This window comes from Ambystoma mexicanum, chromosome 1q (genome assembly GCF_040938575.1).
Source record: "Ambystoma mexicanum isolate Mex_15411 chromosome 1q, UKY_AmexF1_1, whole genome shotgun sequence".
NCBI classification, from domain to species: Eukaryota; Metazoa; Chordata; class Amphibia; order Caudata; family Ambystomatidae; genus Ambystoma; species Ambystoma mexicanum.
This window is the reverse complement of record NC_090922.1, coordinates 34,508,349-35,523,451: the sequence shown is the minus strand read 5'-3', so window position 1 is coordinate 35,523,451 and position 1,015,103 is coordinate 34,508,349. Positions and strand designations below refer to the sequence as shown.

The 1,015,103-nt window shown below is 47.1% G+C and overlaps 2 protein-coding genes and 1 long non-coding RNA gene across 5 annotated transcripts; 1 reads left to right on the top strand and 2 right to left on the bottom strand.

Moving 5' to 3' along the window:
* Window positions 1-106,269: 106,269 nt before the first annotated feature.
* ADAT1 (adenosine deaminase tRNA specific 1) lies at window positions 106,270-634,535 on the top strand. 3 transcript variants are annotated; one of them, XM_069635462.1, is made up of 12 exons: window positions 106,276-106,389; window positions 136,700-137,003; window positions 149,699-149,805; window positions 179,127-179,293; window positions 224,170-224,250; window positions 272,206-272,260; window positions 375,155-375,285; window positions 396,358-397,279; window positions 397,847-397,992; window positions 454,793-454,892; window positions 531,860-531,946; window positions 630,315-634,535. In XM_069635462.1, exons 4-12 carry the CDS (start codon window positions 179,131-179,133, stop codon window positions 630,448-630,450), a joined length of 1,821 nt encoding a protein of 606 aa, XP_069491563.1. In that variant the 5' UTR covers window positions 106,276-106,389; window positions 136,700-137,003; window positions 149,699-149,805; window positions 179,127-179,130; the 3' UTR covers window positions 630,451-634,535. The 3 variants fall into 3 exon arrangements, with proteins under 3 accessions (XP_069491561.1, XP_069491563.1, XP_069491562.1); XM_069635460.1 differs by lacking the exon at window positions 136,700-137,003 and having other exon boundaries at window positions 106,270-106,389; XM_069635461.1 differs by lacking the exon at window positions 136,700-137,003 and having other exon boundaries at window positions 106,276-106,431.
* A 279,665-nt stretch (window positions 634,536-914,200) lies between these two features.
* GABARAPL2 (GABA type A receptor associated protein like 2) lies at window positions 914,201-1,014,611 on the bottom strand. Its single transcript, XM_069635459.1, has 4 exons — window positions 1,014,447-1,014,611; window positions 979,589-979,644; window positions 915,902-916,074; window positions 914,201-914,845 (listed from the first exon to the last, which is right to left on the bottom strand). The coding sequence occupies exons 1-4, from the start codon at window positions 1,014,478-1,014,480 to the stop codon at window positions 914,740-914,742; spliced, it is 369 nt and encodes a 122-aa protein (XP_069491560.1). The 5' UTR covers window positions 1,014,481-1,014,611; the 3' UTR covers window positions 914,201-914,739.
* Window positions 984,372-985,722, bottom strand: LOC138523766 (uncharacterized). The gene is made up of 2 exons (XR_011283333.1): window positions 984,947-985,722; window positions 984,372-984,824 (listed from the first exon to the last, which is right to left on the bottom strand). It is a non-coding gene; the product is annotated as an uncharacterized lncRNA (long non-coding RNA).
* Window positions 1,014,612-1,015,103: the final 492 nt, after the last annotated feature.

Sequence of the window (1,015,103 nt, the reverse complement as noted above, 5' to 3'; positions counted from 1 at the left end):
CCAGGAAGCCTACAGGGGATGCGGCAAGTCAGGTGGTGCACGTCGACAAGGAGGCAAGGCGGCCTCCAAACAAGATTGAACCGACCGTGGGGTCGGGCCCCCGCCGAAGCACCCCGGTGGGAGGCCAGCTGGTGAGGTTCGTCAGCGTGTGGGAGTCCATCTCCACCGACCGTTGGGTGTTGGACGCCCTGGCCCATGGGCACGCCCTCGAGTTTCAGAAGAAGTGCCCTCGCGTTCCACCCGTAGCCAGGAAGGAAAATCACGTCCCTCAACTACTGTTGGAAGTAAGGGCGATGCTCAAGAAGGGTGCCATCGAGCTCGTCCCAAAGAGGCTTCGGGGCGCTGGGATTTACTCAAGGTACTTCCTCGTAAAAAAGAAGACAGGAGGATGGAGCCCCATCCTGGACCTACGACGACTGAACAAGTACATCAAGGCACAGAAGTTCTGTATGGTCACCCTCCAGCATGTGATGGGACAGCTGGAGGAGGGCGATTTCCTTTCGTCATTGGACTTGGAGGATGCATACTTCCACATCCCCATTCTAAAAAGGCACCGAAAGTTCCTCAGGTTTGTGGTCCAAGGGCGGCACTACCAGTTCAAGGCCCTCCCGTTCGGATTGAAGTCGCACCCAGGGTGTTCACCAAGTGCCTCGCACCGGTGGCAGCGCGGCTGCGCCTACAGGGGATCCACGTCTACCCCTACCTGGACGACTGGCTCATCCGGGCAAGGACAGGGGAGCTCGCCGTGGAGCACACTGCGAAGACTGTCCAGCTGCTCACGGACCTGGGATTCTCCATCAACTTTCCAAAATCCCACCTGGTTCCGTCGCAAGTCTCCCTGTTTCTGGGAGCCAAGCTCGACACAGTGGCGCGGCTGGCCTCGCCGTCAGAGGAAAGGACCAGGACCATTCTGGGTAAGGTGCAGCGTCTGCTGGCCACGGACATGGCCAGGGTGCGATCTATCAAGTCCCTCCTCGGGATGATGTCCTCCTGCATTTATCTGATGCGCCTTTGCAGGCTTCGATGAGACCCTTAAAGGAGTTCCTCGATGCCCGCTGGATCCAGTCGACGGGCAGCTCCGAGGACAGGATCCCTCTCAACGAGACGGTCCGTCAGGCAATCCGGTGGTGGGGTACCCGCTCCCATCTGTCGGCGGGCACGGACTTTCAGACCCCAGCTCACCAGTTGACGGTGACGACGGACGCCTCCCTGGAAGGTTGGGGAGCACACTCCGGAGATCTTCACGTGAGAGGCCTTTGGCTCCCGGAGGAGAAGTCTCTCCACATCAACATCTTGGAGCTCCGCGCGGTGTTCTGGGCCCTCAGGTTCTTTCTTCCGTCCCTCAAGGGCAAGGTGGTGAGGATCTTCACCGACAACACCACCACGATGTTCTACATAGGGAAGCAGGGCGGAACCAGGTCCCCGGCCCTATCCAAGGAAGCCCAGGATCTGTGGCATTGGGCCGTCGCCCAAGGGATGTTTCTGGTGCCTCTTCATCTGGCAGGAATAAAAAACACGATCGCCGACTCACTCAGCAGGGAGCTGCGCTCGTGCCACGAGTGGGAACTACGCCAGGATCAAGTGGATTGACTCTTCCGATGATGGGGCGAACCCCAAATCGATCTCTTCGTGACGGCCACGAATTCCAAGTGCCGGAGGTTCGCCAGCAGGTGCCCCCAGCTGAGGAGCATGGGCGATGCTTTCTCGTTCCCCTGGGACGGCCTATTTCTTTGAGTTCCCTCCGCTGCCGTTGCTGCTCCAGCTCATCAACCAGCTCAAGAGGTCCCGGTGCAGGATGACCCTCGTCGCACCGGTGTGGCCGAGGCAGATCTGGTTCCCGGACCTTCTGGACTTGTCAACGTCCCCACCAGTCAAGCTGCCGATGGACGCAGACCTTCTCTCCAGAGAAGGAGGCGCCATTCTTCACCACGACCCGGAGTCGCTGAACTTGCAGGCCTGGCTCCTGCAGCACTAGAGTTTGGAGGGTACGACATCTCGGCCGACTGCAGAGAGATTCTTGCAAAGGCCAGGGCGTCCTCATCTCTCGTGCTACGGACATAAATGGAAGAGGTTCTCTGTCTGGTGCCGTGCACAGAAGATTAACCCTCTGCGGATTACGGCCCCTCAAGTCCTTCCGTACCTACTGTTGCTGGCCAATGCTGGACTGGCTCACGCCTCCATCAAAATACATCTGGCTGCAATCTCCCGATATACCAGGACGACGGGACGGGCGTCCTTGTGGTCTCATCGCCTGGTGAAGGAATTCATGAAGGGACTATTCTGATCATTCCCGCCGGTAAAGGCTCCTACCCCGGCGTGGGAGCTTAATGTGGTGCGGACCAAGCTCATGGGGGCCCCATTCGAGCCTATGCATTCGGCGCCTTTGAAGTTCCTGTCATGGAAGACGGCTTTCCTCGTGGCCATCACCTCCGCACGACGAGTGGGAGAGATCCAGGCCCTATCTTGCAAGCCTCCATACTTGACTTTTCATGACACGAGGGTGGTGCTGAGGACACACCCATCCTTTATGCCCAAGGTGCCGTAGGACTTCCACCTCAACGAGCCCTTGGTGTTGCCAGTTTTCTTTCCGTCGCCTTCGTCGCCGGCTGAGAGGACTTTGCACTCGCTGGATGTAGCTAGAGCGCTGAAGTTCTACGTGGACCGCACGAAGAGTTTTTGGAAGACGTCACAACTGTTTGTGAACTTTGGGACTGTGAATCAAGGGAAGGCTCTCTCGAAGACTTCCATTTCCAGATGGCTCTCCAACTGCATCATGCACTATCACCGGTTGGCAAACCGACAGCTGCCCGGCCGTCCGAGAGCCCATTCGACCAGAGCGATCGCTGCTACCACGGCGTTCCTGTCTGGTGTGCCCCTGCTGGACATCTGCAGGGCTGCGACGTGGAGGTAGACGGTGGTCAGTCATAATATAGAATGCAATAATGTAGAAAGTCAAAATGTCGTTTATTGTTTTCTAAAAAAAAAGTCGAAAAACAATGTCGAATTTTTTCTACATTTTTTAGAATTTTTTCGAAAAAATAAATAAATATATCATTAAAATGTGTTGAGTATGTGGTGGGGGGGTGGCCGGGGGGTGTTGGGTGAGGGGGGCTGGGGGGGGACCCCCTAGTAAATGGAGGTAGACGCACACCTTCACAAGATTGTACTGCGTCGATCAGGACTCCAGGGAGGAGTCCAGGGTCGGCCAAGCAGTGCTGCGCAACCTGTTCGCCTAAGGTGAGCCTGGTGTCGAGGTAAGAGTTGCTTAATGTTGAGTTGTTGTATTGCTTAATGTTGAGTTTGTTGCCACCTCCTGTGGTTGTGCATTTGTGTACTGCTATGTATTCTCTTATTCATGAGCATGTGAATCCATGCCAGACCCCATGCTGGAGAAGGAACAAGTTACTTACCTGTAACTGTTGTTCTCCAGCATGGGTCTGGCATGGATTCACATGCGAACCATCCCGCCTACCCCTCTGCGGCTCTTCACTTGGTCATACTGCCACTTTACGTGCTACCAAATCTGAGGATGGCTGCCGGAGGCGGGGCTTAGGGAGAGGGCAGTCATTGGCTGGGGGCAGTATGACCCAGAGACCAGTGATTGGTTACTACTAAGAAAGACAGATCAGAAACGAAACTGATACTGATTTTTTTCTATACCGAGGATTCCCGGCCTGACGACGGGGAATATTCATGAGCATGTGAATCCATGCCAGACCCATGCTGGAGAACAACAGTTACAGGTAAGTAACTTGTTCCTAAACACTCATCTGGGCCCCAGGGTGGGGAAAAAGATAATAAAAAGTCATCTAAGACCCCTCATAGGGAGAAGAGTCCTACTAGGGACAAGTCTTCACAAAAGGGTATACTGTCCAAGCCCATAGAGAAACCTAAAGACTCCAGGCCAAAGGTTATACCTCCCACTAATGAAGATATGGCTATTCCCACTCAACCCATAGTAATCTCAAGTTCGGAGGAATGGTGTTCTCAAGATATCGATAGGGTTATGCGAAGAATAACCTTTATGGCAAATTCTTATGAAAAGAACCCAGATTACTTTCAAAGTTTTCACTCCACTCCTCCCACCTCAGCTCCTTCCGGCTCTCAAGCCTCTGCCTTACCCTCTCAACCACCCACTAAGAGGTTTTGCCCTAATGTACAAAGCAGGGTTATAGATCTATATGACCCCGAAATAGATACAGAAGACCATGATGACCTTTCATTTGTGGAAACATCTGACCCTCAACTTATTGAGGAGGAAGCAGATTAACTTTATTATGGGGATGATGAAGAGCAAGACCGAAGACCAAGAGGCGAACATGTACTCCATAGATTCTCCTACTAATCAAGACCCCATGTGGTAGATTCCCCTGTCGACAATCAACCCCTACTCAACAAAGTCTTAGCCGAAGCGGCGGAACACTTCCGTATTGATACACAGGAGGTACAGGAAGATAGAGACTTTGCTGAACAATTATTGGGGGACAAAAAGACAGTAGGCCAGTTTATCCCACTGCTAAAGGTGGTACAACGCAGAATACAATCTTCCTTAGAGGCTCCCAATCTCACACGGGTCGTTGACCCACGTGTGGAAAAACTGTGTAGGCCTGCACCTTCAGCCCCCTTCTATATAAGAGGCAAGGAGAAGGGCAGGCATGCCTCTTGCTTCCTCCGAGGCACCACTGGATAAGGAAAGCAAGAAAATATAAGCAATTGGTAGAAAGGTCGCCTCTTCAGCAGGCTACCAGACGAGAATAGCCAACAACGCTACCCTTTTGGCAAGTTATAACTGCAATAAGTGGGAGGAGGTTTCTGCGTTACTTTCATCCGCCCCAGAGCCACTTAAATCACAATTAGCTCAAGTGGCTGCAGACGGAAGGGCCGTGTCTACTTGTCTCCACAAGTCAAATTTCGATGCAGCTGACAATCCAGGGAGGTCATTGCAGAGGGGACTATTCTAAAAAGACATGCGTTGCTTAGCCAGTCAGGCTTTAGGCCAGAAACACAAGCCACTCTAATTAATATGCCAGTAGAACCTAGCGTGCTCTTCGGCAAGGCTGTAGAAGACGCACTCAAGACAGCAAAGGATGAGTATGACGCTCTGAAATCTTTAGGTGAGCTCACAAACAAACCTACTGGTCAAAGGGGTAACAGTAATTTTCGCCGTTCTCGTGACCAAAACTCAGAGGATCCAGCTACAGTCAAGGCCAATGTTCCTATGGCAACAATAAAGGACAAGCCTTCCAAGGCTATCCACGAGTGCAATGCAGAGGTTGTGATGGTCGACGCAGAGGCCCAGCTCGAGGTGGCACCCCACCTCAGAGGAAGTGACATTCCACTCCAGATTCCCTCCCATGCAGCTCCAGTAGGACAACACATTTCCAAGTTCACCCACACATGTGAGGGAATCACCTCGGACAGATAGGTACTGTGTACGGTAGCAGTGGGCTACTGCCTAGAACTACTTCAACATCCTCACGACCACCCCCCCACGACAAAAGGTCCACTCGTAGGAACATCAGCGAATCCTTCTAGAAGAAATAACCGCGCTTCTATCAAAGGACACCATAGACGTGGTCCCAATCAACCAGGTAAACATGGGTATTTATTCAACTTATTTCCTTGTGCCGAAAAAAGATCTAACAGTGCGCCCTGTATTAGATTTGCGCCCTGCAAACAAGTATGTCAAGCCACAAAAATTCTGCATGACTACGCTATAAGAGGTAATCCTCCTACTAAAAAAGGGGTTTACATGGCAACACCGGATATGAAAGATGCCTATTTTCATATTCTAATGTTCCCAGCGCACAGAAGATTCTTGCGTTTCAAGATAGCGAACAAGCACTACCAATTCAAGGTGCTACCCTTTGGAATAGCCTCAGCTCCAAGGGTATTTACAAAGGTACTGGCGGTAGTGGCAGCGCACCTGCGCAGGGGAGCAATCCCAGTCTACCCTTACTTGGACGACTGGCTCATAACAGGGGAATCGCCTCTGATTTGCAGACAAAACATTGAAACAATCAACCTCCTTTCAATTGGGGTTCTCAATCAATGAAAAAAAATCAAGCCTATTGCCAAGCACTTCCAAACAGTTCCTTGGAGCTATCGTAAACACAGAGGAAGGATTGGTCTTTCCCTCAGAGGAAAGAGTAATAAATGTGTCACTGCAAATACCACATTATCAGGCCAGCCGTCAGATAAGGGTGCGCAAAGCAATGCGTTTAATTGGCTTGATGGCATCTTGTATATATCCGGTTCCTCACGCACGCCTGCGCATGCGTCCCATACAGGAGTGGTTGGCAAAACAATGGTCTCGGGCAAGTGGTCAGTGGGACGATCTACTGGCCGTTTCGCCAACACTGGTACAAAATCTTTGCTGGTGGACGAGAGAAAATCTGACGAAGGGAAAACCCTTCTACGACGCACAGATACAGGCAGTGGTCACAACGGACACCTCGCTGGAAGGGTGGGGGGCTCACTACCTTCACCACACAGCTCCGGGTTTGTGGTCTCACTGCAACTCAAACACATCAATGTGCTGGAACTTCTGGCAATATTGAAAGCCCTTCAGGCATTCGAACCCCATTTAACAAACCTGTGGGTGCAGATCCTAACGGACAGCACCACAGCGGTGTTTTATATCAACAAACTGGGGGGTACACGCTCTCCAAATCTATCCAAACTTGCTCAGAAAATCTGGAAATGGGCACTTAAACGGAAGATGTTCCTGTCATCACAACATGTTCCATGGGAACTCAACGCTCTAGCAGACTCATTGAGCAGAGATCTCCTACCAGAGGAACACGAGTGGTGTCTATACAAAGAAGTCATAGAACACCTCTTCTCTCTATGGGGTTTCCCAACTATAGACTTATTCGCCACAAATGAAAATCGTCAATGCCCAGACTTCGCGTCCAGGTTCCCCCAGCCAGGCTCCAAGGGTAACGCCCTATGGATGAACTGTTAAGGGAAGTTTGCTTATGCTTTTCCCCTGACTCCTCTCATGAGGAAGGTGGTGAACAAGTAACACAAGGAACCAATGACGCTGATCCTTGTTGCTCCTATGTGGGCAAGACAACCGTGGTATCCACATCTGCGCAGACTGGTGTTGTGCGATCCCATCAAACGCCTGTGCCAGTACAACCTACTCACCCAGCACAGAGGACTAACAGTGCACCCACAGCCACACTCGAACTTGGTAGCATGGCTCCTGACGTCAGAGTTTGGACATCTCAATCTACCACAAAGATGCATGGATATCTTGAAGGAATCAAGAAAACCAAACACTAGGCACTGTTACTATGATAAATGGAAACAATTCGTAATTTGGTGCCAGAATAAGCACATCAACCCCATTGATTGTACTCCATCTAACATTCTAACCTATATGCTCCACTTACTAATGCAGGGTTAGTGTTCAACTCCCTAAAGGTCCACCTGCCGGCTTTGTCAGCCTAGACCACTTCCCATAACAAGGTCTCGTGGTGGAAGGTACCAGTCATCAAAGCATTTATGGAAGGGGTAAAGAGACTCCACCCTCCAATCTCTAACCCACCGCCAGGTTGGGACCTTAACGTGGTACTCGCTGTCCTCATGGGACCCCCTTTCGAGCCTATGCACAAGTCTAGTCTGAAACACCTGATTTATAAAACTGCCTTCTTAGTAGCCATCACTTCCATAAGAAGGGTCAGTGAAATCCAAGCCCTGTCAGTGCAGGGTCCTTTCTTTACTATACATAACAAACTGGTTTTACGCACTCACCCTAGGTTCTCACCTAAATTGATCTCCAAATTCCATGTAAACCAGTCTATTGAGCTACCGGCTTTCTTCCAGGAACCCAAAAGCTCTGCTGAGGTAAAACTCCACACACTAGATGTGAGGAGAGCAGTCCTCTACTACGTAGACAAGACCGCTAAGAAAGACAGATGAACTGTTTGTCTCCATAGCTCCAGGCAGAGAAAGAGATCGCATCTCTAAGAATGCCATCTCTAGGTGGATAGTAAGATGTATCCAACTGTGCTATTCCCTATCTAATAAAACACTGCCTTTTACGCCACGGGCCCATTCCACAAGTGGTATTGGAGCCACTCTGGCTTTAATTGCAAATGTCCCCTTAGACAGTATTTGCAAAGCAGCTACATTGAGCTCAGTACATACTTTCACTCAGCACTACTGCATTGACACTCATTCCAAGACAGATACACAAGTGGGACAAGCGGTTCTAAGACATTTATTTGCTCATGAACCTTCTCACATCCCACCTCCTTCTTCCACTGCTCGCTAATCTATGCACAGCATGTGATCTAAGCAGATTCCACAAGCCTCAGAAGGGATACATTACTTACCGTAATCGTATTCTGATGCTTGCATCTGCTTAGATTCACATGCAACCCACCCTTCCTCCCCTCAGAGAGAAGGCGCGTGGATGCTTATGAGCTTGTCTGATATGTCTGATATGTATCTGCTTGGATACAACTGTACTCGCGCTACACCTCATGCTACCTCATGTCAGAAAAAAACAATCTGAGGGACCTAGACGTTTGAGGGATCATGGGTACAGTGGACGTCACACTAGGGATAGTATTACTGGCACGCCCTGTCAAAATCCCTTTTCGAGTTTCGAAAACAACTGTAATACTCCACAGCTTCCTGTAGATGTTGGCCTATGCACAGCATGTGAATCTAAGCAGATACAAGCATCAGAAATAAGATGACTGTGAGTAATGTATCATATATATATATTTGAGGAAATTATGTTTGCTTGTTTAGTTGCATCAGTGCTCTAAATATTCTAAACATATCGGTCATGGCAACACACAATGGGTTGATCATTACTTTACACACGGATCACTTGCACACACTGCAATTATTAAAGTAGGAAAAAGCTTTTGGAACATAAAATACATGTACCTTATGGTACAAGTTACCTGTTACGCTTGTTCTCCAGCATGGGTCTTGCATGGATTCACATGCTCATGAGAATTTCCCACCGTCAGGCTGGGAATCCTCAGTAAAAAAGAAAGCAGTTTAGCACATGCTCATGAATACGATTGCACAGTAGTACATATATACAACCACGGCAGGTAGCAAGGCTCACAAAAGCAAGACACTTGTCCCTGGAGCAGGCTTGCCTCAAACAAACAGTTTGCGTAGCACCTCTTGGCGGAGCCATGACTCCTCTCTGGAATCCTTGTTGGCATAGTAGACTCTTGTGATGGTGTGGGTAGACCTCCACGTAGCAGCCCTGCAGATGTCGAGCAGGGGAAACACCAGAGAAAAACGCAGTCGTCGCTGCAGTGGCTCTGGTGGAGTGGACTCTCTGCCAGCCTGGAAGCGGTTTGTTGGCCAGATGATGCCAATGCTTGATGGAGCCGCCGGGAGATGGAATCCGTGAACCAGGCCTTCCCCATGTCCTACAGGTCCAAAATTGATGAAAGGCTGAGAAATCTTTCGAAAGTGCTTTGTGCGTGCCGCGTAAAACTTCAGGGTACGTGAAACGTCCAGCAAATGCATTGTCCTTTCAGCAGGCGAATAAGGATTCACGAAAACTGGCGGAACCAAAGGCTTGTTGAGATGAAAGTCAGACGGAACCTTAAGCATGAAGGAAGGATGAGTTCGCAGAACCACTTTAGTGGCATGGAACGATAAATACAGAGGCTTACAGGAGAGGGCCTGTATCTCCCCTACCCGCCTGGCCGAGGTGATAATCACCGGCAAGGCAGTTTTCCATGCCAAGGGGCATGATGCATTGGTTGAAACAGAGGCCCCATCAGTTTAGACAGTACTACGTTCAGTTTCCATGCCAGGGCTGGAGCTTTGACCGGCGGGAGTGTTCTGAATGTCTATTCAAACTCCTTAACAATCTTGTGTGACCACAGGAGAGCTTGCCTGGAGTCTGTGTGTACTGGGATATGGCAGCCAGGTGGACCATTGGCTAGGGAGGAGCTGCAGGGCAGTCACACACAGCCGCAAAGTCTTCTGCACCCGGCACCACAATGTAAAGCACTTCCGTGCCTGTAGCAAGTCAACGTAGAGGGCGCCCTGGCCTTAGCCAGGATCTTCTTGCATTCCAAAGGCAGCAAATGGTGCTCAAATTCTAAGGCTGCAGGAGATAGGCAGCAAGGTTTATCGATGCTGGGGTGTGGTGCAGGATTGAACCACCTTCTCTGAAGAGGAGGGTGGGAAGTGGAGGCAGGTGGATCGCCGGAACCACCGACAGATGGAGAAGGTCTGAGTACCAGATTTGCATTTGCCACGCTGGTGCAATGAGGATCATCCTGCAGTGGCAACGCCTTAGTGTGTTGATTACACGTAGTATTGGCGGAAATGGAGGGAACGCATACAGGAATAGACCCTGCCAGGGTAACAAGAAGGCATCACCCCTGCCCCCCCCCCCCCAAGCTTCTTGGCTGAATATATCTGCTGGAAAACCTCTGACCTTTTGAGTTGCCAGCTGTCGCGAAAAAGTTGATCCAAGGAAGACCCCAATTGTTGAAGTACTGCAACACTTGCGCATGCTGAAGCGCCCATTCGAGCAGGACCGCAGCTCCCTGCTGAGTCTGCAGTGGTGTTCTTGAAACCTGCCAGGTGAAAAGGAACGAAAAACATGTGTTAAAGAATGGCCCAGTGCCATAGAGACTGGGCTTCCAGGGAGAGAGCGGGGGAGCGCATCCTGCCCTATTTCCTGATGTAAAATGTGGTGGTGTTATCCATGAAGACCAGCAACACCTTTTCCTGGAGCTGAGGCTGGAAGGCTTTAAGGTCCCGAAGTTCGCCTGCAGTTCTGGACATTTATGTGCAACTCCTTTTCTTCCAAGAGCCAGAGGCCTCTGGTGTGAGAATGTACTGTGTGGGCTCCCCAACCTTCCAGAGAGGAGTCAGTCGTGACTGTAGCCCGATGCAAAGATGGATCTGAAAGGGCACTCCCCGAGTGAGATGTAGACGAACTGACCACCATTGCAGGGTTTGACGGAATGCCCGATTTGACAGCGATCTTGTCTGTCCATGTGCCTGTGACTTGCTGCCACCTGGCATCCAGAAATTCTTGAAGGGGTATCATCTGAAGACTGCAAAAGGGGACCAGTTGGATGCAGGAAGACATCATACCCAGCAGGGACTTCATCGACCAGACTGTTGCAATAGCTGCTGCCGACAGCCTTTGGACCTTTCCCAGGATGGCTTTCACCCTCTCTTCTGAGGGAGTCGCCAGACACGAGACTGTGATGAATCAGGAGCCCAGAGACAGTGTGTTCTGAGATGGCACTACGCAGGACTTCGGATAGTTTTATTTATTTATTACATTTGTTATATGCCCAGACCCTGAGGTATCACGACGTAGTTGCAGACAGTTCAAGATTTACATTCTTAATAATTGTGGTCATGATGCGGCATCAGTTACAGACAGATCAAAATTACATTCTTGACAAAATTAAAAATGACATTCTAGACAATGTGGGCAAGATGCGACAGGAGGTGGGTGTGAGCCCGAAGGCGATGGCTGTAATGGCCTATGGAGTTTGGGTGTTTTAGAATTGGTTGGATAACCAGTTTTTCAGCGATTTCTTGTTTTATTTATTTAAATGGTGGGATTCTTCTTGTTTGTTGGGAGAGGATTCCAGTGTTTTGGGGCTAGAACTTTGAAGCTGCTGCCCCCTGCTCTTGTGCTTCTGAATCTGGGGATAGCCAGGTGGAAGCTATTGCTGGATCTGAGATGTCTGGAGGGAGCTTTGTATGTAAAATGTTGTTGAGATATTTGGGAGATTTGCTGGCAAGGCATTTGTGCGTAATGCATAAGGTTTTGAAAATAATTCTTGCCTTGATGGGAAGCCAGTGAATGTTTTTTTTGATGGTCGCGATGTGCTCATTCTTATTTTATTCCGAGTGCTGCTCGTAGAGCTTTAGTATGCATGAGTTGGATTTTGGTTAGGTTAGCATTGGAAGTACCTAGTAGGAGTACATTACAATAGCCCAACTTAGAGAGTACAAGGGCTCTTGCTAATGTAATGCAATTTTTTGGTGTGAGGAATTTACGGCTTAATGAGATGAGCTTGGTAGTGTATGATGTGGCTGAGGAGAGGGCATTAACTTGTTTGGTCATGGATAAATTGGGATCTAGGTAAACACTTAGAGTTTTGACCTGTTTGAGAACTGGGATGCCATCCATGGTGAAAGACTCATGAATAGGCTGTATGCATTTTATCTTGGGGGCGGAGCCAATTATGAGCAGCTCAGTTTTATCGTCGTTTAGGCAGGCACCATTGTGGGCCATCCAGTTTTGTATGAGAGCATATATTTGGTTGATAAGTAGGGTGTCCTGTTCATGGTTGCCTGATAAGGGGATAAGGATCTGGGTGTCATCTGCGAAGTTGGTGTAAATGACATCCAGGGCTGCGAAGAGTAACAGAATAAGCATTGTAGAGGGTGAGGGAGAGGCAGGATCCTCGGGGGACGCCTATGAGGACTGGTATGGGGTCAGCAGAAGCTTTGCCGATGGATACTCTTGAGGTCCTCTGTGCTAGCAAGGATTTGACCCAACTAGTGGCGTCCTTGGAAAAATTGAAGTTGTTAGAGAGAGTGGCACAGAGTTTGTCGCGGTCGAACGCAGCGGAGCGGTCTAGAAGTATTAGGAGACAGTTTGCCTGCGTCTTTGTTTGCATCCATTTGTATTTTCAAATCGAGAAGGGCTGTTTCGTTGCTGTGGTTAAGGCGAAAATCTGATTGTCGGTGTATGCTATTTTGTCTATTATTTTCAGTAGGAAGGGGACAGTTGTTATAGGGCGGTAGTTGGTGGGAGTGGAGGGGTCTAGTGTTTGAATTTTTTAGTACAGGGGTTACCCAAGCCTTTTTGATGCTGATGGGGACCGTGTTGGAGTTAAAGGAGGCATTGACAAAGTTAGTGATGAGCGGGGTTAATGTGGGTGCTCAGAGTTTAACTAACTGGGGGGGGGAAGTGATCTTCTTTGCAGTTGGACGCTTTTAGATTGGCTATGGTGTCTAGTACCTCTTTTTGAGTGACAGTGAAGTGGAAGGGAGAGGTGGGCTTCGAGGAAGGAGCGTCATCAAGGGCAGTGGATTTTTCGCCTGCTAGGCATTGTTTTTTTGGCCGCAATTTTGTTTTGTAATAGTATTTTGGTGGCTAGTGAATCTTGGATAGTTGTGCACCAGGTTTTGCTGACGTTGGCGGGGGGTGCGGCTTGTCATGGGTTCTCTAATTCTCTGAGTATGGAGAATAATTCCTTCGAATTGGAGGAGGCATTGGTGATTCTCAGGTTGAGAACATTCGCTTTGTTGGTTATTATGGCTGTTTTGCAGATTTTGTTGGCGTTGTTAAAGGCCTTGGCTGAGTCTGGGGTGTTGGTTTTTTTTGGTGGGCTTGTTCAAGCGCTCTTTTGGTGCGTCTCAAAGAAACTAGTTCCTCGTTGGTCCAGAAGCTGGTATGTTTGTCTGTTCGGCGAGTTTTGGTGATGATGGGAGCTAACGAGTCGATGGTGTTGACAAGGCATTTTTTATAACACTCTGGCAGGATTGTTGCTGTCTGGGTTAATGGCCGCTAGTGACGCTTGTAGGGTGGGGGATAGGTTTTCAGCTGTGAGTTTTTTTTATATTTCTGGTTTCGTAGGTTTTGGGTTTGTTTGTTGCTGAGTGGTCTAGGACACAGTTATTCAGGGATAAACTAACTATGTGGTGATCAGATCAATCTGTGGGTGAGACTGAGATGACAGATAATTGTGAGATGAGAGAGAGAGAGAGAGAGAGAGAGAGAGAGAGGATCCAGTCCAATATTCTGAATTTATCATCGGTAGGGGTGTTAACTAGTTGGGCGAAGCTTATGTCTTGCATGGCTGAGTAGAATGATGAGGCTGTGTGATCAAGAGGATCATTAAAGCCAAGATTTAAATCACCAAGAATAATACATTTGGTGTTTGGCTTGATTAGAGGAGCGAGTAGAAGTGGTATATCTACATCTGGGTGTGTATTTTTGTTTGGGGCTCTGTAAACGACCAGAAGATTGGTACTGGTTTTTGGGTTAGGTGTATTTGGCTAGAAGGAGTTTGTATCCTTGCATAGTTTTAATGGGGCATGCTCTGATTTGAATGTAGATATGGCTATTAGGGCAACTCTGCCTCCTTGGGAGTGAGTTCGTTCTATCGGCTCTGAGGATGTTGAAGCCGGGGGGGGTGGCGAGAGCTAGCAGAGGGCCTGCAGCAGGGTGTAGCCAGGTTTCTGTGACCACTAGGATGTCGAGTTGTTGGTCAATGATGAGGTCATGGATTTCAATGGCATGGGCTCCAAGTGAACGGGCATTGATGAGTGCACAGTTGAGGTACAGGAGGAGAGATGTCTGGGCTGGGTGTAGATAGTGAGGTTTTGGTGTTCTGGGTTTGTTTAGGAGGGGCTCTAATGAGGCAATTGTGTTGGTGGCTGTTAGTTGTGATATTAGTTGAGGTGGGAGGGAGGTTGGGTGGCGATGGTGTAATGAGTTGGTTCGGGATCCGAGTCTGTTTCTTCTGGCAGACCTTAGATGGGTTGGTTTGGTTTTGTAAAACGTCTGTTTAGTGGGTAGTGGAGAGGAGGTGATCTGAGTGTATGCAGGCTCTGGGTTGGTAATGCCTTTGGTGGGTATCGTGAGGCCTTGTTGAAGTTAGTGAGGAAATGCCGGTATGGAGGGTAGAAAGGGGATGGGGCAGGGGAAAGGGTGGTGGCGTTGGCAGGCTGGTCTAACTAGGCCATTAAGTTTGAGGAAGGTACCGCCTGTGCAGGGGATGTTGTTTGGCATAATGCAAAATGGGAACATGATAGTTGGAGGCTTAGCATAGTAGAGGGTTTTAAGGTAAGGCTGCTAAGAGGTTCGGTTAAGCAAAATTAAAAGCAGGTGGTGCTAGTATGTAGCATGAGCTAGCAGGCACAAAAAGCTGATGAGGTGCGACTGGTGCAGATAATCAATAATGCTTACAGGCAGCAAGGACTAGTGGGCACAAAAAGCTGATAAGGTACGACTGGCGCAGGTAATCAATAAATCAATGGTGCTAACAGTCAACATGGACTAGCGGGCACAAAAAGCTGATAACGTCATTACTTAACAGTGGGCACTGGTACCAGTGTTTAATTAGCAGAGGGATGCTGAGGTAGCAGCCTGAACACTAGGGCGCTATGCAAAACAAGGATGGAGTGGTATAAAGGGTAAATGGGAGCTTCTGCTTAGTTGGTACAGCGTTAGAGTGTCAGTAAGCAATGGGGCATATCGCCATGAGACCAGTAGGAGCAAAGTGCAGGCTCTACTTGGCATGAGCCACATACCTTGTGGGGGGTGTCCAAGTGACCGGATGCGCCGATTCTGCGGCTAGTGGTCTAATATGAGGGCAGTGTTTCTGGCCCTAGGCCCGGTCAGTCCGGGACAGGCACGGACAGGCTACTGCCTTAAGTAGGTGTCTTGAGTGAAGGTGCCGGGTTGCGCCGTCCGGTAGTTCTCACAGCCGGAGATAGGCGCAGGGTTCCAGTCGGAGTGCCGCATCTGTTGCTAGGCAATGCGGACGCTGTGAATGCAGGCGGCCATTTTGATGCTCTCCTTGTGGGGGAGTGTGCAGGGATGCCGTGTGGAATGGTGAAAGAGCGGCCTGTTGGACAAAAGGATTGTGAGCTCTTGATGCAGAGAGCGGGGCGGTGAGGATCGCTCACACGGGCCTGCTTACCCTGATGACGGCAGAGTTTGATCTGGGCGCAGCAGCGCTTCTCTGGTTTCCGGCTGCAAATAAAGCGGGCTGGGCTCCTGCCCACCCGAAAGGAGCAACAAAGTGGAGGATGGTGATCCTGGCACGGACAGGCTAGTGCCGGGGCCAAGCATTTGGTGACCACCCGCTGAGCCCTATTCAGGCCGAAGGGAAGGAAGGGCATTGAACTGGTAATGTTGCCCCTGGACGACAAAATGCAGGAACCTCTGGTGCTTGCGATGAATGGTGATGTGTATGTGCACCTCCTTCTAGTCGAGAGTTGCCAGAAAATCTCCCTCCTCCAGTTGGTTGAGCATGTGCTGCAATGTGACCACCCTGGACTTTTGGGATTTGCGATGCCTTAACAGGTTTCTCAAGTCTAGGATTGATCGCCACCCTCCAGAAAGTATTTGGAGTACATTCAGGAGCCCCGGAGGTGCTGAGGGACTGGTCCTATTGCTGCTTTGCAAAGCATGGCTTGGACCTCCTTGATATGTGACGGGAGAAATGCAGGAGAACCTGCCTTACAATTGCAAAGCGTGCCCCTGCTGCAGAATTTCCAGTACCCATTTGTCAGTGGAGATCTTTTGCCGCTGATTGACATTTGATAGTCGTCCTCTCACTGAGGTGCAGACGTGGGGGTGTGGGTCCTGGACCGGTTCAGGCCTGCTTTGGCATCTGCGTACTGGATGGAGGGTGCAGGGGTGACTGCCCGGCACCCCTGCCGTAGGCCTGGGAGTGACCCCTATAAAACTCCTGGTTAGTGGAGCAGGACGGCTGGTGATATGTGGTGGTGAAACCCTTAGGAAGATCTGTAGACTGTCCCCTTTGTGGAATGAAAGGACAGCCTCCTCTGCCGCAGGGTCCCCAAACAGCGCACATCTCTGTCTTGATGGCCTGTGGAGTGTCATTGACTGCTTTTCCAAATAGGTTGTACCCATTGAACGGCATGTTGATGACTGGTGTGCACATCCGTGCAGAAATTCTTAGCTTTTAGCCAAGCTTGGCTTCTGTTAGGGGAGTTTTACTTTACAAAACGATCCCAATGATTTCTAGATCACCAACTATTAGTATCAGTCTGTATTACTCATGGAACTTTGGTAGAGTGGCAGAGCAGTCTGGTTTATCAGAGGACGATGTGAGCTGTAGGTAAGTACACTAAACCTAGTTAGTAATGCACAAAGAAACACATACATTTATATTAAAATATAGATTTTATATTTACACAAGAATCACTTTTAAATACTTAGCACAATAAACCAAAACACTTAGGAATACTTTAGAATACTTTTCAAATGCCAGTTCTTAGTTCATAGTTGCTTGCGGTATCAATTATTACAGATTTTGACAGTAATGACAGTTATATCGCATTATCTGTAACAACGTGCACTCACGAATCTTAGCAGAAATACAGTAAATACATTTACTCTGCAAACCCACATAAGATAGTGAATTTTGGGAAGGAAAATGGTTAGTGCAACATTAGCAAGGCTTAAGGGTCATGGGGCTGTTTCTACGCACAGCAGGTCTTTTTAAGTCCAAGATGCAACCATAGCTAAAGGCAGTTGGAAGAGGTCTCAAAGTCGTTACAAGCAGCAGAACAACGAAAAGTCCTGTGGATATCTTCTAGTCTCTAAGATGAAAGAGGATACAACCAACGTTGGAGACCCTGTTAAAGGACTTACTAAAGGGACACAACCAGCAGCTTGGGTCAGAGGTAAGAGGGGGCTGCCCTGGGCACCTCTAAGTGCACTCCAATGCTCTGGAGCGACTTTTCGGATTGAGGTATGCAATACCTTTTTTCCCCACTGTACAGTTGGTTTGAAGAAATGTTCGTGGCTGGATTCTCCTCAATGTCACAGGACTGGACTCGACCTTCGGATTCCTTGGTCTGATGACAAAAGGGACAATGGACGGGATTTCTCAGCAGCAGTCTTGAGGGAGGACCTCTGGCATGGATTTCAGCAACTTCTCTGGTGTCGCTGCGGTTTCGGCACCATTTCTGCAGCACCAACAAAGGACGTGATTCACCCTATCAATCTTCTTCAGTTCCTGAAGTCCTGCACTCTGCTGAGGAGTCTTGGACGGGTCGGATTGTGTCTGTGGAGGTTCACCTGGAGCTCAGCAAAGACTTGGACGGATTCAGCCATTCAACAATGGTGCACTTCAATTGGGTCGGAGGTCTCCTGGTATTGGGGTTCTGCATCTCTGGAGGGGAACATTGTTAGGCAAGAATTGATGTAGTACCCTGTGGGAGACTACACAACAAGTCCTCTTGGTATTAGGTAACCCACTTTTTGGTACAGGCCTGTACTGCACACGTTTTTAGTGTGATGTGGCAGCCAGGTTTATCTCAAGAGGGGTACATGTTAGCTGTAGAGCTGTAGCAATGAAATTTCCAAATAAAAGTAACCAAGTAACACACTCAAGTTTTAATTATAAATAGTTATTTAACATCAGTTTTTAAATAAGCATTCTTTAAAAAGGGCAATATAAGTAACTGTCAAATATACTTTAAAATACTTTTCCATAATCAACACAAAGCTAGTAGATACTCTTTAGGGAGGCTTTTTACACACTTCTTACACCCTGAGGTGACTTCACTAACTAGGACAGTAATGGCATTTATATATCACTAGTATACTTTGTAGGTTGAGGTTTGTAGAAAGGTTAAGGGAAAGATGTAAAGACTGGAGGGGGGTGTCTGTACTCCTGCTCTCTATATGGTAGAGGAGTGGCACAGAGGACTTCAGCCAAGATTCTCTATTGTTGGTAGCAATGGATGAGCAATCAAGGCCTAGCTTCTCAGGAGGTGATGCAGGCAGGTTCTTAAGTAGTGTGTAGTCCCCAAGCACCCACAAAGGAATGTCCACATACTGTATTAGTTAAAACACAGTCTTTATATAATCAAGGTTCAAGGTTATATACACAATCACAATAACTCACTTTGTGCTCAGTAAATCTACAATGGCAAATATATACAATTCTAAGTGTTACCACAATTATCAGATTTCATTAAAGTGCATAAACTGTTCTCTGGTTAAATGTCACACAAATCACTTAATAAAGGTAACCAACAATAGATATGAGGAAAGCAGTTGGTAAGAACAATTGGCAGAATACTGGCCCCTACTGTTAGACACAGTTCTGTGTGGAGATCCCCCGCACCCCCCAACTGGGCAACCTGTAAAATAACAATACCCTACAAGCCCAGTCCATATATTGTTCAATAAGTCTTATTTAATTCTACAATGTTTCTACCACGCCAATGTACCTGGAATAGCAGAGTTTAACGACAAGTCATCGATTGATCCTTCTTGAGCGGCCCCCTTTAATGCAGGAGCCACGGATCGTCGAGATCCCTCGAAGAAAGTGAACTCGGCGTCGAGGCGGCAGCTTCAGTCCCAGCGGTGCTCGTCGATGATGAAGCGAAGACGTCCTGCAGGGAAGAGATGTGCGGGGAACCTCGATGTCGATAGTTCAAGACCGCAAAGAGTTTTTGAAGAACTGTGGCTCAGCAAGAGCATCAAGTCGTCCGGCGTGTCTACGGTCTTTGGGTGGCGGGAAACCCACCGGCGGATTGTCCTCGGCGTGTCGACAGCTGTGCATGTCCGTGAATCAAAAGTCTTGGGCAAAGGAGCGTTGCGGCTCCGGTCGTCGATGACACGCGTCAAACGGTCCCCTCTTCTGGGTAACACGGCTTCGACGGGCCTCCAGCGGTTATAGCAAACCTGCGAACCCTGGTCGACGACGGTGGATGGAATGTCTGGTGCTTATCTTCGTTCTCATCGGCGGTCCCTGTCTCCGGTCGGCAGCCTGTCAAAGGTCTGACTTCCAGGGACCTTCTGTGAAGGTTAGCGGTGCTCGATGGTCCCTCGGAGCACAGGAAGAGGGCGCCTAACCAGGTCCTCTCTTGGATCAGTATCGACGGCTCAGCGGCTTTCAGATTTCGGCGAAGGGAGACGGCAGTCAACCTTCTGCAGGCTTGGCTTTGAGAGTCAGCTTCAGTTTCAAGGTCAGTTTCAACTCCAGCTTCTGAACGAACTCTAGCAGTGAGAGGCCCCCAGATCTACTAGTTGATCTCTCATTCATTCTGCTGGGACACACTCAGGCAACCAATCACTCAGAAGGGCATTCAGCAGTCAGTGAGGCATACAGTGCATTCAGGCCATTCTCCTCCCTCTCAGACACTCACAACAAGGAATGTGTATTGGGACAAGTACCCAGCCATTCAACACTACACACTGCATTCATATCAATTTCGGGCAGGGCTGTCTCAGTCATTGTGTCAAACACCAGAGACTAGGCATCCACAACAAGAAGTGCATTGGTCACACACTCCATTCACCCAGGTCCCACCCACAGGGTGTACTCACAACATACAGTCACTGGGAACGCTCTAGCCAGTCTTGCCTGGATTTTACAACAACACCATATATGGAACTTCCACCCAACAGCCAGTCAGGGGGAAGGGACAGAGTCAGGGCTTCCCAGGACTTTGGGAAAACAAGGTAACGGGCAATAGAAAGCAAGAGGCCACAGGGGCCATCTTGTTTCCTATCGAGAATCAACTTATTCCAATGGCAGGGCCTGGGTATCCCAAAATTGAGGATACTCGGAGCACCTGTCAAATTCAGCATGGAGGTGACATGCGCAGTAGGCTGGGAAAAAACACTGCCCCAGCCAACGGAGCAACGCAGGAGGTAACGGCGGGGGCGCCCGCCCAATCGATGCAGCGACAAGACAGAGAAAGGCACACTCCAACGGGATTACACCCCCAATCACTCGGGAGAGTCCCTGAGATTCGAGAACCAATGCCGGGAACCCGAAACGGAACCGAGTGTCGGACCGGTGAGCGATCAGCAAAGCAGTAGTGGGCAGCACCCGGACCCCGGAAGGACAGGAGGCGCTGGACCAATCCTCTCGCTGCGTTGCGGGGATGAAACACAAACACGCCTGCAGAAGAGTGCAACGCAGCCAGGATACGCCACAGGCGGCTTAAATTCTGCACCCCCATGCCATCCCCTCCAAGACACAAAGAAATGTCAGGCACGCACAGCAGTTGGGGGGGCACGGATTAACAAGCAGATAATTAACATAAACCAGCGGGCGGGAAGGTGCAGCAACAACTTCGAAGCGGAGTGAAAACTTTGTATGAGCACTGCAACGAAACGTGCTCCGGAGACCGACACCCGACAGAGAGGCTGCTGCCGTCAACAAAAAGGAACCTCCTCGGAGGACTAATACTGTAACGCTCACCTGATTCCCGCAGAGGCACCGGTCTTGACTAGGTGAATGCCGTATCTACAAAGGTGATGTGTAACACACGGTTGGCTCTTTGGGCTGGACCTCTATGCACTGTATGTCTGACTCGAAGAGTAAGATGTCTGCAGATAGAAAATATGGGATTAATGAACTGGGGTTATTGGGTGCCTCTCTCCTCTTCCCTTTCTCTTCTCCTGTAGAACCCCAAAGGGTAACGCCCTCACCTTAGGTAAGTGAACGCCGAGCTCTCCATCTGCCTCGGGGCAGGGTGCCGTAACCAGTTTCTTCACTGGATAAGGGTGCAGGCCTCTTGACCTCAGAGGACTGCTGTCCGTTGTTAACTGCACGAACGGTAAGTTCTGGGCACTTCAAATGTCTTAAAAGTCTTTTGTAATGATATCTCTTGTTTTGCAGGGTTCCGGCGATGGCGGATGGCGGGCTGATGAGAGTTGAGGATCGAACCCACGTGAGGAATAGAAGCGCCTGGAAGCACGTAAGTAAGCGCTTGTAGCCTGCTTCACGATGCGCACTAACTGTCCCTTTTATCTTGCAGGAACAAGTTCGGAGCTTTAGAGAAGCTGAAGGGTGCTGGAATACCCACTGGATTCGGCGTGGGAAGGAGTAATGGCACGTGAGTAATAAAGTTGCCCAATGTCTTTAAACGCACCTTCTTTTGTCTTTCAGATGCGGGATGCAGCGCCGAAGGCCTCCGGAGCGTGCGAAGAGCTGGTAAGCGTTTGTCTTTCAGATGCCGGAATGCAGCGCGAGGCGTTGGTGACAGCCAATGGACCAGGTAAGAGATGCGCTGCCACTGAAGACCGTAGTGCTAACCTGTTCTTTCTTTGTCTTTACAGGTGCTGCTGAAGACTGGATTCCAGGATGGTAAGCCTTTGTTCCCTTAGGCCCAGGATCAGAAGCAGAAGACACGATGAGCGTTCTGCTGCAGAGAATGCAGAATAACGCAAAGCAAGATTCATCCATCGGGTGTGGTTTAAATAGCCTCCTGTAGTGCTTAGGTGTCTCCTTCCACAGCCACGCCTAGGTAAGAAAAGAGTTCCTGCTTTCCAGAAGAGTTCCAGTGTTCTGAACCTAGGGAGTGGCTCCTGCCCCACCCAACAGGAAAAGTAGTCCCAAACAGAAGAGGATCAGGGGTTCAACTGGCAGGTAAGGAAGCAGCATGGTCTGCTGCAGGTAAGTCCACCCAAGCATTATGAGCCCGGCGCTTCCAGCGCTGGGACTGGGCATCTTTATGAGCCTGGTGCCACTGGCGCCAGGACATGGTCCAAAAGGTCCCAATTGGGACTGGCTGGCACTCGGAACCGGGGTTATGGGTCTGCTTCCAAGGGAGTCGGGCAAGTCCTGATCTTTTCGAAGCAGAGATCATGACAGCACCCCCCCTCAAGGCCCCTCCCAAACCGGGCTTCTCCTGGGGTTTGGGCTTGTTAGGAAATGTTCGATGAAATCTTTTGATTAGACGAGGAGCGTGGACATATTCTGCAGGTTCCCAGGATCTTTCTTGGGGACCGTAGCCTTTCCAGTCAATCAGGTAAAATAGTTTAGATTTGGAGATCTTGGAATCCAGGATGCTTTTGACTTCAAACTCGAGTTCTCCATCAACTAGAACAGGTTTTGGAGATGTAGTTAATCGGGTTTGAGGTTGCACGGGTTTTAATAGAGAGACGTGGAAGACCGGATGTATCTTCATGTGAGGGGGCAAGTCCAACTTGACCGCTACTGGATTTACTATGGTAGTGATGGAATAGGGACCAAGGTATCTTGGGTTGAATGTTCGTGGTCCTTTTAGAGGTAGATATTTGGTGGATAACCAGACTTGATCTCCTACTTGATATTGGGGGGCTTCCTTCCGATGTTGGTCTGCTCCTTTCTTGTATTGTTCTTTAGCCCTTTGAAGGTGAGAAACGGCTTCCTTAAAGGCTTGGGTGATTGTAGAATGCAGGTGGTCTACTGCTGGTGTTCCAAGATCTTGGAGTGGATCCAACTCCGAGGTTCGAGGGTGACTACCGTATAAAAGAAAAAACGGGGTCTTCCCAGTTCCCGAGTGGACAGAGTTATTGTAGGCATATTCGGCTATCCAAAGGATATCTTTCCAAGTTTTTTCAGTTTGTTGTAGCATGCAGCGCAAATACTGTTCCAGAGTTTGATTGGTCCTCTCGGTTTGTCCTTCGGTTTGAGGGTGGTGGCTGGTCGAAAGTCTCACATCAATTTGAGCCGACCGACAGCAACTTCGCCAAAAATGAGAAATAAATTGACTACCTTGATCCGAAATTAGAACTGAAGGAAAACCGTGCAGTCGGACGATGTTTTCGAGAAATTCTCGGGCCAGAGTTGCTGCTGTTGGTAAGCCTTTGAGTGTAATGAAATGCGCCATCTTGGAGAATAGGTCCACGATTACTAGGATCGTATTGTATCCGGAGCATGGAGGTAGATCGCTGATGAAGTCCATAGAAAGCGTATGCTAAGGGCGAGGCGGGATGTCAATAGGGCGTAAGAGGCCGGCTGGTTTTTCCTTTTGACTCTTGTTTTGGGCGCATACTCTACAGGACATTATAAAGTCTCTGATATCTTTTTTCCAAGACGGCCACCAGAAGTAGCGCTTGATCTTTCCCGAGGTCTTGGTCATAACGGGATGTCCTTCCATTAAAGAATCGTGATAACAAGAGATTACCTTTTTCTGTTAATCTGTGCTGGGCAGGTATAACCGTTCTTGGAAATATAATAGGTTGTCCTTCACCGTAAAGTCCTTTTCCTGCAGATGCCAATTTTGTATGTCTGCTGGAGTTACCAGTAGCCTGGCTTTATCCTTTAACTTCCTCTATGGATTGTGTGGCGATTACACCTAGAATTCTTTGTTCGGGAATGATAGGTACAGGTTTAGGATTGATCAAATGTTCTTCCACTCCCATCCGAGAAAGGGCATCAGCTTTACCGTTTTTTGTACCAGGTCGATAGGTAATTATGAAGTCAAACTCGGCAAAGAATAGTGCCCAACGGAGTTGCCTAGAGGATTGAGCTTTTGCGGTTTTCAAATATTGCAGGTTTCGGTGATCTGTAATCACAGTAACGGTGTGTTGGGCCCCCAGAAGATAATGCCGCCAAGCCTTAAAGGCGGACTTGATAGCTAGAAGTTCCTTATCAGTAATAGTGTAATTGATTTCAGGAGGCGAGAATTTGCGGGACCAAAATGCCACGGGATGCAACTGATTGGTTACTGGGTCCTTTTGTGATAGAACTGCCCCCATGACAAGGCTCGAAGCATCAGTTTCAACGATGTAGGGGAGTTCTGGGCGAGGATGTTTTAAGATCGATGCAGAGATAAATCTAGTCTTCAAATTCTGGAAAGCTTGTTCCGCCTCGGTAGACCATTCAAAATGTTTGTTTTTCTTTAACAAGGCGCTGATGGGCTGGACTATTCGAGAGAATTCGGGGATAAACCTGCGGTAAAAGTTAGCGAAGCCTAACATGCTTTGAACACCTTTTACGGAGGATGGCGATGGCCATTTGAGAATTGCATCAACCTTCTTTGAATCCATACGCACTCCGCTAGGTGATATGAATCCCAAGAATTCAACTTCAGTCACGTTGAAAACACATTTTTCCAACTTAGCGAAAAGTTTGTGTTGACGCAATCTCTCGAGGACCATATTCACGTGTTTCCGATGTTCAGTTTCCGATGAAGAATAAACGAGGATGTCGTCAATGTAAACAACAACACACACATCTATGAGCTCTCTGAGGACATCGTTCATAAAATATTGAAAGGCGGCCGGGGCATTGCAAAGTCCGAAGGGCATGACCTGATATTCAAATAGCCCACACTTGGTGCGGAAGGCCGTCTTCCATTCATCGCCCTCTTTTACTCGTACCAAGTGGTAGGCTCCTCTAAGATACAGCTTTGTATATATGCATGCTTTTCTGACTTGGTCCAGGAGTTCAGGGATCAAAGGTAACGGATATCTATTCTTAACGGTGATCTGGTTCAGGGCGCGATAATCTATACAAGTTCTAAGGTCCCCTTCTTTTTTTTGGAACGAAGAACAAAGCTGAGGAAGCAGGGGACTTGGAAGGACAAATAAACCCATTCGCTAGGTATTGATCCAGGTATTGTCGGAGGTGAAGATTCTCAGGCTCGGTGAGGGCATAAATTCTACTACAAGGAGGAGTAGATCCAGGTATCAGGTCTATCTGGCAGTCATAAGACCTATGAGGAGGTAGAGAGTTAGCCTGATCCTTCCGGAAAACATCTTGGAATTCTAGGTATTCAGGAGGTAACTGGGGAGCCTCCGAGGAAATTGCTGCCAGTGCAACACCAGGTCGAGGGTGACAAGTAGAGACACATTCTGGAAACTGAACCGTTCTTGCTCGCCAATCGATCTGAGGATTGTGCTTCTCTAACCAAGGAATTCCTAGAATAATCTGGAACTGAGGGGCCTTGATCACATCGAACACGATCTTCTCATGGTGTCCATCTTGACTTACTAGCGTCACTTCTTGGGTGGTATGCGTTACTGGTCCGGAGGCTATCTCCGTACCATCCACCGTAGTAATGACGTCCTTTACAGCCTTTGGACAAAGAGTCAGATTCCTCCTCAAAACCATTTCATGATCCACATAATTGCCGATGGCACCGCTGTCGACGTAAGCTTCAATCGCATGTAATCGATCCGGATGTTCAGGGCTAATGAGGACCATAGGTATCACGAAATGCGAGGTCACGGAACTGGTTTTAACGCTCGGCAAGAGGACCTCTATTCTTGTCAGGCGAGGTCGTTTCCCTGCTCAGAGTTTGTGACCCTGGTAACTGCAGCTCCTACTGCCTTCTTGGCTAGTTTCACCGGATAGTCTCGAAGAAAGTGCCCAGAGTTTCCGCAATAGAGGCATAATTGCAGCTGTTTTCTCCTTTCCCGCTCCTTTTGTGTTAGTGGTCCTTTCAGGCCCCCTATATGCATGGGTTCCCCGGAGTCTACTCCTTTGGTAGGAGTTGGTGGTTTGGAAAATACTCGAGCATCAAACTTGGAACGATCGGCCTTCCTGTTCTGCAGTCTGTGGTCAATTTGAACGACTAAGTCAATATAGTCCGAACAGTCTTGCGGGGGATTCACTACTTGGGCTAACACATCTTTGAGCTCTCCACGTAGACCTCTATAAAACAGCGTAATCCTTTTGTCCTCAGGCCATCGAGTTTCCACTATCAGTCTGTTGAAAGACGCAATATAAGCCAAAAGGTCTTGATTACCCTGTCGCAATGAAAGGAGCTCATTGTCCATGGCCTGCCCCTGTGCATGTCTTGCAAACAGTTTTTCAATACTGAGCTGAAAAGCTTGAAAATCATGGAGAACTGGATCATCTTGATTAACTAGAGGGATCGACCAGTCTGCCGCATTGCCACTAAGGTACGAAAGCACGAAGGCTACCTTAGCTTGATCAGTTGGAAAGGCTGCTGGCTGGCATAAGAAGTGCAACCGGCACTGGTTAATAAATACTGCAAACCTCTTTGGGTCACCAGAAAATCGTTCGGGCGGAGCCAGAGGTACATTCCCAGGTAGGTTGATCTGCACTGGGTTAGTAGAGGATGTTGAAGGAAGATTTGCCCCTGATGCGGGTAACGGAGTTTGTCCGGCTTGTGACTGTAGCAATTGTCTAGCGAGATCGTCTGTTCGCTCCTTGGAAATAATCAGTTCCCTTCTTAGAGCATTCGTTTCCTGACGGGCTGCATGCACTTCTGCTCTTAGTTCCCCAAGTAACTGGGCTAGCTGGTCGGTATCCGAGGTTTCCATAGCGCCTGGGTGGGAGTTTTGCGGTAGGCTTTGCGTTCTGTAACGCTCACCTGATTCCCGCAGAGGCACCGGTCTTGACTGGGTGAATGCCGTATCTTCAAAGGTGATGTGTAACACACGGTTGGCTCTTTGGGCTGGACCTCTGTGCACTGTATGTCTGACTCGAAGAGTAAGATGTCTGCAGATAGAAAATATGGGATTAATGAACTGGGGTTTTTGGGTGCCTCTCTCCTCTTCCCTTTCTCTTCTCCTGTAGAACCCCAAAGGTTAACGCCCTCACCTTAGGTAAGTGAACGCCGACCTCTCCATCTGCCTCGGGGCAGGGTGCCGTAACCAGTTTCTTCACTGGATAAGGGTGCAGGCCTCTTGACCTCAGAGGACTGCTGTCCGTCGTTAACTGCACGAACGGTAAGTTCTGGGCACTTTAAATGTCTTAAAAGTCTTTTGTAATGATATCTCTTGTTTTGCAGGGTTCCGGCGATGGCGGATGGCGGGCTGATGAGAGTTGAGGATCGAACCCGCGTGAGGAATAGAAGCGCCTGGAAGCACGTAAGTAAGCGCTTGTAGCCTGCTTCACGATGCGCACTAACTGTCCCTTTTATCTTGCAGGTACAAGTTCGGAGCTTTAGAGAAGCTGAAGGGTGCTGGAATACCCACTGGATTCGGCGTGGGAAGGAGTAATGGCACGTGAGTAATAAAGTTGCCCAATGTCTTTAAACGCACCTTCTTTTGTCTTTCAGATGCGGGATGCAGCGCCGAAGGCCTCCGGAGCGTGCGAAGAGCTGGTAAGCTTTTGTCTTTCAGATGCCGGAATGCAGTGCGAAGACCTCCGGAGCATGCGAAGAGTAGGTAAGCCTTTGTCTTTCAGATGCCGGAATGCAGCACGAGGCGTTGGTGACAGCCGATGGACCAGGTAAGAGATGCGCTGCCACTGAAGACCGTAGTGCTAACCTGTTCTTTCTTTGTCTTTACAGGTGCTGCTGAAGACTGGATTCCAGGATTGTAAGCCTTTGTTCCCTTAGGCCCAGGATCAGAAGCAGAAGACACGATGAGCGTTCTGCTGCAGAGAATGCAGAATAACGCAAAGCAAGATTCATCCATCGGGTGTGGTTTAAATAGCCTCCTGTAGCGCTTAGGTGTCTCCTTCCACAGCCACGCCTAGGTAAGAAAAGAGTTCCTGCTTTCCAGAAGAGTTCCAGTGTTCTGAACCTAGGGAGTGGCTCCTGCCCCACCCAACAGGAAAAGTAGTCCCAAACAGAAGAGGATCAGGGGTTCAACTGGCAGGTAAGTAAGCAGCATGGTCTGCTGCAGGTAAGTCCACCCAAGCATTATGAGCCCGGCGCTTCCAGCGCTGGGACTGGGCATCTTTATGAGCCTGGTGCCACTGGCGCCAGGACATGGTCCAAAAGGTCCCAATTGGGACTGGCTGGCACTCGGAACCGGGGTTATGGGTCTGCTTCCAAGGGAGTCGGGCAAGTCCTGAACTTTTGAAAGCAGAGATCATGACAAATACTGAGTTCCAACACTTCAAACTGCTAGAATTTCCCACCAGATACCGGCACAAGGAAAAAAAGACAACGGAAGAGTAGTGGTATCAGCAGACCTTGCAAGACACGCGGCAAAAGGCCCCAAGCTGTGACATTCACAGTAAGTACAAATTGCAAGCTGCGCATAGGGGCACCTTCAGAACCAGGCTCTGTAAAGGAGCAGCAGGCAAGCTACGCAGCCACATGAAAATGCATCTCCTTCATAAAAAAGGCTTCAATTTAGGACAGCTGGAGAGGGCAATTTAAAGGACCGTCTCCACTTCCAAGAAGAGGGGAATCCTAAGCCAATGACCGCAGTCCACAGGCGCGAAGTAGAGCCATCTCCACAAGCTCCAACGGAGAACCATAGACACAAGCGGCAAACCTCCACCCAGAGCGGGTGAAATAGCAACTGGGGGGAACCAAGACAAAGGGAAGCAGGAAGATTCTAGCCTCCTCATGACCTGCGGGAAAGCCACTACGGAGAGAAACTCATGAGGGACCTCCCTCCTTAAATAACCTACTAAGCAGACGGGGGCAAGAAGAATCCAACCAACCATACACCACTGCCTACCCTGGTACAAAGACCGGGCAGGGCGGCAGGAACAGTAGCGAAGTGGGGAACTACAAACAGCATGGAGAGAATGAATCGAGAAACACCACAACAGTATTAATGTCAAAATCCAGACTGAAAAGCACCACCCCAGCACAATCACCCCACCAAGGGAAGCACTCAAAAAATCTAAAACCGCTTTAGAACTCAGACGATACAATGTCGACAACAAGACGGGGGGGATCACACTTACGAAACTCCCATGCAAGATCATCAAGAAATGGGGGGGAAACACCATGACCAAGGAAGACATGCAAAATGTCTTTAAAGACTTCCAGAACCAATTCCTACCCTCCTTCCAGGAGCAATTTAAAACATTAAAAGAGGACATGAAACAATCTGTACAGAAGGTAAAATTGGATATTGCAAAACTGGAAGAAAGAACAGACAACCTGGAAAAAGTGGTGCAACAATTAGAAGAACACACTAAAAAAATTAGAGCATATATCGCGGCTCTCCAATAACCTAGAACTACAATGTGAGGATTTACAAAACATGTCACAGAGATCCAACATTAGAATTAAAATCCGTAGAAGACAGATTTAACAGACCCGGTCCTCAAACATTCCTCAGAAATTCATACAGGGAACACGGAAACTGAAGTCCAGGTCGACAGACTGCACTGAGTAGGCCCAAGAAGATCTTCCGAGTCGGGGACAAGTCCTAGGGACGTACTAGCCACACTAACATAATTTACCCAAAAAGAGCAAATCCTGCGCAAAGCAAGAACTGTGGGCCCACCGAGAGTCAATGCACTCGAAGTAAAATTATACCAGGACCTGGCACAGTCGACCCTCCAAAAAATACAAAGAATGAGGCCCATAGTGCAGCATCTAACGACCAATCAATTGAAATACAAATGGACATTCCCGTTTGGCCTATTATTTACATGGGAGGGACAAGCGCACAGGATCACTACGTGCGAAGAGGGAGAACAAATTCTACACATACAACAGGACATCAACTGCAAAATGGAACAGTCTGGGGTACAACCAAAAGGCCCAGGTAAACAGAAAGGCTGGAAAACAGTGACAAAAAAAACATCAATCAAGGAGGCAGGAAAAAATGAAGAACCATTAACGTCCGGACAATCTAAACAAGTGGTACTACAGAACAATCTCACCTTGTTAAGGGGTGGGCCCATTTGTAATCACACAACTCGCTGCCCAGCAGGAGAAGGAGGGAAGGCGATGGAATCCCAAGTGGGTTTTAGGAACCACCACAAGTTAAACCTGAGATTGTTTGGGCTCCAGGCGCGAGGGACACTTTTTCCCGGCACACTTACGAACCTAGCCCCTCCTCAGGGAAGTTTGGGAAGTGAGTGGGGAGGGTGGCGTGCTATGGGATGTGGAACAAGACCAAGGGGTGGAAAACAGGGAGAGAGGGCAATGAGAGAAGGAGCGGGTGGTGGAGAAATTGAGACACAGGAACAAACTAAATGGGATAAGCCTTGCAAAAATGGACCACCACCGAAAGTCCTGACATACAATGTCTGGGGGATGAACACACCAATCAAGAGAAGGAAACTAGAACGACAAGCGGGGAGAGATAATGCTGACATTCTTATGTACCAAGAAACACATATCAAGAAGGCTGACAAGAACCAAGTTTAAAATTAGAGCGGCATCTCAAATCCACCAGGCGAAAGCGTGGGAAAAGAGAACTGGAGTCCTAATAGCCCTGCAAGACAGGATAAACGCACGGGTTCATATTTTTCAATACAAACATAGGAGGCAAACAGTTGGCACGAGCCTTGATCTACGCCCCTAATACGGGCCAAGACGGATTTATGAAGTGGGCTCTGATGACTCTGGAAGGGTTTGCCACATGGGGAAATCGACCTAGGGGGAGACCTCAATATGGCATGGGATCCCAAAATAGATGGAAGCTCCAGGTCACAAATGGAGACAAAAACCCCATCTATGGCCCTGAAAAAGATCTTTGAAACATTGGCGCCCAGGACCTTTTGCGAGTCAAGAGGGGGGCAACACCAGGTTTCACCCACTTCTCGCACGTGCATAACTCCCAATCACGGATAGACTATATCTGGGCCTCCACGGGTCTAGTGGGAAAGGTGGACAGTATTGAACTTGGACTGATCGCCCTATCTGACCATGTGCCAATAACGGCAACAATTGACATCAACAAGCCATGTGTAGGGATCTGGACTTGGACATTGCCCACAGAACTGCTACAAGACAGCATAACAGTAGAAACAATAAAAACCAAGATCGAGCAATACTTTGCTGAAAATAAGACAGGGGCCACCTCTCAGAGCACCATTTGTGACACGTTGAAAGCAGTAGTACGAGGCGACATAATAGCCATAAAAGCACAAAGCAATAAGCAACGCAACAAATGGGAGAAAGAACTGGAGGGGAAGTTAAAGGAACTGCAAAACTAAATGGCGAAAAGTAGGAAAACGAAAATAGCCCTGAGAGACATACAAGGCCAGCTGGGTCTGCTACAAAGCAAAAAAGCAGAAATGGCTCTACTATGCCTAAAACATACATACTACATCAGCACCAACAAGGCGGACAAGCTACTGGTGATACAAGTGTGCGGAAAAAGCCAAAATACAACAATACTACAACTTAAAGACAAGAACAGCCAAATTCAGACATCAAATGAGGAAATGTGGGAAATAACGCAGGACTACTACCAGACTCTATACAACTCAGACGAGCCAAGGGAAGACCAGCAGAATGAATATCTTGGGGCAATTCCTCTCCCCCAGATCTCAAACACAGACAAGATGATTCTAGAAAGGGACATAGAGCTGGAGGAAGTCTGTAACGCAATCCTACAACTTCCCAGAAATAGAGTGCCGGCACAGGACGGATATCCCGACGCCTTCTACAAGAAATGTCAAGTGGTGTTGGCCCCAAAACTAACAAACCTGTACAACAGCTTCAAGAGCTAGGGCAATATAACATGCTCTATAAGTGATACAAAACTAGTGATCTTCCCCAAACCGGGAAAGGACCCATCACTCCCAGGATCATACCGCCCGATCGCCCTGATCAACTTGAACGCAAACTACACGAAAATCCTGGCACAGAGACTCACACAGCTGCTCCCCACTCTAATAGGCTTGGACCAATCAGGATTTATACCCACAAGACAAACGGCAGACAACACCTGCAGAGTGAGCCACCTAATTGAAAAAGCAGAACGCACCCAAATACCAGCCATCCTTGTGTCCTGCTGAGAAAGCATTCGACAGAGTAGAATGGACACAACTCTTTCACACTATGGAAGGCATGTGCTTCGGAGAGAACTATCTACATATGATCAAGGTTAACTATAACACATCCTCGCTACGGATATCCCTGAATGGAACTCTAACAAGATCAGTGCCCCTGACGAGAGGCACTAAACAAGGATGCCCACTCTCACCCCTACTGTACGCCATCTTTCTGGAGGCACTCCTGATACGGATCCGGGAAGCTCAGCAGGTGAGGGGTATTACGATGGGAGGGGTTGAACACAAAACAATGGCCTTTGCAGACGGCATGCTGATCGCATTGGCAACCCCGGAACGCTCCCCCCGAGCTGATAAACTGACTAGACCAATTCAGCTCCAACTCTGGGCTAAAGATAAACAAACAAAAATCTGAAATACTAAACCTAACAGAGAACCCCACACTAGTAGAAAGCCTGGCTAGAACAACCCAATTGAGCAATGCCCAGAATGGGATTAAATACCTGGGGATCATATTAACACCCTCCATTGAACAAATGTATAGCACCAACTACCCGAACCTCTTAACCAAATTGAAAGCAGACTTAACGAAATCGAACCCCCTTTACAGCTCATGGTGGGGCCAACTAACCGCTATAAAAATGTCGATCCTACCGAAACTATTACACTACTTTCAAACTCTGCCGGTGAGGATCACAGGATTGTTTTTTAGGTCACTGAACAAAATAGTAAGTGCCTTTCTATGGAAACACAAACCCCCAAGAATTGCGATGTCGACTTTAACTACACAAACACCAAGGAGGTCTGGCTCTCCCCTACTTCCGTAGGTCCTATGAGGCAGCACAATTGAGAGTGATTAAAGAATGGGTAGCACAACCACCCCAACACATCTGGACCAAGCAAGACAGGGCTGAAGCAGGCCCCCACCTCTCGAACGTACTGTGGTTAAACAAACGCTAAAGACATCCTAACACCAAGATAAGCAAAGTAAAGGGTGCGGGGCTCGAGGTTTGGGACATAGCAGTTGAGCGGTGCCCCGACGACACACCCTCCCCCAAGTGTTCGGGAACCCGGACTTCCAACCAGGGATGGAATGGAATATGTACAATAAATGGACACAGGCTGGTTGTACTAAGATCGGAGACATGTAAAATGGACAATCTATACTGTCCTACCAAGAATGCAAGCAGGCACTGGGGATAACAATAAAGGAGGAATTTCAATATACCCTACTGAAACATTGGATCACCTCCCCCCCCCCCACTATAAAGAAGCAGCCACCAGACAATTAACACTGCTTGAGATATTCACGACAACAGACACAGGCTCGAGAAAATTAGATTCCAATCTCTACAAACTCTTAAACAATCAAGGGGAAGCAATACAATGGAACTAAATGAAACGATGGGAAAGAATGCTGAGCGAACCCATCCCAATACAACAATGGGAACATGTATGGTGCTTAATCCCCAAGCTGATGTGCTCAGTACAAGTGAGGGAAATGTGGCAGAAGGTCATTCTACAGTGGCACTACACCCCGGAAAGACTTCACACAATGTACCTGTCCACCAACGACAGATACTGCTGAGGATGTACCATGAAAGGAGACTGGAAACCTATCTTGTGGAGCTGCCCGAATCTTCAAAAGTTCTGGGGGGGGGGGAGTGAAAGTGAAAGTGAACAAAATGGTACAGAGGCCAGACAAATACAAGACAAAGTCTGGATGGCAAGAATGTGGGAACCTGACCAAAAGATCCACACAAAACAACAACGGAGTGGAACAATGATCCTGGTAATTGCGGCATGACTAACAATAGCCCAGCACTGGAAACAAAAATCCCCACCCACAACATGTGATTGGCTGCAAAAAGGATGGAGATTTGTATCACTCGAATGGATGACCAACAAACTCCAATGACCACCCAAAGCTTTTAGGAAAGGCTGGGGCCACATTCTCACCTACCTACAAAGAGACTATATGGTCCACTGGTTCCCAAATAACATCAGAATTTTGGACATCATGCAACTCTCACCATGCCCGACCTAAGGAACTAATCCAAATCACCATAGGGGGCACGTGGGTGGGATGAGGGAGTTGGGGGGGATTGTAAGTAAATGTTGAAGGCTATATTTAATTGTAAAATCAATAAAACATGTTTACAAAAAAAAATATTAAATTCTTTGTTCATTTTAAGCCACACATGAAAGGCCGATGCAGAAAGAACATGAGATTCTGCTGCGTATAGAATGCTCCAAAACTGGTCAGACTCAAAATGAATAAATTAAGCATAGCCCCTTAGGTATAGGGTGTACAAGGCCCTTCAATTGGTCAACATGTGACGAGCCGTTTCCACTTCGGCGTGGCAAAGTCGATGGAGGTGGGCATCTCTAGTGATCCCCGTCCAAGCCCCTGTATAAGCGAATATCGGCAGGAGATCAAAACATGGGTATAGTATAAATCAGGTAAGTGCCTGGAAGCGGAGCGACACCAAATATTTATGGGGAACATCCTCAAAGACCCTGTTGGGGGTAGGTAACATACTTGTGTGTCTCCGCCAGTCTACTAAAAGAGAGAATCCAATCCATTATATGGGATTTAGCACTAAGTTTGCAAAAAAAATAACAGGATATCACTCTTATTGTGACAATATAGATTGATATCCTGACAATGCAAGCCCACCATGGTCTCCAGTTCCCTAAACCATGAGCTTATTGTCTATAGGCGGAGTGTTCCATAGTGGAGAAGAGTAGAGAAGGTGAGGCCCTCCAGTTATATTTAATCTCTGCCCATAATTTACAGGCCGCAATTTTCCGCTGGGACACAGCTAGGATTTTTCAGTAAGGAGCGAAGAATCTTGGCTTCTAGCTTTGGGATCCATGAGAGAGCCTTACCTGGAAAGACCTGAAGGGCATGCATGATGGTGAATATAACAGACACCCTATATGCAATCACGAGTTCCTCAATAGATGATCCCCCCGCTATCTAAAATGACCGCCTTATAGCCAACCACTTGGTCCCGGATTTTAATACAGTGCCCTCCTCCAAGTGATTCAAAGACTGAGAAGCCTGCAGATCTACGCCTCGATACTTACAGGCGATGACAGGCTCCAGCATAACCTTATTTAATGCCCAGGGGAAGGACTTCCTTGTCTTAATCCTACTGGTACAACTCATGACCTTGGTTTTAGTAATATTAATTTGCAGGCCATTTAGATCTGAATAGGCTTAAAGTGCATTTATCGAGCGTTGTAGTCCCAGTGCTTTCCTGTCCATCACCACAGTATCTTCTGCGTACATAAAACAGACTATCTCTGTCATACTGTATCTGGGGAGGGGGGAGTTACGGGCTTATTTTAAGGCCTGGTGCAGGTCAGCCACATATAGGTTGTAAAGGAGTGGAGTCAATGCACACCCCTGTTTAAGGCCCCTATTTGTGCTAAAGGGCCTAGTCCATGCCTCTCCTGTGACACTTGGACCCTAACACTAGTGTTGCTATGCAAGCGTTTTATACAATATAATAAAGCAGGGTCTGTGCCCCATGCTGCCAATTTCTCCCATAATCTGGAGCGGATCTCACTATCCGAGGCCGCACTGTAGTCCTCAAAACAGATATAATGGCATACCTGGGTAGATATAAGCATCTGATATGAGTGACCGGGGAATCCAAATAGAGTGGGAGTGTTGAAACCCTTTCTGAAACCGGACTTATGAGGCCCGGGTAGGTTTTCTCTCTCCGCCCATTCAGTCAGTCGGCCAGAGGAGTAGTCCTGCAAAGAATTTGGAGCTACAATCTATCATAGCCAGAAGGCGATGACAAGTAGGATCCTCCTGAGGTCCACGTTTGAACACCGGGACCAGGGTTGAATCCCGCCAGGATAATGGAATCTCGCTAACCTGGCATATGCGTAGAAGGAGTCTTTGCAATAAAGTATCCCTATAGGGGGGATGCAACTTTTGAATATCATTACAGAATCCACCCGGGCCAGTGGCCCGCACTGATTTCAATTTTTTTAATCATATGCTCAATATCTACCATCATAATATGGGACCAGACACAGGTGTGTTAACCATTGAAGTTGTTACATCCCTGCCACTATGCTCACCGGGAGATCAATAGTGATCTGTAAGCTAATTGCCCCAGGCGGCCTCCATAACACAACAAACTTCATGTGATGCTCCATTTGCTTGGAAAATTCTCATCCTATGCCAAAACCTTTTCGAGTCCTTAGTTAGCCAGGAGTGAATTAACTGCCATATGGCGAAATGTAACTAGCTTTATGTCCCTTCAGCCATGCCCGGAATTGCTTTTTTTAAAAAAAACTTTTGACTTGTTCAGGTTAAGCTGTGGGTTGGTTTATGCTGAGCAGAGCTGAGCGGGTGAGTGTGATCCCGTGGGCCAGTAACTCTCAGGCCTTTTATCACTTTTGTGGCCGTTTTGTGTGCCCCCAGGCCCTCTGTGCACCTTCTCCGTCCCCTTCCACTTCCTCGTTGCCTTCCCCTCCCGCCTCCCAGCCCTCCCCCATCCCTGATTGGTCTCTGTGCCGTAGCTGCTGGGCCTAACGACCTGCAGTGCACCGTGCTCCCTTCTTTTGAGCAGAGCTGAGCAGGTGAGTGTGATCCCGTGGGCCAGTCCCTCTCAGGCCTTTTATCACTTTTGTGGCCGTTTTGTGTGCCCCCAAGCCCTCTGTGCACCGTCTCCATCCCCTTCCACTTCCTCGTTGCCTTCCCCTCCCTCCCGCCTCCCAGCCCGCCCATCCCGCCTTGATTGGTCCGGCTGAGAGGATTTGCCTCCACTACCAGTTCCCCTAGGGCAGCCCCTGCCCTGTAGCCATCGTCTAAGGACCTGAGGCAAAGGACGGCTCCTACAAAGACGGCTCCAGGTCGTATCTGCAGGTATCCACAGGAGAAGGAAGAAGCCAACAATAAGTAAGTGTGGGAAGAGCAGGGCCAGAAGCAATCACTTCACGCCATACTACCCAACCACGCATCTAACAAAGCATCGCCACTGTAAACTCGTTATATCTGTAACATATTTTGCATTTGGAATCTGTCATATACATGTAAGAGTTACATTTAGAATTGCGCCCAATGGCCTCTTTGTGAAAGTTGCATTTAGAAGTGTGCCCAATAGCCTCTCTGTGAAAGTGGCATTTAGAAAGTGTTCTGTGAAAGTTGCATTTAGAAAGTGTTCTGTGAAAGTTGCTTTTAGAAGTGTCCCCAATAGCCTCTCTGTGAATGTGGCATTTAGGAAAGTGTTCGGTGAAAGGTGCATTTAGAAAGTGTTCTGTGAAAGTTGCTTTTAGAAGCGTCCCAATAGCCTCTCTGTGAAAGTGGCATTTAGAAAAGTGTTCTGTGAAAGTTGCTTTAAAAGTGCTCCCAATAGCCTCTCTGTAAAAGGTGCAATTGGAACTGTTCTCAATAGCCTTTCTGTGAAAGTTGCATTTTAGAAGTGTTCCCAGTAGCCTCTCTGTGAATCTAGAAGTGAATCTAGAAGTGTTTCCATTAGCACCCCTGTGAATTTAGAAGTGTTCCCAATATCGTCTCTGTGAAAGTGGTATTTAGAAGTGTTCCCAATAGCCTCTCTGTGAAAGCTTCATTAAATCTGTTCCCAATAGCCTCTCTGTGAAAGTTGCATTTTAGAAGTGTTCCCAGTAGCCTCTCAGTGAATTTAGAAGTGTGCCCAATAGCCTCCCTATGAAAATTGCAATTAGAAGCGTTCCCTGTCGCCTCGCTATGAATTTAGAATTGCACCCATTAGCCTCTCTGTGAAGTTGCATTTACAAGTGTACCCAATAGCCACTCTGGAAAGTTGAATTTAGAAGTGCGCCAAATAGCCTCTCTGTGAAAATTGCATTTAGAAGTGTTCCCAATAGCCACTCTGTGAAAGTCGCTTTTAGAAGTGTTCCCAATAGCCTCTCTGTGAATTTAGAAGTGCGCCAATAACCTCCCTGTGAAAATTGCATTTAGAAGTCTTCCCAATAGCCACTCTGGAAACCTGAATTTAGAAGTGCGCCCAATAGCCTCTCTGTGAAAGCTGCATTTAGAAGTGTTCCCAATAGCCACTCTGAAAGTCGCATTCAGAAGTGTGCACATCGGATAGGCGTATCGAAAAGATGAATATATGAAGTGGATGTATACTCAGAGTAAATTAAGGTATAGGACAGATGAGTGTAGAGATGAATATATAGAACAAGATATTACTGCTGGATGCGTGGAAATCATGAGTGATTAAAACGGATGAGTGCAGAGAGGATGAGTGCGTGGAACCGTTAAGTGCGTGGAGCGGGTGAGTCCGTAGAGGGGCTGAGTCCGTAGAGGGGGTGAGTCCGTAGAAGGGGTGAGTGCATAGAGGGGGTGAGTGCATAGAGGGGATAAATGCGTAAAACAGGTAAACGCATAGAACGCATGAGGGCATAAAGCGGATGAGTACGATCAAGTGCCCAGAGTGAACTGACGCGTCGCGTAGAGCCAACGAGCACGTACAACGAACGAGCACTGACGCATCCAGTACTGATGAGTGCGTACAATGGATGAGTACGTTGAGCTACTGAATGCGTAGAGCATGAAGCAGTCAGGAGTGCATGCCTGGGGCAGTCAAAGTGCATGTGTGAGGCAGACAAGAGGGCATGCGTGGTGCGGACAAGTGGACAGTCGTGTGGCAGACAAGAGCGCATGCGCGGAGCAGACTAGACCAGGGCGGACCAGAGGGTATTTGGACCTGACTGGAGTGCATAGAGTGGATAGCTGTTCACGGTACGGACTGGAACGCATAAATATTGCCTGACGTATATAGTATGGTTTAGAATGCAAAGAACGTTTGAAAGAGCATATAACTCATATCACACCACCATGCTTACTCTCTCCTTTACATCACCACTCAACTAGAACACAGAGATACTATGACACCATTCGTTATAACTGTTCTCATACCAACATCCGCTGCTCACCCCACATCATTCTAAGTTGACACTGCTGGTCTCACACATTGCCTGATTAAAACAAGCAATATTATGGGTGGTCCAAAGTAGTCTGTTACCCGCCAAGTTGACCTGCGGATTGATCTTAAGATAGTTGGTGAGTTTAATGTTGGTTATATTACAATATATTTTCAGCATAGCATGGTCACTCATATTGACCGCCTGTATATGCAGCTGCGGTGCAAATGTTCGAACATCTCATTTACAAAGTTAAAATCAATTCTACTGTGGCTAGTTCCATTGGACCATGTGAAACCAGATGCGGGGGCGCGCATCAAAGTGGGCATGCAAGTGGCTGTTGGGCTGTTAGGATGAGAGGGTGAGGAGGTGGGCCCAGCATATTGGAATATTGTGAACTTGGGTTAATAATGTCCTGTGGAATATATTGTACTCCTTGCTGAAAAGAGGTAGCATTTGGGTGATTGGAGTGAACTGATCATAAATGGTTTCAAGCCTCCACAGTGGTCGCGCTCTCACTTCACCGGACCCTAAAAAAGCTAGTACGACCAAATTACATCACAGGAAACGGATGTCGCTGTCTAAGCGTGTTGGTAGTGAAACTGTGCCTGTGGACAGTAAGGTATCTTGTTTGCCCACAATGTGGGGCCCAATCACTGATCAAGATTTAGTATGTCATGATGTAGCATTTTCCTATGCACGTGCTCAAGCGGCAGCATCGGTTATAAATGCTTCTCCGCCCAGTGCTTCCATTCCGAGTAATACTAATGGTCCCTTAAAGCACTCGCGCAGAGCTTCCTTAACATGCGTATGGACGACCCACTCTCTACAGATAATCGCTCAAGCGAAGAACTGTGCTCCTCTCCCTCCGATAACTCCATCCTTGCGCCAGTGGTGCTTGTAGCGCTTGAAAAACAGGTACGGCTCTCTGTTGGCCCTTCGACCCCTGTCACGCTTCCAAGTTGCAAGAGAGCTGATGTGCATATTCACTGCAAGGAAGGTGTTGGCTCTGATGAGCTCAATATCCCTGTTCCATAGGAGACTCGTAAAATGAACTCTCGGAATCTTCCCTCTTCTAGTCCATATCCTTCCTCTCCAACCACAAATCCAACTGTCTCTCTAGATCCTGTTCTAGGTCTTGTATTTTCACCCACCAAAAAACAGTCGAACCCTCCTTTGGGTTTTGACTTATTGGAGCCCTCTGAGGACATGCATTCCATGGAAGCCTCTTATCCCGTACTAACAAGGATATTGAATCTACTGGATAGAGGGCATGACTACACGCATTATAAGATCAGAGATTGCAAGTCCTGCCTGACTCAGATTCTTATAAAAATCAACAAATTAGAGGGATTCATATTTGTGGATAGTCTTAGACGTGAACTTGGTGATCAGCCGCCTTTGAAAGTGACTTTGTCTTGCTTTGCTTCTGTGACTACGCAAACAGAGGCTATTTCAACCACTGTGCATGATCCACCAAATCAAGTGGGCCCGCGTATCTCTTATACATTTCCTCAATCATTTGCTCAGACTGTGCTCCATTGGTTGGACCTTCTTGTCATATTCTCACTCACGCACAACTGTGCCAGGAGGTCGCTCTACATTCTGAGAAAATAGAACAGGTCTTATTCTTTTTACAACCGAAATCTAATGAGCAGGAGGTGGAATCACCTTCCGACAATATTGAAGTGTGTTAGAGCCTCCACCCTTATAGTCCTTCAGCCTCAACAGAATTGTTGGAAGCAAATGTACAAACTGACTCTATTACTGTGGGCACTGTTACTGTACCCACGGATGTCCCTTCGACAGGCTCAGGGCAAAATGTTATCTTGAGGAAGGAAAAAGACTTTTCTTTCGAGCTCTAAAAAGAAAAGCTGACAGGAAGACAGCAGCACAAGCACCCGGTCCAGTGAATTCTGCTCAAAACAAATTAATGAAAAAAATCTAAAAAATAATTCTCTATCTAATATGGACCCCAATGGTCCGTCAGATACCAATGAAGAAAAGGGTATTAATTTGGAGGAACTGTCTGTAGAATCCAAAAATGCCTTACAACATCTTAGCCTTGATGAACAAATTGCTCTTAAAGGTGGCCTTGGCCCCCGCTCACTTACTATCAAAAAAACTTCTAAGCCGGTGGAAACTCTGGCCGGTTTTGGTCCCGTTCCTTCCCAGATAGTCCATTTTAACATAGACGGTCAACCACAGCCCTCTTCCCAAACACACTTGTCACATTTTTTTAAACCCCTTGAGAATAAAATTGTGCAAGGGGGGAGGGGTGTGGTTATGACACTACCTAGCAGTAATTTAAATCATGCCAATACCGCACCCCAATTGGCCTCTGTACCTACTGCAGTGGCCCCTCAGATGCAAAATGTGGAAAATTGCCCTGAGTCTTCTAACAACTTCCCTATGGTGCATGGACCCATAGTGGAGGATTCTAAGAAAGGTTCGCAGTCCCAATCTCCACAGCACCAAAGGGGGGGGGGGGTGATCTTATGGAGGAAATGGGCAAGTACTCTACGACTATCATAGGATGGGAAATTGTTTCTGACAAAAATGGAATCAAACGCCTTAATCGTTCAGCCCTGTTACAAGCATTTAGCAGAATCCCAGCATTAAGAACATTGAATACGGCTGATATAGAATGGGTCACTTTGCCAGCAACTCCGAATTTTCGTATGGTGTGTAAAGTGCAATCAGCCATTATCATGAACTTGTTGATGCAATACACAGAAGGACTACAATTTATTGGTCTAATGCCGCATGTCTTTGATTCTATTGATGATGCGATCTGTTTCAACGAAACTCCAAATCCGGATATTACCTCAAACTCTCCTAAAAAAGGTTCTGGCGATTCGCAGGGGGGTATTAACTCTGCTGTGATTGCTCACCTTGCTGGACTATCAAATATCAGCAAAGATTGGTCTTGGTTATCCGCATTAGCCACTACACTAAATCCGGCTATGGACAACATCCCCCAATAACTAGTCTTCTGTGTTAGCTATTTTGTGATGGAACTCGTGTGGTTTTAGGAATTTGTATACATGGAGCACTCATGTGCATCCAGGCTCTAGATGTGACATTCTATTATGCCAGGAAGCCATGTGTGAACAAGAACTACTGTTGCCTGGATACGCGGTCTATCAAATTAAGGCAAAACGAGGTCTTTCTGGGAGGCCATATGGCGGTATAGCCATTTGTGTAAACACCAATTTAAAAATACATATTGTTGCAGAATATAAATCCATGGCAACATTGGCCTTGTTAATTACATTAAATGATGACCAGCGGGATCCCTTGCTTATAATTTCTCTTTATCACAACCCTGTTCTACACAAAATTTCAACTGTCTCCCAGGAGCTTGATGATCATTTTGACGAAGTTATATCATTGTATCCAACCTGTGGAATACTGTTGGGAGGGGATGTTAATGCTTATTGTTCAAAATTTAATATGTATAACTCAATTGCTGATGGTCAATCTCAAGAAAATTATAGAGGCCAATTATGGCAAGACTATTTAGCTTGATTTTCTTCCGTTCGATGCTAGCGATCGATGTCATACATGGAGGAGGGGTATGGCTTCTTCTTGTATTGACTATTTTGCTATTTCAGCAAACTTACAGGGAAAATCCAGTAAAATTGCTATTTATGATCCTGGCTGCAGTGACCATTTCATAATCCAGCTAAACTTAGAGGTCAACGTGGACATGCTTAGCAAAGACATGCAACAGACTTTTTTGGAAGGGGACTACCCTGGCTTATCAATTCGTTGGTCTACGAAACCTTGTGATAAAATGAATGATATGATTATTACACACCTCTCGAACTTTAATGGCTTCCCTCACCACTACTGTTCTGCGCAAGCTGAACTCTGTTGGTTATCGAACATTATAGCAAATGCAACAACTATTTTGCGAAAGAGCTATGAGGGCTTATTGCCCACGTTTCAAGATCTTAATATTAAGAACATTTCTGTAGCTAAAAAAATCAAGAATATGGCTTTTCGTGAACTCAGAAAGGCTTCTCTCCCATTGGAGGAATTTTTGAAGGATTTTTTTTTTATTTGTAATGTATATCGTACCAAATGCAGAAACCACAAACATTTTATGCACAATTTGAATAATCAAAAAATGTTTGTCACACTCTGTCATAATGATAGACGTTCTACATGGGCGATGCTTAGGGCCGGTACAACCGCTCTACGCACTGACCAGGTTTCGACAATGTCTGCAGAGTCTTGGAAAACATTTTTTGAAAAAGAATTCGCCCTCCCTTCAGCCTTTGCTACTCGAGGGTTAAAGAACGTCGGCTTTTTAAGTCCTTCCCTCCCATTATGGTCCATGGTTGATCTTGAAACCACTATACACGCGCTGAACTACTCTAGAGCAGCTGGCCCAGATGGCATTCCTTCCTGTGTCTTCAAACGAAATCCAGCAATGTGGGCTCAGCTTGTTAAAAAACAATTTGATAATATCTTAAAGACTTCAATTATTCCCTCTTCCTGGTTTTGTTCTATCATTGTTCCTATATACAAAAAGGGTCTAAGAACTGACCCATCCAACTTTGGCCCTATTGCCCTAATTGATACCGCCGCAAAGGTTTTTGCCATTTTATTGCTTCGCGAGTTACAAACTACGATCAGACAGCTCAACATTCTGTCACAATTCCAAATTGGGGTTCGGGCCAGGATGGGGACCGCACTCAATGCATCAATAATGGCCCATCTCTTGGCAAAAGCAAAAGTTCAGAACTCTGGTCCCTTGTATATGGCATCCATAGACCTCACAGCCGCCTTTGAATGCGTGATACGTTCACTGCTTTGGGAATAAATGTCTTGCATGGGCATATCTCCTTTTATCATACACCTAATTTCTAAACTCCATGAAAACACTTCCTTTTTTGTGAGAGTCAATAATGCGGGTGCAACCACTAATGCCATTCCCATCGGTATTGGTTTGAAGCAGGAGTGTAATTTAGCAGCCACCCTTTTCAATCTATACCTATGTGGCATAAATGACATTTGGGCAAAGCAGATCTCTTATCCGGCGAGACTTGGTCATCTGAAAATTAATTGGCTAGCTTTCGCAGATGATATCGTGATCTTTGACCGTACCCCCAGGGGTTTTCAAGTCAAACTGTCATTATTTGCCTCCTATTGTAGTAACCACAATCTTCATTGCAATGTAGAAAAATCACACATTGTTGTATTCAGGAATCTAAAGAGGAAATATTCTCCATATAAATGGACCATTGACGACTTTCCAATTGCTATAGTCCTCTCGATCCGGTATCTTGGGTATACAATCTCCGACTCAAATTCTCTTTCAATGTGGAAGGAGACACTGAACAAAAAAGCTGCACCCCTTGCACTTGCAACCCAAATGCGAATGGTCTATGTGAAGTAATGCAAATTTTCACTAATCCCTTTAATCCAATTTTACATTCTTAAAGTGGAATCAGTACTTTTGTTTGCCCTAGATATGTGCCTTCCAGACATCGATACTTTCCTCAATCAACTTCAAGGAGGGTTATGGAAGGGAGCTTTGCGTTTAGCCAAGTATCTGCCCAATATCGTATTGAGGCAGGAACTGGGCCTTATGGCTTTGTCTGCGCGCTATAACTGGCAATTATTGTCAAACTTAGCCAAAATGTTATATCCTCCGATTAACTGCTTATATGAGGATCTAGGCTAGATGCTGATTGCTTCCTCCCCTCCATCTATTACAAAATATTATGATCGCATGGTATCTCTACCTGCTGAAATTGCACTCAAACCCTCCGACCCAGAATTCAGACGAGTACGTGTTAAACTGCGTTTATTTGATCACGATTGATGTAAGACCTTAAATGGGATGACTGAATTTAAATTGTATAAAGAAGCAGCAAAATTCAGCTCTGCAAGAATTCCGAATAAACCCTATTTAATTCAATTTCCTTGTAACAAAGCAAGAGAAATTTATCTTCGATTTAAATTAAATCAATTGTTGACCCTTGAAAGAATTGGATGCTGGCATTCAACTCTGGCAACAGTTAGTGAGCAGGGCTGTAGGTTTTGTAATGATGGGATGCAGACTGAATCTACTAAGCATCTAGTCGTTTACTGCCCATATTTTGAGGAAACTTAGTTACAGATATTTGATCCAGAAAGAGTAGGCATGAACTTACTTAAAAGAGAGTGGTTATGGTTATCTTGCATGTGGGGTAATAGTACAAGATTTATCTTGTTGCTTTGTAGACTTCTAACACTCATTAATCTTAAACTGGAAACCATGTTCCAAAGCTCTGAATGATGAATTATTATTTTTGTGGTACCTAATAGCACATAAACTGTTTGCTTGTACTCAGTGATTTCCAAACATATACTTTTAAGCAGAAGCTCCTGCAATGCTAATTTAATTTCATGTATTCTGATTGGCAATGTAAAATTCTTAAAGCGTGTATAAATGTGCCATGTAGATTATTAGATCATTCTAAAAATCATTATTTCATAAACAAGATTCTAGGTGGAACGGTCAATCCATTGTAATAGATATTATTTTTAACAAGTTATATATATAATTGAAGGGCTGCAATGCTATTTTATAACTTCTATGCTTTATTCATTAATGCGGTAACGAAATGACATGAAAAGTCGCAACCAATTGTAATGAAATGAATGATAAATTGAAAACAACTGTATAATGTATTTGTAAAGATATAAAATGTTGTAAAGGTTTGTTGATCAAACTAAAAAAACAACAACGGTTTGAATAAAAAAAAAAAAATTTAAAAAAAGATGCGGGGGGACCCGCCAACATGGCAGTAAGCTCGAAGACTGACATGAGTTTGCACCCCGCACGTTTCTTTGTACCTATTTTCATCTGCGCCCTGCCTGAGGACATGGACTCAAATATACAATCACCATACAACTTTCCAGTAATTATAATCCCCACCCTTACTTTGCTTCTCCCAGCCAGGCCTGCAAAAGGTCATGGTAAATACAAAAACAAGGGGCACCTGGCTTTTCGCTGACCACTCCAGGTATTCTACAATGTATCTAACACAAGAGGTCAGTCATATCTGGATCCAAACAACGCACTAGTGAACTAAATATATATCCCACTTGTTTTTATCACAATCAAATTGCGTGATTTTCATAAATTGTTTCACAAGACAAAAATATTTATTACCTTCACCATCTAGGTGTAATGAGTCTCACACTTTCCCATAGAAGACATACATATTTAGCACGGTTTATCACATACAAAAATAACGACAATGTAAAAAGACCTTGTGTTGTCAAGGTTTAACCATGAAAGAACATACAGTACACCAATTGTCGATTTTGAACACACTTTCACAATTAACAAGTGCAACTTCACTGAGAAAAAAATACTTTTCACACACAGAAATATCAACTGCCATCTGAAGCAACACACGAATTGCAACAGCAAAATGGTTGTATATATCATACAATGCCCGTGCAAGCTCTTATATGTAGGAAAAACAATAAGATCAGTCAAACATAGAATATCGGAAAACCGGTCATGTATCTGCAATTTAGTGGAAGACAAAACCCCTAGTTGACCACTACAAACAAATGAAACTTACAGAAAAGGATCTGTTTTGGTTTGTCCTGCACGGCATCAATCCCAATCAGAGGGTGGGCACCTAGAAAGCAAGCTTAAAAGCTTAGAACAGAAATGGATTTACAAACTAGACAGTCTACGGCACGGATTGAATATATTGATTGAGTGGAACAGTATAACAAGCAAATAATCTGTGAACAACAGATCTAGATGTATGCTTTAGATGTATGCGATAGATTACAATCCAGGACAAATGGGTTCGCTATCGACATTGAATGTTGTTACCATTGGGGGTTGAATTTTCAAAGATCTTTTTAAAGAATTTTTCCAAAGAATTGTTTTTCAAATACTGTCATGAACTGCTTATGAAATATGTTCACTGAATGTACTACTTGCACTATTTGTACGCCCAACGAAATTGAGGTAATCCCCCTCACAGGTTTAAATCTCAATCAGGGCCATGTATTCCTAATGTTCATAGATTATGTCCTTTAGACAATGCATTGATCTGCTCTATATTGAACATCAGCCAGGGCCATGCATTCCTATTGTTCATGGATTATGTCCTTTTGACAATGCATTGATCTGCTTTATATTTGGAAATGTTTTCATTCTGTGTTCCTTTTGGATGAAAGAGATGTTAAATGTTAAAGGTATTTATATTGCGCACCGTCACCAACGGAGTTGGTACGAAACAATTGCAGGGAGACGGAAAGCACTATGTATCTACAACATAACAATGTGTAACACAATGAGCATTGTAAAAGCGAAATCCGTCTTCACATAATTTGTCAGTGCACACAGTCAAGTAAATCACACCACGTAGCCATTTTCTCTCTCGTTGGGTGTCATCACAACGAGGGCACTAAAATGAGATTGTGTGGAGATTGAGACAAGAAAATTACATTCAATGACTCTCAATAAATTTTGGGTTTTTTTACAGCGTGATATCGCACATAATATTTTATAAAAATATTTTTGCTTATAAATGAATTAAACATTATTTGGAATTGTCAAGATTCACCATTGAAAACTGTAAAGTTTAGAAGTGACCTATGGTTTAATAGATTGAGCTAGACACATCATGATGTGGATCACGCACCACACAGCATTGGAATACAAGTAAGTCCAAGATGGCTGCCGTTGTTTCATGTGTTTGGGCACCTCGATGGGTTGCCTAGGAAACACATAGCTGCAAACTAACCAAAAACGCTGGTTCCCCGTGCTGCCTGTAATGACAGTATCCAGCGGTTAGACCAGACCACGGCGTAAAGCAACAATCGGTAAACGCAAAGTGACTCTTGTCCATGACACTGCGAATGAGTAGCAAGGTCTAGCAATAGTCAAAAAGCTACAATTTTTTCATTTCGTTTTTTCATTTGACAGAAACGACCAACAATGAACGCTTCATGAAGGGCATTCTACATGAAGCAGTATTACAATAATACACAATGGCAGCGCGTGGTGGTAAGCTTCCCCCCCCTCTTTGATTAATAAATGCTTTAAACATGCAGGCATTTTCTACAATATAGTTTTTGTCTTTGAACCTTTAAATACAGATTCATTAATACACAGAGAAGAGAAGACAGACGCACCACCCAAACTTATGCTATTCAGTAGCAAACTAAACCTCGCCATCCAGAATAATTCCATGGACATACAGAGGTTAGCTTTCTAGAGACGCATATAATAGCTATGGTTATGGGCAGATGTGGTCCACCTCAGATGGTGGAGTTCCATTATTCTTCGTTTTATCATTTAGAGAGAAGATGGTTAGAGGGAAGATGTGCTCCAATACCCAGTAATATAATAGCCACTTGAATTTTCTCGTGGATGATTAACATTGACACAGACTGCAGTGTTTTGGATTCTGTCTTCATGCACACATGTGCAGTCCCTGGAGAAGTTTCAGATCACAGTGTCTCAGTCATATGGCATGGTAAGCTTATTTAAGAAACAATTCCACCTCCTCCTGGTGGGAATAATTAGCTATTTAATAGCCTTAAAATGAAGAATTATTTTCTGGATATTGAACAAATATTTGATTAAATGTTTAATTTTGATTGTAGATCTACACCACAGGCAGTGAGACAACACTTGCATCCCTACCCATCCTGATGAAGGCCAGCATAATTGGAGCAACTAAAATTCCATAGGCCGAAACACTGTAGTGTCGACTTATTTATGAAAGTGTGTTCAAAATAGAAAATTGTGCATTGTATCTTCTTTCATGGTTAAACCTTAACACAAGGTCTTTTTACATTGTCCATAAAATGTTATTTTTGTAAGTGATAAACCGTGCTAAATATGTATGTCTTGTAAATGAAGGTGTGAGACTCATTACACCTAGATGGTGAAGGTCATACATATTTTTGTCTTGTGAAACAATTTATAAAAAGACGCAATTTGATTGTGATAAAAACAAGTGTAGATATATATTTATTTCACCAATGGGTTGTTCGAATCCAGATAAGCCCTGACCTATTGTGTTAGATTGCTAAAGGTCATGTACATTATCCACCAAATTAGTTGTATATGACCCCCACAGGGTCATATAACGTGATCACAAAGTACCCCCCTTACCAATCAATAGATCAGGAATAAAAATGGCCAAACAATTCTCCGCCTCCCTAGTGGGCTGAAAAGGAATCGGGGAGCATGCAGATCTAACACCAATACATAGACCCCCTTTAGGGCGGCCCAAAGAAGTAGGATGGGAGATACGGAAAAACAAGTAATAGCTGTCTAGAGAGAACAGAGTTGTAAGCCATGTTTCCTGAAGACAAAAGATATTGGCAGCCAATAATTATTTTGCGCCCAAGGGATTGGCAAGAAAGGAACGATGGCCTTGTGAATTACAGGATATTAAAGTAAATGGAACCACATCACAGACCGATAATCAGGCCGTAGTCACTGGTGCCCATTGTCACGTAATCTGCCCTTGTGATACAAGGACCCTGAAGCACTACCCTTAGCCAGCGATAGACCGGGACCTAAGCCATGGGGACCACTATATAACCCACTATCTGCAGAGACCTGCAGTGCTTTAGGGTAAAAAGAAAAGATGTTGAAGCCCACATCATGGAACAAGTCCGCATTTTTGCGCACACAATCAGCAATCAAGATGGAAGCCAATTTCAAAAGTGCCCAATTAGTCGCACTGTAACAGGAAGGCAGTTCAATGCTCACTATTTCCCCCGAAATGAGTTAGTAGAGATCACGGATAAGGTGGAACACCTGGATTAACAGTGATCGTTTTAGGAACGGGCTAGCGGCAGCACTTTCCCTTTGTATTATCTTAATAAATTTGGAATTATCCCGTTTCCCAACCTTTTCCAGAGAAGCTCCATGTGCTGTGGGGATCAGAGTCCCTGACTCCACCAAAGAATGGCAAAACATCTGGAGGGGGTTGGCTCCACCCACAGTCGACCCCTTAGGGGGGATATTAGGGTACCCAGTGCGGCCCACTGCGGGGGACCACAGAGGCAGGGACTTTAGGAGGACTGTTATTCTCTGGATGAAGATACCGGGCAACCAATGGCGCCGGAGTGGGAGGTCTTTTGTTCGGAGGGCCATGCATTGTCACTTGCCAAGTAACCCCATCCGCATACATGTTTGTTTCCACAAATTTGGCCGAACCAATGGGTACCACCTGCGGATTGCTAGGTTTATGTGTAGGAGGCCCGACCACAGCCCTCACCTGGGATACCCCTAAAAGTGGAGGCGAACTTCCCCTGGACTTTGTACTTCGCCTCTTTTTTTTTTCCTTGGTGCGCCAAGAGGGACTGTTATGCATCAATAGCCTCCAATGCTTGTTTGTGTGAACAAGCTGTAACTCTCAGGGAGGGGCCATGCAGAAACACTGGTTTTACGCTCAGTTTTTTTAGGAGACAGCAAGGCTGGAGGCACACTTGACTGGGCATGCCCAGCTTTGTCCATGCCATTCTAGATCTCCTGAAGTTTATTATAGGATTTGTCGCTGACCAGAGAGGGCATAGTTCTGTTCATCAAGAGTTCTTCATGTCCTACTGCAGCAAGGCGGGCAACCAGATCTTTAATCGATGCATTGTCCATGGCCAGCTTAGAGCAAAGTGAGAATAGGGCATCCTATTTAACTAAAATCAGATCCAGAATGGAAGAACCTGCAGTCCCTGAAGACTCCCCAGGAGGACATATATGACTGGAGTACTGCGCAAATTCAGAATCCCCAACTGGCGTATCGGAGTAGTATGAGAATTATAGTGAGACCAATTGCTCCAAATTGGGGGTGCCAGATAGATTAGAGGACACAAAGAATATTTGACTACAGTCACCTGGAGACAAAGTGTATTTCAAGTTTAGACAATGTTTCAGGAGATATTGATTATTATCAATCAAAAAGTAATGCTGTAATACGTTAACAGGATGAACCTCCTGTTGCTGTTTTATGGAGCTTGAACCTGTTTCAGCTGGAGTTATAACTTTTGAGTAGATTTTTTTTCCAAAAGAATTAAGTCCATTTCTTTTGACCAGAAAACAGTAATTTCTTCCTCCCAGGTTTTGTTTTGGATATAGGCTTCTGTGTTGGTTTTATGGTGTTTAATACCACAAGCCCACGTGCCTGCTTTCAAACCCGCATAGATACCCTGCAAGGGATGGGTTTGCTTTGCCCATTATATCGTCGGGTCAACCCCCAACAGTGCACTATATGTTGACTCGGGGGCCCAACAGGCGTCTTGCCATGGAGATGGAATCTCCTTAGGCCCCCACACAGCAAACAGACCCTTTCCCTCAAGTGGGTCTGCTGAGGACCCCTTAAGGCTCATTCACTCTGGCCACCTCCCAGGGGGACGTGGCTGCAGGCGAGGAGGGGATGCAAAAAGCAGTAGTAGGGTGGCGGGAAATCGCCTCAGCCAAGAGGCGAGCGAAGGCCAGGCAGGGTGCAGTGTGCACTCACCGTTGGGCGCCCGCTATCCCAACCACACTCACCAGAAGGGCCCTCCGCTCAGAATACTTGCTGTGCCAGACATCCACAGCTATACCGCAGGGACAAAATCGCTCACCCTTGCAACATCTTCTTATTCTGCACTCGATGCGCGCTTCGGTCGAGAAGAATAGCGGCCCGTGAGGGAATCTGCAAACACAGGGATGAAGTAGGATCTGAGGAAAGAACCCCAGCATGCAGGAGATGTGAGATCCCATGTCAAACCACACTGCCAACAGGACGAGCACGCCCACATCTGCAGCTGCTTCCGACACAGTGATTAGTGGAGATCCTTCTTTGGTGATGCCACTAAAAAACTTGTGAAATCAACTCTGTCAAGGTAGCTACTGCAAGTCTCAAATGAGAAGAGCAAAGCTAAAGACACTGAGCTAAGTACCAACAGTACCTTTGGTTAGAAGAAGAGTGGTCCAGCTGGCTTCTGCCTGGTTGCAGTGATGCAAATCTTGGGTTCCTGGGCCTCAGTGGTGGGGACAAGCGGGAGGACGTCTGGAGGAATCCTGCGGCAGCAATTCGGAGGTTGGTGGCAGCTATGGGTTTCAGATCAGCAACACTTCGGGGGGTGTCAGCGCTCGGTAAACAGTACCACTGTGGATGTAGGAGACTGGTTGGGCTTCCTTCACTCCTTGAGTCCTTCACTCTGGTGAAGGTATACGAGCTATGGTCGGCCTGCTTCTGGAGGGTCCTTAGGAGACTGGCTGTATTGCAGACATTGCACTCCACTACAGATTTCTCGACCCATGGCACGCGGTTCCTGCAGCAGCAAAGAAGTACTGTCAGTCGGGGAAGATGTCCAAGTGGAGTTTGTCTCAGGGTTAGTTGGTCCCACTAACCCAAGGGAAGTCGTTGTCCCTTCCGATCAGAAAAAGGAGTTTCAGCACAACAGCAGGGCTTCACCGGGCAATTCAAAGGTCCAGGAGGATGCAGCAAGCTTAGTTCACTGTTTCTTTGTTGGGTGTTCTTCCCAGTGGTCGACTCTGCCTCTAGTCCCAAAACCCTCACCTTTTAATCAGCTTTCTGCCATTCATGCACAGCCTAGGTGTCACTCACACAGCAGGGTGGCTGTCCCGAAAGGACAGCCAGCTAGCCAATCAGGACTGGTGCATTCAGGCATTCCTGAAGACAAAAAGACAGGGGAGTTTCAGTACTGAAGCCCGCCAAAGGCAAAACAAACATAGGGCTCAAACATGGCTGGGCGTGCAGTGTAAAACCCAAGAAAAACCTCACAACCTGAAAATGGCAAAAAAAAGATGACCGGGCCATTTTGACAAAATGGTCATCATGGGTGCTATACTGCAGCTGAGGATTCAGCCTGCGGAAGAAAAGCACAATGGTAGGAAAATGACACCACTGCCACCAGCCATTTAAAGTAGTGAGGGAAGCATAAACATTTTCACATGAGTAAGTAGGATAGGGGGCTACTAAGTAACCCCCCAGCACTCCACATAAGCTGGTGTGTGCTGGACCCACAAAGAGAAAAGGTAAGTAAAGTCAATTTCGCTTTACTATTCTTGGGAACAGTCGTTCACACAAAGGTATTTAAACCTAAAGGATTTCTCTGTCACACTGCACTGAACGTACTGTGTGCCCCCATACAAAAAGTAGATGCCTATGGAGTTTGTCAGACTCCAAAAACAAAGAAAACACATAATCCAAATCAGGTCAAAACACATTAGAGAGTGCGAAAAGGGGCTCACTAACTCCAGGGTTAAAATTTAAAGTCCTAAAGTCCAGCAAAAGAGCTGGGGGTCTCTAAGGTTTAAGGAAATTGACACAGAAATGTGAATTCTCCCTAACACACATCACTTCGGGAGATGGATCTCATTAAAATTTGTATTGGGACTGGTTGTTCCCACCAGTCAAAGGGAAGGAGTCGTCCTCTGTCGCACAGGACAGTAGTGGTCACTTCACGTTGTTGCAAAGGGTCTGCATGCGTCTCTGGTCTAAGCTTATTTCAGTTTCCAGGGGTCGACTTGCCTTTCACCTCAGGAACCTCACCTCTTATACAGTTTCAGCACACAGTCCTCTGTAATCTCGCTCAGCAGTTTACAGAAAGGGGTGGGTGGCTGTCCAATCAGGACAGCCAGTCCCCCAGTGGGAGCTGGTTCTATTCAGGCACTCTGGCAGACTGAGAGGGGAGTGACACACTCCTCCCCCACTTCCTGTCTGCCCAGACACACTGGCGCCTAGGCGGGGACACCCAAGGTTTCCCACCAAAGGCAAAACACTCATATAGGCCCCCCCTCCCAGCACTGTAGAAGAAGGGTTCACAAAGAAAAACCACACTAGTAATAGCGAAAAAAGAAAGGAGCCACCAAGTTAGTACTTGGGTGACCCTATTGTGCCTAACCGGGGCTATGAACATAGCCTGTGGTAGAAAATCACACAATAGTTGGTAGAACATGTCCACTGCCACCAGCCATAACTGAGTGTCTATGTAACATAAAAAGTCAGAGGAGCAGAGAGAAGGGGGCTACTAAGTATCCCCTTGGCACTCCACATAAGGTGGTGTGTGCCACTCTCTCAGACTGTAAAGTTTTAGGAGAGATACTAAGTTTCCTTAAAAACTGTAGTTGCTCTAGGCTATAGAAAATCTCAAAGGAGAACCGAAAGGGTCCCCAGCAACGCTGCCCTAAGGAGTGGTGTGCTGTAACAGTAAAATACATATGCCTTAGAAGAGATATGGAGAAAAGTAGGCTCCATAGGACTGGTAAAAACAGAGAACAGAGTTCCAAAAGACAGAGCCCATATGAATAAATGAGTGGAAAAAGGCTCCACAGGATTCAATAAAAAGGTCCAGAAGTCCAGCAACAAGTGCTGAGGGTCTTGCTAGGAGAAGGGATGAAGCATAGAAAGGATCAAACTCCCAACAGCGTTGGAGCCACACCATTCCCCACCTGGTGGATCCCAGTGTCTGCGATGTCGAGAGCGACTGATGCCATGGTCGGAAGCCATTATGGAACGGGGCCAAGGCTTCAGCCTTTTTATCGTTGGGAAGGAACCCAAGGATGGGCCCCAGCTTATATCACAGCTCCCCGTCGCACCTTGACATGATGGCAGGGCTGTTGGTGGTCTTGATGGTGGAAGCTGCTGTGGTGGTGATGTGCTTCCCTGCAACATCAAGCTTCTTGCACTTGTGGTCTGGAAGAACCATAGATGACGAAGAGGGGTTGGAGAACCTCTTTCTAGCGGCGGCCGATATCAAGGAGCCCGGAGAAGGCTGAGACCTGAGGCACTGAGTCTGGAATCCAGTATTTCTTTTCCAACCGGTCCTGCTTGGCCAGAGTGTTATTGGGAGCCTTCATGACTGTTGGATGACATGGGACTATGGCTTGCAAAGGAACCGATGCGATGATGTTCTTGGAGGACTCCCGCCACTCAAATAGGAAACACTCCTTCTCTCTGGCACCAGGTTGAAGAGTTTGGCAGCTTTTAAAATGGAGTGGAAAGAGACAATTTTGTCTGGGGGAGAGGCCCTGGCGGTCTCTTTGACATTCGCCAGTTCCGCATCCGCAGCAACGTAGTCTTGAAACACCTTTATGAGTACCAGTGGTGTTGGTGTCTGTGCCAGTTTGAACTGGCTCGTTCACCACAGTAGGCAGAGCCACTGGCGCAGGCCGAAGGGGGCTTTGGAGGGCTCTAGGCTGGAGCAGGGACAGAAGCAATGGGCAGTCTGTTGAATTTCTGTGAGTGTGCAGGGTGGTTAGGATGTCCAAGGACATGTCTCTTGGCGCAGGTGCAGCCGGTACATCAGGAGCAGAAACTGGGCCTATGTCCCTTGATGGGCCAAATGGCTGGGAAGGCCCACAGGTCGGTGGGCAGTATGGGGGTTGGTTTACCCATGGCCCTCTTCCTCAGAGGAATACAAATCTTATGGCAGGTCGTCTTCAAAACCGATGTAGATGGCTGGGGACTATCTGGGGGATCCCAGAGGAGCCAGAGGTAAAGAGTGGGATGGGACAGCCTTGATGGGTCTTGGCAGGAATTCCACAGCCGGAGGCATGTCTCTCACCAGATCAGCGCCCTTTGTAAAGGAGGCGACAACTGGAGTCTGCGTAGCAGGAATAGGTGCCATTGTTGGCGTGATAATCGTTGGAATTGCTGACGGGGGTCTAGGAGGCAGAGATACCCTGGGCGTGGTTACCATCAGAGGTAAAGTTGACTGCCATTGATGAGTCCTTCGGGTAGCAGCTGTCGAAGGAAGACGTGACTTTGCAGACTGAGTAGTCGACAAGCTCGTTGACGGGGCAACGGTCTGGATGAATGAAGTTGTTGACGAGGGCGTGTACAGTGAAACCGGAGACTTGGATGACTTGCTCGTCTTTGATGACGACCTGTGCTTGGATGACAAGGCCAGCGATTTTGTGGAGGAAACCCACCAGCCGGTAGGCTAACCGTCAACTAAGTTGGTGACAGTGACCGACCCTTCTCAGAACTGGGTCTCGCAGCCGCAGAAACCGTTGACGAGAAAGTTAGAGTGTTAGATTTTGCCACCTTTTGAATCTTCGCCAGGGACAGTAAATGCACTTGGTGTCAATCCTGGTTCAAGATATTCTTCAAGCCACAGCTTTCACAGGACCTGAAGAGGCTTTTCTTCGTGGCATCCGCCATGGTCGAGGTGTATGCCCAAGCCTGGGCATGTTTGTCGCCACGGGCTAAATATCCGACAGTGGATTGAAGATCTTCGCCGATAGCAGGTCCCTGCTGCTGGTAGTCGCCGCGTGACTGTTGACGATGAAGAGATGGAGAATTTCTTCCAAAAACTAGTGCTTTTTCAAGGAGCGAAGCATGTAGCCTCCCAACACTAGAAACGTGCAGTAAAATCTGAAGATGGCCACTGGGGATGGAGCTTAGGAGGATGAGTGTCATTGGCTGGGGGCAGTGTGACCCAAAGGACACTGATTGGATATAGAGGAGACTAGCAGTTTTAGTTTAAAGCTAAAATGCTTTCTTTTTTTACTGAGCATTCCAAGCCTGATGACAGGTGATGTTCATGAGCATTTGAATCCATGCAAGTTTATAAGGCAGCTCAAAACAACTTTTAGCTAGCTTCAGAAGTTCAATCCCTACTGTGGAGTCATCACTGAACCTCAGCCTAAAATTTCCCATGTGACCAGGGGACGGCAGCTGCTACTTGATGCTGACCTTGGGGGTGGTATTATGAGGGACAATCACATGGGAGGCGATGGCTGTCAGGGGATGTGATGACCCCATCAGGAGGGACACAGTATTCTTCCATTCATTTTGAAGATTATCCTATAGTACCCAAATAACTGATGGCATGTTGTCATTATACCAATCCTTCCAGTGGTAAAACCCCAAATCCCCTTCTTTCTAAACTTCCTAGGCATACCATTCAAACTTCATATGTACATAATGCTCACTTAACATCTTCTGGTAGTTTTGATGTGAACAAAAACCTAAAGCAAAATAGCTTTAAAAGGTCAAACTCCTCGGGACACCAACTCCCATAAAATCTTCAGTACTAGGACGAAGAAGAGGAGAAGGGAGTTAATGTGGAGCAGAAGAAACAATGTGCAGGCTTGTTGTTGTAATACCCATCAGCTGTGCAGGATATTTAAAAATGGTGTGTCTTTTCACAAGAACAGTGAAGGAGAAGTGAGATGAGGAGCAGGCGCAGCGGGATACCGAACAAAAGGCAGACAGACGTGACCAAACTTTGGAGGCAAGCAGGCACTTCCCATTGGGAAGGCGAGAGATCGGGAGAAGCAGCAGAGCGGGTGCCACAGAAGAACCGTTGACAAGCCAGTAGCAGTGGAGAGGCTGTCGTGGGTGTGGTCACGGTGAAAGGCAGAAGTTCAACAGACAGAGGAGCCGACAGGAGAACTGCAAGAGGGTCTGCAAAGCAGAGAACACTTCCTTGAGGCATGAACATCGCTGCAGCCATATGCCATTGGTCAGACACACCAGCAAACACTGCTGAGTCTTCCTAGGAGCATTGGGAGCCCCAGGGCGTGCCACCAGGCTTACAAACAATTGGGAACTTACTTTAAACATCAATCAAATGACATACACTGAATTTACAGAAGTCTCCATATATGAGATTGCGATAGAGAGAAAGCTGGAGTAAATGTTATGAGCAAATGAACTATAATGAAGCAATTAAAAGGCAAGATCTGTATAAATCTTCATATATGAAAAGTCAATGTAGGGAAGATTAGAACAAGTATTGCCACACACCGATGAATAATAACAATGAATATAAAAATACTTGAACAAGTCTCCATATAAGGGATGCCAATATGGGGAAGTTTGAACAAGTGTTACCTGAAGCCAAAAGAGTATAAACAGTGAAGGAATACTACTGTGTTGTACTTCAAGAGAAAGAGAACTGATAGATTGTTAGAAGACCTGGTGAAAGAAGTGCATCAGGCAGTGAGCGTTTGGGGGATGATTCCTCGCAGGAGAGTATATTAGGGGATCTACTAAGCCCAGAGGGGGATTCATAGCAGGGTAATACACCAGGAAATATATCTAGAGTGTGAAATGGAAAAACACTGAGGAAGGGATACCTGGCAGGAGAGCGTACCAGGAGGCCATCTGTATAAGTTGTCTGAAAGGAAAAGACATTGTGAAATGGGTCCCTGACAGGAGAGTATACCAGGAAACCTTCTTTAATAAAGTGCTGAGTAAAAGAGACACACTTTGCCATTCTTCTAAAAATCACCACTACTTTGGAGAGATACTCTGTCATTCTTAAGAAGGTGTTATGCAAACGAGACATTTCTTCAAGTCTTGGGGAGCCATTGTTTGGAAAAGACAATATTCTCCTCAACCCTAAGAAAATGTTAAAACATCATTTTTAAGTTTCCAAGTGATACTTTGCCATCCTGAAAACACTATTGTTTGGAAAAATACACTTCCTTAAGATGAAGTGTTATGAGAAAGAGACATTTCTATCGCTCTTTAAAGAACTATTGTTTGAACTCAACACTTTCAATATTCCACCTGAAACAGATCAGGGGAAGGGAATCAACCCCTGGATGCAAGGATTGTTTTGTTGGATTTACATATTTGATTGTTGCACACTTTTTACTGAATTTAAAGCAGAGCCATTTACCTTAGTCCGAGGGCCAGATATATTTTGGACACAAGGACAGTTTGCCTACTTTTGATGATGGGACATAGACTGATCTTTAGTTTTGGTTTCGTTGGTTGGGAAAGTCTCCTTAGGATAGGGACATAAAGGCCTTTATCCAAACCCTTTTTATTTTAATACAATATCTAATGTTGAAAACATTAGAACTTGGTGTCCGTCTCTCATTTCTGACCCCTCACACTATCCAGTGAGTTCTTCAGTGTCCCAAAAGGTTATTTAGAGGCGCAGGTAAGTAGCACTAGGAGAGGCCATAGGGAGTTCAGGACAAAGTAACAAGGTTATAGCCAAAGTAGTACTGCGATTAGGAATTAAGAGGCTAAAGTCGAAAAGTAGATGTGTAGGGAGCACCTACTAACCGTAGGGTCCAAGTGGACTTAGCCTAGGCGTATTGGCCTGGCCGCCACTGACCTGGCTCGGCCCTCGAATTGTGCTAGGGAAAGCAGGGCTTTTTGCCCAATGCAAACCCAATTGAGATATGCGCGGTCAAGAGATAAGTCAGCCCCTGAAGGTCCCACATAGATAGGCACACTTCCAGTCGATCCTGAATTACTGGAGAAGACTTGCCTTACCATTGTGGCAGTCATGAAGGGTAACTGGGGTTGTGGGCTTGAGGGGGTTATCACCAGCAGTTGTCTTCTGGCTACCTCCTAGAGCATTGGAAGCACCATGGATCAGTTCCAAGACTCGGCAGAGAACCTCACGGACGGCTGGGTGGATGCACGTCTTACATTGGTCCCATATCGGGTCAGCAGCCGCTCAGCAGTTGGACTTTGGCTTCCTGGACGGCTCCTTCTGGTGAAGGTCAGCAGAGCAGGGCCACATTGAGGGGAGAGAAGAGTGAGATGCAGTCGGCAAGGTAGTGAGGGCAAGACCATAGGAAGATAGTTACTGATTTCGAAGAGGGTGATTCTTCATGGGGAGCGAGCCAGCATGATGCTGTTGGGGAGCGAACCAGCATGATGCTGTTGGGTAGAAGTGGAGGAGGATCTGGAAAGGTAGGAAAGGGCCCATTGCAAAGTTGAGGACTTGCTTGAAGGGAGCATAAGTGTAGGGAGTTATATCAAGAAATAGGTTTACGCAGTTGTCCATTTTTCAGGTACAATTTAGAAATTAGCATTTTAGTTGAGTGGTGTTTGTAATGGACCCCTTCCTCCCATGGAGTCATCTTTGATATACATCTTCTAACTCAGGTACTCTACAGAAATGTTTCCACTGCCATGGGGCCTTTATGCACCCCGCACCGGTCATGTCGGGCCAGTATATATAGAGGCGATGTGACCTCAGTTCCTTTTTTCCATGCACTGTGCTCGCTATAGGAACACCGCTCTAGGAACTTATTTGTTTTCTCACATTTTTCGCTTTTATATTTTGTACTCGTGATGCTGAAACCACCAAAGTCCTCAGGTTTCAAACCCTGTGTGGGGTCTGGGCGTTTGATGTCCGTTTCGTATCTGCACCGCATTTGCCTTTACTGTCTCGGTGAAGGCCACGAGATGCAGGACTCTGCGTTGTGCCAATCGAGGCACTCAAAAGGCACTTTGAGAATATGAGGTGAAACATTTTGCCTTCCTCCACAAGGAGATGGACAGCGGCACTGTGGAATGGTCCCCTGCCCGAAAGGACGAAAGAAGAAGAAACAAAGGAAGAGGTCCAGGTCCCCTGATGGAACCAGAGGAAGAGGAAGAGACCTGCAGGTACCTTTTCCCACCCAGTTCTCTACTCCGAAGGAATGGGAGGTATTTTAGATTGAAGATGCTTGACCATTTCGACAAGGTGCCAGCGACATCGACAAGCCAACAGATCCTACTGCGCTCAATGAGCTGGCAGGAAATCTGGAAGTAGACGTGACAAGGTCACATCTAAGGGTCACACTGTTCTGTCGTTGAATTTCATTCCTCTGACCTTGGATACCTCTTTCACTGCGCCGATAGTGCCTTACGAGGCCGAAGACTTTCTCCCGCTCCTCAGAAGAGCATACATAGTCTCCTTTGGAGGACATTTATGATGAGTAGGGTGGCCCAGTCCTTTTTGGGCTGGAGCCCCTCCATCCTAGGGAAGTCGAGGAGTTTTATGGGGTACAAGGGGACTTAGTGGACCCTGCAGCCGACTTGCAAGGGACCTGGATACCTCGCCAGAGGTACACATGCTTGCTGCTGCTACCCTGTGAAAGCTTCAGGCCGCTTCCCAGCATCTGATGGCAAAGGTAGTAGACACCTTCGAGCAGTTGTCCCCTTAACAGCCGAAGGTGCAGTAAAAGTTAAATTACATCCTTGATGAGGGTCCTAAAAGAAAGACGCTATTGCCTTTCAATCAAGCAGTAGAAGGGCCATTACTGGAACTATGAGCCAAACTGGCTTCAGTTCTCAGAGTGGACCGCGACCTGGCAAAAAAGCACAGGCTGGCAACCTCAGACACCATGTTCCTTTCTGCCCATGCTTCCGTGGAAAGCTTGGTGGTGGAGGCTGCTATGGCAAATCTTAAAATACTTCTTTCCTGTCTTTGCACCCCCCTCCTCCTCCCCGGATAGGGATAGCAAGAGACTGGACACAAACTAGTTCAAGCTAGATTCTGTCTGACCAAGTACGGGGGGACAAGCTTTGATGTCCTGGTCCCTGTTGTGTGGAACGCCATCCCTCCCGAACTCAAAAATCCAACCCATTATTGAGTTCAAAAAGATGCTGAAAACTTTTCTTTTCAATGCACCCTTAATCTAAACCTCTTGCTTCTCCCTCTGATGCTCACTCCCTGTTGTCCTGTCTTGTTCATTCTATGTGCGCTCTGAGGCCCTCTGGCGAGTTGGCGCATTATTAAAAATTTAAATAAGTAAATGAGTTTGTAAGATTTTCAGCTCTTGGAGCCTTGGTCTCCGGTGTGTCAAGCCTTTTGTGCGCTGGCCAAGTTCTTCTTTTGGCTTCTGCTCTGTCATGGCAGAGGTGTCTGAGCACATGCCTGAAAAAGAGATGCAGGAAGATTTTGAAGCCCTTATCAAAGGAAGCCTCCCATCAAATAGTGCAGTCTGGTCTGAATACTGCATACTTTGTAGCAAGAACGATGGGCACGGTCTTAAGCAGATTTTCTTGGCTGAGGAAATCTGGGTTTGCTACATCCAAGAGATATTTCTGGATATGCCCTTCAATGGCATAAACCTATTCGGCACCAAGGCCGATGAGTCCTTGCAGAAGTTCCAAGCCTCTAAGGCTTCTGCTAAATTACTAGGGCTGATAGTCCAGCAACAGCATCTTGCAAACCCTGCGGGGAGGGGGGAGAAGTTTTCACCCCTTCGCCACTTATTCCCAAAAGAATATAGGCCGAGCACCATTGGGCAAGCAAGGGAGCATTGTCCCTACATGGGTAAGTGCCAAGGTACACCCAGAGGGGGTTCATCCACCTCCACTGAGCCCTGTCCCAAAGCCTCGCTGAAGTGGACATCTGCCATCGAGCCCCTGTGGGAGGCAGAAGTTCCCCGTTTAGAGAGGAATGGAAAGGTATCACCTCTGATGCCTGGGCCTAATGGGTCATACTTCCTCCAGTTTGCCCATCGCCCTCCAGACCATTCCCCAAGCCACCGCCCCCTTGCCTTCGGAACCTATCCTGCTGGAAGAGATCTGTTGGCTTCTGGCAAAAGGGGCCATAAAACTGGAACCCTGCTCGGAAAGAGGCAGAAGTTGGTACTCAACTTATTTTCTGGTGCCAAAGGACAGCGGTCTGAGACCCATCATGGATCTACAGCTTCTGAACGAATACTTGCGAAAGGACAAGTTCAAGATGGTTACTCTAACCAATCGTTCAGGTCCATGGCCTGGAGGATCTGGGCCAATGTCCCTGGACCTCCAGGATGCTTACTTCCATGTGGCCATTCACAGGAAGTACCTGAGGTTCAAAATAGGGAACTGTTCTTTTTTTAATTTGTTTTTTTATTTATTATAAAATTAACATCCAAAAAAGAAACGCAATACTTCAGCTGAAAAAATCATACATGATATTGCTCTTCCCATTGTGTCTCACAGCAGGTCAGGTCATTACCCACATACAACTATTCTACAGCCCTTTTGGCTAACATTTGTAATTTATTTATTTATTGATTAGATATACATATAGCCAATTGGATTTGTATAACACATTAACAAGACAACATAAATACACACAATCTAAAAACATATTACATTTTCACATGTGCTATACAATACAGTTTAAAATTGCCACAATTTTCAAATAAAATACCACCATAAAATATATCAAGTTAATATCATTGCCTCGCATAAAATTCATCCATTGCTCAGAGATCTCAGTCATCACTGTGTCATTGTTATAAGATTTAAAACATGTAGTTCGCAGATCATTTAGCCTTTCACAACACATGATTAGATGATGAAGGGACTCAACTACATTTACTCCACATAGGCGACAATACTTCAACATATGTGTGGAACCAATGTTCGCACAATTTGTTTCTAGTGCATCAGTCACATTAAATTTCATCATTAGGTAGTTGTGAATTATGCCAGCATTGGGATAAGCAAGAATATAAGAGGGAGACAACACTCTACTCATATATTCATCAAGAAACCTGCCACTATGCTTTTTAGATGCTAAGTTTACAATATTTTGTTCATGGCAATAGTCCTGCACTTTGACCTTAAGTCTCATTTTTAAAGATAGTAGAGAAAGGGTACCTGGATCAGACCCATTAGTCCATGTACAGTGTAGTCTTTGAATGATACCAATGGTACCAATCAACACATTACCTTCCAGACTAAGATATGCTTTTATAAATGGCACAAAGATAGTTTCAGTGAGGAGTGTTGCAGCTTTCTCATAGGATAGAACACATTGGCAGATATATGCATACAGATAACTTTTGATGTTGAATTCCAAATACAGATATTCCACACTCACTCTCGGAGGGAAACGTAGTAATTTTCTAAAGAGAATAGACTCAAAGACCACACTACGTTTGACAAACTTATGCCCCCAAATTTCCACAGCATAGAGCAGCATTGATCTTATTTTTACAAGGTAAATGTTGAGAACTGCAATGACCGAATAACAGCAATTGCGACCAATAAAAACACTTAAAGCGTTTGCAGCCACAGTACATCTGCTCTTGATAGATGACCACTGTTCCTCCCAATTCAACTTTTCATCAATAACAACTCCCAGATATTTATATGATTTGACCTGTTCCACTTTTTTGCTTTCCAAGCTACATGAGTATTTCTTCGGTCTGCATTTATTAGAGAAGACCATTATCTTTCTCTTATCGATGTTAATGGTTAAACCATTCTCAGCAGAGTAGATAGCCAAAGAGTCAAGCATATGCTGAAGGCCCGCCGGGGTATAATCTAACAATAGCAGGTCGTCAGCATAGGCAAGCCATCCAATAGTTACTCCATTAACTCTCACGGGGTTAGCTTCTGGGATAGAGAATGCATTCATCATATCTGATAGATACAGATTAAAAAGGATGGCTGCAATCATACAGCCTTGCTTAACACCGCAGTTAGTGGCCATAAATTTCGAAAGTTTACCAGCTGCATTGAGTCTGATGCGTACTAATGTATCCGAGTGTAACAGCATTAACATCTTTAACAGACCTTGGGGAATCCCCCATGTACTTAGTTTTTTCTAGAGTCGGTTTCGAAGTATGGTGTCAAATGCCGCAGAAAAATCAATATATGCGCAATAAACATTTAGATTGCGTTTTTTCCAGGCATGTTCTATCGAAGATATAAACATCATCAAGTTATGTACAGTACTAAATTTGTCACGGAAACCTATTTGGTTGGGAGGTAAGATATTATTTTCACTAACCCAATCATTAAGTTCCTTGAGCAATACTTTGGTAAATATCTTAGAGGACACATCTAACATTGCCAACATTTGAAAGTTAGCCGGGTTATCCCATGGCCCTTTTTTATGAACAGTAAGGATGTGGCTTGTCTTCCACGATAAGGGTATTTCACCTAGCGTCCCTATTTGTTTGAACAAGAGTACGAGAGCAGCACCCCACAGTTCAGGCTGCTTTTTTATGACCAGATTACAGACCCCATCTGGCCCTGTGGCCCGTGAGTTCTTAAGGTTTTCAATGATCTTAATGATATCAAGTTCGGAGGATTTACAGACCCAAGTAACTTCGGGAGAAAGAGTAAGCGTTGTACCTAGTTCAACTTTGCCCAGTGTGCCGTTGATATAATGGGCCCACGTGTCTTCAGGGATACAATTTATTGTTAAATCGCGTTTTTTATGTTTGCTAAGGAGATGCCAAATCCCTTGTTGATTGTTGGACAAGGCAGCCAGAGCAATTTTTTTCCATAGTTTGGTTTCACATTCGCGTTTATGGATTTTTAGCCACACTTTATAATTCTTTTTGAGTTTTTTAATTAGACATGCTACCTCACGTTCTGACGACAGGGAGTCATTGTTTCTGAGAACAATGCGAATTTCATTACGCAAATTCTTTTTAGCCAAATTGATCTTTTTGTCATTCCCAGGCCTTCGTGGGATAGCGATATTAGAACGTTTCCCAGTTGATTTGTATGTACGACGTTCACCCACTTGTTTCTGAATATTTGCATAAGTTCAGTGAAACTATGCAAAATTTGATTACCGGCATTCATACCAGACACCCCCTCCTTAATGAACTCCGGTAATAGGGTGGATACCAGTTGAGAGACATGTTCAATAGTACGACTATGCCAGACAATCCTATTATGTCCTTCATTAATACTGAGCACCCCATTATCATCATAGTCATGATGGACTATACCTTTGTCTGTGACAGCAAATAACAGAGACAGGGGTAGATGATCACTCTCATCTCTCTCAACTGCACCCATATCTATGACAAAATGGAACCCAATTTGATTGGTGAAAATGTAGTCAAGGGTAGCTGCAGATCTACCCTCTACCCTAGTGAAGTTCATAGGCACATCGCTAGGTGAAAACCATTAAGTTTAATAAAACTATGGGTCAGCATAACTTTCATCCACTTTTTGCCTTGTCTATTAGACACAGAGTGGATATTAGATTTGAGCGAGGTACCCAGCTCCACATCAGTCAGACAATAATCGCCAATTTTCGCATTCAGATCACCCAAAAGAAATATAGGGTAGCGATGATTGAACAATTTCAACACATTTTCAACAGTCTCAATATTAGTTGCTGTTTTAGCCAGATTAGGAGGATCGTAGATATTAATCACAATTAGGATGGTCGACATCAATGTTAATTTGGCCAATAATAGATGTTCATTCGATAACGAGAGTTTGTTGATGGACCATGGTGATTGAACAGAAATCAACAGGCCACCTTTCGGGCGACCGAGAGGGCCCTTTGTCGCAATTTGATGGACAGTATATCTATCGTCAATCTGTATTTCCGCTGTTAGCCATGTTTCCTGGAGTGCAATAATATTTAAAAAAACAAAACATACAATCAAACCATCATCCTGAAACAGATGCGAGTGCCCAGGAGTATTCCAAGAATAGAGCAACTGCATCGAGTTTGGTCATTGACGAGTGTCAGCGAAGTGGGACTTAAAACTCAATGGCAACCATTGCCAATAACCTTCAGGAATGGCATTGTTATTATTTGCTACAGTATTAGTGTCATGGTTAGGCAACTGATTCACGGGTGCGGTATTGGATTTGGTGGGCAGATTAGAGCCACTAGTATTAGTGTTACTAAGCCTCTGAGCTTTAGGACTTTGGCGTGATTTTACAGACGGTATTGACACTTTATGAATGGCATAACCAAGACGTAATAGCTCAACTTCATATCCCATAACGTAGTTAAGCGTAGCTTCAGCCTCAAAACACACATTGGTAATATATTTGTTATGAAGCTCAAGCTGGTCAACCAAACAAATATCTCTAGATGTAATTACCCTCAATGGAACAATAGTTTTAAATATGCTCAATACAGCAGCACGATTTAAAGGGAGAGAGCACTTTTCCATGTGGACTTGCTGTATTTGTAACGCTGATAGCATTCCAATGCAGTTCCCACCACTGCTAGTGTTAGCATTAGAGGAGGTGGTATTGGCATTATTATTGAGGAGCCAGGAATCTGGCAGTGTTGATTGAGTAGGTGCCGCTGGCATATTAGAAATGCCTGCTGGCTTTGTAGTATTTGTTGATGACTCAATCACAACAATTGAAGACATTAAGGATTCTACCATCACACAATTGGATTTAGGGCCAGTCAGAATATTATTAGAGATCAACTCATTAGATCGAGAAGGAGTGATCACTAAATCACTAGCCTTAGCGACTACAGCATCAGCGGATACCTCTGACTCAACCACAGGAATGGCATTCACAGAGGCAGCATCCAGTTCTGGGACTGGATTTTTCTGTTTTTTTGTGGTCCGCTTACTATACATAATAGCCTGGTGGGCAATATTCGATTTCTTATTGACCAGAGTTTTCTTCTTCGCAACAGACTCACCCTTACCTTTTAGATTTGTCTTAGGGATGACTACAGGCAGGGGAATAGTGGGAGAAGTATTACGCTTATTTGCGCACACATTACAATGGTAGTCTTTTAGAGACGTATGGATTAATAATGACTGGACATCAATTTTAGTCTCTAGATGTGCACACTTCTCAAGTAACATAGTCAACACATTTTCTAGTGCATTAAACATATCATCAGAATTCATACTAGAGTCTACATCATCGTTAGTACGTGCGCCCTCACCATAATCAGTAATTACGTTTTGAGAGGGACATGCATGCTCCTGGGTTGGTTTAATCATATTGAAACAAAATATAGATGGAATACCAACATCAAAACCACTCTCATTCTTCAAAACAGGTTTACAGTTAGGGACAATAGACGTATCGGGTCCCAATGGCAGTGTCATCTTAGTAGGAGGAGTGAAGAATAATGGGGTGGGAGCAAGCTCAGTCAAAGATATTTCAGGATCAATTCCCATGTACTCAATTTCTAGTTCATCCAATTCAGAAATTGATATGTCAATAGAGCTTTTTCCATGGTTGTTTTTCTCCTTGTGGACCATGGCGTTAGTACTACCATTAACTAATAGTACACTGGTACATGTGGTCACAGACATAGGAGTTGGTAAAGGAACTATGTTTGGGGTGACTGGCACAAAGTCAGCCACTTTAGGATCAAGTTGACTTAGGGAAACACTCGGCATGACATTTTCATGAAACCCCTTGGCCACAGAAGGTTCTATATGATGCATTTTAGGATTGTCACAAAAAACATCAGACAATAGCTTACCACTTAAACAACCAAGATCATTTGTTAAATCTAAGACCAGATCCTCAGATGCAATAAGACAAAGATCCTTATCAATAGGCAAATGGGAAGCCGTTAAAATAGGTATGGAGGTCTTTGAGAAATAATCTGTGATAGGATTACTAGGATTACCGAGCACAGCACCCTTTTTAGGACAAGTGATTATTTTAGGAACGCAAACGCGCCTATTGCGCAAATTTCTATGCATAGCCACTTCCTTGTCAAAGTCGTCCATACCTTTCCGACAGTAATACACACAACACAAGCTAGCAAGCTAGTTAAATCCTAGAATAGGGCACTTGAGCACACACCAATAAGAAAGCGTAACAGAATAGGTGCGGAATGCACCCACAATAAAAAAACAACTACACGATGTGATGCAGTCACAGTGGTTACAGAGTATAGCCCCTCATATGTTGTAGACACAGTGGTTTCAGAGTATAACCCCTCATATGGCTTATCATAGACACGAAGTAGGAGGCACGAAAGCTAGAGAGGATATTGCCATGCACACGACACAATATAAACACAGTTGAGGGAGCAGCAATAGCAAGAGGAACAAACAGTTAAAACATATTTTAAAACTACTTGTATTAAAACTTTCAGCTAAAAATAGAACTGGAAATAATACAATAAAGCAATCAGTATAACATGTAAAAAGCCAGGAATTTTTTTCAAACAAGCTGTAGACTCACCCCAAGACTACTACAGCAAGTGATAAGCAGATCATACATATCTACCGTTTCTTCCAATGCGGTCATGACATTAATAACACTAGTGTCACGAGGAAAGAGTAAAGCAGCAATTGACTAGGCAACATTGCGCTTGCACTTGCAAAGCAGCCAAACAGCCTAACAGCCACTTGCAGAGCCACTTCAGGAGCGCGCGGCGGCTCGTATTTATGACAAAGTGGGCGTGTCCTAGAAAAAATATATAAAATATACGTGATTAGGTCCTATAATTATACAGTAACACGTATAATTATATTAGGAATTATATAAATGTCCACAAGTGATGGTAGTCAGGTAATCAGGGATATCCTTGTAGAATAAGCGTGGAATACCGGCAACAATGTATCCAGCGACGTGACGGAGAGTTTTCCACAGCCTAACAGCCACTTGCAGAGCCACTTCAGAAGCGCGCAGCGGCTCGTATTTATGACGAAGTGGGTGTGTCCGGCAACAATTTATCCAGCGACGTGACAGAGAGTTTTCCACAGCCTAACAGCCACTTGCAGAGCCACTTCAGGAGCGCGCGCGATGTTTGTAATCGGTTTCCCTGCGTGGTCCGCTAACATTTGGCGCACCTCTTGCTGAAGGATTCAACGGTGTGGATGTGACACTGTTACAGGTGGTAATTGTTTCTGTTTGCACTTGAATTCCAACAGATGGCCGTGTTGGATGGTATCTAGCACCCATCTGACCTTTGTTATTGATCATCACCTGTCGTTATAAAGCGCCACATTTCCTCCCACGGATGCATGTTTGGGGCAGTCATTGCTGGGATTTTTTTCTGCCTAGCTCTCTGCTGAGCTGCATTTGCGTTGCGGTTGGCGGTAGTCCCTGGTGCGTTGGGAAGACTGATAGTTCCTTCTTTATCTCGGAGAGTAGTAGCTGGATCTTGCATAGCCTTTGGAGTCTCTTGTTGAAGACAACCCGTTTTAGCGGAGGCTCCCCAAAAGGGACCAAAAGACCTTCTGCCTTGTAAGGCAGTCAATTATTGAGCAGTATTGGAGTCCGCCTTCATGGCCTTAAGAGCCTTGTCGTTTGTGTCGCCAAAAATTTTTCGCCCTCAAATGGCATGTCCACAACCTTATATTGCACCTCCTGCCTAAGGTCTGTGCAGCGTAGCCACTCTTGCCTTCTCAGGACGACCCCATTACCAATCTGCTTGAACCCAGTCTCTGCAGGTTCCACTGCGATATGTATACTATGGTTTGAGGCCTCCTCGCCCTCACGTACAATGGTCATGGCCCCCTTTTGTTGCTGTTCAGACAAATGCTCTAAGATGGGCGCCAGCCGGTGCCACATTTTGCTGTCTTACCGGGCCACTATGGCCAGGGCGTTGACCGCTTTAACTGCAGTTGCCCCAATGGTTAGTACCTTTTTGCGGAAAGCATCTATTTTTCTGCCTTCATTTTCCAGGGGTGTAGCTGACACTCCGGGGAGGATTAGAGGTTAGACATTTTGGGTCGTGTCCGGTGCCTTGAACTTTTTGCCTAGTTTTCCTTTTACTGCAGGTTCAGTGAAAGGGTGTTTCATGGTTCGCAATCTCTCTTGCCACACATGATCACAAATGGGTATTGCAAACACAGCTTTTCTGTGCTTTCCCATATGATCAAAAAGAAAACAGTCTTTCTTTTTCTCAGCTGGCGTCAACCTAGATTCTTGGCATGCCTTTGAGACCATGGCATGGAAAGGAGCAATGTTGTCTGGTGGGGAAGACTGTGCTGGACTACCCTGCGTTTCCTGGTCTGAGTCATCTGTATCCCAGGTATCATCTTGGCGAGGGGAGTTAGATGTGGTGGAAGAGCTTGTGTCCCTTGGATCAGTGTCCTGGTCTGTGTTGACTAGTTCCCCTTCCTCTTGTTCGCCTACTAGCGGACTACCTCTACATGGAGGAGGAGGCCTGGGTGGAGATTGAGACCTAAGTGTTTGGCGTGGTCTCGGGACAAGTGCCCTTGATCTCTTCCTTGAGCCATTTGGGCCAGCTGCCTTGGCACTAGTTGGTCTCCCCTGCATTGAGGGATCACCTAAGGTGGTATAAGCCTGGCATTCAGTTGCCCCAATATACTTTGCAGAGTTGAAAGTACTTGCCGGGATAGAAGAGACTGTGGGTTTATAAGTGGGTACGGTGGCGTCATCCCCCCTCTTCCTGCGGGTGTACAGGGAGAGCCGAGAGGTACACTTTGCTGCCTTACTGGTGATCTTCCCCTCTTGATTGGGGGTGAAGGGCAGGGTCGGACTGGGACAAGAAATAGGCCCGGACACAAAAAAAAGTGGCCCACCCCTTGCCTCAAAAAAGTGGCCCACCCCTCGTCTCACGACCCTTGACCTCTGATGACATCACCAGAAGTGATGTCATTTGACCCCACCCCAAAATGACATCCTGGGAAGTGATGAAACACGACCTTTCATTCCTTGACAAAACAGGAAGTGGCATCAAATAGCATTGTTCCTAAGTACACTATGAAAAATATGGTTAAGATTTCACTAATGTGATATACATTTCATACAAGAATGGATCACCATATGTATCATTAATATATGTGTGTATAGATCCATATTGCACGTTGTAGGCCCCCACTCCCCAGGGACGATTTCGGCCCAGCCACGGCCCGAAAGGCCGAGGGGCCAATCCGACCATGGTGAAGGGTATGTCTGTCCTGTGAGTGAGATTGGATCACAGTGCATTCTTCAGAATCGGAATGAGTGACTCTGGGGCACTCCTCCCTAGGAGGCTCGATGTCTGAAGTTATCTCATGTTGCAGAATTTCATAAGGCATGATGGTGCATTTTATGGGTTTTACACCTAGAGGAAGTTGCCTGGGCTCTGTTAGTTCTTCTGCTGGGGTTCTTATTATCCCTTTAGCACAGGATAGTACTCTTTCCTCCTGCAGCTGTGAGATGGGCTGTTCAGGATGTTCTGTGGTTGGAAACACAGTAAAACCTGTTGGCAGGTGTGTGTGTGGCCTGTTTTAGGGTACTCGCTTGATGTTTTCTCGCTGCCTGGCTATTTTTGCTTCTTTGTCGTTGACGAGTGGACTGCCGAGTGATGCCCTGATTTTGTCGTCGAAGGATGTGCCGTCTTGACTCTCGTTCGTAAGAGGATCTATGCCCCTCTCTGGGAGAACAGGACTCCGACAACGAGTGGTGTTTCTTCTTCACCGACGTATGTGAAGTCTTTGTGAATGATTTGTTCATATGCTTGCCTTTCATCAGTGAGATTGTTCTTGACGACAAATGGGAGGTCGACTTCGTTGACGGGCGTGAGCCCTTGCTTGTATGAGACTTTGATGACAATGGTCTTGTTTTGGTCGTCAGCAGGTTTTTCGATGACTGTTTACTCAGACTGTGAGCCTTTGTGGACTACTGGTTTCATTTGAAAAGGAGACTGGGGTTATTTGGCCGCCTTGTCGTGGCTCGTCGACTATTTCGTCTCACCTTGTGTTGGTTTTTTTCCTAGGTCGTTCATCCGACCTGGATCTGTGGCTTGATGGCGATCGCTTTTCAGAGGGAGTGGTCGCTCTCCCACTCCTTGATGAGCCCGCCTCTGACGCAGGGTACGCCCCCTCGTTTAGCCAGCCAATTAGTCAACGTTTTCTGTCCTTCAGGTTTTTCTTAGAGAATCCATGACCGATTTCACATTCTTCTGAGGAATGATTAGCGTATAGCCAGTATATACAGTCTACATGCCTGTCACCTTCATAAAGGTTTTTTAGGCTACAAGTACCGACGGCCCTGAATAAGGGTTGTTTGGATCCGATGATCTCCATGTTCATTGTCGACGCCGCCAAAGGATTGTAGGTTGTTCCGAATGAACTGTCTTGTCGAAAAATGTATTTTCTGTGGATAAAGAAAATTTCTCTGTGTGTGAATCCCTCCAGCTAAGAAGACAGTTGAAATTTGAGGGGAAGCTGCTCGGGCAGAGCTACACACAATGTCCTGTTGCTAGGGACCAAAAGCACCCACAACGATGTGGATGGGACACTCAATGTGTCAAACGTTTTTCCATAGGAAAAGTACTAAATTAAAGGAACCAGGGATTCCCAGCCTAACGACTGGGAATATTCACAGCATGGGAATCTATGAAAGATCCAATGCTAGAGAATGTATTTGTAGACCTTCTCTTCCCCTCGAATATCGCTAATACTCAATTCAAACTTGCATATGGGACCGTGTCGTCCACCATTTCCCTCACAACCTTAATAACCTGTCTCTAATCTCTAAAAGTTATGTATACCCTTGCTTTGCCACACCAGATGAAGGAAACAGACACCTGATCACAGCATCTGCTGCACTCGGCTGACTTCTCGGGGTAATAGTAATAGAGTTGTAGAGGGATATAGTACATGTTGGGAAGGAGGGACAGTTGTCCCAGACCCCCAAGCACTTTTGGATGAGGCAGAGGCCTGGGAGTGCACGGTAGGGGATCATAGAGGGTACAGGGGACATCAACAACGGCTGTAGTGCGGGAAGGGTAGTGCATGCTTTGGCTTTATAGTACATTGTGAATCAAACGCCAACTTCGGTAATAGCAGCCATATTGAAATCCAGGCCTAACTCTGCTGCAGCCGGGATTACAGGCTTAGGCCCCAAACATGGAAATAAATGTGCATGCGAAAATAGGTTGCATCCTTTGCACTGGTGAGAGAGGCCAGGGCTGTAGAGATTCATAGACCTTTCATTGTCTCATTTTGCCAGCATTTTGTATCCCAGGAATGATGCCGCTCTGCAAGGCCATGAGGGGGTTGAGAGCTCACTGCGAAAAGCGATCCTACGAGAAGGAGGGTATGAGCCTCCGACCTTTCCCTGCCCCAGCTCTAAATAACAGTGCCCAGATGCCCCCGCCCCAAGACCGCAGCATTTCAAGGTACCAGTCCGTCCCAGACCACCGACCATAAAGCTGTTAGACCCATAAATTGATCAGAAAGCCAGGATAAGAAACCTAATACGAGGGTGGAGAGCTTTGGAAGGGCGCTGATGTGTCTTGAATAGAGTTGGGATTTTGTTAATTACATGATCTCGAAGTATCCTCTTAGCCATTGTCTGCAGTACCAGGTTCACATTAGGTTATAGATAAAGAATATATTATTTTTCTTTTTATAATGAGCAAATACATTGTAACTTTTTGTTTGATGACGTGAGAGGAGGAGCCCAAGTGGAAGAATATAGACAGAAGAGGCTGAGACAAATAGCTTGGTATACCGTATGGAGCAGGTAGCCTATCTATAGGGTCTAGCCAACCAGCCACTCGGATTTGTAACATTTGTAGTTTAAGTCACTGATTATGCTGTGTGCCTCCTTAATGTGTTGCTCATACTAATTGTGCTAGAATGTTCCACGGCAGCAGAGTGCTTTGCTGGTGCATCTCTATTTTTGTTGAAATAAACGTTGTTCTCCTTGCAACGGGTGTGCTGGTCCTTTTTCCCTAGTGGGTTGCATTTGTTCTGGTGTCAGCGTTGAGGGGCTTCTCTACACATATCCTTAAAATGGGTGAGCCTGTACCCATCCAGAGCTATTTTCCTTGTGTCACACCCCTGGAGTATCTCACAACTCTGTCCTGACCGCGGAAGCCAAATGCAATTGACCCCTCCCACCTTGGTTGGCACAGGCTCCTGATTAGTATAACAGGTAACATTGAGAAAGCCAATGAGGGGAAGAGGGTTAGGGAGAGGTTGTGGATAGGGAAGGGGGTGTTTAGGGTAACCAGAATGAGGGTAAGGATCTTGCGTAGTGGATGGATATTAAGGAAGTAAGGAAAGGTAAATACAACATGTATTGAAACACACTTGAATTCTCCTGTTGCACCTGACCTCCTAATACAGTGTTCACTCCCTTGATCAGCTTGAGCACACTCCTTGATTATGACTATGCTCACAAGAAGAAGCAAACCTACAGTGAATCATAACCAGAAGAAAAGGGAACTTTTCTGTAATATCACTATAAGACCTCCGCGACCTGTATTTAAGGTACAATTTTAGAGATGTCGCATTGGTGTGTCCAAGGAATGGAGACAAAGAGTTCCTCTACTCCATTTGTAAAAGTAAGAGTGTATTTCATGCACACACCTAATTACTGCGCCATAGTATAAATTAGGTTCCAGAGAACTGTTTCTTGCTATATTGATAGATTTTTATTGGTGGCCCTTTATGATAACATGTGTTTCGGCATTCTGAGTGCCTTTTTCAAATCAGGGCATATATCTGTATCCTTCTCCACGGTTCAAAAGTGCATAATAGCTGAGAGGATTGTGTAGCACCGGGCTAAATCCCTGCAAGTAGTAGTTATCTCGCATCTCGCGTCGTGGTCAGGACGCGAGACACGAGAAAACTACTCAGAATGCCGAAACATGTGTTATCATAAAGGGCCACCAAAAAAAATCTATCAATATAATAAGAAACCGTTCTCTGGAACCTAATTGTTACTACAGTGAATCATGACATAACTGGCAAGCAGCTAAACAAGCAACATAGCACCAGGACGACCTGGAAAAGCTTCTACATAAGGAGTACAAGAGCACACATACAAGAGACAAGAACGTACACTCTTAGCACTAAAGTGCTTGCTGAACACAAAAGAAAAATGGTAGAGCATAGCATTGAGCAAAGAAGTACTGTTCAGTGTTCTTAGCCCCTGTCTTAAACACATCTGCTACTTAGAGCATTCTATTTGACTTGCTGAACAATAAAGAAAGGAACGTTTCGGATGGCAGATGAAACATTCCTGTTTAAATTCCAGAGTCTGCCAGTCTCTCTATTCCGACTATAGTCTTTTACCCACGTGTCCTCCCCCGCCCACACACACACACACACACCATGACACCAACATGGAGCACTTAACTGAGATCTGGGGTCCGACTACCACCTCCCCAAGCTCTGAAGATCAAGCCTTGAGCGGGACGAACTTGCGGTCTGAGCGGTGCAACCTTGCACACCACGAGGACATTCTCCTGGTTCCTCCGCCTCCGGTCCCCGTTTTAATGCTCACCGTCCTCCTGCTGTCATCAGTAGTCCTGCCCACACTCCTCCTGCCCATGCCAGACGCTGCAATCACCAACAAGCAGCATGAGCCGGGGAGAGACTTTATAGGCAATCTTTGCTTGTGCGCATGCGCTCACACCCATCATTCCCATTGCCTCATTGGAAGTGTCGTCTCCCGGTCCCTGTGGACCGCACATGGAGCCTCCGTACCCCCACTCCTCTTTTCCTCACACTTGTGTGCATGCAAACTATCTTCCACTGATGGTCCTGGATCGTCGATTGTCCTGGATCGTCCTATCTAATGTGCCTTCCCACTTACTCCTTGCTTTATCCTCTGTATCTACCCATTGCGTTTTAACCATCCTGTAGATTGACTAAACCATTTTATTGTATCTATGTGGTTCCGTTATATGTTCAGCTAATGGTGATGTAAGTGGTTCCCTCGCGAGACTCGGTAAATTAGACTTCATTGCATGCTTAAATCTATAGTGGAGGAATACAATCACTGTATTCTATGGCCCACGTTCTTTAAGTTGTTCCATTGTGAGCAGCTGTCCCCCACAGAAGATATCCTGTAGTGTATTTATCCTCAATCTCCTGAATTGTCTTAAACATCCCCTCAAATGTAATAGCCAGCCCACGCACCCTGTATATGGAAAACGTTGGGGAGTTAAGATATTCCATGCCTACTATCCAGAAAGTGTCTGGAGACCTGCAATGGTGGTCCGTGAAGGATAACCTCTTGAAAGGTTCCTTGTTTCCTCAACCTTGGTCTCGGGTGACTTTAGTAATGGATGCATGCCTGAAATGCTGGGCTACTCCAAGACCTTTCGGTGAGCAGTGTGATATCCGCATCAGAGTGCTTGGAGCACATCAGTTTGCTAGAGTTTAGGGTGATCAGGCTGGACCTGGTCGCTTCCCCCCACCCCGCTCTGAAAAGCAAGACAGTGTTAATCCTGGCAGGACAACACTGTAGCTATGCATTACCTCAACAAGCATGCTGTTGTGTGCTCCTTGCCTCTGTGCCATAAATCAATGCAATTGTGATTCTGGGCTCTTGAATACAGCGTGTCTGATTGTGGCCCACCTGGGTGGCAACAAGAACGTGCTGGCGGATGCAATGAGCAGACAGTCTTCAACCTCTCACGAGTGTGAGCTCTGACAAGTTCTGGAGATTTTCTCCCATTTGGTTACTTCTCCAGTCGAACTCTTTGCTTCCAGTGTAAACAGGAAGTGCAGATGCTTCTGCTCCAGGGAATTCCCTCATCAGGGAGCTCTGGGGGATGCCCCGACAGTCGAGTGGGACTTCAACCTGCTCTATACATCGACGCCAATCCACGTGTTACTGCTGGTTCTCAGGAGACTGTGCCTGTTTGGGCCATGAAAACCCGGATCGCTCCAGACTGGACCAGGAGAGCATGGTACCCAGAGTTTCTGGACATGGCCATCTGCCCTCCTCTGCATCTGCCACATAAGACAGACCTCCTCTCCCACTCTGTGGTATATTGGTGGTCAGATTTCCATGCCTTGACACACTTGTATATAGGCACGTTATAAATGCCATATATCATATCATATGATATAGTGCCCTTCTGCACCATAACCTCTGGCTCCTAAACCATCATGGCTGCAACTAAAAGGTTAAAGTATAAGGAATGAGATCTGTCAGAGGATGTTCTGGGCATACTCCTCTCTGCTAGAAGACTCGGACCCAAGTGCATCTATGCCTGCAGATGGCCTAGGTTTTCGGCTTGGTGCCAGGAAAGGGATCTGGATCCTTTTACTTGCTCCACATCCTTGGTATTGGTTTTTCTTATGTTTCGAGAGTTAGACCCTCTTTTCTCCCGAAGGTGCTCTTGGACTTACACCTCTCCCAAAATATCCATCTCCAGGTCTACTTTCCTCTGCCTTATCCTTCCAAGGCAGAGTGTTTCCATTGGCTGGATCCGGTGCAGGTCCTCAAGTTCCACGTGTCTCTGACAAGAGAGGCCAGAACGGATCCAGCTTTTCGTTGATTATGCTCGTGCCAGAGCTGGCAGGGCAGTCACAAAACAGACCCAGTCTCGATGGATCATAGTCTGCATCTCGGAATGCTATTATCTGGATGGCAAGGAGGTCCCTGAAGTCTCAGGGCTCTCCATTAAACGGCTGGCCGCCACCTCGGCTCTACGATATGGTGCCCCTGTTCTGGATATTAGCCAAGAGGCAACGTCGGCTTTTCTGCAAATGTTTGCTAAGCATTATTGCTTGGATGCTTTGCCTGTTCAAGATGTTTGTTTTGGCAGAGCTGTGTTCTTCAGAGTTTTCTTTGTTTAGGGTTGTGTCTTTGGTACCTTCCCTCGCTCCAGGTAAATGTGTTGCTTTGACAGTCTGTCAAAGGAATCCGTAGGATTAAGGAAGCCATTAGAAGAATAAATTACTTGCCTCCCGGTTGGGTTGGGAGTTGTCTTGCACCTCTACACATGGATGTCTCATTGAAGATTCCTTCCAGCAATCCACACCCTTTTCATGAGTTGCTGCAGTGCATCACGGTGTGGTCTGCTTAGGATGCCAGTCATGTGCAGCTCCCCAACGTGTGCCCTACTATTGGAGAGCTCTGCCCCATATATAAGTCTGGTGGACTCTTCAAGACGGTCCACTCGACCGCCCAAACTTGTACCTTTATATATACACCCCGTGTCGCAAGCACAGCATTAGCCCCACTTCATATTTTATTTACTACCCTTTTCTGTCATCCTTCAACAGATCCTCTTTCTGTTGCTGCAGGTGTATTCAGGCCCCCCCCTGTGCATTTTTGATAGTTGGTGGTAAAATGGTATGCAGTAAACAAAACAGAAGCTAAAGCTGCATTCAGCACCAAATACTAGTACTCTTATCTATCCAACTTCGAGACTGTATCATACCACCAAAGTTGCTGTCTATGTACCTGAGTATACTTTACAAACTCACTGAATCTAACCTATGGCATTTTCAAAAATGTATTTTTGCACAAATGTGGTTATCCATTTGTGCTGAGCAATAACAAAGTGTAGCAGTAGAATTGGAACAAACCTTTAGCATTCTGATGTAATTATTGTAATCTAATCTATTCAGCAAGTAACATACCAATTGTATCAGCCACCCTGGGTTCTTGCCTAATGTCGCACAAAGATCCTCAATTTTGCAATACACTGTTACCACTACTTGGTGCGTGGCAAGGGGCAAATTAACTGTCTGATAATACACTTGCATTATTGCCAAATTGTCTGTGTGCTGTCACCACTGCAGTGCCTGGAAATTGGGAACACCAGTAGATCAGCTTGGAAACCATTCAGTTTCTTCTTCTGGTGAAAAGAACAGAGTAGCAATAGTGGATTAAAGCAGAGATATGGGAAGGCTGTGGGTAGTGCACAGATATCTCAGCGGTGGTACAGCCTTATCAACTACATGTTTAATTCTATCGCTACTTTCTGGAGGTAGTCCTCGTCAGTCATTCAGTTTGGCAATGCCTCACAAGGACAGGGAACTACTCCAACTGGACATTTGGTTGGCTGTGGGATAAATCCCAACCAGAAATCTAACATTCCCGGGTTGCTCTCAAGTCACATGCTCCCCCTATCCACCTTCCAATGACAAATGTACCTTATTTTATATCAGGCCCATCCTTGTATGTCAGAGTGGTAAATACATTAGTAAGATTATAGGAGTAGGGTACAGCAAAAGGTCAAGCTTCTCATATTAAACAACACCAATGATATTGGATGATGGTATTCCACCCCGGTTTCCTGAAACGCATCTTTGCTAATTTGTTTTTCAGTACCTCATTACTCCCATCTACTACACCTTCAGACTGGAGGTGGTGAGGGCAATGCAAATTAGGCTGCATTTGCAGGGTAGACAAAAGTGCTTTCACAATGTTATTGACAATGTGGGTGCCCTGATCACTATTGATGGTTATGGGCACTCGAAATCTGGGAATGAAAACCTTTATCAAAATTGTAATGGCCGTTATTGCATCTGCTTTCCAGCATTGTTAGGCTTCCACCCACCCAGAGAACACATTCACAATCACAAGGAGATCCTGCCAGTGGCTACATCGTGGTAATTGCAGGAAATCTATTTGAAGACGCACCAAGGGAGGCGGATGAGCTCCCTTTTAATAGGGGACAGTTTTATCTATATTATTCTATAAGCAAATCACACATCTCTGACAGAACTCATGGGCCAATTCAGTAAAGTTGGACGCAAACTAAGAGCGATTCAATAATCCATTCCAGCCCACCCCACAATTGTCTGACCATGATGCAGTCTAAAAAGGTGGGACACTCCTATTTTGGGAGCTACCAAAGGACCCTGGATATCTTTCCACAGCTGGTCGCCATGCAAGTGACATCCATGTTTTGTCCAATTGTCATTTTTACTACAGGGCACACTTTCTTGTATCAAAGCCAATTCTGCCAGTGTCCTTTATGTGTAAGTGTGAGAACAAATTGTAGCAGGAGGTATATAGACATTTGCTGCATCCAATGTGGCAGCCAATTTAGCTGTGTGGTCTGCAAAGTCATTACCACAACTCATTGGTTCCTAAAGGGACTGATGGGCTGCGCACTTAATAAAAGCAATTGTTGTTGGTAACATGATAATATTTAGCAGAGCCTTCACACATTGACCATTCTTAAATAGGGTTTCGGTTGAAGTCCAGCCTTTTGGTTTCCAGAGTTGGCCAAACTTGTGGGCTTACACCAAAGGCATACCGCCAATCCGTGTCAATATTCACAGACTGCTTGGAGGCCAACCGACCAACTCGAGTGAGAGCCATTGACTTGGCTCCCTGAGCTGTGGTTAATTGGGTCAATTTCCCATTCTGTATCGCTTCTCTGGGGGCACAGACTGCACACCGAGCAACCAAATCCGAGTTTTGATCTCATTAACAAGAACCATTCACTAAATATTCCAAATCTGGTTCAGTCAAGGGCACGTCGGCAAGCTCTGTCCATGGCATCTATAGTCAGTAATTGTCACACAATCATAAGGGGCTGCCATCATGTGGCTCTCCTTCCAACTGGATAGGAAGGAGAGGAGAGATGGCAGTTTCAAAACAGAGCATTGAGTCAAAATTATATTTAAGAAATTCAGTATTATCGCATATTTACTCTTAAAACAGACATATGCAGTGTCTTGGCCTTTAACAGCAGAGAGACCATAGAGTGGGGTACAGCTATCTCCAAGGGAGATCCCAACACAATATTCTCACTTTGCTCGACTGTCAGGGCAGCTGCAGCTACAGATCTCAAACAAGGGGGGGGGTATTTCCACTACCACTGGATCCAATTCCTTGCTCTGATAAGCAACAGGTCAAAAATGAATCCCATTCCATTGCGTGAGCACTGTCAACGCAAACCCATTCCTCTCGTGACAATAATACATCGTATTTTTATAATCTAGCAAGTCCAAAGCAGAAGCTTTGGCCAAACTTGACTTTATTTTTGGAAAGTCGTCTTCAAATTCCAGTGTTCACTGTAAAGGTTCTATTGTGGTCAACTGCACGCACATGTGAAGGGGTTTTACTATCTCTGCATAGCTTAGTATCCACTCTCTGCAGTAACGGACTATACGCAAAGATACTCTCCTCTGCGTGATTCTGTGGCTTTGGGATTTTATAAACAGCCTCTTTCCGAGATGAAGTTATCCACTGAAATCCTTCCATAATATCACTTTGTAAGTAAATAACTCTTTCTGTACTCAACTGCACTTTCTGCTTGGATGCTTTGTGTCCTTTCATCGCTAATGCAATTAACAGTACTTATGTAGCTTGCTTGAAAGCTTCATAAGAGGGAGATGCAGTCAACAGGTCGTCCTCACACTGGATAAGCACTGATTTCCCTGGTAACTTTATATCATCCAGATCTTTCTGCAGTTGTTGCGAGAAGAGGTTTGGAGACTTTGTACACCCCTGTGGTAAACCAGTCCATGTTATTGGATTCCATTGTGTTAGAATGAAAATAGGTATCGACTGCCCTGGTAATTTAGCACAGAAAAGAAGGCCAAACATTGTTCTACTACAATAAAATGGGTAGCTTTGAGACAGATGCAAGAAAGTTATTTTACAGCGGGCGGACCTATGACGACAAGTTCAGTCTTGGATGGGTTTAGTTTGAGGTCGACACCCAGGACTAGATGATGGCTAGGTTATAGCAGAGACAAATGATGTCCTGCGCGCTATTTTCTCTCATGTACAACTAAGTGTCGTCTGCGTATTGGTGGATGGCTATTTTGGGATCTTTGAGGAGAGTGTCCAAAGGCTCCATGTAAAGGTTAATAAGGATTGGTGAGAGGTTGGAGCCTTGGGGGACTCTGTAGGAGACCTGGAGTGACTTAGAACCCAAGTTAATTTGAACAGCCTAGTGTCTACATGGGATGTAGGAAGTCAACGAATCAAGGACATTGCCAGAGAATCCCATCCTGCCAGCAAGGAGGGAGAGAGAGGGATGTGGTGGTCAATGGTGTTGAATGCAGCCGAGAGGTCAAGTAGGACGTGGAGGCTTGAGTCGCCCTTATCTATGATTTGGAGGGCATCATCCACCACCTGGGTGGTAGCTGTCTCGATGCTACACTTGGGGTGGAACCTTGATTCATAGTAATTTAGGAGGTGGAGTTGTTCCATTCTGGTGAGTAGTTGTTTAGCAACTACTTTTTCCAACATTTTGCCAATAAACGGTAGGTTCGTAAAGGGCCAGTAGTTGGCTAGGTCGTCTAAATCTACGGTCGGGTTTTTCAAAAGAGGTCATATGAGACCGGTTTTGAGGGTGTCTGGGAATTATCCTTTTGCGAGGGAGGCATTGATGATGCTGAGGGGCGCCGCGCCAGTCAATTGTTTAATGATGGAGGCCGGAATTATATCGTCAGAATAAGAAGTAGGTTTGAGGGAGGCAATCATTTTTAGGAAGATCCGGGGGGAAGACAAGAGAGAATTCAGGCTAGAGGGGCAGTGTGTGGTAGAGGTTGATTCGAATGATCTCTTGGAATTTGTTCATTTTTTTCAATAAAAATGTGTCGATTCCATCACATTTTTACTGAGTTGCTGGTACCTCTGGGTCGGGTGAGGGTTTGGTGCAATGCTTTACTACTTTAAAGAGGGCTTTGCTCCTGTTGGAGGCTGCCGCAATGGTGGTGGAGTAGTAAGCAGCTTTGGCCTCAGTAATCAGAATCCCATGGTTTGTGTGTGGTGATTGGAGGTTGGTGAGGTCTCCCGAGTTATGGTTTTTGCACCACTGTTTCTCTAGGGCTTTGTTACAGCCTTTTTTGTAGGCTAACTCGGGGGTGTACCATGGGGTGGATGGTTTGGTCTTTGGCCGGCTGGATTTTAGGGGGGCATGAGTGTCCACCAGTTTCATAGCATTGTGTATTCATTTTCAATTTACTGCCACTACAACAGAAGCACCATTAACTACTATGATGTGCACTCAAAGGATATAAATTACTGCCCAGGAGACCACTGGTCTTGGGGACACAGGGGCTAGTGGAAAAGTAGCAGACAAGATTGTGATCCAGCCTGCTGACCATCTACTCAGAGAGCTTCAGATCACCATACTTCCTTGTGAGCCGCTGATAAAATTCACAATCTACCAAGTAAGTAGTGGTGGGTGGATTATCTGCTTCTATTCAAGTGTGTTGTCACAGAGGCCTCAAGAAAACACCAACTATCGAAGCTTTCGCTCTGTCTCTCGTCTAATGAAGGCCTTTCCCTCCCTAACCCAGACATTACTCAACCCTACGATATTCACAGTTAACCTGGCTGCTAGCTAAGAAGCTGCATGTCTGGTTGTGATACCTAAAGGCAAACCCTTCCTCTATCTAAAACCTCCCCTGGGAACAATTGATATTTTTTTATATTTTGATATTGATATTTTATTTCTATTGCGTTCGTACACAAGTGTTTCAGAGCGTGACGAGGCAAGGGAGGGGAACAGGGGAGAACAATACAACGATCTTACTAGGCCCAGTGGCATTGAGAACGTGCAAGTTCATGGGTAGTGTATGACCTATGTTCTCCAACGCAGTATAACTTGAGGGTTGTTGGCTTCCAGACACTAGGGCCTCTCTTGGTGTTTCTTTCCGTGCCCTGTATTCCTCTGCCAGTTCCATGTAATAATGTCCCCGCAAAAATGTCTCCTGACAAAAATGTTGCTGTTTTTTGCAGAGACATTATTACATTGAACATGCGGGGGATACCCCCGCAACCCCTGAATTATAATTTTCTTTTTTACAAGGGGAGCAGGGGACATCTCTGCAACCCGTCCCCATACATAATGTCACCATATATAATATCGCCAATGGCTTTTCCCGGCGACATTATTTATGGGGACATAATGTATAGGGACATTATTACCTGACACCCCTCTGCCTAGGTCTTCGTCACTCTTCCTTTCTTCCTCCCCTCCCTACTACTCCCGACCGTCTCGCCTCTCTCTTCCTCACACTTAATTTTCTTTATTATTTTATTCAAGTGGTTTAATGTTAGGCGATCCTCTGCACACCAGTCCGCTACACACCAGAACACTGCTCACATTTCCCCAACATCTCCTCCCACGGTTCGAGGCTCAAGTGATTCGGTGAACCCAAAGGACCGGAAACTCCGTACCAGCTATGGTGTACGGGCTCGATTGCAACCCTTTCTGCATTGGCAATTGCCTTGGAGAACGTATAGCAGAAGGGGCAGTGTTACGTCTCCACATCAATCACGTGATCCAGAGTGGCGTTCCTCACGTGACCTTGGTGGACGTCACATGACCCAGAAACGCACAGTATAAAGGTCTGAGAGACAGAACACTCATTGCTTCTCAGCTGTCTTGATCACGGAACTCTACCTCGGACTCCTTCGGATACCCTTTGTACCTTTGCTTGGAACTGTTTACCTGTTGCCGGACTTTGGACTACATCCTGACTCGTCTTTGGATCATCCCTTGGTACTTCACTGAACTCCTACGCCATTTCCCTTCTGGGGATCCAAGTCACGCCTTCACTCCTACAGGTGGCTGATCCTACATCCACGCTATCTTACGGTCCTACTATTTCAGGGACCCCCGCATCATCTGAGTCTCGAACCTCTACTAGGTTTCCTGGGTTTTCCTAACACCCGATAGGTAAGACCTTTTAGATCCTTTGATTTACTGAATATGTATTGTAGTTGCCTGGTACTTAACCTCGTCCTTTTTGACAGCAGCATCGGTGTTCCAGAGGTTCCGTGGATCTGGGAAGTCATCTCCCACCTGTGGCCTCAAAGGTCGTACAGCGGGTTTCTTTTAGTTCCCCTGTACGTCACTTGGGGACGGAGGTCTCATCGGTCTACACGACACTCAAGTCAGAACAGACTGAGAAGCCGTATAGTCGTGTTAGACAATGCAGGGATCCGCGGAAGAACCCATAGCTGCTTTAGTCCAGGCGATTACAGTATTAAGGGCAGATATGGCCGCCGCAAATACGGTGATCCACCAAAGGTTAGACTCCATACAGAGTGTTCAGCATTCCCTTCCTGCAGACCCTGAGTTCGGAGATGCTAGCTCCTCAACTACACCTCCTCCCTTGGCTAATACTACAGTCCCAACTCCGGTGATCCTCCCAACCCCTACCCCCCTGGCCGCTCCTGAACGTTTTCAAGGTGACCCCAAGAAATTCAGGACCTTCATTAACCAGTGCAAGTTACATTTCTTGTGCAGACCTTTGGCCTTTCCTACTTCCACTGCTAAACCCGCCTTTGCCCTTTCCCATTTATCCGGGACAGCTGCAGCTTGGGCTAACCCTCTGTTGGAGAATAATAACCCAGTCCTTTATGACTTTGATCTGTTGGTTCTAGAAATGTCTCGAGTATTTGATACCCGACACAAGGCACAGTCTAGGGATTTGGAGTTGTTAGAACTAACTCAGGGTAGAAGGACTTTGATAGAATACATCACCCGGTTCAATCAATTAGTTGCTGAAACATCATGGCCAGAAAGCAAGCGGGCAGTTGTCTTTTATAGAGGGTTGAGTAACATAATGAAAGATGCTTTAGCAGTGATCCCTTCTATGCCCACTCAGTATCAGGAACTAGTTGATCTTGCACTACAAGTAGATGCACGGCGATCGGAGCGTAGAGCCGAGTTGGGGGTTTCTTCCCATCCTACACTTGCCAGTACTCCTGCTTCCAGTACGGAAGAACCTATGCAAGTGGGAGGTTTACGTAGCCCTATTACAACATCTGAGAGAGAACGTAGAAGGGTGGATAATGCATGCTTTTATTGTGGCACCACGGGACATTATGTGAAAGAGTGTCCTCGACGTCCCAAGAAGAGCCAGGATTTTCGGACAGCTCGACCTTAGATCCGGAGAGCAGGTCGAGTGTTCAGTCTCCATCTCCGGGTACCCCTCTTGCCTTTGCTCGTGTTCAACCCGTCTCTGTAAACGCTACACTATGTCCCTCTACAGGCCTTCTTCATACAGTCACAATCATCATTGATTCAGGTGCTACTGGAAATTACATAGACATTGCTTTAGCCCATTCCCTCAATCTACCTTTAGTGGTAAAAACCCGACCTGAACCTATTCAAGCCGTAGATGGCTCTGCGTTAGTTTCTGGTCCTGTTAGACACCAAACTGCACCTCTCTTGTTGACCATACAAGATATTCACACAGAGACCTTAAGTTTTGACTTAATCACCACACCTCAATTCGGTATCATATTAGGGATACCATGGTTACGTGAACACAATCCGCTGATTAATTGGCAATCAGGCACTGTGCTCTTCGAATCCGAGATCTGTCAGAATTATTGTCTCCCGACCCATCAAACAACTGATACCCCTTCTCGGGCTTTGGGAGCCTTAGCTCAACTCATGCTGAGTGTTGATGGATCTGAGCTTGTGACTCCTCATACCGTTGGGGGGTTGGTGTCTGGGATTCCGTCTGAGTACAAAGCATTCGAATCAGTTTTTGATCGTGGCTCTTCTGAGGTACTACCTCCACATAGACCATATGACTGCCCAATCAAATGAATCCCTGATTCCAATATTCCTTCGGGCAGGATTTATTCTTTATCTCCTTCGGAGGAACTAGCATTGAAAGAGTATGTACAGAACGCCCTTCGTTTAGGACACATCCGCCCCTCTACTTCACCAGCTGCAAGCCCTATATTTTTTGTACCTAAGAAAGAGGGGGATTTACGTCCTTGTGTGGATTATCGGCGTCTTAATGCCATCACAAAAAAGGATAGGTATCCAATTCCGTTAATCACACCGCTTCTGGACCACTTATCACATGCTTCTGTTTTCACCAAGCTTGATCTGCGCGGCGCATACAATCTAGTACGTGTTCGCGAGGGCGATGAGTGGAAAACTGCTTTCTGTACTTGTTACGGCTTGTATGAATACCTAGTCATGCCCTTCGGTCTGTGTAATGCCCCGGCCACATTCCAACGCTTTATGAATGACATATTCAGGGATATTTTGGATGTATACATGGTTGTGTACTTGGACGCCATCTTGATCTTTTCTCGTAATCTTGATGACCATGTAAAACATGTCCGAGAAGTACTATCCCGTCTCAGAAAACATTCCTTATTTGCCAAACCTGAGAAATATCAGTTTCATAAAACGTCTGTTGAGTTTCTGGGATTTCACATTACTCCGGGAGCGTTATCCATGAACGATTCCAAGGTCAGAGCAGTCTTAGAGTGGCCAGTACCTCAAACACTCAAGTCCTTGCAGTCCTTTTTGGGCTTCGCCAACTTTTATAGGCGTTTCATTTCCTCCTTTTCCACTATCGTTGCCCCGCTCACGGCCCTGACCAGTCCTCGGGTACCCTATCGTTGGCAAAGGGAACATCAGGAGGCTTTTGAGGCTTTGAAAACCGCATTCACTACCGCACCGGTGCTCCAGCACCCCAATCCTGATCTTCCATTCATAGTTGAGGCGGATGCCTCTTCTTTTGCTCTCGGTGCGGCATTGTCCCAATCATGTCCTACAACAGGCAAATTACACCCAGTGGCATACCATTCCCGTAAGTTCTCCAGTACTGAGACTCACTACACCGTTACGGAGAAGGAACTCCTGGCTGTCATGGACGCCTTTCGTATTTGGCGCCATCATCTTCTGGGGGCTAAACATCCAATCACTGTATAATCAGATCATCGAAATTTACAGGACCTGGCTTCATTGAAGTGCATTAATAGCAGACCGGTTCGGTGGCATCTTTTCTTTTCCTCTTTTGATTTTCATATTATGCATCGTCCTGGAACTTCACATGGTAAAGCAGACGTCTTGTCACGTTCCCCGGGTGGGGTCGAGTTGCCAACCTTCCCTGACACTGTTCTCGGAGTCATGTAATTTGTCTCTGTACACCCTCATTGTCATTATTAGACTCGGTCCGAACCTGGACTGGCATTCATTCCGAACAGTTGCGAGAATGGGACCCCGTGTATTCTGATGGTTTGCCTTTCGTGCATGAACGCCTGTTTCTTCCCACACCTGACACTCGTAATCTGACCCTTGAGTGGTCTCATGATGCTCCTTTTAATGCTCATCCAGGTCAGGAGCGCACTTTAGATCTTCTCAAGCGCTGGTGTTGGTGGCCCTCTATGAAGCGCGATGTGGAGTGTTATGTCAATTCTTGCGCAGTGTGCGCTCAGGCTAAACATCGGAGAGGCCGACCGGTTGGGTTACTACTTCCGCTTCCGGTACCTCCCAGACCTTGGCATACACTGTCTATGGACTTCGTTACCGATCTCCCCAAGTCACAAGGTTTTGACTCCATCTGGGTAGTGGTGGACACGTTCACAAAAATGGCTCGTTTTGTTCCTTGTAAGGGTATTCCTTCGGCTCCGGTCTTGGCGGACTTGTTTTTTGAACACGTGTTCATGTTATTTGGACTCCCTTCGGTCATTATATCCGATCGAGGATCACAGTTCACCTCTCGTTTTTGGAGGTCGTTGACTAAATTGTTGGGCATTGATACCAGGTATTCTTCGGCCTATCATCCTGAGACTGATGGGCAGACTGAAAGGACAAATCAATCCATGGAGCAGTATCTTCGCTGCCTTATATTGCAACACCAGACCTCCTGGTTGGCCGTTATACGGCTTGCTGAGTTTGCATACAATAACGCGGCTCATTCAGCTACAGGTTATTCGCCTTTCTACGCCCTCTACGGCCAACATCCCAAGGTCTTGCCGGTCCCTGATGCTTCTATTTCTTCAAATCCTGCGGCCACGACATGTCTTAGGGATCTGTCTGCTATACATGCTAGTACTGTGGTCCATCTCACTGAAGCAAAGGCTTCTATGAAGGCCCGTGTGGATGGCAAACGTCTAGCTGCTCCTCCTTTGGTGGTGGGTTCTAGGGTCTGGTTGTCTTCACGTCATCTTCGCCTAGTGGGTTGCCGGAAATTGCTGCCTCGTTTTGTCGGCCCGTATGTAATCTCTCAGGTTGTGAACCCGGTGGCGTTTCGTCTAGTGCTTCCTAGTTCTTGGCGTATCCATCCTGTATTCCATGTCTCCCTCCTCAAACCCTCTCCCGACTCTGTCCGTCTCCGAGCCCCTGTTGCGCCGGTGTCCCTGGCCTCTCCTGATGTCTTTGAGGTGTCGGCCATTTTGGGGTCCCGATGGTTTAGGGGTAGGCTCCAGTATCTAGTGGATTGGAAGGGTTACGGCCAGGAGGAGCGTTCTTGGGTTTCCGCCTTGGATCTAGACGCCCCTCGGTTGGTGGCCCGCTTCCATAGGGATCATCCGTCCTGCCCACGGGGTCGTGGGCCATTGGGGAGGGGCTATGTTAGGCGATCCTCTGCACACCAGTCCGCTACACACCAGAACACTGCTCACATTTCCCCAACATCTCCTCCCACGGTTCGAGGCTCAAGTGATTCGGTGAACCCAAAGGACCGGAAACTCTGTACCAGCTATGGTGTACAGGCTCGATTGCAACCCTTTCTGCATTGGCAATTGCCTTGGAGAACGTATAGCAGAAGGGGCGGTGTTACGTCTCCATGTCGATCACGTGATCCAGAGTGGCGTTCCTCACGTGACCTTGGTGGACGTCACATGACCCAGACACGTCACTTGACCCAGAAACGCACAGTATAAAGGTCTGAGAAACAGAACACTCATTGCTTCTCAGCTGTCTTCAGACTCTGTTTGGCGTTACGTATTGCTCCACTGTTACCTTGATCACGGAACTCTACCTCGGACTCCTTCGGATACCCTTTGTACCTTTGCTTGGAACTGTTTACCTGTTGCCGGACTTTGGACTACATCCTGACTCGTCTTTGGATCATCCCTTGGTACTTCACTGAACTCCTACGCCATTTCCCTTCTGGGGATCCAAGTCAAGCCTTCACTCCTACAGGTGGCTGATCCTACATCCACGCTATCTTACGGTCCTACTATTTCAGGGACCGCCGCATCATCTGAGTCTCGAACCTCTACTAGGTTTCCTGGGTTTTCCTAACACCCGATAGGTAAGACCTTTTAGATCCTTTGATTTACTGAATATGTATTGTAGTTGCCTGGTACTTAACCTCGTTCCTTTTTGACAGCACCTCTGGAACACCTCTGGTGTTCCAGAGGTTCCGTGGATCTGGGAAGTCATCTCCCACCTGTGGCCTCAAAGGTCGTACAGCGGGTTTCTTTTAGTTCCCCTGTACGTCACTTGGGGACGGAGGTCTCATCGGTCTACACGACACTCAAGTCAGAACATTTAAGTATTCAACTTTTTACACTTCTCAAAACATTAATACAATTTCATTTTAGACTACAACTAAAAACTTTTCATTTCCTATCAAATTTCGCATCAACAGCTGAAAGCATTTCATTTCATATTAAACTTCACGTCAAAACCTTACACAGAAATGTCATTGTTACTAAGTTTAAAATAGTCTCATGACTGGTAAAAATCCTTGACCAAAAAATATCAGTATTTAAAAAAGGTTCATGATACACAAATGTCCCAAGCATTTTCAAGCGTATCATCTGAAGTTCATTACATTCAATGATCAAATGTCTGAGCATTTCCACTGAATACCCAAAATATCTACATAGCCTATGATTTCTAGGTATTTTTCCCACCAAGCTCCTATTACCTCTCTAGTAGGTAAAATATTTTGTTTAAATCTCATAATTTCATTTCTATGTTGTTTTGGGGAATGGTTTTTTAAAATATTCTGGTAAAATATTAAAGACCTAATCTCCCACTTCAGACGATAAAATAAAGAATAGTTCATAGCCCACACCCGATTTGGGATTCAGTCCCATTCATAAATGTTTTTCTTAACCATATCTGGATTCAAAACCAGATACTAGTTTGTTGCTTCCATATAGAAAACACTTTACATGTACCTTCACCAGCTTTCAAATTTATAAACAAGATTATTTGCAGGTGGAATTATACATTTTATCAATAGTTGCAAAATGTTCCAGTTTACTCGCGCATGAAGCGACAGCCCCAATTAATGCCTTTGGATTGTAATCGGAACCACCTGTGGAAGATTTAATGCTTTTCTCCAGACTAGAGCCTCCAACCTATCCCATTCTAAAGACCTATATCCTGTTTCAGCACCATAAAGGATAAGTGGAACTGTTTTTCGATGATAGTAATTTAAAACAAGATAGCAGAGAACCTGCAAATTTTGTATCTACAAAGCACATTTCTGCAGGACTGGTTGTGGCCCTTGTTCTGACATTGTTTAAATCACAAGATTTCGTCCTTATTGCGTGTATATTAATACCCAAATATTGAAAGGTAAAGACTATTTCCAGGCGGGACCGGTGAATGGACCAGAACAAAATAAATATTTTACACTTGGAATGGTTTAGGGCTGCAATTTTTGGCTTCTTTACATTTACCTTAAGATCTAAAACCAAAAACAAGACATTTATCCGCGTGAAGGCCTGCTGTATCCCTATTGGTGTCGAGTTGTAGAGGACGATATCATCGGCATATGCCAGGTATTTTATTTGCGTTTTCCCTAGTTTTGGAAGATATATAATTATCTTTTCATAAATATCTCCAAGGTTCCGTATATAAACATTGAAAAACAAAAACGCAACTTTGGTGTAGTCCCTGTTCTGTAGTTATCCAGTTAGTTGTATTTCCCGCTTGGTCTAATCCTAGCTTTATCTTCATGTTTGAATGCAATGCTCTTAAAATACTAAGGAGCCTTGCCGGCCAACCCAATTTTTTCAATGTTCCCCATAAAATGCTCTGTTCACACAATCAAACGCTTGAGTAATATCTAAGAAGGCACCATATATCTCTTGCTTTTTGCTTTTGCACTGCATTTGTAACAGGTTTAACACCAACTAACTGCAGCTCCCCATCTGAAATCTGATTGCAATGCACCCAAGCAGCCTGTTGATTTGGCCCAAATTGTAATTCATGTAGTACCAGGCTGCCAAGGATTGTACCCCAAGTCCAAAAGAGATACTGGCCGGTAGTTACTAGGAATCATCCTGTCGCCATTCTTTAGATAAGTATAATTAAAGCACCATTCCAGGACATTGGTAAAGTGTTTGATGACAATATATTGTTAAAAAGACCATATAATATTGCAGACCACAGTTGTACATTGGTTTTTCAGTGTTGAATTCACCAACCCATCAGGGTCTGGGGCATTAGAACTCTTACTTTTACTAATACAATATTGTATAGAATTTAAATCAAAGTTAAGACCATCTGACCACTTCTGGACATTATTCATATTAATCAATTTAGTCCCAACCAGAGAGTATGGCCTAAAATAAATGATCCTCCCATACCTCAGCCTGAATTGAGTGAATTTAGAGAAAATCTTGCAAACCTGGTGCCTTAATCATATGCCAAAACTAGCCCATATCCCGATAGGCAACAGTTTTAAGCAGTGCTTCTGCATCTGCTGTATACAAACTGGCATGATATCCCTTTAGCCAATTATTGTACTTTTGAATCAGGGATTTTATTGATCTTTTATAATTAGGATAATTTCTTTTCAAACTTCTTCATTGGTATGGCAATTCTCTCTTTGTATTTTTAACCATATCATCAAAATATATGCTTAAGGAACCATTCTTTAAAGACAACTGACCAAACGTTTTTGAAGTAGTAACATTTTTTAGAAATCCGTGAATTACTGGATCGTAGTACAAGGGACTAATAAGATCTTTTTCTAAAGAGCCACAACTAAAGATTGCACAGATAAAGCGATTAGCAATTGATGGCCTCCAATGTAGGGTATGATTGCTTGGGGAAACTTCTAACATCATAATCAAATGATTTTCCATAAGACATTGTGCATGCATGTCCAAATTTAATCTCAACAAATAGTGATCACTCAAATGACATTCCAAAACCTTGAAATTAAAACAGGAAATGTAGGTCCTTTGATAATATAAAATCCAGGGTTAAATTAGCATGGGCATTTGACCTAATGAATTTTGGTGGTATATCTCCACCCATATTACCATTCATAATCACCAGATCCTATGCCCTCATTTCATCCTTAAGATCCGACACTCTTTTCCTTCCTAGTAATGAGGTATTTGCTCTGTCACTATTGAAATAATAGTCAGGGTCTAGACATTCACTGTTAAAATACCCAAGTACAAAAACACTATAGCAGACGTCAGTCATTTCCCTTAGATCTGAGACACTACCCAGAAATAATTTAAGATCTGCTGACTCTGGGTTAAAATATACATTAAGCACCAGGCAAAAACTATGCAGCGCATTAATCGTGTCAAGCCTTGTTGATTTGACCATCTGTATATCATCATATGATTGTATCTGTGATATTGAATAACCCAACCCATTTCTCAGTATACACAGAAGGCCCCCATATGGGCAGCATCTAACCTCTTGCTTAGCATCTACTAAGCAAAGATTTAATCCATCCAATAACTGTTGGTCCACCAACCCAGTTTCTTCTAAACATAATAATGTAAACTGGTTAATATATTCAAAATTTACTGTTGACTATGCATTATATCATTATATGATCTTCAGAGAAGACACTGCCTCTACGATCGACAGCCAGGCTCTCTTTTGACACACCGCCTGAGCCTGTCCAGTGAGCTTTCTTCCCTTGGGTTTTTGATTACAAGAGCCTGCATTATTCAGAATTGCAATGGATTGATAGCTTCTGGCTTGTTGACACACTGTTGGACCAAAGACTTCCCATTGCTATTAAACTTCAATCTTTTCTCCTCCAAAGTTAGAAATGGCAAACATTATTATCCCCAACTTCAGGGGAAAGCTTTGGGAACAGAAAGGTAGAATATTTAGATAGTTGATAAGCCCCCAAGTCCACATCCTTGTCCCTGTTTGAACCCTGAGATCAAACTTGTACCTCAAGCCCTAAGTTCCTAGTTGGTGTTGCTTACATGCAACAGCAACATGCCCATGATACTGGCCTCAATGACATTTCTAGAGGAAACACTACTAAACCTCATGGGAAAGCCTACAAAATACCAGAGTAGTGTAAAACGGCGATGATATGCAGACCGTAGAGCAGGCCCGGTGTACTACTGTAACTTAACACTGAATGTGGACATTTTATTTTGATTTGGACAAGATGAGAGAATTTGTGTTGCATGAGTTTTTGAAAGGTTTGAAATAAACCAAAGAAAACATTTACAAATGGGGGAGATAAAAGAATGATTACATATTACGACCTTGCAAACCTCACTTTACCACCCCCAGACAGACAGATTGGTAGAGAGATTTAATAAGACCCTTAAGACAGTCTTGAGAAAACTGGTTGATGAAGAGGGAAAAGATTGGGATCGGATGATACCCCGGGCCCTGTTTGCAATGAGGAAACCTCCTCAGGCTTCTACTAGGTTCTCTCCCTTTGAATTGCTATAAGGTAGTGTACCCAGGGATGTCTTGGATATGCTCTGAGAGACCTAGGAAGAAACAGAGGAAGCATCAATATGCTTATCCCAAACACCCACTCGATTGCGAGAACACGAGATTTGTACGAACATTAGTCCAGGCACATATGGAGAAAGCTCAGGCCCAACAAAAACAGGACTATGATTAAAAAAAAAAAAGGTGAACCCCTGCTCCTTCTCTGTGGGCCAGAAAGTGTTAGTTCTCTTACTCAGTTCTGAGAACAAACTCGTAAAGTGGCACAGACTCTATGAGATAATAGAACAAACAGGTACATGCACGCATAGGGGAGCACAACCGAACAAAAGACAGAAAACCCATCTGTATCATATTAACTTCTTGAAAGAGTGAAAGGAAAATCCATCGGCTGCCACATCATCCATATTATCCTGTCTAGTACTTTATCGAAAGAGAAACAGGGAGATTTAAATGATCTTGTCAATGCTTTACCGGATGTATTTTGTGAAAAACCTGGTAGGGTGCAGGGTACGATATATAAAAAAATCCAAAAGGGAAGGTAGTACATGTAAAACCCTGTCAACTTTCTGAGCCACAGAGAAAAATAGTAATTGATGAAGTTGAGAGTATGCTACAAGCCAACATTATAGAACCCTCCTTAAGTCTGTGGTCCTCCCCAATTGTTTTGGTGACAAAACCCGACCAATCTTGGCGGTTTTGTATAGATTTCAAGCAGGTCAACGCCATCTCTGCCTATGACGCCTCTCCCATGCCTCAAAGCAATAATTTGATAGATAAGCTAGGAGGTCAGTATTCTTATCCACCCTGTACCTGACCAAGGGTTATTGCCAGGTCCCAGTACATGGACTGGACAAAGAAAAAACTGCCTTCTCTACCCCAATAGGACTATTTCAGTTCAAAGTCCTCCCTTTCACTCCCCTGAGCAGCTAGTTGACAGCAAAATCTCTGCAGCCGCCTTTCTCTTGCAGGCGTACCCGGGCATCATCTCCTCTACGTCCAACACAGTACACCAGGGCTCGCTACTAGATTGGGCCCTTGTGTGCCTGCTGGAGGTGCTTGCCCGACAGCTCCTGACACCCGAAGCGGTTAGTGCGGCCTTGTGTCCCTGAGGCTCAAGTGGCCAGCCGCGTTGCGTGAGGAGGCGGGTGGGGCTGCTGGGGGCACTGGTGATCCTTTGCCCTTGTTGATGTGGACCCGGGCCTGCAGCAGTCCATATTGCAGTGGGAACTGTTAGGGAGATTTATCATTTTTATGCTTCATCCCCTCTCCATCCGACCAACTCCCCCATTCTCCCTCACCAGAGTGTGGGACTGCTTGAGCAACTACCAACTAAGCAGTGGCCTTTGAAAAGTATCTTAACGTATTCCTATGTGTTTTAATTATATGTAGTAAGTGATTTAAGGTGACTAATATAAATATAATAAATCTATATTTTAATATACATTGATGTGTGTTTCTTTGGAAGTGTATTGCTTAGATTCAAAATAATTACCTACAGCTCACATCTTCCTCTTAAGATAAGCCTGACTGCTCTGCCACATTACCAAGGTTCCAGCAGTAGTACAGACTGATACTAAGAGTTGGGGATCTACAAACCGCTGGTATAGTTGACTGAAGTGTGGCTACCAAGTAGCACATGTAGAAAAACTCCCCTAATAGGCTCCAGGTCCCTGTAAGGGAGATTTTGTTTCTGGGAATTCTGCACTGCTAAAGGCAAGACATCTCCTGTTGTGCATGGGTTGAGGGACGCCTCACTCCTGGATGTTTTTTTGCGGTCTGGAGCATACCTGTAGAGTGCCTCGTTGGCAATCCTAGAATTGGTGCTTGACTGGGCTGGTGGTTGGCTGGTCTGTTCGAGCGTGGTACAGTGCAGTCCATACCCAACTATTTTTTTTGGAATGGCTACTGGTTTGCCTGGTGGTGGGGTATACCCGCTGGAGGCCCAACTCACACTGGCAATGACAAAGAGGGCTGCAAAAAAGCGTGGCCCGATGGATTCTTTTGCCAGCACCCCTGGTAAAGAAGCAAATGCTGTCTCTGCTGCTCCTGGTGTTGACGCCTGCAGGGATGGAAACTTTGATGGCGGCAATGCAGTCTGGTTTCGTCTCAGTTAATACCAAGCTGGTTGATATTATTGCAAATATCAACTCCCTTAAGGCTCGAATGTATAAAGTGGGTGCATTACCGAAACTGAAAAAAGGATTGGGCACCTTGAGGATATATTATAGTTGGGGGGCTGAATTGTTAGTGTGGTTGCCGGGACTGTGGTTGAAGTGTCAGTGGTGTGGTGGGAACGGATGGTGCAGAGGTTATGCCCAGGGAGCCCCGGCAGGGTCCCCATCCCTTCCCAGAGGGAAAAGCTGTAACGCAGCCCAGGCAGAGCTCCAGGGTGGGTTTGTGGGGACAGTCGACCCACATGGGAGACAAGCGCCCAAGGCTTGGGACATCAACCTTGAGCGTCCTGGATCTATGGCTGGGCTGCATTAGAGCTTTACCCTCCGGAGAGGGGTGGAAACCTTGGCGGGGGATCCTGGAACTGCCTCTGTGCTTGGGGATGGTCGGTCAACCCACATGGGAGGCAGCCACCCAAGGCTGGGGACATCACACCTGACCATCCTGGAGCTCGGGCTGGCCTCTCTTTAACAGCTTTTCCCCACCAGGGGGCACCGGCATTGTGCCAATACCTGGAGGGAAAAGCTGTAACGCAGCCCAACCAGAACTCCAGGACCGTTACAGGTGATATTCTTTGGACATCCGTCTCCCATGTGGGTTGACCATCCCCAAGCAAAACGGCAGTCCCTGTCCATTCCTGGAGGAAAAAGCTGTAACGCAGCCCAACCAGAGCTACGGGCTGGCCTTGAGGATGGCCGACCCCCATGAGAGAGGGCCGCCCAAGGCCAGGGACATCACCCCGACCATAAGAAGTTCCTCTTCCTAGGCCCTTTGGTGTACCAGTGATTTAGTCTTTTCCCTTTGCGCCCACGTTAGTGCACCGACACATGTGTGGTACCGTTTCTTTTTGTCGGGATACCTGTGGGAACATGGGAAGGTAGGATATGTTGTTGCCGCCGTGTTTCGGTGGTCTCCTGTTGGCAAAGGTCTGGAAATTGTGGGGGTTTTCTCCACTTTTTGAGGTTTGCACAGCCTTGTGGATGATAAATTCTAGGGCGATTGGTGAAAGTCAGATCTCTTTAGATTCCCCCAGGTTTCTTCTTTTCAGAAATGTATGGGGTTCCCCGTTTTCTTTGGGGGCTGTGGCACCCGAGGTCCAAATCTGTGGCTTGACCAGATGGCAAAATCCAGTCTTCACTAAGGCGTTTGACGTATCAGTCGTTTAGCCTTCTACGATCTTTGCCTTAATGCCAGTAAGACAGAGATCCTTCTCATTGTGACCACTTCGCCCGCTTTCCCTCTCAAACTGTGGCCGCCCTCTTTGGACCTTCTTCCGGCACCTTTGTGTGAGGCAAAAAACGTTGGTGTGATCTTCGACTCCACTCTGTCCTTCTCTCCTCACATCACAGAACTTGCCAAGAAGGCCCATTTCCAACTGCACCTCCTCAGGGTTATTCTTCCTTTTCTCACTTTCCCCCAGAAGCTCACTGTCTCCAGAGCCCTGGTTCTCTGTAGGCTGGATTACTGCAACAGCCTCTTTCTCAATCTGCCTTCCTCGACTCTCTGCAACTAATCCAGAACAGGACTGCAAAGATTTATCCTGGCCTCAAGCCCAGGGACCGTATCTCTCCAGCCCTGAAATCCCTCATCAGTAGGACCAAGATGGATGATTTGGGTACAGAAATTTGAAATGGCATTGGAATGTAAAGATATAACGACACCGAGGAAGATGGCAACCAAGGATACCTGGACCTGCCTAATGTGGCTGGAGTGGAGGTGCGCAAAATGGAAAGAGAAACTGCCCTGACCACCGCCACATGCTCAATCTCAAACAGCTCAACATCAACCACCAAAATCAGACCCAAGAAGAAAAAAACTTGACCATGGATGAATCCGGGGATGAACATGACAGTGTAGCGGCAGCATTTGAAACAGGCCAAACAAAGAAGAAAGGCAACATTCACCTCATTTCAGCCTTAGAACAGGGTGGAAATACATCAAAGAAACAGAGGAGACCAAAGTGCCACATAAAAATACAAGGTCAGGAAACCGTGATGACCATTGATACCGGTACTTCCGTAAATGTGATGCCAGTGGAGATATTTAAGTGGATGTAACCGCAGACGGAACTCAAAAGCACGGACACTTTATTTTTCGCATATGGGTGCAAGACACCGTGACATGTTGTGGGACCATTCCGAACGACGCTGAGCAGAGGAGAGAAAGTGATCAGGTCCAAAGTTTACATCATGAATACAGGCATTGAGGGCGTACTCAGTTGGGAGTCAGCAGAAGAATTGGGGATAATCAAATTAATCTGCGACATTGCAGACTCCACAGACATCAGCAACTTACTCACAAAACATCCCAGGCTTCTAAAGGGCATAGAGTGCCTGAAAGGTAAACTCATCAAGTTACACATTGACCCAACAGTGGAACCCAAAGCGGTGCGGCACAGAAGGACACCTTTTCAAATGCAAGATCTAGTTGCCAAGGAGTTACACGAAGGCAGACATCATAGAACCAGTATCGGGCCCTACACCATGGGGGTCCCCCATGGTCGTCACTAACAAACCAGAACAACCGGCGAAAGTGCAAATCTGCATTGACATGCGTCTCCCTAATGCAGCCATCAGAAGAGAACGACACATTAAACCCACTTTGGATGAAATTGTGACAGACCTCACAGGATCCCAGTTCTTCTCGAAAATAGATCTCAATGCTGGATGTTACCAGTTGAAGCTACACCACGAATCAAGATATATCATGACGTTTTTGACACACCTAGGCCTGAGACGGTACAAAAGATTGAGCTTCGGAATATCCTCAGCAGAGGAAGGGTTCCAGCAAGCAATCCAAGAAGTCACCCAAGGAATACCCGGAGTCCTAAACGTCAGCGATGACATCCTCATCCATGCCAGCAATAAAGAGGAACACCTACGCAGACTGGAAATTGTACTCACCAGACTAGAAATGGCTGGAATTAACATCCACAGAGAAAAGTGTGAATTCCTGAAGGAAGAAATACTTTTTTGGATACGTATTCAACAACAATAGCGTGTCCACTAACCCTCTCAGGGTGGCAGATATCAAATGGGCATCTCCTCCCACCACACCGACTGAGGTACGCAGCTTCCTAGGCATGGCAATGTATTGCAGCAGGTTTATTCCAAACCTGGCAACCATTTTGGAACCATTGAGGGAGCTGACCAAGGCCAACACCAAGTGGGACTCGAACACCCACTGTGATGCCTTCAAATAAATCAAGACCTCACTGTCGGCAGACACTACCATGGCGTACTATGACGCCATGCTACAACCAGAACGAAATGTGGACGGCACCCCTGTGCGACTGGGAGCCATCCTGGTCCAGTCGTCACACACAGGAGAGGACAGGCCAATCGTGTATCGATCACCAGCTCTGACACCAATGGAGCAGTGATACTCACACATAGAGAAGGAGGCCATTGCAGTTGTATGGGGTTGCAAACACTTCCATCTGTACCTGTATGGGCAAATGTTCATGGCGTACACTGATCACAAGCCTCTGCTGCCTATATTCACAGGGTCTTCCCCGCCTGCCAGAATCGGAAAATGGCTGCTGCACATCCAATATCCAATAATATGACTTTGAATTGGTGTACCAAGCGGGGCAGCAAACCCAGCAGACTTCCTGTCCAAGAGCAGCAAAACCAGGTGAGGTAACGATATCCTAATGGCAACGCAAGTTTACCCCTGCTGTCACATCGTAAAGAATGCAGTACTTGCAGGAGAGTGGAAGTAATTCCTCCGGAACGGCCACAATCGCACAGCTGCAGCCAGGGATATTACCAGTGTGTCAAGAACTATCAGTGACAAGTGAGGGGCTGATCCTAAGAGGCACGCACATCCTAATACCCACAGCCTACAAGACCGTATCATCACGCTGGCACACGAAGGTCACCAGGAGATAGTCAGAACACAGGCCAGAATACGACACAGGTGCCCCAAATTGATGAGAAAGTGGAAAGCACCATAGCCTCCTGTCACCCATGCCAAGTGACCGGGGCACCCCGAGACCCGAACCAATATGTTCTGCGAAAAGAGCCACAGCATGGTGGGAAGCAATCAGCATCGATTTCTGCATGGCACAGGAAGGAAGTTTATTATATTTCCAATATCCAGTTTATCTGCTTCAGAAAATAATTTCAGCAGGGTGCGCTGTACATCGATGCCTGTCGACTCGATGTCCCTCTGAGGCCTCCGTCTTGATGTCAACGTCACTGAAGGGATATATAGCGTGCACAGTGCCCGTTGGCTTCAGTTCCGTTATTCCGCAATAACGCTTCGGATACGGTACGCTTCATTCCTTGTGAAATTTTCGAGTAATAGTTGAAAATCTTCGAAAGATGGCTTCCTCATTGGCGTCTTCCATTCCAAAGTCTGGTTTCAAAAGTGCCGTGACTGCGGTTGGAAGATGTCCGTTACGGACCCCCACAGTATATGCTTGTGGTGTCTGGGTTCCGCTCATCCGTCATCGGAGTGTGAGGACTATGACGTCGAAGGCCCTGAGAGAGCGCAGAGGGAAGCTCACGGCAGGTAGGACCCATAAATCCTCTTTGACTCCATCATAAAGTTCTGATGAGTTGAGAACTGTTTCTCCTCGCCATAAGGAAAATAAATGATCCCAATCACATAGTGGTTCCAACCACTCATCGTCTAGTCATTTGAAGAAACAGCGCCATAGGTCGCCATCTTCCACGTCTTCGAGTTACTCTCCGGAATGGGTCGTATGCCCCACTAAATCTGGGAAGAGTTTAGGCTTAAAATGTTGAAGGTGTTCGAGAATGCGGCCTTGACCCCATTGAGTGCACCCAAAAGCCATGCTCCAGTCGAAAGACCTGAAAAGCATAAAAGCTGTGCTCCTTCGGGCCCGGCGGGCAAAACTACTCGAGAGTGTTCGAAAGATCCCTTGAGTCGAGGAAAAGTCCCTTCGAGGACAGAATCGTCAACACCATCGCCGCCGGGAGATTCTACATCAACGCCGTTGGGGTCAAAAGATGCATCCTCGACGCCATTGGCGCAGATAACTCATGAAAAGCCATTAACGCTTCAAGCGTCAAACTCTTCGACGGCACAGGTGTCGAAGCCATAGATGCAACCATCAAAGCCGTCGACGATTTCGGCTCCTTTGTTGACAAACATCATGACTCCATCGAGTTTTATGGAGAAGACATATACCCCTTTGCCCAGGGTTGATTATTTCAAGTCACTCTCCTCTATTTATAAGGATGCAGAGCCATCTTCAGATGAATCTAGGCCTTTTGGCCTCCAATATGGTACGCTATCAGTTCCAGAATTATTAATTTTTGAAGAATCCAGAATAAAGAATCTACAAGAGTGCCTGCATGATGCCAGTGGTTTAGACACCTCACCAGAGCTAGAGTTTGGCAGGTCAGACCCCAGGGATCATGCAGAGGTTACCTACAGACAGTTGATGTCAAGGTTTATTGAATATATGGGTTGGGCTAGACCATGCTGAGTGTTTGAACAAGATGACTTGACTGACATATTGGACAGGGGACCTCAAAAAGATCCTAATGTGCCATTCCACGCAGCTTTGCAAAAGCACGGAGGTACAAATTGGAAGGCATTGGAAGGCACCTGAAATCAATCCAGCTGTCAACAAGAAGTTGACCTCAAAATACAGGGTATCAAGTAGTGACCCTTTTTATTTATCAAAACACCTGACACCAGAAAGTTTGGTGTTACAAGCTGCCACCTCAACCACTCGACAAAATGCATACCCTACAATCCCTCCTGATAGGGATGACAAGCGTTATGACGTCCTAGCCAAAAACAATTTTTTTTCCGGCTGGAAGTATGGGCTTGAAATCGGCTAATGCCACGTGCACGTTGGCAAGCTTCACTCACACCCTTTGGGAGTGGATTTCCATGTTGGCTGACCATATCCCCAAAGGGGAAAGAACAGAACGAGACAAGTTTTTAAACATTGTCAAGGATGGGAAGATGCAATGTGCGAATCCCTCCAGACTGGTCTCGACTCTTCCGACAGTATCAACAGAGCAATGGCGGCTAGTACAGTTATGCGCAGGTTTGCCTGGTTGAGAAAGTCAGGATTTGCTCCAGACGTACAATCCAGACTGCTCAACATGCCCTTTGACGGCACTCATTTATTCAGAAAGAAGGCTGATGAGAGTTTGGAGAAACTGCAAACTTCAAAGGCAGAAGCCAAATCCCTTGGTGCTGCGATCAGACAACCTCCAAATCGCCCCAGAGGTACGCTTTGGAGAGGTAGGTCCTTTTGTCACTACTCCACATTTGGAAGAGGCAGAGGACTGTCCGTACAAAGAGGCCAGAGAAGATTTCCCTGTGGTGGACGGGGAAGAGATACTAAGACCGCAACAGCAGAGGCTACTTTGCCATCAGCCACTGCGTCAGCCGCCCCAAAACCTCTGTGAGGACTTAGCACACAAGACTGCAGTGGGGGGCAGATTGTCACCGCATCTCACACAATGGCAGGCTATTACTTCAGATGCATGGGCATTGGAAACAGTTGCCCAAGGTTACTGCCTTCCCTTTCTAAAAAAGCCTCTGAGTCATCCACCGGGGAACAGCTCTTAAAAAGTTGCAGATCCGCTCCTTATGCAGGAAAGACTAACCCTGCTAGAGAAAGATGCTATAAAACTAGTACCTGTAGCGGAGAGGAACAAGGGTTGGTACTGTCTGTACTTTCAAATACCAAAGAAGGACGGAGGATTGAGACCCATCTTGGACTTAAGTGACTTGAACAAGTTCCTCAGGAAGGACAAGTTCAAGATGGTAACTTTCTCAGATCGTTCAGGCCTTCCAGCTTCAGGATTGGATGGTATCATTGTACCTTCAGGATGCTTACGTTGATGTGCCGATTCTTCACAAGCACAGACAGTACCTGAGGTTCGCCGTTGGCGGTTCTCATTATCAGTTTCGGGTCCTGACATTTGGGCTGACCTCCGCCCCAAGGGTTTTCACCAAGTTGATGGTGGTTGTGGCAGCGGGTCTCAGGAGAGGAGGAATTCACATTTACCCCTAGGCGGACGATTTGCTGATCAGGGCCATATCCCCCAAACAGGCCCCGAAACATCTCAACTTCACCTTGCAAACTGGGCTTCTCCCTCAACTTCAATAAGTCTCACATTATACCATCTCAAAGGTTCCAATTCATTGGAGCAGTCCTGGATGCATCCCTGGAAAAGCCTCCTCACCATAGGTGAGGGCTCAAGATATTCTGCAGATGGTGACCAAATTCCAGAATGCCCAGCATCTAGTGACCTTCGATTTTCTGAGGTTGCTCGGCCTCAGGGAATCCTGCATTTTTCTGGTGCCAGAGGCTCGCCTGAGAATGAGATCTCTGCAGTGGGCTCTCAGGACTCAGTGTTCCCCATTCTCAGACCTCCTACACATTCCGAGCAGAGTCTCACAGGTGCTTCGGTGGTGGGCCTGCCAGGAGAACATTTGGAAAGGAGAACCTTTTTGGCAACCATGGATGAAGATAACAATAGTGATGGACGCCTGACTCACGGGGTGGGGAGACCATGCCAATGATCTGACAATCAGCAGTCGTTGGTCTCCATCGGAGTCCAAACTACACATCAACCTTTTGGAGCTGAGGGCAATCAGACTCGCGCTGAATTTAACCCGATTTAACCATCGGGTTAAATTGGTAAAATTCCTCACAGGCAGCTTTGCTGAGCAGCAAAAAATTACTTTACATGCCGTCAGATTTTGCTAACGCTGCCGTCACATTTTGCTATCTCTACATAAATGATGCAACAAAGGGTTAAAATTGCTGAGGCACAGCTCCAATTGATAGGGAAGGACGGCGCTAAGCTACCATAGGGTTAAATTCGTTAAACTCCTCACAGGCGGCTTTGCAAGGCAGCAAAAAATGACTTTACGTGCTGCATAGATGGCAACATTCTGTGACCAAAAATCTGTAGGAATCTTAAAGTTTCAAAAATAGTAACTAGCATAATGATGATATCCCATGAAATTATGTCACATGAACTTTGGCCTTCAGTCGCCACAGAAAATGACCTAAAGTGACATATGGCCTTGAAGAGATCACAGGAAAAGACTGCCTGGTGTGGCCTATGCAAAAATCCTCTGACCCATCATTAGAAAGGAATGTACCAAATAAGTGAGCTGTGTGCCGTGTGACCAGCTTCTTCCTCATTAAGACATATAGGAGATGAGGCAACCGTCTGTGAAGAGGCTTCCCTCAGTGATTTACTTCTGCTTTCGTCAGAAGGCGACGGCCCACTGTTCATGCATACACAGAGCACCATGTCCAAAATAGAATTATTAAGCGGACTGGGAGGGGCCTTCCCAGGAGGCACCCCTGAGGTACACCAGCCACCACCTCCAAACATGTGGGACCTCCCAGCTTGGAATGTTAACAGGTTTTCTAGTTTCCTCATTCCCCAAGCATTGATATTGTAATAAAGTAGCAGAATTCTGTACTGACTGGGAGCTTTTCACACGGTCTGACTTATGGAAAGCACCATCCATTTCACAACAAGAAATAAGTTCCACTGAGATTTCCCTCAGAATCTCCCTACTTTCAGACAGGAGAAACAAAAAGGAATAATTATGTTGATCTTGAGTTGCTATGCAAGTTGCAGTAGAATTAAACTCACCTCCCTCCTTACCCGGTTCTTTGGAAGTGAGGGAGGAGCTACAAGGATGCTGATCATGCTGTGCCGGGCCTCAAGTAGTCAGGCCAAAAAAAAAAAATGTGTTACTAAAAAAATCGGTATTTGTTGCCACTAAATCGGTAGGCGGTAGGACTGCTTAAAAAGCTGTATCCCACTGCCTAAATCGGTATGGTTGGCAAGTATGCGTGCTGTCAGATTTTGCTATCGCTACATAAATGACACAACATAAGGTTTAAATTGCTGAGGCACAGCTCCAATTGCCGGGAAGGACAGCGCCAACAGAGCAGCAAAAAAATGACTTCACGTGCCATCAGATTTTGCTATCGCTACTTATATGACGCAACATTGGGTTAAAATTTATACCATAGGGTTAATACAAAAATAGGGTAAAAATTGCTAACATAGGGTTGATGCTACACTGCCCCGTACAACATAGGGTTGCCTAGGGAAAGCACAAAGTCAAAAAATGCTTACAGTAGCATTTTCTGACTGGTAGCAAAATCTGAAGTTACATGTGCTGTCAGATTTTGCTAGTGATAGCATGTTCTGATGGGAAGCATATTCTGAGGTTACACCGGCACCCTAAGCTTTCCCGCTCAGTTAAATTCCTCCCCAAAATCAAAACGATGACGTCCAAAGTCACGTGAACAAGAGTAGGCCGGCCGTTGCTATGGTCCTTTCTCGGATGGGATCTAAACACTGCCCTTTCTCCATGATTCTCTTCCTAAGCACGTAAACATCCTACGTGAAAACGTCACGACGACTTAACAGAAATACGTCAAGACCCTATAAAGGCATTTCAGAAAATGTCGGCAAACTTTAAAACAAACACACTATTCTATCGGATCTCATAGCGACTTTAAATATGTGATTGATAATGAAAACAACATAAGCCCTTTACGAAACACTCCTGTTCCGTTTCCGGGGCGGGCAAGCTGCAGCATCAGGGGAGTGCATGTGATCCAGCTCTTGGAGTGAATTGTATATGCATTTCTTTTAGCACCCATTAACTCAGTTCATTCTACCACTTTGTTGTTATATTGGTAAGAGGAGCCCTTTTGCAACCTCTGGAAATGCACGTTGAAGTAAGAGGCTGAAGCTGTAATTCCTTGTATTATATTCATAACATGTTGAAATTAAACATTGTTAGTACGTGACTTTCTAAACGACAAGGCCGCCTGTTGTTGGTATTATAGACACAGTAGCTGCGCCGAAGCATATTTACGGTGCAGTTCAGGCTCTAGGAGGCTAACAGAGGCAGTGACTGCTGCTCCCCGCCCACATTTACGCAAGGCCACGACGCGTATTTTAAAGCACAAAGCTAGCGGTTTATGGTTGCTAAGTCTGCATGATCTTTGCAACCAGAGATAGCGCCGCTGTCCTAGATATACCACAGCTGTTGTAGGTAGTCCTGGATGTGCAAAATATGTGTCACCTCAGTGATAGCTCTGCTGTAAAATACAGCAGAGCTAGTACTCAGGTGACCCATATTTTGCAAAAACCGCAGAGGACACACACAAACATGATACAGTATCGTGTGTGTGTGACCAGGGCGTTTAGTATTTTGGTTTTTGTTACCGCAGCAACCCTAGTGCCCAGCAGCTTCATTTCTGCCTTCTACAGAGCACCGCAAATCCGAGAAACACATTGCACGGGATGTGATGAAGCACTGGCTGCGAGATTGTTGAGGGGTTTGTTTGCTAAAGGGCATTAAAGCGGCAGTCTCCCCATTTGGACTGAAAGGGCTGGGCCAATCAGTCCGCGGCAGGCAGATTTAAAAGTAGAAAAAAATGACACACGATTGCGAGTAGCTAAAGTTCTGTCTTTAGAGCAGTGTTCTCCGCCAACACCTTCATGTAATTGACTAAAAGAAGACCATTAGTGGCCAATCACATGGAGGCGTGGGCAGAGATGCTCGGATCCCGGAAACTCCACGCTCTTGGCAGGAGAGACGGATAAGAGCGTAAAATCCGAGAGTCTCTGGGTTAAACCCGGAGGTTAGGCAGGTATGGCTGCTACACACACCCTGCTCTGGTGTGTGTCTTGTCTGTCTGTCTCTCTCTCTATCCTGCGTTGGCTAATGATTGCAGAGTGTACTGTCTCCAGTTCCAACTCTGAAAGTCGTTATTCCCCAGGACAAATGGTTGCAGATCCGGTATTTTCTGAGTCTAATGACCCTTCTATGGATAATAACTGCAGCCACAGCGTCTGTTCTTGGTCTAATGGCTGCATCCCGGTGAATAGAGCAGACACTACCTTCTCTAGCGCTAATGGTAAACGCCCATCACATCATCTGGCTGGAGCGAATGAGTGCAGACACAATACCTGCTCCGGAGCTAATGGCTTCTGATACAGCACGTCATACCTGCTCATCAGCTACATCTGACAATACTGGCCCTGCGGCAAATAATTGCAGACACAGTACCGCATCTGGGATACGGAATCCAGACATAGTACCGGCTAATCAGTTACATATGACAAAATATCTACCCTGGGGCTTATAACTACGGACACAATACCTGTTCTGCACAGTACGTATTCTGGGGCTAACAATTCCAGTCACAGTATCTGCTCTGGAGCTAATGGTATTTAACATAATACCTGCTCATGAGCAAATCTGGGGTCAATGACTGCAGCAACAGTAAAAACCCCAGGCACCCTTTCCTTCTTGTGTGTCCTTTCCCATTCCTAATTCACCTCTGACACCTCACTCTCTGAAAAGAACATACAGTGTAAAGAAGTGATCAGTAGGTATAAACCATCGTGCCACAATTCTCAAAAAATGTTTGGTGCAACTGATGGGATGCTCATTCACTTCACTTGTGCCAAAAAGGTGGTGAACCGTGCACAAAGGACATTTAAATGTGTACATTATAGTTGTGCAAATTTAGGTGCTCTTTTCCCACCAAATGCACAACTGCGCAAGGCAGAGGGTGGAAAGGGGGTCCTGGGCAATTTCACGCAAGTTCCGATTTTCAAAAGTGGTGCACTTTCCAAAGCACAGGGAAAAGAAAACATTTCCCTCTGCCCATTTGGAACAGGCGCAGGGGAATATCAAATGTATGGGTAGGTCACTTATGATCCGTTCATGCAATGAGTGAGTGAATGTTGAACAAATAATGTGTGTGTGTGTTTGTTCGTGCTCGGCCAGGGAGCTGATTTTGGCTGGTGAGGGCAGCACAGTAACAATGCACTTTAAAAAAAAATGTATTTTACTGGCATTTTCAACAGTAAGAATACATGTGACCCCCTCTCCCCATCCCTTCTCACCCTCCTTCTTCTTCTTCCCTCTGCCTCCCTCAATCCCAACACATGTAACCAACAACACACCCAGTCCTGTTCCCTGCCCCAGAGTCCATAAACTATGTAGACGGCTCCCAGTCCCAAGTTTCTGTGAGTGTCCAGCTCTCTCGCCAGCCGTTGTACAGGCCCTTGCACCGTTTGAGAACGCCCCCCATAGTCCTCGTCTGCCCTAGAAACTTGAGCCATATCTCCTCCCAGCTACCTGTGAAGGTGCCCTCTCCAAGTGGACCGAGTACTGACACCAGCCCCAGCAATCTAATTTTTATCAGGCACCATGTGGTCCGCGGGTCCCGCTTCAAGTGATGCAGGACAATGGGCCTCATTACGAGTTTGGCGGTAACCCTGCCGGTGCTACCGGCGGGTTGCCGCCGGACTTGTAACATTTTACCGGCGCCTGACTTCCTGGTGCCACCTGGACATTAGAAGTCCAGGCGGTGCCAGGAAGTCAGGCACCGGATTTCGTAATTCCCCATTCCCACAGAGTTACATAGGACTCTATGGGAGTGGGGAGGCGGAAGTGACGGCACTATTGCTAACAGTGCCAGCGGTTCCGTGAAGAGTCTGCCTACCATGGCCGCTGCACCAAGCAGGGTCAGACCTGTCGGGCACAGCGGCCCCGGCATGCAAACTTGTACTTTGCCAGTCCGGAAACAAGGGTGCCGGTAAGCTTTCCGGCACCCTTGTTTCCGGACCAGCAAGATCGTAATGAGGCCCAATGTCCCAGTCTGAGAAAAACCTGTGGTGATCCCCTTGAATCAAATGGGTCACCCACTCCAGTGCCACAAAGTTCCAGATTTAACTAACCCATTCGTTTTCTGTGGGGGTAGCTTTTTGTTTCCATTTGTGTGCCACCACAAGCGTTGCTGCTACTATTAGGATGACATATGTCTTTCTTTGAGCTTACGAGGCTAGATTTGCCAGAACCCCGGCCACTCCCAGGATGGCCATCCCTGTGTTGTCCAGCATCTGACTCAAAATACTAATCATTGCTGCACAGGTCATGTCCCCATAAGGCTGTATGACTGGGCATTCCCACCAGGTATGCTTCCACAATCCCAGTTCCCCACATCCCCTCCAGCAGAGCGCTGACACAGTTGGTTAGAATCTATGTCGTTTTTCTGGGTGAGATGCAATTGGACCATTATCTTAACCCACATCTCCTGAATCTGGATAACCTGCGTGAACTTGGATATATGCCATAACTAAGTCCAAGGTTCCCCCTCCAGCGGCTGCCCCACTGTAGTTTCTCACTGCTGCATATAGTGCCATGCCTGGCTCCTTGCTCCTTCTGCTATAGTCCCATATAACGCCCCTACTAAATGCCTGTTCATGTGTCTATTGTTACAAACCGTTCAAAAGGCGTGAGATCCATGGTGGTCGCTGACCTGACCTTTGGGCTCGTAAGCCAGAGAGTAGTGATACCTTTCCCCCTCATCTAGCCCGAAGTCCTGCTTGCACTGTGTAAAGGATGGAGGACCTGATTCACAGAAGCGCTTTATAATGGTGCAATCCAATAGGAAAACATTCTGTGAATCAGGCCCTTAATGTCCTGAACCGAGAACATGCCACGTAGGTCGTGGCACCCTACCACCTCCCACCCATTGAAGGCACCCCTTTCTATTCCTGCTGTGAACTGGGGATTCCTAAACCGCAACGTCAGCGGGGAGGGGAAGGTGGTCAAGTTCACCCTCCGCACCAGCTCATTCCATGAATCCCCCACTAGGGCCTCTATCCTGCTACAGTACATCTTTGCAGGTCTATCCACCTTGGGTCGCCAGAACACCTCGTCCAGTGGCGAGCCCACCACTGTTTTGTCAATTCGAAGATCCCTGAATGAAATCCCAATTAACTCTTGAACAAATGAGTATACTTTGTATCGGAGTGGCTGCGTGCTTGAGAAGGCACATTTTCGAAAATCTACGAGGGCTGGGCACGTTACAAAGGCAACATTCACAAACTTATAACACGAAAGCTAAATGAATGACACCTTTTCTAATTGTAACGATGGTTCTCGAGTGCTGGTCGCATTATAAAAGCAACTTACAGAGACTCATTAGATTGCGATGAAATGAATGCTAATTGCTATTAATATCTCTGAGTGCTGGGCACGATATTCAAAGCATTATAAAGTGAAACATAACAAGGCGTACTTTAAACAGAAGTTTAACAAATGCAAGGGAATTTAATACAAGTGAAACAATTGTACGTTGTGCTCTAGAGTGAATGGAACTTTGGCGATTAATGCTATAATAAATGATTGAACTACAACTTTCTGGTAATTATATTCTTGTACCAAGACCAACCACTGCCATAGGGTGCAAGTGTGGCACGAACCTTTAAGAAATCTTGAAAATATCCTTCTATATTGCAAGCAAATTTTGGGGAAGGGAACTCTGAGGTTAAATTTGCTTTTGTAGTTGGAACTGTGTTATGGAACTTGGGGAAGGGAACCCCGAGTATTGGTTAACTTTATATCTGAACTTAAGGCAATCCTGAGAAATATTTTTAACTGCTTTATACTTGTGGAAGGGAGCTGAAAGAAAGCCGTGAGCTAGACAGAGCTCCAAACTTTGTGTTTAAGACTGTTTTGTTGGTTGCTGACATCTGTAGGGAAGGCATGGTATCAAAATAAGATAGACCCAAGTGACCACAGTTCAAGGGTGTTTATTGAACTCTATCAAGAGTGTGATAAATGCCCATCTAAACCTAAATCTAAGGTGGGAGCAAGCTACGGCCATCAAATAATGATAATGCAGTCCTAGCGGAGTCAAAATAAAGGGGCCTATACTAAAAAAAAACCTATTGCCAATCCTTACTCCTAATTTACAACTAGTGTGGGGAAATGTTCATGAAAAAGAAGGAAGTGTTCACAAAATGATAAGTCAGATGTTCAGGCCGTTGGCCTCCCTTCCCCACGTTTTCAGCACAGGATAAGGCGGTTCACTCGAGCATAGCACACTCTTGGGCTTCTTCGCCACGAGGACACAGTTCTAATACAAGCATCACGGCCTTCTATGCCCAAGTCTCTTAAGTTATCAAAAGTCTCTAGATCCAGAGGGCCTGATGTATCAAACAAACAAAAAGTTCCTTTCCAAGTATTCAAGTAGGGCGATGCACTCTTCACCCTGGATCCCCCCAGCCGGGCTCAGATCCCCTTTTCTACCACAATCCTTTCTCAGGTGACTCACGGTTCATCCCGGAGGCTCCTCAGCCGGGCTCAGACCAATTACAGTTCGTATTAGCTACCGAAGACTTTGGTATGTGTACAGGGTTTGGCTTGACCCATTGCAGGACCACTTCGATTTCACAGTTCACAATTTTACACTCTCATTTGGATACCTAACAGAGACCTTCGAATGTCCACCCACGTGGCGCCAGACCACTCTGTACATGACATCTACCTGGGTTTCAAAAATTTCAGTCACTCCTTGGATATTCAATTATATTTGTGTCGCTCATCACATACGCCTTGCACTCTGTTCTTTGCAGATTTCGTCATACAATGTTGCCGCTTGCAACCTTGGTTCTAACACAGACCGGTCTGCTATCAGTCTCCCCGACTCACCGTCTGTGCTGACTTTACTGGAGTGGCTTTGTTGTAGGAGCCAAGGACAGTACCATGGTGGCAAACTCTCCTGCCTGCCCCAGTTATCGATGCAGGAGAGCCCTGGGTACCTTCGACACACATTGCACATTTCTTCAGCTTTAATTCCCGGTCTTGATTCTTATTCTGGAGTGCTCGTGAAAGTTGTGGTTTCCTTCCTTTGAAAACGTTAAGGCCAATTCCCACCTTTCAACCCTGTCAGTCTTTCTCCTCGTATTAAACTGCCATCTCGGAACTGCTGCTTGCTCGTGTGTTTTGCCTTGCTCAGAGTGTGCTTTCGTGCTCCTCCTTTTATCCGTGTGGGGAAGGGTGATGGAAGTGAGTTGTGTGTGTGTGTAATTATCAGTAATTGCCTGACCCTTGTGTTGGGACATGTCAGGTATACGGCTCTGGTGTTAGTCCGTTGTCACTCACCGTGAACTGTCCGTGAGAAAGTGTTTGTGTCGGAAAAGGGTGGGGTTGAATTCCTAGGTATCCTACCTGGTAGAATGAGGAAAAGGTGTTATTGGGAAGGGGATACGCGTCTCACGCTCCAGTGTCCTACTTCCACTCCCTGAGGACCCCTCACTCAGTGGATCCTCCCGCACTGGTCCACCCCGAGGATCTGGATCCAAAAGTGATGGCCTTGTCCTGGCCACCTGGATGACAGATCCCTGGGGACTAGCGGGTGAGACACCTTCAGGTTTCTCACACATCCTTACACATTGTATAGATTAATTGTGAGGGCAAGTATAGGTTCTGGACACAGACACATTCCTAAATTGAATTCTTGGAGTTTGATTTTCCTTAGTCTTTGTTTGGTAAGGAAATTCCACCACTGGATAGGACAAGATAGGTTCCCATCCTGACTTTTAAATTAATAAACTTGTATTGTTCATTCACAATCTGTTGTCTGTGTCTTATTCCAAGATGCCTCCACAGTACCCATTGATACCCATGAAAAAGAACACATAGTTTTCATATTGGCACACAGGTAACAACGGATAGCTTGGACCTGGACCCATCAATATTACAGGTTTCCATATCTGTCTTTCCCATTATCCAACTAACATCCTTTTTTGCAGAGCTATGCGCAATGAGGCCAATGTATTGTCACTTTTTATGTCACAAAATCCCCCTCTTGATCTTAGATGTTGGCATTTATACTACCTCACCATTTGACTTGGTTTTAGGAATTTTACATGACTGTAAAACATCTATACTAGGGTTCTAGTTCTAACAACCCAGTCTGGGATTTGCCCACTGCCCTGCTAACACTAGTCAATCTCTTCATGTGAGATAAACATGCTCTGTCCAACGTCTTCTTAGATTCATACTTAAGTTACACCCTCCAAAAGGATTGTGGGGCTGACGGATAAAAGCTTTATCTGGGTATTCATGAGATTTGCACAAGAAAATCTCAATAAATTATTCCATTGCAAGTTTCACCTCTACACAAAATTATCTTTGCGTCATGGAGCTGGAGTCCTCCTTTTTAGTTTTGTCTCTCACAGTGTGAGCCGAAAACTAATGATATGAGTTTGAAGAGTGGAGGAATGACATTGAAACCCATTTGGCAGCACTTTGCCCATGTGCCCCTCTTTTTCAAACTCCTAGGGCATAGGCATTGGTGGGCCATTTCATAATGGGACATGGTCAGCACCTGCCATTGACCTATGCTTCTGTCATTCAGATTTCAGCAGGCCACAAACACTTACACTTAAGTGTTGCTGGTCCCCTGCATGCAATTTTAAATACTCCCAAAGCGGAGTGTAAAAGTAGGGTGTAAATTAATGCGAAATCACCTTTACTCTTTACTTTTACTCTCCGCTTTGGGAGAAAAAAACATTGTGGGGATCATTTTCCCTGAAATTCGGCAGTGGGGACTCGTTTGTCATTTGTAGGCAGAGTGTAAAAGATGAGGGCAAAAGGTGGTGTACAAGCATGTACATTGCCTTTTGCCCCTTCCCGTTTGCATTCCACTGTGTAAATTGAGTCAATGCTGCCTGCCTTGTGTGCATGGCAGAGAGCGTTTGCAATGGATCCCTATGGAGCCCAACCTGCTTTTAGCTGGTGCATAAAGCCAGCAGACTCCATAGGGATCCCTGGCTTTTGCACCACCATGAAAATGCATGCCAGTGAGAATACTGGAGGATTTGTATGACGGAGAGGAAGGGAGCGGTAGAAACACAAGTTGCACTACGCCCCTACTGTCTGCCATACAGGTGAATGAAAATGGGGTGTATCATAAATGAAAGACGTGAAAACCTTATACAAGACTATTATGACTTTAATTTATGATACGCCAAGCTCAAAATTAGCTCACGCCTTCAAATATGGTTCGCAGGCAGTGTTTTATAATCGATTCCAATGCACTCTGCCTGTTCATTAGCAGGTGCTGATGAGAAGCTCTTTCCGTTAAAATCTTTGGTTTTACACCTTTGAGAAAATCTCATGCAGGCAAACTATCAAATGCTCTTCCGATATGGAGGAGGTCAGCAAAGTAGAGATGCTATCTCCACTTTGCTGCCCTCCTACATCTTGGGACGGTTACAAAATATACTGGAGTGTAAAAGTAATTCGGCGGCGGGGACTCGTTTGTCATTTGTAGGCAGAGTGCAAAAGATGATGACAAAAGGTGGCGTACAAGCATGTACATTGCCTTTTGTCCCTTCCCTTTTGCATTCCACTGTGTAAATTGAGTAAATGCTGCCTGCCATGTGTGCATGGCAGAGAGCGTTTGCAATGGATCCCTACAGAGCCCGTCTGCTTTTAGTTGGTGCATAAAGCCAGCAGACTCCATAGGGATCCCCGGCTTTTGCACCACCATGAAAATGCATGCCAGTGAGAATACTGGAGGATTTGTATGACAGAGAGGAAGGGAGCGGTGGAAACACAAGTTGCACTACGCCCCTACTGTCTGCCATACAGGTGAATGAAAATGGGGTGTATCGTAAATGAAAGACGTAAAAGCCTTATGCAAGACTTTTATGACTTTCATTTATGATACGCCAAGCTCAAGATTAGCTCATGCCTGCAAATATGATTCGCAGGCAGTGTTTTATAATCGATTCCAATGCACTCTGCCTGTTCATTAGCAGGTGCTGATGAGAAGCTCTTTCCGTTAAAATCTTTGGTTTTACGCCTTTGGGAAAATCTCATGCAGGCAAACAACCAAATGCACTTGCGATATGGAGGAGGACAGCAAAGTGGAGATGCTATCTCCACGTTGCCAAAGTGGAGATGCTATCTCCACTTTGCTGCCCTCCTACATCTTGGGACGGCTGCAAAATGTACTGGAGTGTAAAAGTGAAGTGTAAAAGCATTTTGTTACGCCTGGCACATTGTAAAATGGCATTTATCATTTTACAGGAACTGCCCATACGCGCTAAGTGTATTTTATTTAAATAATATTTATTTGAAAATGGATTTCAAATAGACGAATTCAGTTGGATCCTCAATAGAATTAATCAAAATCATTTAATAAAAAACATTAAGGTTATTTTACAAAAAAAAGCTATTCCTGTTGCTAGACATGTAATATTCTGTCTTGCCACTCCTAGAACTGCCTACTTGTGTTTCACTTATAATACCTTATTTTCTTACTGAGTTCCTTCAGGGCTTATATATAAACATTGCTTTTATATACTTGTCGATTTTTCCTTTACACATTTAACGGTTGATTACAATCAATTGATTATTTTTATTGTTCTATAGTTTTCTTTTTTCTCAGCCCTTTAAATTTTGTTTCCTAATTCCAACTTTCTTTTATTGAGATGAGATTCCTCCAAAATAATTGTTCACACGTATTCAGGTCCTTCGTGGCATGATAACCGCATGGTTCTTGCATTTTCACGCCCTATGCAGCTTCGTAATTGATTTATGTCCATAAACTAAGATGAATTTTTCTTTGAAAGAGTGGCGAAACAACGAAAAGCATAGGCACCTGTCTGATATATACATAAAGCATTGTAAAATGGCCCCTAAGAGGGGGTAGTTACTGTCTTTCCCCCTGTCAACTTGACCCCCCCTTGCTACACTCCCCTTCTTTGCACCTGTATTTTTATTTGGAGTTTTATGCAGGAAAGGGTTTACTCCTTAGAACCCTGCACATTTATACATTTTTTTACAGACACTCACCTGGCCCAATTGGCATTGGAAATAGAATGTATTTAAAAGGGATGTTTGTCAATTTAACAAATGAAAAACATGGTGCTTACAGGCGCGCGCCTCATCAACAACTTGCAGGGGTTGGAAAGAGATTGACTTTTCATTTAAATTTGTCACACACACATAGAAATAAAAAAGCAACATACATGTGTATAATCCCCATTTAATTTTATTTCAATGAATTAGCACCTATGAACTTACTTGACACTTCCTGCATGGAGGGCTGCGGCCAGCATTTACATTTTTTTAAATTGTCTCTCTGGGCCTGATACCCATTGAAAATAAGTATTGGAAAAGCCAACAGTTCTTTGCATTTTGCCTTTATAGGCACCAGGGTGCAAGGGGGAGAGTGTAAACTTTCACAGGAGGATGTGAGTAGGGATGCAGGTGTGCAAGAGAATGAGAAGGGTAATAGAGTAAGGGAAGAAGCCACTTAAAGAGGGTGCCATCGATGATGAGCAAGAGAATATCTGAATGAAAAGTGGTGAGAATGAGAGGGTAATGTGGTAGGTCAGAAGGAGGAGTTGAACAAAGTCGTACCATTCTTACCAAGTTTTATGTAAATAATAGGAAAAAAAGGGTTTGTCCAACCTAACACAAAACTAACTAGGTTTCTCGTCCTAGATGGTGCAGTCCAAATCAACAGCCTGTCCTCCGTCCACATTCCAATCTATGCTAACTCTACCACTATTCAAAACATCAAAAATAAAGAAGTCCATGAGAATGACTCCCTTCTCCTGGACAGGCTTTTCTAGCCTCAATATTCTATCTTCAAATCGTTATTTGTGATTACATGAACCAGTTCCTTTAGTTCCTCTAGGGGACTGTTCAACCTCCAAGGTCGACCCTTTTGTTCCTTAGATACAGTTCTTAGGCTTTTCAAGATAGGTCTTGACCCCTATTCCTTTGGGACTCTTGCAATGTCGCTTTACTACTTTCTACACTTGGTTCGATTATCAACCTCTTCCTGGACTGACTGATTTTAGCTTCAAAATGTCCTTTCTTGTCTTTATGATGTTCACTCTTAAAGTAATCATAACCACTGGAAAAGTATGATGAGCCCCTTGGTATTCTTCAATTTCTTTAAGACATTCACAACCACTGGGATGAGTATGATGAGTCCCGTGGTCTTCTTCTGCCCTTCACCCCTCCCGAGTCTCATGCCACTCCCGTTATCTTCTTACTGCTGGGTCAGTGTTACTGGGTCTTCCTGTGGGGTCAGGCTTCCTCGGGTTTCCTGAACGCTTCTTGAGTTCTTTCTTTCTTCGACTTGCGGCTATGCAGATCCTGTTCTCTCGCAGACTTAGCATTCTTCTGTATTTCTCTTGGGCAGCATAGGATTGGGTTTCTATTCTCTCTGTGCCTCCTTTCCTTCTCAGTTGCCAGCGTCCTCTGGACTAAGCACCTCCGGGGCTCTACTTGTTTCTCTGTCTCAACAGCTTTGAAACGTCTGTGTGCGCCACCAACACAGTATGTTGGTCCTTCTTTTTATTGGAAAGTGCTGGATCCTCCCCAGCGTATACGTCAAGTCCCTCGTCTCTCTTCCTGGAGCAGCCTTTATTACTCGCTCGATTTGCTTTGTCCCAGTAGTCTGTGATGTTTGAGTAACAAACATTGACCTGGGTGGGATGGCTCTCAGGAAGTCCTGATGATATTGTAGACTTTTCATTGAGGAGCTTAGGGAGTTCCTTGACGGAACAGGAGTACTTGTCCCTAAGAGGAAAGTCTCACTGTGAGGTCCTTCTTCCACCACCCCTAGACGGAATGTTGTGTAGCGTAACAGGCACACCTCCCTAGCCTCACAGGGAAGGGCTCCCCTGTAGGGAGAAGTGACAAGATCCTGTGAATCGTCACAGTAAGAAATAAAGCAACAGTGTGAGAGGAAGGTTGAGAAGGGCTAGGGTGGGTGTGTGAGGTGTAGAGAGAAGGGGTACGGTGGGTAGGATAGAGGGAGAGGGAGTAGAAAGGGTGCATGGTGGGCGAGGTAAAGAGAGTGGCGTATGGTGTGTGGGGCTGAAGATGGGTGTATGGTGACTGGTGGTAATAAAGAGAGGGTAGGGTGGGCGGGGGAGGGTAAGGTGGGTCAGGGTGGATGGGGTAGAAGGGGAGAAGGGGTATGGTGCCAGTGGGTGGAGGTAGACAAAGGAGGCTGGGCGAGTGGGTGGGGTTACAGAGTGTTAGGGTGGGTGGATGGGGCCGAGAGTAGGGGGTCGGGCGGGTGGCGTTAGAGAGAGGAAGAAGGGCAGGTGGGTGGAAGTAGAGAGGGGATACAGTGGGTCTGGGTAGAGCGAATGGGCGTAGAGCGGGCAGGTAGGGGTAGAGAGAGTGGTTAAGGTAGGCAGGTGGGTGGGGGTAGATAGAGAGGGGTAAGGTGGGTGGGTGCGGGTAGAGAGAGTGGGGGTCACAGTGGGTGGGAATAGAGACAGTGCAGGTAGCATGGGTGGGTAGCAGGTGCTGATAAGAGGCTCTTTCTATTGGAATCTCTAGTTTTACTCCTGCATGAAAATCTCATGCAGGTGAACAACCAAATGCTCTTCCAAGACGGAGGAGGACAACAAAACGGAGATGCTATCTCCACTTTGCTGCCTTCCTACGTTTCGGAATGCTTGTAAATTGTACTGGATTGTAAAAGTGAAGCATAAAAGCATGTTAAGCTTTTCGTTTACGCTCTGGCACATTGTAAAATGACATTTAGCATTTTACAAGAATTGCCCTTATGCGCTTAATGTGTTTTATTCAAATAATATTTATTGATGAATTTGTTTGATCCTCAGAAGAATTAATCCCAAATCATTTAACAAAATGTATATAACATTATTATTTTCCAAAGAAAGCAGATTAAAACTATTCCTTTTGCCAGACATGTAATATTCTCCCCTGCCACTCCTAGTACAGTCTACACATGTTTCACTCCTAGACCCTTATTTACTTTATATGCCTGTAAGTGAGCTTCTTCAGGGCTTATAATGTTGTGTTTCATATATACACTTTGCTCCTATATACTTGTTGATTTTTCCTTTACAGATTTCACCTGATGGATATGTTCCTGCTGTAGGCGCCGTTGAGCGGCACCATAAATCTCCTAATGCGGCACTTAATATAAGATAAAACTACCTCTGAGTCTTCTTTAACAATCCACGTCCTCGGCGACACAAGCAGATGAGCCATTTGTAAAACGAAACCTGCGTACCTTGAACGAGATACAGTGAGGCAGCTTCATTGATCACAGAAGATGGTGGCTGCCTCTTGGCCGTGGGCGGGACTCGCTGCTGTCCTATCCAGACTGTGCAGTCGGATACTAAAATAGCGGCCTCGTACCGCCATGAGGTCGGGGGCCCGTGGGCTCTCTTAACATCCTGCGGGCAGCGGTTTCCAGGGGGCCAATGCGGGCTGATCAATGTGGCCCCAGAGCTCGCATTAGCACGGACTGGTGAGAGGTGCTGAAGAGGAGAGTGGCCTGCTTAGTGCGTTGCCGGGGTGCGGAAACCTTGTGTGGAGGAGTTCTGCGATTGGCTGCCCGGCTTCCCGCAACAACTGGAAGTAGGTCAGTCCCGTGCCATCCCGTGGTGGGGAGAGGGAGGCGCGGGCTGACCTGCTGTGCTGAGTGATACGATCCATCTGAGTTGAGCGCCTGCAGTGAGAACCGGAGCGTGCCTTCAAATGTGGGCAGCAGAGAGAGCCACTGAATCCCAGATTTACCAAAAATTTCAGGAACTCTGCGGGCTAGTGCACATTGGAGGCAAGGAAGGGCCTTTAATTTCAGAACAGAGGGCATTGATCAGCTGGAGCTTCCCCTAAATTGGAGGACGATGGGCTGTGCATAACCTTACATAGGGTCTACATGCTCCAGTGGCAACCCCGAGCTTCAGCACCTATTGAGGCCATATTAGTAAGCACAAGTCTTGGCTGACAAGACCAAGCTCTAGCAACTGGGCCAACTCTGCAATTGCAAGCCTGGGCTTGTGGAAGCATTGGACATAGGATCGCACCATACCGCCCCCTGAGAAAAGCACGGCATCTAGCCCTAGGAGAGTGCAACAGTGCATCTGTGACCAGGAACTGGTGGATTAGCGGTCTTACATGATCCTGTAGGGTGATATATATTTGGGAGATTATCTGAACCTGCGGCAAAGCCCAAGTCTGGGGCAAAACCCTAATCAGGTGACATTCGTTCCTTTTAGGCATGGAAGACAAAGAAAAACACGCTGAGGGTAATGTGTGCCGTGACACTCTAAAATACCATCACTACAGAGGGTCAAGGAAGAGATCAACTAGGAAGGCACCTCCTTATATGGGCAGGTTAAACCCACATCAATCTCCTCTTGTTAATACAGAGAAATGTCAAAGCCATAACAAACGGGGAAGAAACGACTGGGAATTCGGCCCCCTTCCATTCAGTCTTTTCCCCTTTCACACTCACCAACTGTCCCACATTCATAGTCCTTTAAGACTGGGACGAGGACGAGACAACTGGGAGTTATGCACACTTCCAGTCATGAACACCACTTTAATACTGAGACAAGGAAGAGGACTATGGAGTACCATTACAACGGCTAGGCATGTCCCACCAATGGAATAAATTATGGTCAGGCAAAGGACTTGCACATGCTACCAATTGAGAGACTACAGGTGCATAAAAGGAGAGACAGGCAGGAGCGAGGGAGAAACCCGCCTGGGAAGAAGGATGCAGCAATCCAACGTGAAAAAGGCTGGAGAGGGGCTGGTGAAAAGGACGCCGAACGCTGCAGAGGGGTGAGAGAGACGGTGGGGCCCGAGTGGGCCATAAGAGGGTCGTGAACCCAGCAGTCCCCTGTGCCGTGTGTCCACAGCCAGAGATGTGAGACACATGAAGACTCCAGTTTGCTGCAGACCGCTGCAGCAAGGTTCAAAGGAGGTGAGCGCTGGTCGCCGGAGCTCCCGACCAGCACAAGGGGAGCGAGAGCAAGCTGGAGAAGAGAACGAAGATGCCTCAAGGAGCGTCCGGACACTGGTGAGTAAAAAAAGGGAACACTCATAACGTGGCGCTTCAGGTGCTGGAATTGGGCAGACGGAAATGCTGATCGAGGAGAAAATTATAATGAATGGGTTGGAAGACCGAATGGAAGAATAATGAATACCGAACAAGCTGCAAAGTACCTTTGAAATGCAACAAGTATTATTGAATAACAAAATAGAGAAAAGATATGCAGAGTATATGGAAATACCGCACAAATGAAAAGAAAGTGATGTGCATTTATAAATGCAGTGAAAACAAGTAAAATGCATTAATGAACAATGTGAAAGTATGAACAAAGTGAAAGCCAGTAATGGGCACTTATGAACTAAGTGAAGCAAGTGATAAGTTCTAATGGACAATATGAAAGCAAGGTGGTGAAAAAGGAATAAACACCATGGGGTGAGTTGTATGAAAGTCACGTTGTGGCATGGCCAAGAGACTGCCTGAGAGAAACAGAATTGAATGTGGTCTAATGACACAGGTTCAGAGAGAAAACCTTTGTTGACACGGAAGTCCAAAGGCAAGCCAAGTGCATAACGAAGTGCCAAGGATACAGTTACGTGACCTGTAATGGGTGGACTGTGTGCTCCGACAACTGCGCCTAGACCGAGTAACCCTTACTTGGGAAGAACCAAGGGAAGTCAAGATACAGAAGCTGTTTTGTTTAAAGGGTGTTGAAGTGATTGAAGAAAGGAGCAATCTATGTGAACTATTGGAAAACGTGAAAGGTTACAAAGAGCTGGAATCATTATTGAAAGCTGAGAGATTTGAATTGAATGTGGTTTTGAAGCTGGGAGAGCAACCATTTTTGTACAAAAGTGATTTTGTTGTCTGTGTCTTTCTTCAAGATGCCTTCGCAGCACACATATCTGATTGAATGTCGAAATTCTCCCGTATCTGGGCCACCTTCCTGGAATACACTCAAGTGATGAAACATCTATTACAGAGTTCATTCTGATGTAGAGAGTTTGTGGGATCGATATGCTGAATTGTGTGGCCTTTGCTAGTATTCTTGTGATCTATCTTTTTTCTTTCTTTTTTTTCTCTTTCCTTTCACTTATCCTATTAGTTTGGATGAGGGTGTCAACTAAGAAAATGTAAAAATGGATTTTCGTTCGTTCCTTAATGATGTGTGTACTGGTATTGCATTCTGACTGTTCTATGTTCATCGAGATTTCAATAAAAAGACAACTTGTACATTTATTTTTACATTTCATGGTTGATAATCAATTAATTCTATTTATTTTTCTATTGATTTCCTTTTTTCTGAGTGCCTTACATTTTGTTTCCAAATTCCAACTTTCTTTTATTGAGATGAGATTCCTCCAAAAGAATGTGTCACACCTTATTCAGTACTTACTCAGGTTTTCGTGGCATGATAACCGCGTGGTTCTGGTGTTTTCACGCCCTATGCAGCACAGTTATTGATGTATGTTCATGAACGGAGGTAAATTATTATTCTTTGAAAAAGTGGCGAAACAAGGATCAGCATAGGCACCTGCCTAATATATATACATAAAACATTGGACAATTACCCACTGATAGTGGGTAATTGCTGTCTTTTCTCCTGCCAGCTTGTGCACTTGTCATTTTATTTGGAGTTTTATGCAGGAGAGCGTTTACTCCTTAGAACAGTCCACATTTATTTCATTTTTGACAGGAACTCCCCTTGCCCATTAGACATAGGAAATAGACTATATTTAACGGGGTTGAATGTCTATTAAACAAATGACAAACGTGATCACTCCTGCCATCGCCAACCTGCAGGGTGCTAGAATCACATTGACTTTCATTTTAAATTTGGAACACCCACATAGAACATAGGAAACATCCATGTATATAATCTCCATTTAATTTTTTGAAAATTAATTTGCACCTATAAACTTAATTGACACTTCCTGCAGGAGAGGGGCCCCCTCTGAAGTACTGCCAGCATTTAAATCTTTTTTAAAGCAGCTCTCTGGGCCTGATATCCATTAAAAACAACAAGAATTGGATAAGGCAATAGTTCTTTGGATTTTGCATTTATGGGCGCGATTGTTAAAAGGAGAGCGTAAAGTTTCAAAGGAGGATGCTAGAAGGGATGCATGTGTGCAAGAAAATGAGAAGGAATAGAACAAGGGAAAAATAGAAGGTGCCATTGATGATGAACGGGTGAGAGGGATAGCGTAAGAAATACAGCGAGAGCGTGAGAGGAAGGATCACAGGGGGTAAGGTGGGTGGGTGTGGCAGCGAGAGAAGAGGTACTGTTTGCTGTAATGAGAGTGGGTAGGGTAGGTGTAGAGAGAATGCGAGAAGGGTGGGTGGATTAGCAAGAGAGGGAATAGGGTGGTTGGGGAAATAGAGGGGTTAGGGTGGCTTGGGATAGATGGAAATGGGGTAAGTGGGTGGGGGTAAAGAGAGGGGGTAGGTGGGTGGTGGGTAAAGGGAGAACATAGGGCATAGGGCAGGTTGATTGGAGAGAGGGGGTAGGGTTGGTAGGATATAGAAAGAGGGAGTAGGGTGGGTGCGGACAGTGACAGAGGGGGCATGGTGGATGGAGTAGAGAGAGTAGAGGTAGAGTGGGGTAGAGAGAGGGGTTATGCTCGTTAGAATAGAAAGAGAGGGGTTTCAGTTGTGTGAGGAGCCAGGAATGAGACGCGGACTCAGAGGACTCCTAGTTCTGGCTAAAAACCTTTTTTTAAAACCAAAAGGTTTGGGGGAAATGCCTTACTATCCCTATTTTAGGAGGTATTCCCCTACCTCCACCAAAAATTAAGGGATCTATCCTTTGTCAAGATGTCCAAAGTGAAAATACATCCTGTGTCTGAAATCCTATTCTGGCCCTCACACTCTAAACATTAACTCTAAGGCCCAAAGGATATTCTCAATGAACCTCAAGGTGCACACATTTTCCAAAAACGAAAAGATAAAACTCTGACCAAAAAGTTTCAAGTTTACAATGTTCACAGTTCCAGGAAATGGCTCAAATGGCTCTCTTCCCCACGTTGCTGTTACCAATATGCAAGTTTCTTGTAGCCCAAGAGGATGGCTTCTCTCACACAGAGTTCTCGGGGACATAGTTAACTTCCGCAGGTTCCTTTTTGCAGGTAAATTCAAAACAAAGAATCACGTTTCAAATAGTTCATGAACCCACCAACAACATTAACACACATTAACATTCCTACTCATTCACCCATCATTCACTCACCCATGAACCTTCTATCACATTTACTCACACTCTCACACTGCGTTCTCCACACAGGCATGCACCCACCCACTCAGAACATTTGAACACACACAATCACATTCATACTCATTCACCCACCAGTCAACCAACCTTATACCTTCTCTCACACTCCCTTACACAGCATTCTCCACATAGGCACCTCACCTACCCAGACCATTGAAACACCCACACAATCACATTCACCCACCAGTCACTGACCCATACCACATATACATATACACACATTTATACATCTGACACAGACCTCACACATACAAAATACACATAATACACACAGCTCTCCAGATGAGGTACGTAAAAGGCCTTTCTACGCATAGAAATCTTGACAAACAGCCCTTTGAATTCTTCCTTGCGTACAGCTTACAAAGGCTATTTATAGCAGCACCCAACGTTCCAGAGAAGACATTTAAAAAAAAACCTGCAGGGTAAAAAAGTAAATTGTATGAAAAGGACTGGATTGCCACTCTGGACAAAGTGGCGACATCCAAACTACATCAACTCGACCATGAATTACGAAAGTTGGGTTCTCTCCTGCAATACCTCAAGAAATTCCTTGACAAGAAAGGGAGGACGCCGTTTCTGCGTTTCAAATTAAACATACTCCTAACTAATGAAATTGTAGCGATACGCTTAAGGAACGGACCCAAACAAACTTCAAACCATTGTCGGTTCTGTACAGAAAAAGAGCAAATCGAGACTCTGAAGCACCTGGTGTACGGGTCTTACAGAGCTGAGAACTCTTTCTTTTTGGCGCCATGACCAAATCCATTCCGTCACTGAATCCAGACAACTGGTGGGCAGAAATGACGATCGGAAGTAAGGTGTCCAGCATCAGTGCTGTGGTGAACTATTTAAACAGAGTTCTGGAAGAAGAAGGGGCAGCAGTGACATACTCTGTATCAATCTAGAGCAAAATATTTTTGGACATTCCAGGAAGTAAATACTGAACTTGTTCATGACCGGTTTAGCTGATGCTTTGTAAAAGTTTATTTTAAACTAACACTATAAAAAAATTAAATATAGCAGCACTCCCATAAATCTTTGAGGTCACTGGAGAAAGACTGGCTAGAAGCAGCTTGCAAACCCACTCTTTACTTTAGCAATCAACCCAGCTCCTTTAAAGAAGCAACTGGGATGAGTCCTGGTCTATTTTCTTTAACACTCTCTGTTAATAATTCTAACAAGATAATACTTTCTCAGTAATGTAGACGGGAATTGGTGTTTTGTTCACTTTTTTCACCTGACTACAGTTTGTAGGTTACAGTGGTATTGAATCATTTTGAATCATGATCATGCTTTTCACATTGCTTTAGGACATGTATTAATGTGTAAAATGAAAATGGTCTTAAACTAGTGCTGCATTTTTGCTTAATTTCCCTCTGTTTTGATCAGCTTTAATAGAGGCAGCGCAGTTGCAGCATCATGGGCATTTCATACTTTGTTTTCTTTTCATCACAGAAGCACATCAATTGCGTTTGATGTCTCAAAGTTTTAGAAGAGCTTCCCAGCAAGCAGTTGTTTGGCATTTGTGAGAAGGAAAAGATTTTGGTTTTCTATATGAAGATGTGTTTTATTTAGTCTCAAGATTGTATGTGTCCGTGTGCATGTGCATGCATGAAAGGGCACTGTACATAGTTTGTTGTCTTGGAGAGCAAGAAATAGCTGGACATGTAGTCTGAACTTTACTTTAACTCCTTTTCTGACCACATGCCCACCACAAGCGGGTATAATGGATGCAGGTAGAAGCAGTGCTGTATATATTTTCAGTGGCACAGATTGTACAGGTACCTATGAACAGGACTGCTATATATCCAGGCAAAGTAGCCTAATTTATCAGCAGAGCTGCTATACGCATGTCATGGCACAGTGCCAATTATTCATAGAAGGGCTGATTGCATCATGCCCACATTTCTTAGCAGGACTGCTATGTTTTGGGACAGTACCTGAGTTTCTTAAAAGAGCTGCTATAATGACAAAGCACGAACATGTGTTGGCATTTTCTGCAGCAAGCTAAAGTACTGAACAAGAACAGTGTCTGAGCTCTTCCCACCGGTTTCACTACAAAATTTCCCAAATCCCATTACTGTGATGTAGAAAACCTTGCAATAGATGGGAAGGGGCGTTAGGTAGGGGTATTTAATAAAGTGGGTGGATGTGGAGGGGTGTGCTGCGAGCGGTCTTCCCCTGCTTTAAAAATACAGATGATGCGTTGTTTTACATGCAGGATTTTCGACCTTGCAGTAAAAAACGTGGTATTTTCACATAGATCCCTCCCACTACCCTCCTGAGCTGGTGTGATGCACACTGGCGGACAGTGTGAGAAGATGGCAATGCTGTCATATGCTTCAATCCCTCCTACTCTGCCTTGCGCTTTTCAAAACTTTTATTTCTCCCATGTCACATTACCAAAACTCTACCACATTTCAAAGCCTCATTATAAATCTACTGACTCATGTAGGATAGTCCAAACAGGCTGAGACATTTGAAAAGCCAGTTATGTAAGGCAAGCCTCACATGGAACTGCCAGTGCCCTAACCCTATGTGCCTTTCCAAGTCAACATCCTATTGGGAAAGGTAGCTCAGTTGGTCAATAATCCTGCTGCAGACATCATTGTGTCACCTGTTAGTTCAAATCCGGTTGATAGATGAGCTAATGCGTCTGCATCAGAGTTATGTGTTTAAGATGCAGGTAACATTCAATTGTAACAGAGCTGATTTAGCTTTCAATTTATCAAAAGGACTACTAAATGTTCAGTGATTCAGAACACATCTCATTAGGACCATACAATTACTGTGCCTTTTTTACGGCGACCACTGAAAATGTTGACTTTTTAAATTTTTATTCCATATATATTTGGGGGATGGGTACAGTATATAATGAATGTAGTGGGTAGAAGGGGGATCTGGGGGGTCGCCCCCTGCATATATATGGGGTGAAAGGGGGTTAAATTTATTTTTAAATCTGCATTTTTGGTGGCCGCAGTAAAAATGGCACAGTGATCACACATATCTCCTCTCCTCAGGCCTGCTATACCTGTAATGGCTCAGAACACACTCATCCCATCAGGGCTCTTAGACCTGTAATGGCATACAGTGCTGGTAAAGCATCTGCATTCAAGCAAGTACTGCATCTGGTGAGACACCTCTAACTCTATAATTCCCAGCCTAATGGTCGAAATAGGGTTTGCACACATCTAAAAAAGGAGCATCCAATGGTAAAGCTGCACTGGATTTGTAAATGAAAAGGCATTTTCAGCTTTTTAAATTTGAGGTGTATCGGAATTATAAAATCAAAATTTTCAAGTAGAGCAAGAGATTGGATGGAATGAATGAAAGTGAGAGGCTATAGTATGCTTAATGGGTCTACAGAAAATGCTCCCCCAACTCCAAAATCTACTTGGTCAAGACAGTTCTTGTGCGCAACATTAGACTACGCTTTTATTTCAGAACATGGATATCTCAAGTAAAAGATGTTACTATCATTCCTGCGCCTGCCAGCGATCATGATATGCTGGTAATCTCATGTGATATTTCAATTAATAAAAAAGACAAGGCGTACTCTGTCCCCATTGAATTAACTGGGCGAAATAAAATGAGATGATCGGGATATCATTTGAAGAAACTAAAAGCAATATTGACAAGTGATAGCTAGAGAGATTGCATAAATCCTAATGATACGTACAGATTACAGTTCTTAATGCAAACCCAAAGACGAGGAAGGCGAATACAGACCCTGCGCAAGTTTAAATTTGATCCGTTGATTTTGAATCTAAAAAAAGAAAATAATCGAGCAATAAAGCTGAATAAGCGCTTAAAACCTCAAAATTGGAGATTAATATTAGCCAACACAAGAGCTAGATATAAGGATCAGCTGCGATATCATAGACAACATAATATCCAACTATCAAGTGAATCAATGTTGCGTGCTCTGACTGCTAAATCTAGTGTAGAAATTTGGAGGCTGTTAAAAGCTATACCGGATGATGCTACTGCTTCGACTCTCCTGAATAGCATTAGTGAGAGTGTGTGGAACTCCTACTTTTCAAAATTATTTGCAGCAAATGATGAACCTACTACCTTAATGTCTAAAAAGGAAGCTAAATTAGATACATTCATCTTCTCTCGTGATGAAATTATGATTTTAATTAAGCATTTGAGTTCATCTTGGGCTCCCAGCCTAGATGGACTAACAAACCTTGCTCTAAAGACCAAACCGAACGAATGGGCTGAAATTCTGTATCTGATCTTTCATAAAGTTATACTCACGGGAACTATGCCTGCGTCATGGCAGAGTTCTGTCATCATTCCATTATTCAAGAAGGGCAATAGGACCGATCCTACCAACTATCGACCTATTGCCCCTCTTGATATTCCTGGCAAAATATTTGCACGTTTGATTCTTGTGGAATTGACGAGTTGGTTGAGAACTAGTGAAATGATTGACCCCTGCCAATAATGTTTTATAGCTGGATTGGGAACAACAGTAAATCTGATAATTTTATCAGCCCTTAAATACCAGGCTTTGCACTCTAAACAGAACATTTATTTAGCTTTTGTTGATCTCCATCAAGCTTTTGACTCGATATCGAGACATGTGCTGTGGCGGAAGTTGCGAGATGCAAAATGCCCTCCTCTACTTTTATATTTGATTCAACAACTCTATTCCCAGACGTCAATGAGAGTTAAGCTTAATCAAGCAGGGAAACTGTCAGAAGGGATACAAACCTATGGTGGGCTGAAACAAGGCGGTGCCTTCGCTGCAATACCTTTTAAATTTCTACATTCATGTTATGGGAGAATCTTTAGAAGCCTCACGATCGTTCGCTTCTAAAATAGGTTGTATGAAAATCTCACGATTATTCTTGGCGGATGACATTGTAAATATTGATCAAACCCCTATAGGGATTCAGAGGCAGATAAAAGCCCCTGGTATCTATGTAAAAGAAAATCAACTATCTATTAACTCTGTCAAATCAAATGTACTGGTCTTTCCAAAGCCAAAAAAACATGGACTAGTAAGAAAATTGCTGTGTTGGTAGTGACAAACTAGAAATTGTTATGGATTATAAATATCTTGGAGTAAATATAAATGGGACAATAGGAGAGATGCCTTTTTAGAAAGATGTGTTAAACAAAATAATGAACCTGACGTCTCAAGCAAATATTCTGGCATGTAAGTACTGTAAATTCATATACAAACCTATGTTGATTTTCTATGTACAAAAAGTCATCCCAGTGATTACCTACGGTGCTCACACTAAAAGTTTGAAAGATCAGCCAAATTGGGATTATTTAGAGGGCAAGTTCTGGAAGGCAGTTCTGGGCCTGCCTATAAGTATACCAATACAGGTTATAAGGTATGAACTTGGACTAACCTCCCTACAAACAGTGGTACATTGGCAGACCCTGAGCTTCTATCAGAAATATCTCTTGCAAGATGATCATAAAAATACTTTCATCCCCACGATAACAATGGCAACAACTGATATTAAAAAATGATTTTTTTTAATCATTGGAGGACCCATTCAAGTTCGATATTGTTAAATGCTGGGACTAATACAAAACTGTAATTGGAGAATCCTGATGGAGTTAAGAAAAAACTGTACAGTTTAGATTGGATCAACCTGTGGGACACGTGTCAAAAATATAATCTAATCGTGTGGATTGTTTTAAAATTGGTACGTCCTTTCATTGCCATGCATTTCAAAGCCTGAAATTTAAACGTGTACAAAATAACGTTAAAGTTCATCGAATATTTTTTGGAGGGGGGTGAGAAAGGACAGATAAGTGGTTGGGTAGGTAGGGTAAAGTAAAAAATAGGTGCAGGTGGAGGGCTTGGGGGGGCCCCCCAAAAAAAAAAGAAATTAAATTAACTTTTTCGTTACTTCATACACGTTTAAATCGCAGGCTTTGAAATGCCTGACAATGAAAGGACATCGAACCTTAAAATTATGGCTAGAATGCTTTAAGAATGTGTTTTTTTTAATCTCTGGCCGACTAGATTAGTATAGCAACTCGAGCAAAGTGTCAGACTCAAAACATCAACACATGTTGTTTCTGTAATGAACCTTCAGCCAGTGAAACTCTATCACACTTATTGACAGAATGCTCTGCCCTGTCTCAACAGAGAAGTGTTTAAAAAAAAAAATATTGGAGCTTTTAAATTATTATTGAATACAGATATGTGGCAGAGATTATTTAACTCTGAACAAGTACTCTTGAATTTAGCCGTAATATTGTTTTTAAATCAATTAAAACTGGGAGGTTAAGTTTATAAATTGTGATCTATGTATTTTATTGTATTATTGAAACTTTTAAACATTTGTGAATGTAGTGGTGCTTTTAATTTATTAAAGATATGTAAAGTGATGTTAATTTTGATTTTATTTTTGTATTTATGCTTAATAATGTATTAATGTGATTTTAAGTTTGTATTGAAAAGGTTAAAATGTTTTAATCAAATAAAGTATAATAATAAAACATTTTATTAGCGCTATGTCAAAAGACAAAAAGGAGAGAAAGAGCAATTCTGAACGTAAGCAATACAAGGAGAACAAAGTGAGGGGTGAGGCGAGAGACAGCGAGAACAAATAACGATTAGACAATCCAAAACAGGAATTCGAGCAACAGGAAGAGAGAGACCAATGAGCTACATAAGAGAGCAACAAAGAAAGTGAGAAGGGAAACAGAGGTAAATAATAGGACACACACACAATAGAAGTGAGGGATAGAAGCAGAGCAAAAGAGACATATAGAGACACTAAAATAAGAAACACAGATCAACAGCAGACGGGAAGAACTCGAAATAGAAAATCCAGATTTGAGCCAGATTTGAGAAAGGCAGGCCAATAACATAAGAGAGCAGTGCAAGAAAGATAATCAAAAGGAGTAGCATCCACAACATAGAAAATGGAAAAACAGATATAGCCAGAGTAATGATATGAGAGAGTAAGATGAGTTATATCAACCGATACAAACCAAGGTAGGAGGGTAAAAGCAATAATTGAATGCAGAGATGGCAGAGGAAGAGCGACAGTGTAACAGACCTCAAAAAGTGGCATACCAAGCGTGAGAGGCAGAACAGAAAGTGAGAGACTGGGGAAACAAAGTAGCAAAGGAAAGGAGAGATGGAGCAAAAACATGGAGTGGCTGTCAAGCAGGTATTGCCAGGCAGCAACAGTAGGCCCGGGAGGCAGAGAAGTGATACTGGTAGAGTGAGGGACTTGATTTATGATGCAACTAGCTGGCTCTCTAGTAGTTTTTAACAGAGTTTTGGTGTCCAAGTATAATGAAGTTGAAGCTGGGTAGTACACATCGACAAGTTCTTCGTCACTAATGTGTTCGAACCCAGTTTTAATTTTACGGACAAATTGGATAGTTGTGAGGCACTTTTTTATTGTCTTGCAAAAGAAGAAACTAATTTTTACTCTGTTGAAATTGGATTTACTCTCAATTTCTAAAAATCCTATATGGAGCACTGATTACACATACAAAATACATTTTAAAAAGCCTGCGTACTTGTTTCCTGCAGAAGCTTCAGTCCGCTGTGTCACGCCAGGCCTCTGGCTCATTCGTGCTGATCACAGGCAGGACCAGGAAGCTGAGAGAGATTCCTGTGTCAGAGAACTTCCTTTATGTGATTCAGCGTGAGGAAGGTGGGAGAAAAGTGGCTCGAGCTGAACCTGGCATGTGATACATGCCACAGCATGTCACAATGTCTGCTCTAATCCATGCCATGGAGACATGGCATGCTGTGGCACGTTACATGTGGCTCCGACCCCTACTATTTATTTTATTTACTGTATTAATTTATAAAGCAGGCAGCAGTCCGGGGGTATTGTGGCGCTGTTACAGAGATCATATACATATGTTACAGGTGGATGGCGTATATATACAGTTGGCATTAGGATCATAAGAGCTGGATCTTTTCGAACAGCCACGTTTTGAGGGCTTTGCGGAAGGCCCAGTAGAATGGTTCTGCTCTGAGTGTGGAAAGCAGGGAATTCCATTGCTTTGCTGCAATGAAGGGCAAGCTTGAGCCTAGCGCTTAGCTTGTTTGACTTGGGGAAATAGACGTCGATGGGCACACAGTGTTCTGGTAGGTCTGGACGAGCAGGCTCTGACTACCTTCTGGGAGAGATAAGGAGGCAGTGTTTTGGCGAGGCACTTGTGAGGGATGGCCAATGTTTTGGGCTTCCCTCTTTGCTGCCGTGATGTGTTCTCTTTTTGTGATGCTAAGGGCTGCTCAGTGCACATTATTTTTAATGACTTGTAATTTCTGCAGATTTTTAGACGAGGTGCCAGCGAAGAGGACATTGCAATAGTCCAGCCTTGACCCTATGATGGCTCTGGTGATGGTGAGGCAGCTCTCGGGGGCCGAGTACAGTAGTTTGGTAGAATAGGCTGCAGAAGAAGCAAAGAAACTGACTTGGTGTGCCATTGAGAGGTGGCGTCTAGGTATACCCCTAGTGTCCCTACTGAGGAAGAGACAGGGATCTGTTTATTGTCTACGCCGAAGGCAGTGTATTGGTTGCTATGTTTTGTTGGGTAGGGTAGAGAGGCAGTAGACTGGATGGGTAGGGGTGGAGAAAGGGGTAGGGTGGGTGTGCTAAAGAGGAGGTAGACTGGGTGGGTGGGGGTAGAGAGAGTGGGTGTTAGGTAGGGTAGAGTCAGAAGGGGTACGGTGCGTGGGGTAGAGAGTGTGGGTAGGGTGGGAGGATGGGGTAGGGTGAGGTGGCAGGGGGGTGGGTGGGGGTAGACATGAGTTAGGGTGGGTGGTTATATACAGAGAGGGGTTAGGGCAGGTGGGTAGGGGTAGAGAAGCAGTGTTAGGACGGGTGGGTGGGGGTAGAGAGAGAGGGAGCAGGGTGGGTAGGGAGTGGCAGGGAGGGCAGGTGGGTGAAGGTTGAGAGGGGATGCTTCTAGGTAGAGAGTAGAGGATGTGCGGATGGGTAGGGGTAGAGAGGGAGTGTTAGGCAAGGTGGTTGCGTGTAGAGAGGGGTGTAGGGTGGGTGGGTGCAGGTAGAGAAATGGGTGGGTAGAGAGGGAGTAGGTTGGGTGGATGCAGGTAGAGAGGGGGTAGGATGTGTGGGTATGGGTAAAGGAAACAGGTGTGCGGGGGTAGAGAGAGAGGGTGGGTAGGGAGTGAGTTGTGTGTAGAGAGAATGGTGGTAGGGTGGGTGGGGATTGTGTGCAGCAGCCCGTGTGGGTGGTGGTGGGGTAGGTGTCAGTAGAGATTGGGGTAGAGAGATGGGTTTAGAGAGCGTGGCAGTGGAGTGAGTGGTGTGGGTTCATTGGGGTAGAGAAAGCAGAGTGGGTGGTTGGTTGTAGAGAGTGGGGGTGCGTGGAAGTAGAGAGTGGGGGTGGTGTGTGTGATTGGAGGTGGGGCGGGTCAGGATAGAGCAGGGGTAGGGTGGGTGACAGGAGAGAGTGGGGGTTTGGTGGGAGGGTGGGGTCAAGAAAGTGGGGGTAGGGTGGGTGGGGGTGGCATAGTTATTGGGGTAGAGAGTGAGGTAGGGGTGTCACGATATTAGTTTTATGACGGTACAATAACCTTCTTGCCAAATGACGGTATATCATGGTTATCGCGGTATAGCAGGTGGAGTTAACTAATCTTAACACATATTTTCTAAAAGGTCATAAATTGTCAGATTTATCATCACAAACAAAACCATGCACCCAGGGCAAGAATTGGGCTTTTCAACATACTTTCCACTGAAATGCCACCCCTTGCTTGCACCAAACACAAACGCACGTGTGGAGAGGAGGGGGAGGTGGGGCCCTGCTGCGACTGGCAAAGCAAACTGAATAGCTTTTCTTAAGTGGTCATTTAGGCTTTTAGCTCCCCCACTGGCTACTGGTGAAGATGAACATGTTGCCAAATTGATAATCTGCATGCCACAGATCAATTGAGTCTGATGGTAGTATACGCTTGTGCGCATACACACACACACGCACTCTCTCTTTACGTTACAGCCTTAAGTTTACTTCTGGGCCAAAAGGTGTTCAGTAATCACGGACATGTTACCCTTTGGTATGGCAGCAGGGAATACCCACAGAGATGATTAAATTTTGCAGTGTGACTTATTATATGTAAATTCAATGATAGAACCAGGGAAATCCGCCATTGTCATATGTTTAGAAAACATTATCCATTATAAATATATAAACCCCAAAGACGCCAACCCAAAGTCCCGGGAGGATAGCTCAGCAGCAACGTGCGTGCCTTGGAAGCAAGACGACATGAAGCAACACAGGTTCGATCCCTGGGTCCGCGATTAGAAACCTCTGGGTGTTTAAGCATGTTATAAATACGCAACTAAGACAAAAACAATTACGCAACAAAATAAACAAAACCAATTTCTTTAACAGCGCCTCAATGCCCTGGGGCTGTGTGAGCGCTTTAAAAAAAAATGTAAATAAAAAAAAGTAAACCCCTTTCCTTCTTGGCACTGTATTTATTCTTCCTTTTGCTAACATGTTGATTTTGTGTCAGGCACGTGTGGTTTATGGAATGGCATTAAAAACTGCTCAAACTGAAACTACTTGGCAGACGGCACATCCACCAGTGCAAGACCAAGACTGCGCAGAACTTGCTTACTGCAGCCTTTCCAAATCAGATTGAAAAGCACACTTAACGGTATGAACGGTATACCGGTATAAACAATGTGACTGTTATTATTGTTCAATTAAGTAGTTCACGGTATCTTTAACGGTATACCGTAATACCGTTACATCCCTAGAGTGAGGTAGGGTGGGTGAGTGTTTTGGTGGGAGGGTGAGTGTTGGTGGGTGCGTGAGAGTCTGGGTACAGTGGGTGGAATAGAGAGGGGTAGCGTGGCTCAGTGGGGGGTTGAGGGTAGAAAGAGAGTGGGGGGATAGAGGGAGGGGTCAGGGTGGGTGGAGGTAGAGAGAATGTGGTAGGGTAAGGTGGGGTAGAGCGAGTAGGGCTAAGGTGGGGGTAGAGCGAGTAGGGGTAAGGTGGGGAAAGTTGGATTAGAGTGAGTGGGGGTAGGGTCGGTGGGTAGGTATGGGTAGGCTGGGTGGTAGTGAGATGTGGGTGCGGGTTTGGGGGGTAGAGAGAGTTGGCATGATGTGGGTGGGGATAAAGTGAGGGTAGGGTGGTGGGTGTGGGGTAGAGAGACTCGGTAGGGTGGGCGGTGGTAGAGAGAGTGAGGGTAGGGTGGGTTGGTGGGTGTGGGTAGAGAGTGTGTGTGGATGTGGGGTTAGTGTGGGTATAGAGATTGATGGTATAGGGAGGTTGGGAGGGTAGGAAAGGTGATTGTAAGGTGACAATGGGGGTTGGCAAAGAGAATGGGGTAGGGGATAATATGTAGTAACACTAAAGTAGGGGTATGCAGCCTGCTCTCTTACCTTAAATGATGCTGGCAAGGGCTGATCGGAGTTGTAGTCCAAAACGTTTGGAGAGTCAAAAGCTGCAGGCCCCTCCTTTTTCAATGGGGTGCAGTACATAAACTCTGAATTGTGTCATGGGCACGGGCACGGGGCATCACTACAAAATACAACACTGGCTGCTCCTAAAGAGCTTTCTATGAATAGTGATGTGGCAGGATTGTTATCCTATGGTAAGCAACATTATTCTCTCTCATACATTTAGGCCTCAGATCCTCCATTTTGCCTTTGCCTTTTCCTTCCTTTGTACTCCGCTCCTCTGACATGCCCAAACTCTGCCTGGAGCAGATTAGACCAAGACCTTGTAACACGGCAAAGGGACACGTCAGACCTTCTCTTCCGTTTGCTCTCTACAAGCATAGCATTAGCACCATATATGGTAGATTACAATAGCGAATACTGCTTATGCATATTACAACACAATGTACCCGCACAGCTTTTGACAGCTATTGCCAAATGTCTGCAATGTCATACCAAGTACCACCCACCATTGTTAAAATGCTATAATATACTATTGATTGCTTATGATATGCTATATAACCTGCGCTCTAAGGGAGGTCCCTTCAGAGCTCTGTGTGATAACTGCCGGGACACTTGTCCTTCTGTATTTTGCTGCTTATCAGCTGATAATATTTCTGTTTATTTTCTATCTAATACAAGAAGCTTGGTCTATCCATCAGTCTGGTGTCTAATTTCCTTATTGATGCAAGCTGAGGGGCCCGCCTTGGCTCCCACAGAATGGTGCCCGTGTCTCTGGCCTAATTGCGCCAGAGTTCTCTGCGGACTGCCCTCGACCAGGACCGCAAGGGCGAGTACACAAGGTGCTCACCATATCAGAGGTCGCTTCTATAAGCATGGCACACCTGTTGAATTCCAAGTTGCTGAATCTGCGTTGTGGTTGAAGAGGTGGGCCACGGAGAATCTCCAGCGCACAGCTGTGAACTTATTCCCCTCTGGCTGATCGGTAAACACAACCTTCCTTGCTTTTATTTTCTGTCACTTTGTTTTACTAAGCATTGTACTTTATTTTTCATGTTATCATTCTTCTTCGTGCCAAGCACTTAGATCCACTGCTCTATGACTAAACATTGATTTGCCATTTCATTTATTTGTTGTCTCTGTGTCGAACCCCCTGGTGTATTTTTCATTTGTCTGTATCTAAATAGATAGCTGTACCGCAGATATTTTTAGCTCTGTCTGTCGCATTCATTGTGTCTGGCATGCTTCTCGTGGTTATTGTTATATGCGCTGTTCGCTGGCTTCAGTGTAGAGATATATGCTCAAATCGAGTGCCCACAATTGAATTAGTGCCTCAGGCTTTCCTGTGCGTAGTTATTTTTGGTGCCATCGCTGAGAGACTATTAGGGTTACAAGTCAAGAGAACAGCGATCTTAGCAGACAAATTAAAAACAAACAGATATCCCACAGCATTTTATCACAACTGTACCCTGCAGAGGCGGAAGCACTATCAGGGTGCCTGTCACAGCCCGCGACTCCCTTTTTTCCCTCAATGAACATGTGCACATTTTCAAAAGGGCATTTCTTGCAAACCGCTTCCCTACCGTGTACATGTCATTACTGTCTATTTGTCATGTCCTGTTAAAACTGCTTTGTTCATTTTATCGCAGTTTTGCCGGTGATCTTTTGATTCTTATTTGTCATGTCAGGTTTAACCGTTTATCTTGCTGTTTGTTTTGCTTCTCACACTGTTGGAAGATGATGGTTTGATCCTCATGGCTTTTTCTTGTGATTCAGGCCTAGGACCCCTGTGTGACGTCACTGGGACCACAGTCTATTTCTGGTGTTTGCAAACAAATAGGGACATGCTACTGTTTCCATATTAAGGGCGTTTCAGAGTCACTGCACCCGTAGTTTATGTGTGCCGCCACATAACTACGATTTGTGACCTTGGTGGGTTTACAGATTGAGGGTCCATGTGTGTTTTCGCATGGCACCAAGTATTGGACGCAAGTTACAATGCATTTTCCCCTTGTTGTTTATTAAGTGTTCTTTCTCAGCGTGCCTTCGCTGTAAGATTGTTCTGCATTCCTTGGTGGCCGTTTCTATGGTGACAGCTGATTGTGCCTTGTGTTTGTCCTCCGCTGCTGTGTTATTTTTGCCTTTCTCCGCTCTGTGGGTTGCCACTCAGCGCAGATGGTCACTGTGGTATGCCATTACCACACATATCTATGGCCTACCCCAGACGTCTTTAAATTGCTGCCTGCAGGGCTGTCTTTGTTTTGGGTATTTCCATATTCCCTTGAGGTAACTTGTCATTATCATTTTTGGTTGATGAATTGACTTTGTGTTTTATTTCTTGATTTATTGTGGGCATTGTCAAGATTTGGTGCTACTATTCACCAGCACCCTTTCCATGCCACAGACAAATTAGTGCACAGACATACATACATGCTTTGCTACCATGCACGGGGGCGGCCGTGATTAACAAAAAGAAAACATTTCATTATAACAACATTTTTGTGATTGGCCCCCGTGCCTTGCAGTCTATAGCTGTGTTCTTGTTTCAACTAAAGCGGTGATGCTGATGGCACTCAGCCATTTAGGAGTTAAGTGGCAAATGTTATTGCTGGGCTAAACCTGAAGTGGTTCCTCTAGTACATCTTGTGTATTACTTTATCTTTATATTCAGCAACCTATATCAAACCTTGCTCGCTCCTGTCTCATCTTCTGTGCCACCTCACATGTTTGTCGTTCCGCTGTCACCAACGGTAAATACCAATTATGGTTTGGTTGTTTGCACCAACCCTCTTGACCTGCACTGCCTGCAGGGCTATCTCCCTTTGTGTCTCACTGCTCTTTTAATTCCTAGACTTAACTTTTTTACTTTCATAGATTTATATTGCGCAGACCATGGACTCGTAGGCGTATGGGCGCAACAGGACACAAAAAGAAAAACAAAAAACTCTGCATGCATGGACAGATTACAGAGGAGTAGTAAAGCAGAGGCTGACTTCCTTTAGGTAAACCAAAGAGTCTTCAGTTTTCTTTTGAAGACATAGCAATGGGCTCTGAGCTATCCAAAACACCACTTACGCCTGCAGTACGGACCAATGTCTTCTTCATGTTTTGAACGTATGGGGCGTTCACCTGTAAATATTGGAAAGATTTGAATGTTTTTACTCAGGTTCAAAAGGAGTTTCAGTGGCCAGAGAAAGCCTAAGGTGTCTGATGGTCATTGGTCGGCATACTTCGCCTGGTATAAGGAATCAATTATCCGATTACTTGACAGTCAGACTAGATCACTTAGGAACTCTCAGGCTAGGTTTCTGTGATTGAGGGTTTCTCCTCAAATGGAAATGAGGGGTACTGCGTCTCAGCTAAGGCTGTCACCCAAGGACCCTTCACCCAGGTGACCTTCCCTCGCTTCTCCCCCCGCAGTGTCAAGATCCAAAAGTGATGGCCTTTCCCTCCCACCTGGGAAGAAGACCCAAGGGGGGTAGATGTGAGGATGCCCAAAGGTTTCTCACAGTAGCTGCAACCAACAGAAAAGTTCCCAGTCTCTCTGGCAATCAAAACTGATGAAATAAACAATGTTCACAAATATAACAATCCAAGGCTAGGGTCATGCTCCTTTCCCCTAGACTTTCTCCTACTCTACTTTCCATCCTTTTGGGCTCCCGAGCCCCATACTTTCTTAGGCAAATGTCACTGGGTAATTCACAAGAATATGCTTCTCAGATTCACAGTTCTTTATAGCACCATCTATGCACACTTCTCTACCAAGCGTAGGACTCCCTTTTAAATAGTCTCAGATCCAGCGTTCTTGACTCAGTTATTCTCAAACACGCATTTGGGTGCGTGTCCCAGAGTTGCAATATTCTGAACAGGTTGGTTTACTCTCCTGTCAAGCCACTGTCCTCTCATGGACTGCCTCTCTTTGTCTCACATGGTCCCAGACCCTCTTATTCCTTGTCACTTTAGATTCCTGTCTCTCATATGCGTGTGGGTCCTAGATGCACAAAGTAGCATTGTATCCGCTTGGTTTACTCCTCTGCCAAGGAGATGACTCTTCCTTGTTTGCTTCTTTTACAATCAGGCTCCCAGAACCTCTTATTCTTGGGTTCTCATATGGGTGTGGGTCCCAGACTCACAATTAATTATTGTATCTGTTTGGTTCACTCTCCTGCCAAACATACAATTCCTTTTTCTCTATCTTGATTTTTCTCAGGGTCCCAGACCCTCTTATACTTCGAATTCCATATGGGTGCGGGTTCCAGACTCGCAATCTCTTCTCAGGGTCCCAGACTCTCCTGTTCCTGCTTCTGCTTTCACTCCCTTGCTTCACCAGACCTCTAGCACCTTTCAGGTAACCTGCATATCTGTTTGTCTCACCCATACAGGTACCAGCATTTCCTAAGCAGCTGCGTTTCTTCTCGAGGCTCTGATAGCGTTCGGTAACCAGCACGGTCTGCAGCGGCTGTGCAGACTTCTGACACTTCCCGGCTGCGCATCCTCTCTCTCAGGCACTTTGCCAGGGGCCAGGGTGCCCAGAGGTCCAACTCGGCAGCAGCCCAAGTAGTCCCTCCTTCCTGGACCACGTTCAGGTTCTCTCTCTCCTCTGTTCATGGCTTCCCTTTCCACATACCGTAAGAAGCTAGACCACTCTCTAGAGTGATCCTCGGACTCACGGTCATCATCATCTTCTCAGTACTTGTTTTAAAACAATGTTTAACATACTCTGTTTTCTTTGGTATTTTAGTCTTGTCAAGTACGTTAGGTAGACTGTCTTTACAACAGGACACATTGGCTCTATTTAGAGAGGGGGAAGGAGAATTTGATATTGGAGAAGGGGGCTTGGGTGTATTGAAGCAGGGTTATACTATGTTCTCTGAAAATAGTCAACCTCAATCCCATAGGAGGCCTCCTTCCCCATGTGATCCTCCTTTGGTGCACCACCCCAAGGGGGGACTATTATACTGTGGACGCACCGCTCTGGCCCCATGGTAAAGGTCTCCCCTAAAGGGAGAAGAGACGACATGCTCAGATTCGTCTCACTACCCTTACAACCTTCCGATCAATCTTGAAGATTATTTTAAGATGTACATTCTTAAGGACGAGGAGACAGTAAGATCCACAGTCCATGCTCTCCTTACCTTGTTCCGGATGAAGGACTAGCATCACCTCCTGCATCATATGCTGCAACTCCCACCTCCACTACCTCATTCTAAACTTCTAACACTTTCAGAGCTAACAGTCCATTATGCTGCTAAACAAATCAGACAAGCCATTGTTACCAGGGGATTTGCTTCTGCGCAGGTTCTACATCATGCAGATGAACTCTCCCTCTGTTATGGCTCACCCAGCTGGACTGACTCCTCTTTGATGACGACTATGGATGTACCTCTTCCAACCATTCCTCAACCTACTTCTTGTGCTACCTTCACTTCTTCCATATAAAGTTCCTTATAATTATAGAAAACCTTATTAATTCCCACTTGTGTGCTAATCAGACCACTGTTAGGACCTAACATTCCTGTTATTATTGTGGTTCTGAAGGCAAGTCCCTTTTTACACACACTCCAGAATAAAGACAACCCACTAGGGAAATAGGCCAGAGATAGCGTTGCAAGGATAACAAGGTATAATTGTACAGAATACAAATATCAGCAAAAGACTCTGCTGCTCGAGAGCACTCTAACTCTTACACTTGCACAACAGGGCTTCAAAAACCCCACAATTGTCATACTATACAGTACAAATGGGTGCCACTCATTGGAGGCACCCTACACATGAACCTGCTCCATAGGGGATGCCAGGTGGTAATTGGTTAGTTTTTTCCCGTGCATCTAGATCCACGTGGGTCAACTGGGCTCATCCTTGTGGTGAAGGTCGGGCGCACATTAATACATCCATTAATCCCATCTATTGTGGAGTACCTCAGGGCTCATGCGTCTCTCCGACGCTTTACAACATCTTCACAAAGCTCCTTTTTGACCGTCTTAATAACATGGGTGTCACCTACACAAATTACGCAGATGACACCCAGGTCCTCATTACGCTTACTGGATGCTATGAAAATGACTCCAAATTGATGAATGAAATCTACCTTGAAATTCAGGCGTTGGTGGCTGCCCACAGCCTTTGTCTTAAGGATGATAAGACAGAGCTCCTTATCATTGGATCCCAAGCACGTCTCAACAAACTTGACACACGGTACACGACCTTCAACATTGACGGGACCACCATCAAAGTTGCCAAGGAGGTCAAAACCTTAGGCGTCTACCTTGACTCCACTCTGTCACTTAAGAAACAAGTAATTGCCACTGCTTCAACAACAGTTTATACCAATAAACTGATTAATGCCTGCAAACCATATTTGTCCTCAAACAGCTGAATCACGTTAGCCAGGGCACTAGTCTTATTGAAGCTGGACTGTTGCAATACTCTTTTCGTAGGCTCCACAGAACGGAATCCCAATAGACTTCAGGTCCTTCAGAATAATGCCCTGAGATCAGCATTAAATATCCCCCGGTCTAACCACATCTAAACTATCAGACAGGACACCCACTGGCTCCCTGTGCATGACAGAATCCCACTCCGCACTCTAGTTATTACTGATAAATGTTTGGCAAACACTGCCCCTAAATATCTGGCTGACAAATTCTCTAGAAACCAACCCTCCAGATCTTCTAAATTTTTCTATTTGTTCTGCCTCAATATCCCGAAGTACAAACTAAAAGCAGCTGGAGGATCGAGCTTCCTAGTTCTGGCCGCCAAATGTTGGAACTTTCTCCCTCTTACTATCAGAGCTGAACCCTCCTTATGGTATTTAAGGGCTAAAGTAAAAAACGGGCTCTTTGACAAGAAACTCTAAAAGGCCTCAGGTAATTCACCCTAACACCTGTCACAATGTAATATTGTATTCTTTGGTCCGGTCGACCAATCTGTAACCGCTGGTTACAATTCAATGCTCTTATATGTATTATTATGTAACTCGACTAACCTGTAACCTATTGTCGACAAGCCTTTCTTTACTATGTATTCTATTTGTATGTTTCTGTAACTCCTTCATAAGCTCAAGCGCCCAGTTACCTCAGGGTTAGGTCCGCTCTAGAAATAATAAACTAAACTAAACATGCTAAGCCTGGTTATTAATTCATTGTGGCAGGCACCTGGGCCGGCACAGGAAATGGTGACTGGGGGAAGGGAGGATAAAATACAGCCACGCTGACCCACACATTCTGGGCTTCATTGATACCGCAGTTCTCGCACTCAAGGTCTCCACCCAGGGTTTTGATCTTTAATTTATCTCTCCCTGTACCCTGTGTTACAAGGGATATGTTTTCATATGTTTCCTAGTGTTGTCTCACGCTCTTGGAGAGCGCATTCTTTTGGAAGATACTAAATATTCGCAACACTGGAGGAGTGAGGGGGAAGTGGACTTGGGTGGGAACGGGGTTCTGCAGAGTCAGTCTGTCATATGAAAATTAGGCCTAGTGAGCCAGGAACGTGAACAGCGCGAGCCTGCAACTTATCCCTTTTGGGTCTAATACAAAACAGAGTCATGGGCTATGGGTTTCCTAGTGCAGCGCATCTACTTCTAGGCGCTACTGTGCCTCCACATGTTGCCTGATTGTGCGGATTGGGGTGGGATAGGCTAATTTCCATTCCAACATTCCCCCCTTTCGTGACTTGTACAGTAAAAAATGCCCCCCCCCCCATATTTACGCTCATTTGCGCGCCTTTCTGCTTTGTCCCATGCTGATGTTCTCCTTATGGGCATCCACGCCCTGCACACATGCCGTAAACTCTCCCCTCGCTGCGCATACTGTTCAGGTGCGCAGGTCATGTATATGCACCACCCATCGCCCGCCAAATCCACCCACACTTCTTTATAGTTTTCGGGATCAGGGGGAGGTACAATGGTTGTGTCTTATAAGTTGTCAACTACATCATCAATAGGGATGAGGACCATGTGTTGACCGAGACGGTCATTTTGCTCAGTTTGGATCTCCACTTCTTTTGTATCACGAGGTACTTTATTATTCCCAATAGTCACCATCATCATTGCACTATTAGGCACAGCTTTGGCACAACACGGGAGACCTAATTAGCACGTGGAAAAGATTACCAGGATAAACACGATGATAGGCACCAGCATTTTCACCAATGTTCCAAGCTTCGAGGGGGCCCAGCTGAAGGCCAGGGTAAAGCAGTCCTCGTCTTTGACCCCAGCTTCTTTCTTCATTTTCTCCCCTAGCTCGTGTACAGCAGCGATGACGTCTGACAATGTCCCGTTTTCAGCATCTTCAGAAGGTGTGAATGTGCAACATGAACTCCCTATCTTTTAGCACACACCGCCCTCCATAGCCGTCAGGAGGTCCAACACGTACCTATTTCGCATCGTCATAAGTCTTAGCGCCCTTAGTTCCACCTTCATGACTTTGAACCCTTGTTCAGTATCATTTGCCAGCTGGATTAATTCCCATCAAACTATTTGGAGCCATTTGGCATTGGCCCGTCTCTGGATGCTGGGCACTAAGGATGCAAAAAATGTCTCTGCTGAATTGTAGAGCTTATATTGGTCAGGTATTTGTGTATGCAGCTCAGGCGAGTCGTTGGAAATGTTATTTGATGCTCTTTTTCTTCTGCGTAGTTGGTCATAGGGCTCTTTTTTCAGGGAGCATGGGGAACTTTAGTGGTGTTCTATGCGTCGAGCATCTTCAGTGGGGGGGTACGGTGGGAGCTTCGAACAGGAGTCCCCTCTTTAGGTGCTCCTCTGGCACGATCCGCAGGGTGGAATGCAGCATTGCTAGCGAACAGTAGCCCCTCCAAGAAGGTGGGAGGTGCAAATACGCTTGCTGGCCGCAGATCCATTAATAATCCATCAGTGCAGCTGCGTCTTTCTTGAGGTCGGGCACTATGACAGTTTGATTGCATTGTTCATTTTTGACCAGACAGCCACGGTCCCCTCACTAAAAAAAACAAAGTTTGTACGATTTTTGAGGATGTGCCTTCACTGGTTTCTCAAGGGTCGCAATCCAAGTTAATTTTGTGATATGCTCTGCCCATGTTTGCTTGCATGTCTGCTCTAATAGTATTGCAATTTCCTCAGACAGCCCAAGAAGTCCTTCGGCCCGCATGCATGTGTTGTATTTTGCCTCTCGTTATTGACCTATCTTGCTCCTTCGATCACTAGATGCGATTCTTTGAGACAGTTTGGATTATTGGAACTCATTTTGCATTTTCGAGGATCAGGATCGATGAGCTCTAGATCACAGGTGCACAATTTACAGCCCGCCATGCTGTTTTGTCCTACCCGCCAGCAACAAAGACTTTCTTAATGGAGTGCGGCCCGCAAGCAGCATCGGCCACCCTCCATTAGGAAAAGTGTTTGTTAGTCTTCCGGGCCGGACAAAACACTGGCCCTCATTGGCTCAGTGCACATGCAGCACATAGCTCCTACGAGTCACGTAGTGCGTGTGTGCTGCACCAATGGAGGGCCAGCACTACGACTGGCGTGGTCAATAAGGCTTGATGACGGGTCTGTCCTGCATGTATGTTTGTGTGTGTATGTTGAGATAGGGGTTTGGGGGGGTATCGGGTCTGCCTGACTGTTTGTTTTTGAGTGGAAGTGCAGTGTATGTTGAGATGCGGTGGTGGGGGAGGGGTGTCGGGTCTGCCTGAATGTTTGTTGTTGAATGGAAGTGTGGTGTATGTTGAGATGCAGTGGTGGGGGGTGTCAGGTCTGCCTGAATGTTTGTTTTTGAGTGGAAGTGCAGTGTATGTTGAGATGCGAGGGTCGGGGGCGTCGGGTCTGCCTGAATGTTTGTTTTTGAGTGGAAGTGCAGTGTGTGTTGAGATGTGGGGGTGGGGGAGGTGTTGGGTCTGCCTGAATGTTTGTTTTTGAGTGGAAGTGCAGTGTATGTTAAGATGTGGGGGTGGGGGTGGGGGTTCGGGTCTGCCTGAATGTTTGTTTTTGAGTGGAAGTGCAGTGTATGTTGAGATGCGGGGGTGGGGGAGGTGTTGGGTCTGCCTGAATGTTTGTTTTTGAGTGGAAGTGCAGTGTATGTTGAGATGCGGGGAAGGTGTTGGGTCTGCCTGAATGTTTTGTTTTTGAGTGGAAGTGCAGTGTATGTTGAGATGCAGTGGTGGGGCGTGTCAGGTCTGCCTGAATGTTTGTTTTTGCGTGGAAGTGCAGTGCATGTTGAGATGCGAGGGTCAGGGGGCGTCGGGTCTGCCTGAATGTTTGTTTTTAAGTGGAAGTGCAGTGTATTTTGAGATGTGGGGGTGGGGGGGGGTGTCGGTCTGCCTAAAGGTTTGTTTTTGTGTGGAAGTGCAGTGTATGTTGAGATGCTGGGGTGGGGGAGGTGTTGGGTCTGCCTGAATGTTTGCTTATGAGCGGAAGTGCAGGGTATGTTGAGATGCAGGGGCGGGGGATGGGGGGGTGTCAGGTCTGCCTGAATGTTTGTTTTTGAGTGGAAGTGCATTGTATGTTGAGATGCGGGGGTGGGGGAGGTGTTGGGTCTGCCTGAATGTTTGTTTTTGAGTGGAAGTGCAGTGTATGTTGAGATGCGGGGGTGGGGGGGTGTCGGGTCTGCCTGAATGTTTGTTTTTGAGTGGAAGTGCATTGTATGTTGAGATGCGGGGGTGGGGGAGGTGTAGAGGCTGCCTGAATGTTTGTTTTTGAGTGGAAGTGCAGTGTATGTTGAGATGTGGGGGTGGGGGGGTGTCGGTCTGCCTGAATGTTTGTTTTTGTGTGGAAGTGCAGTGTATGTTGAGATGCGGGGGTGGGGGAGGTGTTGGGTCTGCCTGAATGTTTGTTTTTGAGTGGAAGTGCAGTGTATGTTGAGATGCGGGGGTGGGGGGGTGTCGGGGTCTGCCTGAATGTTTGTTTTTGAGCGGAAGTGCATTGTATGTTGAGATGCGGGGGTGGGGGAGGTGTAGGGTCTGCCTGAATGTTTGTTTTTGAGTGGTAGTGCAGTGTATGTTGAGATGTGGAGGTAGGGGTTCGGGTCTGTATGGGTGCCTGGTATATGCTTGTGAGTTTGTATGCTGAGATGGGGGGTTGGGGGTTTGGGTCTGTATGGGTGCATGGTGTATTGGTGTATGCTTGTGAGTTTGTATGCTGAGTTGGGGGTGCTGGAGGTGGGGGTTTCAGGTCTGTATGGGTGCATGGTGTATTGGTGTATGCTTGTGAGTTTGTATGCTGAGTTGGGGGTTTTGCGGGGTTCGGGTCTGTATAGGTGCATGGTGTATGCTTGTGAGTTTGTATGCTGAGTTGGGAGGGTGGGGGTTCAGGTCTGTATGGGTGCACGGTGTATTGGTGTATGCTTGTGCGTTTGTATGCAGAGTTGGGGGTTCGGGTCTGTATGGGTGCATGGTGTATGCTTGTGAGTTGACCTGGGAAGTGTATTTTCAGTCATGTACAATTCATCTTGTCATGCATAATCAATTTTAGTATGTGTATTAGGTGACACTATTTCTTGGAGGATTTCTGTGACTCATTAGCCAGATAGGGCCAGGAAGACAGTGTTTTGTGCCCGCTTTCCTCCAAATTGCAGAATTGTCTTTGTGTCACCTTTCATTTTATGATTGAATCACTGAAATGGTATTAGATGTATATATACATCCTCCATATCGATATATGTATTTATGTGTTTTTTTTTATTTTGTTAACGTAGGACCAATGGCCTATGCAATAAATTATAACTATTTTGTATAAAATGACAAACACTGTGTATTATATGTTACATTCTGTGTGGTGATTCAAACAGCATACGGAATGGGACCTGGTATGAGCTAAAACTGGGCCATTAAATTAGTTGCTGAATGGTTCATTTGGGGGACCCCCCTATGTGTGTGTATGCTTGTGAGTTTGCATGCTGAGTTGGGGTGGGGGTTCGGGTCTGTATGAGTGCATGGTGTATGCTTGTGAGTTTGTGTGCTGAGTTGGGGGTGGGGGTTCGGGTCTGTATGGGTGCATGGTGTATTGGTGTATGTTTGTGAGTTTGAATGCTGAGTTGGGGGTGGGGGTTTGGGTCTGTATGGGTGCATGGTGTATGCTTGTGAATTTGTATGCTGAGTTGGGGTTGGGGGGTTCGGGTCTGTATGGGTGTATGGTGTATTGGTGTATGCTTGTGATTTTATATGCTGAGTTAGGGGTGTTGGGGGTGTGGGTTCGGGTCTGAATGGGTGCATGGTGTATGCTTGTGAGTTTGTATGCTGAGTTGGGGGTGGGGATGGGTGCATGGTGTATTGGTGTATGTTTGTGAGTTTGAATGCTGAGTTGGGGGTGGGGGTTTGGGTCTGTATGGGTGCATGGTGTATGCTTGTGAATTTGTATGCTGAGTTGGGGTTGGGGGGTTCGGGTCTGTATGGGTGTATGGTGTATTGGTGTATGCTTGTGATTTTATATGCTGAGTTAGGGGTGTTGGGGGTGTGGGTTCGGGTCTGAATGGGTGCATGGTGTATGCTTGTGAGTTTGTGTGCCTAGTTGGGGGGTGTTGGGGGTGGGGTGTTCGAGTCTGTTTTGGGCATGGTGTATGCTTGTGAGTTTGTATGCTGAGTTGGGGGTGGGGGGTTTGGGTCTGTATGGGTGCATGGTGTATTGGTGAATGTTAGTGAGTTTGAATGCTGAGATGGATGTGGGGGTTCGGGTCTGTATGGGTGCATGGTGTATGCTTGTGAGTTTGTATGCTGAGTTGGGTTTGGGGGGTTCGGGTCTGTTTGGGTGAATGGTGTATTGGTTTTGTATGCTGTGTTGGGGGTTCAAAATCCTTTCAATGCAAGTGAAGAGATGTCCTTACTTCAGTCAAAACAAGATGCAGGATACAAAAGACTCTGTTTTTACGGAGATTACTTTAAACGTGTACAAAGCACATAATGCACCAATCTGAGAATGTATAAATCGTTATTGAACATGTTGACAGAAAAAGAGTATGACTAGCTTTATTTCCCCCATCCTTAATGGAAGGACATGTCACATACAATAGTCAATCCCGATTTCACACTCACTGCTGTGTCTCCAGTCAACTACCCGCAATCCTGCTTTAATGTGCTTACAGACACAACAATAAAAAGGATAAACTGGAGCTTGGTTCTTCTCAACTTAGAAGTTAGTCTGCAAGTGATGGGGAACATACAGACCCGAACCCCCAACATCTGTACATTTCTCTGCCTGCTTATGACTTGGGTGAAGTAATCCAAACACTGGTTTTGTCATGTTAATTGGTGGGAGGGCCAGGCAGCTTTTCTGCTTCATTACCTACTAATGTAATTATGAACAAATGCACAGGTTCTTGAGTAAATAAGGTCACCTATCAAGTGCCTGTAAACGAGTTTGTAAACAGGGTACCAAGGGCAGGGAGCAGTGTTTTTGTGCCCTGGGAGGAGGAGGCCGGCCATGTTTTCATGGGGCTGGACTTCCTGCTGGGCTTGGCCTCTTTCCAAGGAGCTCATTTGGTTGAGAAAGCCGACCTGGTCCCCCAGTGGGGTGTGTCCTCCTACCTTCACGCTTTGAAAAGGTGCATTGTGAGAACAGATTACTCATTCTGAGGTGTGGGTGATTGTTAAAAGGTTTTGTGGGGGCAGTCTGAATGAGCTTTTCAAAGTTGCGCAGGTGCGTTTTCGGTTGGTAGCCGTCATTTGGTGTTGGGTGATGTTTTGTAATGTTGCGATCTCATCTCCCAATTCCAGATAGACAAGACAGCAGACAGGGGAATGAACAAGAATGTGCCTGGATTCACCTTCATGCAAACAGCCTAGAAACTGGGAACAAACGTAGACTTCAGACCCCCGACCAGGTAAAAACTGTTTTTTATGACAATACAGTAGCTTGGGTTCTCTGCGTGGCTCTTTGCCTATTTTAGCTTTATGTTGTTCAAAGTTAAGATATGTACTTCCTTCGCCTTTTGTTGAAACGTGACCCAACGAAGGATTATACTCCCAAGAGTATGGTCGACCCAAACAGCTAAGTATAGCAGTCCAAAATACTGTCCCCGCCACAATAAGTGCATGACAAGGCTATGTTCTTTATCTGATCTTGTTCTTTTGTCGCTTCTAGGCTTCTCTAAAAAGTATGTAATTTGTATTGGGAGTTCGTATCTTCCCCGAAGTACCATTGAACCTGCCCTTTACCGTTGGTACTCCATCTCAGTACACAGGCCCCAGGGTGCATTGCATCTCTGTGTGTGCTCCAAAGATGTCACTGCCAATGTCCAGTGCAGTTAAAAAAAGAAAGATTGACCAGGAGCACCGTCAATTTAAGGATGAGTGGACTGAGAAGTTATTTTTCATCGAGTCCAAACCTAATGTGTACTCGTGTCTCATTTGTCTCGAGCGCATAGCAGTCCCCAAGGAATATAATATCCGCCGTCATTTTGAAACAAAACATACACAATATAAGGATTTGCAGGGGGAAGCGAGAATTAAGAAAGCTGGGGAGCTAAAAACACAGCTGACTAAGCAATAGGGTGTTTTTGCCCAGAAAAAAAAGAATCTTAATGTGCCACCTTTGCGAGTTATAAGGTTGCACAGCTTATTGCAAGGTCAGCATGTCCTTTCACAGGTGGGGATTTCCTGATGGAGATTTGCGAAACAGTGGGTAAAGAAAAAAAAGATGCTTTTACAAATGTTCCCCTTTGACGGATGAGCATCCAGCGGCGTATTGTAGACATGGCTGACAATTGTTACAGCCAACTGAAAATGCAATGTAAGGATGTCAAGTTCTTTTCAGCTGCCCTTAATGGGAACACAGATGCAAGTGACACAGCCCAACTCTTAATTTTCATTCGGGGGGTCAATAATGAATGCAAAGTATTTCAGGAACTGGCTTCCCTGGTATCTTTGCGTGGCAGGACTACTGGTGCTGACATTTTTAATGCCCTTCAAAAAGTCATCAATGATTTAAATTTGCCATGGGATACTCTGGTAGGTGTCATGACTGATGGGACGCCAGCCATGGTTGGGGAGCAAAAAGGTTTTATTGACTGCTTGAAAAAACACTTGTGTGAGAAGGCTGGCCATTAAAAAAATGATCACTGCATCATACACCAGGAGGCATTATGTGCAAAACATTTGAAATTCACAGAAGTGATGGACTTCGTTGTGAAAACTGTTAATTTTGTCCATGCACGCTCTTCAAATCACAGATTGTTTCAGGCGTTTTTAGAAGAGGTAAAGGCGGATTATGGTGATGTCCAATATCACACTGATGTTCGATGGCTTAGTCGTGGCAATGTGCTGAAGCGATTCTTTGCTTTATGGCATGAAATAAAAGTATTCCTTGATGAAAATGGAATGGACACTTCTGTCATGCAAGATATTGACTGGGTAGCTGACTTTGCTTTTCTGACTGACCTGGCAGGTCATTTGAATGATTTAAATTTAAAGTTGCAAGGAATCCAAAATCTAATATCAGATCTTTTTGAGGCAGTTTGTGCCTTTGAAATAAAGTTAAGGCTTCTGACACCCCAACTGGAGAAAGTGATGCTGGTACACTATCCCGCATGTGCAGAGGTTTTCCCCCATGACAAGTATGTAGCATCTGTTTGAGGCAGTTTGTGCCTCCTTGAAAAGTTAATTGAAAAAATGTGTCCCATTGTCTGATCGTAGGACATCACACACTCCCCAACCGGGGAAAACCTCTCTAACAGGAAATTTTGCAGCACACTTGGCATCTGGGTGGGCACATGGGCCAGCCTCTACCCATCGGGAAAATGGACATACCATCACAGTTAAATATCGTGGCCCATTGCACCTTTCTCCCATATCTGCATAGTCGATGTGCAGCTCACGGTAGGGACCTACCAGGCCGGGGCAATGTCCCTCTCAGAGTTCTCAGTGTCATTCCTGTGCTAAACACTTGACAAGTTGTAAATTGGACCACCTTCTTTGCCAGGTGCTCCTGTAAGTTTGGAATCAACCAATCTTCCTGATGGTCTGCTGCAATGTGTTGATTAGAGCTGTGGGATGGGAAATGCAACTGTTGAAAGGCTGTGTACAGCAACTCCACGGGCATCACTGCTCTTCCTGTGGCCTGCTGTCTCCACAAGAGATACGTGGGTGATTGCATGCACCCACGTTTGAGCCATATACCCTGTTCTTCTGCGGGTGCCCTGCGCTGTTGCTCAATGATTTGTGATATAGGGAGGACTGTGTATGCATCTGTTTGTTGTTCTGTGTTGGATGTGGTCATGACGTATTCTGCTGATGTTGGTAGTGAGAGGGATGCTGCCTCCTTGGCAGCCGCGTTTCCCAATGAGATTTCGCCTGTATTGTGGGTGTGCACTATGCATTTGACGACAACCACCCCAGAGGGTTCTGCAAGGGCAGAAATCAATGCAGCGTATTGTACTGGTGAGCCATCTGCTCTTATGAACCCCCTCCTTCTGCAGCGCGGCAGACCTGCATGCATGTAGTGGTGACATAGGCAGAGTGGATGGTAGCATAGCATCCCTTAGAGACCCACAGGGCTTCTATGAGTGCTACGAGTTCTGCAACTTGTGCAGAATAATGTCTGGGTAATCTTTTGATGACCAGTGTTTCGTATTCTCGTTCTTCTAGGCACATAACTACTGCCCCAACATGTTTTCCATCTGTGTCCTGGTCAATGGTTGCTGACCCATCAACGAAGAGTACTTCTCCTTCCCCTAATAGGCTGTCTTTAACTTTGGGGATATCGTCCCCTTCACACGACCCACAATCATGCTGTTGTATGTCCTTAGCCGTGCATGGCTCTGAGAGAAACGTGGCATGATTTACTGTTCTGCACCGCACAACATGGATATGTGGACTGGACAGTATTATTTCATATGCTGATGCTCTTTGTGTGGTGAGTATGGACTTGGAGCGGTCTAGTATCGAAAGGATGAGTCCTCGGCATGTAACGTTACTGAGCATCCCATGACAATTGTGGAACTTTTTTCAATGGCAAAGGCTGCGCCAGCACGGGTTGTTTGCAAGAAAATTGTCACTGCATGACAGAATCAAGTGTGCCGCTGTAGTACGATAGTGGTGTGTGGCCCATTGAACCTTTTTGTGTGGGTACTGCTGTCATGAGTGTGCCGTTTAAGTGAGAGGAAATGTAAAATTCCTGTCTGTAATCAGGGGTGGCAAGAACAGGAGCGGTTGAAATAACCTCTTTTAGGTAATTTAAAACCGGTCATCATTTCTGTTGTCCACTGAATTGTGTTGCCCTCTTTCTGGGCCTCTTTGAGGCCTTGTAGGAGCAGTCTGGTATATGCTGCGTAGTCTAAGATCCAAGCTCTACAATCGTTGCATAACCCTAGGAACTTTTCCATGTCTTTCACTGTGAGTGGCTTGGGAGTGGCACGCACTGTAGCTGCTCTGTCTGGAATTATCATCTTGCCATACTTGGAGATGAGTTGCCCTACGTAGAGCACTTCCGGTAAACAGTACTGGAGCTTTTTCCTATCCACTTTGTACCCTTTCCTTGCTAGCAACTGTAGTAGTGCGATGGAATCCCTTCGACAGCTCTGTTCGCTGTCGCTGCTGACCAGTAGGTCATCTACGTATTGAATGACCGTGCTGGGCACCTGAATGTGCCCTAGATCTTCATGCAATATCCTGTTAAATATACTGGGGCTTTCACAGTACAGGTGGGGCAAGCGACGGTGTTCATAGCGCTTTCCTCGCAGGGTGAATGCTGTAAGATATTGCAAGTCTGGATGGAGGGGCACTGAGAAAAATGCATTCTTCAAATCAGCCACCGTGAAATGGGTAGCTTCTTTGGGAATGCTACACAAAATGGATGCCGGGTTAGGAACAAGTGGAAACTCTTTCTGTACAATGTCATTAAGGGGTCTCAAATCCTGAATCATCCTCCAACTGCCCCCGTTGCCTTTTTAATAGGGTATAGCTGTATTACATGGTGAAGTGGAGGACACTATAATCCCTTGCTTTAACAGGGCCTTCAGTGTTTCCTGAATCCCTTCTTATGCCTCTCTGGACAGGGGGTATTGTTTGACCCGCGGGAGTATGGCTCCTGGTTTGAGCGTTATCTTTACAGGTGTTACCTCTTTCAACATGCCTACATTATGCGGGTTTATTGTCCATAAATGTGTAGGGACATATTGCAAATCACTCTCCCTGAATGGGAGTGGTCCACTGACAACCGCTAAGAGGCGGCTCTGCACTTTCCTGTGTTGTAGCATTATGTCGCAGGGTATATACATTTTGAGAATTATTTCTCCATCATTATTACCATCTTCAAAGAGGTCCTTGTCTGTCACCTCTTGTAGGGGTAAATTGGGGTTGATACACAACACAGTGCGCCATTGGCATCCGTGGGGGTCAGTCCCTAGCACTACAATCCTTTTAGCAGACACAAGCAAGCCTTCCAGATCTAATGACAAGATTGTACCAGCAACCACTTCGGGAAGCGCTACAGGTTGGAAAATGAAGTCTGCAGGTACTCTCCATTCTTTTCGGTAATCTGGGGGACAGCTTGGGCAAGTACTCAGATGCCATAAACAAACATGTCTGGATTGACAGGGATGCCCCTCACTACCATCTCACTGGCCACAGCATGTATTACTAGCATCGCTCGGATGGAGCACATGCCAAAGGTGGCTCAGACAATCCCCCTGTCTGTGAAGAATATTGTCATGTCCAATTTGCTAAGCAGATCTCTACCAAGCAGATTGACGGGAACTCTCGGAGTAGAGGAGGGGCGCTCGTACAACCTTCCCTCCCACCTTCATGTCTAAATCCTTTGTGTATGGAACCGTTAAAACAGCCCCAGAGAATTCCTGCGTGTCGAGAGTCTTTCCTGATAGCGGAAATCCTCCTTCAGTAATGCATGACTTCTCCGCTCCCGAGTCCACCATAAAGATGAATTGTTTATTTCCTATCTCTTCCCCCACCAGTAGATCCTCTTCTGGATGTAAGGCCATTGACAGTACTGGACACACAAGTGCTCTCTGTGGGATATCCTAGTCAGGGTAGGTGTCTGTCTCCGGGAACGAGAAGGGGTTCCCCCCTACCACCGTTGCTCCCTGGTATGGGGCTGATGCTCCGTTAGGCGCAGTGACAAATGGGTGTCTGCTTTCCATGGCTTGTTGGTTGGGGCGGGGCTGGTGTGGCTGCACGGTCTGTTGCTGGTGTGGTGGGTGGTAAGGGCTGGGGATTTGGGGAGACAACTGCGTATATGCCTGATGAATTTCATACAGGATTAAGGATTTTCCCTGAACAGGCCCTTGTGGGCTACCTGGGTGAGGGTACCCATAGGGTTGTTGATTGTAATTATAATTCCCTCCCTGTCTGTTGAAGCATTCTCTCAAAAAGTGTCCCCATCTCCCACACCAGCAGCAGTGCCCTGGCCCGCCAGCCCATGGTCCTTGTCCACCGAATCCCCCTCCTCTTTGCCCTCGAGACCCACCTCATCCTCGTTGTAGCCCTCATTGCCACTCGAAAACTGTTGGTTTCCTCCCCAGATCCATTGTCTGCCCATAACGCTGCCATCTTCGCATGTGTTGTGATGGAGGCACACCCCTCCTCTACCATCTGTTCTGGGGTGGCACTGTCCACACTGCTACTACCTTCACTAGTTTATTTTGTACTACTTTAGCTTCCTCTACCTGCCTCCTGTGGATAGTTTCGTTCTTGCACTTTTTGATCCTCCTACAATGCTGCATTATGATACTTTGAATCTCGGGCTATACCTTTGCTTCCACCCTAGCTATCTTATCAAGCGCCTTCTGCACTTCCTTAGGTAGTCCTCTTTTACAATAAAATAAAACAAGGATGTAGATTGATCCCAGGTGCTGCCCGTTTCTGCTCTCCACATCTCTTAAACCCTGAGAATGTACTGTGCAGCATCATTCCCGTCCCCCATTGTGCATTGCATTATTGATTGTAAGTCTGGGGTGTCCGGGAATGTCCGCCACAGTGCATCCCATACTCACGCTCTAATCATATTGAATAATGCCCCATCATGAGCATCGTTGCTCAGTGTTACTCCTGGGTATCCCGCTTTAATCCACACTCTTTGCCTGATCTCCCACTGCCGCTACTAACAAGCTCTTAATGTCCCCTATGGCTAGGGGCACCCCTGCAGTGTTTTTTTCAAATGCATACATCCATTTCCACGCTCCTGCGGTAAGTTGTGGGAGGTCCTTAAGGAGATTGTTTTGTCCATTTGTGCCAAAGGGACATAATGGGGTCGCCCTGTGCCCTTATGTATTAACGGCATTTGTAGTTTCTCCTTTCCTTTCCCGCCCTGAACAACACTTCCCTTCTTCTTTGCCAATGCTATCCTGCCAAACCTCTCCCTGAATCTTCCGTCCCTTAGGCCTTCTACCCTCGGGGTACTAACTGGTAATTTCTCAGCCCCTCCCTCTGTCTCTTCTTGTTTGTCATCGAAATCACTCCAATACTCCTCATCCCCTCGTCGGGACCCCACATTCTCATATCCCAGGCTGTCTGTTTCTCCCTCCCTTTCTACATGAACAGCTCTTATGGGTGCATTGACAATCCTGAAAAGGAGGTCACCCTGCTTCCATTCATCACCGGGCGACTGTGGGGGCATACCTGGGGGCAACATCGGAACCTCTTCCACCCGTGTTGTTTCAAAGGCTGCCCTCAACCTTGCCAATTCTGTACGTGTGGTGGCCAGTGCCACCTCGAGGTCCCTCGCGCTTACCCCTGCATGGGTGGACACCTCGGGCGGTGCAACATATGGTGGGTGTGGGGCCACGTTTGGACCGGCCACCATCGTACCTCCGGACACATAAGTTGGGTTAGTGTATCCTTCTGCTGGCCATGTGGCGAGTAGATAAATCCCCTTCTTTGTCTCCCCACTTTTCCCAGTCTCCTCTGCACTCCTTTTCTTACTATTGTCAGGTGTCGCCCTATTCCCCTCATGGACTTCTGTTTCCTCAAACATCCTCCAGAGGTCCAACATCTCTCTCCTATTCTGCAATGGTCTGCCCTTATTGCAGTTAAGTACGTAGACATATGGTCCAAGGCACACCTGTCAAAAGACCCCCACTCTGGCCAGGAGTGGGGCACTCCTTCTCCTTTAGTCTCAGTCAACAATTTGTTGTGGTACATCTTGATTTTCTCACAGTACAGGGGCAGGGCTTTACAGATATGGTCTAGGGGTGTGTTTGTTCCCATGGCTATGTCCAATCAGTATTGTATGTCATAGATGTGCTTGTACAGTTGTCCCACAACTAACCCAGGAATATGATTGGTCCAATATCACTTAGAACATATGTACTATAATCATGTCTGTACTATCAGTCAATACTGTCAAGATGTTCACAACAAAGAAAACATCAATTTCACTTTTTCCCCCTCAGTTGTTCCCCCACACCCCTGAGCATCTTCATTCACTCCGTACACACTCTCCTGATGCGCTCACACACACATCACACATGCCCCTCCTGGGCCTCCTCCGTACACATAAAAAATAAATAAACGAAAATAACAACCTAAAACAACAACCACTACTCTTCCTGAGCTCTCTAATTATATGTAGCTGCTATATTTTTTCTTGTATTTCTCTCTTGCACTGGTCGGGACAGTGCAATGTGGCGCCACCTTCTCCCCTTACTCGGGGAGGCTCCCGTATTCCTTTTTCCTCATCCTTAATATATCAAAAAATAAAATGAACAAAAACGGCCATAAATATTTCCACAATCAACAAGTCAAACTATACTTTCACTTCCATTCTCTGCATGTTCACCTGTTTCACACTACTCCACATCCCATCCGAACATTGTTATCCCTTACAGGCTATACTCACATGTTTACTTGTTTCCGAAAGCCTCTGTTCACAGGGAATAAACAACCGGCCTGGGCCTCTCCGTGAGGCCGTACCACGAATCAACGAGCAGGCGGGAATTCTGCAAAGACGGCATCCGCAAGGGCCACTGAGCGTTCGTGTTTTGGGGCTGGTCACCGTAGGTGGGCATGGCCCTTCCGGAGAGGCCACCTGAATATCTCCTCTAGTACGGGAGCGATGGAATCACGGCGTAAGGGTCGCCGAATGAAGGCAAGTCCCTTTTTACGCACACTCCAAAATAAAGACAACCAGTTATTGAAATAGGCCAGGAGATAGCGTTGCAAGGATAACAAGATTTAATTGTACAGAAAACAAATATCAGCAAAGGACTCTGCTGCTCGAGAGCGCTCTGAGGCTTAAAGTTGCGAAACAGGGTTTACAAACCCCACAATCGTCATACTATACAGTACAAATGGGTGCCACTAGTTGGAGGCACTCTACACATGAACCTGCTCCATAGGGGATGCCAAGCAATAATTGGTTAGTTCTTTCCCGTTAGTCTGTATCCACGTGGGTCAGCTGGGCTCATCTTTGTGGTGAAGGTCTGGGTGCACATTAATACATTGTTTCTGTCTAAACTAAACATGTTGAGCCTGGTTATTAATTCATGGTGGCAGGCAACTGGGGTGGCACGGGAAACGGTGTCCGGGGGAAGGGAGGATAAAATACAGTCACACTGACCCACATATTCAGGGCTTCATTGATACCGCAGTTCCCGCACTCAAGGTCTCCACCCAGGGTTTTGATCTTCAATTTATCCTTCCCTGTACCTCGTGTTACAAGGGATATGTTTTCATGCTTGAAAGAACTACAGCTGCGCATGCTTAGATCATCTACGAACACTTGATTTGTGTTGGGACAGGGGGGTTTCTTGCTTATCAGGGAATGGAAAGGTGTGGGGGTTGGGTCAGTGGTGTCGGGCTGGCTCTGGACTGGCTGGGTGGGGGTTAGAGGCCTAATGGCAGTTTAGTGGAGGTGAATGGACGCAGCATGGAGCCTAGTGTTGTCTCACGCGATTGCCGGGTGCATTTCTTTGGAAGATACTAAATATCCTCAACACTGGAGGAATGAGGGGGAAGTGGACTTCCGTGAGAACGGTGTTCTGCGGAGTCAGTCTGTCTTATGGAAATTAGGCCTAGTGAGCCAGGAACGTTAACAGTGCAAGCCTGCAACTTATCCCTTTTGGGTCTAATACAAAATGGAGTCATGGGCTATGGGTTTTCTAGTGCAGCGCATCTACTACTAAGCACTACAGTGCCTCTACATGTTGCCTGATAGTGCAGATTACTCCCCCCTTGTACGTTACATCACCTCATATGGTGTTCCCCTTACCTGGAAGCGCCTAGGAGGGACGAATAGGTTCATTTCTATCCCAACAGTTCCCTAATCTTTGTCCACTAGCCAGGCAAGCAATCTGCTGCCTTTTCACCCTCTGCTTGCTGCCTTGCCAGATAGGATGCATAGGTTTTTTTTTTAAATTTCTTTATTGTTTTCTTTTAACAACAACAACACACATAACATACAAACAACCATAACATAAATGGCTTATTGGCACTTTGTACGGATCTTGCCCTTCCGCTGTCATTTCATAGTTTTCTCCAACAACCTTGTTAGTTCAGTCCAGACCTCCCGTTGGGTCGAACACCAGGTCTGGTACGCATAATGTTCTATTTTTGGGCTTCGTTCTTGGTCTTTCTATTTCGTCTATGGACCCTCTCTTTCCGAGGGATCTTCGGAGTTTCCCTCCTCTCCGTGGCCAGAGGTCTTGTATTAGCGTGTTCCATGCAGACTACTTGAGCGCAGTTTCACCTTCCCCTCTTATCACTGCTCTCATCCACACCACCGTCTCTGCCTGCGTCCACTTCTGAAGGTCTGACCACCATGCTTCTATGCGCGGGCCCTCCCTTGACTTCCATGTCATTGCTATCCTTCTCTTGGCCAGTATACTTATTAAATCTTTCATCTTCGCTAGATGCGACTCGTGTTTACCCCCTCTTGAGAAGAAGCCCAGTAGGTACTTTTCGGGGTGTTCCGCCTGGATGTGAAGTCCGCTTCTTACTATCGTAAGTCTGATCTCGTCCCGGAACTCTTGTATCACTGGGCAGGACCAGAACATGTGTACCATGTCCGCCTCTTCCGACGAGCAGCGGGGTCACCCGCTCTGGCCTCCCATCTGGACTTTATTCATCTTTTTTGGGTGTGAGATACGCCCTGTGCATTACATATAGCTGCGCCTGCCTAAATCTTGCATTTCTGGATACTTTTTTTGGGTATCGTAGGGCCCTGGTCCATTCTTGGTCGCTGAGGGGTCACCCCAACTCCTCCTCCCAACGCTGCCCCGTGTGTTGCTCCTGTGGGTTTTTAACTTTCAGTAGCTGTTCATATAACCTGGAGGTTGTGTGCGTTCCCTCCGCAATGTCATACCATACGTCTAATGTTGTCTCTTCATCCTGGTCTTCCCAATCTGGCCATCGTCTCGTAATGTTTCTCATCATGCCGGTATATAGCATGAATTGACCCACATGTATTTCATATTCGTCTACCATTTTGTGGAAGTCCGCCCACCTTCCCTCCCTTCTCAGGTCTCAAATTTGTGCTACACCTTTAGCCTCCCAATGTGCTTGATATTTTGCTAATGTGTTTGTGTTCCCTCCCAGGAGACCTGCTAGAGGGATTTGTGCAGACTGCGGATCTTTTGCCCCTTGGAATTTCCAAGCTCTTTTCCATAAGTCCACTGCAATGTTGAGCATGTTCGGCAGGGTTCTGAGCAGGGGTCTGTTGAGCCATAGTATTTCCCTTGAATAATATTGTTTCAGTGCGGGTTGGAAAATGCGTGCGTCTATTGTTTCGTCTTCCCCCAGCCATTTTACTGCAAATTGCAGCTGCCCTGCTAAGTAGTACCTCTCGAAGTCCGGTAGTCTAATGCCCCCTTCTTCGTAGTCCTTCTGCAAGGTCCTTATTGCGATCCTATTTCTCCCTCCACCCCATAGGAATGAATGCGTTATTGTGTTTAGTTTAGTGAAAAAGGCCGTGGGTATGGTGTATGGGATGTTCGTGAGGAAGTATAATAGGCGGGGCAGTACCACCATTTTCAGGATGGCTGCTCTTCCCATCATTCCCAGTGGGAGTGTCCCCCAGAAGGTCATCGACCGCTGTGTTTTTTCTAAAGCGACGAGCTTGTTGGATGTCTGGGTATCAGCGGTGTCATGATGTATCCCTATACCCAAATATTTGAAGGTGCGGGGCGCCCATGTCAGACAATGTGGGGCGACGTGTTTTAGACCTGCCAAGGGGAAGAGGAGGGACTTCTCTTTATTAATCGCTATGCCCGAGAGCCTGGTGTACGCCCCGATCGCTTCTAGGAGGCAGGGTAGGTTTGTGGTTGGCTTGCTTACAAATAGGAGCATATCATCTGCGTAAAGCGAGATTTGGTGGAGTACCCCATCTATGTCTAGTCCGGTGTCTCTATATTCTGCTCTAAGGAATACCGCAAATGGCTCTAAGGCCGCGATATATAACATTGGCGATAGCGGGCACCCCTGCTTGGTTCCTCTATGTATCTTCCACTCCTTGGAAATGAATCGCCCAGTTTTCACCCTTGCTCTGGGTTCCTTATATAGTAATCTTATCCATTGAGGTACCCCTCCCCAATACCAAAATGGGCGAGTACACTCACCAGCCATTCCCAGCGCACAGAGTCGAAAGCTTTGACAGCGTCCAGAGACACTATTACGCTCTCGTCTTGTAGTCGATTTGTCTCATCTATCACGTGGTTAAGTCTGCGGAGGTTCCAGGACGTGTTCCTTCCCGGAACGTAGCCCGTTTGGTCTGGGTGAATCAGCGTGGGTTTTACCTATTTTAAGCGGTTGGCTAGGACTGCCGTTAGTATTTTAGCATCCTGATTGATAAGGGATATCGGCCGATAGGAGGCACATTTCCTGGGGGACTTCCCTGGTTTAAGGATCGGGACGATTATTGATTCTGACAGGATTGTCGGGAGATGCATGCTCTCATATGCGTCTTGGAATGTCTCTAGTAGTTTAGGGGCAATGGCGCTCTTGTACGTCTTGTAGAACTCTCCCGGGAGCCCATCTGGGCCCGGGGTTTTGCCGGTGGGAAGTTCTGTTATCACAGTCTCTATTTCTTCCTCTGTGAGGGGTGCGTCCAATAGCTGGACCTGTTCTTCCGCTAGCCTCTGCAACCCTATTTCTACCTCTGCATCTGCTATGTCCTCCGGGTCTATTTCCGGATTCGGGGCGTACAGTTGCTCGTAGAAACATGCAAACAGAGCGTTAATGTGCTCTTGGTCCCTGATCTCTGTCCCAGTGTGGTCTTCTAGCACCGTTATGGGATCTTTTTTACTCTCCTGTCTGGTGAGCCAGGCCAGGAGCCTACTAGGTTTATCCCCTTCCGCGTGTAACCACTGTAGGTACCTCCCATAGTTTAGTCTCCCTAGTTTTTCCCAGAGCAACATACATTTAGTCCGCAGCTCTATCAGCTCTCCCGGTTCCTCCCCCTCTATCCCCACTCGGTGTTCTCTCAATTCGATCTACCTCTCGAGTTCATTCAACTCCCTCATGGCCGCTCCTGTCAATCCTCCCGTTTTGCCTATTGCCTCTTCCCTTATTACTACCTTAAATGCGTCCCATAATACGCCGCCACTCTAAACACTGCCCTTGTTCTGCTCGAAATAATGATCCATCATCTCCTGGAGGTGTTCCTCAAACTCACCCTCTCTCAGGGCCTCTGTCGAAGTCGCCATGTTGGAATAGGGGCTTTCCTATTGGTGTGTGCCCATGTCGCCACTATTGGGGCATGCATGATCAGAAAGTGTGCGTGCTTTGATGGTGATTCCCGTGATATCTTGTAGTGATTCCCTGCCCGCGAATATATAGTCTATACGTGTGAATGTTCCATGTGGTGCGCTGTAGTGTGTATAAACCCTCCCCTCTCCATGTACCTGCCTCCATACGTCCGCTAGCTGTAGCTGCTCCAGAGTCCTATGCAGTTGTTTGGCTGGGGGTGCCGGCTTCTTGTGTTTATTATCAGACCTGTCAAGAAGGGGTGCAGTTGAAGCCGCCGGCCCAAATGAACATTGCCTCCCTATATTGCGCTATCTTGGGCGCTAGATTTTTGAAGAAGTCTGTTGCATCATAATTCGGTGCGTAGGTGTTGACCTGGCACACTTCTTTGTTTTGAAGCATGCCATGCACTAATACCAGCCGTCCCTCTGTGTCGGTCTCCTGCTTGAGTAGCTGGAACGGGACCCCCGGGGCAATCCATATTAGTACTCCTCGTGCGTAATTTGAGTATGTGGTGCTGTCTATCTGTCCTCCCCATTTTTTATCCACCTTGGCCTGTCTGTCTCTTGTGAGGTGTGTCTCCTGTAACATCGCTATCTTGATTTTCATCCGGTTTAGCCAGGCATAAACCCTAAGTCTCTTAACATACACATTAAGTCCCCTCACATTCCAGGTAGCTATCGTCAATTCGTCTGGTCCCATGATCTTCTCTGTTTCCCTGGCTTCATTATCCCACTGCCGTGTCCTTGCACCCTGCCCTTTGATCTCCTCGTACCTATCTCCCTCGATGTTCTGGTCCTGGATCCTTGCCTCTTGATGCAGCCACTGCTGCTGTCGCAGAATTCCTGCCCCATGTTACTCTGGTCGCTTATTGTCTGTATTATTTTAATGTCCTTTGCGGTAGTCCTTACGTAGTTTGTGCCATGTGCCGCCGATTCACTCCATTCAACGTCCTTAACCTTAACAAAAACTGGAAAACTAATGCCCAGCCACCCACCCTCCCCCTGCTCGGGCTCCGCTGCTTCTCTCGTCATGCTCCTTTTAGAGGGGCAGACTCGGCGCAGCGTGATGCCTTAGAACTGACATCCAAACTAGTAGTTCATTCTTCCCGGGGGCGCCGCTTCTCTCAGCCAACACAGCTAAAGTGGGGCTGGTTGCTCCTCTATTCTTTCTTCTAGCTTCTTTTTACTTATGTAATGCTTATTTTCTTTGTTCCAGGTTGCCTTTGTTACTCCTCATCGGGGTCTATTTCCGACATTGCTAGCCTCTGCCTCAGCTGAGGGATGCCTTGTGAGTCCATCCAAGTGTGGGCCTCTTCGGTGGAGTCGAAAAAACATGTTTTACCTTGATGTATCACCTTGAGTTTAGCGGGGAACAGGAGCATGTATTTCACCCCTGCGACCCTGAGGCGTTCTTTTGTTGGGCCGAACTGTGCCCGTTGCCTCTGAACCATAGCCGTATAGACCGGATACATTGTGATCTTGGAAGAGTTTCTGATGATTTCCCCCCCCCCCCCTTCCTTGAGAACGCTAGTATTTTCTCCCTGTCCTTGTAGTTCATGATCCTAGCAATCATCGCCCTCGGGGGGGGGCACCCAGCTGGGGTCTTCTGGTCAGGGCTCTGTGTGCCCTTTCTACCACAAAGCTCTTGGATAGTATACCTGCTCCGACCTCCTGGAGGAGCATGTTTTCCACGTACTCGGTGGGGTCTTTGCCTTCCTCACCTTCCAGAATTCCAATTATGCAGATGTTGTTCCTCTGCGCTCTCCCCTCTGCATCTTCCGCTCTCCTTTCCAGAACCTTGATTCTCTGTAATACCTCTGACATCTGTGTCTGCGTTACAGGAACCCCTGCCGTATTTTGCTGCACCTGCAGTTCCGTCGCCGTCACTCTCTCTGTTAAGTTCCTTGCGTCCTGGCGGAGGAGGCCCACATTTACCATTACTGTATCCAGTTTATTTTCTAGAGATGCTTTCAGAGCCCCTATTGCTGTGTCCATCTTGTTTTCGAGGGATGCTTTCATGGAGGCAATTGCCTCCAGTATCGGGCCTTCGTTAGCGGCTTCCACTGGATGTGAGGTGTCATCTGCGGCTGCTGCCTTGTCCGCTGACCGTGACTGTTCGTGTCCGGATGCCTTAGTAAAGGTTTCCATGCTTACTTGCTTGGTTTTCCCTTCTGTTTTCTTGTTTGGCATCGCGGGGGTACCGTCCTCGGCCCGTGTTGCCAATACCAGTCTTGGCTGTGCCCCACGTGCCGTGGCCCCTGTTTCTTCCTCCGCCCTGCTCTCCCTACTCCTCGGTGTTTGCGGGTCTCTCCGGCGTATGTTTCTCAGGCACCTTCCACCTTGTGATAGGGTTGGTACACTTTTCCGGCAGGTATATATGTTAGGCCTTCAAATCCTTGACGCCCTCATTGCCCCTTGCGCTTTTTGCTGTCGGATGTCACCTCGGGCTTGGGCCTTTCCCGTGACTGCTGCGTGTGTCCTTCCAGGTATGTGGCTGGAAACAAGGATCTCTGTGTTGCCTGCGTTGCGTATGAGCGCTCCGGGAGTCACCTCACCGTATCAGGGGGTAGGTTCGCCCCTATGTCGGTGTTCGCCGGCTGCGCGTGCACTGGGTTCAGCTTCAGTATTTATATACAGGGGTTCTCGCTCCTCCAGCCTCACCTCCAGTGCCCGCCTTCTCTGTGGTGCGGCTCTGTGTGCCTCTGACCCCCTAGCTGGGTTTCGCGGGCGGGGTTGGCCGTCGGAGAATGTACGCTTCGATCCCCGTCTGTGTCCTCGGGTCTCCTCTGTTTTGCCGTCCTTCTTCCTCCGGTGGCGCTGGTCTTCGTAGGTTGTGTACTGTGGTCCCCGTCTACGCCTTCGGGCCTCCCCCGCTTCGGGGCGTCCCACTTCCACCAGTCGCGCTGGTCTCCACGTCGTGGGGTTTACTCAGGCTCTCTGAAGGCTGTGTGCTGCAGTCCTCGGGTCTTCCCTGCACTGGTTTCTACGTTATGCGCGGCCGGTGTCCTCGCCGATCGTGTAGATTCTCCGGCTCACTCTATATTACGTTGCCGGGGTCCTCCCATAGCTCACGCATCCGCCATTTTGATTTTGCGGGACGATTCCTCTCCGGCGGTCTATCTTCCTTTCCACTGCCCGATGTTCTCCAGGGGCTTCGCCGTGTGGGCAGCAGGTGTTCCGGTCTCTGTGGAGAGACTTTGGCAGTCTTCTGGAACCAATTTATGCTAGGTTTGTCGGATCTTGTCAGGATCGCTCCGGTGCTCCTCAGCGGCACGTCTCACTACATCGGCTGCTTAGCCACGCCCCCAGATAGGATGCATAGTTAAGGTTACTCATCATGTTGTGTGTTACCAGGAGTTGTGGCACTTCTTCTACACTGCAGCTACTCTAAACGGCTCAGGTTTTTGTAACACTGTCATGTGTTCTTCCAGCTTGTGCAGCACAGCACCCAGAGCCCTAACAACTCCTGAGGAGATGCTAGACCCTCTTCTTTGATATAGAAAGCTTCCCTGCGTTGTGAAGAGTTAATGAATATTGTGGTGCTACCCTCAACATTAGATTATGAAATCTCCATGTAGGGATCTGCAAATACCCCCCCCCCACCTTTCCAACCTCTACGACAAAACTCAGGGCTGGACTGTCAGACAGTGTCTTCCCCATATAGTCGGAGAATATTCCTTTATCCGCATCATTCAGTCCTGTAAAGGCATAGGCAAGCCTGTAATGGGGCTTATGCACCACAGAATATATTTACAACCCCTGTTCTTTCGTCTGATGCCTCTTCTAAACTACAATGAAACATAATTCTGCTGTTATTTGCAGCAAGGTCTTAGTCATCCCAATATTTTTGCTTGTGCTGTCCATATTTTGGTTAAATAAATAGCAATAATTACCCAACCATATTTCCCAGGTATCCCAATACTCTCTGATAATTTGTCCTATGTGTTCAAAATAACTTGGGTTATCAATTTTGGGAGCATAAGAGCTTAACACTAATACCCTCCTCCCATACAGCATACCCACAATTCCATTGTATCTACTGTACGTTGTAGGTTACAGAACACTGCAAAGCAAACAACTAGCGTAGACAAAACAAGAGGGTTCAGGTCATTTATGAGGCAGCAACGCCAGAAGACGGACGGCGAAACAATTTCCTGGGACCAGCATAGACTCAGACATTGGCTCCAGAGAACCAAAGGCATAAGCACCCTCATTTGGCTGCAGGGACATTTCTCTGGAGAAGACCACCCTTAGTATAATTATTATTTCTTGTAGGGAAATCAGGGTTTTCATTTGTAAGCCAGCCCCTACTTATACTTATCCCCCAAAATAAAACTTGTAAACTGACAATAAATGGTTGAAGTGTCCTTCTTGATCCAACTCATCCTATGTGGTAGACTGTACAAAGATTCCAGCAATATATGTGGGTATCTCTCTTCACCTAAAAATATTATCATAAACCCCTTGTGGATTTGCTTTCCAATCCAGGCTGTGAGAAGGTATCTCCAAGACACGTATCTCCAAGACACTTGAAACTTACAAGCAGATAGTAAGAGAGTTCCTTCTCTATCGAGCATTTTCCACGGAAGGAACATTTTCTGGTGGATTGTTTCTCACAACTCCCAGGATGCGAAGGAACAGAGGGTGCGGGTTCCTCTGTTTTCATTTGAAGATCCCCAAAGACCTGAGTTTGCATTGATTCCGTTTTCAGAAGAGGCATGGTATTGTGTGTCTATAGTAAACCAACTCTACCCAAAGTCTCTGAATTCATAGCAGCAGGATTACCGTCTGCCAAGTTAGTGGATGCTGAATTGCATCCTTACCAGCAGGTACAGAAGGAGCTTTCCATAGAAGGGTTTTGGTGTTTGAAACTCAAAAAGATAATCCCACCAAATGACATGCCCACTTAGAGCACAAGGGCTTTTTTCAGCAACCAAACCGAGTACTGATGGCACAGCATGAACCAACTCATGCAGAATTTAGTACGGGTGTGTTGGATTGCTGCTGGTAGAGAAAAGACACATAAAGTGCAGCCGACACCCATGGTGCCTATAGAATTGCCCACTGGGGCCTGGAACAAAGTGTGTATTGATTTTCTTGGTCTAGTGAGATGTTTCCCTGCTAGTAAGATTGTCTATTACAGCAAGTGGCCTGAAGTCGGTTTTGTTGATGTCACTAATGCCATGAAAATTAAAATCTTGCTGTATTCTATTTTTAGGACCAGAGGTGCCCAGAGAGCATGATTTCAGATAATGGGGTTAAATTTGCCTGAAGGAGATGGAAGATTTTCTGGGAGGCTGTGGGATACAACACGTTCAGACCTCAGTATATCGCCCAAATAGCAATGGGCAGGTTGAACGTTTTAATTGGGTATTGAAAGAGATACTGGAGTTGTGAGAAATGGCCACACTGAGTTACTGCACTATGCCCCATTCAGTCTTGGGGCTAGTTTATGTTGTCATGAGGATAGGAGGTTGGCACGAAAACTGGGTCACAAGAGATGAGCCCTGACTGTGGATGCTGAAGCTGTGCAGAGGAATGTGTAACAGTGGGCTGCTAACAAGAGTCAGTGTAATAGTAGAAATACAGTGCTAGAGATGACCATTAGGGTAGGGGAGTGGGTCGAGGTCATGCCCTTGAGGCCTCGAAGATTGAGGAAGATCTCGGACCCCTTGCAAGTCGGGGTAATCTCTGTCCTGGTTAGCAGTGCTTGAGTGTGAAACATGGAAAGAGTGGTGGTATTGAGTGCCCCCAGAGAAGGGTTTTCTTTTATGAATCTCTGTGACTTGTGTGATGAATCTGAGGATGTCATCCCTACATCCCTAGGGCGGAGACCTTTCCCATAGGGCCACAGCAGTGCGACCATTGTACAATAGTCCCCTTGGGAGTGGTGCAGAGGGAGGATCACATGGAGATGGAATCCCCCATTGGGATTGGGTACGATTAATCAAATGCTTTACCTCACCCTAGCCCTCTTACAAGACTAAGTCCTACTATCCCATTCCTCGATACAGCTGACATGTATAACTATCAAGTAATACAACTAACCTACATGATAATGTAGAAGACCTAGACAGCATAGAATATTATGCATATAGCCAAACTGACCTGCATAATAATATTAGAAATGCATATACTGCAACCCACATTCATAACATCAATGCATATAGCCAAATTAACATGCATAACAACATTGATAATAGGAAATATTCTGCATGTAGTTTGACAGATGGTACTGTGACGAGGAAGATGGCTAGGAGTACAAAGATAACTTTCAAGCAACTGAACGAGCGGTCTAGTGTTCAGATGCCGGCAATTGGCTTCAAGGTGGATATGAATTAATCGCGGGAGTTGCAGAGCGATAAAAGCTGCAGTTCAAGTTCAAACGAAAGCATCAGAGGGATGCAAGAACGGGCGAGCCATCCCCCAAAGAGGACAAGCGGGATGCCGAATCCGATGAGAGACGAAGTGTGGAAGAAACAGAGCATGTGATAGGGTAGAAGCCTTGGTCTGCAGTGATCGCTGCCGGATCCTCCAAAAAGGAGACAGCTGCCCGGGGACCGCAGAGACTGCCACGAAGGAGGCAAGAAGGTATGCGGGCACCCAGGAGCTGTAGAAGGTCTGGGGAAGCGCAGGGGTGAGCAAAGGAGCTGGAGAAGCAGGGTCTGGGGCCCTATAACGAACACAAAACCATTGTATGCTTGGCAGGAAAGTAAAACCAAACAAATAAAACATACCTGTGGGAGTCTTGGACCCGCACCCAAAACCACAAGGGTCTGGGACCCTAATAATTGATGAACACTGTAAGGAAAGCATGGTATCAAAGTAAGACAGACACAAGTGATCAGAGTTCAAGGATGTTTATTGAACTTTATCAAGGGTGTTATAAAGACCTATCTAAACCTAAATCTAAGATGGGAGCAAGATACGACCATCAAATAATAATGAAAGAGAAAGAAGTGTTCACAAAATGATAAGTCAGGCTGTTCAGGCCGTTAGCCTCCCTTCCCCACGTTTTCAGCATGGGACAAGGCGGTTCACTCGAACATAGCGCGCTCTTGGGCTTCTTCGGCACGAGCACACAATTCCATTACACGTATTAGGGGCTTCTATGCCCAAGTCTCTTAGGTTATCAAAGGTCTCTTGATTCAGATGGCCTAATATATTCAACAAACAAAAAGTTCCTTTCCAAGTATTGAAGTAGGGCGATTCACTCTTCACCCTAGATCCCCTTCAGCCGGGCTCAGATTGCCTTTTCTACCACAATCGTTTCTAGGATGACTCACGGTTCACTCCGGATCCCCCCTCAGTCGGGGTCAGATCCCTTTTACAGAATTAGTCTCCCTCAGCCAGGCTCGGACCAATTACAGTTCGTATATCTTTTCTCGGGTGACTCACGGTTCACACCGGATCCCCCTCAGCCGAGCTCAGATGACTTTTCACAATTAGTCTCCCTCAGCTAGGCTCGGACCTATTGCAGTTCGTAATAGCTATCAAAGACTTTCCAATTTGCACAGGGTTTGGCTTGACCCGTTGATGGCACGCTTCGATTTCACAGTTCCCAATTTTACACTGTCAGTTGGATACCTTACAGAGACCTTCAAATGAGCACCAACATGTCACTGGATCACTCTGCATATGGCATCTACCTTGGTTTCAAAAGTTCAGTCACTCCTTGGATATTCAATTATATTCGCGTCGCTCATCACATACGTCTTACACTCTGTTCTTTGCAGATTTCTTCATACAATGTTGCCGCTTGCAACCTTGGTTCTAACCCAGACCGGTCTGCTATCCGTCTCCCCGACTCACCGGCTGTGCTGACCTTTAGGAGCCAAGGACAGTACCATGGTGGCAATCGCTCCTCCCCGCCCCAGTTATCGATGTGGGACAGTCCAGGCTACCTTCGACACACAATGCACCTTTCTTCAACTTTAATTCACGGTCATATGTTTCTTATTCTCGAGGGCTTGTGAAACTAGCGTTTTCCTTCTTCTGAAAAGGCCAAGGGCAACTCCCTCCTTGCAACCCTTTCTGATCTTGATGACTTTCTCCTATTAAACTGCCATCTCAAAACTGCTGCTTCCTTCTGTGTTTTGTCTTGCTTAGAGAGTGCTTTCGTGCTCCTCCTTTTATTCGTGTGGGAAAGTGTGCTGGAAGTCAGGTGTGTGTAATTACCAGTAATTGCCTGACTCTGTCTGATCCTTGTGTTGGGACATGTCAGGTATACAGGTCTGGTGTTAGTCAGTTGTCGCTCGCTGTCTGTGAAAAAGTGTTTGTGTCAGAAAGGGGGGAGGGAGGGTTGAATTCCTAGGTATCCTACCTGGTAGGATGGGGAAAAAGTGTTATTGGGAAGGGGATACTTCGTCTAACCCTCTGGTGTCCCACTTCCACTCTCCGAGGACCCCTCGTTCAGGTGATCCTCCCGCACTGGTTCACCCCCAGAAACTGGGAACTGTATCCAAATGCGCTGGCTGTGTTCTGGCCTCCTGGATGACAGATCCCGGGGACTAGCGAGTGAGACACATTCAGGTTTCTCACAAAATCTATTGAAAAACCATTTGTTTGGCGGGAAAGTTAACCAAAATTATACAACACACTTGTGCGAGTCCCGCACCCAAAACCACAAGGGTCTGGCATCCTAATAACTGATGAGAGGGTCTGGAACTTTGAAACAATCAAGTGACATTTATTACTTCGATGAGAGGGGCTGGCGTCCTGTAACAAACCAGTGACATTTATCTACTTTGACAAGAGGATCTGGGACCCTGAAACCAAAAAGAGACAATTACATATTTGAGAATTTGGGATCCTGAAGCAAGTGAAAAGACTAAGCTAGGGGAAAGAAGTAGAACCCTAAGTTTGGAACGTTACCTTTTTTGGTTGAACATTATTTTTGCAACACTTTTTATGGCCAGCAAGACTGGGAACCTTTCAGTTGTTCGTAAACAGAAAGAACACTTTTTCTTTTGACAAGAGATCAACACTGCACACTTATATTAGTTTGCTAGTGTTAGGCACAGAAGTAGAGTTTGTGGTCACAACCATGACAGACCTTTTAGTTCCAGACACCCTGACAATATCATTAGTTTCCTTTGATGTAGGAAAACCCCTCTTAGCCTTAGGGATAGAGAGGTATTTTCCAACCCACTTATCATTTTTGTAAACTTTATTAGGTGTCATATTCATAAAAGCATACAGCAAGGCAGAAATACAACAACCCCCTCCCAACATCCCCCAACCCAATCCCAAACCCCATGAAAACACAGTACATCCAAAAGGAGAGCCCTTTTAAACAGAATCGTAATGTCCAGCATATAATAAATTGATCCCCCCTGCAACATTCAAAACATAAGCAGGCTGGATCTTCACCTAGAACACAAAAATACAGAAGAAAGAAATACATTCCTCCCTTCCCCTCACATCTGCCCCCAACCAATCCACAAAGCTTCCCCTTCCTGCCCCCCATCTGTTCAAGCTGTCTAATACAGCCAGTTACCCCCCCCCCCAGAAAGACTCCAGTTATTCACCTTCAGCGTCCAAGTTTGCAGTGTCTCTGCAAATATATGAGCGCAGGTGAGCCCAATAGTCCAATGGCCTGCTTCTGCTAGGTAACATGGAGGCATAGGCATTTTCGTGCCTTTCACAAGAATTTAGACAAGATGGCCATTATTTTTTAGGTGGATAGTTGGAGCCCTCGGCCTCTTTCAGGCCTTTGCTACCAGTGATCGCGCCACTGTAGAGGCCATTCCCAGCAGCTTCCTATCGGACTTAAAAGACACATCGAACCAGGTCACGAGCCAGGCTTCAGGGGAACTATGGGGACAATCAGTGATCATCGTAACCATAATCTTGAAGATTCCCTGCCAGAAGGACTGTATATGTATACAATCCCATACCATATGCATAAAATCTGCTGGGTCCACCTGAACATGTTGCGTGCCTCTCTGGGTAATACCTATTAAATTTGGCGGGGTATAGTATATCTGATGTAAAAACTTGAAGTGTATTAATCGATATCTATTATTTAGGGAAGCTCTCTGAGATAACGTACATATCTGCCACCATTATAAATCAGAGAGTGCCCCCCTAATGATATCTCCCATTTTTCTCTAAACGAAGTACGCCCCCTGTGAGAAATCTGAGGGCGTTCTCACATTTATCCCTCTAAGGCCCCACCCCCCTCAGACAAGGAAGAGAAAGGCAAGGCCACAAAGTACTGTGAAGAAGAAGTAGCAGCAACTAGGAGTAGTGCAGATCTCCTGTTGTAAAAACCACTATAGTACTGGGACAAAGATGAGGGACCAGGAGGAGTACAGGACTGAAGGTCAGGCATGTCCCACTGATTGGCTTAATTATGGTCAGGTAAATCAGGCAGTGCAAATTCAGAACTCGCACCTGCAGCCTCTTAGCCAAACACAGGTGCATAAAAGGTGATGCTGCCGACATCATAGAATTCGTCAGGAGGAGAAATGACAGATCTGTTCATGGAAAACAGCAGTAGAGGCCCTCAGGAAGCAGAGGAGTAACAGCAGCTGTGGCAGACCATGGACTGCTGAAGAAGCCACAGAGACTCGATGTTGAGGGTGGCACTAGATGGCGAGCTCCGTATCGCACAAGCTGCATAGTGGGACATGGCCTGGCGGGATGCAGGTCCCTGAAGTCCTGTGAAAGCTGTTGTGGAAGCTGCTCGCTAAATCCGGAGGCGAGAAGGGCTCTGGAGAATCCTAGCGGCAGAGTGAAAACCCCTGTGAACGGCACCAACCCGGTGTGCATATAAACTGCAAAGATACATAGTAACGCTGTGATCATGTGCAGTCAGCACGATCCTGACAGTGTTCTAATTGGAAGATTGAATGTGAGAAGAGAAAGCCTTGTTAAAAGCCTCTTATGGAAGGAACATTGTATCTGGTTTTAGTCTCCCGAAGTCGCTGAATAAAAAGCTTCAGAGGGGAGCAAGTGAAGTGGGAGCAACATTGCGAAAGTATTGAAAACCAACTAAATTAAAACCAGAGGAAGGCAGGAAAGGAGTATTGGGAAGAGAGGATCCCTTCTGACTGCCTAATACTGAATTATGGATCACAAGCATGCTCATTTGCAATAGTGAATATTGATTAAGGTGAATTGAACAAAACTGGCAAAGTTGTCTTTATTGAATATCGTATTGAATAAAACAAGCTAAATTACATTTATTTGAATACTGAATTGAAAGAAAGAAGCAAAAGCACACTTAGCTAAGGAAAGCAGTATTTATGGAAAACTGAACTGATTAAATGAATGAAACAAAGTAAGATAAGCTGCAATTATTGAACATTGAATTGAAAACAACATGAAAAGCTTAGTGGAGTGAAAGACTCTGAATAAAGTAGAATCAAGAATGAGAAACCACTCCTGTGACCCAAACGAAGGGAAATTGAACATTGTCGTGAACATATTGATATTGGGGAAAAGAAGCTGAAGAGTAAGCCAGAGCTGGAAGTAGGTCAGAACTTTGTTTGGAACACTGATTTTTGATTGCAAGCATTCCCCACTAGTGTTGTTGTAGTGTGAGAACAGCATAGGTTTATGACACAGACAGACTTTTGCTTTTCAACCTCCTGACATTTATGTTCCTTAGGTTTCTTTAGGCAGGGAAGTCCCGCTATAGTATAGGGTTAGTTAGGCATTACACCATCCTGATTATAAATAAAGGTGTTGAAATATAGTTTTGTTGTCTGTATCATCTAGCTTGATAGCATGACTTTCTAACACCCCCTACCGCTGCGCCTTTATAGGTTTGTACAAGGACGATACCACCCCGGTTTATCCAGGTGGGTTGACCACGAATTGAACCAGAGGGGAGTGCTCTGGCGCCTCAGGGAAGCACAGCCACAATTCACGGAGGGTCTCTCTCTCAGCCGGAAGTACAACAGCATCGTTGGTGCATTCCGGACACTTCTTTCCTTCAGTGAAGGACCAGGGTATAAATCTACTATCCTGCACCATATCCTTAGGTGTATGGATGCTTAGATTTTCAAAATGAGTCCTGAAGGCCTTCTAATGCGTGATCTCAATCCCATGCGCAGCGCATATTGAAAATTCAGGGATAAACTCCCCCCCCCCCCCTCTCCCGAAATTGCTTGCTCCCGGGCCCAACACGCGATGTCTTCTGGCTGCACCTCCCCCTTTGTCACTGTTCTCCTGCTCCCCCATAACATCCCTTTCAAATCATCCGGCCAAGCCGTCACCTTTTCCAGTCTGATATGTGGGAGTTTGGGTGATGGGTGACACCACCAGATGGCATACTGCATCTGTGCAGCCAGATAGTATACAAACAGATCAGGATATTCCAGTCCCCCTTCTTCAAACCGGACGGTCAGGGTATCAAAAGAAAACCCTAACATGTTTCCTCGCCCATACCAGCCTTACCAACAGACTTTATATGCATTTCCAAAAACGAGATGGAGGTATCACAGGCACGTTATTGAAAACGTATAACGTCTTTGGAACCACTACCATTTTGGCCGAGGAGATCCTCGCAGCCTACAACAGAGGAAGGCGGATGTAGGCTTCCACCTTGTGTTCTAGTGGCTCTGTTGCTGTCACTTCTGAAGCCCTATCCGATATCCCCTGCGCACACCGCAGGTGTTAGGGGCAGTAGCTCCGATTTCAGACAATTTATTTTTAGTCCTGAGTACTACCCAAATCGTGAGATTTCTTGTACGAGCGGTCGCAGGTTGTGTATGGGGTTTTTAACATACAACAACATGTCATCAACGTACAGAGAAATGGTAGAGACATGTGAATACATTTTTACTCCTCTATGGGTATGATACTCCCTTATGCTACAGGCCAAAGGTTTGATAGGTAGTGCAAATAAGATAGGGGGCAAGGGACATCCCTGTTTGGTGCCCCTAGTAGAGTTGATGCAGTCAGACACTATCTGACTAGTTAGCACACTGGCTCGAGGGATAGTATACAAAAGCCAAATCCATTGGAGGTACGTTAACCCCAACCCACAATGACGAAGGATTTCAAATAGGAATGGCCATTCGACGGAATTGAAAGCCTTCTCAGCATCCAATGCTGCAACTACAATGAGAACCTCCTCATCTACATTGTGTATGAGCGTAAATACGAGTCTTATATCATTCTGGGTGGATCTCCCAGGGATAAACCCTGCCTGGTCTGGGAGTACTAGGGTCGGCATATGTTCGAGAAGTCCATCGGTATGTAATTTAGCAATACTCTTGTTGCCCGTAAGTGCCCTGTAAGAGGCACAATGACGTGGGTCTTTATCGGTTTTTAAAAGCGCTGCCACCAACGCTGTTCTTTTATATTCCGGCAAAGCACCAGAGGAAATGGAGTTCTCATACATACGTTGTAGATGGGGGTCCAGGAGCTGGGCATATTCTTTCTACATTTCTGCAGTTATGCCATCCATCCTGGGAGCTTTCTCATTCGGGAGGGACATAATCACCCGACATATCTCTTCATCAGCCTGGGGTCCGTTGAATAGACCTGATTGCGCCAGGTCAAGCCAACCCAGTGCTCCGCCATCCAAAAACTGCCTGATCTCCTCCAGTGTCACCTGTGCCTGAGAGGTATATAACCGATCATAATAATCACGGAACACCAGGTTAATCTTTCTAGAGTCTCTAACTAGGCATACCGTGCAATCCTCAATCACAAAGATAGCGCTCTGGCCTCTCTCCTGCCTTATCGCCAGGCTAGAGTGTGGCTAAGACTACCCCTTTCGCCTTAAGAGGTCGCCACAGTCAGGTATCCCAGATATTTCTCCTTCCTGGTCACTACCTGTGCATATTCCCTTCTCTTCTCCCCTAGAGTCTCAGCCACTCCAGGCACCTTGACCCGTGCTTGCAGTGGCTCCAATTCCTTAATCTCCCCCTCTAGCTTGGTTAAAGTTCTCTGCAACGATTTCAACACCCCCTTTCTTAGAGATACAACATCCTCTTATATAAGCCTTGATCACTTTCCAGGAATCTGCGGTCGGAGACAGACCCCTAATTCGCTAGGAAGACGTTTTGTATGTCCTGCACAGTCCCATCCCTAAACACTGCTTCCTCAAGGGCACAGGCTCGAAAAACCACTGGAGCGGGCCAGGCGTCTGGTCAGGGCTGGACACCGCCACCACCACTGGAGAGTGATCAGATAGTGTCCGCGGCAACATCTTGGCGTTCTGTACCGATCTAGCAAGGTTCACTGTAATAAGAACATTATTGATTCTAGACGTGCTGTCATGGGACCCTGAGAAAAACGAGTACTCCCTCACCACAGGGTTAAGATGTCCACACGCGTCCCCTAGGCCATGGTAGTCTGCTATGTCCCCCATGCTACTGCAGCCCTTGGAGGCACCACTTGAGTCGTGACTGAGCGATCCAGCGACAGGGACAGAGTGACATTAAAATCTCCCGCCCACACAACTTCGTAAAAAGGGGATTTGTGAATGTGTGCCGCGTACCCGTGAAAGAATTCTGGGGAATCAACATTTGGCGCATATATGTTGACAATGAAAACCTATGTACCCAGACTTTTCCCCGCCAGGAGAAGAAATGGTCCTTCCTCATAGGCAAACTGTTTGCACAGCCGAAATGTAGGGATCTATGGATATATGTTGCGACTCCTCTAAAGTGAGAGGAATAGGCAGCCCCAAGGAGTGTACCCCCCCCTTAGCTAAATAGGTTTCTTGGGCATAGCACATTTACCTGATGCTGCTTCGCTTGCTTCATGACCAAGCACAATTTCTTCCCATTTGTTAACCCCTGAATATTCCAAGTTGTTAATGTTATTCGTTCCCTCTGGGAGAAACCAGAGGGCGTCTCACACGCTAGTCCCCAGGGATCTCTCAAGTGGCCAGGGCACAGCCATCACCTTTGGATTCAGGCCCTGGAGTTGGACCAGTGCGGGAGGATCACCTGGGTGAGGAGTCTTGGGGAGTGGGGGTGAGGCAGCCGATAGTGAGACGCGGTATTCCCCACTATTTTGTTTTTCTGACCCATCGTATTTTTTAGGGTTCTCCAAGGTCCCAACTCCCCCCTTTTGCACAAACACTGGTCAGCGGAAGAGGGTGACTGAGAGTAACAACATTAACTTTCACACATCGTACTGCAAATCGGATCAGGCAAAGCCTGGCACTTGACTCTAAGTGCATACGCATGACATCATTTCGCTCTCGTCACACGAATAAAAGGCAGAACCTAGAGACACTCTATGAGCTTGGCGGAACACAAGTACAAGCAGATTTTCCGGGACGAAGGCAAACCTACTGGAGCAGAGCTATGGAACAGGGGACGAGAGCAGCGGGTCGAAAACCCCAATAGTTCCCTACTGGAGGTTGTTCGCTATGACAGGCCGCGAAAGACACGTGGCTACCGCTCTCCCCTGCCGCACGAAAGCCTCACAGCCGCGGCAACCATCATCAGAATCTGGCTCACCGGGCCCCAACGTGACAATGAGTCACCGGCATGAGGAGCAGCGTCGCACCTCAGTGCGGTTCCCCTCCTCTGCTTCAAAGGTTCTGCCCTTGGGCACTCACCTCCAGCCCCCTCCCAGGACAGGGAACGGCGTGTTGCCACACGGGAGCGGGAAAGCTCATTCACTGCCTGCCCCGCACCCTTCATGCTCTTAGTGGGCGGGTCAGTCGCTCTCTGCAGTTTCCAGCCTGTTGGTGTTTTTCATGCACGAAGGATGCTGCTCAGCACTCTCGGATCGGCTCGGCAGGTGCCCCTTGCTTGTGGCACTCAGGTCCACAGTGTTGTGCTGGTTGCAAGCGCAGGGAAACAGGATGATTATTAAATATATCGTGGTTGATGGTCGGAGCCCTTTCAGGCAGCAGCCATCTTGTATCCGTGCTGCAGCGCCCCCCCCCCCCTTCCAACCCACTTATAAATAAAAGTCTATAACCAAGATCGTGCCACTATTGTGTCTTAAGTCTTACTTCTGCACCCTTACACCTGGTGGGTTCATTAGTCGGAAGGCGGGTGAAGGGGAACAGGAGACCAGTGTCGAAACCAGCAGGATTCTGCTGATCTGGATGTTTACCTCTGTTTAGGGAAGAAGGGACGTGTTGTATCGCTCTTCTCTGATGAGCAGAAGTGTACCATTGTATGGTTCAAATGTTCGGTGTTCTAGATGGATCGCTCTCAGTGTTCCCAAAGTGGCATTTGCACTCGGGAATTCAGCTGAGAGAAAGCTAAGTTGAATAAACTTGTCTTCTCTTCTTACTTTGCTATTTGCGATCCTTAATGGAGGGGAGCACACACAATTTTATTTGTTCAGTTGTTACAATGTTTCAACATTTGGTGTCTCTTCAAGGAAACGTATTCATCAGCATTGAACTTTGAATGGGATCCTTGTAAGAAAATGTGTGCCATTCTTAACTTAAAAGCAATAGGATGTAGCTGTAGTTGCAGCTTTCGTCATTGTGTTGTGGCTTTGCCCTAGGGAAGATTATGTTCAACATCAATCAGATTTAATTCTGTTATTGATCTCTCTCTATTTTTGGTTTTTAGGAGAATGTGGTCAGCTGATGTCATTGCAGAGCTTTGTTACAAACACTATAGCACCAGGCTTCCTAAAAAGGGCATGCCTGATCCCAAACGAGAATGGACTCTTCTGGCAGCGGTAGTGCAAGTTGAATCCAGGCCAGAATGCGACCACAGCCGAGAAAACCAGGCGGGTGAGTACCTTATGTGCATGTATTTGTGATAGAGTTGTTGACATAATTATATGGCCTCTTCCAAGTTACATTCCTCAGCATTAAGCTATTCCCAGACAAGGCCTTGGCAGATATTGCAAACGGATCCAGCAGTCTGGATGCTGGAATAGTGGACCACTGTGGAACATGTCTTGGCTCCTGTGAGTGGTTTTGTAGGCTAGACTGGGCACAGACTGAAATTGTGCTGTGAGTTTCAACACATAAGGGCTCTGTACTTTGTGTTGTGGAGCAGTTTACCCTTTCAAAGGAAGTTAAAAGTGACAAAACACAAAGATCTTTACATTTTGTGGGAGATTGATTCTTGTGTGACAAAATAGGTGTGTGCCTTCGATCAGATACAGACGCACAATATCTATCGCTCCTCCCCTTCACTCCCAACTCCACCACTGTCTTGTAAATTGGTTCCTTTACACAAAAGTCTGTTAGTAACAGAACATAATGGTCGGCATATGGGTTTGTACTTTGGCTCGATTAACCTCCACACACTATGTTGTGTGTGAAAAGATAGGACAATTCAACTCTCTGCATTGTAAATTGCTTTGTTCTGTGGCTCAAATGTACATGAGTGAACACAAACGGCCCCATCAATTTGTACGGTGGGTTAGATAATTTTACATGGTTGTACTGGGGCAGTCATTTGTTTCGGGCACCAATGAAATAGTGGCCTACACTTGCAAATGTCAATTCATTTTTTTGTGGCAGACTGTCTGAATAGTACCCAAGAGGGAGAGTTTGGGAAAAATGTATTACAAATTATACATTTGAAAGAATATTCGTTCAGTAACGCCTCGCCCTAGTGCCCTAGAGGCCAGTCTGAGCGTCTTCCCCTATACACGCGACTGTGAGTGTGGCTGCAAAGCGTAGTTTTGAAGCTTGTTACATGTTTATGCACTAAAAAAGTTATCTCTTCTTAGCTCTTGTCATCTAAAACACACATTTTTGATTCAGCATATTTTCTAATAGATATATAATGAACAGATTGTAACAGTTAGGTGTAGATACCTAAAAATCATGCTTTAATAGTGAGATATTTCATGAAGAAAACATGTTTTGAGCCCTGCTGAAGTGGAGACGATCTTGGGTTTGTTTCTGATCCATACTCGAAAGAAGTAGAGGCCAGGGAGATGTGTGTCCTGGCTAAACTAATATGTAAGCCACAATGTACACCCTGCTACATTGTCGACTTCACTTGCAACCAGTGCCAACCTCGCTTGCGACCAGCAGTGGACAATATTGCATTCCTGCTAACCCTTGGAGTGGGTTTTACAGTATTAACACTTTACACTAAGAATTTCATGTAATATATTGTCAACCATCATCATCTCTGTGTTTTAGAGTGACTGACGAAGTTCCCTGTTTGACTCTTGGGTTAAAGATGGGGTAACCATGGCAGCCGGTTGCTGCCACCTGTCAAGCGATGCTGGGGCCAGGGAGGTGCAGGTAGATTCCCCTGGCTTATCCCACCAGACTCAGGATGTGTGGCAGTGGATTGTCACAAGGCGAGAATTCCCAATCCTGTCCCTTTGAAGCAAACCCATTAATTGCAAGCATTCTTTGAACACGCAGCCCTCCCTTGGTATAGTCATCTGCAAGTTAGGCGGTGACTTGAATTTGTGAAATTCAGTCACTATGAAATGTCCTTGGAGTCCTTGTGGGTTGCTTAGTAGGGGATTACTCATAGCGCCAGGGAGAATAGAACTAGCTGTTGTTGCTATCAGAGAGAGAATCGCTCGGTAGGTGCATGGATCAGAGTAGAGAGCGGGAAGAAAAAGTGAGTGTATTGCTAAACACGCTGGGGAATCTTTTCACTTACTGAGCACAGTCCATGCAGGGGGGACTCACATAGACGGTAGTAACACTACCCCACCCTTTCCCGCTCATGTGAGACTTGAGATTATAAGAGCAAGGCATAGTCTGCGGGTCAGCTTAAGGTTGGGGTGGTGTCATCATATCAGAATTGAAAACTGTGACCAAACCCATTTCACAACACTCAATTCTGCACACCTTATGACGGCCCATTCATAAGGTACAAGTGGTTTTGGGAGGGTGTGGGGATGGAGACTGTGGTGGTGCGGTGCAGTGTAGGAGCGTATTGGAGGAAGAAGCACAAGGAGAAAGCCTTCATGGAGAGGGGAGTAGGAGGCTGGAGAGATGAGGCCAATGAGGCAGTGAGGAGGGGTGAGCAGAGAGGAGGTGACATCTAAGGAAGGAGAATGTGGCTAAGAAAGTGATGAACAAGAAGAGGAAGGAAAAAAGTAAAGAGTAGATCAGTGTGGAGGTGACAACCGAGAAAGGGGAGGCAAGTAATAAGGGGAGCGAAACCAAGGGTAAGGATGAGGTCAAGAAGGAGTGGGGGATGCGAGGGGGGGTAGGGAGTAAAGTGACAACCAAGAATGATGGAACTAGGAAGAAGGTGGAAGGCCAGGAGTTGGAATTAATAGACCAACTTTCAAACTCCCTCATTGTGGGCCCCTTTAGCCAACTCCCTTTTATATCTGAGCTTAAGCTAAGATAGGGGCAATGAGGGTTTTACCGGGGGCACCTGGGCCCTGTTGGTGCTGAATGTACTGGTTAGGATGATGCCATCAGGCCCTTCCATGGCCACGTATGCCCTCCCCGTGCCCAAATATGCATAATAGTGTTTAGATTGCTTGTCATGGCTGCATGGGTCAAGCCAATAAATAAGGCAGTGGACAGCTTGTAATCAGACAGCCCTGCAGCCACTTGATTCAGCCATGATTTCTCTGGATCCTTGTCAGTGTCGTTTGGCTTTCCCAGAGCACTAGCTCTGAATTCCCCATCTGCACACGGCTCACCAGCAAGACCATGCTCCGGGGACTGCACTGTGAGATTTGGGCTCATTTGTCACATTTTCTTCAAGTGTCCTGACTCCCAGTCCACACGTGTCACTTATTATTTTCAGAGGGCCTCATCATGGGTTGGGTGGTAGCCCTTAAATGCAGTGGTAAAGGTACTAACGCCGCATTTAAGGGCTGGCCCTATCACAAGTCTGGTTTATTTACCCCCAGCTTGGGTACATTTGCCCAAAAAATGCCAATTTTTGGTGCAATTACCGCCGGCGGTATTACAACACGGTAATTACGCAGAAAATTCCCCAATGGACCCAATGGGTAATGGGGATTAACGGTTAGCGCCCAACGCATGATCGAGCGGTAATACCGCCGAACCCGTGGGCATTAACGCTAATATAGTTGGCCGGTATCCCAGCCGGGATACGGCCCACCTTGTGATCAGGCCCAGAGTCTCCTATTTTAAAAAATGTTGGGGTAGATGGAGGGGAATTGGTGATAAGGTTGTGGATGGCTGAGGGGTGCAGAGGTCAAAGTGGGTGTGAATTGTCAGGAGTGGAGTTCCACTACTCTTATTTATTTTTACTTTCTACTTTTTACAGTCATGTTCACCATTCTGAAGCTGTTATTTTTGAAGATGAAGCATAGTCTTGCATTTTACCACCCTATAGCAGAGACAGCTTAACTGAAATCTGTTTGACATACATTCATAAAGCCTGGATGTAAGTTCTGCTAACGCTGAGGGGCTCATGTTCAATGGGGACGTAACGCTAATGGAAAGCGTAAAAGCCTTGCGTAAGGCTTTTACTCTTTTCACTAACTTTAACCCCCATTTTCAATCATTTGTTTGGCAGAGAGGCAGGGCGGAATGTAACTTGCGTTTCCGCCACCTCATTACTTTCGGCCATACAAATGCTCCAGAATTCGTGCTGCCATGGATATTAATGCTGGCGCAAATGCTTTAGATCCCTATCGAGTTTGCCAGCTTTATACCGCAGCTTAAAGCAGGCGGACCCCACTGGACCCATTGTAAACATCACCTTCCTGCTTGCATGTTGGACAGCGTTTATTTTTAATTGTGAAGACTGCTTACCATGCATGCTTACCTGCTGGTAGGAATGTTTCAATTTATATTCTTGACTGCTCAGAAGGGTGATCCACTACTAGACGTTGAGAATATCTAATTCTGACAAAGACCCTAATCAAGGAAGGGAAATACTTACTGCACGAGTACTTTGTCCGTAGGACTGAGATTGCAAAGAAGCGAGCACTGCACCATATCCCAGGGACTGACATTGTTAAGAGAACTACTGGATTTATAGTTTTCCACTAGTTAGGTATTGGAGACACCTAGTGTTGCTCCTTCTATACCTTGAACCCAGCAGCCGTTGTTCTTTCGAGTTGATCACCATAAAGTCCATAGGCGTTTTTCACACCCATTGTAACAAATTTAATAATGGTGTTGAACCTTCATATCTGACTTGTATGTTTTATATGTGGATGTGTTCACAATCACTAGGATTCGAGGGACCCTTTCCTCCTCGAATCAAATCTCCTGTAAAGAGAAATAGATTGCACCATTCTTTTTTGTAATGTTTGGTCATGTTTCTGACCATAATATGCAAGCCACAAAATACGCACATGTTTCTGAAGCATCCAGGATGCCTCACCTGAAGGAAAACTGAGCAAACATTGACTGTATTTGCATCCACTCCTAGACCCATGCTGGCAGCGAACCTCTGCCAATGTATGTGGTAGGATCTGATTCGATGCCTTGTTCCCGGGACAACCACTGCATCATTACCACCATTACCAGCAAGACCATTCAGGTTCAAGCTTTATTTCCCTTTAGAAATAGCAGTTGCAACTGAGGGGCAATATACCCTGAGACATGTCAAGAGCGAACAGACTGTAATTTTGAACATTCTGGCTCAGTTGGGATGAACCTATGGGGTTGCATGCTAGCAAGCCTGCAAATACCAGAGGCTGCCCCATGACTTCAACAGAGACTAGTACATTGCATACATTCCAGCTAATTGCTAATGTATGCCTGACGTCCCACATCCCTCTAGCAAAGTGCCTTGGCTGCTCGAGCATGGCTGACCTAGGTGTGCTAAGTAAACTTGGAAAGAGTGTAAGCTTGCTTAAGTCAGGCTGGCGGTTAAGGGGCTTCAACAAAAGCTTCATGAGATTACTACTGACATTACTGTTTGTATTTCAGATGCACCAAAAGAGCAATAAACCTAAGGGATGCTCCTGACGCAGAGCCTTCAGACACGCTGGGACACTGGGACAAAGGAAGCAAAACACCCAAAAGCGCAGTACTCAGATTAATGTGCACTGGACGGGCAATAGCGAAATGATAATCACTGCAATATACAAAGACATACAAACCCGCACTTTAAATCCCACCATGGGAACCCCCATGGCGAACAAGAACCACAGCATGCAGGGAGTGCTAGCACTTTATTATCTCGTGGAAGTGAGTCCGGCAGCAACACCACACCTAGACGCCTGCATCCAATTGCAACCACAAATAGTTTACTACCATGTGGCGCCAGGGCAAGTAGCATACCACAAACACGTTAGGACAGTCCGACAACTACAGATATACTGCGCCCTCCTCAGATTCTGACTCTGGGAGCATGAGCAACCTAGATCCTACAAAGCCAAACCCCCCGGCTAATGCAGGCCGAACAAATTGGCCGCAAAAATGGACACGGGTGCATTCTGCTGGAAATGAAGTTGATTAATCATCACACGCAGGAAACAAATGCTGCAGTGCATGATATGATGAAAACAGCGAAGGAGCTTAATAATAGCATCAAACCTTGGACTGAGTGCACCACAGAAAAGGAGCAATGGATAAGCGCAATCAAAGACAATTACAATGCTCTCTTTTTGAGCTGGACTCAGCGGTCAAAGAAATCCAAAGGACCAATACTAGAATTGAGGACCATGAAAACCTCTCCTGCAAGAATAATATCTGCCTGGTCGGAGTGCTTGAAAATACACAAGTCGCAGACCTGGAAGGTTTCCTCTATGAATTCCAGCAAGAATAACTTAATCTTCGGAGTGCATGGGAATATATGATAGAATGGGCATATAGGACACCTATTCCAAAATCAGTAAAGTTGTGTCAACAAGAATAATCCCACTGCGCTTCTTGAATTTATAACATAAGCTGGTTGTTCTAAAAGCTTTCTGTACAAAGGGCATAATTCAGAAGGAGGGGGCGAACATTTGAATGTTCAGTGATTTCTCAGTTCTATGATTTCTCAGTCAAAGTATCTAGAAGATGCAAGGAATTCTACCCTATTTTTGAGATACTTAAGCCTACAGACCACTGCTACTACCTGAAATTTCTGGCAATATTGTGCTTCCAATTTCAAAAAGAATGGCACACGTTGGATACCCTAGAAGAGGTGTGGGCTTCCTGAGACAACATGACAGTAGCAGTAGATAACATCCCAGACATGATGGATCACACGGCTCCCAAGGACAAAGCCCACAATCACGAAAAGCAGAGTAAAGTCAGTGGAAGATTGTTGGATTCAAACCCAAAGGCCCCAGCACCCTCACAGAAAAAAAGATTAAGAAGAGAGATGATGGAGTGACTCTCATGGCATTGAAGTACTCAAGACCAAGACGACCCTTTCAATAGGGGATTCCTATACCTGCCTGCCACAATGCAAGATGAATCTCCCAGGTGCGAGCCATCGAGGGGGCTCCTCTGCCTACGTGGAACCATTTTACCCCTACACACATTCTCTTCAAAGCCTGTAGAACACCATTCAAGTAACTGAAATAATTTCAGGAGGTAGCCGGATGCTCCGTTGAGCACGGCCATCTTTACCTGCATCGGTTGTAAACCACTCTTATTGCAACTCTCCTATAGGGTCCAAATGTTCAGCCTACCTGTTATTGTTTCATTCCACATGCTAGGGTTATTGTACTCTGGGCGAGCAGGGAATACAGGGAGCGGAGTTGAGACATCCAATAGACACAATAGAACAAGTATGCTATTTAGATTACAGCAAGTATACATTCTTTGGCTTGAACTGGGAATAGACTTCCAAAGTTACATAGAACAAATGAGGAGTGTGAGGAACCAGGAATGAGGCACAGACACAGACGACTCATGTTAATTATTAAAGACTTTTATTAAATAATAAAAGGGTTGAAAATGCTGCACTGTCCCTAATCTAGGAGATATTTCACTACCTCAACCAAAACTAGGGGCCTTTCCTGTGTCAAGATGTCCAAATAAAAAATGTCCAGTGTCCAGAACCCTATCCTAGCCCTTGCATTCTAAAACAAACTCTAGGGTGTGACGGGTATTGTCTCTGGCTTGAAAAGTGCACAAATGCTCAAGTTTAACAAAAAGATATAATCCAACACAAGTTCCTAATGGATAATGCCCACAGTTCCTGGGAATGGCTTCTTTTCCTAGGTTTTTCTCCACCAAGACAAAAGTTCCAAAGAATAATCACGTTCTTTAAGGCCCAAGAGGATGCCTTTCTCCTCTTGGTGTTAGAATCAGCTCCAGGGCAAATAACTTGTTTCCCCAAGTCTTTTCCATAAACACTGTAATTAAAAGCCACAAGGGCTTAACCCTTCCTTGGCATTCTCTTTTCAAAGTAACACAATTTGGGTGCGTGTCCTGGAGAGAACTCATGGTGACAACAGTAAAGACAGACACAAGTGATCACAGTTCAAGGGTGTTTATTAAACTGTAAATGGAGGGTGGAAAAACACCTAATCTAACCTAAATCTAAGATGGGAGCAAGCATCGACCATCAAATGAAAAATAAACCACTTCTTGTGGTGTCTTGTCAAAGTAAAAAGCCTATACTAAAAAAACGATTGCCAATTTCTTACAAATAATTACAGAAAGAGTGCGGGATAGGATATTCAAAATAAAGAAGAAAAGTGTTCACAAATAATAAGTCAAGATGTGATTGCCTCAAGGTCTCCCTTCTCCACATTTTTAGCACAGGACAAGGTGGGACTTTGGAGCACAGCACACGCTTGAGCCTTCCCAGTACGAGCTAACAGTTGTGCATCAGCCATCAGGTTGTCCGATGGTTAAGTCTCTTTGTAATGAAAAGTCTCTTGCCTTCGAGGCCTGATGCTCTCAACAAACAAACACAAAGTTCTGTTCTACGAACACTTTGGGTTATGGCTTCACCCCTGGGTTCCCCTCCATGGGCGCAGACCCCTCAGAAGTCATATTCAACAAGTTAACAAGACAGTTCCTTTTTCAGTGAACCTTGGTTGATAACTTTTCACCCCTGGATCTCCCTCGGCCGGGCTGGGGCCCCAGATGTCAAGGGGGACACTTTCCTTCCCCTTGTCTTGCAATGCTTCTTGCTTTCACAAATCTTAATGTCTTTTAAAACAGGTTTTTAGCCTTTGCCCCTGGTTGTCAGCTTCCCTCTGCCAGGTTCACTCTTGCCGATTTTTGGTTGTCGGCTTCCCTCTGCCAGGTTGACTCTTGTCGACATTTGTAACACACTATTAATGTACACACCCCTTGATCGGGTTCGCTTCATTCCACACACTATTCTGGATTGTCGGCTTCGCTCTGCCGGGCTCACTCTTGCCAGCCTTTTCCAACATTTCTTCATGGGACTTTTAGACTCCGCCCCTTTCATTAGTATCACTTGGCCGGGTTCACTCTTGCTAATCTTCATGAAACATAGTTCTGTGCTAATTTTCACCATGTGGGATTCACTTCCCTTAGCTTTCACAGTTCTCTGTCGGTCAAAGACTTTCGACGGTACAGGGGATTTTACAAGACCCCTGTATGACCACTTTGACTGTTCTTTGCCTCTTCCCAAGGGCTTCTGGTTACGGTAGTTTTTACCGTTGTGTAATCCCCCAGAGTTTCCTATGTGAGCACCCACGTGGTGCCGGACTCCTCGGTATTTGGTTTACCCCTCCTCCGTTATTAATATCCTTTTGCCTTTCAAAGTTCAACTTAGCCTTCTGCTCATTTTCAGTCAACACAGTTTGGGTTATTATCGACACTCTCCTCGACTCACCGGCTATGATGAACTGCATGGCTTTCTTTCACCTCAGAGTCAAGGTTGCTACCATAGAGACAAGTGTCTCTCCCCGGCTTGGCAATCAGCAGAGGAGGGTCTCGTGTACTGTTGACATCTGGTGCAAAACCCGCTGGCTATTGTTCCCTGACTTATCATTTCCTCTGCTGAGGTTTCACAGGCCTTGGTTGGAAAGGGCAAGGTCGACTCTCTTCTTGTCACCCTCTCGGGCTGTGCCGTCTTTCTCCTCCTCTTGAACTGTCGTGCTGAGTTAGCTCTTATGTCATGCTGTCTGCCTTACTCCTCCTGTGCTCTTGTGCTCCACCTTTTATCTCTGTTGGGAAGGGAAAGGGCTGTCCGGTGTGTGTGATTCTGCCAATTGCCTGACTTTGCCTGACCTTGGTATTGGGACACGTCAGGTAAATGGCTCTGGTGTTAGTCCGTTGTCTTTCGTGTTGTGCGAAAGTGTTTGTGTGAAAAGGGGGGGGGGACAGTGTTTTAGACTATCCTATGTGGTAGGATGGGGAAAAGGTGTCAAAAGAAGGGGGATATACTGCAACTCTCCCATCAGTGTCCCACTCCCCAAGGACCCCCCCCATCCAGGCAATCCTCCCCCGCTGGTCCAGCCCCAGGAACTGGATCCAATAGCGATGGCCGTGTCCTGGCCACCTGGATGACAGATCTGCGGGGACTAGCGGGTGAGACACCTTCAGGTTTTTCACAGTGTGTGGGCAACCTTGTCCAGAATTGTTTGCAAAAATGTCACTTTAGTTATCAGACAATAGCTGCCTACAGAGGTAGGATCAAGTGTAGCCTTTTTTTATAATAGGTGAGATACAGACATTTTTCAAAGAGGCAGGAACAGTAGAGGTGACAAATGAGGTATTAATCATTCTAGTGACATAGGCAACCAAACAACTAAAACATTCTTTAATTATTGAAGTCGGACAGATGTCATCAGGACAAGAAGATGGCTTAAGGTGTGAAAAAAGATCAACTTCAATTATCTCCTTAAAGTTAAAGACAGGAGTGGTAGAACCAGAAGACTGAGTGCCAGAGACAACATCAGTTTTACTATTGGTCGAAGTACCCAGTTTAGAGCGGAGAGTAGAAATCTTGTTGCGGTGAGAATTAAGTTTAGCAATAAAAACCTGTTGGATATCTAGACGCCATCGATCGGTCTTGGCAAAAGCATGCTATGAATTATCATTCCCTTCAAATTCTTTAAGAATAGTAAAGAGTTCTCTTTGGGAGGACTTGGCATTATTAATTCGATTTTCATAATAATCTTGTTTAGCAGCCAGAATGGCAGTCTTATAATCAGAAGCTGCTGTGCGATAAGAGACAAGGTTGTGTATGGTAGCATTTTTCCACCAAGCCTGCTCTTTTTTGTCTTTTCAGTGTACTGAACCCTAATATTTCACCAGAGAACCAAGATTTACCCATAGTTTTGGTTTTAACAAGTTTGACGGAAGGAGGGGCAAGTGTATTAAGAATGGAAGAAATGGTCTAATTGTATTGGTCTATAAGAGTAGCTGTGCTATCTGAGTGCGACAGGTTCGCTATCATAGGTTGAGTAAATTCACAGAAATAAGCTGATGTGATCTTCTGAGTATTCCTTAAAGTCATTTCAACACGCGGATTAACATTCTCTTTTTCAGGAAGGTCAAACCAGAAGTAAATTAGGCAATGATCCGACCAAGGACATGCTGAGACTTTGAGATTATTCAGAAATAGACAGTGAGATAACACTGAGTCTAGAATATGTCCTTCTTGGTGGATAGGGATCTTTATAAATTGTTGAAAGCCATGGGCCTCAAACGACTGTTTAAGATTGCAAGCTTCGTGATCATCTGGGTGATATGCCCAATAATTGAAGTTGCCCAAATAATAGCATAGGAAGAGGTCTTGATAAAATCACCAAGTAACATAAGAAGCTGTTCTTCGAATAAAGGCATGGCCGTAGGTGAATGAGAGATAGTGAGAATATAAATAGTGGTCTTAGGGTCAATAGCAATTTTAATGAGTTTGTATTAACATTTGCCTAAAGGCGAAGAGATGCTTCTGTGTGAGATCATAGTTTCTCTAATGATAACTGCAGTACCACCACCCTGATTCATGATCAGTTCTAAAAATCTGATAACCGTTAGGTACAGAAGTGGCAGCAGCATGATTTGTGACATCAGAGAGCCACGTCTCGGTAAGACAAAGTACATAAATTTGCTGGGTCAGTATGAGATGAGAGACCTCCTCAGCATGTTTCACTAATGAACAGGTGTTCAAAAGCCCAACATGTAGACAAGGGGATGTATAGCTATTATTCCCAACACTATAACCACAAGAATAATTGGTAACACAAGAGTTACTGATTTCAAGTCTAACCAGAGATAAAATAGTATTGGTGACAGCAGGATTTATAACATCAATAGTTTCAACAGTCTTAATAGAAACAGCCAGTTTAGAGCAGGTAGTAGGGGTGACAGGGGCAGGGAACGTAGCTTGTACAGACAGTGTAGATATACTATCCTGGGCAATATTATTGGGTACAGTTTGCATGACATCTGAGGCAATTGCAGGGGAAGTGCAATTGGCAAGACTGGTCGTATATTTCTGTAATATGTCGTAAACACGAGAGCTAGTAAAAGGTACCGAGCAAGAAGGATGCCTCTTACCTATATTATTTCTGGCAAGGCCCATGCAGCAAGCTCCTGCATAATGATAAGAGAACCTAATGAAGTTCAGGCGAGCGGAAGTTGCGAAACAATACAGACCAGCCTAATTCACACGCCGGCGCTCACGCGCCTGGTTGCGAGATAAGTAGTACTAAGAACTACAGAACTACTGGGACGACACGAATTCGGTAAAATTAATTCTAAAATAGGACTAAAACAAGAATTCTTAAAACACACAGTAGCAGCAATGTGGCAACGCTCTAAAAAACAAGGGGGAGAAATGAGGCGGAGGCTATATATACTGGCACAGACCGGCTTAACTCACGCGCCAACACTCACGCACCTGGTTGCGTGATAAGTAGTACTAAGAACTACAGAACTAGTGGGAAATGTAGTTTGGAAGTAGCCAATCACGAGCAAAACGAATTCGGTAAAATTAATTCTAAAATAGGACTAAAACAAGAATTCTTAAAACGCACAGTAGCAGCAATGTGACAATGCTCTAACAAACAAGGGGAGAAATGAGGCAGAGGCTATATATGCCTGCACAAACCGGCCTACCTCACGTTTCGGCGCTCCGGCGCCTGGTTGCGAGATAAGAAGTACTAAGAACTACATAACTAGTGGGAAATGTAGTTTGGAAAAAGCCTGTCAAGCAACACAAGTTAGGTCAAATCACTTCTAAAATAGGACTAAAAGAAGAATTCTTAAAACACACAGTAGCAGCAATGTGGCAACGCTCTAACAGACAAAGTCCTCAAGATGGCCACCAATTAAGAACCTCAAATCTTCAATATCTGTTATTTATGGACCAATTCTAATTTCTAATGTCTCATTTGAAAGGTTTATTCAGCTAAAAAATCATCCTAACAACATTTACTTTGATGTCAATAGTGTTTGAAGAATGTCCATATTTATAATGTATACTATAGATGTGCGATTTGAGCACTTGTGTTATACTTTCAGTTCTTCAAATGTTTCAATTATTAATGAGTATTGTCTGTTTAAGGTACAACAGTTTGAATGTAGTTATGGAGGTGTAATGCAGAAAGTAAATTGTGTTTATTTTGTCAACGCCAATAAAAGGAGGCTTTAGCTATTCATAATGAGCGCAGCATTGCATTTATTAGAGAGGAAATTGCAGTCCAACATATTTTCTTATGGACATGAGTATAGCTGATCGAAAGTTTACCCTAATTCAAGGTATTATTGTAAATTTGATACAGGCTTGGCTACTTGTGAGGCCACCAGAGATTTGAGGGAACACACGCATGAAGGAATATCGCATTCTTGCACCAGTGTTGGGGATAGCAAGTTATTTTGTTTGTTAAAAAACAAATCACTCTAGCCTATTAACTTTTACTGTAGGCTAGTCATAATTTCATGCCTTTTTCCACTATTTTTGGTAGATGGTATGGATGGGAGGAACATGGAATGGCACGTGTGTGCAAATATGGTGAATTAGAAACCTCTAGTTATTATTTTGTGCTCTACATGCAGTACCAAGGAAACGTTACCTTATTCCGTTATTAATAAAGGGGGCTTTTATTGCAGACCTACATTTTTATTCTTGTTGCTTTTCACTCATGTATATGAAGGTTCTTGTGTTGCTAATTAAATTACTGCCGTTTTAGAAATTAGATCCAAGCTAATACAATATTTTTATTCTTTTATATCAATGATTTTAGTTGTATTTAGGTTTTGTACTATAGCTTATGTTGATGAATTGTCTGGTATGTTTGTAATATATATAACGTGAATGGGGAATTAAGTCCTGAAATAATTTATAATTTATTGATTGAGGCTTCAGTTCAAAACTCAACTTTTACTGAAAAAATACTTCATGCTGTAGGAATCTGAAATGAGTGTGACTGTGACGATGGTGAATATAAACACCTTGCAGGACACTTTGAAAATACAACTCCAGAATAACTAAACCAATGTAATGCAAAGTGGCATGGGTACTTCCACAAGAAATGCATTAAAAAAACTTTCTTTTTTTTTTTTTCTTGGTTTGTTACAAACCATTAAAAAGAACAATTAGATAAACAGATAGAATTCATTGTGCTTTCATCACTAATTAAAAATATTTCTTTTTTAAAACATTCATATCAGTTGATTATAGTAGCAAAAATGAAGACAAAACTCAAGACCAAAAATAAACTCATTTTGCCAGTGCACTTCACGAATTGTTCCTTAATTTTTCTACCACTTTTTCTAAAAAGAAGGTTAATTCGATTGTTAGTTTCCGATCTGAGTCGTTGAATAATTTGCACCACCAGTCTTCAATGTCTAGTGATGGTCTTGCAACAAAGTGGTCAAGATTAAGTGCTTCAAGGTTTCCCACAAGTTTCCACACAAACGACATGATGTAACTACAGACTCATCCATTGTCCAAAAATGTTACGTTTCTCTTGTCGGTAGTTGGTTTAGCCGGAATTTTAGGAATATAAGTCTGCAAGCTTTTCCTGGAAACTTTTCAAGATAATGCTCAGCCATATTGTATCTTTTCGATTCCGGGGGAGCTGAGTTCATGGCTCTATGTTTGCTCCGAATGTCATTAGTATCAATCCAATTTTGAGTCCACAACATGGTTTTAACTTTATTTGGATTGTTTGCCAGAGTGCAGATGTCAGAGCTTATGTCAGCCAAGATTTTTTCACAACGTTTTGCCCACATAGTAAGAACACTCTCATGATTTCCAGTGTCCAGATCTTTCAATATTGCATATTGGGCTGCCACCTGCTTGGCAATCATTTTACGATATTCATTGAGCGTATTCCAAGATATTCCGATTTAAAACCAAAAGCAGCCTCTGCACCATGTATCAGGGCTGGACAGCCTTTTGTTTATAAAAGTTCAACACTGGTATTATGGAAAATTTCCCAAACCTTTTATTTAGTAAGCATGCTTGCGCAGTAAGTTGTTTGCATTTGTCCTTTGTACCCATGGGGCATCATTAATACTGGTGCTGATGCACATGCCTAAATATATAGTTTGTGTTACCAATTTGATAGGATCAGTTCCAATTTTCCAAGTGAACTTTTTGGACGCAGAAGTATTTTTGGTCTTTTGTAGATTTTGAAAGACCAAAATCTCTGATTTGCTGGTATTAACACACAGTCCATTTTGCTGAATGTAATGTTGCAAGATGTTTAACTTTTGCTGCAGACCAATCGGTGTCAGGTCCAAGAGGACGAGATCATTCGCATACAGAAGCCAATTTATTTCTTTACTGTTGATCTTTGGCGGAAAGACTTTGGCTCCTACATAGGCTTCACCAATGTCAGAGATAAATAGATTGAAAATGATTGATGCCAACGGGCACCCTTGTTTAAGGTGCCCTTTTGGTCCAATCTTACTCTTATTTGTGTGTCCGTATGTAGATCTTTTATTTCCATGATTAGACTTTCTGGACATCTCCATGCAATTAATTTTGTCAAAAGCAGCTCTCTGTCGATGCTGTCAAATGCCTGCGATAGGTCAATAAACGCAAGATATATGTTTTTTTCAGATCTAATAGCCTCCATTTTTAGGACATTAAGGGTAAGCATGTTTAGACCACATCCTACTCCCTTCACAAAGCCTGTCTGGCGGGAGTCCTGATGTCCACTTGTTTTTATCCAGTTGAATAGTTGTATTTGAAGCAGGGTCGCATAAAGCTTGCCTAGAACATCAAGGAGCGCGATCAGTCTGTAATCCATTAGGTCGGCCCGATTACCTTTTTTAAAAATTGGGACAACAATCGCACTCTTCCAGGTGGAAGGTGTTGTTTTTATGCGGGCTATGTTTGTGAAGAGGATAAAACACAAGGACGCCCACTCTTTTGGATTCTGTTTTAGTATGTGATTTGTCAGTCCGTCAGGGCCAGGAGCCCGAGACGAGCTGCACCGCTGAATACTTTGCAAGATGTCCTCTACATCAAAATGAACGTTCCAGTTTACTAGTTCCGGAAATTTAGGTTCAGGAACAGTTCCTTTTTTTTCATACACTTTTGTAAAGCGCAAAACCCACTGGACTTCTGTGACCATACTAGTTTGTATGGCTTGCTGTTGACAACTGTTGTGATTTATTAATTTCCAGAACTCTTGCAAGCCAGGCTAAGCATCATTGCCTCTGCGTCTCTTTGCTGGAGAATTATCTTATAAGAGATCAAGCAATTTTTGTAATTTTGTTTACTTTTTTCCAGGCAAGTTGTTGTTCACTGCTTGCTAAGGCTGCATGTTGTCTCAGTTCTTTGCGCAGTTGTTGTCTCCTTTTCACAAGTTCTTTATTGTACAGGTGCTTCGGTTAAAAGGAGCCTCTTTTCAAGCCATGGTTTTGATATGTATACTGCTGCAATAAGTGAGCATACTCCACTTCGGTTGTGAAAGGACTACTTGAGTATTTGGCGTATGCATCTAAGAGAGCTTTTTCCTCAGTAGGATTTATTTTCAAGCAGGTCCGATTAGATTCAACTGAGACAATCTGGTTCCAACTCTCAGATTTGGTTCTCTCACTATATACAAGAGAAAGTTTAAGTTGGCTATGATCACTTGACGGCGATGTCATTATTTGAAGCAAAACTATTTGCTGAGTCAGGTTGTCAGACACGTAGAAATAGTCTATAGTTGATGACAGCTTCTTGTTGCTGCAAGTTGGATGGGAAGGGATGTCACCCTTGATGTTGCCATTTGACACCATTAGATTTCTCTCATCCATTGCAGTACACCATTTAGCTGCCAATTTTAGGGAGCCAATTTTTGTGCTGTTCCAGCAGTTGATCAATTTTGTACATTCCAGATTGAGATTGCCACAGAGAATGATGTTCGGTACTTCTTGGTCGCTGTTAATGTCATCAATTATTTCACATACCATCCTTATGAATTTGATTGTGCCTGCCAATTCATGATGCCAAGATCAAGGCGATTTTTTTCTTTAGTTATACAGCATTTAGATTCCACAACAGTGTGCTGTATAAATGCAGAATGATTAGTAGAGGACATAATTTTCCAACCTGAGTTTTTCCTGATTAATGTCATCAGGCCAGCGGATGGACGTCCTTTTTTTCTCGTTATCGCAGGATTCATTGTCAACTCAAAGTCCTCTGAAGTCGGGCATCTGACCATCCACGTTTCTTGTAGACATATGATGGTAATGTCTTCTGTCCATTTTAAAGAATCCCTTAATAAATGATTAAATCCTCTGGTATTCCAGGATAGGATGTTAAGTTCACTGCCTTCCGGCCTTTTTTGGCATTAACTTTTCTGCCCTCCCAAGACGCCAGCTAACCAATTCCACTGCGTCGATGGATCCACTGGATTTACTGAGTTCAGTTCATTCTCATTTTGATCCTTGGAATTATGTTTGCACATGAAGGTTATCTTAATTTGTTCGCCCGGGATTAGTTCCCTTGGGCTATCGTCAACTTTCGGAACATGCAGAAGCTAGTGAGAGCTTAGTGAGCAGGAAGGAGCTTCCATGTGGTAGATCCGAAAGTACCAAAGTACCATTGTGGAAGATCCCAAAGTACCATTACAAAAAAAGTCTGCTTCTTTTTCAACTTGCCTGAAGCTGGAATGCATCCTTTGCATACCTTCTGCACGAAAGTTGCAGGTCAGAAGATATACAATGTGTTTCAGTTGAGTCAATATAGCCACTGAAAACTCCATCAATCTAAAATATGCTCGTGCATATGACTTATTATGAAAATGTACATGTCTTGGAAGTGCAGAAAAAACACCTCATATACCTCTGAATGTGACACAATGTGGACGTCAGGTACAGCTCATTGACTAATTTTTAGAAGGTAAGATTGTCACAATGGCAGATGCTTTGTTACTTAAAAGATATTTAAGAGGAAGACATGTTAGTATTCAGCAAACCTCTCTCCACTGTTAACGAAAAGCAAGTTCCAAAATGTATTAAAATATGAAGGCTCTATTCCAGGCTGCTAAATTATTAATAAAAAGCATCCTAAAAGAGAAGTGGAATTTCACAGAGTGCATCATGCAGGACAAAGTTGCAAAAGGAATACAACAAGAAGTACTATTCATTTGTAGTGATGTGTACAGTGGGGCAGGGGGATTTTTGATAGCTTTCAGATTACACATCGGAACCAGAAGGCTGCTGCCTTTTCACAAACTCTTAAGTCTGAGTGCCTAGCAGAACTCAAGGCCTCAAGGTGCCTTAACTTCAGTAATGTTAAGACATATATGTAAACTTGCACCTCAAGTTGATGTTGGACTAATGATACATAGCAAAAAATTATTAGTGCAGCTTATGATGACTTGGGTTAATTGATCTAGTACAGTAAACTTCACTGGCTAAAGACAGTTTTAGGTAATGAAATTCTATGCCGCATGGAAGACAGTGAAGGGGTATATGTACCATAGGGCCTTATGAAAGGAAGTCGTATGTACTGTGCTGCAGATAATTTGGACTACCTTGAGAACACACCTGCTGGAAAGGCAATACTTTCTGTAAGTATGATGACTTTATCAAGAATGTAATGACATATATGAATCACAGTCCATAACATTGTATGATACAAGCACGCCAACTTGTTCACTTCAGAAACCATCATGCTACATGACAGATTTCATCTCGTACATTGGCCCAAAGCTCCTATAGCCAGACTCAGTAATCTGATGTTACCAGAAGTCCTAAATATTTGAATTTATTTTGAAATGTAGACTTGCAGGATTTCAATCCTAAACTGAAAGTATGGCTTATTCTACTACTTTGAATGTTGAGAAAATAATGTATTTTTATTTTATTGTTTTTTTTCATAACGCGCCTAATGCCATACCTGCATTTGGTTTCTGAGCGCGGATCCGGGATTACAACCTCTGTTGCTTTGCGTGGTCTTGCTTACAAGGCCAGCGCGTTGCCCCTGTGCAATCTGCAAGCTTAACAAATAATGATGCAATGGTTACAGATGCCAAAATGAATCTTTGGACAACAAGTTCGTATCCTGAGTGTGTTCCAACCTTGACTGGTTTCAATGCAACATTGCAAGAAGTGCCAAAGCAAATAACTTGCAAATGTGTTCTGCCAATAATACCAGCTGCCCCAAGAGATGATTTAATTAATTTATCCTTCTTTTGTGACTTAGCTCAAATTGCTTATTCTACTTTTATATAAATTGAAAATTAACCAAACATATTTACGGAACAGATTCAAAATGTGTTGTGACATTAGATTTGGTTCTCTGCCGTTCTGTGCAGCAACTAATAACGTATCTTTATTGTCTTTGTAATAGATTTGTCTTACAGCCCGGTGAACTGCACATATGTATAGCATCCTTTCATGCTGTTGGCTCTTTTATTGAGGATTTCAGTATTTCTGGAATGAGAGCTGTATGGGTTTAGAGCACTGTAGAACAGATCTTCATAGGCAAACATATTCAATATGTTGAAAAAGCACACAAACATACACTTGTTGTTGCACAGTACGCCTGCTACCTGGAAGCCTTCTTCAAGAAGCACCCATATGCGCAAATTCTTAATAAGGCAGAATAATTACAATCTAACTGTATCAAGAGCAATGATGTTCACAAAGTACTAGCACATATGGAGAAATGTAATATGTCTGCAAATGGAGTTTAACAATGTTCAAGGACACCCTTACGGAACATTTCTTATTTTAAAAATGTATTATTAGGGTATTATATAGTTAACAAAATATCAACTTTGATCCAAGAGACAGCGTTGACTATTTTAAACCCAGCATTCATCTAGACACATTATGCCAAAATCTCCATGATGTTGGCAATTCTTTTCCATAAAATGGTAACAAATATAACAAATATAATACATACTTCATGACACTCATCCATGAAGAAATTCCAAAGCGCCTCAGCCGTAAGATTCAAGTATCGTCCGGCTGAACTCAAAGCCTTCAATTATAGTGTTAGTAATGAAGAGCACTCTGTCAATAGGTGTTTAGCTGATTCCAGTTGCATCTTGCCACAGCAATATCTGACATTTCTATTTGTAACCAGGCTCCTGTTATCTCGAGGGACTTCACAGTGTTACATTTCAGTCGAAGATAATCCCAAACCAAAGAATTAAGCAAAAAGTGGGAGATTTATGTCAGAGCTGATTCCCAATCCGGAATATATTCAATAAACACGGCAGCATTGGATTTGGTTGCCATATTAACAGTTAGTTTTTCCATGCTCTGCTGAAATAAAAGGGACTTCATTACTTTCCTAAGTAATGAAATTGGCTGAGTGGCAATGCAAGGGCATTCTCTCCAGCTAATCTAAGCCACCTGTCAGCAATCGACCTGATTTTCACAAGGGAACTGGTAGACATAAGGCTTGCTCTGGACTTTAGCACCCCAAACATCAGCCCATTCAATGTTTTTTCTAGGGCGTTAACAAGCTTCCAGTACATAGTCAAACAGCACAAGGGAAATTTCACATAAATCGGTACAATATTCAATTCTAAAAAGATAATTTCTGTTGCAGTATGTGTTGGCAGTCTCAGCAGTCTCTTTAAAATTACTGTCTCAGTTTTGGTCAGCTCCGTCATGTTCCCAAAAGCCCAAATCGCTTCCCCATACATGAGTATTGGCAGGATTGTGGCTTGATATAGCTTAATCAGAGCACCAAGAGAATAGCCCCCACCCTTGTGGGCATCAGTGAAGTCTTAATTGTGACTCGTTCTAGATACATAGCTCCTCGAAATGTAGAGCCCAGATTAGCTCCCAGATACTTATAGTCAGAGACTACTTCAATTGCCTCCCCACCCATGTGCCAGTTCAAGATTTTCACCATTTTATGGGAAGAACTCAAAATCATAATTTTTGTTTTAGTAGTAATCACTTTGAAGGTGTTGAATGCAGAGTATGTTTTCAAAGAACTCAACAGTGACTGTAGTCCACCATGGGTTAAATCAATTAATACCAAATCATCTGTGTAGCCCATCCATTGCAATTGAACATTACCCAGTTTAGGGGGGGTAGAGGAAGGGGTAGAGATGGCCTCTCCTAAGTCGGACAAGTAAAGATTAAACAGCATGGGGGCAAGAATACACCCTTGCTTTAGCTCTTTCTGGGTAGGTATCCAGTCAGTCAACCCGCCATGTTTGATGTTTGGCAAGAAGGCAGACCCTTACCCTAGTTTGCTCATGAAGAGAAACTATTATTGTCTTCACACCTAAGGGAATGTTCCTACTGCCCAGCTTCCTCCACAGCCCCCCCTATCCACTGTATCGAAAGCTGCTCTAAAATCAATAAAAGCCAAAAAAACAAGAATTTTGGTTATCAGTCAGGCCTGCTGAATGATGGTAATCAAGGCTAAACAATTAAATGTGGTGTTAAATCCCTTGCTGAACCCAGTTTGATTAAGCGGGATGACATTATTTAACTCTGCCCAGGGACCCAGCTCTGCCAAGATAACTTTAGAAATAATCTTAGCTGGGGCGTTCAGCACCACCACTAATCAGTAGTTACCTGGGTCAGTGTGGCTTCATTTTTGTAGAGCTGGAACAATTATACTGTGCCGCCAGGAAGATGGTATTATCTGTGTCACTCTGATCCAGTGGAACAACCAATGTAAGCGTTGGCCCAAAGCTCCATGTCAGTCTTAATCAACGGATTACAAATACTGTCAAGGCCAAGAGCCTGTGATGTTTTGCTGGTCCTAATCATATTGTGGATGTCCCTAGTGCTTTTCAGGTAGAGCCAGTTAGTTGTGATAGTGGCAGCCATAAAGTTCTCCTTTCCACCCCCTGCAAAGGTTTGTTCCATATCAGAGACCCAGGCCTGCTCTGAAACCCCATTAATGTCTCTAACCAGAGGTTTAGTTCCATTAATGATCTTCCAGAACATAGTAGTATTATTAGTTAAAGACGAATAGACCAAAGCCCGCCATTGAGAACACTCTGCCTGGTGTTTATACCATTTAAGCCATGTACAATAGCTATTCTTTATGTTCTTCACCCTAGTAGCATGTTTAACCGGGTGGAGCTCCAGGTATGCCAATCCACTGAGCTTTTTGTGTACAGTCTGTTTCTTATCTCTGATGTGTATATCAAAAGCTTGTTGAAGTTTTTTTTACATTTTATTTTTTAATGTACTATAGTCAAGATTATGACTTTTAACACATTACATTTAACAAAACACTTAAAAAATACATAATTATCTTAATCATACAAAATAAATAACATCATATAATCAGCAAATATAAAAAAGGAAACATGGAGTGCAGTGAGGTATGAGATTTCTCTATGTATATAAGAATCCAAAATTCTATGACAATTACAATTCCACTTAAAATCTAAATAACCATCACAGGTTAAAATCAGAAGATGTAGGAAAGAAACAAAAAGAAGGAAAGAAAGGGTTACGGGTGAGTAAACTCAACCCTTATAGAACAAACCGACCCTATCAAAGGAAAATAAACATAATCAGGAAGACGGGGAGCCATTCATCCTCCTTTCACCGAGGTCTAAATTCCTTCAAAAGAGCGACTACTTCCGCTGTTAAGAAAGTTTCATTACCTGATGATAATCTTTCCTAGAACATAAGAGTTCAAGAATCTCACATCATGTACAAACCTTTGGAATCTTTGCACTCTCTGATCCCATGTCACAGAACATTTTGACAAGAGATGTTGGGTTGACTGTCTTTCCAGTTCATCACATTTATCACAGATATCTGTTTGGTATTTTTCCTTGTCTCTAATGTGCAGAATTTCTAGAGTAGACAGTAGACAGTAACCTGAACCTCAAAAATGCCATTCTCACAACTGGATCAGATGATTTCTTTAGATAAAGTGGTAGAAAAAACCTAGGTTTATCTGTTGGTGTGAGAGATTACATTTTTACTAGTCTCATTTTTTCAATGGTCCTGATCCAATCCATTCTTTTCATAGATTCTTTTATTTTTGCTGGATTAAGGATCAGGGTTTCAATTGTGCAATCTGATTAAGTTAGAGTTTTGTTACACATAGATCTTAATTTATTCAAAAAGACATTGTCTGTTTTATACATCAACAATGACACCTCCTCATATAAGGATGCCTTGGGAGGATCAAGAATTAACCTGTACATGGACATCCATTTCCATTCCAGCCATCCGAGCATAGAGGTTAGATCCAATTCATATCTGATACAGACTACAGGACACAGTTAGGAAGAGTGAGAGTTTTCTTCCAGATTTTTGTCTCCACCTTGTCCCAGTCTATATTAAAATATTGAGGATTAGAGTCTAAACCAAATAAAATAGTCAGGAGAACCTTACCAATGTAGAATCTAATTACAGGCAGAATGGAGAATTTACAAAATTGTGAGCAGATCTTCTTTATTTGGGAACCCATATTTATTGTCTTTAAATGAAGCGTTGAGAGTAAGTGGTTTTTGGTCGGGGAAGATCTGATCTGTGAGCCCAGATAAATAGGTAACTTATCCATTTGCCAGGTGAAAGATTTTATTGCCCTCTTAGGGTGTTTCAATACGATTATTTTAGATTTGTTTGGATTGATTTTCAAATCATTTTGTGCAGCATATTCAGATAGGGCAGTCAATAGGCATTGAAGCCCGACTTGGGTATGATCTAAAACCACAATAACTTTGGCATACGCCAACCAGTTTATTTTGATGTTACCTATTTTTGGGATAATCAAACCGATCTCTTTCATCCACTGATACAGATCTGATAAAAATAGGATGAAGAGGAGTGGAACCATCAAGCATCCTTGACGCACTCCCTTTTCAATATTAATTGAATCAGACAGATTCCCTGACCTTGACATTGTTACTTTCATAGATTAATTTTGGTGGAGTTCTATTAGAATAGATAATAGATTCTCCGGCACCCCCCAACTTTTCAATTTGTTGCATAATAGATTTCTATTGATAGTGTCGAATTTCTGGGATAAATCAACCCAGGCTCCGAACAGGGGGGTAGCACCCTTGATAAACGATTCAGCACTAATGCAGCATAAGACTAAACCATTCAGAGAGGTGGATAAACCCCTCCTGAATTCAGTGTGCTGTTTTGGGATTACTCCCTTTAGTTTAGCCCAATTCTCCAACTCTCCTAGAACAAGACCTGCAAAGATTTTTCCGTCTGCATCTAATAATGATATTGGACGGTAATTAAATGCTGCCAAACAATCTCCTCTTTTATAGATCGGGATTACTATTGAGGTCCTCCACGACTCTGGAATTTATTTAGTTCTGATTATATTGTCAAACTGAATTTTTAATACCCTAGCCCAGAGGCTGTGGTTCATTTTTAAGATTGTGTTACTGAGTCCGTTTGGGCCCATATACCTTGATGATGATGATTTTTTTTATCAGGCTTTGGATGTCTTCCCTAGTATAAGTTAGAGACCAGTCCAGATCTACTAGGATTTTTGCTACAAAAATATCTGAGGGGCCATACACTTTAGAAAAGTGATGTATCCAGGACTGCTCCTGGATAGTTACATTCTGGGGGTGGTTGTCAGGAGTGTTCATTGACCCAATAATACTCCTGAAATGTCTGGAGTTTCTTAGGCATATGGCTTTTAACATTTCCTCCCCATCTCTTTGTGAAATACTAGACCTTTGAGACCTCAATGAAGTTCTATAGTTGTTATTAATTAGTCTGAGCGCTTCTTCTAATTCTTTTACACTTCTAGTTGTTCTCCTCAGTAGGGCCTTTTGATGTCTTTTAAGCCTTTTCTTCTCTAGAATTAGGGCGTTAAAAAGGTGTTTGTGTAACGTCTGATGTTCGGGAATATGATCATTCGGGGTATTCATATCCTTGAGAAAGTTGACAAAACTGCTGGGTTTGCAGAGATATTAAAGCTGTTAGACTTTAATATTATTATCTAATTTATCAATGAGGGAACGCCCTCCTCTGTCAAACCTCATTATTCAATTTCTGTCATTATTTGTCAACACTTCTAAGGTGTAGATGGAAACCCGATGGTTATAGTTGAGACTCAAGGTAGCTTCCAGCATGACGTGTGACATGGTCGTCTACATTTCCTTCAGAGATATTACATTTTACGCAACTCTCAAATACATTTTTTGATACAAAGAAGTAGTCGATCGTCGAAAAGGACGCTCCTGTCCTCCAGGTGGGGGCACTTGGGATATCACCCTTGATATTTCCATTTATTTTCCCACCCCCCGCATAAACTCATTCCAAATATGCCAATTTCTGGTTTTACATTTACGTTTATCCAGAGTTGTCAATCTAGTTGTAATGCATTGTAAATTTAGATCACCCATTATAATATTCTCATCTGAAGGAAACTGAGACAAAAAAATATTCTAAACAATCCGAGAGATTTTGCAGAAACTCCATATATGGGAGTGCCAGAGGATTCCAGTAAACGTTAACTACTATCCAGTCAGGCCCAGTCTCGGTCCCCCTTCTTTGCACTCTACCCCCCAAGATACCCAGGTTCACATTTGAAAGCATCTTTCATCATTCGAGCAGCCGACGCGAGGGACTGTAGAGCAGCACAATTATCCACCATTGGGATCTGTCCCTATTATTGTCTTTCAGACAACAGTCGTAGGGATTTAATAATTCTGTTATTGGCCCTGATTTGATAAAGGCCTGTGGGAGCCGAAACGCGTTATCGAGTAGAGGGTGTTTTTCTGTCCTATGCACACAACTATGTGCAACAGATTGTGTCATTAAACAATCCATTTTTACACTGGCGCTGAGTCCTGGAGTTTCCTGTATTTTTTCTGTTACCTTGTGGACGGTATGGGCTTAGTATCCGTCCAAATCCAGTGACCCGCGACTTTTGATGACAATATAGTGCAAGCACTATTTTCCATCATTTGACTTCTATAAGGGATTGTGAGGAGTCGCCTGCTGGAGCAACTTCAAACTAAATAAGCCCCATTTTCTCACATTTGAAAGCAACCTTGAATCAACAAATATCTCATTCCTACATGCATTCAGGAGACCCCCGCTCGGACGATCAACACCAGACCCTACTTCTGATTGACAAGAAGTGGAGAAGCCATCTATGCCCACAGTCGTAGTAAACCAAGTTTCCTGGAATGATATTAAATCGAAATTTTGGAAGATATAGCGCCTTCAGGATTCTTCACTTAAGCAGCTACCCCTTGTGTTCCAGGATAAAGATCTAATCACGTGGTTGACTAGAGCGTCTGTTGGGGCATGCCCATTTTAAGAAATATTTGAGATATCATTTCTGGCACAATCTCCCACATATCTGAGGATGAAGTCTGGGGCACCCACCACCATGCTGCATTTGACTTGGTTCCTGACATGATAGAATCGGGGTGGGCGATTCCTCTATTAACAGGCATTTTTTAGAAACCACAAAGCCCCTCCTCTCCCAATCTTCTTTCGCCCCCAGAATTGTCTCAAGTCCCAATCTCGACTTCAAAGCCAGTTCCGCAGTGTTTGTATTCGGACATTGAGGAAAGCTCACACAGTCAGTATCAGAGGATGAGAAGTACTTTCGGGCAGGAATGAACTTCATTTCTGACAGGATCCTTGTGCGATTAAGGGGTTGTTGTCTATTCTTATCAAAACTCTTTCTTGCTAGAAATACTTTCAACCCAGTGATCTGTTCTTGTTGTTTCGCATTTTTCATCACACCATTGTCCTTACTGGTTGACATTGAGTTAAAGGACTCTCCATTTGTTCGATTACTATTATCAACGACCACATTCTGTTGGTTAGATGGGAACAGTTGCCATTAGCTAATTGGTTTTGCTGATCCGCTTTCACTTAATTTTTCACAACCACTTTCTTGCTTTCTTCTTTTTCCCTACCCTCAAGGTCGTTATCATCAGAGCTACTTAACTCAGCTTTTTGATCAATTTTCAGGAAGATTGTGCTGATAAAGACGCTTTGTTTATCTTGCTATTATGTTACACTTTGCGCTTACGAGGGGCTGTTAGCAAAGAAAATGAGAGGAAACAACCGCGCGCTTGAAGTCCTTTACCTTCGTATAGCTGTATGTAGGATTTCACTTCTTCACAGTTAGCCGCCCGTGTTCCCCATACTCACACAGACTGCCTGACTGCAGCACACTCTGCTGCCACACTCCGCGGCCTGCTGTGCGGCCTCAATGGGTTCTTAAAGGAAGTGCTGGGCTTCTGCTCTGTCAGCTCCTCCCTAGATGCTGAAAACTGTGAAAAGACTCCACACTGCACGTTTACACTGACTGCAGCACACTCTGCTGCCCCACTGCGCGGCCCGCTCCGCGGCCGACATGGGTTCTTAAAGGAAGTGCTGGGCTTATGCTCTGTCAGCTCCTCCCTAGATGCTGGAAACTGTGAAAAGACTCCACACTGCACGTTTACACTGACTGCAGCACACTCTGCTGCCCCACTGCGCGGCCCGCTCCGCGGCCGACATGGGTTCTTAAAGGAAGTGCTGGGCTTATGCTCTGTCAGCTCCTCCCTAGATGCTGGAAACTGTGAAAAGACTCCACACTGCACGTTTACACTGACTGCAGCATACTCTGCTGCCACACTCCGCCTTTAGGTTTCTTTTTTTAGGACCAGTATCTACTCTAGAACGAGTGGCTAATTTAAAAAAAGTGCATGACTTGATGCTTTCTAAACATGTTTCATATTTAGTGATCGCAAGATGAGCAACCTCCAACGAGGGGTAGTAATCAAAAGACATACAGTCCAATGTATATCCACTTAAGGTAGCCTGGGCTAAAGGCGATGCTGTCCCAATTGTACTGTCACTCCAAGAAATAAGATTTAAAGCTAAATTAACCTGAAGTTACCCGGATGCAACAGTGCTCCGATGATAACTCAGCAAATTAAGACTAACGACGATGGGAGACTGGTTGCATTCCTGACGTTGAAACACGCACATGTCATTAATTAAATAAGGTGCGTCAGCGACAAATATATAATCTATAATGCTGCTGCTTAGGCCCAGTTCAAGTTAATTGACTTAGAGAGTCCAAAGGAAAAGCGCCATTAAGCATGCTGAACCCGGCCAATTATAGCAAGTTTTCCCAGTTAGTCCCTCCATGGCATACCCTATTTAATCTGCCACCCAAGGCAGGAGAAGACGATAGGTCCTTCTCCAGCCCCCTCAGGTTGTCACCTTTCGGGATCCTAGAATTAAAATCGCCATAGATGAGGGTCGGAGTCGAACAAGCCAGAGAGACAATTCTTCAACTTCCTTAATTACTACGGCATGACCACCCGAGTAAGGGCGGGGTCATAAATATTAATGATAAGTAGTTCTCTTAAGCCCTCACTGTGGGGGTCTTGAGGATATGAGACTCTACCAGCTGGTACGTTCTGAGATGTAGTAAAAATGTGAACCAAACCTAATGGTTTCTTGACTCCCAGAGCCTAACTTCCTTTAGGGCGTCCCCTGGGACCCTGAAGCCCCAGTGTAGAGAGCATATTCCATCCATCAATCGTTAAAGGTTCCGTTAACCAGGTCTCTTGAAGTGCTATCACAATATAATTATAAATATAGTCCAAAAGACCATCCTCTCCAAAGAGGTGCGAATGTCTGCGAGTGTTCCCGCTGAGGAGTAGAAAAGGAGGACTAGGAATTAAGCTGTCTGTTCTTTTCAACCATAGTGGCCAGCCATTCCCAGTGGCAGTCCTCCTCTTTGTTCCAATACCCGCTGACCGGCACTGCTAAATTGCAGAATTCACCAACACATCGACGAGTATCAGGGGTCGGGGGTGGTCAACTGTGAGAGGTGAACACGTGTACACACTCTCCCACTTCTGTTAGACATAGGCTGATTGCCCCTGTTCTGTGCTAATCTATGGAATTCTGCTTTGCATCCCTCACCCAGTAAGTTAACCTGTGCAACAGCATGTCGATTTATGTTTTGAAATGTACCACATGTTCCCGCTCCATGTTGAGCATCAATGTCCAAAACAGAAAATTCATTACAAAGCCTATTTAAAGAAGAACTACAGTGCATAATATAAGCAAGAGTACGTTCCGCTTGAAAGTGTATATAACAGAAGTGACTTGTCCAACATTTCACAGGTCCACACTTCTAATGTCATTGCTTCTAATGAAGCATAGAGGAATAACTGAGTAAACGGCTTCAGTAGCCGTGAACAGTTTAAGAAGAAGCTTTTTCCATTGCAAAAAATGCTTCTAATTTGTAAAACCTTTACTTCATCAATTATTGTAGAAGCCAATGATGTAGGTGGCACATCTGCTTGAGATTCTCCTGATTCTGTTTGAATCATAACACTATTAACAGAGGACCCCACCTCCACAGCCACATCAGGGATAGCGACAACCGGACTCAAAAACAATCTTTCTAGTTTGTAGACCGGCACCTCTGCCACGTTTTGTTGTTTTGTCTCTGCCGAAGAGAAGTCTATTTCCTTTGCTTACGGTTACCTTGGCCTAGCAATGGAGCTCTGCCTTAAACAATAGGGGCAGTTGGCCCATTAACAGCTCTGACTCCTGCAGCAGTGGGTGGTATGATCACATCTTTATGCACAAACTAATTTTCTTCTTCCACAGCAAATGATATATCAACCACACATTTTGTCAAATTGGACCCCTCCATGGGATGACCTTTACAATCAGTGGCAGTGGTGGTATTACATTTATGTGAAGCATGAGAAGGCTTGGCAGCCCGGAGATGCCTAGTAGGGACTGGCATGATATTCAAAGACATGTTCCTATTCCTTTTAGCCGAAAGGCCATCGTACATAATCGCTTGTTTAATATCTTTTCCTTTTTTACATTAAATACCATGCCACTTTGTTAATGTCCGCTCTGGCAGGACTCAGACTCAATAATAACTTGGTTTCCTTCAATTGTGCAGAGACAGAATGCATTAGGGTCACTGTTTTGGCATGGATTGTATCCGGGCTAGTTGCATGAACATTATTGATGTTAGTAGTGTGTTCAGTATACACACGTCTTCAAAAGAATGACCTTGTCTGTCTAACTTATTCTCGATGTCGTCACATCACGCTGTTAACTAACTAAGAAAGTACGTTTTCCAAAATGTTGCACATTGCCGCTGAAGAGCCGCTGACATTGGAATTCTGCATTGTGAAAAACCAGAGGGTGTTTCACTGCCTAGACCCCGGGGATCCTTTGCTCAGGTGGCTAGGGCACGGCCATCGCCTTTGGATCCAGACCCTGTGGGTGGACAGGTGCGGGTAGAACACCCGGGTGAGGGGTTCTCGGGGAGTGGGGGAGGAACGCCCGATGGCGAGACATGGAGGGTATCCCCCCTTCCAAAATACCTCTGTCCCATCCTATTTTAGTCTATTCCAACTTCCCAGTCCTCCCCCTTTTCTTCACAAACACTGCGACGAGGAAGAGGAGATCTGAGGCTGAAAGGAGTGCTACCCATTCAATACATTGTACATGTCCCCCTACTAAGGTGAGGCACTTCATCTTAATTACAAACACATGGCTAAAAGGTGGAACACTGAGACACACTCTGAGCAAGGCACGAGAAGGAGCAGTTCTTCCATAGCGAAGCTGGGGACCAGGCAGAGCACTTTCTCTGAAGCCACTAAAGCGGGGCCGTGACACGATGTCCCTCGAAGGTCTCCGTCCCCTCTCGAGGTTGACGTCAACAGTATAAATAGCACGCCCTGCACCCATTATTTATGTTCTGTTTTTCCGCTAAAGGTATTGTTTCGGATACAGCGTGGTTGTTTCTGTCGAAACTACATTATACAGCGTGGTTGTTTCTGTCTAAACTACATTTGTCGAAAATGTCTTCTTCCTCTACCCCGAACACTGAGTTTAAAAAATGCATCGACTGTGGGTCAAAAATTACTGAACCTCACCTCATTTGTTTGTGGTGCTTTGGCAGCGACCACAGGGCGGCTGACTGCAGAGCCTGTCAGTCCATGACAGGGAATTTTGCTGAAGGAACGAAAAGGGAAGCTCGCTACAGGTAGGCCCCCTCAGAAATCCCCTTCCAGGGCACCTTCCAAGAGATGTTCGTTGGAAGAATCGAGGGGTGAGTCGCTGCCGAGAAAACGTTCCAAAAAACATTCATGTCCTCGAAGCGGTTCTCGCCATTCCTCATTGTCATCCAGAAAGTCGAAGAAACAATGTCATAGGTCTCCGTCCTCATCCTCTGACTCCTCGCCTGAACGCAGAGTAGCCTGCCCAGGTAAATCAGCATCCAAAATCTGCATGGGAGGTCTTTAGGCTTCAAATGTTGAAAATATTCGAGAAGGTGGCCCCTTGAAGGAAAAGATGAAGAGCCACGGCCCTGTCGCGCATACCAAGGCCGATAAGGAGGCAAAAAAGGCTAAAGCTTGCACGCTCTCGAGCCCGGGGTGAAACGCTGCTGACCCTTGAGGAGAGACTCAGCCCTCATCCCATGAAGACTCCTTTGAGTTGTGGGTTGAGCCCGTCGAGACCAGTGCTATCATGCCCTCGAAGGAACATGAGAGGTCTTTCAAACCCTTACTGAAAAAGGAGTTTTTCAAGTTCCTTTCCACTATATTCGAGGAACATGAACCCTCAGACCAGGACACTCCACATTTTTGCCTGGAATACGGAACACCCAATGTTCCTGAAGCTTTAGTATCTGAGTAGTTGAAAATCATCAGAATGCAAGTGTTCTGGACACATCCCCTGAAATTGAGTTTGGTAAATCTGACCCATCGGAGCACACAGAGGTGTCTTACATACAACTCATGAATAGGGTAGCTGAATACCTGGGTTGGGGAGACCAGCTGCACCCTTTAAACAGGATGACCTGACAGACATTCTAGAAAAGGGTCCACAAAAAGACCTTGTTTTAACATTTCATTCAGCTCTACAAAAAAGGGCCAATGCTAACTGGGAGTCCCCTGATACAAGCCTAGAATATCATTTAAGGCACCCTACCCTGGAAAGCCTTGTGATACAGGCCGCTAAATCTACATCAAGAAAGGTAGCTTGCCCAACCATACCTCCAGACAGAGACGACAAGCGTTTTGACGCACTTGCTAAAACTGTTTTTTCAGCCAGTAGTATGGCTTGAAAGTCTATCAATGCCACTTGCACTCTAGTAAAATGTACCCACACCTTGTGGGATTTCATTTTTATGGCAGCTGAGCATATCCATGAAGGAGATGAGAGAGAAAGATGGAAAAGACGCTATGTGTGAATCTCTCCTGTCAAGTTTGGACTCTGCCGATAGTGTTACAGAGCCATGGCAGCGAGCACAGTGATGCGCAGGTTTGCGTGGTTGAGGAAGTCTGGCTTTGCACCAAATGTGCAGTCGAGACTACTCAACATGCCCTTTGATGGCAGTAAATTGTTTGGCAGCAAGGCTGCGAGCCTTGAGAAATTACAGACCTCAAAAGCTGCGGCCAAATCACTCAGTCTTGCTATTAAACAGCCTCAACCTTTCCACACCTCTGCACAGGTTTGGAGCGGTAGGTCCTTTCACCATGATTCGTCACTTGGATGTGCGAGAGGGCTGGCCAGTGAGAGATGTCAGAGAAAATTCCCTCGTGGTCGACGAGGTAGAGGTGCTAAACCTGCCCAACCATCGGCTGCTTTACCCTCAGCCACTGCTTCAGTTACCTCAAAACCCCTCTTAGGCATTAATCCACAGGAGACACCCATTGTGTGAGGCCCACGACCTTATGGTGGGGAGCAGGCTCACTAGTCATCTGGAAGAATGGCAGGGCAGGGCATTACTTTCGATGCTTGGGCCTTAAATACAGTATCCCAGTGTTACTGCCTGAGGAGGCCTCCTGATCATACACTGGAGAGCCACTCTCGCAAAATTCCAGATCCGTTCATCTTGCAGGAAATTTCTAGTCTGCTAGAGAAAGATGCTATAGAACCAGTACCTGGGACAGAGAGGAACAGGGGGTGGAATGCTCCTTACTTTTTGAACCCCAAAAAAGGACAGAGGATTGAGACCCATTTTGGACCCGAGATACTTGAACACGTTCCTCAGGAAGGACAAGTTAAAAATGGTTTCTTTTTCTCAGATCCTACAGGCCCTACAGTTTCAGAATTGAATGGTGTCATTGGGCCGTCAGGTTGCTTACTTCCCTGTGCCTATTCATCACAAGCATAGGAAGTACCTGAGGTTCGCCATTTGCGGTTCTCACTATCAGTATTGAGTTCTGCCATTCGGGCTGCCCTCCGCCCCAAGGGTTTTCACCAAGTTGATGGCTATGGTGGCAGCGAGTCTCAGGCGGGGGGGATTCACATCTACCCCTACCTGGACGATTGGCTGATCAGGGCCCGTTCTCCTGAACAGGTCCTTGAACATCTCAGCATAACCTGACACTCTCTACACAGACTAGACTTCTCCCTCAGTTTTAAGAAGTCCCACATGGTACCTTCCCAAAAGCTGCAGTTCATCAGAGCAGTCCTGGATGCTTCCTCAGGAAAAGCCTCGCGACCCAAGGTGAGGGCTCAACACATTCTGCAGATGGTCACCAAATTTCAGAACGCCCAGCGTCACCCGGCCTTCAATTCCCTAAGGTTGCTTGGCCTCATGGCATCCTGCATTATTCTGGTGCCAGAGGCTTGTCTGAGAATGAGATGCCTCCAGTGGACCCTCAGGTCCCAGTATTCTCAGTTTTCGGCAAGATGTCAGATCTGTTTTAGGTTCCAAGCAGGGTCGCGCAGGATCTCCTGTGGTGGGCCTGCGAGGACAACATTCTGATAGGAGGAACCTTTTTAGCAGCCATGGCCCGAGATAACAGTAGTTGCTGATGCCTCACTCACAGGTTGGGGAGCCCATGCCAACATCTGATGGTCATCGGTAGTCGGTCTTCATCACAGTCCAAACTACACATCAACCTTTTGAAGCTAAGTGCAGTCATGCCATACCAAGGCTGAAAGCATTTCTACCCTCTTTACAGGTAAAGTATGTCCTGAGAATGACGGACAACACAGTGGCCATTTACTACCTCAACAAGAGAGGAGGTGTAGGGTCACTACCACTGGGCATAGAGGCAATGCAGCTCTGGTTATGGGCACTTCAAGAAGGAATCTCCTCATCAGCAGTTCATCTAGTCGGAGAAGAGAACACAACCGCAGACGCTCTGAGCAGGCAGAGCATGTTTTCCCACGAGTGGGAACTGGCTCAGGAAGTCCTTCAAGAGATCTTCACCCTTTGGGGAACCCCTCAAGTAGATCTGTTGGCATTGTTAGGAACTCATAGTGGCAAAAGTAAAGACAGACACAAATGATCACAGTTCAAGGGTGTTTATTGAACTTCATGATGGGTGAGATAAACGCCTAATCTAAACCTAAATCTAAGATGGGAGCAAACTACGACCATCAAAAAATAATAAGGTAGTCCTAGTGGCGTCTTGTCAAATAAAAAGGGTTTACGCTAAAAACTAACTATTGCCAATCCTAACTACTAAGTTACAAGAAGAATATGGGATAATTTGATAATGTTCACCAGAAAAGAAAGAAGTGTTCACAAAATGATAAGTCTGGATGGTATGGCTGGGTCTCCCTTCCCCATGTTTAAGCATGGGACAAGGCGGGACTTCTGAGCACAGCACACTCCTGGGCCTCGTCAGCACGAGGTTCACAGTTCTGGTCCAACAATATCAAAAACCTTCAGTGGCGAAGTACCTTTCCTTGCCCTAGAAAGCCTGCTGATTCACAACGACAAACAAACAAAGATCCTTTTGGTAGACTTGCACCTTGGATGATTGCTCTTCACCCCTAGGATCTCCCTCTGCCGGGCTTGGGTGCTCCTTGCAACTTGGACCTCCCTCTGTCGGGTTCACTGCGACCTTCCAAATGTAGTTTGTAATTTTCTAGAGTCTTAATGTCCTTTTTGAACACCTTCTCACTGTGGACAACCCTTGTTGGGGTTCACTCTTTGTCGACACAATGTTCAAGGGTGCATCACTCTTCACCCCAACTCCCAGGCATCCCTCCGTCGGGTTCACTACAACCTTTCTATAACACAGTTCATATATTTCTAACACTGTTCATGTATTTTTAACACAGTTCATGTATTGCTCATTTTCCTCAGAATGCAGGGTTTTTCCTTCTCCTAGCTTTCTCTCAACATCCTTCTGTCGGGTTCACACTTGCCTTTCTCCATAGTTCACAGCCATGTTGAAAAGCGGGGTTCCCTTCTACTAGCTTTCTCCTTGCAAGGGGTCAGATGCTTTCGACTGTACAAAGGAGTTTACATGAATCTTGCCTCTCTGACGCTTCACTCTGCCCTTTCGTAAGGCCTTCTGATCTTTGCAGTTTCAACACAAAACTAAAGGGGGCCATTGAGAGTCCTTCGAATGAGCACTCCTACAGCGCCTGACCACTCAGCAGCTGGCCCTTGTCTGGGCTTTCTCAAAAGTTCAAACACACTTTCTTTCTTCTTGCGTTCAAAAATGTTGCTACTTGCAACCTTGGACTCAACACAGTTCGGTTTGCTATCTGCTTCCTCCGACTCATCGGCTGCGCTGAACCCATTGGCTTCTCTGATCTCTAGAGTCAAGGATAGTGCCACGGTAGCCACCTTGCCTCCCTGTCTGCGGTATGAATGTGGGAGGCCCCTGTGCACCGTTGACATCTGCAGCTCTGCGCGCCAGCTGTAACTCCCGGTCTTATGATTTCCCTTTCGGAGGCTTTGCCGGGTTGAGTTGAAAAGTGCAAGGGCAGTGCCCCATTTGTCATCCCTCCAGGTCTCGCCGCCTTTCTCCTTTGCTTGAACTGCTAGTTTGGTATAGCTGTCTCCTCGTGCGTCCGGCCTTGCTCGAAGTGTGCTTTTGTGCTCTGCCTTTTATCCCTGTGGGGAAGGTAAAGGCCGTCAGGTGTGCACAGTTATTGTCAATTGCCTGAGTGTGCCTGACCCGTATGTTGGGACATGTCAGATAAACAGCTCTGGTGTTAATCCGTTGTCTATATCCACGTAAGAAAGTGTTCTTGTTGGAAAGGGAGGGAGGAGGTAGAGCTTTTAAATATCCTATAGCATAGGAAAGGGGAAAGGTGTTTCAAGGAAGGGGATACCACGTCTCAACCTTTGGTGTCCCACTTGCACACCCCGAAGACCCCTCGCCTAGGGGATCCTCCCCCACTGGTTCACCCCCAGGAACTGGATCCAGTAGCGATGGCCCGTATACTCGCCACCTGGATGACAGATCTCCAGGGATTAGCGTCTGCGACACCTTTGGGTTTATCACACCGTCCAGTGTCAACAAGAAGTGCGAGCTGTTCCGCTTCAGGGAATTTTCTTCGAGAGGACTACTAGGGGACATGTTTGTAGTGGATTTGGAGTTTCCACTCTTGTACGTGTTTCCTCCAGTCCCCATCATTCCTCAAGTGATCAGGAGGTTGAGAAAGTTTGGGAAATCCATGATCCTGATTGCTCCGTATTAGGCCAGGAGGACGTGGTACCCGGACCTTCTGGACATGTCCTTCTGCACTTCAATTCGTCTTCCACAATGAGAAGACCTTCTCTCGCAAGACAAGGGTCAGATTTTCTATCTAGAGGCAGAGGGGTAGACAGGGTAGAGCCTGAGCGGGCAAGGCCCAACCAAAGTCTTTAAATGCCCACTCAGCAGCGCTGTGTGGGAATTTACAGATGTTAATGTCACTGCAGTGGGCCCAACTATATTAGCTTCAGGCCCCACTTGTTAGTTAATCCTGGCTACTCCTCTGTCTAGAGGTCAAGACTCTCAACCTTCACGCATTGTTTCGGAGAAGTTGAGATATAAGGATGGGGGCCCCTGGAAACGTGATGGAGACTTCGCTTTTGGCTGAAAGGCCAGCAACAAAATCTTTGTATCGCTGCCGTTGGAAGAAGTTCTGCAGCTGGTGCAGAGAGAAGAATGTGGATACTTTTCTATGTGACATGCCTAGTTAGCATTCCTATTACATCTGGCTAATCTGGGGCTCCAGGTTGGCACTATCAAGGGATACCTGGTAGCGCTTTCTATTTTTAAGCGCCTTTCTGAGCAAACATCTTACTTTAAATGCCACTTGTAATTCAATTGTTAAAAGGGCTCACAAATGTGTTCCCTCCAACCGCTTTTGTGGTTCCCATTTGGGATTGGAATCTAGTGTTAAAATTCCTCATGTGCGCTCCGTTTGAGCCACTTCACTCTCTCCCAATGAGATTACTGACATTAAAAACGATCTTTTTAACGGCTAAAACATCTGCACGCAGGGTCAAGCCTTGTCATGTAAGCCATCGTTTGCAACTTTCTACAAAGAAAAGGTTGTATTGAGAGCCCAACCTATGTTTCCGCCGTATGTAATTTCGGAAATTCTCTACCCTCCACCTCACCCTAGTAAAGAAGAAGAAAGACTTCACAGACTTCACCCCAAAAGAGCTTTAAGCTTTTATATTCTCATTTGGCTAAAATGAGACAAGATGATCAGTTATTTATTGGATACACCGGGTATAAAATGGGTCTGGCAGTTTCAAAACAAACTTTATCCTTTGGATAATTGTATGCATTAATTAGTGCAATAAATAATGCCCCTGTCAGTTTAAGGGCTCATTCGGGAAAGGATGTGGCCACTTCATCTGCCTTACAAATGGGGATGCCGATTCAGGACACCTATGCAGTAGGGGTGTCACGGTATTAGTTTTATGACGGTACAATAACCTTCTTGCCAAATGACGGTATATCATGGTTATCGCGGTATAGCAGGTGGAGTTAACTAATCTTAACAAATATTTTCTAAAAGGTCATAAATTGTCAGATTTATCATCACAAACAAAACCATGCACCCAGGGCCAGAATTGGGCTTTTCAACATACTTTCCACTGAAATGCCACCCCTTGCTTGCACCAAACACAAATGCACGTGTGGAGAGGAGGGGGAGGTGGGGCCCTGCTGCGACTGGCAAAGCAAACTGAATAGCTTTTCTTAAGTGGTCATTTAGGCTTTTAGCTCCCCCACTGGCTACTGGTGAAGATGAACATGTTGCCAAATTGATAATCTGCATGCCACAGATCAATGGAGTCTAATGGTAGTATACGCTTGTGCGCATACACACACACACACACGCACTCTCTCTTTACGTTACAGCCTTTAGTTTACTTCTGGGCCAAAAGGTGTTCAGTAATCACGGACATGTTACCCTTTGGTATGGCAGCAGGGAATACCCACAGAGATGATTAAATTTCGCAGTGTGACTTATTATATGTAAATTCAATGATAGAACCAGGGAAATCCGCCATTGTCATATGTTTAGAAAACATTATCCATTATAAATATATAAACCCCAAAGCTGCCAACCCAAAGTCCCGGGAGGATAGCTCAGCGGCAACGTGCGTGCCTTGGAAGCAAGACGACACGAAGCAACACAGGTTCGATCCCTGGGTCCGCAATTAGAAACCTCTGGGTGTTTAAGCATGTTATAAATACGCAACTAAGACAAAAACAATTACGCAACAAAATAAACAAAACCAATTTCTTTAACAGCGCCTCGATGCCCTGGGGCTGTGTGAGCGCTTTTAAAAAAAATGTAAATAAAAAAAGTAAACCCCTTTCCTTCTTGGCACTGTATTTATTCTTCCTATTGCTAACATGTTGATTTTGTGTCAGGCACGTGTGTTTTATGGAATGGCATTAAAAACTGCTCAAACTGAAACTACTTGGCAAACGGAACATCCAACAGTGCAAGACCAAGACTGCGCAGAACTTGCTTACTGCAGCCTTTCCAAATCAGATTGAAAAGCACACTTAACGGTATGAACGGTATACCGGTATAAACAATGTGACGGTTATTATTGTTCAATTAAGTGGTTCACGGTATCTTTAACGGTATACCGTAATACCGTTACATCCCTACTTTGCAGCAGCCACTTGGTCATCGGTACACACCTTTACAAAATACTATTGTGTAGACTCTGCTTCAAGGCAGGAGGCTGGATTTGGAAAAGATGTGCTTCACAGCGTTCATGACAGACCTTGAAAATTCATACTCCCTCCTCCAATACCATACTGCTTTGGGAGGCTATCATAAGATGAGAAATACGTGGAACGACCCAATCCATTTGTAGAACAAGTTACTTACCCCTGGTAACGTTCGTTCGACTGGATGTTCCTCGCACGCATTCCTCATCTTATGATATCTCCTTCCAGCGTTAGCTGCTTCAGAAAAAGTTTTGCGGTAGAGGGTGCTGTGCATCGTCGCAGACTAGGATGTGATTTAGGACGTCCGTGGTGACATGGTACGCCCTGCGTCACAGTAGAGGATAACAAGTTTGCACACCCTGCACGGGGTGCGGGTGCAGTGAATCAACTTACTGGCTCCTAGTGAATAATTGTGGGTCTCCAAACTTGTTGGAGATCCCATAAACTCTGGTGACGAGGTGGGCATGGCCCTATAGCTCCCCATGCTCTGCACCTGCTGGTGCTTCTGCGTGCTCCTCGTGCATCCTCTGCTCACCGGGTTACTGAAACCCACTGACCCCCAATAATGCGTTTGGCTCCCTGCAGTTGGTGTTGGAGCCCTTGCTTTGACTCCTGTCACTCGCCGGCCCCTTTTGGTACCGTGTATGTGGCGGGTGAAGCTTATGGCTTTGTTTCAAGCTCCTTGTGGTCGGCGTGTGGAGCCTGCTGTCACCACACACTCACTGGGCCTGCTGTTGCTTTTTGGGGGTTCAGGCCACACACCATGACGCTCCGTCAAACAACACCACGCCTCTCCGTGATTGGCCGGTGGAGCCCTCTTGCTCTGGGGTTAGTGACCTCCCCACACATCCCTGAGCTTGACGTTGGAGCTCTCCGAGCCCACAGGCTCCTCCCATGAGTGCCCCTCCGTCCCTGGACTCAAGCTTCTATTTTGCGAACTCTGATCTGCAGTAGGTCCATTTCCACACCTCTGTTTCTGTAGTGGTTGTCAGTTTGTGTCCCTAAAGTGGGTGCTCCCATGTGTACTGGTGGTGCCGCCATGGATATGACTGAGGAGAAAAATGTGGTTTCATCCTCGTCCAGGACTCTGCTCTCTGGTGGCCCCCTCCAGCATAACTGCCTTCAGGACCCTTCTCGCAAAAGGAACCCTCATGTCTTTGTAGGGATCCCAGTGGCAGAGTTTGATGTGGCTGGTGCCCCGGTGATGCTGGGACTTCTCTGGGACCTTTGGTTCGAGCGTCTCGAGATGTTCTTCATCGTGGCAAGGGAAACTGATGACAAAGCAAAGAAATTCATGCTGTTGTTCTATGCAGATGGGGAAGTCCACCAGCTGCTCAACAAACTACAACTGAGAGACGACTCCTACGAAGTGGTCAAAGAGGCCCTACACATGTATTTCCAACCCATGGTCAATAGAGTCTATGAGCATTTACGCCTGCGACGGGCGCACCAGACCCCCAAAAGAGTCCCTAAACACCTGCCATAACCATCTCTGCCAACTTGCATTGCCCTGTCGGCTATGGGATGAGACTGATGAGATCCGGGCGCAGATTATACAACATTGTGCACTTCACAGCTATGACGGCAGATAGTGAAGTAACCTGACATCCCTTTACAATGGATGATTGAACTAGGTAGGACCCATGAACTGGTGGCTGTGAGGGTGTCCCACATGAAGGCGGCGTCAAAGCCAAGCTGCTCTGAAGAAGCTCATGCCATTGCAGCGAAGGGCCCGCCAAGGCCATGCAACAGGGTCACACAGAGGATGAGGCAGACGCTGCATGTGGAGGTGTACTCACAAATCCCTAAGTATGTCCAGCAATTGACCAAATCTGTGGCTGGTGCGGTAGGTCAACCATTTAACCAGGCTGAGTTGTGCACTGTGCCTGGTGTCGCAGCCCAACCAACAATTGCCCAATCAGCCTCGCCCCTGCCAGCAGCAGGCTCAGTGTTGTGAAGGCGGCGAGGGTGCAGACGATGTGGAGGCGGTTTTCTTCACACTCTTCTCAGTTGGTCCACAGTGGAAGACTTGGGGCATGTGCATTTTGCATACCAGGTATACCTGAGTGATTTCGACCGGTTGCTGGACGTGTGCAAATCTCTTTTTGAGGGAGTAGGTTGCCTGAAAGGTCAGGAGGTACACTTGCATGTGGGTCCATCTGTTCAGCCCATAGCAATAGGCCAATGCAGAATTCCCTTCCACTTGAAGAAAGTTGAAGAGGAGCTCCGCAAGTTGAAACATGCTGTCATAGAAAGGGTGGTGGGCCTCACACAATGGGTGTCTCCAACAAGCCTAAGTGTCTGTAGGAGGTAAAGATCTATATTGACATAAGGGTCCCCAACAGGGCCATTCCGCAGGAATGGCATCCCACCCATACCCATGATGATATCCTGGTGGACTTACAAGGGGCTAAGGTCTTCCGGACCATTGATCTGAATCATGGGTACCACCACCTTCCGCTTTCCATAACGACATTATGCGCAGACGTCTGCCTATTCCACTGTAAGTGACTTAGCTTTGAGTGTCCTCTGCTGCAGAGTTATTTCAACATATGATCAAGGGTCTGTTGGCGGGACTCCCCGGAGTTGTCAATGTAAGTGATGATGTCCTCTTCTCTGACTCTTTGAAGGAACACAAGAGAGGCTGACAGCAGTCTTCCAGCGGTGCCAGCAGCATCGGTTTACGCTCAACCAAAGAAATGTTTTTTTTCTCCGAGCATGAGCGGACATCTACGGCTTCATCTTCAATGAACGGGGCCTGTCCCCAGACCCTCACAAGGTCATGAGGCAGAGGGCGCCAGGCCCCCATCAGATGTGTACATCTTCCTGGGGATGGCGAACCTTTGCAGCCGGTTCATCCCCAAACTGGCACACTGACGTAGCCACTCTGAGTTCTCACTAAGAAAGACCAAGAAAGACCAGGACTGAAATGGGGTCAAGCGGAACAGGATGCTTTCAGCAGCACTAAAGATGCCCTCATTACAGAGACCATACGTTGATGCTTCCAGAGAGACAGAGTTAGTGGTAAACGCCAGTCCAATCAGACCAGTTGCGGTACTTGTGCAGGTCGATTTACAAGGCGACCAACATCCTGTCGGGTAGGCAACCAAAGCCCTTTTCCCCACAGAGCGGAGGTACTCGCAAATTCTACATATTTGGTCAACCGTTGACCGAATTCACGAATCACAAGCCACGGGTCCCCATTATGCAAGTGTCAGCTCCACAATCTCCTATCCGGCTCGAACACTGGGTGCTGCAGGAATATGGGGTGACTCCTGTTCAAGGCTGGTGCAAACAATCCCTCATATCTGTTATGACACTCTCTGCGACCACCTGATCATACAAGCGAAGTAGACCAGATCGTGGAGGTTTCACCGTAATGGTCATGAGGTCTGGAGTACCAAAATCTATGTCCAGGACCGATATTGCCAACGACACATGCCGTGACAAAGGGATGCATGATCTATCTCCTTACGCAGATATGTACCGGACAGGGGAGGACATTTCTGATCGTCACACAGCATAGAACACAAGAAGCTCAGTCATTTCTACAGGGCCTGTCAAAGGTGAGTGGAGAACTCTTTGTCATGCGATGTCTCTCAACTGGTCATTTCTCTGGAGCTGCATGGGCAGGGAATGGACCTGGCATATGTCGGGCACCAAGAGGCCAGAAAGACAAAGGGCCTCTTCACGAGTTGGGCGGTAACGCCGGTTCACGGGTTTGGCGGAAGGGTTATTGCCCATTCCCCATCGGGCCCATTCGGGAATTCCTCATACCCCATTGGGCCCAATGGGGAAAATGCGCGCTATTACCGCCGGTGGATTTCCAGCTGGTGCTAATAATGCCGAAAATCGGCAATTTTGCCGCAGATTTCACCCCAGCTCAAAGCTGGGGGGAAATCCGCCAGGGCCATGATCTGGCGGACCCTTAAATGCAGCGGTAATAGCGCTACTGCCGCATTTAAGGGTTACTGCCAGACTCGTGATGAGGCCCAAGGCTCCACTCTGTGAGAAGGTGTGGTTCCCGGAGCTAGAGACCAAAGCTGATGATTCCCTCAGCCACAACCCAGTGGAAGGCTCTCGGTATTGATTTTGGTACCGTGCAGCAGTCTCAGTACTTTCTCACCATGCTCAACGAGTTCTCCCGATATCCACTGGTGCATTTTGTGACATCCACAGCTGCAGATGCTGTTATCCCCACCTTGGAAGAAATGTTTGCTGCTCACGGGATCCTCAATTCCGTTCGATGCGACAAGGGACCGCCATTCACGGGTGAGGACTTTGCACAATTCCAGCTATTCTATTGTATAGAACGCATAAACCCCTTCTCGCCCAGGGTCATCTGGGATGTGGAGCACTTCATGAGGATGATCAATAAGGTGTTCAACATTGCCCTTGATAAGGGCTTGCATTTGAGTAATGTTTTGAATTTGTTTCTTATGGTATAAAGAACGACCGCACATACAACCACTGAGGTGGCTCCAGGGGAGACATTTCTGAGAGAGTCTGTGAGTTGATTACATGGAAAAGCAGCTGATTCCGTAGGTTCCAGGGAGAGATCTGGGATGGTTCACCTGAGTCTGAGTTGGACAATGTGCAAGTACCTGAACTGGGTTCACCGCCTCAGGTGGACTCGAATGTTGACAGGAGAGGTGGAGTCTCGGTATCCACACAGGTGAGATAAAGCCTTCTGGATAATTCCAGGATTATGTGATAGACTAATACCCAGCCATCAGTGCCCGAGAGCATCGGGACTATTAATATGGTTATGGCTTATTGTTCACTGTTTTGATGGTTTGTTAAAAGGTTGATAGGTATGTGGTGAGGTAGGGCATCTCTGGTGACAGGATACACCCTACGTCATGGAAGAGAATAAAAGGGGAAAACGCTCTGGCACAGGATGCAATCCCAGTCTATCAATTTACTGGCTTCATGTACATTATTGCGAGCTCCGAAGTTGTCAGAGACCACATAAAAAGGCCCACATATCATTACAGACGCATGAATGCAATATGTGTTAATGTGTACCTGTTCCCGGCAGATGAAACTTATCATTGGACAACGTGTTTGCCACAGTGCCACCGCTTTGTCACCGCTGTCCTCGGTTCTGCCGTTATACCAGCAATCATATCAAGTGGTTGATAACCTGGGGACCTGTCCAATGCTGGTCGGATACATTTTCCTGCCTCTAATGGGGTTCCTTTTATGTAATGCCCCTGTGGGACGTTGTTCTACAATTTACTTTGGTGCTGAAACCTCCCCCCACGGGGTGGTAGGCCAATCCCAAACCATCTCCATGAACTGCAACCTGTTGATTGACTGAAACATGCACTTTCCGCCATATTAGTCTAAAATATAAGAGGCATGTGAGGCACATACCTTTGTACAATTGGTAAACAAGTGGCGCTCGAAACCTTTGTCCTGTGGCTGCTGCATTGCAATACAAACCTTTAGTCATGTCCAACAAGCAAGTGCGCAGAGCATTTCTTGGCAGGTCTCACCTGCGTACACCCAACCGTCAGCCCATAGTCCACAGCTGGCTGCTACTTTCTCCCATCACCCTTATAGCCTAACTTTGGCTCTCCATAGTGTTCTGTCCATTGTTTGTGTTTGAGTGCCAGTAGAGCTTGATGCTCAACTCTACTTATATCTGTTAGGAGATGTCACATGGCGGATCAGCCCATATTTGGCTGCTCTAAGAAGGCAGCTTCCTGTGCCCTTTTACTTACACTTGCTTGCAGTAAACATTAAACAAATGTCATCGCTGCATGTGGGTCCGTAAAGTTCGCATGTCGAAATTGTAATGCCTATTGGCTTCATAAGTGGGAAGAGAAGGAACTCTGTGAAAAGGGGTTTACATGTGGAAAAGGGGTTTTAAGTGGCAGTTGTCCCAGAAGTGTTGGGATGGCTTGTAACCCTTGGCGGAATGTATTTAATGTCAGTCAACAGTGGGTTGAGTAAACATATTGGAAACCAGGCACCATCTGGGTCTAAGAGGAACTGGAAATTATGTGCAAAGTGAGCAGTGTGTAAACTAGCAATGATGTTATAAATGCGAATAATGCAAACTGGCGATAATCTAGTAATCGGGCATAAAGTAATTTCATGACTAGGGATAATGAAAACGAGCAACACTTTAGAAACCAGCAATCATTTTCTAACTCGACATAATGTAAACTGACGACGATGTGCTAGCTGTTTCGTATTTACAGACAGACATATGTATTCTTCATAACTGATTCTTTTTTGATAGGTATGCTTTATGAATTTTACTTCCAAAATGAAGGTCATTGATCAATAGATTGACTATTTGTTTGGTTTCATCTTTTGACAACAAACTGCCCGTCATTTAGCCTTTGTGTTTCACACTCAACGACATTGACTAATGTATATCTCATGTCTTCAAATATCAAACAAGCCCACGAAAATCGGAGTTTTTAAAATTGCAGTATTTTAACTTGGCTTCCAGCGACCCTGTGATTCATTGGTTCTTAATTTGGTGTCTGATGTTTTCAACAATTTTTTTTTAATCTCTTTGTACAGGTTATAATGAAGTTCTTACAGAAGTTGTAGCAATGGGAACTGGAACAAAATGCATTGGCCAGTCGAAAATGAGCAAAGATGGTAAGTTCCAAGCCCCAGGATCGTTCTTCCATAGTGTCTTAAAAAAAGAAGCCATATGGTGACACCATTTCAAAGGTAGCTTTATTTAGTGCTTAGTAATTTCACAAATATTCAATTAGAGGAGAAATATAGACATTACATTGTGATACCTTTTATAGTTGAGAGAATACAAACAAATAGCAATAAAATGACATGTGCAGGCACAAGCTACAGAAGATCCGACATCAGCACCCAGTAGATTCAACCGTGATTGTTATGCTCCATGCCCTCCTGTTGGTCTGTTTATTTTGTGATGTTATGCCTAACCCAGCTGCCCTTTCCATATCATAATTTATCTACATGTATCCTGGTTCTGTTCAGTTATACTCTCCTGAATCTCAATGGAGTATTTTGAAACAACTGTTACATTTGTGATAGATTACTTATAGTAACAGTCTTTCGTGTGCTGATTGTCAGTCAGCCATATGCATTGTTACACCTGCACCATGTCACGTTGTTGCGCTAATCCATAACAAGACTGCCACTTTAGTTTAGGAATGAATGTCCTTAGTGTCAGACCTGTGCTATGATACTTGTCTTGACTGACTTGTGTGCTGTGATACTTTCTGGGAATGTCAAATTCAGTGCTGTGATTATTATACTGCTCAGCTCACTGCTACAATCCGTCTCCTAAATGCTAATGCAGTTGGTCTTCTGATTGCCATTGTGACACGGGAATGTTTTTTCTGATTCTTAATCCAATACATTCATGTGTTTTAACTGTCAGCCTATGCTATGAATCGTGTCCCGACAGCCAGCTTTGTTCTCTAGTAGCACTTCTGGCTGTTAATGCAGTGCTATCATTTTTCTCCCGGCTGTCAGTTTAATGCCTTAAAACCTTTTCTAGCTGACATTGAATTTTGTCCCCCAAAGGGCAGCCTCTTTTCAGAGTAGTACTCTGCAATGCAACCTCTATTTGGGACTGCCAGGCGATGTCAAGTAGTTTTGATCGATCTATGTATTGCTGAGAAACGACATCCAATGCACTCTTTCAACTTGCCCTGAGATGAGAACATAGCTCTGAACCATTTAGCAGTGGATCCATTAATCACTGTAAAACCTAGCAAAAAAAGGGATTGCTAGCATGGTTCAGGATAAATGAAAATGTCATGAGTTAGGAGAAGCTTTATTATAATCCTACTTGGAGATTGCAGTCCCAAATAAAAGAAAGGTAGAGTGCACTGAAAAGTGTTTGGTCATGTGGGAACATCTAAACAATGAACATCCAATGATACCAGCGATGTATATTTTTTCAAAAGTGCGCAAGTCAATTACTCATAGAACTGTAAACCCAATGGTAGCATATATGGGTTTTATTTCAGAACTGCTTTCCAAATATGGCATTTTCTTTTCAAAGCTTGTTGTTGATGAGACAAATAACACATTCAAGACTGTCAAGAGGTCGAGGGGGGATGAACACCAGACAGGCCAAGGGATGAGTGGTAAAAAAAAAGGTTTATAGTGGGATATTTCTTTTGTCAACTTTATTACACACTTCATGACCCAAATCCCTTATCCCAGAAACGGTCCCTCAGTGATCGTTTCTGGGCTTGACTGCAGGTTGTATCCTATACACAAACCATACTAAAGTTTAGGAAGTCTTCTTCGTGAAAGCAAATCTCTGGCTGGGCTTCTGCACCCCTCCCTTATTTACCCAAGGTGGGTAAAGTAAAAAAAACGGAACTCGGCACCAGTGGTGGGGTCAAACAATAAAAGTCACTGGGAAAACAAAAAAAGATGTTTCAAGACTTAAGATTCATTAAAGTCTTTGGTTTGCGTAGTCCACAATCCAGGGGTCCCTTCCCGGGTGGATAGTCTTTCCAGTTTATAGTTCTCAATCTTGGGGTTTGAGTGTCCTCATACTTTTTCGTGACTCGTGTTTTGATGACCCAGGACCTCTGCTACTCATCATTGACTCTTGAGGAGACACATTGCCTGCATCTTGTGTCCTATGTGAGTTTGCACGCTGGGTGGGATGATGGTTGCAGCTGCCGCTGGATGCCACAAGGATTTGCCCCAAAACCTCCACCAGGGAGCTGGTCCTCTGCGCATCTCAGTTGGTTGGACCATGGCGGGCAGTATGGAGACAGGCCATACAACTTGCACCTGGAGGCTGGCCTGTCCAACTCTGCAGATAAAGTCACATTGGCCCTTATTCCAGTTTTTTCGGTATCCCGTCGGTAATTCTGGTGGAATATTAGTAAAACTTCGTTACCATTTCTTCCGCCCGGTATTACCTGGATGTTACAGGGGGTGGATACAGTAAGTTCCCATTCCATTGAGACCCATTGGGACGCAATGCCACCCCTAGAGGCTCCCCGGCCTCCAGTCAGAAATGACTCAGATCTGGGTCCCCTCCCGTGCCTCCCCAGTCAGGGGACGTATAACATCATTCGTACACGCATGGGAGGGGATTACCACAGACCAGTGAGTGCTCAAGACCATCACCCACGGTTATTGCATCGAGTTCAGCCGACCAACTCGATTCAGACCACCGAAGTCCAGACGTCTAACACCGGAACACCTCAGAATCCTGCTGCAAGAGGTCAAGATCCTGCAGGAAGGGGGGGTGCTGTTGAGCAGCCAGCAAGATGGCCTCTTATCTTTTAAGCGCCGTGGCCCGCGAGCTACACATCCGCCACAATCAGCGGTTCTGCGGATATATTGGAGTTGGGACCCCAGGCATTCTGCTGCCCATCGCCTCTGCTACATACTGCCCTGTTTCTGGGCGAAAACTGACATTCTGAGCCACTTTTGCCACCTGTTGAGGCCTCTGGGCCGCGTGACTCTGGTTGCAGCCCATCCTCCCCCATCGCCCCGTGAGGGTTCGCTCCCCTGCGGCTTGGAGTGTGGCCGCCTGCGGCCCGGGCCTTGCCCCCTCTCCGCCCTCCCTCGCTGGACAGTGCAGACGGCTGCTCCCGAGTGCTGCTGACACCCACGCCCCGGTCCCCCTGCAGGGGTGCACCAGAGCCCGTGGCCTGCCGGCGCGGCTCTCCCGCCGACCGCTCCTGCCTTTTCGGCGGCATTGACGGCGCCGGCCCCCAGCGGGCGAAGATACTGTGGGGGCTGCCGGAGCGGCCCCCGCGCTGACACCACCCCAGCAGTCCTGATTCGCGGCTCTGCCGCCTGCACCACTGGTTCCCTGTGACGGCAGGGGCGAAGACACCCCGGGACACGGCGCGGGCTGCTGGAGCGGCCCCCGCACAGACGCCATCTGTCCACTTCTGCTTTGCGGCTCTGCCGCCTGCTTCGCTGGTCCCCTGTGGCGGCGGGGGCGTGGGGCTGTGCCGTGGCCTCTCTGTCGGGGGCCCCAGCAGAGGTTTGGGGTCCTGATTCCGCCTGGACCCACTGCTGCGGGTCTTGGGCCTGCTACGGCCTGGATGGACACCCACTCTTCGACCTGCAGGGTCCCAAGGTGAGGAGGGTGAGGGAACTGGTCGCTGTGCATCGTGCCCTCCTGCTCTGCCTCATTCCTGGGCTGCGCCTGTTCCATTTTGAGAGGGAAGTGACCCCCAGACTCATCGGGCTCCCCTGCAACCACTTTCTTGTTGCTGGTGCCACCCTGGGCGTCCAATACTCTTCTCTCCCTAGTCTGTGCACCTTCTCGCCACGCCCCGGGGGCACCCTGCGCCTCTGACTACGCTGCCTTCCACTACCGGCCGCCTCTGCCTGGGCCCTCCTGGCTCAGAGGCGGGTGCCGCAGGACACTGTCCCCCCCCTCCCGGTCCATCCTGCCACTCGGACACCCTGCTTGCCCCTTGAGTGGACTTGTTGCCCCGGAACACGTCAGTCGGGGGTGCTCCCTCCCTCTGCCTCCCAGGCAACGGCCTACCCTTCGCTGATTACGGGCCAAGCCCCTCTCTAAATCCCTTGGGCCCCATTGCTGTCTTCCTACAAAAACATTCTCTTTCTTATCAAGGTGCCCCCTGAGGATGTCCGGCAAAGCACGAGGGGCCAACAAGGCTGGGGCAATGGACAAGTTTGCCCTAGCCAAGCAAGACCAAGCTGGGGCTGCCCTTCTTCAAGACGACTCGGATGTTTCCTCTTGCTCTCCTCAGCCAGACCTTACGTCACTCATGGAGACTATGGCCAAAAACTTTGCGTCATTTCACGAAAAATTAGACGACATAAATGCCAATGTAGCCTCCCTGCGCATCAAATTGGATCAGCATGGCACTAGGCTGGGTGAGGCCGAGACCAGGATTGGTGCCACTGAAGACGAGGTACACGTGCTCCAGAATACGGTCTCGGACTTGGTGCGGGATATGAAGCAGGTCAAGGCGAAGTGCGATGATTTGGAATCCAGGTCCCGCAGGAATAATATCCGCATCGTAGGGATTCCTGAGACAGCCCTCAAGGGCAAAATGGAACTCGCAGTCGAAGCCCTTCTGAGAGACCTCCTGGGGGATCCTCAACTTTCCCCCTTCTTTACTATCGAGCGCGCCCACCGCTCATTGGCCCCTCGCCCCAAGCCGGGCGACTTCCCCAGACCAATTATAGCCAATGTGCTCAGCTACAGAGATAGAGACCACATCCTACGGCTGGCCCGTAAAAGAGGGGAACTGAGACTTGAATCCCAGATCATTCGCATTTTCCCGGACTTCTCTGTCAGTGCTCAAATGGAGCGCAGGCAATTTAATGGTGTGAAAAAAATGCTCAGAGAGAGGAAGGTGGAATATGCCATGTTATTCCCTGCTAGGCTGAAGCTCACCCACCCTAATAAACTGTACCTTTTCACTGTCCCTGAGGAGGCGGTGAAATTTATTGAGTCCCATATTCCTGTCCCGGGCCCTGGGGGTGACCCCGTTGATGAGGATTGAGCCGGCCTGCCATGCACCTGTTACTTGCATCATTGTGGTACTAATACCACGCCTGTTATTTGCGATTTACTTGTAACTTCATGTATCTTTCCTGTTGTGAATTCTCCTATTGTTGTAACCCATTGTGAAATTTCGTGACATGCAACGTGGGTCACAGATGTAAGGTCCACGGTATATAGCACCTATACTTGGACTCACTATCCCTACAGCCCCTACTCACTGTGCCCTACTATGCGGTCTCCTCTTACAACTTAACTTAACCACCGCTGTACACTATTTGGTGTACTCTACCGTTGAACTATTTTGACTGGGCTGAGGGCAGCAGCTACCCCCGCTGCAGTTGCAATGCCGAGTTTGGCTTGTTTAGTTCATGGGCTGTTCCCCTGTTTGGTTTGGGGGTTGGTCCAGCCACGTTGGGCTTGCCACAAAAGCCATGAGAATTTGGGTGGGTTCTTGGGCACTGCTAGGTTGGGGGTGGCAGTGAGGGAGGGGGGAGGTGTTATTTGGGGATGTTATAATAACAAAAATGGTGAGACAGTGGCAGCTTTTGATATGACACATCAGGCCACCGCACAAGTGGCCGGCTCTTGTTTGGCAATGTATGACACACATTACTCGGATCCCCCCTAAATTGCTATGGAATGGCCATTAGGCTAATGTCCTGGAATATCAGAGGGCTCAGCAATTACACAAAGGCACGCAGGGTCACAGCCTATGTCCAGAGGCACGGGGTCAAGATACTTTTCTTACAGGAAACTCATGCCCTCGCACAATTATCGTCCTCTCTCGCCCCGTCATGGGGCCCCAACAAATATTACACTGTGTTCTCCTCACAATCCAAAGGGGTCCTCACCTTGATTCACAAGTCCTTGGAGTTCTCCCTTCGCACCAGCCATATTGATGTCCAGGGTAGATATGTGATCCTACACTGTTTCCTAGCCAATGCGGAGTGCCTTCTGGTCAACACATATGCCCCATGCCTGGATGCACCCAATTTTTTCGACCATATCCTTGACATCCTACTTGGCTATGTTGGGGTTCCCATCATATGGGGGGGATATGAATCTCATCCTGGACTCCGACCTGGACAGATCCGGTGTTGCACCCAGAACATTGTCCAGGGCCGCTCGCCGCCTCCATGCACACATGCTCACTGCCGGTCTGGTGGATGCCTGGAGGGTACTCCACCCGATGTCGAAAGAGTTTACATTTTACTCCTCCGTCCACGACAGTCACTCCAGGATTGATCTTTTCCTTTTCTCTGCGGGGCTCATGGGCAAAACACTCACCTCACAGATTCTCCCTCGCACACTCTCCGATCACTCCCCGATCACGCTGGATATCGCCCTGCGCCCGGCCCTCCCTCTGCATTCTAACTGGAGATTTAAGTCTGACGCACTACACGATATAGTCTTCAAGGCTGACATTCTTGCAGATATCACCTTGTTTTTTGATAGCAACAAACGCCATGACACAACGGACGAGGTGAGATGGGAGGCCTTTAAGGTTTTCATCAGGGGCATGTGCATCTCCAGGGAGGCTGGGGTCCTGAAAGATATTAGAAACTCTCTGCGCCGTTCTGAGTCCAGGCTTGGGGAGCTAGAGCGCGAATATACGGCCACCCCGACTCCGCCCATTCTAGCAAATTAGAACTGAACTAGACACGTTCGAGTCCCTTGCCCACAGCGAGATAAGATACCTCGCCCACCACATCGCGGCCCGAAAGTATGGTGAGGGAGAGAGACCAGGCCGTACTCTTGCCCGTCTCGCCCGGGCCGAGGGAGGTAGGGCACGAATTGATAGTATCATTGACAACGACGGAGTGCGACACTGGTCCGACCGGCCCATTCTTGAGACCTTTGCAGATTTCTATGCAACCCTTTATGCCCAGCAACCGGAGCACAGCCCGCAGGAGCTGGACGACCTCCTAGACCGCATCCCAATGTCCCTTATATCCCTGGCTGCCAAAGAACAACTAGATGCTCCCTTCACCCTTGACGAGATCACTGCTGTCGTTTCTGCCCTCCCTAAGGGGAAAGCCCCGGGTCCGGATGGCCTGACCGCCGAGTTCTATCAGGAGCATGTTGCTCTCCTCGCTCCGCGCCTTCACGAGGTTTGGGAGGAGTCGCTGCACCTTGCCACCCCCCCCGGTCCTTGCGAGAGGCTGTCATCACCGTGCTTCCTAAGCCGGGCAAGCCCCCGGATAAGTGCGGCTCTTATAGACCTCTATCCCTCATCAATACCGATACAAGATCTTCGCCAAAATCATAGCAAACAGGTTCCTCCCCATCATGAAATATCTGATTCACCCAGACCAGAGCGGATTTGTTCCTGCCCGTTCCACTGCCTTAAACATTCGGCAGCTGTTTAACGTCATCTCTAGAATTGATCCCCAAGCCAACGCGGTGGCCGTGACATTAGACGCCCAAAAAGCATTCGACAAAGCATTCGACATGGTCTCTTGGCAATATCTGTGGGCGGTGCTGGAAAAGATGGGGATTGCCCCATACATGATGTCCTGCATTAAACTGCTATACACTAATCCGGTGGCCAGAGTCTTGGTCAACTCTCGCCTATCGACTCCCTTCTCCCTCCACAGGGGGACACGACAGGGGTGCCCTTTCTCTCCTTTGTTATTTGCTATGGCCATCGAGCCCATGGCTGATAGCGTACGAAACGACCACGTGTGCAAAGGGATTCGCCTGCGGGATACTCCCGAAATTATATCACTATACATGATGACGTGCTTTTATATATCAGAGACCCCTCAGTCCACCTCGACCCGATCATGCGAGAAATTATCAAAATTGGCACATTCTCGGGCTTCACCATAAATTACTCTAAATCAGAAATCTTTCCCCTTACTCCTGCAACCCCCCAGCCTGCATGCAAATTCCCTCTCAAATGGGCTCCCGAGGGCATCAAATACTTAGGGGTCCAGGTGTCCCTCTCAAAATCCTCTTTGTCTGATAACTATGGGGCCGCCGCACAATACGCTCGTACCAGAATGGAAAGATGGCGTAACCTCCCCCTCTCACTATCAGGGAGACTGTCCCTAATTAAAATGATCATCGTTCCTAAACTCCTGTATGTATTCGCTAATGTTCCTCTTTGGCCCGGTAAACAATACTTTGCGGACCTACACTCTGAGTGTGCCCGTTTTCTTTGGCACTCGGGGCCGTGCGCAGGAAGTGGCTGCACATGATCCTACCTTACGAGAGGGGGGGCTTCGGTGCTCCTGACCTCACCCAGTACTGGACAGCTGCCCAGGCCCAGCATGCTACATATTGGTACCACCACCAGGAACCCCCCCCCCGCATGTTAAACTCGAAATCCTAGCGACCGAGGAGGTGAATGTCATGTCCCTGATCCTATTTCACTCATATCGAACGCAGGCCCTTGCCGACCCAGTGGCCTCCACTATTAAGGCGTGGCGGCAGATTCTGACGCCTGGTTCGGGCTCCCCCCCCCGTACTACAAATGGCTTCCCCTTTGGTCTTTCCCTGGCCTCACCCCCACACAGGATAAGCTCCTAATACGCCACTGGTCGGACCTGGGATACAGATCATTCTCTGACCTGTTCCCTGACGGGAAATTCATCACCCCAGATACGTGGAGGCTGGGGCACTCCAGATCCCCACTGGAACTGCTGCAATATTTCCGAATTAGGGCGGCGGTTCAGGGCATGTGGCCTTCGTACCCGAACGAACCCCCTGAATCCCCCGAGGTCTGCTATATAGCCATTCTGCTGGTGGTAGGGGTATCGTATCCTCCTTGTACAAAATGTTGATGGCGCGTGCTGTTGAACCTCCCCACACTGTTCGGGATGCCTGGAGCCGGGACCTGGGATTAGACATCACAGATGATATGTGGTCCAAAATGTGCATGCATACTCGCAAGGTTTCTCTCAATTCTAGAGTTAGATGTATCCAATACAAGCTGCTCAATCGCCTGTGCTACACCCCTTATGTGATTGGAAAATTTGCCCGAGATCAATCGCACCCATGTCAAAGATGTAGATCTAACGAAGCGGACCATGCACACTTGTTCTGGTCCTGTGGGACATTGGCCCCGTTCTGGAATGCGGTGCTTGAAACCCTCTCTGAAATAGTAGGGTTCTGCGTAGATCCTGAACCCCTGTCTCTCTTGTTTGGGCTCTGGGAGGGGACTGAAGCGAAACGGGTAGCCAAGTTTTTGAATGTGGCGGCGAGTGTGGCCAAGAAATGCATTCTGCAATGCTGGAAGCGCAGGTCCCCCCCTTCCCTGGAGATGTGGCTGAAGGCCCTCACCTGGACACAATCCTGTGAAGAAGACTATGTTAACATGCTGCCTAGTAATGCTCGCCCTAAATACATATGGACAGAGTTTGGTAGTTACTTGAACAGTAAGGTGGACTTGGAGCTCTTATCATCCCCTCCTTCTCCTGAGCGGGGGGCTGATCTCGCTACATGATCCACGCCTCTATTGCAATTAACCGCTGTTGGGACTGTATATGACCTTCTGTAATACTTATACTTCATAATTCATGCTTCAATATGAAATGTGTGTCACTGTTTGTAATTTGCACTGTACCGGCTGCTACTTCTTGCCAATAAAGAAAAGTTTAAAAAAAAAAAGATCCTGCAGGAAAAGGGCGCAATCGAAGTCGTCCCCGTTCCGCATGTAAACAAGGGTATTTTATTGAGGGCACTTCCTTGTACCCAAAAAGGATCTCACCATGCACCCTGTGCTAGACTTACGCCCAGCGAACACATTTGTCAAACCACGCTGCAAGAGGTAATCCCTCTGTTAACGCAAGGGGATTACATGGCAACATTGGACATGAAAGATGCATTCTACCATATTTTAATGTTGCCGGCACACAGGAAATACCTAAGATGATAGAGAACAAACACTATCAGTTCAAGGTCCTCCCCTTCGGCATTGCCTCAGCCTCAAGAGTATTTACAAAAGTACTGGCAGCTGCAGCAGCTCACCTGCGCAGGCAATCCATCCCAGTATATCTTTACACCCAAAAGACAATAGACCTACTCTTCAGCCTGGGATTCTCCATAAACGAGAAGAAATCCAGCCTAGACCCCAGCCAAGTCAAGCAATTTCTGGGGGCCCTAATTCTGACAGAAGACGGCCTCGTCTTCCCCTCCAACGAGAGGGTTCAAAACATGCCGTTTCAGATCCCTCAGTATGTAGTCAGTCAAGCGGTGACGGTACGCAAGGCCATGCAACTGTTAGGGATGATGGCATCCTACATATACCTGGTCCTTCACGCACGTTTGCGCATGCGCCCCATTCAAGAGTGGCTCAACAGCCAGTGTTGTCAGTCCAGTGGACAATGGGACGATCTAGTGGTTGTCTCGGCAGCCCTTGTTCTCTCTCTACAGTGGTGGTCAAGGGAAAACCTCTTGAAGGGGAAACCCTTCACCACCCCCGCAGTAGAAGCCACTCTCACGACAAACGCATCTCTCATGGGGTGGGGGCTCACCTCCAACAGCAGACGGTACACAGCGTTTGGTCCCCAACAGTAGCATCCAACCACATAAACCTGTTGGAGCTGTTAGCAGTGTTCAAAGCCCTCAAGGCTTTTCAGACACGGTGGCAGGGAAAGACAGTACTGGTCCTCACGGACAGCACCACGGCCATGTACTACCTGAACAAGAAGGAGGCACTCACTCACCAGGGCTATCCAAACTGTCCCAGAACATTTGGAAGTGGGCTCTCAAACACAAGATGTTCCTACTGTCTCAACATGTTCCAGGGGAACTCAATCTTCTGGCCCACGTGCTCAGCAGAAACTTCCCACTACCCTTAGAGTACGAATGATGACTACACGTAGACATCGTCTCCAATGTTTTCGCAGAATGGAGCTTCCCATAGATCGACTTGTTTCCAACCCTGGAGAACTCACAATGCCCAGATTATGCCTCCAGGTACCCTCAGAACCGATCCAAGGGGAACGGTCTCTGGATAACATGGTTGGGGAAATTTGTTTACGCTTTTCCCCTGACTCCCCTACTCAACAAGATTGTGCACAAGATGCACAAGGAACCAGTCACCATGATATTGGTGGCCCCAATGTGGGCCTGCCAACCCTGGTTCTCCCATCTGATGGAGATGTCACTCTCTCCTCTGATGAAGCTACCTTGCCCATACAACATGCTATCTCAGGACAAAGGAGAAACACTTCATCCATGCCCGCAGAATCTCAATTTAGTGGCCTGGCTCCTGAAGTCATAGAGTTCGGGCATCTCCAACTTCCTCAGAGATGCATGGATATACTTCGAGAAGCAAGAAAGCCTAACACCAGACATTGCTACTCCAATAAATAGAAACGCTTCGTCATCTAGTGCAATTCCAAGAGCAGCAATCCCATTGACTGCTCTTCTACTCATATTGTACTATACTTGACTCACCTACTAGACTCAGGTCTAGTTTTCAATTCCTTGAAGGTCCACTTAACTGCACTTTCAGCCTATACCATGTCCCAGCAAAAGGTGTTGTGGTGGAAGATCCTAGTAATTAAAGCTTTCATGGAAGGGGTTAAAATAATTCATCCCCCTATTTCTAACCTGGCTCCTGGATGGGACCTAAATGTGGTATTAACCAGACTTATGGGGTCTCCCTTTGAACCTATGCACAATGAAAGCCTCAAAGCACTCATTTACAAGACCGCCTTCCTAGTGGCAGTCACTTCTATAAGGAGAGTCAGTAAACTACATGCCCTTTCAAATCTAGACCCCTTTGTCACAATTCACAGAGATAAGGTGTTTTTGCGCACTCAACCACAGTTTGCGCCCAAATTCATTTCTAAGTTTCATGTGAACCAGTCAATAAAACTACCCACTTTCATCCAGAACCCCACTACTTTGGCAGAAAGAAGCCTACACACACTGGATGTGCGCAGAGCAGTCATGTACTATCTGAAAAGAACTAAACCACTAAGGAAAACAAACCAGTTTTTCGTTTCAGTGGCGGCTGGTAGAGAAAGTGGCCCTGCCTCTAAATCAGCCATCTCAAGGTGGATTGTCAATTGCATCACACTCTGTTACACTCTTGCCAAAAGAGATCTGCCCTTCAAGCATAGAGCACACACTACTCGGGGCACTGGGGCTTCCATAGCATTCATTGCCAATGTTTCTCTCGAGTCCATTTGCAAGGCGGCAACCTGGAGTTCTGTACATACCTTTACAAAACACTATTGCCTAGACACTCACTCTAGGTGTGATTCTCAGGTGGGACAAGCAGTACTAAAACATCTTTTCACTACTGTTCCTGCTCACATCCCACCTCCAACTCCGGGTACTGCTTGCTAGTCTATGCACAGCATGTGATTGTAAACAGATTCACAAGCATCAGAAGACATGCATTACTTACCGTAATAGCATTTATGATGATTGTATCTGCTTAGATTCACATGCACCCACCCTTCCTCCCCGCTCGATGGAAGGAACATAGACATCTTACTACTACTTCTCTCTTTTTGTACTCACTCACGATAGTCATTAGGCTCCCTCACGGCAGAAAAAATACAATCGGAAAGGTCCATGTCGACGTCCCCTTTCCATCCTCGAAAGACAAGATTCAATACTCTGCGGTTACCACTAGATGTCGGACTATATGCACAGCATGTGAATCTAAGCAGATACAATCATCAGAAATGCTATTACAGTAAGTAATCCATGTCACATTTATGTGTGTTTCAATGGCTAACTTATAGATCTTCAAAGTGCAATGGAAAGGTTATCGTCACATGTCTTTGAGCGCAATGGACAGGCTAACCTTACAAAGTGCCACACAAGTGCCCACTCCCAAGTCCATCTAAGTGCAGCACACTGCCCACCCTCAAATCTGTCTAACCTTCACAGATCTTCACAGGCACCTTTCATACTCCCCAAATCAATCTGAGTGCGACAAATTTCCTACCGCCAAAAATACAGCTAAGTGCAATGCATTTCCTTCTCCAAAAAACATGCTTAATTACCAGGAGTTTCTGAAAGCCTTAAAAGAAGTATTTGAAAGACCGGACTTAACTTGCACTGCTCAAGAGTCACTGTTGGGTATATGTCAAGGATCATTTGACTTAGTAACATATGGTGCTTAATTTAAATCAACAGCTGCTGAAGCAGGCTGACCTGAGACTGCACAAAATACCCTCTTTCGACAGCAACTTCATGAGGAATTAAAAGATGAACTGGCCAGAGTGCCCTGATCATTATGGTCTTACAGTTGGACTATAGGCTACAAGAAAGACGACCCAAGAGAAAAGAGAACCGCCAGCTCCCGAACAGAGGACCATCTAGTTTTCCTACCCCCGAAAGGGCCAGTACAGCCGAAGTGGAGCCGATGCAAATAGGCGCAGCTAGGGGTCCATTATCCGACGAAGCACATAGAAGGAGGTGTATGCATGGATTGTGTAGGTACTGTGCGTCTAATGATCACGTAGTGCGAAAATGTCCTATGGATTCGCCCCTGATGCTCAGTAAGCGATGTCTCCCGCTCTTAGAGTGGACTTCGGATCAGGAGAAACAACAATGTCCCTTGATCATACATACTGAATGCCTTTCAGCAACTGAATGTAATCACTTGGTCGTAAGGTACACTTGTGGAGTGGCCCTATCTTCGTTTACACTGCTGCCTTGGCAGATTCTGGAGCACTGCATGATCCGTGCCATAAACAAAACAAAACTCCCAGGCAGTGGAAGGTATAGACAGCCAACCTTTAAGCTCTGGTCCAATAACTGCTAACACAGGTTTGCTAACTCTCGGAATACAACATCATCAAGAAATAGTGTCATTTGATTTGATCAAGTCTGCACACTTTAAAATTGTATTAGGAATGCTGTGTCTTCGTTGAAACAATCCACACATTGACTGGGTTACTAATACCTTGTTACTAACATCCACATTTCTTGACGATCATTGTTTGACTACTGAATCCTGCGACCAAACACCTACTCAATGAGAAAGAGAAAAAATTGAGATGACTCAGACAATAACCAACCTAAACCTAGTACCCCTAAAGTATCAGGATTACCAGGACATATTTAGGACATGCATGATAAGGTTTCACCTCCACACCATCATGAAGAATGTATTTGGCGAATCCCGAAATGTCGTTATTTCTTCCTGAGGGAAAGCCCCTTCCCATGAGGCCAGTAAGGTGAGGCCGCTACCCGATAGTCCCCCTGGGGGTGGTACAGAGCGGGAGGATCACTTGGGGAGAGACTTCCACTCCGGGGACCAGGGAGACCATCTCGGGAGAAAGACATAGCATACCAACCCTCCACCCACACCTGCACACCTTCCTTTCCCATAAAACCCAACTCCATATCCCATACTTCCATGTATGTCTGTAAGTCCGAAAATGTAATAAATACTGAGACGAGGAAGAGCAGGGACTACCTTTGGGAGACCTACTTAACAAGTACTGGGATGAGGAGGAGGTGCTGAACAAGGAAGAGTAATGGTGAGAACTTTAATGAACAGTCTAGTTTCCTATGTCCGTTTAATATAGAAAACGAAAGAAGGATTTAGCATATTGTCAAGCCCTCCCTGGTGGAACCGCGAAGGTAGGAGTCATCCAGCATGGAGAATAGAAGAGGCTGCTGACCGAGACGCTAGTGGGCAGGCAAAAGCAGACCGACCCAGCCCGCCGTGGACAGGCCAAGCGGAAAGAGAGAGAAGCAGAGGTCCAGTCGTGCGACGTAGTGGGACCGCACGGTCGAGTGAAGATGCACACTCTGCGAGGGACCAAACGCTGCGGAGCCACTGCAGCACAACGAAGAATGGGAGAAGCCACGAGAAACCCGAAACAGAGCGCAGAAGAGCGCCAGGGATCGACCCTAAAGGTACAGGCGTTGCCGCAATGGTTGGTGGGGGCCCAGCACAGTCATGGGAGTCTTAAACCACAGAGAAGGGCTGAGGAGCAAGCCCCTGTGTGAAAAGAAAGTATTGAGAATGCCAAAAACAGAACAAGAAGAAGTCTGGGACCCCGAACCCACAAAAGAAGATCCCTACAAGTCTTCTTTGTTGCACTACCTGGCAGGAGAGTGAACCAGGTCTGCAAAACCAAAGCAATAGAGAAACTCGGGTCTGGGACCCCCACCCACAAAAGAAGATCCCTACAAGTCATCTTCTACATGGCAGCACATGGCAGGAAAGAGAACCAGGTTTGCCAAAGCAAAGCAGTAGAGAAATACGGGTCTGGGACCTGCACCCACAAGAGAGGAGTACAAACCATCTTTCTCCTGACAGCACTTGGCAGGAGAGTGAACCATGTCTGCCCCAGTCAGGAGATGGGGAAGCCTGGGTCTGGGAACCTCAAAAGGAAAGACAGAAAGTGTTAAACTGTGAAACCAAGGTGGAAGGGAGTCATTCCCCCTGGTTGTATCACACTTTAAAGCCAAGATGTCAAGAGAAGGGAGTCATTCTCCTGGTAAACAAGGCTAGGGGAAGGAAGTCATTACCTCCTAGTTGTGTTGAACTGTAAAACCAAGATACCAGGAGAAGGGAACCATTCTCCTGGTAACCAAATCTGCAATTACATTCTGATGCAGTGTTAAATGATAAGCTGTGTGACTGCCAAAGAAAAGTGCTGGAACTGTGTCTTTTGTGTTGAAGGACAATTTGGACCCAGAGGAGGGAGTCATTCCCCTAAGAAGAATTCAAAGCCTGAAAGTGACCTTTTATCCCAAGTCCAGAAGAAGGGAGTCATTCTTCTGAACCAAGAAGGTCTACTTTATCTTTAGTTTAGTTTTAAGTGTAAAGGCCAGAAGTAGGGTATTGACACAGGACAGTGGACGATTGATTTAAACGGACATTCTGACAGAACCCTTGTGTTTTAGCTGAGGTAGGGAAACCCCTCTTAGAGATAGGAAAAGTTATGGTTTTGCTTTAGTTTCTTGACTAATAAAAGCCTATAGTAATCACCATGCCACCTGTGTGTCTGTCTCTTCCTTCTGCTACCCTTCCATATAGCATCACTCTTCCTCTGGGATTTACTGTTGCTTTTAAACTTAAGTACGTTCTCTCACTCCCAAAGAAAGGGGCGTTAAAAGAATACCTATGAAAAACATCAAGAATGGCCCCATAGCCGAGTCGAAATCACCTCGGGGGCATCTCTTTTCTTTGCCCCTAAAAAAGAAACAACTGAAGTAAGGCCTTGTTTGGATTTCCGAGGTTTTAATCGTATTACGGTAAAAGACAAATATCAATTGCCACTGATCAGGACATCTTAGAGGCCGTTACAGGAGCACACATCTACAAATTAAATTAAAATTAAATAATTAAATTACACCAAATTGGACCTTGGTGGAACATAACACCTCATTAGAATCAAATCTGGTGACTAATCAAACTGGACAACTTTCTGGCATTTTAAAATGCAGGGTTATGCTCTTTGGGCTGGCTAATGTCCCTTTCATATTCCAGTGCTTCATGGACCATTTATTTTCGGATATCCTGTATCATCATGTTATAGTCTTGATGATATGTTGGTATATTCCAGCTCTATCCAGGAACATACGCCTAATGTTATCCAAGTGTTACAATGTGTACGAGACCACCATCTATTGGGAAAACCGAAGAAATGTTCCTTTTGATGTTTTTTTTTAACTTCATATGAGTTATAGCCTATCCAAAGACTGAGTCGAAATGGGTCCCCGAAAGATCATAGCAGTTATCAATTTGCCCTATCCTAAAAACATCAAAGAAATTCTGTGATTTTCATATCTGGTAAAGTTCTACAGGAAGTTCATTCCGGACTTCACATGCCTATCACTACCTATCACCCATCTATTAAAGAAGGATGTGCATTTCATTTGGACCTCAGGAACTGAAGAAGCCTTCAAACAACTCAAAAGATGTTTTTGTACTGCTTCATTTCTAAGACAACCAGGCCCAGATGGGCCATTTATTGTGGAAACCAATGCATCGGATAGGGCCCTGACAGCTGTGCTCAAACAAGCGACAGGATGATGACTGCAAGCATCCTTTTGCTTATTTATCCAGGACTCTTTCTGCCAGTGAACGAAATTACACCGTTCTTGAAAAAGAATTGTTGGCCATACGTGCTGTTTGTAAGGAATGGATACATCTCCTATTAAGGGCTCTGTCTCGGGTAGGATAGCTCAGGGGTAACATGCTCGCCTTGGAAGCAAGATGTCGCGGAGCAACACAGGTTCGAGTCGCGGGCCCGTGCTTCGAAACCTCTGGGTTTAGTTTAATTTATTGTTTGCTTGTTAGACGCTTGTACAACAAATACATTCCGTTTCAAAGCACCCACAGGGCAACAGAGAGGGAACATGGGATAGCAGTACAATTAAACAATACAAAAAAGAAATACAGCGGGGGAGGGACGGCCGCACCTACTATGCCTTGTAAGTATTCAGAACGTTCAAGTGCAGCAAGGAAAGGGCAGTGGGGTAAGTGCTGAGGTGTCCGTGCTCGAGGGTGAGCCAAGATGAAGTGCAGGGTACGGTAACTGCTATGCGGCCAGGAGCAGCATTCAGTGGGAGAGCGCGAGTCTCCAGTGTGGAATGTGTGCCGAGGCAAGTGCTGAGGGAGACAGAAGCTAGGAGATTGGGTGTGAGAGGTAAGGGGCCCAGAGGATGCATCAGGGTCCAAGACACCAATCACAGCAACTGTGAGATTAGCAGAGGAGGGAAGAAGGGAAGGAGGAGGAAAAGAGGAAAGCCTTGAGGTGCTTACGGAACTTAAGAAGGTCCTGCTCAAGACGCAGAGGGAGGTAGAGGCTGTTCCATAGGAGGGATCCTGCTGAGGAAAGCGAACAACCTCCCGCTCTATGTTTAGTGAACCACTTTACACAAAGGGAGTTGGTGCCAGAGGAACCTAGAGGTCTAGAAGGAGAGTATTATGTAAGAGAGAGTTGCAAATAGTGTGGTCCCTGACCCCAGACAGCTTTGTGGATGATGCAGAGGGATTTCAATTTGATCCGCAGCAACCGGGAGCCAGTGGAGACTTTTTAGGGCAGGAGAGATGCGGTGCCTGGGTTTAAGGCCAAGGATACGTCTCGCTGCTCTTTTCTGGATTAGCTGGAGGGGATGCAGAGTGGAAGAAGGAAGATTGAGGAGGAGGCTGTTGCAATAGCCTAGAGAGAACCGGGGCTCAGGAAACATTGAGCTTCTGGGGGGAAGGGAGAATTCCTTTGAGAAGGAAGAGTTGAAAGTTAGACTTCTCGGCAATGTCCTGAGTGTGAGGGAGGAAGGAGAGAGAAGAGTCAGATGACTCCCAGGTTTCTGGCTTCAGTAGAAGCAGCAGGGGGAGAGCCCGAGGAGGGAGGCCAGAGAGAAGGGAAGGAAGAGGGGGCAGGAGTCCCAATAGGAAGGATCTCAGTTTTGCTGTCATTGAGGCAGAGATCATTGGAAGTGCACTAGGCCTAGATGGCAGATAGGCAGTCAGGGATGAAGGAAGGTGTGGGAGAGTCAGTTGGAAGTCTGAAAAAGAGTCCAGTGTCCTCTGCATAACACTGAAAAGGAGGAGATGAGGAGTTCCAGCTGAGCAAGGAAGATATTAAAGAGCCAGGGGGAAAGGATAGATCCCTGGGGTACATCACAGATGGAGAAGGAGGTAGGAGAGGAGAAGGTGCCCAAGATGACTTGGGAAGAGTAGTCAGTTAGGAAAGAGATCAGCCATTCCAGTGCCTGTTCCGATGTACCACGGGTATCCTGGAGTCTTTGTATGAGGATAGAATGGTTGACAGTGTCAAAGGCAGAGGAGAGGTCAAGTAGGATGGGGACAGCTGGGGCGCTGGAGTCCAGGGATGCAAGCAGTTCTTCACAGGTGTTCAGTAGAGCAGTTTCCGTGCCTCTGGATGCTCGGAATCCAAATTGATGATGCTGGAGGCCACCGACAAGTTCAGTGTGCGAGTTGAGTTGGGGCAACACCAGCTTCTCCAGCAGTTTCCCCAGGAAGGGGGTGATTGAAATAGGGCGGTAGTTGGATGGACAGGTAGGGTCTGCTGAAGGTTTTTTCAGGAGTGGCGCACAACGGAGTGCTTGAGGGAGGAGGGGAAAGTACCAGTGGCAAAAGAATGGTTACATAATTCTGCGAGTGCGGGGGCAAGAGAGCCAATGTTGTCCTTGATGGTTCTGGACGAGCAGGGGGAACCTGTTTGGAAGAAGCCTTCCTAGAGCAGACAACTCTGGTAACTTCTTCAGGTGTGACAGGGGTGAAGGAGGAGAACGCGGAAGGAGGACGTTGAGTAGCCAAGGGAGGCAAGGGAGTGTGCGATGGGTTTGGCGGGTGAGTAACAAGGGTGTTCAGGATGTCCTGAGTCTTGGTGGCAAAGTGTGAGGCCAGTTTGTTGCAGAGAGCCTTTGGAAGAGGGGAGGAGGAGATTGTGGAAGGGTTGGCTGGCTCCCTGCAGATTTTGTAGAGTTCTGCCATGTTATTGGATGCACCAGATACTTGTGCCTGAACGTGGGCCATTTTCTTGACACAGATGAACAGTCTGTAGTGCCTTTGGAGCAGACAGCAGGCCATTTTGTCAGAGGGTGCACCTGAGGTTTGCCACTTCAGTTCCGCTGCTCTGCACTTGCGTTTCAGGGCTGCAGGTTCAGAGTCATACCAGGTGTTAACGCTTAGAGGCAGGTTTCAGGCGAATGCTCATGGCTGGGGCTAGGATATCAAGAGTATTGGTGATGGCTGAATGAAGGTTGCTGAGAGCAGAGTCAGTGGTAGAGTCTGTTGTAGGGGGCAAAGGGGATGAAGGTAGACGCAAAGCAGAAGCTGACACTCGTTTCATCTGGTGCATGTTTGAGAATGAGGGTGGCAAGTCTTTTGAGGGTGCGGTACGAGGGCCAAACGGACCCAGGTGGGAGGAAAGGAGAGAATGGTCTGACCAAGAGAGAGGGATAACCAGAGGAGGAGGGATAGAGAGGTTTGAGTGGATGATGGCATGCAGTGTGTGTCCAGCCGAGTGGTTTGGACTGGAGGGGAGAATGAAGAGGGAAAGGGAGGTGCAGAGGTCAGTGAAAAGAGTGGATGCTGAGGCAGGGGAATTCAGTTGGATGTTGAAGTCACCCAAGAGGAGGAGGTTGGAGGTAGTTGAAAGGAAGGAGGAGCAGAAATCAGCCCATTCAGAGAGGAAGAGGGTGGAACACCTGGAGGCCGGTAAATGGTAGCAGTGGTCAGGGTAGAGGAGGGAGAGATGACCAATTTGCAAACCAGTCTTTCAAAGGAAGGATAGAGTTGGGTGGGTACGATGGAAGCAGGAACCCACTCAGGAAAGATTAAGGCAACCCCATGGCCAGTACGGTGTTGTTGAGGCTTGGAAATGATCTTGAAGCCCTCAGTTAGGAGGGAGTCAAAAGCAGTGACTGAGCTGGCATTCAACCAAGTCTCAGTCAGAGCGAGAATATCGATGTTAGTGTTTTCAAGAAGGGGTCGGATGTCAGTGGAGTGTTTGTTGGCTGAGTGGGCGTTATCAATAGCCAGGTTGGAGGAGAGCTCTACCTTTGAAGATTTTCTGAGGCGGAGTACAGGGGCGTGGTACAGTGAGAGTGGTGGAGGGAGAGGCAGCAGAAGAAAGGAAGGAAGTTAATGAGGGAAGGCAGGATCCGGTCAAAGAGAAGGAGGTTGAGTTGAGGACCCTGAACCCAGATAGTGCCCGTGTGGTAGACATTAACAATGCAATGTGACGATGAGAAGCAAGCCAAGAGTACTTCCCACTTGGTACCACCATTAATGGGAGAGGAAGTAAAAGTGGAGAGAGTAGAGATGAGATGAGGAGTCCATAGATCTGGGCAGGGGACAGAGAAAAAAGGATATCTGTGAAGATCTCTCTGGAGGTTGCGCTGACCTAGGTGTCTGCCATGGGACGGCCAGGGTTTACACGCAGGATGTCTTTTTTATGATTTTTCAATCCAGACTTGGTGAGAGAGGTGGGGTAGGAGATAGAGTAGCAGTTAGAGATGATAGGAGAGATGGTGAGTTCCATTGGTGTGGCAGAAACAGGTTGAGGGAGAAGAGTGAAATGGCGACTGCACTGCACAGTTCTGACCTGATCTCACTGGTGGCCTAGTAGTGATAAAGCTAGAACACAAAAGTAATGCAAATTTGAGTGCAGAATGGAGAAGGCACAAATGCAGTGAAATTAGGGTGCAGGATGTAAATATACACAGCTAAATTCGGCTTTCAAGAAAGAGGCACAAATGCAGTGAAATTAGGGTGCAGGATGTAAAAATACGCACAGCAAAAAATTTGGTTTTGTGCATAAGCAGTAAGAAGGAGAGGTGAAGGTGCTGAGGATAAGAACAGGTGACATAGGCACAGATATAGACCAGTGTGCTAGTGAAGTAGGCAAAATTAAAGGGTTCAGCCATCACTCAATGGAGCTTCAGTTCGTAGGGGTGTTGAGGCAAAGTTCATAGTTGAGCAGGATGTACACAGGAGGCTGGAGCATAGTTTGTCGAGTGGGGGTGAAAGGATGGGGCCCCTCGACCCTCCCAGTCCTCCTAGACCCAGACAGGCTCAGACAGGGGCCTTAGGAGTGGGGCCTTCGGAAGGGAGCCAGCTTTGCCTGCCGGCGACCCTGATTGGCCCTGATATCCTGGGCTTGGCCTATCACAGGCCAAGGCATTTAGCTCAGCAAAAGCACTCTGATGAGAAAAATAAGCAGCCATCTTGGCTGCAGTCGCAGGAACGTGAATAAAGGTGCACAGTGCCCAAAAGGTGGATGCAGGCACTAACTAAAATGTGGACCCAAAATGGCAATCAATACAATGCAGTAGTAGCGATTTAGCATACAAAATAAAGATCCTTTGTTGCAATTCGACACAGAGGTCTGCCCAAGTGGGCTTACCTGCCGCTGCCCGTGTTGCCGTTCAGGAGATGGATGCCTTGTGGTGGGGGGAGTGGGCTGTGCCCTCTGGCGAGTTGCTTCTCCCGAAACAGCCTGTTGTTAGGATAAACTCCCAGGTAGGCAGGAGGGCTACTAGGCGTTCACAGACCCCGAACTCATGGAAGGCCTAACTCCTTCCCTTCCCAAAACGAAAGCAGATCCAGACAGACAGCAAGTTTAAACTGTGGTTTATTACAGCCAAAACCAACATGGATCAGAATGTTATGTTATGTTATCTGGCATTTATATAGTGCTCTATATATCATTGGTATGACCTCAAAGTGCTGGTAGGTTGAACGCCCTTGAGGTGTCATAGGGTGCTTGTGTGCACCAGTTATGTGTGCAGCTGATGTAATTGTCTGATGGTAGCTGCATCTTAGCATTAGGTGTGGTGGTATTGATATCGGTTGAATTTGTGCAGGCTTGCAAGTGGAATCCAAGACTGGGTTCTGTCTGCGTTAGGCCTGTCAGACGCTTAAGTGTGCAGCTAGGCCGGTTTTTCGTGGGGTATAGCTGTGTTTTATTAGAGTGATGAGGTAGCTAGGCTGAATTGATCGAGGGGTGTAGGTGCACTCTAATTTTGTGATGTGTAGAGTAGAGAGTACGCATAGTGATATGATATGATATTTTGTTTAAACAGCGGCCACATACAATGCGCTTCAAAGCGCCCCACCACAAGGGAGGGAACAGGGAAACACAAAAAACAATCTTGCAGGCCATAAGCAACAAAATGTGAAGACTAACCATCGCACTCGTCCTAGCGACACCCCAGACAGTGCAAGTGCCAAGACAGGAGGGAAACGGGAACAGACAAGCAATTACTGCACTAGGCCTGATGACATCTCTGGAAAATCATGTGAGGTGGGGGAGAGGGAAGGAGAAAGAAGGGGGAAGAACGGAACAGGCCACCATTGCACTAGGCCATACGACACCTCAGGCAGTGCCAGAGGCGGGGGGCTGGGGAGTAATAACAGATTAGGGTGGTGGGAGGAGACCAACAGTTTTAACAATCATACTGGGTCCAGGGACATTTCCGATAGAGCAAGTGCAGGGAAAAGTAGGGGAGGGAGGAGGAGAGAGAGAGAAGGGGAGGGAGGGGGAGGAGAGGAGAACAGATAATAAAACAGTGGAAAGAGCAGAGAAGCAGAGGGGAGAGCGAATATAGTTGCTGGGGCCAGTAAAACACATAATGTTCCAAGGGGACAGAAAATGTAGGTGAGGGTTGAACGGTGACGATGGGCACAGCATGATTCAGGGCCAACCTGGGTGCGGGTTCCAGGGGAGGTCCAGCACAAGAGTAGAGGGGGTGAAGCACCACGGGTCAGTGTGTCCAAAGTTAAATCCAAGTGTTGGCAAAAGGTTATTGATGGTGAACCCTTCGTGAAACAAGACAACTCCTGTAGTGAAGGGAACAGGGGAATGGAAGAAAGGGATAAGGGAGGGCAGAGGGGAGAAGAGAATAGGGGAGGCAGGGGCAGATGGACATAAGGGGGCCAGAAGGGAGGGCACATAGCAACATTACGGGGTACTAGAAGGGGCTGGGGCACACACGATATCATGGGGGATCAAAGGGAAATGGGGTACACAGCGATATTGTGGTGAACCAGAGGGGGCTGGGGCACACAGCGACATCATCAGGGACCAGGGTACACTGCAACATCACGGGACCAGGGGTGTGGGGTACATAGCGAGATCACAGGGAACCAGAGGGGGCTGGGGGCACACAGCTACATCACAGGTCCCCAGAGAGGGTGCGGGGCACACAGGAATATCACAGGGGATCAGATGGCCACACAGCGACATCACCGGGGGACCAGAGGGGCTGGGGGCATACAGCAATATTACAGGTTATCAGGGCGGTGGGGGCCTACAGCAACATCATGGGGGGATCAGAGACGGGCTGGGGCACACAGAAACATCACGGGGGAAGAGAAGGGGGAGGTGGCACACAGTGACAACACGGGGACTAGAGGGGTTGGGGGGTACACAGCGACTTCACGGGGGACCAAAGAGGGCTGGGGCACACAGCGATGTCACAGGGGACCAGAGGGGCTGGGGCACACATCAACATCATGGGGGACCAGAGGGGCTGGGGCACATAGCAACAACACGGGGAACCAGATGGGGCAGGAGCACACAGCAACATCAAAGGGGAGCAGGGGGCTGGGGGGCACACAGCGACATCAAGGGGGACATGGTGTCTGGGGGGCACACAACGACATCAAGGGGGACCAGAAGCGGCTGGGGGGTATACAGCGACATCACGGTGGACAAGGGGGACTGGCGGCACACATCAATACCACAGGGGACCATGGGGCTGGGGCATACAGCCATAACACAGGGCCACAGGGTATGGGGGCCATACAGCGAGATCATGGGTACCAGCACCGGTGAGGGGGAGCGCATCGACAAGACCGGGGATCGGGGGGGATGGGGGCACACAGTGACAATACGGGGTACCAGAGGGGCTGAGGGCACATAGCAACAACACGGGGGAACATGTAGTTGGGGCACACAGTGGTAACATGGGGGACAAGAGGGTCTGGGGCACACACCGACAACACGGGGAACCAGAGGGGCTGGGGGTACATAGCAACATCATGGAGCACCAGAGTGCACTGGGGGGGGGGGGGGCACAGCAGCATTACGGGGGACCAGAGGGGCTGGGGGGCACGCAGCGGCATCACAGGGGAACAGAGGGGCTGGGGGGAACACAGCGACATCACGGGGGACCAGGCGGGGCTGGGGCCAGACAGCGACAACACAGGGGACCAGAGGGGCTAAGGGGCACACAGCGACATCATGGCGGACCAGAGGGGGCTGGAGGCACACAGACAACACAGGGGAGCAGAGGTGCTGGGGGTACATAGCGACATCACGGGGGCTGGAAGCGTACCTGAAGCGGACAGGGAACAGACAGAGGTCTTTGTTGAGGGCCTTGTTTGGTGAAAGGCAACAAGCATACTGGCAAGGATATGTGAATGCCAGTAAGGAGAGTGTTTGCGTGGAGTTATGATCTAAGGGGATCGATATTCAGCATTTCAGGTATGTGGTTGCTTAACAGCGAATTAATGAGCGTTTTCAGTGATGACCCTATTGGGAATCTCATTGAGCATTAGTCATCGGGTTGCTGGGGTTCAGTCGCTTCAGAAGGTCATGGTTGGTATTACGAAAAGAGACACGTTTTTAGAGCTTTGTGGAACACCATATAGTCTTGGGTGTGTCGAATATGAGGGAGGAGCCAAGGTTGAGGAGGCGGATCCTCCAATCCTGACAGAGTTAGATGTTGGAATCACTAGAAGGAGGGCAGTGCTTGAACTTAGGGTGTGGGAAGGGAGGTATGGTTTTATATTTTCTTGCAGGTATAATGGGCCGGTCTAGTGCACTGCACGGTGAGTGATGCACAGGGTCTTGAAGGTGGCCCTTCGTCCGATTGGAAGCCAGTGGCGAGTTCGGAGAGCTGGAGCGATGTGGTCTCTTTGACCCAGGGCAAGGAGCAGGTTTGCAGCAGCGCTTTTAGGCTCTTTGGAGTTTAAGTTGGTATGCCGGGGCTCCTAGGTGTAGGGAGTTGGCATGGTCCAGTCTCAACATCACAATAGACATAACTGCAGCAAGTCTCGGGAAGGGGAGCTAGGGAAAGATGCGTCTGAGAAAGTTGAGGTGGTAGTGATCGCATTTTGACACGTTGTTGATCTGACGGGAGAGGGCTAGGCCTGAGTCCATAGTGCAGCCTAGGTTTTTTACTGTGTCGGAGGGGGGGGCCGAGGGATGGGGCCATAGAAGTAAATGAGGGCGAAGGGCAGTGTTGTTGCACACCATGATTTCAGTTTTAGTGGAGCTTAAGAGGAGGTGGTTTATTGTCATCCATTGATCAATATCTCGAGGACAGGCTTCGAGGTCGGGGTGGGTGTTGGTGCCTGATTTAGGGATTCTTAGGATGATTTGGGTATCATCATGGTAGTTGTAGCACAAGATGTTTTGCATGCGGATGATTCCAGGAAGGGTGGTCATATAGAGGTTGAACACGAGAGCAGATAGGCAGGCTCCTTGCGGTACTCCAGTGAACACCGAGCGAGCAGCTGAGACAAAAGGGGAGAGGAGGATTATTTGTTTCCTGTTGCTGAGGAAGGAGGCGATCCACTTGAAAGCAGTGCTATGGATTCCAAGGGAGTGGAGGCGGTCAAGGTGGATTGAGGTTGACCGTGTCAAAGGCTGCAGAGAGATCGGGAAGAATTGGTGCAGCGCATCCTTCTGAGTCTGCAGTGACCTTGAGATCATCCCAGATCGAGGTCATAGTTGTTTCAGTTCCATGTCACTATCTGAAGCCTGATTGTGCGGGGTCGAACATACCGTTGGATTCTACAAAGGCGTTGAACTGGGAGTATGCTGTTCGGTCGATGAGGTTTGCAAGGAATCTGGTGTTGGAGATTGGTCTGTAGTTTTTGGGGTCAAGGGGGTCGAGGGATGCCTTTTTAAGAAGAGGCCTGACATTTGCTATTTTGAAGGCATCAGGGAAGATGCCAGAGATGAGGGAGTCATTTAATATGGCTCCTGCATGTTCTCCTGCGCAGGTATACAAGAATATTTATTTCAGGACATTGGGCGAGGGGCGACCTGGATGGTTTGCTGGCAGATAGTAGGTCAATGAACCTTTCTCTGTAGATGGGTTTGAAGGAGTCGAAGGTAGGGGAATTGGGCATCAGGGCATTGGGATGAGGGGGGCTTGGCGCGGAGAGGAAGGACAGTTTGGTGTTAGGGGAAGTCGTCCTGTCAAGAGCGGTGGTGTATATGTGTAGGGAGAGGGAATCGCAGAGTGTTTGAGATCGGGGGGATTGGGTAGAAGTGCAAGTGGGTTTGACGAATTCTGAGATGATCATGTGGAGTTCTTTGCTGCGGTTGCCACAATTGAGAATTTGTTTATTGTAATAGGCTTTTTTGGCCTTTCGGATTTCAGCTTTGTAGTTAAGGTGGTGCAAGGCGAACATGGATATGCTGAGATCGGTTTTAGATGTTTGCCATCTGTGTTCTAGAGAGTTATTTTGTTTTTGGCGTTCCTCAGGAGAGGCGTGAACCATTTGGGGGATGGTTCATTGCGTGAGGAAGCGGGGCGCGAGGGGGTGAGAGGAATTAGTGAGTCACTGAGCCTAGAGTCGGTGGTTAAGGCTCTGTCAGGGGTGGGGGGGCGCTGTAGGGGAACGAAGAAGTAGGGCTTCGGCAAGGTCGGGAAGGATCTTCACTTTGTTACCGCATTTGAGATCCTGGTGTGGGCCATAGGAGTTCTAGGAGGGAGAGCAGGGGTGTGGATAGAGAAGGGGATGACATAGTGGTCAGTCCAGGTGAGTGGTTTGGAGCGGGATATATAAACCAGGTCATGGGAGCTGAAAATTGCATCCATGCTGTGCCCCCTAGAGTGGGTTGGACCAGTCGTATGATGGGAGAGGTTGAGCGCATCAAGACTGTCAACCATCAGATGAGTCATGGGGTTTTTGGGAATGTCGAAGCAGATATTGAAGTCTCCTAGGAGTGTGAGAGATGGGTAATTAACTTGAATAATAGCTATATAATCACAGAGGTTGTTGGTGAAGTGTCTGTTGTAACCAGGGGGTCTGTAGATGAGTAGGAAGCTGTGGGAGAAAGTCGGTGGTAGCAAGATTTTAACTAGAAGGGATTCACAGGAGGGAACGTATGTCTGAGATTCGACGAGTGAGACAGAGAAGTCAGAATTGAATTGGACTGCCACTCCGCCTCCTCTGGAGGGTTATTGGGGGGTATGAGCGAGTAGCCGGGTGGCGGGGGAGGGCTTCATGTACAACTGGGGCAAAGTCGTCGGAGAACCAGGTTTCGGTGATAAAGACAAGGTCGGGCTTGTCTGAGGACAGGAGGTCAAAGATGCTATGTCTGTTTCTTGCTATGGAGCGGGCATTAAAAAGGATGCAGGTGACTTTGTGAGGAGATTAGGTCATCTGAGTGGGAGCATGAGGAGCGTGGGTGTGTGGTAGGGAGGTGGGTCAGGGTGGATCATTCAGGGTGGCTGAGACAGGTTGAGGTGGGTTATGGGAGGGGCAGGGTGCCTGTGGATTTTGAGTGACGGGCGAGGGGGTTACTTTGATGGGGGCTGGGAAGAGAAGGCGGGCAGAGGTGGATATGTGAGAGGCATGGGGAGGGGCGAAGGGGTGGGAGAGTGGTGAGAGGATCAGTAGGTGTGAGGGGGTTTAGGCGGGTAGGTTTTAGAGTGAGTCTGGTAGGTGATGGCGTTCTGGTGTACTGGGTGAGAAGTCAAGAGAGAGGGGGTGGAAGCTGGGCAAGGGAAGGGGGAGTGCGAGCTGGTACGGGTGGGAGAGACTGGGAGGGCGGGTTGAGGCAGAAGTGGTGAGAAGTACAGGGTCGAGGGAGAGGACCAGTCACGTTTTCTGTATTTTGTGGGTTTTGGTGGATATGGGTGTGAGAGAGAGTGAGGGGGTCAGAGGATGAGGGAGATGACTAGCGAGGGTGAGACGCGCTGCTTTCAGAGAGGGGAAGGGATATGAAGGGGTGGATTGTTGGCAGGGGTCGAGAAGGGGATAGGGGAGAGGGTGGCAAGGGAGTGTGGGCGAGAGGGTGGTGTGTTCTCCGGTGGGCTAAGGTGGTGGGATTGAGCAGCAAGGTGGATCGGAGGGGAAGGAAGGGTGTTCCTTGGAGAGTGCAAGGAAGGAGTGGAAGAAGAGGTGGGTTTGCGCTGTTTGGAGCGACAGAGGGCTCCCCTTGCTTGTGAGTTTCATTGGTTGTGTGGTGTTTGGGCGGGGGGGGGTATCAGGGTGCTCTCAAGGAACAAGCTCCTGGAACGTCTCAGCAACCTCTGGCTCGCAGGCCAGTTTTTAGGCAAATCCACGTCACAATGACGTCATAACCTGGGCCTCTCTCCAGCAAACCTATCGAGCAAGTGGATTGGGCGCTAACTGATAGTCCACCTACGGCAGACCCTATAGCTTTTCGTTTATTGCTCTCCCATGTCAGATGGCTTGCCTGGTTCAAACCCCCGAAAAATGCTACTTCTACAATGTTGCAGTGTGAAGGTCTGATCATTGGTTCTTGCCCCTCACTACCCACCCCTAGGGTCCTGTACTGTGATTGACCAGAACTGTCGCCCCCAGCCCTGGGACCCAAATCGGTTCTCAGCTCGAGCTGAACCCTTTCAAGGTAAGAACAACAATGTGTCTGCATTATATCGTGTGTGCACCACCAAAGACTAAGAGTGCTTGTTCTTGTCATGCAACATTCGGCTTCTTCTGTAACAACTTTGTTGCAAGCCATTGTCTGGCTGCATGAGACTGCTCTTCTTTCCCAGCTGCTAGTTTCGGTTCATCATCAGCTTGGCAGGGTCACGTGTCCAGAGACCGTCTTTCTGAGCTCTGCAGCTCTGAATTAGCCTGCATTTATGAAGAATTATTTGTATTTTCTGCAGCCAGCGTTACTGTAGTTCAGGGAATGGAATGTCAGTCGTACCTTGGTGGCCTTGGCAGCATGCCCTGCCTCACACTCTCGCTCTTCTGGGAAGCCTTAATTTGCTCCATTCAGCTCCAGCTGAACGTTTGTGGCCTGTTGTAATTTCCGTAAGCCATAACATGGTGTCTACATTGTGCTATTCTATAGTATCCGCAGGTTAGTTGTTTATGGCTCTGTCAGGTCCCTCAGGTGCTCCTGCAGTTCCATGGGGTTATTTGCATATAAGCATCTGCAAGCTTTTGCACAGGATCTCTTGCTTCTTGCGGTTTCTGTACTGCTGCGGTCAAGCTAATGGCAAAACAATAAACGAGAAGACAATATGTGCGTGACTGTATGCATGTGTTCTTCCTGTACTTTGGGTGCATGATCGTGTCCGATGTGCGGATGGCATGTGTGCTTCATGTCTAACGCTACTATGTCATGGTGTCTCTAATGACGTTATGCATGGCTTCTTGGTGCTTTAGTCAAGACTGTCAATGGAGGTGTCTTTGGTCACGCCTCGAGGCTTCTCATACACCTTGGGAAATGTTTGCACTGCTCCCGGGTTATAGGGTTGACTGAGTGGGTACCTCTCAACGTACTTGTTTATTATGGGAGCACTGGGAACCGGTCCGAAACGGTACGATTGATCATGGTTCCTTTTGTTCTTCTTCCGGTTCGTGTGTCTGGTGGGAGGGTAAGCAGGTTTAGACTTTGACTTACCCTCTTCAGTCCCCCCTTCTGGTCGACTTGTCGACCACATCACGAAAGAACCACTCATCTTCTTTGAACCGCCATATCTTATATCATATATCCTCCGAGGTGTCGATGTTGGTTTGTATGATCATCAAAGGACCAGTACATGTAACAGCACATTCCTTCGAGATTGCACCAAACCCACTTCCCTTCATACTTCCTTGGGTCACAGGGATTGTCCACCTTGGTCCCTGCCGGAAATAGGTCACACATAGTTATTCTCTCCCTTAGTCTGTCTCTTTCTCTTATAATGTCATCCATTGATCCTCCTATGTTCACATCTATCAGAATCTCCATTCACATTGCCTCTTCTCCTGTTTTCTTGCACCTTCTAATGCATACCTTCACTCTGCATATTGAAGCCGCTCCTAGCACTAGTGCTCCAGCTATCACCTTCAGTCCATCAGACAACCATGATGGCATCCATGGCCATAGGTATGCTAGCCAGCTCTTGTCCTTTCCCGTTCCACCTGCTTCGTTGTCCATTTTTGCATGTATTCATGCCAATTGTGAAACTAGATCTGAGAGAGTTCTGTTGTCTTCATCGCTAGCAGGTGTGAATGTGCAACATGAACTCTCTATTTGTGTGCAAACTCCTCCTTCCCATTGCTGTGAGGGGATCCAGAACGTACCTGTTCTGGAGCGCCACCAACCTTATTGCTCTGAGCTCTTCCTTTATGGCATTGAATCCATTTAGTGTCGAATGTATTGTTAAGATCAACTCCCAACGAGTGATTTGTAACCACTTGGCATTTGCGTAAGTCTGTACTCCTGGAATCAGTGATGTAAAGAAACTTTGTGTTCTGCTGAACAGTCTGTGTACTGCTGGTACTTCGTCCAATGATGATTCTGATTTGCCTGAGAAGTAAATCTCCCCTCTCTTCACTCTGCTCAGTTCTCTTTGCTCATCAGTCTGTTCTATTTGGACAGGTGGTGTTCCCTCTAGTGACCTCTTCTTCCTTTTATTGTTCTCCATCTTCGGAAATCTATCAATCTTCACATCTTTCTTGGGTACCACTGATGAAGGCAAGTTGATGTGCACTAGGGAGCAAACCCCTCCCCACGTCGGTGGTAGTTTCTCATAGGCTTTAGATCTGCATTCTAATGTTCTAGAAGCACTCATGGCGTAGGGGATTTAGGAGCAGACATAACAGCTCTCCCCAGCGGTTTCCATACGAACTTTGGATATGTGTTTGTAGCACATGTTGTTGGTTACTCGTGCTGTGTCTGTGAGATATATGTCAACTCCCTTCATGTCTGCATCAACAGTGCGCTTACCTCTCCTTTATCAGCAGTATCTTCTCTCCCACCTGACATGGTAGTTCCTCCTGCTTGGATTGTTAGTAGTAGTGGATACAGTGGTAGCACTCATGCGAAGTAGAGCTGCCAGACTATAATATCCAGTACTCCAATGGGGATCAGTAAACACACCAAGGTTAAACCACATTTTATTGTTTCAGACATGACCACTTACGCTGCTTGATCCTTGCAGCTAATGAGATGATAAAGGTGTCTGCTTGAAAATTGCAAGAAATGCGTTATTATGTTAATACTTGTCAGTACCCTCAAGCTCTGCAAACTAGGTGGTTGCTAATAGCAAATGCAAAGATCTCCTCCCAGACTTTCCTTATTAAGGGATCTCTGAGTGTGGGCAGAATGGGGTAAGCACTTTGTTCAAGTTGTGTGTATACTTGGGCCAGATACTCTATGAATACGAGGAAATATACTTCAGGGGATCGGGCTCTGAATCGTCTGGGTCTACTTATATAGTGTACAAATTCGTTGGAAAATGCTTCTGGGTGGTCAGTGGGAGGTAGCATCAGGAGAATTCCCTATACAGTCCTAACAACATTTGCCTCAACCTGCATGTGCGGAAGAAGGGAGAAAACATCACAGTGGGCCTCATTATGAACCTGCCGGTCCGGAAACAACAGTGGTGGTAAATCCGCCGCCCCTGTTGTTTCCGGACCGGCAGATTCCGAGTTCTGCAGGCGGGAGGTGTCACTTCTGCCAGGTCTGACCTGGCAGGAGTAACACCACCTGCCTGCAGGTGGAAATGGAAACACTGGTTCCGTCATAGACGGAACCAGTGTTTCCATTGTCCCCATCCCCATGGAGTCCTATGGGACTATATAAGTAGTCCTATGGGACTCCATGGGAATGGGGATTTATGGAATTCCGCCTCCGGAATTACCGGGTCACTGGGGTTGTAATGCCCCGGTGATTCCGGCAATCATGGAGGCGAATGGTATTTCAGGTCCGGCGGCAGCCTGCCGGTTTTTTCGGCACCGCTATCGCCAGACTCGTAATGAAGTCCAGTGTTTCAGCTGTCAATGTGAACAAGTGTTCCAGAAGCTACTTCAGCTGCTTGGGATCGTCGTACCATAGGATGGCCAGGCCTCCCTAAATCTGTAAGATCTGCACGTGCTTGTAGTTCATCAAGATCCTCAATGTTGGCCCTGTTGATCACTGTTACTTATTTATTTCTTTCTTTCAATTTTTATAAAGCGCCACATGCCCGTAGGCCTCAGAGCGCAACATGAAAAGCAAGGAACAAAACACACAAAGAGACAGTAAACAACAGAGTTAAAGAAGGTGGAGAACAGATCAATCAGGGTTCTGATTGAAGAGAAGAGTTTTTATTTCTTTTTATTTTAAAAGACTAGGCTTTCAATCGTACATATATGGCCTGGAAGATGATTCGACAGCAGGGGGGCTTGGACGTTAAAGGTGGTGCCTCCAAAGTGTGTCAATTTGTACCTGGGTTGGGGGTGAGTTGGAAAGGCGGAGGAGTGAAGTTCCCTACCTCAAACCTTGGATTTTATTGTGTCAGTGAAATATCTGGGGCGCACATTATATTTGCATTTAAAGGATAAGGTAAGGATCTTATGACTGATCCTGTGCCTGACCGGTAGCCAGTGAAGGGACTGTCTGGCCTCCGAAACATGGGCCCATTTAGCCAATTCCTGGATGGCACGGACCGCATTGTTTTGTGAGACCTGAAGGGCTTGAATATTATCTTGCTACTTGCCAGCTAGGAGACTGTTACAATAATCTAACCTCGAGTTGACAAGTGCAGTGGCAAGCAAGGTACAGATGTTCATTGAAAGAAAGGGACAAATATAATTAATTTGTTTAGTGATCAAGCTGCAAGAAGAGCGGATGAAGGATACGTGCGAGCGCATGGACTGTTCGTCAACTAAGATGACTCCCATGGTCTTCACCTTCTTCGAAACAGGGATAATATTAGAGGCAATTAAAAAGTTAGCGTAGGCGGGATCTGGCCTGCCCAGTAGGATCTTAGATGCTACAATCAGAAGCTCTTGCATGCGCCGTCCTGTCACCACCTCGTGGGGCGTTTAATGGTGGTCAGACCCTTGTTTGTTGCACAATTCAAATAGTGCCAACGGCAAACAATGAAGCCAGTTTTTCTTGGTGCTCTGCTGAGTTTTGGCAATGCACTCCTTCAATAGTCCATTGAGGCGTTGACACACCCCATTTACTTGCGGGTGGTACGCACAGCCAAATTTGTGTTTGATCCCTAGCAGGGTTGTGATATGCTGAAACATTTCATTGGCGAAGTGAGGGCCATTGTCAGACTGCAGGACCTCACAGACGTCCCATCTTGGGAATACTTCCCGGACCAGGAATTTTGCTGCCCTAAGGGCATCAGCACATGAACAGGGCACAGACTCTATCAACCTTGAGTTTGGGCAGACAACCACGATTATGTAACGGTATCCTTGGCACACTTGGATCATGTCTACGTAATCTACATGGAGATGCAGAAATGGGCCTTCGGGTCTTGGTATGGCTCCTCTCACATCTCTCTTGGTGTGTCCAGTTGTGAGCTGCTGGCAAGTCAAACAGTTCAGTTACTAATGAAAAACCACGATTCTCCAATGCATGCAGCAATTACCTCTTTTCCTGTGAGTGTTAGATAATGCGTTTGTGCCAGTGCTGTTTTCAACAAAGCAAGTGGCATGACCACTTTCCCTGTATTGTTTTGTCGCCATTGGGCGTCTGTTGGTGACATGGAACATCCTCGTTTTACCTATAGTTCTCTCTCCTCCTGTGGTGCCGCTCCCTGCATTTCCATAATCTGTTTCTCGGGTATGTTGTTGTCACCTTCCCTCATCACCATGTTCCTTACTCCCCCTGGGGCGTTGGGTCTGTCTTTCAGTTCCCCAAAGTATGCTGCACACTTTGCCTCATAGTCTGCTGCCTCATTTCCACTTGAAATCGCGTGCTCCCTTTCTGTGTGTGCCTGGCATTTCACTAGTGCTAGTTCCCTTGAATATGCAATCACGTCTATCAGTTTGCCTAACAAGAGCGCATGTTGTACTGGGGTCCCATCTGCCCTTCTGAACCCCCACCTCAGCCATGCGCCAAACCTGAATGTACTGTTGATGTGACGTAAGCACTGTCAGAACAGATTGTTACACTTTTCTCTATGCTTTGCTCTAGTGCCAATATGAGAGCCACTAGTTCTGCTGCCTATGCTGAATAATGGGAAGGTAACCACACACTTGCAACCACCTCACCTGTCCAGTCCTCCTTCAGCATGACTACAGCAGTTCCAGTACTTCTGAAACCCATCAGTTTGATCAATAGTCGATGAACCATCAATGTACAGCACGTCTCCCCCTCAAGCGCATCTTCCTCCATCCTGTGTGTCTCACTGCATTGCTCTATGTTCCTTGTGCAGTCATGGGCCCAGTCCCCTGGTTGAAGGACATCTGCCAGAAATGTGTCTGGGTTTACTTTCTTCAATCCCACATTTGACAGTATGACCTCATACCGTGATGCTCTCTGGGTTGTCAGTGTGCTCTTTGGCTTATGCAGTATTGCAAACAGGGCGTGCTCCACATAAAGAGTGGTGGTGCACCCCATTGTCACTGCTGATGCTCTTTCCACTGCAAAGGATGCAGCTGTCAGGGATTGTTTGCATGGGTAATATCCTCTCATCACTGGGTCAAGCTGTACACTGTACTAAGCAATTGGCTTATGGCCTATGCGTGTTTTCTGTGTTAGTACTGCCTTCATCACTGCACTGTCAGCGTGGGAGAACAGGAAGAATTCCTTTTTGTAGTCAGGGGTCCCTAATACTGGTGCGATACATTTGGCCAGCTTCAACTCCTCAAAGGTGTCAGTCATCTCTACAGTCCATTGTAGTATCTTTGTTCCCCTTTGGGCCTCTTTCAGTGCAGTCAGGAGTGGTCTGGTGTATGTGCTGTAATCAAGTCAAAGACACATGCTCTGCAGTATTTGCACAACCCTATGAATCATTGCATTTCCCTCACTGTTTTGGGCTGTGGTGTGGCAAATATTGTTCCTGCTCTTTTTGGGGCAATGTGTCTGTAATCCTTAGAGATCAACTGTCCAATGTACAGAACGTCCTTCTGGCAGTACTGTAGCTTTGCCTTGTCTACCTTGTACCCCTTATCAGCTAAACTGTCAACATGTGCACTGAATCCCTTCTGCACTCGTCTTCTGTCTCACCACAAATTAAAATGTCATCAACATACTGCAGAACCGTGCTTTCGGTCGCTATGTTGCCTAGATCCATCTGGATCACTCTGTTGAAGATAGAAGGTGACTCGCAGTACCCTGTGGCAAACGAGTGTGTTTCAACTTCTGGTTGCGGTACATAAATAACTGTCAAGAAGGTGGCTTCCAATGGAATGCCACACAAAATGGTTGCTGGATTCGCTGCTACTGGATACTCTGCTTCTACAATATAGTTAAGGGGTCTTAAGTCTTGTATGAAATGCCACGACCCCCTGTTAGCCTTGCGTACAGGGTACACTGCTGTGTTGCATGGAGATTCTGATGGTACCAAGATGCCTCTCTCAATGAGGGCGCTGATAGTTTCATAAATGCCCTCATCTGCTTCCTTGGTGAGGGGATACTGTTTTACTCTTGGCAAGATTGCCCCTGGTTTCAATTTGATCTTCAATTCCCCTATGCTCTTGATGCACCCCAGACTCATGGTCTTTCAGCTATCTGGTACTTTGGACATATCCTCTTCCCAGAATGAGGGTGGCGCCACCTGCGCAATCGCCATTCTCTGTGGCACCTCTCAGTAATGGATCTGTAACCAGTATGTTACACTCCTTTCGAGCAAAATGTCAATTTCCAGCCTCTCTTCCCCAACGAGCTCCTCATCTGTCACTGTGGTCAGCCTACGTCCTTCTTCAACAGCAATTATTGCTCTCCATGCCCTCCCAGTGTCATCTGTTGCATGCACTGCAATCCAACCCTCCCTTGCCAACACTGCCTCAATCTCAATTGACACTATTGTTCCCTTTGACTCATCCAATGGTGTCTCTGGCCTGAACATGTACTCGTTTGGTACTCGCCACACCTTCCCCAATGATGCATGGCATCCATGCAATGGTGAAGTGTGTCCCATATTGAATTATCTTGGGGGTCCACTGGCACTCCCCCTGTACGGTGCGCCCACAATAGGCCTGAACAATTTGCCTTACCTTCATCATGCTTATTCCTGGTGTTGAGCATATGATGCCTTTGTCTGTGAATTAGATTGTCATGTTTAGTCTCTCATGATGTCGCGTCCCAATATGTTCACAGGTGTCCATCTAGAATAAAGTAACAGTAGTGATAAGTCATGATCTCCTATAGATAGTGAGATGTTATGAGTAAAAGGAACCACTTCCAATGCCCCAGAGAATCCTTGAGTGTTCATGGCATCGCCAGGAAAAACGCAAATGTCCCTTCCTGGATGCATGACCTAGTTGCCCCAGTGTCAATAAGAAAGGAAAAGATTTTGTCACCTATCGCCACCCCTATGCGAGGTTCCTCCGCAGGATTGGGTGTGACTGACAGGATGGTACACATCAAGTTTGTCTGTGGGCTGTCCTATTGGGGGTACATAGATAACCTGTTCCCTGTAAAGGGGTTGTTCCCTACCATAGTAACCCCTCCCAGTCACCTAACCGGTACTGTTACCATTGTGTCCATTTGTTCTGGTGTGCTGTTTTCCTGTAGTTGTACTAGCTGTTGTTGCCTTCCTTTGATCTGTGGCACCTGAAAATACTGCGGTAGTGGTGCTGCCATTTGTGGTGGTGCTGGTGCTTGCAGAATAATAATCCTCTTGTCCCCCGTGATAGTTCTGCTGCCGCTGGTCTCCCCAATTTTGCTGTGCCCCTCTAAATCGGCACGCTCTCGAAATGTGTCATAGCTGCCTGCATGTCCAGCACTGAGGTGGGTCTCTCCCCATGCCTGGGAAACCCCCATGGAAATCCCCGAGTCCCTGCTGAATTTACTGACCATATCCCCGAAACCCCCCTTGATTCTGATGCGTTTGTGGTCCAAACCCATGCCCCCTTTGGAATTCTCCCCTCCCTCAAAACCCTGGTTGGAACCCGCCCTGTCCCATGTACCCTCCTCCCATGGGCGGTGCGTACTGTTGTAGTGGTTGACATTGCTGTTGTGGTGCTGGTGTTTGTGGGGTGGGGCTGGTTAGAACCGCCCCCTCCATCGTGTATTTTGATAGCTTCTTTTGTACTAGTTTGGCCACATCTGCCTTCCTTTCATATGCTTTTTGCTTGACTTTTTCCTGCCATAATCTGCAGTAATGTACTATTGTAAGCTGTATTTCTGGCCATTCTTTGGCCTCCATTCCCACTCATTTTTTCAAACTCTTCTGTACTGGTTCTGGCAGGCCTTGTACTAAAATGTGATAGAATATAGCTATAGTTTTGTCCCAAGGCTCTCGAGTTTCAAGACACCAAAGCTCTTGAATCTCCTGAATATATTGAACAGGGTCTTCATCCTCACGCATCCAATGTCTGACATGTCTGGATACTGCATCCGTAACGCTTGCCACACTGCTGCTCTGCAGTTTGTAAATGGTGACCCATCATGTGCCGTGTTCCGTAGCTTCACTCCTGGGAACCACGCCCTCTTCCATATGTCATCAGCTGTGTCACCCAGTATCGAAACCAACAACCCCTTTACGTCACCCACTGCCAGCCAGTGACCCGCTGCCAGTTTCTCCATCTCATAAATCCACACCCCAGCTCTGGCACTTAATGAGAGTAACCTGCATTTGACATTCTCCTTGTCTGTGTGTTTCCAGGGTACATACTGAGGCCTCATCCCTCCCCTTTCCAATAATGGCATCTGGGAATACGTTGCCCTCTCCTCTGGTGTCCTTCGATACTGTCTGATCTGAATAGGCCCCCTCTCGTCCTCAATATCTGTGCATATGTCATCTGGCTCTAGTGTGAGTACTCGCTTGCTTACGTCATGAGCTCTAGACAATCGTCCTCCTGAATGTGCCAGTGCGATCTCCTCTCTCTTGGGTCCTGGGAGATCCCTGAGTCTATTAACATATGTGTTATGTGTAGTGCACCTGTCGGTTGCTTGCTGTGCTCATTCTTCTAGATCGGCCCCTCCTTCTCTCTGTCCATGGGATCTGCAGTACTAAGATGTTCCAATCCCATGTCCACGTGGAGTGGAGCCTGCTCTGCTCCAACCTATCGTCACCGTTGACTCTGTGACCGTTGTCAGACTCTAAATTCATGTTGCTGCAGAAATCATCGGAAAAATTAAATCTCCTTGATGTCGAGTCGATGTTGGATTCTGACCTAAGATCAATATCCACCAGGTTATATTTGCTGCCTCCTGCCCATATCCGTTGGCGTGCGGCGCTGCTTCCTACCGCGCTACTTCCCTGCGTATTTATGCTGACCAGTTCTACTGGCCTCTCCGCCTCCCGTCTATTTCTTTCCCATTCCAGGGCAACTTGTTTGCTAACCTCCCTTATTGCTTGCTCATCCTCCTCCTTTCGTGCTTGTTCCCTCACCAGCCTGTCCAACTGCAACTTCCTCTGTTCCCTCTCTGCTAACTTGCGTTTTTCTTACTCTGCTATCTCCCTTCATCTCTCTGCCTTTTATATTTCTCTCTCCCTCTTCTGTCTCATCTCCCTCTCTTCCCTTTTCCTCTCCTTCAGATCTTTCTATTCTTTCTTCACGCTCCCTTTCAACTGTTCCTTTTTCTCTTTCCTACTTCGTGCTCTGTCTTCAGGCTCCAGTTTCTCCTCTCTCCTCCTTTCTCTGTCCTCGAGCTCCAACCTCATCTCCCTCTCTTTTTCCCTTCTTTCTTCCTCCTACATTTGTTCTGCCCAGTCAAGTCTTTTGCAATCCTTTTCCAAACTCTCGATTGCTTAAGTTGCTCCCTCTGCTTCCCCTGTCATCTTTCCCTTAATCTTCAAGAGTATCTGTGCTGCTATTCACTCTCTGTACCTATACCCTTAAACTCTGCCTTTGCGTGTTGCAGTCCCTCCTCACTCTCCTCTGCACTTGTAACAGGCTGTGCTGCACTTTTCGGTTAGTTCTCTCTAGTGTATAGTAGTGGCTTGTATGTCAGATTTGAATATCCCTCTGCTGCTCTCAGTTCTCTAATTGGGTACATTCCCTGTGCTTTGTCTGTGTCATCAGATACTACACCTGGAGGGGCAGGAGGAGGTGCAGAGGGATGGTTCCCTTGCTCCTTTGCCTCATGCTCATTCAGCGTCCATGGACATCTCGTCGCTTCTCCCTCTCCCTCCTGGAACATGCGCCAAACTCGAACACCCCCATGCGTTTGATCAATTTCTTTCCCTTATAAGTAGCCTGTATGTATGTCAATAGTGATTGCTGCACGACTTTGGAGAAATTGCCACACGGCGGCCATGATTTGGTGAATTTGTCCTCAGTACCTTTGGTCCATTCTATACTATACTATATCTCTTTATAAGGTGGCAATGTCTTACACTAATATTGAAGGGGGTGACTCCCCCGCTTCTTCCCTGATATATTTTTGTATCCCTTTTTACCTGACCTCAAGCTGAGGTTTTCGATAATACGCTATTCAAGGAATAAAAGTCACAGTACAATGGTATTGCTCTCCATATTTTACGAGCATCTTTGGCTCTACACATTACCAGGTATGCTCCACGCACAGCCCCTCCTTCACAATCGCTGCCTCTCTCCGCCACTGAATCAACTTGTCTGCAAATCCCAAGTTCACAATATTAGCTCCTCACCATCCAAAATGTCCCCGTCCTATGTGCAAACCTAAGAGTGACGTCACCAAGCTAAAATCGCAATACAGGTGAATAAACAATTGTGCACACACAACAATCACTCGTTGCTCCAACCCCACCTCTGTCTTCCTGCCTCTCCAGGGAAGAGTATACCTTTATTCTCTTGTGATTGAACTGCACCTGTTGCATCACCTAACATGTGAAATGCCTCTCTCCATGAGACTTAACCAGCCAATTCACCTTCTGCAATCTAGGATAGCGCTAGCTAGCCCTCACGGGAATACCATCATCTATGACCCGAGCTAAAACGCCCAACCCACAGGAAAACTTTTATTCTTAACTTTTTGTCATCGAAGCCTTTGAAACCTGAATGTGGCCTAAACACAAAATAAAAAGATACTTCTACCTCCGCTCCAGTCCCTACTCACAACACGATACTAGACAATGCTATAACACACTGGTAGACAATACTTCACTAGTACTTAACAATACCTGCTTTTACCCCACAATACTCCGTACCCTCCCTTGCACCCACAATTGATGTTAGCCTGGACCAATACTTAATGTTCCGTGCTGCACTGGTGCTGCTCGGCTGCCCGGCTCTCCGGCTCCCCGTCAAGGGGCTCGCCTCCCTGTCCTGGTCTGCCTGGACAACTCGCTGATTCCGGGCGGATGATTTTCAAACGGCTCCCGACGGCCTTTTCAACGGGTACGCGTTTTCTGTTCTTCTCGAAAACCACGCAAGGGTGCCACAGCCTCTCGGGTTCGGCAGCGAAGGGGACTGCTTAGTGCCGGGCTGGTGCAGCCTATCATCTCTCTGCTACCAACTTGTTAGGATAAACACCCAAGTAGGCAGGAGGGCCACTAGGAGTTTGTGGACCCCAAACTCATGCATGGAATGCCTAACTGCTTCCCTTCATGTCTGGCTGCGTGAGACTGCTCCGCTTTCCCAGCTGCTAGTTTTGGTTCATCATCGGCTTGGCAGGGTCACGTGTCCAGAGACTGTCTTTCTGAGCTCTGCAGCTCTGAATTAGCCTGCATTTATGAACAATTATTCGTATTTGCTGCAGCCAGTGTTACTGTAGTTCAGGGAATGGAATGTCACTCATATCTTGGTGGCCTTGGCAGGAAGCCCTGTCTCTCTGTGTAGCCTTAATTTGCTCCGTTCAGCTCCAGCCGAGGGTCTGTGGCCTGTTGTAATTTCCCTAAGCCATAGCATGGCATCTACATTGTGCTATTCTATAGTATCCATAGGTTAGTTGTTTATGGCTCTGTCAGGTCCCTCGGGTGCTCCTGCATTTCCATGGGATTATTTGCATATAAGCATCTGCAGCTTCTTGCAGTTTCTATATTGCTGCGGTCAAGTTAATGGAAAAATAATAAACGTGAAGACAGCATATACGTTTGTTTGTCCTCTACCTTACAGAACTGTACGCATGTGTTATTCGTGTACTTCGGGTGCATGATCGTGTCCCGATGTGCGGATGGCACGTGTGCTTCATGTCTAACGCTGCTGTGTCATGGTGTCTCTAACAACGTTATTCATGGCTTCTTGGTGCTTTAGTCGAGACTGTCAATGGAGGTGTCTTTGGCCGTGCCTCGAGGCTCCTCATCCACCTTGGGCAATGTTAGCACTGCTCCCGGGCTAAAGGGTTACTGAGTGGGTACCTCTCAACGTACTTGTTTATCATGGGAGCACTTGGAACTGGTCCGAAACGGTACGATCGATCATGGTTCCTTTTGTTCTTCTTCCGTTTTGTGTGTCTGGTGGGAGGGGAAGCAGGTGTTGACTTCGACCTACCCTCTTCACTGTGATGATTATGCGGTGGCTGGAGTCAGAGGGAGTGAGGGAGGATCTCGGGTGCCAGGGCCTTCAGGGGGGCCTTTGGAAGGGGGCCGGCCTTGCCTGCCAACAACCCTCACTGGCCCTGATATCTGGGGCTTGGCCTAGCACAGGCCCCAGGCATTCCGCTCAGCACAAGGACTCAGGTGCAAAGAAAAGGCCGGCCATCTTGGAGCGGTCGCAGGACTGTGAATAAAGGTGCACAGTACCCAAAAGGTGGATGCAGGCACTAACTAAGATGTGGACCCAAAGTGCAAATCATTACAATGCACTAGTAGTGATTTAGCATCAAAAATAAAGATCCTTTGTTGCAATTCGACACAGAGGTCTGCCCAAGTGGGCTTACTTGCTGCTGCCTTTGTTGCTGTCCATGAGATGGATGCCTCGTGGTGGGGGCCGAACCCTCTGGCGAATTGCTTCCCCCGAAGCAGGTGATGATTGGTATTAAGCGCCTTATAAATAACCAATTACAATTACATAGCATCATGATACGTACTGAACACATCAATCGTCGAACCTTGCAACAATTTGAATGCTTCAGCAAGGCCGTTGGGCATACTTCTTTTCTTCTTATGATTTTTTTGTTACATTCATTGCTGGAACCCAAAATCGGTTGGCAAATGCGATGTCCATGCAAAGTCTATATTTCCAGCCTCCATCTCGCCCCACTGCGGTCCTTCAGAATAAAATGTTTATCATGACCGTTACTACTTTCCTCCAGAGAATTACACTGGCAATTCAAAGAACATTTGGTATTGATGATTCTTGTCGACCGTCCATACCACCTGGTAGATGGATTGATTTGCCTTCAGAGCCATTTTTACATACCCACTTCCAGGATTCAAGTGGAGGTGCTTGCTCTAGGTCACAACACCATGTTCGCTGGACACTGAGTTGTTAGGAACAGTTGAGACCTCTTAGAAGCGTCATTTTTGGTGGCCAGCCATGAATCGGCACGCAACACATTCACCATGACGAAGAATCCATCATCTAAGCCTGTAGGGAAGTTAACCCCATTGCCTCCACAAGACAGACCATGGAAAACTATATATCCACAGGCTTTATTGTAGAATTGCCACATTCAAATGTATTCACGGCCATCATGGTTACTGTGAATTCCTTTACCAAACTACCACATTTCACTCCCTTGCAAAAGTTTCCGTCTGCCCCTGAAATGGCTAAGACATTTTTGCAAGAAATGTTCCGTTTGTAAAGTAGACCCTCTTGTATCATATCGGGTCACAGACCGCAATACACCTCAAAGTTTCTTGGGGGGCGTTCTGTAAAAATCTGGGCATTAAACTGAATATGTCCTCTGGATTTCATCTGCATTGGAATGGCCAAACTGGACTTGAACCAGACCCTTGAACATTTCTTACGTTGTTATACAACTGCTTTGCCTGCTGACTGGGCAAAACTACTGCCATTAGACAAATTCACCTTCAATAATTCCTTGCATAGCTCTATTTCAGTCAGTCCTTTCCTCTGCACCTAATCCTACCACCCTACCTTGCCTCCTGAACTACCTTCTTCAGATGCAACCTTTCCTTCAGTAGTAACTCGTGTATCGGCTATCCAAGAAGGTAATCGGTCTGCCTTACGGAACCTTCAGAACGCTCAAAGATCGGCAGAGAAATAAGTGAACTGACGTTGTTCAGATAACCCAACGCACCAACTAGGTTCTGAGGTCTGGTTATTTACACGTCTACTCCAGAGACGCCTAGTGCCAAGCAAATTGTCTGCACACTACCTGGCCTATTCTGAATCATACAGCATATCAATCCTGTTGCCTTTAGGCTGCAGCTGCCTTCCTCCTCGGGGAGGATTCATCCTGTGTTCCTTGCAACACTCCTGAAAGCTGTTTTGCCTAATCTTTTTTCTTCTGACTGCTTTGTCGTCCTCCTCCAGTGAACATCGGTGGGAACCCTGAATATAAGATCTCTGTCATCCATGATTCCTGTATTGTACGTGGATCCCTAAAATATCTTGTTGACTGGAATGGATTGGACCTCATGAACAGACCTGGGTGAAGGTGGATTGTGAATTCCATCGGTCTGACCCAGGCAAACGTGGCCCGTGCCCTACTGGAGGGGCGGGGGCACGCTGTCAGGAACTGGCATTTCGTTCTATGCCATAGTTGGTCTCTTTGGAGACGCTTACACATTCACGGCATGCACCGTTGACGGAGTAGTTGTTAGCGTCTTCACTCTTTGATGTAGACATGTCGCCTCCTCCTTCGTCTGGATAATACCACGACTGGCAGGGAAGCCGTGACGCAACTTCTCTGTGTTTTATTGGCACTCTGTAAGTACCCTGTTCCTCCCTCCTTCTTGTCTGTTTCTTCCTGGAGTTCTTACTAGTTTTGTCTCATGTTCTCCTGCCTTCTGTTTCCCTGCCCTGGCTCCCCCAGCTTCAGTTCCGAAGTAGAGTCCTGTTATCCCTTGCTCCTGGAGAAATTTCGCTCTGCTTCCATCGAGGACGTTTCCACTCTCCAGTGTTCCATTGCTTACTCTGGCTGTTAAGGGGCCTGGTGACCGCGGGCCCTGGTGGTGGAAGGCCTTGACATGCAGGCCCACTGGCTATTGCGCAGCGCTGGTGCCGTGCTAAATGATACATTGCAGGCAGGCGAGACAGGATGACACGGCTCCCACTTGTCATATAACACGTGACTTCTGCAAGAGCCCAGGAGGGGCGTTGGTCACAACATCCCATGTCAGGTGTAAAATTTTGAATAATTACAACGGCAACATGCAATACATTGTGGGTTCACGTGCGTGGAAAATGGTGCATGTGTCATGATCAACTTGGGGACCAGGTGGCCCACATGTACAACTTTATTAGGTCATGAGGAGCGGTGGTGCAGGAAAAGCTGTGCCCGGATGTGCTGGAGCCACATCTGCCACACGATGTCCAGTTGGGGCAATGGGGCAGATACATATTCAGGCAAACTTTATGAGCCCAAACTGAGCCTGCCGGCAGCCCACAGGATCACAGCCTCACGGGGTCCAGGCAGGCACACAGCTTCCCCCAAAAGCACATGATGGGGCCCAGCACACTGGGGTGCTCACGTACTACATCTCAGTTGGGGAATGGCGCATCTCTGCATGCCGGCAAAGACGCACTAGGGTGCCTGGGAAGACATGCAGGCAGCGGCCTAGCCCATCAAGACTCGGGGTGGTGTTGGTGTCGTGGTGGTTTAGCATTGATGATTTCCCACCAGAACAGAGTAGGCACAAACGGCGGCTTGGGCCTCAACCTTATCCTGGCCGCACAGGCACCCTCTGGGATGAGGGCCGCGGCCAGGGAGATGTTGGCGGCTCCCCTCCTCTCTCCGATGGGATCAGGTCTTTCTTTCACTGTGGCCATGCGCCATTTCCGTTCCCCTTGCCGGGGGTGCCTTTCTCAGGAGAGCAGCCAGGTCGTTCCGCCTGGCCACACAGGTATCATCTGGGACGAGGTCCGAGGCCAGGCCGATGGTGCCAGGCTGCTGCAGCATGTTCCAGCGCAGCTGCGGTACAATCCTGATGTCGCTCCTCCTTGTCTCCGCATGTGGGCACCTTTATTTGTGGCTTGGAGTGCAGCATCCTGCCACTTTTCTCTCCTTCCCGGGCCACGCCGCAAGCAGCCCTCCTAGTTCTTGTGGATGGCAGCAACCAACGCTGCAATGACAGAACAGGGGGATTGCCGTCCCTAACATATTTCTGATGGCGGCACCTCCAGGCGGGAGTTACCATTTTGGTATGCAGAGGAGGCCAGCATCACACCCGTTGGGGAGGCCAACAGTGGGGCCTCACTAGCCCCTTTTGTGCCTTGCTCCGAAGAGCTCCACCAGGGCTGGGGTGTGGGGTGGCTTCCTGGCGCCACTCTAAATGATACACTGCAGGCAGGAGTCATGGTGGAAACTGACTGCCAAGCTCGTGTCTTTATTGACGGGATGGCAGGGCAATTGCTACGCAAGTACGAAGCTGGTCTCTCTCCTTCCTGTAGCGGCGTAAACAAAAACCTCCCAGTATCAACAAAATTATCTGGCCGCGACCCTGAGCATATGGAATTTGATATCATGTATGCCAGCTGTGTTTGGAGACGTATCTGATCATCCTAATAAAACCAGGGAACAATAACAAAACGCATGAAAGCTATTGCTCGAAGACAAGTACCCTTCCAACTACTTTGGGAGCAACTATACCACGAGCCGGCAGAAGAAATCAGTTTTTTTGGATGCATTGTATCCAATAAATAAGGACATCCAATCCAGTGTTTTCGCCCTACAGGCAAAATTATTATGCCATTGAGACGCTGTTAAGCTTTGTACCCAGGATATTAAAACTCTTGTTTGGACTCCTATGATTGCCACAAGGAGGATTTTTCCAACTCGCCTTTCCTAATTTTTCAAAGTGGGTCTGAAACATCCAGAACAAAATATTTATGAAAGAAAAGGGTATTGTTTATACAACCTCACCAATCATCATCTTTTGTCCTGAAGACGGCTACACCTGCAAAGACTGACTTTAGTGATAGTGTCTGATCTACTGCAATATGCCGATACGTATGTCGACTATCACCCTGGCTCTAAATATCTAAAAGCCGCATTGACAGAGTTTCGATAAATGTTATATCTCTGCTACTACCCTACTTTTTGATCGTGCAATTAGTTGTGCACATACAAAAAGACACGTACTAACCCCACTTTTTTGCTGAATAGCATCGAATTTGTTCAGTTTATCTGTTGTACATTGTTTGTTTCTCCCAGATACCCCTCTCGGGTCTTTTTAATTCTAGTCTTCAATGATTTTGAAATAAATTAAAATATATTTTTGTATGTTTTTGGTTTTTGGGTAAGTTATTCAATTTCTGAGTTGTCCCATCTAATTTATTTTGGGATACTGTGTAAGTCCTTTGCCGGTGCACTATCCTGTAAGAATTTGAGTTTGAGAAAGAGGGTACTTACCTTCTGTTCCCCTCTTACACACGGCTCCCACGTGTCATATAACACGTGACTCCTGGAAGAGCCCAGCAGGGGCGCTAGTTACAACATGGACCCAAGGTTTTCTTTCCAAACAAGGTTTTCCCCTGTTGTTGTTTGTAACATCTGCGTGGCCTGTGGGTATCAGCTGTTCCATATCAGTTCACTCCATTGTGGCCTCCTGGTGTGACTGACCCTACCTCTTCTCCAGATAAGGGTCAAAAGGGAAGTTGCTGATTCAGACAGAAAGCACTCTATAAAAAACACATTTGCGTTAGTATGGGTAATGCATGCATTACAGGCTCAACTTCAACATGGGGCAAACTTCCAGTTCTGAGTCCTGGCAGGGCTGACACCCCTTCATCCTAGGTCAAACAAATGAAGGACCATTGCATTAGGTATTAATGAAGCTAGTATTATACAATGCTTGAATGCAGAAGGAGTCTGGCTTGAAGCACAACATTAAAACCTGTTATTATTATTAGTGTTATTCAACTAGCTGGCACAGTAGCAGATTTGGTTCTTTCCCGACTTTGATTCCAAGTCACTTGGGAGGAGGACACCCCCAATGATCTTCCCATTTTAGTTCTACACATCATTTATAAGTCTCACCACACCCCTATTAGTAATGAGTATTTTATGTATGAGTTATGCCTTAACTAAACGTATAGGTTTGAGAAAGCAGTGCATATATTCTGTTGCACCTTTGGTTATACTTCTTTATCAGAGCAGTCATTAAATTCAAATGTTGTCAGTAAAAGTTACCGACCAAGCCATCCGTTCCTTTAACAATCTGAAATGGGATTTCCGGTCCCCAAATAAATAGTTGGAATATGTATTAAATGCCTTTATCATATAATCAAAGCCAAAATATAGATTTGCCCGATCACTTCTCTGTTAAACTATGAAAATTGTGAACTATCATGTGCAAAAACGCTTTGATGCAAGCTTGAGTACATGTCATGATGTCAAAAGTGCAGAAACGGACAAAGATTCGCAAAAGTGTCTTCACTACATAGCATCTGTCATTTAATCATGTTTATACATTTTCAAGTCCTTTTTCACAGGTCTCCACTAACAGAGTTTATAATATGAACCCAACCAAAAAATTGAGAATACCTGAATTGTGCAAGTAATGCCTTTCTATTTTTTTCTTAATAGGGGATGCGCTCCATGACAGCCATGCTGAAGTAATAGCAAAAAGAGGTTTCCAGAGGTGAGTGTGCCAGTAACGGCTGAGAATTTCCATATTTGTGAAATAGACCCTGTATTCTGACTAGGATTTGTAGGGGTTTGCTAATACATGTTATGTCACCCGCACCATGGAATGTGAGATCAAAAGCCCTTCAGTGTTGCTCTTGTTTTTGCGTGACTAGAAAGGACAGGGTGTTGCCAGTCAGTACTGCTGCATTTTGTTATAAAAATATAATAAAAGTAAGAAACATCATACAAATATTAACAATAGTAATCATCCTTAGTTTTAAATGATAATTAAACAATACATAATTATTATAATTATAATTGTTCTTCTATAACGCATGCTTAATACCAGCGAGTGGTTTCTAAGTGCAGGATCGGGATTTGAACCTGTGTTGCGCTGCATTTTCTTGTTTCCAAGACAAAAGCGTTGCCCCTGAGCTATCCTTCCTCCCCAATGTGAGAATTCATAGAATAGCAATAGCACATCTCATTGGTCCAAGAATCATGAAGGTACAAGCAGTTCATAGAGTTGTAAGGGACTCAGAACGGCACAGCAGCAAGTACAAATGTACTTGCAAATGTACTTTACAAAAGTACTTCCCCTTCTTCCCTCCCTGCTCCACCACCTGTGACTGAAGTACCACGCCCCTGTCTGGACTCCACCTCAGAAAACCTTCAAAGGCAGAGATCGCTTCCACCTGGCGACACTCTGCGCCCACTCAGCCAACAACCACTCTGCTGATATCTGCCTCCTTCTTGAAGACACTGACCTTGCCATTCTCGCACTTACTGAGACTTGGTTCAATGCCAGCTCAGTCACTGCTTTTTACTCTCTCTTACCTGACGGCTTTAAGATCATTTCCAAGCCTCGATCCCACCGTGTTGGCGGGTGGAGTTGCCTTAATCTTCCCTGAGTGGGTTCCTTCTTCCATCTTACCCACTAAGCTGTATTCGTCATTTGGGGCCTGGTTTGCAAATTGGTTATCTCTCCCTCCTCCACCATTGCTACCATTTACCGGGCTCCTGGTGTCACCTCCCTGTTCCTCTCTGAATGGGCTGATTTCTGTTCTTCTTTACTCTCAACCACTTCCAACCTGCTACTCCTGGGTGACTTTAACATCCAATTGGACTCCGCCGGCACAGCATCCACTCTCTTCATCGACCTCTGCACCTCTCTATCCCTCTCCATTCTCCCTTCTGGTCCAACTCACTCTGCCGGACACACTCATCCACTCTGACCTCCCCCTCTCACCTCCTCTGGTCACAGCTCTCTCTTGGTCTGACCACTCTCTTCTCTCCTCCCACCTGGGTCCCTATGGCCTTGTGACAACCCCTCCAAAAGCCTTGCCAACCTCATTCTAGAACATCCGTCCAATGAAACGAGTGTCAGCTGCTGCCGTCACTTCCACCTTTATCCCTCCTTGCCCGCCCAACTCAGACTCTACCATTGACTCTGTGTTATGTTCCATCTACTGAGCCTTCCATCCTTGGATCCTGGAAGGCTCAGGAGATCCTTGAGGAGACGGTTAATGGGCGACTGGAGGCTCTGTATATGTCTCGACAGGCCCTTGAAAAAAGAACCAAAAAAGACACTGTGTGATGGTTGCACGGGCCTGTGGGAGACCCCATCTGCACGTGAGGAAAACGGAGACCCGTGCTGAGGGACAAAGCTGGGGCTGCATATGTGGCGTGGCCAGGAAGTGTCGCTATCTGAGCGAGCAGAGGCTTCTTCTCCCACCCAATAGCCGGTACAAGTTTACGGTCGAAGGGCAGGATCGCAGCGGAACTCAATATGTAGCAGAAAGTACCGTGCAACGCTTGCAGGTTAGAGAAAAGGACCCGCGAGCATTGACACTACACACAGGAAGAAAGGCTTCCATAACAGCTGGCCCATAAACAAAGCACCCTGGAAACAAGCAGTGCAAACGAGCCTACAACAAAGCGCCAGGCAGTGCAAACGGGCTTACAACACAGAACCAGCATTTTGAAGAATTGTTTGTAAATTAAAGGATATTGTGGCAGTTTATTTATAAAAAAAAGGGGAGAGATACATGTGAGATTACCTGTCACATGCGGAGTGTGATCAGAATTCAAAGAAACCAAATAGGGACAACATACAAAAAAAAGAAAACAAGAGAAGGTTATACAGTCAGCTAAGGCCACAATTACAGGAGATAGTCAAGGCATCTACAAACATGGCAGCTGCAAGCATGGCACCACCTTTTTTGGCTCAAGCTGGTACACCTGCAATCAGGTGGGATAGATGGAAAAAACTTGTTTACACTTACCTTTTGGCAATAGGTGGAGACAAATTTGCACCTACCAGAAAACAAGCTGTTCTACTGCATAACCTAGGAGCAGAGGGGCAAAGTGAATATGAAGGCCTCCCATAACCAGAAGAGTCTGGCCAAGGTCATATAGATGATTACATATTAGCAGAAAAGAACTTGCAAAATCACTTTGAGCCAAAAATAATATCACTTTCGAGCGCCACAAATTCTTTGAAAGATCACAGGAACTGCAAGAACCGATAGAGTGTTTTGTGGCAGCTCTAAGAACCTTGAGTCACACGTGTGATTTCGGAACACTAACGAACTTCCTGATTAGAGATCAATTAGTATGGTGCACTAACAACACCAGAGTGCAAGAAAACATTTGTTGAAAGATTTACCGTTAGAACAGGCAGTTGAAGTTGCTAGAGGAATGGAACAAACTTGCCGCTACACGAGAAGCATGAGGAATGAGAAAAAAGGACAAGAAATTGTTGCAATAAAGCAAAATAGAAGAACTAATGAAGGGAAAGAAATTAAGTGCTACAGGTGTGGCAGCAATAGGCATCTATCTTCTAATATATTTTGCCCGGCAAGGAATGTGAATTGCATTAAATGCAAAAGAAGAGGACACTTTGCGCGAGTTTGTCGTGAATCATCATCAATAGAACCCATTGAAACAGAATGGAGACGTCCGGAGCAAGAAGAAGTCTCAGTGAACCAATCGAGGACTCAAGTTAAGCACGTTCTGGAAGTAAGTGCCCTGTCCGAAAAAAGGAAAGGGCCAACCAAGGTTTTCATATTAAATGTTAAAGTGGTAACTATGAAGGTAGACAGCTGCTGTCCATGGACTAAAAGGTCACAAGAGAAGTACAAAGAGCGTAGATGGGAGAGTTGAAGACCTACTAAAACATGAACCTTATGCCAATGGGAATGTCAAGATTGAGCTGCTTGGAAAGTTTTCTGCTGACATTAAATACAAAGGCAGGAGCTGTGTGGCAGATGTGTATGTAACTAAAGAAGGGTCGTCATTGTTAGGTTGGGATGAACAGTTCAGTTTAGGAATTCACATCCAAGCGAGTGTGCCTATACCGACCACCATAGTAGCTGATGTAGGGGAGAGATGAGAATTCCCGGAGGTTTTCTCAGAAAACCTAGGAAAATTAAAGGTTTTCGAACATTGCATTAGACTCAAGAAGAAGGCAATACCAAAGGTGCATAAAGTAAGAACAGTTCCACAACAGTTAAGGGAAAAACTGAAAGAGGAACTGGAAATGTTACTTCAGAATGGGATAATTGAAAGGATTTAAAGTTCTGAGTGGTTATCTCCAGTTGAGATTGTGGCAAGGTCAACTGGAAGTATCAGACTCTGTGTAGACTTAATAGACTTAAATAAAAGTATTTGGGTGGATTGCCACTTATTACCTATCATTTCAGAAGCCTTGTCAATATTGAGCAACTCCAGTTTATTTTCAGTTATAGATTTGTCCTCAGCGTATCGTCAGGTTACCCTTGCAAGTGAATGTCAATATCTTACGTCTTTTGTAACAACAGAAAGGACATTCAATAACTGCCGAATGCCATTTGGATTGGCTCCGGGCAGCAGCAGTATTCCAGAGAGTGATGGAAAAGGTGTTGGAAGGGGTACCAAACATAATTGTGTTTCCAGTAGACCTACTAATTCACGCAGAATCACCAGAGAGGCATGATGAACTGTTAAGATTGATTTTGAGTAAACTGAAGGTGGCAGGTTTGACAGTGCAAAGAAAGAAGTGCAAAATAGCTGTGGAGAGTGTCGAATATTTGGGACACAGTGTGTCGGGAAACGGCATCAGCCCAAAACTGAGTCTGGTAGAGGCCATTGATAAAGCTCCAAATCCTAATGGCAGGGACCAACTGATATCATTTTCGGGTTTGGCAGAATACTACCACACATTTGTAAGGAAATTTGCAGTCATATCCACGCCCCTAATGTCTTTACTCAAGAAAGGTATCAAATTTGAGTGGTCCAAGGAATGTGAGGAGGAAATTCAAAGAATAAAGGAAGACATTGTGAGGGCACCTTTAATAGGGAAATTTTCACCAAAAGATAGATGTGTTTTAACAGTGGATGCAAGTGTTTTAGGTCTGGGAGCAACTCTCACTCAGTATGATAGTAACAGGGAAGAATGTGTGATAGCGTTTGCGTCAAGGACATTGAAGGGAGCTGAGAGAAATTATTCTGTCATCGAAAGAGAAGCTTTGGCGGTGTTTTGGGTGATAGTTCATTTCAAGTTTTTTTTGTGGGGCAGGGAATTCATTGTCGGATCATATCACAAGCTGTTAGCTCAAATGTTTGAGTGTGGAAACTGGGCCGCAGGCTCACAAAGAATTACGAGATGGTACTTAGGATTGCAAGGTTATCATTTCAGAGTTTATTTGCCAGGGTAACGCAATGTAGTTGCATATTACCTGTCAAGCGTGCCAGTAGCATTGGATGAGAAAGTGAGCGGGGAGTGGAAGGAGGAGATTATTATTGCTGAAGTCGAAATAGGATGTGTAAAACAAATGGAGTGGGAGAGCTGTGAGAACCTTAATGAAGACATGAAAATGATTAGGGAGTGGATAGTGTAAGGTTGGCCCAACAAAGAGACCTTAGAGAAGAGGTTTGAGGTTTGGTGAGAAGTTAAGAATGAATTGAGTGTCATTGATGGGAGGCTCAGAAGAGGGTTGTGTATTATACCTCCAGAGAAGCTTAGAGCTCAGTTAGTGGAAATAGCTCATCAGGGGGTGTATGTGGTACCAAGAGAAAGCTAAGACATTGTTTTTGGTGGCAAGGGATGGACAGTTTAGCAGAAAATTATGTCAGAAATTGTACACCATGTTGTTTAAGTGACAAGACCAAGGTTGTACAGGAAACACCACTAATTCCAAACTTTGTTCCTGATCAGCCTTGGAAGAAAGTGGCGCTTAACATAATGGGCCCTGTTTTGGGGTTAGGTGAGGGGTTGATATTTGTTTTCGTTTTTAGTGGATTTCCACACTAAATGGGTGGAGTGGAGTGCTGTCAGGGAGGTGACAGCAAGGGAACTAGTGGCATTTTTACAGAAGATTTTCTTGAGGGAAGGCTTCCCCACAGAAATTGTCACTGACAACGGTTTCAATTCTGTTCGGAATTTATGAAGATGTTTCTCAACAGTTATGCCATTAAGCATACACACACAGCTTTATATCACCCAAGGGCGAATGGGATGGTAGAGAGAACCAATAGATTTATTAAGGGGGGTATCCAGTTAGCATTAAAGTCAGGTTTGCCAAGGAAGGAGGTTTTAGACCACATGATGTGGAGTTATCTCACCACACCCCATTCGGTGACAAAGATATCGCTGTTTGTGTCATTAAAAGGGAGAGAGCCAGGTACTAAATTGTAGTTCAGACTGGCAATTCCGGTGGTTGTGGACAGGAAAGGCATACTGGATCTCATAAAACAGAGTCAAAGAAATGCCAAGGAAATGTTTGATGGGAAAAAGGGGGTGAAGGAACAAGAATGGAAATTAGCAGAGTGGGGTTTGATACAGAATCCAAGGTTCAACTCATAAATGCATGGAGACTAAATGTGTTGGTCCTAAGAGAATCTCAGCTGTAAGGAATGGTGTGGTGATAGTGGAAAGAGGGGAGGTGTGGTCTATCGGCAAATTGGCTAAATATGAGAATGGCTTCAGCAGGGTGTCAAGGGACACTGATTCTGTTGATGTGGAGTTATCTTCTAAGAGATTGAGACGAGAACCCAAATGGCTGCAGGATTTTGTGCGCAAATGATCTGGTCATGTGTGAAATGTCACCTCTATCAATACTCATATTCAGTCTTGTAGGATATTTAATTTCTATATGTACTTATGTTTGGCAACACGCTTGTTGTTTTGATGTGTTCAGATATTACGTTTTTCCCAAGTTTAAAAATCTTTTAATTTTAAAATGTGTTAAAGCATTGCATTTGTTATTGTAAGGGGGGTATATGTGTTATGTTCCATCTCCTGAGCCTTCCATCCTTGGAACCTGGAAGGCTCGGAAGATCCTTGAGGAGACGGTTGATGGGCGAGTGGAGGCTCTGTATATGTCTCCATAGGCCTGTGAATAAAGAACCAAAAAAAGACACTCACTGTGTGAGACCGTCATTTAAAACTCTGCTCTCAGCAACCTACCTGTCCATCACCAACACCCTTGACATTCTTGCCCCAGTCATGGGGATCCACCGAAACCTGGCTCTAAGCGTAACTCTTGGTACGACTCTGAACTTGCAGACCTGAAACGTAAGTGCAGAGCTGCAGAACGGAAATGGCAAACCTCAGGTTCACCCTCTGAAAAACTGACCTGCCTCCTGCTCCAAAGGCCAAGAAAAGGGCCCGCACTCAGGCACGGGTATCTGGCACTTCTTACAACACGACTGAACTTTTCAAAATCTGCAGTGAACTTGCCAACCCTTCCGCTGTATCCTCCTCCCCTATTCCTTCTGAGGCCCTCTGCAACGCACTTGCCACCCACATCACCACCAAAACTCAAGACATCCTGAACAGCCTTGTCACGCTGTTCTCATCCTTCTTGATCTCTCCTCTGCATTTGACACGGTCAACCACTCCATTCTCAAAAAAAGGCTCCAATACACACTTGGCATCTCGGAGCGGGCACTGGACTGGCTGACCTCCTTCCTAACTGACCGCTCATCCCAAGTCATCCTGGGCACCTTTTCCTTGCCTACTTCCTTCTCCACCTCGGGCGTCCCCCAGAGCTCTATTCTCTCACCTTGGCTCTTTAACATCTACCTTACTCTGGTGGCACGCCTCATCTCCTCCTTCTTCCCCAACTTCCAGTGCTATGCTGACGACACACAACTCTTCTTAAAACTTCCTGCGGACGCCCTTGCACCTTCCATCATCCCTGACTGCCTCTCTGCCATCCAGGCCTGGTGTACTTCCAATGATCTTTGCCTCTGCCTCCCTTCACTCTGGCCTTCTTCCATGAGCTCCCCCCTGCTTCCTTTTCTGAAGCCAGAAACCTCAGAGTCATCTTCGACTCCTCTCTCTCCGTCCTCCCTCACACTCAGGACATTGCCAAGAAGTCCCACTTTTAGCTCTTCCTTCTCAAAATAATTCTACCTTTTCTCACTTTCTCACCTTCCACCAGAGGCTCAATGTTACACGGGCTCTGGTTTTCTCTAGACTTGAGTATTGCAATAGCCGCCTCCTGAATCTACCTGTGTCCACTCTGCGTCCCCTACAGCTAATCCAGAATAGGGCAGCAAGACTTATACTTGGCCTCAAGCCTAGAGACCGCATCTCTCCGACCCTACAAAGTCTACACTGGCTCCCGGCTGCTGCACAGATTAAATACAAATCCCTCTGTATCATCCACAAGACTCTCTGGGGCCGGGAACACACTATCTGCAACTCTTACTTACTAAATATTCCCCCTGTAGACCTCTGTGCTCCTCTGGCACCTTTTCCTTGTGTGTAAAGCGGTTCGCAAAACAGAGGGCAGGTGGTCGATCGATTTCCTCAGGTGGCTCCCTTTGGAACAGCCTCCTACTCCCTCTTCGTCTTGAGCAGAACCTTCTTAAATTCCGGAAGAGCCTCCAGACCTTCCTCGTTACCTCTTCCTTCCCTCCCTCTCGCCCCTGCTAATCACACAGTAGCTTGATTGGTGTGCAAGGCACTTATGCATCCTCGGGGCCCTGACGTCTCACATTGTATCATCCCAGCTGCTTTCTGTCCTAAGCACTTGCCTCGGCTCACCCTCCATCCTTGGAGGCTTGCACTTACCTTTCATTGCACTTCACCTGCTGCTCACCCATGAGCACCACAGCACCTATCCCATTCCCTCTCCCTTCTGCACTTGCACGTTCTGAACACTCACAAGGCATAGTAGGCTTGTCTTTTCCTCCCCATAGTTTTTTCTTATATTTATTATTTTTATGTATTGTAATTTTAATTGTCTATCATCCCGTACCCTCCCTGTTGCCCTGTGGGTGCTTTGAAACAGTATTTGCTTCCTGTATAAGTGCCTAACAAGCGAACAATACATAAATAAAAAGAAAGAAATAAAACACCTATGGATGTCATATGGATTTGTTACAAATCATCAAGAGCTGGGGGTTCCTAACTATATCAAAATGCCATAAAAGCAACAGCATCATGCACACATTAGCAATAGTGATCATCCTGGGTTTAAAATCGTAACTAAGCAATACATAATATAATATTCCATAAAGTAACAACAGCACATATCATTGATCCAAGACATTATGAAGGTGCAACCAGAGTTGTAAGAGAATCAATGCGGCCCAGCAGCTAGTACATGTATATAAAGTGCCTACAAGTGTTATATGGCTTTATCACAGATCGTCAAAGATCCAAAGACACATCCACCTGTTAGAGATCTGCGACAATACATACAAGGATTCTCTAGGGTAACAATTTCCTCTTATTCAGCCTTATGCACCATACGCAAACCAAATACTTGGCTGCTGCAAAGACTACCCGCCTGTCTCTAGCATTACTACAGAGCTTTAGAGCGCCCATCATTGTTTGAATGTCTCTTTCCCTAAATAATGGCCTCACATATCTCCTTCTTGGTTTTAAATACTGAGGTCAAAATAATACAATATGAGCAGGGTTCTCAATTTAATACGGGCAGAAGGGGCATTCTGCTGACTCGTCGGTGTTACACCTATTGCAGACGCTTGCAAGCGGTAATGTGCCCATTCTGAGTTTTAAATACAGAGCTCTTTCTTGTTTAGGCTTAACATAGTCAAGATACGGCTCATAGCCCAATAATTGGTTTGAATACCAGTATGTTGACAACAAGGTGTATTGACTTACCTTGTTCATAATATCCTGCTCTGCCTTTGCCTCATAGGTGCCCTTGATGACCATTTTGCTTTAACTGGTCATATTATCTGGGCAAGTCCATAGCTCACTTAGCCCTAGCAAATTAAGTTTGCTCCTTATGTGGACAAGCCAAAGGAGTGACATTCCAACTTCCTGTGAGACAAGGTACTTAAGGGCTCCCTTATACTTGCCCAATTGCTCCACGGTCCAAAGCCTTACCCAATAGAAGACTTGGCTGAGCTTTGCAGAATGTCTCTATGCGTTGCATGCCAGTCTCCAGGAACACTGGCAAGTTTGGAGTACTGTAGGGCAGGACAAGAATGCTTTTCAAATATTTGTTTTCTATAATCGAGAGATTCATGCACCTGGTATTCCTCTACAGGGTGTTGCATGTGTAGGGCCTGTGTATAGTGTAATAGAACTGGTCAGTGTAAAAAGTCAGTGGGCCTCATTACACGGTAGGCGGTGAGCCATGGCGCTATTAGCGCCATGGCTTATGCCGGTAAAATACCGGCACCGCCTTGGCGGAAAGGGGATTTACCGCCCCATTCCAAGGTTGGAGGGGCGGTAAATCCCCTTTCCGCCATTGCCCTTCCCCATTCCCATTTCTGCCCCATAGGGCTCTATGGAAATGGGGAAGGCGCTAATTACGGCACCGCAATTTTGCGGTGCCGTAATTAGCTCCGAGGTCCCTTAGCGGGTTGGATTTTAACGCCTGCAAGAAGCAGGCGTTAAATCCTCAAACCCGCAAAGGGACCTCGTAGTACGGCGGTAAGGGTTAACGGTCACCGTTGCCATTAACGGTGACCGTTACCCCTTACCACCGTCCGTGTAATGAGGCCCAGTGTCAGCGTTTGCCATATGTTGGTATGACTAGAATGAGTGGAAATGCAGTCAATAGCTCAGGATTAATGCAACCTATCGATTGATGAGACTAGAAGAGGACAACAGATCAACAGGGTATTGTCAGTGTGAATTGTTCCTTGGTAGGACCACAGGATCTTTTTCATCATTCACTGTGTGTCTCAAATATGGGAGCAGAAGAGATAGAGAGGCCAGTGTCAGTATCAACCATGCACTGGTATATCTTGGATGTCTTGGACAGGAGAAGTTCGAGTAGAGTACCAAGCTCTCCAGCATTGGATATTTTTAAAGGTTCACATAGATGCAACTTTTCTAACCCATAATTTGGGTATCCTCAATGCAATCATGTTACAAAGATAACTGCACTCATTTTAGTATGCCATCTTCCTCATTTTAGGTCTTTTGCTCTATAGCCAATGAATTCTACAGACTCAGTTTCACCCAGGAGGCCGTTTTCAGATTCTTCAGCATACGTTGGGCCTCATTATGAGTTTTGTGGTATCTTGGAAGTAAATCTGCAGAAATACCACCAAACGGATTTACCGTTACAGCAACGTGGTGCTTTAGAATTAACACCGGATAATAAGTGACGGCATGTTAGTGTCAGTTGCCTTTTATGGAGTCCATAAAACTCTTTCGTTTTTTTGGTGGTAAGGTGGCGGTATTAACTCCAGCATTTTGCTGGAGGTTTTTCCTACACCTTACCTCCATACCTATAGTTTGGTGGTGCAGTAATGCAGCGGTAACTCTGTTACCACTGCATTACCACAGTTTTTGGCCACACTGCCAAACTCATAATGAGGCTCATTGTGTGGTGAAGCTCCCTCGACAAAATCAAGGAGACCATGGAACCATGAGTCTTTCTTCACTGGACATGTTGAAATGTAGTGGCTAGTGGAACTGCAAGTCCGAAAATTGATAGTGAAAGGAGAGAGGCTGAGTTCTGCTGGCACTGCAGTGCATATGTATCTAAATAGGCTGTGGAGAGTCCAAGAAGGCAAGCAAAACACAAGAGAGTCTGTCAATTTGAGACACAGGGCCTGTAAGCAGCAGCGAGGGAGACACAAGCATTGCACTGGGACAGAGGCTGTGTCCTGACCCCATTCTAGTGCATACTTCACCCTTCTCATAAGCATAACTTGCGCATCAGAAAGGTACAAAGGTAAGAGATCTGGGAGACTATTCACTTCAATGGATTGGAGTAAACTTCTCTGTGACTGGTGATTATGATACAAGACATCTCTAGATCCTGTTGGGACATCCACCGACCAAATTAGAATTTGAGAGAACACCATCCCTGCCACTGCCATATCCAGCTGGGTCACAGTTCAATGTTTTCCATGGAGCCATTGCTCCTGTTCCCTGGGCACTAGGGGTCAGCCAGAGCCACAGTCATACATAAAGTGAAACCCATAACAGATATTTGAGTGGATTGTGTCCTCCCACATATTCCTCATCTTATTATAATTATCCTTCCAGCTTTAACTGCTTAGGAAATTTTTTTTTTGATTTTTTGACAGGGGGCACTGTGCGCTGTCTCGTCAAGTCGATGGCCTATGTTCGACTGTCAACGTCATCATCAGTATAAATAGCGCACGCAGCGCTCTTTGGCCTTAGTTCCGTTTTTTTTGAGCTAATGCTTCAAAGAATTACGGCATGCTTCGGTTCATCACTGAACTTCGTCACTATTATCGGAAACGAAAATGTCTTTTCCATCGGCTCCATCAGCGAAGTGCCAAGACTGTGGATCGAAAGTTGCCGATCACCAACCCTCACCGCATATGTCTGTGGTGTCTTGGTGTCTTGGTCACCGTACCACCGACTGTAGCTCCTGCCGATAACCGAAAACGCTCTAACAGAGCGTAAAGGTAAATCGGCGGTGGGGAGGTTGCCTACGAAGTCTCCTTCACAGAGTTCCAAAGATCTCGATCAAGAAGTTGATTGCGCTATTCTTTGCCATCTAAGAAGGATAAGAAACAGTGTCACAGGTCACCTTCGACCTCTAGTGACTGCCCAACTAAATGGGATGCATTTTGTTGGTCCCCAGGCGCAAATGCTTAAAATCTTCGAGAATGCGGCCCTACCCCCTCGAAAGACAACCAGAAAGCCCATGCCCCTGTCGATCTGCATCAAGACTGCAAAGGGAAGTCGAAGATGAAACCATTAAAATCTTCGAATCCGAGCCATACGCCGGATCTACATGTAAAAAATCTCGATCCGATGAAAAATCGTTGAGGCTTCAATGAGCCAGGAATCCTATCCATCAAGGATTCCTTCCAAAAACATAAAAAGTCGGTAACTCCGATGGCCTCGCTAACGCCATCAGCGTGGTTGATGCCAGTGTCGAAGTCGATTCAGATAAAATCGACTCCACCTTCGAAGTCATTGTCGACGATTTCTACAAAGTTTTCGGAGCCAATAGTAACTCAGGAAAAGGTTTCTAAACCCTTGCCAAATAAAGACTTTTTTAAGTCTCTAACCTCAATCTAGGAAGACAATGAGCCTTCAGACAATAATACACCACTATTCGGTTTACAATATGGCACCCCAAATGTGCCAGAGGAGTTGATTTCTGGAGTCTAGGTTAAAAGACTTGTTTGATCACCTACAATCAGCCAGTGGTATAAATACCATCATAAAAGTTTATTCAGAAACACATTATCCATAAACCGTTAACAGAATAAAAATGCATACATTACAAAAATCAAATAGACATATTAAAAAACATCTAGAGTATAAATTTACAAACAATACATACAGATTTAAAATGTGCATGTGTGTAAATCAGATAATATCCACAAAGTGCAGCCAAAGAATTCATTAAGATTAAAATTTCAGAGCTCAATCAGATTCTGTGCTATGGTTTTAGATCTCTGATACCAGGCCTGTCTCAAATAATCCACCATACCCCAGGCCACTGGAATCGTAGCCGCCGACAGCAAATAACATAAGGCAGGCTTAGCCTGAAACATGCCGGCCGACCTGAGTAGTGGCAAAAGTGTTCTCTGTCTTAAGTCTATATAATGTGGGCAAAACAGTACACAATGTAGGAGATCCTCCACCGGCCACTGACAAAAGGGGCAAGCTGTAGGTTGCACACTATCTGTCCAGCTTTTAGTTCGTGCCCCTAACCAAAAGCAGTCAAACCGTGCTCGAGTCAAAGCCCAGCGGTCTACAGGATTATCACTATGGAGTAGATACGGCTGAATAGCATCTGTTGTTACATACACAATATGCCTTCTGTTTGCAACAATGTGTAAGGCAGCGGACTATTTGCCACCAAAATGGTTTTGAACAATTTCTTTTGTGCCCTGACCATACATGGGGTCAAAATGTTTGGTGGGCAAACTAGGTTGGCACCGTTTAACTGTCGGATGCATTTCTGAATATACCTGAGCCATGGGATTTTCTTTACTGCTGAACTGGTTAGCAGGGCTCTTATAAACTTATGTGAGAGAATTGCTTTCTGATTTGCCCATGCCAACCAATGCGAAACCAGGGCCAGTAACCACTCATCAGCAATATGGGGGCATCCTAGTTCCACAGCCTAGTTCCAGATGTGTCCCATAGTTTGAAGCAGACTGCGGCAAATCCAAGAAGTTTTTTAAGGAATGCATTCTCCACATTTTCAATTTTTTGGATCCTTTCCATGCCCCACAATGCAGCCCCGTAGTTAGTAGCAGTTTTTGTTTGAGCCCTGTATACTTCTAAGATGAGTTTAATTAACAAACCCCCAAGCGCCTGCCTCATCCTCAGACACTGCTTATCAACATGGCCCAACCCTCAGCAATTCTCCGTAAAACAAATTCCCAGGTAGTCAAAACTAATGACCCTCGGGATAGGTTTACCTCCACTCCATATCTTGTGCATCGAGCTCTTACATGCCATGACTGCTGATTTTTTTGAATTAACAGAAAGCCCATGTGAAACCATAAATTGGGTGTAAACATCCACCAGACTTTCTAGGGCTCTAGGGGTGCGAGTGATTAGAACCATGTCGTCAACATAGCCTAGGACTGGGAGGGGTACACTACCCACCGTGATATAGTCAGTGAAGGAATTGACCAAGGCCTGGTAGACACCATTTACATAGAGAGCAAACATTACCGGGGCCACAACACAGCCCTGACGAACACCCAAAAAGGTTTTAAAAAAAGCTGTGCACCGTCCCTGTTCCCCAAATCTGACACAGGCTGATGTCTGTTCGTGAATTAGCTGGAGGACCTTGACCAAATCCTCCAACTAGGGCAAGGGAATAATCACGGGTCACCGCTGATCCCCCGCGGCCCGATCAGGGGGTGGCGAAGTGGCCGGACCCCTCGCGGTCCTCAGGACCCGCTGTACGTGGGCACCAGCGTAGCCCTACAAGACAACCCGAGCAGCCCCAGACACCCAACAACACAAGCAAGGAGAGGGAGCAGGCTAAACTACCATCTGCATACCACTGCTCCCTCCACCCCCCCCGCACTAAGACCCAGCACCTCACGGCGCAGAGACCCCAAGAGCAGGACATATGTAGCAGGGGAAACGGCATAATCAAAGGATCCAGCAGGCCTGCACAAGCTACCTCTACCCTCCGGACAAAGGGGTCTTAGCAATTTCCAACCCCAACGCACCAGGGCCTACACTGCGGTGGGGAACCCCAACGGCACGGGAGAACCGACGCACCTAGACCCAGGGTAGGGGAAAGGCCCATAACACACAGCAACATCAGAGGCTGCCGTAGCAATCTGACAGGCCGCCCCGCTGCGCCTCCTCCAGCAATCCAGACCACCGGCCCATGGGGTTTCGGGGGGACCAGCGTGGGCTGTTTGGTATCAGCATTGGACTCCATCAGAAGTGCGCAGGTCCGCGCCCCCACCCGTAACCGCATGAGAAGAAGAAGCATGTAGCACATGGAAAGTGTAGAGGGGCCCCCAGTTAAGCATTGGTTAACACAGCAACCCTGGAATATAACGGACACGGGGGGGCACCCCTGGAAGTGGGAAGCCAGGGATTGGAAAGGACAAGCAATCAAACACACTCCTAACCAGTGTGATCACCTTTTGGCTTACCCGGCCCGCTATACCCAGCGCCCCACTGGGCAATCAGAAAATTGCAGCACTCGAGAGGGAGTGAGGAGGACCCTCCACCCACACGGCTCAAGCAGCTACCGCTGTGGGGAAAAGAGAAACACCAAAGGCCCACAGAAGAAGCTCCCAGCATCAAAGTGCAAACAGGAACTAACTAAACGCCACCCGGCAAGTTCACAGAACAAGCCCAAGGATGCCAAGGAGGGGCCTCCGGGAGACAGGCCCTCGAAGAAACAGGAAGGAGCCCTTCAAAAGCTATGAAGAAAAGAGGGGAAACCCTGGCAGAAGAAGACTGAGCGCTTACAGCGCGGCATGGATGGAGGAACCCCCGGTGTTACCACAGGGACAAGAGGTCCCAAGCAAGGTGCTCCAACAATGCTTTAAGGCATTCAGCGACCAAATGACGATCACCTTGCAAATTCAATTAAGCCTAATATGCATAGAGCTAGCACAATCCCTGCAGGAAATGAAAGGCGACATTGTGGAGCTAGGAGATAGGGCGCACACCAATGAAAATGCCATTCAAGAACTCACTGAAGACACCCGTAAGATAGATGCACTAGCGGAACAACTGGTGGTCACGGCACATAACCTGGAGCTCCAAGCAGAGGACTTGGAGAACCGGTCGAGAAGATCGAACATCAGGGTAAAGGGGCTACCCGAAAGTGTGAATGACAGCGACCTCAGGGAAACAATGCAGCAAGTGTTCAAAGACTTACGGGACATAGAGACAGAGGGAGACATCCATATAGACAGAATCCATCGAGTGGGCCCGCAACGAGAGCAGCCCGGAGCCAGGCCAAGAAAAGCTGTGATGGCTCTACAACGATATGACCAAAAAGAAATTATCCTACAAGCTGCGAGGAAAGCAACCCCGATAAAGGTTAATGACAAGGTAATAGAACTCTTTCAAGACCTGGCCAAGTCCACACTAGCATAGAGGAGGCAAATGGGCCCGGTGACGAAGGCAAATGGGCCCGGAGACGAAGGCCCTCTCCAAAGCCCAGATACGATACAGGTGGACATTCCCCCTCGAAATTGTTTCCAAGTGGGAAGGATGCCAACACTGCATCACTATGCTGGATGAAGGGCTGAATACAGAGGCGTTGCTAGGGGGTGCTGAGGGGGCTATAGCCCCGGGTCTTTTGGTTGTAGCCACGGATAGAAGCTCAGGGACTACAACCAAAAGTCTATAGCTAGCCCCAAATCCCGCCAGTCCCAACATTACCTTAGCCCCTGATCTTTTCTAGACCTAGCAACACCCTTGGCTCAAGATCCTGAACATCGAAGAAGGGGACGCAAGCGGAGGACAAAACAGGAGGCCAGGACACAAAGCTCTTTAAGAGAAGCCATGGGAGTGGAGAAGAGTAGGGGAGTCAAAGACAAGACGTAAACATCTGCGGGGCACAGGGGGACAGCGACTAAAGTCCCCAGGCTAAAAAGACCTTCCATCCAGCAACCACCACAGGGTCCACGACGTTCTGGGTCGAGACCCAGCTGGGTTCCAGGGGGAACTTCAGTCCAGGGGTCCACTCGGGGAGGCGGGAGGGATGGTTGTGGATCTTGGAATCGGGGCAGGGCAGAAGGATAGCTCTACCTGCACAGTTAATCTCCAGGAAGGAAATGGCACCCGGCTCCCAGGGCCGAGTTATGGCCAGGGGAAGTTGAGCCGAGTCTAGCCGGAGGGGGTAAGGGAAGAGGAGGGGTCGGAGGGAGCGAGTGGGAGGGGGATCACTGCAATACTGCAATACTCAAGGTAAAACGGGGTATGGGTAGCAATAAAGGGATCCGAATACTCACACTGAATGTTATAGGGCTAAACACACCAGCCAAAAGACGGAAACTAGAGAACCTCCTCCAAGATGCTAAACCCGAAATAGTGACACTACAGGAAACCCACATCCGTATACAAGTTAAACACAGATTGAAGTTGAGAGGGTACCCCCAGGTCCTACAGGCTAATGATAAGAGCAAGGTGTGAGGGATTCTCATAGCGTTTAGACACCAACCCGACGTGCAAATAGTAGGCACAAAAGCTGACAAAGAGGCTAGATTCCTTTTCATCCAGCTCCAATGGGGAGGAAAACCTCTCACAATCGCCACGGTTCAAGCCCCCAGCTCAGGGCAGGATGGGTACTTGCGGGGGGTAATGGAGAAGCTAGACCAATACACTAGGGGCGAGCTTATATTAACAGGGAATTTTAATATGGCGTGGCACCCAACCACGGACAGAAGCGCAGGCAAGACAACCACTTCTGAAGCCCCATCTCAAAGCCTGCAGGCTAGTATAGATAGACTGACTTTGGAGGATACTTGGCATGAATTGAAAGGGGATGCCAAAGGATACACATACTACTCCCACATGCACAGGATATTCTCAAGGATCGACCATATATGGGTCTTGGTGACATTGCTCGGCCAAGTACAGAGCATAGAAATGGGACCCATAGTCCTGTCAGACCATGCTCCCTTGCAGTTAGAACTCGAATGGGAAAAAGGGGGGTCGGGACTCTGGAGGTAGCGGTTTTGTCGCCATCTGCTGAGAGACACAGTAATATGTGATGAGTTACGAGAGTCCATCCGAGAATTCTTTGGGGGAAAATAAGACCCTGGGTGTTCAGGAACAGGTAGTTTGGGACGCCTTTAAGGCACCCATGCGGGGGGTGCTCATAGCAAAGCAGGCAACACGGGCCATCAGGAGAGGGCCCTGCAGACGGACCTAGAAAGGCGCTTAAAAGGGGTGATGGCTAGAATGGAAACCAATAAGGGGGTGACTATTAGGAAGGAATACAGGCATCTCAAAGGGCAAATTAAAACCCTCCTGACCAAACAGGCAGAGAAGTCGCTCCTGTTCGTGAGACAGAGGTACTATGTCCAAGCAAACAAAGGTGGCCAACTCCTGGCCAGACAGGTTAAGAAAAAAGAGGCGGCAGGCACAATAGGCTGCATTCAGACGGTGGGGTGAAAGGAAACCACGTTAACAGAGGAGATCCTACAAGCGTTCACCGACTTCTATTCGACCCTGTACTCCTCTGAAAAGGCCTGCCAACAATCTCCAAAAGGCCTTCTTAAGATCTTCCCTGCTACAAAAGCCAGACCAAAGTCAACAAGACTCCCTTGAAGGGGCAATTATCGAAGACAAGGTCCGGGCGGCGATCCGATCGCTGCCATCGAATAAAGCGCCAGGCCCAGGTGGGTACCCCGCTATGTTTTACAAGGCGTTCCAGACCACATTAGTCCCGTTAATGACATCCCCGTTTAACTCCTTCTGAGTCCATATCTCCCAGTCCATGGAACAAGCTAAGGTGATTCTCTTCCCTAAACCAAACAAGAATATAACCCTCTGTAGCTCATACCGCCCTATTGCCCTAAAAAACCTTGATGCCAAAATCTTCACAAAAATGTTAACCCCTAGAATGGATAAAGTAATCCCAGACCTGAGCCATCTGGACCAGGCAGGCTTCGTCAAGGGAAGACAAACGTTTGACAACTTTAGGCAATTCTATCACCTATATAGAAATCCAACAGGGTGGGCTTAAGGGTGGGGGTCTTAGCTCTAGATGCAGAGAAGGCCTTCGACCAGGTCGAATGGTCATTCCTGTTCACCACCATGAAGACAATGGGGTTCGGCCCGGGCTTTCTCCTCCTAGTCAAAGCTAACTACAGAGCAGCACTTATCAGGCTAGCAATCAATGGGCACGTCTCCCAGGCAATAAAAGTAACCCGGGGTACAAAACAGGGCTGTCCTATGCCATCAGTCTTGTATGCGATATTTCTCGAACCCTTCCTAGCTAGAATCAGACAGGAGAGGGGCATAAAAGGGGTTAACTTTGGAGGTGAAGACCATAAAGCGATGGCCTTTGCCGATGACGACCTGGTCATACTTACCGAAATGAACACTTCCCTCCCGTAACTAACAGCACTTCTAGGGGAATTTAGCAGAGTGGCGGGCCTGAAGGTCAACAACCAAAAATCTGAGCTAATGATTTTACAAGGAGGCACACCCACAGACTCACCAGATACAGGGCAATTTGTGCAAGCAGAGGGTCCCTCTGATACCTAGGGGTGACGATAACCATCACGCTGGCAAAAATGTATCAAGCAAACTACCCCCACCTGCTGTATACAATTAAGACTTGGCTGGGCGAGCAGAGGCTGCTCAACATATCATGGATGGGCCGTATCAATGTCATTCAAATTATAATCTTTCCCAGAGCGCTATACTACTTTCAGGCTCTCGCCCTGGCGGTCCCCAAAAATTCTATGAGATCCTTAATACTCAATAAGCTGGTAACTAACTATATCTGGCAAGAGAAAAGGTTGAGGGTGGCTTGGAAAGTCATGACTACCCCCACGGGAGCGGGGGAAATGACTTTAAGATGTTATACCGGGCAGCCCAACTGAGGATAATACTAGAATGGATCAATGGGAATCCTGACAGCATTTGGCATGGACGGGGCAGTGGTGGGTACGCCCCTAGAAGAGGTTTTGTGGTGACCCAGGGAGGACCGACCCCCCAACATGTACAGAAGCCAAATAACGGCCCTGTTGGGGGAGACATGGGACACTATGGTTAAAAAAACAGGGGTTACATCCTATCCGTCACTGCTCACTCCCCTATTCTGGAATCTGTAATTCACCCCGGGGTTGGAGAAAGGGGCATTTTCCAGGTGGGAAGAGGCTGGATGTAACCGCGCAAGGGACATGATGGGGGAGTGGGGCAGGAGGCTAAGTCATTCCAGCTTTGCAAAGAAACCATGGGGTTGAGGAAAAAGATTGGTATTGTATGCTCAACTGAGGCACTGGCTCTCGTCACCGGTCATGAAACAATTCACCACCAGAGAATTCACCCAGCTAGAAAAGTACTCATTAACAAGCTCGGGCGATAGACAAATGATTAGCAAAATGTAATTGTTCACTGCACCTGTGACCCAGGCCCAATGGCCCTATATGAAACAATAGGCGGACATGTTGCCCCTCCCGATCGCCGAAGAACAGTGGTGGGAGGTGTGGAAGCGAATCCCCATATTAATGAGAGGGATGCAAATCAGGGAAATGTGGACCAGGATTCTGGTGCAGTGGCACTTAACCCCAGAGAAGCTGCATAAAATATACCCCACAACATCCCACATGTGTTGACGGGAGTGCAAAGAAGTGGGCACATGGCTCCACATCAGGTGGTCCTGCCCTAAACTAAAACGGTTCTGGGAAGTAGTTAACAAAGAAATTAAAGCCATCTTTGGCCCCCAAATACAGAGAGAATGTGGAGAGGCTATGCTGGGCCTGAGCGACGTTCTGGACACTCTCCTGACCAAGCAGCAGAAGAAAGCATACATGGTCCTAAGCATGGTGGCATTCTCCTTAATAGCACAAAGGTGGACTAAGCGACGATCCCCAACGAACAGGAATGGGTTGCAAAAATATGGGACTAGACCCCACTGGAATGGGTAACATATACTATACAAGGGGACTACACCAAATTCAAGAACGAGTGGGACTTGGTTCTGGATTTCCTGCACAAAGTTTACAGAGAATAATGGTGCCCCCAACGACTAAGAATAATGGATATTCTATAGACTGCGACTCGTTATGCCCTGAACTTTTACCTTGGAAAGTTATGCATCCCAGTGATCATGGGGATGGGCACGGGTTGGGGCAGGAGGCCCGTGGGGAAGGGGATTGTTAATGTTAATGTTCAAACCTTAAAAATGCCAATAAAAATATCTTTTAAAAAAAATGTAATAATTGCAATTCTGATTGTTAATCGAGTGGAACAAAACATAAGATGCCACACAATTTCTCAATCTTAAAACTTTGAGATGTATAAAATGTTTTTTCAGATAAACATTTTGTATATCAATGAATTTGGGGCACTCGGTTAGCAAGTGTTTTAAGGATTCAGATTGTCCTGTCACCTTGCAGAATCGACATATATTGTCAGACTGTGGTGTGCAATGATTTTTAGTTTAGCTAACACTTCATTTTATACCCGAACAGTAAGTATGCATGCCTTTAAAATGGTGCAGGAAACTTCACTAGACAGGGCTCTGGAATTCGAAACCTCTTGTGTGTAAAGGGATTGTTCTTAAAGTCTTTGTAGATAAAGCATGCCTGTCGAATGCTGATCCAATCTTGCTGCCAGATCTTTTCTTTCACTCAAACTGGATTAGATAATAAAAGTTCAGTAGATATGCCTGCTGCATCCAACATGGTCATAATTTCATTCTTCCAGATAATTAGAAATGTATGACTTGAAGTCTGTACATACTGCGATAAAGTGTGCAACAGAGAGTCTACTTTGGTAGACAATAAGCATTTCCTTTATAGTGAACACAATTTCCATACATAGAATCCATAGAGAGACAGCAACCCTAGTTTGTATTGAGTTATGGCCATCATAAGACCCATAACAAACTGCAACTTCATCCTCAAAATCATGGATAAGATCGCCACCATGCAGCTCCAGGCACACGTAGAGGAATCTAATTCCCTCCACCCACAGCAGTCTGGTTTTCGCCCCGCACACAGTACCGAGACGGCCATGTTAGATCTGCAGACCAAAATGCTCGGTATTATTGACAAGGGTAAGACAGGCCTCCTCGTTCTACTCGACCTCAGCGCCGCATTTGATCTCCTCGACCATAACCTACTCCAGAATGCGCTAAAAAAGACCACCAACTGCCCTGATGAAGCCATCAGATGGATAATGTCCTTTCTAAAAAACAGAATATCCAGAGTGCACTGTGGGGACAAGTTCTCCCTTGAAAAAGAAATCCTCTGTGGAGTTCCCCAAAGGGCCAGTATGTCACCCCTACTGTTCAATCTTTACTTAAAATACCTATGCCTTGTTCTAGACCACATAAACACCTATTTCACTAACTATGCTGACGACACACAGCTTGTATTCGAACTAAGTGGCAATTATCAGAAAGATAGCGAGCAACTTACCACGATATACAACCACGTGGAGCAATGGATGGACTCCAATTGGATGTGCCTAAACGGAAAAAAAAAACGGAACTCATGATTTTCGGCTCATCCTCTGCTCGTGCTAAGCTACCCTCATCCTACACATCCTTCCACATTAAAGATACCCCCATTCCGGTCCTAAGCAAGGTTAAAACCCTAGGTATGCTGCTAGAAGCATCGTTGGGTGCGGACGCCCAAGTACAGTTCATCAAAAAAAACTGTGCCTACCATCTCCGTCTAATAAAAGCCATCAGACCTTTCATATCCGAGGAAAATTGTGCGACCATAGCAAGAGCCACCATCTTATCGCGCCTTGACTATGGCAACGCTCTAGTCCTGGGTGCCTCCAAGCAATGCCTACAAAGACACCAAATTGTACAGAACAACGCGGTAAGAATTGTCAAGCTCAAAACTAAAACAGAACATATCAGCAAATCCAGAAGAGAGCTTCATTGGCTGAAAATCGAAGATAGGGTGCATTTCAAAACCTTAACCATCGTTCACAGATGCATCTACGGAAAGGCACCAACCTACTTAAAAACTAGGATCAAACCATACGTTCCTAATAGAACACTGAGATCATCCCAACTTGTTAAAATTGCTACGTCACCTCACAATCTCGAAAAACTCAAAAGTGGCTTAGGTAGAGCCTTTCCAACCCTTGCAGCCAACCTTTGGAACAACCTACCAGACCACCTTAGACTGGAAACCAACTACTCGCGTTTTCGCAAACAGGTAAAAACCCATATCTTCAAATAAACGGCCATCACGGCATATGCCTCAGTTAGCTTAATTCTATGTGACTGTCCCGTCTGCTCTGTCTAATCACTATCTGTTCCGTCCGTTCTCGTGTCCTTGTTTCTGCGCCCCGAGGCTCGCGAGCTACCGGCGCAATATAAATATTAAATAAATATTAAATAAATCAGTTGACTTGATGGTAGTGAAAGCACCGGCTTCCAAAATCGACCTTCTATCTTGAGCCAGAAGGACTCGGCTCTCCAGAACTTAGTCTCTGCGCCATAAAGTATTATGGGTACTACCTTTTGTCTATAGAAAGTAAGCATCGGAATGCTAGAAAATGTGCCATATTTGGTATTTATTATGCAAGTTTGGGATATGGTTGTTGTCATCTTAGATTTAACTTTGTTAATATACAGAAGCTCTAAATTGTGATCATTAATATTAACGTCCAGGTAGCGCGGTACTCATGAATCACTTCAAATTATTTTCTATTCAGTGACCAGTGATTAGAACTTCGCCCATTCTTTGATTTTCCACACCATAGGACCTTAGACTTATCAAGATTGATTGTTAATTGATTTTCTTCTACATATTCATTTAGTGCATTTAATAGGTTCTGTAGGCCTTTGGGTGTCTGGGTCAAGAGAACCAGGCCATCCGCATATAGGAGCCAGGGAACGGCCTGAGTCCCATTTTAAGAGAATCTGATTTAATGTTGACAAATGTATGTTTTAAGTCGAAACATAAAATTTAAACAGGGCTGAAGCTACGAGACAGACTTGTTTGAGCCCTCTAAATGTGGGTATCGATTAAGACATATCGCTGTCTAATGTTAGACGGATTTGTATGGACGTGTTAGTGTGCAGTAGCTCTATCAGGGTGCTAATCAATTCTGGGCATTTTGCCTTGTGTAGATTTTTCATTAACAGATCTCATTAAACAGAATCAAACGCTGATCTGAAGTCAATGAAGGCCATAGACACCTGTTGGTGCATGAGGTAACAATGCGCCTTAATGGCACTGATTGACAACAGATTGACAGATGTACCCATTCCAGGTATGAAGACAGTTTGAAAGGGATCACAGCAATTATGGTCAATTGCCCATTTGTTAAAATCGTGCCAAATCAGACGGCAACTATTTTACCCGGGGCATCAAGTAGGGCGGACGGCCTATAGTGGACTGGAGATTGCTGATCGCCCTTCTTAAAAATGGGGCCAATTATTGACTGCAGCCAAGAAGATGGTAAATCTTTCAGAGCGAGCACCTGATTGAAGATGGTAACAAGGATTTTGGCCCACAACCCCGGCCCAGGGGCTCTAGAGGAGCTAGATCTATGAATATAATACATAATGTCCACTGCAGTAAAGTTAATTTGTAAAGCTCTCGGCATCAAGTTGGGGATCAGAGGGAAGATGGAAATGGGCAGAGCATACAAGGCAGTAAAATGTTCTATTCAATGTTGTTCTGTCACTGCACTCATTTGTAAGGGAACCTGAGCGATACAATTAACATGGTTAAGAAGCTGCTATATGTAAGCTGAATTCTTGGTAGCAATCAGAGTTAGCATTCGTTCTCCATCTTTTTGGATTAATAAGGCTTCGCGAGCTTTGAGCCAATTTTTGTATTGGCTCTTCAATTGTTTAAGCGCAATAGATCTTGCACTCTGAGATAAATACCAAGTCAAATGCTGGCATGTAATTCCGAGTCATAAACATACTTGTGCTTATGAATCCATTTGTTAATCACAGAGTTATGTTCTTTAAAAATGTGCAGAGCTGCCACGTAGCTATTGCCAAAGGGAGCCATAGCAGGATCAATGTCACTTGCTGTGTCCTTGATATAGTCATTTAGTTGTCCCAATGTTTTGGCTGACCACCGACATCCAATTTGACCTTTTCACATTGCCCTACAAAAAAGGGTCTCAACAAAATTGGGCAACACCAGAGACTGCGGCTGCAGTAAATACAAATTTTGCAAAAGAAATAGGCCATCCAGCAGTAACTGGAAGTACTTGGCAAAGCTTCCAACACCAGAAAGTTTGGTGGTTCAAGCTGCTACAACTACCAAGCAATTAGCGTACCCCTCTATCCCTCTCAATATGGATGATAAGAGAGTGGATGCCTGGGCGTGAAAAATATCTACTGTTGGTAGTATGGCTTTAAAATCAACTAAAACAACCTGTGCCTGATCAAGGTTTGTATTTACCCTGTGGGATTACGTAACTGTGGCGGCTGACCACATCCCAGAAGGAGAAGGAGTTCCCATCTCTGATGTGAGCCTGATCTCCTTAAGTTCAGGAAACTCCTTAAGACATTCCTCTTCTCCACTTCCTTCTCTCTCCCTCTGTCATGCATGCTGGACATATTACCTCTGGACCTGGAAAACCATCTTCATGCAGAACGGGTTATGCTCATAGAACTGCTAGACCGTTCTATTCTAAATTGAGGTTGTTTGATGTACTGCCGGGAAAACGACATTTACATTATTCACGTCGTTGAATTCACGTGATTCAGGGTAGTCACGTGTGTTACTGCAGTGCGTTCATAAGCAGCGTGAAGACGTTGCTCGCTGCTTCTGATTGAACCAATATGGCGTTTGGTAGTTGAACCCTTGATCTGCGTCCTCGCATCTTGTGAGTTACTTCCTTGGGTTTCTTCGGCGGGTTTCTTCCACACGCAAACTCCTGGAGCTGGCTTTCCTTCACACGCGAGTTTTGGCAGCACTGTCTGCGTGCACTTCAGTCACATGTATCCTCACACGCGGGTTCCTGATATCTTCGCATGCTGCTTTCCTGACTGCGTGTAAATTGCAGTGTGTTAATTCCCATGCAGACGCTGGAACTCTCCAAGCGCGGCTGTCGTGGCTGCGTGTACTTTGTTCGCGGGTAAAAACCCACGCGGACTCTGGAACTCTCCAAGCGCGGCTCTCCTGGCTGCGTGTACTTTGTTCACGGGCAAAACCCCACGCAGACTCTGGAACTCTTCAGGTACGGCTGTCTGGCTGTGTGCACGTCTGTTTGTGTGTAAAATCACACGCGGTCTACTCTACTCTTTACACGCTGTGGTCCTGGTTGCGGGTACTTTTGTTGCGTGTAAATCAGCACGCTTTTCTACTATACTTGCGAGCGCAGCTGTTCAGGCTGCGTGAACTTTTGACGTGTGTAAATCTGCACGCGGTTATTTGAACTCTTTGAAACGTGTAACTTCACACGCATCCCTGGCACCTGTGAGGAGATAACAGGTGGACTCAATTCATTTCTGTTCTACGTGGGAAAGGAAGTATTATCAACAAATGTTTATTTGAAGGTGATTGTGCACAGAACTTTGGACGCTATCCTGTGGTGCACCAACCCGGTATCTAGCGTGAGCCTCGTGCCGTTCAGGATAAGTCTCCCTTACTAACCTCCAATCATTTGTCGTTGTTTCAATTCCTGGATTTCTTCTGAGACTTGTTGATGGAGATTCCAGTTCTAAGCCTACAGGTTAGTGTTGTAATTAGTACTATTGCTGTGCTATCAGTGAGAGTTTAGTTTGGGCAACTTCTCATGATGCTTTATTTATCCTAGGCTGACTTCCTATAATGCTCCCATGCCCTTTCCAGTGATCCCTCTCTCTGCCTGTTTTACTAGTCAGAGAGTTGTATCATTTGGAAGGTCTAATTTGACTTCACTACTATCAAGCCGTGTGAATTCAAGGATCCGGAAGAGCCCTACCAATTGTATCCTTTTTGGTTACCGTATCCTTTTCATAAGATACCTTGGTGATTTATGACACCCTCTACCTTGCTAATCTTTCTCTCAACTCTATCCCTCTCTCCCACCTTTTCTGTGCAGCCTGCTGACTGGCCGCCTGATGTACCTCAGAGTCTCACAGGTCCCTGGCACACACGCCAGTCCTCTCGCACTTGCCTCCGGGCCTTGCACTTGCCTCATTGTTACTGCACTTGCTCAATGACTCATGAGAGTGGCATCGCTCACCACTTACCCCAGCTTCTGTCTGACTGGGTGCGCTTGGTCCCCTCCACCCCCTCCACCCCCTGCACCTGCCCCTCCCTCTTCTGTACCTGTCTGCGCACTTGCACGATCTGAATGCACCATGCCTTGAAGATCGTCTAACTGTTTTTCCCTTGTCTCCCCTCCTTGCATGGTGGAGCCGCAATGCAATTGGAAGACTGCAGAATCGTCGTCAGACCTATTTGCTGTTATCTACACCGTTAATTGTATTGTATGCACTTGTTCCATGCTCCCACTCTGCACGTGCAGACTTGTATAGTTCAGAAATTCAAGGGCTCTGAATGACTGTTGTTTTTTCCCCTTGTTCCCTCCCTCCTTGAGCGCTTTGAAATACTTGCTTTGTGTATAGGTGCTTTACAGATAAATAATACCATCCCATAGCAAGAAAGAGACGGCTTCCTGACTATCATCAGGGATGGTAAGGAGGCAATGTGTGAATGCCTCTAATCAGGCCTGGATACTGCAGATGGCATCATTAGATCCATGGCAACTAGCACCTTGTTGCACAGGTTTGCGTGGTTGAGGAATATCGGATTTGCACCAGATGTGCAGTCTAGAATCCTCAATATGCACCTTGACGGCTCGAGGCTGTTTGACAACAAGGCTGATGATGGAAAAGCTGCAGACCTCCAAAGCGGCGGCTAAGTCTCTTAGTGCCGCCATTAGACAGCCTCAACACTCTTACCCCGGTTCATTATCTTGGAGGGGTAAATCCTTTCGATTCCACTCGTCAGTTGGAAGAGGAAGAGGACAAGCTAGTCATAGAGGTCAGGGAGGATTCCCTCATGGCGGACGAGGGAGAGGTGCTAAATCAGCCCAAGCAGCAGCAGTTTCACCATCAGCCGCCGCTTCAGCTGCCTCAGAACCACTCTGAGGCCTTGACTCACAAGACCCCGGTTGGAGGCAGACTTTCTCAGCATCTGAAAGAATGGCGGGGCATTACTTCAGATGCTTGGGCCCTGGAAACCGTAGCCCAACCTAAGGATCATCCACCGGGGAGCAACTCTTTCAAAGTTACGGATCCTCTCCTTGTGCATGAAATGTTGACCCTGCTAGAGAAAGGTGCTATAGAACCAGTACCTGTGGCAGACAGGAACAAGGGTTGGTACGCCCCGTATTTTCTAATTCCCAAAGAGGACGGGGGATTGAGACCCATCTTGGACTTAAGAAACTTGAACAAGTTCCTCAGGAAGGACAAGTTCAAGATGGTTACCCTTTCTCAGATCCTTCAAGCTCTCCAACTCCAAGACTGGATGGTGTCATTGGACCTTCAGGATGCTTACTTTCATGTGCCTATACTTCACAAGCACAGAAAGTACCTGAGGTTCACGGTTGGCAGTTCTCATTATCAGTTTCGAGTTTTGCTATTAGGGCTGACCTCCACCAAAAGGGTTTTCACCAAGTTAATGGCGGTGGTGGCAGCGAGTCTCAGGGGAGGGTGGATTCATGTCTACCCCTACCTGGACGATTGGCTGATCAGGGCACGTTCATCTAAACAAGCCCAGGAACATCTCAGTGTAACCTGCCACTCTCTCCACAGACTGGGCTTCTCCCTGTAAAGCATCGGAGGGGGGTGTCTGCGCTCCTGCTCTCTATATGGCAGAGTGGAAGCACAGGGCACCCCAGCCAAGATTCTCTATTCGGTAACTATGGCCGAGCAATCAAGGCTTAAGCTCCCAGGAGGTGATGCAGGCTGGTTCGTAAGTACAGTGTAGTCCACAAGCACCCACAAAGAAATGCCCACACGTTATGTTAGTGAAAACAGAGTTTTATATAAATAAGGCTTTGATTATGTACACATACAATTACACAGTTTGTGCGCTGACAATTCTAAAATGGTAAATATACACAGTCTCAATGTGGTACTACAATTACTAAAATGCATCAACTGTACCCAGTTCAAATGTCATACAAATCAGTTAATAAAGGGAACCACCAATAGATATAGGAGGAACGCAGGTTGGTTAAAACAATAGGCAGAATACTGGCCCCTACCACTAGGCACAGTTCTGTATGAGGATCCCCCACCTGGGCAACCTGTAAATAAAGATATACTACAAGCCCAGTCTATACATTGTTTATATGAGTCTTATTTCCATCTAAAAAGGTTCTACCACCCAAATGTACTGGAAATAGCAGAGTTTGACGTCAGGTCGTTGACGGAACCTTCTTGAGCGGTTCCCTTTAAGGCAGGAGTTACCGTTTGTCGAGATCCCACGAGGAAATGGTGAACAAAGGCGTCGAGGCAGCAGCTTTGGTCCTGGTGGTGCTCGTGGACGATCAGTCGTGGACCTCCTGCAAAGAGGAGGCGTGCTGGACACCTCGACGACGATAGTCTGTTGCTGCAGAGAGTTACTGAAGAACTTTGGCCCAGCAAATCAGGAAGGGGCTCACTCTCATTCTCTTCTTGCTCTGGAGCCAGCAAGAGACATGAGACTTCTGCTCGCCTATGGAAAGTCTTGAGCCTGTTGACCTGGAATACCTGAGGGGGCTACCCCAGCGACTCCCATGCCCACCAGATAATTGACTTCGCCCATCTTGGAGATTATCCTGAAGGGTCCAGTCCACTTATCTGCCAAAGCTCGAGGCTTGGTAGGCTCCATCACAAGGATCTCCTGTCCTGGAGTCCAGTCGACTTGTGATTCTTTAAGATCATGCCAGTATTTGTTAAATTCCTGGCTGGCCTTAAGATTTGCTGTCGCCTGACCCATCATCTGTGTACTCCTCCGTCTGAGGCCTAACACATAGTCCCACACTTTCTTAGCAGGACCTGGAGGGCTGGCTTCCAAACCTTCTCGGATCAATGCAAGGGGCCCCCTCACGGGATGTCGAAAGAGTAACTCAAAGGGGCTGAAACCAACACCCTCTTGAGGTACCTCTCTGTAAGTAAACAGCAGGCATGGCAGGCGGCGATCCCATTTCCTCCATAGGGGCCCTTCAAAGCACCTAGCATGCACTTGAGAGTTTTATTAAATCTCTCGACCAGGCCATTGGTCTGGGGATGGTAAGAGCTGGAGAACTTATAGGTTACCCTGCACTCTTTCCACATGGTTTCCATGTAACTCGACCGTCAGCGTCTTTGTGGTCTCCGGGTGGCGGGAAACCACCGGCTGATTCTCCTTGGTCGTCGACGACCTTGACTTTCTCCGGCAGGACGAAAGCGGTCAACGTGATGAGCAAGGGAGTCTTTGTTTCAAAGTGTTCTTAGGCAAAGGAGCACTGCGGCTCCAGTCGGCTATGGCGGTCGTTGACGGTGATGCACTTGAATGTCCGGGCATTTTGCTTTGTGATTCCGCAGCGGTCCCCGTCTCCGGTTGGCAGCCTTTCAAGGGTCTGATGTTCAGGGAGCTTTGGCAAAGATCAGCTGGTGCATGATGGTCCCTCGTAGCTCGGGAAGAGGTCTCTAGCCAGGTCCTCTCTTGGATCTGTTCCTTGAAGGCACAGCAGCTTTCAGATTAGCGAAGGACAGCAGCAGCAGCAATTCTTCTTCTTCCAGTGGGCTTTAAGGTTAAGCATCAAGTATCAACTTCAGCTTCTGAACGATTTCCATCAGTGAGAGGCCCCCAGATATACTGTTGATCTCCGATTCACTCTGCTGGGTCATACTCAGGCAACCAATCATTCAGAAAGGGCATTCAGGCAGTCAGGCTGCCAATCTGGCTCAAAGTGCATTCAGGCAATTCTTCTCCATCCAGACACCCACAACACGGTATGTGGATTCGGACAAGCACCCTGCCATTCAGTACTCCACACTGCATTCATCCCAGTTTCGGGCAGAGCTGTCTCAGTCATTGTGTCAACCACCAGATACTAGACACCCATAACATGAAATCTGTATTTGTCACACACTCCATTCACCCAGGTTCCACCCCACGGGCGTACCCACAACATTCAGTCATTGGGAAGGCACCAGCCAGTCTGGCCTGGACTTCCCCACACTACCATATATGGAACTTCCACCCACAGCCAGTCCATGGGAAGGGACAGAGTGAGGGCTTCCCAGGACTTCGAGAATACAAGGTAACAGGCAATAGAAAGCAAGAGGCCACAGGGACCATCTTGTCTCCTATCAGGAATCAACTAATTCCAATGGCAGGGCCTGGGTATCCCAAAATCGAGGATACTCAGAGCACCTGTCAAATTCAGCATGGAGCTGCCACCAGCCCATACCCTGCTCTATGGGCCACACACAGGTGCCCAAAAACATACACTAGGGGCACAGGGTTGTACCCCACCCATGGGTGGCATAAGGGTATCCCAAGGGTCTGTTCACCAAACCAAAAAGAGCAAGAGCCGCACCGCCAGGAGTCCCACAGGTACACCTGCACGGAAAACAATACAGAACATACATGATAAAGCAATAAAGGACAAGGATATGGAGGCGCTGTCCTCAAATGCATTTCCAGCATCACACACTCTCAATTACAAGAGGTCCGACATGATACCATCTCAAACACTCCAATTTATTGGAGCAGTCCTGGATGCTTCCCCTGGGAAAGCCTCGCCACCTGAGATGAGGGCTCAACACATTCTGCAGATGGTCACCAAATTCCAGAGTGCCCAGCATTTTACGGCCTTCAATTTTTTCAGGTTGCTCGGCCTCATGGTATCCTGCATTTTCGTTGACGGTGATGCACTTGAATGTCCGGGCATTTTGCTTTGTGATTCCGCAGCGGTCCCCGTCTCCGGTTGGCAGCCTTTCAAGGGTCTGATGTTCAGGGAGCTTTGCCAGAGGCTCGCTTGAGCTCTCAGGACTCAGTGGTCCCAATTCTCAGGCAGAAAGTCAGATCACCTTCAAGTTCCGAGCAGAGGTGCACATGACCTTCTGTGTTGGGCTTGCAAGGACAACATTATGAAGGGAGAATCTTTTTGGCAGCCATGGCCTGAGATAACGGTAGCCTCACTCACGGGGTGGGGAGCCCACACCAACGATCTGACAATCAGCGGTCGTTGGTCTCCATCGGAGTCCAAACTACACATCACCTTTTTGGAGCTGAGGGCAATCAGACTAGCGCTGAAGGCCTTTCTGACATCTGTCCTGGGAAAGAATGTCCTGATAATGATTAACAACACAGTGGCCATGTACTACCTCAACAAGAGAGGAGGTTTAGGGTCACTACCACTGTGCAGAGAAGCAATGCAGCTCTGGTTCTGGGCAATTCAAGAAGGAATCTCTCTATCAGCAGTTCACCTAGCCGGAGAGGAGAACACGGCGGCAGACGCTCTGAGCAGGCAGAGCACAGTCTCCCACGAGTGGGATCTAGCTCAGGAAGTCCTTCAAGAGATTTTCACCCTTTCGGGAACCCCTCAAGTGGATCTGTTTGCGACCACTGTCAGCCAGAAGTGCAAACTGTTTTGCTCCAGGGAATTTCCTCCAAGAGGAGCACTACAGGATGCGTTCGTAGGGGACTGGGAGTTTCCACTCCTGTACACGTTTCCTCCAGTCCCCGCCATTCCTCACGTGATCAGGAGGTTGAGAAAGTTCAGGAAATCGATGATCCTAATTGCCCTGGATTGGGCCAGGAGGACGTGGTACCCGGACCTTCTGGACATGCCCATCTGTCCCCCAATACGTCTCCCACACGAGAGGATCTTCTCTCGCGAGAGGAGGGTCGGGTTCTCCACCAGAGGTCAGGACTCTCAACCTTCATGCATGGTTTCTAAGAGGTTGAGATACAGGGACTGGGACTTCCCGGATGACGTAATGGAGGTCTTTCTTTCAGCCAGAAGACCAGCAATGAAATCTTTGTACCGCTGCCATTCGAACAAGTTCAGCAGTTGGTACAGGGATAAGAATGTGGACCCTTTTCTCTGTGACACACCTATGCTGCTTGCTTTTTTTATTACATCTGCGAAATCTGGGGCTCCAGATTGGAACAATTAAAGGTTACCTGGCGGTGCTGTCTATTTTCAAGCGCTCTTCAGAAGAGGATTACTATATTAAAATGCCTCAGATTGTTCAATTCCTAAAGGGTCTTACTAACATATACCCACCAGTTCCTTTCCAAGCCCCTATATGGGATCTTAATCTTATGTGAACATTTCTAATATGCTTCCCTTTTGAGGCAATACATTCATACCCATTAAGACTGTTAACCTTTAAAACTGTTTTGCTAATGGCAATAACGTCAGCCCGCAGGGTGAGCTAGTTTCCTGTAAACTTCCATATACTGTTTTCTATAAATACAAGGTTGTTCTCAGGGTAAAACCTTCTTGTCTATCTAAGGAAGTCTCAGACTTCCACTTGTCGCAAAAGATCATTTTGCCTACTTTCTACCCACCTCCTCATCCTGGAAAGGAGGAGGAAAGATTGCATAGTCTGGACCCAAAAAGGGCTCTCAGCTTTTATTTATCAAGAATGGCTAAAATTTGTCAAAATGACCAATTATTAATTGGCTATGCAGCCCCTAAATTATCAGGTTTAGCTGTGACAAAACAGACCCTATGCGATCATCCTGGCTATTGGGGAATGTTACAGGTTTGCAGGCAAGACCCGCCGGAAGGCTCGAGAGCACATTCCACAAGGGGCATGGCAACCTCTACTGCTCTTCAGAGAGGTGTTTTCCAGTCAAAGACATTGCTGCCGCGGCCACTTGGTCATCTGTTCACACGTTTGTGAAACATTACTGCCTGGATTCATTTTCCAGTCAACAACGACGATTTGGAAAAGCGGTCCTTCATTCAGTCCATGATAACAGTTAAGACAAAATATAATTCCTACTCCCACCATCAAATCATTACTGCTTTGGGAGTCTATAATAAGATGAGAAATACGTGGAAGGACACAATCCATTCGAAAAACAAGTTACTTACCCCTCGTAACATTCTTTCGATTGGATGTTCTTCCCACTCATTCTTAATCGCCCCTCCCAGCCTTCCCCGCCGTAGAATTTACACGTCTTTACACTTTACGCTTCCGTGGAGCCTACGGTCTATGGTACGCCTGGTAATTCCTCTACAAGAGGGGGAAAACAGAACTGAAGCCGACGAGCGATGTGTGCGCTATTTATATTGATGATGACATTGACAGTTGAACGGAGGCCCTTCAGGGACATCGACTCGACGAGATGTTTATGCCGTGGCCACAAAATAGGTCTTTGTCTAAAGCCGTCTTACAGCATATGACGACTTACTTGCATGCCACATATACAGGCAAGAAGCTAGAGAAACGCCTTGCTGTTCTAGAACTCTGGAAAATATTCGAACAGTCAAAGGAGGAAGAGCCACCTGCAGACTGGATATTAAATGTATGCACAGAGGGGGGTGAGACGGCTACCGCGCCACCTGCCCCGCCTGAAACAGAGACCGAGGGAAGTAAGCCTGAGGGACTCTGCCCGTTAAGGGAGCTTAAAGCAGCCACAGGGTACAGCAACCCCGCATATGAGTCACCTATATACTGTAGTGACGAAAATCAAGGGAAGGATAAGGTCAAGAATCTCACCTCCGCAGTCCCGAAGGACAAGGAGAGACGCGATGATAACATAAAGGATCAGGCACAGACAAGTGCATCTCTCGATAAGGAGAGAAGGAAAGCAATGAAAAGGAAGTGAAGACAGAACGGATGAGATAGCATTCGCAAAAGACGAATGGATGGGAGGACAAATCTTATTGAAATTCAATGGGAAAGGAAGTGATGATGTGAGACCTAAGGAGAGACTAGACGAGGCACAGAAATAGGAGAAAGAGAAGGAGTTAAGGGACGAAAGGATAAGAAGGAAAGATAGGCTGAGGCGAGAACAGCTATATCGCGAAGAGAAAGAAAAACAGCTTGTTCGCAAACAGAGAGCCGCCTATGATCAGGACAGACCGAAGCAGCAAAGGTTGGAAGAAGAGCAAAGGGTACGTGAAAAAAGTATAAGGAGACGAAGAGATGAGGAGATACGAAAGGCAGATGAACGTAGAAATGAAAAGAGAAGGGAAGAAGATAGAGTCAGAGAAGAGGCGAGGAAGCGCAAAGAATTCGATGATGATATTGAACGTAAGCGTAGACAGCGGGCACGCGATCTCGAATATTTGGAGAGGGAGGTTAAAAAACCCGATCCAGTAGTAAACTGGGAAGACATTGAAGAATTCTTTCCTGCGTACGACTTAGTACCAGAGCAAATATTGAAGATGACTTCGACACCAGAAGCATCGGGGAAACGATCGATAAAATATATGATGAAATGGGACTAGAACAAATATCCCAAGGGGAGGGGGGAGACGACCGCTTGGAAAGCACTCAGCTGTACGACACTGAGGATGTCACCCGAAGTAGTGGGAGTAGGAAACTGTCCCTTGACAGATTAGAAATCAGTAGAAACAATGATGACACAAGGAGTTGTGTGAATTGGGAACAACCTATGTCCGACTCCGAAGAGGAGGAGCGTGAGGCAAATGAAGAAGGGAGATAGCGCGAAAGACGGCTCCCAAGGGACAAAGGGGTACGATGGTCAGACGCTAGCGAGTCCGCACTGAGGACATCCGAGTCAGCCACACAGTCTGACCGGCATGAAGGGACCCCCCATGGTCAGAGGGGGGTGTCGTCACCAGTCTATGTAGACAGATTGAGGACATTGCCAGGCAGACGGCGATGCAGGAATATTACCCCTGCGATAGACAGGAGAGCCATGAGAGAAGAGAATGAAGGCTGCAATTTCCGCTACTAGAAAAGGGGGGAGCAAGACCACAATATATTCCATGGCCACAAATGGATCGAGAAAACCTGAAGAATTAGCTTCCAATGCTGACATCGGGAGCCGGAAAATGTATATATGAGTTAGAAAAAATGACAGGGGGAAACGCGCTAGCTATAGGGGACATTAAAGGTCTTCTGATCGCCATACTTGGTGAGAAAGCAGACGATGTGTGGACACGGGCAGGCTACCCCGGTGTAACCAAAATTAACACTGTGCACGATGGAGCGCCATTTAACAATTGCAGAGCAGCAGTATGGAAAGCACTACGAGTGCTTTACCCAGACACTTCCGATATGGGAGGTATTATGACTTGAAAAATGAAGGAGTTGGAAGATCCGTTACTTTATATCCAGAATTTTCAAGACGCGTGGGTGCTCGAAACGCATGAATCTTGGACAAAATCAATACCTGTGTTTTACTATATATTGTGCCAAGGGTTGCCAGAACCAGTGCAGAAACAGCTCAAGAAATTGGTAGGATTTGAGACTAAACCTTGGGCTGAAATACAGTTAGCTCTCGCACATTACTGTATTGTTACAAGAAAAGAATCGAAATAAGGAGGTGACTCGAAAGGGCGAGGAAGCAAAGCTGCTGCAAAAGAAATGATCAAAGTATGCCCTCGAGGGAGCCATGCTAACTCACCCAGCTGAGCAAAACATGCAACAGGTGGCTGACCCACAACAGGACAACCGGGGTAATGTAGGATTTTACCCGAGGGGAAGAGGATTTAGAGGAAGAGGATGGCACAGCAACCAGGGAGGTTTTCAAGGTAATCAAGGAGGCTTTCAAAACATGCAAAATGGTAATTCAGATATGTCAGATGGATAAATAATCTGACCACCGCCAGTATGTTGGCTGTGTGGAATGACAGGGCATTTGGCACGAACGTGCAGAAGTCAAGGCACGTGGCAGAATAGCCAAGGAATGGGAGCAGGCACGGCGAATTCACCTGCATTCCCACAACAGGGCGTTGCACAGAGTCACACGGTGCAGCAGCTAGCGCAAGGAGCGCAGCAAGGGGTGCAACCACAGAATATAGGGAATTTTCCACAAGGACAAACACAACAGGCACCACCACAACTGCCACAGACCCAGAGCCCTGGAAGGGGAAGCAACACTGGGAATGGGGGAAATCCGCAAGGGCACAGTGGGCCAAACTTATATATACTAGGACAGCTCACTGGGAACCCTGATGCGCTCTACCCTCAGTGACACCAGACCCTCATAGGGAACCTAGGGTGAATGTCGTTATAGGGGGTAAAGAATATTCCTTCCTAGTTGACACGGGTGCAACACGCTCGTGCCTACGAGAAGGCAAGTTTTCCTTGTCCGGCGAGGCCATAGATACTCAGAGTTTTACAGGAGCTCACAGTCGAGTTCCCTTTACAGATGCACTCCCAGTCTCTGTAGGAGAGTGCAAAATGAATGTACCCTTGTTGTATTCACGTCAGACCCCAGTAAATATTTTGGGTCGAGACTTAATGGCAAAATTGAACATGACGATTTCGTTCACGGAGGAGGGCATAGTATGCTCCACTCCAGGAATGCATTATTAAAATATATGCAAAATGATTAGAGCATACTCAGGACACATAGCCATGCGAGCTATACCGCTGGAACCCGAAGATTTCGCATATGGCATGCGGGTGCTTATGGCAGGATCACCAGGCCTCGCAGATAGAGCTATGAGAAGCCCTGATGAGTTTTTATTCAGACCAAGAATACCTATGCATGAAGAGGAGGGACAAGTATTTCCCTTGATGACACACACAGCTGCAGTGCAAGGGAAAGTAGCATTGGTCAACGGATACAATGATGAAGGCAGACAATGGTGCGCGATCGCCGCCATTGAAGAAGGGTATCGAGTGACTGACGTCACCGATGACGATCTGTTTGGAGAACAACCAGACTCGGAAGACACAAGGGTGGAAGTGAGTCTAATTTTTTGGGTAAAAATTATCAGAAGAGAGGTGCCACAGAGTCTTATGTTGGCGCTGAAGCGTCCGGAATATTTCAATGAGGATATAGCTAAAGTACCTGTTTCAGTATGGACTACAGTACCAAATGATGTAGGCCTCTTGAAAGGGGTGGGAGAAGTGAAAATTAAACTAAAGCCAGGAGCAATTTTGCAGAGAGTCCGACAATATCCCATGTCCAGAGAGGTAGACGAAGGGATTTTTAAGACAATCTCTGCCATGATGGACCAGGGCATCCTAGTGACGTCAGAGTCACCATGTAATACGGCGGTTTATCCTGTCAAAAAATCAAAGGGAGGGTCTTGGCGTTTAATCCAGGATTTACGAGCATTAAACTATATTGTTGAAGCCGAGTTCCCTTTAGTCTCTAATCCATCTACAATTCTATGTAATATACCCGTCAAGGCAAAATATTTCACGGTGATCGACTTGAAAAATGCTTTTTTCTCAATCCCATTGCACCGTGACTCACAAGATCTGACGTCATTCACGTTCAGACAAATGCGTCTGAAAAGCACAGGGCTGCCACATGGGTACTGTGAGTCCCCATCCATTTTCAATAGAGTCCTACAGATGGACCTAAGCAATGTTGCATTAGAAAGTGTCGTCTTGCAGTATGTGGATGACATTCTAATCTGCAGCACCACAGAAGAACAGTGCAGACACGACTCTATTCAGTTATTGACTATACTGGCTGAGAAAGGATATAAGGTTGACAAGGAAAAGCTACAATATTGTCAACAGGAAGTGCTGTACATAGGCCAACTGATCTCTCATGAAGGGAAGAAGGTGACCCCAGAAAGGGCTGAAGCAATAGTGAACACAGCTAAACCACACACGATAAAGCAAATGCAGAGCTTTCTAGGCCTGTGCAACTACGTTAGGGCATGGGTTTCCGATTACAGCTCGTATACCAAGCCTTTACTCCAGGCCCTAAAGAAGGCCCAGGTGACAAAGGAAAAGATTGAATGGTCTGAGGCGATGGAAAAAGGGTTTACTGAACTCAAGAGAGCGATTTGTACGGCTTCAGTTCTCGAAATTCCTAACTATGCAGAGGAATTCTACCTGTTTTCGCACACAAATGGCAGCATCATGACGGCAGTGCTCGCTCAAAGAACCTCGTTGGGGTACAAGCCCCTGGCATATTACAGTGGGGACCTGGACCCGGTAATGAAAGGTAAATTCCCATGCGAACAAAGTTTAGCTGCCGCAGCGTTCGCCATAGAGAAGGCGACAACCATTGTAAGAGCTTCTGCCTATGAAGTGATCATCTCAAATTCATCGATCAAAATAATCTGATTTAAAATAGTGAACCCAGCTACATTCATAGCAGAGCCAATCACCGAAGGAGAGCCGATACATGACTGTGCGAATTATGAAGAATTCTATGATAAAATCCCCAGGGTAAAAGAATATGCCTTGGCGGGAGGAGAGATCGTCTTTATTGATGGGTCTTCGAGAATCAAACAAAGTGATGGACAAAGATATACAGGCGTCGCTGTGATGAAACACATAGCGAATGGAGAATTTTGAGTACTCATCAGTGCACGAATACCATCTCATTACTCAGCGCAGGCTGCAGAATTGTTGGCGTTGCTACTCGCCATTGAGAATCACACAGACCAGGAAGTAACGGTGTACAGCGACTCTGCCTATGTGACGTCCACAGTGCATGCAGGCCTAGCGCGCTGGAAAAGGAGGGGCTACCTCTGAGTGGACGGCACGCCAGTGCAGCACGCAGCCTTATTGGACAGGCTGATCAAGGCACTACAGCTCCCAGTGGGCATAGCGGTCGTGAAATGCGCCACCCACACGAAAGGGACAGATTTTGTGTCACGCGGAAATCACGCAGCAGACACGGAAGCCAAGCGTATGGCATCCAGAAGTGAGACGGTTATGGAAGTGAAAGTGGCGTGCACCCATGAGAGAATGATGGTTGCATGAACCACACCAGAAGCCTATAGTGATCTTGGGCAAACACAACTAATGGAGCTCCAGGGCGAGGCACCGCAGGAGGAGAAAAACCTGTGGAAACGTTGAGGGTGTTCTTTAAACCCCTCTGACAGCTTGTGGTGGCAAGACAGCACTGGTAAACCAGTGATGCCTGTAGCCCTACTAAAGATAGCACTGGAGCAATTGCATTACCCGATGCACCTGACAAAAGAGAATCTAGCAGCAACGCTCGCGTAAGACTGGTTTATACCGAATTTAGCGGAGCATGCTGCATTCTTTATTGTGAACTGCATAATCTGCCAGCAATTCATCGCTGGGCACACGTTAAAAATAATGAGAGGAGTCATCCCCCGGCCAAATGGTCCTTTTCAGCATCTGCATGTCGATTACGTCGACATGATTCAAGTGTGCAACGGGTACAGATACTTAATTGTCGTGGTGTGTCCATTCTCTAGGTGGATAGAAGCTGGTCCATTTACACACCCAAACTCTAGCTGTGAGGCCAAATTCCTACTGAGGGAAGTGTTCCCTAGGTGGGGGGGTATGTGAAGTAATGAGATCAGATAATGGGGCTTATTTTGTAAAGCAGTCTGAGTAGATTAGCTTGTTGCTTGGTATAAAGCACAAGTTCTCGTCGGCGCATCATCCGGAAGGTAATGGGATTTGTGAGAGGCTCAACAGCTTGTTAAAGGAAAGGATAGCCAAGTTTAAGCTTACTCTAAAGAGGGGATGGTTGCACTGCCTTCCAATGGCATTGTATGCTCTTCGGAACCAGCCAGGCTCCGACCATCATCTTACGCCACACGAGATAGTCACAGGAACGAGAATGAGGACCCCCCCTAACACCTCGAGACAGAGCTAGATGTGATGCCCAGTCAACCCGAGAGGTCCTAGGATCCGAAATGCAAACGTACTTGAACTGCATGACATCCAGCCTTACTGTACTTTCAGACCAGCTGCCACGACGACGAAAAGGGTGCAGCACAGCACAGAACACCAAAGGGGGCACTGCAACAGACTCAGTTCTAGGTCTACGTGTTCCACTCGTGTTGCCAGGAGAAAGTGTGCTGGTGAAGAACCACATGAGGAAAAGGTGGGGCGAGCAAAGATTCAAGGGTCCTTTCATTGTGGAAGACTGCACTCCGTCAGCTGTGAAGCTAAAGGGCAGGAGAGCATGGATTTTTCTAAATAACATTAAGCCCTATATCGGAGAGAGCCCCCTGCCTGCACCCCACCGCGAAGAGACTACAGACAACGGGGAAGAACCACAGCACGTGCAGACGAGATCCATGACAAAGAAGGACACATGAGCAGTAAAGCAAGACAAAGAACCCTTTTTGCAAATTGTGGCTTAAATTGGACATTTCCCCTAAGAAAAAAGGGGATGAGGACATAAGAAACGGACACTCTGTGCATCCTAGTTGCAGGGTGAAGAAGGAAATTGCGCATGTAAGCCACAGCATGTTTTGTTGACACGAACTTTTGAACCAAGTCACACTTAAGCTTTGTCGAGGAAAAGATTATAACAAACTTTTATCAAGGAGTTTTACATTGAAAGCAGATACAGTATCCTGATACATCCAGTACCAAGACTTTGTTTGGCAGCACTTATGGTATCCCCCAGCTGAGACATCACAAAGGACGTGCTTACTTACTTCCACTTAGTATTAGTATCATATCCGTCACTAGTAGGGAGGGTCACCAGTGTCACAGACTTTCTACAAGATCCTGAGAACGAAAAAGTAATCAGACACCTGCTTACTGTCATTACGGAAGCCTTCATCGTACTCCCAGAGTACAGTGATAAGGACACAAATGCTTCCACTAGAGGTGATACTAGATGAACTCATCAATACACTTTTCTTTCGCATAATCGAAGAGTGCCCATCTATTGTCGGAAGAACCACAAACGCGTTGACTTTTATTTGAGATCCAGCAAACACCGAACATTTGAGCAACTTGTTAAACAAAATCAGCATATTTGTCGCACTCCATGCGTCCGGACAGTGCAAACAGTGTTCACATCAAGGAAAGAACTTATAATCCTGAACCCAGCAAGACAGGACGAATGTCCCTATCACCGGAAGACAGTAGAATTGCATACCAGGTCTTTTTTCACCTCATTGAGAACTTTCCGGGGCTAGTGGGAAGACCAACCAATGTTGACGTACTTACATTCCTTGGAGATCCAGTGAAGAACACACAGCTCAACATGCTCTTGCATGCCATTGCAGCGCAAATTTGAAATAACAATGTCCATTGACTTCTTAGGAGAGTCTGAAGAAACTTTCCGCTGAGGGACAGATCGAGGGAACAGAGTCAAGAACCTTACTTGTTGTATTCGTTGTCATTTTTCTCATATTTTCTCATACTGACCAACGTCCAACATGTCCTCAGGACTGAAGCAGATTAGAGGAGTGGACTGGGAACTCACGTACTTTGAAGATGCACAGTAAAAGTGACTCATCGAAGTATTATATTCATATATTTTTCCTATAGTTTACCAAAGGAACTGCATCCCGCATCAAGAGACAATCACCTTCCGCAAGAGGAGAAACACTTATGAAGCACTTGACACTTTATGACACAAACTGTTCAAGGAACACTATTGAGGGGGGGAAACAATAACATTGACATTTGGTGAATGATTGAGATGGGGGCCCAGAACAGTAACCTGGTCCTCCCACAAGCAAAGGGGCACCCCCGCTTCTCTGGAAGAAAATGCTGCCGTCTTACTTTCCAAACTATAATGTACTTATGCATTGTGTTTATCATTATTTTACTGTCATTAACGATCAGAACTGCATTTTTTATTGGTGCCCGAAGAGTTCCAATTTCAGTTCACCCACCTGATGATGTACGCATGAAACCCACAAAAGCACCCAGACACTATATAGTCATTCCAGTACAGAGAAGGTCTGATGGTAAAATAAATTAAATGAAAATGAATGTAATTAGCAGTGACACATACACACTTGAGGTAACGAATGAGCAGGAAAGCCGGAGACCGGGTTGGCACGAAAGGCATGAAAACAAACCACTGACACCCACACGCACACACACACTGAATGCACATGAATCAGGCCTAGTGTCGATGACCACAGCACCTCAAACGAAAGCTACAGAAAAGACGAGACTGCCTATCCAGAAGGCCTTCTCAGGAGATGGTGAGAAAAAACAAGATGAAGCAAGAGGAGAGTCAACAGAAGCAGTGCTGACAGACGCCCTGCGGAAAACAGAAGCGGCCGCAGCAGGACTCTCCGCAAGGATGCAAAAGTTTGTAGATCTTCTACTAACAAACATAGCCAGAGTAAGAAAACTACAAAAGGAACTGAAGAACAAAACAACAGAGGCTGTACTATCCAGCATGCATATTCCAACACAAGGGACAAGTACCAGGCCTACCATACAGCCATACACCGGACCAGTGTTAGGCTGGTTAGCATGGGCACTTGCACGCAGCAGAGAAAAGATGCATGAGGACCAGGAAAGAGCAGCCAGACTCTTGTCCACTCAAATGGTGCAGATGAAGAAGCCTGCACCGTGGACCAGGATGCCTGAGAATCCTCCAGCAAGGAAAAGCCACACAGATGCATTTAGGGATGTAGTTATAGCAAACTACAGGAAGACACTAAGAATCAAGAGAAGTCTACATGAAGAGACCAATGAACTGAACGACTACCTGGACAGCACAGCACATCTAGGGAACATTTGGTACCAGCACATGAAAGAAGTTGGGAGGCGAACTTCAGAAGGAGAATGCTTCGTTTGTGCACTTCTACCGTACAGCATGGGGAAATCCAAGATCTTCGTGGCTGTCAAAATAGATGTTCCAACAGCACATTGTCTGTCACATATAGCAATGTCCAACACCAGAGGCCAGTTCATGGGGAGGGATACCTCATTGATATGGGCAACTGAAACAGATTACCCAGATGAAGATGATTATGTTCAGGACATTAAGACGAGAAATAGAGCTCATACTAGGAATCACGTGATCAGGTATGAAAAGCCTGAAGTTAAGGGAACAGGAACAAGGTGGGAAATAAACCTGAGACTGAACGTCCAAGGCAAAACTCCAGAAGAGGCTCAAATTTGGAAGAACAGAGGCCAAATGCAGATTTGGGCAAAAGTGCTTTCACCCAACGGATGGGAAAAAGGAGTGGTGATCTGCCGAGCATGGATGGTCCTTGGAGCCTGCAAGGAAGCAATAGAAAACTCAGAGGTTGTGCAAACCTCTATGGCCGAGACTCACAAAATTACTGACATGGGTCAAAGACAGAGGAGGACCCCTGCATATAGTGCCACTGGAAAACCCAAAATTGTGCTTCAGGAACAATGGCACAAGGAAGATGGGAGAGAATCAGAACTGTGGATGAAGTTTTGAAGCTCCAGGAATGACGCATGGGACTGCAGTAATTATGGATCATTATTGGATGTGTGGATCCAAAGCATACATCAGACTGCCAAAGAACTGGGGAGGCATATGCACAATAGTAAATGTCCACGTCCAGCATTAGTGATCACGAAAAGTGACCTGAATATTGATAGTTTTCCGAAAGCAGATGCTCACCTGAGGAAAAAGAGATCTGTGGAGCTGGTATCCCGAATGAAGAGAGAGAATTACTTTTCTGCCAAATCAGAAGAAGCATTTCATGCAATCCCATATGAACACAAGCTGTTCAGCCTAACCTCATCAGTATTCACAACGATTTTCATGCCAAGGATCCAAGTTGGAGCAAATACTAAATGGTTGCAAATAACCAGATGGGAGTTATTGCAGACCATCAACACGACCATAAAAGGATTCAATGCGATTAAAGAAGAGTTAAGATCAATCCGGCTGATGACTCTCCAGAACAGATATGTACTTGACATGATCACAGCGATGGATGGAGGTGTTTGTGCAAAAATCGGAGAATCATGTTGCACATTTATACCTTCTCACGATGAGGAAAATGGAACTTTAACAGAAGCCATAGGTATGCTGACAAACCTACAGAACCAGATGATCAATGAAACTGACAAAGTTGATGATGACAGCTGGTTTGGATCACTATTCTCATGGGTCCCACAATGTATGGCAGACATATTCAAGTTCCTGGGAGCCCTGCTATTGATGATACTATTAGGAGTTTGTGTTATCAAGATAATAATCTCGCAATGCCAGAAAACTGCAAAGAGAGCCATAGAGGGATGAAGATCATTATCGATGTCGAGCTAGGATGGAAGCCCAGAGACCTAACTGATGAAGAAATAAAAGACTTTGTGAAGGCCAGTGAACATGCGCCAGAAGGAACAAAGTTCCTGTATCCCAGGAATCGAAGAAATTATGAAGGAAAATGGACAATGTCAGCTAATGACCTGGAATATCGACAAACATGCGAAAACAGCAGGAAACTTGAAAGGAGTGATAAAAATATGGACTCCAAAGAGACACTCCTTCACACCATCATGTACAAACCCGAAGACGAAGAAATGGATACGGAAGAGCCAAGTAAGACGAATCCAAAGCAGGAAGCAGAAGTGGTTGATGAACCGACCAGAGGGGGGAGTGTAAAGGAGATCCTAAATGTGTCCTGCACTCCAGTCGCCCATTTTAAAGTACCAGGAACATTCACACCGAGATATGTGTCGTACGATGAGCAAATAAACCAGCAGAGAGCTGCACTAGGGCTCTTCCAGTGCCGATCAGAAGAGCAACACCTACTGAAGCACCAATAACCAGACAACCATGGGCAGTGAGATATCCATTGAGACAACCATACCAGCAAATGACACGAAATGAAGACTGTTTAAACACTATCCCAGAAGAAACTCAAAAGGCCTTAATTGAAGACGAATGGTGACGACACAAGGGCCCGGACAGACGTCAGATGAACGAAACGACAACCAAAAGACGACACACAAATACGAAATGATATGAATAAGGATGCAATGAACTTAGAAGAAGAGACGATGCTGAAATATAAAGAAACATAACTGTAAAACAGGATGAAAGTATTCAACCAGCTAAACGCCTGTACATTTGGCTTGTAACGCAAGACGCTAAGAATACAGTGCCCCTTGCTACGCTTAGTAGTAGAATATAGCAGCAAGCGCCTACTATACATCTACCTCAACAAAGCACATTATATAAGTGCAAATACACTTTATACAAAAGCAGAATTAACCCAGGTTACTAAGGGTCGAACAGGCCAGGATTCGTATGCCAGCGCAAGCCAGGAGAGACGGCGGAATCGAAACTCAGCAAGGAGCAGGCCGTGCCTTGGAAATCGAGGTCAACCCAAGAGAGGGAGACGGACAGTAACTACGGAGAATCGAAACTTAAGAGCAGAGCAGCCTGCCCCATGAAGGTCGATATAAGGGGGGCCTGGGCAGGTGGCGGCCGAAAAGGAGAATTAAATGCACATATAGAAGGAAAACTAAGCCGATTCACGGTGTGCTAACACGTGACCAGCCGAGCGCGAAGAAGTACCACCATCTGATGTCACCTAAAGAAGGAGATACCATAACTTTTCCTGACAAGAGGCTACAGTTTCGAGGCCAACCTCAGCCAAACTAATTGACACATAGCTCTAAAGTACTGATTGATGGAAGGGAGGCAGGGTGAATCTTGGGGCATACTGCATCTAGGTGACCATTCTGCATGCTGCTAATTAAAGTGTAAATTTATGCTTAGGGTTGTAGCCAGCCCAATCACAGAGGGCCAAATAATCTAAGGTCCTATAGATAGTAGAACAAATGAGACATCGTACTTTTAGTGACGTTTTGCATGAGTAATGTAGATGGAAGGGCGTAGACGCCCACCCGATAAGAGTTATCCAATCCCCTCTCCCCGTTACCATATACAGATATAGCACCTATACTTAAGTTACCTTCTCCAACCAATAGAACTGCATGACAAACTTTGGAGTATTACACGTCAATGATGACAAATTTTTACTATAACTATTGCTGTTTGAATGAAGATTGTTGGGAGTTGAAGCGAGACGGACCATCGCATCATTGTTGATCTCCATGTTTCCCCCCTTTTTTTGTACTTGTCATTAAACGGACTCCCCTTTGCCAAACCATTGAGTTGTGCTTATTGATTGGTGTTGGAGTAAGAGAATCCTGCACCCCATCCACCTCAAGGTGCAGCTATCTCGTCTTAAAGTACTCAAGGGTGAGCTCTGTTTCTATGGGCCAGTCAGAGGTCACTCCCCCTCCCGTACACCGTCCGTTCCATCCACTCTGTCAGTTCCATCCACTTCGTTCGTCCCATCCACTCTTTCCGTTCCCATCCACTCTTTCCGTTCCCATCCACTCTTTCCGTTCCCATCCACTCTGTCCGACTCCATCCACTCTGTCCGACTCCATCCACTCTGTCCGTTCCATCCACTTCATCCGTTCCATCCACTTCATCCGTTCCATCCACTTCATCGTTCCATCCACTTCATCCATTCCATCCACTTCACGCGTTCTACTTCATCCGTTCCTACACTGCTTGCACTCCATTCACAGTATCCACTCCATTCACCTCATCCGCTCCACCCACTCTAACCACTCTGTCTGTTCTATGAACACCGACCGTTCCATCTGCTCCGTCTGTTCTATCCACTCTATCGGTTCCATCCATTCTGTCTGTTTCATCCACTCTGTCCGTTTCATCCACTCTGTCCGTTCCATCCACTTTGTCTGTTTTATTCACTCTATGCGTTTCATCCACTCTACGCGTTTTATCCACTCTATCCCCCTCAACCACTCTATCCCCTTCAACCACTCTATCCCCTTCATCCACTCTATGCGCTTCATCCACTCTATGCGCTTCATCCACTCTATCCGTTTCATCCACTCTATCCGTTTCATCCATTCTATCCGTTTCATCCACTCTTATCCCTTTCACCCACTCTTATCCCTTTCACCCACTCTTATCCCTTTCATCCACTCTTATCCGTTTCATACACTCTATCCGTTTGATCCACTCTATCCGTACCTGCACGTTATACATGCCATATCATATATCATTCTGGCAGGAGTATAGTGCAACTTATTTAGGATTTTAAACTGTATTAGGCGTAATCCAGCATTTAGGGATACAGTTTTTGTCAATTGACAGTATTTCCTCCATTGTACATCCCCTATTGTGGTTCCCACATTTGTTTCCCAAGTGTCTTTAATCACATTTTTAGAAGGAACATATGGTTGTATCAGCCCATATAGTATGGATACTCCCATCCTCGATCCGTCATTGGCCCGATGGCTTGTATACACTCATGTGTATCTGGTTCCTTCAGGAAGGTCGGCCATTTTTTACTAAATGCAGCCCTCATGCGATGCAGCAGTTTCAACTGTCCCACTCCAATGGTATCTACAAAAGCAGCTTGGATAATGTATTCCCCTTCACGGTCAATGTCTCCTATTCTTAGTTGCTTCTCAGGGTCCCATGTTCTCTGCAGTGTCTCATCAGATCTGGGAGAAATACCGGGAAAGCACCATAATGGGGCCTCTTGATCATAAGGCATCTCTAAATGGATTTTCTCAAAAATATTTTTTTTAAAAATATAGTTTTTATTGGCATTTTTTAAGGTTATTACAACAAACATATCATTTCAATTTGGTTCCATTCCAGGAAAAAACGTTCAGTCAATAACCCATCCCCCCACCCCCTGATCAAGTGAACAGGTGTCGATTTCAAACTTATCTTGCAGGGACGCATTGTGCATTTTTTAAGTTCGGACTGTCAAATAGACTAGTGCACACATAGTCTGGGGCTCAACCTAGCAGCACCCCGTAAGGGGGCGCGTGCCTCGTACAACAGATACCTATGAGGTCCCCAAGCTCCTCCTGGCCCAGAACTCGAACAGGCCAACAGATCAAGGGCTCACCCCTCAGGTCGGGCGCTCCTACTTTTCAAAGAAGGGGAGCCAGAGTTCCTCAATGTTAGATCTGGATTCATCCAGGACATGGGTTTGAAATTCCATATCGTATATCGCCCGAACCTTCGCAACCCATTCCTTCTCCTCAGGCATGTGCGGGTACCTCCATTTCTGGGCCAAGCAGCTCCTAGCCGCCACGAGCATGACCTGTAACATGTGGTTGTGGTTGTCCTCCTGGTCATCTCCCACCTCAATGCCAAATAGAAGCAGCCAGGGTCAGAGGGGCCCAGTAATTCTGTCAACCCTCCCTGATCCAGGATAGGACCTCTCCCCAATATGACTGCACCCTCGGGCAAGACCACCACATGTGCATGTAGTCCCCTTTTTCCTTTTGCCATTTCCAACAGTGAGGGTCGTAACCCGGGCTCATTCTGGTTATCAACTGTGGGGGGTAGTGCCACCTGTGTAAAACCTTTAGAGCTTGGTGTCTGTACTGGGGGGAGGTTGTTGAGCGGTGGGCCCGGATGCACATTTTAGTCCACCTTTTGTCATCTATTGCCGTACCCAAATCTTTTTCCCATTGTGTCCGTGCTGGTGGGGGATCCCTAGGTATCGAGAGCAAGAGGAGCTTGTACAAACGGGATATGACCCCCCCTGGAGCCTCGTGTGGAGATGATCGTTTTCTCGAAGTCCGTGAGGTCCCTCCTGAGGGTTCGGAGAGGGCTCCCTTCAATTGAAGGTAGCAGAAAGGTGATAGCTTGCCCAGCCCCAGGGCTTCCTCCAGATCCAGAAGGGGCATGAAGGAGCCGCCCACCCACAAGTGGCATGCCCTAACAAGGCCAGCCTCGTACCACCTCTGATATGCGGCAGGCTCCGCTACTTTGGCCAGGAATGGTGGCGCCCAAATACAACTCAACGGAGAGGGCCAGGTTGTGAGCCATCTGTAGTAGCTCCCCTCCTTCCAGACGGACCACAGAACCCCTAGTACCGGGTGGTCCAGAACCCGCCTGGGGATGTGTGCTCTAGGGACCCACAATCACTCGTCGAGTGTGACCGGGGCGAGTAGCCTATTATCCTGTGCCACCCATTGCTTTTCTGACCCAGGGTTGAAATGGTCGACCAGAATCCTCAGCCGGGAGGTCCTGTAGTATGCGTCAAAATCTGGGAATCCCACCCCTCCGTCTTCCTTGGGCCACGTTAGGACGTCGTAGGAAATCCTGTGTTTCTTTCCCGCCCAGAGAAACCTGAGCAGGGTGCGTCTCATTGACTGTAGGAACGCGTTGGGGACCTGAGTGGGGAGCATCTGGAAGAGGAATAGAAATTTGGGAAGTACCACCATTTTGATCAGGTTGAGTCGTGCCATCCATGAGAACCCCGTGACCGCCCACCTCTCTACATCTCTCTTCCACAAAGGGGTGAAATTGCTCAGGAAGAGGTCTTTTGGGTCAGGTGTGATTTGAATTTCCAAGTGTCGGAACCCCTCTCTCTGCAATTGGAAGGGGAGACCCCCCATAAAAGCCACAGATTTGTCCAGGTTAACCTTGTACCCCGAGAGGTTCCCATAACGCTCCAGTGCCCGCAACACATGAGGGATTGTCTGTGACGGTTTAATGACATAGAGGAGAGCGTCATCGGCGAACAAGCTGATCTTACAGTGAGAGCCGCCCATCTGAACTCCAGTGATAGCCTCATTGTTACGCACCGAGATCGCCCAGGGTTCCATGACAAGGGCGTATATCAGGGGGGGTAGTGGACAACCCTGTCTCATTCCTCGCCCTAGGGGGAAAGCCTCTGATTCCATCCCATTGGCGGCCACCCTGGCCGTGGGGGCGAAATATAATGCCGCCATCCATCCCAACCACCTCTGGCCCATCCCCATTGCCGAGAGGACCTCCCCCCATGAAGAGCCAACCCACCCGGTCGAAGGCCTTTTCTGCGTTCAGGGACAGCAGGAGGACCTCCTCGTCCCGGGTTTCCCTTGAATGCAACACATGGAGGGTTTTTGCGCATGTTGTCCGAGGCTTGTCTATTTAATATGAAGCCCGTCTGATCTGGGTGAACCAGGCGGGGCAAGCATTTCTCCAGGCGAGTGGCCAGGATCCTGGCGAAGATTTTAGCATCGATGTTCAAGAGGGAGACGGGTCTATAGGAGCCACGCTCTGTCGTGTCTTTTCCTGGCTTGGGGATTACCGAGATAAGGGCCTGTAGGAATGTGGGGGGGATCGTCTCTTTGTTACAGATTTGGTTAAGCAATTTGGCCAAGGGTTCCATCAGTATTGGCTGGAATTGTTTATAGAAATCAGCCGAATACCCATCTCCCCCTGGGGCCTTCCCTGCTTTAAGTCTCTGATGGCTGCCTCCATCTCCTCCACCGCTATATCCCCCTCCAGGCCCTGCAATTCGGCCTCCGTTAAGCGGGGCAGCCGGTGTTCCTCCAGATAAGCCTGGATCTCCGCCAATGATTCCCCCTCTTGTTTTGTGTACAGGTTCTTATAAAAGTTTGCAAAACAACCCACTATCTCTGCCTTTTTATTGAGGACCATGCCCTCCCCATCTTTAATAGGCCCGACCCTCCTCTCCAGTCTGCAACCCCTGGCTCTACGTGCCAGTAAGGTCCCCACCCTATCCCCCTTTTCGTAGTACCTTTGTTGTGTGTATCTCAGTTTCTTGACCACCTCCCTTATGAGGACCGTGTGTACGGCCTGGCGCTTCTCACGTATTTCCGATAGGAGGGACTCCCTGTCAGCCCCCTCCTGGGTAAGCCTACCCCGCAGGCTCTTGAGTTCCGCCCGTAACTTGGCCTCAATGAGCCCTCTTTCCCGCTTACGCCAGGAACCCTCGGCTATGAGGAGACAACGAAAGGTAGCCTTTGCCGCCTCCCACATTGTCACCATATCCTTCTCCCCATTGTCGTTCGTCTTGAAATACGCCTCCATTTCGCCTCTCAGGAAGTCCCTGAAGTCAGGATCCCTCAGGAGCGTATCATTGCACCGCCACCGGGCTGACCTGGGGGACAGGGGGAGCGACCAGTCTGCCACAAGAAGCTCATGGTCGGACCACGTTATTGCCTCAACCCTTGGGGCTGTAGCTACCCCACTCCCCTCTTTAGAAGTTAAGAGGAAATCAATTCTGGTGTAGGTGTGGTTTGGGGGGGAGAAGAATGTGTATCCCCCGGGCTCCGGGTGTGCCACTCGCCAGACGTCCTCCCAGTAATGTTCCCTCAGAAGGGTCTGGAACGTTAGGTTATCTTTAGTTATCCCTTTCGGTTCTGTTGCCCTTGCCGTCCGCCAGTCCAGTCCGGGGTCTATTATAAGATTGAAGTCGCCCCCTAGTATCATGGCCCCTTCAGCCCATTCATCCATTACCCCTAGGATCTGGGTCAGGAAACCTATCTGGCCTGAGTTGGGAGCGTAGAGGGTGGCCAGGGTTATGCGTTCCCCTTCGTAAGTACCCTTAATCCCCAGGAACCTCCCCCCAAAGCCTCTCTTGGTTTCTGTATTAGTAAGGTGGAATGTTTTGCTCAAGAGAATCCCCACCCCTTCCTTCTTCGAGCTTCTGTGGGAGGCCCAGAAGTTGGCTCCAAATTCCCTCCCCCTGATGGGTGATTCCCTCCCCTGTCTGTAATGGGTTTCTTGGAGGAACAGCACCATTAGCTGTTGTTTGCGGAACATATTACTGGTCAGTGACCTCTTGTTTTGAGAGTTGAGGCCCTTGACATTGAGCGTGCCTATCTTGCCCTCTACCATTGTCGTCTAGGTAGTCCATCTCTAACCTTCACCGTAGTGTAATGCTTGCTTGCGGCGTGCTGTAGAATAGAAGATTCTTGTTCGAACTGGCTAGTCCCCCCACACCTCCCATAAACCCCCTCTAGGTGTTACCGTTTTGACCTTGATGATGGTCGTATTCCCCCCTGTTCATTTCCCCCTCCCCCCCGTCTTGAGGCGTTCGTCCATGTCTCCGGATCTCCTTCGGGGACGGTCAACGAACCACCAAGGACTCTACCCCAGCCCTGGGTAGTGTGAACATGTGGATAAACCATTCTCTTCAAATCAGAGTGTACGTGAGTGAACCTTTAAGCAAACATGTGGGGTGTGACCTTGCTCCCGAGGTCCTCCTCCACAGGCGCGGACCCGACGCTCAGGTCCATCGAACAAGTCAATAAACATTCTGGAAAGAAAAACAGTGAACAGACCCAAATCACCCCCCTCCTCCTCCCCCGCGGGCCCTGGTCGGCGCCAACGTGGCGCTCCTCCATGTGGCCCCCAGTCACCGGCCCTAGAGAGCCAGCGGCGTAACCCCCAGCGACCGTGGTCACTGGGGAATCTCATGCTCAAGCGATGAAGTGATGTTGCTGTCATTTCAGGTGGTCCTCAGAGGCCGATAATGGGTGCCTGGTTTTTTGGAACTTGCGCGCCCCCTTGACCCTGGTCTTGCCACTGGGTTGCCCCAGTCTGTCGGGGCCCCGCAGTGGGTTCCTGCCCTCACCCCCTGATCCGCCGGACGGACCGGCATGGTCTCCCACCAGGTCACCAGTGGCCCGAAGAATGTCCTCCTCCGTCACCAGGTGGTGTCTTTCCCCCGACCACTCGAATGCCAAGTAGAAGGGGTGGCCCCAGCGATACCTGACCCCCTTACCCTATAACCATCTGGTGAGGGCTCCGCATTTCTTTCTCATTGCGAGGGTGAGGGCTGAGAGGTCCTGGTAGATTGCCTCCTTAGAGTCTCCATATTGGATATCACCGAAGTTCCTCGCTTTCTCCAGAATCCTGGCTTTGTCTTTGTAGTAATGCAGTCGGGCCAGCACCGACCTCGGGCCCCTACCTCCTCCGCCGGCTCGATGCACCCTGTCGAGTTTAATCTCGGTGTCGGCCTCCGCCTCCATGACGACTCTTATAATATCGTGAACCTTGCCTTCCAGTGCCTGCGCGCTCTCCCCTTCGGACTCCACAAGGCCAAAAATACGCAAGTTGTTCCTCCTTTCCCTGTCGTCCACCTTGAACCGTAATTCCTCCTCCCTACGATGTACCTCTTGGAACCTGACCTCCATTTGCGTCTCCAAGATCGCCGTGGAGAGCTGGTTGTTCTCAACTCCCTCCAGGGTGGTGACTTTAGTGGTAAGGTCGGCCAACTTAGCACTTGTGTCGGTCCGAATCCCACGTATCGCCTCCAAGATCATCTGAATGTTATTTTGGATGGCTCCCAGGTCAGGAGGCGCCACTGATGGAGACCCGGTGGCCATTTTGTCGCCTTCGGCCGCAAACTGGTACTTGGAAAGGGCCTCCTTCCAACTCATGGGGTGCAGGTTGCGGCAGAGTATGGCAACTGTCGGCCGCGGGGCCAACGGCCGCGATAGGCCTCGTGTAGGGGAAGAGACCGGCAGAATCTGGACATATCTATGGTGGGGAGGTGCCCTCGGAGTGACTGTCTATGGATGTGCCAACCGAGTAACTCAAGGATTTCAGCGCCAGTGGGAGAGCGGGTTTATCCCCCCCGTGGTTAGGGAAACCACTAGATGACTGGTCGTGGTCGGTGGGGTCCCCTGCGGTGGGGCATGGGGGGGGTACCCTGTAGTCAAGCGGTGCTAGTGGGGGCCAATTCATGAAGTCCTGGCCCAAGTGCCTCTCACCTGGAACGTGCCATCTCCAGTGTCCCCCAGTCCGATGTAGTGTGGGCGCGCTCCCGCGACGCCCCGGGCTGGGGAGCTCTGGTGTGCGGATAGGCGGGCCCGTCCAACTCCGCCTGTGGATGGGTAGAGCGCCGGGGCGATGTGGGTCTGAGTTCAGCTCCTCAGGCGTCTTCGTTCAGTGTCGAGCGTGTCCTCACGTCTGCCCCACACCGCCTCCCCACGTCCGGAAGCGGGGCACCAGAGGCCTCGGGGCGCGGCGGAACCTCTAGGGTCCCCTGCCCCCGACTTCTCCTCGTTCCAAGTGGGTACGCCCCCCGCAGGCGGCCACGTTGTTTCCCCGCTCCTGTACTCTGCTGCGGCCTTGGTGTGCCTTGGCGCGCACCGCCTGCGTGTTGCTCGGAACCACGGGGGGAGGGCCTGCAATGTTAGGTAATAGAGCTCAAAGTCGGGTGCAGCGAGACCTCTGCTTGTGTACGGCTCTGTCAATTTATGCTATTTCATCCTTGCAACCCTGGGTCCCCACACGAACGCTGTGACCAAGGATTGGAGTCTCGTCAAAAAGGGTCTACTTGGCCAGAGGGTATATTACAAAAAAAGTATAGTAGTTTCGGAAGGACTACCATTTTCAGAATTGCTATTAAGTCCATAGAGGGAGATTGGTAGTTTTGCTGACATCTGTAATTTCGCTATTAGGAGTTGCATATAGTGTTCATAGTTGTCTGTATATAATGTTTGGCATTCTCTTGACACTATAATGCCCAGATAACGAACTCAAACAGGTGCCTATTTGAACCCGCTGATATTTGATGGGCGTACGGTAGCGGGCGTGATGGGGAATAATTCAGATTTGGAGTCATTTATAGCCAGAGTACAGAGAGAATTTATGGATATTCTGCATAATGGGTACAACATTTTTCTCCGGGTCTCGGACATACAGAAGAGTGTCATCAGCATAGAGTGATATTATCAATGGAGACCCTCGTATCCTAATCCCTCTATGTCCATGCATCAGTCGGACAAAGGCAGCCATGGGTTCTATATTAAGGGCAAAGAGTATCGGGGGAAAAGGGCCAGCCTTGCCTGGTACCTCTGCTGAGGGGAAATACTGCTGATAATGTTCTGTTTGTGAGGACCCTCACTCCTGGGGTATCATACAGGATTCGGACACAGCTAAGGAAGTATGGGCCTATCCCAAAGCAACGTGGGGATAGGCCTGTTGCTTTGGGATACTAGAATACTTCCAGGATACCGAGTCAAATGCCTTTTTTCGCGTCTAAGGCTGCTACCACCACTTTCGCCTCCGGGTTTACCTGAGCCATCGCTCCAAACAAACGGCAGAGGTTCAGAGCCGTGGATCACATGGGGATAAATCCAGACTGGTCCGGGTGCACTAAGTGAGGAATGTTAGGGAGAAGTCTAGTTGCAAGGATATTTCCAAATCTGTATTGATGAGGGATAGGGGTCTATATGAGACCATATCATGTCAAGGCAGTGTGGTTTTAATAAAATTGTGATAATAGCTTGTTGCATCGTTTCCGGAAGGGTGCCCAGCTCAATAGCTTCCTCCCATACCCCCAATAGGACTGGGGCCAATTCCTGATGAAATTCCTTATATAGTTCAATGCCCAGGCCATCGGATCCCAGCGCCTTCCCAGATGCCAATGCTTTAATGGTGCTAACAATTTCTTCCTGAGAAATGGGTTGGTCTAGAGCGAGTTTGACCTCAGGAGATATCACAGGGAGACCTAGTTAATTCATATATTCTGATAGTTCAACCGTTGTGGCCTCATTCCTGTAGAGTATAATGCAGAATAAAATTGTGTAAATGCTTCATTTATGTCTTTTTCTTGGGTCACCATGGCACCATTTATAGCATGTATCCCAGCGATGGGATTGCGATCGTTTTTGGCTTTTAACATGTTGGCTAATGACCTGCCCGCTTTGTCCCCTTCACGGTGTCTACGTGCCCTTAGTGGGGTATTCGTGTATAGCACTTCCATGTCTGCTAATTTGTGGAATTCGCCTATTAGTTCGTTGATGTGTGCTAGGGTCTCTCACTTATAGTACTATAATAGTTTTCTTGGTCTCTGAGCTGCGATTTGGTTTGTCTACGTTCATTTCTAACATTCTTGAGTAGTCCTGTGGTTTTGGTCATAAGGATGCCTCTGATCTAGACTTTAAAGGTCTCCCAAAGTACCGATTGGGTACCCACAGACCCACCATTGATGGCAAAGAACTCTGCGATTTCTATGTGTAGTGCTTCGGTCACATTGGGGTCTCTAAGGATCGCTGAGGGCATCCTCCATCTCTATGCGGGCACAGGGGAGTCTTGCAATTCAAGGCATAAGACAATCAGGGGAGTGATCAGACAACGTGCGTGGGAGGATAGTACAACTCTGTGTAATCATCCAATAATCTATACAGGATTCCGAATTGTGTACTGTAGAGTAGGAAACAAAACAGGGATTGGGTCCTGAGGTTACAGCGCTCAACCCTATTGTAGTTAAAGCACCAATTCAAAAAATGTTTTCTGATGAATTAAAGTCAAATTCCATTGCATTTAAGTGCAGTATTCCATTGAATGTAGAACGCAAAATGCAAAGCTTTTCAAAGAAGCTTTAATGAGTCTATGTAGTGTGATCAGTAACAGCCGACGCGTGTTTCGACCCACACTAGGCCGTCCTCAAGGCTGTTCATCAGATATACATCAAAACATCAGCAGCGAAATCAGTATGTAACATATTCAATATAATGTGATAAACCGTTGCACAAAACATAAAGTGCAAGAGAAAGTTTTTCAAGTAAGTAATAGATGACAAGTAAAACATGTCAGAAAACAAATTACATACCCCAGATTAATTGTCACACGAGAGAGGCATTTGATGAAGCGGGAAAAAGCAAAACAAAATTCACACAAAATTATTGTTAGACAATATTTATATTATCTGCGACATGTGACATGTTACACTCTATGTAAGCTAGTATTGTTGAAAGCTACATGAGAGAAGGTGATGGGGACACGCCTCTCCCTGCCAGATACACCCAGAAATACCACAAAAAGGAAGGCCCATTATATTAAGTGTTGCTGAATAGCAAAAGGTGCAACTCCAATAAAAAGATAGGGAGGATTGCCTAGGCCCGTGCTACAAACACTGCACCCTATTTGTGTATCCAAAGAGAAAAAAAGGTCTACTCCAAACATATCAACAAAAAGCTCACCAAGTCGAACTGTAATTTTGATCCCTAAATGATAAATCAAAGTATTGAGAGTCCAATAGTTAAATCGCATAGTAAAAATTGAGTTCAAAATACTCCAAAATTGCACAAAAAAGATAATGTACCAAGTTTGGTTACTCTTTAAAGATTCTAGAAACTCGGTGTCACACAAAAGTCTTTTCCAAAGTCAAAACGGATTATTAGCTCCCATTGCGGAAATCCCATGAAAATCTGTGTTGAAAAAACAGATCAAGTAATTGTATGCAACCGGGTCCTATCCCTCATACAAACGTCATTAACAACATGATTAAGATGGCAAAAGATCTCATTTGCAAGTTAAATTTAGTGCATCAATATTGCTCATATTATAAACCGAAGAAAGCAGAAAAATGCCAATGCAGTTCTTACTAAGTAGAGAGAGCCTTGCTATATACATAGGGCCTCATTACACGGTAGGCGTTAAGGGAATGCCGTTACCGGTAACGGAATACCGGTAACGGAATTTTCCCAAGCCGATCACGACCCGGACCCACCGCTATTAGCGGACCCGTAAAGTACGCCGCCACCAATAGCGGCGTGGCCGCTTGCGCACGACCCCCACACCGTAAATAGCGCCATGGCGCTAATAGCACGCAATCACAACCCATGCGTACACGGCAATACCGGCATCCCAAAGACCCAAAAAGCATGTACCGGCATGGCGCTAATAACAGCATCGAAAACCACACGTTAAGAGTCCTGAGCAGTGTTCCCATCTGCCCCAGGTGGACACAACCAGCTCAGGTGGAGTCAATGGAGACAGCCAGCACTAAAGAGCACACCACACCCCTTCCCACACCCCTTCCCACAGCAAGATGGTCCCAACACCAGCAGCATGACATGGGCCTGCGTACATGACTGCAGTGCAGCACCAACAACAACAGGCAGCACCGAAGAGACGTAGGAGTAGGAGGAGGAGGAGGAGGCCGAGACTTGCGCAGCAAGCACCACCGGGGCACCCAGAAACACCACAAGGGCAGCCAACAAACCCCCGGAATGAAGGCGAAGATGACCATGGTATGTGTAAGGCACAACCAAATGTGCATCTGATAGAATGTGCCCATGGCACCATGCAAACACCAGATGAGCATGATGTGGATGTGGATGAGTATTGTCGAAATGGCCAGCCCGGACATGCAAGAGGCGATGGCATGGCGGGACAGGATCCGCGTCAGCATCGGAATCAGGAATAGCATCAGGAACAAAGGTGGAATATCATGCATGGAGAGATGTGCATTGTTGCCCTTGTGGCCGTCTGGAGGCCCACAAAGGGCCCTCTCCCAAAGAAATTCACACATACACAATGATGGAGACCATGTCTGTTTTTCAACTGCAGAAGAGTGTATTTTCAACATAACGTGTACAGAAAGTGCATAACCCCAACTGTGCAAACACCCTCCCTCCCCTCCCCCCACAACACCCCCGAACACACCCTCCCCCCTCCCCCACAACACCCCTGAACACACCCTCCCCCCCCTTCCCCCACAACACTCCCACGTGAGTCCCAAGGCGTGAACATGTCCTTCCCCAAATGTGGCCGATAATCCTTGTTGGCCCTATTTGTCCGCTCCTTCTTCGGGTGTTTGAGATGTTGTGCGCCTGAGGTTGCGCATAGAGCGGCGTAGGGGGCTTGTCTGCCGTGAACTCCCAGAGGAGGCTGGGCCTGTTTCCTCCTGGGTAGGGAGTGGACATCTGTGCTCAATCGCATCCGCAATGCGGATCATGGCCTGCCTGAGTTGCCCCATCTCATTGCATATGCGATTGGTGCATGCCTCCATGGCCTCCCTCGTCTGGCGTGCGAATGCACCAATGTCCTCCCTCAGGTGCCCTGTCTAAACCACATGTTGACCTACCAGACCAGCCATTTCGGTCTGCTTCTGGTAGATGGCTGATAGGTCAAGTTCCACGGTGTCTGCCGGTGGAATGGCTGATGCGCCTGGATGAATAGCGCTGGCATCAGGCGTAGGTTCCAGGGGGCTTCATGACACATCATGTGTGTGGGCGGGCGATCCGCCTTGGCTGAACGGACCTGGCGAAAACATTGGGGATGAGAGTAAGTGGCGTGTGGGGATGGGGCTCTGACTCAGATCCTCATTCACCGGTGCTTCCTCCGCATCGGAAAGTGGCCCAGTGGCTGCTGCCTCACCCGTAGAGCTGGTGGCAGCAGAGTGCACTCCCTCCATGCTGCCTTCAATTGATGGGAGACACACTCCCGTGGTTACCACAACAGCGGCAGGCATTGCCTCTGGCTGCGTGGCACTGCTGCTCCTGCTGCCTTTGTCCCGGCCACTACTCTTGGGTCCCCTAGAGGTTGATGCGTGGTCCCCGGTGGCATCCCTCCTGGCTTTCTTCATGGGTGTGGGAGTGGGTGCTGACGTGCGTGGCTCCTCATTTTCCATGTGTGATCCTGCAGGGGTGATAAGAAGGGTAAATCATCATCTATGGGTCTACCTGCATCATGGCAGATGTATACGTCATGCAGTTTGATGCATTTTGTGGTCATCATTATGGAGGCATGGAATGGGGATGTTGGCTGGCTCATGCATGATTGGCCCTGTGTTGGTGGGTATGTGATGATGCATGCATGTCTGTTTGTGGCTGGATCCACGGCATTCATACACATGATTGTGGGACCCCTCACCCTTCACTGCGCATTTTTGGGTGCATACACTCACCTCCATCCGATGAAACGGCCACGCCATGCTCCATATCGCCGACCCCCTCTATCGACTCGACTCCTATTGTGGAGGCACATATCTCCTCCCACTCCTTCATCTTCAAGGGGGACTCTGCACCACCTCCTGTGGCCATTGCCATGTTTCGGTTCACAGATAGAATGTTGCGCACACGCACCCGGAGGTCGTCCCACCTTTTGCAGCATTCCCTGACACTCCGGGTGGTGGTGCCCACCGCACTGACTTTTAGCGCAACTTCGGCCCAGATGGCCTTCTTCTTCAGGAGGGCCTCCCGCCGCATATTGTTCGCAAATACCACTCCTGCATTTGCAGCAAGTGTGGTGGTCAGCATCATTAGTTCCTCATTGGTGAACTTTTCTTTGCGCTGGCGATCAGCAGTTTTTTTAAGCGCCTTCGGCATCCTCGAGCTACCCGGTGTGCTTCCTGGTCGGTGTTGCCTGGATATATGTCCTGGATGCAGTGGATGGCAATGGATTGTGTTTTTGAAGATGGCCGCTGTGCTCTTTCCCGTTCCTGTGCGACGACGTAATTTCCGGTTCCGCTTTTTAACGGTGTGCGGTAATGGCGGTGTCCGCTATTTACGGGTAGCGGGAGGGCGGAGGCGCAATCGCCGGTTTTGCGGACGCCGGTAAGGGGCTTTTTGGGGTATTTAGCGGCAGGGCGGAACGGTCATTTACGGCATGGCGCTATGCTCGTGTCCGCGTACTCGTGATGGGACGCTATTAGCGGCCTCTTGCGAGGGCGGACACGCTAATGGCACCATGCCGTAAAATTCCGATTTTTACCGCCTACCGTGTAATGAGGCCCATAGTGTTTAAAGCGTACAAATGCAGAGAAATCACATTATCGGGATAAATCCCTGAAAAACAATAAAAGCAGGTGATCCCATGTAAGGCAGATCAAATATAAAATAAAAATACTTAAAAGGTCCTCGAATCCATTGTTAAAACAAGAGAAAATAAATCAATGACCTTGCACAAAAGCCAAGCTGTTGTGCGTTCCGACAGCGTATTGCGAATGCGGAAGTGAAAATGCACACTATATGGATGTAAACCTGTGTCATAGAACGTATGACGTCATGCGCTCACCCCTATCGGAACGTGCAGCGTCTTCAGTCAAACCTGTGACATCATCTATTTACATTATATCCGCGCATATGCGCATGTATTTACATTAAGCGAAAAACAGTCAAATGCAATGCCACAAAGCAAAAGCTTCAACACACAATTAAGGGCAGAGCTCCTGAAAACAAAGCCCGACAAACATCAGATGAGTATGGAAATCTTTTATAAAATTCGAAAAACAATTTCTTTTGTTTTGGAGAGGGCGGGGGGCTCTCCGAATAGACATAGGTGTCGTGCTATAATAGTAAAAAAGAGGTCCATGGAGGCTTATTGCCGTTAGTATTGCTGTGAGAGCATATATATTGTATCGACTAAACATTAAAGCTATGTAGGTAAACACCTCTAATGGTAAACAGGCAGCCATCACCTTGCTCAGGTTTATGATTGAACGGCAGTTAACAGTGTGAAAGTAAAAGATGCAAAGCCAAGAAACAAACAAACAGTAAATTCACCAAACCTAACAATTATATCAGGGAAAAGTCCCAATCAGAGAAGAACGTAATTGCAGTTATTGGTAAATACCAATTAGTTAGGTTCAAACATAAACACCCTTACAAAAATAACAACAAACACAGTGAGAAATCATTCTCTTTTAACAGAGAAAAATGCTCATTTCATGGTCTGTATTAAGACCCCTCTCTATACATCGGAAGAAACAAATGCATTTGCTCTCCATTTGCCTGAGTCTTAATTGGATATCACCACCTCTCTTTCCTATTTTGGCTTCCATTAACCCTACAAATTTGATATCCATCTTGTTGGCAAATTTATGGAATTTCTGCCAATGGTCTGCCAATGGTACCATTTGGTCCTGGCTACTCAAACTGGAGAGATGTTTCCTAATCCTAATTCTGAGCTGCCGAATGGTACTGCCCACATAAATTAAACCACAGACACGAATTAACGCATATACCACATGCGTGGTTCTATAGTTGATGAATTCTTTGATTGTGATATTGATGCCAAAAGAATCTGTGAAACTTGTGCAATCTGGTTGTGCAAACTTGCACATTGTGCAAGTTCCACATTTGTGGAAACCTGCTTTTGGTTTCAGCCGATTAGTATATACTGCTGTCTTGTGTCTGATTGTATCCAAAGGTGAAGGACAAAGATGATTTTTGATCATTTTAGCCGGTGTGTACACAAATTCGGGTTTCTCAGATAAGTAAGGACATAGATCTTTATCAAGACATAAAATATGCCAGTGTTTTGCAACCAGTTTGTATAAAAGTCTTGAATCCAATGAGTATTTGGTTATGATGCTCAATTTTGTTAAAAAACCTGGTCTTCAGTAATACACACTCATGATCAAAATCCTCTAAAATGCTGCATTTTCTCCTAGCTCGGTAGAACTCGCCACATGGTATATTTTCAATTGTGGACCTTAAATGGCAACTCTTAGTTTGCAAAATGGAGTTAACCTCTGTGGGTTTTCGAAAAGTATTGGTCTCCATTTTGTTATTCTGAATGATTATGTGTAAATCAAGAAAATTAATGCTGTAAGAGTCAGACTGGCCTGTAAATTGTATTCCAAAAGTATTGTTATTAATATACAGTACAAATTCCTCAAAAGCTGCAGGAGTACCTCGCCAGACAACCAAAATGTCTTCAATACATCTCTTCCACAAAACCACATTATTAGAGAAATGGTCATTATTCAACACATGAGTTTCCTCAAAAAAGGCCATGAAAAGGTTGGTTAGTGATGTGCAAATTTCGCTCCCATGGCTACGTCCCTGGTCTTCATGTTGTATGTGTCATTGAAGGTACATGGGTTATTGGTCAGAGTGAATTGAAGGAACATTTTAATAATTTCAATATGCCTAATATATGAAGCAGACTAATTTCTGAAGGTATAGTCTACTGCCCGTAGGGCTAAGGCATAATCTATATTAGTGTAAAGGGCAACAACATCTAGAGTTGCAAGTAAGTAGTCCTTTTGCCACACAATATTAGACAGATGTTTCATTATATGAGTGCTATCCCGAATATATGAGCTCATTTTAAGCACATGTGGTTTGAGAACATTGTCCAAATATTTGGATATCCCTTCCGTCGCCCATCCAATTCCACTGTGTATGGGTCTCACCTCAGGTAGGTCAGTTTAAGCTTTATACACTTTAGGCAGGAAATACAGTTTTGGCATAATAGGGTTTTTCACACTTAAAAATATTTTTTCATCGTCTGTGAGGTACCCAAGAGCATATCATTCATTGATCATTATTTGTAGGTCTGTTCTTATACTTTTGGTAGGATTAGTAGAGAGTTTAACATAGCTGCCTGGTATTGCTAAGTGTTTTGTCCCATAGTGATATAGTCTTTGGTATTTAAGATAACAACATTTCCCTCCTGGTCTGCTTTTTTAATGCAATCAGGGGGTCCCGTTCAAGGTTCTTCAGGGTTGCAAGTTCAGCCTTAGTCAAATTAGTATAATGTTTGCGATTTCTCAAAAGACCTGTTGCTCGATGATCTAGGTGTTTGTGTATGTCCTTAGTAAGCGCTTGTTGGAAAGTATCAATCACATTATCATTTGCCAAATTAGGTGTAAACCTGGATCTAGGTTTTAATTCCTCCAATTCCAAATGTCTAGCCTGAATCCCTAAATTAGAGGATCTGTTTGGGTGTCATCATTTAAAGATAAAAGGAGATTTATTTCCTCCAAATCTTCAATAGTTTGCATACTTAAGGGGTTCAGCACCGGTTTAGGTACATAGGTCAAAACCTGAGTGGCAAAGAATGGATTCAATTTGAGTTTGCACGTAAACTTGAATATATCAACTTTAAAGTCAGTGAAATCTGTCTGGGTTGTTGGTGCAAAAGATAAACCTTTATTCAAAAACTCATGCTCAGATGGTGATAAAACCCAATCAGAAAGGTTAAAAACACGATCAGTCTCTGTTATTTTAGTAGTCTCTTTTTGGCATTCCAGCGGGTTAGGGTTCCTACTAACCCTTGATCGTCGTCTGATCGGGAGCTTCCGCTTGATCCCCCTCCCCCTCCTTCCTCTGCTGTGATGTGAGGTGTTGCTGTATTGGTGACGAGGGGTTTTTGAAAACGCACTTGTTTGAGATTTAGTGCAGTGCCTTTTCGACATCGTTCGATCTGGTCTAAAAAAAACCTGCTGGGCTTTGTAGTGGGTGCAAAAGCAGATATTACTCCAACCACTACTGAGGGAGAAACATGTATATTCCCTGTCATGTGGATGGAGGGTCCTTCTTACATCTGTTAGAGGCAATTGTGACAGTATCTGGTGGAATGTGATCGCTGCTTTGGTGGGTATCCATTGGGGTATCAGAGGATCTATCCATAACCGTGTCCAGTATAGTATTAAAGTCCCCTCCCCAGATCACCCGACCTCATCAAGTGGAAGAAGAATGTCTAAGATTGATTGATAGAACTCTGGGTCATCGATAGTGGGCCCGTATGTGTTCACCAACACCACTTGGTGTCCCGCTATGTCACCCCATACCAGTACATATCATCCCAGGGGGTCGATCTTACTTTTCGTGTAGCGGAAGCCTAATGAGGGATGAACAAGTGTAAGTACCTGCATAGAATATTCAGTGTAGTAGCGTAGTGGACCCCAGCCAGCTAGTAAGTCAGTATTAACTTTCTATAGAGCATGCGTTTCCTGTGGCATGAGTACCTGTGGCCCATGACGCGACACATATGCCCCCACCTTTTTGACTTAGCTCAGGTTAAGTCAAGTCCCTGGACGTTCTAGGTTAATAATTTGACCTTTAGCCCTTTGCCCATTGAACTATTTGTTGCCATTTACATTTACTATGTCTGCTAATTATAACGAGTGTACTTATGTTGTCCTTACTATGCACTTTAACATGACCATTATTTTCAAAACTTTTAACTTCCCTTACCCCCCTCCTCCCTCCTCTTCCCTTGTATTTATCAAACATTTACTTCTTAACCCTTATGTCCCACCCCCCTCCCGCACCATCAACCCCAACTACATGATGTTTCCGCCATAACTTCCGGAACTTTTTCCGAGGTGCGAATGCTGCAGCATCTATGCCTACCACAACCGATCGCAAGCGCACAGGTTTAAACTGGTACTTTCTGCATCTGTGCCACCTCATCCACCTCTTACAGCAAGTACAAAGGATATAGCAGCATAAGTCATTCAGTCTGCAGGATCTCTCCTGTCGTCGTTGTTACGTGGACTCCTGTTCTGGTCTTCCCCACGGTCGCGAAGTGGTAATGGTATAGAGGATTCGACATAGCTGCTGAGGGATTTTCAAAAAATGTGCTCTGCCTTCATGCTGCATTCGCAATTTAGCCAGGAAAATCAGTGCATATGGGATACGGTGCAGGCAAATCTGTCTTTTTACCTGTTTGTAAGATCTCCTCTGGGCCTGGACCCCGCAGCAAAGTCTGGATATATGTGCATGTTGCTCTCCTCGTAGTTCAAAGTCCCCATCTCTCTGGACAATTTTGGGATCAAGTCTCTGTCCCTGTAATTCAGGAGCCTGGCTATGATGGTGTGGGAGGGTGCCCTTGATTTGGGTGCCAGGGGCCAGGGTGTGATGGTCTCTTTCCACCAGAAAATGATCCGAAAAGGAAATTGTACCAAAGATGGATTTAAGAAGTGTTTTGACAAAGGTTTCCGTTTCACCTTTGCATGCGGATTCAGGAACTCCAACTATACGTATGTAGTTCCTTCTGGATCTGGATTCTAGATCCTCACACTTGCCCCGCTTCTTGGAGAGTTCTTCCTTTAGGTAGGTTATGTCTCGGCCGTGCTCGCCTACCGTATCTTCGGTCCCACTTATTCTGGCCTCAGTTTCTGTGATCCGGGCGCTTTCCTTGTCTAATGTAGCCTTGAGGGACCCAATGGTGGACTCTATATCGTACAGTTTGACGTTCACGGATAAAAATCCTGTCTGCATGGTAGCTGAATGGTCTTCTCTAGGATTCCCTGTAGACGGTGATGGGCTTCACCAGCCTGGGATGTTGCTGTATTTGCAGTTGCGGCCTGGGAATTTGTAAACAAATCCATAGGGCCCTTCTTCTTGCCACCTGCGCCCTTTGTCATTGTTGTTGAGATGATCAGGGATCCGCTTCTTATGAGGGATATGAGGTGGGCAGCGGAATTTCAAGGGGTCTAGTGTGGTTTGAGAGACCCAGGTATCCACCAGGTAGTAGATTGCTACTCCGGATCTGGTCGTGCCGCCAACCGCAGAAGTGTGTACGTTTGTTATGCTTGAGCTAAAACATGGTGCTGGTGCGCAGTGCATTCCGGGAGCGCTCAGAGCCATGATGGATATTTACTTCATGCCGCAGTGAAAGGCTGTACTCATTTTGCTGAGAGCTAGATTCACGATGCTGAAGAAAACATGCTTTCCAAACCTGGTATGCAGTCAAGGACATTTCTGCTGGGAAAGCTAACTTTGTTATGTCTTGTTATGAGCTATGGGACTGTTTTCCGTGGTGCTTGTTTTTAGAGGAGGGAGGCACTTTGCTTTTTGAGGTTACTGTCAGTTGACCCAGCTGGCAACCAACGGCTGCTCATCAATGCGCAAGTGCGTTGCCAGAAGGTTCGAGAAACTGCCACCCCTTTTTGAAGTGTGCATATATGCGGAACCTCTGAGCGGTCAGGTGAGACTTCAGCCGGAGGGGGGACGCTTCCGTCCGGCATACCTGTGGGCTGTTGTGCTCTCGGCCTGGCTGTTATCAGTGTCTTCCAGCCGCTTCTGGTGAGATGAGGAATCCAGTTACGCTCACAGTGATGTATTTTCTTTTGAATTCTCTGTTTCTTCTGTGATTTATTTCTATGTTATCACTGGTTGCTTCTAAGCTTTGAATAAATAGCTGTATAAGTGCTCATTATTTTCTAAGAGTGTGTGGTTGCAAGTTATTGCATCTTCCTGCGTTCAAAGTATTGGCTCCGTAATTGCACTGGTGATTTATGACTGTCCGTGCACTCTGGGAGAGCAATACAACGTTGCACTCTAATCCCCCTCCTGACGTCACGCGGGCAGGCTTGTATCCAGGCTTGCTCAGCTCCACTCAACGTGAATAAATCTGGTCACAATTGGGAATGCTTTCGGCTCTATAAATTAGCCTCCTTTAGGATCCACTGGGATCAGTATTTATCGTGGCCCGGGAGCCTGCTGTAAGTTTTTAGATCGAGTCTTACCCTGGCCCCTAAGCACCAGTGTTTGCTTTCGGATACGAAATTGTTGTGTAAATCTGCTCTGGCTGAGATTTACAACGTTAGTGTCTCGGGGGGTATATTCACCAACACCTCGCCACACAAAGCAGGTGTGTAGAACACCAACCAATTGGACTGGTTGTATACGGAAGTGAAGAGTCAGCCTTGTGTGGCTTTAGTAGTGACAATAATGCTGTTATTTGTTTAGGGTGTGCATAATATTCTCATCGTGCCGGCCTGCCAGACTGTTGCATCATGTTCACTGTGCCCGTTAGAGTGCGTTGTGCCCTCCCACGTGAAGAAGGAACTGTTTTGAATGCGTTAATTTCAATGTTCGCCTTCACATACCCTAGTCCCTTCCGTTGGGCTATTTACGGTTATGGCGCATTAAATGCTTGGATGCTGCTCTGGCGGGCTCATGGGCCTATCCCAGCGTGTTACCACATGTGCCAGGGCCACCCAGGTATGTGCAGTCACTAAACGTCTTCCTTGTCGGTTTGTGTCTTATCCGCTACTTCCCCAAGCCGCCAGGATATTTGTTCTGGTCACACTCTAACAGGACTATCAGTGTCTCAGACTCAAAGCACTGCGATCGTGCAGGTCATTAGGCCCGCTCGACTGGTTCGTGAGTGAAGGAGGGTTCTGTTCTGTGTAGCTTTGGCAGTGTCTATATTGTTGCTTCACAGTAGGCCGTACATGGTAATCCCGCTGGGCCTGTTCACCAGTGCGTTGCGTAGCATGCGCTGCTTGTGCTAGGATGGAACGTGTACTCCCAAGCAAGAAGGGAGCTGCCTCCATGTGCAGGTCCCCTATGTATCTTTTACACTACTCAGTTCTGTGTATCTGCTTGTACACAGTTTTCAAGACCTTGTATGCAAGGATACAGCACAGGCGGGTGCGCAGGACCCAGTTCGCCCGTCCCTCGTGACATGCACCTCCGCGTTCGGGCAGTGGGGGATACTGGTGCGACTGCGGGCGAGGATCCCTTCACCACCGCGCTTAGGACTCAGATGTCCAGGTGTCTCACTACCACGTTGGTGCTACACACAACCGTGTCTTGGCATATATCTGCCCTGCAAGTGAGAGTGCAAAGAGAGGGAAAGTCTCGGAGTTGGCGAGTCGCCGCAGGTAGCTCCTCCCACTTCGTGGTCTCTTCCAGGTAGTGTGCCTAGTCACATGGATGCTGTGGGCAGACCGTCAGCCCTTCAGTTGTAGCTCATCTCACATTGCAAATTTCTCCGGAGTGCCGTGCCGGTTTTCCCTTGAAGTAAGGCAGATTGGGCCCCATGTCTTCCTGCATGCGTAGGTCTGCTTGCTGTAGTCGAGAGTGGCCCTGATGCGGATAAATTATTGTTCAGGAATTCGGCTCGGACGGAGCTAGTCAATCAGGCAGCCATTTCACAGCTGCGAAACAGCACCACCCCTCTCCAAGAGCTTTTCGAAGTTTTTGTGCTTTCTTAGATAAAAAGTTCCTATTTTTGCCAAATAGAGCCTGTGTGCTCTTTCGCTCCTTTGCCCGGCAAGCGGGGATCCGTTTGTCAGCATCTTTCAATGTCCCTCAAGGGCAAGAATCGTCGAGAGATTAATCGAAGATTCCAGAAGGCCATCGGGCCTACACCGCACGCCGGAACATGTTGGAGGAGAAGGAGGACGGAGGTTCCCTCTTCAAGGTCTGCTCCAGCTGCGGATTGAGGAACGTGTTTGTGGAAGACAAACACTCCCAGTGCCTCTACTGTCTCCATCCGGACTACAAGGAAGTGGATTGTGAAATCTGCCTTGGCTTCTCCAAGCGCACTGTCAAGGATCTTCACAGTAGGTTGGCGGCGTGGCTCAATGCCAAGGCCTCTACCCTGTGTGGCAAGCACGGTCATGCCTCACCCAGGACCGGCCGATCTGAGGAGCAGACTTCTAAGTCCTTTGAGGGCCCTCCATCCGTGGGTGTCCAAGACAAGGCCAAGCACCGCAAGCCCGTCTCCGTCGGGGTCACCGTGCAAGCTGGTCCCGCAGCAAGCAGGGTGCACTCAGCTGCACTGTCTGCCTCCATCTCCAGTCATCGCTCTAGCTCCTCCTCGGAAGAGGAAATCGGCTAACCCATGGAAGCTGCGGGAAAAGCCGGAGAAGACCAAGGCGAAGGGTAAGGTGTCCGACCTGCCCCTGAAGGCCCAGGTGGTCCAGTCAAAGTCATCCTCGACAATCGCGCTTGTGGCTGCTGCCCTCTCGAAAGGTGAAAGGGGCTGACCCGGTCCAGGGGACCCCAATGGCTAAGCCAGTGAAGAAAATGCCAGAGAAGAAGATGCCATCCCTGAGCCTGAGACCGACCCCTCAGGATGCAAAAAAAGGGGCGGGGAGTGGAGGCCTCTACCATGCTCCAGGGTACAGATATTTCTTCTTCAGACAAAGAGGACCTGGTGTCCATTCCCACAGTCCTGGAGGACGTTGGAAACGACAACGACAGCGTAAACACTGAGTAGGACGTTGACGGCGGGAACAGTGAGGTGGTCGACGACGACGGGAATGCCGATGATGACAATGATTTGGGCGCTGGACCCAGCAAGCCTTCCCCCCTGCCACCCTGACACATCCAAGGGACGTATCACTGGACATCCTTTCAACCCTCCACACGCTGGTGTCGGAGATGCAGAATAGGATGCCGTAGGCGCACCCTGGCACCGTCCCCGGTGGCTCCGGGCCCTCCACCAGTGAAGAAGAGGAAACGGCACCATACGCCGTCTCATCAACCGCTGCACCTGCCTCCCCCCGTAGAGTTACGGGGACGGACAAGGGGAACACGGACGACGACAGCAGTGTATCCACGCCGCTGAGAGCTTCTCCCCGGACGAAGTGGGGTTGTTCCACACCATGGTTGTCCGCACGTCTGAGCTCTTCCATCTGACGCCAGAAGAGACCAAGAAGGAACGTTTCCTTTACCAATGCTGTGAGGCCAAGAGGAAGACTATTCTGGCGCTGCCTCTCCTGGAAGATGTTTTGGATGAGGGCCTTGTGCCGATGAGAAATACCGCCTCAGCCCTGGCGAAAAGAGACAGGCTGGAAAAGAAGTACCGGATGCCGGAGTCAGCACCCAAATGCTCTTGCGATCCTGGCCGATACGACAGGGAGCTGTGGTATAAGATGGCTCAGCTGCTGGAATTTCTCTCCGACGACAAACGAGTCGAGGCGCTGGAGATCCTCCAAGAGTGCATGGTGGCATTGGACCATGCCATCACTGTGGACCTGGACATCGCGGACACAGGGAACAGTGTCTGCCTCAGTCGTCATGGCTGGTTGAAAGCCACCAACTTTCGGCAGGAAGCTCAGACGAGGGTCGGAGACACCCAAATGGTCTAAGTCATCGAAGAGGGGCTTTGTGAAAATATTGTAAAGTGTTGAGGAAACCAATGATCCCTGAGGGACTCCACATATGACTGGAGCTGTTACTGCCGATGCAGTGGGCACGAACACTCTTGAGGTTCTATTGTCGAGGAACAACTGGATCCATGAGGTTGCTTTGTCAGAAAAGTGGGCTGCGGTTGAGAGGTGGTTGCATAACACTTTGTGGTCCACTAGATCAAAGGCAGCTTATAGATATAATAACAGAAGGCGTGCTAAATTGCCTTTGTCTTTTATGTTGTCCATTTGTGTTACTAGATCTATCAGAGCTGTTTCCATGCCATGTCTGGGTCGGAAGCCTGATTGACGGAGCCCTAGTAGGTTGTTACTTTCCAGATGATGCTGATTCTGTAAGTAAGCTGCCGTGTCCAAAGTTTTCAGAAGGAATGGAACTGTGTTAGTCGGGTCTATAATTTTTGGGGTGTTAGGGTCAAGGGATGGTTTCTTTAGTAATGACAAGACCCATGCGTCTTTCAAATTAGTAGGTACTGTGCAAGTTGCAAATGAAGCTTTCATTAACGAGGTGATAAATGGTGCGAACTCCTTTGCTGTCTCTTTGATAATTGTGTCTGGCCATAAATCGCCCTGATATCTGGATGGTTTCAAGTTTGTAACTATGGGCCTCATTACGACCCAGGCGGTAAGTTACCGCCTGGGCCGTGACTTTACCACCATGGCGTAAACTACGTTTACGCCATGGTGGTAGGCGGACTTACCGCCCCATTCCAACCTTGGCGGGGCGGTAAATCCCCATTTTCCCATTTTCCCTTCCCCATTCCCATTTTGCCCCATAGGCCATAATGGGAGTGGGGAAGGCGTTAATTACGCCACCGTAAATTACGGTGGCGTAATTAACTCCATGGTCCCTTAGCGCCATGGATTTTAACACCTGCTAAAAGCAGGTGTTAAGTCCGCCATGGCGCTAAGGGACCTCGTACTCAGGCGGTAAGGGTCGGCGCTGTTTACGCCGCCGTAAAACCCTTACCGCCTGAGTCGTAATGAGGCCCTATGTCCTCGTCATCTTTGGCGGAAAGGGGGCAGAACTTGAACAGGCTGTGTCGGTCTGATAAGGGTACTTGTGTCAAGAGTTGGGATGTGTTAGGGGCAAGACTAATGGTGTCTATTTTGGCTTGGAGGAGCTCGATTCTGTCTGAAAGAGTTTTCTCAATATTAGTACACCAGGCAAAGTCTTTAGTACAAGTTACAAGTGGAGATGTAGGGGATTCTAGCTCTCTGAGGATGCTGAATAATTCTTTCCGGTTGTTGTAAGAGTCACTTTTAGCCTGGAGGATTGCAGTTTTGTAGGTGGATGAGGCTATTAGGAAGTTATCTTTGTTGGATGTTGATGGAAGGCTTTTCCATAGGGCTTCAGCGGCTCTTTTGTTTTTGCGCAGGGTTCCAAGGTGCGGGTGAACCAAGTGTTTAGGTGCGAACAAGGTTTTGCTTTCCGCATTTTCAATGGTGCAATCTTGTTGATGGCATTAAGTGTGGTGACATTGTAAAGGTCAACTAGAAAGGTTGGGTCATCATTGGGGTAGTAGGGTTGATGATGGGTTGAAGTAGCGGGAGTCGTTTTTGTGCTGTTATGTTATGCATATTTCTAGAGAGTCGGTCTAGGGGTACCAAAAGCATGTCGAGATTAGTGTGAGTCCAGCAGTCTTGTATGGTGAATAGAATAGTGTGGTGGTCAGACCAGGCACATAGATAGTTGGAGAGAATGTTAGTGTCACAATTAATGTCTGTGATCCAGTCTAATAAACTCCCTTTGTTGTGGGTTGGTTGGGAGATGCGTTTTGTGAAGCCAAGTTATGATATGGTATTGGCAATGGCTAATGCATTAATGTCTTTGGGGTAGTGAAGTCCTAAGTTGAGGTCTCCTAGAAGCATGACTTGTGACTCTGGTTTGGTGTTAGCTGTGAGAAGTAAGGTTGTGTCTTCCTCGAAGAGGGATAGTGGTCCTGGTGGTCTGTACATAAGGTGGATGGTTATGGTCTGCGTACGCGATGTAGGTATCTTGACAGATAAGAGTTCTCCAGAGGGGAATGTTTTGTTACGGATGGGCCTAAGGCCTAATGAAGTTTTTGCAATAAAGGCGACACTGCCACCTTTGGAAGAAACTCTATCCTGCCTGATTATGGTGTATTCATCTGGGATAGCAAGAGAGAGTAGTGGACCTGATGTGGTATGGAGCCAGGTCTCCGTTATGGCTAGTGGTTGTTTTTAGTTATGACGTCATTAATGTATAAAGTGTGCGCTGTTAAGGATCTAGCATTATTGAGCCCCCCTTGATGGATGAAGTTTTGCCCTTGGAGTCTGTTTTGGTAACAAGGGTATTTTTATTTTTATTTTATTTATTTTACATTTATAAATCGCTCACACAGCCCGCAGGCATCGAGGCGCTGTCACAGGAATTGTTTGTTTTTCTTAGTTGCGTAATTGTGTTTTTTTTTTTGTTCCGTCTAAGTTACGTATTTATAACGCGCTTAAACACCCAGAGGTTTCTAAGCGCGGACCCGGGGATCGAACCTGTTGTTGCTTCGTGTCGTCTTGCTTCCAAGACGCGCACGCTGCAGCTGAGCTATCCTCCAGGGATTTTTGCATAGGACAGGCGCCTTGTTGGCGTTCTTGTTAGTTACGTCAGCTTCTTTCAGATGTGTAGGTATGGCTTTGGTACTTGCTTTATTAATGCTCTTAGTTAGTGATGGATTGACTATGGTGAATGTGAAACCTGGTCTAGAATTCCTGATTACAGTGGGGCAAGGTTGATTAGGTGTGGGTCTGGTGGCATAGAGCTTGGGCATTGTTAGTCATTGTTGTGGTCGGGTTGTTCAGTTTAGTTGCTTTTAGGTATAGAGGAGGCAGAAATGTGGTAGGCTTTATACTTTCTGATAAAGGCAGTCTTAAGGCCACAGATAAGGTGCAGTTATGTGTCCTAAATTCAATTTGGGGTTCTGGCTGGGAGTAATTACAGTTACTTATAGTAGTGGTGCCTAAGGCAAAGGCTGCCATTGTGCGTGGTGTAAGTAAGGTAAGGCTGTATAGTATGCTCGTAATACTGAGCTGGAACATGACTAAGATTCTGGCTAGTGGACCAAGTTATGATCCATGATGTTTATCTAGAGTATTGGTGGGAGATTCTAGAGCTGGAGAGGCTGAGATGGAACACTACGTTGGACTATGCTATCGGGCAGTTGAGAAGTAAAGTAAGCATATAATGGTAAGCAGTAATAGTATACATGGAGGCAGTGTGATTGTAAATTACGCTCAATTGTCAATAAAGAAATCAAGAATCATGCACACATAGGTCAAACAATGACAGTAAAACAGGCTCTAGCAAATAGTAATAGGCTATGATAGGAACGTATTATTCGAGTACAAGATGGGCTGAGGTGGAGCACACGTCAAGAACGACTGTCAGGCAGTTAAGAAGTATGGAATAAAATGGTGAGTTGCCATTAGCTACAAGAAAGCAATATGAATGACGCCCCAGTATCAACAATTATGGCAATCGTAGATGAGATATATAGCAGTCAATGACAAACAAACATAATTGGAATTGCTACTGTAAGTCATACATTTGTGCACGTTGGAATATTACCTAACAGCGAATAGTGTTGAAATGGTATGGTAACAGGTACGCGACTTTACCGCGTATAGATGGATTAGGATAGAACAAGCCTTACGTAACAGGCTATGTAAAGACAGTGGGCCTCATTACACGGACGGCGGTAACCATGGCGCTATTAGCGCCATGGTTGCCGCCGGTATTTTACCGAGTCCGCCATGGTGAATGGCGGAATTACCACCCTATTCCAAGGTGTGTGGGGGCGGTAATGTCCCATAGGGCTCAATGGGAATGGGGAAGGCAGTAATTATGCATTTTCAATGGTGCAATCTTGTTGATGGCATTAAGTGTGGTGACATTGTAAAGGTCAACTAGAAAGGTTGGGTCATCATTGGGGTAGTAGGGTTGATGATGGGTTGAAGTAGCGGGAGTAGTTTTTGTGCTGTTATGTTATGCATATTTCTAGAGAGTCAGTCTAGGGGTACCAAAAGCATGTCGAGATTAGTGTGAGTCCAGCGTCTTGTATGGTGAATAGAATAGTGTGGTGGTCAGACCAGGCACATAGATAGTTGGAGAGAATGTTAGTGTCACAATTGATGTCTGTGATCCAGTCTAATAAACTCCCTTTGTTGTGGGTAGGTTGGGAGATGCGTTTTGTGAAGCCGAGTTATGATATGCTATTGGCAATGGCTAATGCATTAATGTCTTTGGGGTAGTGAAGTCCTAAGTTGAGGTCTCCTAGAAGCATGACTTGTGACTCTGGTTTGGTGTTAGCTGTGAGAAGTAAGGTTGTGTCTTCCTCGAAGAAGGATAGTGTTCCTGGTGGTCTGTACATAAGGTGGATGGTTATGGTCTGCGTACGCGATGTAGGTATCTTGATGGATAAGAGTTCTCCAGAGGGGAATGTTTGGTTACGGATGGGCCTAAGGCCTAATGAAGTTTTTAGGAAAAGGATTAGGATAGAAAGAGCCTTACGTAACAGGCTATGTAAAGACAGTGGGCCTCATTACACGGACGGCGGTAACCATGGCGCTCTTAGCGCCATGGTTGCCGCCGGTATTTTACCGAGTCCGCCATGGTGAATGGCGGAATTACCGCCCTATTCCAAGGTGTGTGGGGGCGGTAATGTCCAATAGGGCTCAATGGGAATGGGGAAGGCGGTAATTACGGTACCGCAAATTGCGGTACCGTAATTACTTCCAAGGTCCCTTTGCGGGTCCCATCCTTAACGGCTGGTAAAACCAGCCGTTAAGGTAGGGTCCCACAAAGGGACCTCGTAGTAAGGCGGTAAGGGTTTACCGGCACTAGTACCCTTACCGGTACCGGTAAACCCATACCGCCATCCGTGTAATGAGGCCCAGTGTAATAGCTGGGTCTCAAGGTAGTAGCGGTTTGCACTAATGGGGTGATCTAGTAACTTTGACTAGCATGCAATGCCACAGTGTACGCGCTTACAGCAGGAATGACAGTATGTTTTAGTAACTCACTTCAAGTTCCACAGGTGAAATAGTCAATCTTAGGTGTTTTCTGAGCGGTAGAACGCCATAGGATTTCACAGCTTTGGACTGGAGTCATGAACGGGCAGCGGTCCTGATGCACAGCGTCCGTTGTCTAAGACAGGCTCAGACAGGTACCTTTTTTTGTGGTGCCTTCGTTGGAGGGGCGGCTTTTGCCTGCCGGTCCTCCTGATTGGCCTAAAGCAAGCAGGTGGCCAATCAAATCGAGGGGCATGGTCTGGAGGGATGGCTGGTCACAGCAAAACAGATCAGGCGGCCATCTTAGATAAGTTGTTAACACGTGTTGCTGGGTTACCAGAAACACGGAAATGATGATTAAACGCTCCGCTTCAACTCAAATGCTGCTCAAGGTGCATCCAGCACAATGCTGCGAATATTTGAGTCGGAAAGAGACTTGTTGAAGAATATAGCGACAACGGTGCTTGTCAGCATGTAAATTAGCCCAGGAGGGATTACCTCAATGGGTGCGGTCGGGTGTTGAAGTGAGGGGCTGCTGCTGCAGCGCTCCTCGTGATGCAGCCTTCCTAGCCTGGTGGGGCAGGATCAATGGAGAGGGCTCAGACAGATGCCTTTTTGTGGTGCCTTCGTTGGGGGGCTGGCTTTCACCTGCCGGCCCCCCAACGAAAGCAGAGATAATACACCAACTGACACATTGATGATGTGATAATCTGTATGCCAACAAAAGAACACCATTCAAAACACCACATTCTTTCCTGTTTTAACCTCTGAGATGCTGTTCCCGGTGCCAATGTAGCTAAGCGTACCCCGACTATGCCATCGACAAAATATACTTGGAATGCCATGTTTGCATTGTGTAAGGGTGTCGAAGAAGGAAGCTGGCACAACGTTGGCATGGTTTTGGTTATAGATTTTTATTTGTATAAGAGAAATCCCATACTATCCCTGTTTCTAAGAGGGGGTTCCCTGCCTCAAAACTAATACTAAAGGGTCCATCTGTGAAATAAAATACCACCGTCCGGTGTCAAAACCTACTTCTAATCCCTCACACTCCAACTAAAAGATAATCTTGCAAAAGGTTCCTGTCCACGAGAATGGCTCCCTTCTCCTGTGTAGATTGATACATTTACAATAAAACCAAGGGGAATGACTCCCTTCCCCTGGTGTCTCTACAATTCTCAGTTTGGTGCCAGGTGAATTGCTCCCTTCTCCTGGTGTAGGTCAATACAGTTTCCAATAAAACCAGGGGGAATGACTCCATTCCCCTGGTGTCTTTAGAGTGTGTTCTAAGAGCTTTGGCCCCTTTCCCAGGAGAAAGACTCCCTTCTCCTGGTGTCGCCAAAGTTTTTCCTCACAACTCTCATCTTTATTTACACTTTGCCACTATATCTTGTTGTTAGCAAAGTCCCTGTCCTTCTTTGCTGATCACTGGGCTCAGCACCGCCACTGCAATGAGGAATTTCTCCTTGCTTGCTCCGTTCTCTTTTGTTTGGGTCCCAGATCCTTCTCTGGTAGCCAGTGGGCTTATTACTGCCACTGCAACGAGGAAGCTGTCTAAAATGCTTGGTTTATGCTGTTTAGTGCCTCCAACACTCCTCTGTTGATCAGTGGGTTTATGGTCACTACTGCGACGAGGCTCTGCGCCCCAGTCTGCTGCTCGGCTCTTCGCTCCTGCTTCACGTTCGGGCCTGCATCAGCTGTGCCCCTTGAGATCTGCTTCCATGCCTTGTTGGTGTTCTCCGCTCTTCTCCTGCCAGTGTCCTTGACTCTTCTCAGACTCTGGTCTGCCCAGAGCATTCGAAACTCCTGCTGGTTTCTGTGCCCGTTGCCTCTCCCGGCAGGGTTTAATAGTTTGGCTAGTCCGTCGACCATACTTATGGCAAAAGAGAAACCAGAAATAGACCGGAAGGCATTGAGTGATCCTAAGTGGTACCAATATTGTAATTGTAATTGGTTATTTATAACACACTTAATATCAAAGAGGTTTCTAAGCGCGGACCCGGGATTCGAACATGTGTTGCGCTTAGAAATCTCTTCGATATTAAGCGTGTTATAAATAACCAATTACAATTACAATATTGGTACCACTTAGGGTCACTCAATGCCTTCTGGTCACTTTTCTGGCTTCTGTTTTGTTTCATTGCATATAGGACCGCAAGATCCAGGTTGCAAAGCAGTGGCAGGAAACACGGCAAGCAGATAGAGATGATGAACACGACACAGACCACAAGACTCCAGTGTGTATCATCCTTCAGCGAACTGGCATGAATGTTACTTTCCATAGCAAAAGAAAAAGGAGGTGTCAGCCGAACACCGACTTGGCCAAACTTCAAAAGCTGCACGAAAATCTTTGCACAGGAAGAGGATGGGGCTAATAGGGACATTTGAAGCCATGCAGCATGATGACCCAGTCCAGGTTAAATGAACAAGGTTAGATTGGCCCAAAGAGTCAGGTGAGGCACAGTACCAATGAGAAGGGGAGGAAGAAAAGAGTTACAGGTATAAAAAGCCAGTGGATACGAGGCAGAGTGAAAGGTGTTCAGATTAGGTCAGCTTGTTAGAGACCAGGCGGAAGGAGGACGGTAGAGTGGAGTCTTGAGAAATCTGGCGGTGGAAGATATGAGTGCAGGTAAGGTATTGAAAGTGAGATGGATTGGCACCAAATGTGAAAGGTTGAAACTGTGGGCGTGAGAGTGTGTGGTAAAAAGGAGGGTTGAGTGAGATAGGAGAGGTTGAGAGTGAAGTGTAGAGACAGAGATTGGATGCTGTGACTGAGACGGTAAGAGAGAGAGTGGAGGTGTGAGGGATAGGGTGCGCAGAGAAGTGCAGAGGGGAGGTTAGAGACAGGAGGGAGTAAAAGGAGAAGGGAACTTGAGAGAGGGAAAAGGAGGAGCGTGAGAAGATCAGAAGGACAGGAGAGGACAAAGTATAGAGGCAGGGGAGAGCAGTAGGAGAAGGCAGAGTGGAGAGAGAAGTAGAAGGTGGAGTGGAGACAGAGAGAGAGAGAGAGAGAGAGAGAAATGGTAGAGTGGGGGAGAGAGCGAGAGGAGCTAGAGAAACCTGAGGTGAGGAGAGACAGGAGGGAGAGGCGAGGAGAAGGATAGGGAGTAGAAGAACAACACAGAGAAAGTGAGACAAGATCAGGGAAAAGAGTGAAAGAAGGGGTGAGAGAAAGAGTGGCTGAAGGGAGAGGCATTATCTTGCATATAGTTCCACGACACCTTGGAGTGCTCATCCCTAAGTTCAATCAGGCACCTTGTACTTGATCTTAATCTCTCAAAGTTTAAGATTAGTTACTGATCAACTTTATACTGCTTTGGTTTTCTTACCAGTTCATCACGTTGCTTTTCCTTGGTTTGCTTCAGCAACCTCCTTGGCTTTTCACATTTGGGGCTCCCTGGTCTAGGTGCAGATGTCTGACTGCAGGGTCCACCTACTACAGGTTGCGCAACCAGGAGCCTTAGACTCTCCTGCCCACACAGGTTCTTCTGTGTTCTTCTGTGTTTATGTCTGTATCAGGATTGACACTTAACAACCTTCTTATCAGTTGGGGCACCCTGGTCTAGATGCTGTTGTCAGACCGCACAGTACAACCACCACAGGTCGCCCACCCAGGAACCCTAGGTTCTCCTTGTTAGCCTCTTGCCTTTGACACAATGTGTTGCATCTCCTTTACCAGTCTTTGGCCTCGTCACACTGTATTCTTGTGTTTATTTCATTTCATGGCAATTTTGTTTCTTTACCACTTTGTTCTTATGTTCACTTTTGATTTCCTATCCTTCCTTTCTTTTGTAGTTCTTACTGTTTTATATTGGGCTTTCTAATGGCCTGTATCTGTAGTCCAAGTAACATTCATCAACTGGAAGACTATTAAAGTGTCTGTTGCTAGAAAGATGTAGAAGTAGTTATGTCAGGAGGTACACTGAACTAGAGGGAAGTGGCTGACTTGTCTTGAAGTTTTTTGAAGTGTCTTGAACAATAGAAATTCAGATATGAATAGAATGAAATGACGTGGAATAAGAAATGTGTCTGCCCCTGCATTGATGATAATGAGAGCATGCCCCGAGGAAGGTCCACGGACCAAAATGCATCTGCGGCTAAGGTCTCTGTAAGACTAATATGGAGAAAGAACCAAAATAAAATTGAAAGACTGTATTTCATACAAATCAGACATCATCACTGGTCTCTATGAGTGAATAACTATGAAATTATTGAACATAAATCTGAAATATACAGTAGTATTCACTACATTAATTGGCGACCTCAGGTCTGGTGAAGGTTTCACCAGACAATTGTTTTGGTCAGTTCATTTTTCACCGATGTAGTGTAGTGGTCGCCATTACGTTATTCAGTACCATTATATACATCAATAACTATTCTATATACAAGTAGTGCCCACCCTACATCCTTCTTGTTTTTTCCCAGTATCTGTAGTTTGTTTGTTGTTTGTTTATTTGTTTATTCATTTGTACTGCGTGCCAGACTCAGGGCGCAGAAAGCAACAAGAATATTTATAGCTTGGTTACAGTGGGGTACAATGGTTTACATGTATATGCAGGGGACATAATACATTTACAAAATATATTTACATGTATATACAGAGGACATAATATAAGGTACAAGTACAGGTAAATGCGAGTAGCAGCAATTTACGAAACAAGGTCGCATGGAGGGAGGGCCAGATAAGTAGGCAGAGGTGGGGTTAGCGATAATTTTCCTTTATCCAATGAATGTAGTTGCGTCTGAAATGTGGGTAGGTTTGGTCTGCCCTTAAGGAAGTTGGGAGGGAGGTCCAATGTTGGGCGGCTTTCACCTGGGAGCTGTTACCTCCAGTTTTGGAGCGTTTGAATCTGGGCACTGTGAGGAGGTTGGATTTAGCGGTTCTGGTGGGTCTGTTGGGGGAGTATCTGTTGATTCTACGCGGTAGTGAGTCAGTGAAGCTACTTTCAGTAGGATTTTGTCTGTTGTGGTGAGCCAGTTGTTGGCTCTCCTAGTGTCAGATATGTGTTCTTTTTTGGACATGCTCAGTGCTGCTCTGAGAGCATTGTTTTGCAGGATCTAGATTTTGTTTGTAATATATTTCTTAGCTCCAAGGTAGAGGGCATTATAATAGTCCAGTTTTGATAGGATTAGAGCTCTGGCCAGGGTGGTGCAGCTATCGGTAGAGAGGAAAGGTTTAGCAGCTCTAATTAATTTACAAGTATAGGCTGTGCTGGAGGCCATGGAACTGACCTGTTTACTGAATGAGAGGGTGGCATCTATGTAGAAGCCTGGCGTTTTGACTTCTTTGGCTACATTAATAGAGTTTCCATCTATGATGAAGCTCGAGTAGTTGTGACCACATTTGTTTAGGTTGAGGGTGGTACCAAGGATAATGAGCTCTGTCTTGTCATCATTCAGGCATAGACCGTGAGATGCCATCTATGCCTGGATGTTGAAGTACACCTTGTTCACCAAGGCCAAATGCTTGTCGTAATCTCGCGTCAGCGGTATGAGGATCTGAGTATCATCAGCATAGTTAGTGTAGTTCAGTCACATAATTCATAAGCAAATAACTTTTCCCAAAAGCTTTCCTTCCTAGTTCGGTATTCAGTCTGCACAATCTTTCACCCCGCCGCATGCAGCTTAAATTCAGCTTCCATTTCGGCTTTCCCTTACAGCCCCAAGAGTGCCCCGGCTCGAGTGGCTTACCTCTGCACTCATCGGTCCTCAGCGACTCCACTGGGCAGCTGTGCTTCTTGCTTCTGCTTTCACCTGCACGTCTTGTTTCGTTCGCAAGCCCTGCTCGCACTTCGGTTTTGCTCTGGACACGACCGGCAGCTCTGCTTCCCTTCTGTGGACTCTGTCAGTCTCTTCCTTTGTTCATGAGCCCCACCTGCACTACGGATTCTTTCTGCACACGGCCGTAAGCTCTGCTTCTCTTCTGCGGATACTGTCAGTCATGCGCCCTCCTATCAGGCCCTTCTGCCCGGCTAACTATTGCCCACTACCCCCTTCCTGGGTAAACACTTGGAGAAGCTGGTTCTCCCCCCAACTGAGCTTGTTGGTTGTCTCCATGACCATCAATATGGATTCAGGGCATCAAGAGGCATGCAAACTGCTCTCCTAAACATCTCTGAAGTCATGCTCCCAAATCTGGACTCTAACTCTCCCGCTCTTCTCATTCTCCTCCACCCCTCCTCTGCCGCCTTTGACAACCATTCTATCCTCAGAAAACGACTCTGTGATACCCTCGGCATCACTGACCGGGCGCTGGATTGGCTGAGCTCTTTCCTCAATAATCACCCTTCCCAGTTGCAACTGCGCCCTTTCACCTCCAACACCACACTTTCTACATGTGGCGTCCCCCAGAGCTCTATCCTATCGCCATGGCTCTTCAATATCTATCTCGCCACTCTGGCTCACCTGATCTCCTCCTCTCCTCATTTCCAGTGCTATGCCGATGACAGACAGCTTTCCTTCAAACTTCCCTCTACTAACTTCTCTTCCTCCTTCAGGCATGGTGTGCAGCTAATGATCTCTGTTTTAATCCCAGTAAGACGGAGATCCTTCTCATTGGTACACCTATGCCCTCCTTTTCTTTTACCTTCTGGCCACTCTCTCTGGGCCATCTACCCCATCCATTCTGTGAGTCCAAAAACGTTGGGGTCACCTTCGACTCCACCCTCTCCTTCACTCCTCACATCATGGACTTTACCAAGAAGGCCCACTTCCAGCTCCACCTCCTCAGAGACTTTCTCCCTTTCCTCACCTTCCCCAGAAGCTCGATGTCTCCAGAGCTCTGGTCCTCGCAAGGCTGCACTACTGCAATCTCCCTCTTTCCTCCCTACGTCCCCTCGAGCTAATCCGGAATGGGGATGCAACACTTATCCTTGGCCTCAAGCCCAGGGACTGTATCTTTCCAGCCCTAAAATCTCTCCACTGGCTCCCGGTGGCTGCAAGGATCAAATTCAAGACCCTCTACATCATCCACAAGGCTTTCTGGGGCCTGGGACCATGCTATCTCCAACTTTCCCTCCCTAAATATTCCCCTGCTAGAGCCCTCCGCTTCTCTAACTCCAACTCTTTGACTGTCAAACGCTTCTCCAAGCAGAGTGTGTTGGGCAGGTCTCTCTCCTCAGCTGGTGCCTCCCTTTGGAACAGCCTCCCTGCCCCTCTCAGACTTGAGCGGACCTCTGGAAACTGCTCAAAACCCTGCTTTTCTCTACCTCTTTCCCTTCCCTGCTAATTACCCCACTACTGCTGAGACCAGTGACCTGGTCCTCATGAATCTCACAGGATACCAGGCCCTTACACCCAGTCGATACCAGCACCTCCCCCCACTGCACTGCCCCTGTGGGCCCCTACTTGCTAGCTCTACATCCCACCCTTGGGAGTCGCCCACACTTGCACTTAGTCTGAGGCCTCCTCCTTGGCACTTGTCTCCCAGGCCCGCCACCAGCACTTGTCCATTCCTTTGCCCCGCCCCCCCCATCCCTATCCTGCACTTCTCCTCACTGCACTTGCACGTCCGAATACCACAAGACCTAATAGGACCACAACTGTATATTTTCTGTTTGCCAATGTTTTTTCTCTCCCCTGTTCCCTTCCCATTTAGCCTCGTGGTGCTTTGAAACACAATTCTGTTGTATAGGTGACGAACAAATGCTCAATAAAATAAATAAATAAAAATAAAATCCCTCTGCTCGCCACTCAGGCGGCGCGCCTTGGACCATTGAGGCTTCCCCAGTTGTGGTTCTCTCGCAGCCAGTCGGCTCCTGGGCTCCACAGTCCGTTGGGGTCTCCTGCCGGCATTGTGTCTCTCCTGCAAGTCCCACCTCGTCGGCCTCCTCGCAAATAGATTTCCCTGCTGGTTGGTCTCTCATACTGCTGGTTTCCTCCCTTCTTGACAGGTTGCAGTTGTGAATTCCAAATTGTAATTGCCTGGTTGTAATTAGAGGAGATCTTGGGACGTGTCTGACCCTTACAACACTCTACAGGCTTCTTCCTCATCTCAGTACTAGAGTGGTGAAATGGGTTACTAGTGTTCACTATTCCTAGTTGCCTCTTCCTCGCCCCAGTACTAGAATGGTTTGAATGAGGGGAAATGTGGGGAGATGTGTTGCAATAACCTATAAAGGCCGGTGAAGGGTTAGATTGGTCTTCATAAGGAAAGAGGGATACCATGTCTCGCCTATGGGAATCCCACTCCCAAACTCCAAGGACCTCCACCCAGGTGACCCCCCACTCACTTCTCCACCCCCAAGGACAGGATCCAAAAGTGATGGCTGGTCCCTGGCCTCCTGAGAAGAGGATCCAGGGGAAGTAGGACTGAGGATACCCTAAGGTTTCTCACCCCCCTCAGGTGCAGGCCAGGAGAGGCAGTGGAAGAAGTAGCAGCAGTTGTTGTGGTCGTGGTTGCAGTAGTAGTTGCAGAAGGAGCAACGGGTGGAGTACTGTTCGTGACTCCACATTGTAGCAGCAACCGAGATTAAGGTGCAGCAGAGACGCCGGATCCGCTGTGTGCTGGAGAGCAGAGGCCAGTTTCGTGAGGGTCTCTGCCCTTAAGCACTGTGTCTGTAGAGATTGTGCTGCTGGAAGCCATGTCACAGAAAGCCTTCCCCCTGAAGATCTCTTGTTCAGAGGCTGCGCAGTGGGAAGCAGGAATCTTAAACGCTAAAGTGAAGCATGCTCCGGTGGCAGGGAAGCTCCTGAGCACTCCTAGAGCAAGGAACGCTTTTCCCCAGACCGGCATGCACTGCAGAGAGCAGGAGAAAGGGACCTACCTGCGAGCAGGAAGCAGAGACAGCCAAAGACATGAAGGCAGTGGAGTGTTCGGACGTGTTTGCAGCACCCAGTGAGTTCACTAGTTGAATAAGACACTGGAACGCTCCCTGATTTCCCCCTGACCTGTACTTCTAATTTTGAATACCAAACTAGTGTTAAGAGGCAAAAGGGGATAATTGGGCCTAACCTTGCATACCAAAATAAGGCATAACGGCTAAGGTGGCAGAATAGGAACATTGAGGGCAATTGTAATTCCAGAGATGATAAAAAGACTATAGCCAAAGCCAAAAGAAGGCAATAAGAAAAGTTCTTTACAACAACCAGTATTGCCCAAACCCAGATAGGGCAGTACTGTGTTATAAATTGGAACTTCCCTATTTTAAACTGTGGATACAAAATTCCTGCTTTGAATCTGGGGAAGGTAACATTACCCAGGTCACAAGGAGAAACAGTTGTTAAGTATATGTCTGATATAACTGTGGCTGTGTTATATTTTTTGAATTGGCAGATAATCCTTTCATGTGTTTATTGTATGTATCATTGTGACGGACAGATTCCTTTTGTAAGAGTGTTTCCTTCAGTTATTTTGAGAGGCAGGCACATTCTCTTTAGGGTAGGGGCAGTGAGGCATTTGTCAAACCCTTTTTAAGTTGATAAAAGGGCATTTTATGAAAAACCTTCACAAAGTTGTCCGCCTCTCATTTCTGACCCCTCACATTTGCTGTCAGAAGTGGGATCGGAATCAGTTGATCCAAACTGGGGATCTTACTTGCGTGTGGTAGATACTAATGCCACAGACATTGAATCTGAAGAAGATTGGTATGGACATACTCCCCCTCTTCTTAGATCATATGCCCCTTCCTTAAACCATTTCTCTACCACCCTTTCTCTACCACCTCTACCACTGGGGAGGACGGGGATTTTGATCCCATTTCCATGAGAGGAACCAGGAGAATAACCCTAATAATCTAGGGCCTATGCCATCTATTTTCTTTCTTTCCACAGAACTATATAATTCCTGGGAGGGATAAACTATTGGTTTCCTTGTTACTAGAAGTGGAATTTCCTGTGTATAAATCTGCCTATATTATATTATGATCAGGGACCTAGATTTAAAGTGTATCCTTTGATCTCTAGTGGTAAAGAACTGAAATGCATGCTCCTGAATCTATCAACAAATCCCCAGGAGATACATAGAGGAGATAGACCAGGAAGGTTGATATATGATGTTGCTTGGGAATCCTGTAAACAGGTGAAATCTACAAATAGACACCCTCACCAGGCCTCAGGGAACATCTTTCCTGCTTGTTTGAAAGATGAAACTAGTAAAATTACTGATGAAGAAAAAGAAAATGTACTGAATATGATGTATTGTTTTCAAGATGAACTAATCGAGGTTGAAGAAGTAGTTTGTCCCCATCTCAAACCCCTTGACAATGATCCCAAAACAACTAATGTCAGTAACCATTCACGGTACACTGAGAAGATCAATAGTAAAGAGTATCCTCTATCCAATAGGAATCATCTTTCCTCACACAGAATCTTACAAGGAACTATCTCCAGATATAAATACATCTCATTAATCTATAGCAGAAACTCCTAACAGTATTACGCCTCTAACTTTAAGGATTTAGGATTTCTGAGTATAATAATTTCCCTGAGTTGAGATGTTTCAGATGTGGGAGTTTTAAACATCCAGTATATTGTTGTGAATCACAATTTCTACCTCTCTTGAAAGATGAGTGGGGATGAAGAAAAACATAGAGTACCATCTTGTACCTTTCTACAAACACAAGACCTAGAGGAAGACCTTATATAATGCTGTGTACCAGAGAAATGAATAGTTATCGAGTCCTTGTAGTATTTCAGGTGGAAACAATCTGGGCTCAATTAGATACAGGGAGTGAGGGTTCAGCTATACTACCTGACATCCTTCCCATAAATTGGGAAATCATAGGACAATAAAACATAGGCTGTGTTCATGGACAAGCAGAGGGACATCCCTTAACTGAAATTAATATTACCATCCTGGGGAAACCCATATCAGTATTGGTGGCAGTGATACCTAACCTCCGAACCTCTATAATTCTGGGTAGTGAGTTTCCCGATTTTGATGAATGGATATTCAGAGTAGCACAAATAAACATGAAATATGTCGGAACTCTTGATAAAAAGATAAAGAAAATGCCTCTTTCATATTCTCCCCAAGATTAATGGACACAAGAAAAAACATTCTCAGAAGGTCCAGTATAGGAGTGGAACACATATCAACCTTCTATGAATGCGGGGAATGCTGATGGTCTAGAAGGGGGAAAAGGACCTGGACCGGGAGGTCAGGTCTTTAGGGGAAAGGTATCAGATGCATCCTGCAGAGTCCTCACAAAGACCCTACCCAAAGTCTCCTGCCAGGTGGCAAGGGGAAGGCAGCTGGTACTGTATCCTAACCCTGGGGTGGTGTTAGCCGGGAGGATCACCTGGGAGGGTAAGGACCCCAAGGGAGTGGGGATACTCCGCTGGGTGAGACGTGGTATCTGTCTCCCTTGAAGGAAGAAATGTCATTGATGCCAGAATCTGTTATGGCGTGTTGTCAAAGTAAGATTACTTTTTATAAAAGTATTCTCTAGGGGAGTGGTATAGCTTGCTCTTATCAGTCATTTATTAGACAAAAAACTCCCCCTCATAAAGTTGTTCATATTTATAATGATAGGAAATCCTGCGGTCCACAAGAAGAAATTAAATGTGAACGTCAAAGTGTATACCTCAGATTTTAATAGAACTAGTATTCCTTTGATTTCAAAAGCATAATTGAGTCAATTTAAAGATCCTCCTAAGCCATGATTAATAATAGAAGTGAAGTTAATTCATTTAAAAATGATGTGGGAGGAAAAGTAGTGAATTGTGATATTGGGAACTTCAAGTCGCACAGTGCCCAAAGTACTGGGATGAGGAAGAGGGATCTGAAGGCATTGGATTGCAAGGCGCAGTCGAATGATTTCAATGGACCCACACCTGAAAAGGACTAAGCAGTATAAAGAGCCCCCTCATGTGCAGGCCAGTAGGAACAGTGGAAGCTCTATCAGCAGTTGTGGTCGTTATTGCAGTAGTAGTAGCAGAAGGTGTAATGGTGGAATACTGTTTGTGACTCCACGTTGCAGCAGTAGCTGAGATTTAGGGACTGCAGAGAAGCCGAAGCCACCGAGTACAGGAGAGCGGATGCCGTTGTGTGAGGGTCTCTGCCCTTAAGCATTTTGTCTGCAGAGATTGCTCGGCGGGAAGTGTTGTCATAGAAAGCTTTTCCCCAAAGCTTCTAAGGAAAAGTGAGAAGATGGTAAATTCCTTTCAGGAGGAAGAGTTGATAGTGGGACTTCTTGGCAATGTCCTGAATGCGAGGGAGGAAGGAGAGCGAGGAGTCGAAGATGACTGCAAGGTTTCTGGCTTCAGATGAAGGAGAAGGGGAGAGCCCATAGAGAATGACCAGAGTGAGGGGAAGAAAGAGGAAGCAGGGGTCCCAATAGGAAGAATCTCAGTCTTGCTGGCATTGAGGCAGAGATAATTGGAAGTGCACCAGGACTGGATGGCAGATAAGCAGTCCGGGATGATGGAAGAAGTAAGAGGGTCATCAGGAAGTTTGAAGAAGAGTTGTATGTCATCTGTGTAGCACTGGAAGTTAGGGGAGAAGGTAGAAATGAGGAGTGCCAGTGGAGCAAGGTAAGTATCAAAGAGCCAGGGGGACAGGTTGGAGCCCTGGGGGACACCACAGGTGGAGAAAGAGGTAGGGGAGGAGAAGGTGCCCAGAATAACCTAGGACGGACAGTCACTTAGAAAGGAGGTCAGCCAGTCCAGTGCCTGCTCCAAGATACTCAGGCTATCATGGAGCCAAGCTGCAATAACGACCACAACTGCTGATAGAGCTTCCAATGGTTCACCGTGTCAAAGGCAGAGGAGAGATCAAGTAGAATGTAGACAGCTGGAGAGTTAGAATCCAGATTGATGATCGTGGAGACTGCCAACAAGTTCAGTGTGTGAAATAGTTGGGGTAAAGCCAGCTTCTCCAGGAGTTTCCCAAGGAAGGGGGTGATAGAGATAGGGCGGTAGTTGGCTGGATAAGTGGGGTCTGCTGAAGGTTTTTCAGGAGGGGGTGCAAAAGGGAGCGCTTGAGGGAGGAGGGGAAAGATCCAGTGGAAAAAGAGTGGTTGCAAATCTAATAAACATAAAGCTCTCCTAGCCCTTACAACCTGCTCTCTGAATAAACAAAACAAATAAAACCATACAGAACGCACCCAACCCCATTCCCATGTCTCGCTTCCCCACAAGCAACCCCAAAATACCTGTCGTGTCAGCCTCTGTTTTTCAAACTGGAGCCTTTAGGATCATTACCCCCCTTTGAGAGTCTGGAACTAGTGTGCATAGAATCCAGAAAGTCAGCAGCATCTTCTGGAGATTGAAAAAACATTGCCCTTGCTTTATATTCAACCCAGAGTTTAGCAGGCAACAGCATGGCATATTTGTTCCTTTTCACGCAACCTTCGTTTGACATTGAAAATCGACTTTCTGGGATGCTTGGACCCTGTTGGAAAAGTCAGAGAAGAGTCGAACCGGATTACTTTGGTGCAAATCTTCTCCAAAGTCTCGCTGTCTCAATAATTAAGCAACTGAGCAATGATAAGTCTGGCAGGGGCTCCTGGGACAGGTTTCCTCCCCCCACGGATGTGATGAGCCCTTTCCACTATAAATGACGTTGAAAAGCAATTTTGGCCCAGAGTCTCACGAAGGATATATTCAACAAGGAATTCCAATGATTCGAAGATTGTTCCTGCGGGATCTCGATTCTAGGTGTTCCTGTTGCTCAGAGATTTCAACTAGCGCTTAGATTGCCTGGCGATTTCCCTAGAGGATTCTAAGGCTGCATCCTCCACCATGGACAAACGATTCTCAGCCTCATCAAGCCTGTCGCTGTGCTTAAAAAGCCTGACCTGCCTATGATTAACTTTGGAGATCAGTGTGTCTAATTTGGCATCTAATGACTGGATTTCGATCTCCATTTGGGCAATCATATCCTTAATGTCCTGCATGGCTTCAGGTAGGCTATCAGGGATCGGCTCCAATCCGTCAGCAGCCTCAGCGTTCAGTGCCAGAACTTTCTTACTCTTTGTGGAGGCAGAAACCTGCAATTTAGCTTGGCGCCTTTCCGATTTTGGCCATCTCAAAGAGGCACCCAATGGGTAAGGCACACGCCAGCAACTTCATGACATTGTGCAGGAGGCACCAATCAGGGGTGTGGAGGAGTAGCGAGCGGATCTGTAGTTGGATAATGCTGTAACAATTCAGCTGCCCCACTCGATGCAACCCAGAGATACCGTGATGATTGACCGCAGGTTAGCTGTGAAGAAACCACCAGGGACCAGTACCACTGGTGTATAATTTGTCAAAGCACTCAAGACGGAATCGGGATCTTTATTTGTTGGGGGGGCATGGCTACAGAGCCATGTAATAGGACGTGATTTTGGGTGGTCCTGCCGATCCGCAACCACCCTGATGGATAACTATGATTAATTTAAGACAACAACTTGTCATATTGAACAAGAAGGCGTACTAACTAACAAGGAACAAGTTGATCACGTTTCTAAAATGATCCAACACACAGCCGGGGCATAGTGAGCCGGAGAAGTGTTGCAACGTCTTGCCGGCAAAGAAGCACGATGGCGACTGGACTAGAACAAAGGGCCGAGCCAAAGAGCTACAACAAGAGCAAAGAGTAGCCATGGAACGGAGGTGGCCGGATTGACTTCGGCTGACTTGCAAGCTTGGATCGGATGGTGACGCAAAACAGGCCGGCAGATCGGCACAGTGACGGTGGGTACGACAACCCCTGAGGAGGCTGGTACACAGATAACGGAGGACGGTGACAAACACCAAAGGTCCGAAAGGGCATACATTTCTACCTAAGCTCCCGACACCGGCGTTCTCTGTGAGGAGTGGCATTAAGGAGTAACACTGGGGGCCCTGCAACATCATCGTGCCACCAGTGCTAAGAGGACACGTTCGAAATGAAAGGTATGGCCGCTGGCACATCCTGCAGACATTAATAACATTGTAACGAGAGACAGGAAGGGGGGTACGCAATCGCAGTAAGGTTGAAGCCAGAGATTGCAGAAGATGTGGTGAGGCCCGACAGAGTACGATGGACTAGCAGGGCTGGATACTTTGTAACAAGGTACTGAAGCAGGCTGGAGCGAGGCGCGGACCGGGCTTCCCGAATAAAAGTAACTGATCAAACAAACAAACGCAGCGGATATTCATTGTCACCGGAGGCACAGCAAATGCACAACACCGAGGGAGATGGTCGTATAAAGGAGAGGTTTGCATGAAGCAAAGAAGCATTATCTGTAAATTAGGTGGAACAGCTGCTTGACTGTTGGACTCTGTATGTGTGTGGTAGGGGCAACTGAAACGAGGGATGGCTACCAGCACGATGCAGCACCGACCAACCCGAAATAAAGCGATGTAACCGACAACCACTGCAGCTGTAAAATTGAGAGGGCAGTATGGCCTGGCCCAAAATCAAGATCGGGCCTCCGAATTGTAAATAACAGTGCAGAGCTACGCTCTGGCGCCGGCTAGCACAGCCTGGCAGGAATGAAAACAAAACGGTGAGCAGGCAGAAGATAGCTAAAAGGGAGGAGGATTAAATGACTGAGGATGGTTCGGCTGGCACGAGGAAGAGACTGAAAGCCCAGAGCAGCTACGACACTGCAGCACGATAAATCACAGCCATGAGCACTATGCACCTTGCTGCGACAGCATATTACCCCTTAATTGTGCAGCAACTTGGATCAAGTTAATACCCAGAGGGCTTCGCGAATACGAAGAAGACCAGCAGCATCTGGACAACAAGGTGAGTTGGAAAGGAGGTGGAAGGTGGAACTAGTCGGCACAGGGGCCACTGGGAGGAGAAGCAGGCCCGGAGGTAGGCGGAAAAGACCAACATAGCTGGTGAAAGACAAGCTCCCCCTGGAGCAAGATAGCCCCAACCCGAAAGAGATATACAATTAAGCCCTTTTGTGCAAATACACTGGGTGCTAACGGAAGGAAGCACACAATACGACAGGGTGGCATTTGCTGAGACATGTGGCCATTGGCAGCAGGTACTGGGTCAGGATGGACAGAGGACTCAAGGGCAGTGTGGGAAACAGCGCTTATTGGTGGACATATAAGAAGAAAACACTGCCACCGGACACCAGGGGTACCCACCGTAGCGCTTACACATAGGGTGGCGACACCAAGGTTGTCGATGACAAAAAGCAACAGAGGGGGTCCCAGTCACGGTTTGAACTTGAGGAAGAAGCCAGAGAAAATAGTGGGCTTAGTAACTGTCATGACCAGTACTTGATAACCACAAACCCGTGCACTTCAAACCATCACTGGGTGCTTTGAGACATGCGAGGTACCCTAGCCGGGTAAAGACCTGGGGCGAACAAGGAAGGGCCACCTGGACCCTGTCCTGGCGCCGCTTGCACCAGGCTCATAATAATGGACTCAGTAATGGACTAAGAAGCTTGCTGAAGAAAACCAATACAGGCTGCCAATAGCCTCAAATATCAATAACTGCTGTATCAGGAATAGGTGTGGCAGGCATAGGTGTGGCAGGCAGAACGTGCTACAAGACTCTGGGCGTGGCAGGGCCTGGCTATATAAACCCCACCCAGGCTTTGCAATGCGCTTCACGTTAATCTGCCTATGGCAGCAGAATGCTCTCCACTGAACTCGGGTCCACGGAAAGGAATCGTGCAACCAGCGCATGCTTGTATTCAACAGCTTACCTGAATACTTACCCTGTGATCCTCGGCGTATGCAGTGGACCCCGCGTTACTCACCATTGTGTGTTACAGCTGATTCAGCCCTCCGGTATCGTCTGCAACATCCACGTCTTCGGCCATCTGCACAGCAGTGCCCGCGCCTGCGAAGACAGAGAAAAGAAAACAAAGGTCAGTCAAGATGAACCAGCTCAGAACTTCGAAGGCAGCATTTCATACTCGCAACCTCGCTGCACCCACATATTCCGACGCATGCAATAAGCTAAAACCTGAGACCAGCGCAGAACGTCACAGGCATCATTTCTCACCTGCGCTCTCGCTGCACACACTTCTTCCGACACATACAATAAAAGGAGCTTGTCGGAAAACTGACATTATACACCAGGGAACAAGGAACAAGGAAACGAACATTAACCCTACAGAGGACACGGAAGGAATGACATTTAATCACACCTAGGGATTTGCCCATTCTACAGAGCTACACAGAACGGACAACTCTGTTGAGCAAAAGGGGGAAAGAAAGGACAATAGAAACATTGCAAAATTACCAGTGGCACATAAGCAACACGAAGCGCTGCCACAGTAGGACTGGACAGCTGATCAATTTGTGCCGGATCAGTGAAGCAACTCGATCCAAAGAACATTGCGCCCCTGCCAAGGCGAGCAGGAAGGAGAGCACACCATCAAAACACCTAAGCCAGTCTCAGAGGCATAACCACGCAGGAGGATCAGACCAGCCGGCGAAACCCGCGCTCGACGCCCCTGCGGAGACAAGGTGAGCGTAACAGTAGCGTGCACAGGCCCCCGAGGGACACATGTGAATAGAGTACCACAAAAAACAGCAGACAGAGCAACACCCAACAGAGTACCACAACATACAGAATCAGTACCACATCGGTCCTGGCAGGAGACAGTGACACGGAGCAGGAGGGCGTGGCAATGGCATCCAAGACAAAAAAGGGCAAAAGAAAACAGTCATCGATTGACACGTTTGTCACACCTGCGCAAACGGCGGCAGTGTGAAGACAACAGCATGAGAGATGCAGAGTGTGGAGGCTCCAGGAAGAAGTGATCAACAGATACTAGAGGCCCTAGCTGATCTGAAGTCGGCACTGGAATTCAAAATCGATGCAATAAGTATTGATGTGAATCTTTTGAAACAGGATGTAAGAGCATTAACAGTACGCACACGAGTGCTAGAGAAGGAGATGGAAGCTAACACGAGCAGTTGCAATAAGAACTCCCAGGAAGTCTCCATACTGCGTCAGCAAGTGCAAAATCTCAAAAACAGAGCAGAAGAAGTGGAAGGTCGGGCACAGATGAATAATGTACAGATCGTCGGGCTTCCGGAAGGCGAAGAAGGTTCTAACCCGACAGACTTCATCGAAAACATGCTGATGCCGGAAATAGGAGTTGGGACACTCGCCCAAGGGTTCACAGTGGAAAGGGCACACAGGGCCCCTAACAAGAAAACCGCTGCCTGGAGCCTCACCCCGGCCGATAATAGCCAAGATACTAAATTGCAAGGACAGAGAGAAAATTCTAGAACACTTTCGAAAAGGAGGAACAATCTGCTGTGCATCGGCGATCATCACTGCATATCCTGATTACACTTTCCTGGTCCAAAAACAGGATGAACTATGTGGCAGTCAAGAGGAGGCTACAAACAGCTAATCTCAAATACATGTTGCTGGATTCCGACAAAAATGAAGGTCCTACATAAAGACTAAGCTTTTTTTTTCGAGATCCCGGAAGATGCGAACAAGTGGATGGACTCAATGAACATGCCGACAGAGAAGGACGACCAGGCGGGAGCAATAAGTGAACCTGTGTTGTTTAAATAATGCACACTTGAACTGTACAGTAGCCATTGTGGAATGTGAGATATCATCATACAGGTCGGAAAGGTATATGCTGATCTCATAAATAACTAAATGCAGGACCGTCTGTGCCACGCTGGCAAGAGCGGTGCCAAGGAATCACACTATAACCCACATTAGTTTAGTTAGGTCAGGATACTAGTAGTTCAGTATCCTCCTGCTGCACTCCGAATACCGGCATCAGTGCCGGGATAGGAGCAGATGCAAGGATGCCTGAGCTTCAGATTTAAAGCTGGGCAATTGTTTAAGGGAGTTGGGATAGTTAGAGGGAAGTTGGCCTACAGTTACGCACAGGGAAGGGATAGCGATTGGGACAAGGGAGGAACGGGAGTGGGAACCAGTGGAGAAGATGGGTGAACTTAAAATAGCAACCTGGAATCTTAGAGGCCGGAACAGCTATATTAAGAGGAATCGGGTTGTGACATACTTGAGACGGCAGAAAATAGATATAGCCCTCCTGCAGGAAACTCATCTGACTAAAGATAGACAGGATACCTTGGCACATAAATGGGGGTGGGGTGTGACCATGGGCTCAGCATACTCAGAATATGCTAGAGGGGTACTAATATGGGTGGCACAGACAGTCCCAATCAAGGTCCTCCAGACCTTCCAAGACACATACAGTAGGATGTTAGCACTACGAGGAATGGTGGAAAATAAGGAAATGTGTTATTAATACATATGCCCCAAATAATGACACAGTAGCCTATTTCAGATCTCTTTCTCCGAAGATAGGCCCGTAGATAGACTGTGCGTTGGTATGGGGGGGAGATTTTAATTGCACTTTGGACCCGGCCAGGGATAGATCGGATAGTAAATTTGCTCATCCTGCCCCCTCAACCAAAGCTCTAAACACGTTGTTGCGTGCATTCAAGTTGGCTGATGTATGGAGAACAATGTACCCGCAGACAGAGTATACTCTTACTACACCACTCCCACACATTTATATACAAGGCTAGACTACGTGTTTGTGGGGGAAGACACGCTGGGAGAGTTCATATGGGCGGAATATAAAGCATGGGTCCTTTTGCGTCACGCCCCTTTGTTGGTTACGTGTCAGGTCTTTCCCCCCCCGAACCAGGATCCCGACGTGGAGACTAAGGGTCGAGGCACTTAGAAATATAGGGTTCTGGAAACATCTGAGAAAAGAAGTGAAAGAATATTTTGAGTACAACACAGGCAGTGTGGATTCTGCTGCTACACTATGGGAAACCTTTAAAATAGTGTTGGGGTGAGCGGCTATAGCAAAGTCCAAAGGGATGCAAGATGTTATTGTACGGGATTTGCAATAAGCAGAAGGTAGACTGGAAGTCATAATTCAAGCAGGAAATAGGTCCCTAGAAGAAGCACAAGAGGTGGCCCACCTTCAACAAGAATGTTGGGAACACTGGAACAGGTTAAGTAAATTAAGCTACAGGAAATATATTGAGAGACAACATGCAGAGGGAGACAAACCAGGGCGTTCGCTAGCCTGGCTTTATAAGAGCGAGATTAAACAGGAAACAATTAGAGCAGTGATGGGAACTGATGGCAGGTTGTGCGAGACCCAGGAAGAGGTGAACAAGTGTTTTTATGACTATTAGAAACAATTGTATGAGGAAACCTCAGAGATCGATATGTCAGAGATACAAGAAGCATTATCCAAGATCAACCTCCCCAAGTTACACACGGAGGAGAGAGACAGGCTAGAGTTGCCCATCACGATAGAAGAACTGGAGTATGTGATAAAAGAATTACCGACTGGCAAAGTCCTGGGAGCGGGTGGGCTACCCAGTGAATTTTATAAAGAATACAAGACAGAAATCCTCGCTCCAATGCTAGCAATGCTGAACAAGGCACTGGACATGGGCAGATTGCCCGGGTCCTTGAGAGAATCGATAATTGTCCCCCTTCTTAAACCAAATAAACAAGATACCGACTGTGGCTCATATAGGCCCCTTTCGTTATTGAACCAAGATGGGAAGATCCTCACGGACGTAATGGCACATAGACTTAAACCGGTCATAGCTAAGATTATACATCCGGATCAGACATGATATGTCCCACATAAAAATATTACCAATAACCTGAGAAGATTACATCATATAATAGATTGCACCCAAGGAGAAACACAAGAAGTCGCAGTGGCATCACTCGATGCAGTCAAGACGTTTGACTCGTTCAGATGGCCTTGGCTCTTAGCGGTGCTGGAAAGATTCAGTATTGGGCCCACATACATCAAATGGGTGCGATTGTTGTATAATGAACTGATATCAAGGGTCAAAACGGGCACAATTATTTCAGTACAGTGGCAGTTGAGAAGGGGCACAAGGCAGGGATGTCAGTGGTCCCTGATGCTTTTCATCTTGGCGTTCGAGCCATTAGCGGTTTATTTATTTGAGGAAAATGGGGAAGTGGGCATATGCACTCCGGGAGGGAGGCATCTCATCTCATTATATGCGGATGACACGCTCCTGTACTTACAGCACCCTGATATAACTTTGCAATACATTCTAGAAGTGATGGAGCGATATGCTGCACTGTCAGGCATAACAGTCAACCCACAGAAGTCGAGTTTGTTCCCATTGCGGGGATACGCTGGGAGATCCAGGCGAACGATGCCGGTGTTATCAATTAAGTGGGAAATAGATACATTTCAGTATCTAGGAGTGGATATTTATCACAACCCTAAAACAGAAGGCATACAGAACACGGTGAGGGCAGTGACCAAAATTTAAAACTCCATGTCCTTTTGGGCCAGATCGCTGTTGTCCATGGTGGGTCGAGCGGCATTGCTGAACATGGTGGTGTTTCCAAGACTCCATTATTTTACAAATGTTCCGTTTGCAATACTGAAAATGTTCTTCAGGAAATTGCATAATATATGTAGGAGCTTCATATGGCATAATTCAAGGTGCAGAGTGGCATTGTGGAAACTCCAGAAATCGTATGAACAAGGGGGAATAAAATTGCCCAATTTCGAAGTATATTTTGTGGCTAGCCACTTGCAATTTGTGGCCGAATGGCTGTCGGATGAACAGACGCCTGATTCACGGTTATTACGAGCAGAAAGTGCTCTGTTCTTTATGAACAAAGTGATATGGATAACCGATCGACGTGCAATTCGTTCGCCTTTGCTGTTGCGACTGGGTTGTGTAATGTGGCGCAGTGCCTGTCAATTGCTGGAGGAAACAACACCGTATTCCCCACAGATCCCGCTGGTTACATTGGATGGGGTGGATGAACAAGTGAGGTTGAATGTGAGTAAGTACTGGGAACCTAGGGGGGGGGTGGCAACGGTGGGAGATGTGTTAGAGGAGGGGCGGGCCAAGGATTTTGGCGAACTGATTAGAGACACCGGGGTACACCAGGGACAACACCTCACATATCTTAGACGCAGATGGCCGGAGGCCGAGGTGCCCTTACAATTGAATGAAACGATAGAGACATTTTATGATGTGTCAGACGGAAGACAAAGTCTCACAGATATATGCGCTAATGATGTCCAAGATAGGAAGGGAGTCATTGCAGACGAGGCAGAATTGGGAAGCGGTCTTAAAGAGCCTATGTCAGACACAATGTAGAGCAGAGTTATGGTGTATCACAAAAGGGGTCGAGAAATGCACGACTACAACAGATCCAATTGTATGTGACCCATAGAGCGTACATGACCCCGAACAGAATGGCTAAATTCAGCCCGGCAGGAACACAATCATGCCCAAAGTGTGGAGAGATAAACGCAGATCTGGTTCATAGGTTTGGGGCCCGCATGGAGATTAGTAGATTTTGGGGAGAGGTAGCCCAAACATTAGCAAAGGCAAATATCACCCTGTATATTGGATCCCCCAAAGCCTGTCTGCTAGGGGGTTTCACAAGGCCCAAAAGGGCTAGACATGTGAATAAGCTGAAGGATTTGGCATATATATTAGCGAAACGCAGAATAGCGATGGGATGGAAAGCACACATAACACCAGTAGTGCAAGTGTGGTGGAAGGACCTGTTAAAATGGGCAAATGCAGAGACTGTGGTGTGGCAGGAGGCAGCAAGTCGGGAGGGAGGGGTAGATGCTTGGAGACAATTGATAGTGGAATTGGCCACCTCGGAACAGGGTGCCGTAGACTTGGAGGAGATTGCCGTACATGAGGATATTAATGCCAGGGTGGTCGACGAGGAATAAGGGAGTGAGAAGCTGCGATATCGGGTGCGATGTAGGCCGGGACAGGGAGAGGTGGAGTTGCGGGGTATGTTGGGAGTAGACAGACAAGATCTGATGTACAATGCTTTGTATATGATTATGCCAGTCTCTAAAATATCATTGTTATGGAAAATAATAATAAAAAATGTTTTTTTTAAAAAAGGATCTTTTTTTGTTAGAAGAGTACTTAATGTGGGAGGCACCATTCGACAAACACTTTATCCGCTGAGCCAATTGATGGTAATATTCTGGGCTCCTTATTCAGGAGGGTGAAACCACTGGAAAGAGTTTGGGTAATGTAGAGCCCAAGGGACCATGGGCGGGTTGCAGTATACAAGCATCCCAGATTCAAATTCGCTGCCGCCAACCCGTGCCCCGGGTGTCTCCTTCATATATGTCACACTGCAACCTCTGCGAACTGTTCCTCATAGAGGCAGCATGTGGCCTGAGCCTTAAGGCAAGCCACGGTGTGCTTCTAGCACTGCAGCGTGGCAGCAGCTGCGTCTCCGCGCCGCACACCAATCTGAGGGTCTGATTGCAGGCATCTGCATGATATCCCTGTGGGGCTGTGTCAATACCGATACTGAGTCTCCACATCAGCCGGGTCCCGAAAGGAAGTACGTCCCCTTATCCTGGGTGACACTGTCTCGGGAGCCCGGGAGCCAGGCACAGCAAAGTGATCAGGAGGGGACCGGCAGGGCTTCTCTCGGTGTACGTCGCACGGTGTAGTGGGCGCTTATTGATCCCCCAAAAAGCTACCAGCTGTGCTCCCATGTCAGCAGGCTGCCCGCTGCACCAGCACTGTGTAGGATATGACCAGATAGATGAGGGCAGAGCGGGAGTTTACTCGGAGGCGGCAATCATGGCTGGGCTCTCGAGCGCCCTCTCCTTCTTCTGGAATTTTTTATGGATTCTCCTATACTCCTTTCCCGCTTGCAGGGGAGCTCATCATTTAATATGGGGGGTCACCAATGCTTACAGCCCAGAGGATTTCAGGGCACGCTAGGAAGTGCCAGGACATTCAACGAAGGTTATCAAATAAAGATGGGCCCCATCTATATCCTAATGCTATGCAGCCTGAATTTCTTGGCCTCCTTAGCTGCGGGAAGGCAAACGTTACAGGTCAATAAATGCTTAACGTTCTGCCGTTTTGGTGGAGCACAACCTTGTGGAAGGCACCCCATCAGGAGAGCATCCCTTGGTTAGTCACATGCTTAAAGGCATTAGATTAGGGACCTCACACTGCCGTCGCGATAGGTAGTCCTTTTGAACGTGAACATGGTCCTAAAACTGTTCCAAGCATGACCAGAGAACAAGGATATTTATCTCATAGCCTTGTTGGGCAAACTAACAACATTGCTATGTTTACTGTCATGTAAAAGGGTTTCAGACATGGGAGCCCTAGTCCTTAGGGGTAGGTTGTAATATCCCGATGCAGTGCATTTCCATATTTTAAACCCATACAAAGAAAATTCATAGAAAGATAAAGCACCTGTACTTAATAGATCATCCTAAACTGTGTGTGGTGCAATGGTGTAGGCCTCTGAGGAGGCCATGTTATCTCTGAGGGCAGATCCAATTGGGCAATGGCTGATGGCAGTCAGAAAGAAAGGGGAACCCCAACTTTAAACCCCGTAAAAGGCTAAATATCACCGAATCAAACAATGATACCCATGGGAAAAATAACCAACCGAAAAATATATAAATAACACTGCCTCATCTGAGGTCGATATATATTCAACAGTTGCCTCAGACATAAACTGCTTAATGCAATTAATTTTGAATAAACCACTGGAATAATTATAATGTACAAAATTGTTGAAAGCATTCATATTTCCTCACAAGCGGCCTTCCTCAAATAGTATCAAAAAGTACATCTTCCATCACCATTGCAAATTGGAGCTACCACCAATTACAGTGCTTGTAAAGTGCCTCAACGCATTCCATTTTACATCTATTGAAAACTATGCAACACATTCAGATTCATACACGCTGTCGTACAAGAAGCTTTTCGGCAATTGTGCCAACAAGAAACCAACTAGTTTCAGCTGTGCCTGTGAGATGTGGCTGACCTTCGTCAGGGTAATTATAATGGTGCCTGTATAAACAAAAAATGTAGGTTCTCAATATAGTGCATGCATATTCAGATAATACAGTTTTTAACATACGTCTGAATTATAATATTGCCAATAACAATGACAATAACGCCCTGTGACGAATCCAGAGGTAACGCCACTGCTTTTAATGAGACCAGGGAGATGAGACCGCTACCCAATAGTCCCCCTGGGGGTAGTTCTCAGCTGGTGGATCTCATGGGGAGGGAGGACCCCATTGAGAGTAGTGACTATCCCGGGAGCATGCAGTATCATCCCTTTCACCTTCGCACCTTGCCTCAAAACCCCTCTAATACCAAACTACCCAATGTCACCATGCCTTATTGTAGTATATCTCAGGCAAGGACTACTGGGACGAGGAAGAGACAGTGAGTAATGAAAATCACTGCCAGTTACGAATGTGTACACTCTAGCCTTTTGAGTGATCCTATTGATCTGCTGTCATTCAAAGGAAGCGAGGGAAGAGAAGTATGGCATCTTCGTTATGGGCTCAGCAGGAGCCGAGAGTGTGCCCATGTAGGTGCAGGACTGCAGAGCAGAGAGGCAGACAGTGCCCAGGAGGGAAGCACACTCGCATGGGGCCCGCAACATGGAAAGATACCGGAGGACAGGTAAAACACCCCCCGGTGACTGAAGCTGCTGGAGTGCCTCCTAACTGCCAGCAGGCTGCAGGCGAGACGTGCAGAAAACCGGTGAAGGTCCGGGTGAGCCAGGAAAGCCACAGAAGGGCCTCGAAGACCTATGAACAACCGGGGGGAGAAGGCCAAGACCCTACAGGTACAAGGGTGACTAGTCCCAGGGTTGTGGAGACCCAGAGATTGCTTGAAGACCACAGTGAAGGAATACCTATGGGGGGCAGAGTGACCTAATAAAAGGGGTCTGGAACCCACAACAGGAAGATATACCCCAACCAATAATAAAGGGGAGTACGAACTTTGCAGATATTAGTGGCATGCACAGACCTTGGCAGGAGAGTAAACCAAGGCTGTGGAATACCACCACACTTGTAATGAGGCCCAATATACTGTAAATTGATTTTGTGAAGGATTTAGAAGTACTATGTTACTGAAGGTCTAATATGAGTTGAATATCTCTTAGAATGGAGCAGAGGGAGGAACATTGTGATTTCAGCGTAAGGCCAAAGATGCTTAAATGCAATGTGTTATATCATTTACTCCCACCCTGGCATATGGTTAACATACTTAGTTTGTTGTGCGACAGGTTCAGGGTGTGCACCATGTCAAAGTGGGACAGGGACCCCTATCAGCCTGGGGCAGGCGGACGATCATCGTTTTCACCAGACCCAGTCCTGACACAGAGCAGGGGTATGGGAGCTAGGAGGACCCCAGTCTCTGTGCCCCCCACGGTTTGTGTCATGGTACCATTACCAGTTACCACTATCACCCAATGCCTACTATATCTGTCCAGAGTTCTGATTCTATTGTTACAGGGCTTCCTGTCCAAGAAGGTTTTGCCAAAGAGGGTACTCGCCATACTCTATGCAACAAATCCACAGACATCACCAAATAAAAAGAAACATCTATGCTGGTCCGGCAGATCAGCTTACCTTCAACCCCTAATTCACTGCATCTCCACATCAGCAGCATAACCTTGAGGAGCCACAATGAAGAGACTGAATTACACACTACGAGCGAGAAGGGGACTGGAATACTGAGTATTTTAAAAATCTCCTGTGGCTATGGCACAAACCCTTTGGAAACGAGATGGGTAGATTGGCCGAAGTCAGCAAGTGATCTAGGGAGCCAATGGGGAAGAGAGTGTCAGAAGGAGGACCAGAAAGACCATAGATGGCGGGGGTATAAAAACCGAGTGGAAAGAAGACAAGATGATGGGTACTTTGGGTGAGGTCAGATGGAGCGGAGGTAAACCTAGAGACCAGGCGGAGGAAGGAAGGTGGAGAAGAATGATTTGAAGATTGTGGTGGAGACGAGGGAGGAACTGCCTTTTTAGCATGTTAAAGTTCAACCTGCTACCAACAAACCATCATATTGATTGTAATACTAAAACTAAAAATCCTTGAATCTGTTTCTACCGTGTGTGCATTTTTAATGCCATCTGTGACAGTATAGAGACAGAAGGGAAACCAGCAGATGATCATGAAATGTTGAAAGGCCAAGTTTGTGTCGGTTCAGTTGAAGTATCGAACCGCTATCAAGATATTAAAGAGTTATTGGGCTCCCATACCGAGGAAAGAGGACCTGAAAAGAAAGTGGTGCGTCTTCTAGTTGGAAGGAGAAGGTGATTGGACAGCTTGTTCAACATGTTGATCGAATGGGCTACTAAGTTTCTGAATTTGTTTTTATTGTTTAATTGTTTCGATATTTGCACCTCGATTTAAAATAAAGAGAAATAGAAGCATAGTGATAGCCTCTATGTCTTTAATAGAATCAAGACTTTCCAGCACGTTATATTGGAAAATCTTCATTGGGCATACTATTGTGCCTTCCCTTCCCTGCATCCCTTCTCTGATGTGACCAGAATGGTGTATCTAGAGCCAATATCACCCATGTTCCCAGTCATTCAGCAAATAGGCATGGAAAGAGAACTAGCCATGTATTCATGTTGCGATTTTGTTCATGCAGATACCTACTACACCAGCTGTCGCTTGCTGTCTGCCATAAAAAGGACAGTGTTTTCCTTCCAAGTGCAGAAACGGGAAAGTTCAAGCTGAAACCAGAAATTTCCTTCATATTCTTCACCAGTCACACGCCATGTGAGTACAAAAACAAAGGATGTTTGTATGACCATTTTTCTGGTTCTCGTTGTGCTATTTTATTCCCTGCCCTATATGGATTACAGGGCTGTACCTTAAGTTGTATTTCACCTCTAGATATTTTCCCAGTATGAAGGTGGCTGCAATTGAACATGGGTCGTGTGGTTGAAAGGGCTAGCCCTTCATCACTAGACCACAGGAGTCAATTTCCAAGAACAAGGCAAACACGCCCTGTTAAATAAACATCCTAATAAACGAAATAAATATTTTGCAGATTTTTCTGAAAAATGTATGTTTGAAGTATTAAGATTGGCATTCATAGGACTGCCTGTCCTGTGAACGTGTGTTTTAAATCTCTGCTTTCTGGCAGTAGGGGGCTCCTGCTTGATTAGTGCCGCGAAAGCAGAGAATTAAAGAAGCAAATGATACTGTTTCTGCATACAAAATGCCTCAACGTCGACTTGGACGCACATTTCCAGCTTATTTTCATAGGAACTTTGTTTAAAAAATATTCAATATATATTTATATTATGGCTAATATTTATAGACATTACAATTTTTGAGTAAACTACCCTTTTAATCTTTAAAAAATGTGTTTGTATTATTAGTAAGGTAAGACCAAATTTGAGTATATCAACAGTTTAAAACTCAAATTGGCACCTCAGGCATACACATTTTCCATTTCAGATTATAATACAGTTCCATAGTTCTGTTTTATAGATTTCATGTGTAAATGCCAGGTTTTTTCGAGGAAATTCATTATTTCAATCATCCCATATTCATCAGTTATTATTTTAATTAGCCACACTGTGGGCCTCCTTACAGATTTGGTGATATTTCAGCAGTAAATCCACCAAAATACCACCAAACGGATTTACTGCTACCTTCGCTTGGTCTGGTGGAATAACCACCGGATTACAAGTGGCGGCATGGCAATGTTAGTCCCCATTTATGGAGTCCATACGACTCCATGGGGATTTTGACTGAATTACTGCTGGCGGTAATTCCACCGAAATCGCAGTTTTTTTGTCAGTAAGGTGGCAGAATTACCTTCACCATAGTTGTGTGGTGCAGTAATGCGGCGGTAACTCCATTACTGCTACATTACTGCCGATTTTAGCTGCACCACGCAATCCACCCATATTTCTTTGACATATGAGAACCATGGGAGTTCTACCTGGCTGATTTAGAACGTCTTCCGGTCCCTCTTGATATACATTGAGTTCTGGGGCGTTCTACCAAGCAATGGCTTTAATTTCACCATATATCAGATGCCATGACATCCTATTTTCTTCTTTCACTAGGCAGCTGATATCTACATGGCCCCACAGTTCTGCACCAAATGTGGCAGAATAGCCTGGATCGGGTACGCCTCCATTGCATGTTCTAGTCCGTCCAGCATAGTGATTAGCAGTATTTGTAACTGCCATGCCTAGCCAATGTGGTCAAACATTTTTTAATTTGATTATGCCATTTTATTGTATTTGGATTTGTATGCCCAAATAATCATAGCCCACGTCCTTCTCTAGAACTGTCTGACCTATGGAGGATCTATATTCCAGCACTTGGTAATTTTATTTGAGATAAAGGTCATGATTTTAGTTTTCAAGATATTCATTGTTAATTATTTTTCTTGGCACCTAGTAGCAAAGGAATTCAATTGGCATTGGAGTCCCTTAGAGACCTTGCACACCAATACTGCATAAGCAACCAAGAGCATCCCCCTCGTTTCCCTAATAATAAGGGGGCATCAACTTCTATACTACTTTAAAGAACAGAAAGATCATTGCTCAGTATTAATCAAATTTGTGAATAGCAGAGGGGCCATCACACAACCTTGATTGACCCCTCTTGCGATGTTAAAGTGTATGGTACAGGCTGCATCAGATCCCCAGCGCACCACACCAGAATTTTCAGAGTACAATTGACTAATTGCTTGTGTTCACCAGACAGTGACATCCAGATCAGCCAATAGCGCTACTATGCCTCTGGGCCTCTCTTTTTAGCGCTTTACAAATAATAATAAATAAAACAAATAATGCCCACAGTTGTCATGACCCATAGAACTTGCCCTTTCTGGACTTCCTGGTCCTTATCCCGACGGGGCTTGTATTCTTTGTTACTCCCAACATGGCTGCGCCAAGCGACTTGCCTCGCACCAGCCTTCACGTCGCACACGGCACGTTCTATAAATTGGCCACGCCCCCATGGACCCACGCGTCTCAATGCTATCAATAGGTAGTGTCTTGACGTGTGTGTGCTGTTCGGCGAATCCACTATTCCTTGTTCCTGGTTCGTTCTTCCTTCCCTTCACCCCTTTCCTCTAATTTGCTCCCGGAATCCTGATTCCTAGCGACCGCTACCTTTTTCCTGGACATCCTGGAACAGCGGCCTTCCCGGAACTCTGAACGCACTCTGCAGCCGGACGATACTCGAGCGAGCCTATACAAGACCCGATCCGTCCACAAGAGGAATCCTCCTGCGGAACAGAGCAAGAAGCGATCCCAGGTGAGACGGGGGGAGATTTACAACAGTTTGAGACTCCAAACGACCGACACTGATACTGCTATGGAGAAAGCAGTACAGGATCTTATGCGTGGTATGCAAGAGCTCACAACTGAAGTACAGAACTTAAAAGCTGAGAATGCTGCGTTAAGGCAGCTTGTTTTGTCTCGCGACCCCGCTAACAGGGACAGTGTGTTACTGGGTGGAGTGGTAGACAAATATGATGGCTCTGCAAAACCTTTACGTGGATTCCTGGATTCCTGCTTGGTGCATTTTACTTTTAAGCCCTATTATTTTTCAACTTCTAGGGCGAAGGTGGGCTTCATAATCTTGCACCTTACAGGGAACGCATTGACATGGGCCACTCCCTTAGTCAACTCAGGGGTGCCCTCCTGGATGATTATGACGGATTCATTCAGGCACTCAAGACTATGTTCGACCGCCCAGAACAGGTTTTTAGTGCTCAGGAACGGTTACTTGATTTCCGACAGGGTACTCAGGATATGCTAACGTACGTTACTAGATTTAAACAACTGGCCAAGGAAGCGGATTGGTCCTCAGAAGCAAGTTTCACTCTATTTCGCAGGGGTCTAAACGAGGACATTAAGGATGAATTAGCCAGGGTGGCTCGTCCTAGTTCATTCCAGGCTCTTATGGATCTAGCCATGCAAATAGACTTCCGAATCCAGGAAAGAAAGGCTGAAAGAAGAAAGACCAAGACACCCTTTCAAAAGAATTCCCTTGAGACCTCTGTTAAATCCGATTCTGCCCCAACCCCTGACATAGATCCGGAACCCATGCAAATAGGAGCCTTCCGTGGGCCTATTTCCCCTCAAGAAAGGATGAGAAGGATCCACACAGGCCTCTGCATGTATTGTGCCTCGGATAAACACCTTGTTAGAGAATGCCCTCTAGCCCCTCCACGGCGTTCGGGAAACGCCAGCTCTCGATCCTAGATGGAGCGAGGTGTCGGGAGAGAAATGTTTGCTCCACATCAATTCCATCCTTGAACTCTCCTGGACAAAACAATTTGGTGATACTACAGGCCTTCCTGTCGCCCTCCAAAGACGAGACCTATCCCATTCTGGCCTTGGTGGACTGCGGAGCTATGGGAATTTTCATTGATCAAGACTGGGTTGTTAGTCATCATATTCCGTACGAGACACGAAACACCATGCAGCCGGTGGAGGCAATTGACGGAAGACCCCTCTCTTCAGGACCCATAAGCCTGCAGACTAAAGTGATCCAACTTCCCATAAACCATCATCAAGAGCGGATTACATTCAACATCATTAAGTCAGCCCATTACCCCATGGTTTTGGATATGCCCTGGTTACAAAAGCACAATCCGTATATCAATTGGACAGCAGGATCATTATTCCTGGGCTCAGAGTTCTGTATGTCCCACTGTCTATCCCTAGATCCCTCCTCGATAACTCCTAAAGAACCACCAAGAGACCAAGAAACACCACTCATGGTTTCCAATATCATACAAGTTCCAGAGTCCTATCAGAGATATGCTGATGTATTTTCTACTGCCATAGTCCAAGCCTTACCCCCTCACAGGCCCGAAGACTGTGCCATAAATACAGATCCCTCAGCTGTAATTCCATTTGGCAGAATGTTCATTCTTTCCGAACATGAGAAAAAGGCCCCTCGGGAATACCTAGACACCAATCTTGAAAACGGCACCATAAAACCTTTGAAATCTCCAGCAGGTGCTTCGTTGTTTTTCGTTCCCAAGAAGGATACCAAGGAACTCAGACCTTGCCTAGATTAACAAGGCTTAAATCAATGCACCCTCAAAGATCGGTACCCACTACCCCTGATCTCGGATATCCTGGAAGCTGTGAGAGGCGCCGTAATATTCACGAAGTTGGATCTCTGGGGTGCCTACCACTTAATCCGTATCCGGGAAGGAGACGAACGGAAGACAGCCTTTAGAACACGCTTTGGTCACTATGAATACCTAGTCATGCCCTTTGGACTTGCCAATGCTCCCGCAGTCTTTCAGCGTTTTATGGATAGGGTGTTCTCTGATATGTTGTTCCTCTTCGTCATTGTCTAATCTGGATGACATATTGATTTTTTTCCAAGGATCCTCAAAAACATGAAGAACATGTAAAGGCAGTACTACAACGACTTTGTGAACACAAACTGTTAGCCAAACCCGAAAAATGCTTGTTTCATGTTACTTCGGTTCACTACCTAGGATTCATCCTTAGCCCGGAAGGAATTGGTATGGACCCATTCAAAGGTAAAGGCCATACTGGCCTGGCCCACTCCCACATCTGTGAAACAAGTTCAATCCTTCCTGGGGCTCGCCAACTTCTACCAGAAGTTTATTTATTCCTTTTCTGAGATTGTTCAGCCGATTGTTGCTCTATTGAAGAAAGACACCCCCTTTATCTGGTCTACGCCGCAAGATAAAGCATTCCAACGATTGAAGACAGAGTTCACGCAAGCCCCTATCCTGACCCAGCCCGACATAAATCGCCCATTCCTAGTGGAAACGGATGCCTCTAACTACGCCATAGGGGCGGTTTTGAAACAGGAACTCGAGGATGGACTGGAGCACCACATTGCTTACCTCTCACAAACCTTGACTCCCAGCGAGACACACTATTCCGTCCTGGGGAAGGAACTGCTGGCCATTCGCCAAGCCTTCACTGAGTGGTGACACCTACTTCTGGGTGCTAGATATCCAGTTCAGGTCCGCACAGACCATCGGAATCTCCAAATTCTACAGTCGTTGGAGTGCAGGAACAGTCGTTGAGCCTACTTCTTTGCCCAGTACCAATTCCAAATCACTCATGTTCCCGGATCACAAAACATGATTGCTGACGCCCTATCTCGACGTCCTGACTACGTAGCCACTGAGGACAAGGCCTATCCTAAGATGTTTCCCCACGCCATCTTTGTAGCTCAAGCAATCAACCTCCTGGAAGAAATCCGAGTGCAAACCCAGTCCGCTGACCTCTGGAAGGATATTTCAAGGAAGAATCCATGGAATCTAACAGTTAAGGAAGAATATCTATTCAAGGACAATGCACTGGTCATTCCTACGCAGAAATTACAACACAGGATAATAAACCTCTGCCATGATACCCTTCACTCCGGTCATCGTGGTATAACTAACACCCTCTGTCTTATACAAAGACAGTTTTGGTGGCCTCGAATGAAAACCGACGTACAACAGTACGTCAAGGCTTGTGCTATCTGCAGTCAAAACAAACAAGATAACAAGAGACCGGCGGGTCTTCTACTGCAACCATCGCTGCCAAAAAGACCATGGGAGTTTATTGCTATAGACTTCATTGTGGAATTACCACCTTCCCGAGGATACACGACCATCATGGTAACCATAGACTTGTTCACTCATATGGCTCATTTTACACCTTTGTATAAACTACCATCCTCCTCAGAACTTGCTGGAATCTTCCTGGAACATATTTTCCGTCTTCATGGACTTCCTTCCAAGAACATATCGGACCGAGGACCTCAATACGTCTCACAATTCTGGAAACATCTGTGTCATATTCTAGGGATCCAGCGCGCTCTCTCATCAGGTTATCACCCACAAACCAACGGAGCCTTGGAAGGTGTAAATCAAACTCTGGAGCAATATCTTCGTTGTTTTACAACCAAGGTTCAGGGTGACTGGTCTCTCCTCATACCCCTGGCCGAGTTTGCCTACAACATTTCCGATCACTCAGCACTCAAGGTCAGCCCTTTCTATTGCAGTCAAGGTTTTCACCTGTCCGTTTTACCTTCTGTTCTTCCACATCCCACTCCAGTACCTACTCTCGACTCATGGATACAGACTCTCATCAACATACACAAGGAAGCCAAGGAACAATTGAAAGAGGCTCAAACACGCACTAAGCTTTATGCAGATTCCAAAAGAAGACCAGCGCCTTCTTATTCTGTTGGTGATCAAGTCTGGTTGTCCTCGAAACTATTACCGCGACATCTACGGCCAAACAAATTGGTCCCTCAGTACTATGGACCATTTTCCATAAAGGAAATCATCAATCCTGTCTCATTCCGACTCAAGCTACCCGATTCCTGGAAGAAAATACACCCAGTCTTTCACACTTCCCTATTGAAACCTTACATCCAATCCACCCGAAAATCCTGCAGACCCAGTCCTGTTGTTGTGAAAGATCAGCTGGAATATGAAGTGTCCAGAATATGCAATTCCAGGTATAAACGGGGTTGACTTCAATACCTGGTTGAATGGAAAGGATATCCTCCTAGCGAGAGAACCTGGGAACCAGTTTCTAACTTAAATACCCCTCGACTGCTTAGAAGATTCCATCTCATACACCCGGGCAAACCTGGTGGAACAGGTCTTCGGAGGAGGCATGCTGTCATGACCCATAGAACTTGCCCTTTCTGGACTTCCTGGTCCTTATCGCGACAGGGCTTGTATTCGTTGTTACTCCCAACATGACCGCGCCAAGCGACTTGCCTCGCGCCAGCCTTCACATCGCACAAGGCACGTTCTATTAATTGGCCGCGGCCCTGCGCGTCTCAACGCTATCAATAGGTAGTGACTTGACGTGTGTGTGCTGTTCGGCGAATTCACTATTCCTTGTTCCTGGTTCCTTCTTCCTTCCCTTCACCCCTTTCCTCTAATTTGCTCCCAGAATCTTGATTCCTAGCGACCGCTACCTTTTTCCTGGACATCCTGGAACAGCGGCCTTCCCGGAACTCTGAACGCGCTCTGCAGCCGGACGAAACTCGAGCGAGCCTATACAAGACCCGATCCGTCCACAAGAAGAATCCTCCCGCAGAACAGAGCAAGAAGCGATCCCAGGTGAGATGGGGGAGATTTACGACAACAGATGGTAGCTAGGGAAAGAATCAAAAGCTGTCTGTAGGTCTATATATCAGCAACATTGATGGGAAGTCGCCTCAAAGTACCATGTTTATATATAAAAAATATCAGTCTAAAGTGCTGATCTAACGTTGATATAAATTTCCTAAACCCGGACTGTGCAGAGGATAAAACATTTCTCCTTGCACCTTTTCGCAAGTATAGTTGCTGTGATTCTGGCATAGAGCTTCAAAAGGGAATCCAGAAGTGATATTTTCTCTAAAATGTACTGGTTTGTTATCACCCTTTTTGTAGAATGGAATGATAGTTTCGCCCTGCCAGCTTTAAGCGATTACTTTAGCTATATTCAAATCATTGAACAACTTTGTCAGAAATGGACTCCATATGTCTGGATTATTCCTTAAAAGGTATATTGGAAGGCAGACAGGACCAGGGGCTGTTGAGTTTTTGTTGGCTTAGGCAACTTGTACCTCTTTCATTGTAAATACCATGATTTCAGAGGAATGATGTCATATAATACCAACTGATTGATTGAAATCCCCAACAACAGTGGCTTTTACATCAATATCCCCATTGGCCTTATGCGCAATAGCTCTCTGATCACTTGAATATAAAGTTCTGAAATGAGCAAACCATTGAAAATCTGTGATCAGCATGTGCAGAGTATTTAGTTGCATCCCATGGGCAGCTGCACGCCAAAGATATCTCTGACTCTTGGACTTTGCCACAATGTTTAGCACATCCCATTGTGTCATAGTAAACACTTCTTTCTTTCTGTTCATTCATATGATTCTTCAGTGCTGATAAGAGCGCTGTCTCAGCTAGGCTACATTCTTTATCAGACCACCCATGATATTTAATTTGATGTGCACCATTAGTCCTGTTCACATCACCTAGTAGTAATGGCCAGTTAATCACAACTGATTAGTGGATTGCTCACACTATCATATAGTCAGTAAGGATCTGTAATTTGTAAAGATCTGACAAGAGGGTATCTTTATAAAGCATCTGCCATTTCACAGTTCTTTCATTAGATATTTGTGACTGTTTAGTTGGGTTAGCGACTGCGGTTGAGATGGCTATGGTATTCATCATAGGAGCAAATGTAAGCACTAATGGGTCATTGTTATTCTCAAGTCTGTCAGTTACTTCTAAAAAGATGGCAGAATACCCCGATTCGAGGGCAACTTAAGAAATAGCCGATATAGGTGTGTGATACATCAGCCCTGTGGGTAGGATGTGCCAGGCATTTATGTATCAACAATATTAGCTATCTTTTTACCATATTAATAGTGGCATAGAGGTTCCTTGTAATAGAGCTCAGGAATTTCCCAATATGGTTGTTCAATTGCCATGTCAGAAGAAAACAAGAAATTGAGTTTGAATTGGCAGTTGAAATCACCTACAACTATTACACAATCATGGTTTTAAGATCCCCATTCTTCATAACCGTACCCAGAGCGGTGTCTAATATTTCTACTGCCTTCCATTCTGGTCTGAGATATACAATCAGTACCTTTTGGTTTGATGGTAATAAGTAACATATCTGCTAATAATAATGTAGTCTATCGATCGTTGATATCGAGGCTAGAATGAGCCCATGTTGGCAACCTCTCTGCCCCTTTTGGGGGACCTCTAGAGCCTTGGGAGGCTGATTTGAGGAAGGTTTGATATTCCTTCCATGTCTCCTAGAGAGAGGTATCGACTATGGACACAAGAAATACATCTGTGCCAAACTAGGTCTTTTTTCCTTGCTCCCAAGAATCTGAATGTTCCATGAAAGAATTCTTACTGGTTTTGTCATTAATGACATAGATAATGTATAATAACTATCTTCTACAGATCTTTTAGTTAAGGGATTGCAAGTGGGGGAGTCAGTTTATATTGTGTTAAGTGCATTTGTGTTTGTGCAGTGATAAAGTTCTATTAGGGCAAACGCAAAGGAAAAGACATTGGGTGGCCGGAGACCAAAGGCCAGAACAAAGGCCCCGACTATCATTGCAATAACTCAAGTGTTTTTTCTTTAGTACCAGATAGAATCATTGAGTTTATAATAGAGCTGAGAAGAAAAGTAGACAAATATATGTTGGTAGAGTAGGAAAATCGGAATTTGTACACATATACAATTCAAGAGCCAGTCCCAATGGATAAGAAATGTTCCTTAAATTGGTGGCAGAAAAACAAACATAAGGAATGTAGCAGAAGAAAGAGTATTGCTGGAAAAATATAACAGTGAACAAAGATAAAACAGTAGTGCTGTATGAGTTGCATTCTAAAATATTGAGGTGACATGGGGGATGACTACACATCTTAGTTATTTTTTTATTTTATTTATTTTCGCAGATTTAATGCGCTACTTCTACTCTTTAATCGGAAGAAAATAAAAAAAAATGGAAAGAACTGGACAGACAGTACAAAGACAAACTCACTGAGGCCAAGAAAAACTTCTAAAACGAGCAAATCTCTAGGCTGCCAGCTCCACGGGAAAGCTCTGTCAAATTCTAAAACCTCCAAACCTCTCCCCTCCCTTTCAATCCTCATAGGATGATTGTGAGATGGTTCAACTCGCCTTCCACGTAAAAATCCAGAAAGCTTGCAAGGCCATTGGCCTCAGTCAGGTGTCTTCCCATGCACAATCCACCTTAAATGACCTAGACATCATTACTTTCACAGGAGGATAAATTCAAGTTCAACCCCCTTACCATAGAGAAGCTCCTCTCCACCCTTAGGCAGACAACATGCTCAGAAAAAATGTGCCCCCAAAAATCATTCTAGAAAACAGATATTTTTGCTCCACTCTTTTGCAGGATGACTAATGCCTCCTTTAGAGATAAAGAAGTACCAGCAGCTATCAAAGTAGGGACAGTTACTCCGCTGGTCAAAAAACCAGCGCTTGACCAACTGGACCCAACACATCTCCGCCCAATAATTAATTGTAACCTATATTGAGAATCCTTGACAAAGTAGCGAGCAAACAGTTGCAAACCTACGTGGACGAACGCAACCTGCTCAACGCACAACAATCCGGGTTCAGAGGCTCGCACAGCAGTGAAACTGCGCTGCTTGACCTTCAGACTAGAATGCTGGATATCCTGGACAAGGGAAATACTGGCGTGCTGATACTCTTGGATTTACCAGCAGCTTTTGATCTGCTAGATCACCATAAACTCCACGAAGCACTGGCAACATCGGGAAACTGCTCTCAGGAGGCTATAGACTGGATTTCATACATTGGGGTGGCACATTTTCTAAACCTATAAGCATAAACTGCGGCAGTGCCCCAGGGGGCTAGCTTGCCCCTCTTCTTTTTAATCTACATGTCTCTGCACCCTATATAACAATCTAGGGGTGCTATTTACTAATTTCGCGGACGACACCCTGTTGATAATAGAATTAAGCGGGTGCTACAGCAAGGACAGGTCCACCGGCGCCAACATCTACAATGTAATTGAGGCCTGGGTGAAAACAAACTGGCTCTGTCTAAATAGCAGGAAAACAGAGCTTATGAGCTTTGGATCTGTTCAGGCCAGGGCCAAATTTAGCCCGGATTATGCTCAGTTTAACATAAAAAACTAAAATATCCCAGTCTCTGACAAAGTAAAAACTCTAGGTGTATATCTGGAACCTACACTTGGAGCTAACGCTCACGTAGCTTACCTAAAGAAGAACTGCAGGCATTACCAAAGGCTACTCTGGCATATAAAACCTGTCCTAAACAAAGAAAACTGCACCACCCTCGCCAGAGCTATTATTCTCTCAAGACTGGACTATAGAAATTCCTTGTTACTGGTAGCTAACAAAAGTTGCATAGACTAATGTCTAGTCATCCAGAGTGACACTGTGAGTGTCATCAAAAGCAAATCTAGGAGGGACCACGTCACACAAGATTGAAAATCTATACGCTGGCTAGCTGTAGATGACTGCATCACCTTTAAGACAGTCTTGATAGTTCACCATTGCCTTTATGGTGCTGCTCCAGCATATTTAAAAGAGCTAATATCAATATATGAACCGGAACGACCTTTGAGATCAACCCTATTTAACAATCTAGGGGTGCTATTTACTAATTTCGCGGACGACACCCAGATGATAGTCAAGGCCTAGTTAAGACCACTCGTGTCAAGAAAGCAAATGGACTGGGGCGATTTTTCCCAGTCAAAGCTTCCCTTAAATGGAATAATCTGCTGGCCACACTCGGGCTAGAATTCAACTTTTCTTTTTTTTTTAAAACTCTTTTTATTAATTTTGCAACAAAACATAAGTCCCCCCTCACACCCTCCGAACCAACCCCCTTCCTCCCTCGGTGCCGCCTTGGGTTTCCCACCACTTTCCGCTCACCATTAATCTCATGATGACTCTTCAGGGGCGTTGCAGTCACTGCAGGTCTAAAAGTTTTAGGCGTTGCGGGCGCCAACCAATCCTAAAATCATCCCTGAGGAAGTCTAGCACCTCCCCCCAGTCACTCGCAAATTTCTGCAATGCGTTGTTCATAGCGTAAGTAGCCCATTCCAATGCCACAATCTCCCACACTTTACGCAGCCAGTCCTGGAACATCGGTATAGCTGAGCTTTTCCACCTTTGGGCAATAATTGTCATTCCAGCTATGGTTAGCGTCACACATGCTCTTTCTCCACCTCTCGGATCCCCTGGCCTTCCTTCAGGGCGGAGGCTGAGTAAAGTCCATTCCGGAGGTACGTTACCCCCGGGTCCGAACACCTGTTCTTGTGCTTGACTGACCTCCTTCCAGAACAGAACTATCTTTGGGCACCTCCACCAAATATGCTCAGCTGTGCCCTCCTGTTGACATCCCCTCCAGCAGATCCCTGATGACTTGGGGTATATCCTCCGCAAGCGAGCTGGGGTATAATGCCACCCAAAGAGTATTTTATACCAGTCCTCCTGGTTTTGAGAAGCTCTAGCTAGTTTGGGGATTCTCTTCCAAAGTTTCTCCCAGTCCCTCCTCTCAATGACTCTGCCCAGAATCTGCTCCCATCTCCCCATGTACGCCCACTGCGGTCTCAACACCGCCTTATCCAGGATCTTGTATAGCTGTTCGATTAGGCCTTTCAAACCATCGTTAGTCATAAGAAATTTCTCGAAGGGGGTCGGTGGCCTCGTGGCCGCTTTCTTATTTGACGGCTGTAGGAGCCAGTGGTGCAGTTGGAAGTATCTCATTCTCTTACCCTCCCCCAGAGCAAAGTCCCTCTTGCAGTCCAAAAAGGAGCTGATCCCCCCGCTATAAACATGTCTCTCATTCTCCGACACCCTCCCTCCCTCCAGACCTTAAATGCCCCCTCTCCAACCTGGGGGAGACCTCCTTGTTATTAAAAAGGGGAGAGAAGGGAGACGGGAATGATGTGATTTCCCTATGTTTGACCAGCCTATCCCAGTTATCAGCAACAAGCTTGGTAATGGAGCTCTTGTACATGTGGTCCGGTCGATGCTGCTTGAGCAGCCACAGGACCTCCCCCAAGTCATGTTTTGCAACCGCCCTGTCCCTTTTGACCCAGTGCTTGCCCTCCCCTTCCTTAAGCCATTCCCTAATGACCCTCAACTGAGTAGCCTCGTAGTATTGACGGAAGTTAGGTAGGGACAGTCCCCCTTCTTTCCTTGGGGCTATGAGTTGCTGCCTGCTAACCCTTGCTCTTTTCCCCTCCTAAATGAATTTGTTTGTTACTGCTTGAATATCCCTGAAGAAACTTGCCGTTACTGCTTGGGGAATAGCTTGAAATAGATAGAACAACCTCGGCAGCGTGACCATTTTTATAGCTGCCAGTCTCGCAAACCACGAAATCCGAAGACTCTGCCACGCATGGAGGTCCTTTTTGATCTTTTTCAATAAGGGGGGGGTAATTTGCAGTTTACCATCCTGTGAGACTAGGAGTGATCCTAACCCCCAAATAGGTGATTCCCCCTGGCCGCCATGCAAATGGAGTCCCTCGTTTCAGCTCCTCTCTCTCCTCCTTCCCCAACGTCAGGTTCATCAATTCGGATTTATGCATGTTAATGCGTAGTCGCGACGCCTCCCTGAATTCCTCAAGTAGGAATCTACTCTGCCTGCTTGATTGTTCAGGATTAGTTAGAGTGAGTAGCATGTCGTCAGCGAAGGCTACAACTTTATGCTGTCTTCCCCCAAAGGGAATTCCCTGTATCACCTCCGACTCCCTGATAGCCGGTAGGAGGGGCTCCTGGTAAATAGCATAGAGCAGAGGCGAAAGGGGACACCCCTGCTTCGTGCCTCTGTGGAGTTGGAACGGCTGCAATGTTGTTCCATTGACAACCACCCTAGCGCGAGGCCCCTCATAGTTTGCCTTGACCATTTGCAAATATGCACTTCCTAGCCCCATTCGTTCCATCACCTTAAAGAGGAAGGACCACTCCACCCGGTCAAACGCTTTTTCAGCGTCCAATGATAGTAAAGCTGCCGGAGTGCATGTCTTTTCCACCTTTTCTACCAAGTGTGCCACCCTTCTTATGTTATCCGCCGTCTGCCTGCCTTTTAAAAATCCCGCCTGATCTTGATGAATCAAGTCCGGGAGAAGCCCCTCTAAACGATTGGCCAAGATTTTTGTATGAATCTTGGCATCTAAATTAATGAACGCTATCGGCCTATAGGAAGATCTTTCTTGGGGATCCTTGCCCGCTTTAAGAATCAGTGAAATCTTCGCTTCCTTCATAGATGGGGCTATTTGCCCCCTATCCCTGAAAGAATTGAAGAGGTGGGTCATTTGTGGCACCAGAATCCCGGCATAAGACTTATAGAACGATGTTGGATACCCATCTGGGCCCGGAGCTTTGCCCCCCGGTAGGTCTCTGATAACCCCCCTCACCTCGTCTTCCGCTATTGCCTGATGTAGGGCAATCTGGGCATCCCTATCTATTGTTTGCAAAGTTATCTTATCCAGGAATTCCTCCTGGGCCTGAGAACGGGAGCTTTGAGACGTGTACAACTTCTCATAGAATTCGGCCATAGCTTCTTGAATGTCTTCTGTTCGAGTGACCCTTGCCCCTACCCCCGTCTTTAAGGCCGTAATTGCATTTCTTGACGCCACGCCTCAGAGAAGGCGCGCTAGCAGGCCACCTGCCTTATTCCCTCTAGCATAACATTTCTGCCTTACCTGGAGCATGGCACCCTCTGCCTTTTTAGTTCTTAGGATCTCCAATTGACCCACCGCCCTCCTGTAGTCCCTCTGATTGTGTCTATTGGGGGTCTCAGCTACCTTGTTCCGAGCTACCTCCACCTCCGTCTCCAGCCTGGTCTCCAGGGCCAGCAACTCCTTATTTCTTTGCGCCTTAGCTGCTATGAATTCCCCCCTCATAGTGGCTTTAAACGCATCCCACCTAGTGTCTTCTCCCGTGTCTCCCCTCTTGTTATTTTCAAAGAACTCTCTCATCTTGCCCTCCATCTCCTCCCTTATTATAGGGTCCCTGGTATTCTGGGTATTTCCACCCCCATACGCCTCCTCCCCTTCTTCCCAGCTTTAACTGCATAGACAGTATTTTATGGTCCGCTATTCCCATGGGGCCCATCTCCACCCCCTCAACCCTTCCTACTAAATTCGCTGAGACCCAAATATAGTCTATTCTGGACTGTGTCCCATGGACTTCGGAGAGAAAGGTGTAGCCCTCCGCATTCCCTTTAAGTTCCCTCCAAACATCTCTCAGCCCTGCACCCGCCATTGCATCTCTTAGGCCCGTCGAGGCCACCGCTCCTCCACCTGTCTCTGGCCCTATCCCAGGCTATGTTGAAGTCGCCCATTAGAATTATCTGACCCCTTGCCCACTCTGCTAACTTCCCTAAGAAGCCCCGCAGAAAGGAGTCCTGCCCCGAATTTGGCACGTAAACTACCCCTACCTTATAGGTTGCCTCTGCAATGTTCCCTCTCACTATTATAAATCTGCCCACCTTGTTCCCGAGAGTCTCCTCCACCCTAAAGTCGACTGAGTTCCTGATGGCCAGCGCCACACCTCACGATTTAGTGGGCCCCGATGCATGAAACACTTGATCAAACCCCCTTAACTTGAGTCGATACTGATCTTTACGAAGCAAATGCGTTTCTTGTAACCCTAGGAAGTCAGGTCTACCCCTTCTTGTAAATTGATCAAGTTTCTTTCTTTTCAGCAGGGAGTTGAGACCCCTGACGTTATGAGTTACCCAATTGAACGGTGCAGTGACTCCCGCTCCTGCTGATTATATCTCCCCCACCAGTCCCTGCCAATTGTTCCCTCTGCTTCGAATACCCAGGTGCGTTTGAAATGACCACGTCGACCCTTGGGCGGCACCTGCTGGGCCCCTTTCCCACCCCCAACACCTCCCCCATCCCTCTCCTGAAGGCCATACCCCTAGGCCTTCCCGCATCTCTCCACCTCACCTCCGACATCCTTGCCCCCACCGATCCCAGGATGTTTGTTCGTTTCTCCACCTCCTCTCCTAGCAAAAAAAAAAATCCTTTCTGCCCACCACCCTTTACCATGATCAACCCTCCCGATCAAACCCCTTCCGCCCCCGACCACCCCTCCGCCTCTGACTCAACTCCTTTCTCCTTTCCAGTGGGCCCCCGGGACCCGGGTTTACGCCTTTTCCCCACTCCTACCTGCGTCTACTCCCACAGCCTAGGTCTCGCCCCTGCTCCTACTTCCGAGGATTTGCCAGATCTGATCCCCCCAGGTGCCCGATCCGCCTCCTGGTCCAGATCAATTTGGAGGATGTCCTCTCCTTCTTGCATTGTGGTGATCTGCGTTTGTGAGCCACCCCACTCGAACAAAAGCCCAAATGGGAAGGTCCACTTCTACTTGATCCCTTGTTCCTTAAGTTTAGAGGTGATCAGGTGCCATTGCCGCTGCTTGAGAAGGGTACTACTGGCGAGATCCTGAAAAAGTTTGATGCGTTGATTGTCATAGAATATCGGCTCCTTCTGTCTGGCCGTACTTAGAACTGCTTCTTTTTGGGCGTACCTTGTGAACGCGGTCAAGACGTCTCTCGGTCTGGCCTTTAGGCCCCTGTTGAGGTAGCCTACTCTGTGAACCCTGTCCAGCTCTATCTTGTCGGGAGAGGACTCCCCCACCGTCTCCTTTAGATCCCTGTCTTGTACCGTCTCCGGCAACAGTTTCAGTCTGATGTTGATCCTTCGGGACCTATTTTCCATGTCTTCCATTCGAATTTCTAGGTTGCGCGTCGCTGTGTCCAGCCTCTCGATCGCCTCGCTATTTTCCATCGCTTCTCTATCCACCTCTTGCAAGCCTTTTTCTACGAGGTCCATTCTCTCACCCAGCTGGTCCATTTCCTGCTTAATTTCAGCCATTGCCTGGTTAACATCTGATCTCATTAGTTGGAATTGCTCCTGGAATGTTTTCCCCAGGGATGCTTGTAGAGAGAGCAACTCCCCCCGCAAGTCCTGGCGTGAAAGTTGCGCTGCCGGGTCGTGAGTGGCGGGACGCCCCTCCGCCATAGTTTCCTCCTGTGTGCCCCTGCGGTCGTCTCTGGCGTCCTTATTAGTCCACATGGAAACCAGGGGTTTAAGGTATCAACTTGCAAGAGTGCGCTTTTAGTTGTTCTGCTCTTGTTCCTGGCAGCCATAGTGGTAGGGCGCCAACCAGTGCGGGAGGAACGGCGACTCCTCTTTAAAGATCCGGCCCCAGCTGGGGGAGCCCGCAATCACCCTTCAGGACATGGCTCCCGAGAAGAGCTCTTGGTGCCCCTCACTCCAGACCCTTGTGAGCCTTTATGCCAAGATGGTGGACTTGCTGTCACCCTAGCTTGGGCTGTATGCTTGTGTCCTGAATGTCAACAGCCGTGGGTTATGCCCCGTCAATTCCAAGTAGGGGGTGGGCCGGAAGATGTTGGGCGGACCCCCCCACCCTTTTTGTCGTGCCTTATTGATGCAGGTGGAGGCCGCTGATAAGCCAAGGTGAACTGTGCGGTGGGAGCTCCCCGCCAGCCGCCTCCTCTATGGGACTATTCCAATGTGAGATCCATGTCGTGGCTGCCGAGTCCAGGCGGGGGGCCACCAGGCACATAGAAGGGGCCAGCCACTCCAGGCAACCCTCGGGGCTGGCGCAGCCCGAGCTTGCGCCCCGCTCTCGCAGGCGCCCCCCAATCGCATTCTTCAAAAAGGCATATGCCCCCTCACCTGGGCTGCTCGTGGGACAATGCCCCCGCAGGGCCGTTTGACCAGCCCCCGCTCCGACCAGAAAACTTCCGCTGCCCGAGGGAGCCTCCAATCCGTCCGCTGCCAATGACAAGGTTCCTGAGCGTCACCGCAGGCGCCGCCGCATAAGCTGCGGGGCCGGCACAGTCAATAGTCTGCACCCCAGCTGACCAGGCTCCCGCCGGCTTCCGCCCGGTCTCCAAGGCTCTCCCCCTCAACCGGCGCCACACTCTCCTTCAGCCGGGGACGGGCACCGTGTCTGCACCACAGCGTGGGGGGGGCGGGTCCGGCAGATGCAGGGGCCCGCCTGCCCTCCCGTGGGTGCCCCCCCGCAGTCCGCTGTCTCAGGTGGCAAGGACGGGGCTGCAGCTCCTCCGCCGCAACTGGTGACAATTGCCCGAAGCGCCTCCCGCCGTACGAGGGCCTCCGATGCCTGCAAGGTCACTCCACCCGTATGGACGCTTTCGCGCCCCCGATGACACGGCCCCCGTTCCAGATGAGTGCGGGGGTCGCGGAGCAATTCAATCCGCCACGCGTATGCCTGCTGGGGGTGGTGGGACCGCTAGATTAGGTTAGAGGGCTACGGAGCGCCGTCGACACCCGTCTATCTGGTGTCGGCGGCCATCTTGGAATCCAGAATTCAACTTTTCAATGTTCAAAAAGAAACTGAAAACACTCCTTTTTAAGTAATTAATACAGAAATCAGATCTAGGAACGATTGCTCTTCTCGTCCCGTCTTGTATGTTCGTCCCCTCTCTCTATATTTCACGCCCTGATGCCCACGGGCTCTGGCGAGCTTCAAACAAACAAATCAATAAATAATCAATTTCTTGCTGGGGAGAGCTCACATAGATCCTAGGAGGATGTGTTTTGGGGTGGACAGGGGGAGATATGGCCATAGGTATTACCATGGCCTGGGGTAGTCAGTGGGTAGGTAAATAACCAAACAATACCTACAAGCTGTGTGTCCCTCCTCACAAGCCCTCTCGCTCTACCTGTAACACTAATGCAGTAGTTTCGGCATATTGGTAGTGAGATGAGAATAATCTAAAAACTGTAAAAAGAGAAATACATGAATGATTTTGCTTAAACTCGATCCCCCGATATCTAGAACATTTCCCGATAATAGGTATGCTGCCGTTATAATGAGACTCCGGCTAAATATATGGCCGACCAAACTCCAGAATGCGAACAAAGGAAAGATATGTTTTTTAGATATTTTAGTCTGTATAGAATTTTAACGGAGGACATTTTATGTACAAAAATGTTTAATGCAGATTCGGTTTCCTTGAACATTGCAATAGTAAAGTTCATTCTTACCTTGAAAATCCATGACGATGCTGTTTTGCTGAGATGATCATACTTTTTATTCGGCTATATTATTTTTACTGATTAATTCATGCTCTTATAAGGAATCTTATGTAATATTGTTGTGCCCCATAATTTCTTTTATTTTACGTTTATCATCTAATTTTATGTCTCGCTTTCTTATCACATGGTGTTGGTTTTATTAATGTCAGTTTTAGAAATTGTGCAAAACTCATTTTTGTTTGTGTCTAAATGTATAAAAGTATAAATATTTGAAAATGTAATTAACTGAAACAAACTAAATAAAATAATGTAATGTAAAAAAGAAAAAAAGAAAATGGTAAATAAAAGTGTAATTGAAACTAAAAGAATAAAAAGCAAGAAAGGAATGTATTAATTATTCACAGAAACGTAATGAACCACCACCCGATCAATATGTCCTCATGAATACCTCATCCAATGGAGGTGAATGCCAGCCTGAAAAGCTGAACACATCAAATGGGAGAGTCTAGTAAACAGTAGGAGTGCTTGGGGGAGAGGTCAGCTGGAAAGTAACCCACAACTAAATCTGGGGATTCTCGAGCCTAAAGGTGTTAACACTGGGTCTGCATTGAACTACTATTGACCATGATCTTGGAGGCGATGCAGGCTGGCCCTTAAGCTACTGATTGGCCTAGATTTTGGCAGTTGCGTTAGCAGCTTGCTTTCATCAGGCGGATGTCAATTCTGAATCCAGCAAATTTGTTTAGGGAGAGGGACGTAACAGTGGGTTGTCGGATAAATCAGTTGCAGTATCCAGCATAGTGATTGTTCTTACCAATTTGTTGCCTTTCCATTCTGGAGTTCCACCGCACTAGCACCTTGCAGTAAAAGAAAGTTATATACATTTTCCATGCAGAGACCAATAAACCTGTCCCATTATATTCCGCAGCTAATCATCCCCTCCCTCTGTTGCTTTATCAGGATCTTACACATGTTAAAGCGGAAAAGTGGGGCTGATGGTATTAACATGTTCCCTAATGAAGCAGTCTTTACAAATTAAAAGATGTGCAACTTTAAATGTGGTCTTGCTGGCTAAAGATGGCCTTCTACAAAAGGTGTTAACTTGACACAGACAGGCAAGGGGGCTCCTAAACATCCTTTTGAAATTGGCCTCTACCAGCCCCCCGAGTACAAGATGTGGTGAAAGGTGGTGGAAGTTACAAAATGAGAGGGATGTAGGTACCATTGATTCGTTAACAAGTGCAGTATATATATGAGGAATGCTTGTGTGCAAAGGAAGCGTTATTATCAGCAGTACATATTTATTTGTTTTAAGTTTATGCAGTTGCGGTTCAACAGCCACAGGCCAGTGGATTTGCAAGATAGCTCAGGAGCATGCATTTGTCCTTAAACACCATAAAATAGGCTTGCCGTTACTTTCTGGCTTTAAGGGAGCGAGAACTGTGGAAGCTCAAAATGTGCAGCACAGATTTAATCAAACTCTAGGAGTTTCTTGACTGCAATGAATGGGAGACCTTCAAATATTATTAATATTTCTGTCTGTGTCTTGTAAATTACAATAGGATCTGATAATGCTGTAGAAGACTCCTCGACTGCACAGCACGCCTCTCGATCTGGAAGGCTCAAAATCAGCCTCAAATATCATATGTAGCTGTGGAACCTTGTAACCGGCAACTTGAATATTAACTGGCTCTCGAGCCTTGTAACCAACAGCATAGATCAGATCCAATTTTGGTAGCCTTAGAACTGGCAATACAGATCTGATCCAGCTCGCAGGGACTTTTGTAGTCTAGCAGTGATCATGCACTGCTCTGTGAAGGGTATGAATTGCAAAATATCTAACTCTGTGAAGCAAAACCCTGAAGCAGTGATGAAACCCGGCTGCGCATGACGTTTACCTGCATTACAGATTGTATCCAGCTATGAAAGTCCTGCAGTATTGATAAGTTTTGCCTGTGGTAGGCATGTAACCTATAGGGCTGATCTGATCCACATGTGTGGGGGCTCATATCCTGCAGTATTAATGGGATTTGGCTCTAGAAAGCATATACTCTGCAGGCTAAATCAGATATGGGCTTTCAAACTGCTACTGAGTATCACATTGCCGCTAGATGCTTGACTATGTGTATCAATATGGGAGGTCTTAAAGCCAGAAAAGTGATTTGACCCTACTATGGTAATCCATAAACCTGCTGTTTGAATCCTTAAATTGTGTAGCTTTTGAGGACCATGAATATCTGACTTTTGCCTTTCTCATTTCTGAAGGTGGCGATGCATCCATTATTCCAATGATAGAGCAGGAGGAACAGCCATGCCAAGCAGTTGAATCTGAAAAACCAGCAAAAGACAATCACCAAAACTCGTATTGTCTGCCCACCACTTGCAACGAAATGCAACTGCAGGAGGTGGCAGACTCACATCCACGGAAAAGAATGAAGCAAAGTGAAGTTGATCCTACCAATACGATAGAAGGAAATAAGACTGAGCTCAATGTGAAACAGAGAGACTTCCTTTGGCCAATGCCTTTGGAAAGAGCTACCCCTGTGCTTCAGGTCACTGGGCATGGCACAGGCTTCAAATCTTTGAGCACCTATGAAGAGCTTTACCCAACTCGACTTGTTGGTGGTGAAGGCGCAGACTCTCAGCCCCACCTCTCTAATAAAGGAGCAGCAACAGACTATTTTCATCTACTCCCTGGTGAACAACCAGCTTGTGTTTCCATACTGCTTAGTGAAGGAGCAGAGCGTGTGGATCCACTTGCTATCAAAGAAGCTTGTTCTGGGCCTCGACTTCTTAGAGAAGGATCCACCTCTCTTCATTTGCATCCTGGAGACAGAAAGACATTGGCTCGAGATGTGCATATCACAGATTTAACCACTGGTCCCACATGTGGGGTGAAGGTGGTAGATATTTATAGAACTGGTGCAAAGTGTGTGCCTGGGGATTTCCACGACAGCCTCAGCTCGGGTATTGACTATCATCGTGTAGGGTTACTTCGAGTGAAGCCAGGCCGTGGTGACAGGACGTGCTCAATGTCTTGCAGTGACAAAATGGCTCGCTGGAATGTTCTAGGTTGCCAAGGAGCCCTCCTCATGCACTTCTTACAACAACCTGTGTATTTTTCAGCATTTGTAGTGGGAAAGTGTCCCTACAGTCACGAAGCCATGGAAAGGGCTCTTGTCACAAGGTAAAGCAGATACTGGCATTTATGTAGCGCTACTAAGTATCTCACGTAGACATGGTTTTATAGTCAGCTTGTCGTGCATTTGTAGCCATCATTAAAAATGGTTCAATATTGATGGCTCCCGCTTTTTTTATAACTCACATGTGCTAATTGAAATATCATAGAAATCTCATTAATTATGTCCCAACCCCATTTTCTGGTCACCAAATCACGTATAGTCTATTCTTACTAACACGGTTGCTTAATCCTGCTCACACAATTTTGAATCTTCCATTCCTATTGCTTGATATTCCTAAAATCCTATTGCCTTCATTCACCTCCCCATCAACAGCTTCCAATCCTGCTTTCTGATGATCCCTCACACTACTTACTGTAAAATGTGATTGGTGGAATTAATTGTAACCACTGGGTGCTCTTGGCAACCTTCCACAAAAGAGTTATTTTAGTCTGTCTGTGCCATACGAAGCCTGACATTCCAATGCTTGCAGTTTAGTTAAGAAATTAATTCTGGGAATAATATTTGAGTTTTGACAAAAGTTGTAATGGAACTTTTCTTTCATTTCTGCCTAGGTGCAAACATGTTCAGGGCCTGCCTGATAGCTTCAAACTTCAGGAGGTGACTTTACTGCAGTCAGGCATACAGTTTCAACACAGTCGTCTTGCGGCCATAAGAAGCCATGATGCAACTAAAGGGAAACTTGTTCCTAGTGGTGCAGGTGAGTTACCCTATAACAGACACTCCTTCTGTAAAACACTATGTGCCTTCTGTGCACAGTGACATGCGAACAATAACTCATGCACAGGGTTCTGCATTCTGAAATATACTTCTGACAGCCGTTCCATAGGCTTTCTGTGTCGAGAGATCTGCAATTGGCCTTTCATTTTTCCCCCTCCTGAATCTTGAGACATGATAATCCTCTCCCTTATTTAACCTCCTTTAGGGACACAACGAGCACTATGAGGACTGACACTGCAAATATGGCGATCCTGGGGATTCACCATTGAAAGACCAAGCAGGGTGTAATATCTATGAGACTGTCAAGAGTTGAGTTGGGCACTATATCTAGAAGTGTGGGCAAGCTATCCATGGGAGTTTACATATACAGCTGGGTGCTATAATCCTGACCCTGTTAACCAATGACTTGGGCAGTACCTTTATGTGACTGTCAAGGAAGGAGCTAGGCACTCTATCCCCTTTGTTTTACAAGAAGCATGCTGAGCACTAGTTCCCTGAAACTTTGTTCCAAGCACCAACAGGTGAGCTGGGCGCTATTATTCCTAGACTGTCAGGAAGAGTGCCGGGTGATTAGACAGTGAACGAAAGGGAGATCAGTATCCCTGCCAGACAGACAGCCCTAATCCACAATCTTATCCATTTGCAACTTGACCGGAAACTAAGTCTGTTCGATACACAGTACCACTTGGAATGGCTATTGCTACCGGGAAACGATAGGAGCATTTAAAACTACCTTGAGACGGTGGGCGCAACCGTGAGTTCAAAGCCCCTACGAACAGCCCCATAGATAAACAATTACGATATTTCCTATACCAAGTGCGTCACGGCAACAGTACAAGAACAAAGCTGTTCCGGATTAAAAGTCAAAGGTATGGTGAATGATCACATCATCTGAATTGAATACCCAGAGAGCAGCCAGATGGTGCCAAGTTTTTCTAAACGTCTTGAAGCAATCTGAGTAAATACAGTGTCTTACAAAAAATTGTGAATCTGGGAAGTATATACTACATGCAAATCAATTTTTTTTTGAAGATGACCCTAATTAACAAGACCAACAGCACAGTGAGGGTGAACTGTTGGAGTTGTTATGGCGAAACATATGTCGACTAGATATGAGGAAACTGTTACCATCCTGTGTTTTCTCTCTCTCTTAACCTACTTCAAGCATCATAAGGGTGTTCCTTTTTGGGTTGGTAACATCGGGCACACCCTTAAACAACGTGCTACAGTGGTACAGAGAGGCTGTATACAAATATCAAAGAAGAAACAGCTGTCTCTGTAGATGATAATTGTTGTATTTAATTTTGTAGGAATAATCATCGCTATTGAGGCAAGGTTCTTCCTGAATTGGTGAATCAGCAATATAGACTAACAGTAGTTTAGACTGTTCTCCCTTTTTTCGATACTTTTTTATATTTGGTTTCATTTTCTCTTTGTGGCACTTAGTGTCGATAGTATGGTCCACTGATACATCTAAGAATGTAAGTGCTGTTGCACAGGTTTAGAAATATTTGTTATTAGATTAATATGTATAGGACTTGTCTGAAGGCCTTTTTTAATTTTGTATAACATGTACCAAAATAAACGAAGATGTCTAATTTCAATATTAGAAGTGGTGGTTTAAACAATCTCTGAATTATTTAGATTGTAATTGATCTGATCTGTTGAGACTCAGGGACTATAAGAAGGGGTAGTCGACCTATCTATTTTTTCTGATATATAAGTCTCCCATTCGATAGTGTCGTCCCCCCGATATCAAAAAATCAGGGAGTACCCAATTTGAAGCAACCCTTATCCATTTCCCACACCTTTTGTTTAGTTTGTTCAGAGGGAACACTCGTTTTCTTTGTAGAGAAACACCTAAGACTTCCAGGCATTTAGCTCATTACCCATTGTCAGGATTCCCTCAGGGATCAACAGGCAAGACTGGCTCAAATATAAAGTGTACAAAGGTATTTATTTGGGATGGCATACTGGTTGGGGCCACTATAACACATGGAGTATATAAAAGGAAACTCGTATATCTTCCAGGTTCTTGAGCCGACCCCCACCTGGAGTCAGTGTTCACTTTGGTACATATTGCGGTGCGGGTTGCTTGCGGGAGGTTCTGAATCCCCAGTAAAGTCTGTTCCTATGGTGTCTGCAAATGGTAGGAAATCTACCCAGTTTCAGGATAGTCCATGGACATTAGTGTTCCAAATGGCTGTCCTTGCTTCAGGTCTGTTGATCTAGATGAAGCTGGGTAGTATAGTGTGGCTGGTTGACTGACAGGCCCACTCTTGGTCCCCCTCTATTTACTAAGTACCATAGAACCTTAGCCAGTCCTTCCCTCCTAGTCACCATGCCGCAAGTGTGTGCGTCCTTCCATTGTGGGCTCCCCCTTCAGATCAAGGACTCAACAATAACCCAGTTCCTATGGGTTTTCTCCTTGTGATGCTTTCAGCCTCTGCCTAGAGTTCTTTGCCTCCCCTGTGCTTCCTTCACAACTCGCCACCCCCTTCAAAAAATCTCCTTTCCTCAAATCCTTTCCACCTCAATGATGTCACACACCTCCTTTCTACTGTTAAACAACTACCTCTGTCAAACTTCCTCCAACCTCTTTCGTTTTCTCAACCTCCTCCAACAAAATCCCGCATGTCTCCTTTACTCTGCCAATCCCCTCTGATAATACTGCCACCTCCTCTGATAAATTTGCCAACCTCCTGATAGCACGCTACCATTTCCTTCAACAGCTACCCACCTCCTTAAGTTACACAATCTCCGCTGATAACTTTCTCACCTCCCCTTAACTCTCCCAGCTCATCAGTTATCCTTATCGCTCCCATGCAACAATTATCTTGATAATCTTTCCTCCACTCCTTCTAGTTCCTTGACCTCATTCAACCCCATTGATGTTAATCCTTTCCCCTTCAATTATTTCTTCCCAACCTCCTTCCTTCTACTCACCAACTTCATCTCCAGTTCCTTCTCACTTTCTAAGATGTTACCCGTTATCCACCACACTCTGCTCCCCCAGACTCTTGCTCCTCTCTACTCCACACTACTTATTCTGCTTCTTCTCTAACACTGTCCGGACGCTGTCCACAGTCCTCTCCACAACCCACAAACCGACTGAGTTTGGAGCTGCTTTTATAGTGGCCTTCACCCTCCCCTTGGCTGGTCTTCAAGACATCAGAATGCAACTGTAACTGTATGGGAGGGCTCCACTGTGGTTCTAGGTCAAAGTTTCGAATGCATAGGATCGAATGACCAAAGGGTCGAATCAAAAGGATCGAAAACCAAAGGGTCGAATTTTTTTTTTTAAATTTGTTTTTTTTGGGGTGGTCCTCCCCATAACCCCTTTTTTGTGGTAAAAACCACTTTTCTTTACAAAACGGAACCCCCCCCAAAAAAATATTAAAAAAAAAAAATTTGACCCTTTTGTTTTAGGTCAAATTGAGTCGACCCTTTGGCATTCGATCCTTTTGTATTCGGTACTTTAACTGGACACCCTCCACTGTCATTGGCTGCAGCCACTTTCTTCCTGCAACTCATGTATGGGTGGGCTCAATGTGACAGAGGCTATAAGAGGTAAGGCAGCCATCTTATTTTAATTAATTTGCCCTTCCCCTCCCTGCTTGGTGCATGTAGCTCCCCATCCCTGTCTGTTGCTGCTGGAAGGTTCTCACCCCTAAAGCTGCTTTTGGTCTTCTGTTGTATGCAGGTCAGCCCTAACCTTATGAGCTCCTTTGGAGAGAGAGAGAGAGAGAGAGAGAGAGAAATGGAAATTGTAGTAACGGCTCCCCTTCTAGTTTTAAGAAACGGTGGGGCTGCACTTTCTCATGACATTTTGGCAAGAGGCATGAGTTCTCCAGGGCCGTTTGCCCTGGGGTTTGATGAGCCCTTCTATGGGTTGGTCTGCTCCCTCTCTGTTCTCCTGCCCCTGTAACAATGAAGAGGGTTTCTGGTCCGGGTCTAGGCAGGGTTTTCCTTCAGTAGAGCTTGGGGATTCTGAGAGATGTAGTCCTACCCTTCCAGCTCTCTGGGAAAACCCTAGGTGGCCTGTCTAATTAAGGGTGTGGTCCTTTTGTGTGGAGCGCATGCTATCATGTGAGCAATGTAACTGCCCCTTACTATGAGTAGGGGTGCTGTGGAGGTGATCCGGTGGGTTTTAGAATCACTCTGCTAGACACCCACAAATCCCAGCAAACTGACCTTGTCACACCATGCTGACTAGAATAAAACCTTTTAAAAAAGTCACATCATGTGTTCTGTTGATCGACCACAGTGGCCTTAATTGGAACCAGACTCCTGATACCTGGTTCCCAGCAAACGGATTCTCTCACTCCATGCCCCTGACATGCTCTCTGTAGCTTCTGCACAGACTGGCTGCCAACTGCATCCTGATTGATCCAGCGAAACCCATGTCATACTCGCACCACGCCCAACTCCTGGCTACCTTGCCGCAGGTTTCCAGCAAGCCTCCCATAGATGGATGGTGGGTTACTCACCCTCTGTAGCTTTTCATTTTGAGTGAGGAAAATAGTTGTCTCTTTTAATCCTGATAGGAGTGTTATGCCCCCAACAATATCCCAGGGCCATTGGAGAGTCTTAGCTGTCTCCTCATCGAAACACTAATCATGCAACCAGAGGGAACATATATGGTCCGGTTTCTCCCAATGGGAAAACGCCTTTTTTCATCCAGGACCTGTACTCAAACAATGGTCAACCAGGAATGGAAATTGGAGAAATCAGGGCGTCTGACTACATAGCCTCCACAGCGATAATTTGATCTTCCACTTCGAGAGCTAGAGTGGCCTTATGGTAATCATCCCTCTCCCTATCCCCATTGATGCAAGTGATTTGTACTTCCTCTACTGGGAGCATTTGATTTATTTTTGATGTATTTATTGTACATTTATTACCACAGTATGCAGTGTTCTTTGTAGGGCCTCATTTGGTGTGGCAAAACCAAATCTGCCTTCCACTTCTCCTGAGATTGACTACGGCTGTTTGGTCCTTGATTCTCACTGGATTGTGTAGCCTCACCGCTGAGCACCTGGCTTATATCTCAGCTAAGGTTTCCTTGTGAGACGCTTTCTCTTCCCAGGCATATCCCTGACAATAACCACATTCCTTCTCTGCCTCTTAGCTAGGATACATATAGCTTGATCTATTGGTTGTGAAGTTCAGATAAAATCCAAGTTTTGATAGCCTATATTAGACTAACTGAAAATAATATGATGCAATTATAAATTCATACGTTTTCAAAGTCCCAGAGACGACTTCTTAAAATGATGGTGACACAATAAAATGAGCAAAGTAGAAAAACAAAGAGCTGGACATATATTTAACATGCACAAAAAAGAAACAGGAATATTTCATTTTTAACTCCATTGGTTGAAGCAAAAGGTATATGGCAGAAGAAAGAGGATCGAGAGGGGCAGCAGTCAAATTACCTCTTAGGAGATTGAGTGAAGCCTCTGAAAGAAGCATAAAGCAGGAGAAACAAGGACAAAGAGAGGAAGGGTCTTTAACATATGAAGGAGCGGCAGACTAAGAGGAGCATAAGTTATCAATTTTAGAAGTAAATTATGGGGCAAAGCCAGAGGTTGAGAATAAAGAATTCAGAAAGGGATCAGGAGCATGAGGTACCAACAGAGTGTTAATAAGATAAAATAAATAACAAGGGTGAGAGTTTTGAGAGATTGAGAATACTGTTTTTCAGTGTCAAATAAGTGGAGAGCATAGGAACAATGAAGAGAAGAAAGGACTGCAAGATAAGTTGAAGAACCAGATTTCTGCCAAACTTCTCAAGTTTACAAGGGGAATTATGAGAGGCCTGCAGAAAAGGAGTTAACCAAGGTTGGGAGGCTCCTACTGAAAACACCATTAAAGGCATGGCTCCTTTTCCTTAATGGGCTCCAAAAAATGAGAGGTCCATAGTTGTTTGGGACATCATCCAATGAACCCCTTGTGCTAGTGTAGTTTCTGACACTGTTCTGTGGGGATTGTTCATCACAATGCTAGCACTCCGGCCCCTCTGTTAGCTTCTTTGGCCCTTTGGTACTCTTTCATACATCTCATCAGCAAAATTTCGTATTCTCCAGAAAAGACAGTAAAGATGTGGATTTGTAATTAAATTTCTCCTTCCTAGCAATTGCGATGGTCACCTCCTCTCGGGCAAAAACTCTTTGATCGAAATCCTAAGCAGTTACTTCTGAAACTCTCCTGCAGGATACCAAACATAAAGGCATTATTAGTTTTCAAGATGGAGCTTTAAGGGGAAAAGTCACTGTTCTCTGTCCACTCTCGTAATAGCTTAAGTACAACATTGACATCCCACAATATCTTATTCCCTGGAACTGGCAGTCTGAAAAACCTGAAATTGCTGACCTGTATACTTATATAATCTAAGTGATGTAAAATTTCACATTTGCGCTATAGGGTCAAAAACTGGATAAAACACCCCTTCCATGCAACACTGGCTCCTTATCTGCCAAGCAGCTTTTTAACTTTCAGCTGCAGCTGGCACCCAGGATTCTTGCATAAGCCTTGTTGCTTACTCTGAAACTTCTAGCAATGTCCATTGTTCCCTGAAATCATGCAGGCTATCAGAGTCAGGGACCCTGCCTATACAAATGGATGCCCATCCATTAGCAGATCCAACCTGTTGGGCAGCAGAATTTGTGGAAAATGTATGGAAAGTTCCAGAAGAACTGAAAACCACGCTTGCAACGTCCACCAGGGGACTAGGATTACCACAGAGAGACAGTCCGTTCTCGCTCTCATAATGACTAGGGAAAAGCCTACAGAGTACCCTGGCCCCACTCCTAGAGACATGCCTCTGTCATGCTTCTGTCCCATGAGCCCCTGGATTTAGCCTCCATCTGAAATACTGAAGAAATTGTCTTTTCAACCTGAATGCGAAAAATATGTTTCTGAAAGTTTTGACACAGATCTTGCACCTTGAGAGACGCTTCCCTCTCCAGAATCCAGTACCTGCAGTTCTGAAGATAACAGGACTTCCAGTCCACCACCACATTGACTGCTCCTTGAAGAGATTCTGCTGTGAGCGATTAAATCCTGTCTTGGCATTATTGCCAAAAGCCTTTCACCAGCTCCGCCTGCATCTTCAATCTTTTGTCGCTCAGATGATTGATGTATCTCACCTCTGATAGGTTGTCCATCCTCAGCAGGATACAGCAATTCACCATATCCTTTAGTAATGACTTAATGAGGAAGAACCCACCTAGAAACCCGAGACCATGTATGTGCATGTCTAGTTTCTCTGGGGAACATTTCCCTGTGCTAAAAAGGGTGCAGCAACTGGCTCTGCCATCCGTCCTGTTGGCATATGACTGCATGATGATACCCGGACCGTCGCGGTTTCAACCCTCCATATCATGCAACCACCAATCCAGCTCTGTCAGCCAGTCTCATTCCAAATATATTGCCTGTTGATATTGCAGCTCTCTTTGAAGATGCTGAATCTTTAACCTATTTAGGGCCCTGTAATTTGAAGGACCTGGAAATATACCTTAAATGATGTACACTAGTAAACCTGCAATCATTGCTAAATCTTTAAGGGCTATCCGTTTGTGCAGATGCATCATTCTAAACTACACAATACATAGTGATAAAAGTGATTAAGTAAGTAACGCTAAACAGTGTGCCTGCCTGAGGCTTTGCAACACGTGGGGAAATGAGTTGTTAGTTATTCTCACTATGCCAAATAGATTATATTTTGTAATTGGAATTTTAAAAAAAAGTTTTCCTTGGGGGATGCTTTGGAGAAAAAGCTATGACCAACATCCCTGTATCATACCATGAAACAAAACTAAAAAAGAGCTTTTTTCTTTAGCGCCCCGGGCAAATTATCATCAGAACATATATGTTCAATACCGCAAACAACTGAAGATAACTTGATCAAAGGATTATTTAGTTATTCGGGAATGTAAGTATCAATTATTAAATACATCTTTTAGAACAAATAAGGAGATACACGTGGGGCAATGGATAAGATGCAACTAAACGTGTAATGTTTTCAGAACTTATTACAACAGATACCTCAACCAAAAATCATGGTATCAAGGTTGTAGAGGAAGTGGAAATAGAAGACAGGGAGGAGGTAGAACAAATAAGAAGACTATGGACAAGAGTAGATCACACAAATGTCCAGAAGACCCATCCGTAGGGGCTTGTCCGAGCTATTACGATTCACAGGATCATGTCACTTCTCCCCCGTGGGGTGGGGGGTAGTCCTTCAGTTTGAGGCTAGGGAGATGAGGCCGCTACCCAATAGTCTCCCTACGGGTGGTGGTAAACTGGACCTAACATGGAGAGACTCGCCTCATTGTGGATAAGGACTCCCGTTCCGTGCAGGAACTCCCTAACCCCTTTTCCCTTGGGACCAAGTCCTTGTCAGAAATACCTTATAACACTACTTACTGTCTGTTATGGTAATGTCTTTTCCGTCTTTGATCCATGAAGTAATATGACCCAGATGAAGAAAAGCCAAACAAACTTGCAGAGTAATAACATTTTGCATAACCATAGTACTGAGAAGAGTTGGCCCCAAGGAGGCATACATATTATCTCAACAACAGCAAAGACGGACTTTAACCTTATGCTGTGGAGAATCCAGCTACAGAAAAAAAGATTGAGAAAGGACTGGGAAAGAGAAAGCATCTGGCATGAAGACCGCCCAGCCTGGGAAGCTCGAACTTGGGAATGCAAAACTATAAGAACACTTATCACCAGCAGCCGGGACATTCAGGGACTGTTTGCGGAGCACTGCAGTGGAAGTCAAGCTTCTGACCATTGGAAGAGTGGGAAAGAAGCCTGCGGAGGCGTGACCTCAAAGAGGTAGACCGTGTGATCCTGCAACTGCACAGGAGCCGTGTGGCCCATGTCTCAGCTGAGTTGCAAGGACGAAGCGGGGAGCGGAGTGAAGGAAGCAGGAAGTGCTGAAGCAACGCAAGTCAGCCCATCACCCCAGCAATGCAGTCCGAACACGCTACTGGTAACGGGAGCAGCGGGAGACCCGGTAGGGGTTTAGTGCAGCTCTAGAGTCAAGAGAACACAGTAGTGATGTGGTCAAGAGTGCTTCGGGAGGAATATCCCTCATAACAGTGATAATCCAAGTAGGATTAAAGAGGATACTAGACAAAAGGTTGTCTCCAGGTAATCTTTAGAACGTCATAAAACAGGGAAGAATTGCTGGAACTGAAAAGCAAGCTTTCAGGAGCCCTTGGGAAGAAAAGAAGAGACTTTTGCGGTCTTATTCCAAAGGCTATCCCAAGACAGCTCTTAAGACTGTGCAAGGTGGGTGAGGAGAAGGGAGTCATTCTCCTGACCAAGCTCTCCTTGTTGAATCAGAAGCTAGTGCAAAAGATTGTTGGAAAAGAGATAAAGACTGAGACTGTACAGCAGGAGAAGGGAGTCATTCTTCTGGTACTATTTTCATTTGGATGCTGAACCCTTTTTTAGATTGGTGGTAGGGTTAGAGTAGGTTTTTGGACTGGGGACGGACACTTTTTATTTATTTGGACAAACATCCTGACGACGAGTACCCAAATTGATATTTGTTTATGTAGGGATAAGCCTTTAGAGAAAGGGAAAGTGTTAAGGAGAATTATCATTTTTATGCTTCACCCCCTCTCCTAGTGAGACCCCCAGCACTTGTTGCTTGACTTCTGGACCTTTTTCTGAAATTCTGAATGAGTGGAGCCTTTGTCCACTCATCATTCTTATGGGCTCTGTCTTTTGGAGCTCTATTCTTCGTATTGTACCTATCCTATGGAGTATATTTTCCTCCATAACTCTAAAGAGCATCTGCATTTTACTATTGTAGCACACAACTCCTTAGGGGAAGTGTTGCTGGGACCGTAAGGTACCACCTTTGAGATTCTTTTTCTTTATCCTAGAGTAACTATAGTTCTTAATGATAGAGAGATACTTAGTATCTCTCCAAAAACGTTATATTCTGAGATATTGGCACACACCACCTTATTTGGAGTGCCAATGTGTTATAGACGTCACATAGACAATCTCCTAGTTATGGCTGGTGGCAGTGGACGCATTCTACCAAGTATTGTGTGATTTTTCTACCACAGGCTATGTCCATAGCCTCGGTAGTGCACAATAGTGGCACCCAAGTACCAACTTGGGGCCTCCCTTCTTTTTCACCAGTAAAAGTGTTTGTTCTTTGTCAGCCCTTCTTCTACCATTCTAAGAGGGGGAGGCCTATGTGTGTGTTTCACCTTTGGTGGGAACCCTTGGGTGTCCCCGCCTGGGCTCCAGAGTGTCTGGGCAGGCAGGAAGTCGAAGAGGATTGTATCCACACCCCCCCCCCCGCCCTTTGTCTGCCAGAGTGCCTGAATGGGGCCAGCTCCCACTAGGGGCCTGCTGTCCCGATTAGACAGCCAAACACCCATTTCTGTAAACTGCTGAGGATGACTGCAGAGGAGTGAGTGCTGGAACTGTATAAAAGGTGAGGCTCCTGGAGTGAAAAGCATGTCGATCACTGGAAGCTGAAGTAACTGAAGAAGACGACAACCAGAGACGCATGCAGACCCTTTGCAACACCGTGAAGCGACCACTGCTGTCCTGATGCCCTTTTCTGTGCGACACAGAAACTCCGAAGAGGACAACTCCTTCCATTTGAATGATGGGAACAACCAAGACAAACTCTGATTTGAGCAATCTCCCAAGGTCCTGTGAGTTTCCGGAGCTGCGGAACCCCAATACCAGGAGACCTGCTGCCCATTTCAAGTGCATCATCATGGAAAGGCTGAATCTGCCCAAGTCTTTGTTGATCCTTCAAGGACACTCCAGAGACACAATCCAACTAGTCCAGACCCCCTCATCAGAGTGTGGAACTGGAGAAACCGAAGAATATTGACCGGGAAAATTGCATCCTTTGTTAGTGCTGCAGAAAAGGCGCCAAAACTGCAGAGTGACCAAAGAAGTTGATGAAAGTCATGCCAGAGGTCCTCCCTCGAGGCTGCTGCTGAAAGATCCCGTCCATTGTCCTGCCTTTCATCATCAGACCAAGTAATCTGGAGGTCGGCACCAGCGCTGCAACATCGCAAAGCATCCACCACAAATGTTTTCTTCAAACCTAAGGTACTGTGGGGAAAAAGGTTTTGCTTACCTTATTACAAAAAGTCGCTGCGGAGCGTTGGAGTGCACATAGATGTGTCCAGGGCAACCCCCTCTTATGTCTGTCTCAATCCGCTGCTTGTGTCCCTCTAGCAAGTCCTTTAACGGGGTGTCCAATGTTGGTTAAGTCTTCTTGTATCCTCGTTCCTATAGAGTAGAATGTATCCACAGGAACTTTTGACTTCTGCTGCTTTTTCAAGACTTTAAGCTTCTCCGAACTGCCTTTTAGCTAGGGTTGCGTTTTGGACTTTAAAAGGCTTGCTCTGCAGGGAAACTGCCTCTAGAACCTGAAGCTATGCTAGGATAACACTAACCAACTCTTTTCCTTCCCAAAGATCACTATCTTATATGTCTATGCTGACTAAATGCAGTTACTGTGTTACTTCCTGGGTGTGCGTTATTACCGATAGTTCGGTACGTTTGCATTTATCATACCAAATGCGATCTATTCGAAATGCTATGTTTTCGAATATTCACGCTGGCCAAGATGTGAAGAACAGCTGTTTGATCAGTTTGCAATGTATGCTAGAACGGTTTTGCATATTAGCAAAAAAGAGTTAATTAATTATATCCCACGCATATGAGAAGCCTTACACTTGGAACAGATGAATGTTAAAATAGCCTGTTCTATGGGCTGCATCCCACTCAGGAGATTTCCAATGCCGTTTTAGCTCTCTGTGCTATGCCAGAAGAGAAAAATGATTTGCCCATCAGTCTGATGCCACCCATATGGTCTGCCCACCAGGAAATACAAGGCACGTCTCACCTGAGCAAAGACACCAACAACAGCAACGCCAGATATGTGCTTCTGCCTCCTTGGACGTCATCATTGAGGTGCAGTGTCTCTCTCTTGGCACAGGTAGCAAGTAATCTAAGCCTGTTTTCTTCTTATCAATAGATTGTTATGTGGGTTTGTTATGTGGGTGTTCACAGCCATTTGGGAGGATAGCAACGCAGGTAAGATTTCTGGGGCTTATGACAGCCGAATATCCATTGGTAATAGGATTGGCACCCTTTCCAGAAGGAAGCCCTTTGTTTTTGCTGAAGATCACATGGTTGCACTACAGTGCGATTCCTTCACTCCGGACTGTTGATTGCATTCCTCCCTAAAGGCTACAGGTAATTTACTGCAGCCTCAGATACATTCTCTGTGGAGATGTATACAGCAACAAAGCAGAGCCTTGTGGTTTTGCTGGGATGAGCAGCATTTATTAAGCTCAAAATATGGCCTTTTCATGTCCTCTTAGTGCTGATGACTGTCTCAGTAGGTTATACGTTGCTCTGCCCAGCGTGGGTTACCCTTTGGAATGTTCTCAAGCGGAAATCAGCAACACTGAGTCCACAACACCCCACAGCAGGTACTTAGTATATGGCGCGTTGGCACAAAATGCTCAGGCTTTGATTTTTTTCTACATTACGGCCAATTTTGAAAACATCACTTTTTTGGATCACTTATTCATAGTGATTTTCGGACACTTATTTTTTTGTAAAATCACCTACATCCAGTATGGTAGACCTATCAAACTCCTATAACAATTGCGCGCGTTCAGCATCTACCAACTAAGAAGTGGCCTTAAAGTACACTTATGTGCATTGGTTTATTGTGGTAAGTATTTAACCGTGACTCTTGTGTAAATATAAGCTATATTTTAATATATATTTGTGTGTTTCTTTGATGGGCATTACTAACTGGGTGCTGCGTACTTACCTACAGCTCATATCTTCCTCTTAAGATAAGCATCGCTGCTGTGCCACTCTACCAAGGTCTCTGAGTAATCCAGACTGATACTAAGAGTTGGGGATATAAAAACCACTGTGATAGCTTACTAAAGTCTTACCTCCATGTGGGACTTTAGGAAAACTCCCCTAACAGAGATGTAGGTTCTTTATTTCTTAATAAAACGTTATTGAAATACGCCACCCCTTTGTCCAACTCCTTAATCCACCATGCCACAGAGCTGAGTACTTAATTTGCCAAATAGGACTCTCAATGATATGGAAATCTGAGTCCCCAACAAAGGGCTTTCCTTTGCAGCTTTCAGACTGATAGACTATATAGAGACACAAATTGATCTCTTCAAGTTTGTAAGGAAACTCCCATTGAACACATATTTTCACTATAAGCCACCCAAAATAAGTACACCCAGTTGTATAGTGCTCCTAGCTCAGTTACGATTAAAGACATAGAGGATATCAAACTACTATTATCTTTGGAGGAATAATCGGTAGCACAAGCCTCACGAATAGTACAGGAACTCAACATCTGTTCAGACACTTAAAACTAAATCTAAGTTTACACCAGCACTTGCACAAGAAAGTATGATTGATACTTTCTACGAAGCAGTCACAAAAGACATACATAGGATTATGGACAAGGGGAAGAAAAGGAACAACTCTCTTTACAGGAACCTTATACCACAGGAATGTATAGCATTGACATGTCTATCGAACAATAAACATATTATAATGAAGCTAGCTTACAAGGTCAGGAACATTGTTATTTTGGATAGATCTGATTACATACACATGGAGAGTTACATCGAAACCCCCCGGTGTTGTAACAAACTCAAAGCCAACCCTACTAAAACAGTTTTGAATGGTTATAAGAAACGTATCTATAAATGACACATGAAGGGTCTCCTCTCTGACGATCACAGAGCTTTTTTTTTATCTAACTACTATCCCACAGTACCTAGCACCTATTTCCTACCCAAAATACATAAAAACTATGACAAACTCCCAGGGGTTAGACCAATAGTAAGCAGCGTAGGGTGGCTGACGGAAAAGATTTTGAAACCTATTGACCAATTTCTTCAACCTATTGTTCTAAAATTGGATTCTTATGTATGAGATTCTACACATATTTTGCTACAAGAATTTGACTGGCCATAGCCATACGTTTTAGCTACCTAGGATGTCAAATTCTTTACACATCAATAGACCATGAATTGGCTATAACAGCAGTCGCCTTTTTACTTCAAGGTGTAGCTCTGCTACTTTTTACCTACATTTTGAGATGCTTAAAAAGCTTCTGACTTTTACAAGGAAAAATAACATCTTCATTTTCAACGACGACTATTACCCACAGACAAAGGGAAATAGCCATGGATGCGCGCTACACACCGTCCATAGCAAACCTATTAATGGGGCACTATGATTAAACGCATGCTGTATCACCCAGTAGATTTAGTGAACATGTGCACATATGGTGTCAGTATATCGATGGCATTTCTTTGATTTGGGAGGGCCTGAATCTGAAATTAATGAGTTTACTATGTTTCATAATAACAGTAACTTTGGATTGCAGTCATGTGGCAATATTAGTGCAATTTCAATATCATTTCTAGACCTTACAATTTATGTTAAAAACAGCAAGTTACATACAATGACATTTCGGAAACTGTAGAAATAAATCCTATCTACATAAGACTAGTCACCGTACATGCATAATTAACAATATCCCTGTGAGTGAAATAATCAGAGCAAGGATGAATTGCAGTGGAGAGGACATAGTCAGAACAGGAAATAACTTAGAAACAGGTTAACATAGGAGAATACACTGATAACATTGTTGATCAAGCAAGCATGAGAGCAATGATTGCAACAAGAAGGGATTTAATCTCTAATAAATCTCAAAAGCACGCTAAACAACAGACACAGGATAATGTGAAATTCATAACTAGTACAGTAGTGACAGGTACCATTTACAGAAAATTCTAGAATAAATTGGCATTTACTAACAATGGATGAATTACTAAATGCCTACATTGGTGGGAAACCTGATATGGTCTACCGGAAGACTCTGACCTTGCGTAACAAATTGTGTCTAAGTTATATGCCACCCGTCAACACAAACGGGAAATTGGTTAAAACAAGGTCAACTAATCAAAGGTTTTTTAAACGTGGTAATTGCAATATGTGCCGTATGCACTTGACAACACACAAGTATTAGAAACCAGTAGCAATTATAAGATTGAGTTTAGACAATTAGTGAACTATTGTAGTTAATTTGTGGTATATGCAATTGTTTATGCCTGCAGTAAGATCTATATAGGTAGATGTGAGGGTTCAGAAATGTGAGGCAGACAACTTTGTGAAGGTTTTTCAAAATATGCCATTTTATTTAACTCAAAAGGTTTGATAAATGCCTCACTATCCCTAACCTAACAAGAATTTCCCTAACTAAAGGAAACACTCTAACAAAAGGATTCTGTCCCTCACACTTGTACATACAGCAAACTCAACAGCATAATAGATGGCAATTCAGATATAATAAAATAAACAGTTATGTTTAAAGCCTGGCAACTGTTCCTCCTTGTAACCTGGGTGAGCTCCCCTTCCCCCAGATCCAATCAAGATTTCAAAGAGTTCAAAGGAATAAGGAAATCCTGTCTTGCAACAAAGTCTTAATAACGTTCCTCTTACTCCAGTAAGCCTCTTACTTGTACTTGGACCAACAGTTCAGAATGTTCAGTAAGTCTTGTATCTCTCCACTGGTGGTAGAGGTTTCCACAAAACTGCTTTTCAGAAAATAAATGTACTTCCACAGTTCATAAGTATCAAATACTTCTGTCTGGAATACTCTGCAACAGTTCACAAAATACTTGCATCTAGAATATTACTTTGCCAGGATGATTTTGCAACAATTCACCATGAGCTTTTGTGGGCTTACCGCTTCTTCTTTAACACTTTTAACCATGCCACAGTACTTCAAAGACTTCTGCCTGGTCCACTCACCTGCCAGGCCTACATTACACAGTCCTTTTGTCCTGGTGTACTCCACTGCCAGGACTAATAACACTTTCAACACTACTACAAGTACTTCTGTGGCACAGTTATTCTTCACACAACTTATAAAGTCTTTTGACTCTTCACAATATTAGCTTTGAATACTTCTTCGGGGAAACCATGAGACACATTGGTGCTGTTTGTTCCACACTATTGATTGCCACATACAAAGCAAGTTATGCTCCTCTCCTCCTGAAAACCTTCTGACAGAAGGGCAGCCTTCCTGCCACTCTTGTTTTCCCCTTCTTGCATTAACCAAGTGCTGACAATGGTTTAGGCAATGCTTATTTAGGTCAGTTCCCCCTATTGCTTCGTTCTTCCTCTGTCAATGGGGTCTATAAACAACTTGCTTTTTAATTGCCCCCTCTTGGCTTTGGCAATGTTGGTTCTTTTTAACAGGATGTGCAGTTGCAATCTTTTGGCTTTTGCAATGATTATTTATATTTGTTTCTAGCATTATTGCACCCTCTTGTTGTTGACAACTGTTCTGACCTTTAAGACCCCATTGACATTCTGCTTGCCATGTTCCTCTCTTGCCACTTTCTCCACTTTGTATTCACTTGGTAGGCAAAATAATTATCTTTTTGCTTCACATCAGTTCGACATACATAATACTTATGTTTCTGCCACTTTGCTCTTTCTTCATTACTTCGATATTCAAAATCCCTGGATCAGGCCGGCGGACGGTTACGCAGCACTCCGGGTTCACAATACACAAGTGAACTGACCGGGTTTGATGTGTGCATACGCTCACCTTGCTGCCTTCGGCTTGTCTGCGTCTTCTGCTCCGGGCAGCGCAGAAAACTGCTTTGCTTGTTTTTTCTTTGCCCCTGCTGATCAAAACAGGAGCGTTCCGTGCTCCAAAGGCTCTCTTGTGCTTGCCTGCCGCCAGAGCTTCCCCTATTAGGGGAAAACTTCTCAAATTCACGCTTCCTGCCACGCTACCTCTGCAACCACGATCTTCAGGGGGAAAACATTAACACATCGCTTCCCACTGCGCGACCTCTGCACCCACGATTATCAGGGGGGACATTTGAAAATTAGGTCTCTGAAGGAAGATACCCTCTCATAACTGGCATCCGTACTGCAAACAATGGCAGTTCCGGCATCTCTACTCTCCTTCAGCTGCAACTGCAATGTGGAGCTACTGCAACCACTCCACCTCCCACTGATTCTCATCTCTATGGCCTGCACCTGAGGGGGCCTTTTATGCCTCCCAGTCTCCCTCAGGTGTGGGTCACACACCCTATTAACCTGCAATTTGCAATCTAGGCCTCTGCATCCCTCTTCTTAATCCCAGTCCCCAATGTTCAACTTGCTCCTTTTTAGAGGATCATTATTACCAAATGTTTTTCTATCCTTAATCACACTTTTAAAAGGAGCATCACAAGATTTTACTGAATCATTTTGTTCTGTAGGAAAATTAGGATTTCTAATAGGTTAATATTTAAAGATTAATTTTTAACATTGCCCTGTTGAGCATGGGAGCTTTCACCTCTACAATTGTGCTTAACTTTGGGAGGAAGTTTCTTATTCCCAATACAGGATTTGTAAGAACAGGTTTTACCACCATCATGATAAATAGCTTTGGGGAAGAACCGCTCCCTCCGGCAGCAAGCCATTATATATTCCGGCATTACTGACTCTTCCTTGAGAAAAACGAAAGTTTGATATGTTCTCAAACTAAGAACATCATCTTTGGCCCTCAATACAGATAATGAACTCAATGTTTTTCTTTAAAGAAGAATGCTTATCAACCTACATGTAAATGAATACCAATTTATCGTAGAACAAATTTATTTTTCATTTATGTTGTAGAAAGTATAAGTTATGATCACGGATCATGGCATATATAGTTACATTCAATGTGTAACTATAACATTGTTTGTATGTCCAGTCATTGTTAACATAACTTCATACATACGAGACAAAAGTCAATTGACTGTCATCAGTGACATTTTGATCTTATAAGAGAAGAGAATTACTGTCATGTACAATTTATATAAACATTTGGATTATCCATGATAAAACTATGCTTATATTGCTTTAGAATTGATACAACATATAGATATTGATACAATTATTGAGCTCTAATTTGATATTCTAATATCGAGGCAACTATCTAAGATATGTCTATTATTCAACAAATGAACAAAACATGAAATTATGTGGGAAATGTAGCCTATCAACCTAGCATTTCCAAATGGAAGCAGTTTGCACGTCTTGTCAATAGTGTATAATTAGTTGTTAATAAATGACGTCCTACACTTAACGTGATGATGTCACAGGCAGCATGTAAAAATTACAAAATGGCGCTGCACTAAGCACCTGCAACGCCACAGATCGTGGCAGGATGAATGTCATCCTATTTAACTAAGTAAGTAATAATCACTTGCTTCTCTAGAATCTGATCTGTAGCAATACAACTAATAGCGACATCTGATCTAACTGGTGTATGTTTATTTATTATTTAGGCAATACTAAAACAGTTACCAATGATTTCAAAGTCAAAATCTTCACTAACTACGCAATCTTACCTACTTAGGAAAGCTTCAAGTTTTGTATATTTTCATATACCTTGTATGACTATGCTTCTTTTTAAGAATATAGATTACAAACACAAAGGCTCAATATTTAATTCTGCAGATGGAACCATGGACTATATGAAACACGAGAATCCAATTATTGCAAATATTAATGCACCAAATAAACTATTTGTGTTCCTTAATCCATGCACTATGGATGCTGTGATGAATCCTTGATTGCCATCCCTTCTCCCCTAAGGAAAGTGCCTTCCCATGAGTCCAGGGAGGTGAGGCTGCTACCCGACAGTCCCCTTGGGGGTGGTATTTAGCAGATGGATCTCATGGGGATGGAAGCTTCCTGTTGGATTAGTGACAACCTGGAGAGAAAGTGGTATCCCCATGGACCACCTTACCTTAACCCACCTTCCTCACCAACCCCATACATAGTATCCCTAGTATTTCTATATGTTGCCTTACAACCAGAAGAGTGTGGGCTCCTCAGAGGACCTATATCCCTTATGCACTGCAAGTCTTCAAGATCAGTACTGGGGTGAGGTAGAAGTGAGGAAGCATAAAGAGCACCTCTATAAACCATGCTGAGCTACCTAGTCTTTACAGACTTACTATTGGCTAAGGTACAACTAAAATAGAAGAGGGAAATTCAAACACAGAGAGATCCTCCGTGAAGGAACTAGGAGTTGCGAGGTCTGTGGTCAAAAGCCAAATGAAGCTCCAGAGGACAGGACGCTTGCCCATCAGCAAAGACATCCCCGAGAGGTCCTCTGGGGTTGGGCCATGCCTGGAAGCAGGAGGCGGAATCGTCACCTGGTCGAGAGAGCTGGAGTGGAGGAAGGCATTGCGGAGCCGTCGCAGAGCTTGGAGGGAGGAGGAGGTACCCGGACAGGGGCGAGAGACCCAGAAGCAACCGAGAGTGATCGGTGAGCAACTAGAGGACGGTTGGGAGACCAGGAGGCTTGCTGGGCACCATGACGGACCATACCATAGTGAGACATGGGTCTGGGACCCGCAACCAATAAGAAGTGGCATCAAGAGTCATCTGCATTTTTGCAAGTCCTTAGCGGACTAAGAGACCAGGGCTTCCTAGACCACAGGAGAGAGAAAGAAACCAATACCAAAGGGGCCTGGGACACGACAAAAATAATGTCTGCCAGGATAGTAAATGGGGGTATAATCATTGCGAAGCGAGAAGAGCTATGGAGGGTCTGGGACCAACATCCAATAAAGAACTGCCTCCAAAATAATTGTTGTAGTGACAGTACCTGGCAGGGTAGTGAACTTGGGACTGTGAAGAGCTTGAGAGTGGCTAGGGGAAGGGAGACATACCCCCTGATGTGGATGAACATTGTGAAAGATGCCAGGGGAAAGAGGTCATTCTCTTGGCGCTGTGAAGAGCTTGAGAGTGGCCATAGGAAGGGAGACATACCCCCTGATGTGGATGAACATTGTGAAATAGGCCAGGAGAAGGACGTCATTCTGTTGAGAGCAGCCAGGGGAAGGGAGACATAACTTTTAGGGTGATTCAAGTGCATACCAAGTGTATCTGCAGTTTACCAGTGCCTGATTGCTTTTTGGTGATCTTCGTGGAGATCTGTGCATCCAGAGGCAATTACTACACCTGGAAGCTCTGCATTCATTTGGCTAAGCCTGGGAGCCTTGGCTCGGTATTTGGAGCCCATTTTCCTGTTAAACTTTAAAAACCGGCCAGTGTGCGAAGCGCGCACGATTCAAGAGTTTACCAACTGCTGCAAGTGTATCTGCAGTTAGGCAGTTCGGGGTGTGGACGGAGGGGACAGTCAACTATGCCCTAAAAAGATATACTGGTATTGTTGCAGATTAACCCCCCCCCGACCAGGAACAGTGAGTTGTGCTTTAATTTCCTTATCCCATGGCTGGCCATAGGACTTACATGCTTCGCAGTCAAACCACCACTCTGGTTAACATGGTTAATGGAGGGGGTGAGGGAGAGGATTCCCCTACGCAGTGCGAAGAGGTCCCAACCAGAATGAATGGATGTGTTTCGGAGGAAACACTGGTCTCTTAACTACTGCAGAACTTGAGGGATCCGACATCCCCAGCGGGTGGCGGCAACCGACCACCGGCTGGTTTCTTGCCAGGTGACTGCCAAAAAAAGACTACATTCCTTAATCCGTGAGAAAGCAACCGCTTCTTCAGTGGGATTAATAACTTTGATTGCAGATTGAAAAACAACTGACTTCTTTCCTAGATCAGAGACAAGTATTCAAATCAGGCCCATTAGCTCTATTTGTGCAATTGCTCTTACTGAGAACTCCAATGTTATTGGCAACGGGGAATTTTTCGGACAGGCAGGCCTCACTGGTAAATTAATTCTCCAGACTGGGTTCACCGACTGAGCTGACCAACTTAATTGTAAATAATGATACAGATTTTAGGGGGCGGAAGATGAATTGTGTGATGCTCGGTTTATACATCATACTCTCCCTGATGTAGACGACCGGATTTGCTTAACTTCACCAACTATTTCTGCCTAAATATGGTTTTAAGTTTTTTCGTCAATCTATACGACAATATCTGCGATGAAGTAAAAGCTCACACCATACTCTTGAGCGAAATTAATTTGAAACTGGAGTTGTCGGTGTAGGTTACCTGCAGCCTACCACCAACTCCTGAACTAAATCTGTGATTCTTTTTTTTCAAATCAGCAAAGTGTCACGGCTAAAGATATGTGTCCAACTGTGGTGCCTGGTGTATGCCCTCTAGAGGTAATGCTGGGGAGACTCTGAATGATCCGTGAAGTGTGCCAATTGTAAATGAAAGAACGCATGATAACTCTGTTTCTATAAACATGGATGTAGAGATTACAGGGGTGATGGCTCCTTCTTAGAAGGATCCAAGGGAAGGAATGTCAAATGGAATTCAAAAGGGGCAAATAAATTGGGTGGTTGGAGGCAAAATAAAAGAATAACACATTTAAAGAATGGTAGACCTAAAGGTACCTCCTTCCATAAATATTTAGTGGAACCAGACGATTACTGAAACCTTCAACCTAAGGCCATCAAGTGTTACAGAAAAAAGGGTCTAATTATACCACATCTATTGCTTTTAGTGAGGGGGAGGTGGATGGAAGTGTCTGTGTTGTGGAAAATGGCATTGCTTCTGTAGTTCATGGACTGCATACTAGCCCAGTTGAGTGTGCCACTGGGAGTATGGCCACTCAGATGGAAGTACTACCAGTATTAGAGGGGAGGCAAGATAACATAGTAGATCTAGAGGGGGTTATACCCAATGCATCTCGGTCCTTATGGAGGGGGCACCTATACTTTCTCTGGTGGTAAAGAGTACTGTGATAATGAGATTGTGTGGCTAAAAGAGAGATTTGGTGAGGGAAGAGCTGAGAAGATTCCTTTTACTATGCTCAAGGGAGCTCACAGCTCCGGTAATGTATTGCTATTTAGTAAGAAATGGGAAGAGAGATCTTTTTGAAGGCCGTCTATAATTCCCCCTAATGCTCAGGTGTTTTTAAACCCCTCAAAAAATCAAGTAAGGGTATCGAGTCTTTATGGGGAAGAAGCACCTATTTGTTTAAATAGAGCCAGCATGATGGCAATCTTCTCCGAAATGTTGAGTCTTAGTGCCCTGTCCTCAATTAAAAACAAGGAAAGGGCCCTGGGTTTTTGCCGTGTTTTTTGAAAATTGTACAACGCACATTACATTTCATTAAATGCAGCATTTCAATCATACAAACTATACACTAAGCATTGTATATAGCCTCAAACCTTACCATTATTGAGAATACAAAAAATTTTTAGGCGATTATTTTGCAGCTTTTCAACACACGTACCACCGCAGATATTAATGCAACGTTAGAGCCTGACGTTAATCTGTCGTGTTACCTGAACTCTGCAGGGTGTTTTGTCGAGTTAGTGGGTTGCTGCAGCCCCCCTCAACCCCCCAGCACCGCTGTAGTTTCGACATTTAAGCAAAGCAGTCATATGACCAACCCATTTCCCTGCAAGTAGAGAGGAAAAAACCTGCAGCAGAAGCTGTGCCAATCCAGTGCACTGGGCGCTCCGCACCCCACATCCAATTCAAGTGGCAACTGCCGGTGCCCTGTGCAATAATGTGTCAGTGACAGAGAACTTTGCTTGATGATTTCCTGGTTGCTTTACAACCAGCGAGCCAGAGAGCAGAAGAAAAGTGAGAAATACTTGCAAGCCACACCTGCATGGTAAAAGGGAGCACCTCACCACTCCTGAAGTCGTGAATAGTAGGGAAGGAAATACATAACCGTCGCACTCAGTGGCCCCTCCTGTGTGTCAGGCAAAGTGCTGCATTGGGCCCATGCTGTTACATCAATCTCAGAGAAGTAAAACATCCGTATCTGATTGGCCCTCCTGCCGCAGGCAGCTCACATGTGCCGCACATCGGTATCTAGTCCTCGCCTGTTTTTGGTGCCCCGCCTCAGAGCTGTAAAAAGAAAACAAAGACAATGGCTCAGCCTTGCTACCACTGATGAGGGGTTTGTATTCACATAAATAGCCAAAGTCCTCCAACCCGCCAGCATTTCACAAGCCTCAAGAACAACCAGAAAGGAACATTTTAGTCGTCTACGTTACACAGTAGGTGAGAATCAATCTGTGTTGTTTTTTAGCCATCACAATTCTGAAATCCCCAACATTTGTAAGCGAGCAATATGCAGCTTCATTAAATGGAACTGATTACGGATTACGATATCATTTTGGAATGAAATCACTATGCAGGCTTTTCATTCTTTATTAATGAAAAGTGCTGTGCGATCGTCCACCTCTGGGTGGCAGCGTTTAGTTAAACATGTGGGTGGAATATGTGGATGGAACGGTGAAATACGTGGGTGGAACGGGTGAAATACGTGGATGGAACAGATAAAATATGTGGATGGAACGGGTGAAGTATGTGGATGGAACGGGTGAAGTAGGTGGATGAACGGATGAAGTTTGTGGATAGAACGGGTGAAATATGTGGATGGAATGGGTGAAGTACTTGGATGGAACGGGTGAAGTGCATGGATGGAACGGCTGAAGTATGTGGATAGAACGGTTGAAGTGGGTGGAACAGATGAAGTAGGAGGATGAACGGTCAAAGTATGTGGATGGAACGGGTGAATTGGATGGAACGGGTGAAGTAGATGGAACGGGTGAAGTGGGTGTAACGGGTGGAACGGAAGAAGTGTGTGGATAAAATCGGGTGAAGTGGGCGGAACGAATGAAGTAGTGTGGATGAACAGATGACGTATGTGGATGGAACGGGTGAAACAGGATGTATGGAACGGGTCAAGTATGTGGATGGATGACACATGGAGAACGGATAACGTGGGTAGAACGAATGAAATGGGCAGAGGGAATGCATGGTACACATAGGGGGCGCGGAATGGACACTGTACAAAAATGATTAGAGTGCATGGAACGATTTGAAGTGCATGTAACGGTTGGAGTGCATAAAACGATCAAAGTGCATAGAATGGTTGGAGTGCATAGAATGTTGGAGTGCATAAACCGGAGTGATTGGAACGCTGTAGAGTGAATGGAACGGTTTGGAGTGCATGGAACTGTTTGGAGTGCTTGAAACGGTTGGAATGCATGGAACGGACAGAGTGCAGGGAATGGTTGGAGTGCATAGTGTGCTCGACCTCAAGGTAAACCACCATATCACATCTCCACGCTTACTCTCTTCTTTACACCACCACTCAACTAGAACACAGCGATACTATGACACCATTCGGAATAGCTGTTCTCATACCATCACTGGCCTCATTCTCCCATCATCCTAACTAAAGCACAGCTGGTTACACACCATCCAGCCTAAGCATTCTCCTCAGGCCTAACACAGCCAGAATCGGTCTGGATAACAACCTGCCAGACCTAACACATACTCTTGATCTCCCAACCACCACACCTACCGCTAAGAAGCAGCTATCACCAGGGGCGTTGCTAGGTTTGTAAAAGATCCGGGGCTAGAGCCCATGGCAAGTTTAGACATCACAAAACTATATCATATGAACGCACACACTGTGTCGCACATTCAAGTGTTAATTTTGCATACTATACTGCTCACACTCATTTGGAAGTACTGCTAACATGGAGCTAGACTGCCACTCCAAAGTGTGAACACTCATGCAATAGTGCTAGGTAATATTTTATGAGGCTATATAAGACAAAGTAAAACGGTTGGACAACACAGGCAAAGACTTGCTGTGGATTGAGAAAATGTATTTAAGCAGCAGCTGGAGAACTACCTGTTTGCCACATTAGCCATACAGTCGCTTACTGCGGGTTGTTGGGCTGAGAAATGAACTGGGGGTAGCTAGTGGGCCTAAAAAGGAGTGGGACATAATTTAATTATGCAATGTAGTGAGTGCAGCGAGAGACCCTGAACTTGACCATGGGGTATAGAGAACATTGTTGAAAAATCCGTATCTAAATCACACATATTTCAGCAGGATTTTTCTAAAATAACCAGAAAACTGCATATGTTTATTAGTGATCTAAAGGGCTACCGAGTACTGTACAGCTAATAAGTTGTGGCAAGCACCACGCAGGTGGGATCCAAACACCCATATAACATAACACAACTAACAAATGAAAAGCATTTCCAGTTCCAACATAGATTTTTAAACAATCGCAGCAGATCAAGGAACAATCTCTAAGTGTACAAAACAAACAACGGGAGATGTCAAATGATCACTTCAGAGCACTATCTAGGACCGGGTTTGAATGCAGGAACAGGCATCTCGTACTACAAAAACATGGACTTTCATACTGCACACTTTAAACACCACAGCTGTAACACTGTGCCTTTACTTTGTGGTAAAAACACTGATAGTTCAGAAATCGTATACAGATTTTGGGGAAACGTCATGATTTCTTCCCATTCTGGCATCAAACCGTTTGACTCCATCCCAAGGCCAGGCTTCAGCAAACTCTGGGGCGGAGTGTGGACCATGAGCCCAGCGATACTGGTACTCCGCCATCTTCCATGTTTCTAGTTATATGCTCTAATCCCACAGAGCAGGGAAAAAGGGGGTCCACTGTCACTTCAGTACAATTTTAAAAAACATTCACTGACTTATCTCTCATAAGACTACAAAAAAGGTTAGCTTAGGCCCCATGGCGGGCAACTGTACCAGAGACTGCTTAAACTACCAAACTTCTTCATTCACAGAAAGACCACCACAGTACCCCCTCACCTTTCCTTGAAACCAGAGGCCTAGGCCACATGCTCCTACCCCAGAAATGCATTGACCTGGGCGGCCAGTCATTCCAGCTTTGCTGATACTGTCTGGTGCTGCTGCTACTCAGCCTGGATCCCCGGGCTCTGCACCTCATTACCTTCCCTGATAGGGCATGGCTCGCAGTCGAAGACCAGTGTTCAGAGCACCGCCAGGAGGCAGGGGGAGTGCTGGCGACAGTGCTGTGAGGGAGACGAGAAGAGTCCTGCAGCAGTCATGTGTATCTGCGGCCAACACTGGCTGATGGCTTTGAACTGTAGAAATAGGAAGAGGACTCTGAGCTTGAGATGTTCGCAGTCTTCTCGTGATCGCCATTATGGAAGACGAGCATGTTGTATACAAAGGCAATACTTTCCAGAAAAAAACTTAAATGTGACATGAATGAACAATATTTGATTTCAATGTATGTATTTAAAATTAAATTGGATTCCAGAATAAGATTAAAACCAGCACATATGTAATTAATTCTTTGTTAGAATATTAAAATTAAGATTTCTTACACTTTTGTGAAATGAACCTTTCCTGTCCCTCTCAGAAAATAATGAAATGTTGTTAAATCCAGTAATGACATACATCAAACAACATGACCGACACATTTACGAAAAGCTTGGGGCCACTTTCACTCTCTATATTTGAAACACCCTGCCTCCTCCATTCTGTCCTGTCAGGCACTCCGTGATTTTAGTGTTTCAACAGAGTAGTGCATCCTGGGATCCCGCAGACACGTGGAGCTAGCCACAGGTAGGTAAGGGTCAGAGATTTCATAATTAGAGCCGGCAGAACAGCCCCTAGCAACGATGGCACTGAGCATCTCACGGACAGGGTTAGACTGGGACAACAAACAAGCCCGGGCAAAAAAAGAAATGTGGCCTGCACTAGGGAATCCCAGTTTGTCATGACTGGGTGCAATGCACAAACTGGGAAGATGGTGGAGAGTCAACACAGCACACATTTAAAAAAAACTGGTAACATTGAATTGGGTCCTTTTTAAAAAAGTAAATTGCAACCCAACACTTGCTACCCTCTAGTCCCAGACCTAAGGCAAGTGTTGTTATGCAAACCACACAAACTTGTGTCCAACAACCCCCACAACCAAATGATTAGCCCCAGTGTCGGTTGGCAAATCCTCAACATGGAGGGATGTAAATACTTAGGCTTACTGGCCTGAGCATATTGAAGTGCAATGGTGCTACCCATTGTACGAACCTCTAATGAACTGATTAAAAAGTCTCCATTTACAAACGGTATTGCAGAGGAACATATGAAAACCCACCACACAGGCCAGAATGGCCAGGCAAAACCCATCCTCTTGTTGGATTGTCCCCAAAAATAAAATTGGGAGGTATGTATCAACAATATACATGGCAATATAGCTCTATAAAACAGCTTGCTGCTGAAAGTGCCAAAAAGAATACACCGGAGCCTTCCGTCGGAGGCATGCACATGCACGCACACACACTGCAGGCAAACGCACACACATACAAACACTGCAGGCTCACACATGCACATTCACACACTGCAGGCACACACATGCACATACACAAACTGCAGGCCCACCTTGGGCACTCAGCTATTTTAGAGTTGGGAACTGTACATACCATTCTTTTTAGACTAACATCAGCTTGGTTTTACCTTCCTACCATCACATACTATTAATAAAGAAACTAAAGAAAAATAACTTACAAATACAAATAAGATTTACCTGAAATCTGTCAACTCCAATCAAACTCCCAATTGATTTAGGCATGTGTCATGCTGCCTTTGAACATTTATTGCGGAGTAAATACAAATGTAAGCAGAGCCTGCCGCCGCCTCTCCTTCCCTGCAGCAGTAGCCATTTCATTTCATAAAGATACTTTGCAGGGACACTGTATTGATGCCCTGATTAAGACAATATACTTATGTGTCTCTCCTTACATCCCATAGCACACCAACTGTTAGGCAGAATCACCTGCAGTACCCTTGGGGAACACTAAAGACAATTAAGACTACAAGTGTCAGTACAATTTCACCTTCGGTACAAGCCTGTACTACACAGTTATGTGGAAGCAGTGGCTGAGCAGCCAGTCTTATCTCAAGAGTTGAGTGAGCAGTAGAACAAGTTACACAAAGGACCAAATAATACAGTGATTCAAATAGACACTTACTGAAGGTTTCTTGGTAAAGGAATATACATTTATTTAGTCAGTCAGTTAGAAAACATTACACTAGCATCAGCAGCTCAATACCACACACTAATAAACCTCAAAATTCCAACCGGTAAGAAAATGAACAAGTTTATCTCCAAAATGAAGTGGGAGCAAAATGGCACTTCAGATACTTAATAAAGGAGGGAAAAGACAAGGTTATAAGAATAGACAGCCCAAATACATTCATAGGCAGGGCAAAGGGTTTCAGTTAAATACAACCAGCAATTCTTCTCAATAGGCCTGGGCCAAAGTCAATGGTTCATAGTCTTTTGTATAGGATAGCACAGTTCCGGTATATCGCGGATATGTTTTTGCCACAGATTTTCAAAGGATTTGGCTAGGCGAAAGGTTTGACGAATGTTTAGGAAAGGACAACTCTTTGTAATTGAGGAAAGTTTCTTGCACTTTCTCGATGGCCGAAAAGATTTCTGGGCCGCGTTTGCACAGTACCTTGTCAATGAAGAAAGCTGTAGCTGAGGCAGTAGTTCCTGGTAGTTCGAGCAGATCTCGCTGTTCCTGAGCTTCAGTCATGGGGACAAGGAGGAGGATGTCGGGAGGTTCCTGCACTGCCCAGGGAAGAGGCCAAAAGCTGTAGCAAGACATCGGTTTACGGTGTGAGTGCCTTAAAATCCACAAGCTGGTTTCCTTCCCTCTGGCTATCCGGTTTTAAACAGCACTCTGATGAAAATTCGACCAGATGGGGTTCCAGGTGGCTTGCGAGTTGGTTGTTCCCACCAAACGCAAGGGAAGAAGTTGACCTTGAAGGGCTTCTCTCCGTCGTCGGAGTTTCAGGCAATTCGGACCTGCAGCAGGGCTTCATCGGTCGTCGAGGAGTTGCAGCAGTCCACTTCCGTCCTCTCCTCTTCGGTTCTTTCGTTCCAGTGGTCGACTCTGCTTTCCTAGTTCCAGAGACCTGCTTTTAAACAGTTTTCCCCCATTCATTCCAGCCTGGCTGTCACTCACACAGTAGGGTGGCTGTCCGTGCCGGACAGCCAGCCGGCCAATCACGCCAGAGTGCATTCAGGTCTCCTAGAGACTAAGCACAGGGAGTTTTGGGCACCTCCCTCGCATCCTGTCCACCCCAGACACTCGGGCGCCAGAGGAGGGTTTCAGCACTGAAGCCTGCCAAAGGCCAACGAACAAAGGGACCAAACCTGGTTTGGCGCGCAGAGACAAACACAAGAAGGACCCTTCCTAAAAGAAATGGCGAAAAAGGATGACCGGAGTCTGTTTTTACAGATAGGTCTTGGGCCCCATATTGAAAAACATGGCTGACCTGAAAGGGTAACATTTTACTGTTACATGAGTGTTTTTACCCAGGGGAAGCTAGGCAACCCCTCCAGCACTCTATAGGAAGATAGTGTGTGCTGGGTCAGAAAATTTAAAGATACTAGTAAAGTCAATTTAACTTTACATGCCCTGGGGGACAGTAATCAGTCCCAGAGAAGGTACTTAAACCTTGGGGAGTCTGAAAGGCACCCCTGTGCCACTGCACTCAAGGTGCTGTGTGACACACAGAAAAAGATGATGCCATGGAGATTGTTTAAAACAACATAACCATAGAACACAAAAGTAAAACACACATCAAAGTACATGAAAGAGTGGGAAAAAAGCTCACACTCTTTCCAGGTAAAAAAATCAAATCCTAGAAATCCAGCAAAGTTGCTGGGGGTCTCAAAAGGTAAGGGAAATTAGCACATATTGAGAATTCTCCCTAGCACCAACCTGCAGTCCAATGCAATAGCCAAAAACTAAAAATTAACCAGCTGAAAAAGCTATAACACATATATACCCAAATGGCTGTAATCAAACGAAAATCACAATGCCCACCTTAACAAAACATGTCAGCATTTCCACACAGAACACGCTCACTGCTAAAGGTGGCCAACAACTAATATAGGTCACCCTTGCCTCAGGTACACGTATGGCAAGCACACTTTATACACAGTAAAAGTGATTCTGAGCATTGCCGTAATGCAGGGACAGACCCACAAAGGATTCCTCCATCCAAAAGGCTACACATCCCAGTTCCTCTCCCAACCAGCCATCCAGCCCCTGCTGCTCTGAATTGCAATGCACCAGTCATTACGTTTGGGCCAAATAGAAAATAGAGGCACAAAACATACACTGCAGAGAATACATCTGAAAAACATTTTCTATGCTCAGTCCCACCCCACCAATGCAGTAGTAAATATGAGGTTCCCCCTTTTACTGAGGAACAGGGCACTATGCAAGACGCAAACAGAGGGACAAATAAATACCAGTGGGTACAAATAGGTCCAGGCCCGACGATTCCCAAAGATAAGGAGTCTGCACGAAAGAGAGGGTGTGGGAGAGAGGTGAGATGTGTTATGTGGGAAGAACGAATGTGAGAGCGAGGGAGAGACAGAGGGGGAGCGGCAAAGAGAAAGCCGAAATGGGCAGAGGCCCACATGCAGTGAGCTAATGGCTAATCTGCGCTGGAAGTGACATCCTTACAGTAATGGCTCCTACTTGAAGCAAAATCTACCTGGCCTGTAAACTGGAAAGGGGAAGAGGTTGCTCCTACAGTGTGCTGCCTGGAGCCACATGCACTTTGTGCATTTCAGCCTCGTGGCTGCACTTCCGTGACAACTGATTAGTTCGGTTCTGCAAGGATTTAATTCAGAGTTGATTGTACTGCCAATGTCTATCAAGGGCTTAACAAAAGCAGAAATACAAGACAAAATATCTTTTGCCCCTGCCACAACCTAAAAGTTCCTCTTTTTAACTTGTATTCGTTGGCCTGTATGAAAGCACACATGCCCTATTTTCATATACTTAGCCTTTCTCGAAAGGACTTTGCACAGAAAGCATATACAAATAGAGGCCATCCTCTGGCTGGTGAGTGCTATATTACCAGGGCACCGGCAATCATGGCCTCTGCCTGAACGGTGAACGCTGGCGCGCTCTGCAAATAGACAGGGCAGGCAGGAGTCTGTTGGCATTTCACCGGTGCACGGGGGTCGTGCGCACCTTTTATTCACATGATGGCACATGTCACATTTGAGTAACTGTCTTAGAGTGTGTAGCACTCTCAGTCCTTTTATTACATGCTGTAGAGACTTGCTCCCACTTCACGTGTGCAGCCATCTCAGGCATGATCTTGCTGTCCTTACATAGAAAAATAAAGTTTTGTCAATGAAAGGCATAAAAAGCCTGCAAAGCTTTAAAGGAGAGTTCCGGGACTTTTTTTTTATTGTCCCTACGGTTCGGCCATGTGTTTTTAAGCATAACTCGGTAGATCGTAGAAAACTTTCCTATGGACCTTACCTGACTTTTCGTCCATTAACGCACTCGAAATCAGCCGCCATTTTATGATAATCCTATCACTTGCCGCATCGCCCTGGCTCACCTGCTTTTGCGGCACTAAATCAAATCCCCCGCCCCCGAGGCTGACATCAGCAGACGCGTACCGCCCATTTCCCAACGCCAAAGCACGTTTCGTGTCAACAATCGCTGCGCCTCAGCTAATGAAGTGTCGCCATGGAAACGGCAGGACGCCTCTTTCCTCAATAAGTATAAACACACCGTTTCACAACACACAGCAGCAGATTTTCGATTCCATTACTCTCGCTGTGTTACTTTGAGTATTCTGTGACTCGTTTCTGTGCTCTGGTCAGCTACCTTCGTTGATTGTAGCCCGTGTGAACAGATACCAGTACCACCGCTATAAATTATTTTACTTTCTTTACCACACAATGGCTACAATAATGCCGTATATGTACGAGCCCGAGTACACCGAGGAAGAACTACTGGAAAGGCAAGCACGCGAAAACGATGGTGATTCGGACGGCAGTTGGGAGGACCAGTCAACGGATGAAGAGCCTGGACCATGTCGCATGGACGGCGTCTCCACCTGGTGCACGTGCAATCGGTGCGAGCTAATGCCAACTGAGGAGGAGAACTGCTGCTGCCGTGAAAATTCCGGGTGCTTGGCCTACATTTCGGAAGGCGAGCCAAGTCCGCAATGCATCACCGAGCTGCCAGAGTTCAGGGAAGCCTGCCTCTCACGGACAGTGTTGAGGATGATGATGGTGCTGCACTGTTCGTCCGCGTAATCCGAGTAACGAGTAAGTATACTCTGGTTGTGATGTCAGTGATGCCACTACTATTTCATGGTCGTCTCCCACATATAAAACTACATCTACATATCATTCGAATGCATGTAAATTGGTTCCATGTTGTGCATTTTCTAGATAGAATTTTTTTCAAAGCAGAATGACATTTTTGTACCTGAATCGACAGTGATAAGAAAGTTGTCATTTTAATACAGTTTGCATCTTTCATTTTCACAGGTGGTACAGGCTGGTGGCCTATCGTTGCTTCACTTGGTGGCTTCACGGGAGGCTCGGACACCGCGTTCGGAGAGTAATACCTGCCTGTGCGGTACTTGCCATTAGACAACATTTCCCCAGCGACAGTGGACAATACCGCGGCTTTTCCCGGGATGTGCTGCAACCGCAACTTTACAATGTGTAATGTTTATTATTTATGTTCAATTGAAATTAAGATCTAAAATAAAACCCAACATATATTTTAACAATGGTTGTTTTGATTTTTTAAATGAATCTAGTGTGTCTCCATTGAATAGTCTTCCTGTGCCTTGTCTTGTCACACCACATGTCTCCGGCCAGCATCCTCCCTCACGCTGGCCGCCCACCTTCAATCCACATAACCGTTGAACCCATATGCAGCAGACATACATATGTTATTTTGCGGGTTGGCATCAAGCCTCCCGGCCTTGCCTCCTCCCCCAAAAATACTTACCACACCACTTTGTTCAGGGTCTCCAGGGTGAACTGCACCCATATATTCTCCTGGGAGGCTGAGGTATTTATAAACTCACCCCCCTGCCTTCCATGTACTAGATCCTGCAGCCTGCCTCTTACATGCAGTTAGATGGCCTCTCCTTGGTGAGGCCCTACGGCAAACGAGTCTTGTCTGCACGACCACCGCCCCAATCCACCCCCCGCCCTATCAAAGGCAGTTCGCACCGGGGTACTTGCACTGGCAAGTGGAGCTGTCAGGGAGCGATAAAGGCCAAGAGGTGCCAAAGACCATGTACACTTCAAAGTGGTCTATAGAGCATGGGTTGTTGTTCCCATGTCTACCGCCAGACCCCGTGTCTCCTGCCAAGCATCTCCCCTCACGCTGGACGGCCCCCTGCAATCCACATAAGTGTGTCTCCATTCACGAGTCTTCCTGTGTCTTGTCTGCACGACCACCGCCCCAATCCACCCCCCGCCCTATCAAAGGCAGTTCGCACCGGGGTACTTGCACTGGCAAGTGGAGCTGTCAGGGAGCGATAAAGGCCAAGAGGTGCCAAAGACCATGTACACTTCAAAGTGGTCTACAGAGCATGGGTTGTTGTTCCCATGTCTACCGCCAGACCCCGTGTCTCCTGCCAAGCATCTCCCCTCACGCTGGACGGCCCCCTGCAATCCACATAAGTGTGTCTCCATTCACGAGTCTTCCTGTGTCTTGTCTGCACGACCACCGCCCCAATCCACCCCCCGCCCTATCAAAGGCAGTTCGCACCGGGGTACTTGCACTGGCAAGTGGAGCTGTCAGGGAGCGATAAAGGCCAAGAGGTGCCAAAGACCATGTACACTTCAAAGTGGTCTACAGAGCATGGGTTGTTGTTCCCATGTCTACCGCCAGACCCCGTGTCTCCTGCCAAGCATCTCCCCTCACGCTGGACGGCCCCCTGCAAACCGCATAATGCCACGACATATACACGTCATTCATTCACAAACACACCCCTGTTTCGAATTCTTTATAACCCACTTCATATTTCTAATGAGAACTTCTTTGCACTTTGCTAGTCAACCTGTGAAGGTGCTGGTTATCTGCTCTTCGTCTCTGTGAACTTCCGTGACCACTTCGAGGAAACTCGTCAGTTTGCAACCTGTGAACTGCTCCCTGTTCTACGACAAGAAACTACTCTGATCCCTGCAGCTAACTGTTTGCTCGTCAAGGTAAGGCCATGTACCATACTCATTTTGCGTCCAATTTCTTTTCGTTCAAGACAGTACATGCAAGGAACTAGTCACATGTTCTGAGTTTAGTCAAATTATTTTTCTATTTTTTTAAAGTTATTCAAATACTTATCCGCATGTGAATAACGTGTATAGTTCCAAGAACCAAAACATACCTTGCATTGAACCTTTTATGTGTCATTTAATTTTTTAACACATTGGTATTCATAGAGAATTGTTGATCTTTACTTTTCAGAACTTTCCACAATGCCTGCCTGTTCCATTGGCGGTTGTCCTTCGAAGACCCATAATAAATCTGAAGGTACTATAATGCATGTTTTCCCTAAGACAATAGATCAGATAAGAGAATGGGTCCGATATTGCGGATATCCACCCTCTGAGCTTGAAAGTAGAGTCCTAGAAGTCTTTGCGGACAAGAGGGGTGATCGATACCGCATCTGCAGCAGACACTTTACCTCTGACATGTACTCCACATCATTGCTAATAAAGAAGAACACACCGCGAGCGAGGCGAAAATTGCTCTCAACCGCTATTCCCACTCTATTCGTCCACATCCCTCCACTGGTGAGTCAAGTTTACGTATTTATCTCTCGGCCTTGCGGTAGTGTGTAGCATTAGCTAACAATAATTTCCCCATTTATGTATCCACTCAATATGAAGGCGGAAGATTCTCCATCCGTGTCGTTATTGCAGTCATCAGCCACTTCAAGCGCCTATCAGGTAATCTTACTTGGCTATTCTGCCACTGTCTTGTTTTAGGCATGTAAATCAATAGTTTTAATTTATCGTGTAATTATTTTACCTAATGGTACACCCTTGTACTCGTCCTCTAGTCTTTATTTTCAGTTATAATTATTGTTATCCAAAATAATTCAAGTACTGTCTTTCAGGGAGATGCTGAGGAGTCCAACGTATTGACGACTACCGTTGATGTCACTCAGATGCTCGAGGTACGTTTCAGGACAGTTCCATCGATGGAGATCATCAGATCTTGCATTCTTGTAGCGTGATTGTTACACACAATGTTTCTTTCGTTTTTAGCCATTGATATGTCCTTCTGTCGTCGCCCTCCTATGTGTCTTCTTTTTTCAATATTGTGTTCATTACTAATGAAAGTCCTATGTTTCAGGGAGTCGATGGAGCATTAGTCCAAGAAGAAGGGGGAGCGTGCAGTTACGGGTCGGCGCAACAGCTTGCAGAAGTGTGCACCGCAGTTACATCGTCCCTTGATGTTCTTATGCATTTCGAGGTATGGATACTGACAGTTCGATGAAGCGAAATCATATGACGTGATTACATCCGCTATACTTCCTTCTTTATTAACGCAAGTACTATGTTTCAGGGAGATGACGGAGCTTCTTCTACAAGAACATCACCCCTAGTAGTTGATGCAGATTTCTGGGTGGTGACACTTCCAACGATCGAGCAAATCGAATCATATTTAGATATCCATTATTTATTTTAGACAACTGATCATTTGTGCAGGTCTATTTAGATGAGCCGTTCACGCCTGCACAAACTTTCTGTTCTTTTTATCAAAATAGAAAACCATACTAATGCAATTACTGTGTTTCAGGGAGTCACTGAAGCATCATCTTCAATAATATCATCAATGGAAGTCTATGAGGAGCCCGAGGTATGGATCTTGACAGTTCCATCTAACTAGATCAACAATGCGTGAATAATTGTCGTTTGAATGTTCTACACAAAGCGTTCATTCGTGTTTTGCTATTGAGAAGTACGTGGGTATTGGTCCCCAAGTACATTTTGTGTTTTCGATATTATTATACATACTAATGAAAGTTCTATGTTTCAGGGAGTCCATGGAGCGTCAGTGCGTGATGGATGTGCTTATCAGGAAAACATAGTCGTTGCAGCGCAAGAGGAAGTGGAGACATGCACACACGAGTCGGAGCAACAGCGTCCTGATGTTGAAGTTCGAGGCAAGAAAGTTTCAAAGAAAAGAAAGCAAAAGAAGGTTAGTGTCCTGGTCACTATATTATGTTGTTTTTCACTGTTAATAGTTCAATACTGTAAGTTGTGTTTAAACTGAACAACCCTTTTCCAATCTGTCCTCTAGTTGCGAGTGGGTGTACGAACTAGATCTACACAGACAGTGAAGCGAACGAGAGATGTTGCTTGTCAAACCTTTTGGCAGGGACTTGAGACTGGAGAAGCATCGTGCCAATGGGAAGAATATGAAGTGATTGACAACGGAGCTATACCACCACCAGCCATTGATAGTGAATGTCCTCCTGGTAGTTCGGATGCAGTCGGAGATCAATTCACAGAATCCACACCCACAAAAACTAAGACGGCGAGAAAGTTGAAGAAATTGTTTTATTCACCCATCGCCGGAGAAGGAACAGATGTTGCAATGGAAGAGAATGAAGTAGACGACAATGAAACACCATCAATATCACTGAACATAGCGGAAGACGATATCAGAGATTCTACCTTTCATGTGAGTGACATGTCCTCAACGTTACAGGCCGAACCAGCTGGGATGCAGAGTGACAGTATAAGGAAAGAGGCCAAATTCATTGTATTCGATAGTTGTTTGATTGATATTATTATTCGGATTAAATGTGGGCATTTGGTAGGTGGGGAAGTATGTGGGGAGCCATTGATTAATGTGACTCGTGCAATTCGAGGCACTAACCTTAAAATACATGCCACCTGTACAAAATATCATCCTTTCACATGGTCTGCACAACCTATGCTGGGACAACTGCCAGCAGGCAATCTACTTTGTGCAGCGGCTGCACTTTTTAGTGGTTCAAGTTTTAAAAAATGAGAGTCTTTCTTTCAGTTTGTGGGAATACATTTCATTGCGAAAACTCAGTTCTACAAATACCAAACCGATTATCTATTTCCAGCCATTAGCGAAGCTTGGAGAATGGAAAAAATGTCTATTGATAGTACATTCGCGGGCAAACGGTTCAGGCTAGCCGGTGATGGACAGTGCGACAGCCCAGGATTTTCAGCCAAGTACTGCACCTACCACTTTCAGGACATGGAAAGTAAGAAAATTGTGAGTTTGGTGGTCGTGCAGGTGTCACAAAGTACATCCTCAGTGGCCATGGAGAAAGTTGGCTTTGTAGCATCATTGCAAGAACTACAATCGCGGGGAATGGTGATCGACCTAATAGCCACGGACAGACACGTTTCAATTGCCAAGACAATGAGAGAACAGTACAAAAATATAAATCACCAATTTGACGTTTGGCATCTTGCAAAATCAATCAATAAAAAATTGTCGGCTGCAGGTAAAAAAAAAGAATTGCAAGGTATTTCACAGTGGTCCAAGTCAATCAGCAACCATCTTTGGTGGAGCTCAAAAACATGTGGAGGGTCGTTGGAAATTCTACTGGAAAAATGGCGGTCAGTAATGCCACACTGTACGAACGTTCACCGATGGAACACGAACCAACATTTCCACAATTGTGAACATGGCCATTTGTCCACAGAGGAGGCACGGAAGAAGAAGTGGTTGATTCCTTCATCACCCACTCACAAAGCCATTGAAAAGATTGTATTTGATAAAACTATAACAAAAGCTTTGAGGGGACTCACGGAATTCTGCCACACAGGAGATTTGGAGGTGTTCCACAATATGTGCCTAAAGTACAGGCCAAAACGATTGCATTTTGGCATGGAGGGCATGATAAATCGGACTCTTTTAGCGGTCTTGGCACATAACCATAATGTTGGCCGTCAACAAAGTAGGACGACCGGAACTTTAGGGACGCTTCGCTACAATAAGGCCTTCACTAAAAGAAGTAAACAATGGGTGATCAAACCAGTGTTTGAGGATATGCAATATGAGTTTATTGAGAAACTTATTGTTGACGTCCTAGATAGGCACATAAATGGAGTTGTGAACGAACCTGTGCAGGGGACAACTGCATTGCGACCCAACATTGCATCTGTTCCATGTCCACCTAAAGAAGAACTCATTGAGAAATACACATCACGGTTTAAATGATTGTAATTTGATTGTCTGTTCTCTCAAGTCTCCTCATGTCGCAGGCCCATTGAATATGTGTATCTAGCCAACCTTGTTCATTTGCGCATTAAATTAAACCAAACAGTAATATAAATCATTTTTCAATAAATATAGAATCTCTCCGTATTTATGGTTCTGTGTGGCTGCAGAGCACGCAGACAAAATGCAAAGATGGAGTGTAAATTTCAAGTCCTGTGAGAATGCCTTACACTGAATGTAGCTAACTTGGAATGTGTGCTCGTTCGAAGTGAAGGTCAGCTGCTTTGATTTTTTCTCGGGTGCCAGAATGGCCCACGACTCAGAATAAGGTTCTATTGTATTTTGACCTTGACAGGCCTGGACCACGTAAGAAACGATAATGAATATAATTTCAGAAACGAAAGCCATTTCATGTTCGTTCATTAGAAGAAATAACGTCGGCATAGAAGGAGTGGTATTTCGGGGCTGCCCTACGCACAGACGCAATGGAAAATGCAAATATAATGTAAGTAACTCTAAAGATGAGTTTATACCGCAATTTAATTACTATACAGTTGCTTTAAAGACGGGTTAAGTTGTACTTGTTCGTTCTATGTGGCATGTTGTTTTGTACCGCGCACTATCTTGGGGAGAACCGTCTACTTGGCCCCCTTCCCGCCCCTACCTGCAAGGCTAAAAACCTCGGGGTCATCTTCGACTCCACACTCTCCTTCTCTCCTCATATATCTGACGTCTCTAAGAAGTCACACTACCAGCTGCACCTCCTCAGAGGTATTCTTCCCTTCCTCTCCTTCCCCCAGAAGCTCACTGTCTCCCGAGCCCTGGTTCTCTCTAGGCTGGACTACTGTAACAGCCTCTATCTTAATCTGCCTGCCTCCACTCTCCGCCCTCTGCAACTTATCCAGAACAGAACTGCGAGACTTGTCCTTGGCCTCAAGCGGGCCCTTTTTATTTATTATTTATTATTTATTATTTTATTACGCTACTTACCTTGTACTGCACTTCCCCCCCACCTCCTCTCCTTGCACTTTCTCCTTTTCCCCTTACCTCTGCACTTGCGCGATCTGAATGACACCTGGCCTAGTAGGATCGTTTGTCTGTCTTCCCCTTGTTCCCCTCCCTCCCTGCCTCGTCGCGCCTTGAAACACTTGTGTATAGGCGCGTTACAAATACCATATCATATCATATCATACTTTTACGGAAGCACCTCAAAACCTTTGCTTCTGCTTTCTCTCTCCCTCTCCCCTGCTACAACTGGTCCACTGTCTGCGATCTCGGTCCTGGGCCCTTCCACTCTCCACCTGCACTCCCTGTCAACCCCTGCACTGGGGGACTGTCTCAGTATCCTACAGCCCCCCTTGACGTATAAAACCCAGTTGCACTGTCCTAGTTATGAAATAATTTCCAGACCTAATATATAAAATGAATAATTTTAATAAAGATCTGATGGTGAGACTAATTTCCTTTTTTTATGTTTTTCAAATAGATACATCGTCCATTATTGTCTGTGTCACGAGTACCAGACACCGGCGGATGGCTTCTATAATCGCCAGTTGCTTCTCCGCGTGAACAACGTTAGCACCCTGACCATTTTGTGGGACGATCGCCAAGTACAAGTATGCCCTTACGCGGTACTAACGGCTAGATGCAACATACAGACCGTTGTGGTGCCCTAGTGCCTCGTTGTTGGAATAGCCATGCGATTATCAGTGCGACCGAAGAGCTTATTTTATCGTAAACCAACACCATGTCTACTGCACACGAACATCGCTTGCCTCAAGACGAAATATTTTGGATCGAGAGCAAATAAAAATTCATTTATCTAAGACCCTGTGTACAGCAAAGGAACATCGTGTGCCTCGAAACGAACTTTTCGGAACGTGAACAAATAAAAATGCAAATCGCTGAATATTCTCAAAACATTTGATGTCAAATAAATGTACTTTGCCAAATGTACAATCTTGCCGTTTGCTTTTAAACCACTGTTTCATATTCCGAATTGTGGCGCTGTATTGTGAGATGATCTAAGACCCTGTGTACAGCAAAGGAACATCGTGTGCCTCGAAACGAACTTTTTGGAACATGTGCAAATAAAAATGCTAATCGCTGAATATTCTCAAAACATTTGATGTCAAATAAATGTACTTTACCAAATTTACAATCTTGCGGTTTAATTTAAAAGTACAGTTTCATATTCCCAATTGTGGCGCGCTGTGTTGTTTGAGCTCATCTGTGTTGATTTCCTGGTTCTGTGTGGAGTCGCGTAGAAGACGCCTGGGCGCGTTTGCCTACGCAGCTCAGTCACGTCACGGATAGAGGCGGGGAATATGAATGTTTTGATCAAGTCTGTTTCAGGGGCGGGGGATTTGATTTAGTGCCGCAAAAGCAGATGAGCCAGGGCGATGCGGCAAGTGAGAGGATTATCATAAAATGGCGGATGTTTTCGAGTGCGTTAATGGACGAAAAGTCGGGTAAGGTCCATAGGAAAGTTTTCTACGATCTACCGAGTTATGCTTAAAAACACATGGCCGAACCATAGGGAAAATAAAAAAAAAGTCCCGGAACTCTCCTTTAATCGTTGCTTACCTTAGTTTGCCTTTCTGATCTCCGAGGCTCCCTTGGTGTGTCTGTCACATTTGGGGAGGGCCCGGGGTTTCATTGAAGTTTAGTTGCCAGGGAACCGAGGCTTGGTCAGCATGGGCCCTCACCTCTAATCGACCTATCAAGCTGACACACGCAAGTGCACTTTCAGCTCAGCAAGAAATGCATGCTGTGTGCTCTCAATGTGCTGGAGAAAAAGACTTAATGCATGATCAAAGAGGCCCACACATTAGGCTGTAAAAATCCGCCCATAAAAGTGCAACTTGATTTGGGAAATAGCAGATTTCCCAAACGGCCTTTCCGACCCTGCTCATGGAGCATAACTATAAAAATGAACTACATTTCAGCGGGGCTAGCCTTTGTTCGTAGGCCCTGAGCTTTTATCTGGGGCTACAAACAAATGACCTAGGGCTATAGCTCCCTCCGCCCCCCCTAGCAACGCCTCTGGCTATCACACGAATACCACACCTGCTGCACACATTTCCGGTGCTCACATGCACCTTACGACGCTCTCTCTACTGACTTGAACTTGGGTTCCAGAGGGCGTTCAACCTACCAGCGCCTTGAGATCATACCAATGGTACATAAGGCACTATATAAATGCAAAGTAACATAACATAACATGTTTTGCAATGTATCATCTACACATACAAAGTTATTTTTGTGCGCTGTGCATCTACGGGTTTTAGCATGTATTTTCTTTTCTTTTAAATATAGTCTTCTAAGAAAGGAACGAAAAGACAAGGCGAGTCTCCAGGAAGAAGGGGACAGCCTGGCTTCCCGAATAACTCGTAATCTGCACATTTTCACCTATTACTGTCCAGTGTGCATTGTCTAAAGAGGGACACAATTAAAGACTTCTGCCTTTCATCTGCCCTCCTCACTTCCTGCTGCTTTTCCAGCGATAATGCCACTACTCGCACACCAGTGAAGCACAGTTCCCCCAACATCTTCCACTGTGGCTCGGCAGGAAATCTCAAAGACTCTACGCTCTGCGTAAAAACCTTGCCACTAGGCAGGTATGTCGCCAGAGGAGATTGATTCCCTTGCGAGGATCGAGGTGAGGGGGGCACCAACTAAACGGCTAATCAGGTGCTCCTTACATTAAAAACACTTGACCAATCCCCCACAAGTCACTAGATGTACATTTTCAGAGCCATTTTAAACCAAATTGTAACTATTACACTACCTTGTTTATGTTTAATAAAAAATACATAGAAATGTGTAACAGAACTTGAAAGCTGCAGTAAATATATTTTAAAGCATCAATCAAGTCAAATAACGTTTAAATAACATTAAAAGATGTCAGTTTACAGGGTAGTAGTATCAGGCCAGTGGGATGGACGGATCACGACATGGTGACCATGACCCTAGATGTAGAGGGGCTGCATAGACCAGAGGGCACCTGGCGCTGTGATGAATCCCTCTGGGGGGATGTACTCTTCGTAGAAGAGCTAGCCAAGGCAATAGCGGAATACTTTGAATTAAACAAAACCGGGGAAGTATGGATGGGAGTGGTGTGGGATGCGTGGAAAGCAACCTGGAGGGGCCTTTTGATCAGGGAAGGAGCCAGGAGGAAAAGGGAGAGGGGACTGAGGGAAGAGAGATTACGAGGAGAGATAAAGGAAGGGGAGGAGAGGATGCATGCTATGGAAGGGGATGTAGATGAGATGAGAGAAGAGCTATTAGCAAAGAGAGCTAAGCTGAGAGCACTGGGAATGGGGGAAACCCTATGGAAACTGAGAAACCTCAAGCAGAAATATTAGGAAAAGGCAGACACGCTATTGGCTGCTAGGCTCCGGGCTCAAAGGGCGGAGAGATGTGTATCCAAGCTCGAAGGCCCCGAAGGGAGCAATCAAACCACACCGTTGCAGAGGGGTTTGCCAGCTACTATGAGAGGCTATATACGTCCGAAGCCCCGGAAGGGGGAAACAAAGTGGGAAATATTTGCGGGAGTGAAAATGGCTAAATTCACACGCCCGAGATTGAGGATCTGGAAAACCTGATAACTGTAGGAGAAGTTCAGCATACGATATCGCGACTCCCTAATGGTAAGGCCCCGGGTGAGGACGGGTACACTATAGGATTCTATAAAAAGTATGTGGGTGTCCTCTCACAACACATGGTGAAAGTATACAATCATATCCTAGACACAGGGGAAGCACCGGCAACATTCAGTAAAGCCCTAATATCTGTTATCCCGAAGGAGGGAGGGACTCAGCACACTGCTCGTCATATCGCCCCATCTCACTCTAAAATGTAGACAAGAAAATATTTACGAGAATCCTAGGAACATGATTGGAGAGAAAACTACCACGTATGGTGAACCCGGACCAGATGGGTTTTATAGCGGGCAGGCAGTGGCCAGATGCGATTCGCAGTACACTAGACCTCATGGAACATTTTAAGGGACACCCAGAGGGCCAGGCATTGTTAAGTATGGATGCGGAGAAGGCCTTCGATAGGGTCCAGTGGGGCTTCCTCTTTTCCATACTATTTAAAATAGGGATGGGGGACAGAATGTGTCATGCGATCGGGGCAATTTACTCGGGACCAACGGCCAAGGTGGTTGTAAACGGAGTGAGGTCGAGGGAGTTTGAACTAGGCAGAGGTACCAGGCAGGGTGGCCCGCTATTGCCCTTATTATTTGCGCTCACAATGGAACCATTGGGGGGAAAAATACGGGAAGATGAACAGATAAGGGGGATCAGGGTGGGGGCAGATAACCATAAAGTGAGCATGTATGCTGATTATGTACTTCTATAACTCTCTGAGGTAACGGGATCGGTCCAGAGGGTTCTTCAGATGCTGGAAGAATACTGGAAGGTCTCAGGTTTCAAGGTAAATGTTGGTAAATGAACACTTCTCCTCATGCATGAACAAACAGAGGAGCAACATAGAGAATGGGCGGGGCTAGGGATACCTTTGGAGAGGGATAAGATAAAATACCTGGGGGTAAGGATTCCAAGAGATCTGGAGAGCCTGTATGAATGTACCTTCCCCCCGCTATTGCATAGACTCTTTAGTGAGCTTGACACCTGGTCTAAACTGACTATCTCCTGGCTGGGGAGACTTAACACCGTAAACATGGTGCTTCTTCCCAGGGTGTTGTATCTATACCAAGCACTGCCAATAGAACTGCCAGATTCACGCTTTCTGGAATTGAGAAGGAGGATAGTACGGTTCATATGGCAAGGGAAGAAACAGAGGGTTGGCTACAGATTATTGGTGCAACCCAAGGAGAAAGGGGGACTGGGGTTACCCGAGTTGCGCACTTACTGTGTATCAGAAGACTGATGAGTGATGACTTCCAACATGGGGGCAGTTGCTGGGGGTCGATTCCCCTTTTATTTGAAAGGCCTGCCATCCTTGCCAGCTGCACACCAAAGGTGGTTCAGAGTTGCACATCCTGCTGTACTCTTGCTGCTGTTGTTGTGCGCTGCTATGGTTTCTAGCCCACCGGTTGCTTCTCGGAGCCCTCCTGTGGCCACAGAACACCTCACGGGGCTCCAAGGTGTCACCTGGAGTCTGTGCGATCTTCTTGTTCACTCTGTCTTTTTTTCACTCAACGAATACCGGACCAGGCGGAGAGATGGGCGTTGTGCTTATGAAGACAGCACTGTGAAAATAAATGGCGTGCGTCTCTGGAATACTGTGGCTGGCTACATTGGTTTACGACTCTCCTCTCTCATTTGCTCTTAGCGTTTCTCAGGTCTCGTCCAGTTAGACAGTGGTCCTTTCCTTGTAATCCTCAGCGCTTGCCAGTTCGAACTCAGACCTCTAGCAAGCACTCTTGGTTTGGCCCTGCACTTCAGAGCTTCCTGTTTATTCTGGCAGCAGGACAACACCCTGCTCCTTTCGCCAAGAATGCACCTAGTTCACAAGATGCTGCCACTGCTCTATGCACATCTTCTCTACCAAAGAAGGATGCCGAACTTGCATTTTTCTCTCTCCTGGGTTTTTCAACCTTCCGCATTGCGACCAGCTGAATCACCTGACCACAGTCTGGAACAACACACGTTGAAGAGAGAATTTCTCCGATGTTTTTGTATACTGAAAGGTAGAGGTAGATCTGTAAAGGGTTCTTAGAAAATACGTTTTGCATATATTTCAGTTTTTTCCAAAATGTCAATGTCTTCGGGGAAAAAGAATGGAAACCCCTTTTTTTCCATGCTTCAGAATTTTTGACATTTCACATCCAGAGGGCTACTGCTTGCCATTTGTGTCATATGCAACTTACTCTGCATAGCTGACTGGGGACTTCACTGGTTTGCTGCTGCCTTTTACACATTTCTGGGGAGAGCCTAACAGCTGTTCCCTTTTGAAATCTAGTGGAGAGTCTTGCTATCAGGCATTGCTCCTATGAAGACAAAGTATAATATGAACATGGTCATTGGTGGGTATGGCTCTGCCAGCCCTGTAGTTTCAAGGCTCGGGTAAAGTAAATTTGAATGGAATGGATGTTGGGATTGAAGGTTGAACCCACATCTGAAGAGTTTTCTAGGAAGAACTGTGCAAAGGTCCAGGGTGGCTGCCAAAATATTTGAATGAATGTAAACCTGTTATTGACCCTTTCCCTCACTCCCAGTTTCATTTTACTGTGGGTGATTCTCTTTCATTATTTGACAAACTAGGAACAAGGGCAGATTATGAACTGGAAACTGAAAGCAAGAAAGCCCTACTGGGGCCTGCAATTGTGCAAGACCATCCTGGTGGGTAACCTCTGTTAACAACCTTTGGGTATTGGGCCTCCAGCTACCAAGGAAAGATAAAGAAGGTGCTCACTAATTTTGTCTTGGCAGGACCAGTTTCAATGCATACACTTGATTCTTGTATTTTCCAGAAGCCTTGCTGGACCTAATTAATACTGAAACCATGCCCACGAAGAGGTGAGAGCACCAGCAACTAGGCCCATCAGTGACAAAGCCAGAGGAACTGCAACTTGAACCACAAATCAAACTACACACCTGTGGCACTGTGTTGTCAAGGAGTCCCTCTTTACCTGTTTCGCTGTTACTGGCTTGAGTAAACCACCACTGCGTTATCCAGCTGCTCTCCTCTTTAGAAGAAACCACTACCAGCTAACCTGTACATGGGAACCCTGAGATCCCCAGTGCATGCCTGCAGCCCCTATCCAAAGTTTTGCATCTGGCCCCTAGTGTTGTAAATACCCAAAGAGCTGTAAACAATAATACCAATAATACCAATAATAATAATAATAACACTGTGTGTATTCTATAAAAATATAGAACTTCAAGACAGATTCCTGAATCTTCTAAGTACTGTAATGGGCAGCAGGGTGGTCATGGGGATGGGGTGCCACCCTAAACTAGTGGATGCTTGGCTCGGTGCAGGCAAACAGGAGATCCCCAGACCACCCTTGATGCATTCCCTCAGTAAGCTAGGAACTTGTCACATGAGTTTACATAGGAACCTCACTGATATCTATGGGGATGGCCTGCCCCGTGAAAACCCTGTGCAAACCTGGCAGGTACGTCTGTCACCTATTATCAAAAAGCAGGCCTGCCTCTTTAAGATTTCCAAACTGCAGGTCTCAGAAAAGAAGACACATTGTAATGATTCAAGGTTACCAATAGGCCTTATGCCAAGTCGAAATGGGAATTCTGATGGTAATTCAGTCACATTGTTTTCTCTGGAAACGCTGCTAGAGAAATCTGAAATCACAAATATGTGTTTCATTTGTTCGGTGGCGGCACAGGAGAAGAAACGCTAACACAACATTTATACCATCGCAGTGTGCGAGGTCCACGCCGATACTATAAAAACACATAAAATGAAGGAAGGCTCTTCCAGCGTGGATGCAGATATATTCATTCAATCCCCATTGCCGGACTACTACAGTGAATGCTGCGGTATACAAAAAGTCTATTTTCTTCCACAACGAAAACTCTCCAGAGCAGAAAGCCTTTCCTGCTTACCTACTGTATCACATTGTACACGCTGACAAACTAGAAGCTGCTGAAAAGAAACACACAAATTCAACAAAGCTTCCGGGGGAGAGGAGGGTAGATCTCACACAATCAGCCACAGTTTGAAATCCAAAATAGTGGCTGGCCTTAAGTAACCTTATGCCCAGATCCTCATAGACCACCTGACTCTAAGCACATGAGCCCATCCAAAACGAAGCAAGCCCATTGAGGCGCAGCAGGTTTCCTGAGACTCCACCTTAGGCAAGAGGAAATCGGGATATAAAGACAGTCCTGGGCAGCCTCCAGGTGCAGTGCGTTTAAATAGGAGTTGGACAGGAGTATTTTGAGGACATTAGTTAACTAAAGGCACATTGAGAAGGGCAGGTGGTTGGAGGAAGAAGGTGGAGTTTGGGATGCAGAGGTTGTGCAGGACGACATGTACCATATTAGAGGAAGTTGTTTGGTGGGTAGGGGTTATCAGTATACCATCTGTGAAGGGAGTTGATACAGGAAAATTTGACAGTGCTGGCCAAAGTCAACCGCTAGGAGGCAGATGGATAAGTAAAGTACCATTTAGAGGGGGAGCTACTTACATCCGAGCTGCAGATAAGTGTGGAGATCAGGTGACCCTCTTATACTTAGTAAGTAGTCAGATTCCAAAGGGCCAGACTGGTCCAGTGCAGATAGTAGTGGCAAGGAGACAAACAAGTCATTAGGGCACGGAGCATATGTTTGAAACTTCCCAACTAAACTCCCTTTCTCTTTTCCACACCTGAATACCTCTCACGTACAACACATGCCCAAAAAGGCCCAGCAAAACTACACACCAAAAACCCACAAACCGACCGCCAACCACGCCACAAACCCAAATAGTTACAAACAACTCAGACACTGGACGCTACACCTCCGGACGGAGCTAACCCAGTGCACACAACAAAGTACACACAGAAAGCTCACACGCACAGACGCCAGTTTCTCCTGGTTCTGCAAGCATCAACAGAAGAGCACAACCTCTATTCTATCCCTCTTCGCCCACTAACCAACCCCACCCACTTTTCCTACAGAGCCACGTGGGCGCCTGCAACCATGCAAATGGCAGTGGTGTGTGATATAAATCATTATAACATAACAGATGAGGGTAATGCCTTGGATAAATCCCAGAGAGCAGGGTGGAGAACAGAGGTCTGATCAATGCCCCCCTTAGGATCAGAAGCCCTGGGAGCAGATGTGGCTGCTCAGGAAATGTGGCCACTGCCTTCACAATGTGGACCATACTTTGAGACTTTGTCAGACTGTGTAACATCAATCCTAGGAGGGCCCCCAAAACACAGGCCCAGCGAAGCAGGTTCGGAAACCCCTGGAAACCTGCAAACCTAAGTTAAAGATCAGGCTATTTTTGCAGATGTTGGACCAGGCTCCCTCGGAAGCCTAACAAAGATACTTGTAAGTCACTTAAGCTTATTGATCTCTGGACTGGACTTTTTTGTTTCTGTAGAACTACCTCCCCACAAGAATATTATCCCCAAAGCAGGTGAAGAAACCATTACCCCAAAACCACCATAGCTTTTGGCAAGTTACTTTTAGTTATAACCTAACATGGTCTTGTTTGTTCAGAAACCCTTACTGGCAATTTCATAACTTTAGCCGTTCAAGTGGCACAGCGAGTAGAGTGCTCGCTTTGACACCCGCGCAGAGCCTGCTAATGCAGGTTCGAATCTCGGCAGGGCCAAACTCAGCCTTTCAACCTTCCGAGGTCGATAAATGAGAACCGCACACGTGGGTAATAATAAGCAGCGCTCAGATACCTGAGGGTTCATAGCGCTATATAAATTCCAAACTATTATTATTATTTATAACACCTTGTTTTCTTCTTGAAAAAAAAAACTTTGATTCCTGAAAGCCTGATTCATCTTGTGTGTGTCCATTGGCACATTTGTGACCAAAGGACTGGAACTTCCAGATTGCTTTCATGCCACAGACGAGCTCTTTACTCTTGAGCTATCCAGCTATGAAAGACCAGAGCTTCTGAAAGCTTTTTCTGAAGTGTCAGAGAAGTCACAACTGCAAGGTCGCACTCCATCATGTAAAGGAATTTTCATCAGTAATACCTTGTGCCAGTCACCTTCACCCCTATGTACCTCTGTTGAGTGGAGATTGGGGCAGCATCTTCCCCCTCATCACCTAACACTGACTAAAACTAACTCTGGTGGGACATACTGTGGCCCTTGTGCTGATGATTAGACCTGCCCTAACCTAATGGTAGGGATAACACAAACACCTCCAGCTTAAGACTTAATACAATGCCTCTGCCCGCACGGCCTATCTCCTTCTCCGTCATTCGACTGTTGAAGCGTGTGTCAGTCGCTGCATTTGCCGCTACATTCATCCCTCCTCCCGCTCCTGTTTTTGACTCTCCTATTGACTCTGCTCTGTCTAACTTCCATCTCTCTATCTCAAACACCTTGGACATCATCCTTGCTCCTGTCATAAGGATCTGCATGAAGCCTGCCTTCAGATGCAACTCTTACTATGACTCCAACTTGACAACTTGGAAACGCAAGTGCAAAGCTGCTGAGTGGAAGTGGCAGACCTCAGGTACATCCTCTTACAAACTGGCCTGCTGCCTGCTCCAAAGGCAATATCGTCTCACCATCGGCTCCAAGAAGAGGGCTCATGTTCAAACCTGCATCTCTGGGGCCACCAATAACATGGCTGAACTTTTCAAAATCTCCAAGGAACTTGCCAATCCTACTGCAGTCTCCTCCTTACCTCCTCTCCCCCAGGCCCTCTGTTCTACAGTGGCCTCCCACTTCTCCTCCAAAACTCAGGACATCCGGTCCTCATCGTCTTCTTCTACTCCCCTCCCCTACCCCCCTCCGCCCTTGCCCACCTGGCTTCTCCCTTCCCCCCATTCTCTCCTCCTTATTTCCCATCGCACCAGATGATGTCTCTAGAGTAGTCTGCTCTATGAAAGTCTCCTCCAAACAGGTGTTCCCTTGTTTTTCGAGAACTATCACAGACAATATCTCTTCTCTCGCCCCATCCTTGGCTGACCTCTGTAACCATTCCTCCGCCACTGGCTCCTTCCCACAACCTCTCAAGCATTCTCTTGTGCACCCTCTCCTAAAAAAGCTGTCTCCTGAGACTTCTTGCCTGGCTAACTATCGCCCTACCTCTATCACCCCTTTCTTGGGCTGCCTCCACGACGACCACTCTGGCTTCAGAGCATCCAGAGGCATGGAAACTGTTCTCCTGAACACCTGTGAAGACCTGCTCTCGAAACCGGGATTCGAAATCTCCCACTGTTCTGATCCTCCTCAATCTTTCTTCTGCCTTTGACACGGTCAAACATTCCATCCTCTTAAATCGTCTCCATGATACCCTGGGCATCACAGACCGGGCAGAGGCTTGGTTGACCTCCTTCCTTTCAAACCATCCCTCGCAAGTGCAATTGGGTCCTTTCCTCTTCTCCACCTCACTCTCTACCTGTGGTGTCCCCCAGGGCTCTATCCTATCACCATGGCTCTTCTTTTTTTTATTGTTGTTTTAATCAAGAAAAACACTTGATTGTTCAACATTACAACATACAAAATTAAAAATATTATACATATACAATATTTGAAAAAAGCAATCATCTAAAAAAACGAAAAGAAAAGATACATATTATTCATTATAAAGTACACACATTATTTACAACTAAAATATAAGGTTTCATCCAGATAGAATCTAATACACTGTTCGAGAGGAGTTTGTGCTATATTGGATTATGCATATAGCCCCCAGAATTACAATTTACTTTGTACAGGCTTTTCTTCTTTTTTCCTAATCAGTTTTAGGCCATACAAAACATTCAAAATGGCATATCTGACTGATTTCCTCGTTGTGTGAAATAATAAGTTCCATAATTCAGTGTTAGTTACGATACATGATCCTTGGAATAAGGGCTTAAAAATTAGGACCCTCTGTGGAAGTAATTTCACACAATCTGTGCACAAATGATGATTTTTAAGCATGCCATTATGTAGTCCATCAGGCCCACTAGCTCGCGATCGACTTAGAGTCTTAATGCAACCCAAAATGTCATCAATATCTATTTGAAAGGAGCAAGACATAGTGATGGATTCTAGGGACCAATTCATGACAGGAAACTGAGACTGATAGAGATCTTTAAAATATGCTTCCCAAACCTCGTTTGGTATTGGGTTTATCAGTACTGCTGCCTGGGTTCTCATGCTGACTCCATTTATACATGCCCAGATGCCACTCGTTGATTTCTTGACTAAATGATCTAACATTTGTTCGCTGTTTTCTCGTTGCAAATCTATTTTCCGCTCTTTCAACCATTGCGCATGGCCCCTTTTCAATTGCTTTTTCATATTATGCCTCATATTAATGGGATAATGTATTAGATTACCCAGGGCCCGTCTAAGATCGGCTTTAGCTTGTTGGATGTTAGAATCAAATGGGTGTGGATGTTTGATTTTTGTGGTCAGATCGGGCATAATAATTTGCTTAAATACCTGCATTTTTTCAACATAACAGTCCTGGGTGTTAGTAGGAATAGAAGTATACTTTTTGATAAGACTGTTCCCAAATTGGATAAGCTTTTGAGAGTTCCATTTCAGGCGATTGCCGTGATTATTTACGCTAACATATGACAAATTTGCATTCTCCTGCTGGGTCAGCCATCCCGCGGGAGATTTAAAATGCATAACAAACTTGTTATGGTCACTCACACCGGATGGGATAATTTCCATAGATTCTACCTGTGGAAGAAATTCATTATTTATGTAAATGTAATCCAATACCGCACGTGAAGAACCTCTTTGCCAGGTGATACCAGCAGGGGCATTCCCATTGCACGCATTGTTTAACATAATGTAACCCCTATCTTTCATGATTCTGATCCAAGTACTCTCGTCATTTGTCTGAGATAAATTGGTGTCAGAGAGTAAATGTAGGTTTAAGTCACCTACTATTACTACATTTACAGCAGTATTAATCAGAGCTATATTATCCAAATGCCATAATAAATGAGTAAAAAATAGATCTGAAGTCAAGTATAACTCACTCCGATATATATTTACAATAATAATGTAAATTTTGGCTCTGGAAAGTCTCACAACTTGAAAGTATGGGGAGGGGGAATAGTATTCCTCTCCTATAAATCCACATGTTTTTTTGACTGCTAGCAGGAGTCCACCCGATGGTTGGCCGTTTCGTTTTTTTATAGCCATGGTGTTAAAAAGAATGTGACTGTCCCATATGGGAGATTCTGTAAGCCACGTCTCTTGAAGTGCTACAAGGTCATATTCTTCAAGATCACTCTTTCTAGAGTTTATAAAATTACTATGACCTCTAGTGTTCCAAGAATCTAGGCTGGTAGAAGCCTGGATGAGTATTTGTTACAAACTCAGCCCATAGTTGTGCATGGCTGGGATCAGGTCTTGCTTTGATTTAGCACCTCTGGGTTGATATATTTTTACTTGGGATTTTTCATCTTGGCCACTAATAGGAGGATTAACCTGTGACAATATAAAGCCCAAACCAAATAAATTCATTCTGGCCTGCCATAATAGATGATAAATTAAGCCAGATATCACATATATATTAGCCTCAGAGGAGTCTTCTTGATTTGCAAATTCAACCAAATCAAGGTCAGTTGAAGTTAATTCCTTCAAAATTGGAATTTCTGTGCATATATTGAGAAGGCTTGTTCGATTGGGCACATAACTTTGGAAGGGCAATGCTCTACACGTCATTTTAAGACAAAGAGAGGCCAATTGTTAAGCTGAGGTAGATTGTTTATATTTGATAGTGCCTGCAGCGACTGCTGTACCTGGGTTGGAGCATAAGAGTGAATGTCCGATTGTTGGACCTGTTGCCTGACTGTTGCACCAGGTCCTTGAATTAAAGGTCCAAAATTCGGAAATGTGGTAGTATATTGCAATATTGAATTTGAATTTTGATTTCGAGTATCTACTATATAGGCGTCAATCGATGACTTCATTAATTCTCTCAGATCTTTATTGCACATGATAGCTGGAGTAAATGATTCCATATTCCTCGCTTGAGTATTTGGAACTTTGTATAATGTTTCTGCTTGATCTTGTAGGATTTTTGTACAATTCTGTTCCATTGGTGCCAGAAAACCTTCACTCTGTTTGGACTCCATCGGTCCAGCTGTCCTTAAGGGAGCTAGCTCGGTCATATTTATAGATACGATTGGCTTGGTTGCTTCAACCAGGTTTACAGCTTTAAAGCACGGCTTCAAGGAAGAATAACTTGATGGGACACTTGCTAGCTTTTATGACTGGTATGCCTTGATGGACTCTCTGATTTCTTCTCGAAGGCTTTCAATGGTTATTTGAACTGGTGATGCCCTGGCATTAGATGGACCAGTTAGGTCAACAGAATTCATATGGTTATTATCGATGATCTTAGTCGTGTTCATCACCGGAGCTATAATTTCATTCGCAACTTGATTAGACGGTACAACATCCTGATGGATAATTTGTCTGGAAAGTGCCACTAAGTCATCTAAAGGTTTGTACGATGGAGCTGTTCGAGACACTGGGATTGATGTATTAGGCAGCAATATTTTATTTGCAAGTCTCGATTGAGCTTTTATATATTTACGACCTTTTGCTTTCACCTTTTTGGGGTCATTTTTAATGGTTGGTTTTGTTGGCCTCTTTCTGCCGTCTTTAGGTAGCAGGCAATGGTTAGTTCCAGTTGTTTGAGTTATTTGGGTCAAGCACCGGTGTACAAATATATTCTTTGACTTTAACAGGACATTATCGTCAGTTGATACCGGCAATATTAGAACAGATTGAGTTTTGTTGAGTGGTTGTTGGTTTTCAGACAACTGTCTGTCTGTCTTGGTAACGTCTGGGACTATGATAGATGACAGATGTTCTTTTAATCCCTCGGTATAAATTTCTGATTCCTTTATGGATTTCGAATTATCTTCAGTTAGCATTTGCTCATTTTATTTAGTGATCTCAGTTAAGGTATCATGTTCTTTTTGTTCGGCTTCCCTTATCACGGAAGTATTAGTTTCAACATACTGAAGAGCGGATCTCTCCAAGTTTTGTCAGTAGCTTTGTTTGGTGATTTATCTTGTTGTCTAGATCTTCATACAATTTGGCTATTAACAATAATGCAGTGTTCATTGCACTCAGTGTGTTATTGAGTGCCGGGGCCCCAGGAAACAAAAAACGCTTAGATTGTGCTTTTTGGATAAAGAAATCAGAGTAACAGGTTATTTCTTGGAAGCTTGTACGCCGTGGGGTTGGTGCTATGAATGATAGCGACTCTTCTACTACTTGTGCATATGATTGCTCTAGGGCATTTGGCTGGTGCAGCTCAGTCTCATGTTGTGAGGGGAGACTTGAAGGACTGTATCGGGTTGGCTTGTTTTCTCTAAGTGACTTCTTCATGCAGCTGTATTAAATCCCCTAAATTGGAGCAGATATATAGAATAACTGCTTCGGGGATTTCTGAGCTGCTTGTCATGTCCATGAAGTCAAGTGCTTCCTTATCAATATCACCTGCTAGGGTTAGAGATTCATAGGCTCTCCGAAGCTTCATTTGTGCTTCTACTGAGCATCTGATGGGTTCCATGATTCGGGGAATCGTTCCAGCAAGCACCGGAATCTCATAAGTGCCTGTAATCATCTTTTTTATTTGAAAGCTCTTTTTCGGAGTTGCACTTGAGCACCGATGCCTGTTGTATTTCCACAGGAAGCAATTCACCTGTGATAAAAGCTGACTCTAATGTCGTATCAGTAACTTCACTCAACATTATGAGACCGCTAATTTCTGGCATGAGAGATTTTGGAACTGTACCAAGCACAGTCGCTTGCTTTCCAAACGAGGGTAGCAGGAGCACTACACAAAATTGTAGTTTGTTTTTCAGAACTTTCTTTGTCAATAACCGATGTTTCAGTTACAATTGGGCTCGGCTGAGGTATTTTTTGAACAACCGCTTCTGTTAACGTGTTCAAAGGAGTTAAACTTGGCTGTCCTACCGGCGAGCATAATCGTGGTTGCATCACACGGCTCGCCTCGGCCAGAGTACTCACTGCTATTTGCGTATCAGTATCATAATAGGAACGAATATCGGCTGATAAAGATAAGGCACGCCGCGGCTTAGTACTCAATGGACCTATTAGCTGAAATACTGATTTGTTCGCTACGCGCTTCGGGCAATTGATTGCGCATTAGCTGGTAAAGATGGTAGTCCAACTAGCTGAGGCATGTCTGACTTCAGGGTAAACTTTCTGGCCACCATTATCTGTCGTACATTAGTGTAAAACAATTGAAACAATCCTTCAGTATCAAAGAACAACTGGAGATCAACAGTGAAATAGGGCTATGTAAAGACAAGAGACACTTGAAACTGACTGTTACTATTCATAATTCTGTCTGCGCTGCAAGCTAGTATGCTAGAGAGCCAGACAGCACCACCACACTTGACCACCGCACTTGCTCCACTGCGCGCGCGCTAATTTCTCGGGTGCGTGGGATATATAGGAGGCAATTCTGCAGAAAACAGGAAAGGGAAAGGGAGTCTGTTACCAGTCTATCAGTATTTCACTTTAGTTAGCTTTAGTTCCTTTGTTAAAAGACGCTGCCAGTTGGTTAGTTCGATCCTACCCAGCGCCAGCAGCCAATCAGGAGCGTGGAAAACAGCACGTCACACGGCAGGCACGGCAGGGACTGCCAAACAGTTCCACGCAGCAGCAAACGATCGGGGGACAGCCACACAGCACCACCACACTTGACCACCGCACTTGCTCCACTGCGCGCATGCCAATGCGCGGGTGCATGGAATATATAGGAGGCGGATTCACAATTCTGATGCTGCCTGGAAACTGGACATGAGCGTTTCATAAAGGGTAGTGTCTCTTCCATGGCTCTTCAACATCCACCTAGCCCCTCTGGCCCACTTGATCTCCTCCTTCTCTACATATTTCCAGTATTATGCTGATGACACACAGCTCTCCTTTAAGCTTCCATCCACTACCTCCTCTGCTTCCTCTCTCATACCTGACTGCTATTCAGGCGTGGTGGTCTACCAATGACCTCTGCTTTAATGCCAGTAAAACAGAGATTCTTCTCATTGGGACCCCTGCTCCCTCTTCAACTCCCCCCTCCCACTCTCTGGCCACCCTCCTTGGGTCCCCTCGCCACACCCTCTTGTGAGGCAAAAACCCTTCGGGTCATTTTTGACTCCCCGCTCTCTTTCTCTCAACACATCACAGACCTTGTGAAGAAGTCCAACTTTCAGCTCCACCTCCTCAGAGGTATCCTCCCTTTCCTCACCTTCCCCCAGAAGCTCAATGTCTCCAGAGCTCTGGTTCTCTCTAGGCTTGACTACTTCAACATTTTCCTCCTCAACCTCCTTTTGTCCCCCTTTGCCCTCTACAACTAATCCAGAATAGGGCTGCAAGACTTATCCTTGGCGTCAAGCCAAGGACCACCTCTCCAGCCCTAAAATCTCTCCACTGACTCCCAGTGACCACAAGGATCCAATTCAAGACCCTCTGCATCATCCACAAGGCTGTCTGGGGCCTGTGGCCTCTTTACATCCAGCTTTCTCTCTCTAAGTACCTCCCTGCTAGAGTTCTTTGGTCCTCTTGCTCCAACTCAAATGTTTCTCCAAGCAGAGAATGGGAGGTAGATCCCTTTCGTCTGTAGGATCCTCCCACTGGAACGGTCTCCCAACACTCAGACTTGAGCCGGATCAGCTTAAGTTCCAGAAACTTCTCAAGACTTTCCTTTTCGCCTCCTCCTTCCCTCTCCCCCTCCCTTGCTAATGTCCCTCCACCACTTTGAGTGGTGCCTGGTCCCTTCTGAATCATACAGGAGCCAGACCATCCCTGACGAGTCCCCCCAGCATCCCTTACCAGCACTTGACCTCGGGCACCCTTCCCCGGACTAGCCTGTATCTGGTCCATCCTGTCCATTGCACTTGTCTACCCTCCCCCCTCTTTTTTCCCGGGCACTTGCCCTTGTGGCTCCCCTTAGCACTTGTTCTCCCCCTTGCTCCCCACTCCTGCACTTCACCTACTCCCATCCCTGCCCCTAAATCCCCCTGTGCACTTATTACCTTTGTCTCTGCAATTGTGCGGTAGGATTGTCTCAAGGCCAGTATAACCGTAATGTTTTTTCCCCTATGTCCCCCAGACCCTTTTTTTGTCTTGGGGCGTCTCGAAACACATTTCTCTAAAACAGCCAGACCTATTGGATTTACCAATGCGTGTTTATAGAAATTGAAGACCTGGCAATCTAATATGACAATGGAGTGCTCTTTTCTTTTTAGCAATCAGCTGGTGCAAAGTCCCAGAAAATCCACTTGATGTCACTGCCAATGGCTATAAGCAAGGAGCTACCAAGAAAGCTATTGGAACACCTCAAGCCAGGTAAGACACATTCAGTGTAAAACCTATGGTGTCTGGCCTGATTTTAAACAGCAGAACTTGAGCAAAGAAAAAAATAAAAGTTTCCTCAGGCTCCGGGAGATGGGAAATGATGGTTTGTGAAGAAATGCCTGAAAGTACCATGGGCTACATATATACATAACCTATACCTGCAGTTTTGGGTAGGAGAACTCTGTGTCCTTTAGCCTTGTATTATTTCCTTTAAAACAGAGTTGCTGGCTATGTTTGCTCTTTTACTGTAGAGACTGTTTCCCACTTTGCAGAATTGCAGCTTTTCTAGTGCATTACTAATCGATTAAAGGAGATCTTGGATCCTCAGGAAGCTGGTCTTGATCATACCAAACTTTCCAGTGTTAACAGCAAGCAAATCCCTTCTCTTTTAAATAATAATCTTTGTGTTCTTTTTTTTTTGCTTAAACAGAATGTTTTCATGGGCCTAGATAGATAACAGGCCAAACGGGTATATGGGTATCCAACATAATGGTTTTTACGCAATCGAGCTAAATCCAGTGCTCTGATTAACCAACATCTAAATAAGCAAGGAACCTATATGTGAAATCCTGCAAGGTAAGGCCACTACAGAATGGTGTTAACAACAACTATGACACACACATATAGACCACAATATACAAACACACAAGACATCACACAGTTAGATGAGACACAAGACATTAGGACACATGTCACAAAGTAGTCCAGTCAAGCTTTTCAAGTGTAATATCTTCAAACCCACCCCCAGATATCATCATACTGATTCTCATCCACTGACCTTTCATGATTCTCGTCCCCTGAACTTTCAAGCATTGTGTCTTCAGATTTTGCCTAGCTTAGCAAACCTTCTGTACCCTTAAAGTCTCTTTATTGGCCAAAAGCAATGCTCTAGGTTGCTACTGCGGAGTATCCACACCTTTCCTGCCCAGTGTCAGGATTCATGTCAAAGTGGAACTTCAGGTGCTAATCCACACCGATCCTTACCCTGTCCCAGAATTTTATTCCCTTGGCTCCAGGTGTCCGTGTCCTTTTTTTAAGGCGGCGTGCGGATGACAAGGTTGGGATCGAACCCATGACTTTCTAACGTCGACATAACGACTACTTACCAATCAAGACATAGCGATTGGAGCAGCCCTGATTTGAAAAAGGCGTTGTCTTTCCGCCGAAACACGTGTCATCACAAAGGGCAATTGTACTAAATATAAAAACACCACTCAAGATTTATTGAAGTGGTCTTCACATGATCCATTGTGTGGACCTTGATTTCTTCATGGTGCATGAATTAAATAAGAAGTAACACTACAATTAGAACTACCCAGAATGTAGCCTTGGGGGGCGTAACCCCAGTGAATCCTACAGGTTACCAAGATCATCAGGTGAGTAAAAACACCATCAGCCGAGAGGGTGGTAACCCAGTCATTCTACCCAGGATTCTTCAAAATGGGGTGTATAGGTACTAAGAAAATGTAGGTCAGGGGCAGAAATGAAACAGAAACCATAACAGCTTCCTATCACAGGGATTATTTTGGAATTTCCGAAAGACAACTGAGAAACGACAGGTGGAGAATAACCAAAGGGCCATCAGAGCTGAGAAACCGATGGGTGCTAGAGAAAGTTAGGCAACATGAGCATAAGCTGGCAAAAAGATCCGGTAGGAGCAGAAATAAACCTCTGTGCTGAACAGGCTGAAAGTGAGTGGCCATGCACTAAGCATACACGGGAGACATGCTGGTCATCCAAATACAGGGTGCAACAAGGAAAGGATTGGAGGAAGGTGGGGCATAGGGCTGAGTGGGAGCAGGAACAGGAAAGAGGACGGAGCGTAGAGGGGGAGTGACCAGAAGAGGGTCAGATAAGGTATATTAGAGGGAATGGGGATTAAATGAGGGAGAATGTCGGAAGGACGGAAGGAAACCAAACTCGGGCAGCAGGATCGCACCATAAACGGGACACATTGAAATTGCAGAGCAACATATTCGGCTTCAACGTGAGTGAAGAAACACACTATGGCTACTGACCCGAAAGTACATTGCTGTTTTTTGTAACTTTTCTGCCCAAGAAGCCTGTCATCTAGGAATGGAATCTTGTTTGTCTCATACTCCATCTAGAATATATCCTCCACTCCTTGCATCACTTGCCATTCTAGCTGCCAATCCTGATACCCCGGCTTTGAATAGCTGAAGTATAATTACTTTTGGTGGGCTTAGCCCTCCCCCCGAAAGACTGAATCCATTCTATGCATTGTCTCTTGCCAAAAGTTCCTCATTAATGCCACAGCATTCATTGACAACACTCAGATCGTCTTCTCCTTGCACTCCTTATCCAACGAGCTGTTGTCAAAAATGTAAAACTGTCTTCCCGACCATCAGATATTGCGAGGCGTCTCAATCCCTCATGTTCATCTCCACTAAAACTGAAGATCCCCACTTCTCAGCCAAATATGCCATCTCTTCCTTTCCTCCTTTTCTTCTCTTCTGACTAGCTACCATACTATGCTTCCTCTTGTAGCCTTGGTGCCATCTTCGACCCATCACACTTCTCGCTCTTTATCTCAAAATCTCCCACAGCAGCCAGACTCAACTGCCTCAATATCAGAAAATTCTGTCATCTTCTTCCTTTCAATACTGCTAAACAGCTAATCTCTTCCTTAGTCCTGTCTAGATCTGATTACTGTGCCAGTCTCCTCTTTGGTCTTCCCAACTATGTTTTGTCACCTCAGCTTTGCGGCCTGCACACTTTTCAATCTTTCTGGCTTTACCTCTAACTTCTCTGCCCGTTGCCATATTGGCTGGCTATCTATGAAACAAAGGGCTAAGTATAAACTTCTTATCATCTTCAAAACTATCAATGAACTCGTCCCACCCTACCTATCTGTTCATCTTACTTCCTACTCTCCTTCTCGCTTGTTGAGGTAATCCTCAGATCACCTTGTTGCCACTACTCGAGCCCCCTATGCTCCATCTTGTTTCTGCTCTCTCGCTCTTTCCTTGCTCCCCTACTCTTAAATGCTCTTCCTCTGCCTCTTCATACTACTCCAACTCGTGAGAAACCAAAGGGTATCTCACCTGCTAGTCCTCTGGGTCTTGTCATCCAGGTGGCCAGGACACTGCCATTGCTTTTGGATCCAGTTCCTGGGGGTGGACCAGTGCAGGAGGATCACCTGGGTGATGGTCTTCAGGGAGTGTGGGTGAGAAACCCATTGGTTAGATGTGATATTCGCCCTTTTTTGTTTATCGACCCATCCTATTTTTTAGGATTTTCCAAAGTCCCAACCCCCCCCCCTTTTTACACAAACACTGGGCGGAAGAAGAGGGTGACTGAGAGTAACCAGACTCACTCGCTCACATTGTACTGCACATGTCCCATTAATCTGGTCAGGCAAAGCCAGGCACTTCACCCTAAGTGCATACACCTGATACAATCTAGCTCTCCTTGCACGAATAAAAGGCAACACCTAAAGATACACACTGAGCAAGGCGGAACACAAGAATGAGCAAGGCGGAACACGAGAATGAGCAGAACTTCTGAGATGAAATCACACCTACTGGAGCAGAGCAACAGACCCGGGGAACAGAGTAGCGGGCCAAAAACTCCAAGGCTTCCCAACTGGAGGTTGTTGCCTCTGACAGGCCGTGAAAGACACGTAGAGAAGGCCAGATCCCACAAGTGAAGATTGCATTGTGTTTCAAGGACGCCAGCGACCCTCGCGGGTGAACGACAGAGTTGGGCAGGCGAGGTGAAGCCTTTGGTACTAACCTTCACTCGAAAATCAGAAAGCGCCAAACAAGAAAGAAGCGCACACATCCAGTGACTTGGCAAGCGACCTGAGAGATTGGTGTGTGTTAAAGTGAATGAAGTAGCAACATCACACGCTGCATGCGTGTAGATGAAACGCAAAGAAAGGCAGACCTGTGAATGAACTTTAAAGTGAAATACAGCTGCAAGATAAGCGATACTAAGTAACGGAGTGGTCCGGTGAAAGGAAGTAACCCATTCGAAAGTCTTCGTGAAAGGTGCATTGTTTGAAGCAAAAGGGAGAAATAACAGCAAGAGTGAAAGTAAATAGTGTCTATAAAGAAAGCCATGTACATTTGAAAGACTCCGACATCTGAAAGTGGTCCGAGTGCGATTGAGGGAAACCCAATATATATTAAGCTTGGGGACGGGAGCCCCCTTGCAACTTTGTGTGAACTATATCGTGAGAGGTGTGAGCACAGAAGAGGGGGACCTACGAGAACTCTGAGCCCGGCAGACGGGGACCTTTGTGAACGTTTTGGCCAAAACATTACTTTGAAAGCCAGAGAAAGGAACTTTAAACGTGGAAGGCTCGGCGGGCCTCGATCAATGGTTGTGAATTGTGTACTGTGTTGGAAGCCGAGCCAGGGTGTGTCATCCTGCCTACAAGGATTGGCTTACCTCGTGAGGCCTTATATGGGGAGGAGAGCTGCTTCAGCCACATTATTATTTGAACACTGTCTTTTCCTTTTGCATACATTGGGGCTCATTCCGAGCCTGCCGGTCTGGAAACAGCAGTGCCGGTAAGCTTACCAGCACTATTGTTTACGGACCGCCATATTACAGGTCTGCATGCCGGATCGGCTGTGCCCGACAGGTCGGACCCTGCTGGTCACTGCCGCAACGTTATGCAGAACGTCACGCAAGCACCGGCACCGTAAACAATGGTGCCAGTGCTTCTGTGTTCTCCATTCCCATAGAATCCGGTGGGAATCTATGGGAATGGGTGTGATGCTGAAAATGCATCAGAGGGACAGGGCCTCCGAATCCATATCCTTTACTGCTTTTTTATCATGTGTTCTGTCGTGCTTTCTGCGCAGGAGTCCATGTGGGACTCCTGGCGGTGCAGCTCTCTCTTTTGGTTTGGTGTACAGACCCATGGAATACCCTTATGGCACCCATGGGTGGGGGTACAACCCTGTGCCCCCTAGTGTATGTTTTTGGGCACCTGAGGGTGGCACACAGAGCAGGGTACGTACTGAATTGACTGGTGCCCAGAGCATCCTCCCTTTTAGGATGCCCAGGCCCTGTCATTGGGATCGGTAGATACCTGATGGGGACAAGATGGCCCCCGTGGACTCTTGCCTTCCATGGCCTATTACCTTGATCTTCCCGAAGTCCTGGGAAGCCCTGACTCTGTCCCTTCCCCCTGACTGGCTGTTGGGTGGAAGTTCCATATATGGTAGTGTGGGGAAGTGCTGACCAGACTGGCTGGAGCCTTCCCAACGACCGTATGTTGTGGGTACGCCTGTGGATGGGACCTGGGTGAATGGAGTGTGTGACGAATATACACTTCTTGTTGTGGATGTCTGGTATCTGGTGTTTGACACAATGACTGAGACAGCCCTGCCCGAAACTGGTATGAATGTAGTGTGTAATGTTGAATGGGGTGGTACTTGTCCGAATCTACATGCTGTGTTGAGTGTCTGGATGGAGAAGAATGGCCTGAATGCACTGTGCACCTGATTGGCTGACTGACTGCTCAATGCCCTTCTGAGCAATTGGTTGCCTAAGTGTGACCCAGCAGAATGAATGGGAGATCAACTAGTTTATCTGAGGGCCTCTCACTGCTAGAAATCGTTCAGAATCTGAAGAGAAACTGGAGTTGAAACTGAAGCTTGACCTTGAAGCCCTGCTGGAAGAGAAGAATCGCTGTTGCTCTACTTCGCCGATTTGAAAGTGGTTGTGGCTCCAAGAACTGATCCAAGAGAGGACGTGGTAAGGAGACCTCTCCCCGTTAACAAGGGACCATCGTGCACCAGCTGATCTTTGCCAGAGCTCCCTGGTAGACAGACCTACGAAAGACTGCCGACCGGAGACAGGTACTGCCGCAGAATCCAAAGGAGAAGCACCCGGACTGTTGTCCGTCACTGTTGATGACCACTGGCGACGACTGGAGCCACAGTGCTCCGGGTGCCTAAGAACATTTGATCCAAGGACGCTCTCGTCTGCACTGTTGACCACTTTGTCCCGCCGGAGAAAGTCGAGGCCGCCGACGCGCCGCAGAACATCCACCGGTGGGTTTCCCGCCACCTAAAGACCACAGAGACGCCGACAACTCGACGCCCTTGCTGCGCCACAGTTCTTCAAACTCTTTGCGGTCCTGAACTATCGGCATCGAGGTGTCCCGCACGCCTCTTCCTTGCAGGACATCTACGCTCCATCGTCTACGAGCACCGCTAGGAACGAAGTTGCCACTTCACTGCCGTAGTTCACCCTGTTCATTGCCGGACGTTCGATGACCCGTGGCTCCTGCCTTAAAGGGAGTGCACTCAAGAAGGGCCGTCGATTTCCCAACGAGGAACTCTACAACACCAGGTACTTTGGGGTTGCTGAACTATTGGAAAGACTCTTGTGAACAATATATGGGCTGGGCTTGTGATATATCTTTATTCTCCAGGTTGCCCAGGTGGGGGGGATCTCCACACAGAACTGTGTCTAGGTAGCAGGGCCAATATTCTGCCTATTGTTCTAACCAACTGCTTTCCTCCTATATCTATTGTTGGTTTCCTTTACAAACTGATTTGTGTGACATTTACCCGTACAGTTGATGTACTTGAAAGAGATCAAATAGTGATTGTGGTACCACATAGAACGGTAAATATTTGCCATTGTAGATTAACCGAGTACAAAGTGAGTTATCGTGATAGTGTATATAATCGTGAACCTTAATTATATAAAGACTGTGTTTTAACTAATACAGTGTGTGGACATTCCTTTGTGGGTGCTTGGGGACTACACTGTACTTAAGAACCAGCCCGCATCACCTCCTGAGAAGCTAGGCCTTGATTGCTCGCCCACGTTTACCAAATAGAGAATCTTGGCTGGGGTTCTCTGTGCCTCTCTTCTACAATATAGAGATCAGGAGTACAGACACTCCCTTCCAGTCTTTACACTGGCAGCAGAAGTGGGATACTTATGGTTTTAAGAATCAGTGTATAACCGTGCCACTTACAAAATATCTGCACTTTGTTAAATTGAGGTTTAGGTGTGTATAAGATAACTGCATTACAAGCAATGGAATCTATTTGCGAATGGTTGAGCTTAGAGGCTCTCCAGAGTGCTTGTGAAGCCAGGGAGTTAGACTTTTTCGATAAGTCTAGGGCGGAGCTGATAGCTGCCCTGGAGGACTAACAGACTGATTGCGAAGCTCTTGAAGGGGAGAATGTAACCATTGAGTACTCTGCCCCTGGGGGTGATGGTGAATCTGACTCTGGGAATGCCACCATTCCTGCTGCCTCTGTTCCGGCCCCCAGCACTGCTCTTAAGGCGGACGCCCTGAAGATTGAACTTTTAAAATTGGAGCTACAATGGGAACAGTTAGCCTTTCAATACAAAAAGTTGCCAACCGAAGCTGAGTTAAAGAAAGAGGAGTTGGCGCAGCAAGTGATACTCAAATATAGGGACACTGAGCACCAGAAGATTCAGAGTGGAGACATCAGCGAAACCAGTTGAGATTGTCAGGTCCCCAGACCAAGTTTATGAAAGATTTAGTAGGTGTGTATGTGGGGGGTTCTGATATCCTCCAGTGGATTGAAGCGTTTGAAATGGCTTGTGCAATTCATGATGTTGATAAAAGAGATTGGGCCAAGTGTTTGTTAAGCAGAGTGCCTCAGACTGGATATGACTGTATTCTGAAACTGAGTGTGGAAGAAAGGGGTCACTATGAGTGCATGAAGTCTGCTTTGATTGCCAATTTTGGCAAGACACCTACCCAATACCTTAAAAGGTTCAGGGATTTTAAGAAAAGAGAGAATGTGTCTTGGGTTGACTGGGTGAGTGCTGCGCACATGAACATGATGGGATGGATTGATGGATACAAGGTGAAAACTTTTGTTGAATTGTCCCACCTTTTGTTTTTTGAGCATTTTTCTGAAGCCTGTTCACCAGAGCTGCGTCAGTATTATGCTGACCAGAACAATTTGGATCCCTTTAAGCTGGCTAGGTTGGCTGGCAAGTGGGTCTCCCACCGTGTGTCCCCTAAGGACTCCAGTGGGAAGGACAAAGAAAAGGGGATCTCTCTGAAAGCTGAGGAGTCCCAAAAGAAATCACAGTCGGGTAAACCAAAACAATCCTCTCCTAAGACCCAAACACCTAGTGGGGATAAGTCTGTTGTGGGTGGGAGTAAGAGTAGTGGTCCGCCTGCTGCAAAGCATGGTCCCAGTGGTTCCAGTACCGTACCCCGCACTCCCAGCACTTATGGGGATTGTGGTGCTCTGGATCACTGAAGGGGGGACCCCAAGTGTAAGGGTAAGGCACTTGGAGTCCAGGCTGTCAGCCTGACCTACCCCTACTCCGTACCTGAGGTGGAGGCCACTGTCCTCCCCTCCTCTACCGGGATCACATTCAGTGCTCCCGTAGAGATTTCCCTAGTGTCCCTTGGGGCTGGGACCAGTACGCAAAAGTACTGGCAACTATCCCACAGTGTCATGGTCATGGGGCCAAGAAAGCAAACATTAGAGGGCCATAATCACAGGGGGCCCGGATGGACACAGTCATGGCGCCTTTGGCGCCAGGCTCATGAATAACAGTAAGCAAGAACATTTATTTGGGACAAGAATGCTTTTATTATGGACATAGCACCTCATTTTGGGTGCAAAATGCATTTAACATGGGAACTTCCATTCACTAAAGCAGCCCCACGTGTACTCTTGGGTGTGGCTGCTGCTATTGGGTTGGCAGGAGTGGCAGGCAAGCCAGGCCTAGTGGGCGTTGCCCACAATCTCAGCTATATAAGCTGCTCCGATCCCCGAGGCAGACACTTTGCGTTATTCTGCACTTCCATGCAGCGTAACGCTCACCGCCGCCTGGGATCAGACTCAACTTTGGAAATCCTGCTTCCTGCTATCATACTTGGGGAAACCTGCTCTCCCCTGTGCGCGTCTTCGTTGATCCTGGCATTCATCTTCAAGTCTCCCGGAACGCTGACATCTTCATCTTGGCACTGCAGTTCATCTTCAAGTCTTCCGTAGCGCTGACATCTTTATCTTGGCACCGCAGCTCATCTTCAAATCTTACGGAACGCTGAAATCTTCATCTTGGCACCGCAGCATGACGCGCTCCATCCGCGACAGCAGTACCTGCAAGTAAAAATGAAAGGCAAGGTTAGACACTTAAAAGACATTCAGTTTAAGTTTGCGCTACCACCGAATCTTGCTCTTTTCCTTAAACCATCACTTACCTGCTGTCGGACATTGCAGTTTCATCCCTCTTCCACCCGGCCGCGTTCTGCGCCCCCACAGCTGCTTTTGGGTCTCATTTCCACCTATTGGGAAGAAAACAGAAAAGGAAGATTATTCAGGAATTAACAACAATATTGAGAGCAATAATACAAAGACATAAAACGAGAAGAGGCAAAGAGAAAACAGAAAGGGAAAGAGACAAGAGACATTGAGAGACACTTACTACCAACCAGGAGAAGCATAGTGGCAGGTGGACTGGACTATTACTTACCGGGGATCAGTGAAGGAACTAGGTCCCATCGACAAGCGCCCCTGACAGAAGTAGCAGGACAGAGAGTTTATCATCAATAATTAACAGGTGAGCCTTATGGGCCGGTACATACCCACAGAAATCACACCTTGGGAGAAGGGTTTGAGAGGTACACTAGTCACAGCTCAGCGCACTCACATTCTCTCATATCCACGCAGGAGCAGTGTCACCAATTGCCGCCGCTCACTGCTTATGCGCAGAGGGAGAACCTGACAAGGGTGATCTAACTCCTGAGAGGGCTGCAACCGTGCCCCAACGCCTCCGCAGAAACCAGGTGAGCGTAACACACAGAACACCTGTAGGTTTTTGAGAAGTGTCCTCTTGAATGGCCAGCCTTCTACTGGTTTCAGAGACACTTGGGCAAGCATGACAGTGGTGGACAGGACCCTGCTGAAGCCAGAGGACTATGTAGGTGCTTCTCTGAGAACTACCGGGTTAGCTGGTGGGCCTCCCAAATTATCGCATGTAGCCTTAGTCCACATCACGATTGGAGACAAGACAGCAAAGCTTCCAGTCCTGGTTCAGGACAACGTGCCTGCAAACATTTTGTTAGGCAATGGTTTGGTCGAGTTGGGGATGATCACGGATGGTCAACCCATGGCTGCGGTGGCGGTCACCCGATCGCAGGTCACACAAGGTCCGGCTGCGAGCCCAGTACCCTCGCTGACGAGGAAACCCAAGGCGCGAAGGAAACGGAAGGGTAAGATGGCCACCACCGTGGAGGGGAATCCTTCTCTTCCTGCTGCTGCAGCATCCACTGGGACTCATGCTCCGGACGGGCTGAGTCCAGTGGTGAACCCAGTCTCAACTCCTGTGGGAAAAGAGCCAGAAGACTTTCCTGTGGGAGAGGTACTCAACCCGGAGGACCACCTCGACCTTCAATGCTAGTTAGCTAAAGGGGGACCCTCCCGGGTGGACTTCTGTAAGGGTCAGAGAGAGTGTCTCTCTCTCTCTCTCTCTCTCTCTCTCTCTCTCTCTCTCTCTCTCTCTCTCTCTCTCTCTCTCTCTCTCTCTCTCCCCCCCTCCCTCTCCCCCTCTCCCTCCCCTCCCCCCTCCGAAACAGGCCCTGTCCCAGGCACAAGGAGAAGTGCCTAGGACATTCCGGATCTATTGGGAGGGTGAGCTCCTTGTTAGTGAGCCCACTAAGCCTGAACTTGGTGTCCTCAAGAGGTTTGTGGTACCCCAGGTTTACAGGCCCTTCTTGCTGCAGTTGGCGCATGAGGTGCCCTTAGCTGGTTATCTTGGTACCAAGGAGACTAAGCAGAGGCTCTCTGCCCATTTCTACTGGCCACGATTGGGAGTAGAAGTGGAGTCCCACTGCATTACCTGCTCAACTTGTCTGGCAAGACTGGAGGCAGTGCCATTGCCCCACTGCAACCATTGCTAGTGGTTGGCACACTGTTTGAGAGGGTGGGCATCGACATTGTTGGTCCCCTTGACCATCCCACTTCAGATGGGCATCGGTTCATCCTGGTCTTGGTTGATCATGCCACCAGGTACCCCTAAGAGGCTATACCCCTTCGGACTGTTACTGCCATGGTGGGTGCCAGGTCTCTCCTGAGCATTTTTACCCGTGTTGGATTCCCTAAGGAGGTTGTCTCTGACAGAGGAACCAACTTCATGTCTAGTTACATGAAAACCATGTGGAAAGAGTGCGGGGTTACCTACAAGTTCTCCACCTCTTACCGTCCCCAGACCCATGGTCTGGTTGAGAGATTTAATAAAACTCTCACTGGCCCCTAACGAAGAAGTGGGATCTTCTCCTGCCATGCCTGCTGTTTGCTTACAGAGAGGTACCTCAAGAGGGTGTTGGTTTCAGCCCCTTTGAGTTACTCTTTGGACATCCCGTGAGGGGGCCCCTTGCCTTGATCCGAGAAGGTTTGGAAGCCACCCCTCCACCAGGTCCCGCCAAGCAAGTGGGGGACTATGTGTTAGGCCTCAGACGGAGGATGACACAGATGATGGGTCAGGCGACAGCAAATCTCAAGGCCAGCCAGGAATTGAACAAGTACTGGCATGACCTTAAAGCATTGCAAGTGGATTGGACTCCGGGACAGGAGGTCCTTGTGATGAAGCCTACCAAGCCTCGAGCTTTGGCAGATGAATGGACTGGACCCTTCAGGATAATCTCCAAGATGGGTGAAGTCAATTATCTGGTTGAGATGGGAGTCTCTTGGGTAGCCCCTCAAGTATTCCACATCAACAGGCTCAAGCCTTTCCATAGGCGAGCGGAGGTCTCGTGTCTCTTGCTAGCTTCAGAGCAAGAAGAGGATGAGAGTGAGCCCCTTCCTGATTTGCTGCATAGCAACCCTCAGGATGGCTCAGTGGAGGGAGTACATCTCTCTCCCGATCTGACGACACAGCAGCAGAGGGCTCGCAGGGCTTTGCTCCGGCAGTATGCCTCTCTGTTCTCACTGACACCAAGCCTTACACTGTCTTGTAGGCACGAAATTGACACTGCTGACAGTGTGCCTGTCAAAAGCAGGTGCTACCGTGTGTCAGATACAGTTAAGAACCACATCCAGGCTGAGGTCGCCAAGATGTTGCATCTGAGTGTTATTGAACCCTCAACCAGTCCCTGGTCCAGTCCTGTGGTCCTTGTCCCCAAGGCAAGTTCCGAGGCAGGTATCAAGGATTGGAGGTTCTGTGTGGACTACCGAGGAGTCAATGCCGTCACCAAAACTGACGCGCACCCATTGCAGAGGGCTGATGAGCTTGTGGACACCATAGGTGCTGCCAAGTTTGTGAGCACCTTTGACCTTACCTCAGGCTATTTGCAAATAGCTTTGATGGACCATGCCAAGGAAAAGACGGTGTTCTCAACACAGGGGTATTCTACCAGTTCAGGGTCATGCATTTTGGGTTGAAGAATGCCCCTGCCACCTTCCAGAGATTGGTCAATCATGGGCTCAGTGGGCTGGAGGCTTTTTGTGTGGCCTACTTAGACAACGTTGCCATCTACAGTTCCACTTGGGAAGAGCATTTGACAGATCTGGATAAGGTGTTGCAGGCCTTGAAAAGGGCTAACCTCACTATCAAGGCCACCAAGTGCCAGATAGCTCAGGGGAAAGTCACTTATCTTGGTCATGAGGTAGGAGGGAGTCCAATCAAACCTCTCCCCAGTAAAGTACAGGATGTGCATGACTGGGAGACTCCCACTTCTCAAACCCAGGTGAGAGGTTTTTGGGGCCTCACTGAGTATTATCGCAATTTCATGGCAGACTATGGAACCATAGCTGCACCTCTGACAGCTCTGATTTCTCCGAAACAACCTAGAAAGGTTAATTGGACTGAAGACTGTCAGAGGGCCTTTGATGGCTTGAAAGAAAGTCTCTGTAGGGCACCTGTGCCGTGTGCACCTGATTACAGCAAGCCCTTTATCGTTCTAACTGACGCCTGCAACACCGGAATTGGAGCTGTCTTGTCCCAGTTAGATGACAAAGGAAGGGAACATCCAATCATATTCATCAGTAGACAACTCAAGGATAGGGAACTTAGGTGGGCTACTGTTGAAAAGGAATGTTTTGGTATAGTTTGGAGCCTTAGGCATTTTAGACCCTACCTTACCGGGTCTACCTTCAAGGTCCAAACAGATCATAAGCCCTTGAAGTGGCTTATGCAGATGAAGGGTGAAAACACAAAACTGCTCAGGTGGTCCATTAGCCTGCAAGGGCTAGACTTCACCATAGAGCATAGACCAGGGAAGAGTCACGATAATGCAGATGGCCTTTCCAGAAGGTATGTTGACCGTCTGTATGAGGGTGTCTATCCCGTGAGAGATTAGGCACCCTAACCTCAGTCGGGGGGGGGGCGACTGTGATGCTGGAAATGCATCGGAGGGACAGGGCCTCCGTATCCTTGTCCTTTACTGCTTTTTATTGTGTGGGACTCCTGGCGGTGCAGCTCTCTCTTTTGGTTTGGTGTACAGACCCATGGGATACCCTTATGGTACCCATGGGTGGGGGTACAACCCTGTTGCCCTAGTGTATGTTTTTGGGCACCTGTGGGTGGCCCACAGAGCAGGGCACGGGCTGGTAGCAGCTCCGTGCTGAATTGACTGGTGCCCAGAGCATCCTCCATTTTGGGATGCCCAGGCCCTGTCATTGGGATCGGTAGATACCTGAAGGGGACAAGATGGCCCCTCTGGCCTCTTGCCTTCCATAGCCTGTTACCTTGATCTTCCTGAAGTCCTGGGAAGCCCTGACTCTGTCCCTTCCCACTGACTGGCTGTTGGGTGGAAGTTCCATGTATGGGAGTGTGGGGAAACGCTGACCAGACTGGCTGGAGCCTTCCCAACGACCTTATGTTGTAGGTACGCCTGTGGGTGGGACCTGGGTGAATGGAGTATGTGACGAATATACACTTCTTTTTGTGGATGTCTGGTATCTGGTGTTTGACACAATGACTGAGACAGCCCTGCCCGAAACTGGTATGAATGCAGTGTGTAGTGTTGAATGGCATGGGACTTGTCCGAATCCACATTCTGTGTTGTGAGTGTCTGGATGGAGTAGAATGGCCGGAATGCACCGTGCGCCTGATTGGCTGACTGACTGCTGAATGCCCTTGTGAGCGATTGGTTGCCTGAGTGTGACCCAGCAGAATGATTGGGAGATCAACTAGAATATCTGGGGGCCTCTCACTGTTAGAAATCGTTCAGAAGCTAAAGAGAAACTGGAGTTGAAACTGAAGCTTGACCTTGAAGCCCTGCTGGAAGAGAAGAATTGCTGTTGCTCTACTTCGCCGATATGAAAGCGGTTGTGTCTCCAAGAACTGATCCAAGCGAGGACCTGGTAAGGAGACCTCTGCTCGAGCTACGAGGGACCATCGTGCACCAGCTGATCCTTGCCAAAGCTCCCTGGTAGACGGACCTATGAAAGGCTGCCAACCGGAGACGGGGACTGCCGCAGAATCCCAAGGAGAAGCGCCCGGACTGTTGTCTGTCACCCTCGACGACCGCCGTTGCCGACTGGATCTGCAGTGCTCCCGTTGCCTAAGAATATTTGATCCACGGACGCTCTCATCTGCACCGTCAACCACTTTGTCCCACCGGAGAAAGTGGAGGCCGCCGACACGCCAGAGGAGCATCCATCGGTGAGTTTCCAGCCTCCTAAAGACACAGAGACGCTGACGACTCGATGCCCGTGCTGGGCCACAGTTCTTCAAACTCTTTGCGATCCTGAACTATCGACATCGAGGTGCCCCGCACGCCTCTTCCTTGCAGGACGTCTACGCTCATTCGTCTACAAGCACCGCTAGGAACGAAGCTGCCACTTCACCGCCGTAGTTCACCCTGTTCATCGCCAGACGTTTGACGACCCGTGGCTCCTGCCTTAAAGAATGTGCACTCAACAAGGGCCGTCGATTTCCCGACGAGGAACTCTACAACACCAGGTACTTAGGGGTTGCTGAACTATTGGAAAGACTCTTGTGAGCAGTATATGGACTGGGCTTGTGATATATCTTTATTCTACAGGTTGCCCAGGTGTGGGGATCTCCACACAGAACTGTGTCTAGGTAGCAGGGCCAGTATTCTGCCTATTGTTCTAACCAACTGCTTTCCTCCTATATCTATTGTTGGTTTCCTTTACGAACTGATTTGTGTGACATTTACCCGTACAGTTGATGCACTTGAAAGAGATCAAATAGTGATTGTGGTACCACATAGAACGGTAAATATTTGCCATTGTAGATTAACCGAGTACAAAGTGAGTTATCGTGATAGTGTATATAATCGTGAACCTTAATTATATAAAGACTGTTTTAACTAATACAGTGCGTGGACATTTCTTTGTCGGTGCTTGGGGACTACACTGTACTTAAGAACCAGCACGCATCACCTCCTGAGAAGCTAGGCCTTGATTGCTTGCCCACGTTTACCAAATAGAGAATCTTGGCTGGGGTCCTCTCTGCCTCTCCTCTACCATATAGAGAGCAGGAGTACAGACACCCCAGTGGTACCAGATGCCAATAAATATTTAAGGGTCCGGCGGCAACCCGCTGGTAGTACTGGCACGGTTACCAGTGGACCCGTAATGAGGCCCATTGTCTCCTTTTTTTTTTCTTTGATTTTTTTATAACAAGTCTGACATTATACATGTTACATTCACAGTAAAGGTCATTATCAACAAAAACACCTTTGTTTTTCATTTTGTTTACTTTTCAAAACACATAAAGAAGGTTAATGCGGTCGACCAAGATCCTGTTGCTTGTTTGTTACCCCGCTCCCCATGCTTTACACCGCCCTCCGTCTTCCTTCTCCCACACTCTTCCAGTTTGCTGTCGAACTATGATAATCGTGTTGTGAACAAACAGAATTTTACAAAACCTCTAATGTGAAGTATAGTTTAACGTACGTTGCGTGTTTTCCAACTTAGTTGTGGAAGCGTCCACGACTTCAGGCTCGCCTAATAGTGTAATGCACCTGGCTCACTGCTGGCTTTGCCTGGTTTGACCCAAGGGACCCCAGTACGCCGCATAATATTCTTTGAAGGGTAACCAAATCAAGTCTATGTTCTTGCGAGATTCCATGACTGCTGCTGTCAAGCTTTCCATTTCATAGATTGTGTGCATTTTGGTGAGCCACTCTCTCTTGGTGGGGAGTGTCGCCGATTTCCATTTAATGGTTAGGCTTACCCTGGCTGCTAATAATAGGTTACGTGGCATGTGTGTAAGGGTAACATGTGAATCTTCCTCGTCGGATTCCACCCCAAACAGAATTAGGACTGGTGTGAGTGCTCTAGGGATTCCGTCTACCTCTTGGATCCACCCCAGGACCTCTTTCCAGTATGTTTTTCACTTTGCTGCATCCCCACCATTGGTGCCAGTAATCGCCGATTTCTCCACAGCCTCTCCAGCAGTGTGGGGGGGGGGGGGGTGCCTGGGAACATTTTAGACAATCTTTTAGGAGTGTAATGCCACCTGACCAGTATACGCGCATTGTGCAGCTTGTATTGTATGGATATAGATGATGCCCATACTGCTCTTCTTATGGCTTTCCAGACACCTGGCTGATCATTCATACCTAGTTCTGCCTCCCATTTCAGCCCAGATGATGGGCGGTTCAGGTGGCCTCTGGTGATCAGGGCCTAATTTGGGGGACACTAAGGATTCGTTTGAACGGGGTTAGGGGTCGTTGAAGGGAGTCTCCCCACCAGGGATCCTTGAGGGCCCTTTGCATTTGGAGGTATTGCATGGGAGAAATATTATCCCCCTGCAGGGTCTCTCGAAGTTCCTCCACGGAAATGTACTTCCCCTCCTTCCACATTTGGCCTGCTCTTACCAACCCGGCTTCGTACCATTGCTGAAAGCGGTGTACATCACATATGACATTTTGTATGGGAGGGGAACCAAACACAGCTTAACGGGGAGGGCCAAGAAGTAACCCCTCTCATGGCTCGGGAGGGGCGCCATAGTAACCATAGCACTTTCAGAATCGGGTGTTGACGAATTCTTCTCGTAATAGATGGTAGGGGAACCCACAGCCATTTTACCCAGAGTGACTGGTGCCAAGAGAATGTTCTCCATGGCAACCCGTTGTTTCTCAGGGTTTCCCCACAGGTGGTCAGCTTTGTAGTATTCCTGTAAATCGGGAAATGCCATGCCCCCAGATTCCTTGGTTTGGATGAGAGTTGTGTAAGGGATTCTGGGGTTCTTGTCTGCCCACAAATATGATAGAAGTATAGGTTTAATTTCTGCCAGGAAAGATTCCGGAACCAGTATTGGGAGGGATTGAAAGAGGAATAAGAACCGCGGCAGGATGTTCATTTTAATGGAGGTGAATCTAGCAGCCCACGACAGGGACAATTTGGACGATCTATCAATGTCATCTCTGACAGCCTTCGATAGGGGGACGCAATTTGCTTCAAAGAGGTTTGGTAGGGAAACAGTGATGGTTACCCCTAGGTATGTCACCGATTGGTTTAATATCCGAAAGCCCCAGCTCGTATCTAGTGATCGAGGGAAATTACCGTCTGTTTTCAGTGGGACTACTATGGTTTTCTGTGGGTTTGCACTGAAACCAGACAATGCTCCGTATTTGTGCAGTTCTTGGAAAAGGACTGGGATGGATTCTTCTGGCCTAGTGAGGTACATTAGGATGTCATCGGCAAACATAGCCAGTTTGTATTCTTTGCTTCCCTGTGTTATGCCGTGAATAAGGGGATTTGATCTCAGTACTTGAGCAAAGGGTTCAATAACCAGGGCGTAAATCAGTGGAGAGAGCGGCCAGCCTTGTCTGGTGCCTCGTGTGATGGCAAAAGGGGCTGAGGAGGTGCCATTGATGGAGACCTTGGCTTGTGCCTTATGATATAGTGCCCCGGCTCCTTGTGTCCATGCAGTGCCTAGTCCCACCCATTTCAAAACCGCTCTTAGGAAAGGCCATTCTACACGGTCGAATGCCTTTTCATCGTCTAGTGATAACAGTAAGGGGTTGCTGTCTGCTTCCTGGAGTCCGGCCATTATGTCTAGGGTTTTCCTAATATTGTCTGCTCCCTGTCTGCCCCTGACGTAACCCACTTGGTCTGTGTGTATCTGCTGGGGAGGATCTGGGCGAGGCGGGAAGCCAAGATGCTGGAGTAAATTTTCGCATCTATATTAATGAGGGAAATCGGGCGGTACAATCTAGGGGATTTTTCCCTTCCTTGGGAATTACTATTATTATCGATTCAGTGAATGATTTGGGTGCCTGGCCAGTCATAAGTATTGAATTAAACAACTTGGCAAGGAAGGGGGAGAGGGTCCCACTGTTCATTTTGTAGAAGGCCGGGGTGTAGCCATCTTGTCCGGGTGCCGAACCTGCCCTCAGATGAGAGATTGCTCCCTGAACCTCTATGGTGGTAATTGGAGCATTCAACATTTCTAGGTGTTCTAGTACTATGGGGGGCTGAGGTAAGGCAGCTATCGAGGGTGCAGTGTCTTCTTCTGCAGTGAGTAGAACCTCGAGAAGCGGGTGACTATCTCATGGGGGTCTGTAAGCGCAGTCCCTTTTTCATCGTGTATTTTTATACTGCCCTGTCGGCTCTCTGTTTTCTTAGTCGGTTCGCTAGCATTGTATGGGCTTTATCTCCTTTCTCGAAGAATTTTTGTTTAAGATATTTAACCTGTGTGAGTGCCTTTCCGTTCCAAATATGTTTTAGTTCATTTCTGAGCCCCGCTATCTGAGATAGCCTGTCTTCCGCTTGGGTGGGGTGTTGGCGCAAATAGTGTTCTCGGCTTGAAATGGTAGTCTTGAGTTCTACCTTCCTGAGTAGCTTGAGTCTTTTTTTGGCCGCCCCTTCAGATATTAGGATTCCCCTTATCGTGGCCTTTGCTGCCTCCCAAACAGTATTCAGAGACATCCCACCCATGTCGTTTATCTCAAAGTAACTTGTGATTGCTTCCTCCTTAAATACCGGGTCTCTGCACAAGAAGTTATTGCAGATCCACCGTCTGTCTGTTTTAAGAGGGGGTCCCAGGTCTAGATTGAGTGTGCATAGTTTATGATCTGTCCATGCCACTACCTCTATGGATGTCTCCAAAATCTAATTTTCACATTCCGCCCCTAGTAGTAGATAATCAAGTCTAGAGTAGACTTGATGTGGGGGGGGGAAAGAAGGTGGAGCACCTGTCTCTGGGATGGGATGTGCGCCATGTGTCAATCAGGTGGTGTTCCTTAAACTGTCTAAGGAACCGTGTTCCTTGCAGGCTGCTTGGCAGCAGTGCATCTTGCCGTGCCGGGTTCCAATCCAGGTCCCGTTCTGCCACCACGTTAAAATCCCTGCCACAAATCAATGTACCCACTTTCCAGTCCCCCAGGAAGTTGAACAAGGGCTCGAAGAAACTTGATTGATTCTAATTTGGAGCATAGGCTGTATATAAGGTGATCCTCTGAGACCTCAGTACCCATTTGAGTGCTACATATCTTCCCTGGGTGTCTTTATGTATGTGTTTGAATTGAAGTGCTAAGGATTTCCTGAATAAGATGCCCACCCCGCCTCTTTTTTGGGGGCCCGAGGCCCAGACTGTGTCCCCATTGTCCCTACCCACAATCTTACGTTCCTCCCCTTGGGTGTATTTTGTTAACCTGCACGAATAGTATGTCGAGTTTAGATTGTTTAAACTGGGGAGCCAGCATGGATCTTTTATGAGGGGAATTTAGACGCTTTACATTCAGGGATCCAAAGGCTATCCCGTTAGGCTTTGCCATGGTAGTGTGTTAGTGTATCGCTTGGTGCCATTGTGCTTTGCATTTTGAGAGGTGTGTGACGCTTTGCCTCTGCTGTGTTATGGAGTTTGCATGTTGCTGTGGCCGAGTTCCAGCGGGGATTTACATAGATATTCTGGTGTTCCCAGTTTTCCGGTTGAGTGTTTCCCCCCCGCACCCCTATCCCTTCCCCTAGAAAAGCTAAACTTAGCATTCTCTGGCACTGGCGGAGACGCCCTAAACCAAGAAGGGCCACTCTGATGAGGCCCCTCTTCAGGCTCTATATCAAAGTGTTAACATACAACTATGCACATGTGCTGGGTCCATTATTTAGTAACTTGGATGAATCTGTGCCATCCCCTTATTTTTTTAACTGAGGCGGGCACTCCTCAATCGAGGCCCGTTGCTCTTGTAGATTCAGCAGCGTGCTGCAACCTCAGAATGAGAAAAGGTCTACTAGTTCAAAGTTGGGCGAATTGTTGGACTTCATGGTGTGTTGAGGCGCTTGTATTTCCACTTCGTTTGCGCACAACCTCTCCTGGGGGATTTGGCGCCAGGTCAGTCGCCAGTCCTGTGGGTCTCCTTTGGGGGTCTGCTTCCCTGTCCTCTGCTGTGCCTCAGAGGTGTCTTAGGGCACCCTCAGCTTCTTCTATCGATGTGATTCTAAAGTCCTCTCCTCCTAGCTCAAATGACAGTGAGAAGGGGTGGCCCCACCTGTAACCTCCTTTTCCTGCAACCAGGTTGTGAGGGGGCGACATCCCCTTCTCTTGGCTAGGATCATGGCCGAGAGGTCCTGGTAGAGTTTCACATTTGCACCTCTTAAGTCTGTCGTGCCCTTTTCTGTTGCCCTTAGTAGAATGTCTTGTCTCTGAACATAGTAGTGATATTTCACGAGGACTGATCGGGGAGCTCACGAGGGGCCTCCCGCCCTATGCACTCTGTCAAATTCTATCTTTGGGGCGTCTGCTTCATCATATAGAGTTTGGATAAGGGCTTTGACTTTCTTTTCTAAGCTTACTGGGGTTTCCCTCTGTTCCTCCGTTAGACCTAGTATGCAAATGTTTGATCTTCACCCCCTGTTTTCTAGGTCGTCGAGTTTCGCCTCTACATCTTTCACTTTTTGTTCTAAGTCCTGGAGGCGGGCCTCGTTCTGCATTGTGGCTATGTCTCCTGATTGCTGGTTGCTCTCCACTGCTTCTAGTCTGTCCTCCACTTTTGCGATCTTGGTTTGCAGATCCAAAACTTTTTCCATTAAGCTGGACTTAATGGACCTAATTTCTCCTAGCAGTAGTAGAATGTCCGATTTGGTGGCGCTATTCATGTCGTTGCCTGGGATCTCTGAGGAGCTTTGTACTTCATTTGACTCCATAGCTGTGTCTGATAGGCGGAAAGATTGAAGGAGTGCTAAGGTGCTTGAGTCCAGTCTTCTTTCCCTTAGCACTAAAGTGTAATATTGCTTGGCGGGCGCACCCGGTGCCCTGGGCCTTCACACGGTTTCTTTGCTGTCTATCTGTGGTGTTCGGGATATGTCTGCCCACTTTTTCCAACTCCTCCAGTGCAGCTTTCTGGCAGGATGTTTAAAGCAGCTTGGGGTGTTCTGTTATAGGGTGCACAGCTGTCAAGTAGAGATTTTATAATTGCCTGCCCTAGTGGGTTCCTGTGGCCGCACTCCAGAGCACAAGACTACAGGCTTGCTGCATTGCCTGCTGCTCCTTAGGTTCTCTAATTTCGTGGCCAGTGTCACTGAGGTTGTTGGGCTGTTGCCCGCTGTCGTGCTGGCTGATTTTGTGAGGCTTGATTCTGCCTGCGGTCTGGGTGGAGAGGTGATGAAGTGGCCCCCTGTGAAGAGAGAGGGGGGCCAACAGGCTGACTCGCCCGCGCTGCCTCTGCTTGGTATGCAGACCTCCCTCGGCTGCTGCACAGCTCCCCCCCCTGCACCCCTCCGTGTGTTTTGATCGTTGCACACAGTATCCTGCAGGGGGCTAAGGTTAGTCGGTGTGGGTTCCCTCACGGAGCACGCGTGTCCTATGGACCCCTGATGGGCTCTTGGCTGCTAACAGTGTTGGGATGGCGGAGGGGTAGCATACCATGCACTGTTGGGCTTGTAAGCCAATCCTACGGTCCTGGCACCCCTCTCTTGCAGCCGTCGGTCACTCTCCTGTGCTGCGCTCCGGGTCTCCTCGCTGCCGCGGGTGGTCCCCTCTTGGTGGATTATACCGGGTCCTTTCTCGCACTGAGTCCGTCACTTGGCCGCCATGTTTGAGTCGGAGGTGCAGGGCCCGGAACTCGCAGATGACGCTCGGTTTCCTTTGGTCTGCCTTTTGCGGTTTTGCCCGAAATTTCATCCGCGGCTGCCTTGGTTGCTTCTGCAGCTAAACGTTGAGTTTCAAGGATGGAAGTTACATATTTGTATAGTTGTTCCCAGCTTGTTATCGCCTGAAGAGGGAGACGATGGATTAGGCTTCCATCATGTCTGCGCCCCCTGGTGGTCTCCCCATTGTCTCCTTTTTAAAAGTTTTGTACAAGAGATAGGGCAGGCATTAGGTTTTTGTTAGTATAGGCCATTTTGATTTGACAGACTCCACTAGGACTGTTTCGTTTATCGTTTGATGGTCGAGACTACTCTCATCTTAGTTATGGACCAGAATAGGAGTTTCTCCAGCCCCAACATTATCAATAAAGGTTTTACAAATTGTATCCATTGTGTCAGTACTTGTGACACCATGCCTTCCTTACAAACTCTACCAGTATGTAAATCCAACCTCAAAGCTCTCGTTCTTTCAGAAGAACTTGTTTCCTACCACTACACACCACTGCATCACCCTGTTTTCCTCTCTTCCTACCCATCATGGACAACCCTACAGCACTTTTCCGTCACCCCTACATCCTTAATTCTGCACTTTCGCCACCAACTGGTTCTTATATCATTCTGTCCTGTCCTCGTCCCTGGTTTATATTTCCACCTTCCCCTGCAACATCTGGTCTTCAAGTCACATTCTCTCACCCAATTGCAAAGTACCCATGTACTCTGTTCTATTATCGGTGTTAAATTCTTTAAGCATTTTTGTGCCAAAAATGCATAATGTTCCCTGTGAGTTTTGTAAATAAATATAAAAATAAATTAAATCTGCCACAGAGAGGTTTCATTACCATTACAGCCCAGTCATCTATCTGAAGCCAACAGCCTAATGGTTTGCATCCAAATTGGAGTCCAATACAACCAGTGGACTGTCTGCTGAGGACTGTCTGCTCCTCCACCCACCAATCCTTTCCACAGCACCAGCTTGGTCCCTTCTTGGGTGCTTAATAGTGAGATGGCACAATACGCTTGGGCACCAGCAGTCAGGGGTGTGGCTTGAGGCCATGTAAGGAGGACGTGCTCTTTGTGATCCTGCAGATCCTCATTTGATATGCTACAAACAATTGCCTGCAACGATCTAACAAACTCCAAAAACAGTGTACAGCTGTGTGAAGGGACAGTAAACCTCCATGTGTAATGGTGTTGCTCTAGCAGATGGACATCAGGGATAACTACTGTGGAGAAACTGGGCTGTAGCACGAAACAGAAAATGGCGCCTGAAGCTTAGAGGACAGTGCTGGTGCGGGAGAAGACGTGGAGCGCCCAAAGCTGGAGGAATAGCTGGGCTAGCCTGGAGGGGACCGTAGCACTCTGCAAATCGGGACTACTTCAGATTTGTCTGTGGCAGAAGCAACATCTGAACACATTTGCCAGGTGAGCGGAGGACTGTACTGATTGCGAGACACTCTGGACAAAAGGAGTCTGGAGCACATGGACGCGTGATGCTGAGGCCACCAGCTACTGAGAACTGTGTGGCCACTGCCTGGGGTTGCCTCAGCAGGTGCGGGTTCTGAACTACGGCATGTGAGTGGGAGGACCCGGAAGGCATCGGTTCTCGGCTAGTGCGAGACGGCCCTGCGGAGCCTAAGTGGGACTCAAGGCAAAGAAACGCTTGCGGATCACCCGCCTCGGAGCATCTGCCCAGAGGTAGAAGGTGCGTCGCAGGAACGAGGACGGCCAAGGACCCGGCAGAGCATGGTGACAGCAGTAAGGAGTTGGGGGGAGGTCCTGAAGGACACAGAGTTATTTAATTGCTCGTAGAGCCCTGACGGGAGACTATGATAGTTGCAATGCAACGCAGTCACTGAAGTGCCAACGGCTGAATCGGTCCTCCCTTTTGGAGGACATGCTAATCCTACGTACAATCACCCCCCACTGGGGGCACCAAGGGGACATCAGTTCACAGCAATAAGCATGTGAGCGGAGGGCTAATACCCCTGTGGCGCACTGACAATATTACTAAGCCCTGAGGGTACCGGGGACCGACGCGGTGCACCTTACACGCCACCCAATTGGAGATTGCCCAGCTGAGGGCTGCACGGCCCACCCACACGCACTGGTGTGGCCTGGTCAAGAGACCTGAGGAGACTCGGGTCTTCTTGTGGTCAAGAGACCACAAGGAGACCTGAGAACGTAGGGCTACGGAGGTTCTTGAGGGACCACTGACTTGTTGGTGGTTGTTGCGGGGTGCAAGTACACAAACACAACACGTCGGAGAGTTGAACCACATGATATGGAAACCGTCACATAAACATACTTGTATAGGAGGAGACTGCGGGTAACACAGAGCAGTTGCCGCAGACGGACCAATAGTACAGCATCCCAACTGCACCGCCGGAGCCCTTGTAATACCCACACCTGGCCAGGGACCAGATGTATCTGCTTCTGCTGGAACATATCCTAAAAACATCACAGTGCAGCAGGAGTTGCCAGAGATAGCTGTACTGCAAGACACCCAGTCACCGATCCCTGGCCTCCACAACAGTCGCGATACAGCACCTCCGCCTAGTCGAAAGTGGTTACACACTAGTCTGTGCATGTGAGCACTCGCTTCACCGCAACACAGACATCCCCACAAGCATCCCATGGCTAGATATTGGTAGTGAGAGTACCCCCATTGTCTGAATACGTCACCTCTGCAGGCAGGCGAGAAGCGAGGTCCATATAAAAGTGCTGCTCCCGCCTGCCGGGGCACTGGTAGATCACGCATCACAGACCACGAAAGCAGCAAATTATTCCTGGAAGCTACTGCCACTCGGCGGCCCATGCTACTAACAAGCAAGATGTCTTCCAAAGGTGGCAAGGCCAAAAACAAGTAGACCACGTTGGAGTCCTTTGCGTCAGGCCAGGCACATGGACCGGACAGTCAATGGAGACAAAGGGAGACAAAGGGAAGGACCAGGCGTCGTCTCCTGGGAACATGGCATAACCGGGGAATCAGCAGATACTGGAGGCCATTGTGGCACTTCAGGCAATGCTGGAGAACTGTAGATGCCGTAGCTATCGACCTGGCACTATGTAAGAAAGGGTGACACACTGGGTAAGTGAAGTTCCTTTATTGGTAACCAGCCTGAGTGAGTGAGTACGTGTACACACAGACACACACACACACAGGCACACACAGACACCCCCCTTTTTTACAGGGAGAAGACAACACAGGCCAACTGAGCTAAGAATATTGCTAAAAATAAAACACATAACTTTGTGCAAGAGCAGTGCTATTGAATTATGGCTCCCAACACATAATCCTTATACTTGGAGGGACACTTTCTCACCCTGGCAGAATGAGCATTACACTCGACAGAGTCTTCGGTAGGAGTGGCAGACAAACCCCCTTCGCCCTCAGTCACTGCACTACCAGTGGCATCAAGAACAGGAACAGAAAAATTAATGGGACGCACCTCATCATCCTGGAGATCCAGAGACACGCTGCTGCCCGTGGGCGAGTCAATGGGACGCACCACATGATCCTGGTCACCCAGAGACTCTCCACTGCCCGTGGGCGAGCCAACGCAATAACCACCGGGTTCCACAGCAGAGGAACAATCTAACAGACCTTCAATTCCACCACATTTGGGCTCCACTGACTCACCCCCACCAAGTGAAAACAACTTGTCCTTAACCACTACTACAACACGCCTGAGACTCCACCTAGACCCATCGTCAAGCTTAACATAACCACGACCACACTTGATGACCACTCGTGGTTGCATATACTTGCTGTGCCCTTTGGCTACAAACCTAGGATTCTTAATCTGAACCAGATCACCAATCTTCACTGGTAAGGGCTTTCTATGTGCAAGTTGCTCTTGCAAGAAACGTTCTCCAGCATGGGGTCTGGCATGGATTCACATGCTCATGAATATTCCCCGACGTCAGGCTGGGAATCTTCGGTAAAGAAAAAATCAGTATCAGTTTCGTTTCTGATCTGTCTTTCTCAGTAGTAACCAATCACTGATCTCTGGGTCATACTGCCCCCAGCCAATGACTGCCCTCTCCCTAAGCCCCGTCTCTGGCAGCCATCCTCAGATTTTTACCACACGCTCAAGTGTTGGGAGCCTTCGTGCTTAAGCTATTGAGTTTTAAGCTGCGTTATCACGCTTTTTCAGGAGATTTTCTCATTTTTCCGGTTTAATCGAGCCTCAAGCTCCACCGTTTCTACTTCCGACAACGGGGACCCGTTTCGGAATTCTTCTACGCCCCTCAAGGGTGAAGTTTTCGTCGAGTTTACACTTCTTGGAGGGTTCCGGAAGATCTGCGGCCTACCTTAACGGACATGTCCCAGGACAAAGGAAGCTCGACGCCCGGATCCACGTTGTTCAGGTGCTGCCCTGGATGCGATTGCAAAACGTTTTCAAGGAGGACGAGCATTCGCAATGTCTCTACTGCCTTCATGAGGACAAGACGCACGTGGAGAAGGACTGTGCGTTCTGCAAGAACCTTTCGGAACGGACCAAACAAGATCGTCGTTCCCGCCTCGCCGCCCGGCTGGAGAAGGGCATATCAGGTGAGAAGGCGAAGAAAAAGTCTGAGCTGGCTTCTAAGTCCTGTGAGGGCGCCCCAGTGACGGGGCCCAACAGAAGGCCAAGCACCGCAAGTCCGCGGGCACCCCGAGCGCCAAAAGGTCGGGCTCTTCGGCTGCCAGGCAGGGCGCTACTTCCCTGGCACATTTGACCACGTGCCAGCACTCTGGCTTGGGGAAGAGGAAGTCCGAGAACCCGGGTAAGCCGCTGGAGCGGACCCGATCGATCTCGAAGGCGGAGCGAGGCGCTGACCCTCCCCCCAAGGCGAAGCCCCAGGATGCACCTAAGGTGGTGAGGGCTTTGATCCAGCCTTAATCTGCACCAGATCACCAATCTTCACTGGTAAGGGCTTTCTACGTGCAAGTTGCTCTTGCAAGAAACGTTGTGCCACCGCGGAGGGAATCCACTTTCCAGCCCACCGTGAAGTCCCCGGCAGAAAAAGAGGGGGGGGGCGGTGGCCATTACAGACTCAGAATCAGCCTCTGAGGAGGAGCTGGTGGAAACTGAGAAGGGCCTCAACGAGAGGTCCACAGGCCTCAACGAGAGGTTCATAGGCCTCAACGAGAAGTTCGAGAAGGTTCGATCCCAGGGGGCGGTCCCTGCTGATGTGATCGAAGATAGCGACGATGACGACGAAGAGGGCCCAGTGGAGCGGCCATCCCGTCCGTCGCAGCCATTACCCGAGCCCCAGGATAGGTCAGCGGCCATTTTGATTTTGTTGGCAATCCAATCCTTATGTGCCAAGATAAGGATGAGATTACCACGGACCCCAACGGAGGATCTACAACCAGGCCCGTCGGGAAGCCCTCCGAACAAGCGGAGGAGAGTCCACCAGCTCCGCCCTTTGTGCCTGCGAGGCCTGTGGACCCTGCATCCCCCTCGCCGGACCCTAGAGAGGATACAGCGACAGATACAGTGACGGTGACAGACAATGACAGCGGCGATGACACAGCAGACATCCCGTCATCACCCCCCCCCCCCGCGGGCTTCTCCAGCCGACAAAATTGTCTCTTTCCACGCCATGATAACCAGGGCATCCGAGCACTTCCAGCTCTGCACTGAAGAACAAAAAAAAGGAAAGGTTTCTGTACCAACGACAAGAGGCCAAGAGGAAGACGCTCCTCGCGGTGCCTTTGCTCGACAACATCTGGGACGAAGGGCTTGCTGTCCTCAAGAACGCTTCCACGACACCCTCCAAGAGGGACAGGTACGAGAAGAAGTACCGAGTCCCTGATGCCGCCCCCTTGTGCGTCAGGGCCCAGCCCACGCCGGACTCTGTCGTCTCGGCAGCGGCTAAGAAGGCAGCAGCAGGTGCGGCGGCTTCAACTTCCACTTCCCCGCCGGACAGCGAGGGCAAGAAGTTGGACTCCATGGGACGATGAGTCATCTCGTCGGCGGCGACGACGATTAAGGCGGTCAATGCCTTAACGATCGTGGCCCGCTACGACAGGGAGCTCTGGTTCAAGATAGCTCCCCTGCTAGACTTCCTGCCTGACGACATGAGGGGGGAGGTCCTAGAAATTCTGCAGGAAGGCGAGGTGACGTCGGATCACGCCATAACAGTAGCAACGGACATTGCCGATACCGGATTTCGCCAACTGGGCAATGGAGTTAGCCTCTGACGACGAGGATGGCTCAAGGCGACTGCCTTTCGCCAGGACATCCAGACCAGAGTGTTGGACATGCCGTTCGACGGCAGCAGCCTTTTTGGTAAGGCGGTGGACGAGTCTCTACAGGCCATCAAGACCGACTCGGAGACGACCCGGGCCCTAGGGGTGCTTCAACAGCGACGGCCCTTTCGGAGCTCCGGAGGCAGACAGGGTGCCTCCAAAGGATCCAGCGGTGGCTCCTCCACTTACCGCCAGGCGGCCCGCTCCTCTTGCCAGGAGGCCTAAAGAGGTTGCGGCAAGCAAGGGGGATCCCGCCGTCGTCGCCAGGGAGGCCAAGGCAGCAAGGCCGCTTCCAAGCAAGACTGACCCGGCTGCGTTGTCGGGCCCCCACCGAAGCACCCCTGTGGGAGGCCGGCTGACGAAGTTCGTCAGCGTGTGGGAGTCCATCTCCACCGACCGTTGGGTGTTGGACACCCTGTCCAACGGGCACTCGCTGGAATTCCAAAAGAAGGCCCTTGCATACCTCCCGTGGCCAGGAAGGAGAATCACGTCCCTCAACTGCTGTTGGAGGTAAGGGCGATGCTCAAGAAAGGTTCCAACGAGCTCGTCCCCAGGAGGCTCCGGGGCTCCGGAGTGTACTCAAGGTACTTCCTCGTCAGAAAGAAGACAGGCGGTTGGTGCCCCATCCTGGACCTGCGTCGGTTAAACAAATACATCAAGGTGCAGAAATTCAGGATGGTCAACCTCCAGCACGTGCTGGGACAGCTGGAGGAAGGCGACTTCCTATCGTCGTTGGACCTGGAGGATGCTTACTTCCACATCCCCATTCTAAAAAGGCACAGGAAGTTCCTCAGGTTCGTGGTTCAGGGACGCCACTACCAATTCAGAGCCCTACCGTTCGGATTAAAGTCGGCACCCAGGGTTTTCACCAAGTGCCTGGCACCGGTGGCGGCACGGCTGCGCCTGCATGGGATCCACGTCTACCCCTACCTGGACGACTGGCTAATCCGGGCAAGGACAAGGGAACTCGCCGTCGAACACACAGCGAGGACCGTCCGGTTTCTCTCGGAGCTGGGGTTCGCCATCAACTACCCCAAATCCCACCTGGTTCCATCGCAAGTAGCACTGTTTCTGGGAGCGAAGCTCGATATGGTGGGGCAATTGACCTCCCCTTCAGAGGAGAGGACCAAGACCATCCTGGGCAAGGTGCGGCGCCTGTTAGCCACGGACGTGGCCTGGGTGAGGTCCATCAAGTCCCTTCTCGGGATGATGTCCTCATGCATCTATCTTGTACCCCTTTGCAGACTTCGGATGCGTCTGCTACAGGAGTTCCTCAATGTCCGCTGGTTTCAGGCGACGGGCTGCTTCGAGGACAGGATCCCTCTCGACGAGGAGTTCCGTCGGGCGATCCTATGGTGGGGCACCCGTGCTCACCTCACTATGGGCACGGACTTTCAAACCCCGGCGTTTCAGGAGACGGTGACGACGGACGCCTCCCTGGAGGGTTGGGGAGCCCACACCGGAGATCTCCACGCAAGAGGCCTTTGGCTCCCGGAGGAGAGGTCTCTCCACATCAACATTCTGGAGCTCCGAGCAGTGTTCTGAACTCTCAAGTCGTTCCTTCTGTCCCTCAAGGACAAGGTGGTGAGGATCTTCACCGACAACACCACCACGATGTTCTACATACAGAAGCAAGGGGGCACCAGATCCCCAGCCCTATCCAAGGAGGCCCAGGATCTGTGGCATTGGGCCGTCGCCCAGGGGATGTTTCTGGTTCCCTTCCACTTGGCAGGAATGAAAAACACCATCGCCGACTCACTCAGCAGGGAGCTGCGCTCGTGCCACGAGTAGGAACTGCGCCAGGATCAAGTGGATCGGCTCTTCCAACGATGGGGCAAACCCCAGATCGACCTGTGCCAGAGTGCCAGAGGTTCGCCAGCAGGTTCCCACAGCCGAGGAGCATGGGCGATGCTTTCTGGTTCCCCTGGGTCAGCCTGTTTCTATACGCGTTCCCTCCATTGCCGTTGCTGCTCCGCCTCATCAACCAGCTCAAGAAGTCCAGGTGCAGGATGATCCTCGTCGCACCGGCGTGGCCGAGGCAGATCTGGTTCCTGGACCTTCTGGACTTGTCAACGTCCCCACCAGTCAAGCTGCCGGCGGAGGCGGATCTTCTCCCCAGAGACGGAGGCGCCATTCTCCATCACGACCCAAAGTCGCTGAACTTGCAGGCCTGGCTCCTGCAGCACTAGAGTTTGGAGGGTACGATATACCGGCTGATTGCAGAGAGGTTCTTGCAAAGGCCAGGGCGTCCTCAACTCTCAAGTGTTATGGCCATAAATGGAAGAGGTTCTCTATCTGGTGCCGTGCACAGAAGATTAACCCTCTGCGGATTACGGCCCCTCAAGTACTGCCGTACCTACTGTCGCTGGCCAAAGCTGGACTGGCTCACGCCTCCATCAAAATACATCTGGCTGCCATCTCCCGATATACCAGGACTACGGGACGGGCGTCCTTGTGGTCTCATCCCTGGTAAAGGAATTTATGAAGGGACTATTCCTATCATCCCGCCGGTGAAGGCTCCTGCCCCGGCGTGGGAGCATAATGTGATGCTGACCAGGCTCATGGGGGCCACATTCGAGCCTATGCATTCGGCGCCTTTGAAGTTCCTGTCATGGAAGACAGCGTTCCTTGTGGCCATCACCTCCGCACAACGAGTGAGAGAGATCCAGGCCCTATCTTGCAAGCCTCCATACTTGACTTTTCATGACACGAGTGTGGTGCTGAGGACGCACCCCTCCTTCATGCCCAAGGTGCCGTCGGACTTCAACCTCAACGAGCCCTTGGTGTTACCAGTTTTCTTCCCGTCGCCTTCGACGCCGGCCGAGAGGACTTTGCACTCGCTGGATGTAGCTAGAGCGCTGAAGTTCTACGTGGACCGCACGAAGAGTTTTCGGAAGACGTCACAACTGTTTTTGAACTTTGGGTCTGTGAATCAAGGGAAGGCTCTCTCAAAGACTTCCTTTTCCAGATGGCTCTCCGGCTGCATCATGCACTGTCACCGGTTGGCAAACCGACCGCTGCCCGGCCGTCCGAGAGCCCATTCGACCAGAGCGATCGCTGCTACCACGGCGTTCCTGTCTGGTGTGCCCCTGCTGGACATCTGCAGGGCTGCTAAGTGGAGGTCGACGCACACCTTCACAAGATTCTACTGCGTCGATCGGGACTCCAGGGAGGAGTCCAGGGTCGGCCAAGCAGTGCTGCGCAACCTGTTCGCCTAAGGTGAGCCTGGTGAGGAGGTAAGAATTGCTTAATATTGAGTTTTGGATGTAATGCTTAATGTTGAGCCTTTGCCACCTCCCGTGGTTGTGCATGTGTATACTGCTATGTATTCTTTTATTCATGAGCATGTGAATCCATGCCAGACCCCATGCTGGAGAAGGAACAAGTTACTTACCTGTAACTGTTGTTCTCCAGCATGAGTCTGGCATGGATTCACATGCGAACCCTCCCACCTACTCCTCTGTGGTTCTTCACTTTGTCATACTGTGTCATGATGCCCGCTCCCGGGGAGCCGGTTCAAGCCCTGCGTCCCCGAAAGCGGACATCCAGTCCCCAAGGAAGGACCCAGCAACCCCATATAGGGGCCCTTTGGACAGTGTCCTGGCGCCTATGGCGCCAGGCTCATAAAAGACATCAGTCCTGGCGCCATAGGCGCCAGGCTCATTATGGGAGTGCTTGGGTGCACTTACCCGATGCAGACCATGCTGCAGGATCCCGGCCTCCTTGAGGCCTGAAAGGAACTACTTTACCTGTGGGACTAATTTACCATCCGGGCGTGGTCGGGGAAGGATACATACCTGATTGAAGGAAGGATACATACCTGGAACTTCTTCCAAGGCTATTTAAACCCCACCCGAACAGCCACACGTGCTTCGCGTTGTTCTGCATCTAGCAGCTGGACGCTCACCGTGTCTGCTCCTGCATCCTGACTTCTGCCACGCCTGCCAGCATCCTGGATCACCTGCAAAGGAAGAGAAGAAGAGAACAGAAGAAGGAAAAGTCCTTACCTGCTAAATCCGCATCCCGGAGACATCTCGCCGACAATCCTGAAAAGGAAGACTTTAATTTAAAAGCTCATCGCGTCGATTGCTGCATCGCCGCATTCCAATTACCTTTACAGGGCGCCTCCATGTTCAGCAGCGATCATCCGGATTCGCAGTCACGCCCCAGCGCCTAGGGAGAAAAAGACCAGAACAAAAGGTGAGAGAGAGAAGGGAATAAGGAAAGCTAAATCTCCATGTTAAGACTTACCTGTTGATTCATTCCCTCTTCATTTCGGGTCCGCGCCGCATCCTGGCATTTCCTGACCCCGGCCCCTAAGGGGAAAAAAGACATCAGCGTTAATGAGCGAATGAAAAGACATTACCAAAAAACGCTCATTAAAGACTTACCTGATTTCTACGAGGATTTCACCTCTCATCTCGGGTCGGTGCCTGTTCCCCGGCATTCCGTACCCCGGCCCCTATGGGGAAAAAAGACACTAGCATTAGTACATTAATGCATGGACACAAGGGGAACCTCTTATCAAAAAACTTACCTGGAAGCCAAGCAAGTTTGTTTCTCACCAATCCGAAAATCCAGTGAAGTAACTGGATACCAACGCGCCCCGGCATCAGAAGCAGGATGGAGAGCTCGTCCTTCCAGACCCTAAGGTGAGACGCTACGAGAAATCACAGAAGGGTTTCGAGGAGGGTGAGAAGGGAAAGTGGGAGGCCGATTGCATTACCGCGCAGACAGTTAATCCCCTATTTTCGCCCACAGAAGGATACTTCTGCGAGCCAGACAAGCCAGATTTGGGGGGCCGGTCCAGTCCGTCTTCCGAACCCTGCGCATCACCTTAGAAGAGGTCACAGCAGCGCGAACCAGGCCAGCGCCTCTGTGGGAGTCAGGTGAGCGTAACAGACTGCCACTTTGCGTGCTGCCAAATCTGAGGATGGCTGCCAGAGGCGGGGCTTAGGGAGAGGGCAGTCATTGGCTGGGGGCAGTATGACCCAGAGATCAGTGATTGGTTACTACTAAGAAAGACAGATCAGAAACTAAACTGATACTGATTTTTCCTTTACCGAGGATTCCCAGCCCGACGACGGGGAATATTCATGAGCATGTGAATCCATGCCAGACCCATGCTGGAGAACAACAGTTACAGGTAAGTAACTTGTTCCTTCTTACCTGCCACGCACTCGATCCAACACTCCCTGCATATCAACCTGTGATTGGATACCACCACCCAGCGCTGGGACTCTCAATTTGGAACCAGGATTCCTCCCCCGCATCAACTCGAAAGGAGAATGACCTGTGACAATAGGAGGAGTCAGCCTGTAAGCTTTGAGCGACTCAGACACTACGCTTGCCCACGGAAGACCATTGGCAAGGGCCAACTGAATGGCCCCCTTCACAAATCGATTCATGCGCTCTACAAGACGTTGGCTTGCGGATTATACAACGCGACTTTATGATGGCGTATACCAAGATCATCCAAAAATTTCTGCATGTAGTCCGACACAAATTGAGAACCATTATCAGTCACTATGCCAGCCGGCACACCTTCTCTATCAAACACTGTAGACAGGAACTCCACAATCTTTTCGGCTGTAACAGTAGACAACGCAGTGGCCTCAACCCATCTAGACGTATAATCCACCATCACGACTATGAATCTCAAACCTCCCCCCAATGAGTCTGTGGGGCCCATGATGTCAAGAGCCACCTTAGACCATACCTCACGAGGCACTTCAACCGGGTAAATGGGCTGGGGAGTGGGAACATTGCTCTTGTCACTGGCCGAACACGCTGCGCAATTCTTCACCACTTCCTCCACGTCAGCATTCATTCTGGGCCACCAATAGTCCTCCCTAAGTCTCCTCTTAGTCATGGACCTGCCCAAATGCCCCTCATGGGCCAATTCGACAAGTTTCCCCTTAAGGGAATCAGGGGGAACTAACCTCAAACCCCTTGCCACGCCCCACGCACCCTCAGACAATTCCTCCCAAACATGACCATAGAGCTTAGACAATTCTGCACTCACAACCCCATTCTTGAGCGTTGTCTTGATTTCAACTAAGACAGGATCCCGCGCACATTATGCGCTCAATAGTGGTTCAGACACAGCGGGTACCACACTAGCAACCAACGTAAAATCATCCCCTAGCACCTACTGAACTTCTTCAGCACAATTAGCACTCGGAAAGCGCGACAAGCAATCTGCAACTGCATTCTTCACGCTCGGTACGTACTCAACCCTGAAATTAAACTCTGTCATGTCGGCCATCCATCTCATGATCCTTGAAGATGCATGAGATAGGCCTCTCGTTGTCAATACATGTACCAACGGCTTATGGTCAGTACGAAGGGTATACTCAATTCCCCACAGAAAGGTCCTGAAATATTTTGAAGCCCACACAGCAGCGAGGGCCTCCCTCTCAATGACTGCGTACTTCGTCTCAGCATCTCTGAGCACCCTAGAAGCAAAAGCAATGGGTCGAAGTTCACCATCGATTCTCTGCTTCAACACAGCACCTATGCCATATTCGCTCGCGTCAACAGTAAGAAAAGTCTTGCTACATGGAGAAAAGGAACTCAAGGATGGAGCTTGTTCAATCTCCCCCTTCAACCTGAGAAATTCTGTTTGGCATTGATCAGACCATGCAAAATGCACACCTTTCCTAAGTAAGGACTTCATGCAAACGGTTTTATCAGCATAGGAAGCCACAAACCTACTGTAGTACTCTGCAAGACCCATGAACGACCTCAATTGGTCCTTGTTTGCCGGGGCCGGTGCATCAATCAACGTCTTCACCAACTCTCTTAGGATGAATACCCTTAGCATCCAGAGTATGGCCCAGATATGTCACGCTGGGGACGCCCACCTTACATTTGCTGAGTTTGACAGTAAGACCGCTCGCCTTCAAAACATCCATCACCTGGAGAACTCTACAATCATGCTCGACCCAAGACTTCCCACACACCAGAATGTCATCTTGAAAACACTCCACCCCTCGTATACCAGCAAAAGGTTTCTGCATTACCCTCTGAAATACAGCTGACGCGGATGCTAAGCCGAAGGGCATCCTACAAAAACGAAATGCACTGGGGTAACAAATGATGTGAGGGGGCGGGACTCCACATGTACATCTATCTGATGATAGGCTGAAGAAAGGTCAAAGGTCGAGAAACAGGAAGCATCACCTACTAAGGAGAGCATCTGATTGATATTAGGAAGGGGATGTCAGTCAACCCATATGCTCGAATTGAGATCCCTGAGATCTACGCACATCCTCATGCTCCCATCCCCCTTACGCGCCAAAACCACCGGGGCTAACTACTCCGAACTCTCCACCTGCTCTATGACCCCCGACTCTTTGAGTTTGGCAATCTCGTCCTTCAAGGCATCACGAGCCATAATGGGAACCCTTCTGACTTTATGGACAGTAGGCACAGAACCCCTCTTAAGTACTATCTTGTGTGCAAAGCCCTTCAACTTGCCCAACTTGGAAGTGAGGACTGAGGGAAATCTACTTTCAAGGACTTCCGCCGTAAGTTCTGTGGGAAAACCGACAACAGCACTCACTTCACTCACGCTCATTACAGGAACTGCCTTCCCTGGTCTAATTTCTAATTCCAGGGCAGCCTGTTCGTCCCAGCCCACCACGGGGTCACCTTTGTGAGCCACGTATAACTTTCCTCTGGAAGTCCGGCCTTCAAACTCTATATTAGCCCACTCAAACCCCAGGACTTTGATGGGGACACGCCCATAAGCACATGGGTTTATATCAGAGGGAGACAAATCAGACACTTTCCTCTTAAATTTGGACACATACAGTTCGGGGGATATCATTGTGTATGGAGACCCCGTGTCTACCATCATCTCAAGAGGGATACCATTGACCATGAGCGTTGCCCAAGCTCTCTTCTTGCAGCACCCCACACTCAACAACGATCCCTCAGACGCATCACCTTTTCCCTTCTCCGAACAACCCATGTAGCCCACCACTGTCACCTCCTCTTCATCATCATTGGCGTCCACCATTCTCACTGTTTCTCTGCTGGATGCAAAACCTATGCACATGCGCGCAAAATGTCCCTTGGTTTTACACCTTCTACATTCCACATTGGCAGCAGGGCACTCTTTTGCACCTGCCACGTGTCCACGCCACCCACATCTTCTGCATAGTTCCCTTGATGTGGGCATTCCCTTGCTGTCCTTGTTTCTTCCCTTGGCATCGACAGTTCTGCATGGAATCACCGCATGCACCACTTCCCCTTCATCCGCCATTTCTCTCACACTCTTCCTGGACTCCTCAATGGCGCGAGAAATCTCAATGACTTTCTCTAGAGGCAGATCCTTTTCTATCCACAGTCTCTCCCTGACACGTGCATCAGATGTCCGCATCATAACTTGATCTCGGATATACTCATCAATGGTACCAGTGAACTTGCATGTTGCTATCAGGGTGCGTAGAGCCATCACATAGGCATCACTACCTTCACAAGACCCTTGGGCCCTCGAAAAGAAATGGTACCTCTCAAGTACAACATTGGCTCTCTAGCCGAATCGCCCCTCCAACTTGCCCAAAGACGTTTCATAAGCAAGCACCACTTCATGCACCGCATCACCACCCTCAGTACCCTCTGCGTTGGCAGCATGCACATTGGGACCAGGAAGATGTCTGAAAACCCTAAGTCCTTCGATCCCCAGACAATTCAGTAAAGCCGCTTCCTTCTCATCATCCGTAAATTTTGCGCTGACTGCCGGCCTGAGGTACACTTTGAACGTGTCGACCCAAAAGTCCCATGCAATTGGTGGTTCACCCGGAGTGGGTAGAAATGCAGGAGGTGAACGTGCATTGTTGTGCTGCATGACGATGTCAGGGTATTCCTCAGGGTTAAAAGGATGATTAACAAGCAACTTATCACTCAGGTGTCTGTAGTTAGCAGGAAACAATTACCAATGCTGGTCCGAATTCAACCAACTATGGTGCAACACTATACTGTGCTCCTGTGTGCTATAGCCCTATACAGTCACAAATGTCAGTTGGGCACACGAAGGGTTAACTTTCCAAATGTTCACGAGTGGGAACGCCCCTTTTTCTTGGCCGTGTGGAGATTGGATACGGGCAGAGCAAAAGTTTCCGGCTCGGAGGATCTCTGCACTTGGAAACAGGGACAACAGTCAGAGGCCCTGCTCGCAGCCTCCCTGGACATCCCCCACATCCCCCTGCACCCCCCCCCGTTGAAACGGCAAGCAGCGGGGAGCAGGGAGCCCTTCCCTCCTCGTATCCTGGGCACTCAGGCCCTGATGCGGCGGCACCGCGCTCGACCCCTGGGGGAGCGCAGGCTTACGGGCACCTCAGCTGGCACTGCCGACGTGACGGATGAAAGTTCAGCTTCAGGGAGACGAAAACCGGAGAAATCCTCAGCGCGTGGATTGTGGCTGCGTGGCTTGCAGCTTACGGGCTGTGTCGGCTGGAAAATGCCCCTCCTTCCAAGCGGTCCCGAAAATCTGCGCACAACGCGGACGGCGTTGGCAGAGGAGTACCCCTCCTCACGGGCGCTCTGCTCCAGGTGGCTAGGCCCCCAACCCTTCACCAGGAAGACAACAGACTGTTTCCAGGCCTGGAGTGGTCCGTTGACAGAGGAAAGCAGGCAACTGCTGGACAGCTGATAGGCAGCGTGGGTCGGCAGGCTGGTTACCCTCATCGCCAGTGTAAGAAAGGGTGACACACACTGGGTAAGTGAAGTTCCTTTATTGGTAACCAGCCTGAGTCCAGCAGTACTCAGCCAACACTTCACCTCTCCACCATAAGCGATCATCTGCCCCACATGGAATGTGGAACACAACAGAAGTAAACCCATAGTAAGAGCAAGTGTGGAATTCTAATTCCACACTAGGCAGAACACATATTACAACACACTACTACGTCAAGATGTCCCAGCCATAGCGGAAAAGTAAGGACAAACTGAAATAACAAGTCCAAGAAAACAACAAGGTTAGAATGCAGACAACAAAGGAGGTGGATATCATCATACAGAAAGTGAAGTTATTGAAAGACCGAGCTGAAGAAGCAGAAGGTCGGGCGCGCCGGAATAACATATGAATTGTAGGCCTACCAGAGGGAATCAAGGCAGCCGACCCCACCAATTATGTGGAGAACCTGCTGATACAGGAAATTGGGGCACAAGACCTCATGCAGGGGTTCACGATTGAAAGCGCCCATCGTTCCCTTGTCAGGAGGCTCCGCCAGGGGCTCCACCCAGACCAATGATAGCCAAGGTATTGAAGTACAAAGACCGAGAAAAAATCCTGGCCTTCTCCAGATCCAGAGGATTGATACAGAGGGACTCGGCGAAGATCGCTGTCTACCCTCACTATACTTTCCAAGTCTTGAATAGGAGGGCACAATTTATCTCCACAAAGGCCAGACTAAAGAAAGCTGGGCTAAAGTATATGCTGATTTACCCGGCAAAACTGAAGGTGATTTACAATAGCAAAACCCTTTTTTTCAAGTCGGCAACGGAAGCTCAACAATTGATGGACACTGCACAGATACCGGACTCAGAGGAGCTGAGTCAGAGGACCTGATGGAAGCCGAGACCACTAAATGGACTGCAACTAAAAACCTGCACTGTAAATATGTCATTGCGATGTAGTGATATAATTGGGTTGCATAACGAGAATGTTTTACTAATAGCATTGTAGTGACCTGATCCGATAGAGAACAACAGGAGCAATAGAGGGAAGTCAAAGATTCCTGGTAGTGGGATGCTATAGCAGTCATACCACCTCACCCTCCCCCTGCACTCCAGAGAAGTGGTGGTTTTGGGCACTATATTTCGCCCGCCAGTAGGGCACCAGAAGACTAGCCAGCGGACAGGGTCGAGTGGAGCGGAAACAGGGAAGTCCTAGCAGGGGTTGCTCTACTGGACAAGTTATGTGTGTGTTTGGTTTGTAGTTGGATAGAGGAGGGGGGCTGTTTGTTAAATGGGGAGGCAGGAGGGAGAAGGGAGGGCGCCCGGATACACCCTGGGTCACACTATGCACAAGGACTTTTAAGGACCTTGCCAGTATGATAATTTGGGTTTCCAGACACGATGGCTGAAACGGTTAAAATTATGACATGGAATGTCAGAGGGTTAAATAGTTATGTTAAACGCCAGAGAATAAGTATGTACATTAAGTGGAAATAAAGTGGAAATAGCACTACTGAAAGAAAGGCACCTAGATGCGCAGAAACAACAGAACCTAGCAAAAGCGTGGGGAGGCGTACTTGTGGGCTCCACATATTCCACCTATGCAAGAAGGGTCTTGATTTGGATAGACCCGGCCGTCCCCTTTCAAGTTCTTACCATCAAAACTGATGATGAGGGTAGGATGGCCCTAATACATGGTATGGGGATGGGCTATTGTTATGGGGCGGGGACTTTAACTGCACTATAGACCCCACTAAGTATCGATCTGACCAAACACAAAAGACCGTCCCCACTCACCAAAGTGCTATTTTCACTGCTGCAGCATTTCCAGCTGAAGGACTTGTGGAGGGGACAACATGCGGAAAGGCTCCACACAAAGTTAATACGAGAATAGATTATATGTTTGCAGAAGGGGAACACAAGCTGATGTTCTCTGACGCGAGTTACTTAGCAAGGGTCCTGTCAGACCATTCCGCACTCATTGTTACTTGGACGGTATCTGCCCCGAGACCACCCACACCCACATGCAGACTACGATGCGAAGCACTGCTGGATGTTGCATTTCGCGAAAGAAAAGTACATACGATTTTCTAACAACAAACAAGGGTAGAGTTGAAAAGGTTGGTACGGTGTGGGAAGCGTATAAGGTAGTTGCAAGGGGGGAAATTATGGCGGCCTATGGAGAAGCTCAAAAGTCTTTAGTGAATACTCTCATGAGTATTGAGGAAAAACTGCAAGTACTGGAAACAAAGGCGAGGGCGGCCCAGCACAAATAAAAGAGGAGATTGAGCTATGACAGGCATGCTTAGCACAATTGGATAGGCTGGGGAAGCTCAACTATGCGCGACACTTGGAGAGGAGTCATGCGCATGGCGATAAACCTGGTAGGATGCTCGCCTGGCTATGCAAACGGGAAGTTCCCAGGACCACAATATGTTCTATACTCTCCTCAGACCAAACTGTGGTAAACACACAGATGGGCATAAATGCAGTCTTCTCCGAGTTCTATCAGGCACTATACGCGTACTCCCCGTTGGCGGCTGAAAGCGACATTCAGGATATCTTGGATGCAATAGTGCTACCTAGACTCGAGGCACACTAGTCTGCTATACTAGAGGAGGCCATCACTCCAGAGGAAGTCCTGTCTACTATTATAACGCTGCCCTCTGGTAAAGGCCTGGGCTCCGACGGACTAAGGGGTGAGTTCTACAAGACATACGAAGACGCCCTGGGGCCGTTCCTTACCAAGGTGTTTAATGAGGCTTATGAGGAGGGGATCCTTCCAGACACCGTGAGGGAAGCAGTGATAATCCCACTCTTGAAACCCAATAATGTGGGCACGGACTGTGGATCGTATAGACCACTGTCCATGGTAAACCAGGATAGCAAGATCCTAACTGCGCTGCTGGCTAACAGACTCAGGAAAGTGATTCCCCTGATGATTCATCATGATCAGACGGGATATGTGCCTGGCAGAAATATCTCTGGAAACTTGCGCAGACTGCACCATGTCATCTACAGCACTAAGGAAAGTGAGGCGAAGTGCACTGTAGCATCATTTGATGCAGCTAGGGCTTTCAATTCTGTCCGCTGGAACTATCTCTACGCCACCATGGTACAAATGGGATAGGGCCTACCTATATGAAGTTGGTCAAGCTAATATATACAGTGCCGATGGCCAGGGTCCGAACCGGGAATATGTACTCGGATAGGTGGCAATTGTATAGGGGTACGAGGCAGAGCTGCCCCATGTCTCCAATGCTATACATTATTGCTGCGGAACCTATAGCTGCATGCTTGAGACAGGAATACAGTGATGCAGGAATTGAAATAAATGGCGTAAAACACATTGTATCCATGTACGCCGACGACATTCTATTGTATCTGAAGGACCCAGAGACCATCATGCCATATGTGCTGGAGGTGCTTGACCGGTTCAGTGCATTAACAGGGATCCGAATAAATAAGAATAAGTCATGCCTCTTCCCTCTGGCCTCGATGGCGGCTGTTGAGAAGAAAAACTTGCCAGCCATGCCCTTGCCGTGGTGTACCGATTCCTTCAGATACCTGGGGGTGAATATACACAACAACCCCAAGATAGAACACACTCTAAACACGGTACGAGCTATGAAGGGGTTGGAGAAATCGATGGAGTTTTGGGGCAGGCTACCGTTGTCCGTGACAGGGAGAGCTGCACTCCTAAAAATGGTAGCACTACCTAGGCTTATGCATTGTTTCAGCAACATCCCATTCAATATCCCGAGGCAATTCTTCCTAGACCTCGAAAAACTATGTAGATGGTTCCTATGGCAGCAGCGTAGACACAGGGTGGCGCTTAATGTGCTACATAGGCCCTACAAACGAGGGGGACTGAAAATACTGAATTTTACTACTTGGCATGTCAATTGCGACATGTGGTACAATGGATGGCTGATGAGATCACGATAGAAACAACACTCCTTCAACCAGCCGTCAAAAACATGTAGGTCAGGGACCTGCTCTGGACACCCGGGAAAGAGTTGGAGAGTCACCCATGTCTGGTGAGGTTAGGTATCCAAGTTTGGAATAGAACCTGTAAGATCATGAGATTAGAAGATCCGATCTCGCCACAGATCCCCATAGCAGCAACCATGGTGGGCAGGACAGGGGGTAGTGCAATGGTGCGCTCCATTTTGGAACCTTGCAGTATTGCTACACTGGGGGACCTACGCAATGAGAAAGGGCTACTGACGTTTGCTGAATTGCAGGAGATTTCTGATATACTCACAGGGCAATTTCTGTTGCACGGAGCAGTGCTGGGAGTAGTTAAAAGGAGGTGTCCTTATATCACTGATGAGGAGATAGGCAGTAAGGACATAGAGAACCTGCTCAGTACCACAGAGGGCGGACATGAAATCTCAAGAATTTACGAAGTATTAATAGGCAGGATCTCGAGAGATGAGCTAAAGTGTAAAGGGAGATGGGAAACTGAATTGGGCAAAGGATTGATGATACAGAATGGAGCGCCATAGCTCTATACCATAAAAAGGTCTCCAGAAACGCCAGATTGCAATTGATACAACTCTATATCACTCATAGAGCATACCTCATGCCGGCGGTAATTTCAAAATTCAAGGGTGCAAGGACACAAGAATGCACTAAATGCAGGGAAGCGGTGGCAGAGATGACACACATGTTCTGGTTATTTTCGACGTGTTCCAGTATTTGTTCGTAGACGTAGGTCTTTATTCGTTTTGCCGGGTAAGGAATGTTTGAAATAGGTCTGTAGTTTGAGAGGTCTTCCAGATCTCCCGATGTATCTTTGAGGAGCGGTTTGATGTAGGTTGATTTGAAAACTCATTGTACTCTTTCCTGTTGAAAGTGACAGATTGAAGAGGTTTAGGTAGTATATCTATAGTTTATATAGATGTCTGGTGGAGAGGGGTCAATTGGAGTGCCTGTCTTGTTGCTTTAGTTCACCAAATTGATGAATTTTGCTCTTGACATTTGGGGAAAGATGTTCAGCCTGTTCTCTGGGCCAGGGGTTGGTTGAATGTGGTGAATGGTTGGGTTGTATGGTCTACTTTGTATGATCCGATGTAATTTGGTGATTTTACTCTTAAAGTGATCTCAGAGATTGTCGCATAGTTTTTGTGAAAGGTGTGTTATTGCATCTGGGAGGATTTCTCATCCTGTTTACGATGTTTAACAGTTCTTTTTTAGTGTTGTTGGCTCCTGTGATCTAGTCGCGCTTTATGCGATCGGATCTGTTTTTGATATGTTATTCTTTTGTCTCGGTCATCGTTCTTCTTCCATTCTTATTCTAGTTTCCAGTTTGTTATTTTCATTGCTTTGGGGTGGGGCGTGAAACATCTGGCCACCACTTTCTTTCATGATGCAGTGAGGGATTTTTCCAGAGAGATGCCATATATTGTTTTTGCAATTTATTTCAGTATTAGGTCTGTTTTTTCGTCCAGGGTTGCAATTGATGGCTTTGAGGATTCTAGTTTGTCTTCGAGGTTACTGCTATTGACGGTTCTCCAGTTAGTTTTCCAAATATTTAGATTAGTGATGGCAAAGATTGCATCTGTGCTGTGTGTGTGGCTCTTTTCACCATTTGTCATAGTTTCATTCTGTCTAGCTGTTTAGTTAGAGTTTTCTGTGAGTTGGCGTTCTCCTCTTCGAACCATATGTTGAGGTTGCCGAGAATGATCAGGTGACCATGTTTAATGGGCAGGTTCGTGACCACTTCTACGAAGGTGTCTATGAACGTTGCGTCATAGGTCGGGGGACTATAGACAAGTATAAATGTGAGGTTTGTTTGCGGGTCTGAGGTCAGGTGTAGACTGAGGGATTTGCAGTTCGGGATGTTCAGCGGATCGGCTGCCCTTATTTTTAGATGTTCTTTATAAGCCACAATGAGTGTTCCCCCTCTTTTTCTGTTTGCCTCTATGCATTGGAAATTGTCTGGCAGACAGCTGTGCAGTATGAGTTCGTAGTTTTCAGTTAGCAATGTTTTTTTGATGAACAAGATGTCTATTCCCCCTTGCAAAATAGATCATAGATCTCTGTTGTGTGTTTGGACATAGATCTGGCATTGATCAGGTTGCAGACAATTTTTTTCTTTATAGTGGCCTGTTTTGTTCCTGCTTGTCGCTTCTGGTGTTCTTGTTGGCGACGCTCGTTATTGTCCTTGGGGTGTAGGTTGTGTTCTCTTGGGTCTGTTTCGTTATTAAGTAGTTTGGCTAGGTTTCGTATTGGGTTCACGTCCTCTTCTGGTACCTCTTCTGTTTCAGGTTGATGTTGCTGGTGGTACCTTTGTTTTTTTGTAAAGTATGGAGTGGAGGTATTGTTTCCCATCATTCGCCTGTGTGTTTCTGGCGTTTCCTTTTGGAGTTCCGGTATACTGCTGATGTGTCTAATTTTTATGGTTGTAGGTTGCTGCTCTATCGAATGGTTTACTGAGAGGTAAGGCGTTAGGTAGATTGATTTTTGTCTGGTTTTTGAGGTGGGTTTTATTACAGTCGGGCTATTGGGCGTTCGTTATGATTCCAGTTTGCGTGTCCTTTTTCTGTGGTTTCTCACATGTCATCTCCTCTGGGGTGGCATATTCTGTGCTTCTCTGGCTTCTAGGGTATTTCTTTTGAATACGTGGATGGTTGGAGTATCTGACAGTTGAGAATGTCTTCTTGTGAGTCTGAGGTTTAATATTTTATAGTAGTGTTCTTTGGTTTTGTGCCCAAGGTGGTCCTTCCTGATTTGAGGTTTGTTTTTGTGTCGCTCCTTGGGTTTTCCTTTCGTGGATGTGTTGTTGTAGTTCACAGTTGTGATTTCCTTGCTGGGAGTCTGAGGTTTTGTCTTTATTTGCAGGGTCTTGTGGGTTTGTACCAAGTGCAGTACTTGTCGATGTCAGGCTCCTACTACGGTTTAGTCTGTTTTCCTGCTTTCCTTTTCTTTCTTTCAGTTGTTTGGTTCGGTTTTTGGTGCATATGTTGTTGGGTCGCAGAGGTGTTCGCCTTCCTGTGACGTCCGTTGGAATTTTATCACCTTGTTGGTTCCTCAGTGGTTGTTTGGTTTGCGGGTCCCTTTGTTAAAGGAGTTTCTTTGTAACGTCTGTAATTAACTGCTGGCGAGTTGTGAGTGGGACTCGGTTAGGGGCAGGTAGCTTGCAGCGGCAAGCACTGTGGCTATAACAGGCATTAAGGAGAGCGTTACTGTCTGTAATGTGTAAGGGGGGTAAGAGGTCATAGTGGGGCAGGGCAGGTCGGAGGACCATGAATTGCAGAGTGGCTACCCCTGAGCACGGTTGGGAAGGGGATACCACACAGTCGCTATCCCAGTAAGTATGATATCAGGTGGGTTATTGTGAAGGACCGGAGGGGTGGGGTCTGTACTTCTGCTCTCTATATGGTAGAGGAGAGGCACAGAGTACCCCTGCCAAGATTCTCTATTATTGGTGCGTGGTCGAGCAATCAAGGCCTAGCTTCTCAGGAGGTGGTGCGGGCTGGTTCTTAAGTACAGTGTAGTCCCCAAGCACTCGCAAAGGTATGTCCGCACACTGTATTAGTTAAAACACAGTCTTTATATAATTAATATTCAAGGTTATGTACAATATCAGGATAACTCACTTTGTACTTGGTTATCTATAGTGGCAAATATTCAGGTCTACGTGGTACCACAATTACTATTAGATCTCTTTAAAGTGCATCAACTTTACGGTTAAATGGCACACAAATCAGTTCGTAACAGAAACCAACAATAGAGATAAGAGGAAAGCAGTTGGTTAGAACAATTGGCAGAATGCTGGCCCCGATACCTTGACACAGTTCTGTGTGGAGATCCGCCCACCTGGGCAACCTGTAGAATAACGATATATCACAAGCCCAGTCCATATATTGTTCACAAGAGACTTTCCAATAGTTCTGCAACCCCAAAGTACCTGGCGTTGTAGAGTTCCTCATCGGGAAATCAACGGCCCTTCTTGAGTGCCCTCCCTTTAAGGCAGGAGTCACAGGTCATCAAACGTCCGACGGAGAACAGGTTGAACTATGGCGGTGAAGCGTAAACGTCCTGCAAGGAAGAGGCGTGCTGGGCACCTCGATGACGATAGTTCTGGACCACAAAGAGTTTGAAGAACTGTGGCCCAGCAAGGGCGTCGAGTCGTCGGCTTCTCTGTGGTCTTTGGGTGGCGGGAAACCCACCGGCGGATGCGCCTCAGCACGCCGATGGCCTGGCTTTCTCCAGCGGGATCAGACGGGCGATGATGCAGACGAGAGCGTCCTTGAATCAACATTTCTTAGGCAACGGGAGCACGGCGGCTCCGGTCAGTGACGGCGGTCATCGACAGTGGCGGACAACAGTCCGGGGCGCTTCTCTTTGGGATTCCCCGGCAGTCCCCGTCTCCGGTCGGCAGCCTGTCGTAGGCTCGTCTACCAGGGAGCTTTGGCAAAGATCAGCTGGTGCACGATGGTCCCTCATAGCTCGGGAAGAGGGCGCCTTACCAAGTCCTCTCTGGGTCAGTCCTTGGAGACACAGCAGCTTTCAGATTGATGAAGGAGAGCAACAGCAATTCTTCTCTTCCAGCAGGGCTTCAAGGTCAAGCCTCAGTTTCACTCCACTTACTCTTCATATTTTATACTTCAGCTATGAACACTTCTGAACATGATTCCTTGCAGTGAGAGGTCCCCAGATATACTGTTGATCTCCTATTCATTCTGCTGGGTCACACTCGAGCATCCAATCACTACGAAGGGCATTTAGCAGTCTGTCAGCCAATCAGGAGCACGGTGCATTCAGGCCATTCTTCTCCATCCAGATATTCACAACACAGAATGTGGATTTGGACAAGTACCACGCCATTCAACACTACACACTGCATTCATACCAGTTTCAGGCAGGGCTGTCTGTCATTGTGTCAAACACTAGAAACTAGACATCCACAACAAGAAGTGCATATTCGTCACACACTCCATTCACCCAGGTCCCACCCACAGGTGTACCCACAACATACGGTTGTTGGGAAGGCTCCAGCCAGTCTGGTCGGCACTTCCCCACACTACCATATATGGAACATCCACCTAACAGCCAGTCAGCGGGAAGGGACAGAGTCAGGGCTTCCCAGGACTTCGGGAAGATCAAGGTAACAGGCGATGGAAGGCAAGAGGCCACAGGGGCCATCTTGTCTCTATCAGGAATCTACCGATTCCAATGACAGGGCCTGGGCTTCGCAAAATGGAGGATACTCAGGGCACCAGTCAATTCAGCATGGAGCTGCCACCAGCCCGTACCCTGCTCTGTGGGCCACACACAGGTGACCAAAAACATACACTAGGGGCACAGGGTTGTACCCCCACCCATGGGTGCCATAAGGGTATCCCATGGGTCCTTTCACCAAAACCAAAGGAGAGAGCTGCACCACCAGGAGTCCCACATGAACTCCTGCGCTGAAAACATGACAGAACACACAATAAAAAGCAGTAAAGGACAAGGATACGGAGGCCCTGTCCCTCCGATGCATTTCCAGCATCACAGTCATCCCCCATTTGTGTATGGCATACTACCTATCTAGGGCCTAGTTGGTGGGAGAGGCCAGCAGCCTGTAATTATGGCACAATGCTTATCATTGAGAGCAGCAGCAAGCAGAACCCCAGCAAACGTAGAGCCTCAGAAGCCTATCCAAAAGCACGGCTCGGGCACAGAAGACCTATACTATTTGGGCCAAGTGAGAAGCAGGCAAGACCCACTCTGCAGGGCCAGTTACAAGATATGGATACCTTACCAAATTAGGCTAGATGCAAACGTGGGCCACCTTAGACAACTTGGCCAAATGCAACCTCTGGCTACCTAACCCACTCAGACCCAATGCAAACTTTGGCCACTTTAGACAATTGGCTAGATGCAAACCTTGGCCACCTTAGACAAATTGGCCAGGTGCAGACTATAGCCACCTTATATATCTAGGCAAAATTCAAACTCTGGCCCCCCTAGACAAATAGGCCATATGTCGCGCCTAGAAACACTTGTGTACAGGTGCGTTATAACTGCCACATCTATATCCTATCATATCAATGCAGACTTTGGCTACCTTACACACTTGGCTAGATGCAAACTTTGGCTATGTTACACCTTAGGTTAAATGCAAAACGTTGGCTATCTTAGACAGTTGGCTAAATGTACGTTTTGGTTACCCAATAATGCTGCGCCCTGCTGCCTAATGGAAAGATACGATAGAAAAACCTTGACTAGACCCACTAGAACAGCTAATACTGATTGTCTCTCTGTCCCAAGATTTAAGCTATCCAAGGTCAGGGGCAGCAGCTTCCCTGTCAAAGCTGCTCAACATTGGAACTCCCTGCCTCCTTCCTTGCGTGGGGACCAATCATACAGACATTTCAGACAAAACTGCAATTGGCTTAAAGCCAATGACCTGTAATGCACTGGTCACCCTCTGTTTCACTGTAAATAGATTCCATATTTTCTCCTCGTTGTATTCTACCTGTATTTTATGTGATATTATGTAACTGTATCTCCCTGATTACTTGACTTGTATATATGTGCAACCTCCTTATATCTGTATTTTATGTGATATTATGTTACTGTATTTCTTCGATTTCCTGACTTGTATATATATTATGTGTAACCTAAACTGAGAACTTTCTTGTAACCCCTGCGCCCTGATACCTTTGGGTCTGGCGCGCAATATAAATAAATAAACAAACACACCTTGCATGCTTAGACTAAATCCAAACTTTGGTTGCCTTACACACCTATGCGAAATGCAGACTTTGGCTATATTAGACAATTGACTAGATGCAAACGTTGGCTACCTTACACACGTCTGCTAAATGCAAACTTTGGTTGCTTTACCCACTTATGTTAAATCCAAAACCTAGGCTAACTTAGAAAACTGGATGGATGTAAACATTGGTTACCTTACAGACTTATGCTAAATGCAAACTGTGGTTGCTTTACACAATTAGGCTAAATGCGAAAAATATGACTACCTCATACAATTAGGCTAAATGCAAAAATATGACTGCCTGACACAATTATACTAAATGCGAAATATGACTACCTCACACAATTAGGCTAAATGCAAAATATGGCTACCTCACACAATTAGGATACATGCAAAAATATGACTGCCTGACACAATCACGCTAAATGCGAAATATGACTACCTGACACAATTAGACTAAATGCAAAAATATGACTACCTGACACATGGCCTCATCACGACTTGGGCGGTAACCCTTAAAATTGGCGGTAACGCTCTTAGCGCCTATTTTAAGGGTCCGTCGGATCACGACTCCAAATACCGCCGGCTCAATAACAGCCGGCGCAAGGACAGCCGGCTGTACAAGCGCCGGCCATAACAGCGCCAGGAACCATTCGGGCTAAAACATCATCAATCACGAGTCCGGCGTAAGCGCTATTAGCGCCAGAAAAGCGGCGGATAATCCGCCGAAAATACCTCCAGCAAAAAGCTGGAGGTAACAGAACACAGGCCACAGCAATAAGGGCCCAGGTGGAAGCAATGCAAATCAGAGGCCTACAAAGGACCCACCCATGCACAACACACCCTCCCCAACCCCATTACACCAGCAGGAGCAGGGAGGAGACAGCAATGAGGGCCCAGGTGGAAGCAATGCAAATCAGAGGCCTACAAAGGACCCACCCATGCACAACACACCCTCCCCAACACCATGCTGCCATTTGGAGCCGGGAGCCTTGATGTCGACTTCTACCAGCTGCGTCTGGAGCTACAGAGGCCAGTCAACCAGGCCAGGTCCCTGGGAGTGCAGGGGGCAGTGGGGATGAGGAGAAGGAGGAGGAGAGCAGCACCAGCAAGGCGGCCAGCCATCCCCAGGGTCAGGCCAACACCCTGGGCCCTAACTGATGATCAGTTGGTGACAGAATATCGGCTGGACAGGGCAACCATCACCCAGTTGCTGGACACAATCCAGGGTGACATATGCCGCCACATAGCCACCAGCACAGCAGTACCTCCCCTAGTGAAGCTTGTGTCTGTACTTCAATTACTTGGGACTGGCAGCTACCAGCATACCGTTGCCATGATGCATGGAATGGCCCAGTACACATTCAGTGCCATGCTGGGACAGGTGCCTGATGCACTGTTGAATCATGTGAACGAACACATTGCTTTGCCAGCCACAAAGGCACAGGTGCACCAGTTTAAGGGTCAATTCTATGCCATTGCCCAAGTCCCGAATGTAATAGCAGCCCTGGACTGCACACATGTGGCACTTGTACCACCCCAGGCACATGAGGCTGCCTACAGAAACCGTAACCAGTACCATTCCCTCAACGTGAAGATGACATGTGGCCCTGACCTCACCTTCAGCCACTGCTGTGCCCGCTACCCAGGATCCACCCATGACTCCATGGTCCTACGCAACAGTACCCTGCCAGCGTACATGGAAAGGCACCGAGGCCAAAACACATGGCCACTGGGTGAGTACAAAAGTATCCCACAAAGCATGTCAATCCACAACTAATGGTGCCTGTCACAGAATCCATCATTCCCAATAGTCAGCAACATCACAGCAACATACACATTCAAGCACCTTGCACGATGAACCTTGGACATGTCCTACACAGCAGAACACACCCATGCAGGATGTAAGACATGTGGCGGCACAGTGACATATGCAATCCCCACCACAACAAAGCCTCCTGTGTGAGTAGCACCATGGCTCACAACACTGACACAGTCCAGATATCCCACCCTGGCCATCCGATAGTAATGTAATTCCAAACCATGAGCTGGCACATCCACGAATGCCCCACACATAAGTAGGCCGAGTAATGACAATGCACATCCCACAGACACTGTCCCCAAAATGGCCATGGAAATGCATGGAGAACAGTAGAGAATAGTGAAGAGCAGCAAATGCAACTGCAGTCAAATGGATTTGCATTGACACATGAGGCAGCCACTTCTGTCAAGCAGAAGTAGATGGAAGGGCCCCCTCATCCTGCGACAAGTGAATGAGTACTGTTACATACAGAAACATAGGCGTACCAAGTGGAGAGTACCCCATTGATTCAATCGTGGCTCATGACCCCTGTGCGTCACCCACACACGGCGGCGGAGTGGGCATACAACCTTGGCCATGCCCGTGCACGGATCCGCGTGGAGAAGGCATTTGGACTGCTGAAAGCACGCGTCCGGTGCCTCGACCGCACGGGAGGGGCAATGATGTATGCACCCGAAAAAGCTTGAAAAATTGTACTGACATGTGCCATGCTGCACAACATCTGTTGTCGCAGAAATGTGCCACTGCCCCCTGAGGCACATGTGCAGCCCCCTGATGATGGTAGTGAGGGCGATGAAGTGCCAGAAGGTGTTGCACATGCACAAAGGGTTGGGCAGAGGGAAGGGAGGTCGGCCAGACAGGGATTGATTGATGGATTCCATTAGAAATGGGTAATAGGTAAATTGTGAACATGTCACTTCAACATCAAATTGCATTTGTTACAGTCACTACTGTCCATGCATTGTGTTTTTTGTAACGTGATTTATTTTCCCTCCAACAATCCCCCCTCCCCCAGTGAACACCCAACAATCCCCCCTCCCCCAGTGAACACCCAACAATTTCCCCTCCCCCCAGTGAACACCCAACAATCCCCCCACCCCCCAGTGAACACCCAACAATCCCCCTCCCCCCAGTGAACACCCTACTAGCCCCCCTCCCCCAGTGTACAACCCCCAACTGTGCAGTTGCCTCATCAGTCCAACAACAATGTTTCCATGCACCACTAGGATGGGCGCGGGTGCTTCCCTCTCCCAGAACCCTCCGGTGTCCTTGCCCTCAGGTGGCGCATGGACCAGCGCTTCGGAGATGGGTCCAGTAAACCCTCTGTGGGTGTTGTGGAAGTGTGGAAGTGGAGGGTATGGAAGCGCTGGCCATCATGTGCTGGCGCATGAGGTTATTGGCCTTGCGTTGCTGTGCTGCCAGTGCTGACACTTCCTCCGTGAATTCGCTGACTCGTTGCCCAAAGCCTATCAGGGCAGCGGTGCATTGTTGCACAACTTGCCGTGTGCGCGCATTGTCCAGCGCAATGTACCTGCACCCATGCCGGATGGATTTACTCACGGCCTTTATGTGCCGGCTCTGGACCCTTGCCATTCCTTCCACCCGGGCCTGTTTTGCCTCAATGATATCCAGTCGGCCCATGACTGCTGCCCCCATTGACAAAGGGCTCTCCTGGTGCGTCAGGTGGTGGACCGCGAATTGGGCGCTGTGGGGGGGGGGCTGCATGGCGACATGCCACTGGACTGGGCTGCCTGGCTCAAATTGCTGGCCCTCTGGACTCCCATAGGAAGGAGTGCCCACATCGTGCTGCGGTGTGCTCCAGCTACGCACAGGCACATGGCACATGGCACATGGCGACTCCCTGCCTGGTGTCTGCCTGGTCTTGGGCTTTGGATATTGACAGTTGACACCCCTTCTTCATCACTACTGCTTTGCGAGTGTTGTGCGGCGGCATGATGCCCACGTGGAGGTGTTGCTCCCACGTCGGGCTCCACTTCAGGCCTCTCTCCCTTGGCATCGGGGCTGTGGATGCTGGCTTCTGGTGAGCTGTCGGTCGCCTCCCTGCGGCCATCTGGCTGCCGCTGCTGTCTGGCGGGGCTGCGTTGGGGTGAGGTGGGTGTTCCCCTGTGTTGTCTCCCATGGGTGCGGCGTCTTTGGGGGGTGCTGGTGGAGGCACGGTGTTGTGGGCGCATTCTCGGATGTTGGCCTCATCACCATCATCACCAGGCTGTTGGGATCGACGTGTGCCTGTGGGGTACATAGGGGGTGGTTTGAGTACAATGCTACATACATTTGTGTGATGCAGGTCATGCAAACAAGTGTGAATGAAGACAGTGACAATGACGCAGTCAACTTGCATTCCCTTCAGTCACCATGTGGTGCTTGTTGTGGATGTGCATGGAGGTACACTGCATGGGAACGCGTGCTTGGAGTGGACTGCGCTCAGGCTTTTGTGGTTGTGTTGATGCACAGTACCACTCTACGTAGCTGTCCTATGGGTATGGGAGTCTATCCCCTGCCCCTGTCATTCATGCACTGCACGTACAGGGTCGTCTAGGCAGCACTACCGTTCTAGGGATGTGGCCCTTACTTACGGGTGTATGCAGAGCCTCAGACACATGTCTTCACTCTCATTCAGATGCATGTATTTGGGGATGGGACTCACCTGCCGTTGGATTTATGCCAGTCCCTGCCTCCTCTCCACCAATGCCCTCAATGGTTCCGATGTCGATGAGGCCCGTCAATTTCTCCTCCCATGGTGTGAGGTCGGGTGGCTGGGGGGGGTGGCCCTCCTCCTGTGCCCCTGCTTGCACTCCTGTGCTGGGACAGGATGCCTCGCACACGCAGGTCATTCAGCCGCTTGCAGCAGTCCTCCCCATCCCGGGGCACACGCCTCACTGCACTGACCCTTTGTGCGATGGATCTCCATATTTGGCCTCTGCGCTGGGCGCCGGTTTTACGCTGCTGCAGCTCATTGTGGTACGTCAGTGCCTCCTCCACAAGTACCTCAAGCTCCTGGTCACTGAACTTGGGTTTTCTGACCCTTTCCAGTGCAGACTTGCCCCTAGTGCGCTCTTGACTCATTTTCAGGGTTCAGATCGCATGGATGGCTTCCAGTGGCTGTGATATCCGACGGATTGTGATTTCCAAGATGGCCGCCGCTTTATTTCCCGTTCCGGCGGTGACGCGTTTCCCGCGCGCTAAAAGCGCGTGCTTATAGCGCACGCTATGAGCGCGAGGTGGCGGTAGCGCACGGTGCGCCGGATTTAAGGGTTCGCGCTAATCGCGCTAACGCCTTGGACCGGGGCGCGTGCACGATGACTCGTGATATGGCGGATTGTCCGCCGGGTGCCTTGGGGTTAGCGCTATTTAGGTCCGGCGGATAATCCGCCACATTTACCGCCCAAGTCGTGATCAGGCCCACAATTAGGCTAAATGCAAAATATGACTACCTGACACAATTAGGCTAAATGCAAAAATATGACTACCTGACACAATTAGGCTAATTGCAAAATATGGATACCTCACACAATTAGGATACATGCAAGAATATGACTATCCTGACACAATTAGGCTAAATGTGAAATATGACTACCTTGTGCAATTATGTTAGATGTCTATAAGTATATGACAATAGGTAGTCAGTGTGGTGGGGTTTTACTGTTGTACAGTAATGCTGTACTCCCTGCCCAGACCACACTTCCCCTATCAGTCGATGTAAGCTGTCTGCGTTAGGCGTCCCTGTCGAGCACAGGCAAACACAGAATGGAGCTGCCTAGCCAGGGCTGCCCTTTACCTTGCGTCCCTTAGCTGGTGACTGCCCGGGCTGCCTTTAGAGCTTCTTTAAGAAGGGTCCCAGGCCCAATCAGAGGACAGTGGGTGGGATCTGAGGAGGGAGGGAAGGACAATCAGGAAGCAGGCGGGGAAGGGAATGGGGAGAGCATACGAGGCGCAGAGAGTGCAAAATTAACAATAATAGGTCTCAAATGGCCAAAAAATGGGGCACAGCACCCAGAGACAATGGGCTTGCCCACAATGAAACAGTGCAGCAAAGTTGTGGAGTTCAGGCGAGAACCAGCATTTCCTGAAACTAAAAAGGGTGAAGGAATGTCACTATTTGGTGATTCTAAAACAAAGTCAACAGCCTTTCCGATTTGCATGTAGGCAGATAGTGTGTTATGAACAAGGAGTTCCTCACTGTAATGGGAGTCCTTGTCCCCAAGAGGGGAGTCACTCCCAGTGAGTTCCCACTTGCCCAGACCCCTAAAGAGGGCATAGCTGAGAGGCCTCACCTCCCTAGTCTCAAAGGGGGTGGTTCCCATCTGGGGAGAAGGGAGGAATATTCCAGATTTGTCACAGCTGTTTATTTACCCAGATTTCACATCAGCAATTTAAGCAGCCGGACAAAATGTCACTACTGTCAAGAAGCTACAGTGTAACCTACATTTTACATACACAATAATGTTTCTGGCTATGCTTCGTGTTGTGCGTGATTACAAAACTTTGTTTTTTAGTTCCCGGAAGAAGGCCACAGTTTTTGGCATAGTCTGCCTCAGGTTAAGTGCAAGCATGAGTGAAGAGCTAAATATTGGAGGACTGCATCTGTCCCAACTTGAAAGCCTTTGGAATGTGGCCCTAATATCTCATATGGTTACAGCTCTGCTCATGTCATGTGGTATCCATTATGAATATATGTTATGTTGATGTACTGTTATACAAGATTTAATTATGGGACGCTAGTGAGCCAGCTTCAATATGGACTCTTCTGGTCATAGTGCCTTCCAATCTCTGGTGCAACCTTATGGATCAGAATAGAGTGGTGGCGTTCCTGTGAAGATTCATAAGCTTTCTAACAAACTGGCATGAATTCTGCACTAAAGCCGCCCCACAGGGAGTGGCGGCCCACAGCACTTCACTGTCTAGCACATTGGTGGAAGTGTAAAAAAGAACTAATGGTACTCTGGCTGCATCTAAAAAAAGACTATATGGGGTGGTGGGAACGGTAAGGCAGGGACAGGCGTGGATGGGGCTTGTCCTTTGGTTTGCAATCTTCATTGGCTATTGTTGCATTGGGGCTTGACTAAACGATGTCTGTAATAATAAAATGGCACAAATGGCACTAGATATATCCCGACAGACATATCCAAATAGTACATTAATAAATAGAAATCTTTGATCCAACTGGGCGCGCACATTAAACAAGATGCTATTTGACACACATATCTCTTTAGAACGTGTTTGTTAGTGTTATCTTTGAGTCATTTACACTAAAACACACATTGTTCACATATTGTGATTAACATTCAAATAGAACTGAATAGGGCTCTAAACAGTGTCAGTGGGCGAAAATGTAAAATCTCCCTACATTTATTTTACAGAAAGTCAGTCAGCTATGATAGGTGACTCTTTAATGTTAATTATATATTTTTTCTATATGATTTTTTTCTTAATAAATATATTTGTTTAAGTAACAGTAATTGAGCTAAACATAAATTAAATACTTTGGGAAAGTCCATACCTGTACCTTAAACCCAAAACACTTTGTAGTTGCCAGTAATCATCTGGCTTAATTCAGTTCAAATTAATAAAACGGATTGAAGTAAAGCTAAAGTAAAAGCAAAGCCCATCATGGAATAGGGTGTCCCTCATGGCATGGAGTTATCTAGTAATGCTACTCCCTTGTGAGATTCCCCTCTGGGGCGTTGGTCCTTGGCACCCTGGTGAGTCACTCTGCTCTGGTCTATCGCCTCTCTGGTTCTTAGCTGCTCAAATCAGTCAACCCTTTAGGCCTTGGTTGCTTTGATCAGTCAGCCCGCTGGTCCTTAGCTGCTCTGGTGAGTCACTCTCCACTGGTCCTTTGCGCCCTTGTGAGTTGCATCTCTTGTCCATCCCTCCTATGGTCCTTGACTCTCTGCTGAGTCGCCAGCAAAAACAAACTGAAGCCCAGCACTTCCTTTTTCTTTGTGCTATTGCTACATAAAGTTTACTTTGAAAACCCCAAATTCCCATACAGATATAACAATCATCACTTCAAAATCATTCTACCTCCCAGCCCAGTCGACAACACATCTCAACATACAACTCCTTTACTGCAAGTCACACAACGGCGAATACACCACTCGAAAGCACATGTATGCACTAAATTTCAATAAACACCACTAACTCACACATATATACCAACACTCCAGCTCTCCACACTCCTTGAACACCACTCTGACAGGCTTCACAGATAGCGACACAAACTATTACCATTAGCAATCTGGAGCGCGCATTCACCACTTCCACCCCCCAGATAGCTCGCAAAATATCTAAGATTTGCACCCCACAGCGAGCCCTATCTTTTGAGACCTTCATATGTCAACACTGTAAAAAAAATCAACGTTGCAGTACTATCCCTGCTACTATTTTATGCCTGTGCCTCTTGCAGAGCCTGAAGCGCCAACAAAACATGCACTTAGCAGAAGGCGTGCCATACGAGACTCCATGACATAGCATAACATGGCATAGCAAAGGGTTTCACTCATTTTCTTCTGGGGCAGAATTCTGGATGGTCCAAGCAACTGCAGTGACTGGCAGCAGCAGGGGAGGATATTAATGTTGGTTCTGTGGCAGTCAGTCTTTAATACTTACATTTCTGGTGCACCGATTGGCTGGTGAAACTATTTATCTTCCTGTCAAAGGGACTTTGGACTGAGGGGAGGGCCAGTGAAATAATTATGGAATTCTAGGTCGAGGACTTGGGAGCCACTATCAACAGCATGTGGATACTACATTTTCTACCTTGAATCATTAAACCCTTCTAATTGTAAGGGAATGGTGTTTAATAGTGTGAACCTAATCACTTATAAGGACTCCAATTGTTGCAGTTAGGTCACATTGAGATTAAGTTATTTTCCCAGAATCTCAAGCTTTGGTTAAGCAGTGAAGTGGGGATTTTAACCACCCTGCAGTTTAGGCATTTGAACCCGTCCCTTCCAAGTTTTAAGTTGTGCAACCATTTAAGTCCTAATACTGCCTTACTTGCAAAATTGAACAGGTAAACAATCTGACCAAGTGTTAATCCTTGTAGTTGCATGTTGGGTCAAAAAAATATATAATTGCAGCTATATTTTCCACATCCAGAAAGAACAACTAGAAGTGCCAGAATGCAAAATAATGCAAGCTAGAAAAATCTCCTGTTTAACACCATTACAGTATTAGCACTTTAAAACGCACATCAAAAGAAGTTGTGTAATAATGTCACTTGGGCATGCAGATAATTTGTCACACATTTCTAGCTCATTGTTATGCATAATGCTAAGAACATTAGGACAGCATAAAGGCTGTCAACAAAACAGCAAACATGTTTTGCCACGTTAAGCTAGTAGACATAATGGATATAAATACTCTATAAAAGGGCGCTTTATTGTGTTAATCATGTCAACTGGTTTGGGAGCAGACACAGGATTGCTAGGTAGATGTAGCTGCGTGTGGTCTTAGAGTTGGAAATGTCCCGTCCCGCTAAAGAAAGGCTCTAATGATGAAAAAAGAAACGTTTCCTGGGTCCTTAAGGTGCAGATTGCACATTCATGCCTGGCGCCTGTTTGTGTCCGTCTCTCTTGTTTAACGGTCGGTCTCTCTCAGGCTTGCTGTGTAATCGGCAGCCGATTCAAAATTTAGCTTGTGGAAAAGAAAAGTCATCCAGGGTTCTTTTCTGGAGCGTTTGAATTAAAGGAATGCATTTTTTATTGAAATAATGGTATGGCGTAAGCAGCGTAACAGGTCTTTATATTACACCTCCTCTGATCTGCTGCCGGAGATGTTTATGTGTGACCTGCTGTTATGACGAGATGACGGCGACGCGCCTTCATATTCATGCCTAAACCATAGGTGATCCCTGAATCTGAATCCCTGAACGTGGCCGCGTGGGTCGGACTCCAGGTGTCCCCTGGGCCCGCATGCATTGCGGCGAGACTGCCGTTATTCTGTCGACGTTTAGCGGTTCCTGGGGGTTCATTGGGCTGCTGCTTCTTCTGCCAGTGAGAGGGGGCTCCTGAAAGGGGCACAGGCAGGGGCGGATGAACATAGATATGATCGAGGATTCGCCCGCTGGGCCGGCCCCACCAAAGACACCTTAGCTGCTCTGGTGTTGGTTTAGGGGTTCCTTCCAGTGTGTGGCCACAGTCCTTGCCGTTCCCTTTCAAGCCACAGGGCGGCCTGGTCAGCGGCACAGAGACGATCCAATTAAAAAGGATTCATTGGTGCAACTAAGAGCTCACGCGACGTTCATTAGGGTAAGCAGCGCCTCCTCATCTGCACTGAAAACATTGGAAGCTTCTTTTTAAAAAAATATATATTTGGGGCGGCGTGGCTTGGAGCCGACGCGATGCAGTCGCTCCTCTAAAGCCGCCTGTGGACGGCCCGCTGCTTCAGCTAAAATCGCGCAGTTCCTGTGGCCTATACGACCCACCGACGACAGCTATGTGGATCGGAACCGATGGGGCTCTAGCGGCTCAAAGATGAAAGCTGGGAGAGGGAGCACTATGTCTGTACTCATCGCCTGAATCCCGGTTCCCCCCTCTGCGGCTCGGAGAATCCAAGATGGCGGGCGCACGTATGATGGCGGCCACAGTCAGGAGTCGGAGGCGATCCTCCCCGTAACACTCAAGCCGGAGGGCACAGACGGACATCCGGATATCTAGACAAACGGAGACTATTTCCATCGGCCGGCAAAGGCCCCCCCCTGGAATCGGCAAGGAGCCCCGTATACATTGGCCCCGTTTTGCATACCCTCTCCCTTTTCCTTCTGGGGCGCCCCGGCCCACGCCACCCTACAAACTTCCAGCGGACGGAGATCTACGCGGCTGCGTTAATGGCCCACCTGGATGCTCGGTGGGGCCTATCTTCCTACCTTCCGGCTCATGGACACAGATAGAGGCGACTCAATTCCTGAAGCGAAGATGAGAGACCCTCCCCCCAACGGTTGGCGACGGGAGCCTTCAGCGGGAGCCCCTTGAGTGATTTAAGGTAGGCCTAGCTTGCATGCGCTTCTCCCTGAGCGCTTCCTGGGGCGCCCCGGGCCCACAGTCTTCACCACTACATCGCTCCCGGCGGCCATTGTCCTGCCTCTAACAACCAGCGCGATGTCCAAGCAGCAAAAGACCACCAAGTCTTTGCTTCCGACAAAGCTAAAAAACAAGATTCCTGCTCCTCTATCCCACGGGAATCCCTAGATAACAAGGGACCTTTGGCGACCAAAGAAGATATCCGTGAATTCATGGCGGATATCAAATCAGAATTCTGCTCCTGTATGGCAGAACTCACAACTAAACTGGAAAGCACAAACAAAAAGGTCTCGGAGGTTGAACAAAGAGTAGGAGTTGTTGAGGATCATATCCAAGACCATGCCTCCGCGCTAACAGAGGTCCAACGCTCAATCGGACTACTGCAGGATAGGTGCGACATCTTGGAATACAAGAAAGAAGACCTCGAAAATAGGGCCCGGCGCAACAACCTCCGCATTCGGGGGTTCCCACCTCGATCCCAGACAAGGGGTTAGCTGAATATGTGGGCCTCTTTTTCCAATCTCTTCTCCCCAACCTCGAAGATTCGCTGCTTCTCCTGGATCGCACCCACAGGCTGAACCCCCGATGCGGAGTGGAATCGGATGGCCCCCCCGACGTCATTACTAGAGTGCACTTCTTTACTATGAAGGAAGCCATCTCGGCAATAACCCGCTCCATAGACGAGATTACATTTCAAGGGACTTCTCTCCAGATCTTCCAGGACCTTTCTCCGCTTACTCTTCAAAAGAGGTGAGCCCTTCGCCCTTTAACCGCCCTTCTTCAGGCTCAGAAAATCTGCTACAGGTGGCTCTTTCCCACAGCTTTGCAATTTTCCTACATGGGCTCGCTCAGGAAAATTAGCCACCTGGAAGACGCTAGCGACATCCTACGTCCAGATGCTTCCAATCCCTCGTCTCTCCCGCCCTCCGAAGCAGCGGCTGATTCAAACCTGGTGGCCTCCCCTAATCCCACACAAAACTCTTGGTCGAGGGTTCCCAGATTCCGGAAGAGGAAATAGGCAGAGGCGACCCCATGATGGAGCTTTCACCTCGATCCCGGCTCACAGTCCGGCACCATGATCCGATCTACACCCTCAGGAACACAGATAAGCTTTATTCTTTAAGCAGAGGGCATTATTCCACGGGCCCATGCCCGGTTCCAAGGCACAATCCATCTACGAGTCCTTGGTACAAACCACTAAGATTGCTCATAAGGTTAGCCATGTTGGCTACACACTGTTCGATGGCCCCGTTGGCCAAGGGAGGCATTAGACCCGCAAAAGGTCAGCCACCGTCAGTTAAAACTCGGTCCTCCCGTTGGCGGCCCGAGAAAAAAAACCCACAGGTAGGTTGGGGAATGGCTACACACTTCGCGACGTGATGGCTGATTCCTCTACATCTCCCCCTCTCCCCCAAGACTCGCCAACCTCCTCGGACTTGGCCCCGGAACATCGAACTTTAAGGTTCATCTCCCTGAATGTCAAGGGACTAAATTCACCCACCAAACGCAGCTCTATCCTACAGAAGCTTCAGAACGACGGTGCAGCTGTAGCTATGCTACAAGAAACCCATCTGCTGCCGGCAGACCACAGCCGCCTGCGCTCCCGAGACTTTCCGAAGCAACTTTTCGCGTCTGGGAACTCCAAGAGGGGTGGCACAGCTATCCTATTCGGGGGGGGGCCTGAACCCTCAGATTCTGGACTCTATAAGCTGCCCAGAGGGGCGATACATGGCGGTGAAATGCCTATTGCTAGGACAACTCTATTCTATAATCTCTGCATACGCACCCAACTCAGGCCAGGTGCTGTTGTATGAATCCCTGTGTACAACCCTCTCCCCGTTTTTGGAAGGTCAGATAGTGATTGGAGGAGACTTCAATGGGGTCCCAGACCCCTCGAAAGACAAGTCACACCCACCCAGCACTGGAGACCTCACCATAGCCCTGGCTCTCCTACAACTATTTAGAACCTTGGGGGTGGTGGATTCATGGAGGGTTCTCCACCCATCCGAAAGAGACTTTTCCATTTATTCCTATGTCCACCGGACCTTCTCCAGGATAGATCTTCTCCTAGTGTCCCCACAAATCTTTACGTTTACGAACGATGTGACAATTGGCTCCAGAATCTTGTCCGATCATGCTCCAGTGACCCTGGAAATCCGAGTGCAGGAACCAGCTAACCCCCAACAGCGCAGATGGACCCTATATGATCCGATTCTCAACGAGATGCCACTCAGGGACGCAATCGCAACCACGATCACCAACTTCTTTAAGGAGAACCCCAGTGAGGACACCTCTACCGCCAACACTTGGGACACAATGAAAGCAGTAGTGCGGGGTGAACTGATTGCGCAAGGAGCGACCTATCATAGACACAAGCGTCAAACTCGCCAGGGCCTTGAGGAAGATCTTAAGAAAGCAGAAAGGACCCATAAGGAGAAGGGCTGGACCCCTAAAACCCAGCGAGCCATCCGGATAGCACAGACAAAGATTGAGGCCCACTATACTGAACACACTGCCCACCAAATAGCAAAAGCAAAACAGTTTTATTATGCTAAAAACAACAAAGCAAATAAGCTACTAGTGGCCAAACTTGCCAATGCGAAGAGGAACAATACAATTGTGGGCCTGCGGGACCAACAATGCAAGGTCCATTACGCTGACCAGGACAAACTGTGACTCGCTGCGGCCCACCTAACTCAGGTGATGACCGCTCCAGTGCGGGACATGGAGGAACAGAAGGAATACTTACGGGGTGCGGCTCTTCCCCGGCTAAAAAGAACAGCCCGTGACTCTCTGGAGGCGCCGATCACCGACGAAGAAGTGGATGAGGCAATAAAAGCTCTCAAATCCCGAGCCCCTGGCCCTGATGTCTATACAACCAGGTTCTATAAGATTTTCAAACCCCAGCTATTAGCACCTTTGGTACAGTTGTTTAACTCGTTCAGGACCACGGGCACTGTAACCCCGTCCATGCAGGAGTCAATTACGGTCTTACTACCTAAACTTGGGGGCAATCCGAAGAACCCTGCATCATATAGACCCATTGCCTTGCTCAACATAGATGCCAATATTTACTCTAAAATCCTGGCGTCTCCTCTGTCTCGATGCTTGCCGGAGATAATCAGTGCGGATCAGAGTGGCTTCCTCAGACTCCGCTCCACGGCCGACAATATCCGAAGAGCCTTGGATCTGGTGGAACTCGCTTCCCGAGATTCCCAGGAGTTGGTGCTCTTGGCCCTGGACGCGACCAAGGTGTTTGACAAAGTGGATTGGACTTTCATGAGGCTCACCCTGGAGGCTTTTGGATTTGGCCCGGAATTCTGCACCATGACTCTGGCAAATTACAAATCCCCCAAAACCCTTCTTGGAGTTAACGGCACCCTCTCCTCCCCCATCAACCTAAGTTGCGGAAACCGACAGGGATGCCCGCTGTCGCCACTTCTCTTCGCTTTAATCATGGAACTGTTTGCCCAGCGGATCAGGTTGAATCCTGCAGTCGAAGGCTTTCAATCAGGCCCGGCGCACCACAAACTGGCCCTATATGCAGATGATGTCCTCCTGACTATCACGAAACCCCGCTCCTCCCTCCCTCAAGCCCTGGATGAGATAACGAGCTATGGCAGGGTCACAGGCTTCACAGTTAACTACCGGAAATCAGTCACCATGGGAGTGGGCTTGACCCGAGAAGCCCTGGTTCCGCTGTGCCCAATACATTGGTCGACCAAAGAACTTAGCTACCTTGGAGTTCAGATCCCGGCCAGTCCAAGCGAGACTTATCGGGCTAATTTTCCCCCATTATTTACAAACTTGGAGGCAGATTTGAGACGCTGGGCGACACAGGATATATCGCTGATGGGCCGTATCACAGCCTGTAAGATGAACTTACTACCGAGATTTATGTATGCATGCTCCACACTCCCGGTGCCGGTCCCGGCGCCAGCCCTTCAACGTTTACAAAAGAAAATGCTGCAGTTTATTTGGAGGGGGAAAAAGCCCAGGATCCCTAAATCCATGATGCTGGGCAACGCGAAATTGGGTGGGCACGGGGTCCCTGACTTGCAGAAATACCAAATGGCGGCTCACCTGTCTTGTATCCAATCATGGCAAGTTCTTACCAACCGCCTTAGATGGGTAGACCTCGAACAAGCGCAGCTGCCCCTCCCACTACGCTTTCTCCCGCATGTCCCCCCTCCGGAACGGCGACAGTGGCGGAATCTCCTGGCATCCACCAAACACACCATTTTGGTGTGGGACAAGGCGTTGAAACAGAAGAGGATCCCAAAGTGGCTCAGCCCCCTCTCCCCAGTGTTCATGAACCCAACCTTCTCTCCTGGTCTGTCTCCCCGGAATTTTAAGGCCTGGATTGCAGGAGGCCTAGAGACCCTGGGTCAACTTTTTGAAGGGGGCCAACCCTGCACCTTTGAGCGATGCAAAGAACTCTTTGGGATCCAGCAACGAAATAGGTTCACATATTCCCAGCTACGCCACTGGTGCACCCATCCTCAGACTCGCCAGGCGGCTACTCGTCCCCACAGCCATCGAATTGACCCTTAAGGAGCTTCTGCCTCGTGGAAGAATCTCCACTCTGTACAGGTGCCTCCAAACGGACTTCCTAACCTCCAAGACCCAGTATATAGCCCTATGGGAGGCGGACCTGGGCCATCCGATTGAAGAACAACAGTGGGTTGACATCTGGTCCCGGGCTCACACCTCCTCATCCTGCATCACGAATAGAGAGTGCGCCTACAAGATCCTCCTCCGGTGGTACTACCCTCCCCTAAGACTCCACCACATGAACTCCACGATCAACCCTCAATGCTGGAGGCAGTGCGGCCAAATAGGCTCCTTCTTCCATATGTGGTGGTCCTGCCCCAAGGCACAAGCCTTTTGGAAACAATGCCTGGCGACGATAGCGGACATCACTCAGGTGCGACTGCCCTTGGCCCCCGAGCCCATCCTCCTTGGAGCGCCGATCCCCGGGATCTACCCCAGGTCTGGCCCCAAGGCCAAACTATTGTCACAATGCCTACTTGCGGGTAGGAACGTGATAGCCCGCACCTGGAAAACGACGGAAGGCCCTCTCATGCCTTTCTGGTGGATGAAAGTCTGGGCCATCCTGATCGCCGAGAAGGTGACGGCTGCCGGAGCAGGCACCTTGCATCGCTTTCGCAACATCTGGGGTCCGGTATTGGAGTTTGACCAAAGGTTCCCAGCCCTGACTTTCAAGCCCCAACTGGCTAGGAGAACTATTCGGGATGGAGACCCCCTACAGGGAAGTGAAGAAGGAACTTGAGCCCGAGGGGTGGGGTGGGAGGAGCGTCAAATTGTAGTATGCTACATGTCGCAAGTGATTAAGCTTTGTATCGCCATAACCTGCCTGTTTTAAATAAACATGTTTAAAAAAAATAATAATAATATTTGCATTTGGTTTAATCAAACCTTTACGAAATTCACATTTAATACACATTAAAAAGACAAAAAAGAAGAAATATCAAGAAAAACAGCGTATTAGAATATTTCTCTTACTATGTACATTATTAAAAAACGAATATAAAAATACAAAAGGGAAACTGAGGAGAAAAAAAGACCGTTCTTACAACAAAATCCCATTGATTCATTACACTCCTACCATTACAGGCAGTAAATTACATATACCAATTGTTAATCATAAAAGATAATACACACAAGGGACCAAATATAGTTCATTCAACAACCAGTTGATTACGTAGTAAGAGTTCCAATATTACACTCTATACCATCTTAATTCCCTTAAGAAATCCTGAAAGGGCTAAAAATTCCCATACACTTTGTATATTAAGACAATGCTGCCACAGTATATCCATAGGGCAGCACAGATGGATTGGAAGCTTCTGCAGTATATCCATAGGGCAGCACAGATGGATTGGAAGCTTCTGCAGTATATCCATAGGGCAGCACAGATGGATTGGAAGCTTCTGCAGTATATCCATAGAGCAGCACAGATGGATTGGAATCTTCTGCAGTATATCCATAGAGCAGCACAGATGGATTGGAAGCTTCTGCAGTATATCCATAGGGCAGCACAGATGGATTGGAAGCTTCTGCAGTATATCCATAGGGCAGCACAGATGGGCAGCACAGATGGATTGGAAGCTTCTGCAGTATATGCAGTATATCCATAGAGCAGCACAGATGTATTGGAAGCTTCTGTCAAAAAGCTTTTGAACAAAACTGAGGATATTGAGGGTCGCTGCCACAAGACTAGCATTTCCTTGAGCACAGATAGCGCACTCTACTTGGTGCATGTTGCTCAGATTCAGACTTACCCGGCAGAGAACATGTTTGAATACTGGCAGAGCCATATAATTTTATTTCTGTTGTTGAGAAAATGTGTCCCATTGAAGTGTCTAATATTAAGAAAAATGGAACAAGTGTAACATACATTCAGTGGCGTTGCTAGGGGGAGCATGAGCGGGCTATAGCCCTGGGTCTTTTGGTTGTAGCCCTGGATAGAAGCTCAGATGCTACAATCAAAATGCTACCTAGCCCCAAGTCCCGCCAGTCCTGATATTAGCTTATCCCCTGATCTTTTTCAGACCTTGCAACACCCCTGCATACATTGCTGTAATGCTGACACTGCCATGCTAACAGTGGGCTTTGTCATCTTCTTATTTCGTGACAGTGCTTATGAGCACAGAAGCATTCACAATAATCCCTTACTGCCTAGGCTGTGGTTGACCTCCCAGTCTACCCCTGGGGACAGGTGGCCACATAGCTGTGAGAGGAAGTTTGCAGCTAGCACTGGACTCCCAAACACTGAAAAGCAACCTCATACTTTGTCGTAGATTCGTGATACAAACCTAGAATGGTATTTTCCCTTTACACTAGTACTCAATGCCCTAATTCTATGGCATATTGATCTTTAGGTGAAAGATCACTGTGAACGCAGCCATCTTCGGATCTTTTTTTAAAGGTGGGGCGCTCCCATGTAGTACGGACATGTGTAGTTTTGTGATGTAGGGAAATATAAAAAGTTGCAGGCTAAACTGTCTTTTGACAAAACGGGCAACCCCCAAATCCCACTTTAGTAGTTCTCAAAGCCAACTCCCAATGACCCGCATGTTGCGTTTGGGGACTTGGATATTAAGGAGATGTTTATGCAACTGAGAGCTGGTATTGAGGGTCGGTCTTGGCAGTAAACTTGATTTGCTTTCAACCACGGTCTACATATTACAGGCTTGTCTGACACAAATATGGTTCCAGATCTATCGAGGTTTAAGAGAGAGTGTCCGCACTAGAAGACTATTGACGACGCCTCCTTTGCACTGAACAGTGCAAGCTTCCATCAAAACTCTTTTAAGCAAAACTGAGGATACAGAGGTGCGCAGCCATAGGGCTAATGGGTGCAATGTCGCAGTGCAGGAATCCCCCAGGTCCATGAAAGATGATTTTAGAGCTATTTGGAAAGGACCAGCTGTCATCCTTTATCATGGTGGAATGCACTCACCACTGGTTCCAGCTGGCACACCAAGACCAAGTGTAGCCAAAATCCTTAATTGTAGGTCAATTTAAGGACATAGACACAGTCCTGAAGCTTGCGAGAGAAAAGGGCCCTTTACAGTATCGAGATTTATACTGGATTAATTTTCTCTAATTTTACAGGAGCGGTTCGGGCCTTGCGTAAATCCTTTGTGGGAATCAAAAGGAATCTTCCTGACATGCAGATTCAATATTCTGTGTTGCATCTTGTCCATCTCCGGATTCAATTTAAGGGGAAGATGCACTTTTTTCATATCCAGAGGAAGTAGGCGAATTTCTGGACACTCATCCCTAAAAGAAATCACAGAGAGCATTTTGATCAGTGTCGGCTGAAATGCAGAAGAGGGTTGAAATATTGTAAATTGAGTTATGCTCATTTTATCAACGCAGCAAAGCCCTATTGATACGGCCATCTTCCGCATTATGTTATAGGTTGTATTTATATCCTCATTTTCTAAAATCTGTTTTCTTCTCCCTAGTTTTGTAGTGGAGGCAAGTTCCTAGCTGGTCCACAGCCATGTGCCCTTTCTTAATGCATTGTTTTATTGTTCCAGTGGGGTGGGAATTTGGTCAGGAGTCAAGTTCTCGGTCTGTAGGGCGGTGGTTTGGAACAATTGGTTGGGGTTGTCATACTTCAGAGCTTCATACACAAAAGCAATATCTCTGGAACGTTTTGACTTTTTGTCTTTTGAGGATGGTGCAACAGCGAGTGGACTCAGTGTTCTACTTTCGTGAGTATGATGAGCAATTCTGGCTTACTTTCTATCAACCTTGCCATGTGAAATGTAAGGGGTCTTAACCATCCCATTACTGCCAGAAACGATTTGGCCTACCTTTCTCACCATCAAATTAAAATCGCATTTCTGCAAGAAACCTATCTTGCAGACTCCAGAGGTGATACATTTGTTAGTAACTGGGACATCTTCCTTTTCTAGCAACTCATGAGTTGTAGCAATTTTTATATATTAGTCAATCAACTTTAAACATATTTCTGACCCCATTGGCAGATGCAATGGTGGCTGGTCCAAATGGCTCCACCAAAATCCTATTTATGAATGTGTACAATCCTAATTTGTATTGCCCTGAATCCTTTTAAAACATTTTTCGAAAGCTTTTGGAATTTTTGGACTACCATGTTACTGCGGTTGACTTTTATCTTAAAATTGACCAAACCCCTGATTGCCTTCTTCGCAGGATGGTATGCCATTCCATGCAGCTGTAACGGGGAAAAAAAGATTTGAAGTACCGTTAATGCAAATACTTGGGAATTGTCATAAAAAGGACAACGCCCAAAGGAGCTGGACCCCATTTTGAATAGATGTATTTTATAGAGAAGAGAAAAATTAAAGTTTGTATGTTTTTATATTTTGCCGCATTTGTATGATTAGAATGTATACTGCTCAAAGACATGAATTTAGGAAGGATGCATGACTGAAAATGGCTTCCCACTTTTCAAGTTGCAAGGACCGGCTATTCAGCCATTGATTTTCTCCCCTTGCCTACTGTCACGCGTCCACGCCAGGCAACAGCTGCTGCTCCCCATAACCACCCTCCAGAGCCACGCACAGTGCCCCTACTTCTGCCGACGTCTTCCTTCATGGCGCTTGTATCCCCGTTGGCGCCCTGGGCATGGGGTGGCCCATCTCAGTCTTGGTGGTCGTGTTCCGATGTGCACCGCAATGTTCTTGGTTCCACGGATGCGCTGTGGCCTGGCTCCGGGGTTCGGTGCATGCGCATTGCAGCAAAGATGGCACTAGGTGGCAAATCTTGCCAACCTGGCACAAAGAAGCCTCTCTTTCCTGTCTCAGGGAGTATTTAAACCCCCGGTCACAGTTGTCAGGCGTGTCTTATTGCGCTCCAGCAGGCAACTAGGTTGCTGCTGTTTCCTTGTCTGCCTTCTCTGCTCCTGCTGCCTGTTGCCCTGCCTTAGCTTTCTTCCTGATTCTTCTGCCCTCCAGTCCTTCCTTGCCTCTCTTTGGCTGCCTGCCTGTCATTCCTACCTTCCCTGCTATCGTTGCCTGCTTGCCCACTTGCCTGGTTGTCTTTCAACACATTACCTGGCCACAGTTTTTCCGCCTTGGCTGCTGTGGACATCACCTTGAGGTTTCCTGCCATTGGATTCTGCTTCTCTTGCTGTGCCTCCCTTGTCAGTGTTCGCACTATCCTTGCACTATGAAAATACAGGGGAGGTCTCCACGTGGTGTGGGGAGTTGGGTTGACAACACTAGGTCATATATTCCTATGGCTTTGTCAAGTTGATTTCCCGTATCACAAAGGAAACTCATCTGACAACACAAAGTCGCAACGGATCACAGCGCCAGATAAGGTACGCAACTCTTGCGAGAGGCCGCCCTTGATACCGTCTTATGTAGCTGCTAATTGATATTGGACATTAGGTACTTCGATCTGAATGGAGCTGATGAGTTTCGTTTTGAAGGGATCATAGGAACTTTCACTGTCTATGTAGTAAAAGCCCATGTCATATGAAAGCTATACATGCTTAGTGAATCCTGAAAGGGCCAGGGAACTTACTCTTTACTTTTACAGGAGTTCCTTCGTCTGTTTTGTGTTTGTCACCTGGAGCGCTGCAGAAATAATGATTTCTTCTTAAACTGACCTGGCCAAAACCGATCTCTCCATCTGATTTACACGTCACTGCTAAGTATATGGTTTGAATATAGCAGTCTTTGGGATAGTTTGATTTGTGGAGGAAACACCATCCAATTAGGAAGGAGTTTACGTTTTACTTTTCTTTTAATGATTTGACCTGTAGAATAGACTTGCTTTTTGCCTCTTAGAGTGTATTTTGCTGGGTTCAGCACTGCAAGATTAAACCCGATTCTTTATGATCTTTAACAAACCATTCCATAGTTATGGTAATCCCTTTTGTTCCAAACATCATCAAACTCAGATAGAGTTGGAGGCCTACTGATGTTAGCATGCAAGATCTTGCATTTCTTGACCCATTCAAATCTGAGATTAGGTCCTTTTCTGAGAAAAACTCGGATTCAGTTGACGCCTGACAAACGGTATGGAAAACCTTGAAAGCTTATTTATGGGGAGTATATATCTCTGGGGACGTTGGAGTTTAATATTCCCTTTGTTTAACTCTGACTAGGTTAGAGTCTAAAATTAAACACTTTGAGAGTGACTTTGACTCCTCTAGAGACTGGAGGGTGCTCCGGGAGGTACATGCTATGTTTGAGGAGTTTGTTCCGAGTGTGAGAGGGATGTTAATTTCCTGGTTAGAAGGGTTGCAGCAGGAAGTTGCAGCAAAAACCTCACCCCTCTAAGGAAGAGGATACGCTACTTCAGTTGGATCCCAAGAGAGCACTGAGCTTTATCTATCACCAGATCAAAGGAGTTTAGGAAGGCTGACCAAGCTGTTCATAGACTATGCTGGCCCAAGACTCGGTACAGCAGTTTCAAAACAGATATTATCTAGGTGGATGATCCTCTGTATCTCAGAATAATACAAGATAGCTCAAAAAGAGTTTCCCCAGGATTGAGAGCGCATTCCGCTAGTGGAGTAGCAGCCATGTCAGCTCTTCAAAGAGGTGTCCCTATTTAGGACTTTTGCCAAGTTGTGATGTGGTCCTCTGTATACACTTTCTCCAAACATTGTCTGGATTCGATGGACTTACTATGGGTGGTGCTCCTGCTTTCTCTCCACCTGCGGTGAATTTATACTGCTGTGGGAGTCTATCTGAAGATGAGGAATCTGTGGGAGAATGCTATCCACTAGAAGAACACATGGCATTCCTGGGTTAGTGTTTTTTATGATGAATTGCTCCTCCCTCAGATTCCTCATCTTCCTTCCATCCATCCCCTTGGTAAGGAAGTGATAGGAGCTACTAGCTTGCAGGGACAGACACCTTGAAATACAGATTATTTTGTATCCCTATAGTTCCCTAAAATACTGAGAGCACGGGGAAATGGGGTGAGACTGAGGTCACAGGGTGTGGTGTGCCCCATTTATACTGTGGTCACTGTCACGTCTGGAGTTGAAGAATGGCCCACTGGACCTTCTCAGTGCCAAGACTCACAACGCCCCCCTTTGAGGTAGTTTGCCAGCTGCGCCAGTGCTGGTATATCTGAAGATGTGGAATCTGTGAGAAAAGCTATCCATCAGAAATAACATTAACCCAGGTAAATAATGTGTTCTTCTGTGACAGACTGTGTCCGGCTGAAGTTCTCTGCTTCCATTGTCAGTGAATGGTGAAATACAGAGACCAACATTGGTGCATCAGAATATGCCCTGGATATTTCAGAAAACAAATGCCATTTTACAGGCCACAGAGGCATTTGTTTGCTGATTGCGAGGACTTCCACTGGTGGGCAAAGTTGAAAGAGTTGTTTGAGCACATGGGATGTGGGGTGTGTTTGGGTCAACGTGAGGAATACCAGTGCAGTACTTTTATTCTGTTAATCTGTGTTCTGAATTGACTGAACTGCTTGATACAGTAGGCCCTGTGATGAAGTCCTCTACTTCACTCTGAGTGCTTTTAGTGTTGTGTCCATGGAGCCAGGTGCCTCCATGTGCTAGTTGATGGTGATCCCGGGGGTGGTATGTGGAGGAACCCTTTATCACCATCACTACATCTTCGTCATTGGGCAGGGGGCATTCACACACAACCCTCCTAATTCACAACTGGGGTTATTAGGGTAGAATTTACTTTTTCCCAGACCATACCCCCAACGTGGAACCAACCAGATTTTGAGAAGTCTGTACCTTTCCCAGTTGCAGGTTAGAGGATTGTACCCGGTTCTCTGATAGAAGAATTCATCACCACCGGTCCTTTAGAAATTCAAACATAGGAAACCTTGTAGGAAAGGAAACTGATCCATTTGCCATGGAAAGCTGATACATGCTCCTTGGTCTGGAGTACATCAACATTTGTTCACAATATCTGCTCAGCAAGCCTGTCACGGCAGCCGGGTGATATTTCATTTTTCGTTGATACTCATGCAGCAAGCCCGCTCCATAAACAAAGATTTTTCTCCCCACTGCAGAACTCACTTGATGAACAGGTTACTTTTATCTGATGCTCACTCATTGAGCCACCTACCAACATCAGAAATACACTTTAGTAGTCAGCGGAGCCTGCTGTCCGGAACCCCATTGTTGCTTACACAGCATCCGTTTCCAGAGGTGGGAAAACAGCACCAGAGTGAATATCATGGTTAAACCACTCACCTACACATCAAAGACCCAGTGAGAAGTAAAACCTGGTCCATTCTACCCAGGCATTTCCAAACCATGGTCCAGCCCCAAGCTCAAGCTCACACAGGTGCAGAGGTCTGGGCCCACCAATCACAACCCTTAACCCAAGGTAGGGCGCAGGTGCATACCCTTCCAGGGAGCTGAACCCCAAGAGAGGTTCTAGAGTGCCATATAAGCCTAAAGCCTCATACAGTCAGTGTGAGTGTTTGGAGAAGGAGCTTGAGAGAGCAGGCTGTTGTAGTTAGATGGAGAACATGATGATGTCAGAAGCAGAAATAAAGGGTGAATGATATGCTGAATGAAATCGGTAAAATATTCTCCAATTGGGTAACTGGCTGCAACAAGTATTTGACCTAGCGGCTCTATTAGCAAGCCCTCCTTCATGTCTCAATCTTTTCCTATCCCACAAGCCCAAAGCTTCCACTGTAGAGCTGTGTGTATTTCTTATATTGGAATAAGAAGGAATGCTTCAGAACTTCCATTAGCACCCTGAAGGTACAGAGCAGCCTATCAGGTCGCTCCAAATACAGGCTTTAACTGGTGTTAAACACCTGCATTATGAGTCCTCGGCAGCTCACTTTATGTCCAGGCAACATCTTTTCCTCTCCTTGCTAGTGTTGCATCACTTCTTCGTATCAACTCTACCCACTGCCTTCTCTACCCTATCTTAACCAATGCATACACTTCTCCAAAGTTATACTAGACTATCCTTCTTAATGGCATTAGACAATCCTTCTTAGAAGAAACATTTTAATATTCATAAAGTTGCATAATCTCACCTGCTGATACCCAGATGCTACCCCAATCATCTTCAAGGAACCACCCGTCCGGATATTTCATCATGCCTCTCGGATAGTGACCACTGGATGACGACCAACCACCTCAACCGTGAAAAACAGAAATCCTACTTTGCGGTAAAAATACTTTACTTCCCTAACCTATCCCCTGGCCCCACTCTCTATGCCTCCTCCGGCAACCTCTACTCCAGCGAAAAACCTTGGATGCATGCTGGACTTTAATCTTTCCCTCTCCCAACACATAAACTCCATATCCAGAACCTACCTTTTGCACCTACGCATCCTCAGGCGGATCTTCCCATACCTCACCCACCCACACTGAATATCTGCCACCGTCACCATCATCCTCTCCCGCTTAGACAATGCAAGCTGCCTTTATCTAGGCGCACCGGCATTTCAAATTCGGAAACTCCAAAGAATCCAAAAGGCTGCAGCCCGCCTGCTTATTGGCCTCCCACCTAGAGAACACATCAGCCCCGCACTGAGAGTCCTACACTGGCTCCCTGTTGGTCGACGGACTACATTTAAAGCCCTGTGCATTACTCACTGTGCCACCAGCCCTGAATTCCTTAAAGATAAATTCACACGATACCGACCCTCAGACCCGACGTAGCACTTCTCCTAGTTATCCCCCAAAATAACTGCACCAGACTGGGTGGATCGTCCTTCTCCATCCAAGCTCCCACCATATGGAAACTCGTCCTCGCCACATCCGCTGCATTGACAATCACCTTGGATTCAGAAAGGCCCTCAAAACCTGGCTTTTTCTTTCCTCCTCTTGAATCCTTCTTCCACACTATCTTTTGATTGGGCCTCACACACAAGTACTGGCCCAGACCCAACAAAACACTAACAATTTCACACTCCACTCCCACAGACGATCATAAATCCATTGCCACCCCTCAACCCTACAGGTCCTCCAACTCTCTAACTGGTGCAGTCTGGTTACTGAACAACAGCTGAAAATCGGATTGCACCTTGAATGTTGCCACTTAAAAGTGTGTGGACAGAATGCTCGATTAGACGGGCCACTAGAGGTAGCAACTGTAACCTACCTAGTTCGATCTGGTGGCAGGACATGTTACATACTCAGTTGCACTGACCTACTCAATCATCAAGGGGCTTACCCAGCACTCAGAACGTTCAACTCATAGGTTTTCACTGGAGGTAGAGGAGAAGTGTGCCAGTTCAACTCTGAATATAGGACACAGTACGCACTTAGAGGGCTTTTGGGGGTGATAATGGTGATGCACAAAGATGCTCCTGGGGGGCATACAACACGATGCACTTAGACAATTGTCTCTTCTGGGGACCATTAGTCCTAGGCCGTAGGTGGCAATGTCTATTTAATGTATTTGCCTTTTGCACTCAAAGAATGCCACTAGCTAGGTGGTTCCCAATGGTAGTATGCTAACCCCAGCAGAAGATGCACTTGAACGGTATACAGTCTTTATATCGAAAATGATATACCGAATCACTTATATATCTAAACATATACCTTGAAAAACCTTATATTGAATATATTTATGGTGGGGTAAAGGGTTAATTTTTTGGGTGAAACGGTCGAGATGGGTTTTTAGGGGTCGAAAATGGGGGTTTAGAGGTTGGACCCCACCTAAAAATAAAAAATAAATTAAAACAAAAATAAATATTCAGGTTTTCAAGGTATATGTTTCGATATATAAGTGATTCGGTATATAATACCTCGGTATAAAGACATGTAGCCCACTCGAACAAGTGTATCACCTTGGGAGACATAGGGCTCAGAAAAACCTGACAAAACGACATCGAAGATAAACTCTGAGTTTAAGCTATGTATAAATGCACCATGACTGTGGACACATGTCGCAGGTACGGCTCCCCATCGATGCACTCTAGAATGCATCTACATCTATGTCAAATTCAGTTTAGCTTCTCACATAGCCTTCCGCACTGAAACCCCTGACGTGCCTCAACACTCTGCCATTAGTATATAGCAACAACCTACGACAAATTCGGTCCAGCTGCGCACCCATTGAGCCTTGTGCACTAGCACTCTGTCTTGACCACTGACAGCCCCTGCCCACATACCTGACCTCTTGTGTTGCTTTCTGGAGCCTAGCCAGCCCCCTTAAGTCCTAATCCCGGCACAATTCCCAGAAATCTTAAAGTCCACTTTTAGAAGGTTTCCCATACCTGGACTCCAACCACAGCGTGCATTGAGGCCATACACATGGGGAAATGGTGCTATATAAATTACTACAATGCAATACAATGAACTTGATCAAAAATAATGTGTTAAACATAGTTATAAATGCATAAATCTCCACATGAATATATCATTGAATAAATGAGGCTTTCAATATTCACCACAATATCCTACGACATAAAACATGACTAAGAAGTACAAATAAAATAACTTTTATTATGATAATCCCATTAAATCAGGGTGAGTGCATCACTAGAGAAATTCAATCTTTACATAGAATTTTTTTTGTAATTGAATGGCATTGCATTAGCTACCAATTGTACCAAAGAAACACTAATGAAATTCTCAAATGTGATTTCTTCCCCGCCATCTTAACTTTCGGTCGTTTAAGCCAATTAATTCTGTGGCTCAGCCTTCCTGAGGGCAAAACAATGCTTCTGGAATATATGTTCTGTTTCAAGGGTAGATCTAAGAAAAAGTAAGACATAATATTGTTTTAGAACACATCTAAATTATACTCATGAATATCGTAACCCATTAGAAGATTTTAATCATGAGCTATCATCATGTGTAGAGCTCCTAATGGAAGGCCAAACTAGACATAACTATATTCCTTAGTTTGCTCTTCTTTTTACTATGAGATTGCACCATCTATGGACTGAACTGTTCGACTAGAATCTCCCTTCTCTTTCTCTCTAGCAAGTGTGCCTGTTCCCCTCCAGCTCCTCAGATATGGTAGTGCTATCTCCGCATCTAACTCTTTTCTAGTTGCCACCGAAATTAAAGGCTTTCACCTCCTTCCACCCACAGGACTCTTCCTCTTGATGCTTCTTCCCTCCTTCCATTTTTCCTTTTTTTTCTTCTTTCTCCTTTATTCCTCACATATTGTGTTGTTGAATTTGAGCACTTAGATATACATGGATAGTAGCACCTATCCACCATGACAATAACAAACCTCCCATACTCTCTGTCTAGATGGTTTGAGTCTCCTCCAATGTCCTCACAACTCGCTCTCATCCTCATCCACTCTCAGATCACTGACACCCTTCTGGTGATACCTATGTCTTCTTCCAACCTCCTCCAGACTCTCCCTCAACCTCTAGCTCTATCCTCCTGTTCTCCTCGCAGTACTCCTCTCTCTCGACACTCTCTGCCAAACTCATTATTCAGACTCTAACTCCCCACATTGCCAGACTGAACTGGCTGCGGGTTCTTGCTTAAGTTGAGTCACAATGTCAAATGGTTACTCTGTGCCGAATGAAAGAATGTATTTCCTCGCCCATCGGGGCATTAAACATTTTGCAACATTTGTCAATGCTATGGACACTGGTAAGGGTGCAGTTGGGGGTGGGGGTGTCAGAGCCCCTGTGAATACCCTCTTTGTGGCCCTGCATATTAGCATACGCAGTGGGTGGTATGCTTTCTGCTGGGTCTCTTGCCTTGGTGGTGTTGCATATGGGTGGGGGTGGAAGGGGAGGGAGCATTCCTCCAACTGCCGCCTGCCTTTGGGAGGGAGACCCATTGAAGGTTGTCTGGGGATTCCCTCTGTGGCCTCTCTGGTCCAGGATCCACTAGCTCGGGTGGCACTCGTTTCCGTTGACCACCCCATGGTGGGCTCCAAAGGTAAGGCATGTCACTGTGTCGCAGTAATTTCACACATGTATAAAGACAGTGTTGTGACTGTTATAATGGTTAATAGGCGCCATGCTTTGTATTTCACAGGTCCCTTATCTGCAAAGTGGAACTTTTTCTCACTTTCCAAAATTTGGTGGCTGCGACAGGTCAGAATAACCTGCCAGAAACCCTGCGGTAAGAAACAAGATACATGTAAGAATTTGGGTAATCTTTGAGTGAACATGGTTGTCCCAAAATAAGCGTATGAAAACTATGAGCAAATATTAGACCCCATGCAAGAGATGTTGTTAAACAGGAAGTACCTGTGCAGGGAAAATGTTTGAAATTGAAGTTCCTTACAATTGTTATATTTTCAGTTGAAGGTGTGAGGTTTGTTTGGCTCACCAACACAGGAAGAAAAAGACACTAGTGAGCATGGAATTTACTGGCGTAACCACAAAGCTAATCTTGTCCCAGTGCCACTATTAAGGTCTGTTACTACTGAGGGATCAACATACAACTCCTATCTCGGGTTATAAGATTGAAAGATCTTTATTACTCACCACAAAGGGGCTGAGGGATTAGGTAGAACTGAAAACAAGTTAGTGGGGGGCTCACTGTATGAAGGGCAAATGAAGCTTTCTAGAGGACCAACGTCCATCAGTCATTCCCTCTTACCCTTAGGCATTGCACACTTGCAGTCAAAAAGTCACTCACAGCCTTTGAGGCTAATGTGCCCTAGAATGGATTTATTTTGCCCTTGTCATAAGAGCAGTCAACAGTGGGCTTATGGTGCGCCTGTCCCCCTGAACATATAAAAAGTGTCCTTCGCGCCTCCCCATTTTTGTACCCTTCCTTTTATCTTCACTGCTGATCTTTCAAGAGTCTTAACACTGGCACCAAGAGATCACAGCAATTACCTTTTAAACATGTATTTTTTAGACCCCTTTCCCCTCCTTCTGTTTAGCCTGGTGTCGGCTGAAGGGGATCCTGCGGACTGCAAGTTGTGTTTCGGTATGAGCCGTTAAGGATGTTCTCCATCAAAGCTTTCTGTAGTGCCCTCAGTTAGCGTTTTCGCAGTTTGTTTTACGCAATGGTCAAATTAATGTGTACACCTTTCGTGCCAGTCAAGGGCTGCTGAGCAGGCAGGAGCAATTCATTGGAAATGAGTCACAATGCCAAGGTCATCTTCAGTGACATTTTCGTATGAAACATTTCAAATCTTCGTGAACTCCGTTCATGTTGTTAAGATTCTGATGTGCCATCTAAAGTATTCAAGAAACACCACAACTGCAGCCTGGAGTTGAGTGATTAATTTGTGAAAGAAAAGCTAAATGAATATATGTAATAATGTGTAAAACAGTTGGATTGCTTGATTCACAAGCAAAATAAAGGTGTCGTTTTTGCTTTGCAGCACTGCACATTTTATTCACGTAACGCATAACACGTTGCATATCTGTTTTAAACAACGATAAAATCAGGAGACTGTTTCTTGATAACACAACGCAGAGGGGAGACTCAAGGGTACCTAGTTCACTTGTGAGCAGTGGTGGAAATGGAAAAAATGTAAAGGGGATCCGTGGTGGGGTGGGGGTGGAGTTTGGGGCACGGAAGGAGTTCCGAGTTATCGGAGTTCAGAGGGGGAAGAGTTGGCAGTTGAACTCCCCTCAAAGGAAATGTTAAAAATAATAGTTTAAAAATTGTGTAATTTCTTTCCTGCTGCTTCTTTCCAGACTCCACACTGTACATCAATTCCACTTTAAATTACTCCCATGGCATTCGTGCACCCACCATGAGTTATCTTTGCCACTTTAAAATCAGTTTGGCATCCCATCACCAGAGAAATAACCTGCGGGATGAGATTTTCCAATAACTACGCTGGCAAAGTATAAAAGGTCCTCACCTTTTAAACCCAGCAATCTATACTGCAATATTATCTGGAAAACAAAATCCAAATAAGAGACATTTTTGATGACAAATTTATGTGGTCTTGTGGGTAAGCGTCAACACTGGCAACGTAACTACCTGGATGGATTCCTGGCAGTCAAACACTCGGGCAAGCTTGCTGGCTTCAAAAACACCCAAGTGATGTTGCCCCTGCCCTCTGAAAAAAGCAACACCCACATGTATCCTTTTCTTGTGCCATGAAAAGCAGCTCATGGCCATAATCAGGGAAAAATAACTGCTTCAGTCTCCACGATTGCAAACTCGCTTGCCATATCCTGAGCAAACATTCACAAGTCACTTGCACACTCATCGTCGTCGTTCCCCGCCCCCCCTGCACCTCCTTATAATACTCTGCTTTATAATGATGGCTTGACAAGTACACAAACCATAGTAAGGTACTCACGCAACCATATGTTATGTAGATATGTTAAGCAAAATGTGTACAATTGTGACATTATGAGCGACCCCAATCCGCCCTCTTGAATGATTGCCATGGGACGGAGACTATAAATACCAGAATCCAATTCTGGAAAACGCAAATGATCTAATCTGCTGTGCCTACTAGAGCGCACAGAGCAGATTAGATCACTGGGCCACCATCTTTGTCAGGGACGCCTTGTCCCTGGCAAAGCTGGGGACTCTGCAGTATAATCTGCTCTACGTGCTAGCAAATGATATCCCTGAGTCCCCAGCTTTGTCAGGCTGAGAGCTCCAAATGTAATCTGCTCTGCGTGCCGAGGAACAGCCTCTGTGATGCAGAGGCAGAAGTGGGGACCCCAAAGTGTGCGCAGTTCGGTTTCAGCATCGTTTTTGGGCATTCACTCGTCATATGCTTAAAGTCTGCACTAGCAGCTGAACATTTCGGGCACTGATCTCTGTTGTCCAAGCTATCTTTAGTTCTTTTGAGTCTTGAGAGGTGTGCAATATAATCTGTGTGTAAATATATATAATGTAGCACTGATCACTATTTTCGTAGTTAAGTTACAATCACCATACCATTGACCTTCTGTCAGTGCTTGCTGTAACTCTTGGTTCCATGTGTGTCTGTTGGTTGGTTTCATTGCATATATCTCGTCGTAGATAGTCTCCTACAATGTCGTCTGTTGTAATGCATTCATTCTGAGCTTTCGGGAAGTTAGGCCTTTTTCCTCAATGGCAGATCTGACCCTATAGTAGGAGAGCATATTTCAATCTTTTATTCTCTTCCATTCTGATGAATTCTTCAGGCATAAAGTACTCATCGTTTGGCGCCATATCCATCCATGTTATTCCTAGGAGTCTCTGTTATTTTTCTATATATGTGCTGTTCATAGGAGATATGCCTGTAGTGCGCACGCAATGCTCGTCGGCATCAATATGTTTTGCTCTATGCTATCTTGCACCATGCTCAACGTGTGATGTCAAAAGTATTTATGCCCGTGGGGTTGTTTCAGTGGTCTGTACGAGTGTCACATTTATGGGGATCCTTACAATTCGTTTTTGTTCAAGCCTGATGTGCAGAAAAAAAGTACGGGAACATTTTAGGCACAAAATAGTAGCACAGCCAGTCTTCTCTCCTCTGGGACTGGTAAATATTTCATATTTACCCGTTCCCTTTGCTCCATACTTATGGGGGAGGGGCTGGAACAAATGCACAGTAAGAAATGTCCTCGAAATTTGAATCTTAGGTAAAGCCCTGGGAGTGTGGCAGATGTGCACTTGCTGTTCTAAGGTTTTTTTAATTTAATTAATGTCAGTGATCGGAGCTCACCAGTGCTTAGACGATTGTCTGCTTCACGCCCCCTAAACCGAGGAAGCCTGAGTGTTTCTACAGTATGCTGCACTTAAATCTGGGATTTTTAGTCAACCAAAAGAATCTTGGCTATTTCCCAATCAATCAGTTTACTTCATAGGCTTCCAGTGTCACTCCACCGGGGCTCTTGTTTTCCCAATAACAAACAGACCTGCGGTTATCAGAGAGACAGTAAAGCTGTTTTTGAGTTTGAAGTGCCTCTCTGCATGGTGGTTTCAGAAGCTCCTGAGGTTGATGGCTGACGCACACTTAGTTTAATTTAGCAGTGTCCTTGTACCCTGCACATTTCCCTTACCGAAATTTGGCCCCCGGATGTCCTCTGGTGCGGTGAGTAGGAGAATCTGGTGGAAGGCATGCCCTTCTCGGATCCGCCTCACACGGTAGTCATAACGATAGACTCATCCCTTATGGGGTTGGGTGCTACTCTGCAAGGCTTCCTGAATCATGATATTTGGCCTTGTGCAGATCAAAAGGATCATATTAATGTGCTGTAACTCAGAGCCATTATTTTGTCAGTGAAAGCATTTCTTCGTGGGCAAAGTCATATTGAGCCAAACAGACAACACAAGTTGCATGCATTACATCAACAATCAGGGAGGCACCAGGTGCCTGTACTATGCAGCCTAAAGCTGGACACCTGGCAGTGGGCCCTCAATCATCACATCTTTCTTAGGGACGCCCATCTCTTGGGGAGAGAGAATGTGGAGGCGAGTAGGCCGAGCAGACTTGCTTAGATCCACCACAAGTGCAATTTCATCCTTCTAGTCTAGTCTAGCAGATGTTTCAAAAATGGGGCTATGCGTATGTAGACATATAGGGCCTCATCACAAGTTAGGCAGTATTTGGGCTGTAATACCGCCCAACTATATTATCGTTAGCGCCCAAGTTCCTGGAGGACTAACAACGTTGAAAAAGAAAACCCTTCTTCTTCTCGTCACGGATGAGGTTAAACAGCTTTGCAGCTCGGGAGATCATGGCTTGAAAGGATACAATCTCATCGAGAGGAGAGTCTCTGGCTGGCAAGTCTGCATCTAGAAGATCAGAATCCAAAGGGATGTAGTCATCATACTCATCTGTCCCTTGAATGCCATCCGTGTCCGGGTTGGTGTCAGTATTTGCATCTGTGCCTGTAAGATCAGGCTCCACTAGGACAGGAGGGCGTGGAACAGCAGGGGCTGGGTGGGGTGGTGTCTGGCGAGGCTGTGAAAGGCTTGGCGAACTTAAATCTGGCGCTGGACAGGGAACCACTGGAGGAAGATGTTGAATCTCTGAGACCAAAGTATGGAGAATGGTCAAAATGTCTATTGACACACCCCTGGGAGCTGTAAGCACCAGTAAGGGGACATGAAGCCAAGGGCTTGTAGGGCAACGTGGTTGGTATCCTGCAAAGCAGGTTGCTGATCAGGGTCACCATGACCACCTTCTGGGTCGGAAAAGACACCCTCTGGGAAATCCTCATCCAACAGGAAAACTGGTGACACCCTGGGAGGCTTCACCGGAGACACAGTGAGGGGCTGAGTAGGACTGGAATCCCTGTGGAGCGTCAGTGGCGCAGCCCCACCTGCAGCTGGCAGAGGCCTTGGAGGCAGAGCCACCCTAGAAGCAGTCGTAGTCACTGTTGAGATGGGAACCGTTGCCGGCGATGGGATGAAAACCAGGTACTGCCGGCTTGGTGGACGTTGTTATCGACGGGGTCTTCGTGGACGAAGTTGACGACGGTCTGGCCATAGAAGAGGACTTGTTAGACGAAGTGTTATGTTTCATCGACGGAGTCTTGCCGGTTGACAGTGTCTGACCCGTCGACGGTGAAGATGTCGACGATTGCCAGCCCTCATATGAAGGGATCATTGTTGTGGTCATAGATGACCCAGTTGACGGAAAAGCTGCAGGCGCGGCACTCGTCGACAGAGAAGTCAGAGCGGGCAACGACTTTGCCTTTTTTAGTATCTTCCCCTTGATGTGTCCTCAAAGGACCGCGACCTCTTGTCAGAGGGAGTATGCTCTTTGGGCCTGCTGGCCCTGGCAGAGGCATGACTGCGCACAGATGCCAAGTCAGAGGCATCTGTGGAGGGATGTAGTCATCATACTCATCGCTGGTTCAGGAGGCAAAGAAGTAAGATGCTGCTGGGAAACGCATCACTACAATTGCAGCTTCCACTATCAAGCCCGCTAACGCCTTAGCCATTCTTTCTCGTTACGATAGAGAGCTTTGGTACTACTTGGGCCCTTTACTTGGAATTCCTCCCAGATGACTAGAAGGCAGAGGCTCTAGCCATCTTCCACAAGGGTGAGGTGGCCTCTGACCATGCTATCACCATCGCCCTAGACGTTGCAGACTCTAGATTTTGGCAAATGGGAAAAGGATTAGCGTTATGCCACCAAGGCTGATTCAGTGCCACTCGCTTCCGCCCATATGTGCAGGCTAGGGTGGTGGACATACCGTTTGATGGGGAGAACCTCTTCGGCAAGGCATTGGATGAGTCGCTCCTGGCTATCAAGATGGACACTGAGATGGCACGTTTATTGGGCATGCTGCAGATGAGGAAACAGTCCTTTTGCTCCACTAAGAAAAAGGTCTTCCAGAACCTCTAAGGTTCTCAGTCCACCCTACCATCAGCCCACTCGATCCACCACACAGGAGGCGCATAGAGGTCGATTGCAAGCCTATAGGGAAGGTGCCCAAAGTCACACCCCAGCAGCCAGGACATCATCAGCCAAATAAGCCCGACCTGGCTCAGGTCCAGTGCACCCACTTTTGCACCCCGGTGGGAGGCCGTCTGCCTCAAATTGTACGCAATTGGTGCAACATCTCCACAGACAAATGGGTGTTCAATATCGTCCAATGTGGTCACACCTTGGAGTTTTAAAGCAGATGTCCTCAGATCCCTCCCGTCTCAAGGCAGGAGAAGCAAGGGGTCCAACTGTTAAAAGAAGTCCAAGCCATGTTGCGGAAAGGGGCAATATAGCATGTCCCTCTACGACTCCAGGGCTCCAGAGTATATTTCAGATACTTTCTGGTTCAGAAAAAGTCCAGACAGTGGAGACCCATCCTGGATTTAAGAAGGCTCAACAAGTTCCTGAAATCCCAGAAGTTCAGGGTGATCATGTTGCAGCACATGCTCGAGCAGCTTGAAAGAGGGGATTTCCTGCCGTCACTGGATTTGGAGGATGCGTATTTTCACATCACCATTTATCCAAAATACCGAAGTTTCATGGGGTGTTATCCAAGGAAGATGCTACCAATTCAAGGCACTGCCTTTCAGCCTGAAATCGGCCCCAAGGGTATTCATCAAGTTCTTGGCTCCAGGGGCAGCTTTTCTTCACTTCCAGGATGTCTAAGTCTACCCATACCTGGACGACTGGCTAATATGGTCCCACTCTCATGACCTGGCAGTACAGCATACAGCAGACACTATCTAGACCCTAGCCCCTTTGGAACTCTCCATAAATTATCCCAAATCCTGCATAGTGCCGCTGCAGAACCCACTATTCTTTGCTTCACGCCTCTACACTGTCACGTGTCTGGAAACACTGTCGGAAAAGGCTGTCGGCAGCCAACATTGCAACTGTCCAATCCATTAAGTCCCTTTGGGGATGTTATCCTCTTGTTTTCATCTGATTCCTCACTGCAGGCTGCAGATGAGACCACTCTGGGAGTTCCTGGATGCCAGGTGGAAACAGGTCACAGGCTCAATCGGGCATTCCGTCAGGCCCTGCACTGGTGGTCCATTTGCCCTCATCTTTCGCAGGGTGCTCCCTTTCGGATCCCTGCATATCAGGAGACAATCATGACTGATGCCGCTCTGGAAGGTTTGGGTGCCCACACAGGCCAACCCTATGCCAGAGGCCTCTGGCTCCCAGAGGAAAAGGAGTTGCACATCAACGTTCTGGAACCACAGGCAGTCTTCTGGGCTCTCGGGTCTTTTCAGCCTCAGCTCCAGGAGAAAGTTGTACAAGTCTTCATAGACAACACTGCCACCATGTTTGACATCAGGAAGCAGGGCGGGACACGCAAGTACTCAGACCTTCTCCATCTGTCAGTGGTTAAAGCTATCAAACTGCCTCCTCTTCCAGACCTGCTCTCCAGGGAAGGAGGGTCCATCCTCGAGAATCCCCTGGGAAGCCAAACCCCTCCATACCCCCCCTGGTCATGCGGGAGCGTAAGATTAGTGATTTTCACTCTAGGTCCTTGTCCCTGCAATGTATTCTTCCTACTGTAACCTATGAATGCCTGTAACAGCGCTGATGTCTACAGGTTTGGTGCGCTATACAAATAAATAAATAAATAGGTCTCTTATTTTGCCACACAAATCTAGCAAGGACACCCTTCAGATCGCTAAAATACTTTTCGGGAGTCTTGACGGAAGGGCGGAGAACAAAGATAAAGCAATCGTGGAAGGACTTTCATTTTAATAGATGTCATACAGCCCTACCAGGAAAGGGTTAGGGGCTCCCATCTTCTGAAATCCTCCCTGATCTTATCTACCATGGGGTAGAAGTTTCCCTTGGCTAATTCGGTAAGATCCCTCGTTAGGAAAACCCCCTAGTACTTCAATCATTGCTTTTTGACCCTCATGCCCATATATCTAGAGCAAGAATCCCGACTGGAATAACCCGCACTGAAGTAGCCCCCGTACCTACGAGGCAAGGCTTTGCTAGAATGTGCACTCATACTTATTTTGTCATTCATGTTTTCTTACATACCTGAAATAGCCTCATGTACCATAAGGCAAGGCTTGGCCAGAATGTGCACTCACACTTACTTTGTCATCCGTTTGCTTACATACCTGAAGTAGGCCCCTATACTATGAGGCGAGGATTTGCTAGAATGTGCACTCATACTTATTTTGTCATTAATGTCTGCTTACATACCTGAAGTAGCCCCCGTACTATGCGGCTAGGCTTTGCCAGAATGTGCACTCATACCTATTTTGTCATTTATGTTTGCTTGCATACCTGAAGTAGCCCCCATACCATGAGGCGAGGCTTTGCCAGAATGTGCACTCACGCTCACTTTGTCATTCATATTTGCATACATACCTGAAGTAGCTCTTCGTACCATGAGGCAGAATGTGCACTCATACTTATTTTGTCATTCATGTTTTCCTACATACCTGAAATAGCCCTCCATACCATGAGGCGAGGCTTTGCCAGAATGTGCACTCATACTTATTTTGTCATTCATGTTTGCTTACGTACCTGAAATAGCCCCCCATACCATGAGGCGAGGCTTTACCAGAATGTGAACTCATAGTTATTTTGTCATTCATGTTTGCTTACAATAATCAAAAAGCTCAAACCCTCCAATTGTCAAGGTGCCCAGCAGCTATCATTAAAGATGCAGCCCACAAACTTGCCCCCTTTATCACTACTTTCATAAACGCTTCGTTTAAATCTGGGATTGTACCTGACAATCTCAAGGATGCATGGGTTATCCCCTTAATTAAAAAAACCACCCTTGATCCCAGTAACCTGGCCAATTACAGGCCTTTCACCACTGTACCCTTCCTCCTAAAAATCTTGAACAGGGCAGCCTACTTACAAATTCAGGCTTACCTTGAATCAAACAAACTTATTGGCCTCCAGCAATTGGGCTTCCGTCCTAGACATGGAACAGAAACCGCCCTTATTAACTTAAAAACACAAATTGAGGATTTAAAAGACAAAGGCAAATTGGCCTTACTTCTACTGCTCAACTTGTCGGCAGCTTTTGATTTGATCAACCACCAAATTCTGTGCCAACATCTTAAAACTGCTGCCCACTTCTCAGACAAAGCCACATCCTGGATCAGATCATTCTTAGCAAATAGAACTATGCCTTTCTTTACACCGACCGCGTCTGCCGAACCATCTCCAGTCCCATGTAGAGTCCCACAAGGCTCTTGTGTCTCTCCAACACTTTACGATGTATTTACGAAGCCCCTTTTTGATATTCTTGACTATCTGGGTGTCACCTACACCAACTATGCGGATGACACCCAGATACTCATCCCCATCACGGGCAACCATGCTACTGACTCCAAAGCACTTAATGATGTTTACTCGATCATCCAGGCTTGGATGGCACATCATGGATTGTGTTTAAATGATGAGAAAACCAAGTTACTTATCCTTGGTTCACACACCAGACTCAGTAAACTTGATCCCACCTTCAAATCCTTTATCATTGACGGCAATACTATTAACGTCTCCAAGGATACGAAAACACTAGGTATTTATCTTGACTCCACTCTGTCACTCACAAGACAAACAAATGCTGTTGTATCTGCATCAGTTTACACCTGCAAGCTTATAACAGCATGCAGACCTTTTCTATCTGCCCCTAACTGCGTCATCCTCGCTAGAACCTTTGTTATGGCAAAAATTGATTACTGCAATGCCTTATATCTAGGTACCAGCCAAAGACACATCAACAAGTTCCAAGTCACCCAGAATAATGCTATTAAAGCAGCCCTCAACATCTCCAGGAAATCACACATTTCTAGTACACAACGCAGTCTACACTGGCTACCTATCGCCTTCAGAATATCACTCAAAACTTTTGCACTCACCCACAAATACAAAACCAACCAGGCACCCATCTATGTTGCCAACCACTTCACGACCCACATTCCTAACAGACCATTAAGATCTGCACAAAACCACTTACTGGTAATACCTAGATTCAAGCTCCAGAAAGCAGGGGGTTCCAGCTTCCCAGTCCTCGCCGCTAAACTCTGGAACACACTACCCTCTACATTGAGAGCCGAACCCTCATTTTTGGAATTTAAGAATAAAGTGAAATCCTGGCTCATTAGGCAGGACCATACTACATCCCTTACATAGCCTGCTGTCCCTTCATTTTCTTCGCCTGTCCACTGCATGTTGTACACCACTATATGTTACTAGCTGTGCCTTCTTTTGTATTATTATGTCTCTCTAAATATGATATATTGCTTCTGTAAATAATTGTAAATTTGTTGCTCACTATTGTATATCAATATTATTGTAAAGTCACTGCCTTTCTATGTACCTCCCCAGTTACCCCACCCCAGGAAATGCGCCCAGATGCCCGTGGTGCACAATACAAATAAATTAAATACAAATACATACCTGTATTAGCCCCCCATACCACGAGGCAAGGCCTTACTGAGTGTGTTTTTTAAATATACTTTGTTTGTAACCCTTTGCCTGGTCCTGCACCTTGTGGACTATGCCACTGCACTTATTGTAACTAGTGCCTAGATGCCCCAGGGCTTTGTGCACTGCTATAAATGTAAAATGAAAATGAAAACATTTCATTTAAAATAAAGGCACACCGGGCTGCTATATTCCGGTACAACTGTACACCTGTGCTCCGGGCAAGCGCCCCGTGTGGTCGCACAGGCTTGTTAAGGGATTCGTCAAGGGCCTCTTCAGGATGTTGCCTCTGGGTTAGGATCCTTTCCTGGTGTGGGAACCAAATATGGTGCTGCCTAAACCACACGTTTGAACCTATGCATCGGGCCTCCCTGAAGTTTCTTTCTTGGAAGATCGCCTTCCTGGTGGCTAGCACCTCTGTCAGGCAGTTTGTGGAAACAGGCTCTCTCACGTAAGCCTCCGTATTTGCCGTTCCACTCAGCTAAAGTGGTTCTGAGAAATTATCCTTCCTTTATGCCAAAGGTCCCATCAGACTTTCATTTAAACAAGCCTTTGGTTTTGCCAGTTTTCTTTGCAAACCTTTCTTCATCTGCTGAAAGATCTTTGCATTCACTGGATTATGCATGTGCTTTGAAGTTCTATGTTGCACTCACAAATGGCTTTCAAAAGACTTCTTGACCTTTCATAAATTTTGGATCTTTGGGGCATGGGAAGGCCTTGTCCAAGGCTTCCGCCTCCAGGTGGCTCTCCATTTGTATCATGCATTGCTATCAGCTGGCCAAACAGACCGTTGCCAGGCCAGCCGAGAGTCCACTCCACCAGAGCCAGCGCATCAGCGACAGTGTTACTCTCTGGTGTGCCCCTGCTGGATATCTGCAGGGCGACTATGTGCAGGTCTACCCACACACATCTGGATTTGTCCATCTTTTCCGAAGGGGGGTTCCTCCATACGGAATTACACAGAAAGGCAACAGAAAGAAATACTACTCTAAAATATGAGAGCCAACACCCGGCTAGTCTCTTGCGGAACTTACCGTATGGTATGTTTTTGCGGCTTCGTCGTAACTGTACAGACATCAATAACTTTACTAAACATGCTTTGATCTTAGAGAAAAGACTTTTGGAGCGGGGTTATCCAAGAAGGCTTATAAAGCAATCTAGAAAAAGAGCTCGTTTTACAAATCGAGAGGCATTATTGCAACCCAAAACCCAAGTCAAGAAAAAAGAGGAACTAGTTTGTGTATCAACTTTTTGCCAACACAGTGAAACCATTAAAGACATTATATTAAAAAACTGGCGCATCCTAAATGTATCTGGCACTACACTGCAAAAACCTCTTTTTGCATTCAAAAAGAGTAAGAATCTAAAACAACAAATTACTCGGGCCAGCAGAAGTCATTTGAAACCATCTAATGTTCGGGATTTCAATCAAAATCCAGTTATCGGCCATTTTCCATGCACCACTTGTGTAGCGTGCAAATTTTCTAAAAAGACTACTTATTTTTTCATGCTAAATAAAAATTGGGATCTTCGTACTTTTACTACATGTAAAAGTAAAAATGTAATTTATGCAATTATTTGTCCTTGTAAAAAAATGTACATAGGGAAAACCGCTCGGGAAGTAAGCACCCGTATCAATGAGCATCGCTCAAAGATAAAAACACGGAACTTAAATGCTCCGATGGTCATCCACTATGTGGAAATGGGCCACAAAGCAGACCAGATGGAATGGTTTCGTGTAGAAAAGGTATTTGGCCAAAATTCGACACAGCTTGCTACAAATCTAGCTTATAAAGAGCAATTATGGATTTTCAATTTAAAAACATTGACAGAGGGCTTAATACTATAGAACCCTGGCATCCAGGTAGCTAACATGCCCATATTCTGGGTCCCCATCATGTAGATTGGTGGTATACCATCATCATACATGATTGTTTAAGCATTTAAGATCTGTGTTTAAAAAGACGTCTGGCTAAAACTTCCTGCATCTTTGTTAATGTTTTTTTGCCTACAGCTAGTACATCTAGCTCTATTTGTAAGCTGAGGTTCATTACTAATTCTCCCCAGCTCTCTTTTCCAAATAGTATAGCGGCTCCGTTCAGACATGTTCTACAATGTTTACACCTTGAATTTTCCCTGAAGTATAAGGATCCAATTAGATTCCGTTCCAAATTTCCCTTTTGCGTCCCCCCTCTTTGCCGCGCTCTCCCGCCAATGTTGATATTGCAGTGTAGCTCGCGCTACACAATGGCTTTCAAAAGACTTCTTGACCTTTCATAAATTTTGGATCTTTGGGGCACGGGAAGGCCTTGTCCAAGGCTTCCGCCTCCAGGTGGCTCTCCATTTGTATAATGCTTTGCCATCAGCTGGCCAAACAGACCGTTGCCAGGCCAGCCGAGAGTCCACTCCACCAGAGCCAGCGCATCAGCGACAGTGTTACTCTCTGGTGTGCCCCTGCTGGATATCTGCAGGGCGACTATGTGCAGGTCTACCCACACCTTCATGAGATTCTACTGTGTCCACAGGGATGCCAGGGAGGAGTCTTGTGTCGGACAAGCAGTGCTTCGCAACCTGTTTGCATGAGATGAATCTGTTCCAGGGGTAAGTGTATTTCTTTTTTTGAGTCTGTCATCTCCTGTTGTGTAAGTGTATTGCTGTGTAATCATATTCATGAGCATGTGAATCCATTTAAGAACCCATGCCGAAGAAGGAATAAGTGATTTGTAACTCTTGTTCTCCAGCATGGGTCTTACATGGATTCACATGTGGACCCTCCCTCCTTTCCCTCCTGGCTCTTCTTGGTTCCTACTGCCACTTTACGTGCGCAACCAAATCTGAAGATGGCCACCAAGGGTGGAGTTTAGGAGGGCGGAGGTCATTGGCTGGGGCAGTATGACCCAAAGTGACAGCAATAGGGATGCCTGGTCCTCCACCATCAGTGTTTTTCTGGCATGATTGCATGAACATTCTAGAGCAGATGCCACCTTTAGCCAAGTTGTCATTCAGAACCTCTTTGCTTAGATGGTTCTCCCCTCCCAGGGAGAGTAGTACTTATTGTGAGAAACCAGAGGGCGTCTCGACCGCTAGTCCCGGGGGATCTCTCTCTCAGGTGGCCAGGGCACGGGCAACGCCTTTGGATCCAGATGCTGGAGGTGGACCAGTGCGGGAGGATCACCTGGCTGAAGGGTCTTCGGGGAGTAGGGGTGAGGCAGCCGATGGTGAGACGCGCTATTCCCCCTATTTTGTTTATCCAATCCATCCTATTTTTTAGGATTCACTGAGACCCCAACTCCCCCATCCCCTTTTTACACAAACACTGGGCCGAGGAAGAGGGTGACTGAGAGTTACAACATTAACGTTCACACATTGTAATGGACATGTCCCACTAATCAGGTCAGGCAAAGTCAGGCATTTGACTCTAACTGCATACACCTGATACCAATCAGCTCTCCTCACACGAATAAAAGGCAGAACTGAAAGACACACATTGAGCAAGGCGGAGTACGAGCAGAACTTCTGGGCCAAAGGCAAACCTAATGGAACAGAGCGACGGATGAAGGGGCAAGAGCAGCGGGTCAAAAACTGCAAGAGTTCCCTATCAGAGGTCTTTGCCTCGAACAGGCCATGGAAAAGGCCAGATCCCACAAGTGAAGACTGCATTATGTTTCAAGGACGCCAGCGACCCTCCTGGGTGAATGGCAGAGTTGGGGAGGCGAGGCCAAACCTGTGGTACTAACTTTGACTCTTGAATTGAATATTGCAAAACCAAGAAAGAGACGCGCACAGAAGATGAGTTGGCAAGCGACCTGAGAGACCAGTGTGTGTTAAACTTTGAAATAGCAACATTATATTCCAAGTGAAGGCTGCAGGCGTGTGGATGAGACGTGAGGAAAGGCAGACCTGTGAATGAACTTGGAAGTAAAAGACAGTGGCAGAATCAGTCATCCTAAGTAACGGGGTGGTCCGGCAAAAGGAAGTAGTCCACTGGAAAAGTCTCAGTGAAAGGTACATTTTTTGAAGGGATAAAGCGAATGAACAGCAAAAGTGAAATAAAGGAGTCATCTCCTAGAGAAGGGGAAAGTGAAAGTTAAACTATGAACTTTGAGTCAAAGTGGTCCTGCAGTGGTCTATAAAGAAAGCCACGCGCCTTCCAAAGTCTGCTACATCCAAAAGGGGTCTGAGTCTGACAGAGGGAGACCAAAGTATAATAAGCTTGGAGAAGAGAGGCCCCTTGCAAGTTTGTGTTGAACTTTGTCGCAAGAGGTCTGAGCTTGACAGAGGGGATCTACGTGAACTGTATGGTGAAAGGTCTGAGACCGATAGGGGGAGACCTTTGTGAAGTTTTTGGTTGAAACATTATTATGCAAAACAGGAAAAGAGAATATAACGTGGAAGGGCGGGCGGGCGGGCGAGCCTCGATCCACAATTTTGAATGGTTTATTGTGTTGGAAACAGAGACAGTGTGTGTCATCCTGCCTAGAGGGACCGCCTTACTCCGTGAGGTCTTAACGTGGGGAGGAGAGCTGGTTCAGCCACATTTATTCATTTGAATACTGATTTTTCCTTTTGCATACATTTTTCCTTTTTTTACACTTTTTGTACAAGAGAGAGGGCAGGCATTACGTTTTGTTAGCATATGCCATTTTGATTTGACAGACTCCACTATGACTGTGTTATTTATTATTTGATGGTCAAGACTTCTCCCTTCTTAGTTATAGGGCAAAATAGGAGTTTCTCCAACCCCAACAATTTCAATAAAGGTTTTACAAATTGTACCCATTGTGTCAGTGTCATACTTGTGATACCATGCCTCCCCTACATTATTCTCTCATAAGCATGGAAGAAAGGGGGCATGACCTAGGAGTAAGAAAATGTGACTCACCGTAGAGACTAGTGTACTCCTAGTTCCTCCCTATAGCCCCCTAAAATGAGTAGTTAGCCCATCTAACACAGATGTAAACAGGGACTGACTGGTGTCACCTGTGGGCAGAGCCAACTTGTGCCAAGACCACATACCATTTGTGTGTGAGCTTAGCCCCCAAATTCAACTTTGTTAGAATTGTTGTTCCGTGCAAATGTGCCGTTCTGGTCCCAATGGGATGGACACCCATAAGTATGGAGAAAATGAGACTATGGACTAAGAATACAGTAGTCACTGTGGTTTTCAACATTTTCTTTGTGTACCGCTGAAAGCCATTGCGTGAAATCTTCATGGTGCTATTCTGCAGGACGAAAATGGAGCAGGAACAGATGGATGGAGGGTTTAGTGAATAGGGGACATTAGGAACCATATGCTGGATGGAACAAGTGGGTCTTCATGTTGTGCTGTTTATGAATGGCACCATCATTCGCTCTCTGCGTCGTGGCTCCACTATACCCTATTATCCACTCATGCTTCATCGTTAGTCTTTGTACATTTACTTATTTCACAATCACTGGCCTTATCTCCATGTTCTGTTCCTTGTCAGTGGTCATATGCTTCTCTTCCTGTCATTTACAAGTAATTTCGCCATTGTTTTTATTTCCGCCCTGCCCTTGCTGACTGTAGGCATTCCAGCTGTTGACTGACGCAACATTAGAACAGCTTGCATCTGTGGGCAGCCTGCATTTGTTATTTCAATAATAGAAGTAAGTTGTGTGCTGTGATACGTTTGTAAGTAGCGCATACACGTTTGTACAAGACATATTTGCTCTGGAGTGGCACCCTATTTAAAGTTCCACATGCATATGCGTGTCTTTTATTAGAGTTCATAAGTACAGCTGGGGGTGTTTTATTTCAACTTCATCTAACTCATATTCTGACTTATTAACAGTCTCATTTTTTTTTCACTGAGTACCCCATTGTGCTCTTCAACTTCCCCCCAATTACTAACAAACCCTTCATAGGAGCGATACTTGAAAAACTTACTGTCATTGGAATGCTGAAATAAATTAAAAGTGAGAACCTGCTTCATGGCGATTATCAGTGTTGCGCCCACCTCACGTCTTCCCTGACCACTGCAGATGAAAACAGTCCAGCAATCCTTTTCTTTTCAAACTGTCTGTGAGTTTGACTCAGTCAACCATCACATTTCGTTACAAATGCTGCAACATCTTCTGGATATTCACGTAGTGGTCTTGAAATGGATCTCTTCTTTACTGCTGTAAAGAGTTTCTCTGGTAAAATCGGGCTCTTTCCACTTAGAGGTTTTTCTTATTTTTGAAAGAGTGTTTCGGGCTTCTTGCTGTGCCCTTTTCATTTCTACATGACCCCCACCAACAAAAGCAAAGCAAAAAATACAAAAACAAAAAGGTGATGGCTTGAAGGTTTTGAATTAATCATAACCACGGGCACAGCTCTGGGCAACCCCCCATACCATCATTTATCAGCCTGCCAAGACATTACAGAAGGGGAAAAACCATATGCAAATCAGGCTTGGTCCTGCTAGGTCACATCCCTTCTGCACAAGACCACAAGCATCCCCAGACATGTTTAAGCCTTGTTGGGCGTCATCAGTGAGGAGTAGCTTGGGTCTCTAGGCCTGGCAGACTCGGGAGCCACTTCTGGGCATACCCATCCCACTCGAGGTGACTTTAGCAAAACAAAAAGGGGATGGCTGGAAGGTTTTGAATTAATCATAACCACGGACACAGCTCTGGGAAACCCTCCAGACCATCATTTTTCAGCCTGCCAAGCAATTACAGAGGGGAAAAACCATATGCAAATCAGGCCGAACTGCTAGGTCACATCCCTTCTGCACGAGACCACAAGCATGTTTCAGCCTTGTTGGGCGTCATCAGTGAGGAGTAGCTTGTGTCTCTAGGCCCGGTAGACATTGTACAGCCATTCACTTCCAAATGCAACTTGTGTACATTGTATGCAAATAGCCTTTAAACTGCAGAAGCTGGTGACATCATTGCGCAGCACCATGTTTCGGCACAAGCTTAGATGATTGTCAACCACTTGTGTTTCAATCATCCACATAGGTATGAGCATTCCCTCCAATGTCCCTTTTGCTTGGCCTACCACAATGGCTCAAATCCCACCCCGTTGATGAAGCCTAAAACCTACGTAGCTTTTTTGGATATTAGTACCCAGACAGTCAGATTGATAGACGCAATCTGATTGGCTCTCGCCCGGTCCATACCCCACGCAGAATCCCTTGAATCTTCATCCCCGGCAGGGGGCGTGGAAGCCCCTCAGCCAATGAGGAGGCTCAAAACAAGGCAATCCCATCTCTGATCCTCCACAGGGCTGGAGGCTGCCATCCTCCCCCACCAGGGATTCAGGTAGTGTTTTCTTTCTCCCCCCCTGCAAACAATCCCCGCCCCGCCCTCCCAACCCCACTTACCTTCTTTTTTCTCCTTTTTCGTGAGAGAACGTGTTGGGAACACTTCTGTCCCCAGCGCATCTGCTCCCGATGGCCGCCACGGTAAGGGAAAACAAACTCCATTTTCCCTTTCCCGACGGCCATTTAGTTTGACTTTTTTTTTTCCTGCTCTGAAACGCTGGGGGTCCGTTCGAGGGTAGCGACTTCTTTCACTCTACTACCAACGAGGAATTAGATAAAATAGTAGAACAGCTCGCAAACTGCCAAGTCTTTATCCTGACGAAGGCCACACCCGGGGCGTACACCCAGTCACAGCAACGCTCCGACGGGGCGGTCGTTCGGCGGGTTCCGGGGCTTCCAGGAACTGAGGTCGACACAACCGGGCTGCTCACCCACTCAGCACCGGCGTAAGCAACAAAAAGCGGGGGGGAGAGAAAGGGCTTCTTCCAGTCCACCTCCTCAGCAGCAGCCTCAGTGGGAAAGAAAGCATGACACGTCCCTTCGGATCCACATGTGGGGCAGGCTTGCCTTCCACATGCAATTTTGGCGCCAGAACTTTGTGGACCCCTGGATCCCATCTGTAGTATCCTCAGGGTACTGCCTACCGGTCCCTTCGCCTCCTCTTTCCTCTGCTCCACTCCCACAGATTTGGACGGCGGCTCTGTTGGCGGAGATCTGGTCACTTGTCGAGAGCCAGGCCGTGGAAGGAATCCCAGCCTCCCAGAGAGGATTGGGCTTTTATTCCAGGATTTTCGCCATACAAAAGAAGAACCAGGCTGGCCTGAGAGTTGTGTTGGACCAAGATCCCTCAACCTCTCCCTCCCTCTTCAGAAATGTAAGATGGTTATGCCAGCACTCATTGCGGAGACAATAGACAAGGGGGATTGAATGTGCTCTCTGGATCTGAAGGACACAAATCTACACGTCCGGATTTGGAAACCACATTGCTCTTTCCTTCGCTTCAGGATCACGGGCTGACATTTCAAGTACAAGGTGCTACCCTTTGGCCTCCACTCAGCCCCCAGGGTATTTACCAGACTCATGAATGTGGTGGCAGGCTTCCTCAGGGCCCAGGGCCATCGCGTTTACCCGTACCTGGACGACTGACTCACCAGGGCGAGATCTCCGGAGGCAGTTATCCACCCTTCCTCCTCACTTATGAACACACTCCACGAACTGGGGTTAACATCGCCCTCAAGAAGTCTCAGCTGCAGCCCACGCAGAGCCTCACCTTCCTGGGCCTCATCTGGGATACAAGCTCTGAAAATGTCTTTCCCACGGAGGACAAGATTGTGGCCATCAAGAGGGCCACTACGCACTTCCTTACCAGAGCAGTGACCTCGGTCTGGTGGTACCAACACTTACTGGCTGTCATGGCGGCTTTCCTTCTGGCCATGCCAAACACGAGACTCAGGATGAGGAGGATACAGCTGCACTTCGCAGCCTCTTGGAATCAGGAGAGGGGCTCCCAAGAGGAGTTTATCAGCATACCTCCTCTCCACTCGGACCTCATGTGGTGGTCCAAGGACTGCAACCTGCGGACGGGCAGGCCCTTCCAGCAGCCGTCTCTGCAGGTCACCATCACTACAGACTTCTCCCTGGAAGGCTGGGGAGCCACTCTGGACAGCCACAGCATCCATGGAGTCTGGGCCCGGCAGGAGCACTAGTCGCACATCAACTGGCTGGAACTCAGGGCCCTCTGGCTAGCTCTGAGCTTTCTTTCCGCTCATTGGGGGCAAGTCCATCCTTATCCGGACAGACAACTCCACCAGAATGTACTATGTCAACAAGCAGGGGGGCACCAGGTCCCCTCCACTGTGCACCCTAGCGGGAATGGGCCCTGGAGAACAACATCTACCTCTCGGCCGTCCACCTCACGGGGAAGCCAACTTGGAAGTGGACAGGTTCAGCAGACTGGGTGTGGTCAATTACGAAATGGCAATTGAACGACCAGGTGCTCATAGAGGTCTTCAGCAGATGGGGGTTCCCTCAGGTGTATCTGGTTGCCTCCTGGAAGCATAGGAAATGGCATCTGTTTGCATCTTGGCAGGGGCTGGGCCCCGGCTCCCTGGGAGACGCATTGCAGATTTGGTGGGAAGGCATGACAGCCTATGCCTTTTCTCCCACACCCCTGATCCACAGGGTAATCTGCAAGATAAAGGAAGCTTGTCACCTCAGGATCATTCTGATAGCTCTGTGGTGGCCGGTGAGACCATGGTTCTCAGAGCTGCTCAGCCTCACGGACAGACCACCCATTCACCTTCCACCGGGTCCAGCCCATCTCTTGTCCCAGTAGGGGGACATGGTCATCCACCCTGCTCCACAGAATTTAGCCCTCGCAGCGTGGTTCCTGAGCAGGTCACCCTCAGGCACCTGAGCCTCTCCCAGGCTAACTTAGAGATCATTCTTGGCACCAGGAGCAAGGCTATGAGGAACCAGTACAAGAGTAAATAGACTAGGTTCTGTCATTGGGCAGACTCTAAGGAGATCAACCCCATTACATGCACATTGGATGACGTACTCTCCTTCTCGGCACACCTTGCATACTCAGGCGTACAGGTGGACACATGTCCCTCCTACCTGGCAGCCATAGGGGCCTAAAGAAATTCGGAGGAGGAAGTCTTCTCGTCTTCCAACCCGATAGTCAAGAAGCATCTGGCGGTCTTGTCCAGGCTCTACCCGCCCATCAAGAGGCCACACCCAGTGTGGGACCTCAATGTGTTGTTGGGTGCCTTGGCGCACAAACCCTTCGAACTAGTGGCGTCCGTGGATATCAGGCTGGTCACCATTAAGACAGCTTTCTTAGTGGGACTCACCTCTGCTCGTAGAATCAGCGAGATCCAGGCTCTGGTGGCCTCAGAACCCTATACCACTTTCCACAGGGATAAGGTTGTCCTGCAGACTCACCCTGCGTTCCTACCTAAGGTACCATCAGCTTTCCATCTAACGAGGAAATAGTCTTACCTACGTTCTTCACTGACCCCAAGTACGAGGCTCAGAGAGTCTTGCACTGTCTGGATGTCAGACGCGCTCTGAATTTCTATCTGGACAGGACCAAGGGCTTCTACAAGTTGGACACACTTTTTGTCACCTTTGGGGGCTCCAGACCTGGCTATCAATCATCCAAGGCTTCTATTGCATGGTGGATGGTTGCGGCCATCAAAGAGGCCTATGAGGGGCAGCACAAGCCGCTGCCAGCTAACATGCACGATCACGCTGTCAGAGCCCAGGCCACGGCCATCCCATTCCAGCGACAGGTTCTGTGGTAAGTCGTAAGCAGAAGGCCACCTGGGCCACGCCTTCGGCTTTCTGTAAGCATTACTGTCTGGATGCCGGCTCCAAGTCAGATGCGGCCTTCGGACAGGCGGTTCTAAGGAACTTATTTGCTTAAGGAGGCTCTTCTCTCCACCGTGGGGCTACATTCAGTTTTAATTGCCCATGCAGTATGGAAGTAAGGGGACGGGACGTAAGAGTAATTATATGTTACTCACTGAAGTGAATAATGTACGCTTAGTGCTTAGTCCCCTTTCCTCCATACTTCCCGCCATCCTCCCCCTAATAATACTGGTGTCATTAGGCAATGTTAAATATTGTCGACGCGTCAATGGGGACTGAGGTGTGGCGCATGTGGGCGGAGTCAGGGTAGCGCATGCTCCCAGAGCCACACCCCTGCATGCCTCTAAATTTAAAGCAGAAGAAGATTTTTTCTGGTGAAAAAGGTTCTGTCTCCCGTCCCTAGGAAGGGACGCCCATGCAGTATGGAGGAAAGGGGACTAAGTAGTCACTACGGTGAGTAAAATATAATTTATCTCTTGGTTTCTTTATTTACAATTGCTTGCATTCGGCGTGGCCGCCGATAAGGCCCGGTGTCCCTGCTGTCTCTGGGTGGACTCACTGGTTCTTTTTGGCATTCCTTCTTTCTCCCGCGGTCAGCCGGTGACAGTCTTTTGGTTGGTTCATTCTCAAAACCGCTTTCTCTTGGCTTTCCCATCTCTCACGGCTTCCGCTGGGCTCATCTGCTTAATTCCAGGCTCTGGGGAATTAGGCGCTGCTTTTTAACACCTGCGACTGCCCAGGAGTCTATTGTCGGCTCCTGGTGTTCCCGCAGCGTGTCCTCTTCACGTGCCAGCTTCTTTCTTCTTGGCTCTCGAGCCGCCTGGCTCCACCATACTGGTTTCAGCCCTTCAGTCTCTCGATCCGCACGTAGAGGCACAACTCTCTCCAGCCAGCAGCAGACTTCAGCTCTTTAAATTTCCCAGTCACAGGTGTTTGTGTAACAACTAGAGTGCTCCTTGGGCTTGTGGCCGCTTTTGCTCTGCATTTCTCGGTTCCTCCTCCTAGTTCCAGTATTTTGGTAATTCTGGTAAGGGAAGTCCATCTTTGACCATTTGCACGATAAACTTGGTAAATATTCTCAATGGTTTTCCAAAGCAAGTCAGTCCTGGATGATTGGTAGGTGGAACTGGAGAAGGCATTTTCACAAGGCAGATCAGAGTTGTAGGGTTGGTTTATGGGTCTTGGGAAAATGTTTTTACTACCCTCATGGGAGGATGAGGAGATGTATGACAATAGGCCATGAGGGTACTAGGTATGGAAGGGTTTCCTCAAGGGAAATGGGGGATGCCATGTTTCATCCAATGAAGCCATAACATCTCCCTGGAGATTGGTCCCCCCCATGTGATTCTCCCTCATATAGCCAGCCGCCCGCAAGGTTAGGATCAGGTAGCAGCTTCCTGGCCACATGGGAGGAGGTCACAGCCGGGAAAACAGTGATGACTTCATCAGATTAATCACAGTCGGTTCGAAGGGAGTAGTTAGGCATTGATGGGAATAAACAGTACAATAGATTCAAACATATTTTCCTTAAAAGATTGTAATAAAGAAGAATGAGTGGACACCAGTAATGAATGGAGACATATGATAAATCCTTGAGAAACTTTATTATTTAAGAGATTGAAACATATTTTCCTTAGAAATTTGTAATGAAGGAGTGAACACCAGTACTGAATGGAGACATACATTCCTTGAGAAATTCTACGATTTAAAAGAGGTAAGATAGAGTCTATTCTTAATAAACTACATATATAATCACTGGCAGAAACTTAGTTCAAATTAAACTTCGTCCTAGGATAAAACACATATATTATTTATAGACTTATCCAAATTGGGAAACAATTGAAGTCGGTAAGAGTGTTTGGCATACCATTATCTACTTATAAATGAAGACTATGGGCCTCATTACACGCTATTAGCACCATGGTTCATGCCGGTAATTTACCGGTACCGCCTTGGAGGAAAGGGGAATTACTGCTCTATTCCAAGGTTGGGAAGGCGGTAATTCCGCCTTCCTCCATTGCCCTTCCCCATTCCCATTTTTGCCCTATAGGGCTCTATGGGAATGGGGAAGGCGCTAATTACGGTACCGCAAATTGCGGTACTGTAATTAGCACCCTGGTCCCTTTGCGGGTTGGTTTTTAACGCCTGCTAAAAAGCAGGTGTTAAAGTACCAACCCGCAAAGGGACCTCGTAGAAAGGCGGTAAGGGTTTACCGGTACCGGTGCCCTTACCGGTACCGGTAAACCCTTACCGCACTACGTGTAATGAGGCCCTATGACATTCTAAAGTGGATTGGATGAAGACCAGTACACATTTTCAAATGTTCTTCTCTCATTTTTCTCCTCTTACCGCCTCCCTCCTAACTGAACAATTAACTACTTCTTTTTAATACTATTTCATGTAAATTAGCACCATCTGAATTGAGTTAGTAGTTTACCAATGACTATGTATTGTACTAGTGAAATCATGTAATCTGGGAATCAAAAGTGAAGATTTGAAACTATGCAATGTATATGAAGAAAATATAAATGTATATTGCGAAGATACCATTTGTGAAATTGGGCAGCTGGTCAAATGCAAAAGATACATAGGACAATTGTAAACAAGAGTGGCATTAGACAAAAGATGTCTACAGCTCAATATAAAACATAATACAATTTGTTAAAAGTACAAAGACAAGCACATATAGCATCATACTTTAAAAAAACAGCATTCCAGAACATATAAAGTGCATGTGCATTACATGCCCCCTTCTTTCTTCCTACGTGCAAGCCTGGGGCTGTGGCTGCACTGAATCTCCATTGCCTGGCCTTTTCTAGAACATTGTGATGTCACCGAGCACACAGCACCAGGTAAGCCCAGTTGGGCTGTTGTTGCATGTCAGCATTTCTTCAACATTAAGATGGCCGTCGCCTTTGTCAGCAGTGGACTGCCTCCCTTGTGTGCCCCGCAGCCTGCCTTGTAATCCACCTAATTGGTCTGCATTTAGACCAAAAGAGGGAATCGACAAGCAAAGCCAGCTTCTTCCTCAAGGCCCACACTTAAGGCCCTTATCTCGCTGCTGTCTGGCTTGGGCTGCCAGGCGGCGCCACTTTTTTCTTAGCACTATTCTTCTCCATTTCACCCCTGCCTACCTACTCGTACCTCCTGATGAGCTACATCCTTGGCTCTTCTGCGCTTCTGGTTTTGGCTAGCAGGTACACTCTGCCGATGGGCGCCCAAGATTCTTCCTCATGCAGCTCCCTTATTCCATTCACTGAGGCCGCAGGTCCTGGTCTCCCCGCCTGCCTTTGAGTCTAATTTTACTTGCTCTCTGCTTATCTATCGCCCCCCTCTACCGCAGTGTGCATTGCCCCAACTTCATTGAATTTTAGCTCATAGCAGCCTGTTTCTGACTTCTCCCTGCACCATCTGCAATGCGTGACTATTGTACCTGCCAACTACCTGTTCTGAATCACTAACTTTACCAGAAACCTTGATGCTGATCTTTCCACCCTAAATGTTTCCCCGGTCCGACCTGCCTTCACTCTGTTTTCTACACTGGCCTACACTCCTTTAACGTCCACCAGCTCCTATGCTACCTATGTTTTTCATCCCATGTATCACTACTGCTGTAATGCCATACTCTGCATAGTCTATTCCCTACCTGACCTCAGCCTGTAACTTATTACTGTGGCATCCAAAATTCAATCCATGTACTGCTCGACAAATTGCTTGTTTTGTTTAATTTGCATGGCCCTTGTTGTTTTTTACTCGAAAGTCAGTTTGAATCTACCAGCTGTATCCAACTGTAAGGCCTTTTACCTGTACATTCATTTCTAAATATCAAATCCTGATGTTTTCAAATTTTTAAAGTATTTCGATAGTCAAATCATGATGTTTCAATTTTGAAAATATCTTGAAAGTCAAATCTAGGTGTTTTAAAATTTGAAAGTATCCTCAAAATCATATCTAGGTGTTTTACATTTTTAAAGAGTTCTGAAAGTCAAACCTAAATGTTTTGAATTCTACTGGCTGTGTTCAAATGTTAGGCTTTTTATCTTTATTTTGAAAGTCACATCTAAATACTTTCTGTAAACACTACTGCTTTTTTAAATTGTGAGGCCTTTCTATTGGTACTTTGAATGCCTATCCCCCTGACGCCTGACCTACTGTTCATCTGATTGTCTTCCCTGGAATGGCTGCTAGGCTGCCTGTTGAGATCCTCAGGCATTGTTCATTTCACTCCTGGTCTCCAATCCTGGCCTGACCATTGCTGACACCTACGTCAATGCTTCCTCCAGGCAGACTATCACTGACATCCTCTTTGTTACCCAGTCCCCAGACCTGTGGACTCCTCATATGGTCTCTATCCTCTCCATTTTCTCTTCCACACCCATTAACGGTGGAACCAGATGGGAGGTTTGTTGTAATGTGCTTACTAGCTGAGTGGATGACATCACTGCTGAATGGAATGTAGTGATGTCAGTGTGAGTGGAGTGTTGGTGTGTGAAGGTTCTAAGCTTGGCAGTTGGAGTTATGCTGACTAGGAAGGACATGCCAATGTTTTGTTCCTGGGATTGAACTACAATAAATCTACTTAATAACTTACCTGCTGGCTCGGGTGTTCATCAGCTTCCAAGTTATTACACTGGCGACGAGGATGGGATTCCTGTCGTGGAGGGGGCAGACCAGATCCAGGAAACATTGCCCTCCATATAATTCATGTCCTTGAGGAAGTCAGCAAGTAGGGGCCCCCAGTTGTTGGACTAGGCTGATTCCTTCTTCAGCAGGCCTGCGGTGCTGAATTGAGGTCCTAGTCGGCACACAGTCCGTGTGCAGTGTTAACAGCAACAGCTGTTCCAGTGTGGGCCGCCTGTCCCAGTTACCGGGTGGTTCTGGGAACGGTAATTTATCGGCACACAGTTCGGTGTGCAGTGATCTGAGGAGTGTCTGTCGTCAAGACCAAGCTGCCGGGTGGAGTTTGTGGTAGGCAGATCCTCAACTGGTGTTAGCCTGGCCAGTGCCTGGAGTCGTACGGCACACAGGTCAGTGTGCGGAGCCGTGAGGAGTTGTTGTTCTGGCTCCAGACGTCCTGTTCAGAGCCCTCGCACCTACAAAACCTGAGGTGAGCTGCTCGAACGTGGCTGGTGCCAGCACGGGAGCCTCGGAGAGGGAGGCGGCTTCTGCTTTCCAGCATGGTGAGGAGCGAGCGGTTCCCGAGCGGCATCTGAGCGCCGCGATTAACTCCTGGGATCCCAGCGCCCAGTGACAGAGTTGCCAGGAGAGCTTTTGGGCAGAGACGCATAGTGCGCGGGTCCGGATCCAGCTTTCGGCTGTCGCGAGTGGTCCGCGGCGGTGGTCCAAGGAGAGAGAGTCCGGAGGAGGCGTGCTGGGCAGTGGATTTCCATGGAATCGTGGCCATTCGTGCGAGGCAGTGTTGTTGCTTCGCCGGCAGCTCGGGTGAAGTGATGACGTGGCCTTTTTGTGGGCGTGCGTTCCAGCAAAGGAAGATGGAACGCGTGCGTTTGGTTGGATGGAGCGTCATACGTTCCTCAACGGTGACGTTGCCTGGGTCTCTGCGTGCGTTCCAGCGTGGTCAGCTGGAGCGCAGGGAAGCATTTTGTTTCGTCGACTGTGCGCGGTGTGGAGACATGGCAGTAACACATCATGGAGGATGCGGTTCATCAGTGAGGCGCACTTACCTGCATGGGCGAACGTTGCTTGAAGCTGCAGGTTTGACTTTAGTGCGGCATTTACGTTATATTCATGCAGGATTGTCAGGGCAGGTATAGGGAATTGCCTGTGCCCTGTGACTCGAGATGGTGCTGCGCAGGCTGTAAACAGTCTAGATATCTTAGTGAATTGTTGTATCATTGTGCTGGCTATGTTGGTTCGTAGTGTGTGAGCGTGTGCATGGGCCCGTGTGAGTGAGTGAATGCGCGCGCTAAGAGTTGTGTATGGCTGGGTGTGAGGATGAATAAAGAAATTGCAAAATGTGTGCTAATTAGTAGTTGAGTGTGTTCCTGCAGTATATTGCATTAAATTGCATATGTTGTCACTCATCCAATGATTCTTTGCAGGTGGAACTGTTCATTACTTAAAATGTTTTCTTGCAGGTTGTATTTCCATTATTGGGGGTACGGACTAGTGGGTGGGGGCACTTGCGGGTTGAATTGCTTTGTGAACAGCATTGTTTATCCTGTGCTGTGTGTATTTATATGCACCTACAGCTATCCTTTACCAATAATTACGTGATATAATGCATTTTTACACATCATTTTGTATTTAAAATGTGTGCAATGTTTTGCGTGTATGCCAACCATCCGGTTTAGGGGTTTGCATTGGTGCGTGAGGTGAACGTTGCGTTGTGTGGGAGTGGTTGGTTATTGAGGTGTTCTGCTGGGGTGCAGCAGGTGAGGCTGGACCTGGGGTCCATGATGAGTGGTGAGGGCTGCGTGTTGCAGTTTGGCTGGACCAGGGGTCCACGGTGTGAAGTGTGCTGCGTTTTGCGTTGGGAGTAGGCTGGACCAGGGGTCCACGGTATGTGGTAGGTGTGCTGCGGGTGGCAGTAGGCTGGACCTGGGGTCCAAGGTATGTAATAGGTGTGCTGCGGGAGGCAGTAGGCTGGACTTGGGGTCCACGGTATGTGGTAGGTGTGCTGCGGGTGGCAGTAGGCTGGACCATGGGTCCGTGGTGGTTACTGTGTGTTTGGTGCGTGACTGGTTCAGGTGGTTGGTCGTGGTGTTGTGCTATCCTTAGGGGTGCTGTGGTGAACTGTTCCGTTGTTGTGCTTGTTGTTGCTCTGTTGAGCTGTGTGGAGTGTGCCCGGGGGTGGCAGCCCTGGTGTCCTAGGGGGCAGACTAGGACGGGAGGATGTTTGTGCACTGAGGGTTGAGGAGTGTTAGGTAGTTATCTATTGGGGACGCTGGTCGTGGCAGGACCTAGGTTCTAAGGGGCAGCTTGGAACAGGTGGAGGTGCGTAGTTTTTATTTTGTTTCTAGAAGGTTGTCCAGTTCTGTTTTTGGAAGGAGTGAGCCCTTTGTAGAATGCGTTGGGTTCCTCTCTGTTTGTTATAAAGGGAGGAGTGGAAGTGGTGTAGAGTTGGGCGTAGGACTTGGTATAAGGGTTTGGTAGACACTTACGTGTCAAGTTGCCCAACATGTTGGCACAGTGTTAGTATCTTGGGGGTGCCATGTAGGTTTTATTGGGTTCTTACTCCTTTGGTGGAGCACTTTCCTGTTCCTTGGTGTGTCGGGGTTTTGGTGTTCTCTGGGGGCAGTTTCTTGTTGCCAGTGGTGTAACTAGTTGGAGCATTACGTGCTGGCCACACGTATATGCAGGGGTTTTTGTCTGGTGATGGTTTAGGTGTGATCATTATCTGTTTCCAACAAAGTAAAGGAGGGAGAAGTGTTGTAATGTGCTTACTAGCTGAGTGGATGACATCACTGCTGAATGGAATGTAGTGATGTCAGTGTGAGTGGAGTGTTGGTGTGTGAAGGTTCTAAGCTTGGCAGTTGGAGTTATGCTGACTAGGAAGGACATGCCAATGTTTTGTTCCAGGGATTGAACTACAATAAATCTACTTAATAACTTACCTGCTGGCTTGGGTGTTCATCAGCTTCCAAGTTATTACAAGGTTCTCTTGGCACACTTCCCTTCCTCTTGGTGCATCATCAATGTCTATCAAAATGGCACTGTCATTGACCAGAGCTCTCAGCCCAACCATCTCCTTCGTAATAGGCATATTCCGTCTCTCATCAATTTCCTTCCTTCTCCTGCCATTCCTCCCTCTGCCTCCCCCCTAGCCCTTTCTCTACCTCCGACGGGTGTACCACATCCCTGTACCCCTCCTTGGAAAATCTTCTAAGGGGGAATTCAGCTTCCCTTAGCTACTCTCAATGCTCACTCCGCCAGTAAACACTCCTCCGACATCTGTAGCCTTCTTGAAGACTTTGACCTCAAAGTTCTCGCCCTTAGCCCTGTCACTGCTCTTGACACACTTCTACCTGAGGGCAACAAGATTATCTCCAATCCCCGATGCTACCGGTCTGGTGGCAGAGTGGCCTTGGTTTTCCCTGAACGGTTCCATGCTAGCATCATACCCATTCAATCCTATTACTCCTTCGAAACCCTTGTCTGCAGGCTTGCTATCTCTCCTACCTTCTTGCTTAGTCCCTTGTCTGCAGGCTTGCTATCTCTCCTACCTTCTTGCTTAGTCTCGCCACCATCTACAGGCCTCCTGGCCCACTCTTCCTCTTTCAATGGGGTGACCTCACCTCCTCTCTGAAAACCTCTACCTTCAAGCTCCTCTTCCTCAGTGACTTCAACATTCATCTTGATTCCTCTGAAGCGGCCACTGTACTCTTCCGCAACTTCTGTGAATCTCTTTCCCTCAGGTATCTTCCCTCTGGTTCGACCCACTCAGCCAGACACACCTTGGATGCACTCATCTCAACTGACATCCCTATCTCTAACCCTCTCACCACACCTCTCTCCTGGTCTGACCATTCCCTCCTCTCATCTGGTGCTCCTGGGCTCCCTGGCCAACCCTCTGCCCGTGCTGCCAGTCTCCTTCTCTGTCATCCGACTGATGAAGCGAGTGTCAGTTGCAACCAAAATCCACGGAATCCTGTCCGCACTCTCCTCTACCCCCCCCCACTCCCTCACCTACCCTCAGGCATACCTTGGCCCCCCTTTCTCCCTCCCCTACACTCTCCTCCTTCTCGATCATAACAGCGGACAAGGTCTCTAAAGCTGTCTGTTCTATGAAAGTCTCCTCCAAACGGGTGCTCCCCAGCTCCTCCTGAACTATCAAGGACAACATCTCCACTCTCGCTCCTGCCTTGGCCCATTTCTCTAACCATTCCTTTGCTACTGGCTCTTTCCCACTCCCCCTCAAGTACTCCCTTATGCATCCTCTCCTTAAAAAAGCTATTTTTCGACCCCTCCTGCTTAGTCTCACTACCACCCTATCTCCACTACTCCCTTCCTGGGGAAACTCTTGTAGAAGTTAGTTATCTCCCAACTGACCCACCACACTGAATCTGTTGGCTGTCTCTATGGCCACCAGTCTGGCTTCAGAGCATCCAGAGGCACAGAAACTGCTTTCCTGAACACCTGTGAAGACCTGCTTTCAAACTTTGATTCCAACTCTCTGTTTTCATCCTCCTTGATCTCTCCTCTGCCTTTGAAACGGACAATCATTCCATACTCTTAAAACCTCTGCACAACACCCTGGTATTTCAGACCTTGCACTTGATTGGCCGATCTCCTTCCTTTCTAATCGACCTTCCCAGGTGCAACTTGGCCCCTTCCTTTCCTCCACCTCAATCTCTACCTGCGGTGTCCCTCAGGGCTCTATCCAATCGCTCTGGCTCTTCAACATTTACCATGCTCCACGGTCCACTTGATTTCCTCCTTATATCCTCATTTCCAGTGTTATGCTGATGACACTCAGCTATTCTTTAAGCTTCACTCCTCTACCTCCTCCTCTCTCATTCCTGACTGTCTGACTGCCATTCAGGCATGGTGCACGCCTAATGATCTCTATCTTATTGTCAGTAAGACTGAGATCCTTCTCATCGGCTCAGGGACCCTTGCTCCCTCCCACTGCCTGGCCGGCCTCCTTGAGTCCCCTCTAGTGAGGCAAAAAACCTTGGTATCATCTGTGACTCCTCTCTCTCTTTCTCCCCTCACATCACGGACCTTGCCAAGAAGGCCCACTTTCAGTGACCCCACCTCAGAGGCATTCGCACCTTCCTTACCTTCCCCAGAAACTCAATGTCTCCAGAGCCTTTGGGTCTCTCTAGGCTGGACTACTGCAACATCCTCTGCCTCAATCTACCTCTTTCCACTGTTCATCCCCTTCAACTAATTCAGAACACGACTGCAAGACTTATCATTGGCTTCAAGCCAAGGACTGCATTGCTTCAGCTCTTAAATCTCTCCATTGGCTGGTGGTGTTTGCAAGGATCAAAATCAAGGCCCTCTGCACCATCCACAAGGCCGTCTGGGGCCTGGGACCCCGCTACATCCAAATTTCTCGCTCTAAATACCTCCATGCTAGAGCCCTTCGATCCTCTAGCTCCAACTCTCTGCAGATCAGACATTTCTCCAAGTAGAGAGTGGAGGGTAGATCTCTCTCTTTGCCAGGTGCCTCCCTCTGGACTTGCCTCCCTGCCCCTCTCAGACTTGAGCCGGAACCCCTGAAGCTCCAAAAGCTTCTCAAAACCCTTCTCTTCTCTACCTCCTTCCCGCTCCCATTCCTAATTGCCTCCCTTGCCCCTTGACTGGCAGCCTGGGTCACTCCGGAGTCATACAGAGCACACGCCTCTCCCTGAGAAATCTTAAACCAGCACCCCCCTACCAGCACTTCCCTCCCGTGTCCCGTCCCTGACCTTCCTGGTTGGACGTGTGCCCCCCTGTTGTCTTGTGGCGCCTAGAAACACTTTTTGCTGTACAGGGCGCCTTATAAATACTCAATAAATAAAATAGATACATAACATTTCAACCATAGAGTTTTGCTATGCACCACATAAAAAAGACAGTAAATCTCATTGCAATCTCTTCAATTCAGTTCAATCAAGAAATCTCCCAGGGCAGGAGCTACACGAATGCAGTTCTTTCCTGCCAAGATCTTTATACATATTTTGCTTAAGTGAACACATTAGGAGCATCGTCTGTCCTTTTACAAAGTGTCATTGCTTCCTTTATCGAGTTGAAAATCGGATAAATCTTGGTCTCTGATACATCTTTCTATATTGAAGGTATAAGGGACAGGCTAAAAGAAAGTGCTCAAATGATTCAATCCTGTCCCGACCGCGCAGGCATTTGTTTGATTCGGGCGCATTCGATTTATTCGGTAATTCTGCCACTGGCAAAATGCTAAGCCTCAGTTTAACCTACAGCGAGCGCAGTAACGTAGGTTTCATTACATCCAAAAATAATGTGTACCCCCTACTGCCCTTATTCTTCCAATATGTTAGCAGGGCCGTAGAGGTGGTTGCAGTTCTCTTTAGGTCCTGCTCTCGTATCTTCTAATAATGCTCTTTGACAGTTTAATACTTCCCGTAATGTGGTCCGTGAGGGTCCAGATGTCATTATGTCCTATGTCAAACAATAGTCTTTTCAATGCTCAAGCCACCTCAAGGTCAGCGCTTCAGGCTGCCCCAATACATCTTTAACAGCCTTTCTGAATTTATATAGCACGGCCCTACTCCTAATCCTATCCAATATGAAAAAAAAACAATGTTCAATTCGAGTGGCCTCAAAGCTCGGCACCATATAGTGTAGCCTGCCTAGTTTGCCACTTGTATACCTCGCAATGCCTCTAGACTCCCTCAGCACTTAAGGGTATGCATCTGTAACCCTACAGTCCCTTTTGTTTGCACTTAAGAGCCACCCTCTGGCAGCACTTATTGAGTCACCTGCACTTCTCACCCTCACACACCTTTGGCACTTCTCCCCTCCCCCCTTCCCCGCATTTACGCGATCTGAATGACATAAGGCCTAGTAAGATGGTTGTTTCCCCTCCTTGTCTTGTAGCGCCTAGAAACACTTGTGTACAGGCGGGTTATAAATGACATCATATCATAGGGGCCATCGCCATAGTCTTAGGAGAACTTGGTGATAGCCCCACACTCTCTAGATATAGTCTATATCTAGATAGTGTCCCTTCAGCTTTGGCCACTTGTTTGTCCCATCTGCAGGAGGCAGTAAACCGTACTCCCAAATAATCCTAACAATTAACTTGTTCTATTTGTTCACCGTCCACTAACACACTGCATGCAGCTTTTTTCATTTTTTTTATAAATATCATGGATTTTGTCTTGCTAATATTTGACAGCCTACTTTTTGCAATCGTTTTTTTTTTTTAACTCGGATGGAGTTTGCAAAATTAGGACTGACTTGTCTATGAACAGTAAAACAGCCAAAAATGGATCATCACTTGGGGGCATTCAGCAGTTTACTTATCAAACCATGAATGTATAACAAAAAGAGGGTGGGGACCAACACACACCGCTGACGGACACCCTCCTGTACCTCGATGGGTTTTGTGGTTTCGCCCCCATACCCCATCTAACAGCTTCATTACCCTTATACAGCAATAAAATGGCTGACAGCCAAAATCACGGTATGTCATAAGCTCTTAACATTTCCCACAGCTGAGCATGGGGTATTGTATCAAACGCACTGTGTAGATCGACAAAGTAAAGATATTAATATTCTTCAGTTCAATCTATTTATCTAATGTTAGCATTAGCCTATAACATTGAACCATCGTGCTGATACCTTTCCTAAATCCCGCTTGGCGATGCTCCATAATGTCCAGGGTAGAAACCCATTTCTTTTAATGACCCAAAACTACCTATGCAAATATTTTCCCAGTTGAGTAAAAAAATTGGTCGATAATTATAAGTTAGCGCACGTCCACCCTTTTTATATACTGGAACAATTTCGCACTTTTACAGAACTTGGGTACCATATTTTCCCCCGTTAATGCATTAAATAATATAAATATAGGGGCCATATCTGCACTTCCGATTTAAATAAGTCTTCTGGTATTTTATCGGCACCAGGGGCCTTGTTTGATTTGTGTCAGGATTGCTTAATTCCTTCAGTAATTTCCTCAAGAGTTTAGGTTAGTGGTGTATGCATCTGTGAATTTGGCGCTACAGAGTGTGGATAGTACTTGTGGCTCTTTATAAAGATTACTAAAATGCTCTTCCCAGCATCTGGCACTAATACTACCATGAATGTCATTTTCTGGGGCCTCACGACATGCTGTGATGAGCCTCCAAAACCTCGCAGAATCTTTGCTCAGTGATGCCATAATTATTTCCTCCCATTGTTTGTCTTCATATTCTTCTTCAGCAGGCCTATGACATTCTTATATGCAAGTCTAGCGTTGCTAAGCTCCCCCTCCCCTACAGGGTTCACATTTTTAGCACATTCAATCAGGATTTTTGTTCTTCTTTGCAAACCCTATCGGACCAAATGGTATGTTTAATAGCTGTTTCCCTAATAGATTTCTTAGGAACAGCCACATGGGCCCTTATTAAAAGTTTGCCATTATCCTGGCTGTTATTCTGGTGGGATACCACCAAACTGCTGTACCGTTACCAGTGCCTGATATCCTGGTATTACCGGGATATTCTAGGTGCCGGCAACGGTGGTAAATTCCCATTTCATGGAGTCCTATGGAGGGGATTGATAGAATTACGGGCACTGGTAATACCAGTGCCAGTAATTATGGCATGTATTTGCCGGTAGGGGCCTGATTTATCTCCAGCTCTTGAAAGTAGGCAAATAAGTTCCCCCACGGCAAACCTGAATTTGGCCGGTCCGGTACATTTGCTGGTGCCGGAATTACTAGCAATGTTACCAGCAATTTTTCTGGACCTGCAAAATTGTAATGACCCCCCTCTTATGATAGCACCTATCTGATTAAATGACTCAAGAACTTCAGAGTTTGCTCTATTATGATTACCTAGCACACGTTCGAGAGGTTGCCACGAACCATCAAATAGGCGGGGCAAAACATTATCCAATTTGAAATGTAACCATTTCACAGACTTCCTTGCCTGTCCCGCTATTTCAATATGCCCATTACTTTCTGGAAGTTCCTTTTGGGAAGGGGAAACGCAACCACTTGTTAGCAGCAACCCCTTCGGATTACTTCACACTTAGCACCTGGGCCCCAGCCTGAATGTTAATCATCACATAATCGATATAAGTCGCTCGGTCCTTGACCACAAAAGTGGGTTTGTCCGGAACATCACCCAAACTCCTCTCATTAAAGGCCCTGATATTTAAGTTAAACCATATACAGGCAATCTCTAGGGCATACTTATTCTACCATTTTGGGTAATCCCGGGCCGGTATGTCCCATATTTAGTTCTCAATTTCTGACAAGCCATCCATTATACTTAATTCGTCAAAGTGCACATTCTGCTCATTCACTACAATAACAGTTAGTTTAATTAGATTGTTTGCTTCCCAGGTTCTCATTTGGGCATCTCCCCCAACAAAATACTTTAGTACCATTCCATCATTCCTTGTCCCCAGTCTGTTATATAAATCAAATAATAACAGACTACCCCCATCATATAGTTTGGTTTAAAGCTGTTTCAGGTCTCCACCACCACATTCTATCTCAGAAATGGGTTCAGCAATTGTGGGGGCAATCCAAATTAGAAGTCCTCCACTTGGCCTCTGTCGAGACCCCTTTATGGCTACCCATTCATAGGCTACATACCCCTGTGTTGTACAATTCTGTATTGCTCAGGTCTCCTGCAAGCAAATAATCTGGTGTTGTCTAATAAAATTACATCAGAGGGTATCATGTAGGTTCTTTCTCAGGCGATCAACATTCTATGAGAGGATGCAAATTCCACTTTGCAATGAAGCTGCTCCGATCTCTAAATGGGAATTTCTTCGTTCCTAGTGAATCATTGGACATCCTCCATACGTGTAGTCACTTCCAAGGCTTCCCATAAGCCTATGTCCATCAATTGGTGAGCATGAGGGTCTCGCTAATATGTTTACACCTTTGGGTGGTAATGTTCTTAATTGAAGGCCAAAAAATCCTTCTGCTAGCATCCCGTTAGCAAAGGTAACACTGATATTATCCTTGTCAGCATTGGCACTGGAAGGGATACAAGCACTATCAACAATGTCCTCTCTTATTATTGAGCAGCAACCTCTTTGTGACCTTATCCAATGGGTTACCTTATATTGTAGGCTTTCTTTGGGTTCTCTTATATCCTTATGGTATGTGATAGCAATTTTGGCGGCCCCCATATTGATACACCTCTTTTGGGCCTCCCACTATGTACAGTTGTAAAAGCACTTGGTCTAGCAGGCCCAGTATTAGTTGGACCAAACCCCCTACACAGATCACTCTGGTTTACTTCCTGTCTGCTCTTTTCTCTTGATGATACTCAAGAACATGACTGGCCCTGCTAAATAATGCCTTATTTGATGTGGTATTATTTAGAGTAGTACTTTTTCCTTGCATTTGATTTCCAGGGTCTATTATTTTAGCTTGAGCTGTTGCAATAACTGGGCAATCCACTTTCTGAGCAATCGGTTCTAAGCCGGGATCTGTCTGAGTGCTCACCAACCTACATTTGGGACTACTTATTACACCTAGTCTACTACAAATCGAATAAAGTATTTTTTTCATGGACACTACCTCAGAATAAACCTTATTCAAACGACCATCAACTCCCTTACAACCAAATTCATCTCTCTGTTGTAACCAGTAAATAGGGCTTCAGTACAACCCCTCAACCCACTTTTTTCTTTGAGAAAATCTTTATAAAATGTCTGTAAGGCCACCTGTGCCAAGTCTCTAGTTTTTGTAGATCTCAATTGCTCTAATAGAGCTTTTTTTGTCATGCCACCCAGACCTTAGACATGGAACATTAGAAAACACAGATAAGGATTTGGTAAAAAAAAAAGGGATTTGCAATTTCAACCATTTCATCATAAAAATAAAAATGATACTTATGATCATTTGCTTCTACACAATGAACCAGGGTAGATACTAACATAGTGTATCATTTAGGTAAATATTAAACACCAACACTCCTATGATGATCCTATTATCTGAAATACTTAGTTCTGGATCGTGGCAAGCAGGACGAATGTCCTTCCCCAGTGTCCTAACTATTGTAAAGTCAACCTTTGTGTCATGTTCACTCTCCACTCTCTTAATTACTGTAAAGAAATTGGCCAACCTACGTGCCTCCAGGTTGATCAGCAAATAATCAATCAGGCTACTACTGTTTAAAGATCTATAGCTAGGACAGGATGGTCTATCAGCCTTAAAACAACCATTACAACGCATTAAACCCAATGACGATATGCTACAGCGGAGGCCGTGTGATAACTACGAGATTGAGTAATGAACTGCGGAGCAGGGATATTCCAAATGCAATCCTCCAAACTCGAATCTTATGTATTGGAGGCTTCGGTCTCAAACTGACAATTTAGATATCCCATGATCACTACACATCCATCATCCATTTTAAGAAATCGATTGTAGAAACAATCTAGAGCAATTTCGAAATAATGTGCTGCCTATAATTGTGTTTCAAATATGTATTCACTAAAATCATTATTGGCACCCACTTGAACTGTATGGAAGGGCCATATAAATCAGGAAAATTTATTTCAAGGGTCTTGCAGGATATTTCAGATTCAATGGAATTCCGTGTAAGGAGCCCTCCTTTCTGGGAGACCTTTAGGAGCTTTAACAGCAGGGTGAAATTAAGTAAGGTAGTACGGATTATAAATTGGATCACTTAACCAGGTCTCTTGTAGGCAAATCACTTGGTTTTCTTTAATAACATCATGTCAATCCACATTAGGGAGTTTACTCCCAAGACCACAAATGTTCCAAGAAAGTATAGCCAATTGTGAGCCAATTAAGTGTTTTTTTTATCATGGGACACCAGAAGTTCAAAAGTGGGGGGTGTCTCAGGCTACTGTTTTGAGAAGGAGGGACACTTACAGTTGGAGAAACACTTTCTGTAAAATCTACTATATCGACATCCACATCTCTTCCATGCATGGTCATTTGACATAATACAGCAGTGAAATTAAGTGGCAATTAAACCATCAAATCATGTGTCATTAATCATTGTTAAATGGATTACATCCAAAAGTGCATTGTTCAGGTCAGGATAACATTTTTGGATGGATGATGGTCAAACAATCTCCATCATACCAGATCCAAGGAGTACACTTATTAATTAATGTCTCTGTATTTTGTACATGTTCTGAAAGCAATTTGGAAACACCTGTGATAAAGACTGACCTTTTCTGGGTATACTGTAGGGCATATCCAAACAATATTTATGGGTCATGTTCGAATTCAAACGAGGAAGACCCCTACAGCTTTGTGAATCTGCATCGTATACATTCCAAGTTACAATTTTAGAATTGTATGAATGGGTTTTTGGCTATTCTTTTTTTCAAATTATTAACATTGACTAAGACTAAATTGATTGGGAGGAAATGCTTGTTACTGATGTAATTGATATAGAAGGCAATTGCTTTGGTGCAGCTAAATTCTGTTGTTCCTTATAGGGCAATACACTGGTATTAGATACAACATTAGAGGAGTCATTCTGTGTAGTACTATGGCTTACTGTTCCCTTATTTACTTCAACATTTTCTGTTAACAGAGCTATACCATTGTTTAATTTCTCTTTAATAATATCAACATCCTTCATAAACTTATACACTTATACAACAGCTCTTTATGAAAAAGAGTTTGACTGTTATACTCCTCATCCGTAATTCCACCTGTGGACCTAACCATACCAGGAACTTCTGTTCTTCCTTTTTCTATCAATGAGGTTCGAAAATGATTCAAAATGGTCTTCTCCCAGATTGGCATGCACTTGCCCCAAATACCCCTAGATCCAATACAGATGTAGGTGCAGGAACATATGATTTGCTGTTGCCATCTCAAATTTCCATCTGTGACTCACCTCTTGTTCCGGACCACGAGAACATTCTTTCAACCTGGGAGCCAGAATTTCTTTGGTAATACCACTGACTTAGATTTTGATAAGTCTGGATTATCCATAGAAATATAAATGAAATCAGACTCTTCCACATTATTATATACTGCGAATTTCACTTTTTATTTTCCATTTTCGAAACGTCCATCATTTGAGGGTTAGGAGCTTAAGGTGGGACCCAATTTCATTGATTAAAGCATTTGCTTCTGTAATGGGTTTTGTAACCGTTGCTGCCCTCCTTTTCGATGTATGGTGGTGGAGATATGTCAGATGGTTCCTTTCGTTTAGACATGTTTGATTACCACCAACAAAAGAATAAACCTGAGTATCACACTTTTAGAGCTTCCAACCAACCGATGATTCACTTGTGATGATACAGATCATCAAAACTCCAGGAATGTCTTTAAAATCAGGTACGGGATGGATACAGGGTAACAATTAAAATAGTCCTTGCTAGCAGGGTAATACCCAGGATTGCGAGGTCCATTATCAGAGGCAATGTAATAATGTACATAATAGGGTTAATACCTTTTTTTTTTTTAAAACGTTATTTATTGAGTGCTTGACATTACAGCAAAAGAAAGAGGTGGCAGCATTTGCAAAAGTGGGAGCAAAAGTGGGAGTATTACATTTTAAACAATCACATTTTCACTGCAGTGTTCAAGGCCTGGCAAGCAGTAAAAACAACATGGGCATAGTTTTAACATCTTAGTGGAGACCAGGGGGTAGAGCATCCTTAATCGGCTGGTTAACTCAAGCCGTTTTGAGCACACATTTGCATTGATAAGAGGCAGTTGCGGAAGGGGCGTCCATATGTCTGTTGGTTTACAGTTTGTAGGTTGCAATGAGCACCATCGTTCTTCCAGATCGGATGCCCACATAACTACATGCAAACAGTGCGCCACAGTTGAGCAACTAGGGTGCAGCCATTCCAACAACACACATAGAACATGCAGAGACTTGCCAGTCTATGGGAGCCACGTTGCAATTGTTCAAACTTATGGAACAAACAGTTTAACGTGGTATGCACAATAATACAATCAAAAATAGTAGACATGACATCACATACCCCATTCCAGTATTCTCGCAGTTTTGGACAATTCAAAAGCATATGGAGGTATTTTGCTCCGTCAGTGTGACATCTGGGGCATTGGGCGGAGTGAGTGTATGAGAAAAGGTGCAGTCTGGCTGGGGTGTAATGGAATCTATGTAATACATGAAACTGTAATAATCAGAATCTGGAGTTGAGAGATACAGCCCGGGTTTGTTGACACATGGACTCCCAGATTTCATCAGTGATGGCAATGTTGAGATCTCTAGCCCAGGCATCACAAAGTCTGCACAGGGTTTTATTATCAAAGTTTTGCAGCAGGTTATACAGCCTGGTCACTCCGCCCCCGGATGGAAGTTCCCCTCATGACAACGTCTAAAAGTGGTTCATCGGGTGGTATCGCTGGGAATTCCGCCTAAGCTTTTTTAGCAGCATGGCAGAGCCCAGCATATTGTATCCAAAGCGAGGATTATTTCAGCAAGGGCCGCGGCAAGTCCTGAAACGTAATAAAGGATCCCATTTTGTCTTCATCGAACCAATAGGCTGCACAGTATGCCTGAGTAGCGATCCAGTATTTTTCAAAGTTTGGGACTGCCAGGCCTCTATGTGTGTAGGGTTTGGTCAAAGTGTACCATTTTAGCCGAACCGCTCCTGCGTGCCACATGAAGTTATTAATCGCCACCCTCAGTGCATCGAAGAACGCAGTACCAATCCACAGAGGTATGTTTGGAAAACAGTATAGTAGTTTAGGGAGAGTGATCATTTTTAGGAGCGTCTGCTTTTGTAAGTGGAAGTTTCGTCCAAGCACGTAGCCTGGTTGTGAGTTGAGGCAGATATGCACCATAGTTGCGGGTGCAGAGCGATGACGAGCGTCGCGTCAATACAACCCCCAGGTATTAGACTTCAAGGGGGGACCAGGTGAATCCCATGAGATCCGGTGGCGCGATAGTAGCATCTGCAAGTTAGAATAGTTCCGATTTGGGGCAGTTGACTTGAAGACCGGACAAAGTCCCAAATGAGAGGACTTTGTGCATAAGTGGGGCTAGATGTTGTGTCGGGTCATGCTCAAACGAGAGTGCATCATCGGTGTATAGTGAGATAATTTCTGGTTCGCCTGTGAGTCTAATCTCTGTGTGTGTGCGCCTGCAGCGGATTGCATCCGCTAATGGTTCCATCACGATGGCCAACAGGAGGGGCCACAGCGGGCAGCCCCGATGGGTCCCACTGTAAATGTCAATGGGAGCTGAGAGCAAACCATTCACGTTAACTCTGGCATAGGGTAACTTATATAGCAATCACACCCATGATATGCACCTAGGGCCAAAGTTACATTTACCTAGTACTGCCCACATAAATTGGCAGGACAATGAATCGAAGGCCTTCTGGACATCTCGGGCTGCGGCAACTGCCTGCGTGTCCGGATCTATCTGTGTCAGGATGTTGAAGAGGTGCCTCAGATTAAGTGCTGTGGATCGGCCGGGAATGAAGCCTGACTGGTCTGGGTGGACGATGTGGCTCATGTAAGGGGCTAATCTGAGAGCTAGCACCTTAGCACTATTTTAACATCAGAATTTATGAGGGAAAGGGGGCGTTAAGAGCCGCACTGCTCATCTGGCTTGTCAGGTTTAAGTAAGACTCTAATTATGGCTTTGCAGAGCGTGGGCGGGAGTATTCTCGAAGTGCAGGATTCTTCCCACAGGGCAGCCAGTCTGGGGACAAGGGGGATTTGAAGTGCTTAAAGGACTCCATTGTGAGAGAGTCTGGGCCCCGGGCTTTCCCAGGTGGCAGGGCCTCAATGGCGCCGGATTTCTCCTTTGAGGACATGGTGCGGTCACATTTTTCTTTGACCTCGTCAGATAATATAGATAACGGTAGTTTATCTAAAAATGTATCTATGTCGGGGGTGTTGTCACATCTGTGTTGGCATACAGCTTAGAATAAAAGGAGTGAAACACCTGGTTTACCTCTGGTATAGTATGGACCAGCTTTCCAGCCATGTCTTGCACAAATGGGATATGGTGTTCTCCTGTCTCAACATCCTGGCTAGTAACTTGCCTGGGCGTTCACCATCCCTGTATTTTCTAGTCAGGCCCGGGTTATCGAGGAATTTTAATTCAATGTCTGCATGTGCCAGGAACCTGTCGAGTTCGGTTTTGATGTCTCCTAGAGTGGCATTGTTGGGTACAGAAACATATTGTTGTTGTAGCCGGAGCAAATTGGCTTCACTAGTATGAATATCTCGCCAGAACACCTTGAGCAGCCCTGATTCGGTTGCTATGGCCATGCCACGTACATAAACCTTAAAGGGTTCCCAGAGAGTTGTGTGCTTGTCGACAGAGTCAGTGTTTATCTCAAAGTATTCAATAATATGCCTCTCTATTTCTGTCATGAACGCAGGGTCTAATAACGATTGTGGTTTAAATCTCCACACCTTTCCTGTTCCCAGTGTATGTTTCAGTGTCGATGACAATGTAGTCAGGGAGTGGTCAGAAAAGGTTCTGGCCAGTAAATCTGTATCGTTGAGGTGACTTACAAAAGCGTTTGATAACCACCACAAATCTATTCGGGAAAGGGAATTGTGTACCGTGGAGTAGTAGGTGTATTTACATGACGTTGCGTTGAGTATTCTCTAGGCGTCCACCATCTCCTAGTCAGCTAGGCCTCCCTGTAGCATCTGGGCGGCTTTGGTCAATTGTCGGAGTTTACAACCTGTCCTATCTAAGTCCGTGTCCATTATAGTATTGAAGTCGCCCCCCCACAAGACAGGTATTTATTTTTATTTTTTATTTATTTGGATTTGTATAGCGCACATCTGCCCATGGGCATCGTGGCGCTGAAAGCAAACTTACTTGTTACAGGCGTACATGGAGTAAATACAGATACAGTGCAGAGCATTCATGCATATATACTTACAGTTGTGCTTAATTAAGTACAGGAGGATAGGATGGAGTTAGTTAAACAGCATGGGTTTAAGTACTTTACGGAAGGCTTGGTATGAGTTTTCGTTCCTTAGCGCGGTAGGGAGTGCGTTCCAATTTTTAGGTGCTAGGTGTTGAAAGCTAGACCCACCGGCTTTGCTTCTTTTGAATGTGGGTACATATATCTGGTTCGTCAAATGTGACCTGGTGGCTCTGATGGATGAGTTAAGAGTGATTCTTTCAGAAAGATAGGGGGGAGCCTTGGCGGAGAGGCATCTATGGGTGATGGCCATGGATTTAAATAGTATCCTTTCTTTTATGGGCAGCCAGTGAGCTTCTTTCCTGGCTTGAGAGATGTGCTCCCTTTTAGGGATGCTTAGGGCTGCTCTTAGGGCATTGTTTTGTGTTACTTGCATTTTTTTTAGGTTTTGTGCAGACGTACCTAGGAAGAGAGCGTTGCAGTAATCCAATTTGGTGCCTACTGTGGCTCTGGCTATGGCCAGGCAGTTTTTAGTGGATAGGAAGGGTTTGACAGCGTTGATTACTTGGGTACAGCAAGGGGTGGGTGCAGCAGAGGAGGCTATGGCATTGACTTGTCGTGTCATGGAAAGAGTGGAGCCAAGGTATACTCATAACGTTTTAACTGCAGTGGAGACTATGATGGTGGAGTTGTCTATGTTGAAGGATTTGTACCGCGGTTTAGAGTTTCTTTGGTGCCAACTAGTAGGATCTCTGTTTTGTCCCCGTTTAGGCAGAGGCCGTTGGCTGCCATCCAGGTTTGGATGGCTGTATAGATCTTGGTTAATGCTGCTGCGTCATGTTCATAGATCCCTGTGAGAGGGAGCAGGACTTGCGTGTCGTCAGCATAATTTGTGTAAGCTATGTGACGACGGTCCAGGTCATTGAACAGTGGGAGGGTGAAGATGTTGTATAAGGTAGGGGCGGTGCAGGACCCTTGTGGGACGCCACAATGGATAGTGGTAGGGTTAGCGCTGGCCGAGTCGGAAAAGACCTTCATGAGTCGACCCTCGAGGAATGATTTGACCCATGAGATGGCTTCTGGTGAGAAGTGGGCTTCATTTTTGAGTTGCGTGCCTAGAATATCGTGATTGACCAAGTCAAAGGCGGCAGATAGGTCTAGCAGGAGCAGGAGTGCTGGTTTGCCTTTGTCCATGATGTCATTTAGTTGGATTTTGAGATCTAGTAGGGCCGATTCGGTCCCATGTCCCGGGCGGAAACCCGATTTCCTTTTTCCTAATATGCGATTTTCTTCCAGGTATTGCTGTATTTGTGTGTACGCAATTTTGTCGAGGATCTTAAGCAGGAAGGGAACGGTTGTGATGGGTCTATAGTTGTTGGCGTTTTCAGGATCTAGAGTGGGTTTTTTGAGAAGAGGGCGCACCCAGGCTTCTTTTAGGCTGGTCGGGACTGAGTTTGTATTGAAGGATGCATTGATGAAGGTTTTGAGAAATGGGGCTAATGTTTCTACGCAGTCTTTAATTAGTTTAGCGGGGACGGCGTCGCCTTTGCAATGAGAGGGTTTGATTCTGTTAACAATATCGACTACCTCTTTTTCTGAGACTTCTCTAAATTTGAATGGAGTAAAGGGATTTGTCTTTTTATTCTCAGTCATAGTTTCCGTATGGGAAGCTAATAAGATATGCTGAGTGAGATTTGTGTGATGGTCTAGGATTTTTGCGTGGAGTTCAGTTTTGTTTATGAGGGCGCACTGTATGGTGTTACACCAGGCTTGGTCCTTAACAATCTCTTGAGACTTGGTGGCTGGAGTGGATAGTTCCTTGAAGATGGCGAAAAGCTCTTTAGATTCTGAAGTGGCGTTAGCGATTCTTTCATTGTAGGATGTGGATTTGGCTGCTATAATACTTTTTTTGTATTGGGTGGCCAGTGATTTGTAGGCGGATAGTGATGCTGCGTTAGGCGCACTTTGCCATAAGTTTAGGGCTTTGCGTTTTTTGGTTCGTAATTCTTTTAGTTCTGCTGAGAACCAAGTATTAGAGTGTTTGGTACTTTTTGATTTTTTCTTTTGTAGAGGGGCAATGATGTCTAAGGCAGTGCTAATGGTGGATTTGTACTTATCCGCCAGAGCAGCAGGGTCTCGTGTGGCATGGAGGTTGGTAGTGAGGGCCTCTAAGTAAGGGGCAATGTTTTCTTTGGTGAGGTTCTTGGCGCTTCTGGCTAAGGCTGGTGGTGCAGGCTTGAGTTTTTTTATCGAGTTGGGTGTGGGGATGAGGAAATGAATGAGAAAGTGGTCGGACCAGGGGGTGGGTGTGACGGAGCTGATGTCGATGCCACAGTTATGGTCGGCTATCCAGTCAAGAGTACGTTCTTTGTTGTGGGTAGGATGGAGTACTTTTTGTTTAAAGCCCATTTCTTGGAGAGCTTGTGCTAATGTAATGGATGGTCTATCTTTCAGGTCGTGGAGTCCCAAATTAAGGTCTCCTAAGAGAATAGTCTTTGTAGTAGTTTTAAGGTTTTCCCCCAGCAGATGTGAGAGGTTATCCTGGAAGTCCAGTATAGGGCCTGGCGGGCGATATACTAGATTAAAGGTGATGGTGGTATTGGGAGAGAGTGCGATATTGGCCGATAGAGCGTCTACGTTCTCCCCTAGTTTGGGGGAGAGTTGTCTTATTTCTAGGTGATCTTTGACTATGAGGGCTACCCCCCCACCTATGGACAGTGTTCTGTCCTGTCTAAGGATGGAATATCCTGATGGGAGCGCTAGGGAGATAGCTGGCCCTGCGGCATTGTGTAGCCAAGTTTCGGTGATGGCGAGAATGTCAAGGTCGAGGTTGGTAAGAAGGTCATGAATTTCTGTGGCATGGGCAGGGAGGGATCTGGCATTAATTAGCGCACATTGTAGGTCTGGGCGTGGCGGTGGGGTGGTAGTCCGCTCTTTGGCTGCCTTCTTGGGGGTACAACGCTAGCAGGTCTATTATTTCCATGTAGAATTCAGGATCGTCAATGTTGGGCCCATATACGTTTAACAATATTATGTCTTGACCCAATAACTCACCCCATAGTAAAACATAGCGTCGCAGTGGGTCTAAGTGTGCCTTTTTGTTGACATATTTTATAGTCTTGTGGATAAGGGTCATGACCCCTCTGCATTTGAGTATGTAGTATAGTATCATTGCGTGCCCCCGTTTTTGGCAAGTTTCTCACAGCCGACAGCTAGTGTATGTGTCGCCTGTAGGAACAGAATGTGTACCTTGTGGCATCCAACATATAATTGGAGTCACCGCATTTTTATCAGAACCAAGTTGATTTTACAGACACACTGCGCGCACACAGAAAATAAATTACAGTTGGTATGTGTTTATTTCCCAAAAAGGTAGCCTGACACGTGTTTCGAGCACTTGCTCTTCTACTGAGGCTACAGGTTAATGTACATGCAAAATAGGCCAGTACATAGAATTACAGAGTAATGTATTATACATGAAAACGACCCAAACAACAAAGCAAAAAGAGAGTGGCAAGTCACCATACAATTGCACATCAGGCATATGAGATCAAAAGCAATCATATTAAACAAAAAGAAGCAATCAAAAACATGAAAAGTTAATTCAATTGCCAAATAAAATGTGCCAGTGCATATGGAGCCAAAAAGAACAAAAAACTATTAAAGAGATGGCAAATAGATTAGCACACGGAAGAAGAATGGGGGTAGAGAGAAACAAAAATAACAAAAAATATACGTTAGCATGTTTCATCTGGGTTGGCCATCCAGTTAGTTAATATATTTCCGAAAGGTTGAAGCAATTTACCTGAGCAGTGGGAAGTCTTTATTAATAACACTAAACAAGACACGAAAATGGAAGGGAAAAAGAGCGTGTGAAAAATAATAGCTCAGTTGAGGATATGGTAATTGGAGAAAACAAGAAAAGTTTAACTTAACAATGTGTGTGGTAAGCAACAAAAAATAGAAGGATCGTGGGCTCCACTGTAAAAATAGCATAACATACACCATGTTAATGGTGAATTGTATAATTACACAGATTTGATAGAAGTGAAAAGGCACAAGCCTGCATACCTTGAGATGCAGTTGCAAGGTTAATTGAAAGCGTAATCTCGTGAAACAGCAGATGCGGCGGTGAGTGGAGATACACACGGAACAGCGAGCCAGGTCGTGGACAGGAAGGGAGAGAAGCAGACAGGACAACATAATTAGTGATTGAGCTGCGGTGCACATCTGGCCACAGATTGGATGTACGCGTAGCCCCTCTGTCAGGTTAGGTGTCTACGCGAAGTAGCTGGTCTTACCAGCGTCTCGCTGTAACAGTGAACAGGAGCCAGGCGTGCGCGGCTCCTGCGAGTAATTAAATACGTAGCCCGACTGCCGATTGACGGCGTGGGTGGCGAAAAAAGGACGCCATCATGAGTGAGGACTGGTTACTGAGCGGTAATGCTTGGTGATGCAAGGGTCAGATGCCCAAATGTAAGGATCAACTAAAACACACTGGATGTGGTGAACTCTAATAAATCAGTATGCTGGATTAGTGATAATTACAATTAGTGTGAATGAATTACGAAAGGAGAAGGGAATTAAGGGAGGAGACCAACTAGAAAAGAAAAGAGAGGGAGGGAGTGAAAAGGAAGGACTGACCTGGAGTGGAGAAACCAGCTTTCTACACATGTCATCAGAGAATGGGGAAGATTGTGGGAATAGAAATTAGTATTAAGGATAGCCAATGTTAGGGGTTAAATTAAAAAATCACCTATGGCGGTGGGTGGGGGTGAGTTAAGCCCCATACATCTGCCTCAGGGGTTCCCGTCTCGGTTAGGCTGGTAACGAGAATGGATAAGTATATATGGAATAAGTACTAAATGGATGGCCACCAATGAGTCAAGGTTGTCCGTCTAACTACAAGGTTACAATATGAGAGCAATTGCTCATAAAAATACAGATGATTCATGGTCTGTATTGAGACCTTGTGTGACAGTGCGGTATTGACAAATGAGGCGAGCGTCTAATTGTCTCAATTTAAGGACAAGGTTACCCCCACGTTGTGGCAGGGTCACTTTCGCCATCCCAGTGAATTTAATTTGTGCCTTATTGTCCATTTGATGGGCTTGTTGCCAATGTACCGACAATGGGTACTTTGAGTCAACCCGGGAGATGGATGCGAGATGTTCCCTTATCCTAATTTTTAATGGTCGAATGGTACTGCCAATATAGCACCGTCCACAAACACAAACAATACAATATACACAAAATTTAGTGTTACAATTAAAGAAAGATTGGATTCTATGAGTGCCCAGTTGGCCAAATTCAATTGTGCTGGTTTTGTATGCATAAGCACACATAGAGCATCCCCCACACTTGCGAAAACCTTTGTTATCTGGTTGGTGTAACCAAGTAGTTGTATGTTGTGGGTTTGACATAAAGGAAGGTGAGAGGATACCCTTGAGATTATTGGCCCTAGTGTAGATGAAGTTGGGCGAGTCATCTACCCAGGAGCCGATGTCTCTGTGAAGCTGAAGGATATGCCAATGTTTATTGACGATTTTATACTGACTAGAACTATCTGCATTATATCTTGTAATGAATTTCAGTTTGTTACTATGGGTACTTTGAGAGCGTACTTTAGGAGTAAGCAAATCCTCTCTCTTCATGGATTTAACCTCACGTTGTGCTTCGTCTAGAAGGCTGCTGCTGTAGCCTCTAGCCAGGAACCGGTTGCACATTTTTATCAAGTTGCCTAGCCCGCGCACGTTCCAGCTCATGAACTGCAGAGGTTCAATCCCCATTTGGCCAGTGAGTGTTATAGGTCCTGAGCCCCCAAGGGGCAAGCATTTGGTATTGCAGTGAAATCACTGCCTCGCAGCATTGTTAAAACAACAAATGTCAGGCACATTTTGCATAACTATCCCATGAGGCTCAACCCCCACCCCCATCCCTCTCCCAATCAGAGGAGTGAACATCCCAACCCAACATCCCTACATCCCAACAGCATTTGCAGCTTTTCATTGGGGGTTGGTTAAAGATAACAATGGTCGCTGTGGGGCAAAGGCAGTGTTAGTACACAGGTACTTGTCACCCATTACTAGTGTTTCAATTAGGATCAATTGACAGGAGTTCTTTGGGGCCGTGACCACACCATCAAGGTCATCCAGGAAAGTGCTTGTCCAATAATCTCATGGCTTCCTCTGGTATAGTGAGAAAGTCCACCTTATTGCTGTGTTCTAGTTTCAATTTTGCCAGGTATAACATGGCGTATTTCACATTAAGATTGCAGAGTAGCCGTTTCTTCGTAGCCATGAAGGTTTTGCGTTCTTGTTGCACCGTGATTGAAAAATCTGGATATAAGAGGATTCTATTGGGGCCCAGTAGTAGCTTGCCTTTGGCTCTTGCAGCAAGGAGCAGCGTGTCCCTATCTTGATAGTGAAGTATTCATGCTACTATCAGGCACGGAGGTGCACCAGGCTTAGGTTTAGGGGCAAGTGCTCGATGGGCGTGTTTAATCGCAAATTGAGGCGACAGCCTGGGGGTGTCTAGTAGAGACATTAGGGTACGCTCCACACACTCCTCCATTGATCCTGCAATATTATCTTCTGACACACCTATAATTCGCAGGTTATTGCGTTGTGACCTGGATTCCAGGTTGTTGTTCTTCCTGCTGATAGATACCACTTGCTTTGAGAGCGAGGTGACATCTGCTCTGACGGCCATGAACTCATCTTCCGTCGTACCAACTCTAGTCTCCACTTCCGAGATGCGGGCATCGGTTTTCTCCATCCGGGATTTTTTTGAACTAATTGTGCCACTCATGTCATCCAGTTTAGTATGTATGGCAGTGAACCCCTCCCGCATGTACTCCATCATGCGGTGCAGTTCACTGGGTTTGCTCTGTTCTAGTGTATCACCCGGAGCGTCATCTGCACCACCTGTCACCTCGACAGTCTTGGATGCAGCCTTAGCAAACATGTTAATTGAGCTTTGCTTTTTCCCAGCTCCCTTAGTCATTGTGGACTTGCAAGGTGGTTATAGCAATGACGAGTAGTTAAGAGGAGTGGTAGGCCACTGCAATGTCTGGTTGAACACCAAGTGTGTCCTGCAGGGGTCCCGCCGCGCTAGTGGCCGGTGCGGCAGCACTAGGGTTGGCTGCGGTCTCAGGGACAGGTGATCAAGTTTTGTAAGTCATGTAGAGAGCAGGGATATAAGCATTAATAGAGAGAGGCAGTGCATCACAGTGCAGGCTTGTGGTGGCAGCATGGGTGGTCAATCTTTGCTTTCAGGTTTTCCGTGTTGTAGGATTGCAAGTGGGTGCCGGCAGCGCAGCTCCACACATTCCCAGGGCAACGGGTTTCTCCTGCTTCTCGCAGCTGCAGTGTATTTCCAGCTAAAAGGTCAGTTCAAGATGGTGACACACAACTCGTTATAGCAATGGGACAGACAGCCAGGCCAGCAGCCTGACAATGTGAGTTTTGGCCACCTGAGGATGATCCCAGTAGGACTGCGGTCGGCCTCAAGACGGTGGTGGAGAGGCTTGGGATTTGTGACAGGACAGTGTTTGGTGTGTGATCGCCGGGGCAATCGTTTCTTGGCAGTGGTAGGCCCCAGGAGAGTGGGACAGCCTGGCCTCACCAGAGCGCCCCGAGTGTGGAGGAGGCCAAGGGAGCAGCGCCAGGGGCCCAACACAGGGCAGCTGTAGAGCACTGGCTCTCCATGTTTTGTGGGCTATCTGCTGCTACACCTTACCTCCGACTCCCCGCAAGGAAGTTTTGTATCCGATCTAGGACAGTGGATGTCCGTGTGTGCCGCCGCCAATAGAGGCTGGAAGTTAGTGCAGCCACAGTTTCAGCAGTTCTCCGGTCTGGTCAAAATGGACACACTGTTGTCCAGGTACTTCATTGTTTTGTGTGGGCTGGTGGCCGTAGCCCAGTGCCTCTAACACACACCCAAAGGGGAGATACAGGCGATGAGGGATTGTATCTGGCGCGGGGCAGCCGATGGTCGCACGCACCGCTACTGACACGGGTTCTAGTGCAGCATGGCCACTGTACCAGCAGCCATCCAGTGCACTCGCAGCGATCACTCGGCTTATTGCCCGGGTCCAAGGCAGCGGCGGACCAATCCAATCATCATGCAAGGGTACCTGAGGGGTAGTGCCTCACTGTGCTTCCAATTGGTGAGTGTGCGACGTGGAACGGCCAGGTGGGTATGTGCCGTTGGGGATAGGCATGAAGTGCAGTCCAGCGCCTCCTTGTCAGAGCGAATCAGGAGCGACCATAGCCCCAGGGTGTCACAGTGGGTCTAGCAAGCGCTAGGTTTGGTGGATCCGCGGTACAGGAGCTCCTTAGTACGTTCAGCACTTTTATGTTGTTTTTTACACCCTGTACGCTGCGATTTCAGCCTGTCGGGAGGCTGAGCTGCGGAGCTCGTCTCTCAGATGGCCATCTTTGTCGCGTGCAACAGTGCCCCCCGATAATACCTATTTTAAAGATCCTTCACTGCTGCAGTCCATGCAGTTATCCAAGCCGAGTCCCAAGCCCTTCCAGCTGGTACTGATTCCGACCTGGTAGACCTATTAATCTTCCGGCTCATGGCCACTGCTAGACACCCACTCTGCAATCACTGATCATAGAAAAGATTGTGCCAAGTGCTTTATTGATACATGCGAGTCAACAAAACGGCATAAAGCAAAATCAAGAACCAATTCTGTTACACTGGGTGTGATATTGTTTCACCTTACAGTGGTGTTGCGATTTTCCAGGGGTTCCCTAACACCTTCTTCTGACCCAGTTTCTAAAAGGTGAAAAGTCTATCTGTTGTACTGTCCGTTGAATCAAATGGTGATACAGCTGCAGTATCTCAATCGGGTTGAGTGTGGCCTAGGTATTGTCAGCAGCCACCACTGGTACTTTATTTTTCCTCAACCCAAGGCTCCATCTCTTCTCTTCTCCTGGGCCCCTCCGGCCTGACTAGTCCACATCTGTTCTCACTGTTCGGGGGTCTTATTCCTCCTCCCATCTCCTTAGACTGAGTTGCCCCTCTTACCCTCCTGTTCTTCTTAGCTGTAGTGTTGTCATCCTCTTTCCTGTAAGCGTTGCATACTTCCACTCTTTCTACTTTCACCTCCTCCACTGATGTTTCTATAACCTCCCCTGCGGATATTTTTACCACTTCCACACTGATGTTTATGCTATCTCTTCCACTGATGATTCCTCAATTGATGTTTCTACCACCTCCTCCACTCTCTTCTCCCACTCTCGTTTGCAGCACCCCCTAATCACTCTTCATATTATCTTCCAACTCTATCTCACTCCTCACCACAATCTGCACCAACAACCCACATTGTCAGACTGGACCTGGATGCTTAAATAGGGGGATCCCTCCTCCCCCGCGATGTGTCTCCTGTTAAGGGGTAACTAGGCAAGGGATCTCATTGGCTGTTCTTTGTGTGGACCCCTGTGAATGCTTTTGTCTGAGGATGGGGCTACCTCTTTATTTGGCCGGTCCTCCATTTTGAAGCTTACCTTTTTTCTCCTGACCCTCTTGGGGTGATGTCTCTGCTGCACTGAACTCTTCAGTATTCCCAGCAGGTGTTTTGTTGGCCAGAAATTCCCTCTGTAAGTTTGGGGAAAGCTTTGTGGCATTGGGTGTGCAGGGAATTAGAAATAGTGTTTGCCTGGTGCTAGTGGAGGAAGGATAGCTCAGGGGCAACACGTTTGTCTTAGAAGCAAGACATTGCAGCGCAACAGAGGTTAGAATCTCAATCCCACGCTTAGAAACCACTCGCTGGCATTAAAAGCATTATAAAAGAACAATTAATATAATTATAACGTTCCTTGCTGGGGAATTATGCTGCTGAATCTGTTCTTCCCATGTGGAATAGTCCACATTCCGCAGTTGGAGACCTGAAACAATATATCTATAGTTCCATAGAGCTCAGTGTCATCTCGCAAACTTTCAAGGGAGGGACTTTTGATGTACCATGGAGAATTACAACAATATCTGAACAGTTGTTGTTAAAGACATGTGTGAGGAAATGTTCTCCCTTGAGGGGAAAGCTTTGTTTATCAGTATTGCACATTTGGGTCTCCTCAGTAAGAGATTTGGGAAGTGGGGAAGGGGGTGCACTAAGTTTGATCTGCACGGTCTTCCATGGGACCTGGGTAGGAGCAAGGCTGTCTGGACTAGGTTGTCCTACTGAACTAGACTTTGGGGACGCTCCAGCCTCTCAGAACTAGTGTGAGCTGCGGCCATGTGATTTTTCCATGCCATGCCCCTTGACTGAGAGGAAGGTAAGGTGAACAGTGGGCCCTGATATTGTGCTGGGACACAACAACCACATGTTCGGAGTGGCAAACTTCCATCCAAATCCCTCCCTTGCTTGTCCCCAGAGCTAAGCAGCAACTTCATCACGGCACCTGCACATTTGTTCTTATGGTGTATTTATTTACATAGAGCAAATGATATTAGTCTGTAATCTGATATGCTACATTTTAATGTTTGTTTTTTAAAAGGAAAGAGCCACTATCAGTTGTACATTTGTATCTTTTTTTACTGTTTTTTTCTGTGCTCTTCATTGCTTATTCTAAATAAAGAAATTGTTATGATGCTGCTCTTGCATATATGTTGTGTTTATACTGCTGTGAGACTGCTTCAGAGCCCTTTCCCTGGGGTAGAGGTAACAGAGGGGAGAGGGCTAAACAGAATCATGAGGATGTTGCCAAGTGGCAAATGTGTGCGCTGCTCTGGTGAGTATGTTATGAGAGTGAGTGCCATCTCGCCCCATATCGCCTAGCACAAGGCCTAAAAGAGTAATTCTTGCTCACTGAGCCATGTAAAGGAATTCAGTACCCACTTAAACCAGACTTCAGAGGACGCACCATGAAATCTTGCATCCACTGACACCCGAAAAGGGACAACCTTGATATCCCGCATGGACTGACTCTAACAGCAAGTAAACACATTTGGAGCATTAACCAGCACCACAGCATGACCCCACCTTCTCTGAAACTAGGCCTGAGCAGTAGCCCAGTTACTTCTGACATCTGCTGGTACCAGGCTTGATAGGGTGTATTAGGAGGATCTAGCACCTTATAATGCTACAGAAACTTGCTCCAGAACAGCAAAGGGAGCACACTGGAATCCAGCCAGGATTGACTTAGGTATGTTCAGCAGAATGCGTAACACATGAAGTGTGAGATGTAGGTCAGTTTCAGTTAAGTGTAACAAGCTTTTATTTTTCAGGTTCCTTCATCCTTGACCAGGGTGACTATAAACTAATATTAGTGTAGGATTTCATCTTTTGTAATCACAACGAAACAACAAAAGGTGGTTGGTTGCCTTCATCGCTAAGGCTAGCCTAGCGCTTGGAGTAACCACCACACCCATGGTCAACTCCTGTGAACTCCTCACAGTTAAATTAGCCACCTCCAAAGCTAGTACCTTAACCATCCATCTAATATACAGACCTCCTGGCCCCATTGGGTCTTTCGATGAGGGCATGATCAATATACTTTCAGACAATACTAAACCCACCTCACAAATTCTACTGTTAGGTGATTTTAACTTAGGATTCCTAGACGCTAACGACCATTCAGCTAAATTACTCGCTGACTCACTAACAGAATTAGACTTCACGCAAATAATTACCCAACCTACCCATGAAAAAGGAAGAACTCTAGATTGGGTTGCTGACCACAACTGTGAAACGTCCATCACAGCAATCGACATGCACTGGCCACTTTTTAATAACCTTTAGCACTTGTGCCAGTCGGCCAGCTAACAAAGCTAAAACAATCGCGCCTCCCCTCCTTACCAGAAACAAACGAAATATCACTACTGACAAGGTGATGCCTATCCTGATCCCTACCATGAACTCAGCTAAATCGCAAGACCCAGCAGAACTTATTGACTTATTTAACAACACCATGACCCAAGCCTTGGATGCTATTGCCCCACTTAAACTTCGAAACAGTTAACACCTCAACGCCTGGTTCACTCCTCAGCTGAAAGCCCTTAGGCTAGAAAAAAAGGAAAATGGAGGCCAAATGGAAATATATACCCTCAAAAGAAAACAAAGACAAAGTGAACGAAATATCCTCTAACTATAATGCTGAAATTATTAGGACTAAACAAGAGACCTATAACTAAAGGATCCAGAATGCCAGCTCCAGGACGAAATAACTATTTGTAATCCTAGGGGAACTAGAATCACCTATAGCCCCTGACGATTCTTGCCCTAAAAACAAAGAATGGTGTCCGGACATCCAAAATGCACTCTGTAACACAATTGTCACCCTCCAGAACAAAATAGCACCCAAAATGCTTAACCTCTCTAAATCAGAGATTGCCCAGAGACCTCCAAAAAAACCTGCCCTCATTAACCTTAAAGAATTCAAATTTGCCCAAGTTACTACCGTAGAGGTCGAAAAGATCATTGCTACCTTGAAACCATTGAAATGTCATGGTGATATTTGCCTGGCACAAATAATTAAAGAAGCAGCCAGAGACCTTGGCCCATTTATCACTACATTAATAAACGCCTCGTTTAGGACCTGCCTGGTACCTACAAAACTTAAAGACGCATGAGTTCTACCCCTACTAAAGAAAGCCACACTTGACCCAACCATCCCAACTAATTATAGGCCTATAACCACTGTTCCCTTTTTACTTAAAATAATTGGTAAAGCCGCATACATCCAAATCCACCATTACCTAGAGACTAATAATCTCCTTGGGCTCAGACAATCAGGCTTTAGGCCTCTCCACGGAACTGAAACTGACTTGATCGATCTCAAAATGCAAATAGATCAATTGAAAGACAATAGACATGTGTACTACTCCTACTACTAGACATCTCAGCTGCTTTTGACTTAGCGGACCATAAAAAACTTTGTGGAACACCTATCATCAGCAGTAAACCTCTCACAAGAAGCAGCAAAATGGATTAAATCCTTCCTAAGCAACATATCAATGAGAGTCTTCTCTCCTTCTGCCGCTGCTGACCCAGCCCCCATTACATGCGGAGTGCCGCAAGGTTCTTACATCTCCCTTACCATGTATAATGTATTTACAAAGCCACTATTTGACAAATTGGATCATTTGGGTATCACCTACACAAACTACGCAGATGACACCCAGATACTCATACCTCTCGGGGAACTATGATATGGACCTTGCCCTACTAAACAAAATCTATCTCATCATCCAGGCATGGATGGCAGCCCATAGCCTCTGCCTGAATGATGAGAAGACTGAAATTCTGATCTTAGGTGCCCCTACCAACCTCAACAAACTTGATTCCCAGTATTCGTCTTTTAACATAGATGGCAACATCATTAAAGTTGCGAAGGAAACTAAAACTATTGGTTTCTATCTAGACTCCACTTTTAACCTTAGCAAACAAGTCAATGCGATGGCCTTGGCTACGGCATACACTTGTAAGATTATACATGCCTGCAAGCCATACCTCTCGACAAATAGCTGCATTATACTAGCGAGAGCATTAATCTTGTCAAAACTTGATTACTGCAGCACACTTTATGCAGGAGCTAACAAACAAATCTTAAACACACTCCAAATACTACAAAATAACGCTCTTAGAACGGCCTTTAGCATCCCAATGCGAGATCATATCTCTCAAATCAGAAGGAATTATAAATGGCTCTCCATCAAGGATAGTAATAATACTGTACTTAAGAGAGAAAGTTATCAAAAATACTTAATCTTACCGACTAGGTCCATCAACTCCTTTTGCATCTCAGTTCCACGGTTCAACCTGAAAAGAGCTGGTGGCAACAGCTTCCCTGTTCAAGTGGCACTAGCCTGGAATGACCTCCCTTGTTTTTTTATTTTTTTTATTACATTTTCAAGATAACAAATTGATCCAACCATGGTATAAGCATAACAATCCATTATCAGTTCATCAAATCAATTTTAGCTGCATCATGAACCAATTCATTTATCAAAAATCAACTGGAGAACAATGCAAGAGTAAGCAGAGAAGAAGAAGAGAGAAAAAAAAGACAAATTGGAGCCTGTGCAATTCTTAGCAAGATCATTTCTGTGCAAAGTAAGCAGCTTCAAGTCTGTCAGGAATTCATAAAGTGTCTCAGTAAGTTTGGCCGGAAGAACAGCTGCTCTCTGTCCGACACATAGTCCAGGAAAGGGTTCCAGATCCGCCTGAACTTCGAGAGCTTCCCCTCCAGCATGGCAATGAGCTTTTCAAGACCCATCAATTCCCACACCTTCACCCACCAATACGCCACTTGCGGCCCCTCCACCGATTTCCAAAATCGAGCCCTTGTGATTCGTGCCGCAGTAAGTAACTGTGCGATTAGGGATGCTCTGGAGCCCGTCATCGGGAAGGACCCATCCTCAGGCACGTCCCCTAGGATTAATATACGCGGATCCATAGGAAGTAGCGTGCCGGTAACCTCCTTGATCTTGGAACGGACCTCCAACCAGTAGTCTTGTATGACCGAACAATGCCACCACATGTGCCCCAGATCACCCCTTTCACCACACCCATGCCAGCATGTGTCCGGATAATCTAGATTCATGGCATGCAATCTAGACGGGGGGAGGTACCAACGAAAGCAGATCTTAACAGCGTTCTCTTTTACCAATATACACCTAGAGCTCTTGTGGGCTCTATACCATATTCACTGCCAGGATTCTTCTGGAATATCAACTCCCAGCTCCCTTTCCCATGATAACATATAGGGGAGCTTCTCGCCCTCTGCAGCATTTTCCAGAGGACTATAACAAGCCGCCAGCCTATGAGAGCTCTGCCCCTCAAGAATTCTAAGTTCTATACCGAATGGCGCTCTGTTGACAGCTTGGCGGGTTTCCCTGTTAGTCAACCAGTGTCGTAGCTGTATGTACCCGAACTGTTCCACCTCTGACAGCCCAAACTTCTCCTTACACTCCTGAAATGTTAGCGGTTCCTGGTCCGCATAGAAGTCCCTAAGCGTTAATGGTCCGTTTGATTCCCAACCTTGGAATGAGCTAAGATTTAGTCCCAGCGTAAACGCTGGGTTTTGAGCCACAGGGGACAATGTACCTAGTCCCAGAGCAATCCCCCTTTGCACCCTTGCCTTGTCCCAACTTTGAAGCGTAGCCAATGTCGTGGGCAAGAGTCCTCCCTGATAGCCTCGCGCTCTTTGGGCAGGGAGGGGAAACACTCTTAACGGGAATGGGGAGGCTTTTTGCTCTATTTCTTGCCACTTAGGAGTTTCAGTGGAGCTTCCCCAGGCCAACATAGGAGCCACCTGTGCCGCACTATAGTAGCGCTGAACCGAGGGCAGACCTATACTCCCATGTACCGCCTTTCTCGTCAGGAGTTTATAAGGGATCCTAGGCTTCTTGTGTCTTCACACAAAGCGTCCTATCTCCTTCTGAATGTCTATAAGATCCCTCTCAGGAATCTGTATTGGCAAAGAGTAGAAGGCATACAGCTGCTTCGGAACAAGGGACATCTTCACCGCGCTCACCCTGCCCAGCCAGGATATTTCCTGTGAATCCCAAAGACAAAGCCACTCTTTGGCCTCTCTCAATAGTGCTGGTATATTTGCTTTAAATAAGCCTGCGTAGGTCGGGGTCAGTTTAATCCCCAAATAGGGAATGTTCGTGGAGGACCAGGGAATGGGACAGGCCGCCTGTATCTCCGCCAGACTCTCCGGAGACTCAGTTAACGCCATACCTATCGATTTATTCGCATTCACCCCAAAGCCAGACATTTTTTCAAAACTGGAGAATAAGTTCATCAAGGGCAGGATGGACTTGGGTGCATCATTTAGGAAACAAAGCAAGTCATCGGCATATAACGCTATCTTATGGCATTGTCCTGCAAATACAAAGCCCATGATTTCCCTACTCAATCTGACATGTTCTGCCAAGGGTTCTAGCGCTAATGCAAAAACCAGAGGGGACAGGGGGTAACCCTTCCTAGTGCCCCTATATAAACGGATTGTTGGGGTCAAGTTTGCATTCACTTTGACTCTAGTGGAGGGAAACTGGTAACTGGATAGAATCAGCCTCAAAAATCTCAGGCCAAACCCAAACCTCTCCAGCACCAACTGTAAGTAACACCAAGACATACTGTCAAAAGCCTGGTGGGCATCTAACGATAACAGTGACAATTTACCTGGTAGTCTAGGGGCCATAGCTATCAGATCTATCATCCGACGAATATTGTCATGCGTCGAACGGTTCCGAATAAACCGAGTTTGATCTTTCTCCACCAGCATCGGAAGAACCTCCTCCAGGCGCCCTGCTATCACCCTGCTTAATAGCTTTGCATCCGTATTTAGTAAAGTAATTGGTCGATAGGATGCACATTCAAGCGGATCTCTTCCAGGTTTCAGAACCAATGTCGTAGTAGACTCTGCCATAGTCGCCGACACCGACCCCTTTGCCCAAATTTCATTATAGAGTTTCGCTAAGTAAGGGGAGAGCTCAGCCCTGAAGGTCTTGTAGAACTTATTCGTGAACGCATCAGGCCCCGGGGCTTTACCTAGAGGAAGAGACCGAATCACCATTTCAATCTCCTCCCTTGTAATTGGCTCCTCTAAAAGCTCACTAGTTACCTGAGGCAGCTGTGGCAGATGCGCATCTCGTATAAACCCATCCGCCATGCGTAAATCTGTTTGGTGGGGGGCAGAGTGGACCCTGAAATACTCCTCCACTACATGAAGTTTATCCCTCTCTGAAATGACCCTCCTCCCTTCCCCATCCAACAGAGCTTCAATCCTATTACGGCTCGCACGCTTCTTCAACTTGGCCACCAATAGCCGATTGGCTTTGTTACCTTTAGAATAATAGTATTGTTTAGCTTTCATCATGCTATATGCTGCACGGCTCATGTGATGAGCCTCAAGGGCCCTCTGGGCTATCCTAACCTCTCGTTTCAATCTCTGAGTGGGCCTACATCTATGTGCCTCGTCCCTTTTCCGGAGCTCCAGCTCCAACTGGGATTGTATGTGTTTCCTGGCCCTCCCTTTTTCCGCAGAATAAGCAATCACCTGCCCCCGAAACACAGCCTTCGCCGCATCCCATACCGTAGTATATGGCAGTTCATCCGTCTCATTCTCATTAAAATCATGGTTAATAGCCTCTGAAATACATGAACGGAACTGGGGATCCTCCAGGAGGAATTTGTTCATTTGCCAGGTACGTGGTGGGCCTAGTGAGTCCTGAAAAGAAGACAACGTGAGTAGTACCGGGGCGTGATCTGACAAGGCTTTTGGCAATATATCCACATCCATTGTTTGGGCTATAAGCTTATCAGACACTAAGAACATGTCCAGCCTGGAGAATCCCCTGTGCACCGCAGAGTAATATGTATACTCTCGTTCATCTGGATGACAAAATCTCCACACCTCTATAAGAGAGTGCTCCCACAGCAGCGAGGTAAGTACCAGATAATTATTTTTGTCAGCACTAGTTGGGGGGAGGGACTTATCCATTAGAGGGTTAATTACAGCATTGAAATCCCCCTCCAATTATTATTTCACCCTCCGCATGTTCAAACAGGAGTTTGGAGACAGATTCAAAGAACACATCCTGCTGTGCATTAGGTGCATATAAAGAGACCAGTGTCACCTTCCTCCCCTGTAATCTGGCAACAAACAAGACATACCTGCCTCCCACATCTTTCAGCGTCTTGCAAACTACAAACGAGATTCCTTTGCGAACCAGAATGGCCACCCCCCCTCTCTTACTCCCCGTAGAAGCGCAACATTTTGTGGGATATAATTTGTTATTAAGCCTAAATTCATCAGATGGAAGCAAGTGAGTCTCCTGAAGAAACAGGATCGAGGAGTCTAAGGTGGCCAGGCGGTGCATCAATGCTCTTCTTTTAATCGGGGAATTCAACCCCTGCACATTCAGGGAGAGGCAGCAATAATTAGGGGTAATCCTATCCTCATCTTCTCCGAGCAACCGTCCCTCATCATCCCCCATTCAAAATGGCTAAAAGTAGATGTCCCTTCTTCATCCCCCTCCACAGACTCCCATCCCCATTGGGCCCAGGCGAACTTAGCATATGAAGAAACGGATTCCTCCCAATCACCCGCTCCAACACGTGCATTGCACCCTGCTGTCTATCAGGCATACTTCAAAAGGTCACATGACACCTCAAGCCCAGTAGACAAGTGCGAACCCAGCCACCACCTTCGGAAACCAGGCTCCTTAAAAGACAACATAAAAATGCAAAAGAGAAAAAGACCAAAAAATAAATAAGAGAAATGACTAAAATATAAATCACTAAATGCTTGCCAAACTCGTAATGTAACTGCTTTAAACAGTAACCCTTCCAGGGCAACAATGACGGGCATAATCCGTGTGACGGGCACCCAACTTCAAGCTCCCAGAAACATCCCCGCATATCCCCATTTGTGATGATCGCACACCCAATGAGCGCACATACAAATCCCCTCAGGCCTTGTTGCAACTGTACATGCTCTGCAGCGCCCGGGGCAGGATCCAAGGCAGGCAGACAACCTACCAGTTTCCTTGCGCTGCTATCCTATTTAATCATTTCAAGGATAACTCCCTGCCCCATTTCTTCAGACACCATATAGCCCTCTCCAGAGCAGGGCGAGTATAAGTCAATTTTATCTCAATTCATTAGGGTGACTGCCCAGCGTGGGGAGCCTACCGACCGCATCCATTCGCTTCTTATCAGATACCTTGCTGGCATCCTTCACATATTAGGGAAGGTACTTGCAAGAGCCCCAGTCTGTCATCACTAAACCTACTGTACTACCACTGTCCATCCAAGCTCTCTGCCACGGTGCGTGAGTTCTTCATGTTAATTTGCACCACCTTTTCCGGGGGGAGTGTGTCCCACCTGTTCCGCGTCCTCCAGTATCTTGCGTGCTTTAATTAGAGCCACCCCTCTAGGTCTTCGCCTCTTGTCCTTCGGCGTGGGGCTAACATCCAGCTCCCTCTCCATTTCAGCACCTGTGCCGCCGGACTCCCCTGCAACGCCTCGCAGCCATTCATCCGCCTCCCCCTTGGAACTTATGACGCAGGGGCGGTTTTGGTATTCAAATAGTAGCCTGCACTGGTAACCCCACCTGCAGCGGATCTTTCTCGCCTGCAGCCAGGTGGTGGCTTTCTGGAGGCGCCTGCGATTTGCCAACGTACTTGGTGAGAGGTCCTGGAATAATGTTATGGCAGAGCAACGAAATTCCACCTTTTCCACCTTTCTAGCTGCCGCCATTATCTCCTCTTTTTGCCGAAAGAAGTGGACCCTGGACAGAACATCCGGGAGAAGATTACGCTTTTGCTGGATAGAGGAATACACCCGATGAGTCCTGTCCAGGATCAGTTCGTCGGAGTCTCGTGTTTTTAACAATGTCTTAAAGAGTTCACGCACATACTCAGCAAGTTCCTGGTCCTGAACCTGTCTTGGCACACCGCAAATCCTGATATTATTCCTCCTTGAGCGGTTTTCCAAGTCCGCCTGTTTTGCCGCCATTTCCTCCAGTCTGTCTTCCACATTCTGCATTCTTTTGGCGAGGTCCTTGTTGTCCCGCTCATGCTCACATACTAGGTTCTCTAATTCATCAACCCTGGTCTCAAGGTCGGTCAGACTGGAACTTATTTCCACGATAGATCGTGCTAAAGAATCTTTTGAAGACTGAATCTCCGATGTTAGCGCCGTCGTGATGTCTTTTTTAAGCACCCTCAGCATTTCCTCTAATTCAAGTCTGGATATGGCCAGATCAAGGACTAAATCAGACCCCTGTGAGGCATGTACCTCTGCCACAACCGACTCCATCTTCTGCAGGGTAGGCCTTGCTGCAGTCAGGAAAGTTGTAATTTTGCCCCCTCTGTTCTTGTTTCCTATTTTGGGCATTGCCAGAGAGAGGTTGCTCAAATCAGTAGGGTGCCGCACGGAGTCTCCGTGAAAGCCGTGTCCACAGGCCTTAGTGCATAGGAGGCTTGTACCCCTATGGCATTAGCTTCTCATCCTGCACCTGCTTCTACCATAGTCGCATTAGTCTTTTCGGCTGGCCTGCCAATTCTGTCCCCTCAAGGTCCCGACTCCCGGACTAGGCGGCAGTATCTTGCTGTTCAATCCACAGTACACCCCAACTCACAGTTTCAAATATGGGCGCTCTCCAACTCCGTGAGGGACGCGGCCCCAGCTGCCCGATACAAGCCACCTACAGCCGCCTCACTCAAGTCGGCAGCCCGCAGGGGGAAGGGGAGGCATGCTCCAGCCCGCGCCTCACCACTCCATCCCTGCGCTTCCCCGGGCTGCCCGCTCCTGCGACCGTTCTCCGCCGCTCTCCTACTGGTCAGCCCGCAAGCCTCCTCTGTCCCGCCGTCTCATTCTCCACTCACCCTCTCACGGGCTTCTCCGTTGTGCCTGCCCGCCTTTCAAGGGACTTCGGCTCCTCATACACTCGGCTCGCAGAGCGCTGCGGGGCTCATCGTCTCCGCCTCGCCTCCGATAGCCGAGTAGTACGCTCCCGCTCTCCGCAGCACCCGCAGCTCCTCCACTGTCTTCGCCTACGATGACGCGGTCAGACTGTCGGACACAGCTCCCTCACCGGTAGTTGCTTTTTGCTTCGGAACACCTCAGCTCGCGTCAGTGCACCTCTCCCGCAGTCCTGTACGGCCTCCAGGTCCTGCGTTCATTTCCAGGCTCCACATTCAAGCTCTGGTTCAGCAGCTCTCGCGCGCCCCCCATCTTGTGCGCCGTCGGCTTCCCTGCACACAACTCCGAGCTTCGGAACAAAACAGCTCCCAGGCACCTAAAAAACTCCACAGCAGGTCGCCACCGCACTACAAGGCACTCCCAGCACCTTCCATGTAAAAATTTAGGGGATTAAGGGCATCTCTTAGCCTTTAAAGTGGGGCCCGTCTCGGAGCTTACAGCAGGCACGTCCACATGGCGCCCCGCCTGGCCACGCCCCCCATGACCTCCCTCTTTACCTGCGTACAGATCAGACCTTCCAAAGCTTTAGGTCTAACACCAAAAAATGACTTTCTACGAATGACACTCCTCACCTGAGTGTTTAGAGCACACAGAGTTACCTACCTCTCGTTCTTTTGATAATGCACTTGTCCTTTGACCCCTGTAAATTCACTGCTGTATATGCTCTATTGCGACCTCGCCCCACCTGCCTTTGTTTATAGCCCTCATTACTTTTTATGTATATATTGTATATACTCATTCTTGCTCTGTTATGCCCATTCTGTATGTAACATTTTTGCATCTAAACTGTCCTGTAATGCGCTCAGTTACCCTAAGGTGTGGTGCGCTTTATAAATCAATAAAACAAACAAACAAAAAACAAACAACAGCTGAAAGAGCTCTTGGTATCTCGCATCCTAGACTGTCATGCTTTTGGGAGACTGACCTAGGAACATTTAAGCAAAAACTGAAAGGAGTGTAGGCTGGATAGTGTCTTATTTCAGAAAACATGAACTGTTGGAGTGGTTAGTCCAGTTTTCGGGTCCTCGAGATATTTCACGGCAATCCACGGCCGAGGAGCAGAGTTCCTAAAGAAGAAAATAACCATCTACCATCCAACAAAACCACTCAGATCAAGCTACGACATTCGCCTAGAACCAAAACCATACAATAAAAGGTCATTTGGAGGATCATCTTTCTCACACCTGGCTCCAAAATCATGGAATTGCCTACCAAAAATCATACGCAATACAAGGGATCATCTGAAATTCAGAAAATAACAAAACGACTAAAAACTTGGCTCTCACCCCGGAATCAGAAGGGAACTAGTAGGAATCATAAATTCTGGTATAAACAGGAAGCACAGGGAGGAACTCATAATCCATTGCTTAATCATCCCCAACTGGTGGGCATAGGGAGGACGTTGCGACCACTAATGCACACACACCGCCAAGTCTACAGAGGAATGCCACAGTAAGCAGGGACACCCCACTAGAAGTCAAGGGAGGGACCCATAATCTCCCTAACCTAACCATATCTAACTCAAGGGCGGGGAGGAACACACCTCCACCACCCATGTCCACATACCGCTAGATTTCTGCAGGACAATTACCACACCGCAACGTGCTTGCCAACTAGGATGCCAAACAGTATCAAAGTACACAGGATGGTCATAGATGTCGACCACAGAAAAGTAAAGAGGTAAGAAAAAAAAATCTGCTAACCCAATACTAAAACTACATTTTTCTCCAAACACTTCTACAGAAACTCAGACGACCACATCTCTGCACAGCAATCTGCACGTACTTCACCACACTGCAACAACATACAAACAACACATAACCCTGCACAACAGCATCTGGGAATCGCTCAGATACGAAAATCGCACCTAAGCTCAGAGAACGGTGCCTACCGAACTGAAGTTGCCAGCAGAACATCATATCTCTCTTTCCTATTCCCACTGCACCCTAGTGACCACTCCCAGAGCCTCCCTGTTTCACACCGTCCTTTTCAGATCCGCCAGAGTGCCAGGGAACCACTCCGGTGGTGATAGTGTGTGGTACAAAAAACATTAACATTTCTTGCAAACTACTTTTGTTTTGACCTAGGGCTGTCTGGCTTGGTGTGAACGATTGCCATGCCAAGAGCTTTTGTCTCATGCCCTATCTGCCTCCACCTTCTTCCACCAAGGAGAATGTTGTAAGAATGTCACCTTCATATTCAATCCTCCAGCACATTTGTAAGTGTCATATAGTATCTGGGGGCACACAAAATGCTTTGGGTGATTGCCAGGGGCATACTGCATTTAGGGACCCCTTGAGAAGGGTTCCTTTTCATTTGATCTTTTTTTCTCTTTCGTGCCAACAAATAGATGGCCAGAGTTTGTAAGTTGATGTAAAAGTCACAGCATTGACTAATTTATTATAATACTTTTAAGCCATCATCTTAAAACCGACCATGTACTTGACCGTAGACCCTGTGCTGTGACCTGGATTAGGTAGCACCTCGAGGCATTCCTTCCGGGGCGTGGGGGTGGCCTTTGCCTGTGTTGTGTCCCGCTGGTCACGGAACGCAGTGTTATTGACATTCTCGCTATTGGCTAAACGTGGCAGTACAGTCTTAATGGATTTTACATCGTTTGTTTGGGAGCGTCCTGGTAACACTTATTTACAATGAAGTGTTGGATTACTCAGCTCTGCAAATTATTAAAAGGAAAACTTGATAAGGTTTCCCAAGGTTATAGTTCAATCCGGCTTTGTGTATTCTCTACTCTTCACTTTCTGAGGTTATCTGCAGGGCCGGGATACAGCATTGCTATTATCTCATCGTCTGACATGATGAGCACTGTTATTTCCATGCAGCCCTTGCAACCTATTCCCCAGCCTCACCTCACAGCTGTTGAGTTCCTGTGCATCAAATCCCCCCCTCCCGTGAAGGAAAGAACATATCCAATAACTTGTATCCGTTGTAGGCGCTCCCGGGATGTTGCCTTTACTCCGCGATTTTACCATATACGTAATTATGTGGAGCAGCTACATTTTTAGGATTTGGAATAAGCGTTCATAAAAACTGCCATGTATTGATTATTCGATATGTTTACATGAACTCCGAAACATGTAATAGAATAGTTTAAAATCTTACGATGTTGGCTAGAGAGAGAGTATCGTGGCCTCTAGGCATCTCAAGCAGAATAAGATTCCTAACATAGTGCCACAAACGCACGTGAAAGGGGAGTTCTACTGCACGGCATCAGGGCAGCCTGTTGTGTGCACATTGCAATGGTGGTTTTGTTGGGGAAAGAATGAAAGCAGTAGTCAAAGATAACACCGCCATAAGGTAAAGAAGAAACTTATGGCTGCGTGAGGAAGAGCGATATGCAGTACACGTGTGACCCAGAAGAGGGCATAGACACTCTTAAGTGCTAAGGGTGTGTATGTTCGTCCTGAATTATCATAAGGAATCGTTGTAGGCTCCGCCCACTGCCGCAGTTAAGTCTAATGATTGGGAGCTAGGTGTAAAACCCAGATGGTACAGGCGCCAGGACCCAGATGGAGTTGCTACTGTCACGGCTGGACTGGCCAATAGGGAACTCTGGAGATGTCCAGGTAGGCCTCTGCACCCATGGCCTCTTTTCTGTGGCAACTTATTTTATTTCCAAAAGTTCTCATGGGAAAAGGGTGGGGCTTGCTGAACATGTATAATATGGGCCCATTTTGAACATTATTTCCGGGGCCTGTTTTGGGTCCTAGTCCATCATTGGCAACTTCTCCTCTAATTTGTGCTGAACAGGCCTGAAGAATAGACCCTTCGCAAGACACCCCCTGCATGCTAAGCCTGGGCAAAGGACAAGCCCTTTCGGGCACCGCAGAGGTTTACAGTGCAGCATTGAGCAGTTACTCCGTGCACTGACCTGAAAATAGAAGGAAGTTTTACAATTTATATAGCCAGGCTGTCAACTCAAGAAGACACTATTACCTATGGACTCCATTAAAACGTACATGCAATGAGGGTAATAACTGAAACATTCACGGAGGCAGGGTTCCCCTAGTAAGCACGCCATATTGCTGTTCAATCGGAATAAACTATTTGTGCACCAGACTGAACCAACTACTTTAAATACACATGGGGCCTCTAATGGGTAATTTAGCCACCTGTGCAGATGCCAACATTTACTTGCATTGTCTAGGACTTTAACTTCTATTAGGTATGTTTTGGAATATCCTGGCCATCAATCATAGTCCTTAATTATCACACATTTATTTTTTTGCATCTTTACTTATATTAAATAAGTCAGTGCATAATATAATACATAATGTGAGCTAACATTCAGCGTGATGCACATTTATCAGGAATGCTCGCACACGTCACAGCAATACTACTTGTTTTATGGGGAGACCTTAAATACATGGGAAGCAAGTGCTATGTGCAGATAAATAAGAGGGAGGGGTGTTGCAGGGGAGGCAGACGAGGTGCGGTTCAGTACTAACTCCAGAAGACCAAGACCAAACCATGGTGTCTCCTGTGCATAGGGGGGCAGCCACTTTCAGTGAACTAGTTAACCCTTAGCTGCCAGGGGTAATTTGCTGGAATTTAGACCAAATCACCTGATGCCTCTGGGTCACACTGCTGCTTGCAAACAACACTTGCTCATGTCTGGACAAGAGCTTCATTACTTTCATTTAATCATCCAAAAGTGGCTTGACGTCGCTATTCTACGCCCAGATTATTATCATCTTCTTGCCCACCGTTATCGTCCTTGCTCCGAAGTCCCTCATTTCCCAGTCGCACTCCAACAAACTTGCATCTGATGATAATAGTAAAAACACAGATGACAGCGCAATTTCTGGTCCGAAGATGTGTTCCAGACTACTCAAACCTCCGTCCAAAACTGCTGAACTCCTGCACACTGCCAAAACATGAGAGTCGATGTTGCACTATTAAGTTAACACATCCAGAACTTATAATTCTTCCCGTCCTTGTCTGCGCAACCTCACTGACAACCAGCCTGGTCCATACTGGAAGCACATTATTTCAATAATTCACCCTGCTCTAATTCCAGCATCTCAGCATTCAGTTCATTCTCATCTGATAAATGGTTTCATCACCTCATCTCCTAGAGAGGCAGTTCTTCCCAATTCATACCAGGTGCTAAGTCGAGTATTGCCTTCCTCCAGAGTTGAGAGCAGAGTGCAGTGTGTTCCTAACATTTCAACACCTCTTGGGACAGTTTTCAATAGCTCCATTCGGTATAACATCTTTCCTCCTGGGATTAATCTGGCAATGTCCTCACTTCTTTTACTGGGTGGGCCTTCCCCCATGTGGCCAGGGGACATCAGCCGCTACCTTACCCTGACGCTGAGGGTGGGTATATGAGCATGGACCACATGGGGGAGGCGACCCTGAGGGGGATAGCATGGCATTGTCTGGTGAAGGCACATACCTCTCTTTTAGGGATGTTCCCTCTGTGTCCCAAGCTTCTATGGCTTATTGTAAAGGTTCCCTTCCATTACCCACAAAACCTGCTAAAGACCGCTTCCAGTATCATGTAGAAAGAAAACCTAGGCAAGTGCAACATTTCCATACGTATAAAACTACTGAGACGAGGATGCTGAAGGGAGTAAGGCAGATCCACAATGCTGAGAACTGCAGAATGCGCTCTAGTAGTTATGAGCGCTTGACAGTTGCCGGGAGATTTAAAAGGCAAATCTGAATGAGCAGGAGCGAAGCTACTTGGGCGACCCGTGTTCGCTCAAGTATGAGCGAGGTGCTACGTCAGCAATACTGAAGAACGCTAATTGACAATTGAATGAAAGCAAATCATTTTTGAAAAGCAAAGCCTGAGAGAGGTCAAGGGGGGAGTAAACCCCTCACCTCGTGAACCTTTGAAGGAGCTGGAGTCTGGGACCTGTGACCAAAGGCAGCAAAGCCTGAGAGAGGTTAAGGGGAGAGAAAGAAAAACCCTCACATAGGGGGCGATGTTGAGCAGCCAAGCAAGATGGCCTCCTAAACGAGGAGCTCCAGCCCCATAATATCCATATTTTAAATTAATCCTTTTCTGCCCCGACTGTGACAGAAACTGATACCGGCTCCGACTTGGTGAACGATCCGAGCACAGGTGGGCTCAATGTGGTGAAGATCCGAGCGTATTGAGGGAGTGGCGCTCTACTGAATTTGAGATGCGGCAAGCCTCAGAACCTTGCTGGTGACTCAGTGGCTCCCACACGCATTGGCATGGGAGCCGACCAGCGACCCGCTATCGGAGAGACGTCTGGCGCCTCACTCTCGGACTGAGGCTTGGGATCCTGGTCCCTGCGGCGATCGACTGTTGCCAGCGGGCCTGACCGCGTGCTCCCTGATGGGGCAGGGGGAGCCTGCGACTTGCTGTGGCGACCCATGACCTAGTCTTGTGAGATGCGGGTGAGGCAGTGGCCTGCAGTGCCCATAACACCTGGGCCGCTTTGTTCCCTCCTCCCCCTGCGACGAGGAACCAGAGGCGAACCAGAGACATCCGTGACCAGGAGCTGTGCTGCTGTCCTGTTGGAAGGAGTAGAAGGCTGTGGTGACATGACGGCACGTGCACTGCCGAAGACTCAGGGTGCGAAGGCGACACACCTGCAGCCGCAGCCCAGGGCCATCCCACGGTCGGCAGCAGCGACCCATAATGATACTACCCACACAGTGCCTGGTTCGCGAGGCGGCAGACATTCTGGGAGCTGCCCAGTCGGCTCCAGCCCTGGGCTCGAGTGGTGCTGCATGGACGCTGTGGCGGCCAGTGCCTGGCTTACATGTAGCTCTTCTACAAGCACAGATAACCCCACACAAAGCAGGTCCATGCTGGTTGCCTGATATCATGCGGTGGGCTGGCCCTGGGATAGAAACGCCTAAGGGAGCACGACCAGAGTGTACTACGGCAGTGTGTGACGCTGTGTGCCCGCTGCGCCGCGCATTTCACCAAGGCTGCTAGGGGGACTCTGTTCTCCACTCTGGGGAATGAGATGGCGCACTAAAGCCGCAGGGAGCTGGGATGACACTAAATAAATGCTGAGCTTGGTGTGTGCCCGGAGGCATCCTGTGCTGTCCTCTATTCCCAGGGAGCGGCTGCCCTGGGTTATTAGCCATGTACTGGGAGACACAGCCGCAAGAGAAGACTGATGGATAAAGATACATCCCAACTCCTACGAAGCCCGCTGGAGTGTGCTAGGCGGACACACACAAGTGCGCCCCGATACAAGAGGGCGGTCGACTGCAACCACATTAACCCGTAGGGGCTACAGTGAGGAACTATTTTCAGGGCACAGCTACCCCTGTACTTTTCTATCCACTGGAGGTCGATTGGGCCGGCATGGCGGAGGCGTAGAACCTTGGAATCACGCTTACGACACACATGCTGCTGAGAACTAGCACAAGTACGATAAGGTTGACCCGTCACTGATGGTAAGCTGTTTGCTCTATGGCAAGAAGAACAAACCAAACAAGACTGCAACAGCTGGGATAACCCTGCAACGGAGTAAACAGGCTGGCTGCCCATTCCTGTGTATAAAGCACCCAACAAATAATTGGCAGCTGTCGACATGACGAAGGGAGCTGGAGCCAAAAAAGAAAGGGCCAATGGACACCTACACTATTACCTCCGCTAAAACCTCGGGCTCCGGCACCAACAACCATCTCCTGGTTGCGATGCAAAACTGTTTCCTTGCCGTGAACATGAAGCTGGATGATATTGTCTCTACTATTGGGTCCCTGAAGTCTAAGCTCGAAAAAGAGGGGCCCCACATCACAGAGGTTGAAACAAGAGATAGCAAAACTGAAGATACAGTTACCAAACATGGCCGTGACATCGCACACCAGCAGCAGGAATTCAGCAAAGTCTGCAATAAGTGCGACGATTTAAAATCCCATTCTCACCGCAATAACATTCGGATAATTGGGATTGCAGAGGTGGCCTGTAAAAGCCCAATGGAACAATTTGACAAGCGCCTGTTACAAAACATATTCGACTCATCCAGATTTTCACAATACTTCCTGGCGGAGAGAGCGCACCGGGTCCTGGTTCCTGTCCCCAAACCGGGGGCTCCTCCCTGCACTACCCTGGCAAAACTCCTCAACTGTCATGACAGGGACTGAATTCTACGCATGGCAAGGGAAAAAGGGGCTCTACAGTACGAATCTTTGGACATACACGTATACCCTGACTTCTCCGCAAATGTGCTGGCAAAACGTGATATGATGCAGTTAAAAAACTCCTACGCATCAGGCAAGCCCAATATGCGTTACTGTATCCAGCTAAGATGAGGATACAACATGGAGGAAGGGCACACCTCTTTGAGGACCCGACTGTGGCAACTGCATACATTGAGTCCACAATCTCTATACCGCTCCCGAGGAGGGACCAGGGTTGGGGGGAGGGAGTTCCCCTGCAGGCAACAACGAGCAGGACAACTTGGACAACGATTGACCGTCTTGGGCGATTGATGCCTTAGTTTCACATTCGATCATGGGCACAGGTAACTCATGTTTTGGGGCTGGCGGCTAGAGGGCGGCCATCTGAGTAACACTGCTGACTGCACGCAGTGCACCCCAAGGGATATCTAGATGTGCTCCACTATGTTAGGGGTTCCATCGTCAAGTCGAGTTGAGGGTGATGATGTGGGAGGGGGGTAGGGATAATATTAATGCATGCTATAGATGCTTATTTTTCACAGGTTTTGTTCTAAAGGTTATGTTTAATATAGAAAAACAGTGCAGATTGCTTCTCGACTACATGACACAAGCATATTTCAGATCTCGCTCAGCAACGACCAGGCTTCAGCCGACCACAACCCAGCCATGTTAGGGACCAATATCACATTTATGTCATGCAATATCCGTGGACTTAACCACCCTATTAAGGCGCAGAAGGTTGTCGCATACATGAACCGCCAGGCTCCAAAAGTGGCGATGCTGCAGGAGACGGACGCCATTAGGACCATCAATGATATATTTGCTGCGACGTGGGGCTCTCAGTGTGGTTACACTAATTACTCATCGCAATCCCATGGGGTAATGACGCTAATACTCCAATCCAGTTCCGGGAGACTAAACACAGTATAGACCCACAATGCAGGTACGTCATCCTGTGGGGCGAATTAGCAGGCACCACTACAACCCTAATAAACACCTATGGCCCAAATATTGATGACCCAGAGTTCTCTGGTCAGATATTGGACATACTATCTGAGGGTTCTCAATCAAACATCATCTGGAGAGGGGACTTTAATTTGATACTAGACTGTGTCATGGATAGGTCCAGATCCACTCAACGGGAGCTGTCCAACGCAAGCCGGACATTATTACACATTAAGGAACATCTTGATTTGGTAGACGTGTGGCGAGGGCAAAGCCCAGACACATGGGAATACACATTCTACTCAACGGCCCACGACGCCCACTCGAGCATATACTACTGGCTGATCCCCATCCCCCTAATGGCGCAAGTTGAGGACTGTAGGATTCTCCCCCATACTATTTCGGACCACTCCCCTATCATTATGACATTGAGATGGGGTGGACTACCCGCCCCACGCCCCCTTTGACGTACAGTCCCTGAATGTCTGATGAACCCAATTCTCCTTGAGTCTCTGCACAATGGCGCAACAGAATTTCTCCAAAGAAATGAAGGGTTGGTACAACAACATGGCACGGTTTGGGAGGCTTTTAAGGTGTGGGTCAGGGTGGAGGTCATCTCCATGGCTTCAGGTGTGCTGAGGGAAACCAGGTGGGAGCTGGAGGGGGGGAAGTCTGACCTTAAGAAGCTGGAGGTCGAATATGGTAACACGCAGAACCGTGCCCTACTTGGTTGTATTAAGGGAACTTTTTGAAGTTCAGGTAGCTGGCAGATAGGGAGATCCAACTGCTCTAGTCTCCTACACGCACCTGAAGATATGGGGAGGCCGATAGACCGGGACGCACTCTGGCAAATGCGGTCAGAGGGGAGAAAGGAGTGCAGCAGATTGCCGGTATAACGAGCTCCACCGAGCCACGCTGAATACCCCTGAATCTATCAATAACGAATTTCATGGGTTCTATGAATCTCTATACTCGAAATCAGACGGCTGTTCAGCCACAAAACTGGAAACCTACTTAGACGAAATACCTCTATTGGTGCTTCCAGCGGAAGCCCGACAGGTCATTAACCAACCGCTGATCACTGATGAGATAGCTGACGCCATTATGTCGCTCTGGCAAGGTGCCTGGCCCTAACAGACTGAACATCGAATTCTATAAGGAGCTACGTTCCACACTTGCTCCCAACTTGCTTAGGGTGTGGGAGGAGTCGCTCCAATCTAGCCAGCTTCCCCACTCCCTCTCGGAAGCGGTGATCACGGTGCTGCTGAAGCCAAATAGACCAGCTGCTCCCATGAGTTCGTACAGCCACTATCTTTTAACATTTTTGCCAAATTTTTAGCCACTCGCCTCCACCCATACATGTCAGAACAGGTCCACCCAGATCTATAGGGGTTTATCCCCGGTAGATCAACTGCATTCAATTTACGTAGACTGTTATCCTCTCACAACTCAACCCGAGTGCACAAGCAGTGGCGGCTTCATTAGACGCAGAGAAAAACGTTAGACTCGGTCTCATGGCAGTTCCTGTTCGTGCTGCTGCGACTAATGGGACTGGGAGAATTCTTCATACAATGCGTCTGCTTGCTATATGTCTCCCCGGCTGCCAGGGTCTGCACTGGGACCACGCTCTCTCTGATGTTCCTGCTGGGTTGCGGCACGAGGCAGGGATGCCTGTTGTCTCTGTTGTTGTTTGCGATCACTATAGAGCCCCTTGCATGTATTATGCGCCTCAAGCACATACATCGAGGCTTACATATAGCTGGAACACCACAAATTATTTCACTGTATGCTGATGACTCATTATATATAAGAAACCCAGCTACCAATTTGAACCCAATATTGGACGAAGTTCTCAAATTTGCTATCTACTCAGGATACCATATCAATGAGACTAAATCAGAGCTATTTCCACTGAACCAAGCTACCATTACTCTGCCTGACCTAGCATGTTTTAGAATGGTCCGAGATAAACTCAAGTATCTAGGCATAATGGTCATGCGCCAGCACTGCTCATTAATAACCTAAAACCATGAAACGTATCTACAAACACTTGAAGACAAAATAAACCTATGGGCTAGACTTCCCATCTCACTATATAGCAGGTTGTCCCTTTTAAACATTATTGTGGTCCCTAAACTTCTATACTACTTCACCAATGTCCCAGCCTGGCCAGGCCGTGCGTTCCTCGATAAGCTGCGTCGTTAGCAATAGGATTTGCCTGGGGCACTGGAACTCCACGGATGAAATGGGAGACCATGTCAATACCATATGAGCAGGCAGGTTACAGGCTCCGGACTTGGAGTTGTACTATGAGGTGCCACAGGCACAGTTTGCCGGATATTGATATTCCCAACAAGACCGGCCAGTGCATATGAACCTAGAGAAATGCAGCACATCCCGTCCAGCCTACGCACTATAGTTCTGGCTGGTCATCACGCGGACAGCTGTACGTTTGATCCGGTCCGCACGACGGTGAACACATGGCCAGAATATTCAAGAGACTGAACGCCACCACACCCTACATTGGGGCGATCACGCTCTGGTGCTTCCCGGGACTCCCCCGACATACGATGAGGACATCCGGAGTGGGTGGGACCCAGATGGTACTCTAAAGGTTTATAGTGATAATCTCGAAAGCAAAAATGTCGAGTCATTTTTGCGAAAAAATAATGTCGAAAACTAAAAAATCGAATTTCTTTTTAACTACGTTTTTTATTCGAAATGGGGGCGTTCTCCCCAACCCCCCCTTTTTTTTTTGTTTTTATCTTTTTTTTTACTCACGAACCCCCCCAAAAAATATATAAATAAAAAAATCGATTTTTTATTATTCAACATTATTGTCATTCGACCTTTTGTTTTCGAAATTATGACTGACCACCTACTCTTAACACTGCATGATCTCTATCCGGGGGCTTTTTGTTAGACACACAGACTTCGCTGAAAAATTGGGTGATTCGCCCATAAAAAATTTACAATATATAGAATTAGAGCAGTGGTCAGGCAGCGCTGGACGTCATTCCTGGCTGAACCTGAAGAATGTGGGGTACTGGATATGGTAGTCAAGGGTGGGAATCCCAGAGGGCTGGTGTCCAGACTATATAAGAAATGTCAAGATGCTCAGAACCAACCCCAGAGTGCTAGGGGAAAATGGGAGACAGACCTGGGCGTGTCATTGGATGATGCTCTGTGGCTCCGCTGTTGTCGTTTGACCAAGGAGGTATCCCTCAACGCCAGGCACAGACTTATGCATTTCAAGATACTCAACAGGTTACATTACACCCCTGCAAAAATTGTCAGATACGCTCCCACAGTGTATAGCGGCTGCATTAAGTGCAACGCTGCAGTAGCTGATGCACGCCACATGTACTGGCGTTGCCCGCAGGTAGCCCAGTTTTGGCAGGTGATTGCAAACTGTTTGCATGAACTCACAAATTTACCCCCTTCATTGTCATTCCCGAAATACTTGTTTGGAAACATAGGGAAAACATCTGTCAAGTTGCGTCGCCTCTTTAACATTGGTTGTTTGATGGGCAAAAAATATATTTTACTGCAATGGAAATCGAAAGTGGCCCTGATATTAGAATGTGGACTAAAAAAATGACTTATGCCAATGAGTGTGAGGAGATTTATGTTTCCCTGGTTACTCCAGCCTGTAGGCCTATAGACATTTGGGAACCTTTTTGAGAATACTTAAGGAGGCAGACGATGACTCAGTAAAACTTTGCAGGAGCAAATGTACAAAGTGTCACCGCCCATTATACGCCTACATGTATGTTTAAAATACTGCTTGACTGTTGTAAATTCCATAAAGATGTTACACTCTGTATGTCCTGCACTGCACTAAATACAGTTTAAAAAAAAAAGAAAAACCCTCAACTTGTGAACTTTTGCGAATACATAAGTCTGCAAGTGTGTGTAAAGTGCAGCACGTTTAAATCCCTGGCAGGAGAGTATACCAGGCAAGCACACGTCTGCAAGTACACGTTAAAAGCCCTGGAAGGAGATTACACCAGCAAGTATAAGTTTGAAAGTGTGTATGAAGTGAAACAGGTTAAAAGCCCTGGGAGGAGGATAGTTGTGCTTTGGACATCATGACATTGGACAGACCCTTAGTATTGTTTGAGGTAGGGAACTACCTCTTAAAAGTAGGGACAGTGAGGAATTTTCCAAACCCTTACTATTTAATAAAAGTCTATAACCACAAATATTACTTCTCTGCTGCTGTGTCTCATTTCTATCTCCTCACACTCCCTATGTTTAATTATATTCTTAAAGTTTAAGAATTAAAAACTTTGCGTGAATCCAGTGAGGGCTACCTGTTCCACATTTTGGGTAACCTTACTTGTCAAAGAAGGCACCTTTAGTCTTGTGCTCCTAGATGTGACAGCTATATTAAGCCAACATGTTTCTTTGTCCTAATGTTCAAATGCTATTCCCCTATTCAGTAGGCTTTTGCGTCACAGCTGGATTCAGGTCCTGCTGGTTTTATTGACTCAAGCCTCTGGTCATCAGTCATAAGGTCTTCCTTCATGGTGCTAAGGGTACCATCCCCTATCAACGCCCATGTATTGTTTTCCCATCAGCCCACCCAATTATATAGTTGGCTCAGGATGTACAGTACATTGTACATTTCCAGGTCTGAGAATATGAAGCTGCCCCCACATTTGTTTCTCTTAAAGATTTTCTATGAGAACTGTGCCCTCCCAACAACGGAATGACCCCATCGTCTGGTTGGATCTCTTGAACATTTTCTTGCCCAGGCAATGCGGAATAGACCTAAACAAGGAACAAAATAAGCAGTGTTGCATAGCAATTTGCTATGTAATTCTGTAGGTTTTCTAATCAAATTGACACTTGTGTAGCAAAGCTAGCTATTTAAGTTGCCATGTTCAATTAAAGCATAGCTAGCCCTGCATTCCTCTCTTGCCCTTGGTGCTCTCTTCCCTCTCCTTTCTCTGTTCACTTCAAATGCTAATGGAAAGAAATGATCTCTTCCACTCTTAAGTGACAAAGGCCTGTGTGGGAGAGCTAGGCAAGAATTGCATTTTTCTTTTTCAAATAATTGCAAACCAGAAGTTAATCGGGATGATACCTTTAGTGATACTTTTATTAACTGTATCCTGTCTGGCAAAGATCAGTATGTGTTAACTTAATATTTTTTTTAAAAGGCAGTCATGCAATACCATTCCTAAAAATGTAAGTTATTATATAATTACAAGATTGACAATGCATAATCTCCATGCTTTACAGTAAGGTTTAGGTCAGTGTATCTAAATCTCATAGTGTCAACTATATTTAATTTTTGTTGATGAAGATGCATCATAATGACGAGTGAACACTTTTGAAAATGTACATGATCACATGATCAAATGCTTTTGATGGCAGACCTAGTTCTGTATCTTGCTGGTTGCATGCATCTTTGCAATTGGTGCTGATCCCAGGTGCTGATCCCATACTCCTTGACATTCTATTTTATCACCCTGTTGCGTTATACCGGCTCCCCTGAAAGCAAGATGTTCACAAACTACAATATTCCACCTAGTTTGCCCAGTTCTCTGCTTGCTACGCCATCCACTCTGTGTAGTCTCTTACTTTCTTTCATTTTACATAATGAATACACAAAGCTAACTAGATGTTTACGTAAAGTCGTGATAAATAGTTCCATCCATTTGGTACATCTACAGATCTACTGCACTACCATACACTGTAGTTAGCCTCCAGAGCTCGCTTTGCTTAATAATTATGATTGCATTATATATGAGTACCTGCAGGAGACAGCTGGCCAAACTGTTTTCAGAGCCTTTTTATCTTATCTATTTATTTGTGGCCATTCATACAGCTAAGCTTTCACATTTTACAGACACTCATCCACAGCTAGCACATTCTTTTCACCCACTCACATAGTATAGTAGATTTTATGAAGGGTGAGTACCATTTGCAAGGGATGTTTGAAACCTATTTAACATTTACTTTGTGTGCAGTAAATGTCAAATGTTTCATTGTACATGGCTGGCCTATGGGTGGCAGCTGTTAGGGTAAACAAGTCTCTAGTGTGCTTGGACAAAATAATATTAGTGTAGCATTAGATGTGGAAAGCTACAGTCACAGTTGTCCAGACCCATACCCTAGGGTGTAGTCAAAATACTTGTTTAAAATGAATCACTATGACACTGCGCTAACCATTTCGGTCTTAATTAGTGACACAGACTCAAGACTTCAACATTAGTTAAGTGTAATGCATATTGTTCATCAATTAATCAGAGAACAACACTACATAAAGTTCAAAAATAGAATGTATCACATGGGATTTGACAAATTCCCATCAAAGATTGGTAGAACATTACATATACCCTGTCGTCTAGTGGCCAAACTCTTCTTTACTCAGATATCCCATATGATAGAGGTGTACAATACATAGTTAAATTCCTCATATATTAGAGTTTTACTATAGATGTAGCACCTAACAGCCGAGACGTGTTTCGACCAAAGGTCATTCTCAAGGCTTAGATATATCCCTAATCTGATCACATTCAATAATGAACTAATCCTTGTTCACATAATCAATTGTACATCATTGTGACTAGTACATCATATGCTTCTCGCTTTTCCTAATGTCAGGTCAACATTATGTAGGCTCATGGTTTTGTACATATCCACAGTAATCAAATTATTCGTATACAGTTTTACTCATATACCTGCATATTGTTTGGCCCAATTTCCTTGGTGATATATTCTTAACCCTGTTGCATTAGTTAATTGCAAAGTCTATAACTGGTTAGATCCAGTGTTACCAGCGTCTCACGTGTATTTACTTGTTTATATAGGAATACTTTGATTACTGGGGATATATACAAAACCATGAACCAACACACATTTTTTCTCCAGGACCTCTGGTGCTCCGACGAGCACCAGTGCATCTGCTTATGGATTGCTTGCTTCTCGTACAAGGATAGTCTCTGCGCCTGTGGGGAGAGGGAAGGGGAGGGAGGACACCAAATAGTTTGTTTACTACTGGTATCTCAATCACCTTTCCTCTGTAAGTTATTACGTGTCTGCCCCAAGAGTAAATGTCCTTACCCAAGTGTGTGCCAAAGGTAAGGCCCAATCCAAATGCAGGGTGGCCTCTCACTTCCTGTTATCACGACTCCCTAGACACAATCAAACAGATGGTAATGTGTCAGGGTTTGTGATGGAGGGTTAAGAACATGATTACTTTTCTTATTGGAATTATTCAGTGTCTCTTACTAAATGCAGAGCAAAGGCCAGAGCTGAGCCAGATGCACTGGTGCTCGTTGAAGCACCAGTGGTCCTGAAGAAAGGGATCACACTTACATGTGCCACTTAAACCGGTCAGCCACACCATTGAGGGATTTCCCTATAGTAACGGGACACCCTATAATTTTAATGGCACGGATTTAGTGCACATATTTATGAGTTCATGTTTTCAAAGAGTTTGTAGTTCAAGAAAGCATGACAATTAAAGTAATCAAGGCTCCTGCTGGAACTCGGTACATCAGACACAAGACAAAGTGTCTCTTTGTTCCTTTTAAATCACTTTATTTTGCAATAGGGTCAGCCTCTGTCTGTCCCCTCACCTTAGATAGGTGGCTCACCACCGGCACCTAGGGTTTTGCACCACTCTGAGGGCACAGTTAGTATGGTTGAAGGGTTATTTAGTTTATTTTGAATGCAAAGGTACGCTAAATAATAACCAGTCAACATACCCTGGACGGTGATTGTGTGAAAACGTTCAGGATTGTGTACATTGTATGATACCCGTCCCCAGTCCCCCTGTGCGTTTATTGACATTAATATTAGTACTACATTGCTAATCAAATGGGTCTGTTTGCTATTAAACTCTTCTAATCAATTTTTGAAAACGAATGTATGCCTTGCTAAACAAATACAGAAATTGGTGGAGGACATTCTTTTTTAATGTTCGTTTTGCTCCACTGCGGGAAATTAAGAGGTGTCTGTTTTGATATACTCTAAAACTCTACCTACATTTTGTGCCATTATACTTTGTGTCCCACTATACTTTCACCCACCCACTCACACACCAAACGAACGCCATGCTCCTTAGATGCACTTTAAACCATGTGCTGAAACCAAGGCATTGCTTCCAATTTATCCACTTTATGTTTGTATTCCAAAGCAATGCTATTGTCCATCTCTCGTTCATTGTCTGTGGCAGAGCTTATCATAGGTCTTAGATCAGCAAAGTATAAGAAACAGTATGTCAATCGTATGGACCAACTGTTTATAAGCACCCTGTTTTGGCTGATCCGAGCTATATTGGGATCATTCCTAGTTAAGTAAAGCAAGGGTTCCAATGCAAATTGTATACCTGTGGGGTGAGTGGACAGCCTTGCCTAGTGCCACGGTCTAAAAGGAATTCTTGTGATGGTCTCCTTTTCACTAATGTCTGGGCGTTAGTGTTTCTATATACAGTTTCTATAAAGTCAATAAAAAAAATAGGAAAACCATCGCCTCGCAAATACGTACTGCAATCAAATGCTTTCTCTCTGTCCAAGCTAACTGTGATCTTCCCCAAATTTCTAGGTTTGTCCACTAGGTCCAAGATTGGTCTGATGTTAGCATGGCCACCCCTATTTTTTAGGCAACTTGGCTGTGAGTGGTCTTTGCTTTGATGCCAACACCTGCTTTGCCATGATTCGTGTCTTTGCTTTCAGGTCCGTATTTAACATTGTTCCCTGGTTTAAGGGTTAACACAATAACCACAGGTTCCAAGGTTTGGGCTATCTTCTGCTCTCCCAAGCCCTATTGAAGGCTTTTAGTAAGATCGGTATCAGGACCATGCTCAAACACACATTAAAACTCCCCTGAAAATCCATGCGCTCTTGGTGCCTCTCTCGGCTATAGCCCCTTAATTGTCTCTTTGATTTCTTGTGCTATTATGGGGGCATACAGGCTCTACACAAAAATGGGACAGGCGGGCGCCACCATAATTGTAAGGAAACTGAGAGTATTTTCCTTGAATATATTCAGAACTTTTTGGAGCACTGCAGACAAATCTACATATAGAATCTCTGAAAAACCCTTGCATCTTTTACAATTTGTTCTAAAAATATGCATGTTTAAAAAAGTCCATCTCGATATCTTCATCAGTAGTCGGATTTCTTTGTAATCCATCATTTTCACTCCAGAGAAAACAGAAACTAATTGTGTGTCACTACCATCCATTTTAGACATTCATCCATCGTCAGGGCAAATGTACTACACAGTGTCCATATTATTTACACCCAAATCTAAACCACTGTCACCCAGGCTATCAAGATCACTGTCCTCCAGTTTGTGTAAGTTCGCACTCTCTTCATATTCCCTCATCATTTCCCCTGAAGCATTATCAGGTCTGGTATACAGTTCCTCGTTAAAATTCCTAAATTATTTTGACTTATCATTATGATACTGCCCTGATCACCTTTAAAGCTCACAATAAGATGTGACTCCTCCACCATGCTGGGTATAACAGTTTGCTTGGCATCTTCCTGTATTCCCAAAAGTATTGTGTATTCATTTCAGAATTAATTCTGCCCTCTTTGCTGGGAGCTTATTCTGGCAGCCCGTGCATGCAGTGAGTTATTGCAAGTCCCTTTCTAGCAATATACCCCGGTATTTCTTCTGATTTCACTAGAGGTTCCCAGATAACTCTTTTCTTCTTGCATCCTCTTCTTTTTCAGGGCCACAACTGCAATAATAAGCTGTCTTCAGTATCCATATCCATGCCATTTACTAAATATTTCCCTTTTATCAGAGAATATTTCAGTCTCTAATTCATCCATTGGGGCCCATCATTTCCTTTCAGGTTAACATCTATATCTGTGCATTGTAAGAAATACATATCCTGCCCATTTGCACATTATCAATGTCTTCCAACATATTTCCTGAACCTAAGAAAAAGTACTTTAGTGTTAAAAGCATATTCTCTGTCCATCGGGTGGAAAGTTCTAGTTGTGCCAAGAGCTTATTTAGAACAATATTGTACCTACTGTTAGCCTGACCGCTCCTTGGGGATCTGTCCAGAGATGGTTCAATCATTACATTGGAATTTCCCCTACATTCAGATTCTGTGTCTCAACCTTGGTAACCTCTTGCCTCAAAGTCTTAAAAACTTGATTATTTAAAGAGAACATACTTTCGAATGGATTGTGTCCTCTCACATATTCCTCATCTTTGATATACTCGGATATCCTGCTTGCAGCCCTGAAATGTTTCTGGGCAGAGGGCAGAGTGCGTCGTCGACCTTGTGTCCTTCGAGGGCCTCCGTCCTTCTTGAGTATGACGTTGATGCAGGTATAAAAGGCACGCACCGCGGCCGTTGCCTCAGTTCCTTTTATCCGCACTGCTGCTCGAAGCAGTTCTTTGCATCAGCATGTTCGATAACTCTGTAGTTACTCAAAATGTCGACTTATACCCCGAAAATGGCCTTCAAAAGATGTGCCCAGTGTTTGGCTAAGATGTCTATAACAGATCCTCCTCTGGTATATCTCTAGTGCCTGGGGTCGGGCCACATCGTGAACGATTGTGGCTCATGCCAGTCTACGACTGGAAACATTTTAAAGGAGAGGAAAGGGAAACTTACTTTGGACAAACCATCCCCAAAGTCATCTTCAGTAAACCTCACAAAAAAATAATCCGAAGAGAAGTGCCCAAGATAGAGATCTCCACCCCGGCCAAGAGGCGCAGTCAGTGTACCAAGCTTTTGAGATCCTGTCATTCCTCTTCATCGTCTTCGAGGAGATCAAAGAAAAGGCGTCATCTCTCCAGATCGTCCTCTACGGATTCTGTCCCGAAGGGAACCAGGTAAGCTTTCTGAAGAAGGGGGCTAGTAAAGCAGAGCTGGAAAAATTCCACCTGCAGATCTTGGAAGTCTTTGAGAAAGCAGCGATGTCAGCCCCTTCGAAGAAGTCATTAGAGACTCCCGACCCCACCGCTTGGAAGGCTGACAGGGTCTCGATGGAAACCGCTGACCGTGCACCCAAGAGCCTGGATAGCAGGTTGTTGGAGGCTTGGAAGGATTCGAAGAGCTCGAAGTCATCTTGTGCGCCTCTCATGGCTTCGATGCCTCAAAGGGATACACCTCCTCTGACCCACTCGACACTGTCGAAGGCATCGAAGTCGAGCACATCGACGTCAGATTCGAGGCCCTCAACGTCCTTTTCGGAACCGTTGAAGGTTTACAAACCATAAGACAAAAGAGACTTTTATAAGTCTATGGGTTGGAGGTAGAGAAGGAGCAAAGCCCTATTTATGGTTTTGGGCAGCAGTACGGCACTCCTGGTGTTCCAGAGGAACTGATATCCCAGGAATCAAGAATGAGGGAACTTGTGGATACCCTGAAGTATGCCAGTGGGCTGGATACTTCCCCAGAAGTTGATTTTGGCACCCCTGAAGACTTAGAAGATACTGATGCTTCTTATAGAGCAGTAATGGCAAAGTTTATAGAATACCTGGGCTGGGGTATATCATCTGTTGAGTATGAACAAGATGACTTGACTGATATCTTGGATAAGGGGCCACCTAAGGACCAAGTCCTTCCCTTTCATACTACAGTCAAAAATAGTGCCTTGGGGAACTGGAAAAGTCCAGACCCATTCCTGCAATCCAAAAGGACTTCACTAAGAAATATAGACCCTCATCAGTGGATCCAGAGTTTCTTTCAAAACATCAAAGTCCTTAAAGCCTTGTGGTTCAAGCAGCCACTGCTGCTTCTAAGGAAGCAGCCTATCCCACGATTTCTCAGGACAGGGATGATAAAAGGCTCAATTCTGTTGGAAAGAAAGTTTTCTCTTCGGGGAGTATGGCACTGAAGGCAGCCAATGCAACTTGTGCACTAGCAAAGTTAACCTACACTTTGTGGGAGGTAATTGCCATGGCATCGGAGCACATCCCACAGGCTGAACAAAGGGATGGTTTTATTAGCCTTATTCAGGATGGATGCTATGTGTCAGTCCTTGCAGTCAGGTCTGGACACTGCCGTCTGTAATAGCCATTCTATGGCTGGTGGTACAGTGCTTAGACATTTTGCCTGGCTAAGAAAATCAGGGTTTGCCTCTAACGTGCATTCCAGACTGTTGGATATGCCGTTTGAAGGGTCTTATCTGTTTGGAAAAAAAGCAGAGGAAAGCCTTGAGAAATTGCAGTCGTCTAAGGCAACAGCAAAATCTCTGTGTCTGGCCATTAGACAGCCTCAACAGAGTCGACCAACTCCGTCTTTTAATGTGGGATAGATACATTGTTCATTTCGATACTACTCCTCTGTTGGGAGAGCAAGAGGTCAGTTTACACAAAGGGGACCGAGAAGACAACCACAGGGCGGCCGGGTTCGGTCTGGCAGAGGAGCTACTACAGATACTGCCTCCTTGCCTTCCACACCAACCAGTACCCCAAAACTGCTTTGAAAACTTAAAGCATCTACAGTGGGAGGCAGGTTAGCCCAGCATATGAAAGAATGGTGAAGCATTACAACAGATGCTTGGGCTCTGAAAAGTGTCGCACATGGCTACTGCCTCCCCTTTCTGAAGAGACCACCGAACTGTCCCCCCAAGAGGCCAGTCCTTGAAAGTACCAGATTCGCAGCTCCTCCAGGAAGTTCAGACCCTGTTGGAGAAGGGTGCACTTGAACAGGTACCTGTAGCGGAAAGAAATCAAGGCTAGTACTCTCCTTATTTTCTGATCCCGAAAAAGGATGCAGGGTTGCGACCCATCTTGGACTTGAGATGCTTGAACAAGTTCCTCTGGAAGGACAAGTTGAAGATGGTCACTCTTTCGGATATCCTACAGGAACACCAGCTACAGGATTGGATGGTGTCATTGGATCTTTAGGATGCTTATTTCCATGTGCCGATTCATCTGAAGCACTGAAAATACCTGAGAGTCGCCGTTGGCAGTTCTCACTATCAGTTTTGAGTACTGACAGTCGGGCTGACCTCTGCCCGAGGGTATTCATCAAGCTGTTGGAGGTGGTGGCAGCGAATCTATGGAGGGTGGATTCACATCTACCCCTATCTGGATGATTGACTGATCAGGCTCTATTCACTCCTGCAGGCTCTGGAACATCTGAACAGCACCTGTCGCTCTCTCTACAGACTGGGCTTCTCCCTCAACTTCAAGGAGTCCCACATGACACCTTCCCAAAAGCTGCAATTAATTGGATCACTCCTGGACTCTTCCTTGGGGAAAGCTTCACCACCCGAGGTAAGGGCTATGTACATATCACAGATGGTACACACATTTCAGAGTGCCCGAAATCTTCCGGCCTTCGATTTTCTGAGTTTGCTCGGTCTCATGGCATCCTGAATTTTTCTGGTGCCAGAGGCCCGCCTGAGAATGAGGTCCCTTCAGTGGGCTGTCGGGACTCAGTGATCACAGTTCTCCGGCAGGATGACAGATCTGATACGGATCCCTAGCAGGGTCGCGCTGGATCTCCTGTGGTTGGCCAACAAGGAGAATGTGTTAAAGGAGGAACCCTTTTGGCAGCCATGACCCAAGAATACAGTGGTTACAGACGCCTCCCTCTCATGTTGGGGGGGTTAAACCAACGGTTTGACGATAAGCAGATGCTGGTCCCTGTCAGATTCCAAACTGCATATCAACCTTTTAGAGCTGAGGGCAATCAGACTAGCACTGATGGATTTTCTGCCCTCTGTACGGGGAAAGAATGTTGTAGGGACACTAACACTGTGCAGAGATGCGATGCAGCTCTGGTTTTGGGCACTGCAAGAAGGAATCTCTCTGTCGGCAGTTCATCTAGCTGGAGAGGAAAACACGGCAGCGGATGCTCTGAGCAGGCAGAGCACTGTCTCCCACGAGTGGCAGCTAGCTCAGGAAGTCCTTCTTTAAGGATGAACCGACGATATGGGGTCCAATGTTATGATTCCTCTTTAACGCATGCCTGAGATTGAATTGGGTACCCACCTCATGGTGCATGGCCATCATAATCCCTATATATAAGAAGGGGAGTAGGAGTGACCCATTCAACTTTAGGCCTATATCATTGTTAGATTGAGTGGGAACAATTTTCGCTGAATCAATTTGTGTCCACTTGCAGGAATGGGCACCCCAAAATGACATAATTGATCAACTCCAGGTGGGATTCCAACCGAGAGTCAGTACATTAGATCAGGCATTAAGGCTCCACCTTGTCACTCAGAAGTATGCGATATTAAAGAGAATGAATGTGTATTCCGTCTTCGTGGACTTGAGAACCGCATTCGACTCTGTGTCAAGGAAAGCTCTTTGGAAAAGCTTGACTAAAAGAGGAGTTCCCCCGGGGTTGCTTAAAATAATTGTACAGCTTTACACAGAAAATAAGGCAGCTGTAAGGTGGAGCTTGGAGGGTGAACTAACAGAGCTGTTCGATGTCCAAAGAGGAGTCAGAGAGGGTTGTATGTTGGCCCCCATACTTTTCCTGATATACATGGATGAGGTGGTGGCCCGAGTAAGAAGGGAATGCTTAGACCCCTCCCCCCCAACCATGGGAGTGAAGAAATGTCCCCTACTTGTTTTTGCCGATGACACCCTTGTGTTGTCCATTTCCCCATAAGGAATTAAGACCACATTGGAAGCATTTCAGGAGAAATGCACTGAGGTGTCTTTGGAAATGAATATGTCCAAGAGCAAGATCCTGATATACCATCCGAAGTTTTGTAAGTATACTAAAATGCTGGTTCAGGTCAAGAATATCGTCCTAGAACAAGTACAGGAATATGATGCCACAGGGCTCAGCCGCGCTTTACAAATAAATAAATACAAATGCAAATGTTTGGGCATAAGTTTTAATGACCAAGGGAACTGGCCCCTACAAGTGAAGAAAGCCACCCTGCAAATGCAGAAATATGGGGGTGGTATAACAAGATTTTTCTATAGGCATGGGCAAGGTGCGGTCTCATCAGCAATTAAAATGTTATCTATCCAGGCCAAGGCAGTGTGCAATTATGGAGCTGAATTATGGGGTCATGCTGATAGTCATATTTTGGGCTCAGCAGAACGAACAGTCCTAAACAAATTACTGGGCCTACCCAAATCAGTTCCAGCTACCCAAATGTATTTAGAAGTGGGACTTAGCCCAATACAACGAGAGGTTTATTTTAGACCTGCTCTCTTTTGGCTTAGGATCTGGTCAGTCCCTAAGCTTAATACCTACCAAAAAGCAATAACCCATGTACTTGCCTCAGAGGGTGGTAAAGACTCATTGGATTTATTGGGGTTGATAAACCTATGGCACAGCCCACATTGCATAACAGAGGGACATAGAGCCACTGCTAAAAATAGAGTAAGACAATTTATTGAAACAATTAGTTACCAATTGTAGTAGTTCTACAGGGGGAATCTTATATCTGGAAAGCAAGACGGGTTGGGGTCTTGAAACATACCTTGATATGGTAAGGCCACCTAGCGCTCGTAAACTGTATGTTAAGTTCAGAGTCTCCAACTTACCTCTTGTGAATGTCACTAAAAAAATGTCTAATTGTGCCTGTCCCTTTTGCTCATTAGCAGAAAAAACCCTGATACATTTTTGATTTTTTTTGTAAAGCCTATACTTTTACTTTGACTTTACTTTATTACATTTGTAATGCGCATAATAGACCCATAGTCGTGATGGCGCGGACAAAAACAAACAAACATAAATACATAGACGATACATATTATGGGTAAAAAAAGTACCAAAAGGAGAGCAGATAGTGATGTGACAGTAGCAACCGTCTCTCCATCACACGACCTATCTGACATTCATCATTAATACCAAAGTTATATTGAGGAAATGCACAAATAAAATATCTTACGAAGGACTATACGATTTAGAGAATCAAACTGCAGTTCGAAGCCCCTTTAGGCAAATATTTACAGCATTTAAGAAAAAGGAATAGGGTGCTAGCCCCACAGCCCACTAGAATACAATCACTGTTGGTTTGCGAACACCAGTCATTCAGATCTATCCTGCGAATGATGATTAGGTCCACGCGTCTAACCACCCCTGGACCTGTTCTCTGACGCATCCATGCTAGAACCTTGTTGCGCAGGGCTTCTTTTGACTCTTTTCCTTCACTTTTTCGAATATTGGTTATAATAAAATTTCTTTGATCCATTACAAAGTCATATGTGTTCTCATCCTTTATTGTTGGCATTTGTGACTTGTTTTGTTGTAAGTTCCGGGAAAGTGCTCTCTTCAGTTTAGTGTTCAGAGATGTAGGCTTATTGCCCTCATTGTGTACGGGGTTCAAATCATCTCGCACTACCAAAGGTGAGGTTTCATGTGGGCCGACAGTGTTGTGGGAAATATTCTTATCCTTTTTAATTTCCTTAGAATCAAAAACTGTCCCACTAGGTGCCAGTGTGACATTACTACTACAATCAGTTTGAGTCCCATGGTCTGTTATTTCCCTTTGTATGTGTGCTTGACATGCAACATTCAATCTAGGAATCTGTGGCAAAGCACTTGACCAGATAAATCCTGGCGTTTGGAAGGCAGTATTCACCTTAGTCGATCCAAAACCTGATGCCCAATTATTCAAGGCCTCCGCCAATAGGCCAATGTCAAAAGGATCTTTACATGCAAGTAATTCTTTCGCAATGTTAGCCATAGACTCTGACCACTGGGAAGTGTCAATGGGGGGACCCAAAGGCTCAAACTGAGCTAAAATAGGTGTAACCCTCCCTTGCCGGGTGAAAGATTGTGTAATAATGGGAATCTCAGTCCCCACCAAGAGAGGGACCCCTTTATTCAATAGCGGTAACGTGTGATGCAAGGGGCCAGTATTTTGTAAGCTGATCAAAGGTGCTTGTGCTATGAGACCACACCCAACAGTGTCATTGTTTCGATCCTGTGCTGAACTTGATACTCTAGGCAGAGAATCAGCTTCTTCAAGTAATTGCATTTTTGTGACGTGGTGATTGCTCTGCTTGCCAAGCACTCTTAATCTCCTGCGCTCACTAAGAGCTGCAACCTCCAATACACAATCCCTATTCATAGCTGGAGATGAGGCCATGGGGTCTGCTCATACCCCCAAGGGCAATTTGGAGTTGGGGTTTCCCCAAACTTTTTATGAGCTGCCATCGTATTATTCGCTAGGTTAACGCCATAGCAGACAAGAATAATGAAATTAGACAATGAGCAGCCCGGAGACCCAAGCTACCCACTCAAGGCGAAGCTGTCACTTAGCAGACATCAAATAGAAGGGCTCTTACCCAGAATCAGTGACACACCATGCCAAAACAGCCCCCAGCCGGTCCCGGGCAACACTCTTCCACGTCCCTGTGAGCCTCTGAGCTGCTGAAAAGCGCAGCTTCCCGGGGTGCCTGGGATGTAAAGGGAAGGTGGGGGGATTGCTCCAGAAAGTCACAGACTTCGTGGCAGCAAGGCGGGCAGCCGCTGCCTGTGGCCCACAGCAAAACAGCTGACAGGAGGAGTTTAAACATGGGGAACCACACCACGACGGCACAGTGTCCCCAAGCTACGCCGTGGAACGATGAGCAGCCGCAGCTGCAACACGCCGCACACAGCCGACGTGGGAAAGGGATTCGAGGAAAGGACCTAGCAGTCCACTGGAGTCAAGCCGCATGGAAGCCTACAGTTACCGCTCCCTCTGACTCATCGTATGTCATCAGTCAATCTCACTGTATATGATTAGCTATCTGACTGTATATGATTGTCGATGTCATCATGACAGGGACACAGAATGCACTTCAGGCACGCTTAGGCACAGATGTTTAGTCCCATTGTTAATTGCAAGTGGTATGACAACAACTGTAGATGCACTAAGGTACCTCAAAAAATGTGATGTGATCAAAGTGGTGTATTGTGTATCTACTTTTCTCACGCGCACTTGGTGGATGAGAGATAAGCATCAAAGAATGCGCACTCTTGGTTTGATTTTTATCTGTGTACATATGAACTTTTTAACAGCATTGTGTTTATTGGATATAAGTATTTTTAATTGGAACCTCGCCTGTGCTATATTTTATGATGTGTTGATCCTTTCTTACGTCTGTTTTTTGTAAAATGTGTAAGACAAGATGACATATGTCGAATAAAAGCCTACAAAACTGAACTGGAAGTCCTTGAAGATATATTCGCCCTTTGGGGAACCCCTCAATTAGATCTGCTCGCGTCCAGTGTCAACAGGAAGTGTGACCTGTTCTGCTCAAGGGAATTTCCTCAAAGAAGAGTTCCAGGGGACGCGTTCGTAGTGGACTGGGAATTTCCACTTCTATACAGGTTTCCGCCAGTCTCCGTCATGCCTCATTTCTCAGGAGGCTGAGGACGTTTCAGAAATCCATGATCCTGATTGCCCTGGACTGGGTCAGAAGGACGTGGTAGCCTGAACTTCTGGAAATGTCCATCTGCCCTCCAATTCGTCTTCCACAAATGGAGGATCTCCTCTCGCAAGAGGGAGGTTGCATTCTTCATCCTGAGATCAGGATCGTCCACCTCCACGCATCATTTCTGAGATATTTAGGTACAAAGATTGGGACCTTCCGGATGACTTTGTGGTGGTGTTGCTTTCGGCCTGGTTAGCAACTAAATCTGTATACCTCTGTCATTGGAACAAGTTCTGCAGCTTGTGTAGAGATAAAGGAATTGACCCATTTTCTTGTGACACACCATCGGTTTTGTCTTTTCTCCTACATCTAACCCATCAAGGGCTACAGGTTGCTATGGTCAAGGGCTATCTTTCTGCACTGTCTAGTTTCAAGTGCTCTCCTGAACAGGGTTCCTACTTCAAGATTTCTATTGTCATCCAGTTTTTAAAAGGATTGTCCAACATCTTTCTGCTGGTTCCATTCTTTGTTCCGGTTTGGGAACTTAACCTGGTTTAGAGCTTCCTGACGGGTTACCGATATCGGGAGAAATGAAACTCATCGGCCAACAAACACAGGAGACCAATGCCACAATACAGGACATCACGAAGGAAATACAAGACGTAACCGCACATATGAAAGCCCAAGAAGACAGAATCACAGACAATAAACAGCATATTAGCACGCTTGAGGAAAATTATGATACAGCTAATGCGGACCTTGACGGGCTAATCAGAGAGGTGCAATGGCTGGGGGCTAAGTTGGAGGACCAAGAAAATAGGTCTAGGTGTAGCAATCTCTTTCTAGTACGGCTCCCAGAGAACGCTGAGGGAAGCGACCTTGAGGGCTATGTGTATGACCATCTGCAAGGCAAACTGCATCTTGACAACCCTTGCTCCTATACCATCGAAAGGGTCCACAGAGTGCCCATCCCCAACCACCTCCTGCAGAACATCCACGCACCATCATGATTCGGCTGCTGAACTTCCAGCACAAGCTGGCTATACTTAAAGCATACCAGGTAGCGGGGGCTATCTGACATGAAAATAGTATGGTCTGCATATTCAACGACCTTTCCATGGAGGCTGTATAAGCGTGGGCAGGTTTCAATCCGCTTTTCGAGGCACTGAAGAGGTCTGAGCACAAACAGCTTACATTTCTGGCTGTGTGGTCTATTCAACTAAATCGCCAATGGCACTCTTTTGAAGACCCTGAGGAGGCATGGCACGTCTTAAAACTTCAGGATATAGTCACTTTGGAGCTCACCCCAGTGGAGGAAAGGCCTGGACAAGGGGAAGGGGCGACCTCACAGCATCGAGCGCAGCAGCAGACAAGCTATCGAGATGGTTGGAAGAAGGCGGGCAGAAAACCGCAAGCTTGAAACGACAACAAGATGGTCCCACAGATTGAAAGGCCCAGGTTTGATTGCATGCCAATAGGCCCTATAATACTGCTGGCTGCCGTCTCCTTCACTGGCCCACTATAGACCCAAGGAACATCCGAATATGAGGTCACGGCTGCGAAACGGAGCCTGGACGACACATAAGACTTAAGCCTGGTTTGTGTGGAAACCTGCTGCCGACAATCAGTTAGGGATTAAGATAGAATGAAGAAACTCTGTATGGAGCTCGTCGCTTAGGGGCCATTTGTGTTCCCTCCTTAGCTTTATATTTCGCTTATGCATATATCACTATGCACAACAAGCATCTTTATGTGGGGTGGTTGGAGATGCAGGGCTTGGAGCGATGGTGATTTGACCTTTGCTTGCCCACTTCCTCGCATTAGTTTGATTTTTCATTTTTCTTCGAAGTTGTATTGGAGTCTGGTTATGGGGCTCCAATCTTATTCTGTTTGGTTGGTTGGAGGGGTGGAGGTCAGTTTGGTTTTCAGGATAATGATACCTGTCAAAATAGTCCTTGCACAAACAGAGCCACGCATGCACTGCTTGGGGGTACATATGTAATGTGCCCACTCACAAAATGCCTGAGATCTGCTACTGCCCAATCACCTGACAAAGACAGATGACCACTTTCACATGTATATCCCTTAACATCCAGGAGCGAGGACACCTCATTAAGCGACAACGCCTACTAAAAACCCACCTGGATGCTAATGAGTTGGTAAAATTATGCAGGGGGGGGTGGGGATGGTTGCACATTCCGCCACTTATGGCAAGAAAAGGGTTCTATTCTTATCCTCCAGCCAGCGAATCCCTATTACAATACACACCACGAAGACCCACAAAGAGGGATCGCTGAGTACCCGTATAAGGGCAATTGCACAATCAACACATTACTCTCATAAACATCTATGGGCCCACGACTGACACTCTGGGATTTTTCACGCATCTGTTTGCCACCTGTGCGCTGTTTATGGGTCGCTTGATTTTGATGAGGGGGCCTCTCAACGTAGCATTACAACCCCAAATTGACCGGTACAATTCCGCGCATTTGCAGGCTGGCCCCGTCCTCAGAAAGGTTTGCACACTTCTGTCTCTTCTGACAGACCTCAGATTAGTAGGTGTGTGGAGGCTTTTGCATGAACATACAAGGGATTATACATTCTACTCTAACCACCATCAGTGCCATTCCCGGACAGATTATTGGCTGCTCCTAGGCACTATGATGTAAATGGAGGTTTTTCTAAAAAAAAAAGAGGTTTCTCTCAAAACAAGAGATGAGGTTTTTCTAAAAAAAGAGGTTTCTCTGAAAACGAGATTTTAAAAAAAAATGTCCTTTTCCTAATTATGACAACGCAAGTCCTTATTTCACAAAGGACCAACAGCAAAGTAATTTGTATAATACAAGTTTACAATAAAAAGTGATGAATCTTTGAATTGAAGAACAATTAAATAAAACATTATGTTTTGAACAAACCGGCTACTTCGCAAGCAATTTCTGTTGGTGCAAATTGGATAATCCGACCCAAAATACATACACTATGATGTACATGGTTGACTCCCCATGCCATTATCCCCATGCCCCGGTACTTATGCGCTTCACCCTCCCGGGTGTGCCACCCAAAGTGCCCTCATGGAGGATGAGACTCATTGCACTACAATACCCTGATATGGTAGAGCTGCTGACACAGGATGTGAGCAGGTTCTGGCAAGATAATCTAACTGATGGCTTTAACACCTTATGCTGTTGGGACCCTTTTAAGGTGCACTTCAGGGGACAATTTATATCTAGGTGGGCACACAAGAAGAAAGAATAGGCGGAAAGAGAGTCCTGATTGACGACGGACCGGATCGCTGCCGAACGCATACATAAAGCGGAGCGGGACCCCCCGGTTTACTCCCAAATACTCAAGTTGCGGTCCCAAACAATGCATGTCACCACACTTATAGCCCAGAAGGCCTTTTCTAAGTGGGTTCTCGATTTATATGCATCCGGGGATAGGCCCCTTCGTATGATGGCTCTCGCCCTGAAGGGGAAACAGCGGAGCCAATTAATTACAACTATCCAAAAGTCGAGGGGGATCTGCTTACAGGGGACTTACCCGTAAATGGGAGGTTTGCTGAATTCTATCAGGATCTCTATGCTTCTCTGCCTCTTAGGAACAGAAATCACATATAGTATACTTCAGCGACATTCCACTGCCAACCCTTATGCTGAGCTCCATCTATTAAAAGCGCTGTTATAGGTGCTCCGAGCAATTCGGGACTGAACTCTGGAAATGCTGCAGGACCTGACGGTCTCCCTATAGATGCAGGAAGAACTTGCAATGCGCATGGGTCAGATGTTCCAGAGAAGCTTTAGAGGCTGACCACCTACCGATGTCTCTACTTAAGGCCAACATAGTGGTCTTCCATAACAAGGGATGCAATCCCACACTTTGTGGCTTCTACCGGCCAATTTCTCTTATAAATGCGCTGACGCTAAGGTCCTGCCGGAATGCCTAGCAGGTAGACTAGAGCGACTGCTACCCAGACTCATCTATTAAGGCCATACAGGATTTATGTTGAATAGGCATTCCTCTGATAACCTCTGGTGCTTCTTGCATATCCTGGAAGGGCGGCCCAACCTGAAGATGTAGTCCTATGACTCGATGCCGAAAAGGAATTTGACAAGGTGCGCTGGTACTACATTTTCAAGGTTTTGAGCAAATTAGGCATCTCGGGGCACTTCCTACAAATGGTGGGGCTTCTTTACAAGGCACCATGGTGGTCGAGAATGGCCTAACATCTGACCCCTTTCCCCTTCACACCGGGATTCGGCAGGGCTGTCCGGTCTCACCCTTGCTGTACGCCTTCACAATTGAACCACTAGCCGCCAAGCTGAGGAACGACGGCGGGTGGGTGGGCATAATTAATTGCCCAGAAGAGAAATGAATATCACTATATGTTGATGATATCTTATTGTATACTAGTCGGTGTACCAGGTCCCTTCCCCACATCTTATTTGCACGCGTATGGGTATGTGGTCGGCTAGAGAATCAATTGGGATAAGTCTGAGGTTATGCCGCTACATCTGGACATACCCTGGGTAGGTGGCCCCATTTAAGCTTCAACTGCAGTCCATAAAATACATAGGCGTATGGACCAGCCAATGCTGCACACACTTTGCAAGCAGAATTACACAGCTGTACTGGACAAGATCCGCCAAGATATAGCTTTGTGGGAACACCTCCCACTATCCCTCACTGATAGAATGAATGCTGTTAAAATTAACTCTATGCCCAAGCTAGTCTACCTGGTGTTCATGCTCCATATGCCCCCCTCTAGAGTGCAATTCGCCAAATTCGACTGCCTGATGATGAATGTTATCTGGCGAGGGAAAAGAGTGAGGTTAAATAAACACATTCCACAGGCCGCCAAACCAGATGGACGACTGGCGCTCCCGTCTTGGCAGGTATATTATATGGCAGCCCAGATAGGGTGGGCCAAACGATGGCTCAACGCAGAGAACAATGTTAGCTGGTGAGCCATTGCGGTACAGACTCTCTTTCCCCTTACATCCCAGGAAGTCCTGGCGATCTCCCCACAGCCTCTGACGAAAACCCTCACATGCCACCCGATACTGTGCCCTACCTTAGCACAATGGCATAGAATGTGTAGACTCACTGGTACGAACACACATATCAACCCGCAGTGAATCTCACTCTGTGCCCTACTCTCATACTGAATGGCTGAACAGCTCACAGCACTGCGGCAGGCTTGCTGGGGAGACATTAGGCTCTTGGATCTATTTGAGGATGATAGGACCATCCCCTTCCCCGACGTCAGGACCAGACTAGGGCTGGCAAACGCAGATTGTCTACAATACCGTGCCCTTCGCTCTAGCGTAGCTGCTAACACTGCCAGGGACTCCAGACTGACAGAAACCTCTTTGTGTGAAAAGGAGGTAATGAGGGACCCCACTGAGTACCCGAGGCATTAAGCTATATACGCGCTCACTATGCACAATAACGATAAACGAAATCTGACACTGGCGGATATGTGGAGTGAAGACCTGGGGGTGGAAATAACGGTGGGTAATATATATGACTCCTTCTCCACGATTGCCCAAGTATCTTGTAATCTTGACAAAGGGCGATCCAATTCAAACTCCTACAGAGAGCATACTACACCCCAGCTAGACTCTATAGCATGGGCATTGCGAGGGTTGGCGAGGTTGTGGCAGAGTGGGGACTATCTGACATATGTTTTGGCACTGCCCCATACTCAAATTGCTATGGTCTAAGGTTGCTCATAAGCTATTAGGGTATTCAAGGTGTGTCGGTCAAGTCAACCCTGATGGCGATGTTGTTTGGATAGGACCTCGAAAACTGGCATAGTGATGCACTGACCCGGAGGCTGATCCATATTGTACTATTTGCCACCCGCAAAGCTATTCAGCTTGACTGAAATTAAATGAAATGAAATTATATTTTATTTATATCGCGCTCGTACATAAGTGTTTCAGAGCGCGACCAGGCAAAAAGGGAGAGGAACAAGGGAGAACAAAAACTAAAACAGCAATCTTACTAGGCCCAGTGACATCTAAGAAAGCGCAAGTGCATGGAAAAGGGAAAAGGGGGGAGTGGAAAGTGCAGAGCAGAGGAGAAAAAACAGAATACATAGGAAATTAAATAAATAAATAAGGGTGATAAAACCATGGTAGTGCAGCCAGCAAGTGGCAGGTGAAAGTTGGTCAGATGAGGTATATCTGATAAGTGCAGAAGAAAAGTGGGAGGGGGACTGTATGGGTACTACAGAGGGTGGCCTAGAGGTAGTGCAGGAGGGTGGCAGGGTGAGCAGGTACCTGGGCCCGAATGACAGAGGGTGGCCAGGTGCACAATGCCAAGAGAAGAAACAGGTCAACAGGGGAGAAGGGTGGCAAAGGCAGAGGCAAAGAGGAGGGTCTTGAGGTGCTTCCGGAACCAGAGATGGTTTTCGTCAAGTTTCAGAGTGGCAGGGAGGCTGTTCCAAAGGGAGGGACCAGCCGAAGACAGAGATCTACCCCCAGCTCGTTTCTTTGCAAAACGACTGGCCCTGGGGTAGTTAGAAGTAGAGGAGCGAAGGGCTCGGGAGGGGAGGTATTTACGGACGGATAGTTGAAGGTATTTTGGCCCCAGGCCCCAGAAAGCCTTGTGGACAATGCCGAGGGTTTTAAATTTAATCCTTGCATCCACTGGGAGCCAATGAAGTGATTTTGTGGCTGGAGAGATACGATCCCAGGGCTTGGGGCCAAGGATAAGTCTTGCAGTCCTGTTCTGGATTTGTTGTAAAGGGCGGAGATTGGAGGCAGTTAGATTTAGAAAGAGGCTGTTACAGTAATCCAGTCTGCAGAGAACCAGAACTTGGGAGACAATGAGCTTTTGAGGGAAGCAGAGAAAAGGCAGAGTACCTCTAAGGAGGTGCAATAAAAAGTTTGACTTTTTGGAGACGTCAGAGATGTGTGCGGAGAAGGATAGTGTAGAGTCAAAGATAACCGTGAGGTTCTTAGCCGTGCAGGTGGGGGTAGGAGGAGGGCCAAGCGAGGCTGGCCAGAGAGTGAGAGGAAAGGATGGAGATGGTGTACCAATAAGGAAGATCTCGGTCTAGTTGGCATTTAGACATAGATCGTTGGCGGCACACCAATTTTGAATGACGATTAGACAATCAAAGATGAGGGAAGGAGAGGAGGAGGCTGAAGGAAGCCTGGAAAGAGCCAAACGGGCCGACATATCAGCAATGGCGAAAATGTTTGTCTAAAATCTGCTCCGCTGAGCAGAATTGCTCCTGAAGGTCTGCAGGCCCGGTGAGGGCAGACAAGTTCTGGGACCTAGCTGACTTGTTTATTTAATCCCCAAAATAATTATTGTGAATGGACAAAGATGTGGAAGGCTGGTTGCCTTTGGCTCAGTGAGTCAGGTACATTTTAATGTAATTTATTTGATCTTATTTATTTTTTTTGTCCTTTCTCTTCCTTTGCCCCCTTCTGGAGTCTTCCTGCTCCCTGTTGTTGCTGCTTAAATGATTCTTAATATTTCACACTATGTTGCTTGTTTGGATGTGGAACTCAAGTGGGGGGGGGGGAGGGAGGAAAGTTGGTGTTTTTCACCAGAGTTTGACTCCATGTGAATGTTTTGCAGTTCATGTTTTCTTTGATATATTGCAATAAAAAGATTAAATTTAAAAAAAGAGTATAGCACTGAAAGAAACATAAATAAATAAGTCTACAATTATACTGAAATTTGAAACTGGGTATTAAACTGGGTATTATCAATTTTGTAGGAAAAGTAACATTATTTTTATTCTCTTTTCCCTGGCAGGTTTGAGAACTTGAAAACATTTTGGGATTACAAGCAAGCAGCCACTACATATCAAAAGGCATGGAAGAAATTAATATGCCAAGCTTTCCCAACCTGGATAAAAACCCCAAAAGAGTATCTTCAGTTCAAAGGATAATGTGTGCCTTTTTGCTAGGGTCTGGTGCTGTATTCAGGCAGCTAGCCCCTTGCCGTATCCAAGCCACTGACCACAGCCTCACAATATCCAGAATGCGTATGGCCATTACCTCTTATGTTATATTTGAGCGTCCCGGGAGAGCCCAAAACATCAGTCGTTATATGTGAACATATGAGAGACACCGAAACCATTATCTAATAAAGTTATGGCAGCTGTTAATTTATAGTGCTACAAAGAAAGGTGGAATGAGGATATATTTGCCACACAACAATTCGTTATTCAATTAGTCATGTTTTCATATTTATAAAGCTGCCATCGCTGGCTAATAATTTTGCTGGACATACATGTTACAAAAAGACACACATACAAAAATGTCATTATTTAAAATTCATCACACTATCCAATGTCATTAAGTGCAATGTCTAAAGTGCTAATGTGCAATGTACCCCATCACAATCTGACCCTGCAGATGTGTCATTTAGTACACTTTGTGCAACACGAATACACGTACATTTACAACATTAGTGAATCTTGAGAACAACAACCCTAATTATAGGCGTCCTCATCAATGCAAAAACATCATCAAAATATAGAAACAACCAATAGTCTACTAGGTCAGACAGCTACATCACTAATTGAATAAAGAATTGTTGTGTGACAAATAAATCCTCATTCCGCCTTTTTTGTAGTACTATGTGATTTAGCCCTTGGAATGAGGAATTGGGGGCTATGCTACCCTTTTTTGATCCACCTGTTTATTGCCTGGGAACATGCTACAGCAATGTTGGCACCCAGGGACACTTTGAGTCCTGGCTTAGAATGCTATTTGTGGGTAGGAGAAGCAGACCCTTAAGAATATTGTCTGTAGACACCTAGGAGACACCTCTAACTTGTAGTGTTGTCTGTGAGTATTCAGCAGATAACTGCCACCTAAGCTTAATTGTGAACTTCCTGCAGACAACTGCAGCGTTCATTTATTTGTCAGCATCCAGGAGACACCTACACCTATTGACTTTGAGCCTCCACAAAATACCATCAACCTCAGCCTCTACTATTAAAATTCATGAAACTCCCAAAGCCTATATTGGTGTCTGGTAACATTTGTTAAGCATAATTTCACCCAGTCCTACTTGGTTAATTTCTTGTTAGAATCCATAAAATTGCCTCTTGTCTAGTCATCAAGGTGAACATTTAGCATACACGGCCAGTTTAAGACATTGGGCCTCATTACGGGTCCAGCGGTACCCCTGCAGATGCTACCGGCGGGTTGCCACCAGACCCGTAATAAATTACTGGCGCCTGACCTCCCGGTGCCACCAGGGTATTACAAGTCTGGCTGCCGGGAAGTCAGGAGCCAGTTATTTAGTTAATCCCCATTCCCAAAGAGTCCGAAAGGACTCTATGGGAGTGGGGAAACGGAAGCACTGGCACCATTTTTAACAGTGCCAGTGCTTCTGTGGCGGCTTTGCCTACCGTGACCGCTGTGCCCGGCAGGGTCAGACCTGTCGGGACCAGTGGCTCTGGCAGGCAAGCCCGTAGTTTGCCTGTCCGGAAACAAGGGTGCCGGTGAGCTTATCGGCACCCTTAGTTCCAGACTGGCAAACTCTGCATGAGGCCCATTGTGAGCATTCAGGAGATACTGTTGTGTCCTTAGTTATGATTTTTTAGGCAAGTCTTTCAGCTTTGGAAAGAACATGTGAGCATCCAGGAGACACCTGCACTCCCTGGAGGGATGTTATCAAACACCTTTTTCCTTGAGTGTCACATCTGAGCATCCAACAGACACATTTGTGGGGAAACTACATGCCTGATTAAAAACCCTTATTGACTAATGTGCCCAATAATGAGAGGGAGACTTTTGGAAATGGGGCCTATCTTCGCCACAGTGAAATGTGCAAACCTGGATCTTGCCTTGTCGCTTCTGAGAGGGAAGGTTTCCAACAGTTGTTAGGGATTTAGAGGAAACAGGAGACGAGGATTGTGAGCTACAGACTTCAATGCCATGTACAATTGAGGGCAGGTTTCACCAAATGTGTGTGAAGTGCATGGAAAGGGGATGTAGATTGTGCAGGATGTTTAAACACTTTACGAATTCTTGAAACATCGGATGTATTTGTTTCCATTCGTTCAAAAACCTCCTTATTTTAAACGTGCACTTGGAGTAAATTCGAAATCATGTGTATTTGAAATTTGAAATATAAATCAGGATCTGCTTATTTTTTACAAAATTATGTCTCACAATTTGGGAACTTGATATCCTCAAAAATGTACTTTTAATTACAAATAAGCCATTATGAAAATCTACATTAGTTGAGAAAGTTGATGTTCTTGTACAGGAACTAATTTTGGGTATTAGTGGAAGGTATTGTTTTTAGGGTTCCTATGGTATTGTTTGTGCTGCAATATGTACACTTGGCAAAATAGGTAAATTTTTCAATACTAGGGCCATTTACAAACCAATTTGTGTACATGGAAAAGTGAGTTGTGAATGTATAGATTTTGAAGATGTTTGACCAAATGTAGCCTGGTGACATCTAACTGCAATTTAATGTACTTGCACTTTAGTCTGAAAAAAAAAACATTCTAGACACCCACTCTTATTTTCAAAATTAAAAGCTAGTTTTGGTAGCACCAGTTCTCTCGGTGCCTGGTTGTATACAAGTTAAAAACGAACGCTGTCTGTTGCAGGCAGCATTTGATTTCTCCTTAAAGAGGGTGTCGCTGATTAAAAGATGTGAGATTCTCCAAAAATGTTTTTTGGCATTAACAATTTAACAAACTGAGATATAAGTTGCTTCAACTTCCATTATGGCTAGATAGTTATAAAACCGTGTTTATGGTTTACTAATCCGTTCATGGCACTTCATTTGCTGCTGAGAGACTGCCAACAGTGTAATTCCATTCCCAGGGATTCACTCTTAGTATTGCGTCACACCACCTGCACATCTGTAGGTCGGATAATCATGATGATTCTGCTTCCAGCAGGGTACAGTCTACCCAGGGTGACCTTGCACCTCCCTGTAATTGTCAAAACAATCGAGAGGGAGACCTTTGAAGGGATTCAGCACGCCTTCGGATAATGACTGATCCTGTATCAGACCCAAAAGGCCAGTAGTTAGCTTGCATTTACTCAGTGAAGATTGTGCTCGATAATCACAACTTACATATTTACAATGTATTCAGCATTCACACATAACTGAGGTACTAACATTTCGAATGTCAAAAGAAAACGGTATTTTCTTTTCACGTGTCCCTTTCTGCACTGGGGAACCTCTAACATGGATGTGATGCTGCAGTGCGGGACTACTGTGCATACACGGCCGCAGTCTCGTTTGCCACATGTTTGCAGAGGTGCAACACTAGAGACGGCATATGTCAGCAATGATAAGCTTTCCAGCACCTTCCGTTTGCATGCATGTGTTGGAAGTTAGCAGTTGTCATAAAATCCCTTAGCTGGGAAAAAACACCTTGAACCCTTAACATTCCTCTGTGAATGGGGATGGTAAACAGAGAATCAGTTTCACTGGCCAAGTATGTTATCTGCATTGCCTATCTGTTAACCCTTGTGTTCCAGTCCCAAATATCAAGCTAAATAGACCAAATGTCTGCATGCCCATTACAAATCCGCTTCCATGAGGTGCGGCTCAGCAAGAGAATCGTCAGCTCCCTATGGAATCCTTACAGTAGATTCTCCTTTATCAGGAAAATAATCCTGATAGTGTTATCGAAGGGTTCTCCAAAGTAGCATGGAGACAGGAAGAGGGAATACAATGTTAAATAGCATTAGCAGTGCTTTTATTTTGGGCCACTCTCTGGGGGAAGCTTACAACAGTGCATTACTGTTGTAAATGCATGTACTCCTTTCGCAAATCCCTCAAAACTACACTATTCAACTAACATCCTCCTTCCTTCACCTACACTTCCTCTCATACGTCTGCTACGAAATGTGTCCTGTAATGAAAATTGCTTTGTAACCGTCTTCCTTCCATTGTAACCAGACTTTGTCTTCATGTAACAGTGCCACGATGCCCCCGGGCTGACGTGCGCTTTAAATAAATTTGAATAAATAAATAAATTACTGTGCAGCATTAACTGTACTTGGAGCATAACAGGTTGATAAGTATTATGCTATCTGCCAAAGCTGAACTGAGATGCCACCAGCAGCAGACTGGCTGCATGGCCAGTGTAAAATGGAACTTACAGGTAAAGTTACGGTTTCCAGTGTCCTTGGCAAGAGCATGTTAAAGATGGTGGTGTGAGCAGGAAGGGAAACTGCTGAAGCTGAGACACAATTAACACAAGGGTCAGTACATTAAATCAGTGTGTAGCCGGGTACACAGAGCAGGGGCTGCCCTTACGTTTGGAGGCTCCTCACCTATCAATGTATGATGGTGTCTGTCTCTCCCATCTCACATGTTCCCTACTCCCAACAGATACCTATCGAATCCCTGAAAAAGAGAGCAGCCGCCCACTCCAAGCACCCCCCACACTTGTTCTTACCAAGGATGTACATCTCTCCCCACCCATTGCCTTATTTGTCATTGTAACTTCTTGTGCCTGCATTTTCAAATTTATGGTGGGAGAGCACTCTAACATTTTGCCTTGAGTTACCTGTTCTTCTTTTCTGGCTTCAACGTGTTCAACTCTGACACCTAGTATAGCGGAGAGTGGAGTACTCCATTGCTCTCCTGCAGTCCTTGTAAAACCGAGGACGCGGTATCCGTCCCCCTGTAAAACCTTTATCCCATCCTACCAGGTTGGATACATGGGAACTTTACCCTTGCCCCCCTTTCCCTTCACAAACACTTCCACATGGACAGCCCGTCTGGGAGATAACAGACTCACACCCGAACAGTGTGCCTGACATGTTGTACCTGACCGCTACTATTGTCAGGCGAAGTCAGGCAATTGCTGACAATCACTCACACCTGACTTCCATTAAACTTCCCCACACGGATAAAAGGCGGAGCTGAGAGCACACTCTGAGCGAGGCAAAGCACATGAAGGAGCAGCAGTTTCTAGAAGGCAGCTGAACGAGGGGAGAAAGTTGGCAAATCAAGAAGGGTTTGCAAGAAGGGGATTACCCTTGACCCTTCTGACTGGAAACCGTAACGTTCAAAAACATTGTAGATCAGAAAACGTAGGGCCAAGAATCCCTCATTGTGTGTCGGAGATACCAAAGGCTGCCCTGCGTAGCTAACCGAGTGAGGGAAGAGCAGCAACCGCTGTGGTATCGTCCTTGTCCCCAAGAACAAAGTAACGCCAGAGAGATCAACACAGCCAGTGAGTTGGGGATGCCGATGCAAGACCTGTCTATGTTGAAGTCAAGGTTGCAAGCAGCAACATTGTACAACAAGCGCAAGAACGAACATTGTTAAACGCGTGTGATGAAAGACGTGATTAAAGCTAAACTGCTGATGAATGTTTGAACTTTGAGAAGGAAAGATATGATACCAGTGACAGAGTGGTCCGGTGCCGCTTAGGTGCTCAATCGAAGGTCTCTGTAAAGGTATCCAGCAAAAAGGTGGCAGAAACGAAAGTAAGAACATTGTGTGAAGTGAATCGAAGTGATCCTGCAATGGTTAAGCAAAACCCATTGCACATCCGAAAGTCTTCATTTTTGATATCAAGAGGAAAACATAGAAAGTGAGATTGCATGGTCCGAGCCCAATCGAGTGAGACCAAAGGTGAATATTGTGCTGAAAGGGTCCGAACCCGAGTGAGGGAGATGCGTGGTCCGAGCCTGAACGAGGGAGACCAGTTGTGAACATTGTGGTAAAAAGGGTCCCAAATCTGAGGAAAAAGACCCATGATGAACATTGAGAATGAAAACTTGTATACGTGAAAGCCCTGATAGGAAAAGAACTTTGGTGCTTTATTGTTGCGACAGGCCCTCTGCAGTAAAAGACTGTTATTGGAAAAGAAGCTTTGGCAAAAGTCCCTGATACCTTTGCTTTGAACTGTATCCTTGTGGCAGAGGGACCAGAGTGTGTGCCACCTTTCCCCTTGTTGAAAATGTGGGGAAGGGAAGCCAACTGCTCAACCAGGCTTACATATTGGGCCTCATTCAGACCCTGCCGGACCGGAAACAATGGTGCTGGTAAGCATACCAGCACCATTGTTTACGGACCGGCAAAGTACAATAACGGCACCCGCCCGCATTGTTTTCACAGTGGTTCCATTGTCCCCACTCCCATAGAGTCCCACAGGAATCTATGGAAATGGGGACTTACAATTTACCGGCACCTGACTTTCCAGCCTGCCGGGGTTATAATCTCCCGGTGGCACTGGGAAGTCAGGAGCCGGTAAATCATTAAGGGTCTGGCAGCAACCTGCCGATAGCACCGGCACGGTTACCACTGGACCTGTAATGAGGCCCATTGTCTTTTTGCATACACAATTGTATTTATTTTGACAGACTTGACAAGGACTGCGTTATTATTATTTGATGGTTGTAGCTTGCTCCCATCTTTAGATTTAGGTTTAGATAGGCGTTCAACTAAGCCTTTGAAGTTTCAATAAACACCCTTGAACTGTGATCACTTGTGTCTGTCTTCACTGTTTGATACCATGCCTTCCTTACAGTGGACTCTTCCCTGTTTGTCTGCACCTGTGTGAGGGAATCGAGTAAGGGCTATTGTTGGCTGTTGCTGTTTATGACACCTGGGTCACATTGAGACTTAGGTGGCTGGGCCAGAATGAATTGAGGCCCAGCTGCCATTTTGGAATCCCTTTTCCTCCCTCCAATGTTCTTATAAATGCTCTGGCTGAGCTGGGGGCCCGTGGAACGACCACTAGCTGAATTGTGGGCCTGAAGTGCAACCAGTAATAGTTGGACTTCCTGTTCTTCTATGCCAGGGTTATGATGATTTCCATCGTAGCATGCACGCAGAGGTTAACCTCCCCCCAAAGATGGTCATTGCCCCCCCCATCCGCCCTGAGGCAATGGTACGTTTTGCAGCAGAGAATAATGCTGAACCCGAAGCAAAGCACTGGAGAAAGTTGGGTCTCTGTGCTATGTGGAAGAGAAACTACATTTGAACAGCAATATTGTTGTGGGTCTACCTCTAGAGTATCTGTGTACCAATGATTATATTGTTGTGTATATGATCACCATTAGCTGGTATCACTATTTTCCCTGCACAGTTGTATCACTAAACTAACAAGTATTTGTATTATATTGCCATTTCTACTCAGTAATAGAAACACGTTAAGAGGTGGTTCTCACTCTGTTGTTTAGCATTTATATATGTATTCTCCTGTAGAGATAATATGTGAGCATTAAAAATAGTATAGTCGCACAATATACAGGTTCTAATGTTAGCAGTACATTAGTCTGGTAGACATCCAGCATCCCACTTTTCCATTCACTTACAAAATGTTAACACTACATGCAAACAAACAACAAAATGTGTTGTAGCTCTTGTGGCACAGCAAACCTAAAATTATACTCACAATTTTGATGCTGTTGATTGAGGAGCCAGGGAACAGGTGCAGTTATACAAACCAACCCCTGAACACACCTTTAGACGGAAATGTTTGAAAACAATGTCAAACTTCCATGACTTCTGTGGACAGTTAACGAAGAAAAACCTTAAAATCATTGCACAACCACGGATAAAAAGATTACAGGTAAAGCATTCTAAGCCCCTACTGCCATTCCCCTGCTTTGATGGATCCAGTTATCTTGGCAAAGGAAGATCGAGGGGCAGCACAGGCTATGTTTGGACACTGTGCCGAAATTCAGTACCATGATCATTTCAGTGTTTCACCAGCAGAAGAAAAGTAGAAAGGATTACCTAACAAAAATACACTATGGTATCTCTTAATGGTGTAACAATGGAAAAGAGAAATATATGTTGCAGAAAATGGGTAAAATGACCTATTTCAACCCCACTCAAAAAAGAGAATGTGGAAAAATTGACAACTTGCAAAGTTTTTGCCCCATATGCAGTTTACTGCTTCAGGTTGGAGGCATCGGGAAGCTGTTTGTTTCTTGTTTCCACAGCAGTTTACCTCTATAACTGCACCCAAAGTATTGAAGCAGGCATTAAAAATCAGAATTGGAATAATTAGCCAAGTGCCAATTTCTAGGTCCATAGACTAGAACCTATAGCCATGACATAGTCATTAAATGTGCTCCTACCCAGGTAGTAAAGTCTTGTGGGATCAGCTGTTGTCCTCCAGGAAAGCTCTGCCCCATCAGGATCTAAATGATGTAGCCTTTGACCTCTTCTGAGAAGTGGTTCCTGGCTGTCTGTAACAGCTGGTTTTTAAAGGATTAGGGGTTCCTGTTCAGTCCTTTTTGTTCCATCCCTGTTTTTCTGTTAGCCAATCGAATCCTTGCAGGTGGGTGTCAATTGTGTAATCAGTTGCACTGAACATGTTCATTTTTGTTGAAATTAAGCCAATTTTACTTTTTGCATTGCGACTTATTCACAGCGGAGGTATTTTCACCTCTATTCCCCCCCCCCCTACATTTTTGTTGTAAACATTTTGACTGGATACATTTTTACCATCCATATTACATCCATATTGAACTTCTTGATCAGCTGGCATCAAAGCATGCATGATGGGCATCAAAGCATGCATGATGTCACATCCCCTTGGCACACCTAAACATTATGTTGTTGCTTGACTTGCAGTTGACGATTCTCGCGTTCACGCTTGGAAACAGAGGGACAGGGGACACAGATGCCCCCACAACCTGCTGCTGTTGAATGGGTTGCACATATCAAAGGTGGCCAACTTTACAAAATGGTTTCGCAGAACACGACACAGAGGCGCAAAGGCAGTTTGTGGTGTGTGCAAGTCCATACAGCATCGTTTGCACCCCTCTTTACCCTCCTCTTTACGCCGTATCCACTTTTATGGTAACATTATTGCAAAGGCATTTTTAACAGATATACAGAACAATAGAATCAAGCCTGTAGAACTGTTATGCATACAGGGCACTGATCTGTTACGTTTTTTCTCCAGAGCCTCTCCTGACATTTCCGAGGCCCTGTGCATCAAAAGCCATGCAGACCCCCTAATTTTCTTATCGGTTGCATCATCAGAAATGACATAACAGAAAATAAATTCAATGAGTGTCATCATTCTTTGATAATCTGGTGCATTATTGGTGGTGAAAGTGTTTAATGTGTAAGCGAACAGCGAAATAATCATGTGGTGTGTAATATATGAATGGCCACTATTATTGTCAATGTAACAACTCTATAGTTTATAAAGCCATGAAAAAGGTTTTTATTTTTTACAAAAAAAGTTGCAATCTAGGGGACTCCCCGTTGTGTCAGATAAAGCACAGTGAGATTAAGCAGCACACACTTTGTTTGAGTGCTGAAACTGAGGTTTTGGGTCCAGTGTGTCATGTAAGCAGATATCCCCATCTTCAGGTATGATATGATAGTTTATTTATATAGCGCCTGTACACAATAGGCCTAATTCACAGAAGCATTTTATAATGGGAAAACCCCATTGGAAAACGTTCTGTGAATTAGGCCCAATGTGTTTCAAAGCGCTTGCTTTCGGGTTTCGGGTTTGAAAGCCTATATAATTATGGCCATTCCTTGAAAAGTACGGAAACGCCATAAGAAACTAAACATGATGAGAAAAGCGAATATGAATATCACCATTTTCCTCATACTGAATGGAAGATTACAGTAGAAGCCTACAAAACCATACGAACCTAAACAAATCTCATTTGGATTATAAACCGGTATTCACTGGGCAATACAATGCAACGCAATCTGAGGTCATCTGCTTGAATCATTATTTCCGCTTAACATGCAGCGTTATGCATCGCTCCCGTTTCTTACCAACATGCACGCGCACCTCTGAGGGGACAATGGTCGTTCCACATGCCCTGGGTTCCGGCCAGCAATTTGTAATCTCTTTTACCGTAATGCCATGCTGACACAAGAAGATACAGCAGGGGGAGCCTACGTGCTTTCCTGCGCTAAGAACCGTCTCTGGAAAAAGTGCGAAGGCCGAGCTAAGCAAACCTTGGCCACGCTTTCGCAGTGCAGAGGAGCAACGGCAGTACTTGAACCTGTATTAGACAGGCTAGCTGTGGTGACCCGGGTAAGCCCAGTGATGGCGCGCGGGCCCCCAGGGTCTAAGCACCAGCGCGCCCGAGCGGGCGCGCAAGAACGCACGGTGGAGACGTCTGGTTGTTCCGGTGCTCCGGCGCGAACTGCCGGGCACCGCCTTTATCATTATAACGCGCATTCACCGGCCTGCTGGGCCACACATGCGCACCTCGTGTACTAGGTACACAACATCCCTCCTTTTCCCCCCAAACAACAAACACAGTGAACAGTGGAGCCAGAGTGGCTCAAATCAAACTGTACTTAACAGGGCTTGTTACTCATGCCGCTGAGTCCATGATGAAATCCTGAAATCTTTGCGGCGGACGACGTCCTTCCCTGCGCGGGTACCTGGGTGAACCTCTCTCGGGGTTCTCTGGTCCCCCGGGGTCCTCTGGCGGCTCACCGCCTCCTTGCGGCGCCTCCGCTGTTTGTCCTTGGTTAGGATTGGTTTCTTCTTCCACTGCCACAGGTCCTATGCGCTTGAAGAAGGATACGTTTCTGGTTACTGTACCCCGCGCATTCGCAGCTGTGACCATTGACCCTTTCACATGAGTGACTCCCATTGGTTGGGTTTCGTAAGTCATCGAGAGTTTTCCTTCCGGTTTCCTGTTCCGGACTAGGACAGTGTCTCCTACCGCTATCTCTCTTTCTGGCAACCTCCGCCTTGTTGTTTCGTTCTCGTTCCTTTCTGCTCTTTCTGCTGTCACCCGTGCGCTATCGATCACTCCCGGGTGTCTGTCTCCCGCTTCGGGTATCAGCCCTCTGGGTATTCGCCTGAACAGCGCCTCGGCGGGTGCGATTCCGGTGGATCGATGTGGGGTGGACCGGTATTCATGAAGGAAGTCAATTAGATTGTGTCGTAGGTCCTCCCCTCCATTGACAGAAATTCGAAAAATCTTGTTCAGTGTCCGCATGAACCGCTCAACCTCCCCATTGGCCCTTGGCCATAGCGGGGTTACCTTCCGGTGCTTTATTCTTCGTTCTTCGCAATACCTAGCAAACTGCTGTCCTTGGAATGGTGCACCGTTGTCTGAGCAGATCTCAAAGGGGAACCCATGGGTGGCAAAGATTTTGTCCATTGCCAGGATGGTGTGATCACCGGCGGTGGATTCTAGGAGCTCCACCTTCGGATACCTCGACCACTGGTCTGTGACCACCAGGAAATATAGGCCCCTTCCGGTCGAGCCGAAGTCCGCGTGCACCGTTGCCCATGGTATGTCACTCCGCTCCATGGCCTGAATGGGTGGGCCCCTTTCCACAGGACTCGTAGCTTGGCAGGGAATGCAGGTCCTCACAAACTCGGCCACCCTGTGCTCCAGATCGGGAAACCAGACCTTCAGCCTGAGGCGTGCCTTCATCTTGGCCATGCCCTGGTGTCCTGTGTGGGCCAAATGGAGGACCCTCATGACCAGTGACCTGGGGATCACGATCTGGTGCCCTCGCAGTAACAGACCGTCCGTGGACACCGAGAGCACGTGTCGAGGTTTCCACAGCAACTGCAGGTCCCTTTGCACATCCGGGTTCCTCCTGGCGTTGTTCAAAAGGATGTCCCGCCACTCTCCTGTGGCCACTGCCCTTTTCACCCTTAGGAACGCCTCGTCTGAGTTCGTGTCGTCCGCAATGTCCTGTCTCGATAAGGCCACGGGCAGGGCCGATTCAATGACGAGGTGTACGGCGTCCCCAGTGTCGGTCATCTCCACGGGACTCTGGGTGTCCCTCGTGCCTGGATGGCGAGAAAGATAATCGGCGGGGTTATGTGTCCCTGGGCGGTATACTAGCTTGACGCCGTATTCCATGAGTGGTAGCATCCATCTCTCGATGCGGGGTGGTGGCTTGGATGATGTCCCCGACAAAATAGGAATCAGGGGTTTATGGTCTGTTACCACGACAACAGGTTTGCCGAGGATGTATATTCTGAAGTGATTGCACCCCCACAGGATGGCAAGGGCTTCCCTTTCTATCTGGGAATATCTCCTCTCCGTGTCGGTGAGGGCTTTGCTGGCATATGCTACGGGCCTCATGACCCCTAGTTCGTCTGCCTGCATGAGGACTGCCCCCAGTCCCAACGGGCTGGCATCGACCACAATCTCCGATTCCCGGCTGGGATTGAAATAGGCCATTGTTTCCTGCTCTTTGATGGTCCTGAAGGATCGTTGTTCATTCTCAGTCCACTGCCAGGCCACGTCGTTCCTGGTGAGTGCCCTCAGTGGTTCCGACAGAGAGGCCAAGTCCTTGATAAAACGGCCGCAGTAGTTGACCATCCCTAAGAAGCTCTGTACTTCGGCCGGTGATGTGGGTGGAGGTGCCTCTCCAATGTCCTTGACTTTTCCAGGATCCGGGGATATGCCCCCAGCATGAAAGGTGAACCCAAAGAATTCCAGTCGGTCTTTTAGGAATTCGCACTTCTCTTTGTGCAGGGTTAAACCCACCGCCTGTAGTCTCTCAAAAGTTTTCTCCAGCCGTCTAAGATGTTCCACTTCCGACCTGGCAAAGACTAAGATGTCGTCGGACATGTTTATGACTCCTTTTAGTCCGGACAGGGCTCCTCTGATGGCGTTTTGGAAAACCTCCGCTGCGGACGAGATTCCAAAGTTTAATCTTTTGTACTGATACAACCCCTCATGAGTTGTGAATGTTGTAATGTACCTCGACTCGGGGTGTAACTCTAACTGGTGATACCCAGACCTTAGGTCCAGTTTGGAAAAGACTTTGGCACCTTGGAGTTCTCCGACGATGTCATCTAGAGTGGGTGTGAGATGACGCTCCCTTTTGATGGCGGCATTTGGGAGCCTCATGTCCACGCAAATGCGTACTGCCCCCGGTTGCTTCGGCTTTGGGGCCACCACGATAGGCGAAACCCAAGGGGTGGGGCCTTCCACTCTTTCAATAATATCCCGGTCGACCAGCTGCTGCAATTCCTCCTCCACTTGGGCTCTTAAGTGAAAAGGAATACGGCGATGTTTGAGGGCCGTCGGCCTCACGGACTTGTCGATATGTAAGCGTATGGGCTCTGCTTTCAGCTTTCCAATGCCCTTGAAGAGTGTTTCAAATCTGTGTAGCATGCCTTCCAGATCGGCGTGGTATACTCCAAACGAGAAGTGGACAATGTCGAGTGCTTCTGATGCCGCACAGCTCAATAAGGAATGTGGGCTGACGCTGGTGACAAAGAAACTTGCTTTAATAGTGTTCTGTCCATGAGATACCGGGGCTACAAACACACCTTGGATGGGTAGAGGTGTTTCCCCTCCGAAAGCATATTTTTGCGCCATGGACGCTGACAGCTCCGGTGGGCCTGGCAGGGCCTCGTAATGTTTGGTGGCCAGCACACAGACTGACGCCCCAGTGTCTATGAGAATGGGAGTGGGGACGTCATCGATGTTAACAGTGCATGTGGGTTGACGTCTCGTGCCAGGACCTTTCACAATGCTGGAAATTAAGAAAATCTCTTCCTCCTCCTCTTCTGCGATGTCCAGGTCCTGCAGACCCTGATCAATCGGTGAGATGCCTCTCACTCTGCGAGCGCCTCCACGTCCAACTCTCTCCGGTCCTCTTCCTGCCGCTACAGGGGCGGCAGCCCGGCACATCCTTGCATAGTGCCCCGGTGTGCCACACCGGCCGCACGTTCTCGACTTAGCTGGGCATTCTCCTCCGTGGGGGAGATCATATCCACAGTAGGAGCAAGATGAGGCGTTGCCTGGTGTGGGCGGGGCATCAGGCCTTCTCGGCGCCCATTTCGACCTTCCCATTGCCGAACGTCCCACAGCAAATGCGTCTTCAACATTCTTAGGTCGCGTGGCAGCGTCCATTTTCGCACCTCTGGCTTCTGCCAGCTCATGTGCCCTTCCCAGGTCCAACATTTGCTGGAGGGTCAGACCAGGTTCCCTCAGTACTTGCCTTCTAAGTTTGCTGGAGCTGCACCCCTGCAATAGCTGGTTACGGACCATTTCTTCCTCATCGACCCATCTGCAGGAGATCACCAGGTGCCTCAAACGGGCACAGAATTTGTCTACAGGCTCGTCGTCTAATTGTCTATTGGCGTCCATGACAAATCTGTCAAAATCAACATTTGCCATGGGGAGAAAACGGTATTTGAGTGCCTTCTTGACTGCGTCATACGTGACCACAGGGATGACGAGGGAATCGTAGATCTTGTGGACTTCTGCGCCTGCCGAGTAGATCATAGTCGCAACTTTGGTGTCATCATCGTTCACCCCAGATGCCCTGAAGAACATATCCAGCCTCTTGACCCACAGCAGCCACTTTGGGCCCAGTTTGGAAGGGGGGCCAGTTGTATCGAATTCAGGCATGGGGGCCAGGGAGCTGCGAGATCTGCACGGAATTGGGGCTATCGCACCCTCATCATCAGTCTCTTCGCCCATTTCTGCGTCACATACTCACAATTGTCTTTTCCTAGAATGATGGGCAGCTTGTCCTGGACTTGTAGTAGTGCTGGGGTGTAGAAACCCACTTCTTTCTTCTTCGATGCCACAGCCCTGCGCCTCCCTCAATAAATTGAGTTATTTCCCCAAAACACAGCTGGCAGGTGGTGCATGAGCACCCTCTCGGGCCGCAACCACTGCAACTGTGTGTGAGGAGAGGAGCGAGTGAAAAACAAAATGACCGCCGGCACTCCGCGGGTCCGTAATACGGAAGAGCTTTCCGTCTCTCCGAGGCTGTCAGAGCAGGGAAAGTAATCCGTACCTCCTCCTCGCCAGTGTGGTGACCTGGGTAAGCCCTGTGATGGCGCGCGGGCCCCAAGGGTCTAAGCACCAGCGCGCGCGGGCGGGCGCGCAAGAACGCACGGTGGAGACGTCTGGTTGTTCCGGTGCTCCGGCGCGAACTGCCGGGCACCGCCTTTATTGTTATAACGCGCGTGCGCCGGCCTGCTGGGCCGCTCATGCGCACCTCGTGTACTACGTACACAACACTAGCAACCCTACAGGTCCCCTGTAAAGAAAAGCGGGCTAATAGTCTTCAGTTACTCGATTTAGAATAGCACCAGTCTTAGATATGGCTGCATTTCAAACCGAATGCGATGTGGTAAATTGTGAAGGACCTTTCTAAAATGCATATGAACTACGCAGAATCCTGCTTCCACTTGTACCGAGTTTTTACACTTGGTATGTTAGATCGGTTTCATAGCCATCTTGAGTGCAGAAAGGTCTGTCTCCTGGACGTCCGGTTAAGCCGCTGGGGCCTACTGGCTTGTAACCATGAATCCAATCATGCCCCTCAAATAACACACATGAAGGCAGAAAGGAACAGAAACTTCTTTATTCTTCCAACATCACACTGAAACAGAAACATCCCATCTCCCCACGCCATGCCCAGCTCCTCCCCTGGAACGGGCTTACAGCAGTCCATGGCTCTGCCTTCTTAAAGTGGTAGTGCCACATTGTCAGGTTATAACACCTTCCCCTCCCTTTACAGTCACTCCTCATACCTAGTCACTCCTCATACCTCCTCAATCAGTCGCCTCCGACGGCGAATCACTCGAGCTCCCCTTCCTCGTGCTCCATTTTCACAATCACCACCGACCAGCGGCTCCCTCTCGACTTCTCCATTACTGGCTTCAAGACTGTCATCCAAGGACTCCCACTCATCTATTCCTGGACACCAAAAGTGCCTGAAATGGGATGCATTCCTCGTTATGCCCAGTTCTCAGTTGGTTGCAGTTATCATCAGCACTTTTACAGCTACAACACGTTCAGGAGTAGGTCCACTTTTCTTGTCTGGTGCTGCTGGACAAGGACTTCATCACCAATTTCAAACTCTCTCTCTACGGCACCATGCTTGGCGTCTACATATTCCTTAAAGGCCATTTATTTTCTCAGGTCTCTCTCTGTCACCTCCTGATTATCGTCTGTGATTTCTTTGGCACCCCCGGGCAGTCTGCCCCCTCACGTGTCGTTGTTTCATAAACTCAACTGGCAGCTTCCCTGTGGATTCATGTCGTGTAAGTCGATACTGTGTCATTACTCGTCATACTGCTTGTTTAACTGATATGCGATCAACTTGTGCTTTTTGCATCATCATTTTCAGAGTTGCCATCAACCGTTCCACCATTCCATTGGCCTGGAACCACAGAGGTGTGATCTTCCGGTGTCTGACCCCTAAATGTTGTGCCAGCCATTTGAAATCCATGCTATGGAATGGTGGTCCATTGTCTGTTTTGACCATCCTGGGAATGCCCCACTCACTAAATATTTCGTCAAGCACTGGAGGTGTGCATTCAAAGCTGGTGGCGTCCACCATTCACGTGACTCGTGAGTGGAAATCTAGATATTCATTGACAACCACCACCAAGTACGCCCCTTTCGGAAGAGGCCCAAAGAAATCAACGCCCACTGAGTGGCATACCTCAGTTGCGAGCTCAAGCACCATCATTGAGCCGGGAGCGATGCCTTCGCCGCCAGCTGACAAGCCACACACCTTTTTTTAAAATGTCTTTATTGTTTTCTTTTAACAACAACAAAACACAACTTGGCACTTTGTACGGATCTTGCCCTTACGCTGTAGTTTCATAGTTTTCCCCAATGACCTTGTTAGTTCAGTCCGGACCTCCCGTTGGGTCGAACACCAGGTCTGGTACGCATAATGTTCTATTCTTGGGCTTCATGCTTGGCCTTTCTATTTCGTCTATGGACCCTCTGTTTCCGAGGGATCTTCGGAGTTTCCCTCCTCCGGGTGGCCAAAGAGGACTTGTATTAGTGTGTTCCATACAGTCAACTTGTGCGCAGTTTCACCTTCCCCTCTTATCACTGCTCTCGTCCACACCACTGTCTCTGCCTGCATCCACTTCTGAAGGTCTGACCACCATGCTACTATGTGCGGGCCCTTCCTTGACTTCCATGTCATTGCTATCCTTCTCTTGGCCAGTATACTTATTAAATCTTTCATCTTCGCCAGATGCGATTCACGTTTACCCCCTCTCGAGAAGAGGCCCAGTAGGTACTTTTCGGGGTATTCTGCCTGGATTTCAAGTCTGCTTCTTGCTATTTTAAGTCTGATCCTGTCCCAGAACTCTTGTATCACTGGGCAGGACCAGAACATGTGTACCATGTCCGCTTCTTCCGACGAGCAGCGGGGGCACCCGCTCTGGCCTCCCATCTGGACTTTATTCATCTTTTTGGGTGTGAGATACGCTCTGTGCGTTACATATAGCTGCGCCTGCCTAAATCTTGCATTTCTGGATACCTTTTTTGGGTATCGTAGGGCCCTGGTCCATTCTTGGTCGCTGAGGGGTCTCCCCAACTCCTCCTCCCAACGCTGCCTCATGTGTTGCTCCTGTGGGTTTTTAACTTTCAGTAGCTGTTCATATAACCTGGAGGTTGTGTGCGTTCCCTCCGCAATGTCATACCATACGTCTAATGCTGTCTCTTCATACTGGTCTTCCCAATCTGGCCATCTTCTCGTAATGTTTCTCAGCATGCCGGTATATAGGATGAATTGACCCACATGTATTTCACATTTGTCTACAATTTCGTGGAAGTCCGCCCACCTTCCCTCCCTTCTCAGGTCTCCAATTTGTGCTATACCTTTAGCCTCCCAATGTGCTCGATATGTTGCTAATGTATTTGTGTTCCCTCCCAGGAGGCCCGCTAGAGGGATTTGTGCCGACTGCGGATATTTTGCCTCTTGGAGTTTCCACACTCTTTTCATAAGTCCACTGCAATGTTGAGCATGTTCGGCAGGGTTCTGAGTCGGGGTCTGTCGAGCCATAGTATTCCCCTTAGATAATATTGTTTCAGTGCTGGCTGGAAGATGCGTGTGTCTATTGTTTCGTCGTCCCCCAGCCATTTTACTGCAAATTGCAGCTGCCCTGCTAAGTAGTACTTCTCGAAGTCCGGTAGTCTGATAACCCCTTCTTCGTAGTCCTTCTGCAAGGTCCTTATTGTGATCCTATTTCTCCCACCCCCCATAGGAATGAACGCATTATTGTGTTTAGTTTAGTGAAAAAGGCCCTGGGTATGCTGTATGGGATGTTCGTGAGGAAGTATAATAGGCGGGGCAGCACCACCATTTTCAGGAGGGCTGCTCTTCCCACCATTCCCAGTGGGAGTGTCCTCCAGAAGGTCATAGACTGCCATGTTCTTTCTAGAGCGACGAGCGTGTTGGATGTATGGGTATCAGCGGTGTCATGATGTATCCCTATACCCAAATATTTGAAGGTGCGGGGCGCCCATGTCAGGCCCAGGTCCAGCAGACAATGTGGGGGGACGTGTTTTAGACCTGCCAAGGGGAAGAGGAGGGACTTCTCTTTATTAATCGCTATGCCCGAAAGCCTGGTGTACGCCCCGATCGCTTCTAGGAGGCAGGGTAGGTTTGTGGTTGGCTTGCTTACGAATAGGAGCATATCATCCGCGTATAGAGAGATTTGGTGGAGTACCCCATCTATGTCTAGTCCGGTGTCTCTATATTATGCTCTAAGGAATACCGCAAATGGCTCTAGGGCCAGGATATATAACATTGGCGATAGCGGGCACCCCTGCTTGGTACCTCTATGTATCTTCCACTCCTTGGAAATGAATTGGAAATGAATCGCCTAGTTTTCACCCTTGCTCTGGGTGCCTTATATAATAACCTGATCCATCGGAGGTACCCCTCCCGGATACCAAAATGGGTGAGTACACTCACCAGCCATTCCCAACGCACAGAGTCGAAAGCTTTGACAGCGTCCAAAGACACTATTACGCTCTCGTCTTGTAGTCGATTTGTCTCATCTATCACGTGGTGAAGTCTGCGGAGGTTCCAGGACGTGTTCCTTCCCAGAACGTAGCCTGTTTGGTCCGGGTGAATCAACATGGGTATTACCTGTTTTAAGCGGTTGGCTAGGACTGCCGTTAGTATTTTAGCGTCCTGATTAATAAGGGATATCGGCCTATAGGAGGTGCATTTCCTGGGGGGCTTCCCTGGTTTAAGGATCGGAACGATTATTGATTCCGACAGGCTTGACGGGAGACGCATGGTCTCATATGCGTCTTGTAATGTCTCTAGTAGTTTCTGGGCAATGGCGCTCTTGTACGTCTTGTAGAACTCTCCCGGAAGCCCATCCGGGCCCGGGGCTTTGCCAGTGGGAAGTTCTGTGATCACAGTCTCTATTTCTTACACCGTGAGGGGTGCGTCCAATAGCCGGACCGGTTCTTCCTCCAGCCTCGGCAACCCTATTTCTACCAGTGCATCTGCTATGTCCTCCAGGTCTATTTCTGGATTCGGGGCGTACAGTTGCTCGTAGAAACGCCCAAACAGAGCGTTGATATGCTCTTGGTCCCTGATCTCTGTCCCGGTGTGGTCTTCTAGCACCGTTATGGGATCTTTTTTACTCTCCTGTCTGGTGAGCCAGGCCAGGAGCCTACTAGGTTTATCCCATTCCGCGTGTAACCGCTGTAGGTACCTCCCATAGTTTAGCCTCCCTAGTTTTTCCCAGAGCAACATACATTTAGTCCGCAGCTCTATCAGCTCTCCCAGTTCCTCCCCCTCTATCCCTGCTCGTTGTTCTCTCAATTCCATCACCCTCTCGAGTTCATTCAACTCCCTCATGGCCGCTCCCGTCAATCCTCCTGTTTTGCCTATTGCCTCTCCCCTTATTACTACCTTAAATGCGTCCCATAATACGGCGCCACTCTCAACACTGCCCTCGTTCTGCTCGAAATAATCATCGATCACCTCCTGGAGGTGATCCTCAAACTCAGCCTCTCTCAGTTGGAGATAGGGGCTTTCCTATTGGTGTCTGCCCTTGTTGCCACTATTGGGGCATGATCAGAAAGTGTGCATGCTTTGATGGTGTTTCCCGTTATATCTTGTAGTGATTCCCTGTCCGCAAAATATAGTCTATACGTGTGAATGTTCCATGTGGTGCGCTGTAGTGTGTATAATCCCTCCCCTTTCCATGTACCTGCCTCCATACGTCTGCTAGCTGTAGCTGCTCCAGGATCCTATGCAGTTCTTTGGCTGGGGGCGCCGGCTTCTTGTGTTTATTATCAGACCTGTGGAGGAGGGGATTCAAGGTGCAGTTGAAGTCGCCGGCCCAGATGAACGTTGCCTCCCTATGTTGCGCTAACTTGGGCGCTAGCTTTTTGAAGAAGTCTGTTGCGTCATTATTCGGTGCGTAGGTGTTGACCAGGCACCCCTCTTTGTTTTCTAGCATGCCATGCACTAATACCAGCCGTCCCTCTGTGTCGGTCTCCTGTTTGAGTAGCTGGAACGGGACCCCCGGGGCAATCCATGTTAGTACTCCTTGTGCGTAATTTGAATATGTGGCGCTGTATATCTGTCCTTCCCATTTCTTATCCACCTTGGCCTGTCTGTCTCTTGTGAGGTGTGTCTCCTGTAACATCGCTATCTTGATTTTCATCCGGTTTAGCCAGGCATACACCCTAAGTCTCTTGACATGCGCATTGAGTCCTCTCACATTCCAGGTAGCTATTGTCAATTCGTCTGGTCCCATGATCTTCTCTGTTTGCCTGGCTTCATTATCCCTCTGCCGTGTCCTTGCACCCTGCCTTTTGGTCTCCTCATACCTATCTCCCTCGGTGTCCTGGTCCTGGATCCTAGCTTCTTGATGCAGCCACTGTTGCTATCGCAGGATTCCTGCCCCATGTTCCTCTAGTCGCTTATTGTCTGTATTATTTTAATGTCCTTTGCGGTAGGCCTTCCGTAGTTTGCGCCGTGTGCCGCCCATTCACTCCATTCAATGTCCTTAACCTCAACAGAAACTGGAAAACTTAATGCCCAGCCACCCCCCCCCCGCTCGGGCTCCGCCACTTCTCTTGTCATGCTCCTGTGAGGGGGGCAGACTCTCCGCGGCATGATGCCTTAAAACTGACATCCAAACTGGTAGTTCATTCTTCCTGGGGGCGCTGCTTCTCTCAGCCAACCCAGCTAAAGTGGGGCTGATTGCTCCTCTATGCTTTCTTCTAGCTTCTTTTTACTTATGTAATGCTTATTTTCTTTGTTCCAGGTTGCCTTTGTTACTCCTCATCAGGGTCTATTTCCGGCATTGCTAGCGTTTCTCTGCATCAGCTGAGGGATGCCTTGTGAGTCCATCCAACTGTGGGCCTCTTCGGTGGAGTCGAAAAAACATGTTTTGCCTTGGTGTATCACCTTGAGTTTAGCGGGGAACAGGAGCATGTATTTCACCCCCGCGATCCTGAGGCGTTCTTTTGTTGGGCCGAACTGTGCCCGTTGCCTCTGAACCATAGCCGTATAGTCTGGATACATTGTGATCTTGGAAGAGTTTCTGATGATTTCCCCCCTCCTCGAGAACACTAGTATTTTCTCCCTGTCTTTGTAGTTCATGATCCTAGCAATCATCGCTCTCGGGGGGCACCCGGCTGGGGTCTTCCGGTCAGGGCTCTGTGTGCCCTTTCTACCACAAAGCCCTGGGATAGTACACCTGCTCCGACCTCCTGGAGGAGCATGTTTTCCACATGCTCGGTGGGGTCTTTGCCTTCCTCACCTTCCGGAATTCCAATTATGCGGATGTTGTTCCTCCGCGCTCTCCCCTCTGCATCTTCGGCTCTCCTTTCCAGAACCTTGATTCTCTGTAATACCTCCGACATCTGTGTCTGCGTTACAGCAACCCCTGCCGTATTTTGCTGCACCTGCTGTTCCGTCGCCGTCACTCTGTTAAGTTCCTTGCGTCCTGGCGGAGGAGGCCCTCATCTACCATTACTGTATCCAGTTTATTTTCTAGAGATGCTTTCAGAGCCCATATTGCTGTGTCCATCTTGTTTTTGAGGGATGCTTTTATGGAGGCGATTGCCTCCAGTATCGTGCCTTCGTTATCGGCTTTCGCTGGGTGTGAGGTGTCATCTGCGGCTGCTGCCTTGTCCAATGACGGCGACTGTTTGTGTCCGGATGCCTTAGTAAAGGTTTCCATGCTTACCTGCTTGGTTTTCCCTTCTGTTTTCTTGTTTGGCATCGCGGGGGGTACCGTCCTCTGCCTGTGTTGCCAGTACCAGTCTTGGCTGTGCCCCACGTGCCGTGGCCCCTGTTTCTTCCTCCTCCCTGCTCTTCCTGATCCTCAGTGTTTGCGGGTCTCTCCGGCGTATGTTTCTCGGGCACCTTCCACCTTGTGATTGGGTTGATACACTTTTCCGGCTGGTATATACGTTGGGCCTTCGTATCCTTGACGCCCTCGTTGCCCCTGGCGCTTTTTTGCTGTTGCATGTCGCCTGTCAGACATCGCCTTGGGCCTTTCCCGTGCCTGCTGCGTGTGTCCTTCCAGGTATGTGACTGGAAACAAGGACCCCTGTGTTGCCTGCGTTGCGTATGAGCGCTGCGGGAGTCACCTCACCGTATCGGGGGGTAGGTTCGCCCCTATGTCAGTGTTTTCCGGCACTGGGGTTCGGTTTCAGTATTGCCTCACCGCCTTCTCTGTGGTGCGGCTCCGTGTGCCTCTGACCCCCTGACTGGGTTTTGCGGGCGGGGTTGGCCGTTCGGAGAATGTACGCTTTGATCCCCGTCTGCGTCCTCGGGTCTCCTCTGTTTTGCCGTCCTTCTTCCTCCGGCGGCGCTGGTCTCCGTAGGTTGTGTACTACACTCCCCGTCTACGCCTTCGGGCCTCTCCCGCTTCTGCGTCCCACTTCCACCGGTCGCGCTGGTCTCCACGTCGTGGGGTTGACTCAGGCTCGGGTCTTCCCTGCACTGGTTTCTGCATTATGCGCGGCTGGTGTCCTTCTCGCCGATCGTGTAGATTCTCCGGCTCACTCTGTATTACGCGGCCGGGGTCCTCCCACAGCTCGTGCGTCCGCCATTTTGATTTCGCGGGACGATTCCTCCCCGCCGGTCTATCTTCCTTTCCACTGGCCGATTTTCTCCGGGGGCTTCGCTGGGTGGGCAGCAGCTGTTCCGGTCTCTGTGGAGAGACTTTGGCGATCTTCTGGAACCAATTTATGCTAGTTTTGTTGGATCTTGTCAGGATCACTCTGGAGCTCCTCAGTGGCATGTCTCACTACATCGTCTGCTTAGCCACGCCCCCAACAAGCCACACACCTTTGCGTCTTGTCCAGTAATAATTAATCTATGTGCAGGAACCACGCCGACTGTCTCAGAATGCTTTTGGTATTTACTACGCTTCTGTGACCCTTATGAGCAATGTTAATGAATGATTCTCTTAATTTCTTCGGAACAATAATTCTTGTTCCTCTCATCAGGAGTCCCTCTGTTGTGGCTGCTAACTCCTCTTTTACCTACGCAAATGGTTCCAACTCCTGGCCATCCACCATATGTGCGCCCGCAGCATAACTCCAATATTTCCACTGCCCTTTTTTGGTTATGTCAATATCGATATGTAATGTCGAGTCTTCAACTGTGGCCTCCAGAACTTGAATACTGCTAACCGTTGCCGGCAAAGCCTGCTGAGCCATATACTGGGAATATTCTTCACCAGCTTGTGTGAGATGTCCAAAATCCTTCAACACTGGGTTTCGTGAAATGTAGTCGGCTGGGCTGATAAATGATTGAAAAGTCAAACTCCTGAAGCCGCATGCCCCACCGTTCGGCTGCATGCATGACTGGGGATTTCTGAATTTTGATAATAGTGCCTGCTGATCAGTGACAATCGTAAAAAATGCTTCTCGGCCAACAAATTGTGGAAATGTTCACACGCCCGCATGACAGCCAGACTCTCCTTTTCCGCCTGTGAATATGCCTTTTCAATTGGCGACAGGGCTCTGCTCCCATAGGCAACCACACTAATTGGATGATTTTTCTGTTTGTCTCTTTGGCCTAGAATTGCGAAGAACCCCACCGTACTGGCATCAAACACCAGTTCTGTTTCCTTGTTTGGGTCAAAGTATGCTAAATGGTGTGCGTTTGATGTCCTGGAATGCCTCATGGCACTCAGGGGACCCTGCAAATGGAACATCCTGCTTCAATAGGTGACGAGTGGTGCAGTGACGGGGGCATAATGTGGGATATAACTTGAGCAGTATCCTGCCATCCACAGAAATGCTCTCAACTCCGTAAACATTCCATGGACCATATATCTGGTGAATTGTGCTTACTTTCTCCGGGTAAGGCTTCATTCTTTGAGGCGAAAAAATAGGTCCAAAGAACTTCCGTTCACTTTGATCCACCAAAAAGTGTCCATATTGAGCATAAGCCCTGCTTCATCCAATGCTTTGCAGACTTGTGAAAGGGCCTGATCATGTTCTTGTTGGGTACATCCAAAAAACAGAATTTTGTCACTATAGTTGAAATATTGTCTAATATGGAGCAAAAGCCTTCTGATCATTTCCTGAAAAACCTCTGCTGCCGATGACCCTCCAAAACTCAGCTGTTTGTATCTGAACAGTCCTTTGTGGGTGGCAAACATCGTGATGTGTCTTGACTGAGGATGAAGTGGCAGCTGGTGGTATTCCTGGTTGAGGTTTAATTTTGTAAAGCGAACAGCCTTGTGGAGTCTTGTTATCATCTCTTCCATACTTGGTCCAGGATGTCGTTCCTTCTCAATTGCTGTATTGGGTATTCCCATGTCTACACATATTCTTATCTTATCACCCGCCTTTGGAGCTATGACGATGGGGGATACCCAGGGAGTTGGCCCTGTCGCCTGCTCAATTATATCATTTTCCAACAGCCGTTGTAATTCTTCTTCTACCCTCCTCTGCAAATGAAAACCCACCCTTCTGGTGTGTTGCGGGACAGGCCACACTTTGTCATTTATGTGCAGCTTGACAGGCATCGCTCTGAACTTCCCAACACCCTTGATGGTGCTGGGGAAAACACATTGGTTGTCTTCCTTTGACTGGACTGGAGACACTTGGGCTTGGGCAGTGACACTATATGTGAAACGGATAAGGCCCAACTTTGTAGCTGACGTGGAACTGACTCACTTTTGGTGTTTCCAACAAATAACTTGTTGCCCGCAAAGTATTATTTCCATGTGATACTGAAACCATCACAAACATGGTAATGGTTGATCCACGCCCCATTGAAATATGAGGAGGCTGCAGTGACAGGAGGGGTGTCAGCTTTTGAAACTGTTGGGTGTCCATAATTTCAACCGTGGCCCCTATGTCAATTATGAATTTGACCATTTGTTGACAGATTTTCAGTGTGATCTTTGGTGCAGATGATTCTTCTTACTACTCTGCCATAATACAAACATATCTATTCCTGTAACTGCTGAAACTTGCCTCCTCAGCCACGTGTGCTTCAGGCACCAGTGACTCTTCTCCACTTTCCATTGCCTTCACCATCCGGTGTGGGCCCTCTCTTCCCTCACTCCAATTGGCCAATGATGTTCGGGTACTTCGGCACACAGCCTGGAAGTGGCCTGGTCGTTTGCACTTGTTGCATGTTTGATTGATAGCTGGGCATTGATCTTGATGAGGGAATGAAAGTCCACAACCGTAACAAGAGCGTCCTTCTTTCTCCCCATTACCTTTGCGATCTGCTTCTTGTCTGTTTTGGGAATTCAGCTTTTCTCTACTGCCATCCCTCTGTTGCCGTCCCTGCAGGACTGTGGTAGCTGCTGCAATTCCGCTGTTTGATTTAGGGGCCTCAATGACTGCCATGCGTGAATCAACTCTTTCATAAATTCTGGCAAGATCTAATAGTTCAGACAAAGGCATTGGTTTCTTCAGTAGATGCTTGCAGAGACTTGAGGATGTACATCCCTCTATGACTCTTAAGCGAATGTCCTCCTCCTCGGAAAACTAATCAAAAAGGAAATATCTAGCCTGTTTCTGCAGTCGCAGGACATATTCATTCACTGTATCATTTGTCAATTGGTTGCATTGATTAAAAGTGAATGTTTTCGAAATCTCTATTGTGTTGTGCAACAAACCTGTTATTTAGTGCCCCAACCAACACATCATAGGAGGTCTTTTCAGCTGGACTCAAGGGAGGTCATTACGACCCAGGCGGTTAGTACACCAACTTTACCACCATGGTGTAAACTATGTTTACACCATGGTGGATGGCGGATTTACCGCCCCATTCCAAGGTGAGTGGGGCGGTAAATCCCCATTTCCCATTTACCCTTCCCCATTCCCATTTTTGCCCCATAGGGCATAGTGGGAGTGGGGAAGGCGCTAATTACGGCACCGTAAATTACGGTGCCGTAATTAGCACCAAGGCGGTTTAGCGCCATGGATTTTAACGCCTGCTAAAAGCAGCCGTTAAAATTGGAAACAGGCGTTAAGGGTTAACGACGGCGTTAACCCTTACCGCCTGGGTTGTAATGACCTCCAAGGTCTTTATCACATCTTTCACCTCCCTGACGACTGGGTTCATGAAGATGTGAATCTTTCCTTCTGCTTTCTGGTCGCCCACTGCCTGAATCTGAATGAACTCATGGAATTCTTCCAGCCATTCCGTCCATCTGGAACCCCTGTCTATGCTTGGTGCTAACTCAAAAGGTTGCGGTTTTCGCAGAAATATGGCCCTGTGACTGTGTGTGCTGTTTTGAGGCTCTTCCTGTGGTGGATCCTGCATGGCTACAGCGTGTTCTGTGGACTTGAGATGTGATGTGTTCACCAGGTGCGCTTGATTGTGAGTACTGTGTCCTTTCCTGTTTCACTTTTTCTTGTTTGGTGCTCTAAAAAGGGCAAATGCTGCTGTCAGCGTCAAACACTCCCCAGGGTCTTGGCTGTGATAAATGTTCTGCTTGTCACTCACCCAGGAATGGCAATGGGCCTCATTAGGACCCAGGCGGATTTCGCGGTGCTAAATGCACCGCGAAGCATGGCGGAAAGCCGCCGATAGCACCATGGGGGTTGGCGGATTTACCGCCCCATTCCGACCTTGGCGGGGCGGTAAATCCCCAATCCCCATTCTGCCCTTCCCCATTCCCATTTTTGCCCCATAGGGTATAATGGGAGTGGGGAAGGAGTTAATTACGCCACCGTAAAATACGGTGGCGTAATTAACAACAAGGTCCCGTAGCGCCATGGTTTTCTCCGCCTGGTAAAACCAGGCGGAAAAGGCCGCCATGGCGCTACGGGAACTCGTAGTATGGCGGAGAGGTACGCTATGCACTACGCTGGCGTAAAACCCTCTCCGCCAGGGTCCTAATGAGGCCCAATGACTCCAGTGTGCACTATCAACTTTTTGCACAAATGCACTGATCCACACTGGGCACCTTCTCGACACTGTGCCTTAATGCACTCCCATTCTAATTTTTATTTTGCCCGGGAGTGGAGCTGAGCATCAATGGCAGACTTCATTGTGTCTCTCAGCAACTTGGCACCATCATTCAGAACGTTCCATAGGCCGCCGCTCCGTGCGCACGTGCTCTCTCTCTTTGCAGGCTCACTTTCAGTTGCAGCAAAATCTGCCCTCCCCAGGAGTGAGTGCCTCCCGGCTTGTCTTGAGGTGGGTTGCAACTCGTTAATCAGCAAGACTGCACACTCATATTGGCTTCCCACAGGAAGCAGCCAATGAGTAACGGGTCCGGCACCAACGCGCTTTCGTTTGCACTCTTTTTTTTAGAGTGTTGCCATCATGTGCACTGGATATGCTCCACTCTTCGCCACTTTGTTAAGCCCCTGGGGCCTACTGGCTCGGAACCATGCATCCAGGCATGCCCCTCCAATCACACACACAGAGGCAGAAAGGAACTTCTTTATTCTTCCAACATCACACCGAAACTGAAACTTCCTATCTCACCATGCCCCGGCCAGCTCCTCCCCTGGCAGGGGTTTACAGCAGTCTGTGGCTTTGCCTTCTTAAAGCAGCAGTGCCACATTGTGCTGACACAATACGTCCTATACTGAAACTTCAGGGAAAGGAGTTCACACTGGACATTTTAGGAAAGGCCGGCGGGGGGGTTGGGGGGGTGGCTGTCAGTGGGTGGGGATTTAGATAGCTAAAGGCATAGCAGTGGGTGGGAATTTAGATAGCTAAAGGCATAGCAGTAGGTGTGTAGTGGGTGTCTAGATATCAGAAAGACACTCCTGTGCTGCGTGTCCTTTGTGTGCCACCTCCCACCTATTTATGCTGCTCTGTCAGTAGTTTCGGCTCATAGATGGCACTAAAGAACCACTTGTGAGCTAAGCTAAAGAGAGGGTTCCTGGAGGTTTTCTTGCACGGAGTTCCGTCGGAATCCTTACCATTAGAAATTGATTTAAAAAAAAAAAAAAAAAAATCTTGGCTTATTCAAACCTTTAACAAAGCGAATAACATACAAAACATGATTGATTCATTATAGCAGATGTCTTGCTATACAATAAGGAGGCTGCTTAGACTTGCTAAGGATTGGAGTCCAGCAGACAAGCACGTGCATGGTTTGAGTTGAAAAGGAACTTGCTGCCTCCAGCAGATTTTTACCCAATAATGCAAGGGAAAGGAGTATTGATCTTTACAGACAACATGATAGGAGTGCAATACATTAATCAGAAAGGGGTGAACTTGCTCCCTACAGTCTCCATGCCAAGGTTCTGTCTGCCAACAGCATGCCAGCCTGGACACACACACAGTAAGAATCTTAGGGGTGGGTTGGAAAACTCCTATGGGACATAGGGGTTTTCTTGCACAACAAAGGGAGGTTTTCCAGAAACAAAACGGGTGTTAGGATAAGCTAAACAATGCAGAGGTTCTCATGCTCTTGAAGGGCTAATGGTCCTGAGTCCACACTCTCAGGCCCTTTTCTGGAAAGCAGGATTTCTGAGGAGTATTAGGACAGTGTCAAACAAACTCACAGTCTCAGGAAATTATAGTTGGGTCCGGTCTGCCAAACCTAGTCATGGTTCCGAGTCTGTGTCTTGTCCTCGTTTTCCCCCGGGATGGTGAGCTTGCAGGCAACAGTTGTTGGGGCACCTCTTTTCCTTGGGAGTCTTCAGTGGCCACCTGGGCATCCTGCCTGGGACAATTCCTGAAGGCATTCAGTGCTACATTTGGACTTTTGGAAGTCTTGGGGTCGTGCTGATGGCCTTCTCACTGCACCCTAACCTTAACTCCAACCTGTCTCTCTGGTATTGCTATTCTGATTCTGTGGGTATAGGGCCCTGCTCACTCTGGCAACTTCAACTTCCTTGGGGGGATATAATGCACCTTACCACCTTCTAGGGTATATTGCATCCCTAACTCACTTCAGCAACTTCAGATACAGCATGGAAGTGGAATCATCAATGTGATCAACATCTCCCTTAACATCCTTGATGATGGACGTCCTTGCTTCCTGGTTCTTCTCAACATCTCTGCAGGGTTCGACACAGTAGATAGATCACCAAGACACTCACTAACATTCCACATGACCACATGGGAATCAGTGAGACCATGATCAGCTCATTGAAATCCTTCCTTGCTAAATGACACCAATTCTTCCAATGGGATTTCTCCAGATCACCAACACTACCCATCATCTTTGGATCCATCTTCTCCCTCATGATCTTCAATATTTACATGGAACTACTTGGAACCCTCCTGGCCCCACACAGCAGCCACATCCACCAATACACAGATGACAAACAGCTCTACCTCACTATAGCCTCCATTGAAGACATCCACAGGCTCAAGGACTGCCTCACATTGATCCAATGATGGATTTCAAGCACTTACCTAAAGCTCAACAACGCAATGACAGAATTGGTGCTGCTGACCAACAACACTGAACACCCTGACATCCAGATCTTGCTCTCTGTAAGAGCATTGAGGGCCTTACATCCCAACTGACCAACTGGACACCTCTCCCTCAAGGAGCACATAACAAGGAAGGTTCAAACAGCTTGATTCCAACTTTCCCTCCTGTGGAAAATCAAACCTGTCCTCCTAGCAAACAACTTCATATCTGCCCTCCAAGCTTTGGTCCTGTCCCATCTGGATGGTGGCAATGCCCTTCTGGAATGCCTTCCAGGGACCGTCGTAGCACCCCTAAGAGGTGTCCTACATGCTGCAGCACAACTCATCAAAAGGCGTTACAAATTCGACCAAATAACCTGACCCTTATTGAACTGCACTAGCTACTGATGCAAGCACATATCACCTTCAAATCCTACAGCATCATTTACAAGACCGTCTCACTCAATTCCCCAAGCTACCTCGCCAAGCTCAGCATCTCTATAGGCCTACAATCCACCAGAGGTAAGGACATATGCAGACTTGAACTGTGTCACTGCGGGAAGTAAGGATCCAAAAGACAGGACATCTATGTCTACGCCCCAGACTCTGGAACGTCTTCCCTGTCAATGCAAGTCTCTCCCCTTCGCTTCTACATTTCAGGAAGGAGTTCAAGACCCCCCTCTTCCCTAACACTCAGGTCCACACACACACACACTTCACCTAACCTGAGACTGGGTGATCTACTCCACCCTGGTTCCTGCCCTGGTTGCTTGTAGATCCCTTGCTGCCAGATTGCCTGTGCTCTCCTCCACCAATGTTAGCTCCCCACTGCCTTGTATCTATGCTTCATTCACTGTATACTTCCCCCTTTGACTTGTAAAGCACTCTGTTAATTCCCGAAGCTAGGTCTGTGCTCAGTAAATACCCTAATAATAATAATAATAATAAAATGAATAACCTCTAGGGGTTATAGCACCCCTTTCGAATGGATTGTGTCCTCTCACGTATTCCTCATCTTATGATAACTCGTTGTCTTCAGCTTCTCTGCTTCGGGAAAAATGTCAAGAGCTGGGAAGTTTGTATGAGGAGGGTCACCTGAAGCAGAGCAAGTGACCAGGAGATAGCCAAATCCAGGGAACCCCAGTGATCCAGGCTAAGGCAGAAGGCCTTTTAAGATATGGGGCAGAGATGCAGGCAGGCTCCAGACAAAGTAGTATAACGGTTGTTGAGGTGAGAAGAACAAGTTACTTACCAACTGTAACGTTCTTTCGACTGGATGTTCCTCCCACGTATTCCTCATTTTATGATAACTCGTTGTCTTCAGCTTCATTGCTTCAGAAAAAAAAATTCTCTCAGCTGAGGGCGCTGTGCTCGAGGTCGTGGCGTCCATTGTTCCCCGACAGACTCCGTACTCTGTCGACATCACCGATGGTATAAATAGCTCGAGCCGCGCCCGTTGCTTCAGTTCCGTTTTTCCGATCGCTTCGCTATTGAGAACGGCGCGCTTCAGATTTTCTGTGAAGAAAATGTCATCATCTTCGGCTCCTTCAACACCCAAGACTGGGTTCAAGAAGTGTGTAGATTGTGGATCAAAAATGTCGATCACGGATCCCCACCGGGTTTGTCTCTGGTGTCTCGGTTCCAGTCACCGAACCGACGACTGCGGTTCCTGCCAATCCATGACCAAGAAAGCTCTTCGTGAGAGGAGAGGTAAACTGTCGGTGAGGAGGGAAGCCTCTAAGAAGGCTACGTCTAAAAACATAAGAAAGCAACTGATTCGAAGGAATCGGATCGCCATAGGCACTCCAAGAGATCTCGATCTAGGAGTGGATCGAGACACTCTTCGTCATCGTCTAAAAAAATGAAGAGGAGACATAGATCTCCCTCATCATCTTCTTTTTCAGAGTCGACCGAAGAAATTTGATGTCCGACAAAATCGGATTGTCCCAGTAAATGGGAAGAATTCTGTAAAAAGATGATGGAGGTTTTCGAGAACGCGGCCCCGACCACCTCGAAAGAACCTCGAAAAAGCCATACCCCTAAGGTCACTCCATTGGACGACAAAGGGAAGTCCAAGACTACCATGGTAAAAACCAGTAGTGTCGAGGATTCTAAAAAACTCGAGTCGACGCCAAGCCGTCGAAGACTCTTCGAGAGTTGAGCACTTCTCCGGTGCCATACAAAAAACACAAGTCGTCGAAGGCTTCGACGACTTCATCGACGCCATCGGCGTCGACCGTTTCGGCACCAAAACCAAAAACATCCTCGACGCCCGTGTCGAAGTCATCTTCGAAGACTCCGACAACTTCGAAGGATTTATCAATCCCTTCCACGCGTATGGTAGAAGAAGAAAGGGGGTTCACTCCTTTGCCCAGGTCAGACTTTTTTAAGTCCATGTCCTCAATTTATGAGGAATCTGGCTCAGAAGAAGACAAAGTTACTCCTTTTGGAGTTTCTTATGGCACAAAGCAAGTTCCTGAGGAACTTATTGACCAAGAATCTAGAATGAGAGACCTGAGTGATACTCTACATTCTGCCAGTGGAATTGACACCTCCCCAGAATTAGAGTTTGCCAGACCTGATCCTGCAGAGCATGCAGATGCTGGGTACAGGGGTTTTATGACCACAGTAATAGAATATATGGGTTGGGGTAACACTTCACCCGTTTTTGAACAGGATGACATGACGGAGGGCCTCAAAAAGATCCAGTTCTCCCCTTTCACAGGGATCTTCAGAGGACGGTGGAGAAAAACTGGGATAGACCTGAGAGTATTGCTGCTGCAGATAGCACTTTTCCCAAAAAATATAGACCAGCTGGAACGGATCCTGAATACTTAAATAAGCATCCGACTCCAGAAAGTCTAGTCATTCAGGCAGCATCTACATCAAAACAAACTGCATATCCCACTATTCCTCTAGATAGAGAGGATAATAAAGTTGACGCATGGGCACGTAAAGTTTTCACGTCAGGCAGTATGGCCCTTAAATCGACAAATGTCACCTGTACCCTGGCCAGGTTTACCCAGACCCTGTGGGACTGTATTTCGGCGGCGGCTGATCAGATTCCGGAAGGCGAGGAAAGGGAAGGCTTCCTGAATATAGTCAAAGACGGGAAGGAGGCAATGGGGGAATGTCTCCAGCCTGGACTGGATACTGCTGATAGTATCAGCAGGTCCATGGCTGCAAGCGTTGTGCTACGCAGATTTGCGTGGTTGAGGAAGTCGGGGTTTGCACCAGATGTGCAAGCCAGACTCCTTAACATGCCCTTTGATGGCTCAAGGCTGTTTGGCAGCAAGGCTGATGAAAGGCTAGAAAAACTTCAAACCTCGAAAGCGGCAGCTAAATCGCTTAGCGCCTCTATGCGCCAGCCTCTAAAACCCTATTCCGGCTCATCTTCCTGGAGGGGTCGTTCTTTTCGATACTACTCCTCTTTTGGTAGAGGAAGAGGACAGGCTTCTCAAAGGGGCAAAAGAAACTTCCCTTGTCGAGCACAAGGAAGAGGTCAGAAATCAGCCGCAGGAGCGGCATCTGTACCCTCGGCCACTCCTGCAGCCGCCTCCAAATCCCTCTGAGACCTTGTTGCACAAAACACCAGTGGGAGGCAGGAACTCTCAGCATCTCAAGGAATGGCGGGGCATTACCTCAAATGCTTGGGCACTGGAAACAGTAGCCCAAGGTTACTGTCTCCCCTTTGTAAAAAGGCCTCAGAATCATCCACCGGGAGCCAACTCCGTCAAAATTCCAGAACCGCTCTTGTTGCAGGAAATTTTAACCCTGCTAGAGAAAGGTGCCATAGAACTGGTAACTGTAGCGGAGAGGAACAGGGGTTGGTACTCCCCATATTTTCTCATTCCAATAAAGAACAGAGGACTGTGACCCATCTTGGACTTGAGAAACTTGAACAAGTTCCTCAGGAAGGACAAGTTCAAGATGGTGACTCTTTCTCAGATCCTTCAGGCTCTCCAACTCCAAGATTGGTTGGTATCATTGGACCTTCAGGATGCTTACTTTCATGTGCCAATCCATCCAAAGCACAGAAAGTACCTGAGGTTCGTGATTGGCAATTCTCATTATCAGTTTCGAGTTCTGCCATTCGGGTTGACCTCCGCCCCGAGGGTTTTCACCAAACTGTTGGCGGTTGTGGCAGCAAGTCTCAGGAGAGGAGGTATTCACATATATCCCTACCTGGACGACCAGTTGATCAGAGCAAGTTCTCCAGAACAAGCTCAAGAATATCTTTCGATCACCTGCCACTTCCTCCACAAATTGGGCTTCTCCCTCAATTTCATTTCAAGAAGTCCCACATGATACCATCCCAATCGAAGGCTCCCACTAAGGCTCCTGACCTGAGCCGACCAGTGCATCATCCGTTGGTGGAGCAGGAGCAGCCATGCCATCCCCCTATCGCCTGTAGCTAACGAGGTAAGCCATCTGGCTGTATCTACCACTGCACCTCCCCCGCTGGCTAATGCGACGCTGACCGCTGCAATTACTATTATAATTGCTACAACCAAGGATCATGAGGCTGCATCCTTTTGCCATAGCAGCTGCGTCTATATTGATATAACTTTCACTATCTGCGGCACGGAAAACTGCATGGTCTTCACACTTCAAAGATGGCCGCCGCCGCCGAACTGAGTTCATCTCGACTTTGAATCAGGAGCACTTCCTGATTTGCCCGCGAATCTGCCCCCTGATTGGGTAGACACCCTCCCTTAGCCTATCGCGGAGCACCGGCAGGCGTGAGCCGGCCCCATCGAAGGCTCCTGACCTGAGCCTGACCAGTGACTGCCAGAGCCCAGGCCCCAAAACTCTGCTCGTGAGTACCGTCAACCCAGACACTCGCTGCCATCTCGACCACCTTTGGTGTCCCCTGTGCCCATGCAACCTGCAACATCACGATATTTGAGTACAATGGAATAAATCGACACTCGAAACACCCGTGATGCTACGTTATCCTTACTTGATGGGACAACTTGAAACCCTCTGTAGTCTCTACCGGCACACTTGTGACGGAATGTTATCCATCTTTAACACAGACATTGATCCTTGTTTGATACTATCTTGTATGCTGATATTTGTTAGCCCTAGACCTACCACGCTTTCCGCTGTTTGTACTGCTGCTCACTGCCTTCCAGGTACCTTTAGTATCACTTGCATTTAGGTGGAGTTTTGCATTGCCATTATCCTTCGCATGCAGCACTGATAACGCACTGCTTCCTTGGCACGCTCGCATCCCTCGTATCTAGGTCTTGTTTTTCCTTTATTACCATTTTTGAATGCATTATTGACCTTGCATTGTTTTCCAGGCATGCTAGCATCTCTCGCATTTAGATGAGGTCTTGCCGGACTACCATTGTTGAATGCATTATTGACTACCCACTGTTCTCTAGGCACGTTAATATCATTCGCATCTAGGTGCAACTTTGCCCTGTTACTGCTCTCAAATGTATTATTGTTGTTTTCTCACAACCTCTACAATACCTAGTATCATATATCACTCTCTCCCTTTGCGCTAGTTAGCACCCACTACCATTTTGCATGTGTAGAAATTAATAAGCGCAACTACAGTCAGTCCTCGCTAGACATTAACATACTTATTGGCACACTAGGCTGTCACTCACCAATCATCGCTCACCTCCCCCCCAGTGTAATCAAGGAAATCCGTAGCCTTAAACAGGATTAGCAAGTTGAACCCTAGATTGCCTACCCCCTCCAGTATGCAGGTGCTGCAAACCTTAATGATGTTCCCTTTCTGCATAATTCCTAATGCCACTCCCTGCACCAAACGGCACTACATTAAGATTAATGATGGGCTAGGGTGACTGAGTTGTCCACGCCACTACCCCATCCCATGCCCTACACCTTTCCTCCCATCACTACCACCTTTTTCCCTTACTAACAACACCTAAACTATGTCCAAGCTCAACTACGCTCACCATACAGAATAAATTGACCTCCCTCCCTATAGTCTCATCTGCCTCCCCACCAGACATAACTAAGCGCCACAAGAGACTTGCCAGTAGACTGCCAGGCAACAAGCTCTCTGCAGTAGAACACACTGTTAAGTACACTCACCTAGATCGCTCTAGTTCCACCCATAATAACTTTAGGCGAAAACATTCATCGCATACAGATGCACTAAACATCACAGATACCATCACCCCCAGTCTACCATTGAAGGGCTCACTGACACAACCTATCAAAGGAGCACTATTGAATGTCAGGTCCCTTGTTGCACACGCATCAGAGATTGCCGATATTATCGTAAACAACAACCTCGACTTCCTAGTTATGACAGAAACTTGGCTTCACGAGGCAGCAGGCCCCTCCACTTGCCTAGCCATCCCGGATAATTACACCATTCTCCGTGCAGACAGACCCACGGCTCGCGGAGGAGGAGTAGCCATTATCTTCAAAGTCACTCTTAACATTAGACTTGCCACCCCCACGGTGCTATCATCATGTGAACTCCTCTCAGTCAAGTTCCAAACCTCTCCCAACAATACTATCACACTACACAGCATTTACAGGCCCCCATGACCCCCTGGATCCTTCGAAGAAGACATCATAGCCCTAGCAGCTGACAACACCAAGCCTATGGCGCAAAACATAATCCTAGAAGACTTTAACCTTGGGTATAATGACACTAGTGACCCACACGCAACCTCCCTAGCCTCTGCACTAGCAGATTATGGCTACACCCAAATCAGCTCCAAACCCACCCACGAAAAGGGCAGGATAATTGATTGGGTAGCTGATCTTAATTGTAGCACTTCCCTATTAGATACCACCCCTCTAGTATGGTCAGACCACCACCTTATTACCTTTGAGGTGAACATCAACAACCTAGAAAAAATAAAGCCTTCCATTGCTCCCCCATGCCTCACAAGAAATAAACGTAACATTACAGTAGAATCCTTAGTTCCCTTGGTAGTCCCTATACTCAATGCCCTACCAGACACCAACAATCCCAATAACCTAACCACCGCCTATAATGAGACTATGTCCAAAGCTATTGATGCTATTGCCCCGCTAAAAATGCGCAAAAGCAAACCGACAGCCCATCTTAACTCGTGGTTCACTCCAGAGTTAAAAATACTCCGTACAGAAAAAAGAAAATTGGAATCACGTTGAAAATCCTCACCCACACCGGAAAATAAAACTAACCTTGCCATCATCTCGGCCACCTACAAAAATAAGATAATTCAGACTAAAAAAGAAACATACAATGACAGAATAGCCCAAGCTAGTTCCAATACTAAAGAACTCTTCATTATCCTAAGAGAACTTGAGAACCCCAATCCTACGCCAGATACTTGCACCAAGGATAAAGCCTGGTGTACCAGTATACAAAATGCCCTTTTTAACAAAGTTAAAGGACTTCAGACCAAAATAGCTGTCAAAAGATCCCAACTAACAGCTAACACTCCAGCACCTACTGTTACCGCACATACTAATTCAGGCTTCATGTTTAAAAAAGTTACCATACCCTTAGTCCAAAAAACCATTGCGTCTCTAAAACCATCTAACTGTAAGGGCGACAGCTGCCCTGCCCAGATCATAAAGGATGCAGCTAGAGACCTAGCACCATTTATTACTAAGCTCATAAATTCCTCCTTCGCCAGCAACTCTGTCCCAAGTAATCTGAAGCAGTCTTGGGTATTACCGCTACTAAAGAAACAGACTCTTGACCCGGCTATTCCCACCAACTATAGACCAATTACCACAGTCCCATTTTTACTAAAAATCTTGGATAGAATTGCCTATCTGCAAATACAAGACTATCTTGAAAGTCATAAAGTACTCGGAACCCGTCAATCTGGCTTCAGACCTCAGTATGGCACAGAAACCGCCCTTGTTGACCTCAAGAGCCAGATTGATGAATTGAAAGATAATGGAAAGATGGCCATCCTACTCCTTCTGGACCTCTCAGCGGCTTTTGATTTGGTGGATCATGCCATTCTCTGCGACCACTTATCATCAGCAGCTCACTTCTCCAGTTCTACAGTCTCCTGGATCCAATCTTTCCTGGAAAATAGAACAATGCGCGTGTTCTCACCCTCGGCAGCTGCTGATCCCATTCCCATCACCTGCGGAGTCCCCCAAGGATCATGTGTCTCGCCCACTTTGTACAACATTTTTACAAAGCCACTATTCGACAAATTGGACTGTCTGGGTGTCTCCTACACAAACTATGCAGATGACATTCAGATACTACTACCCCTATCAGGAACTTACGACATAGATGTCGCACGGATTAACAAAGTCTACACCATCATTCAGGCATGGATGGCCACACATGGCCTCTGCCTGAATGATGATAAGACAGAGTTACTCCTAGTCGGCTCACCTAACAACCTGCTCAAACTTAGTTCTCACTATACAAGCATCCTCATTGATGGGAACAATATACCCGTAGCCAAACATGTAAAAACTCTAGGTTTTTACCTCGATGCACAATCTAACCTAACAAAACAAATAAATATGACCTCATCTGCCATTGCCTACACTGGCAAACTGATTAGAGCATGCAGACCTTTTCTCTCCACCACTAGCACCTTGACTCTGGCGAGAGCTCTCATACAATCCAAACTGGATTATTGTAACAGTCTCTACCTTGGTGCCAACAAAGTCATCCTAAATAAACTACAGATTATGCACAATAATGCCCTCAGAGTAGCGTTAAATATTCCTAAAAGAGAGCACATATCAGAAACTAGAAAGCAACACAAGTGGCTCTCTATACAGGATAAAATTGACTTAAAAACTATCTGCCTCACTCACAAAGCACTTAACCACCAAGCCCTCCCTTATCTCACAGACAGGTTCACATGGAAAGTTCCTAACAGAACCACTAGATCATCCAACAGACCTTGCCTGGTGGTGCCCAGATTTAATTTAAAAAGAGCCGGGGGCATCAGCTTCCCGGTATTAGCCGCCCAGTTATGGAACTCCCTCCCCCAGAAAATTCAAATGATTCAAGCTTTTAACATATTTAGAAGCCAGGTTATCAATTGGCTACATAACAAAACATAATCGACATAGCTGTAACACTAGTGACCTTTTATTCACTACACATCTTGCACATACGTTGCCCTGTACTTTCGTTATGACCCCGAACGTCTGACTGTATAAATTGTATTATTTGTATAATATGTATATACTTTACTGTCGTAAATCTTACCTTGACTGCCCTTTGTAACCATTTATTGTCCTTACAGCGCCCAATTACCTCTGGGTCAGGTGCGCTTTATAAATAAAATAAACAAACAAACAAACAAGCTCCAGTTTATCGGAGCAGTCTTGGACACTTCCTCGGGAAAAGCCTCGCCTCCCGAAGTGAGAGCTCTCCACATTCAGCAGATGGTAACAAAATTCCAGAATGCGCAACGTCTACCGGCCTTTGATTTTCTCAGGTTGCTCGGCCTCATGGCATCCTGCATTTTCCTAGTACCAGAGGCCAGGTTGAGAATGAGATCCCTTCAATGGGCACTCAGAACTCAGTGGTCCCAGTTCTCAGGGAATATGTCAGATCTTCTGCAAGTCCCGAGTGCAGTTGCTCAGGATCTTCTATGGTGGGCTTGCAACAACAACATTCTCAAGGGAGAGTCTTTTTGGCAAGCATGGCCGGAGATAACAGTAGTGACGAACGCCGCACTCACAGGGTGGGGAGCACACACCAACGATCTGACAATCAGTGGTCGTTGGTCTCCATCGGAGTCCAAACTACACATCAACCTTTTGGAGCTGAGGGCAATCAGACTAGCGCTGAAGGCCTTTCTGTCCTCTGTACAGGGAAAGAATGTCCTGATAATGACGGACAACACGGTGGCCATGTACTATCTCAACAAAAGAGTCGGGTCACTACCAATCTGCAGAGAGGCAATGCAGCTATGGTTCTGGGCAATACGAGACGGAATTTCTCTACCCGCAATTCACCTAGCCGGAGAGAAGAACACAGCGGCAGATCGCTCTGAGCAGGCAGAGCACGGTCTCTCACGAGTGGGAGCAGGCTCAGGAAGTCCTTCTGGAGATCTTCGCCCTTTGGGGAACCCCTCAAATGTATCTGTTCGCCACCGCGATCAACCGGAAGTGCGATCTGTACTGCTCAAGGGAATTTCTTCAAAGAGGAGCTCTGGGAGACGCATTCGTAGTGGAGTGGAAGTTTCCACTGCTGTATGCGTTTCCCACAGTCCCCTTGATTCCTCAAGTAATCAGGAGGTTGAGAAAGTTCAGGAAAACCATGATCCTAATTGCCCCAGATTGGGCCAGGAGGACGTGGTACCCGGACCTTCTAGACATGTCCACCTGCCCTCCAATACGTCTTCCGCAAAGAGAGGATCTTCTCTTGCAAGAGGAAGGTCGGGTTCTCCATCCAGAGGTCAAGACACTCAACCTTCACGCATGGTTTCTGAGAGGTTGAGATACAAGTATTGGGATCTTCCGGATGATGTAATGGAAGTCTTGCTTTCGGCCAGAAGGCCAGCAACAAAATCTTTGTATCGATGTCGCTGGAACAGGTTTAGTAACTGGTGCAAAGATAAGGATGTGGAGCCTTTTCAATGTGGCACTCCAGTAGTGCTCTCTTTTCTATTACATCTAGCCAATCTGGGGCTCCAGATAGGAACAATCAAAGGATACCTCGCTGCGCTGTCCATTTTCAAGCGCACCTCGGAAGAGGTTTCATATTTCAAAATACCACTAATAATTCAATTCTTTAAAGGACTTACTAACGTATACCCTCCAATACCTTTTCATGTCCCAACTTGGGACTTAAATTTAGTATTAAAATTCTTGACTTGCATACCTTTTGAGCCTCTGCACTCATGTCCATTGAGGCTTTTAACACTAAAAACTGTCCTTCTTGTGGCCCTATCATCAGCCTGCAGGGTTAGTGACCTTCAGGCTCCCTCATGCAGACCACCATATACTATTTTTTATAAGGATAAGGTAGTCCTTAAAGTTAAACCTTCATTCTTACCAAAGGTAGTTTCGGACTTCCATTTGTCACAAAAAATAGTACTACCAACTTTTTATCCTCCTCCTCATTTGGGCAAGGAAGAGGATAAACTGCACAGACTAGATCCGAAGAGGGCTCTTAGTTTTTACATCTCAAGGATGTCTAAATTGAGACAAGATGACCAACTATTTGAGGGTTGTACTGGTCATAAACTAGGCTTATCTGTAACAAAACAGACCATATCCCACTGGATCATCTTAGCCATAATTGAATGCTACAGATTAGCGGGAAAAGACCCACCAGAAGGGCTTCATGCCCATTCTACAAGGGGAATGGCTACTTCTGCGGCTCTAAAGAGGGGAGTCAGCAGATATTTGTGCAGCTACAACTTGGAAAACAATGCATACATTTTTCAAGCATGACTGCTTGAATACTGCCTCCTCCAATGAGGAATTATTTGCCAAGGCAGTTCTGCATTCTATTCACGAAAACTAAAACTAGTTCTCCCGCCTCCACAATTGTCACTGCTATGGGAGTCTATCATAAAATGAGAAATACGTGGGAGGATACAATCCATTCGAAGAACAAGTTACTTACCAACTGTAACGTTCTTTCGACTGGATGTTCCTCCCACGTATTCCTCATCAACCCTCCCATCCTACCACACAGTACAGTTTACGTTTTCTTACACTTTCCTCTCACGATGAGTGCATCAGTTATGGGGCACTCCTGGGTGTTCCTCCTATATGTTTCATCGAAAAAACAGAACTGAAGCCACGGGCGCGGCTCGAGCTATTTATACCATCGGTGACGTCGACAGAGTACGGAGTTTGTCGAGGGACAATCGACGCCACGACCTCGAGCACAGCGCCCTCTGCCGAGATATTTTTTTTTTCTGAAGCAGCGAAGCTGTAGACAACGAGTTATCATAAGATGAGGAATACGTGGTAGGAACATCCAGTCGAAGGAATGTTACAGTTGGTAAGTAACTTGTTCTTCTCACCTCAACAACCGTTATACTACTTTGTCTGGAGCCTGCCTGCATCTCTGTCCCATATCTTAAAAGGCCTTCTGCCTTAGCCTGGATCCGTGGGTTTCCCTGGATTTGGCTATCTCCTGGTCACTTGCTCTGCTTCAGGTGACCCTCCTCATACAAACTCCCCAGCTCTTGACATCCTCCTGCTCTTACTCCTTCTCTTCCTCCTCCTCCTCCTCCTCCCCCAAAGCTCTCTTTCTCCTTTTCACCACTTTTTTTTTTACTCTTCTACCTCTGATTCCTCCTGTTCCTGCTCTAATTCCAGCTCATACACCTCCTTATGCTCTCCCCCTGTGCCTCTCATCATCTCTCCACCCTGGACATCTGTTCTCCCAACACCACACTAAAGGGGCCCTGCTGCTTTTTATAGTTTGGATATTAAGGAGATTTGTGAGATAAAGGTTCTGATTGGTAGCTGTGTCGATTCCAGGGTTTCCAGACTTCTGATTGGACTGAGGCATTTCAACCACTCCCTTTCCTTGTGTATAGACCACTTTGTCCCTTCAAACAGTGTTTATCTAGCCTCTTATGAAAAACATCACAGCTGATCCCAATGAACTGGCAAGCTAATGACCCAAGACCCAGTATCCAAAACCCTTTTCACTGCAAAAATCCCCACTTTGTCTATCCGACAACCACCCCAGGAACACTTAAAAAACCAACAACCTCCTTCATGAATCAAATGCAGACTGATGAGGGGAAAGTAATCTTCACTTCCCTCTACCTGAGATCTGCTGAAAAATAACTTCCAAAGCTCCATTTCTAAATCTCCAAGTGCACTCAGCTTACTGTACATCTCAGCCGCATTTGACTCTATCAACCACAAAATGATCATAAGAACAGAAGTCATCTGATTATAAGGACCGTGGGCCACATTTTTCTGCACTGATAGAACAGAAACCATACATGGGCCTGTTCAGATCCCACCCTCACCTCCTAAGCTGTGAAGTACTCCAAGGATCCAACCTTCCCCCCTTCTTTTCAATATCTACATGCCCCACTCCTGGAACTCTATTAATAACTCAGACCTCATATGGGTCAACTAACATTACATGACATGTCACTAAGTGAAATCGTCTACACGCTTACTAACTTTACATCAAATAAATCTGATACTGGCACATTCCTCACACAGGTCGATGACAACAAATAGAATGGAACTTATTCAAATCAAAACCGAAGTGATGATTTTTGGCACCACAACTTCAAACCCCACACCAATACCGTGGCCTTTAGAAATGGCAAGCCTCCTTTGAAAATGTAAAACACTTCAGACGTTTCATGAGTAGTGCCCTTTCAGCCAAATCAGAGGTAAAAAGTATTATTAGAAGCAGTTTTGTTCACCTCCTAATGGTTTGGTGCACCATGCCTTACCTGATCCTCCCCAGCCATGTTGGTCATTTCAGTTGTTTTCTCCAGACTAGACTATGTCAAAAGCCTCTCCCGGGGCTCTTAAACTACTTTCCGACCAGACTGCAAAAAAAAAGAAAACACATTAGTCAGACTCTTCCTGAAACCCAAAGATAGAAACACATCACCCGAGCCCTCTGAATACTCCACTGGCGACTGCTCAAATAGAGCATGCAATTCAAACCCTTTTCATCGGCCACCTCATCTTCCACAGAAGGGGCCCTGAATACACCACAAAGAAAGACATCCATTATAAGCAAACCAGACTTCAGCAATGCTGTCTTAACAACAGTTCTAAATTTCTATTGGTAAATGCTCCAGAGGATCATCATTCTCTTTTCTCTCAACCAAACTGTGGAACTCCATCTCCAGAGGTCAGTGCACAAAGGAAAGCCAACCTAGCATATACAAAATCCCTGGAAACCTGGTGTGGAAATGGCAGTCTCTACGCATGAACCACGGGCAGCCTTCACTTTCTGTTTCACATATATGTCACGTAAGTTTGCTGTGGGTTTTCATATTGTCACCAATGAATTGCTTGGCTTTTTGCTTTTCCTAAATGTATTTTTCATCTTGCACTGTATGTGACTGTACATTTCCTTTTTCCTGCCTATGAATCTACATGGACTCCCCCTTATTACAGTTTCTTTGCTTGTGTTTATTTTACCAGTACATGCATGTTTCCCTGTATTTTATTTCTGCTTATGACAAACCCTGACTGCATTTCCTGTGCTTGTAGTTTAGTTCTTCCAAGTGCTTGCGCATTCTCCTGTCACTGTAGCCTCAACATCCTTGCCTTTTCATTATATCATGCTGGAATTTGTATTTGGAGACTGCATTGACACTTTACTGTACTTGATTACAACATTGCCTGCTCACTGTGTTTTGTACTTTTACTGTATGATCTATGTAACTGCTTGGCTCCTGACATACTGGAAATCGTTCGCCTTTTACCCCATGTTCCTGCACTGTGTGGATAGAAGACATTGGGCCTCATTATAAATTTCCCCGTCCGGTAACAACGGTACCGGTAAACTACCGGTACCGTTGTTACCGGACCGGCAAACTATGAGTTCTGCTCATGGGTGACTTCCCGCCAGCCAGGTCTGACCTGGCGGGCGTACCCGCACCCGCGAGCAGAGCATATCGGATGCACCAGCACCATTCACGAATGGTGCCGATGCATCCGGCCTCCCCATTCCCATTGAGCCCTGTCGGGCTCAATGGGAATGGGGAAGAATATTTTCTGGTGCCCAGGAATAGGCAATTACGGGGTCTGCCGTGGTTGTAATACCCCGGTAATTGCCCATTCCTGGGTGCCGGAAAGATTTGCAAGTTCGGCGGCAGCCTGCCGGATTTAGCGGCAAGACTACCGCCAAACTTGTAATGAGGCCCATTGTGTCTTTAGTGTCTGTGTTCCTGTGACCCTACCTTGCTATGTGTACCTATGTTGAGTTCCTGTTATTATGTTTAGTCTTATGTTCTTCCACTCTTTGTCCCTTGCACTGTGTGTATCCATGTATCTAAGTATGGGTATGTGTGGGGAGTTGTGAAACTCCAGCCATACTCCTGCACAGACAAAGGGACTACATCCCCTCCCGAACCTGGCCAACCCTCCTGAACAACTAAGCCTGTTCCCAACCCAGGCAACAGCTATCAGCTATACAGCCAGAGTAATCTACAGCCGAAGGCTGGCCCTTTCATCTCTTCTCATTAACAGCATCTATTGTCCCTGCCTGCCCATAAACCAGTCCCCCATGTTGTGTTTGCCCACCTGTCCTACACCCTGTGATTTCCCTTTTTCTTCCTGTCACCAGGCCTCCTTGGGCACTGGGTATGGCCGAGAAACCAGCTCCCCCTGTTGTGTTCATCAAGGGGGTGGGTATGGATGAGCTCTGGAGGGGGGAGTGACAGCCACATAAGCGTGGGGAGAGAGGGATTGGAGGCTCCTTGTTGGTTGCTGGCAGTGGTGTGCTGAACGTGTGGTTGGGGGCAGAGAAGCTGTGGAGGTCCTTTTGCCGGTCCCCTTCTCCGTGTCTACCCTTCTCCTTCTCCCCCTTTCACTCCCTTGTTCTGCTTTCTCCCCCAACTGCTCTACATATCCACCAGTCAGCCTCCCGGCCACCTCTGCCTCTGCCCTTCCCTCTCTCTTTCTCTTTTTCTCTCCTCCTCTTTCTCTCTCGTTCGCTATCGCTCTCACTCCCTCTCTCTCTCTCCTTCTCACTCTGTCTTTCTCATTCTCTCACTCTTTCCATCTCTCTTGCTCTGTCTCTTTCCCCCTCACTCTTTCTCTCTATTTCCCGCTCTCTCTTTCTCTCTGTCTCTATCTTTCTCTCTCTATCCCTCTTTCTCTCTTCTCTCTCCTCTCTCTTTCTCTCTCTCTTTTCCCCTCTTTCTCTCTCTCCTTCTCTTTCTCTCCCTCTCGATTTTCTCTCTTTCTCTCACTCCTTCTCGCTCTCTTTCTTCCTCTCTTCATTGTTTCCTTTCAATTGCTTTTGTTTATTTCAGCCCTCACCCTCTCTACCAGCCCCTTCTGCCCCCTCTCCCATTATATCCCCACAAGCTATTGTTATTGCTCCCCACTCCTTCTCACATCGCTCCCGAGCTGCCCATTCTTTCTTCTCTCTCTCCCCATCTCTCTCACCCTTTCTTCTCCTTCCAATCAGTCTCACCTCTTAGCGTGTCCCTTTCCAACTATTCCCTTCTACTCTTGGTGCACCCCCCCTGCATCACTTCATAGTCCCCGGCTTCCATGAAGGTAGGTGTGCTTAGCCTGTGATACTTGCCGTTGATGTTACGCCTGATGCACGCAATCCTGTGAAGATAATCATCCCTGTCAAATGTGCCTAACATACTCTTTCAGCAATAAGTCTAGTTCTCTGCCAGTAATAAAGCTGTTCCTGATATGCAACTTGAACAAAGACACTGGTGCGTTCATTGGTGTTCCCCCTCTCCGGTGTAGCCTGCCTGTTATTGCCAGAGGGGAGGACCCAGTCCGCTTGCATACATAACACACCCTTGTCAAGTCTGTTAATCCCTGGCCCAAAGCTGTGGCTCTGCCTGGGGTCTCCAACACAGCCTTCCCTATTTTGGCCTGCCTCCCAGGTCCACATTTTTCTGGTGTCGTGACTTGGATCTAGAACCTGGTGTAGGTCCCTGAAGAGTACTTCAACGCCTGCACCTTCTCTGACTCCACTCACCCCTGTTATGCAGCCTGTTCTCCTCTCCTCTGTCCATTTTCTGCCTTCAGCAACAGCATATTTTCTCCACGTGGATTCTAACTTTCCCCTTTTTCAGAATCTACGGATCAGAGCCTACCTGAGTCTACTAGTCCCAGTGAAGAGGTGTATCTGCCATCCAAGCCGCCTGCTGTACCTGTGCCTGGCTGCCTCTCTAGTCAATCACACTGACATTGCCAGCTTGTAGCTTGTGGTAACATTGAGGGTAGGTCAGTGTACCCATCCAGTCAAACCAGGTCCCACTCCCACAGTGGTGATGCGCTACCACACCACTGCCAGAGGAGGACCTGCACACCCACACAACTTCTTCACACAATTCTACTGTAAAATTGTAGGGTGTACCTTTCCAGATAATCTACCCAACTAGTTATAGCATCTGGATTTCAACCCCTAATTTTATTCGGTGTTTGGTTTGGACCCTGAGTGTTTCTCGGGGCAGGGGAGTCACCTAGCCTGTAACAAACTCTCCTTCTAGGCCCATACTGGATGGTGAACAAGGGTAGCTGTGGCTCATTGCTCAATTTAGCAACCGATCTGCCTGGAGCCTCATTTTAGAGCATGCTATCGATCACTTCATTCAGTTTACAAGTGCAAGGCCCACCTAGTCCATACCAAACACATCTCCTAGACATTCAATAGGAGTGAACAAGGCTGACAGAGGCCCAACCTCACCAACGTACTCATTTTGATTGTGTCCATGTACTCGTCGTGAGAGCTGTGTATTTCTTTAGAACCGCAAGAGTGGGCCTCTTGAGATCGTCTTTGCCTGGAACTCTCTTGTGCTCGAGTGCCTGACCTCACTGCCTGCCTGAATCTGAGTAGATTCCCAGGGACACTTGGGAATTGTACCTGTACAATTGTACTCGTCAAGAAACTTTAGTTTGTGTGCAAACCTGTTTCGCCTGTCACAATGGGAAATTCTGCAAGCCAGGGAGTGAGCCTTTCCCCTGGTTCCCCTGTGGTCCTCATGGCCACTATGTATGGCCCGGATCTTGTCAGATGGATGCCATTATAGCATAAAAAGACCAAGTACCAGAGTCTACTGGTCTGGCCCATAGAAAGCTCCTTTGATGAGTCTTAGCTAGCTGTGGTACATGAGGTTCTTAAAAGGGAGGAAGGGAGGTCAGCAGTAAGGCAGTGGAGGCCTACAGTTTGTGGTCCCAGCAAAGTGTGTCTGTGGCCAGGAAGAAGTGGCTGAGACAACAAGTGACCCTAGAGAAAAATCTACAACAGCATAATCTACAGAAGAAGATGAGAAATTACCCCATTTATAGGTGTTAACGCCGCCTGTTTCCAGTTTAACCCCCCAGTCACCCCTTCTGCCCCAGAGGATGTCTTAGATTTTTCAACGCTTGCTCCCCCATCCAGGTATTCTGCTCCCTTCCTGGTCCCTGCCCCTTGTGCGTATGCCCCTGCTTCATCAGCTCATGTGCTGTCCAACCCCGTTGCATCTGTGTGCCCTATAGGATCCTGCGCTCCTGAGGCACTGGCGCTGGCCAGCCAAGCCATGGCTACCATTAACCCTAGTGCCTACCTCTAAAAAGGTACAATCCCTTCAGCGGTTAGAGGCACATATGTCAAATCCCTTCACCCTTCCATGGAGACTAGGAGGACCAGAGCAACCGTCAAAAATTATGGTGTGGAATACCCTGCCATTGAACAGTACTTCAAGAGGACAGGGGATCTAAGGTTAGCCAAGGATTTTCAGGCCCAAGCCCTGTCTTTCCCCAAAGTAAGGGAGCCTGTGGAATTTGTGGAGTTTCTGAGGGATGTGATAGCCACCTAATTCCCTTCTCTGGCTGACATGAGCCAGTTGCTGAGGACACTCCTGTCCTCAAACCAGTTAGCCACCAGTATGACCAGGGCTAACAGGACCATAGAAATGTACCTTCAAAATCTGCCTGAGAAGACAGAAGATGACAGTGTGCCTCCAGGAAATCCTGCCCTGTTCCGGAAGTTGGAGGAAATTGCAAGCCATAGCGGAACTGTACCCTGCACACACCGATTTTAAAAGGATCAAATCACGTAAGCAGCATAAAAATGAGGATGTGGCAGAGTATCTTGAGAGGGTAAAGCAGGTCTTGCAGCAATACTTTTCGATGCAGGACCCTGTTAAGACAGCTAGGCCCCTGGTTGTCACCCAGTTTGTCTGGGGTCTACTACCAAAGGCCAGGGCAGACATCAAAGCAGATGTGCGTGGGGTGGGACAGCATCTCCTATTCCAGCATCTTGGCCCAAGCCAGGCACTACTTCAGCCAGCATAGGAAGGAGCAGCAGAACACTAAAGAGAAAACCATGCAGCTAAAGTTTTCCACTCTTCAGATGCAGGCTGATGTGGCCACTGGTACTGCCATCCCCAGACCTGGATGAGACTGCCCTCCAGATGGTGCCTGCAGTATAGGGCATCCAGAGGCCAGCATGGATTTAGCAAGGGAGGGAGAGCAAGAGGAAGAGGATGAATCATTTACCACATCCAGATACCCCTTCTTAACCCTCAGCACTGGGGTTATCAGAACCCTCAGCGCATGCTGTGACCCCAGGCCAGTATCTTCCTCCAGCCCGGTACCCATCCTAATTAGGTCCCCTAGTGCATCAGGACCAGTGTGCCTATTGTAAGGAATGGGGCCACTGGAAGTACGCCTGCTGATTCAGCATGAGCAGAACCAGGCCACACAGCTACCTGCACCAGACCCGCCTGGCCCCTTTCAGCTCCCCGATCCGTCTAGACCCCAGATCAGAATGCTATCTTTGGCCCAGCACTCAGCCGGAAAACAGACCAATGCCTCTCATCCCCCAGCCAGTAGCCAGAACAGCCAAGGTGCCTCTTCTGGTACTGCCTTGCAACCCTGTCCCCATCAGTTAGGGCAGAATCCCTTCCAGTTCCCTCAAGCTTGATAGACCCGAAGTACCACTGACACCCCAACTCCTCGTCCTAACCATCCCCTTCCCATCCAGTGGGTCCTACGTGTCAGCCCAGGTAGGTAACAAGCGTGCCAGGATGCTGGTGTACACAGGAGCCACCTTCATCACACTGAGGGTGGGAGAGTTCCTGGATACCGCAGTGTCTGGCCGAGTTGCCACAGCTGTAGGAGTAGAGGGCAACCCCCCTAAGTTGCCTGTTACCTTGCCCACTAGGGTTCATCTGTGTCCCCTGACTGGCACAAAAGCCTTCATGTTGAGTGCAAACTCGCCCGAAAATCTGCTGGGGATGGATTTCCTGGGAGAGGTGGGTGCAGTGATCTTTTGCAAAAAGAGTTGAGGCGCTCTCCACATCCCAGACAATCCTGATGAGTTCTTCATGGAGGTCTGCAAAACCAGAGCCTGAACTGAGGAATTCAGAAATATCTGCCGTACCTTCCCGGTAATGGTTCTGATGGAGGCAGATGAGCAGAAGCTGGCAGCAGTGCGAGACACCCTTTCGGCCACCCAGAGCATGGAATCAGTACTGATCAAATCTGCTCAGCCGCTCCATGTCAGGGGATCCCAGGGTCCTCCCTGCCTCAGATTAGCCAGTACCTTATGAAGCCAGACGCTGAAAAGGGGCATTAGCACACCACTTGAAAGCATTTTGGACAATGTTGCAATGCTGATAATGTGCTTTTTCTTGACACACTCCATCCTCTGGCCTACTACAGCACTCCACTTGACCATGTCGCTGCTGCCCTTTCCTCTTGACTGCGTGCTGTTGCGAGTTCTGTATTCCTAGTTCTGAAGGGTAAGAATATTGTCCTCAACAGTAAGCTTCTTGTTAGGGTGCCCCATTCAGTGCATGCTCTCTTGACACATAGCGTGATCCAACATCTTTCTCCAACCTGTAAACTGAGATATGAAGAGGCACCTTTCAATAGTAACAACATCACTGTAGCGAGGGTTCATGATTTCAATATCGCCTCCCTAGTGCCAGCATGTGATGAGTACCTCGAAAAACCTTAATGTCTCCAGGTAGTCCATCAGCGGGTTACAATCTGCCGTGACCTGACGGACACTCCAATCCTTGTGGGCCATGCACTATTTGTGGACGTATCCGCTGGGAGAAACCTGAAGGTGTCCTCATATCTACTCCCCTTGAGTTCTCTTCTCAGGTGGCCAAGGAAAGGCCATCACCCTTGGATCCGGCCCTGAGGGTGGAGAATCAAGAGAGGATTACCTGGGTGGAGGGCCCTTGGGGTTTTAGATTGAGATGTCCTCAGGCGAGACGCAGTATGCCGCATTTCCCTTTCAGGGAGAACCCTCTTTCCCAGAGGCAGTTATGGGGGTATTGCTATGCCTGTCCCACTGACCTGAAAAATGCCCAGAGGTAGTACCACTCTAGAAGCACCAAAAAGAGGGTGAAGAAGAGAGGGATCAAGAGATTTAATTAACCTCTTATCTGTTAATATGTTTTAGACCCCGTCCTGATGAAGGACAGAGAGTCCGAAATGCATCGGCCTGGGCCCCTGCTGATGAATATTGAATAAAAACAAATCTGATCACTTGAAAACCTGAAAACTTTTCGACCACAACAGGTTGATTGAAAAGTCTATACCAAAAAAAACGATTGGACATTAATGATTTAACTTCTGAAGTAGTATTCACTACGCAATCAGGTGTCTCCAAACTCATTGAGAGTCTCGCTGAGCAACCCTTGTCTGAGTGACAGCCAACAGACACATGGTTGGCAACTGAAGACCTCTTCTTCAAGGCCTGCAAGCAGCTGTCTGAACTCGTTGTGCCCATGTTTTGCTCTCCCAAATGTCAGTGCACGGATGTCTGTATATCTTATTATTTTCCGCCACACACTGAATAGGAAGGCAATGTACTCTTCCAACGCAAGGATTCACTCACTCTCAGCGATTATAAAACTGGCACTTGTATGGCTGTTTATTAATACAAATAAGCATTACAAAATAAAATGCTGAGTTAGAAAAAAGGTTACATCACTGTTGGCATAGTTGTGCCCACTTCATCCCTGCCAAGAATTTCACTGGAGAACTTCCCATACCAGGTTGGTATAGAGAAAGACCCTCACAATAGGACCGGACCGGATAAGATACGTCTACCTTCTCCAGCCCAGCAGAAGTTTTGTGTGTCTCTCCCTGCCAGCCTAACCCAGTGCCCGCCCCCAATTTGACAGTACTTTTCCAGAAGGTTCATTTGTTGACAGCACTCCACTAGCATCCGGCTGGTATGCATGCAGAATACAGTACCAAGTAAACACATTCTGTTTCACATGGGAGCTTTCTGCTCAGAAACTGAAAACAATCCGTGGACACAGCTTGTATTTCTAGTGAATATAAACAGTATTCAGAACTCATGTTAAAATTAAGCCTTCACTGAGGCTTGGAGAAAACATCCAATGCTGCACCCAAAATGCATTTCAAACAGACTCCATATTTGAGTCACAGATATTACATTCTTTAAATGCATTAGAGCCTGCCATCAGGGTCATGTGAGAAACCTGAAGGTGTCTCCCTAGCTAGTTCCCAGGGATCTGTCACTCGGGTGGCCAGGACACGGCCATCGCTATTGGATCCAGTTCCTGGGGGTGGACGAATGAGGGAAGATCACCTGAATGGGGGTTCCTCGGGGAGTGGGAGCGGGACAATGACAGGTGAGGTGTGGTATCCCCCTTCTTTCAGCACCTTTTCCCCATCCTACCACATAGCCACTGCCCCTAACCCTTTTCCGACACAAACCTTTTCACACGACACATCAGAGAACGGACTAACACCAGAGCTGTTTACCTGACATGTCCCAATACAAGAGTCAGGCAAAGTCAGGCAATTGATCAGAATCACAGACACCGGATGGCCCTTTCCCTTCCCCCCGTGGGATAAAAGGTGGAGAAAGAGAGCACAGTACGAGCAAGACAGACCGAACGACGAGTCAGCTATCCAGGCCCAGCAGTTCAAGAGGAGGAGAAAGGCAGCAAATATCGAGAGGCTGACAGGGAGAGACACAACCTTGCTCTTTTTGATGCAGAGCCATGAAACCTCTGCAGAAGGAATCTTAAGACCGAGGACAATAGCCCAAGTGTGTTGCAGAAGATGTGAATGGTACTCGCATTGCATCAACACTGATAAACAGGAGCGAGGAAACTCCTGCTACCATGTTACCGGCCTTGACTTCAGTTACGAGCAAAGGCAGATGGTTCATCATAGCCGGTGAGTCAAAGGGAGAGCTGGTTAGAACTGGGCTGTGGTGAAGGAAAGTCACAAAGTGAGAGAAGTTAAAAGAACTGTACCATTGTAAAGGGGAGACCAGCTGCCGAAAGGGACCAGCACCACCTGGGTGCTGCTCCGAGAAACTCTGGTCAAGCCCCATATGAGTGAAACTACAGATACCAGAAGGCCCTAGGAGAGCCGCCAAGATAGGTCAAAGTGGCTGCACAGAAGGTCAAGCAAAATCCAAGTATAGTCCAAAAGCCTCTGACCTAAGAACTATAAATAAAGCAAGGGAAGTGAATCCCACCACATGAGAAAGCAAGGGAAGTGAATCTCGTAAACATGAATGTGAAGTTGGCACGAGTGAATCCGGAAGGGAGATACTGACGAGAAGGGGTCAGAGTCTAACGTCCCAAGAAAAAGTGTGTTGACAAAGGTGAACCCGGCAGAGGGATATCCACTGCAACTGTTTAAAAAGACATTAAGATTTGTGAGTGAAGGAAGAGCCATAGTGAACCCGGTGGAGGGAGGCTGAAAGTAAAGGGGGGTCAGCGCCCGGAAGAGGGGGACCCAGGGGTGAAGAATCCTCACCCAAAGAAAAACCAGGAAAAGAACTTTCATTTTGTTGAAGGAACTTTTGTTTTGTTATTGAAGACGTCAGGCCCTCAAAGGCAAGAGACTTTCAAGAGAAACGAGATTTGGCCATCGACGGTCCTGATAGCTGCAAGTGGAACTGTCGACTCGTGCTGGGATAACTTGAGTGTGTGCTGTGCTCCAATATCCCATCTTACACTGTTATCAAAACGTGGGGAAGGGAGAGGAGATCCAAGCTACCGCATCCTGACATATTATTTGTGAACACTTCTTTCTGTTCTTGAAAACCATCCCACACCCTTTCTGTATTAGTTGTAAGGTTTGGCAATAGGTTTCTTAGTATAGGCCCTTTTTATTTTGACACAACGCCACTAGGACTGCCTTATTTTCATTTGATGGTCGACGTTTGCTCCCATCTTCGATTTAGGTTTAGATAAGGCGTTTTTCCAACCTGTATACAGTTTAATAAGCACCCTTGAACTGTGATCACTTGTGTCTGTTTTTACTGTTGCCACCATGAGTTCCTTACAGTCACCAAAGAAAGACCTCCTGGCAAGATCCAAAATGCCTGTGATCTACAACAAGCCTGTGACATGGTGAAAACCTACACTCCTCTGATGGACACACATCTGTATGGTACTTCATTAATACCCAAGATGGGAGTCATGAGAGTAGGGTGGGCTGTGCATCAGTTGTAGGAAATTCTGGAAGTGGTGGCAAATGAGACTGCTGTCTCACTGGAAACATTGGCTGTTAAGCAGAGGGAGTTGAGAAAAATGGCTCTCCAAAACCATATGGCCCTCAACATAATATTGGCTTCCCATGGCAGAGTTTGTGCACTTATTTGATCAGAGTGTTGCGTATTTGTATCAGACTCCTCTGATGAAATCTATGACCATGCCACTCTCATCACCTCCCCTGGGGCCACCCCCAACGATACATCTAAGGATTTTCTTGATGAAATAAAAGACTGTTTCAGCTCCTCCTTGGGTAAACTGCTTTCATATGTCCTGTATGCTGTTGGGGGCTTGCTTGCCCTAATTGTCATCTGCAAACTACTCTGGTGCCTCAACTCATTGCCAGACGCCTGGGCCCTACTTTACTATGGCTCATATCTCCCCCACTTCCTAGAATCCGGACTCCCACAACCAAGAACTCTACAGACTGTCCCAGATTGAGGTGGGACACTGGTCGCTAGCCAAGGTGATGTGGCCCTTTTCAGTACCAGAGGGGGGCTGTGGAAATGACAGTCTCCATGTATGGACCCTGACAGCCTTCAATTGTGTTTCAACTTTCAAATATATGTCACTTGAGTTTACTCTGGATTTTCTGTATTTTTCATTCTTGTACCAATGTATGGCGTGATGTTTTGCTTTCCCCAGATGTTTTCTTCATCTTGCACTGTATGTGACTGTATATTTCCTTTTTCCTGCCTACTTATCCACACGGCCTCGCCCCTGACTACAGTTTTTGTGTTTCTGTTTATTTTACCAGTACATTAATGTTTCCCTGTAGATTATTTCTGTTTATGACAAGCCCTGACTGCATCCCCTGGGCTTGTAGTTTACTTCTGCCAAGAGCCTGCACATTCTTCTATGTTTGTAATTCACCCATGACCAAAGCCTGGTCACTAGCACCTGAACCTCCTTGCCACGTTATGCCGGAAACTGTATTTGGTTACTGCATTGACACTTTACTGTACTTGGGTACAACATTGCCTGCTCACTGCATTTTGTACTTTTACTTTATGATCTCTGTAGTTGCTTGGCTCCTGCCACATTGCACATTGCCCACCTTTTACCCTGTGTTCCTGCAGTGTATGGCTAGCAGACATTGGGCCTCATTAAGAATTGGGAAGTATATGGTAAAAGTGGCAGTAACGGAATTGCTGCCACATTTAAAGTACTGCCGAATCACTAGTCAATGGTATTATCGGCGGCAGTAATACAGTCGGCTGAAAATCCATCCACAGTATTACCATCAACGGTAATACTGTTGAGATTCTAAAACGTATTACTGTCGTTTTACGAGTTGGGATACAGCAGTAATACTGTCGAAAACCAGTGGTAATACCGACCAAAACACAGCAGAGTTACCTCCACCTGAAAGGTGCAGGTAGATGCAGACAGGTGCCTGAAATGAAGCCACATGTGCCCCAAACCACCCAAGAAGACTACATAAGGCACACACCTTCCCCAAACACACTTCCAAACACCATGCTGCCACTCGCTATTGGGAAATGGGACATGCAGCTGTTCAGGCTGCACATCCATGTACAGAGGCGGGGAGACTAGCTCAGGGCACAGGGAACAGAGAGGGGGAGGAGGAGATGCCATGCCAGGTGAGCACTCATACCCAGGGTCAGGACCACACCCTGGACCTACATAGACACCCAGCTGCTAACCTTCATAGGTGAGCTGCTCAACCTAATCCAGGCATACGTAGAGAGCAGAAAAAAGAGAGAGGGCACTCTAGTTCCCAGCTTTGTATACCTGCTGCAGTTCAGTTGCTCTTCTCCTCCAAGCGCTTCCATGTCTCTAACAATCTTCAGGGAGGCAGTCTTTTCAGGTGTTGTTGATTAGTCTCAATTTTGGTCTCAGGGAATTCTGGTAACTGTAGTCAATTCTGGTAACCAGGAACCGACTCCCCTCCAATAGCACAATTTTTCCCATGGTGGGGGAGGGGGAAAACCATCAATGTGGCTCTCTTAGGTAGGGCATGGTGACCCCGGTGCCGCTGCCTCTGGAGCCTGGGACTTTTGAACCAATATGTAGAAAAAAGAGAGGGTGAGGCACGCACTCTAGTTCCCAGCAGGTGAGCACTCATACCCAGGGTCAAGGCCACACCCTGGTCCTACATAGACACCCAGCTGTTAACCTTCATAGGTGAGCTGCTCACCCTAATCCAGGCATACGTAGAGAGCAGAATTAACATCGGAACAGCTGTCCCCCCACTGCTCAAGTTAGTGTCTGTCCTGCAATTCCTGAGTACTGGCAACATTCAGCACTCTGTGGCCATGCTGCATGGCATTGCACAGCCCACATTCTCCATCGTGCTTGGACAGGTGCTGGATGCCCTCCTGCGCCATGTGTGCCAGTACATCTCCCTGCCCAACGACCCAAGCATAAGTGCATGCCATGAAGGCACGGTTCTATGCTGTGGTGCACATGCCAAATTTAATTGGTATGGTAGACTGTACCCATGTAGCATTGGTGTCCCCAGGGGCACATGAGGAGATGTACCGAAACAAAAAGCATTTCCACTCTCTCAACATCCAGGCCAGCTGCAATCTCAACCTCCATTGGCAGGCGGTGTGCGGGGAAAGATCCAATATTGACGAATGGTCTGTCAGGAACTAATGAACAATGTTTTCTGAGACGTGTACTTAACCACATTTTATGCACCAATGTAAATACTGACACATGAATATAAAATCACCTGAACTTAAAAATAAATGTCCTTGCATTGCTTTGCGTGAACTCATGTTTAATGTGTAAATGTGCAGACACCCCCACGACCCACTGCTCACAACACCATTCCCAACAAACCCTCCCCCACCCCACCATCCCCAACACACCCACCCCACAACTCCATCCTCAACACACCCAACCCCACCCCACAACACCATCCCCAACACACCCAGCACCCACAATCACAACACCATTCCCAGCACACCCATGTGCCCATCTCCAAATGTCAAGTCACTTGCATGGCCTCTACCCTTTACTGGCATCCCTCAGCACATTTGGGGCTAGAATGCACCCCCACCCCCAACCAAAATGGCACCTCGGGGTGCTGGGCAACAAGCCATTTGTGGGGGTGACAGAACTGGATTGCTCAGACCCAGGCCCCCGTATGAGTTGCATGGTCAACTCCATGTTTGTTTGCATGGCCTCAGCAAAGGCTGAGATACCGTCAGTTAATTCCCGAACCCTCTGCCCATAGAAAGTCAAAGCGGCAGGTGTTGCAGCCGCCTGTCGTTAGTCATGGTCCATGGCCCGCAAAATCCTGCGTGTCAGCCTGGATACAGTCCTGGATGGCCTGGAGGTGGTTGACCGGTGTGTCAGCAAGTGCCTCCCGATGCACCTGTCATTGTTCCATTGCCTCAAGCCTTCTGAACAGTGCGTCATCCTGTGTGGCATGGGGAATGGGGGAGGGCTGTGGGGAGGACTGGGGGAGAAACACAGTGACCCATAGGACCTGATGTCTGAGTCACCCTCTGATACCTGGCCCTGCTGCTGCCCATGATGCTGGCTTTCCTGATCAGGAGAAGTGAGGGCTTCATGAGCCTGCGCAGCAAAAGTTTAAATGATGTAAGTTTGAGGGAGAAGTGCGGTCAGTGTGTGAGCTCGACCCTGCTGGGTGGGTAGCTCTCCTCTAGGGAAAGGGGTCGTCCACTCGAGCAAAGAGTAGCTACCCGTGGCCTATCCCACAAAAGCACTTCACGGCCTGGGACGGGTTTATCTAGATGAGTCCTATTAGTTTTGTGCTCTGTAGAAGCCTTAAAAACGGACATGCCATTTTAATCCATCATTTTCAAAAACACGAATGCCCGCCATGTACCGGTTGTTAACGAGCATTTAAGCAGGAGCTAGGAGGCTTTGTGTGAGCTGTGGGAAGTGGAATTGGAATGCCGTAAAACCTATTGGATTCCTTAAATATGTGTGAGGAACACTGGGAGTAAACGATACCGTGGCCAAACCAAGCAAACCCCCCCCCCGACCCCCCCCTCACAGATGGTGAATATAAATGATCTTTGGTTGAACGAGAGCAACTGAAACATGTGAATGTGAAGTGATCTTGGCCTACTCCGGATCCGGAATATTTCCTTTTGCTGCTGATTAAATTGGGAAAGTATCTGGCGAGATGTTACATCAAATATATTAAGCGTGTGCCTGACAATTTGCAGCCGCTTCCACTATCTGCTCCTAGGCTTAGATGGGGAAGAAAAAAGTGCGTCACTCATCATGGATGGCACAGGGGGGCACAATCACATACATCATGGTGTTGCTTCATTGACGTCAGTCCTGATGCTGCTCTCCCAACATAGTGAGGGTTGTGGCCTACACAGAAAGCTCAAGATACTTCAAAGCTGGTTCATGAGGAAGCATGAGCTGTTTCCGAGTTAATGTGGCCACTGCACCTTCCTTTGGAGGTATCCGAGAGCAGCAGTGGTTCTCTCTGGAATGTTATACAAACACTTCCGAGAAATCCATTACCTGGAAATCCAAGCAGGACAGTAGCACACTGATGCTATGTCAATTCAGAGGGCATATTGTCACATGTGGATAGAGGGATGGATTTGCAAATCCTGGGCTTACAATAACCTGGGCATTTGTCAATTTGCTATGCCATATGCATCACCAATTTCTCATTCTTGTAAGCCCCTTTTTCTTCCCCTCGAGTAAGGTTCTGAATGAGACATTTTCCTTTTGTTTGGTATAACAAGGACGCAGATTTATTTTCACATATATACAACCACAGCAAACATATTGAAAATAGCTCCAAAGGTGTGGCGACTGCTCCCCATCCTGCTTCCCCCTTTTCCCATGTCCATCGTAGGCCCAACTCCCCCAAGACCTTCGAGTCTGAGAACCGGCTACCCTTGCGGGTATTTGCGGACTGGGGGAGCGCCGTTTGCTGGGGGGAAGCTGAGCCCTCATTGCTACCGCCAGACACCCGCGCCGTTTTAGGCTCCCAGGAGGCGCTGTCCAGAACGAGCGTAGCCTCTTCCGGTTTAGCCATGGCTCATTCGGAGTCTGTCTCTTATCATTGGTCGCTACAAGAGATGCACCACCAGCACATCGGGCCTCCACTGCTTACCCAGCAGTTTGTGCATGTGTCCCCGCAGCTGTAACCATTTCTTACCTGGCACCCCATTCCATTGTACCCAGTATTCCCCGGCGGTCAACTCCTCCTGCTTGGACGTCCAGCTTGCCCCGGCCCTTGACACAAATGAATGGCCCACCACCCAGACGGACGTCGCCTTCCTTTTGTCATTGCTACTAAAGGGGGGGATTAGGAAGAAAAGCTGTTAGTGCTACATTTTTTCCGGCATGATATATCTTTTAAAACAACCAGATTTCCAACCTCCTATCTGCGTGATTGCCTCTGCGCCTAAGCCCATCCCTGCTGCTGATGTGGCTGCCTCTATCCTAAAGGAATGGGTCCCGTACATCCCCATAGAAAACCCTGCCTTCGCCAGCGCCATGTCCATCACTCTCCTGCACTGAAACCGGCTCAAAGCTGAATCGTCACTATGCATTAGGAATGGCTCCCCGCTTCCTGTGTGGAGCCTCCCCTTCAAATAAGTGGTTACACACCCAACTGGGCAAACTGGGCTGGCCTGGGTGCCCCCCAGTGTTATGGTTCTGCCCTTCCCGTCTGGTCAGTCTTGGATTTTCTAATAAAAATTTACACCTGGTCACCCTTTATACATACATCGCCCATCCCCAGAAAACCCATTCCCTTACCGTCCTTATTGACAGGCACCAATTCACTTACCCTTTGAGCCCCGAAGAATGCCAGTGAAAAGGCCGCTGAAAACAATGCTTTCTCGTACTCGTCCCTACACACCCCAGCCAGATTCTGATCATCTCATGCAATTTCCCCACATTGATAGGCCGCCTTTCATCCGGTTTGGTTTTCACCTGTTTGGCCCAGCCCTTCATTGCCATGACAAAATAATGTTCCTTCATGGGATCGGCCCTGCCCCCTAATTTGTAGAAGTGCACAATGGCTACCAAATGATAAACAACCCGAGATCTGGACCTTCCTTGGTGCCAACACCATCCCTCAAAAAGGCCCGCACAGGCAATGCCTTCTGAGCCTCCGGCAAGGTGCTGTTCTGAAAGGCTAAGAAACGCTCCCAGCACCCTCTGTATCTTCGCACAGGGTCTGGTGCCAGTGCGGAGTTGATCAATGCGCTCAGATCTCCCCAATCAAGCCCCACCATTGCGTTTGGAAGGGTGTCATCCTCGTGTTCGCCTCTGGATGGTTTCCCCAAAACCTTGCCAACTGCAAACGAGAAAGAGAATCAGCTGCCACATTTTTAACCCCCTGGATGTGCCGTGCCCTGACCTCTGTATTCAGCTGCAGCAAGCTCCTTGTGATCTCCCTGAGTAGCTTAAGCGCTCTGCCCTTTCTGCTTGTCCCTTGATTAATAATCTAAACCACTGCCAAATTATCAGACCAGACTATCACCTTCTTGTCCTGCAGCTGCTTGGGCCACAACTTAAATGCCGCCACTATCGGAAACAATTCTAACAATGTAATATCCCTGGTGATCCCCTCCTTCTGCCACTGTGCCGTCCATGGTTTCCCGCACCCTCTCCTTCCTAAGATGGTGCCGAACCCGAGTGCCCCCAAAGAGTCGGTGAATAGTTTTAGGCCCTTGCTGTGCCCCAAATCCTCTCGCCACGGCAACACACCATTAAAGTTGTCCAAGAATTCATCCCACATTTTGAGGTCCTCTTTGACCTCAGCCCCCAGTCGTACGTGCTGCCCTGCATGCTGTAGGCCCACCGTTTTCAGTTCCACACTTCTTGAAAACACTTTTCCGGCTGGGATCACCTTGCCTGCAAAATTCAGATTGCCCGCCAAAGACTGTAGCTCCTTCAGTGTGGCTTTTTATCTGCCCAACATCCCTGCAATTACCTGGTTCAGTTTGACGACTTTGTCTTTAGGCAGCCTACATTCCCCAGCCATCGTGTCAATTTCAATACCCAAAAAGGTCAATGTCGTGACTGGACCGACTGTCTTCCCCTTAGCCAGGGGAACCCCAAATTCTGCCGTCAATCCCTGGAATACTCCCATGAGGACCTCACAGTCCTGCGTTCCTTCCCTCCCAATAAAAAGGAAGTCATCGACGTAGTGGAGTATCCCCCCGACCTTGGACCTTTGCCGCACTGAGAATTCCAAAAAGCGGCTGAATTTTTCAAAATACGAGCATGAAATTGCACAACCCATTTGTCATAAAAGTATTCTTGGAGAACCTTGAAACCTAGCAGGTGATAGCTGTCCTTATGTATAGTTAATAGGTGGAATGCAAGACTCCATGTCCGCCTTCCCCATGAGGGCTCCCCCTCCCGTTGCTTTCACCAATTCCACCGCCTCATCAAATGATGAATAGTGAACCCTGCTTTGTTCTTCAGCAATGCCATCATTAACAGACTCGCCCTCCGGAAAAGATAAGTGTTGGATCAATCTGTACTGGCCAACCTCCCTCTTGGGCACCAGACCCAGAGTTGACACCACCAAGTTCTCAAGGGGAAGAGAGGTGAACGGGCCCGCCATCCTCCCCAACTGTAACTCTTTCCCCACTTTCTGTGCCAATACCTCAGGCATAGCCAATGCCGACTTCAAATTGCAAGCCTCCTTTGGCCCGATGTTCCCACTGAAAGGAATCTTAAAACCTCACCTGAATCCTTCCCACAAGAATTTTGCATCGCCCCTATCGTGATATGCATTCAAAAACGGAATCATGGCCTGCAAACGTATTGGTGTTGGTGGGTCTTTTTAATCATGCTTGCTTTTTTCTTTGGATTTGGCACTGCCCTTTGCCTTCCCTTCTCTGCTTGAGGAGCTGCGCCCCCCCGAGCTTGTGCCCTTTGCATGCTTGAACCTACATGCATTCCCATAGGTGCACTTCCCTTCTGCGAACAACCAGCATTCTGCCTGCTCCCCCTGGTAGCTGAAAAGGTTATTCCAGGAGGGGTTCCCTCAAAAGGACCCCCTCCCTCTATGTGAGTAGGCTCCCCCTGCCTCTACCGTATGGCGGCCTTTCTCCCGGGACCTTCTCACCCAATGTACCTGCCCACGCCCACTTCATATCGGGTCATTTCCGGCCATACCTGCATCTTGAGTCTAAAACCCCTGTCATAATTAATCCAGGCATCGCCCCCATGCTTCAGATACTGTTCATGGATGTATTACTCGTATGCAATCATAGCCACACAGTCCTGTGGAAACTTCTCTAGCATGATGGTGGCATACATCCGGAAAGCCCTTAACCAATTATGAATAGTGAGCTCCACCTTAGGTCTCTCTCCCTCCTTCTTTTCCTTTTCCCTTTTCCCTTTCTGTAGGTTCACTGAAACCCTGCCCCACAGGTTCCATCCCCACCAGATCTAGGATTTTCAGAAACTCTTTCCTCCATACCCGCTCTTTGTATGCTAATGGGATGTGCCATGCTAGAGCTTTCACTGCCACCCTGGCCGGTGCAAATCCTGGCATAGGCCTTCCATACACTGTGGCATTGCTTACAATCTCCTGCCCTTGACCCGTGGTTGGTGACCCCACTGCCACACCTCCCTGGCCCTCCATCATTGCCGGCTTCCTGACATTATTAACCCCCGTCCCGCTAGCTCCTTGACCCCACCAAAGCGTCCCCCCGGGCTGAGCTGTAAATGAGGAAGTTGTCCCTTGTGACCCCTGCCCGGCTCCCCCAATCTGCCCTGGTACAGTTCCAGTGACAGGCCGACCCTCAGACACTACCCCTTGATCTAAGACCATGTTTCCCCCTTGCTGATGGATCGCTTCAGCACCCCTGCCCACCTGGTTAAAAGCATTATTGTTATTACAAAGCATCTGTCCATTCTCCCATGCTCTCATGCAATCCATGAACATACCTTTAACCATCTCCAAGGTGGTAGGACCCTCAGCTGCTACCGCCGGTGTGGCTACAGGTGTGCTGCAAGGACCTCCCATCGTCCTTCGAGCCTCAGCAGGTAAAGGCGCCGGTGGGGCTGCAACCTCCTGCGCCCTCCCCATTCCCTTGGGTTTGACTTTCCGCTTTTGAGCAGCATCGGCCTGCTGCTGGCTGTCCTTGGCTTTTTTGGTCATCACCCTCTTTCTTTTGCTGACTGGCTCTTCTTCACCAGTGAGCTCCTCAATGTCCTGACCCTCTCCCTCCTGGGAGTGTACCTCCACCCATGCCTCCTCCACTGGCGTTGGTGGGAACAACAGAGTTTACTCGGACCTCTGGCTGCGTCCTGCAACTTCTGCCCCCATTTGAGATGCCATCTGCTGCATCCAATTCATGCCGTATTTGTCCCCTGCCATCCGTGCCATTGCGAGGAAGGCATCGAGGTCATGCTTCTGCTGCTCCTCCAGCCCCCTCGTCTTCCCTTGCGCATCCATTCCCTTCTCTGACTTGCGCTTTGTGCTGCTTGCCGCTTCCTCGCCGTTATCTGCCCTCTTGCGTGCTGCTGGCAGTTCCAAAAGGAGCCCGCTTAGTGCAAGTCCTGTTCCCCCAGCAATGTACCTGCAGCGCTTCTATTACTCTCCCTCTGCTGTGTTGCTTGAAGTTTCAAAGCGAGCCCGCTTAGCGCAGCTCTTGTTCACCCCAGCAATGTACTTGCAGCGCTTCTGTTACTCACCCTCTGCCGTGTTGCTTTTAGCTTCAAAACGAGCCCGCTTAGTGCAGCTCTTGTTCCCCCTGCAATGTACTTGCAGCGCTTCTGTTACTTGCCCTCTGCCGTGTTGCTTTTAGCTTAAAAAACGAGCCCGCTTAGCGCAGCTCTTGTTCTCCCTGCAACGTACTTACAGCGCTTGCCTGCGTTGCTTTTGTGACTGCCCTGCGCTCCACTTCCTGGATCAGCTGACCGGCGTGTCTGTCCTCCTTCCGGTGAGCGCCACTCGCTCCGCGATGTTGTCCTGTGGCCTCCGCTGCTCCTCCCCCTCCGGCTCCTGACGAGTGGTCACAGCATCCACGATGTTTGTGGTGTGCTTTTTCTCCTTTCCACTGCCTGCTCCGGCTCCGCTTGGCGTCCGCTCCTCAAGCTGGGAATCCCTCCACGACCAGCAGCCCCCCAGAAGGAGACCGGTACGTGGGGTCCACGAGATCCTCTGCAGGCGAAAAACGACACGAACTCGAAATGCAATGAAGTCCTCAAAACGAAATCCTCTCCTGGTCGGCGGGGGCCTGGCTGTTGGAAGACCTGCAAGTGCTCATGTGCCGGGCACCCGCTGCTTATGAAGCCCTTGCTCCGCCCCTTTCCATTTTTGGCCGTTCGCGGGCTTTTGGTGTGCTTGGTGCTTCTTTTGAAATCTTCCCGCCCTCTCCCCTGCCCCCAAGGAGGGGGGAGGGAAGAGAGAGCGGAAGGAGGAAGGCCCCTGCCCCGGTTATCGCGGTGCCGCCTCCATTTACCCTTTGTGTTTCCGTCGTCACCTTCATTCTTGCCTTGAGCGGGAGTGCACTGTTCCATCCTAAAACTTAATAACAGACCCTGACAGTACCTTCTTTTGCTTATCTTGGCCCCTATCACACTGTATGACAAATTCTCGAGTTATTTTTCCTTGCCTAAGAAGGAGCGTATTTACGTGCCTCAAGCTTTTTGGCTTACTGCACAAAAACCCAGACTCATTTAAAAGTGGAAAAGGTCGCTTTAATGTGACAGGCCAAAGCTTACAATCAAAACGCTTAACTGGCTCCATGGCCTAACAAACTAATGAAATATTTTAACAACCAATTAAATAAATTAAACATTTTCATTTTCATTTTCCCCCAACAATTAAATAATTAAATAACCCATTTCCTCCCTAATTATCCCTTGGACCCTACCGTCTCCTTGCCCCTTTTCCAGGCATCCCGCTTTCTCCCAGGGGCCATGCCCCTCCAGGCTCAATACCTGTTCCCCCGGGGTGACCTGCTTGTGCAAACAGCGCCACCCCATCCTTTCCCGTGTCATTCCCCCATTGTGCTTCCCTCCCCCCACATCAAAAGGGGCCATGCCCCCGGCGCCCCGACCCACTTCAACACCCTTCAAACTCCCCTCTGCACCAAACTCCCCCTTCCTATGACCTGCAGCCAGCCTGACCTGCCACATCAGCAACATATATTATACACAAACTTTCACAATGCTCTGACCTGTCACACAAAACTACCAACCCCTACCATCCTAACAGACCCCAAAACTCATAAAAAACTTGCCATGTCATCTAAAACTCCCCGCATAATCCCATGAACAATGGACCCCCCCCCCATATTCCATAACCAGACACCAGCCTAAAACCAAAATGAAGGGGTGGGAGGGCGGTACAATCACCAAGTCCTAACCGTCGCCTGCCTCCCGAACCTTCCCATAGCCCTTAAATACCCCCGGGAGGCGCTCTGCCCCCCACGGCCACTCGCTGGCCATGTGCAGCGCCAAAAACTCCCCGGGGGGAAACGCTTCGCGTTCCCCCCGGGGTCCCCCTTTTGGCTTACTGCACAAAAACCCAGACTCATTTAAAAGTGGAAAAGGTCACTTTAATGTGACAGGCCAAAGCTTACAATCAAAACGCTTAACTGGCTCCATGGCCTAACAAACTAAAGAAATATTTTAACAACCAATTAAATAAATTAAACATTTTCATTTTCATTTTCCCCCAACAATTAAATAATGAAATAACCCATTTCCTCCCTAATTATCCCTTGGACCCTACCCTCTCCTTGCCCCTTTTCCAGGCGTCCCGCTTTCTCCCAGGGGCCATGCCCCTCCAGGCTCAATACCTGTTCCCCCGGGGTGACCTGCTTGTGCAAACAGCGCCACCCCATCCTTTCCCGTGTCATTCCCCCATTGTGCTTCCCTCTCCCCACATCAAAAGGGGCCATGCCCCCGGCACCAGAAAAACCCTCCCCGAGGAGTTCTTTCTGCCCCACGCCCCCCCCCCCAATTCTTTTTTTTTTTTTTTTTTTTCTACCTCCAACTTTTTACCCAGTCTCCCAGCCAAGAACCCAAGTCCGCCAGGTAGTGATTATTCACATACACGGACAAGTGTACCCCATCCTCTCTAAAGATAAGGAGACCCTCATATGTTATTTCCTTATGGTCCATGACCTGCCCCGCCACCGAGGCACAACATTTTACCATTTCTCTGTTTATTCCCTTCCTGGCCTGCTCTATTGCTCCCTCACTTTTCGCTCCCCTCCAAACTCTTCTCGGCAACAACTTAGTTCACACCACCACTGCTTGAGGCCACATTTCCCGCACCCACACTAAGTCCCTCTTCATTTTCTTTAGCAGCGCCACCCCCGTATCTCTCACCAGGTCATTCTCCCCTGCATGCATAATCACCACCTCTGGAACCCCATAGCGTTCCCTCATCCCTGCCAATATAGGAAGCAGCTGATCCCACCGCAGGCCCCCCAACCCGTGCCATCTCACCACCACTTCCTTGTAACTGCACCCCAGTTGCCTTCCAAGCCCCCTTTTCTCCGCCTCTTTCCCAGCCCACTTAACAATTGAATGGCCAACAATCCAAACTTGCGCCAACTCCCCCTTCTTTCGCACAGCATCTGAAAAAGAAATTACAAAATCACTGACAAGTCAAAAATATTTCAACAACAACAGTTGGCCCACAAAGTCCTACTCCACCTTTCTTCAACATTCCCCTTTATCAAACTCCCTGACGTACCCCTTGTATTTCCCAGACCTCCAACGCCCCAATCTTTTCCCTTGTCTTCTGAAAAACCCAGCCTGGTACCCTCAGATGCTGCGCCCATCCTAAAGGAATGAGTCCCAAAATCCTCTGCCTTTTCTCCCACTGCCACCAGCACCTTCCGCAATACCCCTAGCACCTGGGCCGCTGAAACCGGCGATCCATCCGCATGCTGAAAAACCAAGCCTGTCTTACCCCCACAGCGCTCCTTCCACACCTTGGCCTGCCTGAACTGGGCATAAAACCTTGCTCCCTCAACCCAGCAGAACCCAAGAGCCCCTTCCCTTCTGATCCGTCTTAGACCTTTTAATCTTGATGTCTAAACCTTCTTCTGTAATTTGAACATCTTCCCATTGCAGTCCCCCTACCCCCCCTTTTCCCCCGACCAACTCAGAAACCCTGAAAGCCCCAAAGAATAACCACGTAAAACAAGTCGCAAACAGTTCCCCTACAAGCAATAAACCATTTGTTCAACTTGTTGTGCCCAGTTTATTGCTTTACAGTCCTGCGTTGCCCCCCCTGCACCGGGGGCCCATGTGCACCCCCGTCCATGCAGGCCCTTTAGTTTAGTTTATTACTCCTCTCGCCACTGCACCAGGGGCCAAACCTGCAACCCCGTCCATGCAGTCCCTTCCATATAACTAATCTTCAAACTCCTTGCATCCATTACCACCTGTTTCCCACCTGCACCAGGGGCCCTAGTGCACCCCCGTCCATGCAGGCCCCTTTTCTGCCTTACTCCTCTCCACCGCTGCACCAGGGGCCAAACCTGCGCCCCCGTTCATGCAGTCCATTCCACATAAATTCCTCTTCCAGCACCTTGCTTCGTTGCTCCACTTTTTTCCCCCAGCTGCACCAGGGGCCCTAGTGCACCCCCCGTCGATGCAGACCCATCTCATCACTTCCCCTTGCTGCACCAGAGGCGCTCCCGTACCTCCGTCCATGCAGCCTGAAGCCTACTCACCTTGTCGTGCGGCAAGCGTGAGGGCTTCACCACCGTCGTCCATGCCCTCCAAACGACAGCTACCACCCCTTAACAATTTCCACCGTTACATCCCCCCTGCGGCCCTCCCCTACCTACGCGTCTTCCTCCTCACCCTTCTCCTACCCCCTTTAAGTTGCCCCCAAAAACCTTTCATCAAACCTTGCGCCCCCCCTCCTTTTACGATAAACTGAGCCCGACCTGCCAGCACACCCCAATTTACCTGGCATGCAGTCCTTCCCCCCCACCTACTTGCCCCGTTCCTCGCCCTGACCCACTGTCCCCTGCCTGAAAACAATCTGTAACCGGATGCCGACCCGCACACCTGCTGCACTCGTGTTTAAAATTTGCACATCCACCTCGTGCAGCCTTCTTTATTGAACGCCCAACATGCTGTCGAGGGCTGTCCTCTGCCTCCTCCCCCTGCCCCCTCATGGGCGGGGTGACCAAGAAAGGGCCGGAAAGGCACGGGCAGCCCACTTGCTGTGTGCAATGTCAGGGCAGGCCTCGTTGGGGCCATCCATTCCAGCCAGAGATCCATGTCTATCTCCCCCCAGACCGCCTGACTGTCCTCTGCCATTCTCGCTCTGAATTCCTCATCATACCTTACCCAGGCAAAGCCCCCAAAACTCGTGAAAGCCTTCCTTATTACATCCATATATTTAAGCAGGGCCACGCAACGCTCTGGGAATTTTTCACAATACACACTGGCATAAATGATAAACGCCGAGGTCCAATTCTCAATAGTCACCGGGACCCTTGGGCGTGAAGCCAGTTCCCTCTCTTCCTCCTTAGACCCCTCCTTTGCTCTCACTTCCCTATGGAGCAATTTAAAGACATCCACAAATTCCCCCTTCCTGAATCTTCTCCCTGGTCGCTGCCATCAAGTGCGCCCCCAATGGTTTTGTTATCCCCATGTATGGCAATTTTTTCTCTTTTCCTTTCACTTCAACCTCCTTATCTTTTCCAGCTTGCACTTCGAGCACCAATGGCTCCACCACCTTGTCCTTTTGGACCTCCACTGAGCAAATGCTCTTCTCAGCCCCTGCGGCTCCAATGGCCTGCACACCAACTTCTTTCCTTACACCTTGCAGTCAGACCCTTCATCCCCTGTCCCCCTTCTTGTGACCCCTCTCTGCCATGCAGATGACCATTCCCTTTCCCGCTCACCTCTTTCCACACCTGCCGCCTGTGGTCTGGCGTCCACACCGATGCTCCTCCTCTCCTTTCTTAGAGGGCTCCTACATTGCGGATGCGAGCTCATGCCCGAGTTGAGTTGATGATCTTCTTGCGAGCCCGGGGCGTCCGCCCCGCCACTCCTTTGACGTCTTCTTGGCGGGGTTGTGGAAACCCCTGCCTGGTCCTCTTCTCTCGGGCGAGGCGTTCCGTCCTCCACCCTGAAATCCTCATTGCTAGGGGCTGTGCTGCGCCCTCTAGGCTCTCCTTGCGCTGACCGAGGAGGGGCCGTACTGAAACCCTCTACCTCCACCTGACCAGCGGGGGCTGCGCCGCGCCCTCCGCCCTCACTCCTCCTCCCCGGGGGGGCCGTTCCGCGCCCCACTCTAACCTCCTCAAATGACGGTGACCTCTCCCTCCTTCTCCCACCTGCACTCTTCTGCAGGTATTTACCCCCTCTTCCCATTTGCCTTGTCACCCCCCTCTGCACCCCTTCACTGGCTCCACTCTGATTCCTTTGAGCCACCTCCATCTGAGAATTCCTATCTTCCCTAGAACTATTACTCGCTCCTTCCCTCCATGGCTGCCCACCCGAAATCATTTCTCCCCCTGATGCCCTCCTGTCTATCTCTTTCCTCAACTTCCTGCCCCTAGTTTCCCAAACCTCCCCTCTCCCCGCCGATGGGGTGCAAGCCACCACTGCCGCGAGAGCCCCATCTGCCGCTGCTCTACGCTGCGGCCTACCACCACTTATCTCCCCCTCCCCCGTGACCTCTCCGCTGGTGACCTCCCCCACTGCCCCCTCCAACTGGGCCCTAGATGCCATACTAATTATTTCCAAAGCCTCCCTCAGAGCCTTAGCATCAACCAGACCCTTCTTGCTGGCTCCCTGGCCCACCATCGTGCACTACTAATCTGGTTGTGCACTACAATATATATGCCCCCTGAAAATGAACCTAGCAAACCTAAGCCCCCGAGCCAAAACTACCCGTGGACCTATCCCCCAATTGACAACTACTAACTTTGAAACTATTTTTTTTTTTTAAACCTACTTATTTAATAAAATTACTTTTAAAAAAAAATGTTTTAACCCCCCCACTTAGCCAACCACCCCCTGCACCCGGATAGCCCTCCCTTTTCCCCACTCTCTTAACGAGCTACTTCACTCGGAACACCCCCGCAGGGCCCCCCCCACCCTCCACCACTGACTGCTAATGGCCCCTCCTCAAAAAACCCCTTCCTTTCCTTATACCCCCTTTTCCTACTTTCCCTATTTCTTTTTATTATATATATTTTTTTGTTTTTAATTTTTTTAGGCCCCACTCCGTCAAACCAGCTCCACCGCCCGCCCCCTAGTGGCTCAACCGCCGCACCGCAGTGCCTTCCTATTCCAAATGGAAACAGGAACAGGGGGAGCGGTCCCTTTAAGAGGGCCGCTCTGCCCCCTCCCTGCTGCACGCCGGCACCGCACGCGAGGGAACAGAAGCCCAGCACACGCGGGCTCACCACCAACGGCTCCCTCACCCGACACACTGCGTCCCCACACGAACGCCCAACGGGACCGGGAACAGAAATGCAGAACCCTCCGGGCCCACACTACGGCCGGCGAGGGATGCCCACCCAGCTCCCTAACAAGAAAAAGAAACCGCGGCCGCAAATGGCCCCGAACCGCCTGCCCTGATGTACCCAACCTGCGGACGGCGGCTCCGGTAAGAGGGGGGGTACCTTATGTACGGTACCCCTGACTATGCGGGGCCCGCGACACCACCCTCTTTCTATTTATTTTTTATTTTTATTTATTTATTTATTTTTTTATTTAATCTCAGGCGCCGCCGCCGACACCCTCCCTCTGCCCTTATAACCTGGCCCCTACCTCCACAACCCTGCTAGTCCCTACCTCCAACACACGCCCTAGGCCCAGCTACACGGAAGGCTCGGGAGCAGGCGACAGGACTTCACAATCACCAAGTCTTAACCGTCGCCTGCCTCCGGAACCTTCCCTGAGCCCTTAAATACCCCCGGGAGGCGCTCTGCCCCCCACGGCCACTCGCTGGCCATGTGCAGCGCCAAAAACTCCCCGGGGGGAAACGCTTCGCGTTCCCCCCAGGACCCCCCTTATGGCAGTGCCTGGGAGTATTTTTTCTTTGCCTAGGAAGGGGTGCGCATTATCGTGCTCACACTTTATAGCAGATCATGGGGGTATTTTCTTTGTCTGTGAATGGGTGCACTTTGCATGCCTCGCACTTTAGAGCACGTCCTGTGGGCATTTTCTTTGTCCAAGTGCTTTGTTTGCCACTGATTTCGGAGGAGATATGCCATGGAAATCTGTATTCTCCTGGCAAGTGCAAAGCACGATGGGCCTGGAAGTACCGCAATGTGGTCTCTCTGGAAAACAGTGTTTTTCATCTCAAGCGCCGATTTACCTTTCCTCTAGGACTCTGAGCTTTTATTTCACCCTCATGCCGTACGCTGAGAGCTCCCCAGCCCTGTGTATGGTGTTGCCATGTGTGGCACACAATGCCTGCAGTGCCCATTCTCGTTTATTATCCTTGGCGGTGCAGAGATAATTCTGTGGGTTAATGTACGTGCCGCATTAATGTTTGCGTAATGCGACTCACCAGGAAAAGCGTTCGGTCAGCTTTTCCTTCCCCTGGAGAAATGCGTGTAAATCGCTGAGTTTGATAACTGTTATCTATCACCACAGAGCTCTGCGAACCCACGTGCTCGCTCGTCTGTACATTTCCCCTCCGAGTAAGAAAAATAATTCCCCCTCATGTTTTGGCAGAGCCTATTTTATGTGTTTGTTAAATTGCCAGCGAGGCGCGGTGCCGGGGAATTAAATACGAAATGCCCTCTTTAGGTTTTAATGAAACACTGGCCTCTCTCAGAGGCGCCCTGTGCTGCACCCTTCTGGACTTGCATGTCCGACTTTCAAAACAGCACCACATAGTCATAAACAGCCCAATTTGCTCATCTGGATTCTGGCTCTTTCCACCCCGTGCAGTCTTCGGGCTAATCTTTCACTTGGATCAAATTCTCCTGTAGTTCCTGTACTATTTTAACTGGAAAGTTGTGGAGTTGTTGTTTGCTGAAGTGACTGCTTACTGCATGGTCGGACCGCCAACCCATTGGCCCCTTAATCTCAGCTGTTCAAGCACAATGATAGAATGTGTTGCCATGGCTCTGGTGTACCGGGGGCATAGTTTGTCAAAGTTCTGGTAAATGATGGGACATTCCGGTATAGTTCAGGCACAGTGCTGGGATATTCTGGCCCCTTGACAGGATGTTCTGCCATGGATCTGGCACAGCACAGATATATTAAGTCACAATGACACACCTGGCAATGGTCTGCAAAGTGCCACCTAGGATTTGCTTGTGCCAGCAGTTAAGTGCATTTTAATGAATTCGGACAGCAGAAAATCAAGTGAACTACAAATTAGATGTGGGTATCATTTGAAGGCCCCCAAATTGGGGGATTTCGTGTAGCACTTAATGTTCTTGATATCAAAGTGATGAAACAAAGCGACAGTGGCAGTGTAAGCCTGACAAGTCAAGTCACACACCCATTGGAGATCCAAACACTTGTGAAATGAGACACTTGTGTATAGGCACGTTATAAATGCCATATCATATCTTCGAGGGGATTGGGTCCTCCGACGTATTCCATATCTATGACAGGTAATGTCCACAGCTGTGCTGCTCCGGAAAATCTTGGCGTCTGCGTCCTGCGTCGATGACGTCGATGCGCCGTCCTCGAGGACCTCCTCCGACGGCCGACGTCACCCGATGTGATAAGTAGGACGCACGACGCCCATAGCCTCAGTTCCGTTTTTTCTGCGAACGTGTTCGCTTCGTGAATCTCGGTACGCCTCGACTCGTTGGAGTTTGCTGTTTTCGAATTACCGGTTCGTTGAACCTGTTCGGTTTTTTTGTGAAGACCTGTTCGAGGCGATGTCTACTTCGTCTTCAACCCCGCGTCCGGGCTTCAAGAAATGCGGGGTCTGTGGGTCCAAGATGTCGGTCACGGACTCGCACGACGCCTGCCTCTGGTGCCTCGGGGAGGCCCACGATACGGACGACTGTGTCGACTGCCAGTCGCTCACGGCAAAGGCCTTGCGGGAACGCAAGAAGAAGCTGTCGGTAGGCCGGGTGTCTAAGCCCCGGAAGTCGAGGTCTGCGGGGCTTTCGACGGATGACTCGAGGGGCGACTCTCCGCGTCATCGTCGGAAGTCCGGTGGGTCTCCTTCCAGGAGTTGGTCTCGCCACTCCTCCGCCTCTTCGAGGCATTCCCGGAAGTGCCGGCATAGGTCGCCTTCCCCGTCCTCTTCCGAGGACTCCGCCCATCGGCAGGTCGCTTATCCCTCCATGCAAGCGACACCGGAGGAATGGGCTTCCTTCGGGAAGCAGATGCTAGCGATTCTTGAATCGCAGGGCACCGGTCCGTCCGCGCCTCCGAGTGGGGTCGGTCGGCACCCGTCGGGAGACACCGCTCGTATGCCTTCGGGCTCGAGTGGTCGGCACGGCTCACGGGAGAGGTCCCGCTCGGACAAGGGTAGCCGTTCTCGCCATGCCCGTTCCAGGTCCCAGTCCTCGACGCGCTCGAGACCGCGTGATCCTGTGCCGTCTTCAAAAAAGACGTCGACGCCTATGGCGCCGTGGTCGTCGACGGTTTCTCTCGAGGCTCTGCCTCCGAGGGGGTCGTCGACGCCGTCGGCACCTAGGTAGGTCATCGAGAGACACGCTCGGAGCTCCGGCTTCGAGGCTTGTGTCGACGCCGCCGATGCTGGCGGCGCTGCAGCTGACGTCGACGCCGATTCGCTCGACGTCGACGCCTTTTCTGTCGACGCCGGTGCCGACTCGTTCGGCGCCCTCGACGCCTTTCAAGGCGGTGGTGTCGGAGGGGCCCCGTGGCACGGGGTTTGCCCCTAGAAAGGCTCTGGCTAAGGTCAGGCTCTGCTTTGGTCCCCAGAGGTCTTCCTCTCCACGCCTGGAGTACATTTCAGAGGGTGATGAAGGCTCTGATGTGGGCTTGTTTCCGGTTACGGTTCCAGATGAGCTTATCTCGGGCCATAGCCAGTTTGATGACCTGAGGCAGTCACTGCATGATGCCAGTGGATTGGACACCTCTCCGGAGATGGAGTTTTGTAGGCCGGAGCCTGGCACTCATGCCGATTCTTTATATCGGCGCCTTATGTCTCGGGTCACCGAGTATTTGGGGTGGTCAGCTCCCCCAGGGGAGTTCGTTCAGGATGATCTCACGGTCATCCTTGATCTCGGTCCCCCCACTGACCCGGTTTTGCCATTTCATATGGCTGTGCAGAGAAGGGTGGCGGCGGCTTGGACTGCTCCGGAGAGTCTGCCGACAGTGGGCAAGTCTTTGTCGCGAAAATACCGTCCAGCCAGTAGCGACCCCTGCTACTTGTCCAGGCACCCCACTCCGGAGAGTTTGGTGGTGCAGGCGGCTACGGCCCCGGCAAAGCAGGCGTCGTATCCTACCATCCCTCCCGATAGGGACGACAAACGTTTTGACGGCTGGGCGAAGAAAGTGTTTTCTTCGGGGGGTATGACGCTTCAGACGGCCAACTCCATATGTGCTTTGTCTCGTTTCACACACACTCTGTGGAACTGTGTTGCATTAGCGGCTGAACATATTCCCGAAGGGGACGAACGGGATGGTTTCCTTGCTATGGTTCAGGATGCCATGTGTGAGGCCATTCAGTCGGGTTTGGACTTGGCAGATTGTGTCAGCCGGTCCATGGCGGCGAGCAACGTAATGCGCAGGTTTGCGTGGTTGCGGAAGTCTGGGATTCGCTCCTGATGTGCAGTCCTGGCTCCTCAACATGCCCTTTGACGGTGAACACCTTTTTGGCAGCAAGGCTGACGAGAGCCTTGAGAGGTTGCAGACCTCCAAAGCTGCAGCGAAGTCGTTGGGCGCTGCAGTTCGCCAACCTCCGCCTTTTTGTCCTAGGGGACAGCAATGGAGGGGAGGTTCCTTTCGCTATTACTCGTCCTTCAGTAAAGCGAGGGGAGCTAGCAGTCAAAGAGGCCATCGTAAGAGTGCCAGAGGTGGAAACAAAGGTACTAGAGGTGCCAAGGCCGCTCGGGCAGTTGCCTTTTTGCCCTCAGGCAACGCCGCAGCCGCTACCACTCAGTCATGAGGCCAGGTCCCATGGTTCGCCGGTTGGGGGAAGGCTGGCGCAGCATCTTGTAGAGTGGCAAGCCATTACTTCGGATGTGTGGTTTCTGGAGATCATAACCCACGGCTACTGTCTTCCTTTTCGGCAGAGGCCTCACGACAATCCACCAGGGAACCTCTCTTTGAAGTGTCCGGATCCGCTCCTTGCGCAGGAAATTCAAGCCCTGCTGGAGAAAGGCGCCATAGAACTGGTGCCTGTAGCGGAGAGGAACAAGGGATGGTATTTCCCTTATTTTTTGATTTAGAAGAAAGACGGGGGATTGAGACCCATCATGGACTTGCGCGGTTTGAACAAACTCCTCAGGAAGGACAAGTTCAAGATGGTGACTCTTTCTCAAGTCCTCCAGGTCCTTCAACTTCAGGACTGGTTGGTGTCTCTCGACCTCAAGGATGCTTACTTCCATGTGCCGATCCATCCCAAGCACAAGAAGTACCTGAGGTTCGTAGTTGGCGACTCGCACTTTCAGTTTCGGGTCCTGCGTTCGGATTGACCTCCGCCCCGAGGGTTTTCACCAAGCTCATGGTGGTGGTGGCAGCGCATCTCAGGAAAGGGGGGATTCACGTCTACCCCTACCTGGATGATTGGTTGATCAGGGGGAGCTCTCCCGAGCAAGCCCTGGATCATCTGTCCGTCACCTGCCAGTCCCTTCACAGGCTGGGCTTCTCCCTCAATTTAAAGAAGTCCCATTTGAGACCAACGCAGCGGCTCCAGTACATCGGAGCAGTGCTCGACACGTCCCTGGGGCAGTGTTTTCCTCCTCAGGTGAGGGCTCTTCACATTCAGCAGATGGTGAACAAGTTTCAATTTGCCCAGGATCTCCCAGCGTCCGAGTTCTTGAGACTTCTCGGCCTTATGGCATCCTCCATTCTTCTGGTGCCAGAGGCTCGTCTGCGGATGAGATCTTTGCAGTGGGCACTCAAGCTCCAGTGGTCTCAGTCCTCCGGCAGGCTGTCGGACCCTGTTCAGTTGCGCCCTCGGTAGCCCGGGACCTTCTGTGGTGGGCCGTCGAGGGCAATCTGATGAAGGGGGCCCCATTTTGGCTGCCCTGGCCGGAGGTGACGATCGTGATGGACGCATCCCTCACGGGATGGGGAGCTCATGCCAACGAGTTGACAGTCAGCAGTCGTTGGTCTCCGTCGGAGTCCATACTCCATGTCAATCTGTTGGAGCTGAGGGCCGTCAGGCTAGCCCTGAAGGCTTTTCTGCCGACTGTGCATGGAAAGAGTGTCCTGATTTTAACGGACAACACAGTGGCCATGCACTACCTCAACAAAAAGGGGGGGGGCAGGGTCACTTCCGCTGTGCAGGGAGGTGATGCAGCTCGAGTTCTGGGCCATCCAGCAGGAAGTTTCGATCTCGGCTGTTCATCTGGCCAGAGATGACAACGAGACTGCGGACGCTCTGAGCAGGCAGAGCACGATCTCTCACGAGTGGGAGCTGGTTCAGGAGATTCTCCTGGAGATCTCCGCCCTTTGGGGGACCCCTCAAGTGGATCTCTTCGCCTCCAGTGTCAACCGGAAGTGCGAAAAGTTTTACTTACGGGAATTTCCTCCAAAAGGATCCTTAGGAGACGCGTTCGTGGTGGAGTGGTCATTCCCACTGCTGTACCCGTTTCCTCCAGTCCCCGTCATCCCGCAAGTGCTGCGGAGGTTACGGAGGTTCGGTTCCCGGATGATCCTCATTGCTCCAGCGTGGGCCCGGAGGACGTGGTACCCGGACCTTCTCGACTTGTCCATCTGCCCTCCACGCCGTCTTCCCTACCGAGACGATCTGCTCTCACGGGAGTGGGGTCAGGTTCTCCATCCAGAGGTCAGATCCCTCAACCTTCACGCTTGGCTTCTGAAAGGTTGAGGTATAAGGATTGGGACCTCCCTGAAGACGTGATGGAGGTGTTGCTCTCGGCCAGGCGGCCGGCAACAAAGTCTCTGTACCGTTGCCGTTGGAGAAAGTTCTGCGACTGGTGCAGAGTTAAGAATGTGGATCCTTTTGAATGTGACATTCCCAAGGTTCTGTCTTTTTTGCTTTCCTTGGCCCACAGGGGCTTGCAAGTGGGGACCATTAAAGGTTACCTGGCGGCGCTGTCCATATTTAAGCGCTCGTCTGAAGAGTGTTCCTATTTTAAAATTCCTTTAATTTCGCAGTTTTTGAAAGGGCTCGCTAATGTGTTCCCTCCGTCACCTTTTCTGGTGCCCGGTTGGGATTTGAACCTTGTTCTTAAGTTTCTTATGGGTGCTCCGTTTGAGCCTTTACATTCTTGCCCTATGAGGCTGTTAACTCTGAAAACTGTGTTTTTGGTTGCGGTTACTTCCGCTCGCAGAGTGAGTGAGTTACAGGCACTTTCAGTTAAGCCACCGTTCACTGTGTTTCATAAGGACAGAGTTGTCCTTAGAGTTCGTCCTTCTTTTCTTCCGAAGGTGGTTTCAGAATTTCATTTGAGCCAGAAGGTGGTTCTTCCGGAGTTCTATCCCCCTCCACATCCTGGTAAGGAAGAGGAGCGGCTCCATAGGCTTGATCCTAGGAGGCCGTTGAACTTTTATATTTCGCGCATGTCCCGGGTCAGAGTGGACGATCAACTTTTAATTGGTTACGCTGGAAAGCGTTTGGGACAAGCTGTGACGAAACAGACTTTGTCTCGTTGGATTATTTTAGCTATCTCTGAGTGTTACCGCTTGGCGGGTAAGGATCCTCCGGCTGGCTTGCGGGCCCATTCTACCAGGGGTGTGGCTGCGTCTACCGCCCTGCAGAGGGGTGTTCCTATTCGTCACATCTGTGATGCAGCCACCTGGGCTTCAGTACATACTTTTGTACGTCACTACTCCCTCGATTCCATCAGAGGGCAACATCTGGCCTTTGGCAAGGCAGTTCTCTATTCCGCAATTTGATTGTGCATGCTAAATTTGTATTCTAAATTCTTTCCCACCTCCTTGTTTGGTACTGCTTTGGGAGTCTGTCATAGATATGGAATACGTCGGAGGACCCAATCCCCTCGAAGAACAAGTTACTTTCTTACCTGGTAACGTTCTTTCGATGGGATGGTCCGATGACGTATTCCATATCGCTCCCTCCCAGTCTTCCCCGCTGCAGAATTTCTTTTGCGATTGCAGCTTGCGTTCCGCAAGGCCTTGTGTGTCTGACTGGCAGAAAACTGGTGGCACACGTTCTGGGAAAAATCTATAACTGAAGCTATGGGCATCGTGCGTCCTACTTATCACATCGGGTGACGTCGGCCGTCGGAGGAGGTCCTCGGGGACGGCGCATCGACGTCATCGACGCAGGACGCAGACGCCAAGATTTTCCGGAGCAGCACAGCTGTGGACATTACCTGTCATAGATATGGAATACGTTGTCGGACCATCCCATCGAAAGAACGTTACCAGGTAAGAAAGTAACTTGTTCAATGTTGTTTCAGATGTGCCATACCAGATATGTAACAAGCATGTGCAATGCCAACAGTTTGGGCTTTTGTATAGGCTTGGGAAAGGTACTTGCCAGGCACAGCCGTAGTGGGATTAACCGGCCATTGGTGGCAGCAGGTGCAAAATGGTAAGAATACTTGGGCATCTAATAACAGTGCCTGGCAAATACCTAATGCTTATACACAGGCCAAAACAGTTGCCTTTGCCAGTTCTCATTTTTAACATGACTTTGGTGAAGGACAGGCGTAGGGCTTATAAATTCAGTGGCTGAAGGCGGACCTGGTTAAGACATTTCTATTACACCAGAAGTGGGTTTACAGCTCTATTAACGTCATTAACTCTCAGAAGACTGCTTTGAAAGAACACTGGCAGGAACTTCAGTGCAATGTTTGATGGTAAGGCTTCATTAAATCGTGCTCAAAGAGTTCCCAGGAGGAGGTGTTTTGGGCAGGGAGGGGTAGGAGCTGGGCGGTAATGTTCATAGGGATTAGAATGGCTATGGGCAGTTAAAGGGTCGCAACCAACACCTACAAGCTGTGTGTCCCTCCTCGTGTCTGATTTCTCTCCATCTGTACTCTAATGTAATCGTTTCGGCTTCTAGGTGTTGCACGCGACACCCAATAGCCCAAACTAAAAAGGGAAAAGGGCATCAGGCGTGTTACTAAAGACTTGCATCAAACCCCTTCACCCACCCACACTTTGTTATTCTTGTATGAAACGTATACCTTATTACAGTGATATTGTAACCATATTTTTTAGTGTACTGAAGGACAATGCTATGTGATGACAAGGGGCGAAAGGCTGTGTCCCAATACTTCCTGTGATGCCCTTTTAGGGCAGAGTCAAATGACATTACACCACTTCCTGTGATGTCACTTGGGGCAGGGTCAAATTACATCACTTCCTGTGCCATCAGTGAGGTCAAGGATTGTGTGATGTCACTTCCGCTACCCCATATAGTTTGGAGAAATGAAGTTCCTGGTGTAGCCTGCCTGTTATGGCCAGAGGGGGGGGACCCAGTCCGCCTGCCTACACAACGCACCCTCACCTGTTCTGTCAATCCCTGACCCAAAGCTGTAACTCTGCCTGGGGTGCCCCACAACCGCCCGTCCCCATTTAGGCCTGCCTCCCAAGTCCACACTGGCGATTCAAATGATGCATTGGCATGGCACATGTAAAGGCCTGACCAAACCTTAACACGGCGGCCAAACCAATGGGCATCAGAATATCTGATGGAGCAATCAGCCGTAAGCAATGAGAGCTACGGATGGGAGCCTCTGAGGCCAGGCACCTCAAACCTTCTTTCACATCATGAATAAATACTGTGCACGGGGACCAAAGATGCCAAGAATCACTGGAAGAGCAAACTCACACACCAGGACCATTCTCACCAGCATGCCCCAACCAGGAGCACAAGACAACATTGAAGGAATCTGCATGAATGGACTCATTTTGGTTGCTCACCCTCTGCCCCCATTATAGGAGCTGGGACGGTAGGAAGTCTTTGTCCTGATGGCAGCAGTGCAACAAAATTGACAAGGGTCAACCCAGCCTTGAAACACTGGCCCGCGTCTACTTCTCCCCCCACCTTAACCAATTACACTACTCACACATTCAACCTTAGCATCCGATTGCGACCTGTCTACACAATCCCACACATGCGCAGCAATGCAATTGCTCACATCTCTAACTACTTGCAATGCGTAGACACTTGATAAAAGTAGCACTTAGAAATTGGGTAAACGCATACTTTGGAGGCACTTTGAAAATAGGCTTAGACGTTTATCAAAGCCTGCATGTATTCAGGAATGGAAGAGAGACTTACAGGTCCCTGCTATGGATGGATCCATGGTGGCTGAGGGGTCGTATCTATTTTTCATCTCCTCATTTGAATACAATATCTGGGCACCATAATGCCCCAGTGTTAGCATGTGTGCACGGCTCCTTCTGGTCAATCCAGCTTGTCTGTCAATTGGCAGCTGGGGTCCTGTGTCAGCCCTTCCCGCCCCGGGCCATGTCTCTAGTGACCGCCATCTTGATATCTGCGTCTGTATGGAGTGCATCCTCGGCATCTATGGGGGTCCACGGTGACTTTGTGCTGCTCTACATAGTTGTGCCAGGTGAAAGGATCCTGCGTAATGCAGATAGGTGCTCTCCTATACCTCCCTTGAATGTGCAACCTACTTTACATAGCAGGAGAGGCCAGGAAGTATGAAACAGTTCATTTTCTTCTGCCCAATACATACGGGGCAAAGTGCCACACGTTTGAGGCTTTGTTCTGTTTTGCCTTCTCCGTCGTGAGGAAAGGTTGTTGACTTGTCATAAAGAGGAGCTGGCGTATAATGGCTACCATGTTTTTGCTTCCCAGAACACGTTTTAATGCATTTCCATGGAGTGCGTTCTCTTGAGGAAGGGCTCCCCCCAACGCAATTTCTGGTGGCAGCGTGATTGGAAGCCAGGGTGCCCAGTGACCTCGAGCCATCGATTATTGGTTGTTCTGACAGTGCAATCGCCTGAGCTTACTACTGTTAGTGCTGCCCAGAGAAGAGGGCTCGGTTCCCAGGCCCAGTGCTGTGGCAGCGAAGGGCAATCCTTTGCCAGATTGTCTTATGTCTCGCCTCGTTTCCTGCTGCGTATGTGCTTTGTCATGAAGTGCATCTGGGATGAATATGCCCGGAAACGTCAGTTCTCAAGTAACATTTTTACAGGAGTTTAAGCAGTGTTATTTTAGGGAGAAGGAAATTCAAGAACATATCTTCACGACAGGATAAAGGAGCCAGCTGCTATATACCGCCCTCCCCCCACTCGGTTGATGTTCCCTGGCACCAAGCTCGACTCCAAGTACCCATTTGCCAATATGGCGTCTTATGTCAGGAATAGAAGTGTGTCCCATTTGGCAGATGTTACTGTGGCTAGAAATTAAACCAGAACATAAGCTATAAAGGGTAATTCATGAAGGGGCAAAACAAGTAAAATGTCTTTCAGGACATCCCCTGCAAAGGTCAAATGCAAACAATCTTGGTCCAGTCTCTATATGAAGTGCACGGTGGTTCAAAGCCATTCACAGTTTTAGGTCTCAGCCTTTGGCAAAAATCTGGAGCTCCTGGGTGACGCTCATGCCTGTTGGGTGGGAAGTGGGTGACCTGCTCCTCTCACTCCAGGTGCCTCTTGCAGACACAGGTTCAGCACCACCTCACAGATATTAATCAGCAGGGCCCAGTGTTTTCAGTAGATCAGCCTCCATTTGGTTTTCCACTGACTGGGATTTGAGTCCCTGAACACCTACATGGCATTATTCCTCACTTACCCTCCAATCTCTCCCCTTCGCGGTGCTTCACTCCATGCTCGTTTTGGAGATGCTTTGGACTGTACCCTCCCCACTTTCCTTGCTCCTGCTCTTCTTCTGTGCCTATTTGACAGTTTGCCATGTGCTTATTCCTCCACCCCTAACAGGTGTACCGCTTCTTAACGTGGGGTGCACCAACCCCTCCTCTTTGACTTGAACCCCCAAATCCTCTTCGGGTCAGTTTCCCCCCTCGTCCTCCTTACTCTTGATGTCCCATTTTCCTCTGTTACTGCTTCTTCACCTCCTGCTCTTTTACAATTTCCTCCACCTACTCCTCAATACGTGTCCACTCCTCTCTTGTTCCCATGCCCTCTGTTGTGCCCCTGATGTTCCTCACTCCCTAACCCTTTCCGTTCTCTACTGCCTCAGCCTTTCCACCTCTGCTTCACTTCTCCCTCTAGTCTTCACTTCTTTTTCTGCCCATCTCCTTTCTCCAACCACTTTCTTTCCTCTGCCCCTCCTCTTAGCAATCAACTCCTTCCCCTCCTTGCCTTTGCTGTCTCACAATTACTCCCTTTCCTCCACTTATCTTCTCTCTTTCTAACCAACTACTCTTGTTTTGATACTCTTCTTCCTCCAACTTCCTTCTTTTTCCACAGTGCGCTGTGTTCCATCTGGCCTCAAGCTCTCTCCCCCGCCAACCCACCCTCTTTGGCAGCACAGTGTTCAAGGGCTGGAATCTCTGTGTCATTGTTGTTATGCTTTGGGGATTGATCCCCTGTAACTAGTTCTCTCTTCCAGGTGTGCTTGACTGTGTGTTATGATCAGTGCTGGAGATGCAGACAGAGCATCCAAACAGCTGATCAGCCACAATACACCTGCAAAGCCTGCACATGCATTGTATAGAGCACCTGCTGGGTCCCAGAAGGGCAGCTGGCAGGTTCGCGGACACTGCGTTCGTTCATTCGCTCTGGTCCAAGGCGGTAGTGGGGAACCGCATCTCTTCATGTTTGGCAACAGTAAGGCATGTTACGCATGTTTGTCTTGCCTGAGACTGCTGGTGCACTTCTAAAGGACTGGCTGAGTCCAGCTTTTAAACAGCCAATGTTCACTGAGTCAGCACTGTGGCGATCCCGTGACCCTGGCATGTAGTGTGATAAGGATAGTTAGAGGGGCCAGTGCCGGTGCAGGCACTGGACAAACTAGTTACTGCCTAGGGTGGTGGCTAGCAGGGGGTGTCAAACAGCTGGAGCAATAGTGGCTGTTTGATGCCCTCCTGAAACTAGGGGCCCCCCTGCTGCAAACCACAGTGCTCACATGAGTGGGACTCAATAAACTGGTAGTGGACGCAGTGCTATTGACTACTGAAACCAGTTTTCAGGCTGAACAGCACATGGTCTGGCTCATGGAAAAACACAGAGGCCTGAAAGGAAAGCCTATTGCTAAATCAACACGACAGGACCAGGTCCCTCACCCCAGACAGGTCCGAGTCACAATAGATCCCTCCTGGAACATCTGGAGGCAGAACATGGGACAGCCAAGGTAGACTCATCACAAGGAGGAGCCGGAGGGAGATAGGGTGGCCAAAGGGCCTCATACAAGATCAGCAACAAGGAGTTGAAGGGTTATTTCCACATAATCTCAGAATAGAACAAAGTGGCTGTGCTTGGAGAACATGTTTTCTTAACCATTTTCATTTGCATTAGCATCTAATACTTAAACATTTTTAAGCAGCCTACCTGCAGGTGCAACACTTCATCGAAGAAAACAAGCTCCCAGGGCTACGTCAATCTGGTTTTCGCCCAAGGCACGGGACTGAAACTTCCTACTGGACCTAAAAAACCAGATGCATGATGCCAGAGACTTAGACAAACCAGCCCTACTCTTACTCCTTGACCTCTCCGTGGCATTTGACCTCGTAGACCACAACGTCCTATGCCACCCCCTCTCCTCCACGGCCAAATTCTCCCCGACGCCACGGCCTGCATCACTTCCTTCTTGCAAGACGGGACCATGCAAGAATTCTCTGACCTGGCCTGCGCCTCACCCACCATCATGGTATGTGGAGAACCTCAAGGACCCTGCCTCTCTCCCACTCTCTACAACATCTTTACTCGCCCACATTTCCTCATCCTTGACGCAATGGGTATTTCCTACACCAACTACGCAGACGATACCCAGATCCTCCTCACCCTCACCGGCAATTATGACACAGATGCCACCACTCTCAACAACATCTACAACACTATCCGGGCATGGATGGCAGCCAACTGACAATGCCTTAACTCTGACAAGACAGAACTCCTTCTGGTAGGATCCTCTGACACACTTAAAAACCTCGACACACTACACTGCATATCACTTCACCATTGACTCTATTAAAATCCCAGTTTCAGACTCAGTCAAAACCCTCAGAGTCTATCTGGATTCTAACCTATCCATGAATAGACAAGTCAATGCAATCGCCTCCTCAGCAGCGTACCTTTGCTAAACTCATTAATGCAGCTAGGCCTTTTCTCTCCAAAGAGAACTGCACCAACAGAGCCAGAGCCATTACTGGCTCCAGGATAGACTGTAGTAATGAACTCTTCTTAGGGACATTCACAAAAAACCTGGAAAGACTACAAGTCATCCAGAACAACGCGCAGCTCAAGGCATCTCCAAAAGAGAACACATTACACTGCCAGACAATCAGCCCATTGGCTCCCAATAAAAGAAAGGATCATATTCAAAGCATTGACACTGACCCATAAGGGCATCCACCTCTCCGCACCAGACTACCTATCTCAATGGATCCACCCCTCCACCTCCACAAGGCCAACTAGAACACCTTACGCCAACATGCTTTGGGTGCCCATGGTAAAGAGAACTAGAGCAGGTGGCGCTAGCTTCCCCTACCTCACACCCACACACTGGAATGCCCTACCTCCTACCCTTCGAGGCGAGGTATCTCTCATAACATTCTGTAAAGCCATGAAAACTGCGCTCTTCACCTGAGGTACCCCACGATCATCTGCATAGCCTGATAAACCTCAAAATGGACTTATATATCGACTATGTACCCTAATGTATCAATGTACTACATGTAAATGCATTTCCCATCTGTGCCCACCCTGTAACTAAGTTCCCCGCAAGTAACAGTGCCTTGATGCCCAAGAGCTGTTTGTGCGCTATACAAATGTAATAAATAAATAAATAAATAAGATGTGCTGAAAGGGCTGCCTCTGGGTACTTGACCCCACATTTGGTTTGTTGCATCACGTGGAAGTATATTTATTTATGCAATTTTAAAAGGGAGTAAATAGACTTTATTTTCTGCACACACGCTACTTGCAAGTTGCAGTTGTTTGAACCTGGGTGAATTCATAGCTGCACACATTTCGTTTTGCAATTTTCTGTGGAAACTTTCAGAGCAATGCTTAACCATGCTGATCATAGTTTGCTTCTGTCGGTTAATGGGAAAGCTGATGCCTTGTCCCGGATTGGCAATGAAGACGAGACCTTTGTTCCCCAAGTTCCAAACAACATCATTGCTGGAGAAAGGGTTAAAGGATTACTAAACACTTCAGACCCTTTTTATGAAGAACTACTGAAGGAAGTCAAGAGGAATGTGGTTCCTGAAGAGTTGCTTACCTGGACTAATCGAGGCGATCAATTCACCCTGCAGGAGGATATACTGCATTATCAAAATCGCTTGAACCTACCAACTGAAGAACTGAGAAGACAAGTAATTGCTAACTACCATAGCTCCTTGATTGAGGGTCATCCAGGGGTCCCAAAGTCTTTGGAAAAAATCAAGAGACACTACTGGTGGCCTATGTGGCGCAAGGATGTCATTCAATTTATTCAAACCTGTGGAACCTGTGCACAAAATAAGAATACTAAGAAAAGACCGGCCGGTCTTCTTCAACCTTTGGATGTACCACTGAGTCCTTGGCATACCGTGTCAATGGATTTTATTACCGATCTTCCTCCATGTAGGGGTTTTGACACCATTCTAGTGGTGTTTGACTTATTCTCCAAGATGGCACATTTTATCGCAGTCCAAGGACTTCCGACTGCTTCTGGATTGGCCAAGATATTTCTGGAGAACATTGTTAAGGCGCATGGTTTTCCCTCCATTGTAATCTCAGACCGAGGTAGTCAATTCGTTTCTAAATTTTGGAGGCAATGTTGTGCTCTGGCCAAGATTGATGTTCGACTATCCACCAGCCATCATCCCCAAACCGATGGTCAGACGGAGCGCACCAACCAGACTTTAGAACAGTATTTACGATGCATGTTTCACCAAACAGAAGTCTCTTGGTTGGATATATTGTGGATGGCAGAATATGCTTACAACAATTCAACTCATTCCTCTACTGGGCTTACTCCATTCTATACATTACATGGCAGACATCCTCGAACTTCTGCCTTTGACCCTCCAGAACCTTTAGAGATGCCTGCTGTGAAAACTCTCCATGAATTTATCTCAACGGCCCACACTAGGGCTCAAGCTAGCTTATCTGCAGCCAAGGAAAGTCAGAAGAAGTTTGCTGACCGCCATCGAAGTGTAGCTCCTAAGTTTCAAGTCGGAGACTCTGTGTGGCTATCCTCCAGAAATTTGATGTTGAAAGGTTCAAAGAAATTTCTTCCCCGATTTTTGGGTCTGTTCTCCATAGAAGCTATCATCAACCCAGTGGCAATGAAATTGACCCTTCCTCGGAAGATGCGAATTCATCCAGTTTTTCATGTGTCTTTACTGAAACCAGTAACGCCAGCTACTCGTTTAGAACCAGCTCCCGCTCCCGTTGAGCTTGAAGACAATCAATCTGAATATGAAGTGAAGGATATTTTAGACTCCAAGATTGTCAGGCACAAGGTTTTTTATCTGGTTGACTGGAAAGGTTACGGTCCCTTAGATAGATCTTGGGAACCTAAAGAAAACATACATGCCACTAGATTGTTAAAGAGGTTTCATCAGAATCACCCCAATAAACCGGGAGGAGAGTCCTTGAGGAGGGGTACTGTCATGACCACAGGTTAGTTTTCCCATACTAGTCCTAAGAGATGCAGGTTCATAAGGAACTCATTTGCCCTAGCTGGTTATTGATTCTAATTCCCCATGTTAATGGTTGGTTGGAGTTTTGTTAATGGCCGCTAGGTGGCGCCTCTGGGTCAGTTAGCTAGCGGGTCTATGTGCCGGCTATCTAAGCCCCGCCCATCAGGAGGCTCGCGCTTCGCGTCGTTGTCTGAGTTCAGATGGAACGCTCGCCGCGTACCTCCGCTTCCTGTCACAGCTCAATATTCCTTGTCCACAGATAATTACTGTTCATTCCATGAGTAACATTTACTAGATATTAGTTCCCTTCCTGTATTTTCCAGTTTGCAGTCGTTCCGGCTCCGTCACAGTCCATAGTCTGGAGTTCTGTCATAGCGGTCTCCTCACCTCACAGTCCGTGGCAGTTTTCTCTCACGCAAGTACTCCCAGTGATGTGTGAATGCATTTGCTTCGTTTTTGTTGCCTTATCAGATACATTGAATTGTGTATAAATGTTATTAGAATCCCTCACGCTTTTCAGGGTATTACGTTGTTATTAGCGGGTTCGTGCCCTTTCTGTGGAGTTTGCCTTGGAAGCTTGTTTCTAGTCAGATATTTTTGGTCACACTCATGTTCATATTACGCAAAGTCATAAGGTGCTTCCATGTTTCCGACCGAGTAGTTCCTTGACCCTTCTACTTGTTTTTAGGGGTTTACTATTCCGTCACGCATTGTAGTTAGGAAGTTCTTCACAGCTTTTTTTTCTGTAATTTTACACACGCATCTCACAACAGCATATTGCCCCTTTTAGGATCTAATTAGGATAGGGTTTCTGTCATTTCCTTCTTTCCCAGTGATAATTGCTCTCCATAAGTGCCCATTTAGCCCCTTATAAAAGAAACCATTCTCCTGTGTCCCCTCTTCAGGATTTGCGCCCCTGTATAGAACAGGATGGAGAACTCAACAAATTAAATACCAAGGTGAGATATTGCTGGTCCCATAGTTACCAGTCTGTTCCTCCTATCTAAAAAGAAAAAACTAAGGAAGGGAAAATTGTTATTTTCTTCACAGAAATTCCGTGTCTAGTTCCCTGGAAGGTAGAAGTCAGTTGGAGTTCCAGAAGGTTCCCGCAGAGTTCAGGTGAGCGTTACACACACGCGATTGGCCTGGGTACGTGTATATCAGGGGTGCGCGGGTAGTTTCACATGCGAATGGGCTGGGTACGTGTATTTCAGGGGTGCGCGGGAAGTTTCACATGCGAATGGGCTGGGTACGTGGATTTCAGGGGTGCGCGGGAAGTTTCACATGCGAATGGGCTGGGTACGTGTATTTCAGGGGTGCGAAGGTAGTTCGACATGCGATTTCAGCAGGGTACGTGTATTACTGGGGTGCGCGGGAAGTGCCACACGCGATTTCAGCAGGGTACGTGTATTACTGGGGTGCGTGGGAAGTTCCACACTCGATTTCAGCAGGGTACGTGTATTTCTGGGGTGCGGGTAAGTTTAACACGCGATTTCAGCAGGGTACGTGTATTACTCGGGTGCGTGGGAAGTTCCACACGTGAATGGGCTGGGTACGTGTATTTCAGGGGTGCACGGGTAGTTCCACACGCGAATGGGCTGGGTATGTGTATTTCAGGGGTGCGCGGGAAGTTTCACACACGATTGGCCTATGTACGTGTATTCCAGGGGTGCGCGGGAAGTTTCACACGCAAATGGGCTGGGTACGTGTATTTCAGGGGTGCGCGGGTAGTTCCACACCCGATTTCATCAGGGTACGTGTATCACTGGGGTGCGCGGGAAGTGCCACACGCAATTTCAACAGGGTACGTGTATTACTGGGGTGCGCGGACAAGTTTAACACGCGATTTCAGCAGGGTACGTGTATTACTGGGGTGCGCGGGAAGTTTCACACGCGATAGGCCCTGTGCGAGTGGGGTACGTGTATTTCGGGGGTGCAGGGGAGTCCTACATGTGAATTGGCAGTGTGGGTCCTCCCAGGTGTTCCCTCTACACCCTCCACGGCCCCTGCAGGCAGACCACACCACAGGGGACTACCCTGCACCCCTGGTCATGTCCCGCAGGCAGCCCATCCATGGGCATGCCCCCCCAGCCAAGCCACATGTCACCTTGCACTGGTGATCACCAACGCATTACCCCCTTGCACTCCCACACCCCAGCAGTGCAGGGCACCTGCCAGTAGGCCCCCACTCATGTCCCACAGCACCCCCACCCCCCAAACAGTGCAGGGCACCTGCCAGCAGGCCCCCACTCATGTCCCCCAGCACCCCCACCCCCCAGCAGTGCAGGGCACCTGCCTGCAGGCCCCCACTCATGTCCCCTTGCACCCCCACCCCCCAGCACTGAGGGGCACCTGCCAGCAGGCCCCCACTCATGTCCCCTTGCACCCCCACACCCCAGCAGTGTGGGGCACCTGCCAGCAGGCCCCCACACATGTCCCCTGCACCCCCACCCCCAGCAGTCAGGGGCACCTGCCAGCAGGCCCCCACTCATGCCCCACTCATGTCCCCCAGCACCCCCACCCACCAGCAGTGCGGGGCACCTGCCAGCAGGCCCCCACACATGTCCCCTGCACCCTCACCCCCCAAACAGTGCAGGGCACTTGCCAGCAGGCCCCCACTCATGTCCCCCAGCACCCCCACCCCCCAGCAGTGCAGGGCACCTGCCAGCAGGCCCCCACACATGTCCCCTGCACCCCCACCCCCCAGCAGTGCGGAGCACCTGCCAGCAGGCCCCCACACATGTCCCCTGCCCACCCACCCCCCAGCAGTCAGGGGCACCTGCCAGCAGGCCCCCACTCATGTCCCCCAGCACCCCCACCCCCCAGCAGTGCAGCGCACCTGCCAGCAGGCCCCCACACATGTCCCCTTGCGCCCCCAACCCCCAGCAGTGCGGGGCACCTGCCAGCAGGGCCCCACACATGTCCCCTGCACCCCCACCCCCCAGCAGTCAGGGGCACCTGCCAGCAGGCCCCCACTCATGTCCCACAGCACCCCCACCCCCCAGCAGTGCGGGGCACCTGCCTGCAGGCCCCCACTCATGTCCCCTTGCACCCCCACCCCCCAGCACTGAGGGGCACCTGCCAGCAGGCCCCCACTCATGTCCCCTTGCACCCCTACCCCCCAGCAGTGCAGGGCACCTGCCAGCAGGCCCCCACTCATGTCCCCCAGCACCCCCACCCCCCAGCAGTGCAGGGCACCTGCCAGCAGGCCCCCACGCATGTCCCCTGCACCCCCACCCCCCAGCAGTGCGGGGCACCTGCCAGCAGGCCCCCACGCATGTCCCCTGCACACCCACCCCCCAGCAGTCAGGGGCACCTGCCAGCAGGCCCCCACTCATGTCCCCCAGCACCCCCACCCCCCAGCAGTGCAGCGCACCTGCCAGCAGGCCCCCACACATGTCCCCCAGCACCCCCACCCCCCAGCAGTGCGGGGCACCTGCCAGCAGGCCCCCACACATGTCCCCTGCACCCCCACCCCCCAGCAGTGCAGGGCACCTGCCAGCAGGCCCCCACTCATGTCCCCCAGCACCCCCACCCCCCAGCAGTGCAGCGCACCTGACAGCAGGCCCCCACGCATGTCCCCTGCACCCCCACCCCCCAGCAGTGCGGGGCACCTGCCAGCAGGCCCCCACGCATGTCCCCTGCACACCCACCCCCCAGCAGTGCGGGGCACCTGCCAGCAGGCCCCCACACATGTCCCCTGCACCCCCACCCCCCAGCAGTGCGGGGCACCTGCCAGCAGGCCCCCACACATGTCCCCTGCACACCCACCCCCCAGCAGTCAGGGGCACCTGCCAGCAGGCCCCCACTCATGTCCCCCAGCACCCCCACCCCCCAGCAGTGCAGCGCACCTGCCAGCAGGCCCCCACACATGTCCCCTTGCACCCCCAACCCCAGCAGTGCGGGGCACCTGCCAGCAGGTCCCCACACATGTCCCCTGCACCCCCACCCCCCAGCAGTCAGGGGCACCTGCCAGCAGGCCCCCACTCATGTCCCACAGCACCCCCACCCCCCAGCACTGAGGGGCACCTGCCAGCAGGCCCCCACTCATGTCCCCTTGCACCCCTAACCCCCAGCAGTGCGGGGCACCTGCCAGCAGGCCCCACACATGTCCCCCAGCACCCCCACCCCCCAGCAGTGCGGGGCACCTGCCAGCAGGCCCCCACACATGTCCCCTGCACCCTCAACCCCCAAAAAGTGCAGGGCACCTGCCAGCAGGCCCCCACTCATGTCCCCCAGCACCCCCACCCCCCAGCAGTGCAGGGCACCTGCCAGCAGGCCCCCACTCATGTCCCCTTGCACCCCCACCCCCCAGCAGTGCGGGGCACCTGCCAGCAGGCCTCCACACATGTCCCCTGCACCCCCACCCCCCAGCAGTCAGGGGCACCTGCCAGCAGGCCCCCACTCATGTCCCACTCATGTCCCCCCCAACATGTCAACATGACCCACAATCATGGCCCTCATGTCCACCAAAAGCCCATGGTACGCCACCCCTGCCCAAATAACCAAACAAGCATAACATACACCCCACATTGAAATGGCCATTACATGAAACAACCCAAATGGCATGTATGTACATCAGCACATGTCCGGTACACACACACAATGGGTGCCAGTGAATGTGAACACCCACATCGTGACATGCATGAAACCAATGAGAGAATACCACACATTGAAGTACGGAACAAATGTATTGAACAAAAAATGTAGTGAAAGAAAATCAAATAACAAACAATGGACATAAGGAAAACAATGCAGAATGTCACATAATGATGAAAAAAGGAAATCAGAATCCAAAATATATTAAATCAAAAATGTCTCCTTCCAACAAAGCAAATCCAAACAGAAATGAAAAAGTAAAATCCATTGCTCCATGGAAAAATCAAAAAAGAAAAAGCCGACAAATGCACACTCCAACTATTTACAAGGATGAAATCCTGGGTCCATGAGCCCAACTGTCCAAAGGAAACCTACAAAAACGCCTACAGAATAAACAACTATATACAAAAATGTGGGGCATAGTCCATGCGCTCCAAAGGAAAGAAAAAAAGAAAGTAAACTTAACACTAATGAACTATATACAATGGCGGTGGGCAAGTCCAACGGCTCACTGGTTGATGTCATGGGCCAGGGCATCATCGAACTCCTGTTCAATGGCTTGGAGGCGGGCATGTTCACTGGCCCCGAGGTCTTGCAGGGATAATGCGGTGTCCAGCTCCAACTCCCTGCGAATACCCTCGAGGCACTCAGCCCGCCTCAGCGCCCTGCGCATGGAGTTCTCCGCCCTGACCATTGTGAGCCGTTCCTCCTCTGCCCGCCGCCGCTCTGCACCTATCTGCACCTATCTGCTGGCCCAACCGGTGCCACACGGAAGACACTCCCATTCCAGGGTTCTCCTGCCCTCCGGCTGATGCCTGCCCCTCTGATGTAGATGGCCCCGAGCCATGATGCCTCCCACGTCGAGCCTGCCGCTGCCTCCGACGCAACTGCCCCTGCCAGCACGACGGCATCCAGGCGGATGGAATCCACCGACGCCGTCGTGCACGTGCCCTGCCCGATGATGCCGGCACATCCTCCATCTGCTGGGGTCCAGTTATTGGTGTGTCCACCCCTGCTGGACCTCCGACTCCCGACTGTGGCAGGGATGGGAGCCCCACTGAGCTGGCTGCGTTGGTCGGGGCAGGTCCACAGGGGGCCCTGGTGGCATCTGGGCCGGAAGACGGCATGGAGAACGACTGGCGCATAGCCTCCACAGAGGAGGAGAGGGTCGCCAGAGTGGCCGACACATGTACGAAACCCCCGACCATGGTCGCTCCCAACTGGGCCATGTTGGCACGCTGCTCTTCGTGATGACGTGCGTGCTCCCCCCGGAAAGCACGCACGTCATCACGAATGTCAAACGTGCGCAACGCGACACCAATCAGGACCTTCTCCATACGGCCAGGGGTCCCCTCGTCCGCAGGTAGAGGAGTGTCAGATGACATGGACATCCTCCCCTACCTGCGGACAGGCCTGGGATGGGGCATCCCTGCTGGTGCATGGTGGTGCAGTCACAGTGTCAAGTTCAGTGACATGCACAGGCCCCTCCACGGTGACCTGTGCTGCCTCATGCTCCTGCCCCTGGACTGCACCACTTGCACCAGTGGTACCACCCCCACCAGGCCCCATGTGCAGCTCAGTAGCGGCCTCCTCCTCCTCTGTGGAAACCACCAACCTGGATGGCTCCACACCGTCTCCCGCCGTTGCAAGCCCCTGTGGGGGCTCACCCACCCCTTCCGCTGCAGCCGTGGGGGCATCCCCGCTGCTTTGCTCCACAGCGCCGTCTCCGCCCTCTTCTTCACTTGCCGCTGTGTAGCGGGAGACATAGAACACAAGCATCAGGGTACTGTACAATGGTCCCCTAGACAGGAAGCAATATCAGATGAGTAGCACTGTCAAACATCACTTCCATCATGTCCCTCCACAACACATGGGTCAGTGCAGGCAAAACACATGCAGTAACAGGCATGGCACATGCTATGGACATTAGCATACAGGTCCAAGGGACTCTTGAAACATACAATGTTGGTTTGAGACTCACATGCATCATGGGTCATGCCTATCACATGCACACACTTCACTGTAGTTTCATCCATCTGGCCTCGTACACCCCAGACACATTGGATACAAGGATGACTAGGCTGCATCAATGAATCTGAAAATTGTCATAGACATGTGTCATTCATCCATGGCATTCACAAGTCACAGACACGCAGGTCAGACACACAGACATGGACACCATACATGTACATGGCATCAGCACCCATCCCTCACCCCCACCCATGTCCAGGAACAGAGACTGGCATGCTCTCATGTGTCCATTCCGCATAGAGCTCCCCATGTTGCATTTAAACACATGCACCAACCATGTGGTTCACACATTACTGGTCTCACATGCATGACCATGATGTCCCTGCACACACCCATACGTACATGGCCTATGTCACACATACAGGCAAGTATCAGACAACCAGCACACTGCAACATGACCTGTCTCACACAGCAATGCTTGGCCACTTACCGCTCAACTCCAGACGGGTCTGCCTCTCAAGGATCTGGGCGTGGAGCGATGGGCGTACGCGTTCCAGGACCCTCAGCTGGATGGTACTCATGCGGCCCCGGCCCCCCTCCACAAGGCGCCGGGCTTTTAAGAGGGTCCTGGACCTCAAGTCCTCCCAGCGCTTCTTGACTTGCTTGATGTTGCGGGTTGCCACCCCCTCCGCGTTGATGGCAACCACAAAGTCGTTCCAGATCCTGTCCCATCCTTCCTTGTTGGCGCGTGATGATCCGAAGAGGGCATCATAATGCCCCAGTACAAGCTCCACCAGGACACCAACTTCCTTCTGACTGAAGATGGTGGCCCTCTGCCCCTCTGGCTGGGGGTCGCCAGTGGTCTCAGATGGTGTTTGCCCCGACATGGCGACCCCCGAGGCAGGCGTGGGTGGGCAACTGGCTCCTAGGGCTGGGCTGTGGAGCGATGGTATACCAGTCAGGAGTCTTCTGTTCCAGCAGGGGTGGACACAACAACTGGACACCTGCAGATGGCAGATGTGCAGGCACAAAATGGCAGGGCACGATGGCAGCAGGCAGGCAGGCAGCAGCAGATGGCTCGTGGGAGGCTGCTCGGGGCTCTGGGGGGCAGTAATTCGGCCTTTTGGGCAGGAGTGTGGTCTTCCGTGTGTTTTCGCGTGGCCAGCTTGATACGGAGTGATTTGGCACGTGAAATACTTGCACTTCAGCGTGTAATTCGAGGAAAGGCCATTAGCGCGTAAGCGCGCATATGCGATTTCATTGGACCAAAGGCCCTCAGCGCGTAAGCGCGTCTGTGACATATCGCGCACGGGCCTGTACATGCTTTTCGTGGGGTGCGGTGCGTGTGTTTTCCAGGCGTTGGGGTTCACACGCTATTACTTCACAGCGGGTGGGTGTTGGTTACGTGTTCTTCTACACGCAAACTTCACGCGCACCCCTGAAATACACGTACCCAGACCAATCGCATGTGAAACTTCACGCGCACTCCTGAAATACACGTACCCAGACCAATCGCGTGTGAAACTTCACGCGCACCCCTGAAATACACGTACCCAGACCAATCGCATGTGAAACTTCACGCGCACTCCTGAAATACACGTACCCAGACCAATCGCGTGTGAAACTTAACATGCACCCCTGAAATATACGTACCCAGGCCAATCGTGTGTGAAACTTCACGCGAACCCCTGTAATACACGTGCCCCGCTCCCCCAGGGCAAATAGCGTGTAGAACTTCCCGCGCACCCCCGAAATACACGCACACGCTATTTTTCAGACAGCGGGTGTCCGAGTTTGTCGCGTACCCCTTTGCACGTCTTTTGTCCAAGAGGCCCACAGTATGGGACATTCTACATAGCTGTATATACCTGCTTTTTGTGGGCGCACATTTTGGCGCACATTATTTTCATGCGCAGGGACGCCACCGCCTGCCTTCGTGTGGCGGACGTGTTTAGGCCCCTCGTCTTTGCCCGTGCGCTGTTTTGCCCTTTCGATTCCATGAATAAGTGTTGTAAGCGAGCGTGTGGGCGTTCCGCGCACTTGCCTCATGTGCTTCCCCCGTGACGCCCACATTTTCACGAGTTGCTCCCCATTCCGCGTGTCACGCCCCGTGTTCTGCCTACTTTTGTTATGTGCGCCGCGCTATGTGCGCTTTCGCTGTGGCCTTAGCGCACGCCGTTAGATGACCTGTGCGCCGGCATGCGCCGTGCACTTTTTCAGCGCACATCCCAGATTTTACTCGCGCACTGACTTCCATGAATAGATGTGCGCTGGTTTCCCTGCGATATTCGCACTTGCACGCCGATTTTCGCACTTTCACTGCGAATCGCACGTTTTCGCACGCTTGCGCTGATATTTTCAGCGCACATTAATTCCATGAATCGGCCTGTTGGACTGTCTGTATCGTTGTGTGTTTGTGGGTGTGTGTGTGTTAAACACACAGATGTGCTAGTATACTCAACTTCGCCACGTGACCATTCCACTCTGATACGCGAAGTAAGACCAGCAGCAAGATTCTGACAAGACAGAATGCAGAAAGCAGGCAGGTTTGCACAGTGTACCCCCTCTACGGAGCCCATTCCCCAGACTGCGCATGGCTACTGGTAAGAGCAGCTGATTCCGGGAGAGGGGTATGGGAAAGTAGATCTCCTGTGTACAATTGAAGCTGGCATGCTGCTCAGAGCCAGCGCTCATGCTGTCTGTTCTTTGCAAATGAAGTTTGCGGTGGCACTGTCCATGGTGTGATACTTATGTCTGTGGGTGGGTGTGCTTGTTCTGTCTCTCACACGACTGTATCTGCACCAATTCAGGAGGAAACCCTGCTCTCGACGTGCACATGCTGTACCTGTACCAGCGTGAGGGGAAGTGTGCAGCCGTCCTGTTTGTGCTATACACGCACCCATTTATGAGAGATGTTTGCACAGGCCCTTACAAACAATTACTTTGCCAATGTTGTACTTGTGCACGTTTGTAATGGAAACTTACACTGGTCCTCAGATGCTATACCAGTACCTGTTTACTTGGGACTTGAACTGGCCCTGCCCATGTGGCATCTGTTTTTGAGGGAGGTTCGGCTAGGACCTACCCTTGCTCTCCATGTACCCGTTTGCTAGGGACATTTGTAATAGTTTTGCCCATGATGTACTTACACCCACTTGTGAGGGGAACAGGCACTGACCCTGTCCATTCTATAGTTGCACCCGCTTGTGAGGGGGAACAGGCACTGACCCTGTCCATTCTATAGTTGCACCCACTTGTGAGGGGGAACAGGCACTGACCCTGTCCATTCTATAGTTGCACCCGCTTGTGAGGGGAACAGGCACTGACCCTGTCCATTCTACGGGGAACAGGCACTGACCCTGTCCATTCTATAGTTGCACCTGCTTGTGAGGGGAACCGGCACTGACCCTGTCCATTCTATAGTTGCACCCGCTTGTGAGGGGGAACAGGCACTGACCCTGTCCAATCTATAGTTGCACCCGCTTGTGAGGGGAACAGGCACTGACCCTGTCCATTCTATAGTTGCACCCGCTTGTGAGGGGAACAGGCACTGACCCTGTCCATTCTACGGGGAACAGGCGCTGACCCTGTCCATTCTACAGTTGCACCTGCTTGTGAGGGAAGCTTGCTTTGATATTTTCTCTGAAGAAACGTCCACTTTCCAATACTGAACTGTTGGTGAGAGAATCCTCCGATTGTCCTAATGATTCTGTATCTCTTTGAGAGAGAATTATGCACTAGACCTGACCATGCTCTCTATGCACCTGGTTGCTAGGGAAGCTTACGGTGACCCATGTACATACTGTTATGTGAAATGAATGTATACAGCACTGCGTACACCCAAAGCCATCATGGCACTAATAAGAAACCGAACAGGGAAAACGGCAGTTCTGAGGAAGGGCTAAAACAGCAAGGTCTTTAAGTGATGTCGAAAGAGCAGATGGTTGTCGATAGCTCGAGAACTGAAAGGAAGCTTATTCCAGAGCAAGGCAGCTGCCACAGAGAATAGCAAAACAAAAGAGTTGATGGCTGGAAGGTTTAGAATAAATCTTGACCTCTGGCATTGCTCTGGGCAACCCTCCAGACCATCGTTCTTCGCCTGCCAAGCCATTACAAAAGGGGAAAAACCATATGCAAATCAGGCTTGGTCCCACGCCCAAAGGGGTAGTCCAGCCCGAACTGCTAGGTCACATCCCTTTTGCACGAGACCACAAGCATCCCCAGACATGTTTCAGCCTTGTTGGGCGTCATCAGTGAGGAGTAGCTTGGGTCTCTAGGCCCAGCAGGCAAGGGGCCCACGTCTGGGCATACCCTTCCCACTCGGGGTGACAATAGCAAAACAAAAGAGTTGATGGCTGGAAGGTTTAGAATAAATCTTGACCTCTGGCATTGCTCTGGGCAACCCTCCAGACCATCGTTCTTCGCCTGCCAAGCCATTACAAAAGGGGAAAAACCATATGCAAATCAGGCTTGGTCCCACCCCCAAAGGGGTAGTCCAGCCCGAACTGCTAGGTCACATCCCTTTTGCACGAGACCACAAGCATCCCCAGACATGTTTCAGCCTTGTTGGGCGTCATCAGTGAGGAGTAGCTTGGGTCTCTAGGCCCAGCAGGCAAGGGGCCCACGTCTGGGCATACCCTTCCCACTCGGGGTGACAATAGCAAAACAAAAGAGTTGATGGCTGGAAGGTTTAGAATAAATCTTGACCTCTGGCATTGCTCTGGGCAACCCTCCAGACCATCGTTCTTCGCCTGCCAAGCCATTACAAAAGGGGAAAAACCATATGCAAATCAGGCTTGGTCCCACGCCCAAAGGGGTAGTCCAGCCCGAACTGCTAGGTCACATCCCTTTTGCACGAGACCACAAGCATCCCCAGACATGTTTCAGCCTTGTTGGGCGTCATCAGTGAGGAGTAGCTTGGGTCTCTAGGCCCAGCAGGCAAGGGGCCCACGTCTGGGCATACCCTTCCCACTCGGGTGACAATAGCAAAACAAAAGAGTTGATGGCTGGAAGGTTTAGAATAAATCTTGACCTCTGGCATTGCTCTGGGCAACCCTCCAGACCATCGTTCTTCGCCTGCCAAGCCATTACAAAAGGGGAAAAACCATATGCAAATCAGGCTTGGTCCCACCCCCAAAGGGGTAGTCCAGCCCGAACTGCTAGGTCACATCCCTTTTGCATGAGACCACAAGCATCCCCAGACATGTTTCAGCCTTGTTGGGCGTCATCAGTGAGGAGTAGCTTGGGTCTCTAGGCCCAGCAGGCAAGGGGCCCACGTCTGGGCATACCCTTCCCACTCGGGGTGACAATAGCAAAACAAAAGAGTTGATGGCTGGAAGGTTTAGAATAAATCTTGACCTCTGGCATTGCTCTGGGCAACCCTCCAGACCATCGTTCTTCGCCTGCCAAGCCATTACAAAAGGGGAAAAACCATATGCAAATCAGGCTTGGTCCCACCCCCAAAGGGGTAGTCCAGCCCGAACTGCTAGGTCACATCCCTTTTGCACGAGACCACAAGCATCCCCAGACATGTTTCAGCCTTGTTGGGCGTCATCAGTGAGGAGTAGCTTGGGTCTCTAGGCCCAGCAGGCAAGGGGCCCACGTCTGGGCATACCCTTCCCACTCGGGGTGACAATAGCAAAACAAAAGAGTTGATGGCTGGAAGGTTTAGAATAAATCTTGACCTCTGGCATTGCTCTGGGCAACCCTCCAGACCATCGTTCTTCGCCTGCCAAGCCATTACAAAAGGGGAAAAACCATATGCAAATCAGGCTTGGTCCCACCCCCAAAGGGGTAGTCCAGCCCGAACTGCTAGGTCACATCCCTTTTGCACGAGACCACAAGCATCCCCAGACATGTTTCAGCCTTGTTGGGCGTCATCAGTGAGGAGTAGCTTGGGTCTCTAGGCCCAGCAGGCAAGGGGCCCACGTCTGGGCATACCCTTCCCACTCGGGGTGACAATAGCAAAACAAAAGAGTTGATGGCTGGAAGGTTTAGAATAAATCTTGACCTCTGGCATTGCTCTGGGCAACCCTCCAGACCATCGTTCTTCGCCTGCCAAGCCATTACAAAAGGGGAAAAACCATATGCAAATCAGGCTTGGTCCCACCCCCAAAGGGGGGTAGTCCAGCCCGAACTGCTGGGTCACATCCCTGTTGCACGAGACCACAAGCATCCCCAGACATGTTTCAGCCTTGTTGGGCGTCATCAGTGAGGAGTAGCTTGGGTCTCTAGGCCCAGCAGGCAAGGGGCCCACGTCTGGGCATACCCTTCCCACTCGGGGTGACAATAGCAAAACAAAAGAGTTGATGGCTGGAAGGTTTAGAATAAATCTTGACCTCTGGCATTGCTCTGGGCAACCCTCCAGACCATCGTTCTTCGCCTGCCAAGCCATTACAAAAGGGGAAAAACCATATGCAAATCAGGCTTGGTCCCACCGCCAAAGGGGTAGTCCAGCCCGAACTGCTAGGTCACATCCCTTTTGCACGAGACCACAAGCATCCCCAGACATGTTTCAGCCTTGTTGGGCGTCATCAGTGAGGAGTAGCTTGGGTCTCTAGGCCCAGCACAGAGCTGACAGACCAGACTCGCGCGGTGGAGGAATTGCAATTATCGCCAAATCTAATCTCTCTATGAGAATCACACCCACACCCTCCCTCAAATCCTGCGAGCTTCTCTCTATCAAATTACCGACTGCAAACTCCCAAACACTAAATATCTACCTTATCTATAGACCCCCTGGCCCCGTCAGCACCTTCACTGAAGACATCACCACTGTTATCTCTGAGAAGCTAAAAGAATCCTCCCAAACACTAGTACTAGGAGATTTCAATCTAGGGCTCAACGATATCAACGACCATCATGCTACTGCCACAGGCAATACTCTGTCAGTGCTAGGCTTCACGCAGCTTGTGAATACTTCCACACATATCAAGGGAAGAACACTAGACTGGATTGCCAGTCACAACTGCTACCCCTCTATAACAGCCATCACCCCCCAAATATGGTCTGACCATTACCTTATCTCTTTCACCCTCAACACCAAAAGACCCACAGTCTTAACACCCACGCCAGCTACACCCACCTTAACGAGAAACAAGAAAAACATCACAGCCGACAATATTCTGCCCCACATCCTACCCAAACTAAATTCCCTACCTGACCACTCCGACCCAGGCATCCTAGTGGATGCATTCAACGCAGCCATGTGCTCTGCTCTTGACAGTATTGCTCCATTTAAACTTCGGATCAGTAAACCCAAAAAGCATTTGAACTCATGGTTTACACCCCACCTAAAAAACCTAAGACTACAGAAGAGAAAATGCGAAACAGCTTGGAACCGACATCCGACCGCTGAAAATAAAACTAACCTAATTAACATCTCCTCGCAATACAAAAGAGACATCATCCTGGCCAAACAAGAAACCTATAATAATAGGATCTCCCAATCCAACTCCAGCATGAAGGAGCTATTCTCCATCCTAAAGGAATTGGAAACTCCTATCACAGTACAGGATGACTCCATCAAAGACAAAACTTGGTGCACAGACATACAACTGGCACTAACCAACAAAGTATCCAACCTCCAAACAAAAATTGCCCTAAAGAAAGCCTCTCTGCCAACTCAACCTCTGATAGTCAAAATTCCCTCATCCAACAACCCAGAATCCACCCAATTCCGTTTCTCCAAGGTCTCAGTAATTGAGGTAGAGAAGACCATTTTGACTCTCAAACCTTCTAATTGCAAAGGCGACCAATGCCCCGCACAACTGATCAAGGATGCGGCTAGGGATTTAGCCCCCTTTATCACAAAACTTATCAATGCCTCCTTTACTACGGGCACCATCCCCCGCAATCTAAAGGAATCTTGGGTACTCCCCCTCCTAAAAAAGCAAACATTGGACCCCAACATTCCTACTAACTACAGGCCCATCACCACGGTTCCCTTCCTACTAAAAATATTAGACAAGGTAGCATACACCCAAATCCAGAACTTCCTTGAGATGAACCATCTCCTCGGCACCCGCCAATCCGGTTTCCGTCCGCAACACGGCACAGAGACTGCCCTTATCGACCTAAAAGCCCAAATAGATTCACTCAGAGACGAGGGAAAACTAGCTCTCCTCCTCCTTCTAGACCTCTCAGCTGCCTTTGATCTGGTGGACCATAAAGTCCTATGTAATCACTTGGACTCGGCTGCCCACTTCTCAGAGGAGGCTATAGTCTGGATTCAATCATTTCTTAGTGACAGGACCATGAGGGTGTTCTCCCCCGCAGCGGCAGCAGACCCTATCCCAATCACCTGCGGAGTGCCCCAGGGATCCTGCGTCTCGCCGACACTCTATAACATCTTCACCAAGCCACTCTTTGACGATCTTGATAATCTGGGTATCACCTACACCAACTATGCAGATGATACTCAGATTCTCTTACCACTTACTGGGGATTACGTCGAAGATCTGGCTCTGGTGAATAGAGTCTACAGCATCGTTCAGGCATGGATGGCCAACCATGGCCCACAAATGCCTAAACAACAAAGCTCCCCGATACCTCTCAGAACGCTTCAACAGGAAAAATCCAACGAGACTCACAAGGACAGCCAGCCCCAACTGCCTCCTAGTGCCCAGATTCAAACTAGCCACCATTGGAGGTTCCAGCTTCCCAGTTAAGGCAGCACAGTTATGGAACTCCCTACCCCTTGCACTCAGATCTGACCAAACCTTCAATAACTTCAGAAAGAACACCATAAAATGGCTTATTGAGAATGCGACATAGCGTATGTCACTTTATACGTAACGTCTTCTTATAATGTTTGTACTAACCTGCTTTTACTGTTTGATCGCCATAGATTTGACTGTTTAGCTACGCCTTATCTGCACTTGCACTTGCCCTACCCTGCAGATTCGAAATGTCCACTATGCCTGTAACCTGTAACGTTAACTAATCTGTAACCTGTAAACGTTAACTAAGCTGTAAACCTCCTTGTTCTCTTGCGCCCTGCTACCCTAGGGTCTGGTGCGCACAATAAATAAATAAACAAACAAACAAACAAACAAACCCTTCCCACTCGGGGTGACAATAGCAAAACAAAAGAGTTGATGGCTGGAAGGTTTAGAATAAATCTTGACCTCTGGCATTGCTCTGGGCAACCCTCCAGACCATCGTTCTTCGCCTGCCAAGCCATTACAAAAGGGGAAAAACCATATGCAAATCAGGCTTGGTCCCACCCCCAAAGGGGTAGTCCAGCCCGAACTGCTAGGTCACATCCCTTTTGCACGAGACCACAAGCATCCCCAGACATGTTTCAGCCTTGTTGGGCGTCATCAGTGAGGAGTAGCTTGGGTCTCTAGGCCCAGCAGGCAAGGGGCCCACGTCTGGGCATACCCTTCCCACTCGGGGTGACAATAGCAAAACAAAAGAGTTGATGGCTGGAAGGTTTAGAATAAATCTTGACCTCTGGCATTGCTCTGGGCAACCCTCCAGACCATCGTTCTTCGCCTGCCAAGCCATTACAAAAGGGGAAAAACCATATGCAAATCAGGCTTGGTCCCACCCCCAAAGGGGTAGTCCAGCCCGAACTGCTGGGTCACATCCCTGTTGCACGAGACCACAAGCATCCCCAGACATGTTTCAGCCTTGTTGGGCGTCATCAGTGAGGAGTAGCTTGGGTCTCTAGGCCCAGCAGGCAAGGGGCCCACGTCTGGGCATACCCTTCCCACTCGGGGTGACAATAGCAAAACAAAAGAGTTGATGGCTGGAAGGTTTAGAATAAATCTTGACCTCTGGCATTGCTCTGGGCAACCCTCCAGACCATCGTTCTTCGCCTGCCAAGCCATTACAAAAGGTGAAAAACCATATGCAAATCAGGCTTGGTCCCACCCCCAAAGGGGTAGTCCAGCCCGAACTGCTAGGTCACATCCCTTTTGCACGAGACCACAAGCATCCCCAGACATGTTTCAGCCTTGTTGGGCGTCATCAGTGAGGAGTAGCTTGGGTCTCTAGGCCCAGCAGGCAAGGGGCCCACGTCTGGGCATACCCTTCCCACTCGGGGTGACAATAGCAAAACAAAAGAGTTGATGGCTGGAAGGTTTAGAATAAATCTTGACCTCTGGCATTGCTCTGGGCAACCCTCCAGACCATCGTTCTTCGCCTGCCAAGCCATTACAAAAGGGGAAAAACCATATGCAAATCAGGCTTGGTCCCACCCCTAAAGGGGTAGTCCAGCCCGAACTGCTGGGTCACATCCCTTTTGCACGAGACCACAAGCATCCCCAGACATGTTTCAGCCTTGTTGGGCGTCATCAGTGAGGAGTAGCTTGGGTCTCTAGGCCCAGCAGGCAAGGGGCCCACGTCTGGGCATAGCCTTCCCACTCGGGGTGACAATAGCAAAACAAAAGAGTTGATGGCTGGAAGGTTTGAAGGCTGCCCAGAGCAATTGCCAGTGGTTTAGATTCATTCGAAACCTTCCACCCATCCCTTTTGTGGTCAGTTTGTTTCTCCTTGTGAGAGAGGGTATGCCCAGACGTGGGTCCCTTGCTCGCTGCGCCACAGGGAACCAGGCTGCACCTCACTGAGGAGGTCCAACAAGGCCGAAACATGTCTGGGGTTGCTTGGTTTTCTGTGTAGAGGGGACCTGGCCTAGCAGTTCGGGCTGGGCTGCTACCTTCGGTGGCAGCAGCTGCTGACTGATTTGCACTTGGCTGGTCCCCTTTTGCAATGGCGCAGACGGGCTAAAAAATGGTGGTGTGGAAGGTTGCCCAGAGCAATTGCCAGTGGTTTAGATTCATTCGAAACCTTCCACCCATCTCTTTTGTGGTCAGCTGCCACAGAGAAGGCACGACCACCAATTCTAGAGCGAAGGAATCTAGCGACTTGAATCAATAGGGGTCTAGTAGGGATATAACGACGGAACTTACTCTGTAAGTACTGAGCCACGAGACCATACAGTTGCCATGCACAATGCACAGTGACTTAAACCTGACCCGTTGGTCAACTGGCAGCCAATGGAGACCGCAAAGAATAGGCAAGATATGTTAAAACGAAGAAAGTCCAGAGACTGCACCAGCTGCAGAGTTCTGTTGTACTTGTAAATGATTACGAAGATAAGCAGGCTGACCAAAAAAAGAGCATTACAATAGTCCAGCGTGGCAAATACAGAAGAGGCTACCACTGGAACTCGCAGATGCGACTACAGGAACGGGAGAGTCTTCCACAGAACCGTGTCCTGTTTGACAGACCAAACTAATTTGGTCTCCCATAGATGAAGATGCTGAGATTTTAATGCCTAGATCTTTAATTACAGGTGCAGGCAGCCTATCAACCAGGATGGCATCCTCGATGGTATGAAACGCAGCTGAAAAGTCAAGAAGAATCACTGCACCATTGCCACCCAGGTCTAAAACTGCCTCGTGCCACGGCCAGAGCTCCTCAAGATAAGAACTTAGAAGAAGCGTAACAAGGGTTTCTAACAGCTTCATAAAAAACGGAAGAAGAGAGCTATGGCTATATTTTTCAGGAAGAAACGGGCCAAGAGATGGCTTTTTCTATAGAGGAATAACAAGGTCATGTTTCAGCTCAGGGGCAAGAATGCTAGTAGTAGATGAATGATTAACAGCAGCAGTCACCAAAGGGGCAATTTCAGGTATAATGGATTTAATAATCGGTAAAGAAATGGAATCTAAAGGTGAGGCTGATTTCAGGTTATTAGTTGCCTGAATAATGTTGTTGGAATAAAACACAGGAACAGAAGACCAAGAGTGAGATGAGACTGGGATAGAAACAGAGACAGGCCTAAAAACAGCCGTAGAATCTATTAGAAAAGAATACATGTTTTGCTGTATGAAATCAATCTTATTTATAAAGAAAACCAATATGAATCACATAGTGCCGGGCAAGGCGGAACTGAGTCAAAAGAAGCCATGCGCGAGGACAGAGATTGGACACTTTTGAAAAGCTCTTTAGGTTGATTAAGAGCAGCTTCAATCTTATGGGTAAAATGAAGGCGTTTGGTCTAAAACATGGCCCGTTGATACACACAGGGTGGCATACTGCATATGTTTGTGAGGAAAGCTTCCTTTTTTTAGGGAAGCTGGCACTGACCAGTCCAGGTTTCACCTCTTTGAAGAAAGCCTGCTCTGGCCCTACCTATGCAGTTCCAGTATCTGTTCTATTTCTGTGGGAAGCCTGTGCTGGTCATGCTAGTGGATTATCTGCACATGCTGTGTTCGTGAGGCAAGTTCATCTGTTTGGAAAATGTGCAGCATTGGTGCCTACCTGGGCTATGACCGTTGTGAGTGCCTATAAGGGAAGTTGGCACTGCTGCTTGCCACGCTGTACCTGTTTGGTGTGATAGCTTGCTATGTTGCTGCCTATTTGATATTTCATTTGAACATTTATACAGCACTGGCACTACCCACAGGGTCTCAGAGGGCCTTACAAAGTTCGAAAGAGAGGAGGTGATAAGAAAGTAACAATGTCTTCAGGGCGGGAAGATTAGGCTAGGCTAAGGGGAGGTGGTCTGGCTGGTTAGATGCAGGGAAAGAGTTACATTGTGATACTTTTGCAGAAGATGGCGGGAGAGGCACGGATTTGGGGTGGGAGAGCATTCCAATCTCTGGGTGCTCATTGGGTGAGGCTTGTTTTTGTGTGCAGGTTAGCTTGCAGAGTGGAATGTGAAGGATGTGGTGGTTGGCATGTCTTGTGTTTCCATGGGGGATGGGTTTCAGTTTGAAGGTAGGATGGGGGTTTGAGATGGATGGCCTTATATATGATGCAGAGGCATTTGAAAGCAATTCTCTGGGTTATTCATAGCCAGTCGTTTGTTGGAAGAAAGCTGAGGCAATGCAGAAGGGTTTAGGCCGGTGTAGTATGAGCTATGGAGCTGCTTTCCATGTGGTTACCAGGGAGGCAAGAGTATTGTTGGGGAGTCCAGGGAGGATAGCATTTCCGTAGACCAGCTTGGACAGAACTAGTGCCTGGACTGTGGTCTGAACGTTGTCGGAGGGGGATATTTCTTATCTTGTATAGGACGTCTAGCTGTAGGTTGCATGTTTTAGTGGCAGCTGCTATGTGCTGTGTGAAGGTGAGGTGAGGGTCGGTGGTGAAGCCTTGAGACCTGGCTGTAGTGGAGGGGGTATGTGTTGGTTGTCTTTTTGCAAAATATATAGATACAAGGGGTGAGGTCAGGTGTGCACCTGGGGTGTGGGGGAAGGCAGATGAGGAGGTATTCTGTTTTGGATGGGCTGAATTTGAGGACGTGGTTGGCCATCCATGTGGTGATGATGGAAGGGTGACAGTTATTGAGGGCATGGCGGTGTGAGGGAGAGGAGATTTGGAGGTATATTGCGTGTCTTTGTATTGGTGCGAGTTGATGCTATGGTTGCTAAGCGTCTGTCTGCGGGATACAGCACAATGTGTGAAGAGGAGGGGAAATAGACAGGATCTTTGGAGTACCCCATATTTGCATGTATCTATGAGGTACCTGGTCAGTGCATGATGGAAGCCGTCAGTGCTTCACACTGGCATATGCCTATTTATTGTGTGGTGGGCACTTGCTCTGCACTTACCTATATTGTATCCTCCCTGTATGTCTGAAAAAGGTGACTTCCTCTGCCTGTGTTGTCATTTCTGTGTGTGAACAAACTGTGTACTGCTTCTGACAGGGCCCGTTACTGATTAAGGAAACGGTGTGGTTCACATTCACTAAATACAACTAATGACTTTACACAACAAAATGAGTAGCACCAGTGGGGACTTTTTTTAGCAGTTTGTGGGCAATGGTACATTTCAAAGAACATTAGGGCAATCAAATTGGGTAAAACGCCCAGCTGCAGAGTGCACTAAAGCACGTGCTTAGGAGGTTTGATGGAAGCAGAGCTTTTGCCACGTCTCCACTCCACTTCCTGGTGGCCAGGATGGGAGGCATAGCACAGCCCTATTTTTGTATCGGAGCTAACAGAGGACTATTCCAGAAGCAGTTCCATTCCTATTCTCCCAGATCTCTGAGAGGCCAAAGGAATTCCCTCCCCTCGGCCATAAGAGCACAGCCGAGGAAAGAGTACTTCTCTGTCATCTCTGAAGCCTGGAAGGGGGAGCTGCACAGTGGCTACCACCATCATGAGCTAGAGAGGGGCAGCAGCCGTCCACACCATCTCACATTCCATGAATCGAGCTGATGTTTCTGCCACATGCTTTAGTGAAGGTGGCGTGGATGTGGTTGGAGGACGGCTGAGGCAGAGCTACGTCATGCAAAGCCAGCAGTAGCTCCATCTCCAAATCAAGGGATGCACCTGGAGAGCCAACTGGGATGGTGGAAGGAAGTGATGGCCTCCCTCTGACAACCTTTAAATAGACTATACTATATGTCACTAAAGTGAACCAAAGTGGCCCAGAACCCTGGCTCACACAGGTGTGTGTGTGTGTGTATGTCGGTATAATCTGCCTGATACGTCTATTCTCAATATTGCCTGATTTGGTCATTGTTTCTAATTCTACCTGTATGTTATAGATTTTGTGGTAAAAGATGTTGGGCCTCATTATAAGTTTGCCGGTCTGGAAACTACAAGTCTGCATGCCGGAGCCGCTGTGCACAACAGGTCTGACCCTGCCGGGCACAGCGGCCACGGTAGGCAGACTTGTCACTGGAGCAAGGCACCGTTGTTAACAGTGCCGGTGCTCCCGTGTCCTCATTCTGTGTTGGAATGGGGAGTAACGAAATTGCTGGTGCCTGACTTCCCGGCTGCCAGACTTGGAATAGCCCAGTGGCACCGAGAAGTCAGGTGCCGGTAATTCATTCCGGCTCCGGCGGCAACCTGCCGGTAGCACCGGCAGGGCTACCGCTGGACTCCGAATGAGGCCCATTGATTACATTTCACTTTTTTGATAAAAAGAGAATCTAAAACATGATGGCAACATGGCAGCTTGTGAATGTGGTGGGCTGGACCTGCATGTAAAGAAGTGAGGACACATCTGGCGTATGGGGATGATATAGTGAAGACATATGGGATTGGTATTGGGGGTGGCAAAATGTATCTCTGCCTATGTGGCAAAAATCCTTGCACCGACCCTGTGAAGGGCCTCCACAAACCATCCCGCGGGCCCAGCATCACACGGCAGGGGGCAACACCTGGGCCACTTTGATATCCTATCACACCATCATAAGGTCGAGGCTGGTGACTTCGTCACAGTTTCCATTGGCTCAGAGGTGAATGTCTACCTCTTCACCCCCTTAGCCTTCGCCCTGGCCCTTCCTGTAAGTACCAGATAAGAATGGAATATAAAATAAAAAAATATGCAAAATATTAAGGAAAATACCTAAAGAAATAACAAAGATCACTTAATATTAAATGCAATATATGTTCAAATATATTTGGACCTATTGTTGGTCGCAAAAATAAAGGTTTTCCAATTTTTGAGGCAAAGCTTGAGAACCAGAGCAAAAAATATATATTTTCGTGCTATACCATCAAATAAAATCGAGTCACTAGTAGAATGCAAGGTTCTGTAAAATGTTAGGGCAGGATGCTTTGGCGGGTTTGAACCATTACTAATTTGTTCTACTTATTAAAGTTGTATTTCCAGTGTTAAGTAGCTTGGTTTTTCTGAGTCAATTCCGTAGGGGTGCCAGACATGATCTCAGAGCCTCAGGGAGGCTGGGCGCTTTATGGGAGGAGTCTAAATCCGAGGCCCTGGCAGAAGGGGCCGGGGAATGACATCGTAGAGTGACGGGAAGGTTGCTATAGTTGGGAGGAAACATTCAAACTCCTTAATGGTACTGCACATTTGAATTTCTTTTTACTGAATGCAACACATATTAATTTAAGTGAAAATAATATTTCATTAATGAAATGATCAGAAAAAGCACACGAAGAAGTGAGGACGTTTTCACAAATAGCCCTGTGCAGTAAAATATTTGTTTTGTTTTGAAAGAAATGGGGAACCTGCAGGGTCGGACTCGGGGAAAAAAATAGGCCTGGCACAAAATAAAGAAACATCCCACAATCGCAACTAACTTCGCATTACTATTTGGAAAAAGCTTTATGAGTAGGGCCTTGGGCCATCGTTTCATAAAATGTGCGGCAAATAGGGCATTTTAAGGCACATTGGGTCAGTATTCTCGATAAATACTACCGAAAATGGCATCCGCCAAACTATGATATTCAGCTTTTAAGGCGAAATAAAATGTATTGATATTTCTAGACATGCATAATAGGCAGTGCCTTAAGTGGCACTGCTAAATGAGCCGGGGCTTCTCAAGGGGCGTGGCCTAACGGCGCGGGTCGCCTGCTCAATGTGCTACTGGCAGCCTTTTGTAGAAATCAGCACCCTCTCCCCAATGGGGAGAGGGTGCTGGTCTCTGCATTCATTTTCTATAAGCTTGCCTGGCAAGGGACAGCACCTCGTCTATTCAGCCTTAATGGTGGTGCTGCCCCTCATCACTTGGGGAGGGCCAGTGTCACCATTTAGGCGGAAAGGGTGAGGCTCCGGGATGCTGAGGCCTTTTTCCTAAAGACTGAAACTCCCACAAATGCACGGGAGCTTCAGGATTTAGAAAACAAGGCCTCTGCTTCCAGTGCCTGTCTCTATAATGGTGGCCCCGGCCTGCGGGCATCTCTTGCTTGAGGGGATGCCTCGCAGGTGTGGCGCCCCAATTATGGATGAAAGGCATTTTTTTCTGAAGCCTAATGCTCTCGCACAAGCGAGAGCTTCAGGCTTTAGAAAAAAATCCTTGTCATGTAGTGGCCGCGGCTGCCAGGGGAGACTAGTGAGCCCCAGCAGGGCCCTGCCTCAAAACGAGATTTTGGAGCCTGTTGGGACTCAGCCCCGGCTGGCCCCGGCTCACTTAAAGCCCTTATAATAGGCACATAGTGACAAAGAAAGGCCAAACAAAATGAAGTTTTTACTACCCAACACACAAACATTTTCTGACAAACAGCCAACAGTGAAACAGGATAGGAGTTTATAACCACCAAGTCCAGGGGTGTTGCTAGGTCTGGAAAAGATCTGGGGCCGCGCTAATGTCAGGACTCTGGGCTAGCTAGCCTTTTGGTTGTAGCCCCTGAGCTTCTATCCGGAGCTACAACCAAAAGACCCGGGGCTATAGCCCCTCTCGCATCCCCCGTAGCAATACCTATGCGACCAACCCAAAAACATCTACGAACAGGGCACCAAACATGGAAATAGTACACAGCAAGGTGGCCGGGATAGAAGCCATTCAGAGCTAAACTGTACAGCTTATAGAATCATCCATACCACCCAAGAATTGACACGTCCAACAGCAGCGCTCCACACGCACACAGAGTAGCCATCTATTCCATAGACCCAGAGTTATCTACGGACATGATAGGAGAGCACACTTTGAATGACAGCTACACAAAGAGTTGTTTAAAGACCTTCTTTACTGAAAGGAGATAATCGAGCAGAATATAGAGTTTATGGAATCTATGCTCAGGGGAATACATGTCACTAGCTGCCCATTAGGAGCCATAGGAAGCCATCCACGCCGAGTGCATCTCAAGCCAAATGAACACACAGATAGCGTTGGATGACCACTTCTGACAACTGAGCGCAGAAGAAGCAACTCATAAGGAAAAGCACACCCTGTGATCACAGACCTAGATCCAAACTCTTAGGTGTCGTGTGAACCCTGTTCTTTTTAATGGTGTTCTTTATTGTACTTGAATTCCTTTATTCATCTTGAAGATGTCAAAACAAAAGAACCAAAGCTGACCTTTGTAAAGACCAATTCGGAAAGACAGCTGCTGAGGGCTCCACTACTTTATAAAGTGACAATCCGGTCGCCTCTTGCTCCCTCCTCCCCTACCTTGACTTACCCCCACACCTCCACCCCCGCCTGAACTTCGTGTTACTGCACTTGCACGATCCGAATGACACAAGGCCTAGTAGGACCGTTGGTGTTATTTTTCTCCCCTGCCCCCTCCCCGCTTTTGTCTTGTGGTGCCTTGAAACCCCAATTGCTGTCTGTTTCCACAGTAGCGAGTTAATGCTGCCCCCCCCCCCCCCCCCCCCCGATATGGAGATGTCACCCTCTTGCAGAGTCCTAGATGCTGTCTTTGGTCTCTTGCCAGGTGTTCTCACCTTTTCGCATGGGTGATGTCTGTCTGCTGGGCTGAGACATATCAAAATGCCCTTATGGAGGTACCAAGGCTTGATCCTAACAAGTAACTTGATGAAGCAATTCCAACTGCAAAATTGTATGCAACTTTTTTGTTTTGTTTTACCCCTTCTCTTACCTTTCTACCCCATTTATAGAAGTGTGTTCTGGGGAGGACTTCCCAGGTATTCATTGTGCAACTTGTCAGCTGCTTCTTCACCTGCCACACCCAGTGCTCGAAGTGTATGAAAAGAAGTAGTGGAACTATGTTCCTTGCTGGTCTGCCCGCTCCCCACAAGCCCCATCCCTGCGCCCCTCGCACACACAATCCAAACCCCCAAACAAAAACACCTGGTATTTATGGGAATGTGCAGTGCACCGAAGTGCAAGCTTCAACTTCTTCCTACACTTTTATTTTAAAACTAAACCATTCCAGAACGGTTTCTTTTAGAAATAAAAGCATAGGAACTGTGAAACTTAAAAATAAAAGGTATGGGAACACCGCTCCCGATGGGTCCCGCCCACTTCGACCTCTGGCCACACCTTATACCTGCATACATCTGCCGTTTCTCCTCTGCGTGAATGAATGACCCCAGTGATGCCTGGAGATGTGCAGCAAATTTAGGAAGCTTTATAGCGCTGGGTATCCCATTACCCAAATCCAGCCAGGGCCCTTCAAGCTCGGATTTCCCTCATGTGGTCTGGCATTTATTACCACACCAGTGGAAAAGCACATCCAAAGAACAGGTGAATTAAGCCTCATAACAAGTAAGTGTTGTACAGCTTGATTGTAGCGGAAATGAGATAGAGGTTGTAGCTAGCCCTCATAGAACTTTCTACGCATGGCCAACATGGATCCAAGGTGCCCCAGATGTGCTTGATGAAAGTGTGATAACATTAGGCTTCATTGCTGTACGATGACGTACCCTTGATCTGTGCTTTTCCTCATGCATGTGTTCAAGAACCTAGATCAGCTGCTGCCACAAGACACTGAGAGGACAGGTGGGCGGCTAAGGGAAATCCTTGTGCATGATCACTGGATGGGTGTCAGCATAGGTGTAGTCTACTGTACACGCGGAGTCTGTGTGGGACGTGCTGGACTGCAAATCAGTGGCTGTACTCTACTGCATCCCACCCCACTCAGCCAGTCACACACACTACCTCACTCAGCTTACTCCACTGCACCTCACCTGGCGCAGCCACTCTGCCTCACACCTTTCACACACACTACATCACACCCCTCACCTCACTCTACCTCGCCGCACTCACCCATTCCACCTCACCACGCTCCCATCCCACTCTACACCAGTGTTTTGTATTAGAACCAGGCATTGTTCATGCCCACAGGCTCTATGCGCTGATCTGTGATGTCAATAATTAAAAAGGGGTGCCCCTCCTAAAGCTCTGGATGGAGACGATGGGATACTTTGCAGATGTACTGCTCACGGAAGAGACTACCATCACCCTCGAAAGATTCATCAAGATGCCCTTCAGGAGGAAAGGGCAGTTAGCCCATCCGAAGCTTCTAATCAATGTACATGTCTGGGCTGCTATCTCCAAGAAAGGCTCAAGACCCCTGAGTTATTTGGGGGCATATTGGAAACAGCCTTATTTAAAGAAATCCTGACTATGCATGAGATACTGCTGGATGTAAGGAAGCGTTGGCGGAAGGACATTCGCAAATGACACATTGTGCAGGATAATGACCCCAAGCACTCCTCTGCAGCAGCCTTTGTGGCAAGACAGGAACTGACTTAACTTTGAACTCCGCCAGAATCGCCTTACCTAAATCCTATTGGAGTCCTCGGAGCAGAAGGAGGGTTGACGCTACCACTAGTATCAGGGGCCAAGAGAGGGAGAGAAGGCTGGGGCACAAGGGGAAGCTTGATGGTTACCACTGGTGTCAGAGGTCAAGAGGGGGAGTGGTGGGTGGGGCATAAGGGAGAAGGTTGCCAGCTGCCTCTGGTGTCAGGGCCCAAGGGGGGATAGGTGGGTCTGGTGCAGGGGATGGTTGATGGTTGCCAGTGATGCCGGGGGCTAAGAGCAGACAAGGTAGGTGGAGTTTAGGGAGGATGGTCGACTGCTACCACTGGTCTGTTGGAGTAAAGGGGGAGTGGTGGGGTGAAAGACAGAGGACACATGGAGGACACATGTTCTAAACCCACAATAATTCATTAATTTTATTCTCATAAAGCTAGGAACCATGCACAAAGGCAAGTATGTTGTTCTCATCTCAGAAAAATAGAAAGGGCCACTTTATTTTCCCATCCATCATAGTTTACTCTCTTGCAAGACTCCTCAGCTTGCTCAAAAGCAGGGGAGTTGCTAGGTCTGGAAAAGACCCGGGGTTAAGCTGATGTCGGAACTGTTGGGACTGGGGGCTAGCTAATCTTTTGGCTGTAGCTCCTGAGATTGTATCCGGGGCTACAACCAAAAGATCAGGGGCTATAGCCTCCTTAGCCCCCCCTATCAACGCCCCTGCTCAAAAGTGACCAACTGAACAGTATATGTGCCATATCACTGTGCAGTGCTTAAATGTATTAATAAACATTCCCTTGCTCTCTGCTCAAATGTTTTCAGGTCACAATTGTGCAATGTGGGACCCACACTCTTCTTCCTTTGAGCCTTGTGGTGGGCATAACACTGGAAACAGTGTAAGAAGTCAGTGGTACCAAAGGAGTCGGTGAGACCTACATGGATGTGTGTTAGAATCCGGTGTGATATCCACCTCACTTCCCACATGCATGGTGATGTGCAGCCGCAAAAAAGTACCCGACCGCCGGAAGCCCGGCTGTTCGGGAGTTAGCAAGTATCACGTGTGACGTGCATTATTAGAGCTGCGCAGCGCGACCCGAGGCCCAGGGCTCAAGTCGAGGATACACGCGGGGGGGGGGGAGACGGAGTCCACCCACTTTATTCAGAGGGTGGACTCAGTCCCCCCCCCCACCTAAAAAGATGACCTCGGGGATCAAACCCCAGTCGCCAGGGGTGGAGACTTCACCACTGCACTATATAACCTGATGAAAATAACAACCAACTAAAGATGAAATGTTGTATTTCAGTACTGCAAGTTCCAGGGAAAACATTTGTATTGCTTCTTGGAGTTTAAAACATGCACACCTTTTAATGTTTTCAAAAACACTATTAGAGGAAAATATACTCTGTGTGTGTTGATTTTATAAAAGGCAAATTCTATTCGTCCTGTGGCATTTGGGTGGTTATGCAAAGCCAATTTAATGAGATGTGTATATTTCACCTTGATATGCTAATTTCTGGCGATGTCACATCCAATTGCGTTTGTTGAGGAGTCCCCCCACTTTAATTTTTAGGACTTGATCCCTGCCAAGGCCTACCATGCACAGTATGCCTCCACCCCGTGTAATGCTGGCAGACTGGTGATGAGGATGTGATACTAACCCACGTACACTACAAATAATGCATTTTTATCTGCTGAGAGAACAAATGCAGACATTTTTGGCTGCACAAGGTATCGTGCAATGATACAAGTGACAAGGACGGGGGGCGTAGCCTGGAGCACCACCGATGTGGCTGCTCTTTGAAGCCATCCGTGGGAAGCCCGCTGCCTAAGTGAAAATATGCAGTTCACGCAACTAATTTGGGTCGCTGACACCATCTAAGGCGACCGGAACCGCTTGAGCATTGCTGGCTCAAAGATGAGCATCTTACCCTCATCCATTATGCCCGATTTCGGAACGTGTGCACTGGCACCTGAAGGCATCAGAAAATCCAAGATGGCGGGCGCGTACTACAACTAGGAGCGGAGGCGTACCTCAGTGAGGATCTTGGCAGCAAGCACATATCGGCACCCTGAGGCTTTGGCGGGCAGCTCGGACCTCGCGACCGAGGACCTGGTGCTGCCGTGGAGCCATCGGAGCCGAGTCCGATGGGAGCAGCAGCACGAGCAGCGAGTTCCCCCTGCTTTCGTGGGACACCGAAGGCAGACCCCGGCTCCCGAGCGTGACAAGCAGCAGGGGCCCGCAGCGCCCCCCAAGGTTAGGGGGGCACCATAGCTAAACCATGGGGTAGCACGAAAGCCCCATGAGGCGCTACACCTCCCAGTAAAGGTGCCCGTGATGCATGCCGCAGGGGCAGAAACATAGTGGCAGTGTGGAAAGGGCGCACACCGGCAGTGCTAGCAATAAGGAGAAAGGCGGGGTTGGGCTACACTAGATCTGGGCCCCAATGGAGGAGGTCGGGGACCTCATGCTGAGGGGAGAGGAGCCCGCCTCGTAGGACAGAAAAAATAAGGTTCCCAGGGAGTAGAACATCCTCCCCACCCTCCCTGCCCCCCCTGTAGCCTCTGGAGAGAGTACCATCTAAAAATCTGCTGTGGCACTACCACACAACAAGCTGAACTGGGGACAGCAAACCCAGCCTCCCCACCACAGAGTAAGCCTTGAGCACTCTGGAGAGCCATAACGATCCTCAGGCGCAGTTGACGCAGGACTGAAGCCCGCAGCAACACCACTGGAAGCTCACGTTGACACTTCAGGCAGCAAGGAACCTTAATCAGCGGTCCTCTCACCTCAGGGATTTCAATCAAGCTACCACAAGGTACCTATATTAAAAAGGTAACCCTCAATGCTTTCAGAATTTTATCACCGCCTGAAACAATTTGGGCCCTCATCCTCTTCCCCAAGGAGGCTACACTGAACTGGTGTGCTCCCGTGGAAGCTCTGATATCTCTCCTTCCCCCCACTCACTTCCTGGGGCACCCCGGCCCACATCTTCATCCCCCTTCTCTACCCCATCCCAAGGAGCGTGGAATGACATCACAACCCCACTCCTTACCGGAGGAACCATAGTCTCCCTTCCTTCCTCAACCGGTATTGGGAGGCCGCAACCTACGCGAACACCTATATTAATAGGATAATAGGACTCGAGCCAAGGCACCGGATTTCCCACTCCAACGAATTACAGAATCACAACGCTCTGGCCTCCGTCAATAGCCTCCAGAACCTTACGCCAACGGGAAACCTCAGCATTATTCACCTCCCCTCCAAACTGTCACTATGGCTAAACAATCAAAAGCTTGCAAGAACTCGGATATCGCCACTATGTTCACGTCGACGGATAGGGGAAACAAACTCGACCCCTCCAAGCTCACCCCACAGAAACCCCAAGAAGGAAAAGCCCTTGCTACTAAAGGGGATATACTGGCTTTCATGGCTGATATCAAGTCTGAATTTAGAACCTCCATGACGGAACTCACCACTAAGCTAGAACATACTGATCAAAGGGTGACCGAAATGGAACAAAGACTGGGGGAGATCGACGACCACTCTCAGGACCATGCAACCACATTGTGGGAAATCCAACTCTCAATTAGAACCTTACAAGACAAATGTGAAATCCTCAAATTTAAACAAGAAGATCTTGAAAATAGGGCCCGGTGCAATAACCCCTGGGTCCGAGGGATTCCATCTTCCGGTCCGGACAAAAATCTAGTGGAATATGTAGGGGACTTTTCCCAATCCCTGCTCCCACAACTGGACAAAACCCAACTTCTGTTAGATCGCACCCAACAGGCTGCGACCACGTCGAGGAGTGGATTTGAACCTCCCCCCAGATGTCATAACCAGAGTGCATTTCTTCACCACAAAGGAGGCCATCTCAGCAATCAGCCGCTCACAAGATGAACTCTCCTTTCAGGGCTCACTTCTCCAGATCTATCAAGACCTCTCGCTCCTTACTCTCCAAAAGAGGAAATCTCTGCGGCCTCTAACTCTCTTCCTCCAGGAGCACCATGTTCGATATAGATGGCTATTTCCAACTGCCCTACGGTTCTCATACAATGGCACACTACGGAGAATCAGCCACCTCGAAGATGCTAACAAAATCATGCACCCATCCTCACCCAAAGAGGCCGCTTCGCAGAGCCCAGAGGTCACCAATGACAAGGGAGCTGCTCCCTCCCCGAAGCCCAGGCGATCCTCCTGGTCGAAGGTGCCGGGGAGCAATAGGAGGAGATAATCAGTAGTAGGACCACATCCTGCGGAACACTGCTTCATGCTTCCACCAACTATCCAGCTCTGTCCTAAAGAAAATCACTGATCCTGACCAAGCTTAAGAACAACTACAATGATTGCAGCGGGCTCCACCCACGGCCCATGCACTTTTCCAAGGTACATTCCACCTATGAGTCCTTGGAATCCCATATTACCTTTACCTACTCGATTGGCCCGGTTGGCCATGTGATTGGCAGAACCTACAATGTCGGCCCCCCCGCCAGTTAAAGTTACGGCCTCCCATTGGGGGCTCATGTTAAAACCCCAAGAGCAGGATGACACACCTTTCGCTTTCACTCGAGATGGCGGTTAACCTTCTCCCTTCCGACCTCTTCCCCTGGACGCCGCAACGGGGAGGGACCTAGCCCAGGAGCATCAAAACCTAAAATGTCTCTCCCTCAACGTCAATGGGCTGAACTCCCCCGCCAAACGGAAGTCGATCCTACAAAAACTTCAGGATGAAGATGCAGCGGTGGACCCGCTTCAAGAGACACACCTACTACCTGCGGACTTTGGGCGCCTCTGCTCCCGACCATACCCACTCCAGTTCTTCGCCTCAGGAGGCTCTAAGAAGGGAGGTACTGCGATCCTCTTCACGAGGGGCCTAAACTCCCAGGACCTGGAATCAAAAACATTCCTGGAAGGCCGATTTATAGGAATCAAATGTCTACTGCTGGGAGACCTATACACCTTTATTTCAGTATATGCCCCCAACTCTGGGCAAACAGCTTTTTACGACTCACTGGGCTCCTCCCTCTCTCGCTTCATAGAAGGCCAAGTCATAATCGGGGGGGACTCCAATGGAATACCAGACCCTACGAAAGATAAATCACACCCCCCGATCCCTGGAGATTTTACTCAGGCGCTCAGCCTCCTACATCTATTTAGATCCCTGGAGCTAGTGGACTCATGCCGGGTGCTTCACCCCTCCCGAAAAAGACTACTCCTTCTATTCCTACGTTCAACGAACCTTCTAAAGGATTGACCTCCTCATGACATCTCCCCAGACGCTTGCATATGCCAATGAAGTATCTAGCAGCCCGAGGACCCTATCTGATCACGCCCCAGTAATCATGGAGATCTGGGCACACAAACCCAAGCCCAACTCGCCACGTAGATGGACTCTCTACGATCCAATTCTCAATGATATGTCGCTAAGAGACAGGACCGCAACAGCTTATAGGCCAATAGCCCTGCTGAATATAGACGCTAACCTATACTCCAAAATCCTTGCTAATCACCTATCACACATACTACCTGATATTATTCACCCCGATCAGGCAGGCTTCATTTTGAACAGAGCAGCAGGAGACAACGTCCGCAGAGCCCTGAACCTGGTAGACCTCGCCTCTCGAAGCTCCCAGGTGCTGGTACTGATTGACCTAGATGCCATCAAGGCATTTGACAAGGTGGACTGGTCGTTTATGAGCCTTACCCTGGGGGCCTTTGAGTTTGGCCTGGCGTTCCGGGCCATGGTACTGGCCAACTATAAATCGCCAAAGACCTTCCTGAGGATCAACGGCTCACTCTCCGCCCGATCCCCCGACTTGCGGAACCAGACAGGGCTGCCTGCTATCACCACTGCTTTTTGCACTTATTATGGAACCCTTCGCTCAGAAGATCAGGCTGAATAGCCATATCAAGGGCCCCCAGATCGGTCCATCTCAGCATAAAATAGCCTTATACGCAGATGACGTTTTGCTCACGATCTCGGAGGCCCGATCCTCACTAAAGCATGATTGAAATAACCAGCTATGGGGAGGTTACCGGCTTCTCTGTTAATTTCACCAAATCGGTGGCCTTGGGCGTCGGCCTCTCCCCGGAAGAGTGGGAAGCCTGATGTGTCCAATTGCGTGGCAGAGAAGGGCCATCCCTTATCTGGGAGTCCACATTCCAGTGAATCTGAAAGACACGTACCAGGCCAACTTTCCTCGGCTCTTTAAGGAATTAGAAGGGGATCTGAAGCGCTGGACGACCCAAGAAATCTCACTGATGAGACGCACAACAGCCTGCAAATGAACTTACTCCTGAGATTCCTTTATGCCTGCACTTCCCTTCCAGTGGCAATCCCAGCACCAGCCCTTCGCGACTTGCAGAGGAAAATGCTCAGGTTTATCTGGAGGGGCAAAAAAGCCAGATGCCCCCAAAGAACAATGCTAGGCAGCGCAAGACTGGGCGGGCTGTGGGTCCCCGACCTACAATCCTACAGAGTAGCAACGCAATTGGCACACATTCGTGCATGGCAGATAATCCTGGACTGCCCCAGATGGGTGGAATTGGAGCAATCACGGCTCCCGCTCCGCCCCCCCTGCGGTTTCTCCCACATATCCCGCCTCCCCTCAGAAAACGATGGAAGAGACTCCTGCTGGCGACTAAGCATACCCTGAACTCCTGGGACCCGGCACTAAAACAAAAGGGAATCCCGAGAGGACTTAGTTCCCTATCACCAATCTTCCATAACCCAACCTTCTCACCTGGGGCTAACTACTGTAACTTCCAAAATTGGATAGAGGGAGGCCTCGAAACCTTGGAACAGCTGTACGCAGGAGACCTACCTCACACATTTGAACTATGTAAGGAAACGTTCCGACTCCAGGAAAGAGACAGATTTACATACATTCAGCTACGTCACTGGTGCTCCCATCCCCAAACCCTCCGGGCGGCTACGCACCTTCTCACCCCCCTCGAATTAACTCTCAAGGACCTCCCAGTCCGAGGCAGGATTTCTACCCTATATAGATGATTCCTAGGGGACTTCCTGGCTTCAAAAACCCGGTGTATGGCCCAGTGGGAGGCTGACCTGGGACACCCGGTTGAGGACCAGGCTTGGGTGGATATCTGGACCCGAGCACACACCTCATCCACCTGTATCACTAACAGGGAATGCGCATACAAGATCCTGCTTCGCTGGTACTAACCCCCCCTCAGGCTCCACCATATGAACCCCCTGGTTGACTATGCTTGTTGGAGAGGGTGGGGTGCGGCCAACCGGGTTCCTTTTTCCACATGTGGTGGACATGCCCAAAGATCCAACAATTCTAGAAACAATGCCTAGCTACCATTGAACAGATTACCCAGACAGCTCTCCCGCTGGAGCCTGAGTCCATCCTGCTAGGGGTCCTGGTTCCCGGGATCTATCCGCGATACGGAAACAGAGCTAAACTGCTGACTCAATGCCTCCTAGCGGGGAAAATAGTGCTTGCCCGCTTCTGGAAAGCCCCAGACGGCCCTTTCATATCCCAATGGTGGGGGAAACTATGGGATATATTGATCAAGGAGAAGGTAACAGCAGCGAGGGCCGGAGTCCTCCACCGCTTTGTGCTGGAGTACGACCAGAAATTTCCTGTAATGACCTACAAGCCCATCAATAGCCGGTGGGCCCTGAGGGACCGGGAAGTTACCTAAAAGGGAAACATGGCTGAAGGAGCCACAGAACGGGCAACCCTATGGGAAGTGTCCCCGGACTAAAGACAAGAGTGGGGGGCGGCGGACGAGGATTTGGAGGGGACTGGTGAAAGTGCTTTACATGTTTTGTTTATGCTGTATCGTTGTCACCCTGCCTTGGTTTAAAATAAACATATTAAAAAAATTACAAGTGACAAGGACTGCCAGTCACCAAACCTACACCCCTCTCAGGACATAGAGGGACCACAGGCACAACAGGAAGCACATCTCATCACTGGTGCACAGCACTACACCACAGTGAGACACCATGTGAGAAGGAATAGCCCCAACCACCCAGAAATCATACGCACTGGTAACCACCAGAAAAACAACATGGCCCCAAGGCTATCGACTCCAAGGCCCAGTACACCAGTGAGACTAGCAGCATCACTGCCACCGCCTGCCCCAATACATCAAAACCATCGGAGTTCCACAGTAACACTGGGTCCTTTTGACCCATACACAGGCCCATCATCAGTGGGGCCCAGATGGTTGATCTGGATACAAAAGTTTGAAATGGCAATGGACTACAAAGACGTGACGACACAAAGGAAAATTAGATCACACCTTCTGCTCAATGTCGGCGATGACGTGCTACACATTTTCAACTCTTTGGCAGTGGAAGATGACGCAGATGTATATCAGTTGGCAAAAGACGCATTGGCGGCACATTTCATGCCACAATTGAACCCTGACCATGAGACATTCAACTTCTGTACCATGGTACAAACGGAAGATGAAACACTCAACGTTTACCACACAAGACTGCGGTGGTTAGCATTGTCCTGTGAATTCGATGACATCGAAAAGGAGATAAGGTGCTAAATCATTAATGGGATGAGCTCGGAAAAACTGTGGAAGATAGTGCTAAGCGAAAAAGCAATCACCCTGGCGAGAATACTAGAGTACGGACGCCAGAGGGAGCTATCGCACGCAAGAGCAGCGCAAATGGGCACCACACTGCAAAAAGTACAACTGGCCCCAACAACGATAACAGTAGCAAAGGTCACAAACCGCTAAGCACCCAGGGACAAGAACAATGAAACGCACACCACATCAAGGTGGCAAACAAGAATCCTGGGGCCAACTGAATGCAGATGGTGTGGAGGAGCGCGATACGGAAAAAAAATGCCTTGCAAATGGGACCACGTGCAGAGGATGCAGCAGACGGGATCATTACGCATGAGTGTGTCGGTCATCATGTCCCCCTCAATGCTCACAACTACAACCGCTGAAACCACTTCCCAAGAAAAAGAAGCAAGCAGACACACGCTTGGTGGTGACCGGAGACAATCCCTAATCAGTTGATTTCGGAGACGAGCATGAAGAAGCAGCAACATCAGTGGAATCTGGACAGACAAGGAGAAAAGGCAAGATTCACCTTATCTCAGCACTGGAAGAAGGTGGGAACACATTGAAAAGGAAATAGAGGAGACCCAAGTGTCTCGTTAACATGCAAGCCCAGGAAACGATGATGATGATTGACACTGGAGCATCAGTGAACGTGATGCCGGCCGAAATGTTTCAACGATTACAGCCTCAGCCAGAGATCAATGCACAGACACCCTACTATTCACATATGGCAGCAAAACGCTATTGCCGGTTGTGGGACGATTCCGGACGGTTCTAAGCAGAGGCGAAAAGGAGATCCAATCGAAAATGTATGTGTTAAATGCAGCCATTGAATGCCTACTCAGCTGGGAGTAAGCAGAGGAATTAGGACTTATAAAATTCATCTGCGACAGCACTATCTCTACGGACATCAACAACCTACTCCCAAAACATCCCAGCCTTCTCAGAGCATAGGATGTTTAAAAGAAAACTTGATTAAACTACACATTGACCACACAGTTCAGCCCAGAGCTGTACTGCACCGGAGAACTCTGTTCCACATGCAAGACTCAGTGGCGAAAGAACTACAGGAACTAGAGAAGGCCAATATCATTGAACCAGTGCCCGGCCCAACAACATGGGTGTCCCCAATGGTTGTCACGAAGAAGCCTAAACAACTGGGAAAAGTCTGAATCTGCATAGACATGTGCCAACCCAATGCAGCCATAAAAAGAGAATGGCACATTACCCCAACCTTGGACAAAATCATAACAGACCTCACAGGGTCTAGAGTTTTCTCAAAGCTGAACCTCAATGCTGGTTACTACCAGTTGACCTTGCACCATGACTCAAGATACATCATGACTTTTTAGACTCATTTGGGCCTGAAACGGTATAAGAGACTGAGCTTTGGAATGTTGTCTGCTGTGGAGGTGTTCCAACAAGCCATCCAAGAGGTCATCCAAGGAATACCTAGAGTACTGAACATCAGTGACATCCTTGTCCATGCCAGTGACAGAGAGGAATACATACACAGGCTAGAAATCGTGCTCAACAAACTGGAGACAGCCAGACTCACATTTCACTGCAAAGTGTGAATTCCTAAAGGCGGAAATAATGTTTTTTGAATACGTTTTCAATGGCAATAGCGTGTCCGCTGACCCCCTCAAGGTGGCAGACATAAAAGGGGCCTTTCCACCCACCACACCAACAGAACGGCGCAGTTTTCTAGGCATGGCCATGTACTGCGGCAGGTTTATCCCCAACCTTGCAACCATGTCGCAATCACTGAGAGAACTGACCAAAACAGGCGTCAAATGGACTGGAGTCCCAACTGTCAGGAGGCATTCGAACAAATCAAAGCATTCCTGTCGTCGGACACAACCATGGCATACTATGATTCAACACTGCCAACTGAACCGTACTTGGATGCAAGTCCCATCGGACTGGGAGTGATTTAGGTTCAACAGTCACGTACAGGCGAGACCAAACCCATTGCATATGCCTCCCGAGCTCTGACACCCATCGAACAACGGTACTCGCATATAGAGAAGGAGGCCATTGCGATCTTGTGGGGCTGTAGACACTTTCACATCTACCTATATGGACGAAAGTTCAAGGCCTACACTGTGCATAAGCCTTTGATCCCCAGAGGTTCCTCGTCACACCCACCAGCCAGAATTGGGAAATGGTTGCTACACCTCCAACAGTACAAGTTTGAACTAGCATACCAAGTAGGAAGCGACAATCCAGCAGATTTCCTATCCAAGCACCCAAGCGCTGTGACACCTCACGAGGTCGATGAGTCGAAAGAGACAGAAGAACACATTGGCCAGATCTTCAATACAATGAAGCCCAAGGCAGTCAGTATCACCGACATCCTGGAGGCCACGTAAGCTGACCCGTGCTGTGACATTGTAAAGAACACAATAATAGCAGGAGAATGGAAGTCATTCCTCAATCACGTGCACAATCGCACACCAGCGTCCAAAGATGTAGAACGATTCATGAGAACACGTAACAAAGTTCTCTGAATATCCAAGGCCCAGAACAGCCAGTGGCAAATCAACCTATACCGATTCCTACGAAACTACAGCGTAACCTCTCACAGCTCAGCGAACATACCCTGGTGGACCTAATTTATGGAGCAGTAATCAACTCATCAATACCACATCACCACAGTAGGAAGGCGGATGATCTTGACAGAGAATGCATGCAAGCCAAGCGAATAGCAGCAAATAAACACATGAGCCATAGACGGGAAGTACGAGAATCCAGTCACAAGTTGGGCGACCAAGTGCTGTTGTTAAGGAGCCCCACCAGGTCAAAGCTAGACACCCGTTATGACCACACACCCTGAAGGGTTATCAGGAGAGAATGAACGATGTTAACAGCGGGCCGGGCCAAGAGACCATTGCAAGAAATGCTTCATGGTTCAAGAGGGTCTACAAAGAGATGTGGACTGAAGGACAGAGCCAGCAGCAGGAGGAAGGTGACCACATGCCATACACACCCAGACGAAGGCCCGAAGAGGACGATGTGCAAGGCTGTGACCATGGGAACTGTCGGAAAGTGAAAAAGTGCCTCCCAATCCTGAAGGTGAGCCGGAAGGGGAAGAGAGACAGAGACAATGCCTCGGCAGCGGCCCAGTGGGTACAACCTAAGGGCGGCACGCGGGTCCCGGGGAGGCTGAGAGACTCTGTGTGGTGAGGGTCCCTGTGACCCCATCTTGTTCTCGTTTTGTTGTATATACCTGTGCAGGACTAGATAGCACAGGTTGCTGTATGTGTGGTAAATGTTTGTTTATTGGAAAAAAGAAGGAATGTTATATCTGCCTCACGTTCCGCATGCGTGGTGATGTGGAGGCACAATAAAGTACCCAACCGTCGGAAGCCCAGCAGGTCAGGTGTTAGCAGGCATCGCATGTGACGTGCATTATTAGAGCTGCGCAGTGCAAGCTGAGGCCTACCATGCACGGCATGCCTCCACCCCGAATCACGCTTGCAGCATTGGCAGACAATATCACATCTGGTCATGGAAGGGTGGGTTTGGGTGAGAAGGCAGGTGGTGCAAGGGTGGAAGTGAGTGAGGAGAAGGCAGGGAGAGTAAGGGTGGCAGATGGTAAGTAGAAGGCAAGTAGAAGGCAAGCAGAGTGTGTAGTCTGTGGTGCTGCTTCCTTTCAGTGGAGTTGGTGGAGCTGGGTGCTCTATTGCACAGGGGACCCTGTTTGCTGCAACACGAGGATCCTTATAACATCACTCCGGGCACAGAGTATCTTGCGGAGTGTCTAGCAGAGTGTGTAGTCTGCAGTGTTGCTTCCTTTCTGTGGAGTTGGTGGAACTGACAGCTGGCTACTCTGTTGTACAGGGGGACCCTGTTTGCTGCAACACTAGGATCTTTATAACATCACTCAGGGCGCAGAGTGCCTCGCGGAGTGTCCAGCACAGTGTGTAGTATGCAGACCCAATCCCAGATAAGAATCACTTCTAACTCTGGGACATTCCTAGAATGTGAAATAAGGATCCACTTCCTTCTCTTATCCCAAACCAGGGCCTCTTTTTGAATCAGTAACAACGCCTGGATTCAAAGATAGCCTTTCCTCTAATTAATAAACGAACGGACTGAGCATGTAGTTTTCACATGCGATCCCCCATGTCTGTCCTGTCCCACATACCGGTTCATTTCAACCGGTTTCTTTTGATTCACTGTGTTTTACATAATTGCTTTGATATTTATGTTTTCCTGAGTTAATGGATCTTGCATTGATTCTCGATTTGTGTTAACTATATGTACCTTTTGTTCATGTTCAAGAATATGTATTTGTTGAAGTAAACATTATTTCAATGTGTCCCCATGAGCTAGGTCTCACTGTTGTTTTGCTTTATTCCTGTTTGTGATTGTTACATTGAAGATTTTTACATGATTTTGTTTTCAATAATAATATGTTGATTTTTTACACACTTGGGGCTTACGAGGTGTCTTTTGTTCTTTATAATTGAATATAGCAATGAAATTTTGTTGACAAACAGGGTTGGACTAGGTAACTGTGTTCAAATAATTCAACCAAAAGAGCCAATCCTTGACGTAACAGCACCTTTTTGTTTTTATACAAAATATTTGTGCCCCAGACTGTTACGTCTCCCGAGGGGCAGACTGTTGCCACTATAGAGTGGCTTCTCCTTTGCAGATATAGTCTGCCATTGTCTTTAGCAAGACTGGCAGGATTCCAGACATGTGACTACTTTGTAAGCACTTTACAGTCACTATTAAATGATTTTGTTGCTTTACTGAACTACTTTGACACTTGTAGTGAATTGTGGTAGCACTCATTTTCTATTGGAAGTACTTGCCTGCACTAAACCCTTGCTACTAATGACTATTACTGACTGCACTATGCTAAAGCGGAAAAACGCTAAACCCGCTTGCTCCGATCATATGCTCTCCGCAGCAGAACTAAGAGTCATGTTGGTTGTGGCTATTCGGCAGACAAAAGCGTGTGTGCCGCTGCTGCCGCTATCGAAACACAATTGCAAGGATAAGCTTGATCTAGGGCGGAGTGGAGTTCAGGCTTCTTCATTAACTGCCGATGTGGAAACAATCATACGGAAGCCTTTTAATAAATCCATTCCTGAATGTGTTAAATTGAATACATTTTTCCAACCGGCATCAGTTCCATCGGCTCACGAGCAAATTGTTACCCCAACCAGGTTACTAGCAACTTCAAGTTCTCCTATTTCGACCAGTAATATTGACAATAATAACGCTCTTTTGAAGATGTGCTTGAATTTACGGAGAGAGTCATTAGGGGGCACCACTTTGAGCATAGACCTGTTGTAGAGATATCGCGAGAGCCCACACTCTCGCGAGATCTCGCCGCGAGCCTTAGCTCCGCCCCCACGCGCTTCGCGCGCATTACGGGAAGAGCCGAGGACGCAACAGGGCGCGTCCTGCCGGCTCCTTCGAGAAAGAGGCCGAGGGACCCTTCCATGGACACGGACCTCGTGGCATTATCCTCAAGGCCACGTTTAGGCCTTTGTTACAGCTGTTATTTGGACACGCACCTGATGAGCAGTGTGCACTAATCTTATGAGAGAATAAAATCTCAGTTACAAGCCTCCTGACTCCTGTCTTCATTGGGGTATTTCACAACATCGAAGAAACGGCGGGAAGACGAAAGGAGCTTACTGGGGCCCAGAGTTCCGCGGATATACAAGCAGTGGGCTTTCATACAAAAAAAGAAAGGCCTGCAACCGACACGCGAGAAGGTAAAGGGAACAGGAAAGAACCCCTCAAGTGTCACAGGTGCACCAGCACGAAACACTTAGCGTTCGACAGGGAGTGCCCAGCCAGAGACAAAGAATGCTCCATATGCAACGCATCGGACATTTCTCAATCGTGTGTCGGTGGAGAAACAAGAAAGTCTCCAGTCTCAATGCTGACCGAAATACGGAGAAAGAATCTTCCTCAGAAGATGAAGGAAGACCCACAGTCATTATGGTAAACAGCACAAGAGCAAGGAGAGAGAAGCCTCACTGCACGATAAAAATTGATGCCATGGAAACAAGGGTCATGGCGGATTCTGGTTCGGACCTAACGATCATACCTCTTCGAACTTACAAAGACATGGTGGGAAAAGAAAAGGTGCAAGTGTTAACGACGAGGCATCAACCCACTGTATTTGGAGGGGCGTCGGTCGAACTCTTAGGATACATCAAGGGCAAAGTAGAATTCAAAGGAAGGGAGCCTTAGCTCCGCCCCCGCGCGCTTCGCGCGCATTACGGGAAGAGCCGAGGACGCAACAGGGCGCGTCCTGCCGGCTCCTTCGAGAAAGAGGCCGAGGGACCCTTCCATGGACACGGACCCCGTGGCATTATCCTCAAGGCCACGTTTAGGCCTTTGTTACAGCTGTTATTTGGACACCCACCTGATGAGCAGTGTGCACTAATCTTATGAGAGAATAAACCCTCAGTTACAAGCCTCCTGACTCCTGTCTTCATTGGGGTATTTCACAACACCTGTCTTCCACATTGCCTGATAAAAATGTTTCGCCAAGTCCAGATCTTTAAGTTATCACAGCGATGGTGGCAGCTGACTCAGATTCATTTAGTATGGATTCATTTAGTATGGATTCATTTAGTGTGGATTCATTTAGTGTGGATCCTAGCGGGGAGGCGACTCATGATAATATGGCTCCCCATGAAGCCTCCTCTACACTAGCCTTAATAGAGCAAGGGTCACACGCACACGATCTTCGGACTGTGCTCTTCTCTGGCAAAAGAGCAGACATCTATTAAACGAATAGTAGTCAGGGCAGTGGATGTCATACTGGCTAAGAGCACTGGTTCAGTGCCCGATGGGAGTGTAACGCTTATGGATGAAAGCAATTATATTACAGATTCTAATTTACCAAAGGAGTCCAGCATGCTGAATTCTCCCCCTTCCACTATAGTACGGACACGCAACCAGGTGGAGCTCGAGGTTGAACAACATGAGCTCAATTCCCTAGATAAAGGGCAAGAAAATGATTGCATTGACAATTCGTCTGCTTTGCCTACACCACCCAAACAGTGGGAAATTAAACATTGAGGACGCAGAAGGTTCAAACAAGGAGAGAAGGTGGTGATGGCCGCCGGTAAAACACCTACACGGCCTCCTAAACCCCCAGTAGAGGTTGTTGTTTCTTTGGCTGAGATACAGCCCATAAAAAGTGTGGCCCCTTCGAAGGGCCATGCCAGGCCTAACCCAATTAAGGTGACTGCTAATTTACAACAGTGTGAAAAGATGGCAGGCTCTCAAGCAGGTACTTTGGATAAATGGTTGCAATTTCCAGAGCCCCAGATTAGGATTTGCTCTGAGGAACATGAGATGGTTCTGGAGTATAAGTGCCATGAAGCTCTGATCGGTCTGCAGCCCTTACCTATGAAGCATAGTATTGGTGTACAGTGTTTCCCGTCCACTACCTCACTCTTACCAACTCAGAGCTTCCCTGAAATGGGTCTTGCGAGTGGAACGGACACACAGAGGGCTTCCAGAGCAGCCCCACTACCTATTCAGTCTATTGAATATGTCCTGCATTTTACTGAAATGCTTAGCACCCAAATACCTGCCGTTCATTCATCCCGGGACATGCATAACCAAATGACACAACGATTTGGCATCAGCGGCCAGAGTGTACGCATTGAGGACATTTCACCAACTAATAACCGTCTTTTCCTTAATCATGGGAACCTGATGCAGCTTTTTCATCAAATTCAGGACCTTAGGATTATTTCACCAAACGCCATTGGGGGTCATTATGAGTCCGTGGTAGCGGTGCCTGTAAATACCGGCATGGCTGCCACTGGAGTCATTTTTTTTCCGGTGCCTGCCAATGGGGACTTACCTGGGCATTACAACCCCGGCGGTCCGGGTAATTTCTCATTGTCGGGTGCCGGAAAATATTACTCCCCCTTCCCATTTGAGTGCCATTGGACTCAATGGGAATGGGGAGGATGGATGCACCGGCACCATTCATGAATGGTGCCGGTGCATCCGTCAAGGTCTGCGAGCGGGTGCAGTTCCGCCCGCCAGGTCAGACCTGGTGAACAAAAAAGGCACCCGGTCGCAGAACTCGTAGTTTGCCGGTGCGGAAACAATGGTACCGGCAAGCTTACCAGTACCGTTGTTTCCGGACCGGCAACCTTACAATGAGGCCCATCGTGTTGAATTACCGGACCGAATATAGTTAAAGCAACTGGGCAGTAGTTACACTTGTGTCATTGGTGATTGTGGCCAGGCTGGTCTATTCTGCAAAAGAGCTTCGAAACTTGGAGTTTGCTATACCGATACAAACAGGAGGGATGAACGTTTTGCTCCTCCTTTGTATACTATGGAGGGGGAAAGTGATTATAATAACCAGAGCCTCCCCTACCTTCCATAGACAGTAAGCCAGTAATATGACCACATCTACCTGGCCAAAAGCATCTATTGTTACAAATTGGTTCCCAGTGCAGGATGGTTTCCAAAACTGACCTCCCGGGTCCTTCTCACAGTGGAAAGTCCTTTCATGGAATACTTGTGGCTAATTATCTTTTACTACACAGGTGGAAGGACTTGAGGCCATAAGTGCTGTAGACTTGTTTCTCATCCAAGAGGCGTGGCTTCTCACACATTTACTAGTGGATGGATATAAACTATTCATCAGGCCTGCAGTGAAATCTGCTATGGGGCGTGTATTGGAATCCTAATGCCACTTTGATGCTGCAATCTATGACATGGGGTTAGACTGCTCATATTGCTTGGCTATTATCATCAGAAATGTTCCAATGGTTATACTTTGGTTCGGAATCTGTACAATCCTCCGGATTGCTTAAATACTATGGATACTATGGCATTGCGTATGGAGATAAAGGGGGCTCTTCAGTCATGGCAGTCAAAATTACCAGGGGGGGGGGGCTATATTGATGGCTGGAGATTTGAATGCCCACTGCCTAGGGGTGGCGGATGAGTGGTTGCTTGAGTCAGGGATGATGGCTCCAGAGAAACACATAGCTGCGGGGACCAAACATGGTCTTTACCTGATCAACAAGGGTCGCAGATGGACTGAAAGATTGTTGAATTACAATCTAGAACCACTCACGCCAAGTGACAGTGATACTCTTCTTGATGTCGTTACGCAGCAGAGTGGGAATAGTTACTCTTGCCTTGATAGCATAGTTGTGATTTGTAAATTACTCAAATTGCTTATGGGGTATTATATCAAGAGGTCCTCTCTAAGTGATCATGCTATGCTGTGTGCCATCTTTAGTTCAGACACCTGGTCAAGGAATAATGGTACTTTGGTGGGGGCAACCACCATTATGCAGGCAAACAGAATGATCTGGTTAGAATGAAATGTAGATAAGATCAGTGCATGGGTGCTGACCAGTTCCTATTCCCCTGCAGAGTTGTTGGATATTTGTAATGATGAATTGTTGGGTTTATAGGATTACCTGTGGCCAAGGAGTAAGCGTCTGAAAAACGTCATGATTCAGGATAAAGGTACACAGCCCCTATTTGATATTGCCATCTATAGAAAAAAGGTTGCTCTCCGTAAAGCAATTACTTCCATCAAAAGAAATAACTCCTTTTTGCCTATAACACAGAAATCACAGATTGGTGCATTGTGATTGAACTACAAAAGTTGGTTGCATCTACATAAACTCAGCACCTCTTCCTTGATGCTCTAAAATGTTGGTATCTGTACCGAAAGCACCTTTCTGCCCAAGTCCCCTGGGAGATCTGTGGGATAACGGAGCAGGTCTGGGCAGTCTATGTAAAGGAGCTCTACTGAGATCCACACCTTGATTGTGTGGAAACCGTTATTGAGAAGGCTCTGCATTGTAGTCCTGAGGTGGAGGCAAGTGAGTCTGACATATTAGCCATCATTATTAAGTCAAAGACCTCCAGGGCTCCTGGCCCTGACAGATTGCCTAACATCCTTTATAGGAGCAATCCAACATATTGGGCAAAACTGTTATACTTCATGTTTACTGGTATTATTCGCAGTGGCATTATATAGACAAGTTGGTGTTCAAGATTATTTCCAGTCCACAAGTGCAATGCGTTTAGAGGTACACATAATACAGGAGGGATGCAGTATTGTTACAACATATGACAGGAATATTGCTGACGGCCGTTACAAAATGCACGAGCTAAACATGAGGAAGGAGAGAGGGGGGGGTAAGACACACAAACAAAAATAAGTGCATGAAGGAGATGAAAGGGGGTGGGGATAAGCACACTCTACACAACCAGGCAAAGAAAAAGGGCTGCAGATGTAAAACTCCTAAATTCACTTTTCAGGCAGAGCACACTACAACACATGGTACAACAGTGGCTGGGGTGTACAAAATTCTAAATTCGATTTTCAGGCAGAGAACACTAAAACACATGGTACAACAGTGGCTGGGGTGTACAAATGCCTATGTTCAATTTTCAGGCAGAGCACACTGACTTTGATATCTGCAGTGGTTTAAAGTGATGCTATTGAAGATGTGTTGGCTACTCACAGGGAGGAGTGCAGGTGTGCAATGCATTCAGGCCAGGTGTGGGAGGACTCATCAACCCAGTATCCGGATAATTTAGCAGGGATGTGCTCGGGAGGAGATCGAGGGCAATAAAGGGGGCCCAACCAGACGAGCCAGGCCCGGACAGGCACATACAGGGGCCTTAGAATGGGGACCTTGTAGGGGGACGGCATTCGCCTACTGGCTCGCCTAATTGGTCATAAAGACTGATGAAGGGGCCAATCCCTGGTGAGCAGGCGCAGGGACAGGCACACCATCTGTGCAGGAAACTGCGTCGGCCATGATGTAGGAGGCCTGGTATGTGAAGGAAGGTGGTGTTCTGAACACCATTCTTGCAATACAGCAGTGCACAGCAGAATAGTAAACACGGGCTGAAATATTCTTTAATTTCAAGCGAAACGCAGTGATGTTGATATCAGGTTTGTCAGTAATGCTATGAAGCTGGTCGGTAATATCTTCTTCTTCACTCAGAAATCGGAGTTCACCTTCTCCCCCTTCCTCCTCACCTGAGGTAGTAGAAGAATAATCCAATTTCTTCCTTCGAGGTCGCTGAGCTTCTGCCTTCTTTTTTTGTGCAGATAAGGTCTGCCTCGGAAGGAAGCCACCGTGATTCCAACCCAGGTAATCTCCAGAGACCTCTCTCTGCAACAGCCGGAGTGTTGTAGGGGAAAAAGCCTCAGGCATAAAAAAAACCCAGGTCTTCTCGAGTACAATGGCACAAATAAGCCGGTAAAGGTAATGAATGTCTCGGATGGACAGCAAGCTGTGTAAACAGCGTGGACAAAAAATAAGGGTAATCACAACAGAGGATCGAGAGGGATACTAAAAAGAAAATATAAGTAAGAATGGATATATAGATGGAACAGAACCGGAATCCCCAAAGAAAATACACAGAAGGGGATCAGCAAGAACTCTGACGAAATACAGACAGAACAGGGGAAACAGAAAAACAGATGAAATAAGGATGGGAAAGTACGAGAGTAATGCAGATAAAACTGCAGGGAGCAATGCTAGCAAAAGAAGCAGAGAGAGAGGATACAAACTGTTAGCAGGGAAATCACGGGGAGCGCTGTCAACAAGGAGAAATCCAGGAGTTGCAACACGCCAATCCGCCGAGTCCAGGAGGGGAAATAGAACTCGGCGGTGGCCATGTTGGAAAAAGACTAGACTGCAGCGGCACGCTAAGAAACAGCGTAACGGCACAGTCTAATGGCAGCCGTGTTTCCATTTGTTCCATACACTACAGTTTCCCAAGTTCGTGATAGTTGAGAACAAAAAGATTTCAGCCAGGCGCCCAGTGCGCATCACGATCGCCCCCGAATTTGCCCATAGGGCTTACCTTCAGAGCAGTGGTCGAGAGGGGGGATCCATAGGCCTCCAGGCCACGAGGTGGGAGAGGAGCCCATCCTGCATCAGAGAAACGGAAAGTGAGGGGGGAGGCAGACACAGAAGGGCCTACATTGGGGGCCTTGGAGGCGGGCCAGCGGGAAAGTTCTATGCAGTACTTTGAAGTGGGCCCCATACATTTTATATGTACTGTAAAATCAAAGAACACTACACACATTTGTAGGCACGTATTTCTGGTTATTTCCTGCATCCCAAAAAATTAGATGATGTGTAACACATAAAGCAAAAGCAGGGGGTAAATCAAAAATTAAAATCATAAATAAATACTCAATAAATGTGACATGTAAAATGTACTAATTAATAAACGGATTAAAAGTAGCAAAGTTGGGGCTGAAGGCATCCTGGGACCCAGTTGATAGGGGTCGTCCAATTGAGTAGGCGTTCGCTAAATTGATGCGGCTCACTAAAGGTCTGATATCGGGTCCCCGTTCTATCATGGGTATACTAGGTGGGCTTTCAACCCTGCAGCCACCTAAGCGTCAGAAAAAAATGGGACGTCTGATCGCCCATGTGCTTGACATAACGCTTATGTCATGCTCCCTCCCACTTACAGTTTGCCTGTGGCAAGGGCCAGCATATGAAAGTGCAGGTTTTCGCATGGCAAGGACCCACCTAGTGGGCAAATGATGAACAGCAACTCGAAAGGCTGTGTAGAATATCGAAGATAGTTTGGGCACAAAGATCTGTGGCCGATATTTTCAATTCAGCTGGTAAAAAAAAAGCGATATGTATGAAACAGTACATGTCAATGTTTTTGAAGATAGGTCATGGAAAATTACTAGAAATCCTCAGCACAAGTTCATTTACATGGGCAGCAACCCGGTAAAATTTGGATGAAAGGAGAGATGAAACATGGTTGCTCCCGCTTTCCGCTCTTGTTTAGCCTCACCATTGAAGCCCTTGTCCTAAGCAATAAAGAGAGCACAGGGGTTATTTTGGCAGACAAGAACATACGATCATTATGTTACTAGACACTGGGCCTCATCACAAGTGTGGCGGTCCGGAAACAAGGTTGCAGGCAAGTTCACCGGCACCCTTGTTTCCGGACCGCCGCACTATAAGTTTGCCTACCGGGGCCGCTGCGCCCGACAGGTCTGACCCTGCCTGGCGCAGCGGCCTGGTAGGCAGATTTGCCATGGTGCCGGTGCTTCCAAGTCCCCACCCCCATGGCGACTTATGGGACTCCATGGGAATGGGGGACTTACACAATCTGGCGCCTGACTTCCCGCTCCGCTGGGACTTCGAATGCCCCGGTGGCCCCGAGAAGTCAGGCGCCGAATTCAGTGTTAGTCGTAATGAGGCCCACTGTGTTTTAATATGTTGGTAGCTTGGTTGAATCAATGCCTGATTTCTTGGAGGAACAGCGCTCACTGGATCAATACAAGAAAGTGATTTCAAGGGAACTGGAGAACATCTGAAATGTTTTAACTGATGGTGGCACCTGTGCTCTTAATAAAGATTAAAATTAGAAGGATGTGATGCGTCATCTGCTCCTTTCACACGAGCCACCAAATCAATGAAATATTTAGACATAGACATAAATGCCATTCTTGTGTGGGAGCCAATCCTCCCAAACCTATGAGAACAATAAAAGGTGATTTAAACAGGTGGCACGTGGGTGAAACAGGTGGTACCATGGGTGGGAAGGATTGTTGCAAACTAAATGAATGTGCCGCCCAGATTCGGATTTTCTCTTCTAGGCACCACTGATGCCCGTACCGCCTCAGTGCTGGAGGATACTGTGCACCGAGGACCACCATAGAATGTCTTTGGGGTGGAATATTATGCCGGAGAGCTCAGGCTATGGCTCGCTGTATCCACACACCTCCTTCTGGATTATCAGGATGCTAACCTGCAGACGCTGGGAACCTGCTCATAGCCACTGGTGCTTCTCCATCTCATTTTGAAGCAGCTGCTCCCGTTCAACAACCCAAGTAGACCAAAGCGCACTCCCGAGATTCACTCTTGACGTACTTCTGTGGCCAAAGAGACTCCAAAAGCGAGTCTTCAATAGATTGCCTACCAGCACGTATTGCAGACAATGCTAGGTGCCTAAAGTCCGTGCAAAGGATCCGTGTGTGGTAGATACCTCGCATGCCCATTCAGCTTTCCACCTATTGGGTCATGAGAATGTCATCTATGCTGGGAGTGATATCTCTCTCTCGGTTGGGGCGCATATACGTGTCGACACATATGCACACTTGGCCCCAGGGGTTTTGCTTTCCTAGTAGCCTTTACCGGCGCACCCCTGGGGTTGTACACTGCTGTTTCTTGATTGATCTTGCTTTTTCCTACATAATGGGTGCTTCTGTAACTTGTTCTCTTTTGAGAAATGTCACTGTTTGTGCCTGGTAGCTTTTAAGCATTAGACGACATGGAGGAGGCCCCCTACTCTTCTGTGAGGAGTCCACCTTCGATGTGTGCACATTTAGTTAATTTAATTGGTATTGTATACTTGAGTTTGGTTTCTAAGTGCAGATCCAGGATTCAGAACCTCTGTTGCTCTGCGTGGTCTTGCTTCCAAGACCAGTGCGTTGCCCCTGTGCTATCCTCTGGTCACGCAACAATGGGTAAGATTAGACATTGGCTCTGCATGGATTGGCAGCTTGGTAGAATTCCTCTTCCTGCTTGCACGCTGCACGTCCCGGTCCGTTCAGCAAATGGGATCCTCTGGTACATTGCATTTGCTTTTCTCGGATGCATTTGAGGTTTTCTACACGTCAGTTACGTTTATCTCCAGTGGGTCCTTTATTTTTTATTTGTAATGTACTGATGCTTAATGTGGCACATTATCGCAACGCTTGCTTCGAAGCTGGTCAGAGGAGGGATTTGGATCAGAGAGTGGAGGAGAAAGGAAGTGCAGAAAGTGTTCATTCTAGAACTAGAAGTCATGTGATTATTTAGACACAAGTAATTACTTAATAATATAGGTATTACATAGAGTTATAGCAAATCTGATATAAGAGTTGGGGGGGTGCAGTTCTAATTTAGACATACATTTTAAGTAGCCAAAAAGCAGCCACAGCGGAACAAAAAAAAATCCCGCAAACAAAGGGACTGGGCGGCAATACTCACGAGTACACAAATTCTGAGAAGAGGTTTAGTCGCCTCATTTAATGAAACAAAAACGAAGATGTACATTGATGCAACAATAACGAGAAAGAAAATAAAATAGCAGCAGACGAATTTGATAGAAATGGATTAAAAATATACAACACAATGATCTGAGACTTGGTTGTTGTTATTATTAAGCTTACAGGAGTGTCTAGATCTTAACGTGTCAAGATAGTATACATATGTAACTTCGGGAATAACCACCTTTAGCCTCCCTCACAAAGGTCAATGTTTCATGATAGATCATCTTCTCTGACGCTTCAAGTGGTTCTAGCCACAGCTCCCCTCAAGCACAGGAAGTCGAATTAGGCTCAGTGGGTGCAGTGCAGGCAGACTCCATAGGCCCAACTGGCAAAGTAGGGCCGAATCCCAATTCCATAGAGCCATTGAGTACAGCCGTGGGAAATTCTACTAGTCCACATGACCACAGTATTCGCAGTTTTCATTATGCCCAATTAGCAAATACCAGTATTACCTGTTCAGAAAGATAGAACAGATTCCAGTGTGCCCAGGTGAGGTGGCTTTGCCACCTAATTCCAATCAACCGAGTTAGCTCAGTGATGGCACATTCAAATATGTCCAATTGCTATATGTAGGTCATGGGAGTTGGCTGTGGAAGAGAAGCGTCACTGCGTCTGCACGTGTACTCGTATATATATATCTATATATATATATACACACACATAATGAATTACAAATCGGAACCAAGGAATTGCGTAAAGTGCAATTTACAGCGTTACAACGAGCAGCCTTGAGGGACCGCTATGCTGGGAGTGACGTACATTCCTTCATGTTGGTAGATCTAGATACCTGTCTACCGCAAACCGCTCCTGTGAATTCAAAAACATACTTTCAAACGAATTACAACCAAAGGCTGACAATGCTTTTCACATTGGGAAAGAGAGTGGCATAGAGGAAAACCAACCACACCTGAATGCATTGTGATGCATATATTATAAACAGCTGTGGAAAGGACATGCATTGTGAAATCTTTCATTGGCTGCATTTCAGAACTATCCAGAGCCGTCGCTGTCTGTGCACATTTGCTTGGAATTTCATTGTTTTCAAACAGGCGGTTTCTTTTATACATTAGCAAAGAACTTCATTTGCTAAACCAGCAATTTGCATTTTCTTGAACAAGCCAATAGAACGTGCTCAGATTCCGCATCTCCTACTCTTACGTCACGCCGGGGTGGGGGCTGGCCGTGCTTTGTGCTGGCTGTTGCTATTATTGGGTGTTCGCCTTCTCGCTCTTTATCAGAACTGCGTGCAGCTGCTCCCTTTCTGTGGTTGCTTGTAACCGTTTAGACTGGGTGTACATGCAGGGAATCTCGCCTCGCGCTGAAGCTTTCTGATGTCATATATATGTAGAGGTGTTTGCCAGGGCTGAGCAGCAGCTTACGTCCGAGGAGCGGGACTTGCTGTGTCAAACTAGGTTCAAGGATCATGCGTACATTTTTTTAACTGCCCATAAGCCTCAGTTACACAACAAGCAGCAACAGTGTGAGCCATGCGGGAAGCACACATGCAGACACGAGCCTGGTACCTGTAATGTCCTACCTTCATTGTTAGCATGTGTTCAGAGGAACAGTCCTCTGTTTATTGCAGTTGACAGTGGGCTGCGCCCCACGTGATGCAAGAGGCGGGGTTACCGCCTGAGACAGTCAGTCTTCGTTTGATTAAAGACCCGTTGACACAGCTGTGCCTCTGCTCCTGATTTATTACCTGCGTTCATTGCATGCTCATTATATTGAAGTGCTTTGCTCAGCGAGGGTTTGTACTAAGCATTTAACAATGGTGACGAGGTTTTCCTGAAACTGTGCCGGAGCCAGAAGGTCCTGCCAGCCATCAGTCACTGACTCCAGGACTCCAGCCGCCTGATTTGCAGCACCGGAGCCGTTCACGACGCACGCGGCGCAAGCATCCGCCCAAGTAAGAAGCCCCGGTTCATAAGCAGCATTCGCTCGAGCAGGCATAAATTGACAACCCACGTGTTACGCGTGCCGCGTAATACACGAGGAGACTAGCTGCAGCATTACGCGTATCCGACGCGCAATTGACACGGCAACACGAACAGGCCCAACCACGTGCGCGTGTTTCAGATAAAAGCACGGTGCCTTACCAAGACGCTCTCCTGCTCACACCTACTCTCATTTCCAATAGACTTGATTACAAAGCTGCGTGCCAACAGCAGACAGACAAGGCACCACCGACAGCAAACAGAAAGCAAAAATGTCTGAAGATAACCCGGACAGTGGAATCCTGAGCCCCTCCTCCAGTTCCACACCTCGCCAAGCCACTCACAAAGACGACTGTGGCTCAGAATCCCTACAACTACTAGCTGTGCCACCATTTGACGTGTCAGACACAAGCAGCCTCGCCCCCAGATGGGCCAGATGGCTCAAAGAGCTGCATGTCTACATAGACGCATCAGGGGTAAGGGAGGAGCGCCGATTTAGAGGAATCCTACTCCACTCTCTAGGACCAGTAGTACGGGACATCGTTTTTGAAATGCCTGAATCTAACACAGACACTTTTCAAGGTATCATTGATGCACTAAATGCCTATTTCGCACCTTTGCGAAATGTCGACTATGAACGACACATCTTCCACACTTCCACACAGGACAGCAGCGAAAATATGGACAGCTTTGTAATGCGTCTAAGAAAAAGAGCGAAATATTGTGATTTTGACAGATATTCAACGGAAGAAGCACTAAAGTCCCAAACCATTGCCGACTGCGCATCACAGGAATTCAGAAAGAAACTATTGCAAAAAAGCAGGACATTAGAAGAGATACTACAACTCGCACGAGCTGACTCTGCCCTCATGCAACAGACAGAATCACTTGATAACATCAAAATCACACAGTCCGCCTCCACTGCATCGATATGCCCCATCAGAACATCAAGAGAATCACATCCCACTGAACAAAAAAAATGCTACAGATGCGGTTTCAAATTTCCACATGTCGGTCCATGTCCTGCCATCGGACACAACTGTGACAAGTGCGGAGGTGAAAACCACTTTCAATCTGTATGCAGAAACATAAATTTCTTCCAGCCGACTGAAATGCACAGGGACACGAGGAGGCTAGACCGACCTTCAACAAGAGAAAGTCCGAGATCTCGCAGGAGACAGTCACCCGCAGTATCCAGACACCAACCTCAAAGCTCATCCCGCGACATGCCACGAGAGGAGAGAAGGCGGGAAGAAAGAAGAGAACACGCGAGCCACATCAGCACAAGACATGACTCGCAAAGGAGACATTCCAGACAGAAGATCAGGTATCTAGAAAATTTGCCTCACAGAAGACGGAACTTGCACTCCTCCTCGTCCAGCGGGGACAGAAAAAGGGGATATGTGCATGCCATCAGAAACAGCGTAGCCGCGGAATACAGTCCCACTCTGCTACTACAAATAAATGGGCAAAACAAAGAATTCCTGATTGACACGGGGGCAACAGTTAATGTCATAAATGATGAGGCCTATAAACGACTCAACTACAAGAAGTCACTGAAGGAAGCAGACACACTAATATATCCATATGGCTCCAATAAGCCTCTCAACTGCCAAGGGATGTTCATGGCACACTGTCAGTATAAAGACAAGAATCAAAAGATCAAAATATACGTCATAAAAGGGGACGTGCCAGGTGGCAGCATCCTGAGTTTCAAGTCTGCGATTCAAATGGGACTCATTCAAATCATGTATCAAATAATGTCAGCATACACGACCAACCCCAAGGACATGATAAAAAAAATGTTTCCCTCCCTGTTCAAGGGGTTGGGAAAATTAAAGGACAAACAAGTAAAGTTACACATCAATCCTCAGATACCTCCGACAGCGCAGCACTACAGAGGTATACCCCTCAACATACAAAGACACGTGGAGGATGAGATTCAGTCATTATCGCAGCAGGACATCATAGAGCCAGCATCGGGACCAACTCCCTGGATGTCTCTCATTGTACCCGTACCGAAAAAGGACAACAAGGACAGCATTCGCATCTGCGTGGACATGAGGGCCCCGAATGTAGCCATAGAGCGGGAACGACACTTGGCCCCAAGAATGACTGATATGATGTACCTACTGCATGGATCCAAGGTGTTCTCCAAGTTAAATAAGGGATACCACCAGTTAGAATTGCACCCTACTTCAAGATATATCACCACCTTCTCAACGCACCTAGGTTTGTTCAGATATAAAAGGCTCAGTTTTGGGGTATCTTCGGCTGCCGAAATCTTCCAAAATGAAATACATCAAGTAATAAAACACATCCCCAACTGTCTAAACTACTTGGACGACATTTTAATTTTCGGTACCACGCAAGATAGCCATGATGACACACTGAGGAGAGTTTGCCTGGCACTAGAAAATGCCCACCTCACACTCAACCCGGATAAATGCGAAATCAGCAAATCCACTCTCAAATTCTTTGGACATATCTTCTCAAAAGATGGCCTGAAACCAGATCCGGGAAAGGTTCAAGCGCTAGTTGAGACTCCCACACCCACATCAGCTTCAGCAGTACGCTCATTCCTGGGAATGGCGAGCTATTGCACCCGATATATACAAGATTTCGCCTCAGTGAGCACGCCCCTTCGACTGCTAACCGGGAAGCATCAAGAATTCCAGTGGTCGGATACATGTGAAGAAGCATTTCAAGAAATCAAGAAAAGAATCACAACGGCCTCATGCATGGCATATTACGAACCTGACTTTGACACGGAACTCACAGTAGACACTAGCCCAGTTGGACTAGGAGCAATCCTAGCACAATCCAGGCGTGGAGCATCACCTGGCTCGCCAAAGAGAATTGTAGCCTACGCCAGCCGTAGCCTCTCCAAGACAGAATGCGCATACTCCCAACCTGAAAAGGAGAGCTTAGCGGTAGTGTGGGCGTGCGAGCATTATCATCTATTTCTGTATGGACGACCATTCACCATAGTCACTGACCACCAACCTCTCACCACCATCTATGGAAAACCGACAGCAAGAATGCCACCACGAATTGCCAGATGGGGTCTGAGGCTACAAGAGTACTCATTCAAGATAATACATCAACCGGGCAAAGACAACAATCCCGCAGACTTTCTATCACGTTACCCACTTCCAGCTCAAGATGAGCACCAATCACACAAAGCAAACCAATATCTAAGGTACCTGATCAGCAGTGCGCTACCCAAATACATCACTACAGCACAACTGCTGGAAGCAACCCAAAAGGACGTACTACTCCAGACAGTACAATCCTGCCTAAAATCGAATCAATGGCAGAACAGACCAAAAGGGGCATTTTCCCTGTCCACGGAAGAGGAACAACACTTTCGCACATTCAAACTTGTCCGCCATACTCTGTCCACATCACCTGAAGGCCTACTATTAAAAGAAAACAGAATAGTCATTCCAGAAACCCTGCAAGATCAGGTACTAGATATAGCCCATGCAGGACACAGAGGAATAGTGTCGACCAAGAGACAACTGAGAACAAAGGTATGGTTCCCGTCCATAGACGAACGGGTAGAACAACTACTAAGGAAATGCCTAGCATGTCAGGCGGTGGCACCGCGCACGTTCCCTGAGCCACTCAAAGCATCGGAGATGCCGCTGCAAGTGTGAGATGAGGTAGCAGTGGATATGTTTGGGCCGCTGGCAAACGGTAAATACGTGCTGGTGATCATTGATGAAATGTCGCGATTCCCAGAAGTACATCTGATTCACTCAACCAGTGCACAATCCGTCATACCTGCGCTGGACAAGACGTTTGCTGACTATGGCATCCCATCCAGAGTCAAATCCGACAATGGGCCCCCCTTCACGAGCCACGACTTTGCCATGTTCGCAGAACATCTAGGTTTCCAACACCACAAAGTCACACCACTGTGGCCACAGGCAAATGGAATGGTGGAACGTTTCATGGGAAACCTCAAACGCACCCTCCAGATCTGCTCCATCACAAATGGGTCATTCATTCAAGCCATCTGTACCTTACTACGAGAGTATCGGAACACACCGCATAGCTCAACCGGTGAATGCCCATCAATGCTAATGTTCGGGCGTGTCATCAAAACAAGACTTCCCCACCACGTGCGAGCCAAGGATGAGTCCACGCACATAAAGAAGGCCAGAAGCAAAGATCAAGAAAGCAAGGACAGGATGAAGAAATACACAGATGCCAGAAGACGTGCCAGACCTAGCACTCTCTGCATTGGCGACCAAGTACTAGTACGGCAAAAGCAGGTCACGAAGGACATGCCTGCTTTCAAGCCAGACCCCATGACAGTGACTCACATCCAAGGGTCGATGGTAACTGCCGTTAGCCCAAGTGGCACAATCACCAGGAATTCATCCTTTTTCAAGGCTTTCAACAGCACAGACACCACTGTCAACACCTCAACAACAGCGATAGACGACTCTTCAGATAAGGACTCTGATTATCATGAAGAGGAAATAGACGCTGATGACAGTGGCAGTGAAAGTGACAGCACACCGGTAAAACTAGCCCCTCCGGTGTGCAGGCACGCACATGTGTACAGTGGTAGACGTGTACCAAAACACGTACTGGAACTGTTGAGTAGGCAGGAACGGAGCCACGTGCAACAGATGTTTCAGTGGTTGTAGCCATGCTTGTTGAAAGCCAATTCAGTTAAAACAGAATTCAGTTTAGCTTTAACTGCTATCGGGTGGTAAAGTGGAGAAGGGTGCTTAAAGAACAGTACCGGAATGGGGAAAATGGTTGCAAAAAGTAGAGGCACTGTTAACAAAAAATAGTGGAACAGTCCCGACCGTTTCCACTCACTTTGACCACTGCATGTTTATGTGGCAGTTTGAGTACAACAGTGGATTTACTGGTACTCTGGGGGTGGGGGGAGGGGGGGGTGGGGGGCAACCAGAGGACAAATGCTGGGCATTGTTAAGCTGGCCACTTCTTTTCCTCTAGTATACAGTCAGCACTGGGTGCACCAATTGCGCAGGTGTGTGCCTCGCCATTTACTCACTGAGTTTTAAACTCATTCTGGCACATGACTATAGTGCTACACAGTCGCCAGTGCTACTAGTGAGGCATAAGGGCACCCAGCACAGGGAGGACAACAGCCGGATAGTCATCATCCCACAGCACTTCCAAAAGGGCAAGGGAAAGTAGAAGCCACTACCAAGCATCAGTGCCTCTGCTGAGTGCCGAACTATAGAAGATCTTGCTAAGTTGTTTGATAGGCAAGTTAATCAGTTCAGTGTTGGGGAGCAGGGACAATGGTCCCAGGCCCCCAAGAGGTTTCGGATGAGGCAGAGGCATAAGAGTGTGTTGTAGGTGCTTGGGGGAAGTGGTAGGGGGTGTCTATAGAAGCTCCATTATGGGTAGCTCATTATATGTTTAGGTATAGATTGCACTGGGTGAAACGCCATCTTAGAAAACAGCAGCCATTTTGAAATCGAGGGCTAGGGTCACGTTGCACCCAGGGCAGTAGGCCTGGGCCCAGAACATATAAATAAGTGTGTGCATGCAGGTTCGGGTTGCGGCGTAGGCAGCAGTGAGAAAGCCTGAGGGCCTCACCATAAGTTGGGTGGTAGCCCTTAAATGCACATTTATCGTTCTGCCCAATCTCATTTCCGGCGTGTTTACCCCCAGCTCAGAGCTGGAGGTAAACACGCTGGAAACAAAATCCCATTTTCGACGCAATTACTGTCGGTGGTATTATCGCACAGTAATTGTGCCGAAAATTCCCCATTGGGTCCAATGAAATGTTGAGACTAACTGGCAGATAAACTTATGGAATCATCTTCCTTTATATCAATTTGTGTATTTTATATGGAGGATTGTAAATTAGTGATGCATTTTTGTAACTGATCATTGATCTTGTGTGGCAATCTTTGATCATATATACTTTATAATTTTGCTTATTATAATTTTGTTTCATTTTTATATAATTTTGTCGCCCTTCCTCAAATTCTCAAATTCTCCTTACAAAATATGAATCAACTGATCTGGACAATGTTAATGTTGATCAATTATTGTATATGGACAATTGAATCGAATTTAGTTTGTGCATAGTATATTCACTATTTACTTATGATTTTCTTGTACTACTTTGTCTATTGGCCCACTGTATGTAGCCACACCTTGAAAACGACCTAGGGTCGAAACACGTGTCGCCAAAGGCGAACAAGAACATTCAATCAGAATATTCTGACATATTTATTCTGGACAAGAGCACATGGGAGGAAGTGCTTCTCTTACTCTTCTAATGTGTATAGATTCAGGGCCTAATCTCAGCTTCCACAGATATGTGCAGCTGTTTTGCAGACTAGATCCTAATGCACATTATACCTAAGCGCATCCAATCCAGCATTCCCCATCCTTTCACAGAGTCCATAACAATAGACCTAGCTCAATACAATCTTCAAAGTGTGGCTTACAGTGGGGGCTCAGGACCCACAAAGACTCGGTTATGCAGGAGCGACGTAGAGGAGATACTGTATCCCTGCGCCCCCTGCTGGCCAATGGCAAAGCATTGCATGAAAATGCTTTTTTTAACACCCTGGGTTAGGTTTTGGTAACCCAGGGTTCTAATGGCATTCTTAACCCATTGCATACTGGGGGTAATGTCCCAGTGCCCGTGGAACGGGTTAAGAACACCATTCAATAACCCTCCGACAGAAGGCCGGTGTCACATGTCAATAGGACATCCGGCTCTCACTTCTTTCCTTGCATATTGCCACTTCTCACTGGCAGCTCTGCTTTTATAATTGAAAAGCAAAACTGCGAACCAGAATGCAGATAAACACACAGCAGAGGATGCACCACTCACACCCGACATTAGAGATAGTTTGATATCCACAATAGATCTGTAGACTCTCCAGAACTATGTGCGTATGGAACCTCACAAACCTGATCACCCGCAGGGATGTCATTTGGCGGTTACCAGGGGTCACAACTGCAACCCCCGGGGTCCCCCTTGCTACCCCTGTGGTCTCCTTTGCCACCCCTAGAAGAAAACTTAAAAAAACAAATTTTTGTTTTTTAAATTGTAGCTCCTGGGCTGTGGTCAGTGCCATGTGGATCTTTGTTTCTGGAGTGGCTGGCTTTCTTGTTCAGGTCTCTTAAAAAAACAGGGGATTCCACAAGTGTAATACTTTGATCAGGGACTCTAAATAGAATAGGAATAACAAATCATTTGTCTTTCTGGAATTCTATACAATAATTGCTGGACTCAAAGCTTTATTTCAGGCACACCTCAGGGGGTGAGTCACTGCTTTAGTCTGTTCCTAAACTCCTCAAATTCACAATGCAGACAAAAACTTCCAAAAAGGATTTTGAGTAGAATAAGGATCCATTTCAGATTGTGTATTTTGCTTTTCGCAAGTTGCAGTTATAGCATGTTTTTTTCTGCCGTTGTCTCTGTTCCGATCATCACAAGACATTCCATCTCTCTGTCCTTGGTCGCTTGACAAAATCCTTGTGCCTAAAAGCTTGTGTACAGTGTAGAAATGTTTGACCAGAACACATGAAGTTTCCCTTGATTTCATTGTAAAGAACAAGGGGGTGTGTCACGCGGGAGTCCACAAATGTTATAATATAGTAATGTAGAACAGATTTACAATGAATTGCTGAGAAGAGAGCAGAATCAGAACATAACAAAAACCATATGAATAATTATGCAATACATTTTATTAACATCAAAGCGATTAAAAACATATTGATCTGCGAATTCTAGCCATATTGTATATCAGGCTTTCACATTGTTGAAAAAATACAAAAGTAGAAAAATAGATGGAATGCCATGTCTTCATGATATAAATCTAGTGTACAGTCAATAACAAGAAGGCAAGTGCCCAAGAGACAGAACTCTCTCCAAGTGAAAGAGATCACGTGGGGAGAGGCTGTAATACACTGGATGGAGGCAACCTACACGTAATTGAAATTTCAGTCAAAATTAAAATACAATAAAAATAACAGGAATGTTTTACTTGAATACACACTAAATAGTCTTTGGAAGGATTGAAAACACTTCATAAGAGACCTGAAACTAACAAGTCTAGCAACAATGAGACACAAAAAAAATCCCAAAAACTAAAGATCATGTCAAATTAAATATATTAAACAAAAATCACTAAAGTGCAACAATTCATGCAACAATGAAATAACTTTGAATCAAAAATAATTAAAGTATGAGGTGCATAGAGTCAACTACAACTTCAGTGAACACCAAGGCAATTAAACCAAAGTGTTCTCCTGATAGAACTTTAGATTGGTAGTTTCGACGGTTAGATTGATCTAGTCAGTTATGACTGATACACGTCTTCTTCAGTACAATGCACTCCAAGAAAGAAAATCTTATTAAAATTTTGTTAAAGAAACAAATACTGCAAAGTGTCACCATAAACTCAATGAGGCTGATACTGGTCATCCCAGTGCCAGTATTATAATTGTTCTTGTTCTTCAATTCGCGGGTTCAAGTTGAGATGATGAACACATATTCTATAAAGAAATAAAAATAGGCAAACCTCTCAGCATATTCATAACCAAATTCAGTAAAACATGTAGTGGGGGGGGGGGAGAACAACATGTACTATATTCTCTACCCAAATTTGGGAGCACTGCATGTAATTTATTTTAATGTCAGGCTCAAACCTACAATAAATAGACACACATAAATGAATCTATGGCGACAAATTAAATTAAACACAGGCTGGAATGAAGCGAGTCCCTAGTTGCAAAAAGTGAGGATAATTGGCTGGTGCGCCAAGCAGCACGTGGCTGGTACTGCATAAATGGAAAGAAGAAAAAAGGAGGAAGCTGACACTCACCCGTCTAAGAAGAACGGGACGTTTCAGTATTGCAAAAATCAATTAGTAGAATACTTAATCATAGACATGCAGAGGAAAAAAGATAAAGTTCCACTTCGGAGTCCGCATTCATCAGACAGACTGTTTTTCATTGAGAACAAGCTGCAGGAAAACATATGAACAAAGTGTCAGAATAAACTACATAACTGATCAAACCTGAAATAAGAAAGGCGCCTCGAAACGAATGTCACGAAGGCTGCATGTTTCCATCAAGCCTTCAGATCGTTTGAGTTCTGCAAACAAGGTTGTTAAAGATTACGCTGCTAAAAGAGAGCAGCAGCAGGCTTTCCTATCAAGCAGTTTACAGGAAAATTGTAGGGGAGGACTGGTCCAGGAGACCCCTCTCGCCTGCGTTTTCCTCCCCAGGTGAGGGCTATGGCTCATTGGGCGTTCCCTCGTGCCACCCGGGCCCAGGTGGTGGAGGGCTCACCCGCTGGAGACATTGCCCATACGTATTGATTGCCCATACAAATTTAGCTAGGCCCAGAAACCATTTTTTGTCTGGTAAAGATGGTGTGAGCTCAGCGCACTGTAGCGCGGCCCCCACCCTTGGAGAGTCTCATCCCTGTTGCCGCAGCACCCTGGCAGATCCGCTGCGAGCACGTTCCCACGAACAAGACGGTAATATCAAGACCACTTGCAAAGTATGCTTCTTCCACAAAATCTCTTCTATTACAAACGTCTGTAGAATGTATTAAAATGAGAGAGCATGCTCCCATGATATAAGCAATGGCGAGCTCACACCATTACAGGTGGACGCTAATAATAAAGGAACGCTCCAGGGATCTGTTTGTTGCGTGTATCACTGGGCAGCCTACCTCCCATGGTTTTGCGCCATAACTAAGCTAATGCTGCTAGAGTACACGAGAAAGCGAATGCAACTATACTATGAACTCATGTAAAGGATGCGCGAGAATGCACTTATCATGTGTGTATGTCTAAGCCCCTTATGTGCCACCACCGTCACGTACAGTGGCGGGTCGTTTTCTATGTACTCCACCGACCCAACTACTACCTCATTTACTGCGAATGTATATGCATGTAACTAAAATACTGTAGCTGCTAGAATATAATGTACAAATATGGTGCTCGGACTGGGTATAATCGAGACACATCCAGCAAAGTTTAAATGCATGTTTTGAAGCGATGTTGAATAAGTATTATAGAAAGTGTTCAAATGTTTGTGATGTCTTTACCTACATTCAGCAACACACGAGGGAGATACCTTTGTGAATGCGTACAAGGCCATTTCCCCCTCCCACCCTGCGAAGGCTGCCAAGACATGAGAACAGAGGCCTGCTCTGCGCTATCCCACCTCCCCCGACCGGACTGGAGCCGCTTCAAAGATTTGTAGCCCCACTGCAGCACCCAAGGCCGCGACCAGCCACCTGCATTATTTACAGCACAGCAGTAAACCTTTGTCTAAACTCACGCGCCCCCTCGTAAACCCCCACAACCCACCGGACCGTCTTAGACTTATGGCCCTGTGCAATCAGGACACCCAACACTTTGACAACACACAGCGGAACATCCATAACAACTTCTAACAAGACAGAAAGACCTGTACCACCCGTCCCAGGCCCCAAAGCTTAGCCCCTCGACCTATGGCCCCGTTCAGTAGGACACGGGTAACCAGGCCTCGATGTATTACCTCCAGACCCCTCACAAGGTGCATTCCTCCTGTGTTGCATTAACCTATAAAATAACCTATTGGAAGATTTACTAAAGAGAATAACACTGTAAATGACTGAATGACTGCGGTGTGCATGGCCGAGGGCAAGTAAGTCAGGAAAGGCATTCATCTCTGCCACAGGCCGCCTTGGCACACCAACACCGCCCGGATGAACTCAAGCCGACCTGCCAGGCCCAGCCCAACCCACGAGGGTGACCAGTGACGTCCTCCAGCCAAGACCAACCACGCCGCAGCAGCACCTATAGTTAGTCGTCGCCACCCAATCCCAATGAACTTGTGCCCCCTATAGTATGTAGGTTTTGATGACGTTTTTTGTAAATATATACGCCTGTCTTTGCTATTGTCAGATAGAGCGCTCTCGGAGTTTGCAGAGTTCTTTGCATGCCCTATTCTGATTGATAAACTCCCATTTACGCTCACCCGCACTCTGTCTTGGCCTTATTCCCATTTTGGGAGAGTCTTTCATTGTCTCTCATTGCGGGGAGGATCGTGCTGTTTGGGGACGCTTGCTTTCAGTGGTGACCCCGATAGCGTGATTTTTATTCCTTCCTAACTCCTTATAACCGTCCCCTTTTGGCACGAGAATCTCCGGTCGAAAAGGGATACGCACGGTGAGCCAGCTCCGGGAGGCTGCCCGCCAACGGCGACCGGTACACTAAGAAGTGCGCACTCAATAGAGAGGGAGTACGGGATCCCGGTTGAAAAATCCCCTTTGAGTACCGCTCGCCGGAGCCGGGGCTGACTGTACAGCTGACGGCGACACTGCCTGGACGGACCCAGTTTCGGAGAATATCGGTTCAAGACGGGCACGTGAGTACTGAGTGCGAGCGATTCTAAAGGGAGCGGGGAAAGAAGTGTAAGACAGATAACGAGAAGGGGGGGGTACGCAGATCTTCTAAGGATCATCTTAAATTTTCCTTGCTTTTTCTTTGCATATGGCCATTAGGATCAAGAGGTGAATAAGAGATAAAAGTGACGGGAACCTAGCTCCGAAAGGGGGTGGAAGGCGGCGCCGCATAGTGCTATCTTGACTAGTACTGGGAATATATGAAGAAGTGGAGTATAAAATAAAAGTGTTCAGCAAAAGGGGACACTGAGAGTACATTAGTGACCGCTATTACTTTTTTCCTTTCTTTTCTTTAAGGGTAGGGGGAGAATAAAGAACTGTGATTAGCACAAACTTAGGGAGACAGTAAGAGAAGAAGAATCCTACTAGAAAGGGGGGAAAACAGGTTAATATCTATATATATATATGCGCATCCAGATATTCAAATAAGACGAACAGGGACAGCCGGCTAGGGAGGAAAGGGAGGGCAGCTTGAATGGTGAATTGAGTGGTGCCAAGGGGTGTGTGCACCTCGTATGTGCTAGAAGACATTTTTGATGTTGTGAATGTGTAAAGCGGTTGTACATGCATAATAATTAAATGGTCATGGTAAGTGTGGTTGGATAAAACTTTTTTCCCTTTTAAGACAACGTCAATATAGTGAAGTGAGTGAGTACCTTTTCGATTTCCAGGCTGACATTGTCAAAATAAAGGACGGGTTGCTCTTGTATGTGCCCCCCCAAAGAGAACAGAATAGACATTGTGTACGGCCAGTTTTGTATTGTGCAGTCAGGAAGGAGGGGAGTCCAAAGGGGCCCAACAAAGGATGTGAAGTAAAATATAAAGAATAATATTGATACTCCATTTACATTGTAGTTGCAAACACACGGAGACACACCAGCACTAGGAGGGCACAGAGATGGGGGCTGAAACACCCTTATCACATATTTGTAAGAATCTCCCGGGATACGTGGAGCGGATTAAAAAATATCACGACCAATGGGTGACCGAGCTAAAGGGGGAGGGGTTACCGCAGATTTGGCCCGAGGGAGGGTCATTTGATAAAAGTGTTCTGGATACGGTGGCCACATGCATTTTTCTAAAATACAAAGGAAAGCAGCTGCAAAATAGGAGGGAAATATTAGATCTTTGGAGGTTATTTGAAGAGATACCACCGCCTAAAACACCAGCATTAAATCCTGATCTCCCGTCCACCACAGACAATCCACTACTAATACAAAGAGATGTCAAAGAAGAGTCAAGTGTAGCGCCACCAGTAGAGGTAATGAGTTTGTATCCGATATTAAAGAAGCCTGTGCCCGCAGAGGGGTACAGTGACCCCACTTACATACCTCCCCCGAAAGATACTACACCCCACCGGCCCACGGCACCTCCGCCATATGAAAGCACGAGGGAGCGAGCCCAGGCAGGCACACAAAGGGTAGATATAGAGAAGCTCACAGATGATTTAGAATCAAGACTGTCGATAGCAAAGGATGAGCTCTCGAGGATAAAAGACATATGCGAACGAACAGCACTAGATGCAACTAGATCAGGGCGTACGTCCAGAGCACCAGGTGAAAGTAGAAAGCCCGAAGAGGGGTGGAAAAAGGGCGAGATTCTGTTCAGAATTGAGGAAGAACCAACGCGAATAATAGAAATAGGGCCCCAAGAAGGAGATGTTGTAAACGAAGAAAGGCTTGGGGGAATTAGAGAGGAATTGCTGTGTGATATAAGGGACGAGGTAGAAGAAAGCGACAGGTTGAGTATGGCGATGGGAGGGGGAAGCGAGGGGGAGGAAGGTACGTGTTCACTGAGAACCTTGGATGATGAGTGGATGGGGCGACTAAGGAACAGAGTGGGAAAAATGGCATCACTGGGAACATCAGCAGCCAAAACGGGTCCGGACGCAACGACGAAAGGAAGGTTACAGCTCCCGTTGATACACAGGGGAGGAGGGAGGCCTAATTATATCCCATGGGCACAGATGGACAAAGCCAATTTATTAAAGCTATTGCCCCCGTTGTCAGGAGGGGCAAGTAAGTGGATATATGCCTTTGAGAAACATACTGCTGGGGTACCCCTAGCCATAGGAGATGTAAAAAGTCTACTCGTATCAGCAGTGGGCGATCAGGCTGAAAGGGTATGGGTTAAGGCCGGTTTCCCGGGAGTAACGCTAGACTGTGACCGCCATGATGGGGCCTCCTTTAACACAGTGCGTGCTAGGGTGTGGGATGCCTTACGCGACACATTCCCAGATACACCGGACTTACAGTCAGTGATGCAGTGTACAATGAATGACGGGGAAGAGGCTATGGATTACATTTTTCGGGTCCAAGAGATGTGGAGAGCAGAAACAGGCACGCCCTGGTATCAATCGACATCTTTATTTTATTTTATTATAAAGAGAGGGTTCCCAAAGGAAGTGCAGAAGGCGCTTGACAAGATAGCAGGTATTGAAGCAAAGGGATGGCCAGAAATTCAGAGCATAATAGTACACCATTGTAAAAGAATCAAGGAGAGGGAGAAGGAGGTGGCGCAGAAAAGATTGGCAGACGAGGCGAAGTTAGTACAGTCAAAGTTAGTGAAGGTTGCAGCAGCAGTAGCCGCGCTCCCACACAGTAGGGAGGGAGATGATGAGGAGGAGGGGCTGATAGCACTCCAAGGAAGGGTGGCAACTAATTGGGCGGGAACAGCACAGCGGCAGTGGACTGAGCAGGAGCAAGGTGGAAGTCCGCAGTGGCAAGAGTGGACCCCTCGAGGGGGACGAGGTGGGTACAGGGGCCGGAGAGGAGGCGGACAGGGGTATGGGGGGATGGGAGGAAATGGATGGCAGGGTCTCAGGGGCCCCCAAGGGAGTTGCTGGAACTGTGGACGATGGGGGCATTACTCCAGGGAGTGCAGAAGTAGACAAAACAATGGGTTCCAGGAGGAGGAGAATTATGGTCATCCACACCCAGGGAGCCCATATGGTCTCCCAATGGGACAGCAGCAACTAAGAAACCCCGGCCAGGGTACCACGGGCCAGCAACAGGGACACCAGTATAGGACACAGAACCACCCCCAAAACAATGACAGTATGCAATACACGCCAGGTAACCCTTTCGCGACAACAGCAAACGGGGCCCCCGCGCCAGCACCTTACAGCGGCATGTCAGTGGTTTCAGGGAATGTCTTTAGTGAGGGAGGGGCGACGAGATACCCCGCATAGGACAGCCCACAGAGAACACTTGCGTGTCCAGTTCTATCCACCACCTACAATGCAGCAGAGGGACCATTGGTAGGGGCGCAGATAGGAAACAAGCAGTTTATATTCATGGTTGATTCGGGAGCGGAGAAATCATGTATCAGAGAGGGCCGATTCCCGTTATCTAACAGGAAGTTAGAGACGCAGGGGTTCTCTGGGGCTGTAATTGAAGTTCCTTACACAGAAGCTTTGGATGTAACAGTGGGGGGTAAGACTGTGAAGGCACCCTTATTGTATTACGAACATTCCCCAATAAACTTGCTAGGGAGGGATCTCCTGAGTAAACTCAACATGACCATATCATTTACCGAGAGAGGGATAGTGTGTTCTACACTCGGGATATGCCCCTTGCGTGCGATGTTGGTAGTGCAAGCCTACACAACCACGCAGGAAATACGAGGGCTGCCACAAAATGAGGAAATGTTTATCAAAGGGCTGAAGACTCTGGCCCTCATAATTCCCGAGCTAAGAAGCATGGACTGGAGGATTCCGGCGGAGTTCCTCTTCCGCCCCATAGTGTGTCCCAACACAGCACCAGGATCCGTGGTATCATTAGACTTGCACGCTGTACAAGTGTCAGCAAAAAGGATCGCTGTGATTGGAGTGGACGAGGAAGGGTGCGAGTGGCGCACAGTGCTGTGCACAAACGCCAACATCGCCCTACGAGAGGTAACAGATGAGGATCTCTTTTCAGACACAGAAGGGGATGGTGAGATAGTGATGGAAATAGCGATGCCCTGTGATATTTTAATACAAGCAAGGGAGACCCCAGTCCGATTGATGACAGTGGTAGGAGCACCACCGTCATTTTTTGATGACGACATGAGGCTCGTACCAAACAACTTATGGACAACAGGCCCCCATGATGTGGGACTGTTGCACGGAGTACAACCTGTGGTAATAAAACTAAAGCCAGGAGCAATTTTACCGCGAGTTAAACAGTATCCTTTGTCTCGTGAAGCTGAAGAAGGGATAAAAGAGACAATAAATGCCCTACTAGCACAAGGGATAATAGTGCCTTCAAACTCCCCATGTAACACCTGTATTTATCCAATCAAAAAAGCAAAAGGGGGGTCTTGGAGGATGATACAGGACTTACGCCCCCTCAATGATGTAATTCAGAAGGAGTTCCCTCTAGTCCCGAACCCTGCATCAATACTATGCAGCATCCCGAAAGAGGCATCACATTTCACAGTAGTAGACTTGAAGAACGCATTTTTCTCTATACCCCTGGCTGAAGAGAGTAGATACCTTACCGCCTTCACACTGGGGGGTAAAAGATATGAACATTGCAGATTACCACAGGGATACTGCGAGAGCCCGAGCATCTTCAACCGCGTATTACATGAAGACCTAGGAAACCTATCAGTTGAGAGCACCATTATTCAGTACGTAGACGATTTACTAGTATGCGCACAAAATGAAGAGAAATGCAGAACAAATTCCATAACATTACTGACTTTGCTGGCCAACAAGGGGTACAAAGTGGACAAGGGAAAGCTACAGTACTGTCTGACAGAGGTCCTGTACCTGGGACAGTTGATTTCAAAAGATGGGAAAAGAATAATACCAGACAGAGTAGAAGCCATAAGATCAGTAGGTGAACCCACAACAGTAAAAGACATGCAGAAATTCCTGGGAATGTGCAATTACTGCCGAGCATGGATATTAGATTATGCGGCATACACCAGGCCCCTATTACAAGCATTAAAGGTGGCCCAACAGGAGAACAGGAAGATGGAATGGACGGAAGAGATGAGCGCCTCTTTCCAAACATTAAAAGATTTGATTTCAAGCGCCCCAGTACTCGCAAACCCTGATTATGGACGCGAATTTTACCTATTCTCACACTGCAAAGAAACACTCATGACAGCAGTGCTGACACAAAAAACGTCCTTAGGACACAAGCCATTGGCTTACTATAGTGGTACTTTAGATGCCGTAATGCAGGGCCATTTCGCGTGTGAGCAATCACTCGCGGCAGCCGCGTTCGCGATTGAGAAAAGTGCCACCATAGTAATGGGTTGCCCGGTGACATTGTTCGTGGAACATTCATTATTTGCAATACTAGAGAGATCAAAAAGCACACTGACCACACAGCGGGCGACAGCCTACGAGATCATATTGTCCAGCGCCAACATCCATATAGTGAGATGCAAGACGGTGAACCCCGCCACATTCATTACAGAAGCGTGTACACTAGAGGACATGCAGAACCACGATTGTGCAACCTACACAGGAGAAAGAGGGGAGGGCACAGTGGTGTGTGAGAACGCTCTAAGCGAGGGGGAAGTGTACTTTGTGGATGGGTCTGCATCAATTGACGTGGACACGGGAGAAAAACACGTTGGCATGGCAGTAGTGAGGTTAGAAGACGGTGAGTATGAAACACTGGTACAGTACCGCCTCCCATCACATTACTCCGCACAGGCAGCAGAACTGATTGCGCTCATAGAAGCACTACATGCAGCAAAGGGTTGTGCAGTGACAATATACACAGACTCAGCTTACATGACAACGACAGTACATGGAGGCCTAGCAAGATGGGGGCGTAGGGGCTTTAGGCGGGCAGACGGAACACCAGTACAGCATGCAGAACTGTTGAAAGAGTTAATTGAGGCCCTGCAAAACCCTACAGCAGTAGCAATAGTAAAGTGCCAAGCACATACATCCAACACAGATGTTGTGTCTTTAGGGAACGCGGCAGCGGACGCTGCCGCCAAGGAGGCTTCCTATTTTCAGAAAAATGACACAGGTGAGTACATGCTTAAGAACAAGAGAAACGAAGAGCCCCCAGAAGGATATAATATGATGCCCATACCACAAATAATAGAATTACAGGAAGGAGCCAGTGCAGAGGAAAAATTAATGTGGACAAAACGAGGGTGCAGCAAGTCAGGAACAGACCTGCTGTGGCGGCAAAATAACTCGGGGAAAGTGGTAATGCCAATACAGCTATTAGAGGTTGCATTTCAACAGCTACACTTCCCTGCACATAACACCAAACAGCATATTGCAGCAGAAATACAGGAAGAATGGTTCATGCCCTGCCTCCAGGAGCATGTGTCTCGATTGGCAATGGAATGTACAACATGCCAAATATACAATTCAGGAATGACATTACCACTCTCCGGGGAACAATACCTAAACCCATTGGCCCATTCAAAGAACTGCATATAGATTATGCAGATATGGGGGAAAGATGTAATGGCGCACGGTACATGATCGTGGTTGTGTGCCCATTTTCGAGGTGGGTGGAAGCAGGACCCTGCGCACGACCCGATGCCAAGAGCGCCGCCAAGTTCCTAGTAAGGGAAGTGTTCCCGCGCTGGGGAATTTGTGACGTGATTCGCTCAGACAACGGCACTCATTTTGTGAATGAGCTTTTTAAGGAAGTCACTACATTATTGGGAATAAAACATAAATTATGTTCAATTTATCATCCTCAAAGTAATGGCGTAGTGGAAAAGATGAACGGACTGTTGAAGGGCAGGTTATCAAAACTATGCTTCTCATTAAAAAAGAATTGGATTTACTGCCTACCCCTTGCGCTATTCGAATTAAGGAATCAGCCAAGCAAAGACCACCATTTGTCCCCGCACGAAATTGTGACTGGGAGACGGATGAACACAGCACACTCGCCACTGCGCGAACACTCAGACGCTCACAGAAGCGCCGCCATATTGGGAGATGAGTTCACAGATTATTTAAAGAAATTGACAAGGGCAGCGCGCGTGATATCAAAGCAACTCTCCCCACCCTTCACTAGAGAAGAGGGAAATGTAACAGGCGCTGTCACGGAGCCAGGGCAACAGCTACAGCTAATGCCAGGCGACTGGATTTATGTCAGAAGCTTTGTGTGTCGGTGGAATGCACCACGATTCCATGGCCCATACGAAGTAATATTTTGCACGCCCACGGCAGTAAAGGTCAAAGGGTTGAGGTACTGGGTGCACTTGACCGATGTACGGAAGGCATATAGCAACGTACAAGAGGAGGTAGATGAGGAGGCACAGACAACAGCAAACGCTGCAACTGAGCAGAATGACTGAATATGAACTTGTGTGTATGTGTTGGTACCAAACTTGAATAAATGCACAATGGATAAAGATACAAAAAAAAAAAAAAAAAAAAGGAAAGTTTTTAACTTTTATCTTGTTGAGTGTGTACATATATATATATAATGGAATGCAAAATTATAAGCTTGTATAAACCCTTGTCTGTGAATACCCCTCCCCGTATCCCCACCCGCTTCCATTCCCCGTCACATGTATATTGGCACTGATGGTGCTAGCAAAATGTTTACATGTATGCACTCAATGCACTTTTATATCTTAAACAGGAGCTTCCATGGCATCTAACGGGCAGCCTGCAACGGATAGATTTACTAGAATTAGAGAGTGGTTAACTAAGAAATGCATATATTCGTATGAATGTGGACTATCTGCGTGCATTGTATTGTTTTTTACATTGATGTTTGGTCTGGTTACATACTGGTTCATAGCGTTCATCTCTATCGAGATGAACGAGGGGGGAGGGAACAACACAACTACTGGGACCAATACAACTGCAAGTGTCAATGCCACTACAAGGGAAGGTGATTTTTTGGTATGGGACGGAACTAAACTTGTGTGGGGCTACTATACTACGCCATCCAATGTTGTCATCTCACAAGATGGAGAGCCAAAGGGTAAAAGGCAAAATAACACACTGTCCCCACCTGAGATGTCTAATTACAATGCTCACAGCTTAAACGACCGAAACCCCTCTGCCATATCCTGGTTGTATAACACCCCCACCAGCCAACCTGCCCCCATGGCCATAGACAATCAAAGAATGAAAGCAACACATGAAATATTATATGATGACTGGGTGAAGGGGGGCGGGAACGAGAAAGGGGGGTCTGTTTTGCCCTTCGTTCAGGAGGTTGGGAAGCGCCAAAGGAACAAGAATAACAGACGGAAGAGGGAAGCAGGGAGGAGGAAGTATGATGAGTACTATGGGCTAGGTCTAGATAAAATGGAAGACCCACGACACCCCCACCAAACAAATAAGTGGTATGCAGATATGAGTGCCACAGCTAAACAAACAACAAACGAGAGCTGTTATGTCTGCTCCCTTATTCCCCACGCATCAGGTACACCCAAAGTATTGTTACCCAAAGAGTTGCCAATCGTAGATGCCCAGTGTCTCCTTCATCTTACGTTATGCAGGATCAAGAACACCTTCCAGGCACATGAAGTGACTTTCAAATGCTACAGAACGAGAAAACGTGCTACCCAAAACCGGCAGGGGTGGTATGTGTGAAGGAACCATTTTTTGTAATTGAAGGGACACTTTTTTCTGACAACAAGTGGAAGGACGAAGAAGTAATGTGTAAAGCTGAAGCACTGAGGGGTGTGGCACCGGTGAAGTTGCAATGGATAGAAGAAACGTGCACACCCGTATGGAAGGAACACATTTCAAAACTAACCTGGGTTACGCCCATCGAAAAGCCTTTCAAGTTGCAGAGTGAAATAGACTATGAACTATGTTTCGAAGGAGAGGGGAGAACGTCCATGGGGACGAACAAGAAGTGCAACAAAACCCTCACCATCCCAGATCTAAGAAAAGGGACTGCGGCCCTCATGGACACGTACTGGGTATGTGGCAACCAGGCATACCTACACCTCCCCCCGTCGTGGAGTGGCAGCTGCTCAATGGCCACTCTGCACTCAGCTCTAATGGTGATACCAGAAAGCCACATCGATGGAAGCAAAAGGACACAGGAACGCACGCAACAGAGTGTGGCCCAACCAACTGCAGAATCACAAATGTATGTCCTGTCTTCCGGAAGCAAAGGAGAGGTGCTAACCCGTCACAGACGAGCATCAAATTACATCTCACAAGCATCATCAGAACTATTGGCTCAGATCCCAGACAAATATCGATTATTCAGCTCAGCAGAAACGTTTTTTGCCTCACTCGTATCAAGTGTCCAAGCAAGGGCAAACGCAAAATGGCTCCAGATAACCCGTTGGGAATTGATTCAGCTGGCAAACGACACTGAAGAAGGATTTAACATAATAAAGGTCGAACTAAGAGCTTTGCGACTGATGACCATGCAAAACAGGTATGTCCTGGACCTGTTGACGGCGATGGACGGCGGTGTTTGCCGATAAATAGGAAGTGCCTGCTGCACTTTCGTACCTTCTGAAGACGCAGAGAACGGCTCCCTGTCCCATGTGATCGAAGCAGTCCACAACCTAGGAGAAAAAATGAAGATGGAAGGAGGAGCAGAAGATAGTACATGGTTCGATAACATCTTCTCCTGGGTCCCCTCATGGCTTGGAACAACTGTGAAATTTTTGATGCCAGCTGTGGTGTTCCTCCTTTTGATTTTCTGCCTGTGCCAGGTGGGTCTTCGAGTCTGTGCTAGCGCAGTACCAAATGGTGCAATGATGATGGTGACAATGGGCAACTCACACGGTACAATAAAAACAATGCAAGAAGCACAAATACAAACAGGGATAGATAACACACCCAGGTACCAATTGGTGCCCATGTACCACGACAAGGATATTGTAGATAAGCTGTGGCACACCACCATCAAGGAGCCCCGCATACTAGAATAGTACGAGGAAGTTTGGGTAGATTTGGAGGGAGATGGTGGGTGTATATATCTCACGTGTACTCCAGATGAATACGCCAGGAGAGGTGAGAGCTTAAGGGGGGTGTGCAGAGCATGGATGCCTATCAAAGGAACTCCTGCATGGGATGAGGCGGTTATGGACGAAGCAGAATGTAGGAGGATAGAAGAGCTAAAGAATTTGTTACTTAAGTAACGAAAGGGGGGAAATGTAGGGGAGGACTGGTCCAGGAGACCCCTCTCGCCTGCGTTTTCCTCCCCAGGTGAGGGCTATGGCTCATTGGGCGTTCCCTCGTGCCACCCGGGCCCAGGTGGTGGAGGGCTCACCCGCTGGAGACATTGCCCATACGTATTGATTGCCCATACAAATTTAGCTAGGCCCAGAAACCATTTTTTGTCTGGTAAATATGGTGTGAGCTCAGCGCACTGTAGCGCGGCCCCCACCCTTGGAGAGTCTCATCCCTGTTGCCGCAGCACCCTGGCAGATCCGCTGCGAGCACGTTCCCACGAACAAGACGGACATGAGCTAGCGCAATACGCTAACATTGTAACAGTTCACCTCCCGCAGTGTACTATCACTATCAGCATGACCCGGCCAGCAGGCCTGAACAATGAGAAGAACGGTAAAATGGTCATCTGATGGCAGACAGTCTTAATACATATGTATATAGTAATATCAAGACCACTTGCAAAGTATGCTTCTTCCACAAAATCTCTTATATTACAAACGCCTGTAGAATGTATTAAAATGAGAGAGCATGCTCCCATGATATAAGCAATGGCGAGCTCACACCATTACAGGTGGACGCTAATAATAAAGGAACGCTCCAGGGATCTGTTTGTTGCGTGTATCACTGGGCAGCCTACCTCCCATGGTTTTGCGCCATAACTAAGCTAATGCTGCTAGAGTACACGAGAAAGCGAATGCAACTATACTATGAACTCATGTAAAGGATGCGCGAGAATGCACTTATCATGTGTGTATGTCTAAGCCCCTTATGTGCCACCACCGTCACGTACAGTGGCGGGTCGTTTTCTATGTACTCCACCGACCCAACTACTACCTCATTTACTGCGAATGTATATGCATGTAACTAAAATACTGTAGCTGCTAGAATATAATGTACAAATATGGTGCTCGGACTGGGTATAATCGAGACACATCCAGCAAAGTTTAAATGCATGTTTTGAAGCGATGTTGAATAAGTATTATAGAAAGTGTTCAAATGTTTGTGATGTCTTTACCTACATTCAGCAACACACGAGGGAGATACCTTTGTGAATGCGTACAAGGCCATTTCCCCCTCCCACCCTGCGAAGGCTGCCAAGACATGAGAACAGAGGCCCGCTCTGCGCTATCCCACCTCCCCCGACCGGACTGGAGCCGCTTCAAAGATTTGTAGCCCCACTGCAGCACCCAAGGCCGCGACCAGCCACCTGCATTATTTACAGCACAGCAGTAAACCTTTGTCTAAACTCACGCGCCCCCTCGTAAACCGCCACAACCCACCGGACCGTCTTAGACTTATGGCCCTGTGCAATCAGGACACCCAACACTTTGACAACACACAGCGGAACATCCATAACAACTTCTAACAAGACAGAAAGACCTGTACCACCCGTCCCAGGCCCCAAAGCTTAGCCCCTCGACCTATGGCCCCGGTCAGTAGGACACGGGTAACCAGGCCTCGATGTATTACCTCCAGACCCCTCACAAGGTGCATTCCTCCTGTGTTGCATTAACCTATAAAATAACCTATTGGAAGATTTACTAAAGAGAATAACACTGTAAATGACTGAATGACTGCGGTGTGCATGGCCGAGGGCAAGTAAGTCAGGAAAGGCATTCATCTCTGCCACAGGCCGCCTTGGCACACCAACACCGCCCGGATGAACTCAAGCCGACCTGCCAGGCCCAGCCCAACCCACGAGGGTGACCAGTGACGTCCTCCAGCCAAGACCAACCACGCCGCAGCAGCACCTATAGTTAGTCGTCGCCACCCAATCCCAATGAACTTGTGCCCCCTATAGTATGTAGGTTTTGATGACGTTTTTTGTAAATATATACGCCTGTCTTTGCTATTGTCAGACAGAGCGCTCTCGGAGTTTGCAGAGTTCTTTGCATGCCCTATTCTGATTGATAAACTCCCATTTACGCTCACCCGCACTCTGTCTTGGCCTTATTCCCATTTTGGGAGAGTCTTTCATTGTCTCTCATTGCGGGGAGGATCGTGCTGTTTGGGGACGCTTGCTTTCAAAATCAACTCATCGAAGTTTGGGCTGCAGGACACGGAAGAAATACCTACGGCCGTGTAAAGCCACCGTCTAGTTCACGGTTGGAAAATCCAACCGTGGTGGAAAAAAAACCAAACTGATAGTGCGGACCCGAATATATGTCGAGCCGTATGACGTAAATATGAACCATCATTAAGATCACAAGCTGTCTCATATTAGAACGTAAAAAATAATAACTTCGAGCATCACTTACTGGAGTTTGATCTTGAGCCAGCGTGCAAACGTCTGTCGGTACACAGACTGAATGAAATCAGATGTGACCGGTTGGCGTTCAAATACCCAGCAGAGGCAGGCGTGCTGACGTAAACTTCATGCGCGTAGTCTGCCGCTGGATTGGACACCACCAGGCAAAGTGTCCGTAAGGTGTTCATTAAATCGAAAATGGGGCGTGTTGCACTATACCTTTAAAAAGGGCAGGAACACTGTCACGACATTTGACGCTGATGTATGCGCCATAAGAACGGTGAAGCTAAATGTCCATCAAACGTATGGTCACATGATCAAATGATGAAGCATAAACAAGGAAAGGAAGAAATAACGTTGAAATACATGCTGCCGTGTCAGGAAACGACAGGGACGTATAATAAACAAAGTAAAAAAAACAAAAACCATGAGCAGAAAATTTTGCAAATGATATACTACAACACAATTACATCATACAGAAACCGAACAGAAAAAACACAAATGTAAATAAACATCAAAGGTAAGTAGTCCTTTCATGAATGGAGAACTAGACGGTAGAGAATACTAATGAGGCAAATATATAATGTTGTCACAATAAAAAGCCATCTGAAGCTTTTTAGTTGGAATAAACTGAATAAATAAATAACACTGAGGGTAACTACAACCCCCAGCAAAAATAGATATAAATCGCCACCTGAATATTTGCCCGGTTCTAAAAGGCTGATCCTTTAATATGCTCAAATGTGCCGTTAATCACAAGCCAACCACTCTTCTTGTTGGTTAAGCCCAGTGTGTTAACTACCTGTGTTATACATCCACCATTGCTCACATTGGGTTAATCTACTGGCAGTTGAATGGGAATCAACGCCCTTCACTAGTTCAAGAGCCCACCATCTGAGATTGTCACAACTGTGATTTATTTCAATAAAGTGTGGGACTAAAGGAGATGACATACTTCTAGTCCTAATCTAAGACTTGTGCTCTGTTATCCTCGTTTTGATTGATCGGGAGGTTTTACCTATTATGACTTGGAGCAAGGCCAGATGATGACATAAATAACGTTCTTAGAGTTACAGGTCGTGTGATATTTGAGTGTCCATGGTTTTTTGTTTATGGTTAAGGAACTACATGCTGAGGTAAAATTGCATTGACAACAATATCCGCAAGGAAAATGGCAACAGACCGGTTTACAACCCCAAAGGCCCAGAATAGTCTTCAGGCCTTTGTTTACTCTTGCTCTATCTTCTCTAGATAGCGAACTCTTGAGATTTGTGCCTTCTTTAAAGGCATGAATGGGATATTCAAGAGTGGAGTTAATTAATTGCAGTAAAGGTCAATGTTTACAAATTGCTTTCTTGATTGCATGATGGTGCGTGCTGAAAGTCACAGCACACACGATCCGTGAATTTGACAAATTCTCTTTAGTATTTTTGGCTAATAATACTTCTCAGTGTTGGTTCCTGACCCTCTTGCAGGATTGTCTAAGTACATGTGGCGGTTAACCTCTGTGGATTAATCTGCTCTGAATTATGTCAGCTTTGGTGGGGAAGTTTCCTTGTTAGTGTAATTCCGTCTGGCTCTCATAAATTCCCCATACGGAATGCTAACACGTAGGGACTGGAGGTGGAAACTATCGAAATGGAGAATCGTGTTCCTGTCAGTTACTTTGCGGTACAGGTCCACCACAGTGATAACGTCCTTAGTCTTAACTAAAAGGTCCAAGAATGGTATGGACTGGTTGTTAACAGACATGGTTAAGCACAAGCTGATGTTCAAAGCGTTAATCCATGCCGCAAATGCTGCACGGTTACCTTTGTTGAAATCCCAAATAATAATGATGTCATCAATATACCTTTTGTAGAATATGATGGAATCCTTAAAAGGATTTGAATCATCCAAAATGAAGGTTAAAAAAAAAACACATATAGTGTGGCATAGTTAGGGGCAAACACTGCCCCCATAGCCGTTCCCTTGATCTGTAAAAAGAAAGATTCCGTAAAACGGAAATAGTTCTCGGTAAGGGCTAGCTCCAAGAGTTCAATAAGGATTTCACTTGGAATTAGCTGAGGATGAATCCTAGTATCAAGAAAATCCTTCATAATGGGAAGCGATTCTAACTGAGGAATATTGGAATATAAGGATTCCACATCCAAAGTAATAAACAAATTGGAAGCGTGATTGAAAGGTAAACCTTCTATATGGATTATGGCATCTGTGGTGTCTGCTAAGTAGGTGGGGGTACTAGCTGCTAGAGGTTTAAGGAAAACATCCCAAAACTGACCCATGGGTTCCAAAATGGAGCCACACAAGGATACAATAGGCCTCCCAGGGGGATTGAGGCTATCCTTGTAGACCTTGGGAAAGAATATATATGAGTGGAGTCCTAGTTTCTTTGATGGTAAGAAACTGAAACTCTTTGTTTTTTTACTTTGTTTATTATACGTCCCCGTTAGATTGTTAGTTTGTCATTTCCTGACATGGCAGCATGTATTTCAACGTTATTTCGTCTTTTTCTCATTTATGCTACATCATTCGATCACATGACCATCCGTTTGATGGACACTTAGCTTCACCGTTCTTAAGGCGCATACATCAGCGTCAAATTTTGTGACACTGTTCCTGCCTTTTTTAAAGGTATAGTGCAACACGCATCATTGCGGTTAAATGAACATCTTATGGACACTTTCCCTGGTGGCGTCCAATCCAGCGGCAGGTCTACACGCATGAGGCTTACGTCAGCACACCTGCCTCTGCTGGGTATTTGAATGCCAACCACATTCAACATCCCCATTGGCTTGCGGCCAGGAATGGGTGATTCACCTGTGGAAAGTTGAGCTGTTCTAGGAATAGTCTGAACCCACTTCCTTGAAATGGGCACCCATTGTCGGATTTTATGGCTATAAGCAGCCCTTGGGTTGCATACATCTTCTCAAGTTTAGGTATCACAGCCCTTGCTACATCTTCTCAAGTTTAGGTATCACAGCCCTTGTTTATGATCTCCACTTCTGGGTAAATGGTGAATTTATCGATGATCATCCCAGTTCAATGAGAGTCAGCATGGAGGTTTCAGAGATCAACATCCTGCAGCGGTGTTGGTGGTGCCAGCCCAATTTGCGACTCATGGTGGAAATCAAGAAGACGTCATGCTCATTGTCAGAATCTTCTGATCTTCTTCGGGTTCCGTCCTCCACCTGCCGCAACTTTGGTTTTAGGGGCCCACCATCTCTGGAAGAGATAAGGTTATTCCTTGAGTGACAAACATTTGCAAAGTGACTGAGTCAGCCAAATGTCAAACCCTCAGCTCCTCTGGTAGGATACCAGCCTTTGTCGCAGTATACCATGGTATGACTTCTCCTGGCCACTACCCTGTTTCATCCTCAGTGGTTTCCTCTCCACAGGATGTACTTTGGGAACCGATACATGCTGGAAAAATGCGTCCATTCATTTAGCACTAACTTCTGTCAGTTCTTGAGAGTGGCCCAGCTGTAGGATGCGTTGAAGCGGGAGGCCTTACTCGCAGTGTTTGCCTCCTCAGTGTGTTCAAGTAACAACCTTGCATGAGCTGCACACATACCTTATCAATGTCATCAATCAGGGTACTTCTGGACACACGTTGTCGTAGCCAAGCAGGGAAAGAGTGAGTGGGCTCAGGGGCCGCTTGTCGTGCTTGGCAAAGCTGAAATCCCTCAAAGACTGCATTGGCCTGCGGATTGAAAATATTCCACCAAGAAATGTTTAGTGGCATTGTAGGAAATATCCGCCGCCCTGAAGGTCTTGCAGCTTTTATGCACATCGAAAGGTGCTTAGAATAATTGTGATAATCATTTGGTTTCATAGTCATTTTCTTTAGTAGTGGCAATATAGTTCCAGGCTGTCCATCCACAGTGGCCATTTGGGGCCTAGTGTTTTTGAGGGGGGTCAGAATACCTCAAACCCATGTAATCAGGCTGTCGTTGCTGGTGGTTTTGCTGCATGGCGTGGAGCTCCTGCTGGGGAGGAATTATTTTGTTTTCCTCTGCAAACCCATCCCACCTTCGTCGCCAGCTGTTATGGCGTTAGTACTGTGGAAGAGCGCAGACCCCCGGTTCACTAGAAAAGTAAAATAAATAAATAAAGCAATACACTCAACACAGGAATGGAAGGGAATATGATATGGTAGGCCGTGGATCCGAGAGGGACTTCCTTGACAAAAGAAAACCAGGAAAGAAATATAGTGATTTATCATCATGTCACCATTATGCCCCTAGTATTTATCATTTTCCTTTAAATCTTAGCAGACTTTGGCTAAGGTGCCCCCTTTCTCTGTGTGCACCAGGCATTGCTGAAAACTCTGACTCTGGACATTTGACCAGCCCTGGGTGACTGAGGGCAAGGGAACAGCATGATGCCAATGGATCCTGCTGGTCTCAACCAGATCAGACAAAGTACTGTTCATCTGTAGCGGGTATCATCTTGGGGGCAGAGACCTACACGCCCTCACCCGAGGAGGAAACATGCAAGCACCAACATGTTTCACCCATAAGTGATACTTCAGGTGATACACTATGGACATGGACATACAGGGTGGACTAACCCCTTGGGACAAGTAAATCCATTGTTCTAGAAAAGGCAGGAACATTGTGCAGAAGGCCCGGTATCAGGCATTGAACTAACCAAAGCTGAAACAACGGTCTTGGCAAAAGGTCACTCCTATGTACCCTCGAACACTATGAACTGATTTCAATTGGACCAAGAACTATCTAACTTCTTTAGAACAATACGCTGTAAAGTGTACTTTAAAGAAAGAGAACCACCAGAACAAAAAGATGATTCAGGCCTACGGGTACCATCCAACTTTAACAAAAGAGAAAATGAGGTACCAACCTCCATGGTATACTTTGAAAAATGCATCAGGAAAGAAATAACAAAGCTACAAGAAATACCCCAAAAACCAAGGCTTATTTTGTCCTCAGAGGAACCCAAAGCCCTTAAAAACCTTTCAACAAACAAATAAATAGTTATTAAAATGGCCGACAAAGGCGGGGGGATTGTGGTACAAAATCTAAACAAATACATGGGCATGGGTAAGTGCCTTTTAGATGAGCCAACTAATTACAGAAAGTTGAAAAAGGACCCCACAGCTGAGATAAAAAGCCAAAATTCAGGAGATAACCAAGTTTGCCTTTGACCGCGACTGGATCAGTGAAAATGAAGAGATCTTACTAACAACCTCGGAAGGCAGAACGCCAGCATTTCATACACTTGCAAAAGTACATAAGAACAAACTCCACCCACCTGGGAGACCCATAGTATCTGGTTGTGGATTGATATTGGAGCCCATCTGAAAATGTGTGGACCACTTCCTAAAACCTTTAAGCCAACAGACACCGACCTACTTGAGGGACACCATGGCTTCCATCGCCATATTCGAAAATCAACCATTCTCTCCATCCAAAGAACTACTGGTCACAACTGGATATTGCAAGCCTGTACACAAGTATTTCTCAAGATTTTGCAATAGAATGTATCTGCCACCATCTCACCCATCATATGATGCAGAAAAGAGTCCCTATTAACTTCATAGTTGAGCTCCTTGAATTGGCTTTGACAAATAACTTCTTTTCCTTTGATGAAGTGTTCTATCTGCAAATCAGCGGAACCGCCATGGGGGCGGTCTTCGCCCCCAGCATGGCTGTCATCTTTCTTTATGTCTCAGTACGAGCAGCAATACATCGTCAATACCAACAATCCTTTTAGAGACAAGATCTCTTGTTGGTTTTGATATGTAGATGACATAGGGCCTCATCACGAGTTGGGCGGTAATGCCGGCGCTATTACCGCCGGTGCTATTAGCCCTACTGCAAAACCCCCAGCGCTATTAGCGCCAGTTCATGGGTTTGGTGGAACGGTTAGTGCCCATTCCCCATTGGGCCCGTTCGGGAATTCCTCATCCTCCATTGGGCCCAATGGGGAAAATTTGCGCTATTACCACTGGCGGATTTCCCACCGGCGGTAATAGCTCTGAAAATCAGCCAATTTGCTGCGGATTTCCCACCAGCTGAGTGCTGGGCAGAAATCCACCAAAGCCATGATCTGGCAGACCCTTAAATGCGGCAGTAAGAGCGCTGCTGCCGCATTTAAGGGTTACCACCAGACTCGTGATGAGGCCCATAATCTTCATCTGGCAAGACAATGATGCCACTTTGGCCAATTTTCTAGAATGGGTTAATGAACAAACTCTTGAAATCAAATTTACTCTGAGTAAAAGCAATCAAAAAATGAATTTCCTAGACCTTGAAATTGGCGTAAGGGAGAACAAACTAACATGCTCATTGTATAAGAAAGAAACGGACATGAACATGCTCCTACAATATAGGAGCAACCATCCAAAAAACCTATCCTTTCCTTTGGACAGTTCCTGTGGCTTAGAAGGAACGGTACAGAATTAGATCAATTCAAAAAGCATGCCAATGAACTCCAAATCAAACTACAAACCAGAGGCTACCCAAGGAAATTGGTCAAAAATACCAAAAAGAGAGCTCAGTACACTCCACGGGAGTCCTTACTTACACCCAGAATACAGAATAAAGAAAAAGAACAACTAATGACCTGTGTCACCACTTTCGGACCCACTAGTACAAAACTGAAGTCACTGATTAAAAAATTCTGGCCCCTTGTTCAGCTTAGTCTACCGGAGGAACCAATACCAAGAATGGCGCTTAAACGGAGCAAAAACCTAAAAGATATGTTAACTCATGCCAGACTCAATAAAAAATCACAAAGGACCGAACTGTGGAGCATGAGAGAGCTAGTGGGCCACCACCCGTGTGGGACCTGCAATTTATGCAGATTGGACATGAAAACAACCTCCTTCATGATTGAAGATAAAGAATGGAAAATCAAACACTTCTCAAACTGCAAAACCACAAATGTAGTCTAAGTAATTGAATGCCCAGGCGGGCTTAGATATGTAGGCCAAACTAAAAGACAAGTTAATAAACGGCTTGGGGAGCACAGATCGAGGATCCGATGCAGAGTACATTCAGCCCCCCTGGTCTCACATTATCTTGAACATCAGCATAATGCAGATGATATGCATTGGTGTGGCAGACACAGTTCTGAACACCACAAACGCCACCAATGCATTAAATCATAAAGAATCCTGGTGGATTTTTAAATTAAGATCAACCACCACAGGTCTCAATGAAGCTATACCAACACTCTATTCATGAGTTGACATATGTAACCCTATTTCAGAGACGGAGGACCCCCCCTTTTCTTACACCATCTAAGCCCCTCTCCTCATTCCCTTTCCCTACACTGTTCTACTTAACACTAGTCTGGTCATGAGGGCACGGCAATCAGATTAATATGAGCCTCAAGATACAGTGGAAACAGGTTTTGGAATGTATGTTGGTAAATCTCTGTACATTGTATTTAAATGGAATCTAGCATCTGGTGTGTGCTTTTCCAGACAACAACACAGCACCATTATGCCTCCTGGACTTTCCCCCAGTGCCTTTGGCTATGAACTACCCCTTGTCTAGTATGCTCTATAAACACTTTGACTACTAATGCACCAACTTGCCCACTCCAAGGCATTCAGCCATCTTAATTGCTTTACTTGGCACACGACACGTGCAGCAACGTTATCTCAACCATAGAGCCCTTTGTTTTGCTTGGCTGCCCTCTGTTAGTACATGGGCTTTTTTAATTTTATAATTTGGAATTTGTGTGGGGGGTCGGCACCAACGTGCACGCCTACCTTGGGCGGCTATAAACATCATATCAGGCATTAGCTCCTATTCAAGAAGTCCGCTCAGCAACAAGGGGACACTCCCATGGTTGCCGCTGACAACAATAAACACCCTTGTATGTGCATGCGCTCCGCGACAGGACCCTTTTCCCGCGCGCTTGCGCATTTCATTGCCCCTACACAGCTCACAAGATGCACGGAGCCTAGAGAGCTGTTCTTTCCCCGTGTAGAAGACTTGCTACAACGCAGTGCGGACCACTCCACACAGGGTCCGGACACCTGGTAAGCACCCAGCTCCTTTTACCAGCTCTGACAACAAGGCGGGTCCCTACCCACTAGCTTTAAACCTAGACTCCGTGTAGCTCCCTAAGCCGGCTCCCAGCCACCGGAGCCCATCTCTCTTCTTTCCTTTTACGTTTCCAACATTCCGCAGGGATCGGCGCACCCAGAGAGATACCTCACTCCGAACCTCCAGGACCGTGTGCAATACCCATACCTCACCAACCACTGTGGTTGACAATAAGTCTACCTGACTAAGATACCCTCCTTTAAAAGGTTGTAAAACATTCTATACAGCAGTATTTCCTGAAGTGTCTCCCATTTTTGGGGCTTTTAGTTCCTTTAACTTTCCATACCCTTCTCCCTACATAGGCTACAGCTATCAGGCTCCAGCCCTGCAGACCTCACCTGTACCTGCTACATGGCCCCCACTACTTTTTTCACAGAGGCTACACAGGTACTTACTCTCTTTAATCCATTCCTTTAAGAGTATGTTATATTCACAACCTAGGCACGTGATTCTGTCCTCTGCCTATTTGTTATCTGTTCCAGAGTACCACATGATATGTGTGAAAATAGGAGCCTTCCTAATAATACGGATACAAGCTCCCACGCTTCCTCATCCTAGGAAGACGTACCACAGTACAACTCATTCCAGGTCAGTAGCTGGTTTCCAAGCTTCTGCAGGATGGGAAATGTCCTGTTTCCACATCTTCCAGAATAAGGTTTTTAATCTATATTTGTTCATGCGTGAATTTGAGCCTTTAGGCCCCAGCAAAGAAGAGCTCGACACTAATTAAGTTCCCTTTGATTTTTGTTCCCCCCCTTAGGGAGACCCGGTCTAGGCCCATGATGAAGGCCGTTTGACCATCCTGCTGAAACATCACGGGACGGAACACCATGAGTGTTGAAAAAACCCAGTCACATCCTCCTTTAGTTGATCTACATCTAGACGTAGACCGATGACTAGGTCACCCCTCCACTTGTCGAAAACATTTTGACCATCCAGTGCCCTTTAAAAACATAAAGGACATATTAACGACAACCTTTGAATATGATTGTTTCTGTACTTAGCACTGTTTTGCCTTTTACTGTACTGATTGTAAAAAAACTTTTTTGTAAAAAGGGCTCACTGAAACAGTTTACACTGTCCAGCAATTCATTTGCATGTTTGTATATTTGTTCTACCTGTTTGTTCACTTGGTTCTGTACTGAATATGTTTCTTTATATAATTTATGAAGTATGAACACAACAAAAATGCAGAACTTTTTGACTTCCCCCAAAAAACTTTCTTAATCTAAAAAAACAAAGTGATGGGATATATCTGCAGTTTAAACACTAGCTAAATAATAAAAAGCTATGTGCACTCAATATATTCTCTTTGCTCTTCTGCTTTGATTGAAAGCTAGTTAAAAACAGATTTTTCTACAGCAATACAAAGCATGAAAAATAGAAAGCCTTTACAGAGAATGTTAATATAAAGAGATAAATGTACGTGGCAGGACGCCACCTTTTGTTTCCGAAGGCCTGGTAAGCACCTTTTGCAGGGTCCTTTAAGGCGTAAATCTGGAGGGCGCGATGGGTTAGTGGGTTGGGACGGACTAACTGTAACAAACCCTTTTGATCACCTCATTACCAGAAATTGAGACCATTTAAAAAATGTGTTTACAATACTGGGACTAACATCTTGATCTGTTCGTAGCAATAGCATAAGGTGCACAGCGCTGCAATAATTATATATGTACACTCAGCGATGACTTTGTGACAAGCAAGCCTTTATAGCAGTGACGGTTCATGACATCACTGCGTGGATGGGTTTGTGCCTGCTTTTCAGTGCAAATGTCTTGATGTCCGACTCTGAAAAACATTGCGCTACACTAGGTTTACCTTGTAACACTTTGCTTATTGTGTTCCCCATTTCCATTATACAAAAACTACTGACCCGACCTCGAGGCCAATTAGAGGATGACTAAGATATAAAAGTTGTGCACTTTTTCAAGGCGTTATGTTTACAAATTTGCTAAATTTGTCCACTCCTCCAATAAGGAAGGCTGCTAAAAACACACACACATACACAAACACGTGTTGTTCCTTGCCATTGTTTACCTCCTGGCATACACTCCGGTTGCCAGTCAGCTCTGTACTGCGACTTCAAATCATGTGACTAAAAGTGGTCGACGTGAGCGGGAACGTTCGGGAGCGGTGTGCAACCACTTGTATTTTTTTACTGTTAACAGCTCCACTACTTTTTGCAACCATTTTCTCCATTCCGGGAACTGTTCTCTATAAAGTTAAAGCACACTTCTCCACTTTATCACCGGCTATCAGTCACACCTAAACTGAAATCTATTTCAACTCCATTGGCTGTCCACCTGCATGACTGCAACCCTTGAAAAATATGTTGCACGTTGCTCCCTTTCTTCCTACTCTGTCCCCCGTAAGAGCACAGTTCCACTCCTTTTTGGTACACTTCTCCACTTCTTTTTTGGTGTACTTCTCTGATTACTAAATCAAAAAACAAGGAATGACGGAATTTCTTGCATAAACGTGGCCTGTTCTCTTAATTTACAAAATGCCTGCTGGAGCGGGTGGTAAAGAAAGCGTACAAGGGCGTTACTTCCTTAGGAGCGTTAATTAGGAAAAAATTAGGTACTATGGTGAGCTAAAAACTGGTCTGCGCTGACCCTGGCTCCAGCTTTCATGCAAGTAATGAATAGGCTTGGCTGCATCACAATGTGTACTCCTTCCGGCTGCACGCGCCTTTGGCTTTGCTGCTTTCCCCAGTAGAAAGAGCAGCAACATTAAATCATGAACAGCACCGTGTAAGCTAATAACAGGGCTCGTCGCGTGCGCTGCTTTCGGGGCTGCTACTGAAACGTCTTTAATAACAGGCCTGTATCAACATTTCATCTCTCTTCCTTGCAGGCACAAAGAGCCATTGTGGAGGTCTTTTGAGAAGAAGAAGCAAAGTAAATGTAGTCTTCGAAGTCAAAACCTTTCCAACGGAGCTCAGGTTACTTGCAATCTGAACCGCTGTCAAAGAACACTGGCGCCTTTTTTGCACCAAAAATGTGGAACTAGAGAAAGCTCATGGCACGGCCTGTCTTTCTGCTCCAGCTCAATGTTTACCTCTTGGTGTAGTTGACCAAAATCATAGGGGCGGTGGTGCTACCTAGATGCAAATATGCACTATTTAACCTCTGTCCCGGTAAATAGCAGACACTGCACTGTATATCATTAGTCCTGGTAAATAGTAGACACCCTGCACTATTTACCCTTTTACTCAGGTAAAACGTCATACATTGGCCCTCATTACAATACCGGCGGTAACCAATGGCGCTATTAGCACCATGGTTGCTGCCAGTATTGTAACGAGTACGCCAATGGTAAATGGGGAAATACCGCCCCATTCCAAGGTTGGGGGGCGGTAATTCCCCATTTACGATTGGCCCTTCCCCAATCCCATTTTTGCCCCATAGGACTCAATGGGACTGGAGAAGGCGGTAATTACGGTACCGCAAATTGCGGTACCGTAATTACCTCGAAAGTCTCTTTGCGTGTCCCTACTTTAACAGCTTGTCCAAACCAGCCGTTAAGGTCAGGAGCCGCAAAGGGACCTCGTAATCAGGCGTTAAGGGTTTAACAGCGCCAGCACCTTTTACGGCGCTGTTAACCCCTTAATGCCAGGGTCCTAATGAGGGCCATTATATCTTTGCAAAACGATGCTACCAGATCTAAATGCTACGAAGATAGTGGTTTTGTTTGAACCCAGTGGAACCGATTCATCTTCTGAAATAGTTCCCAACTATGCACATTTCGCTTCTCCTCAAACGCAGGAGAAACAGAAATTGAGGTGGATTTCTCTTTTGCCTCAGACTCAAGGGAAGGACCATTCCCAGCCCTGCTTCCCGGGGAAACATCAGTACACCCTCAATGTATTTGTTATAAGTGTGATTTCTACATATCATCGTTTGCATTTTGATGCACTTACCACTGCGACCCCTCCTCATTCACCAGGGTCATCTTGTGGTAATGCAAAGTCAGATGTGGGTGAGTTAAGTTTAAATGCTCTGGTCGCACAAACCGGGTCGTACGCCTGTGCTGGTGTCATCGATGGCCATCTGTGGCCAGCAGAGACGAATATAGTATCAATGCCATGAGCAATTACGCGTGGCCATTGAGATGACTAGGACGTCACTATGATCATTCTCGATCATCCTCTGCTTCAGTCAGAGTAAGTGTTTGACATTATGGAGCTCATTTTGTAAGAACTCGTCATTTGGCGGCGGGTAGCTGTTACTTTAACACAAATTTAAAAGGCTCCCCGCCACCACATTTTGGTCATTTGCACGGCAGACTGCAAATGTGCAGGGCAAAAGGTGGCATACAAGCATGTACACCACCTCTTATCATCCCCTTTTGCACTCTGCTTTGCAAATGAAGCAAACGCTGGCTGCCATGTACGCCTGTCAGGCAGTGTTTACAATGGATCCCTATGGGAACAGCCTGCTTCTTGCTGGCGCATAAATCAGGCGGACCCCAAAGGAATCCTAGTGAAAATGCATGCAGGCACAAATGCTGGAGGATTTGTATGGCATAGAAAAAGGGAACGGGGAAACGGGCCCGATATATGTATTACTCGGGCAGCATGTAGGAATGCATGTATGGATCAATAGATTTTTATTTCAAATGTTGTCTATGAATGGATCTGCTGCTGTCATGGCTGCTTTTTACTAAGCATTCTATGATAATGTGATTTCTTACATTTGAGTAAGACCAGAATTTCTTGTATGTATCACTCTTGATTTCTTAATTTCATGAACTGTGTGATTACCATTGTTCCATTGTTTATTATAACTTTCGTAAATACTTGTTTTATCCATACATTTTCTTATAGGTCGGTCGTCAATGCTATACATTTTTTTAGACACAGCCTCTTTAAAATGTATAATGGATGGAAGAGGTGCTGTTGTGAGGCAATTGAGATAGCGGCTCGTGTCTAGAGCTCCTGCACTGGGCACCTTCTTCGGCTATAAAAAGCCTCCTGCACTACAGGCACAGCAACCACAACTGCCCATCGAAACTGGGCATCCTTGTCCACGCTCTGGTCCCACCGCTTCCCCAAGCGGCGGCAAACAGACCGAGAAGCGGGAAGCTGCATCCCCCGCAGTGAAGAGAGCTGCAAACGAGCTGTGTATGGCCCCGCCTACATTACTATGCCACCTCACGGCTTTGGTCCCACAGCGGGCTGGAGTGCGCCACGTAGAGAGGACACGTCGGTGAGGGGAAAGAGGTACACTCCCCCCACATCCCCCCGTCAGGCGCACTGGACCACAAACAGAGCAGATCGTGCTGCGGGCCAGTATCCACTAAGACTGTATTGGAGGTAAATCCTCCCCATACACAGGGCGCAGGGGTGCTCTGGGCAAACTTAACCCCTGGCTAGACAGCACAAGTGGCAAGGGGCGGCAGCTGGCCCGCCTGGATGCCGTGTACCCACCCTGCACCTCACAACTGGACCATGATCAGTGGAAACCTGGTGGGGCCCGGCACCGGACATCTGATCTGCCTTTATTCGGACAGGCTGGTCCAGGCTTAAACCATCACTGCGCTCCTCCCTACACCACGCTAGTATCTGCTATCCACAATCCTGCCTGGGGGAGCCCTTACAGCAACCCAAGGGACAGCGCTGACGCCAACAGTAGACGTGGAGGAACTGGAACGCCTATTACCAGATAGTCCAAGAGTGCCCTGGGAGGGTACCCCAGGCTGCAAACCGCAAGCAGAGTGGATTGTGCTGCGGGCCAGGGTCCACAGAGAGGAGACTGCATAGGAGGTAAACCCAGTGCCACCCCATACACACGGCGTGGGGGTGGCACTGGGCAAACATAACCCCTGGCAAGACAACACAAGCGGCAAGGAGTGGCGGGTCGGCTCGCCTGAATGCTGTGTACCCGCCCCACACCTCACAACTGGGCCATCATCTGCAGAAACATGGTTGGGCCTGTCCCCACATGGCCGATCTACCCCTGTTTGGACAGGCTGGTCCAGGATCAAACCATTGCTGCGCTCCTCCCTACACCACGCCAGCATCTGCCACCCACAATCCTGCCTGGTGGAGCCCTCACAGCAATCCAAGGAATAGCGTTCACACCAACTGTAGATGTAGAGGAACTGCGATGCCTTTTACCGTGCAGACCTCGAGTGCCCTGGAAGGTTACCCAAGCCGGCAACTGCAACAAGCAGGCACATTCCCATATGACTGTCTGTTCGTGTGCATACGCTTCAACTCCTCTCCTCCTGGTGATACGTCAGAAACCCTAAAACATTCACAAATCATGCAACACGCTGTGGGAAAGCTCACCCACCAGTAGGGGCCCGCGGTTCACCTCGGGAGGATGACAAAAGGAAGCACAACATCCCAATGCCCCATGAATCTTTATACTAACCCTACACCTAAGAAACCAGCAAGTGCAGAGGCAGCATTCACCATGGAGCAAGAATCCTCTCCTGTCGAATCCACTGAGGCACAACGCATGATGGCATGCATGCAGGAAGTGTTTACTAAAGTACATAGTAAATGCGACAACATGACCAGCACCATCAATTTCATTAAGTCGCACATAGACAAGATGGATAAACGCCAGGATGAAGCTGAAACAAGGGTGGGCACAGCGGAGGACGATGTGTCCAATCTCCGAGCTGAACTAACTACACTCTCCAAGTGGGTACTACAGGTAGAGAAGAAAAACAACGAGCTAGAGTTAAGATCCCGCCAAAATAATATCCGCATTATGGGGATACCAGAGAGTAACTCTGAACCCTCCTTGGAGCAATGGATCACCGACACCCTTCTGCCACTCTTGGGCAATCCAGCACTGTCACCACAATTCGCTATCGAACACGCCCACAGATCTCGGGCGCCCAAGCCTACACCTGGTGTACCCCCACGTCCCATCTTTGCTCGTATTCGCAACTCTCGGGACCATGATGCCATCCTACAGGCGGCCCGTGAACAAGGGGTCCTCATGTTGGGATCAAACAGGATCCACATATATCCCGGCTTTTCGGTGGCTGTACAGCAGGAAAGAAAATCCTTGCTGGCAGTTAAAAAATGACTTTGTGAGGGACACTTGAAATACACCATGCAATACCCTGCTAAACTCTGTGTGGAAAGGAATGACAAGACCTACTTTTTCACGCTACTAGGAGAGGCTATGAAGTTCCTGGACTGGATTCTACTGACACCCTATGTGTGATGGTCAGAAAATGTACTTGTGCTGTGCCCTAATACTGTGGACACCTACATACCTTGTGGGAACTCCCCACGTTGATCACCCAGAGACCCATGGTTACTGTATCTGTACCATCCGACTTTCTGGAGGCAGAAGCTTCTCTCTACCACATCAATACGACCCACGGCAGAATGACACCAGTATGGGTGAATGTTGACTTGAAAGAAGGTTGTGAACATATATCCTTTTCCTCTATGTGTTTAAGTCCGGGAAGCACCAAGGTTGCTTACTGCCCCATCCACCAATGCAAGGTTGCACTCAAACATTGGTATTTTGGTATGTTTTTCCTTTTGTTGGGTTTGTTATTGGAAGGGTTTCATTTTCCATGTTCGGTGGGAAATGTGGGCAGTGGGCGGGACCGGGAAGTTAAAGGGGTAAAATCACACATGGCAAGCATTGGGCCAACGGCTGGCGTTGTGGTGAGCTCTCTGGGAGGGTTGGGGATGGGGACATGGGCAGGAGGAGATGCGGGTGGAGACGAGTCATTGTTGTCGGCACTGGGATGGGGGACGTGATGTGTCTTAGCTAGACATGGGCCTTGGGAATCCAATCAAGAGGCGAAAGATGCATCTATCTGAAGACAGACTAAAGGCCAACATTTTATATCTACAAGAAACACATGCGCTTTCCACGACCTGTGAGGGATTTGCTAGACAGTGGGGGGTAACCGATTCTACACGTCATATTCAACTGAGGCAAGAGGAGTTATGATCCTAATACATAAGTCCCTCCCATTCCAGCACAGCCATGTGGACATTGATCCTTTGGGCATATGGAGCTCTGGCGAGATGAGAGATTGTAACTCACCACCTGTAGGACTGGCCGGGGCGTTGAGAAGACGGAGCACCAAATGGACCGGAATCTTCTGTCACTGCTGAGTATTGTCCAAAAGGACTCCTCAGACTGGACTGCCTCACTTGAGGCAGCTCTTTATGATAATGGACCCCCTTGACTGTGATAATAGAACAGGCAGGTTGGTGTATTACCCAAAAGAGCGGGGAAAACCACGCCGCCACACCAAGCTGCAAGAAACAAAGGCACAGGTTAGAGGCAGGAATATCAAAGAACTGATAGAGATCTAGGATGAGGGTGAGTACCTGAAAAGGATTGGCAGCTAGTGGTAAAGGAGAATTCTGAAGAAGAAAAAGAAAGAAAAAAGAAAAAAAAAACTCAATATTAGAAGTTCTATCCAGATGGGCAATACTAATAGGAGACTTATAGAAAAAGTCTTACCCCCTCTATTGATGAGAGCGGTCCCAAAAGAACACAACAGAGGTGTAAAATAATAAACAGGTAACGTTAGTAGAGGGTAGCTTTCCGGACGGCACGAGGGTCACAACTAGGTTCGGGATGGTGCAAGAAATCAGCAGGGCGTCCAGCTTGCACAAGTGAGGTTTCCAGAAAGAAAGGTAGTCTCTCACAATGTTCCTTTGCAGAAGACAGTAGATGGTAAACAAAACAAAGTCACAGTGGTTGACACTTCTTACCGTGGGTAGTATGGAATTAGGAACACTAATAGCAGCCAACAGGAAACGGATGAGGAAGGAGTTGTCCAGCTGAGACGTAGGAGAAATGTCAAAAAAGGAACTGATGCCAGGAGTGCAACGGAATACACAGCCAAGCGAGGTTCAGTTAGTCTTGTGAAGAGGAATGATACGGCCGATAAGGAGAGGGCAAAGGCAGGTCAGGATGCGATCCGAGGTCGATTAAACAGCAGGTCAATCCAATGGCAGGCAAAGGGACGCGCAAAACCAAGGTTGAATAACAAAGTCCGGAGTCCAGAAACACGAGAAAATCCAAATCAGCACACACGAACTATGGCGAGAGTAACACTAATTAGAAGCGCCATGCTTTGTGTCACGTGTGCTTTTATGCAGCAGAAGGTGTGTCTGAGTCAGCTGATCAGGATACCGCCGCTCACTCCTGCAACGTGGTTTCCCAGACAACTGCCAGCACCGCCAGAACGGGTAAGCAAGGAATGACACCCGCTCTCTTTGAAGTTGGAAACGCTGTGAGCCGAGGAGAGCGGATCGGCGCCCATGTGTGACAGAGATATTGCTATTGAATATTTATGGTCCTTACATTGATGACCCTCAATATTTATATGTAAGTCATTGATAAATTGGCTCAGTACCCGCTAGTCCCCATAATGTGGGGAGGAGACTTCAATACGATCCTCGATCTCCTGCTAGATAGGTCGACATCCTCTCAGAGGACCCTAACGCGAGCAGCCATCACGATAGATGGGGGCATGCGCTCCCTCAGCCTGGTCGACGCTTGGAGGGCAACTCATGGCAATGATTGGGCCTACTCCTTTTACTCATCGGTCCATGACTCATAATCCCGCATCGATATGTAGCTAATCTCCGATGTGCTGATGGGAGGAGTCAGGAGACCCACATGCTTCCCAGAACCTACTCCGATCATTCCCCTATCTGCCTCTACATGACACTATACGTGCTCCCTAGACCCTGAAACAACTGGTGCTTTAAACCACAGGCGCTCCTGGATGTGCCGTTTGCATCTACTATAGATAACCATGTCAAACTGTTCTTTGAGACCAATGTGGGCATGGTGGCACATGTCAGCACACTGTGGGAAACCTTCAAAGTTTTCATATGTGGGATCGCAATGATTACCGAATTCAGTGTCCTCAAAATGTTACAGTGAGACATGGGGAAACGCGAGAACAGACTAAAAGAACTCGAGAGAGGCCTGACAACTGCCCCCCCTCTGCCACACTCACCCAAATTAAAGAGATACTAGATACCTTCAGACGCAAGCGGAACGAGAAGTGAAGTTCTTTGATATTCCTATGGCAGCACATAGGTACGGCGGGGGAGATAGGCCAGGTAAGCTGCTTGCTCATATGTATCACCAGGATAGGGGCAGCGGGTGTATCCCGGTGATTACAGACACTTCAGGTAACCTTGTACACACTCCGGCAGCCATCAAAGACGTGTTCGCAGAGTTATACAAGGAGCTTTATGCTAATGCGAATAAACGCACGTCAGATGACATTGACAGGTTCTTAGACGCATTACCACTTAGTCAACCCTCCCATGACGCTAGAACCCTTCTAGATCAACCAATCACTCTGACTGATATCATCCAAGCTATTGAACACTTACAATCTGGGAAAGCCCCTGGCACTGATGGCCTCACGGCTGAATACTATGAACGATACAAGTCCCACCTAGCCCCACATTTACTGCTACTATGGCAGGAATCCCTTAAGTCACAGATGCTACCTACCACTATGCGCAAAGCTGTCATCACAATCCTACTTAAACCCAATGAGCTGGCTGAACAGTGCGGCTCCTATAGGCCCCTTTTTTTCTAATTAACACTGATGTTAAATTATTTGCTAAGATTATGGCCATACCACTGATGCCGTTCATGTCACACATCATTCACTCGGACCAGTCGGGGTTCATCCCTGGGAGATCCACAGAACTGAATTTACGGTGCCACTTTAATATATCAGCCCAATTAAACCCAAAAACCCAAGCGGTAGCGGGCGCTTTAGACGTCCAAAAGGAGTTTGATTCTGTATCCTGGAGGTTCATGTATGCCGTATTGCCAAATGTGGGTTTAGTCCGGAGTTCCTTGCTTCTCTACGTCTTCTGTACAGGTCTCTGGTCACCAGGGTCAACACTAATGGGACACTGTCTGTGTGCTTTACGATATGATTGCCAGGGGTCTTCCTACCCCACGTTTTCAGCATGGGACCTTGGAGCACAGCACACACTCAAGCTTTCTCAGCATGAGCCGACAGTTCCGTTCCAACTATCAGGTTCATCAATGGTAAAGTCTCTTTTCACTAAAAAGTCTCTTGCCTTCAAGGCCTGATCTATCCAACAAACAAACACAAACACAAAGGTTTTTCCCAAGTTCACAGTAGATGATGGTTTCACCTCTGGGTCCCCCTATTCTGAGCGCCGACCCCTCACGTATCGTATTCAACCAATCAATTGAACAGTTCCTTTTTCAATGAACTTTGGGTGATGATTTTTCACCCCTGTATCTCCCTCGACCGAGCTCGTACCCACTTGACAAGGGGGACAATTCACTTCCTCTGGTCTTCCAATACCTCTTACTTTCACAAGTCTTAATCTCTTTCTAAACAGTTCTTCAGGCTTCATCTCTGATTGTCGGCTTCCCTCTTCCGTGTTCACTTTTGCCAACTTCTACAAAGAGTTCATTGTACTTTGGGACTTTTTGTTAGCATCCCTCCGCCAGGTTCACTCTTGCCAACCTTTTACCAAACAGTTCACTATGGGACTTTAGACTTTATCCAGTCTCATTAGCCTCCCTCCATCGGGTTCATTCTTGCCAACTTCTACCATTGGTAATCGCCCAGAGTTTCCTGCCTTAGCATGTGGTGCCAGCCTCCTCTTTTGCTGGTTTCTGTTGCTGGTTTCCCCCCTCGTTCCTCAATCGAATCTTTAAGCCTTTCAAATTTCAATTTAGCCGCTGGCTATTTATCGTTCAACACAGTTCGGTTTCTTATCGGCTAGTCCCTCGACTCACTGGCTGTGATGAAACTGCTTGGTTTTCCTCTCCTTCGAGTCAAGGTTGGTACCACAGAGACCTGCATCTCTCCCCGGCCTAGTTATCAGGGGAGGAGTGTCTCATTTACCGCAGACATCTGCTGCAACACATTTTGGCTTTTGTTTGCTGACTTATATTTCCCTCTGCTGTGGTTTCACTGGCCTTGGTTGGAAAGGGCAAGGTTGCTTCTCTCCTTGTCACCCTCTCGGTCTGTGCCATCTTTCTCCTCCTCTTGAACTGCCATGCTGATTTAGCTCACACATCGTGAGGTTTGCCTTGCTCCTCCTGTGCTCTTGTGCTCCACCTTTTATCCCTGTGAGGAAGGGAAAAGGTTGTTAGGTGTGTGTGATTCTGGTCAATTGCCTGGCTTTGCCTGTCCCTTGTGTCGGGACATGTCAGGTAAACAGCTCTATGGTTAGTCTCAAAAGGGGGTTGGTAAATTCAAAAGGGTGAGATTGGTGGGGTTTGTAAAGCAAACGGGAATGATCGGGATTAGTATCATGAAATAAAGGGGTTTGGGGAACGGTAATGTTTTACCAGAACAGGTTGGGAGTGCAGCAAATAATAATAAGAGGTACTGGAAAAAAAATAATCAGAAGTATTCAGATATGTAACAGAAAGACAGGGATTCTGGGAGATGTAGTTTCTCATGGCACTGGAGTTTGAGTTCTTAAAGAGTTTACTATAGACGGATGGTTTGTTGGTTTTGGCTAAGGGAGATTCATTGAAAGGAAAGGGGTAGATCTGGAGCAGCCTACAAAAGCTTCCGGGACGACACCTCCTCAATCTCCTAGTGAAATACTGCTTCGCCCCTTGGTTATTTCCCAATCACAACCCCAGGTTCCCCAACCCAGGTGATCCTCCCTCGCTCGTCCACCCCCAGGGTTGGGATCTGAGAGTGCCAGCCCTTCCCTGGCCACCTGAATAAGGGTCCCCCGAGGTCTACTTGGAAGAATACCCTGAGGTTTCTCACACCATGGAGAAATGTCCTACCATGGGGGCAGTGAGTATGTTGTTACTCATACAACTCTTGGGCTCTCCTATGCGTACTTTGATTTTACATTCTGTTTTACTATGTATATCTTTCTACAATGACGCCACACTACATAGATCACCCACATTGTGTTGCAATTGGTAAAACCTTGGTGTTGCCATGCAATGGAGTATTGAACCCAATATCCACTTGTATTGTTCTTTCTGTCTGTGCACAGCACCTGCAATTCCCGCATGCTCTATGTCCTACCGGTCTACTCATGCCACATTGTTCAGTGATCGTTGTTTGTTTCGTTTTCTGATTAGAGATGTCATTTCTTTAAGGTTTTTTCCTCTTTTATATGCACACCTTGGTAATTGGATAGGATTTGTTCCTTTAGACAGAATGTGCCAATTTCTAGTTCTTTTTTTTTTTGGTTTGTCATCGAATTGTAAGTACTGATAAACATTTTCTCGTCATCTTTATCTTTTTTATTGTGGTATTCCAATAGTGCTTTTCGATGATTACTAGAAGCACGTTTAAGCACTCTGTTGATGATGTTTTTTGGGTATCCTCTTTCTTTTAAATTGGTGCTTAATACTTGTGCTTCTTTCTCAAACTCTGTCATGTTCATACGGTTACATTGTAAATGTAAAAACTTGTGTATGTTTAGGGTGGAAGCTGTTGTAGAAGAGTATTGCATTTTTGACAGTCTGTTTATGAAAAGGTTTTACTTTGAGAACAATCTCTTGAGTATCTACATAAATCATAATGTCTAAGAAATCAATCTTCTCCTTCCTGTTATTGTTGGTGAATTTGGGAAATGGATTTTGTTTGTTCAGCCAATCAAAAAATGCTTTGAGGGCGTGATCTCCGTGAACGTGCGAGAAGAAAGAATCTTGTTTTGCAGGTTAGGTGACTCGCCATGCGCCAACTACATTTATCATGCAGAAGAGGTGCAAGAGAGAAAGGGCATTCCAATAATCAGGATCAGAGGGGGGCAGAGATTTTTCTGCCTTAGGGTTTGGCATGGCATTGAAATCACCTCCTATCACAATAAAGCCCTCCGCAAAGGCAAGTAGGAATCTCTCTTATTGTTCAAAGAAGGCGACCTGGGCTTCATATGGGGCGGAAACAGATGCAAACGTGAACATGTGCACCCCAGGTTCCGTTTTAAAAATAGAAAATGACCCTATGGATCCCAATGAAGGGCCAATTTGGAAAAGGTAAGTCTTTAGCAATAAAGATCACCACCCCTTCTTCTTGGAGCTGTCATATGGGAAATATTGATGGGGGAAGTTAGGGTGTCTGAGACAGTGTGTGTCTGCCCTCTGTAAGTGGGTTTTGTGAGAAACCTGAAGGTGCCCCGCTAGTTCCCATGGATATGTCATCCAGGTGGCCAGGAGACATGGGTGCTCATTTGAAAGACTCTAGCTGGTACCCCTCTCCTGAATCAAAGAGAAAGTATTAAACTAAGAACTGTTTTGGGGTAACAAACTACAAAGAGAAATGTGAAGTGGTCATAGAGGGGTCAAGCAAAACCCATTGTACAGTCGAAAATCTTTGACACGTTGTGAAAGTTTGCATGAAATGAAATGTACTGTGAAAGGCGTTTGCGCCCGGAAGAGGGGAACGCCATGAGATTTTGTTAAACCAGCATCTCACATTATGAAAACTAGGTGAACTGTGATAAAGTAGCAAACGTGTACCCAACTGAGGGATGCCTGCGAATTGATGGTCTGAGCCCGATCGAAGAAGACTATCGTAAAGGAAAGGATCGGAGCCCAGCTGTGGGGGATCCAAGGATGAAGAGTAATTGCCCAACATAAAGAGTAAATGAAGGAACGTTTGTTGTGTTGTTGTTTTGACGTATGAAGCCCTCTGAAGCAAGAGACTTTGCATGAGAAGAGACTTAAGCACAGAAGTCCCTGATAATGGAAGAGGAACTGTAACCACGTGCTGGAGAAGCCCAGGAGTGTGCTGTGCTCGAGAGTCCTGCCTTGTCCCGTGCTAAAACGTGGGGAAGGGAGACCCCGGCCATAACATCCTGACTTATCATATTATGAAACACTTCTTTCTTTTCTTGTGAACATTATCCCACACTATTTTGTAAACATACCAGTAAGGATTGGCAATATTCTTTTTTTAGTATAGGTTTTTCTTTTTTACTAGACGCCACTAGGACGGTATTATTATTATTTGATGGTCGTAGCTTGCTCCCATTCTGGAGTCAGGTTTAGCTTAGGCGTTTATCTCATCCCTTCTTACAGTTTCATACACACCCTTCAACTGTGATCACTTGTGTCCCTCTTACTTTGATTCCATGCCTTCCTTACAGTTTCCTGAAATAAAGCAAGGCCCAGCGCAATTTGGCCCAGTAGGTGTAATAAGCTCCTCCTTTTGTTCACAATTCAGCCGCTGCACATTACTGGTGGTGATGGGAATTGACGCAGTGAATCCTAAGTCAGCCACGAAGGACACCTAAGAGCCAAGTGTGTCTGCGTGTCCAACTGTATCAGTGTGAAAATATGCTACAAAGATTGTTGGCCTTAGGCAAAGGGAAACAAGGGGAAGCAGGGAAAAGGGAAATGGTAGAAGAAGAGGAACTGAAAAAGCCTGTGAAGAAGCTAAATCTATGACTGGTCTCAAAGAACAAACCTCAACCATGATGTACATGAGGGGGCATTCACTGGGGCGCACCACAATAGTAACAAATTGTGTAAACTGGATGGGAAACATTAAGTGGGTATATTGTTGCCAGGCACTAATATTTATTTATTTTATTTGTATATGGTTTTAAAACCATCTCCCATCACATTCCGTAAATATATGTCTGAGACCCCTTCCCTCTCCAGCACAGACTTCAAGTTAGTGTTCAGATCTCCCATCAAAAGGATTTGGAGCCCTGAATATTTGTGTAAACAGTTCTCCATATTCTCTTCCATTTTTCTAGTCACCTCCATTAAGTCAGAGCCCGGGGTCCAGTAAATATTCCAGATTAGTACATGAAAAGAGCTGTACACCTTTATCAGCGCACCCAAAATGTGGGGAGGAATTAAGAAATTATCCTTGATGCTAATACCCTCACCCAACTTCACCGCCAATAACAGACCCCCCTTGGGCCTACCCAGGCGGCCCTTGGAGGGAAAAAGATGATGACATTCAAATCCATCCAGCTGCGCTTGAGAAGTCATCCAGGTTTCCTGGATGCATATAATATTTTTAGTTCTCAATAAAGAGCATAGTGCTGACGAATAAAAGTGGTGGGAGTTCCCTCTTGAATTCCACGAGAGTATGGAGAAAACACTATCCGACTCTAAATTTGTTGTTTTAATGTTTGGAGCTGAGCAATAGAGTCTCGGAGACTCAGGGCCAGCCATCTCCAGCTGGATGTTCTCTGGCTCTTTTTTTTGTTTCTGTCCCCCTAAATAACCCGAGCTAAGGGGCTCATGCTCGCTATGAACTTCTTGCTGTAGAGTACCTTCACCAAATATCAGTATGTCAATTCCCCTATTGTTAAACTGATCCATTTCCCCAAGAACACTCTGGAATACCAGCTTCGAGTGAAAGACAATTCTCACATGATCAAAACACTGGGGATGAATAAAGTCCACCCTTTTAATATCCGCCGAGGTCAGATTTGCCAAGGCCGGGATGTCATTGAAAAGAGCCAATGACCTGAATCTATTCATTGCCGGTTGCATGCCACAAACAAATAAAGGGTAGAGTAGAATACTTGGGAGATTTAGAAGGCACGGTTTCCTCCATTGGATATATTTAGATTCTGTGTCCAAATAAGTTTTGGGAGACCTTGTCACTGCCTCCCGCCTCGAAGCTCTCGGAAAGGGCACTGTGGGATTAATGAATGGCGGCGAGGGGGCTATATCCGGAGGTTCTGCATTAGGAGGGCTAATAGGGTTCGGGATATCCGGAGCCACTGCTGCTCCCGCCATCTCTTGTTGACCTTGTGAGCGTGCTGCAATGGGGTCACTGGGGGGCGGGCATGGTGTTTTGTCCCCCAGTGGTGGCCCGACCCTCAGTGCCTCCTCACTGCTGTGCGAATCATCATAGCCACATCCGTATTACTCAATGCAGTTTTATTCTTCAGCCCATTCGATGACTCACTGGACGTGTCTATGTCCGCCAAAGTGTCCACTATCTTTTGAGCACCCCCCACCTGCTGCTCAATAGGAGTTGATTTTCCAGACCTCAATAAATTGGGATTTAGATGAGGCTCTCTAGCCACAGAGCTCAATGTACCAGGCACTTTTCCTTGATCAGACAAGCTTGGCCTCGAAAAGAGGCCATAATTTACCTTCTGTCACGCTGTCTGAGCAGATTTGTCCCTTATTAGCGGTTTGTCATTAATCATTTTGGCGGGGGATATTTTTGTGAGTCATTTCTTCCGAAAGGGAGTTAGTTGAAAGACTATAAGCATTCCCCTTACAATCATTCCCCCAATCCGCAGGCTATATTATTTCCACATCTGCATCGGAGCCTTGCGCCTTTTTCTCTCTAATGAAATTCCTCCAGGTATTTTTAGCGTGTTTATTCCTTTGATTCAGTAAGACTGAATTACCGGTTTTCCCATTTTTCTTGTTTTTTTGATTTTTATTGTTTTTTTGATCATTAGGCCCCTTTGACCTATCACTGTTTTATTCAATGTTGGGGCCTCAAGAGTATTTTTTTTTGTGCGGGGATGATCGAGGGAGGCGGAAGACTTACTTCTGATTCTGATTTTTCCCCCATATCTCTCAATATTGGCATACCCACGGCCCACAATCTAGAGACAATTTTTGTAGGCAGGAGTTCCAATGCTTCTATAATAGTTTTGGAAAAGGAATTGTGCCTTTCCATCAAAATTCTAGCTTCTATGAACCCATTATAGTGTATTTTTAGTTCTTGTAAGATTGAGGAAAGCAACCCACCACTATCTGAAGTCTCACCATATTGCTGGAATGTTTCAAAAAAGGTAGCAGGCGCTCGTCTCCAGGAAGAACTTGGCATGATAACCTGTTCTGAGATGAGAGTTTGCAGCACACGCTTTTTGCTCACTGTACCTTTCACAGATGGGAAATATCCATTTGCATATCAGTCTTTGTCCCGCCCACATGGGCAGTCCAGCACCGAAATGCTATGGCAATTCCTCTCTGAACAAGAGTACCGACAGCAACCCCATACACGTGTTTCAGCCTTGTTGGGCCTCATCAGTGAGGTGGAGCTGTGCCTCTCTGAGCTGGGATGGTTGGAAGGCAGGGGTATCATGTATATGTTGTGACAAATCCCTCAAATCCGCCTCTGCAGAAAGAAAATCCAGAGGAGTGTCCAAAAAGGACATCTCCGGCACCGCAGGCTTGTCCTGCTTGGATAATGAGCCAAACATACATGAGCTAGAGGCTTCCTCCTGTAATGTCTGCACAATTCCCCCCGTTAATATCATAGAGGAATGTGCCGTTGTCTCTGATTCTAATAATAACGAATCACTGGGTTCCGGTGGAGAAAGTGGCAAAGGCATATTCATTGCCATTTTTAAGGTGTTTTTGCCGGTGTAAAGATCAAAGGGGCTGACAGTATATCATTGTACAACCTTAATCCCTGAGTAGTAACACTCCTTGTCGCAGGACCGGCGAAATTTGCCCGATTATATACATACTCAATACTGTTTCGACGTCTAGACATAACAGACACTGAATAGGTTTCGACAAGCACACTTCCTACACCACCCACTAAACTTAGTTACCTGTTCCACTCTGATAGAATCCGGATCAATACATTCAAGCAGTTCTAAGCACTGGAAGCATAAATGGTAAATGCACCCTACCAAGAATACATACGACAACCCCCAAGTTCAGTACTTGCTGATATTTCACAAACTAAATGGGGCAAACATTCCACAGCACTACACCGCACCCAATTGAACCTTCAGGTGTCAAAATCAAAACTAACCCGGGTTCCTCTAACCCGCCTGCCAAGCTCACTACGATTCACTAGACAGCGTGCCTTACACCCCTGCTGAAACTGAGCATGCCCAGGGCAGAAATGTCTGCCCCACCCAAAGCAGGCTTTATTTCTCAACAACAACCCTATTCAGAGTGCAGTAAATAACAGGCAAGAGAAGAGAGAGAGAGAGAGAGAAAAAAAAAACGATTGTGCTATCTCATTCCATTCGAAATATGCACCCGTGTCTGCCTATTCACAACTTCCTCCTCACCAGCCTCCTCTATGACAGGTGCAAGAAAGCCAGTGGTTTGCTTCCATCCACCTCAGCTACTAACTCATCCTGGGCCCTGTGCAGCCACCGCACCCCCGAACAGCCAAACAGCTGGGGCACTTCCAAAGCACTTCACGTGCGCGCACACGTGCGCGGGCCCTAGGCTGATAAAGAGGCTGCTGGGTGCGGGTGGGCGTGGATGGGCGGGGGCGCAGTTGTCACTTGCAGAGAATTTTGTTTTAATGTCCACGTTTCGCCAGTGATGAGGGGAGAGACCTTCTTCTTGCCCATACAGCACATACGGCAAAATTCACTGCAGGCTCACGATGAGGAATCAAGCAAAGAGCAGCATACGCAGCCAAACAGCCAGGGCACTTCCAACGCACTTCACGTGCGCGCGCGCTAATAGCTTCGGTGAGGCCAGCAACAGAGCCTAGAGTGCTTCAATGTCTCACAGGGCACCAAACCTTCAAGTCAGAGGGAGATTAACTGATGGGGGCGAAGTCCCTCAGCCGGGACACGGACAAGTCTTCTTAGGAGTTTTTCAATGGCCCGACACTCCTCTCTGCCTGCGCCCCCGGACTGCCGGACCCAGACTCACCTTACGCGATACATCGGCTGTTGGGAGATCAGGAGACAGCAAGGGAGATACGTCTTTGGGTCCTTTAGATGCTTTATTCTGCCACGTAAATTGCAGGGACAGCCCCATCTATACTTGATGTTCTTCTCCCCAAGTCAGGCAGTGACCTCTTGAAATGAACGGCACTAGGCCATGATGGCTGAGGCTAGATTCTGGAATAATTGAAGTGTATCGTCCTTAAAACGCAGCTCTCGTCCGGCCCTCAACAGGCGCAGGATCTCCTCCTTCACCTTGAAGTAGTGGACTCTCGTAAGGACATCAGGTGTCAGGATTTTAGATTTCTGGAATGCCGAGTAGACTCTGTGAGCTAATTTCATTCTTGATATTGGTTTTTATTTCTTGCAGCCCTGGTGACATGATGAGTCATTTATAACATGCCTGTACACTAGTGTTTCTAGGCGCGAAAGACTGGAATGAGAAGTTCCATTTGATTCCCTGATAGATTTGCCGATCTCAGCCCTCCTAACATGTAAGGGTTGTGTGTGGACCGTCCATTCTTTTAAACGAGGGTCCTGACCAGAGGAGAGGAAGCAGCAGACTGTTCCTGTATGATGTGCGTCTGGGCAGCTGTCCGGGAAGAGCTGCCCCACAAGCCATCCATGATGCCTGTGACAGCAACGAGTGTCCCAGCAGAGAAGCCCACATCTAATGGGTCACTACCACCAAGGCTGCCACATGTGCCTCCCAGCCTTTCCCAGATGGAGAACTGCATTCTGCAGTCAAGGAGGCCCAGGCGCTATTGCTGTGATTGCGGCAAAGCACGCTAACCCCTGGTGGCAGGACCAAGGCAGCACCCCAACTCGGACTCCTCCTCACCTTCACTCTCGGGCAGGACCCCAACCCCAACTCCCATCTGCCTCTGGGTTTACATGCAGAGTAGGGCCAGTGACCAGGCCCCATGGCCCCTCCAGGCAAGGGCGTGCCTCTGGGCCTTGCAATCCACTGTCCAGTGCAGACTCTGACTTCTGCCGCTCTCCCCAGGCAAGTCGCGCCTCCTGACACAGGCCTCGGTCCGGCAGTGGCTCCCCGTTCACCAGTCATGGATTAGGCTACGACCTCTCACTGGCTCCATCGCTTCTTGCTCTCTCGCTGTCTCCGAGACGGCATGTTGGCACCGTTGCAGCTGTTAGGAACCGGACTCCATGCTATTAAAGTGGCAAGCCCCACAGAGCTATCTAGAGTGCAGCCGCCATGTTTGCTTCCTGACCACACCCCCTCTTTGCTATAAATCTGATGTTCAGTTAGATGGAGAAAGGAAAATGATAACAACCAGTCAGTCAGTCAGTCAGCAAGCCTTTATTCGACATAAAAATCGTTAGGCAAAACATTTTATCAACAAATTCAAAATAAGCAATGCCAAAAAACAAAATAATCGCCACAATAAGACATCTACTAAATAGACATGAATCTAAAACCCATAATTACAAATATCTTAAAATAGGTACAAAATCCACATAACTCCAAATACAAACATTACACAATTTCAGCAATCTTTATCACACAAATTCGCTGTGGAGAGTGTATAAAAATGCATTAAAACTGGGCCTCAATACCTAACATCCACTTATCAGCAATCGAGTACTTCTGAGCCATGCGCGATGTAAATGAACAACATTAAGATCATCTGAGGATTTGCAAAGACTCGTAGCTTGTCCGAGACTTCGCACATTATGGAGGTTTAAACCCGGTTTTAAATATCTAACTCTCAAGTCTTTAAAACCGACACATTAAAAACATGAAAGGATCAATCATTTCCTCCCCCAAGCCACATATTTGAGAAAGACTCGATCCATTAGTTCTCCAATTAACCATACATGTGTCCAGAGCCAAATTACCCTTCCTAAATTTTAAATAAAGTGCATATGCAAAAAGGAGGTTAACTACGACCAAGAATATTTCATAGCCACAATCTTACTTAGAACCAAGGTATTGCAGCCCTGTCGCTAGCTGAGAGCATGCTTCACTCATCCTAGTACACGCTAGGACAATGGATGCTTTTTTCACAATGGCTTTTGCCCCAGTGCAAATACTACAAGGATTATCCCAATAGGACCTCAGTCTCAGGGTAATCAAACATCCTTTAATAGGTGCGAACCATGGAAGCAACCTCGATCCCTTCATGGGCATAACATGTAACAATCCCTCCCTATAATAAGCATTGGAGACCCCCAAATCGGAACCGAAAACAGGACAGGACTGAGCATAAGATCTTCCACGATGGGTTTGATATCCATTTTCAGGTGAAGTAGAGTACTAGGAGTCCTTAAAGCAAGCCTTAAAAGCTTCTTTAGGAAGATGATCTCAGTCTTAACAAGGGTTTGAATGTTAGAGTAACCCCATAATTCAGTCGCAGACTTTGCTGCAGGCAGGGCTTGGGCTTTATAAATGTGCAGTGCCGGTAGCACTGAAGAGCAACCTTACCTCTGGGCAAATCTTCTGACTGCCCCACTGTCCTTGGTGGGGATATTACTAGCTTTTGCTAATAGAGTTCCAGCAGCAATTCTCGGTATATCTCAAACCCGGGTAATCGTATGATGAAACTAACTCCAATCCGCTGCTGTCGACCCTCAGATCGAATGAGCGGGCCGTACAACATTTTGGTCTAAAGATCATTGCCTTTGTTTTACTGGCGTTTAGCTCTAAGCCTAAGGCTTTACATTTAGCATAGAAACTACCCAAGGTCTTCCTAATCCCCATTGGTGAAGTAGACAGTGACACTGTCATCCGCACAGAAAAGAGCAGGTATCCTATCCACACCTAGCCTAGGCTGTTCCGAGAGATCCCTTATGACCTCATTGATATAAACACAGAGGAGCAAGGGGGTCAGGACTCAGCCCTATCTGACCCTATCTCAAACGGGAAGGAATCAGTCAAGGCACGCCAAGTTCCCAGCGCACAGCCACGTGGTTGTTTGTATATAAAACCTGGATCAGAGTAAGGCGATGACCCGGGAAATGCCCGTTTCTGAGCAGATGCGACAACCGTACGCGTGGAACCCCATCAAAGAAAGTGTTCAAATCAACAAAGACTTTGGTAGATGTTAACTTTCTTCAAAGAGACATATTTCCGCAAAATCATAAAAAGCCAGAATGACTGGTAACTGTACTCTTCCCAGCCTCAAAACCAGCCTGTAAGTGGCTGATTATGCCTGGGCAATTTGCCCACTCCTGTAGATGTGGAACTTTAGCAGAAATCTTCCTTGTGGAGTCTAATAAAGAAATCGTGCAATAATTTGCGTGGGGATCTCGACCCCCTGTTTGATAAATCGGCACGATTTCTGCACTCCTCCAGGAGTGCAGGACAACTTTTTACCATATAAGTGTGTTAAAATAGCGGCATAATATAGGCTCCCAGACAACGAACTCATCTTGCCTGGAGCCTTTCCACCCTTCTGAAACGCTACTGCATCCCGAACCTTCCCCAGAGTAAAGGCCAAACTAACTTCCCCTGGCTGCAACCCCTCTCCCAGGTCGGGTAAGGGTTCTACTGAGAGTGTAAACATATCTCTAAAGTTCACTAAAATGCCCATACGACACATCTGGCCGAAGACAACCTTGGATGGCGACATCTTCCCTCTCATTACACTCAGAGGCCATTTCCCAGAAGGACTTGGAATCAGCACCCTTGCTGCAAGTAACAAAGTGCCCCATCATTCAACCTGATCAGTCGTCTTCTTGTAGATAAGACTACTCCTGTAGCTTGCCCTCAAGCAGCGCAAGTAGCCCATGTCTACCGGGGGAGGACCTTTTACACAGGTTACCACCGCTTTGTTTGCCTCCCTACATTCACTATCACACCAGGGTGTGGTCTTTAAGGCATGCCTCTTCACCACAACCCCAGAATGAGTGACTAATGACTGAATATTCCCAACAAGGGATTGCAATTCCAGAATCAACGGCTCATCTGTGTAGCTTTACTCACTAAACCTTTCAATGTGGCTTAAAACAGCCTGATAGAAATGAGGGATGCCATTTCTGTCTTCTAAGCACGAGCATTTGATTGAAATACGAGAATGACCGAAAAGAGTGACTGCTACAGAATCACCCTCACCCGGTGAACATCATACTTGGGTACCAATATTCCTAAGAGTCATTACAAGAGGTTTATGGTCACTACTGCGTCTGTCCATCACCTCATAACTTTCCACAAAGCCCCAGTCCCTAGCGGATATGAGTATATAATCAATCATACTCCCTCCACTGTAACCTATACAGGTATTTTTAGCTGGTTGTTCCAGGGCCAAGTGCCCATTACAAGCCCTCTGTCGTATAATATGCAAGCAGCACCTATGGCCAACTTATAACATTGGAGTGAAAGCGCTACAGTACTAATTGAGCAGTGAAAGTGAAAGCTATTGGGCTTTAATACACACTACAGTATGAGTAGTGATATGTCTTTCAGTATTTCGAGGTTAGGTTTGTTTGTTTTGCTTATTTATTTATAATGCGCGCCTCACCGGTAGGTATCTGGGCGCAGTGAACTATGTGAACTGATATTATAGGCGATTAGGAATGATTTGGTTGTACAAGCCAATCTCATGGTTTATAACATTACCTTGTTGCCTCGACTCATGGCCCATGGTTAACTCCTGCGCCATCTTTATCAGAATGACCTGCTGTATTGGGCTGCGATGTGACTGTCAAAGGGGGTTGTGCATTGTGAGCTATTCCACCCTTGGTGGATTCAGATCTAGTGTGCGGTGCCTCATAGGATTCACATCAAACTTCAGAAAACCTGCTGCACCAGAAGGTGTTGCAACCAGATATACAGACACACCTTGTATTAATTAACTACTGTCGTCAGGCACATTCTTGATTAGGGTGCATTTTCAGGCATGCTTTCTCTGCCATACGATGTCCTTCTGGACAGATCCTGTCACTTAGTCAGTCTCTGAGTAAGCCATTTCTAAACGTCACTCACTCAGCTCCTGTTTCTGGTGCCGGTGTATGGCAGGGCTGAAGCGAGGGCACACTTGGTGTCACCCATAGTGCAGGACTGAGGTACACCACAGGTAGCCCACACTTAAGCGCATGTGGGTGCAATCATGTGAATTTGATGAGAGGGGACAATAAGATGCCATTCTGGTGTGTGGGTAATGATTGTAAAATAGGATGCTGAGATTTACTGATGTGTTGCCGAGAGTCCAGATCCCACCTGTACAGTACACAGAAAACTCTGGCATCAAAGGGTAGAGGTAGTCTACTCCATTTATATATGAGGGTCTGGGATATCCTAGTTTTACGTCCAGCGTGGCTCTGCTTCGGTAACACCCTGCTGCTGTAACAGTGCACCACACATTTCATGATGGAGCCACCTTGAAGTGGGGTTTGGATTGGGGCAGCAAAGAGTTTGGGCAGTAAGGAGAAAGGTCAAATGTGTAGATGAGCTGGATATTTATAGTGATATTGTTTTCTATCGCGCTCATACACAAGTGTTTCAGAGCGCGACAAGGCAAGGGAGGGAAACGGGAGAACAAAACAACAATCTTACTAGGCCCAGTGAGATTGAGAACGCGCAAGTGCATGGGAGAGGGGGGATGGGAAAAGTGCATGGAAGGGGGGAGAAGTGGAAAGTGCGGAGCAAAGGAGAAACAGATCAATAATAATAAATAAATAATAAAGGCAACAAACAGTGGTAGTGCAGCCAGCAATTGGCAAGTGCTGGGTTTAAGGCAGCAGACAAGGTAGGTCTGATGAGTGCAGGAAGAAAAAAGGGGGGACTTTATGGGTACAGATACAGACCCCAGTGCAAGGGGTGGCCGAAGGCAGTGCGGGAGGGTGGCAGTGTGAGCAGGTACCTGGTCCCAGAGGACAGAGGATCACCAGGTGCACGGTGCCAAGAGAGAACAGATCAGCAGGGGAAAGGGGGAGCAAAGGCAGAAGCAAAGAGGAAGGTCTTGAGGTGCTTCCGGAACCGGAGGTGGTTCTCCTCAAGTTTTAGAGTGGCAGAGAGGCTGTAACAGAAGGAGGCCCCAGCTGAAGACAGAGATCTATTCCCAGCTCGTTTCTTTGAAAAACAACTGACCCTGAGGGAGTTAGAGGTAGAGGAGTGAAAAGCTCGAGAGGGGAGGTATTTGCAGAGGTATAGCTGCAGGTATTTTGGACCCAGGCCCCAGAAAGCCTTGTGGACAATGCAGAGGGTTTTGAATTTAACCCTTGGGAGCCAATGGAGAGATTTCACAGCTGGAGAGATACAATCCCAGGGCTTGAGGCCAAGGACAAGTCTCGCAGTCCTGTTCTGGATCAGTTGCAGAGGGCGGAAGTAGAGACAGGTAGATTTAGAAAGAGGCTGTTAAAATAGTCCAACCTAGAGAGAACCAGAGCTTGGGAGACCATGAGCTTCTGGGGGAAGGAGAGGCAGAGTACCTCTGAGGAGGTGCAGTAGGAAGTTTGACTTTTTAGAGACATCAGAGATGTGGGCGGAGAAGGAAAGTGTGGAGTCAAACATGACCCCGAGGTTCTTAGCCTCGCAGGTGGGGGTAGGAGGAGGGCCAAGGGAGGCCGGCCAGAGAGTGAGGGGAAAGGTTGGTGAAGGTGTGCCGATGAGGAGGATCTGCGTCTTGCTGGCATTCAGACAAAGATCATTGGCGGCACACCAATCTTGAATGGCAGTTAGGCTTTCAGAGGTGAGGGAGGGAGAGGAGGTGGTCAAGGGCAGCCTGAAAATTAGTTGAGTGTCGTCAGCATAGCACTGGAAATTTGATCAGAAAATGGCAATGCAGTGGGCGAGAGCTACCAGGTATTGGTTGAAAAGCCAGGGCTAGTGGTTAGACCCCTGGGGAACACCACAGGTAGAGAAGAAGATAGATGATAGGAAGGACCCAAGTTGGACCTGGGAGGGTCAATCAGAGAGGAAGGGGGTCAGCCAGGCCAGAGCCTGATCAGTGATAACCAGGTAATCACAGAGACGGTTGAGTGAGATGGTATGGTTGACCGTGTCGAAGGCAGAAGAGAGATCGAGGAGGTTGAGGACAGAGGGAATGTTAGAGTCAAGGTTGGAGAGCATTCACGGATGTTCAGGAGAGCAGTTTATGTGCTTCTAGCATCTCTGAAGCCAGACTGGTGGTCATGGAGACAGGCAACAGAATTGGAATGAAGATTTAGCTGAGAGATGGACAACTTTTCCAGGAGTTTGCCCAGAAAGGGAGTAATGGAAACTGGGCGATAGTTAGCCGGACAAGAAGGATAAGCTGTGGGTTTCTTGAGAAGAGGATGCACAAGGGAGTACTTCAGGGGGAAGGAGAAGGATCCTGGGGCAAAGCAGTGGTTGCAAAAATCAGCACAGGCTGGAGCATGAAAAGGCTACCTACCTCACAGTACCTCAGCACTACCTGTAGAAATCATCAACCACCATACTCTTGCCTAAGAGCAGGGATATAGAATTGGGAGATTTAAAGATCTGATCAGCATTCCCCACAAGCACAAAATGGCTGCTCTTCCATGCAGCTGCTCTGCTTCTCCAGGTGGATAACCGTGAGAACCACAGCTCGTCGAAAAAGGCTTTCACCAGCACTGATGTCACAGAAGTGCCTCTACCACTCAGTCCATCATTATTCAGTATTCATGGCAAGAGTGAAAGGGAGAGGGATAGCAGGGCAGGGGGCAGTGGAATCACTTTGCTGAAAATATTGGGGGACATGACCTCTGACAGAAAGGGTCTGGGTAGAGGAAGGGTGGAGTGTGGCTGTGAGGGAAAGTACAACCACTAGACCACATGAGTCCCTTGCCAACGCTCTGTTATAACTTTCCTAAAACTGGTGTAAAAGACATCCCCCAGGTTTATGAAAGTTTTAGCAATGCCATACCTTTAGAGGTCAATTCTAAAGACGCTGAAAACACACCGTGTTCAGCTGAATTTCTACTTACATTCAACTAAACAGGACATGTTTGCAGATAGCTGAAGGTGGGAGGTGTGCTCAGTTGCTTAGTCTCTGAATGTGACTCAAAGCTCATGTCACAAGCATAGGTTATGTAAGAAAAGCAGTGTAAAATGCATTTTCTAAAAAAATGAACCAACATGCGGAATAAAAGCTGCTGCACAGTTCATGTGAAATGCGGATAATGGGAAACCCCACTATCTGGAGAACAAATCATTGTTTCTGGAGACCAGTGCAGCACAAGAAAACATGAAATAGCTACTCTTTAAACTCCTATTTACAAAGAGGAAGCCAAACTAGAAGAACCATGAAGTGTGCAGCCAGTCAGTGCACTCCTTGATAATGATCTGAACAGGATTAATTATCATCCACATTACATTGCTTACTGTAGTGATTATAATTGCGAGGAGAACATTTTGACAATTCACGAGCGAGCTGCCGTGCTGAGGTCTTTGAAGACATAGGCCCTCATTAAGAGTGACCCGCTCCAGAAGTAAATGCTGGTAACAACGGTAATCGGCACCTTTCCAGACTGGGTCACTCAGAATCTGCAGGTAGAGGCTGAGAACTACCAGCAGGTTTGACCTACTGGTAGTTCAGGTCCCTACCAGCAGATTTTTCACTGCAGTACTGGCACTGTTAAGAACAGTGCCGGTGCTTCAGTGTTCCCTTTCCTGTGGAGTCCTACCGGAATCCACGGGAATGGGAACATACCGTTCCTCCACTGCCTGTAATATCCCAGTATTACCGGTTTATCAGGCGGCGGAAACGGTAAACTGAGGTATAGTGCCTAATGATGTCCCTCCAACCCAACACATTAAGGCAGAGAACTGCACTCTCTTGCCCCGAAAAGTAGCTGACTGACGATTCCAAGTACAAAATGTAATGACAGACAGTGACACAGTAAGAGGTGGCTAGACTGGCTGCACAAAAATGCCAGTCTTGCCAAATAATAGCATGTATCATGCTTGCTTCATCATAGATGCTGTGAAGGATCTGAAAAAGGACACGGACGTGGTAAAGGCATGTTCTTACTGTGAAGTTTATTTAAAGTAATGTAAGGCCGATCCCTCCCTATAACTATAAGTTGTTCTCTGCCTATCTTTCTAAGGTGTTCGATATTCAGGGTGAATGTCCAAAAACAAATCCATCCTATGCCCAAAGCTAAGCTATCTAAGCCTACCATCATCATAACTAACTAAGGTCAGGAGACTGACTCCCTTCTCCCAATGCTTGTGTTTTGTCACAAGTTTCTCACTTCTCTTACTCCTTTCAATAGACCATATGCAACTAGTCTCTTGCCATCCACTATATCAAGTATTGCAGTTCTTTTTAGGGGATTGGTAATTCCCTTCTCCTTATTCTTCCTGGTCTGATCGTCTCTTGTCATCCACTATATCAAGTTCTGAAGTTCTTTTAAGGGGTTAGAAATTCTGTTCTCCTTATTATTCCTGGTCTCACTTCTCTTGCTCTATTCAACAGACCATATGCAAATAGTACCTTATCATTCACTGTATCAAGTTTTGCAGTTCCTTTAGGGTACAGGTATTTCCCATGTCCTTATTATTCCTGGTTATTTTATGTCTATTTAGATTCCTTTCTCCCCAATTGCCAGGTTCTTATTCTCTCTTTTAGAGTAGCTCAAGTTCCAATTACAATTTCCCCATTCCCAGGGTGCAGTTCCATATATGGGTTTGGGCTTCCTGACTTCACAGATTTGTCCTCCCCAAATGTCTCCCTTTTCTGTGCTCTTTCTTACCTTTGAGATATGGGTGGGCCTTCCCTTTGCCCCGGAGTGATAAGCCTCGAAGTGTATTCCTTCCCCACTCTATGGTTTTCATATTTCTTCTTATCTCATTCAAAAAGTTCTGTTTCACTGGATTATTGCTAATAGTTTTCCCATTAGTACTGGGACGAGTTTCGTGTAACTTATAATGAGTCCTGCTTGGCTTGCTGGTATTCCCATTTCCTGTTTTACCTTTGAGTTCTAGGGCAACGTTAGCGATACCTGCAGGCCCTTGCATTCTCTTTCCTTCTCGTTGCTGCTGCGCGGCTTGCTTTCCACAGAGTCTCTTTCCTTGATGTGCTGTTTGTGTCTTTGGGACGTCACAGGGATCGTGACTCGCACTGGGAGCTGCTTACTTTCCTGGATGGTCCCAGTGCTGTTGTATGGGCAGACTGCCCACTACTCCGACTCTGTGGTGACGCCACCACCGCTCTTTCTCCTCCGTCTTGCTTGGCTTTCTTCCATTCTCGCACGCCGGTTCCTCCGCGTTTCTGGTTCCATGCTAGAGTGGCTCTGTTGCACTTTGGCATTGCATTCTCCCAGAGCCCCACCTGCCTCTGCCCCTTTACACACATGGAGCTTTCACTGTGTCTCTCAGGTTTTCGCTCTCTCACGGCCTTCTCTCTGCTCCCTTTACAGTCTCCTCGTCGCAGTCCAATCAAGGCTTGAACTTAAAGGACTATCTTCAGTTTCTTGTCATTCATAATATAACTTCACATTATCTTCATGAGTTTGATAACAGTTTGGTATATTGTATAAGTCCAGGTAAGCCATCACTTGGAGGCCATCAGGGAGTTCCCCATAGGAACAGGAGTCCTTGTCCCCAAAGGGGGAGTCTCTCCTGGCGAGGTCCCACTTGCCTCAACCCCTAAGGAAGGTGTTGCAGAGCTGGCTCACCTCCCTATGCTCAGAGGGGAGGTGCCCCCTTGGGCAGAGGGAAGAATTTCCTCAATTTGTCACAATGCCCACCATAACATTTTGTTCCACAATAAGAATTACTAGACTGGCTGCACCAAAATGCCAGTCTAGCTGTGTAATAGCTATTATCATGCTTGTTTTATCATAGATGCCTATAAAAATGTCATACCTGCGGCCTGCCCCACAAGCACCCAGTACCTTTTGCAGGCACACACATAAGCACCATTCATACCCATTCCCCCAGTCACACCTGAATATGACCACCTCTGACTCTCAGAGTGTACCCAGAAGCCACAACATAACAGTCACACACTTCATTCTCCATGCACTGACTGTACACCAGAACATACAAACACTTTGCATTCTCATTTATTCACACAGCCACAACACACATATGCACCGCACGCTCAAACCCATACACACCATTCACATGCAATGTGCACACAACACATGCATATTTATATACATACACAAACATATTACACACCCACATTTTCATAAATTTAAATTACAAAAAAAATACCTGCGTTTCCAGTGGCGGCGCCGCAATGCTCAGTCTTTCTTGGCCTGCTCTCCCTAGTTCCACCCAGCACACGCTCCTTGCAGACAGAAACCAGGAATATCTGTAGGCGAGCGTCCTGGTTTCGGTCGCACAAGCACTACTGCGTCACAAGAGAGCAACATGCTTCATGACTGCCAGGAATCCGCCAGTGGAAGATGACAGCACGGAGCCTGGGCACTGGGCTGGGTGGCGGGCCACTGTCCCCTCCATATAAAATGAGGGGGATAAATTGGTGTACCACCAAAGTTGGGGAACAAACTCCCTTGCACCACATAAAATTTCAACAATGCATGGGGGCCACAGACAGACCTCAGGGACACTCAGCCATTTTCACTGAAGGGAAACCATGCTGCCAATCAACTTTCTAAATTGAAAACCCATTTCTGTGGATGATTATTGGAGTGAGATGGATGCTGGGCACCAAACGGAAGCCACATACTCTGCAATGCCAACCCGGCCGGAGGTGCAAGGAGGATATCCCACGAACCCCCATTTCAAGCCTCCATATTCAGGCCACTTCCATGTCCACAGACAGCAGGAATAATACGTCTTCAGGCAATGAATCATAATTTGCAAGCCGTGATTGCGATTGCGAGACAAAAAGTACATGCAGACAGACAATAATCTGCAAACTGCATTGCAAGAGTGAGCCTACCAGATAATTGCGACTTCAAGTCAGTCAACTAGGACCCTGGATACCCTGAAACAGCAGTCAGGCGTAGACAGCAGGCTACGTCGTAGCAACAGAAGAAAACCATTTAGGAATCAGGTGGCTGCCATGACTGGGTCCAAGTTGGTGACCACCATTTTTATAAACTCTGCCCGCAGGGTCGTGGGCTGAGCATGAACCAATCAGTCATTGACATTTACAACTGGGGAGGAGAAGAAGCCGGGGGCCTCCACCCAATCCTGACTAAAAGCCGATAAACCCAGACGTGAGATTGCACTGAAACCCTCATTGTCACCATTAGATGAAGAGACCGGATATAAATAGAAGGATGGGAATAGTTCAAGATGAGGGAGTTTGTGACAGGGTGGTAGTGCGGAGGTGTGGAGAGAGGGAGAGAGATAAGGAAGGGGGAAGGAGAAGGAAAAGGGAGGCGCGGGAGTAAGGAAAGACCAAAAGAGAGAAGGAGGAAGGAAGGAAGGAAGAATGAAAGGAAGGCATTGGCAGAGGGAAACAGCAAGTGACAGAAGGAAGGAGGAAGGAGAAGGGAGACAGTGTCAGTGGAAGAGGGACAGAAGCGTACAAGGAGGAGGTTGGAGGAAAACAGGAGGAGGCAGAAGGTCATCAGAGGCAGATGGGGGTGGAAGATAAAATAAGATGATAGCAGTGGGCAGCCAGGTTCACAATAAAAACCCAGCATTGGTCACGCTAAGAGAGCAAAACATGGAAGGGCTCGGAGGCAGAACGTGAGAACTGTTGGACAGGGGGCTCAATGGGAATGGGGAATGGTTCCTGCAAGGAGGACTTACCGGGTCCTCCTATGTCGGAATGACCCGGTAAGTCTCCATTGCAGGAACCCGGTAATGGAGCCCGGTTTGGAGCCAAACTCGTAATGAGGCCCATACTATATTTTGAAACTTAGTTGAGTCTCGGAGAATGTGGGTATCAGGCCACTATAATACTTATTCGCTTGTCAACATGACATAAATATAGACATTTTTCAGAATGTTGGCATTCACTCAGAATACCTCTGTAGACTGAGTTGGACCTACTAGAATAAATCTACGCAAGCAACCCAACGTCACAACTGTGGGGGTACTCACGGCAGTGATACATGTCACTATTAAAGTGTGGTTCAACAGATCTTTATTTAGGGTCAGGTTACTTAGGATTTGCTGCACAGCCCCCTAAAAGGGAAACTCCAAAATTAAAGAGGGATTTCTAAATGAAACAGTGTCAGCATGGGCTAAACGAAAACCAAAAAGCAAACCCTATACCTAAAAGTCTTTGTCCCCTTAGGGGCACCCCAGTCTACAAATAATATTTTAAAGTAAGTGGTAAACAGAAGCATTCCAAATCCAGTCTTAACTAGTCTTTTAGCCTGCGTGCTACCTTATGCTATTAACATAAGTTTTTCAAACTTTGGCCAAATAAGAGTTAAAATAATCTCTCAAATGTTCATGCCTAAACTAATCAAACGAACCAAAAACAAAAAAACTGTTCCTGGAAGGCTTCTTCAGAAGTTACCCACAGTCTGGCGTTTCCTTCTGCCTCCCTGGATTCACCACGGATCTTCAGGACCTTTTCCAGTTATGCGTGTACACAGCTTCCTCTTCGTATGATGCTCCGGGGCATTGCACCATTCGCTTGCAGGCATCTCCCCGAGCCATCTAGTTTTCAGGATTCTTGGAAGTCTGGTCTCTCCTACATGTAAAGTATATCAAAAATCTCAACAGGTATCTCCTGGACCTTGGCTTCCTCAGGATTCGCAACAGGTTCGTCCCCGGTCCGCGCTTAGAAACCTCTGGGTATTAAACTCATTATAAATAACCCATCATATCATATCATAACCTTGTGCCCCACATTTCCGCCAGCATAGTGGCTGTAGAGTTGCCTGAAATTGGGTGTAGCTGAGCCAGGGAATAATACCAACGAAACATAAGTTTCAGGGCGTATTCATTGTTAGTGACACATCTAGAGGAATAATAATTTCTAGGCCAAATATCAGCCAGGCTTGGTCCTCTAATGGTCGACCCAGGTCGTTTTCCAAACGGTGCATATACGAGGAGCGGTCCACTGACATATCCCCCCTAAGGAGTTTGTATATCTTCAAAACACTTTTAGCTTGCATACCTTCCAGGACCGTGAGTACAATAGCCCGCGGATTTGTTGTGGCTACCTGTCTGACCGCTGTGTGTTATCCAGATGCGCAACTACCCATAAGAGAATCTGTCTGCTTCAGTAAGCTGGAAGGCTGCTTTACATTTTTTTAAAGTGTATGGTTGGCCACCCTCAAAGAGCTGGGATAGTGTTTGTAGGCCCCCCTGTCTCCACCTCTTAAAGACCCCCGGTTGCATCCCTGGGGAGAAGGCTGGATTGTAGAAGATAGGGGTGTAAGGGCCTATCCCTTTAGGAATCTTCTTGTGTCATAGCGCCCACCCCCAGGACTTCAGTGTCACTCTGGACGAAGTCAGCAAGTCGCCTCCTTGTTCTCCTTGTTCTCCATGTTTGTTTGCTGGGTGGGGGGCAAATGGGAAGAAGCTTAGTGGCAGTGGGAGTCTAGTCCGCTCAATGATTGCCCACTTTGGAAGGGGATCATGGGACGCCCAGGTCAGAAGATGTGATGACTGTGCAGCGGTGTAGTATTTGTAGATGTCCGGAACCCCTAATCCCCCTACTGAGGATGCCCCTAACATTACCCGCCTGGGGATTATAGCCTTCCTGCCTCACCAGATAAACCATACGTTTTTACGATGGAGGCGGTCTATAAATTTCTGTGGTATGTCAACTGGTAGGTAAGTGCAAAAGTAAAGTAACTGGGGGAGCAGATTCATTTTGACAGCACAATACGTCCCAGTAGTGAGGTTTCCTGTGTAGCCCATCCCCCCAGGTCCACCTTCAAATATTCTATTGCTCTGCCTTCCCATTTGATAGGGCTAGAGGATTGCAGGGAGCTAATTTCCCTGGTTGACAGCCCCACCACAGCTTACCATCCGACATGTTCTGACGTCCTTACGCCACGTTCTTAATTCATGATGGCATTACGTTACTTACGTTATTACATAATACATAAAACTCTGCCATTTTCCTAACACTAAAAATGGCATTCTAACTACTGCGTGATTACTCTACTACAGTTATTGTAAGTTACATTTTTGCTGTATCTTCTTTAATTTTTGTGGATTTGTTAGGCGTCTACACAACAAAATGGTGTTTCGAAGTACTACAAGACAAGTGGGGAGTGAACAGAGGAGCAAATAACATTGGCAAAAAACAGTAAATGTCCTACTAGGCCTTGTGGCATTCAGACGTGCAAGTGCAGTGAAGAGAAGTGTGGGAGATAGGGAGGGGTGGTTGTATGAGAGGACAGGGTAAAGGACAAGTGCTGGTGGTATCCCGGGAGGGCAGTGCCAGAGGGAGCCAGAGGAGGAGGCCACTGGCTAAGTGCTAGAGTAGAGAAATCTCATGGAAGGGAGGAACAGCCGCCAAGCAGGGGCACGATGGCAGTGCAGAAAGCGGTAGGGGCGCGAGGGGGCTGATGGTGTCGACTGTATAGAGGGCCTGGTAACCTTGGATACTTTTCTAGCCCTGTTAATCCTTTTAACTGACCTCGAACCTTCCAAAGATTTTACCTTACATTGTAGACTATGGGCCTCATTATGACCCTGCTGGTCCGGAAACAACAGTGGCGGTAAATCCGCCGCCACCATTGTTTCGGACCGGCTGATTCCGAGTTCTGCAGGCAGGAGGTGTCACTCCCGCCAGGTCTAACCTGGCGGGAGTAACGCCACCCGCCTGCAGGAAGAAATGGAAACACTGGCTCCGTCATAGACGGAACCAGTGTTTCCATTGTCCCCATCTGCATGGAGTCCTAAGGTGTTCCATGCGAATGGGGATTTATAGAATTCCGCCTCCGGAATTACCGGGTGCCGGGGTTGTAATGCCCCGGTGATTGCGGCAATCACGGAGGCAGAATGGTATTTCGGGTCTGGCAGAAGAATGCCGGTTTTTCCGGCATGGCTCCCGCCGGACTCGTAAAGAGGCCCCATGTCTTCGATATTCAAGACATCTTTGTACACACATCTCCTCTAGGACGTCTACCATTCTCACAAGGTACTATTCCTCCTGACCTTATTGGACTATTCGGTCTAGTACATATAAAGTAATGCCTTTCCTTATATTTTGTACCCACATGGAGTAAGAACCATATATCTAGTAAATTTAAGATTGAAAGGTATTCATTTCAAAGGTGAATTAATTTAATATTGCACACAAGCCTTCTTACATGGTTATATAACTGTCTATAGGTTATATACTGTATATAATACTGTCTATAGGTATATTTACAGTAATCATATTGTTGAGGTATACTTACACCTTGTTTGCAGTTGATATTTAGCGGATTTTGAGAAAAATGCCCCTGATGAAGGGATTTTCCTGCCCCACGCTGCGTTGAGCTATGGATTTATCGGATGTAGGTGAATACTCTGAAAAATAAATCCTGAATGCCAAAATGTTGATTTTTTGTTGTTGCACCTTTCAGCACAATTATATGCGGGGGTAGAGTACCCTGAAGCCCCCCTCATTCCTCCCTCAAAATATATATTACCCAAAGCCACCCCCACATATAATTGCCAAGAAACTGCTTTCAGCTTAATGGTGTGCGGGGAACGGGAGGATCCTGAACCATAGGATACTTATCATTTGCAATTGTTCTACAACCTTTGTACCAGGGTTGTATTACCCTCCCCAGCACCCTACAAACACCCCCAAACCAGGTGTGCTCGGATGTATTTATTGTTTTGTGCTCCTAAGCAGTTCTTGTTGGAGATTAAACTGTCCCTCCTCAGTTTTTTAGTGAACGATTAGTGACCCAGAATTCTGTATGGGAGATCAGTTCTGCCAGTTGAAATGTATGGACTGGGCTTTACTGACAGAGGGATACTACCTTGCAGCGTAATTAAGGTGTGACATTCCCAAGATGGGTAAACAATGGGTTCATTTAAAGAATTACTGTGTGAGGAGAGTTACTTTTGATGAATGGTTGTGGGTTTCAAGCTCTGCCACCCAGAAAGAAGTACTAGAACATCCATTCCTAGAGTTATTATAGGTGCTATGTGGGAAAAAGGAAGGATGGCTAAACTCACTACCCTCCCTTCCCCGATGAGCTATCTTTGCCCCCCACCTCCATTTATGAAAGAGCTGGCCAATCCACATGAATTTCAGATTTGTTCGAAGCAGGTACAGGGAACGACAGTTATGGAAGGAGGGTAAGTTTAAACATATGCTTCCCCTAGAACAAGGGCTAGGAATAGATACATTGTCGGTCTTCCGCTACTTGCAACTTAAAGGCCTCCTCTCCCAAAGAAAATGGTAATTGCCGGTATGCAGACTTTCAGAAAATTCTTGAGGCCTACCCCAATAATAAAGGCTTTATATTAGCAATTTACAAGTCCATTTTGGATTTGGCGTGTGTAGATTCAGGAATTCTTAAGTGGAAGGGGGATCTGGATACCTTTGTCTCACATACATCTTGGAGAATATCTGCCTAAATGTGTTTAAAATATCCCAATCAATGCATTTTGGTGTTAAGTTATTGCATAGATGGCAACTACCTCATAAGATTTCCATGATGTATTCAGGCACTAGGCAGGACTGACGGAGGGGTTGTGGGAAAAAAACACCTTTTTATCATATGTGGTGGTCAAATGTACTGGACTTAGATGCTCCCATGACTTAAGAAAGTCGATGGAATTGACAGACCTAGAGATTCCATGGTGTTGTTATTTGTTATTGCTGTAGAGGGAGAAGGTATTGGTACCTGACACACATGGTGCGACATCTGATTGTAGCAGAGAGGGATTGCCTATCGCAGCATTAGAAAAGACTGACCCTCCCATCAAAGAAAGAATGGTTAAGTAAAGTTAAGGAGAATGAAAGAATGTCGCTATGGCATTGTTTCCTTTCTGGTCCCTGCATGATGAATTATAATAAAAAGGTTAGGTAGGAGAAATCCAAATAAGCTTTGTGTAAGTTACCCCACATTGTATTGTCTTAGGTAACGCCAGGTGAATCTAGCCATACCCCCCCCCCCAGAAAAAACAGAATTGTAGATATGATCAGTACCTGTTTAGATTGCAACACCAGGTCCGAGGGAGGGTGGGTGGGTGGCGGTGTGTAACAATGGGAATACCCCAAACAAAAGTGATCTATACATTGATTTACGAGATGTTTGATGGATCTATTTATTGATTACACAGTAAGGATGGGCAAATGTATGAGAGCAGGTATTAAGAAGTAATTCCCTGGAGTAAAAGGTTTTATGTATCTATCACCGTGTGTGATGCATCCTAATAGCCATTCTGCCCTGTTGATGGAAAATGGGTTACTACGTTTGTTCTGTATTACTTTACTCTTGTTGAAAAATTCAATAAAGACTGGATTTAAAAAAGAAAGAGAACATGATGAGAATATGCTCATGGTCGGTCTTGCATTTGCAAAACATTAAATGGCAGAGAGTCTTAGGTTATGAGAAGAGGTGTTCACAAGGGAAGCAGGAGAGGGCAGAATAGATGGAGAGGATAATGTATGCACAGAACTCCCCATGAGCTTGGTTTGGGAGACCAACTGCCTATAACTATTGTAAGCAGCAGGATAATTGAAAGGACAAAAGCCCTAGTCAGTCCCAAAATACTTTTGATCCCCCACAGCCTGATTCAACCACATTTCCCATTTCAGGTGCACCTGCTTTTATGTCAAACAATGCAGCACCTAGTGCTCCAATTGAAGAGCAGCATCCGGACACCGTTAGATAAATGATTTTCATAAATCCCTTGATACCTATTGATTATTGCTTTTCTTCTCTGCCTTCACTCTCCCCCTCACCTGCTGACACCTTCTTATGTCTCATTGACTGGCTGTCTGGTTCCCTCTGAGTACTACAGGGCTCCAGCCCGGCCCCCCAGTCATTCCCCCGTCCCTGCACTTACCTGCATTCCCTGGCACTTGCCCACCAGCGTCCCCTTAGCACTTACACCTCACCTCTTCACCCTTTTCCCGTCCCAACTTAGCACTTGTTTTTTTCTGTGCAGACCGACACTCACCTCACCCCCAGCCCCCTCATACTTCTTTTCTGCACTTACATGTTCTGAATGTCACAGGGCCTAGTCGGATCGTTATTGTATTTTCTCCCATGTCCCTCCCCCTTTTTTCTTGTGGCGTCTTGATGTGTTGCATAGGCGCCTTACTCATCTCCAATAAATAAAACAATAAATAAATGAAGGTTTTTATGTCTATTCAACACAGGGTCCAGTAAGTCATACATATGATCTGACAGCTTTTCAACTATTCCTCTTTCTTCTATGCCAGTTAATGGTGTAGGCATGTAGGCATGTTTCTCCTTCCCCTTGCGCCTCATCCCGTTTCCGCTCCTTCCATATCCTAGCCCCCCTACACTGGAACTCCTTACCTCTCTCGCTCTGCTCTATTTCCACCTTTTCCTCATTCCGAACTTCCCTCAAATTTCTCCTCCTCCATTCCGCGCCTTGAATCCCCTCCCCCTTCCTAGTGCCCTCTCTCCTTGCCGTATCTCCTTGTTCTTCTCCCTACCCTCCGCCCTCCTCCTAAACCCAATCTCTCCCCTCTCCCCTTCCTTTCCCTTACCCCTCTTCCCCTCTCCCTCTCATTTCTACTGCACTCCTCTTCTTCTCTCCTCCAGCTAATTGCTCTACTTATTGTTTTGTTGGCCTGATTCTCAATTTGTTAATTGCTTCTACTGTTACTGTTATAATGTTATTTCTCATGTATCCTGTTGTTATAATGTGCAGTGCTTTGGTGTAAAGCACTATATAAACAAAAATAAATACAAAAACAAATCTAACGTATCAAATCCGGTCACCAAACCTGCATCTATTACACTGGGTCCTATCACCAATAAGCATGCATTTCTGTTGAGTCCCTCTTTCCAGGTTAATTTGTTAGGTTATACACACCAGAAGCTGTGTTAGCAACACTCCAGAGGGTTCCATATCCACCTCCAGGTCCTAAAGCTTTCCACCTGTCCCCATTACTCACTGACTTATTATCCCGGATCCCTGCCCTTGTGTGATGCTCAATTGATAAGAACGGTACATTCATGATGCAGAACCTGTCCAAATAGGAGTGGATCCCTCCAAGCGGTTACCTAGCGTTCCCCAGTGCCTGTTACAACCCTAGGCAGAGCAAGGGACTGTCCTTGTTGTCAATCACTGTTAAAGCAAGGAATAACAGTCCCGACCAGTAGTTCTTGCAATACTCTGATTCAACATGTTAAGAAGCCTAGAAAATATATTTATTGACTTAAACAGTACATACTTGCAGATAATGTCATTGTATCACCTAGTGGCCCCAATCCCTGCCACAATATTATGATGCATTCCAGCATAAATTACCTGATTTATTGTTATTGATCTTTGCTCTGCCATCTTCTCAATCCCAGATAGAGTATAGTACTTGAGGCACAACATTAAGTTTGGCCTTAAAGTGGAGGGTGTTCCTCCAGCATCATGTTGGAGGTAAATACACCACTTTAAGGTAGAGCAATCATCAGAATTACTGTGGTGGAGTTACCACTTGTGATAATTCCATGGAAGTCCCCCATAGCAGTCGTATGCATTCAAAAATGGAGTTCAACACCACTCGACCACCACTTGTAATCCCATGGTAAACCAACAGGACCAAGTGACAGTGACAGTAAATGAGTCTGGTGGTAATTCTGCGTATTTACTGCCAATTTACCACCACACTCATAATGAGGCCCTGTTAGACACTATCATATTGCCCAAACACATAGCGAAAGTGAAGTATGTTTCTCACCATCCTGGCATTTTCGAAAGGCAATGCTTTAGGGGACCCTGCAACTAAACAGGTGGCCGTTTCTGGCTCCCAGGCTGAATTTCTATTAAGACTAGCGCGTCAGGCACAATCTCCACTGTTGTCATTACAAGAACTGACTGTTATACATGATGCAGCCTCAGACCACAAAAGGAGTCTTTGTCTAAAATGGGATGTCGCCTGCACTGATAACTGGATCGCCTTCTTGCACCAAACCTACTATTGTCCTAATTGGCCCGTATTTACCACAAACTCGTTCGTGTAGAAAATTGGGTACGATAGCCACCTGCTATCAAGACTGGTATGCACCAGACTTTTTCTCAATAGCAGAAGTGCATTGCAGGCAGTGCATCATTTGTCAGCTGACCAATGTAGGGAAGACTGTGAAAGTAACCCAAGGAGTACACCCTGGCCCCTGTGGATCCTTTGTTAATGTACAGGTGAATTATATTAAACTCAGGAAATGCAATGGATCCCAGTATGTCCTTGTGGTATAGTGAAGGAAAACCTCTCAGGCTGGACTGAGGCATACCCATGCCCAAGGTTGACACTGGGACAGTGGCCAAACTGCTAATTATGGATTTCGGAAGGTAGTTTGGAGTTCAAGTGAGTATGAAAAGATCTAGAGGCACACATTTCATGGAAGCTTATCAAAGAGTTATGCAGTGTTAAACAATACAACAAACGCATCACTGCCTATACCACCCCCAGTCATCAGGGACAGTGGAAAGGCAGAATTCTAGCAATGACTAAGCTTGTCAAGATGTGTGATGAAACAGGTCTTAAAATGCCAGATGCTTTACCATTCATACTTTTCAGTATTTGTAGTTCAATCAACAGAAGGACTCGGCTAAGTCTCCACAAAGTTCTGATGGGCTGCCCTATGCATATTCCTAAGCATAAAGAATGCTTGTTCCAAAATCCATCTCACTGACAGCATGGCGTTAGATCATTGCAAGAGGCTAATGTCCTGTATAAAGTCCCTCCGGATGCAGGCGGGAATGGCTTACTGAAAGAATCAGAAGAGGTGTGTCACTCTCTGAAGCGAGAGGACTACACCTACATCAAAGTACATCAGAGGAGGGGCGCTGTTGCACATCGTTCGAATGTAGAAGCATGCCCCGGAGCTCCATCCCGGGCCCCAATATCCTGCCGAAATGAATCCTGTTTAAGTTTTCAATAAGGGATCACAAGAGAGATTGACCATCTGAAGCCTCCTGCAGTATCTTGAACTATTTGGTGGAAAAATCGGTGCAGCGGATCCGAAAATCTGCATCGGACAAGACAGCAGGTCTTCCTGAGCCAGTGCCATTTTGAGGCAGCTCCGTGGGATCGGTCCACAGAGAGAACAGATACCCAAGTCTGCATTTTGGGCCTGGGGGACACCGGCACTGACTCCGAACAGACTGCACATAGGAGCATCGACTGCCAGATGGGGTTGAGCTAAGAAGGAGGGGCAGTGGTGGTGAACCCTCAGGGCACATGAGGGCAGGATGCTCTCACTCCAAGAGTGGGTGCACTCCTCCCTGGCCCTCCTGAATTCCTCCCGGCCCCAGAGCACCCTGAACAGAAATCATTTCCGAAGGAAAGAGCTCTCAGAACAGAAGACAATGAGCGTGCTGTGGGAAGAGAGCTGGGCACAACTACGAGTATGACTCTCAGCTGACACTGAAATTTCGAATCGCCTGGATGCTTCAACGGCCTGGGCAGCCTCACCAAGAAACCCTCACCCAGTATTGATAGACCAGACAGATCTGGAGATCACATAGAATCCAACTCATTATCATCCTGTGGTCTCCTGGCTTCATCAATTGGTGGAAGCTAGTCTACGGTGTGAATCTATTTTAAAGTGCTGCACACTATCAAGATTGTGCACTTTATCCAACAAAGACAGGCATACCGTGGGCCTCTCAACACTGCCCACTATCACCCTAGAAGTAACATGGCCAAGGAGAAAAGCAAGCAACCTGGGAACAAAATAAAATGGATCAATACACGGTGTGCACCCCCAATGTTCCTAAACACACGCCGCTGACCAAAACTTTGCTAGACAAAGATCTCTTGCCCAGTGAGCTTTCCCTGGCAGACGTGATGGGCGCCATTGCAGAGTCCAGGAATTCAATGTTGGGCTCAGCTCCGATGTCTCCCTGCTGGACCACAATTTGCATAAATTAGCTTCCAGAATGGGGGAGGCAGGGAAACTTATATCAGATTCAGAAGATATCTTACGGATTACAGAGCATCACCTTTCGGATGCGGTGCAGTGACTGAAAATACTTGAGGGACGAGTTGAGGAGGGCCCAGGACGCTCCCGGAGATGTAACATTTGCATCTTGAGGCTCCCTGAAAAAAAGCAAGGGCCCCACCATGGGACTCTTCCTGGAAAAGTGGTTGGCACGGCTCATGAAACCACAAAATCTCACCAAATTGTTCTCCATTGAATGAACACATCAAGTGTTGAACGAACCCCTATAACGGGGCCGTACCACAGACGATAGTCGCAAAACTCCTTAACTACCATGACCAAGATACCCTGCTGCAAATGGAACACGCAAGAGGGCAGCTCACGTTCAATGGGAACAAAACTTCCCTTTTTCCAGACAATCAGAAAGCCTGACAATCGTTTGATGGAGTCACGAAGAAGCTCCAGACGCAGGGTATCAAATATGCTCTGTTTTCCGAGCCCAAATGAAGATTTATTTTAATGGAAAAATACAAGTCTTCACTGACCCCCGTGAGCCTGGGCATGGATGGAGATACACTCGGGAAAGAGACCTGAATTGAGAGGTGATAAGAGCTCTCCCTCATGGGACCAAGACAGGGCGCGCCCCCAAACCGCATTGCAGTCCGTGGACATCAACGTGACCACAACTGAAGACTAGAGACAGACAACGTGGAATGGCGGCTGAAGATCACTGAAGAGAGATGGGAGGTCCAGAAAAGACCTTCAACACTGGCAGACACAACCAGATTTCCTTTTTTTACATGATGGCCAGATGCGAGGCACCAAATGCAGCTGACAATGTTGCTAGCTCCCCCACTAGATATTTTTCTTTTTTCCCCCACTGTTTAGTAAATAGTCCTGCTGCAATTGGTTATTAAGGTTCTTTTACCTTCAGGTATCATGTTTGGGCGACAGATGCTTCTGGTTGGGGAGAAGTATGGGGAGTTGTGAAGGTTGGGTTTCTCATGAGTACAGATATGCACAAAGTGATAGGCAGAGTACACGTCAGTCATGGATTTGCCCTTCTGTGGTCACTTAGACACACTTATCACTAGCTACCTCTCTTACTTTATACCTAGATGGGGACTGAGACGGCAAATAGGAACTTAAGCCTCATGGCATGGAATGTTAACAGTCTTTGTTCTCGTATTACAAAAGGGCTGGTACTACAGTTTCTAAATAGATAATCCCACGATATAGCCCTCCTAACTGAACCGCACCTCGCTATTTGGGAAAGTCATTTCTTTTAAAAGGACCAATAATAGGTCTGCCATACATGCTAGATACTCCAGGGGTTCTCATACATAAGCAGCTGCCATTTAAGATCCTTACAGTTAACTGTGATCCAAGGGGCAGATTCTTCTTGATAAGGGGTGAGTCTGGGGGGAAAACCCTTGGTATCGTGGCTATATACGCACCTCCACCACTTTCTATGGGACTCCTGGACCATATTCAGAATCGATTATTGTTCCATCAGGCAGAGAGATGGGTTATTGGTGGTGACTTCAAAGTTGTTATGGACCCCCTTGTAGATCGGACAAACCTCTTTGGTAGGGACCCCAACGCGCCCACTAAATTATACACTTTTGCATCTGCACTTGGTCTTTGTGATGTATTTGTATTTGTATTTAATAAATGTATAGAGCGCTTTACTCCAAAGCGCATTACATGACAACAACATGATACAAAAAAATTAGAAGTTTAAATGCAAAACATGAAACAAACCATCAAAACAATATGTAGAACAATTTTCCTAGGTCGGTGGAGAGAAACAGAACAGTGGAGGAGGAAGAGAGAAGAGATGGGGTTAACAGGACGGGGGGGGTGAAGAAGGTGGAATTTCAAGGAAGACCAGAAGGAAGGGTATGAGGAAATAGAGTGGATAGAGAGAGGGAGAGAGTTCCAGTGTAGGGGGGCAAGGAGCTGAAAGGAACGGAAACGGGAAGGGGCACAAGGAGGCAGGGGGACAGTGAGTAGGAAGAGGTGGGCAGATCAGAGGTGGAGGGAGGGAGAGTAGAATGAGAGGAGGAAGTAGAGGTAGGGGGGCGAGATCATGCAGAGATTTTAAGACGAGACAAAGGAAGTTAAACTTAAGTAAAGAATGGAAGGGAAGCCAGTCAAGATAAGAGAGCAAAGAAGAGATGGAGTCGTTAGGAGAAAGAAGGCAGAGGGTACGAATAGCAGAGTGATAGAGGGATTTGAGGGTAGCAAGATAAGAGGTCGGGAGGCCAAAGAAGAGCATAGAGCAATAGAAGAGACGAGAGAAGAAGAGGGAAGTGATTAAGCGTTTAGTGGCTTGGAAGGTGAGGGAGGAACAGATTTTGCGAATATTGAAGAGGTGGTAGCGACAGGCGCGGGAGGTAAGAGAAATGTGGTGGGTGAAGGAGAGGAAGAGGAAGGGGCCGAGGTGGAGGCCAAGATTGCGATCATGGTCAGAGATGGGGAGATTAGAAGGGCGAAAGAGAATGTAAGGAGGGGGAGAACGAGGGAGAGGCGAGGTGGACGGAAAGAATAAGACTTCGGTCTTATCGGTATTGAGGGCGAGAAAGAGGGAAGGGCCATACACGATGTGTGGCGGGCCATACACTCCCAAGAAACAGGCTTCTCATTCAACTCTGGGGCTCATGCGTAGATGTCCAGGATAGATAATTTCTTCGTCCTCCAGCAAGATGTACAGTGGGTGGTGTCCATTTTATTCCTAGCCTGGGAATATCTGATGATGTGCCGATTTTCCTAGAACTGAAGGGGAAAAGACCCAAATCAAGTCCAGGCTGGTGCCTTAATAATTATTATCCTGGATTCCCCGAAGTGGAATAGGGTATTGTCACCAAAACGAAAGAGTATTTCACACTTAATAATGGAACAGGTCATAGCCCTGTGTCACTCTGGGCGAGTTGTAGAGCAGTCCTAAGGGGGGAACTGATATCCCTGGTCGGGGCCACATGCACAAAAATGTGGAAGCAGAGGTAGAGGCTGAAAGGCAGACTTTCTAAATTCAAGATCCCGGTAGCACAAAGATTGCTGCTCTCGGCAAAGGCGGCGCTACGTAACATTGACTAGACAACACAAACAGGCCCATTGGGAGAAAAGAGGTCACATTTACATGATGGGTGATAAAGCGGGGAAGATGCTTGCGTGGTTGGAAAAAAGGGACGAAGACAGTAGGCATGTCAGGGCGCTTACAGATGGACAGGGAGGGCAAATCTTGAGCGATAGAGAAATTGCAGAAGCCTTCGCCGATTACTATGAAACTCTGCATCAAAACACCACAAAAGCTGACCAGGTCACCCGACTGGATACCCTGCAATACAGCACCCCCACCCCACAGCTTACTTCTAAACCAAAACAGGAAGTAGATAGAGGTTGAAATTACAGAGGAAGAACAGACGGTCGCGATCTTGCAACTTCGCTCAGGTAAACCTCTGGCCCCATTGGGTTCCTAGTAGAAACTTGCGGAAAAATGGGCAACACAGAAGTTCTGCACCTGCTCAAACTGTTGCTCTGCAGTAAAAAAGATGAGATCTTGCCCCCACAATTGCAGAAAGATTGTATCAGGGTCATTCCCAAAAAGGGCAAACCCCCTGAACGGTGCGCCTTTTACAGACACATCTCCCTTATTGGCGGTTGGCGAAAGTTCTTGCCAACCGCTTCATTAAAAGTCATTTCATCAATAATCCACCCCGACCAATGTGGTTTCTTACCTGAAAAATCTTCTCATCTGAACATCCAAAGATTGCCGTAGGTGATCGATCAAGAGGCAACCATGCAGTAACCGCTAGCACTGCTCTCGATTGACTTCGAGAACGTTTTTGATTCTGTGCTTTGGGAGGCCTGTGGGAAATAATGGGAAAAAATGGGATTATGTGGAAACTTTCTGCAGAGAGGTTAGGCTACTTTACGGGGCACCGGTAGCAGACGAGGGTGAATGGGGTGGCCTCAGAACCTTTTCCCAGAGAAGATCTGCTGTGGTACGGCTTTCGTTGAGTGACTGGATGTGAAGACAGGGTTTCTCTATACGCAGATGACCATGTAATACATTCGTGGAATCTGCGACACTCTTGTTCAACTGTGACCAGAACACTACAAGAAAATGGGGAGTTCAGTGGCCTTAGTGTTAAATGGCACAGATTAGTGTTCTTTGCTGGTCAGGAAAATGAGCCTGCGCTTCCTCCCAACTGTCCCTATTAATTCTCAAGGAACAGGTTCAAATACTTGGGTATACAAATAGGGGCGGATCACTCACAATTTATTTGTCGTAACTTACATCCTATTACAGACTGATTTATTCAGGATGCCCAACACTGGAAAGCCCTCCCGGGAACCCTCAGGGGCAGAGCGGCTTTGTTCAAAATGCTAACGCTACCTCGGTACACATATGTTATGCAGAATGCTACGCACAAGATCCCCAAGGGGAAATTTGTTAAACTTAATGCCTCCCTTCGGAAGCAGGGGGGAACGCAGCCACGAATGGCCCTGACCATGCTGCAATGCTCGGTATGAGAAGGGGGCATTGGACTCCCTAAAATCTATATTTTTACAGGGCAAGTGAATTGGTGGCTGTTAATGATTGATTGCATGGCGATAGCATGGCGATAGCCATCTTCCCCATCAAGACTGAAAAGGCGTGGATGAACGGGATAGAGCCTGGTCGACATGTAAAGGGGAGAACCTGATTTCATTTACGGATCTGAAAAATAAATTCGGGGTGCCTGACTCGGAACAATATCATTACATTCAAACCCCTCATGCCTTACGTGTGCAATTTCGAGACTTCAAAGAATTCCCAAAGTCTTCACCCCTGGAAGCTAACCTACTGACAGAAAGGATCACCACCTAGGTCACCTCCACTCTATATCAGGCTTTCGCATCTTTTGGTCTAAATCCCTTAACAAATTAGCATTGCCATTGGGGGTAGTTATACCATGTGAACCTAAATTACTGTTGTTGGGCATCTGGGGCGACACATCCTTTGGTCGTTTCAAGAGAATATTATTGTCCACAGCGATTATCCTCATAAAGCGCAACATGGCAATGTTATGGAGAATAGGTATAATAGATGGGTTTCGGATATGTGATTGGAAAAAAAGAGTATATAATGCTATAGGATCCCTAAACAAGTTTCTGAAAATATGGGGCAAATGGGTGGCGGCGGGCTGAGCTCTACTGCACTGGAGCGGAACAGGGTGTGGGGGTGTTCATAAAGGGTTTTCTGATTTGCTTATTTAATGTATGTCCTGCTTTGTGTCTCTTTTCTGCACTCATTTTATCATAAGATTGAAACCAATAAAAAGCGTTATTAAAAAAAATAAAGTACATCAGAGGAAGACGTTTCTGGCCCCAAAGTGGAGGGGGATGTTCCAAGTCCTACTAATAAGAAACATTGCAATACAGGTGAGAGAGAGTTCCATGTGGGAGCATGCCACCCATTGCAAAAGCGTGATGCTTCAAAGGATCTGGAACGTGAATATACAAAAATGTCACCCTCATTTGTGCGCCCCCGCAGTCACTGCGACTTTGGGGGCACACAAAATACCGACTCCCATTACTGCGCTCAAGCAGAGCGAGGGTTGCGGGGGTGTCCCCCGCTCTCCTTGGGGGCAGTAACGGGAGTCGGAGGTTGCAGGGGTATCCAAGCTTACCATTGTGGTAAGCAGGGGACAAGCAGGTTAAAAAATAAAAAGCACCCTAAGGCGTCAGCTCCGACCCACGCAAGTGGGAGGAACTGACGCCGCAGGGATAGAGGGAAGTCGGCGGTGGTAAGTGGGGGGTCGGGTACAGGTATGCGGGGTGGGGGATGTGTTCCCAGTGTTCCCAGCGCGTTCACTCCCAAGAAAAGAAGAAAAAAGAAAGTAAGTGGGGTTGGGAGGGCGGGGAGGGGGTAGTTTGCAGGGGAGGGGAGTGGAGGAAAAATAAACCTACCTGAGTTCCCGGCGGGGGAGGAAGGCAGCCTCCAGCCATGGGGAGGCTCAGAGCGGGGATTGCCCCGTTTTGAGCCTCCTCATTGGCTAAGGGGCCACCACGCCCCCGCCAGGAGCAAATGAAGGCACGTACGTGCGTCCACAGGATTACACTGCGGTATGGCTCAGAAACTAGCCGATCCACGTTCAGTGTATCCCGTGAAAGCCGCATGCCGGGTATACTAATGTTAGTTTAAAAAAAAAAAGGTGTTGCTGGGTTAGAGTACCCAGGTTTTTTTCTCATACGCAACCAATGCAGAGCTGGTTTATCAGGCAATAGGTCATTAATGTGTGAGCAACCAAGTGCCATGAGTACCAGGGTTTGATTCATTACCTGCCTTTTGTGTTGTGCATCCCATGTGCACTTCCTGGCAGAGGCAATACACAAACCTTTTACACAGAACCATTCATGCTGTGCCATTTGTTAGGTGGGTCCCAAAAGGAAGGAAGACAAAATAGATCCAGACGTTTCCACACTGGATACCGAGAGAGAGAGACAGAGGCGTTTGCCATTTCCACTTATCCAGACAGTGCATAGCTGTATGTGTGTTGCTGATCCTCCTGCAGAGGGGGTCCACTAGAAGACTTTCCAGTTATGCCACTCTGAGAGTGACTGAGTCTGGAAGAACAAAAGAGGGAAGAGAACCCTCCACAATGAAAAGTAGAAGTCTATTGTCACGAACTGAGGGATCAACAGATGAACAAACAGGTTCCCTCAATTCCATTGGTGGGAATGGAGTAAGGATATAACTGAAGATTGAGAAAGTGTGCAGGTAAAGGCGGAACAATACAGCGGACAGGGATGTACATCAGAACCAACACTAATCTATGGTTGGTCTGGGATCCTATGTCCTATGACTACAGACGCCTTTGTGAGTGTGTAACTTCCCTGATGATTGTATGCAAAATCACTCACGGTTCTGTGGGTGTATGGGTCCTGAACCCCTCTGTCCCTGCTGCGGGCACTTGTTGGCCCTTCGATTGTTGCTTGGCTTTCAGCTGATAGCTTTTTTTACTTTCAGGTTGCTTGTCAAGCTGCTGTCACTGTATAGCACCTGTTTATGGATGATGTCAGTTGGTGTGACGCCTGGTAGGGGTCCTTCTCAAAGCATTGCCGCTTCAGATGCCCTTCTAGTCCATTGCGGGCTCCTCTCTTGTTGGAGGCGTGTAGTGAGTCCTCTGAAGGTAGATTGCCAGTGGACATGCTGGGTTGATTCCCAGGTCTCCCCTGTTCTGGCTTAAGGTTCACCACCAGTCATTTGGGGCTTAGCTGTCTCGCGGTGAACCAGTCAGGTTGGGATTCAGTGCAGACATTTGGTCTCTTGTTTACCATGAGACTTCTCCAGAGCTCCTGTTTGCAACAAAGCAATTCATAGTTAGCTCCTTCGATGGCACTGTGCTTTTCCCCACCTGACTCTAGAGAAGGGCTCCCGCCTAGCCTATAACTATCTTTAACTTTCTTTTTCATGTTGTCACAATAAGTCTAATTAATTATCCTTTTGGACTTGTCAGTCTCTCCAGAATACGTACCATGCCTCCCAGTTTGCCTGTCTGGCTCTGGTTTCTTCTTTTTCTACTTGCTTGGGTCTTAAGGTGTTGGCCCTACCAGTCTTTGACTCCAGGTCTAAAGAAAAGGCATTCAAGTCTACTACCCCTGATGGCCTAGCTGCACCACAGCTCTGGCCCCACCAACTTTGCCGTTCACTTCTATGCGCCCTGTGCAGACTTTGGCCCTCTCGACTTGTCCAATGCTAGTTTCTCTGTCTGCATCTTGCTGTGTACTCCCACCACCTTTTCCTTCCTTCTCAATGACCTCCTCCTTCCTTTTTCTGTCACTGTCCTCCAATCTCCTCCTCAAGCTCCCCTGTCCATCCTCCAAAACCTTACTTTCTTTTTACCTTCCTCTTGTCCTTTCTCTGTTAATCTCTCTTTCTCACCTCCAAACTTCTTTTCCTTATTCTCTGGCCCTCATCCAACACCTTTCATTACCTCCCTTTAATCTTCCTTTAATCTTCCTTTAATCTTCTCTAGCTTGCTTTCCTTAAACCTCTTCAGCGCCAACCCCTCTCCAAACTCCATCGTTCTGCCCTACTCCCAGTCCCCTTTTACACTGGGGGCCTCTTTCAATGATTGAAATAGTCACAGTTTCAGTGGGATGCTTGTGCATGTTCTTTTAACTTGGTAAATTGTCTGAAACCCCTCCTGCGACCTATATGTAGCTCTTATAGGCTACACTACTTGGGGGCAGTACACAGGTCGAATACATATGTAAGCTGCTCCTGCCATATTGGAATCTGGCAGCCCTTTATGGCAGCTGCTTGATTTCACCATGCTCCCCTACAGCCGCCATATGCGTCGTCTGCTCTCCTCAAATTGCTTCATGCTTTTGATCATGATCCCTGCTGCCTGATGGAAGGAGGTCAGTACCTGGGAAGCTCATATTTGCCATCATGACCCCATACAACTGTAGACATGTGCATGTTTTTCTGCCCATTCTTCTGCCTGTGCAAACCATGCTCCTGCAGTGAGCCTTTCACTATTTTAATATCCTATTCAAATGTTCCCTGGGGGTGTGAGGGTGATCTAACTACAAAGGTATTGGTATTGAGCCTGAGGCGTCTGTTTTCAGTGCCTTTCCTTGTGAGAGCGGTGGAGCCTGTTTCTGGACCTTTGGAGCTGAACTCCTTAAAACCTGCCAGTACGCGTGCAGCACCGAATGTGTGAAGCGGTGTAAAAGCGGTCTGCAGTGGGATACGTGGTTTGGTATTGAGCATGAGGATTCTGTTTTTGGTGCCTTTGCTTGTGAGAGAAACAGAGCCTGTTTCTGGACCTGTGGAGCTGAACTCCTTAAAACCTGCCAGTACGCGCGCAGCACCACATGTGTAAAGCAGTGTAAAAGTGGTCTGCAGCGGGATACACTGTTTAGTATTGAGGCTGAGGAGTCTTTTTTCAGTGCCTTTGCTTGTGAGAGAGGCAGAGCCTGTTTCTGGACTTGTGGAACTGAACTCCTTAAAACCTACCAGTATGCACATCAGGCCACGCGTGTGAAGCGGTGTAAAAGCAGCCTGCAGCGGTCCACAACGAGAGTGGGAGAAGTGGGACAAAGGAAAGTCTCTGAATCTACAAGATGCCGGGAAAAGTGCCCTGCAAAAGTAAACACTGCAACTTGCGTATAACTAAACCATATGGCTAAACTAATGGTTACAGGAGGGCGGAGAAAGATGAAATTAATCATGGAAATAGAGGGAGTCCAATATCATGTCAAGAACCCCCCCCCCTCTCTGTATCAAAAAAATCCCCCATGATCACTCATCCACTGGCCATATCACAGCCTACTTTAAACCAGGAAGTAAACTAAAAGAAGTTAAAGATCTCACGATTGAAAAACGAACTGAAGCTGAAATACAACCAAGAAATAACAATATCAGCTTACTATCTGCTGCTTCTCTTGAAGAGATTGATGATAACTCTCTTCTCAACCTGTGTTACCACCTCTGTGGTTCATCAATAATTAACCAAGAGAAATGCATGGAGAAAGAACCAGTGTCAGTACTATCCGCTCCACAAGCAAATGAAACTGATACTGCATACGGATATCAAAGACTATCCACCATTCCGATTCTCTTCCCTCTGACTCTGAACTACCCACCCAGAGTCAAGAATGCCATTAGTGACACAACAGATATTGAACAAAGAGAAAGTGGTGCGGAAGAGATCCCATGCAGCATTCATCAATTAAGAGAAGAAAACTCTACAACAACGGGTCACAATTGCCAAATGGCTTACTCAACTTTGCCGTCAAAATCCTGCTGAAGCTCTGTGACCACATGTATATGGGGACCCAGAAACATGGGGAGCTACTTGAGAGTCTCTGTTGCCAACTAAAATGCTTCATCAACAGTAGCGAAATTCAGGAGAAGCCTGATGGTGCCCCATACAGCAATTCCGATGCCCATCATTATAAATACTCAAGATAAAGCTAAACAACCGATACAGGCTCCCCTCTCATGTACCTGAACCACAAACAAAGACGTAGATACGAGAAACTACGTAAAATACAAGAAAAATGCAAAGAGGAGGAAAAACAAAAAGATTAAGGAATAGAGAGAATACGAAAAAGAAACACAAACAACAGAATATGGGAACATTAACTAGCTGGTTACTGCAGGAGAGCAATAACAGCAATAATGACCATCAAGGATCGTCTCCCCAACAAGTAAATCAGTCTATATCATCCCTTAATGAAATAAGCTCCAACCCCCATAATTCAGAGAAATCCTGTTCTCAGAGCAACAACATCCCTAGGGTCACACTTGATGGTGGGCATGACAAAAAAGAACTGGAACACTTTCTAGATGTTCACGTAGTAGTAATTTAGTGAAAAAGTCGATGCCAGATCCAAAAAATACATAAATAGAACTGCTTTAGTAAATCTATTTCCGAAAATACCATTGCTATGCATGTTCAAATCTTGTGACTTCGAAAAGAGGGTTTGGAGCTGTTTCCTGCATCCATTGTGTATTACCATCCACTGCTAGCCTGATTAGGAGTCAAGGTGAATCATTGGACTTCATGGGCTAGGACTTAGATAAATAAATAATACATACTGCACCAATCTCTTTCTGTGAACACTGTTGTGTAACAAAGACGAAAGAGGCAATCAGTAATACTAAATCGAAGACAGATGGTCTTGATAATCAAATGGGATGGCAGTGGTTGAAGAACCTAGTGCAGAAAATGGAAACCACACAAAAATGAGAATATATAGTGGCTTCATGGAACACAAGAGACCATTGGCATTTTTTTTAAAAAGGCCCACCGCTGGTGAAATACCCAGTGTTCATGTTGCAAGAGATTTGGCTGATTAATTACTTTTATATAGATAGTCACGTCATACATCAAGTTAACACAAAAAAAGGCTTGAAAGGCCGTCCTTATGGCGGGCTGATAATTGGTGTGAGCCATGAACTTGAATCTAAAAGAATACATTTGACGCATATTAACGACAATGTACTAGCAGTGGAGATAAAAACAAAACATTCCTTAGATGCCGCAAACACCTTAGTCTTAGATATAGATGACCCTCCCAACAGAAAATGTACTAGCGAGATATTTGATTACATAGATGCGATAGTTACTAAATGGGCTATGTCCTCTAATGATAATATGATTTTATTGGGAGGTGATCTCAATGCTAGATGTGGTGCTCAGTGATAGAAGAAGGACCCTATTTAAACATTGCTTCCACTAATATCTTCACAAATCCCAAAATTAATAATAAGGCAATTGAATCGAGAAAATTCATTGCTGAATGGGACCTATGGTCATTAAATGGTGGGACAATTAGTGATATGCCTGGTAAACCCACATGGTCCAACTGTATGAAGTTTGTGACGTTGGACTACATATGCGAAATGTGTCTTTATTACAACATGTAACTGATTTTAAAGTTCTTTCTACCCCATATAGTGATCCTTCTTTGGTTTGTATTCACCTGAATCTACCAATGTGCCAGGTGAATGATAGGGGCCTGATTAATGTGACTCCTAATAGCAGTGTGACCCGTATTAAATGGTCAACTACCAACATTAAAAAAATCTGCAGTGAAATACATTGACTAGCAGACGACTCCTATAATGTATTTCGAATGCTAAAAAAGCAACGAAATAAAAAAATTGATCTGAAAACTATCTATTTACACAGTTGAGTCAAAATCGGCCCCCTTGACCATCACAGGCAAAAAGAAAAATGTTTGTGATATCGAAATTCTTTATGTTAAGAGACTACTTTGTAAAGGAATTGTGAGATGTGAAACATTATGTTAGTTCCCTGATGAGTGCATAAAAGAGCGTAAAAAATTAACCAATCAATATAGAAATTGGTCTAAAAGAAGGTAGAGTCAGAAATGAAACACTCAATGGCAAGACATGATGGGAGACCTAAAGGAAAATAATACAAGCTCCGTTTGGAAACTGTTAAATAAAGCTCATGGAAATTCTTCACACCAAATAATAAATCTTATTGGTGAGAAGTGTGTAAACCATATCGAATCTACGATGTACGAAGGTACACTCGAACCAAAATTGAGGCTTAAACAAAGAGAAAAGGTCCTTAAAGTTTTGTGTGAATAGTATCAAGAGTATTATAACTAAAGCTAAAAATTCTCGCGCTCCCGGCCCAAAATGCCTTGCAACCATTTTGGTAAAACAAGATCCAAATACTTGGGCGGTTTATGAAGGTGTGTAAGGAAAGACACATACCACTGTCATGGCAAACCTCAGTCCTGGTACTGGTGTAAAAAGCTGGTGATAGGCTCCTCCCAGGAAACTACTGTCTCCTGTGATTGCTGGATACCACAGGAAAACTATTTTCAGCTATAATACTTGACCACCTTCAAAGCTGGACAAAACAAAACAACTTACACCACCCCTTTCAAACAGGATTCAAATCGGGATCTTGCACCATCCATAACATTAGGATGTTAGACGCTATAATAACGAAAGCAAAAACAAGAAATAGTCCTACTATATATGTTGCTTACGTAGATTTCCGTGCTGCTTTTGACAGTGTTGATTAACAAATCCTGTGGAGTAAGTTAGGAAAGATGGGATGCCTGTGCTGGCTATTGGAGATGGTTATCGCCCTCCAAACTGTTACACACTACGTTGTGACTGCCCAAGATGAGTAGTGCAATACGAAGAAGCAGTAACCAGTCTCCAGAATCCTAGATCCCCTGATATCTAAGGATCAGGCTTCCTCTTAGTGAGGGGCTCTTCTTTACGATGTACTGCTCTGCTATTTAGGTAAAAACAGAAAGAGCCATCTATCGCATAAAAGAGCGGGGAATGCACGCACCGCCAAACCAATGCTGCAAGGAAATACAAAAATGATTAGGTCAATGAAATCAGGTGTAATGGCAATTCTAATTGGAACAATATGCACGTGACTTTGGTGTAGGTGAATCGGGACTGGAAGGGTGATTAGGGACTGAAAGGTGATCCTGTACCTATACAATAGAAATACCCCAGGTGAAGAACCCTGTTGACAATTCAGAACTGTCTATGGAGGAAGTATTTGGGTAAACTAACCTGAAGTGGAACTGTTGTAGGAGAATTTATCCGGAATAAGAAGAACACAACGGCAAGACAAAATAACAAACTAGGAAGTTAGTATAGGAAGACAAACCCGGGGTGGTGCATGTACTGGAAAGAGTTCAGATGCACTTTAGCAGAAACAAAAGAAAACAAGTTCCGGGATAAGATCACAGTCAAAGTTCCGGATTGCAGGAGAGGAATCCAGGAATCCCAAAGTATGCTGTAGAGTTCTGCTAAATGTGTATGAACCTTAAAGAGTACTGAAGAAATGCCCTAGGACAGTTTTACCACAAACAACAAATGATAAACTTACGCTTGTTGTTTTACTTGCCAGTCCATGAGAGGAGTATTGCCGCGGGGTAGGAAGCACTGATCAGCTTGTGCAGAACAGGACCGGGGGGTAAAAACTCCCACGCGGTTGGAGGTTCTGATCGGCTGTGCTGAGGAATAGCCATAGGGCTGGAAGTGCTGAGCAGTTTAAGCAGAACAGGACCGGAGGCTCGGCCCCGCTTGTGAGGGTGAAAACTGCAGCGGGGCTGGAGGCTCGGGTCAGCCGTGCGGAGAAATTCCGCACCCAAGAAAGAAAACCATAGCAAACAGAGTCCAAGAAGGGATGTCCAGGTAAACAATCCAATAGACGGAAACAGTTCTGTTAACCGGGAATTCAAGAAGTAAGCTGCAGAGAGTGATCCGGGGAAGAACAATGTTTGCAGCAGGCCACGAACTGTAACAAATCAATTAGCAGCAATGCGAATCCCGTAACCGCGGGATTTAAACCACAAGGGGGCGTGGCTTCCTTGTACGAGGAGCACGGCTGAACCTTGTCAGCTAACAAGAATGTGTACGTGGCTTCCCCAGTCTCCATGGCAACCTGTAATGTTGCCATAGCGAATTCCACGATCTTGTAGTGCCTCATAATGAATTGGCAGGAAACGGAGTACAGAGAGTCCCCTGCTGCCGTGGTGTAACACAAACTAACAATATCTCCCAGATTCGCCTGGAAAATGAAGGACCTCTGTCTAGACTAATTACCATAAATAAATGAGTGAAACTGGGATGCTTATTAGCAGCACTTCTATTTAACCTGTATTAAGCAGACCTCCTTACTAGGTTAGACATTAAAGCCAATTATCCACCCAAATTTGAGGCTACACGTGTAACTGCAATGTTATATGGTGATGATTTGTTCATCATTGATCATACATTTAGCAGGATGAAAGAGATACTAGAGGAACTGGGTGAGTTTGTAAATGAACACAGTCTGAAGATAAACTTTAACAAGACCCAAATTATGTTAATTTCCTCCAAGAAAATCTCCAAGCATAAAATGGTGACAAGTTGGGGTACGATTGATTAATCTGGATATAGTGATGCATTGTAACCTGAATTATAGACAGTTAATTGAGCCTAAGATTTCGTCGTGCTAAACAAATCACAATGTTAGTACAACGATTTGTATTAGACTTTGCAGGATACACATTGGGAGGGATAGTGATGCTTTATAGACAATGGTTCATTCCAGTGATATCATATGGGCTTGAAGCATTAGCTATTAGAGATCCAAGATGGCTAGTGTGATGCTGGAAATGCATTGGAGGGACAGGGCCTCCCTGTCCTTGTCCTGTAGTCCTTTATCATGTGTGTTCTGTATTGTTTTCTGCCCAGGAGTCAATGTGGGACTCCTGGCAGTGCAGTTCTTCCTCTTTTTGGTTTGGTGTACAGATCCTTAGATACCCTTATGGTACCCAAAGGTGGGGGTACAACCCTGTCCCCCTAGCGTATGTTTTTGGGCACCTGTGTGTGGCTCACAGAGTAGGGTATGGGCTTGTAGCAGCTCCATGCTGAATTTGACAAGTGCTCTGAGTATCCTCCATGTTGGGATACCCAGGCCCTGCCATTGGAATCAGTTGATTCCTGATAGGAGACAAGATGGCCCCTGTGACCTCTTGCTTTCTATTGCCTGTTACCTTGTTTTCCCAAAGTCCTGGGGAGCCCTGACTCTGTCCCTTCTCCTGACTGGCTGTTGGGTGAAAGTCCCATATATGGTATTGTGGGGCAGTCCAAGCCAGAGTGGCTGGAGCCTTCCCAGTGACTGTATGTTGTGGGTACGCCATTAGGGTGGGACCTGGGTGAATGGAATGTGTGACCAATATGCACTTCTTGTTATGGGTGTCTGGTTTCTGGTATGTGACACAAAGACTGAGACAGCCCTGCCTGAAACTGGTATGAATGCAGTGTGGAGTGCTGAATGGCTGGGTACTTGTCCCAATACACATCACGTGTTGTGAGTGTCTGGAGGGAGGAGATTGGCCTGAATGCACTGTGAGCCTGATTGGCTGCCTGTCTGCATGAATGCCCTTCTGGATGATTGGTTGCCTGAGTGTGACCCAGCAGAGTGAATGAGAGACCAAACAGTTTATCTGGAGACATCTCACTGATGGAAATCATTCAGAAGCTGAAGTTGATACTTGATGCTTATCCTTGAAGCCCAGCTGGAAGAAGAAGACTTACTGCTGCATTGGCTTCGACCCGATCCGAAAGCTGTCAAGTTTGTCGAGGACTGATCTGAGAGAGGACCTGGCTAGGAGACCTCTCCCCGAGCAATGAGGGAACATCATGCAGACCGCTAACCTGTGCCAAAGCTCCCTGGAAGCCAGCCTTCCAAAGAGTGTCGACCGGAGATAGGGACCGCCAATGGCAATTGTAGTCCATTGCCATCGACCAGAGTTCGAAGGATTTGCCGTAGCCGCTGGAAGCCTGTCAAAGCCGGGTTGCCCAGAAGTGGGGACCGCTTGACGCCGTGCTGCCGATGACCGGAGCCGCAACGCTCCACTATTGCCTAAGAACACTTTTGAATCCAAGGACTCTCTCGCCAGCACCGCCGACTGCTTTGTCCCACTGGAGAGAGTCGAGGCCGCTGACGTGCCGAGGAGAATCAGCCGGTGGGTTTTCTGCCATCTGAAGACCACAAAGACGCCGTCGGCCCGACAGCCCGACGCCCTAGCTGGGCCAAAGTTCTTCATTGACTCTTTGTGGCAACAAACTACGTTGTTGAGGGGCACTGCATGCCTCGTCTCCGCAGGATGTCGATGACCGTTCGTCGACGAGCACCGCCAGGACCGAAGCTGCTGCCTCGATGCCATCACACCTTTTCATCAACGACTCCCGACGCCAAGGTTCACCTTCTTCGAGGACTATTGATGATCCATGGATCCTGCCTTAAAGGGGGTCACTCAAGAAGGATCTGTTGATGACCCATCGAAGAAATCTACTATACCAGGTACATTGGGCGGTAGAACTTTTATAAAAAGGAGATAATACTCTGATAAACAATATCTGGACTGGGCTTGTATTATATCTTTATTTACAGGTTGCCCAGGTGGGGCGATCCTCACACAGAACTGTGTATAGTGGTAGGGGCCAGTATTTTGCCTGTTGGTTAACCAACCTGCGTTCCTCCTATGTCTATTGTTGGTTCACTTTATTAACTGATTTGTATGACATTTGAACTGATTACAGTTAAAGCATTTTAATGGAATCAAAGAGAAAGTGTGGTACCACATAGAAACCTATAGTTACCATACTATTTTAGATTAACTTGAGCACAAAGTGTGTTATTGTGATTGTGTACATAACTTGAGCCCAATTATATAAAGAACTGTGTTTTCACTAAATAGTGTGTGGACTTTCCTTTGTGGGTTCTTGGGGACTTCACTGTACTTAAGAACCAGCCTACATCACCTCTGAGAGCTTAAGCCTTGATTGCTCATCCACGTTTACCAAACAGAGAATCTTGGCTGGTGTGCTCTGTGCTTCTGCTCTGCCATATAGAGGGCAGGAGTACAGATAACCCTCTCCAGTCTTTACAGTTAGATAGAATTGTAGGTTTTTTCTGGCGTACTATATTGCAGCTACCTTATACTTGTTCGATCCAATACGTTAGAGTGGAACTGGGGTTAAAACTACAATAATAATGCAGAGAAGTCGCCTATCCTTGAAAGCGGTAACTCATCCTGAATGTCCGGTCCTGAAAGTACTGGGAAATAATGTTGCATCCCTGAAAAATAGCATCCATACAGACCCATATAAAGATCTAGTAAACAAAATACATTGGTCGATAGACATTGCTTGCTGTGGCAACTATAACACTTTGAAAGATGCATTTAAAAGAAGACTCAGAGGCCACCAGGGGGCGCACAGGCAATGGAAGCCTGAGTCCCAAGCTCTCGCCTTGATGGGCCGATTAGGGACATGAGCCTCCCTCATCGACCCCCCACAAAATAAGAACATGGGAGAGAACGGCTGAACCCCCCTGGAACTGCTGGGCTCCCTGCAAGGCCATGCTTCGGAGTGCAGGAGTTGGAACGCAACGTCGAGGAAGACTTGCTTCGCTGGCCAGCCCGAGCCGGGTACCCACCAGGCAACGTGGGGCACAGAGGGCGGCGGCAGTGGTCGTGCAAAAACACAGGGCCGTCTAGATCTGCCACGCAGGGACACCGACCCCTACCCTCCCACCAGAAAGGAAAAGTGAAGCGTGAAGCCGCCGTGCAGGATTGCGGCTTGGAGTGGAGGGAGAGGAGCCCTGCGGCTGTAGAGCCCGACACCAGCAGGGCTCACCCACAGCCCCCTGGAGGGAAATCAGCAAGGGACTGAGGAGAGGCCCGCGGTGGGGGAGCGGACACACAGGAGACTGGAGCACCTCCCTGCACAGGCGGACACAGGCCTGCCGGGGGAAGCGGAGCAAACGCCTCCCACACCCTGAGGGAGTAGCGCGAGGAGAGGAGGCCCCGGGCACGGGACAGAGAGCTGCAACAGAGAGCACACGGCCCCTCCACCCAACCTGCTACAAACAGGGTGCCAGTTGGGTGTCTGGGAGAGGAGGAGGACACAGCGGAGGCGGGAGTCTAAGACTGGGGGGGTAGCTGTGGTGACCACAACACCCAGAAGGTTGTCGGGGGCAGAAGGAGAATAGGGGCTGGCCCCCGCCCCCCCGGAGCAGCCTTCAACCATCCCCCTCCTTCCCTCTGAGACTGGAAGGGACCCCCATTGACCATTGAGCAACCCCAGGGGGCATGGGAAATAGCACATAAGCCCCCCGGTGGAACAAACTATCTACCGCGGACCACGGGGACCATGTGGAGAGGCGGAGAGGAACGTCCTAGTGAGAGGTGCAACGAGACACAAGGGGGCTGGCACTAACAAGGGAACTAGAACTACGGGTCAAGGAATCAAGGTGTGAGGCCCCCAACCAACACTAGTGGGGTGTGTGCCCACCTTGCACAGCATGGGGCAATGACCCCCCCGCTTATGTGGGGGAGGAGGAGGGGGGTCACTCCGAGTGGCCAGACCCACTGACTAGAAACAGGGACTGGGAGTGCACTTGAACAGAGAAGCTGCCAGGAATAAAGAGGCCCCCTCGAGAAGCAGTTCAGGACAACGCGGGATCTAGCCAACCCGTCGAGGGCCGGGACCACAGCACCCGCATCCCAGACTGGTGGAGGCCGCTGGGGTGGTAAACCGGGGCGTGTGCCCGCCAAGGGTAGACGAGCCGAATAGCAGGATCACTGAAAAGCGGGGCTCCCCCCCGAGGGAAAAACGGACTGGAAACATCCAACACCGGCCCCCATAAATTAGACTGGAACAACAACGTCAGGGGTGAGTGCCCATCCTGGGAGACAGCAATAGGAAGACCACTTGAACTGGGAAACAGACGGGGTAAAGGCCCCCAGAGACCGTCTCTGGGGCGTGTGCCCGCCCTGAAGGAACCCCCAATAGGGATCACCCTCAAGAGACAATAACAGAGGGGTGAGAATCCATCTCTAGACCCATTCCCCTCAAGGCCACGCAGTGAAACCTTCCTGCGGATCTCAGCACGGAGTTCAAGAGGGGCACGCTGGGACCACCTGGACCGGGGCTCTTGCACACACGGGACATTCAGTGAACCCACATGAGCTGGAAGGAAGCCCTCCAAGGGGACCGTTTCCATGTGGCAGGGAGCAGCCAATACAGCTGGGACCAGGAGGGAGAGATGGCCCAGACCGAGGCCGCGCCAAAGGGGGCCTTCGCAATGGAAAAGGGATTTGCCTCGGTCCTGCAAGAAATAAGAGATATGAGATCCAACATAGACCAAAAATTGGAAAAAAATGACCAGAGGGTGGACAAAGTTGAAGATAGGTTGCTACATCTAGAGACGTATCAATCATCATCCGCAACCCAGGAAGCACAAACAGAGATGAGACTGGCGGCACTGGAAAAGAGACGAGGAACGGTCCAGGCAGATGGACGATTTTGAGAATCGAGAAAGGAGAAACAACCTCTGTTTTTTGGGGTGCTGGAGGCGGAAGGGGAAATGGAAAAAGACATCCACAGTCTGGAAGGCCAGGGACATTATCAGAGGCGTTGCTAGGGGGTGGTTTAGGGGGCTATAGCCCTGGGTCCTTTGGTTGTAGCCCCGGATAGAATCTCAGGGTTTACAACCAAAAGACTAGCTAGCACTGAGCCCCGACAATCCCAGCATTAGTGAAGCCCCAGATCTTTTCCAGGCCTAGCAACACTCCTGGACATTACGTACAACAATGCAACGGTTTCAATCTTTCAGGACATATCTGCATATATATTGGCCAAATGGAGATTATATCGCCCCCTTACGCAGTGCCTGAAGGAGGAGGGGGTATGCTAATGGTGGGGATACCCGTTCTCCCTGACATTCCAATACATGGGGCAGAGAATGACCCTGGTAACAGAAGAAGACATCAGAGGAGCTATCCGGGACTACGTGAAGGACCCAGAATCCCAGAGAGGGCCCTCAGGGATGGCGATGATGGGAACGAGTGGAATGGAGAAACCGAGGAACAGGTGGAAGATCACAGGATCCAGAAAATTAAAAAAGCTGAACACGCTGTCCCCAACCAAGGGCAGAGGGCGGGCAGTCCAGAGGGATTAGGGGAAGTATACACCGGCCAATGGTGGGGTTCAGGACAAAGAGACAACCCAGGACTATGAGCCCAAGAAACAGCAAGTATGATGGGTACTTTTAAGGGGCGACCTGTCATGGGGGGGCTCAGCGGGATAAGTGAAGTCAAAAGCTGCCCGGTGATGGCAGGCAAGTTAGTGGTCCGGCGAAGCACCAGACATGGTTGAACTATCTGGCCGGGTGCTTGGGAAGGGGGTAGGGGTGAAGGAGGGAGTTAAGGTTCATAGAGGTAGGGGCAAGAAGGGGGACAGTTGGGGTCATGTTTAAGCCCTACCGAGGGGGGGAAAAGAGAGGGAGGAGGGATGGGGAAGGGGGTTTCAAGCATTTGCAGACAGTAATGGCCAAACAGAAATGTATCAGGGGAGCACAATGGCAAGGAGTTAATGAACAGTGGGGTGCTCTGAGGTCACCTCGTATTGGAAAGTTAGACCTCAAAAATGGGTGATTGTCTGCCAGTGCTGGATGTGGGATTCCTGTATGCAAGGGGGCTTGAACACTCCCACTAAAAGGTCCCTATTGAGAAGGGAATTTTGCTGCGCAAAACTGGATGTGCTCTTCATACAGGAGACGCACTGGGCGAGGAGACAAGAACCCAACTTGAGAGGGGGAGACATTGGAGAGATCCTAAGTACATCACACAGAGCTAAAAAGAGGGGTGTGGCAATCCTGTTGGCGAGGGGAATAGGTTTTGAAACTGAGGCAATGTTGAAGGACCCGGATGGTCGATTCTTGCTGGTTAGGGGTTCACTCCAAGGTTCCCCATTAACCCTGGTGATGGTATACGGGCCTAATGAGGGTCAGGCCCACTTTTGGGAGGGAATGAGGAACAGGCTCCAACTGTTTGTGCAAGGTACCCTGATTGTGGGGGGAGACTTTAACATGGTCCTGAACCCCGAGGCCAGCAGGAAAAGACTAACACATCAGGCCACTCGGGCGGCGGACGTCCTCATGTCGCAAAGTTTCCACAGAGTCAACCATGACCTCAGTGTGGAGGACTCACTTCCAAGCTCGAAATGGAGTGACCCCCACCCCTCCGTAAACGTTCTAATCTAGGATACGCGAGTCCTTCTCCAGGATTGAATACATTCTCATAGATGAGTCCTTACTACCATATGCAACCGGCCACAGGGTGGAGCCAGTACCATGGTCCGATCATGATCTGGTTAGGATCATCTTTATGGGAGGGTGGGGCCGTACCCGGAAGGGGCGTTGGAAGTGCAATGATGTACTTCTAAAGGATGAGGTGATAGCAAGATCGTTGCTGGGTAGCATAGTGGAATACTTTGAGTTGAACGATAATGGGGAGGTTAGCCCTCATACTCTGTGGGACACATTTAAGGCAACCATACGGGGGTCTTAATTTAAATAGGAGCCCAAAGAAAAAGAGAGAGGGGATAATCCCAGGAGAAAACACTCCGTGAAAAAATAGCAAAGCTCCAACCGGGGGGATCCCTGGATAGGCCCGTTACTTTGGTTGGGTAGCAGCCCTAGAGGAACAGAGGCTCCAGCTAAGGGAACTTCTCCTAACTAAAATGGAAAGAAGCCTTCAATTGCTTAAACAAAAATACTACAAAAAAGGGGATAGAGTGGATAGAATATTAGCATGGAAACTGCGGGAGGCCCAGAAGAGTAGGATGGTGAAAGCGATGAAAACTGAGACAGGAGCATTGGGACACAACACCGAGAGCATAGGGGGGGCCTTTCGCCGGTACTATGAAAATCTATATAGTTCAAAGTATGGGGGGGGGATGATGCCCAAATAGACGAATTTCTAAAATCCATACCGGTACCGGCCCTAGCAAAGGATGTGGCTGATGAAATGGAAGCCTCGATATCCGAAGAAGAGATAGTGAAAGTCATCAAGGGGATAAAGGCAGGAACGTCACCAGGGGAGGATGGGTGTACGGTGAGATTTTACAAAACGTACCGGTCCACGCTGGCCCCCCACCTGGCAAAAGTGTTCAATGCGGTTCTCGAGGGGGATATCTTGCCCGAAACAATGATGGGCGTGATCATAGTTGTTTTACCCAATGAAGGAAAAGACCCGACAGAATGCTCCTCCTACAGACCGATTTCATTGCTTAACATGGATGTCAAGATCCTGGCAAAGGTGATTGGCAAGTGGATGTAGGGGATCGTGCCGGTGCTGGGCCACAGAGACCAGGTGGGCTTCATAGCCGGACGCCAGGGCTCGGATAACATCCAGAAAATAATAGACCTGATCCACCATGCGCAAGAATTGGACCTTGAAACTAGTCTACTTTCGATAGACTCAGAAAAGGCTTTCGATAGGGTCGAGTGGAGGTACATGACATGACTCCTCCAAACAATGGGGTTTGGGGAACGACTTAGAAAATGGGTAACCGCGCTATATAGGCCCCCAACAGCAAGGGTCCAGGTGAATGGAGAGCTCTCGGCCCTGTTCTCTCTATTGCGGGGTACGAGACAGGGGTACTCTCTCTCCCCCTAAATATGCCCTCACAATGGAATCCCTCGCCATAGCGGTGAGGGCCCACCCAGATATTAAGGGAATTAAACAGGGTGAAGTAGAGTTCAAGCTTTCACTATTTGCAGATGACATTTTGGCATATGTAGTGGAACCTTGCCGCTCGCTCCCCCCACTACTGTCCTTAATAGGCTCCTTTGGGCGATTCTCTGGGCTGAAAATAAATAAATCAAAATCCATGTTACTCCCTATCCAGGCGCAGGACCAACTGTTAGACCCTTCAGATAGATACATGGGGATTAGTGTTGCGAAAGACTCCATAAAATACTTGGGAATCCGCCTCACCAGGGACCTATCTCGACTGGCCCCAGCCAATTACGACCCTATAATGTCTGAAATCAAGGCTGACATGAGACGATGGGGGAATATGATCCTGTCATTGTACGGACGTATGACAACGGTGAAAATCAATGTCTTAACAAAGCTACTCTATCTCTTCATTGCCCTCCCCACGAGCGTCCCCGGCCAGACTTTTAAAGATCTCCAGAAATTGACTCAATCATTTATCTCGCAGGTTAAGACCCTGAGGGTCAGGAGGACGATACTTACGCTTCCGAGGGAGGAGGGAGGTTTTGGCCTGCGGGACTTTCGCCTTTATTTTTGGCCAGCCCAGCTGAGGGTACTTTTACAGCACATGAAAGAAGGCATGGGCACTTATTGGACTTACATGGAGGACATAGATGCACACCCACTTAAGGTCTGCGACCTCCTCTAGGCCCCGCGAAAGTCAATCCCGAACAGGTTAAAAAAATCACCCAACATTAGGGGTTCTCTGGTCGATCTGGAAGGAGGGGGCACAAACTAGCCCCCGACAACATGACCCTCACCCTTAATATCATTGTGAGACCCCATATTCAGACTGGGGATCCAAGGATTTAGGAAAGCGCAAACTTGGTCAGACAATGGTATGGAAAGGGCGGGCCAACTGTTTAGAGAGGGAGGCTTCCTGTCATATGAAGACATGAAAGAGGAGTTAGAGCAGGGGATGATCTCCATATTTGAATATCTCAGGCTAAAGGGCATCCTAAGCGAACAGGCCTGCGGGCGAAAGCTTGGGAGACCTCGGGGCTACTGGAACGGCTTGGCAAGAAATTACTTGTCCTAGATGCTCAAAGTGATGTTAGTAATTAGTGGGTGATTTGGTTGACAATTACTAACATCACTTCCAGCCTCTAGGACAAGTAATTTCTTTGAATGGCAAAATAATACTTTTTTGTATATTTTTTTCTCTCTATTGTGACTGTGCTATCAGTTATTGTTAAGTTTTTACCTAAATGGGCTTTATCTTCTTTGTCCATTTTTTTATCATGTGTTAAATAATAAAATTGTATTTATATTTTTTCAAACCCGACCTGATTGTCTGTATATTTGTTTGATGACGATATCTTTGCCTTGTTCACCTGAGGTGTCATGTGAATCTTTTCAGCCCAATATGACACTAGCAGGTAGTTTGTTGTGGACCTTGGTTGTTTTGATATGTTACTAAGTCCTCTCCCAACAAGCCCCTAAAAAAAGAGGACACCCCAGTGCTTGTTTTATGATTGTACTGCGGATGTAATGGGTCAAGTAGGTGGATGGAAAGGGTGAAGTGGGTGGATGGAACGGGTGAAGTGGATCAATGGAACAGGTGAAGTATGTAGAAGGACGGGTGAGATATGTGGATGGAACAAGGAAATGGATGGATGAAACGGGCAAAGTGGGTGGAAGGAGCGGATGAAGTGGGTGGACGGAACAGATGAAGTGGGTGGAAGGAGCGGGTGAAGTGGGTGGAAGGAACAGGTGAAGTATGTGGAAGGAACGGGTCAAGTATGTGGACGGAACGGATGTAGAGTGTGTAGCGGGTGTAGAGTGTGGACCGAACGGGTGATGTATGTGGATGGAATGGGTGAAGTGGGTGGAAGGAACGGGTGAGGTATGTGGATGGATTGGGTGAAGTATTCGGACGGAACGGGTCAAACATGTTGAATGGATCGGATGAAGTATGTGGATGGAACAGATGAAGTGGATGGATCAAGTGAAGTATGTGGTTGGAACGGAGGAAGTATGGGGTTGGAACGGGTGAAGTATGTGAGTGGATCGCATGAATTGGGTGGAACGTATGAACGGGGTGGAGCGGGTGAGGTAGGTTGAAAAATTAATGAAGTGGGTGGTACGGATGAAGTATGTCGATGGAAGGAGTGGTTGGAGTGGAGTGCATAGAACGGTTGGAGGGCATAAAATGATTGGAGTACATAAAATGGTTGGTATGCATGAAATGGTTGGAGTGCATAAAACAGAGGGCATGGAACGGTTTGAGTTCATGGAACGGTTTGGAATGCATGGAACGGTTTAGAGTGCATGGAACGGTTTGGAGCGCAAGGAACGGTTTGGAGCGCATGTAACGGCTTGGAGTGCTTGAAACGGTCGGAATGCATGGAACGGTCAGAATGCATGAAAATGTTGGAGTGCATGGAACTACTCGAGTGCTCGATCTCAAGCACCTACCGTTAACCACCATATCACATCTCCACGCTTACTCTCTTCTTTACACCACCACTCAACTAGAACACAGCGATACTATGACACCATTTGGTATAACTGTTCTCATGCCATCACTTGCCTCATACTCCCCATCATCCTAACTAAACACAGCTGGTTACACACCCTCCAGCCTAGGCGTTCTCCTCAGGCCTAACGCAGCCAGAATCCGTCTGGATAACAACTTCCCAGAACGAACACATACTCTTGATCTCCCAACCACCACACCTATCGCTAAGAAGCAGCAATCACACGAATGCCACACCTGCTGCACACATTCCCCGGTGCTCACACGCACCTTATGACTCTCTCTCCTCTCTCTACTGACTTGAACTTCGGTTCCTGAGGGCGTTCAACCTACCAGCGCCTTGAGATCATACCAATGGTACATAAGGCGCTATATAAATGCAAAGTAACATAACATAACAAGTGGAATTGGTCTGGTCATCTGAGCAACCTTCATAACTATACACAAATAGAAGGAATTGTACCTACTTATTTTCGCGCTTAAACTTACCTATTTAAGTGCCCTCATCCGGCAGTCCTCGATTTCGATTACTTTTCCGTACTAACCAACTTCCAGTAAGAGCACAATGGGGGGCGAAATGGAAATTATCAAAAGAACAAATATTCTGTCGTACGTGCAAAAGTAGCACTAACTTAGAAACAGCAAAACACGTCCTAACAGAGTGTCCAACTTTGGGTTCAATTTAAATGACGTTATATGGTCGATTTGTTCCTCACTATGACATGATAAAAACTGCTGAATTTTGGCAATATTGTCTGAATACTGACACAGGAGTGTTGCACATTGCACTTTTTTGCCTCTAGGACAAGTAATTTCTTTGAATGGCAAAATAATACTTTTTTGTATATTTTTTTCTCTCTATTGTGACTGTGCTATCAGATTTTGTTAAGTTTTTACCTAAATGGGCTTTATCTTCTTTGTCAATTTTTTTATCATGTGTTAAATAATAAAATTGTATTTATATTTTTTCAAACCCGACCTGATTGTCTGTATATTTGTTTGATGACGATATCTTTGCCTTGTTCACCTGAGGTGTCATGTGAATCTTTTCAGCCCAATATGACACTAGCAGGTAGTTTGTTGTGGACCTTGGTTGTTTTGATATGTTACTAAGTCCTCTCCCAACAAGCCCCTAAAAAAAGAGGACACCCCAGTGCTTGTTTTATGATTGTACTGCGGATGTAATGGGTCAAGTAGGTGGATGGAAAGGGTGAAGTGGGTGGATGGAACGGGTGAAGTGGATCAATGGAACAGCTGAAGTATGTAGAAGGACGGGTGAGATATGTGGATGGAACAAGGAAATGGATGGATGAAACGGGCAAAGTGGGTGGAAGGAGCGGATGAAGTGGGTGGACGGAACAGATGAAGTGGGTGGAAGGAGCGGGTGAAGTGGGTGGAAGGAACAGGTGAAGTATGTGGAATGAACGGGTCAAGTATGTGGACGGAACGGATGTAGAGTGTGTAGCGGGTGTAGAGTGTGGACCGAACGGGTGATGTATGTGGATGGAATGGGTGAAGTGGGTGGAAGGAACGGGTGAAGTATGTGGATGGATTGGGTGAAGTATTCGGACGGAACGGGTCATGCATGTTGAATGGATCGGATGAAGTAAGTGGATGGAATAGATGAAGTGGATGGATCAAGTGAAGTATGTGGTTGGAACGGAGGAAGTATGGGGTTGGAACGGGTGAAGTATGTGAGTGGATCGCATGAATTGGGTGGAACGTATGAACTGGGTGGAGCGGGTGAAGTAGGTTGAAAAATGAATGAAGTGGGTGGTACGGATGAAGTATGTGGATGGAAGGAGTGGTTGGAGTGGAGTGCATAGAACGGTTGGAGGGCATAAAATGATTGGAGTACATAAAATGGTTGGTATGCATGAAATGGTTGGAGTGCATAAAACAGAGGGCATGGAACGGTTTGAGTTCATGGAACGGTTTGGAATGCATGGAACGGTTTAGAGTGCATGGAACGGTTTGGAGCGCAAGGAACGGTTTGGAGCGCATGTAACGGCTTGGAGTGCTTGAAACGGTCGGAATGCATGGAACGGTCAGAATGCATGAAAATGTTGGAGTGCATGGAACTACTCGAGTGCTCGATCTCAAGCACCTACCGTTAACCACCATATCACATCTCCACGCTTACTCTCTTCTTTACACCACCACTCAACTAGAACACAGCAATACTATGACACCATTTGGTATAACTGTTCTCATACCATCACTTGCCTCATACTCCCCATCATCCTAACTAAACACAGCTGGTTACACACCCTCCAGCCTAGGCGTTCTCCTCAGGCCTAACACAGCCAGAATCGGTCTGGATAACAACTTCCCAGAACGAACACATACTCTTGATCTCCCAACCACCACACCTATCGCTAAGAAGCAGCAATCACACGAATGCCACACCTGCTGCACACATTCCCCGGTGCTCACACGCACCTTATGACTCTCTCTCCTCTCTCTACTGACTTGAACTTCGGTTCCTGAGGGCGTTCAACCTACCAGCGCCTTGAGATCATACCAATGGTACATAAGGCGCTATATAAATGCAAAGTAACATAACATAACAAATGGAATTGGTCTGGTCATCTGAGCAACCTTCATAACTATACACAAATAGAAGGAATTGTACCTACTTATTTTCGCGCTTAAACTTACCTATTTAAGTGCCCTGATCCGGCAGTCCTCCGATTTCGATTACTTTTCCGTACTAACCAACTTCCAGTAAGAGCACAATGGGGGGCGAAATGGAAATTATCAAAAGAACAAATATTCTGTTGTACGTGCAAAAGTAGCACTAACTTAGAAACAGCAAAACACGTCCTAACAGAGTGTCCAACTTTGGGTTCAATTTATATGACGTTATATGGTCGATTTGTTCCTCACTATGACATGATAAAAACTGCAGAATGTTGGCAATATTGTCTGAATACTGACACAGGAGTGTTGCACATTGCACTTTTTTGTGTTTGGCAAAATGTCATAATGCTTTTTAAAAATGTATGTTAAAGAGTCAAATGTAATTAACTAATGAAAAAGAAAGAATGAAAAGATTATGATTTTTAATATTTTCCATCTTAGGTTGCAGTAGATAGACTCGTGATCAAATGTATTTGTGTGGATATTTTAGTAGAGATATGAATTTTGTAATGTAAGCTGTAAAAAAAAAATCATTTGAACTAAATACAACTATAATCAAATAACTACACAGGTGCGGGTTGGGGGAGAGGTCGTAGCATTTCCCCTATATAACTGGCATCATGGTGTGTCTGACTTTCCCCAGATCCAAGGGTCCTCCGTCTCAACCCATTTCCCAGTAGCAACAATGGGACTTTGTCACACTATCGGGCTTGAGTTCCTGCTTTTATTACACACAGAGATGAGCCCAAATCAAATAGGTTCCAGCCAAGAGGACATGCCGCAGAGTACCTGAGCAGAATTCCACCCGGAGCCTCCAAATATGAAAGAGAACTATTAAACACAGAAGTCAGATTCAGGCAAGGCACTCCTGGTTGTGCCTTGGGGTTTTATAAGGAATTGTTTGTCTGCACACCACAACATTGTGGTTGTGCTTTGTCAACGTTGTACATATTTTTGAGGTGGTGCTTCGGTTCAAATCGCAAAGGTACCCTCTTGGCTGGAGTCTATTTGCTCTGGGCCATATTTGTGTGTAACGCAGCAGACTGACAGAAGAGCCCATGCGGGATTAGTATGAATCAGGTCTGCGAGAGGGTAGGATCTCTGGACCAGACCTAAAAAGGTTCTCCTTTGACATCAAACGTGTCAATGCAATTCACTTGATTTAGGAGCGTTGCAGCATCAAATGATACCTTGGCGATTTGATCCGAAGACCACCTCAACAATATGCACAGTGCTCCTTTGCTCCCTAGCTATGTGTGTGCTGTTTAAAAGCCCAAATGCAAACACAATGCCAATCATTTAGCAGATCATTTTGCCCACATTTCCCAGGGATAAATACACACTGTGCAGTTATCACAATGTGATCTACCCAATTGTCAATTAATACAGTTTGACACATGTTTACATAGTTGCAATAATGAATCTACTGTCTGAATAAACAGAACTATGAATACATCAAAATAACACATTATGTAGAGGCAGGATGAAGACTAAACTCCACCTGTGTGGCTTTACTTTTGGGTCTGAAATCCTGAAGAACATGTATACTGAGGTCCTTAGCCCCAGTCAGGGCTGGTGTGTCTTCTCAGCCTTTGAGGTGTTCAACATGGCGGCCTCCCTTTTTCTGGGTTTCCTGGCCTGCCAGCCTATCAGACGGCCATGCTTTGAGCATGTAATGTTTCCAAAGCATTTAACGTTGCAGCCAGACAACTGGAAGGCCTCCTTTGGCACGCCACCTTCTGCCTACTCTGCTTCTAAGTTCCAATGTCTTAGGGCCCACCGTCACCTGCAACATTTCTACCAGGGCACCTTACAGCATGGCTTTCTCACAAATTGCACGACTGGGCTATCTCTCCTATATCAATCTGCCAACAGTTTGGGCTTTTGTGTAGGCATGGGAACGACAATTGCCAGGCACAGCTGTAGTGGTATTAATTGGCCACTGATGTGGCAAAATGGTGTAAGTACCTGAGCATCTAATAGCAGTGCATGGCAAAGGCCCAATACTTATACACGAGCCAGAACTGTTGGCTTTGCCAGTGCTTGCTTTTAACAGGACTTCTGGGAAGGACATTTGACTGCTTATAAATTGAGTGGCTGAAGACAGACCTGGTACAACATTTTTATTACACCAGTAGTGGGTTTCAGCTCCAATTAAGTCATTAGCCCTCAGAAGACTGTTTTGAAAAAACACTGGCAGGCACTTCGGGTGAAGTTTGATTGTATGGCTTGTTTAAAGCGAGCTCAAAGAGTTCCCATGAGAAGGTGCTTTTGGCCGGAAAGGGCAGGAACTGGGTGGGAATGGCCATAGGAATTAGCATGGCCATGGCCCGTCAATGGGCTGGCAAATAACCAAACAACACCTACAGTTTGTGTGTCCCTCCTCATATGCTATTCCATCCTAGATGTACTCTAACACAATAGTTTCGGCTTATCGTGTCGCAAGTGACACCCAATAGCCAAAGCTAAAAAGGAGACTTTTTTGCTACTCGTGTTAACAAACAACAGACATTAGTTTAAAGTATGAAATCAGTGATATAATTCATTGAAGTAGTGCTGTCAACCGTTCCCCACCCACCCTCTGCAATGCCATGCATGGTCACCCCCTTTCCATCTCTAGTCCCACCACAGCAGCATGGTTGGCAGGCCTCTGCTGCTCCAGCTCCTGCTGGGAGTGGGCCACTTCCTTGTCCACCCTCACCGCATTTTACAGGCTCAAAGATAGCATCTGCTGGCACCAATGGTACCAGGTAGTGCTGTTCTGGCTGCCCACGTCGAGTTTCAGAATATCAGCCCCTCAGAGGGGCTGGCCTGGGCTGGACGGTTCCCCTGAATCCCAATTACATGACTTCCGCAGCCCTGTGCAACAAAAAGGAAAGCAGATTCGGAGCACATTGCGATGCCTGCCCAGTGGCGTACGGAAGCTAGAAACGTGCCTGGAAAGTACCAGCCACTTGGCCATTTCATAAACTGACGTAATTAGATTGGCATCTTACAAAGAGCTACCTGCAAGCCTTAAATGCAATCCTTGATCAAAAGCAACCATCAACAACTATCTCGTCAACTTACAATCGTTTACACAAAATGGCTGCTACTAAAACACAGCTTTCCCTTAATGCACGTGTCCTGCGTCAAGGAACAGCCGATAGACACCAAGGTCCATCTAATGTACATATATCTTCAAGAGTTATATATTCCTTCCAAAGAGGGGAATGTTAGCCAATTCTGATATCTGCAGAAAAAAAATGGGGAAAAAAGCCGAAAGGGAGAAAATGACTTGATGGACATTATGGGAATTCGGTGGTTGTGGGGGTGTCTGCCACTTCCACAAAAAATAAAGATGGGGGCGAACAGAGATACAAAAATGAAGTGACAAAAAAGGCAGCCCGTGGCGGATCTTCCTCCCCACAAAGGGGAGGCGCAACTCACATCACAGGGGAAGAGCTGCGGACACGAAATCAGGTAAGTGCCCCGTCGGAGGTAAGTCGTGGCGGTTGCGGGCGGGGTGCTGTTAGTGATTATTCCCGAAATTCCCGACTTCGGAATTATCACGGACATCCGCAATGTCTAGTTACTTATTAAACTTAAGTTTGAATGTAACTGTTGTTGTTTGGTATTTAAGTGTGTTTGCACTTTGGCACCTGGTTATGTGTGTTCTTTGGCCTCTTTCTATCACCCGTAAAGGGCTCTTCATTCACGATCTCGATCAGTTCCTTGTACTCATCCCCATTTCCCTCTTTCTAACTCCGGGATTCCCTTCCTTTGGATATTCGCTTCTGTTCTAATTTAGTGCTATTTAAGAAACGGCCTAAACTCGATTTGCTACGGTCCACTTTGCCTCATGGATGACCCTTGACTTGTTGGCTGTGTCGCTCGCGCTTTTCATTGCTTTGGTTCATGCTCTTGTACTTCTCTGTTCTCTGCCACTGTCCTCTTTGAATTGTGTACAGCGCTTTGGATGAAGGTGCTATAGAAATGCTGTAATAAATAAGTATATATGCAGCGCCTTAAGTGGCACTACAAAATGGGCCCGGGGTCATCAAGGGGGCGTGGCCTAATGGCGGGGGTCACCTGCTGGCCCACGAGGCCACGCCCCTTGACAAGCCCCGGCTCAATGGGTTACTGGCCCCCCTGCCAGGCAGCCTTTCGTAGAGATCAGCACCCTCTAGGGTGCTGATCTCTGCATATATATATTCTATAGCAGGCTTGTCCAACCTTTCTGAATGTGGGGCCGAAGCATTCACTTTTTGTCACCCAGTGGGCCGGTGAGCCAAAAGTCAACAACCTCACCCAAAGCAGTATATTAAAAAGCGATATTGTGTGACCTTTGACACAATAGCATCACAGGCAGTGATAGCCATGCAGTCCCAAAGATAGCTTTTGGTGTCAAGGGCAATGATCAAAGGTTAGTTGCTTGTGATTTCTTTCAGTGTCTATGTGTTAATATTTTTCTGAAATAGTGGGGGCGACCGAGCGTAGCGAGGGAGCTATAAGGTTCTAGGGAGGGTTTGGGGGGGGGATTTTTTTTCAAATATGAGGTTGAAATGGTGCATTTTACAGCAGAAAAGGTGACCAAAAAGCCATAAGTTTATAATTAGTTCTAAAGGGGAACATGAAAATTCCATGTCACCAACAGCAGAAAAGAACATTTTACACACAACACATTTTAATGATCAATGTGTCCACAGTGTAAGACAGCACTGTCACTGATGTAACACATCATCATGCTGGTTGTACCCAAAATATGCCTCTGTAGCAACATGTCTATGCTGGCTGTTCCCAATTTAGGCCAGCATTGTCCTGTACAAAGCATGATTGATGCTGCCTGAGCATGTGCAGTGTGCCCAATAAATATGGTAGCTTATCTCTGTAATACACATTACTTCTGTGGTGATGAAAGAAGCATAATTTAATTCAACAGATAAAATGTGGAAAAGCGATCAACCAAAGGTGAACCTAATTGAAGAAACGCAATGTGAGCACAATCTTAAAGTATGCAACCTAGCAGGCCTAGTGCACACTTTTCTTTCACCAATAAATCAGGGGGAGAGCGCGAACGCAGTCCCCCACTACCAGAAATAATGCAGTTGTGTATCCCGCATTTGGGAACATAGCAGGGGTCAGCAAATCCGATGTGCAATGAGTTGCATGCAAGAGGGCAGGAGTTGGGTCAGTTCTGGGAAGCCCCGCTAAGAAAGGGTGAGCAGGCAGGCCCTGACCCAGCCCCAACCCCCCACACCCTGGAAGCTTCGAGCATCTGCAGAGCTGCCTGTCCCGCATGTAGGGGGAAGCTCCAGCAGGCAGAGCCCAGCAGAAGAGCAGATTGTAGCGCAGTTCCTTTCTCCCATCAGGCCCTGCTCGGCCCGAGATTTGTATAAATAGCAGGATGGCTCGAGCAGGCCTGTTGCAGTCTGCCCACTGGCCTGTCGGCCCCACAGGGGCCCATGGCCCTCTGGAGCGGAGCTGCTCAGAGCTGGCCCCATTGACACCATATTAATCATCCTGGACCTCAACGCTCCACCAACCCTTAATCTCAGAGTTCTGCTCAATGACAATGCTGAAGCTTTGACATCTTTGCCGTAACCATATGCCATGTTGTGTCAGCCGAGCCTGCACAGCGCCAAAGGCAAGTATTCCCTTGTCCGGGCCCAGAGGTCACTGAGTCTTCCAGTGCCATCCACTTGGCACGGCCTACTGCTCCCAGCGTTTTCTACCCCCAAATCAGCACCACTGCCAAACAGAACTGCATAATTGGGGCCCATCGCTGCTGCTCTCTGACTTGACCCCAGTCCAGCGCTAGGCACCCATGCTTCTGGTCTGATGCTGAAAAAGCCTGGCTCTGCTGAGATCCGAAAGACAAGAACTAAGGTATTTTGGGAACATAGTACTATTGTTTTTTGTGTTGCAACTGTATCAGCTCACACCTCTCCTGAAGGGTATAGGCTGCCCTCAGGCTGTGCTACCAAAAGAGTGAAAATAAGTTATACCTGTTGGGCTTGCCTGTTTCACTTTTATGATGGGGATCACTGCTGCATGGTTATTAAGTGCGTTATAAATAACCTATCATATCAGATCATATCACAGATAACAGATCAAGATCATAGCAACTCCCAGAAACCTTGGCAGGTGGTCCACTGAGGCCCATTTGCAGGTTGCAGTGTGTTATTGGGGCACTACTAGGGTAACATATTGTGCTGTACATGTGGTATTCGCCATGCTTTGATACTCCACTGGCCACATCTATAATGTCCAATGTACTTGGTATAATGCATGGACATTTTCATCAATCCGCACTGTGCTTAGAGGTAAACGTAACTGAGCTCCCGCTGTTCTTCTTTGTCTCGAGACGAGGAAAAAAAGCACTGCAAAGGTTAAATTTCTCAGCTGATAAAGGTAAATCTTCGGTGACATTCGCAATTCAAAGGAACGATGTTTGGGGCACACAGGCTGTGTCGCCGCAACCCCTGCTAAACATATGTCCAGAGATGACAAACCTTGAAAGTAACTCCGCACAATGGCCCTCTGAGCAGCGGCCCATGGCTAATCAGGGGTTCAGGAATCCGCTGTGCTGCCCACGCCGAGAGGAACTCCTGCACAGCACCTGTCCACATAATCCTTCGCCTGGGCCAGCACTCTCTTCTCCTCACTTCGCCACCTCCTCCCTTCATCTCGGCTCGCCTTTTGCCCCTTGGAGCACCATGCAAGAGAAGAACGGGCATGTCTGGGCCGGAGCCCGTTCCCCTCTTGCATGGTGTGTCCTACTTGCCCGAAATGGGATATTGAAATGCAAAGTAATTGCTACTATATTAATCCCATTGTTCATAGTTTGTGGGAGTACTGGGCAATTGTATGGACCTGCGCTCACTAAAAATGAATGGTATTCCCGAGGTAACCCTCACTATGCCGTGATACAAATTAGTCTCTCCTTCCTCCATCATCAAGTCCCAAGATCTTCTTGACGACTTTATTTATTTATGCAATGTTTGTCGGATATCTGACAAAAATTGCATAAATAAATAAATTAAAGGTTCGTGGCTGAGGACTGTAACTACCTCTGTTGACCCCATGGGGTCACCAGAGGAAGTTACAGTTTGGCGCACATGCACATTTAAAAAAAAAAAAAATTTTTTTTTTTTACTCAAGAGTTATCCAACATACGGCCTCGCGGGCCACATAAAATGGCTTGGCGGGCCGCATTGTGGCCCGCGGGCCATTTGTTGGACAACCTTGTTCTATAGGCTTGCCTGGCAGAGGACAGTGCCTCGCCTATTCAGCCTTAATAGTGGAGCTGCCCCGTGCCAGCTGGGGAGGGGCAGCATCACCATTAAGGCTGAAAGGGCGAGGCACGCTGGAAGCTGAGGCTGTTTTCTTGAAGACTGAAACTAGTCCTTCGAATGTGCAGGAGCTTCAGGATTTAGAAAACAAGGCCTCTGCATCCAGCGGCCTCATGTTTCCTCCGTAATGGTGGCGCCGGCCCACGGGCATCTCTTGCTTAAAAGGATGCTTCGCAGGTGTGGTGCCACCATTATGGCTGAAAGGCATTTTTTTCTGAAGCCTGAAGTTCTCACACACGAGCGAGAACTTCAGGCTTTAGAAAAAAAAGCCTGTTCGCATTGTGGCAGGGGCTGCTAGGGCAGATTAGTGGGCCCCGGCAGGGCACCGCCTCAAAATGAGATTTCGGAGTCTGCCGAGGCCCAGCCCCGGCAGGCACCAGCCCACTTAAAGCCCTATATGTGAGTGACTGCATCTGATCCCTACATGGGCATTGCCCCTATAAGGTTTTGGTATTATGCTGTGGAGGGATGTGATGTCCAGTCTACAGTACTGTTGGGCCGACGTCCTGTTGATATAGTGGCCCAATAGCACGCCTACACACGCACACCTATAAGTGGGGCCATCACTGCACTAACACAGCATTATGTTTCGACGCTCCAGCAGAAATGGCTGCCGACAACTGTGGCTGGTACTTTTTGTAGAGGTTGCCGATTCAGGCCACTCAAAGCATATGCCACTAACAGCAGCCCTCTTTATATGCGCCAGAGACGACATAACATTTACTATGTGAGATCCCTTGTCTGCGGGCCATCCAAGGACTGCTTTGAACGAGCATTGGCAAAGCCAATAGTTTTGGTGTTTACTGCTGTTTGCATTTTGCATTCAGAGGCACCAGGTTTCAAGAAGGAGAGGGAAAAGTTTCAAAGGAGAACGCGAGTTGGGATGCAGGTCTGGAAGCGAATGAGAAAGGGAATAGAGCCAAGAAAGAAGCCATTGATGATGAGAAAGAGGAAATATGAGGGAGAACGGGTGAGAGTGAGAGGGTAAGAAATAAAGCCAGAATGTGAGAGGAAGGATGAATGGGGGTAGGGTTTGTGGTTGGGGTTCTGAGGGAAGAAGTAGGGTGGGTGGGGTAGAGAGACAAGGGGTGGGGTGTGTGCAGTAGAGAGAAAGGGGATAGCATGCATGGAGTAGAGAGAAAGGGGAAAGAGAGAGAAAGTAGGTAGGGCAGGTGGGTGGCTAGAGAGAGGGGAAGTGGGTAGGGCAGTAGGTGGGTGGGCTTAGAGAGAGAAGGCATAGGGTGCGAGTAGGGAGATGGATGTAGGGTGGGCAGTAGGTGGTAGAGAAAGTGGACTTTTGTTCGAGAGAGGGGGTAGGGTCGTTGGATGGGGTAGAGAGAGTTTTGGTTGGGTGGGTAGGTTGAGAGTAGAGAGAGTGGGCGGGATGGGTAGGTGAGGGTTGAGAGAGTTGGGATAGGGTGGTACTGGGGGTAGAGAGAGTGGAGGAGAGTTCATTGGGGTGGGTAGAGGGTAGAGAGAGTGGGGCAGGGTGGATGGGGTAGAGAGTGAGGGGTGGTGGTAGAAAGCGTTGGGATAGGGTGGGGGCAGAAAGAGTGGGGGTGGGGGTAGTGAGAATGGGGTAGAGATAAGTGAGGTGGGTGGGTTGTGGGTAGAGACAGTGGGGTGGGTGAGTTGAGGGTAGAGAGAGTGGGGCGAGCTGGGTGGGGGTACAGAGTGAGGGGTGTGGTAGAGAGAGTTGGGATAGTGTGGAGTGGAGTAGAGAGAGTGGGAGTAGGGGGTAGAGAGCATGGTCGTAGGTCATGGTAGAGAGTGGTGGTGGGATGGGTGGTTGTGGGTAGAGGGAGTGGGGTTGGGGTGGGGTTAGAGAGACCATTGTTTAAGAAGAGAGAGGGAAGGGGTTTCTGAACAAAGAATATCTGGTTGGCACGCCCCCTCTTCATTATAATCCCCAGCACCTAACTGCAGGGCCTGAAGCCCGCAGGGTTCAAGGGTGCGGGTGTTGCGGGCCGATTTTCGGCGTTTTAGCACAGGAGGGCCACCGTACCTGCAAAGGGGAGGCCACGCCCCTCTTCATTATAACCGCCAGCACCTACCAGCAGGGCCTGAAGCCGGCTGGGTTAAAGGGTGTGGGTGTTGCGGCCTGATTTTCAGCATCTGAGTCCAGGAGGGCCACCGTACCTGCGGAGGGGAGGCCACGCCGCCTCTTCATTATAATACCCATCACCTACCGGCAGGGCCTGAAGCCCACCAGGTTCAAGGGCGCGGGTGTTGCGCGCCCATAGGGTGTTCCGTGCCTGGAGGGAAAGGCGCATAGTCCAGCCCAAATGGAGTGAGGACCCTGTGCATCACAGGTGTTCGGCGCAAGCTGGTGGAAAGAAAAGAAGTGGGGATCCTGATACACTAAAGGCTAAGGCTTCAAGCAAGGTAGGGCCAGACTGGATTCCTCCTTGTAGTGCCACCTTTGGAGCCCCAGACGAAGGAGACATCTCTTGCCCTTTCTCCTCCCACCACCTTTTGCAATCCTCCCTCCTGTCAAACATTCAAGGTCCCCCTGTCCCTTTGGCACACTGCAAACCAATTCAAGGAAGAAGATTGAGGGGCTTAATGTGCTTGGCTTCGGGGGTCATGCAGGGAAATGGAGCATGTCTACGGACCCCCTGTGGGGATGGGGCACCATCAGTCACTGCCTGCGATAAAGTGAAAGACAATGTGGGAGTCTCTGTGGGGTGTTGGGGGCCAAGGGTGAAGGAGACATGGGAAGAGAGGAATGGGTCCACAGGGATCGGGGGGATTGAATCCAGGCAGTGTTAAAGGAACACACCCCTCGTACCCTGGTCTGCCCACTGCCCCAGTGGTTCGGCCTACCCCCTTTTTGAGGAGTCGACCGGAGGTGGTTCACCTGCCAGTGTCACCTGTTCGGAGGGAGACTACCAGGACCTTGCTCTTGGGGGATGAGCCCTTGCCATTGCGGAACCCCGTTGGGAGAGCCCGGGGCAACATGCGGCCAGTGGGGAGGGAGGGTGGGGCCTCAAATCCTGGTCTGTGCAGGCCTATGTCTGGGCATCATCTACCAGAATACAGTAGCAGCCCCAGGGTATTTCTACATGGTGTTCCTAAACTATCAGTCGACTCAAGAGAACCAAGATATGCCCTTCGGAACAAATGTCTTGATTGGTTGCGGGAGGTGGGGGTTTGTGGGTTTGTGTCCAGGGGCTCTTTGTTGGCATGTATCAGACTGTCTAAGCCCTTAGTTAAAACGGACATTGTTGAATTGCTCTTTGGGGACACCCTCGTGGCAAGGGTCATCCTGGAAAAGTGCAATTGCCATGGGCGATCAAGGAACAGTGGCATCACTGCCAGTGCATTCCCTACTCACACCCTTGTGCGTCACTCTGGGGACCCGCCTAGCAACAGTCCCCTTTCAGGGGCAAATCTGACAGCTTTGGGCCCGAGGGGCTACGGGAATTGGCTGAGGCCAGGAGCTGATGGGACCTGACTATTGGCTTAAAGCCATGTTCAGGGACTCCCACGGAGAGGGCAGGGGTGGGGGGATTGTACTGTTCTGCTGTTCTCCCTTTTGTTGTGTCCTTTGTAATCATGCACCAGAATTGTATCTTTATTTTCAGAATTGTTTTTGTAGGATGTACTTTGATGGCCTTTTCTTTGGCTGAATAAAGTTGTTTGACTGGGAGGGAGTGGGTAGGGCAGTAGGTGGGTGGGCTTAGAGAGAGAGGGGATAGGGTGGGAGGAGAGAGAGGGATAGTAGGATGGGTGGTAGGTGGTAGAGAAAGTGGATTTAGGGTCGGTGGGTGGGTGATGTTCGAGAGAGGGGGTAGGGTCGTTGGATGGGGTAGAGAGAGTGGTGGTTGGGTGGGTAGGTTGAGAGTAGAGAGAGCGGGCGGAATGGGTAGGTGAGGGTTGAGAGTTGGGATAGGGTGGAGGAGGGGGTAGAGTGGAGTAGAGATCAGTGGGGTGGGTTGAGGGTAGAGAGAGTAGGGCAGGGTGGGTGGGATAGATAGTGAGGGGTGGTGGTAGAGAGAGTTGGGATAGGATGGGGCAGAAAGAGTGGGGGTGGGGGTAGTGAGAATGCGGCAGAGATCAGTGAGGTGGGTGGGTTGCGGGTAGAGGCGGTGGGGTGGGTGAGTTGAGGGTAGAGAGAGTGGGGCGAGGTGTGTGGGGGTAGAGAAAGTTGGGATAGTGTGGAGTGGAGTAGAGAGAGTGGGGGTAGGGGGTAGAGAGCGTGGTCGTGGGTCATGGTAGAGAGAGTGGTGGCAGGATGGGCGGTTGTGGGTAGAGGGAGTGGGGTTGGGGTGGTGTTAGAGAGACTATTGCTCAAGAAGGGAGAAGGGGGTTCTGAACAGAGAATATCTGGTTGGCATAGCAACCGGCAATGCCATAGCATGAAATCATCAAATTACTAAAGTTTCTTTTTCCAAACTCCTCTGCCTTCTTCCCAATGAGGCATTCCCTAACAAGATGTGCACTTGTCAGAGCTATGAGAGAAGCAAGTCGGTTGCCAGGCTTTCCATTTTGCAGCCACACAGTGATTTGCAGGCTTGCCATATAGGGCTATTTCCCATACAATTAGGCTACTAAAACCCTATAATTACGGGTGTGAGCGGGTTGTGTGGGGTTTGAGCCATTTTGGGCTACCATCAATGGCAGATCTGTATTTCTAGTCTTCCCGAGCCTGCTTTTATGCTTCATGTCTTCTCTACCCACGCCCAAACCCACTCTCTCAACTCCCAACTAGCCACCTCCACTCTTTCTAACCAACCAAACCACTCCACCCACCCCAACCGCACTCTCCTCCACCCCCATTACGAGGGCCATGAAGCCTTGATTTATGTACCCACACCCACCCATCCGACCTCACTCTCTCATCGCTCACCCCCACCATATTTATCCCTGCCCACCCTCCCCCACTCTAAGCCCACCCTCAGGAACCCACCCAACCCACACTCGCTCTGTACCACAACAATTTACCAAAGCCAAAAATGCGTTGATGCCACGAAGGCAGGTCCATCCACAATAGGAAAAGAAATGTGTGCGTACAGCGAGATTGACGCTACCGTTTATTTTCATCTCTTCTAAACTACTCAGGATATCGACCGTTTTATTAGTTTTTACACAAAACCAGCTAACTCTTCGGGCGAGGAGTTGGATTCGGCGGGCTTTCTAGTCAAACCGTTCCTTCTGTTATGGTGTTAATTGAGCTCAGGGCGGCAGCACAGTTGCATGCTGGGAGAAATGGTACGGCCAAACATTCTAAGAGCCGTGGTGACATGCAAAAACGGTATTTCTCTGTAGGAGGAGTTGGTGACAATCCTGAGCCCATTCCATCCCTTAAATGTGTACTGCTTCAAAGCTATCCATAAAAATACACAACTGTATTTTGCTTCGCTCCAGTGCAATTCACCTTTTAGAATGTGATTTCCAGCAAAATGCATTTTATTTTTCAAAGAAAGCTACGGTTGGTCTCTGGAGTCATGCAAGATGATCTTTGAGCTATTAGCATTTGCTAGATTCCATAAAAGGTACCGTCAAAAGATAATGGAACCATTAATGCAGATTACAGTATTGATTCGGTCTTTTAAGGGAAAGCACTCCGCTGTGTGTCTACTTACTGTTTTTTTCACATTGCTTTTAGATGGAAAATTGATGACACCGTGAATTGAGAGAATGAATGAAAAGCAGAGTTTATTCACGTTTTGAACTTCAAGCATGGCACCACAATAGAAAGAAGCTTTTTGCACCTAATGATCCGTTGTGGTTAGGACAGGTGCGCCGTGTGATTTTGTAGTGTACATAGGTCTAGATGATGGCATTTACAAGGTCTGAGCTGTTTATGCTATGGTGTGCATGGACAAACCCTTGCAAGTGCTGATGGATGAAGGTCCACATTGTGCAATGCTATACACATATACTCTTACTGTATGGCATGAGGGGTAGGTACACTCTCACTCGGGCACTGCATAGGGAAAGCAGCTGCCCCAGCCCACTTTAGGGGGGTGCTTGAGGGGCTGCCCATCTGGCCCCTTTGACCTATTCTGCCTACACTCCTCGTGAGGGGAGGCCGGAAAAGGACGGGACGGCCCCCTTCCCGGACCATCTAGAAACAGCTTCCGGCCTTGGGGGTAGGGGCTTTAAATTGCCAGGCCGTGCCAGAGAAGGCCTCATCTTTGGGCGCCAGGAGGCAACTACATTGGTGGAAGAGAAGGCTAAGGAAATAGGTGGCGAAAAGAATGACCAAGGTAGCCGTGAATTGATGCGTAAAGGGAAGGAGAAGTTATTACCATAGCCCCCTTCTATCCGACTAGTCCACGCTGGGATGGCATTTGCCCAAACAGGTGAAGAAACTCATTTGGGCGAGGGCATTTTTTGATATATTTTTCCTATTGTCCCTGGACATGGCTGGGCCAGATATCACCATTAGAAAGAGGAGAAGAAAAGGAAGAAGAGGTACAACCCAGTGGAAACAATCGAAAATTGGGCTAAGGCTTTTTCTTTATTGTCAGCTGGGATGATGGGAGAGTTCCCTGAATGGGGCAGTGCTATGGAAATATAGGAACACCATAGTGAAAGATCAGAGGAGGTATGGGATGAAAGATAGGCTGGATTATGATAAGGGCTTTCGGTCTACAATAGCCCAAGTGACTGAGATGAGGTGGGATGAGAAGGAACTGGAGGGCTACGTAGCATACAAGGGTGGAAAAGAAAGGGCTAGCCAGTAGTATGGTGAAAAGGGAAGGGTACAGGGGTCTGCGTGGTTTAGAAACAAGAACAACATCAATAAGGAAGGGTGGCAGCCCTTTCACCAGGGTAAGCTTGTAGGAAAGGTCAGGGGCTGGCCTCACAAAGGGGACAGAGGTGGCTTACACATCGGTGGCTGGAGGATACCAGGCAGCGTTGGTCAAGGTTATAACTTCTGCCGTTTGTTTAACGATGGGTCGTGACACTGGGGAGACAGGTGTAAGTTTACCCAAGAATGCGCGAAACGTGGGGCTAACTATCCCACGACAGTGGGCCACAGAACACAAGGGAAGGCAAGGGGCAGGGCTCATTACCGGGGAGCAAGGTGATAGGATGTGGGAGAAAGGGCCATCATTGGTTAACAGACTTCAGCTACATGCATTATTGACTGCCTAAGGGATCACAAGAGAGACTTGTTGGACAAGGGGTTCAGGGGAGGGTTCCACATCCCGTATGAAGGGGCATTGACTGCAAGAATGTCCAAGAACTTACCTTCAGTGGACAAACTGCCAGAAATAGTAAGTGAATAGCTTTTGAAATAAAAGAAGCTGAGCAGAATAGTGGGCCCCTTCGCTACACCTCCAATGGATAATTTCCTAATATCCCCCCGGGTGTGGTACCCACGAAGGAGGAGGGTAAAAACCGGCTCATTCAGCACCTTTCTTACCCTCGGGTGATTTGGTCAATGAGTGGCTTGATCCTGAGCACTGCTCGATCACCTATGCCACATTCGATTAGGCGGTTGATATGGTTTCTAGAATGGGCAAGGGAGCTCTCCTAGCGAAGGTGGACATAGAGTCAGCTTTCCGGCTGCTGCCTGTGCACCCTGACAGTTTTCACTTGTTGGGGTTTCAATAGAAGGGACAGTTGTATTTTGACAGGTGCATGCCCAAGCCCATGGGCTGCTCGATAGCCTGTTCCCTATTTTAGGCCTTTAGTTCATTCAAAGAATGAGCAGCCCGCGAGAAGGAGCAGAGAGCTGGTTTAGTACACTATTTAGATGACTTCCTTTTGTGGGCAAGAAGGGTTCTCAAGATTGCACGATTGGCACTGGCCTCGTTCTAGGAATTGATGGGTCATCTGAAAGTGCCCCTGGCACCTGAGAAGCTTCAAGGGCTAGTTGAAGTGTTGAAGTTCCTGGAGATTGAAATTCACACTAACAAGGGCAGCCGCAGATTACCAGGGGATAAGGTGGAAGGACGTGTGTCTGAAATTAACGATAACTTTTTAAAAGGTGGGACTACTGTGGGAAAAGTTCAGCAGCTACTAGGAAAATTGAATTTTGCCTCGAGGGTGATCCCCACAGGGAGGGTTTTCACCAGAAGGTTGACAAGGGCGTGTTGAGATGCAAAGATACTCGCACAAGTTGTGACGGCAGTAATACTGTTGCTTATCGAGACAAGATTAAGCCACATACACCACGGCCCCCAGCCGGGGCCTAACATCAACTGCCTCAATTAGAATCAGAATCTCCTTCCACACCAGGCTCCACCTGAGCTTGAAGCCTGGTAACTATGTACATACACACACACACAGCCTAGCAACTGGGCCCAAAGGCTGATAGGCCAACTATGATAATTATATACTAGTGTACAGCTGTGTTTGCACCCTGTGCAGACACTCATACAAACACATATGCAGGCACTCCTAACAGGGCAACAGTGGGAGTGACTCAAAAATACCATTACATCCAACTCAGCGCGGCCCTCAGAGGATCTTCACGTGTGGAGTACTTTTCCAAAGGGGCTTAATAAGGTCAGGTTATGGAGCCCCCATAGGTTACCAGTGATAAGTTGCAGCTTTAAACCAATGCCTCAGGCCAGAAAGGGTGTGGGGTGATCCTGGGGGATGAGTGGTGTACCCAGGAAATAGGGCTGTGGTCCAGGCCATTAACGTGAAGTCTGCCTTTTGTCCTGCGGTGTTGGATTTATTGAGGAAGTGGGGAGGTATATGCCTGTACCAGAACAATGAATTTAGGGCGCGCTATGTGCAAGAAATTGCTAATACTGTAGATGACACTCTTTCTCACCTTCAGTGGGACAGGTTCCACAAAGCTCAGGACAGGGAGACCCTTCAGGACAGAGTGGTGTAAACTGTTGTCATGGACCGGATGCTCTGGGAACGGCGGGAGAATCCGCTCACAGCAGGAGCAAGGTCCAGGTACCAGCTGTGCTACAGTATGTTCAGGAGGGTGGCTGCGGAAAGAAGGTGGGGGAAGGCATCATTAGATGTGCAGGTACAGGAATGTGTCCCATGGGCGAACACCACTGGAAAATCTAAAATTTGGGCAGTGGGGCACCTGGCGGCTGTGGCATTTTACAGTTCTGCCGTAGAGAGAACACCACTTAGAGATTTTTAGTACAGGCGGAAGGGCCTAATAGGGGCGGTCACTTGCATATAGATTTTGCAAAACTGACTAAGCTCTTGTGAGTAATGCTGGGTGTGGGTTACAATGCCTTCGAGGTGGCATTGTTCGGGGCAGCATTTTCTATTGCCTTTTTTGGGGCACTACAGCAAGTTAGTTCTGTGGAATAAGAAGGAGATGACAGGAAGAGCGCTGCTGCTGGGGGATGTCCCCTTTCATACTTGAGGAATGGCGATCAAGGTTAGGATGTCTCAGACAGATCAGAAAGGAAGGGGGAAGATAATAAAATTGGATAGCTCAACAGATGCAAGTAGTTGCCCCACAATGCTGCTTTCGCAGTACGTAGTTGGAAGACCGGTTAGGGGGGGCATACCAGCTAATGCACGTGGATGGTTCCCCAGTAACTTCTTTCCAGTTTAGGAAGGTGTTAGCATTGATGCTGCAGATTCAGGGCAGTCGTTGGTCTTCACATCCTCGGGAGGATAGCTCAGGGGCAACGTGCTCGCCTTGGAAGCAAGACGACACGGATCAACACAGGTTCGATCCCCAGGTACGTGCTTGGAAACTGCTGGGTATTAAGCGCGTTATAAATAACCTGTCATATCACATTTTTTCTTTAGGATTGGGGCAACCAAAACGGCCTTTCAACAAGAGAAGTCCAGGCTGGAAATACAAAGGTTGGGCAGATGGGAGTCAGACCGGTATAAGCTGTATATCCACCGGGGGTGCAAGATGCCCAAGGTCCCACGTGAAGTTGAGTACATGGCAGAGGGCAACATCTGTAGAAGATTACTCTGACAGCTAGGTCGGGATTACGATGTCACAGGGACTGTTTATAAAATTCTAAAAGAACTAGAAAATCCCAATCCACCTACAGACACATGTCTGAAAGACAAACCTTGGTGCACTAGCATCCAAAACGCCCTCAACAATAAAATCATAGGACTCCAAACGAAAATAGAGGACAAACGCCAACAACTGTCCAAAAAAAAGTTTACCAACCCTGGCTCACCAACGCCCATTGACACCAAATCAAGCTTCACCTTCAAGAAAGTAACTACGGCAGAAAATCAAAAAATAATCACCTCCTTAAAACCCTCAAACTGCAAAGGGGGCAGCAGCCCCGTCCAGATCATAAAAGACACAGCCAGAGATCTGTCCCCCTTCATCACCAAACTTATTAACCTATCATTCAACAACAATTCAGTCCCCAGCAACCTAAAACATCCTGGGTTCTCCCACTCTTGAAAAAACAATCATTAGACCCAACCATATCCACCAACTACAGACCCATCCCCACAGTCCCATTCCTATTAAAAATACTGGACAGAGTCGACTACCTCCAAATTCAAGAATACCTGGAATCCAACCAACTGCTATGATTATGTCAATCTGGCTTTAGACCTCAACATGATACAGAGACTGCCCTTGTTGATCTTAAAAGTCAGATTGATGAAATCAAAGACAAAGGCAAGACTGCGCTCCTACTCCTCTTAGACCTCTCAGCAGCCTTCGACCTGGTCGACCATAAAATCCTGTGCAACCACCTAGCCACCGCAGCTCATTCCTCCTCACCTGCCATCGCATGGATACAATCATTTCTGGTTAACAGAACCATGTGAGTCTTCTCTACAACAGCTGCAGCAGACCCCATTCCTATCTCATGCGGGATCCCACAAGGCTCCTGTTTCTCCCCCACTTTGTATAACATATTTCCAAAGCCACTCTTTGACCAATTGGACCATCTGGGTGTCACCTACACGAATTACGCAGATGACACCCAGATACTCCTCACCATCACAGGCAATTAGCAAACAGACGTCACCCAGATTAACAAAATATACTCCATCATTCAGGCATGGATGGCCTCTCATGGCCTCTGCCTGAATGATGAGAAGACGGAGCTCCTCCTTGTCGGCTCTCCCAGTAACCTGTTTAAACTTAATCCCAACTATAACAACATCACTATCGATGGTCATACCATACCTATTGCCAAAAGTGTGAAAACCCTCGGCTTTTATCTCGATGCCAACTCTAACCTCTACAAACAAACCAACATGATCGCCTCTGCCACCGCCTACACCGGCAAGCTTATTAGGGCCAGGAGACCCTTCCTATCCACCAACAGTTGCCTCACGCTTGCCAGAGCCCTAATACAGTCTAAACTGGACTATTACAATAGTCTGTACCTAGGTGCTAACCAAACCATAATTAACAAATTACAGGTACTTCAAAACAACGCTCTTCGCACAGCACTCAACATTCCCAGGCGAGAGCACATCTCCAATGCTAGGAAATCGTGCAAATGGCTCTCCATTCAACAAAAAATGGACTTGAAAACCATCTGCCTCACGTACAAGGCTTTAAACCACCTAGTCCCTCCCTATCTCACCAACAAGTTTACCATGAAACCTACCACAAGAACCACCAGATCCTCCAACACTCTATGCTTAACAGTACCTAGATTCTCATTAAAAAGAGCGGGAGGAACCAGCTTCACAGTACTTGCTTCCCAACTCTGGAACACCTTACCCCTCAATATCAAAACTACTGAGTCCTTCCAGATCTTTAGGAAACATGTTATCGGTTGGTTCCTGAACAAAGAGCAACACCCTAGATAGGAGGTCACACCTCCCTTTACTTAGCCTTGTCCGTGAAATTTGCTAACTGCTGTATCTTGAATCTCTGTAAAATGTTTACTTTGCAATTGTATATATCACAATATGTAACCATCTTCTTTAAGCGCCCTTCTACCCTTGGGTCTGGAGCGCTATACAAATAAATAAAACAAACAAACAAACAAACAAGGTGATGCGTTTTTGCACATGCAGAAACCCACAACCCTGTGTTTAGAAAAATAGGGTATGTGCCTAATAATATCAGATGTTTGCCATTTAAGTCTATTTACAAGATACATTATCTCCCTTAAAAATTCTTCTTTAAATTGAAAGTTCCTAGGGTGGCAGGTCTTTAACGGAAACAATCCCCAATATGGTGGCTTGTCTTTGTTGCCTCTCATTAAGGTTTTTAAACACTCTATGGCAAGATAAAGGGTTGTTGTTCCTAGAATGGCTAGTCTGGCTGCGATAATTGGGTCTGGGCAAGGTGTTTCCAACCACCCTATTAGAACTAAATTTGGTTTGATTTCTCTTGCTGCTATGCTAAACCTTCACACTTTACACAAAGATATGTCTTTGCAAGGTTCTATAAACCATTACTGCATCACTTTCACTGACTTTTTTAACCAATGTTTGCACTTTCTTTGCAGCAAAATGTGAGGGGGAAACCCCTGAGCCCTTACCTACAACTCCATATATACCCTAACCCCACTTACCATATGCATTTTGCCGCAAAACAAATTGCAAAATAAATCAGCAAAAATGCATTTGGCGAAAGTGTAGATCGGCAAAAGCGAGCTGGGTGCTTTGCTGTGACCATACATTAAGGTCTGTCCTTCGAGATGCTCTGGATTAGAACTAAAATGAGATGTCCAGCTTTGTGAATTTAATTGAAAACGTTTTAATATTGATTGATTTCACAGTGGATTGGTCTCAGCCCTAATTAGTGATCATGAAAGATGTCTGTAAGAAAGCATTTTTGGTTGACTGGCAGGAAAATCACAGGTTTCTTTAAACCAAGATTTCTTCAAACGAGAATACACAGGTAGTTTGGCATCAACATTCTAATTCTCTCTCACTTAATGTAATATTTTACTATCTGAGCAGTATTCTCTTATAATGGCAGCTGCGTTGTGGGGTGTTTTTGTTCAGACGCCTCTACTAAACGATATGCAGCGTGGTACTGCAGGACATGCTGCAGACATGAAACCATTTCTGCCACTTTGGTCACTCCAATTTCATATTGAGAGTTGCAGATTTCATATGTGACCATTTGTATTCCTCTCTGGCAGTGATATGGCATCCATTAACAGAAGTAGGAAATAAATAAGCATACAGTAATATTTGTTCTGTTTTTGTTGTAGATCTACTGAGATAAGGGCCTGGTGGCACCTCGCTTCTCCTTTATGTGTTATTTATTACCATGAAGCCTCTTCCTCCACTCTTAATTGTGCTCTCATTGAGTCACCTAGAGAGTAAATGTAAGTTATTTAAGCGCTCTATCTCAGTTTCATTTAAATTTCGACAGACGATAACTTATTCTGTCAAGTTTTTTCTGGAGCCGTAACTTACCCTGCTCTTTGCCTTCACTGGTATCATCCTGGCCGATTGTTCATGCAGTAAATCAACTAGAAGCATTTTATGTCATGCAGCAGGACATCAAAACAACATTTCAGGAGCTTAGAAGATTTAAATACTCAGCAGGTGAAAGATGAAGGTAAGAATTTAAGTGGGGACATGAAGGCTTTCTCAAGCAGAATGGAGTATGCGAAGCAAATCATTTCTACTACTGGGGATAGTCTTGAAGGTTTGAAACAAATGGATATGAGGCAAAGAACTGGAGTGGGCTCCTGCTGATAATTTTTATTTCAGAATCCCAGAATATTTGGCGGGCTCTGAACCAGTATTTGAAGAAATGGCTGCTGAACCTCTTACATATCAGTCCTTCAGTCCTACTTTGGAAATCCAGAGGGCTCACAACATTAGGCCATGGGTTTGCACCTACAAGAAAGCTCCACCTCCACTAATAGCATGTCCCCTATGGCATTAGCAAGGTACGAGAATATTCATGAAGCTAACAAAAAGTCGCAACTCCTTTTTGAGGGCCAGAATATCTTTATTTCATCTGTTTTCTCATCAGTCACAATGAATATGTGTAAAAGCTTTCTAGGGAGGAGGCCTACACTTAGGAAATTGAATTTGAGGTTTGGTCGTATGGATCCAGTAACAACGTTAATTACTCCGCCTAATGAAACAACTAAGGAATTTTCTGAACCCGATGATTTTATGTACCATCTAGAAGCGTTAAGTCCCAACCATGAAGACATATCTGCACCACTTAATTCCACCACTTCAATGTGTTTTTCCACACTGATACAATGTTCATCACCATTCAAGAATAAATTCTTGAGTGTCAGGTATTCAAAACGTAATTCAATCTCAATTTCTGACCATGCTCCTAAGAACTTTCGATCTGTAGCCCAGTAGAAAGAACACTTTTTTTAGTGATTTATAATTCTTTATTAAAAGATATAGGGCCTCATTACACGTAGTGCGGTAAGGGTTTACCGGTACCGGTAAGGGCACCGGTACTGGTAAACCCTTACCGCCTTACTACAAGGTCCCTTTGCGGGTTGGTACTTTAACGCCTGCTGTTTAGCAGGTGTTAAAAACCAACCCGCAAAGGGACCAGGGTGCTAATTACGGTACCGCAATTTGCGGCACCGTAATTAGCGCCTTCCCCGTTCCCATAGAGCACTATGGGGCAAAAATGGGAATGGGAAGGGCAATGGGGGAAGGGGGAATTACCCCCCGCCAACCTTGGAATAGGGCGCTAATTCCCCTTTCCTCCAAGGCGGTGCCGGTATTTTACCGGCATGGACCAAGGTGCTAATAAGGAAAAGATCACAAAAATAGAAGGAAGAGACAGAAGTAGTGAAATCACCGGGACAGAGAAAACCCAAACCAACACTGAAGAACTAGACTGGGAAGTGGACAGAGGAAAAATAAAAAGTGGAGAAAACTAGGAAGGGAGGTGGCTACAGAGAAGGAAGAGGACATATAGAGGGGAGGTAAAGAAGCATGAAGGAACTTTGCAGAATCATGAGGAGGGCGGGTCAATTGTCAGGGAGAGAAAGGAAGAAAATAAAAAGACACTAAGCAGGGAAAAGAGAAACAGACGTCAAGAGGTGTCAGAGAAGGCAGAAAGGAGATTAAAAAAGGAAAAGAATGAAAGGATACAAAGGCGAATGCAACCAGGGCAGCGAGACAGTCTTAAAAGAGAAAAGAGAATAAGAGTCTGAACGAAGCTGGTAGAAAAAACATAAAAGTGGAAGGAAAGGAAAACAAGGGAAAATAAAAACTAAAAAGAATGGAGGGAAAGAACCTTGAATGGGAGAAAATGGTAACCCAGAACGAGAAGAACAAACCTGAAGGGGTGTGCACGGCCATAAAAGATAAAACTTGAGAAAATGACAGAAAAGGAGTAAGGCGGAGGAGGAACTCAGACAGGGTAGTGAAAGGGATCCAAAAAAGGGATCAGGGACAAACAAAAGCCATGCCACAGAGAAGGCCCCGGGTGGAGGACAAGAAAAGGAAGATCACAGAGAAAATGAGCAAAACACTGATTCAGAGGGAAGAAAAGATCTATAACAACACCAAAACAAGTGCAATGGAGTAGACACAAGGGAAAAAAACAAGGAGATGGAAAAAACACAAATAATTGGAGGAGGCAGAGGAGAAAGGAAGGTTGCAAGAGAGTTTAGGGTTGCCCAAATTTTAAGGAAATAATTTTCTCTGAGCCCAGTATGTCAAAGTCCACAGGTGCCTTGGTACAGGAGGTTGCTCATAGTAGCTATTGAAATATCAGCCCAGCTGAGGGAGGAATGGAAACCCTTGCCCATGGAAGAGACAACAGTGATGCAGTAGCAAGCAAAGGGTTGGCCAAGACCCAGCAGACCACTGAGCGAGGGCTCTGAAAATGTGAGCCGGACGAGACCATTGTCCTTCATCTGCTTATGTATCATAAAAGCTTGAGTGCTAGTACACTTTGTGTTCTAATACAATGGAAGTGAACATTTGATTGGACAGTGTCTTTTAACTAGTTAAACATAAAATATCCAGAGGTATAGACAGGGTAGGGCCTGGGCAGGCAAGGCCCATCCAAAATCTGTAAATGCCCACTCAGAAGCGCTGTGTGAGCATTTACAGATTTTAATTTCACCGCAGAGGGTCCTTTTGGATATATTTTGAGGTTATATCTATTACTTTGTGGTATTTCCTTTTTATGGTGGCATTTTATAATTCTTGATAATATATTGTGGTAACTTGTTGGGGTATTTCTATAGTGGTGAAACACATTTTTGAATATTGCCTAATAATTGTTTTTACCAGGGTCGCTAACAACAAGCAAAATACTGGACTTGATAAACTCTGGATGAATGGTTCATGCCCCCTTGTGGTACCTTATGTACAATACCACACTACGCCCTTTTGGCTGAGTTTCATCAATTGTAAAGCATGCAATTGAAATACTACACATTCATTAACGGGATGATTCATGGAATCATTGTGTGCCGAAATGTGTGGCGGAAGCGTGTAAAACGCAGTGCAAACGTGCGAAAAGCACGCGTGCACCCATTTCCCGATTTATGGAAGGCACTGCGTCTGGCTTCCCCTGGGACCTGCGCCGAATCCGCGCATGGCGCACACATCACTGCGACATCCCGAAAGCTGTGCGCGAGTTGTCCAGTGAAGGCGCACAACATCCAGCGCACACACCTAAAAAGGGGCGGAATACACAGAATGGGGAACAACATACAAAAATGTGGGCGTAACGGGGGAAGTTCAGCAGCGAAATCCTGCACAACGTTGCAACCCGGCGGGGCATACCGGTGGACATGGTGGTGCCCCCACATCCCCAACCACATGCATGGCCGCTGCACATGGGAGGGGAAAGGGCACGTGTCGAGGCAGCCCGTACACAGCTGGTGGCTATATTTGTCACTTAAACTCCCCCCCTTCCGGAGTGCACACAGGCCTGGCACATTCCAGGTGACAATCGATGACAAAGGGACAGTCAACTGTCACAACCTTAACACCCTGAGAATGTGTCCTTGGAATTGCAGCATTGTGTGCATCCCTAGCCACTTAAACACAATCCCGTGTGACCAAAAGGCACACATGCAAGCTACAGATTCCATCCCCCCATGCAAAATAGCACATCAAAATGCTAGTATGTCACCTAAACCTCCCTCACCCCATATCACCCACCCAACACACCATGCCATGGCATGCAATGTGAAAACTTCAATAGAAATATCAACACACATGACACAACTGTCAAAAAGTGCACCTTCACAAACTGAAACAGGCCACAGACAATCCCCTCAGACATGGACTCTGAAGAAAAGAGTGAGCAAAAATATCCAAACTATACTAAAAGTACATAAATGCATGCCACCAAAGGTGTGAACACCAAAACCTCAAACCTTTGGTGGCATGCATTTCAGGGAATTCCAAAAAAGAAAAGAAAATGCGGGTGCTGCGAGGGTATCCTCCGCAACACCCGGCTCACTACAAAACACAGTACAGTGAGTGGTGTTTGCGGCCTGGAAACCCCTGCAGCTGTATAAAAAAAAGGAAAAAAATGACCCTGCTGTGCCAGTTCATGATCGAGAAAGTCAAAGTGAACTTGTGCAGCAGAGACACAGAATGTCTCAGAAGGCAATTAGTGTGTGCATGGGGGGATGATGGAGTGGTGTCGGGGTGGGGGTGTGTCATGTGTGTTGTGGGGGGTTGTTTGCAGGGCTATTCAATGCACATTACCATGGGAAATGCATGAACCATCAGTGTTGCGTACATTTTCCATGTAAAGTACTCCATCATGGACACGTCTGCAACGGAAACATATTGCCGATCCCGGGACACATCATGGTCAAAAACCAACACAGGACTATCAATTTACCAGCATAACATATCATGAACACAGGACCCGACAGTGACAATGTCAGACAGTGACGAATCACCATAGCACAAGTGCCACAATGTGACATTGCCACTGTCAAGTCTAACAAGGGATGAAGGGTTTCAACCCCCTCTCCCGAACCACAGAAGCTGAATAGATCGACCCTCCCACCTTGGTTGGCACGGGCGTCTGAATTGAAATACACAGATAACCACGTGGCAGCCAATGGGGGGAAGACAGAGTTAGGGAAAGGGGGTGGAATGACAAAGGGAAGATAGGGAACAAACAACATGCATTGCAATACAATTACTTAATCCTAACCAAGAAATAACCTAAACTTTCCTACTTGATAATCCTTGTCTTACTTGTCTCCTGAGCGGAGTTTGTTTTAGGGTTCTTAATTACCCTATACCATACCTATACTTATGACCGTGTTAGTGTAACATGTAGCAAACACATAGCAGACGAGAGCGATACAAACTGCATGACACGTACAAGGGAAGCCCCCTTCATGAAGTCAACATACACATGGCCCCATGGGCTGACATAGAACATGAGCAAACAAAGCAACATAACCCAAGATATCCTTTTAGGAGCGAAATGAACAGTCTTGCATTTATCTCTTTAGTAGAAGGGTCTCTGCGATAAGTATTGCCTCACATTTCCCAGAGAGATTAAACTAACCCCAACCTGGGGACTGGCTAGTAACTCATTTAAGTCTTTAACGTATCAACTAAAACATAATTCTTGTCAACATTAATGAAACATGTATCCATGTACTTATCTTCGAGTCCGGGTGCCTCACAAGTACACCCGGACATTCTGGTATGTCGCCGTGAGACGCCGCCGCCCTGTGGAGCAGCTGCCACTTTTGGAAGTGAAGGCAGCGGTCTGGAAAGGAGAAGTATTCACCGCTGCGGCCCGGGAGTTATGAGTAGGTTTTACGCAAAGTTTGCACTGCCTCCCGAGATGAACATCAAGGCTACACCTGCTCGGCCAGATACTCTCCCTCACTGCCGTGGTTTACAGAAGCCTCCGTCCGCCTTCATCGAAACAATTCACTCGCTCGCCATCCTGCGTTCCTCCCACACGCCGTCGTGGCCGCCCGTGCTGCACAACATTAATTATCAGCACCTGTGTACGGGCGGTCAACAGCTAAATACTCCATTAACGAACTCCAGCTGTCTCCTGGTGCGAATAAGTGAACTACCATTGCACCTCTAAGCATGCTGGGAATCGGAGTTTTTGTCTTATTTCTTACAATATTGTCGCCTATGCTTGCCCCAGACCCTATTCCTGACAGCCACCACACGTCCCCCTTTCATCATGAAAGTGGCTTCTACAGCCAAAGGGCGCATGGGACTGCATACAGCATGAAGTGCATCAACAATGTATACAGTCAAGGCAATACATGAATAAGCAACATGATATCATGCACAGTCAACAATATAGTCACCAAAATGCAGTCCAACCATGCACTGGAGAAACCATCATAAATCGCCACTAGGGGTGTATACACATGTTGGACTTCAGACTGGCCACAGATATGATGGAAGCCCAATACCTCTGTGTAAGTTAATGTCACACAGTTCCATCCTTGTGAGCCCATGGAAAGGGGAAGCAGGAGTGGCATATGTGTTCGAACCCCAAGCCACAAACACAAACACGAGACAAGCCTGTATGGGCCCAGCCGGAACACACAGTGGATGCCTTTGGATGCCACAAAACACCACACTGTGACATGAATGCAAAAAATGAAAAATGGCCATAGTCGACCCGGGAGGTGGGAGAGGGGCACCCAGGAGGGGGGAGGTGTAGGGTGCACCTCAACACCCACATGCGTTGATGTTGAGGCAAAAAACAAAAATCATCCATGGGCTCATGGTCTGGACGGCCCGACCAGAGTGAGAGATACATCGTCATTGTCACCCTCTGGTTGTACATCAGGAGGTGCGCATGGTACAGTGCCTGACCACGCATAGCCCAGCAAGCCCCTCGACAGCAGCAACCACGCGGGCTTGGTAAACCTGGTTCTGCAGGAATGTGGCATGGAGGTCCCCATGCAGCACCTCACGTGAAAGACCGAGTTCCTCCTGCAAGGACTCACGTGTAGCACAGAGTTCTGCCTGCGAGGCCTCACGTGACAGACGGACCTCCTCCCGGCTTGCATGGAGTTCAGCCAAGATGGTGCGGTCCAGCTGCTCCATCCTCTTTCCTGCTCATGTCCCCAGGCTCATAATGAGTGCAGCCAGAGTAGTTCTGAGGGAGGTGTTATCTCTTCTCAGGGCTTCCCTGTGGGCCTGTGCCTCAGCAGCAATAGCTGTGCGCAGAGCCACCAGTTCAGCCCGGCGGGCCCTGTTGGAGGCCGCTGTGCCCAGCCTGAGTGAGCGGAACGTAGACTGCATTGCCTGCTGCTGGAGCTCCAACCGCCTATCAGGTGGGTGAATGGAATCGGCCACATGTTCCATGCCTCGAGCCAACATCTCAATTGCCCCCCCACTGTTGCTGTGCAATGGCATACATGGCATTATCCCACCCAGTGTTGCCCGGTGGCGCACGGCCACCGCATTGCTGGACACCACACCTGTTGGGCCCAAGGAGACATGGTCCTTGATGTACTGGCACTGCCTGTGGCTGCAGCACTGCATTCCTCCGTCGATCTGCTGCCCCAGGAACAGGAGCAACTGGTGTGGAGCATGACCCTTCACCCGTAACCACCACAGGTGGATATTCCAACACTGACTGGCCCCTTGATGGGTTACCCCCACTGCAGGTGTGGCAGAGAGAACAGCGTCCACTGCAGAATCACTCACCGTCAACGGCATGGATTGATGAGCATCCGATTCAACATCACAGTGAAAGAGATCCTCAAAGTTGTACCCAGAGGCAGGCCTGGACAGGATGGCCTGGAGCACAGATGGATGTTCGCGGCCTACCACACCACGACCACCACGTGGGCATGGTTGGTGACATGAACCCTCCACCCTGTCTGCCATCTCTTCCTCCTCTGCTTCCGGTGCCTCATCACCTGTAACAAAATAAAAAAACACACGAGAACACGTGTCAGCAGCACATACCACACACATAGACATTACAATATTGACATCCAATACATGAAGCAACCATGTCACACAGGACACAAACTCTGGGGTGCATGCAGTGGCAATGAAATAGAAGGGGACCCTGAAAGCCGACATGGATGCGTGTCATATGTGAAGCCCACACATGTACTGCATGTTGCATATCACCTGCAACACACACAACCTTCTGGCAGGCATAGATCTTAGCCGTAAATGACAGGTGGCAACAAAGATATGGCACGTAGCATAGCCATGGCAGAATTCCCAAATAGCCACAGCAGTAAGTTAAATAGAACTGTCCACGAGACATGTAAAATGCATGTCACCATGCACTACAAGAAAATAAATATCAAAAAAAGTACACGTGTCACAGGATGCAAGAACGCAAGTGCATTGAAATACAGTGAACGGAGGCACATGGATACATACATGCCAGGTCACTTTGACATCACACAAGTGAATAGGCATGGAGAAGGGTGAAACATGGCTCAGAAGTGCATGGGTGCAGTGCAGTACATGTGTACAGCCTCAACTATCAACATAAACAAAAACGTAGTGATGTCAATCTTGTGACATGACGGCAGTGTAAGGGCATGTGCAGTATTCATGTGCAAAGTGTTGGCACTTGGTTGTAGGGATACAGTGAACCCCCTCCCCACCCCCGGGGAATGGCAGGGAGGCAGTGCATGGCTCTGAATGGCTGACCAGAGTACTGTGTAGTTGCAGACAGTGTTTGCAGGTGTCAATTGCATCATCTCAGTCAACTGAGACTACAGCAGATTAGAGGGGAACAGAAAGCAGGAGACAAGAGGAACCATCAGAAGTACACCCATACACCCAGAAGCCACAACACCAGTTGTCTAAAGCCAGGGTGACTGTAAAAAAGGGGAGCCTGTGCACGACACAGACAAGAACACCCTAAACATGTGCGTGATGAGGAAGTGACCTTGACTGAGCATGAAATGGATGACCAAATACCATGAGACAGATAAAATACTGGAGATGTAGTACAATGAGTAGCGTGCCACAGACCCATAGGGGCTTACAGGGAATGCACATGGTCCATGAATGAATACTCATGTCCACTCTGAGCCTGTGCCATCTGCACAGTCCAAGTGAGACACCCTGCATCAAGGACAAAGGATGTACCCCACAGCACAGGATTGGCAGGGTTGAAGAGGGAAGTGTGCATGTACACAGGAATGGGGAACAGGCCATTGCAGTGTTCCAACACGGAAATCACCAGTACCATGAAGACAGTGAGCTGCAGGGTGGTGGAGAGGCAAGGAAGCATGCCCGTGAGGAGGAGCAGCTTGCAGGGTGACCTCACATAGCCGTCAGTCATGTGACGACATAGGCCGAGTGTTGAGTGGAACAACACCACAGGCTATATGCAAACATGTCAGAGAGCTTGAACATGGACAGGAGAGGTCGCCGAGTGACTTGCATGTGAGTAGGGTGCATGTGTGGTGATGAGGTCTGCCCCCGTGTGCAGCACATGGCCTGCATGCAGACTGCATCACTACAAGCACGCATCAGTCAAGCATTGCATCTGTCACACATGGCACTCATGAATACATAGCCTGAACTGCCAGTCAATCACAACACATCACACAAGCAACACACAAATGGGCTGGACACACAAGCATCAACACTCACTGGACGTTGCATCATAATTTGGAATCTCTCCCACTCCCTGGATAAGTCCCTGATCGATTAACTCTGCAACCATTTCCTTGTGCGGAGTGAGTTCATCATCCTCTGGTGGTGGCCCACTGCCAGTCACCAGAATCAAGGCGTAATCAAAGGCCCGCTTTTGTATTGCACAGCGTCGGAGGCCAGTCTAACACTTGTAGCAATCCTGAGCTGTGCGCCTCTCATATCCCATGGCACTGACACTTTCCGCAATGCACTGCCAGTGGACCTGATGTTGGGCAGGGGTAATATGTCACCCTGGGCCCACCAGCATATCGCGGTCATGTGCCAACACGCAGCCCACAAGGAAATCCAGTTCCACTTTATTGAAAGACTTCTTCCTTGCCGTGCCAGAGACCGGAGCCGTGTCTAGGGTCCCAGCCTCTTGCGCAGAAACACACTTTCTCCTCTTGGCCGATTGTGCGGACCCTGAGTGGCTAATGCCGCTCTGGTCAGTAGGGGCAGTGGCGATGGTGGACTGGCCAATGGGAGTAGTCAATGGCATGTGGACAGAAGGCTTGGATTGAGTCATTGGCTGCTGGGTGTTGTTGCCAGGACCCAGCGGCACAACTGCTTCAGTGCCAAGGGCTGTGACCAACACAGTCCTGGCTGGCAGACTCACTGCCAGGGTGGTGTTGGCTGCATCTGTCCCTGCAGCTCCCACCACCTGGCTGCTCGGGGCAGCAGATGTCACGACTGCCCCAGATACCTGTGCCATGGTCACAACTACCTTAGACACACGTGGCTTGGCCTTCCTGACCTGAAAGGCTGCCTTGGCTGACCAGGAGCATGGGTCGTGCTTGCCGCAGCTGCACCTGCAGCTTCCACTACCTAGTGGCCTGTGGCAGCAGATGACACCGGCTGTGGGGTCAGATGTGCGCCGGGGATGTCTGCAGCAGCAGCATCTCCCTGAGCCGCTGGGGGTGGTGGCATGGCTGTCCCAGCATGTGGCTGGACATCCTGCCCCTGTGGAACAGCCTGGCAACATCCCCCTCCGTGTCCACCTTGGCCTCCCTGGACTCCCTGGCCACCCTGGCCACGTGCCCCACCACGCCCAGCCCTGGGAGGTCACCCAGCTTTGTCGCCCTTACCTTTTGGTGGCCTCCCAACGATGGCACAGATGGACCTTTGCCAATGGGAGGTGCACACAACAATTGTCCTGGGCAATTGAGGTGAAGGGGGCAGAGTATGTGATGCTAGACGCACCCCTGTGCTCCTACGAGGCTGTCTGTGACCCCATGTGAAAAAAGACGGGTCACGCAACGCTCAGGCAGCCCAGAAAAAAAAAACAGACGTGCACGCAACCCCCGGTAGCCCACATGCGTGGAATAAACCTCCCACAGTATGCCGTGGCACCCAGGGACACATAAAATGCATACGCGTGGAACACACAGGCTACACTGACCTTGAAAATGGGGTACGCAACACACAGGGGAACCACTGTGGGAAAAATAAGCGTGCACGACTCACCGTCTGCCTTGCATGGAAAAGAAAAACACAGGCGTAGGTAACTCCCCCGTCAAAACAAGAAGTACAAACTAAGCATTGTGAATATATCGCGTGTGAACCCACAAGAAGAAGAAACACAGGCGCCGGTCTCAACGAAAAGCACGTAGAGCGAACTGCTGTCCCACATGGACCTTTAACCAGTGCCAAAGGCAACGCGCACGCGCTTACTCGCTAAGGGCCTTTCCTCGAATTTCACGCTAACGCGCTGTTTTTTCACATGCAGAGTCACTCTGCATCAAGCTGGTCACGCGACTACACACGGAAGACCACGCTCCTGCCCAGAAGGCCATTTACCTGCCCCCCAAAGCCCTGAGCAGCCTCCTACGAGCCATCTGCTGCTGCCAGCCAGCCTGCTGCCAACGTGCCCTGCAATTTGGTGCCTGCACATAAGACATTGCCAGAGGTCCTGTTGCTGCGACCACCTCTGCTGAAACAGAAGACTCCCGACTGCTGTACCATCGCTCCACAGCCCAGCCCCAGGACTTAGTTGCCCACCCACACCTGCCTCGGGGGTTGCCATGCCGGTCCAAACACCATCTGGGGCTAATGGCAACCCCCAGTCAGAGAGGCAGAGGGCTGCCAGCTCCACTGCCAATGAAATTGGCATCTTGATGGAGCAAGTCCTGGGGCATTATGATGCCCTCTTCTTGACATCGCACCTCGACAAGGAAGGATGGAGGGGGATCTGATCAGACATCGTGGATGCCATCAACGCAGTGGTGGTGGCATCCCCCGACTACCAACATGTCCGGAAGTGCTGGGAGGACTTCAGGTCCAGGACCCGCAGCAAGGCCCAGCACCTCGTTGAGGCTTGTGGAGAAGTGGGGTGCTGGGACCGGTTGAGCAACATCTAGATGCAGATCCTGGAGCGCACACACCCAGCGCTTCACCACCAGGTCCTCCAGTTGCAGACCCATCTGGAGTTGAGTGGTAAGTGTCCATGTGTTCTTGTCCAGCACACTGCATGTTGAGATGTGGCAGGAGTGGGCACCTCCGCCGTATGTCTGGCATGCCCCATGTATCGATGTCTGTGTGCAGGGATGTGACAGTGCTGCATGTGAGTTCAGTCAAGCATGTTCCACATCAATGGTGTCTGTGTTGCAATGCACCAGCATGTGATGACGCACACATGTTTGCATGCCTGTGTCTGTACTCAGCCATGTTTGTGGTGTGGTACATGGATGCTTATATCACCTTCATAGACGTGCACGGTGTACATGTGCGTGTGTCTGAGTGGTGAGTGTGAGACTGGGAATCGCCATGGATGCATGACACATGTCCATCTCGATGCATGATTGACTGATGCGGCACAGTTGCCAATGAGTTCTCTGTGACAGGAGGTAGACATGGCCAGATGCATTACTGTCCGGTGGTGTGTGTGCATGTGATGTGCATGTCCCATGATGCATGTAAGGTTCAGCCCCTTCTGATGTTCCCACAGTGCCTTGGACGTGTATGCAAATGTCTGTTGCATGTGCCATGCTTGTTTGTGCACGTGTGTTGCTTGCACTGACCCGTGTGTTGTGGAGGGTGACGATGGTAGTGACTTTTGACAGGGCCACTCATGTGCAATTGCTTTGTGTCTAGCTGACTATTGTTCAGTACCCTGATGCTTGTGTTCAATCTCTCCCTATCTACAGTGGCGATTGAGGAGGAGGGTGGAGACAGCACTGTGGAGCAAAGCGTCGGGGATGCCTCCACCAGGCGGAGACGCAAGGCCCAGTCACCCTCCCAGGTTATCTCATCTTCTGGGAGCGAGGGGACTGGTGTCGCGTCCGCAGCTGCCGAGGGGAGGCCCACGGAGGCAGGACAGTGCGGAAGACAGTGCAGAGGCATCCAGGTCAGTGGTGGTTGAGGAGGAGGCCGCATCAGACCCGCACATGGGGCATGGAGGGGGTGATTCCACTGGTGCAAGTGGTGCAGTCCAGGGGCAGGAGGCAGCGCAGATCACCGCGGATGGGCCTGTGCCTGATCCTGTCCCTGAAACTGAGACTGCATCACTGCGCACCGGCACGGATACCTCAGTCCAGGCCCGTCCGCAGGTAGGGGAGGTGAGTACGGCAACTGAGATTCCTCTACCGGCAGACGAGGCAATCCGTGACAGGGTTGAGCCTGTCCTAGTCAGTGTTGCGATGTGCACTCGCGTCATTCTTGATGATGTGCGTGCTTCCTGGCAGGACCACGCATGTCATCACAAACAGGTGTGTGTCATCCTGAACTGGCTAGGATGGCTCATTGTCGGGGGTTTCCTCCATTTGCTGGGCGCTTTTGCGACCCCCTCCTCCTCTTCACCCACTATGCGCCAGTCGTCCGCCATGCCGTTGTCCGGGCCAGATGCCACCAGGGCCCCCTGTGGGCCTGCCCCAGCCACCGCGGCCATGCTGGTGGAGGTCCCATCCCTGCCACAGTCGGGAGTCGGAGGTTCAGCAGAGGTGGTCACCCCAGCAAAAGGTCTCCTGTCAATGGAGGTAGTGCAGGCTCCTTCGAGCAGGGCACGTGCACGACGGCCCCGGAGATTGTCATCTTCCCGGAGGCAGTCATGGTGGCACAGGCAGATGGCATCAAGGCAGCAGCAGGTTCGACGTAGGAGGCTTCAGGACTCAGTGCCAACTACATCACGGGGGCAGGCATCGGCCAAAGGGCAAGAGGACCCTGGACAAAGTGTGTCTTCCGTGTGGCGCGGATGCGCCGGCAAATAGGTGAAGAGCGGCGGCGGGCAGAGAGGGCACGGCTCACCATGGTCAGGGCGGAGAACTCCATGCATCTGGCATTGAGGCAGGCAGAGTTCCTCGAGGAGACTCGCAGGGAGTTGGTGGAGGGCATGGCGGCTTCCCTGCGAGCCCTCGAGGATAGTGCACAGTCCTGCCTCCGGGCTATAGACACAGAGTTCGATGATGCCCTGGAAAAAACTCTTGGTAACAATGGTGAGCCATAGGACTAGCCGGCTGCCAATGTAAATAGTTTGTTAGTGTTAAGTTTCCTTTCTTTTTCTTTTTCCTTTGGAGTCCATGGACATTACTACACTTTTTGTATATAGTTTGTTTTTATAGGGCTTTTTGGGGGGATTCATCTTGTTTTGGGATCATAGACCCTTCAAACTTTTCTTGTGAATAGTTGGACTATTTTGTATATTTTTACATTTTTTTTACACATGGAGTAAGGGTGTTTTTTGGTTTACGTTTGGAAGTACTAATATGACTTGGGATAAGGACAAGGACCAGTTTCAGGATTTCATGTTCCTTTGGAATTTGCATTTCATTTCGATTTACATCCATTTTCATTGTCATGTTTGTTTTTAATTTGGTCCATTTTATTTTTTTTAATACATTTCCATGAAGTCCTATTTTAGCTCTCATTTGTTTGGTGCCTGTGTCAGTTGTCATTGGCTCAGTCATGTGTCACCGCTGTGTGGCCATGTTGGGCATGTCTTTGGGTGCATGCTTGTGAGCTTTTGTCAATGACATACCATGGGGCGCCTGTACTGGGAAGTGGGGACAATGGATGGGTGTGGAGTTGCACTGTGGGGGGGGGGGCAGCGTGGTGTGGCATTTGGGTGGACATTTGCTACATGATTGTATGTGACAATGTGTTTGTTGGGGGGACATAAGTCGAGGCCTGCTTGCAGGTTGCCGTCACTGGTGGGGGCACATGAGTTGGGCCTGCTTGCAAGTTGCCGTCACTGGTGGGGGGACACAAGTCGGGGCCTGCATGCAGTGTCCTTGTGGTGTGGGCTGCCTGCGGCCATGGTCACGGGTGATGGGGGGGCCCTTGTGGTGTGGGCTGCCTGCAGGGTGTGTTTGCGGGTGCTGCCAGCATGCGAGGCATTGTTCACGTGATTCGGCAAGCACGAGCGGGGTACGCAAGTTCAGGGGGGTACGTGAGGCGCTTTTCACGTGATTTTGTTTGCACAAGCGGGGTATGCATATTCAAGGGGGTGCACGAGGAATTTTCTCGCAATTTGGCTGGCGTGAGCGGGGTACACATATTCAAAAGGGTTACGGTAGGCCCTTTTCACACGATTTGGCTTGCGCGAATGGGTTACGTGTATTCAAGGGGGTGCGCATGGAGTTTTCAAGCGATTTGGCTGCCGTGAGTGGGGTACGCATATTCAAGGGGGTGCGCGAGGAGTTTTCACGCATTTTCGCAGGTACATGGTACATGTATTGAAGGCATTACGGTAGGCCTTTTTCACGCGATTTGGATGGTGCAAGTGGGGTATGCGTATTCAAGGGGTTGCACGGGTAGATTTTCACGCGATTTGGCTGGCGCGAGCAGGGTACTCGTATTCGCGGGGTTACAGTAGGCCCTTTTCACGCGGTTTGGCTGACGCAAGCGGGGTACGCGTATTTCAGGGGGTGCGCAAGCAGATTTTTACATGATTTTGCTGCCGCAAGCCTGAAACGAAATTTTGCGGGTTTTCGCAAGTCCCTTTTCACATGATTTGGATGCCGCAAGTGGGGTATGTGCTGTTTTTCACGCGAATACGGTGTAGGGGGGGCTGTATGCTGGTCCAGGGTTAGCGCAGCTCTTTGCGCCATTTTGGGGATTTCTATGGCTTTTTCTGGCACAAGGGATGTTCTTGGGGCGGTACTGGCGCTGATGGATTTTCGCGGCACCATCGCTGCAAATGGCTTGGGAAATCCATGAATACACGGTGCGCCAAAATGTTGTTTTGCGCTGCGCCTGGCGCACAGGTGGTGCACGCTCCCTCTCTACGCCAGGCATGTGCACTACCTCTGCGCTGAATTCTATGAATTGACCGCTAAATCTCTCCAGCTAAACAGCTCATGGCAGCTGCTTTATTTTGAGATATTTCTTACCACACTTGTGTCTTTTTTGCATGTCAAATAAAAGGGACTAAATGTAGAATAAATGTAGTAAGACTAAAGGTTACTTTGAACCGTTTTTTTATCATAAAATAGAAATATGCAAGTTACACAGAATAACAGTTATGCCCACATTGTAATTCACAGTGCAAATACATTTAAATAGCTTTCAGTGATTTATCTGTGCCAAGTCTTGCCAACTGTCCTTCACAACATGGAACTTGGCAAGAGAAATACACTTAAAAAAAACACAGCAAGACTTTTCAAAACAGAAACACAGGATTACATGCATGTTAGACAGCACCTAATATGAAGTGACCTACTTAATCTCGACTACCTGACCTCATTCAAAAAAGCAGCCCCTCACTTAACCTAATATTTACCTGGATATGTTGGAAATATTTCTGATTCAGTTTGGCATGGAGATCTTCCCCAATCTTTCTGCCTGCCTCACCCAGGGTCACTCAGATAAGGACTGCTTCAGCATCACACAGACTGCCAGCACTGAATTCCATCTCTAGCCAGCCCTCTGTTACTTTGTCTCCCAGTGCCCGAAGATGAATACAAAATACTCCCTCTCCAAACCCTTTTTATCGAATCCCCTTGTCACTCAAGGGAAACACCTCCCCTCGATTAGATCATTCCACTGAAAATGGCACGTTATTTCATTGCTGGAGAGCAAAAGATACATCTCTCCTTGAGCTTCCTGCGCCAATACAATGCCCTGTTTTCACTAGAACAGATCTTTCCATTTTTTTTTGTGCAAATATATTTTATTGAAACTTTGATGAACAGAGCCAAATGTAATGTTGTCAAGACTTCTACTATAGTGTCAATGGAATCTCATTTGACAATTTCATTAACCCCCCTAATCCACCCGGCAAATTATACAACATTCAATTTACAATCCCCCCAGCAAATTAGACAACAACATTCAATTTAAGTAAATGAATGGTAAACATAAACAGTACAAATGATAATACACTGTACGGTTCAATCAGTGGCTTGAGCAAGTTTTCCATGTTCTCAACAACACTAGTCCCCCCCCTTTTCCGTTGCCACAGGTGCTCTCTCTCCACAACAGATGTTCATCACTGCAGTAAGTGTCTCAAAAGTTTGTGGGCGGAAGAACCTCTGTTGCCTGTGTTGTAAAAAGTCAAAGAATGGGGCCTAAGTGTGGGAAAACCATGTCATATTTCCTGTTACATTTGCTGACAGTCCCATCTTCCCATTTTTTTTGTTCATCACCCAGCGCAAACAGACAGCACGTTTAATTTCCCATTTCCAGAGCATCATGCATTTTCCCATTCTGCATTCAGCTTATTTCATCATGGACTCATTTGCACTAAAAGTTATTAACGGTTTCAGTTACATGTTAACTGGGATTGGGTTAGATTAGTATGTTAATTTATATTAGCATTATGTTTAATGCAGCTCAGTCCATTGAAGTCTCATCCTGAAGAAACGTGCAATTTCAATCACATGCTTTGTGCATTGGCATCTATTTAATTCTGCCTGAGACTCACACTCTTGAGTCCAGAAATGAGTTTTACTCCCTGGGCCCCTATTGCAGTTCAAACCCACGCTAACATGTGCATGCTAAAATGACTAAATTCAGAGCCCCTACTCCTACAGTCCAACTACTTTAGCTTCAGGCCCCACTTGTTAGACAATTGGCTACGCTTCTGTAAATACCCTATGATCTTTCAAATCTTGGCCTGTGGGAGCAAGCCCCTTTAAAATAAATGCATCTTGTTTTTTTGCAGGGGCAACTGTCCGAGCCCCATATGCAAAATGTGCAGGTCTGGCCTGGCAAGAAATCTTGGCTACACCACTGAACCCGCCTTACCTCCATTTGAATGTGAGGAAAAACTGATCTTGAACAACCAACTGAATACATTGGGCCTCATTACGACCCTGGCGCTAAGGGGTTAACGGCGCCGTAAAAGGCTGCGGCGCCATTAACACCTTAGCGCCTAATTATGAGGTCCCTTTGCGGCTCCCGACATTAACGGCTGGTCTGGACCAGCCGTTAAAGTAGGGACCAGCAAAGGGACCTTGAAGGTAATTACGGTAACGCAATTTGAGGTACCGTAATTACCGCCTTCCCCATTCCCATTGAGCCCCATTCCCTTTGAGCCCTATGGGGAAAAAATGGGAATGGGGAATGGCCAATGGTGATATGATATGATATGGCATTTGTAACGTGCCTATACACATGTGTTTCAATGGTGCATGGAGAATTACCGCACCGCCAATCTTGGAATGGGGTGGTAATTCCCCATTGCACCATGGTGGACTCGTTACAATACCGGCAGCAACCATGGTGCTAATAGCGCCATTGGTTACTGCCGGTGTTGTAATGAAGGCCATTGTCTTAATGCCCCTGTAGTGACAAATTCATGTGATTTACTTTACCACCACAATTCCAAAACCTTGATTGCTATCACTGCTTATTTAATAGCCTGAAAAGACCCGGGAGAGCCCATCATCATTCGGAATAATTACCCTTCCTCAACTTTTTGGGACCCACTCCTTATCCTGCGATAATTATCCATCCATAGGGCTATAATGTATTTAATTTCTTTTTATGAGAGGGGAGAACCATGGTTCACAAGTGATTTTGCCATGAGTGAACTAAAGAAAAATCCAACTTGCAGTTTGCTATATATGTTAACGTTAAAGGATATTTATACTGCGCACTATCATGACCAGAGTGGTCCACTGGCGCTCTGGCGGATCTGAAAGAAAAGGGGGTCGGTTGGGTTACGTTAGTAGGAAAAGGTTTGGAGAAAGAGAGAGGGAGCTGTGATGTGCTTTGGGCAGCTTCACTTCAGTTAACACCGTTGGCTGAGATCTTTAGTGTGGTATCCGGTCGGTATCCGTTGTGTGCTGTTGTGTAAGGCTATGTGTGGTTTGTTGTTGCAGTGTAGTGAAGTGCGTGCGTTTTGCAATGGTTTTAGAGGTATGGTTGTGTTTCGTTAAGAGTTTGAGAGGTGTATGCAGAGGGATGAGGTTTTAGTAGGGTTGGTTATTAGAATTGTTGTCTGAAGAGACGCACACTCATTTTGTATGGTCCTTTCTCGGTTTGACTCAAGGTAGTATTCACAATCCTCTCTGGATGTGATGCAGGCTAATATTCACAGTTCTATCAAAGTAGCACAGGCTAATGATCACAGTACTCTCTAGATGTGACTCAGGGTAATATTCACCGTCCTCTTTGGATGCTGCGCACGCTAATATTCACAGTTCTATCTAAAAGTAGCACAGGCTTATAATCACAGTCCTCTCGCAATGTGACTTAGGGTAATATTCACAGTCCACTCTGGATGCAGCGCACGCTAATATTCACAGTGCTATTTCAATGTGGCATAGGCTAATAATCACAGTCCTCTCTAGGTGTGATTCGAGATAACATTCACAAACCTCTCTGGGTGCGACGCAGGCCAGTACTCGCAGCTCTATCCCAATGTGGTACAGGCCAATAATCACAGTCCTCTTCAGGTGTCACTCAAGGTAATATACACAAACTTCTCTCTATGTTTAAAGTTCAATTAGCCATTTGCTACTTTTTGTTCAGCACAGTTCTGTTTCTTATCAGCTCTCCCCTCGACTCACCGGCTGCGATGAACCGTTCGGCTTTTCTTCTCTCTGGAGTCAAGGTTGGTACTTCGAAACAAGCGTCTCTCCCCGGTTGGTTATCAGCGGAGGAGGGTTTTGCGTACCGTTGACATCTGCTACAACACATGCTTGCTATTGCTCGAGGTCTTATGATTCCTTCTGCAGAGGTTTCACAGGAATGGCTTGGAAAGGGCAAGGTCGCTTGGTCACCCTCTCGCTTCGCGCCGTCTTTCTGCTCTTCTGGAACTGCTTGCTGAGTCAACCTTCTCGTCGTGTGGTCTACCTTGCTCGAATTGTGCTGTCGTGCTCCACCTGTTATCCCAGTGAGGAAGGGAAAGGGACGTCAAGTGTGCGTAATTCCGGTCAATTGCCTGACCTTGCCTGACCCTTGTGTTGGGACAAGTCAGGTAGACGGCTCTGGTGTTTGTCCGTCGTCTTTCGTGGTGCACGGTTCATGTTAGAAAAAGGAGGGCGGGGAGTAGAGGTTGACTGCCATATATAGTAGGATGGGAAAGAGGGGTTGAGGAATATCGCGTCTTACCAGTCGGTGTTCCCGTTCTACTCCTCAAAGGCCCCCCATCCAGGTGATCCTCCCGCACTGGTCCACCCTCAGGAACTGGATCCAATAGCAATGGCTGTGTCCTGGCCACCTGGATGACAGATCCCCAGGGACTAAATTGGGCGACACCTTCAGGTTTCTCACAAGGGGTAGAGATACTCTCTGATGGAGAGTATTGTTTATGCTGCATGGCCCCTGAAAGGGTGTCATTAAAGAGAGAGATTTCTTTAGCCTTTAAAATATGGGATTTAGGAGAGCAGGGGCGTTGAAGATTTTGAATTTTCAATGCCTTTGGAGAGTGTCTGGGACATGTTTTTTAATAAAGCTACCTCATTTTCGAGCTATTGGAAAGGGCTGTCGAAGCGTCTCTTTTGACGCACGTTCGCGGGTACCCGAGGGGTTGTCTGGTTTATTCGCAGTGTCGGGAACAGACTTCGACGTCTGTTTTGGGGGCCTGTCTTTGGACCTTTCCTTCGACACTGCGTATGGCTTAGCGGTTGATGAAGTGGTCAACTGTCAGCGATGTGGGGTGCTTTGTGTGGCGTGCAGTGTGAGTGTCTGAGCCGCAGGGTGTCTTCTCTGTAGCAGAACCGTTGGCCTGCCTGACAGAGTCGGGGGCTCGCACGCGGGAATCCGTCTGGTCCCGATCGCCCTCAGCGTCACTTAGGACGCTGATGCTGCCATCGCTGGAGGCTCCCTCCACGTCAATGGTGGCTTCGGCCTGCATGGCGTGGTGGGCCCAGCACTTAATTTTACGGTCCTTTAGTGTCTAAGGATAGTATTACAGACGCACGCGGTCAATGACCTTTTTTCGAGTTTCGAAAACAAATAATTAAATACTGTGCGACTACCACTAGATGTCGGCCTATAAATACCTGCAAAATGATGAGAAGGCATGCTGTGATTTAACATCTACTTCCAGGGCGACACACAGACACACACAGACACACACACCCCTACCTAGAAATCCCAAATTACCCACTGTAATGGATACAACCCACAATGTACACTTCTCTTTGGCATCGGGAGGGTGAGGCCTGGCCACTCACCTCCTACTAGAGGCAAAAAGAGAGATTATGTCAAACCATCAACCACTGGCATGTCAAAGTATGGCATATAAAATTAATGGAGAAACTGACCTCTAGTTTACTGGGATATGATAAGAAAGTTCTGGGAGTCTCTCTACCAGCACGAACACAGCACACTGACCTGTTCTTGGTTGGATGGCCCCTGGGAGAGTCTCAACCAAGTCTTTAGCTCACTGTCCCTTTCACAAAGAAGAAATATCCCTGCAAATCAGTATTTGTCCTGCCCTGGGGCAGTCCAGCACCGAAATGCTAGGCAATTCTCCTCTGAACAAGAGTACCAACAGCAACCCCATACACGTACTTTAGCCTTGCTGGGCATCCTCAGTGAGGTCGAGCTGTACCTCTGAGAACAGTGAGCAAGGGGTCCACGTCTGGATTCCTCTGGTAACTTAGGGTGGGATCCAAAGTTACTTAATATGCAAAACAAAGGGGGTTCTGGGAGTCTCTCTACTAGCACAAAGACAGCCCATTGACCTGTTCTTGGGTGGATTGCGCTCGGGAGAGTCTCAACCAAGTCTTTAGCTCACTGTCCCTTTCACAGAGAAGAAATATCCCTGCAATTATACTTAAAGATTTACACCTGCTCTGATGCAGGCGAGAACTCTTGCAATATGACTTCCATCTGATAATGCTTCTTTTGCTAAGAAATCAGGAACCTAAAATACGCTTATATATGCCAAAAAGGAAACCCATCAGAAGCGATGGAAATGAAAGCGAGCACTCCTGCACCCTAGGGGAAGAGCTTCATTGTAAAAACATGCACAGTGAAGTCTAAAGTCTTGCCCAAGGAAGAACAGTTGTTTAAACATGGCAGTTTAACATTATCTGTTCAATATTATAATGCAAGGAAAATACATAACATTTTCAATTCCCAATCTTTCCCCCACACAACAATGCCACGAGACGATCAGAAGAAGGCAGAATACAGCAAAGTGCCATATTCTGCAATGGGTGAAAGGAGCAGAGGAAAACTGCAAATGAGGTAAAGAAAATGTCAAACAGCAGTGGATGAAAATTATTAGAGGTGGGATGTCAGCTGGGTATATGCATGGGCATTAAGCAGCTTATGTATGTCCATCTCCGAGTGCGCCTTTTTATGGTTTCCCTTGTACATGGAATTTTTCCGGTCCATACCCTGGTACCTCAAGACATCCCAAGGACCTGCAAGAAGGGGATCTGGACTCCTAAGTACACGTGCGCTTGCTCTGACTTCGGTAAGTGGTATAGGCATGCCACCAGGACTGCATTGGTCCAAGAAGATGAACACACAGATCATGTAACTAGTTAGTCTATACATTTCGGACTTTATAAAGTGGTCAGAATATGAATGACAACCATACATACTTACAGGGTTTGAAATTGAGATTCAGTGTGCAGGAGCTAAAACCAGCTCCTCTGTGTCGGGCGTCCCCCAGTAGGCAGCAGCTACTGCAGGAGAACCAGGAGCTACCAGAGGTGCTCCTTTAACTTTGTCCATTTTGTATGAACCCTTGTATTTAAATGTGTATTAGATGTGTTCTAATTAGTGTTTATTAACATTCTCAAATACTCAAAGTTAATGTCACATTTACATGTTTGGAAGGCACCAGTTGGCTATAGGAGCCAAATGTAGCTCCTGGTAGCTGTTGGTTTCAAGCTAACCAGGCTCTACTATGCTAGAAGCAGGAGCTAAATAGCTCCCAGCTCCCCTCAATTTCGAACCCTTTACTTACTTGCCAAGTGGGGCCCTAGAAGAAGAAAGAACAAATGGGTTAAAGTCAAGTTCTGGCCAAAACAAAAATTTCCAATTTCATTGTGGTAGGGTTTTTATTGAAATCTTTTTTTTTACATATTAGAACTGAGAAAGATCAATAAATTAAAAGAGTGGAAGAGAAGATATCCATCTTAAAGCAGAGTAATACATTAAGAGTGGAAGAGGGCAGTGTGGAACATATTTTAGCATATCCAGAATCATCATAAGCAGTTCTTGGGAGATATACTCCAGCAACCCATTACACTAATACCTAAAAGTGTTATCCTGAAGTAGGGTGTTATATGAAATTTGCTTAGTTGTCAAACAACTCACTTCAATTATAGATACCTTCATTAAATACACATCTCATAATAGCCAAGTATCCAAAACATACAGGATGAAAACAACAAGGAAAACTAAAACTCTGCAAGGTGATTTACCAGTCCAATAAAACAAGACTTTCCAATAAACGATTATATAAATAGTTACAAATGAATGAATACTTTAAGAGACAATGTTGTGTCAGGACGGAAAAGGACAATCTATTTACAAGCCACAAAAGCTATCTTTAAGTTCACTGATCAATGATCAAGTTCAAGGCCTTAGTCCGGTGAGGCCGAAGGTGTTCTCTCCACTGTAAGCCACATACAAAAATCCATCTTCATCTCGTTCCTTCTCGTACAACTGTCCCATGGTTAGGCTTGGTAAATAGAAAAAGAAGAAATTACAAATGTTGTTCAATTGATAGAGTCGAAAATGCAATTTGAAATCTATGATGAAGGCATTCGGACGAGCCAACAGAGACATTCAAATAATCAGTCATCAGAATAAGCAGGGTCATCCTGTTTATATACATTAAGGTATATGCAATGCACTTAGTACATGCTGAGTGTAAGCAAAGTGGCCATGGTATTGTCAAGTGTAAACTAAGGGCCAGGGACACTGACCAATGGCCAATTAATTGACCAGAATATTGGCAAAATGTAAAGTAGGTGACAAGGGAAATGTCGGAATACAAACAGTGTTGACTGCATGTAAGTGCGCTGCCTACATGCAAAATCAGTTTGAATTTCATGACTTGTATGTGAATAAAACGTTGGGTGAATAGGAACAAAGGGGCCAAACAATGGGGGAATGTAAACAAAGCATGGGATACTGTGAACTAATAGACCAGGTTTTGTGGGAGCAAAAAGGTACCAGTAAACTAGAGGATTTTAAATAGTGGTAATTGCAAACCAACACCAGAGGACCTTTGAATTTAAGAAGAGTCAACGGCATCTGGCAAAAGGAAACAAAGTGCTGTGACTATTGGGGCAAAGATGAAAAGTCATACTACCGAGTGTGCGTGCAAAAGAGACTAGGCAAGATAAACTAAATTGACTTGGACTTCAACAAATAAACTAAGGGAAGGGTATAGTGGAAGGGTCAACAAAATAGCCAGCAGACTGACAAACATATATATTGATTAGTGTGAAGCGGGGAATCACATATGGGGAAACTAATCCATGTTCACCATGGTTAATGACTACACAAAAAAATGACCAGCACATTAGTGTAAATTAAGTGAACAGTCACTGTACGTGTCATCAAAGGACAGGAGGATATGGCCTAGGAGAACATTTAATTTTGTAAAAAATGTGCCATTATGGCAAAGGAGCATTGGAGTGTTACTAAATAATTAAGTGCCAAAGTCAACAATATCATGTAACCGTATGCAGATATTTCCAGCAACGAAACTGAAATCTAACAGCCTCACCTAGACTGTGGGACAGTCTTGTCCACGAACAAGAAGATTGCTTTCTCTGATGGCAGCTGGATTCGTTTCCTGATAATCCACATGAACTGAGCCACAGTAATGTCAGAAGGAACCAGGTACTTTCTTTTATCGATGTCTACAATCTGTGAGCCAGAGACCTTCTCTACAATGACCTGAAATGCAAAACAAACACAATGTCCATCTCTGCTACTAAATATAGTTCTCTCATAAGCAAGTAGAGCCTACCAGCTCTAAATAAGGCTTTCATTCGTAAAACTGGTGAACAATATTTAAAGTGAACAGTAAATAACTCTAACACTTGCACAGAGGAAGGAAAGCTTCCTAACAAACCATTGATGAGGGACACAGAAAAGATAACTGTGCTCATATGGGAAATATAAAATGTATGTGTGTGAGTGAGAAGCTCATTCCGAACAGGGCAGCACTGCAGCCATGATTACTAATATGACGCAACAGTGCCACGAAAAGCCACGATTATTTGGCACAAGTTGTACAAGTTGAGAAGGTAGAGCGGCTGTGGCACATGTCCCTTTTGTAGCACAGCGTTGTCCATTGACGCAGATAAGTGACACGTTATCTGATGGCAAGATTTACCTGAGAACCAGAGGGAATGCCATGTGGGACACGAGTTATCAGGCAGTGACTGCTAACGTATGGTTGATTTACAAAGGTGGGGAGAGCATGACATGGTAGGGGAAAATGGAATAGTACAAACAAAAGGCCTGGTGCTGTAGACAAAGGGATACTCTGCGGGTTTACTTGTCACTTTCTCTACAGCTGTAAACCAATCAATCTTTGACTCTTAGCTGCTGCCGCCTTGTACAAAGTTTGTGATTAATGTGCAATTCTGACATAGGCAAGTTTAACAAAGTCACATTAGGTAATTAATGTTCTGTGAAAGTCCAAGGGGGCACCAAGGAATACTGACCCATTGTGTGAAGTATTACATTGAGGCAGTATGTAGGGGATTCACTAGATGCCTGCCATAGGTCCAAGGCCATTAATGTAATGCAAACAGTGGATGCACCTGTGTAGCCATTACACTGCAATATGGAGACAAGGGAGATTAGTGAGTCTGCCCCACTTTGCCACACTTGCATTTCCATCTATGAGACAACTCTTCACACACCCATCTCCCCGAATAAAAGGTAGCATGAACCCGAATTTGTGACCCACCTGTGAATGACCTTATTTCGAAGACAGAGAAGAGACAGAAGCGCGGCCATGTAACGCACAGAGTCCGCGAGTGCAAATGTGATTCGTCTACTCATGCAGATGCAGCACTGCAAGAGAAACCTACTTATGATCCACAAGAGCATTCCGTAGTTATCCCCCCGCACACACCGGTGAGACACAACCTCTTGCCATGGAGCCATGTACCTGCGCCATTGCTGCCATCTAACTTCACAATATAAGCATTTGATTGCTGACCCACAGTCCCTCATTACGTACAACTGCAAACAGCGTATTAGAAGTCAGTCACACGTGGAAGCACTTAGTCGGTTCGGGAAAACACTGGCCCAAGAAATATTGGACAGACGAATAGCCAATTCAGGGGATAGTGTCCTGTTTACAAAGGTCCTCCAACTCCTGTTCCTCCCCCCTCTCCCCCCTCTCCTCATCTGATTCCAAGTCTTCCAGGTGTCGAAGACTGCGCGACAGGTAATCCTTCTTCTTGTGTGCAGTGTATCTATCTCGGGGGGAAGCCACAGTGAATGCTGGTAAACAGCGGTCCTGTGGCTCCCTTCCCGCGATTAGACAAGTAGTGAAGGGAAAAAGCCTTAACAGGCAGAAAAAACCCTTCGAGAAGAACAGCAGATTGAACGTTCCACCGATCCCCGCTGGATACAGAGTCCTTGGAGGTAAGTAACAGAAGTGTGCAGGGAGTAGCGGGATCAGTACCAGATGGAGCTCCAAAGCAAATGCAATACGCTGGAGGACGTGACCAGCGAAACTCACCTGCGGAGAATGGAGCTGGGCCGGAAGCAGCCGAGCGAGGAACCAAAGACTGAAGGAAGGAGGAGGAGGCGGATGCGGGAGAAATCCGCTAGCAGCTCAGGAGAGAAGACACAGAGAGAAAGGGTAAGCAAGGAAAAGGAGAGAGGAGAACGGACGAGACAAAGAGAAACAGTCCGTGAGGGGGGCGGACAAGAGAAAGCAAGAGGGGCGGCCCGCGAGGTCGAAAGAGAAAATACTAGCGTCTGACCCAAATAAGCGAGGAAGCGCAGCTAAGGGGTTGCAACGCAGCAACCGCTGGGGGAGGGGATGTTAAGTACCTCCCAGCGGTCGCCATGTTGGAAAACCTCTAGAGCGGCCAATACGCTGGGGGAAAGAAACGTAATGGAACTATCCGCTCGGCTTCCCGACTCGGAGCCGGCAACGCGGATAGAGCCGCCAAGATGGGCGGCGGATGACAGTATGCCTCCCTCCAGGGCGCAAAACCCCGGGTTTATGAGGGAAGAGAGCATGAAAACGAGCCAGTAACCTGGGAGCGTGGATGTTCGAAGCAGGTTCCCAGGAGTCCTCCGCCCTTGGATGCCCCTTCCAAGACACTAAGTATTCCAATATCCCACGATAATATCGGGAATCCCGCAAAGCAGAGACCTCATGTTCATCTGAGAGATTCCCCTGGGGGACGGGTCTCTGGTGGACATCAGGGAAAAAAGGTTTGAGAAGAGAGGCATTGAAAACAGGATTAATGCGGCTCAGGTAAGAGGGCAATTCAAGCCAAAAGGAGACAGGATTGACCTTGGAAAGAATAGAAAAGGGACCCAGAAAACAAGGAGAGAGCTTAGAAGGGTGAACCCATCGTGGCAAGAATCTGGTGGATAACCATACTTTGTCCCCTTCCTTCCAATCAGGGCAAGGTCTACAATGCTTATCTGCTTGAGTCTTATTGTACCGGCGACTCTCCTCCAAGCACCGTCTGGCGGTGACGTTCGCATCAGATATAGCCTGCAGGACTTCTTCAGCCGTCGTCGGGGAGTTTGTAGGCAATGGTATGAGAGGAAGGGAGGAATGAGGGTGCACTCCGTAAGTGCAGAAGAAAGGGGACAAACCAATGGCAGCATGTGAAGAGTGGTTATAAGTGAACTCAGCCGTGTGGAGCAGGGAGACCCAATTGTTCTGGAGCCGATTGCTGTAACACCTAAGGTATTGCTCCAAAGTGGCGTTCAGACGCTCAGTCTGACCATTAGTTTGTGGGTGAAAGTCAGAGGATAAGGCACGTTCCATACCCAGGCGGGAGCAATGAGCCTTCCAAAACTTGGAGACGAACTGGCTGCCTCAATCAGATATGATTTTGTCTGGAAGTCCATGGAGTCGAAAAATATCTCGGGCAAATACCTCAGCCATCTCGATAGCGGTAGGCAGACCAGGTAAAGGGGAGAAATGAGCCAATTTAGTCATGGTGTCCACGGTCACCATAATACATGTACAGGAATTGGATACCGGAAGGTCAACGATGAAATCCGTAGATACCAAACCCCAAAGACGTGTAGGAGCTTCCGGTTGGGTGAGAAGACCCAAGGGCTTGCCAGAGAGGGGTTTAGCCATGGCACAAACCGGGCAACTGCGTATATAGTCCTCCACATCTCTCTTAAGTTCTGGCCAAAAAAAAGATTGAGCAACCAATTCGGAGGTGTTGTGCTTACCACGATGGCCTGCAGTGAGTGTGTCATGGCACCAACTAATGACCTTTGGACGTAAGGAACCAGAGGGAATATACAGCCTATGGTTGAGATATAATAAACCTTCCTTTTCATTATAGGGTGTCTTCCCGTTAGATTGAGGACCTAGACCTTCCGCAGATACCCCAGCCCATACGTCCTGAAGAAAAGTATTGACTAGGCCCAGAATCTTATTTCTGCGGAACATAGGCACAAGGGCTTGTGTCTTCTCCTCATACTTGGAATCCTTTCGAGAAAGGGCATCTGCTAACGTATTGTTGGTACCGGGCAGGTAAGTGATCTGCAGATCGTATTGGGCAAAGAAGTACGCCCATCGGGCTTGTCTGGAGTTGATGCATTCCATGTTTTGCAGGACTTTAAGATTCTTATGATCCGTTCTGATGATAACCGTATGTTTAGCTCCCATCAGTAGATGTCGCCAGTTCTCACATGCTTGTTTTATAGCCAATAACTCCTTCTCCAGTACCGAGTAGTTAAGATGGCTGGGAGACACCGTTTTGGATAGATAGCCTATGGGATGCTCCCGACCTTCAAACTGTTGCAGAGGAACTGCTCCAATAGCCATGGCAGAAGTGTCTGTCTCCACAATAAATTGCTTGGTCTGGTAAGGGTGGCGAAGAATGGGAGCAGAACAGAAGAGGTTCTTTAGACGATGAAAACTTAGTTCTGCTTCTTCGGTCCAACGAAAGGGATTGTTCCCTTTCTTGACCAGACGAGTTATAGGAAGAACGGTATCAGAAAAGTTAGGGATGAAAGTGCAGTAAAAATTGAGAGACCGAGAAACCTTTGAACTTCTTTGACCGAAGACGGAGCAGGCCAGTCCAAGATAGCTGCCACCTTACCGGGATACATGGAGATGCCTTCTTCAGAAAGCCGATATCCCAAATAGGGAACTGAAGATGCGGCGAACACACACTTCTCTGGTTTGACGAGGAGCTGATTGTATTTAAGCCTTTCCAGTACTTGTTGGACGTGTGTTTTATGTACTTCTAGATCTCCAGAAAAAATAAGGATGTCGTCCAGGTAGATGATTACCGAGACTGACAACAGATCTGAGAACATCAGGTCCATGAACCATTGGAACGCTGCAGGGGCATTCACCAAGCCAAAGGGCATGACCCTGTACTCATATAAACCAAACGGAGTGCGGAAAGCAGTCTTCCATTCGTCCCCTTCAGCTATTCGTAATAAATGATAAGCATTCCTGGGATCTAATTTGGTGAACCAACATGCTCCTTGCACTGCCTCGATGATCTCGTGAATCAATGGCATGGGGTACCGATCTCGAATTGTAACTTTGTTGAGTCCTCAGTAGTCAATACAGGGACGTAATTCAGTAGAGTCTTTTTTTTTAAAATGAAGAACAAACAAGCACCAGCAGGGGACTTAGAAGGTTGGATGAGCCCGTTCTGCATATTGACGTCCAAATGGTCTCTCAGAACTCCTCTTTCCGCTTGTGTTAAGGAAAACATTCTGCAGAAAGGAACCAAAGCGTTGGGTTCTACGTCTATGGTGCAGTCCTCCGGCCTATGGGGAGGTAGAGACGCTGGTTTTCTTTCGATGAACACCTCATGGTAGGGAGAGCAGTATAAGGGTAGGGTGTGTAACCCGGTCAACTGTTTGGTCAACACAGTCATGTTCCGAGGATCCCCACAATTAGGGAAGCAATGGAGTTTGCAGTATGAGGAACACAAGTTCAATTGGTTCTCCGCCCAGTTTATGTGTGGGTTAGGTCTTCTGAGCCATGTGATGCCGAGAATAACCGGAAAGTGAGCAGCTCGAAATATGTTCAACTTAATAACCTCAGAGTGTTGAAAAATGGTAACTGAAAGTTCTTCGGTAGTATGAGTAATTGGCCCTGAAGAAATCGGAGAACCGTCAACTCCCTCCACCTTCTGATCTTCATTGCGAGGCAATCTGCGAAGACCCATCTGTTTGATCCATACAGTGTCTACAAAGTTCCCTGCGGCACCGCAACCTAAGAGTGCTAAGCACTCGACTGCCTTAACGTAGACATCAATGAGTACCGGAAGGACCTACAAGGGGCTGAAATCGAGAGAGAAACGTAGGGACTGAATGATGGACCAGGAGCCCCTCGGAACCAAGTGCCTACTGGTGCTGAGGGAGTCTGTTTCCCTGTCGTTTCTGTGGAAGTTTGGTACATTCTTTGAGGAGGTGTTGGTCTGAGCCACAATAGGCACATAGGCCCTTCTCTTTCCTTCTTCTTTCAGCCGCCGATAAGGGTCCTCTTGTGGATCCGATTTGCATGGGCTCGTCCTGAGTGTGAGAAGAGGAGGAGAGGGCTGTAGAGGAAATCACAAGTCGGCTAGATGGACTGTAGTTCTCTGTTTACGTCGTTCCAAACGCCGTTCTTGTATACGATACTCAATTTGTAGAGCGGCAGAAAGCAAGTCAGAGAAAGAAGGTGGTCTGGTCGCTCTGGCGAGTTCATCCTTAATTTCCTCTCTGAGGCCTCGCCGGAATATGGCATATTGTGCCTGTTCTGACCACCCAGCACCCGATGCCAACGACTTGAATTCTGAAATATATGACAGGACATCAGATGACCCTTGTCGAATATCTAACAGATCTTCACAGGCGGTATAAGTCAACTCTGGTCTTTCAAAGGTCTGTTTCAACAAGGTCTGAAACCCTGCAAAATCATGCAAGATAGGGTTGGAACCGGTCACCAGCGGAGTAACCCATGCCAGGGCATTGCCGGTCATATTGGAAATCATAAACCCGATCTTAGTTTGATCGGTGGAAAACAAGCAGGGCCTGAAAGTGAAGTATACTATACAAGCCTCCAAAAATTGTTTGACTTTTTTAGGGGTTCCATCGAACTTTCCTGCAGAGAGAGCCATTACCGGAAGTTCTGGAGATGGAGGTTCCCGAGTTGAGATCATCTGTTCGGGACATTTTCTGCCTTGACTGTTTGCAGCTCTTGAGACATTCCTTGGATAGCTTTCCATAGTTCTTGAATTTGCTCTTCCGCTGACATTTTTTCAGGTTGGCGTTGCAATCTGTCCTGTTTACAATGGTCCTCCAACTCCTGTTCCTCCCCACTCTTCTCACCTGATTCCAAGTCTTCCAGGTGTCGAAGTTTGTGCGACGGGTAATCCTTCTCCTCCTTGTGTGCAGTGTATCTATCTCTGGGTGAAGCCACAGTGAATGCTGGTAAACAGCGGTCCTGTTGCTCCCTTCCCGTGATTAGACAAGTAGTGAAGGGAAAAAGCGTTAACAGGCAGAAAAAACCCTTTGTCGAGAAGAACAGCAGATTGAACGTTCCACCGATCCCCGCTGGATACAGAGTCCTTGGAGGTAAGTAACAGAAGTGTGCAGGCAGTAGCGGGATCGGTACCAGATGGAGCTCTGAAGCAAATGCAATACCGCTGGAGGACGTGACCAGCGAACCTCGCATGCGGAGAATGGAGCTGGGCCGGAAGCGGCCAAGCGAGGAACCGCAGACTGAAGGAAGGAGGAGGAGGCTGCGGGAGAAATCCGCTAGCAGCGCAGGAGAGAAAACACAGAGAGAAAGGGTAAGCAAGGAAAAGGAGAGAGGAGGACGGAAAAGACTGAGAGAAAAAGTCAGCGAGGGGGGCGGACAAGAGAAAGCAAGAGGGGCGGCCCACGAGGACGAAAGAGAAAATACTAGTGCCTGACCCAAAGAAGCGAGGAAGCGCAGCTAGGGGGTTGCCATGTTGGAAAACCTCTAGAGCGGCCAATATGCTGGGGGAAAGAAACGTAATGGAACTATCCGCTCGGCTTCCCGACTCGGAGCCACCAACGCGGATATAGCCGCCAAGATGGGCGGCGGATGACAGATAGGCTTGGGAGAGGGGGGAACCACAAATTAATGACCTAACTGAACAATCAGAGTGATCTGCCACCCTACAAAAAGGTACAGAGCCAAGCAGAGGGTGTCACAGACCAGACGGCCATCCCAGAGGAAGGGGGATGGTGAGCTTAGGAGAAAGCCAAAAGCCTCCTTCCTTTCAACCCGACCCTCACAAGTGCAACTGGGCCATTTCCGCTCCTCCACCTCATTCTCTACCTGTGGCGTCCCTCAGGGCTCTATCCTATCGCCATGGTTCTTCAACATCTACCTAGCCCCTTTTGCCCACTTGATCTCCACTTTGTCTCATTTCCAGTGTTACGCTGATGACACACACAGCTCTCCTTTAAGCTCCCATCGTATACCTCCTCTCTCATGGCCGACTTCTATTCAGGTGTGGTGCTCTTCAGTAAGAGATCCTTCTTATTGGGATGCTTGCTTCCTGTTACAACCCCCCCAGTCACTGGCCACCCTCCTTGGGCCCCCTCCCCTCACCCTCTTGTGAGGCAAAAACCTTGGGGTCATCTTTGACTCATCTCTCTCCTCTCCACACATCTTGGACGTTGCCAAGAAGTCCAGCTTTCAGCTCCACCCATCCCCAGAGGCATTCTCCCTTTTCTCACCTTCCCCCAGAAGCTCAATGTCTCCAGAGCTCTGGTTCTTTCTAGGCTGGACTACTGCAACAGCCTCTTCCTCAATCTCCCTCTTTTCTCCCTTTGCCCCCCACAACTAATCCAGAATAGGGCTGCAAGACTTATTCTTGGCCTCAAGCCCAGGAACCGCATCTCTCCAGCCCTAAAATCTCTCCACCAGCTCCCGGTGTCAGCAAGGATCAAATTCAAGACCCTTCGCATCATCCACATGGCTGTCTGGGGCCTGGGATCTCTCTACATCCAGCTTTCTCTATCTAAATACCTCCCTGCTAGAGTTCTTCAGTCCTCTAGCTCCGACTCTCTGCAGGTCAGATGTTTCGCCAAGCAGAGAGTGGGAGGTAGATCCCTTTCCTCGGCAGGTTCCTCCCTCTTGAACAGCCTTCCTGGCCCCCTCAGACTTGAGCCAGATCTTCTTAAGTTCCCGCAACTTATCAATACTTTCCTTTTCTCCTCTTCCTTCTCTCTCCCCTCCTGTGCTAATGTGCCTCTGCCTTTTTGACTGGTTGCCTGGTCCCTTCTGGGTCATAGAGGGGCCAGACCTCTCCGGACCAGTCTCCCCCAGCATCCCTTACCAGCACTTACCCTTGGGCACCTTCCCCGGACTAGCCCGAACCTGGTCCTCCCTGTCCTTCGCACTTATATTCCCCGGGCACTTGCCCTCGTTGGCCCCCCTCAGCACTTGCTCACCCCCTTTGAGCCCCCCCACCCCTGCACTTCACCATCTCCCAACCCTGCCCCCTACTCCTCCCTCCACTGCACTTATCACCTTTGTCTTTGCACTTGCATGGTAGGATTGTTACGAGGACAATATAACCGTCACTGTTGTTTTTCTTTTCCTATGTCGCCCCACCACCATTTTGTGTCTTGTGGCATCTGGACGCGCTTGTCTATTGGTGCCATACAAACGACCAATAAATAAATAAAATAAAATATATCTCGGGCAGAGACCAGAAACAGTGAAGGAGAAACTAAAACTGTCAATAATCAAGATGCTGTGAAAAGACTAGAGCAGACACAGAGACCAGAGACTGTTACCCAGAAGGGCAACCTATGGTTACTGGGTAACAATAAAAAACCCTGCCAAAAAATATGTGGAATAACTACTTATTGGTACAAGTGTGTAAAATGGTATCAGTTGACCAGGAGGGTGACCTCAGGCTAGAGGGCAAGTGGGGGGAGAAGTACTTACCGGTAGGTGAAGTCAAGTAGCAAGCTGGCTGCTATAGCCTTGAGACTGTCAGTTCTGGAATTTTAGGGAAGACCAACATTCCCGTAGATAGGTCTGGAATCACACCGAGTTAGCCCATTCTGACACCTTTAGTACTAGTATCCTTTATTATGTCTTTATTGTTTCTCCTTTGCCCTACAGGTGTTAAGCCATAATGTCCCATTGAATAGAAGTGTTGAAATCAACTAACTACTCCTGTGCTACTCAGTAAATGATTTGATATGTCATTTATAAGGCACCTGTACACAAGTGTTTCTATGAAGACCTAGGTGGGATACTAAAGCCCTACAGTGCCTTTTCTCACTTACATGTATAAAAAGGGCATTTTACAAATAAGATAAAAACCACAAATTACACACAGTGATGGAATAAAATCTAACCCCTTTACCCTGGTTACATTTCCTATAAATAGTTTTTCAAGAAAAGAGAGCTGGTCAGTAGATTTCTGTGCGAGCCCCTGCGCTCTGTGGCACGCATGAGCAACCTGCGATTTGACGAGTAGACTGCTTTCACTCCGGAAAGCAGTCGGCTCGTTCAGTCGCAGGATCTGGGACAGTTGGCACGAGCGGCGCTCCAGCAAAACAACCTTTGGCCGAAGCGGTGCTCCGTTTTATTCCGGGCCATTCATTCCCTGCGCCGATGAGGGCCATTGTCTTCATTTGTGTTAATGCAAAACAGAACATGTGCACTTCAATTCAACAAAGTAACAAACATCAAAGAAACAAAAATGTGCAAAGTTTATTACTACTACTTCCATGTTCATTAAACTAACATTACACGTTGTGTGTGTGTCCAGTGTCCGCCACAAACACTTAGGCGTTTACCGCCCGTATTATAAATACTGTATGTGTTTTTTTGCGCAAATGCATTCCGACTCTCGTTTAAGGAATGCTAAAGCAAATGATACAGCAGCACCTTACAATGCTGCGGAACCGTGAATGGAAAGAATGGTCAGCGATGATGACCACTTTGTGCATTAGGTGTGGGCGGGCGAGGCCTTGGTCTTCTGAAATGTGTACGCAATGTTTGCTTTTCAGCTCGATCCAAGAGTGCTGGGCGCAGCGGCCCGGGGCCAAACTACATGTTCGTAGATTGTGGGCTTCGAGAGCCTTTTGGGCAGTGTGCCCTGATTGACTGGCCACTCTGCCAGCTTGCCTCGCTACAAAAAACATGAAGCTATGCTAAACTGGCACGATGTTTTAATGCAGCTTGCTTTCTCCTGTGTCTCAAGCAAAGACCATTGAGCAGAGTGCACAGACTATGGGGTGCGAGAGGCGCGAATGAGAGCGAGGCGACTGACCCACGCGAAGCTCCGACTGCCTGGCCACCCACTAAGTTTGCACCAGTACAAAAACAGTCCAGGCGTTCGATTCGAGCAAAGCAGAAGGTGAGCTCGAGGACGAGTCGATGGACATAATGGGGTATGTGGACAAATCATGTATTCCTTCCCAAAAGCCAAAGTGCAAGAAATGCGCACAGTATACCTCCACCATTCACTAAAGGTTTAACTTGTTTGGGCACTTACCTAAAATAGTCAGTAAATACCTTGCTGCAATCCACCATTCTAGTATTGCTAAGAGAGCATTGCAAGGAGCAGTTCCAAGACACAGACATCCGTATGCTTGAGGAATGTAGGGAAGCACATGAGATATAAGCACTATTATACAGAGGGATTTAGTGAATGCTCCATTAGCCAATTCCTTAGTTTTGAAATAGATGCGCATCCAGTCCATACATACCTTCTACATACTCCATAGCATTGGTAAGGCTATTAACACAGACGGGCAGGAAGCCATTCAACAGATATGTTGTATGAAACAGACACCAGTCCATTTGTTTAAAGCACTCAATTATATTTTGACGTTTTGCGCGAGGTTACGTGAAAAGCTGACATTTGAACCAGCAAGTCATTAGGCACTACGAGAGTATGCAGAAGTAATCAGTGAAGCTCAGAAGCGCAGTGTCCAAATCAGGAAAATGGGGAGGAATTGGCTCGTTGGTGCTTCTGGCAATGAGATGGTATGCACACTAGTGAGGCCCTGGCTCAGAGTTCACCGTTTAAAGTGAATCCGAATGTGGTAGATGAAGTGCCAAACAGGAAGGTGTGCAGCATATTCAGTTTGATCATTCTCAGGTTAGCCCAGATATCAAAAAGGACAGCAAAAACACGTTTACAACCTGAGTTGAAAGGGATGACTGGAACAGCGTAGTGTGATATGATATGATATGGCATTTATAACGCGCCTATACACAAGTGTTTCAAGGCGTGAAAGATCAGGGTGGGAAAGATCATAAGGAAGAAAGACACAAACAATGACATTCAAGAGTACAGAGCACACAAACAATTAAAATAGTCTCAGGGCCAGTGGGTCGGTCCAATGAAGCTAAATTAACTACCACAGTAGATGGGTCATTAAGCATAAGTTCAAATTGAAATTTGGAACTGGCAGCCACACTACGTGGGAGTGCCAAAGTGGTACTGGAAACAGTAGGAGAAAAAGAGTAGGCCTAAATCAAGGGACGTACGGGTAATGTGGCCTCGGAGGCAGTGGACATTAATACCAGATGAACTTCTGGAACCAAAGATGCTGGCATAAGAACATCTTTGATATAGTGTGCATCTGAATCAACTAGGTTGCAAATTGCTGAGGTAGAACTAATTAGGCTAAGAGGTTTCGGGGGCCCTTCACAGAGCCATGTCTACAAAGCACAAACACTGATAACTAAAGAAGAATTGGCAACGAGGACCAATTGAACGTAAATCAACACCCATTATCAATAATAGTAGGTTTCATGATAATGACGTTCGGCTTTTGCATCACAGTTTTAACTCATACATACATTTCATTTCTCACCTGCAGATGATTATTACCAACGATGTTCAACTGGCTGAATATGTGGATGACAGATTGGGTACCAGCTCTAGTATTAGCTTCAAGTTTCCGCTGGTGATAGATTTAACCAATCCTTACCAGGAACATTCATGCAACCTGGAATATGACTGTTTTGTGGTAATAGCAAGTCTGACAAATAATCAACATAGAAAACACACTGGGGTGGGAGATTTGGGAAAATAAAAATGCTGAGGTCAGGTGGATATACAGGTCAACAGGATTTGGAAACATAAAAAACAATGTTTAACAAGCAAAAAGTTACTAGGCGGTAAGCGAGAAACTAGGGTGCCTACTGAAAAGGAACAACATTCTGCAGGTGGGAAAGGCTTACACTGGTGGCAGCGGTGGGATGCTTATGGTTTTAAGAATCAGTGTATAACCGTGCCACTTACAAAATATCTGCACTTTATTAGATTAAGGTTTGGGTGTATACAAAATAAGTGCATTACAAGCAATAGAGTCTATTGCAATTGGTATATTGACTCGGATGAGCTTAGAGGCTCTCCAGAGTGCTTGTGAAGCCAGGGAGTTAGACTTTGTGGATAAGTCTAGGGCGGAGCTGATAGCTGCCCTGGTGGACTACCAGACCGATGGTGAAACTCTTGATGAAGGGGGGAATGCAACCACTGAGGACTCTGCCCCTGGGGTTTCTACTGAATCTGTTTCTGGGAATGCCGCCATTCCTGCTGCCTCTGTTCCAAACCCCAGCAATCCCTTGGAGCATGAGTTATTAAGGATGAAATTGGCCTTTGAATATCGCAAGTTGGAAATAGATGCTGAGTTTAAGAAGGAGGAGTTGGTTCAACAAGTGGAGCTCAAGAATAGGGATCTTGAACTCAAGAATAGGGATCTTGAACTCAAAGACAAGGACACTGAATGTCAGAGAATCCAGCTAGAGAAAGCTTGAGTGGAGACTTCAGCGAAACCCAGTGAGAGTGTCAGGTCCCCGGCAACCAAATTTGTGAAGGATTTGGTTGGTGTGTTTTCGGAGGGTTCTGATATCCTCCAGTGGATTGAAGCGTTTGAAATGGCTTGTGCAATTCATGATGTTGACAAAAGAGATTGGGCTAAGTGTTTGCTAAGCAGAGTGCCTCAAACTGGATATGACTGTATTCTGAAGCTGAGTGTGGAAGAAAGGGGTCAGTATGAGTGTATGAAATCTGCTTTGATTGCCAAGTTTGGCAAGACCCCTACCCAAAACCTTAAAAGGTTCAGGGATTTAAAAAAAAAGAGAGAATGTGTCTTGGGTTGACTGGGTGAGTGCTGCGCACATGAATATGATGGGGCGGATTGATGGCTACAAGGTGAATACTTTTGTTGAATTGTCCCACCTGTTGTTTTTTGTGCATTTTTCTGAAGCCTGTTCACCAGAACTGCGTCAGTATGCTGCTGACCAGAACATTTTGGATCCCTTTAAGCTGGCTAGGTTTGCTGACAAGTGGGTCTCCCACCGGTTGTCCCCTAAGGACTCCAGTGGGAAGGACAAGGACAAAGAAAAGGGGGCCTCTCAGAAAGCTGTTGAGTCCCAAAAGCAGTCACAGTCGAATAAACCTAAACCCTCCTCTCCTAAAACCCAAAAATCTAGTGGGGATAAGTCATTTGTGGGTGGGAATAAGAGTAGTGGTCCACCTGCTGCAAAGCAGGCTCCCGGTGGTTCCAGTACCGTACCCCGCACTCCCGGCACTTGTTGGGACTGTGGGGCTCTGGATCACAAAAGGGGTGACTCCAAGTGTAAAGGTAAGGCACTCGGAGTACAGGCTGTCAGCCTGACCTACCCTTATCCCATGTCCGAGGTGGAGGCCAGTGTCCTCCCCTCCTCTACCGGAATCACTTTTGGTGCTCCCGTAGAGATTTCCTTAGTGTCCCTTGGGGCCTGGGACCAGTACGCGGAAGTACTGGCGACTATCCCACAGAACACCGGTAGATTTTTGAGAAGTGTCCTCCTGAATGGCCAGCCTTCTACTGGTTTGAGAGACACTGGGGCAAGCATGACAGTGGTGGACAGGACCCTGCTCAAGCCAGAGGACTATGTAGATGCTCCTCTCAGAACCACCAGGTTAGCTGGTGGGCCTCCCAAATTATCACCTGTAGCCCGAGTCACCCTCATAATTGGAGACAAGACAGCAAAGCTTCCTGTCCTGGTTCAGGACAACGTCCCTGCTAACATTCTGTTAGGTAATGATCTAGTCGAGTTGGGATTGATCGCGGATGGTCTTCCCATGACTGCTGCTGCGGTCACTAGATCACAGGTGACACCGGGTCTGGCTGTGAGTCAGGTACCCGAGCCGAAGGTGCGGTCTAAGGCAAGACGAAGGAAGAGCAAGAAGGCCACCTCTATGGAGGGAGCTCCTTCCCTTCCTGCTGTTCCTACAGCACCTATTGGGATCCATGCTCCGGACGGGCTCGGTCCAGTGGTACACCACATCTCCCTGTGGGAGAAGAGCCAGAAGACTCTCCTGTGGGAGAGGTTCTCAACCCGGAGGATCATCCCGATCTTCAATGCTTGTTAGCTGAAGGGGGACCCTCCCGGGCAGACTTCTGTAAAGGACAGAGAGAGTGTCCCTCTCTCTCGAGGGTCTGAGGAAACAGGCCCTGTCCCAGGCACAAGGAGAAGTGCCTAGGACATTCCGGATTTATTGGGAGGGTGAGCTCCTTTTAGTGAGCCCACTAAGCCTGAACCTGGTGCCCTCAAGAGGTTGGTGGTACCCCAGGTTTACAGGCCCTTCCTACTACAGTTGGCGCATGAGGTGCCCTTGGCTGGTTATCTTGGTACCAAGAAGATTAAGAGGCTTTCTGCCCATTTCTATTGGCCTCAGATGGGAGTAGAAGTGGAGTCCCACTGCAGGACCTGGCCAACTTGTCAGTTGTCTGGCAAGACTGGAGGCAGTGTCATTGCCCCACTGCAGCCATTGCCAGTGGTTGGCACACCAATTGAGGGTGGGCATCGACATTGTCCCTCCCACGTCAGGTGGACATCGGTTCATCCTGGTTTTGGTAGATCATGCCACCAGGTACCCTGAGGCTATAGCCCTTCGGACTGTTACGGCCAAGGTGGTTGCCCGGGCCCTCCTGGGCATTTTCACCCGTGTTGGATTCCCCAAGGAGGTTGTCTCTGACCGAGGATCCAACTTCATGTCTAGTTACATGAAAACCATGTGGAAAGAGTACGGGGTAACCTAAAAGTTCTCCACCTCTTACCATCCCCAGACCAATGGTCTGGTCAAGAGATTTAATAAAACTCTCAAGGGCATGCTAGTTGCTTTGGAAGAGCCCCTAAGGAGTAAATGGGATCTCCTCCTGCCATGCCTGCTGTTTGCTTACAGAGAGATACCTCAAGTGGGTGTTGGTTTAAGCCCCTTTGAGTTACTCTTTGGACATCCCGTGAGGGGGCCTCTTGCCTTGATCAGAGAAGATTTGGAAGCCACCCCTCCGGGTCCCGCCAAGCAAGTGGGGGACTATGTGTTAGGCCTCAGACGGAGGATGACACAGATGATGGGTCAAGCAACAGCGAATCTCAAGGCCAGCCAGGAATTGAACAAATACTGGCATGACCTTAAAGCATCGCAAGTGGATTGGACTCCGGGACAGGAGGTCCTTGTGATGGTGCCTACCAAGCCTCGGGCCTTGGCAGATAAGTGGACTGGACCCTTCAGGATAATCTCCAAGATTGGCGAGGTCAATTATCTGGTTGACATGGGAATCCCAGGGGGGGGCCCCTCAGGTATTCCATGTTAATAGGCTCAAGCCTTTCCACAGGCGAGCCGAAGTCTCATGTCTCTTGCTGGCTTCAGAGCAAGAAGAGGATGAGAGTGAGCCCCTTCCTGATTTGCTGCATAGCAACCCTCAGGATGGCTCAGTGGAGGGAGTGCAGCTCTCTCCAGATTTGACAACCAAGCAGCAGAGGGCCTTCAGGACTTTGCTCCAGCAGTATGCCTCTCTGTTTTCGCTGACGCCAGGCCTTAAACCGTGGTGTAAGCACGAGATTGACACTGGTGACAGCGTGCCTGTCAAGAGCAGGAGCTACCGAATGTCAGATACGGTTAAGAACCACATCCAGGCTGAGGTCGCCAAGATGTTGGATCTGGGTGTTATTGAACCCTCAACCAGTCCCTGGTCCAGTCCTGTGGTCCTTGTCCCCAAGGCAAGTTCCCAGGCAGGTACCAAGGATTGGAGGTTCTGTGTGGACTACCGAGGAGTCAATGCCGTCACCAAAACTGACGCGCACCCATTGCCCAGGGCTGATGAGCTCGTGGACACCATAGGTGCTGCCAAATTTGTGAGCACCTTTGACCTCACCTCAGGCTATTGGCAAATAGCTCTGACGGACCATGCCAAGGAAAAGACGACATTCTCAACACCAGAGGGACTCTACCAGTTTAGGGTCATGCCTTTTGGGTTGAAGAATGCCCCTGCCACCTTCCAGAGATTGGTCAATCATGCTCTCAGTGGGCTGGAAGCCTTTTGTGTGGCTTATTTAGATGACATTGCCGTCTACAGTTCCACTTGGGAAGAGCACTTGACACATCTGGGTAGAGTGTTGCAGGCCTTAAGGAGGGCTGACCTCACTATCAAGGCCACCAAGTGCCAGATAGCTCAGGGGAAAGTCACGTATCTTGGTCATGAGGTAGGAGGGGGTCACATCCAACCCCTCCCCAGTAAGGTACAGGATGTACAGGACTGGGAGACTCCCACTACTCAAATCCAGGTGAGAGCCTTTTTGGGCCTCACTGGGTATTATCGCAATTTCATGGCGGACTATGGAACCATAGCTGCACCACTGACAGCTCTGACTTCACCCAAACAGCCTAGGAAGGTCAATTGGACTGAAGACTGTCAGAGGGCCTTTGATGGCTTGAAAGAAAGTCTGTGTCGGACACCCGTGTTGTGTGCGCCTGACTACAGCCGACCCTTTATCGTCCAGACGGATGCCTGCGACACCGGAATTGGAGCTGTCTTGTCCCAGTTAGATGACAAAGGGAGAGAACATCCTATCATATTCAACAGTAGACAACTCAAGGGTAGAGAACTTAGGTGGGTTACTGTTGAAAAGGAATGTTTTAGTATAGTTTGGAGCCTTAGGCGTTTTAGGCCCTACCTTACGGGGCCTACCTTCAAGGTCCAACCAGATCATAAGCCCCTGAAGTGGCTTATGCAGATGAAGGGTGAAAACCCGAAACTGTTCAGGTGGCCCATTAGCCTGCAAGGGCTAGACTTCACCATAGAGCACAGACCAGGGAAGAGTCACAATAATGCAGATGGCCTTTCCAGAAGGTATGTTGACCGTCTGGATGAGGGTGTCTGTCCAGTGGGAGATTAGGCACCCTCCACCTCAGTCAGGGGAAGGGGGACTGTGATGCTGGAAATGCATCGGAGGGACAGGGCCTCCGTATCCTTGTCCTTTACTGCTTTTTATCGTGTGTTCTTTCGTGTTTTCCGCGCAGGAGTTCATGTGGGACACCTAGCAGTGCAGCTCTCTCTCTTTTGGTTTGGTGAACGGACCCGTGGGATACCCTTATGGCACCGATGGGTGGGGTACAACCCTGTGCCCCTAGTATATGTTTTTGGGCACCTATGGGTGGCCCACAGAGCAGGGTATGGGCTGGTGGCAGCTCCATGCTGAAATCGACGGTGCGCGGAGTATCCTCCATTTTGGGATACCCCGGCCCTGCCATTGGGATCAGTTGATTCCTGATGGAAAACAAGATGGCCCCTGTGGCCTCTTGCTTTCTATTACCCATTACCTTGTTTTCCCAAAGTCCTGGGAAGCCCCGACTCTGTCCCTTCCCCCTGACTGGCTGTTGGATGGAAGTGCCATATATGGTGTTGTTGTGAAGGCCCGGCCAGACTAGCTGGAGCCTTCCCAGAGATGTATGTTGTGGGTACCTCCTGTGGGTGGGACCTGGGTGAATAGAGTGTGTGACGAATATGCATTCTGTGTTGTGGGTGTCTAGTATCTGGTGGTTGACACAATGACGGAGACAACCCTGCCCGAAACCGGTATGAATGCAGCTTGGAGTGTTGAATGGCTCGGTACTTGTCCCAATACACATAACCTGTTGTGAGTGTCTGGAGGGAAGTGGATGGCCCGAATACCTCGTGTGCCTGATTGGCTGTCTGCCTGCATGAATTCCCGTAGTCGTGATTGGATGCTTGAGTGTGACCCAGCGGAATGAATTGGAGATCAACAGTATATCTGGGGACCTCTCACTGCTAGGAATCGTGTTCAGAAGCTGAAGTCCACTACGACGAGTAACTGGAGTAACTGACGCTTGACCTTGAAGCCCTGCTGGACGAGAAGAATTGCTTTTGCTCTCCTTCACAATCTGAAAGCTGTGTTTCCAAGGACTGACCCAGAGAGGACCTGGTAAGGCGCCCTCTTCCCGAGCTACGAGGGACCATCGTGCACAGCTGATCTTTGCCAAAGCTCCCTGGTAGACAGACCTTCGACAGGCTGCCGACCTGATACGGGGACTGCAGCGGAACTCCAAGGAAAAGCACTCGGACTGTTGTCCGCCACTGTCGACGACCGCCGTCGCACACCGGAGCCGCCGTGCTCCCGTTTGCCTAAGAAGTTCCATTGATCATCGGACGCTCTCGTCTGCATCGTCACCCGCTTGTCTCCCGCTGGAGAAGGCCCGACCGTCGACGCGCCAAGGAGCATCCACCGGTGGGTTTCCCGCCACCTAAAGACCGCAGAGACGCCAACGACTCGATGCCCTTGCTGGGCCACAGTTCTTCATCATCTCTTTGCGGTCCAGAACTATCGTCACCGAGGTGCCCCGCACGTCTCTTCCTTGCAGGACGCCAACGCTCTGTCGTAGACGAGCACCGCTAGGAACAAAGCTGCCACTTCACTGCCGTAGTTCAACCTGTTCACCGTCGGACGTTCGATGACCCGCGACTCCCGCCTTAAAGGGAGGGCTCTCAAGAAGGGCCGTCGATTCCCCGACACCGAACGCCAAGGTCCTCGACACCTCTCGACTATCCTTGGCTCCTGCCTGAAAGGGAGTCACTCAAGAAGGATCGGTCGACGCAGCGTCGAAGAACTCTACTCCACCAGGTACATTGGGGGGGGGGTAAAACCTTAATAGGAGGAAGAAAGACTATTGAACATTTGGACTGGGCTTGTGCTATATATCTTTATTTACAGGTTGCCCAGGTGGGGGGGGGTCTCCACTCAGAACTGTGCCTCGTGGTAGGGGTCAGTATTCTGCCTACTGTTTCAACCATCCTGCGTTCCTTCCCATCTCTATTGCTGGTTTCCTCGTTATTAATCTGTGTGACATTTTAACCGTACAGTTGATGCACTTTAATGAGATTTGTTAACATTGGTGGTACCACTTTAGAATTGTATATATTTATAATTATTGACTTCTGAGTACAAAGTGCGTTATTGTGATCGTGTACATAACCTTGAATATTAATTATATAAAGACTGTGTTTTCAGTAATACAGTGTGTGGACATTCCTTTGTGGGGGTTCGGGGACTACACTGTACTTAAGAACCAGCCTGCATCACCTCCTGAGAAGCTAGGCCTTGATTGCTCGACCACGTACCAATAATAGAGAATCTTGGCTGGGGTCTTCTGTGCCTCTCCTCTACCATATAGAGAGCGGAAGTACAGACACCCCCTACCAGTCTTTACATTTTATAGCGGCCCTAGAATAGTTAATATTATGACCCTCTTATCTTGGATTACGAGAGGCAATGGTAATTATGCTACAGATAGTTAATCAAGGGATTACATAAGAGGTCATAATATTAGTCTGCAAGCGGCACGGTCTACTAAAGTAATACATTTTTGGCAGAATGTGCACAATTTGTGAGGCAATGCACAAAGGGAATGCAAAAGGAAACCCAATTAAGGAAGTAGAAATGGGATGTCATCACCAAGCAGTCTAAACATAATTACAAATAAATTAGAGTCACTTCACCTTAGAATGATGGACAGGATAATGAAGGTTGACACTCCTGCCCAATTTACTATGGTCTGTTTTCATGATTGATTGCATGTCCACTCTTGGATAGGACTGTTTATATTCACTCTTTTAAGGTTATATACACATCGAGAAGCAATTGACCAGTCATGGCCTTGAGACTGCAATATTTAGTGTCAGATAGCTTTATTTTACAAACACAAATAAGACAGGGGTTGATGTTAGACTGACTGTAAACGTAGGGGACATTCCGAGAAAACAAGTTGAGCAATTCCAGCTTGCTTCAGTGGTGTAATCCATCAGTCTATGCCCATGTTCTCTCGAGCTCCACCTTATGGCAGCCTGGTGCATACCACTCAAAGACTCACTGTCCGTGGGGGGTAAAGTGTCTACTGCAGTCTTTTTTTGTCTTGGCTCGGCAATCGACATGCCATTTTCTGGTCCAGATCTTGGCTTCTTAGGTTCATCCCAACTGACAGGGCTCTACAAACCGCAGGCCGTAGATTTCGGTTCACTTCCTGCATCAGCCACTGGCAAACTCCAGCAGGGCTTGGTGGGGCGTATGTAACAGTGTAGCTGGCTCTGCCTCCGATTGGTTAGGGTTACTGCCCCCTTAGCACTGTGGGACACATTCTCAGGACTCCATCCCAGCCCTGTTTCTCTTCCATACCTGACTGCAGCCTTTCCTACTGCTTTGACACCAAAACAATCTGTCCCTTTCATCTCCCCCATGTGTATCTTCTTCTCCGACTTCTTTTCTGCTTCCTTGATTCCCACAACTTGTAGTGGCAGCGCGGATGTCGACCCTTATTTCCTTTCCTGCTTGTCGCCTCCTATCTTTCCTCCATGACTGCCCTCTCCTACGTTTTCCTTTTTGTTATACCTAGCACCACCTCCTTCTTCCCAAATTAGTTTCTTTCCAACCTCCTATTCTATATCTGGCTGATAAATTTCACACTCCGTCTCTCCTGCTTCTTCCTCCTTCTTCCAGAGTTACCCTGCTTCTTTCTTCTCCTCCTTTGCGCTATAGCTCCCCCGCCATGTATTTTTCCGCTCTACTTTCTACCCTCACTTGCTCTCTCTGCTTGGTCCCGATCAATTCTGCCTTTACTCCACAGCCTCCCTTTCTTGCTTTCTGCCAATCATTCCGCTGGTCGCCTGTTGTGGATCCTGCACACCACTGCTCTCCTCACTTGAACTCCCTCACTCAGAACCGAGTGCTGAATTATTAATACAATTCCAAACCCACCTCCGGGGCCCGCAAATCCTTCATCTGATTCAGCTGCACAGTCCAGCCAACAGGACATATGGATTGGCAAGCAAAAATCAAACTAGTTTTCCTCCTCTTTTTTTATTGATTGGTCTGTGCATCCGGGGTCAGACTGAACCTTGAAGATGGTGACGACCCTTTTAATTTCCATTCTCTTAGCCGTTTCTGCCTTTTTGACTTGACATGTTGTGGACAGTCCTATCCTATGTTCTCCATGCTGTAAACACCTGGTGCACGACTGATGGTCAGTGGGTGTGGAACCCCAACGCTCTCCCAGATCCACGGCTACTTTGTATCCAACATTCAGCCCTTCGTAAGCCAACCCTTAGAGGTAAACTGTTATGCATATTTATTTCTAAAACCTGAGATTGCATAAAGGCCTAATGACCCAGGGCAAGGACAATTCACTAGCTTACTGAGGTGGGTGGTGCCCCAAATCATTGTTGCGGAAAGATGGAAAAATTACACAGGTTTGTATTTGCCTGGGGAACTAGGTGCCTCTTCCGCGCCCTTTGTCGCAGAGACGGAGATTGCACATGATTTTCCCAGCCCCATTTACTAACCCCAAATGTGGGACTTTGTCCCAAACCATTGGAGTGCAGGATAACCTCATCTGTAGTAAATCCCACAGTGGACATCTGTGATTCTCTGATGAGCAAAGGAGGAAATAGAATTATCTGGTCTGGTAGGAAACCTGGGGAAATCATTGGTCATGGGGATGTTAGTTGTTTTAGTACTTTCGACAGAAGGCATTGAGCTTTGTTTAAAACAACTTGATACATACATATGAACTAGACAACAGATTAACAGGTAAAGCACATAAAAAGGTTTAAACGATATACAAAACACATATCATAACAAATATTTGATCCCAGTGAAGAAGGGTCTATCTGTGAAGACGGATTTGTGAACTCCTTCATAAGTTTGAATTGTCATAACAAGTAGTAGTTTGTGAACAGAATAAAGGAATTGGCAGACGTCCGTCCCTAGCCCCCAAAAAAAAATCAGTGGATAACAGCAGATTGCAAGAAATGCTAGTAGAACCCAACGATACTAAAAAAATCTTAGCGATTATAGCTTTCACACCCTGGGTGGGGGGCGGCAATGGGCTTTAACGGGCCGCCAACCCGACCTTTGGTAGGCCTTCACTCGGGCCTCAGCTCGGACTGTAGGTCGTTAAAGCCCATGTCCAAACCCCAGCCGGGGCGTGAAAGCTATTTGCCCCCCACGAGGATTTGCCGGGGTGCGGATAGTTTTCTTTTTTTTCCCGTCCTACAGCAGATGAGCTCAGCACGAGCCCATCTCCCATCAGAGAAAAAATAAATTCTGCCACCATTAAAATAGAAAAGGAACTACACCCCTTTTCGGATGACGGCAGCCACGGAAAATATGTTCCAAAAAGGGACTTTGTTCCTTTTCTATGTTAATGGCAGCCAGACAGGTGAAGCATCGGGGAACGGAGCGCAAGGCTCTGCAACTGCAGGTAAATTGGAGTAGGGGGAAGGGGAATTGGGTTTTTCTAAGGTAAGGAGGCAACAGGGAGGGCCTCTCTGTTGCCTCCCCATTTTAGAAGAAAACGGGAAAAAAGTGCCACCTGGGGAAGGGCCTCAGGTGGCTGGAATAGCGGGAGGGGATTGTGTATTCTTGCCTACTGTTCCAGCCACCCGGTTGGCTGAGCACCCTTCCCTGCGTGCGAATAATAAATTAACCTAGTCAAAATTTCATTCAAGATAAGCCTGTAGCTGAACAGATCTAGAGTAAATGCATCTCGCTTATGAAGGAGTCGGAAAAAGCAGCAGATGAGAGAGCCGTTGATCAGGATGTCATCCCTTGGGAATAAAAGCTCATTGTGGTGAAAGTCAAACAATTAATTACTAAATTAAAATGATGCAGAGCTCCAGGCTTACACTGTCTCAGTAATGCCTTTTTGAAACATCAGTGATTTGGGCACGTCTACTAAATTTGTTCTTTTCCTTTTTTTATTACATCATTTATTAGAAAAATCTTTATCGTACAGCAGCACAAAAACTGTAGCATCTCAGTTAGAGACCTTAAAGGTGCTAAAAAATCAAATTCAGTAATTTGTCTATCATGTAAACGCATATGCATGTTAGCAAAGTCTGATTCTGGAAGAAAAAAACCTTGGAACTGGCACCTTCCAGCACTCTGTGGCCATGATGAAAGTAATGGCAGAGCCCACATTCTGCGCAGTGTTGGCACAGGTGCTTGAAGCTGTCCTGCAGTAAGTGCAATGCCACATCTCACTGCCACCACCCCACCCCAGCCCAGGTCAGGTCAGTGTCATGTAGGCACAATTCTAGCCATTGCACAAATGCCAAATGTGATCGCTGCCCTGGACTGTACCCATGTTGTGTTGGTGGCCCCCCAGGCCCACGAAGAAATGCACCATAACCGCAAGCACTACCACTCGCTTAATGTGCAGGTGACCTGTGAGCCCAACCTGTACATCACCCACTACTGTGCCCGCTACCCTGATTCCACCCACAATTCAATGGTCCTACGGAACAGCACACTGCCAGAATAAATAGAGAGGTACAGAGAACAGACCTGGACAGCGGGTGAGGAAAATTGCCTGCACACATGTGCTGCGAAGTGCATGACCAAATTGGGGAATTGCGAATGACTACACGAAGCATGGCATGACCAGCACATGCAAAGTCCATACCCGACCACCTCTCACACCAACGTCACAGTACAGCCTAGGGAGCATGCACATGTCGCACTTACCTGTATGGAGAAGCTGATGCACACATACAGTAGCGACTATTAACACAAACATGACTACAGGTACCACAATGCAACATTCACAAACGAAAGCAATGCTGACAAATGGCCACATTGTATCACACAACAGCCACCCTGCCAGTACCACAGCCATGCACCCATGTGCGCCCAGCTCACAATGGCGACCCAGTGGGCCCAGAAGCTCAGGGAGGGCCGATGGAAAACCCAACATGCCACATACAAGGGGGAAATACGCTGCCGCATGACAGCCACCGTGTCAGCTGCACAGGTCACCGACAGACATGATACGTAACATATGCTGCAAGGGAACAGGGCGTATGTGAAGCAGAAACAATGCATGATACGAGTGACACAGCATGCACAGACATAGAACAGAGACATGCCGCGAAAAGGCAGACCATATGCATGCACAAGATATCCATTGCCCTGATATAGTGTAAGGCCACCCCAAACATTACACCGTGACTAATGGCTGTGCCTCCCCCCATGCAGGTGACTCCAGATACCCACAGCTGCCCTGGCTAATGACCCCTGTTCGTGATCCACAAACACTGCAGGATATTGCCTCCAACCACGTTCACAGCAAGACCCGTGTGTGCATAGAGCAGGAGCCGTGTGTGCATAGAGCGTACCTTCGGCCTCCTGAAGGCACGTTTCTGCTGCCTCGACTATACCGGTGGAGCCCTGATGTACGCTCCAGAGAAAGTGGGTAAAATTGTGCTTGTGTATGCCATGCTGCACAATATCTGCCTGAAGAGAAAGGTTCCACTACCCCCTGACAAGGACATGCCACCCCCAGAGGATGAGGATAGAGTGCCTGTAGTTGAGGCAAACGCACGCATTGCCAGAGATGACGTGAGGGATGGGAGACTGGCTCGCCAGGGACTGATGGAGAATTTCTTCTGACACATTCACATGGCACAAACCATGCACCACTGTTTGCCGCTCACCTCCATCAATGAACACGACAATGACACAATCAAGAATGTCCTCGCTGAGTAACCTAAAACAGTAAGATCTGATTCAGAGTGTGGTATACAACAATTCGAATCTAATGTTAAGAATTTCAAACTTGGAGAAAAGCAGGAGGATTGGAGTTGGTTGCCGGCAACTAAGCAAAAACAATTGATCAGTGGAGAGATGCGATAGCTCTGACTCCATCAGTAAAGTTCTGTTTAGTTCATGGAACAATCGGGGCTTTCACTCCTTTTTAAGATCCCCGGAGGGACAGAATATACTTTTAAACGTCAATATGTTTTGTTTTCAAGACACCTGGCTCACTAGACCCAGCTATGCAGACGGTTTTACATGAATTCATAGATTTGCAATTAAGAAGCATGTTGGCAGACCTGTGGGGGGGTGGGGGGGATTGTTGATTGGTTTGAGTGCAGATTTAAACGTTGTTGAATATTTACCTCATCTACATATTGGGAACACTCTCAGCGATTGTATCTGGGTTAAAAAAGAACCAACAGCTCAAGTTACTGCTGGTCAATTTCCTGCACAACATCGATACAGAATTATATTAACATCATCTTAAATTCTTGGGTACATGAGGAGGAGGGTCCAGTTCTTTATGATTGTGATTGATTTTAATGTTTTAATGTAAAATGTCATATGGTTGACAGCAGCTATGCTGAACTACCGTCTCATACCATTGAAATTGATAATAATTGGTCTATCTTTTTAGACGGGTGGGGTTGCAAATTCCTTGACCTGGGTGAAGATTCGTCAAGGGGCAGGATATTGCCTACCTATACACGGTTCAGAAATAGTCAGACATCCCATATCGATTATATCTATGTCTCATCTATTGAAAAGGTTTATTAGGGGCTGTACCCCAATGGTTACCAATTTGAGCGATCATGGTGTATTGTCCTGCAAACGTAAGTTATATGTTACACACAAGCTGAATAAATTAATGGCCACGGGGGAATCAACTATAATTCTCCGAGGACCAAGTTATGCTGGATCTTTAAAGTGAGTACAACTTCATGCCCAAAATTATGAATTTTAAGCGAGAGGAGATTAGAATATAGTCTTATGTAAAATCAACATGGCAATGCATATTACACACGATGGGGGGAGGGAAATTCTTTATTCCAGCGTACGAAAATTATTATGTGTTTGGTGCACAAGGGGGGCGTGGCCAACCGCCATGTAGAGCGGACGCGACTTCGGCAAGCTCCGCATGATGAGCTACTGATAAGCTGTTCTCTAACATTGTAAATCGTCTTTGGTGCCTGCAAACCACCCCGAGAGCTGCTGACTGCGGCGGGAGCCTCCTGGACTCCCCACAGGCGATGGTGGAAGCCCAGAAGCCGCGCTGCGAGGATTGCGTACTTGACGGAGTGGGTAGCCAAGATGCGGCTTCCATTCGCTGAGCCCGGAGAGCCCGGCGTCAGCCTAGTGTTCCATGGAGAAGGCCGCCCTACGCTGCGGAACGGACCAGGTGTGAACAGCGCCCCAGCTGATCCCTCCGTGCTCGGAAAGCGATCACTGCGATAAGCCTAAGAGTACTCCAGACTCGAAGACGCGAGGACGACCGGAACAACCGAAGGTGCCTGCCGGCCCTGCGGCGAGGATCGAGGGAGATTGAGGACAGGCCGGACCCACCCGCGAGGGGAGAGGAGTGCCGGAATCAAGGCCTGGGGAACGCGCACTATATCGAGTGCGAACGCCGACTGCCTCGCGCCGCCCCTGGTTGGTCCTGCTGCGGGAGTCGCGTACACCATCCGCCCTGCCTGAATCGCACCGCGGGTGCGGCCGGTCTAGTCTCTGCAACCCACTCCCTGCGCCCTGGAAGTGGGTTGCAGAGACTAAAAGGAGACTGCGGACCGCGACACTCGGAGCGGGCAGGTAATCAAGAGTGGCCCTTGCCCCCCCCCTTACTGAGGGCCCACGAGGAGCCACAACCACAGGCGAGAGAACGGCCTTTATCTGGCAGTGTGTGTGGGGGCCTAGCTGACACGCCCGCGCTGCACGGCACGGCCCGCGAACGCGCGACCCTGGGGAGAGACTTCCTGCGAGCAGCGGGGGCACCACTGGGGGCCTGACCAATCTACACCCCCCGCTCCCCCGCCGGACGCACCTCTCTTCTTTAAACTGCCTGAGTTGGCATAAAGGTAGACCTATTGCAGCTCGTGGAGCCTCGGGGACCTGGGTGACCGGCCCCCTGCGGTGCTGGAGCACTTATCGCCCCGCCGGAGGGCCCAGAGCGTGGTTGACTACAGCCCTAAGTGTGCTGGGAGAATTGTAAGCCGTCAACTGCAATTTTCTACAGGGGCCACGACTAAAGGACCCTGGCCGTGGCACCCGATTGCGGCGCTTGAAACCCGCAGAGCTGGGAGGATGTCCAGCCTGGATAAGTCTACGGGGAGGGGGGCTAGGTCCAAGCAGCGACAGACCACCCTAGATGCCTACACAGCCAATGAGCCCCCCAACCCAGAGTGCCCAACCATGGCAACTGCCGGAAAAGATATAAGCCCCACACCAGCGACGTCTGAACCCACCAACTCCCAACTCTTGGAGGCCATCACGTTATTCCAAACAACTATGGTGAATAAAATCGACGCTGTGGCCATAGATCTGGGACTCCTTCGCCAGGACATCCGCTCCTTGGCTGGCAGAACTGACGCGCTCGAGACCCAAGTACGTGAGAATACGGAAGCGAAGACCCAGCTTCTGCACAACATGGACGGCCTTCAGCAAAGGGTCAAGAACTTGGAGGACAGGGTGGAGGAGGCCGAAGGAAGGGCCCGCCGGAACAACATCCGGCTGCTCGGATTACCGGAGGGCATCGAAGGCTCGAACCCCACCAACTACGTTGAAAACCTCCTGCTGCAGGAGATCGGCGCAGAGAAACTATCGCAGGGGTTCTCCATCGAAAGGGCTCATAGGTCGCTCGCCAAGAGGCCCCCGCCAGGAGGCCCACCCAGGCCTATGATAGCAAAAGTATTAAACTACAGAGACCGCGAGGTCATCCTAGCGCACTCACGATCAGGGGGCCAGATACTGAGAAATTCGGCCAAGATCGCAATTTACCCTGACTACACCTTTCAGGTACAGATGAACAGAGCTCAGTTCAGTCACACCAAAGCCAGGTTGAAGGCCGCTGGATTGAAATACATGCTCCTATACCCCGCAAGGCTAAAAGTGATACACAAGAACAGAGCCCACCTATTCGACACCCCGGAACAAGCCCGGGACTGGATGGATGAGCAGCAACTACCGAACATTGATGGCACGAGGCGTAAGCCGCACTGATACACCTACCAGAGACAGCAGGAGCGAATTATACCTCAAGAGCATAGTAACAGATACACCTAGCCCTAAGAGCAGCTGAGATGATCCTATTACGCGGAACACCGAAGTTTCAGCTCCCCAAAACCCCTGGAGCTTGTTTTTCTGTTTTCAGGGTACGTTTACACGCCCGTAGGGCACCCGAAGACCATGCCTGGTCCTAAGGAGCGGAAACGGGACAGTCACGACGAGGAGTATCTTGTCAGACCAGTTATTTGTTGGGGAAGTTTTTTCTTAGGGAAAGGCAAGCCGGGAACCCGCACCCTAGTTGGGAACTCTAAAGTTGAAATACCGAGACCTCAGGATATCCTCATTACAGCAGCACCTCTAACGGGACCTCGACCAAGACCGAGGCAGGAGAGAGGACACCATCATGCCTATGGCTGAGAGAATAAAAGTGATGACGTGGAACGTCAGAGGCATGAATAGCTATGTGAAACAACGACGGATCCAGGCATACCTGCGACGCTGCAAGGTAGGAATTGCCATGCTCCAGGAGACACATCTAACAGAGGAAAAACTGACGGCGCTAGCCAAAACTTGGCGGGGGACCTTGGTAGGATCCTCCTACTCCTCATATGCTAGAGGGGTTCTGATATGGATCAACCCGACCGTCCCCTTTAAAGTAATGGACACCAAGAAGGATGACGAGGGCAGGATGGCACTGGTGCAGGGTACCATGGAGGGAAGAGACCTGTGCCTGATTAGCACTTACGCACCTAACCACGACGCCATGACTTTCTTCCACTCCCTATACTCTAGACTAGGCCCCTACGTAAATAGCATCACGATATGGGGTGGGGACCACAACTGCACCTTAGACCCTCTCAAAGATAGGTCTGATACCAAACACTCCCGCCCATCCCCCCCAGCCAAGATACTATCCAAACTGATTACTCAGTTGACACTTTGCGATCTGTGGAGGGAACTGAGCCCGGAGCGACGCGAGTACTCCTTCTCCCCGCCACATAGCGTCCACACCAGGTTGGATTACATGCTGGTCAGTCAGGAGCAGCAAGCCACTTTCAGCGAGGCACAGTATTTACCCAGAGTATTATCAGACCACTCACCCTTGTCAGTCACCTGGGAGGTGTACCCGCCCAGACCCCCGGTTCCCACGTGGAGACTACGAGCAGAGGCACTGCTGGACGCAGCCTTCAGGGATCACGTACAAGACAGTACAGATGAATACTGGCTAAACAACCTAGGCAGTGTGGAATGCATCAGCACCGCATGGGAGGAATATAAGGTGGTTATGAGAGGGGACATGCTAGCTGCAGTGGGGGGGGCCCAAAGGTCCATTATGAATTCTCTGGCGGGAGCAGAAAGGAAGCTGGGGGAGCTGGAGAACAAGGCAGATTCGACTCCTGAGCATATACGGGAAATAATAACACAGCGACAAGCCTGTCTGTCGCACTGGGAGTCCCTGGGGAAACTAAGCTACGCCAAACACACTGAAAGGACACACGCCCTGGGAGACAAGCCTGGCAAACTCTTGGCCTGGCTGTACAAGAGAGAAACCCCTAGGACCCCCATCTGCCACATTCGTAGATCAGATGGCACCACGGTGCACACCCAGGTCGAGATTAACACGGTTTTCTCCGAGTACTACCAGGACCTATACTACAAAACCCCGCCCTCGTCAGATACCGGGATCGACGACGCCCTAGACTGCATAGAGTTACCCAAGCTAGACCCACAGTTGGCCGTAGCCTTAGAGGGCCCGATTACCCCAGATGAAGTCAAGGCAATCATTAGATCATTACCCTCTGGGAAAGCGCCAGGTATGGATGGCCTTCCTGGGGAATTCTATAAGACATATGAGGTGACCCTTGCCCCACTGCTGGCACAAGTATACAACGAGGCTTTTGAGTGCGGCTCACTCCCAGACTCCATGAGGGAAGCAATAATAATCCCCTTGCTTAAGCCTGGCAAAGATGGGACGGATTGCGGTTCATATAGACCTCTTTCTATGCTAAATGTCGACTGCAAAATACTGTCGGCACTCCTCGCCAATAGATTACGCAGAGTGATTCCCCTGCTAATTCACCAAGACCAAACTGGCTATGTACCTGGGCGCTCTATCACCGAAAACTTACGCAGGTTGCACCACATCATATACTGCACAGAGCGAGATACCCAGAAATATGCGGTGGTGTCACTTGACGCCACCAAGGCCTTTGATTCGGTTAATTGGGAATGGTTATACCCCACCATGGTCAGGATGGGCATTGGACCCACCTTCCTTAAATGGACCAAATTGCTTTACACTCACCCCATGGCTAGAGAGCGCACCAACAAGACGTACTCTGACAAATGGCCCCTCCACAGAGGCACACGACAGGGATGTCCCTTATCCCCCATGTTATACATCATTGCTGTAGAGCCAGTGGCCACGTACATCCGTCAGGAATACGGTGGGGGAGGCATCGTACTAGATGGAGTGACTCACCTCATCTCCATGTATGCGGATGACACACTTCTTTACCTACATAAACCTGAGCACCTTCTGCCCTACATCTTGGGAGACATTAGACTGCTTCCAAAAACATACAGGCATCCAGATAAACAAAGACAAGTCTTGTCTCTACCCCCTCGCAGCACTATATAGCAATGAGCACGGATCCCTGCCCCCACTGGCTCTCCAGTGGCAGGTGACATCCTTCAAATACTTGGGTATTACCATACACCGTAACCCGGATACAGAACACATTCTCAACACAGTCAGAGCAAGGGATGCACTCGCTAACTCCATGGCTTTCTGGGGGAAACTCCCTCTCTCAGTGGCAGGAAGGGCAGGACTCCTCAAAATGGTAGCGCTCCCACGCTTACTGCACTGCTTTACCAATGTCCCCTACAACATCCCCCCGCCTTTTTCAGAGACCTGAACAAACTCTGCAGAGGATTCCTGTGGCAGGGAGGCAGGCATGGGGTGGCGCTTGACATCCTTCAAAGGCCCTACGAGAAGGGCGGACTGAAAGTCCCCAATTTCGAACTATACTACCTGGCCAGCCAACTGAGGCACGTAACGCACTGGATGGCAGATGAAACCACCACTGACACCAGACTTCTCCAACCGGCCCTGCCGCGACTGCTACTTCGAGACTTATTATGGGTCAAGAAAGGGGCTCCACAACGTCACCCATACCTGACCAAGCTTGGAACTCAGCTCTGGAAGCGGGCCTGCAAAGCTATGGGGTTGAAGGACCCATACTCCCCGCAGATCCCCATTGCTGCAGTCATGGCGAAACCCTCTTGGGGGCACACTGAAACTCGCTCTGTGTGGGAGCCTTACGGTGTGGCAGTACTGGGCGACCTCATGCACGAACACAAACTTTTGACATTCTCCGACCTCTGCGAGTTGACGGGCCTGCCCACCGGACAGTTCTTGCTCCACATGGCAGTAACACTGGCTTTAAGGAAAAGATGGCCGGAGGCAGACAACCAATTCATTGAGAACGAAACCATCGAAACATTGCTGGACACTGCCGAAGGAGGCCACGAAACCTCCAGAATATACAAAGCCCTATTACTGGCCACGACAATGAACAAACTAAAATGCAAAAGGAGATGGGAGTGTGAAATGGGCCTTGAATTTGAGGACAATACATGGGAGAAAATAACCTACTACCATAAAAAGATATCCAGGAATGCTCGCCTCCAATTAATACAGCTATACATTACTAACAGGGCCTACCTTACGCCTGACGCCATATCAAAGTTCAAAGGGGCCACGCTACAGACATGTCCCAAGTGCCACGCTCCGCGGGCAGGCATGACCCATATGTTCTGGAGCTGTCCCGCGGTCCAGAGGTTCGGGGCCCAAGTGAAAGAGAGGGTGGTGACGGCCGGGATCGAGGTGGAAAGTCATGAACCAGCAGCTTGCATATTGGGGACATGCAAGCGAAGCAGCAAGAACAAGCCCCTAACTAGACTTCTAGACTTGATTTACATAACAGCGAAAAGGCGCATAGCCATGGGCTGGAAGAGCGTACGGGGTCCAAGCGAGGCCCTTTGGTGGTATGACCTCAAGAGATGGATTGCCGCGGAGACGGCGGCTTGGGAAATGGCAATCCAGGTACAAAAAGTGGACTCCAGTGCAGATCTTCTCCGCTGGGTAGAGCTGACAGAGCCACTTCTCCGACCAGTGACGCTGGACAGCACATCGAACAGTTCCGGCAGTCCCTGCTCGGCACGTGTGCCTATAGAAGACTGAGGTTTTTACTGCGGTCTCGGGGGGAGGGGGGTGGAGTGGGAGGGAAGGGAATGTTAAGGTTGATGTTCTATTATTATACATACTGCATTGCTCTGCAAATGCGCTGTTTGTTACTCGTTGTTGAAAAACCAATAAAGAATTTTTTTTAAAAAATGTGTTTGGTGCACAAATTGTTACTAGAAGAAAATTGCTTTGTGTGGAAATGAGGTTTGCCAACAAACCGCTTTACAAGGATGTACTTTTAAAATCTAGGACTATGGCAAGCATTCGAGCCAAGTATAAAAATCTATCTCTATGAGGCCATGAATAATAAAGATAGCCGTACATTTTGGCACTATGTCGATAAGTTTAGATTTATTTGATTTAATCAACATTTGTATTTGTATTTTCTTTTAATTTTATTAGGATTTATATAGCGCTTAAATCCAAAGCGCTTTACATGAGGACAAACGATTACAAATCAAGCATTGGCAACAATGAAACATGTATCAGAAAACAGTACTTAGAACAATTTACAATAACAGTAAGGTATTACATGATTGGAATGGGACCGAGGTGGGGGAGGTTGTAAAAATGTAGGAAGCGATGTAGGAGCAACGTGAAAGAGATAGCTCAGGTATTGTGATGGAGATTGGAGGAGGTAAGACTTGAGAGAAGTGCGGAAGGAGGAGTAGGAGGAGATGGAGCGTATGGGGAGGGGAAGGCGGTTCCAGTGGAAAGGGGCGAGAAGTTGAAAAGATCTGAGGCAGGATGGGGCACAGGGCAGGGGAGGAGGGGTGAGAAGGAAGAGATCAACAGAACGAAGTTGACGGGGGGGGAATGGAAGGTGAGGAGAGTGGAAAGGTAAGGTGGGGCGAGGCCATAGAGGGATTTAAAGACAAGGCAGAAGAAGTTGAATTTGAGAAGGGAGTGGAAGGAGGGCCAGCTTAGAGAGACGAGAGAAGAGGAGATGTGATCATGAGGAGAGAGAGAAGACCAAGTGTTTCCAGGTGCCACAAGACAAAGGGGAGGGGGAAAAGAGGAGGATAACAATAAACAGTCCAACTAGGCCTTGTGACATTCAGATTGTGCAAGTGCAGCAAACAGGAAGTGCAGGGGGGAGATGTTGGAGGGAGGGGGCCCCAGGGGTTGGGTAACTGGTGGGGGAAAAGCAGGGGGGTAGGGGGGAGGGAGGAGGCAGAGCCTGGAGGGCTCATTCCTTTTCCAAAACCGAGTTTATTGATATGGTAGGAGCCTGTGCGTCTTTAATTTTTCTAACAGGCATAAGGAGAACATTTTAGACATGGCATCAGTTAATGTGGGCACTATATGTGCCGTCTTCTAGGATTCAGGAATCCTCCCAGAGTTAATAACGTTTATAAATAAGCTATGTACGAGGCGCTAGAGAGCCCGACCAAGATGGCCACGAGCCCCTGAGCTCTCTACACTGAAGTGAATATCCGGACATAATCATTCCGTTCAATTGACCCCGATTAACACCGAAAAGCTGTGAAAGGCTTTGGGGAGACCAGAGACACAGCGTGAAAGGTGGCGCTGCAGACCTGATGCGAGAGGAGGGCTTGGATACACAACACAGCCGGCCGCTCACACAGGTGCCGGCTGGGCGGAGCACACATGAAAAGCACCGAGCTCTGTGAACATCCCACCAAGCCACGAAAAACCTGAGGCTGGACTGGAAACCTCAATGAACATCCCGCGAAGCCCCAAAAAACCTGAGCCTGGACTGGAAACCTAGCCAGAAGTGCCAGAGGGAGCGAGCACCAACAAGAGGACAGATCAGAAGCAGGCTGCCCGGGTGGCTTCCTCCCCCAGCGGTTCCTTGAGGGGCGGCGTATACATCAGACCAACACTGAGGTGTGCGGAAGACTGCACCCCCCCCCCGCCAAGTAGAAGAGCTCAGCAAACGCCGGTAAGGAGCGGGCAGGGGGAGGAGGCACCGGGCTCCTGTGGCAAGGCGCACTGGCACACTTCTGAACGCGCTCCCGGGAGGTGCAGCGGGCCTCTTTCAGAGCCGCCGCAGTCGAGGCCCCAGCCCGGAGGCCACACAGTGATCAGTATCATCAGAGGACATGTCTGCCAAGTGAGCTAAAGAGAAAGTGTCACTTCTGTTGCCCCTACCATAATATACACACTCTCCCCTATCTGGCAGACATTATTGGGGACTCTCTACGTGGAGTACCCAGACTATTGCCTTATCTTGTGGCTCCACCGAAGAGGCTCATGCAAACAGCCTTCAATACAAAATCTTGCAAGAGCAACGGAACACTGGAAGCAGAGCACTGCCCCAGAGGAATTAATGCACACAGCAGCTGAACCACCTGAGTCCCCAGAGCCCATGAGCCGCCCACTACTACACAGGCACAAGTGCATCCGAAAGCCGACGAAACAGAGGCAAGGTGTAATCAAGGCCATTGTGAAGTCTACTGTTGGGATCCCCTCTGAGCAACACGAGGCAGAAAGGATACCTGTATTGCGCTGGCAATGGGACAGACATTCAGGAAGGTGCAACAAAGCTAGATCCTTCCTGATAGCAAGTGGAATCACGTGATGCCCTTTGGGACAAAATACCGATAATACGTGGCAGAAGACTGTGGATGGTGGAAACAGACGATCCCTGTCCCTGGTGAACAGTCAGCCCCCACCCCCAGCCGGTGATAGAGTCAACGAGGAACATAACTGGGTGAAGGAAAGGTGCGACGATAACCATCACAGATAGAGAGCACGTCCCCCTGACACAGGACAGCGCAGAAGAATGGATTTATGCGGCGACCCTTGCAAACAAACCATCCCGCTGGCTGAACGGGGAGGGGTCCTGAACTAAAGACACTAACAAACAGAAAGACTAGCACTTCAAACTCAAAGCACCAAGATCATCCGTAACATGCCACTCATACGCCGGGGATAAAACAACAGAGGACATTCACAAATCCTGCGCAACCTGCGGCAGAGCAATAGACCAGGGAACCGCTCCACGAGGGCCACACACCGGGGACTTTGACTGCTGGATTCCACTAGGGAAAACAACCAAGGGCCCGGTGATGACCACAGGGAACATCTGCCACGAAGAGTGAGGCCGGGGGCTCAAGGCGTGGACTGACAAGATCCCATGCGGTGGACGCCCTCTAATCCAGCGTGAACACCAGGCAGGGAAAAGAGCCTGCTCAATAACAAAGAGGCCCCACGACAGGCCCAGGCGAACCGCCTCAACCCCTCGGGCCTACCAATCCGCCCCCTCACCCCTGTAACCAAGGTGAAGAGGGTCTGCATTGCCTTGCTCCCGTGGGGTAAGGACGTGACACGTCAGCACGCCATCCTACAGCACTATAGAAGATGGCCACATACCGTGGCGGGAGAATGCGCTAGGCCCACAACAGGACAGAAGCAAGGGGCAGAGAGGACACCGTCACAAACGCATTGCCCCCCTGGAGCATTTAGTAACCTGGGACCAGCATACTGAGAGAACTGCACCCGCACCTATCAAACGAGGGAGGGAGCACAGCCCGTAGGGTGCAATGATCCGGGAGAGGAGAGACTCAAGTAGAAAGTAACGACTCAGAAGTTGGCTAAGGCGAATAAAAGCGGGAAGCAAAAAACCAAACTCCAGTTTGAGGCGGCTTCACAACGTAAGCAGCCCAAGATCATGGATCCATCCGAAGGATGCAGCTTGCAAATTACTCACGACACCTCAACGGCATTCCACTATATAAAAGAGATGTTCAGCCAGCTGCAAAGCAGCATCCAGTCCCTCGGTGGGAAAATGGACATATTGACACGTAAGGTGGACCACATCCAAGTCCGCCTAGACAAGCGTGGAGAGAAACTGATGAAGCGGAGGGAAGGATATCAACAGTTGAGGATGAGGTGGCATTGACGTTGAGGGACCTGCAACAAATGAAAAGAACACTGAAGGAGCTCACTGAAAAAGAAGACGATCTAGAATCAAGGTCGAGGAGGAACAATCTGCGCATAATCGGAGTCTCAGAGGCAGCAGCCCTACGGACCATGGAGCCAATGGTAGAAGAAATCCTGAGAGAAGCACTGGGTCTGGACGGCTTCTCTCTTCGTAGTAGAAAGAGCTCATAGGATACCCAGGGGTATGAAGCCAATCCCGGCAGTCCCTCCGCGGCCGATAATTGCTAAAATGCTAAATTATCAGGATAGAGACACAGCACTGCGGAAGGCAAGAGATAAGAGGTACCCTCGCATAGAAAGGAGACACGATAAAGATCTTCCCGGACTTCTCCAACAAGGTCCAGGTGTCAAGAAGGACTTACATAGATGTATAGAAGAGGATGAGGGAGAGGGGCATCCGTTACGCCATGATGTTCCCGGCCAAACTTCAAGTGGAACATGAGGGCCGTACAATGTTCTTCGCCACCCCGGCGGAAGCCAACAAATTTCTTGGGCACCTACCATGAAATCCAAGACCCAGGGGAAATAATGACTGAGCCTGCGCCGGAATAGGCACAAGCATCAGGTGCGAGGAGCCGACAGACCACAGGGGAAGACACCAAGGTGCCAATAACGGACCCAATCGCAGCAAGTGTAGAGACATGGTCGGATCACTAGCTGCCATCCAAGCGGAAGCAAGGTTAACAGTATTGCATGCTGGCAAGTTGGGGAAGCCTGTCTAGGGGATGGGGGGAAACATGCATTACTGACAGATTGGGGTTGTCGGTGGGGGAGGGTGACGTGGGCGAAACAGGTAGAGAAGAAGCATTACCGCACAAGGGGCTCAACCCAAACCCTGACTAGGGGATACAGTGAACTAAAGGGAATGGCTCAAGCATGGGAACTAGAGGATGTGTGGAGACTGAGGAATCGGTATGAGCGACAGTACACCTTTCATTCTTCAGTTCACGGCACAGCCTCACGCCTGGACTTTTTCCTGATCCCTCAGGCTTTACTGGGGGACACACAGGAGGTTACCATTTTGGCCCGTACACTTCCAGACCATGCACCAGTCCTGCTAATCATGGAACTGTTAGGCAGGGCGAGGGAGAGGAAACCATGCCAATTTAAAAGCGAGGCTATGGCAAAGAGCTTGCTCTGGGACAGCATATCGAAGTCCATAGATACATTTTTTTAGACTAATGAGGGCTCGGTAGAATCAGCAAGCATCCTCTGGGAGAGCTTTAAATGTGTGCTTCGAGGGGAGTGTATAGCTAAGGACGTGGGGAGGCTGAAACAGATCAGGCGAGAACTGGGTACTGTGGAGATGGGAATAAGTGTGCTGCAGGGGGCGGGAGGCCTGGGACCCCAAGTCAACAGGCGGAAACTAAACACCTCATGGAGCGGTTCAAGGAATGAGCACATAGAGAGGCAAAATTATTAGGGTGGGGCCGGCTGTGAGGCAAAACGGAGAAGGGCAGAAACCAGGAAGACAACTGGCGAAGGCTGCGAGGCTTGAAACATACAAAGGAAGGGTTACATCCATAATAGACAATGCAGGGATAACACAGGAGTTTGGTCGTTTTTATACAGCCCTGTACTCGTCTCACACCCAGACCTCACAAGCAGAATAAGAGAAATACTTGGACCGGGTGGCATTGTATTGGTTCACTGATGAGGATAGAGCAGGTTTGAATCGCCAAATATCTTTGGAGGAGGTACTGACAGTGATTAGATCATTGCCCTCCGGGAAAGCCCCTTGCCCCGACGGGTTCGGGCAGAGTTCTACGAATACTACGCACCCAAGATAGGCCCCTATCTCTTACAGATGTATCACCAGAGCACCCTAGATAAGAGACACCCAGAATCCCTGAGGGAAGCCCTGGTCACAGTCCTGCCTAAGCCAGGGGAAACCACCAAACGATTGTGCATCATACAGACTGATTTCCCTCATTAATTTGGATAATAAGATGCTAGCAAAGATACTTGCATCCAGACCGGCACGCCTGATGCACAAGATGGTGGGGGCAGATCAGGCAGTGTTCATCCCGGGGCGCTCTACATCCTTTGGAATAAGGAGAATGTTTGGATTGATCTCTGAAGCCGGTCAGACCGTCCACTAGTTGCAGCACTGCTAGACGCCACTAAGGTGTTTGACTCGGTGGAATTACCCTTTTAATTCACGGTATTACGCAGAATGGGGCTGGGAGAACAATACATTAGTCTGGTGGCGCTATTTTATGAGTCACCCGTAGCCAGAGTGCGGGTGAACGGCCAACTCACCCTAGGGACAAACCTAGGCAGGGGCATGAGACAGGGATGCCCCCTCTCGCTGCTTCCATTTGCCCTGGCAATCGAGCCACTGGCCGAAAGAGTCAGGGAAATCCACATACATAGGGGTATACAACTCTTCAAACATAAGGTGGTTATCTCGCTATATGCGAACAATATGGTGTTTATTAAGGACCCAGAGAGAAACCTTGACCCCATTATGGAGGATGTGGCTGGTTTATACTTTTCTCTGGCCTCGTGATCAATGCGACAAAGTCAGTCCTTTTGCCGTTGACAGAAAGTGTGATACAATATGCTGATAAATGGGGGTTTCAATGGCACGCTGCACAAACCCAATACCTGGGGGTTACCATAGCCCGGGACGCAGGCATAATATTTGAAAATAACCATCAAAAAGCACTAGACCAGGCGTGAGAGGCAGTCATTAGATGGAAATGCTTGCCACTAAATCTATATGGTAGGGCTTCCCTGATCAAAATGGTGTTGCTACCCCGATTTCTTTGCGTTTCTCAACGTACTGGTGGCAGTTCCCACAGATTACTTTAGAGAGGTGAAGACAGTGTTGACTCAATTTATCTGGGCCGGTAAACAACCGAGAGTATCGTGGGGCAAGTTGATAGCGCCAATACAAGGGGGCAGGGGACTTGGCGGTGCCGGACCTGGAAACGTAGTACAATGTCGCACAGGCAGGGTTCGCCCTCTATTGGTTTGGAGACCAAAAAGAGAAGAGACATGTGGCAGTAGAGAGGGCACTAGCGGCTCCATTCTTACTGCGATCCAGTATTCTCACCGCCCCTGAAAGAGGGAACAGAGCAAAGAACATGGTCGAACTCACATGCGCAGCATGGACGTGAATAGAGCACAGGTACTCTATTTCTCAGGACTGGTCCAGTTCACCCCGGGTATACCACTTACCTCAGAAAGGGGATTTGTTAACCTTATGCAGAAACAGGAAATAAACACTTTTCGTGACCTGTTCCCCGAGGGGAGGTCCATAGCACTAGACACACTAAAGGCCAGGGTGAATCTTAACCTCTTGGAGGTGTTCTTATATTACAGACTGAAAACAGTGCTCCAAGGGAAATTTCCGACTTTCCTGGAACAACCTGCAATAGCCCCAACATTTGACAGGATAATTGCAAGGGGGCAACAAAACACGGTGGTATCGGTCCTGTATAGTTTGACTCTAAACTGCAGGCCACAGCCTTCATCCCCAATGGAAAAATGGGAACTAGCCCTGGGACAAGAGATATTGGGGGGGGGGAGTGGAGATATTGTTGTGAAGGAGCTAGGAAGGCAGCAATAAATGCGAGATACAAACTAATCCACTGGAAATATTTACATCAATGCTACTACACTCCAGTCCAAATCCACAGCTACTTCCCAGAGTTAGATGCACAGAACCAAACATATGGCATGGGGGGGTGCCCAACAGTACATTTGTTTGGGGAAATGGTATACAAAGTAGTGGGGGGTATTATTGGAGTTGAACTAGATCTAAATCCTATGACAGCACTCCTAGGTCATACTAGAACCATCCCCAAGGGCAGAAGAAGACTCACAGGGCTACTCCTGCTGCTAGCAAAAAGAAGGGTGGCAATACATTGGAAGGGTCCAGCACATCCCAAAATAGAGGACTGGCACTTGATGTGGTGAGATGTAATGATATGCAATCTGGATATAGAGACCTGTCAGCCTATCGCACAAGCGCACCCAACATATGGGAACCGTACGTACATTACCTGCTGAGTCACGGAGAGGAAGAAAACTAAGAGATGTAGGGTGAGGTAACCCCATTCAGCAAGCATTGAACTGGTCATCATGGAGAACAGAGAACTACCATGTAGGCCTATCGCCCAACTCTAACCAATATAGCCAGGTCGAGGGGGGGGGAGAAGAACGGTCTAGGAGGCAACTCAGCCACATGCTAACTAGATACCTCACCCGGGAAAGGGCACAAGACAGTCGCTCATGCAGGGAACCAAATGAACTTATATCACCAAAACTGGAGAACTACATAGATCTGGCTACATCTGATGCTTCTCTTTTGTCTGTTTGCTGTTTCAGTTTTCTTGTTTCTTACTGTTTTATGTTTACAAAATGCCAATAAGGAGTTTAAAAAAAAAAAAAGCTATGTAGAATCTCAGCCCACAATTGTGATTGTGTTTTTATCACCACATTTCGAAAGTAGGTGCTCTTGAGGCCTTCAGGTTTCCCTATAATTCTGCAAATATTGTCGACCTCCAAAGAGGCATCTTTCTTATAATAAAGTTTCATGTAATCGACCCACCCAATTTGTGATAACACATTGGCCGGGACCTTCTCTCTTGTCTTTATATCAAGGACAATATTGGCACCCTCACTCCCTCTTTGGCTCGGTTCTGCAATCACTCTTTTGCCACTGGTGCCTTCCCATCACCTCTTAAGCACTCCCTTGTGCACCCCATCCTAAAAGAGCCATTTGCAGACCTGTCCTGCCTGGCTAATTAACACCCTACCTCCACTACCCCATTCTTGTTTTGTTATGTTATGTTAATTTGCGTTTATATAGCGCCTTATGTACCATTGGTATGTTCTCAAAGCGCTAGTAGGTTGAACGCCCTCGGGAACCGTAGATCAAGTCAGTAGAGAGAGAGAGAGAGAGAGAGAGAGAGAGAGAGAGAGAGAGAGAGAGAGAGAGAATCATAAGGTGTGTGTTTACACTGGATATGTGTGCAGCAGGTGCAACACTCGTATGATAGCTGCTTCTTAGCGGTAGGTGTGGTGGTTGGGAGATCAGGAGTATGTGTTCATTCTGGGATGGGAAACCAGACTGATTCTGGCTGCGTTAGGCCTGGGGACAACGCGTAGGCTGGCGGGTGTGCAACCAGCAGTGTTTAGTTAGGATGATGGGGAGTATGAGGCAGGTGTTGGTATGAGAACAGCTATACCGAATGTGTCATAGTATCGCTGTGTTCTAGTTGAGTGGTGGTGTATAGAAGAGAGTAAGCATGGTGATGCAATATGGTGGTTTTCAGTAGGTGCTTGAGATCGAGCGCCTTCATGCTCCATGCATTCCATGCACTCAAAACGTTCCATGCTCTTTAACTGTTCCATGTACTCCAACCGTTCCATGCACTCCAATCGTTCCATGCACACCAACCATTCTTGCGCAATGTCCATTCCGTGCACCCCATATGCACTCGATCCGTTCCATGCATTCCTTCTGATACATGCCTCACATCCGTTCCATCCACTTTATCCACTCCACCCATTTCATCCATTCCATCCTGCTTCATCCATTCGACCCACTTCATCCTACTTCATCCATTCTACCCACTTCATCCTATTTCATCCATTCTACTCACTTCATCCCATTTCATCCATTCTACTCACTTCATCCATTCTGCCCACTTCATCCATTCTACCCACTTCATCCTCTCCACACATTTCATCCATTCCACACACTTCGTCCTTCTACCCACTTCATCCTACTTCATCCTTCTACCTACTTCATCCTAATTCATTATTTCCACATACTTCATCCTTTCCACACATTTCGCCCTTTTACCCACTTCATTCTACTTCATCCTTCTGCCCACTTCATCCTACTTCATTATTTCCGCACTCTCCATTCGCTCCACTCTCCATCCGCTCCGCACTCTCCATCCGCTCCGCACGCTCCGTCCGTCCCATGCACTCCGTCATGCACTTGATTCATCTATTCCATTCGTTCCCTTCATTCCATGCACTCTGTCATACCATGCCATCTATCCGTTCGATACACTCTTATATATTCCGTGCACTCCATCCGCATCATGTATTCATCCTTTCCATCGTCTCGTCCACTTTATTCCTCTCATCCATTTCGTTCTTCTCATCCCTTTCATTGATTTCATCCAGTTCACTGCATTCATCTACTTTATCGATTCCGTGCACTCCATCTGTGTCATGTATTCATCCTTAAGCAAAAACAAAGAGGTGATGGCTGGAAGGTTTAGAATGAATCTTAACCACTGGCATTGCTCTGGGCAACCCTCCAGACCACCGTTCTTCGCCTGCCAAGCCATTACAGAAGGGGAAATACCATATGCAAATCAGGCTTGGCCCCACCCCAAAAGGGGCAGTCCAGCCCGAACTGCTAGGTCACATCCCTTCTGCATGAGACCACCAGCATCCCCAAACATGTTTCGCCCTTGTTGGGGCTCATCAGTGAGGAGTAGCTTGGGTCTCTAGGCCCAGCAGGCACGGGACCCACGTCTGGGCATACCCGTTCCACTCGGGGTGACAAAGCAAAAACAAAGAGGTGATGGCTGGAATGTTTAGAATTAATCTTAACCACTGGCATTGCTCTTGACAACCCTCCAGACCACCGTTCTTCGCCTGCCAGACCCAAGCTACTCCTCACTGATGACGCCCAACAAGGCTGAAACATGTCTGGGGATGCTTGTGGTCTCGTGCAAAAGGGATGTGACCTAGCAGTTCGGGCTGGACTACCCCTTTGGGGGTGGGACCAAGCCTGATTTGCATATGGTTTTTCCCCTTTTGTAATGGCTTGGCAGGCAAAGAACGATGATCTGGAGGGTTGCCCAGAGCAATGCCAGAGGTCAAGATTTATTCTAAACCTTCCAGCCATCAACTCTTGTTTTGCTATTGTCACCCCGAGTGGGAAGGGTATGCCCAGACGTGGGTCCCTTGCTTGCTGTGCCTAGAGACCCAAGCTACTCCTTACTGATGACGCCCAACAAGGCTAAAACATGTCTGGAGATGCGTGTGGTCTCGTGCAAAAGGGATGTGACCTAGCAGTTCGGGCTGGACTACCCCTTTGGGGGTGGGACCAAGCCTGATTTGCATATGGTTTTTCCCCTTTTGTAATTGCTTGGCAGGCGAAGAACGATGGTCTGGAGGGTTGCCCAGAGCAATGCCAGAGGTCAAGATTTATTCTAAACCTTCCAGCCATCAACTCTTGTTTTGCTGCATGTATTCATCCTTTCCATCTTCTCGTCCACTTTATTCCTCTCATCCACTTCGTTCTTCTCGTCCATTTCATTTATTTCACCCATTTCCTTAATTTCATCCATTTCACTGCTTTCATCTAGTTTATTCCTTTCATCCATTTCACTACTTTCATCCACTTAACTCGTTCTATTGAGTTTATCCGTTTTAATTTACATTAGCGGTTATTAGTTTTCGATTTCTCGTTCGAATCGTGATGCTGGATTGTCATTTCTGATAAAGCAGCTTTGGGCTAAGGTCATTGATTGCTTTTATCCAGTTTGAGTTAAGAGTCAATTTTAGGGGAAGAGCCATGTTTTCAGTAATTTGCAGAAAGACATGAGGTCCTTGGTGAGTCGGATGTGGCGTGGAAGTGCGTTCCACAGAGTGGGGGCCAGGGTTGAGAATGATGATCCACCTAGCCTGAATGAGTTGGTTTTTGGTATGACTACGAGGCCGGCAGAGCTCGATCTTAGAGTGCGTGGAGGATGGTAGCGTTTTAGTTTGTCTTGAAGATATTGAGGTCTGGTTTTATGCATTGCTCGGTGAGAGATGCATAGGGTTTTGAAGGTCATCCTTCGGGCAACCGGAAGCAAGTGCAGAGTTTTGAGGGCTGGGGAGATGTGGTCTCTTGGGCCAAGTACTAGTAGCAGTTTGGCTGCGGTGTTTTGCGCTCTTTGTAGTTTAGTCACTTGGTATGCGTGGACTCCAAGGTAGAGTGGGTTAGCATAGTCCGGGTGTGACATAACAATTGATTTGACCGCGGAGAGCCTGTTGGGAAAGGAGAGGTATGGAAAAATACGCCTAAGAGTTTTAAGGTGGTAGTGGCAGGACTTGGAGACTTTGTTGACTTGGAGCGAGAGGGTTAGGTCTGAGTCTAGGGTGCATCCAAGGTTTTTTACTGAATTTGAGGGCGTCAGGGAGTTGCCCAGGGCAGATGGCCAGTGTAGCGGGTGTGGAAGAAGTTTAGGGTTGCCACATATCATGATTTCAGTTTTGGAGGGGTTTAGCAAGAGGTGGTTTGTGGTCATCCAGTGATCTATGTCGAGGAGGCATGAAGCGAGGTCGGGTTGGCAGTTGGGTTTTGGATTCAGGAGTTTTAGGATTAGTTGTGTATCATCGGCGTAGTTGTAGCACAGGATATTGTGCGAGTGGATTATTCGTGGGAGGGTGGACATATAGAGGTTAACCAGGAGGGCTGATAGGCATGCTCCTTGTGGAACTCCAGTGTTGACTGGTCGGGCGTGGGAAGCATAGGTGGAGAGTAGGGTTATTTGGTTCCTATTGTCGAGGAAGGATGCTATCCATTTGATAGCGATTCCATGAATCCCCAGGGAGTGGAGGCAGTCAAGGAGGATTGAGTGGTTGATTGTGTCGAAGGCAGCGGATAGGTCAAGAAGGATTAGCGCGGCGCATCCTGCAGAATAGGCAGTGTTTTTAAGGTCATCCCAGATTGAGGTTAGGGTGGTTTCGGTTCCATGTCGGGCTCTGAAGCCCGATTGTGCGTGGTCTAGGAGATTGCTGGCTTCAACAAAGTCATTTAGTTGGGAGTAGGCGGTTCGGTCAATGAGTTTGGCAAGGAACCTAGTGTTTGAGATGGGGCGGTAGTTTTCGGGCTACAGAGGGTCGAGGGAGTTTTTTTTAGAATAGGCTTGACATGAACAGTTTTGAATGCGTTTGGAAAAATTACAGAGGAGAGGGAGTCGTTTATGATGGTTCTTGCGTTTTCTCCTGCGTAGGTAGATGCAAACATTTCTTTGAGGGTTGTGGCCGGGCAGGGGTCCAGCGGGGAGCCGGATGGTTTGCGGGCAGAGAGAAGTTTGAGAAATTGGTCAGTTGATATTGGAGTGAAGGAGTCGAAGGTCGGTTGGGTAGCGGTCGCAGGTGATGGGTGGCAGGTAGGGTGGGTGGAATGCGTGGTGGGTGAGAAAGAGCAACCTTTTGAAGAAGTTAGTAATCTCCCAACTAATCCACCACACTGAATCTGTTGGCTGTCTCCACGATCACCAGTCTGGCTTCAGAGCAGCCAGAGGCACGGAAATTGCTCTCCTGAACACCTGTGAAGACTTGCTCTCCAACCTCGACTCCAACTCTTCTTCGGTTCTCATCCTCCTTGATCTGCCATCTGCCTTCGACACTGTCAATCATGCCACCCTTTTAAATCGACTCTGATATTCTGTGCATCAGTGAGCGTGCACTGTCTTGGCTGACTTCTCCTTTCGAATCAGATCTTCCACGTTCAACTGTGCCCTTTTCTCTCCTCTACCACCCTCTCTACTTGCAGAGTCCCTCAGGGCTCTATCCTCTTGCAGTGGCTCTTCAACATTTACCTTGCCCTCCTTGCCCACTTGATTTCCACCTTCTCTCCTCACTTCCAGTGTTATGCGGATGACGCTCTGCTCTCCTCTACCTCCTCTCCTTCCTCTCTCATTCCCGATTGCCTGACTGCTACTCAGGCTAGGTACGCTGCCAATGATCTCTGTCGTAACGCCAGTGAGATCGAGATCCTTCTCATTGGAACTCCCCCCTCCTTCCTTTCCCCCTATTCTCTGGCCAACCTCCTTGGGCCCATGCCTCTTGTGAGGCAAAGAATCTTAGGGTCATCTTTGACTCCTCTTGCTCCTTCTCACCACATAACGCTGACCTTGCCAAGAAGGCTAACTTTCAGCTTTACTTCCTCAGAGGCATTCTCCCTTTCTTTACTTTAATTAATTTGTACCGCGCACACCAGAAAGGCCAGGAGGCATACGGTCGCAGAGGACAACATGCGAGGGAGAAAAAAACATATAGCAGACAACAGACACACAATAATCAACTACAAACAGACTATCAAACATGTAAAGCACTACCTAACATACAGGGTTATCTAAAGAGAAGGGTCTTCAGTTTCTTCTTGAACTTATCCAATGATTTTTCCACCTCTGAGGTCAGGTGAGATTGAGTTCCAGAGTCTGGGTGCTGCTATACCACACACACTTTTATTGACTTGAGCCAGATTAGCTCTTGGGACGACCAGCATGTTGGTGTTATCCGATCTCAAACCTTTTCCGGAAGATTTCTTGGTTACCCTCTCTGCCAGATATTCTGGGTTTAAACCCTCCAAATGTGTGCACAAAGTAAGCAAGCAGAAGTGTATCCTATCCTCAACCAGGAGCCAGTGTAGCCTCCTCCTAGCTTCTGAGATATGATCATATTTTCTGAGTCCAACTATAGATCTAATAGCACTGTTCTGTATGACCTGGGGTCTTGCAATTTCCCCTGTGTTGACTCTGGTTAGGAGACTGCTGCAATAATCTATTTTTGAGCCTATAATCGCTCTGGCAAAGGTCTCAGTGCTCTTAGTAGATAGGTATGGACGTATATGAGACATTAGTCTTATATAATAGGAAGAGGTAGAAACAAGATTGTTAATTTGGGTTTTCATAGTGAGATTTTGATCAAAGAAAACTCAGAGCTTTTTAATCTTCTTTTTAGTGGTGCATTTACATTCTGCTATTTTGAATTCTAAGAAGTCATCTCCTAGTCTCTAGATTCTAGGGCTTATCCCTATAATCATAAATTCTGTTTTCTCGTTAAGTGCAAGCCCATTCTCCCTCATCCACCGTTGGAGGAGATCAAATATCTCATTGATGGTAACCAAATCCTCCCTGTGATTTCAAGATAAGGGGATGATACACTACGTATCATCTGCATAGTTGGAAAAGCATATACCCTTAGTCTCTAATATTGACACAGGGGGGCGGTGAAAATGTTGAACAATGAGGTAGACAGGCAAGCTCCTTGTGGAATGCCATAAAGGCAAAGGAATTGGGGAGGCCTCTGTGGGGCCACTGAAGACCATAACTGATCTACCCTCTAGGAAGATTGTACCGAAGCCACCGCATCTTCACTAAAATGTGCCACTTCCTTCAATATATGTAGCAAAAGTGGATGTTCCACCAAATCAAACGTGGCTGAAAGGTCTAGTACCATCCATAGCATTGTTTGGCCATTATTCATGTTACGCAACATAACATATTAAACATCAAATTCAGAAGAGCCAGTTTAGTGCTTAAACCTGATCTAAACCCTGACTGCCACTTGTTAAGAACATCATAATTCGTCAAGTGGTCCAATATTTGCTGGTAGGCCACCCTATCCAGGATCTTCAACAAAAACAGGGAGTTGGTGATCGGTCTATAATTACCTGGTATGTCTGGGTCTACTCCAGGCTTTTTTTTAAATAACAGTGTTATCCATCTCTTTTTGAGGTCCAACGGCACATGGCATTCACTTAATGAGGTGTTAAGAATTTTAAGAGTGCTAAGAAGTGATTCCGAGCAAGCCTTTACCAGCGAGGCTGGACAAATATCCCCCTTGCAGTTCATAGGTTTAAGGTTGCTCAAGATCATCCTAAGCTCTACTTCTGTCACTGTTCTGAAATTGAAAGTGGGAATTACATGCCATTGTGGAATAAGTGTCGTTGCTGTGTGGCCATCACAGTGCACCAAACCCGTAGAGTTTGTGTCTAGTCTAACCTTCTGTATATTGCTTTTTATTGTCTCCATATTCTTTAAAATGGCGTCCTGTATTGAGGTACACCAGGCTTTATCTTTGACTGGCATATTATCCAGGGTTTTTTCTAATTCCTTAAGAATCATTAATAGTTCCATAGAATCCTATTGAGCCTTTTCTATTATTGATTCAAAGTGTCTTTTTTAGCTTGAATTGCCGCCATTTTATATTTTCTAGCATTCACGCCGTTTGTGAGCTTGTCTCCATCTAAATGTGAACTGTGAACGTTTCCAGATTTAGAAACGTTTCCTTTTACATGTCGTAAGAACCTTCAACTCGGGAGAACCACCTGTTCTGTTTTTTTAGGCGCTCCCAATTTAGTTTTTAACAGGCCAGGGAATTCATGGCCCTCTTCATTACCTCTTGATAGGATTTAGAGATTTGTTCAGAAGAACAAGTTACTTACCAACTGGTAACGTTCTTTCGACTGGATGTTCCTCCAACGCATTCCACATCTTTGACATGTAATGTCCACAGCTGTGCACTTTGGAAACTTTTTCAGCAGAGGGCGTCCTGCGTCGAGTCCATGTCCCTCGAGGGCCTCCGTCGAGGACGACGTCACAGGAGGTTATAAATAGGATGCACAGGGTCTGTAGCCTCAGTTTAAGTTTTTTCCCCCAGAACGTATGACACCAGTCTAATGCCTGCTGGACTGCCTTTAGCCTTGCGGAAACAGAAGCTGCAATCGCATAGGAAATTCTCCTGAGGGGCAGGCTGGGAGGGCGATGTGGAATGCGTTGGAGGAACATCCAGTCGAAAGAACGTTATCAGTTGGTAAGTAACTTGTTCTTCGAATGGATTGTGTCCTCCAATGCATTCCACATCTTTGACAGACTCCCAAAGCAGTACCAGTAGATAGAGGTGGGAAAATAATTTAGAATACCCAATTAGAGTGAGGAATAAAGAACCGCCTTCCCAAAGGCCATATCCTGATCATGGATTATATCCAGGGAATAATGTTTTACAAATGTATGGATTGAAGCCCAAGTAGCAGCATCACAAATATTCCTAATAGGAACACCCTGCTGGAGGGCGGTGGAAGTAGCCACGCCCCTAGCGGAACGAGCTCTCAACCCTTCAGGAGGGTCTTTACCCGCCAATCGGTAACACTCCGTAATGGTAAGGATAATCCACCTGGACAAGGTCTGTTTGGTAACAGCCTGGCCCAATCGGTGTCCAGCATATCCTACAAAGAGTTGATTGTCCACGCAGACCCTGCACATCCTAGAAATGTAAAAGCTAAGAGCTCTCCTAGGATCTAACCAATGGAGACGCTCCTCTTCCTTACCAGGATGAGGAGGAGGGTAGAAAGATGGAAGAACCAACTTCTGACTCAAATGATATTCAGAGACTACCTTAGGTAGAAAAGAAGGACGTATTTGTACAACCCTGTCCTTGTGAAACTCTCTAAAGGGTGGCTTAGCTGAAAGTGCCTGCAATTCACTCTGCGAGCGGAAGTAACCGCAACCAAGAACACAGTCTTGAAGGACAGTAATCTCAAAGGACAAGAGTGCAAGGGTTCAAACGGAGCACCCTTGAGAAATCTCAAAACCAAATTCAAATCCCAAACCGGCACCTGGAAAGGGGACGGCGGGAATACATTAGTCAGTCCTTTAAGAAACTGAGGAATCTTAAAGTAAGAGCATTCTTCAGACGAGCGCTTAAAGTTAGACAGCGCCTAGCCGAAAGCAACACCTCCATCACGTCATCCCGGAGGTCCCAATCCTTATACCTCAACCTTTCAGATACCAAGCGTGAAGGTTGAGAGTGTTGACCTCTGGATGGAGAACCTGACCCCACCCCTCACTCCCTCCCTCCCTCCCTCCCTCGTGAGAGAGCGAGAGCAGATCCTCTCGGTGGGGAAATACGACATGGAGGGCAGATGGACATTTCCAGAAGGTACGGGTACCACGCTCTCCTGGCCCAATCCGTAGCAATGCGGATCATGTGGGAACCAAACCTCTGCAACACTTGAGGAATAACAGGGACTGGAGGAAACGCGTACAGCAGTGGGAATGAGCAATCCACCACGAACGCGTCTCCTAAGGCTCCTCTTAGAGGAAATTCCCTTGAGCAGAATCTCTAGCACTTCCGGTTGACACTGGTGGCGAAAAGATCCACTTGCAGGGCTCCCCAAAAGGCGAAGATCTCCTGAAGGACTTCCTGAGCCAACTCCCACTTGTGTGAGACTGTGCTCTGCATGCTCAGAGCGTCCGCCGCCGCATTTTCGTCGCCGGCCAGATGAACTGTCGAGATCGAAATTTCCTGCTCGATGGCCCAGAACCAGAGCTGCATTGCCTCTCTCGCACAACGGGAGTGACCCTGCTCCCCCATTTTTGTTGAGGTAATGCATGGCCACTGTGTTGTCCGTCATGACCAGGACACTCTTTCCCTGTACCGAGGGCAGAAAACCCTTCAGGGCTAGCCTGATGGCCCTCAGCTCTAACAGATTGATGTGGAGTCTGGACGCCGACGGAGACCAACGACCTTTGGCGGTCAAGTTGTGGGCATGAGCGCCCCATTCTGTGAGGGAAGCGTCTGTCACTCCAGTCACCTCCGGCCACGGTTGCCAAAACGGTTCCCCCTTCAATCAGGTTCCCTTCGTTCGCCCACCGCAGAAGTTCCTGAGAGACTGAGCGTTTTGTTTGTTTGTTTGTTTATTTATATTGCGCACCAGACCCAAGGGTAATCGGGCGCGAAGGCAGAAAGAGGGTTGTTCAATTTAGGTTACATGTTACAAATAAACAGGGGTACAGCTACGGTTACAATGCTGTAGACATGTAGTGTCAAAAAATCACAGAAGTATGTACAATGAGTTTACAAGAATGCAGATGTGACAGATAAATAGAGCAGAGCAAACATACAAAATATACATGAGATCCCAAATGACAGTAGGGTGAAGTTAGGCATCATGAACAGGATCCGTCATCTTGCCGGAGAACTGCGACCATTGCAGGGACCTCATCTGCAGCCTGGCCTCTGGCACCAGAAAAATGCAGGAAGCCACGAGGCCGAGCAACCTTAAGAAATCGAAAGCCGGGAGATTCTGGGCATGTTGAAACTTGTCCACCATCTGCACAATGTGATGAGCCCTTACCTTGGGAGGCGAACACTTCCCCAAAGACGTGTCCAACACAGCCCCTATGTACTGGAGCTGTTGGGAAGGTGTCAGGTGCGACTTCTTGACATTCAGGGAGAAGCCCAGACTGTGGAGGGTGCGGCAGGTAACACCGAAATGATCCAAAGCTAGCTCAGGAGAGCGCGCCCGGATCAGCCAGTCGTCCAGGTAGGGGTAGACGTGAATTCCCCCCTCACCTGAGATATGCTGCCACCACCACCATTAGCTTGGTGAAGACCCTAGGGCGGAGGTCAATCCGAACAGCAGGACCCGAAACTGAAAGTGCGAGTCGCCAGCCACAAACCTCAGTTACCGCTATGTGCCGATCCATCCCGCGCACAGGAGGTATGCATCCTTGAGGTCCAGAGACACCAACCAATCCTGAAGTTGAAGGGCCTGGAGGACTTGAGAAAGAGTGACCATCTTGAGCTTGTCCTCCCTGAGAAGTTTGTTCAACCAACCTAAGTCCATGATGGGTCTCAATCCCCCGTCTTTCTTTGGGATCAAATAATAAGGGGAATACCATCCCTTGTTCCTCTCCGCTACAGGCACCAGTTCTATGGCGCCTTTCTCCAGCAGGGACAACATGTTCTGTGCAAGGAACGGATCCAGACGCTTCAGAAAGTGTTTCCCCTGTGGATTGTCGTGAGGCCACGGAAGGAAGGGAAGGCAGTAGCCGTGGGCTATGGTATCCAGAACCCACGAATCTGAAGTAATGGCACGCCATTCTCCGAGATGCTGAGACAGTCTGCCCCAACCGGCAAGCCATGGGACATGGCCTCACGACTGTTTGGAAGCAGCTGCGGCAGTGCCTGAAGGCAAAGAGGCAGCTGCCTGAGCGGCTTTGGCACCACGATTTCCCGACCACCACAGGAACTCTTCCGCTGGCCCCTTTGACTGGCGGCTCCTCTGGTTCTACCAAGGGAGCAGTAGAAACGAAAGGAACTGCCCCTCCACTGCTGTCCCCTAGGACGAAAAGGCAGAGGTTGACGCAACGCAGCGCTTAAAGACTTCGCTGCAGCTTTTGAGTTGTGCAACCTCTCAAGGCTCTCGTCAGCCTTGCTGCAAAATAAATGTGCGCCATCAAAGGGCATGTTCAGAAGACAGGCTTGCACATCCAGAGCAAACTCCGACTTCTGCAACCACGCAAATCTGCGTAGAACGGTGCTCGCAGCCATGGACCAGCTCACACTGTCAGCCGTATCCAAACCCGACCGAAGGGCCTCACACATGGCATCCTTGCCATCCTGCATGATAGCAAGGAAACCATCCCTTTCTTTCCCCTCGGGAATGTGCTCAGCCGCAAAAGGGCTAGTACCCTAGTACTTGTCTTTAAGATAGGCAGGAGAAAACAACTTCATCCACAACGATACATCTGTTCCCCCTTTTCTGATGATAACCTTCCCTCCCCTTCGGTGGAACACTACAAACCCCATAATCCCTGTTTTCTTGTTGACAAACCTTGTAATAATTATTCAGCCGACTTTCTTCCAAAATGATATATGATATGATATGGCATTTGTAACGCGCCTATACACAAGTGTTTCAAGGCGCGACTCACTGCAACTCACTACATTTCCCAGAATCCCCTTCATTCACTCGGTTCTTCAAATACTGCAAAGAAGAGGAAGCAACAAGGAGGAATAAGGATTACCCATAGGAATCCCTGGGCCATTGACTCCTATTGGCAACTGCCATTTTGTCACATTATCAAGGCCAGGCAGAGTCAGGCAGGGCCAACCCTAACCACACTCCTGCAGCCTCTTAACATCACACAAGTGCTTAAAAGGAGCCTGCAAGGAAAGAAAAATCAGTTGCTCCTGGGAATCCAGGAGGGAGGCTGCAAGTCTGAGACCGGCAGAGGATCCCTACCTAAACTCCAAGCACTCAGGGAGCTTGACTTGGTGTGTGTGAAGGAGCAGTTCAGCAGAGTGAGCTGGGAACTAGGCTGATGGAGGCCGAAGTCCAACCGGTTGTTCAAATGACACAGAACAGCGGAAATCCAGGAGAAAACAATATTCAACAAAGCCACAAATGTTTGATAGAAGATTGAAACTGCAATACCTTTCTTTGAAGTCAGCACAAATGACCCCTCCCGGGTAGATGAAAAAGTTGGGGGGGGTGTTGAGGGGCCGGAGAAGATGCCTTAAAAACATTGATCAAGAAAGCAGGCGATCAACCAAACACAGCCGGTGAGTTACAAAATGCAACAAGGGTCTGGCATGTGAGTGGCATGAATAAAAAACAAGTAAAACCAGGGAAAGGCATTTTGGGACTTGTGGTCTGAACAAACCAGAAAAGGTTGTTGTGAGACAACAGAGGGTCTTGAGCCCGAGGAGGGAAGCCTGACTGAACTTTGAAAAACCCAACATGAAAGATTGGTTTGAGCCTGACCGAGAGGAATCAATAGGAAAAGGTGAACAATTTATAAAGAAAAAAAAGTAACAGAGTGGGCCGGCGGAAAGTGAACGTCTTGTTGAAAGCCTCTGAAGAATTTGAATGTTGAATCGCTTTTAAGCAATAGATTGTTGCAATTGTAACCCAGGAAGGGAGACTGAGGAGTGAAAGTTGTGACCCCAAGAAGGGTTAAGAGACAGTGAGCCTCATTACAAGTTTGTCCATCTGGAAACAAGGTGCCGGTAAGCATACATGCGCCGTCGTTTCCGGACCGGCAAACTACGAGTTCTGCGGCAGGTGCCGTCCCGCCCGCCAGGTCAGACGGGCGGGATGGACGGCACCCGCCCGCAGACTTTGACGGAAGCATCGGCACTGTTGCGCATAGTGCCGGTGCTTCCGTCCTCCCCATTCCCATGGGACTCAATGGGAATGGGGAGTTACAATTGCCGCCTCCTGACTTAACGGACGGCCAGAGCTGTAATGCCCCGGTTATTAAGTCGAATGAGGGGAACCTAGATGAACTATCTTAAAGTGAATAAGCTGATAAACCTTTTCTTTATGTTATTAAAGTATTGAGGCGAGGGAAGCCTTAAGAAGAACTGTATCGTGTATCCAAGATTGAAGTAAGCCTACAAGTATTATACAAACTACTGAGTCATGCAGAGTTATCTGAACTCTGTCGAGTACAAAATCAACCACCTTGTGGGACCTCTATAACCTCCCTATTGTGCCACAAACATAGGGGAAGGGAATCCCCAAGAAAACACACTGCTATCCTGACTAATTTGATTCACGGTTTTGTTTCTCTTACCTTTACCCTCACCCCTTTTGTATAGTTCATAGGGCAAGTGTAGGTTTAGATAGCCTTATTGTTTTGAACAAAGACTTAAGAGGACTGTTTTGTTTTAGTTTAATGGTCGAGCGTACTACCATTATAGTGATAGGGCCAGATAGGAGTCTTCCAACCCTGTTTAAAATACCAATAAAGGTTTTTGAACTTGCATCCTTGTGTTGGCTTCTTACTTGTGATACCATAGGTTCCTTACAGCTGTTATTTGCAATGGGCAAGGAAAGGAGTACCGCGGCCTGAAGGCTATCACTTTGGACTTTTCAGTATTCAGTTTAAGATGTAATCCAGCACATTTTTTCTGAAAGACATTTAAGGCCTAATTCACAGAAGCGTTTTATAATAGCAAAACCCCATTGGAAACGCTCTGTGAATTTGGCCCATAGTGAGGCCCTCAAGCCTTGCAGGGAGGATGACAGCATGGTCGGTGTAAAATAAGGCGGGATATTTTAAGTCCCATCTTTGGGCAGTCCACACACGCCTTCATCAATGCCTAGATGATCTCTTGGACTTAGATGCTAAAAAGCAGGGGTGCCAATACGCATGAATGTCACTAATTACATTATTGTTATCTGCCCACTCTTGTAGGTGATACAAAAGTACCTTTGCGAAGATTTTGCCAGCCCCGTCCAGCAGCGAAATAGGGTGGTATCACTTGGGACAAAGCAGTGCAAAGTCTGGTCCCCGTTTAGTTCGGAATCAGTGATCAATGTCCAGAAAAGTCCTTATCTTCGAGTGCTTTGGAGAGGATTTGCCTGCGTTTTTTCAGCATAATTTCTCTTTTTAGAGGCTATGAACTCTTTATATTCAGCCCTGGCAAACCTGAGATTTATTTTGTTAACCTTGGATCCCTCAAAAACAAAGGCCTTTCTGATTTAGGCATTCGCATTCTTGGACAATCTTTATTGCGGGACTTCCCTAGCCGCATATGATCCCCAGATTTACCTGGATTGAGTCATATATAGCTAGTTTTGTGGTGTGCTCGTTACTTTTGGCCCACTTGAGTGCCTTGAGCGCATGCCGTTATCGAAATTGGATGCTGATGTCACGCTAGCAGCTATCGCTCCCGTATAGCCCGTGACTCTGCAATTCTTAATCTCAAGAGGTTGTGGTCACTTTCTGATCTTTCCAGGAACTCAAAACTCCCCACCCTCGCCCAATCTTTACCAGAAATCAATATATAGTCGATATTAGAATTGCTGTTATTACCTTTCAATGTATGTTTGGCCATGATCCTGCCCCCTGGCGGCCATTACAAGCTCTTAGCATGACCTTAGCAAGTATTCATGCTGTATCAATAGCTAATAGATGTACCTTTTTGGGGTAGGTTGCTAATAATAATATGGGTATATCCCAAGAGAGGTCTTGGTCTTCACAGGACCCTTCCAGTTCCTTGATTGGCTCGAATGGAGGTTTATTCCGTCCGCTACAAGGGTGTAATGTGTATATTTGTTATAATTTTCCTGTAAGGAGGCCAAGTCATACAATTTCTTCAATGTCGCCATTCCCACGTTGCCCACAGGGTCTATTATAGACGCTGAACAAAGAGACTGTTTCCGTGTTACTCATTCGCATGAATAGGTACTGTAGGTCGGGCGAGTCAGTCTAGTACTCTTTCACTTTCTAACCTAGACTGAGATCAATCCAGATCAGAAGTCCCCCACTTGGTCTGCCTTTGGGCCCTTTAACAGCTGGGATCGCAATGGTACCCCTGGTACTGGATTTTATCAATGGCCCATGTTTCCTGGAGTGCAACAACCTGGTGTTTCTGATAAAGATATCCATTCTGGGTCGTGTCCAAACCAGAAGATGGCTCACCCACTAGTCCCTGGGGATCTGTCATCCAGGTGGCCAGGACACAGCCATCGCTTTTGGATCCAGTTCCTGGGGGTAGACCAGTGCGGGAGGATTACCTGGGTGAGGGGTCTTCGGGGAGTGGGACACCAGATGGCGAGACGCAGTATCCCCTTCCTTGTAACACCTTTACCCCATCCTACCAGGATATTTAGGAACCCCCCCAAACCACCTTTACAACACAAACCCTTTGTCACGGACAGCCCGCTATGATGGGAAATAGACTAACACTGGAGCCATATACCTGACGTGTCCCAATACAATGGTCAGGCGAAATCAGGCAATTACTGACCATCACACACACCTGACTTCCATTACACTTCCCCACACCGATAAAAGGCGTAGCACAAGAGCACACTCAGAGCGAGACAAAGCACACGAGGAAACAGCAGTTTCGAGACGGCAGCTGAGCAGGAGAGGAAAGACGGCAAAACCGAAGGGGATTGCAAGGAGTAAAATTCCCTTGACCTTTTCGCCAAGGAGCCGTTACTTTCCAGAGACCTCGAGAATAGAAAACGGAACACCAGGAAACCAGGCTGCAGCATCCTGCATTGTGTGTCAGAGATACCCGGGGCCCTCCTGCATCAATAATCAAGGCAGAGATAATCACCAGTCGCCGTTGTACCGTCCTTGGTTCCAAGAACAAAAGAACAAAGTGTCAGTGAAATCAACACAGCCGGTGAGTTGGGGAGACTGATACAAGACCAGTCTGTGTAGAAGCCAAGGTTGCAGCTGGAACGAACATTGTTAAAACGTGTCTAATAAGAGCGTAAGTGAAGTTGAACTGCTGATGAGTGAATGAACTTTAAAGTGAGCTACAATACTTCTGACAAGAGTGGTCCGGCACCGCGTGGGTGCTAAATCGAAAGTCTCTGTAAGGTATCCAGCTAAGAAGTGACGAAAGTAGATACATTTGGTACGAGCCCAGCGGAGGGAGTCCAATTGAAAGGGAACTAATAGCTGTGAATCGAAGTGTTCCTTCGACGGGTCAAGCAAAATCCCACGCACAGTTGAAAGTCTTCGATCTTGATGAAGTAGAGCAGGTTTGGAAAAGTACATGAATTTGGACCGAGCCCAGAAAAGGGAGACGGGAGACCAACTGAAGGTTTTGTGTTAAAGTGGGTCTGAGCCCGGCGGAGGGGGACCCGGGGTGAACAGTAAATCACCTGAGAAGCTGTAGAAGTGAAATTCCTGAGAAGAAAGGAACTTCAATGATTTGTTGTGTTGCATCAGGCCCTCTGCAATAAGAGACTTTTAAATGGCAAAGTGACTTTGGCACAGAAGGCCCTGATGTTGAAGTCTTGAACTGCATCATTGTGCTAGGGATACCAGAGAGTGTGCCAAGCTTGAGTGTGCTGCCTTGTCCTGTGCTGAAAACGTGGAGAAGGGAAGCCAATATGTTGACATGTCATTTCTTGAACACTTTTCTTTTGCATAACACTGTTTCCCACACTATTTGTATTTAGAAGGTTTATTAGTATAGGCCCTTTTATTTTGACAGACTACGTTATTATTATTTGATGGTCGTAGCTTGCTCCCATCGTTATTAGGATTAGATTAGCGTTTTTCAAACCCAATTGAAGTTCAATAAACACCCTTCTACTGTGATCACTTCTATCTGTCTTACTGTTTGATGCCATGCCTTCCTTACAGTCCTCAATGACCCTAGCCTCTCCTGCACCATTCCATGACTTGAGGCTGTATCCCTGGGGCTCTACAAGGCAGCATAGAGCTCCGGCCAGTCAGTCTCCACCTCTGAGTTCACTTTGCAGCCAGGCCTGAGCCCACCCTTCTGCAGATGTCTCAGGTTTCCACATTCTTGCTCCCATAATCACCGTGCCATGGCCACCTGACGGTGGCACGGGAGGTACCAAATGACCTGTTGTAAACCGTGATGTTGACATGAGTCTTATTATCAAATTCGCTGGGGGAGGTGGGGGCGTATGTCCTTAGATATATGCCCAGAAGCTCTTCCACCAAATCCCATGATTTGAAAAACACTTGAACAAAGTCCAGCCTAGGGTTAGAGGTCGGTAATCAAATAGGTTTGTTTGCTACCAAGAAAATTTTAATTAGCAAACTATGGTAATCAATTTTTGAAAACCAATGTATGCCTTGGGGCAGGGATGTAGAAATCTGCTTTTTTACTTAATTAAATATAGGGATGCAATGAGCAATTGATTTCTGCTCCTCGAGTGTACCTACTATGAAGTTTACCTCACCTTCCGTCTCATCTGTTCTAACAGAAGACAGAGCAGCAGCCCTTTTAGAAGGACTGTATAACCACAATGATCCTCCCAGGGAGAATTTGTTATTGGAGGCTCAATATGTTCCGAAGGGTCCAATGGATAATCTAGCAGATCATGTAGACCCTCTAACTCTTCAGTGGTCTTAGCCTGAATGTCCTCTTCAATAATCAAAAGGACAAATTAAGTTTTACTTGGAATCTTTAGTGGGTTTTTAAGAGGGAAATTCTGTTGGAAGCCAACACTTCCTCTCAAGCCGGTCTTGCCCGCTTTTCAGGAAGTCTGCAATCTTGTTCATTGTGATGACAAACCGCATTACGCGATGGCTTGCTATAAAGAACCAACGTGAACTCTCTGTCCTCCTCCGCCTGTACGTCACTGTCCTGAGGATTAGATTAACCCATTAGACTCAGTATGAGTAAGGTGTGTTGCTCAGCTGCGAGAAAAGCTCAAAGATGCCAGCCCAGTGGAAGTAAGGCGACATTTTCCATTCGGGGGCAGGGAAGGGGGGTCGGCGTGTCTGTAGTGGAGATGTTCATCTGTGTAGAGTGCTTCCTCTTTTAGGCCCCCTGGGAGAGGGATACTTTCGGAATTGAAGGCTTGGTGCTTGTGCCCTTTATGTGTGAACATCATCTCTTTTGATCTGTGGGAAGTCTTCAACAAGTTGTCAACCTGGGCCGGCACTTACTGGGCTTTTTTAGATCTGTGGTGTGTAAGGAACCCATGGTGGCAACAGTAAAGACAGACACGTGATCACAGTTCAAGGGTGTTTATTGAACAATGAATGCAGGATGGAAAAACGCCTAACCTACACCTGAATCTAAGACGGGAGCAAGCGTCGACCATCAAATGAAAAATAAGGCACTCCTAGTGGCGTTGTATCAAATAAAAGGGCTTATACTAAGAAAAACCTTTTGCCAAGTCCTTACAATTAATTACAGAAAGAGTGTGGGATAGGGTTTCAATACAAAAAGAAGTGTTCACAAATAATAAGTCAGGATGTGATTGCCAAGGTTCTCCCTTCCCCATGTTTTTTTAGCAAGGGACAAGGTGGGACTCCTGAGCACAGCACACGCTCGGGCTTTCGCAGCACGAGCCTACAGTTCTGCACCAGTTACCAGGTTCTTCAATGGTCCAGTCTCTTTTACACAAAAGTCTCTTGCCTTCGAGGGCCTGATGTCTTCAACAAACAAACAAAGTTCTGTTCCACGTATACTTTAGGTGATGGCTTCACCCCTGGGTCCCCCTCTACCGGGTGCAGACTGCTCAAAAAGTAATATTCAACAAATCACTAAACATTTCCTCTCTCAATGAACTTTGGATGATGTCATTTTCACCCTTGGATCTCCCTCGGCCGGTTTCGGACCCCAAATGAGAAGGGGAAAAATTAATTTCTTCATGTCTTGAAATACTTCTGCTTTCACACATCTTAATGTATTTTTCAACAGTTCTTCAGGGTTCACCACCTGTTGATCAGCCTCCCTCTGCCGGGCTCACTCTGGTCGCCTTTATAACATCGGCCCTTCTCGTTAGCATCACTCAGCCAGGTTCACTCTCACCAACCTTTAACTTTCATGCCTTTCATAATCATCGGTCGGTCAAAGTCTTTCGAATGTACAGAAGATTTTGCAAGACTCCTGCTTTGACCACTTTAACCGTCCCTTTACAGCCTTCCCAAGGCCTCCATGTATTTGCAGTTTGCAGTTTCACTAAACACGGGATAGACCAGACTCTCTCGGGTGAGCACCCACGTGGTGACAAATCCCTGTGCAGCTGGACTTCCCTTTATTCTTTACAGTTCTTTGAACTTTTCACAACATGCTACTTGGCAAAAACAAATCGGTTTTCATTGGCTCTCCCCTCGACTCACCGGCTGTGATGGACCGCTTGGCTGTTCAGAGTATCTGGAGTCAAGGTCTGTACCACAGAGACCAGCGTCTCTCCCCGGCTGAGTTATTGGCAGAGGAGGGTCTCATGTACCGTTGACATCTGCTGCAGCACCCGCTGGTTATTGTTCGCGGTCTTACGATTCCTTCTGCGGAGGGCTCACAGGCCTTGGTCGGAAAGGGTAAGGTCGCTTCTCTCCTTGTCACCCCCTTTGTGAACGCTGTCTTTCTCCTCCTCTTTAACTGCCGTCCTGAGTTAGCTCTCACATTGTGCGGTCTGCCTTGCTCATCCTGAGCTCTCTTGCTCCACCTTTTATCCCTGTCGGAAAAAGGAAAGGGCTGTCAGGTGTGTGTGATTTTGGTCAATTGCCTGACCCTTGGGTTGGGACATGTCAGGTGAACAGTTCTAGAATTGGTCCGTTGTCTTTCGTGTTGTGCGAAGGTGTTTGTGTCGGAAAGGGGGGCAGGGTTAGAGTGTTCAAATATCCTACAGGGTATAGGGAGGAAGAGGTGTTGTATGGGATTATAGGTCTCTTGCCTTGCTAAGGGTTTGGGTAAAATCAGATGGGCGAGATTTGTAGGGTGTGTGGAACAAACGGGAATGACCAGAATTATTGTCGGAAAATTAACAGGGGGATTTGGGAGAACGATAGTGTTTTGTCTGAGCATGTTGGGAATACAGGAAATGATCATCAGAAGGACGGGATTGGTAGGGTTTTGTCAAGGTAGATTGGGTGTTCTGGAAAGAATAATCAAGGGGATGTGAAGAAGAATGACTGGGAGTAATCAGGTAGGAAACTGAGATTCTAGGGTATGTGGTTTCTTAGTGCAACAGGGTTTGGGCTTCTAGTTAGTTTACCAGAGGTATAAGGGTGGTTGAATGTTATTAAGGGAACTTCTTTGGTTGGAAGGGAGGTAGATGTAGAGTAACCAAACAAAACTTCAGGGACTTCGTTCTTGATAGAATACTGTGTCCCCCGTTGAGCATTCTCCCAAGCATAACCCCGCTACCCAGGCGATCCTCCCTCGCTCGTCCACACCCAGGGCTGGGATCTGAGAGCGCCAGCTCTCCCCTGGCCACCTGAATAAGGGATTCTCAAGGTCTACTCGGGAGAATACCCTTAGGTTTCTCAAAGGGGTTATTTCAATTATGTGCTTGGAGAGCATTATTGAAAGTTTAGCACTATGTTTTAGCACCAATCCCAATTCTTCAGCACCTGCCTTGCGAGTTGGAGTCTCAGCCTTCGAGGCCTTGGAAAATGATGTTGCAGTCTCAAGCTAGCAGAACGGATCTCTGTAAGCTGGCTTCGAGCGGGTCCTCTCGAGCTGGGGGCATACTGTGAGGATGTCCATAAAGGTACCCACAAAGGATTGTTTGGGGCTGGAAAAGTCTTCTTCCTCTGGTTGCTCAACTTTGCTTACTTGGCGGTAGAAAACTTGGTAAACTCCAACGCTTCAGCCACCATGGCATAACCCATCCAGCACTCCAACCTGCGATACATAAGGTTCTTGGGTTTAAACCTTTTGGAAAACTAACACATGTCTTCAGGATTGTCACTTGCAAGGCAATGACTGCATGCCCAATGGGTGTCCTTCCAAGGGAACTAAGTATTAAAGCTGGAGCAAAACTTAAAGGTTGTATTCTACATCTGAAGAGCATAAACCTGGGCAGCCAATTAATGTGAAAGGAAGGGGTGGTGGAGCCATTCTTCATGTTGTGTAATGTCCATCCTCCAACCCCACACTGCCCCTACTGTAAAGCGGCAGTAAAGTCCTCCGGAGTCGAAATGCATGGATAGGTGTTGATCTTCTTTGCCGCCTGGTGTTGAGGGAACCATGAAGTTGATTTTCCATTCTCCATCACATGCTACCAACTGATGGTGGAAAAAACAATCGGAGGACGCCGATGTGTGAAACATCATGGGTACGGATGATAGGAATACCTGTGGCAGTGCAATAGTGTGACAGGAACACCTCTGTCAATACTGTTTACTTCTAAAGTTAAAGAACTTGTAATACTCTGGGCCAATCATTAATTGGAGTCTCATGCAAAGCATATGACCCCAGGGAGATTCACAAGCCTCAGAAACGTTCTTCTAAGACCACACCAGCCATTTTCAGAATGAACACTTCCAAGGAAGGTACCTGTGTGCTCTCAAAATCAAATATTCTATGATATCTCCATACTTGTTTTGTTATTGAATTAAACATTATCATAACTACAACACAGAACTCTTTCTTAGACCTTTGTGACTACAAGCAATCTGTATGACCAATAAAATAGAGTGTTGCCAAACTGAGTGTAGATTTCACCAACTTGTCAAGTATAAGAAACAATAAAAAAGTAAACTACTGTCCAGGAAAGGCATTAAACATATAGATTTTAAAAAACACAGTCCACGGCGGGGGGGGGGGGTACTAAAAGTAGAAGATCCCTGAAGACCCTTACCAATAACTAAACAAGTACCCTTGCAGTACAATACAATACAATGCCCAAGTGATAGCTCATATGACACAAAATCAAACGTACCAACCAACACCAAGTTGACCCATGATTATCACTTTTAACCAATTTATTTTGCACATGTCATATGGCATTCTACGTCTGGAAGGCAAACGCTAAAGCTGCAAGGTCCTGCAAAGCAATGTTTCTTGTCCTGTAACTGTCCCCTGCCGAAGGTTACAGCATTTGTTCGCAAACCCAACACCTGCATTTGTGATATAGCGACTTCTAAATCAATGTTGCCATTTTCATTCACAAGATTTTAGTTATTTAAAATAAAAAGATTTAATTGGCAGAGGTTATTTCCACTTACCGGAACCCTATCTGGGTACTTTGCTCGGATCTTTGCAGATTCTACGCATCTGTGTTCTGTAAAACAACATAACAATGAACATGATCAACTGATCCCCATTCGACAGAGATAAACAATTGAATAACTATGGACCGTTTCCAGGAAACAGGAGTAACACCACCAAAGTCAGAATGTCAAGCATTTCTTTGACAAAAACGCTAAACCTAAAATTGTTTTAGACTGGGCAGTAACACAAGTGTCTCTAAACCTGAAGCAAATATACACACATACATGGAGCCTATAGGTTACTGTAGTGTGCAGTCTATTGTAGTGCATTTTAATGAGGCTACAGTACCTCCAAGGTCCTCAAAGGTTACCCTCAATATGTATAGAGATGTATGTTTTTCTGGCTGTTTTTATAATATGTGTCTCAAGACTGTGGGTTTCCTGTTGTCTTTCTTAGTTTCTGGACCCCTCAAAGTTTCATTTTTTCAAGCATGCACATGATCATGGATAAAATGAGTACCATTAAATCAGGTAAAATCAGCTATTACTACAGAATGTAGCAGCTGGGGGATCCAACATAAACCACAATATGAAAAAACAAATATTTCTATAGTGATACATTAGCTCAGCACGATGAGACGGCCGGGCTGCACATGGTCAAGCGTTTAATATAACGTTTGTCAGAAATTAATCGACTGGTTCACAGATAGCACAGCAAGTAGAGCGCTCGCTTTGACATCAGTGCAGAGCCTGCCGACGCAGGTTTGAATCCCAGAAGGGCAAACTCAGCCTTTCATCCTTCCAAGGTCGATAAATAAGCACCACACACAGTGGGTAAAAATAAGCAGCGCTCTGATGCCTGAGGATTCGTAGCGCTATATAAATGTGAATTATTATTACAGGGCATAAAATAAGGAGTGTCACATAGCAATTTGCCATGCAATTCTGCAGTCAATGAAAGCACAGCTCACCCGGCATTCATCTATTGTCCTAGAGGCTCCTTCCACCCTCTTATCTGTTCACTGCAAGTGCAAAGAGGCTGAGAGATAGCAGAGGTGATTTCTGCTGCACTATAAAAATTGCCAAACTCCTGTGTGGGACTGCTAGGCAAGAACCCTGCTCTTTTTTCAAATGATTGCAAACCAGAAGTAATCTGGATTATGACCAGTATGTGATTTGTTTAGTTTGGATTTTTTTACAGTGCTGTAATTCCCTTCCCAAACATGTAAATTGTTAATGCATATTTACAGTATTGCAACACTGCATTCTCTACATGTTTATCAGTAAAGTGTAAGTAATTGTATCTAAATCTCATAGAATCAACTAGATTTCATTTTGTAGGGGAAAGTGCATCATATTGACAAGTGAACACTTTTGAAAATGTACATGATGACATGGCCAATGCTTTTGATGGCAAACCTAGTTCTGTGACCGGCTGGTTGCATAATCTGTGCAACTGGTGCTCAACCCATGAGCTGATCTGAAATTCCTGTCATCCTATCGTTTCACCCTGTTGCTTTATGCCAGCTCCCCTGAAAATGAGATGGCTGCAAACCAACAATATTCCACCTAGTTTGCCAAGTTCACTACCTGCTACACCTTCCACTTTGCTAAGCCGTTTCATTTATTTCCTCTTACATAATAAATACACAAAGCTAACTAGGATTGTACACAACGTAGTGATCAATAGTTCATCCAGTATGTACAGCTACAGATCTACTGCTCAGAGTGCCAATGGCGACAGAAATCGCTTTCATGGGGGCTTAGGGCTGGAATGCTGGGCTTACTTCACTCGGGCTTGAGGACCGTTAGCGGCACTACCCTGCCCCCAAGAAGTGGTAATTAACGCTATATTGAAAACAGTTGATAACAATAACAGGCAAGGGCCATCTTGTCCACCTGAAGTTGACAATCACTCTCCCTGCTGTAAAACCATATGGCGTCTTAGGCTATGACTTTCCTTTAACATCGTGAACATTTTGGTTTTATGAAACTTCTGAATTTCTCCTTACAAAGCAAATAAAGGGTCAAGCATACAATTTGAAGGACACTGCCCTGACTACACCCAGCCGCACAGAGACTTGCCCTGAAAAATGTTTTTAGATCCTTTTTGTCATATCTATTTTTTATTGTTGTTCATTTATGCATCTAACCTTTGCATTTTACAGACACTCATCACACTAATGTATTACTTCAGAGGTACAAACAAATGCTGTATTCTTCCTAATGTTATGTCTTGGGTACAAATAACGTCTGGTGGCATTTAAAATATTAGTACAAAATTGCTGATCAAATAGGTTTGCAAAACAAGACAATTTTAATGATCAAATTCTGCTAATCAATTTTTGAAAAATAATGTATGCCTTGTATTACTCCTTTTATGAAACTGAATGTTATGCACCAATGCATTTCCTGTCTTGTGACCACTTTCTGACATCCAATGCACAAATAAGAATATCAAGTTTATTTATTGCACGTTATGCGAGATTCCTTCTACTTCTAATTACTTCAATAACTGACGGTACTGTATGCATGCATTTAGGTATGGGATTTATAAAGCACAAAACGAGCTGGGAAACAACAGGGTGCTGCACAAAGAGGATGCAGCCAAGTAGGGTGCATGGATAGCAGAGGAACTGGGATGGCAAGTGGGTGGCAGCGGAACGTTGCGAGAACTCGAGAGGGTAGTTCTTCCCTAAGTTCTGATGTATCAGCCTCAGGAAGATGATGGTCTGAGTCAATGTCGACATGGCCCCATGACAGAAGCGATTTCTTAGCAGGTGAATTATATAATCCTAAACTGTAGGCACTGACTGGCGCCATGTAAGATTTTGAGGCAATAGTATTTTATTTCTATTTTTTAAAGTTGAAAGTAAAATGATCTTTATGGGACTATGTGTATTTCCCAAATTGGGATATTTTTGGGCAAGTACAAATACATTTTAACTTTAAAACAGGTATCTGGTTGCAATCCATTCTGCTTTGCACCTTTGCACCTAGTAATTCATGAAAAAATTATGCATTTTTACCTTGCAGTTTTCCATCAGGTTATGCAGTTATAGTAATAAAGCACCATCATGCCGGCACTTCTATGATGATACGAATCACCGGAACATAACCACAGAGGTGTGTAGGTGGAAGAAGAGGGCAGGCTCCCATGTGTGCTTTTCCCATTTTTTGTTCGTAGTATTTGTACTCATTTTTTTGTTCCGATTATTTGACCGTTTTAGGCAGTACACGTAACTGGAATCAACTGGTCTAAAGCTTAGATGCTTTATAGAAATGAACCAATATTATGATTACGTTAGCAAGCTTCATAGCCCGGGAAGGAACAAGTTCTTGAATAGCTCAGTGTAGTTTTGGCCTGTCCTGGAACATCTCTGTGCTGATCTCATTCTTTCTGGGTAAAATATAATGCAGAGCTACGGATTTCATGAAAAAACCAAGGATGGGTATTATGCCTTATACCAAAAATACTGGTAACACTGTCTGCTGCTGCATACTCGACAGCATGGCCTCATCTGATCAATTGCTCATTTACATCATTGGTACAACATACCTGAAATGTCTCGTGCCTAAGGTGTCAACATCCAACTCTTGACAATACTTTCAGACATTCATTGTCTCTTACACATCACGTTAGTCACATAATCAACATGTGAATTGTGAAATTATAAAACGCCAGTACAATGGCACTCAAAAAGAATTCAGAATTCATGAATAACTACATCAAAATTCAAGATAGCATATGTATCATCAGCCAGGTTATGTAACTGTTTCCTCAGCAAAAGCAAACAAAATAAAAACAAATGAGAGTTATGTCAGTTGTTACATCCCTTTAAACAAAAAATAACTGTTCTGGCCCAGAGGGAAAAGGGAGGAAGCAAAACCCCTCTTTAGCTCTAGGGAGATGATTGGTGGAGCATAATGTTTGAAGCAGTAGCGTCGGGAGCAAGGAGAGGGTATACCCTTGGTGCAGTCCATGAGGAGTCGAGGAGCGTAATGACAGCAAATGAAGGAGCGAGGAACTGAAGAAAAGAAAGGAAGAATAACCAAGAGGTAAGGACTAGAAGAAAGTCAAGAGCAAGAGATACTGAATCACTGGAGTGTCAACAGGAAGGCACCAGAGTTGCGACACACTGAGTGTCTCCAGCCTGAGTGGCTCCAGCCGACTGTATTTGTCTTCTGTGTTCGATGCAGTATGCGACGCCATCTTGCGAACTACTACACCGCGCTGTATGGAGCAGTCTAGTAAATGATGGACTCCCGTTTGCTGCAGGTGCCAACCATCCCAGTAGGACCTGGACTTCCTAGAACAGTAAGCCTGCTTGCACTGTTTGCAGGTCCCAGTTTACAAGGGTATGGTCAGTGGAAATAGTGAACAAGAATAGTGGCACAAATGTGAGAAGCAGGTTCCAAGGAACAGTCCAAAACAAATCCTTCCCAATCAACCAACTATTGGAGTGTCACTCTATGGTATATTGAGTCTCACAGTTTGTGGAAAACCTACTTGGTGCTTCCACTGACCAATAACAAAGGAGGTGCAGGTTTGTTCCTTCTTGGAGGGACGGGTGACATTATTTTGTCTTGGAACCAACACTGGAAATGCTTTGGGGTGAATGCCATAAGTACAATTGAAGGGAGAGGTATGCGTGGAGGTGTCGATTGAATTTTTGTAAGCAAATTCAGTTGTTGGTAGTAGAGAAACAGTTTTGTTGGGCAGAAGTGGCAAACCATTGTAAATATTGTTCTATCATCTGATGGCTGCAAGGCAAGAAGTCACACTCATAAGGGGAACTCCACAAATGTAATTTAATAATAAATAGTTCATAGAGTCAAAAAAGAAATTCATCAAAATGTTTACATTCTTATTTTTTAACAAAGTGTAGAAATCTTCCTATTTAGCAGTCCCTACACAACTACACTCCAAACAATATATACAAACTGTTATTCAATAATTCATTTATGTCATGTAAACATTTCAACACCAAATCATCAATAATTAGATACATTTATGTCAAGCGAATATATGCGAGATTATGTAAATAAATATTTGACAAAATACATATAACCTATACCAACTTGTATACTCAAAATGCCTCAATTCTATGAAGAATTTGAAGAACTGTATATAAAACACTTCACAAACATAGGTATTGTTAATTAAACAAAATGGCACTGGTGTCCTGCAGATAATCTTCGGGCCGAGCTCTTCATCAGGAATGCAGATCACCAGTTTTCTGGACATTTTCTATAATGATAATATGTAAAAATCAGTTACTAACTAATTTTGCTGCAAGTCAACAGTGTATTAGTATCCCAACTAGTTCGAACAAGGACGTTCAACGTCGCAATATCAGCCCCACTTCTTACCCAAATTCTGTCCACGATCAAGATACAAAGAATGCCTAGTGTTGACCCGCTGTGCAGCTGTAATAACAATATACAAACGAGATCCTTAAATATCCAACAGCTTTCTTCTATATTTCACAATAAAAGTAAATTTGACGTTTGCACCAATACCTTTAAGGAATATTATACTAATTATTCTAATACTAATATTACAATAGTGTGCGACCTACACACGCTCTTTGTAACAGTTGTAACTTCCCGACAGGAAGGGAGGTTGGCTTTCTGTCTTTGGTACAAACATTACAGGAAGATACATAATTGTGCACATCAATTTGAATAGACGTCCACCAAAAACTGTGAGTACCAATTGTGAGAAACCTGAAGGTATTCTACCAAGTAGACCTCGGAGACCCTTATTCAGGTGGCCAGGGGAGGGCTGGTGCTCTCATATCCCAACCCAGGGGGTGGACGAGCGAGAGGATCACCTGGATAAGGGAGCGCAGGGTTATGCTCAGGGGAATACCCGAATGGAGATGCGTTATTATACCGAGGGGGACGAAGTCCCTGAGGTTTTCCTTGGTTATTCCACATCTGCCTACCTTCCATCCAAAGAGGTTCCCTTAACTACATCCTACCACCCCGTTACCCTCAAAGCCTGTAACTCCCAGAATCCTTGTTTCACCCATCTTCATTCGAGTACTCCCCATCCTTCGGCTCCACGGCCCTCTGGTTATTCTTTTCTGAACACCCAATCTATTATGACAGACAACTACTGTTCCTACAATCCCCCTTCTTCATTTCACAATCTCGGTTATTGCTGTTTGCCCCACAAACCCTCCTACCCATTTCAAAAACCCTTCAAAACCCACCCTTCCGAAATCACCTACCCACCCCCGTAGGACGAAGACTATAGTTCCCCATAACACCGCTTCTCTATCCTGTCACGCAGAGCACTTAGAAACTTTACATCTCCCCTTTTCCCAACACGAAAAAGAACAAACTAATACGCAACCTGTTTCTCTGACATGTCCCAATACAACGGTCGGGCAATTGATCAGAATCATACACACCTGGCAGCCCTTTCCTTTCCCCACAGGGATAAAAGATGGAGCAAGAGAGCACAGTACGAGCAAGGCAGACCGCACAACGAGACAGTTATCCAGACCCGGCAGTTCAAGAGGAGGAGAAAGGCGGCGATTATCGAGAGGCTGACAAGGAGAGACACTACCTTCCCCTTTTCGACGAAGACCAGCAAAACCTCCGCAGAGGGAATCGTAAAACAGAGCACAATAGCCCAAATACGTTGCAGCAGTTGTCAACGAAACACGCAGCATATCGATGCCGATAAGCTGGAGCGAGGAAGACTTCTGCTACCGTGGTTCCGACATTGACTCCAGTTACGAGGAAAGCCAAGCGGTTCATCGCAGCCGGTGAGTCGAAGGGAGAACCAATAAGAACCAGGCTGTGGTGAATGAAAGTCGCAAAGTGAGAGAAGTTCAAAGAACTGTAAGATTGTAAAGGGGAGACCAGCTGCAGAAGGGGACCAGCACCCACGGGTGCTGCTCTGAGAAACTCTGGTCGATCCCCATCTGAGTAAAACTACAGATACCAGAAGGCTGTAGAAGAGCCGCCAAGATAGGTCAAAGTGGTCATACAGGAGGTCAAGCAAAATCCCCATACAGTCGAAAACCTTTGACCTAAGAACTATAAAGAAAGCAAGGAAAGTGAATCCCACCACATGAGAAAGCAGGGGAAGTCAATCCAGTAAACATTGAAAGCAAATGTGGAGGTGAAGTTGACAAGAGTGAACCCGGAAGAGGGATGCTGACAAGGAAGGGGCAATGTCTAAAATCCAAATAAACAGTGTGTTGACAAACGTGAACCCGGCCGAGATATGTCCATTGGAAAAAGACATTGAGATTTGTGAGTGAAAGGATAAGCCATAGTGAACACTGTGGAGGGAGGCTGAAAGCAAAAAGGGGTCTACGCCCGGAAGAGGGGGACCAAGGGGTGAAGCCATCACCTGAGAACAAAGCCATAGTGAACCCGGTGGAGGCAGGCTGAAAGCAAAGAGGGGTCTGCACTCAGAAGAGGGCCGCCCAGTGGTGAAGCCATCACCAAAGAAATAGGTAGAACAGAACTTTGCGTTTGTTTTGTTATTTTAAAACCTATCAGGCCCTTGGAACCAGGAGACTCAACCGCCGAAGGCCTTGATATCGATAGGAACTGTTTTAGGAACCAAGCCCAGAGGAGGGAGATCCAGGGGGTGAAAAACTATCAACCAACACCACGAACAGCAGGGGCAGCGCCCGGAAGAGGGCGACCCAGGGGTGAAGAATCCTTACCCGAAGTAAAACCAGGAAGCAAACTTTCATTTTGTTGATGGAACTTTTGTTTTGTTCTTTGAACACGTCAGGTCCTCGAAGGCAGGAGACTTTGAAAGTGGAAGAGACTTGGCCATGGAACTGGATCTGAACTGTAGACTTGTGCTGGGAAAGATTGAGTGTGTGGTGAGCTGTGCTCCAAGATCCCACCTTACCCGGTGCTTAAAACATGGGAAAGGGAGACTCAAGCTACCGCATCCGGACATATTATTTGTGAACACTTCTTTCTTTTCCTGAAAACGATCCCACACCCTTTTTGTATTAGTTTTAAGGTTTGGCAATAGGTTTCTTTGTATAGGTGTCATGATCTCTGCTTCCAAAAGATCAGGACTTGCCCGACTCCCTTGGAAGCAGACCCATAACCCCGGTTCCGAGTGCCAGCCAGTCCCAATTGGGACCTTTTGGACCCTGTCCTGGCGCCAGAGGCACCAGGCTCATAAAGATGCCCAGTCCCAGCGCTGGAAGCGCCGGGCTCATAATGCTTGGGTGGACTTACCTGCAGCAGACCATGCTGCTTACTTACCTGCCAGTTGAACCCCTGATCCTCTTCTGTTTGGGACTACTTTTCCTGTTGGGTGGGACAGGAGCCACTCCCTAGGTTCAGAACACTGGAACTCTTCTGGAAAGCAGGAACTCTTTTCTTACCTAGGCGTGGCTGTGGAAGGAGACACCTAAGCACTACAGGAGGCTATTTAAACCACACCCGATGGATGAATCTTGCTTTGCGTTATTCTGCATTCTCTGCAGCAGAACGCTCATCGTGTCTTCTGCTTCTGATCCTGGGCCTAAGGGAACAAAGGCTTACCATCCTGGAATCCAGTCTTCAGCAGCACCTGTAAAGACAAAGAAAGAACAGGTTAGCACTACGGTCTTCAGTGGCAGCGCATCTCTTACCTGGTCCATCGGCTGTCACCAACGCCTCGCGCTGCATTCCGGCATCTGAAAGACAAAGGCTTACCTACACTTCGCATGCTCCGGAGGTCTTCGCACTGCATTCCGGCATCTGAAAGACAAAAGCTTACCAGCTCTTCGCACGCTCCGGAGGCCTTCGGCGCTGCACCCCGCATCTGAAAGACAAAAGAAGGTGCGTTTAAAGACATTGGGCAACTTTATTACTCACGTGCCATTACTCCTTCCCACGCCGAATCCAGTGGGTATTCCAGCACCCTTCAGCTTCTCTAAAGCTACGAACTTGTACCTGCAAGATAAAAGGGACAGTTAGTGCGCATCGTGGAGCAGGCTACAAGCGCTTACTTACGTGCTTCCAGGCGCTTCTATTCCTCACGCGGGTTCTATCCTCAACTCTCATCAGCCCGCCATCCGCCATCGCCGGAACCCTGCAAAACAAGAGATATCATTACAAAAGACTTTTAAGACATTTGAAGTGCCCAGAACTTACCGTTCGTGCAGTTAACGACGGACAGCAGTCCTCTGAGGTCAAGAGGCCTGCACCCTTATCCAGTGAAGAAACTGGTTACGGCACCCTGCCCCGAGGCAGATGGAGAGCTCGGCGTTCACTTACCTAAGGTGAGGGCGTTAACCTTTGGGGTTCTACAGGAGAAGAGAAAGGGAAGAGGAGAGGAGAGAGGCACCCAATAAACCCAGTTCATTAATCCCATATTTTCTATCTGCAGACATCTTACTCTTCGAGTCAGACATACAGTGCACAGAGGTCCAGCCCAAAGAGCCAACCGTGTGTTACACATCACCTTTGAAGATACGGCATTCACCTAGTCAAGACCGGCGCCTCTGCGGGAATCAGGTGAGCGTTACAGAACGCAAAGCCAACCGCAAAACTCCCACCCAGGCGCTATGGAAACCTCGGATACCGACCAGCTAGCCCAGTTACTTGGGGAACTAAGAGCAGAAGTTTATGCAGCCCGTCAGGAAACGAATGCTCTAAGAAGGGAACTGATTATTTCCAAGGAGCGAACAGACGATCTCGCTAGACAATTGCTACAGTCACAAGCCGGACAAACTCCGTTACCCGCATCAGGGGCAAATCTTCCTTCAACATCCTCTACGAACCCAGTGCAGATCAACCTACCTGGGAATGTACCTCTGGCTCCGCCCGAACGATTTTCTGGTGACCCAAAGAGGTTTGCAGTATTTATTAGTCAGTGCCGGTTGCACTTCTTATGCCGGCCAGCAGCCTTTCCAACTGATCAAGCTAAGGTAGCTTTCGTGCTTTCGTACCTCAGTGGCAATGCGGCAGACTGGTCGATCCCTCTAGTTAATCAAGATGATCCGGTTCTCCATGATTTTCAAGCTTTTCAGCTCAGTATGGAAAAACTGTTTGCAAGACATTCACAGGGGCAGGCCTTGGACAATGAGCTCCTTTCATTGCGACAGGGTAATACCTTTTGGCTTATATTGCGTCTTTCAACAGACTGATAGTGGAAACTCGATGGCCTGAGGACAAAAGGATTACGCTGTTTTATAGAGGTCTACGTGAAGAGCTCAAAGATGTGTTAGCCCAAGTAGTGAATCCCCTGCAAGACTGTTCGGACTATATTGACTTAGTCGTTCAAATTGACCACAGACTGCGGAACAGGAAGGCCGATCGTTCCAAGTTTGATGCTCGAGTATTTTCCAAACCACCAACTCCTACCAAAGGAGTAGACTCCGGGGAACCCATGCAAATAGGGGGCCTGAAAGGACCACTAACACAAAAGGAGCGGGAAAGGAGAAAACAGCTGCAATTATGCCTCTATTGTGGAAACTCGGGGCACTTTCTTCGAGACTGTCCGGTGAAACCAGCCAAGAAGGCAGTAGGAGCTGCAGTTACCAGGGTCATAAATTCTGAGCAGGGAAACAACCTCGCCCGACAAGAATAGAGGTCCTCTTGCCGAGCGTTAAAACCAGTTCCGTGACCTCGCATTTCGTGATACCTATGGTCCTCATTAGCCCTGAACATCCGGATCGATTACATGCGATTGAAGCTTACGTCGACAGCGGTGCCATCGGCAATTATGTGGATCATGAAATGGTTTTGAGGATGAATCTGACTCTTTGTCCAAAGGCTGTAAAGGACGTCATTACTACGGTGGATGGTACGGAGATAGCCTCCGGACCAGTAACGCATACCACCCAAGAAGTGACGCTAGTAAGTCAAGATGGACACCATGAGAAGATCGTGTTCGATGTGATCAAGACCCCTCAGTTCCAGATTATTCTAGGAATTCCTTGGTTAGAGAAGCACAATCCTCAGATCGATTGGCGAGCAAGAACGGTTCAGTTTCCAGAATGTGTCTCTACTTGTCACCCTCGACCTGGTGTTGCACTGGCAGCAATTTCCTCGGAGGCTCCCCAGTTACCTCCTGAATACCTAGAATTCCAAGATGTTTTCCGGAAGGATCAGGCTAACTCTCTACCTCCTCATAGGTCTTATGACTGCCAGATAGACCTGATACCTGGATCTACTCCTCCTTGTAGTAGAATTTATGCCCTCACCGAGCCTGAGAATCTTCACCTCCGACAATACCTGCATCAATACCTAGCGAATGGGTTTATTCGTCCTTCCAAGTCCCCTGCTTCCTCAGCTTTGTTCTTCGTTCCAAAAAAAGAAGGGGACCTTAGAACTTGTATAGATTATCGCGCCCTGAACCAGATCACCGTTAAGAATAGATATCCGTTACCTTTGATCCCTGAACTCCTGGACCAAGTCAGAAAAGCATGCATATATACAAAGCTGGATCTTAGAGGAGCCTACCACTTGGTACGAGTAAAAGAGGGCGATGAATGGAAGGCGGCCTTCCGCACCAAGTATGGGCTATTTGAATATCAGGTCATGCCCTTCGGACTTTGCAATGCCCCGGCCGCCTTTCAATATTTTATGAACGATGTCCTCAGAGAGCTCATAGATGTGTGTGTTGTTGTTTACATTGACGACATCCTCGTTTATTCTTCATCGGAAACTGAACATGGAAACACATGAAAATGGTCCTCGAGAGATTGCGTCAACACAAACTTTTTGCTAAGTTGGAAAAATGCGTTTTCAACGTGACTGAAGTTGAATTCTTGGGATTCATATTATCACCTAGCGGAGTGCGTATGGATTCAAAGAAGGTCGATGCAATTCTCAAATGGCATCACCATCCTCCGTAAAAGGTGTTCAAAGCATGTTAGGCTTCGCTAACTTTTACCGCAGGTTTATCCCCGAATTCTCTCGAATAGTCCAGCCCTTCACCGCCTTGTTAAAGAAAAACAAATGTTTTGAATGGTCTACCGAGGCGGAACAAGCTTTCCAGAATTTGAAGACTAGATTTATCTCTGCACCGATCTTAAAACATCCTCGCCCAGAACTCCCCTACATCATTGAAACTGATGCTTCAAGCCTTGCCATGGTGGCAGTTCTATCACAAAAGGACCCAGTAACCAATCAGTTGCATCCCGTGGCATTTTGGTCCCGCAAATTCTCGCCTCCTGAAATCAATTACACTATTACTGATAAGGAACTCTTCTGGGGGCCCGACACACAGTTACTGTGATTACAGATCACCGAAACCTGCAATATTTGAAAACCGCAAAAGCTCAATCCTCTAGGCAACTCCGTTGGGCACTATTCTTTGCCGAGTTTGACTTCATAATTACCTATCGACCTGGTACAAAAAACGGTAAAGCGGATGCCCTTTCTCGGATGGGAGTGGAAGAACATTTGATCAATCCTAAACCTGTACCTATCATTCCAGAACAAAGAATTCTAGGTGTAATCGCCACACAATCCATAGAGGAAGTTAAGGATAAAGCCAGGCTACTGGTAACTCCAGCAGACATACAGAATTGGCATCTGCAGGGAAAGGACTTTACGGTGAAGGACAACCTATTATATTTCCAAGAACGGTTATACCTGCCCAGCACAGAGTTACAGAAAAAGGTAATCTCTTGTTATCACGATTCTTTAAAGGAAGGACATCCCGGTATGACCAAGACCTCGGAAAAGATCAAGCGCTACTTCTGGTGGCCGTCTTGGAAAAAAGATATCAGAGACTTTATAATGTCCTGTGGAGTATGCGCCCAAAACAAGAGTCAAAAGGAAAAACCAGCCGGCCTCTTACGCCCTATTGACATCCCGCCTCGCCCTTGGCATACGCTTTCTATGGACTTCATCACCGATCTACCTCCATGCTCCGGATACAATACGATCCTAGTAATCGTGGACCTATTCTCCAAGATGGCGCATTTCATTCCACTCAAAGGCTTACCAACAGCAGCAACTCTGGCCCGTGAATTTCTCGAAAACATCGTCCGACTGCACGGTTTTCCTTCAGTTCTAATTTCGGATCGAGGTAGTCAATTTATTTCTCATTTTTGGCGAAGTTGCTGTCAACGACGGACAGCAGTCCTCTGAGGTCAAGAGGCCTGCACCCTTATCCAGTGAAGAAACTGGTTACGGCACCCTGCCCCGAGGCAGATGGAGAGCTCGGCGTTCACTTACCTAAGGTGAGGGCGTTAACCTTTGGGGTTCTACAGGAGAAGAGAAAGGGAAGAGGAGAGGAGAGAGGCACCCAATAAACCCAGTTCATTAATCCCATATTTTCTATCTGCAGACATCTTACTCTTCGAGTCAGACATACAGTGCACAGAGGTCCAGCCCAAAGAGCCAACCGTGTGTTACACATCACCTTTGAAGATACGGCATTCACCCAGTCAAGACCGGCGCCTCTGCGGGAATCAGGTGAGCGTTACAATAGGCCCTTTTTATTTAATGCAACGCCACTAGGGCTGCCTTATTTTCATTTGATGGTCGACGCTTGCTCCCATCTTAGATTTATGTTCAGATTAGGTGTTTTTCCAACCTATATACAGTTTAATAAACACCCTTGAACTATCTTTGCTGTTGCCACCATGAGTTCCTTACACAAATCAGTAGAGGATCTGATTACACAATGTCCCACCATCCTACTATCATGGCAAATTACCAGAACCATTTGCTGAATGCTGGCACCGAGTATGAGAAGATGAGATCCTTTGAACAGAAGACCACCCCTTGTTGACTGGTTGAGTTTTCCTGTATAAAGTTTGGTAACCCTCTTTGGACTTTCTTCAGAAAGGTAGATATAGCATACACAAAAGACAGAGCAGAACATTGGTTCCTTGGGAGTATGATGGTCTCTGGCCGTGAATCTTTGTGCGATGCACATCAGTCACTATATTGTCAGTAGAAAGGTAACAACAAAAACAATGTGGGCGAAACAATATGCCCACCTGGTCGGTCTACTGTTGTGGCAATCCATCTGTTGCAGCACCCGCACTTTTGGTGGTCTGTGCGGATATCTACTGCGTGGCAGGACCCAGTACTAAATATCTCCATTCTTTGAAGGTCGTTTTGATTTTTAGAAACTCCTTTTCCAGGACAGTGTAGTTATACTCGCTCACTGTAAAGGTATGAGACAAATAAGCGAGAGGATGTTCCATTCCATCGTCTTGTGTTTGCTAAGCACTGCACCCAAGGCCCAATCGGAAGCATAGGCATCGACGATAAAAGGGCAAGTAGTATCAAGCTAGCATAAGATTGGGGCAGTGGTAAAACACAGGGTTTCAAAGATTGAAAGGTGTCTTCCGGCTCTCGAGTCCATATAAAAGGCATTCCTTTCTTTAACAGTCTTGAGAGTGGTAAGGTAATTGCTGCATATGTTGGGATTCATTTTTGGTAAAAATTGGAGAGACCAAGGAAATGCTGGAAGTTCTGAGTTTCTGATGGACCCCACATTCATAGGATCCATACAGATTCCTTCTCTAGGGAGTACATATCCTAAGTATGGAACATCAAAAATGTAATTTTCAGATTTTACCAGGTTTTTATTCCTCAGTCATTGTAGAGCTTCGCGTACAATGTCAGCATAACTTTCCTGGGAGTTTGAGTACACTGAAAAGTCATCTATATAGACTATTATGGAGTGAAAAGAAGGTTGGGAAAAATGTGGTCGATGAACCATTGAAAAATGGCTGGAGCATTTGTTAAACCAAAGTACATGACTCTATATTGAAAGTGCCCATATGGAGCAAAAAAGGCTGTCTTCCACTCATCACTGTTTTTTATCCTCATCAAATGATACGCTTCAGACAAGTCGAGTTTGGTGAACAGGACAGCTCCACGTACTGACTCCTGGATGTCATTTATTAAGGGGAGTGGGTACTTGTTCTTTACCGTTACCCTGTTCAAACCCATGTAGTCCTTTTGGGTGGACGTGGTCACACACACCATAGAAGAGTCACCACAGGGTGCCCGGGATTCTGTGATCAAACCATTGTGTAGATTTATGTCAAGATATTCTTTCAGAGTTTTCTTTTCAGGAAGTGAAAAAATGTACATACTTCCAAACGGTACTATGGCATCTGGGACTAAATCTATGCTACAATCGAATTCTCAATGTGAAGAGAGTTGTCCAACTTGTGTTGGAAAAGAAATAGTGTATGTCTCTATACTGGGAAGGAACCAGACTGATATTCCCAGTGGATGTCACAGTGGCATTATGTTTCTTTAGATGGTGAGTCTCTGGAGGAAAGGTATGGTTCGTATTGTAGCATCTAACAATCCAGAACCATAACCCGGGAAATAATGTGTGTGCCGTCCAGTTAGTATACAGATGTTGCTTCAGCCAAAGCATGCCAAGTATGATAGTAAAGTGGGCTGCTCTGATAAAGTCAAAGACTGCTTTTACAGTATGTCTGTTGATCAGTAACAGCAAGGATTGTGCAGTAATAGGGCCAGAACATACGGATCGTCAATCAATACTGTCTAATGGTTGAGATTCAGGTTTAGCCACCTACGGTTTCAAATTTAGTGGATATAGAAATCACCAATAACAGGAGAGATTCCAAAGGACTCTAGAGACATAAATTGTGTCTTGATGGGAACCATGTTTTCTTGGTCCCGACCAGCAATCCCCATCTTGGTCGGGACAACTAGTTTCCCAAAAGCTGGGGAGGAATTATGGGGCACTCACAGACCAAATGGGCATCGGAAGTGCAGAAAATGCAGAGTCCCTGATTTCTCCTTCGTCTTCGGACAAGGGGCCAGAGATACTCACAATTTGCATCAGTTCTGGTTGTGATTGCGAGTGTCCGACATAGATTGGGTTACTTGTAGGTTCTTCTAGAAGGTAGGACGTGTTTGCTTTTTTCCACGTTTCTATCTTGCGGTCTGAAGTCTATTTGCATGACCAATGTGAGTAATTTCAGGAAAGTTGGTGGACGAGGGATGCATGCAAATTCATCTTTTAGTTTGTCGCTTAATCCTCGTCTTTACAGCGTTCATCTTGCAATTGAGCCATTTGTCTTGTGTTACGTGGGAGTTGCAATCTGTCAATTGTTACAGGCCTCTCAACATCAAATAACGGTTCTGGCCGCAGTGTGCCACTTACCGCCCTATGTGAAAATAGGGGCGATCGTGGTAAGTGCAGCTTAAGTGTAATAGCTGTACATGCAATGTGGGCCCAACAGCAATGTCCCAGAGAGAAAAAGCAGGAAGCAAAAAAATCCTCTGCGACTCCAGGGAGACGATAGGTGGAGCTGAATGCTTGAAGCAATAATGTCTGTTGCAAGGAGCGGCTAGGTTCTTGGTGCAGTCCGCGAGGAGCATAGGAAAATAGCGAGGAACTGAAGAGAAGGAAGGGAACACAACCAGGAGGTAACGAGTAGAAGGAAGTAGAGAGTGAGAGGCACAGAAACACGGGGAGCGTCAAAAGAAAGGTACCTGAGTTGCAAAGTGCTGAGCGACTCAGTCGACTGCATTAGTCTTCTGCGCTAGACGCTGTATACAACTAAACTGCACTCTACAGAGTAGTCTAGTACATAATGGAATCACAGTACACTGCAGGCAACAACGATACCAGAGCGACCTGACAAGCTAAACACAATTTGTTCTGTTGCTGTTGAAGCAATACCAGTGACCGCAATACAACACTGTGCCATGAAAGGGTTTGAATTCAGCACTGACAACAATACTGCTGTATCATTCACTTCATGTGTGATAATGTGTAATAAAGATTTTTTGTTAGGTCTTCAAGAGTCCTGCTGTATGCCTTTTATTACAGTCCTGAATATACGACTAGATTTATAACATTTTGGACTCTATATGCTACAAAGTCTCTTGTAGCCAGGACATAAAGTCCTTAGCATGATATTACAAGTTTTGTCGCTGTAAGTCTTGCTTTTTAACTATTATTTGGGGGGAACTTTGAATGGCACAGAATCCCTCATTTCTGATCAATAGCGCAGACCTCCTTCAATGGGAATGCTGAACAAATGTCTTCCCTGTATTATGCATTTGGAACTGCATTATATCAAAAGGTTTTCTCTTCCCTGTGACTGCCAAAGCTTTAATCCCTAAATCCACTTTCTGTTTGCTTAAATTGAGAAAGTGGAGTGCAAATTTTGATCAGTGCTTTTCTGTCCAATTCTACACAGTCCATCTGTTATGGGGGCACACTTCAAGAGTGAGGGGAGGGGTGAGTATAACCTGAACACCTCAATTCCATTACAGGAATAGCTCCTCCATGTGATGGGATTTTGTAAGTCTAAAGAAAATGATTGACAATCAAATATTTGTAATTTACAGGGAAGTGGAAGCCTTGCGGTGAACAGGTATTTAACAATTCAACACCCTGATGTTAAAATTCCCCAATCCCTGAAAATCCTACACGCCCCTCATGCATTCAGCGTAACCTCTTTAAGTGCACTGTAGCGTATGTTGCTGACCCAGGCTAGTGAAGCCCAGATTTTGTGGATCGATGTCAATCCAACCAGGGCATGGAGTAAACACAACATACTAATCTCCCATTGTCACTTGAAGCAGTTCCACCTGTGTATTTCATAAGCAGTCATCTGCTTACAACCCCTATGCAGAACTCTGCCCCTTAAGGACAAGCCCTGTCCTGTTAAGTCGTTTTATTCAAATTGGTGCATTTGCCATCCAGAAGTAACCATTTTCATTCCAAACGTATGCCCAGTCAGCCAGCAAATAAAAACAGGGAGTAAAGATACTCCCAATAAAATATGTCAAATATGCCCTGTTTCACCCAAAAAGCTCCATGGATTTTTTGGACCATTAGTACCTATAGTATCATAGAAAGAAATTACTATAATTAGTGAAGAGGTCAAATGTATATTTGAATGTGCATGAATAACTTGGTGTAAAGAAGTAATCATAAAAACATTTCTGTTTTGCAGTTAACATATATTTTTACTCGCATATAAAATACTCCCATTGGGAACAGGACTTACTTTTGTACTCCCTAAAAAATCATTTAACTACCAACCTTCAAAAATAGGGAGTAGAATACCCCCATTTCAAAATCTTATCTGGAACACTGTGTTCAGTATCCTCTAAAAGTGGAAAATGCCATGGCCTCGTCATTTTTTATGCAAATCACTGGTATCCACATTCATCATAGAGACCCGTATTGCCCAAGATGAGCCCACTCAGAGGTGCGCATATGCCTGCAATTACCAGGTTTGACCTTGCAGGTGAGAATATGGCTATCACAAATGAGTCTTGCTCATCAGCCCCCTCGAATGAGAATCAGCTAGTCAGAGGATGAAGTGTCAGACTTTAAGACCTAGCTTTGCTGCCTACCATGCTTCTATTTCTTTAAAGCACCTCGCCTGGTTTCTCCTGCCCGCTTTTATTTCCCTTGAAGTGCAGGGAGTTTACCAGCTGCTGGAACTAATTAAAATCCTGCTGACCAGTCTATGAATGGCACTGAAGGGGTTTACTTTGTGAAGCAATTAAGAGTTCCATTAGCATCCTGCGAAGCAGTAAAACACAAAGGAAGTGATAAACATTCACATGCTCCTAAATGTCTGAAGTGGAGAACACGTTCTAATAAGCAATCATAAATTATTGCATGCAGGCTCTAACCATAATAGAAGCCTACTTCTGTTACTTCCCTTTGCTCTTCGACTGGTTTCCAGCTCTCCCGTCAAATCAGCAAGTTTGGAATACAGGTTCTAATTGCCTGTACAAGCATGGATTCCAAGGTCCCCTTTTGGAAGTGTACACATTGAGAACTGAGCAAGAAGACATGGGCAAGCTCTGTCTCGGGATTCACCATGTGGAGCTATCCTCCGGGCTGGGAGGATAGCTCAGGGGCAACGTGCTTGTCTTGGAAGCAAATAAAACACAGGTTTAAAACACAGGTTCGAATCCGGGTGCCACGCTTTGAGACTGGTCTCTGGTAATAAGTGTGTTATAAAAATAAATTCAATTTTTTTTTTAAAAGCTTCTCTTTTTTTCTGCTGCACTAGCTTTAATAGCATTAGAGCCCTTACCATCAGGCTCTTGTGTGCTAGGAGACCTTTGCCCAAATAAGAGGCCCTTGCCTTCAGTTTGGATGCACTAACTTGCTTGACGGACACCTACAACACAACAGGGCCCTCTGGTGCGGACTCTAAATGATTCAGTAAAGAGTTACTACCTTCTACTAAGTATTTTTTCTTGCATTTATTTTAACGAGCTGCTGAATAAAGGGTCTTCAACACTTACACAGAAAATCAAAAAGTGAGTGACTAACTTTGCTGTAGTGGCAGCGTCAGGACCCAAATGGCAGGGGGCAAAAATTCAGGTTGCAAACTAATAACCAGCCAGTAAAAAGTCACTTGCCACCTCAATGCTATACAGACACCATTTCCTCTGGCCAAGAGTCAAATAGCACTAGCTAACGACGAGTGCACATTTTGCATCCTGCAAACAGTAATACAGAATGGAGCAAACATGAAAATGTCACAATCCCTAATCAGGAGTAAACATGTCAAGCTCCAAGCCAGGCATAAAAAATCACTTGCCCCTCAACTTTCCCCATAGACAAAGCACACCATTTCTTACTACCAGGGAGACAATCTCAGAGTCTAGCCAATGGCTAGAGGTGGATGCAAATTTTGCAGCCTACTGGATTACCTTAAAACGTTTGCACAAGGGCAAAAATGTATCAGAATGTTTTGTACTAGGTTTTCTGCATAATATGTTACTTTCCATGTTACTATGTAAAATCTGCAGTAAAAACATTTTCAAATAATATGGATTAGCGCTAAATCGGTTTTCTCAATTCCTTATTATCTGTGCAGCAAAATTGGTGCAAAACTCAAGTGCTACATTTTATTTTCTCCAGAAGATCAATGTTTTGGTAATCGCGCCACAGTAGGCTTTCCTGTATTCTATGGCAAGAATGGACGATGCAGCTCTTCTGTTGTATTTTGGGGAGAAGGGAATTTGGGAAAGTGAGCAGAAACAATACCCACTTTTCTTGTATTTGTATAGTTTCTTTTTGAGGATGAAAAGACTGTACTAACAGCTGTGCAAAATAAAGTAACTAATTCTGTCCACCATGGAAGCATGAAAGGTCGAGTTGGCCCAACTTGAATTCACATCTGAAAGTATGTATGTCATGGATTTCTATTGTGCCGCCCTATCTTAGGAGCAACAGCCTGTTGTGATATAGTGGGGGCACAAGCCAGCAGTAGAGCATAAAAGGCAGAAGGAATAGAACATCGAAAGCTAGTGCAGCCAACCTCTAATCTGGAGGTTATTTATAGATGCGATTCTGCACAAGGTGCAACAGCCCATTTAGCTGTTGATCTGGAATTGGAACCCTAGACTTGCAGTTGTCCCAAGGTTCTCTGCAGTAGTCACATAAATAGCACAAGAGGCTGTATTTCCACCTGCAGACATGGAACATAGCTGTATCCCTCTACGGACATAGCCACCCACCTGCATGCACCTGCAACAATTCACTTTTGGCCTTCATAATAAAACGCATATCACCTGTGCCATTAGAATGCAGTCCCACAAAATAAATTTAGTCCAGCTGGGCTACCTCCTGACAGTCTATCACAGCACCCATCCACTAACCAGATCTCCATGGGTCCCTATCAGGGACTTAGCCACCCCTCCCTACCTTCGTGCTGGCTAAAATGCACACACTCATTCTAAAAATCCTCCTTTCAATTCTCATTCCTCAGACTTCAGTCCTCCAAGGGCGTTCACCCACAGTGCTTTCAGGCCATACCAATGGCATAAGAGCTATACAAATGTCATAACATAACATCTCCTAAGGCCTTAAGGACGAGTAGGGGTCCATTTAAAAATGATGTCTCGTGACCTTAGTTATGGTCATGGTCAACCTGCAGAAATACCTTCACAAAAAAGCGGCACTGGTGTGGTGCAGTGGATCGTTTTCTTGTTGGGGAAAGTACAAAAACAATACATATTTTGTGTTACAAGCAAATATTTAAATTGCAGCACTTCTGAATCCCGGTGGACAAAGAAAATCAGATTGCATAACTGATATAAATGGAATACACTATTTGCTGTGTTCCTCATTTTATCGAATATTTACAAACTATTAACACTGCTATAGTGCAAGTCACCACCATCAAAGCGATGCTGAGAACGAGTAGCACTGTCCAGTCAGATTTGCTGCGTGGTACACTACCTTTGGGACCCATTGAAGATTCTGGTCCCTTTTTCTACCAGGACAAAATTGGTTGAGTTCTAAATCTTTCTGGTGAAGGACTTTTATATTCTCCTTTCCTGAGGGACTTCACATCTCCGAGTCGGACTTGGTGAAGCCTTGTGGTACCTTAAATAAATCATAGTCACTGCAAAGCCACATCTCGGGCAAAACAACTAACTAGGATGCTAAATAATACTCAAAGTCCTCATACTTGATGCACACTTAACGGTAGTCCAAAACATGATCACTGGCAAATGTTCACCAAATACAGTCTAAGCGACAAACTGCCCAACACAGATCAAACCGGAAACCCAGAGATGCCAGAATCTGCCAACAGTGTGACACTGGAGAAATAGACTTTTTCTACACAGTCATAAACACAAAAGACACCAGTGACCCTTATTTCTCCACTTCTGCGCAGTGAAGAGAGACTTCCTCAGGAAAACATAGGAGGAAAAGCTCCATCTCATTCTTGGGGAAATACAGGAAGCTGAGAAGGGGGTAGCAAAGTTGGTCTCTGCATACAACCAGAAGAGCAAGTGGGAGAAAGTTGTCCTGCATGGTCATTACTAAGTAATTTTCATATTGCTGTGTGGGAGAAGGAGTCGGTCACCAGAGACCTGCTACTGCGACTACTAAAGCCCCATTGCCAGCACGGAGCACTGCGCGGCAGAGCAAATGGGATGAAGTGGTCTTGCGTGGTCATTGCTAAGTGTTTTTACTATTGCTGTGCTGGCAGGAGGAGCCGTCAACAGAGACCTGCTTCTGCGACTACTAAAGCCCCATTGCCTGCGCAGAAGAGCAAGTGGGATGAAGTGGTCTTGCGTGGTCATTGCTAAGTATTTTTACTATTGCTGTGTTGGGAGGAGGAGCCTGTCACCAGAGACTTGCTACTAATAAATCACCATTGCCAGTGCGGAGTGCTGTGCGGAAGAGCAAGTGGGAGGACGTGGCCTTGCGTGGTCATTGCTAAGTATTTTTACTATGGCTGTACTGGGAGGAGGAGCCTGTCACTAGAGACGTGCTACTGTGACTACTAAATCACCATTGCCAGCATGGCGTGCAAGAGCAAGTGGGAGGAAGTGGTCTTGCCTGGTCATTGCTAAGTATTTTTACTATTGCTGTGCTGGGAGGAGGAGGAGCCTGTCACCAGAGAGCTGCTACTGCGACTACAGCCAATTCATGCTGCCGGGTCGTCCCAAGATTCCAAACGAAAAAAAAGCAGGGGGGAGCAGCTTCCCGGTTATGGCGGCGCAAGCCCTGAACGCCCTTCCACCTTCCCTGAGAGCTGACCAACCCTTCCTTAATTTAGGTGAAACACTATAAAATGGCTTGTAGCCCAGGACCGGTGACACTGCGGGAGAGTGTTAGCCTGCTTTTACTATAATCTGTGTTGACATACTAATCCCTGGCACTCTAACCATTGCCACTGATCTCCAACTTATCTTCTCTATACCTACATCGTTTGTACATACTCCTTTACCCTAAATTGCAGAAAAACGTAATAACTGCAATTCATGCCTATACACCACTCTCTGGCACTGTAACCACTGCCACTGATTGCCTATCTATCCATCTTTACTTGTATTGCCTATATATACTCTTTCTAAATTGCTGATATGTTATGTAGCAATTGAACTCATGCTTAAGGTATACTTGTAACTCTGTACAAATGCGCCCAGATACCTTTGGGTTTGGTGCGCCATACAAATAAAGCACCATTGCCAGCGTGGAGCGCTGCACCAAAGAGCAAGTGGGAGGAAGTGGTCTTGCGTGGTCTGTCGGGCACTGGAGGAGACGGATTAATCCCTAGTTGATATTTTCTGCTTCTGAACGCACTTCTCCTCTAGTCTTTTCCTGTACCGCTAAGAGCCATTGCTCATCCGGTAAGTGAGCCAATTGCTGAAATTACACAAATCTGTTGCCATTAGTCGTTCTAGCTTCGAGGAGAGGCCCGTCGCAATGCAGTAAGCGTGGTGACTGCGGGTGGCGGGTTAACCTTTAAGCCCCTCTTCATTTTTGGAGTTTGTATGGTGACATATCGCAAAAACGCTGAAGCGACGTGCCTCAGGAGTTGCTGCAGTGCGAGCTTCAAAACGTATTGCAGCTGCTATACACAGAGTCATGGAGGCTTGGCCCCAGACCCTGCCTTCTGCCTCTGTGAAGGCATCATGAAGTAGGACACAGACTTAAAATTCAAACAAAAAGGTGTTTATTAACTTAAATGTCAGGATGGTTGAAGGCCTAACTTGCCCTATGCTAAGGTGGGATTTCCCTACCTGAACGAAACTAAGAAAAGTTTGAGTCAAAGAGTTCAACTTAAAAGTCTGTATGTGACCAAAGCCTATCCTTGCCCTCACAACTAAAAGCTAAACAATGTGTAGGGATGCCAATAATGAAAGTAATGGTGATCAACATTAAGTTCTGAGCTTCTTCCAACGCTTAGCTTTTTCTTCAGCTCCCCCCCTTTCCCAAGTTCAAAGCAAAAGAGACTTGAGTCTGCATTCTCAAGACAAGTTCACAATTCCTTTAGTCTCAGGATGCCCTTCCAGAAGTCTTTAGTTTATACAATGTCTGTTTCTCACAGTTCCGGGCTCACTAGTCTAGGCGCAGCTGAGACTGCACCGTCCACCCATCATAGGTCGCGCAACCAGGATCCCTAGGCTTCTCAGCCCACACAGGTTTACCAGACTTGTCCTGTGTACAGAGTTCTGCTCTTGTAGTCTTCCTTGGTTGGACTCTTGGCTTATGTGCAATAATCAAACTACTTTGGCTTCTCTTGATTAGCATCTTGGCTCTGCCCCAAAGTGTCACACACCTCTTGCCAGTCTTTGGCCTTGTCACACTGTAATTATACGTTCAGTTCCCTGTAAGGTGGCCGTGCTCATGTCCCACCTTCTATAAAACTCCTTTACATTTGTGCTCTTTCCTATGCGCGGTTTTGCCATGAGCACTTTCTCTTTGGCTGTCCTCTTCGTTACACATAAAAAGCATTATTCAGTTCCATAGCCAATAGCATTTGTTATGCTTGATTTCAAGTGGTATTCACTCTGATGTTTAAATATGCACTCAATATGTTTTTCAGTTCAATATTTAATAAGCAATTTGATAATAAGCAATTTGATATTCAATATGAACTCAATTTGGTTTAATTTCAAGTTGTTATTTAGTTTGGTATTCAATAAGTATTCATTGTGCTTATTTTCAAGTGTCCGTGCAATTGGAATACATTCATTCCCCACTCGCAGACCACTTAGGAACGCCCTGGTTATCGAGTGCCTCACCCCGACACTCACCGGTACTTGGCTTTGTTCCTGAATGGCTCCCGCTGCTTCTTTCTTCCCTGCAGGTCAGCGGAGCAGCTCCTGTGAGCCCCACTCATATACAAGGGCCCACCGCTCGCACACTGGTAGCTCTGCTGCCTCGACAGAGACACAGACAGCGTCCTCCTTCCTTCTGCACAGTTCCACAACAGAGGCTCCTTCTCTGGGCTGCTGGCCGGCATCCTGGCTCCTCCACAGGACCCACTACGGCTGCCTCCTCCTGGAAAAGGTTACCTGCTGGTCTTGTTCCCAAAGGCTTCCCTGTTTTGTTCTGCACCATTCTCTGGCTCTCATTTTATACACCTGAAAACCTCTAACAGGTTGCAGGTGTTGACCCTTTATTAGGTTTGCCTGACTATGATTAAGGGGACATGCCTGACTCTCACCATACTCTGCAGGTATCTACCTCGTCCCAGTACCAGAGTGGTAAAATGTAGGTGTAGTGTTCATTATTCTTAGTCTCCTCTTCCTCATTGTTAGGAAAGATTTCCATTTATGGGTATTTTTCCCTCCAGTTGTGTACACCCAAGTTTTGCTGTTGTCTGACAACCCTAGCCTGACATTTGCCAGTGGAGCCCAGCCTTCTGCTGTACTCCGGTGGGCTTTTGCTCATTTTATTATACGAAATCCCTGAGGCCCTTAAGACAGTCAGTGCTGGGAGACTTTGTTTCCCTTAGTCTTTCACTTTGTTGCTATTTCTTAGTAACATTTTATCAGTGCACAAAGTACCTTACAGTACAGTGCGCTGGAGTCCTCTTTGCATTTTTAAGGCCCTAGACACCCTCAAAGGATTTTTTTGGTGAACGTACAAGTGTGCCTTGGACAGAGCTGGTGGCAGCTGTTACTTCTTAAGTGTTTTCAATGGTCCAAACAGCGTTTACCACGTTTGGCCCAGGACAGTGGCCAGTGACTAAAATGGCCATGCCATGAGGTACTTTGTTTTGTCCTTTGGCCATCTTGTCCCTTTGCCTTCCCAGGGTCGAGCAGACCGGGGAAATTCCTTATTTGTTCATGCAGAATCCTGCGCAAACCAAAGCTTTTGCAGGCTTCTGCATGCCTTGTGTGTGTGCCTCCAGGACGTGGGCTGGAGCTGTCTATTTACAATACACATTCTGGGTGCCAGGATGTCTGGTGTGCTGGGATGACTGGGACCACTGTGGTCCATGATTGGTCGACGTCTGGGATGGCTGTATATGAGCAGATCTCTCATTGGTTTCTCTTAGTTTTAGCGCATGTTTTAGCACAAAGGAGATTTTGTTTAAGTGAACGCATCTTACACCCATTCCAGGTCAATCTTCTGAGTTCACACCAAACTTAGTAACGGAGCCAAGTATCCTGAATCAACAAAGCAGATCTGTGGAACCGCTGGTGACCTGATGGAAGGTTTGGCACCCCGAGCCCACTGTTGTCACGTCTGACCCCCTGTTTTTGATCGAACCTAGAATGCCTGCAAGGAAGTTTCGACCCATTGGAATAGTGCGGCCAACTATTCTCGGCACCTCCTGCTTAACCTGTAAGCAAGCCTTTTCAGAAGTGTTCCTGAACCGCCCTGTGAAGTGACCAGCTTGCACGGGATCTTTGCCCTGGAAGCGCTGCGGTCTCGAGTTTCGACTTGCGCTGGAATATGCAGGTTCTGAGTATAAGGCACTCTCCCGCTGAGTTCCGTACAGCTAGCATTCCTAGGTCTGGAATTAGGAGAGTCCGCCTGAACCCGAGCATACGCGGTCAATGTGTCGCCAAGCTGTGGTGACGAACTTCGTGGGTGCCTTGCTGCTGTACCCCCCTGTGTCCTCTGACTCGCTGCAGCAGAATTAGCCTGATCCGTTCATCAGGAGCAGAGAAATTGCCACTATCCGGCCACAAAATCATCACTGGAACGCAGCCCCTGAAAGCCGCAGAGCCGCGCAACTGCAGGATTTGAACCTGCAACTGAAGTGGACCCGACGGCCGAAGTTTCCTCCGGAGTGCGCCGAGCGTCGGTGAGTACTTGGCAACCCATACTGGTGGCCCCTGGGGCATCCATCAATTTTCACGCACGAGTGTCCCCCCAGGGCCACTAGCCTGTGCTTCCAAACTATTCCCGATTCTTGGATCCTGTTCTGCCCTCTTGGGGAGACCCTCCTCGAATAGTGGGAACTTATTCTTCACTGCCTCACCCACCTTCCTGAGTCGCTACAGCTCCTTGAAGAGACCCCGTTTTGACTTAACCGCACGATTGCGTACGCCAGCACCGAAAGTACTTTTGAGCTCAAGGCTCCACTCATCTAGGGACTGGACTGACTCTTAGTTAGGGTTTGAATTGTGAAGGACTGCCTAAACAATAGTCACACTGTGCAACCCCTCTCTTTGCAGGTTGTGGATCCATACTGTGTACTATTCCTTTAGGCCATTGGTTACTGTATATATGTATGCTAGATTAGTGTTGTGTTGGTTTTGTTATTACTGCTGAATAATTACTTTGTGTTTGACTTAAAAGGCCTTTAAGAAATGTAAATATATTTTTGATATACACATGACAGAGTAATTTGTGGTTTTGTTTACTGTGTGTGCTCACTGTGGGCTTTCAATCACCCTCACCCTCCTGAGACCTAGCATTGACCGCTTTCAATGCTACCATAATTGGTCAAGCCTGTCCAGAAGGTTACTCTGTTCCAAGAAACTAGGATGACCTTCTGAACCTCTGCCCACCATGTCAGAGTTCAGAAATCCATCATAACACTCGTCCCAGTACTGTCAACTGTCAAATGTGGGTAAATGAAGGAAGAGGTTTTGAAATGCCCTATAAAGGTTGGGGGGAGTGTTAGGTTGGTCATCCATAGGGAAAGGGGGATACCATGTTTCACCTGCACTATCCTTAACCCCTCGCTTCACCTTCTTTCTTGTGCTTCTAGGGTGCTAAAATCCTTGGGCAATTTCTGGGTTAATGTGACAGTGATGACAATACCCCATGATTACCTCTGGGACAGAGGGTCCTTCCTGAAAAAAATATGCGGAATACAGCATCTCGTCTCAGGATGGCGTTTCACTCCCAATCCCCAAGGACCCTCCACCCAGGTGATCCTCCCTCGCTTCTTCACCCCAGAGTCAGAATCCAAGAGCGATGGCCTCTCCCTAGTCACCTGAACAGAGGTCCCAAGAGGAGAAAACGTGAGGACGCCTTCAGGTTTCTCACACCTCTCCTTGTGCAAATGAAGAATATTCTGTCCATCCAGCTAACACAGCAAACTCTGTTGGTGTGGTGCGAGGAGATGGAAGGATAGCTGCTGCGGGACTAAGCAGTGATGCTAACATTTGCTCGTGATGTCTATCCCAAACATGTTACCAGAAGACCTTTGATCTTGGAGAATCTAGTAAGGGAGCCAAGTCCGACACTACAACTACTGACTTTTTCTCTGCTCCATTCATTTACTAACCCGGTGGTGACTGAATTCGAAACTGCTGCTGCTGTGGTACCGATATGGTTACATGTACTATCACACACAAGGACAAACGTAAACATCCTGAAAATATTATGGAGACCTATGTGGACATTCAACCTAATGGCCAGATTGTTGACTTTGAATAGTCTTCTCACGGCCGGACTCAGCACCTAGATAATAACATTTATTTTCCAGTGGGAGAGACTGATGAAGAGCTTAATACCACGCTGCATGCTTCCGACGTTAGTGGATCTTCTGCGGCAATGTTAAATATTTTGGAAAACATTCTCTCAGTTAACAGCTAGATGAGATGACATTGACAATAAGTTAGATAGACAAGGTAATTCTCTTGAACACATTGTGTGCACCTTGAATATACTTACTAACATCAATAATGTACATATCAATAGCCTGGATAAAATCCATGCTGATACAGTGACATTCATGAAATCTGATCTGGTACAACTGAAGGAAAGCTGTACACTAATGAGCCTTACTCCTGCCAAAGCAGACATTAACACGGAGGCATGGTACAAAAGTAAACAAGCGATTATGTATGACGACCTTTCGGCCAAAAGGAGATAAAATTGCGGGCCTCATTAGAAGCATGGCGGTCCGGAAATAAGGGTGCCGGTGGCAACGTACCAGCACCCTTTCTGGACCGCCATGCTATAACAATGCCGGTAGGGGCCACAGATCCCCGGCAGGCATGTTAAGAGTTAATAGTGCCGGTGCTTTAGTGACCCCATTTCCATCTAGTCTCACAGGACTCCATGGAAAGGGGGATTTACAGTTACAGTGTCACAGGGTTGCCAGTAACCCGCCACCCACCAGCGGGTTTTACCAGCAACCCCATAATGAGCCCCTGCGTCTTTGAACATTCTGTCAGAACCTATCAGACGTCTCTGACCTGCTAAGCCCTTTCGTGTTTCTCGCAAAGGCAAGACCAACAATGCCATTGCTTGTAAGGGTCATCCTATTCGGGGCGGACCAATTTGACAAAATGTCTGGTAGACATATCACTTGTGGTGGAAGAAGAAAATGAGCCTGTGACTAAAGATGTGACCCTACCATCTACTGCAGTAGGGGTTGGAGCTGTTAATCGGTCGACTGCTCCCACTTATCAGGCCAGTGGTCCACTCCTAGGCCAGGGCAACCACAAGCAAAAGAAACAGACTACCTTTTGGAAGAGACAAAATACAAAATCAGCTAGAAAGGTTTTTTTTAGTCCGGCTTTTGCTATCCCTGATGTAGGTGTGGGGTCCTCTGTCAACAGTGTTATGATTCGAACAGAATTAAGAGATTTAAAAGCAGATGTCCCACCTACACTATCGTTCCCTGCTAGAAGCGACAAAGTAATGGTTTTAGAATTAGAAGCTTCTTTTGCAATGGAAAAAGGTTTTACTTAAAATCGATCATGGCTACTGGAGCTGTTCCACTCAATTATTCATTTACGCTTCATTAGAAGCAATGACATTAGAATAGTGGATTCTTGTCAGAATGTTATGATATGATAAATTAATTTATAACGCGCCTCTACGCGACATGACAAGGAAGGGAAGACAGAAGGAGGACAAAACAACAATCTTACTAGGCCTTGTGTCATTCATATCGTGCAAGTGCGGGGGGACGGAGAGGAAAAGTGCCAGGGGAGTGCGGGAGGGGAGAGAGTGCAAATAAACGCGTAGCTGTCAGGGAGGTGGCTCATAAGTGCACCGAGTCAGGGGACTGTAGGGTTGCAGATACATTCCCCAAGTGGTTGGGAGGCCCGGTTGCAGTGCAAGGGCAACTGGTTGTACAGGAGCCTGGTCCCGTACGTTCAGAGGGTGGCCAGGTAACCAGGTTAGATAAGTCACTTCCATTGTGCATTTCCAAAGTATTGTTACCTACATCATGGATTCACATTCTTCTTTAAATAGGCATGGTTATTATGAATGTTCTGTTTTGGAGATTGACGCTTACCAGGGAGTCGGAAAATGTGGTACATTTTATAACATAAATAGACATGTTGCCGGACAGGTCAACTCGTTGGGAGAGGGAGGTAATGCACAATCCATGGCCCAGCACAGAACAGGTGTAATCAGTCAGCTCTCACTATAACTATCTGGGAGTAAACCTGGACTCCAGATTGCAGTGGGTTTCGCATCTAGAACATGTTAAAAGTAAGAATTCAAAGAAAGCTGTCACTATCGCCCATAAGTGTGGGGGTTACTTTCTTGGTGCCCTGATCTAGTTATATCAAGCCAAAATGCTCCCAATCCTTCCATATGGGGCTGAGATTTGGGCTTTTGGATATATAACAGAGCTGATCAAAATTTAGACTGCAATTGTATAGAGACTGTTGAGATTGCCCTCCCATACTGCAATGGAAATTATCTTTCTAGAATGTAATATTGTACCGATTTATGTGAAATTTCACTTGTGCTATCTGCCCATTTACTGGAAGCTTGCAAATGCCCTAGAAAAAACCTTGATTGGGCTGATGTTTGGGGGTGCTACAGTCTCGAGCTAGCCTTATGTCTATCAGTTTCCTTGTGAAAATTAGGTTGATTGCCGACTGGTGGCTTAAGATTACCCCCGGAAAATGCCCTTGCAATGCCGCTCTGCCACTTTAGGAAAGTAATGTAGACCCTTCAATTGGTAATCTGGCAACCAAATCCAACGCTGTTGCCTTTTTTGAATAAATTCAAGACCGGGAATCAGCTCGAAGATACATCTCCCATTTTTGGCCAATTCTTTGGTCTGGGATTATCTCTGACTGAAATGTCACACTGAAGTCTCTTGAGATAATAGGCGCTTGGCTAAAAATCCTGAAAAATGTTAGATATTTCTGCTTGTGCAGCGGTATGCAATTGGAATTAGCCAAACGCCTATTGACTGAGTGTCCTTCACTAATGACGCTACGATTGAAGGCTTTGAGTTCAGCTGGTTTGGATGTGAATATTACAGCAGAGGCTCTTTGGAATTTGTATATGGATGGTTGTTATGAAGCCCCAGCTTTATGTCTGTTTCTCTAATGCCTGTGCTTATGTGTAGATTCTTGTGGTTCTTTTTTTTTCTTTGTTTTTTGTTGTATGTCCTGTTGTGCCATCATGCCTCCGGGTCAATTGTGCGCGGTATAAATAAATAAATGTAAATGTACTGTATTTCTCACCATTTTGTGGAAAAGAATTGTCAACATTATGGAACTGTTGGTATAATGTGTGTAGATAAATGCGGAGTTAGAAGGCAATACTGTCTCTTGGATTAAGATGACGTTTCTTTTAATTAATTGAACTCTTTAATAAGGGATTTTCTTTTTCTTATTTTTAGTATGTTTATTCTTGGATCGAATTAGGTTTGTTCTTACTACTGTGTGGGATTAAAAGTTGATTTTTTGTTAACTGTATAATACCGTAATAAATAATAATAATAAAACCAGAAAAGAAAAGACACGTGGCAATTCAAGTTTACTTATGTATCACTGTATGTACTTACTTCGGCAGTAACCTTCTGACTTGTCATGCCAATAACTTTATATTCTATTGACTCCAAGACCCACAACGTGATGGGCTCTGACTGACACCCTCGTTGTCTGATGGGTTCCAATAGTGAGGCAAGCTTAGTTTGAGCTATGCGACACTTCACTAGTCAAAGACTAAGTAACAATGAGAACTGTCTCGTCTGAGACCCTTCTCGTCAGGAAATTGCACTCTGAAACTTTAAATCTGACCAGGGTGGTGTATTATGAGACCCTGCTTGTGAGAGTGCTGCTTTCAAGGAGGGCCTACTACTCCAAGATGCTCAGTCTTTAAGGTGAGAGCCTATACCCCGAAACCCTACCGACTTCTGCTGATACAAACTCATTTATAATGATGGAACCTTTAGAATTAAATTGAGCTGAGGTTTTCCTTTTCATATTTGAAAGTCAAACTGTGTGTTCCTTGTTCTTCATGGCATACAATATGCAGTGTCGCATAGCAATTTGCTATGAAATTCTGTAGGTTTGCTAATTAAATTGGCACATGTTTGCTGGCTATTTAAAATATCCTGTTCAATGAAAGCACAGCTCCCCCAGCATTCCTCTTATTTTCACGGCTCTCTCCAATGTCTCTTCTCTGTTCACTGCAAGTTTAATGGGGCTAATTTAGAGAGAGTGCAGCAGTTATCCTCTCTTCCATGCTTGAGTGCCAAAGGCATGTGTGGGAGTGCTAGGCAAGATATTTGTTTTCTTATTCAAATAATTGTAAACCAGAAGTAATCGGGATGGTACTTCCATTAAGTTAACTATAATCTGTATGGCAAAGACCAGTATGTGTTAACTTGATAATTTTATTTAAACGATTGTCTTGCAATTCCATTCCTAAACATTTAAGTTGTTACATAATACATAATTACAGTATTGATACTATAACACTGCATTGTCTCCATGCTTTACAGAAAAGTGTTGGTTAGTGTATCTAAATCTCATAACGTCAAGTAGATTACATTTTGTTGGGGAACATACATCATACTGACAAGTGAACACTTTTGAAAATGTACATTATCACGCGGCCAAATACATTTGATGGCAAACCTAGTTCTGTAACTTCCTTGCTGCATGCATCTTGCAACTGGTGCTCAACCCATGAGCAAATCCCATACTCCTTAACATATCTGATTGCTGCAAACTACAATATTCCACCTAGTTTGCTTAGTTCTCCGACGGCTAGACCATCCACTCTACTTAGTGGATTACTTTCTTTCCTCTTAAATAATGAATACATAAAGCTAAGGTTTACACAAAGCAGTGATCATAAGTTCCATCCAGTCAGTACATCCACAGATCTAATACACTGTAGTTAGCCTACAAATCTCGCTTTGCTCTATCATTGATTGCATTATATATTAGCACCTGCGGGAGAGAGCTAGCCAAACTGTTTTCAGAACCTTTTAATCATATCTACTTATTTGTGTCCATTCATTCAGCTAAGCTTTTACATTTTACAGACACTCATTCAGTGCTCGTAAAGTCTTTTCGCCCACTTGCATAGTTGAGTAGATGTTATTAAGGGGTGGGCAACATTTGCAGGGCAGAGTTCGAAATTGAGGGGAGCTGGGATCTACTTAACTCCTGCTTGTAGCCCAGAGGAGCCTGGTTAGATTAGCACCAACAACAACCAGGAGCTACTTTTGGCTCTCCCGGCCAATTGATGCTGAACAAACAAACCTATATGATATGAAGTGTGCATTTGGGATGATCTATAAAGAAGCATTAATTCAAAAAAATCTATATGACATCTAAAGCATAAGGGTTCATAGATAACGGACACAATTGTATGTTTGAAATTTATGTGGGAGTTAATTTGTGGAATGCTAAATACTAGCTCCAGGTTACCCAGTGGTAGCTCCTGCCAACTGGTTAATGCAGTATACCCAGGAGCTGCTATTAGCTCCTGCTTATCCAATCTTAATGTTGATCCCTTCAGGGTTGTTTGAAACTTTTACTTAACACTTACTTTGCAGTAAAAGTCAAATAAAGGTTTGACTTTGCATGGCTGTCCTCTGGGTGGCAGCAGTGTCCCACAAAATAGTAGGCTTGTGGTGACATGCACAATTTTACAGAAAGCACATTTAAATGTGTTGTCATCTGTTGCCATGGGTTGAGTGCATTTCTCTAAGTTCAAGTAGGTAAACTAAGATACTCAACCTGCAGGTCTAGTGGATTTTTAAAGAATTTGCAATGCCAGACTCCTCTCACTAATGTCTTACTTAAGTGGTACACAAAACGGCATTATTGTTGCTCATTTTAGGTCTTGGGTACAAATAACTTTTGGTGACATTACAAATATTAGTACAACATTGCTAATCAAATGGGTTTGTTTGCTAATCAGGAAAAATGTAATTAGCAAACTCTGCTAATCAACTTTGGAAAACTAATGTAGTATGTCTTGTTCTTTCATATGCTGTTCAAATTTCAGATATAGGATACAGTAGTCAGATTTGGTTCACGTGTGCTTTGAGTATGGTGTGATATCCCCAACAGGCTGCAGGGTAAGCGGAGGATATATACAGTGTTGTATAGAAATGACTATTCAAAACAGAAATAGCTCAAAGCAGAAACAAGTCTGTGATTGTTGCATTTTTTTTATATGTGTGTGATAGTTATATTCAAGGCAGCATTGCTTTTAGATGTGCATGTTTGAGGTTCTGTTTGGAAAACATACAATTAAATAGTATGGATGAGAGACTGACGAAATTGACTGACAGCGCTGTGTGGACATTACCAAGAGTTTTTGTTTCTTGCACTGAACGCTATTTAACGAAAAAAAGGCAGTATGTGAAACTTGTCGGCAGAGACACCCCCATATCCCTAAGTGATGGGGCACTGTTGAAAGTGATCGAAGGGGTTGTCGCAGTCAGTGAAGACGCCACCCTCTAAGACGCCCCAGCCCAATGACTGATGAGACCACGTCTGTCCTGCCGCTCATGATGCGCCTCTCGCTGCCCGTACGTTTTTCATATTGTCCCCAAACAGGGCACTGTGCAACAGAAAACTACTCCCGGGCATTACCCAGCCCATACAAGTCTTTATCAGCACCCCCACCCCAAGAGGTTCGATAATTTCTAGTAGCGCGACTCCCTCTCCTCTGCACACAAAGGACCTTGCCCACACACTTTGAGACAGTTTAATATTATTCTCCATTCTGCGATGAAGCCCTAGGGCAATGTTAGATGAGGTGCTGAACTCTCGTCAGAGATGCTTCAACCTCATAACCACTGCAGACAATACTATCCTCCCTCCAAAGAGGCGATCGCCGAGGAAAAGCCCCCTGTTGGACATCATGTCCACCTGTCATCCCGCCCCGGTGGTCTCTTTAAGAGCCCCTCCCAACAAAGACCTCTTTAGTACAAGAGTCTCACCAACCCCCTCCTCCCAAAGTGAGGTTAGCTAACGCGAGCCAGGCCCTTTCTAGTCTCACCGAGTGAGTGATCTTCCTTGAACATCCACTTCATGGTGCAGACAGGCAGGCAGGACAGGCCGAGGTAGGAAGCTCTGACAGCTACAACAACAACACAGGCGACTCGGCTTCCTCTGACGTCAACCTCAGCCAATAGGGCGGGCTTCCGCCGCGTCACTCTGCAAAGGGGTAGGGGGCGGGGTTACGAGGCTCCTCAAAATCGGTGACAGCGGCAATAGGCGGAGCCTGAGAGAGTTGTTGTGGCTACTAGGTAGAAACAAACATTGGCAAAGGCAATAGGCCTATCTGTTTTGGAAGTTTTAGGAGCTAACGACTGTATGGATGGGCGAATATGGCGGAGTGTTATGAGAGGATGGATGGTAGGATGAGTGGGTGAATAAGGATGAACAGTGCTTTTAGTGAGAAGAGTAATCGATGGGGTGGTTTAACAACTGTGTCGGGCCTAGCTGCCTGACCTAGGGGTGGGTAATTATACATGTACTCGCAATAGAGTCAGTTCACTTACCCAACAATCTCTTTGCCGTCTATAGGTGCTAATGGGTTCCATGTGTTTATAACAACAATCCCAATAACGACAAACATTTTAAACGACACTTAAATAACGAAGAAAGTCGATTTTTTAAAAAATTGGGGGCCCCCTCTCAAGCCCCTCATTTC

Bases quoted from the DNA above. Each gene is read 5' to 3' on its own strand.
- ADAT1 (XM_069635460.1), top strand. From the start codon at position 179,131: ATGTGGTCAGCTGATGTCATTGCAGAGCTTTGTTACAAACACTATAGC. The intron at 272,261-375,154 runs GTGAGTGTGCCA...TTGTTCATGCAG, and splicing joins GCAAAAAGAGGTTTCCAGAG to ATACCTACTACACCAGCTGT. The intron at 454,893-531,859 runs GTAAGACACATT...TGTATTTCACAG, and splicing joins ATTGGAACACCTCAAGCCAG to GTCCCTTATCTGCAAAGTGG.
- GABARAPL2 (XM_069635459.1), bottom strand. From the start codon at position 1,014,480: ATGAAGTGGATGTTCAAGGAAGATCACTCACTCG. The intron at 979,645-1,014,446 runs GTGAGACTAGAA...GTTGTTTTACAG, and splicing joins CAAGGAAGATCACTCACTCG to AACACAGATGCGTAGAATCT. The intron at 914,846-915,901 runs GTGAGGCTGTTA...CTATTTACCAAG, and splicing joins AAGACTGTCCCACAGTCTAG to CCTAACCATGGGACAGTTGT.